Raw genomic sequence first — 1,153,433 nt, 5'->3', positions numbered from 1 at the left:
AGTTAGAGGAGATAATGAGGAAATATTATGAAGATTTGTATAAAGAGGAGCAAGTGAAGATAGAAGTCCTCAAGGTTGGGAAAATAGTAAGTGAAGAAGACAAACAAATTTTGAATGCAGAAATTACACAAGATGAAATTGCTAGAGTAATTAAAGGGTTAAAACAAGCCAAAGCACCGGGCCCAGATGGGTTTACAGGGGAATTTTATAAAACTTATGTGAATGTTTTGCTGCCGCATTTGGGGAAATTGTTTAATAATATATTGTCAAATCGTGATATCCCGCAGACATGGAAGCTTTCAGAAATTGTTACCATTCCGAAGATGGGTCGAGATTTAAGAGAGCCTGGGTCTTACCGTCCGATCAGTTTGGCAAATCAGGATTATAAAATATTTATGAAAATACTGGCAAATAGATTAGAAAATATTTTACCAAAAATAATTGAAGAGGATCAATATGGATTCGTGAAGGGAAGGAAAATAAGTGAACCAATTAGAAATGTAATGAATGTGATGCACCATGCTACCGCTACTAAAAGGAAATTGGGAATTTTGAAATTAGATGTTTATAAAGCGTTCGATAAAGTTAACCATAGTTATTTATATAAATTATGTAACAAATTAAATATGGGGGAAAAATTTTGTGAAACTATAAAAGAGATTTATAAAGGAAATGAAGCATATATAAGAGTGAATGGACAAAGAACGCAGAGTATTAAAATATTAAACGGCACCAAGCAGGGATGCCCTCTGTCTCCAAAATTATTCGTAATAGCAATAGAGATCTTAGCTAATAAGATAAGACAAGATAACACTTGGGCAGGATATAGAATAGGGAAATTAGAAATGAAAATAAATTTATTTGCAGATGATGCAATTATATTGACCCAGACCCCGATGGAGATGATTAAAGGTATAATAAATATTTTACAAGAGTTTAAGCAGGAATCGGGACTGTCGGTTAATATGGAAAAATCAGAGATTATGTGTTTAAATACAGATCCGAGAGAACAGATAGAAATTAGGAAAGAATCAGGGTTGAAATTAGGACTTAAAAAAATAAAATATTTGGGAATTTGGTTATTAAAAAACCCAGTGAAAATGGAAGAGATTAATTATAGAATAACATGGAGGAAAATGTTGAAACAGATGAGGAGCTGGAAAGATAAAAAGCTAAGGAGACTCTCTAAAATAAGAGCTTTAAAAATGATGATAGCTCCCAAGATGATGTACCTATTTCAGGTGCTGTCGGGGGGGTTATCGGTATGTAAGGTTAAAGAGTGGGACAAAAAATTAAATTATTGGATTGAAGAAGATAAGAGACCAAGAATAAGAAAAAAGTGGTTAATTGCGAATGAAAAAGAGGGGGGATGGGGTGTTCCATGTTTGGAGCTGTATAGGGAAGCTTTTCAAATGGAAAGGTTAATGGAGTTGCAATTAAGTGAAAATAAATGGGCGAAATTGGAAAAACAGATAAACGGGATGAATAATAGAGAATTAATTTTTAGGAAGTGGAATAGGAGAGATATAGGAAAATTAATAGGCCCAATGAAAGGGACTATGGAAATTTGGAAAAAATGGCAAGGGAAAATAGGATTATATAAATCTAAACTGTCATCGCTTTATGTAATAAATAGAGAAAACGAAATTAACTTAAACAGGGTTATAGGAGAGTTGAAGGGAAGAGGGATAACTAAGATAGAACAGTTATACGAGAAGGATGGCAGGCCAAGTAGAAATCGCATAGAATGGTGGTTAGGTAAGGGAAGGTGGCTACAAATAAATGCAATATGTAAATATCTAAATGAAAGGGAGAATAAAGAAGTATTATGGCGGGAGGAGACAGGGTTAGAGAAAATAATAAGAGAAAAAAGTGAGGGGATAAAGGCGCAAGCAACTAATATATACAAACTGCTAGTACAGTCAGATGGGGACACGATTGATGGATTGACTAAATGGTGGCAAAATGAGATATTAGTAGAGGTACAAGAAATGGAAAATATAGTAGAAGATATAAGGAAAATTAAAAATACAAGAATTAGGGAAATGAGAAGGAAAATATTACATAAGTGGTATTTTACTCCCGTTCAATTTGCACATTTTCAGCAGAATGTTAGGGGGAATTGTTGGCATGGTTGTCAAGATAAAGGAGTGTTTATGCATATGTTTTGGGAATGCCCGATAGTGCAGGAATTTTGGCAAAAAGTGAAAGAGGATATCAATGGAATGTTAAATATACAATGGACAATCACTAAGGAAATGGCAGTATTAGTAAAAAGCAATGCGATGGGAGAATTTAGAGAAATAAAAAAAGCAGCAATAGAAAGTGCTCAGGCAGTAATAGTTTTGGGTTGGAAGGATGCGACAAAATGGACAATGCAAAATTGGTATAGGTACATGGTGGATCATATTCAATTTGAAATTATGGAAAAAAGGATAAATTTGGATAATGAAACTGATTTGGGACAGCTGATTGGACGGTGGGACAAGGTAAGACGATATATGACGAGCAGAATCCGAGACCAAGCTACAAGAAATAAACTAGAATCACTCTATAATATGTAGACAGATATATTGCTCTTGGGTTAAGTGGATTAAAAAAGAAATACCCCCAATTTGGTGGTGGGGAATGTGTGTATGTCGGGGTGATGGGCACAATTCACATTTCACTATGCACTGTTTTATGTTGTGTGATTTTAAATTGTTAAAAATCAATAAATAAAATTAAAAAAAAAAAAATGATCATGCCATGTATAATTCAGTAACCACTATCATTATTCTTGCTATCTATTCCTATTTCCCATTTCTGGACAACTGGTTACTCTGATGATTAGAAGTATTATATGACATACTGGGTGGAGAATTGTAGTTGAAGAAAAAGATTACTGATGACAAATGTGAATTGTTTACCAAAGATGCAACTACCTTTGTTCTTTCAAATTAGAAATAAAGTACTTACACCTGGTTGATGGCGAAGCACTCTGCAACCGCACTCGGATTTCACTCTCTGTGCAAGACAAAGGGAAACAAAAGGCTCATTTTAAAATAGGAGATATATTGGTTAATTGTTATCCTAAAGCTGCAGTGTTTAGTTGAATTTTAAGAGATTCCACAAAACAATAGATGAACATGATCTAGTGTATGGTATTTACAGTGATCCCCCGGTTATTGCGTCCCCGACCATTGCGAACAGGCTAATTTGCGATTTTTGAACCCGGAAGTCAGAACACCATCTGCGCATGCGTGGCCTTTTTTTTCTATGGGCACGCATGCGTAGATGGCGCCGGGCAGATCAGCTGCTGGGCGGCTTCCCTAGGTCTTCCCCCTCTTGGCGGGCATCAGCGAGGAGTTTCCCCACCGCCCACGCAAACTCCTCGCTGCTGCTGCTTCGCTCGGACCGCTTCCCAGCTGAGTACTCAGCTGGGAAGCGGCCCGAGCGAACGGCTTGTCCGCAGCCTGCCTGCCCGCGCGCCCGCGGCTCGCACGCCCTTCTCCAGCCCACGCAGTTCGCTCGGGCCACTTCCCAGCTGAGTACTCAGCTGGGAAGCGGCCCGAGCGAACGGCTTGTCCGCAGCCTGCCCACGCCGTTCGCTCCCCCTCTTGCTGGCGGGAGAGCGAGAAACCCTCCCCAGCACCCGCTCGCCCGTCGTTCGCCGCTCGCCCGCCCTTCGCCCGGCCACCCGCCCTTCGCTCGATGCTCGCCCGGCCACCCGGGTTCGTTTGGCTTGAGGGCTCAGTTGGGAAGGCGCGCGTGTGTTTAAAACGTCGCCGCCGACATGGGGGGGCTTGCTAGCACCCCCCCAAACCCGGGTTGGGGGTTCGGGGGGGTGCTAGCGAGCCCCCCATGTCGGTGGCGACGTTTTAAAACACCCGTGCGCCTTCCCAACTGAGCCCTCAAGCCAAGCGCAGAAGTTCGCCTTTGGCGCTTGGCTTGAGGGCTCAGTTGGGAAGGCGCGCGGGTGTTTTAAAACGTCGCCGCCAACATGGGGGGCTCGCTAGCACCCCCCCAAACCCGGGTTGGGGGTTCGGGGGGGGTGCTAGCGAGCCCCCCCATGTCGGCGGCGACGTTTTAAAACACCCGCGCGGCTTTCCAATGAGTCCCGAAGACAAACACGGAAGTTTGACGTTTGTCTTCGGGACTCATTGGAAAGCCGCGCGGGTGTTTTAAAACGTCGCCGCCGACATGGGGGGCTCGCTAGCACCCCCCCAAACCCCCAACCCGGGTTAGGGGGGGTGCTAGCGAACCCCCCATGTCGGCGGCGACGTTTTAAAACAGCCCCGCTGCCCCCAATCTTCGGCTCCTCGCTAGCGCTGCGGAAGTAAAAACACCATCTGCACATGCGCAGATGGTGTTTTTACTTCCGCAGCGCTACTTCGCGAAAACCCGCTCGTTGCGGGGGGTCCTGGAACGGAACCCTCGCAATGATCGGGGGATCACTGTAATTCTGTCTGATTTCTTCTTTTTTTATTTCTTCTTGCTACTTCTTTATTACTTGGAACTGTTGGTTCCCATTCTGATAAGGATTCAAAAGTCAGTTTTATCTTTCAGTTCTTTTATTGGTGAACAGATCTGTTACTTCAGAGAAAGGAAGTACAGTGTTCCCTCGATTTTCGTGGGTTCAAACTTCACGAATAGCGTATACCACGGTTTTTCAAAAAATATTAATTGAAAAATACTTCGTGAGTTTTTTTTTCTATACCACAGTTTTTCCTGCCCGATGACATCATATGTCATCACCAAACTAATAATTTTTGCAAATAAATAACAAAAAAATAATAATTATTGTTAATAAATAATTATGTTTATAAATATCAGGATCACTAAGTGTCTTATTCAATGGTGAGTACCAGTAATAATGATGAGTAAATCGTTGTTAAGGGAATGGGAAATTGTAACTTAGGGGTTTAAAGTGTTAAGGGACGGCTTGTGATACTGTCCATGGCCAAAAATGGTGTATTTACTTCCGCATCTCTACTTTGCGGAAATTCACGGGCAGTCTCGGAACGCATCCCCTGCAAAAATCGAGAGAACACTGTAATAAAGAAAGCAAAGAGCACTCTGTTTTATGTACAATATATTGTGGGATACATTGATTAAATATTGGGAAATACAGTAGTTCAGTTGCTCAAGTTCCTGTATCACCAGTGATTTTTCTTTAAATCTGGACAATGGGACAGTTGGCTAGGGACCATAGGCACCATCTCTGTCCTGCTGTCCTTTTGTCCAGATTTACCTATACCTGCTTTGCTTTTATTTATGTTTATGCTAAATCTGTTATATTGTATACATTATTACAAATAAATAAAATAAATAAAGTCTTACAAAAACATTGCTAGAAAAAATGTGTTTGGAATTACTTTTAGTTTCAGACAGGTGCCAAGAGTCTGATGATACTATTAAAGTGTGGGACCACATGATTATGTGGCAATGTAAATTATTTAAAGGTCATTGAACTTAAAGCATCATAACTGAAATATTTAAGCAAAGTAATCAAAAGCAAAAAGCAATGCTGGGATAATAACACTATACAGTCAAACTACAGTCAAACATTCACAGTTAAAATTTCTATAGATAAGTAAATCCGGCCATTTCAGTATATTTCCATTTTATTTTTTAATTTTTCTTATAAGTATTATTAAATGTTTTGAAAAAGATAAAAATCAAAAACTAATATAGAATCAAGGAAATAAGTAAAAAAAGAAGGATAAAAGTGCAAAAATGATAAAAATAAAATAGAAACAAAAGCAAATACAAATATAATTATAAAAACATCTGTGGTTGCAAAAAAAGGCTTACTTTTTTCTGTTATTTAATTTTTTTCTAATAATCAAAACTACAAGCCATAAAAGTTATGGAATCTGTTTTTATATATGACAACTGTAGCACAATTATCACATGCCCAAAAGCAGAAAGGTTCAACATTATTCACAACATAGTGAAAATGTTAGAATTTTCAAGGTACTGTAGCTCAATTGCTTAATTCTTGATTAAAGAAAAGACAACATCTACGTTAAAGAGGCTTCTGGTTATAAACCTTTTATATGAAGCCTCTGGTTTCAATTGTACATTAGTTTTTAAAATATTCTGAACTACTGTATGTATATATATCCAAACTTTTTAGCTTTTTTACACAGTCACCATAGAATAGAATAGAATAGAATAGAATAGAATAGAATAGAATTTTTATTGGCCAAGTGTGATTGGACACACAAGGAATTTGTCTTGGTGCATATGCTATCAACGTACATAAAATAAAATATACATTTGTCAAGAATCATGTGGTACAACACTTAATGATTGTCATAGGGGTCAAATAAGCAATGAAGAAGCAATATTAATAAAAATCTTAGGATATACGCAACAAGTTACAGTCATACAGTCAACATGGGAGGAAATGGGTGATAGGAATGATGAGAAAAACTAGTAGAATAGAGGTCAAAATGTCCCTTCATGTTGTTTATATTTCCAGCCTAAATTCAAAATATATTTATAAAATCTAGACAATTTCTCTTTGACAAATGCCAACAGTTTCTTTGAATTTTTTTTGAACAGCAACTTGCTTTTCCAAATATCAATCCAAATTTCAAATGGAATACATATGTAAGGATAGTTGGGACAAGGCAAAGTGTTTGTGGCCCAGTGCATTATTTTATATATATAGCCGATCTTACCCCGGGTTTGACTTCGTCCCCTGGTAGCAGAAGAACCTATAAAAGGGGTGGGGGGGGGGAAATCACTTTTTGAAATTTGATTTGGAAAAAAAAGAAAATAGATCTCTAAAAACTAACAGCAACATTACGCAATTTATATTCAAATACATATGTAAAATAACCAATATAAACAAATGAATTTAAATTCTCTGTGAAGGTGTTCAGCATCTTGCCTAAAAAACAATACCAGAAAACATAACCCTATTTATTTTAACATATAGCTATTTCTAGGCATTATTTTATTGAGTTATAAAGTAATATAGGATTGTTGATAATTTTAAACTTTTTATTATTATTATTATTTATTGGATTTGTATGCCGCCCCTCTCCGCAGACTCGGGGCGGCTAACAACAGTGGTAAAACAACATGAACAATCCAATTAATAAAAACAACTAAAAAACCCTTATTATAAAAAACCAAACATACGCACAAACATACCATGCATAACTTGGAATAGCCTTGGGGGAAAGGATAACTTAACTCCCCCATGCCTGGAGACAAAGGTGGGTCTTAAGTAATTTGCGAAAGAAAAGGAGGGTGGGGGCCGTTCTAATCTCTGGGGGGAGTTGGTTCCAGAGGTGCGGGGCCACCACAGACAAGGCTCTTCCCCTGGGGCCCGCCAAACGACATTGTTTGGTCGACGGGACCCGGAGAAGGCCAACTCTGTGGGACCTTATCGGCCACTAGGATTCGTGCAGTAGAAGGCGGTTCCGGATGTATTCTGGCCCAAGGCCATGTAGGGCTTTAAAGGTCATTACCAACACTTTGAATTGTGACCGGAAACTGATCGGAAGCCAGTGCTTCATTTTCTTCATTTGTTATTAATAGTTTTTATATTTGCCTTTGTGACTGAACATAGATGGTACAGTGAATTGATGCTCGGGTTCCTACTTTAGACAAGAAAACAACTTGCCATGAATGTAGTGAATAAGCAAGAATTTCATGAATTATTTTTTCTAAATAAAAAACCATTAAAAGCTGAATATATTCATTCATTTGCTGCCCCCAATGAAATTTAGAAGTATAGCTCAATAGCATTTATTGAGCAATTGTTGCAAAGGGAATACAGTTCTATCGTTAGAACAAAAAAGAAAAAAGGTAGGAAAATCTGCATCACTTTCTTAATTCATTTCAGTATCTACACTGATACTAAGGTCATTCTCAAAAATGGAAAACATACCTAAATCTTTGCGTGGAAACTCTGGTGAGGAATTTGCACTGGAGCTTCCTGAAAAAGAAAACTTTAAATTAAAATAAATTTGAAAATATTATTATATAGCTTACTCCACATACTGAATTTCCATCATATTACAATAGGTAATAAATCACCAAAGCTTTACTTTGAAACTTAAACTATGCCTGAAGAATACATGCAGAAGATTTATTAATTAGCCCGCAACAGAAGTGAGTGTACTGCTTCAAGGAAACAGAGATGAATTAATATCATCATTGGAATATTATGCTGGAAATCCGTATCTTAATGAAAATGCCTGCAAAGTTCATGAATAGAACTGTTCTACTGAACAACAGATCAATCCAAAATATACTGAAAAGAGCAAGCCATACAGTGTCTGATTCCTAAGAAAAGTTGGGTTTATCAGTTAAAATTGTCCTAACCCCGGATTCTTTGAAATTCTTTACAATCATTTAACCCTGCTTCTTTTTATGATACCTTCATATGCTGGATGGTGGGTAGCATAGGTTTTTCTTTCAAAAGTGGAGCCAGGTGATTTGGTAAGAGTGGAAGAAGGAGAGGTGGCTTGCTTGTAGGAGGAAGAGGAGGTATTCATTCTAGCACTCCCACCTAGAGATGAAACAAAACCTCCTCAGATTCACATTTGGCGGACTGAATTGTCTGGGAAATGATGTCTTTTCAGTTAACTGCTTGTTTGACTTCTCTAAATAGCCACAACGAAATGAATTTGATCTCTCTAATTCTAGAAAGATTGTCCTACAATCAAAATACCCCTGGAGAATGACTAGCTTTTGAAACACAGGTGACTTAAAAGTTGTTCAGTAGACACTAACTATTAGCTCACTTCTGTGTTAAATATAGCAAACGAAATATACAGCAAAAATGCATTGATAAAAATATTTAACAACACTTATAATTTTATAACAACACAATAATTTTTGACAGAAATGTGATTTTTTTTCTTAAACCCCTATAAGTCCCAGTGAATTCCTTCCAGGAAAAATCAATTTACATGAGAGATGTCTGGTGCACAGCGTAATAAAGATTTGTGCTTCATTGGAATTTATATCTCAGGTAACAAATACTGGCTGTCATATGCTATCCATGTAGCAATATGTATTACATTTATATAGAAGATAATATATATTAACACGCATACTTTTAGTATGATATATAGCAGGGATGTCAAACTCGCGTTATCATGGCGGTGTCACGTGATGTGTCTTGACTCTTTCCTCCTTTGCTAAACCAAGCATGGGCGTGGCCAGCATGTGACGCATCCAGCCCGAGAACTGTGAGTTTGACAGCCCTGATATATAGTATATGAAATAAGACTTTTAACATATTCCTCAAAAGGACTTATTTTGCTTATTTTGAACAATGTCCTAATATCAGTTTTTCCTAAAGTCACTCTGATTACCAGTCTTTTTATTCCAAAATTGTTTATTTATTAATGTTATCAAAATAAAATAACAGTTAAAAAACACATTAAGCATACACAGTAACAAGGGCTTAAAAACAAACATATCAATGAAACACGATACAAAATACAATACAATCACACAATGTATTACCCTCAGCCTGGAACGTTCTATAACTTTATACTTTTAAATGCTATCAGAAGTCTCTATGGATTTTAAAATATTGTTTCTTAAAGTGTGATCCAAGATGGTGTCTCCAAGATCCTATTAAGAATTTGTAAAATCAAAATGATTTGCCCCACATATTAAAGATATTTGCAAAAATTTAAAACAATGTCACTTATCATTATTTATATGTTAAGAATATACATTATTGTGAAAACTATTGTATTTTATTTGTTAATATCTAATTGGTTTTTACACAATACCGTAAGTAAATATTTTATGAGTTTACCAATTTTAATTTATAATATGGCAGATATTGATAAATATAGCCTATACAAATAAAAGCTCCTTTGGAATCCTCCATAATTTCTATAAGACAAAAAGTTTAAGAAAGATTCATCTAAAACTATTAAGGGGTTTCAGAAGCATTTTAGCTCAATATTTTTGTTAGATTTGCTCACATTCTAAGCTTTGAAATGTGATTTTTAAAACAGCAATAACAAGGGAACTATGGCAATGTTGAAGCATAAAACAGAAACTGGAAAATAATCCATTAACACATTTTAACCATTTTTCCAGCTTCCCAATGTTTATATAATTATTGTGGTTTCTTACTGGTGGAAACTTCAATTTTGTTTCCAATTTCTAACAGCTTCAAAACAGACACTTTGAAATGTATTGGCTAACTAGGCAGATTTAATGAATACCAAAGAATACCTTAAATCGGTGATGGCGAACCTTTTTTTCCTCAGGTGCCGAAAAAGTGTGGGTATACGCTATCATGTATGCACGAGTGCCCACACCCATAATTTAAAGTCTGGGGGAGGGCAAAAACAGCTTTCCCCTCATGTTTCGCCCTCCCCAGGCTCCAAAGGCTTCCCTGGAGCCAGGGGGACGGTAAAAACACTCTCCCCCATTCCCCATGGAGGCTCTCTGGAAGCCAAAAACGTCCCCCCAGAACCTCTGCGTGAGCCAAAAATCAGCTGACCAGCACACACATGCACGTTGGAGCTGAGCTAGGGCAACAGCTCACGTGCCAGCAGATATGGCTCTGCGTGCCATCTGTGGCACCGTGTCATAGGTTTGCCATCACTGACTTAGACCTATCAAGATAAGAACAATGGGTAAATAATAGCTGCACAGCCAAAAGACTCTTGAAACGCCTGGAAACGCCTGGAAACACCGAGGCACTTGGGGCAGTGGCCAGTGGGAGTGGCTGCTGTCTTGAGGGGGGAGCCCAGCAGAAGCTTTAAGAACGTGCTGGAGGGAGCCTGCCTGTGTCAGCTGTAAAGCCAAAAGACGTTTGAAACGCCTGGAAACACCGAGGCACTTGGGGCGGTGGCCAGTGGGAGTGGCTGCTGTCTTGGGGGGGGAGCCCAGCAGAGGCTTTAAGGACGTGCTGGAGGGAGCCTGCCTGTGTCAGCTGCAAAGCCAAAAGACTCTTGAAACGCCTGGAAACGCCTGGAAACACCGAGGCACTTGGGGCAGTGGCCAGTGGGAGTGGCTGCTGTCTTGAGGGGGGAGCCCAGCAGAAGCTTTAAGAACGTGCTGGAGGGAGCCTGCCTGTGTCAGCTGTAAAGCCAAAAGACTTTTGAAACGCCTGGAAACACCGAGGCACTTGGGGCGGTGGCCAGTGGGAGTGGCTGCTGTCTTGGGGGGGGAGCCCAGCAGAAGCTTTGGGAACGTGCTGGAGGGAGCCTGCCTGTGTCAGCTGCAAAGCCAAAAGACTCTTGAAACGCCTGGAAACGCCTGGAAACACCGAGGCACTTGGGGCAGTGGCCAGTGGGAGTGGCTGCTGTCTTGAGGGGGGAGCCCAGCAGAAGCTTTAAGAACGTGCTGGAGGGAGCCTGCCTGTGTCAGCTGTAAAGCCAAAAGACTTTTGAAACGCCTGGAAACACCGAGGCACTTGGGGCGGTGGCCAGTGGGACTGGCTGCTGTCTTGGGGGGGGGGAGCCCAGCAGAAGCTTTGGGAACGTGCTGGAGGGAGCTTGCCTGTTTCAGCAGTAAAGCCAAAAGACTTTTGAAACGCCTGGAAACACCGAGGCATTTGGGGCGGTGGCCAGTGGGAGTGGCTGCTGTCTTGGGGGGGGAGCCCAGCAGAGGCTTTAAGGACGTGCTGGAGGGAGCCTGCCTGTGTCAGCTGCAAAGCCAAAAGACTCTTGAAACGCCTGGAAACGCCTGGAAACACCGAGGCACTTGGGGCAGTGGCCAGTGGGAGTGGCTGCTGTCTTGAGGGGGGGGGCGCCCAGCAGAAGCTTTAAGAATGTGGAGCTACGAAGGGGCGATGGAGATAGAGATGTTATCAAGTGGGACTGAGGACTACTGGAGATTGCCCAGGGCACCGGATGGAAACTGGAGCCCCCAGAGAGGAAGAATTTGGGACATTCTCAATCGAGGCAAAGAGACAGAATTTTTACAGTACTGGTCACCGATCTTGACCAGTCCTAGAAAAACCAAACTGTATTTAGACCCTGTGTCCCAATGGACAATTGATTATACCATCAAACAAAATTAATTTATATTAACTTACAATTTTATCTTATATTTTATATACTTATATTTTTAATGTTTTAGTGTTTTAAATTGTTATTAACTACTATTTTACACTGTTACTAATTTAATTGACTTTTAACATAATTGGGGTTCTAAAGTAATGGATGACTGGGATAAATATACTTGTGGGTATGAGTGGAATGACTGGTATGATTGGGTGGGTGGGGGTGGGTGGGGTTATGGTATGGATGAGTTGAGTGATAGTAGTGTGAATGATAGGTCTGGCCCACCTGACGCTCGGGAGACAGGAGAGGAAGGGGCACCGATCTCTGGGGTGGCAGGGGGTCGGAATATCCCTGTGTTGCTGGGGAGAGGCAGTTATGGCGGGGGCCACAGAGTTAGCCGTTCCAGGGGAACGAGGGATCGTTGCTTAATAACGGTCCCTTGTTCTGGCTCTGTGAGCCCAATCTTGGGTACTGGTGGTGAGTGTAACTCTGGCCCTGGGCTCAGGTTGCTGCTGCTTAATGCCAGGTCAGTGGTAAATAAAGCTCTCCTCATCCGGGATTTGATCCTGGATGAGGAGGCCGACCTGGCATGTATTACTGAAACCTGGCTGGGCCCAGAGGGAGGTGTTCCTCTCTCTGAAATTTGCCCAGCCGGGTTTCAGATATGGCATCAACCTCGACCCCAGGGAAGGGGGGGAGGAGTGGCTATTATAGCCAGGGAGAGCCTTTGCCTGCGTAGACTCATTGCTCCGGAAATTGTGGGTTGCGAGTCTCTCTTGATGAAGTTGGACTTAGGGGTTCAGGTGGGCTTATTTCTCACGTACCTGCCTCCCAGCTGCGTGTCAAAAGCCCTGCCTGTGCTACTCGAGGAGGTAGCCGGGTTGGCGGTGGAGTTCCCCGGACTCATTGTCCTGGGGGACTTCAACCTGCCGTCACTCGGCGAAACCTCTGGGTTGGCACAGGAGTTCATGGCCACCATGACAGCCATGGACCTGACTCAAGTAGTACAGGGTCCGACTCACGAGGGAGGGCATGCACCTGACATGGTATTCCTTTCCGAGCAACTGAGTAATGGTCTGAGACTAAGGGGCTTAGAAGCATTGCCTTTGTCATGGTCAGACCATTTTCTACTACGGCTCGACTTCCTGGCTCCAATCCTTCCCCGCAGGGAGGCGGAACCAATGAAGATGTTCCGCCCCAGACGCCTGATGGACCCAGAGGGCTTTCAGACGGCGCTTGGGGTTATTCCAGAGACACTCGTCCACAGTTCGGCGGAGTCTCTCGCGGAGGCCTGGAACAGGGCTGCGGCGGAGGCTCTTGACTGGATTGCGCCTTTGCGACCTCTCCGTGGCGTTAGACCCCGTAGAGCCCCATGGTTCAACGAGGAGCTCCGGGAGTTGAAACGCCAAAAGAGACGTCTAGAGAAGCGATGGAGGAAGAGTAGGTCTGAATCTGATCGAACACTTGTAAGAGCTTTTATTAAGACTTACAAAGTGGCGCTCAAGGCGGCAAGATGCGCGTACCATGCCGCCTTGATTGCATCAGCGGAATCCCGCCCGGCCACTCTGTTTAGGGTGACCCGCTCCCTTCTCAACCAGGGGGGAGTTGGGGAGCCCTTGCAGAGTAGTGCCGAGGATTTCAACACGTTTTTCGCTGATAAAGTCGCTCAGATCCGGGCCGACCTCAACTCCAATTGTAAAACAGAGTCGACTGACAACGAGTCAGTCGAGGTGACTGGGGCATGTACTTGTCCACCTGTCTGGGAAGAGTTTGATCTGGTGACACCTGATGAAGTGGACAAGGCCATTGGAGCTGTGAGTTCCGCCACCTGTTTACTGGATCCGTGTCCCTCCTGGTTGGTTTCGGCCAGCAGGGAGGTGACACGGAGCTGGGCCCAGGAGATTACCAACGCTTCCTTGGGGAGGGGAGTTTTTCCAACACTCTATAAAGAAGCGCTCGTGCGCCCCCTCCTCAAGAAGCCCTCCCTGGACCCAGCCGTACTTAATAACTATCGTCCAGTCTCCAACCTTCCCTTTATGGGGAAGGTTGTTGAGAAGGTGGTGGCACTCCAGCTCCAGTGGTCCTTGGAAGAAGCCGATTATCTAGGTCCCCAGCAGTCGGGCTTCAGGCCCGGTTACAGCACGGAAACCGCTTTGGTCGTGTTGATGGATGATCTCTGGCGGGCCCGGGACAGGGGTTTATCCTCTGTCCTGGTGCTTCTTGACCTCTCAGCGGCTTTCGATACCATCGACCATGGTATCCTTCTGCACCGGCTGGAGGGGTTGGGAGTGGGAGGCACTGTTCTTCAGTGGTTCTCCTCCTACCTCTCTGGCAGGTCGCAGTCGGTGTTAGTGGGGGGTCAGAGGTCGGCTCCGAGGTCTCTCCCTTGTGGGGTGCCTCAGGGGTCGGTCCTCTCCCCCCTGCTATTCAACATCTACATGAAACCGCTGGGTGAGATCATCCAAGGACATGGGGTGAGGTATCATCAATACGCCGATGATACCCAGTTTTACATCTCCACCCCATGCCCAGTCAACGAAGCGGTGGAAGTGATGTGCCGGTGCCTGGAGGCTGTTGGGGCCTGGATGGGTGTCAACAGACTCAAGCTCAAACCGGATAAGACGGAGTGGCTGTGGGTTATGCCTCCCAAGGACAATCCCATCTGTCCGTCCATCACCCTGGGGGGGGAATCATTGCCCCCCTCAGAGAGGGTCCGCAACTTGGGCGTCCTCCTCGATCCACAGCTCACATTAGAAAACCATCTCTCAGCTGTGGCGAGGGGGGCGTTTGCCCAGGTTCGCCTGGTGCACCAGTTGTGGCCCTATCTGGACTGGGACTCATTGCTCACAGTCACTCATGCCCTCATCACCTCGAGGTTCGACTACTGTAATGCTCTCTACATGGGGCTACCTCTGAAAAGTGTTCGGAAACTTCAGATCGTGCAGAATGCAGCTGCGAGAGCAGTCATGGGCTTACCTAGGTATGCCCATGTTTCACCATCACTCCGCAGTCTGCATTGGCTGCCGATCAATTTCCGGTCACAATTCAAAGTGTTGGTTATGACCTTTAAAGCCCTTCATGGCATCGGACCAGAATACCTCCGAGACCGCCTCCTGCCGCACGAATCCCAGCGACCGATTAGGTCCCACAGAGTGGGCCTTCTCCGGGTCCCGTCAACTAAACAGTGTCGGTTGGCGGGCCCCAGGGGAAGAGCCTTCTCTGTGGTGGCACCGGCTCTCTGGAACCAACTCCCCCCGGAGATTAGAACTGCCCCTACTCTTCCTGCCTTCCGTAAACTCCTTAAAACCCACTTTTGCCGTCAGGCATGGGGGAATTAAGACATCTCCCCCTGGGCATGTTTAAATTGTGTATGGTATGCTTGTGAGTGTGTCTGTTAGTATATGGGGTTTTCTTTTAAATCTTAAATGTTTTAAACTTGCTCGGATTATTTATGATTTGTTTTCTCTGCTGTAAACCGCCCCGAGTCCTCGGAGAGGGGCGGCATACAAATCTAAATAATAAATAAATAAATAAATAAATAAATAAATAAATAAATAAATAAATAAATAAATAAATAAATAAATAGGAAATTACAGCTGGTGTAAAGCAGTAACCCTGCCAAGAACTGAATGAATGAATTGCATTAGTTGCCAATAGATTCCCTGGCCAAATGGCATTACTTTTAAAGTCTTAAATCCATCAGGTAATGCCTTGCCAGAACTAAACCTGCTTATTCAGGTCTATTAACAGAGAGGGCCTGTTCAAAGTTGCCTCATTGCATAGGAGATTATATGTGGGTGAGATGGTTAGCAGGCCTTCTCTGTCATAGCCACTACCTGTGGATGCTTTCTCCATAAAAGTACATGTAGCCATCTACTTTGCTGCAAATCCAGAAGGAGGTTAAAATTGATTATTTATTTATTTTATTTATTTATGAATTGGATTTTTATGCCGCCTCTCTCCGAGGACTCAGGCTGGCTTACAACATGTAATAAAACAATGTACTGTATAACATTTCAGACCCAATTAATTAAATATAAAATCTAAAAACCAAAAGCCATAAAAAAGCCATTCATTGGCCAGGGAGCAAGAATCTAATGGCCCCAAACCTGGCGGTATAAATAGTACGAATCTCTGGGGGAGTTGATTTCAGAAGTCCGGGGCGCCCACAGAGAAGGCTCTTCCCTTAGTCCCTGCCAACTGACATTGTCTAGTTCAGTGTTTTTCAACCAGTGTGCCGTGGCACACTAGTGTGCCGCGAGACATGGTCAGGTGTGCCGCGAACCTCAGAGAGAGAAAGAAAACAAGAGAGGGAAAGAAAGAGAGAGAAAGAAAGAAAGAGCAAGAGAGAGAGAAAGCAAGCAAGAGAGAGAGAGAGAAAGAAAACAAGAGAGGGAAAGAAAGAGAGAGAGAGAAAGAGAGAAAGAAAGAGCAAGAGAGAGAGAAAGCAAGCAAGAGAGAGAGAGAGAAAGAAAACAAGAGAGGGAAAGAAAGAGAGAGAGAGAAAGAGAGAAAGAAAGAGCAAGAGAGAGAGAAATAAAACAAGAGAGAAAGAAAGAGAGAGAAAGAAAGCAAGAGAGAGAGAAAGAAAGCAAGAGAGAGAGAAAGAGAACAATAGAGAAAGAAAGCAAGAGAGAGAGCAAGAGAGAACGAAAGCAAGAGACAGAGAGAGAGAAAGAGGGAGGGAAGGTGGGAGAGAGAAAGACATAGAGGGAGGTAGGGAGGGAGAGAGAAAGAGCAAAAAAGAGGAAAGAAGGGAGAAAGAAAGGGATGGAGAGAGAGAGAAAAAAGAGGGAGGGAGAGAAAGAGGGAGGGAGAAATAGAGCGAAACGGAGGAAGAGAGAGAGAGAGAATTTTTTTGTCCAAACTTTTTTTAGCCGCCCCCCCCCCCCCACACACACACTCTCAATGTGCCCCATGGTTTTGTAAATGTAAAAAATGTGCCGCGGCTCAAAAAAGGTTGAAAATCACTGGTCTAGTTGATGGGACCTGGAGAAGGCCGACTCTGTGGGACCTGACCACAGATTAGTTCAATGAACATTCGGCATAGTTGACTCAGTATAGGTCGGTCTCCTACTAATGAACGGTAGCATTCCCTGTGAAAATAAATCCCACAATCCCAATTAAGAAATGCCATTCAATATCTATAAGTTGTATCTTTATATTTTTATGATAATCACTCTTTAGTAAACAATCAAAAGTGTGTCTCATTTTTCCACTTTTGGCATTTTCCAGCAGTCAGCATCTCTGCTAACTCTTCCATTCTTTGGTCCTCCCATTCCCATGTATGACTTTCACTTTCAAATTCTTAATTTGCTCTCAGATTAAAAACCACTTACTGGCTGTGGTATAACTGCTGCCATGACCATATGTCCTCCTTTCCATGCTGCTCCCTCCACTATAAGCTGTTGATTTATGTCCACTGCTACCAGCTCCTTCTATCAGACAAAGCAGTTTATCAGTCAGAAAAGGGAAGAGATTGAAACAGATGCACCAAAGACATGTAATAATTTGGGCTCTCAATATTTGACCATTATCAGTAATTCAAAATGAAATAAATTAAAAATGGCAAGAACAAAATATTCAACTAAATTTTTGGCAATGTCTATCTTGAATAAATCCTGGATCATTAATTCTACAATTTTGCAGTGTTTTCACACAAAACTACTATTAATGCTATTCCTGCACTACAAAGATTGGTATCATTGATAGATTCCCCCCCCCCCCAAAGATGAGTTATTTATCCATATATGTGTTCATAGTTTATCTAACCAACTGTATTGGTAAGAAGAACAGTTTAAAATAATATATTCTTTTATCCCTAGTTTTCTCCAAAAATAAGCCTAAGGCTTTTTACTTTTATCTCAACAACTTTATAAAGTAGCATAGGATGATAGTTTTGTGGCAACATAAACAATGAATTGAAACATTCTTATCTTTATATGTCACTTTAGTTATTGCAATGCAAATAGTACAGACAAAACACTGGATGTAAACTAGTTATTCTGGTCAATATTGCATCCATTCAGATCTTTCCAATTTGATAATATATGGAGAAGTTTCAAAATCTAAGGCAACTAGCACTCTTGCTTGTTGAAGAATGTGGATGAGCATTGCAATAGGAGAAATCTACCCTGTGCATGTCCTTTGCACAAAGTAATTTATGAAAACCTAAGATTTTCTTCCAAATATTCTTTGACCTTCATTAGTTTTAAAAACTGACACATAAACATACATAAAGCTGTGGTGACATAGTGGTTATAGTGCAGTACTGCAGGCTACTTCTACTGACTGCCAGCTGCCTGTAATCTGGCAGTTCAAATTTCACCATGCTCAAGGTTGACTCAGCCTTCATCCTTCTGAAGTCAGTAAAATAAGGAGCCAGATTGTTGGGGGCAATAGGCTGACTCTAAGCTGCTTAGAGAGGGCTGTAAAGCACTGTGAAGTGGTATATAAATCTAAGTGCTATTGCTGTATACACATATATAAGGGATTAAGACAACCCATAGCCCTGCTTCATTCTTTAGTTTTTTTTTTATTCTAAATAAGGTGCAGGGATGTAGGCATGGCCAATACCACAATTACTTACTTGGAGGGAGAGACGTCAATCTGGTGGTAACCGTTTCCGTAATAACTAAAAAGAAAGTAAAAAAGGAAAGAATAAAATAAAATAAAAATGTATGGGCATAAGGTACCAGGAATCTAGTATACCAATTCTGCTGAGAGAATTAGTATTTCACTGAACAGAGCCTCTTTTTCAAAATTGTCAGACTGAAATGAGGAGAATAAATGATTTGTGACTGATTCCACAAATAACATTTTGGTAATTTAGAGAAAGCTAAAAAGTCTTCTCTATAATAACAATTCTTTACAAAACATTAAAAAATGATAAATGTTTAAAGTTACCAAATTCTGATTTATTAAACAGCGGAAATTTCAATTCCTTACTCTAAGTGTTCCTTTGACTTGCTGGAGGGGGCAGGAAAGGGCAATAGATAATACTATACTTCTAAAATACAAGGCTATTGACATCCAACTTTTATATTTTCTAGTAATACCTACTGAATGCAGAAATGTTCTGAGAAAAATGCTGATGCTAAATATTAGCACTTTGTTTTGTAACAACTTTAGAACATTTTTTTAAAAAAAAGATAATGGGTCATAGAACATAAAAGGCATTTGAGGACACGGTGATGTCTATATGCTCCATACTATCTCTACTATAATACTTTCAAAAGCCTAGAGTCAGAGATATGTTTGGTCTAAAACTCTCAGAATTCTCAACCATAAAGCTTGGCATAAGTAATTACACCATAAGCATATTCATTAATATTATATATTAATATATGCATTTTGCTGGAGAAAAATTGATGTATGCTTTTACCCAAGATTGAAAGTGTGAGATAATGTAAGGGTCCTAATATTTTTTTAAATACTTACGTCTCTCTGTAACTTCAGTTCCATCCCGTTTGTTTTTCTTTGTTATGGAATCCATGTCATTGCTACTCACATGTGAAGAAAGAGAATAAAAAATTAACAGATATCAAACAGATGTCTAGTTGCAAGTACAGTACATGCACTTTTTGTGCTAAGTCAAGGAAATGCAATTCACTTATTTCCATAATTACTAACCACTTGATAGGGACTTTTTAAATCAGAACACATGACGGATCATGAAATAAAATGCAACTTTGTAGTGGTTTTTATGGGGAGGGAGTTAATATATTTCCTATTAAATATTCACTATGAATATTCATAGAAGTTGTGGTTCCTTTCTATTAAAACCCTTCACAAAATTTTTCTTAAGATAGCTTGTATTTTCCAACAAAACTGGTAATTATTATAGTGAAGTTCCAAGGCCAGTCTTTTTGGAGATGTTTAGCAAGATTGGCTGAATTCAAAAGAACCATAATCTGGTAAAAGGTACAAAATATTTTGCTACAGTCCAGTGCATTCCCAAGCTTGGCAATATTCAATTGTGTGGACTTCAACTCAGAAATCTCAGTAGTGGCCAGTGTACTGAGGAATTCTGGAAGTTGAAAGTCCATGCAATAAGAAGCTGTTAAGTTTGGCAAATGCTGCAACAGGGCCATATAGTGATAATTTATGAATATTTAGCCCACTTTTTTCTGTATTCACGGCAGAGTAAATTCATAGTAAGAACAACATTTTGAATTATTTTTTGTTTAATGCATGTAAATAGATTTCTAAACTAGATTTTGCATTGGTGTAAGGTGACAAAATCCATACATGTCTAACAATCTGTAAGATTGATCATGACTAATTTGCCTATTACGAAACAGACAAATATTTAACAAATTACTTTTTAAGCTCAGAAAAAGAGAAGTGGGTGAGACGCAGTTAATCATCACTTCAGGAGTTCTGGGGAGTTTTTATGTACTTACATTAAGATGAATTCTGTGTCTTTGTAGGATTTTACTTATGGTACTTTTTTATATCTCAAGAGGCTATTAAAACAAATCCTTCCAAATCATCTAAATCCTCAATCCATTCACAGATCATGCTAGCTAATGGCTTGGCTTTTGTTCCTCCAAATAAAAGATGCCTGAAGCACCTAAGCAAGCCCGCACCTTCTTCATCTTTGAGTCATATTCACACTCATACTATGAGTTCACCCCAGACAAGCACTGACAGTGAAGGAAGATGCTTGAAAGCATCTTGAAATGGTAAAACCCTGGAGGCAAAATCAGCTCAGTCACTGGGGACATTGTGAGCTCTCAACAACATCCCTACCACATTATTGTTGATTGTCTTTTTAAGCCTCTTCTTCATGAACCTTTCTTTGCTTCGATTGGCTTTCAGGACTCTATTGAACAGAGGTTAGAGCAGCTTGCCTCAACTTGATCTCTAACAATACTTATATAACAATATGTATAACTTCCAGCCATGTTCCAGAGAGCAGCAAGTTGAGGAGGAAGCAATAACATTTCTTGGTATACACACATAATACCTTTGATCTTAATCAAAAGGCCAAAACCCCTTTCTTGGTAGTCTTACAGTGCAAGTTCTACTGAACACATTGAACATTCAGACTCTAGGCTATTCATATATATAGTACTCATTTAAGAAGCCTCACAAGACAAATGTGGACAATAAGGATCATAAACCTATGATTTCCTAGGCTCTTCAGAAAAAGTGGGATTGAAATATGTTAGAATCAGACATTAACTATAAAATAAAGATAAACTAAGGATCATTATTCTCCAGTTTGTCTGAAAATGATGTTCTCTGCTCTAAAAAAGGTAAATAGTTATCTACTAATTATTGTTTTTTGGTCATGGGAAAACATTAGTCTCTTCTAAATAATATACAATGAACTATAAGGAATATAAACTGTGAATGTACTGGAAGAAAAAGTATGTAAGCAGAGATATGGCATGAAAGACAGAGTAGGAGAAATAAGGCAAAGGTATATAGGCAGATCAAAGCCCCTGCCTACTGTAGCTTGCATGCTGAAACCCTTCTATGCTTCCAAACATCATAGCTTGGCTGGTTATCGCTAGATTATAAACCTATTTCCGTCCTTTATATCAATGCTGACAATAATCCTTCCCTTCTCGGAGCTGCCTTTGGGTGTATATTCCAGGCACTAACAGATTCGCCATGATGGAAAACTTATACATATTAACTGGTATAAACATAGTTAGTCAGTGAGGAATTAACCGTTACTTAATTAAGTTAAAGACCTTTGATACTATTACTTCTAAATTGGGACTTGGTGCTACATTGATTTCTAAAAGAGATGTTACTATATGTGAAATATTGATGGCAGTTGGTTAAATCTAAATAATTGATGGATTCATCCCTGTGGCCTAGTCTTTGACTTATATTGTAGGCAATAATTCCTGCTTATACTGGTTATACCTTTAATATAAAGTTATTAAGTCTTTGGGCCTTGCTCAGTCCGTGCTGGGCAGATGAATTTGATTTAATTTCCTCCAATTAGGTAATTAATTGTGGCAATAGGTATAATATTCTGAGGGTTACTGAGTGGTGCTAATGTGTAAATTTAAGCATTTAAGTATCCTGTTTCTTTGATGCTAGACATATTTTTTATGATAATAGCATTAAGACTATTTCAAGTGATGGGTTCCAAAGCTCCAACTTTCTCTGCTTGGCATAGCTGATGCCCAGACAGAAGAGTCCAATGCCTCTAGAATGTGCCACATTTGGGAAGTATGATACAGTTTGCAAGAACAGTTTGGGTGATTAATGTTACAACAATAGTAGCGGTAGTAGTAGTAATAGCAATAGTAGTAGTAGGGATAATGTTAATAATATTAATATCAATATCAATAACAACAACAACAACAACAACTGTATTTTGACTGACAGTTAACCACCTCCTTGGCATAAAAGTATTTTTAATGTATCATATTTGCATAGCTGTTCATCTGACTCTGGACATGATACAGACTGGAAGAGATGGAGGAGGAATGAAAGAAGTTGCTACTTGAGTATTGGTTAGTGGTTTTTTTTTACTATAAGTTACTTAATCTGTGGGACAGATATTTAAGTTAATGCTTGCTTAGCAAATTCTCTCTCTTTCTCTTACTCTCTCTTCAAGTTCATGATCTTCTCCAAGCACTGCTCCTTCATCTGTCCTAGACAGCTTTATTATTTATTTAATCTATTTACATGGCCATCCATATCACCTAAGCCAGTGTTTCCCAACCTTGGCAACTTGAAGATATTTGGACTTCAACTCCCAGAATTTCCCAGCCAGCGAATGCTGGCTTGGGGAATTCTGGGAGTTGAAGTCTAGATATCTTCAAGTTGCCAAGGTTGGGAAACACTGACCTAAGCGACTCTTCAGCACTGCTGATATCATTGATCATTTTTTCTTCACAACTGCTTTTGATGCATTTAGTTAAAACGAATATAAGTTTAAGAAGATTTTGGGAGGTCTTGCTTCTTATGGGGAACAGAAGATATTAGAATCCTTAGAAAGTGGATTCTGAGTATAGCTATCCAGTTAGAATAAACCCTAGCTTTTAAGACATAAATTAGTACTTATCTTGAGAATATTTTTTGTAAAACAAACTCAAGTCCCTTAGGTAGGGCCTAGTATTTCAAACTCAACAGGTTTATATCCAATCCTTTAAATATGACTATCTACTTAAACATATCAGGATTAATAATATTAAATTAGCTCTTAGTCCTAAATGCTCTTCCACCCTCCAGTTCTTATACTTCAGAAGTCCTGCTGAAATGTTAAATTAGCACTGTAAATTTTCCCTTTTACCGAGCTGTATCTGTGGGTCTCAATCATCTGTTGCTTAGTCTCATGTACAGAACAATCACTCAGACTAATAAGGTAACTGGAAATAAACAACTCTCTGCTTCATCAATTCCATAATAGATAATGGTCTCTTATTATTTCCTATTGGGTCATAACCAGGGGTGGACTACTGCCCATCTGGGCTACTGCCTGGATTGGGGGGGAACACAGTGGGGTAGCGAAAATGGAGCTCCACCCCAGAGCACCCAATTTGCACTGAAAGATGTTGAAAGAAAATGGAGGGCGTCCTGCATAAGCCACACCTACAATGTGGTAGTAAAAATGTTGGTAGCCCTTCACTGTTCATAACTGATGCATTAATTTAAAATTCACAGAATATCCCTCTACTCAATTATATCTATTATATCAGCTTCTCTTCACCTGGCACCCTCAAGATGGGTTGGCAAACTAATTTCCTGAATTCCAAGTCAGAAGCACATGATCGCTCGTGGATTCTGGAGACTGGAGTCCCAAAACATCAGCTGGGAGCCAGTTTGGGAGAGGCTGGTTGTTGTACCACTTTAAATCATTTCATTTTATTGGTTTTTTGTTTTGTGGTGGGGGTTTTTTAGCCATCAGAAAAATTTTACCTTCTTTCAGCAAAAGCTTTTTGTATATCTCAGAACATATATAACCGATATTATTTTCATATTTTTGATGATAAAAGATCTAGCAGATGATGGTGCACGACACATCTGGAGGACAAGGATGCTACAAAGAATTCTTTGTTTATATTTTTTAAAGGTAAGCCTCAGTTTAATTATGCTAAGAGTTCAGTACTTCAAGATTGGCTTCCTACATACACTAAGAAAGAATACATTGTTCCTGGGTAGTGAAAATAACTAAGCTTGTTTACTCTCTTTGGAAAAGGTAACACATAATCTTTTTATTAGCAGGCGAGTATGCAAAGAAACAGAATACCTATCCATAATACACAGAACCAGGGCACTATAAGTACATATTGGAAATTGATAAATACGAAGAAGTGTTGTCATACTTCTTTCCTTCCTTAACATGCATCTCACAGTCTCTCCCCCCACTCTGCATTATAACTAGATACTTCTAACTATGGCTAAAACATAGTATATATATTTGCCCATCAAAAAGCAAATCAGCAAAAGGCAAATCAGCCCAACATATACTTATTTCTATGCATTAATAACTGTTAGACATTTAGGTTTTAAGTGTCAGTACCTGCTAATTGTTGAAATCATATTCCAAAGAATCAGAGTTTAATAGAAAGTGGATTCTTTCTGACTGATTCTTTGCTTGTATTGCATACCTGAATTCAGGTGGTAATTGCTACTGTTTGCTTCGTACCAGGTATTCCAATGTTCCACAAGACCACAAGTGTAACAGCACTGCTTCAGTGGTAAGTTCTTTTTAGTGATCCTCAAAGAATGCTGCAATGGTCTTGTATTTAATCTATTTTCCCCACCCTTCCAAAGGATAGGCTGTTTCCCAAAATGTTTCGCTTAAACAAGTTCTGACAATGGTGCATCATAGTTTCCTGCTTTACTCCACCCTATAAATTACCTAAAACAGCAGGCAAGAAAGAAGGCACACAAAAAAAACCTGCCTCCAGGAATCAAATTTAACCACAGGGAAAAAAAGCAGCAACTTAAACTCAGAAAGATCAGCCATTTCAAATGTAAGGAGAGTTCTGTTGGCTAGAACCAAAAGTCTCTTTACTTCAGCACCATTTTTATGGGGCTTACATTAGTTAGCATAGGAATGCAGGATCCGTTGAATCTTGAGACATTGGGAATAGGTAAGAAGAGATAGAGATAGTGACCTGTGAAGCATCAAAGAATTGTGTGGTAGAAAAGATAAAACAGAATGGCAGCAAACTGAAGGAGTGAATGGTGAAATGGATGAAAACATTTAAATTCATAGCCTTTATAAATGCTTGTTTGTGCCTGATAATTTCGTTGCTTTTTTTGGGAGCTAAAATCTCATACTTTAGACATATTACATGTCCATTGCCAAATATGTCTGAATCCACATTATCCCCATTTTCAGTATATGCCATTATCAGCAGAAGTGAAGAATTTACATTATGCTAGAAGTATCACACAGACAATAAGTTACTTGTGTTATGTATAGTAAGATACTAGTAAGGAAGAAACTGTATCAGATGATGCAGAGGAACAAATTCTCAAGATTATTAAAATTGTCTTCATATAGCTCAATAGCTATATATTACTTTTTAATGGAATCCTTATATAGAAAGCTAAGACTTACAAGATTGTTTAGGACTACCAACTCATCTAAGTTAGGGGCTGGACTGAAGTCCGGTTTTGGGCAATTACTTTTTAAAAATTGCACTCCGTGGCTACCAACCAGAAAGATAAGACGAGTAAATTTTGACATCAAGAATCTCTCTAAAGAACCAGAATTGATTAGGCCCCATTTTACGTGCAAAAATCCACATTTAATGCCTTGTCTTCTTCATTAAGCCAGGGGTTCCCAAACTTGGCAACTTTAAGATTTGTGGACTTCAACTCCCAGCCAGCAAAGTTGGGAGTTCAGGTCTACAAATCTTAAAGTTGCCAAGTTTGTCTGAATGTACCTAAAGCAGGGGTGGGTTCTGCCTTATCTTGCTCCCAGCTTACCCCTGTGCCGGGCATCAGCGTGCATGCTACTAATGTGTGCCTGCACAGTACCAAAAACTCCAAATAAATTATAAAAAAAGAGCCAAACCCAATATGGTGACATATGTCGGAAACTCAGTTTCTGCGCATTCAGAGAAGGAAAAAATCCTGGAAAAATTCCCTCCCCAACTCCCCCATTTTTAAAAAAAACCTAAAAAAAGGATAGTGGGCATCCATGGACCGGCACTGTCAGAACCGGTTCTGTGATGTCATCATGACATCACCAATGGGTTGCTACCTGTTCGAGAAAACTGTTCTGAACCGGGAGGAACTCACCTCTGAGCCAAAAGCTTTGATTTTAAGAAATGCAGGTATCTGAGTGTGGACTTTTGTCAGAAGCAGGACATATAGAGAAACAAATACAGTGATACCTTGTCTTACAAACTTAATTGGTTCCAGGACGAGGTTCTTAAAGTGAAAAGTTTGTAAGACGAAACAATGTTTCCCATAGGAATCAATGGAAAAGAGATTAATGGGTGCAAGCCCAAAATTCACCCCTTTTGCCAGCCAACGTGCCCGTTTTTGCACTGCTGGGATTCCCCTGAGGCTCCCCTCCATGGGAAACCCCACCTTCGGACTTCTGTGTTTTTGCGATGCTGCAGGGGAATCCCAGCATCGCAAAAACGAGCGCTTCACCGGCAACGGAAGTCTGGAGGTGGGGTTTCCCAGCGAAGGGAGCATCAGTGAAATTGCAGCATCACAAAAACACCAAAGTCCTCAAAACCTCACCTCCGGACCTCTGTGTTTTTGTGATGCTGCGATTTCACTGAGGCTCCCCTCGTTGGGAAACCCCACCTCCGGACTTCCGTTGCCAGCAAAGCACCCATTTTTGCGCTGCTGGGATTCCCCTGCAGCATCACAAAAACATGGAAGTCCGGAGGTGAGGTTTCCCATGGAGGGGAGCCTCAGGGGAATCCCAGCAGTGCAAAAACGGGTGCTTTGCTGGCAATGGAAGTCCAGAGGCGGGGCATCCCAGGGGCAGCGGTGGGTTTGTAAGGTGAAAATAGTTTGTAAGAAGAGGCAAAAAAATCTTAAACCCCGGGTTTGTATCTCGAAAAGTTTGTATGACGAGGCGTTTGTAAGACGAGGTATCACTGTATTAGAAATCTCTTACATTGCAGTTTTCATATCACTACTATTTTCTATTGCTATTATTTTCCTTCTCTTTAATAATAATGAGAAGTTATGGGAATAATGAGAAGTTATGGGAAGCAACTACGGAAAAATTACTCTCGTGCTGCAAGATGTGAGTCAAGAGTCACCAATCCTCAGGCCACAACTGGCAATTACACAGACTAGTGCTTCTTAATTTTAGCAATCTAAAGATCTGTGCACTTCAGTTCCCAGAATTCTCAGCCAGCACAATCAAGGTTTACTCAATCTCAAGGCCACCAGGTATCACACAAAAGGTTTGCTATTTTGGGAGGAAGGTCAGAAAGAAGAAACAAACATCTGAACCCTGATTACTACAAAAAAACCCTTAGAATCTCATAGCAGCAATTGCTAATCAACTCTTGTCGACTGGATTCTTGTTTGTGATAAAAATTCTCATTTGGTTGATGTTGTCTATTTATTCCAGAGGAAAAAATATTAACTCTCTAATGCAGGTTTCATTCTATCTAACAGACATGCTTACTTGCAGAATTATCTAAATATTGCAGAATGAAAGGGATTTATTTATTTAAACTGTCCCTCTGTGTACTTTGTGAAGTTTGGTGAGTAAGAAACCGGATAGGTGTTTCTTGACAACTGCTTAGTACAGTATGCTATTTTATGAATCACTCTGCCTACAGTATTTCATTTTAAACTTCAGCTGTACCCCCACCCCTCGCCCCGGAGAAGAGATGCCTTAATTGGAAAAATAAAATATTGTTCAGATGCTGATTCAGGATTTAAAGAAATGATAACGCCCATCTTTTGGAACCCATCTTTGGGATAGTTTATAGAAAGATATTCTATAAATTAGTGGTTCTCAACCTCTGTGGCTTGGTGGCCTGGCGGCGGGGAGGAGAAGGGAACCAGGCCACACAAGCAGTGGACTGGCGCTCATGTGCATGCGTGCAGCTCCACTCACACAAGCGACTTGTGTGAGTGGAACAGTATGTATGTGTGTTTGCTGGCCTGCTGCTCAGGCAAGTGGAACTGCATGCGTGCATTCCCACCAGACGCCTTTTGTGCAGTCCAATTCTCCCAGCCAGATGGAAACTTATGAACTAGTTATGTACTTATTTTAATAGATATAAATTGATTCATTTTGCTTTTTGATTTCCCCCCAGTTTGCGCATGTAGCATCACTATTTGCTATTGCTATGGCACAGGGCCTGATTACCTTCCCTTCCTCTCTTTCTTTCTTTCTCTCTCTAGCTCTCTCTCTCTTGCTCTCTCTCTTGCTTGCTTTCTCTTGTTCTCTTTCTCTCTCGCTCGCTCTTTCTCTCTTTTGCTTTCTTTCTCTCTCTCTTGCTTTCGTTCTCTCTCTGAGCTTCGCGGCACACCTGACCATGTCTCACGGCACACTAGTGTTTTTCACACTGGTTGAAAAACACTGATCTATGCAACTAGACTTTCAATCCTAGATTTAGAAAGCTTAGAACTATGTCGCCTTAAAGACGATCTAAGCATAGCCCATAAAATCATCTGCTACAATGTCCTTCTTGTCAATGACTACTCCAGCTTCAACCACAACAACACACGAGCACAAAACAGATACAAACTTAATGTAAACCGCTCCAAAGTCGATTGCAGGAAATACGAATTTAGTAACCGAGTAATTGATGCATGGAATTCACTACCAGACTCTGTAGTATCATCATCCAACCCCCCAAAACTTTACCCTTAGACTGCCCTTAGACTACCCTTAGACTATTGTCCTTAACAACATGAGAAAAGGTTCAGAATGATCAAAAGCAACATGAGAAATTATTATTTGACTGAAAGAGTAGTAGATCCTTGGAACAAACTTCCAGCAGACGTGGTAGATAAATCCACAGTAACTGAATTTAAACATGCCTGGGATAAACATATATCCATCCTAAGATAAAATATAGAAAATAGTATAAGGGCAGACTAGATGGATCATGAGGTCTTTTTTCTGCCGTCAGTCTTCTATGTTTCTATGTTCTATAACATCTACCTGAATGATTCAATTCTGCTGGATCAGTGCACTCCAGGTACCTTCAATTAAACAATGTCATTTCTTAGGACCCCAAATGTGACTTCTCTGTAGCATCACCTGCCCTCTGGAATTAGATTTCCCTCCTCTCTCTCCAAGATCTAGATGGCCCCAACTCTGCTGTTATTTAGAAGACCAGAGAACAGCTTTTTATTGATTAATCTGGCTTAATAATACTTATTATTACATATATTTCTTAATATTCTGATTCTTATCATTTTTCTCATTGATATTTATTTACTTATTTACTTATTTACTTATTTACTTATTTACTTATTTATTTATTTACTTACTTACTTACTTACTTACTTACTTACTTACTTATTTATTATATTTGTATGCCGCCCCTCTCCGTAGACCCGGGGCGGCTAACAACAGTAAAAAGACAATATGAACAAATCTAATATTAAAAGTAATGTAAAAAAACCCAATTTAAGAAACCAATCATACATACAGACATACCATGCATAAATTTTATAAGCCTAGGGGGAAGGAAATATCTCAATTCCCCCATGCCTGACGACAGAGGTGGGTTTTAAGGAGCTTACGAAAGGCAAGGAGGGTGGGGGCAACTCTGATATCTGGGGGGAGTTGGTTCCAGAGGGCTGGGGCCGCCACAGAGAAGGCTCTTTCCCTGGGTCCCGCCAAACGACATTGTTTAGTCGACGGGACACGGAGAAGGCCAACTCTGTGGGACCTAATTGGTCGCTGGGATTCGTGCGGCAGAAGACGGTCCCGGAGATATTCTGGTCCGATGCCATGAAGGGCTATATAGGTCATAACCAACACTTTGATATGTTATGGATTAAAATAAAAAATATTTATATTCATTCAGACTTGCCTACAAAAAAGAAACAAAGCAATTGTTCTCTGTCCTTCCAAGGCTATTGATTCTATTTTGCAACTGTCTTCAATAATATAGAATTATTTTGTGGGGACAAACCTATGTGTCAAATTTATATAGCGATATCCTATAAGACCATATTTAAAAGACAAATAAGCTTCTCCAGCGACTCACTTAAATTATGAAAACTATCCTTTCCATTTTTATTGGCTCCTGAACTACGGGGGAACAATTTTGCAAGGCAAATGCTGAGGGAAAAATTCAGGGGTGGGTTTTGGGTTTCTTTGCTCCCAGTTTGCTCAGTGATGCGCCGCGCAGGCTCGGACACGTTGAGTGCCATGCGTACATGCGCAGTAATTAAAACAGAGCTTCTCCACATGCGCAGAAGCAAAAAACAACTGTACATGCACAGAAGCAAAAGAGAGCTAGTTTGGAGGAATCACAGGCCTGAGTTGCTGCTGGTTCTAGCGATCTAGGCTACCAAGTTACTACCAGTTCTATATAACTGTTTGAACCAGCAGGAACCCACCTCTGGAAAGATTTCAGTTTTCCTGACCTCACACTGTACCCTGCATCAAAAATCAACTCCAGCCTACTTATTTTAATGTGAACAAAACAACAACAAAAATAGAATCAGCTGCACACTGCATGTTTAACATAACTTTTCATTTACTAAACTATCATATTCGCTGCACAAATCCCAGCGACCAGTTAGGTCCCACAGAGTGGGCCTTCTCCGGGTCCCGTCAACTAAACAATACCACTTGGTGGGACCCAGGGGAAGAGCCTTCTCTGTGGCGGCCCCGGCCCTCTGGAATCAACTCCCCCCAGAAATTAGAATTGCCCCCACCCTCCTTGCCTTTCGTAAGCTACTTAAAACCCACCTCTGCCGCCAGGTATGGGGGAATTGAGATACTCTCCCCCCCTAGGCCTTTTATGCATGGTATGTCTGTCTGTATGTATGTTTGGTTTTTATATTAATGGGTTTTTAATCGATTTTAGTATTGGATTATTATTGTAAGCTGTTTTATTATAGGCCGCCCCGAGTCTCCGGAGAGGGGCGGGATACAAATCCAATAAATAAATAAATAAATAAAATATATAAAACCAATATAGCCCCAAGATGCAGTGAAAGTGCCTTGTAAAGTTTAAACTAATGTTGACACAAGATATGTGAAAGGATTCCTCTTTGCCACTTTTGAAAGACACCAGTGATTCTCCCCTGCAAAATAGGTGGATCGTATCACCCAATACGTAGCTTCTGTTTTAACCTTTACACCCCTTCAATGCACTGATGACATTTTGGTAGCCTGCAGGCTGGATTCATCCCTGAAACAATTATGCTTTGACTTCCATCCAAGTACACTGACTAAGAGTACTGTGGACTGCAAGAAAAAGCATCAGTCACTCCTAAGCCAATTAAAGGCTCACTGCAACTTTGAGGTGATGATCAGCCAGAAGAACCTTTGCATTATTGCAGACATGTGATGCAAAAGAAATTATGCAAGGTTTACGGGAGAAAATCATAGCTGGGTAGAAATTCCATGCTTTTGGCAGAGCTTCCATTAAGTAAAAACAGGTAAAATGGCGAACACTTGCCCATACAGAAGTTGCACCACACTCAATGGCATTTACTAACTGTTGTGGTTAGCTCTGGCCCAGCTCCTGCCCCAAGGACTGTGGATGTGGGGGAGACATCCACATGCTGCAGGCCTGTTTTGCCCCCGGTGGAATCTGATGATGAAGGCTCCTCTGACCAAGAAGACATGAGTGACATGGAGGAGGAGAGTGTGGCAGACAGCTCAGAAGGAGATCAATTATCTAGCTCCTCCTTGGATTCAGAACAAGAGTTAATGATACAGCCACGCATGCGGAGAGCGATGCATAGGCAACAACAGAGAGATTATTATCAAAGAAAATGAGGCCACCTGTGGTTGGGTGGGGCTGTGGTAATTAGTGAGGCTGCTATAAATAGCAGCCTGTGGGTTTGGCCATTGTGGAGGATTATCTGATCATTGTGTTTCGTGACTGCTTTATTGACTTTGACTTTTTGTGTGCTGATTTTTCCCCACTTTGAAACTAAACCAGGGCAAAGTGTGTTTCACTTTGTGAAAGGACTTTGAATTGCCTCACAGCTGCAAGCTAAGTATCACAGGACTGATAAGGGACTTGTACAAATTACCAGTTTGTTTGGAGAGGAGTGCTCTTTGCTATACCAAAAGAGGGCTTAGGTTAAGTGAATTTTCATTATAAAGAACATTGTTTTGAATTTTCAAACGTGTGTGTGTGTCTGAAATTTGTACCTGTGAATTTTTGGGAGGATTCTAGCAGAGAGCCCGACAGAACACTAACCCATTCAAGTGACTTAAAATAAGCCATTTGGTTTTCTGCACATTTTAATCCCATTACTACATACTGTTTTTAGATTCATTTTGAAAGAGTGAACATGATTTAGATGCTGAGTTATGATACAATACTTCAGGAGACACATGTAGAACACTAGATAGGTTCTGTCTTTCTTCCTGAATCTTTTCCAATGAGAGAAGACATGATTGCAAAAGCAAAATGAGCTTACCTGAACTCTGCATAATATTTTTTTAATAAGGCAGGGTAAATAAAATGAAATAAGTAACTTCATCCGGAGAGGGGCGGCATACAAATCTAATAAATAATAATAATTATTATTATTATTATGTCAGTACAACACAGCAAACGAGATCACTATGCTGGATTTCGTATTTCATCACCAGTCGGGCACTTCCCAAGCATCTAGGACTGCGTGATGTAGCGGCGAATTATGTTTGCCGATCCCAGTAAAGCGGCCTTTTGCAATTGACAGATGGAGATTTTGTCAATTCCGATGGTTTTCAAATGTCCACTGAGATCCTTTGGTACTGCGCCCAGCATGCCAGGTACCACTGGGACCACTTTCACTGGCTTATGCCAGAGTCGTTGCAGCTCGATTTTTAGATCTTTGTATTTCACTAATTTCTCTAGCTGCTTCTCCTCAATTCTGCTGTCCCTTGGGATTGCAATGTCAATGATCCATACTTTCTTTTTCTCCACGATCACAATGTCTGGTGCGTTGTGCTTCAGAATTCGGTCAGTATGAAGTTGGAAGTCCCACAGTAGTTTTGCTTGCTCATTTTCGACCACTTTTTCGGGGTTATGATCCCACCAGTTCTTTGCCACTGGTAAATGGTAGTTCCGGCACATGTTCCAGTGGATCATCTGTGCCACAGCATCATGTCTATGCTTGTAGTCAGTCTGTGCGATCATTTTGCAGCAGCTGAGTATGTGATCGATTGTTTCATCTGTTTCTTTACAGAGTCTGCACTTTGGATCGTCTGTTGATTTTTCAATTCTGACTTTGACAGCATTTGTTCTAATGGCCTGTTCTTGTGCCGCCAGTATTAGTCCTTCTGTCTCCTTTTTCAGTGTTGTTATTATTATTATTATTATTATTATTATTATTATTATTATTATTATTTGGAAATGTTCTTCTCCACCCAGAGTCTTGAGATTATGGTTTTGATATTTGCTAACATAAGGAAAGCTGCTCTTGTGTGACCTCCCACTACCTGAATGTGTCTACTTTATACATGTGAAGGTCTTGTTGCTACATGATGCGGTATTGAAAAGTTAAATACCTTAGAGGGGAACTGCCATTGGAGGGTATATGACTGATACATGAAGAAGGGTGCGGCCTCTGCGAAGAGACGAACTGAACATGCCTGTTCAAGCTGCGATTTCTCACAATGACGGGGGGGGGGAGTAGGATGCAGACCACACATCTACCTAAAAATGCACTCCAACATTCATTAAGCCATGTCTATATCCAAATATACATAACATAGACTTAGAAGAGTCAACATAACTGGGGTTTGCTGATACACTTGGCCAGGGGTGTCAAACTCGATTTCATTGAGGGCCACTTAAGGGTTGTGTTTAATCTTGGGGGTCGGGGTGAGTGTGGCCAGCTTGACATCACTCGCGTTGGGGGTACCTGGGGCCAGAGTGATCTGCCAGAAAAAAAGGGCTCCCAAGCTCCATTTCTGGCTGGGATGCCTCCTGCAAACCTCAGCAAAAAAACAGAGTTAGGGAGGACTGGGATTTTACTGGCAGAGGCATCACAAGCTGGTCCTTTGCTATTTTCAGAGCTCCCCCCCCCCCCCCCGGATCTGGGCCATGGCCTCGAGTTTAACACCCCTGCACGAGGCTGACTTATAGCAGCTGAAAAAAGACAATTCAGTGATGGCTAGAACTGAATCCAAAGGCATATTTTGCACGTTCTGAAAGATTATCATAAAACAAATTTTGGGTAACTGACTTTACAACTACAGGCAGTCCTTGACTTACAACAGCTCACTTAGTGACCATTCAAAGTTACAATGTGTTCTGTCTGGGTCCCTCCAGCAAACACCAACCCAAAAAGAGAAGCCAGACACACTGGTAAAAATCAAAGGCAGTTTATAGAATTCAAAGCAAACACAGGTAACAGAAAATGTCCTTACACACAGGAACACGCTGAAACTTCAAAGATGTTTCACGGAGGCCATGAAGTAAAACAGGATTCTTGCTGTCACAAACAACGCTGGAGATAACAAACATACGCCTCCCCCAAGTCTTCCAGTCTTCTAGGCCACAAGCCAAGATCAGAGACGCCGAGAAGCAAAGCAGGGTCACAGAATTTTCAAGTTGATAACGCTCCACATGGCTAAAAGGACTTGCCTGCCTTTTAAACCCTGCTGAGGAGAACCACACCCAAACCCAGCTGTTGCCAATTCAGTGATGCCAATACCTTTCTAATTGGTCCCGTCTCTGAGCTGCACGTCTCTGTCTCATGTCAATTATAGCCTGTGCTTCCTCATCCAATGAAGCCAGGCTACTGACTGGGGAGAGCCCCCCCCCCCCGGGGCTCTCAGGCTGCTCCCTCTCATCCTCTTCCTGACGTTCCTCTCCCCCATCTGCCTGGTCCTCCCCCTCCTGTTCACTGTTCTCCTCCGGGCCTGGATCCAGCAGAGACGCAGGCGGTCCCTGAGGAGCCTCAAGCTGAATCACAACACAATGGCACTGAAATAAGTGACAGGACCATTTTGCACACTTATGACCATTGCAGCACCCCAATGGTCACATGATTTACATTCAGATACATGACAACTGATTCATATTTATGACAATTGCAGTATCCCATGGCCACATGATCACCTTTTGCGACTGTCTGACAAGCGAAGTCAATGGGGAATAATAATAATAATAATAATAATAATAATAATAATAATAATAATAATAATAATTTATTAGATTTGTATGCCGCCCCTCTCCGAAGACTCACTTCTTAAGACTCACAGTCTCACCCCCTCTCCGAAGACTCACTTCTTATCACTCACAAATTCACTTAACAGTCATTCGTTTTACTAATTTAACAAGTGCAGCGATTCACTTAACAAATGGGGCAAGAAAAGTTGCAAAATGGGGCAAAACTCACTTAACAAATTTCTCACTTAGCAACATACATTTTGGGCACAATTTTGGTCATAAGTTGACGACTACCTGTATATAATACAGTGATGGACTCCTACGGGTATGGTCAGGTACGCGGTACCAGTAGCAAATTTAATTCCACCCCCCCTTTTTTTCCCCTTTCTGTGCTCTGGATATGTTTTTCCTATTGTAGTAAATGAGATTGAATGTGCATAATTTTAGAAGAGCTGTGTGTGTGTGTGTGTGCGTACATACAATTTATATAGTAGATAATTAGGGGTGGGCAACTGCCCGGATGGGGGGGAACGCAGTGGGGTAGCGAAAATAGAGCTCCACCCCAGAGCACCCAATTTTGAAAGGTTTTGAAACAAAATGCATGAGCCACACCCACAGTGTGGTAGTAAAAATTTTGGTAGCCCATCACTGATATAATAGCACCCAATTGCTGCATGACTAAATCAAAGAGTTCAGGCCTGATTTTTAACCTGACAGCTTTATGCAAAATCTAAAAATCACATCTAAAAGCGTTTTACTTTGCAAACTATAGCCGCTGAGAACAAGAGTGTCTGGACTTCTTTGTTAATCTGTTGAGTCAGAAAAGTATTGAATTCCCAGCCTTCTTTAACATCATATGAAGCAAAACGTGCAGTGGATGATGAGCAAGACCGTTTGTGGCCCAGGCATGTATTTTGCTATGCAAAATCTAAATGGAATCTAGCATCATTAAAAAAAAGCTATTCCCTCCCAAGTTCACATACTCTAGTTGATGTGGTAGCAGAAAATGTCCAGATCTATCTGAACAACTTAATACAGTAATACCTCATGTTACGAACTTAATTGGTACAAGGAGGAGGTTCGTAAGACGAAAGGTTCGTAAGACGAAACATTGTTTCCCATAGGAAACAATGTAAAGTCAATTAATCCGTGCAACCCAAAAAACCCCCGCAAAAAAACGGCTTTCGGCGACTGCTGGGAAGCCGCGCGGCTGTTTTAAAAGGTGACAGCCGGCCTGGGGGGCTTCCCAGCACCCCCCAGAACCCGGGTTCGGGGTTCGGGGGGTGCTGGCAAGCCCCCCAGGCCGGCTGTGACCTTTTAAAACACCCGCGCCGCTTCGCAGCTGTCTCCCGAAGCCGAACGCGGAAGTTCGGCTTTAGCATTCGGCTTCGGGAGACAGCTGGGAAGCGGCGCGGGTGTTTTAAAAGGTCGCAGCCGGCCTGGGGGGCTTCCCAGCAACCTCCCGAACCGAACCCGGGGTTCAGAAAAATTTTGCCTCTTCTTACGAACTTTGTTCGAGTTACGAACCGGCGTTCGGGAGGCTTCTGGGAAGCCCCGCCGCCCGGCTGTCACCTTTTAAAACAGCCGCGTGGCTTCCCAGCAGTCTCCGAACGCCGGTTTGTAACTCCAAAAAAGTTCGTAAGAAGAGGCAAAATTTTTCTGAGCCCCGGGTTCGTATCACGAGTTGTTCGTAAGACGAGGGGTTCGTATCTTGAGGTACCACTGTATTTTAATTAATATTGATTCATATAAATGTTAGTTACTCCCACTATATGTATAGAAACATAGAAACATAGAAGACTGACGGCAGAAAAAGACCTCAAGGTCCATCTAGTCTGCCCTTATACTATTTCCTGTATTTTATCTTACAATGGATATATGTTTATCCCAGGCCTGTTTAAATTCAGTTACTGTGGATTTACCAACCACGTCTGCTGGAAGTTTGTTCCAAGGATCTACTACTCTTTCAGTGAAATAATATTTTCTCATGTTGCTTTTGATCTTTCCCCCAACTAACTTCAGATTGTGTCCCCTTGTTCTTGTGTTCACTTTCCTATTAAAAACACTTCCCTCCTGAACCTTATTTAATCCTTTAACATATTTAAATGTTTCGATCATGTCCCCCCTTTTCCTTCTGTCCTCCAGACTGTACAGATTAAGTTCATTAAGTCTTTCCTGATACGTTTTATGTTTAAGACCTTCCACCATTCTGTATAACTGTCTCAACTGAATGTTAAGCCTAAACTTCATGCTACAGAAAATATCATAGTAATGTGAGTTATTATTTGTAAAACCATTTTGAACACCAAGGAAAATTCTAAACACAAATTATAGTTTTGAATACCAAATTACTAATAGCTAATATGTTAATGTTTGGCTGCTAATACAGTCAGATATCTCTGAAGAAACTGCATGCATAAAGCTGGAAGAATCAGAGATTCAGATTTCCTCAATTCCTTTTCCATTATGTACCAGGGTTGACTGGTGATTATTTTATTCTAAGGGGCTTGCAATTTTCCTGCTGGCTCTTGCCTGCTACTGTTGCACACATGTTTTTCCTGGGGCATAGAACTTTTTCTACCAAGTGTAGACTTGCAACACTGGCAATCCTTTATCAAAAGGTACATTCCAGAGGCATAAAATACTACCAACAAATTCGCATGGGGAGGAATCCACAAATGCTATTTAACACAAGATGGGACATGAAATGAAAATGCCAACACACTCCTTTTATTGTGCCTGCCTTTCTCATGCCAACAGAATGTTTTCCTTCATACAATAAAGTCATAAACATACCTATTCAGGGACAATGGTATGGTTTATTCTCAGTCCCACAGCCTTCCTTGATTTGGCAGCCACCATAAGTGTAAGATTTCAACTTCCAGCATTCCATAGCAGCAGACTGATTGCTGACTATTTTGGGAGCTAAACATTACATATTAAGAAGATTTGTCTATTGAGGAGACGACAGGTATTTTCTGTTCCTGTAAAAGAAATAACAGAAGAGAAACAAAGTGGTATGTATTCAAAATGTTACGCTTACAATCCATATTATCCAAAGATAGTTACTATAGGCAGAGTTCCTTGCAATTCCATAATTTGACAGAATCCATAAAAACCTTTACTGAATATATTTTCATCATATGCCAATTAAAATGGTCTAATGGAATATTGTTATACATGTGCACTACATTTTCCAGCAACAGAAAATTTAGATAGTGCCAAGCTAGTGTTGGCAATTCAAATTCTTACTTACTTACTTACTTACTTACTTACTTACTTACTTACTTACTTACTTACTTACTTACTTACTTACTTACTTACTTATTGGATTTGTATGCCACCCCTCTCCGGAGACTCGGGGTGGCTAATAGCGACAATAAAACAGTGTACAATAGTAATTTGGTATTAGAAATGATTAAAAATCCATTAATATAAAAACTAAACATATATACATACATACCATGCATAGAATTGTAAAGGCCTAGGGGGAAAAGAGGATCTCAATTCCCCCATGCCTGGCGGCAGAGGTGGGTTTTAAGTTGTTTACGAAAGGCAAGGAGGGTGGGGGCAGTTCTAATCTCTGGGGGGAGTTGGTTCCAGAGGGCCGGGGCCGCCACAGAGAAGGCTCTTCCCCTGGGCCCTGTCAAACGACATTGTTTAGTTGACGGGACCCGGAGAAGGCCCACTCTGAGGGACCTAACTGGTCGCTGGGATTCGTGCAGCAGAAGGCAATCCCTGAAATTATCTGGTCCGGTGCCATGAAGGGCTTTATAGGTCATAACCAACACTTTGAATTGTGACCGGAAACTGATCGGCAACCAATGTAGACTGCGGAGTGTTGGTGTTATATGGGCATTTTGGGGAAAGCCCATGATTGCTCTCACAGCTGCATTCTGCACGATCTGAAGTTTCCGAACATTTTTCAAAGGTATCCCCATGTAGAGAGCATTACAGTAGTCGAGCCTCGAGGTGATGAGGGCATGAGTGACTGTGAGCAGTGACTCCCGGTCCAAATAGGGCCACAACTGGTGCACCAGGCGAACCTGGGCAAATGCCCCCCTCGCCACAGCTGAAAGATGGTTCTCTAATGTGAGCTGTGGATCGAGGAGGACGCCCAAGTTGCAGACCCTCTCTGAGGGGGGCAATGACTCCCCCCCCAGAGTGATGGACGGACAGATAGAATTGTCCTTGGGAGGCAAAACCCATAGCCACTCCGTCTTATCAGGGTTGAGTTTGAGTCTGTTGACACCCATCCAGACCCCAACAGCTTCCAGGCACTGGCACATCACTTCCACTGCTTCAAAATGTTACGCTTACAATCCATATTATCCAAAGATAGTTACTATAGGCAGAGTTCCTTGCAATTCCATAATTTGACAGAATCCATAAAAACCTTTACTGAACATATTCTGATCATATGCCAATTAAAATGGTCTAATGGGATATTGTTATACATGTGCACTACATTTTCCAGCAACAGAAAATTTAGATAGTGCCAAGCTAGTGTTGGCAATTCAAATTCTTATATCCCATTGTCAGTGTGAATATTAACAGAAAAATACAGTATACCCTCTTCGCCCCTGAAATCTGATAAATTGTCAGTGATCTTCTCAAAAAATCTAAGTAAGGGGTGCTAACTCTTACTTAAATTTTGGGAAGAAGATAACTGAAAATGAACATGATATGTAGGAATTTGAATTGCCTACACTCTACCATGGCATTACACTTACTTTCTGTGAGAAAAATAAAGGGAAGGATGGATTTAGATAATTAAAAATTATTTTCTAGAAGGAATATATATGCATTTATTTTTCTGCCTAAAGCTTTCTGCTGCTCAAATTTTATAGGCAATTAAAAGAAGCTGCTAACTGTGAAAATAAGAAAGACTAACCCAGGAAACTTCTTCAGAACTTTTTCAAAACAGAGCAGAAGAAGCATTTTGGATGAGAAGTGAAACGTCTTCAAATAAAAACTAGAAAGTCCAGTTGCCTCTTGAAAAAACACCTTTGGGACAGAGGTGGGTTCCTCCTGGTTCATCCAAACTGATAGTGACCCGCTGGCGACATCACGGAACCGGATCGCTCAATGCTGATCCATGGAGGTCGCCATCTTTTTTTGAATTTGTTTTGAATTTTTTTCGTGTTTTTTTCCTACGCCTGCACTGTGCATGCATTACCATCTTCGTTTTGCCGCTTCGTTTTGTCTACGGAGAGGGGTGGCATACAAATCTAATAAATATATATTTGCTACTGTGCATGCATGCACCTGTGGGGCGCAGGAGGAAGTAAAACGGCAGCAAGGTAAGTTAGAACCCATCACTGCTTTGAGACAACAATCATCTGAATGACTGAAAATCTCCATAGCAGAGGTGGGTTTCAACAAGTACTGACCTGTTCTAGAAAACTGGTAGTGGAAATTTTGAGTAGGTCGGAGAACCAGTAGCAGACATTTTGAGTTGTTTGGAGAACCTGGAAATAAGGCTTCTGACTGGCATCGCTCCCAGCTGATCGGGAGGAAATAGGGATTTTGCAGTAACCTTCCCCTGGAGTGGGGAGGGAATAGAGATTTTACAGTATCCTTCCCCTGCCACACCCACCAAGCCATGCCACGCCCATCAAGCCTCACCAAGTCATGCCCATAGAACTGGTAGCAAAATTTTTTGAAACCTACCACTGTTCCATAGACAAGAAAGACTAATATAATTATTTAATTATTTAATAAATATTTTCCTAGGCAACATCTCTTCCCCTCATTCCCAAAGTTCACCCCAAATTACAGGTACAGTGTTCCCTTGATTTTCGCGGGTTCGAACTTCGCGAAATGGCTATACCACGGTTTTTCAAAAATATTAATTAAAAAATACTTCGCGGTTTTTTCCTCTATACCACGGTTTTTCCTGCCCAATGACGTCATATGTCATTGCCAAATTTTCGTCCGCCTTTAAAAAACATTTTTTTAAATAAACTTTAATAAATAAATATGGTGAGTAATAATCTAAATGGTTGCTAAGGGAATGGAAAATGGTAATTTAGGGGTTTAAAGTGTTAAGGGAAGGCTTGGGATACTATTCATAGCCAAAAATAGTGTATTTACTTCCGCATCTCTACTTTGCGGAAATTTGACTTTCGCGGGCGGTCTTGGAACGCATCCCCCGCGAAAATCGAGGGAACACTGTACTGTATTTCAGCCAATAAGAATACAATCAGGTGTAAGTGTGGAAAATCTGAATAGAATTCTCGGCCGGCTGGTGCAGTAGGTAGAGTGCTGTACTGCAGGCCACTGAAGTGACTGTAGATCTGTAGGTCAGCAATTCAAATCTCATCACCGGCTCAAGGTTGACTCAGCCTTCCATCCTTTCGAGATGGATAAAATGAGGACCCAGATTTTGGGTGCAATATGCTGGCTCTGTTAAAAAGTGCTATTGCTAACATGTTGTCAGCCACCCTGAGTCTAAGGAGAAGGGTGACAAAAAAATCAAATAAATACACAAATAAATAAACAAACAAACAAACAAATAAATATTTCCCTTTTACGTCAGATGAATATTAATTAACAGATTTCTATAGAAGGAAAGAAACAGGAACTTTGGATTGCACTTTCTCACAGGACTATCATTTTAAATAATAAAACAATAGCACAACATCACATTAACATATTCAGCCACTGGTTTCAATGGCCACTAATTACTGTACTCTTATGCTAAGAAACTGCATATATTCTCTCACTTAAATCCTGGAATTGCATTCTGTTGCAGGACTCAGCCAAATTTTATTCGGGGACAGCTTAATTGCATGATGTTTGGTTTCAATTATTGCTTTGACTTAGAAATCTGGCAATCTTACAATGTTTTTTAAACTTGTACCTGTAGATACAAGATACTGTATTTTTCTAGAGAAGGGCAAGCTGTGCCAAGTTCTAGCACAGCTCACTGAAATTACCAGCAAACACGGTATTTTCTCTCCTTTTGACTTTGCAGGAGCTTGCTTAACATCACAAAGCAAATGACACTTACTCTTTCGAACATTACATATGGAGAAAGAGCATATTCCTAAAAGCCTCTAGTTGTGATCTTTTATACTGAAAGCAAAACCAGGCCAATAGTAGCTCAATTAAAGGGCTATGAGCCATGATTGCTTATATCAGGATATCTATATCTATATTATATGAAATTGAGCCGAGGTGGCCCAATGGGTAGAGTGCAGTACTGCAGACCACTAAAGCTGACTGCTAGATCTGCAGGTCAGTGGTTCAAATCTCATCACTGGCTCAGCCTTCCATCCTTCCGAGGTGGGTAAAATGAGGACCTGGATTGTGGGGGTAATATGCTGGCTCTGTTAAAAAATGCTATTGCTAACATATTGTAAGCCACCCTGAGTCTAAGGAGAAGGACGCCATTAAAAAAATTGAATGAATGAATGAATGAATGAATAAATAAATAAATAAATAAATATTCTATGATAAAGAAACAGTTTTGTAAGTATACACACATATGCATATATATAAGGATGTAGAAGGGACTAATTTTAGGTGGCAAATATTGCATTTATCCAAAAGAAAGACTATTTTTAATTTGAAACAGTCACTCATTTGGAAAAAATTATGCCAAACAAAAGGCTATAAAGTTCTATATACTTTTGAGATCCTTTGCTTTCTATATGAGGACTGCCAATATCCATTGAATTCGGTCCTGGAAATTTCTCTTCCAGTAAATATTTCTTTTTTATAGATCTATAGTGTATATATCGTTATATAGATACTTACATATATCTGCATACATGCACACTAAGGCTACAAAAGCACAAGGGGGTGGGAGGACCAGAACTTAAAATAATACCTGAATTAAAGATTATCTATTAAACTTAACTGCATGTATAATAAGGCATTCAATTTGTAATATACAGTATATGTTTGCATAAACTTTTCTCAGACAAAACTTTACTGGATATACAGAACTCAGAAAACATATATCGAAACATGCATATTTTGTAATAAATACCAATGCATTCCACAGTTCCTGCTCTCAAGTAAATATGCACTGGCTGGCACTATGATAAGGATCTGTTCAGCACTGTTTAAATCATATAAGTCAGAATAAAAAGGGGTTAGATTGGGGGGACTGAATTGTTCTTTTATTCAATTTTAGAACTGCTAATTCTGTTTAGTTAATATGTCATCTCATTTTTCACTCATTCCTCTGAGCAAGAATGAATATTTGCAATTGAGAAAAGTCTCAATTTTCCCCAATGGAAATTCCATTGTGATAACTCATTCTTTATATAGGAAGAACAATAAAAAGTGGGAAAGGCTGATATGTTGGTTCTGTCTCCCTTGAAGTCATAAATGTTTCTCTTGTAGCCTATGTACACATTCCATGTATTTGCTTCAATTTTTCTCTTACCTCTCCCTCCTTCTCCTTCCTCCCCTATAAGTAAATTTTCTTTTCAAGTCAATATGCTACACCCAATTTTGGTAAACATTGGCATCCCGTTTCAGAATGAAAATGGAAGACTAATGGCTATGTTGTGCATTCTATTTCTTGCAGAAGAACAAAATGTCTTCTGAAATTTTAAAAGCAAACTGATGCAATTTGGTGGAACACAAACCCACATTATCCTGGACGTATTCAGCATTTTCCTAAATGAATAATAGAGAGAGGGCAAGCAGTAATTGAAAGGCAAAACTTATTTTCAAAATATGGTTTTAAACAACGGATGGATAATTTGCAAATACAGTGATCCCTAGTTTTTCACGGGGAATGAGTTCCAAGACCACCCGTGAAAAACGAATTTCCGTGAAGTAGAGGAAAGATATATTTAACAAGTATTTGGATCCACCCTTTGCATTAAACAGTCATTCTATAATGTTTCTCAGCTGGAACTACATGTGATATCCTACCAGTTTCTTTAATAGAGTACAGTAGTGCTGTAGAAGAATTTTATGAATTTTTAATGGATTTAAAATTTTTAATGAATTTAAGCCCCCTTTGAAAACCCGTGAAGTAGTGAATCCGCGAAAGATGAACCGCGAAGTAGTGAGAGATTACTGTATATGCATTTGAAAAGAATTGCTTACAGAAATTTCAGTTTGCGAATGTATCATGTTGTTAGGCAACTAAAACATTGATAAACTCAGTAGACAACTGAAAATTTGATCATCTAAATGACTGTTCTTTTAAGTTTCCTGTTGCATGGTGCATGGTGTTGATGTAATAACATATAACGTATATTTTTCCTCACACCTGCAGATAACTAAATTTAGACAGAACAGTAGCATAGCAAGAGACATAATATTCACCTCTGAATTCTGTGATTTCTAAAAATATTTTCAGTTTTTCTATCTTCCACAATAATTTGTAGATAAATCAAATTGTAGCTTCATGTGCCTTGCCTTTAAGTTATTGTTAATTATCCATAGGCAGACAATGCAAACATATTTTTTTAAAAAAAAATGTGTCAGATGGCCTGCACAAAAGTCAACCATGTAAAGAATAGTTTTAATATCTAATATGATGTTGGATGTTGGTCTATAATTCACATCAGAACCAGTGTGGTGTAGAAGTTAATGTGTTGTGCTTGAAACAGGAAGACTCACATTCTAATTCATACTCGAAATAGGAATTCACTGGTTAGATTCTCTCCTCCCTCTCTGGTTGACAAGAGTTATTGTGAGGAAAATAGGAGGGTTAGGTTTATGCTCCTGAATGAAAGGCAAAAATATCAATCTGATAAATCAATGACATTTGCAGGATTCTGTCATTTGCCACCCACCTGCAAACACTCCTGGCAATTTGTCCTATTACAAATTCTGCGTTGTTTCTATGCAGAAAATGCAAAACCGCCAAAGCTCCACCCAATCCATACACAAGTCAATCCAGATGATGCTGTTATTACTCACTATCATCATGTTTTGTTCCTCCAATTAAAGCTAAACATTATGACTTATCTTGACATGCAAAGCATACTAAGTATTACTTTCTATGTCCTGGAGCATTAATTAGGAGGAATATGCATACAGTTACTAAGCAGCAGAGAAACGTCTTTAGCCCTTCCCATTCCAGCACAGTTTAATATATGTTATTGTTGAAATAACAATATATTTTTTAAAAAATTGTAGTGCAATTTTAATTATAAAGCTGTTGCAGCAGAGAATAGTGTGGACCCTATGTGCATTGCAAAAAATTAATGAATGCATTAATATGTATTTATGAACTAAAATAAATTTCTTTAGACACAGGCAGTTACTTCAACAAGTGGTAAGTTTGGTATTAAAAGGGCAGCTGACTCTGCAGAAAGCAGGTATCTTTCCAGTCCAAATCAAAACACCCATGTCCAAGTGTCTCGTTATGTTTTACTTGCATCATGGATATGAACTCCATTATTTCCCAATGTTTTTTCCCTTCTTTTCTAATCCATTTTCATGTATATTGATATGTTATTTCTACTCATTATGTACTAGACAAAAATAAATAAATAAAATAGTGGGTTGTCCTCAGTGCTTGGAGGCAGCATATGCATAGAAGCCTCCACCCAAAGCTGAGCAGATGTCAACTAAATCCTGGCAACAGCCACATTGCAAGACAAAGCATATTAGATTGTGTCCATTGCCAAAGTCTTATAAAAAAAAGGGAAAGATCCATTTGAAATGGAAATTCCTAATTTTTTAAACTTTAAGCTGCTTCATCTTAATGACAACCATTATGTAAAAATAATTAACAGAGAAGAACTGTGGTAGAGTTTGAAAAATGTGAAAATCAGTCTGCTTATGTTGATAAAATATATCTGAAAATACAGACTGAATAATTCGATTAACTACCAGTAGGTGCCTTCAAATTCCTGTTACAAACCACATAAGTTCCTTTCAGAATGATGCTCAGCCTGTCCCTTTAGATCTGTTATATTTATGACTACAGATCAGTTGCTCTAACATCTGTAGTTATGAAAACCTTTGAAAGACTAGTGATGTCCTACTTGAAAACCATCACGGATCCACTGTTGGACCCCCTGCAATTTGCATAACGAACAAATAGATCAACAGATGATGCTATTAATATGGCTCTGGACTACATTTTATAACATCTTGAATCTCCAAAACCTACACAAGGGTTGTTTTTGTAGACTTTAGTTCAGCATTCAATACCATCATATTGGGAATTCTTCTAACTAAATTAAATAAGCTAGAGGTACCTGAACCCACTTGTAAGTGAATCACACACTTCCTAATAGACAGGAAGCAGCAGGTGAAGCTAGGCAAAATCGTATCAGATACCTGTACAATTAGCACAGGGTCCCCGCAAGACTGTGTACTCTCAACACTTCTTTTTTCTGTACATATATCAATGACGGCATCTCAAATAATCAATCTATTAAACTACTGAAATTTGTAGATAATAAAACAGCGATTGTTCTCATTAGAGATGATGAAACCGCATACAGATAGGAGGTTGAACAACTAGCCAGAACAATCTGGAACTAAACACACTCAAAACCGTAGAAATGGTGGTAGACCTTAAGAGAAACCCTTCCATTCTACCAACTCTTACAGTACTAGAAAATACATTATCAAAAGTAGAGACCTTCAAATTTCTAGGTTCAATCATATCGCAAGATCTAAAATGGTGACCTAACATCAAAAACGTCATCAAAAAACAAACAACAAAGAATATTCTTTCTGCGCAATTCAGGAAGCTCAAATTGCCCAAGGAGTTGCTGATACAGTTCTACAGAGGAATCATTGAGTCTGTCATCTGCACCTCTATAACTGTCTTCAGAGGATAATCAGAACTGCAGAAAAAAACAATTACAGCCAACCTGTCTTCCATTGAGGACCTGTATACTGCATGAGTAGCTCCGAGTCTTCGGAGAGGGGCGGCATACAAATCTAATAAATAGAAATAGAAATGAATCAAAAAGAGGACAGTGAAAATATTTATTGACCACTTGCATCCTGGACATAAAGTGTTTCAACTTCTACCTTCACAGTGATGCTGTAGACACACCAAGACAACTAGACACAATAAGTTTCTTCCCCAAACGCCATCACTTTGCTAAACAAATAATCCCACCACTGTCAAACTATTCACTAAGACTGTATTACTATTACTCTTTTCATTGTTCTTATCACCCATCTTCTGCAACCTGACTGTTTGACTGTAACCTGTTGCTTCTACCGTTAACATTTATATTGTTTCCTGTTTGCTTATTGTACCGTATGACAATCATTAAGTATTAATGATTCTTGACAAATGTATTTTTCCTTTATGTACACTGAGTGCATATGCCCCAAAGACAAATTCCTCGTGTGTCCAATAAAGTATTCTATTCTATTCCTATTTATTACTACTATAATTCGATCCATCCTTACTTCTAGTTCTGTTTTCCTTCCATCTTTTTCCCCATTATAATTTAATTAATTGGAACTGGATCTTGTTTGTATTTTGAATACCTCTACATGATTTGTTCTGAGGCATGTGTTCAACAACATTCAAAAGCATTAATGCTCTTGGGTTATTTAAACAAGGGCTTGGGAGACAAAAACTCTAGTTCTTGATGTATCCAACTAGCCAATTTAAAACTCAACTTCAACAAGTAGATAGAAATAAGAATCACTTTTTAAACAAACAGCTGCCTGGCAGACTTTTATATAATTGTGGTTTGAAGAACAGAGAAAAATCATACATGAAAAACAGAAGCTGCACCCCTTCTTAATAGCTACCAAGAGAAATTACAATTAAAAGCGTCGCCTCGAAATTTTAATAATTGCTAAGTGGGAAGAAACATAACAGCACACCAAACTTCAGTTTAGGCCCTTGGGAATAAGCTCCTTTGAACACAAGGGGACTTCAGTCAGCAAGAACGAGCCTAGAATCCTAAAGAATTGCATTAAACCAGCGTTTTTCAAACTTGCCAGCTTTAAGGTGTATTGAACTTGGACTTTCAAAATGCTGGCTGGAAAATCCTGAAAGTCCACACAGCTTAAAAGTGGCCGAGTTTGAAAAAGGCGCCGTTCAATCCAACGCGGCGCAGGAGACGTCCGCCCCACCCCCCCCAACGCCCCAGCCAAGCGTTCCGTCTGAATTCCCCGCTTCCTCCTTGATTCATTCTTCCCGCCCCTTTTCCCCCGCCGCGCAGCTGAGACCGTGACGCAACAGGCAGCGCTGAGAGCTTACATCTTGCCCGGTGCGTTTAATAAGCTTCCGCTTGAGCGGATGATTCGAAACATGGCGCTCTGTGTGTGTGTGTGTGTGTGTGTCCAGATTTTGGGTTGTATTTTCTTTCTGAGGTAATTGATTGCGAGGCGAAGTTATTCCGCTGTTAAAGAAAGTGTGGCGGAGTCAGCGTCTCTTTCGGGTCCTCTGAAGATAAAATTGATTTTCCTCCCCGACGAAAGGTACTTGGAATGAAGGATAAGAGACCTTTAAAGCTAGTGGGGGAAAGCCTCACTCTTCTGTTCTGAGAAGGCAGGTCGCATCCCCTCCCACCTCCTCAGGGGCATACTAGTTTTCGGCTCCCATCGTGGAACTATTATAGGAGACATAAGAAGGCCAGATATTGTCGAACGCATGCTCAAGTAAAATAGGTGACTATTTCAGCTCATATTTCTGTTTGGCCAGGTGAGTCCTGCAGAATAGACAATTCTGCTTCCAAAAGCAGCTTAGTGAAAGCTTGTGAAAGAAGCGGTGTGCCACAAGGGTCTGTTCTGGGTCCTATTCTTTTTAATATGTTTGTGAGTGACATAGGGGAAGGTTTGGTAGGGAAAGTTTGCCTATTTGCCGATGACTCTAAAGTGTGCAATAGGGTTGATATTCCTGGAGGGGTCTGTAATATGGTAAATGATTTAGCTTTACTAGATAAATGGTCAAAGCAATGGAAACTGCAGTTTAATGTTTCCAAATGTAAAATAATGCACTTGGGGAAAAGGAATCCTCAATCTGAGTATTGTATTGACAGTTCTGTGTTAGCAAATACTTCAAAAGAAAAGGATTTAGGGGTAATGATTTCTGACAGTCTCAAAATGGGTGAACAGTGCAGTCAGGCGGTAGGGAAAGCAAGTAGGATGCTTGGCTGCATAGCTAGAGGTATAACAAGCAGGAAGAGGGAGATTATGATCCCGCTATATAGAATGCTGGTGAGACCACATTTGGAATACTGTGTTCAGTTCTGGAGACCTCACCTACAAAAAGATATTGACAAAATTGAACGGGTCCAAAGACGGGCTACAAGAATGGTGGAAGGTCTTAAGCATAAAACGTATCAGGAACGACTTAATGAACTCAATCTGTATAGTCTGGAGGACAGAAGGAAAAGGGGGGACATGATCGAAACATTTAAATATATTAAAGGGTTAAATAAGGTTCAGGAGGGAAGTGTTTTTAATAGGAAAGTGAACACAAGAACAAGGGGACACAATCTGAAGTTAGTTGGGGGAAAGATCAAAAGCAACATGAGAAAATATTATTTTACTGAAAGAGTATTTATTTATTTATTTTATTTATTTATTTTGTCCAATGCACAATACATATTGAAGAGGATAGACATGAGTTATTATATATAAAGAAAGGATATAAAAGTCCAATACACAATGAGGGTTTTAGTGGGTATATATCAATATACACATAGTAAAATACATGATGAAGGTTATAGAGGAGATACTCATAGTAAAATATATCTAAGAAATAATAGAAAAGAAGATATAGGAATAGAATATATCAATGAAAGAATAGAAGAAGAGATATAGGAATAGAGGAAAAGTATATAGGAGATATAGGAGAGCAATAGGACAGGGGACGGAAGGCACTCTAGTGCACTTGTACTCGCCCCTTACTGACCTCTTAGGAATCTGGATAGGTCAACCGTAGATAATCTAAGGGTAAAGTGTTGGGGGTTTGGGGATGACACTATGGAGTCCGGTAATGAGTTCCACGCTTCGACAACTCGGTTACTGAAGTCATATTTTTTACTGTCAAGTTTGGAGCGGTTAATATTAAGTTTAAATCTGTTGTGTGCTCTTGTGTTGTTGTGGTTGAAGCTGAAGTAGTCACCGACAGGCAGGACGTTGCAGCATATGATCTTGTGGGCAATACTTAGATCTTGTTTAAGGCGTCTTAGTTCTAAACTTTCTAGGCCCAGGATTGAAAGTCTAGTCTCATAGGGTATTCTATTTCGAGTGGAGGAGTGAAGGGCTCTTCTGGTGAAGTATCTTTGGACATTTTCAAGGGTGTTAATGTCTGAGATGCGATATGGGTTCCAAACAGATGAGCTGTATTCGAGGATGGGTCTGGCAAAAGTTTTGTAAGCTCTGGTAAGTAGTGTGAGATTGCCAGAGCAGAAGCTACGTAGGATTAGGTTTACAACTCTTGAAGCCTTCTTGGCTATAATGTTGCAGTGGGCTTTGGCACTTAAATCTTTTGTTATTAGTATACCAAGGTCTTTAACCGAGTGGGGATTATCTGTGATAATTTGATTATTCAGTTCGTATTTGGAGTTCAGGTTCTTCTTCCCAATGTGTAGGACAGAGCATTTGCTAGTTGAGATTTGGAGTTGCCATGTGTTAGACCACTCAGAAACAGCGTCAAGGTCTTTTTGGAGAGTAGTTGTGTTATCGGTGGTGTTGAAGAGTTTTACATCATCGGCAAAGAGGACACAGTTGCTTGTGATGTAATCGCAAAGGTCATTGATGTAGAGAATGAAGAGCGTTGGTCCCAGTACACTACCTTGGGGAACACCGCTTTTAACTGGGACGGGGGTGGATATGGTGCTTCCTATTTTGACCACTTGTTGTCTGTTTGATAGGAATGCTGTAATCCAGCTGTGGAGGGATCCTGAGATGCCATAGGATTTGAGTTTTAGGAGTAGTTTGTCATGGACCACTGAATCAAAGGCTTTGCAGAAGTCAATATAAATTGCATCTGTAGATTTCCCTTGATCTAGATGAGTTGTCCATATATTTTTGCAGTGGAGGAGCTGCAGGTTGCAGGATAGTTTTTTTCTGAAACCAAATTGTTTATTAGAGAGCAAATTATTAGTTTCTAAATGGAGAGTAATTGATTTGTTTATAATTGATTCCATGACTTTGCATGGGACGCAGCATAGTGAAATTGGTCTGTAGTTATCTACAAGAGAGGGGTCTCCTTTTTTGAAGATGGGGATGACCATTGCTTTCGACCATAGCTTAGGAAGTGTGCTGGTTCTGAAGGATTTTTCAAAAATTATGCTTAGTGGTTCAGCTATGGCAGAAGAGAGCTTTTTTAGAAAGTATGCACATAGACCATCTGGTCCAACTGATAGAGAAGGTTTAAGGTCACGTAATGCTTTTTCAACTTGGTCTTCAGTAAAGTCTACTTGGGTTAAATCATTGAGGGAGTTTGAGGTGCGATTGATGAAATTGGGGGATGAGCCATTGCTGTTAACAAAGACAGAGCCAAAGAAAGAGTTGAAGAGGTTGGCTTTGGATGAATCATCATGGTATTCTTTGTTGTTGGGTCCTTTGAGAGGTGGGATTGGTCTAGAGTCTTTGAGTTTATTGTTGACAAAGTTGTAGAAAGCTCTATTAGATTTGGTGCGTAGGAGGTTTTCCTCTTGTTTGCTGTAGTAGTTAAGGCATTCTGCTTTTATTTGATTGCAAATGCTTTTATATCGGCTTTTGAAGTTGGAAACTTGTCCTTTTTTGTTTTTCCTCCAGAGAGATTTTTTTCTTGTTTGTAATTTTCTTATTGAGATGGGGAGGTTATTTTTTTTGTTTATGGTACATGTTAGAGGTACATGAAGTCTGATGATAATTTTCATTTCGAGTAGGAATGTGTTGTAGAGGTCATCAGTAGTGTAGCATTCAGAGAATAGAGTTTTCCAGTTTAATGTTGAGAGGTGGGCTTCAATGAGTTCGTAGTTCGCTTTTTTGAAATTGAATTTTGGATTTTTTCCTTGGAACAAACTTCCAGCAGACATGGTAGATAAATCCACAGTAACTGAATTTAAACATGCCTGGGATAAACATATATCCATCCTAAGATAAAATACAGAAAATAGTATAAGGGCAGACTAGATGGACCATGAGGTCTTTTTCTGCCGTCAGACTTCTGTTTCTAAGCTTTCATTACTATGAGTATAATCTTTCACAAACAAATTGCCTGTGCGTGTGTGTGTGTTATATATAACATGTATGTATCTCTACAGATATGCATACACGTATTACGGAAATGGGACAGCATATAAATCCAAATAAATAAATAAATAAATAAATATCAGAGAGAGAGAGAGAATGTGGATGGGGTGGCTTATAAATCCAAATAAATAAAGAAATAAATATCACAAACAGTGAGAGAGGGAGTGTCCTCTGGGAATGGGAGGGCATATAAATCCAAATAAATAAATATCACACACAGAAAGAGAGAGAGGGAGATTTATGTAGGAGTGTTAAAGGCTTGTGGTTTTAGCTATTCTAGTAGCAGATGCTCAAGTTGTTACCTTATGATTTAGATTGTTTGAGATCAATTAACCAGGGTTCCTACTTCAGTACTGTAATTAATGACTCCAGAATTCAAGCAATATTGTATACAATGATTTTACACTGAAAAAATGGAAATTGCTATCTTAACCTTGAAGTATTCTATCTTTTAAGCAGGTTAATCAATTCTCAAAATGGGGACACCTATATTGAACAAATCTAGATCATTATCCTGCACTCCAGAGAATTGTGAGAATTCTGTTCAAAGCAGTAGCTTAGGGAAACAGGTAATAAATATATCAAGAAATGTATTTTAATATATGTTTGTATATTTGATTATTTTTTAAAAAAAGTTCTTAATTGCATTTTTGTTAGTTAATGAGTGCAACCCTACGAGAACGGTTGAAGAAGACAAGAAGATCTTTTCATTCAAATTTTATTGTTGCCAAACAACTTAAAATAGATGATGAAAACAATAGTAATCAGAAGGAGACAACTTTATCTATGGAAGAACCATGTTCTGTTTCACATGTTGAGGATAAGTGCTTGAAAAAAGTTCCTGATGAAACTATGTGTTCGAAGAGTTCTGCAGAAGACAGATCACTATCTGAACAAAGTGGATACAATAAAGCTACGCACAATTCTTCCGAAGTTTTGTTGGGCACAGACTGTAAACAGTTGGAGCTGTTGGAGGAAAAGATGACAGTAATGAAGCAGCTTCAGGAAAAAGAAGACATTCTTCGAAGACTTAAATTGGTCAAACTATATAGAACAAAGGTGAGTAAAATAAATATTAAAACTTCAGAAATAGTTTTAAATAAATTTAAATATATTAAAAACAAACCCCGCAGATAAGGTTATTTTTAATGCTTCATTATGCTATTGCATTCCCAAATACTAACAAATCTTAGCATGTCATCAAGCCAATTTCTGTACTACTTCATTCTTCAATAATATATAAATTTTAACTGTAATAGAAATTGGCCATTTTCTTAATAAGATACTATTTCTTGACAATATGTAAAAGTCTATTTTTAAGTTGAAGCTGAAAAGACTTATTATGTAGTACTAATTGTATATAAAATATACTTGTACTCAATGTTATTCACCCAATCTTGCTTTTGCACACATTAAAATTATGATCCTTCCTTATAGAAGTCATATCCATTGCTTTAACTGCGCTCTTATGTATTTTGTTCTGGAAAGTAAGAAACATTTTTTCAAATGTTGTTATAATTCTACACCTAAATAAGATAAGTTATATTGTATGCAACAACATTCCATTTTAATGTTTCCTAATTAATGTACATTCAAAGTGACAATACAGTTAAACTAAGTCTAATAAGTTTTTTAAAATAGTTTTTGTATATGATATTTTGTTCTTTTAAGTGCAAAGTACATTACAAACATGGAGTAGGGGGGAAATCCTGATATTTATACTTCTAAATTCCATAAATTTCTGTCTCCAACCCCTGAGCCATGGCCCACTACCAGGCCATGGCCTATTCTGAATTTGGCCGTGCGAGTGACTAACTAGTGCATGTGTGTGCCAATCCGCCACTCCCATAGTCGAGCTGCTTGTATGTGCACCAGCCCACCACTCTCACAAGGTCCACCCAGCCCCCCTCTCCCCACTCCAGCCAGGCCAACCACTGCTCTATTGGAACCTTTATCTAGATTATCCATTTCAGCTATATCAACACACTAGTAGCTGGATACTCATGCTTTGCTGTAAAACTATGTGATCGGGCTTGATAAATGGACAGTTAAAACTTGAAACTTAATGAGTAGCTATGATTGGGCTTGATATATTGATACTTAAAGCTTGAAAATTTATGTAGCATGTGTAACTTCTTAGCATTAGAGCATGTTAATATAAGGCAACTGGCAGTTGAAACAGTTCTTTTTAGGTGGGGAGGGAGAGTAGAATGTCTAAACTCCTTAGCATCAGAGTGTGTTAATGTAGTATAAAAATACTAATGATCTGATGGTCATTTCAAAAAATCCTTTCTTAGCGATCACCTAGAAGCCAAGATGCCAAGTTTCAAGTTTGTAGGCTTTACAGTTCTGGAGATTTTGTGATGAGTGAGTGGCATTTGGCTTTTATATATATATGACACTATAAATATTGCTTTTTTCTATTTCCCTACAGAATAATTCAGAAGAGTTACAGCTTCTGATATCAAAATGGAGAAAGAGTTCCCAAGCAATTTTGTATGAGCTGCAATCAGCCTTATCTACTGATAACAAGAAATTAAGTTTGACTCAATTGATTGATAGTTTTGGATTAGATGACAAACTCTTACATTATATCCGAACAGATGAAGAATTTACAGCTCCATAAAAATTAGTGTTTATTTCACTCTTTAAAATATATTAAAAGATTATTATTTTCAGGAATTTAATCTAAATTCTGAGCTGTATGACCAGATTATTATAAAACCCTACTACCTCTTTTTGTTTCTTTTTTTAGTCCACCCTCTATATTTAAATCCTGGACATTTGCTCCTCCTTATTTAATACATTAAACTCCAACACCCTGCTGTTATGTCCCTTCTATGTGTTGTTAATCCAGACTCTCTTGAAATTACAATCTCTCAGCCAATTTCATTTTCCAAGTTGCTTTAGACTACTTCTCCATACTCAAGGAATGAATTTTTAAAATTCCCTTGCACATCTTTTGCTTTTGTAAAAGTGGAATGTCTAAATATACCAATTTTAGTTTGACAACAGTAGTCTGTTACAATACGAACTGGTAAATTTATTTGAATGTATTGTGAATATAAATATGTTGAAGTGATCAAAATGAATTATGACACAATATTTATAAAAGTATCTTAATGTAATAAAGAGAAAGATAAATTCAGGAAGGTTGAAAGAAAAACTACCTTGCCTAAGAGTGTTTATTGCTAAAATTGTTGCACATCAAAGAAAGCTGGGAATGTTCTCATTCTCAATCTTTCCACTTCAGCTTGAAGGGCGGCCAACTCCTGGGCTTGGGCTTTTGCAAGATCTATCAGCTGCTGTCGTTGTATAATGTCCTCATAATGCTCCTTAGCAATGTTTTGGTTCAGTAGTTCCGAGTCTGTTTTTTAAACAAAAATGTTCAGAATAGAATCATTGAACTAATTACCAGTCTTTTCCAACTTTTTTCAAATTTACTATAGGACGATGGTAATGATATACATCATTATATGATTGATGAAACAGTTCATTTGCACCTCAAACAGCTTTTATAATTTTTTATGTATGTATTTATTAGATTCATTTGCTGCCCATCAGTATTACTAAAAGGCTTACTGAATGAAGTGATCCAGTTGCTAGTGGTAGAAGATCGGTGACTGTCTCCTCAAAACCATTGAAATAAACTTAAAATAATAATAGAAATTTTAGAATAGTATATATTGCAATGCTTAATATGGCAGTTGGTAATTGACCTAGGAAAATGTACAGACTTTGATAATATCCAAATTATTTAGGGGGAAGGGGGGAAATGATTTTTCATAATAAGTAAATTCACTAGCTGCATGATCCATCATGATTTTTGGGGATGATATCCTTGCATGTGACTTACCAGTAGCCTCATAAATGTGCCGCCTTTCTGATACAATAACAAGCATTTCTTGTAATTTCCTGCTTAACTTCTGGTTTGATACCTCTTTTAAGTTTATTTGTTTTTCTAATTCTTTAATTACGTTTTCTTTTTGTTCTATATTTTTCTTGTGAACCTGTTAATTACAATCAAAATTATTAAAAAGGATTCTTTTGAATATATTAAGTGAAAAGATGCTAAAACAAATTTTATTTCTTCTGTGAAGGAGGATAATCTTAGCTTTTAATATGATTTAGTTCAAAGTTTTAAAATGGAGCAAGTAATAAAAGTATTAAGACAAAGTGAGGGGTGCCAATGATTATAGACCTTATTTTGGTAGGTGGCTTCTTCCTCAGTAAGAAGCAGAAGTAATTGTATTACTAAAACAGAAGTACTGGACCATATAAAAGATTTGGATCCAAAGCAGGCAAAGGTGCTTTTAATCTGGTAGGAGTTCTTTCTGTTTCTACTGGTTTCTCTTTAAAGAAACTGGCTTTTTCTGAGCTTCTATAGTAGCTATATAAGCTCAAATCAAAAAAGAGGAATTGTTTTTGTTTTCCTGCATCTATCTAGGCAGACCCAGGAAAAGGTACATATTCTTTAAGATGTATATGATAGGTATGAGAAAATGCCTATGACATGTTTGAAACACTTTTGCCTGCTTTGTACCTGAACACTGCATTTTTGATGCTTTATAATTCTGGTATGAATGTTAACAAAAACAACAGAACATGCATAGAATTGGATCATAATTCTTGTTAGGGGATGAATATTTAGCTTTTAAAGTACTATTATAGTACAGTTTAGGCCAAATCCTTGAGGTCATGTATGACTAGCAGAAGATACTTAAGCGTCATCAATATATAAATATTTTTTTCAAATTATTTATATATTATCTACTTTAAATAGTTCAGGTTATAAGTTCAATAATGCAAGATGAGGAGACCACTGAGGTAAGATTGATAGTACACTCTTAAATGTTTGAAGAAAAATGATACTAAGGTAATAATAAGCAAATAAAATAAAGAACTAGTATAAACTATTCTTCAATGTTGTCTCTTGATATAAATAAATAAAGATAACTAATAGCTAGAAGGAGAAGATTAACTAATATATATATGATATATTCAGATAGAGGGAGAAAAATCACAGTTGATTTATATGATTATTCTGAAGTAAGTAGAGGCAGAATTGAACAGCATCTATTGAAATAAGTCCTACTGACTCGAAGTCCCAAAATAATCTCATCTATTGTGGTAGCTGGGGATGGACACTTGTGCGCAAACAAGTTTGCAAATAAAATTGTTCTAATAAGAGTTAAATCTTTTTTATGAAGCAAGCTTTGTATACCATGAGGAAAAAAAGGGTTGGGAGATCACTCAAAAAAGAAATGTTTCCGGTCACAAATTAGGACTGTAGTCTGAAAGTTACAAATGTGGTAAAAGCAAAAGTAGAAGTGATTGGAAGCATTTCATAGCATTAGTCAGAATTCAAAATTGTTTTCCTTTCACAAGTATTAATATGATAAACTAAGATAAATACGTTGAGTATGTAGCATATTCCATATTTCTTTATTACACTTTACCTTGTCTAGAAAATTAAATGTTCCTTCCATTACTGATACTTCATGATTCATCCGCTTATCGTAGTTTAAGACTGATAAGAACTATGAAATTAAAAACAAAAGATCAAACTAATATAGTTGATGCTTCCTGATAAAATCCTAGATTCGCAATATTAACATAGCAAAAGTAAACTTTCAAAGGAAGATTGTTCTGCTTTCTAGCAACAATTCTTAACAGTCACTCATGTCCTCATCACCTCGAGGTTCGACTACTGTAATTCTCTCTACATGGGGCTACCTTTGAAGAATGTTCGGAAACTTCAGATCGTGCAGAATGCAGCTGCGAGAGCAATCATGGGCTTCTCTAAATATGCCCATGTTACTCCAACACTCCGCAGTCTGCATTGGTTGCTGATCAGTTTCCGGTCACAATTCAAAGTGTTAGTTATGACCTATAAAGCCCTTCATGGCATCGGGCCAGAATATCTCCGGGATCGCCTTCTGCCGCACGAGTCCCAACGACCAGTTAGGTCCCACAGAGTTGGCCTTCTCTGGGTCCTGTCGACTAAACTGTCGTCTAGCAGGACCCAGGGGAAGAGCCTTCTCTGTGGTGGCTCCGACCCTCTGGAACCAGCTCCCCCCAGAGATTAGGATTGCCCCCACCCTCCTTGCCTTTCGGAAACTCCTTAAAACCCACCTCTGCCGTCAGGCATGGGGGAATTGAAATATCTCCCCCTTGCCCATGTAGTTTTTGTGTATGATTCGACTGTGTGCTTGTTTTTTATATATTGGGGCTCTTTTGGATTTTTTAACTTAAAACTGTAATTTAGATTGCGAAATATTAGATTTGTTACTATGTTTTGTTTACCATTGTTGTGAGCCGCCCCGAGTCTACTAATCTAATCTAATCTAATCCTTAAGTAAATTCACATTTATCTCCAAAGGCTTTTATTGAATTAGCAGACTATAGTATCCAGGCTCGGATATAATGCATTTAAGTTATTCTTAAGATGGTGAACCCTTCTGAAATGTTAAATATTTGTTTGATTTATTATCTACGTAAGTCATAAAATAGATAAAACCTAATTTACCAAATGAGTTTAAAAATATAGTTTTTTATTTTATTGAATAAAGTGACCCAAAGCTATATATTTGAACCTTTGCTTTCACTAAGTAGCATATTTTTCTTGGGAAGCATCAACTTCAAGAATTTCTGATAACTTGATTAGGCCTACACATCAACTAGGGGGAATTTACAATAGTTCATTCCTCCTTAAAGAACACTTCAATTCAGAAAGTTGGTGAGCTTCCTCATGTGAACTGCCATTTCATATCTTTTCACATTTCTATAGAATTAAGGTCAATACTTTAACTTGGCCATTTCAGAACATTTACTTTCTTCTGCTTTAACTATTATTTAATTGTACAACTTGCGTGTTTGGGGTTGTTGTTTTGTTGTTATGATCCACTTCCTCAGTTCAAAGACAAATACCCTGATATTTTCCTGTAGAATTTGTTGATATAATTCAGAATTCCATGAATGATGTCAAGCCATTCTGATTTAGAGGTAGCAAGCAATGATACTGCCATCACCATATTTCATAGATGAGATAAGGCCCTCCCACTGGAAGGCAGTGTTTGTCTTTTGTGAAACAAAAAACATTTCATCTAAGCCAAAAAGTTCTCTTTTGGTCTCATCTGCCTATTCAACATTCTTCCAATAGTCTTCTGGATTAACCACATATTTATGAGAAACTGTCTATTGTTTGGAAGAGTAGTGGTTTTCTCCTTGTAATTCTCCCACATCATTGTTCAGTGTTCTAATAGTGCTCTCATGAACATTGATATTTGCCAATAGGACAGAGGTCTTTCGTTCCTTAGATGTTTTCCTTGGCTATTTGAAATTTCCTCACATTTGATGAGATCTTGCCTGTCAACATGCCTCATACTTGATGAGATCTTGGTTACCAATTAGAACAAGGAAGGATAAGAATGGTGCTGAATTGCCTCCATATATACATACTGTAGTGTGCCTGTGCAAGATTGGTAAAGTCAGAATTCTTTGGGAATAGTTTTTAATCTTTTCCATCCTGGTGTGTATCAACAATTATTTTCAGAGGTCCTCAGAAATCTTCCTTGTTTAAGCCATGACACACCTCTACATAACCGTGTTGTGAAGAGCAGACTTAATCAAAATTTATTTTTTTATTTATTTGATTTTTTTATGCCACTCTTCTTAGACTCAGGGCGTCTTACAACATGTTAGCAATAGCATTTTTTAACAGAGCCAGCATGTTGCCCCCACAATCCGGGTCCTCATTTTACCCACCTCGGAAGGATGGAAGGCTGAGTCAACCTTGAGCTGGTGATGAGATTTGAACCGCTGACCTACGGAACTACAGTAAGCTTCAGTGGCCTGCAGTACTGCACTCTACTTACTGTGCCACTTCGGCCGAGAATTCTATTCAGATTTTCCACACTTGTATTCTTATTGACTGAAATACAGTACCTGTAATTTGGGATGAACTTTGGGAATGAGGGGAAGAGATGTTGCCTAGGAAAATCAGAAAAGGGGTACAGGAGCCCTTAGTGGTCAGTGAAGGAAATTTAGGAAGGACCGACACTATGGATCAAAAGTGGCAGTGGGACATTTGTACATCCAAATAGGTTTTAGGACTTGTGTGGACAAAATATAATGTTTGGGTCATATTTATGAAGAAATATTGAACATTTAAAAGGTTCACAAACTTTAAGCACCACTATAATGCAGAATAAAATACAGAAAGATCTCATGCAAGTATTGATGAGATAGGTAGAATAGCAATAGTAAATAGACTTGTACATCACTTCATAGTGTTTTACAGCACTCTTTATGATATGCATTTTCTAATACAGTTACATATTTTATATCATAAGTATTTGAAAATATGAACTTACAATCTGATGATCTTTTGTAACATTTAGTCTTTGTATATCTCGAGCCTTTTGATTCAAATCTTGAACTTGCATCTTCATTTTTTGATGTTCCCATTCCAGCTGAAATATCCCTTTACGGAAATCTTTACTTTCTACCATACTGGCAATCTTTTTTTCTCCTTGAGCCTTGAAAAAAATAAATATTTCTTTGTGCAACACAACATTTTAAAACTGCATTCTGATATCAGGTAGATTAAATTTCATAAAACTGAAGGGAAAATGGCAAAGTTAACTCTTTTAAAATGAACAGTGAATATGATGGATTTAAAAGTAAAGATAGCCACACACCATAATAAAGAAAAGTCATTGACATTATATGCTCACTGGTATTTTAGGTTAAGTGTTAGGAGAATTACGCTAGTTGGAGCTTGTAATATGTGATAAGAGAATTAAAATAAGGTTGGTTATGTTACTTTAAAACTAGAACTACGTTTTATTAAAAGTTGTAAATGCAAAGAAAACAATTCTTCATATAAGTCATCTGCAAAGGCTTTATCTTTTCAAAGCAAAATTGTTACCCAGATCATGCTGTTCAGCTCTTCAATAATAGTCCTGTTGATCAGAATTGCATCTGTGTAATCTGGTATTAAGTTGGGGCCATCTAGTTCCACTTGTCCTTGTTTAAAGAGGAACTGGACCATCAAATCTAATTGAAATTTCATTTTCTGCTCTCGAAGCCTAGAGTTAAATATAACTTATTGTAACATTTTACCATGATTTAAAACAAAACAAAACACATATTACATTATATTAGGTACTGATTTATCTAACTATACAGATAAATCCTCAGGTTATGTCCATTCAGCAACTGTTCAAAATTATGAGGATACTGAAAAAGTTGTCTTACAACCAGTCTTCACGTTTGCAACCAGCAAAGTATTCTATCATCAAATTACCAAAATTAAAGCATTTGGTGACTGATCTGCGTTTATGACCATTACACCATTCTATGATCATGTTCTGCTTTGCATTAACTCTCCACCACCATCTGCTTATCTCTCCCCATCTTTGCCCTTTTGCACAACACAGCCAAGAGAAAGAGGCTGCTATATTCTGCTGTCTACCTGCTGTGGCCCTCCTGCCATCCCAGATGACTTGCTTTCTTCTTTGCCTTACCTCCCCTCTGACTAGGTACTCATATACATGAGTACAATATTGTTATGAGATAATATACACAAGTACAAAGATCGAATAATATAATATAAAAGAAAAAAGCAAACTTACAAATTGATCTCAGTAAAAACATGCTCAATGTCTTTCCGCAGCTGTTCATCATCTTCAATTCTTTTTTGAAGGAAAGTTTGCATCTCTGCTAATGTCATTGCTTTTTGCTTCACCTTTGCAAAAGGGAAAATAATCTTTAGGAATTTAAGATGAATACTACTTTCAAATCATATTAAATTGTTTTTTACGTCATTCATTTACATATAGAGGCTGATGAAACATTTGATGCCCATGAAAATAACAAATCACTTTTTGCAAAATAAAAACCAGAAAGGATTTAAAAAGCAAACCACCTTCCTGTGCATGACTGAGATGCTGTGTGGTTCCCATTAGTTCAGTTCTGAGAGTATTATTTGTTTGTATATGACATAAAGATAAAATCTGATTTTAAATAAGGGACTTTATTTATTTATTTATTTATTTATTTATTTATTTATTTATTTATTTATTTATTTATTAAATTTGTATGCCGCCCCTCTCCGCAGACTTGGGGCGGCTCACAACAGCAACAGAAAACAATATATAATACAAATTCAATAATTAGAAAGCTAAAAAGAACCATTGTACCTACCTGAACGGTCTTCTTAGTGCACTGGAAGGAGAGTCCAATATGGGTTATTCTCAATCCTATTGGTCGAGACTGAGTTTAAAATTAACATAATATTAGGCACCGCCCCTTGCCTGCCCCCAGTGAGCTCAGTTTTAAAAACGAAAGGTAATATAATCCAACACAATTTTATTAAGCCAAATATATAAATATATATAACATTAACCAAAACCAACCGAACCCAGCTTCCCTGAAACAATCCAATACTGGGTGGGTTTGGACTCTCCTTCCAGTGCACTGAGAAGACCGTTCAGGTAGGTACAACGGTTCTTCTCCATTGCATCTGGAAGGAGAGTCCAATATGGGATATACCCAAGTTCCAATTTAAATGGGAGGGAGATTGTTAAGTCAGGGCAGCTGGAGAGGAACACACCCTCTGAAATACCCTCCTCCCAAAGGATGCCTCAGCTGAAGCATAGGCATCCAGTCTATAATGTCTAGTGAACGTAGAAGGTGTCGTCCAAGTTGTAGCCCAGCATATGTCCTCGATCGAGGCTTGAGTTCTCCAAGCTGCTGACGTGGCTGCACTGCGAGTAGAGTGCGCCATGACCCCTTGAGGGGGCTTCTGAGCTCTAGCCTTGTACACCTCCCCTATGCAGTCCCGGATCCATCGACTAATTGAACTGGGAGAAACGCCCAGACCCATTTTTGGCTCTGCAAAAGAGACAAACAACGACTCAGACTTCCTAAAGGACTCGGTTCTTCTAATGTAGATCTTAACCGCTCGTGTAATATCTAGTTTGTGCCACCGAAGTTCTGTAGGGTGGCTTCCGTGCGAGCAAAAGTCCGGCAAGATCAGCTCTTGTTTCCTGTGGAATAACGAGTTGACCTTAGGAAGAAAGGTCGGGTCCAAACGTAGGACCACCCGGTCCGGATAAAAGATGCAGAGGTCTGGTCTGGTGGATAACGCAGACAAATCCGATGTGATAGCCACGTCTGGCTGATGTGATAGCCACTAGAAAGACCGTCTTGATGGAAAGAAATTTGAGCTGGATGGATCTCAAAGGCTCAAAGGGTGGACCAGTCAGAGCCTTCAACACTAGGGATAAGTCCTACGTTGGGAATCTATGCAGTGGTGGAGGGTGCTTGTTCATAGCACTCCTGAGAAAGTCCCGTATCCAAGGGTGAATAGCCAAAGAGCGGTATTCTGGCAACCGAATAACGGTTGCCAATGCCTCCACGTGCCTCCTCAGGGTGTTTGGAGTTAGTCCTTTTTCGAGGCCCAATTGCAAAAATTCCAGTACAGTAATTATTTGAGCCCTTTCCGGTTCCATATCTTTTCCGTTACAGAACTTACAAAAGGCCGACCACGTTGCCTGATAAATCCTGGATGTGGATGGCCGGCGGGCAGCCTGCATTGTGGCAATGATACTGTCTGGTAAAGATTGCTCCCTCAGCTTGTTCCTTTCAAATGCCAAACGGCTAATTGAAACCATTGCGGGTCTGGGTGATAGACTGACCCTTGGCTGAGTGTGATTATCTTGTCCAGAATCCTCCAAGGTGGGGAGATCGACAGAGCTACTAAGTCCGAGAACCACGGGCGGCGTGGCCAATGTGGTGCAACAAGCAACACTTCCGCCTCCTCCAGTAGAATTTTGTCTATCACTCTTTGAATCAAATTCGTTGGAGGGAAGGCGTATAAGAGGCCGCGTGGCCAGCTCGACCTCAGGGCGTTGATTTTCTCTGCCGTGGGTGAATGGAACCGAGAATAGAACCTGGGGAGCTGTGCATTGGTGTGAGAGGTGAACAAGTCCACCAGCGGTGTCCCGAATCGAAGCGTGATCCTGTGGAACAACTGCGGATCCAGTCTCCACTCCATGGGGTCCAAGGTGGTTCAGCTCAGCCAATCGGCCTGGACATTGTTGACGCCTGCTATGTGCTCTGCAGATAGAGAAGCCAAGTTGTATTCGGCCCAATTGAAAACAACCGTGGCCTCCCTCATGAGGCGTGGTGATCTCGTGCCTCCCTGGTGGTTGAGGTAGGCCTTTGTTGCCACATTGTCCGTTAAGACTAACACGTGTTTCCCCTGAACCAAAGCCACAAAATGTTGGAGCGCTAAGAACACAGCCCGGAGCTCCAGAAGGTTGATGTTTACCGGGCTGAGGTCCTCCTTGGTCCAAAGTCCTTGTGCCACTTGGAGGTCTATGTGCGCGCCCCAACCCGACAAACTGGCGTCTGTAGTCATGACGACCTGATCGTGAGTCTGGAACGAACACCCCTGAAACAGGGCTGGCGAAGTCCACCAGGCCAAAGACGTCCTGACCCTCTGTGGAAGCCTGATTTGCTTGCATGACTGGCCCAGTTTTGCCCTCTGGGCCGGAAGCAGAAACCCTTGCAACGGGTGGATGTGATGCCTGGCCCACGGCACGATCCCTATACACGAGACCATGGTCCCCAGCAGCCTGGACAGTGAGGCTAGGGAGACTTTCTGTTGTCTCTGGACGGAGGTTATCAAGGCTATGATGTTGTCCTGCCTGTCCGGTGAAAGTGACACTATGCTTGTAGTTGTGTCTATTATCGAGCCCAGATGCAGGAGCCTTGTAGATGGTTCCAGTTGGCTCTTGGGAATATTGATTGTAAAGCTGTGTTCCTCCAGAACCTTCATCGTAAGGTGGAGGTCTTGGTGCGCCCCTGCCTGCGACTTGGACAAAATGATTATATCATCCAAGTATGCCATCAGGCGGACGGACTGCGTGCGCAGATGTGCTGTAAGCACATCCAGCAACTTCGTGAAGGTGCGAGGGGCCGATGACAGGCCGAATGGCATGGCCCTGTACTGATAATGTGTCCCCTCTACACAGAATCGGAGATACTTGCGATGTGGTGGAAAGATCGGCACGTGCAGATAAGCCTCCTTCAGGTCTAAGGAGGTAAGGAAGTCCCGAGGGCGCACTGCCGCTAGGATAGTATGCAGAGTGTGCATCCTGAATCTTCGGTAAAGAATGTATAGATTCAACTGTTTCAGATTCAGAATTAAGCGACACCCCCCCGATGCCTTGGGGACTATGAACACCATAGAATAAAATCCCGTGCCCTCTGCGTGTTTGGGCACAGGCTCTATGGCCTGGATCTCCAGGAGGTGGCTTATTTCTTGGTGTAGTTCCTTCCTTTTGATGGGGTTCCGTGGTCTTGGACAGTGCAGGAATCGGTTGGGTGGGGGCTGAATGAACTCCAACCGCAGTCCCTGTGTTACTGTAGATAGTGCCAATTTGTCTGAGGATGTGGCACGCCCGGAGGTACTGTAAAGGTGGAGCTTCCCTCCTACTGGCTGTGTCATGGTAAAGTCATTTGGGGCGTTTAAAACCCCTCTGTCTGGAACCACGAAATGGGCGTCTAGTTGGTTGATATCCCCTTGTCCTGTCTTGAAATGGCGCTCGGTCATTTCTGTAGGTATTTTGGTTGAAATTGCCCTGCGAGAAGGGCCTAAATGCTTGGCTTGACCGTGAAGTGTCCCAACGAAAGGACTGGCGCCGGTTGTAGGGATTATGGCGGTGATCTTGTCCCCTCTTGGACCTTGGAAGTACAGTGATCCCTCGATTTGCGCGTTCTCGATTAGCGCGAAATGCTGCAACGCGGTTTTTCAAAAAATATTAATTAAAAAATAAGTCCGCGTTTTTTTTCCTACACCACGGTTTTTCCCGCCCGATGACGTCATACTGATTGCTGATTGGCCAAGGGAAGGAAGGAGGGAGGGAGAGAAGGGAAGGAGGGAGGGTTGCCATTGCCATTGCCGCCAGCGCTGCCCCAAGAAAGCCGGTGAGAGGAAGGAAGGAGGGAAGGAGGGAGGGAGAGAAGGGAAGGAGGGAAGGAAGGAGGGAGGGAAGGAGGGAGGGTTGCCATTGCCATTGCCGCCAGCGCTGCCCCAAGAAAGCCGGTGAGAGGAAGGAAGGAGGGAAGGAGGGAGGGAGGGAAGGGAAGGAGGGAAGGAGGGAGGGTTGCCATTGCCATTGCCGCCAGCGCTGCCCTGTGGGTAGCGGCAAGGAGCCCGGAAAAATCACCATTGCCTCCGAACTTGCGTCGCTCCACCTTCTGCGCATGTGCGGCCATGGAACAAAGGGCGCGCATGCGCAGATGGTGTTTTTACTTCCGCATCCAGTATAACGCGGAAATCGGTTAGCGCGGGAGGTCTTGGAACGTAACCCCCGCGCTAACCGAGGGATCACTGTATCTTCCGTTTGTCCTTGTCCTCTATGAGGACTTTTTCCAATATGTCTCCAAAAAGTTGAGACCCCTGGAAGGGCGATGAGGCCAGGCGCCATTTTGATTTAGTGTCTGCTTGCCAGCTGCGCAGCCACAGAAGTCGACGCAATGCAAGGGTGGCGGACATCCCTCTCCCCGCGAACTTGGCAGCATGTAAGGTGGCGTCGGCTTAAAATTCCGTCGCTGCCAACAACTTACTAAGATCCTGGCGCATTCTCCCCTCCTCTGGCCCCAGGCGAGACAGCATATCCTCAATCCATACTATGGAGGCTCTATTAAAAAAGGATGCAGCTGCTGCTGCGCGGAACCCCCAACCGGCCATCATATGTGTCTTCCTCAGAAGTACCTCGGCCTTCTTGTCCTCTGGCTTCAAATTGTCCCCCATCTCAGCAGGAACCAGAGCGTTGGAAACCAGTGTTACCACCGGCTGGTCAATAGGAGGGAACTGAAGCAAGGCCTCTACTTCATTGTCAAAAGTGTAGAATTTCCTTTCTACCACTGATGGTCCCTGGGCCGCCGGCGGATACTGCCATGGTCTTTTAATGCTTTGTACAAAGATCTCTGATGCCGGGACATGGTCTGTTTCAGGCTTAGGCTCCTTCAACAGAGTAGAGAATCTGGATGGTATGGCTTGGGAAGGCTGAGCCGGATCCTTTAACTCCATTGTCTGCTTTGCCTTATATAATAGTGTCCTGAACGAGGATTGTTTAAACAGACCCGCCACCAGCGGCTGTTCTGGAGGTGTTTCATCCTCTGACATATCATAGTCCTTGTCACTATCCTCCATTAATACTGGCTCTTCAGTCACAGATCCCAAACCTGAAAGGGGCGGTGCAGACCAGAGATCCCGGCTTGTGACCTGTCTTGGCTGTTGAGGCCCTTGTTGTGCTCCAACTGCTATGCCCTGCGAGTAGGCATTAGTAATTAGCTCCTGAAGGGCTGGTGGCATATCTTGCCACGTATCTGGCTGAGCCCTGAGTCCCGCGGCTGTAGGTGTGAAGGTAGCCGCTGGAACCGTTTTAGGTTGGGGGGAGCAACCCCACACTGATCTCTCCTGGCCCGCTGAGCCTGGCCTACTTCTAGGATTATGTAGCAGGGGCAACACTTGGTGGTCTGGAGACCAATCTATCTCAGCTCTGGTGTCCCCATGAGCTCTTGGGGTCATTGGACCGGCAGCCTGCCCAAGCCCCAACGATGGTCCAGCCTTGGCTAAAGGAGCTGCATTAAGGGCTGCTTCTAACTTTTGTTCAAGGGCTTGGATCCGCCTCTCGGCCTCCTTGATGGCTGAGAAGGAAGAATGTGAAGATTTTGCCTTCATCTTCCCCTTATCTTTGGGCTTGGGCAGTGGGGTAGTAGGGAGACTTGGCTCTCCACTGCCCTTCGCTTCCATATTACTCACAAGTAATCAGCAACCACAGCGAAATAGGAACGGAGCAAACACGGAGCTCTGCTGACACTTCGTTTGCTGACAACCGATCCACAAAATGGCTCCCCGTGCCTACTGTGTAGTGCGCCTGCGCCTCCAAGCCTTCCGAGCCATTCCTCGCGCCTTTTTAAACGGCTACTTGAGGAAGAATACAGGAGGGGGGGTTCCCGCCAACCGCCAAAATGGCGGGCGCGGTGCATAGCCGTTTCCAATAAGGGGACTGAGGAGGAGCGCTGAGCCCTTACTGTCCCCTCCGCCAACCTTGCTCAAAGAAAGGGGGATCATGCTTCCGCATTCCCCAGTGTTTCGGGCGGCCGCCGAACATATGGGAGATCGTCGTCTCCGTTCAATCCACATCCTCCTCCCCTCCGCCTGTCAGATCGGCTCGGCGATTCTCCACTGACTACGCTGGCCGCAATGAAGCCTGCGGCTTGGCCGCCGAACATATGGTAGGCGGGGGTCTTTGAAGCCTGCCGCTTTCTTTTCCGAGCGGCGGCTGCGGCGGTTGCGTGCGGCTTAGGAGGAGCCCCAGCTTCGCTGTGAGGCAATTGCTGTTATTTTCGGGGGACTACGTGTCCCCAAGCCTCCCAGTGGGGGGGGCGGACCCCCCCACCTTCGGCTCCCAGCCGAGTTTGGCCACAGAAGCCAGTGACCCCAGACTGACACCCCTTCGTGGGACGGTACCCTCTATGAGGAAAGAGGTCTCCTGGGGGAATCTCGGTGGGGGATGCTGCCCACGGAGGGCAGAAACCCCTCCTGGTCTTCTGCAGCATCTGCAAAAACAGTAAAAAAGAAGAGAAAACAGGTTAAACAAGTTAAAACAAGATAAAACCATTAAAATAAACTATTTCTTTATTACAACTAAACTCATACGTCTCGTTACATGGACTGAGTTTTTAAAACTGAGCTCACTGGGGGCAGGCAAGGGGCGGTGCCTAATATTATGTTAATTTTAAACTCAGTCTCGACCAATAGGATTGAGAATAACCCATATTGGACTCTCCTTCCAGATGCAATGGAGAACCCATAATTTAAAAAAACATGCACACAACATACCATACATAAACAGCCTGGGGAAGATATTTCAGTTCCCCCATGCCTGACGGTAGAGGTGGGTTTTAAGGAGTTTGCGGAAGGCAAGGAGGGTGGGGGCAGTTCTAATCTCAGGGGGGAGCTGGTTCCAGAGGGTCGGGGCTGCCACAGAGAAGGCTCTTCCCCGGGACCCGCCAAACGACATTGTTTAGTTGACGGGACCCGGAGAAGGCCAACTCTGTGGGACCTAATCGGTTGCTGGGATTCGTGCGGCAGAAGGCGGTCCCGGAGATATTCTGGTCCGATGGCATTAAGGGATTTATAGGTCAAGGCCAACACTTTGAATTGTGACCGGAAATTGATCGGCAACCAATGCAGACTGCGGAGTGTTGGTGTAACATGGGCATACCTTGGGAAGCCCATGATTGCTCTTGCAGCTGCATTCTGCACGATCTGAAGTTTCCGAACACTTTTCAAAGGTAGCCTCATGTAGAGAACATTACAGTAGTCGAATCTCGAGGTGATGAGGGCATGAGTGACTGTGAGTAGTGAGTCCCGATCCAGATAGGGCCGCAACTGGTGCACCAGGCAAACCTGGGCAAACATCCCCCTCGCCACAGCTGAAAGATGGTTCTCTAATGTGAGCTGTGGATCGAGGAGGACGCCCAAGTTGCGCACCCTCTCTGAGGGGGTCAATAATTCCCCCCCCCCCCAGGGTTATGGATGGACAGATGGAATTGTCCTTGGGAAGCAAAACTCACAGCCACTCCGTCTTATCCGGGTTGAGTTTGAGTCTGCTGACACCCATTATACATACTTGCTGTTCACTTTCTACTTTCATTCGCCTCGCTGCGCAAAAGCGTTCCCAGTTACTGATGTCAAGCCCCTCAGGTCTGTTTTCAGGATTGTCCATTTCATCAATTGCTTTCATTAAATGAGCGAGAGCATCCTGATACATTTTGGCAGAGCCCGGCCGTTCCCCATACGGATTTGCAGTATCTGTTTGTACTTTCGTCTTCAAAGCCCTTCCATTATTGAACACAAAAGGCAAAGAAAAAAATTAATGTCTCCTATAACATGATACATATACAACAGAAAAACATGTATATCACTAGCTTCATTTTGTCTTAAAAAAAACATAACTAGCTTTTTTTTAAAAAAAAACCCCAACACCTCTTTATTTGTATTTAATTTCTGATGTCATTGATGATGGGCACTGATGATGTTAACTAGTTTGGGTAATGAAACATCTGCAAGAAAACAAGCAAACTTAGAGAGCACTAAGCACCACTCATGTCAACCGTGAGCTACAAATATTCTCCTTCATTATTTAATTTCTATATACAGTGATCCCCCGGTTATTGCGTTCCCGACCATTGCGAACAGGCTAATTTGCGATTTTTCAACCTGGAAGTCAAAACACCATCTGCGCATGCGTGCCCTTTTTTCTATGGGCACGCATGCGTAGATGGCGCCGGGCAGATCAGCTGCTGGGCGGCTTCCCTGGGTCTTCCCCCTCTTGCTTCCCCCTCTTGCTTGCCCCCGAGCCCCCCAGGCCGGCTGCGACGTTTTAAAACACGCGCGCCGCTTCGCAGCTGTCTCCTGAAGCCGAACGCTAACTTCCGTGTTCGGCTTCAGGAGACAGCTGCGAAGCAGCGCGCGTGTTTTAAAACGTCGCAGCCGGCCTGGGGGGCTCGGGGGCTTGCTGGAAAGCCCCCCCAGGCCGGCTCCGATCGTTTTAAAACAGGTGCGCCGCTTCTCCGCTGACTCCTAAAGCGGGGAAGTTCGCCAGGAGTCAGCGGAGAAGCCTCGCTGCTGCGGCGGAAGTAAAAACACCATCTGCACATGCGCAGATGGTGTTTTTACTTCCGCAGCGCTACTTCGCGAAAACCCGCTCGTTGCGGGGGGTCCTGGAACGGAACCCTCGCAATGATCGGGGGATCACTGTATAGACCAGTAGGAAGGTTTGCAGTCTTCCTTAATTTAAACAGAGATTATTCGTCTCTGTGCTACTGTCATTTAGACAGTATATTGTAGTTATTCTTTGTGGACCATATGTTATTTTGCTCTCTGATTATGTAGCATCTTGTATTTTCCTCTGCAGTTGTATAGTATTCCATTTATTTAAAAAAGTATTTTAAAAGAAAAAGGAATATGGCAGCTGAAAAGAGACTTTTATTATAACACTAGTAACTGTGGCTGCCACTTCATTTCATTTAACAGAGATTGTTTAATTGGTATTTTTAAACATTCTTGTCATGTAAATGCCCTTAGAACTGAAAAATGAACTAATTTAATGAGTTTCAATGATTTTTAGTGTTTTTTTTTTCAGATACTATCTATACCAGTGTTTTTTAACCAGTGTGCCACGGCACACTAGTGTGCCGTGAGACATGGTCAGGTGTGCCGCGAAGCTCAGAGAGAGAAAGAAAACAAGAGAAAGAAAAAGAAAGAGCAAGAGAGAGAGAAAGAAAACAAGAGAGAAAGCAAGCCAGAGAGAGAAAGAAAGCAAGAGAGAGAGAAAGAGAGAGAAAGAAAGCAAGAGAGAGAGAAAGAAAGAAAGCAAGAGAGAGAGAAAGAGAAGAAGAGAGAAAGAAAGCAAGAGAGAGAGAAAGAAAGCAAGAGAGAGAGAAAGAAAGCAAGAGAGAGAGAAAGAAAGCAAGAGAGAGAGAAAGAAAGCAAGGGAGAGAGAAAGAGAACAAGAGAGAAAGGAAGCAAGAGAGAGAGAAAGCAAGAGAGAAAGAAAGTAAGAGAGAGAAAGCAAGAGAGAAAGAAAGCAAGAGAGAGAAAGAGTGAGAGAGAGAAAGAGAACGAGAGAAAGAGAAAGAGAGAGAGAAAGAGAACAAGAGAACGAGAGAAAGAGAGAGAAAGAGAGGGAGGGAAGGAGAGAGAGAGAGACAGACATGGAGGGAGGGAGAGAGAAAGAGAGCAAAAAAGAGAGGAAGGAAGGAAGAGAAAGAAAGGAAGAGAGAGAGAAAAAGAGGAAGGAAGGGAGAGAAAGAGGGAGGGAGAAAGAAATAGAGCGAAGGAGAGGAAGAGAGAGAGAGAATTTTTTTGTCCAAACTTTTTTTATCCCCCCCCCCTGCTCAATGTGCCCCAGGGTTTCGTAAATGTAAAAAATGTGCCGCGGCTCAAAAAAGGTTGAAAATCACTGATCTATACAACTTCAATTTTTGTTTTGGAAAGCAATGTTGCTGTAATAGTTCTTATAAGATTATTACTGTAAGAGGGAATTCACAGACTTTCAGAAAATGATTGAACTAAGGAAATGTTTGTACCTTGGTCGACGTTTATAAAGTTTGAATAGTTGATCAATATAATGAATTTGAAGATCTGAAAATTCCTTTCTAAAACCACGTTCCATAACCTATTGGTCAGAGGGAAAACAAAAGTCATCTAAGTTTAAGAGTTTATTATGTCTATTTCCAGTTCTGCTACACATGATGATTGTATTTACATAAAAGAAGAAGCTTTAAATTAAGGAATGTTGAAATTTATCTCATTATAGTCATATTCATTTTGTATTTGCTGACTTTAAGGTAACATGAGAAGATCTTTCCAAAATAAGCAGCATACATAAAGAATTCAATAAGAAAGTATGGCCAAGCCAACCTAATCAAAGCTCTGATCCTTTGTAGCTGTATGGAGCCGGGGTGGTGCAGCAGGTAGAGTGCTGTAGTGCAGGCCACTGAAGCTGACTGTAGATCTGAATGTCAGCAGTTCAGATCTCACCACCGGCTCAAGGTTGACTCAGCCTTCCATCCTTCCGAGGTGGGTAAAATGAGGACCCAGATTGTGGGGGCAATATGCTGGCTCTGTTAAAAAGTGCTATTGCTAACATGTTGTAAGCTGCCCTGAGTCTAAGGAGAAGGGCGGCGTAAAAATTGAATAAATAAATAAATAAATGCAATACTGATGTTCAGACAGAAAAGTCAGGGATTCAGTTATATTGTTAGAAATGTTATCTTCATTTTTGAGCTCCTTTAATTCTGTCGTACTTGTTGGCTACAATATTTTTGTAAGCAGAACAATAATCAAGATGGGAGCTGTATAATTGAAGTTCTGTCTACTTGTATGTGCAGACAACATGGTAAGTACAAAAGAGCAGAGATTCAATTGCACAGTCCCAACCAACATCTTGATTTTTTTTTTTGCAGTGGTGTCCAACTGGTTTAAAGAAAGAAAGAAATGTTTGCTAGTTGGATCTTTTGGCTTACGAAATAGGCTATTTACCCATGCTATGACAAAATAATCTCCAAGGCTATTATGTCCGCTAATAATGAGCAATTGCTTCAATTTTTAAATAAAATACCCACATAAACAATCCCAAATGAAGATGGAAGTTGTTAATTTTCTAGCTTAATCCATTCCATTAATCAAATTCAATAAACTTCAATAATTCAGTAACATTAAATGCCACAGCTTCAGATAAAAAACTGTGTTAATCTAGAGCAGTGTTTCTCAGCCTTGGCAGCTTGAAGATGAGTGGCTAAAGAATTCTGAAAGTTGAAGTTCATAAATATTCAATTTGCCAATGGTTCTAGAGTTTAAAGTCTTACTTTGTCTTCAGCAATTAATATATCGTAGGCTTCTCTAAAAACATCTACTTCTGATTTTGCTGCCTTTACTGCTTCACTGGTTATTGCCTAGTAAAATAAACAAAGATGGATATGATTGCCTGTGATTGGAACATAAGTTGTTAAATCATGTTAGCACAATTGGATGGGTGATTATGTACAGGAACTCTCTCTCTCCCCCCCCCCCCCTCCTTGGACTAGCTTTACTGAGTTCAGGACTGGCCTCATTCAGAAATGTAAGACATTTTGTTAATCACATGAAAAACCACAAACAAGCAAAATATATTTTATCTTAGTGGTATGTGAACCAGGGGTGGGCTATTGCCCAGATGGGGGGGGGGGGGAAACGCAGTGGGGTAGTAAAAATGGAGCTCCACCCCAGAGCACCCAATTTTCACTGAAAGATGTTGAAAGAAAATGCAGGGCATCCTGCATAAGCCACACCCAGTGTGGTAAAAATTTTGGTAGCCCATCACTAAGAACCAGTATATGACAACTTTTATGAAATATAAGGGTCATTTATAAAGAATTATTGATAATATTTTCAAGAAGATGAGGGAATTTTACGAGAAAATTATTTGTTGAATGGGTCACTTTGATTCTAAAAGGGCAAGTATCATGAGAAATAAATATGTTGTCAAGATCTCCCTCCACCCCATGCCTCAGATGTTCTTGCCTTTTCCTTCCTTTTTTTATTAAGATGGTAATGGAGTGCAGCTTCTCTTGAAGTCAGCTCTTCATCCAAAAGCAGTGAGAAGACGATGTTAGTTATTTTGAGCTCTTCCTGGTAAAAGGTTGATTAGATTAGATTAGATTAGATTAGATTTATTGGATTTATATGCCGCCCCTCTCCGCAGACTCGGGGCGGCTCACAACAATGGCAAAACAGTACATAGTGAACAAATCCAATACCCACCAATCCAATTACAATTTTAGGCTAAAAAATTCATAAAAACAACCCCAATATATATAAAAAACAAGCACACAATCAATCAAACACCAGAACAAAGAGAACAGACAGTAAGTGCTGCTTATAAGCAAAGATGATAAATGCCGTATTATTCAAGCTCACCTGGTATATAACCATTTCACAGTGGACTTTTTTGTCAAAGAGCCTGTTCAGGATTTCATCAAATCCTTGAGTACTTTCCTGAATTGAACCCTGAAGTTTTTTCAGTTCAGTTTCTAGAATCTGTGGAAAGAAAAGGTGCAGTGTGTTTATGTGATAATATTAACGGCAGATAAGAATAATACATAAGAAATGTTTGGAGTCTCTTCAATCCTAATAATCCCTTTTTACATTTTTCCAAGACAATTATGTTTGTAAGAACAAGAGAGAAATATGGAATTTGAAAGACCAAAAAGAATTACAGATGAGAAATTTTATGAGCCAGAATGACTGAAAAATTAATCAGATTCTATCTCTCACCACTCTATAATCAGAAAAAGCTAAAAAGGTCCTGAGCAAGCAAAGAGGAGAATTGGAATAATCCTCCGGGATTGGGCAGCATAGAAGTCAAATAAATAAATATAACTTGTTGCCAATTTAACTATTTATTAGCAGCTCATTTTCACTTCTGAGTTTCAAGAGTTGATGAAACATATTTTGAGAAAGACGTTTTCCAGTGGCTTTAATTTCTTTGAGAATTTCCTTGTAAACTCTCCTGTTTTCTCTTCCAGTATCTGAAAAAGCTTTATATAAAAATAAAGCCAGGATATAGAGTCAATTTAATGTAGTGATTCAGACAACAGGTTAGAAAGTGGGAAACTTAAATTCTAGTCCTACCTTAACTATGAAAGTTAGCTGAGTGACCTTGCGCTAATTAGAGATATTCTTGAGTTATTTGTAAAAATAATAAAGGCAGGATAGAAATAAAAATAAACAAATATCCCCAATAATTGGAATCTGATTTTAAAATATGAGTTTCTGATTTAACAAAAGAAATTGGATTGGCATATAATACTAAACCAAACTGAAGGATATCAGATTACAATGATTTAGTTCAGATAATGCATTAATTCCAGCCAAACAATCTATGTTATGACCTACTATGATCAGAAATTAATACCAAGCTATTAATAGTGTAAAAGAAAATCCCCTTCATCAAAACTCAGGTTTGTAAATGTATTTTGTTAATTTCATGACATTAAGAAAAATTTAGAGAAAAACTACCCTTAGTTTCTTGGTCATTCAAGTTGAATGAAAATTTAATTTAAGAGAATTGGTCCACTAGTTTCTTGTGAATTGTACATTATAAAAGAATAACATTTGAAAAATAGTAAAAGTAAACAACTAAGGTGGCATGTTGCAGACATCTTATTCTGTCTATGGCAGAATAAGAAATTAATCTGAATACAGGAACTGGCATGATTTTTGCCATATGATTCATGCTTAGACAAATTACTCATTCCTAGTTACTTAAAATTTTGAATATGAAATGTGATTATTTTAAAATCTGACAATGGAATATTTGGAAAAGAGATTACATTGGTCATATTTAGTAATCAGGAAGGCTTTCCTAATAAAAAACGTTCCACTCTTTAATGAAAGAGAAGCTTAATAATCTTCCTTTGTATCTGTTTACCTTTCGATGTTTTTCTCTTTCTTCATTCAGTTCTTTAACCTTCTTTTCATATTCCTTATATATTTTTTTTTCTTCTTCATTCCAAAGGGCTTCTTCTTTTGATACAAATGGAGGTGGTGGGATTTCCTGAGTATATCAAAGAAAGCATTTCAGAAACAACAGTGGACATTGGATATTTGCAAAAACTAAAAGGTTAAAGTTCTAAATGCATTTTTCAAGCATTTATTTTCAAAGTTATTTTAAACAAGTTCAACTTGTTTAGAAGTTAAAAATCGGCTTTCCATAGGGTTCAACAGATACCAAAGAGGGATTGGGGAGCATGTTATTCTTATATTACATAGAAGATGGATGCATTGTTGAATATTTTTAATTTTTATTCCTTCATTTATTTATGTAAGAACATATATACTTATAGATGTGGGCACCTGTAGGTGACATGCTTGTAAATTTAACATCTGTTGCCTGGCTTAATAACTCTGTTGCCCAAATTTTCTAATTTTTAATTCAGTGTGTGCAAACTCACTAATCTTTTCTCATTCTTTGTCTTTTATCTGCATTTCTCTGTAAGTCTTCTTGTGTATTATCCTCCTCCTTGCCTGCCTATTATCCTACCTAAATCTTTCAATTGCATCTGTTTGATCAGAGATAATATTTTGGGCACACACTGATTATGAATGTACATTATATTAGTTGGTAATCACATGAAATCTTTATTATGTAATATAAACATAACTCACCATCTTCAAAATATCTTCCTTTTTTATTTCAAGGACTCCATTCATCATGTCCATAAGGCCACGTTCTCTTGCATTGTCACCCTGAAGAATGGCAGAATAAAAGATCAGAGATAGAGTAGAGAAAGGATCAAGCTAGAAAAACTCTGGAAAATAAGGCCCTGTCACATCAGGCTACCTGAGCAGCAAGTCGTCTTTTATATTCAATCCGAGCCATGATTTTGTTTTTTGCCTTCTGCACTGGGGTTAAGTACTTTTCTACTTTGATCTATGGGAACAAAACATGAGGTTTAGTTTCTTCTATGACAAGTAATTCACATTTTCCCCAACAAGCTCCCCAGCTACAATTTCCTTTACACTTTTACTTCATAACAAGCATGGATTCTTTTAAGCCTTGAGTATCCTGTAAGATTTAAATAATGGAATTCAACAATGTTTAAGATTGTAGAATAAATTAATTATTGTGTTATTCTGATTTAAATTACTACTTTTATGCATGATGTACCACTATTATATATTAATGTCATTGGAAAGAAAAGTTTGTCACTATCTTAATACTTTTAAAATTATTAATATTTTTTTATCTGACACACATAAATGCATTCCATTTGTAATGTTTTACTTCTCTATGTATGTAGACAACCAGTATCTCGTTAGATTAAAACCCAAAATAAAAAATACCTGACCTCTGATTCTTGAACCACCAGTGCTCGCTCTGGTTTCTCGTTATCTGTAAGAGTTGGAACCCAGATTTCTTCTTTAATATCAAGTTGGTTCAATATCTGTGATATTCTTATGTTCTTCTCTTTCACACGTGCAATTTCCTGCTCTTTCATTCGTGCAACAGAATCAAACTCCTTATTGAAAGCACTCTTCATACTATAGATGATATCCTGAAATGTGAAGAATATCATGGCGGTATTAGAAGCAAATAGCATATGGTAATATTGCTTGTCAAATAATTGAGTTTCTTAATTGATCTCAAATAGTTTAAAACTGCTTGCAATTCTGACCATTGGTCTCTAAAGATTCTACATTTGTTTCACTGTCAAAGCTTTCTCTCCTGAAAACATGACATGGACATCCAAACACGAATTCCAGAACACTTAAATATGATTTATATAAAACCCAATTTATAGCTAGCTGGAATTATTGCTCAGTTATTCTTGCTATAAGATAAAGAATACTTTACAAAAGCAATCTTGTCTATGTATAGTGGAAGAAATAAACAAATACGGCAAAGTTACCTGTAGCAATATAATTTGACTTATTTTCTCCTCTCTAGTGTGCAGTTCCATTTGGCTATATAAAAGAGATGTGTTCCCGCCATACATTGCACTCAGGCTCCCAACCAGAGCATCTATTTTTTTTTCTTCTTCTTCTTCTGTCTTCTCCCCTTCCTCTTTAATGTCTGAAGGTTGGGCATCAAATTCCACAATCTTCTTTCGAAGCTGTTGTATTTCAAGACATGGAAAGCCAAAACAATGCAATACTGTAAGTTTAGAATAGAATATAGAATAGAATAGAATAATTCTTTATTGGCCAAGAGTGATTGGATGAACAAGGAAGTAGAAATCAGTAAGTTTTGGGCCTATTCATTGGCTAGGTAGGATGCTGCATAAGTCCCGTATTCACCATTTAGTGCTCAGGAGTCAGGACTTCTAAAGTATTTTACGCCAAAAAAAGGGGATAGTTTACTTTGATGTAACATGTGGTTTGAACGTTGTCTTCTTTTCACTGTAGTGCTGTCTGGTGAGATTGTGGACATAACTTTACAGCATAATGAGGAAAATGAGTTAACTGAAGTGATTGCACTTCTTTCTCATTTTTTTCACCATTGAATTCCATTTTGTTGGACAGTGCCAAATGTTCAAGTCTGTCAAGATCCTTCTGTATATTAAATCTATCTTCTGGAGTGTTGGCTATTCCTGGTAGGTTAATGTCATCTGCAAATTTGATGATTTCCCCAATTATCCTTTCATCCAAATCATTGATGACTATGTTGAAGAGTACTGGGCCTAAAACAGAGCTCTGGGGTACCCCACTGCATATCTCCCTTCAAGTAGATGAAGTTTCATTGAGGATTACATGTTGAGTGTGGTTGGTCAGCCAGTTACAAATCCATCTGGTGGTGATGATGCCTAACCCACATTTTTCTATTTTATCAAATAGTAGGTTATGGTCTACTTTGTCAAATGCCTTACTGACGTCCACGTAAATTATATCAACAGCATTCCTCTGGTCCACTAGTTTTGTCACTTTGTCAAAGAATGCAATAAGATTAGTCTGGCATGATCTGCTTTTGAAAAATCCATGTTTGTCAAATATATTTATCTTATATATTTATCTTTTGGGGCTGTTTTCTGTTATGTGAATAATGCACATGGGTTAAAAGCTATGAAATGTTTTATAAACTAAGCTCTAGATGAATAACCCACCCGAACTGTTTCAGCACGGGAATAGGTAAGCGAAACACTGGAATATAAGAATGATCAGACAATATTCTACCTTCATATCTATTGATTCAATCTTCTTTAAATATAAAACTATTTCCAACATTTTCTTTTCTTCTGGACTCCGTCCTTTCATTGGATAATTCTGAACTTCACAAGAAGAATGAAAAGTCTTTGGAAAGAAAGGAAAAATGCAAGTATAACTCATGCTGTTTCCAAATACAATGTTTACTATAGTTCTAACTTACAAAAGCTTCATATTGTATTATTAGAGGTGTATTATTGTATTATTGTTGTACTTAGAGGTGTATTATTGTATGATTATTTTCTTTTTAAAGCCATCTTCTCCCATATGAATTATTCTCATGATGCTCTTCATTATTGGGTAATAGTTTTGGATGCATTATAAATAATTGGTTAACAACAGTATTTTGGAATAAAAATTCCATCAGTTATAAAGTATTTACAATGACTTACAATAACAATTCCAGCAGTTGTGGTGATTAACCAAATCTTGCATGGTCGTTAGTGCAATGTCATGTGAGCACCATCTGCTGGCTTTCCACTGACTTTGTCAATATCGCCAATGGTGATCAGATGGCTATGAGATGCTGCAACCGGCATAATCATAAGCCCATTGCTAAGCACACAAATTATGATCACATGATTATGTAGTCACTGCAAAGGCTGAGGAACAGCAGTAACTTTCCTTATTTAGCCCCATCATAACTTCAAACAACTGCTAAACCAAGGACTACCTATAGTATTTTCTTAGATTTAATTAATTTAATTAATTTAAGCATTGCCTGACATTTAGTTACAGCAAAGTAAAAGTGAGAAAGGAAAAAATAATTACCTTAATTGAACGTCCTTTAACAACCATGGAATCCCAACACTCTCTTTTGATCATCTCACGTAAATAGCAATTGGCTAGATTTTCCATCTCTATATCCTTCCTTACCTTTATCATAATACAGAAAACAAATGAGGATCCATTTGGTTTATATGTCACTCCGGTTAACCCTGTACTCATGTAAATCACGCAATATATACTATTAATCAAAAACTTACGTATCACAAAAATCAAAAAACCAGCCACAGATTTAAACATTTGCCGATTATGTTGATAGACAAAATATTAATTTGAAAACTCTGTAAATAAAGAAAAGTTTAAAAAGTTCTATTCGTTAATATAAGTGAAATTTAGATGTGTAAATTTTAAGTGTTATTTATATAACACTTGGAAAAATTGGAGAATTGTGACTTACAAGGATTTTTTTCCCTTTCTTAGAATCTACAGATGAAGAAGAAAATACAAAAATGAAGGCAGAAATAAATAAACCAATTCCTTGGGATAACCCTATTCCAACTTCTGGTTTGTTTATTTATTTTAATGGTGAAGTTATTTGATCTTTAGAAATATGTAAATCTAGCCTTAACGAATAATATATATTGTGTAACTCTGGTTGACTTTAAGCATTCTAGAATTTCTCTTTTGTGTTGTTCAGAACAAATAAAAGTAAATCGAATCCCAACAAGTTTACCATACCCTTTCCACTTCTGAAGCACTGAATTTTTGCTGTTTCTCTTGTTCTTCTACATCCAGATTGAATTCCTGTTGGTCCAGTTTCTCAATTTTAGGTGCAACTGAATTTTCATACATCATTTCTTGAATCTATTTTTGTAATGATATAGAAATTAATACTGAGGGAGTCATGTATTTGTAAAGGGATGGGAAATCTATTACTATCTTTATATACTATATGTTTGAAGTATAATTTACAAACATGTAAGATTTAATAATAATAATCACTAACCATGCTAAGTTTAATACGAGTGGAAATGCAACACCATTGGACACAGTCAAGAAGAAACAAGGAATATGACTAATACATCTCCAAATAGTTGAAAGACTGCATTTCCATATAATTACCCCTGCGGGTACTACCTCTTCAGCAACTACATATAGCACATTGTATCTTTAAATACAAGATTAATACAGGTCCATTTCGTATCAGGAATGTAATGAAAATTCTGAACATAAATATATACGATAATTATTTGACAGTATAAGTTTAAAGAAATCATTTGCACTGTGAATTAAAACTGGCATAGCCATTCAGGGACTAGCATGAAGATTGCTAGTTTAGATTCATTGAACCAATTTAAACAATAAACAGTTATTTCACACACAGCACTCCTGGAAGCAGATTTGGGATTTATCAATGCACACCTTTTTACGAAGCACTTTAATTCCCTGTTTTAGTTCTTTTCTCTTTTCAGCAAAACGTTCAGTTTCATCCTTGATTGCCTGAAATGTGACAAGAGACAGAAGAATGGGAATTGTGCAATTTTTGGCATACAAAATAAAACAAGGTAGATCTGCATTAAAACATGAAAACTACATTTTGTACAAGTCTGCAGAGATTCTCAATGATCCAAGCCATGGTTCTCCCAAAAGGTTCTTTTTTAGGAGGCAATTGGACTTTCTTATTTTTTCTTTAGGCCATTTTGCTTCTCATCCAAGAATCTATATTTTGTAAAGTTGAAAAAAAAAATCCAAGCACTATCCAACACTAGCTCTTTTTCCCATAGTAAGATTAAATAGTACAAAACCTGAGAAAAATAGCAGATCAAGTCACTTCTAATCCATTAATCTATAAAAGTTCGAGCTTTAAATAAACTTCCCTATTTCATGTAGAATTCTATGCTATTTCTAGTTAGCACTGCAAAAATTCTAAGGAACAACTGGACTACTTACTCAGACAAAGATCTAGTTTACACATCCAGTACCACATCCAAGAAACCATGCATTCTTAGAGAAGGAATTAGCAATGAACTAGGATCCATTGTCTATTTCCCTTTCCTAGTCCACTGTTGGAAAACTTTTTTGGCTTGGATTCCAAAAGGGTGCATGTGCACGCAATAGCATTTGCACACGTGCCCACACCCATAATGTAATGCCCTCCCCCCATTTCTGCACATTCGCACAAACCACCAAATTGCCTTTTCCTGAGCATATGCAGGGGCCTCATTGAAGCTCCAGACTTTCAGTAGACCATTGGGCTATTTTTCGCTCTCCCCAGGGTTCAGGAAATGCTCCTGAAGCTTGAGATGCCAAATAATGGCCCAATGGGCCAACTGGAAGTTTGGAAATGAAACAGAAGTTTGAGCTGCATGACTACTTACCTTCAGATCGTTGTAACCAGGTCTCACAGACCTCAGCCCATTTCTTCTGCAGCCGGCAAGAGTTTCCTGAAGGCCTCTCTAGACGATAACAGAGCTCTGGGTGGATCGGGAGACCTTCAGGAAACCCTTGTCGGCTTCAGAAAAAATGGGCCAAGATGTGTGAGGCCCGGTTGCAACTGTCCAAAGCCAAACAAGTTTCTGAGGATCTCTGACAGCAAAAAGGAGGCTAGGGGTGATGCATACAACTGAACTTCTGGTTGGCCCATTGGCCTGTTTTTCACCATCCCCAACATTTCAGATGGCTTTCCTGAAGCCTGGGGAGAGCAAAAGTGGCAGAAAATCAACTGGCCAGTGTGCACATGTGGGCTGGAGTTGACATGGGGCAATGTCTTGCATGCCCACAGATATGGCTCTGTGTACCACCTGTGGCACACATGCTATAGGTTCACCATCATTATTCCAGTCCTTCTAAATTGCCTATATCTCAGTACAGATAGATCTCAACTAATTCATTTAATGGCCATTCAAAGTTACAACAGCACTGAAAAATGTGACATCACCATTTTTCATACTTAAAACCATTGCAGCACCCCCATGATCATATGTTCAAAATTTAGATGCTTAGCAAATTTATGATGGTTGCAGTGTCCCAGGGTCATGTGATCACCTTTTGCAACCATCTGACAAGCAAAGTCAATGGGGAAGACAGATTCACTTAACAACTGTGTTACTAACAATGACTGCAGTGAGTCAATAACTGTTTCAAGAAAGTGTCTATGGAGATTTTCAGTCATCCAGGTCATGGTTGTCCCAAAGATACTTTTTCAAGAGGCAACTGGACTTTCTGGTTTTTCTTTGAAGACCTTTCGCTTCTCATCCAAGAAGCTTCTTCAGCTCTGAATTGATCCTTTCATTCCGCACCATCCAGTCAGAGCTGAAGAAGCTTCTTGGCTGAAAAGCGAAACATTTTCAAAGAAAAACCAGAAAGTCCAGTTGTCTCGTGAAGAAGCACCTTTGTAGGAAGAAAGGTCATACAATAGGGCAAAACTCGCCTAATCGGTGTCGTGTTTAGCAACAAAGTTTGGGTTGAACTGTTGTTATAAATCGAGGAATACCTATAAAGGAAGGGATTAGATTGGGGAAAATAGAATATTCCTACATTTTTCTTTTTCTTAATTCTGATTTTTTCAACATACCAAAAAACATAGAAACATAGAAGACTGACGGCAGAAAAAGAACTCATGATCCATCTAGTCTGCCCTTATACTATTTCCTGTATTTTTTATCTTAGGATGGATATCTGTTTATCCCAGGTATGTTTAAATTGTTACTGTGGATTTACCAACCACGTCTGCTGGAAGTTTGTTCCAAGGATCTACTCTTTCAGTAAAATAATATTTTCTCATGTTGCTTTTGATCTTTCCCCCCAACTAACTTCAGATTGTGTCCCCTTGTTCTTGTGTTCACTTTCCTATTAAAAACACTTCCCTCCTGAAAACACTTCCCTCCATAGCTAAATCAATCTTGGCATCCTATGGTAGATTTTATTTTTATTTACTTATTTATTTTGTCCAATACACAATACATATTGAAGAGAATAGACATGTAGTATTATATATAAAGAAAAGGATAGAAGAAAAGATATAAAAATAGAGGAGAAGATATATGAAAGGAAGAAAAGATATATGATATATGAGATAAGGAGAGACAATTGGACAGGGGACGAAAGGCACACTAGTGCACTTATGTACTCCCCTTAGAATGAATGTACTGTTTATGTAGAAATGACCATGTGTCCTACATTGCTTGGTTTTATTCATAGTCAATTTCATAAGGCAATAAGATACCAATTTTAATCAAATCACAGTAAATAAACAAAGAGGCAAACGACCATCTGTCCATTTTAGATCTTACTAGAATACTAGAATACTATACTACAAAAGTACCTTCTATACTATACTACAAAAGTACCTTCTCTGCTTTCTGATCTAACCATGAATTCTCTTCAGATTTTGCTTGTGTAAGTAAATAGTATTCATCTTCATCAGTCACTTCAATACTTGCTTTTCCGTGTAACTTGAATGAAAAAAAGCTCATTTACAATAGTTAAATAACAATGTATTGTGTTTTTAGTTGACTAGATATATAGTCTATGTTTCAACTATATTTAGTATCAGTGTCTTAATTTTTGCTACATATTTAATTTCAGGATGGGAAGTACAAATTAAATTAATGTAATTGAATTACTTTACTGATCAATTATAACAGAACTACTGTAAGTACGCCATTGAATCAAGGGGGTAAGGACAGGCATCGTGATTGTTATGATTCCCTGTGAATGATCACACATTACAGATCTACACAGCTAGTTATACTACTAATAAAATGAAAATGAAATGAAAAAGAAAAATAAGCTTCAACCACAAAGATTTTACAGCAAATAATTAATCTAATTCCAGTTCCCATCTTTATCTTCTCAATATTTATTCTATTGCTTATATTTGCTATATATTTAAATAGCATAAGACCTGTGAAGAACTAGTCTCAAAGGATATGCTGAATGTTGATTTTGATGTTATTGCCCATTCTGCCATAGTATGCAAAATTAAGTTTTCATTGGAAATATAGTTGTCAAGTTTAATTAGAAGTTGTGTCCCAAAGTCAACTGCATCCTTCATTTTGCGTTCCCCAATCTTCCTAGAAGAATTAAAGGGAAAAAAAAGTCAAAAAAGAAAATGTGAGTAAGAGGGTTAAGCAAGATGGTTAAATATGATTTATACAAATAATCTTGTGAATCTTTAAGAAGAACTTCAAGTCCATGTTTTTTTTTATCTTCACAAAGAAGCAGCTTGCTTGCTTTTAAAAGAAAGCATTGATTAGTGGGAGATTAAGGGGAGACAAGAATATATCAATTTTGGCAATTTTTCCAATGTTCAATAGGTTTACAGATTTTTATTGTAATACCTTAATGCTTGCAGATTTCAACAAGCACTGAATATACTTTTAGTATCATAAAAGTGATTTAAACTTCCTTTCTTCCTGTATCTACATACATTCCCAAGAAATTCTGGCAACGTAGAATATCATATTCTCAGGGCAGATGGCTTCCCTTGAATACAAATGTATCACTTTGCTGGTTTATTCATAAAACATTTCCACACAGTTTGGTCAATAATTGTAGAATTACACCCTACTTTGCAGAACAGATGCAAAAAAAGAGTAGAGATTGTCATTCCCCCCCCCCTAAATGTTTTAGTACTATACTCAGCACATTGTTGTTTCTTCTTTTTCATCCTTATAATAATATCGATATCTACAGGAGCAGACATATCACAGACAAATTTTGCTTGTTCCTTCTGAAAGCATCCCAAATCTGATGTATTTTGAATAAATACATAGATATTTCTACAGAAAATTGTGAGATAGTACTTTTTTTGAACCCTGAAATAAGCACTTGGCCTTACTGCCATGCACTCAAAAGCCCAATTGGGCTTATTATCAGGGATGTCTTTTTTGGGGGGAAACAGAGTATTTGGTTTTAATCAAATTAAAACATCTCTTAAATGGGTTGAGTGCAGCAATGGGATTTCTTACCAGTTCACACCATTTCTGAGCAGTTTGATGAACTAGCTGTTGGAAGAAATCATTAGGGAAGAGAACTGATTGCTACATTATTTGAATCCCACCACTAGTTGGGGACTAAATAATTTTATCAGCTGATCTAATGTAAATCAAAATATATAAAGACAAACAGCTCTTTTTTTGAAAAGTAGCAGTCTGCTGAAAATAAATCACCCTTTTATTCGTCAATGTGTACATACTTCCATTTTAGACAAACAAGAGCTCCATCTTGGGTTCCGGTGGCAAGTATATATTGGCTATCCAATGAGAATGCCAATGATTTAATTCCTCGTCCATTATACGAATGGCAGTATTCACAAGCCAGCATATCCTTAAAGAAAGATATTTAAAGAAAGACATCTAAGGAAAAAAAATTACTGTTTTATCTACTGCCTAAGGAAATTATTGTGAGGAAAAACTGGAAAGAGATAATGAAAACTTTTGCAGGTTGCCTATAGTTTAACTATATGAGAAGACTAAAAATGGTTTGGTAGCAATAGCTTTATTTTAGGTATTGGCAAACATTGCAATTGTAAAGTATATCTCAAATATGTTATTTGTTTATTTACTAATTCTTATCTATCCACCTACCTACCTACCTACCTACCTACCTACCTACCTACCTATCTATCTATCTATCTATCTATCTATCTATCTATCTATCTATCTATCTGTTCTGTCGGGCTCTCTGGTACACTCCTCCCAAAAATTCACAGGTACAAATTTCAGACACACACACGTTTGAAAATTCAAAACAATGTTCTTTATAATGAAAATTCACTTAAACTAAGCACTCTTTTGGTATAGCAAAGAGCACTGGTCTCCAAACAAACTGGTAATTTGTACAAGTCCTTATCAGTTCTGTGATACTTAGCTTGCAACTGTGAGGCAATTCACAGTCCTTCTTTCACAAAGTGAAACACACTTTGCTGTGGTTTAGTTTCCAAGCGGGGAAAAATCAGCACACAAAAGGTCAAAGTCAGTAAAGCAGTCATGAAACACAACAATCAGATATCCTCCACAATGGCCAAACCCACAGGCTGCTATTTATAGCAGCCTCACTAATTACCACAGCCCCACCCAACCACAGGTGGCCTCATTTTCTTTGATAATAATCTCTCAGTTGTTGTTGCCTATGCATCGCTCTCCGCATGCGTGGCTGTATCATTAACTCTTGTTCTGAATCCAAGGAGGAGCTAGATAATTTATCTCCTTCTGAGCTGTCTGCCCCACCCTCCTCCTCCCTGTCACTCATGTCTTCTTGGTCAGAGGAGCCTTCATCAGCAGATTCCACCAGGGGCAAAACAGGCCTGCAGCATGTGGATGTCTCCCCCACATCCACAGTCCTTGGGGCAGGAGCTGGGCCAGCGCTAACCACAACACTATCTATCTATCTATCTATCTATCTATCTATCTATCTATCTATCTATCTATCTATCTATCTATCTATCTATCCAGTCAAATTTCAAAAAAGAAAATCCCATTATCTACCTTTATCTCAGTGATAAAGATCACTACTGAGAGACACAGATAAGGTGATAGATGGAACTTTGAACTGTGTAAAACTCTTAATCTTTTGATCCTATCATGTAACAAGAAAAAAGTCTTCCTTCTTCCCTCTAAGAAACTTCCTACTAAGAAACTTTGAAATGATTCTAATTAAAATCCCAAATTAGAGATGTTAACAACTGATTAAAACAACCATACACTAAAGCATTGTATAAAATATACAAAATAAGCAATGAAAATAATAGTCAAAAAGTTTAAATTATGCAGTAGCATCAATACATTAAAAGGCATTTGAGAGTAAAAATATCTTTGCCTGGAACTGAAAAGGCAGTAAGAATGCCTAGTGGGAGGACATTCATATTTGGGGAGCTCTCAGGCAGACATGTGCTGTACCTCAGTAGAAGAGGGCAGCCAGTTCAGGTCCTCCAAAGAGAACCTTAGGATATGGTCAGAAACAAATGGGAAAGGCACTTGTTCAGATACTGTACTGTGTTCTCAAGCCATTAAAGTATAAATTAACACCCTCACTTTGAATTGGCACCAGAAAATTTGTATCATTTTGGATTGCCCTGTTACAGTCAGTCTGCTTGATATTATTTTGTATTAAAATTTCTGAAGCATATTCAGGGGCAATCTTTCATGGCAATAATTTAATTGTGAAGTCATCTGAGTAGTGATGGGCGAACCAAACCCGCACAATTCGGGTCCGTACTGAATTTTGCAGTGTTCGGTATGCCAAACACAAACCCAATTTTTTTTGAAAATTCGGGCAAAGTTCAGGGTCGCGTTCGGCATTTGGAGCTTTGACGTCACCAGCAGGTTGTTAAGGACGCCAAGGTGATCACTTCCTGAATTCCATGGAATCCAGGAAGTGATCACCTTGGCGTCCTTAGCAACCTGCCGGTGACGTTAAAGCTCTGCCCCCAGAATCTCTTCATGGAAGGGTTTCCCCAGCTCCTTCAAAAGGAGGTCTTCACGTAAAAATAAACATTGTTATTTTTACGAAAAAGGACGCTGCAGCGGCACTGCAAGCAAAGGGCAGTCCTTTCACGTAAAAATAAACATGTTTATTTTTACGTGAAAGGACCGCCCTTTCAGCAAACATTCCTTGTCTATAATAGATTTAATTTATTAGCTATTATACAGTCAATTAATATAATATAGAGAGGACTAACTGAGCAATTCCTCTAGCTTACTTTGATCTGGTGAAAAAAAGAGATATAACTGTGGAGAATCAGCATATGGACATTTTAAATTTCCAAAATTATATCACTAAATAACTTCATGTAGAATCACAGAATTGGAATTTGCAGAACCCACGTGAATGCCATAAAAATCCTGTAGAAATTCCTCACATTTACTTTTTTTGCAGATGCAAAGCTAGATAATCAGCAAAAACACTATTGCACCTGAGTCTAGCTTTGACAAACTTTCATGTAGGAGAGCATGTTTGATGGATTGAAAACTGCCAAGTGGAATCAACAGTATGCATTCTTCTGTTTCTCACTTGGCAAAACTAATTCAACAAATTTATCAAGGCACTTCAGTGCAAACTCCAAGTCTAAACTCCATTTCATCCAGAATATCTATTTAATCCAAGGATGTATGGATATGATCAGCCATCATATGCTGAAGCACCTTGCGCAGAACAGAATAAAAAATAATAAACTGAGTCCGTTTGGTTGTTCTAGATCAGTGGTTTCCAATGTCCCACAGGTTGGCAATTTGATTTTTAATAGGAGCAATGTGTTTAAACCAAGTTAATGGTCTTTTAGGCTTCCTTCGCATGAGTTCACTTTTTTGAATAGTAAGAATTATATAGGAGGAGAGCATCAGGATTTTAGAGATGCTTAGGTGCAGTATGGCCAACCACTGTCTTAGATATACAGTGATCCCTCGAGTTTCGCGATCTCGATATTCGCGAAACGCTATATCGTGATTTTTAAAAAAATATTAATTAAAAAAAAAACCACTTCCGCGTTTGGCTTCAGGACTCAGCTGGGAAGCGGCGCGGCTGTTTTAAAAGGTCGCAGCCGGCCTGGGGGGCTTCCCAGCACCCCGCCGAACCCCCAACCCGGGTTCGGGGGGGTGCTGGGAAGCCCCCCAGGCTGGCTGCGACCCTTTAAAACAGCCGCGCCGCTTCCCAGCTGAGTCCTGAAGCCAAACACCAAAGGTGAACTTCCGCATTTGGCTTCAGGACTCAGCTGGGAAGCGGCGCGGCTGTTTTAAAAGGTCGCAGCCGGCCTGGGGGGCTTCCCAGCACCCCCCCGAACCCCCAACCCGGGTTCGGGGGGGTGCTGGCAAGACCCCCAGGCCGGCTGCGACCTTTTAAAACACCCGCGCTGCTTCGCAGCTGTCTCCTGAAGCCGAACGCTAAAGCCAGCACCCCCCCGAACCCCCAACCTGGGTCTTCCCGGCCGCCCACGCAAAGGGGAAACCCCGGCTCCTCGCTGATGCCCGCCGCTCGCCCGCCCGCCAGCAAGAGGGGGAAGACCCAGGGAAGGTTCCTTCGGCCGCCCAGCAGCTGATCTGCTCGGTAGCGCAGCAGCAGCGAGGAGCCAAATCGGGGTTTCCCCTTTGCGTGGGCGGCAGGGAACGCAAACTCCACCATCTACGCATGCGCGGCCATAGAAAAAAAGGGCGCGCATGCACAGATGGTGTTTTTACTTCCGCAACTCTACATTGCGAAAAATCGATTATCGCGAGGGGTCTTGGAACGGAACCCTCGCGATAATAGAGGGATCACTGTAAACAGAAACATCCAGAAAAAAAATCACTCATTCCTTCTATTAACTTCCAATTTCTATAGTAGTTCATTTGCATGTTTCAGTCACAGCAGAACAGGTAAAATGAAACCATCAGTGTGTATTTACTTAATACTGTTTGTAAGTATGTACCTTAAACTCCAAAGAAATTCTTTTGATGACTGAAAGGAACACAGATTAAATGAAAAACTAAACTGACAATTACCAAATTTGAGGCATTAAAAATACATAATTGGCCACTCTCCGCAGCTGAAGCTAGCCATTTTTCATGAGGTGACAAACACAGGAATGCTTGTCCAAACTGTTTGCTTGGTATCTTCTTCTCTGACATGATTGGTTGGTCTTTTGATGTCACCTGTAAAGTAAAACAGCAGTGCCATGTACATGAACTGTTGTGGACAATGGAATATCGAGGGTAGCTCATGTCAAATTAAGAAAACTAATACAATATAACCAAACACACAGCAGGATATTTATAGGCCATCCTGAGTCCATCAGGAGTGGGGCGGCCTATAAACCCAATAAAAGAAAAGAAAAATTATTTTGCCTCCCATAAGATCCAGGTTATAACATGTAGAGCACTGTCAGCTGCTCTGTTGATAATGTCCTTTGATATAATTCATTTTCCCATTCCCATTCACTTTCAATAAGCCTAGAATAAAATAGAGTTGGGATCTTGAAGGTCTTCTAGTCCAGTCCCCTGCTCAAGCAGGAGAACCTGCACTGTTTCAATTAAGTAACTGTCTAGTCTCTTCTTTAAAACCTTCAGTGATGGAGTGCCCACGATTTCTGAAGGCAAGCTGTTCCACTGGTTAATTGTCCTCACTGTTAGGAAGTTTCTCCTCTTTCTTCTTTTATATCTCACTTAAAATTCTATCCACAGAAATATTCTTTAGTTCCTCATAGACCTAGCTGGCCTGATTCCAGTTCAATTCTTGTTCAACTTTACACCATTTAATACTTCTCTCAGTTTTTATTACCAACTGGTACTTATTCAGCCTTCTAATTCATATACAGCTCAGATCAAGATAAAGCAGTGGCACTAATCCTGATCTTATGAGCTGCCTTATAATTCAAAAAGAGCTTTTCTCTTTAAATGCCCTCTACAAGCATAGCAGTTTCTCACTGCGCTCTTCAGCCGCACAAAATGAACATTCCCAGAATTTCTCCATTTTTAAAAGGACAATTTTTGGTGTATAAGATGCACCTTTTTCCTCCCTAAAAGAGGCTGATAATTAGGGTGCATCTTATACTCTGAATGTACTTCCCCCCCAGCCCTAACTAGCTGCTAATGATCTTCCCAGCTCTTACCTTTCATGCTCTTTCATTGTTTCTCTCTGCGAAGAATGTTTTCCAAGCCCTAAGTCTTTGCAGGGTTTTTTTCATTACTCTAAATTGCTCTGAGTAAGTTTCTTTCCAGTCCTAACCAGGGGCTAACAATGTTCCCAGCTCTTACCAGCTTGCAAGCTCTTTCATTGTTACTCTCTGCAAAGAATGTATTCCAAATTCTGTCTTTGTAGGGTTTTTTTCATTGCTTTACTTGCTCCAGATGTTTCTTTCCAGCCCTAACCAGGTGCTAACAATGTTCCCAGTTCTTACCCGCTTGCAAGCTCTTTCATTGTTACTCTCTGCAAAGAAGAATGATTTCCAAGCCATAAGTCTTTACAGGGATTTATCCATTGCTCTATTTGTTCAAACTGTTTCTTTCCAGGTGCTAATGATGTTCCCAGCTCTTACTGGCTTGCAAGCTCTTTCATTGTTAGTCTCTCATAATTTTTTTAAAGCCCTTAAGCAGGGGATAAAATAATGTGCTAAAGCTGACCAGACTAATGATGCTAGTGAAATGAATACCTGGTAAGCAGATTCTTTTCCCTATTTCCCCCCCACAAAACTAAGGTCCGTCTTATATTCTGGGGCGTCTTATATTCCCCAAAATACGGTAATTAAGAAATTGGAGCAGAAAATAGATTTAAACTTTCTCCCATTTGTTCTACAATTCTGGTTTAGACTGTGAAATCCAGAAGTGCAATTTCTAAGAAACTTTTTAAAGGAATTGAATATATTTGCATACATTTACATTTTGTTTAATATGATCCATAATTAAAGTTTAATTGTGAAAGGCGGACATACGTTTTCAGTAAGATGATATCTACAGATGTAGGAAGCTTGGCTATTATAGGCAAATAGTGTTTCATCCTTCCGCTTGGCCAGAGAAATTAGTGGGAACTCTAATTCAAATATATGCTTCTGAATGACACTGTCTTTCAACAGCCCTCTTTCTGTGATACACATTTCATTGTCTGCAGATTTAAATAAGAAAAAAAGGATAAATATTTTTGGGTAATATTTTTACTCTTAGGGAATATTCAGTAAGAAAAAAAATAACCAGATTTAATTGGGTCTTCCAAAGTGTATAATTATCTCTGGATTATTTGTATTTAAGCTTTTGTAATTGGCCTTTTAAATGCAATAGTAAAAAAAAATTCTACAAGTATATATTGAGGGTTTCAAAGTCAAGGTTTCACAAGCCTCTTTCATTAGTTTGGGGGAGGGGCCACAACACTTAAACCATTTCATACATAGATACATATTGAAGATACATATTAAATGCACATTTATTAATTTAAGAAAATCTGGCAAACAAGGCAACTTGCAAATCAAAGCTGCAAAAGAGCGCTATTTCACCTTAATATAAAATTGATAGTGCTTTTATTAACAGAATATTAATATTTGATCAAATATTATTATTGGGCTGATACACATTTCAAATCACTAACAGTAGGGTGATAATTTAGAAAAACAACCAGTTTGATATATATTAAGGAATTAAGATAGAAACTGGGAGACCATAAGTTCTGATCACACGTTAGGCATGAGGCTAGGCCAGTCACACTCTCTTTCAGCCCTGGGAAATAGATAACGGCAAACCACTTCTGAAAATCTTTCCAAGAAAGTTGCAGGCGCTATTACCAGGAATCAATACTAACTCAAATGCTATATCAATCAGGCGCTCTAGGAAACTAGCCCCACTAAAAGTTGCCCAAATCCTGCTTCTCTTTTCTTCTTTGCTGAGCAAAGCAACAGTCTTTTTCTTGTTTACTTTCTGATTTCTTCTTTCTCCTTGCTAGGAAAATCCCTTGTTTGTTCTTTTTTGCTTCCTTGCCTACATGCATGCAGTTATTCTACTCCTTACCTGTAGAGAAACTCTTGCAATGGGGAGCCAGATTTTATTTATTTTTATTTTATTTATTTATTTTTATTTATTTTGTCCAATACACAATGAAGGTTATAGAGAATATACTCATAGTAAAATATATCAGATAAAGAATAGAAGATACAGGAATAAAATATATCAATGAAAGAGTAGAGAAAGGATATAGGAATAGAAGAAAAGCTACATGACATATAGGAGAGACAATAGGACAGGGGATGGAAAGCACGCTAGTACACTTATGCACGCCCCTTACCGACCTCTTAGGAATCTGGAGAGGTCAACTGTGGATAGTCTAAGGGTAAAACGTTGGGGGTTAGGGGATGACACTACGGAGTCCTATAATGAGTTCCACGCTTTGACAACTTGATTACTAAAGTCATATTTTTTTACACTCAAGTTTGGAGTGGTAGTGGTTAATATTAAGTTTGAATCTGTTGTGTGCTCTTGTGTTGTTGTGGTTGAAGCTAAAGTTCATTGACAGGCAGGACGTTGCAGCATATGATCTTGTGGGCAATACTTAGATCATGTTTAAGGCATCATAGTTCAAAGCTTTCTACACCCAGGATTGTAAGTCTAGTTTCGTAGGGTATTCTGTTTCGAGTGGAGGAATGAAGGGCTCTTCTGGTGAAATATCTTTGGACATTTTCGATGGTGTTAATGTCTGAGATGCGGTATGGGTTCCAAACAGATGAGCTGTATTTGAGGATGGGTCTGGTGAAAGTTTTGTAAGCTCTGGTAAGTAGTGTGAGATTGCCGGAGCAGAAGCTGCCTAGGATTAGGTTAACAACCCTTGAAGCCTTCTTGGCGATGTTGTTGCAGTGGGCTTTGGAACTTAGGTCTTTTGTTATTAGTATTCAAAGGTCTTTAACTGAGTGGGGATTATCTGTGATAATTTGTTTATTCAGTTTGTATTTGGAATTCTGATATATTTTTTTTGCCGATGTGTAGGACAGAGCATTTACTGGTTGAGATTTGGAGTTGCCATGTGTTAGACCAATCAGAGACAGAGTTTAGGTCCTTTTGGAGAGTAATTGTGTTATCGGTGGTGTTGAAGAGTTTTATAACATCAGCGAAGAGAACACAGTTGCTTGTGATGTGATCACAAAGGTCATTGATGTAAAGTATGAAGAGCATTGGTCCCAGTACACTACCTTGGGGAATACCACTTTTAACAGGGATAGGGGTGGATATGGTGCTTCCTATTTTGACCACATGTTGTCTGTTTGACAGGAATGCTGTAATCCAGCTGTGGAGGGATCCTGAGATGCCATGGGATTTGAGTTTTAGGAGTAGTGGAGGAGCTTCAGATTACAGGATAGTTTTTTTTCTGAATCCAAATTGTTTGTTAAAGAGCAGTTTATTAGTTTCTAGGTGGACAGTAATTGATTGGTTTATAATTGATTCCATGATTTTGCATGGGACGCAGCATAGTGCTATTGGTCTGTAGTTATCAACAAGACAAGGGTCTCCTTTTTTGAAGATGGGGATGACCATTGCTTTCGACCATAGCTTGGGAAGTGTGCTGGTTCTGAAGGATTTTTCTAAAATTATGCTTAGTGGTTCAGCTATAGCAGAAGAGAGCTTTTTTAGGAAGTATGCACATAGACCATCTGGTCCGACTGATAGAGAAGGTTTAAGGTCACGTAATGCTTTTTCAACATGGTCTTCAGTGAAGTCTATTTGGGTTAGGTTGTTGAGAGAGTTTGAGGTGCAATTGAGCTGTTACTGTTAACAAAGACAGAGCCAAAGAATGAGTTGAGGAGGTTAGCTTTGGATGAATCATCATGATATTCTTTTTTGTTGGGTCCTTTGAGAGATGGGATAGGTCTAGAGTCCTTGAGTTTGTTGTTGACAAAGTTGTAGAAGGCTGTATTTCACCCTCCTCCTTCGCTGCTTTTCCTTCCCTTCATCAGGCAGCCCCAGCACTGTGGCCTATTGGTCTGCCTTCAAAAAACAGTTTGAACCTCTGAAAATATTTTGCATATGATATCTTCTTTGTCTGTTTATATTTCATGCTTCCAAACTACCCATCTCTCTCAAAGAGGTGCTGGTGTACAATATAATATAATCAATCAATAAAACAATTTATAAAAAGTTAACATTAAGTTAGCATTTTAAAAAAATATAGAACAATGACATTATAAACATGTTAAAGACATAAGGATCTATTCACACTTTGAAGTCAGCATATATTATTTTCAAATGGTGACTGCACTTTGAAGTAACAGAACTCAGTCCTAGGTTGGTTCTTACCTGAAATAATATTTAGAGGAAGTGTAAATATCTCCACTCTTCCCCTTTTGAGCTCCATTGGAGAAAGAAGTGCAATCACTTCAGTTAACTCATTTTCCCCATTATGCTGTAAAGTTATGTCCACAATCTCACCAGACAACACTATAGTGAAAAGAAGAAAACATTCAAACCACATGTAACATCAAAGTAAACTTCCCCCCTTTTAAAGCCTACAATAATTTAGAAGTCCTTGGAAAAACAAATTGGATATATTTTTTAATAACCTGTCTTTATCATTGAGCACTAAATGGTGAATACGGGACTTATGCCATATTCTTATGACTCTGGCCAATGAATAGGACCAAAACTTACTGATTTCCAATAATAATACACATAATATGCCTTATAACACCTAAGCTGCCAATCTAGCCTATAGTTTTTGAATACTGTCAGTATGGCTTCACACTTGCTAATTCTTTTGACTTTTCAACATCCCACCATGATAGCCATATAATATGGGAAAAGTCATGGTGAAAAAAGTAAGGTTCTACATTTAGGCATGAAAAACAAAATGCACAGGTACAGTATATGTGGAACTTTGCTCAATAGTGGTGACTGTGAGAGAAATATTGGTATCCTAATGGACAATCCTTTAAAAATGAGCAGCAGTGTATTGTAGCTGACAAAAAAAGCCAATACAGTTCTAGGCTACATTAACAGAGGGATAGAATCAAGATTTCGCAAAGTGTTAATACCACACTTGGAATATTGCATTTAGTTTTGGCCACCACGATCCAAAAAGGATGTTGAGACTCTAGAAAAAGTGCAGAGAAGAGCAACAAAAATGATTAGGGCACTGAAGGCTAAAACATATGAAGAATGGAACTGGGCATGGCTAGTTTAATGAAAAGAAGGAGTGGGGTGACATGATAGTAGTGTTCCAATATCTCAGGGATTGCCACAAAGAAGGAGGGGTCAACCTTTTCTCCAAAGCATCTGGAGGTAGAACAAGAAGCAATGGGCGGAAGCTAGACAAGAAGAGAACTAACTTGGAACTAAGGAGAAATTTCCTGACAGTCAGAATAGTTAATCAGTGGAACGGATTGCCTCCAGAAGTTGTGAATGCTCCAACACTAGAAGTTTTTAGGATGTTGGATAACCATTTGTCTGAAGTAGTGTACCCTCCCACCAGCTTTTGAGATGTTGCCAGAATTGTAACTGTAATATGAAACTGTACTGCAGATATTTTGTAATCACTGCATCCACTATTACTAAGTATTATACTGAATTTTTAAAGAAAAACATGGGAATCTGAAATGCTCCAGAGAAAAATGCTGAGTTCAAGTCATTTTTGAGGTCTTCTTAGTCTTCCAATAGAGAAGATAAAGAATAAAAGTGCAGGTAAAAACAGGGGAACCACATTCTCCTTGGAATACCAGCCAAAAACTTTGGACCGGACAACTTAGAAGGCAGCCATGGCGAACTGCCAATAGCTGGGGTGGACTCTCGGAAGAAAAAATAAAGCATTTGGGTGAGATCTATCTAATTTTGTCTTGTATACAAAATGACTCTGAATTTAAGTGGTTATTCCTTTGAAGAAGATCGTTTAAGGGAAAGTTTGGCAAAGAAAAGCTGGAGGGGGGATTTAATGGCTCCTTCCTCGCCTTAAGAACAAGCGGCAAACAACCAGAATCCAAAAAAGAAAGAAATTGATTGAACAAGCTAATAGTATGAAGAATAAATTACAGAAGGGTTGAAAGCAAATTGGAATTAGTGGAATTATATTATTAGTTTCCATGTGTTTGTTGCTGTTACTTTAAAGTGAAAAGTGGAAACTTTTTAGACAAAAGTTAAGCTGCAGTGCCATCCAGTAGCAGGGAAAAAAAGAAAAGGAGAAAGGAAATTTTTGGATAACCTTGGCATTCTTAGTAATCTAAACAAAAATGTGGAAGAAGAAAAAAGAGAGAACTTGGCAGAAATAATGGCAGAGATATTGGTAAAGTCAATGGAGAATAAAGAGAAGATACTAAATGAGATTGATGAAATATATTGAGTTCATACAAGAAACGCAATGAGATATTTATTTTATTTTATTGATTTTTGTCAAGTACAGTACATATTTGTAATACTGTATAAGTACAGTAAATATAACATTGTTTATATATATAAGATCTGTACTGATAAGAGGGAACAATTGGACAGGTAGGCATGCTTGTGTACTTCTGCAGGCCCCTTACTAACCTCTTAGGAATCAAATGATGTCAACAGTGGACAGTCTAAGGGTAATGTTTTGGGGGTTTGGTGACGAAACCCCAGAGTCAGGTAGTGAGTTCCATAGAAACATAGAAGACTGACAGCAGAAAAAGACCTCATGGTCCATCTAGTCTGCACTTATACTATTTTCTGTATTTTATCTTAGGATGGATATATGTTTATCCCAGGCATGTTTAAATTCAATTACTGTGGATTTATCTACCACGTCTGCTGGAAGTTTGTTCCAAGGATCTACTACTCTTTCAGTAAAATAATATTTTCTCATGTTGCTTTTGATCTTTCCCCCAACTAACTTCAGATTGTGTCCCCTTGTTCTTGTGTTCACTTTCCTATTAAAAACACTTCCCTCCTGAACCTTATTTAACCCTTTAACATATTTAAATGTTTCGATCATGTCCCCCCTTTTCCTTCTGTCCTCCAGACTATACAGATTGAGTTCATTAAGTCTTTCCTGATACGTTTTATGCTTAAGACCTTCCACCATTCTTGTAGCCCGTCTTTGGACCCGTTCAATTTTGTCAATAGCTTTTTGTAGGTGAGTTCCAGGCATTAACCACTCTGTTGCTAAAGACGCATTTTCACAGGAAAATATGTATAACAATATTGTATTATTATCGAGAAAATGAAATTGTATATTTGTGATGTATGGATGTGAAATGAAATTTAAAAAATTGTAAAAAACAAATTATAGTTCTAATAAAAAAGTAATGAAAAAGTAACTGTGATCAATGGCTACATTTATGACCTTCAGTGAGTAATGTTAGTTTGCATTGTCCTGAGCCTGATCCATTTTTTTCCTTGTTCCCCTTTTTCCTAAGCTGTATATATGTTTACTCTCTAATCCTTTCCTCTCCAATGAATGTAAATACAAACACTAATCCTCTTCTTGCTATATTGATAAAAATGATTAAATTAACAATCTACTTTCTTGCTTACAGTCGATGTTTTTTGTTTCACCTATTCATGCTATTGCACCTATTAATATTTTAATATAGACATTTCTCCACTTTTTAAAAAGCAAACGTTCAGAATTTTAATAAAAACCTACAGACTCAACAGACTGTTATAAAAAATAAATATTATGAAAGTCACATAATATTCTCATTTATTTAAGAAAACTGATCAGTCTGAAATAAATATTGGGGTTTTGGCATCTAACATTTATTCTATGAAAAATTACTGTCCACAGCTGACATATATATACATAGAAGAAATAAGACATCCATAAATTTGTGTATATTACCTATATATCCCAGTACTTTAAACAATGCTGATGGGAGAGCATTTAAAATAAAAACATTTCCATCTGTAGAAGCTGCTATGAGAAATTGACCAGTTTGTTCATACCTTGGGGTGGAAAAGAACAAATAAGATGATGGCAATTGATCAGCAATCAGGATAATGACATCCTAATTATTTGAAAGGAATTACAGTATATATATATACTTGTATTGAACTTGGCCGAGAGCAGACATTTGGCGAAAAAATCAATTTAGCATTAGTAAGCAACTGCACCAGCCTAATCCAACACAATGTCTTTCATGTGTACTGCAATAGGCCATGCTAGAAATTGTGGTTCTAATAGGTTCTAATGGGAGGCTCTAATACAATGATATCAACTGGGACACAAACTTTGCAACAAGTAAGAGTTCCAGCCATCACAATACAGTAGTACCTCTACTTACGAACTTAATTCGTTCCGTAACCAGGTTCTTAAGTAGAAAAGATTGTAAGAAGAAACAATTTTTCCCATAGGAATAATGTAAAAGCAAATAATGTGTGCGATTGGGGAAACCACAGGGAGGGCGGAGGCCCTGTTTCTTCTCAGGAGATTCCTAGAGAGGCCCCACAGAGGCTTCTCCCAGCCTTTTCTGGCCCTGTTTCCTCCCAGGAGATTCCTCACGTAGGCTTCTCCCAGCCTTTTCTGGTTACAGTTTCAGAGGCTTGGGTTTGTAAGTGGAAAATAGTTCTTGAGAAGAGGCAAAAAAATCTTGAACACTCGGTTCTTATCTAGAAAAGTTCGTAAGTAGAGACGTTCTTAGGTAGAGGTACTACTGTACTTCTGTAGTCATGTGATTGTGAGTTGTGTGTTTGGCAACTAGCTCTCACTTTTGATGGCTGCAGTATTCCAGGGCCATGTGATTGCCACTTAAACCTTTCCTTCAGGATTACCACAAGCAAAGCCAATGAGGAAGCCTGCAGGCAAGATTGCAAATCATTACATTAAGTTAATTCTATTTTTCCCCCAAGGAACTTTGAAACAGGGTCTTAGTGATCTCTCACTCTGTAACATCCCTCCACCCATCTGTACTCCACAGCACATGCCTATTCATAGCATCCTGACTCACATGCGGTTCCTAACAGCCCAGCCGTCGCACCACCAGCCTGGGCTCCATATAGCCATCCAAGCACCCACACAGCTGACATTGGCCTTCTCACACTCTTTAGCATCTACTTGTGATAGCTGTTAACCTATGGTCCCTCTGATCCATCACCCTTATGCACCCCACATTCACCCACTTCTTGCTTAATGACCCTCATAATCCTGGGGCAGTTACAACAGCAACTGAGGATGTTAGAAATTAATTTTATTTATTTATTTTATTTATTTATTTTGTCAAACAATTATAGGGTGTTAATTTGTACAAATAAAACATTAGATAAGTAATGACAAAAAGTAACAAAAGAAGACAATAGGACAGGGACGGTAGGCACAGTGGTGCGCTTATGCACGCCCCTTATTCCATCAATAAGCAGTGCGGTCATGGGACATTGTACTTTATGATTGTTTCACTTATCAGTAGCAATCGAGTCTCTGTTGCAGTTGTAACCTACAATAATTTATAGCATCTAGAAAAGGGAATGAAGGAGAATAGAAAGAACAATAAGGACATCAGGAAAGGGGCAAATCGGAAAGGAGAGCACAAGTAGAATGAATAAGACCAAGTGAATCAGAACAAGAAAATTGATGGGGGCAATTAAAAAAGGAGAGGGAAGCCAACATGGTTTTCCCAATCCACCCATTTTTGTAAATGGAATTCTATGTATCAATATACATTCTTTTCTCTATCTCAGCAACCATCTGGATGAGAGACAGATTAAAAAGTGGATATCAGAGGGTATTTGTATTCTGTAATTAATTATTCTCTGGAACCCCACCTCAGCTTTGTAATCACATCTTTAGGTAAATTATGTATTTCTGAACTTTCTTTCTTTCTTTCTTTCTTGTAGGATCGATGAGTGATAACTGGCCATATCCATCCCTATGGCCGTTTTGTAAATAGATGTCATCTAATTGCAATAGTAACATTTAATCATGATACAATGCAACACACACCCAAGTTTTAAAGGTACCACATGCCTGAAAATGTTGAGAATCTTGCCCGTAAGTCTGGATCAGACCACCTTCTTTGCTATTCCTATTTTACATACCGCAAAAAATGCACAGTCATGTCCTTAGAAAGTAGAATTCGGTTAATTACTCTAGGAGTTTCAACATTAGTAAGATCCACAAAAAAGACATGGCCGCTTGGAGTTCCTACTGCAGCACAGTGAGAGGAGAGGCTACAAGCCATCGTAGTAACCTTAGAAATGAACAAATTATAATTAGGTTTTTCATGTGGATCCTTTGGGAAAAGATATTTTATTTTCTCTTTCATGGATTTTTATTAGACTACCCTCAGTTTAGAGCAGAAGCGGGCAAACAATTTTCTTGTGGGGCTGCATGAGAAACTTGTACTATTGTGGAAGACCGCTCCCCCATCTTGTACCCTGTTGCCACCACTACCGGGGGGCTGCACAGGGACAGCCAACAGGCCGGATATGGCCTGCGGACCGTAATATACCCAGGTCTATATAGAAAAAGTCTATTACCAATCCAACCCAATCCAACCCAATCTGTTTTGATGGTGCAAAAAAACCCCATTTCATACAAAACAATACATAGTTTAGTTTTTCAGCACAAATAATTCAAAACCAATTTGCTATTTATTAATGTGAACAATTAAACAATTAAATTAAAAATAATATTTGGAGTATTTTAATATGTATCTACTTTAGTTCTCCATTTGGTTATTTGTCTTGATGGCATTATTAATTTATGATAGTAAGTCAGATCCAATATATTAAAACTCAAATTCCATTTGTACGTACCACTGCATTTAAACATAGTGTGCTGATAAAAGCACCATTATCCAGCTGCCAAACTTGTATCTCTCCTGATTTTGCTACAGACTATAGTAAAGAAGCATAAAAAAATTAGAAAACTAGGAAAGTTTCTATTATTTATCTATACATTTTATTAATTTACTCTGAAAAGATTCCCTAGACCCTTTAATTATATTTATTATTATTTGTAAAATTGTAAAATATTGGCTGCCCATCTTATAATAGGGTAACTTTAGGCAGCTTACAATAAATAATAAAAACACAACATCCCCTCCCACCCCCACCCCTAGTTCATGTAGGTCAAATCAAAGAAATGCATCAAAATAATTAAAGAATGAACATGGAACAGATATACACTGTCTTAAATATAACATACAGTACAGAAATAAATTATTGTATACCATATCATTTAATATTAAGTCAGCAGGTGATTTAGTACACATGTTGGGCAATTACTGCATTTTATTTACATTGTACAAAATTATTTTACAATGAAGTGTGGAGATAGCCTTCACAGTATCCATCAATAAGTGTGCTTTTCATTATCTCCTCACAGTACTCCCATTAAGAAAAATCCACCTAGTTGACCTCAATTACTGCATCATACTGATATCTATTCTTCATCCATTTTCTCCTATGGTAAGTAGCGCCAAACTTTTCAGCCATTTATTAAAAGTTTAAACGGCAAAAGGAACCAAAGGGATTGCTTGGATGATATTTCTTATGCATACATTTTTTATTTTTTATAATCACTAATTAAATCTCAACTTTTGAATTCTCACTTTAAGACACACTTCAATATAAAACTTAAGCAATGTTAATGAAAGAAAACTTTTTTTTAACTTGATAAATATAAAATGTTTTAAAAAGGGGCAAAAATTAACTCTATAACTTAGTCATAACAAATCCTTCAGAAGGGTCAAATTATCCTTCCCCATCTTTGTAGTGTGTTTCCTCACATGCTGCACACATTTGAGCAAGTTTATGAACTTTTGTATGTTTGTTTGTTATCTTTCCTTTGGATAAGATTTTTTCTAAAGGATTTTTTTCTTTTATTTTGATCCTAGCTGATGATCTTATAAGCCTGAAGTTCCTTTGCTTTTCTATTTTAATATACAATATTATGGAAATCATTTTCCTTCTGCAACAGCTGAACTGAACAAAACTAGCTTGCATCTGTTCATAATCTATATGCTCTGAAAAAACAAGCCATTTATCAGTTTATTAGAACCATAACACGCCTTATTTATATGAGTAAATTAAATTGTTTCGGAAAATGAGAAAAAATTAAAAATTAAACAACCAATGCAGACATATGTTTTCAAGACTCATTTAAAAATTGCCACGGTGGGAGCATTCATAAAATAATATTGCAAAATGACACTAAATTTATTTAAAAAAATTTTTTTCTTCTTTGCCATTTAACACAAATGAAATTTTCTTACCACACAGTGTTTGTTGCCCGGAACAATAAAATCAGCTGCTAAGAACTGGCTCATACTTGCATCCAGTAATGTAATAACTTCTTCATTTGAATTTGGATTAAAGATATAAAGTGATCCCTATTAATTAGAAATGATCCATGATGGAAAGATCAGAGAAAACATTCATATATATATATATATATATATATATATATATATATATATATATATATATATATATATATATATATATTCTTAATTGTTTTAGGAAAATATACATATCTCATTTTGCCACGTGACTGAACTCAGGGTGAAAGTATACATCATATTATATTAACTTTCTTATGTACTGTATACCTGTCTGAAAACAGTTCCTACTTCTTTTTGGCAATATCGAATGGCTCACTATGTGAAAAATGGTTACTATTAGGAGAAGCAATTACTTTAATGCCATCTCTTTCATGACAAAACTGTCATCTCCACCCAAATTTTTACATTTTAAGGTATTTTTAATGTTTTGCATTAAAATCCAAAAGAATGAAAAATATTTATTATATTGCTTGAAATGAATACAAAATGATCAAAATATATCTTATGATACAATCCTATTCTGAGCTTGGTTTTTTGAACATCATGCAAATGTGAATCATCTCACACTGTTGTGAAAAGGAAAAGCTACACTCTAATATGTACCTTTATATATCAGTTGTATGTTAAAACTAATCTGGATATATCTATATTACATCCATTTTAGAATGGTCTAAAAATATTGAAAAGTAAAAATCCATCCAGTTTAATCCCGAGTGAATGTCAGAAGTAGAATGCCCAAGCATTAGTATTATTTCACATAGAATGACTATTTGGGAAATGTTTAATCTGAGACAAAAACCCTTTCACTACAAGGCTTTAGGGAAGAGCCTTCTCTGTGGTGACTTTGAGATTCGCACTGGCCTTTGGGAAGTTGCTGAAGACACATATTTGCTGGAAGGCTTGGGGCTCCTGCCCATGTTGTGACTGAGATATGGATGAATGTGAATGAATGGTTCTAAGATATGGGTTTTTAGTGTTGTTATTTTAGTATGTTTAATGGATTTTAGATTTTTTATTGATCCGTTTTACTTCGATTTCTACCATGATATGTTTTTCATTTATTCCTATGTTGTAGCTGCCCTGAGTCTTTGGAAAAGGACGGCTTGAAATAATAAATAAATAATAATAAATATATAAGCAACATAAGAAAATAAATGGTACAAGAATTATTTATTTATTTATTTATTAATTCATTCATTCATTCATTCATTCATTCATTCATTCATTCATTCATTGGATTTGTATGCCGCCCCTCTCCGGCATAATGTTAAGAGTGAAATAATTCGATTAAAACTATTATTCTTTTAGTCCTTAATTTGACTAGAATTTCATCCCATTAGCATAAGTGATCAGACGTCCCACTTTTGGCGGGACAGTCCTGATTTTTAATAATTTGTCCCGCGTCCCGTGGGTTTTTTAAAAAGTCCTGATTTTCCTTTCTCTGGACTGGCCAGAGCGAATGAAGCATTACCTTTCTCTGCGCTGGCAGGAAATAAACTTCTCCCAGCGCCCATAGAAAGGAAATGCTTTGTTCGCTCTGCATGGCTCAGAGCAAATGAAGCATTTCCTTCTTCTTGGCACTGGGGTAGGGAATAAACTTTTCCCAGCATCCAGAGAAAGGAAATGCTTCATTCGCTCTGGGCAGTCCTGAGCAAATAAAGCACTTCCTTTCTCTGGGCACTGGGAGGAAGAAGCTTCTCCCACCACCGAGAGAAAGGAAGCACATTTTGTTATGGGCTGGCTTGCCAATCTTGGGATGGAGTGTTGCCCCCGCTTCTTTCTTCCCGGATAGAAAAGGAGGGGAGGGATGAAAGCAGCGATGGCTCCGGGGATGGGCATGGCTCCCAGGGAGACTAGACCAAATTTTTAATCAAAGAACCCCACCACCACCACCCTAATCAATGGTGTCCTGCTTTACCAATGTTCAAATCTGGTCACCTTACACTAGCAACAAATCAGACTGATCTCAGGATATTTGCCTCTGATCTGAATAGATCAATCCCTCATTTCATAGCAATCATTTGTATTCACTGAAAGAATCACCACATTAAATTATATTAGGCTTGATTTTGTTACATGAAAAAAAATCTAATAAATACATATTTAACTGGGAATCTCATCTAATAAGATGTTTGCCTGGTACAAAGTACCTTTTCTGTTTCTACTAGCAGGTAACTGTAATCAGGAGAGAAGAAAAGAGTTGTTATTGGCTCTTCAATTTCAAAGCAATCTTCTGCTTGAAAGTTTGTGCCCTTGATTTTGTAAAGGCGAACAAAGCCATCCTGGGGGGAAAACACAAATATACACTGTAAACTGCACAAGTCATACCAACTTTTCCAACCCCTTCCGCTCCAAAAATACCTAGGCACAAAATTATGTTATTTGAAAATGATTTTGTATGAATATCAGAGAATATTTTAAACCAAACTATATTGACATTGGAAATCCCTGAGTGAATTTCTCATCTCTCTTTTAATTTCAAAAGTGTATGGATGAAAAGAAACTTGTGGAATTAGGTTATAATTTGCAAAAGGTTATGAGATTTAAAGTCTTCCTTCATTTTCTTGATTTAAATTATTCCTCCCAACACTCAAGATTATAAAATGCATATAGGTGAACAATAATTTAGAGATAATTTATACAGAAAACATCTCTTAAATGTACTTATTAATATTTGCTTTGCACAACAATTATAAATTCAGTACAAGTTATTTCTTCCTCATACCTATTTTGTAAAAAGAATTCATTAGCTATCCAACTATATAGAGCATATATTTAGATATCCATTTGAATATATGGATATCATATCATATTACAATTATAATTACATAATTAGCCTCTTTGCTTTAATAAGCTTCTATGCCACATTTTGTGGAAAGAGTCATATTACTTAATTTTCATTTGTTTCTCATTTTAACATCTAGAAACTGGATTGTTGTAAAAATAACCTATTCCCTACTTTTAGTGACTTACTATATCACAATTTATTACACCACAATTTATCCCACATTCATTAATGGGACTTTCATAGTTGTTAAAATGCTCTTTAGAATTAATATACTGTGCATAGTTCCCTCTAAGCTGAGCAGTGAGCAATCGCTCACTTAAAAATCATCATCAACTCAGAGTTTTCCAAACCTGCCCAGAAGCCGAGAGGGAAAGAGTGAGAGGGAAGGAGAGAGAGAGGAAGAGAGAAAGAGAGAGAAACAGATAGAAAAAAGAGAGGAAGGAAAAGAGAAAGAAAAAGAATGGGAGTAAGGAAGAGAGAAAGAAAATCAAAATCTAGTTTGAAACTAGCTCAACTATTTAAGTGGCATTTTGATATTGATAGAGTTGCCCTATTATGAGCTTACTGTTATAGACACACAGTACAGTATTTTATTTTGAAATTCTCTGAGGCAAAACAGGGTGGGTTTTTTGTTTGTTTGTTTGTTTGTTTGTTTGTTTGATTTATCTATCTATCTATCTATCTATCTATCTATCTATCTATCTATCTATCAATCTATCTATCTATCTATCTATCTATCTATCTATCTATCTATCTATCTATCTATCTATCTATCTATCTATCTATCTATCTATTGTTTCTGTGCCGCCCAGTCCTGAAGGGACTGCCGCTCAGACACTATACTTTTCTGCCCACCCCCCCAAAAAATTAGAGGGAACACTGATACTGTATATGATAAGCTTGTCTACATTTGGTTACTTTTTACACAAACTTCATTTTCTTTATATAGTTGCTCTGCTTTTATGTGACAACTGTCTAAAATTCGGTATTCTGATAATTTCTTTTTTCATTGCAAACTTTTAGGAATCCCAAAAAGCAATGAAGTCTAGTTGATGTGCAGAAAACATCTGTTGCAATGTGTGAATAATGCCTGCAACCTAGTGTAAAATTGTGATCAAGAACCCTAAATCTTCAATCATGGCCTCATCAGTAATTCTTCTTCTGACACTTCTCTCAATTACCTGGTTTGACCTGTCAGAAAAGTCTCAAATGTGGTTTGACTAAATTAGAATCTACCATATGGACAAGGAGAGTAAAAAAATTGATTGACAGCATAAGTTCAAAGACTTTTGAGAAGTGAGGTTTTTTTCCCCTCCTGGCTTTTCAAATTAACAGATACTTGGTGCAGCACCTAGTAAACTTGAAACTGAACAACAGATAATTTCAAGTCAGAGAAAAGCTGGTTTCTGCCTTTCCAACTTCTATCCTTCAGCAACTAAGGTATACATCTGGTTCCTTCAATAGGATCTCCTTCAAGCCAATCATTCTTTGTCCCAGCCTCTTATTGGTGATAATAACTATTTTGCAGACATGTTGTAATATAAATAATACCTATGAAGAAATTTGTTCTCTAAAAAATTTATAAAAAATTAATTACAATTACTACTATAGCAAAGGCTAGGTAAATATTGGAATGGAAATAGATGTTCTGAGCATCTTTGCATATTTATTGTTCCTAAAACTTGCAGGAGGGGGTGATAGATATGTGTGTATTGAAAATGCATATTTAATCAATTTGCATGTTGAGATAGTCCACAGAATTAATTAGTTACTAACTCAACATTTGTGTTCTTGAAAATATTTTTAAAGCAAAGTTGTCATTTTTTACTCTTCATTTGCAGCACTTTGTATGTTTGTTCCTGAACATTTCCTGTATCACATATGTACTAAAAGGCCATGAGAATGTATAATATATTCCTTTGTGGTATCTTCAGTACCTAATTAGCAATTAGAAGAAAAAAACCTTCCTAATTTTTAATGTTTACAACATTGTTATTTCCCTTTATTGATTCCTTTATTTCTAGGATTATGGGATGGTTTATGATAAGGATTTCATTCTGAAATATTGATAGTTTGGATTTAATATAATTTAATATTAACAGTGAAACATTATATAACTCAACAGAACAGTGCCTTACAGTTCCAGCTGCATACAGTCCATCCTTATGAAGTGCCATAGAAAGTAGGATCACATTTTGAGATTCCTTCCTTGGCTCACCTATAAAACATGAGCTATTTAAACATATAAATTGTATGTGTTATACATTTTATACAAAGACACACACACACACACACACACACACACACACACACCTAATTTTGTTGCCTAAAGTTGTATTATACAACTTTAATTTTACATTTTCTTCCAATTTAATCACTACTGCTTATCTTCCATGCATATTCATTTTCTCTTATACTTCATTTTATACTTCCACTCCATTCTTTTTAGTATTTTTAATCTTAGGCCATACTTTTTCCTTAACTTTTCTCTAAATGCCCTAAATTTCTAATCTTTTTTACCTTTTTAAATCCTCCTCTTACCACTCATCCTATTTGATTAACCATACCACTACCTATCCATCCATTGTCTATTAACATTACCAACTTTCCAATATACAAAACCCCACTAATTATCAAAATTCTCTTCTCTATTGAATCCCATTTATAAATTTTATACAAATCTTATATAAACCCCTTTTAAAGTAACAGTTATACAAGTGTTATAACCTTCCAATAACTTCATCTACTATCATATACTTTAATTCCCATCCTTCTTTCTAGATTCATCATCAAAATGTAATTTTCACTTTACTATCATTATAATAAGGGGTGGGCTACTGCCCGGACAGGTGTGAACGCAGTGGGGTAGCAAAAATGGAGCTCCACCCCAGAGCACCCAATTTGCACTGAAAGATGTTGAAATAAAATTTATTTATTTATTTATTAGATTTGTATGCCGCCCCTCTCCGTAGACTCAGTAGGGCGTCCTGCATGAGCCATACCCACAATGTGGTAGTAAAAATTTTGGTAGCCCTTCAATGATTATAATCCAATATATAAAATCCTTATACCATAATTAATTATACATAATTAATATTAATATAGTTATGTCTATATGTGTCTTACTTATCCCTCTTCCTTTCCAGTACAAACTCTAAATAAAAACCTTTTTAATATGATAATTTCACAAATTTTATGACATTCTAACATTTGCACCTATAAAAATTTTTGATATAATAATTACAGAGATTTTATAATGTTCCATTAATTACACCTACTATTGAGTACACTATTAATAACCTAAATACCAATAAATATATTATAATATATCTTATGTCCCTTTTTCATTAGTGTACTTTTCTTATTTCTCATTTTCATTTTCCACCATCGTTTCTAACTTTGCTCCAAATTTGTTTCTATTTTCTTGTCACCTCTAATTTCCAAAAGGTAAGTTTTTATATGTTCATGTATTTTAGCATCACAATCAATTCTTCATATATAGACACTTCCATGTTATCAAATTTACAGTTGTTAAATACAATTTATCTAATTCAAACTGCATGAACATCTTATGATTTTGATCCATTTAACTATGTTAAAAAAATGAATACCTTCAATTTTTCTTAAACTGTCTGACATTGAGCGAAACGTTGTCCGTCTTTGCGCTGGAAATTAAGTGAGCATGTATCAATTGCAGCTTACTCATTTTGCAAGTACATTAGAACCAATTATCATTAAATCAGCAAAAATTACACTATCATAATTTGTGTTAATAAAGTGAATTAATGCATATAGTATAAATCTACAGTAGGGCTCTATGGACCCTGCTCACAGATGAGGTTTGTCTACAATTCCAGAAAACTGGTCTGCTTACAACTTGGTATTGCATCTTTTTTATTATATATTTCCTGCAGAACTGTTGGTTTAACATCTTTAGGGTTTTGGAACTGGCTTTTAATTGTTGATTTGCTAGCCTATTTTAACTAAAGGTATTTAAATATTTTACTTACACTTTCTCTCCTCCCCACTCCCCATCCTCATGCAAAACAATCTCTGCAGGTTTTTTTGAAAGCTTCATTTCTAATGATAGAAATAGTAACTTTAAAAATTAACTTAATTCCTTAGGGGGTTCTTTTTGAATTTAAATCCCTGGTCCCCAATGTGGGGCCTACACCCCACAGTGGGGACAATCTGATTTTTAATAGGGACAATTCGAACCTTGCTTACACCAAGTTAATGGCCTTTTAGGCTTCCTCCATATGAGTAGGAGTTCATTTTTTGAATAGTAAGAATTATATGTCACAGAGTGGGGGCATCAGGATTTTAGAGATTCGTAGGTGGGGCACGGACAAAAAAAGATTGGAAACTACTGATTTAGATGCTTTTGATAAATTTAGTAATAATTCAGCATTATTCATCTAAAGAGTATATAGTACAGCAAATTCTTTGGAAATTTAATAATAACATTTATTGTGAAAAATGTATTTTAAGTTTTCATATTTCAAAGCTACTGGTAAACTCACAGTTTTTCTCATGAAGAAACCAAATGCATTTTTTGTGGCAGTAAAACAGTATTGCTACACTATTGAATTGGCAACATGAATCTACTGCGTTTCAGAGGATGCAATTTAACTATTGCTTCCAGTTAAACAGACAATGTCAATTTACCAGAAAAAGAATGGTAGGAAATTAATATTTCTAATGTTTTTGAATAGTCATCTTTCTTTTTTAAAACCCCCCAGCAAATTAGTTATTTTTATCATGTGTTTTTAGGTAGAACTCTCATTTTTTATAACTCTGGATATTTAGTGCATGGTGCAATTTCATTAGGATTAACTATTTCCTAAAAATAATTATTTGAGGAACAAAGAGCATCCTCCCCTTTTTTTTATCTAAATCCCAATGAATCAGGAAAAAAAAAAGTTTCTCACCAAGAGCATCTGGAGAAAGTTTTTGAGTGAGAAGAACAGCCCTATATGTGTCTGCACCTATTTTCAGGAAATATCCTTCTTCACAGCCCAAATACAGCTCAGAATCTGGAGTCCAGCAATGGACAGTAGGGTGAACACAAGGTTGAATATCATCTTTAGGCTACCATTATGAAGGAAGAAGAAGTTTCAATGATAAAAGAATTACGAATGCACAAATCGCAAACTATTTTTAATTTTACATTTTATTCAAATATGGCATATATCATATACATATTTTTATCAGGATTATTCATCCTTCATATAAATTACTACATGTACTTTGGACAGTATATTCTTACTTATCCTTAAATTACGCTTAATGGCCTGGAATTGCAGACCTGAAGGGAAGCCATTTTTTAATTCCAGAAAATTCTTATTGAGTGCTTTAATTAATATCTGGCATTTGAAAGAGAAAACAATTACTCTGTCACTATTTAGCTATGAAAACAGAAGTCCATATAAACAAAACACAGATATAAATTAGCCAGAGGGGAATTTAGCTATTACAGGCAGTCCTTGACTTACAACAGTTAATTTAGTGATTGTTCAAAGTTGCAACAACACTGAAGGAAGTAACGTATGACCATTTTCACACTTATGACCATTGTAACATCCCCATATGTGAGTATATATACATAATATTGTATTTATTTATTTTGCCATGTTTATGTACTGTATGTTGGAAGTGGTAAGTCTTTGAGAGCTGTGTGCAATGAAATTTCATTTTAATGTATGCCGATTAGTGTAGTTTCAAAATTACAATAACGTTATTCTAAGTCTAAGTCATGATCGTGTCATCGAAATTCAGATGCTTGGCAACTGGTTCATACTTATGACCGTTGCTGTGTTCCAAGGTCATGTGATTCCCTTTTCTGACTTTCTGACAAGCAAAATCAATGGTGAAGCCAGATTCACTTAACAACCATGTTACTAACTTATAAACTGCAGTGATTCACTTAACAACCATGGCAAGAAAAGTCATGTGCTTAACATGAGTTATTGATGGGTTCATACCAGGGGTGAATGCAGTGGGGTAGCGAAAATGGAGCTCTACTCCAGAGCACCCAATTTGCACTGAAAGATGTTGAAAGAAAATGCAGGGTATCCTGCATAAGCCACGCCCACAGTGTGGTAGTAAAAATTTTGATAGCCCTTCACTGGTTCATACATTATTGTATCCTAGGTGTCTGGGTTATCTAATAGCCTGAAATTAATGAGTTTCTCAAGTTGAGTAAGATTCCTGTCTACTTGATAGATAAACGTAATATAGTTTTATTTAAAATAATATATGTTTCTAATTGACTTCTTTTAGGATCCCCCCCCCCCCAATCTCCCAATAAAGAGCAGCGGTCTCAGCTTTCCTAACAATCCTCATCTAAATATTATCCAGGTTCAACAAGCTTTATAAAAGCTCAGCCAAGGTCTGTAGGTGATGACACCTTGCATGACCAAAATACTAAGTCAACAAAACTGGAATAGGTTATTAGAATGAATAACCTCAACATTCTGTCCTTGGATATATTTGTCACTTATTATTTATTTAGATGGTTTTTTATGAACCATCCATCTCACAAATGACACTCACAAATGAACAGCTAGGGTTAAAAAAGTACATTTCACAAGTAAAGCCCAAAAGCACTCATAAAAATACTTGTTTTCTCTTAATATACTGTGTTTTCAGAACATTGTGAGTTAGTTACTATGCTCCAGAAGAAGATGTTAAACATCACAGGACGCCATCACAAATTAGTTCTGTAATACAGTCAGTCTGTAATATTCAGTCAGTCTGTCTTTACTATACTGAACAGCATCAGTACAAGAAACACATTCATAAATGGTCTATAACACCTACAGTTGCCCAGTTTAATAAACCAGTAAATAAAAATTCATTATACAGTTTAAATCTATAAAGTGGCTTTATTTAGACAGTAATCTAAATCTAAGGCATAAATTTGATAATACTCAAGATTAGTATGATAATATCTAAAAGTACAGAAAATACACATATATAGCAGGAGCTTGAATTATAAAGATATACACAGGCATGCCCTCACAAAAATACCCTTTCATTTTAACATATTCTAATTTACGTTTTTAGAAAATAAAATTAAATAAAAATTACATTTATTTCTTTAAATATAATTTAGGGGGATACACCGATATCGGTGATGGTGAACCTATGGCATGCGTGTCATAGGTGGCACACAGAGCCATATCGGAAGGCCCGTGTGGCATGGACCTATGTCAGTTCCAATTGATTTTCAGCTTTGGGGAAGGCCATTTTCAACCTCCAGAGTGCATTTTTCACACTGTGGGGGCTTCAGGGAAGCTTCCTGAAGCCTCTGAAGTGTGAAAAATGGCCCAATGGGAAAACCAGAAGTTCAAAAAAACAGACTTCCAGTTTGTCCATTGGGCTGTTTTTCACACTCCGGAAGCTTCAAGGAAACTTCCTGAAACCTCTGGAGTACGAAAAACAGCCCAACAGGCAAACCAGAAGTCCATTTTTCTGTACTTCTGGTTTGATTGTTGTTCACCATCCCAGGCTTCAGTGAGGCCTATGTGCAAACATGGGGGGCAGTGGAGGGTGCTCACGCATAGGGGAAAGCGTGGGGATGGTTGTGTGCATGTGCCGGGGGAGGGAATGGGTGTGGCTTATGTGCATGCGGTAGCATGCACAAACACACCCTTTTGGCACACAAACCAAAAAAGGTTCACCATCACTTAGCTATATCATAGTGTGCTAATCTCTATGGTTCTTAACTAATGAGCAGTGATTTCTGATCATAAGAAGTAATATCCAGAATAAAACTAACCTTAAATGTTTCAGCCTCATCTCCTTCCAAGCCAGCAATAGCTGAATTGGGTAGCACAGGACCAAAATAAGGATCACTGACACCGGAATGGGAAAAGAAGCTATTTTCCTCATCTACTAAGGATCCATCTTCAATAGGAAGTTTGACAGGCCTGAAATCGTATGGAAAATAACTGGAATAATGATTTTTTAAATATGAATTAAAAACATGAACATTTGTTTTCAGTATAACATAATCACATTATTTATAAGCATTGGACCAGAGTATCTCCGGAACCGCCTGCTACCGCACGAATCCCAGCGGCCGATAAGGTCCCACAGAGTTGGGCTTCTCTGGGTCCCGTCGACTAAACAATGTCGTCTGGTGGGCCCCAGGGGAAGAGCCTTCTCTGTGGCGGCCCCGGCCCTCTGGAATCAACTCTCCCCCGGAGATTAGAACTGCTCCCACCCTCCTTGTCTTCCGTAAACTACTTAAGACCCACCTATACTGCCAGGCATGGGGGATTTGAGAGATCTTTCCCCCAGGCTTATTATAATTTATGTTTGGTGTGTATGTGCTGTTTGGTTTTTAATTATGATAGGGTTTTTAGTTTTTTAATATTAGATTTGTGCCATTATAATATTGTTTTTATCGTTGTTGTGAGCCACCCCGAGTCTTCGGAGAGGGGCGGCATACAAATCTAATAAATTATTATTATTATTATTATTATTATTATTATTATTATTATTATTAATATGTAAAGTATAACAAATATTTACATTCTGTAACCTATATCTATATTTCATACTCTACTATGACACATTGACTAGACCGGGGTGGCAAACTCAAAACCTGGGACCAGATCCGGCCTGCAGGATGCATAGATCTGGCCCATGGGGCCACCCTGAAAACAGAAAGGATCAGTCTGTGGTATTTCTGTCAACAAAAACAGAGCTCATGAGGACCATGTGCAGCCTCCCTGAGCTTCATTTTTGCTAGCAGAGCATCGTAGGAGGCCATTGCAGCCAAAAACAGAGCTTGGGAGCCCGTTTTTGCTGACAGAATGCTCAGGCCACCACAGGTGCCCCTGACATGAGTGACATTGAGCTGGTCACACCCTCCCTGGCCCTAACCACCCTGGTCCCTTGAGGTCAAACACCATCCTGATGCGGCTCTCAATGAAATCGAGTTTGATACCCATGTATTCTATTTTTTCTAGCATATCTTTGTTGTTACTAACATAAAAGTCATAATCATACTTACTTTGAAATCAGTATGTGCTCTTTGTTATTCCTTTCAATACTCCAAAGGGTTACAGAGGCGCCATTAAATAAACATAACTGATGCCAATTCATAGGATTAAAACTCATAGCAGTTATTTCTATCTCAGGTTCTGATTTACTACATAATAACTCTTTGTTGTGCCAATCCCTGATTAAAAATGAAAAAAAGTAATCTTTTATTTGTTGTACATGCAAAGTATTCTGTTAATATATATTTTATCTCCAAAAATCCAGAAGCTATTCCAATGATAATCTCAGCCAATTTATTCTGACCTATAGCAGGAAAACATGCCAGTTGTAAACAATCTTTTCTTATCTGCTATTTTCTACAATGTGTCCAAGTTAGTACAACATGATATACTAAAAAACTGAACTTTGATTTGGTGGAACCACAAATCTGGTTAGTTTATTATTGTTTAGATGTTTTCTTGCAATTAGGCAACTATGACAAAAGTCTAGGTCTAAGTTTGAAAACAATCACTTAGATAAAATACGCCAGGGAAAAAACATTTTAAGCTTTAAACATAATATTTCCACTTTTCCTTGCCCCTTCTTTCATTTGGGAATCAATAAACTAAGCAGGAATTTACTATAGACAAAAAAATTATCTTGAATCTGAATTTTGATGTTTTGCTCTCTAACAGACTTGGAACCAGAAACCGTCTTTATACTCTGGTTTGGAGGAATCCAGATTTCAACATAATCTAAACTTTTCTGCATTCTGTCCTGGTAAATTTCTAGTTAGTGTAATCATTTCACTTGCAAAAAAAAAGCCAAGCAGAATCATATGCACATAAGCACACTAATTCATGAATACAGAAGAAAGAAAGAGAATTCTGATACAAAATTTGTGTCAATGCAATTCTGACCCACTTGTCCCTATTAAAATATGCGATCAACACTTACCATATTGAAAGGCAAAACTCAGGCAGCGATGAATAACTGGCCAGGTAGGGACCTGTGTGACTGAATGCAAGCAAGGAATAGTCTAGGCTGGCTTGCCCTGAAAGTTAAATGTAGTACAGACTTTAAAGCTTATTAAAACAAGTTTATTTAATATTTTAATATCGTTTTTAAAATTTAAGAGAGATTTAAAAATTTATCAATACATAATAGATGCTATATAATGTGTTATTCCAGTCTTCTATTATTGTTACACTATTCCTGCTTGTCCCTCCCATCACATTAGGGCACAGTGTGATGATATATGAATCATCTCTGCATTAAACTCATTAAAACTGCTTTGGCGCCATGTAACATGGGTTTTTTAACCCCTAAAAAATTTAAACATTCACCTGATGATGTTCCAATCAGAATTTTAGGAGGGTCTTGAAAGGCAGCCCACAGGCGGAAGTTCCTATTTACTGCTGCTATTGGTGCGTTCTGTGCGCAGCTCTGGTAACCGTCATGTGCGCACACACGTCCGAGCAAGATTTTCCTTCTGCACATGTATGGAAAGCAAAATCTCACAAGGGGCCATGCGTGCGTGTGAGATTTCAGCAATTTTTTTGCTTCCACACATGCGCGGAAGCAAAAAAATCACCGAAATCTCTCTCGCACGCACGCATTGCCATGCGAGATTTTGCTTCCTGCGTATGTGCAGAAGCAAAATCTCTTTCAGACACATATGCGCGTCCCGCTGTTCATCCGGAGCTGCGCCCACAGCTCCATTTTTGCTACTGGAGTTATGGTCTATTCCAGAGGTCTCCAACCTTGGCAACTTTAAGCCTGGAGGACTTCAACTCCCAGAATTGAAGTCCTCGATGCTAAAGGTTGCCAAGGTTGAAGACCCGTGGTCTAGCAATGAGCCAGGGTGGTGCAGCAGGTAGAGTGCTGTACTGCAGGCCACTGAAGCTGACTGTAGATCCGCAGGTCAGCGGTTCAAATCTCATCACTGGCTCAAGGTTGACTCAGCCTTCCATCCTTCCCAGGTGGGTAAAATGAGGACCTGGATTGTGGGGGCAATAGGCTGGCTCTGTTAAAAAATGCTATTGCTAACATGTTGTAAGCCGCCCTGAGTCTAAGGAGAAGGGTGGCATAAAAATAGAATGAATGAATGAATGAATGAATGAATGAATGAATAAATAAATAATAACCTGCCACTTCAGCCCCATGTGCTATATAGACTTTTCCCAACCTTATTTCCAAATAATATACAAACATTGCTTAAATCTAATCCTCAATTTTCACTAGCCATTACTTTTTTTTAAAATCTCATTTGCCATTCTGCTCCATCTTTACAAAATTCATACATTATTTTGTTTTACATATTTTATTATTATAATAGACAGTGCCACCCAACCTCAGGAGGCCAACACTTGCACTTTATATCCAGTCACTTTATTATGTCTATGGTGTCCTTCAATTTTTGTAGGGAATTGCTGGAATGGTTTAAATACTGCTTTCTCCTGCATGGTATGAAATGTTTTTGCTATTGTCAATGAAAGGGATCATCTATTTTCTATATCAGTCTACCTAGTAGGGGGTTCTAAAACCCTTTGCTACCAGTTTGTGCACATGTAAAACGCTTGTGCAGAAGCATCCCAAGCGGGTGGGCGGAGCCTCCCATCACCAGTGCTACCTGTTCGCAGAACTGGGCCGAACCAGGAGCAACCCACTGCTGAGTCTGCCTGATATAATTGCCTGCTTGCTTTAGCTGGGCAGCTGCAAATGACTTTTACACCTCAGGCAATCCTATTGGTTATATGTATTATTGACATACATGCCTGCATTCTTCGCCCATCCCTCCCAAAAACATTGTTACCATGATGAGGCAGCAGAGCATGACATGCATGGAGATAATAAAGGACATAGAAATATGAATGTTAGCTTTTTGTTAAACTGAATGCTGCCACAACTATATTGAATAATGCTAACTATAAAATAGACTAGAATAGAATAGAATTCTTTATTGGTCAAGTTTGATAGGACACACAAGGAATTTGTCTTTGGTGCATATGCTCTCAGTGTATATAAAATAAAATATACATTTGTCGAGAATCCTTGTTGTCCTCATACCCACCTTTTAATTTTGCTATTTTCTTTAGTCCTGGATAATTGTAAACATAGATTCTTGGATTTAACTGCCGATCAGAAAAAGCAACAAGATTCTGGCTTGCATTCACTGCAAAGGCTCCAATATTTCCATACGGACATCGCAAGAATGATCTCTCTCGTGTTTCCATGTTAATAAAGATAATGTAATTGCCACAAGAATAAGAAACAGTCCTGTTGTTGATAAATCCAACTTTCCTATTGATGAATCCTTGTACCCACCTTGGGGGAAAAAAATATTTTAAGTGAAATATCTTTAGTTATAGATGACTAAGCTCACCTATTAAATAAAGTGCTTCCTAGTGGAGGTCATATGCCTTCAAGCCAGTTTTGGCTCATCGTGACTACATGGGTTAGCCTCTGTGGTTTTCCTGACAAAGTTTTTCAGGTTTGCAACTGCCTTTTTCTCAACTGGTTTTGTGCCTGAGAGAGGACAAAAAGTCATAGTCTTCTGGTTTCCAACCTGCTGCTTTAGCCAATAAACCAAACTGGCTCTTTTTGCCCAGGTAGGTGGTAGCTATCTATCAAGCAGTTACCCCACAATGTGAGAAAAAGTATGACAAGATATAAAAAATCAGGATATGAAAACTCCTTCTGGGTGAGGAAGTTTGAGCCCTTCATCTTTCCACATTTGTAAGTTGTGCCTAGGCCAGTAATGGCGAACCTATGGTATGGGTGGCACGTGGCACGCAGAGCCATATCTGCCGGCCCATGAGTCATTGTCCTGGCTCAGCTCCAGCATGCATGTGTGCACCAGCCAGCTGATTTTCGGCTTGCACAGAGGCTCTGGGAAGGCATTTTCGGCTTCCAGAGAGCCTCTGTAGCCAGGGGAGGGTGAGAAACAGGGCTACTGGGCCCACCAAAAGTTGGAAATGGACTGTTTCTGGCCTTCAGAGGACCTCAGGGGAGGGCAGGGGGAGGCAATTTTCACCCCCCCAGCATTGAATTATGGGTATGGGCACTTGCGCAGGCACAATAAGTGTGTGTGCGCGCACTCATTTTCAGCACCCAAGGGGGAAAAAGGTTCACCATCACTTGCCTAGGCACTACATTATCCTTACTCTCACCAGATCTACTTCATACCTTGCACCTTTAAAACCCTCACCTCTGCACTCATCAATTTCCTCCCACCACAACTCTTCCTTAATATACATTGTTTTCATTTAATCCCCATGCATTCTCTTCAGCTTCCCCATTTGCAGCAATATCGAACAGTTTAATTCTTTTTTTTCTTGACAATTCTTTTCTTTCAACCCCACTCTTCAATACGACCCTATGATTCCATTAGAAACATCTAACTACTCTTTCCCAACAAACCCCAGGACTGTCTCCAATGATGGAGTGGTGTGAAAAAGAAAGCACACCAACTGCGCTCTCATTTTAAAAACAACAACGACAATTTTATTTCCGTGGGAAATCCTTTAAAAAAACCCACACAGGACAGATTAAAAACCGGGTGATCCTTATTTTAACAAAATCCAAATTTATTTGTTTGCGAGGCCAAAAGCCTTCACTGAAGGAAATCGTGGTGCTCCTATATAGACACACACACACACACACACACACACACACACACACACACACACACACACACACACGATAAACTTTAGGGAAGAATCCACGGAGAGGGACGGCATACAAGTCCAATTAATAAGATAGAGAAGGGGTAGCCAAAGTTGGCTCTTCTATGACTTGTGGACTTCAACTCCCAGAATTCCTGACCCAATCATGCTAGCTCAGGAATTCTGGGAGTTGAAGTCCACATGTCATACAACAGCCAACTTTGCCTACCCGAGATAGGGAATAAAAGGAAAGGTTTTTAGGAAAGCACATCTGAGAAACAACAGAAAGTCTCCCCTCCCTCTCCTTTCCCTTCGTACTTAGGTTCCAGCTCGGCTTTGTGCAACGGGGATGTCGCGCGACGGACACCCACTTTCGGAACCTCCATGCTGCCCGCTGCCTTGCGATCTTCGCCCCAGCCGAGGCTTGCTGTTTACATTCGTATCCCAGCAACCGCAAGATGCTCTCCTGCGATTGGCTAATGCTAAAAAGCCCCTCCTCCTTTTGCCATCGCAGCCCACATGTTCCAAGTGAGTTAGGGAGGGAAATGAGAAAAGTCCTTTAAAAATCCATTTAAGGAATGTCTTCTACCTTAACTACAACTGTCCGTGTGCCTTGACATGCAATTTCTTTCCATTTCTTTTTTTTAAAAAAAAGTACGGCACGCTAAGTGTTAAAATAAGGAGAAGTTTCGCTGCAAGCTGCAGTAGCCTACGTGGGAGGAGGAAGAAGAATATAATTTTTTATTGGACACACAAGGAATTTGTCTTTGGTACATATGCCCTCAGTGTACATAAAAGAAAAGATACATTTGTCAAGAATCATGAGGTACAACACTTAATGATTGTCATAGAATCAACAATCGATATTAATAAAAATCTTAAGGATACAAGCTACAAGTTACAGTCATACAGTCATAAGTGGGAGGAAATGGGTGATAAAGGAATGAGTTACGTTTGTTTTAAAATTTATTTTTCGCACCAGTTACCTTTTCAGACTTTCAAAAAATGGAGTAGCTTTATAAGCTGGAGCAATAATTAAATAAAATAAATAAATGAAAACATTGAAAAAACGTCCTATTTCAACAAGCTCTTGTGAATAATGGCCACTTCAACAGAACAACTTGAATTTAAACCATGACTTATTGCATAAACTGAAAATAATTATGTTTATGCATGATAAGCTATAAATCATGATGTTTAAATTAATAGCTACTTTTGCACACTATGCTGTTCCAAAATTAGACAAACCACTTTATGACATTATTTGACCCTTTAAGCTACATTATTGTAGCAATAGCAATAGCACTTAGACATATATTTATTTATTTATTTGTTTGTTTGTTTTGTCAAGTACAGATTAGTGGTATACAAAGATATAATAATATTCATATACATGATACTAAGTAAAAAAAGAAACATTAGGACAGGCGAGGGAAGGCACACTGGTGCATTTAGGGAGAGGTCAACAGTGGATAGTCTAAGGGTAAAGTTTTGGGGGTTAGTTAGGTGATGATACTACAGAGTCTGATAGTGAGTTCCATGCATCAACTACTCAGTTACTAACTGAGTATTTCCTGCAGTCGAGTTTAGAGCGGTTAACTTTAAGTTGTATCTGTTGTGTGCTCGTGTGTTGTTGTGGTTGAAGCTAAAGTAGTCGTTGATAGGAAGGACCTTGTAGCAGATGATTTTATGGGCTATGCTTAGATCGTACCGTAAATATTTATTTTTTTTGTTTGTTTGTTTTGTCAAGTGAAGATAACTTAATATTAAGATACATGATACTAGTAAAAGTCAAAAATTTGAAAAAAAAGAGTATTAGAAATAATAATATTCAAATACATGCAACTAGTAAAAATAAAGAACATTAAAGACGGGACGGAAGGCACGCTGATGCACTTATGCACGCCCCTTATGCAGTGCGTATTTGATCTTTAAACCTGTTTACACACTGGATGGAATTTGTACTCTTCCTCCCTGTACTTAAACGCACAGAGTCGCAGACCCTTACAGTTAAATCCGCAGCTGCATCCGAGTTTGCCACACCGGAAGTAAGGAGGCTGATCAATTCGCTCTGCCCTCTGCTTCATGTCAATCAACCAGCCTGCAAGTCTCTCAAGCATCCACCGGAGGAGGGAGACGTTACCCACTAAACGAAGAGGGAGGAGGAGCCAAATTACGTCGAGGTGCCAGGGGAGAGAAAAGGCGGAGTCTTAAGGGAAAATTCCGATGTGCGCGGATAGTTCCGTTTTTTCTCTCTGGTGGCCCGAAGCAAGATGTCCGGGGAATTCGCTAGAAGCTTGGGGAAAGGTGAGAAAGGGCTCTGATCTCAAGGAGGAGCATCTTCATCTTCCAATCCAGCTGGCTTAAGACAACCATCCTATTTAGGGCTGCGAGAGTTATAGTTATGATCCGTTCGGGGAAGGCTGTTCTGTGACTAAAGCGGTTGGGTATTCCATATTCCTGGGCTGGCCATTTTTCAAGAACTGGGTGATGATACGCAATAGAGTTTCGTGGGGACATTTATTTCATTTTATTTATTTATTTTGTCCAATACACAATAATACACAATGAAGGTAATAGAGAACACCTTCGAGGAAATAGAATTAGGGAAAGAATAGAAGAGAGAATATAGGATAGAATAAATCAATGAGAGAATAGATGAAAGATATAGGGATAGAAGAGAAGATACTGTATATAGGATATAGGAGACAAAATAGGACAGGGGTCAGAAGGCCCTCTAGTGCACTTATTCATGTCCCTTACTGACCTCTTAGGAATCTGGAGAGGTCAACTGTACAGTCTAAGGCAAACCTGGGCAAGATGCGGCCCAAGGGCCAGATGCGGCCTGCCCGCTGTCTGTGACCGGCCCATGAAAGTCAGTCCAATTTTTCTAGATAAGAACCGGGTGTTCAAAATATAATATATAATTATATATATAATATATAATATAAAATACATAATATAATACAATAATTATAATTTATAATTATAATATAATTAACTCAGTTCTACCCAGTAATATACAGTATTGAGTAGAACTGACTTAATTATGTTAGTCCAGCCCTCTAAAGCCATCCCAATTTCTCATGCGGCCCTATGGCAAAATTAATTGCCCACCCCTGGTCTAAGGGTAAAATGCTGGGGGTTAGGGGATGATACTACAGTCTGGTAATGAGTTCCATGCTTCAACAACTCTATTACTAAAGTCGTATTTTTTACAGTCAAGTTTGGAGCAGTTAATATTGAGCTTGAATCTGTTATGTGCTCTTGTGGTTGAAGCTGAAGTAGTCGTTGACAGGCAGGACGTTGAAGCATATAATCTTCTGGGAAATACTTAGATCATGTTTAAGGAGTCTTAGTTCTAAGCTTTCTAGGACCAGGATTGTAAGTCTAGTTTCATACGGTATTCTGTTAACCATTGATCTTTTGTCTTGTATGGCCAAAACCAATGAATGGGTTTCATTATTATTACGATTGAAAATGCTACATATCTAAAAATTGCACAGCTAAAGGGGTTGAGGGTGTGTACATGCACTTCTAATATGACTTTTGGTGGAATGCATGCTCTGCCATGCAACCTTGTCCTAGTACAGTTACTCTTTGCATGTTTATTTATTTAGAAAATTTATATTGCATCTATTTGCACAGGGTGACTCAAGGCAGCTTACAGGAATATAAAAACACCACATATATAAAATTTATAGCAATAGCACTATAGCTATAGCACTTTGACTTATATACCACTTCACAGTGCTTTACAACCCTCTCTCTCTAAGTGGTTTACAGAGTCAGCATATTTATTGCCCCCAACAATCTGGGTCTTCATCCACCTAGGAAGGATGAAAGGCTGGGTCAACTTTGAACCTGTTGAGATTTGAACTGGTGAACAACAGGCAGCAGAAGCAGCTTGCAGTACTGCACTCTAACCACTGTGCCACCAAGGCTCTATTAAACTAACAGAAGAAAATAATCAAATAATATAAAAGCCCCACACACCCCACACCAGTGACAACATATCACATATTAATGGGCTACATCCCGTTCTTAATATTATCAGACATTCAGATTGCTTATAATTTGGGCAATAAGTATTACTCTAACAAAATGATGTTTTGTATTCTTGGCATTCATTCCTTTCTATTATGACTCAAATGTAGATATTTGTATTTATAAAACACATGAAACTTGGATAGTTTAAAACTTGGTTTATTAAATTACCTTCATTTGGTTTTTTGCAACATACTACTATACACTAAACACACTGTAAAAAAGCAGTACAACACACTACCCAAACTTAATATATTGTAAGAAGACAAGCTGTGTAGGATAAACTATTGGAATGAGTAACGGTAATGAGAAGGTATAGCAAGAAGAGTGACTATACTTGCTTTGAGAGTTTTATTTCCTACCTTTTCCCCTCTTCTTGCATATTATATACCTTAATGCCCTGTTTTCATTATTGACTTCTGGGTGGAGACTTTGTGGTATCTAAAGCAGAACAATTAGATTTTCTAACAGCTTTTTTCATATATTATCAACTTTGCTAATTAGGTTTAGTTTAGGTTTTGTATAACATGGCATCTTTGTTGTTGCTGTTATATTGTTGTTATCCTTGGGATGGTGTTCATCTTTTCAAGAGTGGGGGGGGGGTTGGAATTTCATTTTAATGTGTGCCATTGTTTATACAGCTATATAACAATCATAATCTAATTTTTTTGATAGCTTGTTGTGTGTCTTCAAGATGGAATCTAGTTTTTATTAGTTATGACTGGAGATTTGAACTTGTCTTTCAGGAAACGTAGCCCCAGGGCCAGTGCCTGAAGGAACGATCCGTCTGTACAGTATGCGTTACTGTCCTTTTGCGCAGAGAACACGACTCATCCTGAAAGCTAAAGGAATCAAGTATGAGAGATACCTGCCTTCTATATTCATTATGACTTAATGTAAAAATACCATTCTTTTTTGGTTGGACATTCACAGATATTGTCTTCAAAGACTTGTTGCTTTCCTTCGTTTAAATATCATAGTACATTTTCAATTTCAGATTTGTTTCTTGGTTCTGAAAAGTAGTGTAGAAATATAATAGGGAAATTGATGGCTAGCTAATGGGAAGTGAGTGGTTGTTTTCTTTTAAAATTTTGGTATTTCTATTGCTCCGATTATATAATATGTTTTCTTCATTGTTTGCAGGATTTGTCTTGTGATGATTGTAGGTCATCTCGCATGACTAGATTATTAGCCTTAGAATGTAATGCAGTATTTCAGGCATTGACATGCCTGAGTTACATTCCTTTTGGATTTCAAAGTAACTTGAAGGAATATGGCATTTAGTTATTTTTTAAGTGTCTCTCAGTCTTTTTAAGTAGTGAGCGAACGTGTGCATATAATCAATTTATTATAATATTAATCTGTTTTTGTATGAACAGCCATAGGCCATTTCTTTACATTTTTAAAAACCGTTTCCTCCATGCCATACCAGTTAAAATAAAACCAGAATTCTAGAGATGAATTTAACTTCTAGTGGGTTTATAAATAAGTCTGTTCATGCAGATTTCTTGCAACCATATGAAAGTGATTAGCATTTATTTGTTTGTCTGTTTGTTTGACTTATATGCCGCCCCTCTCCGTGGACTCGGGGCGGCTCACAACAGGCAAAAAGATACAATATAAAACATTTCTAAGCCAATTAATATCATAAAATAATTACTTTAAAAATTGTCTTAAAACTAGTAATTTTAAAAAATGAACAATCACATCCATTGTTCTTTCAAGGTCCTGTTTTTTTTCTATTTTTATTAGGATATGTTATTTTTTTTATCGTAATGCTAATGAAGATTACTCCTGTTGACATTCTGAGATCATCTAGTTATGTTACCAAAGGATGACACCTGCTTAACTATTAAATATACGGTGATTATACGTCAGGGAAAGGCTAGTATGAAGTAATCCAAGGGAGAGTTATTCTCTTAACCATGTATGCAATTCAGTAGATTGGACATAATCTGAATCTTGTTCCAAAATGTTGTTGAAAGAAAGAAAGGAACATGTAGTCAGGCTGTAAATGCAAGCCACAGACACTAAGTTCTTTGGTTGTCCTATTTGAATGTGGTGGACAGCCTTATGTAGACAGACACAAATAGATCCCTAAAATCAGAATCTAAGAGTCTTCTCTTCCAGTTTCCAAGAGTTAATGCCATGTTGTATTTTTTAAACAGCATAAAGCATGAATTATTAGTCGTATCTTTTATTTTTATTTAGTTATTTATATCCCACCTTTATTATTTTTACAAATAACTCAAGATGGTGAATGTATCCAGTATACCTTCATCAGTGGTGAAATCCAATTTTTTTTACTATCAGTTCTGTGAGCATGGCATGGTATGGCTTGGTGGGCGTAACATGGTGAGCATGGCAGAGGAAAGTCCCCATTCCCTCCCCGCTCCTGGGGGAAGGATATTGCAAAATCTCAATTCTCACCCTATTCTGGGGCCAGCCAGAGATTAGATTTAGATTAGATTAGATTTATTGGATTTATATGCCGCCCCTCTCCGAAAACTCGGGGCGGCTCACAGCAAGACAAAAACAATACATAATGACAATCCAATACCCACCAATCCAATGACAATTTTAAGCTAAAATTCATAAAAAACAACCCCAGAGTTTTAAAACAAATAAGCAAAACACGCATACAATCAATCTAATACCAAAACAACATGGGCAAGGGGAGATGTTTCAGTTCCCCCATGCCTGACGGCAGAGGTGGGTTTTAAGAAGTTTGCGAAAGGCAAGGAGGGTGGGGGCAATCCTAATCTCAGGGGGGAGCTGGTTCCAGAGGGTCGGAGCTGCCACAGAGAAGGCTCTTCCCCTGGGTCCCGCCAGACGACATTGATTAGTCGACGGGACCCGGAGAAGGCCAACTCTGTGGGACCGAACCGGTCGCTGGGATTCGTGCGGCAGAAGGCGGTCCCGAAGGTATTCTGGTCCGGTGCCATGAAGGGCTTTATAGGTCATAACCAACACTTTATTGGTCATAACCAGAGATGGTATTTGCCGGTTCTCCAAACTCAAAATTTCCACTACCGGTTCTCCAGAACCTGCTGGATTTCACCCCTAACCTTCATCCTCTTATTTTCCCCATTACAAAAACTTTGGACAACCTCATTTTTGCATAGCCTGTTTTAGTAGCATATTCCTGAAATGATTAACCTGATGGTTTCATCTCATTTTACTTAGCCATGAAATTGTTAATATCAATTTGAAAAACAAACCCGAGTGGTTTTTTGAGAAGAACCCATTTGGAATGGTACCTGTGCTAGAAACAAGCAAGGGCCAGCTGATCTATGAATCTCCAATCACTTGTGAATATTTGGATGAAGCTTACCCTGAAAAGAAGTTGTATCCTGCGGACCCCTATGAAAAAGCTTATCAGAAAATGCTGCTGGAATATTTCTCCAAGGTATTCCTAGAGCATAGCAAGAAATTCATTGTAGTGTGAAAGATTTTAAGTGTGGAAAATTCATTTTAATGTGTTGAGAAATGCTGTTCAATTAAGTGACCAATTAATTAATTCAATCAGAACTGAATAAGCTTCTTGGATGAAAAGTGAAATGTCTTTCTTAAGGAAAATATTATAGTCTTTTGAAATAAAACACTTTGAGACAACTAAATTGTTAGTTAGAATTAGTCCTAGAAATTCTGTCTGTCCCAGCAACCTGTGGTCACTTGATGATGATCTGATAGCTTTGGAACTGGCTCTTGTCTACAGCAGTTGTAGGACTCACACTCCCGTGATCACTATTTGCAATCTTCCTGGCTGGGAAGCAAAATCAATAGGGAAGCCAGCAAGAAAGGTCCCAAGTTGCTTGGGAAAGTCTCCTCCATCTGTGCATTCTCCCTGATGCTTTAGCTCATATCCAGCCTCTCCAGCCACTCACATACCATTGGGTACCTGCCCTCCAACAGGGGACAACAGATACCCTATCCTGCCACATTTGTACATCCTTTCACCATTCATCTCTCAAGCAACATTTCCCACCAAGCAACAACTACCCATAGCCCTGATGCTTTCCTGGCCTGCTCCCTCTCTCATCTGGCAGAACCCACTTACCTGCCAGTCAGCCTGCTTGCAAGCCACGTGGTACTAGCAGCTTCTTGCCAGATTTCCTGTTCAACTTGGTTGTTGGAAGACCGCAATGGTGAGGATATTGTTTGCCCTAACAGTCCACAATTCTTGTTTAACAGCAGGGATTGCTGATGCTAAGCAATATGACACTTTGCCACATTGCTTAGCAATGGAAATTCTGGTCCTAATTGCTGTTATAAATAAAAATGGGGCTCATACAAATAACAACAATAATAATAATAATAATAATAATTATTATTATTATTATTACAAGGACAATTGATTCATTGTTGGTTGATTGATTCATTGTTATTCAGTTTATTCTGGGATTGTCTCTATATTCCCATCATAATTTGTTTCTTGAATGAAAATCCTATGTTTTTATGTGTCTTGGTAATGTATCATTTCTAATTTATTTAGCTACCTCCAATAACCTACAAGTATACTCTGGCTATCAGGAATGGTGAAGATGCATCTGTACCAAAGAGTGAATTCCAGGAGAAGCTTCTCAAGTTCGAAGAGGTAAGTGGTCCATGATGTTATTTCTTTTAAGAGAGAGAAAAAAAGAAATATCATAATGAATTATAGGTGCTCTAACTTAACTTGCTGCCAGTTCGCCGCCCACTCCACCTTGTAATTAGATTAGATTAGATTTATTGGATTTATATGCCGCCCCTCTCCACAAACTCGGGGCGGCTCACAACAATAATAAAAACAGTACATAGTAACAAATCCAATGCCCACCAATCTAATTACAATTTTAAGTTTAAAAATTCATAAAACAATCCCAATATATATAAAAACAGGCACACAGTCAATCAATCAAACGGCAAAACAACATGGGCAAGGGGGAGATGTTTTAGTTCCCCCATGCCTGACGACAGAGGTGGGTTTTAAGGAGTTTACGAAAGGCAGGGAGGGTGGGGGCAATCCTAATCTCAGGGGGGAGCTGGTTCCAGAGGGTCGGAGCCCCCACAGAGAAGGCTCTTCCCCTGGGTCCCACCAGACGACATTGTTTAGTCAACGGGACCCAAAGAAGGCCGACTCTGTGGGACCTAACAGGTCGCTGGGATTCGTGTGGCAGTAGGCGGTCCCGAAGATATTCTGGTCCGGTGCCATGAAGGGCTTTATAGGTCATAACCAACACTTTGAATTGTGACCGGAAACTGATCGACAGCCAATGCAGACTGCGGAGTGTTGGAGTAATATGGGCATACTTAGAGAAGCCCATAATTGCTCTCGCAGACTGCCAATTTTTTAAAAAAAGCCAGAAACAAGATGGCGACTACATGCACAGCGCATGCTCAGAAGAAAAAAATAAGATTTTAATTTTTTTTTAAATTAAGAAAAGATCGTGGCGCCCACGGACCGACACTGACCAAACTGGTTCCGTGACATCATCATGATGTCACCAGTGGGTCACTACCGGTTTGGGCAAATTGGGAGGAACCCACTTCTGATATGGGCACTCGCGTGCCCTATCACACATGCCCGCATCCTTTTTGCACCTGAGCCAAAAAAGATTTGCCATTGATATACAGTGATCCCTCGATTTTCGCGATCTCGATCTTCGCGAAACGCTACACCACGATTTTTCAGAAAATATTAATTAAAAAATACTCCACGGTTTTTTTGCTATACCACGGTTTTTCCCACCCGATGACGTCATACGTCATCACCAAGAGTCACTTCTCTGTCTCTTTCTCTTTCTTTCCTGTCATTCTCTGCTTCAATCATTTTCTCATTTCTCTTTTTGTCTCCCCTTTTTTCTATCATTTCTCTCTCTCTTTCTTCCTCTCTCACACTCTCTTCCTCCCTCTCTCATCTCTTTCTTTCCTTCTCTCTCTTTCCTTCTCTCTCCCCCCCTCCACTTGCCCACGAGAAGAAAAAAAGCAACCTCTGCCGGGCAGCTCCCCTTGTGCCCCCGCTTTGTGCCTGCCTCTTTTGGGGATTTTTTTTTCTTTTCTTTTTTCGCCTTTGGTCTCCCATTAAGCCTGCCGCTTGGCCGCCGCCGAGGAGAAGCGCGGGGAGGGCGAGAGAGATCGTGGCATGCGAGGTCCCTGCAGAGCAGAGGGGGTGGCTGAGGCGGCAGAGGCGTAGCGGCGGCAGGCGAGCTTGGAGCCTTGCTTCGCCTCCTTCGCTGCAATACAAACGAAGGGGTCAGACGCAGCCTCGGCGAGCCGAAGGTTTCCGCGGCTCTGACCCAGAGCAGGAAGGGCTGGTGGGGGCGGCGAATCCACCTCCCCAGCCACCGGCTCCACCATCTGCGCATGCGCGGCCATTGAAAAAAAGGGCGCGCATGCGCAGATGGTGTTTTTACTTCCGCACCACTATATCGCGAAAAATCGATTATCGCGAGAGGTCTTGGAACGTAACCCTCGCGATACTCGAGGGATCACTGTACTAGTTTAATATAGTGTATAACTTCATTTGATTTAAATGAAGTTGTTTGAATCTGTCCGCTAGGGGGAGCAATTCTCCTACAATACTTGAGTATGTGTGGTTTTATCTGAGAGTTTCATGGCACAAGTCTTGACTACTGTGAGTGCCTTATGCTTCTTGCATCTTTATAGAAGTTCTTTACATAAGATTTATCTAACTTATAAAATGTTATTTTTTATTTTAAGAAAAATCAAACCAGCACAAGCTCATGGTTTTATTACTTCTTCCATAGAAAGAGAGGAGAGGGGCTGACAGATTCAGAAGTATGTAGCATGGAAAGAGAAATGAAAAGAATCCACAAAGAGGCCTTTTAGGAATGCTGATTAGGAATCAGGCTGCAGCCCCAAGCTTCAATAATATGGACTTCTAATTCTCTTCTTGAAATCCCAGAAAATTCATGCAGGGCTTCTGAAGAGAGATAAAGTTCATGTCACTCTTGGTGATTCACTGTTTCCCTTGTCATTCGTTTTAGGATTCCTAACAGTTTTTTTTCTTGGAACTTATTGGACAGATTCCTATTAACATTCTTTCTGGTATTGCTAACCTTAGCTAGGAAAGTTGGCAAACGGTATTCTATAGGAGAGGTGACCTGCATATATTTCACCAAGATGAAATTTGTGTAGAAGATCAGTTGTTTTGTTTTAAGTCCAAGATGAATGTGCAATTCTACTGAGCACAAAAGATTATATCCCTTCATTTCAATCCAATTTCTTCTTAAAAAACAGACCTGGTAGAAATTGCACGGTATTAAGAAAATATCACAGCTGTCAAACTCAATTGTGTCACGTGATATATCATGATGGGTTTTTTGCCTTTGCAGAGGCAGGGTAGGTGTGTTTTGCGGAGGCAGGGTAGGTGTGGTCTACCCATCATGCATCCAGCCTCCGGGCTGTGAGTTTAATAGTCCTGCCCTAGATGATAGTATACCTGGAGGGATGTGAATTTACACCAACCACCATCAGCAGGTAGTTTAGGGAAGGCATTGCTCTGACCTACTTAGCCAGCAAAAAACTCCCTTTTCATCACACTTCATCTAATTAGGGATTCAGCTATAACAGTAGTTGCAAGAGCAGGTCACCAATGATTGGCTGCTCCTGGTTCTGCGAACCGGTAGCAGTGGCGGCAGCATGCTCCACCCACCTGCCCACCCAGGACACTTCAGAAGCATCACATGGAGAAGCATCGCACGCAACACAAACATGCACATGAACCGGTAACAATGGGTTTTACAACCCACTACTCAGGACACCCAATAAAAGGACAGTGACCTGATGGTACCACCTGTATTATTTAAATTGTATGACATTTTCAAGTTTAGTTCTGCAGATCTTGCCTTTGATTGCATGATAACACAGAGAGTCTATTTATCTCTATTATCCTCCTTGGGAATTTGATAGTCCCTTTCTTGGGAGGTCTCATTTTAATGACTGGAATCTTTCTGAGTTTACCATAAAGTACTTTTCTAGTCATTAAAAGATGGAACTGATAATGTCACTTTCTCGAAAGGAGTCTACATAAAAGATTTCAAGCAATCTAAAGGTCATGTTACTGACGAATGTATCTGTCAGAATACTAGTGAGTTATTCACTAGTAAAGGACAAGGACAACCCTCTCTGAATGCTAGCTCCAACCTATGAGAAAGGGTGTATCAGGTAAGCCAACACCCCTTTCAAATCAGTCTGAGTGCAAGACTTGGAAAAAAATTATTGAAACTCATTTTTTGAAATTAGTAATTTATGGCATTTTAGAATCTTTGGGAATTTGTTAAACTTGAAGCAAAGCTGATCTGAACTCAAAACACTTCCAAGGTACTTGAATTGATCAGAAGTTGAGTTTTATGAAGATTTATGGCTGAAACTATTTATAGTGAAAAGGTCTTTGTACTCTTAATTTGTAACATTGTTTCAGGTGGTTGTTTCTGCTTTTGGAAAAGATGGATCCTAAATACTATAGGGAAACAATTTCTCCATTGATCCATTTTTACTGTCCATCTTCTGTTTTGCTCCCTTTCACTTTTGTGGTTACGTCTATTTTAAGCACTTCGACGATTCTTTTCCCTCATACTTTTTTTTAAAAATCTGATTTTACAGTATTTTTATTGTAATATTCCCATATGTTTTACTTTTAATAGCTTAATTACACATAAAAGATCTTGAATTTTGGGGAAGGAAAGATGTTGGCACCTCTGTGTCTACTATGCATGTTTTAAAATTTGGATTTAATGTTTCCTGTACCTACCAGTATTAACATAATGGGGCAGTATGGAAGTACTTTAAATAAATACATCAAATTATAGACAATCTAGAATAAGAATTACAGTGAAGCATCTTTATAATTTTTCTCATCTTTCTATATTTAGTTTCTGAAAATATGATGTCAGGCCTTACTTTTTATTTAGAAATGTCACATCTTCTTATATCTTAGATGCTTGCAAACCACAAAACTAAGTTCTTTGGTGGAAATTCAGTATCCATGATTGATTATCTAATCTGGCCATGGTTTGAACGGATTGAGGCCTTTCAGTTAATTGAGTAAGTATTTGGAATCTTTTACCGTTTTTGCTCTTAAATCTTGTGCATGATTATTTTGCAGATTACTGTTATGTTTTATTTGTAATTTATGTGGAAGTGATGCCACAAGGAGGCAAAAGAGAATAGGAGAATTAACTTTTTTCTGTTTTGTCTGTGTCCATTAATCTTCTAACTTTGCTGCCTAAGGCAAGTAGATGAAATACATTTTTATGAGAAATAACAATTTCAGAATTAGAAAAAGCAATACAAAAACAAAATAACAACAAAATGCCAGAGCCAGGTGGTATTCCAGCGGAATGTTGTTAGGAACTGTTGAATCCATGAAAAAATTATTATTGGTAACATTTAATGAGATTTTAAACAAGGGAAAAATACCTAAAACTTGGGCAGAGTCAACAATAACATTAATCCCCAAAGATAAATCAGAAAAACAAAAGATACAAAATTATAGACCAGTCTCGCTGTTGAACATTGATTAAAGATCTTTGCGAAAATAATGGATGAGAGATTTAAAAATATAATCAATAAACCTATTCATTCTGTAGCTTTCATGTTCCTCAACGCTCAAAAGGCCTTCAACAATTTTAACTTGGAATTTTTTAATAAATAAATTGGAAATGATAGATTTTGGCCAGAAATATATTAGAATGATTAAAACGTTACACTAAAAAAAATATGGCCAGAATAATTGTAAACGATGATATAAGAGATAAATTTAATATCCAAAAACAAGTCCAGCAGGTATGTCCATTGTCCCCCTTATTTTTTATATTTACCTTAGAAACATTTTTACATCAAATTAGGCAAAACCCAAATATTGAAGGATTGAAAGTCAAAGAACAAGAATATAAAGTTCAGGATTTTGCAGACAACTTGGGAGTAAAATTTGAATGATAGAAAAATTTGAACGATAGAACTTGGGAGTAATGAAGTAAAGAAAATAATGATAGAACTTGGGAGTAATGAAATCATTCATTTGATCTAAACTACAGCTACCTGGCTATATCTGTAGAATGCTCCTTTAGACAGGTCAAGCCCAATCCAAGTTGAATATCACATTTCTTTCTACATACACTTAGTAATGTAAAAAAATGTCTTGAGTCATCCAATTTAATATATTCTCCATACCAGTTAATGATGACAGGGCTTCGCACAAAGTTCTTTCCCAGTATTGAACCTGGATCCTTTCTATACTATTGACCCAGAAGTTCCACTGAAACTATCTAATGACAACATGATCACAGATAATTGCCTCAAAATTTCAGTTACTTCAAATCTTTTTCTTTTCCAGATGTTTGGACCATACTCCAGAGTTAAAATGCTGGATTGATTTGATGAAACAAGAGCCAGCTGTTCAAGCCATAATAACTGATCCTCAAATCTTTAAGGGCTTCTTTGAATTATATTACAATAATAATATTGAGGCCTGTGATTATGGGCTCTGAAAAGGGATATTGACAGCTATTGCTCCAGCTTGTCATCTGATATTGGAAATTGTTTAATTTTGTTGTGTATTGTGTTATGTTGCTAAATGAATATGTAATTGGACTGTTACCTACAATATACAGTGTGTTTCCTTTCAAAGGGAAAATGGCCAACATTGTTCAGGAAGAAAAGCTTTTTTTAACCCTTCCTACTAATCTAAATGAGGATGTTGACTTATTTGCCTTGTTTAGTTGCTTAGGGGAGGCATCAATTTGATTGTCTTGTGTGTGGAAATTGATTATTCCCTTTTATGAATAAAAACACTTCACATGCAGAGGATTGCTTTTATTTGCAGCAGACAGTAAAATATTTAGCAGGGTATACGATGGCATGAACTAAACTTAGAAATTAGTAGGGCGTGTGTTGGGTGAACTAAATGCTTGTGAGCAAATCCATAATTTTTCCTGGAAGGATGTTGTAAGAGAAGGAGAATTCCAAGAACATTGGAAGAAGATTTATATACAATCACTCACATTTATATCATCAGCAAGCCAAAAGATTGAACTGTGGAAGCTTTGCATGCAAAACCTGTGTTTTATTATGAAGCTATAGCCTTCCATTTTGTATTCACTTATTTAGGCATCTGGATAGGAAATTTGAACAAACTGGCATGCATAGAGAACTGTTGTTCCTAGAGCAAAGGGTCCCTTGATCTGGGAAGTTACTTTGGTTCTTCTGTATTGTTTTTCAATTTGGCAGAGAGATGAACCATGATTATTTTATAATTCTCCCAGTGTCCCCCAGAGGTTTTCAATTTTAGGTTTTTCATGAAGAACCAGCATATCCCAATATAATGTTGCTAAGACAAATTATAGGTATTCCTCAGTTAACAAGCATTTCTTTAGCAATAGTTTGAAGCTACAGCACACTGAAAAAAGTGACTTATGGCCAGAATTTGCCCTTACAATTGTCACAGCGTCACCACAATCACATGATCATGATTTGAGATCTTGGCAGTTATTGTGTATTTATGACAGGAAAAACATCCTCAGTTGCCATTTGTGATCTTTGCAGACACTTTCAGCAAGCAATGTTACTATATTAGTAAAATATATGTAGATAAAATCAGACTCTGGAACACAACTATGTAGAAAGCATTTGGTTTTGTTTGCTTGCACTTAAATTTAGATCAGTATGATAAATGCACACTTCTGGTTTTGATTTATTTGTATTTACCTCAGGACACAGCCTTCCATCTGAGGCTTGAACATACTTTTGTCAATCTCAACCATAAATTTATTGTCCCATATATAAGTCTTGACTTTAAATCAAAGTAAAATTGGAGTATTAGAGAGTGTCTTTTTAATTCAGGTATTAGGCCTTGTCTAATTACATTTGGTCAAGTATTCAATTCAATTAAAATTGAGAGTAATATTCTCTTTTAATCCATGCTCCCATTTGGTTCAGGAAATTTTGCGTGCTTGTTTCCTTACCTGGCGCTGGTTTATAGCAGCATAAGTATTCTCCAAGGTAATAATATTTGAAAAGCAGATTATCCAAAATAAGTACAGTTCAAACACGAATCCCCACATAAACGAAATATCCATCTACATGGTACAAGGTTGAACATATTTTCCTGGAAATTTATGCATGGTTAATGTACAATTACTGGCTCAAAATAACAAAACCATAAACAGATCAGACATAGAAACTTTCATTTGTTTGTTAGTTGTTTAGAATAGGGCAAAAATAGCAGCAGTTCAACATTTCCTGTACCCTGCTAAAAATAGTTGGTTTCTGGAATTTCTTCCTTACATAACAGGTCTTGTTCTGAAATATCTTAGATCTCTTTACACAAACTGTGCCTGAAATTTTTAATTACGGTATGTTCAAGCCGGGGACTGTGAGGGCCATGGCAAAATCTTTATCCTTCAGTCATGTAAATATTGCATAACTAGATAGGCTTCAATTCAATGTATGCCGCCCCGAGTCCACGGAGAGGGGCGGCATACAAATCCAATAAGTAAGTAAGTAAGTAAGTAAGTAAGTAAGTAAGTAAGTAAGTAAGTAAGTAAGTAAGTAAGTAAGTAAGTAAGTAAGTAAATAAATAAATAAATAAATAAATAAATAAATATCTCACTGAAATATCCACTTGTATTTCAGCTTGGTTTTGGGACATTTGCTGTAGTTGAATTTATTTATTTATTTATATATTCATTAGATTTGTATGCCGCCCCTCTCCGAAGATTGTATATTTGCTTCCACTTGAATATCATTTCTTGTGGCATTGGTTGCCACAGAACTCCCAAAAGTTAGTGCTGTCTGAATATTTAACAGTTAGGAAAGTTTTCTTTAAATACTTCACTATTTTTTCTCCAAGTGAATTTTGTGCAGCTGTGAATGAAGAGTTTAATTGGTTCATTAGTTCAAAGAGTATCTAATGTTTAAAGCATTTGACATTTACCTATATTTTCTTCTACATATACAGACTTTTGTGCAATGATTGGGGGAAAAAATTCCTTTTGACACATGCAGATTGTGGTTATATAAGCAATAATGTACAACAGTGTGGACTGCTATTGCAGTAACAGCTAAATTTGCAGTGATTTATGAGTTCTGGAACCTTACTAAAAGGAGGTTGTAGCAGAATTATTTCTCCATGTCTTCACAATTCCATGTAATTTCAATTTCTTAATTTTCTCACAGCTGCAAATGCTACTTGAAAAAGTCACAGATACTCCAAAATAGACTTGTCCCTTTGAATTATCTTCATTTTCAAATACCTAGACATTACTTATAGCTGCCCAAGTTTTTTGAAAGTAGAAACCTGAGAACTATATTTTTTTTCATTTGTGAAATTGTCTTGAATGGGTAATTTACGTCTAATGAATAAGAATGATTCATCATAATGAGGCCAGAAAAAAAATCAACTGGCTAGACATCTGCACTTGCTATATTATTTTCTTATTTTAAACTTATAAAGAATTACATGTAAATTGCAAGTTATGAATTCTAATTTGCTGAATGAAATGTATATCATGTAGTATGTAGATACTATCAATTCCTGTTTATTTAGGGATTCTGCATATTAAGCAGTACTTGATATGCAAATATACCTATACAGTGGTACCTCAAGATACGAATCCCTCGTCTTATGAACAACCCGAGATACGAACCCGGGGTTCAGAAAATTTTTGCCTCTTCTTACAAACTTTTTTCGTCTTACGAACGCCAAACCCGAACTTCTGGGTTCGGCGTTCAGGAGGCCGCTGGGAAGCCGCGCTGCCCGGCTGTCACCTTTTAAAACAGCCGGGGGGCTTCCCAGCAGCCTCCTGAAGCTGAACGCCAAACCCGAACTTCCGGGTTCGGCATTCGGGAGGCTGCTGGGAAGCCCCCCGGCTGTTTTAAAAGGTGACAGCTGGGCGGTGCGGCTTCGCAGCAGCCTCCCGAACCTGAACTTTTGCCGAACTTCTGGGTTCGGCGTTTGGGAGGCCACTGGGAAGCCCCGCAGCCCGGCTGTCACCTTTTAAAACAGCCGGGGGGCTTCCTAGCAGCCTCCCGAACGCCGAACCCAGAAGTTCAGGTTTGGCGTTCGGCTTCGGGAGGTTGCTGGGAAACCCCCCGGCTGTTTTAAAAGGTGACAGCTGGGTGGCAGCGTTTTTTTGCGGTTCCCCCCCCTGCACAGATTAATGGATTTTACATTGTTTCCTATGGGAAACAATGTTTCATCTTACGAACTTTTCGTCTTACGAACCTCCCTCTGGAACCAATTAGGTTCGTAAGACGAGGTATTACTGTATATCAGAACTTGTCAATTTAAAAAAAATCACTTTTATTTGGTTTAATGCTATAGAATGGAGCCAAAGTTGGTAGTCCTTTTCTTACACTCAAAATTATTTAATACTGAAATGTATTTCTTTGTATAAGACCTAGACACTACTTACAGCAAAAAAAAAAAAAGTGGATTCTGCATCTCTCAGGTGTACCCATCTCGATATAGGCAAATCTGAGTTGAAGGAATGACATTTTGCATAAATTAAAACTAGTTGTGTTTGCATTGCTGTTGAAGGAACTGTGAAGTAGCAAGAAATAAGTCGGGAATAGAGATACATTTGAATGGAGTCAAAAGGCATAAAGTCAAAATCAATTCACTGAATCCACATCAAATGGAAAACACTTTGGGACTACCTTGTGTGAATGTTTAGACTTGTTTTTATAAGCTTTTGTTTCAGCCTGCAATGTGGGAAGTTTGCCAGCGGGAAGGAAAGGTGTAGTCCTGGGAACACCGCAAAAAAAAAATAATCCTTTTTATTAGGTATACTTTTTATTATATGGCCTGTTGATGTTTAAAACATAGCAATTCAAGAAAGCAAAATTACCTTAAACAGACCATTGCTTAGTGCTGCTGTGGCACAGATAAGGAGGAGGCTAAGATTACAGGCAGCCATCGTCTTTTAGATCAAGGGTCTCCAACCTTGGCAACTTTAAGACTTCTGGACTTCAACTCCCAGAATTCCTTAGCCAACAAAGCCACAAGTCTTAAAGTTGCCCACATTGGAGACCTGCTGTAGATCATGCCCAGCTAGAAATACACTGCACAAGAACCTCTGCACAAGACTGCCTCCCTGCAAAAAAGATGTAGTATCTGTTGAGTGTAAGATAGCGCAAGATCCATGATTGTTAATTTTATTAAAGATGTAATTTTTAAATTAATAATTTTAGAATATATCCAGAAAAGGAAAGAATGGGAGTAAAAAACAAAAAGGAGACTATAAAGATTTTTGTGTAGTTATTTTTTTGTTGAAATGTTTACAAAACATTTTACTTAATAATAATAACAATAATAATAAAAGAGTTGGAAGGGACCTTTGACATCTTCTAGTCCAACCTCCTGCTTAGGCAGGAAACCCTACACCAGTGATGCCAAACCTATGGCACTGGTGCCATAGATGGCACACGGAGCCGTATCTGCTGGCACGTGAGCCATTGCCCTAGCTCAGCTACATTGTGCATCTGTGTGCCAGCCATCTGATTTCTGGCTCATATAGAGGCTCTGGGAGGGTGCTTTTGGCTTCCAGAAAGCCTGGGGAGATGGGGGAGGGCATTTTTACCCTCCCTGGGCTCTAGGAAAGCTTTTGGAGCCTGGGGAGGAAGAGCACGAGCCTACTGGGCCCACCATGCACACTCTTTCGGCACCCAAGGAAAAAAGGTTCGCCATCACTATTTCAGACAAATGATTGTCCAATATATTCTTAAAAATGTCCAGAGTTGGAGCATTCACAATTTCTGGAGGCAAGCTGTTCCACTAATGAACCGTTCTGACTGTCAGGAAATTTTTACTTAGTTCTAAGTTACTTCTCTCCTTGTTTAGTTTCCACCCATTGCTTCTTGTTCTACCCGTGGGTGTTTTGGAAAAGAAGTTGACTCCTTTTTCTTTGTGGCAACTCCTGAGATATTGGAACACTGCTATCATGTCTCCCCTGATCCTTCTTTTCATTAAACTAACAATGCCCAGTTCCTGCAACCATTCTTCATATGTTGTAGCTTTCACTCCCCTAGTCATCTTTGTCACTCTTCTCTGCACTTTTTCTAGACATCCTTTTTGCATCGTGGCGATCAAAACTGAATGCAGTATTCCAAATGTGGCCTTACCAAGGCCCTACATATTAAATCTGAATAGCACATGACTTCCAACAGGTAAGTGGCTAACAAGTAAAATCATTTTTAAAAATACAAGCAAACGTAGGAAATAAATACAGTGGTACCTCTATCTAAAAACGCATCTACTTACAAACTTTTCTAGCTAAGAACCGGGTGTTCAAGATTTTTTTGCCTCTTCTCCAGAACCATTTTCCACTTATAAACCCAAGCCTCCGAAACTAACCGGAAAAGGCAGGGAGAAGTCTCCATTGGGCCTCTAGGAATCTCCTGGGAGGAAACAGGGCCGGAAAAGGCGGAAAGAAGCCTCCATGGGGCCTCTTGGTTAATCTGTTAAATCTGTTGCATTGACATACTGAGGCATCACGATCTATACTGTTGCATTCTGGATCAGTTGAAGCTTCTGGGCATTGTTGATAATAGTTATTAGTCACTAGCGAGTTTATAATCCATACAATGTATGTATACAGGCAGTTGGGTATAGTGGTTACAGTGTTAGGCTACACTGTATTCTAGTCCTGCTTTAGGTGGATCCCTTGTCAGTTCTCAAAATGTTTCCATGAAAACTGTAGGGAACAGTTGCCATATATCAAGGCCCAACTTTTATGTGTGTACGTGACATGCTCTTAACTTTCAAGTTTCTATAATCTATAATGTGAATATTTAACTTGCTGCTGTTACAAATATTTGCAATTTATTCATAGATTTATAATTGTAGTCAATTTGGGAAAAGCTGAACAAAGATTTCCCCCCCTCTACAAAGCATGACAGAAATTAGAAGGAAGGTTGATTTTACTACTCAACTACTTTTTGTTTTTGTCTTATTGTATGTGTATAGACTATGCTTGTGGCTTAAAATGACATGAAAAAGAAATACAGTACTCATCTTTAAAGAGAGCTTTTGTATACACACTTCTTGAACCATTTCTGTTTTTTCTATGAATAGATCTTTGCTTTCTTATAGGGTAACTTTTATCATAGGCAAATTAAAATGAAAGGAAGCTTTTAAAATTGTCTTTCTTACTAAAATTTTAATAAAAGCTTTTCACAGATGTTCAGTGGTACCCTAAAGGAACTTGTGGAGTTTTTACGTTTTGTTTGTCCTGAGAGACTTGTTACAAGACTGACAAAAGTAGAAATAATGCTGACAGAGAAAGATGACAGGTATTTTCCACTTCTGCCATGTAATTACTTAAAATAACTGGAGTCACAGATGGCGGTTTAATAGACCTATTAACTGGAGCCTGAATTTTACAAGGAATCAGTTACATAGCATATTGCTGACATGAATAGAAGAAACATTTTTTAAGTGCAGAAATTGCCTGCGAAAATAATGCTATCACAAAATGAACATTCTGACACCATTGATGGCACAGAGGATTTTTCAGTCTTTTTAGCAAAGCTCAGTTTTCCAGAGTCATGGTTTTTAAAAATGGAGCCACAAAGTTCTCAACAGTTTTTCTTATTGGGATTTGCATTATACCTTCTTAAAAAATTTATGATTCTTGACAAATGTATCTTTTATGTACACTGAGAGCATATGCACCAAAGACAAATTCCTTGTGTGTCCAGTCACACTTCTATTCTATTCTATTCTATAATTTATGTTCTATGTTCCCCCTTCTTATACAACCCCGAGGGATGCTCCTGGGTGGGTTTGGCACCGCTGACGATCCCAGGAGCTCAGCAGGGAGAAAGTCCTGACGCTGAGCCTCCCTGTCTTTGCAGTCGGCAGGAGAACTGCAGTGGAACAAGTGAGATGAAGCAGGTGGCGGCTCCTAAGCAGGATCCAGGTTCAGGCGCGGCTCTCCCCCTCCCGCGGAGGACCTGGCAAAATCAGCAGCTGGGAGGCTTCACTGCTTTAAGGCAACGGCCCGACCCAGGGAGGGCTAGGGAGCCTTGTCTGAGGCCAAAGCGCGGGTCCTTGCCACGGCCAGGATTTTCTGCCTCGGGACTGCCGGTACAAGCAAAAAGAGGCGGGGAATCCCAGCGGGGGCGGCAAGCAAATGGGAAATCCCGGCGGTGACAGTCACAAAGCAGGGAAATCCCTGCGGCAGTAAGAGAGCGCATGCGCAGTAAGAGAGTCCATGCATCTGGGCTTCGGTTCATATAAGGTGAAAATGGTTCTTAAGACAAGGCAAACAAATCTTAAACCCCGGGTTCATATCACAAAAAGTTCGTATGAAGAGGTGTTTGTAAGATAAGGTATCACTGTATTTGGATGAACTACCAATCATGGAAGAAGTAATATTGATGCAATGTAGAAAGGTTACCCAAGAGTCTGCTTTTATGTTATTACATAGATTTGGGGATTATTCTTGCTGATGTAAAGTGGTAAATTCATTTCAGTGAAGATGAGCAAAGTTGGATCTACTGAAGAGTTTGTGTAAATATGTCAAGCCTATTTAAGTTGAGATCCTTTAGAACAGTGTTTCCCAACCTTGGCAACTTGAAGTTATCTGGACTTCAACTCCCAGAATTCCCCAGCCAGCATTCGCTGGCTGGGGAATTCTGGGAGTTGAAGTCCAAATATTTATTTTATTTATTTATTTATTTATTTATTTATTATTTGGATTTGTATGCCGCCCCTCTCCGAAGACTCGGGGCGGCTCACAACAAGTGAAAAACAATCCAATACAATCCAATTAATTAAAATATTATAAATTTAAGAAAATCCCCTATACTAACATACACACATACAGGCATACCATATATAACTTCAGCGTGCCCAGGGGGAGATGTTTAGTTTCCCCATGCCTGACGGCAAAGGTGGGTTTTGCCAAGGTTGGGAAACACTGCTTTAGAACCATGATGCCTGCTAGAGATGACACAGTGAGTGAGCTCTTTCGGTGGGCATGCGCACTGTCGCTATCTGTTTTGGGAGTTTCCAACTTACCAGCTGGTCTTCGGGCTTCTGGTGCATGTGAAAATCAGCTGGCTGCCACACATGCTGTAAACCTAAGAACCAGCTGGCTTGAGTGCATGCACGCACTGGCCACCTGGTTTTTAGATTTCCAGTGTAACTTTATGTGCACCGGAGTGCTGGCCACTTGCATGCGCATGCCGCCTGCTTGTCGTTTGGTTTCTGGTGCTCTGGCGTTGACATGCACACACACATATGTTCTGGTTTGGGCACTTGGTGCCGAAAAGGTTCACCATCACTGCCTTAGACATAAGCTGTTCCAAATTTAGTAGGATCTGTTTCTAACGGCCTAATTTGGAATTGTACTGTTAAATGCATAAAGTTATATTGAACTATGCTTTGCTATCTAAACTAATTTAAAATGACATTTTAAAAAATCCTAGTAGTAGAGTTTCATGCCAATGGGAGGGGAACAAGACTGGAGATCTATTACTTAGTTATACATCATACTTCCCTCATTAAATGTGTTAGACCTTGTAAATAAGGCACTCTTTTTTTTCAGTCTGGCTATGGTACTTTGCCACAGTAATAATAAAACACTTAACACAGATTCCGCTATATTCCTAAAACTGTAATATAATGAATTATAAAAAATTCTCTTGCTTAAAATAATTACAACAAAGAAATACACAGTGGTAAAAATGTTGAAGGTTGCATAAATATCAGCCAAGGTCTATTTATGGTACAGATATCTGTAAATTCTACAACATGTATCGGTCTTCTCCCATGGGGAGATTTGCATATATGGTAGCTGTCAAAGAAGGAGCTATTAGAGAAATTCTTTATTTAATGGAGTTGCCTGTCCATTTGGAATATGCATGGAATATTCATTAATTAAAGCGGATGTGTTTTTAAGCATCTCGTGGAACATGTCCATTGCTTTTCTGTAAGTGCTTCGTTGCAGTACAAAGGGCCGGAAAAGGTTTAATGGTTCTGCCTTTTGAAACTCCACCGGAACTCCCAATTCCTGTGGCAGATTTCTATTTCCAATGAAAAAGTGGTTAAGCCTTTTTTCTTGCAAGCTTTTCCCTAAAAAGTTGAATACATCTTGCAGCCTGGCTTCCAGAAAGTCAGAAGTCCATGCTGAACTAGGATGGATTTGTAGCAAATGCAGTACTACTGTTTTGAAATGGTAGTTTGTCAGGCTACTCTGTTCTGTCAGACTGCACTGCTTTCCATGAAGGAAAGACAAAATCTGGAGGCAACTGAGGTGGCAAGGATTAGCAGGCAAAGTCTTGGAAATAAACTGTATATATCTCTTTTCATACACAGTAAAGGTGAGAAACCAATGAGTATTGCTGGCGAATCTCTGTGCCGAGCTGTTGAGTGGAAAGTGAGAGATAAAATATACATCAGAATCTGCGTATTGCACCACAGGCCTGAGATTGAATGTGATGGTTTTGCCAGATTTGAACTTGATTTTCAGGGCACCTGGAGTATCCAGGTGATTGAAAATAAGACTGAACTCATACTTGTGTGCAATTTTATTCCATCCCTTGGTAAGTGCCATCTGGAACCATGTCATAACCTGGTCAGAATCAAGGTACCGAGTGTCTTTGAAGCAAAGGAGATCTTCCATATGATTATTCTGCCTAGTTTGGCTCACTTTGCTGTGAAGCAGACAAAGTAGATCTTCCCCCAATTTAGTTTTATCGCAGATACAACTTGACGAGTTCTCATCTGATCGGATGATCTTTATCATACCATAACTTCCTTTGTCTGGTAGAATAGACTCTCCTGAACACCAGGTCTCAAATTGGAAACAATATGGCTCTGGGGGATTAAAGGGGACAATGAAATCACAAGTGAAAGGCTTGTTCGCTCTCCAGTTTTCATACATGCTCCCAACTCCTATAGACTCTTCCACTTCCATGTCACTATCTCGGTTACACACGCTTCTCAAAGCTTCTAATAAGTCATCTGCAAAGCCTTCCACAAACTCTCGGTTCCTAGCAATATCACTTGTCACGTTCTGGAAGCATCTTTCATAAAAACTGTCCAGTGTGACTTTGTCTGGTAGAATGAAATCCTTAAAAGTTCTTCCTAGGGCATAAATTTCATAATCTTCTTTGGTGTAATCTTGCCAGTCCCCTTCCTGGTAATCCTGTCTCCATAATTCAATCAGAAGGAAGACTATCATAGACAAAGCGGTCCAGAAATTCCAAGAAAGTGAGTCATGGTCATACTGTTTTTCTGGTCCAGTCTCCTCTTTGGAAGCATCTACTGAAATTTCTTGTGCTGCTAATTCCTGTTCCAGTTTCAGCTGCTCCAGCCTCAGGTTCTCCTCACGTTCTTTCATCCTTGCAATGATTTCTTCTGTGTTTTCAAAAACTGTAACGTTTTCCTTGGGGAACAGAAGTGGATGGTTGATAATAGCTGTTATTACCACCAGGCACACCTGGAAGAATCCGGCCGGCATAATAAAATCTTACCTGTGCGGGAGACAGAGAGAAACAGTTAGTTACGCTAATAACGACACATAGATCTGAAGAAGTATATAATTAACATTGCTGAAATAACATAGAAACATAGAAACATAGAAGACTGACGGCAGAAAAAGACCTCATGGTCCATCTAGTCTGCCCTTATACTATTTCCTGTATTTTATCTTAGGATGGATGTATGTTTATCCCAGGCATGTTTAAATTCAGTTACTGTGGATTTACCAACCACGTCTGCTGGAAGTTTGTTCCAAGGATCTACTACTCTTTCAGTGAAATATTTCCTCACGTTGGTTTTGATCTTTCCCCCAACTAACTTCAGATTGTGTCCCCTTGTTCTTGTGTTCACTTTCCTATCAAAAACACTTCCCTCCTGAACCTTATTTAACCCTTTACCATACTTAAATATTTCGATCATGTCCCCCCTTTTCCTTCTGTCCTCCAGACTATACAGATTGAGTTCATTAAGTCTTTCCTGATACGTTTTATGCTTAAGACCTTCCACCGTTCTTGTAGCCCGTCTTTGGACCCGTTCAGTTTTGTCAATATCTTTTTGTAGGTGAGGTCTCCAGAACTGAACACAGTATTCCAAATGTGGTCTCACCAGCGCTCTATATAAGGGGATCACAATCTCCCTCTTCCTGCTTGTTATACCTCTAGCTATGCAGCCAAGCATCCTACTTTCTTTTCCTACTGCCCGACCACACTGCTCTACTACGAAATAACTGTCTACTACTTTTCTTACTTTTCTCTCTGGTTCTAAAAATGTCCATGATTTTAGATATAGGAAGCAATTATCTTTATTTCATGTATAAAAGTTAATATATTTCAGGAATTTATTTAAAGAAAATAGATACTATCAAGAGAAAGGGGGAAGACATAAAAATATCAATTTCAAGGAAAAGTTGGATGTTGGTTATAAACCCCACAAGAGGAGTAAAGGAAACAAATAGCAATGTTCATTTTATCAACGCTCCATTTAATATTGCTACAATGATGAATTGTATGAAGATTGTTCCCATTGGTGTCAAGAGACGACATTTTTAATACATAATGAGATACAGAAATATGGCTCTTATGGTTTCGCATGTTGATCTCTCATCTAGACACCATTAAAAGCTAATACTGTAATCTGTGTGCATTCTAAAATAAGTGAGGGGGAAAGAGAGCTTTCTTAAAAGATAGAAAATTGTATTACCTCTCCTAGTACAGTACAGCGTATTTACAAAGGTAACAGTATTAAACCCACTATTTATTTCCCCTTTGTATTTATAATTGTTTTGCTTTTAAACTTTCATTGAGTCAAGCATTCTTCACGATGAGGAAAGTGGTAGCTTACATAAGCATTCAATTATTCACACATACCTGTGTGAACTGATTCACACTTCTGATTTTTCATACACCACTATCTATAGAAACTGATCTTAGAACATTCATACAAGCAAGTTAAAATGGATGTTTGGTATTATGCAATAAACACTCTACACGTGTTTCTGAGTGTTCCTCGGGCATATGATTGCCATCTGCTACACATGGAAAGTCAGTAGGAAGTCAGCAGATTGCAAGTGTCTCCCATTAACTTTTTGCTTCCTTATCCTAGAAACATAGAAGACTGACGGCATAAAAAGACCTCATGGTCCATCTAGTCTGCCCTTATACTATTTCCTGTATTTTATCTTACAATGGATATATGTTTATCCCAGGCATGTTTAAATTCAGTTACTGTGGATTTACCAACCATGTCTGCTGGAAGTTTGTTCCAAGGATCTACTACTCTTTCGGTAAAATAATATTTTCTCACGTTGCTTTTGATCTTTCCCCCAACTAACCAGGTTGTGTCCCCTTGTTCTTGTGTTCACTTTCCTATTAAAAACACTTCCCTCCTGGACCTTATTTTACCCTTTGACATATTTAAATGTTTCGATCATGTCCCCTCTTTTCCTTCTGTCCTCCAGACTATACAGATTGAGTTCATTAAGTCTTTCCTGATACGTTTTATGCTTAAGACCTTCCACCATTCTTGTAGTCCGTCTTTGGACCCGTTCAGTTTTGTCAATATCTTTTTGTAGGTGAGGTCTCCAGAACTGAACACAGTATTCCAAATGTGGTCTCACCAGCGCTCTATATAAGGGGATCACAATCTCCCTCTTCCTGCTTCTTTAGTGTCCTTGCTTCTTTAGTGTCTAGCCTTGGCATCTGCACATGCTCTGTAGCATCTGCTTGCAATAGTTACTTTCCTGGGACAACCACTAACCTATCTACTCATTCATGCTCCGTAGCACCTGCCTGTAGGACCCACCAGCTCTTCTGTGACTCTAACCTATAGCTCTCGCCCATCAACCTGCTTGACTGACTTTCCTGCCTTTTCCCACATCGTAGTCAGATGGCAGTACTTCCTGGATTGCTATTGCTGTGCATTATGGCCATGTCACATGTCATGCTTTACAACCACATTGTAGTGATGGAAATTCCAGTTCTAATTGCTATCATAACCCAACCACTACCTGTACTCATTCTGAAAATTAAAGAAGCATTTTCCAGGGGCCATTTGGCCCTGATGTTAGTTTTAACTAAAAGGTGCTTATGTTGGGTTGTAGATTTTTACTTATTTTATTATGCGCAAGTTACTTTAAATGTTTTGATCTTGATTTTGTTACAACATTGTAGAGTCATAGCTGTTTGATTTTTCTTCAAAATTGGCTCCATAAACACATGAATAAGAAATCAAATTAGCTAAACCAGTGGTTAAATTATTATTAATTATTAAAGTTATATTCCACCCATCTTGCATTTTGAGGACACTGAGAAACAGATAAAAACAATTATAAATATAAAAACAGATTAAAACTACAAAAAATTAAAGCAAAGTTAAAAACCAGGGGTTTGGGGCAGGGCAATGGTGGTATATTCTTGTGTTACTGCAACAAACAACTCTAGCTAACAATGGAACAATGCATCCTTGTGCCAAAACTATTTTCCCAAAGCCAACATTGACAGAAGAGTTCTAACTTCATCTTAAAAGGGAAATTATCACTATTTTGAAGTTGTATGCAAATACGAACAATTAATAGTCATTTTTGTATGACAGAATACAGTGTAATTCAGTAATTATTAGGCGTGAATTGCATTAGGCCTTGAAAAACCAAGTTCAAGTCCACTATGATTATGATAATACAGTGGGTCACTACTGCTCAGCTCAACCTATTTCAAAGGCTAATGTTCTGGGATAAAATCAATATACATCCCCTCACCAACCATGTATCCTCCACAACTTCTAAACAGATATGAGGTAAATAAACAAAATAATTCATCTATACATTAAAAATTTTCCATCAAGTCAGTCTAAAGTCCTGAATGTCTTATTACAGCACAGCACAATTCCATACTTAATAAAAGTAGATTTCCATTACCAAATATGTTTCAGCTTTGTATTCCAATATTCCATGTTTATCATGGAAATAATGTTTGGGAGTTGGTGCAGGTTATCTATTATTGGCAAGCTCTACCCCAGTTTGTGCCAACCTGTAACACATGGATGTGTTGGAACAATAATTATCAGAATCCCCAAGCAAAATGACCCAGTTCTGAGAATTATAGTCCCAGATGCTCATTTGGAGAAGGCTGCTCTGTGTCATGTGATTTCTTTCAGAAAAGCAGTCAAATCAACATTGGATAAATTATGGAAGAATTCACAATTTCTGTATCTGTGATAGTCTTCGGAGAGGGGTGGCATACAAATCTAATAAATACAATACAATCCAATACAAAATTTAGACGAGTATATGTAAAGGCTAGATAAGCCTGCTCTTACAGATCCTGGGAAGAAAAAAAAAAACAGATTTAGTGTGTTATACGACTGGTATGCTGGATCTTCCTAGTGAAACCATACATTTCAGAAGACTCACAGACTATTACAAACCAAGCTATCAGAATTCTGCAGGCAGGGTCTTGCAAACTACATTTACAAAAAGGGACTTGGAACAAAAATGTTGACGATTGCAATTATATGTATTAGATTTATTTGTATGTAATAGGTGGAGCGTATGGGGTGTTTAGGGAGGGGGTAGCACCTCTGATATAGGGCATGTTATGTCCTTTTACGGCAGCTCATTTTACCGCAGCTTTTAGGGCAGCTCGTTCACCTTTGGTCCTCACCTGTCACTCAGCTCTCACTTGTGGCTTTTAGTAGCTGTAGCATGTGCAGCAGCCACACCCCAGGCAACAGCTTTGACAGGCTGGCCAAACCAGGCTGAGAGTAGCCATTGGATCTCTTACCTTTGGTAAGAGACTTGTCTATCCCGAGCATGAGAAGACAAATTACGGCAGACTGATGAAACCTACTAGATTAGGACAACGGTCATAAAGGTGGTCTCTGCAAGGGATGTGGTACACTAAAAGCACGTCAAGACACGAAATATGTCCTCGTGTGCCCAGCCCATCTCCAACTGTCTCGATTCTTGTCCTACTGTTGGATCAAGATGGAATCTGGGAAGAGAGAGTGAGACTGACTATGTGCAACTCTCCCTGACTTTAACCCAATTCATGCGCAAGTCTTGACATTCCCCCAATTCCAGTGAAAAGTCCTGTGGTGATGGGTGAATGATGAAGCAGCAGGTGTGGATACACTGGGAGCTGTAGCTGCAGATCTTCACTCAGGTGACTCAGGTCCAATGGTCGTCTTCCTGTTAATAAAGCAACAGCTGAATTCGGCATCTACCTGAGTGACTGAGCATCCCTCTCTAGGACCCACACTGCTCATCTCCATAGTAAGAGGAAGTTGGTGGCTTAGAAAACAAGGATAAGGAATATATGAAATATATGAGGATGTAGGTTATCAGTGTGTACATTTAAATAGGGAATATGATTATGTGTTCAAATTCAACTGCCTGGAATGTGTCTAAGTCTATCATCTGCCTAGCTAATAATGCACTGTAAGGTTTTCTTGCATTACAAAGATATTGGTCCCTTTATATACTTGCACACTTTCTAAAATAAAATGCTTCACTCTGCAGTGTAGGAAGCTTGGCTTGTGATTATATTTTTAAATACAAGCAGCAACTAGGGCAGTGCAACAATTATGATTTGAAATTCAGTCTAGGGAGATGTAGGCTCAGATCTACTCTCAGCCACTTAATTTCACTAAGAGAACTGGACTAGTTGATATTCTCATCCCAGCTATCTCATATAGTTATTATGGAGAAAAATCAGATAAAGTACTATTAAGTACATCAACTTGAAATCTTGGGCAAATTATGGAATACAATTCATAATATAAAAAAGAATTAGGCCACCATTACTATGAACACATAATAGTCCAATAAAAATTAAAACCTATTCCTGGTTTGGGATAATATTCATAAGACACTCAGGAAAAAATAGATACATAATTTAAAAGACAGATATCTTTTTCTTGCCATACAATGTTACTGGGGATTTTATAAATAAAACTGGAAATTACATAGACACCCTGCATCTTTATCTGTTCACAAGAAATCTCTAGGATTTCCTTTTCTGGGCTGTTATTAAAAATAGAACAGTATGTAGTATGCATACTTTGAGAAGCAAAAAATAACACTGCCTTCTCTGAGGCATCCTGATCTCAGACCTGAGCAAATGCATGTGGCTTGTGATCAGAAAGCACTGTGTCTAATTAATAAAAGATTATAAAACAATTTAAATAAAGATCAGAGGGCAGGTTTTCCATGGCCATTTATTGGTAAAATTACAGTATTTGGGGGTAACGCTGAAAATTAACCTACAATGAATATAGGTTAATATTTTCCAAGTGTCTATCAACTTACATTCACACAATACTGTCCTGAAGTAATTTTAACAAAACATACAGATAATTGTACGTAATTAAGATATGAAAAACAATGTGCATTTAAATAGGTCCAGCAGTGGCCCTTTACAAAAACCCCATGAGTATAATGCCCAAATGGATGATGAATTTTGATATGTCCAAGAAGGTGCTTAGAGTTCTCCTGGCAACTTTGGTGGACTGTTCTGGTTTTGGATGTAGTTTTAGAAAATGAAGACTACCAAAGAACAATACCCATACCAATCCCAAGAAGCCTTTTAATTAACCAGAGCTCAGAGAAGTGTGACTGAGCACTGGTAAAAGCTTATCTCAGAGCCTACAGTATATTATTTTATATTTTATATTTATTTATTTATTTATTAGATTTGTATGCCGCCACTCTCTGTAATTCTGATAAGTGCAGTGAAGCACCATTTCTTTCTACATACTCTTGCATGGTAGTTTTTCAATTACCGGTACCTAGGCTCCTTGAGGGAAAAATAAGTGGAATAATACCTTGAGGCTCACTGGGTGGTTTTGTAGATTTTGTGATAAGAATTATTTACATTTGCATTAGGACAGATGCAAGTTGTGCAAAATTCAATGTAGTGTATGAGGCCAGGTCTTGAAATGTTATCTGGATTTATTTATTTTTTCCAGTTAGTGAACTGACAAAGTTGTCAGAGTTTTCTGGAACAGGGTTTTCTTTTCTGGAACAATGGTTTCTTTTTTGGAACAACTTGAATATAAGGTGTTTCATGTTCCTTTGAAGTTTGAACATAAAAATGGTGTGGTGGACAGAAGAAATAACCCGGAGGAACAGGAAGAGCTGAAAACTAGGCAACAACAGATAAAATATGACAGACTCTGGGATAAAAATGTAATTGGAGAAAGCATCTCAGACAGGATTCCTGTAGTCTTCTGGTAGAAAGGGAGGGAGAAGCACATCAGACTTGCAAGATTCTATTTCTATAATAGTAGCAAAGTTAAAATGAGAGAAAATAGATACAGTGATAACTCATCTTACAAACGCCTCGTCATACAAACTTTTCGAGATACAAACCCGGGGTTTAAGATTTTTTTGCCTCTTCTTACAAACTATTTCCACCTTACAAACCCACCGCCGCCACTGGGATGCCCCGCCTCCGGACTTCCGTTGCCAGTGAAGCACCCATTTTTGCGCTGCTGGGATTCTCCTGAGGCTCCCCTTCATTGGAAACCCCACCTTTGGACTTCCGTTGCCAGCGAAGCACCCATTTTTGCGATGCTGGGATTCCCCTGCTGGGATTCCCTGCAGCATTGCAAAAACACAGAAGTCTGGAGGTGGGGTTTCCTGTGGAGGGGAGCCTCAGGGGAATCCCAGCAGCACAAAAATGGGCACTTTGGCTGGCAAAAGGGTTGAATTTGGGGCTTGCACGCATTAATCGCTTTTCCATTGATTCCTATGGGAAACATTGTTTCATCTTACAAACTTTTCACCTTAAGAACCTCGTCCCGGAACCAATTAAGTTTGTAAGACAAGGTATCACTGTATTATCTTTGTTTTTTAAAAATAGAAAGAAATTTATGACCTTAAGAAATGCATCAAAGGTGCTAAATTTCATAGAAACGAGAACAAGATTTTTCAAGCTTTTAAAAGAATCAGTTTTAAGCATACTCTGCCGCCGCATAATGAAATGAAATCTGTAATATTCTCTATGTTCAACAATTTCATATATGGAGAACAGAAGGCTGTATTAAAAAGGAGAGATAGTTAAATTAGGAGGAGTTAGTTGAAATGTTGGAAGAGAAGGTAACAGGCTAAATAACAAATAAGTGGAGAAATGGTAAAACGAGGAACTTCTCTCTGCTCTCAAGATCAAGGCTGGAACTGGGATAAATAGCTCACAAGGATCACTCAGATGTAAAGATATTAACAACTTGAAGAGTAAAGAATTCTTTCTTCATAGTATTTTATATTGGTATATAATAGAAGTCTATTTTCCCTTTTCAGTATGACTACAACACAGTTGCTATTTACAAGAATAGACTCCAAGTGGACTTTTGCAAATGCCCAAACAGGGAATGGAGTGACTTTGCCGTAACATTCCATCTTGAATATTGTATACGAAAATTGATTTCACAATCTTTTAACTCAGCCTGGAAGTCAAGGTTTAGCTAAAACCAGTGCACAAACCTAGCAGTATGAGAACAGCATTCGGAAACAAGCTACATCTCAATTTTGCTGCAGGCAGGGAAAGCCATATGCGAAGTAAACAGTAAGACAAGCCTGTACATTACCTCCTTAGGCAATACATCATTTTAAGAAGTGATGTGCCTTAATGCTCCATCAGCATTCATCTCTGAAATTAAAGGTGTGGTTAATTTCCTTATGTATAAGAAGTATGATGCATAATCCCCTTAATATCAGTGCTGACAAACACAATAAGCTTGTTTAATATTTGTTAGTCTGCCTGTGCTTGCCAACTGATGAGTAATGTTAGCTAGAGTAAAGCATAGTCAAATCATACTCCAATTGTTGGGTGTGTTAGAGAAGGTAGCAGTAAGCACATGCTTTATAGTTCTGTACTTGGTTTCTGCTCTGCAGTGATTTAGCTCTTCATTTTAAAAAATTCTGCTGCTAATTTTGAGATAGGAAAAGGCCTTGAGGATTTGTTTTGTGACCATAAGGGTCTGTTTTAATTTTCTTTTCTCTAAGCTCTTGTGTATTCCTAAAACATCTGTTGCAATCTCAAAAGAGAAGTAACATTTGCAAGAAGATCATAGACAGCAGGGCTGCAATTTGCCCATTAATGGTGCATAAAGAAGCAGTTTTTGCAACAATGGGGAGTTCCTTTTAGGGATGTTGCTCCAGCTAGGACTGTAAATAGATTGCATGATTTTGCATTACCTTTTAATGCTCTGGTGATGTTGCAGGATCCAATTTTCTATGCAGCTAAGTTCCCTGAAGATGGGCTCCAGCATGAGTCCAAAAGCTTAGAAGACAAACCTGTGGTCCTGGTGACCAGCCCAGATTAGATCCTGCAACATTATCCCAGGCCTTCGTTTTCTGGAAATACCGTATTTTCCGGCGTATAAGACGACTTTTTAACCCGTGAAAATCTTTTCCAAAGTGGGGGGTCGTCTTGTACGCCGGATATAGGACAGTGGCGCCTATTTGTGATGGCTGAGAGGGGCGAGAACACCGCCTCCCAGCTGGGCAAGTCTGAGCCGAGCGCAGGCCCGCCCACACGCTGCCTTTGGCAGCACAAGCGTGCCTGTCCGGCCGGGGAAGAATCGCCCCGGCCGGACCTCAGTTTCAGCTGGGGGGGGGCGAGAATACCGCCTCCCAGCTGGGCGAGCCTGATCCGAGCGCAGGCCCGCCCACACGCTGCCTTTGGCAGCACAAGCGTGCCTGTCCAGCCGGGGAAGAATCGCCCCGGCCGGACCTCAGTTTCAGCTGGGGGGGGGGGAGAATACCGCCTCCCAGCTGGGCGAGCCTGATCCGAGCGCAGGCCCGCCCACACGCTGCCTTTGGCAGCACAAGCATGCCTGTCCGGCCGGGGAAGAATCGCCCCGGCCGGACCTCAGTTTCAGCTGGGGGGGGCGAGAATACCGCCTCCCAGCTGGGCGAGCCTGAGCCGAGCGCAGGCCCGCCCACACGCTGCCTTTGGCAGCACAAGCGTGCCTGTCCGGCCGGGGAAGAATCGCCCCGGCCGGACCTCAGTTTCAGCTGGGGGGGGGGGCCGAGAATACCGCCTCCCAGCTGGGCGAGCCTGAGCCGAGCGCAGGCCCGCCCACACGCTGCCTTTGGCAGCACAAGCATGCCTGTCCGGCCGGGGAAGAATCGCCCCGGCCGGACCTCAGTTTCAGCTGGGGGGGGCGAGAACACCGCCTCCCAGCTGGGCGAGCCTGAACGGAGCGCAGGCTCGCTCACACGCTGCCTGTCCGGCCGGGGAAGAATCGCCCCGGCCGGACGTCAGTTTCAGCTGGGGGGGCGCGAACACCGCCTCCCAGCTGGGCGAGCCTGAACGGAGCGCAGGCTCGCTCACACGCTGCCTGTCCGGCCGGGGAAGAATCGCCCCGGCCGGACGTCAGTTTCAGCTGGGGGGGCGCGAACACCGCCTCCCAGCTGGGCGAGCCTGAACGGAGCGCAGGCTCGCTCACACGCTGCCTGTCCGGCCGGGGAAGAATCGCCCCGGCCGGACGTCAGTTTCAGCTGGGGGGGCGCGAACACCGCCTCCCAGCTGGGCGAGCCTGCGCAAAGCGCAGGCTCGCCCACACGCCGCCATCCGTGCCTCAGTTCCGTAGCTCCGCCTCACAGCTGATCACCCTGCTGCCGCTGCTGAGAGAAAAAAAGATGGAGAGAGGGGGGGAGAGAAAGAGATAGCAAGAGAGGGAGAGAGAGGGCGGGTTAGCAACGGAGGGACAGAGAGAAAGAGAGAGGGGTGATAGCAACAGAGGGAGAAAGAGAAGGAGAAAGAGAGAGGGAGAGGGGGCAGAAAGAGAAAGAAAGAGATAGCAAGATAGGGAGAGAGAGAAAGATAGAGGGGGGATAGCAACAGAGGGAGAGAGAGAAAGAGAGAGGGAGAGAGGGGGGAAAGAAAGAGAGAAAGAGATAGCAAGAGAGGGAGAGAGAGAAAGAGAGAGGGAGAGAAAGAGATGGCAAGAGAGGGAGAGAGAGAAAGATAGAGGGGGGATAGCAACAGAGGGAGAGAGAGAAAGAGAGAGGGAGAGAGGGGGGAAAGAAAGAGAGAAAGAGATAGCAAGAGAGGGAGAGAGAGAAAGAGAGAGGGAGAGAAAGAGATGGCAAGAGAGGGAGAGAGAGAGGGAGAGAGGGGAGACAGAAAGAGAGAGAAAGAGATAGTAAGAGAAGGAGAGAGAGGGGGAGAGAAAGAGAGAAAGAAAAAAAAAGAGAGAAAGAGAGATAGCAAGAGAGAAAGAGAGGGAGAGAGAGAGAGGGGGAGAGAGAAAGACTTTGATCATTTCCCCAGGTATTTTTGTACCTACTTGACCAACATTATTAGTGGTTGCAAAATTGAATGTATGAACTTGTTCATTTCAATAAAAAGAGCCAGGGAAATGATTGAATGTTAAACTGGATGCATTTATTTCTGCCTGTTTGTATTTGTTCTTATGTTTAACCATTGAAAATGTACTTTTCCTCCAAAAAGAATCATCTTTTCATATTTCTTAGGCAACATTTTAAAATAACTTTAAAAGCTGAGGTCATATTATTCACCCTGCTCTGTATCATAGCACACTGCACAGTACTGAAAATTGGCTGTGCCAATCAGTCACTAATTAAACCCGACAAGTTAAAATCTGTTTAAGTGACATTGCAAGAGGATAAAGACAGAAAGTGCGGAAAGAGGAAAAAATGGATGGGCTGTTTGGATTGCGATATCATGATATCACATACAGATTCTCATTCCATAATAGATTCTCACATAGGTGTCAGCATGCTGCATGTTAGACTGAAAGATACCTGCAGAATAGATGGTAGGAGAAAGGAAAATAGCCAGGTTCACCTTTTTGTGTTGACAAATTATGATGAGTTATAATAATAAACTTAATTGTGGTGAGGAGAAATATGAGAGGCAGACAAGACAGATAGACAGAGACATATGGAGAGATAGACAGAAGAGTGCTCCCACTTGGCTCTCTCTCTCTAAATAATTCATTCATAATTTTAACAATAAGATCTTCATCATTAGTAATTAAAATATTGTGTTATCATGTTCAGAAATGATTTTTTTCTTAATGCAAGTACATCATAGACCTAGACTCAGTCAGGTCTATGATGTACAGAAGAGGGGTAGTCTTATACGGCGAGTATATCTCAAATTCTATATTTTAACTGGAAAAGTTAGGGGGTCGTCTTATACGCCCAGTCGTCTTATACGCCGGAAAATACGGTATGTTTTTTCTAAAATAAAATCTGTGATGAATGTGTGTTAAACTAAAGAAATATTTACTGTAGAAACAAAATATTTGAAGATATATAGCAGTTTATTACAGAGATTTTAAACCAAGTATGATCTTTAAACACTGTTTAAAATTAGAGGGGAGACCTTAAATTTAGGGTGGAGGATTGTTTTAATGAGTTGACTGCTGGTATGCAAATGAGCAAAAAAATGTCTGATATTAAAAAACTCTCAACATATTAAAAGCATAGAAACTACAAAACATTTAAACTGGCAAGTCCCAGACTTAACTGTACCAAGTAAATGTTGGTTCTCACTGTCATAGGAGCAAAGGAAGACTTTCAAACAAGTGTTCACATGAATAGGATTACAGCAGAGATCTATATGTTCCCTAGAGTGTAAAAATAGTATAGTTAAGGATAATTTAATGTTTGTTTGATACAAAAAATACAATTAAGTTAAATTATCTCCACTCTTCTCTTTGGAATTATATCATTAAAAAGAAAATAGGACTGTATGAATTGAAATAGAGACTAGGGTTAATTTCATACAACTAAACCAAGCATTACTCTACATAGAGAAAAAAAAGTGTTAATATTAAGGATGAATGTTAATCACATCTATATTCAATTTAATCCAGTTATGTAATTTATTTAAGAGAGTTTTTAAAAAATTGCCATATTTTTCAGAGTATAAAGATACATATTTTTCCTTGCTAAAAGAGGCTGAAAATTTGGGTGCGTCTTATACTATGAATCTAGCTTTTTCGAAGCTTTATTTCCCCAGCCCTAACTAGGTGTTAACAATCTTCCTGGCTTCCTACTCCCTCCAAAGGCTTTTTCCTGCGCTATCTTTGCAGGCATGTTTTCATTCATGCTCCCTCTGAAAAAAGGATTTTTTAGCCCTAACCAGGGGATAAAATAATGTGCTGAAGCTGAACAGACTAAGAATGCAAACTAGATGACTAACTGGTAGATAGATTTCCCTCATATTTTCCTCCCACAAAAGTAAGGTGTGTCTTATACTCTGGTGCATCTTATACTCCAAAAAATATGGTACATATTTTGTATAACTTTCCTGACATACTTTTTTTTGTGTTCAGTTCTGGAGACCTCACCTACAAAAAGATATTGACAAAATTGAACGGGTCCAAAGACGGGCTACAAGAATGGTGGAAGGTCTTAAGCATAAACCGTATCAGGAAAGACTTCATGAACTCAATCTGTATAGTCTGGAGGACAGAAGGAAAAGGGGGGACATGATCGAAACATTTAAATATGTTAAAGGGTTAAATAAGGTTCAGGAGGGAAGTGTTTTTAATAGGAAAGTGAACACAAGAACAAGGAGGCACAATCTGAGGTTAGTTGGGGGAAAGATCAGAAGCAACGCGAGAAAATATTATTTTACTGAAAGAGTAATAGATGCTTGGAAAAAACTTCCAGCAGATGTGGTTGGTAAATCCACAGTAACTGAATTTAAACATGCCTGGGCTAAACATATATCCATTGTAAGATGAAATACAGGAAATAGTATAAGAGCAGACTAGATGGACCATGAGGTCTTTTTCTGCCGTCAGTCTTCTATGTTTCTATGTTTCTATGTCATATACAGTTTTCCTGAATAAATATAGTATATACTTAGAAGTCTAGGTTAAACTTCTTTATACTTTATAATCTGATTTTTCTCAATTGCTAAAAAAAAGTATTTGGCCATAGACCATAAAGAAAGTGATCTTGAGGAACCCAGGCAAGAAACATTACATAAATGAAGTAGTATTAAGAAGAGGAGACTCGGCAAGATCTTCCCTTATTCCTTGGCATATAACAAGAAGGGTGGATAAAAGTTTGCAAAATTCTAATACTGTTTCTTCTTGTGGCATCTGTTTCCTGAAATTGTCTACATCAAAGGGCTGAGGTTTGGTAAACAGGTTTCCCAGTTGTGCATGAAATTGTTCAGATGCTGGTTATGAAGTAACAGGAATCCATTTCTTTTAACACTGCAAAGTTTGGGTGGGTTTTTTTTTCTTAACTAAAAATGAATAAACCAGTCTTGGATGTTTTATGCATTACTGAACTGCTAATCACTGTTTACCCCTAGATGTACCAAGAAAAAACTTTGCTAGTTGTTAAGAACATCCTTCCAAGTCACAGCTATAAAGAAGATGAAAGTACATAAATGAAATGTTCTGCTCCATATTTCTACAGCACTACATAGCATTATATGCAAATCAGCCAACTATAGGGCATATGGATTTTAAAATCAAATTGAACCTCATTATGTATAGCTCACAAAGGAATCAGGAAGAACAAAATGTTATATAAGCTTCTTTAGTAGCATCTGCTTCCCCTTCTCTGCTGGTACTATAAAAATAATTTCCTGGACATTCAAGTGATCTATAAAAGAGTACAGTAAGAAATTTCAAATGTAATACATTCCAGTTTAGAAAATCACTAAGTAAGATTATTACATATAAAACATCATAAATGATGCAGTGGAGCTAATTGAAATTGTCCAGGGCCACATTTTATACAAATAGACTAAGCTGTATGCAATCTGCTCACTTGAACAACTTAAGACATACAGTAATATCTCGTCTTACGAACCTAATTGGTTCCGGAAGGAGGTTTGTAAGGCGAAAAGTTCGTAACACGAAACAATGTTTCCCATTGGAAACAATGTAAAAGCGATTAATGCGTGCAACGGGGGGGGGGGGAATCCCAAAATGGCATTCTGCTGGGCGCCACCGCCCGGCTGTCACCTTTTAAAACAGCTGGGGGGCTTCTCGGCATTCTCCTGAACCTGAACCTGAACTTTTTGGGTTCGGGAGGCCGCCGAGAAGCGCCGCCGCCGGCTGTCACCTTCTTAAACAGCTGGGGGGCTTCTTGGCATTCTCCAGAACCCGAACCTGAACTTTTTGGGTTCAGGAGGCTGCCGAGAAGCGCCGCCGCCCGCCTGTCACCTTCTTAAACAGCAGGGGGGCTTCTCTGCATTCTCCCAAACCAGAACCCAGAAGTTCGTGTTTGGCTTCCGAAGGCCGCCGAGAAATGCCTGGCTGTTTCAGAAGGTTACAGTTGGGTGCCGCCGCTCGGCACAGCGTCGTTTTTGCGATCGGCGGCAACGTTTTCGGCCTATCTGGAGGCTGGAAAGGAGGTGGGGAATCCCAATAGGGAATTCCATGGGCGGAGCTTTGACGTCACGAAGACGTCCTTCCTGGTAGACCGAAACGTGGCCTCGTATTTAACCCGTATTTAACGAGTATTTGGACTTTTAAAACCCACCCTTTGCATTAAACAGTCATTCTATAATGTTTCTCAGCTGGAATTACATGTGATATCCTACCAGTTTCTTTTATAGAGTACAGTAGTACTGTAGAAGAATTTTATGAATTTTAATGGATTTAAAATATTTAATGGATTTAATGGATTTAAGCCCCCTTTGAAACCCTGTGAAACAGCAAATCCGTGAAAGATGAACCGTGAAGTAGCGAGGGATTACTGTATAAAACATGCCTTAGTTTTGAGGGAGGAAAACAAGGGAAAAAGCCCTCTGCCTCCCAGCAATTTGCCAAACAGCAAACAGCATAGACGATATACACTGTTTGCTGTATATTTCTATGCATGTGTGCCTGACCCATAGAAATAGCAAAGAATTAGAGAAACGTACATTATGGCAGTATATTAATCAAATAAAGTTTTCTTAAATGTAATCACACTAACAAAAACAAAAAGAACAAAAAATTAGAAATTATATGACAAGGATCAAACCATTGGTTAGAATACCGCTAAAATTAAAATGAGGAGGCTGTCATGTGAGCCAGCCTCAGGAGGGGTGAGGTAGTCCCTCACAGTAGTCCCTCACCTATCGCTGGTGTTACGTTCCAGACCTGGCCGCGATAGGTGAAATCCGCGATGGGGAATTTATCGACTGATAGTACTTATTTAAGTATTTATATTGTAATTGTTTGGTAAGTTTTCATTGTTTTAAGTGTTTATAAACCCTTCCCACACAGTATTTATTTTAGATACAGTATTTAAATACAATTTTAGATTTTTTTTTTTTTTGAAAAACCTGCCGATCGAGTTCGGCGGGCTGTTTAAATCTGCCGATCGACTTCCTCAGAAACCCGCGATGAAGTGAAGCCGCAGTAGGTGAAGCGCGGTATAGCGAGGGACTACTATACTACATTCGCGTCTTTTAATTTTTTGTCTGTATTGTACTCAATATACTGTAAGTTGTTATTGTTTATTTGTTTAATTGTTTATATGTAAATAAAAATCATTTAAATATATATATATAATCTTCAAACTCAAAAAAATCACACTGAAATTAGCCATTAAAGGGAATTTTTCTTTTCAGACATATTTTTTCATTATCTTGAACTAAATTTCTATCCACTATTTAATTAAGATTTTAGTAGCAATAAACCGGGTGTTAAGTAAACAGAAATGGAAGATTCCCCCTCTACACACACACACTTTAAAAAAACTTGACTGTCGAAGAGTGGAAAAAGAAGCACTGAATCAGAAGTGTGGGCAGCAGTTCCATAAAGTCCCTCCTCCCATTAAATAAAATTGGATCTGGAAGGGCAGTCTCTACAAAGAGATGTTTGCAAACTGAAGAAGGCAAGTAAAGGAAAAGTTGCATCAGCTCATTTCCATCTCTGATTAGGCATTAAAGACAGCTTGAGGATTGTAAGAGATGAGGATAAAATGAGGCTTGTTTTCTAATTCCTGCTTTCTCTTCATCTTTTCCCTTGAGGAATAGATTTTTAAGAATGGAAAGAAGGAATTTAGGCCACTGACCATTCCCCCTTCTCAGTGTAGACCAAAAGAGAGAGGATGGTACTTAGCAAAAGTTAGCAAAAACTTTAGAAGAGTTTAGGGGTAGTGATTTCTGACAGTCTCAGAATGGGTGAACAGTGCAGTCAGGTAGTAGGGAAAGCAAGTAGAATGCTTGGCTGCATAGCTAGAGCTATAACAAGCAGGAAGAGGGAGACTGTGATCCCGCTGTATAGAGCGCTGGTGAGACCACATTTGGAATATGGTGTTCAGTTCTGGAGATCTCACCTACAAAAAGATATTGATAAAATTGAACGTGTCCAAAGATGGGCTACAAAAATGGTGGAAGGTCTTAAGCATAAAACTATCAGGAAACAGTTAATGAACCCAGTCTGTATAAACTGGAGGATAGAAGGGAAAGGGGGAAAATGATTGAAACATTTAAATATGTTGCAAGGTTAAATAAGGTTCAGGAGGGAGGTGTTTTAATAGGAAAGTGAACAAAAGAACAAGGGGGCACAATCTGAGGTTAGTTGGGGGGAAGATCAGAAGCAACGTAAGAAAATATTATTTTATTGAAAGAGTAGCAGACATGGTTGGTATATCCACAGTAACTGAATTTAAACATGCCTGGGATAAACATATATCCATCCTAAGATAAAATACAGGAAATAGTATAAGGGCAGACTAGAAGGGCCATGAGGTCTTTTTCTGCTGTCAATTTCTTAAGTTTCTATATACGTCCCAGTGTTGTAATAACAGTTGGATATCCCCAAATTTCGAAACAGGCATTTTAATAAATTTATTACCTTTATGTAGTATTATTTCTTCATCAAAATATGAGATTATACAAACGCATGGTAAATAATCTTTTTTTAAAAAAACCTGGTGACAAAGCATGTTGCTGTAACCAGTGTCTGTGACTTTCTCTCAAGGAATTTGCAGAGATATAAGAATAAAAGGATCTTTCCATTTCCACATTTCATTTCTTTCCATATTTCATTTCTAAGCTCTGAACTTTTAAAAAATGTGGTACTAGACTTCAGCTGTGGGTCTAAGAGGCATAGAATAGAGGAAAACACTATCCTTGACCTGTTATACAAAATTTTTAGTTTTCAAATTATAAACTTAGTGACACAGACTGAGAGATTACCCTCCTTTTCTCCATTTTTTGGTAGGCATTAATTATTTAAGAATAATTAATCTAAGAATTAATTAAGAATAAATAGGTATTACATGATGATTTCACATCAATGTGAAAAGAGGAAATAGTTTTTGCCATGCACCAAAATGTTTTTACCAATTATTAAACAAGGAACTTCCTGCTTTCAATAGTTCAGGGTCAGCAAGGTTAATCACATGGCCAGAATTGACTATTCCTTTCAGCACAGATGATTTAAGTTTTGGAAAGGTTCGTCCTTTGGTATGTGAAATATAAATGCCACAGAAACCTGTGGGATTTCCTTTTTCTTTTCCAGAAAAATTCAGAATGGCTCCTCCTTTATCAAAGCTATATCTCACAATTCTGACAAGAACCAAATTCACCCTAGGCTTGTTTTGTTTGGAGCAACATATACAATGTATGATATATTACTGTACTAATCTTATTGCCCTTATGATTTTCTAGTGATATGGAACTCTGGTAAATTTTAGGGCTGGAGTTAAACTGTTTCCCAGTCCTTCTTATTTTTCCCCCCTGGGCTTTTACATCTTTAAATATAATATATTCAGAGACTAACTAATATTGGTGTGAACCAAATATATGGTTGATTTAAGGTTCGCAACTTGGGCGTCCTCCTCGATCCACAGCTCACATTAGAGAAACATCTTTCAGCTGTGGCGAGGGGGACGTTTGCCCAGGTTCGCCTTGTGCACCAGTTGCGACCCTACTTGGACCGGGAGTCAATGCTCACGGTCACTCATGCCCTCATCACCTCGAGGCTTGACTACTGTAACGCTCTCTACATGGGGCTACCTTTGAAAAATGTTCGGAAACTTCAGATCGTGCAGAATGCAGCTGCGAGAGCAATCATGGGCTTTCCCAAATATGCCCATGTTACACCAACACTCTGCAGTCTGCATTGGTTGCCGATCAGTTTCCGGTCACAATTCAAAGTGTTGGTTATGACCTATAAAGCCCTTCATGGCACCGGACCCGATTACCTCAGGGACCGCCTTCTGCTGCACGAATCCCAGCGACCAGTTAGGTCCCACAGAGTGGATCTTCTCCGGGTCCCGTCAACTAAGCAATGTCGCCTGGCGGGACCCAGGGGAAGAGCCTTCTCTGTGGCGGCCCCGGCCCTCTGGAACCAACTCCCCCCAGAGATTAGAACTGCCCCCACCCTCCTTGCCTTTCGTAAACAACTTAAAACCCACCTCTGCCGCCAGGCATGGGGGAATTTCCCCCTAGGCCTTTACAATTCTATGCATGGTATGTATGTATGTATGTATGTTTAGTTTTTATATTAATAGATTTTTAATCAATACCAAATTACTATTGTACACTGTTTTATTGTCGCTGTTAGCCGCCCTGAGTCTCTGGAGAGGGGCGGCATACAAATCCAATCAATCAATCAATCAATCAATCAATCAATAAATAAATAAATAAATAAATAAACACATACACAAGAACTTGCCAATTGGATTGTTTTTCATTGACTTAGTTGATGTAATTACAGTCACACTATATACTTATTCAAGCAAAAACATTTGTCACTGATGAAGAGTTACTCCACTGAAATATTTGTTCAGTTACCAATTTATGAATGGGTAACTGAATATAGTATAATGCTTGTATCTTAATATTTCAGCACAAGAAAAGATTCTATAAGATTCATTTAATATGTTGAAATAAGCACTGGTTTGTATTTTTAGTCTTCCACAGCAAAACATCTGTCTTGTGGTAGCCTGAAAACTAGAACATTTATTATGATATAAAATTTGTGGACTACAGCCCATTTCTTTCTGTTTTCAGGCAACACATCGGTCTTCCTGGACTTGCCCTTTTGTAAACATGCTTCCAAGCTTTCTAGCAAGCCCCTGCAGCTTGGCTGCCTTAGTCGGAGCCCGATTCCAGGAGCAGCCCTGGGAACGGCATTGAAAGCCTTTTAAATGAAAGTGTTTTCAGGTGGCACGTCCCCCTATCTCAGTGATGGCGAACCTATGGCACAGGTGCCACAGATGGCATGCAAAGCCATATTGCTGGCACATGAGCTGTTGCCCTAGCTCAGTTCCAACGTTCATGTGTCTGCTGGCCAGCTGAAGCCTTTGGAGCCTGGGGAAGGTGAAACATGAGCCTTTCGTGGGCAGGGAAAGCTGTTTTCACCCTCCCCAGGCATTGAGTTATGGGTGTAGGCACTCGTGCATACGTGATAGCGCACGCGCATGCTCTTTCAACACCCAAGGGAAAAAAGGTTCACCATCACTGCCTTAAACTGTCTACCATGGACCTTACATGTTTCTTAAGAGGCCCCTGAGGGGATGTGCATAAGCACATCAGCATGCCTACCATCCCTGTCCTACTGTTTGTATGTACTCATGTGTTTATGGCTATGTTTTGCTTCGTTATAGAAACATAGAAACATAGAAGATCGACGGCAGAGAAAGACCTCATGGTCCATCTAGTCTGCCCTTATACTATTTCTTGTATTTTATCTTAGGATGGATATATGTTTATCCCAGGCATGTTTAAATTCAGTTACTGTGGATTTACCAACCACATCTGCTGGAAGTTTGTTCCAAAGATCTACTGCTCTTTCAGTAAAATTATATTTTCTCATGTTGCTTTTGATCTTTCCCCCAACTAACTTCAGATTGTGCCCCCTTGTTCTTGTGTTCACTTTCCTATTAAAAACACTTCCCTCCTGAACCTTATTTAACCCTTTAACATATAACATAACATATTATATTCATTTATTTGTACCATTTTTCATGTGTTCTGCTTCCTTGCACTTATTGACAAATAAATTAAATAAATAAAAATTAAGAAGACAGCAACAGATAGCAGCAAGTGTTGCCTCTCTGGAAAGAAGCTGAAGAAATACTGTACCACTTAGTTAGCTGCTGCAAGAATATTGCAGAGACTGACTACAAACAACAACATGACAAAAGTAGGAACAGTGCTGCACTGAAAGATCTACAGAAAATACTATTTACCTACAAGCAAGAACCGATGGAACCATAAATTAGAGAAAGTAATAGAAAATGAAGACGCTGAAGTGCTCTGGGACTTTAGAATTCAAATCAACAAACTACGGTCCATAACACCCCAGACCTAATAACTGTTGATAAGAAAGACAAAAAAAAATCTGGATAATGTACAATGGTACCTCTACTTAAGAACTTAATTCGTTCCATGACCAGGTTTTTAAGTAGAAACGTTCTTAAGAAGCAGCAATTTTTCCCGTAGGAATCAATGTAAAAGCAAATAATGCGTGCATACCTATTAAGTAAGAAATAAAAGCTCAGAATTTGGATGGGAGGAGGAGGAGGAAGAATAATGCACTTGGGGAAAAGGAATCCTCAATCTGAGTATTGTATTGGCAGTTCAGTGTTGGCAAATACTTCAAAAGAAAAGGATTTAGGGGTAGTGATTTCTGACAGTCTCAAAATGGGTGAACAGTGCAGTCAGGCGGTAGGGAAAGCAAGTAGGATGCTTGGCTGCATAGCTAGAGGTATAACAAGCAGGAAGAGGGAGATTATGATCCCCTTATATAGAGCGCTGGTGAGACCACATTTGGAGTACTGTGTTCAGTTCTGGAGACCTCACCTACAAAAAGATATTGACAAAATTGAACGGGTCCAAAGACGGGCTACAAGAATGGTGGAAGGTCTTAAGCATAAAACGTATCAGGAAAGACTTAATGAACTCAATCTGTATAGTCTGGAGGACAGAAGGAAAAGGGGACATGGTCAAAACATTTAAATATATTAAAGGGTTAAATAAGGTTCAGGAGGGAAGTGTTTTTAATAGGAAAGTGAACACAAGAACAAGGGGACACAATCTGAAGTTAGTTGGGGGAAAGATCAAAAGCAACATGAGAAAATATTATTTTACTGAAAGAGTAGTAGATCCTTGGAACAAACTTCCAGCAGACGTGGTAGATAAATCCACAGTAACTGAATTTAAACATGCCTGGGATAAACATATATCCATCCTAAGATAAAATACAGAAAATAGTATAAGGGCAGACTAGATGGACCATGAGGTCTTTTTCTGCCGTCAGACTTCTATGTTTCTATGTTTCTAAGGTGAAGGAAGAAGGTGAGGTGAGGCAAAAAAAAATCCAAAACTTTAAGGCTTTTTTTTTTTAAAAAAAGAGGGACTTAGGCGGCGAGGAAGAGTACACGCCTCCAATACACCCGGCGCGAGGCTGCCTCTCATACACTGCCTCCCATACACTGGCTGCTGCTGCTGCTACCTGCTGCCTCCTTCTTCCCATGCTGAAGGGCTTCCCTCTCCTCTCACTCGCTCGCTTTGTAGCTGGCGTCTTTCCTTCATGGTGGTGACAGCTGCCCAGAGCGAAGGGAGCACTTCTTTTCCCTGCCTGCTGGCAGAGGTTTATTCCCTCTCCAAGTGCCCAGAGAAAGGAAAATGCTTCATTTGCTCTGGACTGCCAAAGCCTCCTTAAATGCCACGGAAAGGCTCCTCTGGCAGTCCAGAAAAGCCCGAGATGGTCGGGATTAAAGGGGGAATGGCAGGAAACTGGCTGGGCCTTCATTCTGCTCTCAAATTTCCTGGGCTCGGGTTCTTAAGTAGAAAATGGTTCTTAAAAAGAGGCAAAAAAATCTTGAACACCTGGTTCTTATCTAGAAAGGTTCTTAAGTAGAGGCATTCTTAAGTAGAGGTACCACTGTATATGGGTATATGGGAATATCTGGAGACAGCAAAATTGAAGACTAAGAACTTGAAAAAATGAGAAAATACAAAGACCTGCAAAAAAAATTGAAATGACCATGGCAAAAGAAAACAAAGGTAGTACCAATAATAGGCATTCTTTGGTGCAATCCCACAATAGTTGGAGCACCATAACCATTTAATGAAACATCTACAAGAAAACAACCAAGCTCAGAGAGCACCAAGGACCTCTTATTGACAAATTTATTGCTGTTCCTTGTTCTCAGAGAATTCTTTTTCTAGCTTACCCATTTTTCTGAACACTGCTCCATTTTTGCCTATTTTTCTCACATCCTACATCTTTCTGAAAAACCAAAAAAGCAAGCAGTTTTGATTTTTAAACAGTTTCTAGCAGCACGAACCAAGCAAAAATTTACACAGCCATATTCCTGTCCAAAATTTATCCAGAATGTGCCAACTCCCTACCTAAGATTCTCAAATTGTAATATTTACTTTCTGAAAACTGTTAGCTATTAAAAATCTAAGGAGAAAAATAAGATGCCAAAAAGAAAATTTGTTGAAGTTAGGATTTAAAGCAGCTTTCCTCCAGATTAGCTGCTCCTTAAAAATATTTAATTAATCAACCCAACACACTGGAAACAAACTAAGGACAGTCTGAAAATACATGTATCATATAACCAAGGGCAAATTTATTGAAATGTATTTAACCTATCTTTATCAGAGCAAGCAAGTTTCGAATAATGAATAAATAATCAATTTTAAGTCATCCAACTTGTGGGCCTCTGGAGTATCTTGGACTTCAAATCTGAATAGCCAAACCAGCATTGTCAATGGCAAGACATTAGTTCATAGAGCTTAGCAAGGAGCAGGCAATCTTTTCCATTTGATGATAACAGGGTTTTTAAAAAATTAATTGGCTGTAGGGAACGATATCCACGACAGGCTAATATCACTGGGACGTTTGGGGAGGAGAGCTGGGTATATTAAATTTTTGAATAGGTGAACTTTGCCTTGCAGACTTTTGAGCCTGTTTCTACCCTTATAGCATTTTAATGAAGATCTTTCACTAAAAAAAAAATCACAGTAAAAATTATCTGCCTTTTGTGTGTGTGTGTGTGTTGAGTCTCAGACTAGATGCTCCAAATTGGATCTATGAGAACACAGGGCTTATTGGCTACTAATTCTAACTTTAGTTTATGTCACGGGTGTCAACTTGTAATATTACATTACATTCCCATCACGTGATGTTTTGTGACATTTTTCCCTTCGTGGAGCTGGGATGGGTGTGGCCCGTGTGTGACACATTTGGCCCATGGGCTACTAGATTGACATTCCTGGCTGTATCTAAGCTAAAATCTATTCTAGCACTTTTCCCACAGTACCACCCAAATACCACTGAAAAGCCTACAAGCAGATGTTTTGAAAGAGGAAGATCACATGTAACTTTTATTGCATTTTGGATCATAGTTTCCATAGCCTATGATCATTGGCCATTCTGAGTACATTATTCCAAGCTGCCTAATTCTATGTGGCATTCAAGAGAGCAGTGATGGCAAACCTATAGCACAGGTGCCACAGGGAGCCATATCTGCTGGCACGCGAGCCGTTGCCCTAGCTCAGCCCGAACATGCATGTGTGCCAGCCAGCTGATTTTGGTTCATACAAAGGCTGGGGGGGGCATTTTTGTCTTCCAGGCAGACTCTGGGGGGATGGGGGAGGGCGTTTTACCCTCCCCGGCTCCAGGGAAGCCTTTGCAGCCTGGGGAGGGTAAAACATTAGATTACTGGACCTACCAGAAGTTGGGAAAAAGGCCATTTCTGACGTCTGGAGGGCCTGTGGGGTGGCAGAAGCTGTTTTTGCCCTCCCCAGGCATTGAATTATCGGCGTGGGCACTCATGCATGCATGATAGTGCACACGCATGCTCTTTCGACACCCGAGGAAAAAAAAGTTCGGCATCACTGCAATAGAGGTTCCATGTAGCTTCCGTAATGAAACTAGACTTCATGAATTTGTTTAACCTCATTTAAAAGAACTGTATTTTGAATTATAGAGGAGTAATACATTTAGAATTACATTTATCTATCAATTTAGTCCTATATATGGCACATACTGCTAGGTAAGCATATCCATGAACGGTATATTTTGAGGGACAAGTATTTATTTATTTATTTATTTGATTTTTTTATGCCGCCCTTCTCCTTAGACTCAGGGCGGCTTACAACATGTTAGCAATAGCACTTTTTAACAGAGCCAGCATATTGCCCCCACAATCTGAGCCCTCATTTTACCCACCTCGGAAGGATGGAAGGCTGAGTCAACCTTGAGCCGGTGATGAGATTTGAACTGCTGACCTTCAGATCTACAGTCAGCTTCAGTGGCCTGCAGTACAGCACTCTACCTGCTGCGCCACCCCGGCTCTTATTTAATAAAACATAGTTACAGGCCAGGCACTTAAAACTAAGTTAGATTAGAACTCATAGAATTTTTAGCTAAACAGGGCTGTCAAACTGCTGGCCTACGGGCTGGCGCTGGCCACACCTATCACCGGTTTAACAGAGAGAAAAAGTCCCTATGTGACCCGGTGAGTTTGACGCCCCTGAGCTAATAAGAAGAAAATATGGTGTCAGATATGGAAACAGTGTATATAATAGTTACGTCAAGCTAGAATATAATAAAATTGAGTTTGTAATGGGGGGAATGCTACACAGTCAATGCTTAAGTCCTGATTTAAAGCACATTTTATTTATTTTTCTGTTTATTACTAAATTATACATTTTAACAATTCTATCTAAGCAAATGAAAGTGGATACAACACAATTCTCATTTTCTCTTGAGAAAAGATTTTTTTGGGGGTGGGGCTGTGCAAAATAAGAATAAATTAACTTATTTTTTTATTTTATTTTTATTATTTTGTTTTTTATTATTCTGCTTATTTTAAAATCTCTGGGAAAAGGCCCTTTGCTTTTAAGTTATAAACTTAATTGTCTCCTTTTTTCAGTTCCTTTCATACTCATCTCATCCTTATAGCTTCTGAGGACTTACTCTCAAGGCGCTGGTAGAAAGATAGCCTTGTGTTTTTATTAGGATTGATTTGTTTTCGCTCTTAATGCTTCTTGATAATTTGCATGTTGCTCTAAACTAGCCTGGAATTATTTGGCTCGGGAGAAGACTAAAATAAATTGTGGACAATTTAGCAGTTTAATAACAACAGCAAAAAGGCCCCCAAAGCACTTGTATGAACAGAAAGAGAAAGCTTGAAGAGACTCGTGAGAGGGGCACATAACTGGATAATCAGAATATGGTCTATTAAAAAAGTTTTCGCTATCCATCAGCAAGTTGAAAAAGGCAAGTGCCTAGAAGGAAGAAAACGCAGTTTGGGAGATCATTTATTTTTTTAAAAAACTACCTTATCTCCCCCCCGCCCTAAAATTTGAAGGGCCTTTCCTCTTCCGTTTCCTATCCTGCAACTCGTTCCACAATGCGTTTTGCCGGTCCTTTTTTGGGACTGTGGAAAAAACCCGGGGCAAATTTCAAACCTCCCCCCCCCCAATGCAGAACGATCCCCAACCGGCTCTAAGAAGGGCGTTCGCCCGTCTGTCCCCCTCCCCCCCGTCTTCGTTTAGCGACGTTCGAGGGCTGCGAGCGGAAGGGAGGGAAGTGGGGAAGCGCAAAAGTGACTCTTATCTTTTGCGTCGAAAACCAGGACGACCATCATTGGCTCCACTTTGTAGCTTGCATTTTCAGAGACAAAGCCAGACGTCCGACAGAAAAGGGGGAAAAAAACTATCTTAAATGAAAAGCTTGGGGGTTTTTGCAGCAGAGGAGTCAGTATTGGCTGTATACTTACTGCGTCCTGCAACAAACGTTTTACTTGATTAAACGACCGACCGAGAAGGCTTTGTCTGCTTTTTTCCTCCAACCAGGTTTCTTTCAGACTTTTCGTGCCGACTGCGGTCAAAACCTCCCTCTGAAGCACTTCCTCCTTCCCTTGAGCATCCTTTGAGCTGCTAGGGTAGCGTTACTACGATTCCCCCCCCCTCGAGTTTACTCATTTCCTGGAGATGGGCTTTTTAAAAAAAATCTCTCTTCGAAAAACTCTCTCCACCCAACAACGGCGGGCTCCAACTTTCTGCAAAGTCCCAGCCAGATCTTAAGGTGGAAGGCGCGTCTTCCAAACCCCAGCGACGATTGCTAGCTTTTTCGGGCTTTGCTTTTGTTGCCGAGTTCGAGCGCGGAGGAGAAAAGACTAGCGGGTTCTTAGCAGACACGCTTCCCGAGTTGGGACAGGACGCGGGGGAGGAAGAGAGCGGATGGTGGACGCCCTTAAATCTCGCCGGTTGTGCAACAGGCGAGGAAGCGGCAAAGCAGCAACTTTCCGGAGTTTGCTCCTCGTGGGTTCTCTTATTTTTGAAAACAGGCTGTGCAACATGCAAATTACTTTGTCAAGATTTCTCTCTCTTTTATACTTGGCCTCAACAGTTGCCTGTTGAGAAAGCCGAAGATGCTATGTTGGTTGCACACAGGTTCCAGTTCTTGGGGGAAGGGAAAGTCGAGAAAACAACAAAAAGTCCTGGGGATCAGCCCCGACCTTTTGTTCTCATTAACTAATCAAATTCTTTGGGGCCGGGATCTTCTTCAGGAGCACAGTGTAAGGATAATATTGAGGAGGAATGACCAATGCTCATTCATAGCTTGATTCTCCATGGCTTTATTTAGCTGCTTTAAAAGCTCTCCAAGTTGGCAGCCAACCAAGTTTTTGGTGTCCAGAAGAATTCAATCAATTTCTCCTGTTTCCTGCCTCCCCTGAAGACTCAGGGCATTGCGTGGCCATGGGACTATGTGCGAATGCTGGCTGGGGAATTCTGGGAGTTAAAGTCCAAATATCTTCAAGTTGCCAAGGTTGGGAAACACTGGTGTAGAGGATTAATGTGTTTTATCAAGTCTTGTAGAAAAGGAAATAGAATGAAGTATTTGTTTTAATCCTCTTGTTCTCTTGTCCAGAGAAATGTTTAATTTATTATTATTTTATTATTATTATTTATTGGATTTGTATGCCGCCCCTCTCCACAGACTCGGGGTGGCTAACAACAATGATAAAAAACAACATGTAACAATCCAATTTAATAAAACAACTAAAAACCCTTATTATAAAAACCAAACATAATTTACCTTGTATAGATGCAGATGGGAGAACATTATATCATGTCATAAAGAACCCTTTTAAAAATAATTGCAGATCGAGACTTCAAGGTAAGGACTGATGGGGGATTAGATGTTCCTGTGAGCAGCTCTGTGAATAGGGGCAGCACTCGGTGGAATGGTTCTGACTGACAAAGTCTATGAGAATCAGACATGACTGAACAGAAGAAAACACACACACACACAAGTTACATGTGCATAAGGCCATAGTTTGCATGCAGCTGGCTTAATTAACTGCAACGGCATGGGGAGCTAATAGGTTCCCTGGAGTGGTGACATATTTTGCGCCATGGGCGAAACCACCTGAGAGATTATTCTTAAAAAAGATAAAATTATAGTACAAACATATACAGTATCTTTGTGTTATAATTACGATCTAACTATCAGCTGGAAGACTTTTGACTTTGATGGCTTTGCTTTTTTTTTTTACTGGCCTCCTCTATATGACAGCTGTGTCACTCTCTACTGCCTGATGCTTCATGAAGAGCTAAGCCAGTTATTATCACATTGGCAGGAAATGTTGCAAAGGCAACTTTTCAGGGCTTCCTTTGGATTTATGGGATGATTTCTCATGGATGGGGGAAGTCCCACCACATCCAGACTGCAGATTTCTGCCTTTCTATAGTCCAGAAGCAGGGGTCCCCAAACTTTTTACACAGGGGGCCAGTTCACTGTCCCTCGGACTGTTGGAGGGCCGGACTATAAAAAAACCTGTGAACAGATTCCTATGCACACTGCACATACCTTATTTCTCTCTCTCTCACTCATTCTTTCTCTCTCTCTCTCTTGCTCTCTCTCTTGGTTTCTTTCTGTCTCTTGCTCTGTCTTTCTCACTCTCTTGCTATCTCTCTTCCTCCCTCCCTCTCTTTCTCTCTCCCTCTCTTTTCCCCCCTTCCTCCTTCCTTCCCTCCCTCCCTTCCCTCCCTCCCTCCTTCCTCTCCACTCCTTTCCCTCGCTCTTTTCCCCTTCTCTTTCCCTTTTCTTTCTTTCTCTCCTCTCTCTCTCTTTTCCCTCTTTCACCCTCCCTCTCCTCTCCCCGTGGAGGACAAGCCTCCACCCTCCAACTCCGGACTCCCATTCAATCCCCATTCAGAAAACGGGAGCTAGCAACTCAAAGAGGAGGAGGAGGCGAGTGTGTGCATTGTGCCCACCTCGGCTTTCGGCAAGCCTTACTTTACCTTGGGTGAGATAAGATTGAGGGGGATGTTCTCACTGCTTTTCCAGTGTGGCCTTGGAAAAGACCCACGGGCCAGATAAATGGCCTCAGCGGGCCGTATGTGGCCCCCGGGCCGTAGTTTGGCCCAGAGACACAGAGAATTTACTGCCTGCCATTTTCTCCTGTCCCAATCCTTTTCATTTATTCCAAGGATAGCAGTATCACCCTTCCCAGTCAATGTTGATTGCCTACTATTTTTCTTCACTAGAAAGAGAAAATGCAGTGAAGATGGAATAAGGAAGGGAACAACAGAGTAATAAATACATTTTTTTCATGTTTTCTTGTTGGCTACTGAAGAATACCAATCAGGAGAAGATGGAGAAGCTGAGGATAATTACTAGTTGCAGCATTAAAATTTTCCTTACAGTGTCTGGGCTTTGGAATAAGATGTGAACTATTCCAGTGTTTTCATTTTCTTACAGTAAAAGCTCTGCTTGATTTCAACAATATTTATTTATTCAGCTCCTAGGGCTATGAATCTATGACTCTGGATAACTAACAACAATAATAAATGCCCCCCCCCCAAATCAAAACAAACAATTGGCAGCTGAGAAGAAAACAACAACAGCGATAATAATAATAATAATAATAATAATAATAATTTATTAGATTTGTATGCCGCCCCTCTCCAACTATTAACCGACTATTAATATGAATACAATCCAAATATTTCAAAACAACTAATTTTTCAGACTCCAATTGACTCTTCAGCTCCAAGCTTAGGAATACTGTACAGCCAAATATATACAGCATATCACTCTATATATAGAATTTCATACATAGTAAATTTGCATAAACAATTATTTGTTCACTAAAACTCCAGCTTTCCACCCCCTTTCACAGACTCTTGTTCTAGAAAGAACCTTGGGTGCTTTTTGAAAGCCAGTATTTTTGCCACCTGAACTTCTATGATGCTGCTGAAAAATTGACTAGTGTTCCATCCAGTGGGTCAATGAAGATGTGCAAAAAGTTTTGGTCCTATCAGTGACCACCTCTCCTTAATTGCCTTTCTGTGTTTGTCCTTCATGGGTTTCAAGGAATACTGGTCTATATCCACTGGAGAGAATGGAGGAACAATGGCAAACTCAGATTGAAATTGTCCATCCTGCAGATTCAGAGGAACTGCTGTAATATTTTGTAAATCCTTTTAATAGTTTTCCCTTTGAATAAGCAGTCCAGTGGAACTAAATTGGCTATGTTGCTACTGAAGGCTCTCCCAAGACTGACTTTTTCCTTACAATGAGACAATATTTATTTATGTTACATTCTTTCCCTTCAAAAGCTTAAATGGATTCTATTTATTTGATTTCACGGTGGGGCACCTTTCCCTTCAGTGAAACAATTCTTTTAGAAATAAAGTGGTATCTTTGCCACGTTGTTTCTCTGTGTCATGTAATATATGCAAGTATATGCATCATTTTGATTTATTTATTTTGTCATGTTTATGTAATATATATTGGAAATGGTGACTCTTTGAGAGCTGTATACAACAAAATTTCATATTAATGTATGCCGATTAGTGTACAATAAAGTTATCCTAAGTTTCTAAATTTGCATAATCTGAAGATATTTGTAAAGATGCATATAGATATTTTTATTTATTTATTTATTTATTTTGTCCAATACACAATGAGGGTTTTAGTGTGTGTGTGTGTGTGTGTATGTGTGTGTGTGTGTGTGTGTATATATATATATATATATATATATATATATATATATATATATATATATATATATATACCCATAGTAAAATACATGATGAAGGTTATAGAGGAGATACTCATAGTAAAATATATCTAAGAAATAATAGAAAAGAAGATATAGTAATAGAACATATCAATGAAAGAATAGAAGAAGAGATATAGGAGAGCAATAGGACAGGGGATGGAAGGCACTCTAGTGCAATTGTACTCGCCCCTTACTGACCTCTTAGGAATCTGGATAGGTCAACCGTAGATAATCTAAGGGTAAAGTGTTGGGGGTTTGGGGATGACACTATGGAGTCTGGTAATGAGCTCCATGTTTTGACAACTCAGTTACTGAAGTCATATTTTTTACAGTCAATTTTGGAGTGGTTAATATTAAGTTTAAATCTGTTGTGTGTTCTTCTGTTGTTGTGGTTGAAGCTGAAGTAGTCGCCGACAGGCAGGACGTTGCAGCATATGATCTTGTGGACAATACTTAGATCATAAGATTCCTGATGATGCCTTCTACTTGTTGCCCTTTTTAATTACTTTTTTTCTGTTTCTGCTCCCACTGCACATACACAAATTATTAAAGAAATTACAATAGAAGAATACCTTCAGCAGGCAAAACTGGGAATTCTTCTCCTGAAAACACCCATGATCATGTTATAATACAGACCTCCCATCTTGCCATCACTTTGCAGCTTTGTCTACATAAAGATGCACAGATTAAACAACCACCAAAATAATAAGATGTAGACCAATTTATATAAAGAAAATTATATGCATCTGGGATGATTTTAGTAAGAAACAGCAAGGGGAAAAAAGGTAAAAGTTAAATATTGCTATCATTTAATGGTTGCATAGTGCCACCTAGTGCATGTCTTTATTATAATATAGCTAACAAGGGAATACTGTAATTTCCTCCTGCAAGTGATTTATATGTAGATGAAATTAGGATGAAGTTTTGTGGATTTCATTGTTTATATCTGGGAAATGGCCAATGAAGCCTCTAACCTGATGGTTATTGTAATAGTGCCACTTATTTATTTTAAATTAAATTTATATGCCGCCCAACTCCCGAAGGACTCTGGACGGCGTACAACATTTAAAAAACAATATAAGAACAATTTAAAAAACCAATTAATACAATCATACGATCTTATTGTGGCTGGATCTAAAGGTTTGTTCCAAGGTTTGGTGCTGAATCGATGTGAATCAGGCACTTTAATTTTGCACGGATATGCCGCTTGCGTGTCTCTCCGCATTTATAAGGGAGGAACTTGCAGGATCGGAACCCTCTCCGCCTGGAAACCGTGGAAATAAAGCAATAATTTCTTTCTTTCCTTTCCCTTTCTCTTCCTTCCTCTCTCTCTCTGTCTTTCATTCTGAGGCGCCTTTTGTGTTTGATTCGAGCGTTTTTATTAAACACCCCTCTTCCCCAATCCGAGGGGCGGCGCGCCGCACTAGAAAGGCAAACGGCGGGTTCGAGCATGGAGCAAGAAGCAAAGAAAAATGAGGAAAAATCCTAAAACGGGGTAGGTGCACGTGAGCAACAACGCGCCGCTCCATCCCTGCTGGAGAAAAAGCGGCCTACCGTCGCCTTTCCTTTTCCCCGCCTTCCTGCTTGCTTGCTTAGAAACCGAGCGTAAACCATTCCTGAGACGACCCGCTAGGGGGCGCTGGAAGAAAAGAAGAGAGGGAGGGGAGGTTGCTAAGAGACGAGAGCGCGGCCGCGTACACAGCTGCGGAGACCCAGCTGGGAGATTTCAGGCTTTCAGCCGGGCTCAGCCAGTGAGGGGACTCCGCTCTCTTTCTTCTTCCTCCTCGGGCGCCGCGGCTGCCTATCGCTCTCTGCCTGCAATCATGGCTGAGGTGAGCTCCCGTGCAGGCAATGCAAACGCCCTCCCGTTTATTTTCCTGTATCTTTCCTATCAGCGGAGTGAGACTCCCCTTTCGCCTTTGTACAATCGCTCTACGTCGCCTCCCCCGGATCTCGCCTTTCTAACAAGGGAGCGGGAGCGACCCGTGGAGAGAAATGAAGGGTAGCCTCTGATACCTGGGATACTTTGCCTTGTGCTGCTCAGCCTATGGAAGGATGGTCGTTTTCCTTTGTCAATAGCGTCATCTTTTACATCATAGTGTGGATTCATTTCCACGGTTTTTAGAAACTGGAAAAAACAAAGTAAAGGTGGTCCTTGCAACCGTTCGTTTAGTGACCGTTCGAAGTTACAACGGCGCTGAAAAAATGCTTTATTTATTCGTGGTTTTATTAATTTATAATTAATGCATAAGCGCACCATTGTCCCTACTTTCCCTGTCCTATTGTCTTTTGTTATCATTACTATCTATGTTATGTTTATATAAACTACTATCCTATACTTGACTGAAAAATGAAATTAATAAAATAAAATAAATAAATATGACATAGAAAAAGAATACCAAAACAAATATTCGAGAAATTAGGAAGGAAAAAGGGAAGCGGATAATGGGGGAAAGAGAGAGAGAGAGAGAAGGCATTGACTTCTGATTCCTTCGGTGAAGTAAAATAAGCATTAAGTTCTACCCTCAACTTTTTACTTTTTCATAATAAATAGAAACTAGCCATTTCTATAACAACAAATATATATTAATCGGTAAAACTCCAAATCAAAGTTTCATTTTTTCCCACCTCAAGCGCAAAATCCAGAAGAGGTTTCCAAGTAGAAAGGAAAGCATTTGTATTTTTTTTCTTTGATCAAAGCAGTCAGTTTAGCCATTTCTGCTAACACCATCAGTTTTTGTAGCCATTCATTCATTGTGAGGATCGAGGCGGCTTTCCATTTCTGTTCATAGTCTTGCTGCTTGTCAACATATATAACATCAGAATTCCAATCCCCCCCGGCCCCCCAGATCTGGTTCCATTAAACCCAAAAGAAGTCACTGGTTTTCTTTCTATATTCACTTTAAGAATTTTCTGTATTAAGATAATCCTAATCCAATATTTCTTTGCTATATCACACATCCATTATAGATGATAAAAAGTCCCTTCTTTTCAAGGTCACTTAAAAAAGTGACTTATGACCAGTTACAATCATTTTTCACAGTTAGGACCTTTACGGTATCCACATGATTGTGTGATTAAAATTCAAATGCTTATCACACCTATTAGTATTTATGACTGTTGCAAGTGTCCCAAGGTCACGTGACCCCCTTTTGCAACCTTCTGATAAGTGAATCTGGCTTCCCCATTGGTTTTGCTTAACAACCACATTACTAAATTACCAACTACAGTGATTCATTTAACAACTGAGACCAGAAAGGTTGTAAAATAGGGCAAAACTCACTTAACAACAAATTTTGGGCTCAATTGTGGTCATAAGTTGAGGACTATCTCAATTCCTCCCTCTCCCTTCAAGCTGCCAATAATCTTGGATTGGTTCAAGCTTGATCTATGGAAAAGATAGTAATGACTAATTGGAGTCAAATGGTTTAAGATGGATATCTACAGACACGGAATATGTAAATAAAGTTCCATTTATTTTAATTTGCAAAGTTATTGAATCTTACAGTCATCCCAGAATTCAGGACAAGTCAAAGTCTCCATAGTATACTTTATGTAAATCATGAAATGGATAATTTAGAATTAGGTTATTTTTCATATTACAGATAATATTTTATTTTCTGTTATTGTTTCGGAATAAGTATATTGTTATTATTTTTGATCTGTGCATTATTGGATCCCCACCCATCCAGTACTTCCTGTGATTTTCTCTTGACCAGTGTCATATACTAGAAACCCCATTGATAAATTTCTGCAATAAAAGTTGATTGATACCAAGAAGTGGGAATAAGTTTCCCTGAGAATTTCTTTTGTAGGGCTCCTTCCTACCACTGAATTAGAGTCCTTCAAACTCTACAAGATAACACAAGTGTTAAACTTACTGCCTTATTGATCCATATCGTGCCACTCTTATGTCTGTTCTGAGTGGTATCATCTGGCAAAGTATCTGGTTTTCCCCTCTAGTTTTGTTATTATTTTTTCCAATTTGTCACCAGAGTTCACCAATCTGAGAACTGCAACAAGTATTTTTTCCCACCTATCTGCTTTCTCTAAATTAGTTATTTTGTCTGCCCCTCCTCCTATATCTTATTTATTTATTTATTGGATTTGTATGCCGCCCGTCTCCGTGGACTCAAGGCAGCTCACAACAAACAAGGAATACACAATAAAACAATTTGATCTAATTAATAATAATTTAAAAAAACCTTAAAATCATCCTAAAAATTAAAAGATTCAGTTAACATTCATTCAATCAACAATTTATTCTAGGCACATTTGTTGGTCGGGGAGGGAGGGAAGATCTAATGACCCCAGGCCTGGCAGCAAAGATGAGTCTTCAAACTTTTTCAGAAAGCAAGGAGGATGGGGGCGGTGCGAATCTCTGGGGGGAGCTGGTTCCAGAGGGCCGGGCCCCCCACAGAGAAGGCTCTTCCCCTAGGCCTCGCCAGCTGACATTGTCTGGCTGACGGGACCCTGAGAAGGCCAACTCTGTGGGACCTCACCAGGCGCTGGGATTCATGTGGGAGAAGGTGGTCTCAGAGATAATTTAAGCGTCTTCCAAATTAAAATGATATGAAATAAACAAATTTGGAAAAGCTCCAAGGCAGAAATAATTACAGAGAAGTAGGAAACAGACCTTGCCACATTGTAGAACCAGGATGGTACTATATTAGAATGTGCCGAAATTGACTAGCTGGTGGGCAACATATCACTTCTTGGAAGAGTGATGGAAACTGACAAATAAAGCAAATTGGTAAATAAACCACAAGTGAGAGAGATTCAGTGCCGATATTCATTGGAGAGTGCATTGATGGATGGTGGAATTGCTACATTTTAAGATAAATATAATTTCAGAACTGTGTTAAGGTGGATTAATTCAAACACGCTTATTATTCTTCCACGAGTAAAATGGTTAAAATCTGAAGATCATCTCTCTTTTTAAATGTGAGATAAAATAGGATTAGAAACACAAGGTTGTTTTTAGCTGTAAAAGAAACTCAGGAAAATGAGTACTAATGGAGTGTGCATGTACTTGGGGGGGAAAAAGACAACTGACTGGTTATTGAATGGAGAATAGGAGTCGTGTACACAGTTCCCATTCACTTGCAAAGCATACCTTTGTTTATACTGCATCTTGATCAGTGATGGTGAACCTTTTTTTCCTTGGGTGCCTAAAGAGCGTGTGTGTGCGCTATCGTGTATACGTGAGTGCCCACACTCATAATTCAATGCCTGGGGAGGGCAAAAACAACTTCCCCTGCCCCCCAGAGGCCCACTGGAGGCCAGAAACAGCCTGTTTCCCAACTTCTGGTGGGCCCAGTAGGCTTGTGTTTCGCCTTCCTCAGGCTCCAAAGGCTTTCCTGGAACCAGGGGAGGATAAAAAAAATCCTCCACCATCCTGCCAGAGGCTTTCTGGAAGCCAAAGATGCCTTCCCAGAGCCTCTGTCAACCAGCCAGCATACAAATGCATGCTGGATCTGAGCTAGGGCAATGGCTTGCATGCCAGCAGATATGGCTCTGCGTGCCATCTGTGCCACCCGTGCCACAGGTTCGCCATCACTGATCTACATCATGTGTTCCCCTGACCAAAACTGTCACAGATCAACTAACCTCACTTCAACATAATGAATGACAAAGCATTCTAAATTTTAGAGACCTTGAGTTATGGTGAGATAAGATTAAAGAAAAAAAGCATAAGAACATAAGAGCCATGCTGAATCGGCCAAAGCCCATTAAGTCCAGCATTCTGTGTCACACAGTGGCCCACCAATTGTCCATGGGGATCTTGAGAAGAAAGAAAAGGCAAGACCCTCCCTTGACCCCCAACAAATGGTACTGAAGGGAATCCTGCCTGCCTCAACCAACATAGAGGCGGCACATGGACATCCGTTTTAATAACCACCAATACATTTGCCATCCATGAATCTGTCTAATCCTGCCTTGCAGCTATCAAGGCTGACAGCTGTCACGACCTCTTCTGGAAGTGAATTTCATAAACCAACGACCCTCTGGGTGAAGAAATATTTCCCTTGATTTGTCCTCACTTTCTTACCCATGAGCTTTAGGGAGTCCCCTCTTGCCCTAGTATTGTGTGATAGAGAAAATAATTTTTCTCTATCCACCTTTTCTATCCCATGCATGATTTTATACACTTTGATCAAGTCACCCTTTAAACGCCGTCTTTCAAGGCTGAAGAGACCAAGGCATTGCAACCTGGTATCATAAGGGAGGTGCTCCATTTCCTTTATCATTCTTGTTGCCCTTTTTTGCACCTTTTCCATTTTTATATTAATACAACTAATAAGACTTTAAGGCTATTTTGGTCATGGTCTGTGGAGGAGATGAAGTCAATCTTCTGAAGACAAAGAAAGAAAATAGGATATTATTAGGAAATGATTTTGTGAGATAAAGTACAAGCATTACTTACCCTTATAGACTTTATGCTCCATTCTTTTCTGAATACCTTTAAATCAGTTTTCCTTTTTTCCACTATTTTATAAGTTGTTATATTTCTAGTCCTTCAGATATTTTTAAGTTCCATCAGCCTGTACCAGAATGATTCACAATCCAAAATATTTAGACTACATCAGACTGTGTGCTCCTTCTATGGCCTTTGGTTATTTTTAAATTTCTCTTTTGCCCATAGTAATGCTTTTACTATGTACATTTGTGAGTGTTTCTTTAACCATGCTACATTCTTTCATATTAACCGTCTACATTGATTAGAATGGAAAACTAGTTTTGGACCATGGCATGTGCATGGGCGAGCAAAATAGTCAATATGATAGTTGTAGCAGTGCATGTGTATTGCACAAAAATGGACAGAGCTTTGCTTATACTGAAGACACCATATATTTTCTTTTTTGATGCCCTCTGTGGACGTCACTGGTTTAGAAATGCACCTATTTATGATTCCTTCTTCCCCTCCTCTTCCCTCCCTCCTTCCTTCCTTCCTTCCTTCCTTCCTTCCTTCCTTCCTTACTTCTTCCCTTTGTCCCTCCCTATTGTATACTAGATATTCCTCATTGAGTTAATTACTCACAGTTTCTCTCCTTTTTGTTCTTTATTATTATTGTTTCTTTTTCTTCCTAAAGCCCCGTTTCCCTCCTCTCTGGCTCAAAAGTCATTCCTGAATATTGTTTTTAATTCAGTGTATTTTTTCCTTCCTTTCTCTATTTTTTTCCTTCCACCTCCTATTTTCTCCTCACTTCTTTCATCTGAGTTTGTGCTCTTTCTCTATAGGGATTTCTTTAGATGAACCCATTTCCTTTTGCTTTTTACAGCAACTGTTCTATGTTATAAACTTTCATTCTGCCATTCATTTAGCTTCAGTCTGTGCTTTTTGATACTCTGGGATAACCTGGGGAGCCTAAAGCATGTTTTATGGTCTGAAAAACTGGGCTTGGCATGAATTCAGTCTGGAAAAATAAAAGAGAAACAATCGTACTCTTTTGCTTAGCCCACAGAAAACTTTACTCCAGCTTGATTTCCTTCATATATCTCTGTCACTAAATAGTATATCATAAACAAAATACCATTAAACTTCAAGCTTTAAGAATAAAAATAGTTTTGTTGTGGGTTATAAGTTCAGTACAGATATAAAGGTACAGCATGAACAATTTTGTTCATATCTAAAATGATAAGAATAAAATAAGAGGGAAGAATAAAGAATTCATTCAGGACATAGAGAATGATGCAATCATTAGGATCAATTTGGTCTTACTTTAGAACGAACAAATTTAGTAGACTATAAATGGCGGCGTCAGAGTTGGAATATTATTTACATCTAGTGCAATGTATCTCTTTGCATTTACTTCACATTAACTGTTGAAGAAATACTTAGTAAAATTAGGAGCTTCATGAAATGTATTATTTTATATACCCAGATGAATAAATATTAAATTAGATTAAAAAGATACAGTATATGCCTATTGGGCATATATGGGATGTTTTGCTTATAGAACTTACAATGGTAGAGTTCATTAATAGAAACATAGAAACATAGAAACATAGAAGTCTGACGGCAGAAAAAGACCTCATGGTCCATCTAGTCTGCCCTTATACTATTTTCTGTATTTTATCTTAGGATGGATATATGTTTATCCCAGGCATGTTTAAATTCAGTTACTGTGGATTTATCTACCACATCTGCTGGAAGTTTGTTCCAAGGATCTACTACTCTTTCAGTAAAATAATATTTTCTCATGTTGCTTTTGATCTTTCCCCCAACTAACTTCAGATTGTGTCCCCTTGTTCTTGTGTTCACTTTCCTATTAAAAACACTTCCCTCCTGGACCTTGTTTAACCCTTTAATATATTTAAATGTTTCGATCATGTCCCCCTTTTTCCTTCTGTCCTCCAGACTATACAGATTGAGTTCATTAAGTCTTTCCTGATACGTTTTATGCTTAAGACCTTCCACCATTCTTGTAGCCCGTCTTTGGACCCGTTCAATTTTGTCAATATCTTTTTGTAGGTGAGGTCTCCAGAACTGAACACAGTATTCCAAATGTGGTCTCACCAGCATTCTATATAGTGGGATCATAATCTCCCTCTTCCTGCTTGTTATACCTCTAGCTATGCAGCCAAGCAACCTACTTGCTTTCCCTACCACCTGACTGCACTGTTCACCCATTTTGAGACTGTCAGAAATCACTACCCCTAAATCCTTTTCTTTTGAAGTATTTGCCAACACTGAACTGCCAATACAATACTCAGATTGAGGATTCCTTTTCCCCAAGTGCATTATTTTACATTTGGAAACATTAAACTGCAGTTTCCATTGCTTAGACCATTTATCTAGTAAAGCTAAATCATTTACCAAATTACAGACGCCTCCAGGAATATCAACCCTATTGCACACTTTAGAGTCATCGGCAAATAGGCAAACCTTCCCTACCAAACCTTCCCCTATGTCACTCACAAATATATTAAAAAGAATAGGACCCAGAACAGATCCTTGTGGCACACCGCTTGTAACCTGACTCTGCTCGGAATACTCGCCATTAACAATAACTCTCTGATGTCTATGCTTCAGCCAGCTGCAAATCCATTGAACTATCCAGGGATTAAGTCCAATCTTCACTAATTTATCTATCAGCTCTTTATGTGGAACCGTATCAAAGGCTTTGCTGAAGTCCAGGTAGGCAATATCCACGGCACCACCTTCATCCAACACCTTTGTGACATAGTCAAAGAAATCAATGAGATTAGTTTGACATGATTTGCCTTCAGTAAAGCCATGCTGATTTGGGTCCAATAAGTTATTGTTTTTTAGGTGCTGATTTATCCTCTTTTTGAGTAGAGTCTCCATCATTTTAACTACAACTGATGTCAAGCTAACTGGCCTGTAGTTACCAGCTTCTTCTCTACTGCCCTTCTTGTGAATAGGCACAACACTGGCCATTCTCCAATCCTCAGGAACTTCTCCTGTTAACAAGGAACAAAGAGTCTACTTATAGAAAGGAAGTACAGTGGTAGCTCTACGTAAGAATGCCTCTACTTAAGAACTTTTCTAGATAAGAACCGAGTGTTCAAGATTTTTTTTGCTTCTTCTTTAGAACCATTTTCTACTTAAGAACCCAAGCCTGGAAAAATTTTCCAGGAAATTTGAGAGCAGCATGAAGGCCCGGCCAGTTTCCTGCCATTCCCCCTGGGTTTCTCTCTCTGACGTATGCTCCTCTTCATCGTCTCAGAGTCCCTCTTTTTTTTTAAGCCTTAAGGTTTTGGATTTTTTTTTTGGAAAATTTTTTATTGGTTTAAAATATATAGATACACATTTACAAAACGTAACAAAAAGAAAATAAACAAAAAATAAAACAAAACGACTAAACAAAACACATTCAGACAAAAATAATAATAAATTATAATCATAATATTAATTAATTACTTATTTAAGTACAATAAACAATATTAACTATAACAATAAACAAATAATATAATATATATTATTTAAATTCTCTTATGAGGAGGAAAGTCATAAACCATCTTCTCTGATATCAAATTATTTTTTGGATTTTTTTGATTCCCCTTGCCTCACCTTCTTCCTTCGGCAGTGACTGTCCTCCTCTTCTCCCTCCTCCTCCTCCCACCCAAATTCCGAGCTTTTATTTCTTTCCTAATGGGTTTGCACACATTATTTGCTTTTAAATTGATTCCTATGGGAAAAATTGCTTCTACTTAAGAATGTTTCTACTTAAGAACCTGGTCATGGAATGAATTAAGTTCTTAAGTAGAGGTACCACTGTACCAGACTATTTACGGGACCATTTCCTGCCATATACTTCCCAGAGATCAATCAGATCCCACAGGGTTGGCCTTCTCCTGGTCCCATCGATTAAGCAGTGCAGGTTGGTGGGTCCGTGTGGGAGGCCTTCTCTGTGGCTGCTCCAGCCCTTTGGAACCAACTACCCCCACCCTACTGGCCTTCTGAAAGTCCCTGAAGATCTGGCTCTGCTAGCAGGCCTGCGAGTTAACCTAGTCACGGCTGAATTGTCATTTGCTAGGTGTGTATATGTGTATGATTGTATAGTTTTTGTTTAGGATTTTTTATTGATCGCTTAATTGGAGTTTTATTGTTTTTTACTGTTTTATATTTATATTTGACTTTATTGTATTATTATTTTATTGCTGTAAGCCGCCCTGAGTCCCTTTGGGATTGGGCAGCATATAAGTCAAATAAATTAAATAAATTAAATAAAATTAAGAATAAGGGCTGACATTGTAGTGTAAAGAAAATAATCTTACACTTAACACCAAAAACCCCCTAAAGAACTGATAATTGACTTCAGGAAGAAGAGAGATGTACATTTACCATTGCACATAAATAGTGAGGAGATGGAGGGGGTTGGTAGTTTTAAATTTCTGGATATTTATATCTCAGAGGACCTCTCATGGACTATAAATGTTAACCATGCTTGTGAAGAAGGCACAGAAGAGGCTGTATTTCATGAGAATGCTCAGGAAGATAAAGCTATCTCAGCATCGATTGCTGTCCTACTATTGCAGCACCATTGAGTGTGTCCTGACATATGGCATTCTTACATGCTATGCGAGCACCTCTGTAGCAGACAAAAAAGCTCTACAGAGAATCATTAAAACTGTACAGAATATCATTGGGCTTCAGCTGCCAGCCCTCGACAATATCTTCGCACTCTCAGAGACTCTTCTCATCCTGCTTACAATCTTTTTGGACTGTTGCCTTCTGACAGAACACACAGAACAATTAAAACTCAGACCACACATTTTCTGAACAGTTTTTATCCCAGAGCTATAATTGCACTTAACAATGAACTAAAGGGTCACCATCAATGAGCTGTTGGACTGTATTACGTGGTCTGTTCGGTGGATGTTTGGGTGGTTAGGATGGGGAATTTATGGCAGGTGGGGCATGTTTTTAGGATTGTTATTATTTATTGGATTTATATGCTGCCCTTCTCTGAGGACTTCCTCTATGTGTGATAGGCCTGGTCTTTAAGCATTATGTGAATTTTGTTCTATGGGTATACTGTGTATATACATACAATGACAATAATAAAGCATCTATCTATCTATCTATCTATCTATCTATCTATCTATCTATCTATCTATCTATCTATCTATCTATCTATCTAAAATCCTTATATAATATTCCAAATATTTATTTAAAGGCAGAAGTTTAAAACAAAATTTTTAAAACATTATTTATTTATTTATTTTATTTATTTATTCATTTGTCCAATACACAAATACATAGGAAGAAAAATAGACATGTAGTAATATATATAAGGATAAAAGTGAACTTAGAGGAGAGGATATATGAAAGAAAGAGAATATATATGATAAGTGAGAGAAAGGAAAGACAATTGAACAGGGGACGAAAGGCACACCAGTGCACTTATGTACGCCCCTTATTAGATTAGAGCAGAATTTCCATAACCACAGAGAATACATAATCCCACATACGTCACATTCAGATCAAGATATTTTTGGTTAGGATATAATAGTTTTGCTTTCCTCTTATACAGGAAAAGTTTGATAGGCCTGTAATAGAAGAAAATGTCTTTGAAGCTTTGGAGAAGGAATTCCAGGAAGTCATCAGTGAACTTACAGGAGATCAAAGCCTGGAGAGATTTCGTGTGGAATACGAGAAGCTCCATGCAGTGCTAAAAAAGTCCTATGAGAATGAAAAGCGACTTATGGCAAAATGCAGGGAACTGAATGCAGAGATTGTGGTCAATTCGGCTAAAGTGGCCACTGCTCTAAAGCTCTCTCAGGATGACCAGACAACAATAACATCACTGAAAAGGGTAAAGTAAAACATGATCTTGATTAACAAATATAAAGCAATCTATTAAAGAATATTGCCCTCCACCTTTTAATTAATTTTTAATATTAATTTTAAGCCATACTTGCCGTTTTAAATTGTAAATTTTGTATACAGGCTTATTTTTAAATGTTTTACTTGTAAACCACCTCGAGTCGTTCTCTGGGGGAGATAGGAGGTTTAAAAAATTTGATAAATAAAATAAAAATACAAGTAAAATACATATTAATTTACAGAATCCACTATAATACTGAGTTAAAGATAATCAAGAATGGGATACTTCAAATAAGGATTTTGCATTACAAAACACTAATTGAAGATTTATGGAGTTCTGTTAGTTCCCTGTTTATTTCATTTGGGAAGCATCCTGAAGATGCTCTAAACACAGTAGGTTTCCCCCCTTCCCCAAACTCTTCATCCTCAGTATTTGCAGATTCCAAGCAAGTTTGGAATGGCATTGAATTGTCAGGAGTTCCTTTGATTTGTTTTGCATCTACCCAATTAAGACAGCAACTGATTCCTATAGCAACATTCATATATTCAACCATAGTCATTCACTACCTCTTATCGCTTGCTGAGTATGTTCAATGAACAAACCTTAGAAAAAAATAGTGTTTATTTCACCTTAAAATCATTAAAACAGATGTTGTGAGCTGTTATCAAGTCTCTTTATTTTTCCTTATAATGTTATTCTCAAGCTGCTTTCCCTCAAGGTAGATAGTGAAATAGAGCTGTGAGGCATAGCAGGCAATGTAGCATAAGGCCATAAATACAGGATGACCTTGTTTAAACAGACCAAAAATCAACTGAATAAAAAAACCCCAAAATAATTAAAATCCATTCCTGATTGTACTAAATTGACGAGGAAGCAACTCAGTGGTATATTTAGTGGGATATTGCTTCTGTGTTGTTGCTTGCATCCTTTGTTAGTCAACCCTGTATGTAATTGCTGAGATAGCTTAAATCAGTGATGGTGAACCTTTTTTCCCTCGGGTGCCAAAAGAGCATGTCTGTATGCTATCGCACACTCACGAGTGCCCACACCCATAATTCAATGCTTGGAGAGGATAAAAGTAGCTCGCCCCCTGGAGGTCCACTGGAGGCCACCAATGGCCTGTTTCCCAACTTCTGGTGGGTCCCGTAGGCTTGTGTTTTGCCATCCCCAGGCTCAAAAGTCTTCCCTGGAGCTGGGGAAGGGTAAAAATGCTCTCCCCCATCTCCCCCGGAGGCTCTCTGAAAGCTAAAATGCCCTCCAGAGCCTTTGCCAAAAATCAGTTGGCTGGCACCCACATGCACGTTGGAGCTGAGCTAGGGCAACGACCTATGCCATAGGTTCGCCATCACTGGCTTAAATCTTTCCTAGTATAGTACAGAGTTTTTATATGTTTGGCTATTTCATACCCTTAAAAACTCTGTTCCAATGGATTTTAGGTAAAACTCATAGTTTGATATAAATAAATTAAAATTTAAAAATGTATTAGTATGGAATGTTGAATAGTATTACTGCTGCTATAGCTATTATGGAAATCCAAATATGAAATTATTTAAAATGAAAGTTAAAGATGGTTATAATTTTCAAGCTAAATACCATATGATGTGTAACTGTTACTCTAACAACAATAGGAGATCGAAAAAGCTTGGAAAATGGTGGATGCCGCATATGAGAAAGAACAGAAAGCGAAAGAAACCATCATGTCTCTTAAGGAGGAAATTTTGAACTTAACTAAATTAGTAGAACAAGGATCTGGATTGTCATTGGGTCAAGAGCACAAGTAAGTTGGGCCTATGAGAGATGAGAAAAGATTGTCATCCATGAGGTCGTCTTTTTATGGAAGCTATATGTATTAATTTATGCATATTATGAAAATGTCCTTGTTTTAGATTTATGTATTAAAAACTTTGCATTTTACATGCTTAGAATCAGTTCTAGCCGAGTTATGCTGCTGTGCCTGTGCAGGTAGCGAAATTGAGCACGGAAATGCAGATGAGCCTGTGTTGTGAGGTTTTTTGCTTCCGCGCACCTCGCTGGAATACGGGCGCACCATGCATGATTTCTCTACCTGCATGGGCACACTAGCATAACTCCGCTCAAACTCATGGGACTTCCAGAGCCACGGAGGCGAGCCAAATTATGCGTTCCAGCTAGTAGCCCACCACTGCTTAGAATAGGTAAAGATTTGAAAGTTAAACCTGTTTGTAAACTATGCTATTTGAGACCATAAATAGGGGGTGACATAATTAAATAGACAATAATCAAATTTTTCCTCTATAAAGAGAAGTAGTGCCTTATTGAAACTATACCCTACCTGACAATAGAATCCAAATCCTAGCAGTTGCAATCACCTGCTATGTACATAAAATGAAACTGCTCACAGCAAGACAACAACTATCCTTGTTTCCTAACCATGTGGTATCGCTCCTGCCAAAACACAGTGCAGAAGAAACAACACAAATCTGTTTTGACTGTGGATAAATTCTTCACTGCCTTTTTTATGGTCAGTCCGATTCATTTGAGATTTTCTCCATTTTTGCTCAAATGAGCACTTCTTTTGCTTCATTAGCCTTACTTCCCCATGAAACCAAAGGACTCAACATTATACTGTGTAAAGAAACAAAGTAAACTGAACGAATGATTATCATGTTCCATAAACAGGCCAAGTTATCCATAGTAGTGCCGAAAGTGGATATAGGAAAGTTTCCAGATGTGTTGAAGAAATCATTTAAAATATTCCTTGTACAATATGGATGTTTTTAGTAACTGCATCACATATGTAATTTAATTAACAATTGGGGTGGGGAGTAATATGCCAACAAATTTTGCTACCTAATTATTTTCTAAGAAACTTCAACTCAGAATATAGATTTGTTTTCTTTCAGCTTGCGGGAGTTGTTAAAATTTAAAGAAGAAGTTACAAAAGAGAGAGACCAGCTTTTGGCAGAAGTTGTAAAGTTACGTGACAGTGTAACAAGTATGGCAGATCAACAGCAGGAGGCAGATAAGACAAAACTTGAAGCAGAATCTACTATTGCTCAGGTCTGTGTAATCGCTACACTCGTTGTTTTGACTAGATAGCTATTCGGTCTTTGCATTTTACTTTATTAGCTCATAATTGTTGTTTCATTTCCCTTAGTTTTTTTCCTGGCAGTTCTGTTGGAGGATGTCAAGTATAGGGCAATGCCCTGTTTCTGTGAATTATTTGTGTTCTGTAAGGCACTTCCTTTTTGTGTGTGTGGAAATATCGTTGTGTCTAATACACCGAATGCAGCCATTTTTGCTGTCCTGACATCACGCCCCCACCCGCCTGCAGAGAGCTCTTGGGTGCTAGGGAATGACAAAAATGCCACTGTTTTTGCAAAAATGGTGTGGGGAAGGGATCTGAACAGCCTGTAGACAGCTCTTGGGGACTGGGGAAAGGCACAAATGCCTCCATTTTTGTGAAAAACGGGCATTTTTTTGGTCTGTTTTTTAACAAAAATGGAGGGATTTTTGCCTCCCCCCAATCCCTAAGAGCTGCCTGCAGGCTATCCAGACCCCTTCCCCGCACCATTTTTGCAAAACAACCCGAGTGAAAAATGCCCCATTTTCTGCAAAACCTGAGGTGTTTTTGCCTTCTAATTATCCAATCTAACATGACTGGAGGAGGAACTCTGGGAGTTGGAGTCTACTAGTCTTAAAGCTGGCAAATTTGGAAGACCCCTGGTTTAGGGATTAAAGGGGTAAAGGTATTCAAACTTGGCAAGTTTATGACTTGTGTACACAACTCCCATTCCTGACTGGAGGAGGAGCTCACCCTGTTACCCTGTTCATTTCTAATCTACTTCATATGGTACTAAAATTCTAATTCCTGTAACTTTCAACTGGGTGCAACAAGAGCATCACAGTACAACTATTTTTGAATTAAGGTATATCAATGGGGTTAATTTATAGAATGTGTCTAACATCTGTGACCTGTAACTAGCATGGGACTCAAAATTGGCAAATTTTATAAACATTTTATGATATAAAATTATCAGGAAATAACGAGTCTGGTTAAGATATTTTAACAGGTTAATGTAGCATGGATTTTTTTTCTTAGAATTTTGGTGCTTGGTTCTGTTATAGCTCCATCAGGAAATCCAGATGCGTCAAAATGAGGCTTCACGGGAGACGAGAAAGAAAGAAAAAATGGAAAGAGAACTGAAACAATTTCAAAATGAATTAGAGTACAAAGTGACTGAAATAAAGACAATGCAGCAGGGTTTAAATAAAAGCAAGGAGGAACTCCTGAAATGTGAACAGCAGCTGAAGGAACAAAAGGTATTTTTAAAAATTCTAGTTGACACATATTTTAAGTTCTTAGACCAAGACCACCTTTAAAACATAATAGGAATGTCTAACTTCAGAAAATAATAATTGAAACATGGATAGAAACATTCCAGAAATTTCAGTATTTGTATGTGGGTTCACCCACATTGGCTTTAGGAAATGATAGTGGTGAAAAAAAATCAGTTGAAATGCTGCCCCCACTTGTAAGCAGGTAATCTTGTAAGATATCAATATATTTCTTTTTAAAAAATCAAATATAATTTCCTTGTGTTTTTCTGCCCCAGACTTAAAACCATCATCTGAAATTCATTGATACCCCCCCCCCCCCAGGCTGTTTCCCCCCTATGCTGCAAAAACCTTATGGGAATATTTTTAGTCAGCAGAAAAAGAACTTTGGTAATTGTAACCTAGCTTTTTTTGAAGGAACGATTTTGGGAAATCTGAGTCATTCAGGTGACAAAGAAAATTATTAATTCAGTAGAATTGTTTCAGTGAAACCAAACAGTTTATTTTCAATAAAGGGAAACTGTCTCATTATGCCTTATAAAATTAATGCAAAGATCTATTTAAAAATTCTGGGTGATATCGGTAAGTCGGTTTTGATACTATTGTTTTCAGGCATTGAATGACAATACAGTAATCCCTCCCCACTTTGCGGTTCACCTTTCGTGGACTCAGTGCATCGCGAGTTGCTGGTGGTGCGGAGTGGAGCTTCCGGGAGCCCCTTGCTAGGAGGATTCCCTGCATGCACACATTGTTCCTCACTTCCATCCTCTCTCTCTTTACCTCTTGTCTCTCGGCCTCCGTCTCTCTCTCTCTCTCTTGGGGAATCCTCGCGAGGGGCTCCTGGAGGCTCCACTCCGCACCCAGCAGCAAAGTGTCACATTCCAGGGGCTGCACGAGGCTATTTTCAGTAAAGTTGAATTAATGATGGGAGGAAAAACTAGGAATGTGAGTACCATAAAATTAAAAAAAAACTACTTTGCTGAGTCAATGCCCATTTAATTCTACCTTCCTGTTTTTCCCTATTGCTTAACAAATTGCCACAATAAAAATCCCACAATAAAATATGAGGGCAATAACTGTGTGAAGATGTTTTTTCCCCCACTTCAGGAACCAAGATTTGATTTAACAGGTGGTGTTAAGCCATTATAACATACCATGATTCTATTGCTAATATTTTTTCTAGGTCTTTTAAAAATATTTGTGGCCATTATCATATGTTAAAATTTCTGAATTCCTGCATCCTAATTGAATCGGATGCAACTGGACCTGGGATATATTTGCAACGATAAAGAAGGTCCTCTACTGTGACCAACAAACTTTTTTTCATTAATATAGGAGTAGCTAAAATTCATACTTCCTTTTGAATACTACTGATTAAAACAATTTGGCTATCCTGTTAATAATTACAGAAAATGTACACTTTGTCTCCCAGATGGCAAACTGTCATTATAATATTTATCTTTCAACTGATCCTAGAAAAAGAATTACACCCACAGTGTTACTTGTTAGAAGTTGCATTCCTACTACAGCTGTCAAGCAATTATCACATATCTTTTCTATTTATTTATTTATTTATTTATTTATTTATTTTATTTTATTTTATTTTATTTATTGGATTTATATGCCGCCCCTCTCCGAAAACTCGGGGCGGCTAACAGCAATCATAAACAGTGTACAATAATAATCCAATACTAAAAGCGAATTAAAAACCCCTTAATATAAAAAACCAAGCATACATACAAACATACCATGCATACTATTGTAAAGGCCTAGGGGGAAAAGGAATCTTAATTCCCCCATGCCTGGCGGCAGAGGTGGGTTTTAAGTAGCTTACGAAAGGCAAGGAGAGGGTGGGGGCAATTCTAATCTCTGGGGGGAGTTGGTTCCAGAGGGCCGGGGTCACCACAGAGAAGGCTCTTCCCCTGGGTCCTGCCAAGTGGCATTGTTTAGTTGATGGGACCCGGAGAATACCCACTCTGTGGGACCTAACTGGTCGCTGGGATTCATGCCGCAGAAGGCGGTCCCTGAGGTAATCTGGTCTGGTGCCATGAAGGGCTTTATAGGTCATAACCAACACTTTGAATTGTGACCGGAAACTGATCGGCAACCAATGCAGACTGTGGAGTGTTGGTGTAGCCCATGATTGCACGATCTGAAGTTTCCGAACAATTTTCAATGTTTTCAGATGTTAGATTATTGTTATGGTAATAAGTACCAAGTAATATCCAGAAGCAAACTGAGTTTACCACAAAATCTTATTACAAAGAAATTAACTTCTTTATGCCATAATCTTGCAGATTCTGAATGAAAGAGCCACGAAAGAACTGGAACAATCTACAGCAAGAAATACCAAGCTTCAGCTGGAGAATGAGCAGCACAGTTTAGCCATTGAACAACTAATGCAGGAGAATCAGCAGAAAACCGCTGAACTGAGAGTAAGTTCAGGGCAACATGCAGAATTAATGCCAATTCTGAAATTATAATCCATTAAGGATTATTAGTATTTGCAGTTCATATATTTCTATTTTATATTTGGCACTAAGATTATTGTTGAAATTCAAAGAATAGGTTTAGAAAAACGTGAGTGTAAAGAAAAGCATTTCTTCTTTTTCTCCTCTGTAAGCTGCTGTTTACACAACAGAAATATGAATCCACAAAATCAATGTGTCTACTTTGATCTTGAATGTAAGCATGTATAAGAATTGTTTGCAATAACACATGCATAGAGTTTTTTGAAAGTTGCTCTTTAAATTACTATGTCTTTTCTATTCCATGTTGGTCTCTAACCTTTTCTTGTTTTTATTTAGTACTATTCTTTTTTTTATCCAAAATGTTTTTTTTAATAAAGTTTTTATTTACAAAGATAAATACAATAAATACATTTAATTACAATTAACAATATAGACATGTCAAGATACAAGGAAAAGGAAAAAAAATAAGAGAATTGAGTAATTGGGAGATTAAGAACAATAATTACATGTCAAATTATGGTCTAGACAATATGCATTTAACAGTAAACAGAAACAAACAAACAGACAAGTCGACAAACATACAGACATACAGAAATAAAAAGAAAGAAAAAGAAAGAAAGAGAAGAGAAGAATAAAAGAGAGGAAAAGGTGGACGGGTGGACGGTAGATCTGTATTGGAATTGTGAATGTCTGAAAACATTGGACAATCTCTTTCCAAAATGAAACTCATTATACTACCATTCGTCAATACTGTACTATTTTATCTACTCTAACAAAAAATTACATATTGGTGCCTTTCCAACAAATAGTATTTGTTTATATGTATGTGTGAATTAACCTCTTTTGCTTGATTGGTTGGTGAGTGCAAGGTGGGATTGGATTAAATTGAAGAGAGATTCTAGAAGCCCCCAATTCTACTTTAATATAAATTATGAAGGATGATTCATGCTTAGTTTCCTGCTGGTAGATATGCTTGGTGGGGAGGAAAAGGAAATTAAGGAAACCATGAAAACTAACTCATAATAGATCTACAGTGGTACCTCATCTTACGAACGCCTCTTCTAACGAACTGTTCGAGATACAAACTCGGTGTTTAAGATTTTTTTGCCTCTTCTTCCGAACTATTTTCACCTTATGAACCCAAGCCGCTGCTGCTGGGATGAAGGGGTTCCTTTTCTTTTCCTTTTTTGAAGAAAGAAAAGGGAGGGGCGGCTTGGAGGGAGAAAGAGTTTGCATTTTAAAAAGTAGGAGAACAGTGTGCTTGCACAGGTACTGAAAGGGTGTCTTTTGAAGAAAGAAAAGGGAGGGGTGCCTCCCTTGCCTTTCTTCCTTCCCACTCACCCTTTAGTCTAGCCTTGCTTCTTCCACCCGCCCCCTTTAGCTGCTCCTCCCTGTCCTCTGTTTGCCTCCCTTCTAAAGTTTGGGATTTTCCTGAAGAATTTGCACGCATTATTTGCTTTTACATTGATTCCTATGGGAAACATTGTTTCGTCTTACGAACTTTTCACCTTACGAACCTCCTCCTGGAACCAATTAAGTTCGTATCATGAGGTACCACTGTATATGCATAGCATTACCCTTCATTTTCATTGCTGAGGCATAGTAAAGATTGGCTATGGAGGCAATACAAAGAATCATGACATAATTTTTGTGGACTCAGTGATGAAGAGAACATTAACGAGGAAACATACTCAATTTGTGGTCAACTATGGTAGCATCCTAAACTTTTTATAACAATTACTGTTATCAATTAGTGTTCATCACAATTGTACATTTGTTTTCTTTTCCCTATGCAAAGAACTTTGCCTTTGTGAATTTTGATTCTGTTATTTTCAGCCTTCATTCTAATCTATCAAGAATGTGTTGATTGGTATTTCATCATCTAGGATAGTCAATATTTAATCCAAGAAAATCTGTTCAAATTAAGGTACTGACAGCATGCCCATGCTTACCCAAAGCACCTACCCAAAGCACCTTGTGTCATCTGCCAATGTCCCTTCACTCAAAGATATTTTGAGGAGGTGTTGAAAATTGTACCATGAGCATATACACACCTATTCAGCTTTGGTTTTAAATGCAGGCATGTGTTTAGGGGTCAATAGGATGGGGAAATGTAGATATTTAATTTGGCACATTATAAACTCATGCACATAAAAAAACATAATTTCAATTTTTTAGTGGTTGGTAGCATGATCTTATGAATGCGTCCCTCAGAAATAGGCCTTAGGTTAAATAGGATCTGTTGCAAGGTTGATATTTAGAACCGCATCCTGATTTGTCCCAGGCCTTTCTTTTACTGTAATTATTTAACTTAGTAGTGAAGATGCTAAAGAAAGCTAAACAGAAAAAAATAATGTCTAGCAGTTATTTCCAGTTGTCCCTAGGTAAGTATTGCTAGATGTAGTGACAAAGGTTTCCTGTGTTATAAGGTCATGAGTTCAGGGTTTTGTTTCTTTGTTTAAATAAGAAAAAAAATCTGAAAAGAAAGTATGAGGGATGCAAGTTATGCCTTAGATAGTTTTGGAAGTTTATTATAATATTGTGATTTAATATTTTTTTCCCAATTTTCCAGCTGTAGAAAGTAGTAAAAGGATATGATAGAATTTGCATTAATTGTTATATCGCTGTTCTTATTCACTTGTCTTTCCTAGGCAAGAGAAGATGAAGTGTCTCAGATGCGTCAGGAGATTGGAAAGGTATCCAAAATGAGAGAAGTAATGCAGCGAAAATTACGTGTTGTAGAGGAGAACAAAATACAGGCAGAAGCTGAAAGAGACACCCTTAAAAATCAGATAGCTGGACTGGAAAAGGGTAAAAACAATCTTTTTTGTATGGTTCTGCTCCAGTTTCTCTTTCTACTTATTGAAATGTGAATATATGACGGCCTGATCTGGATTACTTGTATTCAGATAAAATCAATCATCCCCTCCTGCTTCTTAATATTTGCTTGTTTTAAATCACTTTTTATACACAGATGCTTTTTTGTTTTTGTTTTAGAAGACCTCCATTTCTACCTCCATTGACACCAATGCAACTAAAAATAAAAATACATTGTAATCATGGTTTATTTCTCTTGTCTACAGACAATGAAGGGAGCAAAACATTTTACTACCACACTGTGGGAGTGGCTTATTTTATGGGTGTGGCTTGATGGTCATGTGACTGGTTAGGAGTGGCTTGTCAACCATGTGATTGGTAGGAGTGGCTTGCTGGCCATGTGACCAGATGGAAGTGGCTTGATAATCATGTGACGACTTGGCTTAAAGTTCATGTGACTGGCTTAAAGGTGGCCAATTTGACTGTCACTCACATCAAGGATTTGGCCTCTCCTCGCCTCAAAGAGATACAATGGTACCTCTACTTACAAACAATTCATTCCATGATCAGGTTCTTAAGTAGAAAAGTTTGTAGGAAGAAGCAATTTTTCCCATAGGAATCAATGTAAAAGCAAATAATATTTGCAATTGGGGAAACCATAGGGAGGGTGGAGGTCCTGTTTCCTCCCAGGAGATTCCTAGAGAGGCCCTACAGAGGCTTCTCCCCACCTTTTCTGGCCCTGTTTCCTCCCAGGAGATTCCTAGAGAGGCCCCATGGAGGCTTCTCCCTGCTTTTTCTGGTTACAGTTTCAAAGGCTTGAGATTGTAAGTGGAAAATAGTTCCTGAGAAGAGGCAAAAAAATCTTGAACACCTGGTTTTTATCTAGAAATGTTCATAAGTGGAGGCATTTGTAGGTAGAGGTACCACTGTACAAGATATTTACTATTACTGAACATCCAAAATATAATATTTATACTATTACTGAATGTCCAAAATATACTATTTAATGTATATATGCCATATGTGTACATACATATTACACACAGGCACTAAAAATATACATTATCTACTATATGTGCACACACACACACACACACACACATACACATCTCTTCTAAAATTATACACATACTATTTACCACGATAGGAAAAACATACCCATAGTCCGCTTTCTGCCACACATTTAACCATAACCTCTGTACATTAGAACATTACATATGCCTTCAGATGTACTTCCCTAACTTGCACATCACTGTTAGAGCTAGGAAATGTTGTGGACTGAGCAAAATGTGGTGAATCTTGCTCTTGGTTAGCAACCAAATTTTAGGCTCAGTTGTGGTCATAAGTCTGTCTGTCTTTCTTTCTTTCTTTCTTTCTTTCTTTCTTTCTTTCTTTCTTTCTTCCTTTCTTTCTTCCTTCCTTCCTTCCCTCCTTCCCCCTTTTCTATCTTTCTTTTCTTTTTCCTTTCTTTCCTCCACTTTCCTCCACTTTCCTTTCTTTTCTTTCCTTTCCTTTCCCCTGTTCCATTCCTTTCCTTTCCTTCCATTTCCTTCCTTCCTCTCGACAGTGGGAGAAGCTCCACTCCCTCTCCCACCACTGAGAGAAAGGACTTTAAAAAAGACTGCACCAAAGTATTTTTCCCCACGCAAAGCCCTCGTGAAGCCCTCACTCGCCCGCAGCTGAGATGAAAAGGCTTTGGCTCTCCTTTTTTCCCCTGCTGCTGCTCCCTGCTTTTTTCCTCTTTCCTCCTTCCTGGCCTCAGGAGGTGGCCGCATGAGGCTGGAGGAGAGCCAGGCAGGAGAGAGGGACGTCTGAGGCTAGGAAGGAGGAAGGAGGAAAAAAGCGAAGAGTGCAGACAACAGCAGCAGCAGCAGGGAAAAAAAGACCGCTGAGCCCGGTAATCCCAGAAGTGACTGCTGCCAATCAGCTAGAGCTGCGCATGCAGCTTCATTTTCACCACCCTATGGTGCCTCCTGCCCACCCCTTTCTACAGACCCATTGAAGGTGTGTGTGTGAAGTCATCCCTAGAAAGACAGAAATGGGTTCTGAGAGGAAGGTGAACAGTCTTTGACTGAATTTGGCCAGCAAGAAGTGTCTTTGTGAGCTTAATAACTGTAGGAAGTTACACGCCCTTACCTAGAAGTTGTCTAGTTTTGGGAGTTCTAGACTCACTGCTTCTATGTGAGGGCAGATAACACCTGTGGCTAGGAAGCCTTTTGCCCCATTATATTTTGTTTATCAACAGCAACATTTCTTATATTGGAAAGCCCTACTCACTGTTACTCGGGCCCTGATCATTTCTGTTTGGGCTACTGTTATAAACTCTACATGGGGCTGTCCTTAAAAAAGAACACCTGGAAACCACAGCCAGCATAGAATATGATAGTCTGGACAGGGATGAGCATGGTTTGATAAACTCAGGTATTACTGCTGTATTGATTACTAATTGGCTTCTGAATGCAATTCATGACCATACATGGCTCTGAAGGTACACCCTCTTCTGTATACATCTCCCACCATATTAAGTAGGGTCAATTCCCCATTTTTACAGGTTAGGGCCCTGCTCTCCGATATTCTTGATGAGCATCCAAACTCTTTGGACTGAAGATTCCTCGTGGCAAAGAAATGATAATGTATTTTAAAAAAAAGGAAATTAAAAACTGGTGGTGAATGATGAGTTGAAAGAAATATCTCAGAAGAGGGCGAGATGCTCCAGTCTTGAACAAGGCATTCTACACTGTAACATTTTGTTATATTGTTAAAGAGTATGGGTTTGGAAACATTGAAACAAGTGCTTTAAAAAATGAAACAATTCTATTAGGTTTCATTTCTCCATACAATTTAAACGCATAAATCATTTTTTCTTGTACTTTAGAACTGGAAGCTGCAAAAAAGCAAGCAGAGATTGATAAGAAGGCTATAGATGAACTGGTGAGGGAAAGAGATATCCTGAACAAGGTACGTACATACAACTGATTCTTCAGTTCACTCAAGTCTTTATCTTCTGATCTTTATCTTCTTTATCTGATTTTAGGTGTTGTGCTGTCACACTATTAAGCACTCATATATACCTACACAGAATAAAACTTCATATGTTGCATAAATTGCTATAATTTTGAAAGCATTTATTATAGTATTTCATATAGATATGGAAATCATAATGTCTATTTAAGAGGGAACTGATGTTTATTTGCTGAAATATACTTGAGGAATTGACATAGGATTAAAAAAAAATCACCATTTGGTGATTTTACCTACATAACTGATGTAAGCTAGGTAACTGATTAAGTTATTGAGTTGGCTATTGAAACATCTGCAAGCAATCAACCACAATCAAAGAACACCAAGGATTCCGCAATAATTTTTTTTCTGTCTTATTTATCTCCTTCGACTTTTTAAAAATAGTTGTAAAGTTTTATTTCTACATATTTATCATGTTTACTGATTCTAAGTATATTCCAACTGTTTCAGAGATACGTGTATTTTGTAAGAATAGATCTCTGGTATGAGAACCAGTTTGTTATAGCAGTTAAAGCAGTTAAAGGTGTTGGTCTACAACACAGAAGGTGAACCTCTTTCAGTTTGCATGCCAAAAGGGTGTGTGTGGGTAGTGCTAGCATGCGTCCATACCCCTTTCTTCCCCCATACATGCATACCCTTGTGCTGTCTCCATGCATGCGCACAATCCGCCCATCCACGTGCATGTGCACAATCCTCATTAGAGCCTGGGAAGTGAAAAAAATAGCCAAATGGGCAAACTGGAATTTCGGAAAAACTGACTTCTGGTTTGCCCATTGTGCTGTTTTTTTGCACTTCAGAGGGTTCAGGGAAGCTTCCTGCAGTCCTGGAGTGCAAAAAATAGCCCAACAGACAAACCATAAGTACGTTTTCTGAACTTCTGGTTTGTCTGTTGGGTGGGTTTTTTGCATTCCGGGGCTTCAGGAAAGCTTCCCTGAAGCATCCAGAGGGTGAAACAGCCTTTCTCATGGCCGCAAATTAGGTAGCAGTGTTTCTCAAATAGTGGGGCGGGGGCCCCTGGGGGGAGCGTGCAGTGATGCCAGGGGGGCCTGTGACTCCAGGGAACATGGGGTTTTTTTGCTGCAGGGAGTAGGGGTTTTTGCATCAAACAACAGCACAGCACAAACTAGGAGATATGAAGTACATATAACAAACCCTTAAGAGACACCATAGAAAAATATTTAACTGGTATGAAAAGAATGAGGGAGAGAGATGGAGATAATGAGGCAAACATCTCCTGAAAGCTAAGATGAGGAAATATGACAAAGAGTAGGTAGCCTTTGGCTTCACTGTGACTATGGTGGGAGACAAGGAAAGATCTGTGTCTAAAAATGTTGACAGCGGACAGCATGAATCCAAACAAATAAAGGCGTCACTTAAACACATTACACCCCAATCACGCTGATAAGCTACTTTAGTTTTTTCAATGAAAACATGCTGAATATTGCAAACAATCGTCCCAGTGGAGAGTTGGGGGGGGGGGCGTGAAATATTTACTTCTTCCTAGGAGGGGGGCATAACAGAAAATAATTGAGAAACACTGCCCTACAGTACAACTCTGCGTTCCAGCTGTGGCACACGTGCCATAGGATCGCCATCATGGGTCTAGAAACTATATAGTGCTCAGTGTGATCCTGAGTATCTGGCATTATTAGACATCACTGCATGGATTTTTTTTTAATAGAATCTATTGAAGGCTGCTGGCGTCACTCAAAAACAGATGAACCTTGTTAAGCTCCATGAACAGTCCAAGAAAAACCTAGAAGAAGAAATTCAGAATTATAAGGAAGAAGCTCAGAAACAGAGGAAGATTATATTTCAGATGGAGAAAGAGAGAGATCGTTACATTAATGAAGCTAGTGATCTCACACAGAAGGTGGGAGAAAGGTGTTTTTTTTAAAATACACTTGATTTCGTGATTGTGAATGTGGATTTTATTTCATTCATTTCAATGAATGTTTTAGAACAAAAGGCTTTTAATAAAATTCCTTTGTGTTATTCATATAACTTCTTACTTCGATATCTGTGGATAATAATCTGAAAAAAAGAGGAGGGGAAACCACATCTAAATCAGCCTTTCCAACTTGATGTCCTTCAAGTATGGTGAAACTACGGGGCTGCCTTAAATGGGAGTAAATTAAAATTAAAAGAAGAAAATTATACTTTATATCTTGAGGTTAAAAACTATTGGAAGACTAAACTGAATATTTTAGTATTTCTAAGGAACAGATATTATGAGAAGGCCGCATGGGATTTTGTTAATTAGCAGATGTGCAGGAATGGAAAATTAAAATGAGAGGTTCCAGAATAACTAGGAAGTATCGTAAAGGCTTCAACACACAAGTATTTATCAGGGTGAGCTAACTTTCTGCATGAATGGATTATAATGCTACTGAAATGCCTATTAATAAAAACTTTGTTAGTCATCGTATTAATGCCAAGCATATTTTTGTAGTTCACTATCATGCTGTTCTCTCTCCCCTTTTATGCCACTAAAAGCATAATTCATCCACAGAAAGGTACTCGAGTGCCATTAAAAAAATTGTGATATTCTAAACATTTCTTGCTTTCTGGATAGTGCTCCTCTAGGCTATACTCTATGCTATACTCATACAAATAAGTTGTATGAGTAAGTTGGTCTCTCCTTGTGGAAAACATGGCCCTCCAACACTCACTTTATAGCTCCTAAACCCCCTTTTTAAATAGCTTTTGTCATTTCATTTCCAGCCACCATGAAATTAATTCACTAAAGGGCTAGCCATGCCCTTTCAAATACCAGCTGCAAGACACCCAGCCTGTTTTAAAACATCTGCAATCATTCACTCAGTGATTATGCTTCACCCACAACCCTCTTTTTCTCTACTAACCAAGTATGGGTTACTGTATATAATAAGATATTTCTGGCCAGTTTCTTAAGAGCTTGTGTGACAAGAAAAATTAAAAGCAAGCGAAAGGAAGTTAAAAATATTATTCCTAGAGAGGCCCCACAGAGGCTTCTCCCCGCCTTTTCCGACCCTGTTTCCTCCCAGGAGATTCCTAGAGAGGCCCCACAGAGGCTTCTCCCTGCCTTTTCCGGTTACAGTTTTGGAGGCTCGGGTTTGTAAGTGGAAAATGGTTCTTGAGAAGAGGCAAAAAAAATCTTGAACACCGGTTCTTATCTAGAAAAGTTGGTAACTAGAGGTGTTTGTAGATAGAGGTACCACTGTACTCCTCTGATAGGTAGAAAGAATGGTAGAGAGGAGGGGAATGAGAGCCAAATGGTGGGATGAAAGAAAAGTAGAAAGGTGGCATATGATTTCATTGGTTGGCCAGTTTTGAATTAAAAAAAGATCTATAAGTGTTTTCTGTCCAAAATATAGTGACACCAAGCTCACAATCATAACAATTATCCAGGCAATCACCCTCCAAACATATCTGTATTGTATGATCACAGATATGTGATTTAAAACAAATATATAAATTGGAGTTTTGACTGAAGAATTTTTGCTGGAAAGAACCAGTGTGCTATCATTTAATTTTATATTTATCAAGTCACATTTACATTAGGCATACAGTTATATATATTTAAATTAGCATACTTAGTATTTAATGATTCTTGAACAGATTCAGCATGAAAAAGAGATTAAATGTACATAGTATCAAAGACTTTCTGAATCAGAGAATGTACAATGAATACAAAAACAAATTGTTGTATTTGTTTCACTTTGTTTTCTTTTTTGGTACTTTTGCTATCAGCATACTATTTGCTGTCAAATATAATTTGAAACATAGGATTCCCTAGAAATTAGTAGAGAAACTAATGTAGATCAGGTATGGAGGTAAGAGAAACACTATAGTGGATTGTTCAGACTATATAACTGCAGAATTAATGTAATTTTGCTAATAAGAGATTATTTGAGAGAGATAATGACGACTTAAATATATACTTCCTTTTGAGATAGCCAAAAAGAAATCATCTTCTGCTGACTTCAGTTTCAAATAAACTAGTCCTTTAAATTCCATTTGGGGTGGGGGGATTATTTTAATACTGTGATTTGTGAATATTATATAATGTGCAAAATGATTCCCAAGGGTTATTATGAAAGAAATAGCTATAACTATGCTTATTTTTCCTTTCAGATACTGTGGGTTAATAATGTAATGATAGCTGTTTTTAACCAAAATGAGAGTCTGTCCACTGCATAAGATTAGTCCTCAAAATAAAGGATATTTAATATATAAGTATTATAATGTATGGAAAAGAAGACACAATTCCTTATTATCTAGATGGGACCACATGACAAACTCTGAATAACAAGTACTGTACTACCTCAAAAGTGCTTATTACAATATACTTTCAGTTACTAACATACATTTAAATAGTACAAATTTAATTCTGGAATAGAAACAAGTTTGAGTTTGGGCCATGACAAATTAATTTGAAAAGAAGTAACTCCTGTCAGATGCTATACTTATATAATTATATATTGGTTCAAAGTAATGGAGATATTAATGAATTTTTGCTCAAATATGCAGCCACTTTACTTCTTGCATAAACACACAGATAACCATACTTTAGTTGACTATGTGTTTTGGAAATTAAATTTGCCAACCAAATCAATTTGTTTGCTTGATAACATAGTGTCTTTATTGTGACAATTTAGGAAATATTGGTTAATAAGAGACTTCTTGATTTAAGTCTAACTTGTAGCTAAAGGTGGTATTTTTGAGGGAGAGCTATTTATTGCTATCTTCCTGTATTTTGAAATAGTTATATGAATATTATGGAATAAAATGTCCCACTGCAAATATAACTTGTAACAAAACCTTGTTATGAAGGGGAAATCACTTACTAAAACAAAGTGAGAAAATGTCTTAAAACCTATCCAATATCTCACATTCAGTGAAGATTTATTTATTTATTTATTAGATTTGTGTGCCGCCCCTCTCCGTAGACTCGGGGCGGTTCATAGCAACAATAAAACAATGTACAACAAATCTAATAATTTAAAAAACACTAAAAACACCATATACACAACCATACCATGTTGCTGTTGTATCCAAAGATAGCTGCTATTGTATCCAAAAAGGAAGAGTTGAATATTGTTAAGGAAATACATATTTTCATGAAGTCAAGAAGCAACTCTTGAGGCATTAGATTAAAATTCTGTAGTTCTGTGTTTATACAAAAATGGTGGCCAAGAGATTTTCCAGCTTTGTAATATAACAACCTCTAAAGCAATAAATTAGCATATGTGTCACTATTTATTTCTCCATAAAATAAAGATGCTTATTTTTCTTAAAAACAGCAGGAACAACATCAACAAGGACAACAACAATAAAACAGACTTAAATTTGAAAATACAGGAAGAACTGCTTATTTTAGTTTTACAATAAAATATACTATGTATATACATTCTTTTATTTATTTATTTTCTTTTATTTTCTTTCTTTACAAATTAATGGATTTTAAGTTGGAAAATGATAACATCCATAGTATTTGTTTCCGTGTTTAAATTGTAGATTCAGCAGCTTTGTTCTGTAAAAAAAATTTGTAAAAAGAATTCATCCTCAAGCCAAATCTTCCTTATTGGACACAAAAGTATTCAGATATTGAATTTGAAATGTTGATACTGGGTTCAATTTCCTGAAGGTTTACTGGTAATGGGCCACTCATTCACAGTCCAAGCAACCCGATATTGCTGTATTGATAACATGATGGGAAGCCCTTACAAATTATCTTTATCTGTCCACAGCATATTCTATATACAGGTAGTGTTAATTTTATGATTTCTGTAACAGGTCCTTCATCACATGGAAGATATCAAACTACGGGAAATGCAGATTTTTGACTACAAAAAGAAGATTGCAGAGTCTGAAACAAAATTAAAACAGCAGCAAAATCTCTATGAAGCTGTGAGATCAGATAGAAACCTGTATAGTAAAAACTTAATTGAAGCTCAGGTACTGAAAAGCACTTTTCTTGGTTTCTCTCTCCAAATTTTGAGATAATATTCTTGAATAAAATTCAGTGTTAATGTGATACTTTCTACATTTTTGTTTTTCTTAAATATTCTAGTATTTGAGTATCGACCCAAGGTTGCAATGCCTCTAGTTTTCATTAGAATTGTTCAACTGGTATTAATGACTAATGCACATTATCATGCTACCCAATTGTATGTCTTTACATAAAAAGATTTCCTGATTTATATCCTATTCTTAGATATTACATATCTGACTTATCTGAAATAAAGATTTCTTCACAAAGACACAGGTTTTTTGTCCAAAAATAACCAAAAATTTAAGAAAATTTGTTTCCCAAAACCTTGTATTTATTTCACTAAATGTTACCTCTCTTAATTGGGCTGGAAAATTTCTTATCATTCTATTCAAAAAAGTGAAATTACATTCATTTCTCCTTTTTCTATATTACTTGGTGAGTTATTTTCTTTCTCAATAAGGAACGAGGGCTTTCCTGATAAGATGAAACTGATTACCGGTCTTACCTATCATTATATATTTTTGCTGAATGCAATGCTCTGAAAATGATAGATTTCTGAACTGAATTAGACATCATAGAAAAATAAAGATGACATTTTAGGCAATTCAACTAGCTGAAAATCATCTTCATCATTATCATCAAGCAAAAAAAAAAAAGAGTACTTTTTCCTTGGCTCCTTCTAGCAGTCATGCTTCTCTTGGTTGATATTACAATAGAAGCCATGGAGGCAGTTATTTTTATACAGGTATTGCTAGGACTAAGAATATTATTTAGAAAGAAAACCAGCAATTGCCACGTAATCCCTATTTAAATTAGAAGCAAGTTTCAATTTTTATATTTCTCCTACCTATGTGATACAATGGGTTGTCAGCATCCATTGGGGACAGGACTAGTGATACTCACCTGTAGATTCTTGCCAACACTGTTTGCCTTTGACCTTGACAGCTTTACCCTTATGACATACTTCCCAATTGCTATTGTGGGAGCTCGCATCTGTCATATTTTCTTTAAATTAAAGCCATGGGTACTGTATGAATTTCACAGATATAGATTTTTATGGATGATAGTTAAAAGTCTACTTATTATAAAATACATACAGCATTTCAGAAGATTGGTTATCATTTGTCATTCTTACATAGTAGTTATTTTAAAAATGTTTTATTTTTACTTAACGTGTCTCCTAATCTCATTTTACGAGGCTGAATAGTTGACTTGTTGCTATTCATTTTAAAGAAAGGTTTCTTTGTAAGTGATAACAAGTATAAATGAAAGCGCTGGTATTAATTTGCTTCAGCCTTATCCTCTTTTTAAGCGTTTATTTTTTTCAAAGGTAATGGGAAAGGAAAAATTTCAAGACGCAGTTTATTTTTACTGAGTTTGGGGGGGGGGGAAACAATAGATAATACTTAAGTTTTTATCTGATACTACACAAACTAAGTACATCAGGCTCTTTTATAAAACCTGTTCTTTCTCTTTTCTCATTGACATCTTCGTAAATAGGCAGAGATGTGGCCATTATTAGAAAATTGTAACATTCAGGTCTACCTGTATTTATACAAAGGTTACCAGTAATGAGTATTGACTTTCTGCAATTAGGATGAAATCAATGAAATGAGAAAGAAGTTAAAGATCATGACACACCAGGTTGATCAGCTGAAAGAAGAGATTTCTGTCAAGGAGGCAGCCCTTGTGAAAGTGCATCTGGATCACCAGCGGATAGAAAAAGAAAAGGAAGCCTTAAAGGTAAGGTACTTTCAACAGAAAAAGTACACTTAAGCTCCGTAGAGATAAAGGACCATTTCAGATGATGTGGCTTCCTTGTGTGTATGTTTATTAGGGTTCCAAATAACACCTCCAACAATGGCCTGACAATGTTTCTTGGCTCACCTGCCTTACTTCCATTCTGTGCCTGCATATAGCATGGCATCGTGTGTCTTAGGATCTTCTCCTTTTGGAAGGATTAAATTGCATCCATATTATAAGAATTATGAGAGAGGGAAAATATGAATGAACGGAGATTAGGCAATGGAACGGAGCATAAAGATTTGTTATTTTTTTTCTTTCTGAACTTTTTTTTTAGTACACTGCCTTCTTAACACGGGCTTTTAAGGACTTCAATTTCTGATCTTTAATGCTAGATACAAATTTTGGGTGAAAAATCTGACTCTCTGTAATCTAAATTCATATGGCTAATTGAATCATTTCTGCCAGTGTAATCCTAATTCCTAAATTTACCAGCAAGTTAAGGAAATTCTCCATCAAGAAAAATGTCTAGTTACAAGATTGGTGAAACAATATATTGCAGTTGTATTCAAAGAAAAAATGAACATGGCATAAAGCTTTCATAGCAGGTGAGCCAGTTGATATCTGATTTTATTTCATAAACAGCAACTTGTTATATTTTATCAATTGATTTGCCTATAATCAATTATTAATTACTATCTTGTTGTCATTTAGGGTGAGTTTTGCTGGTAATTTATACACAATTTTTTATAAAACAATGATATTTACATACATTTTGTATCTAATGCTTTCAAGACAGCTTGAGGAAATCATTATTTAATTATTATCCAGTGAGATTAATCTGAGAATAAAATAGTTTGAGTAATGACAGACTGATCTCAGAGCATATTTAGTGAAAAAGAAGTCCAAAGAAATAAGAATGCTTATTGAAAACAAGGCAAAACCAAGAAATAAAAAAAGTTCAAATTGTAGATTTTGGAAAATTGATTATATGGATTCACTTGAGTTTGAGGTGATTTATGTTTAGTGTTGATAACTATTTACAGTATATTTGTCCTTTGAAAAGCTACATAGCACTATTAGTTATATCATATTAACAATTAATATATTAGAAATAAAATATACTTTAATTACTAATTCATGTGAATGAATCTTTGTGAAAGGTATTTCTGTTGCTCAGGAAGAAATTTGTGATTGAAAAGCAGTGGAAAACTACACATTTGAATTAGAGTGCGCGGCCGGTGATTAATCCCCGGCCCGGATTTGCCGCTGGGCCAGGGAGACATGGCTCCTGGTGTGGCCGCCATCTTGAAGGCCGGGATCTTGCGAGATTTCGTGAGATCCTGGCCATGCATGGTCATCGGCCACTGCCAATGACGTTGCCAGGGGCGAAGCCTGCCAGCCCTATAAAAGGAGCTGCGCAGGCTCGGGGCTTCCTTTTCGCCCCTGATAACGAGCAGGCAAATACCTGCCCTCCCTCCCTATCTTTCAGTGTGCTACTGGGGTCGCCCTTAGGGGGCTGAATAGGAATTTTTGGCGGTTTCAGTATTTTCTGTGACCGTTTTTTCGCCTATTCCACACTGCGGTACGGGATGGATGGTTAGGGGGTGCTTCGCTCCCAGTTCAGTACTAAATGGCTTACCTCTGGTCATTGGGTTGGCAGGTTAGGGGCGGAAATTGGGAGGTGTTTAGCAACTGCGTGTTCTCCGTTGGGCATCTTGGGAATGATTGGCAGATTCTCTCCAAGGGCTCATGGTGCCTTTAATTCGATCTGAGCAATTTGGGGAGAACCTGCCTTTGGTCTCGCCCATTCCAATCACCTTTAAGGGGTTGGACAGCGAGACCTCCCACATGCTTGGCATGGCTGGGATCCAGGTGAGGGCGAGGTTTTTGTGACGTCATTTCCGCCCCGGAAGTAATTTAGTTGACCTCTGTGGGTCCATATTAGGTTGAATTAAATTAATTAAATATTAATTAATTGTAATTAATAAAAATGACCCAGTTTTAAATCCAGCTCTGTGTCCGTGTCGTTACTCCGCCTCTGCTGCAAAGCGAGAGACTAAATTCATCCTGCCTTAGTCATGAAACTAACTGGGTGATTTTGGCCAGTCACTTTCGCTCAGATGAACCCACCTTACAGGGTTGTTCTTGGGGGGAAATGAAGAGAAGCAAGGTGTGTAGGGTATGTTCACCACCTTGAGTTATTTATAAAAATAACAAATAAATAAAAAAGGGAAAGAAAAATAGAAAATGATTTCTTTTAATGAAAGACACAGAATTTAGCATAGTCTGACTGCATGATTCTAACCAATGAATTCAGTTCAATTTTTTCCTTTAAAGATTAAGAGAAACAATTTTGGGCACATAACTTATTTTCTTTTAATGAAAGATAAAGAATTTAGCATAGTCTGACTGCATGATTCTAACCAATGAATTCAGTTCAATTTTTTCCTTTAAAGATTAAGAGAAACAATTTTGGGCACATAACTTATTTTCTTTTAATGAAAGATAAAGAATTTAGCATAGTCCGACTGCATGATTCTAACCAATGAATTCAGTCCAATTTTTTCCTTTTAAAGATTAAGAGAAACAATTTTGGGCACATAACTTTTATTTTCAATAAAAAGGAGAAAACTTCTTTTTTGCCATTTTGGGGTTTTACTCTCTTTTTGTTCATTTACTGTTATGAGGGTTTTCTGTCATTATCAGTGCCTTTACTGTAATAATACCATATCAATAAAACGTTGTAAAAAGGTAAAATAAGTGGATTCTCTATCTGCCTGAGAGTTGTTATATCAATGATGGAGAAATCATTCAGAGCTTCAGATTGCACAAAACCTGTTTTAAGTAGATGGCAAGGCTGCATTATCATTATGGAGTCATCTGCCAACAGTTTGACAGCTTGATTGCTCTTCTCTTTTATTACTTTATCAGTAATAAAAATGTCTGTGGTCTGCTGTCATTTAGTGACTGGCTTGAAGGTATATACTTCGATATGAATGGAATTTCTGCTGAATACCTAAAACATTGCATTGTTAAATTAGTATGTTTTTGTCTGCCTTGATTGCAGGGTTTTTGGAAGTTTAAGAATAGCTGTTTATTGCGGCAAAATTTTACTGATAAGAATTTAACATTTTAATTTTTTGCACAGTCATCTTAAAATTCTTGAAAGACACCAGGATATATATTTTTATCCTAAGCTTTGCGTGTTATGTATTTGGAAGCTTTATGGCTGTATCTTCCCTTTCATGGATGTAGGAAGAACGTCTCTGATAATAGATGAAATGCTTTCAAATGATTGAAATGTTTTCAAACGATAATATTACCTTGCAACATTCACTAAGAGAAGATTTGCTGAATATAAGAAACAAGCCCTTATTTCCTATTCCTATTATATTATACACGGCTGAAAAAAATAAAGGGAACACTTAAACAACACAATATAACTCCAAGTAATTCAAACTTCTGTGAAATCAAACTGTCCACTTAGGAAGCAACACTGATTGCCAATCAATTTCACATTTATTTATTTATTTATTAGATTTGTATGCTGCCCCTCTCCGTAGACTCGGGGCGGCACATGCTATTGTGCACATTCAATTTTGTACAGAACAAAGTACAGTGGTATCTCATCTTACGAACGCCTCATCTAATGAACTTTTCGCGATACGAACCCAGTGTTTAAGATTTTTTTTGTCTCTTCCGAATTATTTTCACCTTACGAACCCAAGCTGCTGCCGCTGGGATGCCCCGCCCCCAGACTTCCATTGCCAGCGAAGCGCCCATTTTTGTGCTGCTGGGATTTCCCTGAGGCTCCCCTCACTGGGATTCCCTTCATTTTTGTCGGCGCTGCTTTGAATCCCAGGGAGGGGAGCCTCAGGGAAATCACAGCATTGCAAAAACATGGAAGTCTGGAGGTGGGATTTCCCAGGGAAGGAAGCCTCAGGGAAATCACAGCATCGGAAGAACATGGAAGTCTGGAGGTGGGGTTTCCCAGGGAGGGGAGCCTCAGGAGAATCCCAGCAGTGCAAGAACGGGTGCTTTGGCTGGCAACATAAGTCCGGAGGTGGGGATTCCAGCAGCGTAAGGCAAAAGGGGTGAGTTTTGGGTTTGCACGCATTATTCGCTTTTACATTGATTCCTACGGGAAACATTGTTTCATCTTACAAACTTTTCACCTTACAAACCTCGTCACAGAACGAATTAAGTTGGTAAGACAAGGTACCACTGTATTCAATGAGAATATTTCATTCATTTAGATCTAGGATGTGTTATTTGAGTGTTCCCTTTATTTTTTGAGCAGTATATTTCTAAATGTAGCCAGTGCTCAACTTGTGACCAAAATTGGGACCAGGATTTGTATTACTAAGCAAAGGGGTTGTTAAGTGAATCATCCAATTTTATGATTTTTTTGCCGCTGTTAAATTACTGCGGTTGTTAAGTGAATCACATGGTCATTGAGCGAATCCATCTTCCCTCATTCACTTTGCTTGTTGGAAGCCAGCGGTGGTTGCAAAAGGCGGTACATGAACCTGGGACCCTGCAGCTGTCCTAAATGCATGCCTGAATTCTGACTATATGACGGGTGAAGGCTACAGCGCTTGTCTTTTATTTATTTATTCTATTAAAAAAGTTAAAATACAAATTCCACTTGTAATTATTGGAACTGATTATAAGTCACTTTTTCAGTGCTGTTGTAACTTTGAACTTTGCTAAACAAATGCTGCCCCGAGTTTTCAGAGAAGGGTGGCTTACAAATTAAATAATAATAACAACAACAACAACAACAACAACAACAATAATAAATAGATATAAGCTAAGGAGTATTCAATAAGAATTTCCATATTTGGCTTCTTAAAGAAAATAAAAAACACAATCACTGCTTTCTAAATAAAATATTCTTGCTCTTATTTATTGTTTAAAAATGGATGCTAACTGGGCAGTTATGAAACCACCATTAAAATAATAGCTTTCCGTTTACTTTTATTATTTTTCTCCATCTTTAGGTTAAATATGATAGTTTTAGAGGTTATCAGTACAGAGCCTTTTGATTTCCTAGCAATTTGAGAGTAATAAGGGGGATAGGACAACTTTGGTGTGCTAGTGCGGGACCTCTCTGGAGATATTAGATTGAGCACAAATTGAAGCTTACTTAAACACAGGCTCTACAACTCTAGAGACAATAAAAATATTGCTGTAACTTCATCTACACATAACAAAGTGGTGTCGCTTTTTCATGCTGTGTTTCTTTCATCAATATGTTTTAGAGGGGAGCTAAATAGTTGGTGGGCTGCTGTACACAATTTGCATTATCTTTCAAAAATAAACTCCATGAAATTTGCCTTGACACACACTTAAGTGCTAGGGCAGGTGACAGAAATGTAATCTGAGAAATTGATTATATTTTGCATTACCTTCTTTCCTTGTTCATATCAAATTGTAAATGGGAGTCTGGTCTAAGATAGAATATAAATTGACTTAATCTTCACATGATTATGGATGTGGCAGAATGACTAGAGAAATGAGGGGTATGTTTAATACCACATTTGTCCCCCTCTACATTGTTAAATATTTTAAAATGAGACTAGGCCCCTGATTAAAGCCTCTGGTTAAGGGAAGTCATCTATGCCTCCTTCTCCTTGTCTAAAAACAGTAGTTATAAGACCTCCTCCATCTATATACTGCATATAGTCCAACAATATAACAACAAACTGTTCATAATGGGAGCTCTACATGCAACTCGTTGAAGCAAATGTAGTTAAATTGTAGTGCTCAAGTATATTGTGATGCTTTTATGTTCTCTGATGCTTTCTTTTTAACAATTTATGCACTTGAAAAATGCTTCGGACTGCTGCCATAATTGTCAGATTTTTCTAAAAGTACTGACATCCTTCTGAATATATTATTTAGAGATAAAAAATGTTTTATTATCATAATTAGCTTTCTTTATGATTTGTTAATTTAAAATAAATGTTAAATGGTTATAATTTTACAGATAACACCAGACAGCAGATTTTCATTGGCAATAATTCTGGTTAGGTTTGAATTGTAAAGGTACTGGTGGATTATTTCTGCATACAATGAATCACTGAGTCTCTATGATTAACTTTTTCTTTGTATTTATTATTACATATTGACCTTAAATCACACATGTTTCTTTTCAGCATGACAGGCAGTGCAACATTTGTTCATTCTACATTTGTGTAATAAATCTCATTTGTTCTTGAGAATCTGCTAATTGAATCAAATAAAGCAGCAGAGAAGTCAAATAAGCGTATGAGATTGTGCCTTTAACAGTCTTACATTTCCAGATTTATGAACTGGAAATATGTTATAAACACAATTTATTTTCCTCTTTCTTTTGTTTCTGTCAGGCTGAACTGCTTAAAATGAGACAGCAGGCGCTGGAGACAAAGCATTTTATTGAAAAACAAGAGGAAGAAGAAAGAAAGCTCTTGAAAATTATTTCTGAAGCTGATGCAGAAAGATTAAGACAAAAGAAAGAATTAGATCAAGTAGGTTACAACAACATTATTATTTTGTTAACGTTCAATGTAACTTAGGTGGACAATATTACACTAAACTACTAAATAAAATCTATGGGAAGTAGAAATAACATGCTAAATAACATGAAAGTTACTTTAGCCCTCTGAACAAGCAACCATTGGCAACACATTCCCAATAGTGTATTGATGATATGTAATATTTTGGAGCCATATATTTTTGCCTAGAAAGTTTAGAACTAAGACGCCTTAAACAAGATCTAAGTATTGCCCACAAGATCATATGCTGCAACGTCCTGCCTGTCGGCGACTACTTCAGCTTCAACCACAACAACACAAGAGCACACAACAGATTTAAACTTAATATTAACCGCTCCAAACTTGACTGTAAAAAATATGACTTCAGTAACCGAGTTGTCGAAGCGTGGAACTCATTACCGGACTCCATAGTGTCATCCCCAAACCCCCAACACTTTACCCTTAGATTATCTACGGTTGACCCATCCAGATTCCTAAGAGGTCAGTAAGGGGCGAGTACAAGTGCACTAGAGTGCCTTCCGTCCCCTGTCCTATTACTCTCCTATATCTCCTATATCTCTTCTTCTATTCTTTCATTGATATATTCTATTCCTATATATATATGTATATGTGTGTGTGTGTATGTGTATGTGTATGTGTATATATATATATGTATATGTATATGTATATATATGTATGTATGTATGTATGTATGTATGTATATATATATATATATATATATATATGTCACATATATATATATATTCCTATATTCTATATATTCTATATATTCTATTCCTATATATTCTATTCCTATATATTCTTTTCTATTATTTCTTAGATATATTTTACTATGAGTATCTCCTCTATAACCTCCATCATGTATTTTACTATGTGTATATTGATATATACTCACTAAAACCCTCATGTGTATTGGACAAATAAATAAATAAATGTTTTATTATGAATAGTAAAATTATGTCTTGGTCGGTGTTATTTTCAGGTTATTAGCGAAAGGGACATTCTGGGGAGTCAATTAGTTCGTCGTAATGATGAATTGGCTCTTCTGTATGAGAAGATAAAAATTCAGCAATCAATTCTCAACAAGGGAGAAACGCAGTATCGACAAAGAATAGAAGACATCCGATTACTTAAGTTGGAGATAAAAAAACTTCGGCGGGAAAAGGCGATACTTGGCAAGAGTGTGGCTAATGTTGAAGAACTAAGGTAGAGAGTGTGTGTAACGTACCTGGCATAATACCAGGGATTATTTCTTTTCACATATCACAAAGATTTGTATTGTCATATCAGCTGCAGTATGTTAGAAAAGGATTTGCTTGGGGTGACTTCGTATAATATATATTTAAATTAAAACAAACCAGTCCGTAGTGTAACAGAGTATGGAAGATGAACTTGGTGGAGATATGAAGAATCTGTTGCTTAGGCAAAGGGCGTAAATATTTTTTAAGGCCAGAACATCCAGATAATATTTGGAAGCAGCTCACACAGACATCTGTATAATTCACTGAAGTATAAGAAATATGAGGAGGTAGAATAAATCAAAGTTGCAAGATTCTGTTATTGTAGCTGGTTCAATAGAAGTAGCTTTAATCTTTCACTAGAATTATTTTCATTGCCTGGTCTACTTAGCAGAGTTGTCAACTAGTCATGAAAAAGCAATAATGATTTAAGATAAAATTTCTGATAGCAAACTGCACTATTTCCCAATATTACCTTTTGTTTATATTTCTGGCAAATAAACTTGAAAAACATCAACAGGAAGATTTTATAATTCAGTGAATTACTTACACCTGGGGTCCTCAATTCCCAGACCAAAACAAAACAAGCCACTATAGAAAGTAGAAAGTGAGGTTAAAATACACTCAGGAAGAAAGTTTGAGATCTATTCTATGAGCATAGCTCAGGGGTCAGCAGCCCACAGCTCCAGAGCTGCATGTGGCTCTTTGGGTCCCCTGCCATGGCTCCCTGTCCCATCATTGGCTGGCTTCACCCTCCCCTACCTCACCTGGATGAAAAGGTAAGGACGATGGCATGAATGGAGAAGCAGCTAGGGCCAATTTTCTGGCACTGGTTGAAAAACATAGCCATCTCTGGTTGAGGCTTCCTCAGGCAAGGAATCAATCCTGGCCACTTCTCTGGCACTGGTTGAGAAACATAGCCAATCCCCGTTGAGGCTTCTCTTCTGGCAACCCTCCTCCCCCTCTTTTAACTCCCTGGCTTTCTGTGGTGTGGGCAACGTCAAGCGAGTGCCAAGCTCAGCAAAGGCCAGCGGTGGGCAGTTGCTTGCTTAAGCAGAGGCTTTGAATGTGGCTTCTCTCCTGCCCTATGGACCTGGCCATCGCCTTTCCATGTCCTGTCCCATCCCCCCCCTCCGCAGCTGTTCAGCTGAGAGGGATGGTCGTAAGCTCCAGTCCAAAGTGGCAGGAAGCGAAGGCTGCCTTCACTCCGATGACCCTTCTCCTTCTTCATCTCTTGTCATATTGGGTGTGGAGGGGCATGGCAAGGCAATGGCTAGATCCTTAGGGCATAAGAGAAACCATGTCCAAAGACCCTCCTTAAGCGAGCAGCCGCCCGCCCCCCTGTGACATGTGCCTTGAGGAGGGTGTCTCAACGCATGCCCCAGTGAGCCAGGGAGTTGCGAGAAGGTGAAGAGGGTCACCCAGAGCGAAGCTGGGGATGGCGATTGTTCCTCAGCACACACAGAGAGAAGAAGAGAGAGAGGGAGGATGAGACATGGGAGAAAGAAAGAGATGAGGGAGAGAGAGGGAATGGGAGAGAGATGGGGAGAGGGAAAGAGAGAGAAAAAGATGAGAGGGAGAAAAAGAGATGAAAAGAGAGAAAGAGAGGGAAAAGAAAGAGACAGATACCCTTTTCTCATAGAAAACAGACCCCCAAAACCTGGGTAGGCATAGCTGAGGGGGCTCACGTGACTCAGTGGGAGTGACATCAGTTAGCCATGCCCACCAAGATTTTGTGGGTGTTTTGTTTTCTCTGGGAAATGGGTCCAAATGGCTTTTTAAGGTTGCCAATCCCTGGCATAACTATTTTACTACAAAATTCTAAATAATATCTTCAGATTCCAACATATTTTCTTTTACCATTTTGTATTTCATTTATTTTTGAAATCAGAATGCCAGTATCCCATTGCTTAATTTAGATAACTTATGTGTATATAACAGAATTACAGAGTTGGGTTTCTGACATACATTTACTGATCCTGATATGTTGTGTCTAATATATTTTGTAGAAGTTTCAATTACTGAAATAAAATAATTTTACCAATTATTATGAGTTTTACTATACTATTTTCACATTCTCTATTTTTCCCTTGAGAGAAAATGTGGTGAATTTTATTTGTATAATAACATTTACTATCATATTTGGCAAGAAGTAAATTGGGAATCTGAAAAATAGTATAATAGAATACAACAGATAGAATAGAATTTTTTATTGGCCAAACTCATTTATAATAATTGGTAAAATTATTTTATTTCAGTAATTGGTCATGACCTTTAAAGCCCTACATGGCATTGGACCAGAGTACCTCCGGAACCGCCTGCTACCGCACGAATCCCAGCGGCCAATAAGGTCCCACAGAGTTGGCCTTCTCCGGGTCCCGTTGACTAAACAATGTCATTTGGCGGGCCCCAGGGGAAGAGCCTTCTCTGTGGCGGCCCCGGCCCTCTGGAACCAACTCCCCCAGGAGATTAGAACTGCCCCCACCCTCCCTGTCTTTTGTGAACTACTCAAGACTCACTTATACCGCCAGGCATGGGGGAGTTGAGACATCTTTTCCCCAGGTTTTTTTTAATACTTTGTTGTATGTTTGGTATGAATGTGCTGGTTGGTTTTTTAAATAATGATAGGGTTTATATGTTTTTTAATATTAGATTTGTTCCACTGCTATATTGTTTTTATTACTGTTGTGAGCCGCCCCGAGTCTTCTGAGAGGGGCGGCATACAAATCTAATAAATAAATAAATAAATTGAAACATCTACAAAATATATCAGATACAATGTATCAAGATCAGTAAAAATACTGTATGTCAGAAAGCATGATAATGATTGTACAAATATATTTTAGCTGAGGAGAGAACTGAACAAGTTTTAAAATATGAGCTCATTAACTGAGTTCACAATACTTACATTGAATCTGTTTTGAAGGCAGGAAGTTTATCATATGCAGAAGGAGTTATTGAAGGAACGCACACGCTGTAGAGCCTTGGAAGAAGAGCTGGAAAATCCAATGAATGTTCATAGATGGAGAAAATTAGAGGTATAATTAAATATAAAATTTCCTTGAATTGATATTTGGTTAAAGAATAGAAAAAGAGAATATAAGGCATTTAAAAAATGGACCTCCCGACAGTCTGTTCTGAGCCTGTTCAGGCTAAACATATTCCATATGAAGACTTCACAATCTCTTTTTGTGGAAACAATTTAGTTAGTAACCTAAGTTAGTAACCTAAGAAGTAAAACTAAGAAGTAAACCTAAGAAGTAAAAATTTCATGTGAGTTGTCATGAACAACTGTTATATGCCGCCCCGAGTTTTCGGAGAGGGGCGGCATATAAATCCAATAAAACTTGAAACTTGAACTACCTAAACAAATTTGTCTTCTCTTCCCAATCTTTCTTATGACAAGTTATAAATAACACAAAGTTTCATTATTTATTCTTTAACAAGTTTTATTCTATTGGTGTGGAAAGTATCTACACCAATACTATTATAAAGGAAGTCATAGAAATTGCAACTAACCAGAGAAAATCCCTCTTGTATAGGCCAGTGACCCAAACACTTATGAATTGATACAGAAGATACATGCACTTCAGAAACGACTTATCAGCAAGACTGAAGAAGTTGTTGAAAAAGAATTACTTCTCCAGGTACATTTGACATTGAATGCATCCAATATGCCCTTTGGTAGTGCTTGTGATTCTATTCCAGATTGCAGAAAGCAATTTACTTCAGTAAATGTACTTATGTTTTGTATATGTTTGTATTATATATTAACCTTTTCCACTCATTATAACTAATAGCCTCTCAGTATTTTTATTGAGGATTATATTAAACAAGGAAAAATAATACAATAAATTTTTCATCTCCAGCAAGTGTAATCAACATCAATAACTTATCACTGTCTCTTAAAAGTCAACCAAATGTTTCTTTATTTCTTTTTTAAAAATACTGTATCTTTATTGAATATTTACATATAAAAGAGAAACAAAAAAGAAAAGAGAAAAAAAGAAAAAACATATAAAACATACCAATATATAAAACAAACATATAAAACATACAAAAACATACAAATATACAATATATATATATTACTTATTGTATCAGAACTTAAGCATTGAACAATTAACATATGTGACAGCTGTCCAGCTGGTCCTTGTTCCTTACAGCCTATTTGTATTATTCCATATCATTTTCAGATTTTCACAGTTCTTGCATTTCACAGTTTACATAATTTACATTTCATTTTGTTATTCTTTCTGAGTCATATCGTATTTTATAGCTATAAATCAATATATCAGTATATGTGTTTGACAACAGTTTGTCTGCTTATTTTGTAAATAATGGTTAAAGGATTAATAAGATATTTTATTTATTTATTTGTCAAACAAGTATATTATTATAATACATATTAACATAACATGAGATAACATAAGTAGAACGTAGTAATAGAAAGGATAATAAGACAGTAGGACAGGGACATTAGGCACATAAGATATCTGTTCTCATTTATTTGGGTTTTTTTTGAAGGGTGTATAATCTTAAAGTTTCAAATATTTTTTTATTTAGCCAATTTTCTATACGTCAATCTCTAAATCAGCACAGCTTAACAATAATCAAAAATCCTTTTAATATTTTATATCTCCATTTTCATTTACAAAATTTCCCCTAATCCCTTTTTAAAATAGAAAAAGTTCATGCCTCTGTAAACTGCTTAGAGAATGCTGTAAAGAAGTGGTATAAAATTCTAAATGGTATTGCTAAGCACTATTCTCAAACAAACAAACAAACCAGTCAGTACAGTATCAAGACTTAAGTGGATTGTTGATTTTACCTTGTCATGATCTGTTTCTTGCTGCTTATCATCATCATTTTGTAGATTACTTGGGGAATTTATTTTGGTGTTTTAAATAGTTCTGTTGCTAGTTTATTCAGGCTCTCTGAGTAACAGATTTCTTGCTATATCTCTATGATGACTCAATTACAGTTCTGTAGTGCATCTTTTTACTTTAATAAATAAAATTACATTTGTTTCTTTCACTAGGAAGCCAGTGTTGATGGAATATAGTTTTGTCTCAAACATCCCTTCTCAAATTCGAAACCTACCTGAATAGATGTGTTAATAGACTATATTGTTTGTGAAACATTTCAGTGACTGCTTAACTAGATAGTAAGGGAGAGTGATCCAAGGTTTTTCTGTAATTACAATTAGTAAACGAACCTGAATGCATTTAAATGCATTATAGAACTATAAATGAACAGAGAGGCATTTGCAATATATGTTAAATAGTGCAAAACCATTGAAACCGCGGATCACTTCCAAGAAGAGGTTAGGAACAAGAAAACCGGAGATCTCTGCCCTCTACAGGCATTCTAAAAATCACATTCTGATTTTTAGAAATGTGTTAACAGAACAGCAAATGCAGATATGCCCTGAAAAACAGAACCAAGTGTAACATTTTAAGGTATATAGAGGACCTTATTAAGATTCAAAAAATATGATTAAGAATTCTCTCGGGATTTCAAATCTGAGTACATATAGAATGCTGAGAAATGCTCATTCCAGTTCAAATTTCCCATTTGTCTTTTCTTTATACTTGGTGAATCTTTCAATTTTTGGACTTTAATAAGACTGCCTTATACATATATTCTAGCAAGCCCATTGAGTTTAGTGGCACCCCAATGAATGATGGGGTGCTATTAAACTGCCCTTTTATATACATCTTTTCACTAGAAAGCCCCATTGAACTCATTGATATTTAATTCTGAGACATTCGTAATAATGTACTGTAGGAAACAACATGGACATTATTAATGCATCCACAAATGTTATTAAATGCAATTAATGAATCCTAAACAAGATTATTGTAAAAAAACCCTTTCTTTGAAACATAGAAACATAGAAGAATGATGGCAGAAAAAGACCTCATGGTCCATCTAGTCTGCCCTTGTATTATTTCCTGTATTTTATCTTAGGATGGATATATGTTTAGCCCAGGCATGTTTAAATTCAGTTACTGTGGATTTACCAACCACATCTGCTGGAAGTTTGTTCCAAGCATCTACTACTCTTTCAGTAAAATAATATTTTCTCACGTTGCTTCTGATCTTTCCCCCAACTAACCTCAGATAGAAACATAGAAGTCTGACGGCAGAAAAAGACCTCATGGTCCATCTAGTCTGCCCTTATACTATTTTCTGTATTTTATCTTAGGATGGATATATGTTTATCCCAGGCATGTTTAAATTCAGTTACTGTGGATTTATCAACCACATCTGCTGGAAGTTTGTTCCAAGGATCTACTACTCTTTCAGTAAAATAATATTTTCTCATGTTGCTTTTGATCTTTTCCCCAACTAACTTCAGATTGTGTCCCCTTGTTCTTGTGTTCACTTTCCTATTAAAAACACTTCCCTCCTGGACCTTATTTAGCCCTTTAATATATTTAAATGTTTCGATCATGTCCCACCTTTTCCTTCTGTCCTGCAGACTATACAGATTGAGTTCATTAAGTCTTTCCTGATACGTTTTATGCTTAAGACCTTCCACCATCCTTGTAGCCCGTCTTTGGACCCGTTCAATTTTGTCAATATCTTTTTGTAGGTGGGGTCTCCAGAACTGAACACAGTATTCCAAATGTGGTCTCACCAGCATTCTATATAGTGGGATCATAATCTCCCTCTTCCTGCTTGTTATACCTCTAGCTATGCAGCCAAGCATCCTACTTGCTTTCCCTACCGCCTGACTGCATTGTTCACCCATTTTGAGACTGTCAGAAATCACTATGATTTCTTCTGAAGTATTTGCTAACACAGAACTGCCAATACAATACTCAGATTGAGGATTCCTTTTCTCCAAGTACATTATTTTACATTTGGAAACATTAAACTGCAGTTTCCATTGCTTTGACCATTTATCTAGTAAACCTAAATCATTTACCATATTACAGACGCCTCCAGGAATATCAACCCTATTGCACACTTTAGAGTAATCGGAAAATAGGCAAACCTTCCCTACCAAACCTTCCCCTATGTCACTCACAAACATATTAAAAAGAATAGGACCCAGAACAGACCCTTGTGGCACACCGCTTGTAACCTGACTCTGCTCAGAATACTCGCCATTAACAATAACTCTCTGATGTCTACGCTTCAGCCAGCTGAAAATCCATTGAACTATCCAGGGATTAAGTCCAATCTTCACTAATTTATCTATCAGCTCTTTATGTGGAACCGTATCAAAGGCTTTGCTGAAGTCCAGGTAGGCAATATCCACGGCACCACCTTCATAGATTGTGCCCCCTTGTTCTTGTGTTCACTTTCCTATTAAAAATACTTCTCCCCCTGAACCTTATTTAACCCTTTAACATATTTAAATGTTTCAATCATGTCCCCCCTTTCCCTTGTGTCCTCCAGACTATACAGATTGAGTTCATTAAGTCTTTTCTGATACGTTTTATGCTTAAGACCTTCCACCATTTTTGTAGCCCATCTTTGGACCCATTCAATTTTATCAATATCTTTTTGTAGATGAGGTCTCCAGAACTGAACACAGTATTCCAAATGTGGTCTCACCAGCGCTCTGTACAGTGGGATCACAATCTCCCTCTTCCTGCTTGTTATACCTCTAGCTATGCAGCCAGGCATTCTACTTGCTTTCCCTACTGCCTGACTGCACTATTCACCCATTTTGAGACTGTCAGAAATCACTATGATTTCTTTGATTATGTTTTTGAGTCAGTTTTTGATTCCTGTCAATTGCCTCGACTAGTCCCTGCAGTTTTCTTGGCAAGGTTTTTCAGAAGTAATTTTCCATTTCCTCCTTCCTAGGGTTAAGAGAGAGTGACTGGCAGAAAAATCACCTAACTCGCTTCATGCCTAAAGTAGAACTAGAACTTACTGTCTGTCAGTTTCTGGTTTGATGGCTTAACCACTGTACCCAACTGGCTCTCAATAAAGATTTGCTACTGGTAGTTCCCTATTTATGAATGGTTATATACTAAGGAAGTATTTGTAAGACTATTTTGTTAGCAAGTTCAACAAGCAAGCAAGATTTTACTGTGAGACTGTCAGTGTGATGCACCTGTTTGCAACTCCAACCTAAAGGATTCCGGGGTCAGGAGGGGTTTCTTTTACGGCATGTGAGGTGCAAGGGAGGCTGATCCTTTCCTACCTTTTCCCAACTTCTGGGTGTGGATTAGGAGTGGGTTACAAATTTATTTACTGCCAGTTTGCTCAAGAATGCTCTGTGCACGCAGCCACGGTACTAAAACAAATCTCCTGCGCATGCACAGAAGCAAAAAACCAAGATGGTGGCTCCTATGGCACCCCTAAGAGAACCAGCTTGGGGTATGGCAGGCCTGGGTCGCTGTTGGTTCCAGCGACCCATGCCACCCTGTTACTACATTTCTATAGAACTGGTCTGAACCAGTAGGAATCCACCTCTGGTCTGGATACATTTGTTCATATTGGCAAAAATTTGCAATTTGAAAGTTTGTTAATAATGTCTATATTTGCTTTTCAAAACTAACATCTGCATTTTCTCTGTTGTGGGACAGGCAATTTCCCCAAATGTTCCTGATATTTGGAGGGAGTTTTTGATATAATTAAAAATAAACTAACTCTCTCTGATCTGCAGAGTAATTACAGTAAAACAACAGACTAATAAAATACCCAACAGAGTAATTAAAGCATCTTGATTCTGGTAATTCTTAACATTCAAACTGGGATTTGTGATTTGCAGGTTCTGAAAAATAGTCTTTTTTTTTTTACAGTTATGAAACTAAAAATGTAACTAAAATCTTACAGTCTAGAGACTCATGATGCCATTACGTTGCTTATGAGTTTTTCATGAATGACAATCTACTCAAACATCAAATTGAAGTAAAGGCTACTATTGCTTACATTAATGTTAAATACAATATTTGGAAATTTGACAATATTGTAGATGATATTGTTGAGTCCATTAGGATTTTATCCCATAAATAATAAATAAAATATTATTGTGACAGTAGTTGCTGTTAAAATAGTACATAGGAACACATTGTCCCATTAGCTCTTTCTGCCAAATTGAAATATCTTTGAATATTACTGGTTTGGTTTGGTAGTTATGTTGTTGGTTTGAGTTTCGAGCTTGGTGACAACACCACCAACACTAATTTACATCACAGAGATGGTACTTAGAACCAAGGACTATGATCCAGCAACTATAGCCAGCCAATCACACAACACGAAATCAGACCAGGACTCAATAAGATTTTAAAGGCCAGTGCTCCGCGAGACAAGCACAATCCAAAGCGCACTAAAGATTTCTCCTTGAATGCACACGAAACATTTGCAACCAAATTGCCAAGCTCAGAGCTCAGACAAACAACATTTCTACCATATTTTATGAATACTTTGATTAAAGCCTTTGTGCCCATAGACAGATAATATATTATTATTGATTCCAACTTGACTTTCTCTCTCAGGAATAGTACTGTAATTATAGAAACAAATATCACTTTTTGATAATTTCTGTTATTTCCTAAGATTTTCTGCAAAATTGATATTATGAAAATAAAAGCTTCCCTATAAACTTTAGTTGTAAATACTATTGATTTGCTATAGGAAAATCTGCAATTCCCTCAAATATATACATGTTAATAACTCTTTCATTGTGGCTGGGTCAGTTAAACCAAGGCTACTTCTACTTGGGTAGAAGTGAAATTATTTTATCAGCATGGCACCTTTATTTTTTTCCAGAATACTTTAAAACAGAGACTGTCAGACCCCAAACCAAGAATGACACATGGAGATTCTTCTAAGCCAAGTTCTTTATTGTTTCACACCTATAGGCAGAATCTTGCCAGACTGAACTACCTGCAACTATATTCTGTGAACTATTAAGGAGGGGCTATTTTCACCCCTTTTCTCTCACACTTAACATCTGGACTGAGTTGCTTCTTACTCCTTTGGAATGTACCCCTCACTGCTAGGAATTCACTTCTTTACAATAATCCATCACTGCTATAACTTCATTAGAATTTGTTCAAATATCTGTGGTAGCTTTCTGAGCACTATGAAATTCAGTGCATAAAAAATAAATATAGATCTTATCCAGTACACTTCAGCACTTGGAGTATACGTTTGGATATAATGCTAAGTAGATTTGATATTAGTCATAAGAAAAAATACAATAGTAGCTAATTGTCAGTCTATTTGTCCTACACCCACACAACTATATGAAGTTGAAAGGACAATATTTAAATTAATTATAAATAATAAAGTATAGCCTTAATCTTTATTCATTCCAGTCATCTATGAATTTCTGATTAGCATATTTCATACCTATGTGCTACAGCTCTGTTTACTTTGAGTAATTGCTAAGAGCAAGGATCTCCTGGAAGAACTCTTTCTCCCTCAGGAAAATGCTTTTAACACAGGACAAAAGGTTGAGAAAAGGAATTTGCAGCTTACTTCTTTAGTGATTACTACAAAGAACAGAAGGACAGAAGAGCTACCTTTGTTTTTTTTATTTTCAGCAACTAAGCAATTAATATAGCTTAGTTTAATAGATTCAGGGAGAGCTGAAAAATAAATTAGAACCCGTCTGTTTCCTTCTGAATAATCCTGTGATAACTTATTCATCTTCCTTAATAGCAAACATATGTATTTATAAAGCTTATACACAAAAGAGATTTAAAAATGTAACTGCTTTATACTTTTTATTTAATTGACTGGAGTGCATTAGAGTGCTATGGTGCATAATAAGGATTACTTAGTTTTAATTTATTTAGTTTGGTTTACGTGCACCTATCCTCTAGGGCACAAAATACCATTCACACCACTAACTCCTCTGATTTTTTCCCCCTCAACAAGAAAGTTGGATAGATTGAACTGAGAATGAGTAAGTATCCTAAAGCCAATAAATAAGCTTCCATGGTTGAAAATAGACTGTAACTGAGTCTTACTAGTAGTAATCTAACACTTTTATTAGTGAACCACACTGTCTCTTTTGTGTGAAAAAAAAAATCCTGTGTGCTGCTTGGAGAGTCCAAGCATGGGATTAAACTCTCTTGGTTACTAAGGGACTGGGTTAAAAATAGTCACACCTCCTCTGCTCAACTGGTCTAGATCTGGTTCAGTTCTTTTAACTCAGTTTAGTTAAAGGGACATTTAAAACTTTCTTCCCTTTTAAAATCAATTTCTTAGACAATTGATAAAATAACTAGGACTCTCCTTCATGATTACAGTGCTAGAAAATATCACAGATCCCTCCAGATCGCTCAAACAGCTAGATTTCCTTATTTTGCTGTTGGTGGGAAGGCTGTTCCTTTGGTCAGCTGGCTTGAAACATCACCTCTCATTCATGGAGAGCAGAAAAAGCAGCCAGAGTCCCTGCCATGGGTTATACTCATGAGTGAGCCGGGGTGGCGCAGCAGGTAGAGTGCTGTACTGCAGGCCACTGATGCTGACTGTAGATCTGAAGGTCAGCAGTTCAAATCTCATCACCGGCTCAAGGTTGACTCAGCCTTCCATCCTTCCGAGGTGGGTAAAATGAGGACCCGGATTGTGGGGGCAATAGCCTAGCTCTGTTAAAAAGTGCTATTGCTAACATGTTGTAAGCCGCCCTGAGTCTAAGAGAGAAGGGCGGCATAAAAATCGAATCAATAAATCAATAAATCAATACTGCCTGATCTGAATAGGCAGCCAGAGTCCCTGCTCTCAGGAGTAATACTCACTAATTACAACCAGCTGTTCAGTGCTGGGAGCGGAGAGTTTCCCTGCCACCTTTTTCGATTGCGGAGCTCCTTGTTGAGTTGGCTTGCTTGGCGGTCACCATTTTACATGCTGGATTTTTGCCCCAAAATCCAATGGCTCTGAGGGTTCGTAGCCTGCAAGCTACAGCTCCTTTCTTCCTTGGGCTTGCTGGTAGAGGCGAGGGGCAGTATCACGCCATTGTGGGCACCATTATATTCCTCTTAGAGCAGTTGTTCTTTGAGCAGCAGCACCTATGATCATCATCCCAGCTTGTAATTGACATTTGTTATCTGTCAGGGTGAGTCTGTGGGTCCCCAGGGCTCAGGGTTGACAGCCACCACCTTTACTTTTAAAAATGCTATCAGGCAATTCAGGAGTTCCTCCCCTCAAGGATGATACTACCATCTTGCTCACTATATCTGCAGCTTTTTCTAACTGAGATATAGGAGTCACTCTCTTCAGGGGTAATACTCCATTGGGGAGTCACAGTAGAGCATCTGGGCTTAGGTGCCAACAGCAGTGAGTGCCAGAATCAGCATCAGTCTTCAGATTTGGACTCAAACCTCCCACTTTGGTCCTTCATAATGATGGTCCTCATGGCTTCCAGACCATCTACATCTACAAGAGAGATGGTTTCTACCTCTGCTATAGCAGAAGGGGCTATAAGCAAAAGGCTTAAATCTAACAGTGCCCCCAAGCAATCTAAGGCCAAGAAATCTTCTACCAATAAGGCCTTTTCAGTTGCCTTTAAGGATGCTGAGTGCTGTCTCAGGGCCCTTGAAAAGGAATTTACCAAAACCAAGCATCAATTTGAGCTGGCCAAATCTGCCGGTATCTTTCCTCAGGGCAGTCCAGGATTGGTCACCAGACCACTTTACTTGTCCCTGGGACATGGGGGTTGCTGATCTCTTCATAATACCTCAGGAAGAGATTGACCAGCATGGAACCATAATTCCCCCACCTGATCACACCCAGAAGGCAATCCCTTCAGCTACCTTTATTTATTTATTTATTTATTTATTTATTTTATTTAGATTTGTATGCCGCCCCTACCACAGCAGGGCTCCATGCAGGAGAGAGGCAACCCAGGGAACTCCCTCAGGACATCATAGATATGATTTCATTGGTCATCCAGGATACAATGATAGGACTTCAACAGAGATACCCTCCCCTCCAGTCAATAAGGTTCCAACTCAGGAAACTTGGGCTGATCTCAGACTTGAGTATTCACCACATTCCTTGGCTTGCGGTGAGGTGTCAGTCGTGGTTGAAAGGTCTTTCAATGATATGGACTTGTCAGGAGAGGAAGGCTTGATTCCAATAAATTCAAGAGTCAGGCCAAACTTTATGTTTGGGAGGACCCAGATGTCCTCCACCTTGGAGCTATCATCGACAACAGGTTTTCCTGTCATCCGACCACTGTTCCAGCATTGAGTCCCTGGTGAACCAAGTTCGCCAATTGCAGAAGATTCCACTGGCTTGTCTTTCTCAGTTATTGGGAGAACTGGTTTTCTACATAGGCATGGTCCCATGGGTGAGGCTCCACACTCACACTCTGCAATGGTGTTTGTTAACACACCAGCAAACACAAACCAGCCACTCCACATCCAAAGTAACTCTTTTTATCAACTTGCCAACTGTTACTAAAGAAGAGGAGGGCATTGTAGCAGGAAAGACATATAAAGAGTATATATAATTTGCAAAAGATAGTGGCTGCTGAATGATGGTAAATATTACCTTACAAGAACAAAACACAGGAAATCTATTGTCCTATTCTATTCTATTCTATACATATAAACATATAAAAGCAGTTACAAGTTACATTTTGAGAGAGTTTTGGTTGTGCATGTAGTTGACCTGTAGTAGAGCCAGGATGGAGATGCGCATTCATCCCTGTGCTCCTTGATCTCATAGATACTTTTATGCTGTCAACCACATATTCTGTGTGAATTGATTGCTGAGCTGGGGCCTGGGGATGCTTTTTCTGGAGCTGGTTCCAGTCAATGTTAATGGGGAGGAGAGATCATTTTCATGACCCCTTCTTTGGGTAGAGCCTTCTCATTCTCTCCTTGAATTTAACATTTACATGAAACTACTGGGTGAGGTCCTCTGCCAGTTTGTAATTCAGTATCATAATCATGCTGTTCATACCCATTTATCTTTTGGATCCAGGCCAACCAAGGTTTTTGCCCCCTTGCCAGGAGATGCCATACGTTTAGATCAGAAAGAATTATCTCAGACTCAATCTTTCCAAAACCAAGTAGGTGTGGATGTTTGGGCCACTGAGATCTTTTTTGCTTTCTATAGATCTGAGGTATTCCATAGCTAACCTTGGATGGAATTGCAATTCCCTGTTCAAAAGTGATGCACAATTCTGAAGCCTCCTTGAATGCATAGCTCTTGCTCAATGAGCAAGGACAGCCATGGTCAGGGATGCCTTTGCACAACTGTATCAGTGCCTTTTCTGGATTTGGGTGCCATGTCGTGATAGTCTCATTGTTTCATTGTTGCAATGAGACTACTGAGGCTGCCCTTGAAGGCCACCAGAATCTTCAGATACTTCATACTTGGTATGCCTACGTAATACCTCTCTTTCATGAGCTGTACTGGTATGTGGGGTTGACCTGGGGTGAGGGGAAGAGATGCTGCCTAGGGAACAATCAGACAAGAGAAGAAAGAGCCCAAAGTTGCTGAATAATTTTTTATTTATTTATTTATTTATTTATTTATCTATCTATCTATCTATCTATCTATCTATCTATCTATTTATTTATTTATTTATTTATTTATTTATTTATTTATTTATTTATTTTGTCCAATACACAATGAGGGTTTTAGTGGGTATATATCTATATACACATAGTAAAATACATGATAGAGGAGACACTCATAGTAAAATATATCTAAGAAATAATAGAAAAGAAGATATAGTAATAGAACATATCAGTGAAAGAATAGAAGAAGAGATATAGGAATAGAAAAAAGGTATAGGAGATATAGGAGAGCAATAGGACAGGGGACGGAAGGCACTCTAATGCACTTGTACTCGCCCCTTACTGACCTCTTAGGAATCTGGATAGGTCAACCGTAGATAATCTAAGGGTAAAGTGTTGGGGGTTTGGGGATGACACTATGGAGTCCGGTAATGAGTTCCACGCTTCAACAACTCGGTTATTGAAGTCATATTTTTTACAGTCAAGTTTGGAGTGGTTAATATTAAGTTTAAATCTGTTGTATTAGGATAGTCAGCCTATCCTAATTGATCAGGCTGTTAAAAGTGATGGCAGGAAATTTGTATCTTCAGACTTTTAAGATTATTATTATTATTGTTGTTGTTGTTATTATTATTATTTATTGGATTTGGATGCCGCCCCTCTCCGCAGATTCCCTTAATGTAGCCTTATATTAATGTAAAACGAACTCTTTGAGCCATTTTTCCCCTATCTGGTTTATCTGGGAGGGCTAATACCTGGTTGCCCAGTTAGCTTCCAGATGTGATACAAGATGCTGATTATAGGTAATCCTATACATAGCATAGAGCCTATTAGTTAATAATAATAATAACAACAATAATAAGTTATTAGATTTGTATGCTGCCCCTCTCCGCAGACTCGGAGTTGAGAAACCACATATCTTTCCAGATGATGTGAAATGGCAGAGTTGGCACTATATTATACCAGTTCCCTGGAAGTGCATCTTCTCTGCAACAGTTCCTGTACTCTGGAATGAAGTTGCCCCTGAGATCTGGATAGTGCCCACTGTTGACCTGAAGAGGCTTGAAAATTTGGGTCTTCTATCAAGCCTTTAGTAAGTTTAAGCACAGGATGAGTAAGCTTCCTTTTATTCTCTTTTCCATTCAATTCCAGTTACTGAATGGCATCACAGTATATTCAAAATATCTGAAGTGGGGTGGGTGGATGGACTTGCAATGCCATTCCTTATTTCTAGTATTTATATTAATACAGAACCCAACTTGCCACATACTATGACATTATAGTTTTATGGCATTATCGGGCATCCCAATAAAAGTATGCTTCAAAACAAACAATTGTAATTCTACTGAGGTTGTACTAATAAAGAAATAAAATCTTAGTTCTGCAAACCTTATTGACAAATGTAATAGGAGACACCGCCGGAGAGATTAAGCATCAAATGACTCCCTGCTGTAAATCTGTTTCCAATTCGGACACTGCTGTAATTGCAGCCCCTGGGATCTGATCAATGGCAGAGTTGTTACATGGATGAGGTTTTAAGGTATTTATTCCCGCCTGAGGAAAAACACTTCATAGCATCCTTCCCTCAAATTACACCCTGCCCAGATCTCAACACAGAGATAAGGGCAAGGGTGTTTAAATAAATAGTTCTCTTTCTCTCGCATTCCACTTCAGTTTAACAGCAAATCTTGACACTGGAAAGTAGCAATGCTTTTTTCCCTCTTTTGCTCATTTCCTTCCCTTGTCAAAATAAACTTTGCCACTAGAGAGCAGTAGGACTCCATGCATCCACCTGAATAGTATTTATTCTTTGAGACAGATTTATGATAAGATAATGGGCACTGTGAACTCCATCCCTAAGGTTACAAAGAAAGATATGACTTTTGCTATGTAGAAATTGCCTTTTCCCTTTTCATCCTTACCTGGAAAGGGAAAAGGGAGGTTCTTTGGATAATGGTTGCTTTTAACAATGCCTATCAGTGGTTTCCATTTTAATGGAAGTAATGTTTTTAATGCTATAGGAACAAGTAAAACTTTACAGGAACAAGTAAAACTTTAGTCCATGAAGTTGCCTGAAACCCCAGGATGCAGCTTAGTTAAGACAGAGAACTTGGCTTTGGTTTTTACAGTGGATGTGTAAAGGAATAGTATAAACCAAAGAAGCACTTTCATTGCCTTATGCTAGCAGCCCCTTCTGAACCTCAGAGCATTTGTTTCCCTCCTGGAGTATGCTTCCCTCATCTCTTGTTGGCTTCTTGTAAAAATACCCTGGCATCCCATTATGTTTACATGGTGTTCTTCTTCTGGTTCCTTTCAACTGTGTGAGTTCTTCCTCTATCACTTTAATCCATTTTGAATAGTTTTTATTGCCTGTGCTATAAAATACACTCCAGCAATGCTGAGTATATGTAGATTCAAACCAGCCATCTATTCAGCTGGATTAGCTTTAGTATAGTAGATAGCTACATCTTTGCCAATTCATTCAAAGTCTCTTTCCCAAGGCTCTCACGGTACATCAATGCAACCATGATTCAGGTTAAATATGTGATAACCCAGAAATTAGAGTGCATTATGCTATTGAGCACTTTTGCTGACATGGCTCTTTATAGTCCCTAAACATAATTTCAACCATAAATCCTGGAAAATCATTAAGTAAGAGCTTTGTTATAGCAGGAACTGTATAGCTCATTTAGCAGCTGCCACTGTCATCAGACTGATAATAAATCCCACCTGGGTTCTATCATCCACAAAATCCTCTACCTGGGGCTGAATTTATAAGGTACTTGAATCAGTAATACTGCAAATGTGGCAGCCTTCCCCCTCTTTTCAGGAGATGGTACTGGTGATTTTGGCCAACAAGGAAGTCACATGGTTGCTGTATGAGGAATACCCTGCCTCAGATGGACAAAAAGTCCTGCAAAGCTGCTGGACTGGAACACTTTATCCAACAGCACTTGGGGTTTTTTTTAACAGCAGTGCATAGCAGACATGGCTAGAGATGAACATGTGCCAAAATCAGTAATTGAATATCTCAGGTGAAGCATTGGTGCCAACATCATGTCTTGCATCTGGAAGCTGTGGGGGCTCAAACGAGGAACAACTGGCAAACGGTTTGGGGGTCACCTGAATCTTGAGATTTACTTTACTTAGCTTTCAGTGGGATGGAGCTTTCCCAGCTGTAACCCAGTATGCAGTTTGAGAGTTCTGAATTCAAAAGTCCTGCTTGATAAAATAAATGTAGTAATTGTTGAAGGCCTTTTCACAACTTCAGATCATATACCAGTTGTGCCCATTCCAGGATCAGGATATCTTATTTTAGTAATATCCTGCAGGGACTACTGTAATGTGGATTAGCCTCAATATTCTATTTTTGACAAAATAACTTCTACAATTTTATGTACACGTTCTGAGTTTCTATGTCCTACTAAAGTTTTAACTGAATCCGCACAACCTGATAAGCCATCATGATAAACAATTTAAGAAATAGATTGTAGTTTACCAACCAGAATGGCTAACTTCACCCAACATGTTTATTATGTTCTGCAAAAGCCCTATAACATTTATTGGTGGAAATAGTTGGAAAATATAGAATTTTGCGTCGTGGAAGTTTCCTGCATAATTTTCTCTGACTTTGGGCAGGAAGGGAGGCAGGAAATCCCTGTAATTTCTGCACCAACACCACATTGTTAATGTAAGCTGTTTTTTACTGTGCACCTACAGAATTGCAAAAATCTATACAATATTTATTTGTAAGCCTGCATTAAAAATGCATAGCTGCGTAGTTGTATGTGTATTTACCAAGTTAATAAAAATAAATCTAAAATGGAATATGCTACCCCACTTTTTTCAAAGTGTGTAGCTTTACAGTGGCTTGTGCTGACATTATAAAAATAAATGCAGTAGAAATGACCACCCTTTGTTACACAAAAGCAACTTTATGCACTAGAGCGAGACACTTGATCAAATTACAGATATAGCAGATACGGTGGCTAATTCATTACTGTATACTCATCAAGCAATAATTGAGTTTGGAAAGCAAACTTACAGCGCTGTCTCAAAGCTCTGAGGCAACTCTGCTTATATTTCCAATCTCTTGAATTTCCTAGTATCAGGGTTTGTTTTGGGGTTTTTTTGCCACCAAGGATGCATGGCAAGGGTAGGTTCTAACTTATCCTGCTGCCAGTCCGAACCAGGAAGAATGCACCTCTTGTGCACTTCACTTGCTTGTTTGGAACATATGTTTATTTGTATACTATTATTAATCTATGTTAGTGAACAGTAACTAACGAAGTAATTTTGTAAGGATAGTTAGGAAACTGTCCCAGTAAATGGAATTACATAGCTTTGTCTTTCTTCAAAACACTAGCTGCTTGAAAAAGCACTACACATTTTGAAAAAGAAGTTTCTCTTTTAAAATTTGATCTTATCCCTAACTGGCTAAATGTTTGGCTTATTTAACTATATGTCCAAAGTAACACAGATGAAATCGTAAAACTTTGTGGATACCTGTTATTTTAAAGACAAGAGCCATGGTGTCACAGTGGTTAGAATCCAGTATTATAGGATACTTCTGTTGCCTGCTGGTTGCCTGCAGTTTTGTTTTTATCTGCTCAAGTTTGATTCAGCTTTGCATCCTTTCGAGATCAATAAAATAACCCAGATTTTTGGAGGCAAAATGGTGATTCTGTAAACTGCTTAGAGAAGGCTGTAAAGCATTGTGAAGCAGTATATAAGTGTTATTGCTATCATAATGAAACTGGATACAGAAAAGGTTTAGCTAAAAGAAAATGTAAAAAGTAGTCTTCATTAAGAAATAGATTGTGCAATCCTTCATATACGAAAAAGTCATATATTGATCCAATAGTACAGGGGTCCCCAATCCCCGAGCTGTGGCCTGCTACTAAGCCATTCAGAACAAGGCTGTGGAAGTGGCAGGTAAGCGCATGTGCATCTCCACTTGCAGGAGCAGTGGACATGTGTATGCGATCGGTTTTCATGAGGATTATGCATTCGTGCCCAATTTCCCACCATTTCTGCAGAACCATCCCTTCTTCCTCCCCCTTCCGGTCCACAAAACCAGAAAGGTTGGGAAACTCTGCAATAATATTTTCCTCTTTTAAAATATACGCAAAATCTTGTGGTTATTAATTGTTTAGGCATAAGAGAGCTTATGTAAAATTAAAGTTAATGCATCAATGCATCCCTGCACACTCTTCCTGACCTATTCCAGACCCCAGCACAACATTGCCAACTCATATAGTGCTTCTTGCACACCTCTACACATTTATGTGTGTCCTTCCTGACCTGTGCCACACTCCCATGCACCCTTCCTGATCTGTGCCGCATCCTGTGCCCACTCCCCAAGCTGCACACCTCTCATGAGCCATCTGAACCCCCTTCCAAGTCTTCCCCTCACTCTCATTCTCTCTCTCCCACTTACCTGCTTGCTGGCCTGGCATTTCAAACTTCCTGTAGCTTCCCCAGAGGCTTCAATTGTGGGAAGCTGACAGGAAGCTGGGCCATCTTTCACGGGACCATGGGAGTCAGTTAACAATGGGACTGCAGGAATTGTTGTCATTAATAGATGGCCTGCTTTACAATTGCATTACATAGCAATGGAAATCCTAGTCCCAATTATCGTAAGTCAAAGTCTACTTGTATTGTGTCTTTCATGTTCAGTATTAACCAGATACCGTCTCTGAATATTGACCATTGTGTAAATGTTGGAAATTCTCACTTAATAAAGTACCTATATGTTATGATAGATCCTAGCTGAAACTTTATTGAACGAAGTGATAAATGCTGTGTGATTCAACAGATGACTTTTCCTATTTTATTATTAATGGCTTTGCAGTTAGGAAATGTATGGAAAGAAATTATGTATAGATACTTTATTAATCAAAGATGATAGCTAATAAACACATTAGTTAACACATTAATTTTAAAAGTAATAATGAAAGGCAACAATAGCTCTAATTCCTGAACAGTTTTCCTTATGCACTGATATAAAAAAAATAGGAAGAAATATAAGTAGGTATTCAAGAAAAAGAATTTGACTGAATGAGCCACAGTAACATCTCACCCATTTCTTAGTTTCAATAGAAGAAAATATATGTAGCTCAGTTTGGATTGTGGATTCTCTTTAAGCAATGCAGGCGTTTAATTAATCAAGTAGGTAACATTATCTGGGCCAGCACTGATGATGTTACCTAGCTGAATAGTGAAATGTCTGCAAGCTAATAACCAAACACATGGAGCACCAAGGGCTCCACCATTTTCTAGTCATTCAAATTACTTATTCTCAAGATTTAAATAGAGCACAGCATAACCATAGTACAGAAAGGTGACTGTGAAAATTGACAGAACAGAATAAGAATGAGAAAGGAATGTTTATTTGTTAAGGCTACTATTTACAGAAAGACTCACAGAGAAGCGTTTTGACCTAGTCCTATACATAATCTGCATATTGTAAGATGGGTTTCTTCTAGTCCCTTAGCATAAAAACAGCTTGTATTTTGTTCTGCTTGCTGTGAATGTTCCTTTATAAAATGGAATTGGTGAATATGACAAGGATATTTTTCATATCATGTGCCAGTTAAGAGCCTTATTTAACTGTCCTGCTGAATTCATGAAAACTAAAACTGGATATTGGAGGAGGAATAAACCAATAAACCGCCCCGAGTCTGCGGAGAGGGGCGGCATACAAATTAAATAAATGAATGAATGAATGAATGAATGAATGAAAATTTTGAGCATGCTATTTCCATTTCCATCTTTGCCTATTTAGCACTAAGGTGTAAAGGAGGATTCCAAGTAAACATGAAAATGAACATGATTAGAAGCCCCAGAGTCTTTTTGGGACCTTCCTGAATTTTTAAAGATTTGAAGTGGAGCTGGCAAATGCAAAGATATTTGGAGTAGGATTTTGCATGAGCCTTTTCTCCTTTGGCATGTTTGGTGAAATGCTTGGATAGAGTTTAAGATACTATAATTTTTTAGCGTATTATTTTAATACTAGGCTTGGAAATATTGCATAAAGCATCTCCAGATTTCACATACAGTAGGAATGTAGACTGAAAGGTTCAAGATGACCTGACTGTATTCCTTATTTATTATACATGTAGGGAACTATAGCCAGTTCAGCTCAAAGAAAGTTTAACATTTAAAGTTTAAAAGAAAGGTTACTAATTGTGATAGACAAGTCTTGTTAATTTCAGGAAGACATAAATGGATAACATCATCTACAACTTCAGTCTTCCCCGTAAATATCCCAACAAAACGATTTAGAACTTTGACTCTATTATTAACACCAGTTGTTCTGCCTCAGCCAGTATAATGGGCAACATTAGAGCTGCATTGTGTTTTCCCAGCAAACCTAATTAACCACTTGGTTTAGAATTTTTCCTCAGAAAGTGGCAAGTCATTATAAGACAGCAGCAACAAGTTTAGAATTGTTTTCTGCACTATTGCATGGAATAGCTTTTATTTATTTGCTTGTTTTCTTTCCAAGCCATTCTTTCAACTAAAACAAGACAAGGGGAGCATTAAACTCTGTTTGGAAAGATGAGAAAACACATAAGGATTCTAGTCCTTCAGCATTTATTATCCTAACAAATAGGTAAAGGTTCGATAAATGCAAAGGAAAATACAGAATAGATCTGTATGTCAGAGTTTTAATAAATGATGACCCATTGGCTCAAATATTTTTATTTATTTGTAGATAGAATCTTACACGAACATGAAATTGATTTTGAAAGAATTAAATTCATTTCCGAAACCAAGCACTGCAACAAAAGAATAATTATGGAAGCCATTGAAATAGAGAAACACCCCCACAACATGAATAAATGTGACGATACCTCCCGCCCACCAGACATCTGAAAACTAGCCCTAATCAATAAACGGATTCCAGCTATGAAAAATGACACTAGACCCAGAACAACACAGGATGCCACCACCAATCACTTTCACCAGACCCAAACCCATATCCACCCCACAGACAAAATACAAACACCAACCAGAGCCAAATCATGGCAGCATCTCTGCTGCACTGCCCTCCAACACACACACAAAGCTGACCCACCTTAAACATATAACTACCCCACAAACTCAGAGCCATACCAAAGCCCGGAATGTTATACCACAGACATACATTACAAAACTAGTCTGCAGGCATCAACTGCAATAACTACTCAGGATGTCACCCCTAATCTGAAAACATCAACTAATCTGCATACATCAACTGCATTAACTACTCAAGGTGTTACCCCACCAATTAACCAGGATGTTACAACACAGCCAACCAACCCACTTGCAGCAGCTGAGCCAGCACTCCATACACCCCCACCAGTATTTATAGAGGGAAGGCAGCTCAGACCACCTTTTGTTCGCCTGAGCACAAAGTCAAAAGCATCAGCCTGAAGATGACAAGTGTGACCTCGTTGAAACATCGCCAGGATTCTATCAACCTTATGTGGAAAAAGACCTGAATATGCCAAGACATACATACCTATACCCATGAAAATCTACAGAAACAAATTATACCAAGACCGTCATATATATATATTGGAGATAGATAGATAGATAGATAGATAGATAGATAGATAGATAGATAGATAGGTATAGGTATAGGTATAGATATAGATAGATATATAGATACATCTCTCTCTCTCTCTCTCTGTGTGAGAGACATATTTTTGCTGATAATAAAAAGGAAGGGAGACTACTATAGATCTATTTTGGGCTTATTTGCCTTCATCAGGTAGCCACACCCTTACTGGGATTTGAACCTGGGGCTCTTCCTTGTAAGGCAGTGGCCTTAGCCTCTAGGTTACAGGTTCATTTCCTATATAAGCTTGTACCAGGGAAAGGTTATGTGTGATTTTTTGATGAATCAGTCTGGTATATGGAAGGAGCATCACAGCTTCCTTTTTTGCCTTCCGGCCCCACTAGAGGCCATATTCCAAGGCAGGTAAGCTTTTTATAGCCGACAACCATAATCTATAAGTGTAACATATTTTTGCTGATAATAAAATACACACACACACAGAGAGAGAGAGAGAGAGAGAGAGAGAGAGAGAGAGAGAGAGAGAGAGAGAGAGAGAGAGAGAGAGATGTAGATATAGACGTATGCATACTAGTAGCTGGATAACCATGCTTCTCTACAAAACTGAGCTCCTTAGCATGTAGTAGAATGTCTAAACTCTCAGCCTGCAGGGCGGCTGAGTCATGTGCTGGCTATGCCCATTGGAGTTGGAGCAGAGTTCTTTTCAGGTAGGAAGGAGTAGTAGAACATCTAACTCCTTAGCATCATAGCATGTTAATAATAATATAAGAAATAACTAATGATCTGATTGTGATTTTGAAAAATGCTTTCTTATCGAACACCTAGAAGCCAAGAGGAACATACATGCCAAGTTTCAAGTTTGTAGGCTTTATGGTTCTGGAGATTTATTTTATTTTATTTTATTTATTTTTTCGACTCTATGACGCCCAATCCTGTAGGACTCAGGGAAGCTTAAAACAATACAGAATAATACAATAATACAATATCATTTCATGATGTGTAAGTGGTATTTCTTTTATATATAGAGAGGCGTACGCATAAGTTATATTGATCTCTTTCTTATATGATTCTGTTTTGGAGTTCTGTTTTGTTACACAAATAATGGCAAAACAAACAAATTTGTCTGTGGCCTAATATAAGTAATCATGAAGAAAGTAAAATTATTGCTCTCTATTTCATTTAATAAGAAAGGGAAAATAACAGACTTTGTTGTAATAATATGATGCTGTGTGAAGGACTATAGTTTGTAAAACAAAAAACAAACAACCTCCCCACCAAACAAAGAGAAAAACTGCTAAACTGTCTTTTCTCCATCACTATAATGCATCCTCTATAAAAACATCTGAAGGTGTAATGATATCATAATAGTTTTGAAATCAGATGTTTTCCCCAATATTTCTGATTCTGGATGGATGCTGCCATATCTGTTGGAGTGGAATAGAAATAGATAAATCCTAAGCAATATAGATAATCTCTAGAAATGTTATCTTAAAATGCAGCTAGGTTTGACCCAGGCTGTTTTGATTTATGATCTTCTTACATTCAAAATGAGAATGGAGTGAAATTATAAGAATTGTCCCTTGCAAAATGTGAGGTGGGGAAGTCCTTCCCTACCTCACAACTAGGTACCTTGAAACAGAATTACTTGTGTAAGCTCACAGACTGAGAGAAAGAGTTAGTATTTTATGCAAGTGGAACTAAAAAGACAGATACAATATGTAGCATTAAAGAAGAGAAACTCAGCTTTGCTCTGGTTTAAAATAAGCCAATGAAAGCATGAAAAAACTGAATCAATTCTCACATTTAGCTAACATCATCAGGCCCAAATAGGTCCGAGACAATTTTGTACTTAGGTAAAGTTGTGTAAAGATTAAAGATAGATACACTCAATTTGCACCCCTGTGTGTGCATGTACACATACATACATATATACACAAACACACTCACACCTATCTCAAAAAAATAAAGGGAACACTTAAAAAACAGAATGTAACTTCAAGTAAATCAAATTTCTGTGAAATCAAACTGTCCACCAATTTCATATGTTGTTGTGCAAATGGAATAGTTGTGCAGATGAAATATTCAATGAGAATATTTCATTCATTCATCAGGTGTGGCTACCTGATGAAAGGAAATAAGCCCGAAATAGATCTATAGTAGTCTTCCTCCCTTTTCATTATCAGCAAAATATGTTACATACACACACACAAACACACGACAAAAAAATCACACACATACACACATATATACAGTGATCCCTCGCCACTTCGCAGTTCATCTTTCGCGGCTTCAGTGCATTGCGGGTTGCTGCTGGGGCTTAACCTGGTGCGGATCGGAGCCTCCGGGAGTCCCTCCTGAGGAGAATTCCCTGCATGTACACATTGTCCCTCACTTCCACCCTCCCTCTTTACCTCTCATCTCTCTGCCTCTGTTTCTCTCTCTCGGGGAATCCTCATGAGGGGCTCCCGGAGGCTCCGCTCCGCACCCAGCAGCAAAGTATCGCTTTGGCAGGGACAAGGCAGGTGTGCCGCTGAGTTAGCCTGGAGGGAAGCTTCTGGAGCTACCTCCACCAGAATTGGCTAATTCAGGGGCCTTGTCCATGCCAAAGTGACGCTTTGCAGATGGGTGCGGAGCGGAGCCTCTGGGAGCCCCTCGTGAGGATTCCCCAAGAGAGAGAAATGGAGGCAGAGAGACGAGAGGTAAAGGGGGGGGGAGTGAGGGACAATGTGTGGGGGGGGGAGAGAGAAAAAATCCTCCTTTGCAGATTTTCATTTATCGCAGGTGGTCCTGGAACGTAACACCCACGATAAACGAGGTATCACTATATGTATTTATTTATTTATTAGATTTGTATGCCACCCCTCTCTGTAGACTCGGGGTGGCTAACAACAGTAAAAAACAATATAAACAAATCTAATATTAAAAGTAGTTTAAAAACCCCAATTTAAGAAACCAATCATACATACAAACATACCATGCATAAATTTTGTAAGCCTAGCGGGAAGGGAATATCTCAATTCCCCCATGCCTGATGACAGGGGTGGGTTTTAAGGAGCTTACGAAAGGCAAGGAGGGTGGGGGCAACTCTGATATCTGGGGGGAGTTGGTTCCAGAGGGTCGGGGCTGCCACAGAGAAGGCTCTTCCCCTGGTTCCCGCCAGACGACATTGTTTAGTCGATGGGACCCGGAGAAAGCCAACTCTGTGGGACCTAACCGGTCGCTGGGATTTGTGCGGCAGAAGACGGTGCTGGAGATATTCTGGCCCGATGTATGTATGCATGTATCTGTTTTCGTAGATTTTCACAGGTACAGGTATGAAGGTCTTGGCATATTTGGCTTTCTTCCCGGATAAGTTTCAGAGATTCATGGTGATGTTTAACGAGGTCTCACTCATCATGTTCAGGCTGGTGCTTCAGTTTTGTGCTGTCACCCTAGCACATGTGTGTGTGTGTGTGTGTGTGTGTACATACACACATACATACATACTGTGTGTGTATGTGTAAATTTAATAGCATCAAAACCACGTATATTGTGTTATACCTAATATCCTTATCTACTAAACAAAGTGATTTTTACATCACTTCTCATTGTAAATGTAAGACTGCATTAGAAAAGCAGGGCTCTGGTTTTAAAACAGTCTTCCACAAGAGTGCTGGTGCATATTGCTTTCTGAGTTGAAATAGGTTCATCTATAGCAGTGCAGTAAATATTCTTGAATTACAGTTGCAAGTTGTCATTGCTTGATAATTGTTTTGCTGATACATGCCATTCTGCAGCTCAAAACATTTACTGCTGCTCAACCTACAAGGAAAATTTTGTGTTCATTTCAGAGACAAATTCTAGTTCAGATTTAAGTGAAGAAGAATGCTTCTCTAGCATGAAACTGATCAGCCACCACTAAAATGTACAAGAGTGCACAATGTTAGTTGATGAGAATTATATTCATATAAAATAAATCTAATAATGCCTTTTAATTTAACTTCTATTTAATACATCATAGCAGTAGGCAGATATATAAAGTGGTGGGCAGGAGCTGGTGTGCTCGGGTGCTGCATCCCGGTAGGAAATTCCAGGATGCATGCGCAGCTGTGTGCCCCTGACGTGCCCCCATGTGCCCCGCGTGAGTTTTGGCTTCAAAATCTCGTGTGAGGACACTCGCACAAGTGAGATTCTGGCAATGTTTGCTGATATTTTGCTTCTGTGCATGCACAGAAGCAAAAATATCAGCGAAAATTGCCAAAATCTCGCTCTTGTGCATGTCTTTGCATGAGATTTCACCTGCTGTGCATGCGCAGAAGCCAAATCTCGCACGGGGGCACCTATCGGGCGCATGTGCACTCACAACAGCTTCAGAGGGCTCACTGGTAGGAGGTAAGTAGAACAGCCCTTCGCTGGATATATAAATGTAGATATGGAAACATATGCAGTGATACCTCGTCTTACAAACGCCTCGTCATACAAACTTTTCGAGATATAAACCCGGGGTTTAAGATTTTTTTGCCTCTTCTTACAAACTATTTTCACCTTAAAACCCACCGCCGCCTCTGGGATGCCCCGCCTCCAGACTTCCATTGCCAGCGAAGCACCCGTTTTTGTGCTGCTGGGATTCCCCTGAGGCTCCCCTCTATGGGAAACCCCACCTCCGGACTTCCGTGTTTTTGTGATGCTGCAGGGGAATCCCAGCAGTGCAAAAAGAGGTGCTTTGCTAGCAAAGGAAGTCCGGAGGTGGGGTTTCCCATGGAGGGGAGCCCCAGGGGAATCCCAGCAGCTCAAAACTAGGCCCCTTCGGCTGGCAAAAGGGGTGAATTTTGGGCTTGCACGCATTAATCACCTTTCCATTGATTCCTATGGAAAACATTGTTTCGTCTTACAAACTTTTCACCTTAAGAACGTCGTCCCGGAACCAATTAAGTTTGTAAGACAAGGTATCACTGTATATGCATGAACATGTATGTGTACATATTCATGTATATATGAGTTTCATATCTTTGTGGGATATATGCAGGGGTGGGTTGCTGCCCGGATGGGGGAGGACGCACTAGAGGAGCGAAAATGGAGCTCCATCCAGAGCACCCAATTTGAAATTTGCTGAAAGAAAATGCAGGACGTCCTGCATAAGCCACGCCCACAGTGTGGTAGTAAAAATTTTGGCAGCCCTTCACTGGATATATGCTAGTGAACAAATGAATGAAGGAGTATAGAGAAGAAAGATAATAAAAGAGTACAACTCATGAAGAAAAAAAATCTCTTTAAGAACAGAGCCTTAATGGAAAACAGTAGAAATGGAATAGTTTGCTACAAAGATGTTCTTGTATCTTTTGTAGCCTGCAGCCTTTTTCTTAACATAACAACTGCTTAAATGAGGTTTAGAGGAGTTTTAAGAATTTCGGCTAGTGCCTGCCGATATAATTTATATAAATAATATTCAGAATTCTTTTTTAGAAAAATTCCCAGCAGACTGAATTTGTTTTTCCTCAGGGTGCTTGAAATATTCTGTGGATCTGCTTCTGAGTTAGATCACGAGAATATATTTCTGCATCTGTCATTCAATTCTTTCTAATATTTTTTATTCCTTCTTGGTCAGGATGTAAACTAGTTACAAACTTCTCAACTCATTTTGCAAATTCCTTTTGTACATTTCCTTTTTTAAATATCTGTTTATTTAGCATGAACTAAATTTATTTAGTTTATTTATTTATTTAGCATTCTTTTTATTGAGAACATTTTTTCAGTTTAGTTTGCCTAAACATTTTCAGGCCTCAATATATGAAAATTATATAATGTTTCTCCTTCCCTTGTGCTAAAACATTTAAGAATGCTATTCTAGGGTTTATAGTGTCTTTGAGAAAATAAGTTAATTAAAAAGTACAGATAATACTCTATTTATAAACACAATTGCAATTTCATTCTGCATGGCCATAACTGTGAATTTATTTTCCTGAATAGGCATTTTTTTGTTGCATAAAAAGCCAGAAACCATTAAAAAGGTCATAAACCGGCTATTTGACTATGGGATACTGCAACTGGTCATAAACAGAAACTGGTTGTTGAGCCCCTGAAATACAGTTACATGACAATAGGAAGTGGGTGAAAACATGGCACTTTATGATGACTGAAAGTATTTTAGAGATTGTAAAGTACCCTTTTTGAGGCTGTCAAAACTTCAAACAATTGCTAAATGACTGGTTGCAAATTGAGGATTACTTGTGTATAACTTAGTACAGTAGTACCTCTACTTAAGAACTTAATTCGTTCCATGACCAGGTTCTTAAGTAGAAATGCTCTTAAGTAGAAGCAATTTTTCCCATAGGAATCAATGTAAAAGCAAATAATGTGTGCAAGCCCATTAGGAAAGAAATAAAACTCGGAATTTGGATGGGAGGAGGAGGAAGAAGAAGAGGAGGAGGACAGTCACTGCCGAAGGAAGAAGGTGAGGTGAGGGGAATCAAAAAAATCCAAAACTTTAAGGCTTAAAAAAAAGAGGGACTCTGTGGGGGCAAGGAGGAGCATGCGCCTCCCATATACCCAGCGCGAGGCTGCCTCCCATACACTGCACCAGATAGAGAAACCCTGGGGTAATAGCAGAAAACTGGACGGACCTTCGTGCCACTCTCAAATTCCTGGGAAATTTTCCCAGGCTCCGGTTCTTCAGTAGAAAATGGTTCTTAAGTAGAGGCAAAAAATCTTGAACACCCGGTTCTTATCTAGAAAAGTTCTTAAGTAGAGGCGTTCTTAAATAGTGGTACCACTGTACTAAGAGTTCTAGCAAGCATATCAAATTCTTATTTACTACATAATCAGTTTAACAACTGCTTTTACCTAGACAGGGGTGCATTCCTGGAAGCATGCGCGTGCCTTGTGCATGTACACATGTGCAGTACACCCTTCCCCAAAGCTGAAAACAAAATGGTGACACATGTGCAGTGTCGGAAATGTGGCTTCTGCACATAGTCAGAAGAATCCCCTCCAACCAAAAAAATTTAAAAAAAAATTAAAAAAAAGATGGCACAGCCTACGGACCAGTACCATCTGATCTGGTTCAGTGATGTCATTGTGACATCACCAGTGGGTACCTCTGTACCTAGGGATATGTAAAATGTATCAATTTGATAATGAAGTTCTTCACAGAATTCTGGAACATCCTGATCCCACTCTGGAGTATGGCATTTTAGAGAATGTTGTTTTGACTGCTTCAGGAAGCTAATTCTATGAATTGGAACTAGTTTAAAGTATTCTGCTCATGTTGGAGGATTTACTTGAAGATATTGCCAAATTGCTCCCCAGAAGTTCAGCAGGATCTGAAGGGAAAAGATTGTAAAGTTCTCTTTCCCTCCTTTTTTAAATCATAATTTTTAATTGATTTTTGTAACAATAGAAACATACACACTACATATAACACAATGCTAAGTGATCTGTGCACACACCACCAGATAACATTCAAATCACACCACCAAAATGAGAGTATACTTTATATATAACCTTTTAAACTAAAATCAATACATTTATTTACATATTATAAAGTAATTCCAACTTCTTCTTCGTAACTTGGTCTCGAATTCTACTGACCATATAACCCCTAACCCTATCCTATCGTCCCATCAGTTCTCGCAATTTATTTTCATTAACCATAGTCATCTTTATATCCATAGTTTCAAACTGAATGTGGCCCACCATGTACTGGTACCAATTTTGTATTGTGCATTTTGTTGCATCCTTCCAGCCTAAAACTGCTTGGGTACTTTCTATAACTGCTTCTTTAATTTCTCTAAATTCTCCCATTTCATTCCTTTTTACTAATACAGTACTGCCATTTCCTTTGTAATTGTCCAGCTTATATTTAACATCCTATTAGTTCCTCTTGCATCTCGTTCCAGAATTTTAGCACTACTAGACATGAGTATGAAGTTCTCCTGAAGATTCTAGGCTCAGTTTGATGAGTTCTGTGCATAAAAATTCCTTGTCACATCTTTTTTGATAACTATCTAAACAAAACATCATCATTTCCATTCTTCTTCATAGTAAAAATGATTTCTCTGACACTTCTGTAAGTTTCAGATAAAGATGCTCAGTAATAAGATCAAATGGTATTATCCATTAGGGAATCTGAGATTAAAGCTCCAAGTAAATCTCAAATTTATGAAGTGAGTGTGAAATATTTTTAAAACTGCTGTTATTTTTTTCTAATCAAGCATAAGAATGATTAGTATGACAAATGTATTTATATTAATTAGTGTTTAATATACAGGTGTCTACCCAAGCCCTATTTCCAATCTGTCTCTAAGAAGGGATTTTATGTTTTTATTAGATCAAAATAGACTTTCAGAATCTGACATTGGTAGATATAATTAGATCTTTTCTTGCTTTGTTAATATTGTTCTTGAGACATTGTGTTGCTAAAAGAGCCAAATGAGGCTATTTTTATATCTGAATCTTGAATGGAAACTTCTGTTAAAACATTTTTAATGGTATTGAACTTTTATGCCACTTAATCTTCTTGTTGATTTACTTTAAGACTTAAATTATACTTGCCAATATTATTTCCTGACTCTTATTGTTTATACGTTTGCTGTTTGGGTGACACATTACATATTTGTCCTTCTAGCTGCTGGATTTATTTAGTTGATTTTGAATGTTTATTCTACCATCTGTCAGATTCAGTCTGTCCACTGTTCTTGTAAAACTGAAGCTTGTAAGACCGAAGAGATTGCAATTTCTTTGAATGAAAATTGAGGTACAACAAAATAGGCATCAGCATTCATGCCCTAATATTTCAACATATTGCACTAAATAAATACAGTGGTACCTCATCTTAAGAACGCCTCTTCTAACGAACTTTTCAAGATACGAACCCGGTGTTTAAGATTTTTTTGCCTCTTCTTCCGAACTATTTTCACCTTATGAACCCAAGCCGCTGCTGCTGGGATGAAGGGGTTTCTTTCCCCCCCCTTTTTTGAAGAAAGAAAAGGGAGGGGCGGCTTGGAGAGGGAAAAGACTGTATTTAAATAACTAGGAGAACAGCGTGCTTGCAGAGGCACTGAAAGGGTGTCTTTTGAAGAAAGAAAAGGGAGGGGCGCCCCCCCTTGCCTTTCTTCCTTTCCACTCACCCTTTAGCCTAGCCTTGCTTCTTCCACCCACCCCCTTTAGCTGCTCCTCCCTGCCCTCAGTTCGCCTCCCTTCTAAAGTTTGGGATTTTCCTGAAGGATTTGCACGCATTATTTGCTTTTACATTGATTCCTATGGGAAACATTGTTTCATCTTATGAACTTTTCACCTTACGAACCTCCTCCTGGAACCAATTAAGTTCGTATCATGAGGTACCATTGTATTAGTAATCCACTAAAAATATTAGTATCCATAAAGATGTCATATGTGTGTTCATAGTTGCTGACACCAATCATTAATGGTATATTTCTAAGACTTGGCAGGAGGAATTTCTATTTTGTCACAGAGCATTATTGATTGATTGATTGATTGATTGATTGTATTTATATGCCACTCATTCCAAAATGGACTCAGAGCTGCTAACAAGTGGGATAAATACGACAATACTAAAATATGATGAGAAAACACAATAAAATCAGTAATGTAATAAAATAATAAAACAATATCCTAAAAAGAACCATACATATGGTACTGTCAATCTAATTCCAGGTCTGCCAGAAAAGCCATTTAAGGATGTGGCATAACAATTGTAACACAAAGAAGATACAAGGAATAGGGTTTATTTTTGCCTCTTTTGTTCTCTTTAGTAAATCAAGATTATATTTTTCTGAAATGTTTTGTATTCTAAATAAACCAAATGGTTCTGCTTTGTAGAGTTCAATACACAGACCTATCCAAGTGGTTCTTTTATTCTTCCTTTTCTCCCTCGTATATTGTACAATCTATTCTCCCAGTTCCAATGAAAATTCATTAGGCACTGGCTTTAAAACCCTCAGTACTTCTTTCCTAGCTATCTTTTAATGTTCAGTAGACAACAGTATTAATAGTGAATTAATTAATTTTTTACAATGAAAGACTTGAACATTTTTCTTTTTAAGTATGTTTCCATGACTAAGTTGTAACTATACATACTAGAAATAAACCTGGTAGGGAGCTAGCTTTGTAGATAAAAGCATATGTGAATAATTACAGGTTACATAGTTTCTTTAGCTAATGAGCTAACTGCAAAGAACTTCAGATAGTTTCTGGTTGCTGAGTGGGAAAAGCATTAACATAATTTTTGTTTCGGTATTCACAGAAGGCAAGGCAGATATATTCTCTAGCAATAGCAATATCAGTAGCACTTAGACTTATATACCACTCCATTATGCTTTACAGTCCTCTCTGAGTTGTTTACAACATCAGCATATTACCCCCAACAATCTGGCTCCTCATTTTGCTAATCTTGGAAGGATAGAATACTGAGTCAACCTTGAGCTGGTCAGCATCAAACTCCCAGCTATTGACAGAGTTCGCTACAATATTGTACGCTAACCATTGCATCCCTATGGCTCCTATGAATGAAGAGATGGATGAATTAGCGTTACAACTTTTCTAACTTGTTGGAGTTTGGTTTGTAACAAGCCTGTCACTTCCAATAACGTAACACCCAAACGGCTACAAATAGCCATTTCGTCATTTTGATAATTATAAGTCAATAACTGATACTGAACTATAAATAAGCATAGGGCTGGCAGGGTACTTAATGCTGTCCTATGTATGTCATAAGTAAAGTAACCAGATATTCAGATTGGGAAAGAGGGACACCATTTGGCTAAAAAAGTTTAGCCAAAAAAAATTAGCAAAAAAAATATATATCTCTTTCTCTCTCCCCATCCTTCTTTCTCTCTCTTTCCCTTCCTTTGTCTCTTTCTTTCTCTCTCTCTCCCTCCCTCTTTCTTTCTCTCTTCCTCCCTTCCTCTCTCTCTTTTCTCTCTTTTCTCTCTCTTCCTTTCTCTTTGTCATTTTCTTTCTCCCTCCTCCTCTCCCCCTCTCTCTTTCTCTATACCTTCCTCTCCTTTTCTCTCTCTCTCTTCCTTCCTATCTCTCTCTGTCTCTCTCTCTCGCGCTTTCTCTCTCTCTCTTTTTCTCTCTCTCTTGCTCTCTCTCACTTTCTCTGTCTCTTTCACTCTCTTTCTCTATCCCCCTCTTTCTCTCTCTCTTTCTCTCTCTTTCTCCCTCTGTCTCTTGCTTTTTCTCCCTCCCTCTCTTTCTCTCTCTTGCCATGTCTCTCTTTCTCTCTCCCCCTCTCTTGCTATCTCTCTTCCTCACTCTCTCTCTTTCTCTCTCCCTCCCTTTCTTTCTCTCTCCCTTTCTCTCTATCTCTTGCTATCTCTCACTCCCTCCCCCTCTTGCTCTCTCTCCCCCTCTCTCTTGCTATGTCTCTCATTCTCTCTCTCTCTCTCCCCTCTTGTTCTCTCTCTTTCTCACTCTCTTTCTCTGTCCCTCTTTCTCTGTCTCCTGCTATTTCTTTCTTTCTTTCTTTCTTTCTTTCTCTCTCTCTCTCTCTCTTGCTCTCTCTTGCTATCTTTTTATTTCTCTCTTCCCCCCTCTCTCTTTCTCACTCACTCTTTTTCTCTCCCCCCACTTTCTTTCTCTCTCTCTTTCTGTCTCTTGCTATCTCTATCTTTTTCTCTCTCTCTTTCCTCCCTCTTTCTCTCTTTCTCTCTCTCTTTCTTCCCCCCTCTCACTCTTTCTCTTTCTCTCTCCCTCTTTCTCCCTCTCTCTCTCTTGCTTTCTCTCTCTTTCTCTCTCTTGCTATCTCTCTCCTCTCTCTCCCTCCCTTTCTTTCTTTCTCTCTCTCTTCCTCTCTCTTCCTTTCTTCTCTCTCTCTCTCCCCTGTTGATGGTGGGTGCCTGTGCTGCCTCTCTTACCTGCTTCCGAGGCAACGCCGACCCAGAGGCAGAAGCAGAGTGTGTTCAGTCGCTCCATTGGCAGCGCCAGGGTGAAGGTCTGTCAGGAAGGAAAAGCACCAGGACGGAGCCATCTCTATTTGCCGTTCCATCTGCCTTCCCCCAAGCATGGACTGTTGGAGGAGGGGGGGCGTGAACGCCTTGGCCGCACTTCCTTTTCCTTTTCTTCCCTTTTGCTGTTGCTGGCCATGCTGGGGGCTGCGGGAAAGGCACAGGTGGAGACAGGACACCGGACGGCGCAGCGGACACACTGGCCGCTGCTACCGCCACCGCTCTGGGTGCTGCACTTGCAATAGGTGTGCCTGCAGTGCAGAATCACCAGCTCATGGAGGAGATGCAGGCACGAGGGGCAGCCCAGCCAACAAGCCACTGACTGGACATTGAAGGACAGCCCACATAACAAGCCGCCAACTGGACATTGGTGGACCTCCGCATTGGTCAACTTTGAGCAGCGTGGAAGCTGAGCTTCCTTCTTCATGGCTTCCGAGTTTTTTCCTGGCACCACCAAGTAGAATCTGCTGGGGGAAAAACTTGGAAGCCATGAAGAAGGAAGCTCAGCTTCCACGCTGCTCAAAATTGACCAATGTGGATGTCCACCAATGTCCAGTCTGTGGCTTGTTTCAAAAAAATTGGGACTTTAAAAAAATGCCCTGGGATGGGGAAAAAATTGCTCAAAAGCGGGACTGTCCTGCGGAAAGGGGGACGTCTGGTCGCCTTAGTCATAGGACATGTATCTCTCTTTGACAGAGGTAGGGAGAAGAAGCTTTGTAAGCTGAGGACAAGTTTCTAGTCCAGTTGCCTTTTTAAAAAGCACCTTTGAGAGAGTCTACCATTTTTTTTAATAACCTAAGAAATTGAAATTACTTATAAATTTACTTTTGTAAATTCCTTCATTCCTAGGAATAAGAGGTGAAGCCTCATCCTCTGGTGATATCATTAATCCATTTCATTAATATAACAGTGATAAGCTTGACTTTCCCAAAAATTTAAGTAAAACAAGTTTTCTTACAAACTTCTTTACTTTTTTATTCTTATTTTTCTTTGCTGATGCTGTCACATTTGCACCTTTATTTTCTAAAATAGAATAGGTGTAATATTTTGGAATTATAATGAATGGTTTCTTCTAGGAAAAGGAGAAATTGTATGTGGAACTGAAACACATTTTAGCTCGTCAGCCTGGGCCCGAAGCAGCAGAACAATTACAGCTATATCGACACACACTGAGGGAGAAGACAAAACAACTTAAAGTAAGAAGCTCGAGTTTATTTCCCCCCAAAACTTATTGTAAATAAAGCATAGGTGATTTCGCCTAGCCTTCTAATTAATAATAAACCATAGATGTTTGTAATTTACAAAAACATTCAGAGGTTGCACTGAACATCTTAATTCATAGAATATGCTATTTTTCTACACTTGCTATTTTTCTACATTTTTGTTACAGCCTCATAAATACTGTGACGCTGTTTTGAGCTTAGTAAAGGTATTTGAGTTGAAATTTCAAACTCAAAACAAAATAATTTCAGTTCATTTTGTTAACCAGATTTTCTACCCAAGGCTCTTTTAGGCTGTTGCACAGCTAATGAACTTTGTTTTCAATATAAATAGGATTTACTTTTATTGCACAGCAGTATTTGTTGTGGCTTTTGAATTTTATGACAACTTCCTTGTCAGATGTTCCTGGATTCTTGAACCCTTGGTTAAGAGGTTTTAGCCTAGCCTTGCCTTGGGAGAAGCTTTATTTATTCATTCATTCATTCATTCATTCACTCATTCATTCATTTATTTATATGTTGCCCCTCTCCAAGGACTCGGGGTGGCTTACAACATATAAAAAGAAACAACACTAATACTAAAATGCCGGGGTGGCGCAGCAGGTAGAGTGCTATACTGCAGGCCAAGGAAGCTGACTGTAGATCTGAAGGTCAGCGGTTCAAATCTCATCACTGGCTCAAGGTTGACTCAGCCTTCCATCCTTCCGAGGTGGGTAAAATGAGGACCCGGATTGTGGGGACAATATGCTGGCTCTGTTCAAAAGTGCTATTGCTAACATGTTGTAAGTCGCTCTGAGTCTAAGGAGAAGGGCAGCATAAAAATTGAATAAATAAAATAAATAAAAATAACAGATTCTTATGACAATCAAGATGGTGACATACCTTTATGTTTTAATTATAGCATTTTAGGAAATGTCTACATGTAAAGAGTTGAAAGCTGAATACTTCTAGATTCATCTTTGGTTGGATCCAAATTTTTCTTGTAGTCCTAATTTCTTCAGTTTAACAAAAATCTGTAAACGTAAGGAAGATTTTGAATAATATTAATGAATCACATTAAGAACAGTTTTATAAATATTAATGAAGATTTACATTGGTTTGTTGGAGTTTTCATCTTACCTTTCATACAGGAGCAAAAGACAGCATTAACCCGATTAACAAAAAACTTGTATGAAAATTTCATAATTGTGTCAAGGGTATCTATTTTGTGAAATGTTGATCAAATTAAGATATGAAAAAGTAATTTAATAAACCATTGCTGTAAATGTAGATCCTTTTATGGCAATTGGAGACAATGCTAGAATTTTATATGCCCTTCAATTTTTTTCCCATTTTAATTTCCTAGCAAACTAGTCAATTTATTTTCTTCTGTTTATAACTAGTTTGCAGAAACCATCTAAGGGACAGGCAGTAATTAGAAGTAATTTCTACTTTCTATGATTCAATGTTGACAATGAATAGTAATGAGTTGATTAAGAAATTCTGTCATATCTTAAGACTTTTCTAAACTAGATGGCCAAAGTTAGGAGTGAGTGAGCATCTTTATGGGAATAATTTTATTGACTGGGGTACGCATAGAAAAAACTGTCATTCTTTCTCTTCCCTTTCTCATTTCTCCCAATCTATTGGTGTAACTGTAAGCAACACTCCCTGCATAAGGTTGTCTGCTAAGACAATCAAAGTTCTCCTTGTTCCAGGAATGGATTTATGTCACATTCTTTAAGAACTTGAAATAGCATAAAGGCAAATCACTGACTTGATGCACTATAAGAGGTTTTGTTTTGACTTTTTAAGGTTTTATCTTCTGAGCTGAATATGTATGAATCACAGAGTCAAGAATACAAATACGAGATTGAAAGACTTGCAAATGAACTTCTGAATATAAAGAAGAAATACCTCACTCAAAAACGCAAGGAGCAGGAAAACAGGTAAGAAGTATTAGTAATTGTAGTAAGAACAATCGCAAGAATGGAGCACGTAATGAGAAATGACTAGTTGAACTCTGATAGTGACAGCACTTTTCCAGTTATGTATGTGGAATAAATGATACATATTCCTAGGATTAGATAATTGAGATTAGCCACAACTGACATTTCATGTTTTTTTTAAAGTGAAATGCCCTCTTTTCTCTCTCTCAATTTCTAATCTATTTATTTGTTTTGCCATGGTCCAAAATATAATACCACTATATATAGTATCTATATTGATGAGAATGTACTTACTTTTGGTCTTCTGAATTTTTATACATCTACAGAATTCACTTGGGGCATAAGACTAAGAAACTTTTTAATCTTTTATATAGTTTTGCAGATAGTAGATTATTACAAAAAGTAAATTATTCTTCCAAAATGTTCTCTGCTGAGAATATTTCTGTTTTCTGCTTTACCAATTTAGTTCAAATTTAGAGTATAAGAGAAATATTATAATGTGGTAGAAACCATAGAACTTTGCTAATGCACTCTGCAACTTTTGTGATAAACAGAACAGATCAAAATGTGTGAATCGAACCTGATTTATTTAAATCATTATATAATTAAAGAAGGACAAAGAACATTAGCTGGTGGCTGATCAAAGATTTGCCTTTTCTTCCATTGCTGATTATGAATTTTATTGCATAATTTTATGAGTTTACAGTAGATTTTTCCCCCCAAATATTCTAATTGTACCAGTTTTCAGATAGAAATAGCAAGATAAAGTAATAGTGTTATCTCCATTGTATATCATTAATGTAACAAGTGCCACATACAATTTAATTGATCATCTTTAAAGATTTGGCTTGGACATGCATGTGTGTATATTACACACAAGTAGGCTCTAATTTTTCAATGTTATGCAAGTGTATTTAAAATCATGATAGACATTTTGGCTCTTGGAATATTACCAATTGCAGAAAACAATATAAGCATTTTAAAACTTAGCTGGCTGTATGTTGAATTCAGTTTTAGTCGCACAGCTTTTATATTAAGGCCATATAATTTTTCATTGGTTTAATGAATTTCATGGAACATTCTGTAGCATTTGTGCAGTCATGCATCTCTGTGCACAAAAATTGGTTCCTTACATTGCTCTACTTAGTACATATTAAATGGCTGAATGAACATTCAAATTGTTTTTTTCTCTTTAGACTGGTAAATTTAAGTAGTGTTTATTCATCCTATGGTACATATTCTGGGGAACATAACAATTTAGAGTTATATACATAGTGTTGGTTTTGTCCGAATACAAAATGTGTTACAAACACACATTCTATTTTTCCTTAGATAATCATTTGGGGAAAAAATACTTATTTTGAAAAGTGGTATTAAGGTTAGAATTTCTGAATTACAAAGTTTGCAATTAATTTACAATTATAACGTTTCTAATGAGAAACAATTTCAAGGGGTTAACAGTAGGAGAGTGATTCATTTCCAATTTTTAATACATTTCAATCAGCAGTTGCTTAATTAGATTCAAACAGATGTCTAATTGTGGGTGCTTAAAATATTGATGTATTTCATCAACATATTTTAAATGATCTTTTGATAGAATATTTGCCATTACGAATATACATCTTCTTTCTTTATTTCCTTTCTCTTTTGTTTTTCTTCATCTCCTAGGGAAAAGGAGAAAGCCTTGAGTAACATAGAACATGACTTCACTGGACAAAGAGCCAGAGTTCCACGCTTCACTGGAGGTGGTTTCCCGCTTAGCAATCCACCTCCCAAAATTGTGGCATAGCTATAGCATCAAGACATAATGTCACATGTTGTGGCATCCTCCTAGAGTATATTGCTTTTTCACATATTTCTTTCCTTCCAAAGATGTCTGTGTTCTTTTTATACAACTCTGTCACAGGCAAGTTCATGTGAATTTTAGTCTACCCACAAGAATTCTACATCTTACTGTATTGATATCAATGGAATATGCCTTTTTTTAAAAACCAAAAACCAAAAATAACAGCAGCATAATCTTATACTGCATTTTTAAAAATGCTTGATTTGGAAGTTAGTTTTTCTGAAGTCAATCGATTACGAAAAATACACTGAGGATTGGATGTAATGCATGCGGCTGTTTTAAAGCTTCATTGTCTCCAACTACCTCTTCTTGAATTTACATCCAAAAATCCCAGGAAAAAAATATTTACATTATTAATATCTTAAGAAAATACAAAAATTAAATTTTATAAACTTCGCACAACAGCATTAAGTTATAGCAATGTGCAATATGCAATAACAATTTTTTTTAGGAAGATAGGAACATGTGAGAAAGCTTGAAGAAACATTTAAAAATTGCTTAGGCATGAAACCATCTATGGCTTTCTATACCTAAATTTCTTTACTATTGTGATTTTATCATTCAGTAGCAAGTCATATGATGGAATCACTGTATGAGGTGCTGAAATGTGTATTAAAATAAATTGCTTTGAATGTGGTTTTGTGGTGAGATGTTTCTTCCTGCCTTAGGGATGAAAATTAAATCCAAAGAGAAATTATGATAAATATTTTGATTTTCTTTTTTTAAAAAGCCAATCTTTTTTGAAAGGTCATTGCTTTGGAAGATGCAGAGTTAAATGTTAAAACTATTGTGGAGAATATTAACATGCTTTATTCATAATTACAAGCAAATGTTAGGCATTAGTTATGCATTAGTTAGGACTAGTTCTAAAACAATAATTATTAACCACCAAAATTATATGTATTTTACTTCCTATATTAGGAAGCCTCTAGATAGCCTTGGGTATCTAAAGTTTTGATAAATATAATTGTAACAATCTATTCAGTATATTTACTACTCAGTAATGGATTCTACTTACCTTGCTACCAGTTTGGGAATGGAAGGGTGACCTCTGGGTGGGTGGGTGGAGCCTCCCACAGCTGCCGCTATCAATTCACCATACTGGGTCGAGCTGGTAGCAAACCCACCACTGTTACTATTGTAGGAGCAAAAACCAAACCATACAATTCTTGTATACTGTTTGAAATCATTTGGATTCAGCTATCACTTTTAAAGTGTCTAAATTGTAATGGAATGAATTTGCCCCATATTACATCCAAAAATTTGCTTGTAATTATTTCTGGAAGAAGGTAAGTTACCACCTTTGCTTGTCTGGATTGCTGGTGGTGGGGACAAGTTAATAAAGGAAATACGCTATTCATCAGCAATTTGTGGAATTTGATCAAGAATGAAAAACTGTAAAAATGCAATAAATTTTATAAACAGTGCTAAAATTACCATTCATTGTCTAATCAGTTGTACAACAACAATAACAATATACAGTAAATGAAATAGCACAGTTAGTGTATGTTAACATGTCCATCCTTTCTTTTTGCCTTGATGATTAAGGGGTAGTGAATTTTAGTTCTTTTACATTTCTTTATACTCTGTTGACAGACAGAACTACTGTAACAACCTTCACTTTTTAAAGTATCTTATAAACTCAGAACCACCATTTTTCTTCATATTTTACCATATTTGATTTACTTTAATAGTATTAGCAAATTTGTAAAATTTGCTCTAATTTGGAACAATATAATAAGGTTTATGATTGCATGATGACGAAATAATGTAAACTCTAATAATGACTAATAATTTAACTTGGCATAAGTTTGTGTAGGCAAGATAAACTCTCATGCTACGGTAATATATTCTTAAAGTTCACGGGATTCTTTATTACTTGCTCCAATAATAGAAACACTGTGGCATTTATCTCTCAACTTAGCTTATATAAATTTTATTATTTTAAGATTGACATTTAGGAAAGGGGGTGGCATATTTAGATAAAACTGGTACTTGGTTCTATATCTAGCTATGGAAAAGATACTAAAGCCTCCATATTTGATCTTACCCCATAAGGATTGCTTAGCATTTGATTTGAATATTACAGTTTTATTGTCATCTAATCCATTTGAAAGCAGTGTATAAATCTACTTTTTCTTATTGAATGGGTTATTTCCCTAATGTGGTCAATTAAAATGTATATGCAGATATAAATTAGAATAGAATAGAATTTTATTGGCCAAGTGTGATTGAACACACAAGAAATTTCTCTTTGTGCATATGCTCTCAGTGTACATAAAAGAAAAGATAAGTTTGTCAAGAATTATAAGGTACAACACTTAATGATAGTCCGGGTACAAATAAGCAATTAAATCATATTAGGAACCAGTCAATATAATTTGTAAGGATACAGCAACAAAGTTACAGTCATATAGTCATTTGTGGGAGGAGATAGATGATGGGAACAATGAGAAGATTAATAGTAGTGCAGACTTAGTAAATAGTTTGATAGTGTTGAGGGAATTATTTGTTTAGCAGAGTGGTGGCATTCGAGAAAAAACTTTTCTTGTTCTGGTGTGCAGTGTTTTATAGTGTCGTTTTGAGGGTAAGAGTTGAAGCAGTTTATGTGCAGGATGTGAGGTGTTTGTAAATATTTTCACAGCCCTCTTTTTGACTCCTGCAGTATACAGGTCCTCAGTGGAAGGCAGGTTGATAGAAATTCCTTTTTTCTGCAGTTCTAATTATGCTCTGTTGTCTGTGTCTGTCTTGTTGGGTTGCAAAATCAAACCAGATAATTATAGAGGTATAGATGACAGACTCAATAATTCCTCTGTAGAACTGTATCAGAAGCTCCTTGGGCAATTTGAACTTTCTGAGCTGGGGCAGAAAGAACATTCTTTGTTATGCTTTTATTGCGTTTTTTGATGTTGTCCATTTTTTGATGTTGTGGAATGATCAAACCTAGAAATGTGAAGGTCTCCACTGTTGATACTGTGTTGTCTAGTATTGTAAGAAGTGGAAGTATAGGCAGGTTTGTCCTAAAGTCTACCACCATTTCTATAATTTTTAGTCTATTCAGTTCCAGATTCTTCCAGTCATACTGCAAGTTTAGTTGTTCAACCTCCCGTCTGTATGTTAGTATGTCTCGGTGCAGCCTTGTGGAAACCATCAACATACACACAACAGAGTTATTGTAGTGATGTAGTTGTGTGATGCAGCCAGGAAAAGACACAGATTTAGTATTTAACGAAGTATTATTTACATGTATACAATGCAAAGTAGCAAAAGATAACAAACCGCACACAGCCGCACACAGCTAAGAATATCTCAAAGTAAACTCCCCCCACAGGAAAAGGTGCTGGTGCCTTCTTATAACCAAACCAGCCAAAGCTCTTAAAGATATATTACAACTTTACAGTTATAAACTACCATTGGTAGTTTAATACATGGCAACCCCAAAACAGGTGAGTACCATGTACTAACAATCTCCCCCCTTGGGGTTGACAATATAATTAAATTTACTACAGTTTTACATTTACTAATTCAGGTTGTACTTTGTACAATTCTCAACATGTAGTTTTGCTCTTTGTGCCTTGGTGAAATTGTCAGCTATGATTTCTGTACTTTCGCAGTACTCAAGCTTAATCATCCCATCCTTAACACACTCTCTTATGTTCATCATTGTCGAATGAGTCTGATCACTGTTGTATCATCTGCGAATTTCAGTAGTTTAACAGATGGATTGTTAGAAATGCATTCATTTGTATAGAGAGAAGAGAAGTGGAGAGAGCACACACCCTGTGCTAATTGTATAGGTATCTGATGTGATTCTGCTTAGTTTCACCTGCTGCTTCCTGTTTGTTAGGACACTTATGATCCATTTACAATTGTGTTCAAGTACTACTAGTTGGTTCAGCTTAGTTAGAAGAGTGCCTGGAATGATGGTATTGAAAGCTGAACTAAAGAGGACCCTTATGTAGGATCGTTGATGATTTAATATGTTGTAGGATGTAATGCAGAGCCACCATAACAGCATCATCTGTTGAGCTGTTTGTTCAGTATGCAAATTGCAGGGGATCTAACAATGGATCCTTGATGGTTTTCAAGTGGGAAGGCCCTAGCCTTTCAGAGGTTTTCATAACTACATGTTAGAGCAACTGGTCTGTAGTCATCCAGTTCCTTGATGGAGGGCTTCTTCGGCACTGGGATGATACTAGAGCATTTGAAGCAAGAAGGAACCCAGCACATCTCTAGTAATTTATTGAAGATTAAGGTGAAGATGGGGGTGAATTGGTCAAAACAGACTTTTAAACAAGAAGGATTTATCTTGTCTGGGCCTGGAGCTTTTCCTGGCTTTTGTCTGTGAAATAGGTCTTGCACTTCCTTTTCTGTTATCACTAGGGATTTTGAACCCAATGGTATGGGGTCAGCTGTCAGACACTTGGCTGTTGTTGGTGTGTCTAAGATGGGGTGTGTGGAGATAGGTGGCTGTAATTTCCTTTCAAACCTACAGTAAAACACGTTCAGGTCATCTGACAGTTACTGATTTCCTTCAGCCTGGGAAGGTGATTTGCCATAACCAGAGATATTTTAAAGAGTTCTCCACGTGTTTGCTAGTTCACTTGTTAAGAACGGATTCTTTACTTTTCAGAGTAGCTTTTTGCTGCTTTGAATTCCCTTGTTAATACATTTCTGGCCTGATTTTACAGCATTTAATCACCTTTTCTATAGGCTTCGTCTTTGGAACAACATAGCTGCTTAGGTTTAGCTGTGAACCAAGGTGTATTGTTGCTGTATATTTTGACGTTCCTGGTCGGTACACATAGGTCATCACAGAAGCTAAAATATGATATTACATTATCTGTGAGTTCATCCAGGTCTGCAGAGGTATCTTCAAAAATATTCCAATCAGTGTAGTCAAAGCAAGCCTTCAGCTTTAACTCTGCCTCTTCAGTCCAAGTCTTCACTGGTTTTGTGGATTTAAGTCTTTGCCTATAATCAGGTACAAGGTGAAGTCTTATTTGTGGGACACCATTTAATTTGATTAATAGATCTGTAAAATGAGATGCTAGACTTGAGCTTTTTTTCCTTTTAGAAATATGCCACCAACTCTTAACAGTGAGTCCCTTATAAGTCCATTTCATTTAAATTAATCTGGCTTTTAGAAATACTAATTTTAAAGAAGACAGAAATCACAAGGCTGCCACGGAATTACTGCCAAGAAGTCTGAAAATTGTGGAACAATAATCTGATTAGAAGATATTGGTATCTGAAGCTCAAACTCTAGCAACAGAGTTGAAAAAAAAAGTGTTGTTCCATAGAGTGACATGTTTTTATTTTAAAAATAAAGTAGGTTTAAAACAGCCAATACTGGATTAATTAATATGACCTACATTTCTGTATATGATCCTATTAGTAGTGAATCCATTTCAAAAATCTTAGTCCCTTCCCTCTTAGGTTTTACTACTCCAAATTACTTTTTAAATATATCTTTTTGTTTTGAAATTCTTAACCTTCTTTGTACCTTTTTAGTTATTTTAAAGTGTTGTATTTAACTAACACTGAATGTGTCAGTGTATTGCATTCATGTTCTAGTTTTTCAGAACAGCAGTGCATTATCTGAAAGGTAGGGCTTAGATTAGAGAGCCAAGCTTGTATTGAATAGCAAATGTATGGTTGGAATGAAAATGGTTGTTGGTTGTCCTTATAGTATACAGTGATACCTTGTCTTACACACCTCTCGTCATACAAACTTTTCGAGATACAAACCCAGGGTTTAAGATTTTTTTGCCTATTCTTCCAAACTATTTTCACCTTACAAACCCAGGCCACCACCACTGGGATGCCCCGCCTCTAGACTTCTATTGCCAGCGAAGCGCCCGTTTTTGCACTGCTGGGATTCTCCTGAGGCTCCCCTCCATGGGAAACACTACCTCCAGACTTCTGTGTTTTTGCGATGCTGCAGGGGAATCCCAGCAGCGCAAAAACAGGCGCTTCTCTGGCAACGGAAGTCCCGAGGTGGGGTTTCCCAGCGAGGGGAGCCTCAGTGAAATCGCAGCATCACAAAAACATGGAAGTCCAGAGGTGGGGTTTCGAGGACTTCCGTGTTTTTGCGATGCTGCAATTTCGCTGAGGCTCCTCTCACTGGGAAACCCCACCTCTGGACTTCCGTTGCCAGCGAAGTACCCGTTTTTGCACTGCTGGGATTCCCCTGCTGGGATTCCCCTGCAGCATCACAAAAACACGGAAGTCCAGAGGTGGGGTTTCCCATGGAGGGGAGCCTCAGGGGAATCCCAACAGCGCAAAAACGGGTGATTCGGTTGGCAAAAGGGGTGAGTTTTGGGCTTGCATGCATTAATTGCTTTTCCATTGATTCCTATGGGAAACATTGTTTTGTCTTACAAACTTTTCACCTTACAAACCTCGTCCTGGAACCAATTAAGTTCGTAAGACGAGGTATCACTGCACTTCCTGTTTGGTTAGTGGGATGTGAAGATGACGGCTTAATAAAGATTGAAACATATGTATGAAGGACCAAAAAGTGATCAAATGACTGGCTGAGCTGATGTAATCCTCGAACAGGGAGGTTGGTTTTAAAAAAAATAAAAAGCAATGTATCAATTCATGTATGAATGTGATACAAGCCTTCAGATGATTTGCAAGTACAGAAAGACATGCAAAGATAAAGTAAATGATGTTGGTGCATATTTGTTTTGTTTAGAGTACCTTTTCTCTCTTACCTTGATTTCTTAAGCTTACTAATCCTTTCTTTCTTTCTTTCTTTCTTTCTTTCTTTCTTTCTTTCTTTCTTTCTTTCTTTCTTAATTTTATTTGTCAAACATGTATAAAATAACAGATATAAATATAAACATGATTATGAATAAAGGATATGGAGACTTGCACATTATTGTTTACCTTGGAAATGGAATAACTTGGTGAGCGTATAAGTATGCTCATAAGCCTGAAAGAAATTAAGAGCTTCCTGATTCTACAAACAAAAGGAAAGAAAAAAGCTAACTCAGAAACCTTGCTTTCTCCATAGTAGGGGGCCTCCAACAATGGGAAAGACACTGCCCTTAACCAATCAGGACTGAGTCTGAAATAGTATAAATACACCTACATGCCTCAGTTCCCCCTCTTTTGACACAATCTTGAGCTAAGGACGTGTGCTTTTCTTCATTCAGAATAATTCAACCTGATCTTCTATCTCACCTCTTCCATCTGATTCTACCTGTGGGTCCCCTAATCGAGCCCCCCAAGGCAGCCCAGGTCAGCAGCCCAGCTGTCGCTCACCCCTTCAGCTAAAGGCCCTGTTTCCAACTATCAGATTGCCGTCACATTATTAATTGCAATTCCGGCTGTAAAGGGGAGGGGGACTGTCCCTTTTTTACTTTCAGCTAAGGGACCAGGGTTTCCATTTTGCCTGGGGCCTTCTCCTGATAGCCAACCCAGCCACCTGTCAAGCCTCCCAAAGGCTACTACCAAAGGGTCATTTACCTGTCTTCAGCAGTGGACTACAAGCCGGAACACTAAATTGTGCTCGCTGCCATAGCTCATAAGTTCTTGCAGGACCAGCGCAATTTTGCTGCTGCACCTGTGGTGGTAGCAAAATCATGCATGGAGCCGCAGGTAAAACCTCATTGAAACACGGGCACCTCTGGTTTCCATTAATCTATTCCAGCCAGTGCTATTTTGATCCCTGCTGCATGAGACTAGGGCCACTACCAACTTGCCGCCCCCTTCTGGGGATACACGACAGTCTTCGTTGGTTGATCCTCTCTTCAAGACAACTATGTCACAAACTGAGGTGGTCCCAGCCCCTAATTTGTTTGTGGATGCAATTTTAAAACAATGGCACTATCCTGCGGCCGGACCACTGCTTAATACTCTTGATAAGAGATTTTTTAATGTTGGTACCAACCTGATGAAGCACTTCCCAGTCCCACCCATTGGCAGCCCTGTTCTGGCATTGTACACAAATGCTCAGCTACCCGGCGACTCCGAAGACCTTCTCCAGCTGGAGGATAGACACACAGAAACAGCACTTCAGTGGGTCCGCCAATCGGCCGCATGGACAGTAAGGGCATTGACAATGATCTTGTTCTTTTCCTGGGTGACCCTGGAGTGGCTTCACACCCTAAAGGATCATCTTCCATATTCAGATTTATTTTATTTATTTGTTAGATTTGTATGCCGCACCTCTCCATAGACTCGTGGCGGCTCCGTAGACCAGGGCATCTGCTCAATTCCTGTCTGATGCCATACTGCAGTCCACGCCATGTGGTAGCTCGCAGGATGACCTGGCTCCTTGATTGAGGAAGTTTGTCATGTGGCAACCTGGTCTTCATCTTTGGCATTACAAACTGGATGTTTTCACTTCTGAGGAGGCGACTTTCAGATGAAGGATGTTACAATAGGAGATGCCAGGCTGTGGGTGTCCCACTTATGGTACCCTTCCAGGGAGTGGACTATTTTGGCATGTCCCATTTTTGGAGGCTAGCTCCACCTACTATGGAGAAGGGCATTGGCACTTACCCAATATGCCATTTCTCGTAGGGTGCAGCTGGCCTCCAAGTCCCTCCCTTTACTTGGGTCTGCCTGGCCACAGGTATTCTGGTTATCAAAGTTCTGGTTGTACATGCATTTTGTGTTAATAAACTGTTTTTTTGTGGTTTAAAGATTGCACGCTGAGTCTGACTTATGTTCCTCTTCAAAAGAAGGGGAACTGAGGCATGGAGGTGATATTTATACTCTTTCAGACTTGGTCCTGATTGGCTAAGGGCGGTGTCTTTCCCATTCTTGGGAGGCTAGCTCCACGCTATAAAAATATATCAGGTATATTCCAATGCCTCCCTTCTTAGTGCTTAAAAACATTAACTTTTCTTCAGTGACTCCAATCTCCAAACGTTTTAAGAGTCATTTTTCAGTTAGTGAAGTGCATTTTACTCTCAACTAGCATTCTGATTTTTAATTATCATTTATTTCCAGGCTGACTTTAGAGATTGAGGCCCACCCCTTTTATCTGGAAGGACAGATTTTTAAAGCAACAGCAAGAAAAATGAAGCAAGCAGTAACTAGTATTCAATAGAGCGGCTTTTCTGTTTTTAATTTTAATTGGAAATAAAAAAAAATTATGTGAGTGTCTGTTGACTGCCCAGAAAACCCCCTGCAATTTCCTTGGCAAGATTTTTCAGAAGTAGTTTGTCATTCATTGCTTGTTTCCTATGGTTGAGTGAGAATGACTGGTTCAAGGTTACCCAACTAGCTTTGTGCCTAAACTATGACTAGAACTCACTTCACCCAAAGAGAACATTAGAATTAACAAAAAAATAATTATAATATTATATAAAAAGCAAATAGCAATACTATCTAATACTAATAGCAATAATATTGCTAGAATCATATGAGAAATAACTGCACATTATATAGTTTTTTATTTTTTAAACGTCTGGATATATAAATAGTTTATCTTCAAACAATTTATAAAGATAATGGTAATGTAACTAAAAAAACCTATGATAATATGACTTTGCAATCATTTATTCAACAACAAATTAACAGATATGCAATTTCCTTCCTCTCTAATAATTTGCATCTAATCTTGAGTAGTTATTCTAATTTTAGGTACAGTATTTGAAATTCTATATATGGATGAACAAATAGTTTTTCTGCACATGAAATTTGCACTCATGTTTATTTAAATTACTCAATGGACTACAAATGTAATTGATTAAAAGGTACTATATTATTATATTATATTATATTATATTATATTATATTATTATATTATATCACTATATCATATTTATTATATCCCTTTTAGCTATCAGTATTGTTGAAATGAAAATCAAGCATCCATGTTGTAATATTTTGAAAATGTCAGAAATTTCAGTGAGGGGCGCTGTACTTTTTCACATGATTGTATATTACTAATTAATATTAAAACACTACAGTTTAGAAATAGATACCTAATTTATTTTACATATATAAAATTAAAGTGAAGAAAAAAGAACCATAATACTATATATCACAATGGGTTCTGCAGAGAATAGTTGGCTTCTGTAAATGGGCCAGACAGGAGCAATTGTCCTGTTATTTTTTCACCCTTCCCTGCCAAGTAAGATGTAAAATTTGCTGTCTTAGGAATCTACAGTAAAAACAAAAAATATCTTATTTTGCCCTCCAATAAGTTCTGAATTAAATTAATTCAACTTCTAGACTTTAATCTTTTTGAACCTCTGGTGTTCATTTTCCATGCATTTACAGTGGTATCTCTACCTAAGAATGCCACTACTCACGAATTTTTCTAGATAAGAACTGGGTGTTTAAGATTTTTTTGCCTTTTCTCAAGAACCATTTTCCACTGACAAACCCGACCCTCCGAAACTGTAACCGGAAAAGGCGGGGAGAAGCCTCTGTGGGGCCTCTCTAGGAATCTCCTGGGAGGAAACAGGGCTGAAAAAGGCAGGGAGAAGCCTCTGTGGGGCCTCTCTAGGAATCTCCTGGGAGGAAACAGGGCTTTTCCCCAATCGCACACATTATTTACTTTTACATTGATTCCTATGGGAATAATTGCTTTTTCTTACAAACCTTTCTACTTAACAACCTGGTCACGGAACAAATTAAGTTCGTAAGTAGAGGTACCACTGTATATTGTTATATTGTTGTTGAAATAATAATAGGTTTGAGAAATGGATACACATCAGAAATATACTGATCCTTACTAGATTAATTCCAGGGTTCCTAATGTGAAATTGTGCTATTATATGCTAAATAAAAGGAGAGATCAAGCTTAAGTAGGCAAGATAACGTTGAAGGAATTCCACTAACAAGTTATGTGTTCTTGTGTGGTTCAAAACCAAATGAAAAGTGATATCAGTGTCTGGATCTTTTCTGTCTCAATCTGCAATGTCTGAGTGGCGTTATTTTCTCCATTCTATTGAGTATCTATTTATAAAAGGCTTTTATATTGCACGCATACAGCAGATTGTGTACAACTATAAGCTGTTTCTAATCAACTGAAACGGGGAAGAGATTGCACTCAAAAACTAAGAATAAGAAAATTCTAAAACGGAACCAGTGATAATTAGGTAAACAAGAGTGAGTTACAAAGCAGCAGAATTTAAGCCTCAGCAATGAAACAATATGTCTTACATCCAGATTTGACTATGAATGGATAATGGAATCAGTAAAATGATATACCCACTCAAAGTAGATTAAAGACATGCAGCATGCTCCACACAAGCACTTACATAACCGTCAATCATATTTTTAACAAGCCATATTGGACTGTTGTAACATTTTAAATTTTGCAGCAAATTCCACATGGTGTTATGAGATTTAAATATAGAATCATAGTTTATTTATTTATTTATTTATTTATTTATTGTTAGAGTTGAAAGGGACCATGCAGGTCATCAAATCCAACCCCCTGCCTGAGCAGGAATCCTAAAGCACCCCAGCCAAGTGGCAGTCCAATCTCCTCTTGAAAGTGTCCAGAGTTGGGGAGTTCACAACCTCCGCAGGCAGGTTGTTCCACTGGTTGATTGCTCTGACCGTCAGGAAGTTCTTCTTTACTTCTAGGTTGAATCTCTCCTTGGTCAGCTTCCAGCCATTGTTCCTCGTCCTGCCCTCTGGTTCTAGAAGGGACCCTAGTCCAACCCTCTGCCCAAGGCAGAAACCTTTATTCTACCTGTTCTGTCTGGATCCCCCCAGACGCCAACACCAACCAAAAAGAGTATCCAGACACACTGGTAAAAAGCAAAGGCAGTTTATATACTGGAAAGCAAACACAGGTAACAAAAACTGTTCTTACAGACAGGAACATGATGAAGCTTCATAGAGGTTTCACGAAGGCCAGACAATAAAACAGGATTCTTGCTGGCAAAAACAACACTGGAGATAATAAAACCCATGCCTCCCCCAAGTCTTTCAGCCTTCTAGGCCACAAGCTAAGATCAGAGACGCCAAGAATCGAAGCAAAGTCACAGAACTCCCAGTTGATAACTCTCCACAAGAATGTAAGGGCGGGCCTGCCTTTTCAACCCTGCTGAGGAGAACCACACCCAAACCCAGCTGTTGCCAATTCAGGGATGGAAATACCTTTCTAATTGGTCCCTTCTTTGAGCTGCACGTCTCTGCCTCATGTCTATTATAGCCTGTGCGTCTTCATCCAATGAATCCAGGGTACTAGCTGGGGAGAGCCCCCCCCTGGGGGTCTCAGGCTGCACTCCCTCCTCCTCTTCCTGATGTTCCTCTCCCCCGTCTGCCTGGTCCTCCCCCTCCTGGTCAATGTCCTCCTCCTCTGGGCATGGATCCGGCAGAGCTCCAGCCGGTCCCTGAGGAGCCTCAGGCTGAATCACAACACTACCTCAGACAAATGTTGTCCAATGTTTTCTTGAAAACCTCAGTAACAGAGCATCCACAATTCCAGGAAGCAAGGTGTTCCATTGACAATCAGGAAGTTTCTCCTTGGTTAGATTTCCCTCTGACAAGCTTCCATCCATTGCTTCTTGTTCTTGCCCTATGGTGCATTGGAGAATAAATCAACCCATTTCTTTCCCATGACAGCCCTTTAAATATTAGAATGCAACCGACTTTCTCTTCCTGGGGATCTGGACACAGTATTTTAAGTGTGGCCTTAGTATAGAGCGGTACTATATTTAACTTGTTGCTTACATAAACACATTGCTGCTCTCTCTTCATTGATCTAGACAGACAAAATAATATAAGCGAGTTGGCGTGTCACTGACAAGTGATACAAAACACAAAGACTGTTTCCACAGAAGATGGATTATAACTCTTCTGTAATTTTCCTCATATCATTTTTAAAGTGATACGTTAGGAAGCTCAATTCAGAATGTGAATGATGTGAGAGCAATAATGTGCTGGGTGGTTTTTTTTTTTTTTTTTTAAAAGAGCAATTTATAGTTCAGGAAATTTTCAGGCTTGAAGAAGATAAACCTCAAAAAACCAATTACATAGGCTTTGGGGGAAAAAAGACACAATTTCCAGGTGTAGAATGTCAGTGAGCTGTAAAGTGCAAAGATTGCACACAGATGCCTATGCACAAAGCGATTGTGTTGTAAACATATCTTTGGAGTATTTACAAGGATTAATACTCTTGCAGATGGACCTGCATGCTTTGGAATTATATACCATTTTCTTGCTTATAAATTTGTTTGAAGATTATTTAGAGATGAAAATATTATGTTAAAAGTCCAGCCACAATCACAGTGAACTAAGTTTCATGGATTTTAATACAGTAATTGTGGCTGAACATTATTCTAATGGTTTTTTCAACTGGAAAAAATCCAGAGCATTTTGAAACTACACTCCTTTCCATAGTTTCGGAACCACCCTGGAGAAGGTCCTTTCTTGTATATCAGGTGGCCACATATCTGACAATAGGGGCATCTTCTAAAGGACTTAGGTAATTAGCAAGCTTGTAGTGGGAGAAGTGATCCTTCAAATAAGACCTCAGTTGAGCACTAACAAAGGGCACAAAAGAAATAATAATTTTTTAAAAGTATTCTCTATACAATTTTCAGAATTCTCTTAATACATTGTTCTGTCTGGGTCACTCCGGAAGCTATGACCAACCCAAAAAGATAAGCCAGACACACCGGTTGAATCCAAACACAGTTTTATAATGGTAAAGAGAAAAGAAGCCAACAGAAAATGTCCTTACAAGTCAGGAAAGCACTGGAACTCCAAATAGATACACTAAGGCAATTGTTCATGCATAAACACAGGATCCTCAATGCCAAACGAGGCTGTTGCTAACATACACCAACCTCCCACGGGTCTTCAAGACTGCTGGGCCAGGAGCCAGGAACAAAAACGGTGAGAGAAAATGCAGATAACAGCAACTCCACTGTGATAACACTCCACGCTGCCGAAAGAGTTTGCCTGCCTTATAAACCCTTCCCTGCTAATGAGGACCACACCCAACCCCCTGGTGTTCCTCATTCAACGCTGATAATATCTATTCAGTTGCTGCCTCCTTTGATCTATGCGTCTCTGTCGCATACTAATGATAGCTTGTGCTTCGTCATCCAATGACTCCAAGGACTCCAGAGAATCCAAGCTACTTGCTTGCGAGAGCCCTTCCCCAGGGCTCCAAAGCCTTTTTTCCTCGTCACTTTCCTGACTGTAATCTCCCCTGTCTGGCTGCCAAGAACTCTCCTCTTCGCTCTCAGCCTCCCCTGGGCATGGAGCCAGCAGAGACGCAGCTGGTCTTTGATCTTACTCAGGCTGAACCACAACATATATATATATGTATGTATGTATGTATGTATGTATGTATGTATGTGTGTATATATATATATATATATATATATATATTTGTTTTCGTAAATTTTCACGGGTATATGTATGTAGATTGTTCTGAGTTCGGGTTTTGCCCTGTGTAATGTTTTGCATGTCTATGCGACGTTTCGGTGAAATCACATTCACCATCTTCAGGCTGGAGTTTCAATCTTGAAACTCCAGCCTGAAGATGGTGAATGTGATTTCACCGAAACTACAAAATGTCTGGAACATTTTATGCAAGCAATCCTTGTTTCTGACTCTTTGGTGTATGACAACCAAAGTAATTCATATCAGCTGTATCAATCAAAGTTCTTAGCAAATCTAAAAAAAAATTATCATTGATGTACAAAAGGAAGCTGACTCTCATGAGAGTGTTTTGTTTGAATCTGCAACGAAGAGTCAATTTTAAATACAATTTAAATGACAATTATTGTGTACAAATCAGAGGTTGGTTTGTCCCAGTTTGGACCGGTTCAACTTTGATAAAAATATTCCAATAGAAAAAAAGGAACACAGACAAATCACAAACAATAAATTTTACTTTGAGATTCAGAGTTTATTTTCATGAACAATTGAGAAAAATCATCATATAAACTAACAACTTACATCAACAACTCATTGCAATGAGGTCCAGAGATGATAGCTAGCTCCTATGAGGAACTGCTACAATCGGTGATCATGATTTGGGATCTGTCCTCATCTTTATACTCTTTTTCTTATGGTTATCAGCATATGCATATTTTTCAATTACTTCATTTCCTTGTTCCTTCACACTGACTGTAAACTCAGCACCCAGACTGTTAATTCAGGTCAGCAGGGTCCAGCCCACAAGCCTTCTCTGGCACCGGTGCAGGAGAAGCCCAAGCCAAACCGAGCCAAGCAGACTGTAGCTGGGCTGCCCAACCCAAGGAACAGATGAATAGAATGGCGGGTAGGACCACAGGAGGCATAGCCAGAGCCACATGCCACTGGAGTCACGGGCAGCAGATCAGCTTGCTGAAAGCTTGGGATTTGAGGGGCAGAGGTTTTGCTTTCATGATTGTGCAAAATCTTGTACTGGTGAGAATTTTTCTTTACTCTGCAAGGGTTACTCTGAGAAGCAAAACTGCCCAGACCAGCGGCCCCAGAACCATGCCGGCTCACCAGCTTTATGTTCACTGTGGAGGAGAAATGAAACCCCTCCAACTTCTAGGCTGGGCAAAACATCGTCCTCTGAGATGATGATGCTTGGGGAGAAACCTACCAGTTGGGGGAAGATGGATCAGGGTGCCCTGAGGTGTTTTCCCCCCACCTGGGCAAAAGAAGAGGCAAAGAGGCACCAGCAGACCAAGAACTATGTTCCTGGCAATTGTAGGAAAGTTGGGGTGGGGGTGTCTCCAGTGGAAGCCTGGATTGCGTGTAGCCAAAGAGCAGAGTATTCCTGCATTGGCATATTCAAGCCCCACCGGAACTCTGCTTGAACAGAGTCTGAACTTTTGACATAACCACCTCCTCCCAACCTCTTGCCCTCTGCCAGTAGGGAAACCAGGTTCAATCTGCGTAGTTCACCACTTGATGCCAGCCCCCCCATTTAATTATCCTGTTTGGGCAGCCCAGCTATGATTGGCTCGTTTCCTGGTGGGTAAAGAATCTACGAGCAAAGCAAGCCCCTCTGAGGAAGGCAGTGGAGAGCAGCTGCCCTCCTTCACTCTCCAGCCATCATGTGGCCAGAGGATTAGGTGCCCCAAAATGCACATGCGTTGCTGGCTTGACCTCAGTCCCCACAAGGCAGTGTAAGCTGGAATGCCATAACAATCTGAACTCCCTTTAGAGGGGATTACAAACAAGGTGCAAAGTGACTCCCAAACAGAATGTGGCACACCCAGAGGTGCCTATTCGGTCCTTGGCTGTGGGAATAAGTGGCAGCTTTGGCTGGTGCCATGCCTGATTTGTTCTCTGGTCCCTCTTCTTCCCTTGCTCAGCTGCTACTGCTGAGGTGCTGCCAGAGCAACTGGGCTGTGTGTGTGGGGGGCATGGGCCATTCAGTGCTGAGGTAGGAGCAGCCATGGTGGTGGGGAAAACAGTGCTGCTTTGCCAGCCTCCCAGCTGGCAAGAAGGCGAGGAGCAACCATTCTCGCCTCTGACAGGCCTTCTCCACTATTGCATTAAAGAATGAATCCACACCTGCTGGCACTGAGGTAGAAGCTGCAGGAAATGTGAGGCTTCTTTGCCAGCTCCCATCTGGCAAAACATATGAGGGTCACCCAGAAGGTAATGCGCCAACATTTTCCCCCCTCAGGTTATAGTAATGGTACGAATGTGAAACTTTAGATATACATTATTTGAATTGTCAGGAGTGCATGTGTAAATTTTGTAGTGTAGCTGCAGCAGTGTTTCAAAATGACGTCTGTAAGTGATGTACATTACAAGCAGCGTGTCGTCATTTAATTCCCCCTGTGGAGAAAGAAACTGTTGGGAACATTCACAATGTTTGTATACAGTTTATGGAGAATCTGCACGGACCTGAATGGATGCCATTGGTGGAAGCCATTTTGAAGTTGACGAAGAGGTAATTCGCACAGTGAAGAAATGGCTTCATGACTAGAACAAGGAATGGTACTCACAAGGCATACACACCTTTGTGTCTCACTGGAGGAAGGCCACAGAACGGAATGGAAATTATGTGGAAAAATAGGGAGTGTAGAAGAAACATCATTATTTCTTGCGTGTAAGTTTCATTATGTTTAAAAAATAATTGTTGAAGAAAAAAAATGTGTGTTACTTTCTCGGTGACCCTCATAATTTTTTGCGGGTTCTGTGGGCGTGACTAGATGGGGGGCATGTGACTGAGAGCGTGAGCTTGAGTGATGTCAAGTTGACCACACCTACTTAGTCACATGACCATCAAATCACACCCACAAAATAATACATGCCCACAGAACTGGTAGCAAAAAAATTTGGAACCCACCCCTGGTACAAATACATAATATATCTAGAAGTCTGTTTTAGATTTTTAATGCACAGTATTGATGCCTTTCTTATGCACCCCATGCATTACGCGAAAAGAATTACACTAAGCAGAAGGATGAAGTCACAATATAAACAAGTGTCTGATTCCAATTACTGATGACAAATGGGATTGGCAAGCATTCTGTACTCTGAATTTTTTTTGAAAAAAAATACTTTTCAGATTATTGTTTTTCTCCAGCCTATCTTGTATTTGAGATAATTAAAATGGAGAGAGTGTGTATGAGAGAGGGAATGAGAACGAGTACTTCTTATGTCTAGATTTCTGTGACTTTCAAATTGGATAAGGAGTAATTCTACTGATGCCAAAACAGGTCTATGGTGCCAGGCTAATAGGTTGGGAGGGAAGATCAGTCAAAAATGTATTTGTAAAGATTGACCCGTCTGTGTACCGAAAAAGAATGAGTGAATGTTGGCAAATGAAAATAGCTGGATCACAGAACAGTGCAGCATATAAATTTTGCAGCTAATATGACCCTGTACAAACAGAGGCTATATGCAGTTGATTGTGGTCATTCTGTTTGAGTGAAATAGTACCGGCTTAAAGGTTTTGTAGTGCAGAAATGTCACTGAAAATGGAGGAAGGGGAAATAGTTCAAAAGGGTAGAAAATAAGAGTTTTTAGAATGTCAAACGTTTTATACACAGTTTGGGGCTGCTTATCTTGTTGAGGCAATTGTAGGTTTAATACCTTTCTACCTTTACATTCTTGTTTAATTAGGACCAATATTTTTGCTCACTCTGTGCACATTCAGCAAAAGCATGTAAGAACAGTAATATTTCATTCTCACCATAAATCAGAGGTGGGTTCCTCCTTCAGATTGGTTTGCCTAAACTGGTAGCAAACAGCTGGTGAGGTCATGATGTCATAACGGAACTGGTTCGGTCGGTGCTGGTCCATGGGCGTCACCATCTTTTTTGGGAAATTTTTTGAAAAAAAATGTTTGGAGAATTTTTGGGGGGGAGGGGATTTTTCCCCATGTTTTTTCCCCTTTCTGCATATGTGCAGAAGCTGAGTTTCTGTTTTTTGGGGGGACGGGGATTAGATTTTTTGGGATATTTTGGGATTGCACATGTGTGCATTGTGCAAAGCACAAATGACCATGCAGTGCGCCCATGTAGTGCAGGAAGAAGCAAACTGGCATCAAAGTAAGTTAGAACCCACCCCTGCAATAAATGTCTAGCCACTGATGTTATAAGGAATTGTCAGTTGTTAAGAGCAGCTCATCTGCTGCTATAACTTGTAGTTTTAATCTTAAAAGAAAGCCAACCCCCCCTGTTTTATTTTTAGAGAAAAGAAAGAGATAATTTAAGATATTAAATAGCTATATTGAGTCATTGAAGAAATTGAAATATTTTAATGTGAACCATCCGTTATTTATAGCACTACATATGGCTGGTTGGGAGCAGTTTCGTGAATGAGGACAATTCCATGGTGACAGGTGATGGCCAGAACGAAGTTCTGGCTAATGAAAATCTCTCTGGAGAACAAGAGATGGAGAATCTCTTTGAGCCGCCCCGAGTCTGCGGAGAGGGGCGGCATACAAATCTAAATAAATAAATAAATAAATAAATAAATAAATAAATAAATAAATAAATAAATAAATGAATGAATAAATAAATAAATAAATAAATAAATAAATAAATAAATAAATAAATAAATAAATAAATAAATAAATAAATAAATAAATAAATAAATAAATAAATAAATAAATAAATAAATAAATAAATAAATAAATAAATAAATAAATAAATAAATAAATAAATAAATCTCCCATTTATGTTCTGCAGAGGAGATAACAGGAACTGAATTTCTTGTGGTCAATCACCAGTTGAGTGGCTTTGTAATTGGGGATTGTTACATACTCTTAACAGCTTTGCAGCCTTTACAATATATGACCAGCAAAATTCTTAAATGCCTTTAGAGGTACAGTAATTAATTTACAAGCCAAGAGGGATATTCTAAATATCAGGGAAGATGAATGACTCTGATCTGCATTCTTGTTTGAATTAAGAACAGGAAAAATTCCTATCTTAAATGATTTTAATTTAAAAGCAAAAATTTTACTATTGTGACTCAAGAAAGTTTTAAACAGATAAAAGGACATAATTTTAGAAAATAAAAGAATTTTTTACAGATGAAAATGCCTTTGAAAATAACAAAATTAATTAATCAAACCGGTCCTATGAGAATGCAATGGTTGATTATTAAAGACTATAGATAATTGCTGAGCATTACAAATTCAGAAGAGAAGGGTAATATGATCTAAACTGTTCAATTGTAATTTGGGAGAGCTAATTGGGATTAAAGTTTAAAGACAGGGAAAAGCAAAAAAGAAAAAGAGAAATCTGCCTTTTACTTTTACAACAGTAACTGAATATTTTTCGATTTCTTATAATGGCAAACACAAGTAAAACTCAAATTAGGAGAAGGATGGGAAGGTTCAATTGCACAATTTTCAAATAAGGGCAGATTTTTTGCAGAAAATGTTTGAGGAATTTGGCAAAAGAATGACTGAAAATGGTTGCCAATAGTTTGGATGTTTCTTTTTTTTAAGAAACGAAGAATTTTCAGAAATAAAAAAGATCTGAAAGTAGAAGTCATGAAGATTGAAGAATCTCTAGAGCAACGATGGCAAGTCTCCCCCCCCCCAGATGCCAAACAAGTGTGTGTGTGAGCACTATTGCACATACGTGAGTGCCCACATCCAGAATTCAATGCTTGGGGAGGGTAAAAATAATTCCCCCTCCCCTTCCCAGAGATCCTCTGGAGGCCAGAAACAGTCTGGTTCCCAACTTCTGGTGGGCCTAGTAAGCTCGTGTTTTGCCCTTCCCAGACTCCAAAGGCTTCCTGGGAGCCGGGGGAAGGTACAAATGCTTTCCTCAATACCCCTGGAGGCTCCCTGGAAGCCAAAAATGAGCCCCCTCAGCCCTTTTGCAAGCCAAAAATCAGCTGGCCTGCACACAAATGCACATTGGAGTTGAGCTAGGGCAACAGTTCATGTGTCAGCAGATATGGCTCTGCGTGCCATTTGTGACACCTTGTGCCATAGGTTCACAATCACTGCCAGACTTCTATAACTTGGCATTACTACAATTGAGAGAAAAAGAATTTTGTTTAAGATTTAGAGTAATTCATGGAGAAGATGCTAGACAAAAAATTGTTAAGTCTATCAATTAATTGGACTGGGAGAAAGAAGACACTAAGACAGTGATTTATAAGTTGTTTAGAATTGATACAGGCTTTGAAAAATTGAGAAATATTCCAAGATATGTTCTGTACTTTGTCAAGAAGAAGACCAGAGATCAGGTTTTGCAGCAGCATTGTAATACTAGTTTACTAATAACTTCTGTGAAGAATATCGGAAGCTATTTATATATTTTTTCTAATTTCTTCACTTTACTTTTATCTTTGACTTTTTATTTCTTTTTCATTTCTTCTTCTTCTAATTTAGATTTTAATAATTATTTAAAAACTTTTATAAACAGTAATTTTACAAAAAATGATAGAAACCACACAAAATGTGAGTCTTTTGCTTATGCAACAGTTTCATTAAAAATGAATAGGCATATGCATGGATCCCATTCTCAAGCCTTATTGCTGGTTCAGCAAGTTAATATTGTTAATGGTATTAAATGCTATTAATAAATCAAGAAGCCTGCATTCAAGATCAAGACGGTTCAGTTTGGCTCGTTCCAGTCTTATCAGAGATTGTCAAACAGCATGACTAACTCATAGTGTTTCCCATACTCTGACCTAAATTCTGATGGATAACAGTCCAGTTACTCTGCTTTCCCAGATGTCCCTATACATAACATAGCAGTAGGTTCACTTAATGACTGCAGCATTTGATTAATGATGACTGCCAAAAAACCCACATAAAATTGGGTTGGTCATGTGACCGACCCAATTTACAACCATCACAACATATAATCATAATGGGCAAGTTCCGTTATGGTTGTATGTTGAGGACTACCAGTAATTGTGCGCCCATCATTTTTTGTAAAAACACACGGAATGCTGGTAAATGGATGGTAAGGATCCAAAATAATTGAATTTGGAGGTGATTTCTTGAGAAAAGGATGTACAGTATTAATAAGGATATTTATACTACTGTTCTTTATAAATAATAATAATAATAATAATAATAATAATAATAATAATAATTTATTAGATTTGTATGCCGCCCCTCTCCGAAGACTCGGGGCGGCTCACAACAACGATAAAAACAGTATTATACAGGCACAAATCTAATATTAAAAAACTAAAAACCCTATCATAATTAAAACCAAACAGCACATACATTCCAAAACATAAATTATAATAAGCCTGGGGGAAAGGTGTCTCAAATCCCCCATGCCTGGTGGTATAGGTGGGTCTTAAGTAGTTTACGGAAGACAAGGAGGGTGGGAGCAGTTCTAATCTCCGGGGGGAGTTGATTCCAGAGGGCTGGGGACGCCACAGAGAAGGCTCTTCCCCTGGGGCCCGCCAGACGACATTGTTTAGTCGACGGGACCCGGAGAAGGCCAACTCTGTGGGACCTTATCGGCCTCTGGGATTCGTGCGGTAGCAGGCGGTTCCGGAGGTATTCTGGTCCAATGCCATGTAGGGCTTTAAGGGTTATAACCAACACTTTGAATTGTAACCGGAAACTGATCGGCAGCCAATGCAGGCCACGGAGTGTTGTAGATACATGGGCGAATCTGGGAAACCCCACGATGGCTCTTGCAGCTGCGTTCTGCACGATCTGGAGTTTCCGAACACTTTTCAAAGGTAGCCCCATGTAGAGAGCGTTGCAGTAATCGAACCTCGAGGTGATAAGGGCATGAGTGACTGTGAGCAATGACTCCCTGTCCAAATACAAATATATGCCTTCTTAATTTGCCATTTTAAGGTAAACTATGTCATGCAAAGAGAAGAAAACAACAAGGCATATAAATCAATCAATCAATCAATTAATCAATCAATCAAACAAACAAACAAACAAATAAATAAATAGGAAGCCAAAGAAATTAAAGACATGGGATAAAGAGGAAAAAAGAACTATTATACCAACCTCTCTAGTTTGTTTGTAGTGATACTATTTACTATACCTCCCTATAACTTTTTATTTGCTACACAAGTCAATAATAATTTGTTCCTACTGCATTCAACTTCTATGATTCTCATGACATAACCAACTTTCTCTATTAGATAACAAAAGTATACTGTTACATGCAATTATTTTCAATGTTTTTGATTTATACTTCACAACAATGCATAATTTTATCTATTTTTGTCACAACAGTTGACAAATTGTTCCCACTGTTGATAAACATTTCATCAAAATAGAGAATTGCTTGGTCTTGTGTTTTGTTATATAGGCATTAAACCCGTTTATTTCATTTTCTTTGTCAAATACAACTTCCTTGATCTATTAACAATATTCCTAGTTGTATCATAGACTCAATGCTCCAATATACTAATCAATTCCAAAATCTTGGTATATAATTCATTAGCATCCATTCTTTTTATCAGATCATATTAACAAATGTATAATTATTGAATGAAAACAGAACTATAAGACAAGCTATATTTTTCTGTATTCATTTAAACTTTCAGCATAACAAAGATAGCCAACTTTTCTAAATATTTTCTAAAATATCTAACCAACATGTTATTTAAGATATTTGACTATTTTCGTCCTCTTTATTCTAAAATCTACACACATACACACATGACTCTAGATTTAGTAATGCTCTTTAAATGTCTATAGCACAATACTTTTGAACAGTGGTCCCCAACGTTTTTTCCACCAGGGACCAGTTTCAGCAAGACAATTTTGCTATGGCCCGGTGGGAGCGGAAAGGGGTGTGGTTGGGGGCGGGATTAAGCATGGGGGTGCTGGTCCTCCCCACCCCTCTTTACCGCCATCGCTCTATGGCTGGCAGAACCTGCCTCCCAAGCCCTCTTGCCCAGCGGGAGCTAAGCGCTGGAGAGAGGAGGTAAGGCTGGCCCTCCTGCCTCTCCCCAGCCAAAAACGCAAAAGCGCCCCGCGGCAGAAGCCAAAAGAGGCTTGAGCCTCTTGGTCCTTCCCGACCCTCTGTCCCGTCCATCGTCCTGTGGCTGGCAGAACCTGCCTCCTGAGGCCTCTTGCCCGGCGGGAGGCGAAGCGCTGGAGGGAGGGGGTGGCGGCATGAGGGCCGGCAGCTGCTGACTTCACGGACCAGTGCAACATGCCCCGCGGCCCGGTACTGGTCCGCGGTCCGGTGGTTGGGGACCCCTGCTTTAGAACAGTAGTTCTCAACTTCTCTTCACCATGGACCTCCTTTAACCTTTTGTGGCCACGGACCATGACCACAGACCCCCAGACATAAAGCAATATTTAAATTCATAGGATTTCTTCAAGCCTTCACAGAGCACATGTGATGACATCAAGGACACCCCCCCCAGAGATCTGAAGACCACAGGATGAGAACCAACCACCACTTCAGAAGATTACTTGGTTGCAAAACTAGCAGAAACATATAAGAAAACAATTCCTATTTTCTCTGGGTTTTTTATTGTTAACATCCATTGGTGCACCATTTCCCTATTCTTCTGTCCCTGTGAAGTAGACATTGAGGTTGTGATTTTCCCAGCTCAGATGGCTAGAAAAATAATGAAGTGTGTATGACTGAAATTTATTTTGGGGAGAGGGCATTTGGGAGTAGTTCTGGAAAGTGAATAAGGGTGACATTTTGTGAATCCTGATATACTTACATGTGTTGTTTGTTGGAATGTAATTAAATCAGAGAACTTTCAAAACATTGAGGTTATAATTTAATGATAAGTAGTGTATCAAAATTCATCATTGTTATAGCCGGAGAAATAAAATATAAGACTTAAAACAACATATGCTTGACCTGCAAAGATAATCTCACTAATTTCTCAGTGGAGAAATAAAAGACTTGCATGGACAAGGATTTCTCTGAACTCTTTTTAATATACGGTGAATTATTAATGCACACACTGTTCTATAAAAATGATATATGACTATCAGAGTTCAGACCTAGCATTAGATTTATATTTATGAATCAAGATAATACATTTTAAAGTTTGAATGTATATTTAATCAAACAGCACTTTACTGCATTATACTGTGAACGGTTTTGGAGCTGAAAAAATATTTTATTAATGTATACGCATCTATTGTTTCTGAAGTTTTGAACATCATGGGTTAATGTTTTAAAAACATTTTTATTACAAATTTGAAGAGCAAAGTAGAAGAAGAGAATTCTTTCATCTTTATGCATCTTAGAGCTATTTTTCAATGGGGAGAAACCTTTTGTAGTGTTTCCTAGGTTCCTGGACCTATTAAGCAAATATCTGTATACTTATCTGACTAGAATCTTAATGTAGTGCGGTATTTTCACCTTGAACTAAATATTGTTCCAAACAAACATATGTTTGGCATCTTTCTTACTTGTTCTGCTTTGAATACCTTGGATATTCAAAATGTGAAGCTAATTTCATACATTTTGTTTATGACTTAAATGTATAATGCAATAATTTCATATATAAGGATTTTCTTCAATGCACATCTCCGCACTTACACAGATATACACATGCTCTGTTCTCTCTGGTATGAGACTCCCGAAAATTCAAGGGTACAAATTTCAGACACACACATGTTTGAAAGTTCAAAACAATGTTCTTTATCACAAAATTCAAAATAAACTAAGCACTCTTTTTGTATTGCAAAGAGCACTCATCCCAAAACAACCTGGTAGTCTGTACAATTCCCTTAATTAGCCCTTAAGTACTTAGCTTGCAGCTGTGAAGAAACGTCACAGCCCTTCTTCTTCCACGAAGTGAAACACACACACACTTTGCTCTGCTTTGGTTTCAAAGTCGTGAAAAATCAACAAACATAGTCTGGAAACAGCAAGGCAGTCCTGAAGAACAATGATCAGATAATCTTCCACAATGGCCAAACCCACACGCTGCTATTTATATCAGCAGCACTAATTACTGGAGCCCCACCCAAACACAGGTGGCCTCTCTTATCTCCTGTAATATGTCCTCAATTGGTCTCTTCTACGCATAACTCTGCGCCTGCGTGGGTCCAAGACTTCCGCATCCGAATCGACTGAAGATAATGGAGATTGACTTCCTGGGCTGTGTGCCAAGCCCCCCTCTTCCAAGTCACTCTCACCTTCTCCTTCGTCCGAGGAAACTGAACTACCTGACTCTGTCAGCAATAAAACAGGCCTATGACATGTTGAAGTTTCCCCTGCATCCACCTCCACATTCCCTGGGGCAGGAGCTGGGCCAGAGCCAACCACAACAACACATGTGCACACAAATATACAGACATATACATAGACACACACACACATAAACACACACATAAACACAGATGCTGATTACATTCTCCCCACATCAGAGAATATTTAACACAATTATGATATAAATCAGTGATATATAAATGATTAACTAATCATATCACTTTGTTTTTTAATCGTTGGAATGGATGGCTACAGGAATAATTTTGAGATTTCTGTCTGAAGCCCAAATGATGCCTGACCTTGATGTTTGAACTATGACTTATATTAAAGATTAATATTTGTACACCAATTGGACAATTAAATGTTTATTTAGAAATTGCTGGTTTCTTCTTTGCATGTTATCAGGGAAGAACCAGTTGGGTCTGATAGTGGAATGAGGAATGAGGCTGAAAAGAGTGAAGTAAGAATAAAATCTTATTTGACAACAAAGCATCAATTATATCAGATACTATGTGTGCAGTTCTGATCATAGATGTGTATAATATCACGAGAAATATAACATTTCATAAAATGTCAAAGGACAAATCCCTTCCCTGAGGTGTTTATAATCCATTTTGCCTCATGAAAATATGAAATGGTTACCAAGGTAAATGAGAAATGAATGTGCAGTTGTTTCAGTCTTTTGACCATTATTTCAATTTGACATGAAAACTACAGGATTCTGCCAAGGATTTTTTTTTATAAAAAAGGTACTTTTTGAGAAATTAGAAAAATAATGTATTGTACTATTTGTTAGGGGAATGAGATTGAAGTTGAGACAATACTGAATGTGATGGAATAGAGCTGAAGATATATCAAGATATAAGAATGGAGGGATGAAAGCCAAAACTGTGGAAGGTTATAAACATAAAGAGACTATGACAGAATGAGGAGTGGAAGCACATGTAAATATGTAGAGACAGGTATAATAGTACAAGTGCCTTCCGTCCCCTGTCCTATTGCTCTCCTATATCTCCTATGCCTTTCTTCTATTCCTATATCTCTTCTTCTATTCTTTCATTGATATGTTCTATTACTATATCTTCTTTTCTATTATTTCTTAGATATATTTTACTATGAGTATCTCCTCTATAACCTTCATCATGTATTTTACTATGTGTATATAGATATATACCCACTAAAACCCTCATTGTGTATTGGACAAAATAAATAAATAAACCACCAACCAACCAAACAAACAAACAAACAAACAATTTGATAAGGAATTCCACTATGTTTTGTGAGGCTCACTTCTGATACAGTCATTTAATTCCTGCAGCTCGACATGTTTAACTGATCAGATGAGTAAAATACAGGCAGTGCTCAATTTACAACAGTTCCTTTACCAGCCATTTGAAGCTACGCTGTCATTGAAAAAAGTGACTTAGGAATATTTTTTCACATATTCTGACAGTTGCCACATCCCCATGGTCATGTGATTTACATTTGGATGCTTGAAAACTGGTTCATGTTTATGACAATTGCACTATCCTGGAATCATTGATCATCTTTTGCAACCTTCTGATAAGCAAAATCAATGGGGAAGCCAGATTCAGTTAACAACCGTGGCAAGAAAGTCATAAAATCATTTAACAAATTTCTCACTTAGCAACATAGGTTTTGGGATCAATTGCTGTCATAAGTCAATGACTACCTGTATTTCATAGACTACGTCTTTTTCAAAGATAAGTAAGATTCCGAACTTATCAAAAATTATCCGATTAATTTTCAAACCATGTGCATTTTATTGACATGTTACATAGATTAGAGTTGCATCTAAGTAATAACATTTACTTTTAACAGAAATAAAACTACTGAAAATGTTGCAAATCATACCGGTTAGTAGTTGTCAATTTTGTTTCTTGATAAAAAAGAACCCCCACTGTGTAACAAAGATACATGTAATATGTAATACCTATAATTTCCTATTATTCATTCGGCTTTTTATATATTCTGGAGCGTTTAAAAACAAAGACAGCTCTTTTTTTAAAATAAAGCACTGTTATTTTAAATGTCATACAATCATTACTATGACATTCATTTCTTACTTTATATGCTTAGAATTAAAAAAAAATCACAAATAATAAGATATTCAAGCTGCAGCGTTTTTATTTTCTAGTGAGTGTAGCAAATTGTATAAATACTTGGAATACAAAATTGCATTGGTGATGGTGATGAACTGTCAAGGAAAGGATGGATTGTACTTAATGAAAAGGAGGCTAAAATAGTAATGGCTTATATTGAATTCTGCAGAAAAATAGATATGTCAATTTATAAAAAAAATTAAGATTATTGATTTTAGCTTTTTAAGGTATGATAATGAAATCTACTGATCCTGACTTGTTTCAGTAAGCATCTTTCCTGCTCCATTTCTGATTACGGAATAATAGTTCTGCACAGAAATTGCTTATTCATCTTTTCTCCTACTGTATGTTAGACTGTTCATAATTACTTTTTGTCTGAATGGAATTTGCTATTCAGAGGAGAACTTTAATGGGAAAATGCTTCTTCAAGACAGTATAAAGATACAGTAGGGATGGGCTACACAATGCAGTGTCTTTAATTCTGGGGACTAATAATTGACATAGCAACTTCATTAAAAGGGGCAGAACTAAAATTCCAGAACTTGATGTATCGTCAGGCCATTGATTAGTTGTAAACAAATCAGATATCTGTGACAATAATACTGGCCCTCAATAACTACTATTTTATTTTATTTTCTACCTAATAGCAAAAGCTGAACAGCTTTTATACAATAATGGGACTTTCATCCTATTGATGCACATAAAACTAAAAAGACATTGTCAGCATTTTTGTTTTATTTCCCTATTTTTTCTCTTGAAGAATATGGACAGCCTTTTCTATTTTTGTCTACGTTTCTTTTAATCTGTTCATCACATTCATTTTGAAGGAGATGGATAGTTCAGAAATATGAAAAATATATAAAGTTTGCTAACCAAAAAGATGAAAGCACACAACTTGGTGATAGGAAGAAGAAAAATAATAGAATAAAATAGAATTCCGTATCAACCATACAACAACATGTAATTAGCCTCCATGTCTTTTAAGCTTCATACAGGAAAAAACTCACCCTATATTGTTTTCAGTATTTCTAGTATTTATTCATGTATTTAATGAAGATTAGAGGCCACTCAACACTAGATACCTCTGGGTGACTTATATTTTAAAAGTGAAGAACAATAAAATCAGAAGAAAAAGGTCATGAACATTTGGAACATTCATTGAACCCTAAGAAAAAAAAACGAACCTCAGCAGCAACCGTACCCCTGGGCCCGAGACAAAATCAAGGTTTCAAAGACTCACAAAACATCAGCAGGGTGGGAACTGTATGACTCTCTGGGCAAATGTTCCAGAGTGCTCCAGATGCTCCAATGTGGCTAGGCATTATTCTTATTCACAATGAAATGGAAAGGATATGTGCAAGGCCTGTGTACAATAATACAATAGCTATAAAACTCTATTGGTGAGTTGGATCAATGTGATATTGAACCAATGACTTTTACCAATGTAATTTTTTTAAAAATGTGAAAATGTATCCCTGATTCACTTCGTTCTTTATTGAATTACATCTGACCTCTGACCAAGTACTTACATCTGATTAATAAGGAAGCATTCCTATTCCTTAGGAACATTTGCTAGCTGTTCTAAGTGAGTAAAACAAGCTAGAAAAATGGTTATACACAAACCTGTACTGGTAATTAACAATTGAGGTGGAATGTTTTCTGCATCTATTTAGTTAGTTGAATGTGCAGAAGCAGGTGCAGAAAAGAGATTGTTGCTTTGTGGGAGGCCCATCTGTCATTGTTGAAGTTATCATTTCTAATATAACATGTCATTTGAGATGAATGAAAAGCATACATATATGGTAGGTTGAGCGGATGAGTTACTGGCATATAACATTCTGCTTTCGTTGATGGCCTAATGCCAATTTCTACAGCTGTCTGTGTCTTAAATTTCTTCCTGGTTAATATTCTAACCACTTTACCATCCTGGATGTATTAAAAAGCAGTTTAGAAAACAACAAAACATATCAAATTTGTCATTAATATTCATTAATTTTTGGAAAATGAAATATACCATATACATGTGAGTTCTAATCCCTCCTTAGGTCTGAAGTCCAGCTTGATGATCTTGGGATAATCACTTTCTCTTAGTTCTAGGAAGCAAGCAATGACAAACCACTTTTGAAATTCTTGCACAAAATCTTCAGGCACATATCACCAAGAGCCAGCACTTACTCAAAGTCACACAAACAAACAAATAAACACACACACACACACATACACCACAAATAATTGTGCACTGAGATATTCTAAGATTTTTAAACAGGATTCTTAACTAAAACCAATTCCTTAGGTTTACTGACTTATTTGTTTGTCTGTCTCTCTGTCTCTCTGTCTGTCTGTCTCTCTCTCTCTCTCTCTCTCTCTCTCTATCTATCTATCTATCTATCTATCTATCTATCTATCTATCTATCTATCTATCTATCTATCTATCTATTGGATTTGTATGCCGCCCCTCTCCGTGGACTCGGGGTGGCTAACAACAGTGATAAAAACAGCATGTAAAAATCCAATACTAAAACAGCTAAAAACCCTTGTTATAAAACCAATCATACATACAAACATACCATGCATAAATTGTAGAAGCCTAGGGGGAAAGAATATCTTAGTTCCCCCATGCCTGATGGCAGATGTGGGTTTTGAGGAGCTTACGAAAGGCAAGGAGGGTGGGGGCTATTCCAATCTCTGGGGGGAGTTGGTTCCAGAGGGCCGAGGCTGCCACAGAGAAGCTTTTTCCCTGGGCCCTGCCAAACGCCATTGTTTAGTTGACAGGACCCGGAGAAGGCCCACTCTGTGGGACCTAACTGGTCACTGGGATTCATGTGGCAGAAGGCAGTCCCTGAGATAATCTGGCTCAACTGGAAAAAAACACTATTGTTTGATATTAGAGAAATATATTATTGACCTTATTATTTTTAAGCAATTTGGCTTATTAAAATACAGTGTGATTTTATAAGCCAAATTGTTTAGAAGTAATGAGTCATCATCATTGACTGGTTTACTGTTGCAAGGTGAAGGACCTGGCTAGAAAAAAATGGCGGAGTCTCTGTTAGAACAGCACAATTCCAATGAGAAAGTAAAACAAGAAATCCAAAAGAAAACCAGCATGGCTACACAAAACCTCATCAACAAATTGAATGAAATAATAATAATAATAATAATAATAATAATAATAATAATAATAATAATTTATTAGATTTGTATGCTGCCCCTTTCCGAAGACTCGGGGCAGCTCACAACAACGATAAAAACAATATTATACTGGCACAAATCTAATATTTAAAAAAAACCCTAAAAACCCTATCATAATTAAAAACCAAACAGCACATACATACCAAACATAAATTACAATAAGCCTGGGGGAAAGGTGTCTCAAATCCCCCATGCCTGGTGGTATAGGTGGGTCTTAAGTAGTTTACGGAAGACAAGGAGGGTGGGAGCAGTTCTAATCTCCGGGGGAAGTTGATTCCAGAGGGCCGGGGCTGCCACAGAGAAGGCTCTTCCCCTGGGGCCCGCCAGACGACATTGTTTAGTCGACGGGACCCGGAGAAGGCCAACTCTGTGGGACCTTATCGGCCGCTGGGATTCGTGCGGTAGCAGGCGGTTCCGGAGGTACTCTGGTCCAATGGAAAAAAAAACCAAGACAAATACAAAAATGGAAAGAGGGACACATGACTAAGGCAGGCCACTAACAGCCAGCCAGAATATGCAAAGAAAAAATCAGGACAGCAAGACTTGCAACAAAAGTCAAAGATAATAAAAAAAGTTTCTTCCGACACATAAACAACAAGAAAAAAATCAAGGAAACAGTTGGTCTACCAAAAAGAGAAGATGGAGAAGAAGTAACAGACAACAGAGACAAAGCAGAGCTACTTAACACATTCTTTGCTTCGGTCTTCACACAAAAAGAAACTGCAGATCAACAGAGTCAAAACGAAATTCAACCTAAGCAAAAATACAGTAAGATATCACCCATCTAAACTTAATGAATACAAATTGCCAGGACTACACAACAGAGTCCTAAAGGAACTAGCAGGTGTCATTTCAGAATCACTGCACCACCTCTTCCAAAAATCCTGGAACACAGGAGAACTACCTGAAGACTTGAAATGAGCTGACGTGGTCCCCATCTACAAAAAGGGCAAAAAAACCAGACGCAGGTAATCACAGACCAATCAGCTTAACATAAATACTTGAAAAATACTGGAAAAATAATTAAGAAACATATCTGCCATCACTTAGAAACCAATAAAGTAATAATCAACAGCCAACATGGCTTTGTTAAGAACAAATCACGCCAAACCAATCTCATTTCATTCTTCAATACTTTAGAAGTGAACCAGGAGTGAAATAAGTTAGAACCCACCCCTGAGTTGGGTGTGTACTTGCCCACTGCTCACACGGAACCATCCCCTGTTCCCTCACCTCACTGGGTGCAAAGTTTGGGGGGTGCTGACTTATATTATTTTGTACATAGAAAAAAGTGCATGCTGGTTTTGTAAATAATATTTTCACCTCTGTATAGTATTAGATTATATTACTTTACGGGTAGATACAATGTCCAGAATAAAATCCTCCATTTATTGAACTACTGGGTTTGTGTATGAGTGTGTGTGTATGAAACGTCTTGCTATTGGATAATAGGAATAAAAGGTTATAGGAATAAAGGGTTATATAAGTGTTAAAGCCCACTGCAACAATATCGCCAAAAAGGCTTCTAGAGTTGTTAACCTGATCCTACGTAGCTTCTGCTCCGGCAATCTCACACTACTCACAAGAGCCTACAGAACTTTTGCCAGATTCATCCTTGAATACAGCTCATCTTTCTGGAACCTATACCACATCTCGGACATCAACACCCTTGAAAATGTCCAAAGATATTTCATCAGAAGAGCCCTTTACTCCTCCACTCGAAACAGAATATCCTACGAAAATAGACTAACAATCCTAGGTCTAGAAAGCCTAGAACTATGGCGCCTGAAACACAATTTAAGTATTGCCCACAAGATCATATGCTGCAACGTCCTACTGGTTAATGACTACTTCAGCTTCAACCGCAACAACACAAGAGCACGCAACAGATTCAAACTTAATATTAACCGCTCCAAACTTGACTGTAAAAAATATGACTTTAACAATTGAGTTGTCGAAGCATGGAACTCATTACCGGACTCAATAGTGTCAACCCCTAACCCCCAACATTTCTCCCTTAGACTATCCACGATTGACCTCTCCAGGTTCCTAAGAGGTCAGTAAGGGGTGTACATAAGAGCACTAGTGTGCCTTTCGTCCCCTGTCCAATTGTCTTTCCTTTATCTCATATATCATATATATTTTCTTCCTTTCATATATCTTCTCCTCTATTTTTACATATTATCTTTATATATATTACTTCATGTCTATTCTCTTCCGTATGTATTGTGTATTGGACAAATGAATAAATAAATTAAATAAATAAATAGTCAAGTACAGTGATCCCAGGTTTGGCAAGAAAAGTATAAATAGGCAAAATTTTTAATGTTTTTTTCCTTTCTTTTTTCTCTTTGGGAAGTAACATCAAGGAATGAAGATGCAGACTACACAAGGCAGCATGATTCATACCCTTTGTATTTTCAAACTACTTGCCTAGAAAGAAGGCCTTATAAGTAAACAGAAGCATCTGTTTTATATGCAAAAGAATATCATATCTAAAAAGCAATTTCTCCACAGAGATAAAGCACCTACCAAGCACATTAAAAATGCAAATGAAGAGAGAACTGGCCAAAATGAAGGTTGGAAAGGAAGGAAGAAAAAGTTAAATCAAGAGAAGCAAAGCTCAAAGGATATGAAAAGATGCTTTATTTGAAAGAGAAACCTCAAAGAAGCTTTACTTGAGGAGACAATAAATATGGTGACAATCTGAATTCAAAATCAACATGGCTAGAGGAGCAATTGCTCCAATGTTGAAAAAAAACAAAGAGGCATGCTGAAAAGGGAATAGCATGGCATAGTGCAACTGAAAAGTAAATAAGCTGTCAGGGGTTTGGAAAAGCTGTTATAAAGTAAATACTGAAGTGTCTGAAGAGAATTACTTTGCATGTTAAAGATGTACTGTATTGTCCAGTTTTAGAGTCCAATTTGTTAGTCATGTGAATGTATTAATAGAGATTTCTCATTGACAAATAATAATAGAGTTTGAAGTTGAAAGGAAGCATGTTAGAAACTTGACCTTACAGAGAATTCCCCCGAGAGTTATGTGATATGAGAAACCTGATTATGCAAAAGGAGGAATTGTCACTGAATCTTGGCATAGCAGAAATCAGGCAGAATCAAAAGGAAGAACTGTCTAGTCATTTCAAAATTGTAAATTGCAAACATATCAGACATTCAGTCTTGTGTGATTTCATGGTAAAATGTCCTTGAGAGTCATATACAACAAGAATTGAAAGCACAAATATACAGCACAGTAGCAATATTTAATTTATGAGAAGATCCCACACTTGTACCTGTTCCCTGCCCACTGAATCAAATACAGGAAAGAGACATTTTGCACTTTTCTTGGTGAAAATATATTTGATTTCCAAAGAAATGTGAAATCATGGCATAACCAAATGGACTCTGGGCAGATGATTCTTGTTAGTAGATTGCAGGAAATGTAATTTTATGATCAGCTTATAAACTGCATACCTGAGAGTCATAGATACCATATAAGCTCACAATCATACGTAACGTAGTCTTTTAAGGACAGCAAGCTTGACCGAGCTTCATTTCATAATTGCTTTTTGAATTATCTTTTTATTGTTTTAAAAATATTAAGATCCTTTGGATTGCAAATTTCTACTGTATTCATTGTTGTGGTTAGCTCTGGCCCAGCTCCTGCCCCAAGGACTGTGGATGTAGGGGAGACATCCACATGCCACAGGCCTGTTTTGCCTCGGGTGGAATCTGCTGATGAAGACTCCTCTGACCAAGAAGACATGAGCGACAGGGTGGAGGAGAGTGTGGCAGACAGCTCAGAAGGAGATCAATTCTCTAGCTCCTCCTTGGATTCAGAACAAGAATTAATGATACAGCCACCCATGCGGAGAGCGATGCATAGGCAACAACAACTGAGAGATTATTATCAAAGAAAATGAGGCCACCTGTGGTTGGGTGGGGCTGTGGTAATTAGTGAGGCTGCTATAAATAGCAGCCTGTGGGTTTGGCCATTGTGGAGAATTATCTGATCGTTGTGTTTCGTGACTGCTTTACTGACTTTGACCTTTTGTGTGCTGATTTTCCCCCGCTTTGAAACTAAACCAGGGCAAAGTGTGTTTCACTTTGTGAAAGAAGAAGGACTGTGAATTGCCTCACAGCTGCAAGCTAAGTATCACAGAACTGATAAGGGACTTGTACAAATTACCAGTTTGTTTGGAGATGAGTGATCTTTGCTATACCAAAAGAGGTCTTAGGTTAAGTGAATTTTCATTATAAAGACCATTGTTTTGAATTTTCAAACGTGTGTGTGTGTGTGAAATTTGTACCTGTGAATTTTTGGGAGGAGTCTACCAGAGAGCCCGACAGAACAATTCCTTGGGTGAGTTTTCTTCTTAGAAAACTTAGAATTAAGTTTTAAATACAATTTTAAGGATTTGGAAGAATATTACTTTTGTCAATGAAACTTTTGGAAAGTTAAAAATGATTTAAGTGTCCAGAAAAGCTTGGAAAAAAGTTTGAAATTAATTATAAAATCCTAACCATGGGAAAGTGTGACTGCTTGCATTATTTAAGGAAAAATGTGATAATTAGGTTGTTAAAGGTTGAACACTAGATCAGAAGCAGATGAAATAATGGATGCATTGATTTGGTGTAAAAATGATTCAGAAGATATTCTTAAAGATTTTGACTATTATTGAAAGACTGGATGATGATATGGAAGAGAAACACATTTTAATGGAACAATATGTAACTGATTTAAACGTGGAATTAAAAAATGAGAAATAAACAAACAGTGATTATTGAGAGAACATAAATGTTAATCATATTATAGTGATTTAAAAATATAGCAACATTTAAAAAAAATTAGCAAGAAAAAAATGCATAAAACAAATCTAAACTATTACATGAATTTAATTCCATTGTTTCTTTTAGACTCTAGATCAATGATGGTGAACCTATGGCATGGCTGCCACAGGTGGTACACAGAGACATATCTGCTGGCACGCGAGTCATTACCCTAGCTCAGCTTCAACATGCATGTTTGTACCGGCCAGCTGATTTTTGGCTCACACAGAGGTTCTGAGACGTTGTCTTTAGCTTCCAGAGCGCCTCAGGAGCGGATGAGGGAAGTCATTTTTACCCTCCCTCAGCTCCAGGGAACCTTTGGAGCCTGGGTGGGCGAAATATGAGCCTACTGGCCCACCAGGCCGTTTCTGGCCTCCAGAGGGCCTCTGGGGAGCAGGGGAAGCTGTTTTCGCCCTCCCCAGGCATTGAATTATATGTCCTGGGCATTCGTGCATGCACGATAGTAGGCACGCACACTCTTTTGGCACCCAAGGAAAAAAAGGTTCACCATCACTGCTCTAGATCATATATCAACTTACTGAGTCATCTTATTTTCAGAACACAGCGACTTTTCAAAAATAGATAACAGGCTTACCTCCTTAAAATCAGGTGAATCAGGTGTCACATCCACCAAGCCATGCCAACCAAACAAGCCACACCCTTAGAACAGGTAGAGAAAAAAAATAGCTTTCACCACTGCAACCAGGGACACACATTCATACTCATATTTGTGAACCGGTAGGGAAGGAAAACTGAAAACCATCCCTGCACTGCACCACCACTGATATTTACCCATTGTTACTTTCAAAAACATATTAATAGGAACACTTCTTTTTCTTTGCTGTTTTAGATGATTTCATCTTAAACTCATCCATGCCTTCTGTCTAATAATTTCCCTCCTTTAGTTTCAGTATCACATTTGCTAATTAATAATTACCCAGTATTTAATTTTATATTCAATTATATTATATTATATATATATATATTTTAAAAACCTTTATGTTGAGAAAATTGCAATATAGCAAAAATAATAATGTCATCATCATAGCTATTTCCTATATAAGAAATAGAAACAATATTGCGCCACTAAAGTGCTGTGCGCAGTTGAAATTAGGGCAATATAAGTTTGAGGCCAATTTGCCTGCAAAAAGTATATTGGGATGTTTAGCTGTTCCCATACATGTAATTTCACTATTCCTTTTCCACAATCAATTTTTGTGTCTTGTTGTATTTGAACTAGTGGCCATTAGTGTACTTTAATGCTTCAATAGTTTGTAGTAGATTGTAGAAGCTTTAATACAAAGAATTAATAATTGTTATGTGTGAGTGCTTGTGTATCTTGTTTTAAATTTCAGAAATGGCTTTCAAAGCCATGGCTACAGTAAGAAAGCCCTTTAAAAAGAGAGGCCCAAGCCGCGCGCCTTGTCTTTTGTTGCAAACTTCAAGTAGACACTTGTTACTTGTTACCTTGTTGCTCAGCTTGATTCCTAATAAAGACGAATCATGCAACCATGTGTCCTTCAATTATTCCGATTCAACATATACTACATATCGGACATTAATACAATTGAGAATGTCCAGAGATATTTTATGAGAAGAGTACTAGATTCTTCTGTTTGCAATGTAATATCTTATGCCACCAGACTTGAAATTTTGCACCAAGAAAATTTAGAACTACAACGCCTTCAATCTGGTCTAAGTGTAACGCAATGTCCTACCTGTCAATGACTACTTCAGCTTCAACTGCAATAATACACAAGCTCACATAAATACAAACTTAATGTAAACCACTTGATTGCAAAATCTTCACTTGATTGCAAAATCTTCAATTTCAGCAACAGAGTGGTCAATGCCTGGAACACTTTACCTGACTCTGTACTCTCTTCTACAAACCCCCAAAACTTTAGCTTAGACTGTCTACTGTTGACCCACCCCATTTCTAAGAGATCTGTAAGGGCGTGCATAAGGGCACCAGCATGCCTACCATCCCGGTCCTAATGTACCCACGTATTCGTAAAATATCATGTACTCATAACTATGCTTATACTTCTTATATGTTCACAAACATGTTTATACCTTGTTTATACTTTGTCCGTAATTATATATAAACTTGACTAAACAAACAAACAAACAAACAAATAAATAAATAAATAAATAAATAAAAATACAATAAGTAAAATAATTGCTGGTCAGATATTGTAGAGGTATTTGACTAGACTGGGGGTGTCAAACCTGTAGCCCGCGGGGCAGATGCATCACATGCCGGCCACACCCACCCACCCATTTTAGCAAAGCCACTATACATCACATTTTATTTATTTATTTATTTATTTACTTACTTACTTACTTACTTACTTACTTACTTACTTATTTATTTATTTAGTCCAATGCACAATAATACACAATGAAGGTTATAGAGGTTATACTCGAGTAAAATATGTTAGAGAAAGAATAGAAGTGAAAATTTAGGAATAGAATGTATCAATTATAGAATAGAAAGATATTATGAGAGTAGTATAAGAAGAATAGAATAGAAGAATAGTACATATGATATATGAGATATAGGAGAGACAATAGGACAGGGGATGGGAGGCACGCTAGTACACTTATGCACATCCCTTACTGACCTCTTAGGAATCTGGAGAGATCAACTGTGGATAGTCTAAGGGTAAAATATTGGGGGTTAGGGGAAGATACTATGGAGTCCGGTAATGAGTTCCATGCTTCGACAACTCGATTACTAAAGTCGTATTTTTTACAGTCCAATTTGGAGCGGTTAATATTAAGCTTGTATCTGTTGTGTGCTCTTGTGTTGTGGTGGTTGAAGCTGAAGTAGTCGTTGACAGACAGGATGTTGCAGCATATGATCTTTTGGGCAATACTTAGATCATGTTTTAGGCATCATAGTTCTAAGCTTTCTAGACCCAGAATAGTGAGTGTAGTTTTGTAGGGTATTCTGTTTCAGGTGGAGGAGTGAAGGTCTCTTCTGGTGAAGTATCTTTGTACATTTTTGAGGGTGTTAATGTCCGAGATGCGGTATGGGTTCCAGACACATGAGCTGTATTTGAGGATAGGTCTGGTGAAAGTTTTGTGAGCTCTGGTAAGTAGTGTGAGATTGCCAGATGATGTTGTCTGTTAGAACCAGTACATGCCAGCCCTTCAGGGCTCACTCGAAGTGATCCAGGGCCTAGACAATGGCCCGCAGTTCCATGATACAAGATGATGATGCATGATACATGATGATGATGATGCATGATACATGATGACAACATGAGTTTGACATCCCTTGACTAGATGATCCAACTCTTCCTGTTTTCATTGGGGTGTAGAATTTTTGCTAGTCTCTAACAATTGCACACAAACATTTGTAAATAGTTCCAGAAGCTTTTTATTGGGGTCTAGATGTCATAGGGTGTTCACATTCAGCAGATAATTGTTTGAAAGTACTCCTAAAAAGTACAATTTTTGCCATGTGCAAAAGCAAGCTCTTTGATCAAGTTAGTTTCAGCTATCATCTGCATTGTCTTCCTGTATCGTTATTTGTTTTTTAAAAATATTTTATTGAAGAAATGTGCACAATAATAAGTTGTGTAAATTTAAGAAAAGGAAAAAATAAAATAGTATAAAGAAGCAGTTTTCAATCATCTTTATAGCAGTTACAAATGGGTTTATCACCTGTATTCCCTCTTTAAGGTTACATCATAATTCCCCTCTTTCCATATTTTACCCTTTCTAGCTGTTAAACCCATTAATCACCACTTCATCTTCCATTTTCAGCAAAAAGGTTTTCTAGTCACTAATAAATATACCTTCTGTTTTCTCCCTAATCAAACAAATCAATTTTGCTATGTCTATAAATTTTGTTGTCTCACCAAACATTCCCCTTCATGCATGTAATTTTATCACTGAAGTTACCATAAGCAAAAACAATCTTCTATGAGGATTTTTCTATATGATTATCCATTAATTCCAAAAATTGGTTTCAATTGTATAGTGATATATAAAATTCTTTGTATCCCTGTATGCATTTAGATTCAGAATTTTTTAGCTTTCATACAAATCCATGTATGATAAAATGACCCTTAATGTTTTCCACATTTCTGACATACCCATACATATACCTTATTGGAGCAAGCAGTAGCTGTGAAATAGTAACTATCTGTTGTTCTTGAATAGACACACTTGTCACACACTATTTCTTTAAAAACGTGCAGTTTCTATTCTCCTTCTTGTTTATGTGCCTTAGCTGCAACTTGTAATAGCAGCTTTCTCTCTGCAGCACTTAAATAGGTTCTAGCTGTTTTAAATATGATCTAAGATTGTTTCAGTTTATTAATTAATTAATTAATTAATTAATTAATTAATTAATTAATTAATTTAATTTGTATGCCACCCCTTTCCATAGACTCGGAGCGGCTCACAACAGTAATAGAAAAAACAATGTAGAATACAAATCTAATAATTAAAACTAAAAACCCATAATTTAAAAAAACATGCACACAACATACCATACATAAACAATATAGGCCTGACGACAGAGGTGGGTTTTAAGGAGTTTACGAAAGGCAAGGAGGGTGGGGGCAGTTCTAATCTCAGGGGGCAGCTGGTTGCAGAGGGTCGGGGCCACCACAGAGAAGGCTCTTCCCCTGGGACCCGCCAAACGACATTGTTTAGTCGACGGGACTTGGAGAAGGCCAACTCTGTGGGACCTAATCGGTCGCTGGGATTCGTGCAGCAGAAGGCGGTCCCGGAGATATTCTGCCATGAAGGGCTTTATAGGTCATAACTAACACTTTGTTATGACTTCTAATACTAGATTCCTATAGGCGATAAACTGCAAATGGTTATGATTTTCAAATTATTATATATTATTAAGACATTCTTTAAAAAATATTATCTTCACCCATATCCTGATGGTTGGATAAAAGCCAAACTCACTTTCAATTTTTACAGAACAATGATAATATTAAACACGTGCAACATAAAAAAATAAATAATAATTTAGTGCAAAATCATGGCTAAATATTTTTATTTCTGCAGTTTGATGAATCTAGCAATCTGTTTCAAATTTTCAGGGTGTCTGATGCAACTGCAGTGATGGACTCAACTCTGTCCTTTCCAATCTCAGTTCAGCCACCTCTTCTGGAGTTCTGCCTTTGCAGTGGACTCATTTTTCAACTTCAGAAGGGTCGGTGAGAGATGTATCTGCCTTTATATACATAATCAGGAACATTTCCGATTCACATGCAGCAATATTGTGAATGCTAGCCAAGCAAGCACATATATTTTATTTGTTTATTTATTTATTGCATTTATATGCCGCTCACTCAGAAACAGACTCTGAGCAGCTAACAACAGTTATAAATACAATACAAGTAAAAAACAGTAGAAACATAACTAAAATCACATATATAATGAAAAAAAACCATACATACTAACAATCAATCTTAATTCCAGGCCTGCCACAAAAGCCAGGATTTAACAGCTTTCCAGAAGACTGTTAAGGAGGCGATAATGCAAATCTCTGGGGGCAGTTGATTTCATAGGCTCGGAGCTGCCACAGAGAAGGGTCTTCCCAGAGGTCCCGCCAGCTGCTGTGGTTAGCTCTGGCCCAGCTCCTGCCACAAGGACTGTGGATGTGGGGAGACATCCACATGCCGCAGGCCCATTTTGCTCCCGGTGGAATCTGCTGATGAAGGCTCCTCTGACCAAGAAGACAGGAGTGACAGGGAGGAGGAGAGTGTGGCAGACAGCTCAGAAGGAGATCAATTATTTAGCTCCTCCTTGGATTTGGAACAAGAGTTAATGATACAGCCACGCATGTGGAGAGCGATGCATAGGCAGCAACAACTGTGAGATTATTATCAAAGAAAATGAGGCCACCGGTGGTTGGGTGGGGCTGTGGTAATTAATGAGGCTGCTATAAAGATCAGCCTGTGGGTTTGGCCATTGTGGAGGTTTATCTGATCGTTGTGTTTCATGCCTGCCTTGCTGACTTCGACCTTTGTGTACTGATTTTTCCCGCTTTGAAACTAAACCAGAGCAAAGTGTGTTTCACTTTGTGAAAGAAGAAGGACTGTGAATTGCCTCACAGCTGCAAGCTAAGTATCTCAGAACTGATAAGGGACTTGTACAAATTACCAGTTTGTTTGGAGACAAGTGCTTTTCGCTATACAAAAAGAGTGTTTAGTTTATTTGCATTTTCGGTATATAGAACATTGTTCTGAATTTTCAAACGTGTGTGTGTCTGAAATTTGTATCTGTGAATTTTCGGGAGGATTCTGCTAGAGAGCTCGACAGAACACCAGCTGACATTGTTTGGCGGACGGGACTTGGAGAAGGCTGACTCTTTGGGCCCTTACTGCTTTTTCAGGTTCCCTCATGCTCATACGCATGGCCAGCTGCTCTCTTCCGGGCTCTGGTGTGCACACATGTTCCAGTTCCAGCACTCAGTGCTGAAAAGGTTAACCATCAGTGTGCTAGATGTTCAGAATACCATTAATTAGGTTCTCTATGTGAGGACATGGGTGGTTTTTAAGTTTGATAAATAAATACAATTAATACATTTGAGAAAGGTGACTGTACTTGTTCTTTTAGTACCTTTGTGAAGAGATGTGTGTACATCTCTCCACAAAAGTACTAGTAATACTCATCACTAAGTGTTTGTTTAAAAAAAATTAATAAAAAGAAAGAAAAAAGAAAGCTAGTTATACATTCTTACCTAGAAACAGATGTTGTTGAACTCAATGAAATAGCTATATAACATGCGGTTATATAAATGCACTGCTATAATGATGCATATTGAAAACTCTCTTTATCTGAATTATTATTCACAACTTCATATTATATTTTAATTCTTTTAGAACAGGCTTCTCTAACCTGATTTTATCCAGTTGTGTTAATATTACAACTCCCAAAGATCCCTTGCAGCATGACATTACTCCATAAAAATGCACAAATCCTTTCATTGTTTGCATTATGTTTCAATGACCTCCATCAAATTCCTGCTACTGGAGTGTTGTGTTTGAGAGAGAGTTCATAAAATTATCTCTATTCTGTTCTGCTCAGTCCTGTCCTTGAGTTTATGATTCTGCACAAATTAATTACACTATCTGTCACGCTGAATATTGCCAGCCTCAGAGACATTTAGTAATTAAAGAGTTAATATGTGTGCCTTTATTAATCTCCTCCTATTTTTGATGTAATATCCTGCCTTGTCATATCCGCCTTCTTCCTGCATTGTTCTTCTCTGCCTTAAGACTCCATGATGTAAGGTTTTATTCTTTTGTCTACTCAGACAATGTTTATTTTTACTTTTATAATAAAAGAAATCTTGTTTTGAATAAATGCTTAGAGCTCTTAAATTCATCGCCTCCACGGTTTAAAGTTCAAACGGACTTTTACAATCTGACACTATCATACAATTCATCTTCTGCAGGGTATGGCCACAGTATGCATTGTGGTTATTGTGCTGTCCAGTAAATGTAGTTGACTATCAAATACTTATGTTTAAATGTCTTTCAAGTGTCTGCTTCCCATTCTGTGTGAACACATTTAAGGCTAGATTATTAAAATTTTCCCCAAGAGAGTAAACTTAAAACAGTAGAGTATGTCAGAGATTGCAGAGAGTTGTCTATACATTTCATGGCTGTTGTTGCTATGCAGAGCAACGCTCAGGAAGGGAGAAAAGAAGTTTTCCTTTTATTCTAGTCATTTGCAGGTTTCAGCAGGCACTGAAAGAAAGAAGGCTTGTTTGCAAGAGCCGCCAAAGGCAATGTGCAGCATTCTGACAAGCAGTAATTCTGAATGATTATTTCTTTTTTTTTAATGTGGACAATTGCGGTGCAATCACAAAAGGAACCTAGTGGCATTTTGCTACTCAGCGAGTAATTTTGGCTTTGGCATTCTGCACATTCTAATTTTGTTAACATTACCAATCGTTTAACTCAGTGATGGCAAACCTTTTTTCCCTTGGGTGCCGAAAGCATGTGTGTGTACACTATCACACATGCGAGTTCCCACACCCATAATTCAATGCCGGGAGAAGGCAAAAATGCCCCCACACACCTCCAGAGGCCTTTTGGAGATCAGAAATGGCCCATTTCCCAATACCTGGTGGATCCGGTGGGGCCATTTTTCACCTTCCCAAGGCGCTAGAGACTTCCCTGGAGACTGGGGAGGGCAAAAAATGCCCTTTCCCATCTCCTCAGTGGCCCTCTGGAAGCCAGAAATTCTCTCCCAGAGCCAAAAATCAGCTGGCCACTGCACACATGCATGCTGGAGCTGAGCTAGCGCAATGGCTTGCATGCCAGTGGATATGGCTCTGCATGCCATCTGTGCCACACATGCCAGAGGTTCACCATCACTGGTTTAACTTGTGCAAGAAAAGTTTAAGTTTCTCATATTTATACAATCACAGGCATAAATATGTAGGGTCTGATCATAGGTGGAAAAAAAATTCATTTCATTTCATTTCATTTATTCGATCTGTATGTCGCCCCTCTCTGGAGACTCAGAGCGGCTCACAATACAAAACATGATACAAATCCAACAATAAAAAAGCAATTTAAAACCCTACGTATAAAAAACAATCATACATCTCAGACAAACCTTGCGTAAAACAGGAAACGGCCCGGGGGAGTCAATTTCCCCATGCCTGACGGCAGAGGTGGGTTTTGACGAGTTTGCGAAAGGCAAGAAGGGTGGGGGCAATCCTAATCTCTGGGAGGAGTTGATTCCAGAGGGTCGGGGCCGCCACAGAGAAGACTCTTCACCTGGGTCCCGCCAGATGACATTGTTTCGTTGACAGGACCCGGAGAAGGCCAACTCTGTGGGACCTAACCGGTTGCTGGGATTCATGCGGTAGAAGGCGGTCTTGGAGGTATTGGTCCTTTAGCTGTCCTTTTGCCTGGAATACTCTGCCTTCTGTGAAGGGATGATAAACCTTTAAAAAGATATGCTTTGCTACTCATGATTCATGGAGGATGTCATATCCTTAGAAGGAATTAATGAAAATTTTATGAGAAGTAAATTCTGAAAAGGGATGCCTGGTTTTCCTTATTCATTAACTCTGTTCCTTAGGTCCATTCTACTTGTTCTGTGAACTTTCTAAGATAGAAGGGCAAGAATGATTTAGCATTTTGATTTCAGGATGGAGCAATTGGTCTTATACAGCCTCTTAGAAGATCATACATAACAATAGCTTATGCAATTATTCAGGATGCTCAGGGGAGTGATATTAGTTCTTAACAAGAGCTAAATAGATTTATAAATGTGACACCTTTAAGTATGAAGCAAAAGAATAGTATTTGATAGTTGTGCTTCCCCTGAGAACGGGGAATAGGGCGGCATAGAAATCTAATTAATAAATTTGGTTGCAATTTACCTTTTTTCAGCTTCTAAAGGTCAGAAGGTAAGAAATGAGTCATCACTAGAGGGAGTGGATCTAAAATGCTGTACTTGAATTTTCTCAAAATTAGATACCGTAAAATCACAACTAAACTCAATTGATTTTGAGGAAGATTTGGATTCTGTTGATACAAAGCTGTTCCATGAAGTTTTACTGAATGTTTTTGTTGAAAACATTTCCAAATTTAAGCAGCATTTATTAGGATCTTCGCAATAGCTGGCAGAAATGAAGACACGGGAAGCCTGAAAACTTGCCCAACTCTCTTTTGTGAATGTTTATTTCATCTAACTTCTATTTTCTCAGTAGAGGAAAAAGAACCCAGAAAATTGTTATATCCCTGCCAGTTTAAAACTAATTATGTCACTTCAGCGACATTCTTCCCTTGACAACTTGCTATTCTAATAGCAGTTATTCCTGATCACGCTGGGTTGGGGAGGGGTCTAAAATCCCCCTTGCATGCTATTTGAATTTTCCTTGCAAAACAATGTTGAGAAAAAGAAGGGACATTGTCAAAAGGGACAGAAACTTGGCTGCATCTCTATTCCAGAGAAAATCATTATTTTACTTAATTCTTTCAGTGTCTCCTCCAAGAGCAGTTGAATTTGGACAGAAGGATACATTATTTGATGGAGGGGGAGAGGAAGGGTGTAGCTGAAGCCCATTAGCAAATGTGAATGGCTTAATAGCACTGTGTTGATTCATAGTGGAGAAAGATCTGGATCTTGAAAGTCTCTCCTCATCCGTTAGCAGCTTGTTAGTAGTGCCCAGATAATTAGGAAGCTATAAATACTGGAGGCAGACATAATATTTCCAGGCAACATCATCAATTAAGGAACAGAGAAATGTCAGGTTAAAAATAACCTTGAATACCATTAAGACTTTTTCATTACAGTACCTAATTTCCATATCCTTTCTTAAGGAGTGAAATATATTGAATTTTTTAGAAGTGGGGAGTAGAGAGAAGGACATCCTTGAGCAGCGTTTGATTCCATGTGGCTTTATTGGTAATGCTGCCAACATGATTTGCCATTGCCCTCTTCTGGAATGTGTTTTCATCTTCTAGTCTGATTTAGCAACCCAGAAGTTCTCATGTGGTCCCATTCAAGTTTTACTCAGAGCCAACCCTGCTTAACATCTGAGATCAGAAAAAGCTGCCCAGATGTTGCCATCTGCTGAGGCTTATATTAGAATACTTTATTTAGAAACATGTTGAACATCTACTATGGTTGATGATGCAGATGGGTTGGAAAGAGATATCGAATCTTATTTTCTCATTTCACATTTGCAGTTTGGATTTTTTTTTTAATAGCACTTCTGATGGAAGCACACCCTAGGTATGTTAACAGGATGAAAATACATTATGTGCAAGTAAAATAAAGAAAGAATCCAAGCTATTTATATAGACCTGGAAAGAATTAGATGGCTTTCTATAGGTATAGTTGCAGCCGCACAAAGCTCTATTTTTGTCAGATTTTGTGACTAGGAGTTGACAATAAATCACAGATGTCTTGATTCTTACTTAACTACATCTAATTCCTAAGTTAGAAATGTTACTGATACAGTTTTGCTAGAAAAGAATCTTTATTGTAACCAGAAAAATACATATCGGTTGATTGTCTGCAAGGTAATGGTAAATGCTTCTTATACCCACAGTAGTTTAAGACCATAATTTCTGCCCATGAATTTATGGAATTTTTCATGGCATGTAGTGATCTTAACACTGAATGTTGATTGAATGTTTTCCTGTCCTGAAAATAACTATTTATCAGCTTATTTCTCACACAATCCCCCTATCTCCTTTATTCTACCTTATCTGGAAGTGTAAATTATTCCCCTCCATTCTAGTTGGGCTCATATGCAATAGAATAATTGTTCTCAAGTTAATAAGACTTGATGAAGATGTTCAATATCTAAAATCTCATATGCAAAGGAGAATGGGAAACGAGGACAAGAATGCATGAACAGGTGTCTTTCCTTCTCATCTGTAGTCTCTCCAACTTTTTGAATCTCAACATTTTTTTGCCAAGCTGATCTGTCTTAAGGTAGTCATAGTCCCTCTTTGTCTGTTCAATACATAATGTTCAATGTATTAGTTCATCTCCATTTTCATCTGATAGCATTTTTCTTTCCAGCCTGTGCCCTTAGCTAGCAAAATAAACGATCACAAAAGTATCACCTTTATCAAAGCTGATAAATAAGTCAATCATTTGCTTATCTGATACCTAACAGACTTGTCACAAAATTACGATAATGTTCTTTATCTGGGTTGTCTTAAACTCTACACTTTACAGATATTAGACTCATTACAAATCCTATAGGGCCTGATCAATGGGAAATCTTCTGGTCCCAGAGAGGTATAATCAGGGGTGAGATTCACAGGTTCTGACAGGTTCTGTAGAACCAGTAGTGGAAATTCTGAGTAGTTCAGGGAACCAACAAATACTACCTCTAGCAGGCCCCAGAATGGGGTGGAAATGGAAATTTTGCAATATCCTTCCCCCAAGAAAGGGTGGGAATGGAGATTTTGCACTATCCTTTCCCTGCCATGCCCACAGAACCAGTAGTAAAAAGAATTGGTTATCACCATTGGGTATAACGTTTAATCTGTTGAGAGCTCTAAGGTTCATCACTTGGGCTAGCTGGTCCCTTTGACTAGCCATTTGGTTTTAATTCTGGAGCAAAACATTGGCTATTTGGTTGATGGAGCCATGTCTCTATTTACATTACCATAGGACACTTAGTAGGCAATTTAAATGATCAGAACTTATAGAAATCTCAGAAATATTGTTTGGCCAGATAGAAATTATTATCTAGGACCAGAAAGAAGCCATGCCATTGAGTTCTCACTGCTAATTTGTCTTATAACCATAGTGGTTCAAACATATCATTATTTCTTCCACAATAACCAGCTTGACCAAGTGAGAGGATAATCGCCATCAACCATTTCTCAAGGGCAGGAAAATAAGATAAAACCATTCATTTCTTTTTCTCCCCACCCACAACTGACTGGGAAGATATCCTTCACTTCCTGCTTCGTCCACTCCATGTGCTGTAGTAAAACTACCATGTGCTGTAGTAGGAGTACCTTCCCTTCCGTCTTCGGCTCTTCATCTCAAGAGTGAATTGTTTAACAAGTCAACTCATTAAACAATGGACTTGTCCTTAAGAAACAATAACATATGAAAGTGATATAAGTTCTGCCAGTTTCTCCTTCTGTTTTAGATGAAACAGTAGCTTATTTTAAACTGGCCCAAGATGGATAAAAAATGGGCAACAGGGGCCTCAAAAAACACAGATTGGGCAGGCTATTAAGCCATCATCCTAGCCAAAGCAGTAAAAAAGGTTCAAATCTGGAGATGGATTTCTTAAACTGGCTTTATTTCCAGATGGTTTATGTCGGGAGTTGAGCAACTAAAGGCTGCAAACAGAAAAGGCATTTGTGTGGTGATTGGTTGGCCTTGAAAATGAACAGTTGCTCATTTAGCTTGATGTTGCTTGAAACTGCCAAGCTGGCTTGAGAAGCCTTTGCTCTCAGCTCAATTTTCATTCCATCTTTTGTAGAAATCCAATTATTGTCACTGCCATATCTGTGAGTGCAGTCATAATCTTCTTCCTAATTGCTCCTGAGCATAATCTTCATGAACACAATTTTTACTGTATTTTAAATTAAATAATGTCTTAAGCAATGTATACCTTTGAATGCAATGGCCTATGCCACTGGATTGTCTATACTGGATGGATGGTTTTTGGGTGACCAAGCTGCATATAATAAATTTACAGTAAATATATCAAAATTCAGAAGGTGCAACGCTCATTATTGTACCCAAGGTAAACATGTCACATGACAAAGGAATGGATGCCATCCTTAAAGATAACTTTCCAGCTAATGACTTAAAACAACAACAATCAATTTTTCAGAGCTCTGAAGCCATAAACACATTTCAAACTATGATGTACCAAACCATATTTGTTGGTGCCTTTCTATGGGTGCCACCATCTTTTAATTCCCCCCCTTCTGTGTATGCGCAGAAGTTGAGTTCCAGCATTGTGCATGCGGCTGCCATCTTTTTTTTTGCTTTTAATTTTTTTCTGATTTTTTTGTTACTGTGCATGCATTTGCGCATGAAGCACCCATGCACCCATGCAGCACACCCACGCTGTGTGGGAGGAAGTAAACTGGCAGTGAAGTGAGGTGGAACCCATCCGTGTGTACCATGGTATACAACCCTAATTCTAAAATCCTAAAGCCTCATCAAAGGTTATCACTTTCTTGTACTTTTAAAGATTATGGGAGTAGGAAAAATTAATGGGAATATGCAAAAAGTCAGAAATTAGGAAATAAAATGTTTTGGAAAACTCAAATATTGGGCCCCCATACTGGACCCAGTCATATGGAACAATTTCTAGAATTAAATTTGCATTTTAATAAAAACTTGTGATTAAATAAAGTTGAAGTGTTCTCTAGGACTTGGATTTCATCTACTGCTTTTTTAAAGTGTAAGTTCTCTATAAGCATCCAGCATGGATCTCTCAGGAAAGTTGACTATTTATCCTCAAAGTTAGAGATGTAGTACATTTGAAGGTATAGTATCTTTCTTGGGTATGTTCTGAGGTTGCTTTATATTGATTAAATTTGCTTGAATGTACTTATTGTGATGAACCAGATCAATGTAGGTATCATTGTAGATCAAGGTATCAATATAGAATTTAAACATTTGGATGTTGTATCTATGAAGAACTTTATATCTAGTTTGTGCTTGCATTGTTGCTAAAATGATGTACCTGGAAAGACATTTAGCAGATGTCAAAAGCTGGCTTGATGAACTATGTCATATTTCAGCCCTTGAGCTGATTCTTTGCTGTTAAGAAAAGACTGAACAATATAATTCCATATGGTCAAATTTTAAATTTGTTTGAACTGTTTTTATAGTTTCCATATCGTAATAATTATAATTTATTTAATGTATTTGTTTTATTTGTTTTGTAAACCCTTGTCTTTATTTGTATTGTTTCACAGTTGTTAGAAGTAAAAAAATATGCATCCCTCCTATAAACAAAGTAAAGGAAAAAAACCCTTTTAGAACATAGGAAGTTGTTGAATACTGAATCAGAATAGTGAGATAATTTAGCTTATTGCCAACAATGTCTGTCAGAGGATTTAAGGGTCTCAGGCAAGTATACAACAAAGTGCATTCACTTAACTCTACATACCTTTAAATGGGTGTGCCATGCAGTTATGCTACCAAGCACAGAAGTTGAAACATTGAAATATTACTAGTCTACTATTAGTTTTGGGAAAGATATTAAATTTCCCCAAAGCTCTTAGTCATAGAGCATAGAGCTTTATGTCATAGAGTTAATATTTCATATTTTCATTGCATACAAAAATACATTTCACTTATGGGATTAAGAGAAAAATAAAAGTAATTCAGTTTTGTTCATGAAATGATCTTGATCAAGAGCAGGGCTGTCAAACTCCCAGTCCATGAACATTATTATTATTATTATAATTATTATTATAATTATTATTATTATTATTATTATTATTATTATTATTATTATTATTATTTATTAGATTTGTATGCCGCCCCTCTCCGCAGACTCGGGTGACAGCAGTGACAAAAACAATATACATTGACAAATCTAATAATTCAAAATCTAAAATAACACTTGTACATTTAAAAATCTAAAAGCAAAGAACCCCAATATAAAAAACATACATACAGTCATATCATGCACTAAAACTACATAGGGGGAGATGTCTCAGTTCCCCCACGCTTGACGACAGAGGTGGGTTTTAAGGAGTTTACAAAAGGCAAGGAGGGTAGGGGCAGTTCTAATCTCTGGAGAGAGCTGATTCCAGAGGGTCGGGGCCGCCACAGAGAAGGCTCTTCCCCTGGGTCCCACCAGACAACATTGTTTAGTCGACGGGACCCGGAAAAGACCAACTCTGTGGGACCTGACCGGCTGCTGGAATTCGTGCGGCAGAAGGCGGTCTCGCAGATATCCTGGTCCGGTGCCATGAAGGGCTTTATAGGTAATAACCAACACTTACATACTGGCCACATCCACGCCCGGAAGGAGGAAATAGTCCTGCTATGTCTTGATACGCCTCCGAGAAAATGTGAATTTGACACCCATGGTTTAGAGTGCAAGTGTTTGATAGCAGTGCTTCTACATATTTAGCAATTATTTAAGAAATATATAAAAACAAAAGAAAAACAAAAACATAGCATGAGAAAGTTTTTCCACTACTAGTCCTGATTCTATCTCCAGACTCTGAAATCAAATAGGATCCTGTGCAGAGTCAAGGAAAGAGACCACCTGGTGTTTGCATCAGATTTAATGAATTTGATTTAATGAATTATTTTGGAACTATAGGGCTTTGATCCACTGTTAAGGAAGATGAACATTCTTTCAATTGTAAATATTCAATATAGAGGAAATGTGCACTTGATAGATTTTCAGTACCATCCAGGCAAGGAAAGAAAAATAAAAAAATCTCATTAATACAAACAAATTGATTTCTACCAATTAGGAAAATATAAGCAAGTTTGAGGCTTACAAAATTTTATGGTTTTTTTCTGTGCATAACTTCCAAAAAGAACAATAATATTAATTCTTTAATCCCTCTTCAAGTAACATTATTTTGCTGGACATTTCAGGAAAACTCTTCCCTTAATGGTATTTTCAAATTTGAGGCAGTGGTATGGAACAGCTTGTCTGGGATTTGAAGCTTTAATCGCTACATAGTTTTAGAAACATAGAAGACTGACGGCAGAAAAAGACCTCATGGTTAATCTAGTCTGCCCTTATACTATTTCCTGTATTTTATCTTACAATGGTTATATGTTTATCCCAGGCATGTTTAAATTCAGTTACTGTGGATTTACCAACCACGTCTGCTGGAAGTTTGTTCCAAGGATCTACTACTCTTTCAGTAAAATAATATTTTCTCACGTTGCTTTTGATCTTTCCCCCAACTAACTTCAGACTGTGTCCCCTTGTTCTTGTGTTCACTTTCCTATTAAAAACACTTCCTTCCTGAACCTTATTTAACCCTTTAATATATTTAAATGTTTTGATCATGTCCCCCCTTTTCCTTCTGTCCTCCAGACTATACAGATTGAGTTCATTAAGTCTTTCCTGATATGTTTTATGCTTAAGACCTTCCACCATTCTTGTAGCCCATCTTTGGACCTGTTCAATTTTGTCAGGACTGTTTTTAAGAAATAATATAATGAGCCACTCCACCCTTTTTTAATCTTTCAACCCTGTCCTACTTTATAATTTTTAGTATGATTGTTGAATGAATGGTAATGATAGTTTTTTTAAAAAATGAGAATTTTAAGGATTGTTTTAATGTATTATTCATTGGAGTGTTTATTACTGTTTTCTGTTTTTTTGTATATGTTGTGAGCTGCCCCGAGTCCTCGGAGAGGGGCGGCATACAAATCCAATTCAATCTAAATCTATAGTTCTAGAAGCTTCTCACCAAACAACAAGGAGGATTAGATGAAGTTTGTTGCTTTTTGATGAAGTAGCTGAAGACTTTGATTGACATCTTGCTTGCTTGTTTCTTATCTCTGACAACTTTTCTCCAGACTGCAGAATTTTTTCATGTCATGCAAAAGTCATACAATTAACTTCCCAGACCTTGGCGATAAAGTGGGACAGGAAAAATGGACATTCTGAAAAACTGCCATGAAATATGCTTGAAGATAACACTCAACACTGTCACTTACTTTTATGTTACTTTTTACATTATAAAATTAGTAGATATGCCTCATGTGCATCTCAAATGTATTTGTTGGTTGTTTATTTGCTTTGCATATCTGCATACCATGGAAAACCTCATGCAGATGTCACAATCATTCAGCCAAGGCAGTTACAAAAGAACAATCCTTGAGTAAATGTTTCCAATCAGGACTGAAGCAACAGATAAATGTAATTTACAGCTGTAGACTGAACTGGGTTTGCAACTTCCATCATCCTTGTTTGATTTGAAATGGAAATGATAAAGGACGAAGGATCTGATATTGCTTCTTTTATTTTCAAGTAGTCCTGCTGTCTCAGTATCTAGGTCAAAAATTGCCAAAAATTTGTAGGAGAGCAATTTCCATATATGTTTTCCCCCCCTGAATATTGGTATTATCTGGTCCTAGAAGTCAACAAAAGGATACGTTTAAACTTATGAAAGGCTTCAAAGAAGTGGCAGTACAGCTTTTATAGAGATAAATCCTGAGTGTGATGTTACACATTTTTTTATTTATTGAACATATACACTACTAGTAGTATTTAATTTATATTGGCAGGAGCTGGGGTGAGGCTTCTTTGTTCTCATTTTAGTTCACCTGCTTGAGAATTTTCTCCACCTGTTCTACGTTGTATACTAACATGTGGCCTCTTCCTTGTTAAATTGCAATAAATCAATAATGGGACTTTTTGGGGGTGGTGTGTGTGGGAGATTTTGATTATATCAAAGTGAGAGGACTGGCATAATTTATATAGTTTACAGTTGAAGACATGTAAATTTCATTCAGCTGAGCTTCCATTGGAGATTCAGAGCAGTATCAGATTTTAGACAACAGCAACAACCCAGGAAGTGACTGTGATCTCTAGAAATGTTCTTTCTTCTCCAGGATTCCTGACCATTCTAGAGCCAACTGAGAGTATTTGTATCTGATATTGGGTACAGTGTTCCCTTGACTTTCACAGGGGATGCGTTCCAAGACCACCCGCGAAAGTCAAAATTCCGCGAAGTAGAGATGCAGAAGTAATTACACTATTTTTGGCTATGAACAGTATCACAGGAGAACCCCTAACACTTTAAACCCCTAAATTACAATTTCCCATTCCCTTAACAACCTTTAGATTATTACTCACCATTATTACTGATACTCACTATTGAAGAAGATACTTAATGATCCTGATATTTATTAACATAATTATTTATTAACAATAATTTGGCGACGACGTATGACATCACCGGTGGGAAAAACTGTGGTGTAGAATGTTCTGTCAGGCTCTCTGGTACACTCCTCCCAAAAATTCACAGGTACAAATTTCAGACACACACACATTTGAAAATTCAAAACAATGTTCTTTATAATGAAAATTCACTTAAACTAAGCCCTCTTTTGGTATAGCAAAGAGCACTGGTCTCCAAACAAACTGGTAATTTGTACAAGTCCCTTATCAGTTCTGTGATACTTAGCTTGCAGCTGTGAGGCAATTCACAGTCCTTCTTCTTTCACAAAGTGAAACACACTTTGCTCTGGCTTAGTTTCAAAGCGGGGGAAAATCAGCACACAAAAGGTCAAAGTCAGTAAAGCAGTCATGAAACACAACAATCAGATAATCTTCCACAATGGCCAAACCCACAGGCTGCTATTTATAGCAGCCTCACTAATTACCACAGCCCCACCCAACCACAGGTGGCCTCATTTTCTTTGATAATAATGTCTCAGTTGTTGTTGCCTATGCATCGCTCTCCGCATGCGTGGCTGTATCATTAACTCTTGTTCTGAATCCAAGGAGGAGCTAGATAATTGATCTCCTTCTGAGCTGTCTGCCACACTCTCCTCCTCCCTGTCACTCATGTCTTCTTGGTCAGAGGAGCCTTCATCATCAGATTCCACCGGGGCCAAAACAGGTCTGCAGCATGTGGATGTCTCCCCCACATCCACAGTCCTTGGGGCAGGAGCTGGGCCAGAGCTAACCACAACAGTAGAAAAAAAAAGCGAAGTATTTTTAAATTAATATTTTTTGAAAAACCATGGTATAGACTTTTCGTAAATGTCAGACCCGCGAAAGTCAAGGAAACACTGTATTTGGACCACCTGAATATTTTGTTGGGGTGCCATCCTTTTGCCGAGAAGTGTTTTTTCCTTCTCTGATTTATCTTGTGATGCGATCTTTCAGAATTCTAGCATGGGTGGATTTCAGTATCCACATAGAAACAGCTTAACCTCATCACAACTATATGTCTACCCTGATTGTCCTGACACAACCTTCTGGATCTGACGTTTTTTGGTGCATGTGTGTGCATGTGTGTATTGTTGAATTGGGCAGAACAATAATGTCCTGAAATTGGAAGATTTTATTATTATTGAGGTTTAAACTTGAATTACTTATTTTGTCTCCTAGTATGTTGATCTGCCCCCAGAACTTAATGGACTCTGCTGAAGTAATTTCCAGGTAATAAGATGGATACTTCTGTCAAAGCGCTTGTGGCTCCTTTGTTGCAATACGATGCTTTCGATAGTCCTCTCCCACTGTATAAAGCTCATTGATACCATTGATATACTTCCCATTGAAGGTCAGTGAAGTAAATTAGGAGATAGTTAGAATGCAGATTAAGGAAAATTCATCTCAAGTTTGATCAGATACCGGTAAAGGCTCATTATAAATCCTATTCTAAGGCAGTGATAGAAATAAAGAACACTTTTTCTCCTTCACCATTGTATCCTCTCATGTTCTGTCTTATTTCAGTTGCTTATCTCTACTTGCAGAGAAGAACCACAGTGAAGGAAATAAAACAAAAGCAGGGTTGATATCCAGAGAATGCCAGTAGTCTGGTTTGTCATGTTAGAAACTCTGTATTACAAACTAGGAGGGGAATAATGTAAAAATCTTGCGGGCAGACATTCCGCCAATGGCCCCACATCAAAAGATAATTATAATAGCTTGTCACTAGTCAGCTTGAACTCCTGACCTCTCCTAGTATGTCGAATTGTAGCCCTTAGCAATTTTACTCAGAATTTCTGCCTTCAGCCCAGCTCGAACAAAACAAAAAGGAAATGCTTTAGATCTTCTCATTTAAAGCCTAGAAATACAGAACTATAATTTTTGTGCCAGTTTTGAAAGACAAGGGGTAACATGAAGTCTTGAATGCGGATTTTCTATACAAAGCCAAGGTAGTCAAGTCAAATTTATAGAACCTAGGATGTATTTCTCTTGATTGAGGGTTCGTCTGCCTAGCCATTGTTGCATTGTTGGTTTGGACTGAAAATATTTTCTGGGTGGCAGGAATGGATGACATTGCCCTGAACTCCCGACTCACCCACTGCAAAAACAAACCCTAGGGGTGTTTTCTTGCGGTCATTTGGAAGAACCCTTTCTCTGCTTTCGCTGCCTCTAGCAATACTGACTGTTCTGCCTGTAGCACATGACATTTTTCTGGGCTAATCTCTGCACATTGATTGACCACTTCAAAGAGACAGCAGTGCCCTTTTGACAGATTTAATGGATACCATACTATTTCATGTCTTCAAAAGCTGATCCTAAATGTAGTTCTGTAATAAATGCTACAATGGTATAGCACTTGTATTGTGTATATAATGCTGCTAGTTTGAAACCTAATAGTTTCTAAAATTGCTACTCTTTCTTTACACCACTTATTAGGCTTTTTTTTTCTTTTCTTTTCCATTCTTTTCCTTTTTTGGTAATTAAATTCACAGAACTGCAGAAATGATGCGCAGTTAATTTATTAATTTGTTTGTTTTTAAATTAAAATGGAAGTAGTTCTTACTGCACTGAAAAGGAGCTTTAAAATGCTAGAACCTAACAGGACCGCAAAACATATTTAATCTTTTTAAACCTGGCTATTATGACTGTGGGACTGCATTTATTTATATAAGTATTGTGTTGTGCTGTATTGTACTGTACTGTATTGTATTATTTATTTATTTATTTATTCAATTTCTTTTAATGCCGTCCTTATCCTTAGACTCAGGGTGGCTTACAACAACATGTTAGCAATAGCACTTTTTAACAGAGCCAGGATATTGCCCCCAAAATCCGGGTCCTCATTTTATCCACCTCGGAAGGATGGAAGGCTGAGTCAACTTTGAGCCAGTGATAAGATTTGAATTGCTGACCTGCAGATATAGAGGTCAGCTTTAGTGGCCTGCAGTATTGCACTCTACCCAGTGCGCCACCTCGGCTTATTGTATTGCATTGCATTGCATTGCATTGCATTGCATTGCATTGCATTCTATTCTATTCTATTCTATTCTATTCTATTCTATTCTATTGTACTGTACGGCACTGCACGGCACGGCACTGCACTGCATTGTATTGTATTGTATGCCACCTAACTCCTGAAGGACTCTGGGTGGCCTACAACAGGATATAAAATATATTTAAAAACATCATAAATGTTTTTAATTTGTTTTTCTAAATGTGCAGAGATAAAGTTAATTTTATTTTATGTTTCTCTTTCTGTGTCTATATGTATGTATGTATGCGAGCACACACACATATACACAAGACACAAATTATATATGTCCTGTAGAAACTGCCTGTGGGAAGGAAAGCAGTGACAATTGATTTTTCTGAGGAAAAAGTTGGTAAAGAACACAGCTGTGGAACTATTCCAGGGGAGGACACAGTAGACTGCAGTTCAAAGCAAATAGTTTGCCAGCTGTGGTTGAACTGGACAGGGGCAAAGGATAGAAACAACTTAAGGGTGGCAAATGGGCTTTTAGACTCTGACGTTTGGGGTATTCAATCTGCAAAAATGTCCAGGGCATTATTTGTGAGAAACCTTTGGATAGCTTTTCAATTCTTAAGGTCTGAAGATGAGGATAAGAATAATGTTTTAAGGTAGTTCAGTTGAGATAACTCAGTATATGGCCTATAGTAGTGAAGATGGAGATAACAGAATTCAGAGTTGGAAGGCACTTTGGAGGGCTTCTGGTCCAACCTCCTGCATAACCTGGAGACTCTATACCTTAGATTATCTACGGTTGACCTATCCAGATTCCTAAGAGGTCAGTAAGGGGCGAGTACAAGTGCACTAGAGTGCCTTCCATCCCCTGTCCTATTGCTCTCCTGTATCTCCTATACCTTTCTTCTATCCCTATATCTCTTCTTCTATTCTTTCATTATGTTCTATTACTATATCTTCTTTTCTATTCTTTGTTAGATATATTTTACTATGAGTATCTCCTCTATAACCTTCATCATGTATTTTACTATGTGTATATAAATATATATACACCCACTAAAACCCTCATTGTGTATTGGACAAAATAAATAAATAAAAATAATATATACTGTAATGGCGGACCTATGGCACGTGTGTCACAGGTGGCACACAGAGCCATATCTGAAGTCATGTGAGGCATTGCCCTACATCAGTTTCAGTGTGCATGTGTGCACTGGCTGGCTGATTTTTTGGCCTTGGGGAAAGGCCATTTTTTCCTCCCCAGGCTTCAGGAGGCTTCTCTGAAGTCTTTGGAGTGCAAAAAGTGCCCCAATGGGCAAACTGGAAGTTTGGGAAAATGAACTTCTGATTTGCCTGTTGGACCATTTTTCACATTCCAGAAGCTTCAGGGAAGCCTTAGGGTAAAATAAATGACCAAATGGGGGAGAGGGGATGTACTGGAATGCACACATGCACAGTGTTGTGCGTGTGAGGGGGATTTGGCACACAAGAAGACAAAAGTTCACTATCATAGTTCTATACTTTTCCAGACAAGTGGCTGTTCAGGCTCTTTTTTCCATGGCCGCGCATGCGCAGATGGTGGAGTTTGCGTGGGCAGTGGGGAAACCCGGATCTTCGTCTGCTCGCTGCTGCTGCAGCCGCCCAGCAGCTGATCTGCTCGGCGGAAGCAGCGAGGAGCCGAATCGGGCTTTCCTCTTTGCGTGGGCGGCGGGGAAACCCGGATCTTCGTCTGCTCGCTGCTGCTGCAGCCGCCCAGCAGCTGATCTGCTCGGCGGCAGCAGCGAGGAGCCGAATCGGGCTTTCCCCTTTGCGTGGGCGGCGGGGAAACCCGGATCTTCGTCTGCTCGCTGCTGCTGCAGCCGCCCAGCAGCTGATCTGCTCGGCGGAAGCAGCGAGGAGCCGAATCGGGCTTTCCTCTTTGCGTGGGCAGCGGGGAAACCCGGATCTTCGTCTGCTCGCTGCTGCTGCAGCCGCCCAGCAGCTGATCTGCTCGGCGGCAGCAGCGAGGAGCCGAATCGGGCTTTCCCCTTTGCGTGGGCGGCGGGGAAACCCGGATCTTCATCTGCTCGCTGCTGCTGCAGCCGCCCAGCAGCTGATCTGCTCGGCGGCAGCAGCGAGGAGCCGAATCGGGCTTTCCCCTTTGCGTGGGCGGCGGGGAAACCCGGATCTTCGTCTGCTCGCTGCTGCTGCAGCAGCAGCGAGCAGATGAAGATCAGGGTTTCCCCGCCGCCCACGCAAAGGGGAAACCCCGGCTCCTCACTGATGCCCCCGCTCCCCCGCCTGCCCGCCCGCCGCCCGCCAGCAAGAGGGGGAGAGATAGAGAAAGAGATAGAAGGAAAGAAAGAGATGAGAGAGGGAGGAAGAGAGTGTGAGAGAGGAAGAAGCAAGATAGAGAAAGAGAGAGAGAAAGAAAGATGAGAAAGGAAGGAAGAGAGTGACGTCATCGGGTGGGAAAAATTGCGATATAGCGTTTCGCGAAGATCGAGATCGCGAAACTCGAGGGATCACTGTATTAGGAAATTTCTTCTTAGTTCTTAGTTCAGCAGAAGCTGGCATACATTACAGCAATATAAAAATACAATTGACAGTCACTTCTTCAGTTATCTACTACAGGCATGATTTTCAGTCTCAGTAAAGGAATCAACAGTAAATCCACTGTTAACTTAATTCAGAAAATATAAACATTTCTAGTCTTCTGCCTAGCACTCCCTTCCCAAGTAAGGTGCATGAGCAAGTGACTAATTAGCTCTTTAGATAAAAAGAATGTTCCAATTCCATTTCAAACACAGTTTAGGTCTGGTTTAAGCACTGAAATTGTTCTGGTGCTATGGGAGGTCTTATTCTATGTATTGATACTATTGACCATGGTATAAAACGTATCAGGAAAGACTTAATGAACTCAATCTGTATAGTCTGGAAGACAGAAGGAAAAGGGGGGACATGATCGAAACATTTAAATATGTTAAAGGGTTAAATAAGGTTCAGGAGAGAAGTGTTTTTAATAGGAAAGTGAACACAAGAACAAGGGGACACAATCTGAAGTTAGTTGGGGGAAAGATCAAAGGCAACATGAGAAAATATTATTTTACTGAAAGAGTAGTAGATCCTTGGAACAAACTTCCAGCAGACGTGGTTGGTAAATCCACAGTAACCGAATTTAAACATGCCTGGGATAAACATATATCCATTGTAAGATAAAATACAGGAAATAGTAAAAGGGCAGACTAGATGGACCATGGGGTCTTTTTCTGCCGTCAGTCTTCTATGTTTCTATGTTTCTATGGTCTAGTTCTGAGAAAGTAACAAAACTAGCCGTGCCTACAGCAGTTTTTGTGGTGGGTCCACCTGTATCCTGTTATTTGCAGAAGGTGGCAGTGAGAAAACTGAGTCCCATGACATTTATAAAGCAGTTTCACAAAACTTTATCTTCATGAAGATTTTCTTCTCATTTGGTCTAGCCGTTTTTAAAGTTACCCCGTGTAAACAGGACTATGTAAATAAAAATAATAATTTTCTCTATTTGCAATAGTGAGGTTATTTTTGAAGGCTCCTTGGTGACCAGCTTTAATTTGTATCTCCATAATTGCCTATTTCCAATCCTTTATTGCTAAGTTATAATTTAGAAACACACATAATTTATACAAGTAAATAAATTTACCAACAGTTTGGATCTCTGCTGAGGTAGTGAAATGTATTGAACAATTTCCGCATCACAAAATGTAATCTATTCTCTCTTTTTTAATATTGAAAAATGTAATTTTTATTTATGAAAAGAAAATATCCACTTTCCCCAACAATATTTTATGCTTCATTAAATTGTCTCATTTAATTTCCTTGCCAGAGACTGTATGATGTTTCTGGTTGTCTCATGCTAACATGGATGTCTTTTGTTTGTATTATCTGCTGTTTAAAATTATATTTCATTGGCATATTCTTTTCTCATTTTCCCCTCCCTCCCCCCCTTCCCAGAGAAACAAATAAGAGGGTGGGTGGAATTCTCCACTATTTTAGTTTTAAATTCATGTAAGTCTGTTTTTAAAAAACTTCATAAGCTTTCCTTTGTGAAAATTGCATTGGTGGCAATAATAACTGCCTAAAGCTTTCCCCCCCCACTTTCCTTATTTCTCTACAGACAAGGATGCTCGCCAAGAAAATAAATAAATGAGGCATCCCATGTAGCAAAAACCATTATGCAGAGAAAAGCAATAATCGTTTAGATATGCACATAAAAGTGAATAGGTTGTAGCACAGTGTAATTGCTTAATTTATATTGTGTAAAAAGATTATCTCATTGCATTGACAAACAAAGCTTTAGTTGTAGGTCAGCCATTTCCTGATCAGCGGTGAGCAGCATGCTTCTAAAATAGATGGAGGATTATTAGAAAAGTCAAGTATGTCCAACTATTGACCTGTATAGTTTGATATCCCTGCCTTGCAGGGCTGGTTTTGAATTCCACAGAAATAAAAGATTGCACAAAAAAGTGTTTTCATTTATTATTATATACACCACTCATCAAGACTTCCAAGGTCCTTCCAGCTTTGTTATTTTATGTAAATGATACATGGCATGTGTGCACCACAATTAAAAATGGGATCTTTGCTGGAGTGAATACAGTTTGTGGATGGGCATTCTGCTGATTCTCATGGGGCAAGATCTGATTGCTTGTTCATTACAGAAGAATAATGTAAAAGATTTAGAGCTTTGTGCCCCCACCCTCCTTGCCTTCCGCAAACTCCTTAAAACCCACCTCTGCCGTCAGGCATGGGGGAACTGAAATATCTTCCCCAGGCGTATACTGTTTATGCATCGTATGTTGTGTGCATGTTTTGTTTTAATTATGGGTTTTTAGCTTTCTAATTATTGAATTTGTATTATATATTGTTTTCTGTTGCTGTTGTGAGCCGCCCCGAGTCTGCGGAGAGGGGCGGCATACAAATTTAATAAATAAAATGAATAAATAATAAATACATTTTTAAAAGATTATTGAGACTTAAATCTTCATGGACCCTTATGGTATGACAACTGTTCCTTAGAAAGAGAGAAAAAAAGAAAGTATAAATACATAAAGAATACTCCTCCTTCTCCTCCTCCTCCTCCTCATTATTATTATTATTATTATTATTATTATTATTATTATTATTATTATTGGATTTGTATGCTGCCCCTCTCTGAAGAATTGGGGGGGCTCACAGCATAAAACAGTAAATACAAAGACAAATCTAAATTAAAAACTACATAAACTAAAAACCTGATATAATAAAAATTAAAAAAACAAATTCAAATCACAGCCATAGATCACATTTATTGGTCAGGGCCCCAAGATCTAATTACCACAAGCCTGGCAACATAAGTAAGTCTTAAGACTCTTGCGAAAGGCAAGGACGGTGGGGGCAATGTGAATCTCTGGGGGGAGCTGATTCCAGAGGGCCGGGGCCCCTACAGAGAAGACTCTTCCCCTTGGTCCTGCCAAACGACATGGTCTGGAGAAGGCTGACTTTGTGGGACCTAACCCGTTGCTGGGATTCATATGGCAGAAGGTGGTCCTGCAAGTAATCTGGCCCGATGCCATGTAGGACTTTGTAGGTCATTGCCAACACTTTGAATTGTATTCGGAAACCAATCGGCAACATTGCAATACATTGCTTCATATATTGCATAAAAACAATTTCTATTATCTGTCATCATTGGACATACTGGCTGGAATTGCTGGAAATTGTGACAGTAACTCATAAATGTCCCCATTTCTCAGAGGCACACTTAAAAGTAATCAGAGAGAGGAGCACTACTAACATCTTTACCTGATGTTTTTGCCTTCACTTCCAGAAAAGATGCCATTCTAATTCAGCTAAATTATTCAAAACAGCCTCATTTCTGTCATTTTTTTTGAGAATTTCTAGAAGTCCCATCAACTAGGTTAGCTAGGATTGTCATTGAATTCAAGCAATCTATGTCATTTAATCATAAGAACTGGAATAGATTAAGTTTACATATTAATAAACAATAGTCTTTGTTGCCATTTAGACAACTGGAGTGTCATACTGCACATTTAACTATCATTCTATTAAACCAGAACATAGAGTTCATATTCATAGAACACACATTTGTTTTTGGTTTTAAGAAAATGATTTTAAAGAAAAAGTTATATTGTTAAGATATTCACGAACTGGAAGAGCCATGTTAACAAGGTTAGCAAATGAATAGGCAAAGCAACTAAATCAGCAAATGGGGGTTAAACACTTCTGAATTGGTGCAGAGAATCGAAATTGAGTCTTAAGCTTAAGGCTTGGTATGATCCAGGTCCACACTCTGCACTCTCTGTGGTTTTCTGCTCTGCTGAAATGAAACTCACTCTCCTGGTTGTGTTTATCTTTAACTGATTGAAGAAGAATTCTACTTGTGGTATTGTTAATATATATTATTACTATGTTTATAATGAAGTTTAGGAATCCAGCTGAATCAGTCATCTGTGCATACTTCTGGTTTTGATTTTGCAACAAACTTTAACAGATATGATTGCTTTCCACTGCCATAACTGATGTCTTCTTGTAATTGAAATTTCTACTGTATTATCCCCTTTTATGGATCACTGACTTGTTTTGGTGAAGAGGTTTGTGCAACACAAAGAAGCTATGAGCTATCCCCATGCAAGGTCACCCAAGACAGACTGGTCATAGCAGAGAACTCTGACAAAATATCATCACTGGAGAAGGAAATAGCAACCCACTCCAGTATCTTTGCCATGAAAACCCCATGGATAGTATCAAAAGTCAAAATGATATGACGCTGGAAGATGAACCCGTCAGGTCAGAAGGTGTCCAATATGCTACTTGGGGAGATCAGGGAGTTAGTACTAGCAGCACAAGAAAGAATGAAGTTACTGGGCCAAAGCTGAAAGGATGCTCAGTTATGGATGTATCTGGTAGTGAAAGGACGGTCCGATGCTGTAACGATCTTTTCTCCATAGGACCCTGGAACATAAGATCCATGAATCAAGGTAAGCTGGATATGGTCAAACAAGAGATGATAGTGCTGAACATTGACATCTTAGGAATCAGTGAACTAAAATGGACAGGAATGGATGAATTTAATTCAGATGATCATCAGTTATACTACTGTCAGCAAGAATCCCTCAGAAGAAATGGAGTAGCGTTCATAGTCTAGGGCTAGACCTGTAGAGCTCCATGGTTCAACGAGGAGCTCCAGAAGCTGAAACCCCAGAAGAGACGTCTAGAGAAGCGATGGAGGAAGAGTAAGTCCGAATCTGATCAAACACTTGTAAGAGCTCATATTAAGGGCACAGGCTGATAGAATTTTGTCAAGAGAATATATAGTCATAGCAAACATTCTTTTCCAACAATCCAAGAGAAGACTCTACACATGAACATCACCAGATGGGCAACACAGAAATCAGATTGGCTATGTGCTCTGCAGCCAAAGATGGAGAAGCTCTATACCAGTGATGGCTAACCTTTTTTCTCCTCAGGTGCCAAAAAAGCTTGCATGTGTGTGACAGCGTGTGTATGGGTCCTAATCCAATGCTGCCCCACAGGGTCCCTCAAGCATGTGTGGGTGACCCCCATGCTTCCTCCGCTCTCGGGTGCATGTACCGGAGACCTCCTGGCAGCCTGTTTTGGTGGTAGCAGGCTTCCCTGAAGCCTCCTGGGACCAAAAACGGGCAGGGGGAATGCTGCATCCCCACACCCCATTTTTAGTCCCAGGAGGCTTCAGGGAAGCCTGCTAGCACCAAAACAGGGAGGGCATCTCTGATCTTCCCAATTTCTTTCCCCAGCATGCACTAGTTTCCTCCTGAATTCCTCCCCTCCTGCACCTTTTTCAATCTATCCCATTTTCTTTCCCTAATATGCACTAGTTTCCTCCAAAATTCCTTCCTCCTGTACCTTCTTCGAACTATCTCAATTCCTTTCCCCAGTGCAGTGCATGGACCCAAAGACCAGCTGGCTGGCAGGAGGCATGCAATGTGCAGTGGAGCTGGGCTGTCTGGTGTGCCTGCAGAAAGAGCTTCCCATTGCAAAATTTAGGCTTAAATTGAAGGAAGTAGAGAAAAGCACTAGGCCATTCAGGTATGAACTAAATCATATCCCTAATGAATATACAGTAGAGGTGACAAATAGATTTAAGAAATGAGATCTAATAGACAGAGTGCCTGAAGAACTATGGATGGCGGTTCGCGACATTGCACAAGAGATAACAACTAAAATCATCCCAAAGAAAAAGAAATGCAAGAAGGCAAATGGCTGTCTGAGGAAGCTTTGCAAATAGCTGAGGAAAGAAGGGAAGCGAAAGACAAGGAAGAAAGAGAAAGATACAGCCAATCGAATGCAGACTTCCAGAGAATATCTAGAAGAGATAAGAATGCCCTCTTAAATGAACAGTGAAAAGAAATAGAAGAAAACAATAGAATATGGAGGACCAGAGATCTCTTCAAGAAAATTGGAGATATAAAAGGAACATTGAATTCAAATATGGCCATGACAAAGGACCAAAGTGGCAGGGACCTAACAGAAGCAGAAGAAATTAAAAAGAGGACAAAATTGCACAGAAGAACTGTACAAGAATGACCTTACCATCCCTGATAACCACTATGGCGTGGTCACTGACCTCGAGCCAGAGATCCTGGAATATGAAATCATATGTGCCTTAAGAAATCTGAGCTAGTGGAGGTGACAGTATTTTATACATTTACATCTGAGTTATTGAAAAACTTAAAAGATAATGCAGTAAAAGTGCTACACTCAATTTGCCAGCAAATTTGGAAAAGTCACCATTGACCACAGGATCAGAAAAGGTCAGTTTACATTCCAATTCCAAAGAAGGGCAATGCCAAAGAATGTTCAAATATGTACTCATTTCACATGCTAGTAGTTATGCTCAAAATCCTACAAGCAATGCTGCAGCAGTATATGGATCGAGATCTACCAGAAGTATAGGTAGGATTATGAAGAAGATGGACAATAAGAAAGGCTGAACACCAAAGAATTGAGGCCTTTGAACTATGGGGCTGGCCAAGACTCCTGTAAGTCCCTTGGACTGCAAGCTGATCAAATTTGTCAGTCCTAGAGGAGAGCAACTGACTATTCTTTAGAAGGCCATATCCTGAAGATGAAATTGAAATACTTTGGCCACTTAATGAGAAGGAAGGACTCATTGGAGAAGAGTCCAATGCTGGGAACAATTGAGGGCAAAAGGAGAAGGGGATGACAGAGAATGAGGTGGGTGAATAGAGTCATTGAATCAATCGACGTGAGCTTAAATGGTCTTCGGGGGATGATAGAGGACAGGAAGGAAAGTTGTCCATGGTGTCATGATGGGTCAGACACAACTTTGCAATCAACAACATATATTATCTTTCATGTTTATTTTGAACAGTCATTATCGCACTGCTCAATCCAGCTCATAGAAGCTGTTGTGATTCCGTCTGAGGCTCCTCAGGGAACGGCTGAACCTCTGCCGGCTCCCTGCTCAGAGGGGGAGGATGAGGAACAGGAGGAGGAGGAGGAGGCCCAGGCAGAAGGGGAGGAGGAATATCAGGCCGAGGGAGAGGGAGAACAGCCAGAATCCCCCGGGGTGGAGCTCTCCCCAGCAAGCAGCCTGGAGTCCTTAGATGAAAATGCTCAAGCCATCATCGATCACAGGCAGAGAAGAGCAGCACAACGAAGGGGACAATTAGCCAGGTACTTCCAGTCCTAAATAGGTAACAGCTGGGTTTGGGTGTGGTTCTCCCCAGAAAGGCTGAAAAGGCAGACCCACCCTTCCTGTATTGTGGAGTATTATCTTTGGGAGTCCTGGGACCTGGCTGTGATCTTTGGTGTCTCTGATTCTGGCTTGTGGCCTTGAAGGCTGAAACCTTGGGGAAAAAGGCGTGGGGGCTTATTCTCTACAGTGGTGTGTGTGCCAGCAAGAAGTCTGCTGTATTGTCTGGCCGTCAAGACTTTGCTGTGAAGCCTCATAGCCTGCCTGTTGGGAAGAAAAGGTTTTTCTCTGTGTTTATTTTTCAAACTATAAAGTGCTTTTGCTTTTACCAGCGTGTCTGGCTGCTTTTTCCAGTTGGTGTTGAAGTCTGGGGGCACCCAGACAGAACAGAAGCCAAATTGCTATCTGGTTTAATAACATAGATAACTTCAGAGGGATTTAGAGTGTTTATTTGTCAATGAAGCAGATGTCAAAGAAATGTTAATGCTTATATAGGATGGGTTGGAGGAAATGTCTTTTCTGATATTTTCTAACAATCCTGGGCCTTGAAAGCCTAGAACTACGGCGCCTAAAACACGATTTGAGTATTACCCACAAGATCATATGCTGCAACGTCCTACCAGTCAATGACTACTTCAGCTTCAACCGCAATAACACAAGAGCACGCAACAGATTCAAACTTAATACGAACCGCGCCAAACTTGACTGTAAAAAATATGTTTTCAACAATCGAGTTATCGAAGCGTGGAACTCATTACCGGACTCAATTGTGTCAACCCCTAACCCCCAATACTTCTCCCTTAGACTCTCCACGAGTGACCTCTCCAGGTTCCTAAGAGGCCAGTAAGGGGCATAAATAAGTGCACTGGTGTGCCTTTCGTCCCCTGTCCAATTGTCTTTCCTTTCTTTCACCTATCTTATATATTCTCTTCCTTTCTTATATCCTCTCCTCTAAGTTCACTTTCACCCTCTATATATTATCACATGTCTATTTTTCTTCCTATGTATTTGTGTATTGGACAAATGAATAAAATAAAAAATAAAATAAAATATTACCTGATATTTGTTCACATTGTATGAAGTTCTATATGTTTCATTTTGGACTGTAAGAAACTACTAACCAGGCTTTACATATATCTACCCATTGGGTCTCTTCTTTACTTGGATGATATGCTTTGTAAAGATATGTAAAGATATTAGTGGAGAAATCTAGGAAATTATTGATGCACTATTGGTAGCATTTTATATCATCAATTAACTTCATTCATGCTGAGAGATTGAAAATAATTTTCACTGTGTAGTAATGTTACATTACATTAAGAAGATTTGTTTTAATTTCAAATGTTTCTTGCATGGGAAGAAAACAACATACCGTAGTTATCCAGTTTTACTATCCTTACATTGTAAATGATATGTGAAGTAGTACAGAATGTGATTGTTTGGGCATAGTTCACTGTTACCCACATTCTTCAGATTTTAATTGTGCAGGGATTAAGATTTCCCCAAAGTCCAGTATAATCCCTTGATTTACAATGCAGTGTGGAATTAACGTATAAAGTTCTTGACATATATCCTGCTATGATGATTCCCATCTTTAAGATTGCAGGGCTGAGTATAGTTAATGATAGCTTTGTAATGTCTCCCTTTTTTCAGAATGAATAGGGATAGTCTGCTAAACTCGTACCAGAAAATTCCATAAACTCCTTTTCTTCTGACTGTCAGGAAGTGTATAAAATAAGAAGTCAAATAGCTAGCAATCTCCTAATCTTCATTCCATAATACCCAATTATTATCTTTCTGGGGTAAATGCTTAATGATCTTATTCTACTTAATGGTTGAGCTGGCAATAACAATAAGAACAGTTTAAAAACATATCAGGCAAAGTGTTCAATTCTATAATTCTCCATGCTTTCAATCATAAGTTGCAGTTCAGCTGCATAAATTATATGCATGGTTTACTTCTTTCATAGCATTCAGCAAAGTTATGCATTTATTAGCTGAGCAGTATAAAACAATCTACCGTACTTGTTATGTAGGTATTTGTCATTACAGAAAAGATGCACTTCCCTTTCAAAGATGGTACTTGGTATTTGGCTTGTTCCATCGTGAAGCAAGAGAATAGACATTGCTGACAAACGTAATTCGCTTTACTCCTGGGCATCTATCCTAAATCTACTCCAGGCCATTGAAAGGCCCAATGGATAAGATTACCTAGAGCAGTGATGCTGAACCTACGGCACAGGTGCCAAAGATGGTACATGGAGCCATATCTACTGGCACACAAGCCATTGCCCTAGCTCTGCTCCAATGTGCATGTGTATGCCGGCCAGTTGATTTTCGACTCACATGGAGGCTATGAGAGCACATTTTTGGCTTATAGATGGCCTCCAGGGGGATGGGGGGAAGTATTTTTGCCCTCTCCCTGTTCCAGGGAAGCTTCTAGAACCTGGGGAGGGTGAACAATGGGCCTACCAGGCTCAACAAAAGTTGGGAAATGGGACATTTATGGACTCCAGAGGGTCTCCAGGGGGAAGGGGAGGCCATTTTCACCTTCCCCAGGCATTGTATTATGGATGTGGGCACTTGCACAATAGCCCATGGGTACGCACTTTCGGCACCCATGGGAAAAAAGGTTCACCATCACTGACCTAGAGTAACACAAGAGTGCAAGGAGAGGAGAGTCAGAAATTAGGTTTTTTCAAATATGTCCTCAACCATTTAATTGGGCTCTCTATTGAACTGAATCAAAAGTTTCTAAATTATTACACAATTCATTTACTGAATTGAATGCACATGTTTACTTTGGAATATCAGGCAGGCAGATATTAAATCTATAAGTGAGCTGCAAAATGCCAGATGGCCATTAGATGACAGCAAAGGGTTAGCAATGTCTATATCTCTTTGCTATCCTGTAGTGATTGTCTGGGTACAGATATGTACCCAAATGGATAGTCCTGTCTTTCTTTCTTTCTTTCTTTCTTTCTTTCTTTCTTTCTTTCTTTCTTTCTTTCTTTCTTTCTTACTTACTTACTTACTTACTTATTTATTTATTGGATTTGTATGCCGCCCCTCTCCAGGGTCTCGTTTGCTACATTGCTAAGCATTATTGTTTTATATAGTTTGATAGGGTTGGACTCATGCTGACCCTTCAAAAGCAGAAATATTCTGTTGCTGTTTTTCTTTCTTTAATAATTACATTTTTGCCTCCAAAACAGAAATGCTCCGACTATGTTATAATACTATTTTTGTTTAAAAATGCCCAAGGATCTGATATATTGTATTTCAGACAAGTGCACAACTATTTTTTTTTTAGAATTCAAAATTTCCATTCTGTTCTTATTAGTGATCGATTTCCAGGGATGCAAACTGTTTAGATACCTTAATATACTTTGCATTAATACAATTTAGTATAAATGATTATTTGTGACTTCCTGTTTAAAAAGTTTTTTCTATGTCTATCAATTCCAAAATTGCAGTCCTATGGAGCCTTTTCAGTCTTCTCACTATGGTCTTGATTGCTTGAAATAAGGCAATAAATAAATGGCTTTATTGTGTAAATTTCACTGATGAATTGAGAATCTCAGTTAACAATGTTTAAATTTAAATGGGAAGGAATCACACAACAGTTTATTAGGCTGCATTTGTGATGGGGGATTCAAGTTTAGTCTAGGATTCAGTAATATTTAATGGAGCATAAACAATTACCATACTTATCCTAAATATTTTATTATAAACAGTGACTGTCAATCTAAATTGACTATGGATGTTGGGCTTTTGCTTATTGTAGTGATAGTATGTAGCACCTGCCAGCTAAATGCTGGCATAGGGGGGGAAAATGAACATTTACAACTGGTCCTAACATGCTGCAGGACACGTTGCCACAGCCAACTCGCCAAATGAAAACTTGCTATAGGACAAAAATTACCCTAAAATCAAGGAAGTGGTGGAATAAAATCATTAAAGAAAGGGTGCAATAGGTGGGACAGAATGAAATGTGAGTGGGATTTTTTTTGTATTTATTTTAAATAATTAAATAGAATTATTAAATTGTCCCACAGCAAGTTGGCTGTGACAAGTTCTCCTGCAGCGAGCTGGCCACCGTGAGTTGTGTATGGTGAGTTGGCTGTGAGTTAGCTGCAGCGAGTTGACAGTAGCAAATTGTCCCATTGATTTCCAATCTGACTGCTTTCCAGAGGTCTAGCTTTCAACTATCTTTCAAACATTTGGAATTGTTTTCATGCAAGCCTGGAAACAGTGAGAAGCCCATCTGAAAGCTCTTCAGGTCTTTTGGTTGGTGGGTTGGTTGTTAATTTGTTTTGAAACAAGGTAAACAATTGAATTCTTAAATATATTTAACCTAAAGATGCTTGCTTAAATGCTACTGATGAGAGAAATTTGGAGGGTTGAGATTAAAAAAAATATATGAGAAACCAGGATCAATCTTCTTATTGAACTAAAGGGAAGGGATTATGCCCTCTTCTTTAAATCATGGTAACTTAACTTGATTGCACAGTTCTTACACCACAAGTTGTCTGTTCTAACAGAAGATAATATTTATTTATTAAAGCAAATTGGCATTTGATCGAGATACTGTGGACTATATGCTTTTCTTGATGCTATGCATTTTTCCTTTAATAGATAAAAGGTATTGGTGAAAGTTAATTCTACTCTGCTCTACTCCTTCTACTCTAACAGAGACTAATTTAGCCACAGATTACTAGAGCCTAAGACTCAATTGGGCCATCAATTCTAACCAACCTGATAGAACTATATTGAAGATTATTCTTCTAATTGATTCTTCCGAATATTTAGGGGGGGGGGATATCTGGGAACACGAGTATTGAAGTGGGTATGTATATTTTTAGATAAATCCTGCACTAATTAAACTTTGCAAGATCATATTTCTATTATGTTATAAACCTCCTTATGCTTCTTACTTTGCAACACATTATGTTGGTTGTTAAGAAATCACATAGTGATTTTATGCAGATTTAATTCTTACTTTTTATTATGGCACTGTGTTTTATTCTATGATGGTCTATAGCTGTACACAATAAAACCTGTCTACATTTTTATGGGAAAAAGATGATTACATTAAGACTTCAGCTTTCCTCTTTGGCTTGTTACTGTGCACCATATGTGGTTGAATAGTAGTTTTTCTTTTTACTTTGTTTTAAAATCTTCTGTACAGCTGAAAAGTTGTTTTCCCTTCTGACAACAGAAACAAATTAGTGCAAGATAATTGCTTTTATGTTTTTTTTTCCTGTTTGGGGAAATGCGGTCCCATGCTAACATATTTCCCCTTTAAATACCTCTAATTTTCTTAATTTTTTTTTCATGTAAAATGATTTTTGTAACTCTGCTGCACTGCATTCCTTGGGACAAACTATGTATGAATTTATTTGTGTAATTAGCAACTGCATGATTCCCCACCTCCCCCCAGAAAGGAAAAACGTATGATTGTCTTTCTGTCATCCCCAGTTGGATAGAAACCATAGTGATCAAAAAGCGTGGACGTTTAATATTTTAGCTATCCTTGAATCCCATGATTACTAAATTAGAAAATATTACATTTAGCCATTGATCAAACTGAATACACAACCTGGCAAAGATCCTGCTGATTAATTTTTGATAAATTTTGATATATATTTTTTGGCTTGAATTTACCTACCTTTCCCAGCCTTCAGAACGATAGAACTCTGTTCTCAACATGAGCAACTTTAAGATGTAGGCTTCAACTCCCAGAATCCCCTAAGCAGCTTCCTGGGGTTGAAGTCCTCTCATCTTAAAGTTGCTAAAGTTGCTGTAATTTCATCATTTGTAGGTCTAATATCTTTTCTATAATAAAGCAATCTGTATGAAGGGTATGGGCATTATAAAAAGTCATTTTATGATTTATGATACTATAAGTAGTAGTAGTAGTAGTAGTAGTAGTAGTAGTAATAGTAGTAGTAGTAACAACAACAACAACAACAACAACAATAATAATAATAATAATAATAATAATAATAATAATAATTTATTAGATTTGTATGCCGCCCCTCTCCAAAGACTCGGGGCGGCTCACAACAATAATAAAAACAATATTATAGCGAAACAAATCTAATATTAAAAAAGAAGTATATATAACCCTATCATATTTAAAAACCAAACAACACATACATACCAAACATAAAATATAAAGAACCTGGGGGAAAGGTGTCTCAACTCCCCCATGCCTGGTGGTATAGATGGGTCTTGAGTAGTTTACGAAAGACAAGGAGGGTGGGGGCAGTTCTAATCTCCGGGGGGAGTTGATTCCAGAGGGCCGGGGCCACCATAGAGAAGGCCCCAGCCTTCCCCTGGGGCCCGCTAAACGACATTGTTTAGTCGACGGGACCGGGAGAAGGCCAACTCTGTGGGACCTTATCGGTCATTGGGATTTGTGCGGTAGCCGGCGGTTCCAGAGGTACTCTGGTCCAATACCATGTGGGGCTTTAACGGTCATAACCAGCACTTTGAATTGTGACCAAAAACTGATCAGCAGCCAATGTAGGCCACGGAGTAGTAGCATAAGTAGTAGCAAAGGAGGGAACAGAATCTTGTTAGTAGACTGCAGTATAGAAATACTTGGACAAGCCAAAGCAAAATCATCCCATAGTGTTATCAGATGTTAAAATTTTGTTGTAAAGTCACTGTATCATTTACTTTGCTTTATCATTCTTGTTTAACATTTTTGAAGGTACCATAACTTACCTTCAACTGGCTCTAACCAGTGCTATTTTGCATTATTTTGGCTGGGAGACAAAATAATTGTGCCAAAAAGCTGTCCGTGCTGATAAAATATACGTTGTTATCTCTATGTCAAACACTTTTGATTCCTTATGTAAATAAGTATTGCCTCTTAACATCTGGTGACAAATGAAAAATATATTGCAATTGTCATTACAGCTTCAGAATATATTTAGATGTATTTCCTCCCCCCCCAATGTTTGACCCAAAACTGTGTATTGATCCATTGGTTGCAACAGGAATTGACATGTGACCTTTCACCCATAACTGAGTATTGGACTGAGAAAAAAATGGCTGGCTAAATGCACTCAGTCGGCTTTCATGCCTAACACAGAACTCCTAGTTTCCTGGTTTCTAGACTGGTGTTTTATCCTCTAGACCAAAATGTTTCTCCTTTTTTATTACATTCCTTTCATGCACTCACACACAACTATTTAACCTTCCAAGGAGTGGATGAGTACTATTCTTATTCCCAATAAATAAGCAAGAATAGTTTGATGAGCTGTGCATTATTTTAGATTACTGATATCTCTATACTATTATAGCTAGTTGTCTTGCTGTCAATGGATTTTCTTGTGGCTCAATGGCCATAGCCTAAACCCCAAATCTGAAGCCAATGGTCTCTGTTGTAGAAGAATAAGGGGCTTCAAGACTGTTGTCTAGGAGATGCTATTCCCCAGCTGTCTCCCCACCTGGATGTAATTGCCATTTATCACCTATCTATCAATTGACTTGCTTCTGCTTTCCCAGCCACCCCACAATTTCTCACAGATAGGTGCAATCATGCCCTTGAAAAAGGTTGTACATCATTGTACCAGACTATTAGCCTGTTATCTGTCTCTTTCTTCTTCCTGTCCTGCTCTCTTTTTCTTTACCTATAAAATGAAAAGGATTTATTGTAAGTTTGTCACTAGTGCATTTTACAATTGCATCTTGGACTGAGCATTTGGCTATGTCATTTCTCCACTCATTTTAACAAGGGAAAAAGGGGACACAGCACGACATAAATGCCATCAATTGACCAAACACTCCTACAAATATTCCTCCTGCATCAGAATCATTCAGCTGCAAACATAAAAATCAAATCCATTATAACCTCGTTTAAAAGAGCTGTTCTGAAACAGTTAAAAAAAGATATAAAAACCAAAACACTTTTAAAAAGTGGAAATCAATAGCCATATCTCTGGAACTTTGAAAAACATACAGCATTTCTTGTGTAACAAAACTCTGTTCCTATTTTAAAGGCCAAGAAATTCACATGTGTGTTTATAGATTTCTAATTGGCTGCAAGATTATTATTCCAAGTGTGACAAAACGTGAGATTCCAGCTCTTGTGCTGTCTCATAAAACAGATGAGAATAAGAGAATACTACTCAAAATGCATCAGAATTTCCATCCATATTCCAGTACTACAGTTGTAATTCAGTTGTGATATATGGGTTTGACTACTAGAAAAATAGTAGATAATAGAAAAAAAGTAATGTACCGGTAGTCTTCCCAAGGCATGCCCATGTTACACCAACACTCCACAGTCTGCATTGGTTGCCGATCAGTTTCCGGTCACAATTCAAAGTGTTGGTTATGATCTATAAAGCCCTTCATGGCACCGGACCAGAATATCTCTGGGACCGCCTTCTGCCGCATGAATCCCAGTGACTGGTTAGGTCCCACAGAGTTGGCCTTCTCCGGGTCCCGTCGACTAAACAATATCATTTGGCGGGACCCAGGAGAAGAGCCTTCTCTGTGGCGGCCCCGACCCTCTGGAACCAGCTCCCCCCAGATATCAGAGTTGCCCCCACCCTCCTTGCCTTTCGCAAGCTCCTTAAAACCCACCTCTGTCGTCAGGTATGGGGGAATTGAATTTTTTTTTCTCCCTTCCCCCTAGGCTTATAGAATTTATACATGGCATGTTTGTTGGTATGATTGGTCTCTTAAATTGGGGTTTTTAAGATTACTTTTTAATATTAGATTTGTTACATTGTTTTTTATTGTTGTTAGCCGCCCCGAGTCTTCGGAGAGGGGCGGCATACAAATCTAAATAAACTAAACTAAATAAACTAAACTAAGTCTTAGAATAGGTGTGTCCTGCCTGTGGCCTGGGCATTGCGTGAGATCTTGGACAAGCATTAATGTGGCTGCACAAGATCATAAACATTTAACATTAGGTCACTTTATATTCTAAAACTACATTATATATATTTTATGTGGTCCAAGGCAATTCCTCATCATTCAATACAGACCAGGCAAGCAAACATTTGGATACCCATGTTTTAGAGTAAGGGGCCAATTTAAATTTATCAGTTTTAGAAAATAAGTCATTTCTTTATATTTCTTTTTCTGCCTATCTGCACGTTTAGCTTTATTCTCCTTTTCTTCACAGTTTTCATTCTCTTATCTTAATTATTGGATCTAATAAAGTTATCAACCCCCCCCCCCACCTTACAATTTTGGAAAATGCATGAGAACTCAATTAGAGGACAGCTGAAATAGAAAATAAGAACCATGTTTATTCCTACACGGCTGAGTAAAAAGATCTGTAAATAACTTTGTAGTTCTAAATGCAAATAAGCAGGTTTGGTACTATGGATAACAAGCGAGTTTGGCAGTTCAGCTTAATTACAGAAGGTGCCTCCGGCATCCGTATTATTATACAGTAAATGTTCTACCAGAACATAACTAAGCTGGAAATATAAACAATACATGCATTTGGCAAAGATGCAGTAACCATTATTTTTTGTGAATCTCTGTTATAAATTGGGAAGGGAATAATTTAAAAATCTCCTTGCCAAACCTCTTCTTCCAAATAAAAGATGATTATGATTGGCTGCTACCAGCCAGACTGAACTTTTTGACATCTGCCTGCCTGGCTACAGAGTTCCTAGTCTTTCCACCCCGAGTTTCTCCCTCCAGTCTACCTCTAGAATATAGAATGAAAAAATACTTTGCTATTTTCTACCTAAAGTCAACAAGAGCAGAATTTAACAAATCTTGTGCCAATCTTAAAACCAAGGAGTTGCTTTGCAATTGTGAAGTTTTGGGGTAAGGTTTTAATGAGAATGCCTTTTTAAAACAAATGATACTAAATTTCTACCTACAAATAGGATTTTATTAAAGAGAAATACGGTATAAGAAAAAAAGGTAATTTCACATTGAAATTTCCAGGCAGTATGAATTACATAAGTTATAGCATTTTAACATGTTCATTGCAAAGAGATGGTTGGAGGCAGTAACTGGCAGCCAAAATTTTTACTGCTACACTGTTGGTGTGGTTTATTTTGTGGGTGTGTCTTAATGGTCATGTGACTGGGTAGAAGTGGCTTGCCGGCCATGTGATCAGGTGGGACTGGCTTGAATGATCATTATTGTTCAATGAACTGTTAAGTTCTCGACTTACAACCTTACCAGTGTCACTCACTGAGGTGACAATTTGCTTTGTGTTTCCTGCACTCTCCTCCTTCCTGGATCACCCCCTGCCTCAGGCTGGGTAGCTAGGTGAATGGGTGTTGCCAAAAGCATAAATGCTGCCAGCATCGCTTCCACCCATGCCTTCTGCTTGCACCTCAGGCAGGAGGTGGACATGTGAGGCTGGAGGGGAGCCGGACAGGAGAGAGGGAAGCTCATCCGAGGCCAGGAAGGAGGAAAGAGGAAAAAAGCAAGGAGTGCATATGGTGCTTCCTATTTTAACCACTTGTTATCTGTTTGACAGGAATGCTGTAATCCAGATGTGGAGGGATCCTGAGATGCCATAGGATTTGAGTTTAAGGAGTAGTTTGTCATGCACTACTAAATCAAAGGCTTTGGAGAAATCAATATAAATTGCATTTATAGATTTTCCTTGATCAAGATGAGTAGTCCATATGTTTTTGCAGTGGAGGAGCTGTAGGTTGCAGGATAGGTTTTTCTGAATCCAAATTGTTTGTATTAGAGCAGATTATTATTTTCAAGGTGGAGAGAAATTGATTGATTTATAATTGATTCCATGACTTTGCATGGGATGCAGCATAGTGATATTAGTCTGTAGTTATTGACAAGAGAGGGGTCACCTTTTTTGAAGATGGGGATGACCATTGCTTTTGACCATAGTTTAGGAAGTGTGCTTCTTCTGAAGGATTTCAGGAAGATGGCAGTCCACAGAATTAGCCCGCAGTACTGTACACCAACCACTGCACCACGATGGCTCTTGATGATAATTGATGTTCCTTATTAACCTTGGTGGAACTACCAAGTGTAGTTTGGTTTTCAAACACTATGATTTTGAAAAAAAAATGACAATAGTTTGAAGAACCCAAATTTGTGGAAATAAAAGATGAATCCCATCCATATAGGCTTATTAGTATGGATTAATTTACCAAATATATTATATGATACTCGTGCCATACCAGAGGCAGGGGTTTAATCATAATTTCCTTAATTAAACTTCCTATAATCCTTTCTCTCTGCCTCTGACTTTAAGTCTAAATGATAGCAGATTGAAGATAGCAGTTTAGTGGTTTAAAAACATGATTTTGACAGATTATGCAAGATGACTAAAGAATATGTTTCAATTTTTTAGGAAAACACATGGTATGCCAAGCAAAAGGAATAATTAAACAGTTGACAATAAACTGCTGAGGCACCTTTAATTTTTTTCAGACATTAGTGTAATCTTATGGGACGGTTGCTTATTTTAATTTGTATCATACCTTGCTTACTACAGGGCTAAACAGGACCTGGTATTCACAGATAAGAAAGTTGTTTCCATGCATCTGGAGGCATGAATGTACATTTGTTCATAATTCTTTGAAATTTAGAGCAGTGTACCTTTCCTGGGGATTATGTGATACTAGGAAAAAGATATATATGGTTGCACTGTTGTGTGAACTGAAGTTCTTTTTTGACTTTGAATCTGAATTGTCCTGTTTTGATTCTTATGTCTTGAATATTAATCCAGGAATGTACTGTGAAAATTGTACACTCACTGGATACATATTCATAGAAAAAAAAGTATTAGTCTCACAAGATTTCTTCATAGCTTGCCAGTTTTATTGGGCATCAGAATACCTGGCCGGTGCTTCACTCCCCGGCCCGTTTTGCTGCAGGGCCAGGGAGACACGGCCCTCGGCGTCGTTGCCATCTTGGAAGGCTGAGATCTCACGAGATTTCGCGAGATCTTGGCCAGCTTTGGCAGGCTTCGGCCTAGCCAATGATGTCGTCCAGGGGGCGGAGCCTGTCAGCCCTATAAAAGGGCTGGACAGGCTTCAGGGCCTCCTTTTCGCCCTGTACGATGGAGCGAACACCCACCCGCCCTCCCTATCTTTCAGTGTGCCACTGTGCGTCGCTCTTAGGGGGGGCAAATAGGAATTTTTGGCAGTCTCGGGATTTCCTGCGACCGTTTTTTTCGCCTATTCCACACTGCGGTGACGGATATGCGGTTAGGGGGTGCTTCGCCCCCCACTTAGGTTAATTGGCTTACCTTTGGTCATTTGGGTAGGCAGGTTAGGGGCGGAAAATTGGGTGGTGTTTAGCAACTGCGTGTTCTCCGTTGGGCATCTTTGGGGATGATTGACAGGTTCTCTCCAAAGGCTCATGGTGAAAACGACCTGAGCAATTGGGGGTAACCTGTCTTTGGGTCCTGCCCATTTCCTTCCCCTGGTAGGGGTTAGACGGTGGGACCTCCCACATGCAAGTGCATGGCAAGTGCATGGCAGGATCAGCATGGAGCTATGCCCATAAGTTGCCCCGGAAGTTTTTCTGGCATCATTTTCCACCCCGGAAGGAATTGTTTCACCCTGCGGGTCCTTGTTTAGGGTTATAGTTAATTTATACTAATTTATTGAATAAATTATGCAAATTTAATTAATAAAATGACCCATTTTAAATCCAGCTCTTTGTGTCCGTGTCATTACTCCACCTCTGCTGCAAAAGGCATTATGAATTATTTTATCATAGACTTTCCTAATTGGAGTCCTTCAAATAAAGTCATGCTGGCTGGTAATTTTAAGGACTACAACTTCAATATATCCACAGAGGGAAGACGGTTGCCACAAATGATCATCTTTCTATTCATCAAGGTATTACATCTGTCTTCAATTGCATAGTTATATTAATCCAAGTCAAAAGAAGACAAACAAAATAACTGGAGATTGATACAAGTATTGAGCATAGCATCACACAAAATTTCAAAATAATTCACAGAAAATCCTAAATAGGTTTGTTCTGAAGGAAATCTCATAGAATTCAATGAGATTTGCTCCCATGATCAGCCTTTTCTGGAGACAGCATTGAGTATACTTGAATATAAGAATACCTCTCAGCATTGAGAAATATCAACTTCTTAAAAGGAATAAATATTTTATGAAAAAACTTTGAAGGATGATATAAATCAATGGGAGCTGCACAAAAATTTGAGGGAAAAAAGCCTATTTCAGTGATTTGTACTGGGATCAAAGCTGGATATATCCCTATGATTTTTCATGTGTGTGTGAGAGGGAGAGAGAGGGAGAGAGAGAGAGAGAGAGAGAGAGAGAGAGAGAGAGAAGGGGGAAGTTGCAATTGTTTTATTTGAAGTAGACTCAATTATTGCTAATGAAAAGGATTGGTATGATTTAAAATATATTGTAAATCTCCTCATCTCATTCTAATCACATTTAAAGGTTTATAAGATTATGCTGTATTGCAAACAAATCAGTTGAAATTCAAAAGATCCCGGAGTTCAATAGATTTCTAACAATTGGTGAGATACAGTCTTTGATTCAATTATATATCTACCCTTTTCCTTTAATTTCTGTCTTGTGGTGGCTTTGAACTTGACTTTTAAATTCTCTCATTTCCCTTGGCCTACATTCTGTAATGAAAATTTTAAAGATTTCTTTATAAAAGGGAAATTGCTCCAAATGACTTAGCTATTCCCAAGAGAAGCACTAACAACTTGCAAGCTTAGAGCCACAATGAGCCTTTTAATACACAAGAGAGAAGAAAAATTAAATATTGTAGTGCTTGCAGAAAAACCTTAATCCATTAATTCTTCAGGGCCAAGAATTTCTATATGGAACAGACCACTTTCCATAGTTTGGGCCAACCTATGTGGTTGTCATATCAGTATGTGCTACCTAGTAGCACCATGGGGAAAAATTTCACATACAATTATAGAATATAAGGACTGCAGAGTATCTAGTTCCAGTGCAGAAATTCACTATCACAGCATTCAGAACAGATGGCTATGCAAGCTTCTTTTTAAATGCTTTAACTACTTTGTTGAAAGAAAGTCCACTGTTTCCCGAGGTGTCTTGTTCCATTGTTAAACAGTTCTTGCTCTAAGAAATTATTCCTGATAGCCAATCGAAATCTGTTTCACAGTAATTCTTTTTCCTAGTTATGCTGGAAAGTGAGCAGATTCACAGCTAGTCTCTTCACCTTCTCTTCGGGGTGGCAATTAGCCTGACCCCACAATATGTGCAGTATTTGTCATCTTTACAGGAAAAAAAAGACACATTTTTTACAGATCTCCACGTTCATCAGATAAGAAGAAGTATGGAGTGGGAAAAAAAAACTTAAGAGCCTCCTTCTTAGTAAAACACCCACACAAAATACCTGACCACCTATCCTGGCTGCTAGTGTCCCAGAGAAAATAAAATATTTTTTGGGGGGGGTCTTAGCTATCTCTGACTTGATTTGCAATGCTCATTGCAGGCTTAAAATACTCAATAGGAAGCAGGGTTCCTATTACATGTATTGGGCAATCAGCCAACAGTTTCTGCTCTTTCTTGGCTCTTCCTCTCTCCACTTTCTATTCCCTTTCCTTAAATGAGATCCTCAAGCAAAGTCCTGGTTGTTCTTCTTGTCTATTTGCTCAGTGAGGTCATTCTATGGAAACTGCAGCAGAACATGAGTGTTATGGTTGCCAGCAGAGTGTCATCCTTGAAAGAAAACAGTCTCTCAAGTAAAAAGAACATTTTAAGATACAATAGTGCTCTCCATAACAATGAAATACGGTAGTACCTCCGGAACCGCCTGCTACCGCACGAATCCCAGCGGCTGATAAGGTCCCACAGAGTTGGCCTTCTCCGGGTCCCGTCGACTAAACAATGTCGGCTGGCGGGCCCCAGGGGAAGAGCCTTCTCTGTGGCAGCCCCGGCCCTCTGGAATCAACTCCCCCCGGAGATTAGAACTGCTTCCACCCTCCTTGTCTTCCGTAAACTACTTAAGACCCACCTATACCGCCAGGCATGGGGGATTTGAGACACCTTTCCCCCAGGCTTATTATAATTTATGTTTGGTATGTATGTGCCGTTTGGTTTTTAATTATGATAGGGTTTTTAGTTTTTTTTAAATATTAGATTTGTGCCAGTATAATATTGTTTTTATCATTGTTGTGAGCCGCCCCGAGTCTTCGGAGAGGGGCGGCATACAAATCTAATAAATTATTATTATTATTATTATTATTATTATTATTATTATTATTATTATCTTTTTTCCCTTCATTATATAAAAAACCCTCTGAAGTTAAGTGATTCAGAGGATTCAAATGCGTGGAATTTTTGTATATCATATAAATTTGAATGTGTAGTGGCTACCAGTATTGGGTTCCTACTGAACAGGTGTGTGGGGGTGAGATGGCATTCTGATAGCAAAAGCACGCAGCTCTGTGTGACTGGTGGGTGGGCATGTGCGTAAGAGTGAGATTTGACTTCTGTGCATGCGCAGAAAGCAAAATCTCACGAGAGGACACATGGGCACATGAGATTTCAGTAACTTTTGGTGATTTTTTGGGCAAAAAAAAATCACCGAGATCTCGCGCACCTGGCGTCTTTTTGCAAGATTTACTTCCTGCATATGCACAGAAGCCAAATCTGACCCAACACCTGCATGCGCCTGCTGGTCACTCGGAACTGCACATGCATCAGCACCACCAGTGGAGGTAAGTTGCAACCCCCCCTGGTGTCTACACTGCTGGTTTAGAAACCAGGAGATAGTAAATATTAGCCTTGCCTTGGTCATAAAAACTGCTAGATGACTGAGCCAATCCCTCCCTCTCAACCCAACCCCATAATGCAGATGTTATTAGGGGAAAATAGGAGATTTAGGACGATTAGTTATTTTTAATGCATAAATTAGATGTCAAAATGGAGGGGAAAGTTAGAGTAATACTACTCAAAAGCAGAGAAGAGCAGGAGGAAATTGGGATCTAGCCCACCGTCCCCACTTTCATTATAAAGACAGGACCTTTGGATTTTACATTATTATGCAGCCATGTTTTTCAGGCTTCACAACCTTGCTAAGGTTGAGAAACAGTCTAGTATTTGATGTTAAGGTATACAAACAATTCAAAAGCAGCTCTATTATTTATAAGCTCGTGTGCTTTGAAAGCTGTCTCTTGGCTTATATTGAGCCTTGCAACTGTTGTAGCTATTTAACAAATCAAAATGAGGTGATTTTTTTCCTTCTTAGTGTTTCCAAGCACCTTTTCTGAAATGGAAACCCTTCACTCCTACTGCATTTCACACACACACACACACACACACACACACACACACACACACATCAAAATGGATACAATCAGGGGATTTGTTTTTCAGAATTATTTCCAGAAGAACCCATAATCAAAGGGTAAATATTTTATTTTCAATAAATAAGTTTTATAAAATGATAATTTGTTTAATGTACTGTCCTTTAGCTCATGGGATAGTACAGTAAATTACTTTTAATAGTTTGGAATAGTGAAGACTATAGTGATCATAATAAAGTATAGAAGAAGGCACTGTGAGTTTGGCAATAATCTGTCAGAAGAAAATTCAAATGTTAGTGAAATATGGAGAATAAAATTGTCATGCCATTATAAAGTTGTTTTAGAGAAACCACCAAGATGGTTTGACACTTTAACCTTGATTCACACACATAACGCGACATGCACAAAGAAGCAAATACTATTTTGTCTTAGTGTTTGAGCTCAGGAACTGTATAACAACTTTTCCAGAAAGACCAAAAAGTCCAAATATTTGACAGCTGGCTGGATTTTTGGCATTTGTGATAAGAGAACACTAAGTTGGGCTGAACTGAGATTTGGCTACTATTAAACCATCTGGAGCCAAACCCTTTTGTTTGTTAAATGAAAAGTTGTAAAACAGGGGTTTTTACTGGCACTAGTAATTCTGAATTCAAAAAAGGGAAAGACAATAAAAAATAATACAATTGTTCTAAAAAGAAATGGCATGGCTTCAAGATTATATTGACACCATTGACACCTAAGGTGGAACTAGATGATGTGTGCCCCCCCCCGCCCTCCTCCAGATATTGCTACCTTGCAACTTGCACCATCCTTGAAGATGGACTAAAGAACTGAACTTGCTGGTCTTGCATTTTATTTATTTATTTATTTATTTTGTCCAATACACAATACATATCGAAGAGGATAGACATGAAGTATTATATATAAAGAAAAGATATAAAAGTAGAGGAGAAGATATATGAAAGGAAGAAAAGATATATGATATATGACATAAGGAGAAACAATTGGACAGGGGACGAAAGGCAGGCTAGTGCACTTATCTACGCCCCTTACTGACCTCTTAGGAACCTGGAGAGGTCAATCGTGGATACTCTAAGGGAGAAATGTGGGGCTTAGGGATTGACACTACTGAGTCCGGTAATGAGTTCCATGCTTTGACAACTCGGTTGCTGAAGTCATATTTTTTACACTCAAGTTTGAATTTGTTGCGTGCTCTTGTGTTGTTGCGGTTGAAACTGAAGTAGTCATTGACAGGCAGGACGTTGCAGCATATGATTTTGTGGGCAATACTTAGATCGTGTTTTAGTTCTAAGCTTTCTAGACCTAGGATTGATAGTCTGCTTTCGTAGGGCATTCTGTTTCGAGCGGAGGAGTGAAGGGCTCTTCTGGTGAAGTATCTTTGGACATTTTCTAGGGTGTTGTACTTTGGCAATAATAGTAAAGCAACATAATGTCTTACATTTGCCACTTCTGCTATTATTGAACCGACAATGAGTATGTTGAATAGAGAACAGACCATTCTGGGAACCTAATGAGATATAGGAAGTCCCCAAAAGAACTCTGCCTGCAATCAGGCTTTGGACTCAGTATGCATTACATCAGGAGTAATTCTTGGTATGCTTCTTTGTTGGGTTGTATTTTGGGGGAGATGTATTTTTGGATTGTATTTTTGGGGTATACAAAAGAGCACATTTTGGGTGTGTACAAGTAAGCATTTTTTTTGGGTGGGGGAGAAACAATATTATAAGAGAATACTAGGAAGAAAAGGGCCTTTTCCGGGTCCCGTCAACTAAACAATGTTGGTTGGCGGGCCCCAGGGGAAGTGCCTTCTCTGTGGCGGCCCCGACTCTCTAGAACCAACTCCCCCCAGAGATTAGAACTGCCCCTACTCTCCTTGCCTTTCGTAAGCTCCTTAAAACCCACCTTTGTCGACAGGCAAGAGGGAACTGAGACATCTCCCCCGGGCATATACAATTTATGCATGGCATGTTTGTGTGTATGTTTGCTTAGTAAATGGGTTTTTAAAAAATATTTTAAACTATAATTTAGATTTGTCATGAATTGTTGTATTCTGTTGTGAGCCGCCCCGAGTTTGCGGAGAGGGGCGGCATACAAATCTAAATAATAAATAAAATAATAAATAAATGTTTTCATCCATGAAAATGAAAGCTAGGAATAAGAGTAAAACAGGTTAAAAAAAAGGGGGGGGATTGTGGGACCTTTTTTTAATCTGGGGTGTTAAGGTGACATGGCCCTAATAACAAAAAATGTTGGGTTTGGACAGTTAAATCTTTAGAATAAAGAAAGAAACAAGATTTAGGGGCATGCCTTCTGTAGGTAGATCATGTACCGTCAGTACCCATTTTACTATATTATACATTCCTTCTATGAAAATGCATTTCTGCCTGCATCTCCTCCTGTTTATTACCCTCATGCAAGTGTATTTCTTCCATCAGAAGTGCAGATCTCACAACAAATAGACTCATACCATCCTGAGACGGAAATGGTAGTATTAAATAAAAACAGCTGGGAGGTGCAGAAGAGGCTCTTGTTTATGAGAGTGCTAAATTGTTGTTGCTGGTAGCTGGAGATAGAAAAGAAAAACAAAATAAAACAGAAAAAGGAAAAGTTACAAAGTACCTCAAGGCATAGAAGAAATTTTGAAAAGAAAGATTTGGAGATTCTCAGTCTATTTTTTATTTATTTATTAGATTTGTATGCCTCCCCTCTCCGTAGACTCTGTAGACAGTCATCTAGCTCATGGTTGTCCCAAAGGTGTTTTTTAATAAGACAATTGCTTTTCTTTGTTTTCCTTGAAGATGTTTCACTTCTCATCCAAGAAGCTTCCTCTGTTCTGACAAAGGTGGAGAGTGGAAGGATTTATATTCCTTGCAGTCATCTAGCCATTAGCACTCTTTCTGAGAGTTATTAAGGTGATTTGAAAGTTTATCAGTGCCCTCAGGGACATCTGAATAATGCAAATGGGTGCACAACCTTCTTGGAATTGCTGTAAGGATTGTATTGTAAACAGGAGACAGAAGGGGTCATGTCCCTCTCCCTCTGTTTAGAGAGGGCTGTTCAGTTTTAATATAGTGATGGTGAAGGAAAGCCACAAGCCTAGGATATAGGGGTGGGCTCCACTTACCTTCGCTACCAGTTTGCATCGCAACGTTCCGATGTTTTTTCAAAGCACAGATTTATTTATTTATTTATTATTTAGATTTGTATGCCGCCCCTCTCCGCAGACTCGGGGCGGCTCACAGCAGGATACAACAACTCATGACAAATCTAAATATAATTTAAAATATTTTAAATATTTTAAAAAACCCATATTTCTAAACAAACATACACACAAATGCATAAATTGAACATGCCCAGGGGAGGTGATTCAGTTCCCCCATGCCTGACGACAAAGGTGGGTTTTAAGGAGTATACGAAAGGCAGGGAGAGTAGGAGCAGTTCTAATCTCTGGGGGGCTGCCACAGAGAAGGCTCTCCCCCTGGGGCCCGCCAACCGACATTGTTTAGTTGACGGGACCCGGAGAAGGCCCACTCTGTGGGACCTAATCGGATTGAACAGAAGCCATCCAAACACAAAAAAATCAGCCAAAAATTCAGAAGAAAAGATGGAGGTGAGCACAGACCAGCATAGAGAGAACCGGATCTGTGATGCCAAAATTACATTACCAATGGGTTGCTAACAGTTCAGGTGATCTGGTTCGAACTGGGCATGCCCCCGAATCCCAGCGACCAGTTAGGTCCCACAGAGTGGGTCTTCTCCGGGTCCCGTCAACTAAACAATGTTGCTTGGCGGAACCCAGGGGAAGAGCCTTCTCTGTGGTGGCCCTGGCCCTCTGGAACCAACTCCCCCCAGAGATTAGAACTGCCCCCACCCTCCTTGCCTTTCGTAAGCTGCTTAAAACCCACCTCTGCCGCCAGGCATGGGGGATACTCTTTCCCCTAGGCCTCTACAATTTTATGCATGGTATGTCTGTATGTATGTCTGGTTTTTATAATAATGGGTTTTTAACTGTTTTTAGTATTGGATTATTATTATATGCTGTTTTATTACTGTTGTTAGCTGCCCTGACTCTGCGGAGAGGGGACGCATATAAATCCAATAAATAAATAAATAAACCTATCAGGGGTGGGTTGAACCGGGGGTTCAATCCATCCCTGCTAGGATAGGAAGAAAGGGGTGGTGGTAAAAATAGATTCTACCATTCATGCAGGGAAGAATGAAACAGGAGAATGATGTCCCATTAGCAAGAACAACTATACTCCTATTGACAGAAATTTCTCTCAAGCAAAGAGAAGCAAAACAGTGACTCTGAGGAAAAAGACAGGGGCAGTGTTTTATCCTCTCAATTAACGAAGCTGACAACAAGGAACAGGCAACTCTCTTTATTAAGGACAAGCAAGAAGAACAACAACTAACCACGGCAACTCTGAATACAACAACAACAACAACAACTGCCCACGCCTGGCAGCTATATATATCTCCTGCTGCCAGGCTCAGCCAACCAATAATACTCTGGGGTTTTCCCGCTGAGGGAAAAGGAACGCCCAGCGATACCCAGCTGTTGCCGGGACATTGTTTATTGTTTATTGATTGATTCTGTCCAATACACAATGAGGATTTTAGTGGGTATACACATAGTAAAATACATAATGAAGACTATAGAGGATATACTCATAGTAAAATATATCTAAGAAAGAAGAGAAGAGAAAATATAGGAATAAAACATATCAATGAAAGAATAGAAGAAGAGATATAGATTCGCCCATGTTTCTACAACACTCAGTGGCCTGAATTGGCTGCCAATAAGTTTCCGGTCATAATTCAGAGTGTTGGTTATGACCTTTGAAGCCCTACATGGCATTGGACCAGAATACCTCTGGAACTGCCTGCTACCACACGAATCCCAGCGACCGATAAGGTCCTACAGAGTTGGCCTTCTCCGGGTCCCGTCGACTAAACAATGTCATTTAGCGGGCCCCAGGGGAAGAGCCTTCTCTGTGCTGGCCCCAGCCCTCTGGAATTAACTCCCCCCGGAGATTAGAACTGCCCCCACCCTCCTTGTCTTTCGTAAACTACTCAAGACCCACCTATACCACCAGGCATGGGGAAGTTGAGACACTTTTTCCCCAGGCTCTTTATATTTTATGTTTGGTATGTATGTGTTGTTTAGTTTTTAAATATGATAGGGTTTTATATGCTTCTTTTTTAATATTAGATTTGTTTCACTATAATATTGTTTTTTATTATTGTTGTGAGCCGCCCTGAGTCTTCGGAGAGGGGTGGTATACAAATCTAATAAATTAATATTATTATTATTATTATTATTATTATTATTATTATTATTATTATTATATAGGAATAGAATAAAGGTATAGGAGATAGGAGAGGAATAGGACAGGGGACGGAAGGCACTTTCTCTAGAGAGAAAGAGAAGATAATAAAGTAATAAAAGCCTAAGATTTAAGCTGTGAAACAGTCAAATAGTAAAGAAAAGATTAAAAGTCTAAGATAATAAAAGAGTGAGAACAGGAAAGGTTAAATGAAGAACTCAGTTATTGAGCTGAGAAAAATGTTGACAAGTTCAGAGAGAGCATCAAGGTTAATCTGAAGTCTAATTAGAGGAAATTAAGTTAAATTAAGATAGAATAAGAACACCTTCTAGAAATTCTGAGGATAAAAGTTTAAAAGAAACACAAATAATGCCTCACAGTCTTTTAGTATGTAGGCATCCAGGACATATTTTATATACAGTGGTACCTCTACCTAACAATACCTCTACTTACGAACTTCTCTAGATAAGAACCGGGTGTTCAAGATTTTTTTGCCTCCTCAAGAACCATTTTCCACTTACAAACCCAAGCCTCCGAAACTGTAATTGGAAAAGGCAGGGAGAAGCCTCCGTGGGGTCTCTCTAGGAATCTTCTGGGAGGTAACAGGGCTGGAAAAGGTGGGGAGAAACCTGCGTTGAACTTCTCTAGGAGTCTCCTGGGAGGAAATAGGGCCTTCACCCTCCCTGTGGTTTCCCCAGTCGCACACATTATTTGCTTTTACATTGATTCCTAAGGGAAAAAATTGCTTCTTCTTACAAACCTTTCTACTTAAGAACCTGATCACGGAATGAATTAAGTTCCTAAGTACCACTGTAATTGTATAATAAGACTGTTTTTTAGTTTAGTTTTGTTTTTAAAAAAAATAAGGCTTTTTTTCTGCAAAGTTACCATTACTTCTTATGAAAGAACCTACATTTCTAAACAAAGCTCACTAGTATGCTACTAGTTTGTAAAATGCCTTAGGCATCTTTGGCATTTAATGCATTTTATTACAATTATTTGTCTTAGCAGTGTGGTTCTAAAAACAAGACATCTTGTCTCCATTTTCTTAGACCTGGAGGGAGATGAATAGCAAATTAAAGTTCATGTAAAAGTGCCCGAGGCCATGCTAAATTTGTAATGAATTTATATAATTACTATAACATTCTGACTGCTATCACACTGTAGGGCACAGTAATTTTTTAAAAAGAAAAACCTATAAGCCATAGAGTCTGAATACTAGTTTCTTACAATATGACCAATACATAAAGTCAAAATGCATATTGAAGAAGTATGATAACTAAGTGATGTGTTGTAATATGCATACATACATTTCTTTAAAAAGTATGGGGGGGGACATCTTGTCTAAAATCTTGAAAACTGCATATAAATTACTTTAAGATAGTTTTTCATAAAGGCACATGCAATTTAGGTTTTAAAGTGCTTTCCTATTGTAAGAGAGAAGTTGAAGGCAGCAGTTATATAGGCAGAGATGTCAGCTATGTCAATAATCAGTTGCTCAGCTTCAGTGCAAAGCAGAGACTTTTGAAACATGGAAAGGTGGGAGGATAAGGAAAGCAACAAGTTTAAACTACTGAAGATATAGAAGGAGTTGCACTCTTAGATGATGTGATGTCTTCCTTGGATGACTCTCCAGATTCTTCCTCGAAGTCAGTTCAAGGAAGGATGAGTTCATTCCTGGCACATCAGGTACCGGGTTAATTAATGATGGTCAGTCCAAGGATAGTTACAGGAGACTTCAGATGGGGACAGCTTGCAGGGACGAATAATCAGTTAAGAAGAGGAGGACCTGCCTTCTGTAGTGGGTCCAAGAGCATGCAGGGCAGAGAAAAGACAAGAGCAATAGACCTGCCAGTTTATTTGGGAGGAGGCCTCACTCGTATTGATGGGCTGCACCGGAAAACTATTTATCACAGCAGGCAGAGAGAGGCATTGCTGGGAACAACATGTTGGGTTTCTATTTATTTATTTATTTATTATTTTATTTATTTATTTGTCAAACAAGTATAGTATTATAGTACATGTTAACATAACATAACGTAAGGTAACATAACATAACATAAGTAGAATGTAGAAACAGAAAGGATAATAAGACAGTAGGACAGGGACAATAGGCACATAAGTGCACTTATGCACACCCCTTACAGACCTCTTAGAAAAGGGAAGAGGTCAATTGTAGATAATGTAAGATTGAAGATTTTGGGGTTGGGTGTTTCTTCTTCATGCTTCTTGCTTGACTTTGTACCTTGGAGAATCTGAACTTCTCTTGCTGAGTGTGGTGCATTTCAGTTTTACCTGATTTTTGGTGGACTAATTTGTTGGAGAGACTTTCCATTGTTTTATGGACTATTAGCCACTGGCTTGTGGGCTAATTTTGGACTGCTTGTGGCTGGATTTGCCTGGGAAAATTCTGACGCTGGGTGAAGGGAACTGCTGGGAAACATTAATAAACTCTCTAAACCCCACTTCTCTGTGTGAGAAGGGAGTGGGGCAGCCCAGAGGACAGAAGACAATCAGGTTTTCACTGTACGTCCATTCCAGTTTTCAGCAGTGTTCTTACTACGCTACTTACCATATAATGTGTCTCAGTGATTTCAATCTCATTGAACTGAATGAGGTCAAGATATTGAGATGTATTATTGATTCTTGGCCTGATGAGATTGACAGATGTAGGGGTGATTTCCTTCTGTCGTTAGGCATGGGGGAATTGAAATTTCCCTTCCCCCTAGGCTTATAGAATTTATACATGGTATGCTTGTATGTATGAATGGTTCTTTAAATTGGGGTTTTTAAGATTATTTTTAATATTAGGTTTGTTTACATTGGTTTTTATATTGTTGTTAGCCGCCCCGAGTCTTCGGAGAGGGGCGGCATACAAATCTAATAAATAAACAAACAAACATATAAACAAACAAACAAACAAACAAACAAACAAACAAACAAACAAACAAACAAACAAACAAACTTCCTGGACTGAACACTATTTTAATGGCCAGCATGACAGGACTCAGATGTGAAGTATATAGGGAATGGGCAAACCAGTAAAATGAGTTGGGTTATATCTTGCATGTAGGGGTATTGTAGGAAAGGGGGAGGTTATCATCTTAAAACTGAGCATGGGTTGGTAAATTGTCTTTTTTTAAAAGTGGTATTATGCCTTTTTGTAGTACAACACTTTTAACACTTTTGAATGGAGAGGCTTCTTGATATACAGCATTGTAAAGCTGGTTTCTAATAATTACTAGGAAGATCTCCCCATTGTGTTTGGGGCTGAAAGAGCTCTCACGCAAATGTACTTCTACCTTCCAAAGTAACATTGAACTATCCCTGCATTTGGAAACATATTCTCCAAAAAACCTTAGTTTACTCACTTGCAGCAAGAATCAAAATATTAATTCTATTAAAGAATCCCCTTTATTTACTGCTTTCCAATTATGATTTATTCCTATTTTCATATTTTATCATGCAATTATTTGCAATAGTCAAAATCACTAATGAATCCCTTTGCATTTTGTTTGATTTGTTGTTCTGAACTATAAAGTATCCTGTTACTCTCACATAACCACCTGCTCGCTACAGGCAGCCAAATTCTCCAGCTGTTTTGCAGTCCCTTGAAATGCAGTTATTTTCTTCCGGTGAGCTGCATCGGGAAGAAAGCATTTGCCTATTCACATCTGCTTTGTGACTGAAGATAAAGGTTGCCAATTAATCCCCTGCCTTCCAACCTGCAGTTTGCAAATTGCTATACTAGAAGTACCCCAGAGGACTACTATTACCACAACCAATAATTTATATCATACTTAAAAACTATGTATGGAATGGAAATGAAGGAGTATGTATTAATACAAGTATTTAGATTTACAAAGGCAAATATGTGAGTTTGCTATCCAGGTGTGGCAAGACCCAAAATATGAAAAGAGGTTTAGTATGTAGCCATTAGAGAATGTACTTCCCCCACAATACAATAGTGCATGGGTGTCAAACTCAATCATGTCATCATGCAACATATCATGTCATTTGCCTTTGTGGAGCTGGGATGGGAGTGGCCTGCACGTAAGTGACACATTGGCCTGCAGGCTGCCAGCTTGACACTCCTGTGATAGTGGATAAGTAGCATATTTCAGTGCCCTAAAAGCTCAAATTACGATCCTGTGATGCTACCTGGCTATAACTAGGAACAAGTGCAGAGCTGTGTAGGGAATAGACACATGGGAGAAAAAGGAGAAAATTGAAAACAACCTGGATTATTTCAAACCTGGCTCACTGTAGCAATAACATAACTGCAACCCCAAATTCTTTTTCTGTTAGTCAATTCCAAATGTTTAGTTATCTAGCTTTAATTTTACTCTTAACTGTGAATATGCAAACAATTGAAAAATATATCCATCTGCAGACAATTTTTCTCTTATATTCTCTATGTTCTTATTATAATAATTCTCAATAGGTTAACCACATCTCTTTGTCTGCTATCTCTTCCCTATAAAATGCTTTTATGCTGAGATTAGTCTGGGTTTATATGTATTATAAATTGATATTACTACTAGTATTACAGGGTACCTATTTTATCTATATTATATATAAAGTTATATTTATTAGGTAAAATATTAATATTAGTTTTAGGTATGTTCGTTGTCAAGTTATTTATAAAACAATATAAGTGGCAAATACTGTAAACAAAAATAATTATTCTCAGTATGGCACTTCTTACATAATAGTTTAGGAAATATACATCAACCTTACTGCCCCACAGAAAAGCATGCCACAAAACCTCACATCATGATCCAGTTGTAAAATGCTTTAATTCCTCTGCAGCATCCATTCATTCCTCCTAAATAAATAGCCACTACACACTACAATTTTAAATCAGGTTATCTCAGTCCTCCATATTCCTTTGCATCTTGCAGGACTTTATATTTAACCTTTTCTTTTGTCATACAAATCTACATATATTTTTCTACCATTGCATAAAAATAGGTATTGTTTGAGATAAATACATAATTCTAGGCAATACATTGACAATTATATACAATGACAATTGTAATTTCTCCCATTTTAAGATAACCGTCATAATTTCATTCCATATTTTAACATAATTTGTATTTTCTGATATCTCTCTTCTTTGAGCTTCATATTATATTATGTAAAATGTCTCTTCATAAAAGCTTTACTTGTATTCCAAACAATACTTATGTCTGTAACTTTATCAGAGTTGTCAAAAATTCTTATTTCTGTAATCTTCAATTGCTGTTGCTTCCTGTAAAATGTTTCATTTTAACTTCCATCTAAAGGAATTGATTTTCTTTTAAACGCTGAATCACTAGGTTTATATGCTGAATCACTGGTTTGAAAAAGTCTTTGGCAGTATCTTCACTTTATGAACACTTTAATTCTTGGATATCCAAAGTAGATCAATTCTTGAGAAAGATCAATGCCTTTCAGAAAAAGAAATGTATTCTTTTTGCACCACAATTTTTATATCTCCATGCATATACAAGCTCTAAAGCAGGGGTGCCAAACTCAATTTTCTTCAGGGATGCATCAGAGTTGTGTTTGAACTTGGATGGGTGTGACATGGCCAGGGTGGGTGTGGTCAGTGATGGGCAGAAGCTGGTGCAGTCAAGTGCTCCGTCCCAGTCGGAAACTCCTCGGAGAGGGGCGGTATACAAATCCGATAGATAGATAGATAGATAGATAGGTAGGTAGGTAGGTAGGTAAATAGATAGATAGATAGATGATAGATAGATAGATAGATAAACAAACTCCAGAATGCATGTGCAGCTGTGCGCCCCTGATGTGCACACGCATGCCCTGGTGCAAGATTTGGCTTCTGTGCATATGCAGCAAGCGGAATCTTGCATGAGGATGCTCGCACGAGCAAGATTTCAGCAATTTTTGCTGTTTTTTTGCTTCTGCGCATGTGCGGAAGCAAAAATATTGGCAGAAATCACTGAAATCCTGCACATGCATGTGTTCTCATGTGAAATTTCACTTTCTGCGCATGTGCAGAAGCCAAATCTCATGCCGACGGGCACATGTGTGCCTGCCAGATGTGCGTGCACCCACAATGGCGTCAGAGAGAGCCAAAGACGAGCGGCCCTTCACTGGGTGTGGCTGGGGTGCCTATGGTGGCTGAGCATTCTGCCAGTGAAAATAGAGTGGTCCTCCCAAGCTCAATTTTTGCTGGCAGAGGCATTGCGGGTCTGCCCTTTGCTGTTTCCAGACATTAAGCACCTCGCTGGCCAGATCCAGCTTGATTTTTACATCCCTGCTCTAAATTGTTTATCGTATGAAAACAAAAAACTTTTGGTGGACAAATTAATTGATTTTAGTCTTACATTAAATTTATTCATTGTATTTATATTCTGCCCCTCTCCGAGGACTGTCCTTTCCATATGGTAAGTCCATTAATTTATCCATAAGATGTTTGTTAAATGTTAACTTGATCTTTATTTAGAGTTCAATTTCCCATTATTAAAGCTTTGTTCCCATGCAAAGTAGCTTCAATCTCCAATTACTTGCCATAATTATCAGTCAACATCAATTTTGGTCATAATTTGTGTACAAAATTACAGTGGTACCTCTACTTAAGAACTTAATTCGTTCCATGACCAAGTTCTTAAGTAGAAAAGTTTGTAAGTAGAAACAATTTTTCCCTTAGGAATCAATGTAAAAGCAAATAATGCATACAAACCCATTAGGAAAGAAATAGAAGCTCGGAATTTGGGTGAGAGGAGGAGGAGGAAAAAGAGGAGGAGGAGAACTGCTGCTGAAGGAAGAAGGTGAGGGGAGAGGAATAAAAAAAAATCCTAAACTTTAAGGCTTAAAAAAAAAGAGGGACTCTGAGGTGACAAGGAGGAGCACGGCCTCACATACACTCAGTGCGAGGCTGCCTTCCATACATTGTGCCAGAGAAACCCAGGTGGGTGAGAGGGGGAAACCTCCTGCTTCTTTAACCAAAAGGCGGATGCTGCTGCTGCTACCTGCTTCCTCTTCCTTCCCATGCTGAAGGGCTCCCCTCTCCTCTTGCTCACTTGCTTTGTAGCCGGTGCCTTTCCTTCATTGTGGTGACTCCTCAGTTTGCCTGAAGCTGAGTTGATCCGGCAACCTTGCGCCGAGTGTAAGGGAGGCAGCGTAAGGGAGTCACCACAGCGAAGTGGTTATTCCCTTTCCAAGTGCCCAGAGAAAGGAAAACGCTCCATTCACTCTAGGCTGCCCAGAGCAGAGGCAGTGTTTCTTTTCTCTGGGCGCTGGCAGAGGTTTACTCCCTCTTGAAGTGCCCAGAGAAAGGAAAATGCTTCGTTCACTCTGGACTGCCAAAGCCTCCTTAAGCACCACTGAAAGGCTCCTCTGGCAGCCCAGAAAAGCCTGAGATGGCTGAGATTAAAGGGGGAATGGCAGCAAACCGGCTGGGCCTTCATGCTGCTCTAAAATTTCCTGGGAAATTGTTTCCAGGCTCAGGTTCTTAAGTAGAAAATGGTTCTTAAGAAGAGGCAAAAAAAATCTTGAACACCAGTTTCTTATCTAGAAAAGTTCTTAAGTTATCTAGAAAAGTTCTTAAGTAGAGGCATTCTTAGGTAGAGATACCACTGTTTTTGAGTCACACTGAAATAAATTCTTCATCCAAAATTTTGCAGATCAAATATTTTGTATCTTTTTTTCTAATATACTGTACATTTCATGTAAACAAACTACTTCTTGTTTCAATATTTTTTAAAATAGTGAAATATTTCTCTTCCTTTTTAAGGAGCATTTGCTACATTTATATTCCATGTTAGGCATTTAAAATACATATTTATTCATCCACAGGCTGTTTTTCTTGTCCCAAATTGACTATATATAAAAGAGATTTAAAAAGTGAGGATTTGGTTAGTTTGTCCTTTAAAAGGCTGCACTTTGTGTGTGCAATCAAGCTATTTTGCCTTTGAATCCTAGGGTTCAGCTCATGAGAAAACCAAAATATTTCCATCTCATGGGTTCCTCATGAGGAGTATCAGTCCAGATTGTAAATAGATCTCTCAGTCTCTCTTTTATCCAGATTTTGCTGGCCAGAAATCACCGCTGGCTGTTGTTCAATATTGTGTTGTACACTGTTGTGATGTATCCATCCCTTTAGAGGCATCTACTCTGTTATAGTGGGGTCCAGAGGTGGGTTCCAACTGGTGCAATCTGGTGTGCCACTCTGGTAGTGGCCCACCAATTGCACAATTTGGGCACAATGACCTTTTTGGCCCTCTGAGCATGGCCAGAAGTAAACTCATCCCTCTGTACATGCACGGAAGCAAAATCACACTAGGGGACATGTGCTTGCATCAAACATCATGATGCACATGTAGTACACTGGTAGGAAGGTAAGAGAAATGCACCTCTGGTGGGGTCCTAATCCCTGGGCCATGAACAAAATCATCTGATGATTGAGAATATCAATATTTGAGTGAGTGCTTCATCACTAAAATTGCCAATCAAACTTCCATCTGAAAATTATCACAAAGATTAAGGTTTTTTTGTTTATTTTGTCCAATACACAATACATATAGAAGAGAATAGACATGAGGTAATATATATAAAGAAAAATATAAAATAGAGGAGAAGATATATGATATATGAGATAAAGGAAAGACAATTGGACAGGGGACAAAAGGCATACTAGTGCACTTATGTACGTCCCTTACTGACCTCTTAGGAACCTGGAGAGGTCAATTGTGGATAGTCTAAGGGAGAAATGTTGGGAGTTAGGGGTTGACACTATTGAGTCTGGTAATGAGTTCCATGCAAGTTAGCTTTATTTAAGACAGAGCAAGAGTTGCCTTGTGGCAAGATGGATGGCAAAGCAATTTAATAAATAAACAACTGTCCCAGGAATTGTTGTTGTTTTTAAAAGGGAGGAGAAGAGATAGTAAGATCAAGGGAAATTTCCCCCCCAACATAAGTAATGAATGAAAATGTTTAATGAAATTTCGTAAACTCCTGGGCTGGTCAACAAAGGAATAACACAGGGAAGGAACAAGGAATACACAAAGAAGGGGAGGAAGAGCAATCTGACGGAAAGTCACATGTATATACAAAGAAAATATTTAGGGTCTCAGTACACAGAACCTTATGAGAAGGGGGCAATACTCTCTCTGAGCTCTGCACATGCCTGCCTATGTACAAGACCCAATATCCCATTCATTATCAGAGGCCACACACTAATTGTGATTTTGCAAAGGGCTAAGCAAAAGAAGAGACAGAGAGAAATAAGGAGAGAAGAAGATTCTCACTTGAGAGCTAGGCAAAGGCCACAGACCTCTGCAGGCCTATCATTCCTGCAAAAAATAACTACAGTATGTATTTGCAAATGGCCCAGGATAGATGCAGATGGTCTTCTTAAATAATACTTGATGAGAACTCATGATTTTAAATTACCAGATTTTTTAAAAGGAGAAAAATGAGGAAATCTCAAACTGACTTCCTTTTACTGATCACATCTTGTTTTTCCGCCCTGCTGTTTGAAAGACAATTTTCCCTCTCATATTACCACTTGTCTCTGAAGAGATACTTGAGAAATGTGAGAAACTTTGGAGTTTTGCCCATTTCATTTTTCACTCATTTCTCTTCTTCTATGTTCATGGCTGAATGAGACTGATCTCCAGTGCCACTTTGTAATACACTAAGCATTGAATTTTATAGAATACCCCAACTATAGGAAATGGTAGGTATTGCTTTTGAGAATCAGAAGTCAAGATTAATGTCAATTGGAAGTCTGAGCTGAGAATGAGATGTCAAATAGTGGTCAGAGAGGGAGGATGTGTCTGTTTTGTTATTCCTTTAGTTAAACATCTATGGAAAGTTATAAAAGTAATATAGGTTGAAAATGTGAACAATATGAGGAGACATTTTATCATGCTTGGTGGACATATTAAAAAAGGCTGAAAGAAATTTAGATTCAAATACAGAATTGATACAAAAGATTCAATTAAAACCAGAACTTTTCTTTTTTAAGAATTGATAGATAAAGTTACTTCTTTAATTAAAGAAAAGACATTATGTACATTTGGTAACAAAGCCCCTTAAGTCTTACGTAAACATGGGGAAAAATGGAACTTCTGATTTATGGTTTTGACAATTATAAGGGCTAGATTATAGAAAGAAGAGTAATATAACATGATTTTAGAAAATGGTGTATACACCCCCCCCCCATATATATATGTTGTGAAGAATATTGGAAGCCACTTGTTTGTTTGTTTTCTATTTTGCTTCAACTTTTTTCTTTTTTCTAGCACTTTTCTGCTTTTTAATTTCTTTCTTTTTTCTTGTTTTGTATTAGTTTGCATTTTTAAATATTTTTGTTTAATGATTTTAATTATATAATTATATATAAGACACAAATATAGGACACAATTTATCTTTCAGAAATTATTTAAAGGATTGAAGAAGAGAGGCTCAGTGTGAAATCTGAAATAAAGAACTGACCTTTAGAGCCATAATAATACCAGCATAAGCAAGGCGTCATATTCTTATGTTAGTCTGATGCCCTTTAGATGTTTCCCCAAGCGTGAGAGAACTGCTCACTATCGGAATTTATGACTGACTGTTTATGTAGGCAAGCTACATGGTCAGGGTTGATCATAGTTTTCTTTTCTGCAACTCAGTTTCCAAAGCCTAGGACTGCAGTGAGTTTCCAAATGTTGCTGTATAGATGGAGTATTTGCAATAGTCTACATAGTAAATATGTCTGTATTGGGATGAAGATAAAGCAATGAAACAAGGCTAGATTTTCTTATCAATGGTTTGAATTGAATTGTAAAAGAGTATCATATCCATTTAAAGTGGGGGTGTTGTCCATGAAAATCTAAGAAACTGAGCAGCCAAGCAAAGCTATTTGTATAAAGAGTACATTGGGTCAGTGGCCCCAATGCCCTTTTGGGCATCAGGGACTGGTTCCATGGAGAATAGTTTTTCTGCAACTAGAGAGTGTGGGTTTGCATGCTGCCTGCATCCCATGGATGGAACTTTGCTTGTTTGCATGACCCGATTGCTGGCATGCCATGGACAGGGGATCGTGTACCCCTGCCTTAGGTATTGTGTATATAAAGGTGTGTGTGTGTGTGTATAATTCTGTAGATGTGTTTCCCTAGATTTTCATGGGTATATGTATATAGATTGTTCTGAGTCAGGTTTCCCCCCGTGTAATATTTTGAGTGTCTTTGCAACTTTTCGGCAAAATGTTATTGGCTTTGTGCTGCTTTGAATATGGTATTGAATATCTATCTATCTATCTATCTATCTATCTATCTATCTATCTATCTATCTATCTATCTATCTATCTATCTATCTATCCATCCTTGCTTATAAGTGAAAAGGAAGTGATTTCAATCAAAAACAATTGTGTATGTGTGTGTGTATGTGTGTGTGTATATATACACATATAATATACATACACATGCATACATATATTTAAAGAAATACCATGCACCAAAGACAGATCAGTAGCATTCAGAAACAATATTGAATCGGATTCTATAATGAGTTCTTAAGGGGTCTATATGGAAAGATATGCCTCCACCTGGTGTTTACAGTGCTTAAAAAAAATACAAAGATGTGCTTCAAAGGCTTTGAAGCAAGCCAAAAGGAATACAATACCCTCTGTTCCTTTCTGAATGTTATCACAAGGGTAGTGAAGTATCACAATCCATTTGAGTAAATCCTCACGTAAGGAAGAGTGAGATGAAAGGCTAGATAAAACTCTTGTCTGAGATCCCAGATCTAGTTATGGACTTGCAGGGAGAACCAGATCTTTGGAATTCAACAGAACCACAAGTAAGCTACATCTCTTTTAGATTTTCTAAAGTCAGAATTTCTTCTCAGTATACAGTATTTCTTAAAGGTTAATAAGAACCTGATTTTAGACATAAACCTTTGCTGCCTCTGCATCTAAATTGTGGGTTGAAGTCAGCCACCTGCCAAGAGTCCTGTGATATGATGGAATATAAATTTGATTAATACATATAAATGAAGTTGGTCATAACTTTTCTTATGAAACAGGGTAGTAGGATCTTGCTTGTTTGGACCTTTGTACTACAGTCTGATTTTTATTACTTTCTGCTCTTAAGGCTAGGGATTTATAATACTGCTTTAGTATTTTAACTTCAGATCGTATCTTGATTCTGCTGCCTTATCTGTGATAGGAGTTTCTCAGGTTTACAAAATTCACTTGTTCGATTGTTCGATTCACTTATTTATCAGGAAAAAAAGACATATTTGATGATGAAAAATGTTTTTTGTGAATATTCCTGAAAACGGGAATCCAACTTGAAAATTCATTAGAGAAGAAAGCTTAATAACTGTAATAATAAAGAACATGAAAATTTATTTATAGAAAATACACTGCTCAAAAAATAAAGGGAACACTTAAACAACACAATATAACTTGAAGTAAATCAAACTTAGGAACAGTACTGATTGACAATCAATTGCAGATGCTGTTGTGCACATTCAACTTTGTACAGAACAAAGTATTCAATGAGAATATTTTGTCATTCAGATCTCGGGTGTGTTATTTGAGTGTTCCCTTTATTTTTTTGAGCAGTATATATTTTATTGATAGGCCACAATTAGTACCTAGCGAGCTATATCCAAATACAAGAAGACATGAGCAATGAGGCTGGGAATAAATGCAGAAGAAAATGAACTGAGATTAGCAATTTCTTAGATAAAGTACAGTTAGAGTGATAGACAAAGAGGAAGTTAATTCTTAACTTTATATCTGAACCCTAGAGCTTGTGGTTTGTGGTTGTGGTTAATAGATCAAGCGATGCTGAAGAATCAGTCTTATTGTATCCCACAAATACAAAAATAGATCTTTTTACAGATGATTATATTCTATTTGATTGCCAGAAAAGAGACTTCAAGACTATTCAGAGCAAGAGCATATAGAAAAAATACAACCCTAGGATCTTCAACATTACTTAGTTTACAACTGGGCAGTTAGGCACACAATTATTTGGTCACCATGCAGCAAAATATATTATATCCCTATGTAAATTATTATCTTCTCTGTGTTGATTTAAGTCCTAAGAAATCACAGGCAGGTGGTTTTCCCTTTTCTAGGTGATCCATAAATGGCCACACGTCTGACAATGGTGGACTGCTACTGAATTTTGCACACTCTTAAATTAAATTGTGCAGATTTTCTTTTATCCTATTGATAATTAGTGCTAACTCAGAGAAATAGACAGGAATGGAAAATGCAAGAAAAACCATAACCAACCATAGCTCAGGTATCAGACTTGCTGCTTGCTTCATCATTGTTGAAATAAATATTTCAAATATATACTGTATTTATTTTCCTGCAGGAAATAAGATTCATTAGATACAAATTTCCAGAAAATATAGTACTTTTTGAATTCTTGAGGAAGAAATGATTGTCCCCATTCTTCCCTTCTTCCTGTTGTCTGTTTTCTTCTCACTCCTATTTAAATTTATGTTATCTAGTTATGGGGGGGAAATGGAATGGTACCAAGATCAATATTCAACATAAATGTCCAGTCACGGGCAACTTCCATTCACATGAAAATAATTTCTTCAAATTTCCATTGCTTTTACCAATCAACAGGTAGCACTGGCTCTATGAAATCAACTCCTCCCTGAGATCCGCTGAGATCCTCCCTGAGATCTCTATTTTCCTGGCCTTCTGAAAGGCGGTAAAAACAGGGCTTTTCCAGCAAGCATGCATGCATGCATGCACAAACAAGCAAACAAACAAACAAACAAACATCAAGCAAGCAAGCAAGCAAGCAAACAAACAAACAAACAAACAAACAAACAAATAAATAAAGTATAGGCGGAAATCTACCTTTCCTCAATATGCTTACATAACTTGCATATTAATATCAGGCAACTGTGTTGCTTTCTTGTTTAGGCTTTGCAAGTTACTCCTGGTTACCTTTCTCTAATTTTCTTACAGTATGTGGTTATTTCAGGAAATGTCAGAAAGAATGTAATAGGAAAATGATGGACCAGTTCAATATGTGATTGAGGGGGAAATTGGAAAGAGCAAGGTCTATGTTGTAAGATATGAAAGCAATAAAAATAAATCCATTTAACTACATTTTGTGAGCTTATCACATTGCCTTTTCTGATAGCTTTATGAATGTAAGTGAGCAAAACAGATGGTGGCTTTTGTAGGAGACTATAACTTCTCAAGATATTGATAAATTGTTGCACTTCTGTCTCAGGTTTGTTTTAGAGAAGGAAAACTAGTTTCCTGAAAATCTTGTTACAAGGGACAGATCTGCCTATTCTGCTTGGACCATCATTAGTTCTGGGCATCTCTCCCTCCTCCCCATTGTATATCATGCCTGTTCTTTCCAGGTACAGATGCAATTCAAACCTGCTGTTTTCTGATCGAAGCTATCAGCCATTATCAGATGGTTCCCCAGTGCTTCATTCTATTCTAATAGCCCCAGCTCTATTTTTCTAGCCTGCTTTCATACTTTCCAGCTAGTAGTTGTTACCAACTACAACAATTTCACCTTGGATGACTATGTTCTTCATTGTGGGTGAAGCTAGCATTCAGGGTGGGTTGACCTCATTTATTCAGAATGAGGACAAAATCTGTCAAATTTGATAGGATCCGCCTTGCCAGTATTTACAGCTTCGACTCAGTCCTCAGTCTGGACAGACATGGCTAAATTAACTCCTTTCCTGTTTTGCTATCTCCAATGTTTTCAGAACATATGTTTGTTACTTTGAAGTTTGAGTCAGTTCTTCAATGTCCTCAGCTACATCAGAGGACCATGGAGAGTTTTCTTTTGAATATATCTGTAAGCTGCAAAGTAAATACATTACTATACCACATTATTTAGCAATATCATTTAGACTTATATACCACTTCGTGTGCTTTACAGCCCTCTCTAAGTAGTTTAGAGAGTTAGCATATTGGCCCCAACAATTTGGGTCCTCATTTTACCGACCTTGGAAGGATGGAAGGCTGAGTCAACCATGAGCCTACTGAGATTCGATCTGCCAAATTGCTGGCAGGCGGTGATCAGCAGAAGTAGCTTGCAGTAATGCACTCTAACCACTGCACCACTGAGGATCTTTCTCCAAAGCTACATAAAATTCTTCCTTTCTATAGCGTTTTCTTAGATTTACAGAAGAGTGTAGAAGTGTAAAACACTACAAAAGAGTGTAGAGCAACCAAGATGATTAAGGGATTGGAAACCAAGACTTACGAAGAGAGACTGAGGGAACTGGGCATGGATAGCCTGGAGAAAAGGAGGGCCAGAGCAGAGATGATAGCAGTCTACAAGTATACTGGGAATGTCACAGAGAGGAGGGGATCACTTTATTCTTCAGGGCACCAGAGGGCCGGATGAGGAACAACAGCTGGAAGCTGACCAAGGACAGATTCAACATGGAGATAAGGAGGAACTTCCTGACGGTCAGAGCGATCAACCAATGGAACAACCTACCAGCGGACGTTGTGAACTCCAACACTCTGGACATTTTAAAGAGAAGATTGAACTGCCACTTGACTGGTGTGCTATAGGGTTCCTGCTTGGGCAGGGGGTTGAACTCGATGGCCTTCATGGTCCCTTTCAACTCTAACAATAAATAAAAATGAATAAACAACCCATTCCTTATTACTTTGATTATTGTAGCATCAGAGCAATTATTGATAATGTAAAGAAGATGGGGCGGATTAGGTTTAAGAAACAGGCAGGAGCAGAACCGGAAGCAAACAATTAAGACTGTACTGCTGAATTGCTCTAAGCATCATTTAAAGTTATTGTAGAAGATAGAATATTTCCTTCACTGCTGCATGGCTGCAGCTTGGTGCCTTTAATGGTAGAAATATTTGCCAGATATCATCATTTAATTCTCCCTACAGTGCTGTAGAGATTTTTGAAAGTTTTCATTTTAGTCTCATATTTGCTTTTTAAAAGTGGAATATATTATTTAAAAGTGGAATATATTATTTTTATTGCTTCAAAATATGATAATATCCCCTCAGCTGAAGACAATTCCAGTTTCAGAGAATTATTTTCTATGGAATTGTGTTTATTATTATTAACAAAAATGACTCTTAAATATTGTTTTTAAAAACTTGGCATCAATTCTGTATATAGCATTATATGGATAATATCATTGCATGGATTAAAAAGGATTTATTAGAGGTTATAATTTATCCTAATATCTGAATATATGCAGGATATTGGATTTTGTATTTTACAATTTGGCTGCATAATATTTAAATCTTATAGTACTATAAGAAGAGGAAAATAGCATTTTAGAATATCGGTATCTCTTTTTAGATAGTGACACTCACTGTTATTGAGAAGAGTGATAGCTTTTTAATAGGGATTTGAATAAAATACCTGACAATCTTTGATATCTATTCACTGAAATAATAGCTATTATTCAGTCATTTATTCTTTTACTTCCGTCTGTATAATTTCAACCCGCAAGGATTTAAAAACAACTAAAGTTCTTGACAATCATTTCTTTCATTAGAGGTACTTTATCTAGTTGAAAATGACCATTGATTCAGCCAAAGAAACTTTTCAGAATATTCATTCCAATCTTTTTCTGCAGAGCCGTAACTCAATAAACACAGCTCCCTTAGGAGTAATAATGCTTACTTTATTATCTTTACTCTATTATCATCTGAACTTCAATGGTAAATTTTGCCATAAACACTTTCTCCAAGTTTATTAGAAAGATTAGAAATATGTAATTATGTATTTGTAAAAAATATTACATTGACAAAAAACTGTGAACCCCATGTAAATTTTGGATTAACAGTGATTTATAGATTACTTTTATCACTATAACAATAGCAACAACATTGAGTTTAAAAAAATCTGGAACATAAATAAAGAATATCAATTAAATGAGAAAAATAAAAAAAAGCAAAGTAGACACATTACAAACCTATACAGCTCTCTCAGGGAATCATGGAATGCCAACCAAGTAAGTACTTTTGCAATAAAAACAATATATGATCTAGACCAGTGTTTTTCAACCAGTGTTCCGTGGCACACTAGTGTGCCACGAGACATGGTCAGGTGTGCCGCGAAGCTCAGAGAGAAAGAAAGCAAGAGAGAAAGCAAGCAAGAGAGAGAGAAAGCAAGAGAGAGAGAGAGAGAAAGGAAGCAAGAGAGGAAGAAAGCAAGAGAGAGAGAGAACAAGAGAAAGAAAGCAAGAGAGAGAGAGAGAGAGAGAGGGAGGGAAGGAGAGAGAGAGAAAGACAGAGGGACGTAGGGAGGGAGAGAGAAAGAGAGCAAAAAAGAGAGGAAGGAAGGAAGAGAAAGAAAGAGGGATGGAGAGAGAGAGAAAGAAAAAGGAAGGAATGGAGAGAAAGAGGGAGAGAGAAAGAAATAGAGCGAAGGGGAGGAAGAGAGAGAGAGAATTTTTTTGTCCAAACTTTTTTTAGCCCCCCCCCCCGCTCCATGTGCCCCAGGGTTTTGTAAATGTAAAAAATGTGCCGGGGCTCAAGAAAGGTTGAAAATCACTGATCTAGACCCTGTAAACTTACTAATATATATATTAGTAAAATAAAATTAAGCAATGTAAAATTAAGCCCTTTATTCTCTAAAGAGTTTCATTTGTATTCACTCTGTTATTATCCAATCAATTTCAGTCAAATACTCCAGGGCAACTTTTTTTTCAGACTTCAGGGTATGTTTGAAACATGTAGTATATGGCACATATATTGATTCTGTTTCTAATAACTATTCCTCTATCTTGAATATATTATGTTTTCTTATACTCCTTTTCAATTCCTTAAGTACTTTCACTTTCTATATTTTGTTTTTAAGTGGAGCTAAGGTAATGAAGCACTTTTTAATGATTAGTGCAGCCCTAATCCTTACTAGCTTTGCTACCTACATTTTCATTATAGTGTATTACATTCACATGTTAATTTATTTACTATCATGACTTCCTGGATCAGTGATGGGCTGCCAAAATTTTTACTGCCAGTCTATGGGTGTGTCTTATTTTGTGGGTGTGGCTTGCTGGTCATGTGACAGGGTAGGAATGGCTTGCTGGCCATGTGATCAGGTGGGAGTGGCTTGTCAATCATGTGATCAGGGGGTGGCTTAAAGGCCATGTGACTAGGTGGGAGTGGCTTACTGACCAAGGTAAGTTTTCAAATAGGTGCTTGGATTCTTTTTCAATTGACTAAGTCACATTATTTGAATAGCCACAAAAAGGACAAGTGATAGACAGCATTATTTGTTGAGGAACACAGTAACATTTTAAGGTTTTGTACTGAACCTACAAGGTTCAGTATGATAACATATTAGGGAAGTAGCTCATATTTCTTTAATTGCTGTAAAAGTTTAGTTATAGATAATGATTAAAATGATTAAAGCATTTATGGGTAAAACATACTATGTAATTATTTCCTATTTTAAAAGTAATTAAGGATCATACTAAGGTACTAAAAAAGGAAGGACAATTAAAAAAACCTATTAAGTATTCAATAAATAGTGCATAAAGTTACTACCCCCACTGCGTGTCCCCCCCTCGGTGGGGACAGAAGCCCATTACGGAATTGGATAATCTGTCCTTCCCTGTACTGTCCTTTCTGGAAACAGAAATGTATGAAACAAATGGACAGGTAAACAGCAATAATTTTACAAGTAATAAAACAAAATTTGGCCACAACTTTTGGAGTTCACCCCTATGACCTGTGAACTTCAACTTCCAGAATTCCTGAGTCAACCATGCTCAAGCATTTCTTGGAGTTTTTTTTTCCCCTTGCCCCATCAGCTTTTATATCAGGCTCTCACTTATTTTTGCCTTGCTTGAAAGCAATTTGAATGTTATAGAACATATAACCCTGAGATATTGGGACCTGCATCTTAACATTTTTTGTAAGACGATTGAAAGTGTCTTATTCTGATAAATTGTCATCTATATGGAAGTTGGATCTGGTCGCAGTAACATTTCTAGTATTGATTTGTGGTATTATTTATTTTTTAACAGTTATTTTATTAGAAAATTCCTAATTTTGATTTTTGGAAATATTTTAGTTTAGAAACTTGTATCAATAAAATAAGTGAAAAGTAATCATATAAATGTTCACAAATACTCATATCAGAGCAGCATTTCAGTTCCTATGTATAATAGAAAGCTTCAACAGATTTGTGTTATGTCAAGTTTTGGTATTGCTTCCTTGTTAATTGTCATGTGGCTAGTTTTGGAAAGCCCTGTCATTTGAAATTACAATCACAAGATTGTAAGAGTCAGGAATGATCTGTGCTATTAGTTATGGAAGTGACAGTTGCAAATGCTAGTCTGATCAAGTATGTACAAAAGATGACTTTTAACTGGCTGACTCCATCACTCCACTGCTAACCTGTCTACCCTAACAAGCTTCTGGAATCGAGAACTTCTCTGACATGAGGCTGTGTAGGAGCCTTCCGTAAAAATTTAAAGACCTATTTACGCGGCCAGGCTTGGGGCCATTAGATCCTAGCCCTCTGGCCATTGAGTGTTTTAGTATGTTTTGTTGAGTGAATGTTGATGAATGTTTTTAAACTATAATGGAGCTTTTAAAGTCTTTTTAGTCATATTAATTGGATTTTTAGATGTATTTGCTATAATCTTTTGATATGTTGTGAGCCGCCCCGAGTCCTCCAAATCCAATAAATAATGTATAAATAATAAGAGATTACTTCATCCTAATTCTTTACTTGCAGCAAATCTATAAATATGCAAAAAAAGAAAAAAAGGGCTGTATGTGCATAACTCTGACCTAACCTCTAGAAACAAATACAGTGATACCTCGTCTTACAAACGCCTCGTCATACAAACTTTTCGAGATACAAACCCGGGGTTTAGGATTTTTTTGCTTCTTCTTACAAACTATTTTCACCTTACAAACCCACTGCCACCACTGGGAATGGGCGCTTCGCTGGCAACGGAAGTCCGGAGGTGGGATTTCCCAGCGAGGGGAGCCTCAGTGAAATCGCAGCATCACAAAAACACAGAGGTCCAGAGGTGGGGTTTTGAGGACTTCGGTGTTTTTGCGATGCTGGGATTCCCCTGCTGGGATTCCCCTGCAGCATCGCAAAAACACAGAAGTCCGGAGGTGGGTTTTCCATGGAGGGGAGCCTCAGGGGAATCCTAGCAGCGCAAAAATGGGCGCTTTGGCTTACAAAAGTGGCGAATTTGGGGCTTGCACACATTAATCGCTTTTCCATTGATTCCTATGGGAAACATTGTTTCGTCTTACAAACTTTTCACCTTAAGAACCTCATCCTGGAACAAATTAAGTTTGTAAGACAAGGTATCACTGTATTGGGGAGAAGTTGTAAGACACTACATGAAAATAATGTTCTTCGGGTAATGTGCACGAATGCTCGAAGCTTGAGCAACAAGCTCTGTGAATTAATGGCCATAATATATAGAGATAATTTGGACCTGGTTGCCATAACTGAGACATGGTTTAAGGATTCTAATGAATGGGAAATATCCATACCAGGATATACACTGTATAGGAAGGATAGAATAGAGAGAAGGGAAGGTGGAGTAGCCATTTATATTAAAGAAAGTCTAAAAACAACACTAATTCACAATACATGTCAAGATCTAGAGACTCTCTGGATTTGCATGCAAAATAAAGAAGGTTCTGTCATTAGAATTGGGGTGATCTATAGGCCTCCAGGGCAATCCGAGGAATATGACAACAAGATGGTGGATGAAATTACCCAAATGGCAGTAAAGGGAGATATTGTGGTTATGGGTGATTTCAACATGCCTGATGTTGACTGGAATATCCCCAGTGCCCTTACATGCAAAAGTAAGAATATAGTAGAGGCCTTTACAGGAGCAGCTCTGGCACAGCTGGTTAAGACACCAACTAGAGGGGAGAATATTCTAGATTTAGTTTTTACGAATGGGAATTGGGTTTCAGATGTCAAGGTGGGAGAAAATTTAGGATGCAGTGACCATCTATGTTTGTGGTTTGATGTAAAAACTAATTGTGAGCAATCCTATAATGCAACCAAAGTATTGGATTTCAGAAAAACAAATTTTAATGCAATGGGGGAATATTTAGAAAATGAATTAAAGGGGAGGGATAAAATGGCAGGAGCGAGCACCCAGTGGACTGTATTAAAAAAGGCCATCTTAAAAGCCACTGGACTGTATGTAAGACAAATAACTAAAGGTAAAAGGAAGAAGAAACCGCTATGGTTTAGCAATGATGTAAGGGCTATAGTCAATGAAAAAAAGGCTGCCTATAGGAGGTATAAAGAGTCTGGAAGTATAGCTGATAGGGAGGTGTATAAAATGAGACAGAAGGAGGCGAAACAGATAATGTATGCTGCTAAAGCCTCAAAAGAGGAAGAAATTGCCAAATCTGTAAAGAAGGGGGATAAAACCTTCTTCAGATATATTAGTGATAAGAAGAAGAAAAACTGCGGCATCATGAAACTTAGTACCGGGAATAATACATGCATTAATGGGAATAAGGAGATCGCTGACCATTTCAATAGCTACTTCTGTTCAGTTTTCTCAAAAGACACCATACAAAATAATACTATAGAGGGATATAGCATTGCTTCCAGCTGTACGGATTCAGCTCCAGTGATCTTAGAAGCCGATGTCTTAGAAGAACTTGAACGATTAAAGATAAATAAGGCAATGGGTCCAGATGGCATCCACCCCAGAGTTCTTAAAGAACTCAGATCTGTCATTACTACCCCCCTGACTGATTTGTTTAACCAATCCTTGTTAACAGGAGAAGTTCCTGAGGATTGGAGAATGGCCAGTGTTGTGCCTATTCACAAGAAGGGCAGTAGAGAAGAAGCTGGTAACTACAGGCCAGTTAGCTTGACATCAGTTGTAGTTAAAATGATGGAGACTCTACTCAAAAAGAGGATAAATCAGCACCTAAAAAACAATAACTTATTGGACCCAAATCAGCATGGCTTTACTGAAGGCAAATCATGTCAGACTAATCTCATTGATTTCTTTGACTATGTCACAAAGGTGTTGGATGAAGGTGGCGCCGTGGATATTGCCTACCTGGACTTCAGCAAAGCCTTTGATATGGTTCCACATAAAGAGCTGATAGATAAATTAGTGAAGATTGGACTTAATCCCTGGATAGTTCAATGGATTTGCAGCTGGCTGAAGCATAGACATCAGAGAGTTATTGTTAATGGCGAGTATTCTGAGCAGAGTCAGGTTACAAGCGGTGTGCCACAAGGGTCTGTTCTGGGTCCTATTCTTTTTAATATGTTTGTGAGTGACATAGGGGAAGGTTTGGTAGGGAAAGTTTGCCTATTTGCCGATGACTCTAAAGTGTGCAATAGGGTTGATATTCCTGGAGGGGTCTGTAATATGGTAAATGATTTAGCTTTACTAGATAAATGGTCAAAGCAATGGAAACTGCAGTTTAATGTTTCCAAATGTAAAATAATGCACTTGGGGAAAAGGAATCCTGAATCTGAGTATTGTATTGGCAGTTCTGTGTTAGCAAATACTTCAAAAGAAAAGGATTTAGGGGTAATGATTTCTGACAGTCTCAAAATGGGTGAACAGTGCAGTCAGGCGGTAGGGAAAGCAAGTAGGATGCTTGGCTGCATAGCTAGAGGTATAACAAGCAGGAAGAGGGAGATTATGATCCCGCTATATAGAATGCTGGTGAGACCACATTTGGAATACTGTGTTCAGTTCTGGAGACCTCACCTACAAAAAGATATTGACAAAATTGAACGGGTCCAAAGATGGGCTACAAGAATGGTGGAAGGTCTTAAGCATAAAACGTATCAGGAAAGACTTAATGAACTCAATCTGTATAGTCCGGAGGACAGAAGGAAAAGGGGGGACATGATCGAAACATTTAAATATATTAAAGGGTTAAATAAGGTCCAGGAGGGAAGTGTTTTTAATAGGAAAGTGAACACAAGAACAAGGGGTCACAATCTGAAGTTAGTTGGGGGAAAGATCAAAAGCAACATGAGAAAATATTATTTTACTGAAAGAGTAGTAGATCCTTGGAACAAACTTCCAGCAGACGTGGTAGATAAATCCACAGTAACTGAATTTAAACATGCCTGGGATAAACATATATCCATCCTAAGATAAAATACAGAAAATAGTATAAGGGCATAAGATGGCATAAGTATAAGATGGACCATGAGGTCTTTTTCTGCCGTCAGACTTCTATGTTTCTATGTTTCTATGTTACTTGGGGGGTGTATGTATCTGTGTGTTTGTGTTCCATCATAACTCTGGAATGCCCGGGCCATTAAGGAGAGCTAATGTTGCATCCTAAAGTGCATGGGAAGGGGAAGGGAGAGGGCAGGGATGATAGGCATGGGTGTAGGGGGAACAAAGGCCCCTCACAATGGCTCCCTGTTGGACAAATGCTTTGACATCTGTAAATTCCCAGGCAATGATGGGTTATTAGCTAGTAGGCTATAAGTAAGATGTAGCTACAATAGAGTCCAGTGTATAGAATGTGGTTAAACAAATGACCATGACTGAACAATTCAAGCAGAACAGTGTTAAAAAACTTATTGAACATCTGAGTAGACCAGGATTTATGCATTTATCCTTCTTTGTCTATTTGTTTCTTTGTTAACCCTGTGTTTGATGCTGAGGATATACAATAAAATTGTTTCTCTTTCTCGTGTCATATTTCCGGCTTTTTATGCTTGAAGAAAAGTCATTTTAAAGTGGCACAATGGCAATTAAAATAGCTAGGTGAATTCAGGCAACTATATAGTAAAATGAGTAGAGTAGATCTTCCTAGAAATCAGGACCAAAAAATATTTTAGATCTAGTCTTGCCGTCTCTGGAAACTAGTGAGCTATCCAATTGCCTGTATTTCAATTGAATTTCATGGGAATTGCTCATGTAAATATGTGTAAGATTGTCTAGAATAGAATAGAATTTTTATTGGCCAAGGAATTTGTCTTGGTGCATATGCTCTCAGTGTACATAAAAGAAAATATAAATTTGTCAAGAATCATAAGGTACAAGACTTAATGATAGTCCGGGTCCAAATAAGCAATCAAATCATATTAGGGACCAGTCAATATAAATTGTAAGGACACAAGCAACAAAGTTATAGTCATTTGTGGGAGAAGATAGGTGATGGGAATGATGAGAGGATTAATAGTAGTGCAGACTTAGTAAATAGTTTGACAATGTTGAGAGAATCATTTGTTTAGCAGAGTGATAGCATTCAGGAAAAATGGCATTGGTTCTAGTTATTTTGGTGTGCAGTGTTCTATAGTGTTGTTTTGAGGGTAGGAGTTGAAACAGTCTATGATTCACTGTATCCCTATATAGTACCCTTGGAAAATCTTCAGCCCATAAAGATAAAATTCTCTTGTATTTAAACTTAAACCATTTAAACACAATCCTGCTAATTTATTTGTAGTTCCGTGTGTGCAACCATCCATGTGGTCGTACATTCACTATAATAAATACTTAATCTGTATAACAGATTTTTAAAACCAGATTGTCACTTTTCTTCATGTGCTAAGTAGGCATATATAAGTTTAGAAACTATAGCTAACCTGATAGGATCTCTTTATCACGACCATTGTTTCTTAAATTAGATTCCTCAACTGCTTCCCTCAAGCGAGTTTTCTGTCTAGATTTATTGAGGCTAGTGCAATAATCTGGCTTCATAATTTTGTTGCAGATAGCCCGCTGGCAAGTTTATTCAGTAATAAGGGATGACAGGCGGTGTATTTCTTGGTGCTTATCGTGTGTCTTGGGTGGTGTTGATAAGACACAAGGTCGAAGCCTTGTGGTTTTAATAGCCAAGAAGTACACTCTGGAGATAGAGCATCTTATTGGTCTAATGAAGTAGAACTGAAACATGAAGAAAAATGTTATTGTAAACTGCATATTACATTTTTCCCTGTAAAAAAGAAATATTTAAAATAGAAGCAGGATCTTTTTGTTATTTTTTAAAAATACACCTTTCAAAATAAGCAGGAAAATTATATGAGTAAATTATGGTACTGTTGAAATGATGCTGAACAGGTGAAATAAAGATTGAATTCTTGTGTGATTTAAAAACTGCATTAAAATAACATTTAGGAAAGGGAACCTTGAGAGTTGGAGAAAGACAGAATCTATTTTACTGCATCAACCCCATTGCATATGGCAATCGGTGATGGGTGAACTATCCTCATTTTGAATTGCAAATGACTCCTCTACAATTTTCATAGGGAATTATCAAATATTTTATTTTATTTTTTCAAATACATATTGGTAGTAGACAAAAAAATAACACTGTTTAAATACACGATATTGGTACTAATAAGAGAGAAACCTATGACAGGGACGATAGGCATGCTGGTGCACTTATTCATACCTCTTACTGACCTCTTAGGAATTGGGTGAGGTCAACAGTGGATAGTCTAAGGGTAACGTTTTGGGGTTTGATGATGAAACAACAGAGTCCGGTAGTGAGTTCTATGCATTAACAACTCAATAGTTGAAGTCATATTTTCTACAGTCAGGTTTGGAGTGGTTTACTTTGAGTTTGTATCTGTTATGTGCTCATTTATTGTTGTGGTTGAAGCTGAAATAGTCATTGACAGGAAGGACATTGTAGCACATGATTTTATGGGCTATGCTTAGATCGTATTTAAGGCTTCCTTATTTTGCCTTGGTCTCTTCAGCCTTGAAAGACAGAATCTAAGAGGTGACTTGATCAAAGTGTATAAAATCATGCATGGGGTAGAAAAGATGGATAGAGAAAAATTATTTTCTTTTCTGTATCATCCAATACTAGGATGAGGGGCCAGTCCCTAAACCTCATAGCTAAGAAAGTTAGGAGAAATAAAGGGAAATATTTCTTCACCCAGAGGGTCATTGGTTTATGAAATTCACTTCCAGAAGAGGTTGTGACAGCTGTCAGCATGGATAGCTTCAAGGATGCCAATTGTATAGGTGGTTAATCTTTGTATTTCTTTTGCAGGAGAGGCGGAGTAACGACACGGACACAAGAGCTGGATTTAAAACTGGGTCATTTTTATTAAAATAAATTTGCATAATTTATTTAAATAAATCAGCATAATTAGCATAATTAACTATGACCCTAACAAGGACCCGTAGGGTCAAACAATTGCTTCCGGGGCAGAAAATGACGTATAATAAACTTCCGGGGCAATTTATGGGCGTAGCTCCATGCTAATCCAGGTGAGGGACCCCTCCCTCACCTGAGACCATGCCATGCACTTGCATGTGGGAGGTCCCGCCGGCTAACCCCTAGAAGGGGAATTAAATGGGCGGGACCCAAAGACAGGTTCCCCCCAACTGCTCAGGTCGTCAAAACCACAAGCCTTTGGAGAGAACCTGTCAATCATCCCCAAAGATGCCCAACGGAGAACAAGCAGTTGCTAAACCACCACCCAGTTTTCCGCCCCTAACCTGCCTACCCAAATGACCGAAGGTAAGCCAATTAACCTAACAGGTGCAAGCACCCCCTAACCACTTTATCCGTCTCCACAGTGTGGAATAGGCAAAAAACCGGTCATGGCTAAGGGGCCAGACCGCCAAAAATTCCTATTCGGCCCCCTAGGGCAACCCAGAATAGCACACTGAAAGATAGGGAGGGAGGGTGGGTGTCTGCTTTGAATGCCAAGTCCGGGCGAAAAGGAAGAGCCTCGGGCCTGCACACCCTTTTATAGGGCTGGCAGGCCCCGCCCAGACACGTCATTGATCAGGCCACTCTGGCCTGATCACCGGCCGAGATCTCGTGAAATCTCACGAGATCTCGGCCAAAAACCAAGACGCCATGTGACCTGTGTCTCCCCCGAGCCTCCAGCAAAAGGCGCCGGTAGGCAAGGACCACCGACGCTATTTTCTCTGCGTGTCTCCATTTTCTTTTTGTTATTTTAGATGTAAATAATTAATAAAGATATTTTTCAGAAAAAAAGAAATGGATGTCCATGTGCCGCCTCTATGTTGGTTGAGGCAGGCAGGATTTCCTTGAGTACCATTTGTTGGGGGTCAAGGGAAAGGGAAGGTTTTGCCTTCTCTTTCTGCTCAATATACCCGTGTACAATTGGTGGGCCACTATGTGACACAGAATGGTGGGCTTTGCTCCAATTCAGCATGACTTGTCTTATGATCTTATGTTCTTATTTCATTTCATTTTTGTCAGCACTTCACTATATTTTCCCTATATTTTAACATTAACATGTTTTTAAAATAAAATTCACATCCATATGATTGTACTAGTGTATTTTCACATTTAAAGAATAATATCTCTCATTTTAAAGCCTGTTTACAATATTATTGATCTGAAGCGTAAAAGGAAATAAGGGCAAGGGATCTTTCCCCAAATCACAGTGGAGTATATCTAACTGGATGAAATAACAAAATTTGATTGTTATAGTCAGATTTCATCCAAATCACAAGTGTAATTACCCTACTCTGAACAAAACATTTTGGTTAAAATAATAGATATAATGCACAATTATGACTAATCTAAACATTATTTCCTAAATGATGTTTCTGAGCATTCAAGGATTTGACTAGACTTTCCATTCAACTTTATTTCTGAGCAGCAGCAGTAACAAAGGTAACATTTATTACTGAGCATAACCTATATTCTTTTAAAAGATGCATCATTTTAGAATAATTATGAACCAGTATTAGCACTGATGTACCTTTAAGATGGTTTTTAACTACAGAGAAACATTTTGTCTATAAGGATCACTGTTTTTTCTATTAATGTTATATCAGGTACTGAAAAGTTGTATCTGAAAGTGGTCTAAGAAACTGCTTTTGGTTGGTGATACAAACACAGATGGTACTAAGAAAACTCTTAATTTTCTATCTCTCTCTATAGAGAAACAAATTAATGTATCTATATATAGCTCTGGAGACTGATAGCTGTAATTTAGCCCCAGCTGCTCAGCACTTCTATTAAAAATGACAAATTGTCTTCCAGAATTACCTGTTCTCTAATCAATCAATCAATTGCTACTCAGAAAAAGGAATAGATAACCTGAGTGGAGATGATCCTAGAACAAAACTTCTATTGTTGGGGCATGGGAAATTCATTTGGTAAGGGAAACATCTGCAGAATCTTTGCATAGGCATCTATGAGTAAATGTTTTCCTCATGTGAATAGTATTAGTTATGTAAATAATATCTAAGGCAAAGTTAAAATGTGATTTTACATGTTTTTAATCACCTCTGTATTTGTACTAATTTTATCCTGTGGTATTTGCCATACATGGAATTTTTTCGGGTGATGGTGAGTCAGATAAATATAAGTCCATCCCATAATGTATACCACCTCATTGATCTTTATTTTAGTAATCATGTAAAAAGATGGGAATCCAGTAGCTGAAAAATCCTCTGTGGGACATCCAGATTGGTTTATCCTAAGGGATGACTGTTACCAATGGTGGAATTAATTTTTTTTATTATTACCAGTTGTATGGGTAATGGCTTGGTGGGCGTAGCTTGGTGGGCATGGCTTGGTGGGCATAGCATGGGAAGGACACTGTAAAATCTCCATTCCCACCTTGCTACATGGGAAAGGTACTGTAAAGTCTCCATTCCCTCCCGACTCTGAAAGTCACTGCAAAATCCCCATTTCCTCTTGATCAGCTGGGACTCGGGAGGCAGAGAATAGATGGAGGTGGGGCCAGTCAGAAGTGGTATTTACTGGTTTTCTGAAGTACTCAAAATTTCTGCTACTGATTCTCCAGAACTGGTCAGAATCTGCTGAATCCTACCTCTGACTGTTATCCAAACAGTTCAGAACACATGGCGACAAGCAGTGAAGGGCTACCAAAAATTTTACTACCACACTGTGGGCGTGGCTTATGCAGGATGCCCTGCATTTTCTTTCAACATCTTTCAATGCAAATTGAAAGATGTTGATGTACTCTGGGGTGGAGCTCCATTTTAACTACCCCATTGCACCTCCCCCCCATCCGGGCAGCAGCCCACCCATGGTAACAAGTAAAGAAGAGAGTAATCTTCAGGTATCTATTCCTTAAATTCAGTAAATGCAAAAATAGTCTTTTCTTACCATCTAACACAGACCTTGGCAAGATGTGGCCCGAGGGCCGAATGCGGCCCGCCCGCTGTCTATGACCGGCCTGTGGAGGTCGGTCCAACTTTTCTAGATAAGAACCGGGTGTTCAAGATATAATATATAATATATAATTATATATATAATATGTAATATAATATATAATTATAATTTAAATATAATTAACTCAGTTCTACCCAATAATATACAGTATTGGATAGAACTGGGTTAATTATATTAGTCCGAGCCTCTAAAACCATCCCAATTTCTCATGCGGCCCTATGGCAAAATTAATTGCCCACCCCTGATCTAACAGATTACATGAAGGAAAAAAAAACCATGACAGGCTTCTCGCATAGTAATTGGAGTGCCGCATCAATAATGTACAATATAAAAATTGATTGCATAGATGTAATATTTACTATTCTTAGTTACAGAGTTATTATAAAAGAATGGAATGCAAAAAAAAAACGTTAATAACAAAGGTAAATGCTTTCTTAAAGCAAGAGCTAAACTGGTTCTAAACACAATAACTATGAGCATTGTGCTTTTTTATTTAGAGTCTTTTAACTGTAGTACTTATTTGTATACAACAGAATGTAGGACTGTATGCTTGGGTGATGGGCTGATGAATGTTAAGCATCCCTATGCATATTAGAGAAGTCATTGGTTAGTTTGACAGTCATGGTCATTATCTACAAATGAATCATTACCTGCGAATGAATCATATTCATATGACTACAGTGCAAGAGAATAATATAATTGTGCAGACTTCAAACATGACCAGGAGGAATTTTTCCAACTTCATACAAATGTAAGAATTGCATAGCTCTGCTTTCTATTAAATAAATATTTATATTGTTGTTGTAAGCCACCCTGAGTCTTTCAGGATTGGGCGGCATAGAAGTTGAATCAATCAATCAATCAATCAATCAATCAATCAATCAATCGATCAATCAATTTGACTGGGGACATTTGATTCAAGGTAGATATCCTGGAGTTGCATGTTTCTGGGGTTTATATGATAATCCAATATTGTCTTAGTATGTGAATAAGTAGAGTTTGGTCCTGAATTGATAAAGGCTCAACAACCTCTCAACAAGGTTTTTTTCTGAATGGTAGGCAGGATCCAGATTTGTGCAGATAATTATCTAGGTTTATCTAGGTTTACCAGCAGTACAATTTTGAAATGATTGCACCTATAATTTAGCCTCCATATTAGGCAGGGGTCTGAGTTAATTATCTATTTCTACAAGAATGTGGAATGCCTTCTGTAGATATGATATGATCAAACCTACATGTCTGATTAAGGCAACCTACTTTTTTTATTAGTTTAAGGAAATAATTTTTTGTTCAAAGCTTCCATTTACCTTAGGTAATTAAAAGTCTCCTGTTTGTCTAAGATAAAAATTAACTAGATACTCTTCTGTTCATTTAGAAATTGTATCTTGTCATGATTTTGTCTGTATGCTATGTGTTACATATTGACCATTTACATTGTAATTAGGTTAAGTAAAAAAGTTAATATCTTATATTTGTATACACAAGAAACTTATTATAAATAATAAACTTGCAAGCCCTGAGGCAGAACTTCTGAACACAAGGCTGCTCACTCAGAGAGATATTTCCAACTTGAACAAAGTATTCTTCAAGAAATCATGTCATTGTGTCTGTGATTTCTACATAGGGGTGATGGGTCAATTGACATTTTTTTCCAGATTTATAGTTTTTAGTTGTAGAGCAGATGGTACATAAGATCTCAGAATATTGATTTTGCCCTCAAGTTTTATACTATTGCAATATTGGTTTAGAGTAGTTGTGCTGAAAAAGTGAAATTATGAAGCAATTGTTTGAAGTAGCAGCAGATATATAGAGTCATCTTTAGCTGCTTCAAAAAAAAAGTCTCTCATATCCCAGTATTAATTTTTTGAACATTTAAAAAAATGTTTTCATTTAGACTAGGGATGGATAAATAACTGGATTACTCATTTTCAGAGGAAACATAGAATAGGTTTTGCATGCAAAGCTTTGTAGCTATCTATTTTAAATCAGTTTGCAAGGCATACTAATACTACTACTAAATTAAGCCCTAGATTTCTTCTATCAGAAATGAAGTACAGTGATCCCTCGATTTTCGCGATCTCGATCTTCGCGAAATGCTATATCGCGATTTTTCCCACCCGATGACGTCACTCTCTTCCTTCCTTTCTCATCTTTCTTTCTCTCTCTCTTTCTCTATTTTGCTTCTTCCTCTCTCACACTCTCTTCCTCCCTCTCTCATCTCTTTCTTTCCTTCTCTCTCTTTCTCTATCTCTCCCCCTCTTGCTGGCGGGCGGCGGGCGGGCGGGCGAGCGGGGGCATCAGCGAGGAGCCGGGGTTTCCCCTTTGCGTGGGCGGCGGGGAAACCCCGATCTTCGTCTGCTCGCTGCTGCCGCCGAGAAGATCAGCTGCTGGGCGGCCGCAGATCAGCTGCTGGGCGGAGCAGACGAAGATCCGGGTTTCCCCGCCGCCCACGCAAACTCCACCATCTGCGCATGTGCGGCCATGGAAAAAGGGCGCGCATGCGCAGATGGTGTTTTTACTTCCGCAACCCTACATCGCGAAAAATCGATTATCGCGAGGGGTCTTGGAACGGAACCCTCGCGATAATCGAGGGATCACTGTATACTTCTGTTTTAGAATGCTTGTAGGTTATTAACTGTTTTTAGAAGAGTACTTCTCAAGTATTTAAGGGTCTGAAATGTGAGATTTTGAAATTTCTAAGAATAAGAGCCAGGGTGGCACAGTGGTTAGAGTGCAGCACTGCAGGCTACTTCAGCTAACTGCTAGCTGTAGTTCAGCAGTTCAAATCTCACCACAGGTTGACTTAGCCTTCCATCCTTTCAAGGTAGGTAAAATGAGGACCCAGATTGTTGGGGACAATATGCTGATTCTGTAAACCACTTAGAGAGAGTTGTAAAAGCAATATGAAGGAATATATAAGTCTAAATGCTATTGCTATGTGCAGATTTGTAAAATCTGGTCTATTATATACTAAACATACTATTAAGTAGCATTCTGGTTTATAGAAACTACAGATGTGAAGTTTTTCTTTATTGTAAGCAGTTTCTTACCCTTCTTATTTATTGCTTACTCACCTTAGTCTTTAGCAACTTTCATGTATTTGAAGATAAACGCTTGCAGAACTTCCAAGTCTATGTTCAAGGGGAATCCATAGAAAGACTTATTATTTTATTTATCTAATTTATATAATACCCCTATCTCACAAATAAGTGACTCTGAGTGGTGTACTGTACAATAAAACTACTGTAAACAACATTAACAAATATTAAAAATGTTATAAAAACAGCCAAAACAATAATATTATATATCTCTATTTTATAGGACCATATTCAGAGTTGTTATGAGAAATAAAACCCTTTTCAGAAGAATTAAACATTTTGAGATTTTTGCAATAAATGTACTTTATTGACATGAAAGAAAATATAGAGATTACTGCCTCCCAGCAAAGAGGGGGGAAAAGGAAAAAGGAAATCTGGCAAACCCTGGCATTCAAAGAAAGAATGATTATGTGGAGAAAAAAGAGGAAATTTGAAGTGTTCAAGATGATGTGAATAAGCAATTTATGACCCAGAGATGCAATGGTAGCAACTAGAAAACCTGGGCAAATGTTCCTCGGTGTGTTAGTAAATTAGCACCCTCATCTTCCACATATCTGTAGAAGGTTCTTGCAGCACCCCATCTAAATATCAATCAGACAATAATAATAACATTCCATAATCAAATATCTTTTATTACAATTAAGAGATGATTTTCTTGCACTGTCTCCCAAAAGTGCCATACCTGTTCTGTTATTTGTTCTGCCCAAGGGTCATAGGTTTATAGGAATATGATACTTACCACTCCTTGCTCCTGCCCCTGTAAGATTATTATAATCAATTTGCTCTCCCAATTATTGATTAATTATTATAAAAAGTATAAACATGTAATAATACAATACATACTCTGATAGCTGAAAAGGCAATGGATCTCCAAATTCCAATAATAGGAGTCAAAGAACAGAGTGAAAAAGCCCTAAAATAAAATATGAAGAAGACCAAACTAACAACAATGGGTACAACAAGAAGCCCTGGGCTGCTAAAGTGGAATGGTGACGTGAGCACCCCTGCATGTCTGCGCACGATTTTGCTACCTGTCCAGGTGCAGTAGTGTAATTGCGCTGGACTCCGTTAGCACCCAGAGCCACAGGGGCGATCGAGCACACATCACCATTCCACCTTAGCAGCCCACCTCTGTTTAGAACTGACAAGGAAAATGCTGAAGAGGTAGATAGCTTCTGCTTTATAAGATTAACCATCAACTGTAAAGCAACAATCAGTCAAAAAATGCACTAAAGATTAGCACTTGACATAGTAGGCATGAAGCTCTTGGAAAAAGTATTTAAAATTACAAATATCAAAATAAAACAGGGAAAAGTATTTCCTGTGACATTCTATGAAAATAAAAATTGAAAAGAAAGGGTGCTGATGCTTTTGAAATTTGGTGTTTGAGAAGACTCCAGAGTGCAGAGAATACAAAGCGGAGTCAAGAAAGCAAAGAATAGCGCCGGCAGACTTACCCGCCGGCAGCCTTTTGCAGATGGGTCGGGGAGACACCGGACTCCCCATGGCGGCGGCCATTTTGTTTTCGGCCGAAATCTCGTGAGACGAGATTTCGGCCGAGAGTCAGGCCTATGTGGCCTGACATGCTGCGAGGGCCGGGCGGGGCTTGCTGGCCCTATTTAAGGGCTTGCAGGCCCTGGGCCAAGCCTTCTCGCCCGGACTCGCAGCAAGAGCAGACACCCACCCGCCCTCCCTATTTTGCAGTGTGCTACTATGGGTCGCCCCTAGGGGGGCCGAATGGGAATTTTTTGCGGCTTCGCCCCTTAGGCCAGGCCGTTTTTTCGCCCATTCCACACTGGGGAGATGGATGTGCGGTTAGGGGGTGCTTGCACCTTTTAGGCTGATTGGCTTACCTTTGGTCATTTGGGTAGGCAGGTTAGGGGCGGAAATCTGGGTGGTGGTTTAGCAACTGCACGTTCTCCATTGGGCATCTTTGGGGATGATTGACAGGTTCTCTCCAAGCTCATGGTGGGGGGCTACCTGAGCAGTTGGGGGGAACCTGTCTTTGGGTCCCGCACATTGAAGTCCCCGGGTAGGGGTGAGCCGGCGGGACCCCCCTCATGAAAATGCATGGCAGGGTCTCAGGTGAGGGAGAGGTCCCTCACCTGGACTAGCATCGAGCTACGCCCATAGTTGCCCAAGAATGTTTATTGCAACGTCATTTCCGCCCCGGAAGTATTTGTTTGACCCTGCAGGTCCACTGTTTGGGTCATAGTTAAGCATGTTGATTTATGCTAATTTAATTAAATAAATTATGCTAATTTATTATTAATAAAAATGACCCAGTTTAAATCCAGCTCTTGTGTCCGTGTCGTTACTCCGTCTCTTCTGCAAATGAATCTTCAAACAAATCAACCCCATGTTCTTACCCAGGGCATGAGCACCCATATTCAAGTGATCAAAATGGGTATAATAATGGAAGCTCTACATCTGTAATGTAGGGAAAAGTGGAAGGAAAGACAAGAAAAAAGAATGCACTGTGGAATGTCCTGCAGCAAGGCAATAGGTGCACTACAGGAAAATCTAAAGGTTAGTGATGAATAATCATGAAGAATATGTGATTGCTAAGAATCAACACCGAGTTGATGCACATAATGAATAAAACATGTCAAATATTGGTTAAATTCACACATCCGTATCCACACAGGGAGCTATTTGTAACTTTAAAGATATCACTCTTGGCCTTGCACAGGATACCATTCGAAATATAAAGATGATTAGATTGGTCCCGAAGAGTAAAGATATAATATATCACATAATGATAAGTTATTACTTGTGTCAAATATTGTGCCACCAGATATCCATCCCGGGAAACTGGCTTATCACTACAATCGCCACAAGCATTTAAGGTACAACTGATTCCCTCCCCCCCCCCAATATGGAACTTATTCAGCACCTAAAGAAGCTTCCTCGTTTTTCTAGCCTTAGTCCGCAGATGGAGCATGAAAACTGCTATCAGCCAGCTTTAGTTGTGAGTGTTTGCATATTAAATGAAGTTCTTTTGCACATTTGTCACTTTGTAGAATAAAGAAATTTGAAATCTAATGCAAATGGAAAATTATGGTTTTTAAAAAGGTGATCTACTGTATCTGGTCCATCTTTCTCCTATAGAAACATAGAAACATAGAAGATTGACGGCAGAAAAAGACCTCATGGTCCATCTAGTCTGCCCTTATACTATTTTTTGTATTTTATCTTAGGATGGATCTATGTTTATCCCAGGCATGTTTAAATTCAGTTACTGTGGATTTACCAACCACGTCTGCTGGAAGTTTGTTCCAAGGATCTACTACTCTTTCAGTAAAATAATATTTTCTCATGTTGCTTTTGATCTTTCCCCCAACTAACTTCAGATTGTATCCCCTTGTTCTTATGTTCACTTTCCTATTAAAAAAAACTTCCCTCCTGAACCTTATTTAACCCTTTGACATATTTAAATGTTTCGATCATGTTCCCCCTTTTCCTTCTGTCTTCCAGACTATACAGATTGAGTTCATTAAGTCTTTCCTGATACGTTTTATGCTTAAGACCTTCCACCATTCTTGTAGCCCGTCTTCGGACACGTTCAATTTTGTCAATAGCTTTTTGTAGGTGAGGACTCCAGAACTGAACACAGTATTCCAAATGTGATTTCACCAGCACTCTATATAGCGGGATCACAATCTCCCTCTTCCATCTATTGCTGCTTTATCGGCTGGATTATACTTCTCTTATTTCCTATCAGATTGCCCTGGAACTGGTTTCTCTCCCTATAGCCTGATTTTTTTTTTCTTGGAGTAAATCTACAATTGCCTCATCCCTTGCTCAAATACTTTGACTAGATGCAGTGATGGGCTACCAAAATTTTTACTACCACACTGTGGGCGTGGCTTATGCATTTTGTTTCAACATCTTTCCTGTAGGAGCCCATCACTGACTAGACGCCTTGTTCGAAGATGCAAGTGTTAAAATTTTGTATCTGTCTCTTATTCCTTTAAGAGGTCTAAATCTCTGTGAGATTACACACTCTCCCAATGTTGTGGTTAGCTCTGGTCCATCTCCTGCCCCAAGGAATGTGCAGATGGATGTGGGGGAAACATCCACATGCCGAAGGTCTGTTTTGCTCCTGATGGAATCTGCCAACGAAGCCTCCTCTGACCAAGGAAGCGTGAGTGACAGGGAAGAGGGGAGTTTGGCAGACAGCTCAGGAGGAGATCAATCATCTGTATCATTCTTGGATTCTGAACAAGAATAAATGACACATCCACGCATGCGTAGAGTGATGCATAGGAGACAACAACTGAAGGATTATTACAAGAGAAAATGAGGCCACCTGTTGTTAGGTGGGGCTGCTGTAATTAGTGCTACAGATAAAAGTGCAACCTGGTGTTTTAGCCTCATGGCAGTTTATCTGATTCATTGTTTCATCAAGATTGTGTTTTTTGTGCTGTTCAAGATTGTGTGTGGACTCTCTGGACTTTAGAATTGGACTCAATTCCCCAGTTATTGGGTGAGCAATTGGATGGCATTTAACCTGTGCCTTGTGTGTACCAGAAAATCCCTTTGACATTTAAAAAGGGACCTGTTTCTGTTTTTCTGTTTATAAAAACTTTTGGGTTTTCCTTTTATCGTGTGGAGTGTGTCTTCCTGGACTAATTACCCTGTAATTATGGGTGGTTGAAACACGCTGGCAGAACACCCAATATAGTTATATTTTGAGCTAAGCTAAAAGCAAAAAAATATGTTACAAAAATGTATTCATAAGGATGGAAAGCAAATCCCATACTTTTTTGCAAGGGGACAGAAGACTAAGCTCCTGCCAAGTGATCAAATTGGATACCATATTTTTCTGGCTTATGTGGGCACGTGGGTTTAGCCTCTGCCTGGCAGCAGAGCATCTGTGTTCCCATTATAAAGAGGGGGAACTATTGGCTGCCTGCCACATCCTAAAGGTTGTAAAATCAAATCATTGTTATGACAAAGAAAAGAAGTGAAAGAAATGAGCACAGGTGTTCAAAGGATGACAACCTGCTTCAGCTCCTGTTTTTGCCAAGGACAGCAGGTGCAGATTTTTGAAAATTTAAGACTAAGGGAATGAAGGGCAAAGAAATATTGTAAAAACCTATTTAATCCATTCAAATGATGCATGGATGCTCATGTCTCTCTCTTTCTTCCTTCATTAGAGACTTTTTGGCTTGGCTTAACCATCTCCGTTATTCCTTCATGCCTGTCTCAGTGTATCTCTTTCAAACAGCTCGTGTAAGTAAATTTTCTTTGATTAAATCATGTTGCTGTTAAACACGGACAAGCTTTCCATGTAATTCTCTGAAGGCAATGGTTTACACTCTCTGCTAATCCTAATCTAAAAGCTGGGCTACTTTTTAAATAGTCATTTACAACTTTAATGTTTCAAAACGAAATGTGTACAAATGACCAACTTAAGAATAGTAAGAAGCTGAAAGGACAAAATAATTTTTAAAAAATCATTTATATAACACTCTTGGAAATTAACTCATGTTTGGGGGCTTCACAGGTGATATTGAACATAGACTTATTGAACATATACAGTCTGCCAAAGTTCTATCTCATGAACATGAAGAGTCTGTAACCAGGTAGAAAATATTTATTGGAACATTTGTTTCAGGTCTTTCATAGCCTGGGCAGTTGCTTGACTAAATTGCCTTATACAATCCTGACTTGTAAACTGTCACTTTAAATGCTTACCTTTTCCCTCGGGAGCCTCATTCATCATCCTACCTCATCCAGTATTTATTTTTCTGATCCCAGGAATTTGTGTTGCTGTTCCCAGGATTTTGGTGTGTCAACCATCTCACTAGCAGATAATGGCTTCTTAAGTTTTCTTTCACTCTAGCTCTTGTGTAGCTGTCTTTTACATTTTGTCACACATGATTCCAGTGCTGCCCTTTACAGAGTTTATTGTGTGTTGCATATTATATGCAATTTTGAGGTTGAACTATATTTCTAATAATGGAGGTATGGAAATGGGCCTTTTGGTATTTGAATGAAGCATGTAAAATTAAATTATAATGAGGTGAAAGATTCTTTTTGTGTGTGGCTGTTCTAATGCCAGTCTTCTAACTAGATTCTCTCTATATAATCTAAATCTAAATCTAAATCTAAATCTAAATCTAAATCTAAATCTAAATCTAAATCTAAATCTAAATCTAAATCTAAATCTAAATCTAAATCTAAATCTAAATCTAAATCTAAATCTAAATCTAAATCTAAATCTAAATCTAAATCTAAATCTAAATCTAAATCTAAATCTAAATCTAGTAATAATAATAAAAACAACAGAGTTGGAAGGGACCTTGAAGGATTCTAGTCCAACCCCCTGCTTACTCAGGAAAGCCTACACTACTTCAGACAGATGTTTATCCAACATCTGCTTTAAAATTTCCATTGTTGGGGCATTCCCAACTTCTGGAGGATTAACTGTTCTGACTGTCAGGAAATTTCTCCTTATTTCTAAGTTATTTCTTTCCTTGATTAGTTTCCACCCATTGCTTCTTGTTCTACCCTGAGGTGCTTTGGAGACTAGGTTGAGTCCTTCTTCTTTGTGGCAACCCCTGAGATATTGGAACACTGCTATCATGTCTCCCCTGGTCCTTCTTTTCATTAAACTAGCCATGCCCAGTTCCTGCAACCATTCTTCATATGCTTTAGCCTCCAGTTTCCTAAACATCTTTGTTGCTCTTCTCTGCACTTTTTCTAGAGTCTCAATATCCTTTTTGCATTGTGGTGACCAAAACTGAATGCAGTATTCCAAGTGTGGCCTTACCAAGGCCTTATAAAGTGGTAATAACACTTTATATGATCTTGATTCTATCCCTCTGTTAATGCAGCCTAGAACTATGTTGGCTTTTTTGGCAGCTGCTGCACACTACTGGCTCATATTTAAATGGTTGTCCACTAGGACTCTAAGATACCTCTCACAGTTACTGCTGTTGAGCAATGTACCACATATACTGTACCTGTGTGTTTTGTGTAATGTAGAACCTTACCTTTTCATATAAATATACATATACATGTACATATACATATAAATAATATACATATACTTATGCTTATAGAGGGTCTTCCAATTGCAGAGAAGAACTATCTATACAGAAGATGCATATATATACAGTGATCCCTCGAGTTTCGCGATCTCGAGTTTCGCTAAACGCTATATCGCGAGTTTTCAACCCGGAAGTAAACAACACCATCTGCGCATGCGTGCCTTTTTTTTCTATGGCCACGCATGCGTAGATGGTGGAGTTTCCCGCCGGGCTGATAAGCTGCTGGGCGGCTTCCCTGGGTCTTCCCCCTCTTGCCCCGTAAGACCCCAGCGGCGGCGCGAGCAACGGCGTGGGTGGGCGGGCGGCACGCGCGGTGACACCCCAGCTCCGCTTCCCAGCTGGGAAGTGGCCCCAGCAACGGCGTGGGCGGGCGGGCGGTGCGCGCGCACTTGGGGAAACTCCAGCTCCGCTTCCCAGCTGGGAAGCCGCCCCAGCAACGCGCGCGCGCTTGGGGACATCCCAGCTCCGCTTCCCAGCTGGGAAGCCGCCCCAGCAACGGCGTGGGCGGGCGGGCGGCACGCACGCGGGGAAACCCCAGGCGCGAGCAACGGGGTGGGCGGGCGAAGGGCGGGCGGCGGTGGAAGTAAAAACACCATCTGCGCATGCGCAGATGGTGTTTTTACTTCCGCACCGCTACTTCGCGAAAATTCGATCATCGCAAGGGGTCCTGGAACGGAACCCTCGCGATGATCGAGGGACCACTGTATATATATACAGTCTATCATGTCTCCCCTGGAGCATGATCAGCAGATCAGGTGTTGGGCGGCTGAAGGAACCTTCCCTTGGTCTTCCTGCCTCCCAGGCAAAGGGGAAACCCCAAGATCGCTTGCTGCTTGCCGCTTGCCGTATTGCAGCTTGGAGCCTTGCTTCGCCTCCTTCGCTGCAATATGGCAAGCGGCAAGCGATCTTGGGGTTTCCCCTTTGCCTGGGCGGCGCTGGGGCCATGCGGAGCCGCTCATCTAGGGGGGCGTGGACTAGCAAGGTGCCCTCCGCTCTCTCTCTTTCTCTTCCTGTTACCGGTGTGGTATAAGAGAGAGAAAGAGAGAGAAAGGAGGGCGACTTGCCAGTCCACGCCCCCCTGGATGAGCGGCCCCGCATGGCCCCAGCGCCAGACTCCGCCGTTGCCTCCGCCCTTGTTCGGCTCTGCAGCTGAGAGGCCACGTCCACCCCCTCCTCGGTGTCCCCGGCACCCAGCGTCCCCACGCCGCCTCCACCTCCCGGTAATGCGCCCGACCTCTGCCTCTCTCTTTCTCTCTCATATACCACGCCAGCGAAAGAGAGAGAGAAATGATAGAAAAAAGTGGAGAAAAAAAGAGAAATAAGAAAATGATTGAAGCAGAGAATGACAGGAAAGAAAGAGAAAGAGACAGAGAAGTGACTCTTGGTGATGACGTATGACGTCATCGGGTGGGAAAAACCGTGGTATAGCAAAAAAACCGTGGAGTATTTTTTAATTAATATTTTTTGAAAAACCGTGTTGTAGCGTTTCGCACTAATCGAGGCCGTGCTAATCGAGGGATCACTGTATGTATATATATATATATATATATATATATATATATATATATATATATATATACATATACATATATATATGTAGATTGTTCTGAGTTCGGGTTTTGCCCCGTGTAATATTTTGAGTGTCTATTGCATAGAAACTCAAAATATTACACGGGGCAAAACCCGAACTCAGAACAATCTACATACATATACCCGTGAAAATCTACGAAAACACACACACACACACACACACATATATATGTATCAAATGTTTATATATATATATATATATATATATATATATATATATATATATATATATATATATGCATCTTCTGTATAGATAGCTCTTCTCTGCAATTGGAAGACCCTTTTTTCTTGCACGTTGAAATTAATGAAAGGACCAATGAAGGTGATACAAAGAACAGCTTATTTGATCTCATTTCTACTACATTGTTATTCTATAATGCTGTGCCAATGAGTTTTTAAAATATCTTGTGATTTAAAAAAAGAAACAGGCTTTCATTTTCTACATTTCAATTAAACCTCAATTTAAAAAAAAAAGATTTCCCAGGGCGCTTTTTCAAATGAGGAAATATGGGCAAAGTGGGAAGCTGACTAAGTGAGATGTTATAGAAAATGGTAAGATCAGAACCCACAATTACCCACAACAACAAAAAATAAGCTTAAGAATGTTATCTGTCTCTATCTCTACCATCCTTAATCCATCTGAAGGCATTTAAGTGCACCATAGGAATGAGACAGAAGAAAGAGTCTTTTTTTTGACAATAGAAGAAAACATTTTGGAAATTGGAAGACAATTTTAGTACTGTATTTCTGAAATGCATAGTATATTTCAGTATATTTTTCTAAACATGCCTGTAAAATAAAACTTGACCTAGTTTCATTGCTACTTTATAGATTTTTCAAGGGCCTGAGATAATGGAGGAAAATATAATAAATGAGTTTTTTTCCTGTAATAAGTTATCTGAATAAAGTCATTTTACTATGTTTGGAATCTGTGACAATGCTTTTGTATACAGTATGTATGTGTCCAGGGAAGACAAGGGCCAGGGATTGGCCAGTGTAATGGAAAAGAATAAATGCATTCTGACAAGGGAAATAAAGATTAAACTGAAAAGAATTGTAGCTTCAGTTTTAGTTCATTACATATAAACAATTATATGTTCATTACATATAAATAATTATTGTAAAATTGTTGTTATCACACATATTGGCAAAAGCTTGATTTCTCAAATTTTTGTCAACAGATGTTGAAAATGAAAATAAGATATAAGTTGCAAGGTGTAAAAGAAGTTTTAATGAAATGTCTTTATTTTTTAGATGCAGAGATGCTATAGAAATACCTTCTGGATTCAGTTACTGCCTCTACATCTGATCTTAAATTTTTAGTAGACTTGATAATGCTGCTTGTAGAAGATTACTGGAGTAAAACTATGTTTACTGTTACAAGAATCTATTACAATGGTATGGGAATTGTGAAATATTTGGTAGTCTCCCAGGTTGGTGGTTTTGTTGCAGACATTAGATTGTTAAACTAGGATCCCACAGTTTAACCCTGAGCTATAAATATTTTCTTCTATTGGTATGGGAATTTGGAACAAGGTGAGTTGAGTTGTGAGAAAAGTGACTGGTCCAAAGTCATCCAGATGTCTTTCATGATTAAGGTAGTTCTGTAACTCATGGTTTCTGGCTTTCTATCCTGGTGCCTTAACCACTAGACCAAACTGGCTCTCTTCTTGTAATTCTCGTAAACTTCTTGGAATTTTGCAAACCAGCTGTGACATATCCCAATCTACATAAAAGTATTTAACACTACAAAGCATAAAGTAAATGTACTGATTGTTGCTGAGTACTGAATAATTTCAAGACTGATAGGCTGATTGGAACATATTGGATATTATTAAGAACACAATGTTCTCCAAAGTAAACAAAATTCTTTGGTTTGGAGAAGATTTATATTGATCTTCTTTGCTCCAGAGAACAGCAATCAGTAGTATATAGTCATTTTCTTCCTTTCTCTTTATCTAGGATTGCTCCAGCCTTCATCTTGCTGCTTATTCAATAAAATTGTATTTGCAGAAGGACTCATCCGGTGTAAAAAGAAATTTCATGAAAGCTGCCTTAGAAAGGGCAAGACTGAATTCATCCCAGAAGGAAAATGTCAGAGTAATTTGTATCATTCACTAGTCACTTTTATTCCTTTGCTTTTGGTAGATCAGTGCCCTCAAATCAGTGTTTTCCTTTCATGTAAAGCAGAGTGACAGAAGTTATCGACAAATTGGAAGGAGCTCAGAGGATAGCTGAAGAGATAATGAAGGCAATGGCACTGGGAAGCAAAAAGTTCAGGATGAAAGAGATAAGCAGCATTGCAGTGACCAAGGATTTGCCAGGGTGAGGGGTGGGGGAAACTAAGCATATCTGAATGGGTTACACAATAGTACCGTTAGCAGTACTGATATGCTTCATTGAACTATTTCTAAACAATAGGCAAATGCCTTTAAGAAAGAAGAGACCTCTTCCATTCCATGAATGCTATATGTAAAACTTTGAACTTTTTATGGGGCTTTCTCACCTCATAAAAAACTTTGTGCCTACCGTTCCTGTCCTAATGTCTTTTTATCTTTTCTATTTCTACTTTATACTTATATTATGTTAAACATACTACAATGCAATACTATATTTTTATGACAAACAAACAAACAAACAAACAAACAAATATTACTCAAATTTCTGATTTTTTTTTGTTTCTAGGGGATCATTCCCCTCCTTTAGCTTTAGTGGTTTTCCACAGGGACAAACTCAGTATGCATCCTGCAAAATGAACTTCATGGAATTTTTATCTGGGAACAATTTATATTTAATGTTGGCATTTGGGTAAAGCAATCTATATGTTGATTCCACAAACCTGCAGTCTGCCTAGTTTTTCTCAGGGACTTGAAAATGCTAGTCATTGTATTTCCAAGTTATGTATAATCCTGCAATCAATGCGTTATCACTTTGAAACGGAGATAAGAAGTTTTTTTAATAGTCAATTTTTAAATATTTCTGCTAAGATTTTTTTAAATAAATTCATTGGTTCTTAACTTCAGGTAGGAAGTCTGCCAGTCTGCTGACCATCTAATACTTGCGTACAAGGCATGGGGATTACAGTACTGTTTGGAGCTGAGAGCATGCATCTTGGTGGCTATTAAAAAAAGAGATGGTATTGAAAATCAATTCTCTCCTTGAAGAACTGTTTTATAAGGTATAATAAGATGAGCAATCTAATTCTAGCAATGAAAAAAACCAAAGAGGCCAAGCTATAATTTTCTTTTCCCAGAAAGTGCTGCTGTGAGGGTGACTTTGTACAGAAGTATGTAAGAGAGAAAGCCACATAGTCTTTCTGAGATTAGTCTTTGGGTTTTAGTTTTTCTAAACATCCCACCCTCCATTGTCTTGCCATGTTAAGGAGTTACTGGGCAGGTCCATATTCATTAGATTACTAGATTACTGTCTAGGTATCTATGTAATTACTTGTCTACTATATAAATCTACTAGTTTGCTATCAGCAGTGACCTGAAGCCTTGGGACTCGGGAGTCTCAAACTAGTAGTATAACTGGCAAAAAGTGATGAAAAAGTGATTTTTAAACTAATCATCAGAGCAAGAAACTTCCAGATCTCAAGCCATAGAGAGAAGTCTGGATTTTGGCTTGATCTTGGAAAATTTTGAGAGATCTCCTGCTTCCTATTAGTCATCTTGTTGGACTATCTACTGTCAACTACTTGCACTTTCAAATTGAATATTTATATTTTTGTCTGGCATGGTTAAATTCAAAGGAGCAGCTGCAGGACCAGGTTGCTATATGGCAGCACCTTCTTCCAACATTTTGTCTTATAGCATCACTTGCAGTTCACACTTTGACAATATTGCTGATCCTGACGATTGTATATTTATGTGAGCATTCTAGGAATGGCGATGTGACACTGGCACAATGATAATGTCAATAGTCCTGTTCTTACTGGAACAGAGGTTACATGAACTATGCTTTTGTGGCTCATTAGATAGTTTCAGAAATTTTAGTGTTGCTTTGGGGTTGTTAGCTGCATTTCATCATATGCCACTTTGTGGCAGATTCCTGCAGGTTGTTGAGTCAGTGAGCCATGAATGAGTTTGTCCTTCATTGAGCTTCAGGGGCTTCCTGATCTCATTTTTATTTGAAAGAAATGAGTTATTGGCATTTAAACGGAGCTTGCACAGCACCACAATGGATTGCCTTTTATATTATTTTACCATTATTACAGCCAATTTCAGTAAAAGTAGCTGTAGACAATATGTGGGGTAGATTCCATGTCAGGCTTACCTAGTGGGGCTGACACGAATATAACAGCATCATGCAAAACTGATTTTCCTGTACCTTATCCTCCTTTAAATAATTCAGACAAGTAAATGTCTCAATCTCAGTCTATTTGAGCAGCTTCCAAAGGTTATCTAAACATTCTGATTTAAAAATAATTTCAGCCATTGCGTTCTCTCGGCAATGTTATCTGGAGGTGTCTGTCAAAGTTATCTTCTGGCAATACATCTCTCTCTTTCTCTCTCTCTCTCTCTTTCTCTCTCTCTCTCTCTTCTCTCTCTTGTATAGGAAATCCTTGTTTAATGACTGCCACATTTAATAACTGTTATCAGTTATTAATGCTAATTAAAAAGCAACTTGATGACCATTTCTTCCATTTACAACCTTTGCAGAGCAAAGGAAAGTTGAAGTAAGATTATAAGCACAGTTGTGGTTTCACTTAGAGGCCTCTTCACACTTAACAAACAAGTTGGTCCTAATTGTGATTACTAAATGAGGTCTACCTGCACCATAAGTTATTGGATTGGATCCTATCAAAAAAATCCTGACCCTTAGTAGTACTCAGTATCAGGTCTAGATACTAAACAATGGATAACCCTACATCACATACAAATACCCTAGTTCATTGAAAGGAACCTGCTCTGTTACCTTTATAAATTCAAGGGTTTCCTTTGACTCAATATTATGTGACAGAATCTGGAGGAAATTGGCTGCTATATTGATTGCTCACTGTATCCTCAAATTAATAAAAATACTGCATGTCAGTGCTACTGTGCAAGTTAAGAAAAATAGCAATAAGATTCAACCCATTCAAAAAGCTGTTAAGCAAATGTGTATTCTTTTCCCATTACTTAATTTGTAATTTGTTAATTAATTAATTAATTAATTAATTAATTACGGTAATTGGATTTGTATGCTGCCCCACTCCGCAGACTTGGGGCGGCTAACAACAACAATAAAACAGTATATAACAAAATCCAATACTAAAAACAGTTAAAAGCCCATTATATAAAAACCAATCATACATACAGACATACCATGCATAAAATTGTAAAGGCCTAGGGGGAAAGAGTATCTCAATTCCCCCATGCCTGGCAACAGAGGTGGGTTTTAAGCAACTTTCGAAAGGCAAGGAGGGTGGGGGCAATTCTAATCTCTGGGGGGAGTTGGTTCCAGAGGCCCGGGACCGCCACAGAGAAGGCTCTTCCTCTGGGTCTCACCAAGTGACATTGTTTGGTTGATGGAACCCGGAGAAGGCCCACTCTGTGGGACCTGACTGGTCGCTGGGATTCGTGCAGCAGAAGGCGGCCCCTGAGCTAATCTGGTAATCTTGTATATTAATGCAGTTGAAGACTTTACTAAGCCAGAATTCCAACCTACATTTTTTATCCACCTCCAATTTCTATTCTCTATGCTGATGGCCTGGCCGTTCTCTGGTATCTGTAACTCTTGGATGGACATGCATAAATGCTTTAAAGTTATGTTATTTTATTGAATACTTTGAAATTAATTATTTGAAAAACACAGGTAGCTGATTATTTAGTATTCTTAAGAGAGTGCTGTAAATCTACAATTAATTGGAAAATCAATGGAAGAATAATTGAGCAGGTCGAAACTAATATGAAGGTATCTGTTTTCAGTCTTCTACTTGCCAGGCTAAAAATATGAGAGATCTTAATCTAAGAGGTTAAGAAGGATGTCTTTCATGAATGAAGGCAGATATACATATCCCAGGATAATGTTGCAGGATCTAATCTTGGTCAGTCAGCAGAACTAGAGGTTTAATCTTACGAGTTTTCAGACTCATTCTAGAACCCATCTTCAGGCAACTACTCGCTACCAACATGTGCAAAGTATTTATGTGGTGCCTGGTTGCATGTGGCTTTTAGTTCTTGATTGGGGTGTTGATAGTCAGCTCTCTACATGGGGCTACCTTTAAAAAGTGTTCGGAAACTTCAGATCGTGCAGAATGCAGCTGCGAGAGCAGTCATGGGCTTCCCCAGGTATGCCCATGTTACACCAACACTCCACAGTCTGCATTGGTTGCCGATCAATTTCTGGTCACAATTCAAAGTGTTGGTTATGACCTTTAAAGCCCTTCATGGCATCGGACCAGAATATCTCCGAGACCGCCTCCTGCTGCACGAATCCCAGCGACCGATTAGGTCCCACAGAGTGGGCTTTCTCTGGGTCCCGTCAACTAAACAATGTCATTTGGCGGGCCCCAGGGGAAGAGCCTTCTCTGTGGCGGCCCCGACTCTCTGGAACAGCTCCCCTCAGAGATTAGAACTGCCCCTACCCTCCTTGCCTTTCGTAAACTCCTTAAAACCCACCTTTGTCGTCAGGCATGGGGGAACTGAGATATCTCCCCCGGGCCTATACAATTTATGTATGGTATGCTTGTATGTATGTCTGTTTAATAATGGGGTTTTTAAATATTTTAAATTGTAAATTATTAGATTTGTCATGAACTGTTTTTATTGTGTTGTGAGCCGCCCCGAGTCTATGGAAAGGGGCGGCATACAAATCTAATAAATAAATAAATAAATAAATAAATAAATAAATAAATAAATAAATAAATAAATAAATAAATAAATAAAGTTGTTGGCTGTTGTTTCCTTGTGCTGCCAAGCTCTCAGCTCCTAAATACCCATTAAGCGGGTGGTAAATCAGCACTTCTGTTGATTTATAAGAAGCCCATTTCCCAGGCTTTATTCATTTCCCTGGCTATCACATGTACAAAGATACCAGATACCCATCAACATTATTTTTTATAATTAATTCAAAAGTTTTACTTTAAATTTATCTGGACCCTTAATCGAATTATAACTTTCTAAGATCAAAGTTTTAATTAGCTTGTTGTTTATTTCTGTCTGTTCTACAGCTATCAGAGCAGAACCAACAACATTGTTATTACATCAATATTAGTTGCAATTCTGATTATATTTTGTTTTGCTGTATATCCACTGAAACTGGAAATAAAACAAATTAGAAGTGATACATGATTATTCTAATATGCCAGGACTAGATCTTCTTTTATTCTAAAACATAAATAAAATGTTCTTCCTTTCATTTTTACATCATAGGAAACTGTTTCACAACAGAAAGGTGGATTATAGATGCTGAAAGAGACATTGCAAACATTTTCATGTAAAATTCTCCATAGGAAACAATTCCTTTTGTTATCCTTATTCTTGCCTTGTTAAATCCCTACAAAGCCTGTATATCTCTGTCCAAACTGGCTGAGAAATATTGTGTCTTTTGTGTTCAATAAGATAATAACTCATAATTCAAGATCCTTAACCTCTTCGGTTCATGTCTTGTTTGTTCAAAAAGAAAGAGAAGGTCTTGCATGCCAATAGGCGGATGAAGAGACACTTATGTAATTACTACTGACTAAATAAAGAACAGGCTATTTCCTGAATAGTTGAAGCTCTTGTATAATTAGTTGACATAATACAAATGAATTATTTCCAACAGTAAAGGAATGTTTGAAATAGAGAAGATAGGTCACAAGAAAATGTCCCTTTGCTAGTTTTTAAAGTGCATTTTTCTTTTCATTCTGAAGAATATTGTTATTAAACCTGTGACCCTTATTTTTAGGCCTGAGGTAACTGAAGGATAATATTCTGGATCTGGATGAAAAAAGCAGTTCTTTTCATACCAATAATTTGGTTAGGTTGTAGCTATCAAAATATACTGTTCTATTGTGATTGTGTTCATATGGTATACGTTCAAATGAACAGTTAGCAAGCATTCTTTGATATTCACTTGGAAGAGTTGATTCCTCGGGGATGAAACTTTGCTATTTCTCTAAACAGGAAGACCTCTTTGCGCAAGTTTCTCATCCAGATGGAAACTTTCCTTGGAAGTCACCATCATAATATTCAAAGGCAACGTTTGTCATCAATGAACTATAAAAACTATCAGGGATTTCATGTAGGTTCTCTTTATTCTTCCAGTCAATTGAAATGTTGGAAAGATATTAAGTAAAGAGGCTTGGGACTCTGACCATCTGTCTATCAACAGGATGACTCTATGAAAATTGAACATAGTAGAAACAAATTTAGGATAGTAGTGAAAGCCAACAAAACAATGAATTAAAAATAGATTGTATCAGGCTGTTGGCTATGGAGGAAAACCTTCCAGAAAAATAATTCTCCCAATGCATTTCTATGGGATATGCAGTTTGCACACGCTCACAATTTCCCTACGTTATTTGTTCCAATCCATTGAAATACTGGAAATAAATTATGTACAGCATTTTGGGATCATTTCTGTCTGTCAGGAGGATACAGTAACTCTCCAGAATCTTAACTGAATAGTACTAAATTTGTTGCAGTGAGAGAGATTAGCAAAAGAAAGAGCTTCAAAATGAGCTATAGTCTCATGCCATGGAGCAAAATAGTTCAGGGGAAATCCCCTCTGCAACCTCATGTGGGAAAAACTTCTCTGCCCTATTTATTTGATCCAAAGTGAAACCATTATTAAAGGACAGAAACAATTCCAGATGTTGTGCTCCACATGCTTTCTCTATCTTGCTGTTATTGGTTTGGGAATCGTGCCATAGTGGTGTATATTATTTCATAAATGCAAATAAGTATTGTTTTATAAACACAATACATGCCATTTCAGTTTTTATAAAATTGCCACTAACCAATTATACTCTAGTTAGCAGACTACTCCAAGTAAAAATGTTGTGCTGTTACTAAGCAGTCACCAACATATACTGTTTTTGCATATCTCTCCATTGTGCTAAAGTGTGGGAATGGTTTCCTCTGAAAATATTGCAATGATAGTATGAAGGTTATCTATATGAATTTATATTAAAATCTCACATATTGGATGTTTCTGTGATAAATATTTTTAAAAGGTTATGAGGAAGCTATTTTACAGCAGTGAATAACATGGGTGGGTTCCAATTTTTTTTTACTACTACTCTGTGATCTGGCTTATTTTATGGGTGTGGCTTGATGGTCATATGACAGTGGGTGTGGCTTCGTGGTCATGTGACTGGGTGGGAGTAGTTTGGCAGTCATATGACTGGGTCGGAGTGGCTTTTCAGTCATGTTACTGGGTGGGGGTTGCTGGGTGATCATGTGACTGGGCAGTCATGTGATTGGGTGGGCATGGCCAACTTGACGTCACTCACATCAAGGGTTAGAATTAGGGTGCCTTGCCTCACCTCACCTCAAAGGCCTCAATGAGATACAATTTCCCTATTTATTATTACTGAATATCCAAAATATACTACTTAATCCTATGTATATGTTATATGTATACAGATACATTACTTACTATATATACTGAATGTGTACACACGCACACACACAGCTCTTCTAAATCTACACATTCAACCTCACTTACTGCATTTGGAAAAACACACCCAGAGTCTACTTTCTGCCACGCATTTAATCATAGCTTCGGTACATTAGAACATTACATATGCCTTCAATGTTCTTCCCTAGGTTGCACATCACTTTAGAGCCAGGAAATATCATGGATTGAGTAAACTGTGGTGAAATTCACTTAACCATGCTCTTGCTTGCACCTTTGTGCCTACAGTTCCTGTCCTAATGTCTTTTTACCTTTTCTACCTCTACTTTATACTTATATTATGTTAAACATACTACAATACAATACTATATTTTTATGACAAATAAATAAATAAAAATAAACCAAAATTTTGGGCTCAATTGTGACCTCTTCCTTCCTTCCTTCCTTCCTTCCTTCCTTCCTTCCTTCCTTCCTTCCTTCCTTCCTCCCTCCCTCCCTCCTTCCCTTCCCTTCCCTTCCTTTCTCTTTCCTTCTTTCCATTCTTTTCCTCCCTTCCTTTCTTTTCCTTTCCTTTCCTTTTGTTATATACCTATCACCTATCACCTGCCACCTGCCACCTATCACCTATCACCTATCACCTATCATCTATCTATCATGCCACATGCGGGGGAGTTTTCCAGCATGGCAGTTTTAAGATGGCAGAGAGTTTGCTTGGGAGAGCCAACAGTGGGGACAGAGATTGCTTGGGAGAAGCCAAGGAAGCCCTCCGCCATCCCAGAACCACACCACAATGTGGTGGTGGTTAACCTGTTGAGGCTTCAAGCCTCAGTGTGCTAAGCTGGAAGGGAGGCAGATGGGCAGGAAGGGCCTGCCTCTTCCTCCAATGGCCTAGCACACCAAATTGTGGGAAGCAGTCTGAGAGATGGGGCAGGCACCCCACATACTCTCCGATGTGTGAGGAGAGTGAGGGAAGCAAGCTGGAGATCCTAATGGCAGTTTACTCACGATGATCCTCCACGTGTTCCCCTCCCTCCCTCCTTCCCTCTACCCCCCTCCCTGCCCAGCCTTAACCCCAAGCTTCAGTCCATCCACTGCTGGCATCACCCCTCCACCAGGTCTCCTTCTCAGAGCCCTCCCCATGGGTTTCTCCCAGCTGGCCTGGGAGGGAAATATGTGGGAGATCTTAGCTGCAGTTTACTCATGTCAATCTGCCTCCCTTTCCTCTCCCTCCCTGCACATATCAGTCCACCCACTGCTGGTATCATCCTTCCACCTCTCCCTCCAGTGAAGGGCTACTAAAATTTTTACTACCACACTGGGCGTGGCTTGTGCAGGACACCCTGCATTTTGTTTCAACATCTCTCAGTGCAAATTCGGTGCTCTGAGATGGAGCTCCATTTTCACTACCCCACTGTGTTCCCCCCCACATCCATGCCTACCTGCTGGCCCGTGCCCTTTTACCTTACTTTTGGCAGCAATGGTGAGCAGAAGTATGCAGTTAGATTCTGCAAGTAGGGACTGGCCAGGATGAGCGAACATCAGGTGGGCGGGGCATGTATAGTGGAGAAAAATCCCCAATTATTTTTAAAAAGAAAAAAAGCTGAAAACAAAAAAAAATGAAGACACATGTGCAGTGCCAGAAACTTGGCTGTGCATGCCCAAAAGAAAAAACCCCACCGTATTTAAAAAAATACATGGCCCTGAGCAATCCGGTTTGGTGACATCATTGTGACATCACCAGCAAGTTGCTATCAGTTTGGATGAACCAGTCTGAACTGGGACAAACCCTCGCCTAGTGAATAATGAACATAACAAGGAATAAAAAGTTGGTAAATTAGGTTTCTGTTTTGCCGGGCTCTCTGGTAGGAGCTTCCCCAAAATTCAAGGGTACAAATTTCAGACACACACACATTTGAAAATTCAAAACAATGTTCTTTAGCCCAAAATAAACTAAGCACTCTTTTTGCATTGCAAAGAGCACTTGTCCCCAAACAACCGGGTTGTCTGTACAATTAACCTTAAGCAGTCATTAAGTACTTAGCCAGCAGCTGTGAAGAAACTTCACACCTCTTCTTCTTCCAACGAAGTGAGACACACACACACACACACACACACACACACACACACACATTGCTCTGCTTGGTTTTCAAAGGCGTGAAAAATCAACAAAGTCCAGAAACCAGCAACACAGGATTCCTAACGAACTGCAATCAGATACTCTTCCACAACGGCCAAACCCACATGCTGCTATTTATAGCAGCAGCCCTAATTACTGGAGTCCCACCCAAACACAGGTAGCCGCTCCTATCTCCTGTAATATGTCCTTACTTGATCTCTTCTACGCATAATTCTGCACTTGCGTGGGTCCAAAATGTCTTCATCCAAATCAATGGAAGATAAGGGAGATTGACTGCCTGGGCTGTGTGCCAAGCCCCCCTTTGCCGAGTCACTCCCACCTTCTTCTTCGTCCGAGGAAACTAAACTCTGAACTGACTCTGTCGGCAATAACACAGGCCTGTGACATGTTGAAGTTTCCTCTGCATCCACCTCCACATTCCCTGGGGCAGGAGCTGGGCCAGAGCCAACCACAATAGGTTTCCAATCCAAGTTTCTTAAGTTTTCCTATCTGAAACTGCTTGGAATAATTACCTCTCTGGTTCTCTCGCTCTTGCAACTTCTGTTTTTATGAAGCATTGCTATACCTGTATCTTTCAGAAATAACCTTCTCCTTGAGCAATTCTTAGATATTTGCTCCTTTTACTGGAGAGATTATTCACATAATTTCTTTGTCCCCAAATTTAATTTAGTGAAGTAATGTAGTGAAGTTATTTGTACCCAGTAATGTTTTGCCTTTGCTAGCATAATCTCTACAGAAGCCAGGATTTAAATGCTGGACACCTTAAATACTGGGCACCTCTTAAACACAGAATAACTAAGAAAATGACATTTTTCTTAGAGGGAATTCACTGGCTTTTAAATGGGGGATTGTAGCAGCAGAGCTCTTGTAAGATTCAAGCGTTATGAAAAGATCAATTAAGTAATCTTTCAGGATGCCAAATAAAGAATAAGGAAATGACGCATTGCTTTTAAATCTACCCTTCCAGCAATAAAGTGCCCTCCAATAAAAATAATTGAATTTTAATTGAGAAGGAAAAACCTTATTCTTCTTAAATTATCAGCAGCCCTGAGTTTCACAAAGCTTTCTGATTCTCCTTAGCAGCTACACAAGAGGATCAGTTCAGAGGTGAATCAGGCTGTGAGCAGTATCTGTTCTTGGCAGGCAAATTTAAAACTTTGAGAAAGAGATTGAAATAAAATATAATCTCGTTTCCTCACCTCACCTTTATATGTAAAATAACATATTATTATTTTACGTACAACAGCTAGCTTTTATCTTTAAGATATCTCCTCTTCTTTTTGGGTTTCTATTTATTTATTTAGTTTATTTTTAAATGAGGAAGAATGCAGAAAAACAGTGAGCTAAATTGTCTATCAAAATTTTGTCTTCATGGATACCATATAAAAGGACCGGGTTGGAGGCAATCAATGATATAGGAGGAGAGTTAAAAATGTAAAATTTATTATCAAATCTCCCATAGTTTTTCAGCATGCATCCAATCAAGCTATATAGGATAACTCCTTTATTCAGTTATTATCAACTGCACAGTTAATATTCTGGGTAGGAACAATAATAAAAAGGTTTTCCAGCAAGACTTAAAATATATAACAATGAAAGTGCCATTCTGAGTTTTGATGAAATAGCCAAGAACAACATAAACACTTTAACACACAAATATCAGTTTAGACTCACATTAAACAACCTACTGTTTTCAGCATGAAGGATTGTAATGAAAAGACAAATCCATATGTTTCATCCCTGAATTCTATTCCCAACAGCTATGGGAAAATCACAGACACTTATTAAACATTCTTGGAATATTAGAATATTTTTTGTTGTGCTGATCTTATTTTAAGATAAAAAGAAGCTAATCTCCCATTCTTTAAAAACATTATCACTGGTTTACTAGAAGAGACATTCAACTCATTATCAAAAGTCACACAAATTATTAATATCAGTTTCTTGACCTCCTGTAAATAAAATAAAGCATTGCCTTTAACCAATTCTTCCAAAACTCCAACCATGGTGGAGCTTTAAAAATAGCAGGAGCATCAGAGGTAATAATCCAAATAAGTGCTTGAGTGGAGTAAACTGTTATTCAATAATATTAGCTGGGTAAAAGGATTCACATTATAGTATCTGCAACACTCCCTTTGTGATATATATCTTAGAGTATTCATATGTCTTATGGCATTAAGTGCAGAAATTGATCCTAGTCTGAATTGCTGCAGCTCTGCAGACTTTTATCTTCCTATTGGCAGGAACTTCTTCACCCTGCTTCCTTCATTTTGGGATGAAGCCAGCCACTAGGTCTTATCTTTCTTCTGAAGCATCCAAGCACAAGTTCTCACAAATTGCAACACCCTCCCCCAAGTATAAATACCGTGGCGGGACCCTAACCCCTCAATTTAAACAAATTCGTGATCTCAGTATCTGAATTTTCCTTATTAACAATACAAGAATATAATACAAGAATATAATACAAGAATATAATCCCTGTAAATACTACAGTTGCAAATAGTAGTTCCTTACAGTGAAAAGGACACACTTTCATCGGAAACTGTAATTCTGAAATCAAACATGGCTCTCTTTATTCCCCTATAACAATGATGGTGAACCTTTTCCCCCTCAGGTGCCGAGTGCCTACACCCATAATTCAGTGCCTGGGAAGGGCAAAAACAGCTTTCCCTGCCGCCTGGAGGTTAGAAATGGCTTGTTTCCCAACTTCTAGTGGTCCAGTAGGCTCATGTTTCACCCTTCCCAGGCTACAAAGGCTACAAAGGCTTCCCTGGAGCTGGAGGAGGGTAAAAACACTCTCCTCCATCCCCCCCGGAGGCTCTCTGGAAGCTAAAAGTGCCCTCCCAGAGCCTCTGTGCAAGCCAAAAATCAGCTGGCCAGCACACACATGCACGTTGGAGCTGAACTATGGCAATGGCTCTTGTCCCAGCAGATAGGTCTCCGCGTGCTACCTGTGGCACCTATGCCATAGGTTTGGCATCACTGCCCTATAATATTTCCATTGGAAATATTGGAAAATATCTGGAAAAGAAATGTCTGGACTAGCTGTAAAAAAGAAGAGTCAAAAACAAGTTCCATGCTGTTCAAAAAGCCTTACTCCCAAGGAAATGGGTATAGGGTTATAGTTTATGTATTGTTGCAGGCAGATTTTTGGTTTTGATTTTTAGTCTTCTCCACAATTTGTTTCTTGCCCACCTGTCTTAAGGATTGTGTATTTTCTGCTTTCATAGGGACATATAAAGATTAAGAAAAAGGATGGCAAAACATTTTGTTGCAGGTGCTTGATTATTTTTCAGAAGGAACAGAGAGGCTAGACAAGTCTTTCTTTGGTGTGGATTCATGCCAGGAGTTGACACATATTGAATTTCTCCATATACAGTTCTGGTATTGATTTAGTCAATTAATAAGGCGTGGGGCTGGGGCTGGAAGTGCCTTTCCTGTAAGCACACAATGTATTTTTTGTTGACATTTGAAGCATACACAATGAACCAGAAACCAGGTGAGTTTTTTATGCCCCCTCCCAATTTTGTTCTCATTATTTTAAGAAACATACCGAAGCTTTCCTTGCTCAGCTTTCCCTGCAGAAATGTTAAGATGGCAATTGCCCTTCAGGCAATTCATGGGCAACTTGGGAACAGTAATAGTTGCCACAAGGGCATCACATATCTTGCTGGAATTAATTTAAACATTTTTCCCCAAACAGCCCATCAGCTGAAGACTTGGCTAGAAATTTGATGTGTCTAACAAGACACATCCATATAATAGCAAGGCATGTTGACTTTAGTGACCTATGAATATGAGTAGCAAGACGCCAAAATTCTAGGAATAGAAAATTTAAAATCAGATTGAGCCTCCAAGGGATGCTTACAATATAATAGTCCATAATAGTCCATCCAAAATATATTCTCTGAGACTACAGGCCCCTAGAATATGTACTGCTAAGAGTATTTTTGAATTGCATCCTCCATCACTTTGTTTCATATGATTATTGCGTGGTAATGATGGTGATCTGTGTAAGAATAGTAATTGTTATAATTAGCACTGAACATGCACAAAAAGTTATTGCTCTTTCTGATGAACACATCCTGTCAGCTAAAGTGCTCTGTAGAAGGTTTAACTGTCAACATTTCCCAGAAAAGATATACACATGAGCATATTTAATAGCAAGGATGAATAAAGTAGAAAAAGAGAATGACTAAAATAAAAAAATACAGAGTAAAAAACAACATATCTTACATATTTTTATACAATCCAAATAAAAAGAAGCCCTGAATCCAATAGATACATGAAAGTAGTTTGGAAGGAAGGAACATTGAAGTTAGCAATTAAGCTGATTCAGAATATGATCTCTGTGTGAGTCCTCAGTCCAAAAGTCTGTGTGCATAGATCACAAGTTCTGAGTACCATCAGTTGCAAAATTTAATATGTTATGCAAAAAGAACAAAGAACTGCAAACGAACCAAGGAATCTAGCAGAGTTGGCAGGTCTTGGGAATCAGATACATTGTCTCATAACTCTGTCAACTTGACCTGTAACAGGGTCAGCAGGGTATTTGGTAGATATTGATTCATAAGGGTGAGCTAAAGCCAAGGCAAGCGAAAGAACACAGCTCTACTAATCACAAAATAGATCATAAATCTACTTGGAGGCCACAGGTTTTAAAAAATCCTCTAAAAGTTGTAATTCTGTTTCAAAGACCTTCCCTACTCTCTTAGAATGGACCTTCATATCATATACCAATCTGCCTCAATTGGATGCCATTCAGGTGTTCTGGGATTATAATAGGAATTCCTAGCTAACATGGGAACATACATACAAGCATATACAGTGATCCCCCGGGTATTGCGATCCCGATCATTGCGAAACGGCTATATGGCGATTTTTGAACCCGGAAGTAAAAACACCATCTGCGCATGCGTGCCCTTTTTTTCTATGGGCACGCATGCGTAGATGGCGCCGGGCAGATCAGCTGCTGGGCGGCTTCCCTGGGTCTTCCCCCTCTTGCTGGCGGGAGGGCGAAGCCCCCCCAGCACCTGCTCGCCCGCCGTTCGCCCAGCCACCCGCAGTTCGCCCGCCCTTATCCCGGCCACCTGCCGTTCGCCGCTCGCTCGCCCTTCGCCCGGCCACCCGCCGTTCGCCCGCCGTTCGCCTGCCGTTCGCCCGCCGTTCACCCGGCTCACCCGCCCTTCGCCCGGCTCACCCGCCCTTCGCCCGGGTTGGGGGCTCGGGGGTTGCTGGAAAGCCCCCCCAGGCCGGCTCCGATCTTTTAAAACAGGCGCGCCGCTTCTCCGCTGACTCCTGGCGAACTTCCCCGCTTTAGGAGTCAGCGGAGAAGCCGCGCGCCTGTTTTAAAAGATCGGAGCCGGCCTGGGGGGGCTTTCCAGCAACCCCCGAGCCCGGGTTGGGGGCTCGGGGGTTGCTGCAAAGCCCCCCCAGGCCGGCTCCGATCTTTTAAAACAGGCGCGCGGCTTCTCCGCTGACTCCTGGCGAACTTCCCCACTTTAGGAGTCAGCCGGAGAAGCCGCGCGCCTGTTTTAAAAGATCGGAGCCGGCCTGGGGGGGCTTTACAGCAACCCCCGAGCCCGAGTTGGGGGATCGGGGGTTCCTGGAAAGCCCCCCGAGGCCAGCTCCGATCTTTTAAAACAGGCGCGCCGCTTCTCCGCTGACTCCTGGCGAACTTCCCCGCTTTAGGAGTCAGCGGAGAAGCGGTGCGCCTGTTTTAAAAGATCGGAGCCGGCCTGGGGGGGCTTTCCAGCAACCCCCGAGCCCCCAACCCGGGCTCGGGGGTTGCTGGAAAGCCCCCCCAGGCCGGCTCCAATCTTTTAAAACAGGTGCGCGGCTTCTCCGCTGACTCCTAAAGCGGGGAAGTTCGCCAGGAGTCAGCGGAGAAGTGGCGCGCCTGTTTTAAAACAATCGGAGCCGGCCTGGGGGATCGGAGCCAGCCTGGGGGGGATTTCCCTTTCAGTTGGGAAGCCGCGCGGCTTCCCAACTGAGTCCCGAAGTCAAAGGCGAACTTCAGGACTCAGTTGGGAAGCCGCGCGGCTGTTTTAAAACGTCGCCGCCGGCATGTCCTGAAGCCAAACAAACCCGGGTGGCCGGGCGAGCAGCGAGCGAACGGCGGGTGGCCGGGCGAAGGGTGGGCGAGCGGCGGGCGCGGCAGCAGCGAGGAGTTTGCGTGGGCGGCGGGGAAACCCCAATCTTCGGCTCCTCGCTGCTGCGGCGGAAGTAAAAACACCATCTGCGCATGCGCAGATGGTGTTTTTACTTCCGCAGCGCTACTTCGCGCAAAACCGATCATTGCGAGGGCTCCTGGAACGGAACCCTCGCAATGATCGGGGGATCACTGTATAGTAAAATCCTACTGTTGTGGTTAGCTCTGGCCCAGCTCCTGCCCCAAGGACTGTGGATGTGGGGGAGACATCCACATGCTGCACGCCTGTTTTGCCCCCGGTGGAATCTGATGATGAAGGCTCCTCTGACCAAGAAGACATGAGTGACAGGGAGGAGGAGAGTGTGGCAGACAGCTCAGAAGGAGATCAATTATCTAGCTCCTCCTTGGATTCAGAACAAGAGTTAATGATATAGCCACGCATGCGGAGAGTGATGCATAGGCAACAACAACTGAGAGATTATTATCAAAGAAAATGAGGCCACCTGTGGTTGGGTGGTGCTGTGGTAATTAGTGAGGCTGCTATGAAGAGCAGCCTGTGGGTTTGGCCATCGTGGAAGATTATCTGATCATTGTGTTTCGTGACTGCTTTACTGACTTTGACCTTTTGTGTGCTGATTTTTCCCCGCTTTGAAACTAAACCAGGGCAAAGCGTGTTTCACTTTGTGAAAAAAGAAGGACCGTGAATTGCCTCACAGCTGCAAGCTAAGTGTCACAGAACTGATAAGGGACTTGTACAAATTACCAGTTTGTTTGGAGACAAGTGCTATTTGCTATTCCAAAAGAGGGCTTGGTTTAAGTGAATTTTCATTATAAAGAACATTGTTTTGAATTTTCAAACGTGTGTGTGTCTGAAATTGTATCTGTGCCTTTTTGGGAGGATTCTACCAGAGAGCTCGACAGAACACATACTGAAGATGTTCAGCTTTGGTTCCCCAAATTTCTTACTGAAAAGGAGAGACTCAAAGGAGAGAGAAGAATGGCACACACAAATTATGCTAATAATGCTGTTGGTTGACCTGGATAGGAATGATTCTGTGTAGGCAAGTAGCAAGTGAAGACTATTCAAATCTTTGTCCTCTTGTCATAGATTTTCTCCTGAAACACATAATTCAAAGTTTCTATCTTTTGGCATTCCAGAGACATTATCTGATAAAAAGGGTGAAAGACACAATATAGACAAACAGGTGAACATTAGAGCCTTCTCAGGAGTCAAGAAATTCAAGACGGTGGATATTTTTGACACCCTTACCTTTTCATATTTGAATGGCAAACCACATGTTATATGCCTCATACTACTCTGTCTTTGTTATAGGTGGCAGTTTGTATATATTTCCATCACATTTTCAACAATTATCATCCTATCAGAATGGGTTAAATATCTACTATTCATGAAAAATTGCTCCAATTTCTTTTTCTGACACTAAAGAAAGGCAGTTTTCATGAGAATTATGTAGTGGTAGTTCTCAAATTATGAGCCCGTTATGATGATTATAAAGTAGATTATCACATGGCCAGACTTGATTTTATGCATCAGTTGTTAAGCAAACCATTGTTCACTAAGGAATATTTCTGCAGAAAATTGGAAGTAAATGCTTGTTTCAGTAATGTGACTGTGGAATATTGTAAATGGCCATAAGTGATGAATGGCAAAAATGTGGTCTATAGTTATACAGGGAGGGATTCCAGCTGTCACAATTTTGGAACCAAGTTGTGCGTACCTTGTAGGTCCATCATAACCTCAAATGGTCGCTAAGTGAACAGTTGTAAGTCAAAGACCATCTGTAATTATAATTGGCTATTTTATCTTGGTTAGATATAGCTGCCTATTGTAGAGACCAATTACTTGAATCCAGCATATCCTGTCATCTGTTTGTCTGTTTGCTAAATTGATGGCTTATAATCAATAATAAATATTATAATATAATATAATATAATATAATATAATATAATATAATATAATATAATATAATATAATATAATATAATATAATATAATATAATATAATATAATATAATATAATATAATATAATATAATATAATATAATATAATATAATATAATATAATATAATATAATATAATATAATATAATATAATATAATATAATATAATATAATATAATATAATATAATATAATATAATATAATATAATATAATATAATATAATATAATATAATATAATATAATATAATATAATATAATATAATATAATATAATATAATATAATATAATATAATATAATATAATATAATATAATATAATATAATACCGTATAATATAATATAATAATTAATATAGTATAGTATAGTATAGTATAGTATAATATAATATAATATAATATAATATAATATAATATAATATAATATAATATAATATAATATAATATAATATAATATAATATAATATAATATAATATAATATAATATAATATAATATAATATAATATAATATAATATAATATAATATAATATAATATATATTCAATAATCAACCCTCTATAACTGTCTGGTTTGGTTCTGCAACCCAACAAGATCGACACAGACTTCAGAGGATAATCAGAACTGCAGAAAAAACAATTGCTGCCAACCTGCCTTCCATTGAGGACCTGTATACTGCACAAATCAAAAAGAGAGTGGTGAAAATATTTACTGACCCCTCACATCCTGGACACAAATTGTTTCAACACCTATCCTAAAAACGTCACTACAGAGTACTGCACACCAGGACAACTAGACACAAGAACAATTTTTTCCATCACTCTGCTAAACAAATAATTCCCTCAACACTGTCAAAATTTTTACTATGTCTGCACTTTTATTTCTACTAGTTTTTTCTCATCATTCCTCTCATCTTTTTCCTACTATTTAGGACTGTATGACTGTAACTTGTTTCTTGTATCCTATGATTTTTATTAATATTGATTGTTTCCTCATTGCTTATTTGACCCCTTATTTCTTCATTGCTTATTTGTACCACATAATTCTTGACAAATGTATCTTTTCTTTTATGTACACCGAGAGCATATGCACCAAGACAGATTCCTTGTGTGTCCAATCACACTTGGCCAATAAATAATTCTATTCTATTCTATTACTGGCAAACAACAAATACCAGAAGAGGATTTTTAAATGGAATGGTTTTTCCTATATAGAATATTTCAAGAAATGGTGTTGCAAGAGTGTTCTATGTATGCCATTCTTTATCATTTAAAAATCTTACCTTAAACTGCTGTTGGATGGTAATCTTCTTTGGTTAGGATAAGTTACTGTAGTTCTGCAATAACTATGTCAAGGAACTCTAACACACTCTCATAGAGGGCCAGATGTTTCTCCACTTCAGGGTTGAATTAAATAGGATTCTATTTCCTTTCTCATTATGCTTAGTGATTTCCTATCACTAGCCTTTTTGTTAACCACCAGTTTCCCTTTGTAAGTAGACAATCAATAACAACAAGGCTTTGGCAATGAATAATCTTGCGGAATAGATGCAAAGTCTTAGATTAAATCTGTAGGGTATGCATACAAGATGCCAACTGGATATTGTAACATGTAGATTAATTGGTCTTCTTTATAAAACCAAATATACAGATTCTGAAGGAGGTGATTAATATGGGACTTATATCCTCATCGCCTGAATTATTCTTGTGCAGTCTTTGAAAACAACCACAAAAGATATAATTAAGGCAAAATGCAATGGCCCATATGTTTTGGTTTCTAGCAACTCTCAAGGCAGCCTTCCCCCAATCAGAATTGGTCTGCACTGTATTATTCTTCATTGTCACCTCTTCCATTAAATCAGTTATTTTATCTTGTGTCCCCCACCCTTGAAGAAGTAAATATTTCACACACACACACACAAAATCTCTGCCGGGATGATTGTTTGCAATATTTGGCACATTTTTGCTGAAAAAACTCAAGCGACTTATCAGCGTGTTTAGGGTGTAATGTGTTTAAGTGATACCTTAATTTATTTAGCTTCATGCTATACGCTGCCAACATTTTTAGACACAGTAAACATACTGATCTTTCCTCGTCACCCACCCTAGTCACAGTGAAGACAAATGCTACATACGCTTCATCATATTTCCTCATCTTAGCTTTCGGGAGACTTACGTTTGTGTCATTATCTCTGTCACTCTCCGCTTTTCTTTTCATCCCTGTTAAATATTTTTCCATGGTGTCTCTTAAGGGGTTGTTATCTGCACTTCACATCTCCTGCTCTGTGCTCTGTGCTATTGTTCAGTGCAAGAAATCCCTACTCCCTGGGGGGGGAAAAAAGCACAGCCCCCAGGTCTTGCACTCCCCCTCATGGCATTGCTCCCCCCAGGGAACGAGCCCCACTATTTGATAAGCACTGCATTAAATGAAGGGAGCTGAAGTCAGGACGTTCTGAAGTTATGGACCTGCTCTTTGGAATAGTGTTCCCTTAGCAATCAGGCTTCCCCTTGGTTGATACCATCCTGAAAGATTGCCCATTAACATCAGTGTCTTTGCACATTATCACTCATCCAGATCATAGTTATCCAAAGGCGCTTTTTCAAGAGGCAACTGGACTTCCTGTTTTTTCTTTGAAGATGTCTTGCTTCTCATCCAAGAAGCTTCTTCAGCTCTGAGCTCTGAGCTGAAGAAGATTCTTAGATGAGAAGCAAAATGTCTTCAAAGAAAAACCAGAAAGTCCAGTTGCATATTGAAAAGGCATCTTTAGGATTAGGACTCTGTATTATCTTAATTTTTAATTGCCTTTTTCCATGGGAGTTTTAATGATATCATTTCTAATAGTTCTATAAAGCTGAGGGAATCTCTGGCAGATTCAGCAGTAAGCAAACATAATAAAAATTTATTTATGCTATCTTTATAATTGTTTATAAATAACAAATAATCCAGGGTAGTTTGTTGCATCATGTTGGTGCTATAAGTTAAAAGATCTATATCTTTTTTGCTATTTCTCATTTCCTCATGGAACAACCTTTCTCCTTTGGCGTTTTCTAGTTGTGTTTGCATAGTTATTCCTAGGATTCTTAACCAGCATGGCCAAGATTGGAAAGGTTGAGATGGAAATAAGGGGTGAAAACCTGTTCTTATTGGCCAGAAACATAAACTACTTCTACTTGTAGGCTATACTTGAGAGTAGCAAAAGGAGAGTGATCTTTGTTATACAAGCCATGATAATAATTATATTCAATCTTGCAACATTACTAGTGTAAAAGCAACCTCAGGTAGTTAAAGGTCAAACAATCTGACAGCAAGGGAGGATTTCTCAAGTACAACTAATAAAAATTGTCTAAAGTAACACACTTCAGGAATTCTGAGGTATCTAGGGAATATATCCTGCAGACATCTGACCTGGTCTCTAAGCCCCTAATTGGGGCAAAAATTTCAGCTTGTAGTTATGTCAAAGAAGAATAATACATGAGCACAAGCAGGAGTTTGCTGCCCAGGTGACTTCTTGGTGACAGATGCCACTGGATTTTCAACTTCAATTGTATGTACAGAATTTGAGGCACACTTAAAAAAAATGTGCTTTCAAAATAAGGCAGCTGTCAAGCCAGATGATCTTAGCAATTTGTGTGGGTTCTTCTTGACACTAGTTGAAGCACAACAGTTTCAAACTTTTTATTTACAGGAATCATACACTTCATATAAAATTACACAATCCCTTTCTGTATGCTTCTTTTTAAAAGCATAGTTTAACATGATAAACAACTGATGATCCAAGCTGATTGGCTGATTACAATTAATGGCTATATGGTGCTTTTTTCCCTTCTTAAAAAGCAAAGGATATATAGGTTTGAAACAAAGTAAATTAAAACTGAGAACAAAATGACCTTTTTTTCCTTTTGAGGGGTCATTCACATCTTGTTAGGAGTGAGTATTTTGGAAGGAAGGTTGAGGTGAGGTAGGAATAATTTTATTTATTTAGAAAATTTATATAGCTGCCTATCTCACACAGTGTAATTCTGAGTGACATACAAGCACAGCAACAATGAAAACAATGTAACCACACTTAAAACACAGAAGCATGAATAAAAACAAAAACATAAAAAGCCAAGATCACGGAATAACAATCACCTAACATCATATAACCATCTTGCATTCTTGTAGACTCCCTAAGGGTCTTGAAGATTGCTGGAAAAACATGTTTTAAGAGCTTTTGAAGCAATGATTGATTAAGATGATCAATCAAAGGAAAGCTTTTCACTTCTTTTTCTTACCCTTTTACACAATGCATGAGCATCACTTCAAAGAACACAGAATTATCTTCAGTTCATCGAGTATGATGCTTCTTCAAGCAGCTTTCTCAGAAACTTAGAAAAGAAAGAAGGAAGCATGTTCAGTTCCCAGTATGGTTAAGCAGCACTGTGACAAAAAGGTGAGGTATTTTGCAAAAGACTTCAGCCATATCCTTGACAATATGCTTTCCTTAGCCCTGCAGTAGCCCCCTTTTCTGCTCCCTGGGACAGTAGTCACACCTGAATAGCTATTGATAGTGCTGTCTTTGTAGAGTGGAACAGCTGCTTAGAAAAGCCACAGCAGCAGTAACATTGTTCAAAGAGAGAAGATGAGAAGAATGCAGGCAAAAGAATCAGAGCCAGGATAAGATGCATGTTCCATTTTGTTTTTACTTTGGTCAAATAGAAGTTTTCCTGAGAAAACAAAAGGAACATTCATTCATTCATTCATTCATTCATTCATTCATTCATTCATTCATTCGTTTATTCATTCATTCATTCATTCATTCATTCATTCACCAGGAATTTATTCAGCAGCTAATGCAGAAATGGTCATGGAAGCATAGAGTTTGAACTTAGCAAGTCAAAGTTTGAAATTAGCAAGTCAATGTTCAATACCCGAGTGCTGTTGTGTGACAAGTTACCATCACTTCTCCAGTTCCTTTATGAGATGAAAGAAGCTTGCATGGGCATCTCCCTGGTCAATGGTGATATTACCAGCTAATCCTTTCAACCAGAAGTGCCTAAAATGGTGCCTCCAACATAAGCGGCATGGAATGGGACCATCAAACAATTACAGAGTGTCTTGGGAAGGTGTGGATTCTAACTTACCTCACTGCTATTTCACTTCCTCCTGCACTGCACAATGGCAAAAAAAATATATCATTTTTTTAAAAAAAGCTGTAAACAAAATGGCAACGCATGCAGGGTGCCAGAAACTCAGCTTCTACATATGAACAGAAGAAAAAACCCAGAACCCCCCCCCCCCCCAAAAAAAAGATGGCAGTGCCCATGAACGAGCACTGACCGAAACAGTTCTGTAATGTTATCATGACATTGCCAGAGGTTGTTACCAGTTCGGGTGAACCAGCCCAAATCGGGAGGAACCTACTTTTGGTCTTGGGGCTGGAACATGTGGGACAAAAGCCAAGATTTGTGGTTTGTGGTTTCAAGGTATTTTTAAGATTGGTCCACACATGTCATAGTCATGAGGTAAATATTCTACATTAGGCAATACATTATCTAGGAATGGCATTAATGATGATGTCAATGCTCTAATTGTAACTACATGGCATTGGGCCAGAATACATCCGGAACCGCCTTCTACCGCACAAATCCCAGCGGCCGATAAGGTCCCATAGAGTTGGCCTTCTCCGGGTCCCGGCGACCAAACAATGTTGTTTGGCAGGCCCCAGAGGAAGAGCCTTCTCTGTGGTGGCCCCAGCCCTCTGGAATCAACTCCCCCCCGAGATTAGAACGGCCCCCACCCTCCTTGTCTTTTGTAAATGACTCAAGACCCACCTTTGTCACCAGGCATGGGGGAGTTAGGATATTCCTTCCCCTAGGCCATTACAAGTTATGTATGCTATGTTTGTGTGTATGTTTGGTTTTTATAATTAGTGTTTTTAGTTGTTTTATTAAATTGGATTGTTACATGTTGTTTTTTATCATTGTTGTTAGCCGCCCCGAGTCTGCGGAGAGGGGCGGCATACAAATCCAATAAATAATAATAATAATAACCCTAAATTTATAACATCGTTATCAATGATGAGTCACACTGCTTGGAATTTTTCTTTTAAAAATATCATTTTTAATCTAGTACTTTTTCTCTATACTTCTTCTTAAAATAATTGCCATATTATTCCATAGGCAATAGTCTACGACAGGGCAGGTATTCAAGAACTCTTCAAGATGTTACATTTGTGAGACCTTGTACAATATTCAGCAAAATTGTCAAAATAACTTTGAGGATTGCCTATCACAGATCAGCTCATTCATCCAAATCTGGATCACCCTTCTAGTTTGTAAATTATTATTTGAAGAGGCCTATATTAGGAGTGGATTCTAACTTACCTAACTGCTCATTTGCTTCCTCCCGCGCTGCGTGGGTGTGCATGAGCACATGCGCAGTGCTGAAAACCCTGTGCATGGACAGAAGCAAAAAACAAGATGGCGCCACCTATGGCGCTGCTGAAAGAGCCAATTTGGGGGCAGGTCCAGCCAGCCATTGTGCCAGTTTGGTGAGCAGGAGAAAATTCCAGCTACCAGTTCTATAGAACTGTTTCAAACTGGCAAAACCCACTTCTGGCCTATAAAATCTGCTGAATGCTAAATTGAGTAGGGAAAAAAAAGTTCTGCGACTAAGATTATTTTTATTTATTGTTTGCTTCATATAGTATATCTATAAAGTGGTAGTTATATTCACAGGGGCCTCATACTCTTGGAGTAGAAGGTGATGTCCTTTAAAACTGTTGTGATTATCTGGTAATTTGCTCTTCTCCCTAATTCAGCTATATCAGTCTTAAATACATTACAGGTTGTCCTCATGTTAAGAGCACAATTGAACCCCAAATTTCCCTTACTGAAAAAAAAATTGTTAAGTCCATCATTAATCACTGCACTTATTTATTTAATTTATTTAATTGGATTTATATGCCGCCCTTCCCCGAGGACTCTTGTTAAGTTAGTAACATGGTTGTTAAGTGTATATGAGTTCCCAAAAAGCTTTGCTTGTCAGAAGGTAGTAAAAATTGAGCACATGATTCCAGAATATGTCATAGCCATCATAAATATGAGCTAGTTTCTGAATTTTGATCAATGGCCATGGGGACTCTGCAACAATCATAAGTATGAAAAATGGTCATAAGTCACTTTTTTCAGTGCTGTTATAACATATAATATAGTAATCAATGGTTATGAAACAAATGCTTGTAAGTCAAGTATTATCTGTATGCATTTTTCCTTCTAATTATAATTATAGTTAATTTATAATTATAATTTATAGTTAATATATAATTATAGTTAATTTGATTTTAGTTTTAGTTTAGTTTTCCAGATCCTGAATTTGGTTATGATTTGAGTAATAAGCATCGCCATTTAACACAGCCTTTCTCCAGATAGGGGCAGTGTTCAGATTGCTTTTGTAACATTTTGGAGAAATTGAGACAGAATTCTCAGAAGCAGTACTTCTGTGAAATAAGGCCTTTCATTCTCCAGACCAAGTTGCTCACCTCTCCATATTTACTGTGCAGCATCATACATCAAAAACAATTTGGCATCTACAGCTGAGTTAAAGGATCATAACTCAAACGCTGAATGCTAGGAAGACCTTAATTTAGAGACTAATCAGTATTTGAAAGGATTACTGGTTTACAGAGTGTCAGAGAATGATTAAACCCTAATCTTCTGAAGTGGTTCTGTAAAGGGAGCCAACCGTATTATGAGGGCATTTTTTCTTCTGCTGAAGAGCTCCTCTCATTAGGATGATTTTCCACCATAATATTCATTTGGAATTGGTCTTTCTATAACTAAAGACTCTGAATTTAGGGATCATCATACCAAATAGGACTTAATTCTTTCAGTTCCCCCCTTTGTACATCTGGAAATTATTGCTATATTTTCATCAACTTTATTTCTCAAGCCCAGGTCCCTGGTTTTTTTCCCCATAAGATCTACTTTCCATACCACAGATCATAGAAACATAGAAACGTAGAAGACTGACGGCAGAAAAAGACCTCATGGTCCATCTAGTCTGCCCTTATACTATTTCCTGTATTTTATCTTAGGATGGATCTATGTTTCTCCCAGGCATGTTTAAATTCAGTTACTGTGGATTTACCAACCACGTCTTCTGGAAGTTTGTTCCAAGGATCTACTACTCTTTCAGTAAAATAATATTTTGTCATGTTGCCTTTGATCATTCCCCCAACTAACTTCAGATTGTGTCCCCTTGTTCTTGTGTTCACTTTCCTATTAAAATCACTTCCCTCCTGGACCTTATTTAACCCTTTAATATATTTAAATGTTTCGATCATGTCCCTCCTTTTCCTTCTGTCCTCCAGACTATAGAGATTGAGTTCATTAAGTATTTCCTGATACGTTTTATGCTTAAGACCTTCCACCATTCTTGTAGCCCATCTTTGGACCCGTTCAATTTTGTCAATATCTTTTTGTAGGTGAGGTCTCCAGAACTGAACATAGTACTCCAAATGTGACACCATAATTAACATCATAATTAATTTTTTTTCTTCTTTCAGACTCCAAAGTCTCATGATTCTAGAAAAAGTTACAAGTTTAAGAAATTGGCAAATGGTTTGTGTGAATGTCTCAGTATACTTTGAGCCAGCCTCTGTTAAAGAGCTTTAGTAAGTTGTGTGTTTAGTATATTTTTTATTTATCTGAACATTGGGTATGCTAAATGGCAAGTGTTAAACAAAGATTTAAATTTCATTTCCTCACGAGACAATAAGAATCAAAGAAGCTTCTTTAATGAGAAGCAAACCATTTTCAAAGAAAAAACCTAAGACACTAAATTGTTCCGGGTAGTGAAAAGTGAAATTGTTTGTCGGGAGCTCCAGAAGGATCTCTCGAAATTCAATGAGTGGGCAACAAAGTGGCAAATGCATTTTAACCTAAACAAGTGCAAAGTTATGCTTATCAGGGCAAAGAACCCCAATTATACCTACCAACTGATGGGGTCCAAGCTTTCTGAGACAACCCAAGAAAGGGATCTTGGGGTTTTGGTGGACAGCTCAATGAAGATGTCAACCTAGTGCGCAGCAGCAGTAAAAAAAAAAAAGCAAATTCCATGCTTGGCATGATTAAGAAGGGAATCAAAAATAAGTCAGTAAGTGTTGTATCGCCTTTGTACAAATCAATGGTGAGATCACACTTGGAATAATGTGAACAGTTCTGGTCACCACACCTCCAGAAGGATATAATGGAACTGGAAAAGCTGCAAAAAAAGGGCAACAAGTATGATCTAGGAAATGGTTTCTTATGAAACCAGGTTGCAACGCCCTGGTCTCTTCAGCCTTGAAAGATGGCGCATAAAGGGTGATTTGATCAAAGTATAGAAAATCATGCATGGGACAGAAAAGGTGGATAGAGAAAAATTATCTAAAAATTCCCACAAAAGGGTGAGAAAAATTCTTTTCTCTATCACACAATACCAGGACGAGGGGGCACTCCTTAAAGCTCATAGGTAAGAAAGTGAGGAAAAAATAAAGGGAAGTATTTCTTCACCTAGAGCAGTGATTTTCAACCTTTTTTGAGCCACAGCACATTTTTTACATTTACAAAATTCTGGGGCACACCACCAACCAAAATGACACAAAATGACACTCTAACGCAGTACATATTATACATATAGTTAATAATATTGTTTCTAAATGTATTTATACTCACTTAGTGTGAAACCTGGGCCTGTTTCAATGAACACGAAAGGGATATCCTGGCAGGAATGGTAGTTTGGGGACCCATGTTTAATTTCCCCACGGCACACCTGACCATGTCTCACGGCACACTAGTGTGCCGTGGCACACTGGTTGAAAAACACTGACCTAGAGGGTCGTTGGTTTATGGAATTCACTTCCAGAAGAGGTCGTGACAGCTGTCAGCCTTGATAACTTCAAGGCAGGATTAGACAGATTCATGGTTGCAACGGTTATTGGTGGTTATTGAAACGGATGTCCATATGCCACCTCTATGTTGGTTGAGGCATGCAGGATTACCTTGAGTACCATTTGTTGGGGGTCAAGGGAAATGGAGGGTTTTGCCTTTTCTTTCTGCTCAAGATCTCCATGTACAATTGATGGGCCACTGTGTGACACAGAATGCTGGACTTGATGGGCTTTGGCCTCATTCAGCATGGCTCTTTTATGTTCTTATGTTCAAAGAAAGTCCAGTTGCCTTTTGGAAAAAGCATCATTGGAACAACAATGACCCAGATGATTGAGAATCTTCAGAAACATTTACATTTCAATATTCAAAAGAAGGGTGAATTTGATATCTGGAAAAAGGAACCTCTGACATATCAGCAAAATGTTTTAAAGCTGAGATGGAAAACCTCTAGTGAGATTATTTTGGACAAAAGCTATTGTGTCAAAATTAAGATGTTGGGGGTGCAATGTGCTATGTGAACTAAAATCTTCAGGAAAATTTCTGATAGGCAGATTCTTTTAATGAATATATCATAACACTCTGTGAAAAGTAGGGAGAAACTGCAATATAAATTAGAGGTGCATTGATATTTCAGTGTGTTTCACATAACACTTGCTTTTCTTCCAGTTTTCTCTTGTTGGCTGATTAGTTTTAACAGGAAGGCCACAAAAATAATGAAGGTTACAGAGAGAAAATAAAGATTCCTACATCTTAGGGTGGATGGTCTACTTAGAAAACAGAAGTCAAATATTGTAATTTTAATTCAACTGATGCATTTTAAAGAGGGAGACATATGATGTCTCCATTCATTCCAGCACATGTAAAAAAAAAACAGTAGTAAAATTATTGGCTCTGTTAATCATACAAGAAATGGAGCATTTAAAAAAAGTATCTTCTAGATTTATTACAGAGCTGAATTAAAATTAGCAAGATCTAGATCACAATCTTTGCAGAGCCACAAAGCCTACTAATCCATCAATGGACCTTAATTCATCAACACCACAACACCATTGTGAAGACAAAAGGGTGGGAAACTTGTTCATGACCTTAAAAGTCTCAGATGAAAAGCAGGATATAAACATATCTGATAAAGAGATTGTAACATTATTTCTAAAGAAGAGAAAGTTGGTGCTGTTTTAAACTCTAAGAACTCTGTGATCTTTAGGCTGGTATTTTGAAAGCTCAATTTTTCTATACATAAAGTTCACAGGACTCAAACAATATTGAATTGGTAATCCTCAGTTACAGAGTTCCTTACTTAATATTCTTCAGATCTTTCAGAACTATAACTCCCAGAAACTCCTAGCAAATGGTGAAGAATATTGAAATACTGTTCGACTAAGATTCTTTGCCAGGTTGTATCTAACCCTGGCTCAGACTTACCCTAGGAAAGTGTTTTTATTCCATGTTGCGTGATGTTGTCTTCCATAAATAAATTATCCTAATCCATACTGGGTCTTTCCTTCCCCTAGTTAGCAATAGGGTAGCAAGATGAATATTGGATTGTTGTTTGCCAGCTCAAACCTCTGTGGATCTGTATTTCAGCTCAGTAGTAAACTGATATCTTAGGATATCAGTAATATTTATTTATTTATTTATTTATTTAATTTATTTATTATTTAGATTTGTATGCCGCCCCTCTCCGCAGACTCGGGGCGGCTCACAGCAAGATACAGCAAATCATGACAAATCCAAATAAATTTAAAAGATTTAAAAAGATTTAAAAAGAACCCCATTTACTAACAAACACACACACAAACATACCATGCACAAATTGTACATGCCCGGGGGAGGTGTTTCAGTTCCCCCATGCCTGACGGCAAAGGTGGGTTTTAAGGAGTTTACGGAAGGCAGGGAGAGTAGGGGCAGTTCTGTATCTTTTTCTAAAGAGGAAGCCTGTGTGTACCTCCCACAGCTATATGTGACTGTCACATTTATTCTAGATATGGTATTAAATAACTTGAAAATTAGAGGTTGATTTATAAACAATAGAGGGCCTGATAAGCCTCTTAGTAAGTCAAAGTGTTTATATATATTCTTTCAAGTTTGGCAATTTTAACAGGAGATGGCAGCAACTTTAATAATGATTGCCATGTGTCAAGGAAATTATTGGCCATGTTATAAAGAGAGCCATGTCTCCATTCATCTGTAGTTAGTAGGCATTAATGAAAGTTCAGAAACATTTGAAAGGCATCAGATTGGAAAATGCTCAGTTGGATACTTAGAAATCATCTGAAGGAAAGCACTCATATTATTTTTATCATTATTTATTAGATTTGTATGCCGCCCTTCTCCAAAGACTTCCTGTAACCAGTTAAAGTTAAATCTTGATTTTATTTTGTTTGTTTATTTATTTCTCGCATTTGCATGGCTGCCCACTTCACAGAAAGCAACCCTTCCTTGGTGTATACATCAACTTATATATCTAACAAAATAAATAAAATAAATAAACAAGTGAGTGCATGTGAAAAGAGATAGCAGAAACTTTAAGTTAAAAAACAAACCCAAAGATCTGGACCATAAAGTAAACACTATAAAACTTTGGGGTGCCAGTTGCACTGTCTAGTGAAAATACAATAGGAGATGTTAGACCCTGGATTTAATAGAACTTTGGGAATCCTCATGTTTAAAGGCAAAATATATTTTCTTGACAATGCAGAAATCAATTTCTACTGTGTTTTCAAAGCTTTCTCATTCTGTTGAAAGGATTCTAAATCTCACTCTCAATGCAGCCAAAATGACACCAGTGCCCTTATGGGCTATTATAATATGTTAGACTATATAACCCATGCTTCCATTTAGCAATAGCACGTAAACTTATATACCACTTTACAGTGCTTTACAGCTCTCTCTAAGCAGTTTACAGATATTGCCCCCGACAATTTGGGTCCTGATTTTACCCACCTCGGAAGGAGGGAGGGCTGAGTCAACCTTGAGCCTGGTGAGATGTGAACTGCCAAATTGCAGCTAGCTGGAAGTCAGCAGAAGTAGCCTGCAATACTGTACTCTAACCAGTGTGCCACCATGGCTCATCACTTATATTTTCATAAAAAATCAAAAATTGCAAAACATCATCAACCTTACTTGACCACCTTGCAGTGGCAGTTAAACCCATGTATTTTGTGCCCACATTTTCTTTCTTTCTTTCTTTCTTTCTTTCTTTCTTTCTTTCTCTTTCTTTCTTTCTTTCTTTCCTTCTTTCCTTCCTTCCTTCCATCTATCTAGTAGTAGTGAAATCTAAAATTTTCCCTACTGATTCTGTGGGTGTGGCTTGGTGGTCATGGTCCTGAGATCAGATGAGCTCAAAACCAACTTTCACCCATCACACACAAACAACACAAATTCACACACAATGGAAAAGCACACAAAATAGCCCCTGTAACAACAAGCAGGAACCTCACAGAGCTACAAAGAGCTCAAAAACCAACTTTCACACTTCACACATAAACAACATAAAAGCTACGCAACTGATTCACATGCAATTTAGAAGCAACTGACTTCACACAAAATGGCCCCTGCAACAAGCAGGAACCTCACACAGCTACAAAGAGCTAAATAAGATCAACTTTCACACTTCACACACGAACAACACAAAAGTGATACAAATGACTCCTACACAACTGATTCACACACAATGCAGAAGCAGCTGGGTTTCACACAAAATGTTCACTAAAACAGGCAGGAACCTCACAAGTCACAGTTCGGGCAAATAGGTAGTAAAAATGCTTTTAAAAAGTTTTTTTTTTAAAGTTCCAATCCCCTTCTCAGCTGATTGTCAAACAGCTGATTATTGGAACCATTTATTTATTTTATTTATTTATTAGATTTGTATGCTGCCCCTTTTCGTAGACTCCGGGCGACTAACAACAATAATAAAAAACAGCATATAACAAATCTAATATTTAAAATAACTAAAAACCCTTATTAAAAACCAAGCCTACACACAAAGATACCATGCATAAATTGTATAAGCCTAGGGGGAAGGAATATCTCAATTCCCCCATGCCTGATGACAGAGTTGGGTTTTAAGGAGCTTATGAAAGGCAAGGAGGGTGGGTGCAATTTTGATCTCTGGTGGGAGCTGGTTCCAGAGGGCTGGGGCCGCCACAGAGAACGCCCAAGTTGCGGACCCTCTCTGAGAGGGTCAATGATTCCCCCCCCAGGGTGATGAACGGACAGATGGAATTGTCCCTAGGAGGCAAAACCCACAGCCACTCTGTCTTATCAGGGTTGAGTTTGAGTCTGTCAACACCCATCCAGACCCTACCAGCCTCCAGGCACTGGCACATCACTTACACTGCTTCACTGATTGGACATGGGGTGGAGATGTATAACTGGGTATCATCAGTGTACTGAGGATACCTCACCCCATGTCCTTGGATGATCTCACCCAGTAGTTTCATGTATATATTGAATAGCAGGGGGGAGAGGACTGACCCGGAAACAACCTCTGACCCCCACTAACACTGACTGTGACTGACCAGAGAGGTAGGAGGAGAACCACTGGAGAACAGAGCCTCCAACCCTCAACACCTCCAGCCGGCGCAGAAGAATACCATGGTCGATGGTATTGAAAGCTGCTGAGAGGTCAAGAAGCACCAGGACAAAGGACAAGCCCCTGTTCTGCATCCGCCAGAGATCCTTCATCAGAGCGACTAAAGCAGTTTCCGTGCTGTAGATGGGCTTGAATCCTGACTGCTGAAGGCCTAGATAATCGGCTTCTTTCAAGGACCGCTGGAGCTGGAGCAACACCACCTTCTCGACAACCTTCCCCATAAAGGGAAGGTTGGAGACTGGATGATAGTTTTTAAGCACGGCTGGTCCAGGGAAGGCTTCTTTAGGAGGGGGCGCATGAGTGCCTCCTTGTAGGGCGCCAGGAAGGACTCCCCTCAAAGAAGCGTTGACAATCTCTTGGACCCAGCTCTGTGTCACTTCTCTGGTGGCCGAGACCAACCAAGAGGGACACGGATCCAGTAAACAGGTGGCGGGGCTCACAGCTCCAATGGCCTTGTCCATTTCATCATGAGCAACATTGGCCAGGAGAGGCAGGAAGAAAGGCCAATAATGCTCATGAGTGAACTCAGGCTTTTAAGTGTGAGCCTCCCTACTCATATCTTTGCCAGAGGGCATCGATTAGCAGCCACTTTCTTCTGAAGTCTGTGCTCTTCCCTCTGCTGCTTGGCCACCTCAATGCGCGGAGGCAATGGCGGTGGTTTCGTTCACTGTGAGCTCTGGGGGTTAAGCAGCCTAGTGAGCAAGTGAGGATCTGCTGGCTACCTCTAATCTGCACATTTACTCATGTGTATGATGCTCACAAGGAAACTGCAGATTAGAGGCATATGGTGCGGGTGCTACACCTGAAGGGCAGGCAGCCTTTGGCAGAGGTGGTGCTGACTCTGCTCCATAGCACTGGGGACTCTGCTGGCTTTTGGGGCTGCTGCTCACCATATCCTGGCCAAAGCCACATGAGAAAACTCCCAGAGAGTTCTGGGGTGCCCTGCCACTGCTTGCTCCTGGCACTACCACCGCCCTCTCCTGCCACTACCCTCTTCTTCTGCCATTGCCCTGCCCTTGTCCCTGCTGCAATACTTACCTGTGTGAAGGGGGAGGCAATAGATGCATGTGGCAAAAGTGGGGCAGGGTGAGTATTCGAGTGACTGGAACCTGTTCGGGTGTGTGACCAGACTGCCATTACTGCCAGTTTGGCGAACAAGACCCTATTTTTACCACCCCTGGCTTAGAGATTTAGGAAAACATAGTTGTGATCTCCTTTCGCATCTATGAAATGTTAGCATCACAAGAACAAGAACGTATACATTTCAATTGAAAAGTTTGTTCCTACTTTTAATGAACCCACTTGTTATAAGCAAAGTACCTGATATGAAACACTACCTGCTGAGTGAGAAGTAGCATCTTACACAGTGTAAAACTCTAGGCAAACATTCAGTGGGCCATTCAACAAGAAGCTGCGTGAAAAAGTAGAAGCAGTTGTACAAGTGGTGTGCAAGATCAGAAAAGGTTTATGAATAGGGCTTGCAACAGCTGATACTTCCTAATCAGCAGGTATCACATCAAAAAATGACAGAATGTCTGAGAAATCACTGGGCATCTGCTGAACTTTTGAAATTGAATGTCTTTATTTTTCTCAAACTTGAAGTGTTGATGGTAGGCAGTGAACACCCTTAACCAATCAATACTCTTTCCATTGATAATAGGAGACTTCAAAATTAATAATTCAGTCTCTGCCCCTTGAGCTATTACAGAGGTTAAAGAAACAAAACAACAAAAAACAACCCCTTTTTCTTTCTCAATGCAGGACACTCACTCCCAAAATTAGAAGCTTTCCTCCCTCAATGTTTTGTGTGCTTGTCCAGTCATTTTGCAAAAAAAGCCCCAGCTTCTGGGGTAGTTAAGGCCAATGCCTTGCTTGAGTTTAGATGCTGTGCAAGAAAACTGGTACACAGTGTGATTGTTTCCGCCCCTCCCAACAAGAATTACAAATTGACTAGAAACAATTGAAAGGACTGAGATTAGTTCTGGTAGAAAGATGACTGTCAAATCTGCTCGAGAGTTTTAAGTTCAGGCTACATGCGTGGAAAAATTCCCACAAAAGAGATGATAACCTACCCCCCATAACATGCTTATAAATGACAGAATAGAAGTTCTGCAATTTGTCCTGCACTACATCTCACCAAAAGTAAATTGTTTTGGATGTCCAGGGAGGAATATGGCAACAGAGGAATATGGCTCCAATGTGGGTGGGATGTCAAAGTTCTATGTGAACGTATCCTGTGTTTGGAACATTTCATTTCAGTTTTATAATGGATATAGACACCTACATGATTGATTACATAGATATTAATTTGAAAATAAGTAGTTTCAGCATTTCTCCTAGATGGTGAGTGCCTTTCTAAAGATTAGCTATCAACATCTCAGATAGCCATTAAGGGGCTTTTATTTATTTATTTGAATTTAAAAGCCACCCAGTTCCAGTGGAATAGATTATTTGACTGTGGTGCTTAACTTTGAGGATGGAAAGTGGCCACTCCTATTTAAAAATACCCTTTATATCAGAGGGGAAAAATGTTTTAAGACATGTTTGGTGTTATTTCATTAATTTTATTAAAATAAAAAGTACAAAAGCAAATAGAAGTAGAACAATTGTGTTAAAAGAAAGGAAAAATATTATCAATAGTGATAGGTTTCTTGGGTGCAATCCCCAAACCACTGGAACATTCCTTGAACACCATTGGCATTGACAAAATGACCACCAGTCAGTTGAAAAAGGCAGATTTGCTTGATACATCTTTCATCCTGTGACAAAATATTTAACTCCTTCAAACATCCATATCTGTCTAGCCTAGATCCTAGGAAAGCAATACCAAAAGCATTTAGATATATATATATATATATACACAAAGATTGGAACTTCAGCCTGATGATGGTGAATGTGATTTCGCCGAAACGTGTCCCCAACAATCTGGGTACTCATTTTACCCACCTCAGAAAGATGGAAGGCTGAGTCAACCTTGAGCCAGTGGTGAGATTTGAACTGCTGAACTACAGCTAGCAGTTAGTTGTAGCACCCTGGATCTGGCCTCATAGGGAAGGTAAAAATGCCAAATTAAATCTAAACATTTGGTTCACTGTATAATTAACCATATTTAAAACTGCTTTATCTGGGAATTAACTAAAGTCACTTTGGAGTCATCCTAGCTTCCTACTCTACATCTTTTGTATCTCCAACCATATTCTCTGCTGTTATAACATTATTATTATTATTATTATTATTATTATTATTATTATTATTATTATTATTATTATTTTAGTATTAGTATTAGTATTAGTAGTAGTAGTAGTAGTAGTAGTAGTAGTAGTATTTTATTAGATTTTTATGCCGCCCCTCTCCAAGGACTCGGGGCGGCTAATGATATTGCTTTCTTCTTAAATCACATGTTGTTGTTTTTCCAACATATGGAGGCGCAAGGTGGAAGGATCCTGATAAAAACTTAAAAGATGGCAGTGTTCTTAAAAACACAGCTGTCAAGGCAGAACTTGAATAAGACACTTGCATCTTGAGTAAGGTACAGAATTAGCATTCACATTTTCAAAATTAATACAGCTCCTGGCAAACAGGACATGAATCTCCAGAAGATGTTTGAGGAAAACATCTTTTCTCCCTTATTATACAGTCCTACCAACATTTGGTCTGAGATAACACATCTGCTCAGCTAATGTTATTTTCCTTCCTAGCAAATTAAGAGTACATGCCTATATTTCACAAAACAGCCTAAGCCTGTTGAATCCCATCATTGGCAGATTGGCTGACTGTGAAATGATACATTTGCCTTGAGGTCCCTCTGCTACTGCATTTAGCTGGGTTCTTACCATTTGAAATGACTTAAGCCTTATACTGTACCCTTTTGGGTGATCAAAATTAAATCAGTATTCTGTATATGTTATTCTACTTATGAGCATACAAATCCAATAAATAAATAAATAAATAATAAATAAAGTCATGTGTTTCTATCTCAAATTCATCTACAATTCTGGGCTTGTGTAAGGTAGAAGTACAATCAGGTAGACAGAACTGATAAATAAAATTGAAAATAAGCACATTAAAAAAAAATGTCCCCCATTGTATAAAATTAAAATTTAGCATTCATTAGTTAAATGTAAATGATCATGTTATGAATTCAAGTGTAATTTTGAAAATAAAATCTTACACACTCTGAAGCTGGATGTCATCTGTTGAAATAAATATGTGGTATTGTCATAATTAGAGTCCAGATTTATTCTCCCTATACTAAAGTTGTAATAGAAACATAGAAACATAGAAGATTGACGGCAGAAAAAGACCTCATGATCCTTCTAGTCTGCCCTTATACTATTTTCTGTATTTTATCTTAGGATGGATATATGTTTATCCCAGGAATGTTTAAATTCAGTTACTGTGGATTTATCAACCACATCTGCTGGAAGTTTGTTCCAAGGATCTACTACTCTTTCAGTAAAGTAATATTTTCTCATGTTGCTTTTGATCTTTCCCCCAACTAACTTCAGATTGTGTCCCCTTGTTCTTGTGTTCACTTTCCTATTAAAAACACTTCCCTCCTGGACCTTATTTAACCCTTTAACATATTTAAATGTTTCGATCATGTCCCCCCTTTTCCTTCTGTCCTCCAGACTATACAGATTGAGTTCATTAAGTCTTTCCTGATGCATTTTATTCTTAAGACCTTCCACCTTCTTGTAGCCCATTTTTGGACCCGTTCAATTTTGTCAATATCTTTTTGTAGGTGAGGTCTCCAGAACTGAACACATTATTCCAAATGTGGTCTCACCAGCACTCTATATAGCAGGATCATAATCTCCCTCTTCCTGCTTGTTATACCTCTAGCTATGCAGCCAAGCATCCTACTTGCTTTCCCTACTGCCTGGAAGCAAGTAGGATGCTTGGCTGCATAGCTAGAGGTATAACAAGCAGGAAGAAGGAGGTTATGATCCCGCTATATAGAGTGCTGGTGAGATCACATTTAAGGTGTATCTTATACTCCGGTTTGTCCTACATTCTGAAATACACAGTACTTTGACCACCTATTTATTTTTATTTTCTTTATTTATTCATTTATTTGTCAAACAAGTATAGTATTATAGTACATATTAACATAACATAAGTAGAATGGAGTAATAGAGAGAATCGTAAGACAGTAGGACAGGGACATTAGGTACAAAAGTGCACTTACTAGGACTCATTGGGAAAGATTGAAAGCTAAAGGAGAGGAGATGATTGAGGATGAGACACTGAGATAGTGTCACCGGTTCAAGAAACATGAATTTGGAAAAGCTCTGGAGGCAGGGAAGCATGGTGTGCCGTGGTCTATGGCAGGGGTCTCAACCTTGGAAACGTTAAGACTTATGGACTTCAACTCCCACAATTCCTCAGCCAGCTGGTAGTTGAAGTGCACAAATCTTAAGGTTGCCAAAATTGGAGACCCCTGATCTATGGGGTTATAAAGAGTCAGACAAATTAGTGACTAAATAACAATTCTAACAAAACTTCACAAAAACTTTATATTATATTAGCAGCATTGCAATGATTCAGCTTGTTGTAAAGTATTTTGCACTTTAACTGACATACTAATTATCTGTAATTGGGTTTTTTTAGAGTCACAACATTTGCCAAACTCTTTTTTTAGTTTTTAAAAATAATATATAGCTTTTAATACATATACGCCTGCACACACACGCACACACACACGCACACACACGCACACACACTCTTAAACATCTGCATGAAAAAATGAGACATATTTTCTTTTTCAGAATCAGTTTTTCTCTAGGTTAATCTTCTTGAAATATATCAAATTCCTCCTTCCTGACAACAAGTTTGGGGCTTTAAAACAACCGTGCTGCTCTTACCTCAAGAGCTAAGGCTGAAATAATTCCATGAAGTGAAACTGCTAATACCATGATGTACTAAAGCTTCTCTGTATGAGATATCCCTTTTCTTAACACCTTAGTCATGCCTACCTAATGCTTCTTAATTATTGCATTTTAAAAATGATAATTAGTATGCCTTTTCCTCTCTCATTATTCTGTATGAAATGTCTGCCTTTGCCATTATTTTTCATTAGTGCATTTTATAATTGACATGTAAGTGAAAATGGAGTGAGGTCATGTTATTTGTCCCAGCTTTTGCCAACCTATGTTTTCCCGAAAATAAGACGTACCCTGAAAGTAAGGCATGTCAGATGTTTTGCAGAATTTGCTAATATAAGGCACCCCCCAAAAATAAGGCGTAGTCAAGTTTACATACGTTACGGTGGAAAAACATACGGTACCATTCAAAGCTGTTCATAGCGGTACCATAATAATGTGGCGTCCCCTGTTGGCCCCTTGGCAGAGCCAGGGGAATAAAAAGTTCCTGCCCTTAATTTGCCCTGTCACAATGCTGAAAGAGTACTAGTATCAAGGCACATTTCTGAGGCAGATTAGAATTTAGCCATCAGTGCAATGCAAATTATACCATTCATTTTTCTCTTGGCTCAAAGCCTGAAAGGATTTCTATTAACCTGTCCTTGAGGGAGTATACTGTGTGATGGAACAGGAAATTTTGGAAAAAAAATTGTTCTCATGGACATTTAAATCTCTGCACTTTTCATAATTGCTTGGAAGGTTTTTTTTTAAAACAAACAGTAACTCCATATGCACATTACAAATATGTTTTTGTTCTTCAGAGGTCTTCTTTTGAAACCTATTATTCAACATGACAATTTAGATCTTTGCAAGGAAATTTGATAGGAGGCTGGAAGTGAACAACATTTTCCTCAGAAACATTCATGAGGTATCTATTTTCTAGCTGTTCAGGGCTGATGAAAATCATAGCCTTTCTTCACATATCTAACCCAATACAGAATGCCCTACAGTTTCTAGCATCCTTCATCATTGGTTTTGTTTGGAGCAATACCCCAGGGGCCAAAGTAGCAAGTATGAAAAAGATTTTTTTTAATTGAGGGGGTTGTATAGACTGGTTAATTTTCCCTATCAACATTGCATGCTCTGAAGGCAAATAAGGATTGTTCCTAGCTTTTTGTTTTCTAAGAAAAATGTGCATATTAATTGAATCCTCTAATTAATCTCAATCTGGTTCTATCTTTGTAATAATTAAATGGCCTTCCAGGGCAAATGTTGCATATTTTTATGGTCACAACAAGCATTTTTGTGGCTGTGATTGAATATCTACAGGAAGTTTTGAAATGAACCTTCTCATTTGGTCTTACAATTCTGAAATGAAGAATATTGTATCTTACAACTGTTATTTCCTAGTTATGGTGAATCTCCCAGAAAATGGGTAAACAAAATAAAATTATTCCAATATCTGTTTTATCTTCATCATTCTTTCTCATTTTCCATTATTTGGATTTTTACAAAAAATATTTATGGAGAATTGCATTGTCATTGGAACATTCTAAAAATAACCCACCCACCCCCAATGTTAACATTTTATGTTTTCATTTTGAAATCCAGATAGTGCATATCCCCGGAGCTGTTGGGTCTGGTCCTATGAAATTATTATTTAGAAAGACACTGATTATCAGGAAGATATGGAAGCTATTCAGAGAACAATAAGAACCATTCTCCTGTCTAAAGATGGGACACTCAATATCAAAAACATTTTGTGTAAAAACAATACTAGATTCATCTATTTTTAAAAGAAATGTTTAAAGAAACAGTTGTTGGATTTTTTTTACATTTATAACACTATTGAGAAGCACAATCCATCTGTCATCATGTCTTATAGTTATGCATTTTTGTGTCATTAACTCAGATCTGTTTTTCATCATATTCTTTAAACCACAGCTTTGGATCTTGCCTATAGCTGTTGTCCATGTTCTTCTTTAGTTGTTGGCACCATTTCTTAATGAAAAATAAATTAAGGTAAAGCTCAATACTATAATGTAGCACTAACCATAATTTATTAAACAGGAATAATTGGCCTTTTGAGAACATTGAGCCTAAATACTCGTGCTAGAAAGTAAAGCCTATTGAACTCAAAAGCATTTATTTTCAGGTACATTTGTTTGTACACTAGATTTCAAGTAAATTACTCTCTGGCAGAATTTAGAATAGAAATAATTACAAGTCTGGACAGAGAACTAAGCTAATGTGGAAGACTTGTTCTTCAGAAGGACTTGAGTCAACTTAGAAGCTGTAGCAAAAGATATTGTAATTTATCAATCAATAATCAGTTAGACAACATGAAGTAGAGAAAATAGGCAGTTCTTGTAATTGAGCAGGTAAAAAGTAGGTCAAAAAGGACTGAGGTAAAGATTGAGATTTATTCCCTGAGGATCCTCCACTATTGATCACAAACCTGTAATCATCAGGATCAACAACTGTCTGTGAAAGCTAAACCACAACCTTTAAAAAAACTTTTTCATTCAATAGTCTTTCTTGTAATCTACCAACCTCTTCATCTAAATTAATTTCTGCTACCAGTGTCCAGACTTCCATCTGTATTCCCAACATATCTATGCAGTGAAAATATTTTGATAACTTGATACAAGCAATATATTTATTTTTGGACTATAAAAATACCATGGAATTATATGAGTTCATGTTATCTGAATAGCGAGATTCCAAATTTCAAATCTACATTCTCTCCAAAATGAGAGTAGTGAGTAGTGAAATTGCCAACTGTTCATATGATGCCAATCACTGAAGAAATAATAAAAATAGAAGGCAAATATATCTCATTTTCAAATTAAAAACATAAAAAATAGAACAGCAGTTCAATATAGATAAATGCCTCGAGCCAAAAAGTCCTCCTTTACCATATACCAGGGGTCCTCAAACTTGGCAACTTTAAGACTTGTGGACTTCAACTCCCAGAATTCTCCAGCCAGCAAGGCTGGCTGGAGAATTCTGGGAGTTGAAGTCCACAAGTCTTAAAGTTGCCAAGTTTGAGGACCCCTGCCATATACTGTGAAGATATCTGAGTTAGTGATAACTGAGTGGGAATACAAAAATTCAGGATTAGGTTAAAGAGTTCAATAAAAATACTGATAAATAATTCAGAACTTTCAGAGCAAATATGTTAGGAATAATTAATAAAAAGATTTGAAATAGTGCATCCAATATTGTAGAAACCTCTTACACATTGCTAATTTGATCACATACAATTTTGGAGATATCAACATCTCTAAATAATAATGTAGTGCTGCAAAAGTACAAAAGGCGGGCTTCCAAAAGATTGGGAACTAAAAGCAATTTCCTAGAAGAAAGTTTTTAATACCTTAAGACTTATGCAAATACTCAGCTCTCTGGAACAGGCTGCATTGTTGGGAAAGGTGGAAGGAAGGATGGTAATGAGTGCATTGTTAAGGATGCATTGTTTTGGAGAAAATGTATGTGTTTTCTAGAACTCAAAAACAACTTAATAGCTCGCAATCCATAAGAAAATTTACATTTAAAAAAAAAAGGAGATAAATTTAAAAACATCTTCCTCTTCTTGGATAACATTAGACTCTTGATTCTCCAATGAAACATAATAGAAACACAGTAAAAATAAATAACAATGCCTAATTAAACAGCAGATGTCACTATCATAGAACCACTCCCCTCCCTTGGAAACCCTACCTTCAGACTTCTGTTGCCAGCAAAGCTTCCGTTTTTGCGCTGCTGGGAGTCCCCTGCTGGGATTTCCCTGCAGTATCACAAAAACACGGACATCCGGAGGTGAGGTTTCCCATGGAGGGGAGCCTCAGGGGAATCCCAGCAGTGCAAAAACGGGTGCTTCGCTGGCAACGGAAGTCCGGAGGTGGGGCATTCCAGTGGCAGTGGTGGGTTTGTAAGGTGAAAATAGTTTGTAAGAAGAGGCAAAAAAATCTTAAACACCGGGTTTGTATCTCAAAAAGTTTGTATGACGAGGCGTTTGTAAGACGAGGTATCACTGTATTGGATAATCTGTATGACTAGCTTTGCTTGATGATGACTTTAAGAAAATGAGATTTATTTGAAATTTTCAAATTAGGATTACCACAGAATATAAATGCGTCATCTGAATAGAGATTAAAATGGTATTTTATCATAGCATCTCCTATATTAAATCAGATGGGTTGAATTTCATAATTAGCATAGCAAAAGGCTAACTGAGAAAGAGGAGAGCTACAATTTAATATGTCTAGGCCATCACATTCAGAACGTTTGCATTACTACACTTCATCTTCTAATTTGTTGCCCATAGAATAAATTTGTCAGAAACAATAAAAAACCCATCCTATATTAAAAGATGTTTCACATCTGATGTGGAGGTGATAGTTGAGGGTGGATGACTGAAGTGTCTTCTCTTTGCATAAGGAGGAGGAGGAGGAGGCATGAAGTCCAATAATAAATACATATTTCAAACACACAGATGTATAAGTGTTGTTCTTCTATGACTTGGAACTAGAAATAGACCCATCAATCACTCTTCCTTATTTTATGTAACTTCATATAACATATCATATTCAAATTTATTTTAGGTGATAAGAGATGCCCCAATGGGACTCAGAAGTACCGTCAAGGGAGAGATTTTTGGAGATAGGAAAAGACATACTGTAAATTTTTTGAATTACTATAATAGAGGTCTGACTGTACAAGAATGTGATTACAGATGAATACTAGTTGAAGCAAAACCCATTTATTATGAAGAAATAACAGAATAGCAGAACAGAATAACAAAGTCAGAAGGAGTCTTGGAACGCTTTTAGTCCAACCCCCTGCTCAGTCGGGAAATCCAAACCATTTCAGAAAAATGGTCGTCCAATCTTCTCTGCACTCTACAAATAGTTTAGAGAAAAAGCATTGGCTATGTTTTTGTCTGAAAATTATGCAAATAACAATTTCAAATATATTTTTGCAAAAAACCCAACAACATGAGAGTGAAAACATACATATCCAGGCTGGAAATGAACAGATAGATAGACTTATAAGCATAGTTCCCTCTAAGCTGAGCAGTGAGCTACGGCCCATTTAAAAATCATCATCAACTCAGAGTTTTCCAAACCTGCCCAGAAGCCGAGAGGGAAAGAGTGAGAGGGAAGGAGAGAGAGAGGAAGAGAGGAAGAGTGAGAAACAGATAGAAAAAAGAGAGGAAGGAAAAGAAAAAGAAAAAGAATGGGAGTAAGGAAGAGAGAAAGAAAATCAAAATCTAGTTTGAAACTAGCTCAACTATTTAAGTGGCATTTTGATATTGATAGAGTTGCCCTATTATGAGCTCACTGTTATAGACACACAGTACAGTATTTTATTTTGAAATTCTCTGAGGCAAAACAGGGTGGGTTTTTTATTTGTTTGTTTCTTTGTTTATTTATTTATTTATTTATTTATTATTTCTGTGCCACCCAGTCCCGAAGGGACTGCCGCTCAGACACTATACTTTTCCGCCCACCCAAAAAAAAAATTAGAGGGAACACTGCTTATAAGATATAGGCATGATTTGATTTTTTAAAGCTGGATACAATAAACAGGTTTTTTTCCTAACAGTTAAATTAAATGTTGCCTTCTATTCCTTGAACTATCAGAAGAGTATGACAGTATAATTGATTAATAATGAGGCTTCCAGTAGGCACTGTTATTGAAAGCCAAATTAAGGGAATAGATGGATCCACCAACATCCACCAATCTCCCTAATATAATTAGCAAGGCAAGTATAATTAGACACTTGGTATTGTTAGATACAGGATTTAGCCACCTGTGAGTTGGTTTGACTAACAAGTTCCTGCACTGGAAGAGTGCATTGGAAGAAATGGAAGAAAATGCTCCTGATATTTCAGCTAAGTGCAAATTCTCCTCTATACTCAGCAATCAAATAATTTCTGAACTTGAGTTATTACTCAAAAAGAACTAAAATTAATATCAAGGAATAGTCTGGTTGACAGATATTGTTAGATAGGGTGAATGCAGCAGACAAAAGTGGCTTTAAAACAACAGCTCTTTATTTTGCAACTATTTACAACCCAACAAAGGCTCTGTCTGACAGACAGCCCTTTTATAAGGGGCTACCAGACAATCTAGCTTATCAGCAGTCAGTATTTTCCCTCCAGAGTGGAGGATCTGACTGAAGCCTATGTGCTTCGGTCTGAGAATGTAACAGGTATGCAAAAGAATAAAATTTAAGATAATTATAACAAAGTCTGATCTTGACTAGTGCTGCAAGAGAAAGTAAACTGTGGAGCAAGTCAAGTTATTATAGCCAACAACCAGAAATGAACTATTTCAAAATAGTACAGGAAGTGACTATGAGCCTTGGTGGTGCAGTGGTTTGAGTGCAGTACTGCAAGCTGCTTCTGTTGACTGCTGGTTGTAGTTCACCAGTTCAAATCTCACCAGGCTCAAGGTTGACTCAACCTTCCATCCTTCTGAGGTGCGTAAATTGAAGACCCAGATTGTTGGGGGCGATATGCTGACTCTGTAAACCACTTAGAGGGAGCTGTAAAGCACTGTAAATCGGTATATAAGTTTAAGTGCTATTGCTAGTGCTAGCTAAATGCCCCCTCCCCAATAAATAAAGATGATACAAAGTTCAGCCATGAAAAATCCCTTGTAGCAGAAGCAGCAGAAAAAAATTACTTGTCTGATAGTGACAGAACTATCAACAAACATAACTATGGTAGGACTTTTGGGCCTTTCTTCAGCTCCATCTTGTGCATTTGTTCTATCTGTCCCTGGGCTACAAAGTCATGCTTGACAGTCTTTCCTGCTTTGATTACAGGTAGTCCTTGACTTACGATCACAATTGAGCCCAAATTTCTGTTGCTGTATAACCCCAGGGCACTGGGGCACTGCAACCGTTATAAGTATGAGTCAGTTGCCAAGCATCTGAATTTTGATCACATGATTATGGAGATACTGAGATGGTTGTAAATGTAGAAAATGATCATAAGTCACTTTTTTCAGTGCCGTTATAACTTCACAGTCAATAAATGAACTGCCAAAGTTAAGGACTACCTGTATTTCCCATTTGGATTATTGTAACGTGCTCTATGTAGGCTTGTTCCTGAAGATTGCTTGAAAGTTTCAGTCACTGCAGAATGCAATAGAATTCAGTGTGGTTTGATTTAGCCACAGAATGTTTCTTTGTAAACATATTGACTTAGAAGTTCCATTGACAATCTGGATGCAGTTGAAGGTGTTCATTGCCTATAATGCCTTTATGGCTTAAGATAGGGTGATTGAGAACTACTTGTCTCCAATTATTTATGTTTATTCAGGAGTAGAAAGCAAAGCCATCTATTTGGACCTGGAAGTGTGACTTCTATGTCATGCCCCCTGCGCTTCGTATGCTACTGAAGCCTCTGCTAGCCTTTCATAAGCTACTAAAAATTCTGGTTCTTTCCACAAGCAGTAGCTTGGGTACTGGGTGACCTTATTTTGATAAGGTAGCTATTTGCACTACGTGCAAAATGTTGTTATGATTATGATGCATATTTTATTGATTGTTAATCAACCTGAGTCATGCCTAGATTGGCTGGCCATATATGTCTGTTTAATAAATAAACAAAATTGCACAAGGCTGATGCAGTTACTCTTGTAACTGAAAATGTTTCTTTTTAAATATTTTTATTAATTTTCCACTTTTAAAAATGAGAACGCAATAGTAAGTATAGAAGAAAATCAAAGAAAATTAAATTAATAGTAGTATATACGGATATTAGCATTAGCATTATATTAGCATTAAAGTAACTATATTTATATTATATTAATTATACACCAGACTATAATTTGTCTCAAGTATATAAATTAGTACATGCTTTTTTCCACTAACAAATTAATTTCATATATACTTCAATGATTTATCATGCAGGCTATATTGCCCCTCAACCCCAAATTGTAAAGTCTAGATTTTATTTATTATAAAGCATTTAAAAAGGTAAAAATAATAAACAAATTAACATCATTAAAACAACTATAAAGCAAAACTTAACTGCCTATACCTTTGTTTATCTTAACACATCTTTTATCATTGTATAAAATGATAAGTCTGCGGAGAGGGGCGGCATACAAATCTAATAAATAATAATAATAATAATAATAATAATAATAATAATAATAATAATAATAATAATAATATAATAATATATTTTCCCAAGTAATCCTTTATTATTATGTGTTACTGCTTTTCTTCAATATGAACATCTGTCATCTATCCATTGACTTTTGTTACTATGCGACTTAGTATTACTTAGCTGAAAATGTTTTGCAATCTTTGGTACTGAAAGTTAAGGAGCACAGGGAAAAAACAGGGACTATGATTAACTATAAACATCAAAGTAATGATAACATACACAGCAACCAACCTTAGCACTGACAATGAAGAGTGGGATAGTTTTGCCTTTTAGAATCAAGGCTCAACCCTAGAAGCCAGCAGTCAAGAAATATGCCATAGATGAGGGAATAGATGGGAAACTCATCAATTTGAAGATGAAACCAAGTGGGCAGAGACAGCCAACATTCCAGAAGATAAGCTAAAGATACAGAAAGATCTTGACAGACTTGAATATTGGGTGCTATCTAACAAAATAACATTCAATGGTGAAAAAAAGTAAAGTTCTGCACCGGTATAGTATAGGTGGTACCTCGTTCTTTAGTAGTATTGTGAGAGGGATTGTGGTGTCCTAGTGGATAATCACTTAAATTTGAGCTAGGAGTATGTTGCAGTGCCAAAAAAGCCAATATGGTCCGAGCTTGCATTAACAGAATCAAGATTACGTGAAGTATTAATATCACATCAAAGTATGCCTTGGTAAGAGCATACTTGGAATACTGCATCCAATTTTGATTGCCACTGTGTAAAAAAAGATATTGAAATTCTAGAAAGAGTAAAGAGCAACAAAGATGATTAGATGATTGAAGGCTAAAACGAGTGTGTTGCTGGAATTGGATATGCCTTGTTTAATGAAAGGAAAGACATCTAAGGGGTTGCCATAAAGAAGAGGGAGTCAGCCTATTTTCGAAAGCACCTGAGGTCAAGACAAGAAGCAATGGATGGAAATTAAGCAAGGAGAAAAGCAACCTAGAATTAAGGAGAAATTTCCTGACAATTAGAACAGTTAATCAGTGGAATTACTTACCTCCAGAAGTTGCGGATGCTCCACCTCTGGAAGTTTTCAAGAAAAAGATCAACCAGAATAGAGCTGAGCAGGGGGTTGAGCTAAAAGACCTCCAAGGTCCTGTCCAATTCTGTTATTCTGCCACAGACTATCACTGTGGTGGATATCAATGAAAGCCTTGGAAAAATTATTCAGATGTCATAATGTGATTAAGCCAGCAAAGATTAGAATTGTACAAACACTGGTTTTCCCTGTGACACTTTATGGATGTAAAAGTTAAACTTCAAAGGAGGAGAATACTGATGTTTGAATTCTGGTATTGGAGAACACTCTTAAGATGTTCATAGTCATGAAAACAAACGGATCAATTTTAGAACACATCAATCCAGTGTTCTTGCTTAAGGAACAAATGGCCATCTTGAGGCTACTATATTATGGGCACATTATTTAAAAAGTAATCTTTGAGAGGTCCATGATACTGAAAAAGTAGAAGGAAAGACAGGAAGAGGTCAACCCGTGGCAAAGTGGATAGATTTGATTGTAAAAGCAACTATCCATCATTAAGAGAGTAAAAAGACCAGGTCGAGGACAGATATCTTAGAGAAAATCTGCCTGTACTGTTGCTAAACTGAATTTCTGTAGTCATTCACACAGGCATAATATTCCTTGTACTTGCAGCTCAGTACAAGGCATATGCAACAATAGTGGATTTCAATTACCTTAGCTACCATTCGCTATTGGGAGTGTGCAGCGCGGGGTACTTTTGCTCATGTGGAGAGACATTCGGGTGGATGGGAGGAGCGTCCTGCTGCCACCACTACCTGTTTGCCCAACCACCACTGATATGTGATAAATTTCTTCTTTCTTTTTTGCCCCTACAAATAAAAGGAAATAATACTCAGTATGAAAAATAGCTCCTCACTTTTTCCGCTCCAGTTTACATGCAGCATAAGCATGCGGAGAGTCAGGCTTGTTGAGCCCACAGTTTTGCAAACAGTGTGTGAAAGATGATAATTTATGTGTGAAGAAATTGTGTGTATATATAAATGGTAGATCAATTAATTTTACAAACTGGCTGCCTTGTTTTACAGACGATTAATTCCAATTAGTAGTCATTAATTCGGTTAGTATTAAGGGTTATTGTTGTGCCCTAGCCCTTCTATAATTTGGAGTGCAAACACATTAAAATGTATCACACACAGAGATATATCAGGGAAAATATATTCTGGATTGAATTTCAGTAGGAATTAGCAAAACAAGAAAATTGGAAAGTGTATATGCTTTTGTTTGCCTATTTATAATCTTTCCACTACCCCCATCTAATCTCCCTTTTATTTTATTTTTTATTTATTTATTTATTTTATTTTGTCATACAAATATAGTATTGTATTGTAGTATGTTTAACATAATATAAGTATAAAGTAGAGATAGAAAAAATTAAAAAGACATTAGGACAGGAACGGCAGGCACAAAGGTACATTTATGCACGCCCCTTACAGACCTCTTAGAAATAGTGGATTCTAACTTGATAATGTCCCACACCTCAACCCTTGTTAAAACAACAAAAAAACAAACTACACCAACTACTTTATCTCCACAAGTCTCACCGCATTCTTCTCCTTCGCATCAAGTGTTAACTATGTCTACCAAAGACAAAGACAAAGACAAAACAATGCAGTCCAATCTTGCAACTATACATGAGACTTTGAATACTTTGAAGGACTTCATGGTCAAATCACAAGAAGACGCTACTCAACAAAGAGAGGCCATAAAGGAGGAGGCAACACAACAAAGAGAAGCCATAAAGGAGGAGGCAACACAACAAAGAGAAGCCATAAAAGCTGACTTGGCAGAATTTAAAGTGGAGATGGCCCAAATGAAAGCTGATATGGGGGAGATGAAAGACCAGATAAAGCAGATCCAACAAACACTTCAAGAAAGTGACGACCGAGTTAAAAAAGTTGAAGAACAATCTGATAAAAATGAGAAAAGAATGGAGTATCTTGAAGGGAGAGCCGATGAGAGATATAGAAGATATGATGAATCTATTATCCAGCTGGAGATGCAACGAGCTTCGTATGGACTTCGATTTCAGAATATAAAAGAGGAAAAAGATGAAGACTTAAAAGTGACTATGGCAGAAATTATTGGAGGTATACTTCAAGAGGACCCCATAGCTTTACAGAGAGAAATCGATGAAGTTTACAGAATCTCGAATAGCTATATCCGTCGGCACAATCTTCCAAGAGAGATACATATTAAATTTACAAGAAAGGCGTTGCGAGATGAGATACTTCACTATTCAAGAAACTCCCCGCCCCAACGTCAGGGAGTAGAAATAAAGATACTAAAGCAAGTTCCAAGAAGTGTCAGAGAAAACAGAAGAGATTATCACTTTCTAACTAAAATTTTGATCAAAGAAAACATTACTTACCGTTGGCTTATTCCACAAGGACTTTCTCTGACATGGCGTTCTACAAGGTACAAACTGGAAAATGTAGAACAAGCCATGTACTTTCTTGAACAGAGCGGTTTGGGCCACTCCGACTACGCAAGTAAGCAACAAGTGGTCCAACTACAACTAGTTCAACAGCAACCAGGGGAAAAATTACCAACCCAGCAAGAAGAAAACTTGGGGGCAACTGCCCAAGTAATAGAGCAGGACCAAGGTGCTAGAAGAGTTCAACCTCAGCGAGAAACCAAAAAACCCATTAAATGACAACGAATAAAGACTTAAAAATCTTTTCCGTAAACGTTAATGGACTTAACGAACCAAGAAAAAGGAAGCAAATTTTTTCTAAAATTAGAAACCAAAATGTTCAGATTGCAATACTACAAGAAGTTCATATTAAAAAAGATAATCAAAAATTATTGTTGAATCCCAAAATTGGAAAAATGTATGCTGCATTAGCAGACCAAAAAAAAAGAGGTGTAGTGATGTATGTCAAGAATTCTATAAATTCCAAACAAATATACAAGGATAAAGAGGGTAGGATATTGATTGTACAAGTAGATATTGAACCTAGACCTCTAGTGGTTGTTTCTATTTATGCTCCCAATGAAGACCAATTGACATTTTACAAAAATTTACACCAAACAATAATAGATTTAGCTATTGATAATTTATTGATAATAGGTGATTTCAATGCTATCGCGAATAGACAATTAGACCACTCAGGAGGGGGAGACAATAAAAAAAGGGGAAAAGGTAAAAAAGCAAGAAGAAATTTGTTACCTAGTACTTTTCAAAAAATGAAAGCGGAATTATTACTAAGCGACATTTGGAGGGAAAGACACCCTCACAAAAGGCAATTTACCTTTTACTCCAATCCTCACAAAATTTGGACGAGAATTGACATGTTATGGGCACCAAAAATGGTGGCAGAACAAATAAGAGAGGTCGACATAGACGTTAATACATGGGCTGATCATAACCCAATAGTGGTCTATATGACGATGAACAACAAACGGAACAATTGGCGGATGAATAGGTATATATTAAATGATAAGAAATATAAGGATTGGATTGAAAAGGAATTAAAAATATTTTTTGAAATTAATAAAACATCAGACACTACTCCACAGAACTTATGGGATACAGTTAAAGCGTATATAAGAGGTTTAACAATATCCTATACAGCAAAACACAATAAGGAAAAGAAATTAGAGTACCTACAATTAACAAATGAACTAAAACAATTAGAATCCTTATCGCAGCAACATATTAAGAACAGAGATCTAAAGACAGAAATAAATGTAATTAAACATAAAATTAGAGTTATAGAACAAAACCAACTAACTGAAAAGATCAAAAGAGCAAAGCAACATTATTTTGAACATGCAAATAAACCTGGCAGATGGCTAGCGTATAAACTTAGAAAACAGAGTCAATCAAAATTAATCCAAAAATTAGAAGATAAAGATGGTAAAATAAAATATGACACAGAAGGTAAGGCAGACATTGTGTATAATTTTTATAAAGAATTATATGCTAAAGATCATGTTATTGAAGATGAAGTTTTTAACTATTTAGAGGCTTCAAATTTACCACAAATAACAGAAGATCAACAGGCCACCATGGACGGACCAATAACAATGGAGGAACTCTTAATAACAATTAAAAAACAGAAAAGCAACAAGGCTACAGGCCCAGATGCCATACCTGCAGAATGGTACAAGATAGACAACGAAACAATAAGAAACCATATGTTAGAAACTTTTAATTTATGTAGACTTGAGGGAAAAATCCCCAAATCTTGGTCAGAATCACTGACAACCTTAATACATAAACAGGGTACAGAACCAGAAAAAATTAAAAATTATAGGCCTATATCACTATTAAATGTAGATTATAAGATCTTTATTGCCATTTATGCAGAGAGACTCAAAAGAGTTATAAATGGAATAATACACCAAGACCAAAATGGGTTTCTTCCAGGGAGACAAATTAAAAATAATATTAGAACTGTAATAAATATACTAGAGTACTATGAACAACACCCAGACAAGACGGCATCTTTAATGTTCTTGGACGCTCAAAAAGCCTTCGACAACGTTAATTGGATATTTATAAAAATGCAATTAAATAAAATGAGATTTGGCCCAAAATTTGTTAACCTAATAGATACCATATATTCAAAACAAACAACGAATATAATATTGAATAACAGTCAATTACCAATACTTGACATAAATAAGGGAGTTCGCCAAGGATGTCCTATATCACCATTGTTATTTATTATGACCCTTGAAACCTTATTAATTAAAATAAGAGCGGACCCCAAAATAAAAGGTTTAACCGTAGGAGATGAAACCTACAAACTCCAGGCCTTTGCAGACGATCTAATGTTTATAATTGAAGAGCCGACTACAACAGTTCCTACCTTACTACAAACCATTGAACAATATGGAAACGTAGCAGGTTTAAAGATAAACAAAAGCAAAACACATTACTTGACCAAAAATATGAATAAAACACTAGAAACTAAATTAGAAAGTATTTCTGGAATAAAGACTGTAAAAAAGGTAAAATATTTAGGAATAAATTTAACAGCGAAAACAATAACATTAAAAAATGATAATTATATGAAATTACTAGCAGAAATTAAAAATGACTTAGCAATGTGGAATAATTTGAAAATATCTTTCTTAGGAAGAATTGCAACAATCAAGATGAACATTTTACCCAAGGTCTTATTTCTTTTTCAGACAATACCAATAAACCCAGGGGGTATCTTTTTAAAAACTTTAACAAACTTAGTTAAAAAATTTATATGGCAAGGTAAAAAAGCAAGGATAAAAATGAATTGTTTAGAAGATATTAAAGAAAGAGGTGGATTTGGCCTTCCAAATTGGAAACTATATTATCAGGCCGCTGCATTAACATGGCTTAGAGATTGGATAATTTTAGATAACAAAAGAACACTTGATCTAGAAGGACATGATTTAATGCTTGGATGGCACGCATTTTTATGGTATGATAAGGACAAAAACCATTCATATTTTAAAAGGCATACGTTAAGGAAATACTTATTAGAAGTATGGAAAGACATAAAGAAAAATCATTTTTTAAGTATCCCAGACTGGCTAGCTCCTTTAGAAGCAATAACACATCCAAAGTCTATAAAGGATAAGAAAATAACTTATAGATATAAAGAACTATTAAATGATCAGATGAAGCTTAAATCTAGAATTGAATTACAAGAAGAAGGGATAATAATAGATTGGTGGCACTACGCCCAGATCCGATCTAGATATCAGAAGGATAAAACTCTTTACATTTTTAATAAAAGTAAGAATCCTTTAACTACTTTAATTACCACTAATTTAACAAAAATGATAGGGAAAATATATAAACTACTTATCGCTCATAAAAATATAGAGTTGACTTTAAAAGATACTATGATAAGATGGGGTAGAAATATTGGCAAGGAAATAGATATAGACACATGGGAGAAAGTATGGATTAACAATTGGAAAATGACTAAATCAGTTTCCCTAAAAGAAAATCAAATCAAAATGTTTTATAGATGGCATCTCCCACCAAATAGGATAGCAAAAATGTTTCCCAAAACATCCCCAATATGCTGGAAATGTAAGAAGGATATAGGAACTTATTATCATCAATGGTGGACATGTGGTAAAGCAAAAATATATTGGAAAATGATTGAAAAAATATTAAAAGAAATAATAAAGCAAGATATAGATAATACCCCGGAATTTTATTTACTAGGTGTTACAAATCAGACATACAAGAAAGAAATTTTTTATTTAATTATACACATATTAACTGCGACTAGAATAATATATGCGCAAAATTGGAAAGGGGAGGAAATCCCCAAGGAAGAAGAGGTCATAGCTAAAATATTAGATTGCGCTGAAATGGATATGATGACAAGAAGATTAAACGATCAAGAGGATACTAAATTTTATGAAACATGGAACAATGTCTATAAATGGATAGATAAGAAAAAATAAGATATATCTTTAGTTGTTTTTTTTGTATTAGTTTTTACCTAGGTGATAATAATATTAATATTAGTTTAAAAGGACTTTTTGATGATTATGATATAGTAGTGTATGTATGTATAAGTATAAGCAACATACCAAGATCTTTGATGCATAATAGTTGAATTTAGCTTTATTGTTTGGATTGAAGGTTTGACACTATTTTACTATAGTAATTAAGATTATATTAAAGGTATTTTTTGGTAATTATGTTATACTAACCCTACTTAACACTCACATCAAGATCTGTAAAACTTTAACTCAAATTTATTAACTTTTTTTTACTATAATAGTTAACATATATCTAATTATGTATTCTTTTTCTATATTTGAATGTATACTTTCATAAGAAGCGGGGGAAATATACCCCCACTTTATGTTTATTGTTTGTATGTATTTGTCTGTTTTTATGAAAAAAATAATAAAAAAATTGAAAAAAAATAAAAATAAAGAAAAGGGAGGAGGTCTATTGTAGATAATGTAAGGTTGAAGATTTTGGGATTGGGGAAGAAACAACAGAGTCCGGGAGTGAATTCCAGGCGTTGACCACTCTATTGCTGAAATCGTATTTTCTGCAGTCTAATTTGGAGCGATTTACATTTAGTTTGTATCTATTGCATGCTCTTGTGTTGTTGTTGTTAAAGGTGAAGTAGTCGCCAACAGGGAGTACATTGTGATGTATTATTTTATGAACAACAGTTAATATCTGCGAGACCAAATTCTGCCGCACGAATCCCAGTGACCGGTTAGGTCCCACAGAGTTGGTTTTCTCCAGGTCCCGTCGACTAAACAATGTCGTCTGGTGGGGCCCAAGGGAAGAGCCTTCTCTGTCATGGCCCTGACCCTCTGGAATCAACTCCTCCTAGAGATCAGGACTGCCCCCACCCTCCCTGCCTTTCGTAAACTCCTTAAAACCCACCTCTGTCGTCAAGCGTGGAGGAACTGAGACACCTCCCCCTGCCTATGTAGTTTTTGTGCATGATATGATTATATGTATGTTTTTTATATCGGGGTTCCTTGCTTTTAGATTTTTAAATGTACAATTGTTATTTTAGATTCTAATTATTAGATTTGTCATTATATATTGTTTTTATCACTGTTGTGAGCCACCCCGAGTCTGCGGAGAGGGGCGGCATACAAATCTAATTAATAAATAAATAAATAAATAAATAAATAAATGAATGAATGAATGAATGAATGAATGAATGAATGAATGAATAAATAAATAAATAAATAAAAAAATAAAAAAATAAATCAGTTCGGAGGTGGCGTAGCTGTAAATTTTCTAAACATAGTAATTGAAGTCTGGAGGAGTAAGGTAATTTGTTTCATGGGGAGTGGAGGACTCTTCTTGTGAAGTATTTATGGACTTCTTCAATTGTATTAATATCTGTTATTCAGTGTGGATTCCATACAGAATTGGTCTGACAAATGTTTTGTATGCTCTGGTTAGTAGATCGATGTTTCTAGAGAAGAAGCTGCGTGGAATTAAGTTTGTGACTCTTAGTGCGTTTTTGGCAATGCTATTGCAGAAGGCTCTGGCACTTAGGTCATTGGAAATGAGTACTCCAAGGTCTTTGACTGAATGAGGGTCTTCTGCGAGTTCAGTTTGTCCGAGTGTGTATTTAGTATTCGGATTCCTTTTACCAATGTGTAGGACAGAGCATTTGTTGGATGAGATTTGCAGTTGCCAGTTGGTAGACCATTCAGCTATATGGTCAATGTCCTTTTGAAGGGTAGAAGTATTATCGGAGGTATTAAATAGCTTAACATCATCAGCAAAGAGAACACAGTTGCTTGTAATATTGTCACAGAGATCGTTTATGTAGAGTATAAAGAGAGTAGGTCCTTTTAAGGAGGTTATCTTCTTAAAATCAGGGTTATCTTCCTTTGGAGTAAATATATTTCTCAGGCTTTAAGTCCTGGTCTGGCTGGCTAACATTATAGCTCAAATTGTAAAGTTTTTTGCTTTTTGATTTCAAGAACTACAAATCTTTGTAGCAAAGAACACAGTTGTTGACAAAGTTGACAAATCTATGCTACCTTCTGAATATTCTCTTCTGTGAAATAAAGTGACACAGTATCTAAGCTTTTTTGAGGGTTAAAAAGCCTATGATAAACTATTTTTATATCTTTGTCTATGTGTATCTAATTAATTTTTGTCTTAAATTAGCATTTAAAACCAATTCAGATTTCATGTTTGAATGAGTTGGTAATAGTAATTTTAAAAATTGGCAATATATATCAGATTTAATGGGGTATGTTTTAATATATTGCTCTTGCTTCTTATATATACACCACTAGATACAGTGTTTGGGTTTTTTCATTTAATAAATTTCATTCAAATATAATTTGCATCCTTCCTCCTTCCTAGTTCCTTCAGCAATGTTTGTTGTTAAAATTCTAAGCTGAGCATTATCTGGACAGATACACAGTATTCCTCTCTTGAAAATAGAGTTAAATTATGATGCAAACATGAAAGAAAAAAATTGTCTGAAACCTAGTTCAGACCAGTTCACCCAAACTGGGAGACACCTGCTGTTGATATTTAAAATGATGTCACAGAACCAGTTTGGTTGGTGCCGGTCTATGGGCACCCCCATCTTTTTTTGAATATTTTTGATTTTTAATTGTTTTTAATTTTTTTGATTCCCCCCCCCCCTCTGAGAATGCGCTGAAACTATGTTTCCAGCACTGTGCATGTGGTCGTCATCTTGTTTTCGGCTTAAATTTTTAATTTTTTTAATTTTTTAATTTTTAAAAAATGTCTCTGAGGAACTTAATTTCTGCCACTGTGCATGCAGTCACCATAATTTTTGGCTTTTCTGGGGGAGATATTTTTATTTATTTTGGCCCTGTGTATGTCCATGTGCACATGAAAAGTGCACATGCACCCATGAGGTGCACCAATATGGTGTTGGAGGAAGCAAATCAGCAGCAAGATAAGTTAGAAGCCACCTCTGTCTGAAACATATACATATTTTCCTATAATTTTAGCCTCTATTGCATAGCGATTCTATGTACTGTTTTCTATATTTTCCATATCTAAAAATAGATGTAAAGATCAATATTTGAAGGTGTCAAATGGAGCTACATTTTTGTCAGCTTGCCCAAATTCAATATTCTTTCCCAGTTTCAAAAGACTTAATTAGAAACATAGAAACATAGAAGACTGACGGCAGAAAAAGACCTCATGGTCCATCTAGTCTGCCCTTATACTATTTCCTGTATTTTATCTTACAATGGATATATGTTTATCCCAGGCATGTTTAAATTCGGTTACTGTGGATTTACCAACCACGTCTGCTGGAAGTTTGTTCCAAGGATCTACTACTCTTTCAGTAAAATAATATTTTCTCATGTTGCCTTTGATCTTTCCCCCAACTAACTTCAGATTGTGTCCCCTTGTTCTTGTGTTCACTTTCCTATTAACCCTGGCTGATTAAAAACAGGCTAAAAATCCTCAGATTTTGTTTAATTTGTATGGCAGACAACCAGCACACTTTAGGGGAGGCAGACTAGATTGGGAAACTAGAAATAAGTCTTAGAGGAAGGCAGTGGCAACCTACTCATGAAAATTTTAGAGATAAAAAAAGATGGGCATATGCACAAAGCAAACAGAAACTGAGGTTGTCCCAAGGTAGGCTTTAATTGTTGGTTATGAACAAAAATATAGAATATTGAAGAGACTAATGAAACCATAGGCCTCCATTCGCTTAGACTGCAGTGCTCAATATTTTTGGATGAAGTTCACAGTTGTATTTTTAGATTGTAAAAAGTGTAGAAAGAGCCAAGATGGAAAAAATAAATAAATAAACAAATCACATTGATCTTGCTAGTAATATGTTTAGGTGTATGTGTTCCAATTGCTAAAGAGACAAAATGGAAGTGGAACGTTGCAACAGAATACCATACGCAACCAGTCTTGAAATCCTAGGCTTAGAAAGTTTGGAGCTTCGTTGCCTTAAACATGACCTAAGCATAGACCATAAAACAATCTTCTACAATGTCCTTCCTGTCAATGACTACTTCAGCTTCAACCACAACAATACACGAGCATATAACAGATACAAAGTCAAAGTAAACCGCTCCAAACTCAACTGTAGAAAATATGACTTCAGCAACTGAGTTGTTATTGCATGGAACTGACTACCAGACTCTGTTGTTTCATCACTAACCACTCCCCCCCCCAAAAAAACCTTTACCCCTAGACTATCCACTGTTGACCTCACCAGATTCCTAGGAAGTCAGTACGGGGCATGCATAAGCACACCAGCATGCCTACCATCCCTGTCCTAAGTTTCTCTCTTATTAGTACCAATATCATGTATATAAACAGTGTTATTTCTTTGTATACAACGTTGTATACGTACTTGACAAATAAAATAAATAAAATTTTGGAACAGTTAAGTACTGTACTTTTTCCCAAATGTGCCTTTTCAAGAAGTAACTGAACTCTCTTGGTTTTCTTTGAAGATGTTTTGCTTCTCATCCAAGAAGTTTCTTCAGTTCAGATTAGATGGCAGGAAATGGTAGAATTTATATTCCTTGCAGGCAGTTGCTCATGTACATTCATTTAAAGCAATGATGACTAACCTTCTCCAGACTGAGTACCCAAAGTGCATGTGTGTGTGCCTGAGCCCCCAAAAGGCAATTTGTGCATGGCCAAATGTATGCACCCCACCCTCCGCATGTGCTTTGCACCCTATGCACCCCATGCAAGCACTACCCACGTGCCCCATACCCAAACATTCATGCGACTGCTGAATCACCGTAGATTTAGAAATAAACAAAGATCATTGCAGGGTGAAAAATAAGACAAAGGCCTTACTTTATTAGTGAAGAGGTCATGAAGCCAAAAGAACCAAATAATAAACTTATACTAATTTATTAATCCTAACTTATTTCACACAGCACCCCTTTTATAATACTCTGTTTTCTATGACCTAATGCAGCTAATACACATGCACAGTTTTAAATGATGTTGTAATTCATAAGCCTGCCAACATCATAGGTAAGGCTGCAGGTATAGCGATAGAAGTTTACAGGAAACCTGTGAGAAGCTAGGTAAAAGAATGTGTTTAATGGTGCCAGCCAGCACTCCCCATCTTTTTTCATGATCTCATATAATACTGTCTGTTCCTGAGAACATGAATTTTCCCTGAACCTTCCAGACCTACCCAGAAGTCCACAATTGCAAAGCCTGAGTGAAATAGATGCTAACTTATACCAACAGCATAATGTGAATTAATAAGTATTCAATGTGCAGTTTCCGGAATATCTGAGTGTGCCCATCCATATGACCTTTGACTTGCACAAGGAATACTACATGTGGTGTCCTGCAAACCCCCCCCCCCCAAATGCATGGCAGAGACTAAAAAATCAGCTGGCTGCAGAGCTGGGGCAATGGCTCGTGTGTCAATAGGAGGGCACTGCATGCCATCTGTGGCATGTGTGTCATAGGTTCACCATCATGGATTCAGAGAGTTGCAAAGGTCACTTGAAGGTTTGTCTCAGTCTGCAGGGTTACCTGAGTAGTGTAAATCGGTGAGAAGTCTTCTTGGAATTGCTGAAAGAACTGTGTTGTGGAACTGTCCTTTCTGCAAGATATTTACTATCCTATATTTGTTCACTGTTGAATACAGGCACAGGCTGTTAGTGTTGAGTCTGTGTTGTCTGCAGCTCAAATTGAAGTGAAAATAGTTCCTGCAGTCTACAATTTTTCTGGAAATCTATTCATATACCTGCACCCTTCAAAGGGTATTTATCCCAAAATTCATAACTAAATGTCTATGGAGATTCTCAGTCATCCAGGTCATGCTTGTCCCCAAAGTGCTTTTTCAAGAGGCAACTGAACTTTCTTGTTATTCTTTGAAGATATGTAACTTCTCATCTAAGAAGCTTCTTCAGGTCATATAAATCCTTCCATTCCCTGCTATCTAGTCAGAGCTGAAGAAGCTTCAGTGTCATCCTCTGAATGCCCTGCTACTACTTTATGTTAACTTCCTTCTTTTCTATTTTTCATGTCAAAAATCACACTATGTACTTTGCTCTGGTGTTTGTAGCTTCCTTCCTTATTTTTCCTAATTATAATATGCAATGTTGTGTGGTCAGCTCAAAATAACTATCATATAATTATCAATAAGTAGTTGCTACTTAGACTTATATACTGCTTGACAGTGCTTTAGCAATAGCATTTAGAGTATTTACAACCCTCTCTAAGCGGTTAAAGAGTCATTGCCCCTCTACAGTCTGGCTCCTCATTTTACTGGCCTCAGAAGGATGGAAGGCTCAGTCAACCTTGAGCAGATGAGACTTGAACTGCTGAACTATGTCTGTTCTGAAATCTCTTTTGAACTTAATACCAGGTAATACATATTACAGTGGTCCCTCGACTTGCGCGTTCTCGATTAGCGCGAAACGCTGCAACGCGGTTTTTCAAAAAATATTATTTAAAAAATAAAATATTAAAATATTATTTAAAAAAAAAATTTGTTTTTTAAAAAAAAATTTTTTTAAAAAAAATTTTTTTTTATTCTGTTCCCTGAATGGAGACCGCCGGCCGCTCAATCGGGCCGGCAGGGAACAGAATGGAGCCTTCCACGGCGGGGCTGGTAAGGGGGGGAGCCGAGAGGGGAGCCGAGCCCAGCCCCGTGGCATTCGCTTTCCTCCCTGCCCCGGAAGCTCTCCGAGGTTGCGAAGGAGCCCACAATCAGTCTCGGCTGCGGGTGGGAGGAAGGCGAATCCCCCGTGGGCTCCGTTACATTTTCCGCTGCCAGTCAGGCCATGCTGGCGGCAGCGGAACAATCGCTGGGTGGAAGGCGTGCTCGGCTCCAGCCGCTCCAGCCGCTTTCGGCCGAGCCTCCCCGGCCAAGCAGCCAGGGAAGTCGAGCCAGGCGTGGCGGCGGCCTGCGCCGATGTTCCCCGCTGCGACGGAAGGCAGTCGCTTGGCTAGGGAGGCTCGGCCGAAAGCGGCTGGAGCGGCAGAGCCGAGCACGCCTTCCACCCAGGGAGTCCTGCCCTTTCATTCCCGCCGACCACAGGGGCGAGGGGTGGGGATGAAGGGGCAGGACTTCCCGGGCGGAAGGCGTGCTCGGCTCTGCCGCTCCAGCCGCTTTCGGCCGAGCCTCCCTAGCCAAGCGACTGCCTTCCGTCGCAGCGGGGAACATCGGCGCAGGCCGCCGCCACGCCTGGCTCGACTTCCCTGGCTGCTCGGCCGAAAGGGGCTGGAGCGGCAGAGCCGAGCATGCCTTCCGCCCGGGAAGTCCTGCCCCTTCATCCCCACCCCTCGCCCCTGTGGCCGGCTCATCCAGGGGGGCGTGTGTGGACTGGCAAGCGGCAAGCGGGAAGACCAAGGGAAGGTTCCTTCAGCCGCCCAACACCTGATCCGCTCCGCAGCGCGGCAGCAGCGAGGAGCCGAAGATGGGGTTTCCCCTTTGCCTTTACCCCATCTTCGGCTCCTCGCTGCTTCCGCGCTGCGGAGCAGATCAGCTGTTGGGCGGCTGAAGGAACCTCCCCTTGGTCTTCCCCGCCGCCCACACGCAAACTCCACCATCTGCGCATGTGCGGCCATGAAAAAAAATGGCGCACATGCGCAGAAGGTTTTTTACTTCCGCATCCAGTATAACGCGGAAATCGGTTAGCGCGGGAGGTCTTGGAACGTAACCCCCGCGCTAATCGAGAGATCACTGTATATGCTATTTTAAAAAAATATATAAGCAGTATCTTTTTATGTCTAATAATTAAAATCTGTTAAACATCCATCCTATTTGCTTTGGATTTCAGCAAACATGAACTGCTGGTGGAGGGTTTTTTGAAAAAAAATTCCGTTCAGATCAATAGTTGATTTCCTCTTATGGAAAAGAAAGACCTTTGAGGAAGGAATTTCCTGATAGGCAAAAATATTTAAATTTCTCCTTTTAACATTTATGCAATGCAGTAACTATACCTCCTTTCATTGCTACACAATTAATATAATAGCTGTTAAATTTAATTGTCTTCATGGCGGAACTTCCTAGAATTCTTATATAAAAATAGGATTACAATTTCTTGAAAATCCTCCTGTAAGAAAAAAATACTGTTATTGTCAAGGATGATATTTAGTCTAACATAGGCTGAAGAACATGTGTTGAGTCATAAACATCAGAGAAGCACAGTGTTTAGTAGGCGATTATTAATCACCAAGTATTTCTCTATTCAACTTGTGAATTATGACTGAATTTTATGGCAGTGAAACAGCATTAGTCATCCGGGGTGGGGTGGGGGGACATTTGGAACATGTTGTGAGATTTCTGGCAGGCCAATGTCTCTAACTCAAAGCCATTGTTTTGAGTTAGAGACTTTGGCCTGCCAATTTCTTGGAATGGGGAGACAGAACTCAAGCAGAAGTGTATATATCTTGCTTATAAAAATTTATACATTTTAGCAGAAACATGTTCATATACACTTCTGTTTCAAACTCAGTCTTGCATTGTTCAAAACCAAAACATATTTTTTTATACTTTAAAACTTTCTAATAATTGTACACAGGAGAACCAGACAAGTTATATTTTTTTTACCACCAGATCTTCCCTTGGTTTTATTTTACATTGTTTTTGACAAAATTATAATATGATACAATGTTATATATGGTATTTGTGCTTATTTATAATTTCTGTTCTATAAAAAGTTTTTTGTACTGAGAACCACAAAAGTATTTTTGGGAAACAACATTGATGTCAGCCCTGGAAGCCATCTTTTTCTTTGGTTCTTCAGGGCTACCACTCTTAATGCTGTGGGAGATTAGGAGGGGGGAATTGCAGGGAGTTGCGGGGCTATCTAGCCATAAAAGCATCTCTTTCTCTGAGAATCCAGGACATTCAGCCTTCACTTGGAGTGGTATGCCTGGGAGGCATCTCCAGTTGGGATGGTACATTGATTGGACTATGTGATGGATATGTAGGTACAGGGGAAGAGACTTCGGGTGGGGAAAACCTGAAAGTTTTCAGATTTTCTCAGATCTGCCAACATGACATCTCTAATAAAATGGAATATCCAAATCCTAAGTCATGTTCTTCTAACTCCAAAAGCCTTCTATTTACCAAAGGCTTCACAGTGCTTCAAAGTTTTGATTGGCATTTTCAGTAGTCAGAAAAGGAATCAGAAATGATGTGAAGTAAAGCGATAAAGCTGTTTTACTTTGTATTTAGAAATGGTGGAGAGCATTGCTTTGTGAGGCCATTTTAATGAGGTGCTTCAATTTAACCTCCTCTGAATTGAAGCAATAATAAGAAACTTTTAACAGAACGTATCAAATTCTTCTTTTGTTATTTGGTTTATCTTTTACTATTTTCACAAATCATTAGGTATTCAGTTTCCCACTCTCTTTTGTAAATAGTTGAAGGAGCTGTCTTTGTTTATTCTGCAATTTATTTTTCCTGGCATCTCTAAAAATCTAACATCTTTGAATATTTTTAAGTTTTAGATTTTCTGATGTCAGACCAATTTTGTTTCTGTTATGATATTGGAAAAGTTCATGACTTAGATTGGATTTTGTTATAGTCAAGAGGTGAGATATGGAATTTTGAGTTTTAGCTAGGTAAATTAATGTTAAATCTTCAACTTCTATATATCATCTGGAACATAGGAGACTGACACATATTGGGCATCAAGATAGATTATAACAGAACTTTATACCATAACTAAAGTCCATATTCTTCCCATTCTATAAGGCAACATTGACTGAATTAGCATATACACATGAAAGGCTGAATTTTTTGCATTAATTTATAATACATTCCATCAATATCTTAATAATTTTCTTGTGGTTTTTCTAATTCTATTATGATCCAGTCTCATTTGTCACCTCCAGTGTTGCAGAAATTTGCCACTGAAACTCCAGATCAAGTATGCATCATCTGGTTATTTATATCTAGTTTTTCCATTCCATGCAAGAAGGCTTGTGGCAAGGATAAAACAGAAGTGAAATTAAATATAAAAATCCTTGTAATAAAGATACAATTACAAATACAATTAAAATGTCATTAACTCGTGCAAATAAAGTAATGAGCATAGAATCAAGTTTAAATGCACTAGAAACTATAAGTTATATCAGTTCCGCCCTTTCCATCCCAGTATGAGCCCAAGTTTAATGTAAATGAAATTGAGAGCTTTGTCTCACTACCACTATAACCAGAACCATGGACAGCTTTACATTCACTCTGTGTGATGTGTTTGGTTTCAAGCTGCTGATGCAGTTAGACTTCTAAGCCCTTTTTAAACCTGGCATCAGTTTGTTATGAACACCTTTTTAGCATGACTGTCCTGTTTCTTTCTATTCCATTGACAAGTTATATTTTTTTTACCACTAGATCTTCTCTTGATTTTATTTTACTTTGTTTGTGACAAAATTCTAATAAGACACAATGTTATACATTTGTGCTTACTTATAATTTCTGTTCTATAAAAAGTTTTTTGTACTGAGAACCACAAAAGTATTTTGGGGGAACAACTTGGATGTCAGCCCTGGAAGCCATCTTTTTCTTGGGATCTTCAGGGCTGTCACGCTTAGTTCTGTGGGGAATTGGGAGGGGGGAATTGCGGGGATATCTAGCCATAAATGATGCAGTTAGACTTATAAGCCCTTTTAAAACCTGGCATCACTTTGTACGAGCATCTCTTTAGCATGACCGTTCCCACCCACCTGTTTCTTTCTATAGAAGAGAATTGCACATGCCACAGGCTCCAAATAAAGATCAGACTCTTCTAAGTCATCATCTCACTCATGGCAACAACATGACTCAGTCTTTACTCTGTGCTTGGATGTGTCATCTTCAAATAGTGACATCTTTTTGGAATAAAGCAGCAGTAAATGAAGCTCAGGAAATGGGGTAATAGGACAGCTGGGGGAAAATGAGAGAAATAGAAAATGGGGTGGCCAAGTGGAGGGGGAGAAGCAAAGGGATACTTTAAAAAAGATGTTCAAGGTGAGTTTCAATGTACTGTATTATCAAGATTGCATAAGTATTTCATGGTATTCAGGGTCCCAAGCAGCTCTTTTCTACAATTTCCACTGAACCTTAAACTTTTAAAAAGTTGCTACTTTTAGAATTTCCAAATTTTCCAAATTGAATTTGCCATAATTTCAGAGAGTTCATGAAAACAACTTTACCATATGCTACTATTACACAACCATATACTTGAAACTCATTTTCTATTTTCAAAAAATAAATCTTTCTAAAACATAATTTAAATTGCTCTAGAAAAGAGCTCTGCTTTTTTCTACAGTGCCAGGTCTTACAAAGAACTGGCACTTTGCAGCAATCATTTTTGGCAGGTTGTTTCAAAAGCAACACATGTCCTTTATGATATTGCTGGACAAACCTCCAATCATTGTTTCAGAAGTGCTTCCTTACCTAAGCAGAAGAGCAAAAAAACAAGTGACATCTGACTTCCCTTCCCTGATCTGCCCTGCTAGCAGGTAAATGGCTGTTGCTAGGTGGGAGAGGGACCAAGAGATGGAGAGAGTTACTGGAAAAGTGTTATGAAATGTTGAAAGTAAAGATTACATTATGGCAACAGCTGTGCAGCAGCAGCTGGTAGCACTGAAGCAGCAACAACTTCCCCAAATTTCATTTCCTTGGGAGTCATGGGTTCTGGATTTTTGACACATTCTGTAGGCTAGCCCATTTAAGGTGCTTTAGTTCAAAAATTGTTGTTTTATGATGCAGCATTTGCCCAGTTAAAGGTCATGAGAATGAGAGTTTTACTAGCATATGGGCAGAGATGGAAGGTTAAATAACATGTTTTATTTCTAGAACAACTAACAAGAGGAACAATAGTTCAGGAAGATGATTAAATGTATATCAGAATATGCTGATACATACCCATCAATCATAGATTTACTAATACAGGTTAGGGAATAATCCAGTTAAATTAATGCTAGCTATACTGGATTAGAAATGGATGATTGCAAAATGAAAAATGAAATGCTGGTAGTCTTTGATATGACAAGTCACTTAAGACTGAAATTATGATTGATTACTCCCCCTCAAGATATTTATGATTCAGTCCTGAAGTTCTGATGGCTTCTCCCACCATGATCACATTTTGGGTGCTCAGCAATTGGCTTGCATTTATGGCTGTCCACGGCATCCTGTGGTCACATTACTACAATTTACAATGTTTTTGCTAAAAACCAGCATTCACTTCCAGTTTTTGGAAAAAAATGCCTCAAAGTGAGCAATGAGTTAACTTAACAACATCCCCCCCCAAAAAACAGCTGTAAAATCAGGTTGATTATGTGATTATCAGTTTTAGGACTCTCATAACATACGTCTATAACTGGTAGGCTCCATTATGGTTATAAATTCAGCACTAACTGTGTTTAAAATATCATACCCAAAGATTCTAAACTTAAAATGTGAGATGCATCTTATTTGTTCCTTTAGTGACTATCTGACGAGGGCTGACCCTCTCCCAGTATATGGCTGTGAATAGTGTTGTACTACAGATATTCCTTTATAAGAGCTTTTCTTGTTTTCTAATTTGGGGTAATTTATTTCACCTCATTCAAACTGAGCCTTAGGTTTTTCAAATCCTCACTTTCATTTGCTCTTCTTTTCTTAGGCACTGCTTGTTGGACCTTCTACGGTAAAGCCTCTTTCTCTATTGTACTCTTGTAAGAAAATAAATTCTGCATACAAACTCAAACCATCTTAATCTGTACTTTTATATTTTATCTTCAATTGCAAGTTGTTCACTGCACACCGGACTCTAGAAGATATCCATCTAGAGATGATCATGCAAGGAGACTCACAATATAACTTTAATAGGCATGAATTAGGAACAAACAATCAATTTATTCAGCTCTGCTTTTAACAGGGTCCATATTTTAGATTTCTATAGCAAGACATGCAGGACTATTTCCCCAAAGATCCATATCTTTGTTTTCATTGAAATGCTTCATCTCTTCCACAGACATCACTTTAATGATCCATAGAAAGCAGTGGTCCGGCAAAAGCTGCTGTATACTTCTGGTTTTATGCTGTTGTTCTATTCTTTTGCTCATGACTCAAGGCATTGGAACTGGATAAGCTGCTCTATTTGGACTCTATTGAGATCAGCACAGATTGTTATTTCTGTTTGTTGGCATTGATTTTCAGGCCATATGAATTGGCACTATTTGTGATGACTTACAAGGTATCTGCCTCTCTGCACCGCTGTCTGCAAATATGGCATTGTAATCCAGGAACAGGAGGTCAATTATAAAGCAAGTTTCATTGCACAATATCCCTTGCCTGCCATCAAAACATTGTTCTTTCTAGCATACACTGAATAGCAGGGGTCAGATCATGCAGCCTTGCCTAGCACCAGTTCAAATTAGGTGTTTCTCTGGAAGTTCATTTTGGATGTGCACACAGCTGCTGAAATTGCTATAAGGTTCTTGCCATTGTCCTACAATTTTTGTTTACTTTTCAGTGCTTTCCATAGTATACAGTATATTGTCAGTATATACTGTCAAAGGCTGCTTGAACATCAAGAAAAATAATAGCTATCCATCTGCCACATTGAATTTTTTCTGCCATGAGTTGTATGGTGATGAAAATCTCATCATAATGTCCTTGGTTCAGGCAGAAATCAGCTTGCTGTACTCTACTGTGTTACCATTTTTCTGGAAACATAGTTGGATAATTCTCATGAAAGCTTCTCCAATGATTGACAGAATATCTTGGTACCTTTTGTATTCTATTTTTTTGTTTAGAAGAATCTTAATGGCTATAGAGTGATCTGCAGTAACATTCTTTTTCATATAATGAATCTTGCTGCTCAATGATTATAGAACTGTTATCCTGTGGTTGGGTTTGGCTATCCCAAAATCTGGTTGGCCTGGTCTACCAAATGTCCAATAGAAAACAGCATTACCTAATGGGTAGGACAGTCTCCTCATTTACTCATTAGCTAGTGTAGAGCTGCACAATCAATGGATGAATCATGTCTATCTGAAAATTCTGTCATCCAAACATTGAGAACAGTACAATGATAAAAGGAATTCTCTGATGGACCAAGGCTTACATTCTTTAATATATCAAGAATAAACATTGGAATAAACAAAGTGAAACAGCATAAACAGAAACTCAGTAACTGTCAGAGGGTGTATGTAAATTACTTAGGTGAATCATGCTAATATTGTGAGTGGTATGTGTAAATGTATTATAATTGTTACTCTTTCCAAAAACAGAAGCAAATTAAAGTGATTACTTGAAAGTGAATTAAACAGGCCCAGCTGAGATTGCATTAATTAATTAATTATCCAGGAATGAAAGAGCCAGAGTTTGTAAATACCTCAATTTTCTTCTTCCATAATCCACCATCAAAAAGAAAGTACGGTAGTTGTTTTGCACGTCCAATACTTTGTCACTATTCCAATTACAACAATCAACACACAGCAAGCTTCAACTAATGAATGCACCTAAAAAAGCATGATGACTGAAGATAAAGGTTTCCCAGTTAATAGTTTTTGTTCAACTTTTTCAGGACTGCTGGTCTTCTGGTCTTCATACTCTGCTTCTGACTTCCCTATCCACTGCAGCAGCGTGAGTAATCTTTGGCCTTCCAGTTTTCCTTATCATTTAACATTTTAGATGGGACTACTGGCAGTTATAGTTCACAACATCTGGTAAATCCCTTACTGCTTATGCTTGAACTAGACTTTCACAATAGTTTCTGATATGGTAGATTGACAATACAGTGGTACCTCTACCTAAGAACGCCTCTTCCTAAGAACTTTTCTAGATAAGAACCAGGTGTTCATGATTTTTTTTGCCTCTTCTTAAGAACCATTTTCTACTTAAGAACCCGAGCCCGGAAAAATTTCCCCCTTTAATCCCGGCCATCTCTGCTTTTTGAGGCTGCCAGAGGAGCCTTTTGGTTAAGGAGGTTTTGCCAGGGAATTAACCTCTGCCAGCTCAGAGAAAATAAATACTCCCTTCGCTCTGGGCAGCCAAGGAGTCACCACAGTGAAGGAAAGGCGCCAGCTGCAAAGCAAGTGAGCGAAAGGAGAGGGGAGGGAGCCCTTCAGCATGGGAAGGAAGAGGCAGCAGGTAGCAGCAGCAGCAGCCAGTGTATGGGAGGCAGTGTATGAGAGGCAGCCTCGTGCCCGGTATATTGGAGGTGCATGCTCCTCCTCGCCGTCTCAGAGTCCCTCTTTTTTTAAAGCCTTGTTTTGGATTTTTTTGATTCCCCTCCCTTTCTTCCTTTGGCAGTGACTCTCCTCCTCCTCTTCTTCCTCCTCCTCTTCCCACCCAAATTCCGAGCTTTTAGTTCTTTCCCAATGGAAAGAATTTGTTTTTTTGTTTTTACATTGATTCCTATGGGAAAAATTGCTTCTTCTTAAGAATGTTTCTACTTAAGAACCTGATCGCAGAATGAATTAAGTTCTTAAGTAGAGGTACCACTGTACATTAACCACAATTTACTATCATTAACCATCTGAGTGATGGACAATTGCAAGCAAGAGAAGTTTTTCAGCATTTTCTTTTTCAAGTTTAAATAGAATCAATCCCACACTTGGTATCCCTCAAAATGATGTCCCAGTTTTAATTAGCTTCTATTGAAACCTTTCTTCCCCCCCCCAAAAAAAATCTTCCTTTTATCTTAAATGTACACATCCTACCCCTTCCCTTATCTGAAGGGTTTCAAATTCTAATACAGGGATGTTAAACCCACATTGTCATGGCAGTGTCAGGTAACATATCGCGACTTTCTCCCCTTTCACTAAACCAGGTGTGGTCATGGTCAGCGTATAATACATCCAGCTCATTGGCCGCAAATTTGACACCCCTGTTCTAATAAATATCTCACATAAAAAGATAAGATGCTTTCAAGCAAGGTGCCTAACTCGATTATTGGAGTAACCCATTTTCTGGATCCATTCAATATAGCAAACCATGACTCAGCCACAAAGGTTGGGCTTGGTTTATTTACACAGCACATTATGCAACAAGAAAGTTTGTGTGTGTGTGTGTCTTCAGAGTCTTCATTATTGACTCTGGATAATTGGCTAGGGAAATCCTGGAGGTTTCTTGGCAGGATTTCAGAAGTCACCACAACAAACTGGTTGTCAGAATGCTTAACTAAAATTTATAATCAGGTTTATCACATTGTGTTGGGTAGGACTTAATTTAATCTGGTTAACGATGGTGTGTGAATACAACTTCATGGAGGTTCTATAGTATCAGGATGTTATCTCCTAACCATTAGCATTTATTGATAGAATAAGTATTCTAAGAAACATTCAGCCAGGAGACTTAACAATCAATATATTGCTAAGCAGAAGACTCATCAGAGCCAAATGACTGCAGAAGTACCTGCTTACATGGCTGTTTTCTGCAGGCAAGGTTTGAGAAGATGACAAACAGAACCTGTTTATACTTTTTCCTCCCCCCAGCAAATTAAAAAATTAACTAGCTGTAATTTTCTAAGTGCCCAAGTAGCTTAACTGAAGAGAATCAGATTCAAACACCTGGAAGGAAAAAGCAGATGTTGCCAAGATGGGTAATTTGGTTTCATCAAACTGCACACAGTTATCATCTGCCAGTGTGTCTGTCTGTTTGTGTGTATCATTCGCCAAGGGTGACTTGCCTGTGGAGGATTTCACATCTGGCTCTATTTGTCATACTATACAGCTGAACAAATGCTAGACAGATGGAGAACTGTCTGGATAAACCATCTTGGGGTGGGAACTCACTTTGCCAATGGCAATTTAAAGGCTTCTTAAAGGTGAAATCCTTGGGATTTTATACAGAAAATAAAATTTATAATTTGGCTTTTCTTTCATTCAAGTTCTCTTGATGTTTGATTTCTTTAAGAGATTTGTTTTCATTTGAAGATACATTATACAGGCAACATGCCTAATTCTGGGTGGGTGTGGGTGGGCAATAGAATTAGTTGTGTCAATGCTTTAGTTTACATAGCAAGCTATCTAATTATCATATCTGAGGTCTAAAAATCTGGAGGATTTCTAGCTGGCAGCAAAGAGAAATGTACATTTTGTTAATCCAGAAATGTTATATTTAGCCTAAACAGTTTGGGTTTAAATTAAGTTCCAAATATGTGCAAGTTGTATATTGGGAAGTTAGCTGAATTTCTTTAACTCTGAAACTGAGAAAATTGCAGGGAGACTGGGGAAATAGAGCTTCTTTAGAAACTTCTATCTGTTTCTCTTCTGTAGTTTTCACAATATGTGGCCACACTGCAAGGAGGGAGAAAAAGAAGGCAAATAAGCCGGTGTTGGGTAGCTGAGTTTATCCACAATGAATCCAACCCCAATCACACCCCTGTAGATTTTCTCCATTCTCCATCTCAGGGAGAGAAAAAAGAAAGAAAATGACTTTTCTAGTCTTCTTTGCTGCAGATAGTGAATTAAGGGGGGGGGGGATGCCCCAAAATAGATTTAGCCTTTTTATATTTATAAAGATATCTAAATGTGAAGCTGCTGAATGAAGGATAGAATAGTTTGTTGATGTCATGCACAGAAGTAAAAAAGTTTTAGTAGCAGACTAAGGTTCCAATGTGTGGATAAAAGATGAAGAAGCAAAACAGAGGTGGATTCCACTAACCTTCCCTACCAGTTCACATCGTGACGGAAGTGCACATTTTGCACAAAACACTCAGAAATGACCCTCTGCACATGCGCAGAAGCCTTTGCATATGCAGAGATGTTTTTTTTCAAGCTGCGATGGTTGGAGGACCAATTCAGGAACATGGACCACTGGTCATCACTGCTGGTTTGGTGAGCGGCAGTAAATTTCACTTACCGAAAGTCCGAAAGAGCACCAACCCACCATTGAAGCAAAAGATGAAGAGATAAATTTGTGGGAGAGATACTAGGTATTTTATTTATTGGATTTGTACGCCGCTCCTCTCCGTAGACTCGGGGCGGCTAAGAACAATGATAAAAACAGCATGTAACAATCCAATTAATAAAACAACTAAAAACCCTTATTATAAACCAGACATACACACAAACATACCATGCATAACTTGTAATGGCCTAGGGGGAAGGAATATCTTAACTCCCCCATGCCTGGCGGCATAAGTGAGTCTTGAGTAGTTTACGAAAGACAGGGAGGGTGGGGGCAGTTCTAATCTCTGGGGGGAGTTGGTTCCAGAGGGCCAGGGCCGCCACAGAGAAGGCTCTTCCCCTGGGGCCCACCAAACGACATTGTTTAGTTGACGGAACCCGGAGAAGGCCAACTCTGTGGGACCCTATCGGTCCCTGAAATTCGTGCGGTATTAGTGATAATTGACTTGAATCCTTAGGCCTTGATCCTTTGCAAGTTTGGACCCTAAACCACTGGACAATGTTTTGCATTCCTAAAGGTTTCTCAAAGGTTTTAGACTCTGAACTATATTCTTTATGAAACTTTATATTCTTTATTAACAGAATTCTTACAAATAAATTTCAAGGAAATGCGAATGTGCTATCGTACCCGGTGTAATGAACTTTATAGGAAAAAGACTTTGCCACTCTTGCCTAGTTAGATCTTATTCCTTTTTGATCTTCCTTTTATACATCTTCAATCTGAAGGCAGTAAGCAACCAAAGAATAATTATGGCCACAGATATACCTATAGTTCATTCTAATTACTCCTTGTTTGCAGCAGGGTAATTGAGATAAAGGATCTGAATCTTCCCATCACATGAGAAATTAATTCTTGGTTGTTTCACTGTCATTTGTGTTTCCGAAAAGAATATGTAAGCTTTTTAAGATATACCAGACTAAGAAACCAGAGTTATGAATATTAAAACTATTTTTATTATACAGATGAGAGTGCTAGTAAGGCTTACCTTGTGGTAGTAAGGGCAGCAAAACACCAATATTTCGCCACCTTTATTCTATCCTGGGGGTTTTCATGTGAGTGAATTGTGGACAGTGAAGGGCTACCAAAATTTTTACTACCACACTGTGGGCGTGGCTTATGCAGGACACCCTGCATTTTCTTTCAACATCTTTCAGTGCAAATTGGGTGCTCTGGGGTGGAGCTCCATTTTCGCTACCCCACTGCATCTTCCCCCACATCCGGACAGTAGCCCAGCCCTGGTTGTGGATATGGTTAATTCTTCTGTGACACAGTTGTTCCTTTACCTCTTAAAGAAACCTTAGATTGCTCCCTCCTCAAGAAGCTATTGCTGGATCCCACCCAACAGGACAATTTTCATCCAATTTCTCATTTTTCTTTCTTGGCAAGGTGGCTGTGCTACAATTGCAGATGGCCTTGTAGGAAGTGGAGAGGGGCGGCATACAAATCCAATAAATTATTATTATTATTATTATTATTATTATTATTATTAATAATAATAATTTATTATAATTAAAATTATAATTGTTATTATAATTATAATTATTATAATAATAATAATAATAATAATAATTATTATTATTATTATTATAATTGTTATAATAATAATAATAATAATAATAATTAATATTATTATTATTATTATTATTATTATTATTATTATTGTTATTACTACTTGTTAGATTTGTATGCCACCCCTCTCTGAGAACTCAGAGCGGCTCACAACAATAATACAACATGTACAAATCTAATGTTAAAAAACAATTTAAAACCCATTAATATAAAAAAGAAAACAATCACACAACCTAACAAACCATACATAAAACCATAGTAGCTGGGGGTATATTAATTTCTCCATGGCAACATAGGTGGCTCTTCAGGAGCTTTTGAAAGGCAAGGAGGGTGGGTGCAGTCCTAATCTGGGAAAGCCCATGATTGCTCTCGCGGCCGCATGATCTGAAGTTTCCGAACACTCTTCAAAGGTAGCCCCATGTAGAGAGCATTGCAGTAGTTGAACCTCGAGGGTATGAGGGCATGAGTGACCATGAGCAGTGAATCCCTGTCCAAGTAGGGCTGCAACTGGTGCACCAGGCGAACCTGGGCAAACGCCCTCCTCACCACAGCTGAAAGGTGGTGCTCTAATGTTAGCTGTGGACGCCCAAGTTGCGGACCCTCTCTGAGGAGGTCAATAATCCACCCATCCAGACCCCAACAGCCTCCAGGCACCGGCACATCACTTCCACTGCTTCCCTGGCTGGACATGAGGTGCAGATGTAAAGCTGGGTATCATCAGTGTACTGATGTATATAGAGATCTAGAATGTCATTCCTTTTTCAGAAGCAAATTAGCTCATCACCTTGGACCCTTAACAGCCTACAACAAGCCTCTAAATATGTATTTGTTGATAAATAGCTAAGCTAAGGAAGTTAAAAGAGCACATTTTATTTTAGGGCACTTAAACAGCTTCTATATTCTCCTCCAATCATTCCACTAATGCAGCACTATACAAATGATACTCTTCATTGGACTGGGTTTTTTTAAAAATGACTTTACTCTCAACTATCCAATATTGCCAATTACAATGGGACATAATTATATTTGCCAGCTTCTGTTTTGATTTCATGTTGTAAATTCCTTACTATGTTCAAATGATAAACAGATTCCACCAGTGTCCCATTGTCTTTACTGTTTGTTAAGTATATTATTCAGCAAGATGTTTCACATGCTCAAGATCAAAGGTGCCACACCCCTTTGCTTCTTCTATCCATTTCTATAAAAACCTTGTTCTCTTGCTGCACTTATTGCTGGTTTATGATTGTGCTTTAGGCTCTGTCTGGAATTGGGTTTAATGAAAGCACTGTATATATACACAGTGTGATTTCTTCCATTACAGAACAATCCTGACATTGGAAATTCTCTTGAAAATATAGATATGTGGAGTTTTAGAAAAAAGATTATCTAAGTTATTTTTCATATGAATGAATGTACGTATATATGGAGCAGCATATAGAGTTGGACAAAGAAGCTTGTGTTATAAGAATTAGTCTCAGTTCATGTGATGGAAACATAAAACTGATTGCTTAATGCTTTTTGCTGGGTATTATTAAGACAGATCCAGGGGTGGGCTACTGCCTAGATTTTTTTTAGCAGGGGGGAGAAATGCAGTGGGGTAGCAAAAATGGAGCTCTACCCTAGAACACCCAATTTGCACTTAAAAATGTTGAAACAAAATGCACAAGCCACGCACACAGTGTGGTAGTAAAATTTTTGGTAGCCCATCATTGGACAGATCCCCAATAATGCTTGATTATTGTAATAGTCTCAAAATATATCTTGTCTGATTCATAAAATTATTTGTAAGTCAGTAAAAGGTCCCATAAATACTTATTTAAATTGTGTCATTAATAGTTTTTGCTTACTTCTCATAAATGGCAATATTTTGGAACAGTTGTAATAATACAACCCGGATATACTTCTAGTAATTATCTGAACTAGTTGTCTAATCCAGACTTTTAAAAAATGCTTTCAGCCATACTTAGCTTAGTGTTATGTACAAACTGGAACCTTTGCCTTAAAAAAAAATCTAGTAAATAGAATCATGAGCTCCATTTAATAAAAATAATTTCATGTGAGACCATTATTATTGTGGTTGGTTGCCCAGCCAACCAGATGTTTAGACTGAGTTTGGCATTTTTATATACCTATTCTTAAGGATCTTTCAGAGGACCTGTGATTGATGGTGCTAAATATATTGTCATACTATGTAGCTTTTCCAAGCAAGGCTGCTTTTTGCAATTGACTGATAGTTATTTTGTCAATGTGTGATGGTGTTCAAATGGTGGTCCAGATATTTTGAAATTACACCAAATTACTATTGGTACTATATTTAAAACCTGAAGGAATATACAAATTGTGTCAAAATCAAGAGAATAAATTAAAATACAATTATGTTTTTAACATGTATATGTAAATGTAGATGAGGGGAAATAAAGAGAACATCTAATTTCATATAATTCATTCCCATAGGAAGAAGTCAGCAAAGGCTAACAAAAAGGTTAACAGACATCTAAAAGAAGTCATGATGGATATTTGATTGACAATTGCTACTCTAAGAAAAGCCTGTTCTGCCGGCTTGTTTCAACCGCCTGTAATTACAGGGTAATTAGTCCAAGAAGACACACACCACACGATAAAAGGAAAACCCAAAAGTTTTTATAAACAGAAAAACAGAAACAGCTCCCTTTTTAAATGTCAAAGGGATTTTCTGGTACACACAAGGCACAGGTTAAATGCAATCCAATTGCTCACCCAATAACTGGGAAATTGAGTCAAATTCTAAAGTCCAGAGACTCCACACACAATCTTGAACAGCACAAAAACCATGACCAAGCTGCACTTTTATCTGTAGCACTAATTACAGCAGCCCCACCGAACCACAGGTGGACTCATTTTCTCTTGTAATAATCCTTCAGTTGTTGTCTCCTATGCATCACTCTACGCATGCGTGGATGTGTCATTAATTCTTGTTCAGAATCTAGGGATGATACAGATGATTGATCTCCTCTTGGGCTGTCTGCCAAACTCCCCTCTTCCCTGTCACTCACGCTTCCTTGGTCAGAGGAGGCTTTGTCGGCAGATTCCATTGGAAGCAAAACAGGCCACATCCACCTGCACATTCCTTGAGGCAGGAGCTGGGCCAGAGCTAACCCCAACAAAGCCATTTGCAAATAACCATAAAGTGGCAGCTATTAACAAACTCTAAGATAAAGGATAATAGAAAAAGTATGTAGATGATAGCATAAAAGCTCTCTCTCTTTTCATTTCCTGGATTTTTGTGATGTTCCTATCAAATAAAAAAAGTTAAGTAACCTTTCACTAGATTCTAATTCTCTACTTCTGCTTGGAACTTGTGCTTTCCATTACACACTGGAAGGGAATTGTTCAAACTTTAAAATGTCATGTAATTGTGGCCATGAATTCGGGAAAAATTCGGACAACTTTGGTCTGTTGGTAAGATTGATAGAAAAAAGTTACATAAGTCATTGCTTTTTTAATAAATAAGTATTGGGTTTTCTCTAGTTTAGGCACCTCTCCATATCTACAATATGTGTAATACATGAATAACATTGAATCTTATAGTTATCAGACTTATTCTTGCTTGAATTTATCTCCAGATAAGGAATGCTAAATTTCAAAGAGGTCATTGGTTTGTTATGAAATGCCAAATCTATTTTCATTGTGTAAATACATTTTAAAACTATACTGCTATAATTTGTAACTTCAGTTATGCTGTGTCTATCAGACATTTGAAATGAACAATTTGCCATTCCAGTCTGCCAGCAAATTAGTGCAGCTCAAGCTGGTAATTGGACTATAGCGTGACACTGTAACTGTGAAAGATCGTGAACAGTGTTTCTTGTTTTTGTAGACGATTAATACTTTTGTTTGATATATCTTCTAAAATGGATACAATAATTTTTGATGAAGCATGTATGCTTATGTGTGTTAGATTTGTTCTTATGCATTCTCTCCCGTGAAGTTAAATTTACAATTTATGTTAAATTTTATGTTCTAATGTTTCATGTTTGAAAGAAATGATGGAAAAAGGGCTTTAGTTTAAACATACAAAACCCATTCTTCAATGGCATTGCATCATTCAGAAAATAATTGGGAAACAGTTATTAATAACAATATCAAAAGTGTTGATTGAATGCGGCTAAGATGCTATTTTAAAAAGATGACTCTAAATGCATTAGGAATAAATGATATTCACTTTCTGCATATGAATTAATGATTATTAATTCATCATGTGGGATGGGTATTCCTGACACTATATAAGAAGCTCTGGAGTACTTTGTCTTCAAGAAGCCTTCCCTGTACCATGCTATGCTGGACAACTTCCTCCAAGCTCTCACCCTCCCTTCTTAGAAAACTTGGTTGAGAAGGTGTTGACACTGTTGGGTCAGAGAATTTGGGATGAAATGGATTGTCTCTTGGCCTCTGAGAGTGGTATTCGTAGCTTTTGATACCATCAATATGGATCTTTTTGATCCTGTGGGAGTTAAAAGCGGGCACATTTTTGTGCTGGTTCACTTCCTTCTTTTGAGGTCAGTCCCTTTCATTTTGATAGGGGACAAGAGCCTGCAGCAGGGATGAAATTCAGCAGGTTTTGACAGATTCTATAAAACTAGTGGTGGCAATTATGTGCAGTTTGGAGAACTGATAAATTGCACCACTAACTGGCCCCTCCCTGCACTGCCCCTCCCACTCACTCCTTCTGTCTGCCTTCTCATACATGCAGAGCAAACATGAGAAGGAGGCAAGAAGCAGAAAGCTTGAACACTAGAAGATTTGGGCAGTTACGCTGGCATGGCTTGGTGGGGTGGTGTCACCCCACCTTCCCATGAGTGCCATCAAATTGACCATGCCCACTCAGTCATATGACCCCACCACCACCACCAAGCAACATCCACCAAGCCATGCTCACAGAACTGGTAGGGAAAAAATTGAATGTCATCTCCTGCCTGCAGCGTCTGCTTTGTGGGAGTTCCAAAGAGCCAGTGGTTATTCTGCTCCTTTTAAATATCTATATGAAGCTGCTGGATGTCAGTTTACTTCCAGGTCCAATTCAAAACGATGTTTATTACTTTAAGCCCATCATGGAACAAGTTATCTGAGGAAGTGTCTTCTTCCAAATGCATTGACAAATCCTACCAAATCAGGCAGAAGGAGCCTATATTGACCCTGTTTGAAAAATAATTTCAATTGGTGGGATCTAGGAAAAGAGCCTTCTCTGCTGTTACTCCCTCCCCAGGTGAAGCTGGCCCCCACTCTTCTGACTTTCTGAAAGAAAGACCTAGATCTGTCAACTAGACTAGGGATCCAAGAGGAACCCTGGTGATGGCTGATGGCTTGGGGGGAACTCTCCCTTTTCTTTACACTTAGTTTGTTTTTGCCTGGATTTTATAGTTTTTATCTTAAAACATCCTTAATGACTTAGAAAGGGAGGTGGTGGTATATAAATTTGATAAATAAATGAATATCACATGACACCGAAAGTGGTAAAAGAGAATGTTAAGAACAAACAAACAAACAAACAAACAAACAAACAAACAAACAAACAGTCTATAGATATTATTTTCTATTACATCCATCTATTTAGCCAAATGAAAGTGGAACATAAATTTTTCAATATGTAGGAAGAAAAAACATTTATATTTAATTAAATCAAATGTTTCTCTTTTAGCACCTTGAAAGTTAAATACATGTAGTTTGCCATGGAATGAACACATTGATTTTTTCTAGTGATGTTATTGGGAGAGGAATAACTTTTTACAAATCTAAATATTAAATTATCACTGTGGGTACACAGATTGGCAGACATTATGAAATATTCCCCAATAGCTTTTCATTTATGACCTGTATAATTCAAAAACAGGAACTAGCTATTCGCAGACTGCTTAATCCCCTTCTTTTGCTTTGGATGGTTCCCTGCCCCCTCAGTTTATGCTTGGAACATGCATTGCAGTGTGCGATTCAACAGAACATCAGATGTCTTTATATTTCAAGACTTCTGAATAAAGCCTTTATTTTGGGCAATTGTCCAAAATAGTTTACCATCATGCGACTCTGCTGAATTCACATGACGGTGGCCACAAATGCACATAAAGATGAAAAAGTGTCACAATAAAACATCCCCCATTAAAAAAGCTATATATCTTCATTCATTTCCTAAAAATCATGTTTTTCTATGTATTGAAACATTTTTAATAAAACCATTTCCTTAGCCAATCATAGTCAGAGAATAACTTGCTGAGCCACTTGACCCATGAGGCTTAGATCTGCTTTATTATTTAGTTTTATACCATTTATTTAAAGATAATTTTTGAGAGCTTTAGGCAGCATCAACTCAGTTTATTGCCACAGCAACCAGCTTGTAAGTTAATTTGAACCACAAGATAGACTAGCTGACCAAATGTCAACCATTTAATTCTGGAGAGGAGTGAACATTTAGATTCAGCTAAGATTAGCACCATAATCATTATGGAATAATAATAATAATAATAATAATAATAATAATAATAATAATAATAATATGGACTGATCAACATCAGAAAGCACATTTTCCAGGGGGACTCTCTGTCCCCATTGCTATTCATCATCATCATAATCCCGCTGTCACTCATCCTACAGAAAACAAACCTAGGCTACCAAACTGCTAGGAATTCACCAAAAATTTCACACCTGCTGTATATGGATGACCTGAAATTGTACAGAAAATCAGAAACTGAGATACAGTCATTAACCAACACTGTACAAATTATCAGCAATGACATCAGCATGGAGTTTGGCCTGGATAAGTGTGCCACAATGGCACTGAAAAAGAGGGAAGTCACTGAAAGTGAGGGCATTGAAATGCTGAATGGTCAAACCATCAAGTGCCACCAGCCAGAAGCCTACAGATACTTGGGCATCTTGCAACCGGATAATATCAAGCATGATCATGTGAAAACTGTGATCAGCAAAGAGTACATCCAGAGGACCAGAAAATTTTTGAAGAGCAAACTGAATGGTGGCAACACTATCAAGGGTATAAACACTTGGGCCATACCTGTCATTAGATACACAGTTGGCATAGTGAACTGGACTCAAACAGAGCTGGAAAACCTGGACAGGAAAACCCGAAAATTAATGATGATCCATCATGCACTACACCCCGCAGTGACATTGACAGGCTATAATTACCAAGGAAAATAGGCGGCAGAGGACTTTTGCAAGTGAGGCAGACAGTAGAAGAAGAAAAGCATGCATTATCTGATTATGTGAAGGAGAGCAAAGAGCCAGCATTGATAGAAGTCAACAATAGGAAGCTTCTCAAGGCAAATCAAATTAAGGACCAGTACAGAAAAACTGTAACTCAATGTTGTATGGACAGCTGCGGAACAAAGCATTGCATGGCCAGTTCTTGGAGAAGATTGAAGGCAAAGTGGATAAAGAAAAGACCTGGTCATGGCTTACAAGTGGAACACTAAAAAAGGAGACAGAAGGACTAATACTGGCTGCACAAGAACAGGCTATTGGAAGGAATGCTATCAATTTTTAGATCTTCATATTTTACTAATTTCTCTAGCTGCTTCTCCTCAATTCTGCTGTCTCCTGGGATTGCAATGTCGATGATCTATATTTTCTTTTTCTCCACAATCAGGATGTCTGGCATGTTATGCTTCAGAATTCAGTCAGTCTGAATTCGGAAGTCCCACAGTAGTTTTGCTTGCTCATTTTCTATCACTTTTTCGGGCTTATGATCCCACCAGTTCTTTGTCACTGATAGATGGTAGTTCTGGCACATGTTCCAGTGGATCATCTGTGCCACAGCATCGTGTCTATGATTGTAGTCAGTCTGTGCTATCTTTTTGCAGCAGCTGAGTATGTAATCAATTGTTTTGTCTGTTTCTTTACAGAGTCTGCACTTTGAATCATCTGTTGATTTTTCAATTCTGGCTTTGACAGCATTTGTTCTAATGGCCTGTTCTTGTGCCGCCAGTATTAGTCCTTCTGTCTCCTTTTTGAGTGTTCCACTTGTAAGCCGTGACCAGGTCTTTTCTTTATTAATTTAATTATTAATTTAATTATTATTATTTTTATTATTATTATTATTATTATTATTATTATTATTATTATTTAGTAGTTTTGCTTGCTCAGTGGTCGAAAATGAGCAAGCAAAACTACTTTGGGACTTCCAACTTCATACTGACCGAATTCTGAAGCATAACACACCAGACATCCTGATTGTGGAGAAAAAGAAAGTATGGGTCATTGACATCACAATCCCAGGGGACAGCAGAATTGAGGAGAAGCACCTAGAGAAATTAGTGAAATACGAAGATCTAAAAATCGAGCTGCAACGACTCTGGCATAAGCCAGTGAAAGTGATCCCAGTGGTACTTGGCACGCTGGACGCAGTGCCAAAGGATCTCAGTGAACATTTGAAAACCATTGGAATTGACAAAATCTCCATCTGTCAATTGCAAAAGGCCGCTTTACTGGGATCGGCAAACATAATTCACCGCTACATCACTCAGTCCTAGGTGCTTGGGAAGTGCTTGACTGGTGATGAAATATAAAATCTAGCATAGTGATCTCATTTGCTGTGTTGTATTGACATAATTTATTAGATTTGTATGATATTATGACATCTTAGGTTCCTTAGGAGGACATGATGGGTATGCAGGCCAATCCCAGCAAAAGAACTGGGAACTGTTATTCCACAATTTTGTATAAATAATAAAAATAATAAGTAAGGACTCAACAAGTAGATAAATGATGCCAAATCCAGTGTAAACATCTGGCTGATTGTGTGATCAACCATAATAACTCATTGTTATAGGAGAAAGAGAGAAACCAGACCAGAAGTCGTCTTCATCACATTGCTATAAACAATTTCATTTCAAATATAATTTGTTTTGATCAATTAGAATCTAGAACTCATTTAAATAACTCAATCTTAAACATATTTTAATAGACTTAACCGGCTTAATTCCTATAATTTTTTTGTTATTTTCACATTTAGAAGCTTAAAATACTAATCTATTATAAACAGTTTAAGATTTATTTGAAGAAGGCCTGGCTTGCATGATACTGACTTGGCCATTCACCAATTTGATTAAAGTAGGATATTATTTCCCTGTGGACAAAAGGAATTGTTTACTTGGAAAATATCATGAGCAGTGGAATATTGAGAATCGATCAATCATAACATGCAGACACAAAACAAAGTTTCTGGGATAATTACAGGCTATAACAATCAGAAAGACAAATTTTATCCACTCCTTAGAAAGCTAGGAGCAAGTCTGTATTAAGTGAGAAACAAAGGAGAAATAAACACATTTGAGTATTTGCTGCATACATCACTTTAACTGTACAATATTATATCTTGGTTCATTTACAGTCTTAGCATCTTTATAAAATTAACACACTTTCTTTTCTAACTGCCCAACTGCAGTTATGGGATCATGTTTTGCCTAACATCCACTTTGAAGTCTATTAGTGAATGTGTTTGCAAGTCACTAAGTTTGGCAGCATATGTAGAGAAGCAGCATTCTAGAATGGGAGAATTGTTACCTCCAAAATATCAATATTAAGGATGGCTGGCTCATGAAATGCAACATATAAAAACTTTGCCCCTAAATGTGCCTCGACTTAGGGTCCCTAGTGTGTTTGAGACCATATTTCCTGGCTAACACCCATAAATTAAATTATCTTTGGGCTACTTTTTGTATTTTTCTTTTTTAGTGTGTTTAACTGGTTAAGTGTTTTTGTGATTGTGTATCTGATCTCTGACAGGATGCTTGGGAATGAAAGCATCTTCAGAACTGAAGAAGCTTCCTGGATGATGTTCTGTCGGGCTCTCTGGTAGAATCCTCCCAAAAATTCACAGGTACAAATTTCAGACACATACATGTTTGAAAATTCAAAACAATGTTCTTTATAATGAAAATTCACTTAAACTAAGCCCTCTTTTGGTATAGCAAAGAGCACTCATCTCCAAACAAACTGGTAATTTATACAAGTCCCTTATCAGTTCTGTGATACATAGCTTGCAGCTGTGAGGCAATTCACAGTCCTTCTTTCACAAAGTGAAACACACTTTGCTCTGGTTTAGTTTCAAAGCAGGGAAGAAGCAGCACACACAACAAGTCAGTCAGCAAAGCAGTCACGAAACACAACGATCAGATAATCCTCCACAATGGCCAAACCCACAGGCTGCTATTTATAGCAGCCTCACTAATTACCACAGCCCCACCGAACCACAGGTGGCCTCATTTTCTTTGATAATAATCTCTCAGTTGTTGTTGCCTATGCATTGCTCTCAGCATGCGTGGCTGTATCATTAACTCTTGTTCTGAATCCAAGGAGGAGCTAGATAATTGATCTCCTTCTGAGCTGTCTGCCACACTCTCCTCCTCCCTGTCACTCACGTCTTCTTGGTCAGATGAGCCTTCATCAGCAGATTCCACCGGGGCAAAACAGGTCTGCAGCATGTGGATGTCTCCCCCACATCCACAGTCCTTGGGGCAGGAGCTGGGCCAGAGATAACCACAACAGATGAGAAGTGAAACAGCTTTCAAGAAAAAAACCAGAAAGTCCAGTTGCCTCTTGAAACAGCACCTTTGGGACAAGCATGACCTGGATGGCTGAGAATCTCCATAGACATTTATGATTGTGTGCTTCCCTGAGTTGTGGATTTGAGATGGTTAGTTATAGAAATTGAATAAATAAAATTAAAAAATAAGCAATATCTTCAGTATTTTGTACTAAAGTATTCTGGTGAACATCCCCAGTTAAGAAAACAGTCCTAAATACTAGATGCAAGAGAATAAAGCAAAGGCAGTCAGGGTAATAGATTAGGCGGTGAAAAAGGAATTATCGCTCCTTGACAATTTTCTCCAAGCTGTTGCCTTCCCTCAAACATGTTGGACTATAATTCCCATTTGTAGACCAACATATGTTGCCATTTAGCAAATTGGATGCATTAAGCTGTATTAGTGAGGCATATACCAAATACATACTTTTATACTATAGTTAACACACAAGATATTTTAGAAACCCGCTGAAAAATTAAAGATGAATAGCTCATTAAGCTACAACAGTGTTTCTCAACCTTGGCAACTTGAAGATATCTGGACTTCAACTCCCAGAAGTTCCCAGGCAGCGAATGCTGGCTGGGGACTTCTGGGAGTTAAAGTCCAGATATCTTCAAGTTACCAAGGTTGGGAAACACTGAGCTACAAGACTGGAGTGGAGACAGAAGCTCAATTAGCTTTTTAACTTTGTAAATCAGGAAAGAATCTGGTTAACATAACAGAATGTATTGGAAGTAATGTCTCACAAAGCAACATTAACATTTCTGGCAGTAACTAAAGATCCTTCACTTTCTTGGATTTAATTCCTGTATTTAAATTTTACTAGTGCCAACTTCATCCAGAAGTTTCAACCAGTCAAAGCAAAACAAAGGAGTAGGATTTAGCAATCTGAAAATTGGTGCAGTACCGCTTTACAAATGTCTAAGAAATAAATAAGTAATAAATGTCCATATAGTATGGATTCGCATACTATGCTAAACCTAATGATGATGATGATGATGATGATGATAAGATAAGATAAGATAAAGATATTTTTATCTTATCATGATGATGATGATGATGATGATGATGATGATGATGATGATTATTATTATTATTATTATTATTATTATTATTATTATTATTAATTAGATTTGTATGCTGCCCCTCTCCGTAGACTCTTATTATAAAATAAGATTGCTTATTATATAATTGTTACATCTTCCTTTATAAGATAAAAATAAAATCAGTCACCATCAGTCAATCAATTTCAAAGAGGGGTGTGTGTGTGTGTGTAGAAGCATATACAGTATGGTGATTGATTATATTTTTATCTTATAATGATATAACTATTATATCTTATTTATATATAAACCACTTTTTTGCAATCCCTTAATTCGGGGTAGAGTCGGGGGAGACTGGATGGAGCTGAACATTTATGGGCAGGATGTCCTTCCTGACACCTACAGTATGTAAAATTTGCAGCAGACATTTTTTGTTTGTGATCTAGGAGAGAAACATCTGCTGTATCTAGGATTGAACTCTTAACCTTCTGAGTGGGAAGCAAGCATTTTTACTGTTAGATCACCACAACTTAGATTTTTAGAAAGCCATTTAGATATTTAGATATTTAGATATTTAGATATTTAGATATTTAGATATTTAGATATTTAGATATTTAGATATTTAGATATTTAGATATTTAGATATTTAGATATTTAGATATTTAGATATTTAGATATTTAGATATTTAGATATTTAGATATTTAGATATTTAGATATTTAGATATTTAGATATTTAGATATTTAGATATTTAGATATTTAGATATTTAGATAGATATTTAGATAGATAGATAGATAGATAGATAGACAGACAGACAGACAGACAGACAGACTGACAGACAGACAGACAGACAGACAGACAGACAGACAGATAGATTATATATGCACAGACAATTTCAGCATATACACATACTTATGCAGTGTGTGTGTGTGGGTGTGTGGGTGTGTGTGTAGGTCTTGGCATATTCAGATCTTTTCCCATGTAAGGTTGATAGACTCCTGGTGATGTTTCGGTGAGGTCCCACTAGTTATCTTCAGGCTGGTGTCTTCGGCTTTGTGCTCAGGCGAACAAGTTCACCAAAACACAAAGCTGAAGACACCAGCTTAAAGATGACAAGTGGGACTCGCTGAAACGTCGCCAGGTGTCTATCAACCTTACACAGGAAAAGACCCAAATATGCCAATACTTACATACCAATACCTGTGAAAAATCTATGATTATTTATTTATTTAATTTAATTTAATTTAATTGGATTTGTATGCCAGCCCTCTCCGAGGACTCGGGGCGGCTCACAGCATATACAAAGAGACAGTAGTAAAATCAATCCAATTAATATACATAAAAACAATCCTTAAAAATATAACTGTAGATATAGAATCTCTCTATATCTATATCTATCCATATCCATATCCATATCCATATCCATATCCATATCCATATTCATATCCATACCTACCTACCTACCTATCTTACTCTCTTTGTCTCTATGAGAGAGAAAGAGATTAGATAGAGATAGAGATAAATACAGATATATAGATATCCTATGCAGTCATACCTCGTCTTACGAACCTAATTGGTTCCAGGGGGAGGTTCGTAAGACGAAAGGTTCGTAAGACGAAACATTGTTTCCCATAGGAAACAATGTAAAGTCAATTAATCCGTGCAACCAAAAAAAAACCCTGCAAAAAAACCGCTGCCGCCCGGCTGTCACCTTTTAAAACAGCCTGGGGGCTTCTCAGCGACCTCTGGAACGCCGAACACCAAACCCAAACTTCTGGATTCGGCATTCGGGAGGCCACCGAGAAGCCCCCAGGCTGTTTTAAAAGGTGACAGCCGGGTGGCGGGGCTTCCCAGCAGCCTCCGAACGCCGAACTTCCGGGTTTGGGGTTCAGGAGGTTGCTGGGAAGCCCCCCAGCCCGGCTGTCACCTTTTAAAATAGCCGTGCGGCTTCCCAACAGCCTCCGAATGCCGAACGCGGAAGTTTGGGTTTGGCGTTCGGCGTTCGGAGACAGCTGGGAAGCCGCGCGGCTATTTTAAAAGGTGACAGCCAGGCTGGGGGGCTTCCCAGCAACCTCCTGAACCCCGAACCTGGAAGTTCGGCAAAAGTTCGGGGTTTGGAAGGTTGCTGGGAAGCCCCCCAGCCCGGCTGTGACCTTTTAAAACAGCCGTGCGGCTTCCCAGCTGTCTCCCGAAGCCGAACGCCAAACCCGAACTTCCGCGTTCAGCGTTCGGAGACAGCTGGGAAGCCGCACGGCTGTTTTAAAAGGTCACAGCCAGGCTGGGGGGCTTCCCAGCACCCCCCCGAACCCCGAACCCGGAAGTTCGGCAAAAGTTCAGGGTTCAGGAGGTTGCTGGGAAGCCCCCCAGCCCGGCTGCGACCCTTTAAAACAGCTGCGCGGCTTCCCAGCTGTCTCCCGAAGCCGAACGCCAAACTCAAAATACCGCGTTCGGCGTTCGGAGACAGCTGGGAAGCCGTGCGGCTGTTTTAAAAGGTCACAGCCGGGCTGGGGGGCTTCCCAGCACCCCACCGAACCCGGAAGTTCGGCAAACGTTCGGGGTTCGGGAGGTTGCTGGGAAGCCCCCCAGCCCGGCTGTGACCTTTTAAAACAGCCGCGCGGCTTCCCAGCTGTCTCCCAAAGCCGAACGCCAAACCCGAACTTCCGCGTTCGGCGTTCGGAGACAGCTGGGAAGCCGCGCGGCTGTTTTAAAAGGTCACAGCCAGGCTGGGGGGCTTCCCAGCAACCTCCCGAACCGAACCCAGGGTTCAGAAAATTTTTGCCTCTTCTTATGAACTTTTTTCGTGTTACGAACCAGCATTCGGGAGGCTGCTGGGAAGCCCCGCCGCCCGGCTGTCACCTTTTAAAACAGCCGGGGGGCTTCCCAGCAGCCTCCCGAACGCCGGTTCATAACTCGAAAAAAGTTCGTAAGAAGAGGCAAAACTTTTCTGAACCCCGGGTTCGTATCACGAGTTGTTCGTAAGACGAGGGGTTTGTATCTTGAGGTACCACTGTATAGATATAGATTCACACACTATATATACGGTAGATACACTCTACTCCAACTCTATAACCAAAAATTAATTTTATTTTAAAGTCAATTTCAGTCTGGATCTTGTTTAATGAATCTTGGTTTAATACAGAATTATGTTATTGAAACACATTCACATACATTTGCTATAAACCTTCATTGACAATTTGCTTTGTCTTGATTTTGTTCAGAAAAGTTTCAAGCTAAAGAAATATAATAAGAGCATCCAGACGAGTGCTGTAGTAACACTCCGCAAATTGCCTAGAGAGCCATAATGATAGTAATGCTATGTACTAGTTTGCAATTTTCAATTGTAATAGAGTTTTTCATAATTAATAGCTGATGTTAAACCCCAGGGAACCACTGCACAGAGCTTTATTTAGGGATCACATCTGTTCATTTGGCACTGAGTATCCCTTGGGCCCATATATGCAGGTGTAGTATCAGTCAAAAGAGCAGATGGGGGCAATCACAAAGCCATTTCAAGTTCCAACCTCTGTAAACTGAAGGGATACTGTCAAAGCCAATTATATTCAGATATATGCAATATGACCCCAAAGGCCCTTTTAAAATCAGAAAAGAGGAGCCCTTTTTTACTTTTAGAAAGTGATTTGGGCTGCACAAGTGATACAAAGGCTGATGGTGCTTTGAAATTCTCTTGCTCCAAAGACAATAACTTCCCATAGTATAAAATACCTAATAATCATTTTGGGGTGTCATACAATTTAATGTGGAGTTTTGTAAATTTTCTCTGCTTAACACATTTACCAATATCAGTCGCCATGTGCTCCATGTGAGGGGAAGCCTAGGAATGGATCATTTCCTTTTCATGTAGAAGATGACAGGTGATATCAGGAAGATGAAGAGGAAGATGATTACTTGAAATCTTAGTAGTTCAAGTTACTGTTGGACAGACAATAAGAACAATATAAACCAAATAGTCTAATCAGATGTACATCAGCTCACAATATCTCCAGATTCTTCCCACATTAGCATCGCTACCATTTGAAACCAGGTTTTCTTACCTGCTCTTCCTCACGATCAGGAGGTTGTGAGTTTGATCCTAGGTAGAGACAGATATAGGGTCTCCTGCTTAGACAGGGGGTTGGACTAGATGACCTGCAAGGCACCGTGAGCAGGCACGCACCCCCAAATACCCCCCCGTGCGCCCTTTTCCACAGGCACATGCTCCCCATCCCCCTGCCAGCCCGCGGGGGGGCGGGGCGGGGAGGCGCGGCCGCCTCTGCCTCCCCACCATGCCTCCGGCCCCCTCGCGCCTCTGGCTTCTCGGCCCTGCCCCTGCTTGCCCGATCTGCCCCCTCTCCTCCTCCGCTGCCTCCTGCCTTGGCGTGTGACTTCTCCCACGGCGGCAGCAGCGGCTGCGAGACGAAAGCACTGCCAGCCTGGGGGCTGCAAGAGAGTGCTTTCTCCGTGGGCTTTGGAAATGCCCACTCCGCCCCTCTCGCAGCCCCTTCGCTGGGAACGCTTTCATCCCAGACTTCCAGAAAGGGGGCTGCAGTAGAGGCAGGGCAGGCGTTCCTGAAGGGCAGGGTGATAAGCTGTGAGGTGGAGCTCCGGAACTGAGGCACCGATGGCGAGGGGGCTGGGAGAAAGCGCTCTCGTAGCCCCCTCGCCATCGGTGCCTCAGTTCCGGAACTCTGCCTCACAGCTGATCACCCTGCCGCCCCACGACTACTGCCCAATGCCGCTGCTAAGAGAGAGAGAGAAAGGGCGGGGGAAAGAGAGATAGCAAGAGAGAGAAGAGAAAGAAAGCAAGAGATATAGAAAGAAAGAAAGAGTGAGAGAGAAAGAGAGAGATGAAAGGGGGAGAGAGAGCTAGCAAGAGAGAGAAGAGAAAGAAAGCAAGAGAGATAGAAAGAAAGAAAAAGTGAGAGAGAAAGAAAGCAATAGAGAGAGAGAAAGAGAGAGAGAAAGAGAGCAAGAGGGGGGGAGAGAAAGAGAGAGAAATGACTCTTGATTCTTGGTAAAAAGCACCCAAAAAATAACAGAGAAACCCCCCCCCCCAGCCGTTTGTGTGTGTGTGTGTGAACTCTTGAACCATTTCCAATAGCTCACCTCTAATTTGAAATGGTTCAAGAGTTCACACACACACACACACACACATACACACACACACACACACAAGGGGGGAGGAGACAGGGATGGAAAAAGAGAAGATAATAATAGTAATAGATTTTGGTTTTGTTTTATTATTAATTTCTTTTAATAAAAAAAGTCATTTTTTCTTATTTATTTATTTATTTATTTATTTTTCTATGCCACCCAGTCCCAAAGGGACTATCGCTCAGACACTATACTTTTCTGCCCACACCGAAAAAAAATTGGAGGGAACATTGCTGCAAGGTCCCTTTCAACTCTGTTAATCTGTTAAATCTATTGTATATATTTTAGAACTGAAATCTTAATTCCATGATGAGATGGTTTCTTAATTTTTGCTTAAATATCTTTCAGAAAGAAGCAGCCATTTCTCCCTGTAGAATTTGGGTGTTTCTTTGCTTCTTCACAGCTCCATTTGATGGCAGGTATTTTATCAGGGTTGTGATCCAAGCTCAAAATTGATGGAAACTAGTTTGAGCTAAACATCTTCTGGGTTCAGTCGCTGATCCCAGCTGTTCAGTCTATTGGTGTGAAGCCTTTTTATTGCCAGACTAAACACACTCAGCAATTTAACTACAGGTAGTCTTTGATTTACAACTGTTCATTGAGTGATGCTCAAAGTTGAAACAACAGTGAAAAAAGTGATTTACGGCCATTTTTCACACTTACAATTGATGCATCAGGCGGGGGGTTGCTGCTCTTGCTGCTACCTGTGTACTGCATGAGCAACTCTGCATCTCTGGTGGGCACATATATGTCCAAGGGAGATTTTGCTTCTGCACATGCACAGGAAGCAAAATTTCGCAAGGGGACATGCGTGCGAGATTTTGGTGATTTTTTTTTGCTTCTGTGCATGCACAGAAGCAAAAAAATAGCTGAAATCTCATGCGTGCGTCCCCCCGCAAGATTTTTCTTCTTGGGCATGCGTAGAAGCAAAATCTCACTTGGACGTGCGTGCACATCCTCAGGACCTGTGGAGCTGCGTGCACAGCTCAATTTTTGCTACCAGTACGATGGTGTCGACCGTACCAGTAGGAACCCGCTACTGCCCATGGTCACATGAACAAAATTCAGACGCTTGACAACTGACTCATATTTATTTTTTTAAATTGGCAATTAAAAAAAAAAATCTCCACCTTTCACATACAAATTCAACAAATGTATACCTTTCAATATTACACAAATTATGCCAATTTCATAATTATACATTTTTATCCATTGTTAATATTTCTATTTTTTAATCAACAACAGCCTGCCCTTAACTAATTTTTTTCTTGCATCCCCTTCCTCTTTTTCTCTTTCCTCCTCCTACCTACTTTCCCTTCACTCCTCCCAAACCTTTTGCACTCCCTCTCTCTCACTCTGTCTCTTTCTCTCCACCTCTCATTTCCTATCTACTTCCTCTTCAATCCTCTAAAACCTTTCCAGGGTGTCCTCTCTTGTTAGCAGACTGTTGCTGTGAATTTAATTTCTAAATAATAATAATAATAATAATAATAATAATAATAATAATAATAACAACAACAACAACAACAACAACAACAACAACAACCATTATGTTTTAGTTTTAACTTATAGTTCCAAAAAATTCAGTTTTTAATTTCAGGTATGTATTCCAAATTCAACTACCTCCAATTAATTAAAAGCTAATTTTGTCATCTGAATTTCCCAACCAATTAATCCCCTCTTTTGAGTCCAACTTTAATAATTATTCTCTTTACTTTCCCAAATATCTATAATTTTTTATTTCTTCTCGTCTCAAGGCCTAATTCTTCCTTCCCTTTCTTAATCTCTTTTCTTCAATATTTGTTTCTTATATTATGACTGTATGCCCCTTCAGTACTTTTGTATAATTTGAATGTGCTAAATTGTGTAGAAATCAGTATATATTTCAACTTTTCTTGTTATTCCTCACAATACTCCTATTTTGGTCTTAACCCATTAATTAGCTCAGCCATTCAAACATTTCATTCAAGTGAGTCTTTTCCAACCCCATATATATTGCATAATTTTATCTGTCATGATTCAACAAAGCATCATCTATCTCTTAATATATTCATATAAATCACATCATTTATAGTAAATTTCAAAGTTCATTCCAGTATTATTTCTTTTTTTGTTTTTATATAATGACCCTTCCATTTTACCTTTAATATACCCAGATTATCTAGAAAACTTCCAATTATATTGTCATTTAAACACAAAGAATACATCAGGCAGAAGAATCGATACATCAAAAAAGAGAAAAAAGAATGTGGCTAAACAAATAATTAATTTGTGCTCATCAATCAAAATTCATTGTAGATGTATATATCAAACCTCAAAAATTTCTATACATAAAATTGCTAAACCTAATTTCGGAATGTTTTGAAGCTAAAAGAAAAAGAGAGGCATATAATAAAAAAATGGCGACCACCTCAGCAAACAGTCAATCCTTCCATTGCGTGACCACCACGGCTAGGATGGCTGGGATGCCATCAGTCAAGGGCTCTAGTTTGGGTCCCTGTTGGGTATACTGACCCAAAACAGGTCCCGGTGGTGTCCCTCCTCTTCCCTGCCCCTCCAAGGCAGTTCTGGGGTTGGTTCCATAAGAACCAAACCCCCCAAGCGGTGGGAATTCATTGTTCCCGCAGAGCGTGGAGAACTCCGTACTGCCATGGCACCTCACCATACCCCAAATACTTGGCAACTGACTCATATTTATGATGCTTGCAGTATCCTGGGATCATGTGATCACTTTTTGTAACCTTCTGACAAGCAAAGTCAATAGCCAGATTTGCTTAATGACTGTGTTACTAACTTAAGGACCGCAGTGACTTGCTTAAAATTGTAGCAAGAAAGGTTGTAAAATGAGACACAACTCACTTAATACTTGTCTTGCTTAGTAACATAAATGTTGGGCTCAGTTGTGATTGCAAATCTAGGGATACCCAATTTCTTGGAAGATTGTATTTCACTTGTGGCTATTTTTCAAATTCAAACTGGGTCTGTGAATGATGCGCATAAGTCTGTGAACCAGCTACCAACACTGTGTTACAAGTAAATAGTCAGTGGATTTTGTAACCTCCTTCATCCAGATAAGGAAGACATTACAAAGGGCTAATCTGAATTAGTTTGGCCAAATGAGGGATTCAGATAGCTGGATATTCTTTCATAGGAATATATGTACCTTGTATCTAGGAAATAGGGCAGAGTGAGGTCTTGAATGTGCACTTTGCTTTGATCAATACTTTGATGAAACACCTCTTTGATGCCGCTTCACAAAAACAATGCCCTACTTTAGGTGCCAAGCTAGAGCTTTTGTACCATGTTGAATTGGCCCCTTTATTACGTATTTTCAACTCAGAGCACATAAAAATGCATTTAAATCGGATAAGAAATATGATTAAAACAAATGTAAAATACAATGCTAATTTAATATAAAACTAGAATTAATATTATAATATATGAGTTTTAAACATTTGCAGCTGCATTTGGTAGGCATGAGAAAGAATAAGAGAAGTTTCTTGGTTTAAAGTTTGATCACTTCCTTTGACCTTGACTTTGTTAGCCATATGGTCCTCTCAACCTGATATCCAATGACACCAATTTACCATTGCTATAGGATAATATGAGACTGCTGATTAAACATCATGCTATCCTGGTGATAATTACTTGTCTGATTGCTATCAAAAACACGGAATCTGAAAAACAGTGCTTGTGGCATAAATATAACTAGGAAAGTAACATCCTTCCCTACTGCGTCATGCTGTAGATATTTGTTGATTTTGCATTGCGTATTTTATTGGATGGATATACCTCTGTTTTATAGCTTCAGCACTGTGGCATATGTTCACAGCTCATAGGTGTGTGAACTATATGTTGCAACTCTTTCCTTGACTTGGTCTAAAAGATAGACAAGCAGTTCCTTAATAAGTAAGATGAGCTGCCTGTAGCAAGAGCAGAGGAGTTTAAGCACCATATTGGCTGTCTTCCAATACTGTAGTAAGATACTTTCTGTAATAAGACTTTCTCCTATTCTAAATAATCTGCGGAAGAGTTGAGGGAATCCTACACAAATGGTAAATTGCAGATGGGTCATCAGGATAATCCCTTATTAGCAACAAGCTTAGTGGGGTTGCTGGTAGAACAGAAACACCTCTGAACTGTGGGGCATTGAGCCAAAGATAATTAACTACACTGCCCAGATTCAGTGTGCTGCGTAACAATTTACTTGCTCTAAACTAAAGAAATGGAGGTCAACCCTGTCCCAAATTGTTTTCTCTCAACATGCTATTAAATCTCTGCATTAGTTCCTGGGGATAATTAAGCAATTGCAGTCTATCCAGGAATGATCTCAAAAATTCCATTAGCAAGCTAAGGTAGTGTCTGCCCCTTGCAGTAAATCAATGTAAGCGGTATTAGGCTAAAATACTACCATAACTGTGAGAAGTGGTCAGACATTGTTGAAAACTTTAATTTCTCTGCATATCCTAGATTTTCTCACATTTTTGTTCTCATCACTGGGGTTTGTGATGATGAATATGGCAAGGAGTCTGTGCCAGTTTAATAATAAGCAAGTGGCATTTGTCATGAATTGGAATAAGCAGAGTTGGTTATTTTATATACATTTTCTCTAATTATATATTCTGAATGTTGAAACTAATTAGAAATCCTGCTCACTAACTGAAGATAGGGAAATATATCGGAATACAAGTCATTATCACTGTTATTATTTCTTTTAGTTTTGTACTTCTTTACAAGCCAGATTAACTCAGAGTGGTACACAGAAAAAAAAACCAATAGAAAAATCAACATTGAAACAATCTGCCAAAAACAGCAAAAGAAAAAAACTGTCAAAAGAAATAACCAGAAAAACAAACCACAAGCAAAAGGGGAGGAGGGTAAAATGTTATGGTTTTAAAATATATAAACAGATATAGAAAACAAACAAATATGCACTTAGTTTTTCCCAAGATGTCCTAGGACAGTGATGGCAAACCTTTTTCCCCCTCTGGTGCCGAAAGAGTGTACATGCGCTCTATCGCACATGCATGAATGCCCACACCCATAATTCAATGCCTGGGAAGGGCGAAAACAGCTTTCCCTGCCCCCAGGAGGCCCTCTGGGGGCTGGAAGTGGCCTGTTTCTCAACTTCTGGTGGGCCCAGTAGGACTGTTTTTCATCCTCCCCAGGCTCCAAATGCTTCTCTGTAGCCAGGGGAGAGTAAAAATGCCCTCCCCCATCCCTCTGGAGGCTCTCTAGAAGCCAAAAATGCCCTCCCAGAGCCTCTGACTGAGCCAAAAATCAGCTGACCGGCATACAAATTACACATTGGAGTTGAGCTAGGGCAATGGCTTGCATGCCAGCAGATATGGCTTTGAGTGCCACCTGTGGCACCCATGTCATAGCTTCTACATCACTGTCCTAGGAACACCTTAACAGGATCAGGGAGGAGAAGATTCAGTAGATTTATAATGAAGTGAATAGGCTTTAGAATGGTAGTGGGGCTTCTAGTTTTGGAATTGGGCATGGGAGAAAGTTGAGAGATCCCCCTTTTAAATTTTGATAAACCTCTTTTAGGATTTATCTTGGGTGTCCCTGCTTAAACATAATCATTTTTATGCTTACTTTCTACTTCAGAGCTTCTCATCTTCAAAGTGCTAAATGAGAAGGGCATGGAGAATGAAGGTTAGAGCCAGGAGTGTCAAAGTCAATTTCATTGAGGGAAGCATCAGGGAGGTATTTGACCTCAGGGGGCAGGGTGTAGCGGCCAGGTTGGGTGTGTCACTTCTGTTGGGGCTGCCTGTAGTGGGTTGCCACCAGCCATCCTGGAAACAGCAAAGGACTGCCACATGGTGCCTCTGCCAGTGAAAATAGGCTCCTAAGCTCCATTTTTGGCTGCCACAGCCTCCCGAAACCGTCTGCCAGTGAAAACAGAACATGACAGGGCTGTATGTGGCCCTTCCAAGTTTCGTTTTAATTGTCAAAGGGTTGCAGGAGACTGTGGCAGCCAAAAATGGAGCCTAGGAGCCTGTTTTCACTGGCAGAAGCACCACAGGCTGGTCCTTTGCTGTTTCCAAAATGCGTATCTAAATATCCCTGTGGACAAAATTTGGCCCCTGGGCCTTGAATTTGACACCCTTGAGGTAGTGTAACACTTTCCTTCCAGCCATTGGAAGGAAATTGGTGCGGTCGTTCTTTTTAATTAAATTAGCCCCTCTGCAGAACAACATTCCTCCCTTTCTCTGAGTTGAGCAGTTTTGTCCACCCTCCCCACCTCTCCACAGTAGTTGCCATGCCTGTCTTTCCTAGGAGGCCTTTTGTAACTGTGAAAAGAAGGAACAAATTTAAAAGGTTGTGTTTATCATACAAGACAAAACAACACAGTGGCAGAAGGTTGAAATGCCTCCTGGCAAACTTTGTCATCAAAGCTTGAGGGAGATCAGTTACATATGATGCTTTCTAGCTCACTAAGAAATGTTCTCTTCAGAAGGAAATGGTTCCTTTGAATTTAGCTTTGCCAGAGAATATGGAACAAGACTGCTCCAAACTTTCCAAATACAGTGGTACCTCATCTTACGAACGCCTCTTCTAATGAACTTTTCAAGATACGAACCCGGTGTTTAACATTTTTTTGCCTCTTCTTCCGAACTATTTTCACCTTACGAACCCAAGCAGCTGCTGCTGGGATGAAGGGGTTTCTTTTCCCCCCCTTTTTTGAAGAAAGAAAAGGGAGGGGCTGCTTGGGGGAGGAAAAATTTTGTGGAGAACCACGTGCTTGCAAAGGAACTGAAAGGGTGTCTTTTGAAGAAAGAAAAGGGAGGGGCGCCCCCCTTGCCTTTCTTCCTTCCCACTCACCCTTTAGCCTAGCCTTGCTTCTTCCACCCGCCCCCTTTAGCTGCTCCTCCCTGCCCTCTGTTCACCTCCCTTCTAAAGTTTGGGATTTTCCTGAAGGATTTGCACGCATTATTTGCTTTTACATTGATTCCTATGGGAAACATTGTTTCATCTTATGAACTTTTCACCTTATGAACCTGCTCCTGGAACCAATTAAGTTCGTATGATGAGGTACCACTGTATATCTTGCATGCTTTAACGAAGATTTTTTTAAAAAATGTGGAAACAATATAGGATGATTAATGTAGAATATGGGTCAGTATTAAAATAGGTTGTACTATGATACTTCATCATATTTTCACCTGTTTAGATCCAAGTGTCTATTCAGAAAGTAGGTTGTAAGATAGACAATAAAGAATGAACCTGTGGGAGTTTCTTTTCTGCAACATTCCTTTAAGATTATTTTTTCTTATTGCATTGAAGTCAAACTATTAAGGAAATGTGACGGTCCAATTTACGGTTATACATCCACCCACCATCCATAATCTATGCAACTATTATATCTCTGATACCAAATAATAAGTATTGTTTCAGGCACTGAAGATTTTGACCCTACTTTGAGAAAAAAAGCTTTTTTAAAAATTCAATCTCCATCTTGTATTGCAAGAATTCTTTTAAACAGTTTTTTAAAACTAACTGTCCATTAGCAGTTCTTTTGGTCAAAAATCCCAGTTTAGGAAATACCTTCTGGAACCCATTCACCCCACATTTTTAAAGGTTTCCCAAAGTTCAGGAGAGTTAAAAGTCTGATGGATATTGGGGAAAGAGTGTGAGAAAGAATAGTAATATAATTTATTTATTTATTTAATTAATTTTATTTATTCATTTGTCCAATACACAATACATATGGAACAGAATAGACATGAAGTAATATATATAAAGATAATATGTAAAAATAGAGGAGAAGATATATGAAAGGAAGAAAATATATATGATATATGAGATAAAGGAAAGACAATTGGACAGGGGACAAAAGGCACACTAGTGCACTTATGTACGCCCCTTACTAACCTCTTAGGAACCTGGAGAGGTCAATCATGGATAGTCTAAGGGAGAAATGTTGGGGGTTAGGGATTGACACTATTGAGTCTGGTAATGAGTTCCACGCTTCAACAACTCGATTGTTAAAGTCATATTTTTTACAGTCAAGTTTGAAGTGGTTAATATTAAGTTTGAATCTGTTGCGTGCTCTTGTGTTGTTGCGGTTGAAGCTGAAGTAGTCATTGACCGGTAGGACGTTGCAGCATATGATCTTGTGGGCAATACTTAAATCATGTTTAAGCTTTCTAGACCCAGGATTGTTAGTCTATTTTCGTAGGGTATTCTGTTTCAAGTGGAGGAGTGAAGGGCTCTTCTGGTGAAATATCTTTGGTCGTTTTCAAGGGTGTTGATGTCCGTGATGTGGTATGGGTTCCAGACAGATGAGCTGTATACAAGGATGGGTCTGGCAAAAGTTTTGTAAGCTCTTGTGACATATATACTGCTTCATAGTGCTTTTACAGCTCTCTCTAAGTGGTTTACAAATCAGCATATTGTCCCCAACAATCTGGGTCTTCATTTTACCCACCTCGGAAGGATGGAAGACTGAGACAACCTTGAGTTGGTGGTGAGATTTGAACTGCTGAACTACAGCTCGCAGTTAGATGAAGTAGCCTGCAGTTCTGCACTCTAATCACTGCACCACCCCAGCTGTTACACCTGTATAAGAAAGACATGCCCCTGCATTCAATAAAGTGTAATTCGGTGGCAATGTGTAATTGCCAGGTCCTAGAAGGGCTTATAAATTGAAGTAGCGTTTTGAAATCTACTTGGAAATCCACTGATAAATAATACAGTTTACCAAAACAATTTTTTCAAATAGATGCACTGAAGGAATTGGATTCTTGACCAGCTGTAGTTTACAAGTGGTCGGCAACAGCAGTTCTGTGTAGAAATATAGCAATCAAATATTGACAATTAAAAATATAAGTGATTGTGGGAAGGTTCTGCCAATCCAGGAAAGAGCTAATGGCAAACTTATAAAATGAATTTGTACAAAACCATACAATAAACTAAATCCAATTAATTAAAACTAAGTAAATTAGTCTAAAATCCCCAATTATATAAAAAAATCAATCATACCCATTCAGACTACAACATTCGTCAGCCAGGGGGCTAAGATCTAATTGCCCCAAGCCTGATGGCATAAATGAGTCTTAAGACTCTTGCAGAAGGCAAGGAGGGTGGGGGCAGTGCAAATCTCTGGGGGGAGCTCTTCCCCTATGCCCTGCCCAGTGACATTGTCTAGTTGATGGGATCTGGAGAAGGCTGACTCTGTGGGACCTAACCGGTTGCTGGGATTCATATGGCAGAAGGTGGTCCTGCAAGTAATCTGGCCCAATGCCTTGTTGGTTTTTATGGATCATTACCAACACTTTGAATTGTGTTTGGAAACCAATCATCAGTCAATGCAGTCCTGCAATATCAGTATTGCTATTGCTATGATTTATCGATTTCTATGCTGCCCTTCTCCTGAGACTCAGGGCATCTAACATTAAATTTATGCAAACACATTAGAAATCTACAAAAAACATCTACATTAAAATACTATCTTAAACCCCCAATGTGCAAAATTAAACAATCACATCCATACATGCATTCAGTCATTGGTCGGGCAAGATATTAAAATTTCAGTGGCCAAATACCAAAGTATAAACAATTACTTGATGAACAAATGAATTTAAAAACAAGAGATAAACTTCAAGAGGAAGGATTTAAAATAGATTGGTGGCAATATATACAGATACAGTCGAAGTTTCAAAAAGATAGCAAAGTATATATATTTAACAAGAGTAAAAACTTCTTGAGTAGTTTATTAATTACAAATTCAAAGAAATTAATTGGGAAAGCATATAAATATATGATAGAACATAAAAATATAGACTTAACTCTCAAAGACAACATGATTACCTGGTGTAAAAATTTTGGCAAAGAGTTTGATCTAGAGACTTGGGAGAAAGTTTGGATAACAAATTGGAAGATGACAAATTCTGTTTCTTTAAAAGAAAACCAAATTAAGATGTTTTACCGATGGCATCTCCCACTGAATAGAATTGCTAAGATGTATCCAAATACCTCCCCAAATTGTTGGAAATGTAAAAATGAAATAGGTTCTTATTATCATCAATGGTGGACATGTAATAAAGTCCGGATATATTGGAGAATGATAGAAAAAATGATAAAAGAGATCACATTATATGAAATAGAAAAATCCCCTGAATTTTATCTCCTAGGCATAGCTAAACAGAAATATAAAAAAGATATTTCTTTTCTGGTTGTACATATCTTAACAGCCGCTAGGATAGTTTATGCACAAAATTGGAAAGGGGAAGACATCCCCAAAAAAGAGGATGTAGTTAAAAAAATTCTGGATTGTGCAGAGATGGATATGATGACAAGAAGGCTGAATGATCAAGAAGAATCTGATTTTTATATTATTTGGGACAAAGTTTATACATGGATAGATAAGAATAAAGTTGAAAATAAGGTAATGAAAACGGTATGAATATAATTAAATGTTATTGATATTTTTTGTTGTTAGTGTTGTTGGCTTCTCTTTTTTATCAATTTAACTTTATGTTTATTAGAATATGTAAACAAAGTTCTTCTTTTCAATTAGAATATTAGTTTGATTTAAAGATTTAAGATTTAATCCTTTTTTTCTGTATTAAAAATTGACTTCAAGAAAAGAGGGGTAATTGTAACCCCTAATATGTGTTTAAATGTTTGTAAGTTTGTATGTCTTTTTTACTGAAAATTAATAAAGTTTATTAAAAAAAATAAATTCAGTGGCCCCAAGACTACCAGCAGAGGTGGGTCTTTAAAACTTCACGAAAGGCAAGGGGAGTGGGGGCTGTGCGGATTGTTAATTGTTAATTGATTGTTAATGCTCTCTATCAATTTCCTGCAAGCAATGGAGAGGTCACCTGCCCCTGTTCTCACTATTTTTTTTGAAGTCTATTTGCTACTACAATTGTTTTTTTATTTATGATATACTGTATCTGGATATCAATATTCTTGATTTTTTTTTTTACTATTCTGACGGATTGCCCCAATTAATATAAACTGGGTATTTCAGTAATCAAGAGACTCCAACACTATCTTCTCAGAGAAATGTCTTATTCAGCTTATATTTTGCAGTTTTACCAAGCCATGACCAGATCAATCTTCATTAAACTGTTTAGTATATTGGTTGAAAACTTTTGAGCTGAAGATCAGGGATGGGTTCTTCCTGGTTCAGACAGGTTTGTCCAAACTGGTAACAACTGTGACTGTCTTTTAAAAATAACTTTTTAATGGGTTTTTAGTTTTAGATAATGTTTGACTTCTTTTTATTGCATTTTATCTATTTATATTGTATTTTTATTATTGTTTTAAGCCACCCTGAGTCCTTCGGGATTGGGCAGCATAGAAGTCAAATAAATAAATAAATATTGATACCACTTTATAAGGCCTTGGTAAGGCTACACTTGGAATACTGCATTCAGTTGTTATTATTATTATTATTATTATTATTATTATTATTATTATGTCAATATAACACAGCAAACGAGATCACTATGTATTTCATCACCAGTCGGGCGCTTCCCAAGCACCTAAGACTTCATGATGTAGCAGCAAATTATGTTTGCCGATCCTAGTAAAGTGGCCTTTTGCAATTGACAGATGGAGATTTTATCAATTCTGATGGTTTTCAAATGTCTGCTGAGATCCTTTGACATTGCACCCAGCGTGCCAAGTACCACTGGGACCACTTTCACTGGCTTATGCCAGAGTCGTTGCAGCTCCATTTTTAGATCTTCGTATTTCACTAATTTCTCTAGCTGCTTCTCCTCAATTCTGCTGTCCCCTGGGATTGAGATTATTATTATTATTATTAAAATAGCACAAGCCTAACTATTTTCAGAATTCTGAAGTTTTATCTGGTCATTCTCAAGAGAATGCAGAGATTCTTGTAACACAGATGACCAAAAATAAAACTTCTGTTTGAAACTATTCACAAGTGGATTTGGTAGCTTGTGACTGACATTTCTATATGTTACACTCACTGCACAAGGAATGAAAGACCTAAAGGGCATGCTGGGATTTAAAGATTCAAGTGGAGGGGTATAGGAATATTTTTTGATGGAGTGATCATTGCAGGATCAACAGAGTGGCCTAAAGCTAAATAGCAGGATTATCATAGGTATTTAGCATGGAATAGAGGTTCAGAGGATTTCAAATACAATATATGACAGGAAAATCTAAGGAGATTGGTTAGTGAAGTGGGGGAGGGAATACTGGGATGAGGAGAAAGGAGACCATTTGGGAAGGATTGTATAGAAATACCATTTAGAAATAAAATGGCACTGGATTCACTATTGGAGGACAAGCAAAGCAGAAAATTTATACCAGTTATTTTCCTGCCATTCTGACTCAATCCATGGAAATAAATGCTGAGTTATTGGGAGTCTTGCCTTTAGGCTGCTGCAGTTTCTCTAAGACCTTTTCATGAAGGAGAGAATAGACTTGGCTTGTATATCTGTGACAGAAGCAAGAGTGAAATTGTGAGGTTGCTGATATTTGCTATCCTAGGCTTTTGATGCTACGGAAACCATGACTCTAGAGACATGGGGTGATGGTGGCAATCATCTTCCCAGAGATGTTAATATTGACTATACCTTGAGGTGGCTGGATATGAAATTCTGTATGGGAAGTTGGGCTCCAGGGACAATCTGAAGAAACAACTAGTTACTGCAATACCTACTGTTGGGCAGTGTCCTTATCTGAGCTGTTTGAACACATTGCTGAGCTGATGACAGATTGCCATTGTTTATTGGTGTGGGGGAATTATAACCTTCATGCCTTGGGAATGGATTCAGGCTTGCTCAGGAATTTATGGTTGCTATGACAACCATGGGTTTGCTCTGGGTCATCCTAGTCATGATTTATGTTAGGAGCATAAATTTGGTCTAGCCTTTGCCTTCGAGTTGGAAGCTGAATTGTGTTCAGATAATACGACTATGTAAAATATGACCAACCCATGTTCAAAGAATTATGTGTCTTGTGATTGCATTCATTACATTTATTTTACACCTGCCACAAACATATTACATATATTGCATGGCAATTTAAAATACAGGTTTTCATACATGGCCATTTGTGTCGAATGATGATGAGGTTGATGAGGCCAGAAGAAGGCCGAAATAGATCTATCCTAGCCTCCCCTAATTTTCAAATTCAGCAAAAACATGTGAGATATATACATACATACATGCACAAACATATGTACATACATACGCACACACACACACACAAGTTTATTTATATTATCAGATATTGCAACTTGTGGGAGGGGACAATAATAAAACACTACTTAATAAAAGATAGTTGTTATCTAAAAGATAATTTATTACATTTGTGTACCTGATAACCAACCTTGAAACAGAAAAGTTCAGTAAAATTACAGCATATCCAGACACCTCTGGGTGCCTTAAAAATAACTTGCATACAGTCAATCTATCTTAACAATGTAGGAAGAAATTTCATATATTGCTATGAGTAATATAGACGTAACCATGGGAATAATAATATTCCTACAAGTATCAGAGGAAAATAGTTTCAGTGACTCAAAACATGACTTGCCTGTTCTGGAGATTGAAGTTAATTCAAGAAGGTCACCTGAATGCTTTTTCTATTATGTTTGATCTCAGGCATCTGTTCCCCATATGTAAATCTTTATTTGTCCTTACGGTTATTGAATATTGACTTTATATATCTTTAGATACCTTTTAAGGGAGGCAAAAGTGCACTTGAGTCTGTTTCTTTCTTAATATCTCCAATATCAAAAGATAAGGCTGTTGATGGCTGTCTTAATGGCGATAAAGAACCTCTTAAATAGAAGGGAAGTAGTAAGTGAAGGAAATAATCAATGCTCCTTGATTGTATCTGGCTGACCATGTGGGACATAGAATAATCCAGCAAAGCTTTTCTTTTTCTGAAAAGGGTGGAGGATTCCTGGATCCTGCTTCTGCACAATGTCCTGCTTTCTGCAGTAATGTAGGAAAAAAGGTACCATTCCTGATTAATCTGGGTATACTTACTGCAATCCCAGTTTTCATTTATTTATTTATTCAATTTCTATAGACACCCATCTCAATCAGTGCCTCTGGGTGTCTTACAGTTCTAAACAATAACAATAACAGAATAAAAATAACAGTAAAAAGTAAATATATATAGCATCTGAGAGAATTAACCAGTAAACAACCAAGCCAAGAAATGGTGATTTCTATACTTTCAGTTTTCCAGGCTCAGGTACAAAGCCAAGTTTCTAAAGCCTTTCAAAAGACCTGCAGGGCTGAGGCCATTTTAATCTGCAAGGGGAGAATATTCCACATAGCAGGGGCTAAATGTCTATAGAGATTCTCAGAACTCCAGATCATAGTTGTCCCAAAAGTGCTTTTTCAAGAGGAAATTGGACTTTTGGGTATTCCTTTGAAGATGATTCACTTCCCATCCAAGAAGCTTCTTCAGCTAGACTGGATGATGGGGGATGAAAAGAGTTATACTCCTTGCAGACAGAACGCAAATTACCAGCTGTCTTCAGAGTATAAATCCTTCCATTCCTCCCCACCATTCAGTCAGAGCTGAAGAAGCTTCTTGGATGAGAAGTAAAACATTTTCAAACAAAAATCAGAAAGTCCAGTTGCATCTTGAAAAAGCACCTTTAGAATAGTAGGACCAACTGCAGAAAAGATCTGCTTGCCTGCCTTCTGGTCTTCACCAGAGGATTCTCTAGCTAATGGGATCAACACACCCAATCTGCTAGATCGAATTGGATAGATAGAGACTCCTGGAAAAGGACTGTCTCTAACGTAACCCAGTCCCAAGTCATGTAAGGCTTTAAAGTGATGACATAGCAATAGCACTTAGACTTATATACTGCTTCACACTGCTTTACAGCCCCCTCTAAGCAGTTTACAAAGTCATCAAATTGCCCCCAACAATCTGGCTCCTCATTTTACTGACCTCAGAAGGATGGAAGGTTGAGTCAAGCTTGAGTCTGGTGAGATTTGAACTGGCAGCAGAAGTAGCCTGCAGTACTGCATTCTAACTACTGCACCACCATGGCTCTAATAGCTTGAATTGCACCTAGAAACATGTCAGATACAGCTCATGCAGTAGTGAAGTGATATGTGCTGTATATCCAGTGGTGGGCTACTAGCTGGAATTCTAAATTGTGCTCACCGATGCGGCTCGTAAATGCTTGCGGGGGCAGCGCGATTTTGCTTCTGCACCTGTGGAGGTAGCAAAATCGCGCACAGAACTGCAGGTGCTCCCATGTTTTGGCAAGGTTTTTTTTTTTTGCTTCTGTGCATGCCAAAACACGGGCGCACCTGTGGCTCCGTGCATGATTTTGGTACCTCCACAGGTGCAGAAGCAAAATCGCACTGGCCCCACAAGCACTTATGAGCCATGGCAGCAAGTACAATTTAGCATTCCGGCTAGTAGACCAACACTGTGTATATCTAATATATCATTTATTATCTGTGCAGTTGCATTCTGAATCAGTTGCATTTTTGAATGCTTTTGAGGAACAGCACCATGTAGTGTGCATTGCAGTAATCTGAAGTAAGGGTACATCAGCATGAGTGACAGTGAGAAGGGCTTCTAGTCCAGAAATGGGAGTGAGTAACTAACCATTACCCAAAAGGTATGCAAAGGCTCCCCTAGCCAAGGCTGCCACATGCTCTTGTTCTTTAAACAGGAGCTGTGAGTTTAGAAGAATCCTCAGATTGCTCACTGGGTCTCTCTAGGGCAGTGCCATCTCATCCAGAACTAAAGATGGAAGAACCTTGTCTCCAGAGTTGTATGATAATATATGCAATGAAATGCATAATGGAATTATCCAAATATGGGCTTATCATAATATTCACAGGATATTTTTCATGGTAGGATGAAAGAATTCCTGCTAGAAATAAAAAAAAAATACTCACTTTCATAAATTAGGCTTATCTTTTGAGAAGTGATCTGTTTTGAATTCTTGTTTATTGTATGATAATGCTTCAAAAGCTAACCAAGTAATTTGATAATTAGCCATTCAAATAAACACAATTACATTTTTTATCAGGCTATATTTATATGCAGTTAATAAGTGAGTCTCCTTTGGACTTGAATAAATAACATTGCTAGATAATTTTGAGATAGGAAAAAATGGAATTGCACTTGAATATCCTGTACATTAGTTTTCATTTAAAAACATTCTCAGCAAAATGGCAAGTTCCAAAAATATTGGGACTATAACTGACTTTGAGAAGCAAGAGACAGTTAAATAATATTTGAAGAGTACATTTGAAGGGAATTTTAAGAGCAGGCACATCTTTACAAGGGTGAACTATCACTTTATTAAATTGATCCTCATGATCTCATAAAACCCCATTCACTTTATTCTAATGCTACTACTATTTTTGTTGTCTTTTCCCTTTACTTTATACCCATGTACTGTTTGAATTCACTTTTGAGTATACTGGTACTCTGCACCTATGAACCAACTGGACAATAATGGCTGCAGATCTGGAGACAGTTAACAAAAGAGGTCTAGACATTATCTAAAAGACTCATTTTGCATGTTTTATGTAACAGATATTATTCTAAGAGCTTTCATCATTCACCACCACCATCTGTATTTGTCAGTTCAGTCGTCTGTCCTTTCTTATCTGACTTGCTTGTTCTACAAAATGGGGTATCTCTTGGAAAGGCTGCGGGTATGATGAAAAAGTGAAAATAGTGACTGCAAGGACAATTAACCCTACTCTATTTTATGAGTGTTGCATTTAAGTTCCATGAAAGGAAGAAAGTCTATTGTGTGGTTGTGGCCACCATGTGACTTTGTTAATCTACCCTCCCCAGAAATGGCCTCCTTAGAAATTATCTACAGACTATTAATTGTACATATAACTAAACAATTAGTTTTCCTGTCACTATATTATTTCCTAAATAAAGCTTTTCTTTTCACCCAAACATCTTCCTTAAAAATATTTTCTTTAAAAAATTACACTCTTAACTTTAGTGTTTCTCTCATCTTACATCCCTACATCCTTTCTCTCATCTTACATCTCCCCATTGTGGGGAGAACAAAAATAAATGAACTTTTACGTTCATTCCCCCAAATTACTGATTTTTAAAAAATCATTTTTATCCAATATAGGCAAAATATTTTGAATCAATTTAAATGTCCCAATTGTGATGGGGTAATGGGTTTGTGTGTCATTATCTAACTAAAAGACATGTTTACCCAGTTTTAGATAATTTGACTAGGTTTGGAAAAAACTGTCTTAGAGGATGAGAATCTTTAAAAACTGGAATGTTCCTGGACCTGATATACTGTATGAACTACTGTATGCCCATAGGGCTATATACTAGTCATGTCAACTGCCTCTTGATTGAATCATTATAACATGTTCTCTAGGACTGCCACCAAAACCACTTAGAAGACTCAAGCAAGGCAAAATGTATTCTTAGAATTTTGATTGGGAGAAAGTAATATAATCATTTTGTACAAGTTGTTTTGATTATGAATAAATAAATGAATAAGATATTTGGAACTTAGTCGTTAGTTCTTTTTATCTTCAGTTTTCTCTCTAAGGTGGGTCATTTATTTTAATTTGGACCAATAATCTGCTTCTAACAATACCAATTCATCCTAGAAGGTTTAGAAGCACAATAATAAATAAAGCACCTGTTTCTTTAGCAACTGGTTTCAATAAGTCTTTTTCCTTTGATATGAGAATTCCATGTTATTTATTAATGGTAGAAGAACTTTCATCATATGAGCAAAGTTGGAGCAGGGATAGGAAGGTTCATGTGGATATACACTTTTCAAACTGTGGCAATACATGTGAAAAATTGCAGGAAGTTGGAATAATCATTAGGCACAGACAGAATGTTTATATTTTATGGAGACTAATCTTGTGAAAACCAAGGAATGCTATATGCCTCCCAAAACAGGATCTGTCAAGGTGTGGAAAGGAGGTTAAAGATAAGATTATAAAAATTCTCAGCCTACATAAACCAGTTTCTTCTTTGCCAAGAAATCGTATGAGTGATTATTTTTATAGCACATCTTCCCCAAGCATGTATTGACACACTGATTATAAGACAACCAAGGTTAGATTTTAGTATACTCATATTTATTAATATGTTGTTCAGTTTGTATACAGTTTGTAAATCATGTTTTTCTTTATTCATTGGAAAAATTTCCTATAATCTTTACATATTCCCGTCTTCTAGTAAAATCCCTGGAATATAAGCAATGTTCCCTGGAAAAGTGAATGCAGATGGGAATCTGGCTCTTTCTGATCTCAGTCCCTTATTTAGGCTTATTTGATGTTAAATAAAGACTGTAGAATATTTCATCCAACCAGGGTGCTTGCCTCTTTATTGTCACCACAAAGTATAGTGGAAATGACTTGTCATCACTTTCTCTTGCAGATGGCAAAGATTTCCCTCCACTCCAGATTTACTTCCAAGAAGTTGTGTTAAATAATTTGTTCGCACTTGCTAGTTTACATCTGTTCAGTGTTTAGGAATGTTTTGTAGTTAAAATCCCTGATGGGTCTGGCTGAAAATGTAAATCAATCCACGAAATGGTGGGGTGGGTAGTAAGAGACAAATGCAGAATCAATCCTGCTACAGGAAGGGATAATGAATTGGCAAAGCATTAACTTTGTAGCTTGCTGGAAAGCAAAATAAGCAGCGTGACAGTAAGAAATCCTCATAATGAGAATCTTATTAGCCTGTCAATAGCATCCAAATAACGCTGGCTTCCCAGAAACTACACGAGGCTCCAGTAAAAAATTGTTTGTTGACTTTGTATCTTTTCCTACAAGCCTGTCCAGGCTCAATTCTTCAGGTTTCCTCCTTTGAAACGAAGTTACTAATTTTTGAGATCCTGGCACATCTTTATGATCCTGAATGTTCAGATGTTTACATAGTACTTAGCTTCATTTAGTTTACATAAGTATCACATAGCTAAAGCAATAATGATCTGGTCTTATGATTGGTCCCACCCATAACGTCTCTGACCAACAACTTGGGAAATCTGCTTGCAATATTTTCGAATTTGGGGCTGAGATAATTTCTATGAAATTACTGATACTTCCACTGTTGCTTAGCACTCATTTTTAGAAGTAGTACTTAGTAATATATACCTCTATCTATATTCCTATACTGTATCTCTATACGGAAGCTCCTTTGATTTCCTTGCCATTCCAGGTTGGGATGCCTACCATCTCAAGTCCTAGCTTTCTGATGCTTCCTGAGTGGTCCAAAGGCAACCGTTGGGGATGGGGTGGGGGTTTAAGGGATTAGGACTAGCAGGCAGTGGAACTCTCTCCAAGGAAGGCTACTACACCCTCATACAAATGGGAGGCTAAAGCCCCTAGTTCTCAAGATGGTCTGCTTCCAAGTAAACGCGATGGCACTGCCTACCTGCCTGCCCACCCGCCCAGCTTGAGAAGAGTCGGTCCACGAGAATAAACCAGTTCTTTCTATGGCTGCCCTTACAAGTTCCCAAATCTAGAAGGGAGATCCTGCGCCTGCTACTATTGATCCGTCGGGGTGACTTCCGATCCAACTGGAATAGATTAGTGCCACTCGCGCTGTTGCCCTCTCCCGCTCCTCTCCGCTGTTAGCGCTCACCCTTGCACACGCACAAATCCCCGCCCGTTGCTTCAATGGCTACTGCTGAGATTTGTCAGCGGTGCGGAGGAAGCGCAGGCGACCCTTTTTCTAACGGTTGGAAAATCCCCGAGAGGAACAGGAGGGGGGGGGGGAGACCTTTCGCTCGGCGGCGGCATTGGCCGCTCGCTTCCTCTTCTCCCCGCCAGGAAAGCGAGGAGAAAATCCCCGGCGTGGTCCTCCTTTCGGCTTCTCTCGTCTGCTGTTGTTGTTTTCCTGCCCACGCGCGCCAGTGTAGTTTCCTTACACTCGCCCTGTTAAGCACCGAGGCAGCCGTTCGGGCGCGCACACACCGCCGGATTCCGCTGGAAGTACAGCGTGGTTGGTGAATTGCTGGTGTATTTCATCCGTGGCGTTTGGCTCGGGAGTAGCAGCTCCTCCCCTTGGTGGTGCTATCCTCTTTCTTGATCAAATCCTCGAACGTGAACAGTTTCGCTGAAAAGCACGTTTTTTTACAAAAAAGAAAAAAGAAAAGAAAAGAAAGAAAAAAGGAAAGAGAAAAATCCAGCAACAGTGAAAGAAGAGAATCCAACTACAGGACTTTTGGGTTTTGTTATTTTTTCTAAAGGGGAAAAAAACCCCAACCCCAGCCCTCCCCCAAAGGAAATCCTTGTATCTCTATCTCAGAGGTTGGGGGGGGGGAAAGAAAAAGGTAGAAGAAGAAAGCTTTGGCTGCAAAATAATAATAACCTGCTGGTCGCTGCATCCCCTTCCCTCCCTCCCGCTTAGAAAGGACCCCCACCCCTCCCACCATACATATCCAACTCTCTGCAAGGCATGGAGAGAGGGGCTGGCTGGTCCTCTGGCTGCTGCGTCGCTTGGATCGCCTCGGCATGGCTTTTATTCGGCGCTGGGTTGTTCGTCGGGGCTGAGGTAACTTGCAGGTCTTGTTTCCGGGCGTCCTTATCGCCCACATCTTGCCGGGTGAAGCTGCTGCAGCTGCCGTCGCCGCTGGAGGTTCCTCGGGGAGCGAAACTCGGGCCAAGCGGCGGCAAAGATGGGGAAACCCTGCAGGAGGATCCCCGCGGAGGATGGGGCGAAGCAGGAGAGGCCGCGGAGGAGGAAGCGACGGGAGCGCCCCGAAAGGATCACGACCCGCCGAGGGCTCAAGGCACCGCGCCCGCGACTCCCGGGGAAGCCACCGGCGGACCCCCAAAGGGAACCGAGAGGACGCGCCGGAGCCCCGACCTCGGTGGCTCTCGTCAACTCGGGAATGGGCCGAAGGGCAGGGGAAGCGCCTCGCCTTCCGTGCAACAGATGCCCGGAGGAGCGTCTGTCGGGGGATCTCCGGGCGGCAGCCCCAGAGCGCGGAGGAGCAGCGAGGATTGGCAACCTTTCGGGCCGGACCGTCGCGGGGCAGAAGGAGGGAGTTGGGACGCCTCCTCTCCGGACGGCCAGAGAGCCCGAACTCCCGGCAGGGGCTCCAAAGAGGAAGGGCGGCTGGGCAAACTGCGCGGGGGCGGAGGCGAAGAGTTGAAACTATCCAGCACGACCTTTGCCCTGAACGGAGACTCGGCCCACAACCAGGCGATGGTGCACTGGTCCGGTTACAACAGCAGTGTAAGTCGATGAACCGGGCAGAGGGGTGGAGGGTGTGTGTGTGTGTGTGTGTGTAGGGTAAGGGGTGGGTGGGTTCCTCTCTCAGCTGCAAACCCGGCAGACCTTCACAGGGGGCTTCCCGGTCTTCTCCCCGGTGCAAAACTTTCTGGCTGTGTCAGACGCTGGGCTAGTTGGCGAGAGAAACGCGCGCCAAGGTGTCAGTCTTTTTTTTTTGATAAAGGGGCCACGGAGCAGTAGCTTTATCAGCACCACGGAGAGGGAAGCCGGGGCTATTTTTTTAAATATCCGCGGTTATAAAGGCTGACTGTGGGCCGCTGGAGGAAAGTTAGATCAAGCGGCGTGTTTCAAGCGGTGGTTTTCCCCACCCCGCTTCTCCTTTGCTTTTTTTTTTTGGTTTTAAACTACTATTGCGTTCGGAAGAGAATGGTGCCTGTTGCTTGACTTACAATGCAGTCACACCGTTGATTTTCTCTCCTCCCGTTTGTAATAGGGGGTGGGGGAATGGAGGGGGAGAAGATGCTTCAAGTGGCACTGCGCTGAAAAATGAGTAATGAGGAGTGGGAGCGAGAGAGAAGGACGGTGGCCTTCGCTGTTGTTCAGAACCTGGCATTTGATTTATTAAAAAGTGATGCACCCCCACCCCCTTCCTCCTTTCCATATAAGGAAGGAAGCAAACACTATAGAAGGTTGCTTTCAAACTACTTGGTGGAAATCAACTTTCCCTTATCTGCAGAAGGAACACATTTCTACATTTATAAATGCATAAACGTATATAAACGCCACAGATGAGTCTAGTCATTCATATGTACAATAACACATACACATATATTGTATATTGAGTAGAATATCTCTAAAAATTTCCTTTAGATTATTCATTGAGAATCTTTCTCTGTTTTTCCTCCCCTAAGCTCAGTTTTATCAAAAGGTGGCGCCCTTGAAATCTGATTTGAGTAGCTGTGCGGGTGGATGGAGCAATATAACATGCCATGAATTTGCTGGTGGATGGAGCAATGAAAGGGACATTGTTAAGTTAGAAACACAACTAGCTAGAGTCTGGGTTTATAATCCTTGTAGGACAACCATAGGAAGAATGTTCAATTTTCTCTTAAAATTTATGTAGAAATGTCAGTTCTCCTATAAAATCTTGGCAGGAGATAGGATTTTATTTGGAGGCTTGGACACAACCTGTTGTAGACAATGTGCTCCTTATTTCCTTTTTGTTTTTGCATGTACTGTAGTCAGCTGTAGAACATATATGAGTTTGAAAATTCAATATTCACCTACAGATTCAAATTCTGTATTCCCAGCTCACTAATTGGTCATTTATTTTTCATGCTTTAAGGATGTGATGGTTTATGTCCACCAAAATAGCTGATCAGTGATATTGATATTCTGTGTGAATTTTGAATTCCTAATATAAGACTTCAGAATACTTTCAATGCTTTTGAAAAGGAGACACCCCCCCCGTGCACATTTTAAAACACTTATTATATAGTATAATTCTCAGTATAAAATTAAGTGATTTTCAGTGGTTGTAGTTGCATTGTATAATATAAAAAAATGCAATGAAGCAATATAGAAATAGTACATTGCAGTAGCATTCTGATGTCTTTGATAATTCAAGTGGAAATATCTGCTAGCAAAGAAGTCACATTTCATAGATGAAATAGATTATTTTGGTGTTTGCATGAAGGGAAAACAAGTAAGCCATTAATAAATAAATTATATCCATCTATGATTTCAATAAGGAGAGGCTGAGAATTTGGGATTTCCCCCCTCCTTACTCCTAGGAGAAAGCATAACATTATATTTACGATTAATTGACTATATTTTTTGAAAAGCTAGGCTGCATTTCCCTGTAGTTCAGTTTGACTGAAAAAAGGCAAAGTTACCAGGAGGAAAAAGGGGAAAAAACTAACAAAAGCCATACTCACTGATGAAGCCTGGCTCCTTTTTCTTGTCGGCTGCAGCCTTTCCTCTCCCCTGTTTGGTAAGTAGGAGGAGGTCAGCCAATTGGTTTAAAATGGTGATTTAGCTCAAATTAGATCTCAAAACCATCGTATACTTTACCACAAGACTTTATTGTCTTCCACAGTTGGGAACACATATCCTGAACTCTTTGAGGACAATGGAATACAAAGATGTGTGTCTTCATATTTCATACTTCTGGTTATGTCATGCTGTCTGGAGCAGCCCAACGTTCACTACTGAATATACTGATGTGACACACACTACGTGTATTAGCATGTACCCACACCTTCTTTCTGTTTCTAAAAGTTTGACTCATTAGTGCTTGGCTTTTGGAAGTCTCCTCTCTGGAATAAATATACTGCCCCCCCCCCCAATTGTTGATAAAAACATCTGAGCTGAATTTAGAAAATAGGGTCAAGAAATTCATGGTGAAATTTTAAAAAGTAGAAAAAAGACAATGAAAAATAGTTTTCCTTGTTAGACAATATACACTGCTCAAAAATTTAAAGGGAACACTCAAATAGCACATTCTAGATATGAATGAATGAAATATTCTCATTGAATACTTTGTCCTGTACAAAGTTGAATGTGCTGACAAAAAAATGAAATTGATTGTCAGTCAGTGTTGCTTCCTAAGTGGACAGTTTGATTTCACAGAAGTTTGATTTACTTGGAGTTATATTCTGTTGTTGTTCCCTTTATTTTTTTGAGCAGTATATTTTGAAAGCAAATTAAAAGACATTTACATATTAATCTGGGAATGTGGATAAATGATACTGTTTATGAATTTATAGATGATTTATATGCATCAGTAAGATTAATTCACAGGCATCCCACTTCCTTTGTATAGACATTCAGCTATGAAATTTTGGCAATATGAATATGCAATCCACAACAATGTCTTGTGTGGAATGTATCCATACATCCAATCTAAATGATATGCACTTCTGGATAGAACAATGTACCGATTGACTCTTCCAGTATTGTGTCGGATTTTAATTCCCATGATTCTCAGCCTGTCTTTGATCAAATTGGAATTATAGAAGTTGGTCCATCATATCTGGAAAGCTATAAAAAAGTAGAGGGAGTCAGTTTGTAGGTGTATATATTTGTCTGTGTATGTACATGCTACCATCTTCATGAATATCACTAATATATTGCTATTTTTTTCTATTTAAGTGGAACATAAAGGGATTTTCATTTACTATTTGTGTATTCCTCTCCTTATTTCAAGTTTGCCTTTTGCTTTCTTCTCCTTTTGGACTAGCCTATCTTGTTCATCAACTTTCAATTTTGTCCTTAACAGTTGTTCTCATTGTAAAGCCTTTTAATTTCATTTCAGTGGCATTCTTCTATTTTTTTAAAAATTAAATCTGTGCTAATGCTACAACAAGTACCTGGGCTCTTCTAGCTATCTATTGTACCTATTATGTGTCTCATATCCACATTGGATTCCTGACCTGTATAATTGGCGTGGAAAAAATAACATTCAGTTTTCATCATTTAGTATCATATGCTCATGGTTCAAAGTATTACTGGTGTGTGTGTGTGTACGTGTGCACACAGACAAAACACACACACACACACACAGAGAGAGAGAGAGTCTTTCAAGGATGGAAGGTTTTGGTTTTTTAAAAATCCAGATAGAGATGCTGATTTTCTAACCAGTCCTATCTAATAATCTATAGCTGGATTTTGTGTGGTTCCTTGCGACCACGTGCTTTAAATCTCCAATTTGCAGTTGTTTGGTCTTCCGTTTCCACTGCATATGTAACTATCCTGTTCCTGGGTCCTTCCTTTCGTCCAGAAGAGGTGCTACCATTTGCTTCCTTACTAGCTTATGATACTTACAAATTTCTGTTTTGACATTATTAAAAAACAATGATGTGGAATGCAAGTCAACACAAAATCAGCATTGTGTGATTTGCTTGAAGCAGAGCAAAAGAATATTATGGAAAGTGATTCTTAATTTTAAATTATGAAAGAGAAAAATAAGATCCTGTCTTATGAACCCAAAACAATGAGTTGAATAAATATTGGGATAATTAATTACAATGGGTTGTGTAACCTGTGCCCTTAGCTTTTCTATGGTTTTGAAATCAGATATCTATCTATACTTTGCTGACTGAAGGAAAAGAGAGAGAAGGCTTTGGGTATGTTCATCCATTTTTGGTTTATTTATTAATTTATAAAAATTTATATGCCCCTCATCTCATGATTCAGTCCCTACACTTTGCTTATTTAGATTATTGTGTTGTGCAACACCATGAATTCTCCTGACTCTCCCATTCTCCCTTTGACTATATTAGAGGTCTGAGCAAAGAGGAAAACAAAGTTTTGTTAGAAGCTGCATGGCATCAGAAGGCAGGATAAGAAGCAATGAATGGATACTAATCAAAGAGAGGAATAACTTAAAATTAAGGAGAAATTTCCTGACAGTGAGAACAATTAATCAGTGTAATAGCTTGCCTTCAGAAGTTGTTGATACTCCATCACTGGAGGCTTTTAAGAAGAGACTGGACAGAGATGCTGGCTTGCAGTTAAGCCCACAACCACAAGGCTCTGAGAAGCTGGTGGCAGCTGCTGCGGCTATTCATCTGGTTCCGAGGGGGGAGGTCTGAGAGTGCATGTGCAACCCCAGGATATAAGTTTGCCTTCTGGAGCCCTGCTATTGATGCTGCTGCCCCCTTTTAACTCCAGAGAAGCAGTAGCTGTGTCTCCACCTCGGAAGGCAAATGTCCATTGCGTCCACAATGGACAGCAAACTCCAGCTGCTCCCTGGACCGGATGCCATTTACCAAGATTTTCCCATGAACCACCAACATTTTCTCACAGACCACCAGGCTTATTTTTAAAAGACTGCTTTATTACTGTTCTAGACAACTTAACAAAATGAAAAAACATTTTTTAAAGTCAATGCTTGATCTGAAGAGGCCCAGTGCTATTGTATCAAAGAATAATGTATACTTCAAGAAAGCCACATCAATTTTAACAGCATCTGTACAAGTATAATCTGAAATGTAACAGTGTCCTGTTTTTGTATTAAGATAAGGTAGCTGAGTTAAACCTTGACATAGTTAAGTTTGGAGTAGATCTATTTAAATAATTGGGAGGAGTTTGTGTGACTACATTTAAGAAAACTTTCTGGCGTTAATATACTGCCATAATGTGCATTTCTCCAACTCTTTGCTATTTCTATGGGTCAGGCACACATGCACAGAAATACACAGCCAACAGCATATATCATATGTGCTGTTTGCTGGGAGGCAACCTAAAGTGCGTCTTATACTCCAGTGCATATTATACTTTGAAAAATTTATAAAATATCATGTACAAAATCATTAAACATCATAGGAAGTGTGAAAAAGGAAATACAATTTAAACACCTCATCCACACACAAGTATGGTATAAAATACAAAGATTCATACCCTCACCTACCAAGAAGCAATAATTAAAAAATACTAATTTCTGCTCCACAATAGCCTGGGTTAACAGTGGATACGTCTACTGGTCCTGCAAAAGAGGCAGCAGTAACCTGATCCCGAGTGGTTTAAGATTTTGTACATTAATCAAATACTAATATTGAGTCCACGGAGATGGGCGTTATACAAATCCAATAAGTAAGTAAGTAAGTAAGTAAGTAAGTAAGTAAGTAAGTAAGTAAGTAAGTAAGTAAGTAAGTAAGTAAATAAATACATAAATACATAAATAAATATATAAATACATAAATACTTATTTCTTAAAATAATATATAATAAAAATATGCTACCTAATGTAAAAATAAGTACTAATTTTGGGTGTCACAGACCCAGCATAATTTATGTATGACACCATGACTCCCCAGTCTTTGTAGTAATAACATCTGACATAACATGTGTAGAACATACTACTGTAATTCAATCATTTGTTTATCAATACATTTATTACCATGGCAATTTTCTTTTTCTGTCCAAGGTGAGGAGATAAAATTGTTTTCTATGATATACACGAATAAATGAAATAATTTTGCATTAGGCTTTTAATACTATGTTCTATCTGTTTATGCTACATGTATTTATTTCTATAAATTGAAGCTTTGTTTCAAAAATCAAATGTGCGTGGAATAGAGGAATTGAAACCATCCAATAGAATTGGGATTGGGACCTTTATGCAGTCTCAAATTTTACACATTGCAAAGCTGTAAATTGTACAATGATATATATTTCCAGACTTCGTAGGCAGGTCCATTAGAAGAAAATATATTTTCAAAAGGATCCTGAATAACTGTACTTTGAAACAGGTCTTTTACAGATATGACTGCCAGGGTATGCATGAACAGATAAGGGAGACTGAAGTTCTAGCAGGCATAGATATTTTCTTTGTCATCTTTTCACAGGAAGAGTTGCTAACTGATCTACATTGCATTGTGGAATGTTGTCAGAATAAAAATACATCCTGTTCTTCTTCCTCTAAGATTTAAATGACAAGTCATTGGAAGCAATCATGTAATTATGTATGTCATTCTTTACATGTTCCACAAAGGAAGATGTGGTTGTTATATAATAAGAGTATGTCAAAGAGGGGACCAACTTATTCTTCAAAGCACCTGAAGGCAGGTCAAGAAGCAATGGATGGAAACTAATCAAAGACACAAACAACCTAGAACTAAGAAGAAATTTCCTGACAGATGGGAAAAATAATCAATGGAAGGACTTGCTCCCAGAAATTGTGGATGCTCCAACAGTAGAAGTTTTAAAGAAGGTATTGGACAACCACTTGTCTGATGGAGGTTGGACCAGAAAACTGCAACAATCCCTTCCAACTCTGTTTTTTCTGTTGTTCTGTTATTCTGTCAAGAGTACAGGATGAGGACTAGAGGAACTGGATTCTAATCCTCTGAAAGCTGTCAAGTAAGGAAATCCTGATATAGAGTATATTGAGGATGTATCATTTTATGGAATGTTCTACCAAATGAAATCTATGCAACCTTAATGTAGGGAGCCTTTTACTTGGTATTTTCCATATTATATAATTTTCCAGGGATTAATTTAAATTGAACTCTGACAGTGTGTTAGTAATGACTATTGTTTGCAACATTTCATCTCAATGAAGATTCTTAGTCATACAGGTAGTTGTCTGAAAGTTGAGTCATAGCAATTAGACTTTTTTGGGGGAAATGTTTTGCTGGTTATCCAAGTAGTTTGTTCATTCTGAATAAGTTGGTTAGGGGATCTCATACATGTACTCCAGTGAGGATTTGCACATATACACACACATTATTTTTAATTGTAAAATGTTTGCTTAGTAAGATACTGTTCAGACGAGTTTAGAGTAAATCACATAACTGAGTTCTTTTGTGGATAAAAATAAGCAATAATTGAAATAAACTACTGTATATTGTAATTTACCATGAACTTTTAAGGTCTTACAACATAATGCCTTTTTAAAAAAAGTCTACAAGTACTTACTTATAGGAAAGATTCACTGAAAATCTCCAGAATAAGACAAATTAGGGCTGCTTTCTTTGCTGGGTTCCAAAAAATGCAGCAACTACTATTTTTGTGTGTTCTATAAAAGGTTGAGTCCTCATGGCTTTACCTCTGTGTGGTTAAGATTGTTTTTTTATTCTTTGTGTTAATTGCATACTGTAAGTATTATATATATATACAATTATCCAGGAAAATAAGTAATTAATTATATACATGCATCTGGAGGGCTTGCGAGAAACCCAAACAGTAATTAATTGTTCATTGTTCATGTTTGTTTGATACTTTAAGCTCAGAGAACAGAAGCATATCTTGATTAAACAGAGGAAAATAGAAGGCTTTTACTGAATAAAATGACGAAGAAGCATTCTCCTTTTTTGTTTTTCTCCCTGTAATAATTATTAGAAATGTGGATGGCCATGTTTGCTAAATTGCTAAAGTATAAATTGTCAATCAGATGCTGTTATTTACTGCTCACTTCAGCAAATTGCAGGTTAGGTGTCTTATGGGGCTATAATGTATGACAGGTGTTTTTTAATTAAGGCCCTTAACAATGCAGGATGTGGCAGGGGAAAATAATTATTTTTAATACATAGATCTGCTGAGAGAAGCTCTTTTTAGCCAGGATGGAGTGGGGAGACCTTTACATTTGCACCACTTGTGTTTGTGGGGGAGGGAGGGAAGGGGAATTGTTCTGCAGGAAAACAGTTTTATGCATATTTACATGAAAGTAAACCCTACTTCCATGGAGCTTACAATTAGGAAAGTAAGTAAAGAATTGTGGGCAAAGGGCCTTTGTTGAGGATTTTCTTCTATAAGGTTAATTAGAAAAATATTCATCAGGATTAATAGTTTGGCAGATAGAATTAGATACAGGGATTATGCAAGTACTGTTACATAGAACACTGGATCCTGTGTGCTATCATTGCATGAATTCTGCTCACATTGCATGCTTATCTTTTTTAATTAACAATGATTTGTTTACTAAGCTAAAGTGGCCATATTTGCACTACACAACACGTGAATATAGTCATGCCACACTCATTGGATTTATCCAAAATAATATACTATAATGGAGTTTGCTGATTTTGATTTAACAAAGCATATGATTATGACTGTTCTATGATTATTTCCATTCCTGGTTAACAGGTTGGGAGTTCGGATAGCTTCAATACACCTGGAAGGAAGAATATAGGAGAAGACTTGTCTATAGGATTAATCTTGTCCTAGGTTCCTTTTGTGTGTGTACATTAAACAACCTAGTATTTTAGGCAGGAAGTGTATGTTCCCATTGCTAGTCCTGCTGTTAAACGTAGGATGGGGGTCCAATTAACTCTAAAGCAAGTTAAGACTTCTGCCTTGTATTGCATAAACTTCTGTTGGGAAAGATCAACCTCTAACAATCCGAGTCTTCTTATAAAAGTAGACATCATTGAACTGACATTCTCCATCAAATTTGTGGTCTTTTCTCACAGAGGCCTTGTGGTCTTTTCTCACATTACTGCAGGTGCATAAAGAAGTCCACCAATGTTCCAGTAGATGGTATTCAGAGGCATCGATAATTTATGTGAATTGATTAAGTCTTTTTTGATGCTGACGTCATAAGATGTGCTTTCTTAACAGTAGCAGTAGCATTGCTATTAAAACAAAACAGCAACAAACAAACAAATGGAAGGAATGATGAATTCATTTGGGATTCAGCTGCAATGGGGAAAGTTGAAGACTACTGGCTATACAAAGAAAGAAAGGACATTCACATGTGCTTTTCTTGTTTCTCTCATACACATTCATGAGTGCCAAAATCTACTCTCAGGAATTTCATCAAAATTCTTCTCTCCTTTGAAAGAATCTCCAATACTAAATTTTATTTTATCAAACCAAATACTGTAAGAGTTGATAGAAAAAAAAAATAAGGGGGGTTTCATTATTTAGTTCTGTATAATTCTTCCATATCTGGAAGATTGGAAACTAGGTCATAGGCAGTTTGTAGAAAGAGCTAGTAAAAAATAGGAGATTCTCATTGCAATCCAATTTACCGTATTTTTGGAGTATAAGACCACCTTTTCCACCAATAGAGGCTGAAAATTTGGGTGCGTCTTATAGTCTAAATGTAGCTTTTTTGAAGGTCCCCCCCCCCAGCCCTAATGAGGTACTAACAATGTTCCAGGATTTCTTCATTGCTACTCCAAAGAAGTATTTTTCCAGCCCTAAGTCTTTGCAGGCTTGTTTTCATTACTATTTCCTCCGAAGAACATTTTTTTTCAGCCCTAACCAGGGGATAAAATAATGTGCTGAAGCTGACCATACTAAGGACACTAACCAGATGAATACCTAGTAGGTAGATTTTTTTCCTCCTATTTTCCTCCCCCAAAACGGTGTCTTATACTTCAGTGTATCTTATACTCCTAAAAATATGGTATTTGTATATTCCTCTAACATGCCCAACTCTCACTTCTCTATATAAATGTGAAACATGCTGTTAAACACAACCATCTTTGCTTGTTGAGAAATTTTGTTTCTCACACCAGACCGCATAGTATTCACTGTGTAGTTTAATCTCTCTTTTCCCATGTTCCTGTCCTTAGTAAACATCTATGTGTGCACATATATTTATCTACTTGCTTTAGTTTTTTGGCATTTATGTTTAGCATTCTATTTTTACTCAATTTTCTGTGTATTATGTGTATTACCTTAGTCCTTCATATTAAATTATCTCTTTGTTACATCATACTTCTCTAGCATTTCATGTTTTAGCCAAGGAGCTGGAATCATCTGCATAAAAAGTGCATTAATGTTAAAGGTTGCAACCAAACATCATCAAAAAGAATTATGTGTAAATGTATCTATTTATATTTGATAATCAAGGCATAACAAGTTCTTCCTTTACTCCCTATTCAGTATTTAACTATTCACTAAGTATTGGATTTATCTACCTATCACATAGCTTTACTTTCATCATATAGTATTTATAACCATTTGTCTGAAGTGGTGTAGGGTTTCCTGCCTAGGCAGGGGTTTGGACTAGAAGACCTCCAAAGTCTCTTGGTATTTTAAATTCTGAATATGTTCGGCAGCCACATACTAAACCTTCCACAGTTACTTTAGCATGTGCTTTCTCTGAATCAACATGTTTTCTTTTTCACATTCATATATTTCTTTTTCTTTTTTTAATAAACTTTATTAATTTTTCATAAAAAAAGACAAAACACACATTTAACATAAAATTGGGGTTGCAATTTCCCCACTTATTCTAGAAGTCAAATTTCCATACAGAAAAAATAATACATTATCAATACTTTAAATCAACTTATTACTTTAAATGAAAAGAAGAAATTTTGTTTAACCTTATATAAAAGAACCTTCATATATAAACTAAATAGAACACAAAATTTAAGTCATAACGATACTTCTACAATTCTCACATAAGTTTTACTTTTACTTCTTATTATTATTTATCCATATACTGTATACACTTTATTCCAAATCACATAAAATTCTGATTCCTCTTGGTCTTTTAACCGTCTTGTCATCATATCCATTTCAGCGTAATCTAATATTTTCTTAATAACCTCTTCTTCTTCGGGAATATTTTCCCCTTTCCAATTTTGCGCATATACTATCCTGGCCGCTGTCAAAGTATGAATAACTAAATGCAAAATATCTTTCGTATATTTCTGTTTAGTTATACCCAATAAGTAAAATTCCGGGGGGTTTTCTATCCACATTCATATATTTCTTAGCGACTTGCTTAAAGATTAAATTTTGATCTGTGTTGTATAATATGCTGAAGCTGACCATACTAAGGACACTAACCAGATGAATCTCCCCTTGCCTATGTAGTTTTATGTATGGTATGTTTGTATGTGTTCTGTCTGGGTCCCTGAGGAGCCTCAGGCTGAATCACAACAGTATGTATACTTTTTATATAATGGGGTTTTTAGGTTTTTTAATGTAAAATTGTTATTTTAGACTTTGATATTAGATTTGTCATTGTATATTGTTTTTTATTACTGTTGTGAGCCGCCCCAAGTCTGCGGAGAGGGGCAGCATACAAATCTAATTAATAATAATAATAATAATAATAATAATAATAATAATAATAATAATAATGCATATCCCAGATTATGATCATTTTCTCCTTTGTCTGTTATATATAATTTTTTATTGAAGAGTTTTTAAAAGTTAAAAGATAAACACAAAAAATATAGAAGAAACATAAGAAAGAAAAAGTGGGAAAAAAGTGGGGGAAAATAGAAAAGAAAAGCAAAAGCAAAAAAATACATAAAGGAGCAAGTTCTGTTTTTCTTTATACCAGTCATGGGTGTATACTTAATATATTCCCTCTTCAAAACTACCTAATATGGTTCCTTTCTTCTCATATAGATTTCTTTGCTTCTTATCTCAAATAGAATTCTGCCTAGCACTTAAAAAAAAAACCTCTCTGTTGTAGTTTTTGCATTCACTTGTGTTTTCAAATCAGGAAACAAAGCCAGTACATTCTTTCAATCATCAGGGGCAAATGGGCATAAGTAAGCCACAGCAATATAAATCTGGAGACTCCAGGGTGATATCAAGCCCATCAAGTTTTGATTGTTGTTGCCGGGGGTTTGAGGGTTTATTATGCTTTGTATTTGGAGTTTTATTGCTGAGAATCACTAGAAATGAGTTAGGCAGCCACATAAATTTTCTTAATAAACAAACAAACAAATAAATCTACATTGCAGCCTTACAATTTTTCAATGATTTCATCAAATTTGTGATCGGCTTTTTGTCATTTTTTTGACAGTAGCATTTATATAATTCATTTTTGTTCCATTCTTTGATTTATCCATTCTCATTTTCATCCAGATCTTTAAAATAGCCCTTGTAGTAGTCAATCACTTCATCTTGCCTTCAAAATAATTTTATCACTTTTATTCACTCTGCTGGAGGCTGGCTTAGACTTTCATCCACTTCCCAAACAACTTTTGCTTCCATCAAAATCACTCTGCATTTTACTACCTCTTTTAATGTTAACTGTTGCTTAATCTCGTTGCCTACATTTTTTGTAACACTTTTTTCTCATCATGGGTATTATACAATGGTATAATAGATGCTGAATTTGTATAATGGAATCTATTATACAATGGTATAATATAGGAAAGGATGGGCTGCTAGCCAGAATGCTAAATTGGGCTCGCCGCTGCGGCTTGTGAATACTTGCGGGACCAGCGCGATTTTACTTCTGCACCTGTAGAGATAGCAAAATCGCGCACAGAGCTGTAGGTGCACCTGTGTTTCAGCTTCCGCTTCAGTTTTTGCTTCCGTGCATTCCGAAACATGGGCGAATTCAGGGATGTCAAAATCGATCCCATTGTAGGCCATATCAGATTTATATTTTGCCCTTGGTCATCACGCCCAAATGAGTGGGTGCAGCCAGGATGGGCCAGGGCAGCATGAGCTGGTCCCTCACCACCTCTGGGACAGCCCCGTGGGACAACTCTGGCCCTATTGTGGGCCATATCTCACCTGTGGGCCATGCGTTTGTCTAGCCTGGTATAATACAGTAAACATTTCATTTGTTATTAACTGAACTTTTTAATTTGCTTGGGATAAACACATGTCCATCATATGACAAAAATAAAAAATAATAAAAAATAGAAATAATAATTAAAAATTATAAATAAATACATTAAAAAGCAAAAAAGCAAAAAACAAAGTCAGAAGTAGGCTCTATGGACCACTGGGTGCTTTTCAGCCATCATTTTTCTATTTAGCTATGCTTCTATGTGACATGATTGCTTTGCTCAATGACAACAATCCTAGCAGTCTCAACTGCAGTCATTAAGAAATCTCCTGTCTTTAAGTGAATTGAGCAAAAGAGATGCCTGCCATAGAAGATCAGGCACCCTTTCACTCTGAAAAAAAGCAAAAGGGTTGCCTGCTAGAGGGTTTCAGGTTCATGGGGAGCTGAAATTGTCTAACAGACAACACTTTCAGGCAATCTCCAGAGATGAGAAGGGGCGGTAGATTCTCTGCCAGCTTCCCCATTGACTTTCTGGGTAATCAGCAAGTGACATTTCCAAATTATGATCACAGGATTGGAGGGTACTTGGCAACTGGCCATAAATACAAATAGATTGTGATTGTGATCACACGACCATAGGAAGTGTTAGCAATGACGCAACATTTTTCAATCTACAGAAATTATGGATTTTTATTAAAATGGTCATAAATCAAGGAATATCTGTAATATATATATGATAAAAGCCGGGGTGGCGCAGCAGGTAGAGTGCTGTACTGCAGGCCACTGAAGCTGACTATAGATCTGTAGGTCAGCGTTTCAAATCTCATCACCGGCTCAAGGTTGACGCTGCCTTCCATCCTTCCGAGGTAGGTAAAATGAGGACCCAGATTGTGGGGCAATAGGCTGGCTCTGTTAAAAAGTGCTAAGTCTAAGGAGAAGGGCGACATAAAAATCGAATAAAATAAACAAACAAATAAATAAATAAATAAACACATTTCCTCCTCATCCCCATCTCATTTCCTCATCCCCATCACATTTCATCATTCCACAAATAAACATTTTTGTGCTTTCCATTAGTGTTCTTTCACTCCCTCCTTTGGTACTCTGTAACATAGTTCTTCTCACTGTATTTCAGCCCAATTCCACATTTTTCTCTAAAACTTATGTTTATTTTCTTTTCATTTTGGTGGGAGATTAATTTGTCTTCTAACAAATTTGTCATGCAGGACTCTGATTAATTTATCATCTTCCTGCAGACATTTTGTTTTTATTCTAATTTATTTCACTTCTTTCTTTTTTAAATGTTTGTTTTCCTGAGAGATCCACTTTGGAGACTACCAAGAAATAGCCTACCATATTTAGCATCTCTAATCAGCTTGTATAATTCACTAATTATCACAATATTTCATCAAAAATAATAAAAGCAATAATGCTTTTAGATTTGTATCAATTTCATTCCCAAGTGGATGTATGAATATACAGTGATACCTTGTCTTACAAACTTAATTGGTTCCGGGACGAGGTTCTTAAGGTGAAAAGTTTGTAAGACGAAACAATGTTTCCCATAGGAATCAATGGAAAAGCGATTAATGTGTGCAAGCCCAAAATCCACCCCTTTTGCCAGCTGAAGCGCCTATTTTTGTGCTGCTGGGATTGCCCTGAGGCTCCCCTCCATGGAAAACCCCACCTCCAGACTTCTGTGTTTTTGCAATGCTGTAGGGGAATCCCAGCAGGGGAATCCCAGCATCGCAAAAATGAGCACTTTGCTGGCAATGGAAGTTTGGAGGTGGGGTTTCCCAGCGAAGGGAGCATCAGAGAAATCGCAGCATCGCAAAAACACTGAAGTCCTTGAAACCCCACCTCCGGACCTCTGTGTTTTTGCAATGCTGCGATTTCACTGAGGCTCCCCTCACTGGGAAACTCCACCCCCAGACTTCTGGGATTCCCCTGCAGCATCATAAAAACACGGAAGTCCAGAGGTGGGGTTTCCCATGGAGGGGAGCCTCAGGAGAATCCCAGCAGCGTAAAAAGAGATGCTTCGCTGGCAACGGAAGTCCAAAGGTGGGGTATCCCAGTGGCGACGGTGGGTTTGTAAGGTGAAAATAGTTTGTAAGAAGAGGCAAAAAAAATTTTAAACCCTGGGTTTGTATCTTGAAAAGTTTGTATGACGAGGTGTTTGTAAGATGAGGTATTACTGTACTTCTGCTCAAAGCAAACAAATACTTTTCTAAGTACACCCAAACACCACTGTCCTTTATTCTTAGATTCATGAATGGCCAATTTATCTCTTCATTTCACTTATCTGCATGGCTTGTAGACTGTTCCAATCAGTTAGTTTGAGTGATAGACAGAGCAAAAGTGGGTAAGTATTCAACTGAAGCAATAGAATTACTCTCTTTTTCTTCTTTCCATCTCCTTTGCATGCAATGGTTGCCAAAAAGATATCAACAAACTGTGTATACTTAACTTACATGGCAGCCTGTACAAGTTCTTGTGTTGTCAAGTTCTTGTGAAATTACTCTAGTTTGCTTTTTTAAAAATAATAATAATAATTATATTTTATTGGAATCATCTAAGATTTATAACAGAATGTTACATGGGCTTCCTGGGAACAGGAAAAAACCATGGTAAACAGGGGATACAATATTTAAAATGTTTAAGCAACTGGTGTCTCCAATTTTAATCTGAAAGTTGGCATTTTTTAATTGGAAAACTGTGCATGCTTACTTAGGAAGTTTCTTTAGCTTGTTCTTCAAATGTGTATAGTAAATACTATAGTTTAACTTGATAACAACATAATTTTCTGACATAATAAATACATTGATGTTTATACCGTATGCGTATTCTACTTATGCATGAACTTGGATAGTCTACTACTCAGGAAAAGCCATAACTTTTATATAGGAACTTTTAGCTTGGAACAGGGGTGGGTTCCACTTACCTTCACCACCAGTTTGCATTGCGACATTTCACGTGTGTATGTGCCCTGCTCACTTGCAAGTGCACATCGCCTCATGCAATCCTGTTTCCCTGCATGCTCAGTAGTTATAATCAGCCCGAATCACAGCTGAGGAGCTAATCAGATGTGCTTTGGGTGAAGGAATAAAGATAGGTATAAACCCCGGGGGCAGGCAGAAGGGCCATTTTTCAAGCTGTAGCAGAGGGAAAAACTTCCAAACAATAAAACATTTGGAAAAAAAATCCAAAAAAGAGATGGCGGTGCCCACCAACCTAACTGCATCTTTGGTGCCATCGTGATGTCATCTTCTGGTTGCTACTGGTTTAGGCAATCTAGTCTGAACTGGGAGGAACCCACCTCTGGCTTGAAATGTTACACTCACATTTCTTTAAAAGAAATAATGGAGGACATTTATAATACTCAGTTCTGCCAAATGCTATGCCTCTTTATGGGCAGCTTCTGAATATGCATAAAGAGAAAAAACAAATACCAGTATATAATTCTAATGCCTAATTCTAAAATAAATAGTACAGTGTAGTTGTTATATTTCAATAGAAAGCACTTGTTTCCACTCAAAATTGTTTTAGCCTCAACACAAATAAGTTGACTATTCAATTCACAACTTTGTAGGAAGCACCCATCCTAAAAGAAATATCCTTTGTTTTAAAATAAATTAACTCTTCATTAGCTCTGCTGATGACCTCCTGCTATGGTCTCCTTGGTATTCATAGCTTTTGGCAAAAGGACTGGAAAATAAGAAATCTTTACTAGTTCCCAGAAGGGATTCAGGAATCAAAGAGGCTAACACTAGAGGGAGTATGGACATTTAATGAAATATAAAAATGTCTGTGGGAAATGAAATTCAGAGCCTTAAAGTACATTATGAAATATAGATATTGCTGAAATATTAATATTGGAAATTCTCTTGCAGGCAGTTCACTGAATCGTCTTATTTGAAGGTTTTCTTCCTGGGGAGACAAGTGGTTATATAATAGTCTGAGCTTAAAATCAAGAACTTGGACCTGTTCCAAGAATCATAAATAATTTAAAAAAGGAGATTTCTTTAGTCTAATATTACCTCTATTCCCCCCAATCTCAGTTGCTTACTGGTTTATTGCCAGAAAATTTTGTACAATAGTAGGATGGTACTTGGTTGAAATATAATAAAAACTCTTTAGGCTTGTTTTAAAATGATTTTTTTTGCTGTTAATAAACTCTTCAACAACTATACTATTTTTATATAGTAGTAGTTTTATATAGATGTTATAAAAAGTTTTAAAGTTTTAAAGAGAAGATAAGAGCCAACACGGAATAAAGAAAGAAAAAACAAATAAAGGACAAAAAGGCAAAAATGCAAAAAGAAAAGAGAAAGAAGTTTCCAATTCATTTTTAGCAGCTACAAATATAATTACAAAGTTACAAAAAAGCTCTATGAATTTTTTTCTAAGCAGCAAATCACAAGTCAGAATGCTTTCCCCCCTGTTTCATGCAAAAATGTCTTCCATAAATTGAGTCTTCCATAAATCTTGATGTTAGTCAAGGGAGTCAATGTAGTCATGTAGTCATTTTGGCCTTTTTACATGTCCATCAGTCATGATAAAATATCCCTTTATGTTGTTTATATTTTCAGCATAAATTTGAAGTGTCTTTATACATTTTGTACAACTTTTCTTGTGACAAATACCATCAATATATCATTTAATAAAACTTTTATTTATGAGTGGGACATAATGTACATTTTAATCCTTTCCATCACATATTTTCTCATTGATCCATTTGTATATTATAACCAAAGTTTTTAGCTCATTTTATCATATACTTTTTCTTCCTCTATCTCAAATTTCAATTTCACATGATACAACATCTTGTTCATCATTTGTTCAGAATTGTCTTTCAAATGCAGTACTACATAGTTTAAAAGCATAACATATTTTATCCACTTTAAACTTTTCTAATAACTACACAGAGAAACCATTGACAAGTATATCCTTCCTTTATCAATTGTCCCTTGATTTTATCTGCTACTGGATATTATTGGGGTGCAGAGTCTTATTATCTTTCATTGTACTGGAGATAAATACCCTCCACAGTAGCTATAAATGCACTAATCTCCAGTATAATGAAAATTAATAAGACATCTTTGCAGTCCAACAGTATTATTTGCTAATAGATGCTACTGGACTGCAAAGAAATCTTATTAATTTTAATTGTATTGGAGATAAATGCACTCACAACTACTCTTGAAAGGGATGATTGTTGAGATAATTCAGACTGGATATGCTACATTTGTTCCTTTCACCACAGATGTCTCATTTATTAGAAACCAAAATCACAGAAGATTATATTGATTTACTTTAAAGTTTCTGCTAAAGTACAATGCAAATGCTTCATTTTGGTTTAGCACATTGTGTGAACTATTGTGGTGTATTCCGCATAATTTAGTTAAACAAGTCTTAGTGATGAAGTATGAATAATGGTTCTTCCAATCACTCAGTAATAGAAAGTTACACCTTTCTAGAAATAGGAATTACACATAAGCACCCATAAAGTACCTTGTATTTTCTCCACACTATAGTATATGAAATAATTTTTAAGAGCGAAAATATGTGTGAAATTATATTGGGTAAAAAATCACTGTCAAATAAATCTTTTTTTAAACATTATTTGATGTTCATACAGTTACCTTCTTTTTAAGCAATGGAATGTGGATGCTGATCCACACAATGGTATTTTGCGATTGTGATGAACAAATATAATCTCTTAAATAAAATTTAAGGACAGCTTCATTGATTGTCCAGTTATTTTCCCCAATAAATTTTATTTATTTTTAAATTTTTATATATCTCATGTTCTCTTTCTGAGTTTCATACATCCATACAATAGTCTTAACAATATTTTTCTTAATAATTACAATTCATTTATCATTTCATTTTAATACATATTCTAATATCATCTTTCATTTCTAAAATCTTCTAGCTCTACTCTCACATTTTTTCATCCTAATATCTATATTTTATTTCCCCCCTCTTATTATATCTCTATTTTAATTCTCTTTTCTTTCTCCTTTTTTCTGTTCTTTTCCTTCCATTCCAACAATCAAATGTGTCGTATTTTTCCACTTTATACATTTGTAGTACAGTATTAAGATAGTTTACTTTACTTCTTTTCTAAACAATAATAAAAAAATAATTGTTACTTCTTTTTCCTATTTTCCATATGACTTTTACTCTTTAATACAAGTCGATTTTATCCTCTTAACAGTTAATTCCATCCCTTTATCACATTTCTAACAATCATTCAAAACTAGTTTTATCTCTTAAACAAAACATTTTTCAAGGCTACCAACTTTCATTCTTCTAATTAACATTTACATTCTTCATATATTTTCTTGTGTTATTTTGTATCTTCATTTCTATAAACTATTCACACACAGATATTTAATACAAGTTATTTTTCACACATTGTAACTCTTCTATATTCATAACTTATATTCAAGAATGTTTTTTTTATTTCTTATCACCACAATAAAAATTATTCAAATTATTTAATTCTAATATATAATTTAGCATATGTACATTCTTATTCTTTTTTATCCCTTATCTTTTACCCTGTTCCATATTTTTAATCCTCCTTTTCCTCCCCTTTTTGGTTATCTCCCACATATTTCTTTCTCTCTCATTTTTACTCTTAAATCCATTTTTTGTTATATTCTCTATCTTTCCCTCCTCTTTGATATTTTATTGTTTTTCACCTTTTCTAGCTTTTTCTTCTTTTCCTTTTCTTTTTCTCCCATATCTTTTCCATACCATCTGAAATCTTTCTCTTCTGCTCTAATCCCCTTTTCACTCTCAGTGTTTCCATACAGACAATTTTCAATTTGAATATCAATCTTTTCCTTTAAGACCAAGTATTTTTCCAGAACCATATCTTCTTTTAAAACTTTCAAACCAATCTTTTTTTCTAATTCCTGAACATTTTCTTCTAGTTTTTAATGTGTTTGTCCCGCCGCTAATATTTGACTTCCAAATTTCTTCCCCCTCATATTTTTGAGATTATATTTAAAAAGGAACAATTCTTTTCAGCCCAGATCACAAATCACTCACTTTTCCCTCCTGTTCACTTAGTCTTTCAACTTTGTGGCAGCCATATTTGCTGCCTCTGCTCCACACTGTTGGCTAGGGGCTTTCCAGCTCATGAAGGCTCCCCTCTACCCTCCTGGTAGTCCTCCTTCACTTTGCCCCCTCTATGGGGGTGGGAGCTTAGGTCCAAATCTGGATCCTCAGGTGGGAAGTATTTGGAGCTGGCTGCAGAGCTCATGGTCCTTGCTTCCAATGTTACCAAAAGCAAAACCCTTTGAATTTCTGGTTTTGTGTAAACTGAAATCAAGTTTCAGACTGTTTGAACTTCTGTTTTACTTGACCAGATTGGCCTGTCTGCATCCAAAATCCTCAACCCAAACAATGGGCTTCATCCCATTCTCCAAAGACAAATTGAAAAACTGAAATGTGTTGTCTGAATGCAGTAGCATTTCAGCATCTTTCTTTTTGATCAAACAATTTGCCCTGTGAACTTACTATAGATGCATATTCTTAGAATACACAGAAATCTGAGTGAACGTTAATTCAGTGTTTGATTTGGGCATGCAATCAATAGTCCCATAACTAGATTAGGCTATAGGATAATTACTATTCAATGACTGCCAAGGACTCAGTATATAGGTATAAACCTATTTGCTAAATCTGCATGTTTTTTTGATAAGTGACTCAAGCTTTCCTCTTCCTTGACTTGAAGTTGTTGAAAGAACCTAGCAGCCTTTTACATGGAAAAGGATACTGGCCATTTATGCATGAAAGTTCATAGTGTCCATGGATGGGATGGGCTGCTAGCTGGAATGCTAAATTGGGCTCGCCGATGCGGCTCATGAGTGCTTGCGGGGCCAATGCGATTTTGCTTTTGCACTTGTGGAGATAGCAAAATCGCGCACAGAGCTGCAGGTGCACCTGTGTTTCGGTGAGGTTTTTTGCTTTCGCGCATGCCGAAACACAGGCGCAGCTGCAGCTCTGTGCATGATTTTGCTACCTCCACAGGTGCAGAAGCAAAATCTCGCTGGCCCTGCAAGTATTCAGGAGCCGCGGCAGCAAGCCCAATTTAGGATTCTGGCTAGAGCCCACCCCTGAATGGGGTTTGCCTTGCAGTGAAAAAATGAAGAGCATCTAACTCATTTGTGCTTGAAAACTGAATTGGTCCACTAGCATCAATCTGCTCTCACTCCAGTGGTCTTTTACTATGTTGGGAAGAAGGTGGAATCCTACCTTCTACCCTGCCATAAACATTTCACTGTGACAAGGATATATGTGTGTAAGATAATTATTTTAAATTTACATTTATTCTTGTGATGATAATGCACAGGTCTAAGGCTGCTTGTGGCCCTTCACCCAATTTTGTATGCCCAATTTCAAGTAATTTTATAAGCTCTGCAAAGCAAAGGTATGGACTTCTTTCAAAATTTTTCTTTTGTGGCTAGTGGTGAAGGAGGGGGGGGGAGAAAGGATGTAGCCACAACAGAGCAAATAGAACACTAGAAAGTGAAATAGATCAAGAGGCAATTGTCTTAGTCACCCTCCATTGACTGATGATCCCTAACAGAATATATTTGCTGAAAAATGTCTCTTAATTGGAAAAAAATATCCTTGCTTCTGAGATAAAAATAAAAGAGAACAGAGGCAGACTGTTGCCTTAACCTGTCTCACTGGACTTGTTTCTGGACTTATCTCTGGGAATATGAATATTAAAAATTTGCTTTGTTATTTGTGTGAGAAATGAGGGTAAAATGCTCATTGTTCTGATAAGAATCATGGGACGTCTCATAAAAACATATCAGCAGATGTTTGTTTCAAGTAGTTGTACAATGGGAATATAGGGCAGTTCAAGCAGTTAAAATAAAATCAAACTCTTCAGAGGATAGCGTTCCACAATAAACTTCTCCAGATGTGTTATGTTGAGTATGTTGCTTTAAAAATTATAGTTCTTTTTTAAATCAGAGGATAACTTTAGTTGGCTTGTCATGTAATTTATCCAGGTGTTGCTAGAGTCCCTTCGCTCTGTAATCTAGATTTATAGCCAGGCATTCTAATTAGTTTAAGAGTTCCCTTTTCACTAGTGCTTCTCCTGTATGTTTGGAAACTAGCTAACAAGTATTTGCAGCTGACATTGATTTACACATTTCTTTAAACTGGGCCATCATTCTTCCTTTATGATTTTTTTTTTTGGGGGGGGGAGAAACCAAAAGTTAAAACATTACATTGCTTGGAGTTGGGAAGGGAGAATAAAGACCAAATCAACATGGAAAAGCAATGTCCGTTCAATTCAGTAAATTCTTTTTGCCTGAATCATAGTTTTATTCCACAAGCTAAATGTTGCCATTTTATGATTTTATAAAATCTAGTTGTAAACATAAAAGTCTGAACAAATGCTTTAAAAATACTCTGGCAAAATATGGTAAAGATATGGCTTAAAAATGTTTGAAGAGAACAGTTGTGGTGAAAGAGTATGCTCCTTTTCTCCAATCTACCTATTGATAGCTAGACTCAAGGAGCTTTTTGAATCAAATAGGTCTACCCCAAGATAATATTCAAATGTTTATTCTATTTGCTGAAAAAAAATATTGTTTATCCAACACTATTGCCTTAGGAGAGGAAAGTATCTGCCTACTTGTTTAACAGTGATATGTTTTTCTCTGGTTCTACAAAGGTCTCACTCTGTTATGTTTGATGATCCTGATTTCTGTAGGCTACTGAAACTGTGGGGGAAGGATTCAGAATTAGATATTTTAGGGTGAATTTAATTACAGTGGTACCTCTACCTAAGAATGCATCTACTTCCGGACTTTTCTAGATAAGAACCGGGTGTTCAAGATTTTTTTGCCTCTTCTCAAGAACCATTTTCCACTTACAAATCCGAGCCTCCAAAACTGTAACCGAAACGGCAAGGAGAAGTCTCCGTGGGGCCTCTCTAGGAATCTCCTGGGAAGAAACAGGGGTGTAAAAGATGGGGAGAAGCCTCCATGGGGCCTCTCTAGGAATTTCCTGGGAAGAAACAGGGGTGTAAAAGATGGGGAGAAGCCTCCATGGGGCCTTTCTAGGAATCTCCTGGGAGGAAACAAGGCCTCCACCCACCCTGTGGTTTCCCCAATCGCACACATTATTTGCTTTTACATTGATTGGTATGGGAAAAATAACTTCTTCATACAAACTTTCCTAGTTAAGAATCTGGTCAGGGAATGAACTATGTTTGTAAGTAGAGGTACCACTGTACATGCAAACCTAGATACTCCAGTTGAGAAGATCACATATAGTAGATTATCTGAAACTTCAGAATAAATAATTTGGTTACAAAATTGTGCAGCATTGGTATAGGAACATGGGACTTCTTTTGTCTGTAGGTCTTGAATAGTATGTGCCTTAGTCTTCAGTGTAATGGATGCTTGAAATGTGCCTGACAATTCAAGCAATCACTGTAAGTTATGAATTACTGCAGCAATCTTTTTTCATAACTTGTGATTATTTTTAAAATTTTGGTCAGGTTTCCCTTAATCAGGTCACAGAGAAAAGCTTTTATAAATTGGGAACTATGGAGACTAAAATAGATCAGCAGACAGTCCATAATGTTCCTATACTGTATTGTTACATCAATGTATAGTTCATCCCTAGACATAATGTTCAATTAGCAAAATTACTCTCAGTTTCTTTTTAATTGCACTTTCCTTCTTTATCAAATTAGTGGTGCATTATGGTATTTCATGCATCTGATGAAGTAAAGTATCAAGCAGAACAGCTAAAAATGTGCACAAGTTGAACAATCTACTTTGTTTCTTGGATGGAATCAATATTGTGTGGTTATGGTCTGGGCGAATCAGATCAGATCAAACCCAACCCAACCCAACCCAACCCAACCCTGAAATCTATTCCAGATTTGCCGGAGTCCGTTTTTGGACAGAAATTGCAGGATAACAATCCCAATGCCTTTCTTCTCTGTCATTTCTATGAACCCCACCAGCCCATGTCCAACACTGTTTTCCCATCATCATTTGCTTCCTCTCCCTGCCAGTTTCCTACTTAAATTCAAGGAAATCCTTACAAAATCAGCCCATATTCCTTTGTCCCTTCTCCTCATTATCTTAGCAATTTCCTTGCCTTAGCATTTACAGTAAAGGGTGAAAAAACATTTCCAGAGATTCAGATATCAGACAATCAGTCAATCAATCAATCAATCAATCAATCAATCAATCAATCAAACAGGAGGCAGAATTCAGCAAAGTTCCTAATAGTAAAACTTGAAGCCAGGGCTGCCATCAGGAATTTTGGGGCCCCATACATTTTAAAATTACTGCCCCTCAAATCCCGTGCCATGCCCACCATGGCCACACACCCTGGGCAAGCCCTCCCCCGGCCCTCTGAAGTCAAACACAGCCCTGATGTGGCCCTCAATGAAATTGAGTTTGACACCCCTGGCCTAGAGGCTAAATCCTATGAACAAGGGCTAAGAGAACGAGTATGTTTAGCTCAACAATAGAAAACTGAGGGGGAATATAATAGTAGTTTCCCAATATTTAAAGGGCTGCCACAGAGCATATGGCATCTATTTATTCTCCATGCCACCTGAAGGTAGTACAAGAAGCAATGGGCGGAACCTCACCAAGAGGAAATTCAATCTGGAAATAAGGACTGGGCGGCATATATATATAAGCTTATAAGCTTCGTGCTGCTGTAAATATAGAATGTTTGCAACTGCCATTTGTTCCTTATATATAGCAAATATATATATATATATTTGCTACATTCAAACCAAATCTCCACCCCCAATACTATATATAAGGAACAAATGGCAGTTGCAAACATTCTATATTTACAGCAGCACGAAGCTTATAACTTCAGCCTGATGATGGTGAATGTGATTTCACCGAAACGTTGCATAGACACTCAAAATATTACACGGGGCAAAACCCGAACTCAGAACAATATATATATATATATATATATATATATATATATATATATATATATATATATAAACACAGTATATATATGTATACACAGTATATATATATATATATATACACACAGTATATATAAAAATACCTTCTTTTTTATTAAAAGAAATTAATAATTAAAAACAACCAAAATCCATTACTATTAAAACTAAAACAACCAGCAAAACTATTAATAAAAACAGGTGAGGGCTGGGTTTTTTTCTGATATTATTTAAGTGCTTTTACCATATGCTTTAAATCAAGAGTCACTTCTCTCTCTGTTTCTCTCTCTTTCCTGTCATTCTCTGCCTCAATCATTTTCCCATTTCTCTTTTTTTCTCCCCTTTTTTCTATCATTTCTCTCTCTCTCTTCCTTCCACTCTTCTCTCTCTCTCTCTCTTTCTTCCTCTCTCTCACTCTCTTCCTTCCTCTCTCATCTCTCTCTTTTTTTTTCTTTCTTTCTTTCTCTCTCTTTCTCTATCTTGCTTTCTTCCTCTCACTCTCTTCCTTCCTCTCTCATTTCTTTCTTTCTCTTTCTCTATCTTGCTTTCTTCCTCTCTCACTCTCTTCCTCTCTCATCTCTCTTTCTTTCTTTTTCTTTCTTTATCTTGCTTTCTTCCTCTCTCTCACTCTCTTCCTTCCTCTCTCATTTCTCTCTTCCTTTCTTTCTCTCTCTTTCTCTCTCTATCCCCCTCTTGCTCTCTCTTTCTTTTTCTCACTTTCCCTCTCTTGTTTTCTTTCTCTCTTTTGCTTTCTCTCTCTCAATCTTTCTCTCTTGTTTTCTTTCTTTCACTATTTCTCTCTCTCATTCTCTCTCTCTTGCTATCTCTTTTCCTCCCCCCTCTTTCTCTCTCTCTCTCTCTTTCTCACTCTCTCTCTATCTTGCTCTGTCGCTCTCACTCTCTCTCGTTCTCTGGAGGCTGGCGAAAGTGATTTTCAATGTCAGGCGCACGGGTTGGCGTGCGCTCTCCCCATCCCCCTGCCAGCCCGCCCGGAACGGGGGGCGTTTTGGGGTGCGCTGGTGCAGGTATGCGTAGCCTACAGCAGGGAATGGTGCTGGGCACAATTACTGCTGCGGGCGCCAGGGGGCCGGCACACAGTGGTGGGCCAAAACCGCCCCCCCATTTTTCAATTTGGCTGGGCCCCTGACGCCAGTACCAGTAATACTGGCCTATCGGCAGCCCTGCTTGAAGCAGCCGATCAACTGCAGGAAATTTTTCCCTTTGGATCAGATGAGTTTGTAAAGGGGAAGATATCCAGTCATATTTGGTCTTTTTTTAAATTAACTTCCATCATGGGAAAAGAGAAGCTTGTTTGGTTGGCTTTAATTAGCTATAGGCCACTCACCCCTATCCTGGATTAGCATTGGTGAATCAAAAGAAAGAGCCATGTTGGAAAATGTGGAACTAGACAGTGACAATGATGATAATAACTCAGTACAGTTATTTTGAATATTCTTGTTTCTATTTTAGTCTTTCTTTATTCTTCCTGTCTGTGGGATTCTTGCTGGTTCTTGAGCCAGAGGTGGGCAGGAACCTACCTCTGGCCTAATCCCACCAAGCATTATTACATTCTTATATTTTAAAGACCACAAATTTGAAAAAATGAAAGAGACTTCGTTTTTCCCTTCTCCCATTTCTTTTTCAGGCTAAACCAGTTGCTTAACTCTTAATATACATAATAAGCAACTATATCTTATTATACTGCTATATCATTCTGCCAGGAAAGTAGCTTAACAACCCTTGTAATTCAGATGCTATAAAAAGAAAGATAGAATGAAAGCAAGGGGATTTTCTCTTTTTTATATATATAATTCTTAAGAATTTTAGTTAAAGAGAAGTCAGAGAGAAAGAAAGAAAAAGTGCAAGAAAAGAGAAAAAGAAAAATATTAAAGTTATGAAATATAATGACTTCCTTCTTGGCAATAGATAATTAACATTCTGTAATTCTTCCTCCCTTTTAGATATTATACAATTCCCTTCAGCCTCTCATTTAATCTACATCTTTTTAAATTTTAAAACCCGTAAGTCATCATGCTGTGTAACTCATTTCTTCTTTTAGGAAAAAGTCCATGAAACAGGAGGATTGTCTGTTTTCTTCCTACAGAATAAAGCACAATGAGAAAATATGTTCCTGAGTGATGGTGGGAGCCTATAGATTGATTCCCTTCCCCACAAATTTTGGGATGTTTTAACAGTAGAGATTATAGGGCAACATCTAGAGACCCCGTCTGAGGGACCTAGAGTCATCAGCTTTGGTAACCTCTTTTTGTTGCTGTCCACAACAAAAGCTTATGTCACAATATGCTGGACTAAAATGCAGGTGGCTGTTTTATGATTCAGTGTCTGGTCTGACTCTGGGCAAATTGGTTTTCTCAGTAAACCATGTTGCAGTTAATCATAGGATTAGTATATTCATGAACACAGCTTCATTTTTGTTTCTGTAGCGCATGGGTCTGTGGGCAATCTTGTTTTAATGCCCCTGCAGTTATGCTACTAAATAGCAACTGCCAAGAAACAGTCTGCATTTTGGGTGGAAAATAATCAACAGGCTTTTAACATAGAGTTATGCTTAACACATTTAAATACTGCATTTCTTTCTGAGCACTGGGAAACTGTCAACCTTAGAAGTCACAGCCTAGCCTTTTTTGGGGGTTGTGGGGATGGGTGGGATGGGGATAGGGAGAAAAGAAGCTTGCAACACTCTTGGCTGCCTGAAATAAACAACAAGCATAATGTACTTGTTCTGTTGGGCTCTCTGGTAGAATCCTCCCAAAAAGGCAAAGATACAATTTCAGACACACACACGTTTGAAAATTCAAAACAATGTTCTTTATAATGAAAATTCACTTAAACCAAGCTCTCTTTTGGTATAGCAAAGAGCACTGGTCTCCAAACAAACTGGTAATTTGTACAAGTCCCTTATCAGTTCTGTGATACTTGGCTTGCAGCTGTGAGGCAATTCACAGTCCTTCTTCTTTCACAAAGTGAAACACACTTTGATCTGGTTTAGTTTCAAAGCAGGGAAAAATCAGCACACAAAAGGTCAAAGTCAGTAAAGTAGTCACGAAACACAACAATCAGATAATCCTCCACAATGGCCAAACCCACAGGCTGCTATTTATAGCAGCCTCACTAATTACCACAGCCCCACCCAACCACAGGTGGCCTCATTTTCTTTGATAATAATCTCTCAGTTGTTGTTGCCTATGCATTGCTCTCAGCATGCGTGGCTGTATCATTAACTCTTGTTCTGAATCCAAGGTGGAGCTAGATAATTGATCTCCCTCTGAGCTGTCTGCCACACTCTCCTCCTCCCTGTCACTCATGTCTTCTTGGTCAGAGGAGCCTTCATCAGCAAATTCCACCGGGGGGGGGACAGGCCTGCAGCATGTGGATGTCTCCCCCACATCCACAGTCCTTGGGGCAGGAGTGGGGCCAGAGCTAACCACAACAGTACTTATATGTAGTATGAATGAAAATAAAATTTCTGCCTCATGATAGAGGGCTTTGATTTAGTAGATCATCATGCAGGCTTCAGTACATTTTAAAATTCTTTTCCCAACTTTCTTATATAATTTCCCTCTATTATATTTTGATGTAAATCTGGTGGAAGCAAGCTAATCAAAAGACATGGTTCATTTTACAAAGGGAGACATTTGGCTTAAAACCTAGCAGCTATTAGGAGGCTAGAATTTGCTCTAGATTTGTTATTCAAATTGTACTCTGTTTCAATATGAAAGCCTTCACAGACTCGTTTTCCCCGAACATCTTATTGCTCTAATTCTCCCGATGATCAGAAAATGGTATCTTTTACAACAGATATGTGTCCAGGCTCAGATTTTGCTCCTGATGAATTTTTTCCCCTTCCTCTGATAGCATCCTGCCACAGTTCTTTTAGCACCCTTAGCGCCTACTATAAAGGACTCACGAGGAGGTGGGAAAAAAATTAGTTCTGTGTCATCAATAGTATTACCTACTGGAATGTAGAATGAATTTGAGACATGCTTGAAATTCTGGGGAGGGGATCTGAGAAACAGCAATTGTTGGGACTTTCACTTTCCACTTTCCCTATTTAGGTCAATAGAGTTGAACAGGTCATTCCCAGCTGCCAGAACTCATAAATTCTTATCAGAAGTACTAGCACTTTCAAGTATTGCTGAAGTCATTTATCCTGTCACAGACTGAAGGTAGGAGAGAAATGGCTTGGCAAAGCAGCTGCGCTATAGTTAAAGGAATAATGTCAAACTGATGGAAGCTTAGAAGTCTGAATTTGGGATACATAATTTTTTTTATTGACATTCCTTCCTTTGTATTCAGATTCAGTTTTGCTGTCTGAACAAAGTCTAGATCAGGAATAGCAATGTGTTTGACCAAATCAATTTCTAGTACAGAATAGAAAGCATATCCTAAATAAATTTCACATCATTTGGGTTGTGGAGGATCCATTTGCTGTTATAGAGTGAGCATAAAAATATGTAGGATAAATTGGCATAAATCTGACTTATAAAGTTACAAATTAAACTCCAACACACTGACAATCAAATAATTATTAATAATATAAAAGTATCATTTCTTTTTACAAAATTTAGAGTTTGACTCTGATTAGACATTAAATAGGAAACAGAAGAAGGAGTAAGGAGTTTTAAAAAATTCTATAAATATTATTAGAAATTATTACATAGCTCAACAGTATGGGTGACATCCTTTGAACAATTTATTGAGGATGCAAAATCTACTTGGACATAGCCTAGGCAATGGTTGTCATTGTCAACATTAGAATGCTGTTAGAATGCAGTATTGTAGGCTAACTCTGTTCACATTATGTAGTTTAATCCTGAGGGAGCTCAAAGTTGTTTCAGTGTCAGGCCTGTTCCAACTTGGCCATTTAGAAAAGAAGAGGATTTAACTGCATTCATAGTGTAAAATATAACTTTACTAAAGACAAATTGTTGTAAGCTAGGTCAAACCAGATCTGAGATTTGCAATTTCTACCAGTTACTTTTCCTTACTCCTTCTTCTGTTTCCTATTTAATGTCTAATGAGAGTCAAACAAATTGTTTAGGTTAACAGTTCTGATTCTTGGTAAGCTCAGTGATGCTCTGCGTCCCATTCCCACACTTGTGATCTTGGGGTCAGCTGGCCAATATCTCTGTCAGGCATTCAATATAGTTTTGGTTTTTATCTTTCCCCCTCCAGTCTGACATCAGCAAAGCATAGAATAGAATTGTATTGGCCAAGCATGATTGGAAACATATGGTGCATATGCTCTCAGCGTACATAAAAGAAAAGGATACATTTGTCAAGAATCATGTGGTACATGATTCATAGGGGTCAAATAATCAAAGAAGAAACAATCAATATGAATAAAAATCTTAGGATACAAGCAACAGGTTACAGTCATACAGTCCTAAGTGGGAGGGAAAGGATGATAGGAATGATGAGAAAAACTAGTAGAATAGAAGTGCAGATTTAGTAAAAAGTCTGACCAAGGGAATTATTTGTTTAGTAGATTGATGGTGTTCAGAAAAAAACTGTTCTTGTGTCTAGTTGTCTTGGTGTGCAGTGCTCTGTAGCAACGTTTTGAGGGTAGGAGTTGAAACAGTTTATGTCCAGGATGCGAGGGGTCAGTAAATATTTTCCCCACCCTCTTTTTGACTCGTGCAGTATACAGGTGAGTATACAGTATATAGATGAGGCAGAGCAGGATGGCAGCGCTAACACTCACCCTTCTATCTTTGTGAGGTTGGTAAAATGAGGACCCAAGTTGTTGGGGGCAATATGCTGACTTTGTAAACAAATCAGAAGGTGGTGTAAAGCACTATGGAGGGGCATATGTAAAGCCAAGTTCTGCTTCCACTGTAATTATTCATTGCACCTTGCATATACCTTGTGTATTAAACTAGCATGGAAAATAGAGAATCTTCCTTTTTCTTTCTGTTGCTTTGGTATTACATTTTGAAAGCTGCCACTACCAAAGGAGGAATGCAGGAGTTAGGTGATGTGATACTGTTAAAGCAAATTAGGCCCATTCACTCACTATTCATAGGCCTATTTACAGTGAGGATAAGCCAGATCAGCATTGGTTTGTATTTTTTAAAACAAAAACTTACTAAATGAATGCCATAATTCTTCTTTAAGCAGGTTTAAAAATAGCACTACTGTTTATTTTTAATCCCATTGTTTTTGCTATATTGATGAGCTCTTTTGTTATTGCATGAAGACCAAATAAAGATTTTGGCTAAGCCTCCTGGATATATTAGTATGTCAACAGAAGTAGAAAAAACATATTGTTTTTCTACTCACATAAATGTTTTTATTATTTAGACTTTGCCTAAAATGAAAAAAAGTTTGTTTTTAATTTGAAGATAATCTATTTTATAAAAGTGAACTCATGAGCAACAAATTGTAAATTTGGAAATATCAACTACCAAACTTAATGTTATAGATATTCCTCTTTCTGTATCTCTCTCCATTACCATATTTTTCGGTGCATAAGACGCACCGGTATATAAGATGCACCTACATTTTAGAGGAGGATAACAAGGAAAAAAGTATTCTGAACCAAATATTGTAGTATTATATTGTTTAATAAAATACCAGTGTAGCAGAACACTTTTTCCAACCATGTATACTTTTTAAAACCATGTACACTTTTTACAAACTTCATACTTGACAGTTTCAAGGCTTGTGGACTTCAACTCCCAGAATTCCTCCACCAGTCATGCAAGCTCAGGAATGAGAATTGAAGTCCACAAGCCTTAAACTTGCCAGGTTTGAAGACCTTTGCACCCCTAACTCAGGGGTCTTCAAACTTGACAGCTTTAAGACTAGTGGACTTCAAATTGATTTGATTAACCGGGATGGAGGAATACAGAATAGGTATCTTCATGCAAAGACAGCACCAACTCAGAGTTGGATTCTTAAAAAAACAGAAGATAATTATAAGTATTAAAATTCACTTTGTATCTTGGGGTTAGTAGCCGTGGCAGCGACTCCTCACAGGCTTTGAGCAGGAACGGCGGTGGCAGCAGCTCTTTCTTCACAGCTTTCTCATGTTTTGGCGGCTGTGTGAAAAGCTGCCACCACCGGATATGGAAAGACTGCTGCTGCCACTGCTGACCACTGCCAACTAACCCCCCCCCCCCCATGCAACATTCGGTGCATAAGATGCACCCAGTTTTTGGCGTATTTTTTAAGGTAAAAAGGTGGGTCTTTTACACCGAAAAATACGGTAATTCAATTTGAATTTCTTTAATTTTATGGGAGTCTTCTTGATGCTATATTCCTTTTACATGTGCCCAGTTCAAGCATGTTCTGTCTTCCCTGATAGGTGTAGTGGTGATAGACAATTTTGTCTTCAGCTTCATATAGAAAGCAAAGAATATGAACTTGACAGAGATATGTAGGAGCAATTGTCCAGGAACCAGGAGCTAAATAATTCTAATGTCCAGAACAATGAAATAACATTCACAAGTAGTTCTCTAAACCATTGAATAAGAAGGAGGAGGAGAGGAAAGAGGAAGAGGAGAAAATCCATCACCTTTGCAAGATTTTGTTGCATTAGCCACATCTCAATAAAAGCAGTTTTCACCTTCCTTTGGATTTATTTCTTGATGAGGCCATCTAGCGGGCTTGACACCCTATAACCTTCTTTTCTAGAATGACAATCAGTTGGCATTTGTAGTAAATATATATTTTGGCTGTCTACGGAGAGAAGAATAAACATGGCATATCCCTTGAAAATCAGGAAAATAGTTCCACATTCTTCCATATTCCTCTGATAAATAACAAACAATAACAAAAGTGACTGTTCCTTAGTGCTCAGCAGGGAAGACTAAGTATTTATTTGTTTGTTTGTTTGTTTGTTTTGTCAAGTGAAAATATGATATATTAAGACACATGATACTAGTAAAGTCAAAAATTTGAAAAGGAGTATTAGAAATAATAATATTCAAATACATGCAACTAGTAAAAATGAAGAAAATTAAGGACAGGGTCTTTTAGATTCTTGATTTTCTCACTGACAGGACCCAGTATGTGCAAGATGGGACTAATATTTCAAACTCCATGTTCTTGAGCACCAATTCTCCTCAGTGCTCTGTAGTATGTCCTCTATAGTTCACCTTGCTAACTCACAATTGTTGTGCAAGGTTTGCTACCAACCATATTTTGAAGTACGTAGCTGCTACAATGGTGGTGGGTCTTATTCAGGATGATAATGAAGGCAATTACTGGGAGAAAGTAGAAGATTTGATGAACTGGTGTAATTGAAACGGTTGGTTTTAAATGTAGGTAAAACAAAAGAGATGATTGTCAATTTCAGAAAAGACAGGCAAAGATACACACCTCTGTGTATTAACAATTCAATTGTGAAGATGGTTAGTAGTATCAAGTCTTTGGGTGTGCAGCTGGCAAGCAGGTAATCAAAAGTGAGACACTGGTGAAATGGCCACAGCAGCACCTCCATTTTCTGCATTGTGTAAGAAGCGCACATCTTCCCCTATCCCTACCACTTTTTTTTAAAAAAAATATATTTTATTGATTTTTCAAAGTAACAAATATAACAAACAAAACATACAACATTTAGTGGAGCTACAGTTGCTCCACTCAGAGTAGAAGTCATCATAATAATAATGAAAAAAGAAAATTTGTCTATAACATACCTATAAATATATAAGATAAAAATGTCAATTTTAATATAATGAATCTAAAACTGTATCAAAATTTGTAAAAATATATGTAAAAAAGAGAAAAGTTTTAAGGGAAGAAAAAAGAAAAAAAGAATTTTTGTTTATACTATTAATTACCATCTTATGCGGTTCTAATACTAAATTCAAATATGCAAAATAATATAACAACACACTTATCTCTTTTTCCTTGTTTCCCACCAAGTATATACTTTCTGCCAAATATCATAAAATTCTGATTCTTCTTGGTTGTTTAACCATCCCATCATCATATCTAACTCGGCACAGTCTAGAATCTTCTTAAGGATATCTGTTTCTTTTGGAATCTCAGTGTCTTTCCATTTTTGTGCATAGGCTATCCTAGCTGCTACTAATATATGAACTATTAAATAATATATATCTTTTTTATATTTGTTATTTGATATGCATATTAGGCATATCCTTACCACTTTCTATAGAGGGATGATTGAAAGTGTCCTATCGGGTAGTGAAGGGCTGAACAATTTTTTACTACCACATTGTGTGTGTGGATTATTTTCTGGGTGTGGCTTGCTGACCATGTTACAGGTGGGAGTGGCTTTATGATCATGTCACTGAGAGTGGCTTAAAGGTCATGTGACTGATTTAGAGGTGGCCAACTTGATGTCACTCACATCAAGGGTTTGGGTTAGGGGTAGGGTGCCTGGCCTGTCCTTCCCTCAAAGAGACAATTTCCCTATCTATTTACTATTACTGAACATCCAAAATATACTATTTAATTCTATGTATATATGTCATATGCGTACATACATATTACACACAGGCACACAAAAATATACATTATCTACTATATAAACTGTATGTGTTTATATAGTAGATATAGTGCATGCACATGCATGCACAGCTTTTCTAAAATTATACACATTTAACCTCATTTACTATGATAGGAAAAACATACCCAGAGCCCAGAAGGGGGAAAAAGAAAAAAAATCAAAATTTTTCTACTGGTTTTGCGCACTTAACTATACCCATAGAAGTCCATCACTGCTATCAGATTATATTACTGTGTGGTTTCAAAGTATAACTGTTTTGGATAGGAAGGCTGTGCAGACAGTGGTGAGGATGGGAAAAAATATTATTGGAAGTTCACGTCCTTCTTTCCAGGACATAGCATATAAGCAATACTTGACCAGCATCTGCAAGCTTACCTGAGACACTACACATCCTCTCCATGATTGGTTTTCTTTGTAGCCTCCTGAGAGAAGACTTTGCAGTATCCAAAGCAGAACAACTAGATTCTGTAAGAGTTTTGTATCACATAGTATCAACCTTGTTAACTCTTGTTCTGTCGGGCTCTCTGGTTGACTCCTCCCAACAATTCACAGGTACAAATTTCAGACACACACACGTTTGAAAATTCAAAACAATGTTCTTTATAATGAAAATTCACTTAAACCAAGCCCTCTTTTGGTATAGTAAAGAGCACTTGTCTCCAAACAAACTGGTAATTTGTACAAGTCCCTTATCAGTTCTGTGATACTTAGCTTGCAGCTGTGAGGCAATTCACAGTCCTTCTTCTTTCACAAAGTGAAACACACTTTGCCCTGGTTTAGTTTCAAAGCGGGGAAACATCAGCACACAAAAAGTCAAAGTCAGTAAAGCAGTCACGAAATACAACTATCAGATAATCCTCCACAATGGCCAAACCCACAGGCTGCTATTTATAGCAGCCTCACTAATTACCACAGCCCCACCCAACCACAGGTGGCCTCATTTTCTTTGATAATAATCTCTCAGTTGTTGCCTATGCATCGCTCTCAGCATGCCTGGCTGTATCATTAACTCTTGTTCTGAATCCAAGGAGGAGCTAGATAATTGATCTCCTTCTGAGCTGTCTGCCACACTCTCCTCCTCCCTGTCACTCATGTCTTCTTGGTCAGAGGAGCCTTCCTCGGCAGATTCCACTGGGGGCAAAACAGGCCTGCAGCATGTGGATGTCTCCCCCACATCCACAGTCCTTGGGGCAGGAGCTGGGACAGAGCTAACCACAACAACTTTCAAGATGGTTTTTTTCCTATGTATTCTAAATTAATATATATGCACATATATGTGTACGGATATATACATATATATTCTTTTGAGAGCAGGCATCATAATTTTAGTATGCCAGTGTGTTTATAGAAAAAAGTGACAATAAAGGTTATCTTATCTAATTGATTGCGTTGGCTCACTGTCTCAGTGAAGGCTGAATCAGTTCTAAACTATAATTTTATAGCAATTTATCCATCTTACATTTTTACTTGACCAATACAATTAAAGCTGCACTTGTATGCTTAGTTATATATGAATTACATTGATTTAATTGGGATTTATATATGAAAAGACATGTTTTACTGAAGCATTTAATTTTTAAGCTTTGTATTGGGGAGAAAGGAGCTCTTTATTAAATTTTTAGCAATGAAACTTTTATTACATTTCAGCAAGAAAGTCTTTCCATTACTTTTGGAAGGAGTAAGATTTTCTTCCTTTGATGCTGAAAACAGTGTGATCTAACATTTTAATTAATCAATAGTAAATTATATGCACTAGTTAATATTATATGTTGTATTTATCACTGCCAAAAAATGACAGTATCTTAAATTCACTTTATTTGGCTCTCTGTCTCAGTGAAGGCTGAATCAGTTCTAAACTATAATCTTATAGCAATTTATCCATCTTACATTTTTACAACCAATCCAAACTGAAGTCTTCATAAGGGAATTTTACACACACACACACACACACATATATATTTCATAGTTTTTATAATCTGTTATTATCCCCAAAGACTCATTTTTGTTTGTGTCTTTAAGCCAATGTTGACTCCTTTCAACTTTCAGGACAGGTTTTATTGGTAAGATTTGAGAAGTGGCTAACCCATTGCCTTCTGAGAGAAAGTGATGGGCCCAAGGTATTAGGTACAAATACAGTACTGGCTTTGTACCATAACTAGAAGTCAGGGTCTTCCAGTTTCTAGTTTGATGCCTTAACTACTGCTTCAAACTGGCTTTTCCAAGGAATTTTATGACAAAATTCAAAAATATTCTATTTACAAAAATAAAATTAAAGCCAAAGTAGAAACAAGGAAGAGAAAACGTGTATTATTAACATAGATAGATATATTTTGCATTTTAAAAACAGATATTTGACTCAATGACTCGATCATTTTTGGAAGATAATTTTGTTGCTTTAATTCAGAGCAGAGAGCCTTAAATATTAGTTGAATGTTACTTATAAACATTGATAGATTCATATCCTAACTTTTTTATTTTGCTTCAAATAAAAAGGAAGCCACGAAGTGCATTATTTATTAATTAAGCAACTAGCTTCCCTCACAGCGAGGAACGATCATGCCTTCTATTGATAAACTCAGCAGTTTAGTCATGCTACCCTTTTGTTTCACAGATTCTTCTGCCTCTTATTGCATTTTTTGTCTAAAGCAAACTTATAGTTTTGCTTTCAGCTACCTAAATATTACTGTCTGATATAACTCTGTATAGAAATTGACAGAATTTGTTCTTCTCACATGGAGTAGTTAAAGGCTTGCTAGGCAACTAGACTTCGGATGTGTTCCTTCTCTGCATGTAAAATGCCTTGTGTGAAATCAGAACATTACAGGCAGTCTTCTATTTATGAAAAGCATTGAGCCCAACATTTATGTTGTTAAGCGAGACATTTGATAAATGAATTTTGCCCCATTTTATGACCTTTCTTGTCACAGTTGTTAAGTGAATCACTGCAGGTGATAAATTAGTAACCAAATTGTGAAAGGAATCTGAGATCCCCATTGACTTTTGCTTATCAGAAAGTCACAAAAGGTGATCACATGATCTTGGGACACAGCAACTATCAAGCATCTGAATTTTGATTATGTGACATCACATAGGGAGTCATAACTGTGAAAAAGGCCATAAGTCACATTTTCTAGCGCCATTGTAACTTTGAACAGTCACTAAACAAGCTGTTGAAAGTCAAGGACTACCTGTACAGTGGTACCTCAAGATACGAACCCCTCGTCTTACGAACAACTCGTGATACGAACCCGGGGTTCAGAAAAAAATTGCCTCTTCTTACGAACGTTTTTCGAGGTACGAACGCCAAACCCGAACTTCCGGGTTCGGTATTCGGAGGCTCCTGGGAAGCCGCCCGGCTGTTTTAAAAGGTGACCGCCGGGCTGGGGGGCTTCCCAGCACCCCCCCACCCCCGAACCCAGAAGTTCGGCAAAAGTTCGGGGTTCGGGGGGTGCTGGGAAGCCCCCCAGCCTGGCGGTCACCTTTTAAAATAGCCGCGCGGCTTTCTAGGAGCCTCCCGAAGCCGAACCCCAAACCCGAACTTCCACGTTCGGCGTTTGGAGGCTCCTGGGAAGCCGCGCAGCTATTTTAAAAGGTGACAGCCGGGCTGGGGGGCTTCCCAGCACCCCCCGAACCCCGAACCCGGAAGTTCGGCAAAAGTTTGGGGTTTGGGAGGTTGCTGGGAAGCCCCCCAGCCCGGCTGTCACCTTTTTAAATAGCCGCGCGTCCGAACGCTGAAGTTCGGGTTTGGCGTTCGGCTGCGGGAGGCTCCTGGAAAGCCGCCCGGCTGTTTGAAAAGGTGACAGCCGGGCTGGGGGGCTTCCCAGCAACCTCCCTGCTGCAGCTTATCCTCCTATTCCTCCTCCTGCGGCCGCCTTCCCCAAATACCTTCCCGTCTGCAGAGGAGGCAGGGAGAACTTTGTGCCACTTCGGAGCCTGTTTATCTCCTTGAAGGTTTTCCTGACAAAGCGCTGCGCTGGGCTCCGAAGTGGCGCAAAGTTCTCCCTGCCTCCTCTGCGGTTGGGTGGCTCCTTGGGGAAGGTGGCCGCAGAGGAGGCAGGGAGAATTTTGCGCCAGTTTGGAGCCCAGCGCAGCGCTTCGTCGGGAAAATTTTCAAGGAGATAGTGACAGCAGGAAAGAAACGGGCTCTGAAGCGGCGCAAAGTTATCCTGCCTCTCCAGCTCCTCCCCCTGTGGCCGCCTTCCCAAAGGAGCCTTCTTGCTGCCCAGGGGGCGGGGTTACCTTTGTGCTGGCGGGGCGGGGGCTGCTGCAGCTTATCCTCCTATTCCTCCTCCTGCGGCCGCCTTCCCCAAAGATCTTCCTGTCTGCAGAGGAGGCAGGGAGAACTTTGTGCCACTTCGAAGCTCGTTTATCTCCTTGAAGGTTTTCCCGACAAAGCACTGCGCTGGGCTCCGAAGTGGTGCAAAGTTCTCCCTGCCTCCTCTGCGGTTGGGAGGCTCCTTGGGGAAGGTGGCCGCAGAGGAGGCAGGGAGAACTTTGCGCCAGTTTGGAGCCCAGCGCAGCGCTTTGTCTGGAAAACCTTCAAGGAGAGTAGTGGCAGCAGGAAATAAACGGGCTCCACCTCCTTGCCCGGCCTTTTTGCCTGGGAGGGAAAGTGAAATGCCGCTCGTAGCAGCTGCTAGAGCCGCTGGCATTTCACCTTCCCTCCCAGGCAAAAAGAAGCCGCGCTGCTGCTCCAGTCGCCCGGTCCTCTCCTGACTCCCGCGCCGATGTTCCCCACTGCGTCGGGGGCCGCCAGCCCCAAATTGGACGCACCCTCGCCCCTACCGCTGCCGCCGCGCCCACTGCCCGCCCCATCCTCGCTGGAGGTCTAGCCGGAGCCGGAGCCAGGTCCGCTCGGTCGCGCCTCCTCGCCCGCCGGCCAGCCGCCCAGGATGCTGACCTGCTACCTCGCGGCGTGCCCCCCGCCGGCCCAATCCTGCGCCTCCTGCTTTCCCCCCCAGCCAAAAATACAAAGGCGGTCTGCCGCTCCCGCGGAGCAATGGGAAGCTGAAGTCGCCGGCGGCTTCAGCCTCCCTTTGCTCCACGCTGCTCCGCCCTGCCTGTCATCCTGGCTCAAGTGGGTGTTTTTGGCTGGGGGGGGAGCAGGAGGACCTTCCTGACTCCCTCCCCCCAGCACTTCACCCAGGACAACAGGCAGGGCGAAGCAGCGTGGGGCAAAGGGAGGCTCAAGCCTCCTTCGGTGATGGCGGCTGGCTTCCGGGTTTCTGAGTTTTGGGCTTGCACGCATTAATTGCTTTTCCATTGATTCCTATGGGAAACAATGTTTCGTCTTACGAACTTTTCACCTTACGAACCTCCTCCCGTCACCAATTAAGTTTGTATCTTGAGGTACCACTGTATATTTGAAGTTCTATTTTTTAAAATAAAAAGGTGTATCACAATAAGTTATTCCTTTCAAGCATTTGTTGATGTCTTTTGCATAATATGAGAGAGAGAGAGAGGGAGGGAGGGAGGGAGATAGAGGGAGAGAGAGAGAAGGAGGGAGGAAGTGGGGGGGAGGGAGAGGAATAACAGAATAGAATAACAGTTGGAAGGGACCTTGAATGTGTTCTTGTCCAACCAAAACCCTACACTACTTCAAATAAATGGTTATCCAACATCAACTCCCAGTATTGGAGTATTCACAATTTCTAGAGGCAAGCTGTTCTACTGTTCTAACCTTCAGGAAATTTATCTGTAATTCTAAATTGCTTCTCTTCTTGATTAGTTTCCACCTATTGCTTGCTGTTCTACCCTCAGGTGCTTTGTAGAATAGCTTGATTCTCTCTTCTTTGTGGCAGCCCCTAAGATATTGGAATACTGCTATCATGTCTGCCCTAGTCCTTTTCATTAAACTAGACATACCCAGTTCCTGCAACCAGTCTTCATATGTTTCAGCCTCCAATCCCCTAATCATTTTTATTGCTCTTCTCTTTCTAGAGTCTTAATATTCTTTATGCCTTGTGGCAACCAAAACTGACTGTAGTATTCCAAGTGTGGCTTTACCAAGGAATTATAAAGTGGTATTAACTCTTTATGTGATCTTGATTCCATCCCTCTGTTTAGGCAGCCTAGAACTCTGTTGGCTTTTTTGACTTCAGAGGATGGTAGAGGACAGGAAGGCCTGGAGGAACATTGTCCATGGGGTCATGATGTGTCAGACATGACTTTGCAACTAACAACAACTGCATCTAATGCTTTTTGCTGTGGTGACTGGTAGTAGTTCCACAGAATTTCCCCAAACGTAGGCCCTCACCCATTTTTTCACTTTGAAGAAGAAGTAAAGAAATCAATTCTTGTATTACCTGTAGTTTGTTTCAGTTGAGCACAATGTGGCCTTGAAAACTCTAAGGTGGCAGCAAAACTAGTAATGAATTAACATGTTTGCTGATGGAGTAAATCAGCTCCAGATTAGCAATACAGTGATCCCCCGCTCGTTGCGAGGGTTCCGTTCCAGGACCCCCCGCAACGAGCGGGTTTTCGCGAAGTAGCGCTGCGGAAGTAAAAACACCATCTGCGCATGTGCAGATGGTGTTTTTACTCCCACAGCGCTAGCGAGGAACCGAAGATTGGGGGCGGCGCGGCTGTTTGCCGCCGGCATGGGGGGCTTCCTAGCAGCCCCCCAAACCCGGGTTGGGGGTCCGGGGGGTGCTGGCAAGCCCCCCATGCCGGCGGCGACATTTTAAAATAGCCGCGCCGCCCCCAATCTTCGGCTCCTCCGCGCTGGCTCTCGGCGCTTTCGAGCTGAGTCCGGGAGCGAATTCTCTTCCGGACTCAGCTCAAAAGCGCCGAGAGCCAGCGCTAGCGAACGGCTCCTCCGCGCTGGCTCTCGGCGCTTTCGAGCTGAGTCCGGGAGCGAATTCTCTTCCGGACTCAGCTCAAAAGCGCCGAGAGCCAGCGCTAGCGAACGGCTCCTCCGCGCTGGCTATCGGCGCTTTCGAGCTGAGTCCGGGAGCGAATTCTCTTCCGGACTCAGCTCAAAAGCGCCGAGAGCCAGCGCTAGCGAACGGCTCCTCCGCGCTGGCTATCGGTGCTTTCGAGCTGAGTCCGGGAGCGAATTCTCTTCCGGACTCAGCTCAAAAGCGCCGAGAGCCAGCGCTAGCGAACGGCTCCTCCGCGCTGGCTATCGGCGCTTTCGAGCTGAGTCCGGGAGCGAATTCTCTTCCGGACTCAGCTCAAAAGCGCCGAGAGCCAGCGTTAGCGAACGGCTCCTCCGCGCTGGCTATCGGCGCTTTCGAGCTGAGTCCGGGAGCGAATTCTCTTCCGGACTCAGCTCAAAAGCGCCGAGAGCCAGCGCTAGCGAACGGCTCCTCCGCGCTGGCTATCGGCGCTTTCGAGCTGAGTCCGGGAGCGAATTCTCTTCCGGACTCAGCTCAAAAGCGCCGCGAGCCAGCGCTAGCGAACGGCTCCTCCGCGCTGGCTATCGGCGCTTTCGAGCTGAGTCCGGGAGCGAATTCTCTTCCGGACTCAGCTCAAAAGCGCCGCGAGCCAGCGCTAGCGAACGGCTCCTCCGCGCTGGCTATCGGCGCTTTCGAGCTGAGTCCGGGAGCGAATTCTCTTCCGGACTCAGCTCAAAAGCGCCGAGAGCCAGCGCTAGCGAACGGCTCCTCCGCGCTGGCTATCGGCGCTTTCGAGCTGAGTCCGGGAGCGAATTCTCTTCCGGACTCAGCTCAAAAGCGCCGAGAGCCAGCGCTAGCGAACGGCTCCTCCGCGCTGGCTATCGGCGCTTTCGAGCTGAGTCCGGGAGCGAATTCTCTTCCGGACTCAGCTCAAAAGCGCCGAGAGCCAGCGCTAGCGAACGGCTCCTCCGCGCTGGCTATCGGCGCTTTCGAGCTGAGTCCGGGAGCGAATTCTCTTCCGGACTCAGCTCAAAAGCGCCGAGAGCCAGCGCTAGCGAACGGCTCCTCCGCGCTGGCTATCGGCGCTTTCGAGCTGAGTCCGGGAGCGAATTCTCTTCCGGACTCAGCTCAAAAGCGCCGAGAGCCAGCGCTAGCGAACGGCTCCTCCGCGCTGGCTATCGGCGCTTTCGAGCTGAGTCCGGGAGCGAATTCTCTTCCGGACTCAGCTCAAAAGCGCCGCGAGCCAGCGCTAGCGAACGGCTCCTCCGCGCTGGCTATCGGCGCTTTCGAGCTGAGTCCGGGAGCGAATTCTCTTCCGGACTCAGCTCAAAAGCGCCGAGAGCCAGCGCTAGCGAACGGCTCCTTCGCGCTGGCTATCGGCGCTTTCGAGCTGAGTCCGGGAGCGAATTCTCTTCCGGACTCAGCTCAAAAGCGCCGAGAGCCAGCGCTAGCGAACGGCTCCTTCGCGCTGGCTATCGGCGCTTTTCAGCTGAGTCCGGGAGCGAATTCTCTTCCGGACTCAGCTGAAAAGCGGCGAGAATGAACCGCGTGGGCGGGCGAAGGGCGGGCGGCAGCGAGGAGTTTGCGTGGGCGGTGGGGAAACTCCTCGCTGACGCCAGCAAGAGGGGGAAGACCCAGGGAAGCCGGTTGCCATCTACGCATGCGTGCCCATAGAAAAAACGGGCACGCATGCGTAGATGGTATTTTGACTTCCGGGTTGAAAAATAGCGAAGTACCCTGTTCGCAATGGTTGGGGACGCAATAAACGGGGGATCACTGTATAGTAATTATGTTTCAAAATTGTTAGTAAGCTTTATAATTTTGAACATAATTTAAGTTTTCAAATATTGTCAAACTAAAAATTCAGAGAATAGTTTTATGTAGCAGTAAAACCATTTCTTCAAAAGCTGTTTGATGGGTTTGCCCAGGAAGCATGACAGTTCCCAATTCACTTCTTTCTTACTATGCTTAATTGAAATTTTTCAGAAATAATGAATTCATTTCTCTTCTTGGTTGGGGTCAAGATCTTGGCTATCTTTATTTATATTGTAGAATCCTAGGTAAAAATCTGCTCGTGTGACTTAATGTATTAAGAGTTCCACTATACCTTCCAGGTGAAAATTTCAGTATTAAAATTCAACTCTGAAGAGAGAACTGCTCTAGATATTGAGCCCTTACAAACCTATTTAAGAACAATTTCTATTGCTGATTTATTGTCATTCATAGAACTTTGATTTTTGTATACCATACTATATCATATGAAAGCCATGCATACATTATATTGTATTTATATATACACTGCTCAAAAAAATAAAGGGAACATTTCAACACTACAATATAACTCCAAGTAAATCAAATTTCTGTGAAATCAAACTGTTCACTTAGGAAGCAACACTGATTGGAATAAAGTAGATAGACTGTTAATGATTATTTGGGCTTAAGTTCTTACTTAAGATTCCATTGATGACCTTGGATCAATTATGATCTCAAAATATGTTTGAGAGGATCTCTTGGGAAGAAGGTAAACCATACTGAATACTTCAATATCAAATATCAAAACAGATTTCAGAATGAAAAGTTCAGTAGTCCTAAAATGGGATTTAATGATTTTTTAAAAATAGAAGTACAGATTATTTCACAGACAATAAATATTTATTTTATGTTATAGCCCATTATTTGTTTTATCTTTGACCTGTTATAAAATAGCCTTCAAAATAGAAACAAATATAGAATATTTAAATGGAAAATAATAATGAAAAGTGCTGATATAGAATTGGCTATTTTAAAATTGCATACTTTAAAATTACACAAATTTGTACCAATGTTTAAATAGTCCTTTTGTTTTCTGTATTCCCTTCCCCCATTTATTTGTAATAAAGATTATATTTTTTTAAAAAAAGAATTGGCTTGCAAATGCATGTTGTCCATATTTTCATTAAAAGAAGTCAGAAAATCTAACTGAATAAATCATAATTATTCCAAACCAAACCATAGTTTTATATAGTGAGTGTATATATGTATATATACATACACCTGGATTTCAAAATAACATCACCCACAAGTAAATAACCACATGTTTAAAAGTTCCAAATAGCTAAATGAATTTTTGGACAATCCTTAGAATACTTGGGGGTAAAAGTCTCTGTGCTAATCTGAATCCATTTCTACTGTAATCTTTGACACATAATTTCTAGGAGAAACAATGGGCAGGGGATCCAGGGGGAGACCTGGCTGATTATTTAAAATGAATTAGCTAAGGTGAAATATTTAGTCTTTAAACAACAAATTTAATATGGCGAATTGCATTTTATTTATTAATGGCGCTCTCAAGGAGATTTGTAGAAGGTTTTGCTGAAGTGTGTGGTTGTGATATTGCAAAATATGGTAATTACTCTAATATTTTGATGAATTATTAATAAATACTGGGCCTATGAGATATCTAGGCAAAATAGATTTTGAAACTGCTCCATTTTGCAAAAGGATATCGCTGTTGGTAACATTTTCCCTGCTCCATCTGTCTTTCTCTTTTTAAAATAAAAATAAAAGAATCCAGATGTTATTATAATATGTATAAAGTCTTTAGGCTGAGCTATTTATTCCAAGCCCCTGCTGTGGGGTTAGATTAGAAATCAAGATAAATGAAACAAAAGGATTCACTAATGAAGTTAACCTTACTAATAATTGTTTTCAGCTTATTTTTACAATGTCCTCTGTTTGTATGACAATATCTCAATTAGGGCAAACCTGAAACTACACACTACAGAGTCAAGAATATTAAACACAGATTAGTAGTCTTTAGAAAAATAGTCAATGGCAAAAATTCCCAATGGCAAAGGAAAATTTTAATAACTACAATCTTTATTTCAGACATAGAGTAGCAGGTTTAATTTAAAACATACATTGTCTTTGGCCACAAGCTGTCATTTGTTTATACATTATGTTAAGCCATAATGTAGTTTGGTTTGGTTACCATGTTCACTGAAGTCAACACTCTGAAGTTTTCTGAAAGCTAACTTGTGGCTTACATATATTGAGCCAATTCTGCTTTTTATGAGTCATGCACACTCTACCTAGCTCCCACACCTGCAATACATGAATGTTTGCTTACTTATGTGACTTGGATTTTAATGGGCCAGGGATTGGTACAAGTCGTGGCCCGGAGTTAGGGATCCCTGATGTAAAGTGTAGATGCATTGGTGACTAACATGTTAGTAGACTTATTAACAAGGAATCCTGGGGGTTGAAGACTACCAACCCTCCAATGCTTTGTTGGCTTAGGACTGTATGACTGTAACTTGTTGCTTGTATCCTAAGATTTGTATTCATATTGATTGTTTCTTCATTGCTTATTTGATCCCTATGATAATCATTAAGTATTGTACCACTTGATTCTTGACAAATGTATCTTTTTCTTTTATGTACACTGAGAGCATATGCACTAAGACAAATTCCTTGTGTGTCCAATCACACTTGGCCATTAAATAATTCTATTCTATTCTATTCTATTCTATTCTACTTTCTTAGAATATTTAATAAAATAGAAGAGAGCAGTTTTTCCTTTGCTTCCTTTTTCCTTTGATTCAACAACCTGTCAATGCTTTGTTGGCTTTGATTCATCTTGTTGACCTATTGTGGCTAGATTCACTTGCCTCCTGCTTATCTCTCATTTTGCTTATTTCATATATTTTGTATGATCAGCTGATTTATTCTGGGATTCTAAAAAAGGTAAGGGAGTGTTTTTTGCGATAAATCAAATGTGATTGGGACATAACAGAATGCAGGAAGTTTTTGTAATGAGAAAAGAAGAAACAGAAGAAGAACTCAATGGAGCTTGAGTTGCCGAATCTGAGAAAAAAATAGTCCTTTTAAGCATATACAGTATAGGACGCTTTACTAGTTTACATATGGCATGATTAGTAGGGCTGTATTTAGCTCCAGAAGTAGGAAAAATAACCAGATAGAGAGATCAGTGTTGGCAATGAATGTTTTAAACAGTGAACTCTGTAATTTTCTGTGTATTTTTAATTCAAAGAAAAAAATATTGTTCTTTAAAAGCTTTTGTATTTAACTTAAAAAATACCTTGAATTTTAAAACCATTATTCATCTTTTTAAAGTGTCCTATTTAAGATTCACTTTTCTCAAGGGTTTTGTCCAAATTTTGAATAAAAAATGACTGGTACTAAAGAATTCTATTTTAATGCTATTCAGCTTCAGTGGATTTAACCTATTAATACATTAATCATTTCCTGCAATTAAAATCCTTAGCAAATCTCTACTATCACATTGTGGGTGAAAATAAATAATAGGGCTAGAGTTATAGAGAATGTTGGGAGAAAACTTGGAAAAAGACCAGTTCAAGTTTATAAGCAAAAATACTATCTTATGAATGGTCTCTCTCTCTCTCAAAGACTTATTTGACCAATATATTTGGTCCTTACTTTCAGTAAACAAAATTTGTAAAATCCAAGAAAGAAGATTTTTTAAAAAACCCAACCAACCCGTTCCAGTAAAATAATTCTTCCCAAAGGTTTAATCATAAACTTTGACACTAGATGAGTTAACCTGGTCTATAGTTTCCATATTAGCCACAAAATGCTTCAATCAGGAGAGCAGCTAATTAATTCACTATCAAATTATATACCTCTTGGTTTCCAAAATACTTTCTTATGTTGCTGGGCAACTGAAATAGAATACATACAAGTATACATTTGATAAACCTGCTATTTATCTTTTTGGCCCCATGTTTTTCCAGCTTTGTTTAGAATTGACAGTGAAAGCTATTTCTGAGGACTATTCTTTTATACGAGAGAGAGAGAGAGAGAGAGAGAGAGAGAGAGAGAGAGAGAGAGAGAGAGAGAGAGAGAATTGGGAATGATGGATTTAAAAGTTGGCCAGTTCACCGAACTGGTGATGCACCTACTACTTGCCATGCACCTAAATTGGTTCCCTGATTGTCGCTGCTTGAAAGCATGTCACAACAAATGCCCTGTGCAAATGCAAAGGCATGCGTAGAGGGTCAGTACCCAGAGGTAATGCACTCAATCACATAATCATAGCGCACACTTCCGATGCAATGTGCACACTTCTGAAATGGTAAGGAAGGTAAGAGAAGCCCACCACTGATGTTAATGTGAGAGTTTCCAAACTGCTTATCTTCAAGAAACGTTATTCATGAAGGAGCTCTTATATATCAACTTACTCCAAGATAAAAGAGTATCATACACAAAGCAATGAGTTTTTCAGTGCAAAATTCTGGTCATCATTTTTGACAGTATAAACTGCTTGTAATATACCATGATATATGGCTTTATGCAGCTGCTAATTTTATTTCTTACAGTTGCTTGCTACATTGTTTAAGATAATGTAACAAGTTTTTGATTTGCATGATTTTTCAGAACAAGACATGATCAATTCCTGCTGATCAAGGATTGCATTTTTTTTTAGTTGATTTTGACTTCTTGGCTGGCTTGTAATGGGAAAAATTGTGGGAAGAGAATTGCCTGATGTAATTTTTGCCAAATGAAGTGGGTCATGTGCAGTTAGAGAACATTTGTTTTTTCCTATTATTCAGAGGTACCTCCTGTGATTTCTGTTGCAGAAAAAAATGTAAACAGGCATTACTTCTTGAAAAGCAAGAAAACTATTGTTGCATGGAGAGCTTTCAATAAAACTTTTATTGCCAGGCTGATTCCTATGGATTTTCCATCTATAGATGAGAAATTCCTTCTGTGCTTTTTAATATGTGTGGGGCTTTGAGTCAGACAGTCCTGTAAATTACAATGCTACAGATTTTAAAATAATGTGATAGCCACAGAGTTATCTCAGATTTTCAGCTGGTATGTGTTTGAATCCAATAATGAAATCATGAGAATAAGAAGCTATCAATGAATTAGTCTTATCCTTACAGGGACCTGGATTTACTTAGTTCTAGTAATCTTCAGCAACTGCTGGAATGAAGTTTGGAAGAAGAAAAACCAAGTCAAAGGGGGGGGAAAAGTCAGAGAAAAATAGACAATTTATTCAGCATTTGCTCTGAGAAAATTCCAGTGATCCAATCTTACATTTAACCTCAAGGTCTCAGTCTTGAGAATTGTTTTGCTGTTTAGAAAGTACAGAAGGGGAAACAGTTTTATATACATGCTGGGTGAGGTTTAAAAGACATGTCAGCTGTTTTAGAAACTATTTTGTTGTTGTACCCAGCTGTCTCTGTTTTGCTCTACCTAGCCTAATTTTTCCAGTATGTAATGATAAAGATTTGAAAGATGAATAGTGGAAAAAGACTTATTTAGGGGCAGTGTACTATTTTGAAAGTGAAGCGTAAAATTGCCCTTTTTAAAAACGTACTGTATACCAATGCAGCTGCAAGTTCTACATATTCATACAAAGTATGTGTGTATCTGGACTATTAAACTCTTTTGAAAGACTTCTTTTGGATCTTGGCAGCAAGCTATCATACTAGCCCATTAAAAAAAAATCTAAAGGAAAGGTCTTGTGCAATTGGGCAAAATGCCTAATGCTGAGGAAGCACTATGGATTTCTTATAGTTTTCAGAATTTTTACATTAAGACATATTCCAATGTGCCCTAAATATGAAGTTAATTTGCTCTCCTAGCATATTATTAGTTTATTTTCCTAATGGAAACTCATTAATTTGGATCTTAAAAATTCCACTGAGGTTTCAAAACTGCTTATATGTTTCTCCAATAAATGGTAGGAGTTTTTTTCTAATAAGTTTTCAAGATACTTTATTTCCTACAAAATAACCAAGAAAAATAAATTTAACTGAATATAAAGAAATAGGTTTAACTGTTAAAATAGAGAATACAGTAATTCCAAATATATGCTAAGTAGAAGTTTATAGCTTAAATTAATAACAAATATATCTCTATTTTAGATTTTTAAGACTGGTGTAATTTTTCTTTGTAATTCTGTGACATGCCATAATTACCATTAAAAAAATTAATTTAGAATAGATATGCAAAGAGGTAGTGAGGATATGTATTTTTTCTCTTACATTCTTGTTGGCTGATTAATAAAAAGTTTGAGCAAATAGATCTTCAGTCCTAATTGCATAATGGATTAGGAAGGATAAGGGGTGGGTTTCAAAAATTTTACTACCACTCTGTGAGAGTGGCTTAATTTTGTGGGCATAGCTTAATTTTGTGGAAGTGGCTTGATCATCATGTAACCAGGTAGGAGTGGCTTGGCAATCATGGGACTGGGTGGTTGTGGATTTGTGGTCATGTCACTCGGTGGGGGGACTGCTTGGTGACCATGTGACTGGGTGGTTGTGTGATTGGGTGTGAGTGGCCAACCTGACACTACTCATGTCAAGGATTAGGATTAGGATTAGAGTGTCTGGCGTCTCCTTGTCTCAAAGGCCTCAACAAGATACAATTTCCCTATCTATTTACTACTACTGAACATCCAAAATATACTATTGAATCCTATATATGCCATATATGTACATACATATTACATACAGGCATACAAACATGTTCTGTCTGGGTCACTCCAGAAGCCAATACCAACCCAAAAAGAGAAGCCAGACACACTGGTAAAAGGCAAAGGCAGTTTTATAAAATTCAAGAAAAACACAGGTAACAGAAAATGTCCTTACAAACAGGAAAATGCTGTATCTTCAGATATATCCACAAAGGCAAAAGTCCATGCAGCAATACAGAATTCTTGCTGCCAAGCCAATGCTGTAGATAGCAGACCTATACCTCCCACGGGTCTTCCAAAGCTGCTGGGCCACAAGCCAGGAACAGAGACGCCGAGAAACAAGACAGGATAATGCCACTCCAAACTGATAACACTCCACATGGCTTCAAGGGCTTGCCTGCCTTTTAAACCCTGCTGATGAGGACCACACCCAAACCCAGCTGTTTCTAATTCAATGGTGATAATATTTCTTTAACTGCTCCTTTCGTTGCTCTGAACATCTCTGTCTCATGTCAATGACAGCTTGTGCGTCATCACCTAATGACTCCAAGCTACTGGCTGGGGAGAGCCCCCCCCCCCCGGGGGCTCTCATGCTGTTCTCCTTCATCCCATTCCTGACTCTCCTCTCCCTCGTCTGACTGTTCAGCCCCCTCCTCTGCGCTGTCATCCTCCTCCGGGCATGGAGCCAGCAGAGACGCAGCCGGTCCCTGAGCAGCCTCAGGCTGAACCACAACACAAACATATACATTATCTATTAAATATATTGTATGTCAGGGGAGGGTTCCAACTTCTTTTACTACCACTCTGCAGGTTTGGCTTATTTTGTGGACATGGCTTGATGGTCATGTGATGGTGGCATGGCTTCATGTTCTGTGGTTGGATGGGAATGGTTTGGCCGTCATGCAACTGGGGGTGGTTTGGTGATCATGTGACTGGGTGGGTGTGATCAATTTGATGTCACTCACATCAAGGGTTAGGGTTAGAATGCCTGGCCTCTCCTTGTCTCAAAGACTCAACGAGATACAATTTCCCTGTCTATTTCCTACTACTGAACATCTAAAATATACTATTTAATCCTATGTATATATGCCATATGTGTACATACATATTACACACAAGCATACAAAAAGATACATTATCTACTATATATATTGTATGTGTATGCACACACACACACACAGCTCTTCTAACCTCCACATCCAACCTTACTTACTGCATTTGAAAAACCACACTCTTTCTGCCACACATTTAACCATAACGTCTGTACATTATAACATTACACATGTCTTCATATATTCTTCTATAGCTTGCACATCACTGTTAAAGCCAGAAATGTCATGGATTGACTAAAATGTGGTGAAACCTACTTAACAATGCTCTAGCTTAACAACCAAAAGTTTGGGCTCAATGTGGTCATAGGTCAAGGACTATCTCTGCCTTCCTCTCCATGGCAGCCTTGTCCTAGTAAACTCCTATTTTCTGGCACTTTGTCTCTCTGTGAGAGGCACCAAAATAATCCAGACAATGTAAGGTTTCCTGCTGCAGCATGAGGTTTGACTGGATGATCTCTGATTTGTATGCTCCCCCGAGTCCTCGGAGAGGGGCGGTATACAAATCAAACAAACAAACAAACAAACAAACAAATAAATAAATAAATAAATATCTTCCAGCCCTACATTTCTGTGCTGTTTCAAGGTATCTTCTGAAGCCATGTCTAGTGGCAGGGGTTCTCCCTTACTTCTTTCTTTCTTTCTTTCTTTCTTTCTTTCTTTCTTTCTTTCTTTCTTTCTTTCTTTCTTTCTTTCTTATTCTTACTCTTTCTTTTCTCTCTGTCCTTTCTTTCTTTCTTTCTTTCTTCTCTCTCTGTCCTTTCTCTGTCCTTTCTTTCTTTCCTTCTTTCCTTCCTTCTTTCTCTCTTTTTCTTTTCTGTCTTCTCTCTCTCCTTTCTTCCTCTTTTCCTTTTTCATTTCTCTCTCTGTGTGTCCTTCCTTCCTTTTTTCTTTTTTTCTTCTCTCTTTCTCTCCCCCTCCCTTTCTCCCTTTCTCCCTTCCTGTGAAAAACACCAGAAGGTCTTGGGTAGCAGGAAAAAAAGATGGTCTCTGCATCTTGTTTTGGGCATAGCAATCCTTCCTACAGCCTCTGGGAGCCAAAAGCGGCGGTGTGCGTGTGTGTGTGAGAGAGAGAGAAAAGAAGTGTGGTTTCTTGTCTCTCTCTCCCCCCCCCCCCACTTCCAACCCCCCCTCCTTTTCTCTCTCTCTTACACACACACACACACACACACACACACACACCTATCTGGTCTGGGCACAAAGTATCTGTTGTTACAGAAGTTTTCATTACTCTCTATAATACATCTAATATTAATCAATACCCTATCTCTCAACTACATAAAGCCTATGCATATTTACTTGGTAGTAAGGCTACTCTCTTTATTTCTAATAGATACACATGATTGCAGGCAGGCAGCTAGCTCCATTGTTTAATAGGCTCTAAGTAAAATTTCTACATTAATAAAATTTATACTTAAACAACAGAATATAGGAGCAAAACATAGCAATAGTCTGAGCTATGCTTTTCTTCTTTAAATGGAAGTACTACCCATTTTAACCAGACATTGAGACTCATTAGTTTGGAATACTAGCATGCCTTGCACTGAACTTTGACAGTACAGTGGTACCTCGTGATATGAACCCCTCATGATACGAACCCAGGGTTCGGAAATTTTTTGTCTCTTGTTACGAACTTTTTTCAGCTTATGAACCCACTGCAGATCGCAAAAAACCGCCGCCCGGCTGTCACCTTTTAAAACAGCTGGGGGGTTTCTCGGCATTCTCCCGAACCCGAACTTTTTGGGTTCAGGTTCGGGAGGCCTCCGAGAAGCGCCGCCGCTCGGCTGTCACCTTCTGAAACAGCCAGGTGCTTCTCGGCGACCTCCAGAACCCGAACTTCCGGGTTCGGCATTCGGGAGAATGCCGAGAAGCCCCCTGCTTTCGTTTCCCAACAATTGCTTCAGAACAAGAGCTCAGTTTTTAGGGAAAGAGACTGGAGTTGGGAGGGTGGGTTGGAAATAAAAGCATCACAAGAGAGATGGCGAAAGGTATGCTCTGGATTCTGGACACCAAGCCTTCCCTCAGCTAGGAACCCTTCCTCGTTCTCATTCTTCCCAATACCTTCCCTTCCTAGTCCCAGATCCTTCTTCCCCTCCCCCACTTGCTTCCTTTCACTTTCATGGTGGGAAGGAAAACCAAATAAAAAGTAAAGGAGGCAAGGATGGAAAATGGTACCTGGCGGCAAAACAGGAGAAGAGTTGTTGTGGTTCAGCCTGAGTCAGAGCAAAGACCAGCTGCGTCTCTGCTGGCTCCATGCCCGGGGGAGGCTGAGAGCGAAGAGGAGAGTTCTTGGCAGCCAGACAGGGGAGATTACAGTCAGGAATGTGACGAGGAAGAAAGGCCTGGGAGCCCTGGGGAAGGGCTCTCGCAAGCAAGTAGCTTGGATTCTTTGGAGTCTTTGGAGTCATTGGATGACGACGCACAAGCTATCATTAGTATGTGACAGAGACGCATAGATCAAAGGAGGCAGCAAATGAAGAGATATTATCAGCGTTGAATGAGGAACACCAGGGGGTTGGGTGTGGTCCTCATTAGCAGGGAAGGGTTTATAAGGCAGGCAAACTCTTTCGGCAGCATGGAGTGTTATCACAGTGGAGTTGGAGTTATCTGCCTTTTCTCTCAGCGTTTTGTTCCTGGCTCGTGGCTCAGCAGTCTTGAAGACCTGTGGGAGGTTTGTGCCTGTTAGCAACGGCCTTGTTTGTCATCAAGGATCCTGTGTTTTTGTATGAACAATTGCCTTCGTGTATCTATTTGGAGTTCCAGTGTTTTCCTGACTTGTAAGGACATTTTCTGTTGGCTTCTTTTCTCTTTACCATTATAAAACTCTGTTTGGATTCAACCGGTGTCTGGCTTATCTTTTTGGGTTGGTCATAGCTTCCAGAGTGACCCAGAAAGAACAAGAGTATTTTTCAGACACTTTCTGTGAGCAAAAAGTTGAGGGCACACAATCAAGGGTAGGTTCTAACTTACCTCATTGCTGGTTCACTTTTTCAAGATGTCAACCACATGCACAGTGCTGGAAACTCGGCTTTTGCACATGCTCAGAAGAAAAATATTTTTAAAAATAAAATTAGAAAAACTTTAAAACAATTTTTTTTAAAAAAAGATGGCAGCGCCCATGGACTGGCACCATCCAATCTGGTTCGATGATATCATCATGACATCACCAACAGGTCATTACTGGTTCGGGCAAACTGGTCCGAATTTGGAGGAACCCACCCCTGGGAAGGATCCTTTTTACATGGTTCTATAATGCACATTATTGGCCTCCTTGAACTTCTCTCTATTCTTCTCCTTGGATTATTTAATGAGCAAGCCACTGAGGAGTAATTATCTGTTTTCTTTCAGCATGTTGCTCAAAGGCAGGTGACTGTATGAAAAAGAAGCATGCGTGAACTACAAATTGCTGTTGTGTGAACATCTTGAATGTGGAAAGCCTTTTAGTTACATTTCTATGTCTTTGCTCTGCATAATTATTTTTATAGCACCCCTTTTTAACACTCCCCTTGAGACAAAAAAAAATCAAGATATCATTAGTTCTCATTCTTTGTGGTCATTACTGGAGTAACTGGTCATCGAGTTGTGGAGAAATTCTATGAAAAAAAGTCTTCTGAGTTTGCGTGGGTAGTGTGATAGAGTCAACAGCATTTGCACAGTTTTATGTAAATATCAGTGAGTAAAACGGAGATTTTCTGTAAGACAAAGCATTTGGGTATACGGCAATGAAATAGAAAGTATCCCAGGAAGAAAAAGCTCATGTAATCTATATATGATAATTTAACTTTGATTCTAATATCCAGTAGCACCATATCAGAAGAAGAAAGGATTACAAAATAAACTGTATTAGAATTATACATTCTTTCTGAGGTAGGCAGATCTCTGAAAGGGAAGAAAACACGTTAAAGAAGGAACTGTAAAGAAGGAACTGTCTATATAAAGATATTTGATGCACCATATTTTGGAGTATAAGACGCACCCTTTTCCTCCCTAAAAGAAACTAAAAATTAAGATTCATCTTATACTCTGAATGTAGCTTTTTTTGAAGCTTTTTCTCCAGCCTTAACTAGGTGCTAACAATCTTCCCAGCTCTTACCTTGCAAGTTCTTTCAATGTTACTCTTTGCGAAGAATGTTTTCTAAGTTCGAAGTCTTTGCAGAGGTTTTTTTCAGTGCTCTAACTTGCTCTAATGTTTCTTTTCAGCCCTAACCAAGTACTAATGATGTTCCCAGCTCTTACTGGCTTGCAACCTTTGAAGTTTTTCCAAGCCCTAAGTCTTTGCAGGTTTTTTTTTCCATTGCTCTACTTGCTCTGAATGTTTTTTTCGAGCCCTAACCAGGTGCTAATGATTTTCCCAGCTCTTACTGGCTTTCATTATTACTCTCTCTGAATAAGGTTTTTTTAAAGCCCTAACCAGGGGATAAAATAATGTGCTGATGCTGACCAGACTAAGGATGCTAGCCAGATGAATATTTCCCCTATTTCCCTCTCCCTATTTCCCTCTGTGCATCTTATACTCTGAAAAATACAGTATGTTTTTTTAATTCATTATCTGCCCATAACTATGTGAAAAAACTGATGTGAACAATTACATAAAACTGAATTTGTTCATTTTTAATGATTTTTTAAAAAAACCTCTAACAATATATCATCAAATTTGTGCAGAAAAATGAAAGGACCGTATTCTGTATAACATATGAATGATATACTGACCACTCAAGTCCTCAAGTCCTTAGGATGGTACTAGTGAGTTTAGGACAACTTTTTAGGGATGGAAGACTTTGTCAGGGTAATACTGGGCAAGAAGGATTAAATAAAAGGGTATAAAAAGTAGAGGGGGTGGCAGGTTAAATTAATTTGATATGAACACGTTGATATACAAGAGAAATCTACTTCCTCTATATTTTCACTGGGTTCCATACCTTAAATAAAGACATGCAAAAAAGTAAAGAGGAGCAATGGTGGCAGTATAGAATCTGCTGGTTGCTGATCTGTAAAAAGAAACTGGAGATCATAAAGAGACCCATCTGACTCACTGGTAGACTGCTTTTAACTTCTAGTCTGCTGTAGTGGCTATTACAAAATATTCTAGATAAGACAAGCATAAAGATAATTATACTTATGTATTTTATGTCTGTTTGAGGCATACCATCTTTATCTCTCAAAAGACTCATTTCAGTAGCGTTGGGGTAGCAGATATTTTTACATCTTTTGGATTATGTGCATCCAAAATAGGGCGGAATGCTTTTTATTTCTGATGCTGCGATACTTGAATACTAATCTGCCTGCAAGACCTCTAATTTACATGTTATGCAGAAGAAAATCACAGCATATTCTGTGTGCTTGTTACTTTCAAAGTTTTTTAAAAGGTTTTGGTATTGTTTCTGCAGTTTAGTTTCTGATTATTTGAGGAGAAAGACATTAGGTTCTTTCCCTTGTCTATCATTACATTCAGGCTGGTAACACTGGACAACATTTTTTAAAAAATATTTTGCTTTTTAAAAAAATTATGATAGATTCCTTCAATCTGAAGACATACATAATTTCAAAATAAACATACGGTATAATGTAGGAAGCTTGAGATTTACTAAATTATCTTTTAATAACTATAATGTATTTAATCTACTGCACCTAAATTTTTGGGAAAGAAGTCCAAGTATGAATGCAGAAAATGAATCTCCAATTACATGTTGAACTTCATGGTTTTATATGCTGTAAGAAAATTGCCAACCAACTGAATATAGTTGTAGAATTCTACAGTTGTCAAGAAAATTATCTGGCCCCACTAACAGATCTTTGAACTGCTAGTCATTGATGACATATCTGATTTGTGGACCATAGAAATTTCTTCCTTAATCTTGTCACCAGTTATCCTTGGAAATGTCTACGTATCTCATTTCCTTGTCATCATTTTCATGACATTTTTCATCAGTCTGAGCTTTATGTCGTTCATGTGCCATGGTTGTACCATTAATATATGTAGGAATAGTACTTGGTATATCTGAGCTGAATTCAAGCAACAGAGCCACCGCTTTTAGATCTCCATATACATTCCAGTTGTATTTGTGTACAGGAAGTGCTTCAAGATTTGTCCCATATTTTGTATGTTTCTTTCATGCATGCAGCATATTTAGCAGTACCTATCCAACAGGTACTGAAGGGTATACATGGTCATTGTGTAAAAAGAAAAGATTTTTATGAAATAGTATATGATAGGTTAAAATACAGGGTATTTTCATTATTAGCAACCAAAAATCTATAAGATATACGAAAAAGTTCAGGAGCAAACTCTTTGTTGGCCAGTGATCAGCTACTATAATAAGTTCACCATTGTCCTGACTGACTTTTGGTTTTGTCTTTTTTTTAATCTTTGATCAGACTGTACTGTAAGCTCAACCTGGAATACCAGCAAAAAAAATCACAATGAAAAACAAGTAAACCCTTAGAAACATCTAAAATTAAATATTGATAGAACACATACAAATGGGGCTAGCAACAATACATATGCATAAGACTTTCCACAAATAAATTATATAAATAAACATTCAGATGAATCCTGAATATATCCTTGTAGGGCAGAGGTCTTCAAACTTGGCAACTTTATTATTATTATTATTATTATTATTATTATTATTATTATTATTATTATTATTATTATTTATTGGACTTGTATGCCGCCCCTCTCCGCAGACTCGGGGCGGCTAACAACAGTAGTAAAACAACATGAACAATACAATTAATAAAAACAACTAAAAAACCCTTATTATTAAAAAAAACCCCAAACATACACACAAACATACCATGCATAACTTGTAGTAGCCTAGGGGGAAAGGATAACCTAACTCCCCCATGCCTGGCAACAAAGGTGGGTCTTAAGTAATTTGCGAAAGACAAGGAGGGTGGGGGCCGTTCTAATCTCTGGGGGGAGTTGGTTCCAGAGGGCCGGGGCCACCACAGAGAAGGCTCTTCCCCTGGGGCCCGCCAAATGACATTGTTTGGTCGACGGGACCCAGAGAAGGCCAACTCTGTGGGACCTTATCGGCCGCTGGGATTCGTGCGGTAGAAGGCGGTTCCGGATGTATTCTGGCCCAATGCCATGTAGGGCTTTAAAGGTCATTACCAACACTTTGAATTGTGACCAGAAACCGATCGGCAGCCAGTGCAGGCCGCGGAGTGTTGCAGAAATGTGGGCGAATCTAGGAAGCCCCACGATGGCTTTCGCGGCCGCATTCTGCACGATCTGAAGTTTCCGAACACTTTTCAAAGGTAGCCCCATGTAGAGAGCGTTGCAGTAATCGAACCTCGAGGTGATGAGGGCATGAGTGACTGTGAGCAGTGACTCCCTGTCCAAATAGGGCCTGCATCAAGTCCCAGAATTCTCCAGCCAGCTATGCTGGTAGTTGAAGTCCACAAATCTTAAAGTTGCCAAGTTTGAAGACCTCTGTTGTAGGGAGTTCCATAAGATGGAAATAGTACAGGATCTATAGGGCGCATGCTAAACAATAAAATATACTCTTAATAAATTGTAGCATAGGCATCTAGTGACTTGTGACTAATATTGATAATTTCTACTTCTAAATAGAAATAAAAGAGTACATTTGTGCTGAGACTATTATACAATGACATTTAATAAATCAAAATGTCAGGACAGCGAGGGTTTTTTCTTACCCAAAGCAGAATGTCCTGGCTAAAAAATATCTTCAAAATGTCAGCTTCAAATTATTCATATATTTGATTCTGTGTATATTATTTTCATATTAAAGTTTTTCTGATAAAATGTAAATGTTACTGTGTGTGAAGATGCTGATTATTTTTTTAGACTGATTAGGGCATTGTTGCTGCTACCCTTCAAAAGGACCTTCATCATTTAGCTGACAACTAACAACTGGCAACTTCAAATCTCAACCAACAAATGCTTTGTCTTACACATTGGTAAAAAGAATCAGAATACTAAATACATACTTGGAAGTATAGCTGACCCTCACTCTGTCAAAGACCTTGGAGTAATCATATCCAATGACCTAAGTGCCAGAGCTCACTGTAATAACATTGCCAAAAAAGCACCAAGAGTTACAAACCTAATCTTACATAGCTTCTTCTCCAGAAACACTGAACTACTAACTAGAGCTTACAAAACATTTGTCAGACCAATACTCAAATACAGCTCACCTGTATGAAACCCACATTGCATAACTGACATTGACACAATTGAGAGAGTCCAGAAATACTTCACAAGAAGAGTCTTTCATTCCTCCTCTAGAAACAAACTACTTTACTCCTCCAGAGTTTAAATACTACGGTTAGACAATTTACAACTACATCGCCTCTGAACTGATTTAACTGTTGTTCATAAGATCATACACCATTTATTTTATCTATCTATCTATCTATCTATCTATCTATCTATCTATCTATCTATCTATCTATCTATCTATCTATCTATCTATCTACCTACCTACCTACCTACCTACCTACCTACCTACTTACTTATTTATTTATTTATTTATTTGTCAAAACAACTATAGGGTGATAATTTGTACATATAAAACATTAGATAAGTAATGATAAAAAGTAGACAATAGGACAGGGACGGTAGGCACAATGGTGCGCTTATGCACGCCCCTTACAGACCTCTTGGAAAGGAGGGGAGATCAATTGTAGATAGTCTAAGGTTAAAGGTTTTGGGGTTAGGAGTAGAAACCACAGAATCAGGTAGTGCATTCCAGGCGTTGATTACTCTGTTGCTGAAGTCATCGTTTTTGCCGTCAAGTTTGGAGCGGTTGACATTTAGTTTAAATCGATTTCGTGCTCGTGTGTTGTTGCGATTAATGGTGAAGTAGTCGTTAACAGGTAGGACATTTTGGTATATGATTTTATGAACTATAATTAAGTCGGAATGGAGTCGACGGAGTTGTAAGTTGTCTAAACCAACTAACCTACTGTTAGTAGTCACTAACAGTAGTCCTGTTAGTGACTACTTCACCTTCAACAACAACAACACAAGAGCATGTAATAGATACAAACTAAATGTAAATCGCTCCAAACTTGACTGCAGAATATATGACTTCAGCAACAGAGTGATCAATGCCTGGAACTCACTACCTGACTTTTTTTTCTTCATCTAACCTCAAGATCTTCAACCTTAAATTATCTACTGCTGACCTCTCCCCTTTACTAAGAGGTCTGTAAGGAGTGTGCATAAGCGCATTATTGTGCTTACAGTCCCTGTCCTTCTGTCCTATTATCCTTTTTATCACTTCTTTATACTTTGTTACATTAATACAAACTATAATTCTACACTTGTTTGACAAATATAATAAATAAATAAATAGTTAAACGTGAGCCTCAGCCCGAAATGGAAGGGGTTTTACCCTAATTTTAGATGCCTTGTGTGGAAGCAGTTTTAACAAGACATTACAATTGGGATGGAAATGTTCATTCTTTATTTTCAGTATCAAGTAACTTTACCCCTAACTGACTTTTAAGTATATTTCAGAAACATTAATCATTTTCTTTAAACTAATTGTCAGGCAGGAAATGAATTCCCAGTGGGTGGGATATCTTTATATCTCCTCTAGATCAATTTTTAAAAAAATATTGCAGCATTTTATTCTTTTATTGATTTATTGATGAATAAATTGAAAGGTAATCACTTTGCTGGAGCAAGATCTGGGTGGGAACTGCAAAATTAATGCAAAAGCTCTGATTTCCCCTTAGATTTCACATGGCTTTTTCACATGTTTAGAATTTATCCTTATGTAAAATTTCCAGTCATTCATCTGTGTTATGAATAACTGCATGAAATAATACTTTTAAAAAATTCTGCACCTACTGCATTTTTTCAATTTGACCCTTTGTAAATTAATTGTATTTGCTTTTAGATATAGGAGAAGAGGCTAACTAATTGATAAAAGTGTGATTTGAAGGGGAAATTAATTGGCTTGAATTCTATGAAAGTTAAATATATCTTAGTGTGTTTATATGTGTATATTTTTATTTAAATAAAAATGTCAGTATATGTAGATTTATTCTCAAACCTAAGCCTGTCTCTGACTTTAACTATTAAATATGTTGTGATAAAAATTTTCATATAAGATTTCTGTTAATATTTTTTTAAATTCTGATTTTTGCTAAGGATTTCCCCCATGGTATTCTTTTATCAGTACCAGAATATCTCCGGGACTGCCTTCTGCCACACAAATCCCAGCGACCAGTTAGGTCTCACAGAGTTGGCCTTCTCCAAGTCCCGTCAACTTCATCTGGCGGGACCCAGGGCAAGAGCCTTTGGAACTAACTCCCCCCGGATATCAGAGTTGCCCCCACCCTCCTTGCCTTTCGTAAGCTCCTTAAAACCCACCTCTGTCGTCAGGCATGGGGGAATTGAGACTTTCCCTTCCCCCTAGGCTTATAAAAATGTATGCATGGTATGTCTGTATGTATGATTGGTTTCTTAAATTGGGGTTTTTAAACTAACTTAAATATTAGATTTGTTTACATTGTATTATTATTGTTGTTAGCCGCCCCGAGTCTACGGAGAGGGGTGGCATACAAATCTGATAAATAAATAAATAAATAAATAAATAAATAAATTCTATAGCACAATAAATATTTGAGGAAGTTTATTAAAGAAAAAAAATATAGCTTCGAACTGCTGAAAGCTGAGTGTGAGCTCAACCTGCACAAAGGGTTGAATTCCTGTTCCTTCCCTAGCTCATAGCAGTTCAAAATCATGCAAGTGTGAGTAGATTAATAGGTACCACTTCGGTGGAAAGGTAACAGTGTATAGCCATGCTGGCCACATGACTTCAGAAAATTGCTGGTTTCCTCAGCCAAGAAATGGAGATGAGCATTACACTCTAGCGTCTGACACAACTGAAGCCTTTAAATGCACGCACACACACACACACACACACACACACACACATTAAAAATAGATCTTCATTCTATTGAGAGAAGTTTCCAACTGGAAATACATAGATTTTTCCAAGATTACTTTTAATCTTTTTCTATTGACAGTATCATGTTCTTACATTTCATGATGCATTTGTAACTATTATGACTGGCCATGATAAGTATGTTTGCATTTATTTAAAAGCATCAAAAGTGACTGGGATTTTTAATGGTATGTGGGTTGTTTTCATCAATGCATTAATGCATCTGTAGGTTGCTATTGAAAATTTAAGTGAGAATGACTAGTAATGTTTCTGGATTTCCATTTTAACCTTAATATATGACAGAGGGAGATAATTTTCACACTCAGAAAAAGAAATAGCATTTCTCATTTTACTCATCTGCTATATATTCCAAAGTGAAAGTCATTTGTTTTTTATATATAAAGTTTATGAACAATTAATAGAATCCTTTATTTGGTGGCCAGGTTCTAAAGCATTCTAAATGGTAAAATTAGTAAAAAGATCTGGGTTTTATCGGGCACAGTTTGTCCATTTTTTCATCTCTTCTAGTGTCAAAGAATCATTGATTATTGTAGTTAAGGCCCTCACTTCTAACTTTGGAATTTCATGTCCTGGATAGGAATATTTTTTTATTTATTTATTTATTTTTTTAAAAAAATTATTATTAAAATATAAACATGTACATCGCATAATACAACATATGATACATTACAAAACAAAAAACACACATTACGGAATAAAGAGAAAACAAAACAAATAAACAAAGATAAAAGTGTCGGCGAATAAACAGGGGAGCTGTATTGAAAACGAAAATTAGGTCCAATTATATTTGCTTAATACCATGTTTCGAATAGATTATCAAAAATGTTGAATGCCAGAATTGAAATAAACATATTGTAGAGAAATTAACAAATAATAATAAAGTTTCATCTTTAAATATATATAAAGTCTCATGTTATTCTATAAGATAATTAATTACTTTATACCAGATTTGTAACAGTTCAAGGATGTATTTTACTTTTCACTCTTAAAGCCTAATATTCTCGCTTTTGCTTCCTAGCCAATTATCGAAAGGGTCCCAACATTTGTTAAAAGTATCCAGCAATTCATTTCTAACTAATAAAGTCAATTTCGACATTTCTGCGCAGTATATTATTTTTTTAATTATTACATCATTTGGGGGTAGCTCATCGTTTTTCCACCACTGCGCATAGGATAGTCTTGCTGCCGTTGTTACGTGGATGATTAAGTGAACTTGGGGTTTCAATAGATTTTGTCTGATTATACCCAATAAAAAACATTCAGGAGTTTTGTCTAATGACAAATTTAGAATTTCATCAATCCAAATTCCAATCTTATTCCAGAATAATTTAGCCTTAGTACATTGCCACCATAGGTGGAAGTAAGTGCCCAATTCTTGTTGACATTTCCAGCAATTTGGTGAGAGTTTATTGTTCAATTTGGTTAACTTAATTGGAGTAATATGCCATCGGTAAAACATTTTGACCAAGTTTTCTTTATAGGAAGTGGCAATAGTCAATTTATAGTTCCTAGTCCAGAGTAAATGCCATTCCTCCTCTTTAATTTCATTTTTAAGGTCCAAATTCCATTTCTTGACATTAATTTTTGTGTTAAAGTTGTCCAATTCATTGTAATTTAAGTAACAGTAAAAAATTTTGATTAGCTTATCCTGAGGGCCTATACAGAGCTTATCTAGCGGGGCATTTTTCCTTATCCCGAATTTTTTTTTATCTTTGTTAATTTTAGATTGAATCTGGAGGTATTCCCACCATTCCACTTTTTGCCCCAGATTTTCAAGTTCTAGCCTTGTTTTGATTGCCCCATTTGGGTTTAGAATATCTTTATATCTTATTATGTTGTTTCTTTTGTGTAAATTAGGGTGTACATAGGCTTCTAAGGGGGCGTACCACATGGGAATAATAGGAATATTTTTTATTGATGCAAATATGCACGCCAAGCTTCCAGATAATATAAAATAGAAAAAACAAAGCTAAAACATCTGCTTTTCTAAGTAAATTCTAAATTTTGAAATACTATGGGTAAAATCAGTATCTGGATTTTCAGTCATGATGTGATTATTGAGTGAGCCCAGAAAATGGATTGGAAGAACATATCCTCATGTTGTGGAACATCTTATCTCCATCTGTGCAAATATGCCTTCATTTTCTGACATCCAGAGGGTTTTTTTAAAATAGCAATAGCACCTAAACTTATATACTGCTTCACAATGCTTTAGCGATCTCTCTAAGTGGTTTAAAGAGTCGGCATATTGTCCCCAAACAATCTGGAATTTTACAGACCTCGGAAGGATGGAAGGATGAGTCAATTTTGAGCCAGTGAAAATTGAACTGCTGAACTGCAGTCAGCTGGCAGTCAGCTGAAGTAGCCTGCAATACTGCATTCTAACCACTGTGTCACCACAGCTTATGGTTTTAATGGATGAAAAGCAAGGAAGTAGCTCTGCGATGCCAGGTTTTATCCAATTTGATAAATGGCTGGAATCTTCAGAAGTCTCTGACATGGAACCAATGTTTAAAGCCATAACTCTATAGAATTGCTCCATGAAGGCAGACAAGCAGTGATATTACTATTTATAACAGTATTACCAATTTAAAATTAAAATATTGAATCCTTAAAAGTTGCACCTATTTATCTAGGAATTTATTTGTGTTGACTAACCTCATGCCTTATATTTGTGTGTACTATCAGTAAAGGTATTTCTCTTCTGTTTCCTTTTATGGTGAGATTTCCAAGAAATTTTCTTACTACACTGCTATTTTTCCTGTCTCTGAAGAGTGCTTTAAAATATCTGTGAGGCTTGAGAGAGAGTCACTAAATAACTTATTCATTTCTGATAGTTGCCCTGCTTTGGTAGAAATAGCTCCTTGGAATTACATATTTAAAAAGTGATTTAAAAAAAAGTTTAATGTGATACATATTTATTCAAAAACCTATTTTACTCATGCGGAACATCTAGCTACATAAATAGTTAATATAATTTATTTTCATTTGAAGCTTATCCAACCTTTCCCACAAGCATTCAAAGTGGCTGATGAAAATTGATCCAAGCTGATTTTAAAAAATATATGGGCATATTAACATTAACTTATTGTGAGCTTCACTATGCCACCACAGCATCCTTTCCTGAGCTAGGAAATTTGCAGAAAAGTGTATTTTGACTGGACTTCTCCAGCCAGCATGGTCATTGATGCACCTTTTGGAAATTGAAAGATATAGATCTGCTGGGTGTCCGGGCCAGAGTATCTTAATGTAGCCTGTGAATCAGTAACTTTTGATCTTACTCTGTTAGTTTAAACTGTTGGTTTAAATTGCATATTAGTTTCCTGTACTAAACTATTTCTTTTTTATAAGTGCTTTATTTGCTGTTAAAAATATAAATACCCTTGCTATGAGACTGCAGTATTTTCTGTCATTGATAGGCAGTACAGATAAAAAACATATTGACTAGCCCAGTATACATTGGCAGGTGGGCTAAGAGTTCTTAAATGTGTACCTTGCTTATAAAATCCTATGGATTTTTTTGACCTCTCTTTGGTTATAATGACTGGGGATAGTGGACAAATAGTTTCAACAGAACCAAGGGATTTGAAAAAGTTAACGTGTATCATTGAAGCACATTTTCACTAAGTAGGCACTTCTCGTGACATCACACTACAGTATCAACTATAGAATGTATTTCTTGAAGCAGACATTCAGTAGTGTTGGGTGAAAGTTCGGGTTCGTGCCGAACTTTGCAGTGTTCGGCATGCCAAACCCGAACCTGAACCTTTAAAAAAATTCAGGTAAAGTTCGGTTTGGCAGAACACTGCGAAACGATGATGCCCGGGAGGAAAGTGGGGAATCCCATCATGGGATTTCCAACCTCCTTTTGGTTGCAGCGCTGCAAGCAAAAGGAGGTGGGAAATCCCACGAAGGAATTCCGGGGGCGGAGCTTTGACATCACAGAGACTATTTCCTGGCCAGCCAAAACAGGGAGGAAGGAATCTCCGTGATGTCAAAGCCCCGTCCCCGAAATCCCTTCATGGGATTTCCCACCTCCTTTTGCTTGCAGCACCGCTGCGGCATCCTTTTCTGTAAAAATAAAAGGAAGCAAAAGGAGGTGGGGAATTCCCCACCTCCTTGTTTATTTTTACAGAAAAGGACGCTGCAGCGGCTTGCTGCAAGCAAAAGTTAGTGTTCGGGCTCGGGTTCGGCGAACTCACCCGAACTTCACAGCAAAGTTTGGGTGAGTTCTCCGAACCCGAACTTTGTTGGGTTTGCCCAACAGTATTTATAAGACACTCTCAAGAACGTACATTAACTTGCAGAAAATTATGTTTGTATTACTTCCAGTCTTATATTAGCAAATCCATCAACCTTCTCACACTAATCCTGCAGATTGTTGAACAAGTATGTCTTTTCACACCAAGAACATTTCTGTTAGGTCATAAAGGATTGTTCATCTATGCTTGTGGAATTTTGAACACTGAATATACCTGGTCACTCTGTTTATTTAGAACTCCCTCCCAATATCCATGCTGTTCCCATCCTACTGGCCTTCCGTAAGGCCACGAAGACCTGCTTTGCCAGCAGGCCTGGGAGCCATGAATTAACAAATATCATGACCAAATCGTATGAATGGTATGCATGCATGTTGTCTTGATTGTTTAATTATGGGTTTTTAATCAGGTTTTATAGTTTTAGATTGTATATTTGACTTCTTTTTATTGTTTTTGTATTTATATTGTTATTGTAAGCCTCCCTGAATCCTTCGGGATTAAGTGGCATAGAAGTCAAATTAAATAAAATAAATAAAATAAATAATAACTCAGAATCTATTTTTAGGTTTATCACTTTTTGTCTTTTGGAAGCCACCATATTAAATGGATGCTTACAGAAAACATGGCTGATCAAACTATGGGTTGGAGCAAATTTCATGTCTTTAGAAACCACATGCCAAATCATCTTTGCTGAATAATTTGATCCTCGAAATAGCCAAACTCATAAGGGTCATAGCCTGATATTTTTGCTGTCCATGCATTTGTGTTGCATGTACTGTATGTGTAAGAGTCAAGGTATTCTTCAAACATGATGTATTAACATAATCATCATGTGTAAGAGAACAATCCATATCTTAGTCTTTTTAATGGGTAATGATCCCCTAATTTAGTATATTATAGTAAAATAATGTATTTTCCACAATATTCCAAATTTTCCTTGTTTTATATTTATCTCTTCTCTGTAAAATAACTATGCTATAACTGAAAAGGTTAGAATTACATATCCTTGGCAGGCAAACTGAAATTGTAACAAAGAAAATGTAAGATTTATATATAGTTTATGAATAAGTAGGACTTTTTTTCAAAAACAAAAATTCTCTGCTCTTGACCATGTTATTAGCGTATCCTTATTTAGAAAAACTGTGGCATTGTCTTTAGATGCTGCTGCTTAATGCAAAGTAATTCTTCTACTTTTTTAATAGGTAGCTCTCACTTTCCATGTTTACCTTTCCCCTAAAAAAATAAAAATAAAAATATACCATAATATTTTTCTGTAAAAGAATATCACACTAGATGTTTAAAAGTCTGTGAATGCAACATTGAAATATGTTTTTAGACATTAACTTTCCATGCTGAAGAAACAGATGAAATAGGAGGTCTTTCATTGTTAGCTTTCTTTGTCACTGGGCACTCTTGGTTTTTATTTGTGTATTCTTCTTTATAATTCCTTCCTTCCTTCTGTTCCTAACCTTTGGATATAACTTTATAATGTATTTCCATATATTTGCTAAAACACCAATGTCAACTTGCAAGGTTTGCAAGTTTTACAAGGTTTACAGCCTTCAAAGAGCATGTGTGGGTGGCGTATACATGGGGATATTGGAACACTGCTATTATGTCTCCCATGGACCTTCTTTTCATGCCCAGTTCTTGCAACCATTCTTCATATGTTTTAGTCTCTAGTCCCCTAATCATCTTTGCTGTTCTTCTCTGCACTTTTTCTAGAGTCTCAACATCCTTTTTGGATCGTGGCGACCAAAACTGAACACAGTATTCCAATTGTGGCCTTACCAAGGCCTTATAAAGTGGTATTATTTTTCAGTTTCCCTAATACTGGATCTGATAACAGTGTCTAGAGCAGCTTCAGTATGAATATGGAAAAATATCTTAGAACCCACTTCAGAACTCCATGTAGGAAGAATATTTTCTGTTAATAATTCCATTTTGCTTTAAAACACAGGCTTGCTTCAGTTTTCTGACGTATTTTGGCATGCAAAAGAAGCAACAGTCCAAGATTGAAATGAACAAAAATGCTCAAAGCTGTAATTGTTGTAAAGATAGTTTCCAGTTCATCTTATTTGAACAGAGTGTGTTACTTTCAAGAGTTAGGGAGAAAGGCAGAGACCACTTACTTGCAGAGGTTTGCTTCCTTGCCTTTGGGAGTTATGGTCTACAAAACTTTCTTTTCTACATAATTTTATAGTCCATTGCAATGAGTCCAATTGTCATCACCAGTGAAACACAATGCAAAACATGTGATGTTCTGAATTGGTTAGGGAATGAAGGAAGTCAGGGGATCAATTTTAATATGCACCTTTCCTATATAAAGTACACCTGCAGTTGTAGAAGTGACTGAAGCAGATTTTTTTTGTCTTTAAACAGTAAGTATTTGAGGATCAAGTCTTATTCAGGAATCCACAGAACACATTCTTGAAACTACATGCACTTTTAATTTGAATTCGTCATCATTTCAACTACATAATTTGCTTCTCTTTTTTTGTCCCATGTCACCCAGACATTCCCATAGAGAAATTCAAGTCTTTTCCTGGTTTGGATCCTCTGTCTAAATACGTGAAGTCACTTCTTCTTTTTTTTGCTACAGTATGCAACATTTTACTCTTGCTTCCATTGAAGGCATTTGCTACTTTAATGCCCATTTAATCACTTTGGAGAGATCCTTCTGGAGCTCTTTACAATCCTTTTTTTTTTGTTTTAACTATGCTATTTGGTATTGTCAGCAAACATAGCCACCTGTTTTCTTTATGCCAACAGGGGTAATTTGCTCAGGAATCTTTGGTAAGGGATGTGTCAGAAACCTTTGAAAATAAACAATGCCAATTAATTATATCTGCCATATTTTTGCTGATATATTCAAAAACTTTAAACAGTCGTGGAGGTGGCATTTATTTTGCAGAAGCCATGTTGATCCTTTATGTGTGTGTGTGTGTGTGTGTGTGTGTGCGTGCGTGTGTGTGCATATTTATATACTGTACGCAAATCCGCCCTTCCCAAAATGTCTTTAATATTTCTAATCTGTTTATTTAAAACCGACGTTTACTCTAATGGTTTAGATTCATCCCTCCACCATCTAAATAAACCCAAACAAACTGATATTAAATTAGTTAGTACCGGTAGTCATTAAGTTATAACAGTTCATTTAGTGACCATTCAAAGTTACAACAGCACTGAAAAAAGGGACTTATGATCATTTTTCACATCCCTATGGTCACATGATCAAAATTCAGATGCTTGGCAACTGATTCATATTTATGAGAATTGCAGTGACCTATGGTCATTTGATAAGCTTTTGCAACCTTCTGGCAAACAAAATCAATGGAAATCCAGATTCACTTAACAACCACATTACTGACTTAACAAACACAATGATTCACTTAACAACTATGGCAAGAAAATTGGCCAAACTCACTTAACAAATGTTGGGTTCAATTGTGATCACAACTCAAGGACTACCTTGTGTATAGCATTCCATTGAGAGGCTTACAGGTCTATTTTTGACTATAAAATATTAAAAATGCAGCTCCTTAAGGACATTTCTGTTAATACTATTAATATTATTGGAAAGTGACATGCTAGTTCTTCGCTGATGTGAAATTATAATACAGTACTTATTTTGCACATTATATATTGCTATATTGAGTGGTTATTTTGTATGTGTACATGCATATGTATAACATTATTTTTATTTTAATCTTATCAATTATAATTAAGAAAAATAAAGAACCAAAGAGTTGAACAGATTTGAATGAAGAATCCTCCAAAGCTCATATTTAATCTTGGCCTACATTGTGCTTGGCGCCGGTGTTCCTTTGCAAACTTAAGAGTATGCTGGTTATAGTTTCAACTCTTACGGTATTACATAGAGTTACATTTGCTAAAATAAAGGATTTTCTTAAATCAGTACACAAAACACTGGGCTGCTTCTAGACCTCTCCAGTGCCTCCAAATTCCATTGTAATTATTTGGTGTCAATGATGGTGTCAACATCAATGATGCAATTTTTCTTTTTTGTCCACAGACATTTCTTTTCTTTGTCTGTCTAAAAAAGAGAGCTTCTATTTGAATGTTTTGAGTAAGGTAGGGCCTTCTTCTTTTGGGGTTTTCAATTCTGACTTAGAGGATTAATTTCTGGAAAACCACCATGGAACAACTGCACTGTTCTGAGAATTTTAATTTTCCTCATAGTTATTAGCAACTACATAAGAACTGCATTAATCAATGTTTATTGATGTAGTGTCCGTAACTATGTAGTGTCCCTAATTTTGATGCCCAGCTCTAGTCTCTAGTCCATTCATGACAATGCTATGGTATTCTGGAACTTGAAATTAACATATATGAAAAGCATCTATTTTCAGAAAGTTGATTTTGCACAATTTTATTTTCTAATGTATCAATGCTTAAAACTGCAGACAAATAAAAAAGAATATTGTAATATTTCGGACCCAGATTGGAATACATTGCCCTTTTAATTCATAACTAAAAATCTTTCCCTCTAAGAAAAAAAAATTGTACAAGTCTACCATTTCTAAATGGTACCCATTGGCCTACCTTCTTCCAGCTAACATCTGTTATATGTCCCATCTAGAGCATAACTGCAGGTATGATTTAGTTCAACGGGCATCTTAATTTCCCTTGTGATAGGCAAATTAATTTTGTCACAACTCTTTAATGTTTATTTTAATGGAAAGATGAAATGTTGCTGAATCTGTTCTTCGTGAAAAACAGGGTCCAAGCCAAATGATTAATATGGCAGAAAGATCAGTCCCAAGCAAGCAAATTCTCATTGGCTTGACTTCTGGATGACCTTCCACTCTACAACCTGTTACATGCATGGATTTTTATATGACCGCATAAATAGGCTAGCCAAGGGAAGCAGCAGCTGATGAGACTTTATAACATCAGTGTTCCATTTAGCTCATTATCATGAGTCCTAAAATGAAAGTGAAGTGTCATGCTTGTTAGAACAAAAATAAGCTTCAGTGTGGCTAATGAGCTCCTAAGTAGGAGGGTTTCTAACACATGAAGCTCCATAAACTCCAAGTCTAAGAGCAAGCAGTTCCCACATATTCACAGAGTTGGAGGGAGGGAGGGAGAGAGAGACAGAAAGAGAGAGAGAGAAAGAAAGACAGAGAGAGAGAGAGAGAAGGAAAGACAGAGAGAGTGGGAGAGAGACAGGGAATTCCATGCAGATGAGTGGGCAGCTGGCAAAAGAGTTACATGACCTTTCTGGTCTTTCTAACAAGTAATTCAGGCTGATCAAAAAGGGTATACAAATAGTGTTCAATGTACGACTACAATTGAGAACAAAATTTCCATTGCTAAGTGAGACAGTTGTTAAGTGAGTTTTGCCCCATTTTTATGACTCTGCTTGCCACAGTTGTTAAATGAATCACTGCAATTAAGTTAGTAATGCAGTTTTAAAGTGAATTTGGCTTCCACGTTGACTTTGCTTGTCAGAAGGTCACAAAAAATGATCACATGATACTGGGACAATGCAACTGTCATAAATGTGAGTCAGTTGCCAAGCATCTGAACTTTGTTCATATGATGATGGGATTGCTGCAAAGGTGGTAAGTGTGAAAAAAGTCATAAGTCACTTTTTACTGCTGTTGTAATTTTCAATACTTACTAAATGAAGTGTTATGAGTCAAGGACTATCTGTATAATCCTCTCCTCCTTCACCTCCTCGTCTATCACCACCACTGTATCATTATAATTTTTGCTGGCAAATGGAAAAAAACCAGAGCTCTTTGATGTAAAAATGGAGTAAAAGCTTAAATTAAAGCAGTATTTCCCCAAAACTATATTAAAAGTGCCTTTGAGTGAAATTGAAAAGAGCATTTTCGTCTTATATCCTCTCAAATTGACTATGCACTTTTAGACACACAGATAATATTTAATAAGGTTAATAATTGCAGATGCTAAAGTAAATTGGAATAATCCAGCCATTGCCTTAGATGGATAACCAGGCCATCGTCTTAACCACAGTCTGATTGATTTATTTGGCCTAGCACAATATGTTAAAGCAGGAATGGTATTTTGCCAACTTGGATTTAGGTTTAGCAATTATATGAGAACATTGCCACAATGTTTCTACATGAGTTACAGATAATGCCTTCTGACTTGAAAAGTCAAAATTAGGGATACAGCAGGTGGTCTATCCACACTATATGTAGACTGTATGAATTAATATTACATTTTTATCTTAGCCTTCCAGCTGTGGGAACAGGTTCTAAGGAAAAGATTAAAATGAAACTTCAAAGACCCGCTGAATCTGTGCACAGATATAATAGTGAAATCAGCATGTATGTTCAGCCTACAGACTTGGTACTCCCAACTACAATGTTCAACAAGAGATTCTGTGAAACATGTCAACCCATTTAGAAGACACAAACAGGTTATTATTAAATAAATAAATGCTATTAATTTTTTAACAATAGATGTGAAAGAAGCATCTCAGACTATTTCTACCTACAATATTTTTCGGGGTATAAAATGTACCGGAGTATAAGACGCACCTTAATTTTTGTGGAGGAAAATAGGAAAAATAATCTGCTAGCATCCTTAGTCTGGTCAGTTTCAGCACATTATTTTATCCCTGGTTAGGACTTTAAAAAAACCCTTATTTGGAAAGAATAACAATGAAAGACCTTGCAAGCCAGTAAGAGCTGGGAACATTGTTAGCACCTGGTTAGGGTTGGAAAGAAACTTACCTGGAGCAAGTTAGAGTAATGAAAAAACCTCAGCAAAGACTTAGAGCTTGGAAAACATTATTTGCAGACAGTAACAATGAGAGAACCTGCAAGATAAGAGCTGGGAAGATTGTTAGCACCTAGTTATGGCTGGGGGGAAAAGCTGCATTCGTAGTATAAGATGCACCTGAATTTTCAACCTCTTTTAGGGAGTGGTGTGTCTTATACTCGGAAAAATACAGTAATTTCAAGTTACTTGTCCTGAATTGCAATCATTTTTCTCAAATTTCTGTTATGTAGCTTTTTGAGTATTATCTGTGTGGCTTTCTATAGAAAGGTTTTTCATAATTAGATAGATACCAACCTAATGATTTGATAGATACTAATCTTTTGCTTTGAGTAAACATCTTCAGAAAGCATCTAAGATATCTGAGATAAGTGAAAGTACAAGTGTTTACAAGCCATCCTGTCTAAAGAACTTGCTTTTGATGCGTGTTTCACATCTCTAGTTTGTATCTCTATCAGATTACTAGCTATCATCCTAATCTGAAGTTTTTTCTCAATATTATAATGCATTTTTAATATTATCCAAATGAAGACTTGAAAAAGAAAGGGAAGGACTTTTTCTACTAAACCGTTTTTATCCCTATCATTGAAAATGCTGATTAAAGTAGATTTGCTCAGTATATTGACTTCCTGTTTGCTGAACTGCCATTATTGACAGGAGCCTCGTTAACCTAATCGGTCACTGGAATTAGCAATTTGTTACAACATAATGAGAAACTTGATTTTATGTGAACCATATAGATTGCCTGAGGTTCCATAGAGCCAACTTCTGGTTCCCATCTCCAATCAAGCAATTGAGTTTTACAGAGCAACTGTGCTTAATAACTTTCAGTTTTCATGATTTTATTCCAGAAAGCAAAGCTGGATATGATTTGCAAAGACACAGATGAGATTAGGTCTCAATTCTATAGCCAAGAATGTACTAAAAGTAAATAAAACACTAATAAAATGTCTTAATTTGAAGCATTGGAGAAGTACTGCTTGGACTGGGTTGGCCTTATGTCAGAAAAATGAATCTCAAGACATGGTTTATCCCTCATTGAGTATATATATTGATGAAGAGAGAATCTGAACATGCACAGAGTTCCTTATTCTTATTGCACAGTAATTATAGGTGGACCTACATAACTGGAATTAGAATGAGGGATTTCATGCCAATATGCCTGGTTTTCAGTAATAAGAAAACCTTGCTATGTAAGAAATAATAATTTATGGCATTCCACATTTTTATCCTATAACTAACTCAGCATTGCTCATTATTGCTGAAGCTATTGGAAAAAAGAAACACTGGAAGACAAGGAGTGTTGCATATTATTTCTATTAGGTTGAAAAAATAGGATACAAATAGGATACATTAACTTTGGAAAGGTATGCTTTAAGGAATACTGGTTTGTGAGTTCCATAAATTGCCCCTAGGCTCTAGGATGCATTTATTTCCTATTATAACCAGCTTATCCTTTCAAAAGGAACTGAAATGCATCATTAAAAATATTTAAAGGGATGGCCATGAGGAAAAATTCCAAATTCTATATTGAGGAAATATATAATATATACAGTTTGGTCGATGCTAGTCCATGGATGCGGCCATCTTTTCTTTTGAATTTCTTTGGATTTTTTTTTTTTTGAAAAAAATATTATTTTTCTGGGAGTTTTTTTCTGGGTTTTTTTCTTCTGCACATGCACAGAAACTGAGTTTCTGGCACTGTGCATACGTTGCCATCTTAATTTTTGTGTTGAGAGACTTTTTAAAAAAATTCAACACCCATGCAGTGCAGGAGGAAGCTAATTGGCAGTGAGGTAAGTTAGAACCCATCCCTGTGTGAAATGCATATATATGCCTTCTTAGGTTGAAATTTGGACTAACTGCATATCTATTTGCATTCTTGTAAAAATGTAGGTAAAATCAATAGAATAATCCTTTTTAAAAACTTTATGGGAGAAAAAAATATTTTAGGGCAGACAATATCTATCTATCTATCTATCTATCTATCTATCTATCTATCTATCTATCTATCCATCCATCCATCCATCCATCCATCCATCCACCCACCCACCCACCCACCCACCCACCTACCTACATACCTATCAACCTACCTACCTACCTACCTATCTATTTACCTACTTATTTACTTACTTATTTATTGGACTTACCTTCTCCGATGACTCAGGGCGGCTCACAACATATAAAAAATACAAAACAATTCAAAAGCCCAATTTTAAAATGATCTAAAAACCCCAAGTTAAAAACCATGCAACCAGAACTACAAAATCAATCCTCTGCTCTCCAGTTGTCCCAGGTGCCCAGTTATCCAAGCTGTTTTCATTTCCAATCACAATGACCCATTGGCAATGATTAGTGGAAATTGTAATTCAAACCGACTAGGCCATTGATGACGAACCTTTTTTGATTGGCATGCCAAAAGGGTGTCAAGTGAACAAAAAAAGCATCTGAGTAAATAAATGAACTTCCACGTCTTATTTCTTTAGTGTAGAGTCATATTTATTCACAAAGCTAATTTGGATTCAGCATGCTTCATTCCAACTTAAGGTCCCTTAAGATTACATCCAGGTCAAAAGCTCATCTCCCATCCCCACAACCACAAGGGCAAATCATGTGGACAAATCCAATGCAGGGATTTCTAATCCCTTCCTGTGTTCAGTTACTTTGGATTCTGCTTGAAGGAATGTGTGCTACGTGGCATATCTCTCACTCCCCTGTGTGTGTGGGTTTATTTTCTTTCTACCATACTGTGTCAATCCAGCCTTTGAATTCACATATTAACCTGGGGCCTGACAAAGGGTTTGTGTGCTTGTGCTAGGACATGCGCAAGTGCTCACACCCATTCCCTCCCCCCCCATGTATGTGCAACCTGCACTGCCTATGTGCATGTGCACAATTCCCACCCCTGCGCATGCACGCAGGCCTCACTAAATCCTGGGATGGGGAAAAAATGGGAAACTGAAAGTTCATAAAAATGGACTTCCACTCTACTCGTTGTGCTATTTTATACACTCTGGGACTCCAGGGAAGCTTCTCTGAAGACTTTGGAGGGCAAAACGGCCTTCGTCAAGACTGAAAATCAGATTGCTAACACATGCATGCACTCTGGAGCTGACATAGGGAAACCCTGTGTGCCTTCTAATATGGCTCCATATGCCACCTGTAGCACTATGCTATAGGTTCGCCATCACAGGCTTATGGGGAAGAGGGGCTACAGCAGGGTGCCTCATCAAAGGATGTCACAGTCTGTGTGTACAATTACATCTGCATTAAGGATGTTTTGGGAGCAACCCTTCATAATTGTCATCTATCTTTCTGAGTATTATATCTATATTCCTTGGTTTGTCCTGGGATCTTTGTTAAGAGAAGAGTGGTGATTCCTAATTGTAGATCTCATAAAAAGCATCAATTAGTCCTAGGGGGACCCCCATTTTCAGTGGCCAACCCTGTCCATGCCTTGATGGGCTTATTGATGGAAAAGGATTGGCTTTGTTTAATTGCAGATATGGAAGGAGCAAACACATGAATCAAAGGTATGGCTGCCAAATTTTGATATCTTGCCTCCCTGATTAGTCCCAAATTTGAAACTATTTGGCAGTTTCTGAAAGCCAGAAAAATTGGGTTCATCTTTACAAGTTAACAGAATTGGAAGAGACCTTGTAGGCCATCATATCAACCCCCACCCAAGCAGGAGAGCCTACACCAGTGATGGTGAACCTCTTTTTGGTGTGCACCCCCCGTGCTGCCCTCTGTGCATGCATACAACTCTCCTGCCCCTGTATATACAGGTGTCACTGGGACGGTGAAAAAAAATGGCCCAATGGGCAAACCGGAAGTTCAGAAAAACACATTTCCAGTTTGCCCATTTTGTTGTTTTTCACACACCAGGAAGGTGAAACGGTCCTCCCTAAGGCTGAAAATCAGCTTGCAAACATGTGCATGAGTGCTAGAGCTGACATAGGGCAATACCTCACGTGCCCTCCATTATGGTTCCGTATGCCACCTGTGGCACGAATGCCATAGGTTTGCCATCACTGGACTAGGCAGTCCATTTCAAATTGTTCAAATTCATTTTCATGCAGTTTTGTTTAATTACATAGAGTGAAGGACATATAAAAGACAGAAATAGTTTGATTTTTCATTCCATACCAGCACATATTCTTGCCGTAGGCAGTACTTCCTTCACTATTTTGTCTCTGATCTGGAATTTGAATGTTCTTTATGGCTGATTATCCAATTGGCAAGCCAGGTATACAGTTGTTGAACTTTCCTGTTGGATTTTATAAAAATCCCCTATGGTTGCTTGTAGTGTTCCATTCTCCCCCTACACCTCCCAAAATCATTTACACGGTAGCTAACTGAGGACACGAATTGTTAGTCCTTCAATATTCCAAGATCTTCATTTCCATTGCAAATTACATTCTTGGAAAAGAGAAATCAAATGTTATTAATTTGAAAAAGATGCATGCTAAATCATTTTAAATGGACGTTGTAATTCATAGTAAATTACATTTTATGCAATTTAATGTCAGTTCATATATGACAGGATGAATTTAGGCTAAATAGGTGTCAGTGTATTTGAATTTATTTTTCCATAATCCTGTTTACTAAATCTTTTGTATCTAACATTGGCACCATCTAGATGTAAGTTTTCAATTCACAGAATTTACATTGGATCAGCTAATAAGATAAACTCCAATGGTACATTTCATCTAAACAAACTTTTTCCCCCTCCATAAATTAAGAAAGATAAGAAATTCCAATACTTTTCTCTCATAAATAGATCAAAATTATTTTTAAAGTAGTGTGTACACGAAGAGAATGGCATTTGAGAAGATAATCATGTAAACAACTGTCTTTTGGCATCTGGAAAAACATTTTAAGAAATTATTGCAAAAAAATAAAAATAAAACACCTTAACACTTCAATTACATGGGCTCTTCAATCACCTGGAATAGCAATCACATAGGCCTTATTCCTTTTATTAAATGTGTGCAGTGTCTTGTTTTATAGTGTATTGCATGTTTCATATAACATTGACTGCCTAGTTAGTGAAGGGATATCTACATGGGGCTACCTTTGAAAAGTGTTCGGAAACTCCAGATTGTGCAGAATGCAGCTGCGAGAGCAGTCATGGGCTTACCTAGGTATTCCCATGTTTCACCAACACTCCGCAGTCTGCATTGGCTGCCGATCAATTTCCGGTCACAATTCAAAGTGTTGGTTATGACCTTTAAAGCCCTTCATGGCACTGGACCAGAATATCTCCGAGACCGCCTGCTGCCGCACGAATCCCAGCGACCGATTAGGTCCCACAGAGTGGGCCTTCTCCGGGTCCCGTCAACTAAATAATGTCGGTTGGCGGGCCCCAGGGGAAGAGCCTTCTCTGTGGCGGCCCCTACCCTCTGGAACCAACTCCCCCCAGAGATTAGAACTGCCCCTACTCTCCTTGCCTTTCGTAAACTCCTTAAGACCCACCTTTGTCGTCAGGCATGGGGGAACTGAGTCATCTCCCCCGGGCATATACAATTTATGAATGGTATGTCTGTATGTATGTTTGTTTAGAAAATGGGGTTTTTTAAATATTTTTAAACTGTAATTTAGATTTGTTGTAAATTGTTTCACTTTGTTGTGAGCCGCCCCGAGTCTGCGGAGAGGGGCGGCATACAAATCTAAATAATAAATAAATAAATATCCTTACAGCTGTTATAGGAAAATTAACTGATCTTGTTTCATGTTCCTGTTAGTTTGATTGTGCATTGTGAGGAAAGGGATTATATCAGCCTGTAGAAAGCAATTCATCAACAGCTGATGAAAAGCAATGGGACTCAGTGGGATGCAACTCTGTCACACATGTCATAGCGACAGTTTCTATCAGTCCCATTTGAAGAAGGATACATGATAAAACACACTTCAGGGGGTCAGTTTCCAACAAGGACCAAAGACTGCCAATCCAATGATACATTGTTGAGTTTATTCATTGAAACTGGTTAAATTTCTATCCAAACAACCATTCCAGCTACGAAGGATAATCAAAAATCTTGTTACCACTACTTTTTGAAAGGGAAGAAGAAACATGAGGCCACTAAACATCCTTTCAGAATTTCAGTGCTGAGTTGTATTTTAAAGCTATCGAATTCTGGAGGTGTGTGTGAAGGATTATCAGCATCATAGCATGTGGGAGAAGAGGCACAAATACTGTATGTATTTGAGACATCCCTTCAAGTGTTTATATTTTTTGTTTTATTTTGTTGTTAGAGTTACATTTTCATCACAGATTTTGTAGAGACTCATGAATCAAATATTTTTTACTTTTTATGTTTGTTGTTTACTGAAAGTTACTGGATGGGATTTAGTCCAGAAACATTTTAAACCAATGATGAAGAACTGACCTTCTTTCTATCTCACCAATTCTCCCTTTGAAATGCATAAATTTTGCTATCCAACAATCTTCTTGTGCATTTTCTTGGGCATCTTTATTTCAAGCCTCAAACCTACAGAAATGGACAAAAACTTACTTTTAAAATGATTTTTGTTTTTCTCTCATCCCACATAAACCCAACCTCTTTGAAGTATCAGAGAAGAAACTGAAAGGAAAGTTGTTGTTTACTGAAAGTTACTGGATGTGATTTAGTCCAGAAACATTTTAAGCCAATGATGAAGAACTGACTTTCTTTCTATCTCACCAATTCTCCCTTTGAAATGCATAAATTTTGCTATCCAACAATCTTCTTGGGCATTTTCTTGTGCATCTTTATTTCAAGCCTCAAACCTACAGAAATGGACAAAAAATGATTTTTGTTTTTCTCTCATCCCACAAAAAGGTATCAGAGAAGAAACTGAAAGGAAGGTACAAAAGCACTGAGTGATATATTTGCTCTTGTCATCCAGTTGTGGGATTGAAATGCCTTCAAAGCAAAGGTGCCCATCTCATTTATCAATTTATGTGGCTACAGCACTACTCAGCTAATAATAATTAGATCTGCTTCCTTTCACCCCTCTGAAACCTTTCTAAATACCTACATAAATATGTACAATGGAATCCTATTGCTTGACCTCTGGAAGGGAAAGGAGGAAGAGTAAGGAGGAGGAGAGAGTGGAAGGAATAGACTTGTAGAGGAATGGCATCTACATAAGACAAAGAAGAAAATGGACAATGAAGAAGGAATGTGCTGGTGTAAATTGAATTCTCATTGCTTTATCTCACCTACATTATGTTCTAGATCAGTGTTTCCCAACCTTTTTTGAGCCGCGGCACATTATTCACATTTACAAAATACTGGGGAACATTGAGTGGGGGGGGGGGGGGGTGGCGGCTAAAAAAAGTTTGGGAAAAAAATCTCTTTCTTCCTCCCTTTCACTCTATTTCTCTCTCCCTCCCTCTTTCTCTCTCTTTCTTCCTTCCTCTTTCCCCCCTCTCTCAATCCCTCTTTCTTTCTCTCTTCCTTCCGTCCTCTCTTTTTTTGCTCTCTTTCTCTCTCCCTCCTTCCCTCCCTCTATGTCTTTCCCTCTCCCTCCTTCCCACATCTCTTTCTCTCTATCTTGCTTTCTTTCTCTTTTTCTCTCTCTATCTCTCTTTGTCTCTCTTGCTATCTCTCTCTTTCTTTCTCTCTCTCTCTCTTTCTCTGTCTCTTTTTCTCTCTCTATCTTTCTGTCTCATACACCATGCTGGCAACAGCGGCATCAGGCATTAGCCAGGGGTGGCGGCAGAGCAGTGGACTGCAAGCGGGAGCCCTGACGGCAGCGGCTGGATGTGTTGCTGGACGCTGTACATGCTGGCACTGTGCTGGGCATGGGCATGGGACTGGCACCTCCATCCCGGCCCAGACAGCAGGCCAGTGCCAGCCCCGCAGCGCCAGCATGTACGATGTCCAGCAACACGTCTAGCCACTGCCATCAGGACTCCCGCTCACAGCCACTGTTGCCCATCGGCTACTGTCCAGTGCCACTGCTGCTGGTGCCCTCCCACTGCCAGTGCCCTCCTGCCGGGCTCCAAAGTTTATTTGTCGCCGCCCCCACCAGGGAAGCTCCAGTTGGGTGGGGTGCTGCCGGTGCCTCCGCCTTGGAGCTCCACTTGCAGCTGCTGCCACGGCTACTGCCCGGTGCCGCTGCTGCTGGTGCCCTCCCACTGCTGGTGCCCTCCTGCCGGGCCCCAAAGGTTATTTGCCCCTGCCCCCACCAGGGAAGCTCCAGCTGGGAGGGACACATCTGGTACCTCCGCCCTGGAGCTCTTGCTCGCAGCTGCCGCCCCCGGCTACTGTCCAGTGCCACTGCTACCTGCACCCTCCTGCTGGGCCCCAAAGCTCACCTGCCACGAAGAAGGAAGGCACAAAAAAGGAGGCGCAAAGAATGAAGCTAAGCTTCCAGTCTCGGAAGCTGAGCTTTGCGGCACACCTGACCATGCCTCGTGGCACACTACTGGTTGAAAAACACCAGGTGAACCAGACGAACATGTGCCCAACTTTGATTTAAATACATAAATATGATTTATGCATTCAGATATGATGTATTATTTATGGAGATATTGAAAGCTATTAGCTAGCAATTGTTATTTCCCCCATTTCCTGCATACTGACAGTCTGATGTGATTTGCTATTGTTTATAGTTAGCTCTTGGCAGATTATGACTCATGGCTGCTCCTACAGAGAAGAGCCCCAGAAACCTTTTAAAATGCCTATTCAGAGGGAACACAGCAATCTTTCAACTGTTGTCTGAGTCATCAAGAGACAAATTCAAAACAGTTGCTCCTCAGGAAACCTAAACAGTAAGAAGAAGCAGACATCTTTTAAATTTATCTATACAGCTAGAAGAATGATAGTGGGAACTGATGGAGGGTTTGGGGCAAAAGACAGATTACTTTTTCTAGCAAGTACTTAGCCAAATACAGTATATTATTATTTGTGAAAATTGGTCCATAAACATTTTGAAATCTGGATACACAGAGTACCCTATTGGAGTCTTTCAGATAGTCTATGAAAGGTATGACATTTATGAAGTGTCCTTTTATTAGACCAGTATCTTGTTTTGTGATGTTGGGAATATACAAGTATTTCAGGCTACTATATACTCATATACATATATTGCAGAAAAGACGGAGTAACGACTCGGACACCAGAGCTGGATTTAAACTTGGGTCATTTTTATTATAATAAATTTGCATAATTTATTAATTAAATTAGCATGAATTAGCATAAATTTGCATAAATCAACATATTCAACTATGACCCGGAAACAGTGGACCTGCAGGGTCAAACAAACACTTCCGGGGCGGAAATGACGTAAAAGGTCAACATTCCTGGGCAACTATGGGCGTAGTCGATGCTGGTCCAGGTGAGGGACCTCTCCCTCACCTGAGACCCTGCCATACACTCGCATGAGGGGGGTCCCGCCGGCTCACCCCTACCCTGGGACTTCAATAGCGGGACCCAAAGACAGGTTCCCCCCAAGTGCGCAGGTAGCACCCACCATGGGCTTGGAGAGAACCTGTCAATCATCCCCAAAGATGCCCAAGGGAGAACGCGCAGTTGCTGAAACCACCCAGATTTCCGCCCCTAACCTGCCTACCCAATGACCAGAGGTAAGCCAATTAACCTAATTAAATGCAAACACCCCCTAACCGCACATCCATCTCCCCAGTGTGGAATGGGCGAAAAAACAGCCTGGCCTAATGGGCGAGGCTGCAAAAAATTCCCATTCGGCCCCCGAAGGCGACCCACTAGGCACACTGCAAAATAGGGAAGGGCGGGTGGGTGTCTGCTCTGATCACCAGGTCCGGGCGAAAAGGCTGTCTTCCCGGCCTGCTGTCCCTTAAATAGGGCCAGCAGGCCCCGCCCGGACCCGACGTCATGCCCGACCACGTGGGCAGGGCATTCTCGGCCGAAATCTCGCCTCGCGAGATTTCGGCCGAAAACAAGATGGCGGCCGCCATCGGAAGGGTCCGAGTCTGCCCGGCCCTTCCGCAACAGCGCCGTGGGGCCAGTAAGTCAGCCGGCGATATTGCAGAAGAGACGGAGTAACGACTCGGACACCAGAGCTGGATTTAAACTTGGGTCATTTTTATTATAATAAATTTGCATAATTTATTAATTAAATTAGCATGAATTAGCATAAATTTGCATAAATCAACATATTCAACTATGACCCGGAAACAGTGGACCTGCAGGGTCAAACAAACACTTCCGGGGCGGAAATGACGTAAAAGGTCAACATTCCTGGGCAACTATGGGCGTAGTCGATGCTGGTCCAGGTGAGGGACCTCTCCCTCACCTGAGACCCTGCCATACACTCGCATGAGGGGGGTCCCGCCGGCTCACCCCTACCCTGGGACTTCAATAGCGGGACCCAAAGACAGGTTCCCCCCAAGTGCGCAGGTAGCACCCACCATGGGCTTGGAGAGAACCTGTCAATCATCCCCAAAGATGCCCAAGGGAGAACGCGCAGTTGTTGAAACCACCCAGATTTCCGCCCCTAACCTGCCACGGAGCGGGGGTCAGATCTCTATCTTGGCCCCCCGACTCCCCCCTCTATCTGCGCCAGCTCACGCAGAGACCGCTGCAGGTCCTGTAAGAAAATGGCGTTCCCCTGTTCTGACAGGTGAACGCCATCGGCCCGGTAAAGCCACGGCCGATCTACAGTGATGAGGGGATGGGCCACTACAACCCCACCTAATTCTTTGACAGTTTTTCCCACGGCCTTATTCACCCTGCGTCTAACCCGGTGGATGGCCCTAAGGGAAATGGCGTCCCTCCAAACGATCCTTGGAAGGATCTCTGACCACACCACTTGCGTGGTGGGCCATAACGTGCGAAGCCGCCGCAGGTCTTCGCGCGCCTGGACGATCAACGGTAGACCGCCAAGCAGGCATAGCTCATTGCCACCGAGGTGCAAGACCAGCCATCTGGGTGCGGCTATGGGCTGCCGACCACCCAGTCCCATCTGGGCGCGACCCTGGGTAGCCGCCCGCCCAGCAACGCCGGGTACCGCCCTGAGATGCTGAGTACCCAGCAACATCGGTAGGAGCCCCTCCCACCGCATACCCCTCCGGCCCATCCAAACAACATTGACCCACCGTCCCAACGACAGCTGGGTCCCGATGGCGCTTCTGGCTGCGGAGCGGCCGGCCCAGAAGACCATGCTGTGGCCACACAGCAGCGCCGTCGGTTTCTGCCTGGACTGGGAACCTGGAAGAGGACACACACAGAGAGGTTACCTAGCCTAAACCCTGCCCAGAATCCTCAGCGGGCCTAACATAACCCAAATATGCCGCTGACCGCCAGCGGCCGATCTCCTGAATCCGTTGGGCCGGGAAACCAGAAAGTGCCGCGCTAGTGGCGGCGCCGATACAGAACGAATGCGTTCCATAGCCGGCGGGATCCATGCCTACCTGAGACATTGCCTTAGACACTATCGCCCAGAATTGATACCGGGTCAGGGGGGTGCCATCCTGGTGTAGAAAAAGGTACCCACGCCCTGACCCACGCAAAACACAAAATTGCTGCAAAGCAGCCACCGGGCAAACAGACTTATCGGTGGCTGCACTAAGTTCAAGTCTAACCCCTCTGTGTAACTGATCTGTCTTGGAGTGTCTCACCAAAAGAGAGACACCCCCCTGTCTAAAGGTCAGATCAGCGAGCTGGAAAGCGCGGAGCGACAAGTCAGACTGCGAGGAGGCCATTGCCTCGCTGACCCTGAGGGCCCCAAAAAACATAACACAAGTCGCTGCCCTGAACAGCCGAGCCTCGTAAAGAGAGGCACACAGACTGCCAAACGTCTGATTAATCAGAGACAGCTGCTGAACCGTCAGGGCCCGACGAGTGTCAGAGGGGAACCCCTGTCGCTCCCTTACCCAGCCTTCCAGCATCCTCCGGATGCGAAAATCACCCGAAAAATCACCAAACCCCCCCGCCTTGGACAGAAAGGCGAGGCCGGCTAACCTAGACCTGATAGTCCTAACTGAAAGGCCACGCCCCTTCAGCAGGACACAAAATTCAGCTAGGTGCTCAACCGGGGCACGCCAGCAATGGGGGTAACCCTTACCCAGCCTGAAATCCCCAAACTCCTTACCTGCACGCTGATAAGCACGCAGGGTGCTAGGAGCTACCGATAATGCGATCGCCCTGGAGGCCTCGTCTCTCCAGCTCTCGAGAGCCCGCCCAGGCTCCACAGGTGGGCTGGAAACACCTCTGGCGACTCTCGGGCCCACGGGGCCAGGGTCCGAAACCTGGACAACTGACCACGGGACAAGGCGTCAGCCACCCCGTTATCTAAACCAGGGACGTGCCTAGCCAAAAACAAGGCGTTCAAAGACAAGGACCTGTGCACAAAATGGCGGACAAGCCGCATCACCCTGTCACTCTTAGAGGACAGGGCGTTCACAACATGGACAACCGCTAGATTGTCACACCAAAAATGCACAGTCTTATCCCTGAACTGCTCTCCCCAGAGCTCTAAGGCCACTATTAAGGGGAAAAGCTCCAAAAAGGTCAAGTCCTTAACCAATGAACAGGCACTCCATTCCGGAGGCCATGCCGACCAGCACCACTGGTCACCTAAAACTACCCCAAAACCGCAAGTCCCTGCGGCGTCGGAACACAGCTGCAGCTCCGCTTCCAAAAGAAGCTCCTGCCGCCAGAAAGACAACCCGTTAAAACGTTCCAAAAACTCCCGCCACACGCAGAGGTCAGCCCTGACCCCTGCACATAAGCGGGTACGATGGTGGGGCAAACTTAGCCCCTTCATCGCATCATACAACCGGCGAGAAAAAGCCCTGCCTGGCACCACTACCCGACAGGCAAAATTAAGGATCCCGGCCAATTCCTGAAGCTGCCGAAGAGTAACCTTCCTGCAGCCCAAGACCGCCTCAAGCTTGCTCCTAATTTTAATCAACTTATCCAGGGGCAATCTGGAAGATTGCTCCTCTGAGTCCAATTCAATACCGAGGAAGGTAATCCTGGTGGCAGGGCCTTCGGTCTTCTCGGGGGCTAAAGGCACCCCCAATTGAGCACAAAGGGCTTCGAAGTCCCGCATCAAAGCAAAACATTGCTCCGAGTGCGCCGGCCCGGCCATCAAGAAATCATCAAGGTAATGAACGACTGAACCCAGGCCACTACGCCTCCTGAGCACCCACTCCAGGAAGGTACTGAAGCTCTCAAAAAGGGAGCAGGAAACAGAGCAGCCCATAGGCAAAGCCCTGTCCACATAAAACCCACCTTCAAAATGGAAGCCCAGAAGCTCGAAGTCGCCTGGGTGAATGGGGAGGAGCCGGAATGCCGACTTAACCCTGCTGTTCTGTTCGGGTCGTATGCGACCCGAAGCCAAGTTTGAGTCCCTGTAAAAAATTTTCCCTGCATATCTGAAACTTGAAATTTCATGCTGGTTCATCATTTCAGGGGTTCTCTCTATGAGAATTTTTTTGGGGGGGTGGGGGGCTTAGTTTTTGCTGGGCAAAAAAAGTTACAAATCTTATGTTCCTGGGTCACCCTGACCCGGACCGAAAACTCTTCATTTGCAGTGCTTATGTTTGGTCTTTTTGAAAGCTTTTTTCACTTGGAAAGTAGTCTGAACATTTCTGCACACAATAATATGAAAATTGAAATGAAAAAAGTAAATCTTATTGGTTTATTTTGCGGATATAATGCACGCCCCCCCCCGTTTTTGTGAAAAAAATTTCAATTTATGGATAGTTTTGCTTGCAAAATGCATTCTATTTTACTGAAGTTGGTGTGGGATTGGTAGCTTGAACATTTCTGAATATAAGAAAAATATAAAGGAACTGAACAAAATGATTCTTACTGGTTTTTTAACATCAGAAATAAGGCCTCCCCTCCCCCCTCAGCTGCTTGCAACCATTTTCACTTTTTATTTTTTTATGCTCCAAATCCGAAATATTCTTTAAAATCTTAGGCATTCATTTACTCAATTTAACAATGCTGACCATCAAAAAAATATTTGTGGGGGTGGGGGAAAATTTTTTTTTCTGGGCAAAAAAAAAGTCACACTTAGTCTGTTCGGGTCATATAGACCCGGACCAAAATGATTTTTTTTAGGCACTTGAATTTGGTCTTTTTGAAAACCTTTTCAACTGGAAAACTAGTTTGAACATTTACGAACATAATGATATGAAAATTGAACTGGAAAAATTGAGACTTATATTTTTATTTTGATCAAAAAGCCCCTCCCCCCATCCTTTTTAAATTTTGTGTCAATTTCTATTTTTTAAGGCTACAAATCCCTAAGGAATTTTCCCCAAAAAGGTTTGATATACTAAATTGAACATTTCTGAATATAAGAAAAATATAAATGAACTGAACAAAATGGTTCTTATTGGTTTATTTTTGCCACAAAAGGGCCACCCCCCCTCGGCCTTGCTGTGTGCCATTATTGTCACTGTTTATACATATTTGTCTAGAAATATTTGGAATATCCTTTTGAAAATCAACCACATTGTAGCCAGAGAACTAATTTTATGAAACAAATCCATTTTACTAAAAAAAAGTATGTAAGTTTGAAATTAACAGCATAATTTTTATATAAATTGAAATAATTGAGGCATACTTTATGTGCAAAATAAACCAATATGCATCAATTTTTCCAGTTCAATTTTCATATCATTATGTTCAGAAATGTTCAAGCTACCAATCCCACACCAACTTTAGTAAAATAGAATGTATTTTGCTAGCAAAACTATCCATAAAGTGAAGACTATTTAAAAAAAACGGGGGGGGGGCGTGCATTTCATCAACAAAATAAACCAATATGCATCAATTTTTCCAGTTCAATTTTCATATCATTATGTTCAGAAATGTTCAAGCTACCAATCCCATACCAACTTTAGTAAAATAGAATGCATTTTGCAAGCAAAACTATCCATAAATTGAAAAAAATTTCACAAAAACAGGGGGGGCGTGCATTATATCCGCAAAATAAACCAATAAGATTTACTTTTTTCATTTCAATTTTCATATCATTGTGTGCAGAAATGTTCAGACTACTTTCCAAGTGAAAAAAGCTTTCAAAAAGACCAAACATAAGCACTGCAAATGAAGAGTTTTCGGTCCGGGTCAGGGTGACCCGGGAACATAAGATTTGTTACTTTTCTTAAACAGAACAGCAGGGTTGTCGCATTTACCCATAAGGGCTCCCACCCCACACTCCCTAACCATGGCCACGGCCGCATCAAAAGATGCGTACCGGACTGAACAAAGTTCGTCAGGAATGAAGTCATTCACTGACTCCCCTTTTGGAAAAGACAAATGGTGAATCAACCTAAATTCACCACTCGCCTTTTTGGGGACCACTCCCAGGGGGGACACTCTAAGATTCGAAAAGGGCGGCTCCGGGAAAGGCCCAAGGACCCTCCCCTCAGCCACCTCCTTACGAATCTTAGCCCGCACAATGTCCTCATGTCCGACAACCGACCTGAGGTTGTCGGACATGAAAGCCTTCCTAACGCCCACATAAGGGATCCTAAATCCCTCGGAGAAGCCCCTCAAGAGCAACTCGGCTCTCGGGCGAGGGTGGTAGTCGAACAACCAACCCTCGAGCACAGATACATTAATTGGGCTGGGCCCCTTTTCCCCCAGCTGGTGGGGGAGGTTTTCCTGGACCCCCCGCCCTTCTTCTCCGCCCCTTTCTTGGGGCGGGGACAGACTGAAGCTGCATGGGACCCCCCACAATTCCCGCAAGCATGCTTGTACTTACAAAAGGGACGAAAACACGCCCCTTTTGCAGCAAACTCATGACAAGCGGGCGAGGCCCCCTTGCCAGCCACACCAGGAGTCGCCTTGGCCGGTGAAGCCGCGCCAGGCTCCTCCTCCATGAAGTGCCCACTATCCGTACGCTCACACCCTTCCTTTCCAGACATATGCGTGGCCCGGAACCACAGGTCCGGGACCACCATATCCCATGGCAAGTTAGGCTCGACCGCCATCCTCATACGGAAACCCTTATCATAATGGCGCCATATGGTGCCCTTATATTCGAAGTGGGCCCTAGCAATCAAGTCTATATACTTAAACATGGCAGAGGCCATAGCCGGCTGCCGTTGTATCACCACAGACCCATAAGTAAGAAAAGCATACAGCCAGGAGCTGAAGCATTTCGTTACCTTGGTCTTTTTCGCTTTCTCCCCCGGGACAATCTCTTTCTCCTGCTTAGGAACCTCTCGGTTCAAAAGCGAAAAAAGATCCACGTATTCACCCCGCCAAATAGCCTCCTTGACTGACGGGTGAAGGTGGCATCCTAGAGGGGTGGACGGCAGCCCGCAAGGTATGGCCCCCGCTTTAATACAAGCGAACGGGTCCCATACCGAGTTGGCCGCTACGCCAAAAACTCCCGCACCGTGGGGGTAGGGCAACACGGGGAGCGGGGGCATGACAGCAGGGGCCGGGGGGACCCACCCCCCTGCACCTGGCACCGCAGGTATCCCCGCAGGCCCCGTCCCGGGCAGCGGAGCAGTGCCGGCCGCCGGCGGCACCGGAGGAGGAACCGGCTGTGCCCATACCTGCCCGCATGTGCTCGCGGAGGACCCCAAAAAACTGGACCCACTCCCGACCCCCGCCGGGGGAAAACCCGGGGCGGGGGGCGGAAGAAAGGACAGTGGTGTAGTGTGTGGTGCAGCCTCACCTGCCCCGTACGGGGTCGATGACATCCACGGGGGGCCCAATGTTGCAGGGCCCGGAAAAGCCGCCATTGGCCCTGCCGGGGCCTGTCGTCCAAACGGAGTCATCTGCCCAGCCTGGGCCGCCGCCGGATCTCTCCCCAACGCCGCGGGAACTTGATCGATGGCCGCTCCGGGGACCGCACCGCTCCTCCACTGCTCGAGCTCGTCGAGCCTCTCCAACACCCTGGCCCAAGACACGGCAGGAGAAAGATCAGGTTGAGGGGCAGGAGGCAACGAGACCACCCCCCTTGCTCAGGGACCACCCCCGCAGTCCCTTCCCTACTGGCCCGAGCCCGGGCAGAAGGCCTAAGGGCCCTCCTGGGGCGCGCAGCCGGCGGAGCCATAGGGGCAGTGGCAGGCCTCTTTTTAGGAGCCATACCAACTTTACCCACGTGTGCAGGGAGCAACCCCCAAAATGAACTAGGACCGAACCCACTGCCTGAGTGGGGCAAAGGACACACCCGCTGGGCCCTACCTAGGGCCTGGTGCTGTAAAGGGGAAAAAAACCCCGCTAGACCCCCGTGCCCCTTTAAGTTGTTATTAAACTCGGGCGTTGGCAGCAAGCCTCACTGCAGGTAGGCCCTAGAGGCCCGCAATCAGGCCTCCCAAACCTCCCAAGACCAGGGGCCCCAGCCCAAACGCCCCCCACCGCGCCCTCCTCCCAGCCGGGAGGAGGTTACCAGTCCCCCTCGGGCCCGAGGGGGATTGCAGCAAGCAGCTCCAAAACGCAGAGATCCTCCGCAGTTAACAGCACTTTTCGCCCCCTCGGTAGGCCACAAAATGGCGGCCGCGACACGAGGGGAACCAAAATGGCGACCGAGCAGCACCAAGCAAGTGTCTGCTCTGATCACCAGGTCCGGGCGAAAAGGCTATCTTCCCGGCCTGCTGTCCCTTAAATAGGGCCAGCAGGCCCCGCCCGGACCCGACGTCATGCCCGACCACGTGGGCAGGGCATTCTCGGCCGAAATCTCGCCTCGCGAGATTTCGGCCGAAAACAAGATGGCGGCCGCCATCGGAAGGGTCCGAGTCTGCCCGGCCCTTCCGCAACAGCGCCGTGGGGCCGGTAAGTCAGCCGGCGATAATAGAATAGAATAGAATTTTTATTGGCCAAGTGTGATTGGACACAAGGAATTTGTCTTGGTGCATATGCTCTCAGCGTACATAAAATAAAATATACATTTGTCAAGAATCATGTGGTACAACACTTAATGACTGTCATAGGGGTCAAATAAGCAATGAAGAAGCAATATTAATAAAAATCTTAGGATATAAGCAACAAGTTACAGTCATACAGTCAACATGGGAGGAAAAGGGTGATAGGAATGATGAGAAAAACTAGTAGAATAGAAGTGCAGATTTAGTAGAAAGTCTGACAGTGTTGAGGGAATTATTTGTTTAGTAGAGTGATGGCGTTCGGAAAAAACCTTTTCTTGTGTCTAGTTGTCTTGGTGTGCAGTGCTCTATAGCGACGTTTTGAGGGTAGGAGTTGAAACAATTTGTGTCCTGGATGTGAGGGGTCAGTAAATATTTTCCCCACCCTCTTTTTGACTCGTGCAGTATACAGGTCCTCAATAGAAGGCAGGTTGGCAGCAATTGTTTTTTCTGCAGTTCTGATTATCCTCTGAAGTCTGTGTCTGTCCTGTTGTGTTGCAGCACCAAACCAGACAGTTATAGAGGTGCATATGACAGACTCAATTATTCCTCTGTAGAACTGTATCAGCAGCTCCTTGGGCAGTTTGAGCTTCCTGAGCTGGCGCAGAAAGAACATTCTTTGTTGTGCTTTTTTGATGATGTTTTTGATGTTAGGTGACCATTTTAGGTCCTGAGATATGATAGAACCTAGAAATTTGAAGGTCTCTACTGTTGATACTGTGTCTAGTATTGTGAGAGGTGGAAGGGTGGAAGGATTTCTCTTAAAGTCTACCACCATTTCTACGGTTTTGAGTGTGTTCAGTTCTACATTGTTCTGGTCACACCACAAGGATAGTTGTTCAACTTCCCATCTGTATGAGGATTCATCATTGTCTCAAATGAGTCCGATCACTGTTGTATCATCTGCAAACTTCAGTAGTTTAACAGATGGATCGTTTGAGATGCAGTCATTAGTGTATAGAGAGAAGAGAAATGGTGAGAGTACACAGCCTTGGGGGCTGTGCCATGTTAAGTCCCATGTTAAATTCTATGCTTGGAGCTCATCATTTGTATTCTCAATTTCACTGAAGTATAACTGAGATACTTTTTCCTCCTGTCCCGCCACCTTTATCTCCATTTAAAGAAAAGTTTCAATAAATATACAGACTTCTAAATTCATTTTCTTTTCAGTTATGAAAGCAATGAGGTGGACTAATTTCTTTCAGCCAAGATTGTTGTATCATATAGAGATTCTGGTTATGTACACCACTCTAAGTTACTTTGAAGAAAGTGTTTGTGTGAAATACATAAACTATAATACAAAGAAGCATCAGGAAATGAAGAAATAAATTTACAAAAACCATCTACTTTTTCCACTATATACGAGTTCCATCATGAGCCATTCAAGACGATATACGAGCTCTTGAATTCCAATATGTCAGAAATAACATTTTGGTATTCTGGAAAATCACAGAAACCTCTCTAACCAAGCTTCACCTCATATATTGCATTTCTCACATCAATTGGACAGCTAATTGGAGCAGTTACAAAAAGTACTGTCCCAGAGGTGACCTGCAATAAAATGCTGCAATATAGATCGATTCTTTTCAAGGTTCCAGAGAACTGTCACTGTTCCCCTTGCAACAGTTATTATGTGGCCACTGAGCATGCTGTTCTGATTAAGCTTTTTGGGGGAAGGAGTGCGTACTTTATTTTATATTTTGTTTCTTTCCCTCTAAAAAGAGTTTTTGGTGTCCTCATCTTCAATATTGATGTCAGTTCTTTTGGGCACTGACTTGTTCCTTGTAGAAAGGCAATCCATAAATCTGAAGAACTGCAAATAATCACAAGCGAAGCTCTTCAATAAATGTTGCAATATTACTTCAGTTCTTAATGTTCTTTTATTCAGAATTACGGACAGATGGGATGAGGGAAATAGGAACAGTTTGAGATAAAAGACCAACTGAAAAAAAATTAAAGGTGAAGAAAAAGACATTACACTCTTCACACTAATCTCAAACCTCTTTTATAGCACCAGGCCCACCTGCGAAATAACAATAAGGTTAGCCATGGTGGAGCACTACGAACTGACATTTGATTTTGACTAACAGAGTTAATCTCATCTTATCCTCCAAAAATACTAATCTATTAAAACTACAAGTGATAAAGCTGGCAGGTGTAAATGTTTTGTCTCTGTGGAGATTTATTTTACAAGAATGCTCTTGTTTCTTAATAACTGTTTGTGTTAGTTACTTATATATATTCAGCTTGTACCAGATTGTTGTTGGAAAATATTTGGAACTAGCCCAGTTGTCCTGCAGATGCCTCTTGATGATGGCTGTCAAACTCCTCGTCTCTGGGCTGGATGTGTCACACACAGCTTATGCCCATGCCTGGTTTAGCGAAGGGGGGTAAAGTCCCAATATGTCACATGATGCTCCATGATGATGTGAGTTTGACACAGTGGTGAAATTCATTTTTTTTAAACTACTGTTGTACATACTCTTGATCAGTTGGAGGATGATGAAGATATTGAGGACTCAGATTCAGATAGTGTTTATGAAGTAGTGGGGGGCCCGGGGTTACAGGTAGTAGAACAGGTGGGAGGATAGCCACAGGATGGGGCTCTGAGTTCAGGATCTAGTGAGGGAGAATTAGAGGCACGCTGGGTTAATCCTAAATTCAGAAGAATTCAGAAACATAGAGAGCAAAGGTCTGGAAGAAGATATTAAGGAGATGAATGGGTTAAATAATTGAGTGAGGTAATTGGCACATCATGGGACTAGTGAAGAATAAGGGTGGAGTTTCAACGTTGCCGAAGAAAAAGATGTTGATTTTTATGCCGCTCTCCAAGTAAGCCAAGTATTCTGTGTGATTAACTGTCCGTCTGCTGTTTTTTAGTGATCATGCTTTTACAAAATAAATCTTGTCTAGCAGAGCAGGAGAAGGAATGTAAGGAATGCAATTAAGAAAGATAACGGAGCCAGGAGAGATACGCCAGTATGAAAAGTGGGTATAGCCGGAAGAGAAGAGAATAAAATGGAGTTTCTTTGTTTATGAAATAATGTGTTTGATAAAAGTTATTTGTACTTGCTGAATTTCTACCAGAAACCAGAACAACTACCAGATATGTGGGCGTGGCTTGGTAGGTGTAGTGTGGTGTGGCTTGGTGGGCTTGGCTTGGTGTGCATGGCAGGGGATGGATACTGCAAAATTCCCATTGGAGTGGGAAGGATATTGCAAAATCACCATTCCCATCCCTGCGGCCAGCCAGAAGTGGTATTTGCTGTTTCTCCAAACTACTCAAAATTTCCACAACGGTTCTTCAGAACCTGTCAGAACAAGCTGGACTTCACTCCTGGTTTGACGCCCCTGGTCTTGGTCCTGATTTTTGGATTCACTGGGTCATGCATTTTTATACCAAAGATACTAGATATTTATTTTCTAATGCTGTTTCCCTTATTTCTTTCTTTTCTTGACTGATCCTTGTATTGTCTCTTGGCCTTATACAGCATTACTCTTGTGTTTCCTAACATTACTGTCCCTCCTCTTTGTAGCTGCTAAGGATTTATAGTTGTATGGATTTAAATGTGAGGCTTATTCTTTCCATCTTTCCAAATGATATTTGGTTACAATGGTTTGTAGTCTTGCAATGGAACAGTTTTTAAATACTCTGTCCCCCCCCCAAAATAAGACATTCCCTGATAATTGTTCTGTCTGGGTACCCCCAGACGCCAACAGCAACCAAAAAGAGTATCCAGACACACTGGTAAAAAGCAAAGGCAGTTTATATACTGGAAAGCAAACACAGGTAACAAAAACTGTTCTTACAGACAGGAACATGATGAAGCTTCACAGAGGTTTCACGAAGGCCAGGCAATAAAACAGAATTCTTGCTGGCAAAAACAACACTGGAGATAATAAAAGCCACGCCTTCCCCAAATCTTTCAGCCTTCTAGGCCACAAGCCAAGATCAGAGACGCCAAGAATCGAAGCAAGGTCACAGGACTCCCAGTTGATAACTCTCCACAAGACTGTAAGGGCGGGCCTGCCTTTTCAACCCTGCTGAGGAGAACCACACTCAAACCCAACTGTTGCCAATTCAGGGATGGAAATACCTTTCTAATTGGCCCCTTCTTTGAGCTGCATGTCTCTGCCTCATGTCTATTATAGCCTGTGCGTCTTCATCCAATGAATCCAGGCTACTAGCTGGGGAGAGCCCCCCCCCCGGGGGTCTCAGGCTGCTCTCCCTCCTCCTCTTCCTGACGTTCCTCTCCCCCGCCTGCCTGGTCCTCCCCCTCCTGGTCACTGTCCTCCTCCTCTGGGCATGGATCCAGCAGAGCTCCAGCCGGTCCCTGAGGAGCCTCAGGCTGAATCACAACAATAATAAGCCCAATCGGACTTTTAAGTGCATGGCAATAAGGCCAAGCACTTATTTCAGCATTCAAAAAATATTAGACAGGGTCTTATTTTTCAGGAAACACAGTTTTTATATAACATTCAATGTTGGCTTGGAAATTGTCAATTCCCATTTGATCTGCCTTAAGTCTTATAGCAGTTTAGGTACTCCTTGTAAATCCATGCATTTCCCCCTTTTCTTAGGAAATCCGAAACCAGAGATGGGAATATAGGGGATCCTTTTTATCTTTACCCTGTGCACAAATGTTTTGAACATAATTTCAGGAATTGGCTATCATTCTCTGGCAACGTGGTTATTAACATGCCAGAAAAACTAATTGGTGCAAATACTTTCTTTGGGGATTAAGATGGATCACTCTATCTTTATTCAAAATTGTTTGTGCAATCAGTTTCAAAATCATTATCTGGTTCTTTTCTCTCTTTCTTTCCCTGCTCCATGTAGTTCAACATTTTATTCTTCCTCATGAGGCCATTTTATTATTGCGAGCACGTTCAGTGTATGGACATTAATCAATGGTAAATTAGAACGGAATTGATATATGCATATGACATGCACATTAATTTTAAATATGTTTATTGTAATTATCATCATTACAATGAATGCCAGAGGAATCAGCAAGCGATTAACCTCGGTTACGATTGGTTACAGTTTGTTTGGGGTATGTGTGTAAAGTTCAGATTTAAAATTAGCACATAGAAATGTCTCTGTTATTTAGAACAATTTCTGGAGTGAATATGCTAAGCATATTAAGAAGTATGTGTAGTTAATTTTAAACAATTTTACATATTAGCAAAGTACTGATAGCAGTGCCTCTGTGGGGTTGTTAGTCTAAAAGTTCATTTCCACCCCAAATATACATTTTTTTCTCTCCTCACTGTACCATATACCAGAGATTTATTTTGAAAGTTTTGAGGATTGATACTGAAGTTAATAGCACAGTAAACAAGAATATGTGGAGGAAGTCAAACGTTGGCTTATTTTATCTTTACAGTATTTCAGCTTATCAATTCTATTTGCTTTGCAAAACTATAGTTTGACAATTTGAAATACTGAAGGATTGGTTCCCATCCATATGACCAAGGAAAGTGCTTGCCATTTCAGAATGGCCAACTGATATTATAAATGTGGCATTTCTATACAAAACAGACTTTCAGGATAAATATCTTCTTATAAAACAATTGAGTTGTCTTTAAGAAGAACTGGCGATTTCTGCATCCTAAGCTATTTTAGGCCCCACTTATTCCAAACAGCAGGAATCACCTGCTATAGTAAGCTGTAAACTAGAAATACTTTTTTGCTTATAGCCTGTGGTAGACAATCCACTTTATTGAGGAACATTATAGGCTCACAGAAGATAATGGCTCTTCTAATTATGGAAAGTATTTTCACATAATGCTTAAACATCTAGGCATTGATTACTAATAGCTGGTTAAATGCACAAGGGCTTTAAGCATAAATGACCATGTTAAGCTGTGAAAAAGCAGTGAGTATTTGAATTAAAATTTACATGGTTTCTCACCTCCTTGAATTTAGAAAACATGTTTCATCTCATCTGTGTAAACTCTCCAACATCCAGAATACGTTTCTCCTCATTATATCTCATAAGTTGAATGCAGTTATGACAGAAATTCAACAACCAACTTTCTATAAATAGAATCTTCATTCACTAATATGTACTCCTGGAGAAGAGAACTATGCAAACATAAAACAGTGAAAAAAGTTAAATATTGACAAAAAAATTGAAAAAAAGAATTAGGCGCTCTCTAACAAAATGAAATGCAATGGTGAAAAAAGTAAGGTTCTACATTTAGGCAAGAAAAACAAAATGCACAGGTACAGTATATGTGGTACCATGCTCAAAAGTAGTAACTGTGAGAGGGATCTTGGAGTCCTAGTGGACAACCATTTAATATGAGCCAGCAGTGTGCAGCAGCTGCCAAAAAAGCCAACACAGTTCTAGGCTGCATAAATAGAGGGATAGAATCACGATCAATTTATAATGCCTTGTTAAGTCCACACTTGGAATACTGCACTCAGTTTTGGATATCACAATGTAAAAAAGAGGTGGAGACTTTAGAAAGAGTGACTCTAGAAGAACAACAAAGATGATTAAGGGACTGGAGGCTAAAACAAATGAAGATCGGTTCCAAGAACTGGGTATGTATAGTTTAGTGAATAGTAGGACTAAGGGAGACATGATAGCAATGTTCCAATATCTCAAGGGAAGCCACAAAGAAGGGGGAGTCAAGCTATGCTCCAAAGCACCTGAAGTAGGACAAGAAGCAATGGGTGGAAACTAATCAAGGGGAGAAACAGCTTAGAACTAAGGAGAAATTTCCTGACAGTTAGATGGAACAAATTGCCTCCAATAGTTGTGAATTCTCCAACACTGGAAGTTTTTAAGAAGATGGTGGATAACCATTTGTCTGAAGTGGTGTAGGATTTCTTACCTAAGCTGGATGTTGGACTAAAAAACCACCAAGGTCCCTTCCAACTATGTTATTCTGTTCTATTCTAAAATTCATGGATTAAAAGGAGGAGGGATCTAGGGAATTTAAAATATGACTGCATTTCAATGATATTGCAAAATAATAATCTAGTTGGTTGTACAGTGATACCTTGTCTTACAAACGCCTCGTCATACAAACTTTTCGAGATACAAACCCGGGGTTTAAGATTTTTTTGCCTCTTCTTACAAACTATTTTCACCTAACAAACCCACCGCAGCCACTGGGATGCCCCACTTCCGGACTTCCGTTGCCAGCGAAGCATCCATTTTTGTGCTGCTGGGATTCCCCTGAGGCTCCCCTCCATGGGAAACCCCACCTTTGGACTTCCGTTGCCAGCGAAGCACTCATTTTTGTGATGCTGGGATTCCCCTGCTGCATCGCAAAACACAGAATTCCAGAGGTGGGGTTTCCCATGGAGGGGAGCCTCAGGGGAATCCCAGCAGTGCAAAAACAGGCGCTTCGGCTGGCAAAAGGGTTGAATTTTGGGCTTGCACGCATTAATCGCTTTTACATTGATTCCTATGGAAAACATTGTTTCGTCTTACAAACTTTTCACCTTAAGAACCTCATCCCGGAACCAATTAAGTTTGTAAGACAAGGTATCACTGTATTTTAAAAAGCTTTGGATTCTAAAGTGTACTGTATTGTAATGGTAGGAATTAATTAAATGTATTCAATTTTGCAGTGCATATCCAACAGCTAGCTATTATAATTAGTAAATGTTGGAGGAATTAACTGTAGAAAAAAAATAGAAGAAGGGGAACATTTGTACTAGGGAACGGAGTAGAAAATTGCAAAGAAAATTTAGCCAAGAAATAGCAACAGGAAACCATAAGAACATAAGTCTCTTGACCTATCACAAATATCTAATGACCTGGCTCTATCCAGGGCTGGGCTACTGTCCAGACAGGGGGGAACACAGTGGGGTAGTGAAAATGGAGCTCCACCCCAAAACACCCAATTTGCACTTAAAGATGTTGAAAGAAAATGCATAAGCCACGTCCACAGTGTGGTAATAAAAATTTTGGTAGCCCTTCACTGGCTCTATTGCTTGGTTTGGGGCTCACAGTGGAACATGCAGTGGTACCCTGAAAACCTTTCTCTGCCTTTTAATTAACTTTTAATGTCTAATTTTAAATGTCCTTGCATCTATTTTAAATTTCACTTTCAGTTTTTATGTTCTAAACATTTTATTTGTATATCATCTACAGTACTTCTGTGAGGGAAATGAGTGGTTTATAAATGTGATAAAACCAACAAATAAACATAGGTAGATGCCTCATTCTTTGTCCAATCATTGTCTATTTAAATATTGAAAGCAAAGATAATCCCCATTCAGTTAAAGGACCTCGAAGTACTAATTACAAAAGACCTAAGTGCCAAAGCCCACTGCAAAAACATCGCCAAGAAGGCTTCAAGAGTTGTTAATCTAATCCTACGTAGCTTCTGCTCTGGAAATCTCACACTACTTATCAGAACATACAAAACTTTTGCCAGACCCATTCTAGAATACAGCTCATCTGTTTGGAACCCATACCACATCTCAGACATTAACACCCTTGAAAACGTCCAGAGATACTTCACCAGAAGAGCCCTGCATTCCTCCTCCCGTAACAGAATACCATACAAAACTAGACGTACAATCCTGGGTCTAGAAAACTTAGAACTAAAATGCCTTAAACATGATCTAAGTATTGCCCACAAGATTATGTGCTGCAATGTCCTGCCTGTCAATGACTACTTCAGCTTCAACCACAACAACACAAGAGCACATAACAGATTCAAGCTCAATATTAACCGCTCCAAACTTGACTGTAAAAAATAGAACTTTAGTAATAGAGTTGTTGAAGCGTGGAACTCATTACCGGATTCCTTAGTATCATCCCCTAGCCCCCAACATTTTACTCTTAGACTGTCCACGGTTGACCTCTCCAGATTCCTAAGAGGTCAGTAAGGGGCGTGCATAAGTGCACTAGAGTGCCTTCCAACCCCTGTCCTATTGTCTCTCCTATATCCCATATATCTTCTCTTCTATCCCTATATCTTTCTTCTAGTCTCTCATTGATTATTTTATCCTATACTCTCTCTTCTATTCTTTCTCTAATTCTATTTCCTCGAAGGTGTCCTCTATTACCTTCATTGTGTATTATTGTGTATTGGACTAAATAAATAAATAAGTAAATAAGTAAGTAAGTAAGTAAGTAAGTAAGTAAGTTTCGAGGCTGATATACCTCAACAGTTCAAGCAACATTGTCTCCACCCTACCCCTTCATATGTTTTTGAAATGTAATCTTTGCAGTACAGGATTTCTTAGTGATAGCCTATGTCAGCAATACCAGTATGAGAATCTGAGGATACGTTATAGTTCAAGAAAACACTTTAGCCCCAGAATTTTGATTAGAAAACTGAACACGGAGTTGACAAATTCTTGTTCTAGTCCTTGTGGCACTTCCTGTCAAAGACTATTAGCCAAAACAAGAAGTATACACAGATTCAAGCTGTGAGGGGAAAGTAGCTGAATTCCACTGAAAACCAATCTATATTTATTCGGAAATGCATATTTATATGCCACATTGCTATTTAGAATATTGTCCCTTTTGAATCCTGCAAAAGGGACAGTATTCTAAAGTTATATTTTGTGTGGACTTTTGGTTGCATTACCATGGCCCCCTTCTCAATTTTGTTTTGACCCTATCTTGCGCACTTCTCGGTGAATCTCTGAGGAGATTGACAAGATATTTAAAGGTGGCCAATTTGATGTCACTCATGTCAAGGATTAGACTTAGGGTGCCTGGCCTCTCCTAACCTCAAAGAGATACAATTTCCCTATCTATTTACTATTATTGAACATACAAAATATACTATTTAATTCTATGTACACATACCACATGTGTACATACATATTACACACAGGCACCCAAAATATACATTAACTATTATATAATCTGTATGTGTATGTACATACACACACACACACATACACACACAAACAAACAGCTTTTCTAAAATTATCCAACCTATCCAAATCATACCCAGAGCTCAGAAGGGAAAAAAGAAAAAAAAATTTTTCCTATTGGTTCTGTGTACCTGACCGTACCCATAGGAGCCCATTACTAAAGTGACCAGATTTTAAGATTGGGGAAGAGGGACACCATTGAGTGGGGGGAGGGAGGGCTAAAAAAGTGTATCTTTCTTCCTCCCTCTTTCTCTCTCTCTTTCTCTCTCTCTTCCCCCCTCCCTCTGTCTTTCTCTCTCCCTCCTTCCCTTCTCTTCCCCTCTCTTTCTCTACCTTTCTTTCTTTCTGTTTTTCTCTTCCTTCCTCTTTTCTCCTTCTCCCTCCCTTCCTTTCTCTGTATTTCTTTCTTTCTTTCTTTCTCTCTCTCTCTCTCTCCCTCTTCCTACTTCCCCCTCTCTCTTTCTTTCTCTCCCTTCCTTCCTCTTCTTCCCTCCCTCCTCCCCCCCATGAACCCAGCCGCTTCCCCAGGGCTCAGTGGGCGCTCGGGCCCATGACCAGCTTCATCCGCTGCCCTTTCACACACACACCAGGCTCAAGGCCAAGATAGAAGGCCAGCTGCATGGGGAGGATGGAAGGATGACCCCCCAGTTCCGATGCCCCGCTATTCACACATGCAGCCAGCCTTCCTCTTTGGAGAGGGGGGCTGGGAAGGAAGAGCCTGGCCAGCCTTTAAGCTGCTCCTGGGTCGCAGCAAATCCTCCCGCCTGCCATTCCCTCTTCTGCGGGGGTGCAGCGCCTGGACACGACTGGGCCCATCTGGGGGTGGGACAGAGGAAATGGGTGAGCACATCTGGCTGGAAATAAGTGCAGAAACCTCCAGCCAAGCTGGGTTGGGGCAGGGAGGACGAGATAGCAGTGGAGAGCTTGGAATCCCCTCCCTCCAGCCTCTTCCCAAGGGGGCTGGTTGGGAGGAAAAAAATGTGGGACATTTTTCAAAGGGCACAGGACGTGGGACAAATAATGAAAAAGCGTGACTGTCCCACTGAAAGTGGGATGTCTGGTCACATTACCCATCACTGCCATACAGAAAGATATGTACAAATTGCATGAAATCTGGAAAAAAATACTGATGATAACAAACGACAGTTTGCAATGAGAAGAAAAATACCTGAATTCTATTAAATAATGCTCTTATGATAATTTTCAACTATCTCAATGACTGCTATAGAGAAAGTGGATAATGATTGCATGGTCTTCACCCCCCCCCCCAAAAAACAGAATAAAAAGTAGGAAGTACTAAGAATCCTAATCAACATTTATTTATGAGAATAGGCTTTTCCAGCAGAAAGGCATAATCCAAGCCACTACCTTCAAAGCATTGTTGATAGATCAGTGGCAACGCCTGCTTAAATGCATCCAGTTATACAGAGTTCATGCCTTCCCTAAACAGTTGCTTCCACTTTCTTATCTCATGTACTATTAAAAACTTGCTACCATTACCATTAAAAACAAAAGCATAGTACAACATCATGAAGGAAAAAAACCCAATGTTACTTTCTGAAACTAAACTTGTTATTAATAGGTATGAGTCAATGGAGTTGCTGCATTATGTTTTTCAACTTCCAGTTGAGAAATATATCAGCAACTATATGTGTATGAGTATGTGTATGTGTGTGTGTGTGTGTATGTGTATGTGTATGTACAGGTACATGTACTGCTCAAAAAATAAAGGGAACACTCAAATAACACATCCTAGATCTGAATGAATGAAATACTCTCATTGAATACTTTGTTCTGTACTAAGTTTTTATGTGCACAATAGCATGTGAAATTGATCCTAATTTATTTATATTTCTGCACTGCTTTTTTATTCTGAGTTGGTTGTTGCAGTTAGACCTATGCATAGTACTTCAATTCTGAAATGTATCAATTTTTAAATTGACCAGATTCAAATTCAATGTCTAGTGATTCAAATTCAATGTCAGTGCCTTTAAGTCTGGATCCAACATTTCAACTTGAAATACTTCTAGAATGGATAAGCCTGCATCAGAATACTTCCAGTGAGTTTAGAGCAACTTTTCTAAATTTTAAAATGGTATTTTTAAGCTAAAACATTTTGACTTCAAAACTTTTATCACTACAAATTGCCAACTGATTATGACAAACAATTTCATCAGATTAGGAAGAGGGCCAGAGCAGCTGATGTAGTTTCAGCTTCAGAGGGATATCAGGTAAAAATAAAACCTTCTCAGCATGTTAATTTTGTGTGCAGTGCCCTGCATAGGGAGGATAATAAGTGGACAGACTGGCAGAAGCAGGATTGTTCTATAATCTGACAATCTTCACCTTTTTTGTGTATGTGATACAATATCACATGTGTGTCTAAAAGTGGATGCAACAGCACAATACCACTTTTGTGGTTGGGAAAATAGTGAACAAAGACTTTTCAGTTGATCAGATTTTTGCTGAGTAAGATTCAGTCAGTGCTAAACAAACAAATAAAACAACTGCCTCTGTACTTGATTGGTAATTTTCTGTCATGGCTTTCTGATTAAATTTCACTCCCTGTGTTTTGGAATTGCAAAATGAGAAAAAGGTCATGGCTCACACAGGAAGCTTTACTCGCTTGGCTCATGCTCAAGCAACTGTCTAAATTATCTATTTCCCCCCTTCTTTTTATTTCATTATCAGTTTTGATTCTTTTATCCATTAGCAACATATTTAGTTTTACTAGTTCCATGAGAAGGAAGACCGGGAGGGTTTGGATTTGAAGCAGAGAGTCAATGAAAATGAGCAAGGTTAGGTTCCTCCTTCTTCATCTTTGCTGCTTTTTTCAGTTTGGGACTCATTGAAAAAAACGTGCTGGATTATTAAATATCTATGTTTTTTATTTGCTGGCACTTTTCATTAATATGCTCTCTGCATAGACTGAGAACAAATCTATGCTCTTGACATGGCAAAAACATAAATATGGATAAAAGAAATTGGATGTTTGGCTGCCACAGCAATTCACAGCTGTTTTTAAGAAATAGAGACAATCCTACATTATTTATATAGGATATGGCACCTGATGTTTTGCTTGTATAAAATAGAAGATGAAATTAAGTAATCTGCCAGCCACGGTGCCTTGAAATCCTACACTATTCAGGACAGGGACTTAATTTAATCCCTTTCTTTTATAGTTCTGCATATTGTGCCAATTTCAAATGCCCCTTTAATTAAGAGATGCTGTACAGTGGCCAGACGTTCTTGTAATGAAGTTGAGCAAGCAGACAGAACACTTTATTAATTCATGCCAACTCACTGAACATTGGAGCTCTTGGCATTAGGAGAGATTGGTGGAATATTTCCCATCTCTTTAAGAATGTTGTTTTAAACTATTTTCTAGATGAAAATGTATTTTCCAACAGAACTGAGAACCAAACACAAAAGTCCACATAATTCTTAAAACACTTTTTATCTTCTTATGAGTGAGGATGCATTTATCCTAGGAGTGCAAGAAGTGTGGCCTTTGGTTGTGTGTGTGTGACAAATGAGGGAAGTGTGCCTTGCCCATTACACCATACTACATCAGAGCTAGCTTTAAGTTAGGCTGAATAGGCACTAGTCTAGGGTGGCAAAGCTTAAGGGTCATCAATACTGCCCCTCCTTTTGAAAACAAATTACCTAGAAAATATGTTTACATTTACCGTATATACTCGAGTATAAGCCAAGTTTTTCAGCACAAAAAATGGGCTGAAAAATCCAACCTCAACTTATATTTGAGTCACTGACGGCGCTTGGGTGCCGTGATGGCCTGAGCGCTGGCAGGGACACTTCAGTTATACGTGATTCCTCATGGAGTGCATACAGATGAAGAGATACCACTGCGGAGCAGAGAACGAGTGCTCCCTGCTCCACAGTGGACTCTGGACAGCCACAGACATCACACTCTCTGTGCCGGCAAGAAGACAGAGCAGCAGGGAGAGGGAGCAGTGGGTGATTGAGGTAAGTACTTGCATTTTTTTGCCTATACCTGCCTTGGGGGGGACAATTATTTATTTATTTATTTATTTATTTATTTGTTTGTTTGTTTGTTTGTTTGTTTGTTTGTTTGTTTGTTTGTTTGTTTGTTTATTTATTTATTTATTTATTTATTTATTTATTTATTTATTTATTTATTTATTTATTTATTTATTTATTTATTTATTTATTTATTTATTTATTTATTTATTTATTTATTTATTTATTTATTTATTTAGATTTGTATGCCGCCCCTCTCCGCAGACTCGGGGCGGCTCACAACAAAGTGAAAAACAATTTACAACAAATCTAAATTTCTACTAAAAACATTTAAAAAACCCCATTTTCTAAACACACATACATACACAGATACCATTCATAAATTGTATATGCCCGGGGGAGATGTCTCAGTTCCCCCATGCCTGACGACACAGGTGGGTCTTAAGGAGCTTACGAAAGGCAAGGAGAGTAGGGGCAGTTCTAATCTCCGGGGGGAGTTGGTTCCAGAGGGTCGGGGCCGCCACAGAGAAGGCTCTTCCCCTGGGGCCCGCCAACCGACATTGTTTAGTTGACGGGACCCAGAGAAGGCCCACTCTGTGGGACATAATCGGTCGCTGGTATTCGTGCGGCAGCAGGCGGTCTCGGAGATATTCTGGTCCAGTGCCATGAAGGGCTTTAAAGGTCATAACCAACACTTTGAATTGTGACCGGAAGTTGATCGGCAACCAATGCAGACTGCGGAGTGTTGGTGAAACATGGGCATACCTAGGTAGGCCCATGACTGCTCTCACAGCTGCATTCTGCATGATCTGAAGTTTCCGAACACTTTTCAAAGGTAGCCCCATGTAGAGAGCATTACAGTAGTCGAACCTCGAGGTGATGAGGTGACTGTGAGCAGTGAGTCCCGGTCCAGATAGGGTCGCAAGTTGTTTCTTGGTTGGCTCCCTCTCCCTGGCTGTCACGGTCCTCCACTCTTCCCTTCTCCGACTCACCCGACTCACTCCCGACTCATTCCCAGCGGCGCGGCTCAGTTGTAGATAGTAGACACCATTCCTCCGTGTCTCCGCCAACCCGACTCCAGGCGTGTTCGTGGCCAAACAGCTCGCCACCGCCACGAACACCGCCAAATCTAGGATTTTAGGAAACGGGGACACTTCGCCTCCCCAGAACTTCAAAGCAGGTTTGCTGACTCAACGGGGGTTCCTATATTTTTCTTTGATGTTTAGCCGTAGTCCGGTGGAGCTATATTCCACCCTCCTCCCACCGGAACCGGAAGACATCTGCCTATAAATGCCTATAATTACCTGCCTATAAATGCCTATATCTACATATTGGGGCAATTACCTGCCTATACAGTGATCCCTCGATTTTCGCGGGTTCAAACTTCGCAAAACGGCTATACCATGGTTTTTCAAAAAATATTAATTAAAAAATACTCCACAGTTTTTTTTTCTATACCACGGTTTTTCCCACCCGATGACGTCATACATCATCACCAAGAGTCACTTCTCTCTCTCTTTCTCTTTCCTTCCTGTCATTCTCTGCTTCAATGATTTTCTCATTTCTCTTTTTTTCTCCCTTTTTCTATCATTTTTCTCTCTCTCTCTACCTTCCACTCTCCCCCCTCTTGCTCTCTGTCTCTTTCTCCCTCTCTCTCTCCCTCTCTGTGAGAATGCCTGCCCCACCTCTCCTGCAGCCCCCTCGCTGATAGCTGGGACGAAAGCGCTCTCAGCTGAGGGACTGTGAGAGGGGCGAGGCAGGCATTCTCAAAGCACTCAGAGCAACTACCGGCCGAATAAGGAGGATGAGAAGCCGTAGCCACCAGCGCTGCTGCAGGAGGACCCGTGTCCCAAGAAAGCCGGTGAGAGGGATGGATCGGGCGGGCGGGCGGTAGCGGCGAGGGAGCCGGAGGTGCTGGGGGGCGGGGGCAGCCGACATTCAAAACAATCTTTGCCGGCCTCCGCACTTTCGTCGCTCCCCGCCCCCAACTTTAAGCCCGGCTCCTTGCGCTGCCTTGAAAAAGGGTGCGTGGGAGTAGTTTTTGGCTGTCCATAGCCAAAAATGGTGTTTTTACTTCCGCACCGCTATTTCGCGTAAATTCAACCTTCGCGGGCAGTCTTGGAACGCAACCCCCGCGAAAATTGAGGGAACACTGTAATTACCTATACCTTCATATTGGGGGACAATTACCTGCCTAAACCAGCCTATAGGGTTATTAAACAGCCTATAGTAACAGTTTCATTTATATATTAAAATATTTTACTTAATGAAATTTATTACCAACAATCCTGTTCAAGAAAAATGATGTAATTTGAGAAAAACAGAATCTATTACATTATTAACAGGCATGTTTGTTTGTTTGTTTGTTTGTTTACTTACTTACTTATTTATTTATTTATTTATCACTACATTGAGATAATGTTATGAAACTGAGTCAGTACAAGTAATTTTGGTTTAGTGACCACAATGGGTACCATCAATTTTATTGTTAAGAAAAGCTGTCAGTAAGTGAAACCACAACTTTATTTACGATATTACTTTAGCTCCTGAAATGGGATGGTTACGGGCTGATATCCCAGGGAAGGGGAGGGGTATAGCAGATATTTATCAGAAGCATCTATTGGTTTTCAATAGTGCTACTTCCCAAGTTGCCAGTTTTGAGGCCCTGTGGATCAAATTGCTGCTACTGTACTAGCCTTCCTGCTGCATAGCAACCTTGCTGCCTGAGCTGTTGGAGGCCCTGGGGATGTCTGTGAAGTCTGTGAAGTCTTCCCCCCAATAGTTTTGGGGAATTTCAAACTGTCTTTCCTTTGAATGGTTTCAGAAGCATCTGAGGACTTTATGACCACCAGAGTGTCCAAAGAATGGAAAAGAGTAGAACAGAATAAAACAAAACAGAATAGAATGACTTTATTTCACTTTAAATGTACACAAATCAGCATACATTAAAATGAGGGTTTTTTGCATTCAGCTCTCAAAGGCTAACTACCCAATATACCCAACATAAACATGACCAAAATTGTGCATATGCCCACATATACTCATATATGACCCAGAGAAACAACACAGTCTAGTTTGGATGTATTTATTTATTTATTTATTTATTTATTAGATTTGTATGCCACCCCTCTCTGAAGACTCGGGGGTGGCTCACAACAGCAAAGCAGTACAAATCCAATAGTTAAAAACAATTTAAAACCCTTAATATAAAAAAACAATCATACATCTCAGACAAACCATACATAAAATGGAAACGGCCCAGGGGAATCAATTTCCCCATGCCTGATGGCAGAGGTGGGTTTTAAGGAGTTTGCGAAAGGCAAGGGGGGGCAATCCTAATCTCCGGGGGGAGTTGATTCCAGAGGATTGGGTCCACCACAGAGAAGGCTGTTCCCCTGGGTCCCACCAGATGACATTGTTTCGTCGACGGGACCCAGAGAAGGACCTAACTGGTCGCTGGGATTCGTGTGGCAGAAGGCGGTCCAGCGATAGTCTGGTCCGATGCCATGAAGGGCTTTATAGGTCATAACCAACACTTTGAATTGTGACCGGAAATTGATCAACAGCCAATGCAGACTGCGTAGTGTTAGTGTAACATGGGCATACCTGGGAAAGCCCATGATTGCTCTCGCAGCTGCATTCTGCATGATCTGAAGTTTCTGAACACTCTTCAAAGGTAGCCCCATATAGAGAGCATTACAGTAGTCGAGCCTCGATGTATATATATACATGGTGAGAAAAACAAAACTTTTGAGTTTACCAGACAGATGGCATGAGGTACAGTTACAGAATCTGGTAATCCTGCTAGAAATACTTTGAAACAGACCATGAAATGGGTGTGCGGGATGTCTAACAATGCTTCAAGAGCTTCATAGCCTGACTTGAACAAATGGTCAAAAGTGGACATAGTACCCTGGCAATGAGATAAAATGGGGAAGTTATCTTTGTCCCCTCTGTCAGATCATGCTCAGGTGATGTTGAATTTTTTCTTTTTATTTGTAGCTGCTCAGAGTCACTTATATAGTGAGTGGATGAACTATAAATTTGATCAACTAATTGGTCAAACAATCAATTCATCCATTTAGAGGGATGAGAAAGTCATAAATATAATGATTGGTCATAGTTACTGGTACTTTTTTTAAAACTTGTAACTGCAAGTGGTGACTAAACAAGAAAGTTACTAAATGAGAACTACTTGTATGTATTTTTAGAATGCTTGATGTGTTTGAAGTAATCCAAGATAAATGTTTCGTAGACATAATAGAATGAATAATATAATGAAATATTGAAACAAAAAAATATCTCTATGTCTCACAAAATATCAACTGCAAAAATGAACACTCAGTTACTAATTACTCAGTTTCTCTTTACCTTGAAAATAATTGTCATGTCTTTATGTTGTTTAAAAATTAAATATATGAATGTGTAACTCAGCATTCCTATCATGAGTGACCCATATCACTCGTGGGTTGAGAACAATCTGGACCAGAACAATCTCTGGGCTAACTAAAACAATAAAATGTTCTTGCACAAAAAAGCCCATGGTCATTCTGAGCCAGAGTAATGAATGAAACTCCTACACAGAGTTGGTCGAAAAGCCTCATTTCTTTTCAGTGAAGCTGATTATTTTGTAGGGAGCCGGCAATAAGTAAACCAGCTGCCAAAGCTAAATGTGCACAATCTAATTGTTAGGACATGTATAAGTTTTATCAATAACTTATTTATTGTTTTTAATTTTGCTTTGCTTTTTATAATACATCTGTGGAAATAAAAGTATTTTTAATCAGGTTTTCCAAAGCTTGTTTTTTTGCACTTGAATTTCTTGAGCGTTGTTTTTGATATTAAACAGCTTTTATTGCCCACTTTGGGGATACAAGAAGATACCCACACCTAAATATGTGGTACCGAATTGAGAGGAAGGTGTATGATAATGTGATGCACTTTTCAAAAGTTTTCTCATGGGAAATTAGAAAAGTTCTAGATACTATTAGAAACTTAAACTGGGAACAAAGCTTGCATAGAGTCTGGTTACTTGAGGATTGCTTGTCTCCAAATGTTTCTTCACCATCCAGTGAAGTCAGATAAGGTGGAAATTGGACTGCCATTTGGCTAGGATGCTATAGGGTTCCTGCTTAGGCAGGGGTTTGGACTTGATGACCCGCATGGTCCCTTCCAACTCTAACAATAAATAAATAGATAGATAGATAGATAGATAGATAGATAGATAGATAGATAGATAGATAGATAGATAGATGATAGATAGATAGATAGATAGATAGATAGATAGATAGATAGATAGATAGATAGATAGATAGATAAATAAAGTGGACAGGCTCTGAGTCCTGTTGATTAACCAGTTGTATCTTGCTGGACCCTTGTTCTCAAAGGCCTTTGGATAGGATGGGGGTCAATCCTCTTTGTTTTGGGATTTTGTTTTGTTTTTTTGTACCTGTTATGGAAGTGGTAAAATTTTGTTGCTGTAATTCAAGGATTTGCTATTGTAATTTAGTGCCATCAGCTTGCTGAGTCCTGAGCCAGCAAAAGGTGCAGAGCTTTAAACACTGCAAGTATTTAAAATTCCAGCACTAAGTGAGGCGAAGGTACATTGTGAGCAGAGTTCTTTTGATAATAAATTCTCTTTATGTATTTATACCCTGTGAAGATAATATAAAATAACCTTGCAATAGAAATAGTTATGGATTTGAAGCTGGATTGTATATAATTCCTGTTCCCTCCTACAGAGACTCCTTGAATATGCTTAAATAAGCATATCTTAACCCTATTTGTTTAGTCTATAAAACAACGTATTTACAATTTACTTGTAAATTTAAATAACATGTAACTGAGTTAATCATTTTAAAGCAAAATCACACCCATATGACATAGATATAACAAAAACAAAACAAAATACCCAAGAATCAATCACACTATCTTACTTCTTACTTCCTACAAATCTTGTTGAGACTGAGAACTCTCCTGAGAGAATGTTCTCTCAATGTTGATATGCAGTTTGCTACAGGAGTGGGTTCCTCTTGGTTTTGATCAGTTTGCCCGAACTGGTAGTGACTTGCTGATGACATCACAATGATGTTATCAAACTGGATTGGTTGGTGCCAATCCATGGGCACCACGATCTTTTTATTTATTTATTTATTTATTTATAAATTATTTTTTCCTTAGCATGTGCAGAAGTGGAGTTCCAGTACTGTGAATGTGTTTGTCATCTTTTTTTCGGCTTCAGTTTGTTGTTTTTGATTTTTTCCCACAATTCTTTTATTACTGCTGCACAAGGCATGCCCCCGTGGGTGGGAGTGAACCAGCAGGAGGTAAGTTGGAACCCACACCTGGTTTGATATAACCATTCCAAAACACGGAAATTGCTCTTTATCTATTTTTTGCTTGTATGCTTACAATCACTGTCTTGGGCTACAGCTGATAGACAGGTGCCCCTATATTCTCATTAGAATTCTCTCGCTCAGCAAAGAATTCATGCTTTTTCAACAACTGCAAATTGTCCAAATCCTTAAGTAGTGCCCTAACCATAATACACTCACCTCAATGTCTGATGTTCTTGTTATGAAATTTGGTGTTTGATTTATTTCAGATATAATGGCATCCATGTAACCTTAGTTTTTTTTAAAAAGAAATTGACTCATAACTTTTCTTATAAGCCTAGATAATTATTCTGGCATATTTTGACAAACCTAAGATGAATATCAATAATAAAATATTTATTATTTTATAATAAATAAAAATCATTTATTATGATTTATCACCCATCTCATGTCTTTCTGATGATCGAATCAAGATTTTAGCCAAAGTGGAAGAAGGTTGCAGATCTCTTCATGGCATTCTAAAGTTCTTTGTGACTTCCTGCATTACAGTGTATTGTATTTGTGGAATAATTCTGATAGGAAGAACCTCTTTGGAAGATTCACTATTGTTGGATATTTGTTCTATGTCTCAAGGCCCACACTAAATGTGCCCCGGGGCATTAGAAATGGACTCATACACTTTTTCAGAGGGGTAGATTCAGGGGTGGGCTGCTGCTTGGATGTGGGGAGGGGACGCAGATGGGGGGGTTAGTGTAAATGGAGCTCCATCCCAGAGCACCCAATTTGCACTGAAAAATGTTGAAAGAAAATGCAAGGCATTCTGCATAAGTCACACCCAGAGTGTGGTAGTAAACATTTTGGTAGCCCTTCACTGGTATACAGTGATCTCTCGATTAGCGCGGGGGTTACGTTCCAAGACCTCCCGCGCTAACCGATTTCCGCGTTATACTGGATGCGGAAGTAAAAACCACCATCTGCGCATGTGCGCCATTTTTTCATGGCCGCACATGCGCAGATGGTGGAGTTTGCGTGTGGGCGGCGGGGAAGACCAAGGGAAGGTTCCTTCAGCCGCCCAACAGCTGATCTGCTCCGCAGCGCGGAAGCAGCGAGGATCCGAAGATGGGGTTTCCCCGTTGCCGCGCTGCGGAGCGGATCAGGTGTTGGGCGGCTGAAGGAACCTTCCCTTGGTCTTCCCGCTGCCCAGGCAAAGGGGAAACCCCTGGGCGGCGCTGGGGCCATGCGGAGCCGCTCATCTAGGGGGGCGTGGACCGGCAAGGTGCCCTCCGCTCTCTCTCTTTCTCTCCCTGTTACCGGTGTGGTATAAGAGAGAGAAAGAAAGAGAAAGGAGGGCGACTTGCCAGTCCACGCCCCCCTGGATGAGCAGACCCGCATGGCCCCAGCGCCGGACTCCGTTGCCGAACGCCGAAACCGGAAGGGGCGAGGTGGGGGGGGGAGAACGGGAGGCTCAGCATTCCGTCAGTCGCAGCGCTGGCTGTCAACTTTTCTTTTTAGCACTGGGGAGGCAAGTCAGCTCCTGCCCAGTTTTAAAAAGAAAAGTTGACAGCCAGCGCTGCGGCTGACGGAATGCTGAGCTTCCCGTTCTCTCTCCGCCCCCTCGCCCCTTCGCCCCCCTGTGTTCCTAGGAGAAGTGCTGGTGAGGAGCAGAAGGTCTGTCTTGCCTCAATCCCCAGCACTTCTCCTAGGAACACAGGGAGGTGAAGGGGCGAGGGGGGGGAGAGAAAATGGGAGGCTCAGGAAGGGAGCTCGGGAAGGAGCCCACGGTCAGTCAGCTGCGGGCGGGAGGAAGGCGATTGTTCCGCTGCCTCCAGCATGGCCTGGCTGGCAGCGGAAGATGTAACGGAGCCCACGGGGGATTCGCCTTCCTCCCACCCGCAGCCGAGACTGATCGTGGGCTCCTTCGCAACCTCGGAGAGCTTCCAGGGCATGAAAGCTCACGAAAACCAGGAAGCTCTCAGAGGTTGCGAAGGAGCCCACGATCAGTCGCCTGCGGGCGGGAGGAAAGCGAATGCCACGGGGCTGGGCTCGGCTCCCCCCTCGGCTCCCCCCCTTACCAGCCCCGCCGCGGAAGGCTCCATTCTGTTCCCTGCCGGCCCGATTGAGCGGCCGGCGCCCCCTCCTTGGTGTCCCCGGCACCCAGCGTCCCCACGCCGCCTCCACCTCCCGGTAATGCGCCCGACCTCTGCCTCTCTCTTTCTCTCTCATATACCACACCGGCAACAGGGAGAGAAAGAGAGAGAGAACTAGCGTGGACTTATTTTTTAATATTTTATTTTAATATTTTATTTTAATATTTTATTTTTTTAATTAATATTTTTTGAAAAACCGCGTTGCAGCGTTTCGCGCTAATCGAGACCGTGCTAATCGAGGGATCACTGTATTTCAATAACTTTGTTACAGATATCAAGTAGGGCATGACACTTTATTCTAGAACCTATGTGGTGAGAAGTTCATTATAGTTGTAGTTTAATTAGTTAGTTAGTTTATTAGATTTGTATGCCACCCCTCTCCAAAGACTCGGGGCGGCTCACAACATGTGATACAATAAATTACAAATCCAACAGTAGAAAATTAAATCAATTTAAAAAACATTAATAACATAATAAAATCCCTAACTATACAATCATACACATTCAACCTACTCCATCATACAGTAAGGCCGAAAGCATAATAAAAAACGGGGGAAGGTGGTAATTATCCCTATGCCTGGCAACAAAGGTGGGTCTTCAGCATTTTACGGAAGGCGAGGAGGGTGGGGGCTGTTCGAATCTCTGGAGGGAGTTGATTCCACAGAGAAGGCTCTTCCCCTGGGTCCCACCAGCCAACATTGTTGGTTGACGGGACCCGGAGAAGGCCAACTCTGGGAGACCTAATCGGCCGCTGGGATTCGTGTGGCAGATCAGGGTCACCAACATTTTTATGAGATTTATATTTTATAAGGTTTATAATTAGCCCTGATGTTGAAAACTCATGCAACCAACTCCAGTTATCCTTTTAATTATATTGATAGAACCAAAAGGACAAGATTATTTTTTTCAAACTGGCACATCATATATTCAGTACATTGGTTTATGAGATAAATGAAACATGGAGCAAACATTGATGTTATTTAATCATTAAGACTCTTTTTATGCATCAGTAGGATCCACATGAAGTTCTGATATCATTCAGTGACCGAGAGAGGAAAAATGTCAAAAAATATGAAAGGAAGTGAATATTTGTGGTAGCAGTATAAATGCAATTAATTTGCTGTATGGTAGTGAGTTTGTTGAATAGAATGAATTTTTTTTTAAAGTTATAATCAGTAGAAAAGATGGTGACAAAATAACAGAGTACTACATGACAACTTGGTGAAAATGTTGAAATGCTTAGTTTCATTAAAAGAAACCCAAACCACACAACATTTGGGTACATTCTTAATCTCTTTTTTGTGATAGACAAAAAAAGTAAAAAAATAACTGGCATATATCCCATGGTCTCCCTCCCTTCTGTATTTATACATTTATTTGTGTCCCACTTTTATTATTTTTACAAACATCCCAGGACATGAACACATGTTCCTAAGCCTTTTTCCTCACAACAACAATGAATTTTTGGACTGAGTGGTAGATGGTGGATTGGGCTGAGAGAGTGTGACTGGCCCAAAGTCACCCAGCTGGCTTTAATTGAGAAGTTGGGACTTGAACTCATGGTCAATAGTTTGGTGCCTCCCCTCCCTCCCTCCTTCCCTCCCTCCCTCCTTCCCTCCCTCCCTCCCCTCCCTCCCCCCTTCCCTCCTGGTTTGCTATTTCAGTAGCATACATGTTTTCAAACAAATATATTTATCATGATAACATAAGTATTGATTTCAGCTAACTGATGGTTATCTGTAAAGTACTTCAACAGATGAGATACTATTTTTAATTTCAAACCGGAAGATTTGTACAAAATGCCATCACATAAGAAATGGAATAGGTCCAGCAGCTGTGCCTTGGCATCAGCTACTCTGTGAATGCAAACTGAATTCAAATTGTGCTCATTATCTAGAAAAAAAATACAAGTCTATTAACAGCAGCCCTGGTTCATGATGCAATCTTTTGCTCCAAGGAAGCTGCTTGGACTAAAATACACTATTTTGTATACTTAGCCTAGTCTTTCAAGATAACCTGCATAAAAGATATTTTATCTTGCCAATATCTTAACTAAAGTACCCTAGAGGGATGAATAGAGAATTTAAAGGGCTTATTACTGGACTGTTTAATGGAGAAACTATTTTTGCAATGCTTTTTAACGTTCTAAAAATAATAAAAATATTCATTAGGAATAATTGACCAAACATAGGTGCATTTATTAACATATCCAAGGGAGAGATCCTTGCAGTAAAGCTTTCAACAATTAAAATTGCAGATTTTTAGGGTTGCAGAGTTATGGGCACATGATTTTCAAAGTAAAATGCTTTATTAGTAAGGAGCAGTCTTCAGTTGATCTTGTATGATCTTAGGAGCACAATCAGGTTCACTTAAATGGGATTTCTTTGAAGAATTCCATGTGTGTGTTTGTATGGGTACATGTGCACAGGCACACATTCAGGCAACCATCTCCTGGAAGAAGGCAATGCAAACAATCTCTGCATTGCTGTCAAGAAATGTGTACGAATCCATGAAATCTTTGGAAGTCAACCTCATCTGGAAAGAGACTTTATATTTTAATGATTTATTATATTCAAAGTTTATGCTGAATTCTATAATGCAAAATAGCATGTCTGAATAAACATCTATCCATAGTTTATTTAGAAATGTAAGTCTCCCCTTTGTCTCCCTGCCCCCCTCTTTCTCTCTCTCTCTCTCTTTCTCACTTTCTCATTTTACTTAAGGGTACAATGAGAAGAATTCATGCACAAATTTGGGGGGCTTGATTCACCTTAAAAGACAATAAGAAGCAATTTCAGGCTTGATTTATCAGAATAGTCAAACAATTTCACTTTCTGGCTTGACTAATTGTTCTGCATTCTTTTCAAAGCAGCCTGATAGTTAGGTACAGCCTGATACAAATTACCAAATGAACATTTTATCTACTCTTCAGCTTTCAATCTCAGAACACCTCTAAATAAGCTTAGCAAGTTATGATATGAGATTAATGGATAGGCATACTTGGCATATGTTTATCCCTCTGTAGCTGTAGAATAAGAACTATCTAGATTTAAGTAAAGGGTTAGAGTTTGCCAGTGAAATAGATTAAGAATTGGCCTGAATCCAGTTGATTATCATGTCAGATAAAGTTTTCTTCTTTCTATCTTCTAGCACATCCTGCATGAATTTTTATAGTGATATGTTAGATTGCTCAATGCCCTTCCAGGTTTCACTCCTGAACACTCAATTTTACCCCACTTAGCAATTACCTGGTGAAAATGTTCAAAGGGTCAGTATCAGACAAAATCAAACAATACAACAGTTGGGTGTAATATTAACTTTAACAGTACAAAAAAATCTGAGCAATACATTTTAGCCTTACTAGCCACTTTTTCTTTAGATTAAAATCATAAGGTCATGTTCAACAGTTACTAGCAATGTTGTCAGCCTATTTTAGCCTTTGTCTTCAGCTTATTTTAGTCTCAAATAGCTAATTTTTATTAATCAGATTTGAATGCTGCCCCTCTCCATAATTTATCTTTATGCTTATGTAATTTTAACTAATCTTCCTGGAATTGTCTCTAATCTTAACATGTCAACACAGATATTTAACAGTTGTCCACTTTTGCCAATTGTATCTGCTGCCCTTTTATAAGAGCACTACCATATGTCTGAACTATCTTTCATTTCCATTGATTTCCTTATCAGCAAAGCTACCAAGGAATAGTACTAGGGTTAGCACAAATAAATATACAAATATAAATATACAAATATAAATATACAAATATACTAGGATACTAAGATACAAGATTTAATACAGAGTTTCTTTACATATCTTTGGGGATTTATTATAAGAGCCAGTGAAATTCAATGGGGAAAAGTAGGTTCATCAGAGATACAGTGGCCTTGATGTACCAATTCACCTGCTGCCTAGATCTAAACTAGACAGGAGTTATAATGTATGCCATTTGTTTATTCCCACAAGCACATATAAAAGGTAGTTCTTGCTCAATGAAAATGTAGAATCTCATATTTGCAGTGCAAAGCTCCAGTATAAGAAGAGGTGAGCTGGTTATAGGCTTGAATTGTAGATGAGCAGGTTGAGCCTGAGGTCAAATGCATCATCAGTTTGAAGTCCCTAACCCCCCTCCCCATTAGAGATCTATGTCCCACCCCCATGAAGTTCATTAACTTTTTATCATTGGTGCCAATTTGTCTTGACTGTTGGTAGTTCAGATTCTTGTGTATAGGTAGCATGAAATATATAAGCTTGTAGTTTTTTTGAACTCTGACTTCTGATGATTCCTGATTTCTTCAACCTGACAGAATTCCAGCATCTATACTTTTTCTGTCAACTACTGTCTTTCCCCCAAAATTAAATCCTGTCTTATATTTTTTTTCAACCCTGAAATAAGCACTTGGCTTTATTGCCTGCACTCAAAAGCTTAGTTGGGCTTATCAGAGGATAATTTTTTTATTTTATTGATTTATTGATTTTGTCCAATTTATTTATTTATTTGTTTGTTTGTTTGTTTTGTCCAATACACAATGAGGGTTTTAGTGGGTATACGTATAGTAAAATACATGATGAAGGTTATAGAGGATATACTCATAGTAAAATATATCTAAGAAAGAATAGAAAAGAAGATATAGGAATAGAACATATCAATGAAATAATAGAAGAAAAGATATAGGAATAGAAGAAAGGTATAAGAGATATAGGAGAGCAATAGGACAGGGGACGGAAGGTACTCTAGTGCACTTGTACTCACCCCTTACTGACCTCTTAGGAATCTGGATAGCTCAACCATGGATAATCCAAGGGTAAAGTGTTGGGGGTTTGGGGATGACACTATGGAGTCTGGTAATGAGTTCCATGCTTCAACAACTCGGTTACTGAAGTCATATTTTTTACAGTCAAGTTTGGAGCAGTTAATATTAAGTTTAAATCTGTTGTGTGCTCTTGTGTTGTTGTTGAAGCTGAAGTAATCGCCGACAGGCAGGATGTTGCAGCATATGATCTTGTGGGCAATACTTAGATCTTTGTTTAAGGCATCTTAGTTCTAGGCTTTCTAGGCCCAGGATCGAAAGTCTAGTCTGGGTAGGGTATTCTGTTTCGAGTGGAGGAGTGAAGGGCTCTTCTGGTGAAGTATCTTTGGACATTTTCAAGGGTGTTAATGTCTGAGATACGATATGGGTTCCAAACGGATGAGCTGTATTCAAGGATGGGTCTGGTGAAAGTTTTGTAAGCTCTGGTAACTAGTGTGAGATTGCCAGAGCAGAAGCTACGTAGGATTAGGTTTACAACTCTTGAAGCCTTCTTGGCTATATTGTTGCAGTGGGCTTTGGCACTTAAATCTTTTGTTATTAGTATACAGAGGTCTTTAACCGAGTGGAGGAAAACAGAGTAATGGCTTAGAGACTCTGACAAATTGTTTTTGTCATTCACCCTAAATTTACCTCCACATAAGTAATACAATATCACCACAACTGAGCCCAAAATTTATGTTGTTAAGTGAGGTTTTTTTAGTGAGTTTTGGTTCATTTTACCATATTTCTTGCCCTGGTTGTTAAGTGAATCACTGTAGTTGGTAAGTTAGTATCACAATGGTTAAGTGAATTTGACTTCTCCATATGTTTTACTTATCGAAAGGTTGAAAAAGATGATCACATGATCTTGGACATAGCTTTGGTTATAAATATGAACCTCAATTTTGATCACATGATCATGGGGTCGCATGATCATAAGTGTCAAAAACAGTCATAAGTCACTTTTTTCAGGGATACTGTAATTTGAATGGTCACTAAATGAACTGTTGTAAGTCAATGACTACCTGTATTCATTTATATATAAAAGCCCATTTGCTAATTATAGTGCTGATTCTAAGTATAAAAGAATTGTTTTGCTTCTTTGGACCGTAATGTTGTAAAATCTCCATTCTACCAGATAATTTTATTGGTAGTTCTTCTAACTCATGGATAGGCAAAGTTAACTCTTCTATGACTTGTGGACTTCAACTCCCAGCATTCCTGAGCCAATCATGCTAGCTCAGGAATTTTGGGAGTTGAAGTCCACATGTCAAAAAAGATCCAACTTTGCCTACCCCTGTTATAACTGTGAGCAAGCATCCAATCCACTCCTAATTAATGAGAAGAAAGGTTTTGGTCTTTCCAAAGTTCATTAATATCTCCACAGTAATTATATGCTGGTAGCTGACTCTGACTGCTATTGTATTGACATGCTGATCTTAATAAGCTTCAGAACCTGGACACATCTTGTGTTTTCATCTGGCAATAATTTTGATCAGTCATCAGAAACACATCCTCTTGAAGGAAGTTTTCTAAACCTCCTTTGTTTCATTAAAAAATCAGCTGTACACCGCCATAAGTTGCCTTGCCTCAGTCTGGTTTGTCTGGTTTGCCAACTCTAGAACATGCAATATATAATTGTCCATGTGAGAAGCAATATGTATGTAGATCTAAACCGCACAATTGTAAAGATTGGCCTTGAGCTTTGTTGCACCTTTGCTATGTAAATGGTTGATCTGTGCAGTTAAAAATCAAACAAGCATTATGTTATTAAATGTACTGATAATGTACTGGTAGCTCATCTCGCTGCCTGCTAAGGAACCCCACTGTATCTCTTACCTTTTCTGTCTCTTTTCTACCAATTTGGATTTTGTTGCTGCTGTTGTTTTTAATGTTTCATTTTCTGATGCAGCAGAGAATGTCAGTCATAAAACATAAGGCTTACGCTTTCTGTCACTGCGCATCACTGTCAATTGCTGCCTTGTGTATTTATGAACTAGAATGTTAGTATTTTTTGCTCTTGTACAGACTACAGACACAAAGACTTAGGTTTATTTCCCCCCACTAGGAGTTGTTATAATATATAAATATAAAATATTTGTAAATATTCTATTTTTTTTAAAATGTTGACTCTATATGCCTGTTTCCTATTTTCTTATTGCCTATCTTAATGTAGGGTTCTCTTACCAATTTACATTTATCTATGTTTCCTAAAACTATTTCTATTCTTATTTCATCTATAAATTGCTACCTCAATAGTTCTATGTCCTGGTTTTATATTGTCCTTTCATTGCAATTTCTTTCCTATTTCCACTGTTTCCTAGGTTAATGGGTTTTTCTCATTTCCCCATGTCTTCAGCTCTTGTAGCCAAATACAATTCAATTATATTTGGAAAGCTTTTCATAACGTCTCTAAGGATTTGCAGTATAGGAGCAATTCATCCCTCTAGCACGTACAGCTTCTCTTTCTTCCTAAATTGGTTCATAGAACTCCACCTGGGCTGTTCCATGATGCTGGTTTGTTTTGGATGCTTCTCTGCAGATGCTGGTCAAACTCTTCCTCCTGCCTTTTGGCTCTGCTTAAGCATGTCTTGTCTGCTTGGCAAGCTTTTCCAAGGCTTTCGGCTTCTTTTTATTATCTTGGGACTGCCACTGGGTTTTCTTGCTTGTATCTATGATTCAGAAGCTTTTCCCATATTCTGGGCACAGTGCAGCATCTTTGTCAATACACACATACACACTTTATTTTCACTATGGTAGAAGACATTCTCCAATTAAGAAGAAATTGGAATTATTTACCGTATTTTTCAGAGATTAAGAAGCACCTCCGCCCCCTAAAAGAGGTTGAAAATTTGAGTGTGTCTTATACACAGAATGTAGACCTGCCAAGACACCCCCTGCCTCGTAGCAATTTGCCTTCTTGCAGCGAACAGTGCAGAGCCTGATTAGCATATGTAACTGATTCCCCCAACCATTAGCTGAATCAGGCTGCAGGCAGGCAGCAATAGGCTATGGCAACCTTTGCAGCCTGAAACTATTAGCGGCTTGGGCTAAAACTGAAAGTGAAAGTAAAACGACAAGGAGGCATTGCTAGGAGATGGAGGCAGAAGCAATTTTTTTATTTTCTTGTGCTATTCAGGCTGTACTAAAATTGGCTGTTTATTGTTTGCTACATGGAGCTAATTCAATAATCATAAATGTTCAAATTAGAATGTTTAGAATATTCAAATTATAAAAATAGACTCATTTTTTAAAAGACTACTTTATTATTGCTCTAGACAATTTAACAAAATGAAGAAGATTTTTAAAATAAATGCTTCATCTGAAGAGGCCCAGTGCTGTTATATCTTGTTTTAAATAGCAGTGAATAACTATACTTCTAGAAAGTCACATCAATTTTAACAGCATCTGTACAAGCATAGTCTGAAGTGTAACAGTGTCCTGTTGTAGTATTAAGATAAGGTAGCTGAGTTAGACCCTGACTTAGTCATGTTTGGAGTAGATCTATTTAAATAATTGGGAGGAGGTGGAGTGACTACATTAAAAAAAAAACTTTCTCGCATTAATATAATGCCATAATGTACATTTTTCCAATTCTTTGCTATTTCTTTGGGTCAGCCACACATGCACAGGAATACATAGCAAACAGTGTATATCATCTGTACTGTTTGCTGTTTGCTTGGAAGCAGAGGCAGAATTTTTCTCCCTTTTATTATTATTATTATTATTTATTAGATTTGTATTCCGCCCCTCTCTTGTTTTCCTCCCCCCAAATTAAGGTGCATCTCACACTCCAAATATATGGTATTTATGTCGACAGCAGCAAAACTATTGTATGCACAAAAATGGAACTATTTTACAAGTCCTACTATGGACAAATGCTGCATGAAATATTCATTTAGCTTAAATGGCAAAACTGACCTCTTTGATTAAAGAAAAAATATAAGTACTTTTGTTTCCACATGGAGACCGCTTCTGAACTTTGTACTTAATGTGGAGAAGAATGAAATGTTGACTTTGGGATTTACCAATTAGATTGATAGATCTTTATAGAAACGACTTATTTATACTATCAGTAAAAAGTAAAAAGTTGTGATTTGATGTTTTAATGCCTTATTTTACTATAGCAGAGAGTTGGAAGTCAACACTTCTTTTACTTTCTTACTTATCTTTCATCACTTCTCCTTCCCTTTTCTCTCCCCACTGCTTTCCTATTTACTATGTATTTTGTATTTTATATTACCCTATAACTCAATAAAATGTTAAATTACATAAAAAGGAAGAATCTGGAATTGTTTTAAATCTTGTCCCAGGCAGTGTGGGAAATCTATGCAGAAGCAAGAATGCCTGTTTACTCTGAACAGAAGCCTAAATTGCAGCATTAAGCTATTAAAATCCCTGGATTATTGGACTTCATTTTTGAATATTAGTGAACTATAATGGGAGAAGCAGACTATGGCAATAGTATTTCCTCCTTGAAGAAACGAACAAGCAGGCTTTTAGTCCTCTAATTCTGAAGATGTAGTCTTATTCAAAAATCCATTTTCAAATATATATATATATTTTTCAAAGACCAGCTTTTTTACTTCTGGAAAGGAAATATAGCCATGATTTTCTGGCTTTTCATCTTCTTCCAGACTCTGATGACAATATTATTATGCTTGCACTTTAATAGTTTCCAAGGTATTCACAAGTGAATGATGGTGCTGCATGAAATATTCATTGTTCATCTCCTTTCCCACAAAAGGTTGAAAGCATCCAAATTTAGAGTTTAGGCAACTTGATGCATATGGAAATAACACCTGCAGCTGGGCCTGAGGGTCTGTCTTTGACCTTTACTTCAGTGGGAATAAACACGTTATTTCTTCAGTTCTTCAATCCTCTAAACATGGTTTCTAGTTATCATCTTGTATTTATGGTTTGCATTTTATTCTATTTGGCAGCTTATGCCTGTAGATCTAAACCTTACCTTAGAACATAGTGTTTCCTCCACTTCTAATGTAGAAACTCAGAGTGAAACTGAATACAAAGCATTTCTCCCTTACAAAACATTGTGGAAAGTATGTTTGCTTTTTACTCGTCAAACAAGAAAATATGGATTCCCCCCCCCCCTTAGTTTGAGGTGTTTAAAATTCTTTTACACCAGTTTTTCCCACAGCCTGTTTTGTGTGCGTCCTATTTTATTTTTGCAAAGAAGGAAACCTTATTGAATAAAATACTTGAACATTCTATATTTGCTGTATCATTTATCTGTTTTAGGAGATTAATTCTTTTAATTGTTTCACAGTCTCTCAGGTAAGCATGATATATTAGAGAAATGGCAATGTGTCTACACTGCAGATGAAAACAGAATGTATTTGCAGCTTATATATATAACAGGAGTTGCAATTAGATTCCTGTTGAAGAAATTGTGAAAGATTTGTTCATTGCTCAGACATATTATTTATTGCCTTAAAAGGGAAGAATCCATTAAAGTGTCTCCTCACAACATTAAGAACAATACCAAGATGAAATGCCAAGAAGAATGAATCATGTATACCATTGGTGAGTTGCTGCCAGTTCAGACCAGTTCCCATACTGGCAACTGCAAAACTGGCAGCAATGGCCAGCTGGCCATACCCCTGAGCTGGTCCTCCCATCGCTGTTTCTGTAAAGCAGCCTGCACAGAATCCTCTATGTAGGCACAGAGACTTCTGCACATGTGCAGAGGATCATTTGCATGACATGCCCATGAGTGAAGCGAGCATACGCGTGCAAAACGTGCACTTCTGATGCAATGTTAATTGACAGGGAAGGTAAGTAGAACCCACTCCTGATGTTTATATTCGATAGAAGCTACTCTTGTCTTTTTCAATCTTTTTCTCCCCAAAGTTTAAATATTTTCTGGCCTGTCTCTGAAATTTTGAGCTGTTAGTTTGTTATTTTTACAAAATCTTCATGGAATGCTTGATTTAATTCAGCTCTTGAGATTTCTGTATTTTTAATAAACTTCTCTTCAAATTATGTTGGAAAGTGGAACTTTCAAATAAGGGAAGGTGTCTGCCCAGCGAAGGGCTCCAAAATTTTTACTACTACACTGTGGGTGTGGCTTATGCCCTGCATTATCTTTCAACATATTTCAGTGCAAATTGGGTGCACTAGGGTGGAATCCATTTTTGTTTTTGTTTTTTAAAAAAATAGTTTTTATTATACTACAACGATTAAAAAGAAGAGCAGGTATATATTGTTTTACATCGTTATTTCGGAACATAATCGTAATTATATAATTCTTGTGTTTAATTTCTAAGAATTTTATACATATATTTCATATCTTTTCAAAGCGTAGTCATCATTGTACATCGTAAAAATTAAATTCTAAACTTTCTATACAAATACTCTATACATTACTGCCCTTCATTACCCCCCCCACCCCCTCTTTGAACTGTTTATAACAATTCCAAATTTCTTGTCAGTATTGGCGTGCGGCATATGGCAGCCGCAGTTCTTAAAACTTCTCTTCAAATTATGTTGGAAAATGGAACTTTCAAATAAGGGAAGGTGTCTGCCCAGTGAAGAGCTCCAACATTTTTACTACTACACTGTGGGTGTGGCTTATGCCCTGCATTTTCTTTCAACATATTTCAGTGCAAATTGGGTGCTCTGGGGTGGAATCCATTTTTGCTACCCCACTGCGTCCCCCCCCCAATCCGGGCAGCAGAAGTCCTCCCCTGTGTCTGCCTATCTATCTAACATTCCATTCCCATATCCTTTGAAGAAAGAGATGTGAATCAGTGATGGGATTCAAATAATTTAACAAGTGGTTCTCTGCCCTAATTACTATTTTGTAGCTGTGTGTGTGTTTGTATTCTCCTATCCTGCACAAAACACATTGCAAATCCAGAAGCTTGGAGAAGTTTGCTCCAAACTTGACTGTAAAAAATATGACTTCAGCAACCGAGTTGTCGAAGCGTGGAACTCATTACTGGACTCAGTAGTGTCAACCCCTAACCCCCAACATTTCCCCCTTAGGCTATCCATGATTGACCTCTCCAGCTTCCTTAGAGGTCAGTAAGGGACATGTATAAGTGCACCAGTGCACCAGTTGTGGAAAAAGGAAGAGGAGGAAGGAGTAGTGTGTATGTTTGCCACTTGAGCTACTACTGTAATAAAATGAATAAGGACAGGATTAAAAAAAAAGTCAAATACAGTGCCCTTTCCCCCATAGAAATCAATGTACTGTACAAGCAAATAATGCGTATGATTGGGGAAACCACAGGGAGGGTGGAGGCCCCGTTTCCTCCCAGGAGATTCCTAGAGAGGCCCCATGGAGGCTCCTCTCCACCTTTTCCAGTCCTGTTTCCTGCCAGGAGATTCCTAGAGAGGCCTCACGGAGGCTTCTCCCTACCTTTTCTGGCACTGTTTTCTCCCAGTAGACAGCTTTAAAAAGACAAAACAGTTGATTTTAGCATCTCAATGATGATAATACTTTGAACCCTGAATGACCAAAAGAACCTTATTCAGGCTTAGAACCTTTCAAGGTCCATTAAATTATCCTTATGTTTTAGTGGCAAATGCTGGAAAAGGGGCTAAAATGGGATATGAATTTGTGGAATGCTTAAGTGTTGGAGTTGCAGTAAACATTCAAAAATTCTAACGATGATAAAAAAAACAATATAATACATTTATCAGGCAACATTAAATATTATTTGCTTTTGCAGTTTTATTACTTTATTCATGTAATAAAGAGAAAATGGATGAGACAGACAGAAGAGATCAGTAATGTGATGAGACTGTTGTTTTGGATTTCTTAAATTCAGTTTTTTTATATACATTTTCCCCAAATGATATTTTTTAAGGGATAATGAATGCCTTTTATACACAAGTACTTATTCTCAGTAGCGTATTTTCTTTTCAAATACCTTTCTTTGTAGTTTTTGATTGGGAAAGATTAATGGTAAGAGACTTCGTTTGGAGCTAACATTCATGTTCCTGCAGAGTCTGGTAGGCGTTCAGCAGCTAAATTTGCTCCCAGTGGAGTCTATGTTATTATTATGTTACATTCCTACCTGTGAAAATATCATAGAACGTTATATTATATGATAGAATAATATCATAGATAAAAAGGCCTGTGTAACCTTTGAAGTCAATTCCATACTTGGAACCCAGTCAAAGGATCACAGAAAGACTGCTGTCTATTCTCTGCTTGACAACATCTAATGCATGATTGCCACAAAGAATATTATCTTTCCGGAGTTGCAAGAGTTTGCAAATATTCCATCAATAGACACTGTCTAAGCAGAGTTACCACTCTCATTAATCTCTGCCATTGTGATTGATTCTGTGCATGTCCCTCTTCTATCGTACTATCTGTCTCATCCTGACCCTCTTGTTCTTATTCCAAGATTGTTATATAGATGGCACTTTGCAGAATCTTAGAAGTCATTTGGGAAGAGAAGTTGGTGGACTTTATATTTGCCAATGACCCTGGAAGAATGATGAAACAGCAAATGGATCAACATCTCAAAACTTCTCCCGATATAAAGGGAAGGAACAAAGATCACCCGTAAATGCTACACACAGATACTCCCTGTGAGGAGACTGTAAAATAGTGGTTGCAGTGGGTTTGGGAGTTGGCAGAGTTTGTTTTGCCAAACTGTAGTTTGGAGCACCGAAACAGATACAGTAGTACCTCATGATATGAACCCCTCATCATACGAACTTTTCGAGATACGAACCTGGGGTTCGGAATTTTTTTGCCTCTTCTTACGAACTTTTTTCACCTTATGAACCCGCCGCCACGAACGCCGAACCCGGAAGTTCGCCAAAAGTTCGGGTTCGGGTTCGGGAGAATGCTGAGAAGCGCCACCGCCCATCTGTCACCTTCTGGAACAGCTGGGGGGCTTCTTGGCATTCTCCTGAACGCCGAACCCAGAAGTTCAGCGGAGCGCCGTTTTTGCGGGGGGCTTTTTGGGGGGGGGGGTTTGCACGCATTAATCAGTTTTCCATTGTTTCCTATGGAAAACATTGTTTCGTCTTACGAACTTTTCACCTTAAGAACCTCCTCCCAGAACCAATTAAGTTCGTAAGACAATGTATCACTGTATTGGGTTCAACCACTTCCTGTGTTATTTTAGAAATTATTTGATAACTATTTTTTGGAAATTAAGAAATTTCAGAATGACAAGTTGCATCATACTGGGTGATACTCTTTCCATCTTTAGTGAAAGAGGTTTCACATAAGTTTAAGAACTTTCAAAAAATTATTCGTTCTAAAACAAGCAGCAGAATAATAATCATTAGAATGGTAATTTTGGAAAGTTTTAAACGGACTAAAGGGTAAGATAGAGTTGACATACGATTTTGAAACTAATTATAACAATCCTTCCTGTGGGGTATTTAAAATCCTATTAAAACATATGAAGATTTTAAATCTAAGTATAAGAAATTTTCCTGTGGGAAAATATTGTGGATTAGAAAAGATATGATAAGGGGAAACTTTAAAGACTGGACACTAGAGGCAACCAGACAGACCTAAAGATTATAATTAAAGGAAAAAAGATCTATTAATATAGAATGGAGAAAAGTATTTTAATTTTGAAACAATTCAAGGATATTTGGGAACAATGCATTCAGAAATTTTCCTTTAAGTTTGTCTGTTACCATAAAATTGGGTGTAAAACAGGAGATAGAAAAGGATACAACTGAGTACGGGGCTGTTTTAGATATGGATTTAGAAATGCAAAATACAAGAACGATATGAAAAAATATGTTGCATGGGATTTAAAAATACCAACTGATTTTTAATAACTAGAAGGACACACAAATAAGAAATCAAATCAGTATCTTAGATAACTACCTTGCATTTACAAAAGGAGGAGTTCCTAAGAAAAGACAAAGAGAAAATCAACTTCTGGGACTTTATTTAAAGGAAATAAACATCAATTTTTAAAAAAAAAAAAGCAAAAAGAAGTAATATAAAGATGGTTTATTTGATCAGGATTCAAATGTATGGATGTAACCATGTATGTATGAATGAGTATTGTTTTCTAGACAGGAGCTGAATTATGCAGCTTTAAATATTTGTTTGTAGATAAAATATGGGAAAAGACAGTATTTGGTAAAATATATTGTTATTTTTGGTATGTGTTAAATTGCAAAGGAATTTCTGAAAAAAACCCTAAATGATAAGAAACTAAGTTGTGGGATATTATTTGAAAAGGCTGAAGATAAAGATTTTTAATATATTGCTATTTCAGGTAGCTTTTAATAAGTTTTTTTTATTAAGTTTGTTTGATGAAGTTTTAAAGATTTGTTTAAAGATAAGAGATAAGATATGGGAAAATACTTTGAATTTGTAATGAAAATAAGTTACAGTGTTAAAAGTAAAGGCAATGGGAAACTGATTTATTTGATTAAGGTTAACATATATGTCTTCCTAGTTTTTGTAACTCTCAGGGCGCTTACTCTGACTAACATTTAAGGAAGATATTCTATAATTTATAGATAAGAGATGAGATGGGAAAGAAGAGATCTTTTGTTGAAATGTTAGATAATTTATTGAAACATAGATTAAGGGGGAGTTATTTCTTTAAACACTGTTTTCTCTTTTTCTGATTTTTCTCCCCCTTTCATTTTTTTCATAGTTTGCATTAGTTTTTTTACCTTTGTATTTTTCAACTTTAATTTTAAAAAAATTCTAGATAATTGTTAAACATCTGTTTCAGTCATTGAAAGAATCCAGAATTTCTGTACAACATTCCTTACATTACATATTTATCTTGAACTCTGCTATCTAATTTCTGCATGCTAGCCCAGCTCTGTATAAATCTGTTGATTGGTTTCTTATATGACTGTTGGATACTGATTTTTTTATTGCTATAGAGCTAGATCACAAAGACGATCATCATTAGTTCTCCAACATAATTATTAATGTTAATCTATACAGTTGCACAATCTGCGTGCTGTAAATCATCTTAAAAAGTGAATTATAGATTGTTAGTAAATTTAACCACAAACAAGAAACACAGATATCAGCTTTTTTTGTTATGTTACTGTATTTTTCAGAGTATGAGATGCACCCTTTTCCTCCATAAAAGAGGCTAATAATTTGGGTGCGTCTTATACTCTGAATATAGTTTTTTTTCCCCAGCCCTAATGAGGTGCTAACAATATTCCCAGCTCTTACAATGTTTTCCAAGCCCTAAGTCTTTCCAGGTTTTTTTCCATTGGTCTAATTTGATAGAATAAGTTTCTTTCCAGGCCTAATGAGGTGCTAACAATGTTCCCAGCTCTTGCCCGCTTGCAAGCTCTTTCATTGTTACTCTCTGCAGAGAATGTTTTTCAAACCCTGTCTTTGTAGGTTTTTTTCCATTATTCTACTTGCTCCGAATGTTTCTTTCCAAGTGCTAATGATGTTCCCAACTCTTACTGGCTGGCAAGCTCTTTCATTGTTACTCTCTCCAAAAAAGTTTTTTAAAAGCCCTAACCAGGGGATAAAATAATGTGCTGAAACTGACCAGACTAAGGACGCTAGCCAGATGAATACCTGGTAAGCAGATCTTTTCCCCATTTTTCTTCCCAAAAACTAAGGTGCATCTTATACTCCAGTGCATCCTATAGTCTGGGAAATACTATACTTTAAGGATTAGTATTATTTATGCAATTTCTCTACAATTCAATCCAAACAGACTCTATCTAATCTAGTTTATAGATAAATTAGTAGCACATCCAAGCACAACAGCACATCATAAAAAATAATGATATTTTATTTTATCTCCAAGATTGGAATAAGTATAGCAGAAGCATCTCTGTCTTCATCTTGTTATAGCCTTAACATGTAACAGCGTTTTATTCCAAATTTAAATATCTTTCTTGTACATAATTAAAATCAATAGAACAATGCAAACAAAGAAAATTACAGAACACTGACAGAGGAAACACCTTAATGGGCTTTAGCATTCAAGAGGTTGGGCCATTAACAGCAATTAACAGCAGAACTAGACAGAATGATTCACAGTACTTATTGAGCTGTAGGCACCTATAAACCTTGAGAAGTATAAATAGGAAGAATTTCAAACAACATGTGCTTGCAGTGAGGTGAATTTTAGTTTAATTTCCAAGAGACTTCATTTCTTTAATACAGGAGTAAGGGAGAGAAGTAAACTTTCAGATACATCAGAATAATAGTGGGAAAGTATGAAGGGAAATTCAGGAGCAGAGGAGCAGGAAGAAAGAAGGGGTTATTTTTTTTTTCAATTTCTAAACCAAAATGGCCATGAATAAATTAAAGGAAAATGCAGAGAACTGCTCCCCCAAACTATAGTAAAAAGAATGTAATGTGTAACAAAATTTAAAATAATAGAAGTGTTGAGGACAGATACTGAAGAGGTAGGAGACTGGCAGTGAGACTTCAGCTCTTTATTGGTTATAGTGAGCAAACATCAGCCTTTGCCTGCTTTTGGCAGGGGTTTAACTAGGAAGCCCTTTTGGGAAGGAGCCAACCAGAATTTCCCTGCTCCCCTTCCTTGTTGGACTGGAATGAAAACTCCTAGGACTTCTAGAATGCAAGTCTGTTATCTCTATTGGAAAAGCACTTCTAGAATGCAAATCTCCTATCTCTATTGGAATCAAAATAGATAATAGTCTTGGAATCAATAGATTATGATGTATTTATGATCTATCGAAAGGTGATGCATCGCACACCAGCACTATAGGCAATGTCTAAATTGTATCAGGAAACACTTTCTGAGAAAAGGTTCTTTACAGGTTGAAATACCCTGTCTTGCGCCAGACCCCAAAACCATGTAGTTTTTTTAAAAGAGCAGTTCATAGAGGGGCTCCGTGACAGTAGCTTTATTTTTCAGGAAAATAGAAGTAGACGTTTAGCAGTCCTAAAAACACTTGCAACTTGGATTTGTTGGTATTCTAGAGTCAGAGGTGAAACCATCTGTCTGACAGCTAACACTTGGCTAACACTGGAGCATGCAACAATACAGTGATTCTAAGCATATCAGCAAATGTACAGTAGAATGGTTGAAAAAGAAAAGAATCAAGATGTTGCAATTAGTGATGGGCGAACACAACGGTGTTCGGGTTCGGCAAGTTCGGCCGGATTTTACGCAAAATTCAGCCAAAAACGAACTCGAACCCGAATGGGGAATCCCTCCCATGAAGAAATTCCGGGGGCGGAGCTTTGATGTCACCGGAAGGTTGCTAAGGACGCCAAGGTGATCACTTCCTGGATTCCATGGAATCCAGGAAGTGATCAGCTTGGCATCCTTAGCAACCTGCTGGTGACGTCAAAGCTCCGAATGCCAAACACGACCCCAAACTTTGCCCGAACTTTGGAAAAATTTCGGGTTTGTGTTTGGCATATCGAACACCGCAAAATTCGGTACGGACTCAAATTGTGCGGGTTCAGTTCGCCCATCACTTGTTGCAATATATCTATCTCTCTCTCTCTCTCTCTCTCATCAAGGAGAAAGTTAAGTGGGAAACCTTCTGAGTTGAAAGCCATCCTTTGCTTGGATGTCTGGATTATAGATTTGTGCCCATTCTGTGCCCATATGTAAGAAGGTTGTGACATAGAGTGGCAATAATTCTATATGATCCTTTATTTTCAGTTCCAAATGTATTAAACATTGCAGAATAGGATCAGCTGAAAGTGCTTACCCATTAATCGTTTCCACAAGGGTAGGTTTCTATAACTGTGCGGAAAATTTAATTGTAGTCTCATTTTATGAAATTGGATGTTGTTCCTGAGTCATGTCGATCAGAAGGTTTGAATCCCTAGTGCTGCATAACGGACTGAGCTCCTGTTACTTGTCCCAGCTTCTGCCAACCTAGCAGTTTGAAAGCACATAAAAATGCAAGTAGAAAAAATTGGTGGTAAGATAACAGTGCTCCATGTACCTTCGGCATTTAGTCATGCCAGCCTCATGACCATGGAGATGTCTTCGGACATCCCTGTCTCATTTGGTTTAGAAACAGAGCTGAGCACCGCCCCGAGAGCTGGAAACAACTAGCACATATGTGTGGGGGAACCTTTACCTTTATCTGACCTGAGGCTGATGAAGCAGAGAGGTGTATTTATAAGCTTGAGGATATTCAAATAATATAATAAAAATACTTTCATGTTATCATCTGTATAGGTTTGCCTTCCTTGCCTGAGCACTTTCCAGCCAAACTCTTGGAAAGAAGCTTGACAGGTTTCATGAAGAATAGTTTTGTAATTTATTGAGACTCTTGATGCTGAACAATTGAGTGCATCACTTTGCAACCGCCTCAGAATTCTGTACTTTAGCGGTGCAAGTTGGGGTAAAGTACCTTGGACTCTGTAGTAGAAACATAAATTAAGGTCTGTCTTTTTTTGTTTCTCTACTGCGGTCATGGATGTCTTCATTGCTTCATTTACACAGGTTGTCATCAGCTGGAGACCAAATAGGTCACTAGGAGAGTGGATAGGAATGAAGAAAGACTATAAAATCTTTCTTACTTATAATTTCCTGTATGCCTCAACTTTTCTAATTGCCCATAAATTAACAAATCTCTCAACTGGCCAGAGTGAGCAAGATCATTCCACCCCACATAGCATATAATTGGAACTCTGATATATGCTCATGGCCTCTGCCATTTTCCTGTTCCAGTTTGTGAATCCCTTAATTTGCTCTTACTCCAGTGTTTGTAATCAAACAGTTCTAAATCTTTGAATGAAGATCTGGTAATTATCTAATAATGGAACATAACCTTTAATAAGGGGCACAGCCCATTTGGGAGCCTACTTCTGGATACCAACCCTCTGGGCATGCACAGAAACCTTTGCTCACGCGCAGAAGGTTTGTTGCCAATTGCTTTCAAGAAGTGGTGACAAGGAACCTGTTTGGTGGTTTGGGAAGCCAGCCATCATTACTGGTTTGGTGAATGGGGCCAAATTTCCACCCCGGCTCACATAAACCAGTCTGAAATGGTTGCAACCCGCCACTGGTAAAAAAACAGAATCTTGAAAATCTGCCTGAGTTTTCCACTGCTATTTTATACAAAACAAACTCAAAAATTGTTCTGTCGGGCTCTCTGGTAGATTCCTCCCAAAAATTCACAGGTACAAATTTCAGACACACACACGTTTGAAAATTCAAAACAATGTTCTTTATAATGAAAATTCACTTAAACCAAGCCCTCTTTTGGTATAGCAAAGAGCACTTGTCTCCAAACAAACTGGTAATTTGTACAAGTCCCTCATCAGTTCTGTGATACTTAGCTTGCAGCTGTGAGGCAATTCACAGACCTTCTTCTTTCACAAAGTAAAACACACTTTGCCCTGGTTTAGTTTCAAAGCGGAGAAAAATCAGCACACAAAAGGTCAAAGTCAGTAAAGCAGTCACGAAACACAACGATCAGATAATCCTCCACAATGGCCAAACCCACAGGCTGCTATTTATAGCAGCCTCACTAATTACCACAGCCCCACCCAACCACAGGTGGCCTCATTTTCTTTGATAATAATCTCTCAGTTGTTGTTGCCTATGCATCGCTCTCCACATGCGTGGCTGTATCATTAACTCTTGTTCTGAATGCAGATCTCAGATCTCAGATCTCCTTCTGAGCTGTCTGCCACTCTATCCTCCTCCCTGTCACTCATGTCTTCTTGGTCAGAGGAGCCTTCATCAGCAGATTCCACTGGGGGCAAAACAGGCCTGCAGCATGTGGATGTCTCCCCCACATCCACAGTCCTTGGGGCAGAAGCTGGGGCAGAGCTAACCACAACAAAAATGGGTAGTTTGAGTTTCTTTCTTATACTTTCTCTTTTCTAATACTAAGTTATGCCACTCTTCCCTTGATGACAGTTATTTTATCTTCATAGTTATTTCCACATTTCTCCAAAAGGCTCTCAACTTTTCCTTTCAAAGAATGGTCAGAAAATCACAACTGACCAGTTGTGATTACCCAGGACTATCACATTGATCTGCACTATGCTTTGACAGTCTGTGGTAGTTAATTATTGCTTTAAACTTTCCTCCTACTGATTTTATCAATTTTAATCCAGAACAGGCACTTTTCTTTTTCTAAACCACATAAGCAAGGTTCAGTTCAGCTGAAGATCCTTTAACCTCTGAATATTTTTAGACTGCCATCCCTGACCAATGTCAGTAGTGACAGCTGCAACGAGACCTGGAATTGAACAACATCTGAGGATGACAGATTTCCTATCAATGCTTTAAAGCGTAATACAGCACAAATAAACTGTGCCTACTGACTTTTAGAAAGGCTAGAAATGGGAAATTGCTATGAGATACAAACATAAGATAATGTAGTTGATCTATTTTTTTTTTCTATAAACTTGCATGTTTTCCTAACCAATATTAATGAGGTTTAAGGATGTTGTATGATTCCAAATTGGCAGTCACTACTCAACCATGAAGAAATGCTAGCATACCTTTTGGGTCATTGGTAAATCTAGATGAGATTGAAAATGGTGAATGATGTTGCACAGGTATGTTTGTAACCAGACAACACACTGCAGGTGGACTGATAGAATGTTCATGTTTGTAATTAAAAAATATAAACAGGATAATAATGAAGATATATGATCAATCAATTTATTCCCATGGTCAATTGATTGAACTGGAAATGTGATGAAATAATATGTAAAAATCTGGAAAGAACTTCTATCCCTACTGTTGTGGTTAGCTCTGGCCCTGCTCCTGCCCCAAGGACTGTGGATGTGGGGGAGACATCCACATGCTGCTGGCCTGTTTTGCCCCCGGTGGAATCTGCTGATGAAGGCTCCTCTGACCAAGAAGACATGAGTGACAGGGAGGAGGAGAGTGTGGCAGACAGTTCAGAAGGAGATCAATTATCTAGCTCCTCCTTGGATCATGTGTGCAAATCTGAAAAGAACTTCTATCCCTACTGTTGTGGTTAGCTCTGGCCCTGCTCCTGCCCCAAGGACTGTGGATGTGGGGGAGACATCCACATGCTGCTGGCCTGTTTTGCCCCCGGTGGAATCTGTTGAAGGCTCCTCTGACCAAGAAGACATGAGTGACAGGGAGGAGGAGAGTGTGGCAGACATTTCAGAAGGAGATCAATTATCTAGCTCCTCCTTGGATCATGTGTGCAAAATCTGAAAAGAACTTCTATCCCTACTGTTGTGGTTAGCTCTGGCCCTGCTCCTGCCCCAAGGACTGTGGATGTGGGGGAGACATCCACATGCTGCAGGCCTGTTTTGCCCCCGGTGGAATCTGCTGATGAAGGCTCCCCTGACCAAGAAGACATGAGTGACAGGGAGGAGGAGAGTGTGGCAGACAGCTCAGAAGGAGATCAATTATCTAGCTCCTCCTTGGATTCAGAACAAGAGTTAATGATACAGCCACGCATGCGGAGAGCGATGCATAGGCAACAACAACTGAGAGATTATTATCAAAGAAAATGAGGCCACCTGTGGTTGGGTTGGGGCTGTGGTAATTAGTGAGGCTGCTATAAAGAGCAGCCTGTGGGTTTACCCATTGTGGAGGATTATCTGATCGTTGCGTTTTGTGACTGCTTTACTGACTTTGATCTTTTGTGTGCTGATTTTTCCCGCTTTGAAACTAAACCAGAGCAAAGTGTGTTTCACTTTGTGAAAAAAGGTCTGTGAATTGCCTCACAGCTGCAAGCTAAGTATCACAGAACTGATAAGGGACTTGTACAAATTACCAGTTTGTTTGGAGAGGAGTGCTCTTTGCTATACCAAAAGAGGGCTTAGGTTAAGGGAATTTTCATTATAAAGAACATTGTTTTGAATTTTCAAACGTGTGTGTGTCTGAAATTTGTACCTGTGAATTTTTGGGAGGAGTCTCCCAGAGAGCCTGACAGCACACCTACCAAGCAGCCCACGAATATACATCAGTTCCCTGTCAATGCATACTAATCTTAACATCAATGAAGAAAGAATGATACTTTGTGGATTATGAGCCCAAGTACTCAAAGGCCCTGAAAAGATTGGCAGAGAATACAGTTGAATGTAATGGGAATGGGAGGGGGGAGGGAAGTACCGTAATAGGAAAGAAGATGGCAAAGGCAAGGGATCGTTGATAGAGGCAAGATGGACAAAGACAATCAAATGATGAAGCAAAAGGGCAGAATGAAGACAACTGAAGCAATGAAAGGGCAACTTTCCCCAGCAACAGGAATCTATCATGTCTCTGACAGCACAGTTGCTATTGGATTTGTTCTTGGCCATTGGCTAGGGTTGAAAGCTGCTGCAGACATGCCAATATTATGCAGTGTTTCATATAAATAAAGACAAAGCAATATATTAAATGCTCGGCTAGCCACGTATCCAGCACAAACAGCAACAGTGATTGATGAAGACAAAGATCAAACTGTTTCACAAGCTTTTGAAATAAGCCAGAACTTCCCTCCCCTCTTTTTTTCCCATCAAAGAATAAAACAATGAATTGTAAAGTGAAAAGTGCTATACTGTATGTTGTCATGCTGCATCATCTCTAAGCCAGTTAATTTTACAATGTTGGAAATTAAGTACGTCCTTAATTCAATGAACTTCATGAGTGGTCCTCATTACACCTATACCGTGGGATAAATTAGATTTATTGCATTCTGTACTGTTATCTCAGTGGATTAGAAATGAAACTAGTGAGAATTCCATTTATTTCTAAAAGCCAAAATAATAAACCCATTGCAGATAAAGCAACTGAATCATGTTCTCTCTCTCTCTCTCCCTCTCCCCCCACTCTCTGTTTGATAATTTGAATATAGCAAACTACTGTATTGGAATCAACTGGAAGGAAAGCTATTAGTAAACCTTGACAGCGTATTAAAAAGCATTACATTACTGACAAAGGTCTGTATTGTCAAAGCTTTCCCAGTAATAAAGTTTGGCTGTGAGAGTTGCACCATAAGGACGGTTGAGCACTGATTCTTTTGAATTGTGATGTTAGGAACGACTCTTAAAGGTCTCTTAGACTGCAGGAGATCAAATCAGTCAATCCTAAAGGAAACTGACCTTGATTGATTTTTGGAAGGACAGATAATGAAGCTGAAGCCCAAATATATTTACCACCAAATGAGAAGAGAGGATTCATTTGAAAATACATGATATTGGGAAAGATTGGAGATAAAAGGCAAAAAGGACGGCAGAGGATGAGATGTTTAGATAGTGTCATCAGTGCAGTGATCATGGGTTTGGGCAAACTCTGGAAGACAATGGAGGCCTTGTGTGCTATGGATCATGGGGTCATGGAGAATATGACTTAGTGGCTGTACAGCAACAATAGAAGGGACTGGTTCAGCTTTATTTTAGATATGCATTAACATAATCAACAACCTTGGTGTTTATCGGGGTGGCGCAGCAGGTAGAGTGCTGTACTGCCGGCCACTGAAGCTGACTGTAGATCTGTAGGTCAGCAGTTCAAATCTCATCTCCGGCTCAAGGTTGACTCAGCCTTCCCCCCTTCTGAAGTGCTTTTGCTAACATGTTGTAAGCCGCCCTGAGTCTAAGGAAAAGGGCAGCATAAAATCCAATAAATAAAATAAATAAATAAAGATTTTCTTTAACATCAACAGCTGTAGTGAAGGGACATGATTGAACCTATCCCAATTTTTGATGGCCAGTCACTATGCTACATCTCTTCCTTTGACGGGAAGTCCATAGTTTATCAATCCAAATTATAGAACTTGTCATATATGGCAGAGATACTGTAGAATTAGAAATAAGTATGAAAATAACAATAAGTGGAAAGGTATTGATCAGTGAGATTGAAGGAAGAGGAAGGTTTCCCACTAAACCTCCTTTGTGAACATATTGAGATTTCATTATTCATATTCACATATTCCTCAAATGGACCACCAGCTAATTTAGTTTTGGCCAACCTTCAAATATTTCCAATTTTAATTTTAAAATTTTTTGGTGCACATTCCACACAAAAAAAATCATATTTCTTTGAAAAGACCTTTCCTTACTTGTCTGATTAATAGCAGTTTATGGGCTGTTTGTACTTTATTTACATAACAGTAGGTAAGTAATGATATAAATTGCGAGTGATTTATAGTATTTATAGTTCTGTTAAAAATTGCTGTTTATGAAATAAATTGAATGAATATCATGTTTTCTTCTTTTTTATCTCAAATTTTCTTTGAAATATAAATAAGTAAATGATAACATTATATGACAAAGGCATATATATATTCAGAATATATGAAAAACGAGGAAAAATGCATTCACCAAACTATGGTGCAAATTGCTGTTATTTTTTTTAAATTCCAATCATAGTCAATCAACCATTCCCTAAGGACCAGTGTACTTTGTATTTCCATACTGCTGTTGCCTTTTTAACTAGTCCAACTATTAGTCCACTAACATTACTCCATTAACAGTGTTTTCAGAAAATCTCTTGAATATATACATCACAAAATCCTCTGAAACAAACTTTATGTCAAGGTAATGGTACAATTGATATGGTTGTATTATTTTAAAGACAACAGTAACAATCTCAGAATAATCTGAATCCCTTTTATGGTTAGGGATTTTTTTTCTTCTAGATCAATTTGGTTTCAAGTCATCTTATTTAATGTGTTCCAAATACATGATGTCATGTTTTGTTTTTAATATCATGGATTGCTGATTCTCTGTTAAACTTAAGAATTCCAGATTCTATTCCGTGATGTGGGATTTGTGCTATATGGATGAAGACAAATCCAACTTTTATGTATTTTGTAAAATCATTTCATAGAAATAAATATAATTTCTAATTTTGTCAGGATATATACATTTGAATAAAAATCACTTCTAAATTTTGAGAAAAATGCTAGAAAATACAGTTCTATGTTTATCATTTTAATATTTCAATACTATGTGTATCTATTGAGAAATTATTGCACTGTGTTTATGGAGGTGGCATTTCTTCAAACTATCTATGTTCAGAATTCTAATCTTATATTATATTATAATTATAATATAATTATATTATATTTAGGTATATACTCCATTGATCTCAAAAAGGCTCACTATTGAATAAATATATATAAAAAATCTTCTGTTACCTTAGCTTCATTTTTGTCTTATTATATTTTTTGTAGCAACATAATGGGATCATGATTTTTTTAAGCCTCTAGACTGTTAATGGAATTCACATTACATATCACTAGAAATAAATCTATTGCATTGTTTTTTATGGAAACTAATAAAGCTGCATTGGTACATATTCCTAATATTCCACAGAAGTGTGACACGGGGTTTATTCCATCTTGAGTTTATAAAAGGAGACAAAGGGGGGGTGGCGGGGGTGAGGAAGAATAACAAAAAATGCTAAGGTTCTAGAGACTCTTAGATTTAATATCCTAAAGGGAATTGAAAGAAAATTAAAGTTTCTGTGAACTCCTTGCAGCTACTTTTCCAGATCTACTGATCCTCAGCAGAAACTGTGCAGATTGAATTGAACTGCCAACACTGCCAGCATTTTCTCCCTATTAATTTGTCCAAGGGGATTGTTTATGGATCTCAATTAAAACTGGTGCTGAAGACCGAGGTACATGAAACTATCTTGAATTCTGAAATGTACTGCAGTGTGGAAGAGATTGCAATGCATGGGCACCAAAATATAAACCCACAGTGGCAAAATGTGATGAGTGACACTGAGTTTAAAATCTTGATGTAGCACATACATAGAATTATTTAAAGAGAGATTGTTCTAGATGAGAAATGAGACTATTTGATGCGTGAATCAAAAATACAAAACGACATTTTGCTCTCATTCCATATACAAGCAACTTGCAACAAACACCAGTTGATAGGGTGGAGCAGGATAACCTATACAAGTGATGGCGAACTTTTTTTACCTTGAGTGCCAAAAGAGCATACACACATGCTATTGTGCATACACAAGTGCCCACACCCATAATTCAGTACATGGGGAGGCAAAAACAGCTTCCCCCACTCTCCAGGAGGCACTCTGGATTCTAGAAATGACCTACTTCCCAACTTCTGGTGTTGTGGTTAGCTCTGGCCCAGCTCCTGCCCCAAGGACTGTGGATGTGGGGGAGACATCCACATGCTGCAGGCCTGTTTTGCCCCCCGGTGGAATCTGCTGATGAATCCTCCTCTGACCAAGAAGACATGAGGTACAGGGAGGAGGAGAGTGTGGCAGACAGCTCAGAGGGAGATCAATTATCTAGCTCCTCCTTATATTCAGAACAAGAGTTAATGATACAGCCACGCATGCGGAGAGCGATGCATAGGCAACAACAACTGAGAGACTATTATCAAAGAAAATGAGGCCACCTGTGGTTGGGTGGGGCTGTGGTAATTAGTGAGGCTGCTATAAATAGCAGCCAGTGGGTTTGGCCATTGTGGAGGATTATCTGATCATTGTGTTTCATGACTGCTTTACTGGCTTTGACCTTTTGTGTGCTGATTTTTCCCTGCTTTGAAACTAAACCAGATCAAAGTGTGTTTCACTTTGTGAAAGAAGAAGGACTGTGAATTGCCTCACAGCTGCAAGCTAAGTATCACAGAAGTGATAAGGGACTTGTACAAATTACCAGTTTGTTTGGAGACAAGTGCTCTTTTTCTATACCAAAAGAGGGCTTTGTGTGAATTTTCATTATAAAGAACATTGTTTTGAATTTTCAAACGTGTGTGTGTCTGAAATTTGTACCTGTGAATTTTTGGGAGGAGTCTACCAGAGAGCCCTACAGAACATCTGGTGGGCCCAGTAGGCTTGTGTTCAGTGATGGACAGGAACGGTCAGGAACGCAGTTCCGGTAGCAAAATTTGGAGCTCCACCTCAGAGTGCATAAGCACACCACTGTGCCTACCGTCCCTGTCCTATTATCTTCTTTTGTTACTTTTTATCATTACTTATCTAATGTTTTATTTGTACTAATTATCACCCTATAATTGTTTGACAATTATAAAAATAAAAATAAAATAAGAGCACCCAATTTCCACTGAAAGATGTTAAAACCAAATGCATAAGCCACACCCATAGTGTGGTAGTAAACATTTTGGTAGCTCATCATTGCTTGTGTTTTGCCCTTCCCAGGCTCCAAAGGCTTCCCTGGAGCCAGGAGAGGATAAAAACACCCTCCCCTATACCTCAGAGGCTCTCTGGAAGCCAGAAATGCCCTCCCAGAGCCTCTGTGTGAGTCAAAAATCAGGTGGCTGGCACACACATTCACATTGGAGTTGAGCTACGACAACGGCTCACATGTCAGCGGATATGGCTCCGCGTGCCACCTGTGGCACCCATGCCATAGGTTCGCCATCACTGACCTATACCCTGTCCTCCAACAGAGAACAACAGGTAAGAAATCTGTTGAAATGAATATGCTGTTGTCCATTTACAACTGGGCCTTAAGGAAAAAGTTCTAATCTGGTTAAAAAAAAGTCAAACTATATTCTTTTTGAACTATTCTTCAGATATTTGTGACCATGATTGCTTACTGACTTCAATGAAAGCAAAACATTTTAAGCAGAGATGGTTTCCTCCCGATTTGGACAGGTTAGCCCAAACTGGTAGCAACTTGCTGGTGACATCATTTTATTTTATTTATTTATTCATTTATCCAATACACAAATACATAGGAATAAAAATAGACATGTGGTAAAATATATATAAGGGTAAAAGTGAACTTAGAGGAGAGGATATATGAAAGGAAGAGAATATATATGATAGGTGAAAGAAAGGAAAGACAATTGGACAGGGGATGAAAGGCACACCAGTGCACTTATGTACGTACCTTACTGGCCTCTTAGGAACCTGGAGAGGTCAATCGTGGAGAGTCTAAGGGAGAAATGTTGGGGGTTAGGGGTTGACACAATTGAGTCCGGTAATGAGTTCCATGCTTCGATAACTCGATTATTGAAATAATATTTTTTACAGTCAAGTTTGAATCTCTTGCGTGCTCTTGTGTTGTTGCGGTTGAAGCTGAAGTAGTCATTGACCGGTAGGACATTGCAGCATATGATCTTGTGGGCAATACTCAAATCGTGTTTTTTGCGCCGTAGTTCTAGGCTTTCTAGGCCCAGGATTGTTAGTCTATTTTCGTAGGATATTCTGTTTCGCGTGGAGGAGTGAAGGGTTCTTCTGGTGAAATATCTTTGGACATTTTCAAGGGTTTTGATGTCTGAGATGTGGTATGGGTTCCAGACAGATGAGCAGTAGTCTAGGATGGGTCTGGAAAAAGTTTTGTAGGCTCTTGTGAGTAGTGTGAGATTGCCTGAGCAGAAGCTGCGTAGGATCAGGTTAACAACTCTAGAAGCTTTTTTGGCGATATTGTTGCAGTGGGCTTTAGCACTTAGGTCATGATGATGTCAGGGAAATGGTTCAATCAATACCGGCCCATGGACACTGTCATCTCTTTTCTTGAATATATATATTTTAAAAAATTGTTGTTGTTGTTTTTCCTTCTGAGCATGTTGAAACTAAATTTCTGACACCGAGTATGTATCCTCATCCTGTTTTCAGCTTTTGGAGGGAATTTTTTTCTGGTACTGTACATGTTCATGTGCACAAAGTGTGCATATGCAAAGCATGCACGCATCCATATGGTGTGAACCAGCAGTGAGGGAAGTTAGAACCCAGATTATAATGAGAGCAACAACTTCAAGTTGCATTCTCAAGCAATATTTTCTTGACTTTTTAAATCTCATCCCTGTTGTGTTTTCTGTATCTCTTGGTTGCTGCTTAGTGGCCATACAAATATTGCAGCCCAGATATTAGATGTACAATCAGAAAGTGTGCTGTATATACACCTACTTTTCCTAAACAGTTTCTGAACTGGGGCTTCTAGATTAAGAAGCTTCTGTTCCGTCTTGCTGGGACCTATCACATGTTGTGTGCTCTATTTCTGATTTCTGTTTTTTTATTGGCATTTGTATTGCAAATTGTCTGCTTATGCTCCAAAATGAACAACATAGGTGCTAAATTTCGATTTTTGATTCAGTAGTTGCCAATTTTATAATAGATTTTCTTATTTTATAACTTAGGTAAGGGATACTTGCTGAGTCACACTTGATTTATATGTGAATGAGGTTCCTACAGATAATGTTGTGATTGTAGGCAGACTAGAAAATTAAAAGTATCCCAGAGGCCTAAATGGCAAACCGTGACCATGTGATAAATGTAAATTAGGGTCTTTGATCATACATCACAGCCCCCGTCTCCCTTTTTCAAGTTTCCCAGTGGACACTCAACTGACAAATTGACAACTTGAAGGAGACACTAGCTTTACAAGTATGTTATAATAGAGCCTTTCCTAGCAGAGGTCAATGCTTAGCTGAGATAAGCAGAGCTGGATCAACTTCCTGGACATTCCAGGACTATAAAATGGATTGAAAAACGGAAGGAAATATTCCCGAAGAAAGCACTGTGGCAAGATGTTACAGATTGATGCCAAGAAAACTTTTGATCACAAGGAACTGAGCTTCACTTGAAAGGCAAATGGCCATCGGGACTGCTCGCTTGTCACTGAGCTCCTACAAATGCCAAGGACTATAGGAACTATCATTTATCCAATAAACTGCTTCTCACCACTGCATATTCCTCTAACCTGCCTTCCCTGGTCTTCCTTGCCTCTGTATCATGGCAGAGTGAAGTGGCAAAGGGAAGGTCAAGACAAAGTCAGAGCATTCAAGTAAGGAGGAGGGATTGAAGCAGAGTACTGCCTCCTCCCCCATGGCACCCCAGTCAGCCAGGTAGCAGCCACCTCATGACCGCCAGTCACTCCCCCCAGCCGATCCATGTCCATTGCCAACCAGACAGAGGGTCCTGCTCAGCAGCGACCCAGCTATGGGAGCACAGGCTCCTTCAGACAGGATCAGGACTCTAGGCCTAAAGAGGCCCCTTCAAAGGGGGGTTTGGTGCAGCAAGCAATATCCCCAAGCAGGAAGGACTAACCACAGAAGCAGGGAAGTGCCACAAGCATGCTTCAGGCTGTTCCTGTGATGCGCTGTCCCTGGACAATGTAAACGTATGCTTGCCAGAAGTAAACATATGGGATTCCTCGGATTCAGCCCCAGGTTCTCAGGCCAGGCATGAGTTGCGTCCCCCCAATTCAGGACCCCCTTGAGAGTAGGGTCATTCAAGACAGGATCAACAATGCGATCTACCTGGGCATTGAGGCTGGCATCAAGGCCATCAACAACTCACCCCCCCTCTCTAGTCCCCCCAGCATTGGTCTTTGCTCAGCAGCACCCTGAGGGTCGTGTTCAGGAGCCATATTCACCTCAGGGTTCATTGGGGTCCCTAGAGGCCCTGGAGGAGGGGCAATTGAATGAAGAGGAATCTTTAGATGTCAGATGATGAGGACCTGGGACCAGAGTCTCTTGTCTTTACCTGTCTGTTCCATCCAGACTCTCCTGTTCCCTCCTTCACAAAGCAAAGGCCACAGCCAATTTTCCCTCTTCCTTGTCCACTCTTTCAACGAGTGCCTCCTAGGTGGACACCATGTTTGAGGAAACCACCTCCCAGATTTCCCACTCATTTCCAACTCATATTAAGAAAGCTCAGTTTTCCTTGTGTCCATTTTATATCTGGCAAGTAAACTTTCCTTTCATAGAGCTCAGGGCTATGCACTCTTTTTTAGTCCATAGCCCCTGTACTCCAATTGGCTTTTGAATAATGGCTGCAACTCATGGGCAGACCCAAAGCAAATCAAAACTTGATTCCATGTATTTGGAAGTTCAATTAAAATTCACTTGTTTCAATTAATATGTCACATTATTTCAATGAGTAATGACTCTTCTGTATGTCGCTTTATTCTTCTGTAAAGTGAATAGCTGTAAAGTTGAATAGCCGCCCATTACGAACTTTGGGACCAAGTTAGTAACAAATTACTATAATCGCCTATATTTTGGTTGTAGCTATTAGAGCTTATGTAAGGGGGCCTTGCACCTGAACATTTAGCATAGCATCATTGCCAAAACCACCTATTTATATTTCTTACAATTTTCAGATGAATCCACGTGGAAAGTCTAATTACTCTTTCTAAAGGTGATTGGTGAACAAGTTACACTGAAATGACTTAAAATAGAAACATCTCATAAAAAATTATCTCCCCGAAGGTCTTTCTAGTTTTGTATAAGCAGTGGAGGGCTGAGTCATTTTCTAAGCCATGTCAGAATCTCCAGGAGATTGCCTCAATCTTTTTATAACTGAGGAATACAGAAATTCTTGGCATATGGGGGTTGAGTCACAGCTGAATTTTATTTATACAGTAGTTTCTTATTTTTTGACAAAGCTTTGTCAGAAAAGTATTTGTTTATTGGACAACTGAACAGACAATGAAGATTCAAAAAGGATTGTCCTTACATTTTTTCTCTTCAGCCTTATAATTCTTCCTGGCACTCTGCCATTCATGGCTGACAAACATTTAAGCTTGGAAAGCTATGTTGATTTTCTATTCATGCAGAAATTCGTCAGTACCTTCCAACATTATTTTTTAATTTTTCTATCGTATGTATGTATGTATGTATGTATGTATGTACGTACGTACGTACGTACGTACGTACGTAAGTACAGTGGTACCTCTACCCAAGAACGCCTCTACTTACGAACTTTTCTAGATAAGAACAGTGTGTTCAAGATTTTTTTGTCTCTTCTCAAGAACTATTTTCCACTTACAAACCCGATCCTCCGAAACTGTAAATGGAAAAGGCAGGGAAAAGCCTCTGTGGGACCTCTCTAGGAATCTCCTGGGAGGAAGCAGGTCCTCCACCCTCCCTGTGGTTTCCCCAATCACAGGCATTATTTGCTTTTACGTTAATTCCTATGGGAAAAATTGCTTCTTCTTACAAACTTTTCTACTTAAGAACCTGGTCATGGAGCGAATTAGTTCGTAAGTAGAGGTACCACTGTATGTATGTATGTATGTATGTATGTATGTATGTATGTATGTATGTATGTGTGGGGTGGGTGGGATGGTATGTATGGGAATAATGGGGGTAGTATGAATGTTTAAAGGAAATAAGAATTATATTTTGCATGGCTAATATTAGGATGAAAAGGATGTCATGTTGCTATACTAAAATCTTTTGATTTTTAAACCCAATATATTATTTAAGATGATAAGCCACCTTGAGTTGTCAGTAGGCAGTAATATAAATTCAATAAATAAATAAAATAATAAATAAATAAAAATAGGGAAAACTAGGCAACCCATGCCTTACGTGTCACCTGGAAATTTCAGTTTCATAGCAGTAATGACTCAGATTTTTAATATATTATTAAAATTAGCCAATTTGAGGTACTTTGTATATTAAAAAGTTGCAGTATAATGCAACAATGGGAGTGACTTCTGACTTCCTGTTGGATTCCTTTTGATTTAACTTGTAGAAAGTTGGCAAGGACTATAAGAAATCCTTTCTTTCTTTCTTTCTTTCTTTCTTTCTTTCTTTCTCTCTTTCCTTCTTACTTCCTCCCTTCCTTCCTCCCTCCCTTCTTTCCTTTTTGGTTGTTGTTATAACTGGGCCAGAATGCAGTGCACAAATAGTATTGTGTGCCTATAGATTTGGCCAGTTTATACTTTTATTGCATGAGCTACACTGGCTTCCAGTTTTCTTTCAGGATTAATTCAAATTGTTGATTTTTAACTTTAAAAACATATATGGCATGGGACCTGATTATTTGTGGGACTATCTGCCGCTATGAATATCTGTCTTGTCCTACTTGATCAGATAGGGTGGCAATATTCTAATTCCCATTCTGAAATGTTGTCATCTATTGGAGCCTTAGAAGCAAGGCTGCTGTGTGACATTGATGATTCAACAGTCCCCATCCCAACTCCACTTCATGATCTTTGGCATCCTAATGTGGATAAGTGCCGTACAAGACGTTTTTTTAATTCTTTCACTATTTTTATTATTTTTATGAGTTTTATATTCATTGGTCTTATTATTATTGTGAGCCATCCAGAGTTGTTTAAGACAGGTGGTCATATGCCATATTCTTTGGTCTATAAGATGTGATCCCCCCAGAAAAAAGTGAGTAGAAATGTCTGTGTGTCTTCTAGAGTGAATGTTGCTGAAGCCCAGCCCACACACTAGATGCCACCCTTTAGTGATTTTTGGCATCCGCAAACTCCATTATTGGCCTCCACGTGCCCCATTTTTGTCCTCTGTGCACCTTGTTTTTGGCCCATTCCAGGTAGCGGGGATTGCTGCCGCGACCACTGCCTATTGCCACTGATCACCACTGCTGATAGGTAGTGGCGGGGATTCACAGTGGAGATCAGTGGCAATAGGCAATAGGTGGCATCGATCGTTGGTGTCGATTGGTGGTAATAGGTGGTGGCACTGATAGTTGGTGATGATAGGTGGACTGGACTGAAAATGGGATGCCTGGAGGGCGAAAATGGCGTGTGCAGTGGCTGAAAACGGTATGTAGAAGCAGCGATAGGCAGCAATGAGCAGTGGCAATCCCCAAAGCCTGAAACAGCTAATTAGCAATATTCTGGGAAGCCGATCCAACTGTCAATCATCTGCTGGTGCTAAATCAGGCTGCGATAATGTGATTAAGCTGACCAGGCTATTTGTTGTTTGCTGCAAGGATTCTAGCCATTATCAAAGGATAATGGGAGGCAGAGGCAGATTTTTTTGTTCTATTTTCATTCCCCAAAGCTAGGTGGTCCGGAGCATCTTATAGATTGAAAAATGCAGTAAATCTTTTAATCAAATAAAAATATATATTGCTGAAAGACCAAAAGTAGCCCTTGAAAGAGATTGCATATTCTTGATTTTCAGTGTGTTGGTCTTCATTATAAAGCAGTTGGAATAATAAAGCATTTTTCAAGATTAATACAGGATACTGTGTCATACTTATTGAAATTTATCTAATTTAAAAGTGCAGAGAAGGTCTCCAAGTAATGGAAGGCTGGTATTTAATCAACCATCGTATTAAAATAAATATTACACTATAGCAGTCCAAATGGTACTGTAGAGCTATTTTATGATGAAGAATGACCAACTCGTGCACATATATAACTTGCCTTCTTGGAAGAAAGATCTTCAAAGTACTTTTCAAAATAAAAAAACTCATAGGCTGCATGTAGATAGATTTTCAAGAGCTTTAAAAAAAATTCAGATAAAACTTATCTACAGTTAAATTGAATTGTGATGTTTATTAAATTGGTCATTTTCTTCACAGATTAAGACTATATTGTTTATATGTCAAGAAAAGTTTTAATTGAAGCTATATAATAGTGATGGCGAACCTTTTTTTCCTCAGCTGCCGAAAGCATGTGTGTGTGTGGTATTGCGCATGAATGAGTGCCCACACCCATAATTCAATGCCTGAGGACTGCGGAAATGGCCTACTCTGCCCACCACCCCCAGAGGCTGTCTGGAGACCTGAAACAGTCATTTCCCAAACTCTGGTGGGCCCAATAGGCCCATTTTTCACCCTTCCCAGGCTCCAGAGGCAAAAATGCATCCCCCCATCCCCCCGGAGATGCTCCGGAAGCCGAAAATGCCCTCCTAGAGCCTCCAGATGAGCCGAAAATCAGCTAGCCAACATGCACATACACATCGGAGCTGAGCTAGGGTAACGGTTCACATGCCACAGATATGGCTCCGCATGCCACCTGTGGCACACGTTCCATAGGTTCGCCATCAGTGTTATATAATATAAAGTGCTTTTTATCCTTTATAAACACTGCCTATGGAATAATCGCCTTGTGTTTGTCAAGAGGCATTTAAATGGTTTTTTTGATTACACGTGGTGAAATACTCTACAGAACGAGCCATACCACCCCATATGTTTTCAGTGACAGTGGTGCTATCCAGAAGTGTAATTATCATATTTAATTTTTTATGAAGTAATTGTTATCACTTCACTATTTAACCTGACCTTTTGAAAGCCATTTATACTAGGAGGTTGAAGTATGTTCATCTGTTTGTCCATGGCAGATTAGGGAAGTCATTCAATTCTAGATGTTGCTAATGTGGGAATAGATACTTCAGAGCTTTGTGCACCTGTAGCTCTTCACTGTGCTGTGACCTGAAGACTCAAGAGGAAGATTAAGATTGGATTTGAATAGTCTGGGTCGCTTCAAAGAAGCCAGGTTGCATTTGGGACAATAATAATTGTTCAGAGCAGATGGTTGAACAGCTTGCCTTCCTGCCAGAAGTGCTTATGTTCTTAAGATTACAAATCCCTCCTCCCATATTCTTGGGAATGTTGTATCCTTTGTGTCCTGTTACATAGAAGAACACATGTTAACATTTCTATTCATTTGTTGAACTATTGATCTGATTCCTCTAAGTTATCCCGTAGGCTAAATCATAGAGTATGCATGGGAAAAATAACCCTTGTTGAGATATAATTAATTAAAGTGATCTGTATTTCAATTATTTCCTTTCTTTAGATGTATAATTTTTATTAAAACATTTTTTTAAGAAACAGTACAAACTAATGCAAAGTAAGAAAAGAAACAAAAAATTAAGAAATCAAGTGCAAGACATGAAAAAGTAGAAGAAAAGTAGGAAAGAGAAAAAAAGCAAAGTAAATTCCAATCTTCTTTATAGCAGTTATACATGGAATTATACATTTGTATTTTATTCTATGGTTACAATGTAATCATTAACTATAGTTCATTTTTTCTGTTTTGTGAAAAAAAAAATCCATTATTGGTTTCCACATAGGAATAAACTTAGATATTTTCTCTGATTAAATAAGTTAATTTAGACATCTCAGTAAGTTCCAGAGTTACATGGTTTTTTTCTGTTGAATCGCCCTGGTATGCCCAGATATGGGAGGGAGCATTACAATAGCCATCACAATCTCTGGAATGTTTAAAATGTATTTAAAAGTACTAAAAATTACTTAGCTTTCATCAGTCCTTTACTGACTTCATCAGAGAAGTCACTTTATTTCTTCATTTATAACTGTACATGGAACTCACATTTTTAGCACAATTCTTTTTATACACACACACACAGTATAAAAAGAATTGTGCTAAAAATGCGATTTTCAAATTCAGCAAAAAACATGTGACACACACACACACACACGCACACACACACACACACACACACACATATATATTTTCGTAGATTTTCACGGGTACAGGTATGACGGTCTTGGTATATTCGGGTTTCTTCCCATGTAGGATTTGGAAATTTCTGGCGACGTTTCGACGAGGTTCCACTCGTCATCTTCAGGCTGGTGTTTCTGTCCTTGTTCTCAGGTGTTCAAATCCTACACGGGAAGAAACCCGAATATACCAAGACCGTCATATATATATTATTTTGGCCTCATCAGCTAGCCATACCCTCACTGGGACTTGAACCTGCAACCTTTGCCTTGTAAAGCAGAGAATTAACCTCTAGGCTACAGTATCCAATCCCTTCAGCTCTGCACCAGGGAAGGGTTACATATTTTTGTGTTGAATCACCCTGGTGTATTGAAGGAACATCACAGCTCCTTTTTTTGCCTCTCAAACCAACCTAGGGCCATTTCCAAGGCAGTTAATTTTTTTGATAGCCAACAATTCTATCTGTATGTGTCACATGTTTTTTTTTTTGCTGAATTTGGAAATTAAGGAAGACTAGGATAGATCTATTTCGGCCTTATTTTGGCCTCATCAGCTAGCCATACCCTCATTGGGACTTGAACCTGCACCCTTTTGCCTTGTAAGGCAGATAATTAATCTCTAGGCTACAGTATCCAAACCCTTCAGCTCTGCACCAGGGAAGGGTTACATATTTTTGTGTTGAATCATATATGTGTGTGTGTGTGTATCACAACAATAGTCTGCATATCTATCTATCCATCCATCCATCTATCTATCATCTATCCATCCATCTATCTATCCACCTATCCATCTATCTACCCACCTATGCATCATGGTATAACATTTCAAAAATATGTTCAAATTTGACTACTAATGGTTCTTCAATAGAAATAATGTCATAATTGAAACTATCACTTTATGCGTTTTTATCACCTTATTCCCACATGACATTTCTGAATGAATATGTCAATGATTTTAAATGGTATTTTGAGAAAAATATTTTACTGACAGTCTCTACTTTGAAATCTTTATATTTTTAAATTTGTCTAACTGCAAGAAGATAAAAAAAATGCTTTTAAAATATTTCTTCAACTTTGTGTCTCCCAGTTGTATGGTGAGTAGGATTCCAAGATGGAAGAGAGAGAGGAGGGGAGGAAGGAATACAGAAAGGGAGAGAGGAACATTAATTTACTTTGTTGTAAAGACTTCATACTGTATATGTCCACAACATCTAGATTGAAACAGGGCAAACAAGGATGTAAACTTCACTGTAGACTTCTCAATTAGCAGGGTTTTTTGAGATTCTGGCCCTGAGCTGGCTTTATCTACTTGGCAACTCTTATATCCCTAAGTCCAGTAGACACATTTACAATGTTCCCAAAGATAAGGGAAGAATTAGTCACCAGGAATCAGAACTCAGAATAAGAAAATCAATTTGCATGTCTGGATTGCTAATCAGTTTTACATAGCTATTTCACCAGGCAGAAAAGTACATAACTCAAAGTCATTCAGTAATAGTAAAGTATGAAGTTTCACCAACAATTAGAACACTTCACCTTAACTACATAGTTTTTGAATGTATTCACATAATCAATGAGCACTGTATTAAAGGTAATATGACCTTTGGAATTTAAATTAAGCTAACAATAGGAATTCATCTGCTGTTTGTAATTTTTTGTTAGTTTTTATATTATTACTGAGCAACCAAGAAATCATCAAGAAATAGTGATATAAAGTTTCTTACTGTGAAAATGAGAAGAGAAGTGACATAATTTTTTATACTGCTGAAAGCTATCTTTCCCTATCACAGCTATTTCAGTGACAAATCTTATTGTAGGGCATATTACCAGCCATAATAGCTTTTCTTGCTCTATTGACCTGTCTAGTCTTCTATATTCAATCAGCACTATTGTTCTCTGAACATTTACATTGACTCTTCTTCTCCCTATCCTTTCTGTACTGTAGGCATCTTAGAATCGCATATGCTGTCTACTTAATGATTTTTATAATAAATGTAATGGCAAAGTAATACAGTGTAGGATGGGTACGTGGTTTTGAGATTTCGTCGTCTCTCTTCCCAAGTACTTTGTAGACCACAGAAATAAATTGTTTTGGGGGTGTAGGAAGCTAGAACCTTCCCCACTCCTAGAGAATATTTTAGGAAATATTAAAAAGGCAGAATATTATATAGAATATCCTGTCTGAGAAACATGCTTTTAGGCAGGAAAATCCCCCACTCTTAGTAGACCCCTACCTTTGTCAATGTACTATGAAGGAATGGCCCAGCTTATCCATTTCCCTACCTTTGTTAATAGCCTGGACCAGTGTATTCTACATAACAAAGATCCACTTCAGCTTCAAAGTGATGGGATTATCTGGGAAGATTTCATCAGCCAAGCCTGGGACTCAGGACAGCCTACAGCAATGATGGTGAACCTTTTTTCCCTCAGGTGCCAAAAGGACTTGCACATACACTATTGTGCTTGCGCAAGCCCCCCACCCATTATTCAATGCCCCCCGGAGGCCCTCTGAAGGCCAGAAACAGCCCACTTCCCAACTTCTGGTGGGTCTGGTAGGTCCATTTTTCACCCTCCCCAGGCTCCAGAGGCAAAAATGCCCTCCCCCGTTCCCCTGGGGGTCCTCCAGAAGCCAAAAATGCCCTTCCAAAGCCTCTGTATGAGCCAAAAATCATCTGGCTGGGGCTCACTTGCTTGCTGGAATTGACTTAGGGCAATGATTCACATGCCCTCCGGAGAGAAGCGGCATACAAATCTCTGGAACTGTCTTCTGCCGCACGAATCCCAGCGGCCGATGAGGTCCCACAGAGTTGGCCTTCTCCAGGTCCCACCGACTAAACAATGTCATCTGGTGGGCCCCAGGGGAAGAGACTTTTCTGTGATGGCCCTGGCCCTCTGGAATTAACTCCCCCCAGAGATAAGAACTGCTCCCACCCTCCTTGTCTTTCACAAACTACTTAAGACCCACCCATATCGACAGGCATGGGGGAATTGAGACATCTCCCCCAGGCTTTTATAGTTTTATGTATGGTATAGAATAGAATAGAATTTTTATTGGCCAAGTGTGATTGGACACACAAGGAATTTGTCTTGGTGCATACGCTCTCAGCGTACATAAAATAAAATATACATTTATCAAGAATCATGTGGTACAACACTTAATGATTGTCATAGGGGTCAAATAAGCAATGAAGAAGCAATATTAATAAAAATCTTAGGATATAAGCAACAAGTTACAGTCATACAGACAACATGGGAGGAAATGGGTGATAGGAATGATGAGAAAAACTAGTAGAATAGAAGTGCAGATTTAGTAGAAAGTCTGACAGTGTTGAGGGAATTATTTGTTTAGTAGAGTGATGGCGTTCGGAAAAAACCTTTTCTTGTGTCTAGTTGTCTTGGTGTGCAGTGCTCTGTAGCGACGTTTTGAGGGTAGGAGTTGAAACAATTTGTGTCCAGGATGTGAGGGGTCAGTAAATATTTTCCCCACATGGTTTTTAAATGATGGGTTTTAAGATGCTTTTTTAATATTAGATTTGTTTACATTGTCACACTGTCTTATTATTGTTGTGAGCCGCCCTGAGTCTTCAGAGAGTGGCGGCATACAAATCTAGTAAATTATTATTATTAAATGATTACTAATTAATAAATAAATATGGCTCCACGTGCCACCTGTGGCCCCCGTGCCATAGGTTCGCCATCACTGGCCTACAGTGTTTCTTCAGCATGCACCTGAGAATCTGTCAGCCAATGGGATACATTTCTGTACAGGAACAGGAAACTCTGAAGGTGGGGCCCAACAGTTGGTATAAAAGAGGCACTCTCAGCATTTCAGGCCCTTCTCTCCTTCAACATTCTTGAGGCATGTGACCCCCCTTTCCCTGGTACCTCAGATAATGTGGTCCTGCTGTCCTCCATTAAACCATCTTTCTAAACAATCCCAGTATCTTTTTCCCCACTTGGATTCAGTGGGGAATTCAGAAGGCTATTTCTTACAACAGAAGCTTTAAAGTTTTTATGCCCTTTGGTTTGTCATTGTAACAAAATGATGGTGGTTTAAGAAGATCTCAATGTTTCATTTGTTCCTTTTAATTTAAGACTTTGCTTCTTAGATTTTATATGCTGTGATGGATTTCAGATTAAGGGTTTTTTTTCTGTTGGGCACAGAAACAAAAACTCTGTATGTATTCTCTAAGAAAACAGTTGGGAATTAGATTACTTCAATATAATTATGACATATTTTCTACATTCTTGGCACACAGTCTGTAAATCAGAAGCAGGAAGGCCGCTCTGGGCAGAAATATTTCAAAAAGTAATCTGGAATCATAAATAAGGAATTAATTGGTTGTTATTGGAAATAGGATTTGACCATCTTTTTTTTGCTGGTGGAAATGAATTCTCAAACAAAGTTGCCATTTGTGTTTTACTGCTTTTGGAAAAGTATAGATATGAACTGTGTCATTTATTTTCAAAGTTATCTTTTCTTCTACATGCTGATAATTACTATTTGTACTTTTGAAAAGTATGAAGCACACGTGCTCCATTCTTCATATCTTAAATCTATGCCTATCTCTGTTGGATGAGATACTTCTTGGATAATTGCCATATCACCAAAACCTCAGTCCCTGTTGAATCACTAGTGATAGAGCTGATCTTTTGATAGTTGGTTAGAACTACACTGGTCAAAAAAATAAAGGGAACACTCAAATAACACAATCCTAGATCTGAATGAATGAAATATTCTCATTGAATACTTTGTTCTGTAAAAAGGTGAATGTGCTGACAACAAAATAAAATTGATTGTCAATCGGAGTTGCTTCCTAAGTGGACAGTTTGATTTCACAGAAGTTTGATTTACTTTGAGCTGTATTGTGTTGTTTAAGTGTTCCCTTTATTTTTTTGACCAGTGTATTTCAAGTCAGTTGCTCAGGTCTTGTGTTCAAACCTGCTGCCAGTGAATTAATTGTCCATCAGCTAGTGCTCAGTCTGTCTGACAAATAAAACCACACAAGGTCAGAGGAGATATCTATAAACCAAAGGAAAAGACCAACACAAATAATGATGGGAAAGTTGTTAATTCAGTAAAGGCTTGGGTTTATTCTCATAATTCCTCCTCGTTCCTGATATTTTGATTTACTAATAGGGTAAATCACACTCTTCCTCCCACTTTCTCTCTCTTCCTTCCTTCCTCTTTCTTTCTCTCTCTGTCCCTCTTTCTTTCTCTCTCCCTTCCTTCCTCTCCTTTTGCTCTCTTTCTCTCTCCCTTTCTTTCTTTCTGTTTCTCTCCTCCTTCCTCTTTTTCTCTCTCTTTCTCTCTTTCTCTCTTCCTCCCTCCCTTTCTCTCTTTTTCTTTCTCTCTCTCTCTCTTTCTCTCTCTTTCTTTTTTCTCTCACTCTCTCTCCCTCCTTCTCTCCCTCTCTTTCTTTCCCTTTTTTCCTCTTCTCCCCCCTCCTTCCCCCATGAACCCAGCCCCTTCCCCGGGGCTCAGTAGGCGCTCCGGCCTACTGGAGAGAGAGAGAGCGGGGCTTCCACTCCTTCTTCAGGCTCAGAGGGTGACAGGCAGAGGGTGACAGGCAGGATATCTGCAGCGCAGAAGCCACCCAGCTTCCCTTCCCCGATGTTGCCTGGATGGAGGCAAAGGCATTTGCCTTGGCCAGGTTGGGGAACACACTGTTTCCTGGTTCCAGCCTTGGCCCACTCGGAGCCTCTGCCTGCTCATTGTTTGCCTTGGCTGGGTCAGGGAATATGCCATCGCCCAGCTCTAGTCTTCCACCTCTGCCCACATGCTACCTGCTTGCCCACCAACTCGCTTACCTTTATCTATGCCTTGGTGGGCATCCCCAGCGAGGTTCAGCCAGGGAGCCTCCAGCCACCAGTAGCTGGCTTTGTAGTTGATGTACGCAAACAAAGAACCAATATAAGTGTCCACCAGTTTGAATGGGATTTAATTAACATGGGGTCGTGGTGGTTATAGTCACTCCATGGTTTTTACTATAGTTAAATTGGTTAATGAGAATTTTGATTTCTTTGCAAGCAACTAGGGGGAATTGTGGAAGTGAGGCTAATATCTGTCATATAAGTGTTAGCAGGTGAATCACAATAAAGGCTGTAGAGGTGAAGGATGGGATATTGTAAAAGAGTTGTGAAATGTTATATGAACATTTTGACAAAACAGGGAGATAATTTTGGAACTTGTGGCTTTGATTAGCTGTGGCCATTTCTTCCTCTACTTTTGAATTCAGGTACATGTTTTCCTTCCACTTAAACAAATCTTCCAAAACAAGACTTTCAACTAACAGCTATGAATCTCTGTGGAATATCTGGGGCTCCAACGAATCTGCTTCCCCTATTCTCTGTGGAATAAGAGATGATTCAAAGGCTTGAAGAGACGTGAGAGAAATAGGCAGACAAAACTTTCACAGAATAGGACTTTCTTATGGTTGCAGGACCATTCGAAATTCTGTGGTGCCTTCTATATCATGGAATATTTCATAACACCTCTCAAAATGTATTTCTGCAGTATTTCCGTAGCTTCAGCCAACTGAATTCACAATTGCCCTTTTAATATATTTAGACTGAAACAGTGATATGTTATTATTCCAGTTATCAAGCAGAAAACCATATAAATTGTGAATGGAAATGTATTTATTCACAATAACAAATATTAAATATTTAGAGTTTTTTAAAAATAAAAATCATCTACCCAGGAAAAAAGTACCAACGGGTGTCTCTGATGAAAAAGTGGACTACATGTGCATTGCCTGAGGCAGTGGATGTACTCTGCAAATTTCATGGAGGGCATCCCAAATGTGCATGAATCTGAAGCGAAACATTTTGAATAACAGCCAGTATGCCTACGGCTCAACAAAAGGTTGCCTATTATTAGATCCATAATCTGTAGCGGAAGAACCAGTTGTTATTTTCAGATATATTTTTTTTGTGGCACTGCTAGTGAAAATTGGACAGGATTCAATTTAAGCAAACGGACTGGAATTTGTGCTATACATTAGGAACATATATGCAGAGCTTTTCGTAATACATATTTATTTATTTATTTATTTATTTTGTCCAATACACAATGAGGGTTTTAGTGGGTATATATCTATATACACATAGTAAAATACGTGATGAAGGTTATAGAGGAGATACTCATAGTAAAATATATCTAAGAAATAATAGAAAAGAAGGTGTAGTAATAGAACATATCAATGAAAGAACAGAAGAAGAGATATAGGAATAGAAGAAAGGAATAGGAGATATAGGAGAGCAATAGGACAGGGGACGGAAGGCACTCTAGTGCACTTGTACTTGCCCCTTACTGACCTCTTAGGAATTTGGATAGGTCAACCGTAGGTAATCTAAGGGTAAAGTGTTGGGGGTTTGGGGATGACACTATGGAGTCCGGTAATAAGTTCCACGCTTCGACAACTCGGTTACTGAAGTCATATTTTTTACAGTCAAGTTTAGAGCGGTTAATATTAAGTTTAAATCTGTTGTGTGCTCTTGTGTTGTTGTGGTTGAAGTTGAAGTAGTTGCCGACAGGCAGGATGTTGCAGCATATGATCTTGTGGGCAATACTTAGATCTTGTTTAAGGCGTCTTAGTTCTAAACTTTCTAGGCATATCATATGACTGATATGTTCCCCATTTTTGGATGTAGAATTAAATGAGGAAAGCCACATTAGATATTTAATATTTCTTTTTAAATGTCTCTTTTCTCTGTATTTTTTTGCCTCAATTGGAAAGGAATGTGGCTGTTACTGACCTAGACAGGAGAATCCCTAGGAATTCTCTCCCCATTGACAAATGGAGACAAATTAAGTGCTGAGTCACATTGTTAGCATTATGAATTATTTAAGATGACATGCACACCATTAACATGTCATTCACCATAGCAGAGTTTGAAAGCTATATTAACCTTCTGCAACATGCTGTGTGCTCATGAAAATGGAGTAGGAGAATGGGGAATAGCTTTGATTTAGCTTAGGAGAAAAAGGATAGGGAAAATAAGCAACAAACGCTCTGTGAATGAATAAAGCATAGAAAGGATAGGGGGAGCCCAAGAGACAAAAGCCGGCAACAACTTTGTCTAAATGACATAAAAATCTCTGCAAGGCTTTGAGTTATTTGGAACTTTTCATCAGACAATGTGAAATAAAGATCAGACTGAATATTACAGCAAAAACATTTAGAATTAGTCTGGGTATGCACAGCCAGTTTGATATAATGTAAAGGCATCAGGCTAGAACTCAGGAGAATTCTAGTCAGTGGAGGGCTGCAAAAATTTTTACAACCACACTGTGGGTGTGGCTTATTGTGTGGTCATGTGACCAGTTAGGAGTGGCTTGTTGGCCATGGGACCAGATGGGACTGGCTTGACAATCATGTGATGGGGGTGGCTTAAAGGTCATGTGACTGGGTGGGAGTGGCTTACCAATCAAGATAGGTTTTCAAATAGGTACTTGAACTCTTTTTCAGTTGATTAAGTTACATTATTTGAATAGCCACAAGAAGACAAGTGATAGCATTATTTGTTGAGGAGCACAGTAACATTTTAAGGTTTTGTACACAAGGTTCAGTATGATAACAGATTAGGCAAGTAGCTCAATTTTCTTTAATTGCTATAAAAGTTTAGTTCTAGATAATGATTAAAATTATTAAAGCATTTATGGGTAAAAACATACTATTTAATTATTTCCTATTTTAAAAGTAACTAAGGATCATACTAAGGTACTAGAGAAGGAAGGACAATAAAAAAACATATTAAGTATTCAATAAATAGTGCATAAACCTACTACCCCCATTGCATCCCACCCCCTCTGTGGGGATCACTCCTTCTAGTCCAGCTTTAGGCATGAAGCCTCCTAGGTGATCTTGAGCAAGTCATCTCTGCAAGGAACCGGGGTGGCGCAGCAGGTAGAGTGCAGTACTGCAGGCCACTGAAGCTGACTGTAGATCTGAAGGTCAGCAGTTCAAATCTCATCACCGGCTCAAGGTTGACTCAGCCTTCCATCCTTCCGAGGTGGGTAAAATGAGGACCCGGATTGTGGGGGCAATAGCCTAGCTCTGTTAAAAAGGGCTATTGCTAACATGTTGTAAGCCGCCCTGAGTCTAAGGAGAAGGGCGGCATAAAAATCGAATAAATAAATAAATAATAAAATAAATCTCTTTAAACCCTAGGAAAGAGACAATGGCAAACTAATGACAATAAACCTTGTCAAGAAAATCACATGGTCTAGTCTGGGCAGTTGCCAAGAGTTATCTGGCAGTCAACGCACTTAAAGACATACACAAAATATAAACATAAGAACACGTGCAACTTAAATTCTCCAAATGGAAGCTGCATTGGTTCCTACTATATTTCCCCCAAAATAATACTGGGTATTATATTAATTTTAAACTTTTGTTTAACACATTAGACCTCGTTTTCTGGTTAGGTCTTATTTTATTGGAAATATGGTGCATCTGTCTGATTGATGATCTTAACTATGGCTTATTTTTGGGATAGGGCTTATGTTACGAGCATCCTGAAAAAAACTTGCTAGGGCTTATTTTCTAATCAGGTCTTATTTTCAGGGAAATGAAATAATAAGTGTTTTGCTTCAGGAAACAAAAAAAGCAAACATTGCAACCCCTGCTCTTCCAGAAAACACAAAAGCTAGTGGGGGGGAGGGGTGTTCCTTGAATAAATAAATGAATGCCCTTTTAAACTGAGCAATTTAAGTGGCATATAGCTAAAGGTAGAATATGATTGAGGAGTGGAAGAGGATGAAATCCCTCTAGCTGTAAAGTTTCTTTGGAAAGTGATTTGTAAAATCTTGGAAGTTTTGTGGCAGCACCTATATAATGTAATACCTTTTGCACAGTAACTGTGCATTTATTCAACGGGGCATATTTACTGGGAAGTATGTTAAGGATCACAGACTGAATTTGATTTCACTTTTTAAATGGTCTTGAAATGGTTTGAATTTTATGTTGTCCTGAGATGAACAGAAGGAGATGGAAAATAAGCAGAAGGAGAGGACAGTAAATCAAGGGTTTTTTGCTCCTGCTGTGACAGCCAGCTTTAACCCTCTTCTTTTTCTCCATATGCAAACTGACTGAAATTTTAATGCACTGTTTATGACTGCAATAAATATAGAGATGCTGTCATGCAACATTCCAGCACTCTCACTAATTTAAACCTCTGTTCTTTACCCTCATAAGATAGCTGTTTCAAAGTGAAAGGTGATGTGAAAGTGTTAGACAAATCAGATAAATTTGAAAAAAGCCTTTATAAAGAAAACAATGTTATTATACTCCTTACTTATAGATGGTAGAGAAAGGGCATTGTGATAAAAATAGCAGATAACCTCCAAAATGAATTTATATAGAAAAGTCAAAGGAAGGAGCAGGCATACTAATTTACTTTTCAAGTGGTTCTTGTCAAGTCTCTCCACTTCAGTTTATTCAAAAGGACTATTGAATATATTGGGGTCAGTTAGAGGCAGAAAATCCCAGGTCTACTCAGCAATGAATGCCTTTTAATTATGAAGTCACCCTTTCATAATTGAATTACAAGACCACAGTGGTTCTTTAATGATTTTCCAGTTCACTCTCTTTTGTTTTGATCTTGTTGATTTTGCTTGCTTTATAATTTAGACTGGGGCATTGATGGGAATTCCTCATTAATAAGGTGCATTCGTTAGTTTGATTGGTTTATCTGTAACTGTTTTATATCTCTCTGATTGTGTTTTTGATTTATGTGTCAGGTTGTAAGAAGGGCTTGAACTGTATTATTTACAGTAGATGTATGAATGAATGAATGAATGATTCTGCTTTAAAGCAAGAAACTTTCCATCTTTTGAGATAGGTCATCAAATAATAACTTGTAAATGTGGGATAAGGAGTCTTCGGAGAGGGGCAGCATACAAATCTAATAAATTATTATTATTATTATTATTATTATTATTATTATTATTATTATTATTATTATTACTACTGGACAACAGGCTGCTTTGCATAGCAGAAAGCAAGCTGGTAACAATAGTACTCCATTTAGAAGTATAGTGGTACCTCTACTTAAGAACGCCTCTACTTAAGAACTTTTATAGATAAGAATCAGGTGTTCAAGAATTTTTTACCTCTACTTAAGAACCATTTTCTACTTAAAAACCCAATCCCGGAAAAATTCCCAGGAAATTTGAGAGAGGCACGAAGGCCTGGCCAGTTTCCTGCTATTCCCCCTGGGTTTCTCTCTGTGGCACAGTATATGGGAGGCAGCCTCACACTGGGTGTATGAGAGGCGCATGCTCCTCGTTGCCTCAGAGTCCCTCTTTTTTTAAGCCCTAAAGTTTTGGATTTTTTGGATTCCCCTCACCTCACCTTCTTCCTTCGTCAGTGACTGTCCTCCTCTTCTTCCTCCTCCTCCTCCCACCCAAATTCAGAGCTTTTATTTCTTTCCTAATGGGTTTGCATGCATTATTTGCTTTTACATTGATTCTTATGAGAAAAATTGCTTCTACTTAAGAACGTTTTACTTAAGAAGCTGGTCACGAAACGAATTAATTTTTTAAGTAGAGATACCACTGTACAACTTTTGTAAAAAAAAAAAAAGTGCATTTAAAGTTAGTGCTTGCATGAAAGATAATAAAGATAAACATTAGTTAGTAAATAACATGGTGATAGGAAAGCCCGAGGTTGTATTTCTATCTACAATTAAAAGCTCCATTAAGTAAATCAATAAGAAGCTGAACTGGGCATGTTCTTGACAAAAGACAAAGAGAATTAAACTGAGAAAGGAAAGAGAGATATAAAAGCCCAGAAAATATTAATCTAATCAACAGGATTCATAGAAACTGCAGGTACATAGAAACTGCAAAATAAGATAAGAAAAGAAAAGAATGAGAGATAAAATTACAGGGTCCCTCTACCAACATATCTACATTTATTGCCTCTAGTGGCCAATGGTTTTTAAATTCAGGGAGGCGGCTCTTATGAAAATGAATTTACACTGGAGAGTCATCTTTCACTGATGACTTCGGAGTTGCATTTCCTGTTACCAGGTTGTTGCTTAGGAGATATAGACTTCAATGGGCAACCATTTCTTTAGTGCCTATTTGAACTGAACGATAGGAAAAAAATGACTTACAACTGGCCCTCCCACTTATAACTGTCACACAATCAAATAATTACAATTTGGATACTTGCCAATCGGCATGTATTTATAACAATTGCAGCATCCTGGGGTCATGTAATCACCATTTGCAACCTTCCAATCATTTGCAAACCCAACAAAGTAAATGAGGGGAGCCAAATTTGCTTGACTACTTAATTCACTTAACAATGACAGTGCTTTGCTTAACCATGGCAAAAATGGAGCATGACTTATTTAACAACTGCCTTACTTCAAAATGGAAATTCTGGTTACAATTGGGATCATAAGTTAAGGACAACTTGTACAAAAAAACTTAAATTTATACACACTTCCCTATTTTGGATTTATCTTTCCAGTACTTCATCACTCTCCTGTTCATTCTTCGGAGAGGGGCGGCATACAAATCTAATAAATTGAATTGAATTTCCTACTATTCCTGTTGGAAGAAGAGGGAAGATGGGAAAGTGTTTGACTCAGGCCAGAGCAAGCAGAAGAGGCAGCTCAATTAAGAAGGAGACAATGCCATTCCCAGCAACCATTTCATCAATTTCTCCCAGAAAACCTACAGTCATATCATTATGCTGCAGCTAACATTGACATATCAGTTTCAATAGTTGACTTCAGATTGTGGCATTTTATAGAATCCATTTTTATAGATATTTTATGGGATAGAAAATTGAAGTTGGCTTCAGGCATTACACCATTAGAACTTGAAGTGTGGCTTCTGCTGTTGTGTCACTGCGTGCATTTCTTTTCATTATTGGCTGCTCTGAATTGACAAAACTGGAGGATCTTCAGATATTTAGGGGGATACTTTCCTTCCTACTGAATGACCTTTGATATATCAGTTTTGCAGCATAAACAAAGAAAAAAACCTGTAAGAATATAATAAGGACAAGAGAAGCTAAAATTTGAGTTCCAAAGCTATATTTCTTTCGACATGCCCCCATTTCATCCATTTTGAGACGTTTGAGGGAAAAGAAATTAGTTATATGGCATGGTTGTTCCAAGAACCACAGAACATATTGCGATCAAGATAACCTGAATAGTTTGGCTTAATTAAACCACTTTTCTTCTAACATTTTCAAAAACTTTTTCTGTAACCAGCACGATAATTTCAGCTTCTTAGTAAAGGTTTATATTGTTGCTCACAAATGGCATATCAGTATTCTCAATGCTGCCATTGCAAAATAAGTGGCATTTAAAGACCAGTTGTTCTGACTGCAATATTAATTTTAATATTCAATTAATGTTTCATTTCCTTATAAATAATTTAAATGGTTCCATTGGGAAGATCAAACTCTCTTGGCACACATGTATATTTCTTTCTTCCTGGCAATAGATTATTAGAACAAAGGGCCTATGTTTGAGAGGTCACCTTGATGGTATCTCACTTCTGCCAGTCAGTAAATCCAACTCTATGGAAGGAGTGACAGTTAAGCCTATAGCTTTCCCATTGACTCTGACAGGTTATTTTGACTTCTGGAAACATTATTGAGCTAGTAGACATTCTGAGTATCAAAAGAGAAAGTAAAAAGCTGGAGAGATGAATTCAAAATGGGAAAAAAAAATCTACAGCAGCCTCTTGAAAGCCAGGAAATTAAAAAAGAAACATAAGCTCTAAGATTCCATCAATCCAACAAAATCCCTTTTTATTCAGGGCAGATTTCAAACTACTGACCCAAGACATCAGGTGTCAAACTCTGAGAATTGCTGAAATATTCCTGTGTTGGAAAGATAGCTTTTCTATGTTTAGAAATTAAAGAAATGTTGGGGTTGGGGGGTTTTTGGGGAGGGGGAGGAGTTGAGGGGCATTCTAAGCAGATGTTGGGTTGTATTTGATGCCTGCCATTCCAATGCACAAGTTCTACTTAGGAAAAGAGAAGGGAGGAAAGAAAAAAAAAGAATATGTTGAATAAAAATTGACATATTTAATTGCTAGGAGTTTAAGTTTATTTCCTCTGTCTGTGCCAGACCTGTTTACAGTGTCAGTTTTCCAGTGATTAAAAAGAGCAGAATTCAGCATGGGATTACAAAGTCAAAGGTCCAGTTAGAATTAAATGTGATTTTAAAAGCTTCTGAATAATAAAATATTGATACTTTACATAATACATAATTTTACATAGCATAATTAAGAACTAGAGAGTATTATTCAGTAAGCCTCTTAATATACACATTCTCCCTCTCTCTCTCTCCCTCCCTCCCTCCTTTCCCCTCCCTATTCATTCATTCATTCATTCATTTTGTCAAGAATGAATTGGTAGTATACAAAGCTTAGTGATGGGCGAACCAAACCCGCACAATTTGGGTCCGTACTGAATTTTGCGGTGTTCGGTATGCCGAACATGAACCCGAAATTTCTTGAAACTTTGGGCAAAGTTCGGGGTTGCGTTCGGCATTCAGAGCTTTGACATCACCGGCAGGTTGCTAAGGATGCCAAGGTGATCACTTCCTGTATTCCATGGAATCCAGGAAGTGATCACCTTGGCATCCTTAACAACCTGCCGGTGACGTCAAGACTCTGCCCCCGGAATCTCTTCATGGGAGGGATTCCCCAGCTCCTTTAAAGGGAGGCCTTCACGTAAAAATAAACATTGTTATTTTTACGAAAAAGGACACCGCAGCGGCGCTGCAAGCAAAGGGCGGTACTTTCACGTAAAAAATAAACAATATTCTGTATTATGGTGACATTGGTCTCCTTAGTAACTCTTCTTAAATTTCTCTATGATCAGACATCTCATAGTGCCATGACCAGTCCTTGAAGTACGTCTGAAGAGGGAGATTGTGTTAGGAGAAAAGAGCCACATTCCCAAGTCCAATTCATAATGCACTAACATTGGATTCCCTCTTTGCAGTTCTTTTGGAATATCTCCATACATGATTTTTATGCTGAAGAATCCCATAGCCCTAAGAAAGCACAGGATACAAGAGTATATTTTAAAATTTAAGTTTAAGTAAGTTGAAAATATCTGTTGGCCTTCTATTTAAAGCAGTGCAATTCTTCCATTCTCTAAAGTTTTTATTTATTTATTTATTTTGGAATTTATTCTTTTACTGCTTTTAAAATAATGGCAAAAAGAAGAAGAAGAAGCAGGATGAAAATGTTTACATTAGCAAACAAACAAAACCACAGTGGAGAAAATAAAGAAAAGAAAAGAAAGGAAAAAAAAGTATTTTAGACCCGCTCACCTTCTGTGCATGTGCAGAAGCCAAGTTTCCGGCACTGTGCATGCAGCACCATTTTGTTTTCGGCAGGTTCTTTAAAAAAATGTCAATATTTTTTCTGGACTGTGCATGTGTGCTCGGGCAAAGCACACACGGGCCCACAAGGCACAGCCATGCAGCACAAAAGGAAGTGAACCGGCAACGAGGTAAGTTGGAACCCACCCCTAGTTACAATTCTATATATAGTTTAATGCAATAATCATATATATTTCTAATAAATTTATATAACTTTAACCTACTGTGCTTTGAATAAATCAATCTTAAATTTTATTATATTTCTGTCTACAGGCTATCTGCCATAGGCAATCCACTGATAGGTGGCAATACAAACAGTAAAAGGAACCTTATATTATATTTCCAGTGCAGCATTATCAGTCTTTTGGTTATAGTAGAGGCTCAGAGAAGCCATTTATATTGTCTGAATGTCATATTGTAAGTACTAGGTATGTAGATCAAAGGAATATTATCCTTTGAATTTTTTAGCTTTTTCCATACAATCATAGTTCTATAATCCACTACTTTCTCCCCAAACCCATAGTGAACATTGTAAAAAGGTGTAAAAACTAAAATAAGGCTTTCTAAAAAGCACCAAATAGTCAACCTTATCAATTATTGGACATAATAATAAGTTCTGGAATGAGCTCCCACTCCAGTGGCGTTTTTGTGTGCCCAGGGTGGCAGCATGCCACAACTCTAGGGCACAGAAATTACAATTGACAGATCCATGCCCATAGGGCACGGCAACTAGAGTGAAACCCCTTCAGAGCCAAAGCCTCCAGGCCTCTAAATTGGCCATGCCTCTAGGGCACAGTACACTCCAGCTCTTGCGCATAATTATGAAGGGGTACTCAACCAGATAGCCCTCAATATCAATTCCAACCGTAGAATCAGCTGGCTTCCCTCCCACAAATGAAACAGAGAAACCCAGTAACTCAAAAAAAGATAATTCAGCTCAGGTTGATCAGGCTCACAAGCCTTCTTCCAGAAAGCTCAATGCCAAGACCACTAGTTCAATGAAGGCAGCTGAGAAGCAACACTACCAGGCACTTAATAAAATCTGCAAAAAGGCAGCAGCCAAACACAAGCACACAGCCTCCCCACCAGATCAGAGGCCTCAGATAGTGCTGGCCTAAAATCTATTGTTCCCAACTGTGATTCACAGTTATGGGGCCCTGGGGCAGATTTTTTTACCCTTAGCAGAGAAGACAGCACCCAGCTCTAAAGCGTAACATACAAACCTAGAGGACCCCTGCAGAGGTAGGACACCGACTTCCAGGCTGTGCAAGAGGTGCACTACATGCTGCCTAATGACATCAAGGCTTTAGTAGCAGAGTGGGGATACAAAAACCAGGCAGCAGGAAAACTGGGCCTCTTCTGTCCCCTACTGCCACAAGGGTCATCAGATGACCCAATTACAGCCAACATACTCCTCAACTGGATGAGTGGAAACAGAACACCTAGAGAGGGAAGAGGCAGAAAATGAAGACGAAGATGAAGAAGAGGAGGAAGAAGAAGAGGAGGAAGAAGAAGAAGAGCCAATGGCAAAAGCTCAAGAGGAAGGGACAACAGCATGGGATCTGTTGGAGGATGAAGAGGTTCAACCATGACGATTGGCCTGCAATGGACTTTTTCTTCTCCATTTGTTTTGCCCATTGCTCCACAAGGCCCAGATGGTAACAGGATTGGCACCTCCACCTCTGGAGCCCAAGTACAACTAGTCCCAGTATAAGATGGATCCCTTCTTTTGAGAACATCTAATGATCCAGGAGGTAATACCTTCTCCCAAAATGTTTGTAGACCTTATCCTCATCAATGGGCCATTACGGGATTGAGTCCTAATCCTTCCATGGTGGAAAATAGCCTCTACAATGTAGCTCCAGATTTGTCCAAGATTCTTCAAGTGCTAGCGGTCAATGCCCCAGTAGTGTCTCTTCACACTGTAGCTGGGGTCCCTGGTGATCCCATGGATTCTCTCTAACCATAGGACCACTGGATGGAGCTCTCTCTCCAATGAGTCCTCCACATGGGCCATAAGCATGGCCACGACAGCATCCTTCTTTGCCAGATCTTCATTGATCTGGCTATGCCAGTGGCAGGAGAAAGTGGTAACTGAAGAAGACCGTTCTTGCCAAGACATCATTAAATTGATAGTGGTAGTCCAGATCACAGTGGACACATCTTTAATAGTGGCAAGATTTGCAGCTAGATCTATGGAAACAAATGTCACAGTCCAAAGACTTCTTTGGCTTAAAAATTGACAAGCAGATACACACCATAAGTGAAAGTTGGCCTCGGTGAATTATGAAGGAGAACACCTCTTTGACAAATGTTGGTGACTGAGACAAGAGACCAAAGAAAGATCCTTCCTGCGGTCATTAGACATCCTGAAGCTAAACCGGCTCCATACTCCAGACAACAAGCATATTTTGGAAGGGTCCCTGTGGATCAGCAGGGGCAGGGATTTTATTCAATTTTATTTATAGTTCCAAAGGCCTCCACAGGATGGAGAGCAATTATGGATCTGAAAAGATTGAAGATTACATTATTTATAAGTAGTTTAAATGCATTCATTAACATTATTATAATTATTATTATAATTATTATTATTTATTAGATTTGCATGCTGCCCTTCTCCGAAGACCCCTGGAGAGGTCGATCAATACTGGAGGGGGTTAGGGAGGGGGATCTCCTCTCTTCCATTGATTTAACCAAAACATACTTACATGTCCCTGTATTCCTGGAGCATATGCAGTTTCTTAGGTTTCAATTGGCGGGAACTCATTATCAATATTGGGCTATGCCCTTTGGCTTGTCATCAGTCCCTAGATTTTTTTTTTTTTTACTAAATTACTGATAGCAATAGCAGCATCCCTCAGGGCCATCCTAATAAGCATCCAGTGCTCCTTAGATGACATATTAATTCAATCACTTTCTCTCACTACAGCGCAGAGAGACCCAAACATCACAGTCGAAGCACTAGAGTGCCATGACTTCTCCATTAATTGGGAAAAGATCCAGTTATGTTTTTCTACTAGGATACTTCACTTGGGTGATCATTGATTCCTTGTAAGGTAGAATCTATCTTTTGCCAGGTTAGCCAAAATTAGTCTCTCTATCTCTCACCAGATCTTGTTCTTAGCCATTACTAGGTTTTCTTGTTATCTGCTTGGATTGTTAGTTTTTAATGTACTACCCATATAATACTTTGCCTTGCCATGACTCTTCAATTTTCTAGAATTTGATCTGTCTTGTAGGGCAGTTTGACTTCTTCAGTACTTGGTAAGCCTTTATGATATTCTAGCTTCAGCACATCTTTTTCAGTGTACTTAACATATTCTTCTAATGACTTTTTTCTTCCTTAAACTGTTCTTGCAATACTCCACACTCAATTTTTTCTTGGTAAGTAGAGTCTGTCATGCTACATGGATGAAAGCCATGATTCATTGTCATGTCATTTTTTTGATCTTCATATCCTATAGCTGTGCCCAAATCTTCACTGTTTTTTTCTTTGCCAAGTGTTGACTGGTTCACTGCAGTCTCTCCATTAGATGGATGGATAGATTGGATAGTTTTGGAGATTCTGCCTATAGTGTGCAATTTGAGTTTTGCATCTTCTTCTTCCCCCAATTTGAGCATTTATTCTGTGCGGGTTCTCAGACTTTTTTCTTGCCTTTTGATTTTGCCTCTGTGTTATTCAATTGTAACTGTAGTTGTGCTATATCAATTGATATGTCTCTTGCAGTGAGCTGGTGCTTACGTATCTAATGTTAAAATCCTTTCCAGCAGTCAACACACAGGTAAGTAGGGATTGCAACTGGGCAAACAGTGAAACAAGCAGAAAATAATACTTTAATCAAGGAATTATCAAGGAGAAAACCATACCCCAACCAACACTTGCAGGGCAAGTTACAGTATATAAGCAGGGAGCAACCTCATACATTCTACAGATGTTATAATTGGTTATTAAAATGTCTGCAAACAAACAACCAAGCTCATAGAGTACCAAGGATTCCACAGGAATTCTGACAGTAATTCAAGTACATCAAATATTCAAGATACAAATCTTCTCATAAATCACAGCCAATGGGCTTTTTCTAAGTCTGCTTGGAGTAACCACTGCCGGTAGGGATCTTAGAAAATGTAATTAGTTGACTCATGCATTAAAAAGAAGACCGCTGGGAAATATATTTTTCAACTCTCTCAAAGCCAAAGAATCTTCTAAATGTGCCCTAAAGGGAATTATAGTATTTTGAAGCCTTAAAAATAATCCAGGTACCCTCTGATTTATCATAGCTATTCTGTTGTCAAAGTAACATTTGAAAAATATTTTGCTTTCTTAAAAAATATCATAGAACCATCCCCTAAAAGCAAATAAACAAAAATAAAGCTATTTATAGTGCAATATATGATACCATCTTATCTGCTGATAGGACTATTCTGTATATCTAGAGTCTACTTGGTAAGCCAATATGTAACTAGTAATCCATTAAATACAGAAAAACAGAACAGAATAACAGAGTTGGAAGGGACCTTATAGGTCTTCTTGTCAGATTCCCTACTTAGGCAGGGAACCCTGCATCACTTCAGAAAAATGGTTATACAATATCTTCTTAAAAACTTCCAGAGTTGGAGCAGAACAACTTCTGAAGGAAAGTTGCTCCACTGATTAATTGTTGCTTCTCTCTTTGATTAGTTTTCAGCCATTGCTTCTTGTCTTCAGGTGCTTTGGAGAATAGTTTAATTCTCTTGTCTTCATGGCAGCCAGAGATATTGGAACAATGCTATCATGTCAAACCTAGTCCTACTTTTCATTAGACTAGACAACTCAGCCAACCATTCTTTATATGTTTGAGCTTGTTGTTCTTCTCTACACTCTTTCTAGAGTTTCCACTTTTTTTTTTACATTGTAGTGACCAAAACTGGATTCAATATTCCAAATGTGAACTTATCAAGGCATTGTAAATTAGTATTAACACTTCATGTGATCTTGATTACCGTCTGTTAATGCAGCCTAAAGTTGTGTTGGCTTTTTTGGCAGCTGCTGCATACTGCCAGGTCATATTTAAATGGTTGTCCACTAAGATTCTAAATACCTCTCATGGTTTCTACTATCGAGTGACATATCACATATACTGTACCTGTGCATTTGGTTTGTCTTGCCTAAATGTAGAACCTTACTTTTTACACTATTGAATTCATTTTGTTAGATAGTGCCAGGGGTAAATCCAACAGGTTCTGACAGGTTCTGGAGAACCGGTAGCAGAAATTTTGAGTAGTTCAGAGAACCAGCAAACAACACCTCTGGCTAGACCCAGAGAAGGGTAGGAATAGAGATTTTGCAATATTCTTTCTCAAGAGTGGGGTGGGAATGAAGATTTTTCAGTATCCGACCCCTGCCATGCCCACCAAGCCACGTCCACCAAGTCATACCATGCCCATCAAGCCATGCCTACAGAGCTGGTAGTAAAATAATTAGGATTTTGCCACTGGATAGCGCCCAATGTTTAAGTCTGTCAAGATACTTCTATATCTTAAGCCTATCTTCCGAATTGTTGACTATTCCTGCTAGCCTGGTGTCATCTGCAAATTTGATGAGTTCCCCATCTACCCCCTTGTCCAAATCATTGATGAAAATGTTGAGGAGTACTGGACCTAAAACAGAGCCTTGGGGTACCCCACTACATACTACTCCATGTAGATGCAGTTGTATTGTGGACTATACATTGAGTGCAGTTGGTCAGCCAGTTACAAATCCATCTGGTGGTGATGCTGTCTAAGCCACATTTTTCTATTTCATCTAGTAGTAGGTTATGATCTACTTTATCACATGCCTTACTGAAGACCAAGTAAATTATATCAACAGCATTCATCTGGTCCATTAATTTTGTCATTTTCTCAATGAATGCAATAATATTAGTCTGGTATGATCTGTTTTTGGCAAACCCATGTTGGCTTTTGGTTATTACTTTGTTTGCTTATAGGTGTTCACAGATTATTTTTATTATTATTTTTATATTATTATTATTATTATTATTATTATTATTATTATTATTATAATAATAATAAATTAGATTTGTATGCCGCCCCTCTCTGGAGACTCGGAGTGATTCACAACAATAAAACGGTACAAATCCAATCGTAAAAGCAGTTTAAAACCCTTAATATAAAAAGCAATCATACAACTCATACAAACCATACATAAAACAAAAACAGTCCAAAGGGCTCAATTTCCCCATGCCTGATGACAGAGATGGGTTTTAAGGAGTTTGCAGAAGGCAAGGAGGGTGGGGGCAATCCTAATCTCTGGGGGGAGTTGGTTCCAGAGGTTTGGGGCCACCACAGAGAAGGCTCTTCACCTGGGTCCCACCAGATGACATTGTATTTCCAGAATCTTCCCTGATATTAAGATCAGGGTGATAGATCTATAGTTTCCTGGATCTATTTTTCTCCCTTTTTTGAAGATGGGAACTAAATCATCTCTTTCTAGTCCTCTGGCAGTTTCCTGGTGCTCCAGGATATTTGAAAGATATTGTTCAGTGGTTCTGAGAGCTTGTCTGCCAGTTCTTTTAAAACCTTGGGGTATAATCCATCTGGTCCTGGTGATTTGAACTCATCTAAGGCTGACAGGGGCTCACTTACAATTTTCTATCTTATTTTAACTTGTGTTCCTAATCTGGTTTTTTTGTGGTGCTGTTTTTGATAGATTGGACAACCTATCAAACATAAACATACAACATAAACTGACATGAATATATACAGTTAAATTAATTTATATTCAGATGTTTTTGTTCAATTTTGTACTTGTTAGCAACCTGGTAATCATACAATATAAAAGCTTTTGTAAATGAAAAGTGAAAGATGAAAATCTTGCTAAAGTATCTAGGGTACTTGATACGTCTAGTAAATCCATTTTTAAAGAATGCCATTGTGAACCTTTTAGGATGAACTTTCTCACCTTTTGGGGAGCTGTAATGTTTTCCATACATACATAAATATATCACATTATTCATTTGAAGGATAACCAACATTATACAATCCCCTATGAAAAATAGTACAAAATAGCAGAGGGAACTAAAGGGCATGGAAATATAATGGAACCTTAACTATCTTTACAGCAGTTTAAATCAATGCTGTATAAAATGCATTTCTATATTGCAAAGTTGTGATAGAATTGGATAGCTTATACATTTCATAAATAAATATATATTTCTACCATTCTATTTGTCCACAAATCACTTTATCTTTTGCCTTTTGTTCTTTAAACATCACTTCTCTCTTTGAGGATTTTGTCAGTTCTATCCAAGTACAATTTTCTCACTATTCCCATTTGTCTCAAACCATTCACTCCTCCATATATTTGTTTTCTGATTCAATCATTTATGTACTTCTTTTGCATCAGCCACTTTCTTGTATTTTGATCCATATTCATCCAACTATCATTCATTCTTGATGCTACCTCATTTTATTTTTCACATTTCTTAAGTAATCCATGGCCACTACTTTCAGCTTAGCTTTTATATTTCTCCAAATGTATTCAACTCTTGAGTCAATTTGTTGTAGTGATTAAGGCAGCAGGCTAGAAACTAGGAGACTTTGATTTCTAGTTCCATCTTAGACACAAAGCCAGCTGGGTGACCATGGTCCAGTCACTCTTTCTCAGCTCTAGGGAAGTAGCAGACGAAACCACTTCTGAAATCTCACTAAGAAAACTCCTGGGACTAGTACAAGCAATGGCCTGCAGTCGGGGTTCCAACCTACCTTGCTGCCAGTTCATTCCCTCCCATGCCGCGTGGGTATACCTTGTGGGCGCATGCATGCTTCATGCATGCGTCCGTGTGCAGTAACAAAAAGTCTGAAAAAAAACTAAATCTGAAAAAAATATGGCAACCACATGCACAATATTGGAATTCAGCTTCTGCAAATGCTCAGAAGGAAAAAAAAGATGGCTGCACCCACAGACCAGCACTGACCAATCCGGTTTGGTGACGTCACTACCAGTTCGAGTGAACAGTCTGAACTGGGAGGAAGGCACACATGTCCATTATTAACTCCTACTTCCATTTACCAAAGTGAACAGAAACATTGTGAGCCATTTATCCTCTATCAGTAGGCGATTCTTCCTTGTAAGAGACTATTCACTTATCCTTCCCTCCCATCATTTATCTTAAAATTTACCCATCAGTTTATCATCTGAAGGGGGGCATACATTTATCCATTTGTTATTGTTTTTCATTACCAATGTATAACTTGTACCCATTCAATTCATTTTTTGTTTGTCAAATACAACTAATTCATTGCTTTTTAGGTTCTTTCTCTTCACTGTACCTTATAATCTGATATTTCCTGCAAATCATATTAGATCTCTGCAAGTATGGTAGTATCTGCATACAAAAACATCTAACAGAAAACTCACCTCTAACATTATCCTAATGATGGTTTCATAAGCATTTGTCCATTAATATTTAAAAACCAATAGAACATTCCATATATTTTTACTCCTGTGCAATACAGAACTATTCACCAAGCATTCCATTTATTCTCAAGTTCATTTTACTTTGATTATATATTACATTTTCACATCTAAATTTCTGAACCAAAACCCCAACATTTCTCCTTTAGACTATCCATGATTGACCTCTCCAGGTTCTTAAGAGGTCAGTAAGGGACGTACATAAGTGCACTAGTGTGCCTTTCGTCCCCTGTCCAATTGTCTTTCCTTTATCTCATATATCATATATATTTTCTTCCTTTCATATATCTTCTCCTCTATTTTTATATATTATCTTTATATATATTACTTCATGTCTATGCTCTTCCATATGTATTGTGTATTGGACAAATGAATAAATAAAATAAATAAATAAATAAATATAAGAAGTTGGCCAGCTTTTTAAGATTTGTTTTTTTGCTATAATGTCTATTTCATTTAACATCATTAAGTTACTGGTGGGTTATGTTGTAACATTACCTCTTCCTGTTACTCTAACCTGCTTTGACTTTGACCAGGTTCCATCCTTTTATAAAACACTTATTTCTGCCTTTAATTTAAAAAGTACCCAAAGGGTTAAGAAATACAGTAAATCCAATTGGTAAAATTCTCTATTGCTTATAATGAAGCTAAGTGTTTATGATAAGGTATTCTTGATTTGCACTTAATGCAGCAGCTGAGGATTTCCCTTCAGGGAAATGGATTCAGCTGACTCTGCTAAGGTTTTCAGCCTTTCCCATGTTGTGCAAAAATTACACAAGATTGGGAGAGGTTGACAAAATTACATTCCCTGCATTGATAAGAGTGAGAGTATTTCTTTGCTCAGTATATATACTGCTCAAAAAAAAAAATAAAGGGAACACTCAAATAGCACATCCTAGATCTGAATGAATGAAATATTCTCATTGAATGTTCCGTACTAAGTTGAATATGCACAGCAGCATGTGAAATTGATTGTCAATCAGTGTTGCTTCCTAAGTGGACAGTTTGATTTCAAAGAAGTTTGATTTACTTGGAGTTATATTGTGTTGCTTAAGTGTTCCCTTTATTTTTTTAAGCAGTGTGTATATATATATATACGAAAAATGAAAACATATATATGTATATGTGTGTGTGTGTGTGTGTATGTATGTATGTATGTGTATATATATATATATGACGGTCTTGGTATATTCGGGTTTCTTCCCGTGTAGGATTTGGAAATTTCTGGCGACGTTTCGATGAGGTCCCACTCATCATCTTCAGGCTGGTGTTTCTGTCCTTGTTCTAAGGCGAATAAGGACAGAAACACCAGCCTGAAGATGATGAGTGGGACCTCATCGAAACGTCGCCAGAAATTACCAAATCCTACACGGGAAGAAACCCGAATATACCAAGACCGTCATACCTGTACCCGTGAAAATCTACAAAAACACATATATATGTATGTATGTATGTATGTATGTATGTATGTTCTCAAACCTGGCAATTTTAAGAGATGTGGACTCCCTGAATTCCCTAACCAGCCTATTTCCTAGCATGCTTCCTGAGGAATTCTGCTAATTGAAGTCCATAGTTTTTATGTTGGAAAAGTACTGATAGAGATGATACTTCCTAATGATTTAAATAATTTTAAATATTCAAAAGCAACTATAAGAGCCATGATGGTGCAGTGGTTAGAATACAGTATTGCAGGCTAATTCTGCTGACTGCAGACTGCCAGCAGTTCAGCAGTTCAAGTCTCAACAGCGCAAGGTTGACTCAGCCTTCCAATCTTCTGAGATTGGTAAAATGAGGACCTAGATCAGGAGTGTCAAACTGGCAGCTTGTGAGCAGGAGGTGTCACATGCCCATCCCAGCTCCATGAAAATGTTGTGAAACTTCATGTGAGAGCAATGTGATGTGGTGAGTTTGAAACCCATGACCTAGATTTTTGGGAACAATATACTGACTCTGCTTAGAGAGTGATGTAAAGCCCTATGAAGTGGTATATAGAACTATGGAATTTATTTGTTTGTTTGTTTACTTACTTACTTACTTACTTACTTACTTACTTACTTACTTACTTATTAGATTTGTATGCCGCCCCTCTCTGAGGACTCGGGGCGGCTAACAACAATAAAAAGACAATGTAAACAAATCTAATATTAAAAATAGTCTTAAAAACCCCAATTTAAAGAACCACTCATACATACGAGCATACCATGTATAAATTCTATAAGCCTAGGGGGAAGGGAAATTTCAATTCCTCCATGCCTGACGACAGAGGTGGGTTTTAAGGAGCTTGCGAAAGGCAAGGAGAGTGGGGGCAACTCTGATATCTGGGGGGAGCTGGTTCCAGAGGGTTGGGGCCACCACAGAGAAGGCTCTTCTCCTGGGACCTGCCAAACGACATTGCTTAGTCGACGGGACCCGGAGAAGGCCAACTCTGTGGGACCTAACCGGTCGCTGGGATTTATGCAGCAGAAGGCGGTCCCGGAGATATTCTGTTCCGCTGCCATGAAGGGCTTTATAGGTCATGACCAACACTTTGAATTGTGACTGGAAATTGATCGGCAACCAATGCAGACCACGGAGTGTTGGTGTAACATGGGCATACCTTGGGAAGCCCATGATTGCTCTCGCAGCTGCATTCTGCACGATCTGAAGTTTCCGAACACTTTTCAAAGGTAGCCCCATGTAGAGAGTATTACAGTAGTCGAGCCTCGAGGTGATGAGGGCATGAGTGACTGTGAGCAGTGAGTCCCAGTCCGGATAGGGCCGCAACTGGTACACCAGGCGAACCTGGGCAAACGCCCCCCTCGCCACAGTTGAAAGATATTTCTCTAATGTGTACTTACTTACTTACTTACTTACTTACTTACTTACTTACTTACTTATTTGATTTCTATGCTACCTCTCTTCAAGGACTCAAGGCAGCTCACAACATATAATATACAGTATACAAAATCTTGAATCCAATTAATTAATTAAGAATGTAAAAAAAACCAAAAGCATAAAAAAACATTCACTACATTCCATTCACTCAACATTTTCTCAACACTTTCATTGGCCAGGGGGCAAGGATCTAATGGCCCCAGGCCATAAATGAGTCTTCAGACTCTTATGGAAGGTGAGGAGAGTGGGGCAGTATGAATCTCTGGGGGGAGCTGATTCCAGAGGGCCAGGGTCCCCACAGAGAAGGCTCTCCCCCCAGGCCTCGCCAATGATATATAAGTGCCATTGCTTAGTGCTACAAGGCTACTGGCCAAAAGACAAAAGAAAAAACATTTAGATCAGCCAATATAAATATTTATTGTACTTTTTTTTTTGAAGAACCTAATAAAAGTAATCTTTGTAAATTCCATTCTTTTTCTAATATTGATTAAAGTTTATTAGAAAAGGGATAATGTTGATTACACTTTTCCCAAGCCTCTCTACAAATTCAAAAACATGCAGTTTACCCGGTACCATTGCATTCATCAAAATATCCCACTTTCCTCCCCTTCTCATTATCTTTCCCTTGTTTTCTGCCTTTGAGAATGGAACAGTGATTAGTGTATTACGCCATGGTCTCAAATAAATAGTCCTATAGATCTGCTTCTCTCAACCTCACATACTCTTATTTATTGGGACCACAGTACTCAGTATTTTCAGTCATTCCAAGTGATTCTGAAAGGCACTAGATTAAGGAAAGCTATCATATCCTAGGCAAAGGATCCTAATCAGCTGCAGCCTGTTAGGAATGCCAAAGGCAAAATTCAGGTGTATCTCCCAACTGACAATAGCATCACAAAAAAGGGGTATAATGCCTTCCATTATACCCCTTTCATGCTGCTCTTTCACATGCTGCTTGAACAAAATTGCAGGCTTTTGACTTCTTCCTTCCAGTTAGAGCCTTCCCCTGCAATGTCAGCTTGGCCAAGGTGCCAATAAAGTTGCAATTTTGACATAGGAGATGGAAGGGAATGTGGGTTTTGGAGCTTTAAAGCCACCAGGAAAGGACAGGAGCCATGGTGTGCTCAGAAGAGGTGAATGCTCCAAAAGAGAGGAACAGAAGTATAGAAGCCCAGGAAGACAAAGCACAACATATTTATTAAATTTATAGGCTGCCCATCTCACTGTTATGGAGACTCTGGATATGGTGTCTGCATAAAAGGCACCATATGAAATGTAGAAGAACCCTATATGCTGGCCATTAACAGAAAAAGAAAAAAACCTCAGAGAGGACTTGAAAGAGAAAAGGCTTACGCAAGGAGCATTGGTGCATACCACTAATAGAATAATATAGAACATAGCATATAGGTAATTGCAATAAGTAAGTAAGTAAGTAATAATATAGTGTAGTATATTCAATAATAGCATAGAGCAGGGCTGTTATACTAGCAGCCTTTGGGCTGGATGTGTCCATTCCAGCTCCATGAATGGACAAACTATCGTAAAATGTCACATGTTGACAATGTGATACTGCAAGCATAGTTCCCTCTAAGCTGAGCAGTGAGCAATCGCTCACTTAAAAATCATCATCAACTCAGAGTTTTTCAAACCTGCCCAGAAGCCGAGAGGTAAAGAGTGAGAGGGAAGGAGAGAGAGAGGAAGAGAGGAAGAGAGAGAAACAGATAGAAAAAAGAGAGGAAGGAAAAGAAAAAGAATGGGAGTAAGGAAGAGAGAAAGAAAATCAAAATCTAGTTTGAAACTAGCTCAACTATTTAAGTGGCATTTTGATATTGATAGAGTTGCCCTATTATGAGCTCACTGTTATAGACACACAGTACAGTATTTTATTTTGAAATTCTCTGAGGCAAAACAGGGTGGGGTTTTTTTGTTTTGTTTATTTAATATTTCTGTGCTGCCCAGTCCCGAAGGGACTGCCGCTCAGACACTATACTTTTCCGCCCACCCCCAAAAACTATTAGAGGGAACACTGACTGCAAGTTTGACACCCTTGATATAGAGTATGCTATAAAGATTGTTATGGTAATTTAATAGTATTAGATAGCATAGAATATAATAAGTACTCATACATCTCTTTTATATGTGTGTTTGTACAAAATAAAATATCTGCTCAATCCTTATAAGGAGATATTAAGAAACCACCTCTCCAGTGTTCTGTGTTTTTGTGGGTCTATTAGTTTCAGACAACCAAATGGGTACAATTTTTATTTTAAAAATTCTGTTTGTGATTTCTTCAGTCATTTGTTTCATAAAATAACATATGGAGATTATTTTCTGCACAAATATTGGACTTTAAAATAATACACTGTTTATAATTTTATTGGAGAAGCACTAATATCTATTTCATAACTTTGTTCAAAATAACTTTAGCCACCTTCAAGAATTGGTCATGCATGGTTGATATGATTTTTTGAAAATCCTTCTTAACAATAAGAATCTTTAATGAAGCATGACTGAAATAAATGTTTGGTATTTTACTTTAGTTTATTGTGAAGGTAATTTTATAGTGCTTTATTCTTAAGGCCATAATTACCTTTACATTTTAAACTTAAAATACAAAATGAAGAACAACTGTAGAAATGTTTTTTTTAAAAAATAGTTTAAGTACAAAACATTTATATATCAAATCATATTGGCTCTGTAAGTTATCAAAACTGAAATGAACATAACACAAAATGATAGATCAGATTAATATCCTACATCCATAACCCCCAAATTGCATGCAGTGGTGCCCCAGGGTGCCTCAGCAAACTCACAAAGTATTTTTTTTTTTTAGGGAAACACAGTGATATTCAATATTGGTTGGAAACCCTGCAGATTACTGGCTTGAGGGAGTCTAGGAGTGCTGTGGGGAAAAATATTGAGACACTAAACACATTGTGTTAAATAAATAAATAAATAAATAAATAAATAAATAAATAAATAAATAAATAAATAAATAAATAAATAAATAAATAAATAAATAAATAAATAAATAAATAAATAAATAAATAAATAAATAAATAAATAAATAAATAAATAAATAAACAAACAAACAAACAAACAAACAAACAAACAAACAAACAAACAAACAAACAAACAAACAAACAAACAAACAAACAAACAAACAAACAAACAAACAAACAAACAAATAAAATTGTGAAGGGAAGAAATTTGGAAACCTTTGTTCTCTACCAATAACATCATTTGCAATCATGACAGGAGGCTAATTAGCAAGCATTTTAACTTAATAAGAAATACATTGATGATGACTGGAGCTATTCTACACCTGTTGGCAGCCAAATGATAGAGGCCTTACAAGAGATGTTTGGGGCTGTGAGTTCCAGAGCCAGAGTAGAGGTTGGCAGAATTCCAAGGTGGTAGCCTGAACTTTGGAGGAGCCACATCACCCTATTTTGATCCGCCAGCTTCCCTTCAAGAAGCCAATCCACAACTGTGAATCCCCAACCAATGACAGAACCTGGTCCACCTGTGGCACCAAGGCCACCTATGAGTGAGAGAAAATAGTCTCCTTGCTTAGTGTTTATCAGATAACAGGGTGATGACTCAGCTTCAAGTATTTGACAGTGCATGATTTCCTGTTGCAATTAAAGCACATTAACTGTAGGATATCATTGGAAAAATGAGGAATTTTAGAATAGAAGCAGGGCAATTATTTCAACTCAGAACAAGGCTGACATTTTACTACTTCAGGACCACATGGAGAGAATCAGATTCTTTTTCTGCCAGTTTGTCTGGTTTTGCTAGACATTTGGTCCCAGTCTTGGATTCATTTTGGTGCATTTGCTGTTTCTGTTGCCATCTTTGCAACTGAATGTATATCAGCATGCTAATACATCACATAATCCATGAATGATGTCCATCTGCTGCCATTCTTTGACATTTTCAGTGTTCTATAATTTAATTATCTAGCCATTTCTTTTCTCTCCCTCCAGTATTTTGCTTCTGATATGGCATGGTTGCTAATTTTGAAATCTTTTTCTGTAGCTTTTGCCAAAGACTGCTGTTCTTTATTTCAAGTGGTTGATTTTCCACCAAAAGGAAACTAGTTCTGGCAACAGAAATGTAGGGGTTTTATTGGGGGGAGGGAGACTAGTTTTTAATACCTAATGTATCATTAAAAAGCCACATAAATAAATCCATAAATTTATACCAGTAATCAAATCAATGTAGAAAGGTATTCTCAAACATTATTTTCTTATGAATATTTAGAACACAGAACATGGGATAATAGGTTTGGAAGGGACCTTGGAAGTCTCCTGCTCAAGAAAGAGACCCAATATAATTTCAGAAAAAGGGCTCTTTAATATCTCAAAAGCTTCCAGTGATGGAAGCACCCACAATTTCTAGTTTATTGCTCCCATTGTCAGAAAATTTCTTCTTAATTCTAGGGCAGTGATGGCACACCATTTTTTCCTTGGGTGCTAAAATAGTATGTGTGCACATTGTTGTGCATGCACAAGTGCTCACACTCACAATTCAATGCTTGGAGAGGGTGGAAACAGCTCCCCCCCCTCCCATGGAGTCCCTCTGGAGGCCAGAAATGGCCTTTTTCCCAACTTCTGGTGGGCACAGTAGGCTTGTGTTTCACCCTTCATGTTGTGTCCAGAGGACAGTTAGGCCTTGTACCTGCCCCATATTCCTTGGGCGGGAAAATACTGCAAGGTGATTGGTTGGCTCAGCCTGGCAGCCCTGGATATATATAGCTGCCAGGCACGGCCATGTTGTTGTTGTCTTGTTTCCATTCTGTGAACCGTTACCTTTTGTTCTAATAAAAGAACTGTTACTTACTCAGAGAGTCTGCAGTTTGATTCTTGTAAGGATCTAACATCTACTTCCCAGGCTCCAAAGGCTTCCATGGAGCCAGGGGAGGGTAAAAACACCCTTCCCGTCCCACTCAGAGGCTCTCTGGAAGCCAAAAACACCCTCCCAGACCCCCTGTGCGAGCCACAAATCAGCTGGTTGGCACACACATGAACCTTGGCACTGAGCTAGGGCAATGGCTCACATGCCAGCAGATATGGCTCCATGTGCCAGTGGCACCCTGCCATAGGTTCACCATCACTCTCTTTAGGTTGACTCTTTCTTTTCTGTAACAATACCTCATGAATCGGAAGACTGCTATTATATAACCCTTAGGTTTTTTTTCTTTATTACACTAGACATACCTAGTTCCCTCAATCTAGGGGTGAAATTCAGCAGGTTCTAACAGATTCTAGAGAACCAGTAATGTAAATTTTGAGTAATTTGGAGAAACAATAGTGGAAATTTTGAGTAGTTTGAAGAACTGACAAATACCACTTCTGGCTGGCTCCAGAATGGAATGGGAATGGAAATTTTGCAGTATCTTTCCCCTATCATACCCTCCAAGCCACACCACAGAACTGCTATATAAAAAAAATTGTACTTCACCACTCCCTCAATCATTCATCATATGGTTTAACTTCCAAACACTTTATAATTCATGTTGCTTTTCTCTGCATTCCTTCTAATGGTCTCGACATCTTTTTGTATTACAATGACCAGAATTGGACACATTATTGCAAGTGTGGTGTCACCAGTGCAGTATAAAATGATACTATTCATGTATGATAAATGATTCTTGACAAATGTATCTTTTTCTTTTATGTACACTGAGAGCATATGCACCAAAGACAAATTGGCCAATAAATTATTCTATTCTATTCTACTCTATTATAACTTCTTCAATCTATTTCTATCCCTCTATTGATACAACCTAGGACTGCATTCAATTTTTTTGGCAGTTGCAGCACACTGTTGGCTCATTCTTAACCCTGCTGTTCCCCTCCCATTTACTAAACACTTGTTACCCTCTGGGGGTAATTTTTTTCATTTTAATTTTCATATCATTGTGTTCAGAAATGTTCAAATTAGTATACTAGTGAAAAAAGTATTCAAAAACACCATTCCAGTAGCTAGAAACAACCTTTTTTTGCCCAGCAAAAAGAAGGAGAAGCTGCAGCCACCGCCGCAGTTGCCACCACCACTGCGGGAGGAGCCACACTTTCTCCTCTTCTGCCTGCCGTCTTGGGGCATGGCTCCTCCCGCAGTGGTGGCAGCTGCGACTTCTCCTCATCATCATCCGCGCACCCAGTGAGGGGGCTGCGAGAGTGCTTTCTCGGAGTGCTTCGGGAACAACCCCCCTCACAGCCCCTTCACTGGGAGCACTTTCGTCCTGGGCTGTCAGCGAAGAGGCTGCAGTAGAGGCTGGGCAGGCGTTCCTGAAGCGCTCCGAGAAAGCGCTCTCACAGCAACTTCGCTGACAGACAGAGAAAGAGAGAGAGCAACAGACAGAGCGAGATAGAAAGAGAGAGGGAGAGAGAAAGTGAGAAAAAGAGAGGGAGAGAAAGAGGGGGAGAGAGAAAGAGAGAGAGAACAAGAGAGATAGCAAGAGAGAGAGAGAAAGAAAACAAGAGAGAGAAAGAAAACAAGAGAGAGAAAGAGTGAGAGAAAGAAAGAAATAGAGAAAGAGTGAGAGAGAGAGAAAGTGAGAGAGAGAGAAGAGAGGAAGGGAGAGAGAGAAATAAAGAAAGAGAGGGGGGGAGAGAGAGGAAGAAAGCGAGAGAGAGAAGAGAGGAAGGAAGCGAGAGAGAGAAATGATAGAAAAAAGGGGAGAAAAGAGAAATGTTTAGTTTTAATAGTAATAGATTTTGGTTTTGTTTTATTATTAATTTCTTTTTTTAAAAAAAAGGGATTTTCCCATTTATTTATTTATTTATTTATTTATTTATTTATTTATTTATTTATTTATTTATTTATTTATACTTCTATGCCGCCCAGTCCTAAAGGGACTGCCGCTCAGACACTATACTTTTCCGCCCACACCAAAAAAAATTAGAGGGAACATTGGTCTTGGGATAGGCTTGGTACACATTTAGTTAACTTCAGCAAGCTTCCTCCTATGTTCTTAGATATAGATACAGATCGAAAAAGAATATTGAAGGTACCTGATTGCTGCCAACTGCTATCTCTATTAATTAAAATCTAAATATTTGCATGATATGTTATATTTTCCACTCCATGACAGGCTTTCCAGCCCAACAATATCCAACCATGTTGCATTATAAATCCCATAATACCAAATGACATATCTTATTATGAGAAATTTTAATATAGTACACATGGGCTACCCTAAATAAGGGGAAAAAACCATATCTACTACATTTTCCTCTTGACTTTGTATGAGATTTCATATTCTCAGTAGTAAGAACATTGTACCTTGATTTGGGTATTCTAAATTATAAACTAAATTATGCCATGATCTGTTAACTTTCCTTTTTGAAATGGATATGTTGATTAAGATGTTGTTCATTTTTTAATTAGATTGAATTGGTTATTGTTATAGTCATAAAAGGCTGTGCTTGACAATTGATAAGTTCTTTGCCAGTCCTATAATTCCTGAGTGTTAATACAGACTATAGTTGATTAACACAGCAATTCATTTATTCTAAATTGTTCAATAGCTCACAGCCAATAAAATTATAGGTTTATTATATGCATTTGGATCACTTATTTAATTAAGAGCACTCGGCTGCAGCATATGTGCCATGTTATCTGATAATTTGATTTGAACATTTGGTTTTCACAGTCATGCTCATAAGTGGTCATGTAACCATTTTTTTGGATGTGTTTAATGATTTATGGCTATATCTCTGTTGTTCTTAAACTGAACTTTACCTATTCTAAGAATAACAAAGAGTTGTTCAAACATTAATATGAATCAGGAAAATTTCCACTTCCATTCATTCGCCAGCATTTTGTTCACTGGGTGTCTCAAATATTGAAAACAGATTATGCACATTTCTACAGAAATAAAAAAAATTAGCTCGGCCAGTTTAATTTGTTATAAACTCAGCAGTCTTAGTTTTTACTGAATGAAAACAGTAACATATTTTGTGTAAAGAATATATTATAAATTATTGTTTCATTGGCAGATTACTAAATTGTCTCCCTACGTTGAAGATTTCAGTAGCCTTTGAGTGAAATTTCTTGGAAAAGAGAAAAACCTGCAAACAAAGTTTTAAATTATATTTTTTTGCTTTATTCTCGACTTTTTAGTCTGACATTTTATTAGCAGATGAGGTCAGCTAACAATAACTGTTGAAATATAAAGTTTAATAAAATGGGAAATATTGGGCTGCAGATATAATTTTAATCCTTTTTCCTATGAAAAAGAAAACATAACTTTTTAAAAAAACCAACTTGGCTTTATTATTACTTTAACAATGTTAAATTATTTAATACCACCAACAATTCTGCTGCCTTTCAAAAACACCTTGACCATGTATCAGAATGGTCAAACAACTGACAACTTCAAATCTCAACCAAAAAATGCTCTGTCTTACACATAAGCAAAACAAATCAGAACACAAAATACAAACTTGGAGGACACGATCTTAGAGATGACCCTCACTCTGTTGGGGACCTCGGAGTACTCATATCTAATGACCTAAGTTCCAGAGCTCACTGTAACACCATTGCCAAAAAGAGTTATTAATCTAATCCTGCATGTCAATATTAATCTACTAACCAGAGCATACAAAACATTTGCTAAACCAATTTTTCAAATACAGCTCATCTCTCTGGAGCCCGCATTAGAAATTAGATATCAATACAATCAAGTGAGTCCAAAAATGTTTCACAAGAAGAGTTCGCCAGTCTTCTGCTTGCAACGGAATATCTTATTCCACGAGACTTGAAAATTTGGGCTTAGATAGCCTAGAACATTGTTGCCTTTGGTCTGGCCTAAATGTAATTCACAAAATCATTTACCACAATGTCGTACCAGTCCTACCTGATTTCCTCAGCTTCAACTGCAACAATACACGAGCACACAATTGATTCTTCAGCAACAGAGTAATCAATGCCCGGAATATACTACCTGACTCTGTGGCTTCTTCCCCAAACCCAAAAAACTTTAACCTTAGACTATCTACAGTTGACCTCACCTCATTCCTAAGAGGTCTGTAGGGCTGTACATAAGCTTGCCACTATGACTACTGTCCCTGTCCTACTGTCCTATTGCCTAGTTTACCTGTACAGTATCTACTTTGCTAATGTTTATGTTTATACCAATACCTTCTATCTTGTACATGCTTGACTAAATAAGTAATTAAGTAATTAAGTAATTAATTAATTAATTAATTAAGTAAGTAAGTAAGTAAGTAAATAAATAAGTAAATAAATAAATAAATAAATAAATAAATAAATAAATAAATAAATAAATAAATAAATAAATTCATATGAGGTCATTTTAAAGGATTGTAGAATTTAGTACTGATTTTCTCCAAAGAGCTACTTTTGTTTTATTCCATTTAAGAATTTGTCACCTGGATATGTTGGTCTTATTGCTGCTTCTAAAATTCTATGTTTCATGGAATCAACTGAGGTTTCATGACAGGCACCAAAATAAATCTGGACTCTAGACATTTCACTCTGTAGTCAGCTGGCAATAGAAGCTCACAGATGTGACATAACTAGATCAGTTGCTTTATCACAGGCAAAAATGAAGCCACATAAATGCAGAATATCTGTGTGCTTCAGACCATGACAATGTAAGCCTCTCTCTATAGAAATATTCTTAGAATTGCTCACAACTCAAATAAGCTAAAGCATCAGAAACTTTGCAGTCAAATCAACTACACAAGACCAGAAATTGACATTATTTGCTGATGATATTGTACGTATTAGTAGTCTTAGAACCTAATTATTTCTTGAATCCTACCCAAGTATTTTTGTTTATTGACATTCTGATATTTTCTTCTGCTGTGCTGTGTATGTATCACTATGCACACTGCAAAGGGGACATTAGATAATGGTCAGATCAATATTAATGGCCAATATAAGACCTAGTGTAGAACAATAGCTAAACTGTACTAGGAATAGGGAGATTTAAGTTCAAGTACACCATCATCCACAGAACTTTGCTGGGTGACTTTGAGTCTCTTCCCAACACTCACCTTAACTTTCCCACAACATAGGTGTTGAAAAAAAGAAAAGGTGGAATGAGTGCTCTATGTGCCACCATAAACTTTTGGAGGAACATATCTTTCACAAATACAAGAATAACTTTCCAATCGTGGATGGTGTCTGAATCAATGATCAATTATATGTACATAAACACATGCACATATATACTTATATATATTCACACATACATACACACATATACATACTGTATACACATACAGACAGACATATATATAATAGTGTTTATAGGGAAAATGTTATTCTTGCTATATCAAATATGGAAAGTATTATTTCTTAATATTTATGCAAAATTAGTTGTTGTTCTGCCGGCTTATTTCAACCGCCTGTAATTAGAGGGTAGTTAGTCCAGGAAGACACACACCACACAATAAAAGGAAAACCCAAAAGTTTTTATAAACAGAAAAACAGAAACAGCTCCCTTTTTAAATGTCAAAGGGATTTTCTGGTACACACAAGGCACAGGTTAAATGCAATCCAATTGCTCACCCAATAACTGGGAAATTGAGTCCAATTCTAAAGTCCAGAGAGTCCACACACAATCTTGAACAGCACAAAAACCACGATCTTGACGAAACAATGAATCAGATAAACTGCCACGAGGCTAAAACACTAAGCTGCACTTTTATCTGTAGCACTAATTGCAGCAGCCCCACCAAACCACATGTGGCCTCATTTTCTCTTGTAATAATCCTTCAGTTGTTGTCTCCTATGCATCACTCTACACATGCGTGGATATGTCATTAATTTTTGTTCAGAATCCAGGGATGATACAGATGATTGATCTCCTCCTGGGCTGTTTGCCAAACTCCCCTCTTCCCTGTCACTCACGCTTCCTTGGTCAGAGGAGGCTTTGTCGGCAGATTTCATCAGGAGCAAAACAGGCCTGCGGCATGTGGATGTTTCCCCCATATCCACCTGCACATTCCTTGGGGCAGGAGCTGGGCCAGAGCTAACCACAACAGTTGTTGAACATTGCTTACTTCTCCATAATGTAAATTAATACAGATGTTTCCATTTCTAAAAATTTAATCTGTATTTTTTAAATTGGGAATCCAAACTAAACAAAAAGGAAAGAATTTTCCTCTTTTCTTTTTACATATCCTGCAATTGCCTGTGATTTGCTATGGTAGAAGTGCATCTGATGTGAAACATTAACATTTTAATTGGATTATTGATTGCTTTATTTTTCTATTTTCCTGCCACTTGGATTGGCAACTGTTGCTTAGTCCACATGAAATGTTTTCCCTGCATATGCTCCCAGATATGTTGCAATGCTATTTGTGATCCCCTTTTATACATTCTCAATTGTTCCTTGAAAACAATTGCAGTATGAGAACAGGGATAAAAGAAAAGCATTGGTTCGAGTCAGAGTCATTTCACCTATCAGTGAGTGTCTTCCTGAGACGTCTATAAGGTTTTATTGACTAAGACAGGAAGATATAAGACAGTAAAAAGTTTGTTGCTTCCTTCAGCATTTACTTCTATTTGTTCTTCTGTAACTCTGCAAAGTTGCTATTCATTTCTAGCTGGACACCCAAACAGCTGTTCTAAGCATTTGTTTTGTGCCAGGTTTTCACAGGGACACATTTTAAGGTCCCCATGGTGGCTGCTGTTATAGCCATGTCTTAATGTATCACTCTGAGGAACTCTTAGAGCAGCACATGCAAAAAGATAGGCTTGAACACATAAAGGTTTGTCCTTCAGGTACAATGAAATGGTTTTATGAGTCAGCATCAGGTCAGTAACATGGTAGGTTGGATTTATTCATAATTCAGTATCCCTCCCATGTGTGTATATGTGTGTCTTTGAGTAAACATTGATTCCTGATAACTGCCTGGATTAGCCCTGCAGTTATGTTTAGCAAGTATTGAGAAGTAGTTTGCCATTGCCTTCTTTTTCCTAGAGCTGAGAATGACTGATGCAGGATCATCCAACAAGCTTTATGCCTAAAGTGGAATTAGAACTCCCATTTTCCCAGATTATAGCTGGTACCTTAACCATTACACCAAACTGGATATCTCAATTGAGAGCTGATTTACTGTATCTTATGGGAGGGCCAAGTGGCATTGCTATTTAATGTTCTGTCAGGCTCTCTGGTAGAATCCTCCCAAAAATTCACAGGTACAAATTTCAGACACACACACGTTTGAAAATTCAAAACAATGTTCTTTATAATGAAAATTCACTTAAACCAAGCCCTCTTTTGGTATAGCACAGAGCACTCGTCTCCAAACAAACTGGTAATTTGTAGAAGTCCCTTATCAGTTCTGTGATACTTAGCTTGCAGCTGTGAGGCAATTCACAGTCCTTCTTCTTTCACCAAGTGAAACACACTTTGCCCTGGTTTAGGTTCAAAGCAGGGAAAAATCAGCACACAAAAGGTCAAAGTCAGTAAAGCAGTCACGAAACACAACGATCAGATAATCCTCCACAATGGCCAAACCCACAGGCTGCTATTTATAGCAGCCTCACTAATTGCCACAGCCCCACCCAACCACAGGTGGCCTCATTTTCTTTGATAATAATATCTCAGTTGTTGTTGCCTATGCATCACTCTCCGCATGCGTGGCTGTATCATTAACTCTTATTCTGAATCCAAGGAGGAGCTAGATAATTGATCTCCTTCTGAACTGTCTGCCACACTCTCCTCCTCCCTGTCACTCATGTCTTCTTGGTCAGAGGAGCCTTCATCATCAGATTCCACCGGGGGCAAAACAGGCCTGCAGCATGTGGATGTCTCCCCCACATCCACAGTCCTTGGGGCAGGAGCTGGGCCAGAGCTAACCACAACATTTAAGAATGGCTATGATCCATATCTTTGACTCTCATGCATAAATCTACATTGCAGTTTCTTCATTTACTGAACTTAAAATATTTTGGGAGCTATCTTTAAGAAATAAGTTAAACTGGAAAACCCTGGTCTTTTTCTGTATGGCATGATGTAACCTATTAGTTCAGAAACTCATCACCATTGGAGTGCAAGCTTGTGTTAATCTTTTGTATTTCCCATGATTTTGTAGAGTTATACTTCATATTTAGTTGACCTAATAACTTTTCTCCAACTTCTCAACTGGTTCAACTGGAAGACTTAAATATTCCACTATTTGAAGGGCTCCTATAAAGAAAACTATTTTCCAAAAAGCTAGAACTGAGAAATTTCCTAATGGCAAGCACTATCAACTAATGGAATAGTGTGCCTTTAGAAGTTGTGGGTGCTCCATCATTGGATGTTTTTAAGAAGAAACTGGATAACCACTTATCTAAAATGGTATTGGGTCTCATGATTGAGCAAGGGGTTGGATTAGAAGACCTCCAAGGTTCCTTCCAATTCTATTATTTTATGTTCTACGGTTAACTGGGTCATTTCTGAGATTCTATGCTACAGCTTTGTTATCATCTCTCTCTCTCATTTTCTCTAAATTTCCTCATGCATTATGCCACTCTTGCTAAAAATTCCCAAATCAACTTAAAAATTTAATCCAATGGCAGATGTTTAATTTAGAAAACTGCCTGTAACTCATCTGATAACAGATTTGACAAATGAATTGCATGGGCATTTAAGAAATAAATAATGCAAGGAAAGAACTTGCAGTAGAACTTGCTGTACTTTTTTGTGTGAAATGCCTAGAATCAGTGACAGGGCAGCAAATAATGAATTTACATTCTTTCAGCATAATAAATCTGCTTGTGTGGAAGCAACCAACCATTAGTATTTTTTATGACCCAATATTCTTTTAACACCTCATAGTGTTCCATAAAAAGCTCACAGTTTTTAATAATTTCACTGTGAGGATGAGTAATTCTTTTGTCATGGTTTAGCATGCTCATCCATTTAATGGAGAAGAAGGAGAAGAAATATGATAGGTATTAAGAAAGAACCAATAGCAATAGAAGTGCACAATCTCAGGTTCCAGTTTTTATACCCTAAACACCTTTGAAGGGGATTCCCAGGGGTCCTATTGCTGATGAATTAGGATTTTACATGGGACAAGAAATAAAATTACTAAATATACAAGAGTAATATTAACTATGTTTAATTTAATTTAGATATAGCTGAAATGAGCTAGTTATTGCATTGGCCCCAGCCACTTCTTTTCTTGCTTTCTTCCTTTTGCAAAATTCAAAATTCACTCAGAGCCAACTGAATATTTCAGTCCCAAAACATGTTATCCCTTGTCATAGAGAGAACACCTCAAAGTTATTCAAATGTGCCTCTGTATCAAAATGTTTTTACCCTAGCAACATCTTGCAATGCTGGAAGACTCTTTACAATTCAAATTCATCTGCTGCCTATTATAGTCCTTGTAAGACTCTATATCTTACATTAGCCCGTAAGACTTTAAGCCTATTTTCATAGATTCACAGTGAGCCATCATGCTTTTTTCTTTTATCTTCCTTGCTTTTGGGTTTAAGTAAACATCTGTGGAACGGGAATACACAAATCTGCCTCTTTCACCTTGTTCAGCATGGAAATGTTCAGCATAATGTTGCATTATTGTTAGTTTGAGTCTACTTTCTCTCATTCTTCTATTTAAAAAAATAACAAAGCACTTACAAAAGCAGGAAAAAAATTGTCCTTGACAGTATTAATAGATAAAAAAAATAGTTTTAAGTGGAGAAAGCCATATTTAACTTACTAGCTTAGCTTAAAAAGTAATAAAATGAAAATGATTGGAACAAAAACAGCATAAATATCTGTAATTTTCTCTTAACAGCTTGTAGATATTCCCATCTCTTCCTATTAGAAAAAAATGTGTGGCATTTTTTTCTTTGCAAAGGGAAATACTTCAATGTTACCTCCTGTAAGGTTACATTCAAAGTAGCTACTGACAATCTTACAGCCACCTCCTTTTTGGCCCATGGTAGATTAAAAAGACAGGTACTTTTGTAAAGTGACTTAGCTGAATCTGGCAGAGGTTTCTAATTCCTATACAGCTGCCAAGAGTCTGGGTATTTCTCTTTGTATGCCTTTCTTATCATCTGAGGAACTGACAAAATGTGCTTATTAGAGGAACAAGAGAGCTGTATTCAATGGAATTGTGAAGACAAAATTGGGAGTTATTGCATAAAAGTATTTTCTATGAATTACAAAAAACAGTTATTAGTACCTAAGGCAGAAATCATCTCATTCTACAATGTCAAGAAAATCATTTATCTTAAACTGGGTGTGAACTTATCATTTTGACTTTTGGAAATAAATGGCTCTGTCGATATGCAGTTTTGTGCAGTCAAATAAATATTGTTGCTGTTAGTTGCGAAGTTGAGTCTGACCCATTGTGACCCCATGGACAAAGTTTACCATCCTCTACCATCCTCTGGAGTCCCTTTAAGCTCATACCTACTACTTGAATTACTCGATATAATATTAGGTATGAGAAAATGGCTATTATTTTTATGACTGGTTTATCAGCATATTAATTCTGATATGCTAGGATTAACACAATGCTTACATGTCATACTATACCCAAAGAAAACCTGGCTTAAAATGAGAGCTTGTTTCATACAATATACTAAAACAATTGCTGTATACCAGTGCATTTTTCAAGAGTAAAAGAGGCATAGTTTATATATGGTGTGGAGACATCATCATCAAGAAACCCATAAACATACTTTTGTAGGTATTAGATTTTGCTGGTGGTGGACTTTTCTATCTTTTTTCTGACCAGCATTTGGCTAAAGACCATAGTAGCCAATAGCCAGACCTCTTTCAGTTGATGTTGTTGTTATTATATATATAATCTCGCTATGGTGAAGACCCATATTTGCAATGAATACCCACTGCTGCTGCGCAGAATCTGGCCACCTGTGCTGTAATTATAGCCTGTTCATCCTTAAGCAGCCACTGGAGATAGGTGGTGTCTGAGCAGCCAGGATATCTTGCAATTAATGGCAGAATATGTTTCCCCCCCACCTAATCTCTGTATAAAAGGAGCATATGTCTCACAGTCTCCACGTTTCCTGAGTCACAAAAGTAAAGTCTTTCAGTGAATGGTACTTGCCATACAAAACGGCCGATTGAAGCGCATGGCACCGTGTAAGAGCAAATGCTTTTCAGTGGTTTGCTGATTCCAGGTATCTAAGATAGCTTGCAGGAGCCACAACACATCTAGTGGCATCTGCAGCCAGCAACAGCGGAGCTTTCCTTAAGTCCGTCTGCCTCTCGATGTTCTCCACCCTTTGTCGCAAGGTTTGTCTTGCTAGATCATAGTCTATCTCGAGTATTGAAGCTGGGGAGAAGCCTGCTTTGTCAAGATTGGGCTCGATGGCCTTGATCCATGGGGAAGAAAATTTGTTGTGAAGGATTAACGGAGCAAGACCTTGCAGAAAAAATTTAAGCTTTAATCAAATATTTAGAGATGCTATAGAGATTCTTGCTTTGACTTTTATCAATCCTGTCTCCAGGTGCAGAAGTGCATTTGAAATGCAACGTAGCATCTGGAGAATTAATCTAATAAATTTAGATTGAACTATTTCTAGTGATATAAAGCACAAAGCTGAAGTTGGCAGTCCAAGCAAGGACCCATAAAGGAGCTGAGCTAACAACTTGGCCACAAAAACCTTAATAGCCACTGGGACATAGTATCCTCCCTTTGTGCAGAAAAAATTGAGAATGGTACTTGCTGATCTTTGGCTCATGGCAGCTGCATATTCTCCATCATGCTTTCCTTGAGCCATTATCCTTCTATATCTTAAGTCTATCTTCTGGAATGTTGGTTATTCCCGCTGGCTTGGTGTTATTTGCAAATTTGATGGATCCCCCATCTATTCCCTTATAAAATCATTGATGAAGAAGTTGAAGAATACTGGGCCTAAACAGCCTCGAATTACCCCACTGCACACTTAGCTCCATGTAGATGCAGTTCCATTGGGGACTACACATTGACTGTGGTTGGTCAGCCAGTTATGAATCTATCTGGTGGTGATGCCATCTAACCCACATTTTAAAATCTTATTTATAATATTTGATTCTTGATTCAACTTGAAGTTTTATTTATATCATAAATCACTATTCTTTTAATCAAAATTCAAGGCAGAAGTTCTTATCATAATTACAATGGGATTTTGTACTTCAATTTCTTTCCTCTCATAATAAAACTGTGCCTCCATTTACATCAGAAATGCTATTTTTTAAAAAGAATTACAATTTTCCCCTAATGCTCACATCTTGAAAAGCTTCATCTTTTTAAAATTGCAAATGGCACTATTAAGGAAATCATGAAACAAGATATAAGCACCCTTGTGGTCCTTCAGGTGATACCGAAGTATTCATGGCAGATAAAATTTATAAAAGAGAAAATGACATTGGATATATTGTCAGTCTGTTATCAAGAGCATTTTTATTTCTGCTTTTATGAATCAAAGAGAATTAATGAATCTTAAAGACTAGCAGCCTTTTGCAGCATATTTTAAAAATCTAGCCCATTTTATTTGTTTGCATTGGTAGGGCAGTATTTTGATCTGTTGATTTATTCTATGGGTTTATTTTGAAAATAATCCCCTACCTCCCCATAATAATTTACATTTATAGGTTTTCCTAGACTCTGAGCTTTTATATTTAACTTGGCCCGAGAGTTTATAATGTCTTTTTATAATTTGATATAAGAGGCTAGCCTAGCAGTATAAAGTCACCAAAAAACTATTAGTGTAAGATATCATTTTTGATGTTTGGCAAATCTCCTGGGGAAAGTTGGAATGCTTCTTTCTGTTTTTTTTTCTGCTGTTGTTGTTTTCTTTCCCCTTTTTTCCTTTCTCTTCCTGTTCCTAGTGTGGATTATTTCTAGATCAGGTGAGAAACTTAGTGTTCAAAAACACCACAATCAAGACTTGAAATTCTACTTCCCATGATCAATGGGAAGGTAGACTGGAGCGTCTATCTTGACCTGGGAGGAGTGGTGTCAAGCTTGAAGTGTTCTTATGCTGTTGCAACCATTATCTCTTCTCAACTTGCAAGAGAACCAAGAGGGAGGAAAGGGTGAGATGGAATGCAGGCTCCAGATTTCAAGAAGTGGAGCCATGAAAGCCAAGGACACATGGACAGGTGTTTGCCAAGACCACAGACTTTTTCTCATAACAATAGAGCAGGAGTGCCAAAGCACTGAGATCTGGCCCATGGAGCCACCCTGGAAATAGCAACAGACCAGCCCACAATGCCTCTGTCAGGAAGAGGTGATCCTCCTGCGCTCCATTTTCACTGGTAGAGGGTCGGAGTTCATCACAGTTTAAAATGGAGCTCAAGAGCCCATTTTGCTGGCAGAGTGCTTGGACTGCCACAGGTGCCCCCAACATGAGTGATGTTGAGCTGGCCACACCCACCCCGTCCCTTGAGGTCAAACATAACCCTGATGTGGCCTTCAATGAAATTGACATCTCTGCAATAGAATGACACTCAATTGGACAAATTGACCTACACTGATAAGAGGGAGGGGGAATTCCATATTGCAACTATGGGTTTGTGTGTGAATTTGATAAAGCTGGTTTTGCTTTCATCAGTGCCAAAATGATGTATTTGATTATTTTTTGCATCTTGAATGTGCTTGCTTTGGTTGGGTTTGTCAGTCGGAACGTCAACAAGTAGCTTTTGTGAATATCTTTGATTAAAGTTGGATGGCTACGGCAACTCATCTCATGTGTTACATTCACAAGGAAAGATGGCTTGGACCACTCAACATTTCATTTCATGCAACACTTGAATAGTTTTACCACAAAGTAATGCAGTGGAATGAGAATATTTTAAGTGGTGATAGACATGTCTATTAAGCATTTTTGCTAGGATGACTCCTTTTTAATGGATTACAGAATCTTTGTTTCTCTAATACATTCTTCCATGTATGTATGTTCATCAGTTTCAAGAAAGATTTATTGTGTCATTTAAGAAACAATTCAGAGTGTTTGTTGTAATTTTTACCTTGTTCTTTAAAGAAAAGTTGAGGAGATTTATTTATTTATTTATTATTTAGATTTTTATGCCGCCCCTCTCCGCAGACTCGGGGCGGCTCACAGCAAAATACAGCGAATCACGACAAATCCAAATAAACTTAAAATATTTTAAAAGGTTTAAAAAGAACCCCATTTACTAACAAACACACACACAAACATACCATGCATAAATTGTAAATGCCTGGGGGAGGTGTTTCAGTTCCCCCATGCCTGACGGCAAAGGTGGGTTTTAAGGAGTTTACGGAAGGCAGGGAGAGTAGGGGCAGTTCTAATCTCTGGGGGGAGTTGGTTCCAGAGAGTTGGGACCGCCACAGAGAAGGCTTTTCCCCTGGGGCCCACCAACCGACATTGTTTAGATATCATGTTGTAGAACAGGAGTGTCCATCTCAAGACCCTTGGGCTGGATACATCCCATGGGGTTCTTAAATCTGCAGGGCTGGCCTATAAAAATCAAAGGATCAGCCCATGGTGCTTTTGCCAGACAAACAGGCCTATGCGGCCCCTGTGTATCCTGTTTTTGGCCTCCAGGGCCTCTTACAGCACTCTGCTGGCCAAAAACAGGCTGCATAGGAAGCATCTGCATGGCCCATTTTTGGCTAGCAGAGTGCTTCTAGAGGCTGAATATGGGCCTACAGGGACTCCTACCAAGAGGATATCAGCTCCAAAATAATATCTTCCCAATTAATAGTATACATATCAGAATAAATTAATGAATGTTACAAGATTTTTGTAACTTTATGAATCTTCTAAGTGATATCTCTTGAGATTTGGGGTAACATTTTACAAGAAGGTGAGAATATCAGGCATTAGACACAGAAACCTGGGTGGAACTACAGCCTCATAAAGATGCCAACCTGCCTTAGAGTTTGAAAGCTTGTTGTGACATACAGTAAGCTTCATCAGTGCTTTTGTATATTGAACCTTTTGAGACAGGGAAAAAGGCCATCATCTAAAAACATTTATATCAGAAGAGAATTCATTACAGCCAGGTAGCTTCTACCTGCTGCCTTCCCACAAGTTGTTGAGAAAGGAAAACAGCATGTTTTCTATTACTGCAATGCTCTCTACATGGGGCTGCCTTTGAAGAGTGTTCAGAGACTACAAATTGTGCAAAATGCAACTGCACGAGCTATAGTGGGTCTACCAAAATCTGCCCACATTTCAACATCACTTTATGAGTTGCACTGGCTGCCAATTTGTCTCCAATGCAATTCAAAGTGCTGGTTATGACTTATAAAGCCCTACATGGCTTAGGACCAGACTACCATTGGGACCATCTTCTGCTTCATGCATCGGTTGGTTAGGTCCTACAGAGTTGGCCTTCTCCAGGTCCCGTCCACCAGACAATGTCATCTGGCGGGACCTAGGGGAAGAGCCTTTTATGTGGCAACCCCAACCCTCTGGAACGAACTTCATCTGGAGATACATACTGCCCCCTCCCTCCTGGTCTTTCGTAAAGTTCTGAAGACCCACCTCTGCCGGCGGGTATGGGGGGCGTGAGTGATGAGATTGTCTCCAGCTGATATTATGAATGATTGAATTGGATGAATGTGTATGACTGTATATGGGTTTTTTACTACTTTTAGTAATTCTTTTAAAGTAATTTAGATTTTTTTTAATATATTGTTTCATTTATAATAGTGCACGCCACCCTGAGTCGGTTCGAGAAGGTGGCATAGAAATCAAATCAGATCAGATCAAATCAAATCAAATCAAATCAAATCAAATCAAATCAAATCAAATCAAATCAAATCAAATCAAAAATGTTTATTTTACTTTCCCACCTTTAAAAATGGGAATAGCTGCCTGAAGAAAAAGAACAACTGCACAACAGCTTCCGGTATTCTTGAACTGGCTTCATTAGCTTTTTGGTTGATTACTTAACAAACAACTTTTACAGCACTGACAAAAGTATATGCTGCTATCCTCACTTTAGAGTTAAGAACAGCCATTATTATTTCTTGGTAGACACATTTGGGGATTTATGTCTTAAATAAGGTGACCAGATGTCCCCCCTTCAGTGGGACAGTCCCGCTTTTGAATGATTTTTCCCATGTCCTGCAGCGTTTCAAAAATGTCCCAATTTTTAAAACACCAGTGGCAAGCTTGGCAAAGGAGCGAAATGCGTGCACAGCCCTTCCAGTGAGGCGCTGAGCTTCAGCTCTTTGGCTTCAGAGGTGGCCTCTCTCACAGTTGCAGCACCCCGCCCAGCTGGAGCTTCCCATGTGAGCAGCTGCCTAACCTCCATCCCGACCCCTAACTTCTGTTCCCAATATGGGGCCCAGCGCCCAAGCCCAGCACAGCACAGTGCCAGAAACACATCCAGCCACTGCCATCGGTGCCTCCGCCCTGGAGCTTCTGCTCACAGCCAGCCACCCCACAGCTACTACCCAGTGCCATTGCTGTCAGTGTCCTCTCACTCTGTCTTTGACCCCTGCTTGGTGGTGCCGCCTTCACTACCCGCCCTGTGCCTGCCAGAGCTGCCCAGCCCCTCTGCCCCTGCAGGCCCACCTTGGGCCTGAGCCCTTCCTGCCCCCCAAGAGCTGCAACAGGGGAGGCGGCAGCATGGTGTACAAGATAGCAAGAGTGAGAGAGAGCAAGAGATAGCAAGAGAGAGAGAGCAGGAGATGGAGAAAGAGAGAGACAGAAAGAGAAAGAGAGGGGAGGAGAGAGAAAGAGAGAAAGGGAGGAAGGAAGAGAGAGAGAGAGAGAAAAGGAGCAGAGGGAAGAGAGAGAGAAAGAGAATGAGAGGGAGGGAAGGAGGGAGAGCGAAATAAAGAGACAAGGAGGGAGAAAGAGAGAGAGAAAGACAGAGAAAAAAGAGAGAGGAAGGGATGAAGAGAGTAAGAAAGATGGAGGGAGGGAGAGAGAGAGAAAGAATTTTTGGTGGGAAATTTTTTTTCTAAACTTTTTTTAGCTCCCCTTCCCCCCCTCAATGGTGTCCCTCTTTCCCAATATTAAAATCTGGTCACTTTAGTCTTAAATAGCTTACATTTTTCTGTGGAAGAGTCTCAATACAAAAGCGTGATAATATTTTTTAAAACAGTCTTAAGTCATGTCAGTTCATATTTGATAGCGCACAAGGAATATTAGTCAACCCTCATAGCAACAGAAGGGACACATTGGGGTAAAATCCCAAGGCATTATGAATAAACAGAGCAAGAAAGGAAACAGCTTGTAAGTAACCAAAAACACAGACATTAGATTCTGAAAAAGACCTATAATGTTATTTAAACACTCCCTCTGCCAAGCTCCAAGTGTTCCCCATAGTATTTTTGCCAGCATTGCTAGAAAGGTCAGTTGCAAATAAAAAGCATTCCCACTTGGAAAGAGTTCTCACTTGCCTAAAAAAAGGTAGACTGAACTTTATTTCTATAAGCATCTGTGTGTATATACATGCATACACACACACACACACATACAGACAGCTATTATCTCTACCATTTGGCAGGAATATGATTTAAGAATCCTCTATTATGCATTATAGTATGCAACAGGGAGGGGAAAAAAAATCAAGATAATTTATTTTTATTGATTCACTAACTTACACTGCGCCATATCTTCCAGTCGTTCCCTTTGCTAAAATATCATCCCCAAAGCTTTGGAATTTTTTTTAAATTTCTTTGCCGTTTTTAAAATTAAAACTATAATAAATAACAAATGCCGCCACAAGAGATGAATTCATTTGCAACAGTAATAACTTTTGATTCAAAAATATATAGAATCAGGAAACATAGCAGGAGAGGAGGCAGGAAAGGAAAGCTGGGACAGAGAACCTGTTTCCTTCTCTGTCCTAATTTTCATTAAGTGTCATTAGTGACAAATTAATATAGTTAAAATAAGATGATAACGTCAGAAGAAATTTGGTATGGATTCTTTTTCCTAAAGAAAGAAATTATGTGGTTTGTCAATATGAAAAATCTTATTACTTCAAAATAGGATCTACAGTATTTTGGCAAAATACAAATTAAAAGCTGTGTATATTGATGAAATACATATTATCAAGGCACATATAATTGAATGCTGAAAAAATAAGACTAATTCAGACAGCCTATGCTGGAACCATAAATAGAATATTGGAAATGCTAAAGCTTGGAATGAATTGAAGTTGGCAGAGAACAAAGGCTTCCTCGGTATCTTCTGTATTTCTGCATTGCAGCAAAAGAGCAGAGGGTCCCACGAGGGTCCGTTTCTTCAAACCTGTTCCCTCCTCTTGTCTCCTCTCCCTCTTTCTTCTCTTCTTCCTCCTTCCTCCTCCTCCTCTCTTTTTCTCCTCTTTCCTTCTCCTTCTCCCTCTCCTCCTTCCTCTTCCTTCTTTTTTGTGGTGGAGGGGGAGGCAGAGAGTCTGCGAAGGGGGGGGCTCAATCAGGGAGGGGTCTAGAAGCACCCTTTCCAATGACACCCTCCCACTCCTTTGATACTCAGGTAGGTGTTGCATGTGAGAGAGGTAGACTGTACTGGCTAAGGGAGGTTCTGCTGCTGGAGTAGAAGCTGTGTGCAGAGAGGATGATGGGCTCTGTGGTCCCTCCCCCTCCTTTGATACCCAGGCAGGAGTTGTGTGTTTGTGAGAGAGAGAGGGAGAGAAAAGGTTTTTCTCATAGAAGACAGCTTTTAGACAGGAATCACATTGAGCCTCTTGCTGCGACGAGTGCGAAGCATGATCTAGATGTCGCCCGGCAACTCCTAGCTTGGCCATCGGTGGGGAGGGAGGGTGTTCTTGTGCGAAGGGGAGGAGGAAGAAGGGAAGGGAGGAAGAAGAAAGAGGAGGAAGGAGGAGAAACAGGGGAGAGGACAGAAAGGCAGGACAGAAAGAAGGGGGAAGAGGGAGGAAATGAAGAGGAGGAAAAGAGAAGACTCAGGGGAAGGGGGAGGGGAAGAAGGGAAGAGAAGAAGAGGAAGGAGAGGGGAAGGAAAGAGAGGAGGAATAGGAGGAGGAAGGAGGAGGAAAAGGGGATAAAGGCAGGATATAAAAAAAGGGAAAGGAGGAGGAGAAGGAAGGGGGAGAGGGAGAAGAAGAAGAAGAAGGAAAGGGGAGAAGGTGGAAGAGAAAAAGGAAAGGGGAGGAGCTGAAACTTCAATGGGCTCTTCCCCACTGCGGATCCTGCCACGAACTTGTGGATGGTGGTTTACTATGACTCTTCATGATAAGTCAAATGCAGCAATAAACTCCATCCTTCCACCCACTGCCTTCGCTTCCCAAAAGTTCCAATTGTTTTTGGATTGTCTATCTTTGATCATAAACCCCTTTCGAGTCTGCAATGCCAAAGGGTTTTTTTACCTCCACCCAGCCACTGTTCCCCTTTCACAGGGGACATTATCTCAAAGCCCAGAAGGCTTTTTAGTCTTTTTGAAAGAAACACCTGGGATCTTCCGGGACAGAAGAATTCAAATAAAGCTCCCAGGCATTCTGTTAAATCTCCCCTCACCTCCTTTGAATGAGGGTGGGTGTGGATGGGAAGAAATCCGGGAGAGCCCAGCAGAGAGGAGATGGCGGGGGGTGTCATCTCCGCACCCAGGAAAGAAGACAGACACCCTCGGAAAAAATGGCCGAGGCGAAACTCTCACCAGAAGACCTGGGATGCATGGAGGAGGTAGCTGGAGGCCAGGGGCCCTGCCCTGTCAACCCATCTGGCAGCAGCTTGAACCCCCACCCCATCCTGCCAACCTGTCCTGATAGAGGGGGCTCCCGGGCAGCCTCTGTGCGGTTTTTGGAGTGGGCAGGACAGGCGCCATTGGCCGAGGGTGTTGGGGGAGGAGACGGACAAGACACCTGGGTGTGAAGGCAGCAGCTCCGGGCTCTCCTGCCTGTCCAGGAGCCGAAAGTTCCACCCTTCCCCATACCCGGCTTTGGCCCCCGTGGGCTTCTGGCAGGAGGGGGCGGTGGGCAATGGAGGGCTGGGGCTCCCACGGACACATTTTGGCAGCGATATGAGGGTAGTCCTCTCTTGCCCACCACTTCCTCCGCTCGCTGTTGTTGTTTTTTAAGCTTTAAAGTTTTGGATTTTCCTAATGGATTTACACGCATTATTTGCTTTTACATTGATTCCTATGGGTAAAATTGTTTCTTCTTATGAACTTTTCTACTTACGAACCTGGTCACGGAATGAATTAAGTTCGTAATAATGACAAAATTGAATGGGTCCAAAGATGGGCTACAAAAATGGTGGAAGGTCTTAAGCATAAAACTTATCAGGAAAGGCTTAATGAACTCAATCTGTATAGTCTGGAGGACAGAAGGGAAAGGGCGGACATGATCGAAACATTTAAATATGTTAAAGGGTTAAATAAGGTTTAGGAGAGAAGTGAAAGTGAACACAAGAACAAGGGGGCACAATCTGAGGTTAGTTGGGGGAAAGATTAGAAGTAACGTGAGAAAATATTATTTTACTGAAAGAGTAGTAGATGTTTGGAACAAACTTCCAGCAACGTGGTTGGTAAATCCACAGTAACTGAATTTAAACATGCCTGGGATAAACATATATCCATCCTAAGATAAAATACAAGAAATAGTATAAGGGCAGACTAGGTGGACCATAAGGTCTTTTTCTGCCATCAAGTTTAGAGAGAGGCGCAAGAGCGTGGACACACACATACACACACACAGGCAGACAGACAGACAGACAGACAGACACAAACAGAGTTGGAAGGGACTCTCCTGTAACATTTCCCATGGGTATAAATTATCAGGAGAGAAAATTAATGTTAGACTGCAAATGATATCAATCTGATAGGCAGTAAGAAAATGATCTAAATAAACTCCACCAGGGAAGAACTCTGCCTGAAACTCTGACTTGCCTAAGGATAAATATCACTGCCAGATGTTGCAATTAGGTAGTGGAATCAGTATACAGTAGTCTATAAACTGTCAGAGGTCTGCCTATGAGCTTTCATAAATTGAGTCAGGCATACAGGGTGCATTTCAAAAGTAAGGGTGCGTTCCAAAAGTACAATTATTTTTTAAAGTATTTTATTGAACAGATTTGCACAAAAACTTAAAATTCTTCAAAAATACTGTCCTTGGACCTCTACACATTTTTTCCAGCGACTATGCTATGACCGTCACGCACCCTGGAAGGTGTCATTGGGGACCTCTCGCAAGGTCTTCGTAACGGCTGATTGGATCTCTTCTATGGTTGAAAATCGTGCCTTGCCACAATGTGTTATGAGTCCGCGAGTTCCTGGCCAAACAACAGGTGCCAACGCTGCCCCACCCCTATAGTCCTGACATCGCCCAGCAGACTTCCTTTTGTTCCCTCGAATTAAGGCAACCCTGAAAGGAACCCGTTTTTTGTCCATAGAAGATATCCAATCAGCTGTGACGAAGACCTTGCGAGAGGTCCCCGAAGATGCCTTCCAGGATGCGTACCGGTCATGGCAGAGTCGCTGGACAAAATGTGTAGAGGCCCAAGGACAGTACTTTGAAGAATTTTAAGTATTTGTGCAAATCTGTTCAATAAATTACTTTAAAAAATAATTGCACTTTTGGAATGCACCCTGTATAAATCAGGAAAGCAACTGGCAGAAGCAGAACCAGATATCAAAGACAAGGCAGCATGGCAATAGAAGCACAAAAGCTTAACAAACGGAACTATTTCTTGTAAAGTAATCTGTACCTTAGTGTTTCTGCATTACTCCGCTATTCCATTTGAGCATTTTGATTTATTGCCAAAAAGCTCCTTTTCCTTGATTTCTCTCTAATTTGGATACTGAGGTTTCACCTCCATGGATACTTGCCCTTTTTCATTTCAGATTTTATCTCTTGAGTCACTTGTTTTAAGTGACTCAGTTGGAGTCGGAAGTTGGAAGTGTTGTCATTATCTTCAACTGTGAGATAGTGAAATTCCTTGATTGCCATGTTCTGATACTCGAACAGAAGAAATTAGGCTTATTCAGCAGAGGTCTAATACATGTGCTGATTAACTTCCTGGAAAAATGCCTTAATCTATAGAAAAATAGGCCAAAGTTAGTTGTGCTATAATTGTATCAATATCCAATTTTATATTTTATTTTGTAATTAGCATCCAAAGAGAAGCCAGAGCAGCCAAAGGTCTATGTTATGAGGAACAGAAAAGGGTCTAACTCTTTCATCCTTATTACATGCTGAATAAAAATGTTTTCTCCAAATTGTTGCATTTCAAGAGAAAAATCCCCATTAAAATCAACTGAGACTTGTTTTGAAATGCAAATTGCAACACTGAAAATTTTGGCTTTGGGCTTTTCCATATTGTGATCAGCTAAACATGAAACTGACTTAAAACATTTTGGTTCTGCACTTCAACCCCTTCTTCTCCAATGGCCCAATGGTGTCTCTGCATCTGGTTGGTGGATTCCCCTGTTTCTTTATTCCTCCTGGACTGGTCAAATAAACAAAATAAGCCCACTTCTACCATTTTTCTTCTATCAGAGGGTAATTCTGCCATAGTGCATAGTAACTAACTGGAAACAAAGGATTTGCTTACAGTGGAATTAAGCCCAGCAGGTGAATTGGACGTCAGACAATCCCCAGTTTAAGATGTCTGACTTAAAGGCAACCCCTATTTATAAATGAGCTACCTATTAGTAAAAATGGCTGATGACTTTGTTATTCTTCGCACTTCGCACTGATGAAGCACCGAAGCCACACGTTGCTTTCAGGAACTGCTAAAACTGGGCACTTTTAATATAAAGCAGTTTTTAGCAGTTCCTGAAAGCTTTATACAGTTTTAATGCTTTGTTGACTTGAGGAAAGACAATTCCATGCCTCATTTTCAGTAATAGGCAGTCTGTTGTAAGTACAGGTTCTGACTTAACAAAAAATTGGGTTAAAGACAGAGTTAGGGAACAAAACTTATTCTTAACCCAAGGACGACTTTAATGTATTATTCAATAATATGAGCATTCATTCATTCATTTCATATCCAGTTTAGACTCCGGATTCTTAAATTAAGCAATTTGTGTCTGTTAAAGGACTGATGATACAGTGCTATTAAATGGATTGCAATAACAGCTATTGATAAATGGTGAAGGGCTAATCAGCAAAAACAGGTGTTGGTTTCCGCTTGCGGAATGAGTCATCTACTACTTGCTCAATATTTTTTGTACAGAATCTATTATCGTCAATTATAAAGCCATTCATTCAACTATAAATTACATGACATACCTGTGACTTATTCTGTGCTGACTTCATTTTTTTCAACAACTGTCAAACTTAAGACAAAATAGAGCATTGGTACATTAGAATCTGTTATGAATTTTGCTTGATATATATATATTTAAACATATGTGCAGGATAACTGTCATAATTTCAGGAAGAAGCCCCCCTAAAACAAAAAGAAGAAACTAGGCAATTGATTTGTAAAATATAGAGGAGGTTCCCAAGGAATCGTTTGACTTTATTCTGCCTGGCAAGAGCTAATTCTTAGTCTTACAAATGGATCAGGCTTTGAATGAATGCAGTAAAATTCTCATTTGTTGTTTATCTTACAGTTTGGTGAAAAAAAGTTGTTTTTTTAGTTCTTTTGAAAATGAATATATTTTTAATAAAAATGTTAATTTAATATTATATTATATTTAATTCAATATGGTTAAGAAAAGAAATCTTTCATATCCAGGATCCAGTAGTCTCCCTTTTTCCTTGCATATCAGGAAAATCCCAAGGGAAGATATTACATCCTATGGGGAAACATTGACAACCTGGAAAGTTTCAGAATGTTAGAAAAATGATCAATGAAAACCGTATTCAAAGTAACAGTAGCAGAAAAAAGAGAAATTCAAAATAAATTCTTTGGCACTTTGAAAATAAAGCAAGGAAAGGCAGAAGGCTTCCTTACTCTGAGAAATTGCAAGGCATATTTGGTAGACCATTATACCAAAGCTGAGTACTCCAAGTGCAGATGAAAGGACTCATTAAGTTGGGAAAAAAGACTGCTTCATTGGCTATCCACTTAAAAGTAATGACTTCAAGGCTGAATTTTGTGAGATTTCTTTTTTTAGAAAAATATGTAACAAACATAGAGATCTGCAAGGGAATAAAAGCAAAAGATAAAACATTTATAATGGCATCTTAATGGATATTCAATGTTTGCATACATTTGGGTGATGTTGCTGTGAAGGGGTAGAAGTTTGTTTGGTCATTTGGATATCATTCATTCATTCATTCATTCATTCATTCATTCATTCATTCATTCATTCATAAATATAACAGAAAATAATGATCGGAGAAGACAATAGGACACTAGGACAGAGACAGTAGGCACATCTTAGAAAAGGGGAGAGGTCAACTGTAGACAATCTAAGGTTGAAGATTTTGGGGTTTGGGGAAGAAACAACAGAATCAGGTAGTGAATTCTAGGCATTGATCACTCTATTGCTGAAGTTTTATTTACTGCAGTCTAGTTTGGAGTGGTTTAAATTTTGTTTGAATCTATTATGTGCTTGTGTGTTGTTGCTGTTGAAGGTGAAGTAGTCATTAACAAGAAGAACATCATGGGTTAGTGACAAATGCATTAATATTTATACCCCAAATGGGAGAAAAATAGCAGGATGGTTTAGGTTAGATTAGATTACTAAAGTTGGAAGGAATCTTGTAGATCATCTAGTCCAATCCCTTGCTCAAGCAGGAGTCCCTACACCAGTGAGGGTGAACCTTTTTTCCTCGGGTGTTGAAAGAGCGTGTGCGCCTGCTATTGCTCATGCATGAGCGCCCACACCCATAATTCAATGCCTGGGGAGGGCGAAAACAGCTTTCCCTGCCCCCTGGAGGCCCGCTGGAGGCTGGAAACCGCCTGCTTCCCAACTTCCGGTGGGCCCAATAGGCTCATGTCTCACTCTCTCCAGGCTTCAAAGGCTTCCCTGGAGCCAGGAGAGGGTAAAATCGCCCTCCAGCGAGACTCTCTGGAAGCCAAAAATGCTCTCCCAGAGCCTCTGTGCAAGCCAAAAATAATCTAGCGGGCACACACATGCACATTGGAGATGAACTAAGGCAATGGCTTGCATGCCAACAAATATGGCTCCATGTGCCATCTGTGGCACCCATGCCGTAGGTTCATCATCACTGCCCTATGCCATTTTGTACAAATGGCAGTCCAATCTCCTCTTGAAAGTACTAGAGCTCTCACAACCTCCACAGGCAAGCTGTTCCACTGCTTGATCGTTCTTACTGTCAGAAAGTTTCTCCTTATTTCCAGGTTGAATCTCTACTTGCTCAATTCCCATCCATTGTTCATTGCCTGGGTTCTGGTGTCTTGGAAAACAGTCTAAATTCCTCTCGTCCTTAGACCACATGTCTTCAATCTTTCTGGCTTTGTGGACTGGCGACTGTGTGGGTAGGGGAAAGAGAGGATGGTTTCACATGACCAGTGGGCAAGAGCACTCATGCAGCTCTATTTGCACAACACTCACATAAATACTACAAGTGGAACCGTGCATGATCGCTCATCACTTGCATGGCTCAGTTTGGAATGGGCTGTGGCCCAGGGATGGGGGATCTCTGATTTAGACTTTCAAAGAAGAGGAACATGCAGTGAAGTTCCAGAATAATTTTCTTTTCTTTTTTTTAAATTTTTTTATTATTTTTCATAAAATAGACATACAGACATACAAACATTAAACATAGAGTGGGGATGTATTTCCCCGCTTCTTTTGAAAGTATACATTCAAATAAAAAAAGAATACATAATCAAACATTTGTTAAACGTTAAAAAAGTCTAGTAAAAAATTTTCAAATCTTAAATGCAATGTTAGTACGGTATAAGTAAAAATTCTTAATATATTGTTTATGTGTAATATATTCATCTAATCAAACATTTAAACAAATCTCAGTTACTAAACATACATAAAACAAAATTCTTAATATGTTGCTTATGAATAAACTATTATATCATAATCATCAACAAATACATTTGAACTAATATTAATATTGTTATTACCGAAATAAAAACAAATCTATCTGTTATTTTTTCTTATCTAACCATTTATATATATTATTCCATGTTTCATAAAATTTAGTATCTTCTTGATCGTTTAATCGTCTTGTCATCATATCCATTTCGGCGCAATCTAATATTTTAGCTATAACTTCTTCTTTCTTGGGGATTTCCTCCCCCTTCCAGTTTTGCGCATATATTATTCTAGCCGCAGTTAATATGTGTATGATTAAATAAAGAGTTTCTTTCTTATAAGTCTGATTGGTAATTCCTAATAAATAAAATTCCGGGGTGTTATCTATATCATGCTTTAATATTTCTTTTAATATCTTCTCAATCATCTTCCAATAAATTTTAGCTTTACCACATGTCCACCATTGATGGTAATAAGTTCCTATATCTTTCTTGCATTTCCAACATAGTGGGGATGTTTTAGGAAACATTTTTGCTATCCTGTTTGGTGGAAGATGCCATCTATAAAACATTTTAATTTGGTTTTCTTTTAATGAAACTGACTTGGTCATTTTCCAATTATTAATCCAAACTTTTTCCCAAGTATCTATATCTATTTCCTTACCTATATTTCTGCACCATCTTATCATAGTATCTTTTAAAGTCAACTCTATATTTTTATGAGCGATAAGAAATTTATATATTTTCCCTATCATTTTTACTGGATTGGTGGTAATTAGATTACTTAGCAAATTCTTACTTTTGTTAAAGATGTAAAGAGTTTTATCCTTCTGATATCTGGATCGAATCTGGGCATAATGCCACCAGTCTATTATTATCCCTTCTTCTTGTAGTTTATTCCTAGGTTTTAGCTTCATCTGGTCATTTAATAGTTCTTTATATCTATAAAATATTTTCGTGTCTTTTATAGACTTTGGATGTGTTATTGCTTCTAGGGGGGCTATCCATTCTGGAACATTTAAAAAGTGATTTTTCTTTATGTCTTTCCAAACCTCTAATAGATACTTCCTTAATGTGTGTCTTTTAAAATATGAGTGATTTTTTTCCTTGTCATACCATATAAATGCATGCCAGCCCAACATGAGATCATGTCCTTCTAAATTTAATATTCTTTTATTCTCTAAAGTTATCCAATCTTTAATCCATGTTAAGGCGGCAGCTTGGTAATATAATTTCCAGTTTGGGAGACCAAATCCTCCTCTTTCTTTAATGTCTTCCAAACAGTTTATTTTTATCCTTGCTTTTTTCCCTTGCCATATAAATTTTTTAACTAGATTTGTCAAAGTTCTAAAAAAAGTTCCCCCTGGGTTTATTGGAATTACCTGAAAGAGAAATAAAACCTTAGGCAAAATATTCATCTTAATTGTAGCAATTCTTCCTAAAAATGATATTTTCAGGTTATTCCACGTTTCTAAGTCTTTTTTAATTTCTGATAATAATTTTATATAATTATCATTTTTTAGTGTTATTGTTTTCGCTGTTAAGTTTATTCCTAAATATTTTACTTTCTTTACGGTTTTTATTCCAGAAATATTTTCTAATTTAGTTCCTTGTATTTTATTCATATTTTTAGTTAAGAAAAAAGTTTTGCTTTTATTTATCTTTAAACCTGCTACCTTTCCGTATTGTTCAATAGTTTGCAATAAAGAAGGAACTGTTGTTATCGGTTCTTCAATTATAAATGTTAAATCATCTGCAAAAGCTTGAAGTTTGTAAGTTTCGTCTCCTATAGTTAAACCTTTTATTTCAGAATCCGCTCTTATTTTAATTAATAAAGTTTCAAGAGTCATAATGAATAACAACGGTGATATAGGACATCCTTGACGAACTCCCTTATTTATATCAAGTGTTGGTAATTGATTATTATTTAATATTATCTTAGTCGTTTGTTTTGAATATATAGTATCTATTAAATTAACAAATTTTGGGCCAAATCTCATTCTGTTTAATTGCATTTTTATAAATATCCAGTTAACGTTGTCAAAGGCCTTTTGAGCATCTAAAAACATTAAGGATGCTGTCTTATCTGAATGTTGCTCATAGTATTCTAATGTATTTATTACGGTTCTAAGATTGTTTTTAATTTGTCTCCCTGGTAAAAATCCATTTTGATCTTGGTGTATTATTCCATTTATAATTCTTTTAAGTCTATCTGCGTAAATGGCAATAAATATTTTATAATCTACATTTAATAAAGATATGGGTCTATAATTTTTGATTTTTACTGGGTCAGTGCCAGATTTGTGTATTAAAGTTGTCAACGATTCTGACCAAGATTTCGGAATTTTACCCTCAAGTCTACATAAATTAAAAGTTTCTAACATATGATTTCTTATTATTTCGTTCTCTATCTTGTACCATTCTGCCGGTATAGCATCTGGACCAGTGGCCTTATTGTTTTTCTGTTTTTTAATTATAGTTAGGAGTTCTTCCATTGTTATTGGTCCATCCAAGATAGTCTGTTGGTCTTCTGTTATTTGTGGTAATTTTGAAGCCTGTAAATAGTTGAAAACTTCATCTTCACTAACATTATCTTTGGCATAGAGATCTTTATAGAAATTATAGACAATATCCACCTTTCCTTCTGTATCATATTTTATTGTACCGTCCTTATCTTCTAATTTTTTTATCAATTTGGATTGACTCTGCTTTCTAAGTTTATATGCTAACCATCTGCCTGGTTTATTTGCATGTTCAAAATAATGTTGTTTTGCTCTTTTAATTTTTTCAGTTATTTGATTTTGTTCTATAATTCTAATTTTATGTTTAATTACATTTATTTCTGTTTTAAAATCTCTGTTCTTGGTGTGTTGCTGCGATGCAAATTCCAGTTGTTTTAATTCATTTATTAATTGTACATACTTTAATTTATTTTCCTTGTTGTATTTTGCTATATAGGATATTGTTAACCCTCTTATATAAGCTTTGAGTGTATCCCATAGATTCTGTGGAGTGGTGTCTGGAGTTTTATTAATTTCAAGAAATATTTTTAATTCCTTTTCGATCCAATCTTTATATTTCTTATCATTTAATATATTTCTATTCATCCGCCAAATATTCTGTTTATTACTCATTCTTATATAAACCACTATTGGATTATGGTCGGCCCATGTATTGACATCTATCTCTACGTCCCTTATTTGTTCTGCGACCATTTTTGATGACCATGCCATGTCTATTCTTGTCCAGATTTTGTGGGGGTTAGAATAAAACGTAAATTGTCTTTTAAGGGGGTGTCTTTCCCTCCATATATCATTTAACAGTAATTCTGCTTTCATTTTTTGGAAAGTACTAGGTAGTAAATTTCTTCTTATTTTTTTGCTTTTTTTCCTTTTATTATTACTCCCCCCCCCCCCTGAATGGTCTAGTTGCCTGTTCACAATAGCATTAAAATCACCTATTATTAATACATTCTCAATAGCTAAATCTATTATTATTTGATGTAAATTTTTATAAAATGTCATTTGATCTTCATTGGGAGCGTAAATAGAAACAACCACTATAGGTCTAGGTTCAATATCAACTTGTACAATCAGTATTCTACCATCATTATCCTTGTATATTTGTTTGGAATTTATAGAATTCTCTACATACATCACCACACCTCTTTTTTTTTTATCTGCTAATGCAGCATACATTTTTCCAATTTTAGGATTCAATAGTAATTTTTGGTTATCTTTTTTAATATGTACTTCTTGTAATATTGCAATTTGAGCATTTTGACTTCTGATTTTGGAAAAAAATTGTTTCCTTTTCCTTGGTTCATTAAGTCATTAACATTTACCGAAAAGATCTTTAGATCTTTACTTGTTGTCATTTAGTAGGTTTTTTGGTTTCTCACTGGGGTTGAACTCTTCTAGCACCTTGGTCCTGCTCTATTGCCTGGGCAGTGGCCCCCAAAAGTTCTTCTTGTTGGATTGCTAATTTCTCCCCTGGTTGCTGTTGTGCTGATTGTTGTTGGGCCTCTTGTTGCTTATCTGAAAAGTCCATGTGGCTGATGCCACTATTTTCAAAGAAATATCTAGCTTGTTCTACGTTTTCCAGTTTGTATCTTGTAGAGCGCCATGTCAGAGAAAGACCTTGTGGAATTAACCAACGATAGGTTATATTTTCTTTGATCAAAATTCTGATAAGAAAGTGGTAATCTCTTCTGCTCTCTCTGACACTTCTTGGAACTTGTTTTAATATTTTTATTTCAACTCCTTGATGTTGGAGTTTGGAGTTTCTTGCCCAATGGAGTATGTCGTCTCGCAAAGTTTTCCTGGTAAATTTGATATGAATCTCTCTTGGGAGGTTGTGGCGACGGATGTAGCTATTCGAAGTCCTGTAAACTTCATCAATTTCTTTCACTAGCGCAGCAGGATCCTCCTGGAGTATTCCTCCAATAGTTTCCGCCATAGTCATTTTTAAATCTTCATCTTTTTCCTCTTTCATATTTTGAAATCGTAGTCCATACGAAGCACGTTGCATCTCCAGCTGTATGATTGATTCATCATGTCTTCTATGTCTTGCATCAGCTCTCCCTTCAAGATAATCTATTCTTTTTGCATTTTTGTCAGATTTCTCTTCAACCTTTTTCACTCGATCATCACTTTCTTGTAGTGTTTGTTGGATCTCCCTTATCTGGTCTTTCACCTCGCCCATGTCAACTTTCAATTGGGCCATCTCCTTTTTAAATTCTGTCAAGTCTGCTTTTATAGCTTCTCTTTGTTGTGTTGCATCCTCTTTTATAGCCTCTCTTTGTTGGGTAGCATTTTCTTGAGATTTGAACATAAAGTCCTGCATATTGTTTAAAGTTTCTTGTAGTGTTGCAAAGTTGGACTGCATTGTTTTGTCTTTTTCTTTATCCTTGGAAGACATAGCTGACGCCTGATGTGTCGGGGAAGGACGCGGCGACACTTGTGGAGAAGAGATTGTTGCGGTAGTTTGTTTTTTAACCGTTTTAACAACCGTTGAAGAACTCGACATTATCAATTTTGAATCCACTATTTAAAATTCAAATTAATTTAAATCAATCTAAATTTATATGTAGTAAAAGGGAGAAAATTTCTATAAATTCCAAATCTGTTTTATTAACAGTTGCCCTTAAATTATAACTATTCAGTTGTCAAGAAAATTCAAAATTCAAAATCCAATATATATTATTGTTATTATTATTGTTATTATTTTAAAAATTTAAAAATTTAAAAATATAATACCAAAGAAAACAAATGTGAGGCTTTTAGGAATAAGAAACAAATAAAAGTTAGAAATACAGAGTAAATAACAGCGAAGAAAAAATAATAACTATTTTAAAAAGGGAGATTCTAAAGGGATGAAGAAAAAAGAGGAAGAGAAAAGAGACTTAATAAGAAAGTAAAAAGAGGGAGAAAAAAGGAGAGAGAAAGAAAAAAAGGGGGAATATTTCAATTCAAATATTTAGGATAGAGCAGGAAACCAAGGTTTGCTAACAGTGCATAGTCTTCAATTCAAACTTCTTTTACAGATAGGAGTGAAAAGAAGGAAAATCAGAAGGGGATCAAAAAAGGATTAATTAATCAAAATAAAAACACAATATATATAGTTATAGTCTTCTTATAAATCAAGAAATTATACTAAATAAATGAAGAATGTGAATCCAAATGTCAGAAGATACAATTATACTTAATCCCAGTTGCAGGTCTGAAAAAGAAAGTCAAATTAATAATTTTCTTGTGTTTAAAATGGAGTCTATGTTCTTTTCCAAATTCAAGACAAAGGCAGAAGAAGGTAGATCTCAAAATGGAGTCAGGTTAAAAGTTAGAAGTTCATATGACCAGGCAGATGTGAAAAGGTTCTCAAAAAAAATAATCCCAAAAAAAAAAGGCAATCAGCAAGTAATCCAAAGTAATCCAGAGGCAATCAGCAAATAATCCAGCTAGGTTAATCCAAGGGTGAATATTCCAAAGGAAAGGTATCAGTTCCTTCTATTTCCCTTTTATTTTCAAGTTGTTATATTATGTTATTATGTTGCAAAGACAGCAGGATGAGAAAAAAAAAATAAGGCAACAAAGTTATATTCCTCCGCTGTTGAAATGTCAGCCCGGAACACAATGTTTTTGACAGACTATAAAAAAGAAATTTTGCTCATCATTGCTGATTTCTTTTAGGCATTAAAATTTTCTAAGTAGTCATTTCCAGTTTAAGTTCTTTTATTAGAGCATAAGGTAGAAAAAATGTTTTATAAATTCCAAAGTTTAAATGCAAAATGGAGACAATAAGAATGAGAAGAGTTAGTCTCGGCTGTTATTTGCGGATGAGTCTCAAAGAGAAAAAAAACTTTCGCTTTCGCCTTGTTAAAGAAAGCTTTCCCTTGAGGCTTCAGAACGATCAAATCTTCTAATATTAGTCTTGAAACGAAGAGGAAATTTTTTACCTTAAGTCCTTTATCGAATGTATTCTTTTTCAGTTGATTAAAAGTAAAACTTTCACTCCAAGAATTTTTCTCAGCTTCCCGCTGGGTGAGGGGAGAAAGCGCTGGCCGGTCCTCTTAGACAAAGAGGATCGGTTCTCCCGTCTTCGAAGCTGCGGGGCGAACCGCTGCCTCCGGAGTCTCAGCGATGGCTCCTCGGGCAGAGGGGAGCCCCCTGTTCTGGGATCGGGCCATCCGAGCCCGATCCGATCGCAAATGCGACCTTCGGAGGGGGTAGAAGGGATCGCCTGGCAGAGCCCTGCCAAAGATGTCCCGCCGCGATCTCCGCCAAACCGGAAGTTCTCAAGTTCCAGAATAATTTTCATTGTTCTTTCTATAAGATGACAATAAATCCATATGTAATTCCTTGAGAGGAACTCAACTAAACACTGTAGTGCTTCCATCAACTAAACAAAGGCATAGGATTGCATTGTTAATGAAATGTGTCCAGTTGTCCAGATATGAAAGGCAGCATGTTTCCAGCAATATCTTTAACTATATTTTGCATCTGCATTATAATAAGGTATTACTATCTATGAAGATTTATTAAGTTACAGTATTGAGAACCTTAGCTTTCCCCCTATTCAATTCTTAATCCTATAATACTCCAAATTGTATGGATAAATATTAAGCTCTCCTTTGGGTGATTTCAAATTGTCTCAGAAAGCTAATGGAAAACGCTTTTCATCTGTTCTCTTTCTCTTCTTCTCTTAGGTGATTCTCATTCTTACAAAGCTGCATGACTTCAATTTGGGAAGTGTTACTGAAAGTTCACTTTGGAGGTAAGCAGATTATCTGGTATATTTTCTTGGGTAATAGACGATGAAAGAACACAAAGAAAAAGTTGTAAGGAATCGAACACATATTGCTGCTTTGCAGGAGAGATTTTGTTGTTTAAAAACCTGTTGTGACAGATATCATATACAGTGATACCTCATCTTCTGGGATGAGGTTCGTAAGGTGAAAAGTTCATAAGATGAAACAATGTTTCCCATAGGAATCAATGGAAAAGCGAATAATGCGTGCAAGCCCAAAACTCACCCCTTTTGCCTCATTACTGCCGGCATTCGGATCCAAAGGAGGCAAAAGCACCCAAGTGTTGGAGTGGCTGTTTCCAAAGGTTGGAGAAGGCCTTGCTAGTGGTGGTGGAGGAAGGCGAACAACAGGGAGCTGTTGGCCGGTCGGGAGGCTGGGAGTGAGGCGGGAGATGAGAGGAGGAGGAAAAAGAGGAGGAGGTGGGAGGGAGGTTGAGAAAAGGCATGGCCGGCATGGCCATAAGGGAGGAGAAAGGTGGGTAGGACCCGAAGCTGGAGCCGTGCCTCCTCTCCCTCATCCTCTTCCTCCACCACCTCCCAGTTGAAGAGCCTTCCCAAGCTGAGAAAGGGTGCCAGGTGCAGCTCCTCCATGGAGTCAAGTGTGCCATCTCCAAATCCCCTATGGAGGGTCTATTAAGAGGAGGAGGAGAGAGCCAGGGAGGAAGGGAGAGGGGGAGGAAGAGAGGGAAGGAGGGAGAGAAGGGAGGGAGAGGGCGGAAGGAGAGAGAGAGAGAGAGAAGGAGAGAGAGAGAAAGAAGGAGAGAGAGAGAGAGAGAGAGAGAGATGAGCTTGATGGAGCTCAGCTGAACAAAACCTCCCAGAAGGGAATCCCAGTGGGGGCAGCAAACAAATGGGAAATGGGATTCCCTGCCTCCTTTTGCTTGCACTGGCAGTCCCAAGGCGGGGAATTCCGGCCGTGGTAAGGACCCACGCTTTGGCCTCAGACAAGGCTCCCTGGCTCTCCCTAGGTCACCCCGTCACCTTAAAGCAGCTAAGCCCTCCACTGCCGCTTTTGCCTGGTCCTCCACGGGGGGAGGGGGGAAGAGCCGCGGTGGAACAAGCAAGAGGAAGTGAGCAGGCGGTGACTCCTAAGTGGGCTCCAGGTTCAGGTGTGGCTCCCCCCGTGGAGGGCTGGACAAAAGGGGCAGTGGGGGTCTTCGCTGCTTTAGGGCAATGGGGCGACGGAGCGACCCAGGGAGAGCCATGGAGCCTTGTCTGAAGCAAAGTGTGGGTCCTTGCCACGGCCAGGATTTCCTGCCTCGGGATTGCTGGTGCAATCAAAAGGAGGTGGGGAATCCCAGCGGGGGAGTGGCAAGCAAATAGGAAATCCCAGCAGTGGAAGAAATTTTGGGTATAGTATAAACTTGGACAAGTGGGAAACAATTTGGACCAAAAACTACAAATTAACGAGATCAACAGCTTTCAGAGAAAACATATATAAAAGTATTATCGGTGGCATCTCCCCCCGGCGAGGCTAGCACAAATGTACAAAGGAATAGATCCAAAATGTTGGAGATGCAAAGGAAAGGGGACCTATTACCACATCTGGTGGACTTGCCCAATAATTAAAAGTTTTTGGACTAAAATGCAAAACTGGATAAAAGAAATATTACAAATTAAAATAAACAAAAAGCCCGAAGCATTCCTCCTTAGGATCATAGACCAAAAAATAGATAGAAATAAATACTATCTATTAATACACATATTGACTGCAATTAGGATAGCAATAGCCCAACAATGGAAACAACCCAAACCTCCAGATGATGATTTGATAATAAAAAAAATTCTAGACTGTGCAGAATCAGACGCATTAACACTCAAATTAAAAAACAAAGAAGAATCCGAACATTATAAAACTTGGAAATACCTCTATGATTGGTTTAAGAGAAGAAACAAAACTCAAATTGAAATACAAGAATAACAATACTTTATATCCTTTTTATTATATACGGAAAATTATAAAAGATTTATATACAATATACTTTTTCAAGAACGATTTGTATGAATTTAAATAAATTAAACATGAATGAAAGAAGGCGGAAAAGAAAAAGAAAATGATTTAAAAAAATAGAGATAACCTAAAAGAGAAAACGGTAGATACTGTGGTTATGACACACTTCACCAGAAAATAATTTAAAATTACAAAAATGATTTACAACTTACCCCCTAAAGGGAATTTAAGTACAAATACTATATATTATGCTATACGTTAATTGATTTTGTTATTATTGTTTAATGTACTCAAATAAGTAACTATATTATAAGAATTATTTATATTTGTTCTTTTTTTGTTTGGTTGTCTTGTTCGTCGATATGTGTTGATTTGGCATTGTTTCAATTTATGATGTATACCATTCATTTTGTTTGTGTAAATGTGTATATATGTAATAAAAAACTTTTTCTACAAAAAAAAAAGGAAATCCCAGCAGTGACAGCCACAAGGCAGGGGAATCCCTGTGGCAGTAAGAGAGTGCACGTGCAGTAAGAGAGCCCACGCACTCAGGCTCGGGTTTTTTAAGGTGAAAATGGTTCTTAAGACAAGGCAAACAAATCATAAACTCCGGGTTTGTATCACAAAAAGTTTGTATGAAAAGACATTCGTAAGACAGGGTATCACTGTCTTTGACTACAAGTTCAAATATCGTTTTAACTTGTAGTCAAACATATTTTTGGAACAAGATGTGTTTATTCTGTTTTTCTGTAATTGAAATCTGTAAATCATCTCCATATGAGGGTAATGCTAAAGTATGACAATAATCCGATATACAATAAATGCTCAATGAATGTTAATATATTGACAAATTAATTAGATGAGCCCCAAAAGCTTCTGCAGATCAGCTATCACTGAAAACTGTATAGCAAATACTGTACTATAGCATAGTAGTCTATCCTATTTCTAATGCTATCCCTCCTCTAAATTAAGTTGGCTGATCCTATTATTATATATATGTGAGGGGGTTTTTTAAGCTGAAAGTGGATGTGACAGGATTAGAAATGCTAATTAATCCCGAAGATAGGTATTTTCTTGTGAAAGCATAAGAAGTTAAGAGCAGCAGGATTCTGTTGCATTACACCAAAGATTGATTTCATTCAGTATTTTGCTGTCATGGTAACATCCATTTACCTAGGAACTTTCCAAGCAAGCAGATAAGCAGGGATTAACACCAGGCAAACAATCAAGTAGAAAACTATACCCTAATTGAGAAACTGCTAGAGAGAAAACCCCACTACCACCAAAAACAGGTTAAGGTATATAAACAGGGAACAAGCTTCCTGCTCTCTTGCACTGATATTGGCTAATGGTAATGAAATATCTGCAAGAAAACAACCAAGCTCAGACAATACCAAGGACTTTACATTTTTGTAATGTGCTCAAATCCTCTTGAAATAGAAAAAAAACCTGTTGGAGTAATGTGTTACAGAAGCTAGCCCACCCAGATAGCCAAAGCAGCTAGTCTGCCTGCCTCAGACCAGGATATCAGGAACTGTAATGTTGAAGATAATTGAAGGCAAGTACTGCAGAATTTCTTAGGAAAATATTTACTTCTTTAGTAGCAAACTTACAGTGTAGCTATCTCTCTCTAGAAGTTACTATACACAATACTCACAATTCTCTATTATTCTCAGCCACAAGTCTTCAGCCACAATATTCTTCAGCCACCACCAGTGTTCCCTCTAATTTTTTGGGGGGTGGGCAGAAAAGTATAGTGTCTGAGCGGCAGTCCCTTCGGGACTGGGCGGCACAGAAATAATAAATAAATAAATAAATAAATAAATAAATAAACAAACAAACAAACAAACAAACAAACAAACAAACAAACAAACAAACAAAAAACCCACCCTGTTTTGCCTCAGAGAATTTCAAAATAAAATACTGTACTGTGTGTCTATAACAGTGAGCTCATAATAGGGCAACTCTATCAATATCAAAATGCTAGTTGAGCTAGTTTCAAACTAGATTTTGATTTTCTTTCTCTCTTCCTTACTCCCATTCTTTTTCTTTCTCTTTTCCTTCCTCTCTTTTTTCTATCTGTTTCTCTCTCTTCCTCTCTCTCTCCTTCCCTCTCACTCTTTCCCTCTCGGCTTCTGGGCAGGTTTGGAAAACTCTGAGTTGATGATGATTTTTAAGTGAGCGATTGCTCACTGCTCAGCTTAGAGGGAACTATGGCCACCACAAGCCAAAATAATTCACAATATCTTCTAGCCACAAGTCACAATATCTCTAAGCCATACTACTTCAAAAGCCACACCTATGCAAAGGTGCATTATGGTATATACCGTATTTTTCGCTCTATAAGACGCACCTGCTGATAAGACGCACCTAGATTTTAGAGGAGGAAAATAGAAAAAAAATATTTTGAGCCAAAAAGGGGAGAGGAAGAGAGGAAGGAGTGAAAGAAGGGAGTGAGGGAGGAAAGAAGGGAGGAAGGAAAAGGAAAGCAAGAAATGGAGGGAGGAAAGGAAGGAAGGAAAGAAAGAAAGAAAGAAAGAAAGAAAGAAAGAAAGAAAGAAAGAAAGAAAGAAAGAGGGAAGGAACAGGAACAGAGGAAGGAAGCAAGGAAACTTATGAAAGGGGAGAGTAAGAGAGGAAGGACTGAAGGGAGGGAGGGAGGGAAGAAGGTAGGAAGGAGAAAGAAAAGAAGAAATAGAGGAAGGGAAGGTAAAAGAGAGAAAGAAAAAGAGCAAGAAAGAAAGCAAGAAAGAAAGAGAGAAAGAAAATGAAAGAGAAATAAAAATAGAGAGGGGGAATGAAAGAAATGGAAGGAGGGAAGGAAGGAGAGAAAGCAAGAGAAAGAAAGAAAGCAAGAGAAAGAAAAAAGAATGAAAGAGCAAGAGAGCAAGAGAGAAAAAGAAAGAAAGAAAGAAAGAAAGAAAGAAAGAAAGAAAGGCAACTTCAAAGAAAGGCTCACTGAGCATCTCTCACTCTCTCTCTTTCTATCCCTCTTTCTTTCTTTCTCTTCCTTTCTCTCTCTCCTCTTCCTTTATCTCCTCTCCCTCCCTCTCTTTCTCTCCCCCCTCTCTCCCCCTTTCCCTCTCTCTTTCTCTCTCTCCCTCTCTTGCTATCTCTCCCCCTCTCCCTCTCTCTTTCTCTCCCCCCTTTCCCTCTCTCTTTCTCTCTCTCCCTCTCTTGCTAGCTCTCCCCCCTCTCCCACTCTCTTTCTCCCTCTCCCTCTCTCTCCCCCTCTCTCTTTCTCTCTCTCCCCCCCTTTCTCTCCCTCTCTCTTTCTCACTATCTTGCTGTCTGTTGCTCTCACTCACTCTCGTTCTCCGTTCTTCTTAGCGGTGACGCGCGCACGCCCTGCCCGCCTCACCTTTGCCGAGAGCTCTCAGCAAGGGGTTGTAGGAGAGGCGGGGCCGGCGGCAAAGGCGATATTCAATGTCGGGGGAGAACGGGTGGTTGCACGCGTTCCCTATCTCCCTGCTAGCCCACTCGGAATATTCAAAATAAGAAAAACCTTCGCCGGCAAAGGCTTTTCTTATTTTGAATATTCCGAGTGGGCTAGCATGGAGATAGGGAACGCGCCAGCCGCCCGTGCGCCCCCGACATTGAATATCGCCTTCGCCGGCCTCCGCTGACAAAAGCCTTTGCCGGCATTTCCTCTCGGCACAGCGGCGGGCGGAGAGAAGGAAGGGGGGGCAGCGGCGTCACTCCTGGCCTTGGCGGGCCGCCCGACCCTCCCCACCTCCTGCAAACGCGGCGGGCGGCGGGGGGAGAGCGAGGAGCCGGTTCCGGCGGGCGCGGGGCTTGGCTGGCTGGCTGGCGTGGGGAGCGCCGCTGGTGGTGAGGAGGGAGACCCTCCTCCGGGAGGGAGGGGGCCAGGCAGCAGCTAGCCAGCCAGCCGGCGGGATGGCGCTTCGGAGTTCGCAGCCTCCCCCCCCCCACCCTGCCTGCATCTTCGCTCCATAAGACGAGGCTGATTTTTCTTCCTACTTTGGGAGGAAAAAAACTGCGTCTTATGGAGCGAAAAATACGGTACTTTTGTCAGACAATCAGATTACATTACACTCCGCAGATTCACTGTGACTAAGCAGTTTTACATTGTTAAAGTTATTACAATTATTACAATTCTTCTCTCTGCAATTTGGAATATTACATCAGTTTCTGACAAAAGCATGGATTGGATTTTGAAATTTAGAATTTGTCAGACAAGGGTATAAGATACAAAGTAGTTCAGGAGGATAAATAAACAAATGTAGAAACCACACCTTTAATTTGCATAGGTCAGCACAGGTTAGATGACAATATTAGTTTTCTAAAATAGTTTGTTTACATGAAAAGCGAATATGTGATCTATATTCTGTCTATTGACCTTTTGTCCTCTAGCCTTTCTCCCTCATCTGATTTTTTTTTAAAGGGTCGGCATTTGTTTCTCCGCTCATATTCTTCTATCCCCTTAACTCCATTGATTCAGAATTTTTAGCTCTCTAAATATATTCAGGATTTCATCATGTCTTTATAGTGATATTCCTGATCCTTTTTCAGCGAGGGCAGGAAAGCCTATTTGAATGAAAGTAGCAGGAAGAAGTAAGCAACCCTTTCCATGACTTCCTGATTGCAAATATCTCCATTTAGATCTATGAATTTGATACAAGAATATAGAGTAGGAAAAGAAAGTGAGAGTGGCCAGCAGAGTGTGACACTACAAGGAATATCAAAGGAAGTGTACAATAAATATGTGTTTGGCCTTGGAAGCACAGTGCTTAGAATGCAATATTGCAGGTAACATTGCTTATAGATTGGAGTTTGATCCTGGTGGACTCAGGGTTGACACAGTCTTCCATCCATCCATCCATCCATCCATCCATCCATCCATCCATCCATCCATCCATGCAATGTCAATAAAATGAGAATCCAGATTGTTGGGGGAGGGGAGGGCATATGCTGACATTATAAACTAACCAGAAGGCCCTATAAAGTACTATTGGGTAGAATATGTCTAAGTGCATTGCTATTAGTGAGAAGTCACTTTAATTATATTTATTTTAAACAAAATGGAAATGAAAGAAATAAAGTCTTATTTTTGCAATACCCATTCAGATCTAACGGCAGATACCAGTTAGCAAAAGTTGAGCTACCCTTTCTTTCCACAAAATAGGTCAGCTGGACCAACAATAGAAGTGATTATAAGTATTATGGCTATGTGTCAATCCAAAATATATATTAAAAGTTATGACTGATAAAGGAGTGGAAAGAGCTATTGTAATTGTCTCAAATCAAAAGGAAATCAAGTTTAAGAGGATCTTTAAATAAATCCCATAAGTACATCACTCCTTAGTTTCTATTGATTGATTTCAGCTATGCTTTCTTTCAGCTGTGGTTTATGAAGTATTTACAAATATATTCCCTTTGTAAATATATTCCAGTCTTCGTCAATCTAGTGTCTTCCCAATAGTTTGGATTCTTCAAGTTTTGAAACACTGTTCTCCCTGAAGAAGATATTATAATATGTGATATTATTTTCATTATAAACTGAGTGTAGCCAGAAACAAAGGGCATACTTACATTAGGAAAGTTTAGATATGATAAAAACCAGATGGTTAGGAGCAATGCTTTAGGAAATGTGACTAAAGTTTTGTTTCAAAGGAGTCAATGTCTATAGCAAAGCACAGTAGTAATTCAGGTTCACTTCTTTGAAATATACCAGATTAGGGCAGGTTAACCAGACTTTCGGCTTCAATCAGGTTTAAATTTTAGGAAGATTTATGGAGTTGAATGTCACTGTGGGTTCCTGCTCTTTATTAAAATGCTTGTGGAATCCCAAGTAAGTATGGTTTCACAAATCATACTCCCAGGTGATCCATTTATTTTGTCCTTTAATTACTGTAACAATACCTTTGCAGAAGAGGCGGAGTAACGACACGACACAAGAGCTGGATTTAAAACTGGGTCATTTTTATTAATTAAATTTGCATAATTTAATTAAATAAATTAGCATAAATTAGCATAATTAACTATAACCCTAACAAGGACCCGCAGGGTCAAACAATTGCTTCCGGGGCGGAAAATGACGTCAGAAAAACTTCCGGGGCAATTTATGGGCGTAGCTCCATGCTGATCCAGGTGAGGGACCACGCCCTCACCTGAGACCCTGCCATGCACTTGCATGTGGGAGGTCCCGCCTGCTAACCCTACAAGGGGAATTAAATGGGCGGGACCCAAAGACAGGTACCCCCCAATAGCTCAGGTCGCTCACACCACAAGCCTTTGGAGAGAACCTGTCAATCATCCCCAAAGATGCCCAACGAAGAACACGCAGTTGCTAAACCACCACCCAGTTTTCCGCCCCTAACCTGCCTACCCAAATGACCAAAGGTAAGCCAATTAGCCTAAACAGGGGCGAAGCACCCCCTAACCGCCTATCTGTTGCCGCAGTGTGGAATAGGCGAAAAACGGTCGTAGCAAATGGCATGACCACCAAAAATTCCTATTCGGCCCCCTAGGGCGACCCTCAGTAGCACACTGGAAGATAGGGAGGGAGGGTGGGTGTTCGCTGCTGAGTCCAGGGCGAAAAGAAGGTTTTCGAGCCTGCCCAGACCTTTTATAGGGCTGGCAGGCTCTGCCCTGGACTCATCATCAGGCAGGCCGAAGCCTCCTGATGATGGCCGACATCTCGCAAAATCTCGTGAGATCTCGGCATTTCCAAGATGGCGGCTTCGCTGAAGATCGTGTCCCCTGGCCCTGCTGCAAAATGTGCCAGGGATGAAGACACCGGCAGGTATTCTATCGGCCAGCAAATTTCTAAAATACTGATTTTTTTTTCAGATTTATTAATTATTATTATTATTGCTGAGAAAGCTCTAGGACTAATTGCTGAGACTTTCCAGAAAATATTCGTTTACTAATTTTAATGACACTCATGATTTATTAATGTGCTCCTCTTGAATCTGCTTCTCTTTATTCCTTGGTGGAATTCCTGCTGAATCTGAGTGAATTAATAAAAACAAAACTGCATATAACAATAGTGCTTTGGCTTGGCTGTTAATTAAAATCTTTTTGCCACTATTCAGATATTTTCATTTTCCTCTTTTTTTTCTTTCTAACTGATTTCGTTATGGGAGTCTTTAAAATATAGGCAAGCCCAAATTGCCAGAACAGGTTCTTTTTTTGGGAACTCAAACTGATTATTGTGTTTTGTGAATCTTCCTATTCACCTACCTGCCTAAACATAGTGCTGAGAGTGTAGCTATTTGTACATAACCAATTTGCATGAATTGTTACTGTCATTGGGTTTGTAATGTTGTCTTTGCTTATCCAGTTATACATGTCTACAGGAGGTAGAAATAATGAAGAATTTTCTTTCTCTCCACTTCATAATAGAAAGCACAACATTTTTTCTTACTCCTGTTCTATTCTGTAACATAAATTTTGAACCTGGGAATCTATTTAGATTATTATTACTTTCAATAGTACTAAAATATTTCAGCCTCAGGTTGCTTGTCTTGTTACTTTAACTGGAATTTGACTGTTCTTTCCTTTTGGTGTGTGTGTGTGCATATGTATTTGTATCATTGGGAACCATTTGGAAAAATCTGGACATTTGAGCTTTATGTTCTTAATACCCACTAGTGGAATAATATGGTATGAAATATGGCATTGACAAATTATCTTGATATTGTTCTTTAAGTAGCTACTTCTACGTGACATTACTAGTACTTACATTTTCTGTTTTTTTCATATTGAATTTCTTTGGGTTGTCAATATATTTTACTAACCATATTATGCATATTTTCTTAAAGACTTGGGACCATCGAAGATAGACAGAAATGTTCTAATTCTATCAGAGTTCCATAAGGGGCACCTAATATATGACTTGATAGTGTTCCAATTATATGTTGAATCTGTCATTGCATTTTCAATGTGGAAGAAAGAGGGGTTACATGGGTACTGGGTGACATAATACAGCAGTTTTATTATATTACTTTCTACAACAAGATTTATAGCAAGATAGTAAAATAACCATGAATAATCATCTGTTTGGATCTCTTAGATCTTTCACAATTTGTATGATCATGATATTTCCTCAAAATTTCAAGATCTTTATAATGTCTGAAGTTCATTTGTTCTGTAGACAAATGTTTACAGAATTTGGACATTGTTCAAGGCCCAGAAATTTAATCAAAAACAGAAATGTTTGAAACATTATGGTTAAGTTAATCAACCTGTTAGTCACCCAGTAATGACTTTAAATTCTTTGTAGTGATGGCTTTTCTTACATAATCATAATTGGATTAACAATCAGAAATAGACTTCTGTAATTGCACACTTTGGTTATTTAGAAGAGAAACAGTGTTAAAAGTAATGTCAAAATCTGTGAAGCAAGGCCAAGCTAAATGTACAACTATTGTATTCTTCATTGCCAGACAGTTTGTGGTTGGTCACATCTCTTATTGCAGTGCTCTGATAGTTGGTCTTCACCATGGTGCCTGGTTATGAAGAACTTTTCAAAGTTCTGTTTTAAAAGTAATTATTATATATTCTGTATGCAGTGCTATCCTTCCCAGGGCCATTTTTCATTGGATGCTATAACTCCTTTTCTCCTTCTTGGGGGAAGGCAAATGAAATACTTTTAAATCTTATCATTCCTCCAGTTCTCATATTTTTTTATTTTTTAGAATTTTTAAAATACTTTTTGTTGCTTAGAACTAATACTTTGGACTTTTTTCTTTAAGTCAGAAAAAAAGAAAATCAATTAAAGCCTTCTTCGTGTTCAGTTGAACACGGAGTTCATGGACATGACCAGGTAGTTTTCTTGGCAACAATATGGAACAGGGGTTGCCACAGACATCTACTAAGCCTTCTTAACTTTCTATTGTAGCCTACACCTGTGGGATTTTAGCTTTTATCAATCAAGCTCAGTTTTCCATCTACAAATAATAATACCATTAACAATTGTTTACATGGTTGGTTGCACAGTCAGCCAGATATTATTTTGTGCAATAAAAATAGGAAATCACAATTGCTGGTTCTTTAGCTGGTGTTGGCATTTATATACATCAATTTCTTCCCAAGAACCTAGCATGTCATAACTCATTTGTGCAGTATATACATGGGTCAAAGCAATGTACTCCTTTGTAATTTTCAGAAATAAATTTTGTCAATGTATATATTTTCTAAGTGACATTCAAGATTTTTTGGTTTGGTATCCAGTGTTCCCATAACCATGAGGGCCAATATGTCTGGTTTAATGCAATAATCTTTCAAAACTGATTTTCAAATCTTGACATTTTGTGAACTTCTTCAGTGTTTTTAAATCTTCTAGTCTTCTCTTTCCTAATATTGCCAAAACAGTTATTCACACCTTTTTTTCAATCACAGTTAAATCTGGACTGTATGAGCCAAGACTTTATCAGTCTGTTTTTGGAAATCCCACTATATTTTAACCTGCTGATTTTCAACTACTTTTTTTCAACTTTATTTTCTCACCAATTTTTCATTACCGATACACAATAATTGTGACATTTACAGTATTCCAGTAAATCATTCTGGTGACTAGGTTGTATTTTGCTTGTAGAGTTGACCATGCGACGGTTTCCAGGGTGTCTGGGTCAACGAGTGTAGAGGCTAGGCTGTAGACTTCTGTGCCGCAATAAGCGAGGAATATAGCTTTCTTCCTCTCGTCATCGGCGTCATGTAGATTGCTCGCTTTCAAGAAAAATGTAAATTTGGACATATACGAGGTCCAAGCTTCCGTCTCGGAGTTGAATACGGGCGGCGGTGGAGCCATGGCCGAGTTCATGGCTGCGTTAGCGGGAGTTCGACCTCTTCGTCGCCACTGAAAAGTCTGGACTCCGGTAGTCTTAAATCAAACTTGTTTATTCATGGCAAGAGAGAATACAAACACTGGAACGGTAGAATTGCCGGAATGTGGGCAACGGCTAACCCGTTGCCCTTTTATACTCTTTTTAACGCGGGCTTTTACCAACTGACACACATTTAACTTTCGCGGCTATTTTCTGAATAGCCGCGTCTTAACCAATCGCAGATTTTCTGCGAATATTTTTAAACAAACACAACAATCAGTTTGTGACATCTTCTTGCACAAGTGGAATATGGGATTTCTGCACAATCAGTATAATCAAATTTTCAAATTGCATTAATTCTTGTGCTGAATTTTATGTATGCTTTTCGTCATTGAGTTTGCTTGACTTGCCCCACCAGTCTTAGAGTGTGTATCTAACTATACACACATAATAACACATTTAAACTTGTATGCTGCCTCACAGCAAAATGTCTTGATTAGCACCTTATCTTTTTTGTCTTTGTTTCAATATCTTTATGGACGTCCTAAAGCCAGAGATGTGCATACCTCATAATATAACAAAAAGGGAAGAATATAATAACCAGGTACCTAACATAGTGTGATTTAAGGAGGAAAAATAATGGAGATTCTTCATTCCTCCAACACAGATGACCTTAATCATCTATAACTTTAGGAATAACCTAGAAAGATGCAATACAAATGAGAATGCATTTCATAGGATGACAGGAATATCATCTGAAGCCCACAATTGGTTTTGTTCAAAAAGATGTATATAAATAGATATTTTGAATGTATAAATACATCTTTTTGTATACATTTCATACATATATTACTGTGGCAGAGCAATAGATGGTGGCTATGGGTAATATTTTCTTAAGATGGGAAATAAATCTAGAATTATTGATGAGTATTCCATTGATAACCTGGTGGAGTATATACAGAAACTGATTTATTTACAACCTTGTTTTTCAAACTTGGCAACTTTAAGATATATGGATATTAACTTCCCTAGAATTCCCAGCCAGCATACAGATCCTGATAGAGACACCTCATGGACTCTTTTTTTACTGTAGATGGTAAAAATGAAGGTAGGAACATAGGTTTGTTTTTTCCTTAAGAAGGCAGCATTTTACTATACAATATTTTAACATAAATGTATGTGTTTTTGTTATGCCTGTCATATCTGGGTTCTAACAACCATTTTCCTGTCATTTAGCAATCATCAATAATTTTATAATCTTTATTAGGCATGCCTAGTTTGAAATATGTGAAAGATTAAAATCAAGAAGAGTGCTACCAAAATGACATCTTTTGTTCAGGAAAAATAGCAGAAAAATGGAATTATTTAATTGAAAATTAATGTAAACAAAAAATATGCTATTGTGTGTAATTAACATTTGAATATTATTCCTGTCGATTTGCAGAATCAATCCATTTACCTGCTCACTTTAAAGGATTGTGCAAGTTTTGAAATCAGTCAAAGAATATTTTCAAACACCAAATAAATGCAGAACCATATTGCTCAACCACATTGAGAGGAAAACAGACAGACAATCTTGTATATGCTAGCCTAAAAACCAGGAGATTGTGAGTTCTAGTCCCACTTTAGGAATGAAAAACTGGATGACTTTGACCAGTTATTTTCTCCCAGCCCTGTTCACTTTATAAAGCTGCTGTCTTGAATTTGTATGTAAAAAAGAGTGGCATAAGAATATATCAAAATAATCCTTTCCTCAGACTTGTTATAACTTTAATCAAGTCTGGAATTGGCCTCTCAGATCCCACCACTAGTTCTGAATCTCATTCCAGTTTGAGGGCACTAGGCAAATGAAGGATATTTTACATAGCGTGGGACAGACAGAGCACAATGGGCAGCAAGTTATATTAAATTCTAATTAAGTAGTTATAATAATGCAAGTAACTCTGCAGTTATTCTTCAGAAACACAGTTCACTCAGAAAACTGTTTAATATTCTTGGTAGCATGGTGGGTAATGCTGGGTTATAGTCACTAATTATTGGTTAAAGCAGTTGGAAATCCTAACCAGTGGATAGGCTTTCTAAACATTAATAAAATTTTCTTTTTCTTTCTCAGAAAAGAAAATATATGTTTAAAATATAGATTAGTATCTTGTTTTATGAGTTAAGAATCAAAAGTATAAAATCCTGAAATGTTGAATTTATTGTACGTATACGTATGTATGTAAGAGTGTATATAATATACACATACACAGTCTTCATACCCAACATTATAGATTATGCAATAAACTAATGATGAAATTTGGCATTTTTGACGGTTTGTTGTAGCTAGACCAAACTAATTATTCCTTGGAGTCCTTGATAAATGCACAATATAAAATTGAAGTTTTTGATTTAGGATATGGAATAGGACATGAATAATTACTTTAAAGTTTGTCAAAATATGCTCTTTTCCAATGTGTAGGCTGGGTTATTATTATATGTTGCTAACTATATCCCTGATAACCCATTCATGCAGTTATTTAAAGTGCTTCTATGCCCTTTCTTTCTTTTCAAAGCTCATCATCGCTCCATGACACATTGTTCAGAAAAGGATAATGATTACAAACTAGGACAGGTTGACAGACCATACATTTTCCAATGAATTGTTGCAATAGGATCTGTGGTCATGAAATAAATCTCAACATCATGGTGTGACTTGAAACAATACACTTTTAGTTTTGAAACTTACTTTTAGAAAAATACTACTACTACTATTACTACTACTACTACTGCTACTATTACTCATCATCATCATCATCATCAGGACCTATTTTAAAATGCCAGAAAATTGTTTCAATTGGCACCTGAAAATAAAGATTTATTTTTGCAGTTCTTAAATATTTTAAACAGCAGTTTCCCCACCTCCTTAGAGTGAAAAGCAGTTGCAGTTTATGGTATTATTGACTTAACTTTAGTCAAGTTCCTTGGTTGGTAGTACCTAGATTCTAACAAGTGTATAAGGGTGTATTTTTTTTTAATTTCTGGGTGAGTAACTTTTTTGGATCTTCCAATTGCCCAAAGCCGTGACTCATTTGCAGCTAATATGACTAGTGGGCATACTTACTAACTTACTAAGTGGTAAAAATTGTAGCTGGACTCTGGGAGGGGAAAATACAGTGGTCCCTCGACTTGCGCGTTCTCGATTAGTGCGAAACGCTGCAACGCGGTTTTTCAAAAAATATTATTTAAAAAAATAAAATATTAAAAAATAATTTTTTTTTTATTCTGTTCCCTGAATGGAGACCGCCGGCCGCTCAATCGGGCCGGCAGGGAACAGAATGGAGCCTTCCGCGGCGGGGCTGGTAAGGGGGGGAGCCGAGGGGGGAGCCGAGCCCAGCCCCATGGCATTCGCTTTCCTCCCGCCGGCAGCCGACTGATCGTGGGCTCCTTCGCAACCTCGGAGAGCTTCCTGGTTTTCGTGAGCTTTCATGCCCAGGAAGCTCTCCGAGGTTGCGAAGGAGCCCAGGATCACTCGGCTGCGGGTGGCAGGAAAGCGAATGTCACGGGGCTGGGCTCGGCTCCCCCAGCCCCGCCGCGGAACGCTCCATTCTGTTCCCTGCCGGCCCGATTGAGCGGCCGGCGGTCTCCATTCAGGGAACAGAATGGAGCCTTCCGCGGCGGGGCTGGGGGAGCCGAGCCCAGCCCCGTGACATTCGCTTTCCTGCCACCCGCAGCCGAGTGATCCTGGGCTCCTTCGCAACCTCGGAGAGCTTCCTGGGCATGAAAGCTCACGAAAACCAGGAAGCTCTCTGAGGTTGCAAAGGAGCCCACGATCACTCGGCTGCGGGTGGCAGGAAAGCGAATGCCATGGGGCTGGGCTCGGCTCCCCCAGCCCCGCCGCGGAAGGCTCCATTCTGTTCCCTGAATGGAGACCGCCGGCCGCTCAATCGGGCCGGCAGGGAACAGAATGGAGCGTTCCGCGGCGGGGCTGGGGGAGCCGAGCCCAGCCCCGTGACATTCGCTTTCCTGCCACCCGCAGCCGAGTGATCCTGGGCTCCTTCGCAACCTCAGAGAGCTTCCTGGTTTTCGTGAGCTTTCATGCCCAGGAAGCTCTCCGAGGTTGCGAAGGTTACATCTTCCGCTGCCAGCCAGGCCATGCTGGCGGCAGCGGAACAATCGCTGGCTGTCAACTTTTCTTTTTAAAACTGGGCAGGAGCTGACTTGCCTCCCCAGTGCTAAAAAGAAAAGTTGACAGCCAGCGCTGCGAAACCGCCGAAACCGGAAGGGGCGAGGTGGGGGAGAACGGGAGGCTCAGCATTCCGTCAGCCGCAGCGCTGGCTGTCAACTTTTCTTTTTAAAACTGGGCAGGAGCTGACTTGCCTCCCCAGTGCTAAAAAGAAAAGTTGACAGCCAGCGCTGCGACTGACGGAATGCTGAGCCTCCCGTTCTCCCCCACCTCGCCCCTTCCGGTTTCGGCATTCGGCAACGGAGTCCGGCGCTGGGGCCATGCGGGGCCGCTCATCCAGGGGGGCGTGGACTGGCAAGCGGCAAGCGGCAAGTGATCTGGCGGGAAGACCAAGGGAAGGTTCCTTCAGCCGCCCAACACCTGATCCACTCCGCAGCGCGGCAGCAGCGAGGAGCCGAAGATGGGGTTTCCCCTTTGCCTTTACCCCATCTTCGGCTCCTCGCTGCTTCCGCGCTGCGGAGCAGATCAGCTGTTGGGCGGCTGAAGGAATCTTCCCTTGGTCTTCCCCGCCGCCCACACGCAAACTCCACCATCTGCGCATGTGCGGCCATGAAAAAAAATGGCGCACATGCGCAGATGGTGGTTTTACTTCCGCATCCAGTATAACGCGGAAATCGGTTAGCGCGGGAGGTCTTGGAACGTAACCCCCGCGCTAACCGAGAGATCACTGTATTGGAGAAGATTGTTCTATTGAAGTTTTGGCAACCTTTTAGGCACCAAGTGCCAAAGCATATGCACTGCATATGCACTGCACACTGGAAACCAGAAAAACAGTTTATATTCTGTTTTTTTGTGTGCATATGCAATCGTTTGCCATCACTGTTCTATTGTATTAAGTACTAGGTATTCAGAAGCCAGCCCTATCCTCTAAACCAGTGTTTCCCAACCTTGGCCACTTGAAGATATTTGGACTTCAACTCCCAGAATTCCCCAGCCAGCGAATGCTCTAAATAAGTGGCCTCCCAGTATAATCATCTGGAGATAATGTTTCTACGACATCCTTAATAATTAAAAGTGGTTAGTATAGTTTTGCTGCTCAGAAAGTGAGAATTTATGCATTTCTTTGGTTAGTCTCCAAATCTATGAGTGAGGATAGAAAAATCAGAATGCAACAAAATAGTCACTGCCACACTATCATAAACAATACCACACCATATATTATCACATTGCATATGTCTATATATCTCAATTATCTGAGCTTATCAGTAACTGTCACTTCTCCCAGTAAGCTAGACTGGAAACAGATAAGCAGGCACTCAGGAATATCAGAACTTCTCATAAATAGATTTATTGTGCTAAAAAAGCTAAAGAAGCTACTACAAAAGAGTCCGAGCTACTGCTATATATCAAAATACAAAACCTATTAAATTAAATTAAATTAAATTGTGGCACCTCTTTATTTCTCTACGCCCATATGATAAGCTAGAAGCTTAACTTTTTTTCGATAAGGGAAAAAGTATCCACCTGTTTTCCCGTGAATTGCTAACAGACCGATCTGCCATGGGCTGTTTGCTTGTTACTGTCTGAAATCTCTCACTCATTCTCTCCATCTGCCCTTACATTTTGTAGCTAGGCAAAACAGTTTTTTCCTGGTAGGTAACTCTGTATCCATAATACAAATTCCATTATTTTCCTAGTAGTATTTTTATTCTCTTTCAGGATAAATACATTTGACACAAATCTAACTGGGAATACTTTTTGTAGCAAATATAATTTCCACTGCTTTCAATATAGTGCTATTTTATTTTTTGATAAGGTTAAATATGGTTTACAACATCATTGCTTAACACAATACCATCCTGATGTGTTAGAGGTACTGGGCATGAGATACTGGCCACGAATCAGTTGCTAATACAGTGGTACCTCGGTTAACAACCACAATACATTCAGGAGGGCTGGTTGTTAACCGAAATGGCCGTTATCCGAAACAATTTTCCCCACAGGAAATAATGGAAATGGATTTAATTGATCCCCAGCCTTTATTTCTTATGGGGAAAATTGAGGATTTTCCCCCCCCCATCCATTGTTCCTCACTCCCCCCTTTCCTTACCTCTTTACCTCTTGCCTCTCTGGAACTTTTTATCTGATCCTGTTGTTAGATTCTCTAACCTCCATACCTTTTACCATAAACTCTCTACCATGGACTTTACATGTTTCTTTTTTTCAAAGTATTTTTTTAATTTTTTCCTCCACATCATAACATACAAAAAACAACATAACTTCAGTTTTATTACAATAAAATAGTTTTGGATTAGTAAATTTTATATAATCAAATTATACATTCTTAAATCCCATCTATTTAATTTAAGTTATCATCACACACCCCTTATTCCATTCTTTCTAATTTCATCATCCAGATAAATCTCCATTAATTACTAATTAAGTCCATCATTAATATTCCTTGAACTCTTGGTAATATCAATATCTTTCACATTTTATAATCTTAATATCAAAGCCATAGTGCCTTTTTCCCTCTTAGTACAAATGTCAAAACAGACTAAAAACCCTTATATTTAATTTTATCAGTATAAACATTATATACTTAAACTTTATCAGTTTAAAAAAACCAAATATTTAAATTCATTACTTATTATTATGCCATTATTATATTTCATCAAAACTAAGCAATAAAAACAATACCTTAATTTTCAAATCTGTAAATAATAATAATAATTAATAATAATAATTTATTAGACTTGTATGCCAACCCTCTCCGAAGACTCAGAGCGGCTCACAACAAACCCCCTTTAGCAAACTAAACCAAATTGAATAAACCTTAGAAATCTAAATTAAACCTACTTAAGTCACCTTAATATATTTCATTTGCTAATTTACTTCATTTACTTATAAATTTTATCAAAATCCATAAATCTACTACTACTAAATAAATCAAAAAATAACTACTAAAATTAAGAAACTATTATAAAGTATTATAAAGTATTCTAAATGCAATCAAACGTTTTCAAAAAAACCCTTTTCCTTGTCTATATTTAATATCTTTCTCCCAAACAGCGGGGAACCGGTGTTTCTCCATGGGAGTGAAAGAAATGCCGCTGCCACTGAGATGTTGACCACGCCCCTTTCTGACCTTACATGTTTCTTAAGAGGTTCCTAAGAGGGTGTGCATAAGCGCACCAGCATGCTACCGTCCCTGTCCTACTGTACCCATTTGTATGTAACTCATTTTATGTGTTTTTGGCTATATTTTGCTTCTTTATATCCATTTATTTGTGTCATTTTTTCATGTTTCCTGTTTTCTTACACTTGTTGACAAATAAACAAGCAAACAAATAAACATTAAGGTTCTGAAAATAATAATAATATAATTATGTGTCACTGAAAGCAATCTATCATGAAGCAAATAATTGCACGAAAGAACATTGTGGTGATCAGTAGTTTGCTTGAAAATCAAATTGAACAAACTTGATGGTCACATATTTATCCCAAAATTGTTATGTGCATTTTTACTTATATAATTAGCTAATTTAGACAGTAGCAAATTATTAAAGAGGATAGTTTTTTACTTTTGTTCCCCCATGGGAACTCCCTCCCCCCTACTTTTTCTGGTCCTAAGCAAGTGGCTTTGGTAATGCTTTAGCAGTGGGGTGTGAAAGTCATGTTGTCACTTCTTCATCACTTGACATATCACAACAATTCCTCCCTTCACCCTTGGGGGTGGGCGTGACAAAGCAGGCCCATTGCCTGCAAGTTTGACATCCCTGCTTTAGCAGCTTCTTTCAGTTGCTGATATATTTCAAGGCTGGTATATTTTAGTTTATTTTCTAATTGAAGAATTAGTTGACACTATGTGAATGTCTACAGAGAGGGGTGGCATACAAATCTGATAGATAGATAGATAGATAGATAGATAGATAGATAGATAGATAGATAGATAGATAGATAGATAAAATGGTTGTGAATGTCCAAATGATACAAACATAGTTTTTAAAAAAGTTAAAAACATGAAATGCTAGAATTACCTGTACATGTTTGTATTGAAGAGTAGATATTTTCTTTGTTCAGACTTAACTGTATAACTTTTCTCTAAGGCATCAATGCCTTAGTAAACCCACATTTGATAGATTTAGATTTACATTTCTATTGCTCTCATGCTTCTTTTTTTCTGCAGAAACTTTTTTTAATCTTCAGACCAGCCAATCAGAAACCATTATAAGTGCTACAGCACACTGGGACAAGGGTTTTTATCATAAAGGTGAATAATTGGAATACATTTTGGCAGATATTAATTAGCACCATTACACAATCAGTTCACATTCTAATGCATTAGGCATACTTAATCAGTCAATTATCATTGATAGTAGAAAATGCTTTCCCTAAAGCAAATTACAAGGCACCTTTGAAAGGATACATTTGACTATTTACAATTAGCTGGGCAGTGTTTTAAAGTACCTGTGATAATAAATGGATATAAACAAGAAACAGCTGTTAAAATCCTTTAGCAGGCATGCTCTTTTGAAATATGTACTTCTCTCGGATGGATAACTAATTCATTTAACTATAATCTTTTGACTAGATGTTAAAATCTGGCACTAGCTTATGGAAGCAAGTTATTTATTATTATTTTTATTATTATTTATTAGATTTGTATGCCGCCCCTCTCCGCAGACTCGGGGCAGCCTGCAACAGTGATAAAACAATATATAATAACAAATCTAATATTAAAAGTCTAAAATAACAATTTAACATTAAAAGCATTAAAAACCCATTATTTGTCTAGTATTCCACAAGCAACCATACATGGTAAAATAACAAGAACTAAACCAATGAAGAAGAAACTACTGATTTGTAATTAATGTAAGAAGATAGAGATAGTTCCTAGTGGCATATTCTAAAACAAGATATGAAAAAATTATTTTAATTTTCTCATGAAGAGGGCAAAAAGTATAGAAGTTGGGAACAGATGAGAGCGTTGAATAGAGGTTCCATCTCTGTGAACTGAGTGGTAGCTTCATTGTGTGCCTTCTAAAGGCAAGGCATGCCAATTCAGATATTCATCTGTTACATGTAGATTACCTCAATCATATGTCTAGTATTCCACAAGCAACCATACATGGTAAAATAACAAGAACTAAACCGATGAAGAAGAAACTACTGCTCAGGGAACAATAGAAAAAGGGGGAAATACAGAAAAATACATTTAACTATGAAATGAATAAATATATATCAAATTACTTACCTATCTATTTTATGTATATATCATAATTGAATGGTATATAATTGAATTATATATCATTCAATTGTATGAATGATATATAATTGAATTATAAAATTGAATTTTAAAACTAACATTTCAAACATGATGAGAAAAATATCCAGAATTTTCTTTCAGAACTTGTTATTAAAAGACAATATTAATTTGCTTTGAAGGTAAATCTAAATAATAATAATAATAATAATAATAATAATAATAATAATAATAACAACAACAACAACAACAACAATAAAGGAAGCTTTTTTGAAGAATAGAGATTAATTCCACTCTGAGTGTTCTATTCATACCATTCTGGCTGGGTTATTTTGATAAAATAGTACAAAACATCACAGAAATAGATTTTAGAATTCACCAGAATACAATGGTATTATTGCATTGGGTGAAATCAAGGTAATGAGCCTGAAAGTAAATGCTTAGTTTTTGGGGTATCTCAGATATCTCATCAACAAACAGTACCAGTAGTCTTTCCTTAATAGTAATAGGACTGGGAACTCTATCACTAACCAACATGAGGTGTGATGTTACATGACTGGGCTAACTTATGACAGCAGTTTCAACAATTCCAGTTGCTCTTCTCAGTTGAATCCCATACAGTCGCAGCACCCTGCAATCACATGATTGCCATTTGCAACCTCCTTCCATTTTTCCTATTGACTTTGATTGTTGGAAGCATCAGTGAAGGTTGCAATTGGCAATTAGGCATCTGCCATACCCTGCAGGATAATTGGGAGCTGGTTGCAAGCACCCAAATTGTGATCACATCAACTTTATATACTTAGTGTACCGAGAGTGCTTTATTTCTTCTGACTCTAGTTGAATTTGTACACATGACATTGCTTCCTCTGATTCTTACAAAATCTCTTCCTGTGGATTCGATACTACTTTTTCTTGTTGTTTTGCTTGACACTGACAGTATGCTTATATTTTTTTAAAAAAAATAATCTATTTTTTCTTTTCTTTCTCATATGGGCAAAAGGATGTAAATTGTAAGACTTTTATTGCAACTTTTCATTAACTAAAAGAGTTTTTAATTGAAATAAATATCAGGTTATCCCCATGCCGTGCACAGAAAATGTATACTTTTGATTGTAAACATAATAATGAACTACATGTAGTGCTGTTGTTTTGCAAGACGGCAAATAAGGGCAAACATGACAAACCTGTCACAGCTTATTTCAGCCTTGTGCAATGTTTGATTCACAAAAATGATCCATCATCAGCTAGGATGATGCTGGAAGCAGTTTTAGAGAAAAAGAAAGAAAGGGGGAATTGGGAGATGCCAATAGTGAATAGTCAATCAAAAACAAATTAATGTTTAAGTCATTAAAATGCCTTAATATGAAGATCCTGAAATCTTCTTGGTTCTCTTGATCACTTCTGGATTATTTAACTGCTTTCAAAAGCTTTTAAAAAAAAGACTTTGAGGTTTTTGAAAAAAAATTAAGTGGGTTAATCTTACTGATGATTCGATTCAACTGTTTTGTTTTGTTTTATTTTACTTTAATTTTTGACAAACCCCCCACCCCCAAAAAACATACTGACCCACAGGAAATTGTATCATTTCTGACTGATAATTTGTTTCCAATTTTCCCTGCCAAATCTTGTACTAAGGGAAATACTATATTATCAATTAGCTATGTACCGTTTATCTCCTATACATTGCTTAGATTTTACATATTGCTTATTTTTATGTCTTCTGGAATCGCAGAAGAAAATTTATTTATTAATTAGACTTCTATGCTGCCCTTCTCACCAACTCAGGGTGGCGTACAGCATAATAAATACAAAACAATACAATGTGTAGAAATATAATTTTTTAAAAAATACTACAAAAGTAACAAAATTTCTAAAAAAAACCCTCACCGATCTATCCTGACACATTCGTCCACATTCATCCAATCTAGTCACTCACAGTATTGGCTGGAGACAATGTCATAACTCACGGCCCCCATGCCCACAAGCAGAGATAGGTCTTCAAAGCTTTACGAAAGACCAGGAGCGAGGGGGTGGTATGTATCTCCAGAGGGAGTTCACTTCAAAGGGCCCGGGGCACCACAGAGAAGGTTCTTTCCCTAGGTCCCACCAGATGACATTGTATGGCCAATGGGGCATGGAGAAGGCCGAGTCTGTGGGATCTAACTGGCCGCTGGGATACATGAGGCAGAAGATGGTCCCATAGGTAATCTGGTCCTAAGCCATGGAGGGCTTTGTTATAACCAACACTTTGAATTGTGCCTGAAGACCAATCGATAATCAGTGCAGCTCACAGAGTGATGTTGAAATGTGGGCAAATCTTGGAACCCCCACAATACCTCACATATCTTCCTTTTGCGTAATTTGCAGTCTCTGAACACTCTTCAAAGGCAGTCCCATGTAGAGAGCATTACAGTAGTCGAACCTTGAGGTGATAAGGGCAAAATAAAGTGAACTGTGAAGTTATTCTCAAAAGGTAAATATAATTTACCTTTTACCTAAATCTCACAAATTCTATTAGATAAGAATTCCAGTGGAGAAAATAATATACATCCAGTTGGTCACATTGTTAGGAATTTCTAGGGGCAATTCACTGAAAAGCATTTTATAAAACATAAATGAGAAACTTTTTATGGTTTTTTTTTTAACGGTCTATCAAGTCAACTAAAATAGTGAAGGAAACAAATCTACTGGGTGACTTTGCTGTGCTTTATTTCAAATGCAAAGAAAGGCTTGTTTGGATTTTTCCAAGCAGTAGAGTGAATTAGACTTCATCTGTCAGGATCATTTACCATTTTCAATTAAAATGTTCCCGTATTCAAAATTGCATAATTCTGAAGCATAAACAATGATAAGCAATGAGATTGTTGACTTATATCTTTCTTACATTATTATCTTTTCCATCATATTCACCCCGTCTCAATAAACAAATATGTTAATAAGTGGACAGACAGCTTCTCATGTTAACTTGTATAGCTTCTATCCAAAGAGTTGTATACTGGCGCAATTAGTTTCTATACTATGTTTGCTGCAGATTAAGCAGCTCTTTCAGTGAAATTCAGTAAAACCACTGAAGGCTACTGTTGGCCTTGAAATAAAAATACATAGGTAAAAATTCAAGGCTCTTGAAAAGGTTTCTGTATTTTATCTCTACCTCATAACTTCACAGAGCAACTGATGAAATGACAAAACAGCATAGCCTCATGAATTAAGAGTTGTTGTTGTTAGTTGTGAAATCATGTTCAACCCATCAAGACCCTATGGACAATGTTCCTTCAGGTCTTCCTGTTCTCTAACATCCTTTGTAATCCAAATAATAATAATAATAATAATAATAATAATAATAATAATAATAATAATAATAATAATAATAATAATAATAATAATAATAATGGTCATGGCTTACAAGTGGAACACTCAAAAAGGAGACAGAAGGACTAATACTGGCGGCACAAGAACAGGCCATTAGAACAAATGCTGTCAAAGCCAGAATTGAAAATCAACAGACGATCCAAAGTGCTGACTCTGTAAAGAAACAGATGAAACAATCGATTCCATACTCAGCTGATGCAAAAAGATCACACAGACTGACTATAAGCATAGACATGATTCTGTGGCACAGATGATCCACTGGAACTTGTGCCAGAACTACCATTTACCAGTGGCAAAGAACTGGTGGGATCATAAGCCCGAAAAAGTGGTCGAAAATAAGCAAGCAAAACTACTGTGGGACTTCCGACTTCAGACTGACCGAATTCTGAAGCATAACACACCAGACATTGTGATTGTGGAGAAAAAGAAAGTATGGATCATCGACATCGCAATCCCAGGAGACAGCAGAATTGAGGAGAAGCAGTTAGAGAAATTAGTGAAATACGAAGATCTAAAAATCGAGCTGCAACGACTCTGGCATAAGCCAGTAAAAGTGGTCCCAGTGGTACTTGGCACGCTGGGCGCAGTACCAAAGGATCTCAGTGGACATTTGAAAACCATCGGAATTGACAAAATCTCCATCTGTCAATTGCAAAAGGCCGCTTTACTGGGATCGGCAAACATAATTCGCCGCCACATCACGCAGTCCTAGGTGCTTGGGAAGCGCCCAACTGGTGATGAAATACGAAATCCAGCATAGTGATCTCGTTTTCTGTGTTGTACTGACATAATAATAATATATTAGAATTGTATGCCGCCCCTCTCTGAAGACTTGGGGCAGCATACAAATCTAAGCTTACATCTACTGCTTTAGTGACTCCATCCAGCCACCTCAGTCTCTATCGTCCCTTTCTTCTTTTGCCCTCAATCTTTCCCAGCATTAGGCTCTTCTCCAGTGAGTCCGTACTTCTCATTAAGTCGCCAAAGTATTTGAGTTTCATCTTCAAATCTGGCCTTCTTAAGGGCAGTCAGGATTGATCACTTCTAGGACTGACCGGTTTGATTGCCTTGCAGTCTAAGAGACTTGCAGGAGTCTTCTCCAGCACCATAGTTCAAAGGCCTAAATTCTTTGGCCTTTCTTATGGTCCAACTTTCACAGGTATATATTGCAACTGGGAAACCATAGTGAGGATCTGCATGTCTAACTGTAATGACTTCTTTAGGTTTTATGTACAAATGTTCTTCTCATATGAATATCCCATATCTCAAAGAAACTGAATGGAGTCTGAAGGGAAAGCAGGTGTCTAAAATACAAAAACACATGTTTCAAGCTATTAATTTAATATAGCTATGACCCTAAATGGCCATGTTTAAATAATTAATTTATAGACTTTCTGCTTAAAGGACAAATTTATGAAATAGTATTGGCCTCCTAATTTGCATCATCTTTGGCATAATGCTGTTAGAATTTGGAGCATTAAAAGCTGAAGGATGACCTGCAATTTATGATGGATGAGCAACATAAGAAATGAATATCTTACCTGAGTTTCTAGACCATGCCAACACATCCATCATCAGGGCAATTCCTTTCTGTTTCACCTGAGAGCTCTTTCCTTGCTTAGAAGTAGTGAAATATTCATCTCAAATGAATGAACAAAAGGATGGCAATGGTTGGGCATATCTCTGAAGGATGAACAAAGAATTCTTGAGTAAGCTTTTAATAAAATCGATACATTGTAGAAAATTTTGTAGTTTCCATATATATGTAATTTCCATATACAGTATATGTACTTTGTAGTTTCCATATATATGGAAACTACAAAGTCAAAGTCACAAAAATCACACTACAAAGTCACTATATATGTCACATGCTTTTGCTGAATTTGAAAATTAAGGGAGACTAGGATAGATCTATTTCGGCCTTATTTTGGCCTCATCAGCTAGCCATACCCTCACTGAGACTTGAACCTACAACCTTTGCCTTGTAAGACAGAGAATTAACCTCTAGGATACAGTATCCAATCCCTTCAGCTCTCTACCAGGGAATGGTTACATATTTTTGTGTCGAATCACCCTGGTATATTATAGGAACATCACAGTATCTATATGTATACATATATACATATGTAAATATGTTTTCATAGATTTTCACCGGTACAGGCATGAAGTCTTGGCATATTCGGGTTTCTTCCCGTGTAGGTTTCAGAGATTCCTGGTGACGTTTCGACACGGTCTCACTCATCATCTTCAGGCTGGTGCCTTTGGCCTTGTGCTAGGGTGAACATTCACCCTTACACGGGAAGAAACCCGAATATGCCAAGACCTTCATATATATATTTTCCTAGTGATTTCTGCTTTTTATAGTATTAACTTAAAATAGCTACCATGCAATCAAATAAAAATAGTCTTAGGTGGTCTTATGGTTTACCATTCTTTAAGCTAAATGGTCTCAAGTACTTGTAATACCTAAAATATTTTAGAATGTTCAAGTAGCTTTTCCTTCACTGGTACTTCTTCAGATGTAAGGTTGTTATTGATAAATAATGTATGTCTTATATTTGCAAATGAACAATCAAACATTTATTTCCATTCTCATTTTCATAAGATACTACAGCTGATACATTTTTACAAGTCAGGTCACCTTGAACAAATTCTGGATGGAAATATTTACTGCATTAACTCTTTTTTGGGATGATTAATAATCCAATTTAGCAATAGCAATAGCAATATACTGCTTCAAAGTGCTTTTATAGTCCTCTTTAAGCAGTTTACAGAATCAGCATATTGAATTTACAGAATCAGCATATTTTACCCACCTTGGAAGGATGGAAGGCTGAGTCAACTTTGAGCTGGTGGTGAGATTTGAACTGCTAGCAGTTAACTGAAGTAGCCTGCAGTGCTGCACTCATTTATTTATTTATTTATTGGATTTGTATGCCACCCTGAAGTCTTCGGAGATTCTGAAGTCTCCAAAAACTCTAACCATTGCGCCACCCCAGCCCTTATTTCATTTAGCTGAATATTTTAACAACATTAAAAAACAAAAATATTGTAATTTTAAAAATAAGAATTACATAATCCATGTTAGGAAATAACTTCTGGAAAGGTTTCTGAACTATGCTTAATATCTAGGAGTGTTTTATGCCATTTTTCACTTGAAGGTTGAATCATATTTCAGAGCATATCAGCTAGGACTAGTTGGTAACTTCTTAAAGCAGTGGCAGTTATTCATGGGTCTGCACAGCTTCCTATTTTCACACTATGGTGTGATATTAGGAACAGGTACCTAATAACTTAAAAATTTTCTTAATAGGCACTGCAAAAGTCAGAAGTATTTCCCCCCAAAGAATTCAAAATGCTTTATGATTCTAGAAAGTATTAATGAAAGATTTGAGTTTGGAGCATGATCTGTGCCTAGCATTTGTGTTGTCCCTCATAAAAATTTACATGCTGAGAGTCCATACCAGAATTCTTAACCAGTACCATTGACCTCATTTGTGGTTACCTTTGAGTAGACTGGTAAGAATTGTAACATCATCTTCTTAATCAATACCTGAGGAAGTATGTTACACTATTTTGCATGTTGTAACCCAGGGATGTCAAACTCGATTTCATTGATCGCTACATCAAGGTTGTGTTTGACCTCAGGGTTCTGGGGTGGGTGTGGCCAGGGTGGGTATGGCCAGATCAACATCATTTGTATTGGGGTGCCTTTGGTGCAACCTTCCGCTAGTGAAAATGGAACCCAGGAGGCCTGCACAGAGTCCTTGTGAGTTATGTTTCTGGCTCCAATGTCCTTCTACAACCCTCTTCCAGTGAAAACAGAGCCTTGGAGGGGCTTGCACATTGCCCTCTCAAACTCTGTTTTTGCTGGCAGAGGCACCATAGGCTAGTCCTGTGCTATTTCCAGGAAGGCCCCCTGAGGTCCAACATGGGCCTTGAGTTTGACACCTCTGATGTAACCTATTGATATTTCTGCTACTGTTAAAATTGATGTGAATAGTTTTGAAGACTGTCAACCTGACTATGATTTTATTTCTCAGGTTTTTTTTTAAAAAAATAAGCATGCTGGAAGATGCTTAATTAAGAAAGTAATTATGTGGACTTAATGGTAAAAAAATAAATGGCAAGAAACAAAAACTTTGGAATAGCTTTGTCTAATTTCATTTGCAAAAGCTATGCTTCATAGTTCTACTGCATTCTGAGCACCATCACAACCTTGAGATACAACTTATACAATAACTGGTTGTGTTGGTGAATATATAACAACGCAGTTTAGAGGAATAGATGCTAACACGTACAGCAGCTGCCCTGAACCAATGCTAAACAATTGTTCAGTGCAGGAATCCAAATTAAGCATCTGTCCAGCTTTTACTTGAGAATTTCTAATTAAAAAAAAAGTTTCTTTTTGGAAATTGGCAGTATTGTTAAAGGGCTCCTGCTGTTAGGAGATTTATAGAAAATGAGATATCTTCCTTCAGGCTTCTCATGGCTAAGCATACATGTTCCTTTAATCTTGTCTCATAGGACTTAATTGTCCAATTCTCTGATCACCTTTGTTTTCTTTTATGCCCCTGCTTCATTTGTCTTAAACTTGGTGCAATGTTGAAGGGGATACAATCAGCACATACAGTATGTACAGCTGTGTCATGAATGCTGCTTCTTGCTAGTTTAGAAAGGTGAACCTTTAAACATGAATGAATTGCCAGATAAATGAAAGCTGGTTGCTATATTTAATTACATAATTTTTTGTAATATGTCCAGAATAGGGACTCATATTGCTGTGGTGATTATTCTTAGCATAACCATCTGAGCAAGATTATGTTCTGATAATTGGCTTTGAATCTATTTTATTTTAGCAATCTTTAAATCTAATCATTTTCATCAAGATTTGTATGTTAAAGGAGTAATACAGACAGGCTAGAAATAAAGAGATTGAGCTCACTTTCTTTGCCGACTTCAGTGGAGCTGTTAGAAGGGAGGAGATGTGTGGATGTGGGAGGGAAGGGGGATGAAAATCAAACATTGTTGTGTTGTTCATTACTTGTGTAACTTTTGACCAGTTCTAGGAAATAAGGTATTATTGACAGCTGAGAGCATCTCTTAATAGGAAATGAATAAGCAGAAAAATATATTAAGATGAATCTGAATCATTTGGCATGACTTATGCCTCATAGCTGCTGACTTGTATGGGCAAACATAACTATAGTGATACCTTTACTTACGAACTTAATTTGTTCCGTAACCAGGTTCTTAAGTAGAAAAGTTTGTAAGAAGAAGCAATTTTTCCCATAGGAATCAATGTAAAAGCAAATAATGTGTGCAATTGGGGAAACCACGTGGAGGGTGGAGGCCCTGGGGGAAACAGGGCCAGAAAAGGCAGGGAGAAGCCTCCATGGGGCCTCTGTAGGAATCTCCTGGAAGGAAACTAAAATGTAGTCTGGAGTTGCAGGAGGGAGGGGCTCTTTGCCCCCAACAATCTGGGTCTCATTTTACTGACCTCAGAAGGAGGGAAGGCTGAGTCAACCTTCAGCCACTCAGAATTAAACCCTTGGCTATGAGTAGAGTCAGCTTGCCATACTGCATTCTAGCCACTACACCACCATGGCTCCATAATGAAGAAATTAGTTTACTCTGAAATGTATGTCATTCTTGGTTCCTTGCACCTAACATTAATCCTGCAATTCTGAACTACATTCCATCACCATATGAGGAGTAAATACATAGTATTTACATAGTAAATACATAGTAGAAAAAGTTATACTTACATATATTATGAAACAATTAAAGCAAACCTCTTTAACAACTTCTTCACTCTGTCTTTGTGAATAGTAACGGCTCATGCCCAGCATTTCCTAGTCGCACCCCAACTCAATGATCTAACACAAATTGACTTTACTGAAGAAAACATTAAGAAATAACTGCACAGCCTAAAACCTTCTCTATCTATCGGACCTGACGGACTATGTGCATACTTCTTAAAAAAACTCTCCTCAACTCTGGCTGAACCCCTAAGCATAATTTTCAAAATATCTTCTACAACTAGCTCCCTACCTAAACTCTAGTCTCTAGCCATGGTCATCCATATTTTCAAAAAGGGTGATCCTAGCAATGTTTAAAATTATAGACCAATCTCTTTGACCTGTGTCACTTGCAAAGTCATGGAATCCATCATTAACCAATCCATTACACTCCACCTTGAAACAAATAACCTACTTTCCAACAAACAATTCGGTTTCAGGGGGGGGGGGAATCCTGCAACCTTTACACTGCAAAAACATATGGATTACCTTACATTATCTACAATAGACCTGTCCCCTTTTCTAAAAGGTCTGTAAGGGCCATGCATAAATTCACCTTTGTGCCTACCGTTCCTGTCTTAATGTCTTTTTATCTTTTCTATCTCTACTTTATACTTATATTATGTTAAACATTGTTGTGGTTGGCTCTGGGCCAGCTTCTGCTCCAAGGACTGTGGGGGTGGATATGGATGAATCCTCCCAATGTCAGAGGCTAGTTTTGCTGCGGACTGCTTCCGACAGCGAAGCATCTGTAGAAGATAGTGAAAGTGAAATGGGATCCTCAGAAGAGGTAATTACAGGCAGCCCATTAGAGAGTTGTCCCGTGAGTGATTCATCATCATTATCATCAGTGGATTCGAAAGGGGAGACATTCACTAATGTGCGCAGATGCAGGGCAATGTCAAGAAAAGAGCAACTGCATAAATACTACAGGAAATAAGGGCGATCACTTGTGGCTGGGGGTAATTAGGCTAATGCTCTTAAATTGCCAGCGTTCTTGCATCTGGGTGTGGAAGTTTATCCGTTCAATGAAGGAGAGAAGTGTATGAATCAGGTTTCTACTAGAACTATTCGAACTGTTTCCAGGACGGTTGGACTACTTCATAGTTAAGTTTGTGACTTGAGAACTCTTGAAGGAGGGTGGCTGTGACATCTTTACAGCTGCCTTTTATCTGCTTTGTGTTGGTTTATTGTTCTTCACAGCATTTAAGGCTGTTGCTTTGAAGGTGAGCACTTTGACTGACTAAAAGTGTGTTTGGCTCGTATTTTCTTTTCTATAAAACAGTGTTATTAACTTTACAATTGTGTGTGTCTGAATTCCTACCTTTCAACTTAATTGGGGGCTTGTGTCAAGAAGCCCGTCAGAACAAACATACTACAACACTGTACTATATAGAAACATAGAAACATAGAAGACTGATGGCAACAAAAGCCCTCATGGTCCATCTAGTCTGCCCTTATACTATTTCCTGTATTTTATCTTACAATGGATATATGTTTATCCCAGGCATGTTTAAATTCAGTTACTGTGGATTTACCAACCACGTCTGCTGGAAGTTTGTTCCAAGTATCTACTATGACAAACAAACAAATAAATAAAATAAAAATAAAACATTTGTAAATGACTAAAAAATATGCCTTTTCCCTTTTTTTCCATTCACAAACAGAATAATGCATGAAAATATGGCATGATAACAGTTCTAATTTTAATGAGTAGCACATTCAAATCTGCAATTACATTTTAAGAGGACCATTGCTGAAACAGTGGGGAGCTCTCACAATCATTATGTAGACAATACAGAACTACAGGTGCAACAAATAAATGACTTCCCTGAAAGCAGTTTCAGTATTTTAATTTACAGTCCTATGCACTTAAAAACAATGTATCTGTTTTTATGTATTATTCTCTGGCAAATAGTATCTGTATGGGTTGAATAATTTCCTAAACAACTACCAAACTTGCATTGATGTTCTTCTAAAGATGGAAGGAATATATCAGGACATGAAAACCTGGGACATTACAATACATAGTTTCTCTACTAAAAAGCAGGAATATGTTAATGTAATCTTAATTTAAAGGTGGGAATGTTTCATATTTCATACATGTTTGCTTTGATTTTGTATTTGGTAAGAATTTGAAACCATGTTTGTGACCTAGATTTTGTTCAGAAATGTCTCTTGGCATATTATCTAAGAACTGGCACTGTCAGCCAACTTGAGAGCATTTCATTGTTGTGGAAATTGGCAAGATTTTATTCAATCTGGAAATGGGTTGGCTACTTTTCATGATCTTTGACATATATCAATGCTTTTATGCCCTTTAACTTTATTTGGATTGCTATTAAATGAAACTATAGCATACAATATGCTAACACCATATTTTGTTCTTTGGTTTCACTGCTGAGTCAGACAGAAATTTAAATATCCTTTCAACTGGCTGCTACTGAAACTGGATTTTAATGCATCCCCTTCTCTGACCATTAAGAGTTATGTGTGGTTGTGATTGTATAGGATTGATTGTTTTTTAAGATAGCAGGTTTTTAGTCCTAGTTTTAACTATTAGATTTGTATTATATTGTTTTATTGCTGTTGTGAGAGGGGCAGCATACAAGTCTAATAAATTATTATTATTATTATTATTATTATTATTATTATTATTATTATTATTATTAACTTCAGTGTTGTGAAGCTACTTTGGATCATACTGCTTTTATAGGGAAACATCTATTTACTGTCTGCTATTATGAATTCTGCAACCTTCATGAATGGTTAGCTTCAACCGCAACAACACACAACTACACAACAGATACAAACTCAAAGTAAACCGCTCCAAACTCAACTGCAGGAAATACGACTTTAGTAATTGAGTAGTTAATGCATGGAACTCACTACCTGACTCTGTAGTATCATCACCTAACCCCCAAACCTTATACTATCCACTGTTGACCTCACCCAATTCCTAAGAAGTCAGTAAGGGGAGTGCATAAGTGCACCAGCATGCCTACTGTCCCCTGTCCTAATGTTTCTTTCTTACTAATATCATGTATATAAACATTATTGTATCTTTGTATACTATCAATATGTGCTTGACTAAATGAATGAATGAATAAAATATAACATCTAGCATCCTTTTCAATAGATAGAATTCCAACATGGCTTAAGCTGTTCCACAAAATTGGGGAAAAACACCTTCCCTTTTAAATAAGATAAAACTTGATTTTGATGACTGAACACTACACAATGCTGTCAATAGTAGTTGGGACAGCAACACGCAAACACAAGTCATTTTCTTTTCTTTTTCTTTTTTGCAATTATTGTGACATTCCTTAATTTCCTTAGTAGAACTGATTGTACAAGCAGAATCTCATTGTACAGTATCGAATAAGTAGGTTTTGGTTTCCTAATATTCTTTTGGCAGATACTCTATTTTCCCACTTCTTAATTAAAAGCAACTGGTGACCATAAAGAAAAGCAGGATTTCTCAACCAATAGTTGAACCCTAACTACCACTTCTACATGCCATTTCTGATATTAAGTAAGTTATTCCAAAATATTGTAAAAGTGCTTGACATTTGATTTTCACTAGAAATTCATAGCCAGTTTGGAGTTATCTCCGGGACCGCCTTCTGCCGCATGAATCCCAGCGACCGGTTAGGTCCCACAGAGTTGGCCTTCTCCGTATCCCATCGACTAAACAATGTCATTTGGCGGGACCCAGGAGAAGAGCCTTCTCTGTGGCAGCCCCGACCCTCTGGAACCAGCTCCCCCCAGATATCAGAGTTGCCCCCACCCTCCTTGCCTTTCGCAAGCTCCTTAAAACCCACCTCTGTTGTCAGGCATGGGGGAATTGAAAAATTTTTCTCCCTTCCCCCTAGGCTTATAGAATTTATACATGGTATGCTTGTTTGTATGATTGGTCTCTTAAATTGGGGTTTTTTAGATTACTTTTTAATATTAGATTTGTTACATTGTTTTTTATTGTTGTTAGCCGCCCCGAGTCTTTGGAGAGGGGCGGCTAACAAATCTAAATAAACTAAACTAAACTAAACAATGCAGAACACCTTTCCTTGGTTCACTAAAAAAAAAGGCAACAGTATTTCTTTGGATGGGATTCAATCATGTGGATTAGACAGTCAGATATTCTATTCTTAATTTATTCTTTTTCTGACTCAAAGCTTAGTCAATTAGTAGTGGAATAAAATATAGACCTGAATTTTTAAAATATAAATATATTGATTTGTTGGCCTGTAAAACAATACAAATTCTATGTTGAGTGAATCTCATGATAACTTGGTATTTCAGAGCTTTTGCAATGTATTCTCTGTCATTCTTATAAAAGAAATGTGAAATAAAAAGATTTTGCAACATTAGCAACCTGTTGGGCTACCAAACATGAAATATACATTTCTAAACATACTGAGAAATCGACTGCAATATATTTGAGATCAAACAATTAGATATGAAATTCTTCAATGTTGAATTTCCAGTGTTACAATAGATACCTTCAATTAAACGAAACCATTGAAGGTTTTTGAATTCATTAATTGTATTGGGAGGAGGTGGTGTATTTGTCTATTCTTCCTCAGTCATGATGTACTTCAAAAATAAACAAGATTTCCAAGTCCAAAATGTTTTTCCACATGTAGAACTAGAACTGTTTATCAGTGTAGAACTACAGTAGTCCCTCACCTATCGCTGGTGTTACATTCCAGACCCGGCCGCGATAGGTGAAATCCGCGATGTGGAATTTATCAACTGATAGTACTTATTTAAGTATTTATATTGTAATTGTTTGGTAAGTTTTCATTGTTTAAAGTGTTTATAAACCCTTCCCACACAGTATTTATTTTAGATACAGTATTTAAATACAGTATTTACAATTTTAGATATATATTTTTTGAAAAACCTGACGATCGAGTTCGGCGGGCTGTTTAAATCTGCCGATCGACTTCCTCAGAAACCCGTGAACCAGCGAAGATCCGCGAATGATTTTTCTCATTAATATTTTGTGAAAACCCGCGATGAAGTGAAGCCGCAGTAGGTGAAGCGCGGTATAGCGAGGGACTACTTTATAACTGTTTATCAGTTTATCAGGATTCTGAAGAGGATTTCCATGTGAACTTCACTCATGTAGCAAAGTTCATGCTGGATACTAAGGGTTAACATTCTGACACTTGTAGGGCCACAGAGAGATAGTCTTTACTTACCAAAGAATTTTTTTTTAAATTGTCCAACTCTTACAGGAGCACCAAACCTTGATGGATTCTTATAAAACGTTGATGCTTTTATAGGATATCTCTGTCAGCTTCTATGATCTTGGAAGATGCTGATTTTTTATTTTATTTCATTTGTTTAAGATTATCATACAAAATTACAAAATGATGCCTAAGGACTAAAAAAAGTCTGAACATTTTCTGATTTATAAGGTTAAATATATTACCAGAATGCTGGTGTTGACAGTGATTTCAAAAAGAAATGACAGATGTTTCAAAATCCTCTTATGATACAAATCAATGTGTATTGCCCTGTGATGAATAATGGTTAGCAACACAATGTAGCAATTTCATCAAGGATAATTAACTCCTGAAACCAAGAATTGCTATAATGAAAGCTCCATTATTACATCAGATGTTCTATTTCAGATTTGGTTTTCCCCTCTCAATTTTTTCAGTTACAAAACTTCAATAATACAGCATATTCAGATACACAGACACACATGCTCTCTCACACACACACACGCATGCACACACACATAAACGCATATGTACACACACACACACCAACATACACACCTCTTTCTTTGAAGTACATCAACAGAGCTCTGTGATGCTTTATTATTATATTAGTCTCATTACAATCATTTTACTTTATTTAAAAGAAAAATGTATTTCTAAAAAAGATGTTATTGTACCTATGAATGAACAGTAATTACTGAATCTATGCAATTATTGCTCAGTATAATGTTAATAAAGGTTCTAAAGAGAGTATATTACATTTGTGACATTACACACACACACACACACACACATCTGAGTTTAATGCTCCGCTAGATGAATTTTTACAAATGTTAAAAAAGAAAAAAAGGATATTTTATTTCTGATTTCCCCTTTCTTAGTCCTATGAATTACAGTATCTGTGAAATTATAGTGTGCATGTTTTTATCATTTGATAATATGTAACATTGGTTTTTTTGCTTGAAAACAGTTAAACATCTTTTTATCTGTACACTTACACTGTTGTTTCTGCCATTGCTGCATATTCTCCAAATTTCAGGTCATACGGTTGGTGCTATATATTTTTGCAATACTTTGGGGAATTTTTACATGCCCCCCCCCCGGTGGCAGATCATTCCTTCTGTTTCTTGGAAAGAACATTTAGTACTGTATTGTTTGTCTACTTTGGCAATTATTGATAAGCTGTGTATTCTCTGCAGAACATTTTTTCCCAGTTCACTGTCAAATTTTGACTAGGAGCGAATTTTATAGATCAGTTCCATAGTTTTTCCCATTGCTTTATTGAGGCTTTACTTTTAAATTTTGGTACTCAATTTATCATACATATTTTTATTTGTTCTCTACATCTTATCTGTACAAATGTGTGTTTGTGTGTCAGTGAGCTCTCTTAATTGGTAGTCTTGATTCCATATAAGTATTTCAAATTCTGTCATTTTGTTTAATGTTCTTATCTCATTTTGAGGTCAGTTATTACTCTTCCAGAAATGTGTAAATATATCAGCCATGGTATGTTCCAACTTTTGCTGAGTAATTCTTGCTGTGTCTTTGAACTATTCATCATGTCGATGGAGCAATGTAATTATAGCTTCATGTAATGTTCGTTTATATAGCAATTATTCAAAAGTTATGATAACATTGAATAAGGAGAACTTAGAATGGTTTATCTATCTATCTATCTATCTATCTATCTATCTATCTATCTATCTATCTATCTATCTATCTATCTATCTATCTATTTATTAGATTTGTATGCCGCCCCTCTCCATAGACTCGGGGAGGGTTACATAGCGACACAGTGGCCTAATGGTTAAGATGCTGATCTTGTCGATCAGAAGGTTGGCAGTTCAGTGGTTTGAATCCTTGGCATTGTGTAATGGAGTGAGCTCTCATTACTTGTCCCATCTTCTGCCAACCTAGCAGTTCAAAAGTATGAAAAAATGCAAGTAGAAAAATAGGGACTACTTTGGTAACAGCACTTTGTGCACCTTCAGCATTTAGTCATACCAGCCACATGACGATGTCGGACAGCATTGGCTGTTCAGCTTAGAAATGGAGATGAGCACTACCCCTAGAGCTGGAAATGACTAGTACATGTGCAGGTAGAACCTTTATTGTTACAATAGGTTACTTATAATGGGTTCCTTGTAGTTGTCACTTCACAGCTTCCCAATATTCATGTATCTCAATTTGGATGTTTGACAATTGTCTTGCAATTGTGACAATTCAGCAACTCATGGTCATGCAATTGCATTTTTCAACCTTCAGTGTACTGGTTTCCAACAAGCAAAGCCAATGGGGAGATTGGCAGGAATTCCAAATGATAGCAACATGACTGTGGGAAGCTGCCACTCCATGGGATTCATTTAATGATGACATCTGCCATAATTGCCATTGTAAGTCATCATGCTCACATGACACCATCTCTTTCACAAATATCTGACATTGCAAAGGACAACTGCAGCTTTGTAATACAAACCTGACACCAATCTTTATTGTGATATGGTTTAAATAAAACTGTCCATATTCAACTGAAAGAAGAGCTCCAAGCAAATCTACAACTCTCAAGAGGACAAGTTTGCCTTTTTTTTCTTCATGGATATTGACAACATCCATAATTTCTTGAAAAAAAGAGTCATGATAGACATTCCAGAGAACAAAAAGATTTTATTCACACACAAATTATAATTATCTAAACTTCACTGTCTTTTGCCTCTCTGGACTTTCTTTCCCACTGGGAATTCGGACTTCATTCCCCAATAGTTAACCATGATCAACAGTTTGCTCTGCAATGCAATTTGAAATTTGAAAGAGCAAGGTCTCTATATTTTGAATCTTGTAATATCTTAAGTTTTATTTATTTTTTGTTCCACATAAACAGAAACAATAAACAACTTCTATTGTTTCTTGCCATTTGTGTAAAGTTTTCTCCCAGAACTGGAATTGGTGCTATTTGAAACAGAATTTATTTTGAGGAATACATTTATTTTAATAATTTAAATTGTATTACTTCTTAGTATTATATCATTCCCGTAATATCAGGTCAGGGGAGCCCAAATGATATAATCAACTCACTCATTGCTTCCTGTAAGAAGGGCTGCTAAATTAGCTGCTTGCAGCAACCGTGAAGGGAGATGGCATTTCCTAATTTATTCTCCATCCCTGTGATAGCACTTAAAGAAATGCAAGACAGTTGTAATTTGAGGCTACTTGGAAAGCATATTATCTTGCAGAGATCCTAGACTCCATGGGTTCTTGTTAGATGGCAACCTACATATTAGCTTTGGAGACAATTATTGATGCTGTCATTAAGACCTAAGTCCCATTTTCATTTATCCTTTTTCCTTTCCTGCAGCAAACAGACTACTAAATGTAATCACGAAAACATTATAAAAAGAACACATCAGCATTGATTTTGATAAAGGCAGTCAGTCATTGCTTGATTATTGCAAATGTATTGTCTGATGCTCTGTATCTGTAAATATAGTCATTTATGTAAGCAATGATATTGTTTGCCTTACTTAATCTTCTGTTCTCTTTGAACTGCAGTTAAACTGTAGCTGTCAAAATTACAAATGTGTTGGTTATCATTAAGTGGTAACCTGCTTAAAGCAGACCACATCTCCATGCACTGAGATAAGATTAGACACCTTGAAATGCAACTAATAAATCAACTTATATATTGTATAGAACATCCTTTAGATTCAAGATAGCTCAGGAGGGGATTGCATTACTGATGCATCTTACTAAAGGTTGTTTGTTATAACAAGCTACATAGTTTTCTCTACCTGCATATAGATTTGAGTACCGGTATGTACATTATTTCTGTTATGTCCTCAGGATTGTAATATTACTGGAGTCATTCCACTACTCTATAGTTTTAAATTCAGGTAGTCCTTGATATGTGACTGGAATGGAACCTGTTATGTCATGATGGTTATAAATTGGAACAATAATAATTAAACAAACCTATTGTACAGCCTGGCATCATTTTGATGAAAACTGAAAGTAACTTCTATTTTTTGAAAAAATAATTGTAAAATGCAGCCAGGTGACTGTAGGATGCTGAAAACTGCCATAAATGTAGCTGTGTGGCCAATTCATGAAATATGTTCATATGGTCAGGAGGGGCCACTGTTACAGCTTCAGAACCTGGTCACAACTCCCTTGTTCTATAAAGGGCGTAAGTTATGGCCCATAACCTCAAATAGTTGCTAAGCAACCATTTGTAAGTCAAGGACTACTTATAATGCACATAAGTACTAGAGGTTGTACTTATGTACTTCTTATGTTATAGCATATAGTGTTGAAGTATGTCAATCTGGGCTTTAGTTGCATGCCATATTTTTCTGTCATATGTATGTTTTCCTGAGATGAATAAAACTTCAACCAAAGATCTAGTGTGTTAAATGTATGAAATTCAGCTCTGCTAACTGTTTTGAGGCACTCCTACTACCGGTATGTCACAAGACTCAAAACAATTGATAGACACTAGGTTCAGTTCTTTCAATCAACTCAAAAAAAATCACAAAAAAATTAACAATCACACAAGCCAATATATGTGGTTCCTGCATGCCTGACTGTGAGAAAAGTTTCTTGTGTCATAAAAGAATAAGATTAACTCTGTATATTGCATGATTGATTGACAGTTCATTCTAATGAACACCATCACTCTGCTAAACAAATAATTCTCTCAACACTGTCAAATTATTTACTAAATCTGCACTACTATTAATCTTCTCATCATTCCGATCACCCATCTCCTCCAACTAATGACTTTATAACTGTAACTTTGTTGCTTGTACCCAGACTATCATTAAATGTTGTACCTTATGATTCTTGATGAACTTAACTTTTATTTCATCTACACCGAGAGCTTATACATCAAGACAAATTCCTTGTGTGTCCAATCACAGTTGGCCGATAAAATTCTATTCTATTCTATTCTATTCTATTCCATTCCATTCCATTCCACCAGTGAGTTAGTTAATGCTTTTAAGTGAACAAATAAAACAAATGTTTGCAAACTATATGAAGCTCTTATGTATTAAAATATTCCCAGTCGTTGGTTAGTTTGCATATACCATATGTTGCATGTATTTAGTTTGATATGGCTTTGTTTTCTTTAGCCATGACTTGGAGGTTGTTTCCCGTGAAATATTTTGAACTAGATTTCACTTTTTCATGTTACTACTTGAACTGCCTGTTGATAAAATGTGGCTATCTGCCCAGTAAAATTGAAACAGATGATCCATTTCATTTAAATTATACTTGGCTAATATCAGGCAGTAAATAACTTCTGGCAAGGATTAAACTTTTTCTTATTAAAAATGTATTAATGATATTTTTATCCACAGAGCTGGTAGCTTGCACATGGCTCTATGAAATGATAAAGGGAAAAAGAGACCTTCTACGATGATAAATAAAAGGAAGAGAAGTCTGCTCCCATACATGCTTCTCCAGTGATTTCAAAGAATTTAAATAAGTTTCTTCTTTAAATGGATGTACTACCCATTTTAACCAGACATTAATTTAATTTAATTAATTTGACTTAGATGCCACCCAATCCCAATAGGCCTTAGGGCGGTTTACAACAGTAAATAATACATAGAATAGACAAGTCAAATAATTAGTAATAAGAACAGTAAAACCCATAATGAACTATGCAATCAAACCCACATACTTAATGACTTTATGACATTAAAGTCATAAACCCACATACTTAATGACTTAATGATATTAAGACTCATTAGTTTGGAATACTAGTATGTCTTGCACTGAACCTTGACAGCACTTGTTTTCCTGACAAAGTATCTCTGTATCCTTTAAATCTTGCTTTTATTTCACACCAATTTTTTAAGACCAAGAGCTCAGTTTTTACAGAAAGGGAGTGGACTGGGGGAGAGAGGTTTGCTTTGGAAATAAAAGCACTGCAAGAAAAAGGGGGAAAGGAAGGGAAGAAGGGGACTAACCTTAAAAAGGTTTACTTGGCAGTAAGGCTACTCTCTTAAAGTGGGGTTGACTCTCAATAGTGTTGTGATTCCGTCTGAGGCCCCTCAGGGAACGGCTGATCCTCTGCCGGCTTCCTGCTCAGAGGGGGAGGATGAGGAACAGGAGGTTCAGGCAGACGGGGAGGAGGAATCTCAGGCTGAGGGAGAGGGAGGACAGCCAGAGTCCCCCTCGGGGGAGCTCTCCCCAGCAAGCAGCCTGGATTCCTTAGATGAAAATGCACAAGCATTTATAGATCTCCGGCAGAGAAGAGCAACACAATGAAGGGGACAATTAGCCAGGTACTTTCAGCACTAAAGAGGCAACAGCTGGGTTTGGGTGTGGTGCTCTCTGGAAAGGCTGAAAAGGCAGACCCACCCTTCCTGGCTTGTGGAGTATTATCTTTGGGAGTCCTGGGACCTGGCTGTGATCTTTGGCGTCTTGGAATTCTGGTTTGTGACTTTGAATACTGAAACCTTGGGGGGAAAAGGTGTGGGTCTTATTCTCTACAGTGGTGGGTGTGCCAGCAAGAAGTCTGCTGTATTGTCTGGCCATCAGGACTCTGCTGTGAAGTCTCATAGCCTGCCTGTTGGGAAGAACAGGTTTTTCTCTGTGTTTATTTTTCAAACTATAAAGTGCTTTTGCTTTTACCAGCGTGTCTGGCTGCTTTTTCCAGTTGGTGTTGAAGTCTGGGGGCACCCAGACAGAACAAATAGATACACATGATTGCAAGCAGACAGCTAGCTTCATTGTTTAGTAGACTCTAAATAAAATTTCTACATTAACAAAATTTATACCTAAACAGGAAGGAGGCAAGAACAGAAAATGGTGCATGGCTGCAAAACAGGAGGAGGACATTTTCCAGCTGCTTTCTGAGACCAAAATTTGAGGGAACCCAAGCATGGGGGGTTCTAATTTATCTCACAGCCAGTTTGCTTCCTCCCACATCGTATGGGTACACTTTGTGACAATAAACAAACAAACAAACAAACAAAACAGCCAAAAACAACCAAATGCACAGTGACTGAAACTCAGCTTCTGCAAACGCTAAGAAGAAGAAATTTTTTAAAAATTTTTTTTTAAAAAAATAGTGGCGCCAATGATCTTGTTTGGTGATGTCATCGTGACATCACCAGTGGGTTGCTACCATGTGTGTGTGTGTGTGTGTGTGTGTGTGTGTGTGCCAATGGTGTTCAAGTGGTGCTTCAGTAGTTTTAGGATTTCAGCCAAACTGCCTTTTATTATTGGTGATACCTTTGCTTTCTTTTACTTACAAACCTATGCATTTTATTATCTTCTCCAGTTCTTTTTCTTCTATTCAGCTATCTTCAGGCATTGCTACATTAGAATAAAAGAAAAAGAAATTGTTTATATTATATTATATTATATTATATTTTATATTATATTTTATATTATATTTTATGTTATGTTATGTTATGTTATATTAATAAGAATATATATTGTATTTTATTATATTTAGCAATAGACATAGCATTTACTGTACACTTATATACTGCTTCACATTGTTTTACAGCCCTCTCTAAGTGGTTTACAGAAAGTAAGCATATTGCCCCTAATAATGTGGGTCCTCATTTTACGGACCTTGGAAGGATGGAAGGCTGAGTCTACCTTGAGCCTACTGAGATTTGATCTGCCAAACTGTTGGCAGCGGGTGATCAGCAGAAGTAGCTTGCAGTATTGCACTCTAACCACTGCACCATCGAGGCTCTATCATATTTATCATATTATAGATTGTGGTGGGGCATTGTCTATAATGTTGTTCTTTACATATGAGTTGTGGCCCATACGGCTGATAGCAGATCCCATTTGAGAGAAGACTGACTTAGTGCTGTGCCAGCGCTGACACCCAAGTTGGATAGTGAGGAGGCTGGTGAGTACTTAGTGCCAGAGGTGGAGGTTCAGCTAGGGCCTTTGGAACCTTCAGCACCTCGTAAGAGTGATGAGGAAAAAGTGGCTTCTCCTCTTCTTAATGCTCAAGCATACAGACTGCCAAAAGGCAGGAGTAGTTATTCCAGAGGAGGTCTCCTTGGGAGTAAGACTTGGAGCTAAGCAGCCACTTCCCTAGTCTACTTAAAGAGAGCAAAGGCAACTGAACCTCTGCAGGAAACAATATTTGAACCTTGTGTCTGGAAAATCTCTGCTCTGCTTATCTGCTTTGGTTTGTTTATTGAAGACAACTTCTAGGCATTTTGCCAAACTTTGTGAGCTATTGAGACTAATTACTATTCTATGATTTAAGACTTTCTGAACTTATGCCAACTGTTAATGACAATTAATTTACAGTTGGGCTTTTGCAAAAAAAAGACTGCCTTTAGGTCCTTGTGTGTGTGACCTCTACTAAGGCAATTATTAGTAGTCAGTTATTGATTAAAATAAGTTTGAACAAACTGTGTGTTTGCTATGTTCTTAGCTGGGGCACAACAATATGTTGCATCTTAATACAATGATTCTATTTATTTTTACTCCATTGAAAAATTTAAATCCTAACTTTTACACATTTTTTCCAAATCGCTTTTAGTGAATATCATATTGGTTGACTAAATACTAATAATAGTGCCAAGTGGTTATAGAAGCTTTTTACTTTGAGTAAATGGGTATCCAGAAAAATGATACATTTAAGTGATAGTAAAATCAAACTGCTCTCAAGAAATTCCTTTTATTGGGAAGGGTATAATAGTAGCACAATTTTACAATTCTTTTCTCATCCATATTAACTTTACCATAACAATTCCCAGTTTATCCTTCATTCAGTCTAGTAGTGTAGACTTAGTAAAATAGCTTTTATACATAGAATATATATAAACAATATAAAATAAAATAAACTTGGATTTAAAAAAAATCTAAGGATTAAAAATTAGATTAGAAACTGCATGTAAAAGACACTGTCCATATACAGTCATGCCTTGTCTTACGAACCTAATTGGTTCCAGGGGGAGGTTCGTAAGACGAAAGGTTCGTAAGATGAAACATTGTTTCCCATAGGAAACAATGTAAAGTCAATTAATCCGTGCAACCCAAACCCCCCCCCCCCCGCAAAAAAACGGCGTCTGGCTACTGCTGGGAAGCCGTGCGGCTGTTTTAAAAGGTGACAGCCGGCCTGGGGGGCTTCCAAACAACCTCCCGAACCCCAAACCTGGAAGTTCGGCAAAAGTTCGGGGTTTGGGAGGTTGCTGGGAAGCCCCACAGGCCGGCTGTCACCTTTTAAAACAGCCGCGCGGCTTTCCAGCAGCTTCCCGAAGCTGAACGCCAAACCCGAACTTCCGCATTCGGCGTTCGGCGTTCGGCAACTGCTGGGAAGCCGTGCGGCTGTTTTAAAAGGTGACAGCCAGCCTGGGGGGCTTCCCAGCAACCTCCCGAACCCTGAACTCGGAAGTTTGGCAAAAGTTCGGGGTTCGGGAGGTTGCTGGGAAGCCCCCCAGGCCAGCTGTCACCTTTTAAAACAGCCGCACAGCTTCCCAGCAGCTTCCTGAAGCCAAATGCCAAACCCAAACTTCCACGTTCGGCGTTTGGCGACTGCTGGGAAGCCGCGCGGCTGTTTTAAAAGGTGACAACCGGGTTGGGGGGCTTCCCAGCACCCCCCCGAACCCCAAACCCGGAAGTTCGGCAAAAGTTCAGGGTTCGGGGGGGTGCTGGGAAGCCCCCCAGCCCGGCTGTGACCTTTTAAAACAGCCGCGCGGCTTCCCAGCTATCTCCCGAAGCCGAACGCCAAACCTGAACTTCCGCGTTCGGCGTTCGGAGACAGCTGGGAACCCGCACGGCTGTTTTAAAAGGTCACAGCCGGGCTGGGGGGCTTCCCAGCACCCCCCCGAACCCCGAACCCGGAAGTTCGGCAAAAGTTCAGGGTTCAGGGGGGTGCTGGGAAGCCCCCCAGCCCGGCTGTGACCTTTTAAAACAGCCGCGCAGCTTCCCAGCTGTCTCCCGAAGCCGAACGCCAAACCCGAACTTCGGCGTTCGGAGACAGCTGGGAAGCCGCGCGGCTGTTTTAAAAGGTCACAGCTGGGCTGGGGGGCTTCCCAACAACCTCCCGAACCGAACCCGGGGTTCAGAAAAATTTTGCCCCTTCTTACCTTTTAAAACAGCCGCGCGGCTTCCCAGCAGTCTCCGAACGCCAGTTCGTAACTCGAAAAAAGTTCGTAAGAAGAGGCAAATTTTTTCTGAACCCCGGGTTCGTATCACGAGTTGTTCGTAAGACGAGGGGTTCGTATCTTGAGGTACCACTGTATTATATCTTAGCACTGTCTCCTATATTGTTCTAGAAACATCATTTTTTAAAGACTCTGTATTAAAAATTTGCAAATAAAGAAATCATCAACCCCTTGAACCGCACAAAGGGAAATGAAGTACAAGATGAGAGATATCAAGACCTGACAAGACAGGCAGTCCTCATCTTACAACAGTTTGTTTAGTGACCATTCAAAGTTACAATGGCACTGAAAAAAAGTGATTTAAGACCATTTTTCACATGACAGTTGCAGCATCTTTAAGGTCATATGCTTGATGATTAATTTATATGGCAGTTGCAGTGTCCCGGGATCATGTGATAATCTTTTGTGACCTTGTAACGAGCAAAGTCAATGGAGAAGCCAAATTTACTTAACAACCATGTCACTAATTTAACAACTGCTCAACTACTGCAATGCTCTCTACATGGGGCTACCTTTGAAAACTTCAGATCATGCAGAATGCAGCTGTGAGAGCAATCATGGGCTTTCTCAAATATGCCCATGTTACATCAACACTCCACAGTCTGCATTGGTTGCCGATCAGTTTCCGGTCACAATTCAAAGTGTTGGTTATGACCTATAAAGCCCTTCATGGCACCGGACCAGATTATCTCAGGGACCGCCTTCTGCTGCACGAATCCCAGCGACCAGTTAGGTCCCACGGAGTGGGTCTTCTCCGGGTCCCGTCAACTAAACAATGTCGCTTGGCGGGACCCAGGGGAAGAGCCTTCTCTGTGGCGGTCCCGGCCCTCTGGAGCCAATTCGCCCCAGAGATTAGAATTGCCCCCACCCTCCTTGCCTTTCGTAAGCTACTTAAAACCCACCTCTGCCGCCAGGCATGGGGGAATTGAGATACTGTTTCCACCTAGGCCTTTACAATTTTATGCATGGTAGGTCTGTATGTATGTTTGGTTTTTATAATAATGGGTTTTTAACTGTTTTTAGTATTAGATTATTATTATATGCAGTTTTATTACTGTTGTTAGCCTCCCCGAGTCTGCGGAGAGAGGCGGCATACAAATCCAATCAATCAATCAATCAATCAATAAATAAATAACTACTTAACAAAAAAGGTATTAAAATGGGGGCAAAATTCACTTTAAAATGTCTTGCTCATCAGAAATTTTTACTCCATTGTGGTCATAAATCAAGGAGCACCTGCATATCATTTACATTTGGTATATACAAAGGAAGAGTTGCTGTGAGTTGAAAAGTCATAGAAAAACAGATTAGATATGAAGAAATAATGTGTATATGTTGAGTGAAATTTATAAAACAATGAAAGCCCTGTTGGAAAAATGTGTAAGGATTCAAGAAAGAATCTAAAGTGATTCTGGTAAGGCCTTATAAATCAGCCACTCAAGAAGACAGTATTTGAAAGTGCAAAGCTTTCTTGAAAAAGATTAAAACTTGATGAACCCATAACATGAATGGAGGATTTCAAATGTCAATCTGCTAGAACTCTAATTCTGATAAAAATAGATTGCCTAAGTTTCCTCGATGTTATTTTCATCTTTTAGAAGTATAGATAAGAGCAGGTGGATCTGATTACCTGGCGTGAACTGGTGAAAGTGAAATGGTAGGAATTTTGAAGGGAAATGGCTGTGCGTTCTTGAATTTCTAAGAAGAAGAGAGGGAATATCACTTACTTCCTAGCCTTCCGGAAAGAGCTCAGATATAGGGTTTCATGAATAAAACCCTTTTGGGGGAAAAAAGTTCTAAAGATAAATTCCAAAAGCTGAAATAATGAGAGCATTATTACAAAACATTCCTGCCAGGAAGTCAGTGTAGCTGCACAGGAGCTCTACCTACCATTGAGAGTTAAAAATGACAAGTATTAGAAATGAGTAGCTAATGATGAATGTAATAGAATAGTACACCTAGAAAATAATACATTTTTGAGAGTTGCCAAGAGTTGCATGCTATCTCTTTAAATTACTTTTTGCTGCAGATTACAGAGCAACAATGCCTTCCTATCTTTTCCTTCCTTCCTTCCTTCCTTCCTTCCTTCCTTCCTTCCTTCCTTCCTTCCTTCCTTCCTCCCTTCCCTCATTCCCTCCCTCCCAATTCCAGCAGACTCTTGGTGGGTTTGGACTTGCTTTAAAGCAGATAAAGAAGTGGAAAAATGTCTGCTACCGAGACATTTTTTAAAAAATGGTGATTGCCATTGTTGTTGAAATGTTAGTGGATTTAAAACTATGGAGTATGCTCTGGCTATTCCAAAATATACAAGAAAAAATCAAGATAGTACATGGATTCAAGACCTTCATAAAATATAGTAGAAAATCAGAAAAGATGAAGATTTCTATATAGTGATATGCTACAGTAAAATAATTATAATATCTTGACTCTACATTTAATAATCTCTGATATATATTTATGATTCTGTGGCAGACATCACATGACTGGCCAATGGTATTTAACCTTGCTGTCCTCATGAAGCCAAAAAGCAGATGGAAGACTGATAGGTTTTTCTAACCTAGACTTGGCAATAAAACTTTGAATTTCAGAAAATAAATGGCTTAGTTTAGCTCTTTGGTTTGACTCATAGACACAGCTTAACTATCGTAAATTACAATCTTGATTGTTGTCACTCAAAGTTACTTTTGTTAAGATGAGTGGCTATATAAATAGCTACTTATTATTTATATTTAATTGTTTATTTTACAAACAAACAAACTTTTACTGCAGACAAAAAAAAATGAAGCCATGCACAAAAGTCAATTGATGTTGCCAGAGTTAAGGAGGTTTTTTTACCCTCAGAAGTTTAAACTTCTCTTCCTATCTTTTTGAATGAACCGATAAGCATGTCTCATAACTCTGAAGCCAAGTAATCTTTGAATCTATAATAACTGATCTCAGCCTTCCCAATTTATGCATGTATATTTTTACTGTAAAATGTAACTCCTCTTTGCTAAACAATCATCAGAAAAAGCAATGAGATAGACAATAAAAATAAGCCAAATTCAAATACAAAAATAAGAAGAAAAATTCATCAAAACTTTGTTTCCTCATTTGAAATGATCCGTACATTCATTCAAGTCAGAAACATTAGTCAGCTTTCTACACATTGTCATTTACTGATTTACCGATTTCAAAGGAAAGAAAAAAGGGTAAAAATGATATCATTGTACTTATTTTATTCATTCGTTCGTTCGATCATTCATTCATTCATTCATTTTTTACCTTGCCCTTATTATTATTTTAAAATAACTCATTGGCAGTAAACATACCTAGTATTTCTTCTTCCCCCTATTTTTCCCACAACAACCCTGTGAGGTGGTTTGGGGTGAGAGAGAGTGACTGGCCCAAAGTCACAAATCAGTTTTCATCAGTCTAAGGTTAGACTAGAACTCATAATCTCCTGGGTTTTAGCCTGGGTGCTTACCCACTAAACCAAATGTCTCTCAGTTTTTTTATATTGTCGTAGAAAGAGTATCTTAAAAAGGTTCAGAACCTATGATTTTCCTAGGGACATTGTCTCCCAAGGAATATTTTGGAATTAAATCAGTATGAAGAATAATTTTCCATTATTCAATTTACTGTCAACATACAGGCAAGGCCACCCCTGCCTCCCCACGGTGCCTCCAGCCAAACACGCCCCTGGCTTCTCAGCCCTGCCCCCCGCCCGCCCGATCCGCCCCCTCTCCTCCTCTGCCGCCTCCTGCCTTGGCACGTGACTTCTCCCGCAGCACTGGCGGCTGCGAGACAAAAGCGCTGCCAGCCAGGGGGCTGCGAGAGAGGGCTTTCTCCGCAGGCTTCGGGAATGCCCGCCCCGCCACTCTCGCAGCTCCTTCACTGGGAGTGCTTTCATCCCAGACTTCCAGCAAGGGGGCTGCAGTAGAGGCAGGGCAGGCGTTCCCGAAGCACTGGGAGAAAGCGCTCTCTCAGCCCCCTCGCCGTCAGTGCCTCAGTTCCGGAGCTCCGCCTCACAGCTGATCACCCTGCCGCCACCCAAGGGCTACTGCCAAATGCCGCTGCTAAGAGAGAGAGAGAAAGGGGGGGAGAGAGAGCTAGCAAGAGAGAGAAGAGAAAGAAAGCAATAGAGAGAGAGAAAGAAAGAGTGAGAGAGAAAGAAAGCAATAGAGAGAGAGAAAGAGAGAGAGAGACAGAGAAATGCCTCTTGATTTAAAGCATATGGTAAAAAGCACCCAAATAATAATAGCTCACCTCTAATTGGAAATGGTTCAAGAGTTCACACACACACACACACAAGGGGGGAGGAGACGGGGATGGAAAAAGAGAAGATAATAATAGTAATAGATTTTGGTTTGGTTTTATTATTAATTTCTTTTAATAAAAAAAGAAGGAAATTTTTTTCTTATTTATTTATTTATTTATTTTTCTATGCCGCCTAGTCCCAAAGGGACTGTCGCTCAGACACTATACTTTTCCGCCCACACCGAAAAAAAATTAGAGGGAACATTGATTGTGACTATTACAGCATCCCCATGATCAGATGATCACAATTTATGTGCTTGGCCACTAACTCATATTTATGATTATTGCAATGTCCTAGGGTCAAATGATCAACTTTTGTTATCTTCTTACAAGCAAAGTCAATGAGAAAGCCAGATGCACTTAACAAATGTGGTACTAACTACGATGATTCACTTAACAACTGTGGTCAGAAAGATTGTAAAATGGGGCAAAATTCATTTAAGACATTTCTCACTTAGCAACAGAAATGTTGGGCTCAGTTGTGGCCATAATTTGAGGACTAGCTATATGTTACATCTATCCAACAAATCTGTCAAATGAATTTCTAAAGTCTCTTATTTTAATTTTATGAATCTGATTGCTTCCATGCTTAAACTCTTACTTGTAAGTCAGCTTGAAGAATAATATTAGTGCTCATGCCATTGCAAAACCTTTATATATTTATCCACTTAAAACTGGATGACCCTATGAATCTATAGCTATTGGATTTTTCACTACTATTTGTTTAATTAGTCCCACATTACCAGTATTCAACTTTATACATTAGGAAACTCTAATTCCAAGCTGTTTTTTAAAAGGATATTACTTCTCAGCAATAAACCTGCTCCTGGTACCAAGATAGATAAGTACAGTATAGAATTTGGATTCTTGCCAATGCTGTTAATCTGCGGTTTTTCAGCTTGACTTGGCCCTTTTAAAAATTAAAAGCCAGTTGTCACAATTGGCTTAAGATATAATATTATGGGGAGTAGCAGTAGTGTCCTATTGATCTCACAATTGCTCTTGTAATACAATTTCAAATAGTACATCACTTTGCTGTTACATAGCTCACTTTGTTTTCTTATGCAGTGAAAATTCCGAATTACTGTTCTCTGTTTGCTGTACTACAGGAAGAAACTGAAGGGAATATGGAGTAACCAGACACTATAAGAAAGAATTGAAAATAACAGAACTGTGGTATAATAATAGACCCCACTTTCCTTAGGCATTACTTCATGTTCAGTTAATAATTTTGTGCGATCATACAAGGGATATTCCAGTTGCATTGAAGATTTAAGTCAATAGGTACATCAATTTTTTTTCGGTGTGGGCAGAAAAGTATATTGTCTGAGCGACAGTCCCTTTGGGACTGGGCGGCATAGAAAAATAAATAAATAAATAAATAAATAAATAAGAAAAAAATTCCCTTCTTTTTTTATTAAAATAAATTAATAATAAAACAATAATAAAACAAAACCAAAATCTATTACTATTATTATCTTCTCTTTTTCCATCCCTGTCTCCTCCCCCCTTGTGTGTGTGTGTGTGTGTGTGTGTGTGTGAACTCTTGAACCATTTCCAATTAGAGGTGAGCTATTGGAAATGGTTCAAGAGTTCACACACACACACACACACACACACACACACACACAACTGGAGTTTTTTCTCTCTGTTATTATTTGGGTGCTTTTTACCATATGCTTTAAATCAAGAGTCATTTCTCTCTCTTTCTCTCTCCCCCTCTTGCTCTTTCTCTTTCTCTCTCTTTCTCTCTCTCTCTCTTTCTCTCTCTCTATTGCTTTCTTTCTCTCTCACTCTTTCTTTCTTTCTATCTCTCTTGCTTTCTTTCTTTTTCTTGCTAGCTCTCTCTCCCCCCTTTCATCTCTCTTTCTCTCTTGTTTTCTTTCTCTCTCTCTATTGCTTTCTTTCTCTTCTCTCTCTCGCTATCTCTCTCTTCCCCCTCTTTCTCTCTCTCTCTTAGCAGCGGTATTGGGCAGTAGCCCTGGGGTGGGGGCAGGGTGATCAGCTCTGAGGCGGCGAGGGGGCTGCGAGAGCGCTTTCTTCTGAGCGCTTCAGGAATGCTTGCCTTGCCTCTATTGCAGCCCCCGTGCTGGAAGTCTGGGACGAAAGCGCTCCCAGCGAAGGGGCTACGAGAGGGGCGGGGCGGGCATTCCCGAAGCCCGCGGAGAAAGCCCTCTCTCGCAGCCCCCTGGCTGGCTGGCAGCGCTTTCATCCCGCAGCTGCCACTGCCACGAGAGAAGTCGCACCCCAAGGCAGGAAGCGGCGGCAGAGGAGAGGGGACGGATCGGGCAGTGGGGGGCAGGGCTGAGAAGCCAGGGGCGCATTTGGCCGGAGGCACCGTGGGGAGGCAGGGGCGGCCGCGGCTCCCTTTCCTCTTACTGCCGCACCTCCCCGCCCCCCCCCCCGCAGGCTGGCAGGGGGATGGGGAGTGCACGCCCATGGAAAAGGGTGCGCACGGGGGTATTTGGGGGTGCACGCCTGCTCACGGATGCAGCTTACGGGGAATGGTGGTCCCCATCCTCCTCACCTTCCATAAGGTTTTAAAGACACGGTGGCCAGTAAGTTTAACATCTAGCCCTGGCTGATGAATGAATTTATATGTACGATTGGGTGAATGTGAGTGACTGGTTTTAAGAAATTGAGGTTTTAGAATGTTTTTAGATTTAGATTTCTAGATGTTGTACTTTTTTTAAAAAAATGTGAGTCACCCTGAGTCTGAGGAGAAGGAGAAGGGTGGCATAGAAATCTAAATAAATAAATAAATAAATATTGATGAGGAGAGCTTTTATGAAGTATCCACATAGTCCATCAGGTCAAATGGATAGGGATGGTTTTAGGTTGTATAAAGCCTTTTCAACATTATCTTCTATAAAATAGATTGGTGTTAGGTTGTTGTAGTTACTTGTAATATGACTAGGAAATATTGGGCATAAGCCATTATTGTATATAAAGACTGAGCCGAAGAATGTGTTAAAGAGGTTGGCTTTAAGAGCGACATCATTATATTCTTTACCATTTGGTCCTTTTAGAGATGAGAAGGATCTTGAGTCTTTGAGTTGGTTGTTTACAAAGTTATAGAAGGAGCATGTGGATTTCATAAGCAGAATATTTTCTTCTTGACTAATGTGCTAATTGGTGCATACAGTGTTTATTTTGTGGCATGGATTTTTGTAATGGCTTTTAAAGAATGTAGCCAGTTTTGTTTTTCTGCCAAAGAGGAATTTTTTTTAATGGATTGGAGCTTCCTTGTTTTTATGGGTAATTTGTTTTTCTTGGTTTGGTGATTATTAATGTTACATATAGTCTACTGTAGTAGTCTTCAGCAGTATGACACCAGAGAATAATGTCTGCCAATCAAGTGATGAGAGGTTGGCATCTATGACATAATTGGCTTTTTTAATAGTTGAAATTAGTTGTCCTATTATTATGGTGATTTTTGTAAGGACGTATATTGAGACAAAGGTCAATCATACTGTAGTCACTGTTTATCTGTTGTCCATAAATTGAGTGTGAACTGTTGCAGAAGATGAAATCAAGACAATTGCTGAATCTAGTATTAGTTGTTACTAGTTGTTCGAGTCCTAGATTGCTAATAGTATTGTAAAGAATTGAGTATATGGGTTCAGTTGTTCATTCATTTAGGGTCCAGTTAATATTAGGTAGGTTGAGGTCACCAAGAAAAATGAGATGGTGTGGATAGGAAGTTGCCCACATTAATAGTGAAGTTAACTTGTTTGCATGTGTGATGCCATAATCAGGGGCTTTATAGCATAGTAGGAAGCGAAGTGTGGTATTCAGCGTAAGTTCACAGATGATGGTTTCTGGACGATTGAGTCATGTCTAACTTGGATATTTTTTAGGTTTAGTGATATTTTATAGAACATGGCAACTCCCCCTCCTCTACGGATTTCATGATCAGATCAGTAAACATGATAGTCTCTTACTATGATAATGCAGTCAAAAAAGAGATGCATTTAGCCATGATTCACAGACAAATATAATGTCAAAATTAGCAGTTTTTAATAAGAGAACCAGTTTAGGTATTTTGTTTACAAAGCTTCTTGGATTCATTAGTTTGCATTTAATATCTATTTAATTAGTTTGCTATTTAATATCTACATGAAACCACTGGATGAGATCATCCAAGGGCATGGGGTGAAGTATCATCAGTACGCCGATGATACCCAAATGTACATCTCTACCCCATGTCCAGTCAACAATGTGCCGGTGTCTGGAGGATGTTGGAGTCTGGATGGGTGTCAACAGACTCAAATTCAACCCTGATAAGACGGAGTGGCTGTGGGTTTTGCCTCCCAAGGGCAATTCTATCTGTTCATCCATCACCCTGGGCATCCTCCTCCATCCACAGCTCACATTAGAGAAACATCTTTCAGCTGTGGCAAGGGGGGGTGTTTGCATATCTTCCAGTAGGAACTGAGGAGTTCATGCTGTTATTGTACTTGTGGTGATCAAAATATATCACTGCTCATGTGTTACTTTCCAGTGCTCTAGTGCAGTTTTCCCAACCTTGGCAACCTGAAGAGATCTGGAATTCAACTCCCAGAATTCTCCAGCCAGCGAATTGAAGTCCAGATCTCTTCAAGTTGCCAAGGTTGGGAAACACTGCTCTAGTGGTTCCTTTTGAGACAGAAATTATTTTGCATATTGATTGTGCTCTAGAAGGTCAGTGGTTATTGTAGATATTCATGTTCTTTTCAATTATAAACTACGGTTTGAAACTTAGTGCAAGATAATGAAAATGGATATTTTCTGCTTCTATAATTAAAATAAAAAACTACAAGGTTGGAAAGAAATCTAATTTTTGCCAGTCATTCAATAGTACAAAGGACTTACCTCTCTTTCTATACTAAAACAAGCATTTTTCTATAAGAACTCTTATTGCAGTACAATTTAGAAAATTATATCTCAAACACCAATGTATAGGTATAATTTTCTATTTTTACTACATTTAAATAGAAATAAATAATGGATTGTAATTGTGTAGAATGACATGAATGTAGATTTGTATGAGAAGATATATACTTCTGAGGTTTTTCTATTTTCCTTGATGCTTTTATAAAAATTAAAAACATAGCACATGGATGTTTATATTAATTACAGAATAAATGAACCATAGGAAGTCAACTAACACAGTCATAAATTACCAGGTAATATGGTAATCAGACATTTTTCATCCTTGAACTACTTGTGTCTGCAATATGAATGTTGTGGAATTGAAATACCAGGGAACTAAGGTTTTTGCAGTGACTTTTGCATTATTGAATGAGAAAATGTTGTGGAAGATTCTGTCTCCATATTCTGTGGATAATGATAAAAGTTGCCAGTTTTCTTTTAGAAGATAAAGTAAACCTATTTTTTGCTTGAAATTGCAAAACAAGACTAATAATAAGAAAAAAGAGAAAGAATAGAGAAGAAAGTTCTTTTCAGGAATTTTCAGCTGCTCAGACAATCAACTTTGTTCTTCAAATAACCTGTCATATCCTCAGGGGGGAGAAATGACAGTCATCATTTATCGACACAATTGAGACCATCAACTTGGTCATTGAGACAGCTCTGAGTGAAGCTTAATTGAGTGGACTATATTACTTCAATTTCTATGTGCTTTACAGACCCGTGAGGATCATAAATGCAAGTAGTTGTTGCAAAGTTACTTTCTGATCAGTGTTATAACTGTGAAAAAATAATTAAATAAGAACTGCATATACTGAACTTCTTCTCAGGTAGAAAAAGCCCATGGCATGGTGTCTTTGAGTTTCAAATTTGTATGTGGCCCTTTATATATGTATAATCATTTCCATGGATATGGAATATCATAGATATTTACCACTTTTAAAAAATCAGGGACCATAAAATAAGTGAAATTTGGCAGAATTTGATACAAAGTAGCAATAATTGGTTCCCAGAGATGTTTGGGAACATTTTCCATCTGATATAACCCCCAGAATCTTAAACCTAGTTAATAATTTTAATGTATTTATCACAATCCTATAAACATTTATGGAATGGATACACAACAGCCTGAATATGCTCTGATCGGATTTTGATTGTCCTTGATTTCTCTGATAGGGAAAAGTTAACTTTTTGTATAGAAAGTTCTTTCTTTGGACAACCTCAGTTTAGAGAAAGCAAACCAACCTTTTTTCTAGTTATCTGATAGGGGTATTATATTGTTACAGATTGCATACTGAAGTGAAGTGGGAATTAGTAAAAATCAACCTTTCTTTCTGTAAAGGAGCCCAGTAAGCACTAATGTGCTCATATATTATCTACCGTATTTTCCGGCGTATAAGACGACTGGGTGTATAAGACGACCCCCTAACTTTTCCAGTTAAAATATAGAATTTGAGATATACTCGCCGTATAAGACTACCCCTCTTCTGACTGTCAAAAACTGAGTTTAGGTCTATGATGTACTTGCATTGAGAAAAAAATCATTTCTGAACATGATAACACAATATTTTAATTACTGATGATGAAGATCTTATTGTTAAAATTATGAATGAATTATTTAGAGAGAGAGAGCCAAGTGGGAGCACTCTTCTGTCTATCTCTCCATATGTCTCTGTCTATCTGTCTTGTCTGCCTCTCATATTTCTCCTCACCACAATTAAGTTTATTATTATAACATCATAATTTGTCAACACAAAAAGGTGAACCTGGCTATTTTCCTTTCTCCTACCATCTATTCTGTAGGTATCTTTCAGTCTAACATGCAGCATGCTGACACCTATGTGAGAATCTATTATGGAATGAGAATCTGTATGTGATATCATGATATGGCAATCCAAACAGCCCATCCATTTTTTCCTCTTTCCGCACTTTCTGTCTTTATCCTCTTGCAATGTCACTTAAACAGATTTTAACTTGTCGGGTTTAATTAGTGACCCTGCCAATTTTCAGTACTGTGCAGTGTGCTATGATACAGAGCAGGGTGAATAATATGACCTCAGCTTTTAAAGTTATTTTAAAATGTTGCCTAAGAAATATGAAAATATGATTCTTTTTGGAGGAAAAGTACATTTTCAATGGTTAAACATAAGAACAAATACAAACAGGCAGAAATAAATGCATCCAGTTTAACATTCAATCATTTCCCTGGCTCTTTTTATTGAAATGAACAAGTTCATACATTCAATTTTGCAACCACTAATAATGTTGGTCAAGTAGGTACAAAAATACCTGGGGAAATGATCAAAGTCTTTCTCTCTCCCCCTCTCTCTCCCTCTCTTTCTCTCTTGCTATCTCTCTTTCTCTCTTTTTTTTTTGCTTTCTCTCTTTCTCTCCCCCTCTCTCTCCTTCTCTTACTATCTCTTTCTCTCTCTTTCTGTCTCCCCTCTCTCCCTCTCTCTCTCCCTCTCTTGCCATCTCTTTCTCTCCCTCTCTCTTTCTCTCTCTCCCTCTCTTGCTATCTCTTTCTCTCTTTCTTTCCCCCCTCTCTCCCTCTCTCTTTCTCTCTCTCCCTCTGTTGCTATCCCCCCTCTCTCTTTCTCTCTCTCCCTCTCTTGCTATCTCTTTCTCTCTTTCCCCCCTCTCTCCCTCTCTCTTTCTCTCTCTCCCTCTGTTGCTATCCCCCCTCTCTTTCTCTCTGTCCCTCTCTTGCTAACCCCCTGTCTCCCTCTCTTGCTATCTCTTTCTCTCCCCCCTCTCTCTTTCTCTCTCCCTCTCTTGCTATCTCTTTCTCTCCCCCTCTCTCCATCTCTCTTTCTCTCTCTCCCTCTCTTGCTATCTCTTTCCTTCTCTTTCTGCCCCCCTCTCCCTCTCTCTTTCTCTCTCTCTCCTTCTCTTTCTCCCTCTGTTGCTATCCTCCCTCTCTCTTTCTCTCTGTCCCTCTGTTGTTAACCCCCCCTCTCTCTCCCTCTCTTGCTATCTCTTTCTCTCCCCCCTCTCTCCCTCTTTTTTTCTCTCAGCAGCGGCAGCTGTGAGGCGGAGCTACGGAACCGAGGCACGGACGGCGGCGTGTGGGCGAGCCTGCGCTTTGCGCAGGCTCGCCCAGCTGGGAGGCGGTGTTCTCGCCCCCCCAGCTGAAACTGACGTCCGGCCGGGGCGATTCTTCCCCGGCCGGACAGGCAGCGTGTGGGCGAGCCTGCGCTCCGCTCAGGCTCGCCCAGCTGGGAGGCGGTGTTCTCGCCCCCCCCCCCAGCTGAAACTGAGGTCCGGCCGGGGCGATTCTTCCCCGGCCGGACAGGCACGCTTGTGCTGCCAAAGGCAGCGTGTGGGCGGGCCTGCGCTCGGCTCAGGCTCGCCCAGCTGGGAGGCGGTGTTCTCGCCCCCCCCAGCTGAAACTGACGTCCGGCCGGGGCGATTCTTCCCCGGCCGGACAGGCACGCTTGTGCTGCCAAAGGCAGCGTGTGGGCGGGCCTGCACTCCGCTCAGGCTCGCCCAGCTGGGAGGCGGTGTTCTCGCCCCCCCCCCCAGCTGAAACTGAGGTCCGGCCGGGGCGATTCTTCCCCGGCCGGACAGGCACGCTTGTGGTGCCAAAGGCAGCGTGTGGGCGGGCCTGCGCTCGGCTCAGGCTCGCCCAGCTGGGAGGCGGTGTTCTCGCCTCTCCCAGCCATCGCAAATAGGCGCCACTGTCCTATATCCGGCGTACAAGACGACCCCCCACTTTGGAAAAGATTTTCAGGGGTTAAAAAGTCGTCTTATACGCCGGAAAATACGGTAATTTAACCTATTGCTTCAGAAGCAAAATTCAACTATATACCACACATAATGAATAAATTATTTATCAACTTGTCATTTGTTTAACTGCATGGAATAAGAGACTGATTCAAGGAATATCCAGAATAAAACTGATTTTGACTTTTTGCTGAAACTATAATAAAGGAATTGATGTTTAATTAATTTAATGATTAGAAAGAGTAAAATATAAGAATGAGTAGCTTTCAATCTTCTTTATAGGAGTTACAAATAAATTTAACATTTGTGTTTCCTTAAAGAATTTGGAAGCTACTTCTTTTTACATTTTGTTTTTCTCTTCTCCCCTCCCCCACTGTATTCTATTCATCCCTTTTCTTTATGCTTTATTTATTTTCTGAAATCACTAAATGTATTCTTTTTATTTCAGGTCCACAGATTATGGTACAACATATGAAAAGCTAAATGACAAGGTGGGACTAAAGACTGTGCTGAGTTACCTTTATGTCAGTCCTACTAATAAGAGAAAGGTAAGGAAGCTATTTCTCAACAAGTAACAAAGTGAATTTTTTTTAAAAAAAAGCTTTATTCACATATTTGAGAGTTCTAAATTTAAATCAAGAGCATAAAGTAAATTGAATATATATATATTTTTTTAAAGTATAACTTTCTGTAGTTAGCATGCCATTCTCTACAGTTAAATATATCACTTAATCTCTAAATTTCAGTTCTTATATCTGGGAATGAGACCCCAAACCTCCATAAAAGTGTCTTCATGTAAACATGTAAACACAGAAAGAATTAGTATAAGATTGAATACAAATCTAGAAAGTTGATTGAATCTTCATCCAAGGGACCAATAGTTTCCATATTAGTTTTCTTTTTGTAATGTGTTTGAAGAATCTTTTGTTATTTATCTTCATAGTTCCAGAATATGATCCCCAGATTTTCTTTCTGTCTCCCTCATTGTTACTTTTACAATATTTTATACTGCTTCTTCTTGTTTTAACTATGGCAAGTCTTCCACTTTCTAAGCTATCCTTTCTCAACCCTAAAAACTTTATTTCTCATGCAAATTCCCAGCAGTTTATTTATTCTAAATGCTCTATAGCAGTGTTTCCCAACCTTTTTTGAGCCGCGGCACATTATTCACATTTACAAAATCCTGGGGAACATTGAGCTGGGGGGGGGGCACTAGAAAAAAGTTTGGACAAAAAAAATCTCTCTCTTCCTCCCTTTCGCTCTATTTCTCTCTCTCCCTCTTTCTCTCTCTCCCTTCCTTCCTCTTTCTTTTCCCCTCTCTCTCCATCTCTTTGTTTCTCCCTTCCTTCCTCTCTTTTCTGCCCTCCTTCTCTCTCCCTCCTTCCCTCCCTCTATGTCTTTCCCTCACCCTCCTTCCCCCTCTTTCTCCCTCTCTCTCCATCTCCTTTGTTTCTCCCTTCCTTCCTCTCTTTTTTGCCCTCCTTCTCTCTCCCTCCATGTCTTTCCCTCACCCTCTTTCCCCCTCTCTCTCCCTCTCTTTGTTTCTCCCTTCCTTCCTCTCTTTTTTGCCCTCCTTCTCTCTCCCTCCTTCCCTCCCTCTATGTCTTTCCCTCACCCTCCTTCCCCCTCTTTCTCCCTCTCTCTCCATCTCTCTTTGTTTCTCCCTTCCTTCCTCTCTTTTTTGCCCTCCTTCTCTCTCCCTCCTTCCCTCCCTCTATGTCTTTCCCTCACTCTCCTTCCCACCTCTTTTTTTTTTTGCAAAACCCGGGAGTCTTTCTTCTGCAAATGGGGAGCAGACTGAGGATCAGGCAGCAGCTACAAAACGTAAAAGCTATCGAAAACGGTTCAGTCTTTTTTTAAAGCGCTGGAGAAAAGATGCAGCTTTCTCAAAGGACGGCTCCGTCGAACCGCGGCAGAACAAAAGGCTCTTCCCGCGCCGAGGCTTAAAACGGGAAGAAATTGGGGTGGAAAGACCTCCAAAAGTGTTAACTCCCGAATTATTTGCACCCAGGGCAAATGTGGGAAGGAGGTGCTCGCTCCAAAGGGGCCCAAATACCAGCTCACGAAAAGGGCCGCAGAGTTTTGCTTCCTCTCCACATCTCTATTTGAAGCTGCGGGTGGGGAGAAATGGGGTCTCGCATCCCGACCCCATCGCTGAGCTGCTTTTCGGAGGCAGTGGGACCTGCCTCCCCCACCGGCTCTTTTCCTTGGGTGAGATGGAAAGGGGGCGGCCGCCCGCGCACTCGAGCTCTTCGGCGCTTCACTCATCTCACCCATTTCAAAGTATAACCAACCACCATGCGAACAGGGCTTGAAGGGAGTAGGTTCTCAGGCCAGTGGGCTCCAGCAGCTGCAGCGCCCTGCCCGACTGGAGCTTCCCTGGCAGCGGCAGCAGGTGAGCTTTGGGGCATGGTGGGAGGGTGGCGGCAGCGGCCGCGGGCAGTAGCCGTGGGGCAGCTGCAGGGTGGTCAGCTGTGAGGCGGAGCTCCGTAACGAGGCACTGACGGCGGTGGCTAGACGTGTTGCTAGACGCCGTACATGCTGGGGTTGCACTGGGCATGGACGTGGGGCTGGAGCCTCCATCCTGGCTCAGCCAGCAGGCAAGTGCCAGCCACGCAATTCCAGCATTTCCAGCCACCGCCGTCGGTGCCTGTTTCGGAGCTCCGCCTCACAGCTGACCGCCCTCCCACCAGGCCCCAAAGCTCACCTGCTGCCGCCACCACCAGGGAAGCTCCAGCCAGGCGGGGCGCTGCAGCTGCCGGAAAACTTGGAAGGCGCAAAGAAGGAAGATCAACTTCTGGTCTCACAACTTTTTGCTCTTCACAAAATGTTGCGAGACCAGAAGCTGAGCTTATTTCTTCGCGGCACACCTGACCATGTCTCGCGGCACACCAGTGTGCCGCGGCACACCGGTTGGGAAACACTGCTCTATAGCATTCCTAAAATTAGCTGCATTTTGCCAATATGCTGCTTAGTTTTAGGCTATGAAGTTTAGCAATTAATTCTGCACTTCTAATTCAAAATAACCTTATGAGCATATAATTAGATGTTAATGTAGTTATATATGTTTTAATAATGCTTGTCTTTTAATAGTAACTTTATTAAGAATTATAATTAGAACAGTAAAAACTAATGCAAATTGAAAAACCCCTAAAAAATAGAAACAGCAGATGTAGGGGGAGAAAGGAAAACTAGAATGAGAAATAGAAAACAAAGAAAAAATAAGAATTCAGTAAACAAAATTGAAATAAATATATAAAGAATATTTACTCATTTATCACATAAGTGTCAACAATTTTAGTAATTTTTCACCTTTTCTTAAAATACAATAAATAAAGTTGTCTTCTCGTCCAGAAACATAGAAACATAGAAGACTGACGGCAGAAAAAGACCAAGATCAAGAAGATCTAAGCTATTTGCTGGATCTTCATTCCACCTCAGTTAGTTGTTCGTTCTGCTTTCCATGGAACCATTTACATCTGCCATTTCTTCCTTGAACTCAATAATACTTACTTTAACTAAAGGTGTTTTCAGTGATATGACCATGATGTAATCTTTCTCTGAACTATGACAAGCTATACTCCTGCTAGTAGCATATAGCAGCTATATGTATATTAGTATAGTACTATGTAGTTGTCATTTCATTGCACCTTCTTGCTAGTGGGATATATAAACACTATGTTAAGAGTTGTGGTGGCACAGTGGGTAGAATGGAGTATTGCATTTGATTCTTTTGATCCTGACTGGCTCAAGGCTGATTCAGTCTTTCATCCTTCTGAGGTCAGTAAACTGAGGACTGAGATTGTTGGGGGCAGGGGGTGGGCTACTGCCTGAATGAGGGGAAACTGAGTAGGGTAGCGAAAACTGAGTGCCCAATTTACAGTAGTACCCCTAGATACGAGCATAATTGGTTCCATAAGGGAGCTTGTATCTCGAGGCAACTCGTATTCTGGAACAAATAACTTTTTCCCCCTCGGAGATAACCAAAAGCAAGGATTCTAACCAAGAGCAAGGATTCTTGCACCACCTAGTGGACGCTCGGCTCGTATCCCAAATTTCAGCTTGGGAATAGAACAGAAATGTCTCTCCCCTCCTAGCTCGTATCTGGAAATACTCGCATGTAGAGCAACTCGTATCTAGAGGTACTACTGTACCCTGAAAGATGTTGAAAAAAAAGGCAGGGTGTCCTGCATAAGCCACATCCACAGTGTGGTAGTAAAAATTTTGGTAGCCCCTCACTGGTTGGGGGCAATATGCTGACTCTACATACCACTCAAAGAATGCTGTAAACTAAAGCACTGTGACACGGTATATAAGTCTAAGTGCTATTGCTATGTTGCAAAATAGTGCCGGTGGTACTTACCCACCGGCGCCTTTTGCGGGAGGCTCGGGGAGACAACGGCCACATGGCGTAGCCGCCATCTTGGTTTCGGCCGAGATCTCGCGAGATTTCACGAGATCTCGGCCGATGATCAGGCCAGGGTGGCCTGATCGATGACGTGTCCGGGCGGAGCCTGCCTGCCCTATAAAAGGGCGCGCAGGCCCGAGGCTCTCCCTTTTCGCCCGGACTCTTCAATTGAAGCAGACACCCACCCGCCCTGCCTATCTTACAGTGTGCTAATATGGGTCGCCCTATGGGGCCGAATAGGAATTTTTGGCTGGCCCCTTAGCCATGACCGTTTTTTCGCCTATTCCTCACTGTGGAGACGGATAAAGCGGTTAGGGGGTGCTTGCACCCGTTTAGGTTAATTGGCTTATCTTTGGTCATTTGGGTAGGCAGGTTAGGGGCGGAAAACTGGGTGGTGGTTTAGCAACTGCGTGTTCTCCGTTGGGCATCTTTGCGTATGATTGACAGGTTCTCTCCAAAGGCTTGTGGTTTTGACGACCTGAGCAGTTGGGGGGAACCTTTCTTTGGGTCCCGCCCATTTAATTCCCCTTGTAGGGGTTAGCCGGCGGGACCTCCCACATGCAAGTGCATGGCATGGTCTCAGGTGAGGGAGGGGTCCCTCACCTGGATTAGCATGGAGCTACGCCCATAAGTTGCCCCAGAAGTTTATTCTACGTCATTTTCCGCCCCGGAAGCAATTGTTTGACCCTGCGGGTCCTTGTTAGGGTCATAGTTAATTATGTTGATTATGCTAATTTAATTAAATAAATTATGCAAATTTATTTTAATAAAAATGACCTAGTTTTAAATCCAGCTCTTGTGTCCGTGTCGTTACTCCACCTCTCCTGCAATATTCTTTCAGTGTGAAGTCCTAATTTGAATAGAAAAGGGTCAACATGCTTGGGTAAAACTCAGTATGTATTGTATCTAGAGGCATATAGGCTTGAATTGGCACAAATTGACTAGTATTGTCCTTAGAATAGAATGCAGCACATTGGCGTAGGCTCAACTCATATTGGCAACCTAGCTGTCTCAAAAACTGTTGTGCCAAAGCCCAGAATCTAGATTTTTGAAATTTAGTTATCTTGTCTTGCCTCTGGGATATCTGATTTGTACATTTTATCCTATTTTGATTAAAAACAAAAGTTTCATGTGGCAGTATTGTAAGTATTTATGATTGTTCATGTTAAAAAATTAGAGGGTATTGCTGTAGTTTGCTCAAGGATGGTAATGGTAGGGTTGGTTTCTTTGCTGAGGATCTGACTGCAAAGTAGGTTGGACTATCCTTGGTAGCTTCATTAGTTATATGAATGCCTAGGATGAGAATTAAAGAAAAGATCCATATTTATTGCTAGGAAAAAAAGTGTAATAAGGGCAGCTTGGAAAAGAGCAAATCATGCTTCTTTTGGAAATATGTCTTTAAGCAGGGAATGTTTTTTTTTACTTTTTTATGTTGCTTTAATATATACAAAAAGAGGGGAAAGGGAAAAAAATTAAAAAGATACCCATTCCCAAATTATAAATAATTTTAAGCATATCAATTACCCCTGAGCATGTGAAATAATTGTTCAGGAAACATCTTTCTGTTGTACAAATGGCCAGCTAATCCATAAATAAAAAGTGAATCCATAACTACATGTTGAAATTGTAATTGTTAGATTACATTGTCTTTCCAGCATTAAGAATAATTTCCTTTGTGATCTTGATAAATCCATAAGTTTCTACATAGGGAGAAGTTCAACTTTTCCCTATAATTTAAAATTACATTTAGTTTAAATTATATTGAAATTTGTAAAATGATACTCACAAAAATATAACTATTAAGCTAAACCAGGGCAATATAATAAAATAGATATATATGTGTAAACATACCACTACATCTGTTATACTTTCTACATAAGGAAATAAATAGCTATTTTTAATTAAAAAAAAACATTTTCTGTATGTTTAAACTCTAAAAAAATATTTTTGAACTAATTTTATCTCAGCGTTTTGCAAATACAAATATGCAGCTTAATGTTAATCTTCAACTATCTGTAAAAAATACTTTTTAATTAAAATCACCCAAAATGTATTCCAATATTAATAGTATTTCAGGAACTTCAGAATTGGTTAATGGATCCAGATAAAGTTATGAGATAAAGACAGGATTTCATTAATATATTGTCATTTTATAATTCTAGGCAATCCAGATTTTTCTTGCAATAGCTTAAATAGTTTAAACATGATTTGTGAGAAACAAATACAGATTAATACTAGTATCTGACCATATACTCAAACAATAATAATACCTAAAAAATAATAACCTGGTATTAATATATTATGTGAATAATGGTCAAAATATATTTCAATCATAAATGTGCCTTGCATCCATTAATGTAGGAAATAACAATAAATAGCTGCCCCGAGTCTGCGGAGAAGGGCGGCATACAAATATAAATAATAAATAATAAATAAATAAATAAATAAACAATAAAGCTATGGCTAAAAATAGACTAACCCTCTGCCAAGAATCACACAGTAGCTATTGAATTGTGTTCTAGGGTTTTTTCTTCTTCTTCTTTACTTAATTACTTGCATTTCATAAATAAATTGAAGACAAAATATACGTCCAAAATTAAAGATCAGGAAAATTAAAGGCTCATCATCTTAGGATAGTCTTTCAGACAAAATTTATGGATTTCTCCTTTTCCCTCATCTCATCAATTTTCATTTGACTAGAAAGGTGGTAACATTATCACAACTATTATTCTCTTCATTTCATTTCATTTTAATTTTTTGCTGTTAACTGGGCAAAGAAAGAACAACATTTTGCAGGAGAGGCGGAGTAATGACATGGACACAAGAGCTGGATTTAACTGGGTCATTTTTATTAAATTAAATTAGCATAATTTATTCAAATAAATTAGCATAAATCAGCATAAAATTTGCATAACAACTATGACCCAAACAATGGACCTGCAGGATCAAACAATTGTTTCCGGGGCGGAAAAGTTACGTCACATAAACTTCCTGGGCAACTTATGGGCGTAGCTCGATGCTAGTCCAGGTGAGGGACCCCTCCCTCACCTGAGACCCTGCCATGCCTTGCATGAGGGGGGTCACGCCGGCTAACCCCTAACAGGGGACTTAAAGGTGCGTGACCCAAAGACAGGTTCCCCCCAACTGCTCAGGTCGCTTCCACCACAAGCTTGGAGAGAACCTGTCAATCATCCCCAAAGATGCCCAAGGGAGAACACCAGTTGCTAGACCACCACCCAGTTTTCCGCCCCTAACCTGCCTACCCAAATGACCAAAGGTAAGCCAATCAGCCTAATAAATGCAAGCACCCCCTAACCGCACATCCATCATCCCAGTGTGGAATGGGTGAAAAAACGGCCCTGCGAACAGGCAGAGCCACAAAAAATTCCCATTCGGCCCCCCTAGGGGTGACCCACCTTAGCACACTGTAAAATAGGGAGGGCGGGCGGGTGTCTGCTCGGGGCGATGGTCCGGGCGAAAAGGCAGAGCCTCGGGCATGCTCGCCCTTAAATAGGGCGAGCAGGCCCCGCCCGGACCAATCAGCAGCCGGGCCTATGCAGGCCCAACTCTCGCGTTGCGAGACTTCGCCCGAGAACAAAGATGGCGGCCGCCATGGGGTCCGGTGTCTTCCCGGCCCCTCCCGCAAACGCCGCCGGTGGGTAAGTCCGCCGGCGCTATTCCAGGAGTAAGAAAGTAGGTAGTAGAGGCGGAATAGCTGCCTGAGATAGAAGGAGGGAAGTGGAAAGAGGAAAGATGGATACAGATGAAATAATATAAAACTAACATGGAATGTGATCTAGTTGATTGTATTTGAATTTATGTATGTTAAGACATACTGAAGGTATATGAAGTGGTATGTTAAATGTGGCAAATAATAATAATTTTTGTGGGGGGAAAACATTTTCCACCTGTGGAAGCAATTAGGCCAATGTTTCTTTGCACTGAAAAATACAGCTGAATGCATATTTTCTAAAAATGTTATAGTGCAAAAGAAATAGAGCATAATTGACTATGATCCAAGCAACTATCCAACTACTTTTATTTATCATCAGTACTACATTATTATTTCCCAGTGCAAAGCAGCCTTGGCAGTTCTACCTCCTCTATCCTCCTCCTAAAACGGAATTCCTAAAGAATATCACTCATTTTACAGGGGTCAAATATGTTCATAAAGTAATTTTCTCATTTATATTCATTACTAACTTGGTTTTTTGTGCAAGAGCAATAATTTATTAAACTTGTATGCTTAAAAGGAAATTATTGAGGCCACTGGTTAGAATTTTAAGTACTTTAACATTCTCTAATCGCCGTAAATACAATGAGCAAGCCCTTCTTACACTCAGTCATGCCCTACTCACCTCCAAATTGGACTATTGTAATGCGTTCTACGTAGATCTCTCCTTGAATATTACCCAGAAGTTTCAGCTGGCACAGAATTCAGTGATGTGGGTAGTTAAGCTCATTCCTGGAACAACACTTCTCATCTACACGCTGCATTGGTTGCCAGTTTGCTTCTGTGTCCAATTCAAGGTATTGTTTTTTAGCCTTTAAAGTCCTTCATCCCATTAGAATGGGCTATCTAAGGAACTCTTATATCATTCTGTCCCTATAGTGGGGGCAGAGAAAATCAGCTAGGGACCTGCATTGGGGATATCTCAAGAAATGTGCCTTCTCTGCAAAGGCACTCACTTACTTTCTTTCTTTCTTTCTTTCTTTCTTTCTTTCTTTCTTTCTTTACTTACTTACTTACTTACTTACTTACTTACTTACTTACTTACTTACTTACTTACTTACTTACTTATTGGATTTGTATGCCGCCCCTCTCCGGAGACTCGGGGCAGCTAACAGCGACAATAAAACAGTGTACAGTAGTAATTTGGTATTAGAAATGATTAAAAATCCATTAATATAAAAAACCAAACATACATACATACATACCATGCATACAATTGTAAAGGCCTAGGGGGAAAGAGGATCTCAATTCCCCCATGCCTGGTGGCAGAGGTGGGTTTTAAGTTGTTTACGAAAGGCAAGGAGGGTGGGGGCAGTTCTAATCTCTGGGGGGAGTTGGTTCCAGAGGGCCGGGGCCGCCACAGAGAAGGCTCTTCCCCTGGGTCCTGCCAGGCAACATTGCTTAGTTGATGGGACCCGGAGAAGATCTACTCTGTGGGACCTAACTGGTCGCTGGGATTCGTGCAGCAGAAGGCGGTCCCTGAGGTAATCTGGTCCGGTGCCATGAAGGGCTTTATAGGTTATAACCAGCACCTTGAATTGTGACCGGAAACTGATCGGCAGCCAATGCAGACTGCGGAGTGTTGGTGTAACATGGGCATATTTGGGAAAGCCCATGATTGCTCTCACAGCTGCATTCTGCACGATCTGAAGTTTCCGAACATTTTTCAAAGGTAGCCCCATGTAGAGACCGTTCCAGTAGTCAAGCCTCGAGGTGATGAGGGCATGAGTGACCTTGAGCATTATGGAACATTATTAATTTCCCACCTGCCACATAAAACTAGCTTCATTCTTTTCTATATTTTGGAACTCTCTAAAAATCTGGTTATGTTATCAGGCCTGATATTTCCAGATATATGCTTAAAATGGCTCAGTTGCTGATATGTCCAGTCTTAGTTTTTCTTTGCCTGAGATTTGTAGATTTGTTTTTATAATAATTATTTTTTAGTATGGATTTCTATATTTTTATGCCTATTGTTTTATATTTGTTGCTTTATTAGATTGTTGCATATTGCCCATAGTTGCTTTTTGTGAGATGGGCTAATGTGCTATATTGTTAGACTGGTAATCAAAAGCTGACTTTTTTTTTTAACAGACCTTATGGGCAAAGAGTTGTGAACATTTGAGAGTTTATGGAAATGTAGTTTCTGGTGCTAAATTGTCTTTTGCAGTATGTTGTGTTTTATATTTATGATGATAATGTATGCAAACTCAGATATTGAGTGAATTCAATAGTATACAAACTCATGAAATAAATGCATCAGTTCAAATGATAAAAACAAGTATTTGGAACAAGGTAGGCATCTGAACAATGCAATCATGCTACTTCCTCAGAATGCGGTCGCGAGAGCAATCATGGGCTTCCCTAGGTATGCCCATGTCTCAACAACACTCTGCGGCCTGCACTGGCTGCCGATCAGTTTCCGGTCACAATTCAAAATGTTGGTTATGGCCTAAAAAGCCCTACATGGCATCGGGCCAGAATACCTCTGGGACCGCTTTCTGCTGCACGAATCCCAGCGGCCGATTAGGTCCCACAGAGTTGGCCTTCTCCAGATCCCATCAACTAAACAATGTTGGTTGGTGGGGCCCAGGGAAAGAACCTTCTCTGTAGGTTTTGCTAGTACTAGACTGTATGTTTGATACATGCATAAAACCTTCTGATAGAGAGGCATTTCATACAACATTGTTTGTTCATGGATCTTTTGACTGGTCTGATTAGATTAATTTCTTAATGCACTACATTAGTTTGTTATCACATCTTAATAATCCTGGTTTCTGTCTCTGAGGAAAGGCTGCTGGTCACGATTCTCAATGGAGAAGAAAAGAAGTAGTAGTTAGGAAAAACAAAAGTATTACATATGTTCTTTCCTAATTGATTTATTAGACAGAAGTATCTGCAGAGCTACAGTGGGAATTGCCTATTAGGCTCTCTGAGTTTCCTAATGCCTCTGTTCAGCTGTTAAATAAGAAATATGAAAGCATTGGAATGCCAGTTTGATAAATGCCATGTACCTGGGTCAAAAGCAATGCCTCTATAGCTCAATTATAACAAAAATATAAGAGGTTCAACTTCTTTCTTTCCTTCTAAATCAACTAAACTTATTTGTTCTTATTATTCTTTAAAAATATTCCATTTATTTTATTTATTTTGTCAAGCATATATAAGATTACAATAAAAGTATACATGTATACATGAGATGGTTTTTAATACATAGAAACATTAGGACAGGGACGGTAGGCCCCTTACAAACTTCTTAGGAATTGAGTTAGGTCAACAGTAGACAATCTATGGTTAAAGTTTTGGGTATTTCAGGGAGAAACCACAGCGTTTATGTATTCTGTTGCTGAAATTGTATTTTCTTCAACCGAGTTTGGAGTGGTTTATCTTAAGTTTGTATCTATTGTGTGCTCGTGTATTGTTGCGGTTGAAGGTAAAGTAGTCGTCGATGGGTAGGACATTTTAGCAGATAATTTTATATACTACACTTAGGTCAGACCTAAGGCGGTGTAGTTCTAAATTGTCTAACCCCAAAATTTCAAGTCTAGTGGCATAAGGTGTTCTGTTGTAAACAGAGGAGTAGAGGACTTTTCTAGTGAAATATTTCTGGACATTTTCAATTGTATTTAATGTCCAATATGTAGTGTGTGTTCCAGACATATAAGCTGTATTCAAGAATTGATCTAGAAAATGTTTTGTATGCTGTACTTAAAAGTACAATATTACCAAAGAAGATGCTACGCAATATTATTTTAACAACTCTTAATGCTTTTTTGACAATGTTATTACAGTGGGCTCTGGCATTTAGATCATTAGAGATGAGTACTCCAAAGTCTTTAACAGAATAAGTGTCATCTACAAGGTTGTGTCAATCCAGCTTGTATTTTGTGTTCTGATTGTTTTTGCCAATATGTAAGACAGAGCATTTGTTGATTGAGATGTGACGTTGCCACTTGTTTGATCATTCTGACACATAGTCATGGTCATTTTGAAGGGCATTGTCAGTAGTGTTGAATAGTTTTACATCATCAGCGAAGAGAACACAGCTACTTTTAATGTGATTGCAAAGATCTTTTATGTAAAGTCTAAAAAGTGTTGGCCCTAAAACACTAGTGTTTGAAATTTTGACCATTTGTTGCTTGTTTGACAATCTATTTATGCAGGAGGCCAGAAATGCCATAAGATTGCAGTTTTAGAAGTAGTTTGTCGTGTACAACTGAATAAAAGGCTTTTCAGAAGTCTAAGTAAATTATATCTATTGCTTTGCTTTGATCGAGTTATGTAGTTCATATGCTTTTGCAACATAGGAATTTATCTATTTATTTATTTGGATTTATATGCTGCCCTGCTCAGAGGACACAGGGCAGCTTATAACATATAAAAAGTTGCAGACTACAAGATAGGTTTTTCATGAAACCAATTTTTTTTTAGAGAGAGTAGGTAGTTTGTTTCTAAGTGGAGAGTAATAGATTGGTTTATGATTGATTCCATAACTTTGCAGGTGATGAAATATAAAGAGGTTAGTCTATAATTTTCGACTAAGCTGGAGTGTCTTTTTTTGTAGATAGGGATGACCGTGGTTACAAGACTGTGACCACAAGTTGGGCAGGTAGTTGGTCTTGAAAGATATTTCAAAGATTATGCTTAGGGATTCTGCTAAGGCAGAGGAAAGCATTTTTAAGAATTAGGCATATAGTCCCTCAGATCCAATAAATAGAGATGGCTTTAGGCTGTGTATTGCTTTTTCAATGTTATCCTCTTAAATCTATTTGTGTTAGATTGTTGTAATTATGTGTGGTACGACCAGGGAATATTGGGCACGAGACATTTCTATACAAAGACTGAACTGAAAAATGTGTTTAAAAGGTTGTCATTAATGGTTTCATCATTACAGTCATTACTGTTAGGTCCTTTTAGGGATGGGATGAATTTTGAGTCTTTAAATTGGTTGTTTACAAAATTATAGAAGTCGCAAGTGTAATTCAAGCCTCTTTTTCTAAGAAGCTGGTTTGATTCACTGCTAAAATGGTATGTGACATCTATAAAAGAGTTCAAAACTAAATCAGGTGAATGACTGGTTTTGCTAATTCAATTTCTTAATTATGAAAGAGAGTGGGAAATACTGGACTAGATATTCCATAAAAGCAGAAAAACTGAACAATGGTTTTGGATGTTTCTTCATTCATGTTTGTAGACCACAGATTCTTCCATTTATCTCTTTATTGAATCATAGCAACTTATACCAAAGTCCCATCTAGAAAAGGGAGGTTAATCAGTAATTTATTGTTGCCCACTAACAATTATCTGAATTAATTTAATATGGGTGCTAAGTTAATATGTTTTGAATATTATCATATTGCGTGAATTAAATTCCTACAAACTATCTTGGCAGACAAATCCAAAACACATTATGTTTCATTGTGATGAATTTCCCCCAAAATAGTAGCTGAAGTTACTGATTCAGTCTTATCCCATCTAAGCGAGGAGCCACTAAATCTAAAATGACTAATCATTTGGCATGGAAACATTTATCACCAGGAGTCTTTTTGGCAGTCTAGTAATGTAAAAAATATTGGAAATAAATACGTAAATTAATCCACAACAAGAGAGTGATGAGAAATTTGAAACAGGCCATTGTTTCAACAGACACTTTACAGCCTATTTAACTGTGGACCTCCTTGGTACATTATTATCATAACTATGTGGCAAAATGGTGAATCTAAGAAAATCTTACTTAGAATTGAAAGTTTTATATTTCAAATCTGACTTTTCCCTGTATATTTGTTATGGCTGTTTCATAAAGGCAGAAAGCGTATGCTTGATTATTGCCAGGCTAGCAGAGTTCTAAATAACCTGATGCATTTTAATGTGTTCTGACTGCTACATGATCAGCAGTTTCTTGCAGAATTATAATTTTCATTTATAACAGGAAGCTGGAGAGTCTGTAAATCTGAGATTTTATGCTATAGGACTCTAATCAGGAAAGTATATTCTGAGACATGTTTTTCATTTTACAAGCATACTGCTAACTGTTGATTTACTTGAGAAACCAAGCAAAGCAGCATCTGGTATAATTTTACTCTGTGTGAATTATTGTAGTTTGGTCTAAACTACAGGGTGGATTGAGACTTAGGGATCTGCAACAAATTTTGGAAGGAAAGGCATCCATAATAAACTGGCTTTCTCTAGACTACGAGTAACCATTCTGGTAATAGCTATCCTGACTGTTGTATGTTTCTTTATTGGGAAATAAATATAACTCTTCAGTTCCTCCAAGCAAATAAGAGGAGATTGTGGCTCTTACTTTCATTGTTGTGGGAAACAAAGCATGAGTTTGCACAATTTTTCCCATTATGCCCAAATATCATTTTTGTTTATTAAGATAAGGAATTGGAAGATGTTTGACCAGTAGTTAAAATGATAGGTCTGTTAATATTTGTGAAAATTCACATCAAATGCAGACAAAATGTGTGTTTGGTGATAACTTTGAGAGTAATACCTTTGATGAGGACAACAGGAGTCTTATCTTGTTCCGAAAAGGAAAATACGATTTAAAATGGGTATACAAGAAATATAAGGGGACAGAAGATCGGAAAGCTAATGAATGAATGGACCATATTAGTAACACAAAATGATATTGTATAATAAAGAAACTGACTGAAACTTGAATATAAATACATATTAATGCCCCCCTCCCTTCTGACTAGTAGGACTTGAGTGTGTTGTGATTGTGTAGCATTGATTGTTTTTAATGATAGTGGGCTTTTTAACTAGTTTTTTCTTAACATTAGATTTGTATTGTATTATATTGTTATTACTGTTGTGAGCCGCCCCGAGTCCTCGGAGAGGGGCGGCATACAAATCTAATAAATTATTATTAATTATTATTATATTATTTATTTATTCATTTAATACAATTAATCCAAGTGGCCTTTGGAGCTTAAGTTAAACTGGCAGGAACAATAAAAAATATATAAAGAATTATATTCTCTAACAAGGCAAATTCTCTCTAACAAACATAACTTTTTGTTGGGATTCAATCATCACCCTGTCTCAGGCACTGGGAGAATGGCCAAGTTTTCAATGACTTTCTGAATACCCTCAAGGCACAAGCTGTATGAATCTTTTGGGAAGTATTACTCTAAAGGGTGTGCTACCATAGTTTTTAAACCCTGATAAATTACATTAATTAAAGTGACATCAAAGCCCAATCGCACTAGACAGGTTAAAAACAATTGGAGATATATTTACCATCAAATAGCTAGGTATTATATTTGTTTCTCCTCCCGTGTTTGGAGTTAACAAAGAATATATGAGGCTACACACTGACATCTTGGAATAGACCTGGGAATGTTAGTGTTCTACAGTTTATATGGAACCACAGTATGCACAAATAAAATAAATATCACCTATGAGAATTTCACTTTTATTAAATTATTTTTTGTGTCTTCTTGAATCTGGAATGAATGAATGAATGAATGAATGAATGAATGAATGAATGAATGAATGAATGAATAAATAAATAAATAAATAAATATCAAACTTGGTGCCACAGAGTAAGAAGCTTATCTGTCTGGAACCCACACCATTTGAAAAATGTTCGGAAACTTCAGATCGTGCAGAATGCAGCTGCGAGAGCAATCATGGGCTCTCCCAAATATGCCCATGTTACACCAACACTCCGCAGTCTGCATTGGTTGCCAATCAGTTTCCGGCCACAATTCAAAGTGTTGGTTATGACCTATAAAGCCCTTCATGGCACCGGACCAGATTATCTCAGGGACCGTCTTCTGTTGCACGAATGCCAGCGACCAGTTAGGTCACACAGAGTGGATCTTCTCAGGGTCCCGTCAACTAAACAATGTCGCTTGGCGGGACCCAGGGGAAGAGCCTTCTCTGTGGCAGCCCCAGCCCTCTGGAACCAACTCCCTCCAGAGATTAGAATTGCCCCCACCCTCCTTGCCTTTCGTAAGTTACTTAAAACCCACCTCTGCCGTCAGGCATGGGGGAATTGAGATCCTCTTTCCCCCTAGGCCTTTACAATTCTATGCATGGTATGTATGTATGTATGTCTGGTTTTTATATTAATGGGCTTTTAAACATTTTTAGTATTAGATTACTATTGTACACTGTTTTATTGTTGCTGTTAGCCGTTCTGAGACTCCGGAGAAGGGCAGCATACAAATCCAATAGATAGATAGATAGATAGATAGATAGATAGATAGATAGATAGATAGATAGATAGATAGATAGATAAATATTTCGGACATAAACACTTTAGAAAATGTCCAGAGATACTTTACTAGAAGAGCCCTTCACTACTTCACTTGAAACAGAATACCCTACGCAACTAGATTTACAATCCTACGTTTAAAAAGGTTAGAACTATGTCGCCTTAAAAACGACCTAAGCATAGCCCATAAAATCATCTGCTACAACATCCTTATTGTCAATGACTACTTCAGCTTCAACTGCAACAACACACAAGCACACAACAGATACAAACTTAAAGTAAACTGAACCAAACTCTACTGCAGGAAATACGAGTTTAGTAACCAAGTAGTTAATGCATGGAACTCACTACGAGACTCTGTAGTATCATCACCTAGCCCCCAAAACTTTACCCTTAGGCTATCCACTGTTGACCTCACCCAATTCCTGACAGGTCAATAATGGGTGTGCATAAGTGCACCATTCCTGCCAACCCCTGTCCTTATGTTTCTCTCTTACTAGTATCATGTATATAAATATTGCTATATCTTTGCATACTACCTGTTCTTCCAGGTGTCTCAACCGCCCATAATTACAGGGTAATTAGTCCAGGAGGACACACACCACATGATAAAAGGAAAACCCAAAAGTTTTTATAAACAGAAAAACAGAAACAGATCCCTTTTTAAATGTCAAAGGGATTAAATGTAGTCCAATTGCTCACCCAATAACTGGGAAATTGAGTCCAATTCTAAAATCCAGAGAGTCCACACACAATCCTGAACAGCAAAACCCATGATCTTGACAAAATAATGAATCAGATAAACTGCCATGAGGCTAAAACACCAGGCTGCACTTTTATCTGCAGCACTAATTACAGCAGCTCCACCCAACCAAAGGTGGCCTCATTTTCTCTTGTAATAATCCTTCAGTTGTTGTCTCCTATGCATCACTCTACGCATGTGTGGGTGTGTCATTAATTCTTGTTCAGAATCCAGCGATGATACAGATGACTGATCTCCTCCTGGGCTGTCTGCCAAACTCCCCTCTTCCCTTTCACTCATGCTTCCTTGGTCAGAGGAGACTTCATCGGCAGATTCTACTGGAAGAAAAACAGGCCTGCGGCATGTGAATGTCTCCCCCACATCCACCTCCACATTCCTTGGGGCAGGAGCTGGGCCAGAGCTAACCACAACACTACCAATACGTACTTAACAAAATAAACTGGGCCAGAGCTAACCACAACACTACCAATACGTACTTAACAAAATAAACAAATAAAATATAAAATATAAAATAAAATAAAATAAGAAATCTAGTGTAGCCTAGAAATCTTGAACCAGTGAAAGACTTCACTAAAATCTTTCCATCCTTATTACATTGACACTATTTTGACTGGCATGTTCTATACACTGATATACATTTCTCCAAGCTGGAAGAAAATGTGTTTATAATAATAGAGGGAACAGACAATCACCCTAGTGCAGTCTGTATTAGAGCCAAAGGGGAGGTATAATAGAACTGTTTTTCTCCTGTCTTTTATTTCTAATCATTTTCCTAAGGCTCAACAAAATACATTTACTGTGGAACTGCTAACTATTCAACTTAGACTAATGGAAGGCTATATTACCTGAGCTTCCAGTTGAATTGAAGCCTCTTCAATCTTATGCAATGCCCATTAGTCTCACAGGGCCATTTCTCTTGTTACAGGCAAAGGGTACCTAACCAGGATATCTTACTTCTGCTGAAAACTTCACCATCTTCACAAACAGTAACAAATAACTAAAATGTATTAATTTGCGTCACATTTTTTACATTTACGAAACCCTGGGGCACATTGAGCGGGGGGAGGAGGGGGCTAAAAAAAGTTTGGACAAAAAAATTATCTCTCTCTCTCTTCCTCCCCTTCACTCTATTTTTTTCTCCCTCCCTCTTTCTCTCCCTTCCTTCCTCTCTTTTTTGCTCTCTTTCTCTCTCCCTCCCTACCTCCCTCTATGTCTTTCTCTCTCTCTCCTTCCCTCCCTCTCTTTCTCTCTCTTGCTTTCTTTCTCTCTTTCTCTCTATCTCTTTATCTCTCTTTCTTTTGTTTTCTCTCTCTCTTACTTTCTCTCTCTCTTGCTTTCTTTCTCTCTTTCCTTCTCTCTCTCTTGCTTTTTTTCTCTCTGAGCTTCACGGCACACCTGACCATGTCTCGTGGCACACTAGTGTGCCACGGCACACTGGTTGAAAAACACTGGATTAACAAATGCAACATAGAGAACCAAAGTAATGAGCATTTTCTCAATTAAGAAGGTAAAGGTTTTTATTCAAGAAAGATAAAATGTTCATTCGTGAATTTTAGAATCTTTTGTTAGATTGCAGTTATTAGACCTATGGAAGAAAACAAGTTTTCATCCTTACTAAACCCTGACTGATTTGACAAGAACATTGTCATAATCATGAAACTTCCTTTAGCTACCTGGTTGTTTATATTATGTTGACATGGTAGTATGACATTATTTCACATATAATCTCTCACTGGCTGGCATGAAAAACATAATTTGCATTTTAGCAACTTGTAATAGTTGCTAATTAATTTTGTGCTGCTCCTTTACTCAAGGTCACTGAAACTATTTTCCACTGGACTGCTTCGTAGTTATAATAACAATAAAATTCAATAATTGGGAACATTCAAGGGACAATTCTCTTGGTTTAAAAAAATCATTGCCATATTGAGCATACAAATTTGGGATGTAGCCCTATGAATCAGTGTACACTTATTGAAAGTATATGAGTGTATTAACATTTTAATGTATCTATTCTTTTCTTGCACCAGTACATGAAGCATTTAAGCAGAGAAAATAGGCAACAGTATGATTAAGGTCCAGTCCAAAGCAAAAAACAAAACAGAAAAACAAAAAAAACCTAGTATCTATTGCAAGATTCAGAGAATTAAATAGTAAGTTTTATCAACATTTTGCTCTAGGCCTAACTTATTAATCACACAAGGTGGCTTAATATTGTTCCAGATTTGAATAAGTGCAGATAAATACTTTTATTCCAGGAGCTTTTGATCTCCATGCAAGCATAACTTTACTATTTGCACTGGATTATAGTGTATTGAAAGTAGCACTCTGCTCAAGAGAAACAGTTATCTTCAAATAGATACTACTTTTTATCTATTGATACTTCACTCTCTCTATTCAACATTGAGGTAGTTGTACTCTCATCAATTTTATCCTGGATTAGGGCTACTATATTTAATCTGAAAAAAATATGGGCAATAACTCCATGATAGCATTCTATGTATCTATCTGCTACCAATTCGTGTTTGTCTGAATGTTTTTAGCTGAAATACAATGACCCTATCCTAGTGCTGAAAAAAACTGAAGGATTAAAGCATGGAAGATGATTTTGTGATGGGGGTGGCGGGGCCAGCTTTCAAAGTGGATGGGTGTGAGAAAAGATTCTTCATGCTGGAGTTTCTGTTTTTCCCTGTCTTCCACAACTGTTCATCAGACCAGAAGGGGACTCAAGCTCCTTAGAGGGAGGCTGAAGGAGAGAGGCATCCAGAGGAGCGATCAAAGGCAATGGCTGAGATCTGTGAACCCAGGAAAGCCTAAATCATCTATATCTTAGCATATAATTTTTAAAAGTCCATAATTATTCTTTGGTTTTTCTTTTTTTCTACTTATGGCTAAAAATTGTGAAGAGGATCAGAAAAATGTGTATAGAAATAGTAAGGACAAATGTATATTATTCAATTATTGACATTATTCAATAATTAATAATCAATTAGGGACCGCCTTCTGCCGCACGAATCCCAGTGGCCAGTTAGGTCCCACAGAGTGGGTCTTCTCCGGGTCCCGTCAACTAAACAATGCCACTTGGCGGGACCCAGGAAAAGAGCCTTCTCTGTGGTGGCCCCGGCCCTCTGGAACCAACTCCCCCCACAGATTAGAATTGCCCCCACCCTCCTTGCCTTTCGTAAGCTACTTAAAACCCACCTCTGCCACCAGGCATGGGGGAATTAAGACTTTTTTCTCCCCCTAGGCCGTTACAACTGTATACATGGTATGTATGTTTGGTTTTTATATATTAAGGGGTTTTAATTTGCTTTTAGTATTGGATTATATTGTATATTGTTCATGATTGTTGTTAGCCGCCCCGAGTTTTCGGAGAGGGGCGGCATATAAATCCAATAAAACTTGAAACTTGAATTAATGAGACAACTTTTAAAGTTTTGGTATATTATTTTTAGTAAAGTTGTGCATTCTTTGAAGATTCAATTTTTTTTGCAAGGAAATTAAATATGTGAGTGGTTGGAATTGAATAATCTCTCTACAACTGGATAGTACTGGAAAAAAATGTTAAAATCAAGACAAATTACCAAAAGTATCTCTAAAATCTTTCCATCCTTATTACATTGACATTATTTTCACTGGCATGGGCTACACACTCAGCTATATTTATCCAAGCTCTGTATGTATGTGTGTGTTCACATTTAGGTTCCCACTGGAATAAATTTTCTACCACAATAAACTTTCATTATTGTAGGAATTTTCATATGTTCATCTCCATCAATATAAAATTCATTTCATTAATACTTAATATTAGTAGGGAGAGGAATGCATGTGCTTATTGCAGCAATTGAGGTGATTTTATCATCTTCCCTGAAATTGAATCAACATGCAAAATGTTACTGCATGGATTGACTTGTGATAGAAACATAGAAACATAGAAACATAGAAGACCGACGGCAGAAAAAGACCTCATGGTCCATCCAGTCTGCCCCCCCACCATTTCCTGTATTTTATCCTGCAATGGATATATGTTTATCCCAGGCATGTTTAAATTCAGTTACTGTGGATTTCCCAACCACGTCTGCTGGAAGTTTGTTCCAAGGATCTACTACTCTTTCAGTAAAATAATATTTTCTCAAGTTGCCTTTGATCTTTCCCCCAACTAACTTCAGATTGTGTCCCCTTGTTCTTGTGTTCACTTTCCTGTTAAAAACACTTCCCTCCTGAACCCTATTTAACCCTTTAACATATTTAAATGTTTCGATCATGTCCCCCCTTTTCCTTCTGTCTTCCAGACTATACAGATTGAGTTCATTCAGTCTTTCCTGATACGTTTTATACTTAAGACCTTCCACCATTCTTGTAGCCCGTCTTTGGACCCGTTCAATTTTGTCAATATCTTTTTGTAGGTGAGGTCTCCAGAACTGAACACAGTATTCCAAATGTGGTCTCACCAGTGCTCTATATAAGGGGATCACAATCTCCTTCTTCCTGCTTGTTATACCTCTAGCTATGCAGCCAAGCATCCTACTTGCCTTTCCTACCGCCCGACCACACTGCTCACTCATTTTGAGACTGTCAGAAAACACTACCCCTAAATCCTTCTCTTCTGAAGTTTTTGCTAACACAGAACTGCCAATGCAATATTCAGATTTAGGATTCCTTTTCCCCAAGTGCATTATTTTACATTTGGAAACATTAAACTGCAGTTTCCATTGCTTTGACCATTTATCTAGTAACGCTAAATCATTTACCATATTACAGACCCCTCCAGGAATATCAACCCTATTGCACACTTTAGAGTCATCGGCAAATAGGCAAACCTTCCCTACCAAACCTTCCCCTATGTCACTCACAAACATATTAAAAAGAATAGGACCCAGAACAGACCCCTGTGGCACATCGCTTGTAACATGTCTCTGCTCAGAATACTCACCATTAACAATAACTCTCTGATGTCTATGCTTCAGCCAGCTTGAAATCCACTGAACTATCCAGGGATTAAGTCCAATCTTCATTAATTTATCTATCAGCTCTTTATGTGGAACCGTATCAAAGGCTTTGCTGAAGTCCAGATAGGCAATATCCACGGCACCACCTTGATCCAACACCTTTGTGACATAGTCAAAGAACTCAATGAGATTAGTCTGACACGATTTGCCTTCAGTAAAGCCATGCTGATTTGGGTCCAATAAGTTATTGTTTTTTAGATGCTGATTTATCCTCTTTTTGAGTAGAGTCTCCATCATTTTAACTACAACTGATGTCAAGCTAACTGGCCTGTAGTTACCAACTTCTTCTCTACTGCCCTTCTTGTGGATAGGCACAACACTGGCCATTCTCCAATCCTCAGGAACATCTCCTGTTAACAGGGATTTGTTAAACAAATCAGTCAGGGGGGTAGCAATGACAGATCTGAGTTCTTTAAGAACTCTGGGGTGGATGCCATCTGGACCCATTGCCTTATTTATCTTTAATCTTTCAAGTTCTTCTAAGACATCGGCTTCTAAGATCACTGGAGCTGAATCCGTACAGCTGGAAGCAATGCTATATCCCTCTATAGTATTATTATTATTTTGTAAGGTGTCTTTTGAGAAAACTGAACAGAAGTAGCTATTGAAATGGTCAGCGATCTCCTTATTTCCATCAATGCATGTATTATTCCCGGTACTAAGCTTTGTGATGCTGCAGTTTTTCTTCTTCCTATCACTAATATATCTGAAGAAGGTTTTATCCCCCTTCTTTACAGATTTGGCAATTTCTTCCTCTTTTGAGGCTTTAGCAGCATATATTATCTGTTTCGCCTCCTTCTGTCTCATTTTATACACCTCTCTATCAGCTATACTTCCAGACTCCTTATACCTCCTATAGGCAGCCTTTTTTTCATTGACTATAGCCCTTACATCATTGCTAAACCATAGCGGTTTCTTCTTCCTTTTACCTTTAGTTACTTGCTTTACATAAAGTCTTGTGGCTTTTAAGATGGCCTTTTTTAATACAGTCCACTGGGTGCTTGCTCCTGCCATTTTATCCCTCCCCTTTAATTCATTATTTAAATATTCCCCCATTGCATTAAAATTTGTTTTTCTGAAATCCAATACTTTGGTTGCAGTATAGGATTGCTCACCATCAGTTTTTACATCAAACCACAAACATAGATGGTCACTGCAACCTAAATTTTCTCCCACCTTGACCTCTGAAACCCGATTCCCATTGGTAAAACCTAAATCTAGAATATTCTCCCCTCTAGTTGGTATCTTAACTAGCTGTGCCATAGCTGCTCCTGTAAAGGCCTCCTGTAAAAGTGATGTTTGGAGGATAAGCCCTACTCTTAAATTCAAGACTATATTTGTCTGAATGGGTCTCATAACACAATTCTTTTTCTGTCAGCCAGGTTTCTTATCATGTTTCTCCATATGGTTTGAAATCACATGTAATATAACCTGAGCTCCAGGTTTCTTTAGATGTATGTTGAAAAGTGAGTAATGGTATACATCAGGATATTGCAATTAATACTGTTTGACAGAAAAGAACAGGAAATTGATTTCTAATGAGCACTGCACAATATAAAAATGGATTGAAGAAGCAGGGATTCATGTCACATGAGAGATATGCTATATCAATATAGCTCTGGCTTTATTTATATATTACAAAAACTTCCTTACAGTAGGTTAATTTATTTCTCTACCTAATCCATACATGCCTCCAAGGCCATAGACTATAATTATAGAATTCCCAGTCAGTTTTTGGCTATATAATTTGGAGAGTTGTGTCATCATGCCTGATGTAATCTGATTGCCAGTTGTCTCTTCCGGATTTTCATCCAAAGTAATTAATTTTACGGTACCTTCCTTCTGCGTTCAAATTTGTAACTAGACTTCTTAATGTGAGCTAATGTATAAGAATGTCCATTTTTAATTATGATGAACATCAAAGGTCAATTTGTTTTATATATCCAATGTAGTTGTGACATATTTTTAACTATTTTTGGCTTATTTCTTTTAGTGAGAACAAGGCTTAAATAAACTTTCGGCCTGAAAATTACATGAGATACTCAATCTAATTTAACCAGAGTCTAAATTTCAAAAACACTCTAAAAATCAGTTTGGGCTACTGTTATGAATTATCTTTTACATTCATTGATAGCCACTGTATGGGAAAAAGAGAAGGTTGCTAGGAAGGCAACAGCAACAGATAAAAATGTGGGAGATGAAGAAAGCACTTTTGATCCCACTGATAGTTTTCAAGTGTATTAAAATTTGTTGCAGCAAAATTAATTTCCAGAAGCACACGCAGATGACTGATGCAGTTGGATTCATTAACTTCTTTATATACAAGAATATAGATGAAGTAAATATTTAAATACTGTTGTGATTCCGTCTGAGGCCCCTCAGGGAACGGCTGATCCTCTGACGGCTTCCTGCTCAGAGGGGGAGGATGAGGAACAGGAGGTTCAGGCAGACAGGGAGGAGGAATCTCAGGCTGAGGGAGAGGGAGGACAGCCAGAGTCACCCTCGGGGGAGCTCTCCCCAGCAAGCAGCCTGGATTCCTTAGATGAAAATGCACAAGCAATCATAGATCTCCAGCAGAGAAGAGCAACACAACGAAGGGGACAATTAGCCAGGTACTTTCAGCACTAAAGAGGCAACAGCTGGGTTTGGGTGTGGTGCTCTCTGGAAAGGCTGAAAAGGCAGACCCACCCTTCCTGGCTTGTGGAGTATTATCTTTGGGAGTCCTGGGACCTGGCTGTGATCTTTGGCGTCTTGGAATTCTGGTTTGTGACTTTGAATACTGAAACCTTGGGGGGAAAAGGTGTGGGTCTTATTCTCTACAGTGGTGGGTGTGCCAGCAAGAAGTCTGCTGTATTGTCTGGCCATCAGGACTCTGCTGTGAAGTCTCATAGCCTGCCTGTTGGGAAGAACAGGTTTTTCTCTGTGTTTATTTTTCAAACTATAAAGTGCTTTTGCTTTTACCAGCGTGTCTGGCTGCTTTTTCCAGTTGGTGTTGAAGTCTGGGGGCACCCAGACAGAACAAATACCAATATAGATTCTTCTTCAAGCAGTTACAGGTAGTAGAAAACTGTTAGTTTCATTTCAACAGAGCAGACAAGCACAGAGAGTACAGAGTGGGCAGAGTGCAGAGTGGGGACCTTGAACCATGACCAGCCTTAAGCTTAAATTTCCAGTTCTGATTCTTTGCACAGACTCAGAAGTGTTCAGCCCACATTGGCTGACTTAGTTGCTAAGCCTATTCATTGGCTGACCTGGTTGCCATTGGCTCTCCCAATTCATGAATATCTCAACAAATTTCTGCTGTAGTACTATTGTCAAATGACCTAAAGAGATTGTTCCTGAAAGAATAGATGCCATAACAGAAGGGGTGGGGGGAAAATCTGACTTAGAGTTGTATGCAGTGTTATTCTGATACTTTTGAGATGAACCTTCAAAAATTGCTAGAGTAATCTAATATGAGGCTTTCCAGATGTGTTAGATCCCATTTATAATTATTCTCAACTACGGGGAGTACAATCAAGAATCTCCACTTCTACTGGAGAAGATCCTACTTTTCTGAATTTATGAGTCTATGGAAAACAGTATAGATTCCCCAAATTGTTAATTCAAGTGCAGATGAATTACTTGAATTACATTAGTATGAAAGAATGTAGAGGATTGTAGACCTGGCCTTGAGAAGGAAACAATGAGCTATTAAGGGAGTAGAGAATAAAGGAGGGATTTAAACTAAAATAAAGCAGACAGGGTGACCAATCTACAGGATTTCCAGGACCTAACTCCAAGCAAGGATCCTTAGTAAGCAAGGCAAATTATGAATTAAAGAGGGGTGGGAAAGAAGACAAACTCAAATGCCAATCAGGAGGCACAGAAAACACACTCAGAATTAGGCACAAAGAACTCAAATGCCTTTACACAAACACGCAAAGCCTGGGAAAAAATAGGTGAAATAGAAATATTAATGCATGAAGGTGAACATGACATAGTTGAAATAACAGAAACCTGGTGGGATGAAACACACAACTGTAACATACAGATAAAAGGATATAAACTCTTCAAGAAAACCAGATCACATGAAAAAGGAAGTGGAGTTGCACTACATATAAAGAACCATTACGTTGCTACAGAGCTATATGTAACTAAAGAAGAAAACCCCTTAGAATACATAAAGGTCAACTGCAAAGAAGTGACAGACAACAGAGACAAAGCATAGCTACTTAACACATTCTTTGCATCAGTCTTCACACAAAAAGAAACTGCAGATCTACCAGAGTCAAAATGAAATTCAACATAATAAAAAATACAGTAAGAGACCTGTCTGAACTTAATGAATACAAATCACCAGAACCAGATGAACTACATCGCAGAGTCCTAAAGGAACTAGCAGACATCATTTCAGAACCACTGCACAACATCCTGGAACACAGGAGAACTAACTGAAGACTGAAAATGAGCTGACATGGTCCCCATCTACCAAAAAGGCAAAAATCCAGATCCAGGTAACTATAGACCAATCAGTTTAACACCTATACCTGGGAAAATGCTGGAAAAAATAATTAAGAAACAGATCTGCAACCACTTAGAAACAAACAAAGTAATAACCAACAGCCAATATGGGTTTGTTAAGAACAAATTATGCCAAACAAATCTCATTTCATTCTTCAACACTGTGACCAAATTAATAGATCAGAAAAACACAGTGGACATAATATACTGCATACCTGCAGGCTTGCAACAAAGAGCAGCTTTGGAAGTATTCGACCACCTCAGACCCTGGCCTTGCCATCAGTGCTTCCAAGAAATAGGGGAAGTGTGCCTCCTCAACGGCTCTACCCTCCTGCCTCCCCAATCACTGTCCCTTATCAGCAGAAGATGTATCTAGAGACCAAGAACTATCTGATGATGAGGGCTTACTGCCTGACCAGCCTGACCTGGGGGCCTCTTTCACCTGTTAGTGTTCAGGTCATTACTTTTTAAGGCTGGAAATGCAGCCTTAACCTAGTGTCATCTGGAAGAATTTGGAGATGGCACCCAGTCAGGTGACACAGGAACAGGTCTTGGGTCTTCAGGACCCAGCTGATCCCCTTTTGGCAGAGCCTGTAGTAGAAAAGGAGGTATCCCATCCCCCATTTTCCTGGATGTTGTGTAGAAGCTCTCTAGGGACAGGGTAGATAAACAGTATTATTACATGGGCCCAGATCTTTCTAAAAATTATTGATCCGTTTAGTGGATGTCCTTGTAGCTGCTTTGTCTATGACATCATGGCTGACTCATGGCTAAATCTTCAAAGGATGCCCTCTATCTGGAGGAGAAAAGAATGGAGCAGACCCTTATTCAGGGCCCACCAGGTGGCCACTTGGGTGATAAAGCCCTACATGGCAGCCTCTTTTTTTAACCCTGCTGTTCTCTTCGCATTTACTATACACTTGTTCTGTTCCGGTGTCCTTTTGGCCCTGGACTTAAAAATGTTGATTTTAGCTACTGTAAGTGCTTTTTTTGAATACCTATTGCATTGGTATACTAATTTGAACATTCCTGATCACAAACAAATAAAAAATGAACTGAAAAATTTAATTTTTATTTATTTTGATCAGAAAATCACCCCCCCCCCCGTTGTGTGTAATTATTTTCACTTTATATATAGATTAGGCTGCAAGTTCCAAATTTTTTGAATACCTTTGGCATTGATATGGTAATATGAACATCCCTGATCATAAACAAATGAAAAATGAAATTGAAAAAAAAATGTTTATTTATTTATTTTGCTCATAAAAGCCCCTCCTTCCGGCTGTGTACAATTATTTTCACTTTATATATAGATTAGGCTGTATGTTTCAAATTACACCCTTGTTTTTAGAATAGATTTCTTGCATATGACTAATTGTTTGGTTATTATGTTACTCTTCATATTCCACTTGCATAGCAATCACAGGCTGCATCTGTATGTGTGTGATGGGGCCCTGAAACAGACCCTGTTTGAATCTGTACTCAATGCTCATTCAAGCAATCAATATATCACAGCAGTGATATATTGATTTATTGATTGCATGGATGATGTGATATGTAATATGTGGTCATCTCTGATATGATATGTGATCATATGTGATGTCATATGTGATGATATGATATGATATGTGCAATGGCACATATTAGCTTGCATCATGCCACAGTAATCCAAAATGACTTTACAATATGCACCCTGTTGAAAAATGAGATGAAGTACACAGAAAAGTAAGTACATGATACCCAGACAACTAATTTTATGAAAGAAATCCATTGTAATGTCCTTTCTATATAGTGAAAACAGTTGAATATGACACTTATATTAGAATAAGGAAATTGTAAAATATAAGTTTTATGTAGGCAATAGAACATACAAATCTTGGTTCCCCCCCCCCCCAAAATGAAGATAGGTTTCATTGCCTGACCTACAATGGGAACAAAGAGCATCAAATAGCCAGATTTATCTTTCTCCTTCTCTCTTTTTCCCTCCCTTCCTCCCTCCTTCCCTCTTTTCCATCCCAGAAATAGGCAATAGTTCATTCTATATATTTTTTCATACATTTTCTTTTACTTCTGTTTCAGCAAGAGAAATATATTAATTTGTGAAGTATGAAAAATAGAATAGTTTTGCATTAATGAGGAAGGGAATAGTGCTTTGCAGTCAGTAGACTAATCAATCAATAAAAATGAGTCAGCAAATTCTGATTTTTTTATGGAGGAAAAATAATAGAATGGGTAGAGAGTTATTCCAGAGTGGGAGAAAGTGCTTCTGTTATTTGATATTGCCCTGAAGGCTACAATTAATATAAAAAGAAGCAAATCTATCTTTTTTGTTGGTTCAAGCCCTAAATATGTGTAAATATAGGAATATTTGAAGAATGTGTTTTGTCCTCTCCTTTACTAGACAGAAAATATTATTATATTCTTTGGAATTTATTCAGGATGGAAAGAAATTATTTATGGTGAATTACATCCATCTTTGTTCTGTTTGAATTTTATTCCCCTGGGCAAGAAATAGTTGGATTTTTTATTTTTCAAAAGCCTTAAATCTCTTAAATGGATATGCCATTTTGCGTTTTTGCTTATTGCAAATGATAGAATCCACTTAGGAAGCCAATTGTATGCTTTGTATCTGAGCAACTGCTATGCCTTCTGCACTTCATTTCATAGAATCACTGCAACAGGAAGTTCTGGGTTTTCACTGGATTATTTGATTTCTTTAAGATATTTAGAAGCAGGGGAAAAATGAAGTTCTTGGGATTAAATCTGTAAATGTGAATTCCAGTATATCTACATATAAGACATTCCAGTGAGATAAGAAATGAGATATATGAGCTATAAGCTATAAAGAGACAAAATAAGATTTTTTTAAAATATTCATAATGAAATAAAATGGCTATTTGATAGCATATTTTCAGATATGCATTGGTTAGTCCAATTCGAGCATTTGCCTGAATGCAGGTAGAAGTCAAATGGATAGAAAAAATGAAGTATGACCATATCTTTTCTCATCATATGTTGGACATCTCCTCTGTCAGTATATGATAGGAAGAGCTATGTGTATAATGTTTCTGCATGTAGAACTGAACATCATCATCATCATCATCATCATCATTATTCTAAATTTATAGGCCACCCTTCTCCTCACTGACTCAGGGCAACTTACAACAATAAAAACAGAATACAAAATTTAAAATTACCCCAATACTTAATAACAACACTAAAAAATATTATCCCAATAACAAGAGATAACCAACACTCATACTAATGGTCGAGGCAAAGGACTATTGCTTAACACCTCCAGGCCCACCAACATAGGTGTGTTTTAAGCTATTTTTGAAAAACTAGGAGAATGGGGGCAGTACGAATCTCTGGGGGAAATTGGTTCCAGAGGACTGTGGCTGCAACAGAGGAGCTCTCCCTTGGCCATTGTTTGGCCAATGGGACCTGGAGGAGGCTGACTCTGTGTGACCTAATCGGTAGCTGGGACATGTGAGGGAGAAGACGGTCCCATAAATAATCTGGTTGTAAGCTATGTGGGATTTTATGGGTGATAACCAACACCTTTAATTGCATTCAGAGACCAATTGGTAGCCAATGCAGCTTGCGGAATGTTAGACTGAAATGGGTGTACCTAGGCATATGGCTCATGCAGCTGCATGCTGGACAAGTTACAGTCTCCGAATGTTCTTCAAGTAGAGCACATTGCAGTAATCAAGCATTAAAATGATGAGGGCATGAGTGACTGTGAGGAGAATCTCCCTATCCTCAGCGTGACCAAAGCAGTTACAGTTCTGTAACTGGGCCTGAAACCATACTGGTAAGGGTCCATATAATTGGCTTCATCCAAGGACCACAGGAGCTTGAATGCCACCACCTTCTCAAAAACCTTCACTAAAAAGGGAAGGTTGGAGACCGGACAATAGTTAAAACAGACAGATTCAGGGAAGGCTTTTTGAGGAGATAGTACACAACCACTTCATTTAACAGAGGCAAAAAGTGCCCCTCCCTCAAAGAAGTGTTGATCACCGCCTGGATCCAGCCTCGTGTCATTTCTCTGCTGGCCAAGACCAGCCAGGAGGGACATGCGTCCAATAAACAGGTGAAGGAGATCACAACTCTTATGGCCTTGTCTACTTCATCAGGCATCACCAGTTCAAATAAGTCTCATATAACTGGACTAAGACTAGCCCCAGTCACCTCAGTCAATCCTACCCAGTCAGAGTCCAGGTTGGTCCGGATCTCAGTGATTTTATCCATGAGAAACTGATTAAACTCCTCAGCTCTACCCTGCAAGGGCTCTACTACTTCCCCTATGTTAAGGAGGGAGTGGGTTACCCTAAACAGGGGGGCTGGGTAAGATTCCACGGATGCAATCAGGGCAGAAAGATGAGAACTTCTTGCTGCCTTGATCACCACTAGTTAAGTCTTAATGTAAGACCTTAACAGTATTTGGTCAGAACTAGATTTACTGGACCTCCAACACTGCTCCAGACATCTCTTCTGGTGTTTCATCCGAGTTAACCAGTTAACCGAGGAGCTTTCCAGGTTGCAAGGCACAATCTGGTCCAGATCCTCCGTTGAGGCCGTATTCCAGGCAGTTACCAGAGACTCTGCTGGATTATGTATAAGTGAGTTCAGAAATTCCCCAAGCACCCTCTGAAATCCCTTCAGGTGCATTAGACATATGGAGTGGAACCACCTGGAGTCATAAAATCAAGACATAGCAGGGAACGATCTGACCATGACAAAGGCAAGATACAGTATCTAAGCTCCTTAATCTCAGATCATAACTCCATTGCCCTGAGAGGATTACCATATCAAGTGTGTGTCCCGCTCGTGGGTCGGACCCTGAATTACTTGGGTCAGGTCCATGGTTGCCACATAGGCCATGAACTCCTGTGCCACCTCTGAGGATTCACCGAGCGATGGTAAATTGAAGTTCCCTAATACATATGATAAATGGTGAGTGGACTCTTCCCTTGCTAAATCCTGCTGGATATATCATTGAAGTTCTGACATTCGATATAATGTAAGAGCCAGATTGCTTTAGTAATTAAGGCTCCAGGTGAGAAAGTAAGAAATACATATATATCTTTAACTGTAGTGTTATGCAGAAACCATGCCTAAACTATTGATTTCACTGTGAGATACCTACAATAAAATGGATAGCTCTCTTCTGAGTATTTAAGACCAAAGCTGCTTAGGTACTGTATGCTCTGTATTCTATGGAAGACAATTCAGCAGCAATAAACAAACAGAATTTCCACTCATTTAGAAATGATCACACAGTTAGTATTAAAGCCAAGAACAGAATTCAGATGGACTTTTCACTTGTTCTAGCCCTTGATGTCCAACGTAGCACAGCACATATAATTTAAAAGAAAAGAAGGAAAAGCAGTTAAATATGTCTATGTAAAAGAACTGTGAGGAGACTTGTAATCCTCTTCCTTTGCTACCTTCACTGGCTCTCTTCCTCAGTGTATGACACTTATACTTTTCACTTTTAATTAGAAGGCACAGCCAGGATAAGAAGCATTTGCTTGTTAAATTTCAGATGCCAGTGGGGGATGGAAGGCATCCAGGAACTGCATATTTGACCCTGAAAAGAAGAAGAACATGGCCTGTTGTAAAATCTTAAAAAATAACAGCAGCACATAGCTCTATCTGCTACCAATTAAAGGGATTTTAAAATTCTTAAAAGAAGAATATTATGATAATGGAAAATAGTGCTAAGAGAAAACCTCCTTTACTGACTTAAGACTAAAATCATCCTGCATGAAATGTTGTTTTAGTGTTGCAAATAAGCTCTTTTCCCCCTCCTTCTGAGGAGGCTTTGAAATAAATATTCTCCTTCAAAATGTTAGAAGATGAGATCAATTTAGTATTCAAAGTAAATCTGCTTCAATTAAAGGACCCTAAAACCCAGAGAAAAGGGCTTCAGTTTGGATATCTGTTTTCTTTGCTCAAAGCAATTCTGGACAAACTTTTTCAAACGTTTTACTTTTTTGCTGCTGTTCTTGCTTTTTTCCCCCCATTTGCGCTACTTATTAACAATTCTTGCACATGTCTATGATGAAATATTTTGTTCAGTCAATATTTTAGTCATAATCTTAAGAAACTTTCTCAAGAACTCCACCATGGGAGAGAATTAGAAAGGGTTTTATGATAAAAAATAAATAAATACTTTATTGTCATTGTATGTGTACACACCAGCGATAGCAAACCTATGATACGGGTTCCACAGGTGGCACGCGGAGCCATATCTGCTGGCACACGAGCCATTGCCCTAGCTCAACTCCAGTGTGCATGTGCGTGCCGGCCAGCTGATTTTTGGCTCACACAGAGGCTCTGAGAGGATGTTATTGCCTTCCAAAGAGACTCCGGGGGGATGGGGGAGAGCGTGTTTACCCTCCTCCAACTCCAGGGAAGCCTTTGGAGCCTGCAGAGGGCAAAACACGAGCCTACTGGGCCCACTAGAAGTTGGGAAACAGGCTGTTTCTGGCCTCCAGAGGGCCTCCAGGGGTGGAGGAAGCTGTTTTTGTCCTCCCAAGGCATTGAATTATGGGTGTGGGCACTTGCACATACGTGACAGCCTGCGGGCATCCTCTTTTGGCACCTGAGGAAAAAAAGGTTTGCCATCACTGGTACACACAGTATACGCATACAATGAAAGTCACATGATGCTAGAGACCAGTCCCAACACACATAAGAAAAAAAATATGCCTCACCTACCACAAATTCCCCACCCTGAACCACCCAAACATCTACACAACAGACCAAGTAATACTGTCCAACAGCTCACCGGTGGAGACCCTTTAGTTCATCGTTAAGTGTGAGCATGAAGAAGTCAAGTTCTCATTGACCCAAAATTTTGCATTGCATTGGCTCAAAATTTGGCAACCTAGATGTATGGCTAAAAAAACAACAGAACCTTTTCAAAGTTTTATCAACATACAGCATATTTAGTTATTATCAATTATCTTCAATCAATATACTGGCGTGGTCTTTTAACAGACAGTATATGTGAGGCTTCAGGGTCTAGAGATTGTAGTTTAGGGTACAGATTTCCTGATGTTCCACTGACATCTTCAGAGATAAGATCACAGGCAACTGAGCAGAGACTGACTGGACTGCTTTCTTTATAACCAGGAGTCATGACTTCTCATTTGCTTTATGTTGATCTGATTGATGCAGATTGCAGATTTCTGAGTCTCTGATTGGTCCCTTGCTCTTTGGTTCTTGGTTTGCATTGTTGGTTAGACTGACTAGGCTGAATCCTGATTAGTAAGTGAGAATGAACCAATGTTTGGGAACAGTCTTCCCTAAATCCAAATGAGCTCAATGCAATTAATGAATAAGAATTAATAGGACAGAAACAATGTTTGCTAGTATAGGAAAAGGCTTCTTTTCAGATCAGAAAAACCTGGGTTCAGAAAATATTTAATTTAAATAGTATATTTACTCTTTGTTTTCAAAATATTTTTTCAGCTAGCTAAGGAAGGGAAATCTTTTTTTCAATTGCTAGAACTAAAGCCAGCAACTGCCCAGCCCCTGTTCTGTTTTAGCACTGATTATACAGGGGAGGATTAGACATTATTAAAGTACAAAAGGATAACAAGTATGTGGAGAGGGGCGGCATACAAATCTAAATAATAATAATAATAATAATAATAATAATAATAATAATAATAATAATAATAATGGGGGAGTTAAGTTATTCTTTCCGCCTAGGCCATTACAAGTTATGCATGGTATGCTTGTGTGTATGTTTGGTTTTTTATAATAAGGGTTTTTAGTTGTTTTATCAAATTGGATTGTTATATGTTGTTTTACCATTGTTGTTAGCCACCCCAAGTCTGCGGAGAGGGGCGGCATACAAAGCCAATTAATAATAATAATAATAATAATAATAATAATAATAATAATAATAATGATGGAATTTTTATTTTAGATTTACAGTATGTATACACACACAAGCACACACACACCTATTATCAGCAAAAATATGTTACATACAGATATATATTTATCTGTATGGTAGCCCACCCCTGTCTAATATGTATATGTATATACAGTATACAGTATATGTATACATCTGTGTATATATGAACACACACATACACTATACAGATACATATACAAACCACCATATTTTTCGGAGTATAAGACACACCTGGGTGTGTCTTATACACTGAATGTAGCCCCAGCCAGCCACCCCCAGTCTTTAGTCTCTGCCTGCCAGCAGTTTACCTCCTCCACAACAAACAGCAGCAGAGCCTTCTTAGTACAAGCCACTGATTATCTATCTCCCAACACTCAGCTGACTGGTTGAAGTTGTTGGCAAGCCCACATGCTAAAATGAAAGTGAAACTAAAGCTGCACAGAGGCAAATGGCTGGAGGGATCAGTCTGTGCTGAAACTGGCTGTTTGTTTTTTGCTACAAGGAAGTAAGCCACTAACTATAAATGCCTATAGAATGTTCAAATTATTAGACTAATTTTTTAAAGACTGTTTTATTATTAACTTAACAAAATGAAAAAGGGTTTTAAAATAAATGCTTGATCGGAAGAGGCCCAGTACTATTGTATCTTCTTTTAAAAACAGAGAATACTTCCAGAAAGCCACATAAATTTTAAAGAGTATTATCTGAAATGTAACAGTGTCCTGTTTTAGTATTAAGATAAGCAGCTGAGTTAAACCCTCATTTAGTCATGTTTGGAGTAGATCTATTTAAATAATTGGGAGGGGTTAGTGGGATTATATTTAAGAAAACTTTCTGGGATTAATAATATACTGCCATAATGTACATTTCTCCAATTCTTTGTTATTTCTATGGGTCAGGCACACATGCACAGAAATACACAGCAAACAGTGTATATTATTTGTGTTGTTTGCTGTCTGCTGTTTGGTTTGATTGCTGGGAGCCAGAGGCATTTTTTTCACATTTTCCTCCCCCAAAACTATGCATCTTATATTCTGGTGCGTCTTACACTCCAAAAATATGGTATTAAAAACTTTGGCAAAATTGCAATCTGGAGTTGTTTCTGTTTTAGGTTTAAGCTAGTATAAATACAACACATATGTGCTGTCTCCAATTCTTGGGGATTGGACTATTGAAAAACTACAAAAGGCAACAGTTGTGCTTTGCAACAGATTAAATGGATTCCAGGTTTTCCTGATGAAAGTTCTATAGCTACAGTGACTTGAAATGATTGCATAATAAAAATATTAAATCACTTTATTAAATACTACGGAGAGGGGCAGCATACAAATCCAATAAATTATTATTATTATTATTATTATTATTATTATTATTATTATTATTATTAGGTTGTCAAATTGGTGTTCATCTGTTGATTATGTTTTATCATCTAAAGATTTATTTAAATGTGTTACAAAAAATGTACACTTGCAAAAGTAAATACAGTAGAACCCCGACTTACGAGACTAATTGGTTCCGGAAGGAGGCTCGTAAGTCAGAACGCTCGTATGACGAAACATTGTTTCCCATAGGAAACAATGTAAAGTCAATTAATCCGTGCAACAACAAAAAAACCTGCTGCCACCGAACACGGAAGTTAGCGTTCAGAGACAGCTGCGAAGCGGCGCACGTGTCTTAAAACGTGGCAGCCGGCCTGGGGGGCTCGGGGGCTTCCCCCCGAGCCCCCCAGGCCAGCTGTGACATTTTAAAACACGCGCGCCGCTTTGCAGCTGTCTTCTGAAGCCGGAACGCTAACTTCCGCGTTCGGCTTCAGAAGACAGCTGCAAAGCGGCGCGCGTGTTTTAAAACGTGGCAGCCGGCCTGGGGGGCTCGGGGGCTTCCCCCCGAGCCCCCCAGGCCAGCTGTGACGTTTTAAAACACGCGCCCCGCTTTGCAGCTGTCTTCTGAAGCCGGAACACTAACTTCCACGTTCGGCTTCAGAAGACAGCTGCAAAGCGGCGCGTGTGTTTTAAAACGTGGCAGCCGGCCTGGGGGGCTCGGGGGCTTCAGGAGACAGCTGCAAAGCGGCGCGCGTGTCTTAAAATGTGGCAGCCGGCCTGGGGGGCTCGGGGGCTTCCCCCCGAGCCCCCCAGGCCGGCTGTGACGTTTTAAAACGCGCGCCGCTTTGCAGCTGTCTCCTGAAGCCGGAACGCTAACTTCCGCGTTCGGCTTCAGAAGACAGCTGCAAAGTGGCGCGCGTGTTTTAAAACATGGCAGCCGGCCTGGGGGGCTCGGGGGCTTCCCCCGAGCCCCCCAGGCCCGCTGTGACATTTTAAAACACACGCGCCGCTTTGCAGCTGTCTTCTGAAGCCGGAACGCTAACTTCCACGTTCGGCTTCAGAAGACAGCTGCAAAGCGGCGCACGTGTTTTAAAATGTGGCAGCCGGCCTGGGGGGCTCGGGGGCTTCCCCCCGAGCCCCCCAGGCCGGCTGTGACGTTTTAAAACACGCGCGCCGCTTTGCAGCTGTCTTCTGAAGCCGGAACGCTAACTTCCGCGTTCGGCTTCAGAAGACAGCTGCAAAGCGGCGCGCGTGTTTTAAAAGGTTGCAGCCGGCCTTGGGGGCTTGCCAGCCCCCCCCAGCCCCCCAGGCCGGCTGCAACCTTTTAAAACACGCGGGATACGAGCGCCAAGGAGCTGTCTCCTGAAGCCGAACGCGGAAGTTAGCTTTCGGCTTCATGAGACAGCTCCTTGGCGCTCGTATCCCGAATGTGAGCTTGGGAGGCGAACAAAAATGTCGCTCCCCTCCCAGCTCTTATCTCGAGTAGCTCGTAAGTAGAGCTGCTCGTATGTCGAGGTTCCACTGTACATGCATAGAGAATAGGTAGATTTTTGGCTATATCTGGAGAAGATAGTATAGAATAGAATGGGCATACCAGTGTTGCCTAACAAGATTGTTTAAATATGATCTATTGAGAGCTTTTGTTTTGATCAGTGCATTTATTTTCCTACTCCGGTTAAGAACCACTGTCCTAGAACAAGGACAGAAGCACCAGCCTGAAGATGACGAGTGGGACCTCATTGAAATGTCACCAGAAATCTCTGAATCCTACATGGGAAGAAATGTAGGATATGCCCAGTCCTTCATATATATATTGCTTTGAGCAGCCTTAGAAGAATTTGCATTGCTCTGTATGTGAATAATCTTTAGGCCCATTTGTGCATTTCTCATTAGTGTCAGATTTCATATTGTAAACTTTTGCTTCCCAAATTCTGATATTAATTCTTGAAACATTGCATTTGCCCTTTCATCTACTCATAGAGTGAGAACAAAGGAGAACATAAACTGCTGTTTCTCCGCTGCATCTGGAAGGAGAGTCCAACATAGGTAATTTACCAATCTTATTGGTAGAGACTGAGTTAATTTAAATATTTAAATATGAGGTAGTCACCGCCCCTTAGCAGCCCCCAATACCTCAGTTTTAAAAACTCAGTCTAAGAGTAGAGACTGTTGAGTTTTTCCTGGTGTAAAGCATATAGTTTAGTAATGTTTAAAATAATTAAAATAAATACATTAACCTTTGTGTTTTTCTCTCCTTTCTCTCTTGCAGATGCTGGAAAGGAAAGTGATCTTCTGGGGGTCTCTGTCCTCAGTGGGCATAACCCCCCACCGTGATTCTCCTCCGGCTTCCCTTCCCTCAGTGGGTACCATTCCTATGGAGGAGAAACTCAGCCTGGGGTCACTGGCCTCAGTGGCCATACCCGGCTGTCAGCCGAAGGTGTGGGGGTCAGTCCCCCACACTGGGAGGCTTGGAATCGGCGGTCTAAGAAGAAGCTGGGCGCAGGGCCAGCGCCTGTCAGCTATGAGGCGGCAACGCGGTAGGGATAAAGCCGCCGCCGCCGTAATCACCGACGCCGTGACCGCGGTCACTTTCGGTGGTATACAAGCCGGTGGGCGAGCTTGGCGCAGGGCCAGCGCCTATCAGCTGGGAGGCGGCGAAAGCTATAGCCGCTGCCGCAGCCGCCGCAGCCACCACCGCCGAGTCCAAGGACTGATTGAGACAGGCCGGGGTGAGCTTGGCTCAGGGCCAGCGCCCGTCAGCTGTGAGGCAGCAATAACAAAAAAAGCCGCCGCCGCCGCGATAGCTGCCGCCGCGACTGCCGATGTTTCCGGGTTGACAGCCGCTGCGTTCAGTGAGGCAGAGGGCGTCATAGGCAGGCCGGCAGGCGGGCCCCTTCAGATCGGAGTGTATTTCCAGGAAGGGAAGGCGGCAAAACTGCGGAGACCGCCATTTTGGGGTGGCCTGATTACCACGCCCGCCATGTTTAGGCGGGAGAACTGTTGCTCTCCGCCCAATCAGTGGGCGCGACCAACACCACATTGAGCATGCGTGGGCTCTGAGGTGCTTAAACGCCATTTTTGCTGTGATCGAGCTACCGGTAACACTGATTATTAACGTATCTCATCTGGCCTTGTTTGACATATCAACTGTCAAGCGTGAGTAGTTATGGAAGATAAGAGTGTAGACAAAGTATCTTCCCCCAGCATAATGCCTCAGGATAAAGGCAAGGGGAAGCCCAAAGACAAAGCTAAGTCCCAGACCTCCTCTTCAATCAAGGAGGCAGAGAGGCGTATAAAAGCTTTAGAGCAGAGGTTGGAGGCAGCACTTCTGGCACCAAGATCCACCTCCCCCTCATTACAGGCCAGGGAACAACCTGCTTGCCAGTCTGGGTTGAGACCTACAGAAATCTTATCTGTGAAGGATTGGTCCCCAGAGAGACAGAATCCATTTATGTCTCAGGCTGTCCCTCTATCTGGACTTCAGCAGGCGAGGCCAGGATCTGCTAGTCATTCTCTGAGAAGTGCTCCATCTGCCACCTTTACACCCACGGCTGCTGGGCTTAGGGTGCAGCCGGATACCTGGCAACAGATGTCTCCGGCCTTACAAGGGCTCATCACTGACGTTTACTCTCAAGGAATGGCTGTGGGGGTGCAGCAAAGTGTCCAGCACTCCCGCCCAATACAGTCCAAGAACCTGTGGACTGCACCGCCCCCCTCGGGTATGGGGTCTTGGATGGATGAGCCATCACCATTAGAGGACACCGAAAAAGATTATGATTTCTCTGATGATGAGACAACTCCAGATCCACCTGTGACAGCTGGGCTCTTTAAGGCCCCTCTTTTCAAGATTCTGTTACATAAGGCCAAGCAGGCAGCAGATTTACCGGGTCCCACCAAGGCAACTGACGCCTCTGAGGACCCTAAGCCGTCTACTGTATTATTCAAGGAGCCCCAACCCGAGACTGATCATGTGCCATCCTCGGAGATTTTTAGACAAAGCATCAAACGCACCTGGCAGCAGCCTGCAGCAGCTCAAGGTCCGTCAGTCATGGAGCGTAGGTTTTATACCTTGGATGAGGACATGGAGAAGATGCTGGAATTTCCCCCTATCGACCAGCCGGTGATGACCTTGATTTCAAAGGCCTTGGTGCCATCAGAAACTGGCGATAGTTTGAAACCGGAGGATAGGAAAGCGGAAATTTTATTGCGGAAGTCTCACCAAATGGCGAGTTGGGCGTTTCGAGCTTCTTCCTTTTTCAATCGAGCTTCGATAATGTGGCTGCAGGAGGTGCAGGCCCGCCTGGGTCCAGAGGATGGCCGTTTACGTCAGGACCTGATTAAATTATTGGTGGCGGCCGAATTTTCGGCGGATGCCACTCTCCATGCTGCGAAATTTTCTGCTAGAGGGATGGCAATGTCGCTGGCCTCCAGACGCCTCCTATGGTTGAGGAGCTGGCCAGCAGACCTAAAGTCCAAATGGAACCTGGCCTCTTCTCCATATCAAGGGGAAAAGCTCTTTGGGGAGGCGTTGGATCCTGTCCTCATTGAGGATAAGGACAAAAGGAAGACCCTGCCGAGAGCATACAGATGCCAGGATCGTAGGACCACCCCCTACGCTCGCCGCCAGCCATTTCGGTGGGATCCCTCATCATCTGTTGGGCAGACTAGGACATACACGCCAAATCAGTATGGCCAGCCCGCCTTTTGGGGGAACCACGCAGCCTTTCAAGACAGGCCCAGAGGGTACCAGCAGGCTCGGCGTCCTTTCAGAGGGAATCAGAGGGGCTTCAGGCGCACAAAATGACTTGGCTCCATTGCAGCCCATAGGAGGCAGACTTCAATGCTTCAGTGCCTCCTGGAGGATTACCTCCTCCGACAAATGGGCAATAGCCACAATATCACGAGGACTGCGCCTGGAGTTCTTGCAGCCCCCGCCAAACCGATTTGTCACTTGTCCGCTAACGCGAGACCCAACCAAAAAACGTCATCTACAACTGGAGATAACTCATCTTCTCAAAATTCAAGCGATAGAGACGGTGCCCGAGCATGCCAAGGGCACGGGATTCTACTCCATTGTGTTCCTAGTACCAAAGTCATCGGGGGGGGGGGGTGTTTCAGGATGATTCTAAACCTGAAATTCCTGAACACCTTCATTCGGTATCGCAGGTTTCGCATGCACTCCCTGCAATCGATCCTGGCCTCTGTGCAACACAACGATTTCCTCACCTCTATCGATCTCAAAGAGGCTTACCTGCATGTTCTGGTTTGGCCAGCTCATCATCGGTTCCTCAGGTTTTGTCTCAACGGTGTCCACTACCAATACCGTGCTATGCCGTTCGGCCTGTCCTCGGCACCCCGCACCTTTACGAAGCTGATGGACATCCTGACAGCACATCTCAGGGCCCAGTCCATACGGGTCATGGCATACTTGGACGACATCCTCGTTCTGTCCAAGTCCATGGCCCAAGCGCAGCACGATCTGGCGCTCACGAGGCAGACTCTGGAATGGCATGGCTACACGGTCAACGAGGAGAAGAGTCATCTTCATCCTACTACGACGATCCAACATCTGGGTTCCATCATAGACACCACAAAAGACACTGTTTCCCTAACATCAGAGAGGATACTCAATATCCGGAAATTGGTGACCAGCCTTCGGCGACAACGACAGATACCGTTGGCAATGTTGTCCAAGGTGTTAGGGACTATGGTTTCATCCATAGGGATTGTTCCATGGGCTCGTCATCACATGAGAGGCCTTCAATGGTTCCTCCTTCCGGCCCAAAGGGGCAAGATGAGTCACTCACATCGAAAGGTGACGTTGCCGGCTTCAGTCAAACAGTCGCTGGCATGGTGGTTGTCCCCGGCGTTGCTCCAGGGTTCTCCTCTTCACAGCCACGAGCGCGTGATTATCACAACAGACGCGAGTTTGTCTGGCTGGGGCGCCCATATGGGTCCTCATATAGCTCAGGGCCTATGGTCGCAGGAGGATTTAACCCAGGTCAACATCAACGTTCTTGAACTCAGAGCAGTTTTCCTAGCTCTTCAAGCCTTCGCTCCCTGGGTTCAGAACAGACACGTCCTGATTTTAACGGACAATGTGGCCACGAAAGCGCACCTGAACCACCAAGGGAGTACGAGGTCGCACTGTCTCATGGTTCAGACCACGGATCTTTTCAACTGGGCCGAGTCTCATCTGGCCTCTTTGATGGCGGAGCATATTGCGGGGACCAGCAATGTGCAAGCGGACTGGCTGAGCAGGGCCACTCTGGATCCTTCGGAGTGGCAACTGGACCCATCGCTCTTCAAGCAGATAGTGCTGCGATTTGGTCTTCCGTTGGTGGACCTCTTCGCAACTCCAGCGAACACTCAATTGGAGAGGTTTTACTCCCGGTTCCCAACGTCGGGGGCGGAAGGGATCAATGCCCTTTGGTCAACGTGGCCCCAGGGTTTACTATATGCCTTTCCCCCGACGTGTCTAATTCAAAGGACTCTAGACAAAACAATTCGGGAGGGGGCAGAGGTGATAATGGTAGCTCCCCATTGGCCAAGACATCCTTGGTTTGCAGACCTGGTAGCCCTGTCGGTGTCTTCCCCGTGGAGGATTCCGGATCCCGAGATAGTGTTAATTCAGGGGTCAGTTTGCCATCCGAACCCTCAGTGGTTCAAACTGACCGCCTGGCACTTGAAAGGGCGGGTCTGAAACATCAACTTTTGCCCGACGAGGTTATATCCACCATGCAGGCAGCTCGTCGCCCATCAACGGTGAGGCTCTACCAGGCCACTTGGGCGGCCTTTTGTAAGTTTTGTTCAAGCCACCACCTTAGTCCGGGAGAGGCTTCAATAGTTTCAGTCTTGCAATTCCTACAGTCCGGGGTAGAAAAAGGGTTAGCCCCAAATACCTTGAAAAGACATTTAGCGGCTCTGGCAACCATCATCTGATTACCTCACGCTCGTTCCCTTGCACAACATCCTTGGGTTAGGGATTTTATTAAGGGCGCAATTAACACCCACGCGCCTCCAGTACACAGATTCCCGACATGGGACCTTTCTCTAGTACTCAGGGCGCTTACAGCTCCTCCCTTTGAGCCGATGAGGACCATTCCAATACGATTGCTCTCCTTAAAGACAGCCTTTTTAATGGCAATTACCTCGGCACGCCGAGTGTCGGAACTGTCGGCCCTTTCTACGCGTGCGGATTTGTGTATATTCCACCCAGATCGGGTTGTATTAAGATTAGACCCATCCTTTATTCCCAAGGTTAACTCTGGGTTCCATAGGACACAAGAATTAGTGTTGCCAGACTTTTGCACACATGGACAGCACCCTCTCGAGTTGAGGTGGCACAAGGTAGATGTTCGGAGGGCCTTGAAACTCTACATCAGACGGACTGGACATTTCAGGAAATCTGAAAGGCTGTTTGTGTCCTTTGGCCAGCGATCAATGGGTCTTCCAGTATCATCCAGATCCATCAGTCGCTGGCTAAGGGATTGTATTGAGGAAGCTTGCAAAGCTCGGTCTCAATTACCACCGACCGGGGTAACAGCACATTCCACTAGGAGCGCAGCCACTTCGGTTGCGTGGAGGACTCAGGCATCCATTAAGGACATTTGCAGGGCGGCCACGTGGGCGTCTCCTACAACCTTCATACGCCATTACAAATTGGACTCCGTAGCTTCGGCGGAGGCTTCCTTTGGGAGACGGGTTTTGCAGCAAGTGTGTTCAACTCCTGCGACCGTGGCTCAGCCTTTGCCCTCCCATGGGCCGTAATCTTTGGTATATCCCATGTTGGACTCTCCTTCCAGATGCAGTGGAGAAGAACCGTTGTACATACCTGAACGGTCTTCTCGATGCACTGGAAGGAGAGTCCAAACCCACCCGGCATGGTTGTTTCGCCTGGTCGCCGGAGTCTTGGGATTGCATGTTGAATAGTTATGAGGTTATATGGTTATTGTTCAATAAACAGGTTATCCTTAAACTGGCTTCGTTTTTAAAACTGAGGTATTGGGGGCTGCTAAGGGGAGGTGACTACCTCATATTTAAATATTTAAATTAACTCAGTCTCTACCAATAAGATTGGTAAATTACCCATGTTGGACTCTCCTTCCAGTGCACCGAGAAGACCGTTCAGGTATGTACAACGGTTCTTTTGAGATTTTGTAGCACTTCGCAGCCTTTGAAATTACTATGAAAGCTGTGGGAGAGTTATGTTTCCCACACATTTTTCATTGTACAGATGAGTTCCTGCCTCGCAAAAGAGTTTTTTGTTTTGCATACATGTGTGAGAAAAGGGAAGCAGAGGTGGTGGACAAGTTGCCCAGAAAGAGAACAGATTAGACAAAAACTATGCCAACCTCTTAGCTTACAACTTTAGCTCATGTACTTCAACATAAAGCTGAAAAGCAGTGAGATAGTCCAGTATTATGCAAATTACTCTATTTTAGTTTTTTAACCAAGAAACTTAATTTTCTGAACTATATAAGCATTGAAATCCTGAATGTGTGTTTTATTTTTCAATGAATTGGTTATTCTGTGTACAATCAGGGTGAGCATTTCAAATCCAGAGCATAAACCCATGATTGGTAAAAACCTTGTGATTGAAAGCTCTCCTGAATAGTTTAATTTTATTATACCATGAAATAACTTGGAGGATTTTTGAGGAGAGGGAGAGAGAGAGAGAGAGAGAGAGAGATCAACCCACATTCACATGTTTATGTGATGTTTTTAAGTACAGTGGTACCTCTACCTAAGAACGCCTCTACTTCAATGTTCCCTCTAATTTTTTTTCGGTGTGGGCAGAAAAGTATAGCGTCTGAGCGGCAGTCCATTCGAGACTGGGCAGCATAGAATAAATAATCAAATAATCAAATAATCAAATAATCAAATTCACAGATGTCACCAAAGACAACTTATTGGGTAATTATTTGGGGCTCGGTGCTGGGGCAGAATAAGGTCCCTTCCCACTATGTTATTCTGTTATTTTATACTTCAATTAATATCATTATCCTCTTACAAATCCAGATAGGCTGTCATGCCTACTCCTTCATATACATTCTTCTTAAAAGAAACAAAAAACTTTTATACAACTTTTTCCTAATTAATAGGAAAAGATTTTTTCCCTCCTGCCGGGCACTGGGCAGTAGCCATGGGGCAGTTGGCTGCAAGCAGGAGTTCCAGGACAGATGCACCAATGGCAGTGGCATGGACACAGGGCTGGCACTGGCCCGCTGGCTGGGCCAGGATGGAGGTGCCAGCCCCACACCCATACCCAGTGCAGCGCCAGCATGTATGGCATCCAGCAACACATCCAGCCACCGCCATCAGTGCCTCGCAGCTGACCGCCCCACCGCCACCCTGTGGCTACTGCCCAGTGCAGCTGCTGCCAGTGCCCTCCTGCTCGACCTCCGCTTGGTGGCACCACCTTCGCTTCCCACCCTGCTGCCCCACGCTCGCCAGAGCTGCCTGGCCCCGCTGTCCCTGCAGGCCCACCTCAGGCTTGAGCCCTTCCTGAGAGCTGTAAAACTCACCTGCTGCCGCCGCCAGGGAAGCTCCAGCCGGGCACTGCAGCTGTGGCAGAGGCTGCCTCCGATGAAGCCGAAGGAAGTTCAGCTTCCGGACTCGCAACTTTTTTCTCTTTGCGCCCTCAGCAAAAAGTTGCGAGACCAGAAACTGAGCTTCATTCTTCATGCCTTCCAAGTTTTTCCGGCCACCGGCCTAGAATTTGCCAGGGAAAAAGAGGTTTGAGACCTCTGCACTAGAATTGGAAATTCTTGCGTGGAGATCTCAAATCTCCTGCGCTATAGCGCATAGCACAGGTTAGAGGGAACAGTGCTCTACTTACAAACTTTTCTAGATAATAACTGGGTGTTCAAGGTTTTTTTGCCTCTTCTCAGGAACCATTTTCCACTTACAAACCCGAGCCTCCGAAACTGTAACTGGAAAAGGCAGGGAGAAGCCTCCATGGGGCCTCTCTAGGAATCTCCTAGGAGAAAACGGCTGGAAAAGGCAGAGAGAAGCCTCCATGGGGCCTGTCTAGGAATCTCCTGGGAGGAAACAGGGCCTCCACCCTCCCTGTGATTCCCCCAATCAAACACATTATTTACTTTTACATTGATTCCTATGGGAATAATTGCTTCTTCTTCCAAACTTTTCTACTTAAGAACCTGGTGACAGAACAAGTTAGGTTTGTAAGTAGAAGTACCACTGTACTGTAAGTGGGAAAACCTCTTTTTCCTTTGAAGGGGAGGGGAATATAAAAGAGCTAAATATTACAGGTTTCTTTAAAAAAACAGTTGGAAAGTTCAACAAGAGAATATAAGCATCCTTTTAATTTTTGAAAAATATATACTATAAATCTATGACTATAAATAAATACATTACAATTTTACCTTATGTACTTTCTGGCTAATCTGGGCAATATATTTGCTTGCATTTTTAAAAACGAACACAGTGTAAAACAATTTTGCAGGAGATTTAGTTTAAATTTTAAAAAAATCTTTAAAAGTAAAAAGCAAAAATATTTTAGTTAAAAATGGAAAATAAGAAGCAAATGCAGTGACCTTGCTGTTTCAGTTGGTTGTTATTTCATTACCGTACTCCAAGGCACCTTTAGAGTTTCAAGATTCACATGGATTTTATTAGACTGGCTTCAAATGACTGCCAAGGTATAAGCCTGTATGGTTGAAGTATTTTATAAGACATGCTCCATAAACCCATATATAATAGGACAGTGCATTTCATCCTGAACAGTTACATCACTGCATTCCATAAAGGTGTTAATATAAATTTGTATCTATTAATGAAATTTGTTGTGTTAATTTCTAAATTGTAATAAGTGATTTTACCAGAAATAGAAAGAATAGGTTCCATCATGTTGACTCTGGGTGATAGACAATCTCAGATATACCCTGATAAAGATTGAGAAATTAGTAGCCTACTTAAAAATATGCATTAACCTTTGGAGAATTTACCCAGGGACATGCAAAATTTAAATCTCGCTTTTGAAGAATAAATGCCATGAATCGTAATACTCCACTAGATCATTTTTGAAATTGGTCAATTTAGACATTAAAGCTTCCTACTATGCAAAAATGGATTCAATCTTTGATTATACTGAATTGAAATTACCTTGAGGTAAGATAGGTGGCCTATATTATGTTGTGGTTAGCTCTGGCCCAGCTCCTGCCCCAAGGAATGTGCAGGTGGATGTGGGGGAAACATCCACATGCCGCAGGCCTGTTTTGCTCCCGATGGAATCTGCCGACGAAGCCTCCTCTGACCAAGGAAGCGTGAGTGACAGGGAAGAGGAGAGTTTGGCAGATAGCCCAGGAGGAGATCAATCATCTGTATCATCCCTGGATTATGAACAAGAATTAATGAAACATCAACGCATGCGTAGAGTGATGCATAGGAGACAACAACTGAAGGATTATTACAAGAGAAAATGAGGCCACCTGTCGCTGGGTGGGGCTGTTGTAATTAGTGCTACAGATAAAAGTGCAGCCTGGTGTTTTAGCCTCATGGCAGTTTATCTGATTCATTGTTTCATCAAGATCGTGGTTTTTGTGCTGTTGAAGATTGTGTGTGGACTCTCTGGACTTTAGAATTGGACTCAATTTCCCAGTTATTGAGTGAGCAATTGGATTGCATTTAACCTGTGTCTTGTGTGTATCAGAGAATCCCTTTGACATTTAAAAAGGGAGCTGTTTTTGTTTTTCTGTTTATAAAAACTTTTGGGTTTTCCTTTTATCGTGTGGTGTATGTCTTCCTGGACTAATTACCCTGTAATTACGGGCGGTTGAAACACGCTGGCAGAACATATTATAAGTAAATAAAAATAAATATGGAACTTCATTTGGGATGCAAAAGGATTAGGATGTAATCTGTTTTGGCCCATCCAGAATTCTTTTGGGATTGTGGAAGGATATTGATAGCATCTCTATTTTTTACGAATTGTCCAAACTGTCTAAACTAATCTCAAAAAAGCAAAAGTATTAACTTAATTAACAATAGTGCTATTACAAAATATGTAATTTTCTGAAATTATTCCAGTAGGAAGCAAACTAGCAATGAAAAAGCCTGTAGAAAAATAGGAATGGATGATACCTGTGAGCAGTCATATGTGTACTTTTGGTGAAAAGGTAATATGTATTTAAAATAAATCAAAACAGGCATATTGGGGATATACTTCACCTCAGGTAAAGCAGTTAGTAATAGCATTTAGACTTGATCATGATGATGTTCATCCATCATATTCGATGAGGACCTTGACATCTAATGGTTTGTGGGTTGTATGCAACGTGTGCATAGGTGGCTGGTAAGGCCTATACGGGCATGAAATCTTGTGCCATATGTTGGGCAGACATGTATGGGCACTATTGTCACAGCATTTGCAGCTCTGGCTTTATGGAGTGCTTGCTTCTCTTCTGCTATGAATGTTCTTCTGGCCTCAGATGTCTGGCAGCCTTAGTGGATCAGCATGCACCATGTCAGTCAATCTTGTGCCGGGGTTTCCCAAGAGGTGGTGTTGATATCAAGGGACTTGAAGGAGGCTTTTAATAGGTCTTTGTATCACTTCCTTTGTTTCCTATGCAATCACTTTCCTTTAGACAGGTCACAATAGAGGACCTGTTTAGGGATGTGATGGTCTGACATCCTAGCAACATGTCTGGGCTTTCATCAGCAAGGTGGGAATTGATAGCAGGCCTGCTCTGTAGAGGACTTTAGTGTCAGGTACCTTATCCTGCCACCGGATAGAGGCCTTTCTTCCAAGTCATGTGGAAGTGGTTCAATTGCCTAGCATATCTCCTGTATGGAGTCCAAGTCTCACTGGCATACAACAGGTAGTTAGCACTACTGCTCGGTATATTTTGAGCTTTATAGCAAGGCTTATTCCACATTGGTTCCACACGTTGGTCATTAATCTGCCAAATGCAGAGCTTACCTTGCCGATTCTGCAGTTGACCTCAATGTCAACTGAGACTTGTATACCACTTTACAGCCCTCTCTAAGCGGTTTACAGAGTCATCATATTGCCCCCAGCAATTTAGGTCCTCATTGTACCCACCTCAGAACTATGGAAGACTGAGCCAACTTGAGTCTGGTGAGATTTGAACCGCCAAACTGCAGCCAGCTGGCATTCAGCAGAAGTAGCCTGCAGTACTGCACTATAACCATTGCACTACCATGGCTCATTATATTTTAATTGGTCTTGAAGATTAAATTATGCAGAATCAGCCTGTTTAGTACTGAATCTGAGCGTTATTCTAAGAATCCACAATGTAAATCAGCCATTTTATAGCAATATCTTTGCTATCGCAGCAGACTGTATGCAAGGCTTTAATCCTAATTGCATTATGAAATCTAAGCATTATCTTGAAAGAATACCTCTGTATATTGACTTTGGAAGTCAGGGCAAAAAAACAGATTTGACCAATTTCATTATATGAAATCCTAAACTAAATTGTTGGGAGGAAAAGGAAAAAAACATTTTGTTTTTATTTGGGATATGGTAGGCAATGAATATACAGTGCCCTACTAGCCTATGCCTAGATCCCTTCAGTTTACTGGTATGATTACTATCACATGATTATATAAGCATATGATTTCATTACACCCAGGGGTGCGTGCCTCTTACCTTCCTACTGGTGAGCTGCATGCGTATCCTGATGTTTTGCGGATATGCACATGTCCCCTCACACAATTTTGCTTGTGTACATGGGTAAAAGGGACAATTTTTCTTCTGTGCATGCTCAGAGGAAAAAACATACCAAAAATTAGAAAAGAAAGATGTTGCCATGCCTGGACTGGCAAAGACAGGACTGGAACCGTCACATGCAAATTGCACAATCAGTGGGCCACTACTGGAACGGCAAACTTGGGTGCACTGATAGGAATACATCTCTGATTAAACCTAACAGGGGTTTGTTTTGTCTATTTCATCTGGATAAAATCTTTCAATCTCAAGTGAAAATGGGTGAAACTGCTCATTAAAAAAAAAGTTCAGAAAGAAATACCAAATTTTACATTATCACAGAGGAAAAAAAAATATTTCAAATGCCTGCTGTGTCCCCAGTGTGGTCTTTTCATATGGAAGTAGATTTCCTACAAGTAGAAACCAATTAAAAGCTTCAAATTATAGCTGAAAATAACTTTCTTTCCATTGGAGGTTAATTGTCTTTATATTTGCTGATTCTTTTACTACCACCCGGCAACTCAAAGAAAAATTCAGCAGTTTGTTCTCCCCCCTCCCCCCCCCCCCCGCGTGTTGTGAACTGGGTTATAATCAAGCAAATGGTTTATCATGAATGAATGACTACCCCTAAAGGCTATTGAATGTTTTTACTCACCCAACTGAATATTCTTAATTTTAGTCATATTGAAAAACAGATTCAGAAACATCACTAGAGTGACAGAATACCCCCTTATGACTTTGTACTGTCATTGTGTTTTTTTATAAGGATAATTGTAGAAACATAATATTGCCTAAGATTAGCACTGTTTCCAAATACCCTAATAAATATCAAGTTTAGTAGCTTATTTACAACCAACATCTCCCAAACACAGTTCAAAGTCTCAGGTTTTGCTGCCTTATCTGAAAGTATAGGAGATATCTTATGGTCAAGTTCATTATGACTGAATAATGTTCAGAATTCTAGCAGAAAGAGACAAAAATAAAACCATTTCAGTCATTTCAATTGAAGCCCGCGTAGTTGTTTTACTCATTCCTTTTTCAGGTGATCTTTTCACCCTACTGGAACTACGTTCATATGCCCAGTCTTGATTGTGCCTTAATTAACCTTTTATGGTTGAATTCTTGCAGCCAAGAATGAAGCATTATAAGAAATTTGATTCAACAGCATTTTGCAAGAATGTTCCCTGACACCGATAAACAGCTCTACACCATGAAAAAATATATTAGAAACTGTTCTAGAACATAGCAAAATGAATAATATTTTTCTCTTTATAAAGAATTGCCATTTAACCTATTATTATGGGAAATGATTATATATTTAAAGCTATACATTATATTTGACAGTGCTCTGGTGTTCCTTCTAGAAATTATAAATGATGGTGCTAAACCAATGCTTAGTGCACATTCTTGCTAGTGTTTGTTTATTAGCTGTTAATGAAAAGAGATTAATCTAAATCAGTATTGGGTGGATCCTTTACTGAAAACATATAGTGTACTGAGGCAGTTTTAGCTTATGAAAAATGTAAACCATTTTCTTATACAGAAAAACTTTTGTTTTTCAATTTTGCGGTAGAAAGTTCATATTAAAAGGAGAAAGGAATCTGATAACCTCTTTCCCATCAGTGTTTTTCAAGATTGTGAATCAATCAATCTTTAATTCACAATCAAAATCAGGTTTCTTCTTTGTTGGATCAGCTAGGATTGAATCTAGGGCCTAATGAAGACATGATTTTTAATGTATTAGATTTTGTATTAGATATAGAAAAATGTATTAGATATAGAAAAAAGCATAATGTATGCTTTTTTCTATATTTATTTTGTGAGCTGCCTAATAATAATAATAATGATGATGATGATGATGATTATGATGATGATGATGATAGTTTAAGAAGATTTTAGCTACATTGAAACAAGAATAAATACCAGTAATTAGGAAGCAATCAGGAACTGAACAGAGTCAGTGTTTATATGTTCTGTGTTGTGTCCAGAGGACAGTTAGGCCTTGTACCCGCCCCATATTCCTTGGGCGGGAAAATACTGCAAGGTGATTGGTTGGCTCAGTCTGGCAGCCCGGGATATATATAGCTGCCAGGCACAGCCATGCTTTGTCTTGTTTTGTTCTGTAACCGTTACCTTCTGTTCAATAAAGAACCGTTACTTACTCCAAGACTGCACTCCTTCATTCTAGCAAGGATCTAACATTCTGAATTAGTGAACTTGATGAAAGTATTGAACATTACAGATGTTACAGTCCTGGTTTTTGTTTCAGGGAAATTGTGATGTGATCTTATGTTGTTGGGTGTTATAAGCATGGCCAGATCACTTTTTGGCTTGCTTCCCTCCTCACCCAACTCAGGAAGATACAAATAAGCAACTGGCAGTCCTGACTGGATTCCAGAGGGATATTTTTCACTGAGAATCTGGTGAGCAGCCTGGAATAGGCAAGTGACTAAGATTTTAGGAGACTGAGGAAATTTAGAAGACTGAGAATTTCTACAGACTAAGATTTTAGGATTGCTCTTATGGTTCTTTGCACCAATTCTGGGGATACGTCTTGGTTTTCTAAGAACCTCTGGGAGATGAAATTCAAAAATATTTGCCTAATATTTGGAAGAAGAGAAACAGCAGGTTTACATTTTGGTAAAAGATGACAAAACATCTCTTTGTAATGCTATGGGACAATAACCGTGGGAATGGGGTACCTATGAAAGGTCAAATAAAAGTATAGACAACAGTAGAATAATGGGCAGAGCAAGAGGCTCAGAAGAGACCCTCCCTAATTTATTTGGCTTTAACGGTGATGGTGAGAAAATTGTATTTTCAGATTTGCAACATTGATATCGGCCTTACCTCATATGGTCAGACAGGGAATATGACAAATAAGCTAATTCTCCATGGGGGGGAGGAATCAGCAGTCAGGATGGGTTGTCCTCACCCTTCAGAGGTGAGGACTGAGTCAGATATTTAAAGTATGGATCCACCCACTGACCCGAGTTCCTGGTTCAGTCCTCAGCAGAGTAGGACGTGGCAAGCACAGCCCATCCAACTGCTGATCTTGAATATCATTCCTCCTTTGCCCTTTTTCTTCCTATCCTTCCTGTGAGTATTTTTCTTAGTATTAGTATTTTTCTTATAATTTTTCACCCCTGTTATTTTATCTTCCTTCTAGCCTTCCTATTGCCAGGTCCTTGCCCTGGCATGCACATTGGAGCTGAACTTGGGTAACGGCTCACATGCCAGCAGATATGGCTCCGCGTGCCACCTGTGGCACGTGTGCCATAGGTTCGCCATCACTGGAGTAGGGCATTGGGAGAACGGCCCCTCCCAATGGCTCCCTGTCAGAGGTAGACAGCACTCCCTGGTGAATTTGGGGCAAATTGCCAGGATTGTAGAAAGGATGAGATAGAGGAGTGCTTGGGAGGGGGAGAGAAGAGTGCAGGGAAAATGGGCATGGAAATAGGGGGAAAAAAGGCCCCTTTCAATAGATAGATTGGCAGGCAGGCAGGCAGGTAGAAGAAAGTCCCCTCCCAATACTTCCCTGTCAGAAACATTTTGGCATCTATAAATACACGGGCAATGCCAGGTAATCAGCTAGTGTGTGTAATACATACATATAAAATAGGGTGTGCTTCACAGGAGCAGATAGAGGTAAATCTTAGAGTGGCAGGAAATGCATCAAAAAACAATAGAGATCAATGCTAGAGAGGAATAAAGTTGGAGAGAAATAAAGGCGGACGTAACACCTTTAACCTAACAGCCTTTTCATATTAACAATAAACAGCATTGTAAAAGCTGTAATACCTACAGCATCCTCTTCCTCCTCTTGTATCTTAATTTCTTTAACATATCTATGGAGTCCACTACCTCAAATATTTATATTCAATAGTTCATACATTACATCTTTTTTCTTTCCTGATTACTCTAATGGACTGAGACTGTATGTATGAGACTGGTCATTTCCTGGTGGGAGAAGTGGCTGATATCTATGCATTCTTTTTATAATTGCATTTTTTGATAGTTATACCCTTTCATATGTAAAGTTCTACATTTGAGTATTCATTTAATTTGAACAATATTATAGAATGATGGCAAATAATTATGATGCTCTATATTCTCTTTTCTGTACAGAGTTATGCATGTGAGCAAAACATTTACAGTTCAAAAGGATTTGTTTTTAAACAAAATTAGAAATAATTCAAAAAATTAGAATAATTCATCTGATTATGTTGGTCAGATCTGTACATTTGAATCATGTATGGCTATCACTTAGCTTGGGGCTTCCTGTATCATAAATGAAGAATGATTGTGTTGGTCTTAGTTTTCTCATTCAGTAGTCTAGCTTTGCTGAGGGAGTGTGGTTACAAATTTGAAAAATAAATTAATGATGCCATCTGGCTTTCTTTTAATAACACTCATCTTTTCAAAAGAAGTTAATACATGATTCTGCCTGGCAATCTTTTGTACTTTATAGCAAGTGTCTATGCCTTCCTCAACAGCATCAAAACGTCATTATCTTTTAAAGAGATGTTGTGAGATTTCAGCTTTCTCACATGAGAATTTCTGACATTTTGAGACTCTTAAACTAATTTCCATGAGATTTTATGATATTTGAAGAGTAGGGCGTCTCATCAGGCACCTGTAGTTGAGGCACTGCCAATCCCTGCTTACCATTTAATGTGTGAATGTAGATTTGTGCCAGAATTCTGGGTATGAAAACCTAACATAGAGGTGTTTTATATATGCATGATAGTATTTTCAATTGTTATTAGATTAATAGACTCTCTTCAACTTTTCCCGTTTTTTAAAAATAGATTATGCTCTTAAGTGATCCTGAGATTGAAAGTAGCATACTCATCAGTAATGATGAAGGAGCCACCTATCAAAAGTATAGACTCAGCTTCTACATTCAGAGTCTGCTCTTCCATCCTAAGCAAGAAGACTGGATTCTAGCATACAGCATTGACCAAAAGGTATGTGCCCTTTTCCTTCCTTCTTGGATACATATCCAATCTCCATTTCAAATGCAATATCAAACAGCAGTTTAACATTACACATGCTGCTAGGAACAATTATTCTGTTATTCCTATACCCCTCCTCAGGGCTTGGACTTTCAGACTTTTTCATTAGGTATTATTATTCTGGCACGATAAATCAATATACCTGACATATTTTTCTTTCCTGTGGACAAGTAGTCTGCTGATGCTGTGAGGCCCATTTACTTTTGCTTTATTCATCTCTGTACAAAAGAAGCAAAGCTAACTGTGCTGTAGTTGTTTGTTTTGATGTCAAAATCCAGGAAGATAGTTTGTGGTACCCAACCAAATCAGGTTTCATAAGACAATAACAAATTTTCTTTGGTATATTTTCAATACAACATCGAACAGAAAGAGAAAAAAATAGGCTCATAATTTCACATGGAACAACTGTAGCAGCAATTGTTTAGCTTATGGTAAGGATGAACAAATACTTTTAATGCAAGGGGCAAGGCACACATAGCCTTTTGTATTATCATTTTTGCAACCCAATAGAGTTTGTTCTAAAAGGCTGGACAGTTATAAGCCCAGTTTTAAATACAGTGATCCCTCAATTTTCGCGGGTTCAAACTTCGCGAAACGCTATACCACGGTTTTTCAAAAAATATTAATTAAAAAATACTCCGCGTTTTTTTTCTATACCACGGTTTTTCCCACCCGATGACGTCATACGTCATCACCAAGAGTCACTTCTCTCTCTCTTTCTCTTTCTTTCCTATCATTCTCTGCTTCAATCATTTCCTCATTTCTCTTTTTTCTCGCTTTTTCTATCATTTTTTTTTCTCTCTCTCTACCTTCCACTCTCCCCCCTCTTGCTCTCTCTCTCTTTCTCCCTCTTTGCGAGAATGCCTGCCCCCACCTCTCCTGCAGCCCCCTTGCTGATAGCTGGGACGAAAGTGCTCTCAGCTAAGGGACTGTGAGAGGGACGAGGCAGGCATTCTCAAAGCGCTCAGAGCGGCTACCGGCCGAATGAGGAGGATGAGAAGCCGTAGCCGCCAGCGCTGCTGCAGGAGGACCCGTGTCCGAAGAAAGCCGGTGAGAGGGGTGGATCGGGTGGGCGGGCGGTAGCGGCGAGGGGGCCAGAGGCACTGGGGGGTGGGGACAGCCGACATTCAAAGCAATCTTTGCCGGCCTCCGCACTTTCGTCACTCCCTGCCCTAATTTCAAGCCCGGCTCCTTGCGCTGCCTTGAAAAAGGGTGCGTGGGGGTAGATTTTGTCTGTCCATAGCCAAAAATGGTGTTTTTACTTCCGCACCGCTACTTTGCGGAAAATCGACTTTCGCAGGAGGTCTTGGAACGTAACCCCCGCGAAAATTGAGGGAACACTGTATTCCCAGGGAGGCAACCTGATCATTTGCTGCAACCACAACAGGTAATTTCTGTTTTTGAACTATGCAGATCCCACCTCTGCACAATTGCCCAAGTTGGATTTATGCTGTTAAATGTATACTACTCTTAATCATTGCAGTTTGGAGAAGAAGAAATCCACAGTATTGTTTGTTGCTCTATTTTTGGGAAATCACTTGCTATGATGTCACTATAATACATGTTACAATGTATCCTTCTCCCCCAAAGTACTCTTTGACACAAAGACATTAATGATTTTATTGGAGAAAGCACTATACTTACTATACTTAAATACTCAGGTGTGTTTAAGAGAAATACTGATAGTCATAAAAGGTTGTTAGAAGTAAAAAGTATAATGCCATTTATCTGATAATTTTCCATAAGGTGTTCTAATGCCTTCTATAGTTTTTTAAATCTATTAACAATATAGTTAAGCAGTAAAGATTCATATTGAATGACTGAGCTAATAGAAGCCATTAAGAATATGAAACACATTATGGGTGACTTTCTACATGGAAACACAAAGAGGAAGTTCACAGACATTGGAGGCTATTCCCACTCCCACTACTTTTTAGACCACCTGTCATCATTCTGTGGTTTTCTGTTTAGGTAAGGAGATACCTCTGAAACTAGTAACTCATATAATTACAAGATTAAGCACAAGGAGGACAAAAGATAATTTTTCCCCTTATATGTTAGTTATGAATGTTTGATTCCTGTGACAGGATAGGACTGTGAACCATTTAAACCCTGGATACTAATGGTCTATAGATTTACAAGAGAAAGGGATTAAAATGGTTTCACATGAATGTTTTTTCTAGATATATTCATTTGAAATAACCAGTCATCTTAATAATGTCATATCTCTCTTTCATCTTTTTTCTGTCTGGAGAAGAGATATAAGGAAATTGTAAACTCAGAAAATAGAGAATATGACATATAAGTGATAAATTCTAAAGTTATTATTTAAGTGTCTCTATGTCTGCAAAATTTATATTGAATTTTTGTTCGGAAATTATTTCCCCTAATTTTTCGTGAATAAACCCCATTAATATTCATTTAGTAAAAGATACTGATTTTTCTGCTGCACTGTAGCACAATCATACAAATGTTTCATATATTACCTACATGATTGAATAAATTTATAAATATTCCATTATATAATACATAGGTACCTCAGAATACATAGCTAATTATCTAATCATGTATTGATATTTTCAGATATATAACCATTAAATTGCTTTATCCTGCTAGGGCAAATGTCAAAACTTTAGTGCACTACAACTTTAAAGTGTACCATTTGATGTTGCTGAATGGTTTGATGTTGTTTTTAAGTTAGAAAAGAGAAAAATCAATTGTGGTTCTGCTTATAAAAAGCATCTATAAGAATTGGATTTGATATGTGATCCACCTGTCAAGGTGTTCCCTTTGGGATATGTTGACTCTGGGTTGAAATGCCTTGCTAAACTCTTTTATATGGTTGAAATACTTCACTCAAAATTCTGCTGAAGAAGCAAAATATTTAGAGATAGCCCCCCCCCTTCACTTGATGATGATAGATGAAGAAATTCAAGAGGTTTCACATGTGTTCTTATTGATTTAGAGTTTGACATTGCCCCAACTTAATAAGATAGAAGCCAAAATTCTTTGCTTTTTGTTTGCTTGTGTTATTTATTAAATTTTGAAGAGGCTGGATTCCAAAATGGCTCTAAATGTTTAATCTTTGGAGGTAAAAGGAACACCAGCAGTAGCATTTAGTGATAGGTACAGTGGTACCTCTACTTACGAATTTAATTTGTTCCGTGACCAGGTTCTTAAGTAGAAAAGTTTGTAAGAAGAAGCAATTTTTCCCATAGGAATCATTGTAAAAGCAAATAATGCATGCGATTGGGGAAACCATAGGGAGGGTGGAGACCCTGTTTCCTCCTAGTTTTGGAGGCTTGGGTTTGTAAGTGGAAAATGGTTCTTGAGAATAGGCAAAACAATCTTGAACACCCGGTTCTTATCTAGAAAAGTTCGTAAGTAGAGGCGTTTGTAGGTATCACTGTATTGTCAAGAGTATATAATCCCAGCATATTGGAAGAGGTTAGTTTGGATATGGTACTTTATAAGATAGTCCAAATAGGAAGTATATCCATCATACTTTTATTGCAGAGTAACACTGAAAAATCTAATGAAAGTATATTTCTCACTCCTCGCATCTACAGCCCTAGAAATTATGGAACATTCCTTTAAGATGTTTGTCACAACCACATTCCTTTTGCAGGCTATACTGCCTTTGACTTATCTTGTCAATTTCCCCAGGTTGTTTCTTTTGGTCTGGGGTGAGGGAGGGAGAGAGACTCTGTCAGGTTTTCATGATTGTGTTATTATGCCCCTTAAAAATTCCAATAGTTCCTGTGATGTCTGTTTCCTAACCTACCCTGTCAAGGGCTGACATCAGAATCTCTGCACCTGCTTCTCTTTATGCCTCACATTAAAGGAAGAGTTACCATTACCAAAGGCTGTATACAAACATGCCATAGACAGTGTTCCCTCTAATTTTTTGGGGGGGGTGGGCGGAAAAGTATAGTGTCTGAGCGGCAGTCCCTTCGGGACTGGGCGGCACAGAAATAATAAACAAACAAACAAACAAACAAACAAACAAACAAAAACCCCACCCTGTTTTGCCTCAGAGAATTTCAAAATAAAATACTGTACTGTGTGTCTATAACAGTGAGCTCATAATAGGGCAACTCTATCAATATCAAAATGCCACTTAAATAGTTGAGCTAGTTTCAAACTAGATTTTGATTTTCTTTCTCTCTTCCTTACTCCCATTCTTTTTCTTTCTTTTTTCCTTCCTCTCTTTTTTCTATCTGTTTCTCTCTCTTCCTCTCTTCCTCTCTCTCTCCTTCCCTCTCACTCTTTCCCTCTCGGCTTCTGGGCAGGTTTGAAAAACTCTGAGTTGATGATGATTTTTAAGTGAGCGATTGCTCACTGCTCAGCTTAGAGGGAACTATGGCCATAGATATACTGTACACAGGCACCTGAGGGCCAAAATTGGAAATTGCTGTAGCTTTCCACTAAGGTTTTCTTACACCTGCCCACTGAAAAACATTATGTTAACATTATGTTAATTATTCAATATATTAACCCAATGACCTTTTTTTTTGCAGTTGTCTATTATGAAGGATTGTTGAATATCCCATTATTGCTTATGAATGTTCTGACATTCCAAAGCTGTTCCTCCCCCACTCCTTTTCCAGTGATAGGAAACTATAGGGCAGAATTTATTTTGCACAATAGATCCAGGAGGTGGCATTTGGGGTATCTGTTTCCCTATAAAAGTTATGCTGAGTTTAAGAGATTGATAGAAACTTCAGCAGATATCTGTAACCCACCCTTGATATACAAGATACACATCCCACATATCCCCCAACACTCACCCCCATCACTATAACTAGATAGCACATGGAATGCTAAATTGTGCTCGCCGCCACGGCTCATAAGTGCTTGTGGGGCCATTACAATTTTGCTTCTGCACTTGTGGAGGTAGCAAAATTGCGCATGGAGCTACAGGTGTGCCTGTGTTTTGGCGAACTTTTTTTGCTTCTGTGCATGGCGAAACATGGGTGCACCATGCGTGATTTTGCTATCTCCACAGGTACAGAAGCAAAATTGCACTGGCCCAATTACGAGCCGCGGCGGTGAGCACAATTTCGCATTCCGGCTAGTAGCCCACCGCTGCCTGGAAGTGAGAAAGAAATTCAATTGCCTCCCATTGATTCTCTTTAACACATGTGTTATGTGTGTTTGTGTGCATGTGTCTGCCTGTAAATGAACAAAATATCTTACATCTTTTAAGATTAGATCTGACATCTTTTAACAATAAGGTAGGTTTCCTGTAGTTCTTGTCTGCTTTGTGACCTGATCTAGCTAGACACATTATACTTTCTTCTTCTACTTTCTTCTTCTGTAAAGTATAAAAAAAATGAAAGATAAAAGAGGAGGGCTAACAATAAGATTTTGGGATACTTTTGTCTTACTTAAAGGGTCAGGTTGGAGATATTATAGATCTACACATGTGGTCACTAGGAGTCAATTTAAACTGGATTATACACAATTAAGTCTGAAGAAGTGGGAGGAAATAGAATTGTATTTTGGCAAACCTCTTTCCGGTATTATATTTAATGCAAGGATAGTATCTTGTCTATTGAATTTTTTTTAATGTAAAAAGATAAACCTGTCAGACCTTTTAACTATTGATAAAAATAATATCTACATTATCCATATTGTCAGTTTTGAGCAGTGAAGGGCTACCAAATTTTTTACTACCACACTGTGGGCGTGGCTTATGCAGGACGCCCTGAATCTTCTTTCAACATCTTTCAGTGCAAATTGGGTGTTCTGGGGTGGAGCTCCATTTTCACTACCCCACTGCATTCCCCCCCATCCTGCCAGTAGCCCACCCCTGGTTTTGAGTATTAAGGTAATTTCCAAAGAGACCGTAATAACAAGTGATACATCTGCAAGGATACTATGACCCTAATTCTCTGTATAAAATTTCCCAACTCAGGGTGTTATTAATATATTGGACTTACCTCGCATAATGATAAGCCCCATTTGGAAGATATTAGGTATTTGGTTGCAAAAAGCAATAGATAATTATGTCCTTTTTCAAATAATAACATTAATACTATAATTCAAATATGTCTAAATAAAACAACAGAAAAAATGAAATCTTGTACCTTCTTTTTTTGAACATGAATCAAGAACAAAACAATTAAATTATCACATCATTTTATTTTTTTAGAAAATACGTAATTGACGTGAGTATTTCCATGCTCATCATGGTGATGAGATCAAAGAGCAATTGAATCCATTTTAAAAAACCTGTGTTGCCATGGGTATTACTTACAGGCAAAAGATGACCTCAGACCATTGGTTGTCCTTGGTGAAAAGATCAAATGAAGATTGATATGCTCTTTCAACTCTTCTTTGAAGTATCTTCCGCTTTCCAGAAAGGACAAGAATAAATTTGATATTATTTGTTATAAAAAAAGAGGAGAGTCAATGTGCTGATTAATTGACTAATTGGAGAATGCACCATCTTATATAAAACAGAAGGGACAGTATGCAGCCTCTTGCTAAAGCAAATCAATTTGCTGTTTGTTTGAAAGCATTGCTGTCTCATAGATATAATCTGTTTTAAATCTCAATTCCCACTGTGCACAATTCATCTATTTCTTAAAGGGAACTATTGAATGATCAGCTGAGTCCATGCATACCAATACGTTTAGTAATAAAAAAAAAGTCTCTAGAAGAAATGTCCTATACATAGTGGCTATCCAAAGCTATGATGTGGATGTATATTTGCATTCTCTTCTATGTCCAGAATGGTAAAATAGGAAACCCACATATGAGGTTAGCTCAAACTTATCTATCTATGGATATTCATAACAGAATCTGGGTCATTATAGCTTTTAAATATACTTTCAAGTAGGCATTTAGAAAAAAACCCAATTTCCTTTAAAACATTTATTAACATTTTTAGACCTCCCATTAACCAAAGCTCTCTGGATTATTTACGATGAAATAATTTTGTTATTACATCATTGAAATGAGTTGTTTTACTATGGAAAGCTCCTTTTCCCAAACACTTTCTTGGCCTTTCCAGGTTCCATTCTTTCCAGATTTGACATATGTCTTATCTTTGATAAAAGACATCAGTGGGGAAAATATGGCTAGATGTGAAATATTTTTTAAGGAAATAGAGCTTAAAAATAAGTAAAAATTATTACAGTAGAGCATTGTTATTGACAAACTTTGTTCAGATTTTATTCTGCAAAATCTGTAATGTTTGATTTGAAAAATGGAAATGAATATGTTGTGTATGTTACATGACTCCGTATGACAGTTTAAGAACCAATGAAGAGCATAAGAATACCATAATCAATAACATACTATACCAAAGACCCTAAAATTAATTTAGCAAGAAAAACATCTGCCATCGTATTGCTAATTTAAAAAGATTTAAAATGAAAGAATGTGGTAATCAAAAGTATGATATTCTACTAAGTATGTTCAGCAATGTTCCATTATGGCACATGGCATTCAATTTCCATCCTAACAAAATCTTTCTAGTAATCAGAGCACCCCAATTTGAAAGTATAATTCTGGGTATGGTTGATCATGCTTTCTTAGATTGCATAATACCTACTTATGCCTAAAAGATGACAACAAAATAGATGATATGTGTGACAAAATATAAGGTACATTACAGGTGTAACAAGTGGCACGCAGACCCCTCTCTGTGGACACACCAGCCATTGCCCCAGCCCAACTCCACTGCCCATGTGCATTCACCTCCCACCAGCCAGCTGGTCTTTGGGTCTCTGCTATTCATGTGCAGGAGTGGGGCCTTCATGAATTTCCACAGTTTCCATGCCAGCCCACCCTACCTTTCTTACCCCAGTACAGCCTAGCTTTCTCTTTCATTCCTGCCTTCTCTGATCTCTGCAGGTTCCACCCTCCACAGGTGTCACTCTGTAACAAAAATGGAGGAGAAAACCTAGGCATGTGGGGAGAAACTGCAGATACTGCTTAGATTTCTGCAGAAATGCAGCAGAAATCCTGGGTGTAAAGGGAGAATCTGCAGAGGTTGAAGAAGGAAGGAATGCAGGACAAGGCCTGGGCGTGTGTGTGTGAGAAACTGGAGATTGTGACATACACACCCCTGCACCATATTTTGGGCCTGAAAGGCCTCCTGCATCAACCTAGAAGCCAATGAGAGCCAGGGCACATGTTCAGAGAGAACATGTGCAGGTATTGTGTACACTTGCGCAAGTTCAGGGAGCATGCGCAGGGGTGTCCTCATTGCATTTTGGGGGTTGAGGCATAAACGTGTACATTCTCCCCCCTCCCTCCCCATGTATGCACACTTTGGGCACTTGGCACCAAAAATGTTAACCATCACTTTTATAGGGCAACAAATAGTCCGACATATATAAGCATTAGCTTGCCTGTTTCTATGGCCACTGACACACAGGCCCTGACATAGTGATATGATCAGGGATGGGCTGCTGCCCAGACCGGGGAGGGGACATAGTGGGGTAGCAAAAATGGAGCTCCATTGGAATTCAGGAAGTGATCACCTTGGCATCCTTAGCAACTTGCCGGTATACCTGACGTCAAAGCTCAACCACTGGAATCTCTTCATGGGAGGGTTTCCCCAGCTCCTTCAAAGGGAGGTCTTTTCATGTAAAAAAAAAAATATATTTTTATGAAAAAGGACGCCGCAGCGGCGCTGCAAGCAAAGGGAAGTCTTTTCACGTAAAAATAAAAAATATTATTTTTACGTGAAAGGACCTCCCTTTGCTTGCAGAGCCACTGCAGCGTCCTTTTTCGTAGAAATAAAAATAAATAAAAATAAAAAATCTGTTAAAATAGAAAACAATGGGATTCCGGGGGCGGAGCTTTGGTGCCACGGATCGTTTGGGTTCGGGTTTGGCCGAACTTGCCGAACCTGAACACCATTGGGTTCGCCCATCACTAATGATGGGTTAAGAAGTGAATACTTCACAATGTCTCACAGTTATGTCTGGTTTGATTATCGGAAAGGATTTGGGGGTCTTGGAATCCTAGCTAGAGGAAACAGCTTTCTGGATAAGATAAATCAGCAGATAGATAATTAGCAGCAAAAATAGCAACAAATATAAGACAAAAATTGGCAAAACCCAGAATATGATATATGTTCTTAACAATGCAGATTCCACATAAAATAGTTTCATTTTTTCTGGATCCATCTGAAGTTGCTTTGAAGAATATGATAAATGAAATCCATGATATGCAGTTAAAAGATACATTTTCTTCCAGTTTAGTATAAACTTTATATGAGAGTAAGAACTATTCATTCCTTGTGTAAAACATGGGATCTGCAGGGTAAATTAAAAAAAAAATCATTGAAATAGAAATACTGTATGCCCAGTAGGTCCTGAAAAACACAAATTCTTCAAAGATTTATATAAAGTTAAACAGCATTACAATACATTCAAACTTTCCATAATGGATATTAAAGCAGTTAAATATTCATATCTCTCTTCTGTGCAAATCAGGCTATAGGCTCCTCTGAGATCTAATTTGCAGCCACTTCAAGAGTTCAGAAATAAAGGGATAAGAATATTGATCCCAAATGATTGTGAAGTTCAGAAGTTAGTCATTGTGGATTACACAAAAGGAACCATCCTTCTTAACAAAGAAGTTAAGCACATTTGTAGATGAAGAGCAGACTTACAAAGCTCTTGGACAGACACAGCCAGTTTACTTTTGATATTGGCTACTAGTGGCAGGCTGGAAATCTAAATTTCAGGAATAAAGCTGATGGCAGGAGCAAAGTGCTTTCCCCTTTCCTACAATTACCAGCACAGTTCACATATTTGTTAGGTAAGCAATAAGGGAGATATTCTGTGGAATGGGTTCATTGTAGAATTTGAGACAATATAGAAGTCACAATCTCTGACTAATTTAAGGGTTAATTTTTTTAAAATAATTGATTTTAATATATAGAATATAAAACACACACACAACATACAACAAGTGCTTAGTGATTGGTGCCTACCACCAGGACAAACATTCATACCCCTCCACCGAAATGGGGGGACTTCTTATATATACCATTTTAACTCAAGAGCAATATATCTATCTACATATTATTTATTTATTGATTGATTGATTGATTGATTGATTGATTGATTGATTGATTGGATTTGTATGCTGCCCCTCTCCGGAAACTCGGGGTGGCTAACAGCAACAATAAAAGAGTGTACAATAGTAATCTAATACTAAAAACGATTAAAAACCCATTAATATAAAAACCAAACATACATACATACATACATACATACCATGCATAGAATTGTAAGGGCCTAGGGGAAAAGAGGATCTCAATTCCCCCATGCCTGACGGCAGAGGTGGGTTTTAAGTAGCTTACGAAAGGCAAGGAGGGTGGGGGAAATTCTAATCTCTGGGGGGAGTTGGTTCCAGAGGGCCGGGGCCGCCACAGAGAAGGCTCTTCCCCTGGGTCCCGCCAAGCGACATTGTTTAGTTGACGGGACCCGGAGAAGATATTATTTATTATAAAGTGATTCCAATTTATTCCTTATAGCTTGGTCTCGGATTCTAGTAACCATATATCATCTTACCTTGTCCCATCGTCCCATCAGTTATCGCAAATCAGTTTCATTAACATAGTTCATCCTTTTGTCCATAATCTCAAATTGAATATGACCCACCATGTACCGGTACCAATTTTGCATTGTCCATTTTGTCGCATCCTTCCAACCCAAGACTATTACCGCCAATTTAAGGGTTAAATCATGCTGACCTCACTAATTTATTATTAAATTGTGATCAAGAAATCAGCCCATTCTCATTGCTATTGGGGAAAATAAGACTAAACAAAGATATAGGGACTTTTGAAGATTGTTTCAGGTTAGCAAGAGATGTCCACTGCATTTAAGAGTTAGTTCTGAATGAACATAATAATAGTTTTACAGTAGTAAAACCAATAATTTTGAATGGTTGATAAACACTATATGGGAATAGTATACTAAGCTGCAGTGGAAGATTCATTGAAATTGCTGTGGGATCAAAGACTATTGTTGCTTGCTATTGTATTTCTAAAACTGTCTGTGTCTATAGCGTTACAGGAATGAGACTTTGAAGACTGGATACTAGAAGAAACCAGAAACTAAAGGACAAAAATTGAATTCGACATCCGAATACAAAATGAAGGGCATTTTTGAATAATGGAAACAGAAATTAACTTGAAGACTGTCTCTATAAATAGACTATATCAAAGATATGATAAAAGACACATAGTTTTACTTAATAAGATTGAGACTGATCTGAAGGTGGATTTAAAAATGACAGGCTAGAAAAATCAGATGGAAAAAGATACCACCCTGGATATACAAAAGAAACTGGTTGCTGATATCTCAATAATTAAAAGAAAATGAACGGGAATCACCAGCCTCTGAGATATGGTCGGCTGGTGACCATGAACTGTTTGCAACCAGGCCAGAGAAACTGTGAATGAGTGTGCATGTGCGAATATGCATCCCAGTGGTTTGGACCAGTTTGTGCATGAGCTGGTGGTGGAAATTTTGGTCCTGTTTGACATAAAGTTTTCTGAAATGTAATTACACTAACTCCTCCAATTAATTAAACAGATCTACTCCAAACATGACTAAGTCTGGGTCTAACTCAGCTGCCTTATTTTAATGTTACAACAGGACACTGATACATTTCAGCCAATACTTGTAGAGATGCTGTTTAAATTAATGTGGCTTTCTGGAAGTATACGTTATTCTCTGCTATTTAAAAGAAGATACAATAGCATTGGGCCTCTTCAGATCAAGCATTTATTTTTAAAAAGTTTCTTCATTTTATTAAGTTGTCTATAACAATAATAAAGCAGTCCTTAAAAAATAAATCTAAGAATTTGAACATCCTATAGGCATTTACAGTTATTGAGTTATCTCCTTGTAGCAAACAGCCAGTTTCAGTTTCAGCACAAAGAAAATAAAAATCTGTCGCTACCTCCCAGAAATTTGCCTCCCTGCAGCAAACAGCCTGTTTCAGTTTCACTTTCAATTTTAATCAGCCTGATTAACACAAAGAGCTAATAGTTTCAGGCTGCAGGGATTGCCATAGCCTATTCCTGCACTAAAACAGCTGATAGTTGGGAGGCTGACAATCACTTGCTTGTGCTAATCAGGCTGTACACTCTTTTCGGCAAGGAGGCAAATTGGTGGGAGGTTATATCTGTTTGGTCAAATGGTGGGGGTGTGGAGATGGGGCTACATCCCTATCATTCTGTGTATAAGGTGCACCCACATTTTCACCCTCTTTTGGGGGAGGGAGTGTTTCTTATACTCTGAAAAATATGGTAAATAGATAAAGTTTATGTGTTACATTTGAAGAGCAGTTGATAAATTATAAGAAAACTTATGATAAAAAGTGAAATCTTATATTTATAAATTTAATATAAATCTTTTTCTTTACTATCTTTCTATTTTTTCAATTTGTTCTATTTTTATTTCTATTGAATATATGATCTATTTTTAATGTTGTTTTAGTTTTTATTTGCTTTTATCTACTGTGAAATATTATAGTAAACCATGTAAAGAAAATCCTATATTTCTAAAGCAGGCATTGCTTTGAAGGTACTTTGCCTTCTGATATCCTATATTTTTAAAGTGGGGCTATCAGGTATTGCTTTGAAGGTACTTCTCCCTGCTCTCTCCCCCTCATTGTTATTTCTCTTCCCCTTAGGCACATACATTGCCTCCTCTAACATCTGTTTTGCCCATTATCTTGTGAAGGGTCTTCTTTATTCTTCACCACCAGCACCTGTTATTCCGTTGCACTTTTAGTGTGCTTTCTTGCATTTGGTTGGGGTTTATCATTGGGCCAATCTTTATCCTAAGGGGGAGAATTTGCCTCTGATCTCATTTCATCCCTAATGATCTATCCCCCTTGAGTCCTTTCTGGTGTCTTAATGCCTGGTATACATATCAATGTATCTATTAAGCAAGTTGTTGTTCGAGAACCAGGCTTCTTTCAAGAGGCGGCCTCCTTTTGTTTCATCATGAGCCACGATCTTGGATTATTAATCAATATTATTTTCACATCTTCAGACATTATTATCTATGGTATCTTCTTGTATATCTTGGTTCTCTTGGTTCTCTTATTCTTCAACTTTGTGTTGTATCTTGTTGTGGTAAAACATTATTATATCTTTGTATACTACCAATATGTACTGGACAAAAATAAACAAACATAATATATATATATATTTCTGATAATGAAAAGAAGATATAGACAAAGAGAACTATTTTTTGGAAAAAATCTTTTCTCAAATAATATTTGCATTGGGATAATTACAAATTGAATTAAAATGAAACAGACTATTAGAGCAAACACTTTGTTTGGAGAAAAGATGTGGCTGTAGGCTTCCAAGAATCATTGACTATTTGATCCTGATTTCATTTTTTACTATGAATATATTATTGTATGAATGATAATAGTGACCACCAGATCTGCCATATGACAGGGATTATCATAGAGTGTATAATAATAGATGAGATGGGGAAGAATTCATGTTACTAAAAGAACTAACTCCAAGTTCAAGAATATTTAACAGTAACTGGAGAAGCAAGTTTTTGAATATGGTAATCATGCAAGGAATCAGAATCACTTAGCTTCATTTACAAATTATGAATATGTAAAAGCACCTTTAAATGAAAGGATAGCTCAAACAGAAATAGTGTTTGCTCAATTCATTAAGGGGAAGACAATTTATCATCACCGTTTCCCCGCCCTTCCTTAAAGAGCAGCGTTATGCAAAATACCATAAAATCAAGACCAAATACTCATTTTTCAGTGTGATGAATATTTTTATAATTCTAATTAGCTCTAGTCATTTAGTCTTGCAATTTTCTCCAATCTAGCCAATTTGAAATGAAAATAGATGCCTTGATTACTAAACTCATTACCAAAGGAGCACCCTTCTCCGCAACTGCTTTGCTGCTGGAGCAAACATGAACTGAATCAGGTAATAGGGACTTGAGCTATGAGCTGCTAAAAGTGGAATAACTCTTAAATGTTCACTCCATAAAATGTTTGTGTTGCTGCTGCATATTGTGTTGCAATGCAATATATCAGTCATTAAATTTAACAAAAACATATTTTAAAATGTTTTAATTAAGTGGAGTTGCTATAGTAGGTAATACTGTAGTTAGAAAGTCAGATAGAAACATAGAAACATAGAAGTCTGACGGCAGAAAAAGACCTCATGGTCCATCTAGTCTGCCCTTATACTATTTTCTGTATTTTACCTTAGGATGGATATATGTTTATCACAGGCATGTTTAAATTCAGTTACTGTGGATTTGTTTACCACGTCTGCTGGAAGTTTGTTCCAAGGATCTACTACTCTTTCAGTAAAATAATATTTTCTCATGTTGCTTTTGATCTTTCCCCCAACTAACTTCAGATAGTGTCCCCTTGTTCTTGTGTTCACTTTCCTATTAAAAACACTTCCCTCCTGGACCTTATTTAACCCTTTAACATATTTAAATGTTTCGATCATGTCCCCCCCTTTTCCTTCTGTTCTCCAGACTATACAGATTGAGTTCATTAAGTCTTTCCTGATATGTTTTATGCTTAAGACCTTCCACCATTCTTGTAGCCCGTCTTTGGACCCGTTCAATTTTGTCAATATCTTTTTGTAGGTGAGGTCTCCAGAACTGAACACAGTATTCCAAATGTGGTCTCACCAGCACTCTATATAGCGGGATCATAATCTCCCTCTTCCTGCTTGTTATACCTCTAGCTATGCAGCCAAGCATCCTACTTGCTCTCCCTACCGCCTGACTGCACTGTTCACCCATTTTGAGACTGTCAGAAATCACTACCCCTAAATCCTTTTCTTCTGAAGTTTTTGCTAACACAGAACTGCCAATACAATACTCAGATTGAGGATTCCTTTTGCCCAAGTGCATTATTTTACATTTGGAAACATTAAACTGCAGTTTCCATTGCTTTGACCATTTATCTAGTAAAGCTAAATCACTTACCATATTACAGACGCCTCCAGGAATATCAACCCTATTGCACACTTTAGAGTCATCGGCAAATAGGCAAACCTTCCCTACTAAACCTTCCCCTATGTCACTCACAAACATATTAAAAATGTCACAATTGTTTACATTTGAAGCAGAGAAAATATTAAGGATGGCAGAAAGAAATATGATTCTGCATGTATCACGATGACTTTATTAATGTTGGTAGTTTTTATGGAAGATGTAAAATTTAATTATGCAACAGCTACCCACTTATTTTGAGAATAGATTGTGTATTCTGTGCCAGCCACAAACTGAATTCTGAATGCATGTTTTCCATTACGAACAAAAGAAACAAACTATGAAAGCTTACTAAGATTAAAGCTTTCTTTTGCTTAATAGAAAATCCTAACAGTCTCCACTTCCCTATTGAAAGAGACAGTTGTCAAATCTACCCAGCACAGAACCCCCATTATGCAAAATAACATCTCTATCTCCATCAGAATAGTACTTATATTTATTCCAGCATCTGATTATTTCGGAATCTTTGGAATCAATTCAGTTAAAAGACTCTAAGAAATATTTAAATATCTTTTAATCTGCTCTGAGGAAACAACACAATGAGAAATGTCATTAGAGGCAGCTTAGAAGAAAAAATTCTGTTCTCTAATAATTGATTATTATAAACATCTGCTATTTGCTACAGCTTAAAGATTCAGAAGGAAAGTAATTTATGGCTCATTTTAGGACTATATTGCAGAAGAGCCTGAAGAAGGGGTCAAACATGTCTTCAGTCATAAGTCCCTTTAAGTCCCTTAAAGAAATCTAAGTCCAGTACACCATGCATTTATTCTATTCTTCTGTCCCGCTAATTTCTTTTGGCCGTTGAGAATTCAGATTCTTGTAGAGAACTTGAGCTTGCAATAAATCTTTATAGTTTATATCCATTTAAACTGTCTGGATTTCCTGATTTTCTTGGCACAACACATATAAAGTATCACTAATAACCATCTACTATGTTTTATTTAAAACACATTGAAACCTTTTCAAGCAGTTTGCTTAGTAATCAGGATACAAATTATAAATAAACATGGTTTCTGCAATAAAATAATTTGGTTGTCAAGTTTTTGTGAGGAAGAACAAAAGCAAACAGATGATATGGAGTCTTAGTCTGTCCCTTCTTCAGTTTATAATGTTTGCAAACAAAATGTATAGCAGATTGAAGAAGCAAATGGTCATAAAACACTTTTCTCTCAGCCACACATATTTTAGTTATCTCAAAAATGAGAAGTAGAAATCTTTCCCAATACTGGAAATCCAACTGAATATTTAAATCAAAGGGATCCCATAACAAATGATTGTAGAAATAAATAAGAAAAGTATCAATTTAATTGATTAATCAATGTGTTTACTAATATAAATTAAATGTTGTAGCCTGGTATTTTTTCAATTTACAGCACTATGAAAATATTGGAGAATAATAATGATGTTTTTCTATTTTCTTGTAACTAGAAACCTGAGGTGAGATATTACTTTCTTCTGTTCAAATAAAACAAAAAAAGAAAGAAAGACATCTAGGATATTGTCTTGTAGAAAACAAGATTTACATATAGTATTTTGCTGCTGAGATTGATAAGGAAAGAATTCTGAAATAAAGTCTAAGGCTTATTCAACATACCAAATAGCTTTTTCTCATAAGAGTTGAATTCATGAGAGTTGACTTTATTTATTGGATTTGTATGCCGCCCCTCTCCGCAGACTCGGGGCGGCTAACAACAATGATAAAAAACAACATGTAACAATCTAATATAATAAAACAACTAAAAACCCTTATTATAAAACCCAAACATATACACAAACATACCATACATAACTTGTAATGGCCTAGGGGAAGGAATATCCTAACTCCCCCATGCCTGGTGACAAAGGTGGGTCTTGAGTAATTTGCGAAAGACAAGGAGGGTGGGGGGCGTTCTAATCTCTGGGGGGAGTTGATTTCAGACGGCTGGGGCCACCACAGAAAAGTCTCTTCCCCTGGGGCCCGCCAAACGACATAGTTTAGTCGACGGGACCCGGAGAAGGCCAACTCTGTGGGACCTTATTGGCCACTGGGATTCGTGCAGTAGAAGGCAATTCCGGATGTATTCTGGCCCAATGCCATGTAGGGCTTTAAAGGTCATTACCAACACTTTGAATTGTGACCGGAAACCGATCGGCAGCCAGTGCAGGCTGCAGAGTGTTGCAGAAACGTGGGTGAATCTAGGAAACCCCACGATGGCTCTCGCGGCCACATTCTGCACAATCTGAAGTTTACAATGTTTGTAAATTAACCCATGCTCAGTACATCTATTACCCATTTCCATCCACTCTATCCTCTCCCTTGCTACAGTGAAATATGAAATCTAAAGCCTTAAAAAAAAAAGAGTATTGCTGCATATTTAGTGCTAAAAGAACTGATGATTTTTTTTCATGGGTAGGATTGGGGATTGGTAAAGCAACGTCCATAGTAACATGATCCAGTTTAATTCCAAACTTAGTCTAAAACAGAGATTAGAAGCAATTTATAATTTTTTCTAAGCCAAACTAGTCCAAAATCTAGCCACAGTTTATTTAGAGAGAAAGAGAAAAACATAGGATTTAGGAAACAAAGGCCAATATATCAAGATGGCTTTTCAGGCAGTTGATGTCAAAACACAAGGAAGCTATGGTACTGGTACATGCCTATAAAGAGTAAACATTACTTTCATGAATAAACTGAGAGTTCTTACTGGAGTTCATAATGACTCCATCTAGATAAATTGTTGTTTTTGAAAATTGATCTGATTTCAAGACTATCTAGGGAGATTGAACTATTCTTACAATCTTTACCTAACTAATACTTGATTCAGTACTGCCATGTTCTTATGGACTTGAAGACTACTTGAACCTAGATCAATCTTGATAAAATGGTTTTAGGTTATGGAACATTATTACTGGCTATGTTCTGTACAAGGTTTGACTCCTCTGGCAGAGAGAACCTGATAGAAGAGAACTGGGCATCCTTGAAACTTTCTGAGCTTGGTTGTTTTGGTTGCAGATGTTTTATTACCAAACAAGATTATTTACCTGGCTTAGTAATGAAATGGCTGGGAAAAAAACCCTTAAAAAAACAGGTTCAGAGAACACCAAGGACCTCAGAGAAGACTTGCTTTCCCCCTTTCAAGCAAAACAAAAATTAAAACTGATAGTTATTGAATTTTATTATAACTTAAAAGTCTGTATAGGAAGGGAGATTCATTTTGATTCCAACCTTAGGATTTTTTCAGATTCATAACCATCTCATATTCATGGCTGTCTCATAATCCTGTTTCCACTTTTATGAAATGTTTGGTTCTCCATAGTGGGTGGAGCTAGCCTCCAAGGATGGGAAGACATTATCCTTTAGCCAATCAGGATTGAGTCTGAAGAATAAATCTCCCTTCTACTTCAGCACCTCCTCTTTTGACTCAGTCCTAGCCATAAAGGATGCATGTTCTCCCATCCTTGAAGAATTTCCAGTCACCAACTTCTTTTTCTAATAATCTGTGAGTGCCTCAAATCCTATATATTACTCCCCAAGTGATCTATCATTGAGTAGTTGAGTGAAGTATCATCCCGACAGCTGTTCGTACCTCAAGATTCGTACCTCTAGGTAAGGGTCTGCTTTTAAGAAAACTAAGTGCCACATTCCAGCTATCAGAGGTTGCCAGGCTAGGCCTCTACTCATCCCCATTGCTATAGGAGTAACTATAGGGTGACTAGGCCAGCTGTCAAGTATGTGGCTTACCATCAAGGGAGAGAGGATTGCTGTGGTCAACACTGCAGAAGCCTCACACTTTTTTTTTTTCAAATATTTTTATTTTTATTATTATTTTTTTTATTAATTTTCTTTAAAATGACATACAAACTTACAAACATTTAACATACAATGTAGGGATGTATCATCCCTGCTCTTCTCAAAAGTATAATTGCAGATACAGAAAAAGGAATACACAATTGAATATCTAATTCAATACTACTAATACAAAAAATAACTAGTAAGAAAATTTAGTGTCATATAAAAATTTCTAATTAATTTCAAGTCAAGAAAAATCTTTAGGAAAAACAAATTCCTAGTCTATCTATATAAACTAGATCTAATATACATCTTAATAAGGAAAAATCATCTAAGATATCTATACTTATTGCTACTCTTCTATCTTTATTTTTTTATTCTTATCTATCCATTCATAAACATTGTTCCATGTTGCGTAAAATTTGGTTTCTTCCTGTTCGTTCAAGCGTCTTGTCATCATGTCCATTTCCGCGCAGTCTAATATTTTTGCAATCACTCCCTCTTCTTTGGGGATATCTTCCCCTTTCCAATTTTGCGCGTATATAATCCTTGCCGCTGTAAAAATATGTATAATCAAGTACAAAATTTCTTTTTTATAATTTTGGTTAGTAATTCCTAGCAAACAAAACTCCGGGGTGAAATCTATTTTCTGCTTTGTAATTTCTTTTGTCATTTTTTCTATCATTTTCCAGTACATTTTAGCTTTATTACATGTCCACCATTGATGGTAGTAGGATCCTATTTCTTTCTTGCATTTCCAGCACAAAGGTGATGTCTTTGGGAACATTTTTGCTAATCTACTTGGTGGGAGATGCCATCTATAAAACATTTTAATTTGATTCTCTTTCAAAGAAACTGATTTTGTCATCCTCCAGTTACACATCCAAACTTTCTCCCATGTATCTAAATCAATTTCTTTACCTATGTTTCTACACCAATGTATCATACTATCTTTTAATGTTAATTCAATATTCTTGTGGGTAATCAAATATTTATATATTTTTCCAATTACTCTGTTATGATTTTTAGTGATTAACTCACTTAACAGGTTTTTACTTTTATTAAATATGTAGAGTATACTATCTTTCTGATATCTGGATCTAATCTGTGCATAATGCCACCAATCAATTTGTATCCCTTCATCTTGTAATTTAATTCTAGATTTCAATTTCATTTGATTGTCTAACAAGTCTTTATATCTTATATTTCTTGTATCATTAATGGAATTTGGGTGTATTATTGCATCCAAGGGGGTAACCCAATCTGGAATTGTTAAAAAGTGGTTTTTCTTTATATCTTTCCAGACATCGAGTAGGTATTTTCTCAGCGTGTGTCTTTTAAAGTAAGAATGATTTTTATCTTTATCATACCACACAAATGCATGCCAGCCAAGCATGAGGTCATGTCCTTCTAATATTGATGTTCTCATGTCCTCTAAAGTTATCCAATTTTTAATCCATGTTAAAGCGGCTGCCTGATAATATAATTTCCAATTTGGGAGCGTAAAACCCCCCCTCTCCTTTATGTCTTCTAACATATTTATCTTAATTCTTGCCTTTTTCCCTTGCCATAAAAATTTTTTAACCACATTTGTTAAGTTTTTGAAAAAATTGGCCCCTGGATTAATTGGGATCACTTGAAATAAAAATAATACCTTAGGTAAGATATTCATCTTGATCATGGCAATTCTTCCCAAAAATGATATTTTTAAATTGTTCCATATTTCTAGATCCTTTTTAATTTCATTAATTAATTTTATATAATTATCATTTTTTAATGTTATTGTTTTGGCTGTTAGCCATATTCCCAAATATTTTACTTTTTTAACTATTTGCATTCCAGTAATACATTCTAAATTACTTTCTTGTATTTTACTCATGTTTTTAGTTATAATTTTTGTTTTATTTTTATTTATTTTCAAACCTGCCACCTTACCATATTGTTCTATTGTTTGGATTAATCTTGGTGCTGTGACTAACGGATCTTCCATTATAAAAGTCAAGTCATCTGCGAAGGCCTGGACTTTGTATATCTCTTTTCTAACTGTTAAACCTTTTATCTTTGGGTCTGATCTTATTTTTATTAAGAGTGCTTCTAAAGTCATAATGAAAAGAAGAGGTGATATGGGACATCCTTGCCGCACTACTTTATTTATTTTAAACGCTTCTAATTGTTCATTGTTTAATATAATTTTTGTCGTTTGTTCTGAGTAAATAGCATCTATTAAATTAACAAATTTGGGGCCGAATCTCATTTTATTTAATTGCATCTTTATAAATGTCCCAATTCACGTTATCAAAAGCTTTTTGAGCGTCTAGGAACATTAAGGATAATGTTTTATCTGAATGTTGCTCATAGTACTCTAATACATTAATAATTGTTCTAAGATTATTTTTAATTTGTCTACCTGGAAGGAAACCATTTTGGTCTGAGTGAATTTTGCTATTTATCACATTTTTCAGTCTATCTGCATATACAGTGAACCCTCGAGTTTCGCGTCCTCAAGCATCGCGAAAGGGCTATTTCGCGAGTTTTAAACCCGGAAGTAAACTCCACCATCTGCGCATGTGTGCGTAGATGGTGGAGTTCCCCAGCTGGGAAGCTGGCCGGCTTCCCTGGGTCTTTCCCCTCTTGCCCCGTAAGACCCCAGCGGCGGCGCGAGCAACGGCGTGGGCAGGCGGGCGGCACGCGGGGTGTCTGCTGCCCAGCTGGGGAGCGGATCTGGGGTTTCCCCAAGCGCGCGCGCGTTGCTGGGGCCGCTTCCCAGCTGGGGAGCGGATCTGGGGTTTCCCCAAGCGCGCGCGCGTTGCTGGGGCCGCTTCCCAGCTGGGGAGCGGAGCCGGGGTTTCTCCAAGCGCGCGCGCGTTGCTGGGGCCGCTCCCCAGCTGGGGAGCGGAGCCGGGGTTTATCCAAGCGCGCGCGCGTTGCTGGGGCCGCTCCCCAGATGGGAAGCGGCCCCAGCAACGCGCGCGCGCTTGGGGAAACCCCAGATCCGCTCCCCAGCTGGGGAGCAGCCCCAGCAACGCGCGCGCGCTTGGGGAAACCCCGGCTCCGCTCCCCAGCTGGGAAGCGGCCCCAGCAACGCGCGCGCGCTTGGGGAAACCCCAGATCCGCTCCCCAGCTGGGAAGCGGCCCCAGCAACTCGCGCGCGCTTGGGGAAACCCCAGATCCGCTCCCCAGCTGGGGAGCGGCCCCAGCAACGCGCACGCGCTCCCCAGCAACGCGCTGCGGGCGGCGGTGGAAGTAAAAACACCATCTGCACATGCGCAGATGGTGTTTTTACTTCCGCACCGCTACTTCGCGAAAAATCGATCATCGCTTGGGGTCCTGGAACGGAACCCTCGCGATGATCGAGGGTTCACTGTATTGCTATAAAAATTTTATAGTCTACATTCAATAAAGATATTGGTCTATAGGTTTTAATTTTTTCTTTTGGTGTATCTGGTTTGTGAATTAAAGTTATCAAGGATTCCGACTATGATTTAGGAATTTTACCATCTACTCTACATTCATTAAAAATTTGGAGCATATTATTTCTTAATACTTCATTTTCTATTTTATACCACTCTGCTGGAATAGCGTCCGGCCCCGTGGCTTTGTTGTTTTTCTGCTTTTTAATAACTATAAGGAGTTCTTCCATTGTTATTGGACTCTCCATCTTTTCTTGTTGCTCTTCTGTTATTTGTGGTAACTCTGCACTCTCTAGGTATTTAAATACGACTTCTTCTTCAATATTATCATCTTTGTACAATTCTTTTAAAAAGTTTTGAACTATATTTGCTTTTCCCTCTGGGTCATATTTTATTATTCCATCTTTATCTTCTAATTGTCTAATTAATTTAGATTGTCTCTGTTTTCTCAGTTTATATGCTAACCATCTACCTGATTTATTGGCATGCTCAAAATATTGTTGCTTAGCTTTCTTTATTTTTTCCAGTATCTGATTTTGTTCTTGTAATCTAATTTTGTGTTTAATTAAATTTATTTTTTCCCCCAAGTCTTTGTTTTTCACATTTTGTTGTGATAGAAACTCTAGTTGTTTTAATTCATTTATTAATTGTTCATATTTTCTTTTTCTTTCTTTATTATATTTTGCAGTATAGGATATTGTTAATCCTCTTATGTATGCTTTAGTTGCATCCCACAAGTTCTGAGGGGTGGTGTCTGTATTTTTATTGATTTCAAAAAATATTTTTAATTCCTTTTCAATCCATTCTTTATATTCTTTCTCTTTCAAAATATTTCTATTCATTTGCCAATTACGATGTTTTTAAATATTTCTCATATAGACTATAACTGGATTATGGTCTGCCCAAGTATTAACATCTATTTCTACTTCTTGTATATACTCTGCTGTTGTTTTGGGGGCCCACACCATATCTATTCTAGTCCAAATTTTGTGGGGGTTTGAGTAAAAAGTATATTGCCTACTGTGGGGATGCCTTTCCCTCCATATATCATTCAATAGCAATCGCAGAAGCCTCACACTTGAGCGGCCAACGTTCCTCTCCCTCTAGCTGGAGCTTATGCTCCGAGTGTTGGATCGGCTCTTTTAAATGACATAATTTAGTGCAGTGAGCACTACCAGGTATCTTGGATAAGGCCTAGAAACCACTACCAGAGACCTTGGATAAGGCGTTTTAAGTGAATTGGCTGCAGCGTTAGGCGTGAAAAACTGTCGGCCATCCTGTCTTTCTCCGATGAGGTCTTCAGTTGATCCCCTGGCAATGGCTGGCATCGCTCACATGTGACCTGCTGTGATCACAAACCTCCAGAACATGCTGTAGCCCCAGCACTGGCTCCCTATTGCCTTGACTGATATGATAGATAAAAGGGCACTGAATTTGTTTATATTAAGTTCCTCCCCAGTTGACACATGTCCTCATCGCATGGGTAGAGGGAGGCTATGGGCATTAGCCCAGCTGTTTTTCATGCCTCCAACTGAGGAATTGCCATTAAGAGCTTCTCCCATTCTGGCTGTCAGAGGTTTGGTAATATGGCCATTCATCTTAAATTGGCACTCGTAAACTTAATCAGACCCGTTGAACACCTGATGCTTCTAACCACTCACAGGGAGAGATGATTTTGGTTAGTGAGTGACATCAAGCCACAGAAGTCGAGTGCTTACGTGGCTGCCCTTCCTCTCCCTCCGGCTGATGCTGGTACCTTGGAAGCAGGCTCAATAGTCTAATCTCCTGCATGGACGAGGATGATAGAGCCATTTCCGTTTACATGACTCACTGACAGTAGCCTTATCTGCTGATTGGTCTGACTGTCTCATTATGCCTGATGTGAAAGGCTGTGACAGGATCCTGAGGCAATTACTAACTGCTCTGGTGGCCATCTTGTAGGTGTCACATCGGCAAGGCCAACTCCCTAATGTCAGCGGCCAACTTGATAGCCTCACATAGTGGTTCGTTCTTTAGCTAATCAAGTCAACCATTTAGTTGTATGGTAAGCAGTCATGAGCTTCTCCCCTCAGGATGGCTAAGGTGGAGAGAATTCAGGGAATGAAGTTTGAATAGAATTTGTTAACAGAGCAAAATTAGTAACAAGTAATAAATTATGCTATAAAAAGCATTTCCATTTCCATTTCTAAGTAAAAGTACAAGTTATGCAAATGAAAAGTTTGCAATCAATTCATTTATTTCATATGAAACTGCAATTATTGCCTTTTGAAATTACTTTCTTCTCCAACCTGCACCGGTAGCTCACTGTTATTTATATAGATAGATACTGTAGATAGACAGACAGACAGGTAGAATTTCTAGGCCGCCCTTCTCCAGAGAACTCAGGGTGGCTTACACGATAAAATCAATGCAGAATACAAAATATAAGAAACCCAATGTAAAACCTAATCTAAAAACCCACACAATTAAAAACTATTTAACTAAAATCCAATCATAACATTCAAGGAAATATTTGGTAGTGTTCAGTTTTCTTGATCACTTCTTCTATCCAACTACAGATTATAATTCTTCAAAAATTGTCATTTCTGTATGCTTTTGTATTGGGCATAAAAAAGGAATGCATTATTTTTGTTTTAAAAAAGCCTTCCTTTTCTAGAACATCAATTTCTTCAATCCCATAGCTATGCAGACAGATATTGGAGCATCTTCAGCAGACATTGGCTCTTCAGCAGACATTGAAAGAGAAGAAATTTGTCAAATCTCTGTAAGATTGTATACTATAATGGATAGTAGAAGAATTATCTTAACACAGATAAAGGTTAAGCCAACATCTGTATTATTCATGCAAAACCTATTTACATAATTAAGCATGAAAATAACTATCTTAACTTGACTTGAGCAGGAACTTGATTTTTAATGGATGCAAGAATAGCACAATAGCAAAGAAGGTTGCAGATAAGGATTTTTAGTGTCCAAATAAAGATGTGAGTGCATGAGAATGAAGATGTGCTAATATTTGGAGGTATATTTGCAAAAGGAATTTCATTGGGAAAAGTTTATTAAATAGAAGTCTAATATTAAGAGGAATATAAATAAATGTCAAATAGATATTAATATGTTTCTTTGTTAAACTTAATTTTTCTACACTACACTAATTAACAGGAGAAAATGAATAAATACATGTAAGCATAATAATAATATACAACTTCAAATACATAACTATGATAATAAAGGGAGGAAAAGGGGGGATAAATTCTGAAAAAAACAGGTTGCAGGTAAAAAAAAGTATTAAACTTGTCATTGCTTGAAAGTCTTCCTTGCCCCTCTGTAAAAAATAAAATATTTGAAATGTTGATTTAAAACACATACAGGTACTTTTCACTTAACAATCAGCATAGGAACGAGTAACTCCATTGCTAAGTGACACAGTAGTTAGGAGAGACATAACATTGCTGGAATGGCATGACAACCTTGTGTAGTCATTAAATGAAACAAGCAACTATGACTTTATTGTGTGTTTCTGCATTAACTCTGCTTGTTTGAAGCTGGCTGTGAAACGTGCAAATAATGATAGAAACATAGAAACATAGAAGATTGACGGCAGAAAAAGATCTCATTGTCCATCAATCTGCCCTTATACTATTTCCTGTATTTATCTTAGGATGGGTATATGTTTATCCCAGGCATGTTTAAATTCAGTTACTGTGGATTTACCAACCATGTCTGCTTGAAGTTTGTTACAAGCATCTACTACTCTTTCAGTAAAATAATATTTTTTCACGTTGCTTCTGATCTTCCCCCAACTAACTTCAGATTGTGGGCCCTTATTCTTGTGTTCACTTTCCTATTAAAAACACTTCCCTCCTGAACCTTATTTAACCTTTTAATATATTTAAATGTTTCAATCATGTACCCCATTTCCCTTCTGTCCTCCAGACTATACAGATTGAGTTCATTAAATCTTTCCTGATAAGTTTTATGCTTAAGACCTTCCACCATTTTTGTAGCCTCTTTGATTATGCTGCAATTGTAAATACTCAATGATGAAAATCACCTGAATCTTGATCGTATAACCATCGGGATCTTGCAATAATCATAAGTATGACAATCAACCATAAAGTTACTTTTATGCCATGGTGACACAATGATTATAACAAGCTAGCTTACTCAGCTCAGAATCAAGTGTTTGATCCTGACTAGGTCAAGATTGACTCAGCCTCCCATTCTTCCAAGATCAGTAAAATGAAGACCCAGATTATTGGGGAGTAATTCTATAAATAGCTTAGAGAGTGCTGTAAAGTACTATGAAGTAATACATAAGTCTAAATGTTATTGTTATTGCTACTTCTTCAGATTACGAATACTGGGTTTATATTAGCAATAAATAAATGTTATAATAAGACAAAGTCATGCCACGTTATTTAATGTTCTAACTCCTAAATTACATCTCTAATACCAAGAGGGTTATAACCAATCCTTTTAAAATACTTTTAAAACTTTCTCTGAGTTGTTGATTATACATGAAAGAATTTCTTGTTGTATTAATCTCATTTTAAGACTATAGGAACTTAATTTCACATTGTTTGAAATGAGCCTCTCTTTTCTGCTTACTACAAAATGGGATTATATGTATAAGAGACAGAGTTAATTCCTCAAAAGGAAATTCAGGAACAGGAACCTTTAAGTAGTTTTCATGTAGCTTTACAAAAGATATTTCATAAAAATGTATTGTCCTGGGTTGCTTTGAATAGAATAAATAATCTGAACATATATTCGAACTCCTAAGGCAGTGATTGGATGGGTTGAAAGTGAAGTGGCTAAATATACATCAATGGATCTGTCACAAATTGTAAATTGTTCCTAGAAATTTAAACTGTAATGTAATACAAGTCAAAAAGGAAGGCAATTCAGAACAAATATAAAACCATGATTGTAAAAAATGGATTTGCACTAAATGGAAACTTTCCTACCCAGCGGTAGGGTTTAATGGATTCTAAAACCCTTTACTCCCGGTCCATGCTTGCACACATCCCGGGCAGATGGGCACAGCCTCCTGCTGCCAGTGCTACTGGTTTTAAGAAATGGTCCAAGCTGGGAGCAACCTACCACTGTTCCTACCTCAAAACAGGTATGAACAAATGTACACAACTCCAATGCTGATCTAGGTTAGCAAAATTGTGGGTAAAATAGCAGTCTCAAAAAGAGCGTACCATTCTGAGTGTCAGGTGTCTACTAAAGCAGTGTTTCCCAACCTTGGCAACTTGAAGATATTTGGAATTCTGGGAGTTAAAGTCCAGATATCTTCAAGTGGCCAAGGTTGGGAAACACTGTACTAAAGCAATATGTCTAACAGGGACAGATTGCCATTACTACCATTACTGCAGAAGCAAAAATGTGCTGAAATCTCATGAGAGGACATGTGCACTGTGAGATTTTTGGTGATTTTTTTTCTCTCCCATGCATGAGCAGAAGCAAAAATTTGCCAAAATCTCACAATGGATGTGTGCATCCCATCATGATATTTTGCTTCTACACATGTGCACGAAGCAAAAATACTCTGTGGATATGTGTGCACGCACACAAGAGAAACAAAGCTAAGGTCCCGCTAGCAATCCACTACTGATGTCTAAGTTATTAATGTGAACTGATACCATCCTGAATCCGAACTACTAAATTATATACTCATACTTCCAAAATCAAAGTTTCGGACTGGATAGTCTGAATCTCTCTTTCATCAGCTTCATTATAGTGATGACTAAATTCAATTCAATTCAATTCAATTTATTAGATTTGTATGCCGCCCATCTCCGAAGACTCGGGGTGGCTCACAACAATAATAAAAACAATATTCCAGTGAAAACAAATCTAATATTAAAAAGCACATAAAACCCTATCATATTTTAAAAAGCAAACAACATATACATACCCAAACATAAATACAAAAAAAAGCCTGGGGGGAAGGTGTCTCAGCTCCCCCATACCTGGCGGTATAGATGGGTCTTGAGTAATTTATGAAAGACAAGGAGTTTGGGGGCAGTTCTAATCTCCGGGGGGAGTTGATTCCAGAGGGCCGGAGCTGCCACAGAGAAGCCTCTTCCCCTGGGGCCCGCCAAACGACATTGTTTAGTCGACGGGACCCGGAGAAGGCCAACTCTGTGGGAACTTATCAGTTGCTGGGATTCGTGCGGTAGCAGGCGGTTCTGGAAGTGGTTCCAGAGGTACTCTGGTCCAATGCCATGCAGGGCTTTAAAGGTCATAACCAACACTTTGAATTGTGACTGGAAACTGATCAGCAGCCAATGCAGGCCACAGAGTGTTGCAGAAAGGTGGGCGAATCTAGGAAGCCCCACGATGGCTCTCGCGGCCGCGTTCTGCATGACCTCAAGTTTCCGAACACTTTTCAGAGTTAGCCCCATAAATAATCGGGAGAGGTCTAATTTCCCTTCTGGAAATTTCCATTCCATTTCCATTCTGGACTAAACAAAATAGTTCACCCTCTAACATATATAGCAGTGATGGTGAACCTTTTTTTCTTCGGGTGCCAAAAGAGTGTGGGTGCATGCTAGCGCAGATGCACGAGTGCCCATACCCATAAGTCAATTCAAGCCTTTGGAGCCTGGGGAGGGCAAAAACAGCTTCCCTCAGCCCCTGGAGGCCTTCTGGTGGCTGGAAATGTCCTGTTTCCCAACTTCTTATGGGTCCAGTAGGCTCATATTTTGCCCTCCCCAGGCTCCAAAGGCTTCCCTGGAGCCAGGGAAGGGTAAAAAAATGCCCACCCCATTCTCCGGGAGGCTCTCTAAAAGTAAAAAATGCCCTCCCAGAGCCTCTATGCAAGCCAAAAATCAGCTTTCTGGCATACACATGCATGCTGGAGCTGAGCTAGGGCAATGGCTTAAGAGCCAGCAGATATGGCTCCACCTGCCACTTGTGGCACCTGTGCCATAGGATGGCCATCACTGATATATAGCATATAGATTTTTAATGGCTAACTTTGTAATGTTCTGAATTATATCTTCTGAAACCCTTTGCTTCCCATTATTTTGAATATTTTGTTCGTATATGTTTATGGCATGCATTTATCATAGAACAAGGTGCCCAGTATGGCTTATAAAAATCATTTATAGGAACACTGAGTTCCAGAACAATCTCATATGGAATCTCATATGGAACAATTTCATATGATAAAAATTAACCTTTTATTGACTATGAAATTTGCTTTTTATCTTGAGAATGTATCCAGTTAGATTACATAGGCATAAAAATCTTACATTTTGTATTTATAGCTTAATGCACAAAGCTTTTGTCTAAAAGTTAATTCATATAGTTGTTACGGAATGGAGTTGTAATGTAAGAAATAGTCCAGTCAGCTAACCAGCAGTATGGAAGTCAAGCAATTTCTCCATGTTGGCTGTTCCATCATTTGTACATAACCTTTGTACATAGAGTGATTTCCTTTGTAGGGTATTTTTCCATTATGCCCAACAAATCAATACAGTGGCTGCCTCAAATGTCCAACAATAGTTCTCCTTAGGTGAGATGGGGGAAATGGTATATCTGTGTTTGTGTTAATGGGTTTTACTGCCTGATTTTAGGGTTGTAGAATGACTTGAGCCCAGAGCCAGATATTAGTGCTGGATGTAATTAGATGAATGTTCAGAAAATGGCAATCTTTGTTTACAAATTACTGGAAATGACCAGTGATGATCTTGTTACCTGATCCATCTACCTAATCTAGTCACAGTTTATTGGTTGTCTATTTATTCAAAGTCTAAGATGGATACAAATCTATGCAGATTCTGTCTTTAACACCACCAATAACCTTGAGAATGGCTGTCAAAGAAGAATATTGAAATCATGTCAGTTTTTGAGCAGATGTCAGTCTAAATTCATAATTTTAATCTAAATTTATCCATACATCATTTGTCCTAGACTACCACAGTTAAATGGTTGCTTATTCTTCAATAATCTAAGTAGCAATTTAATTGAATAATTAGTGTTATGTCTCTGTAAGCTGTTTTGAAAACAAACGCTGATTGGCTAGGACACCGCAAGTCAAATGGACTTGCCGCCAATTTCAACGAACTGTCAAAAGTTTCCCACTTTCCCGAAAAGTATAAATAGCCGCGGTTTTAAGCCACTGTCTCTGTTGGAGACTGAGAGTTGAGCTGATTGCTTCTACTTGTCTGTGCTAATAAAGAGCTGATTATTAGCCCATGGTCTCCAGTCTCCTGATTTAACAGTGGCAACGAGGGTGCCCGACCCACGCGCCCCCGATGGCTTCCTCCATGGCACAAGCGCCGGTTTTCTTCAATCCCGATCAAGACACTTGGACGACCTATATGTCCAAATTCAGAATTTTTCTTTAAGCAAGCAACCTCCAAGATGCTTCCGATGACAGAAAGCATGCTATCTTCCTGAACTACTGCGGCCACGCAATCTATAGTCTCTCCACTATGCTGGTTGAGCCCGACACCATGGAGACCGTCATCTGAACGGCACTTCAGGAGAAGCCCGTGTCAGCCGGAATCAATTCGCCCAGATGCGGCAGGCTGACGGGGAATCCATCAACGACTTCGCAACCCGACTCTGTGCCCTCCTGTCAAAATGCAAATTTAAAGACCCAGAAGACCGCCTCGCTGATCAACTCGTCTTCGGTATAAGCAACTTAACACTGCAAAATAAATACCTCGTAGACGAAGACGCTACCCTCCAAGACATCCTGAAATCTTCGGAGAGGGGCGGCATACAAATCTAATAAATTGAATTGAATTGAATTGAAAGCTGCCAAAGCCTCATGGAGAAATGAAAAACAAATAAAGCAACAAATTATGAGGCCATCCGTATTTTCAATGCAGATAATTATGATGCCATACCTACAGCTTTTATACATTCTTGACATTGGAGCTTGAGAAAACATTGCCTCATAACAAATTACATAGCATGTTGTTATTTTGGTTTAAAGTTTGGTTTAAAGTTTTTATTGCATAGTAAACTTGCTGAAAGATATACAGTGTAGAGTGCTGACTCTGTACCCATCACTTATGCAGAAGCAACAATTTCTCAAAATCTATTGAGTTTCCAACAATAAAGGTCACCTCTGCTGGAGTAAAAAAAAAACTCATTCAGATTGTTAAGTTAAGTGTCAATTTGACCTTTTGAGTCTGTCAGATACATTGAGGTAGAAGGAATCTCCTGGGTCATGTTGTCATCTATCTTGCATTACAAGGATCCAGATATAAAAATTTGTCTCCATCAGAGAGATCATTTAGTTTCCTAATGCTTACTTATTAAAGTGATTTTATAATGTCCCATGGCACACCGTTGCCTCACATGATTTTTCTTAATTTTTGTTTTGCCTGTTTTATTGCATTGCCAGTTTAGTCTGGATGTTTATATAAGCAAGGTTTTTTTTTTACCACCTTACATATGCATAGGAAAAAGCAATTTTCAAAATTCTGGTTTTATTTTCTAAACTCTTCTCAAACCCTAACATGTCCAAAAGCTTTTAAATAAAAACAAATATTTCATTAAGTAATTATTAAAATTATATGCCACCCACCTCCATGATAGGCTGACTTTGGGAACATTAAAAGATAAATAGAAAAGTAATTGAAGTTTTAAAACTATGTACGTCAAAACTTTAAAACTATGCAATCCTCTCCCCCCCACCCCAAAAGCAAAACAAAACAGAACCAAGGAGACAGTCAGCATATAAATAAGATCTTCTTAGCCTGTTAATCATCTTCAGTGCAGGCAAAAACCATAGAAAAGCCAAAAGGCTGAGCAACACCATCTAGAACTAAAGATGACAAACAACTGGATCTTGAGGTCCCCTGTATCCATAGGCACTTCATCATTCTACGTTCATCTGCAACCTGTTGTCCCCATACACAACAAAGAAGAGGATCTTTCCATGCTGAAGCATGGCGGAATGGAAACAATTTGATTCCCAGTTCACATGATAAACCACTATGTGGACTGGAAATGATAGCATGATAAACCATCTAACTGGTTAGAAAGATATATTTTTTCCAGTAGACCTTGTTTTGGAATGTTTGTTATTCTTTGGTAATTACAATTTTTTAAGGACACACACACACACACCATTTATTTATTAATTTAATAAACTAAACAAGACAAAGTTCCAAACTTATCAGGTTGAAAAGGCTACCCAAATCAAGCAATATGACTCTAGGAGGCTTATTACTTGACTGCCCTAGAATACATCTCATACAATTTATTTTCAAGGTATGCCCGGTTTACAGAATAGTAAATTCATTTCATCTCATTTTCTCATGAGCTTGGAACATTTAAAAATAGATATTTTCTCTCCCCCCACCCCACTTTTTATTTTTATAGACATTTCTTTCTCTTTTTTCAGTTGAAAACCTTGTTAAAAATAACGTGGAAAAATGCATTCTTGTTGACATATTACTTTGGGAAGTGCAAGCTGTTTTTGTTAAATGTAAATAAAAGCAATTTTCCATTCATCTTGTAAACTAAGTTTAGCACTTACTACAAGTAGTAAGTATATGTCATGGAAACTCAACTGTTTAAATCAGACTTTTCTGGATGTAGAAAAAATCAACTAGCGAATAAAGAAAAAGATAGTGTTCCACTCTCCAATGTGCTGATTTCTAGTTGCTGGTATGGCAACCTTCAGACATGAAACCATCCATCTGAAATGCCTTGATTGTTTCTATCATCCAAGCTCTGTACCAAACTCTGTATTAAATTGCTGGCTTCTGTTTGGTTATAGACTATAAATGCTAGAAGGAAACTCTGGAAATCAAAGGTGAAAAGCTGTCTGATCCCTTGATGTTGTAACAATCTTTTTATGTGATTGCATTATTGTATTGTGTTATTTTTGGATGCATTGCAATGGACAATATAAGGAGATTTGAAATCACCAAGGGATAATCCTTGGAACACACTCGTTTATCAGCTATTCTAGTGTTGTTCACTGGCAAAGGTTTTTAGTACAATAGCAGTTGCTATTTCACTTGTCAGACCTTATTAGTGCTGAATGGATCTGGCATTTACACTTTTCATTTAGTTCACTTAGCTACAACTGTGTTGCCTTGATTTCTTGAAAGGGTTTGAAAACTAGTGACGGAAAAAAGTTGCCAACTCAAATCCATATTTGTGAAACAAGCTGGACATTAATATTATTGCACAAGCTTAATCTCTTGCTGTTCCTGATGGTAAGCAGGGATATTTATTTGATGGTGTGGATAACAATATCCATTAAATTGGGGGGGGGAGGTTTGCTAAGGAGGAGTTTAAAGAAAAACTGACAATGCAGTACAGCAAATTGGGGCATAGATTAAATGATGTGGATAGATTAAACTTCTGTGTGCATTCCTGGCTAAAGTGAGCACAGACAGGATTTGTATGCCTTAATGTATGCTATAATGGGGTCAAGGCCGGTAGCATTTATGATCATTATATAATTAATTATAATAAATAATTATATGAGATCATGCCCTCATCACCTCGAGGCTCGACTACTGTAACGCTCTCTACATGGGGCGACCTTTGAAAAGTGTTCGGAAACTTCAGATCGTGCAGAATGCAGCTGCGAGAGCAATCATGGGCTTTCCCAAATATGCCCATGTTACACCAACACTCCGCAGTCTGCATTGGTTGCCGATCAGTTTCCGGTCACAATTCAAAGTGTTGGTTATGACCTATAAAGCCCTTCATGGCGACCGGACCGGATTATCTCAGGGACCGCCTTCTGCTGCACGAACCCCAGCGACCAGTTAGGTCCCACAGAGTGGATCTTCTCTGGGTCCCGTCAACTAAACAATGTTGCTTGGTGGGACCCAGGGGAAGAGCCTTCTCTGTGGCGGCCCCAGCCCTCTGGAACCAACTCCCCCCAGAGATTAGAATTGCTCCCACCCTCCTTGCCTTTCATAAGCTACTTAAAACCCACCTCTGCCGCCAGGCATGGGGGAATTGAGATACTCTTTCCCCCTAGGCCTTTACAATTTTATGCATGGTATGTCTGTATGTATGTTTGGTTTTTATTATAATGGGTTTTAAATTGTTTTTAGTATTAGATTATTATTATATGCTGTCTTATTATTGCTGTTAGCCGCCCCGAGTCTCCGGAGAGGGGCGGCATACAAATCCAATAAATAAATAAATTAAATAAATTAATTAAAAGGGATGATGAACTAGGAAATACAACCTGACAGGTAAATGCCACGAGGAAGTGTAGGAAACTGACTGATATGTGGAAACAGAAGAAACTGGAAAGCTTGGAGTGATCCTAGGAAATCTACCTTTCAATTAGACTCAGTAAGGAAGGAAGCTGAAAGAAGCAGATCTGCAAAGAGACATGGAATTTTTTGCCTGCAAGATTGAAGCAGCTACCTTGCTTCATTTTGACCATTTTTTCCCCCCTGCACATTTTTTCTACACAGGCCCTGCTCGTGGGTATAAGCCACTTGCCTCAAAGTAAGCCAGTTCCTACCTGTTGTGGTTCAGCCTGAGGCAGATCAAAGACCAGCTGCATCTCTGCTGGCTCCATGCCCGGAGGAGGATGACAGCGAAGAGGAGGGGACTGGGCAGTCGGATGGGGGAGGGTACAGTCAGGAATGTGATGAGGAAGAACAGAATGGGAGCCCCGGGGAGGGGCTCTCCCCAGCCAGTAGCATGGAGTCTTTGGAGTCATTAGGTGACGAAGCACAAGCTGTCATTGACATGCGACAGAGACGTTTAGATCAAAGGAAGGATCAATTGAAGAAATATTATCAGCATTGAATAAGGAACACCAGGGCTTGGGTGTGGTCCTCATTAGCAGGGAAGGGTTTATAAGGCAGGCAAGCTCTTGAAGCCATGTGGAGTGTTATCAGTTTGTAGTTGCTGTAACCTGCATTGTTTTCTCGGTGTTTCTGTTCCTGGCTCGTGGCCCAGCAGTCTTGAAGAACCGTGAGAGGTGTATGTCTGTTATCTACAGCCTCGTCTTGGCAGCAAGAATCCTATATTGATCAATGGACAATTGCCTTCGTGTATATATTTGGAGTTAAAGTGTTTTCCTGCTTTGTAAGGACATTTTCTGTTAGCTTCGTTTCTCTTGAACATTATAAAGCTGTATTTGAATTTTACCGGTGTGTCTGGCTTATCTTTTTGGGTTGGCCATAGCTTCCGGAGTGACCCAGACAGAACACTACCCAGGCAGCTTTTCACATGGTATAACAATGAAACATGTTGCCTGTGACTTTCAGGACTGGGATGGGTCACACAACCATCAGCACTTGAATGTTACTGAGCCAGATTTTGCTTGTTTTGCGTAGGCCAGAATCCAACCACAATATTGATGCAATATCATTTATTTTGCATTGACCTGCAATTTTGTAGAATTACTACATCAGCTAAAGGCTTTGCTTTTCTCTGGCAGGCATGTTAACAATATCCTAACAGTTGCTGTGCGTGTTTCCATTCTCTGATACAATAATCTGAGATTCTCAGTTTTAATTCTAGCTGCCCTATTTTACTTGCTTGAAATATGGATTAATAATATATGTTTTTCCCTTAGAAAAGCAAAGGTAATGCTATCCTTTGTAATAGCAATTAAATCCATTTTTAATTTAAAAAAATACAAGAGAGAAAACAAAAATGCCATTGTTCCAGAGTTATAAATTATATTTCCTTTAATTTCTTATTGATGCTAATATTTTGCAATATTGAAACCCTGCGTGATCATTGGAAATAAGGTATACAAGAATAGTATCTTAGTGTCCTAGAAAGAATATTGGTCTTTGCAGCATTAGATAGATGGAATGTACTTTAGCAAAATACATCAAAGAATTGAAGGAACTGATTAAATTCACCAGTGCCCCCTGTGGCAGAAACAGTCATATAGTGTTTAGGGTTGAAAAGATCATTCAAGAACACATGGAATCTTGCAGAAACAATGTTAATTACAGACTCAATTATTTTAATCTTTTCTGGTATGCTGTTAAGTAGAAAGGGCTATGAATTAAACATACATTGATAGAGATTCTTGCAATCTCCCTGTCAATGATCAGTGATTGTTTTGCATAGCATGAAATCCAGCTTTTTGTAACAAAATATTAATAAATATTGGCATTTTAATGGTTTAAGTCTTTAAATATATACAGATCATTTGCCATGAGGGCAAGTCAGATTTTTTAAAGGAATTGACAATCAGGGCAAGAGGGTAACAATTCCTCCCTGTTTTATATGAATAGCATCTGCTGTTTTATTATATGGATGAATGGATCAGTCTATTTCTGGTTTGTGTTACTGTCAAGCATATTATAATATAAGGCTGTTATTTTTCTTACATGTGCACTAGTCAGAATATAGGTAAGTATTAACTAAAAAAAGAAATCACATATTTCTCCTGGAAATGCAAAATCAAACCAGCTTTTTCACAGTGTTAAATAAAATGAAATCTTGAAGTAAGCAAGAAATCTGAAAAAAAGTCTAAGCAAAGTATAGGAAATATAAGATGCACCTGTATCAGACTTAACATAAAATTGAAGCACTTTCTTTTTGCACAAAAGTAATTTAGTGATACTTGTGATTTGTTTTATTTCATTTTTAAACCTGGGCAGTTAAGAGCATTTCAGAGGTGGCTAGCCTACAGCAATCTCTCATCTTTACTGTTCATGATATACTTAGATAGTAGACATAACAAATGGATGGAGCCTTATACTTTCGTTGAAGTGCTTCTCATGGCATGGAAAAAAGAAGCAAGTCAGGGAAGTTAAGAATTGTTTGTTCTTTCCCTCCCTCCCTTCTTTCTTTCTTTCTTTCTTTCTTTCTTTTTTTCTTTCTTTCTTTCTTTCTTTCTTTCTTTCTTTGATTTTTTTAATGCCGGCCTTCTCCTTAGATTCAGGGCAGATTACAACATGTTAGCAATATCACTTTTTAACAGAGCCAGCATATTGCCCCCACAATCCGGGTCCTCATTTTACCCACCTGGAAAGGATGGAATGCTGAATCAACCTTGCGCTGGTGATGAGATTTGAACCGCTGACCTGCAGACCTAGCAGTCAGCTTTAGAGGCCTACAGTACCGCACTCTACCCACTGTGCCACCTCGGCTCTGTTTATCAACTGGTCCTACCACATTAGCTTTGTTTATTTGCAATTATGTGAACTATTTCCTCCCAACTTCCTGTCTATTGTTTTAGTCACTCTTTATTTTTGTTCAGTTTTGTATTTTTTTTCTTTTTATCTATGAACTGTTGAGAGTTACTGAGAGTTGGGTGGCAGGTAAAATTAAATAAACAAATAGTTTGTCTTAGTTAAAAGCCTTGCTCCCAACTAATCCCTGCTTTTGTTATCTGAAATCCTCCTTGGTGCATAAGATAAAAGTTCTACATTTTGATTGATTGGAACCCTATTTTCATTACTGAGGCCAGGATTAGCTGGAAACACAAGAGTAACAGCTAGTCAATCAGGGAACCACTGAGGATGGTATAAGAAAATAAGGGGAAGCAAAGCCCTGAAACAGAAAATCAAAATTGACAAGTGCGGTAAAAAAAAAATTGAAGATAAAATGCTGGAGTTAGGCTGAAAAAGATTGCATAAAAGATAAAAAGGACTTATGAATACTTAGCAACAATGCATTAGTAAAAGACAGCATAGAGACACTCTCAATATGCATGTTTTAGCAGTGGGTTTTATGATTTTAGGCTTCTTTGTATGGAAAAAGAAAAAAAATCTTTGCCATGTACTTCCACAGCAGCACTATTTTCATTCATTAGACACTGAAAACTTCACTGCAGCTGGTCTCAAAATGTTCACTTTGCTACATGAACAGATTAACAATCAGGGAGTACAAAACACAGCAGCCAAACAATACTGTTATACTGCATTCCTATCCATGCAAAAACAAAGATTTCATGCATGGCATTTAGCACTCTCAAAAGCAAATAACAAAACAAATTCTTGAGTATTTAGGAAAAGATATTGGATTGCCAAAATAGCCTCCTGTTTAGTTTAGAAGAAATTGTGAAACTACTTCTGCAAGAAGATGAAGATGTAATAATACTGGCCAAAGGGATTCACTTATTCTGCAAACCCACAGCATTTCTGTTTGGAGGCTAGTAGCAAAACAATTAATCTTCTAGAAGAGCCAGAAATAAATTGGTTCAGTCATTGATGGAGAGAACACTGAGAGTTCAAGGGGTCTACATTCAGTCTGGGAGTGGCACAAATACCATGTAAAAAATGTTCTGAATTGGAAACCTAGTTTCGATTTTGGCTGGAAACAGAAAGGGGAAGATTCACATAATAGCAGTTGCAATGATTTTCTCATAAAAATAAGTATAGAATAGTTTTAAATAAATAAATAAAATATGAATATAATAGTGTACCTAGATATCTTCAACACTCTGTGGCTTGCATTGGCTGTCGATCAGTTTCCGGTCACAATTCAAAGTGTTGGTCATGACCTTTAAAGCCCTACATGGCATTGGACCAGATTACCTCCGGAACCACCTGCTACTGCACGAATCCCAGCAACTGATAAGATCCCACAGAGTTGGCCTTCTCCGGGTCCCGTCGATTAAACAATGTCGTTTGGTGGGCCCCAGGGGAAGAGCTTTCTCTATGGCGGCCCTGGCTCTCTGGAACCAACTGCCCCCGGAGATTAGAACTGCCCCTACCCTCCCTGTCTTTCGTAAACTACTCAAGACTCACTTATGCCGCAAGGCATGGGGGAGTTAAGATATTCCTTCCCCCTGGGCCATTACAAGTTATGCATGGTATGTTTGTGTATATGTCCGGTTTATAATAAGGATTTTTAGTTGTTTTATTAATTGGATTGTTACATGTTGTTTTTTATCATTGTTGTTAGCCGCCCCGAGTCTACGGAGAGGGGCGGCATACAAATCCAATCAATAAATAAAATAAATATCTGTAAAGAAAAAAAATACCTGGAAAGTATCTACTCAGAACATTTTCTAACTCTTTGCTGGTTGAGTACATAATCAGACCTCATAGAGCATTGTTATCAGCTTGAAACATTCATAAACAGCTGGGCCAGAGACATTTGAAGTAACAACTCATTTATCATCTCTATAAATTAACTTAGCTCCAAATTTAGAATGGATTATGGAAAGACAAATTCACATCACTTCAATGTTGGTTACTCTTGTCTAAAATATGAGAGTTGCTTCATAATTAGCGTGATATAAAATGGTGGAGTGAAATGGGAGAATAAATAGCATAGAATAAATAATGTCAGTAAAGGAACTAAGTCATTCATTTTTGTTAATGTAAAAGCAAGTGTAAGTTGCCTTGATCAGACAGAACAAGAAGCAAGTATTACTGAGCCAGGAATGGAAGATTCTTCAGATACCTAAATAGAATCTACTGTTACAATATTTTAAATTTGATTTTAAAAAAAATAAATTATGGAATTCTAGATTTCAATATTTTTTGGAGTATAAGACACATCTTTTTACTCCCCAAAAGTGGGTAAAAACTTGGGTGCATCTTATACACTGAATGTTGAAGTCGCCCATAACAATGCAGAGCCTGTTAAGCCAAGTAACTGATTAGCAGCTTCCCGACCCTCAACTGATTGAGGCTGCAGGCAAGGCATATACTAAAAAGGAAGTTTATTAATTTATTTGTAAAATTTATATGCCACCCAATTCCACTTGTACTCTGGGTGGCTTACCATCAGAAAAAACGTTCCCTGTAGGCTGCACACGCCTGTGCCAGCGCACCCCAAAATGCCCCCCCGCGCACCCTTTTCCAAGGGCGCGCACGGAGCTGCGGCCTCCCCCCGTGCCTCTAGCCCCCTCATGCTCCTGGCTACTCGCTGCTGCCCCACCCGCCCGCCTGATCTGCCTCTCTTCTCCACTTCCCGCCTTGGGGCGTGGCTCCTCCCACAGCGGGAACGCCGACCCGGCCGCTCTCGCAGTCCCTTCGCCGAGAGCGCTTTCGTCCTGGGCTCTGAGCGAGGGGGCTGCAGGAGAGGCGGGTCAGGCGTTCTCACAGCGGGGGCCGGCGAAGGTGATTTTCAATGTTGGGTACACGGAGCGGCGCGCACTCTCCCCATCTCCCTGGCAGCCCGTCCGGAACATTCAAAGTAAGAAAAACCTTGGTAAATATGGTAAAAGCACTTAAATAATAACAGATTGCTGTATATGGAAAGTGTTTTCTCGGGTATCCCAGATCCAAGTCACATAAAGTTTTAAAGTAATAATCAGGAATTCATTTGATGAATATTAATCCATTGCATGCATTATACGTCCTAGTTGATACAGACAACAATATGAGGAATTATAAAGTAGTTTGTAAAGTATAAATATTAAGTTACACAAAACAGAATGAGAGGTCTAAAATAAAACTGGGCTTTATTTATTTCCTATACACACTGATTAAATGTAGGAAAACCTACTAATAGTTTCCTTAATATTATTTCCTACCTTACTACTCTCAGTCTTTATAGCCACAAGTAAAAGAATAGGCCAATCATCTTGCTATCAGTTTTATGTAACAACAAACATATAAAGCTACATTATTCATTATTTTTGTTTCTCCTTTTGCCTATGAATGATTGTCAGACGATAGATGGATCTTCACACCTAATAGTTGAAATTCATCTTTCTAAACGTGTACTATGAACTGTAGGCTTCCGTCAGAAATCAGGTACCTGGACAAATTGAGATTCTAAAAAGCTTGTAAATGAATAGATATATTACCTCAGAGACAGAGAATGACCATGATAGGAAACGAAGTGGATTATCTGCTTAAAATAGATTGACTATGACTAAAGTGATATCCAACCTTTGACAAGACATTATAAAATCCAAGGGCTCTTAGGTCCCTAGAAAGAATGTCATTCGAGGTCTGCACTGAAGATTGATTTACATAAAATTTGAACAGCTGGATAGTTTTTAATGTTCCAAAATCCTGGCTAGCTTTATATTAGGAATGTAGCAATTTCTCTCTCAAGAAAAAGGGGATGTGTAATGAGTTATTGTAGTGTAGGTCCTCTTTGTTCCCGCAAGGAGGGAGAGAAAAGAAAATCTCATTACGGAGCCTGTACTTAAGAGTATGGCTCTTGTTGGAGACAATCAAAAGTTTTGACAGGGTAGCCAAGTGACAGAATAAGGGAGTCAGTGTTTTCCAGGGATCAGAATGGAAGGTGGAAAAGAGAAAAATGAAAGAACTAGAATAGAATAGAATGGAATGGAGTGGAGTGGAGTGGAATAGAATAGAATAGAATAGAATAGAATAGAATAGAATGAATTCTTTATTAGCCAAGTGTGATTGGGCACACAGGGAATTTGTCTTGGTGCATATGCTCTCAGTGTACATAAAAGAAAATATAGATTTGTTATGAATCATGTCATACAACACTTAATGATTGTCACAGGGGTCAAGTAAGCAGTGAAGAAACAATCAATATTAATAAAAATCTTAGGATACAAGCAACAAGTTACAGTTATACAGTCCTAAGCGGGAGGAAATGATGATAGGAATGATGAGAAAAAAGTAGTAGAAATAGAAGTTCAGACTTAGTAAAAAGTTTGACAGTGTTGAAAGAATTGCTGATGCATAGTGGAAATGGCGATGCGTGCATATCTGCACGTCCTCGCTGCATCCCCACACAAGAATTTGGTTCCGTGGCTGCATGGAAGCAAACAAATTGGCAAAAATCAGCAAAAATCAGCAAAATATTGCACATGCACTCCTCGCACAAGATTTTGACAATTTTCACTGATTTCTTTGCTTCTGTGCATGTGCAGAAGGAAATTCTCACATGGGGGTACATGCGTCCACCCCCGCCCATGTGCATGCCTGCACCAGCCTCTGGGACCTGTCCGGTAGGAAAAGGTAAGTGCGGCCCTTCACTGGCTACTTGTTAATCATCTAGCTTAAATGGTCCACTTACTAAAGGGCACTTACTGTAGGTCAGAACTGCTAAGTTCTGATACTGAAACAACATATGGGTTGCTTGACAGACTGCTAGCAGAATTGCTACAGGGACTGCAGCCATAGTTTAATCCTTGTTGACATGTTTGGTTGTTAATCATACATCTTCAAGACTTAATGCATAATTCATCTCCAATACATTTGTCAAAATATACCAAGACATAATTTGGCTCTAATAGTTATTATAGACAAGAATAGAGCCTCACACACAACAGCCAATTGGTTTTGTCTTTTGATGCTCCTGAGTTTCATCTCTAAGCTTGCTTCTCCCTCCATTCTGAAACTTATGGAATGATTGATGGACATAGCTGATATAAATTTACAGAATGAATCTCTGTACCTCACTGCAGGGATGAAATTCAAAATGTTTCTCTACCATTCTCTACCATTTCTGTGGCATGGCACAGGAAGAATATTGCAAAATCTCTATTCCCACCCCACTTTGGAGCCAGCCAGAGGTAGTATATCTGGTTCTCTGAACTACTCAAAATTTCCTTCCACCAGAACCTGTCAGAACCTGCTGAATTTCATCCCTGCTTCACTGTCATCTATCTCTAATCAATAATAATAATAATAATAATAATAATAATAATAATAATAATAATAATAATAATAATAATTTATTAGATTTGTATGCTGCCCCTCTCCGAAGAGAGGTAGGTGGTAGGTTTCACTTACTTTTGCTACTGGTTAGAAGCTGAATAAACAAGACCCTGCAGATGGCCCTCACTCTGTCAAAGATCTTGGAATACTCATATCAAATAATAATAATAATAACAATAAATTATTAGATTTGTATGACGCCCCTTTCCGAGGACTCGGGGCTGCTCACAACAACAATGACAATAACAATGACAATATAGTATAAATCTAATAGTTAAAAAGTAAAATTAAAATCCCACTTTCATTAAAAAACAATCAATACTACACAACCATACCATACTCAAATCTTACTAGTTAGAAGGGGGAGCATTAGTCTCCCCATGCCTGGTGACATAAATAGGTCTTCAGAGTCTTGCAGAAGGTGAGGAGGGTGGGGGCAGTTCGAATCTCCGGGGGGAGTTGATTCCAGAGGGCTGGGGCTGCCACAGAGAAGGTTCTTCTCCTGGGTCCTGCCAGACGACATTGTTTAGTCGACGGGATCCGAAGAAGGCCGACTCTTTTGGGACCTAATCGGCCGCTGGGATTCATGCAGCAGAAGGCGATCCCATAGGTATTCTGGTCCAATGACCTAAGTGCCAAAGCCCACTGCAACAACATCACCAAAAAGTCTTCAAGAGTTGTTAATCTAATCTTACGTAACTTCTTCTATAATATCACACTACTAACCAGAGAATACAAAATATTTGTCATACCAATCCTTGAATACAGCTCATCTGTCTGGAATCCACACCGCATATTGGACATAAATACATTAGAAAGTTCCCAGAGATACTTTACTAGAAGAGCCTCCACTCCTCTACTCGCAACAGAATACCTTACACAACCAGACTGTGAGCACACAACAGATACAAACTCAAAGCGAACCGCCCCAAACTTGATTGTAGAAAATATAACTTTAACAACAGAGTGGTTAATGCCTGGAAATCACCACTCTGTGGTTTCATCACCAAACCTCCAAACATTTACCCTTAGACTGTCCACTGTTTATCTCATCCCATTCCTAAGAGCAGGGATGCATAAGCACACCGGTGTGCCTACTGTCCCTGTCCTACTGTCCCTTCTTATCAGTACCCATCTTATGTATATAAACAGTGTTATGTCTACATATATTACAAATACCGACTTGACAAAATAAACAAAATAAATACATAAAATAAAGTAAAATGGTTCAGGAATGGGAATGCATAGCTCAATACATCTGCGCAGAACATTTGTGATGACATCCGGTTTGCCCCAATTCCATGGCTGTTGCTACCAATTTGCTCAAATTGGGGTGAACCAGTAGAAACCCACCACTGGTCCTTACATGTATAATTATTGGCAACTTGTTCGCTTAATCATTTAGCTAGAAAATTAATTTGATGCAAAGACATAATAATAACCACCAAATTCAGAGTCTAAATAGATTACCTTCCCATTGAGACTAATACTGTAATATTGTTCGCATCATCAAAATAAGATATCTACACAAAGCAGAAAGTTATAATTTTACCTGCACACTATTTAACAACCTCCTTATGACTAGATTCTAATTCACATTAACATGCTAAATTCAACTAGCCACCAATCAGATCATCATAGTTCCCTCTAAGCTGAGCAGTGAGCAATCGCTCACTTAAAAATCATCATCAACTCAGAGTTTTCCAAACCTGCCCAGAAGCCGAGAGGGAAAGAGTGAGAGGGAAGGAGAGAGAGAGGAAGAGAGAGAAACAGATAGAAAAAAAAGAGGAAGGAAAAGAGAAAGAAAAAGAATGGGAGTAATGAAGAGAGAAAGAAAATCAAAATCTAGTTTGAAACTAGTTCAACTATTTAAGTGGCATTTTGATATTGATAGAGTTGCCCTATTATGAGCTCACTGTTATAGACACACAGTACAGTATTTTATTTTGAAATTCTCTGAGGCAAAACAGGGTGGGTTTTTTATTTGTTTGTTTGTTTATTTATTTAATTTATTTATTATTTCTGTGCCGCCCAGTCCCGAAGGGACTGACGCTCAGACACTATACTTTTCCGCCCACCCCCCAAAAAAATTAGAGGGAACACTGCAGATCATATGTCCTTATTGCTTCATTTTATATCCAAATTTATTCCATCAAGGGACATTATTTTGGAGATCACCTTTATATACTATTTGGTTATATCCAGGGGTGGGCTACTGCCCGGATGGCAGGGAACGCAATGGGGTAGCAAAAATGGAGCTCCACCCCAGAATCCCCAATTTGCACTGAAAGATATTGAAAGAAAATGCAGGGCATCCTGCATAAGCCATGCCCACAGTGTGGTAGTAAAATATTTTGTAGCCCTTTGCTGGTTATATCTATTTATATGGCAATGCTAGCTAGACATTATTATGCCTTTTTGGTTTAGGCAGAAAACAGTTGATGTCATTGATGAAACTCCAACTAATCTGTTTGAACAGCATGTTCTAAGCTGCCATTTCTTTATACAGAATTTTGTAAGAATCATCCAAACAATTTTGCCCATTGTATATTTTTGCCCCATCTCCTTAGATAATCAATTGTATGGGCTTAGACCCTGCTGCATGACTTATTGGGTTTGTGTTTGTATAACATGGTTGAGCAGGGATGAGTAATACTTTCATAATTGTTTTGTGCAGCTTTGGGTTCAGTTGCCATTCTCTTGCCCAGGGCTGTCTGGACCAGCTGGTTTACATAATATTCAGAATCTTTAATTGCAGAGTCAGTTGTATTGTGTGTGTGTGAATATAGTTTTTAATGCCTTTTGGGAAAAAGACCTGGAATTGGAAGCACACAGGTTTGACATGCAATATTATTGTCCTCATACCAAATATTACAGGGGTAATAATTTCTTGAATCATGTAATATAGATCCCCTACTACAACTTCTAGGCCTTAAAAGGATTTGGAAAACACTAGAGGATTAATTTGGCTTTCCTGGGATAAGAAATCTCTGCAGCCAAGCCTGCTGAAGAATTGACTCAACTCTATGTAAGTTTAGTACTAATCTGCTATAGCAGAAATGACAATGGCAGTGACAAGTTGCTGCTGTAGCAATACTGGCATGGACCTCTCATTTTTTAAGTTCAGTATGTTCAACTTTGGAGATAATGACTTATTCTGAGCAATGCCTTATTGAAAGAAGCTAGAAAATGTCATGTCAGAATTTCAAGTAGTCATCATAACCTGCTTTCATTTTTTCGTTCTGCCTGCCAGTTGGTGGTAATTATGCTTTTAAAAACTGCTATTTATTTTAAATATATATTGAAATTACACAGATCTGAATATTGTCAAAAAAGGCAAACCATTAAATAAAATAATTAAAGCTATTGTACATAGATGTCATCAGTGAACAATATAACATTTTCATAATAGATACAAATTACTATAATAACAAAATGATTAACTACAGAAAGTGACTTTTTTGAAGTAGATCATATTTTTCTTTTGTTTTGACCCTTACTGTTAAAAAAAGATTATAAAAATGACTGAATTGAATACCATTTTTAAAACTTGCATGGTTTTTTTCCTGACAAGATTAATCATATAGAACAAATTCCATATTCTTATCATCCACTTGATTAAAAAATTAGTATCATGCTGCTTTTGATTATAGGTGATATGATATCCTAGTCCCAGCTGAATCTTCTTGTAACACAATTGCAGTTTTATAAGAAACATTATTAGCAAAGGTCTGTTAGTACTGCAACAGTTAAGACTAACTTGGATTTACCTGATTAGGATAGCAGAAATGCAGAGAATAAAAATAAGCATCTATCATAAACACAATGAAATCTATAGATAAAAAGTCAAAACAATATTAAACTCCCTTTTTATGACCCTGTAATCCCTTAATTTGCAGTTGAGTTTGGCTAATTGGATGGAATTAAGCATTTACTAATCGGATGCCCTTCCTAACACTAGACAAAGTTCATAGCCTTGCGCCCTAATAAAGAAATATCTGCTACCATCTAGGACGGACCTTTCAATCTTCCTCATGGGAAGTAAGCCTCTTCATCACTAGGCTCATTTCAACACTCATTTTAAGACAAAATTAAGCATTATCAGATCATGCACAAATTCTGACAAGTTATTTCTGCTTGCTCAGAATGTTAATGATGACATTTCTTGAAATAGGATAAGAATATAATTTCTATTCATATAGGAAAGTAGAAATGAGGAAAATTATACTGAATCATTTTTTAAGTGTAATTTTTTACCAAATCTAGGATACTTTTTTTTCTTGTGTCTGTTTCAGACATCAGACTTACAGTTCTTGAAATAACTACATTCTGGAGCTTTTGCAGAAACTGAAAAGGAGTCTCAAGTGCTACATTTGGCTTTTTGAGATCAGGAAAATCTTAACTTTGGAGAGTGAACATCAAAATAATCTTGTAAACTCATAATTACTCAACTAGGTCCCATAATTTGCATTCTTAGTCTTTAAAAAATAATTTGTTTAAAAATAATAAAAACAAAGTATTTTGAAATACTTGTTATGATAATCTCTAGTCACTGCCATTTCCTTGATATTAATATTATATATATTTACTATATTTTCTGTTTATAAAAATAGTGTATTTATGAATAGTTAATAACTGTAAGTTCAAAACCTGTATGTTCTTTAAAGTCCCCCTTTCCAAACCACAGTTACAATAAATGGAGTCTAAATACTTAAAATATGACCTCTACTTTCATCCATTATCTCAATTAAATTGCCAAATGCTCTCATTATTCTATTTACCAAGTATTTACCAATTATTAGTATCACTGAAACATCTCCCCCTTGCCCATGTTGTTTTGGTGTTAGATTGATTGTGTGCTTGTTTTTTAATATTCTGGGTTTGTTTTTTATGAATTTTTTAGCTTAAAATTGTAATTGGATTGGTGGGTATTGGATTTGTTATAATGTATTGTTTTTACCATTGTTGTGAGCCGCCCCAAGTTTGCGGAGAGGGGCGGCATATAAATCCAATAAATCTAATCTAATCTAATTAATTGGCACTATATTCTGGATATATTTACAGCATATTCCATGCTATTTTTATTATAAAACCTTGCAGTTCAATGAAAAAACTGAACTACATATTTTCTTAATACAATTGCAAAGAATATAATATTTCTGTAATGGGAATTATTTTCAGCATTTCACAGTGGGGTGACATAACAGATTTCCTTGAATTTAGAATCTATTTTTTAGTAGTTTCTTATTTCTTCCTAGGACTGAATATAGGAAGATGACAGTATATAGAGCTGAAAAATGAAAATGAGAAAATACTGCTGTAGCAGCATATGTTATTCCATGTGGTAGTGTGTCTGTGCATATGTTAAAAATCTGCATATTTGATCCTGGAAATGATATATTATTTGTAATGTCATCTTGAAAGACACCAGAAAAACTTCATATCAAAATGATATGCACAAATCACAACAAACCAGCTTGCTTTTCTTCACCCTACATAGTGACTGATTGCAAATGACTTTATTTCTCTTGGCTTCATTTGACATCTCCTCCGGGTCCCACAAGCAAGAGCATGTCATTTTTATGCTCTAGGAACCCTTTCATTTACAGGTTTATTTTAAAGAATGCGTAATTGACCTTTCTGTTTTCTGTTTGCATGCATGATTAATAGTGTTCAGGCTGTGTTGAACCAAAGGGAGACTAAAGGGAGCTTCTTCCTCTCCCTCTTAAGAATACCAGAGTATGACAGCTGCTTTTATTGATCATGTAATTTCCATAGACATTCATAGGTGAATATGAAATATACAGAATTACATTATGCATACTTTACTGTAATATAACTATTTTTATTCTGTCTTATTAACCTAACTTTAATCTATAAAATAATTGAAGAAAAATGTGGAATAAGCCTTACCTATACACAGCTACATAGCTAGATCCCATTCTGAAATGTTATTTTTTCAAGAACACTTATTTAGGAAGTTATCTGCTGAATGTGATGTCTATACACTGGGACAAGGAAACTATGTAGATGGCTTTTAGTTTTTCCTCAAACACTGCTTTGCTTGGCTAGATCACAACTACCATATTTTCCAGTGTATAAGACGCACCTTTTTACCTCAAAACAGTGCGTCGACAATGGTGCGTCTTATACACCGAACGTTGCCAAGGCCGTCCAGCAGCCCTCAGCGGGAGGCTGGCGACTTGGCCCTGGGGATGCCCCCAAAGATGGGAGATTGGGGTGGGGGCTCATGGAGCCAAGCCCCCTCCCATTGGACGATCAGGGCCACACTATGGGCCTCCTCCACCAGTCGGATGCACTGAAGCGATGCCCTTCCCGCTTCTTTACAACTGCATGTGGGGAATCCTCCTTGTGAGGAGCTCCTAGAGGCTCTGCTCCACACCAGGTTAAGTCCCAGAAGCAAAATGTTGCATTCCAGGTGCCTGCCCGGGGTCTCCGGGTGGCAGGGACAAGGCGGGTGCGCCACTGAGTTAGCTGGAGCTGGTGGCGGCAACTGCTGAGGTGGCTCCAGTGGCTTCCTTTAGAGGAGCAGCAGTGCTGGAAATGTCACGTTCATGCCCCAGGCCCCCACCATCGCCACTGACTCCGCCAGGACTGGAAAAAAATTACTATATCATACATCATATAATAACAGCAGCGAGAATCAAATTTGCACAAAATTGGAAGAAAGACAAGAACCCCTCAAATGCAATGATTATTAAAAAGTTGTCAGAAGGCACAGAGATGAGTAAACTAACAATGAAAATGAGAGAGAGAGAGAGAGAGATGAAGCAAGGGACATGGGACAGGGAAATATGGAACAGATGGTACAGTATGATTGGCTTGAAAAGAAAAGTAAAATCAATGTGTAAACCAGGATAAAAAGGTCATAATAGGAAGGAAATGTGATAGATGTAACTTTAAATCTAAATGGTTGTGAAATTATGTATATGACAGTGTATCATTATTAGTTAATGGTGTATAAAATGAATAGATAAAGATTAAAAAAGTATAAAACAATAGCCAAAATTAGGAAAAATGTTCAATTTAGAAGGAAAATTCCAATGCTGTAAAGTTGTATCAGTGGAATTATATTTTATGTGTGTGTATTTTACATGTTTGTGTTTGTCTTAACTTGGAAAATTTCAATAAAAACTTTTTTTTTAAAAGAAGGATGGAAGGTTGGAGGGGGTTGCTTTTAGCTGGGACTATAAAGATTCTGGCATTCTCTGATATGTTGTGATGTTTAATTGCTGTCACACCGTTTAATTTTTCAGCACCAAAGTTGTCATGAAGGCTCTAAACTTATTTTTTTGTTTTTCTGCCATTTCTAGTTGTGTGTTCCTTCTTTCACACATTATAAATAGCATCTATTCTGTTACAATAATATTGGCATATTCCCAGATATAGTAAAATTGGTATCTTATTTTACTTTACTTTTAAAGCTTATACATCACATTTCCAACTAACAGCAACTAGTAATAAGAACAGAGTTAAAAACATATCTGAAAAGTCATTAAAACACAATTGTACCATACCTTCATCAACAAAAGAAATTTATGTCAAACATATCACTGTTTAAATAAAAAATGTGTTAACATTTTTTTAAAAATAAGCTAAAACACCATTCAAAATAAATGCAGGCTAAATTCAAACATATTGACTAAGTTCTTTCACTATGCCTGAAAGCAACAAAACAATTTCCTTTCCAATTAGAAAGTAAAGGTTTAATTCCTAATTATAATTAGCAATAATTATTTCCTAAGAAGGATATTATAACCAAGATTGTAAAGTAGGTCCAGGGCATTGCATGAGCTAATAAAAGTGGTTAATATCATCTTCTGATATATAAAACATAAAATTCCAGAAGTATCTATACAGGGAATTAAAAGAAAGTATCTTTGATGATATAATATTTGTATTACTGTGTCTAATTGTAGAACCTGCCCTACAATGCAAGTACTTCTGGTAAGATTTATTTATTTATTGGATTTATATGCCACCCTTCTCCGAAGACTTGGAGATGTAAGATGTAAGATAGTCATTCTAACTTTCCAGTTTAGTGTCCAGATTTTATATTGTTCCCTGGTAATATTCTTTTTCTGATTACATTTATAACTAATTTTACTTTAATACTTTCTCTGATGGCTGACTCTGCGTTCTTTGTTTGGCCTGAAAAAAACCAAGTACTTGTAGTTTAATATCAGTTATGTTTTACACCAAATGAAAGGAACAGGACATAGAATTCAGAACATCAGCAGGATTTTATTTAATGAAATTGAGAGTTCATTATCAGCAGTGAACATAGTAATAAATTTTTAAAACAATTTGTCTCACTATCAGTTATAATAATGAAAGCTCTAAATACAATGTTTGAATACCTTTATTATTAAATTTCAAAAATATATAAATACTGTTTGACCTCTTCAGTGGATTTTTTTTCAATAAAAGAAGTTCACTGGAAAATTTATTTCGACATTATCCATGTGCAAATTTCAGCCTGCTATTAAATGGCAAGAAAATGACAGATTTATTCTTGCCAGTTTGGTCTACTGATTAAGGCAACAAGGTAAAACCCAAAAGGCTATGAATTCTCATCCTGCCTGAGCATGAAAGTTGACTGAGTGAGTTTGGGCCAGTCACTCTCTCTTAGCCCATGATGTCAGCCTTGGGCGACAAGCCAGCCAGTCAATTCTTTTGGAACCCATACTTAGTCGAGGTGAAAAAAGCAGTACTCCCGTACTTGTGGAAAACACTATGAAGAAAAAACAATCTATCCATTATACATTCTCTTTCTCCCTCCCCCCACGACTGCACAATCTGAATAGTTTTTAAAATATATATGTATATAGATATATTCTTTTTTACAATGGAGTTGATTTTACAGTAATTTCATCGCAGACACAACCATAAGATTTCATTCTGGTTCTTTATTTGCTTAATTTTTAAAAAAAAATTCTGGTCTACCATTCAATTCTACAACACTACTTAATCTTTTGAAAATCAGCCAAGGTCATTTAGGTGCAGCCATTTAGCAGGAGCTAAAGTATAGTAAAATATGTTGTTGCCTTTGTTACAACAGGCTAACACTAAGTTGAATATAGTTACAATTTCAATTAATTTGCTTCATTTTTAAAAAAAATAGTTTTTATTGAAATATATGTTTTAAAAAGACATTACAGAAAGAAAGTAAAAAGACATAAATGTAACATACAATTAATTTGGTTCTTAATATCTTTCAGCTGTACAGTTCTATGGATTTTGGAAGGAGATGGCAAATCATGCATGAACGGATCACACCAAACCGATTTTATTGGTGAGTTCCTTGCCTTGTATTAAAACTGCATATTCATATATGACATATTAGAATTATATAGTATTGCATACAATAATTTTTTTAATGTATTATCATGTTAATTTGTTTTCTCCAGGACAGGACGGGAGTGGTATCCTTATTTAGTTTAGTATTAATCTTCCATCTCATCTTGATTCCAAAGGTATATAGTATTTACTATTCTAGCTTCAGGATGTTTTTGGAGGAATATGGTATTGAGTAAATTATACTTTTTTTAATCAGGATGATGCATGAGTTGAAAAGCATTTTGTTACTCTAAAATGACCTCTTCCTCGTAGCTTATGGTATTTGTCCTTTTATTAGATCTTATTTGGGAAAGGAAACTTCTACATTTTCAAATTCTCTGTCATTACTATTCTAATATTGTTAGTGAAATTCTATCTTGGGATGAAAGGAGAAAATTGATGTTCTGCTATCTAAAATTTAAAGGTATAGAATTATGATGCATCTTTGTGTTTTCTTCTTTACCCCATAATTGCCTTTATTCTTTTTCATGTTTTCCTAACTACATAGTTGTCTAAAGGGAGTTTTGTTATAGATGTAAGATATTGTTATCTCAAAAGAAATGCAAAGAAAATATAAAGAAACAACTGCAAGGCTCCACATATATTAGAAATAGGTATGATTGAACTGGTAATTTTTTTTATTGTTGACTTTTACCTGATTGCTTTTGCTAAGGAGTGTGAACAAGTGCAATATAGGGAATTAAACAAAATGAGTTGTTTTCAGGAAGAGAATGTTTGTATTCAGTCAGGTTTTCAGATGAAGGAATAATCAAATAAGAATGTTCAAAAAGCAGTTTTTATTTTTTGAAAAGGCAACTGGACTGATACATTTTATTTTATTTTCAAAAAATAAAAATCACTTTTGATACAACTATGACCTGGATGACTGAAAATCTTGTAACTTGGATTCCTTTGACCACTGGAACATCCTCCTCTGAGTAGATGCTGCAGTCCAGTCCTCTGCTCAAGCAGGAGAACTTATACCAGTGTTCCCTCTAATTTTTTTGGGGGGTGGGCGGAAAAGTATAGTGTCTGAGAGGCAGTCCCTTTGGGACTGGGCGGCACAGAAATAATAAACAAACAAACAAACAAACGAATGAATAAACAAACAAACGAATGAATGAATAAACAAACAAACGAATGAATAAACAAACAAACAAATAACTAAAAAACCCACCCTGTTTTGCCTCAGAGAATTTCAAAATAAAATACTGTACTGTATGTCTATAACAGTGAGCTCATAATAGGGCAACTCTATCAATATCAAAATGCCACTGAAATAGTTGAGCTAGTTTCAAACTAGATTTTGATTTTCTTTCTCTCTTCCTTACTCCCATTCTTTTTCTTTATCTTTTCCTTCCTCTCTTTTTTCTGTTTCTCTCTCTTCCTCTCTTCCTCTCTCTCTCCTTCCCTCTCACTCTTTCCCTCTCGGCTTCTGGGCAGATTTGGAAAACTCTGAGTTGATGATGATTTTTAAGTGAGCGATTGCTCACTGCTCAGCTTAGAGGGAACTATGACTTATACCATCTCAGACAAGTGACTGTCTCAGACAAGTCTCTTCTTAAAAAGTGATGGAGCATCCAAAATTTCTGAAGGCAAGCTGTTTCACTGGTTAATAGTCCTCACTGTTAGGGAGTTTCTCCTCAATTCTAGGTTATTTCTGCTTTTATTAGTTTCTAACTATTATTTCTTGTCCTTCCCTCTGGTGCTTTGAAGAATAATTTGACCCCCCTCTTCTTTGTGGCAACCCCTTAAATACTGAATACTGCCATCATATCACCCCTAATTCTTCTTTTGACTAGCCAGACCCAAAACCTGCAGCCGTTCTTCATTTAGTTTCCAGGCCTTTGATCATCTTAGGAATGATAGGAAATGGAGCCAGAAAGTAGGCAACAACATATGGCTACTTTCTTTCTTGAAATACAAAATATCTTCCTTACAGGATCAGGTCTCAGTTATGTGCCCCTGCAGGTCGAATTCTCCAAGATTGTATTAGCTTCCTTGAATTGGGACTCAAAGGAACTGGAAAGAATTCAAATGAAAAGGATGTTGTCCTTTTGAAATCTCAAGTAAAGGTCTTTAGAGAAATGGGTTCATGATGGGGTGCGATGGAATCTGGACTGCTTGTTTGTCTTGCCCTGGTGTTAAGAGACACATCAATAAAATCAAGAAGAGTAGGATATTGAAAACAGATTCAATACTAAATAAACATCAACAAAGATCTAGGTTGATAGTCTCTTACTTTCAAAATGAGGTCTAACCAAAGATGACAAAGTAGTAACAATCATAGCCCCTTTATTCTGAAATTGCTATTTTAAAGTCAGGTTTGTTTGTTTATTTATTTACTAAATTTATATGTATTTCATATGATAAAAATCCTCACAGTACAGTTTTACAGAGCCTGGGTGCTGGAAGAGGAGGAGGTTTATTTCTGCCAATTTTGTGGGATGGTTGTCCAGATTTGAAGGGCAAAGAGGTCTACCTGAGTTCCCCATATTTTACTTTGCCAATTTGTAATGTGCTGTTTATCTGGAAGGTTAATACTACAAACATTTATCGTTCTTTTCCCCCCCCTTGTCTAGCAGTTACAAGGGAGTTGGTAAATGACGTAGCCTTTTTATTTCAACATAAATGTAGAGAAATGACTAGCAATGCTTCACTATATATTAGAAATAGAAGTAGCTGAACTGGTGTTTCACCTTGCTGCCTAATAATCTTTTCCTAAGCTAGCTGGGGTAAACTTGTGTAATGCAATAGGATTTCCATAATTTTTTTGTCCTGTCTGCTTTCCAGGTAGGGATGGCTTCAGAAGCCGTGTCTTAAGGGAAGGTTACTCCTTTGTCAGTTTTATACTGAAGACCAGTATAAACGTTTACAATGTTAGGACTCATTAAAATGGTTTGATGGATTTGGATGATTTCCTGAATGTGTTTGGGGAATTATTCACATAGTGGCACATCTATGCAGTTGTTAGCAATTTAAATTTAATTGCTATTTTTAATTTGCATTTTAAAATATCTATTTTACTGTGTCATAAATGTTATTAGGTGGTTTAATATTGTCAGGCTTTGAGTTTGGCTGATTTTAATAAGCTATTACTAACAAAGAATGTATTGACAAACCATGGATAGTTAAAAATAAGAGGGTGCTTTTGATCTTGTGGTTGGAAGAAGCAAATGAAGTGTGCATTAAAAATTAAAACTTGTGCATTACCTTCAAGTTTAACCAATATATAAAATGCTTTGAAATGTCATGAATTTTCTTGCATTTCCAGATTTAGTGGAAATAACTCATGGGTTTGAATGACAATGTTAAATACAAGTTCTTAATCCAGTTAGAGACTCTGATTCTTTTTTTTTTTTTTATTGTTTAGCAAATAGTGCTACAAAACATCTGGGAGTTTTCCTCTCCCTGTCTTTAAAGAGTTCTCATATTTAGCAGATTGAGTAGAATGCACACTGTATACTAAACATGGTTTCTTATCATGGCAAAACAGACAAGACTTTTCTCTACTTATTTTGAATGTGAGCCATTTTGTATAGTTCAGTAACATTCCATTAAAGATAAGGAGATTCTTCTTTTATGCCTTTTCCCATTGGAAATTAACCAACTCTTTTAAGATGACTATACATCAGCGGCTATATGAGGCAGAATCTATTCTCAGCAAGAAGAGAGAATTGAAACCCCTGCTCTTTTGTTTCCTGATATTCCCCAGAGTCTCATCTTTGGAAGAAGCTTAGTTTAATTTTGCTGTTATTAAGCAGAGGAGATTTGAGGTTACAGAAGAATTTCAGATACATATACCATGATATACCATCGTTCTTTGAATAAAGTAGGTTATTTGAGTTGCAATCGAATACTTTTCTATGCAACATAACATATTTTGCGATTAATAAGAACAGTTGTGTTTTCTTGCTGTCCTTACAATAACTGGACAAGTTTGTTGCAGTTGCATCATTTGGACTTTATAGGAAATTAATGAATTTCTGGATAAAAGCTCTTCATGTGAAAGTATATAAGTCTTAGTCATAGATTGTATTGTGTACAGAGTCCCGTACCCTAAATTTGCATGCTGGTTGTGGATTGGTTAAAGCGCGACCGGCAGATTCAAAGGACTGTCAGAGCTGCGCCTTCAAGGCAGCCGCTTTAAAAGTAGCTTGCTTTGGAGCGTGGCTCCATTCTTGTACCACTACAGTTTGCTCTTTGCTAAATAAGGAAACAGTAACTACAGCATCTCAGCTCTTTTTGCCGATTTAACAGATTGGGTGTGCAGAATGATTAATTGTCTTTGCAAGTGACATCTTGCTCTGAGAACTTAAGATTGTGAACAAGTGTCCTATCATGCCATTTTCATTCTTTTAAACTGGCATACTTCCAGGCAAAGTTCTTTTAAATAATTATTTTACATCTCAAATAAGTCCCCTTAATTTTATTTTTTTTTAAATCCTGTTGAGAAACAAACAAAAAATGCACAAGGATAATATGGAATCCCTGCAGGAAAGCGAACTACAGAAAATGGTAGATGCCATTTTTGTAAATAAGCTCTCACCACTCTATTTAAGAAGCTCTACTAAGGAAATATATGCATAGAATTAGAGTTCAACATGATTTTGAAAGGGCATGAAAATTGTAAACTTTGTAGTCATCCAGATTGTTTACTGTAAATTGTTTATGAAATTTCTAGGTCATTCAATTCTACTCTCCCTTGGAAGAATACCAAAAGTACTATCATATCCTATGAATTAAAGGTTAGGCATCACATCTCAGATACATGGTTTAAATCTATTTACATGATAAAGAAATTATTTAAAAAGCATGCTTTCTAATTCCTTAAACTGAAAGATTGAACTAATGAAGACTACAAGGACTATTGGAATAGACCAGCATCTAGACCAACATCACATGTAATTAAAGAAAGATATTGCACAATGTTTAGGAAAAAAACAATTAAAAATGGGTAGCCAAAAAGGTAAGGAAGATTTAAGATTAAAAGAGGAAACAGATTTTTTTTTTTAAATGGGTAGAAAAAGCTGAACAAAGAACTTCTAACCAAGTAATAAGAATTAAAAATGAATGTGATAAAATGATTTGAAGTTAAACTTGAGAGTGGGGATGATGGAAAATTATTTTAATGATCTTCATGGGATTGATAGCGACATCAAATAATGGAATCAAAACAAATGGAATTAAAGTTAATATCTAAAAAAAGGTGATTAAAAGTAAGTCATAAATGCTGTGACAACTGAAAATTGATGAGGCTGCAGCTGTAACTGGGGAACTGCTAAAATATGGATGTTGCTTGTTTATAGAATGGCTGTACAACGCATTTAATGTGTGTATAAAGACAGAATTTGACAACTCATTGAATGCACTTGTGGTAGGAAAAACTGCAAAACCACAAGGGCATTGGTTTGTTAAATTTGCTTGAGCAGATGTTTGTAAAATTTTGATTAAAAATGTATCAGTGGTGATAATGAACAAAAATTTAGAAAGTTCAAAAAGTTTATTAAGCTTGTTGGTTTCTATAATATGGAATTGAAGGTGGATTGCAGAATGCACTATAAGTACTTTATTATAGAAATGAAATGAAAAGCTTAATGTATCAATTATAACTGAGCTTGGAGTAACACAATATTGTTTAATGTCTATATGGATAAAAATATAAGAGATGTTTATGATTTCATTAGAAACATGTATGTTGGAACAGAAATATGTATGCATTCTAGGCAATGCTGTGATTTTGTTGAGTACCCAAATGAATTGCTGAAAATGTTACATACGCTGTATTATATAATAAGGAATATGGATTGGATTATTAATGTATAAAAGATTGAGGTAATTGTGTTTGGTAATAAAACTGAGTATATTATTGCAAATTACTTTAAATGTGAAGAACCAGAAAAAATAGATTAAATTGTGCACTTTGGGTTCATGAAAATTCTAGTAGAAAGATATATGGTATGTTGAGAAAAATGAATCCTTGGGCATTTGGGATGGAACTGAATTTTGCATATGTCAGGAGGAACATAAAAGTAATTTGAGTTCAGTGGAGTTAAGATATTAAGAAATATTTGTAGTAAAATGAAAAGAAATGGAATCCAAAATTAATGGGTACCAAATGAATGTGAATTGAGGAGTCCTTGGTGCTCTCTCAGCTTGGTTGCTTGTTGCAGACACTTCATTACCCAAACTAGGACTAGCATTGATGATGTTACATAGTTTGGGTAATGAAACATCTGCAAGAAAGCAATGAAGCTCAGAAAGCACCAAGGATTCTTCAATTCAACCCTGATCTACAAATATTCCGCTTTATTTGACACATACGGTTGTCAAATGCTTCAGAAAGCACAAACATTAGAAAAATTTGCCTGCAGGAACACTTCCACCAAGAAACAACTTTCCTTCCTGCATGGATGCCTATCACAGCATTCCCTACCTACCATGGTCAGACATAAACCTCCAGTCAACTGCACAGCTGGATGGAAAATAGCCGAAGAAAGTGAGCAAAAATGATAAAGCTCAGATGCACACCAGATTAAACAAATATCTGCATACCATAGCAAATTTCAAGGAACAGCTGGCACAGACCATCCAAAGCACATGGAAAGATTGGCCATTACCAGTAGGAGTACTTCCCAGATATATGACAAATATAAAGGAAAAAAGACTAGCACTGATGATGTTACCTAGTTTGGGTAATGAAATACCTTCATGGAAACCTCCCCAAACCCACAAAACTATAACGTTAGACTATTTACAGTCACATTCACCCAATTCTTAAGAAATCTATAAGGGGCGTGCATAAGCTCACCATTGTGCCTACTGTCCTGGTCCTACTGTCCTATTGCCTAATTTACCTGTATCTACTTTGCTAACGTTTATGTTTATACCAATACCTACTATCTTGTACATGTTTGACAAGAAATTAAATTAAATTAAATTAAATTAAATTAAATTAAATTAAATTAAATTAAATTAAATTAAATTAAATTAAATTAAATTAAATTAAATTAAATTAAATTAAATTAAATTAAATTAAATTAAATTAAATTAAATTAAATTAAATTAAATTAAATTAAATTAAATTAAATTAAATTAAATTAAATTAAATTAAATTAAATTAAATTAAATTAAATTAAATTAAATTAAATTAAATTAAATTAAATTAAATTAAATTAAATTAAATTAAATTAAATTAAATTAAATTAAATTAAATTAAATTAAATTAAATTAAATTAAATTAAATTAAATTAAATTAAATTAAATTAAATTAAATTAAATTAAATTAAATTAATTTTCAGAGAGCACTCAAGACCTGCTATTTCAACTCTGAGCTACAAATATTCTCCTTTCCTGGAATGTGAATTGAATAAAAAAAATAACTAAGTACGAAGCATGTTATTTTTTTTTTCATCATATAAAGATAATGAATGAAGAACAAATCATAACATGAATACATACAGGGCTTTAAAGTTCAACATGCAGCTTGAATTGGATCCAAAAGCAAACTAACAACCAACATTGCTCATGGAGCAGAGAGATATACATCTAGGAACACATATAACTGCCTGTGCCGCTGCAACAAGTACTATCCAAAACTTTTTGATATGGCTTTTTAAAAGTATATTTTAGATATATTTATTGTGTATGCAAATTATTAGTATTATTTATTATTATTTATTAGATTTGCATGCCGCCCCTCTCTGGAGATTCGGAGCAGCTTACAACAACAACACACAGTACAAATCTAATGGTTAAAAAACAGTTTAAAACCCCTATTATAATATACAGTCATGCATCCCAAATAAATCATACATAAAATGAAATGGCCCAAGGGAATCAATTTCCCCATGCCTGATGGCAGAGGTGGGTTTTTAGGAGTTTGCAAAAGGCAAGGAGGGTGGGGGCAGTTCTAATCTCTGGGGGGATTTGGTTCCAGAGGGCCAGGGCCGCCACAGAGAAGGCTCTTACCCTGGGCCCCGCCAGATGACATTGTTTTGTTGACGGGACCTGGAGAAGGCCAACTCTGTGGGAACTAACCGGTCGCTGGGATTTGTGCGGCACAAGGCGGTCCCGGAGATATTCTGGTCCGATGCCATGAAGGGCTTTATAAGTCATAACCAACAATTTGAATTGTGACTGGAAACTGATCGGTGGCAACCAATGCAGACTACGGAGTGTTGGTGTGACATGGGCGTATCTGGGAAAGCCCATAATTGCTCTCGCAGCTGCATTCTGCACAATCTGTAGTTTCCAAACACTCTTCAAAGGTAGCCCCATGTAGAGAGCGTTACAGTAGTCGAACCTTGAGGTAATGAGGGCATGAGTGACTGTGAGCAGTGACTCCCGATCCAGATAGGGCCGCAACTGGTACACCAGGCGAACTTGGGCAAACGCCCCCCTTGCCACAGCTGAAAGATGATTCTCTAATGTTAGCTGTGGATCGAGGAGGATGCCCAAGTTGCAAACCCTCTCTGAGGGGGTCAGTAATTTCCCCCCCCACCAGGGTAATGGATGGACAGATGGAATTGTTCTTGGGAGGCAAAACCCACAGCCACTCCGTCTTATCAGGGTTGAGTTTGAGTCTGTTGACACCCATCCAGACCCTAACAGCCTCCAGGCACCGTCACGTCACTTCCACTGCTTCGTTGACTGGACATAGGGTGGAGATGTACAACTAGGTATAATCAGCATACTGATGATACCTCACCCCATGCCCTTGGATGATTTCACCCAGTGGTTTCATGTAGATATTAAATAGCAGGGGGGAGAGGACCGACCCTCCAGAGATCAGAACTGCCCCACCCTCCTTGTCTTTTGTAAATTGCTTAAGACCCACCTGTATCGCCAGGCATGGGGAAATTGAGACATCTCCCCCAGGCTTATATAGTTTTATGTATGGTATGATTGTGCTGTATGGTTTTTAAATGATGTTTTTTTAGATGCTTTTAAATATTGGATTTGTTACATTGTAACATTGTTATTATTGTTGTTGTGAGCCACCCTGAGTCATTGGAGAGAGGCAGCATAAAAATCTAAATAATAATAATAATAATAATAATAATAATAATAATAATAATAACTCTACTCTTTACTCTACTACTACTACTACTACTACTACTACTAATAATAATAATAATAATAATAATTATTATTATTATTAGAGTAAAGTGACCAGATTTTAAGACTGGGAAAGAGGGACACCATTGAGCGGGACAGGGGAGTTGATCCCTATACATATATATATATATATATATATATATATATATATATATATATGTGTGTGTGTGTGTGTGTGTGTGTGTGTGTGTGTGTGTGTGTTTAGCTGGAATTTTTAAAAAAAAATTAAGGGAGACTATGATGGTCCCATTTCGGCCTTGTTCTGGCCTCATCAGCTAGCCACACCCTTCCTCTACTCTATATATCTCCCTTCCTCTCTTTTTTCTCTCTCTCTTCCTTCCTTTCTCTCTCTTTCTCTCTCCCTCTTTCTTTTTCTCCCTCTCTTTCTCTTTCTCTGACTCTCACTCTCTCTTTCTTTCTTTCTTTCTTTCTCTCTGTCTCTTGCCCTCTTTCTCTCTCTTTCTCTCTCTCTTGCTCTCTCTCTGTTCCTTTCTCTCTCTCTTACTGTCTCTCTTTCTCTCTTACTGTCTCTCTTTCTCTCTTACTTTCTTCTCTCTCTCCATCGGTGGTGAGCTCCTGCGCTGCCTCTCTCACCTGCTTCTGAGGCAACGCCAATCCAGAGATAGAAGCAGAGTGTGCTCAGTCACTCAATTGGTAGTACCAGGGTGAATGCCGTGCCAGGACGGAGCCACCTGTCTTCGCCGGGCCAGCTGCTGCTGGGAAGGATCGGATAGGTTTTTCCGCCTGGTGCAAATTCCGCTCCGCCAGCCTGCCTCCAAGCACAGCAGATGGGCTGTCAGAGGAGGAGGGGGGTGAATGCCTCAGCCGCTCTTCCCTTTCTTTCCCCCACCTTTGCTGTCATGGCCAGTGAGCCCTCCTGCATGGGTGGCTCAGCTCCACGGCAGTGGCCACGGGAAGGTGTGAAGCTGGGGGTGAGGAGAGTGTAAGAGTGGAAGAGAAAGAGGGGAAAAGCAAGCAAATATAAAGAAAGAAAAGAAATGGTGGGGGAGAAAAGCAGAAGGGGCGCTGGATGTATTACTCGATGGCTGCGGGAGGCTGAGGGAGCAAAGAGCAAAAGGTTGCGAGACTGGAAGCTGAGCTTCCTTCTTCATGGCTTCCCGGTGGCTTGTTTAAAAAAATCGAGACTTTTTTAAAATGCCCCAGGATGCGGGACAAATTGTGAAAAGCGTGACTGTCCCGCGGAAAGCGGGATGCCTGGTCACCTTAAGCTAGAGATAAGAATGTGGATCATGCTAAAGATTAGTTTTATCCTTAGTATTTGTATCACATACTGTCCTGATGTGTCATCTGGATTGGTTTTAAACTTGTTTTTTCTTTTTCTTTTATCCTCGTGTGCTGAACTAATTTATTAAATGAAATTCTAATGCCAGGCCTTTTTTCATTCCTAAGTGTATTTCCCTGCCTAAAAGTCCAGCCTGATCACCTAACCATAGCATATCAGGTTTGTCATATTCACAATAAAAATGTTCATGCATATGAAAAGAATAAAACAGGAGCAGAAAATTGAGCATTCTCCATTGACTCTGGAAGGAGAGTCCATCATGGGTTGTTAACCAATCCTATTGGTAGAGACTGAGTTAATTTAAATAATTAATTAACTGGCACCGCCCCCTTAGCAGCCCCCATGAGCCAGTTTTAAAAACTCAGTCTAAGTGTAGAGACGTTTGAGTTTTTGTCTTATGAGTTACCTTATGTTATTTTGACATAGGGTTAATTAAAATTGATTAAAATTGTTTTGTTATTATTTAAAATTGAATACCTTACCGTTTTAATGTTTTCTCTCTTGTGTTTCCACAGGTAACTTTCCAGTAAGGGGTCTCTGCCCTCCGTGGGCACTCCCCCACCGTTTTTCTCCTCGGGGGCCCCTTCCCTCCGTGGGTACCACCCCAAGCGAGGAGCAACACAGCCTGGGGGCCCTGGCCTCCGAGACCAGACCCGGCTGCGAGGCGAAGGTGGGGGGGTCCGCCCCCCCCCACTGGGAGGCTTCGGGGAATCTCCACTTCCCCAGCAATATCAAGAGGCTTCCAGAGCTCCCCCGGCCGCTTTGCTTGAAGGGAGAGGGCTGGCGCGGAGCCAGCGCCTCTCAGCTGTTCGGCGGCTCGTAAAAAAGCCGCCGCCGAAGCCGCCGCCGCGTCGCTCGTGCTAGAATCGCACGAGAGCAGCGAAAATAAACAAAATTCCTGAGCGTGCCGGCGGCTGTTTAGAGTGGAGATATATTGCCTGGGGGGGTTGCCCCCCCCCCCAAAGGAGCAGCGCGGTGGCATAGAGGGCTAATTTCCCTCAGAAGTCTTTCCAGCGCCTGCCATTTTGTCCCTAGGCGGGAAAGTTGCTCTCCGCCCAGAGAATGGGCGCGATCAACCGATCGGGGCAGGAATTGCGCATGCGCTAGCCCCAGGGGTGCCTGGTCGCCATTTTGTGCGTGGTGTTGGTGTGAGCTAGTTGCCAATTGATAATCTCCGGTGTTACTGTAAGTACAATGGAAGATCAAATGAATCCAGGGAAAGTGCCTTCTCCTAGCACTGCCCCCAAGGCCAAGGCCAAGGCTAAAGATAAAGCCAAGTCCCAGCATTCCTCTTCCTCACTTAAAGATGCAGAAAAGAGGATTCAGGCCTTGGAAAAAAGGCTGGAAGCGGCCCTTCACACCCCTTTGGCTGTTTCCCCTCTGTCTGCGCAATATTTGCCCCTGGCCAGGGACACACCAGTTCCCCATACTGCCATAAGGCCAGCAGAGGTGATGTGAGACCGCGATTGGTCTCCAGACAGGCAAGCTGCAACTATGCCTCAGGTGTTCCCTTCCCCTGGGCCTATCCAACCTAGACCAGGGTCAGCAAGTCAGTCTCTAAGGAGCGGCCAGGGACCCTCAGCCACCTTCACGCCAACAGCAGCGGGGCTTCGTGGTCCACCTGAGCCTTGGTCTTCTACAGGGATTAGGCCTCAACCAGATACTTGGCCTCAGATGTCCCCTTCGGTTCAGGATTTAATTAACAATGCCTACACTCAGGGGATGGCGGCGGGGGTGCAACAAGTTACACAGCAGCCTCGCCAGGTGCAATCAAAAAGCCTGTGGTGCGCACCGCCCCCCTCAGGCTTGGGGTCTTGGGCTGAGGAGGCCAGCCCGTCAGAGGAAATTGAAAAAGACTATGAGCTCTCTGATGATGAGACACCACCAGAACAGCCGGTGGCTGCTGGGCTCTTTAAAGCCTCAACTTTCAGGGTATTGCTTCAAAAAGCAAAACAGACTGTCGACTTGCCAGGCCCTGAAAAAGCAGCAGACTCCACAGATGGGACAAAACCAGCTACAGTCCTCTTTAAAGAACCCCAGCCTGAGTCAGAGCACATCCCATCCTCTGATATCATCCTGCAAAGTGTCAAAAGACCCTGGCAACATCCAGCTGCCTCTCAGGGCCCCTCTGCAGTAGAGAGAAGATTCTACACATGTGATGAGGAGGTAGAAAAATTGTTGGAATTCCCTCCTATAGACCAGCCTGTCATGCAGCTGATTTCTAAGTCTTTAGTGCCCTCTGAGACAGGCGATAGCCTAAAGCCTGAGGACAGAAAGGCAGAGGTGTTGATCCGAAAAACCCACCAGATGGCGAGCTGGGGATTTCGAGCAGCGGCGGCTGCTTCCTTTTTCACCCGAGCATCTATCGTCTGGCTGCAGGAAATGCAGGCCAGACTTGGACCGGATGAGGGTCGCTTGCGACAGGATCTTGGGAAGCTGTTGGCAGCAGCGGAGTTTTCAGCAGACGCCACTCTGCATGCTGCCAAGTTTTCGGCCAGGAGTATGGCAGCAACACTATCATCAAGGCGCCTACTCTGGCTGCGCAGCTGGCCAGCGGACCTCAAGTCCAAATGGAACCTGGCCTCGGCTCCTTTTCAAGGGGAAAAGCTTTTTGGGGAGGCGTTAGATCCAGTCCTTGTGGAAGACAAGGATAAAAGAAAGTCTCTCCCCAGAGCCTACCGACGCCAAGAGCGTCGCTATACTCCCTACCAGCGCAGACCGCCCTTTCGGTGGGACTCTTCTGCTCCAGCGGGTCAGAATGCAAGACCCTATTCTCAGGTCCCATATAACTCCAACACGTTCCGGGGAGATAGAGCGCCCTTCCAGGATCGCCAAAGAGGGTACCAACAGTCGAGACGTCCCTTTCGTGGCAGCCAGAGGGGCTTCAAGCGCTCTAAGTGACTCTCTTCAACAACCCCTGGGAGGAAAACTTCGGTTTTTCGAAGCCGCCTGGCGGACTACATCCTCCGACAGGTGGGCGTTAGCAACTGTCTCCCAGGGCTTGCGCTTGGAGTTCCTGCAGCCCCCACCTTACCGTTATGTACAGTGCCCAGTTCAGCGGGACCCCCTGAAGAGGTCTCAGCTTCTGCAAGAGGTTGCCCATCTGTTGGAGATCCGGGCAATAGAGGAGGTGCCCAGGCACGAGATAGGTACCGGCTTTTATTCAAAGGTCTTCCTTGTGCCAAAGTCATCGGGAGGGGTTCGCATGAGCCTCAATTTAAAGCACCTCAATACTTACATCAAATATCGGCGATTCCGGATGCATTCCCTTCAGACCATCTTGGCCGCAATTCGAATGCAGGACCTATTAACCTCCATAGACTTAAAAGAGGCCTACCTGCATGTGCCCATCCTGCAGTCTCATCGGAGATTTCTCCGGTTCGCCCTGGGAGGCTCTCACTATCAGTACAGGGCAATGCCGTTCGGCCTGTCTTCGGCCCCTCGCACCTTTACAAAGTTGCTCGACGTTCTGACGGCGGAGATCCGATCCCAGGGTATTCGTGTTCTGGCATACCTGGACGATCTCATTATCCTGTCCAGATCCCCCCAGAGGGCGCAGGCAGATTTGGCAGTTACCAGACACACGTTGGAATCCCATGGGTTCACGATCAACGAGGACAAAAGTCATCTTCTTCCGACAGCCAGGCTGTTGCACCTGGGCTCCATGATAGACACCTCCACAGGGACTGTGACTTTGTCTCCAGAAAGGATGGCAAACATCCGACAATTGATTTTGCATCTTCGGCAACAACAACGGGTGTCTCTCGCATTCCTTTCCAAACTCCTGGGCACCCTTGTTTCAACTATCGGCATTGTACCTTGGGCCCGTCATCATCTCAGGGCCCTTCAATGGTTTCTTCTACCTTGGCAAAAGGCCAAACTGAGTCACTCTCAGAAATCAGTTCAACTTCCTTCCTCGGTCAAGGCATCGTTGGGCTGGTGGACTTCCCCTGCCTTGAACAGCGGAACCCTCTTCTGCAACCGGGACCGCTTAATCCTCACAACGGATGCCAGTCTGTCCGGTTGGGGGGCCCACATGGGGCTACACATGGCCCAGGGCCTCTGGTCTCCGGAAGATCTGAGCCCAATCAACATCAATTATTTGGAGCTCAGAGCTGTCTTTCTGGCTCTTCAGGCCTTCCTCCCTTGGGTTCTGGGCAAACATGTATTGGTCTTAACCGACAATGTTGCTACCAGGGCCCACCTGAATCATCAAGGGGGAACGAAGTCTCTTCGGTTAATGGTCGAGTCAGCGGCTCTCTTCGACTGGGCGGAACCCCGTTTAGCCTCTCTGTCGGCCGAACATATAGCCGGGACCAGCAACGTTCAGGCAGACTGGCTGAGCAGATCTACCCTGGACCCCGGAGAGTGGAGACTGGATCCCGGAGTATTTCACCTGATAAGTCAACGTTTCGGGACTCCTCTGGTGGACCTCTTTGCATCTCAAGCCAACACGCAGCTAGTGCGGTTTTATTCATGGTTCCCTTCACCGAGGGCGGAAAAAGTCAACGCTCTCTTGTCTCCATGGCCCAGCGGCCTACTGTATGCATTTCCCCCAACGTGTCTATTACAACGGGTGCTGGACAAAATAATTCAGGAGGCGGCAGAGGTCATCTTAGTGGCGCCATATTGGCCCCGTCGGCCGTGGTTCGCGGACCTGGTAGCTCTCTCAGTGTCCCCTCCTTGGAGGATTCCGGATCGCCTGGTCTCCCTCACTCAGGGCTCCATTTGTCATCCGGAGCCTCAATGGTTCCAGTTAGCCGCCTGGCATGTGAGCGGGAGCGACTAGTGCAGCAACGTCTACCGGACACTGTCATTGCGACTATGCAGGCGGCTCGTCGGCCATCGACCGTGCGGATATACCAGGCAACGTGGGCAGCCTTCTGCAGATTTTGTTCGGCCCGTCATTGTGATCCAAAGCAGGCCTCGCTCATTGCAATTCTTGAATTTCTCCAATCAGGCATTGAGCGGGGTTTAGCCCCCAACACCTTAAAAAGGCAGGTGGCGGCCCTGTCAACTATAGTCCGAGTATCAGAATTCCGATCCTTGGCTCAACATCCATGGGTGAGAGATTTCATCAAAGGAGCTATTAACCAACACGCTCCTCCGGTAAGGAGATTCCCGACCTGGGATATCACCCTAGTGTTACGGGCCCTCACGGGACCCCCCTTTGAGCCAATGAGGTCAATTCCCTATAGACTGTTATCAATCAAGACATTGTTTTTGGTGGCGATTACATCTGCCCATAGGGTCTCGGAGTTGTCAGCACTTTCAGTCAGACCAGACTTATGTGTGTTCCATCCGGACAGAGTGGTGCTCCGGTTGGACCCTTCGTTTATCCCGAAGGTGAATTCCGATTTTCACAGACGGCAAGAACTGGTTCTACCGGACTTCTGCACACATGGTCAACATCCCTCTGAACTTCGTTGGCACAAGATCGATGTCCGAAGGGCCTTGAAGCTCTATATCAGGAGGACAGCGCCTTTTCGAAAGACGGAAAGACTCTTTGTTTCCTTTGCTCAGACCTCAATGGGTCTAGCAGTGTCTTCGCAATCCCTTAGTCGCTGGATTAAAGATTGCATTGCGGAGGCTTATGCATCGAGGTCTCAATCTCCCCCCGCCAGGGTCCTCGCCCATTCCACCAGAAGTGCGGCTGCTTCGGCGGCTTGGTCAACGCAGGCGTCCTTGGAAGATATCTGTCGTGCCGCTACTTGGGCCTCCTCTTCTACTTTTATACGCCATTATAAACTAGACTCATGGGCTTCGGCGGAGGCTTCATTTGGCAGGCGTGTCTTACAGCGAGTGTGTGTCACTCCAACGACCTCGGCCCAGCCTTTTCCCTCCCAGGGGACTTGAACTTTGGTATATCCCATGATGGACTCTCCTTCCAGAGTCAATGGAGAAGAACCGTTGTACATACCTGAACGGTCTTCTCAGTGCTCTGGAAGGAGAGTCCATACCCACCCGGCATGGTGTTTGGCCAGGTCGCCGGAGTGCTGGGACTGTTAAAGTTTATTTTTGGTTATGAAGTTAATAAAATTTTCTGATTTTTACATTGTCTTCGTTTTTAAAACTGGCTCATGGGGGCTGCTAAGGGGGCGGTGCCAGTTAATTAATTATTTAAATTAACTCAGTCTCTACCAATAGGATTGGTTAACAACCCATGATGGACTCTCCTTCCAGAGCACTGAGAAGACCGTTCAGGTATGTACAACGGTTCTTTGCAGGCCACTGAGATTTCCAATGCAGTTTATTAAAATTGATGGATCACACTAGTACATTTACTCTAAAATTATTGCTAGCAACCAATGCCACATTATATTTAAGATAAAGGCAAAAGTAATTTGTGTATTAATGTATAATATTAATAGACCAGTTAGAAAAAAGTAAAATTTTTCTTGAGTTGAACGCAACTCTTGATTATTACATAGACAAATATGTAATGTCTTGTTGGCAAGATTAATGAAGCGATTTGCTATTGCCTTTAAAGAAAAAGCCTTAATCTATCTTACAACTATGGAATTTAGTTTCTAATCAGGGCCAAACCTTGGCTTGATTGAGATCAACTAAGATTGATAAGCACTGCTACCTGCTGTAACTGATTGAAACTACAGTAACATTTAAATTGGTGACATTCTATTTAGCAGTCGGTCTCTTTCAATGGCTAGCAAGACATGGTCTCCTTTCTTTTTTGGCTTTCATCAAAAGTAGAGTTTCCCACAGCATATTTTGTTTGCTTCAAGTTGTCTTCTTATCCATTACCAGGTAGAGTTTGTCCTAGATCAGTGATGGCGAACCTTTTTTGGTTCGCATTCCAAAAGGGGTGTGTGTGAGTGTGCTAGCATGGGTGCATATGCCCACATCCAGTAATGGCCAGCCAAAAATTTTACTGCCACACTGTGGGTGTGGCTTATTTTGTGGGTGTGGCTTGATGGTCATGTGACTGGGTAGGAGTGGCTTGTTGGCCATGTGACCAGGTGGGAGTGGCTTGAATGATCATCATTGTTCAAGTGAACTGTTAAGTCCTCGACTTACAACCTCATCAGTGTAACTTTCTGGGGTGACAATTTGCTTCGCATTTCCCGCGCTCTCTTTCCTGGGTCACCCCCTTCCTCAGGCTGGGTAGCTAGGTGAATGGCTGCCGATCAGCTGTTGAGAAAAGATGGAGGACGAAATGGGCCCCCTGCAACTCCTGCCAGTGCTGGTCTCCCTGCTGCTTTCCGAGGAAGAGGAGGAGGATGGGAGTGGGGGGATAGTCAGCTGGAGCTGGGCACACATCTTCATTTCTGCCGGTGGAACTGCGTTCCACCCCATCCTTCCTGCTGCCCACCCCTGCCCACATCAATTCCCTCCCTTCCACAAGGTAGACCTTCCCCCAGCATACCCCCCCATGCATGCGCACAGACCTTTCTGAAGCTTGGTTGGTGAAAAAAATGCCCAAATGGGCAAACCAGAAGTTTGGAAAAACACACTTCTGGGTTGCCGTTGTGCTGTTTTTTGCACTCCAAAAGATTCAGGGAAGCTTCCTAAAGCTCTGGAGTGCAAAAAACAGCACAACGGCAAACTGGAAGTGTGTTTTTCCAAACTTCTGGGTTTTCCATTGAGGGATTTCTTTCTTTCTGGGACTTCAGGGAAGCTTCCCTGATGCATCTGGAAGATGAAACTGCCTTTAACAAGGCTGAAAAAAGGAGCTGAAACATGGTAAAGTCTTGCATGCCTTCCAATATGCCACATGTGGCATGGATGCCATTGGTTCACCATCACAGCCCTCGGCTCCCTTGGAAACAACAAACTTTCAAGAAGCAACACTATATGTCATCCCCATAGGTCCACTAGTCATTAGACATTCACCTCCAGTCACCTCTAGCAAGATGAATGGCATACAGATTTAGCAAATAAACAATAATAATAAAGTATCAACAATGGTGCATTGGAAGATTTGCAAAAAATACTATTTGCAAATAGTGTCCCAGACTTAACAATTTTCGATAAGAAAGACAAAAAAGCTTGTATGGTGAGGTGGCAGTACCTGGAGACAATTGAACAGAACAAAAAGACATAGAGAAGATAACCAAATACAAAGAGTTGTATCAAATGACTGTGGCAAAAGAAAGCAAAGTACTAATAGCAATAAATGCATTGACTGGAGCACCACCATTGACAATGAAAAATATCTCCATATGTCAATTGCAAAAAGCTGCTTTACTCGGAGCAGCTTACATTTGGCAATGATACCTAAACACCATCAAACATAAACACATGCCTATCCTAGATCCTTGGGAAGGATTGGATAGGTAAATAAAAAATAACAAAACCAGTCTGAACATTTGGCTGACTTTATTTATTTATTTGTTTGTTTGTTTGTTTGGATTTCTATGCCGCTCTTCTCCGTAGTCTCAGGGCAGCTTACAAACAGGAATAAAATAAAATAAAATACAATTATAACAATGAGAAACCTAAACATAAAATCTAATATTAAAACCCCAGGATTATTAAAAACAGACAGTAACATTCATCTTAACCACATTCATACACTCATATCATCAAGCGGAACAGGCTGTCAGTGCTCAACGGCCTCAGGCCTGCTGGCAAAGGTGAGTTTTTAAAACCTTACAAAAGGCCTGGGGGTGTGAATCTTTGGAGGGAGTTGATTCCAAAGGGCTGGAGCTGCCACAGAAAAGGCTCTTCCCTAAGGCCCCACCAACCGGCATTGTTTATCTGATTGGACCTGGAGAAGGCCAACTCTGTGGGACCTGACGGGACACTGGGATACATGAGCCAAGAGACGGTCCCATAATTAACTTGGTCCTAAGCCATGTAGGGCTTTATAGATCATAACCAACACTTTAAATTGCATTTGGAGTCCAATTGGTAACCAATGCATCTCGTGAAGTGATGGTGAGATATGCATTTGCCTTGGAAGGCCCATAATGGCTTGCACAGCTTCATTTTGCACTGACTGCAGTCTCCAAATGTTCTTTAAAGGCAGCCCCATATAATAACTATGATCAATGTCATCTTAACATCATGAACAAGCTCAAACTTGTCATTGAAAAGTTCTTCCTGATGCATATGGGATCAATTGCATGTGTATTTTTTTAAAAAATCAGAATTAGGTATTTATAGATGCCATACAGTATAGCCTAATTTTTTCTATTTATTATATATAATGTACATCAAGAAGAATGTTTGAAATGATGATTCACATGATATTTTTGGGATAATTTTATAATAACTTTTATAATATTGAATTAAGCTTTCCCAAATTAGTACCTTTCTGATATGTTGAAGTTTGAGGAAAACTGTTTCTTTAGTTTTAGAAATCATCAGTTCATCTGTAACAATTAGAAACAGTTCATCTATAACAATTCTTGTAAAATGATGCTTCATTCTATTCCTCTCCTTTTCATGCCTGTTATATGTTTTCCTTGGGAGCATTAAGCAAATAGAACATTTTTCTTTTCTTTCAGTTGCTCTGCTGAGAAGTGAAGAAATTAGCTGAGTACAAGATAGCTGGCAACTTTCTGACTTATCTTGCAGATTAACCGTCCTATTTCCTTTTTTTGCAAACGCCTAGAAATCTAGTCACTGAAGTTAGCACTGCAGATGCTAATTCAATCCGCTGGGACTGGCCTAGAATATTTCATTAAGTCATGTTCCCAAAGTTTTCCAGCTACATTCTAACCTGAAATGTGTTAAACTGTTGAATTACTATATCTATTATTACAGACACTCAGTCACCGTCCTGCAATTGGACATATTGTATTCCCATGTTCAATTAAAATGATGAATCCTGTGCTTCATTGTGTGCCTTTTAAATTAACTTTGTGGGGCTTTCCACACAGAAAGTATTAAAACATCAAAATTTTTAAAGAAGAGCATTTGGAAGAGAAAAAAAAATCACTAAAAAGATAAGCAGGGCAGAAACAAAATTCCAACCAATTGGTCCAAAAAAGGGACCAAAAGATGATTTGAGAAGAGCAGAGCAGAACAAAACAGAACTGAATTTTATTGGCCAAGTGTGATTGGACACAAAAGGTATTTGTCTTGGTGCTTATGCTCTTAGTATACATATAAGGAAAGATAGATTAATTGAGAATCATAAGGTAGAACACTTAATGATAGTCCGGTATAAATAAGCAATCAAGTCATATTAGGAAACATTCAATATAAATCACAAGGATACAAGCAACAAAGTTACAGTCATACAGTCATTTGTGGGAGAAGATGGGTAAGATGCAGAACAAAAGATGACCTTGGACTCTAAGAAAGGAATTTGTTGTGGCTAGTAACTTTCCCTCTCATGCAACTACCCCTCCCAGTTCCTCTAATAATATTCTACTGTGACAGGCCAAATTCTCTAACTCCACATGATGGCTTTGGTCTAACAGCTAGTTGTTCAACCTCCCTTTGTATGCAGATTCATTATTGTCTCAAATGAGATAGATCACTGTTGTGTCATCTGCAAACTTCACTAATTTAACAGATGAATCCTTAGATATGCAGTTATTGGTGTATAGAGAGAAAAGAAATAGAGAGAGCACACAGCTTTGGGGGTTCCCTGTGATAATTGTATAGGAATCTGATGTAATTTTGCCTAGCTTAACCTGCTGCTTCCTGTTTGTTAGGAAGCTTATAAACCACTTACAAATGTGTTCAGGTACTGTTACAGTTTAGTTTAATTAGAAGAATGTGTGGAATGATGGTATTCAATGCTGAACTAAAGTCTACAAAGAGGACGTCTTTGGAGATTCAAGATGTTGTAGGGTGTAGTGCAGAGCATTATTAACAGCATCATCTCTTTATCTATTTGCTTGGTATACAAATTGCAGGATATCTAACAGTGGATCCGTGATGGTTTTCAAGTGATACAGCACTATTCTGTCCAAGGTTTTCATAACTACAGGTGTTAAATCAACTGGTCTTCGACACTGGGATGATAGTAGAATGTTTGTAGTAGAATGTTTGAAGCAAGAAGGAACATAGCACATCTCTAGCGATTTATTGAAGATTTGGATGAAGATGGGAGCCAATTGGTCAGTACAGACTTTTAAGCAAGAAGGAGTTATCGTGTCTGGGTCTGGAGCTTTTCCTGGCTTTAGAGTGTGAAATAGGTCATGCACTTCTTTTTCTGTGATAACTAGGGGTTGTGAACTCAATGGTATGGGTTCAGTTGTAAGAGGCTTGCCTGTTGTTGGTGGGTCTGAAATGAGTAAAACTGCTAGGTGGAAATACTAAACTTTGTTTCTACACCTAGCTAATTTTAAGTAATTTTAAGTGTGCTTTTTCAGAGGCATTAAAGTAGTGCAAAAGGAATAATGTTGTGGCCCATCCACATCCCGCACAGCTGGATGAGTCTGCGGAGAGGGGCGGCATACAAATCTAAATAATAAATAAAATTGGTCCCGAGGATCGAGAGGCGGTTGTGATGTGGTACAATTGACCTGTGCACTTGGCACCTGAGTCTGATAGCAAGGAAGTCAGAGAAGAGAAGGCCAACCAAGGTGCACAAGTGACTTAGGAGAAGGAGAAGAGGAGGAACCTCTTCTTGATGCTAGGGCACGCAGGGCTGTTAGAAGGCAAGAGTGGTTATTTAAGACAAGGCCTATTCATGAATAAAGCTGCAGGCTAATTGGCCATACCCTTAGATTATTTAAGGCTTAGCCACACCATGCTTCAGTGCAGAAGACAACATTGTTTTATTCCAGATTTTGTTCAACTCTCTCTGACATTCTTGTTCAACTTGTGATTTCAAAATGGCATTCCTGCTTCTGCTAGTGACGTCTGAGCTTTCAGACAACCTTTTGTAAGTCTCAGTGAAGGATATCTGTTTGACTAAAGTAGTGGACTGTTTGTTTTGTTTTGTGCTTGGACTCTGGCCAGTTGTTAAGACATTAATTAGCAGCTGGCTCATTATTTATGATTTCCTGAACGGAGTCTTCGGAGAGGGGCAGCATAGAAATCCAATAAATAAATAAACAAAAAGACCAAATTGCTAAGAAAATAGTAGTAGTAAATAATTAGTGTTTACATCAGTTTGTGTGTGCATATTTCTTGGTGGGCTCGCCACTGGGACAGAACAGATAATTTAAACAGTGTATCATAGGAAAAATACATAGATCTATATATTATGGGGTACTTGACTCATATCTCTTTTTGGCTTTTAAGTGGCTATGTAAACCGAAAGAGCTTATGTGGAGATTCTGAAGATTAGATTATATGTACCCTTAATATGTTTCATTTTTTTAAATTCAACATTAAATATATAGGCCTGATCCATTTCATCCTTTGATTTCTTCTGTGGGTATCCAATTCAAATACAGGTCTTTTTATCTAAGTAACTACCATACATGAATGCCAGATAAAAGGAGGCCAAGTCCATATGCTTCCGAGTTTGAACATTTCTGATACATATGAATGTGAGATACACAGATAGTCCTTGACTTATGACCACAACTAAACCCAAAATTTCCCAAATGTTAAGTGAGACATTGTTAATTTAATTTGATCCCATTTTACAACCTTTCTGCCACAGTTGTTAGGTGAATCACTGCAGTTGATAAGGAACCTGGTAGTTAAGTAAATCTGGCTTGTCATTGAGTTTACAGAAGATCACAAAAGATAATCACATGACCTTGGGACCCTGCAACAGTCATAAGTATACACTAGTTGCCAAGTATTGGAATTTTGATCACATGTTCATGGGGATGTTGCAAACTGTGAAAATGATCATGTCATTTTTTCAGTTCATTGTAACTTTGAACGGTCACTAAAATGAACTGTTGCAAGTTGAGGACTATGTGTATTGGACTGTTTTCATAATTAATAATTAATGTATTATTTTTTTATCATTTAAAACTTTAAAAGCTCCAGTATATACATTGACTTACTTGAATGAGCAAACCAGCAATGCATCCATTATGAGGGTTATATTTTTTGTTTCTTGTAGTCTTACTTATGGATAAGCTGTGCCAAGTCTTCTCCTGATTATATTTCATTAGCAGAAGGAAATCAGACCCTACATTCTTCTATACTTTAAGTAAAATAAATTCTTCATCCATACAAGAAATCCCACTTCTGTCATTTTCAGGGCAGGGCAATGACAAACTTCTCTTATACTCCAGGGCATATTTCTAGACGAGTTACTTTAAAATTCAAGTGCTCAGTTTAGGACTGCGAACATTGCTATAAATCCAATCACTTTTATTTTCCATGCTGCAGGGCTAATTTCCATTCTGCTAGATTTATGTCCATTTTTTAAAATGAAAAATCCATGCTTTGTTGGCTGAAGCAGCTGGGTCTGTGCTTAAGGAAAATATCAAGGGTCAGGGTTTTTTTCCACCCTGGATCATGAGATATTCTTCATAAATTCTGGTTCCCAAATTTGGGGGCAATTTTGGATGTTCCTTCCTAATATCAGAATTAATGTATTTGTCATAGATTCATAAAATGAAAGGCTATCATATAGCAATAATAACCTGGGTTATCAGAATGCAGATGTTAGTACAATATAACACTCAAATACCTCTGTGTCACCCTAAGCTACTGCTCTTAATTTTCATTATCTTGTCAGTGTTGATAGGAGTATCATCTTCCTATATCGCCAGGGATTTCTCAGAGTCAAAAAATTGAATGTGTGAAGATGTGCTGATTTGAGTGTTTCATTTCAAACTATGCAGTCAAGCAAAGCTTTTTATGTCTGAAGAAAATGTCTGCACATTCTGTGCTTCATTGCTACTTTTATAGCATATGATGCTATAAGTGCATGGTCACATTTTGCATATTTATATATCTGCCTGTTAAATTGATGTATTCTTGACCTGCCTCCCCCCCCAAAATATATATATATATATATTTGAAAAACTGAAAGTATTTCAGCAAGCTGCAGCAGATCATGGCATGTGGGAGTGCTTTTATTCTTATTTTTCAATGGTCTTTCTTGCCTGGAGCTTCCGATATGAAAACCTATGAAATTGCGACATCAATCTGATATGACATTTATTTTACAAACTCTAATTTGCACTAATGAAGCTTTACTTGTGTATTTAAAAAATCAAAATTAAAAATGAAGGTTGTTTACACTTGAAAATATTTGTTCTTTTAACTATTCGTCCATTCAGAAAATGAATGCTATCATGATTTCTTGGATCATCTGGTCTCATGATTTTTGGATTATAATCCCCAGGCTTCCCCAAAGCATCATGTTTAATAAGAAAGGGCAATGATTGGCCATCTAGATGCTTATGAACTCTGTATCTCATGTGTTTAGCCTTCAGGTGTGAAGAAATGTAGAATTTGTAATGCAGCAACATATGAAAAACTGCTTATTGCTTTACTTCAGGGTTTGAACTTTCTTTGACTTTTTTACACCATATAGATTTGCTAATACTCAAATACTCAGTTTCAGAATTACTTTGAATTTTATTTCCAGAAGAAGGTCAATAGCAATTCTGCATCCTGCATTACCATTTCTTATGTGCCTCTTTCATTCCTGGCTTTTATCTATATCATCTCTGGAGATTTTTGAAGACAAAAATCTACTTTGAGCCTTTTTAAAAAAAACATGTCACACTTTTCCTTCCATTTCTTTTTTCAGTTCTAACATCCTAACTATTTTCAGTAGATAATAATGGCATCCTTTTAGAAGTTTTCTTATCCTGCCCCAAAGTCTGTTGTGACTACAACTGTAGCTCTGCAGTGCAAAAATCAGCTAAGGAAGGGTCTTTTTGGTCATCTGATAAATTTGCTTTGATTACCACACATAGGACAGTGAATTGATAGAGTATGCTGTACCACTTCTACATAGCACAAGGAAAAAAAAAGGTTTGAAATACATGTTTCTGTTTTAAAAACCAACTTGTACTGACTGGTTTATATATTCCATTCCCATCACCATTTAATTCCTTCCATTTTTCAAAATCATTTGGAAATAGTGAGAACTTGTATAAAGCATCTCTTTGTAAACCATTACATCATCTGCATCTTCTAAGCCCCATTGTAACTCCAGGAGCTGCTCCTGACTGATGCTGCATCTGATCTGAAGGGAAATGGATATGCACATATCCAGTATTGGTCACTAGGATCAATTCCCAGTGCAACTATAGAAAAATATAGCACTTTTAATGGTTGGAAGTATTGGCAAAAAAATTCACCTCTTTCACATAGAAGCACATCTTTCAGTAGATCTGTACTGTCTTTTAACATTGATAATCTTTTGTCTAGGACATCAAATACTGTATATTACTGCAGAAATTTCTATAACCTCATTCTGTAGCATATGAAGTTACGATTTTAATTATTCTGCAAGAGTTCCTCTTTGCTGAAGCCTTGCTAGGTAATAGAAGAATATAGAAGTAATAGGAGAAAACAAAGTAGGCTATGTAGCAATCTACTACTCTCCACCTATAAACTAATAACCTACTTTCAAACAAGCAATTTGGTTTCAGGAAAAAAATTATCCTGCAATCTACAACTACTACACTGCAAAAACATATGGACCTCAAAACCTGACCAGGGCAAAACAATAGATGCAATTTATATAGACTTCTATAAAGCCTTCTACTCAGTGGTTCATTGTAAACTAGTTTTGAAATTGAAATCCTATGGCATCTCTGGACTCCTACATGACTGGATAACTGCATTCATTCATTCATTCATTCATTCATTCATTCATTCATTCATTCATTCATTCATTCATTTATTTATTGGATTTGTATGCTGCCCCTCTCCGTAGATTCCTGTCAAACAGACAACAAGTGGTCAAAATAGGGAGCACCCTATCTAATCCCATTCCTGTTAACAGCAGTGTACCCCAAGGCAGCATACTAGGACCAACATTCTTTATACTCTATAATTATGACCTTTGTGATCATATTACAAGCAAGTGCGTTCTCTTCATAGATGATGTAAACTCTTCAACACTATAATAAGTGAGGCCTCGGGTAAGTCAGAACACTTTAATCAGAACTCATGCCAGGCTGGCAGGTACAGGCTTAAGAGTAAGAAAAACATTACAGAGGCTTTTATACACATAGCTGCCTGAGGCAGCAACCAATTAACTGCAGAGAAACTTCCCGCTTACAGTGTATCCAGGGAGGTGCGCCAATCAGCACCCTGGATAGCCCGGCTCACTAAGCTCCTAGCGGCCGGCTGTTAATAAACAGACAGACATAACACTCCTCTCCCCTTGGCTCGCGCATACATAATCCTTTAAGTAAGATGGTCTGCGGCTGACTCTCTCTGAGCGGCGTGGCTCTGCAACGCGGGGCGAACTTAGATTTAACCCCTCCGCTTCCTGGCTTAACTCAGCACTTTGGGGTAGCTCCGCCTCTCGCCCAGCTCCAGCGGTTGCTTCCCTGGTTCTGTAAGCCTCGATAGAAGGCTCCTGGAACCCATCTTCGAATTGGTCCTCGAGTATCCGTTCTTTTCCATCAGCACTCTTATCCAGGCGCACCTGATCCAGGTGCCGTCTCCAGACCCTGCCATCCTTAAGCATCACCTCAAAAGAACGGGGCCCCAATTCTCTGCTAATAATTCCTTTTTCCCATGTCTTGTCTCCGGAATAAGACCGCGCATACACCCCATCACCCACCTGTATGTTCCTGCCTGACTGATCCGGCCATTGCACCCCCAAGGTGTAACCAGGGTGCAACCTATCCAGAATAATCCTCAATTTCCGGCCCATCAATAGCTCGGCCGGAGTCCTACCCGTGGACACACATGGAGTCGAATGCTGGGCCAGCAACACATCTGCCAATTTCTCTTTCCACGAGCCCTGTGGCATCTTCTTCAAAGCCTCCTTAACCATCCTAACTACCCGTTCTGCTTGACCATTACTGGCCGGATGCCACGGCGAGGACAGGGCATGCCTAATACCCACTGATGCCAGGAAGGACTCAAACAGGACTGAAGTAAACTGTGGCCCATTGTCCGAGACTACCAGATCCGAAAGGCCATGCGTGGCGAAAAGGCCCCTTAAAACATCTATCACTGTCTGAGCCTGAGTGGATCCTAACTGGGCCACTTTTACCCACTTGGAATAGGCATCAATTGTTATTAAGAATGTCTGGCCCATAAATGGACCTGCCAGATCTATGTGCACTCTAGTCCAGGGTCCTGACGGCGGCTCCCATGCCAAGGGCTCTGCCTGCGGTGGAAACGGTCTGCTCTCCTGACAACTCATACAATCGGCCACTCTCTGTTCTATTTCCCTGTCTATACCTGGCCACCAGACATAGTCCCGGGCCAATCCCTTCATCCTCACAATGCCTGGGTGGCCCCTATGTAACATAGCTAGTACTTGATTCTGTAATCTGCCCGGCACGACGACTCTCTCACCTCTTAGTATGGTGCCCTCCTCCACTGAGAACTCCGATCTGCAATGCCAAAAGGGAACAAGAAGCTCGGCAGGGATCGAATTTGGCCATCCCCGCAGCACCCACTGTCTAACCTGTGACAAAACACGGTCTCTTCCTGTTTCTCTGGCCACATCCCTTGCAGACAAAATTGAAGACCCTTCAGATAAGGCCAAAACTGAGCAAGACAGGGCAGGATCGGACAACAATTCGGCCAGGGGGCATCGGCTGAGGGCATCAGCATGGGCTATGTGGCGACCCGGTTTGTAAATTAAGGTATAATTATAATTGGCCAGGAACACGATCCATCGAGACATACGTGGTGATAGAACGGTGGGACTCTGGCGGTTACCTGCTAATAACCCTAAGAGGGGCTGATGGTCAGTAACTAACTCGAAACTCCGCCCATATAGGTATTCATGGAATCGACGGACTCCAGCGATGAGCGCCAACGCCTCCTTGTCTATATGCCCGTAGTTCCTTTCGGCCTGGGCAAGGGTCCGAGAAAAGAATGCTATGGGCGCCTCCGAGCCATTGGGCAGACGATGACTTAGGACAGCCCCGACGCCGTACTGCGAGGCGTCGCAAGTCAAGACCAAGGGTAACCCCGGGGAGTATTGAGCCAGGACATCATTTGACAGGAGAATTTTCTTAACCGCCCCAAACGCGGCTTCCTCCCTCAGACACCAATGCCAATTTGAACGGGAGTCCAGCAGCCTGTAAAGGGGTTCGGCCACGGATGCCTTTTGCGGAATAAAAACCGCATAGAAATTTAAAAGCCCCAAGAATGCCTGGAGTTCAGCTTTTGAACGGGGCCTGGGGGCATCCTGGATGGCCCGAGTTTTCTCCAAGGTCGGGTGTATTCCCTTTCCATCTACTCAAAATCCTAAAAACTCAACCTCTGAAACCCCAAATACACACTTCTTGGGTTTAAGCTTCAACCCCGCCCCTTGGAATTTAGCTAATACCCTTCGAACTCTGGAGAACAGTTCGTCCATGGAACTCCCCGACACCAGGACGTCGTCAAAATATGGTACAGTTCCCTCTAGCCCGTACAATAACCGTTCCATTAACCCCTGAAATATTCCCGGGGCAATGGAGACCCCAAACTGAAGGTGATTACATCTGAAAACCCCCCTATGGGTAACGATAGCCTGAGCTTCTGCTGTTTGGGGGTCCACGGGAAGCTGCTGATAAGCTTGGGAAAGGTCAAGCCTTGCAAAGACCTTGCCATTTCCCAGAGTGTGGAGCAGCTGCTGCACCACCGGCAAAGGATAAGAGTGGTGGGCTAAAGCCCGGTTGACAGAACATTTATAGTCCCCGCATAGTCTTATACCCCCATCCCCCTTGAAGGCAATGACCAATGGGGTCTCCCACGCTGCTTGGTCCACAGGCTCCAGTACACCTTGAGATATAAGACGGTCCAGTTCCGTGTCCACCTTTGGCCTGAGAGGAATGGGGACCCTGCGGGCTTTCAGCCGCACCGCCAGTACCTGGGGGTCAAGGCTGAATGAAATAGGGCTACCCGTGTAACAGCCCAACCCTTCGTTGAATACTGAGGGAAACTCCTTAGCAAGTTTGTCAAAGGCTGAAGCCCCATGTACCAAATTAACCCCCGTGACAGATAACCCCAACGAATTAAACCAATTTAACCCCAAAAGATTTGAGAAGGGTCCATCCACCACTATTAACGGTAGCTTGCCCACAAAAGATTTGAATTTAACCATAAAACGACCCTCCCCCAAAATCGGAATTGAAGAGCCTTGGTAGTCTCTGAGAACTGAGCTGCAGGGCTGAAGGTGAGTCTTGCTTAACCTAGGGAAACAACGCTTCAAAGTAGACCATGAAGCCAAAGAATGCGCTGAACCAGTGTCAACTTGCATCGAGCACCAAGTGTTTCCCAGGCGAACATCAACAGAAATTTTCTCTGTGCCGCTCGACGTCTTCCTGACATACGAGGTAGCTTGACGCGGAAAACTGTAGACGGTGTTGCATTCATCCCGGCGGTTTGATGAAAATTGCTTTTGCCAGCGAGAGTTGTAATTCTGGGACTCCCTCTGCTCCCTTCTCTGGGTTGGTGGGGATCTGCGGGAACGGCAGACCCTCGCAATATGCCCTCGGGCCCCACATCGCCTGCACGCAGCATCCCTGAACGGGCAGCTCGATCTAAAATGGCTTCCCCCACAACCCCAACACGGAGACAGCGGAGGACGGGGACGGGCAGCAGCAAGCGGATTTCGGCTGCGGTTAGCTGCCAGCCGGCAGACCTCTTCCTCCTCCCTGGCATTGGAATCCTCCTTGTCTGCCACAGGCGGGGGCTTATCTGGAAGCGGCAGCCCTTTACTTGTGACATTTACCGAGCTGTCCATGGCCGCTAGAGATAAGGTTGACAACTCGAACGCACGGGCTTCTGCCAGAGCAGTTTGAAAAGTTAAGTCTCGGGTGGCCAGGAGACGCCGCTTAAGGCGTCCATCCCTCACCCCAAAAACCAATCTGTCAAGTAAATAGTCATTTAGATCTGTGAATTCACAGTATAAAGCAGCCCTGCGAAGAGTGGCGACAAAATCATTGATTGACTCCTCTTCTGCCTGGTTCCTCTGGTAAAACTTGTATCTCCGGGCACAGCGGGACGGGGCAGGGGCATAATGATCCTGCAACGTAGACAGGAATTGCTGCCACGGAATGTCATGTATTGAGACTGGGGCGAACAGAGCCCTCGCCGTCTCAAACATCTCTGGGCCACAAAACCCCAGGAAATATGACCTCTTCCTATCCCCTGATATTTCAGTATATCCATTAGAAATTAGAAAACAATCGAAGCGGGCCACGTAGGAGTCCCACGTCTCCCCTTGAGGGTCGAAGGGGGGAAAGGTCAGCTGCACGGACATCCTCACTTACTGTATTTACTTAGTAAGACTTCGCATGGATTGCTTGCCTCTCGTCGCCAGTATAATAAGTGAGGCCTCAGGTAAGTCAGAACACTTTAATCAGAACTCATGCCAGGCTGGCAGGTACAGGCTTAAGAGTAAGAAAAACATTACAGAGGCTTTTATACACATAGCTCCCTGAGGCAGCAACCAATTAACCGCAGAGAAACTTCCCGCTTACAGTGTATCCAGGGAGGCGCGCCAATCAGCACCCTGGATAGCCCAGCTCGCTAAGCTCCTAGCGGCCGGCTGTTAATAAACAGACAGACATAACAAACACCACCGACAACACTGCTACCCTCCAAAAAGAACTTGACTCTGTGTCAGAATTATCAAACATCTCAACCAACAAATGTTCTGTCCTGCACATTGGCAAAAAGAATCAGAACACCAAATACAAGCTGAATAAACAAGGTCTTGCAGATGACCCTCACTCAAAGATCTTGCAATATTCATATCAAATGAACTAAGTGCCAAAGCCCATTGCAACAACATCTCCAAAATGGCTTCAAAAGTTGTTAATCTTATCTTACATAGCTTCTTTCCCAGTAATATCACACTACTAACTAGAGCATACAAAACATTCACCAGACCAATCCTTGACTAGAGCTCATCTGTCTGGAACCCACACTGCATATAGGACATAAATATGTTAGAAAATGTCCAGAGATACTTTACTAGAAGAGCACTCCTCTACTCACAACAGAACACCTTACATAACCAGACTTGAAATCCTGGGCTTAGAAAATTTAGAACTCTGTCACCTTCAGCACGACCTAAGCATAGCTCATAAAATTATCTGCTACAACGTCCTACCTGTCAATGACTATTTGATTGGATTGGATTGGATTGGATTGGATTTGTATGCCGCCCCACTCCGTAGACTCGGGGCGGCTAACAACAGTAGTAAACAGCATATGACAATCCAATATAAACAGTTAAAAACCCCTATTGTAAAACCAAACATACATACAGACATACCATGCATAAAATTGTAAAGGACTAGGGGGAAAGAGTATCTCAATTCCCCCATGCTTGGCGGCAGAGGTGGGTTTTAAGAAGCTTACGAAAGGCAAGGAGGGTGGGAGCAATTCTAATCTCTGGGGGGAATTGGTTCCAGAGGGTCGGGGCCACCACAGAGAAGACTCTTCCCCTGGGTCCCAGCTTCAACCACAATAATACATGAGCACACAACAGATACAAACTTAAAGTGAACCACCCCAAAATTGATTGTAGAAAATACAACTTTAGCAACAGAGTGGTTAATGCCTGGAATTCACTACCTGACCCTGTGGTTTCATCACCAAACACCAACCTTTATCCTTAGACTGTCCACTGTTAACCTCACCCAATTTCTAAGAGGGGCGTGCATAAGTGCACCAACATGCTTACTATCCCTGTCCTAATATTCCCTCTTATCAGTACCCATTTTATGTATATAAACAATGTTATATCTATGTATATTACAAATACAAACTTGACCAATTTTTAAAAAAATGTGGAACACAGTTTGCATGCAACTCTTAATTACAGGCTTAATTATAGAAAAGAAGAGAGAAGAGAAGAGAAGAAAAAAAAGAAAAGAAAAGTATTGATCTGCAACTACTCTGTTCTACTCAGCAAGTGGTGGACTATCTCTCTTATCTTATGAAGAAAGTGCAGATGGTGGTAGCTTGAATCTCCTGCGGTTCTCTTTCTGAAAATTAAACATTGCTAGCATTACTCTGTTGAAGGCAAAGCACAGCAAACATCTGTTTGCAAAACAGGGTTTAAAAGGCTGGAGGAAAAAGTCTTTTCCTCTAGCCCAAAGCCCCAGAGAAGACTTCCAAATGTCCTTTTTTATTTTCCTGGCAACTTAAATTAGTTGCTGAGCTATCCTACTCACAGCATTGTGGCCCACTGCGGAATGGATTTGAACATTTTTATGTGCCTCTTCCTAACAGGGGCCTTGTCTGCAGTCTCCAAAGAATGACTGATAGTCCATGTATGTGCAGAAATTATTGCTTCAACTTTCTTTTCCTTTTAAAAATTAAACAAGAATCAAAATTATTTTCCTGAAAAAAAGGAGAATTCTACTTTAGTGTAGCATTACAATAGTATTCTATTTCATGGAAGTTCTAACCCGTAAAACAGAATATTAATTCCTATGATTTTTCAATACCCGGCAACTTCCCCTGCTTTATTTCATTTTTCTCTAAAGCTATTTCCTGTCCTTTACATAACAAATCAGAATTTACACAGATTGTATTATTTTCATTGATTTAGTGGCATTGTTTTAAGGCATTTTTAGTCTGCTTAGGGAAATTTGATTATTGGATGGTTTAAAAACAATTATCTTATTCTCATCATAAATATAATCAACTTAATTTCTATTTTCATTTATAGAGATTATATAAAACCATACTATATACTGTATACTATATCTTATTAAAATATCTTTTCAAAAATAAATTAAAATTATCCACGCATGGCCAAAATATTATTAATATTATATGAATATAATGTAGGAATGTATTGATAATGGAGAAATGTGTAATATTTAAATATATTTAATAACTTGGTTTTTTTAAAAAAAATATATACATAAGATAAAAAGCAATTGTGTTTTTCAAGTTTTATTGCTTAAAAAAGTATGCCTTAAAAGATGTGTGTGTGTAAACATGTGTATGAAAAAACAAAATCTAATATTTTAGGGGAAATTGCTCAGAAATATGTTGAGTGAATGAAATATAAATGAAAGCTGATGTACAAAAAAGATGAAAGAAACTTCCAGTTGAAATATGGGAAACGGAGTGAAATATTGGTAATATTTGTATGCACAGCAAATTGGACAACAGTATTAATGCATTGTAAAAATCATTGCAATGTATTAGCATTTTAGCTGCTGCCTTTTAGATTAACTACAGTATATATCAGTGATGGCAAACCTTTTTTTCCTCTGGTGCCGAAAGAGTGTGCCCACACCCAAAATTCAATGCCTGAGGAGGGCAAAAACAGCTTTCCCCAGACCCCGGAGGCCTTCTGGAGGCTAGAAATGGCTTGTTTCCTAATTTCTGGTGGGCCCAGTAGGGTTGTATTTTGCCCTCCCCAGACTCCAAAAGCTTCCCTGGAGCCGGGGGAGGGTAAAAACCCTCCCCCATCTCTCCCAGAGGCCAAAACATCCTCCCAGAACTTCTGTGTGAGCCAAAAATCAGCTGGCCAGCACATACATGCCTGCTGGAGCTGTGCTAGGGCAACAGCTCACGTGCCAGCAGATATAGCTCCATGTACCACCTGTGGCACCCGTGCCATAGGTTCACCATCACTGGGATATATGGTAACAAAAACTCAGACTTTCTAAATAACACTTGATTTCATCAATACATCCTCTTTTTAGTAATCTTAGTTCAATTTAATTGTCTTGATGACTTCCTCATTCACTAATATGACTCATCCATGGTAATTGAATTACTTAGCTCACTAGCATGTCAACTGGTTCTTTGCTTCAAGTATCCTGCCATAATCAGGACTAGACAATTCAAACTTCTCTACTGATTCCATTGAATTGCTGTGCTCTCCTTGTGTGGTAGCAAGTCTAATAGTTAATATATCAAAAGGTATCCAAAATATTTCCATTTAACAATTTAGCTTAACATCCTTATGAATCATTTGGACCAGAACCAATTAGACTTCATACACATTAAAGTTAATAATTTGGTCAAACATTTCAGCTTTCCGAATATGACACTTAATCTCTGAAAGAATGAGTTTGATGGTCATAGATAAATTCCTGGAACACAAAATAAATATTAAACATAGAAACATAGAAACAGAAGATTGACGGCAGAAAAAGATCTCCCGGTCCATCTAGTCTGCCCTTATACTATTTCTTGTATTTTATCTTAGGATGGATATATGTTTATCCTAGGCATGTTTAAATTCAGTTACTGTGGATTTACTGACCACATCTGCTGGAAGTTTGTTCCAAGCATCTACTACTCTTTCTGTAAAATAATATTTTCTCACATTACTTCTAATCTTTCCCCCAACTAACCTCAGATTGTGCTCCCTTGTTCTTGTGTTTACTTTCTTATTGAAAACACTTCTCTCCTGAACCTTATTTAACACTTTAACATATTTAAATGTTTTGATCATGTCCCCCCTTTCCCTTCTGCCCTCCAGACTATACAGATTGAGTTCATTAAGTCTTTCCTGATAAGTTTTATGCTTAAGATCTTCCACCATTTTTTGTAGCCCGTCTTTGGACCCGTTTAATTTTATCAATATCTTTTTGTATATGAAGTCTCCAGAACTGAACACAGTATTCCAAATGTGGTCTCACCAGCACTCTATACAGCGGGATCACAATCTCCCTCTTCCTGCTTGTTATACCTCTAGCTATGCAGCCAAGCATTCTACTTGCTTTCCCTAGCGCCTGACTGCACTGTTCACCCATTTTGAGACTGTCAGAAATTACTACCCCTAAATCCTTCTCTTCTGAAGTTTTTGCTAACACAGAACTGCCAATACAATACTCAGATTGAGGATTCATTTTCCCCAAGTGCATTATTTTACATTTGGAAACATTAAACTGCAGTTTCCATTGCTTTGACCACTTATCTAGTAAAGCTAAATCATTTGCCATATTACAGATGCCTCCAGGAATATCAACACTATTGCACATTTTAGAGTCATCGGCAAATAGGCAAACCTTCCCTACCAAACCTTCCCTATGTCACTCACAAACATATTAAAAATAATAGGACCCAGAACAGACCCTTGTGGCACACCACTTGTAACCAGGCTCTGCTCAGAATACTCGCCATTAACAACAACCCTCTGATGCCTACGCTTCAGCCAGCTGCAAATCCACTGAACTATCCAAGGATTAAGTCCAATCTTCACTAATTTATCTATCAGCTCTTTATGTGGAACCGTATCAAAGGCTTTCCTGAAGTTCAGATAGGCAATATCCACGGCACCACCTTCATCCAACACCTTTGTGACATAGTCAAAGAAATCAATGAGATTAGTCTGACATGATTTGCCCTCAGTAAAGTCATGCTGGTTTGGGTCCAATAAGTTATTGTTTTTTAGGTGATGATTTATCCTCTTTTTGAGTAGTGTCTCTATCATTTTAACTATAACTGATGTCAATCTAACTGGCTTCTTCTCTACTGCCCTTCTTGTGGATAGGCACAACACTGGCCATTCTCCAATCATCAGGAACATCTCCTGTTAAAAGGGATTGGTTAAACAAATCAGTCGGGGGCAGCAATCACATATCTGAGTTCTTTAAGAACTCTGAGGTGGATGCCATCAGGACCCAAAGCAGATGTTTGTGTTGTAATATTTATATTGTATTATATTTATTTATTTAGGGAAGAAAAACCAAATGCTTAGGTATAGTATATGGCACCTCACTCAATAGTAGTAACTTTGAGAGGGACATTTGAATCCCGGTGGACAATCACTTAAATATGAGCCAGCAGTGTGCTGCAGCTGCCAAATAGCCAACGCATATCTAGGATAAAATCAAGTTCATATGAAGTGTTAATACCACTATATAATGCCTTGGTAAGGCCTCACTTGGAATACTGCATTCAGTTTTGGTCACCACGATGTAAAAAGCATGTTGAAACTCTAGAAAGAGTGCAGGGAAGAACAATAAAGATGATTAGGGGACTGGAGGCTAAAACATATAAAGAACTGTTGATGGAATTGGATATGTCTAGTGTAATGAAAAGAAGGACTCGGGGTGACATTATAGCAGTGTTCCAGTATTTTAGGGGTTACCACAAAGAGGAGGGAGTCAGGCTATTCTCCAACGTACTTGAGGGTAGGACAAGAAGCAATGGATAGAAGCTAATCAAGAAGAAAAGCAACCTAGAACTAAGAAGAAATTTTCTGACAGAACTATTAATCAGCGGAATAACTTTCCTCCAGCACTGGAATGCTCCAACATTGGAGGTTTTTAAGAAGAAATTGGACAACCATTGATTGTCCACTGAAATGATATAGGGTTTCCTGCCTGAGCAGAGGATTGGACAAGAAGACCTCCAAGGTCCTTTCCAACTCTATTATTCTATTTGATTTTATGTCCAATTAAGTTATTTTATGACATATTTAATCATAAACATCAAGATTCCTTTATGATAACTTTAAAGCTACATAAATGCCAAAACAATAGCAATAGTGCTTAGACTTATAAGTGCTTCATAGTGCTTTTCAGCCTCTTTAAACAGTTTACAGAATCAGCATATTGCCATCAACAATCTGGATACTCACTTTATTGACCTCAGGAAGGATGGAAGGCTGAGTCAACCCTGAACTGGTCAGGATCAAATCCTGGCAGTCAGTACAATATTTTTTTATTTTATTTTATTTTATTTTATTTTATTTTATTTTATTTATTTTATTTTATTTTATTTTATTTTATTATTTTATTTTATTTTATTTTATTTTATTTTACTTTACTTTACTTTACTTTACTTTACTTTACTTTACTTTTTACTTTACTTTACTTTACTTTTTACTTTACTTTACTTACTTTACTTTACTTTACTTACTTTTTACTTTACTTTACTTTACTTTACTTTACTTTACTTTACTTTACTTTACTTTACTTTACTTTACTTCATTCATTCATTCATTCATTCATTCATTCATTCATTCATTCATTCATTCATTCATTCATTCATTGGATTTGTATGCCACCCCTCTCCGGAGACTCGGGGCGGCTAACAGCAACAATAAAACAGTGTACAATAGTAATTCAATACTAAGAACTATTAAAAACCCATTAATATAAAAACCAAACATACATACATACCTACATACCATGCATAGAATTGTAAAGGCCTAGGGGGAAAGAGGATCTCAATTCCCCCATGCCTGATGGCAGAGGTGGGTTTTAAGTAGCTTACGAAAGGCAAGGAGGGTGGGGGCGATTCTAATCTTTGGGGGGAGTTGGTTCCAGAGGGCCGGGGCCACCACAGAGAAGGCTCTTCCCTGCAATACTGCATTCTAACCACTGTGTATCATGGCTCTTCTATAGAAACATAGGCAATATGAACAGTGACTTATCCACAGTATTTACCAAAATCTTTGAGAGATTGTTTTCTCCAGACTGCTCAATACTTCCTTAGATGTACATGCCCTTATGGGTAATAGATAGAAATCAGACATAAAAGAGTGAAATAAAAACTTAAATCTGAGCTGTCAATCAAATATGTCTGTCATATCAGTCAGTCTGGAAAGTGGCCAGAGATCATTAAAGTCTAGGAAAATCTAATTCTGAACAGCCAATCAGGAATAATTAATTTCCTGTCTTTAAAAGTGGATGGGGAATGTTCAAGTAAATGAAGCACCAATTGCAATGCAATTTAAAGCTGGAGAATTAGAAAATAGATATCAATTCTAAGGAACAATGGAGTTAGATGCAGAGTAGTAATATATTTCACGGACTGCTCCTGAGTAGATGGAAATGTGTATATCTTTATGTTAATTTGGTTCCCTATCCTATTTTTTTGTTCTTTGTAAAAGAGCAGTTGGGTAGAGAAGCCTTTTTGAATTAATTATCATTTCTCTTTTGTTTCCCTTCTCTCTTTATCTTTTATTGTGGTAAAATTCTGGGATATTTTTAGAGTGAAATTGCCAACATTTCAGAATTCAATACTGTAGGAAGATTTTAGCCATTGTTATTTTTTTAATTATAGTTCCGTATGTTTTTCCTACATGTAACGAGCAAGCATAGCTCAATTCCTGATTAAATTAAGTTTCTTCATTCTCTTGCTTTTTATAACACAATTGAAATGCTAGTATAATAATACAACAGAGTTGTCTCTGGAGGCCTACATCATGCTTTTACTATTTGGTTTTATAACTTTATTCCTATAGGAAAACTAAATATGATGACTCTAAAAGAAATTTTAAACCTTGAATATGCAAAATACAAGAGACTAGGAATTTTTAAAGTTTTTTCTAGCTGTGGAGCATTTTTTTTAAAGAAGGGCCTTTAAACTGTTCTGTCTGGGTCACTCCAGAAGCTATGACCAACCCAAAAAGATAAGCCAGACACACCGGTTGAATCCAAACACAGTTTTATAACAGTAAAGAGAAAAGAAGCTAACAGAAAATGTCCTTACAAGTCAGGAAAGCACTGGAACTCCAAATAGTTACACGAAGGCAATTGTCCATACATAAACACAGGATCCTCAATGCCAAACAAGGCTGTTGCTAACATACACCAACCTCCCACGGGTCTTCAAGACTGCTGGGCCGCAAGCCAGGAACAAAAACGCTGAGAGAAAAGGCAGATAACGGCAACTCCACTTTGATAACACTCCACGCTGCCGAAAGAGTTTGCCTGCCTTATAAACCCTTCCCTGCTAATGAGGATCACACCCAACCCCCTGGTGTTCCTCATTCAACGCTGATAATATTTATTCAGTTGATTCCTCCTTTGATCTATGGGTCTCTGTCGCATACTAATGATAGCTTGTGCTTCATCATCCAATGACTCCAGAGACTCCAGAGAATCCAAGCTACTTGCTTGAGAGAGCCCCTCCCCAGGGCTCCCAGGCCTTTCTTTCTCGTCACTTTCCTGACTGTAATCTCTCTTGTCGGACTGCCAAGAACTCTCCTCTCCGCTCTCAGCCTCCCCCGGGCATGGAGCCAGCAGAGATGCAGCTGGTCTTTTATCTGACTCAGGCTGAACCACAACAGAAACTCTGGGTTTGTTTGTCTTTTCAGAGCTTTTCAAAAGCTCTCTGAGAACATTGAAAATACCCCCAAGACTTTACCCTTAGATTATCTACAGTTGACCTATCCAGATTCCTAAGAGGTCAGTAAGGGGCGAGTACAAGTGCACTAGAGTGCCTTCCGTCCCCTGTCCTATTGGTCTCCTATATCTCCTATACCTTTCTTCTATTCCTATATCTCTTCTTCTATTCTTTCATTGATATATTCTATTACTATATCTTCTTTTCTATTATTTCTTAGATATATTTTACTATGAGTATCTCCTCTATAACCTTCATCATGTATTTTACTATGTGTATATAGATATATACCCACTAAAACCCTCATTGTGTATTGGACAAAACAAACAAACAAACAAACAAACATTGAAAATATCATTGGATATTTAAAGTTTCCAAAAAGGTCACTTGATAAAGCAAGTTATCATAAGAAAAGCCTCCATATCTTTGGTCTGGTTTACATGGCTGTTTTAACACTATTATGGTTTGTCTGTGCATGGGAATGCATATTCAATAACTCCTTTACCTGGTAGCAATAGCAAAGTGATATTGCTTGACATGCTCACCTTCCATTGAGAGAATCTTTGAAGTGAACCTTCCAGACCAGGTGGCTGCTTGAATGCTACAAAATAGGTTGTTGGGTTTTGCTTTGTTTTTTGTTTTGCTTTTGCTAGCAAAGCACCCCTTCTATTGGCTTTGCACTATCCAGTTAAAGAATACATCTTAGAAATTTTTTAAAAGCTTCCTTTGTACTATTCTGTTTGTCCCTGTTCTTTCATTAATTTTTTAAACAATTCTGCTCATTTTTAAATTTATTTTATTTATTTATTAGATTTGTATGCCGCCCCTCTCCGTAGACTCGGGGCGGCTAACAACAATAGTAAAACAACATATAACAAATCTAATATTTAAAATAATTTAAAAGACCCTAATTTAAAAACCAAACATACACACAAACATACCATGCATAAATTGTATAGGCCTAGGGGGAAGGGAATATCTCAGTTTCCCCATGCCTGACGACAGAGGTGGGTTTTAAGGAGCTTAGGAAAGGCGAGAAGGGTGGAGGCAATTCTGATTTCTGTGGGGAGTTGGTTCCAGAGGGTCGGGGCCACCACAGAGAAGGCTCTTTCCCTGGGTCCCGCCAAATGGCATTGTTTAGTCGACGGGACCCGGAAAATGCCAACTCTGTGGGACCTAACTGGTCACTGGGATTCGTGAGGCAGAAGGCAGTCTGTATTTGACCTCAAATCCTGTTTTAATGATCAGAAATAGTCTAAATATGTAGGCTGGATTTAATGTTTCAGTTTGGGAAAGATAGCTTTCAGATAATAAAAATATGACACAGCTATTCAGACCATTTTATTCATAAAAGGTTTTCTTATTCATTAATTCTGATATATTTATTATAAAGTGTTTTACATATGAACATGCATTATATTTTAGTATCAGATTGCTTTTCTATGAAATATTAATGTGTATGAAATTGCAAAGAAATTGATAAAGCAAACAGGGCAGCTCTTATGTTCCTTTTACCAATAATATATTCTCATTTTTTTCTGATAACCTTGAAACACATTTAGTTGCTTTAGTCCAAGTCTCTTTCCATTCTGAAAGAGAAAAGTCCTGTTACAAAACCTCACAATATATTAATAAGCTCACATTTTAAAAAGAGATTATTTATGTTATACTGAAATGCAGCTGAGGTTATGCTTTGATGGGAGAATGGTTGGGGCAGAGAGAGAAAGTATTAATCTTTTGTTTCTTTTTGGGGGGAAATCTGCATCTTTTCCCAGTAGGAATAAATGAAGGTTAATCAGGCTGATTTTTGATAGAAAAATGAATTAGAAAAGCTTCAGAATTGTTCTTTAATATTTCAATTTCATTAAAACAAAACATTTTTAAAACAAGCAGTAAATTCTTTGCTACAGATATAGAACAGAATAGAGCTCACATTTAAAAGATTAATTCCTTCCTAATTGTGAAGTAAAGCCATGATCCCTAAAGCATTACATTCTGCATGAGTTCAATTTCCGATTGACTTAGTGAAGCTATTTCAAATTATTTATTTTTAAAATTGTTGCATAAATTTAAGCAGTGAAAGGAATGAATCCATCCATAAATAAAGTATTCTCTTCCTGTTTCCCACTGTGCAGTTTCTTTGAGTCAGTGATAAGATATTTGTAGAAAATTCTAATAAATGCGGCCAGGCAAAGCATTCTTTCTTACATCCAGGCAAGGATGTACCTTCTAATACTATCAACCTTTGAGAACACTTAAGTCAGTCATAGAAAGAAATTGCAAGATAGTAAAGAGGGCAAGAGCTGTCATGATTTTTTAAAAAGGAATTAAAAGATGTGAGAGGCTATTTCTTCCTAATGGGATTTTGAGTCTGTTAGAGTTATTAATTGGCTAATAATCTTGAACCAGTTGCACATGTAGCTGGAGGCTTCCTATTCTGAAGGTTGCATTAGCAGTAGTCAAGGGACATATCAACAAAATTATGACCTTTATCATTCCTCCTGGCTTCATCATCATCTGCCAGCTTGATTTGATTTGAGCAGTGGTAAAAAATGAAAATGGTTCAGGAAAAAGAGAACCGACCATTGCCTGGAGTCTCTTTTAATAGAAGAATAGAACAAAAATATAGTGCTTCATTGTTCCATACAAATGTATATGTGAGTGATATCATTGAACTATGATTGGTTCACATTATGCATAGGCTAAAATGTGGCTGACTAATTTGTTATTGGGCTACCATGTGGAGTCATAAAAGTAAGCTACTTAAAACCCACCTCTGCCGTCAGGCATGGGGGAATTGAGATCCTCTCTCCCCCTAGGCCTCTACAATTCTATGCATGGTATGTATGTATGTATGTATGTTTGGTTTTTATATTAATGGATTTTTAATCGTTTTTAGTATTAGATTACTATTGTACATTGTTTTATTGTTGCTATTAGCCGCCCCGAGTCTCCGGAGAGGGGCAGTATACAAATCCAATAAATAAAATAAAATAAAATAAATAAATTCTAATGTACTTGGTAAATTAAAAACTAGAAAAGAATGCAACAATATTATTATTTTGTTTAAGTCACTCACATCTGGAGAAAAATATTTCTCTAGTCAAAATATATGATTCACACCCCCCCCTAAGTTTTATTAATAAAATTGTATTGTTTAGATAATCCAGGTAAAAGCAGGAATTATTTATGTTGGAGAAGACAATTGTCTCCCAAAATGTGATTTAATACATCCAATTACTTATGTTACAGAATGTCGAAAGACCTAACAAGATAAGTACTTTTTTATTCATATAGAATAAAGGCAAAATAGATTTTCTGATCATATATGGTTGAGCTACTATTCATGAAATAGTTGCAATACAGGTAGATGGGATTGAATATATTTAATCCTCGGAAAAGTGTAATATAGTTCTCAACTGGAAACATTTCTATGTGACAGATTTTGTGATTATTTATTTATTTATTTGTTTGTTTGTTTGTTTGTTTGTCAAACAAGTATAGTATTATAGTACATATTAACATAACATAACATAGCAGAAGTAGAACGTAGTAATAGAAAGGATAATAAGACAGTAGGACAGGGACATTAGGCACATAAGTGCACTTATGCACGCCCCTTACAGACCTCTTAGAAAAGGGGAGAGGTCAATTGTAGATAATGATTTTGGGGTTGGGGGAAACAACAACAGAGTCAGGTAATGAGTTCCAGGCGGTGACCACTCTATTGCTGAAATCGTATTTTCTGCAGCCAAGTTTGGAGCGATTTACATTCAGTTTGTATCTACAGTGGAACCCCGACATAAGAGCTGCTCTACTTAAGAGCAACTTGAGATAAGAGCTGGGAGGGGAGAGATATTTTTGTTCTACTTACAAGCCCAAATTCGAGATACAAGCGCCAAGGAGCTGTCTCCTGAAGCCAAACGCTAACTTCCGCGTTCGGCTTCAGGAGACAGCTGCGAAGCGGCGCGCGTGTTTTAAAAGGTTGCAGCCGGCCTGGGGGGCTCGGGGGGGTGCTTGCAGCTTTCTTTCTTGCTCTTTTTCTTTCTCTCTTTTACCTTCCCTTCCTCTATTTCTTCTTTTCTTTCTCCTTCCCACCTTCTTCCCTCCCTCCCTCCCTTCACTCATTCCTCTCTTACTCTCCCCTTTCATAAGTTTCCTTGCTTCCTTCCTCTGTTCCTGTCCCTTCCCCCTTTCTTTCTTTCTTTCTTTCTTTCTTTCTTGCTCTTTTTCTTTCTCTCTTTTACCTTCCCTTCCTCTATTTCTTATTTTCTTTCTCCTTCCCACCTTCTTCCCTCCCTCCCTCCCTTCACTCATTCCTCTCTTACTCTCCCCTTTCATAAGTTTCCTTGCTTCCTTCCTCTGTTCCTGTCCCTTCCCTCTTTCCTTCCTTCCTTCCCACCCTCCGTCCATTCATTCACCCATTCCTCTCTTGATCGCTTAAAGCCGGTCCCTGGTGCAAAAAGGGTTGGGGACCTCTGTCCTACAGGATTGGGTGGCAGAGAAGTTGAACATATGTAAATTTAAAAGTTTAAGAAAGTTTACAAGTTAAGTGAAAGAAACTTCATTATTCATTTATATGTACATGTACATTTCTTCATTAAAAACATGTCTTTCTGCATAATTTAGACTAACTTTGTGAGTTTTTTGAGGGCTGGAACCAATTAAAATTATTTACATTAATTCCTATGGGGAAAAGTCGTTCGAGATAAGAGCTGCTCGACTTAAGAGCCCAGGTCCGGAACGAATTAAACTCGTATCTCGAGGTACCACTGTATTACCTGCTCTTGTGTTGTTGTTGTTAAAGGTGAAGTAGTCACTGACAGGGAGTACATTATGATGTATGATTTTATGAACAACAGTTAAATCAGTTCGGAGACGACGTAGTTGTAAATTTTCTAGATTTAGTATTTGAAGTCTGGAGGAGTAGGGTAATTTGTTACGTGAAGAGGAGTGAAAGACTCTTCTTGTGAAGTATTTCTGGACTCCTTCGATTGTATTAGTATCTGATATGCAATGTGAACTATATTCTAGGTCTCATGAATGTTTTGTATGCTCTGATTAATAAATCAGTGTTTCTAGAGAAAAAGCCACGTAAAATTAGGTTTACAATTCTTAAAGCCTTTTTGGCAATGCTGTTACAGTGGGCTCTAGCACCTAGGTCATTGGAAATGAGTACTCCAAGGTCTTTGACTGAGTGTGGGTCCGCTGTTAGTTCAGTTTTACCAAGTATGTATTTAGTATTCAGATTCTTTTTACCAATGTGTAGGATGGAGCTCTACTCTACTCTACTCTATTCCAGATTGCTGCTTTACTATTGCATTAAGGCAGGGGTGAAATCCAGCAGGTTCTGGAGAACCGGAGGTGGGAATTTCGAGTAGTTCAGAGAACTGGCAAATACCATTGCTCTGGCCCCAGAGTGGGGTGTGAATGGAGATTTTTGCAATATCCTTCCCCCAGGAGTGGGAGAGAATGGAAATTTTGCAGTATCCTTCCCCTGCCATGCCCACCAAGCCATGCCCACCAAGCCACATCTCCTCCAAACCATGCCCATAGAATTGGTAGGAAAAAAATGGATTTCACCACTGCATTAAGATACTAAGCATGTCCGGAACATTTCCCCAAAGGCCCTATGTATTGCGGCATACAAATCTAATTAAAATAATAATAATAATAATAATAATAATAATAATAATAATAATATGAATTATGTATGCATATAATGGACATATGATGCTCCTCTCTGTGTGTAATTAATGTTAAAGTAGACTAATTGGAAGTTCTCTTGGCATTCACCATTCTTTGTTATGAATAAAGTTGTCAATAAGGTCAAAACAAATGAAGAATATAAGTAGATCACAGGCCAGTAGATCAGAGGCCAATACAAGTAGATCATAGTTCTCAAACTTGGCAAATTTAAGACTTGTGTACTTCAACTCCCAGAATTCTCCAGACAGCATTTTGGGAGTTGAAGTCCACAAGTCTTAAATTTGCCAAGTTAGAAGACCTCTGTCATAGGCAATAGGAAATGCATAAACAATTGACAGGTTGAAATGCGTTCTGCTTGTTTCTTAATTACTGTTGATAGCCAAAGTGCCAGTTTGATGTAGCAGTTAAGGTATCATGTTAAAACTGGGAAACTGGGAATTTTAGTTCCACCTGAGACCCCAAATCAGTTGGATGACCATGGGCAAGTCATTCTCTCTAGGCCATAGGAAGAAGGTAGTGGCACATATTTCTGGAAAATATTGTCAAAACACTACAAGGATATATGCAGACAGTTGCAAGAAGTCAGTACTGATTCAAAGACAAAAATAAACAAAATTGTACCCATTCTCTCAATTGCATATAAGACCTAAAGAAAATTAAAACAATTTTGAGGACAATGGTATACAAAGTTTTGGTAAGCTAACGTTATCTATTCAAGGTTGACTCAGCCTTCCATACTTCCAAAGTCAGTAAAATGAGGATCCAAATTGTTGGAGGCATTATGCTGACTGTGTAAACCACTTAGGGCTGTAGAGCACTGTAAGGTAGTATATACTGTAAGTCTAAGTACTATTGCTATTGCCTAAGCCTAAGAGAATTCAAGCATGTTTATGAAAAGAAGCTGATTAAAAGGGATCTGGAGGCTAAAACATATGAAGAACAGTTGCAGGTACTAGGTATGTCTAGTTTAATTAAAAGAAGGACCAGGAGAGACATGATAGCAGTGTTCCAATATCTCAGGGGTTTCCACAAAGAAGAGAGAGTCAACCTATTCTCCAAAGTACTTGAGGATAGAAGAAGCAATGGGTGGAAACTAAACAAGGAGATAAGTAACTTGGAACTAAGGAGAAATTTCCTGACAGTTAGAACAATTAATCAGTGGAACAGCTTGCCTCCAGAAGTTGTGAATGTTCCAACACTGAAAGTTTTTAAGAAGATGTTGGATAACTATTTGTTTGAAGTAGTGTAGGATTTCCTGCCTAAGCAGGGGGTTGGACTAGAAGTTCTCCAAGGTCCCTTCCAACTTTGTTAGTATTATAATTATTATAAAACCTTTCTGCTACGTTTGAATTTTTGCTATTTGTCTTTGTAAAAGGAATACTAGATCAGAGAGACAAAGAAGATACTGCTTGAGCCTTGGCCCAAAATATGCAGCAAATTAACATGTGGGTGAATTTCTAAAACAAATCTAGCAACCTTATAACTTTAGTGAGCTGTAATTTTCAGACATTTATTCAAAGCGTAAGCCAGAAGCCATACTTCAGCAGCATAGAAAAATAGAGTCTAATGAATGCATAAAGTTCCACATGTATTATGTGAAGTACAGATTATAATGGTTTCTCTTCTGTGCCTTATAAACTTCAACTGAAGCCTTGAGGCAACTGAGGGCATATTTATCTCCACATAGGAGACAATCAGCTTAATCTGCAACTCTGCGGGAAAACCATATGTGTTCATGATGTCCTGGCTGGGTCCTTTTATTCATTTTAGTGGTGCCTGTAGCTTCTGATTTAAAGCTGGGGACATTTGTACAGAGCTTGTCCCTAAGTAATGAATAAATGAAACTAAGGTTGACTATATGTGTATTGCAATTATTCTTGCTGGGTTTAAAGCAAGTGGAAGGAATTCAAAAGAACATGACAACCAACAAATACAATGAATCGCCCAGAATAAAATTAATCTGGCCATATTAAAACCTTATAATATGAACCACTGTTGCATCTGACAAATTAATTCTAACATTTATCTAAACCAATGTGCTGTCACAAAAAGGCTCCAAGATGCCCAATCGACATAAAATAAATATTTTAAACTGAATTACTCATAGTTTTAAACATATAGAAATGAGATCTCAACATGTTCCTCTGTTAATGTACATATACTAGCTGTTGCAATTACTTATTTAATGCCTCTCTTTAATCTTGAAGCACTAACTATGTTCTACCAATCCTTTATAATAACTGCTCAGTACACTCCTAGCAATGCTTTACAAGTAATTGTTATTTTATAAAGAATATGCCAAATCCTCTAGAAGCCAGGGGTAAGGGGGAATATTCTATAAGACTTAGGTTTGCTGGCTTTTATTTAGATATTGACAAGTTTTTTAACTACAGATACTACAACTCTGCATTTTTTTAGATAAGGTACTTTTTTTGTAACTTCTCAGATAGCAAAACTTCATTAAAAGTTGGTGTAAGGCTTCTATTTAGTTTATTCAAAGAAAAAAGATTGCACTTGCTCATTTCAAATTTGAATTTGTCCATGACATGCATTTAGCATAATCATCAGGATTAAACTGGGGTTTGTAGTCTTCCTGTTCATTAACATGAATAAGATATGCTTCAGGATATATATAATCATGGGGATGGCAAGGGGAGTTGTCGTCCTGCTGCTTCTTCTTTATTTATTCGACTTCTATGCCACCTAATCCCAAAAGATCTTGATATATAGGTTGTTCCAGCTACTGGTGGCTTGGAAAGAAACCTCCATGAGAAGGGGCGGTATCTGATGGCCACAGCAGTGGCGATTATTCCCTCTCTCTTGGGAATGCCCCCGAGTACCCATTGCCCGAGGGTTCTGGTCCTTTTGGACCAGACTAGATCTCTCCTGCAGGGAGAGTGATGCATGGGATGCTGCCGGCATGCCCTACCGGGTGAACTGGCTTGTTTCACACTGGCTGTGGTGAAGCCAGACAGGCAGCCATGCCTGAGCCGACACAGCTGCGGAAACAACGTGACATGGGATGGTAGCTGAATGATTACATCTGGAAAGAGAGTTGGAGGAATTACTTATAGAGGGGAAGAAGGGATTTCCTGTCTATGGTGGTAAGTGGACAGCCTGAATGGGATTTTAGACTTTTGTTTTTGCGCTTGGTTGCTGGACGGAGCTAAAATGGCCTGAGATTAAAGAAGGCAGCTATTTGTGTGATGTGGCATTTCAGCAGAAGCTTCGAAAAGTAGCGAATTGCCCATCATTTGATTCTTTCTAGCTATCTAATTGGTCTTCTTTGAGATTTCATTCATTTCATTTATTGGATTTATATGCCGCCCCTCTCCGAAAACTCGGGGCGGCTAACAACAGTCATAAACAATATACAGTAAAAATCCAATACTAAAAACTAACTTAAAACCCCCTAATGTATAAAACCAACATACGTACAAACATACCATACATACAGTTGTATCAGCCTAGGGGGAGAAGAGGTCTTAATTCCCCCATGCCTGGCGGCAGAGGTGGGTTTTGAGTAGCTTACGAAAGGCAAGGAGGGTAGGGGCAATTCTAATCTCCGGGGGGAGTTGGTTCCAGAGGGCCGGGGCCGCCACAGAGAAGGCTCTTCTCCTGGGTCCCGCCAAGTGGCATTGTTTCGTTGACGGGACCCGGAGAAGACCCACTCTGTGGGACCTAACTGGCCGCTGGGATTCGTGCGGCAGAAGGCGGTTCCTGAGATAATCTGGTCCGGTGCCATGAAGGGCTTTATAGGTCATAACCAACACTTTGAATTCTGACCGGAAACTGATCGGCAACCAATGCAGACTGCGGAGTGTTGGTGTAACATGGGCATATTTGGGAAAGCCCATGATTGCTCTCGCAGCTGCATTCTGCACGATCTGAAGTTTCCGAACACTTTTCAAAGGTAGCCCCATGTAGAGAGCGTTACAGTAGTCGAGCCTCGAGGTGATAAGGGCATGAGTGACTGTGAGCAGTGACTCCCGGTCCAAATAGGGTCGCAACTGATGCACCAGGCGAACCTGGGCAAACGCCCCCCTCGCCACAGCTGAAAGATGTTTCTCCAATGTGAGCTGTGGATCGAGGAGGACGCCCAAGTTGCGAACCCTCTCTGAGGGGGTCAATGTTTCTCCCCCCAGGGTGATGGACGGACAGATGGAATTGTCCTTGGGAGGCAAGACCCACAGCCACTCCGTCTTGTCTGGATTGAGTTTGAGTTTGTTGACACCCATCCAGGCCCCAACAGCCTCCAGGCACCGGCACATCACTTCCGCTGCTTTTGGATTTGCCTTTTGGAATTTGGAACCTTAAATATCTGCTGTGGAAGCTTTATTTTTTTATTTTTCTTTTCTTATATAATCAAAGAGGAATGTAATACTGGAAGAACAAGCCACCAAAAACCCGGAAAGAGCTATAAAAGAGCTATCCAGAAAAGACTTGGAAAATTGATTATCTAGCAACATCATGTGGCCGGAGGAAATATAGCAGATTGTTATATGTTTAAAGACTTTGACATTTTGGCTATGAGAAGATGGATTAGTTAATGCATGGAAGGAAGAAAATATTCAAGATGTAATTGACTGAACTGAACTGATTTGAACTGATTTGATCTGATTGGACTGTTTGATTTGACTGAAATTACATTTGGACTGTCTGATTTGACTGAAATCACATTGAACAATATAATTTAAAATTAAATACTTTTAAGAAAATCCAGAAGATATTAAAAGCTACCAGCACTTTCTTTTTCTCTTTTCTCGGAAAGTTATAAATTATAAAAAGAATTGAGTATGCATAATGAATTAGATTTATTAATATTTTAATCTTATGGGAGTTTACTAATGAAAATACATATATTCTATACATATATACAAATATATAAGCAAGTCATATAAAGTGTAAAATTGAGAACTGTACAAGAGGATAAAATTTAATGGCTTATGAATGAGAAAATTGAAAATAGCTCTGATTATTGTGTGTAATATAGATGAGATATTTGATAATGATTATGATTATTTTTGGATGATTTTCTTTTTCTCTTTTCTTTTTTGTTTTTTTCTCTCTTTTTTCCTTTTGATTGATTGAATTATAAATTGCCTATCTGATTTATGGTGATAAATAAAATAGGAGGAAGGGGGAAAAGAAAAGGGAAGAGAGGTATTATATCAGGAGTAGGATTAGTATGGGATAATAATTAGGACTAATTATGTTAGGCATCATAAGGAAAGACAGATGAAACAAGGAAGAGTTAAAATGAATATAGATTAGCGAAATATATAGATTAGGGAAGATTATGGCACTGCACTCAGCAGTGAAAATAATTCGAATAGGGAAGATTATTGCACTGATATGACAGTGGCACAAGAATTGGGATGATAATTATACTGGGATTGGCAGGGAAGACTATTGCACTAAGAACAGTAGTGGAAAATATCTAGATTAGGGAAGAATACTAATACATTGGTCTTTTTTTAATGGAAGATACTTTTCACACAAAATAATGGAATAATAATTATTTATATTTATTTTGACCTGTTAATGTAGAAAGGATATACTGATATAATGAAAGAAGTGAAAGAAATGAATTGAGTAGGAAATACATTTTAAAATCTCTAACAACAACCCTTCATCCTATGTATAGATTAAGATACGATGTGAATAGTGCTTCTTTTTTCTTCTTTTTTTTCTTCCTGGGTTTTTAAAGAGAAGTAAATTCAGATATTTCTATTGTTAAGACAGTTATGATAAAATGAGGGTTTTTTCAAATGAAAGTAGGAATTTGTTTACTAAGAATGCTAGAAAGGGACTGAAGCATGATGGCACAGTTAATAATAATAATAATAATAATAATAATAATAATAATAATAATAATAATAATAATAATAATAATAATAATATTTGTATGCCGCCCCTCTCCGCAGACTCGGGGCAGATCACCACAATAATAAAACAATGTACAGAGAACAAATCTAATATTTAAAAATATCTAAAAACCCATTATTTAAAAGAACATACAACACAAGCATACCATACATAAAACTATATAGGCCTGAGAGAGATGTCTCAATTCCCCCCATGCCTGACGGCAGAGGTGGGTTTTAAGGAATTTGCGAAAGACAAGGAAGGTGGAGGCAGTTCTGATCTCTGGAGGGTCAGTCCTCTCCCCGCTGCTATTTAATATCTACATGAAACCACTGGGTGAGATCATCCAAGGACATGGGGTGAGGTATCATCAGTATGCTGATGATACCTAGTTGTACATCCAGACCCTAACAGCCTCCAGGCACCAGCACATCACTTCCACTGCTTCGCTGACTGGACATGGGGTGGAGATGTACAGCTGGGTATCATTAGTGCAAATAGCTAAGAGAAATTTAAATAGCTATAGCACTTTAAATACAAATGAAAGCGAAGAACAATATCTAAAATCCAGATGATAGTATTTGGAAAGGGGGTAGCACAGGATGAATGATATATACCAGAATAAATTGGATAAATAATTACAAAAATTTGATTAATTTGACTAAGAATTTGGCATTTAATATTGTATTGTATTATATTTTAATTTGAGGTATGTAAATTGGAATCTCTTTAAGGTGTGAAAAATAATAATACAATTATACCCACCCACCCCAAAAAAGGAAAGAAGCCTCCAGACACTGCTTGGAAGGACTTCTAGAGACAAGGAGAGTTGAATTGTTCCAGCCACTTGAGGCTTGGAAAGGAGCTTCCAGACACTGCGTGTCAGCATTGCTCCAGCTGCTGGCAGTTCAGAAAGGAGCCTCGATACACCATGTAGAAAGAATGGCAAGAGACAAGGGGGGTGATGCTGTTCCATCCACCAACAAAATCAAGGCGTTGTTAGAAGCCTTCAGGTGCTGCCAGCAAGAAGACAGCACAGCTCAAAAGAGAAGATATAAGCTGATTGAGGTGGTCATTCTGTAACAGCAGGCAAATCCCCCAAACCAAGAGAAAATTCCCAAGTGGTAAATTCCTAGAGCCAGCAGAAAACTTATCAATTTACCAACTTACCAATGTTGATCAATTATTTCATTGGTTAGGCACTAAGCATAAGCTTTGAAAAATATTTTAGGACCAGCTCCTTACCCAACCTATGGTCACTAGTCATAGTCATCCCTCTCTTCAAAAAGGAAGATCCCAGCCTAGTTGAAAATTACATATCAATCTCTCCATGCTGCATCACCTTAAAAGTCATGGAATTAATCATTAACCAATCCATTACCCTCAACTAATAAACAACCAACCCACTTTCAAATAAACAATTTGGTTTCAGGAAAAAAAATCCATAATCTACAACTTGTACACTGCAAAAACATATAGACTACAAAATTTGATGAGGACAAACAAATAGACACAATTTACATAAACTTTTGTAAATCCTTAGGCTCACTACTTATAAACTGAAATCCTATGGCATCTCTGGACACCTACATAATTGGCTAACTGCATTCCTGTCAAACAGAAACAAGTAGTCAAAATAGGAAACACCATATCAAACCCTGTACCTGTTCAGATCACAGAGAAGGAGAGGAAGGTAGTCCTTTTTTACTTTTTGCATTTTGCATTTTTGGAATTCAAGGAGAAGGAGGAGATTTAACTGGCTGTAACAGACAAAGGGAAGGATAAAAACAGGAAAAAGCCATTTTAATTTGCACTTCAGATCACAGAGAAGGAGAGGAAGGTAGTCCTTTTTTACTTTTTGCATTTTGCATTTTTGGAATTCAAGGAGAAGGAGGAGATTTAACTGGCTGTAACAGACAAAGGGAAGGATAAAAACAGGAAAAAGCCATTTTAATTTGCACTTCAGATCACAGAGAAGGAGAGGAAGGTAGTCCTTTTTTACTTTTTGCATTTTGCATTTTTGGAATTCAAGGAGAAGGAGGAGATTTAACTGGCTGTAACAGACAAAGGGAAGGATAAAAACAGGAAAAAGCCATTTTAATTTGCACTTCAGATCACAGAGAAGGAGAGGAAGGTAGTCCTTTTTTACTTTTTGCATTTTGCATTTTTGGAATTCAAGGAGAAGGAGGAGATTTAACTGGCTGTAACAGACAAAGGGAAGGATAAAAACAGGAAAAAGCCATTTTAATTTGCACTTCAGATCACAGAGAAGGAGAGGAAGGTAGTCCTTTTTTACTTTTTGCATTTTGCATTTTTGGAATTCAAGGAGAAGGAGGAGATTTAACTGGCTGTAACAGACAAAGGGAAGGATAAAAACAGGAAAAAGCCATTTTAATTTGCACTTCAGATCACAGAGAAGGAGAGGAAGGTAGTCCTTTTTTACTTTTTGCATTTTGCATTTTTGGAATTCAAGGAGAAGGAGGAGATTTAACTGGCTGTAACAGACAAAGGGAAGGATAAAAACAGGAAAAAGCCATTTTAATTTGCACTTCAGATCACAGAGAAGGAGAGGAAGGTAGTGGCCCGCGCGCCTAACGGCGCGCGAATCATATAACTATAAACCAAAATCAGCAAAGTTTGGTAGCAATAGGGGTTGTGGATTTTATTGCTAAGTACTTGTATTTCAATACATTGTTAAGATGACTGGCTTGGTGCAGTGTAACACTTGTTTGGCTGTTGTCTTCCGTAGTACCTTGTGGAACTTGGGGTACTGCCCTCTTTGCATTAGGACATCTAGGTTAGATGGCGAGATCTCTAGATTGCAGTCCTTAGTTTGTAGCTTGCAGTCAGAAGTGGAAAGATTGTCCCAGCCACGTGCTGTAATGCAGCCATGTGTCCAGCCTCCACTTCCACAGCGCCCCCCGAGGAGGAGGGCTGTGTGGACAACTGTCGGTTCAGGAAGATTGCGTGCAGTTGAGCAAAAACATAGTAATTTTGGTCTCTCTTTATCGAATTCCTATACTGTTCTTGCGGATTTAAATAGTAAGGATGTTGGAGATATTAGCAAGGCCCCTCAGGCAGAGAATGAGGGGATATTCAAAGGGGAAGTTGTTGTAAATGTCACCAAACCATCAAGTGCAGTTAGTAGAAATATAAAGAGGACACATTTTCTTGTGGGTGATTCGACTGTTAGAGGTGTTGATTTGGGACAGAGTAAGGACGTGGTGAAGGTGCTGAGGTGTCTCCCAGGGGCCACTGCCAGCAGGGACAGGAGGAGGATTACAAACATTGTCAAGGCTGTGAGTAAAGGTAATAACATTGATGTGGTGGTGCATCTTGGCACAAATGATTTGTCCCAGAGAAATGTCAATGTAGTAAAAAGAGATTTTCAATGTCTAAGTGTGGAGCTGGGTAAAATAGCAGATTCAGTGACTTTCTCAGAGGTGTTACCGGTTTGTGGCCAAGAGGATAAAACAACGTGTATCATAGAGTTTAATGTGTGGTTAAAGCAGTGGTGTAAAGCTGAAGGTTTTGGCTATGTAAGTCATGATGTCAGTAGGTGGTCTAATAGGGAGTTGTTTAAGAGGGATGGTTTGCATCCATCATACAGAGGTACCCAGGTACTCGGTGAGGAATTCAGAACTTTTTTGGACAGGCATTTAAACTAGGTAAAGGGGACAGAGATGTAACTGATGTGGGTGATTTCTGTCCCCGACCAATGAGGATAAAGCAGTTTTTGGAAGCTTATGAAAAGGGAGCTGCAAATAAAATAGATGTAGTTGTTGATGATAAGGGGCAAACTAATAATGAAAATAATGTTCTTCGTGTAATGTGCACGAATGCTCGAAGCTTGAGCAACAAGCTCTGTGAATTAATGGCCATAATATCTAGAGATAATTTGGACCTGGTTGCCATAACTGAGACATGGTTTAAGGATTCTAATGAATGGGAAATATCCATACCAGGATATGCACTGTATAGGAAGGATAGAATAGAGAGAAGGGGAGGTGGAGTAGCCATTTATGTTAAAGAAACTCTAAAAACAACACTAATTCAAAATACATGTCAAGATCTAGAGACCCTCTGGATTTGCATGCAAAATAAAGACGGTTCTATCATTAGAATTGGGGTGATCTATAGGCCTCCAGGGCAATCTGAGGAATATGACAACAAGATGGTGGATGAAATTACCCAAATGGCAGTAAAGGGAGATATTGTGGTTATGGGTGATTTCAACATGCCTGATGTTGACTGGAATATCCCCAGTGCCCTTACATGCAAAAGTAAGAATATAGTAGAGGCCTTTACAGGAGCAGCTCTGGCACAGCTGGTTAAGACACCAACTAGAGGGGAGAATATTCTAGATTTAGTTTTTACAAATGGGAATTGGGTTTCAGATGTCAAGGTGGGAGAAAATTTAGGTTGCAGTGACCATCTATGTTTGTGGTTTGATGTAAAAACTCATTGTGAGCAATCCTATAATGCAACCAAAGTATTGGATTTCAGAAAAACAAATTTTAATGCAATGGGGGAATATTTAGATAATGAATTAAAGGGGAGGGATAAAATGGCAGGAGCGAGCACCCAGTGGACTGTATTTAAAAAGGCCATCTTAAAAGCCACTGGACTGTATGTAAGACAAATAACTAAAGGTAAAAGGAAGAAGAAACCGCTATGGTTTAGCAATGATGTAAGGACTATAGTCAATGAAAAAAAGGCTGCCTATAGGAGGTATAAAGAGTCTGGAAGTATAGCTGATAGGGAGGTGTATAAAATGAGACAGAAGGAGGCGAAACAGATAATATATGCTGCTAAAGCCTCAAAAGAGGAAGAAATTGCCAAATCTCTAAAGAAGGGAGATAAAACCTTCTTCAGATATATTAGTGATAAGAAGAAGAAAAACTGCGGCATCACGAAGCTTAGTACCGGGAAAAATACATGCATTAATGGGAATAAGGAGATCGCTGACCATTTCAATAGCTACTTCTGTTCAGTTTTCTCAAAAGACACCTTACAAAATAATACTATAGAGGGATATAGCATTGCTTCCAACTGTACGGATTCAGCTCCAGTGATCTTAGAAGCCGATGTCTTAGAAGAACTTGAACGATTAAAGATAAATAAGGCAATGGGTCCAGATGGCATCCACCCCAGAGTTCTTAAAGAACTCAGATCTGTCATTGCTACCCCCCTGACTGATTTGTTTAACCAATCCTTGTTAACAGGAGATGTTCCTGAGGATTGGAGAATAGCAAGTGTTGTGCCTATCCACAAGAAGGGCAGTAGAGAAGAAGCTGGTAACTACAGGCCAGTTAGCTTGACATCAGTTGTCGTTAAAATGATGGAGACTCTACTGAAAAAGAGGATAAATCAGCACCTAAAAAACAATAACTTATTGGACCCAAATCAGCATGGCTTTACTGAAGGCAAATCATGTCAGACTAATCTCATTGATTTCTTTGACTATGTCACAAAGGTGTTGGATGAAGGTGGTGCCGTGGATATTGCCTACCTGGACTTCAGCAAAGCCTTTGATACGGTTCCACATAAAGAGCTGATAGATAAATTAGTGAAGATTGGACTTAATCCCTGGATAGTTCAATGGATTTGCAGCTGGCTGAAGCATAGACACCAGAGGGTTGTTGTGAATGGCGAGTATTCTGAGCAGAGTCAGGTTACAAGCGGTGTGCCACAAGGGTCTGTTCTGGGTCCTATTCTTTTTAATATGTTTGTGAGTGACATAGGGGAAGGTCTGGTAGGGAAGGTTTGCCTATTTGCCGATGACTCTAAAGTGTGCAATAGGGTTGATATTCCTGGAGGCGTCGGCAATATGGTAAATGATTTAGCTTTACTAGATAAATGGTCAAAGCAATGGAAACTGCAGTTTAATGTTTCCAAATGTAAAATAATGCACTTGGGGAAAAGGAATCCTCAATCTGACTATTGTATTGGCAGTTCTGTGTTAGCAAATACTTCAAAAGAAAAGGATTTAGGCGTAGTGATTTCTGACAGTCTCAAAATGGGTGAACAGTGCAGTCAGGCAGTAGGGAAAGCAAGTAGGATGCTTGGCTGCATAGCTAGAGGTATAACAAGCAGGAAGAGGGAGATTATGATCCCGCTATATAGAATGCTGGTGAGACCACATTTGGAATACTGTGTTCAGTTCTGGAGACCTCACCTACAAAAAGATATTGACAAAATTGAACGGGTCCAAAGACGGGCTACAAGAATGGTGGAAGGTCTTAAGTATAAAACGTATCAGGAAAGACTTAATGAACTCAATCTGTATAGTCTGGAGGACAGAAGGAAAAGGGGGGACATGATCGAAACATTTAAATATATTAAAGGGTTAAATAAGGTCCAGGAGGGAAGTGTTTTTAATAGGAAAGTGAACACAAGAACAAGGGGACACAATCTGAGGTTAGTTGGGGGAAAGATCAAAAGCAACATGAGAAAATATTATTTTACTGAAAGAGTAGTAGATCCTTGGAACAAACTTCCAGCAGACGTGGTAGATAAATCCACAGTAACTGAATTTAAACATGCCTGGGATAAACATATATCCATCCTAAGATAAAATACAGAAAATAGTATAAGGGCAGACTAGATGGACCATGGGGTCTTTTTCTGCCGTCAGACTTCTATGTTTCTATGTTTCTATGTTAACAGCGGTGTCCCCCAAGGCAGTTTTCTAGGACCAACATTATAATCTACATAAATGACCTTTGCAAACATATTACAAGTTGTGCCCTCCCAAAGGTGCCCCCAAAGGCGAGATATTGAGATGGGGGGCGATGGATCTGAGCCCCCTCCTGCCAGATGATCAGGCTGGCTGAGACAGCTTAACTCCGAGAGAGGTGGCACCTGACTGGTCCCTGCCACAGTTGCTCACCCGAGCCGAGCTTGCCACCCAATAATATGCTACCGGTGCAGATGACAGTTCTGCCCCTTCAGTGCCTCTGATTCGGTGGCAGCGGCGGCCTGGAACGTGGAGGTGACATTCCCGGTGCTGCTGCTACTCGAAGGGAAGCTGCCAGAAATGCCTCAGTACTTTCCGCTGCTGCTGCCACCTCCTGTCCCGCCTTGGCAGCATTCTATGTATAAGATGCACCCAATTGTCAAAGCATTTTTAAAGGTAATAAGGTGTGTCTTAAACACCAAAAAATACAGTATTTGAAATTGGAAAACAAATTCTGTAACATAAAATTAAGGCAAATTTTTCCTAATAAACCCCAAAGCATTAAATTTCTGAAAATATTCTTTCTAACATATACTTGGCAGCTTAGTAAAATTAGTCTTAATTTTCTCATTTGAGCAAGAACAAGATTCTAAAAAAAACAGAGTTGTGTACTTTCCCTTTCTCTTTTTCAAAACTATTTTAAACATATCCTATAATTTCTTATCTTGCCTATCTCAAATAGTATGAAAGATTACCATTAATTCTTAATAAACATGTTGAGGGATTCACATTGCATTGAGAATCTCATTTTACATTTCTCAAATTGCATTGAGAAAAACATTTTACATTTACAATTAATCAAAGAAAACATTTGATAAATTTTACTATTGATTCAGTCAATTAGTAATATAATAGTATTACTATTATTAAGTATCTTTCACAAGTTTTGTGTGCAAACGTTTGTCAAATATGTAAAGCAGATGCTGATTAATATTGTCATCATCCTTGCTAAAAAATATCATAATTGTCCTTGATTGCCCTTTCATGTAGAGAGATTCATTTATCTCTTCCTTTCTTCTATAACAAGTGATGTTTTATATTTTCAGCTGGAGTTTCACAGTAACAAAAATTACACATTGTTTGGCCTTTGCACTGTCAACCAACAGCCTAGTTGGAGCCACTAAATGCTAAATGATCATTTGCATTCAGAAATTTATGGAAAGTTACTACTCTGCTGCTCTATACTGCAATTGCTCCACTTTCAGAAAAAAGCAATCTGGACAATGATTTCTGAAATAAATTCATAGTAGTCCACAGTGACTGCATCATTCAGCAACCATTCAAAGTTATAATGGTGCTTGCAAATAGCTTTATGACACAGGCCCACAATGAATGTAATGCCACCAGCATCCACAAGGCCACTAGGAAAACAGCCTGATGTATCCCCTTTGTGTCCTTGCTTACTCTCTTGTAATCCCTTCCTTTGAAATATCTTTAGCTTGCAAGGTGGAAAGGGGAAAAAAGTAAATTAGACAGGGAAGAGAATGCCTAAAGAAATTGTTCCCCCTCCCCACCTTGCAGAACAAAGTTTGCTTAAATAAATTAGAATAGGGAAAAAAATAAGAATATAAGATGCTGGTCTAAATTGTGATTGCTAAATGAGAAATACCTATATCTCATTTCTTCTCTCTTCCTTGCTTCTTCCAACATTGTCTACGAAGCTTCCTGTTCACTCTGGAGAAAGAGGAAATTGGACACTTTCCTTGTTTATGCTTGTTTAACTTTATTAAGCAAATCACTCTATATTAAACAGTCACTCTGTTTCAACCCAATTAATCTGTTGTCTTCCGGTTAATATAAAACTGGCTTAGATTTGTCCCTCCCAAATAATATTTAGATAAGAGGGTAAATATGTAAATATGATTTGGACCGGGACTTACTGCTCACAGTAACTCATGCCCTCATCACCTCGAGGTTCGACTACTGTAACGCTCTCTACATGGGGCTACCTTTGAAAAGTGTTTGGAAACTTCAGATCGTGCAGAATGCAGCTGCGAGAGCAGTCATGGGCTTCCCCAGGTATGCCCATGTTACACCAACACTATGCAGTCTGCATTGGTTGCCGATCATTTTCCGGTCACAATTCAAAGTGTTGGTTATGACCTATAAAGCCCTTCATGGCATCGGACCAGAATATCTCCGAGATCGCCTTCTGCTGCACGACTCCCAGCAACCGATTAGGACCCACAGAGTGGGCCTTCTCCGGGTCCCATCAACTAAACAATGTCGGTTGGCGGGCCCCAGGGGAAAAGCCTTCTCTGTGGCGGCCCCGACTCTCTGGAACCAGCTCCTCCCAGAGATTAGAACTGCCCCTACCCTCCTTGCCTTTCGTAAACTCCTCAAAACCCACCTTTGACATCAGGCATGGGGAAACTGAGATATCTCCCCCGGGCCTATACAATATATGTATGGTATGTTTGTATGTATGTCTGCTTAATAATGGGTTTTTAAAAAATATTTTAAATTGTAACTTATTAGATTTGTCATGAACTGTTTTATTGTGTTGTGAGCCGCCCCGAGTCTACGGAGAAGGGCGGCATACAAATCTAATTAATAATAATAATAATAATAATAATAATAATAATAATAATACTTCAGTGATCACAAAATATTTTCAACTCAACCATTCCTGCATGTGGAACTGGGGGAAAAAAAAACTTAAGTCAAATCTATTGCAAGAAACAATACCAGAACAATTAGAAAAGAATTAAAAGTAAATAAAAATATAAATTTCAAAGGAAAAAGAGCATTCAGCAAAAAAAGTAAATTAAATAGCTCCACAAGTTAAACAAGCTTTCCTAGCAAAATTCTCAGCTGTTGAGGGAGAATTTCAAACAGAAAGTACCACAAACTATCTGTATTTTGTTTCTTTACCTTTGGAACTCTTTGGTTGTTGAGGCATCTTATAAGGATGAGGGCACTATGAGGTTTGTGATAAAAGTGTCTGGAAACATGACGGGAAGGAGTGACCTGTCTGGAAAATAATCTGTTATTTACAGTTCTGTTTACACCATACTAAGTGGGAAAAATTTGCCAACAAAAAGCGGTTTCTATTCTAAGCTTTTGATTAATTTGGTAGAAGTTACTTCATAAATCACATAGGCAATTATAGATTTTTGTTTTGTTTTGTTTTTGCCAACAATTTCTGAAGCTAAATATTCATTTACATGTCACCTTTAATGCTTACAATAGCAATATTTCTTTTGTTCAAGGGTCGTGCTGTGTCTTTTTGGGGAGCCAAAAGGGATCTTCCCTTTGTATATCTGCTTTGCTAAATATCTACAAAATTGAAATAGCAAGACACAAATCCATTTTAATTGCAGTCTTTTAAGTTTATATATATTTCTGATATCTCTATTCATTGAGAATGGGTTATATTTTCAGTTTTGGGGATTTCTTTTATTTGCAATGCTTTTTTCATATTTTTAATATATGAATATGTGTTGTAGCTTATCTTTCATTTTTCCAACCATAATAATCACTGATTAAGTGATAGTTCTGTATGTTTTTAAATTGTGCATCTTTGCTAATGTATGATAGGCACCAGGCTGAGTTTTAATGGGAAATAATTTTATTAATACCTATTGTTAAGGAGTCCTGATTGACTGACTGCTAGGTACTGAATGCATTCTTCTTGACAGTTCCTGATGCTCTGAATTTTCTCCTAAAATTACTGTGTGGGCAACGTTATATCTGTGCGTTCTTAAAGATAGTCCCATATTATTTTAAATCACAGTATTCAATCACTGTGAACCACTGAAACAAATATTAAATAAATTTACTCTATACCTACTCTATAACTCTACTCCTGTAACTTTAACTCACATTACCATGGGCAAATTAGACAGGAAATATGACTAAAAGAGCTAATGTTAATTTAAATTCTTAAATTCTATTTTAAGGCTATATTAAGAGACCTTTGCAAGCCTGAAGGTACAAACTTCATGCTGCCACTTTTAACCCTCTAAATTACTTCCTTTACCTCTTTATCCATTTATTTATTTGAGACTGCCCCCAACCTTATCTGATTTTTTGCTAGGCACTCTTTGCTTTATTCCCCAAGTCAACCCTATTTTTCGTTGCAAATTACATTTCAAAATAAGCCTCCTTTCCAAGTTTTTTTTAAGGCAATGCAGATAATGCTTTTTCTAATGTTGGATCCTTTATATTATGAGATACAGTGGTACCTCTACCTACAAATGCCTCTACTTACGAACTTTTCTTGATAAGAACTGGGTGCTCACGATTTTTTTGCCTCTTCTCAATAACCATTTTCCACTTACAAATCCGAGCCTCTGAAACTGTAACCGGAAAAGGCAGGGAGAAGCCTCCATGGGGCCTCTCTAGGAATCTCCTGGGAGGAAACAGGGCTGGAAAAGGTGGGGAAAAGCCTATGTGGGGCTTCTCTAGGAATCTCCTGGGAGGAAACAGGCTGGAAAAGGTGGGGAGAAGCCTCCATGGGGCCTCTTTAGGAAACTCCTGGAAGGAAACAGGGCCTCCACCCTTGTTGTGGTTTCCTCAATCGCATGCATTATTTGCTTTTACATTGATTCCTATGGGAAAAATTGCTTCTTCCTACAAATTTTTCTACTTAAGAACCTGGACACGGAACAAATTAAGTTCATAAGTAGAGATACCACTGTATTTCTATTCCTAAATTTATATTTGGGATATATTCTTCTACTCTGGATCACTGAAAAGTGATAACTAAATGGAAATTGTTATGGTTGTTTATATATTGCATTCAGAAAATTGTACAATCAAATGATTATAGAGTAAGTAAAAACAGCCAGTATGTAAACTTCCTAATGGTGAAATAGATTATTCAGAATTGTATAAAACCAGGATGTATTTTTCTAACGCCTGGCTATTTATATGACAATGCCAAGTGTACAAAGACAAGCATATATTACCCTCAAGGGGGACATCAAAGTATTCAATTTAACAGAAAATATGTCTTTTCATTCATGACTCAAATCAATCTGTATATCAATTAAAACATAGTATCTGAGCAGAAATTCCACAACTACTCTCCTGTCTTGTCAAGGAAATTAGAAAGTATCAATTCTTTGTCTTTTTTGATGCTACAGTCGCTAATAGTAAGGCTGGCTCTGGATTTGTTAAAATTAGACCATGACTTGTTGATGCCAATCACTTAATACAATGGTTCAACCTTTACATGCTGACCCCCTGGGAAAAACGTTACAGCTGGAAAGATATCAAAAATAGATTAATATCATTACTCATTTATGGGACTGCCTCCTCCCTCATCCCTTGCTGCGGCCAATAAGGGCCCACAGAGGCCTTCTCTCTGGGTCCCGTCAGCCTTCTCCAGGTCCCATCTGCCAAACAATGTCAGTTGGTGGGATCTCTGTCGTGGGTACAACCCTATGGAATCAACTTCCCACAGAGTTTCACGCTATCTCCTCCCTACCAGTCTTCTGGAAAGCCATTAACACCTGGTTTTTCTGGCAGGCCTGGAATTAGGATTGACTATAAGTATGCATGTTTTTTTATTATTATATTGGAGTTTTTATGGCACTGTAGATTTTATTTAATTATTTATTGCTCTTTTTATTAGTATTATATTTATGACTGTTCTTATCCATTCAGAGTCTGCTTTGGAGTGATCCTTCTTTTTCACCCACTCTGCCTCTGACACTGGGTACCCCTTCCATTCTACTAGTTATTGCAACTTTATTGGAGATACCATTTCAGTATTGAAGAATCAAAACTAACTCTGGTTTTTCCCAATTCATGTATAGTTAAACAATAGTTTCTCCCCACTCCTACTTGGTCACATTGGCCAATTATGAATTGTCCTTTTTTTTTTTTTTTAGAACTGTTCACTTTTCTGGCAGACACTTGAATTAATGGCCTTGTGAGTTCTTAGTTTTCACAGTCCATCTCTGGCATGTCTGCATTCTTTCTTCCTTTTCTTTCCCCCAGTTTTTTGACAAGTTGAATAGCGATTAGACCTAAATGTTTCAGAAGCAGTTCAACCTTGACAGTTTTTCATATGCATTAGCTATTAGACTTTTGGTAAAATGTTTAGTAAAATATTCATTTCAATGATTGCAATTCTTCCTGGCCATATATCTCTTATTCTAGTTTTCTAATTAAGTGATAGTTGTTTATAAATTAATCCCTATATTTTTGGTCATATAGAATTCCATATTTTTACGTAATGTTAACTCTAGTCTTCAATAAAGTTATAACATTCCCTGTTCAGTATCGTGCTTTATTACAATTTTTAGAAAAACTGTTCTTCTGTTTTTTCCTTTATAAGTACTATGTACTGTATTTCATTAACACAATTTGAGCTATAACATACTTTTTTCAAAGAGGTTGCAACTATCAAATCATCAAAAGTATTTTCTGCATGCAATAAAAATAGAAACAAATATCTTGGCCACTTTAAACATTTATCTTGCCAGTAACAATCTTTTTTTGAATAAATGTAGTCCGATCAGGATGTATCATTTAGTTAACTTCTTAATCCTTTTTTCAAATATCTCTGCAAAACAACTTACAACGTATGTAACAAAAAAGTTCAAACTTTTCCCTTCTTTATAAATCAAAGAGATAAAGTCATTTCAAGATGTAGGAAATTCTTTATGTTCCTGAATTTAATTCATTACTATGATAACAGTTTGACCAAGATGTGAAGAGTTGATGGTAAAAGGAAACCAGGCCATCAAACAACATAGAACAACTCAAAGAAGTAGTACAAGATCAGAAGAGCAGATGGAGAGACCTAGCTCAAAGAATTGCCAAGAGTCAGACATAACTAAATGGATAATATGTTATCAATCATCATTATATAACAAAAATATTATCAGGATTCTATTTCAGTTTTTAATCATCTCTTTTGACTTGTCTTCAGCAATAAGAGGGCTACAAGCTTCCCTTTGTTGCTCTCTAAAATTGGTAAAAGTATATATTCCGAAAAGTGTTTGGAAACTCCAGATCATGCAGAACGCGGCCGTGAGAGCCATCGTGGGGCTTCCCAGATTCGCCCATGTATCTACAACACTCTATGGCCTGCATTGGCTGCCGATCAGTTTCCGGTCACAATTAAAAGTGTTGGTCATGACCTTTAAAGCCCTACATCGCATTGGACCAGAGTACCTCCGGAACCACCAGCTACCGTACGAATCCCAGCGGCCGATAAGGTCCCACAGAGTTGGCCTTCTCCGGGTCCCGTCGACTAAACAATGTCGTCTGGCGGGCCCCAGGGGAAGAGCCTTTTTGTGGCGGCCCTGGCCCTCTGGAACCTCCCCCCCCCCAAGATTAGAACTGCTCCCACTCTCCTTGTCTTCTGTAAACTACTTAAGACCCACCTATACCACCAGGCATGGGGGATTTGAGACATCTTTCCCCCAGGCTTATTATAATTTATGTTTGGTATGTATGTGCTGTTTGGTTTTTAATTATGATAGGGTTTTTAGTTTTTTAATATTAGATTTGTGCCATTATAATATCATTTTTATCGTTGTTGTGAGCCGCCCCGAGTTTTCAGAGAGGGGTGGCATACAAATCTAATAAATAATTATTATTATTATTATTATTATTATTATTATTCCCATAATGTTCATTTTTTTCTGGATCTGTTATATGCTTACTATATAATCTACAGTAGTAATTCATGAATTGCTACATCATCTCTTTCATTGTGGAAATATGTTTTGTTCCACTCCAAATAAAATAATAATACTTTTATCTTGCATTCAGTCGATAGGCCAGATTTCTGACATTGCTTAAAAAAAAAAAATTAATAAAAGCCAGTTTTCTGTAAATCTCTTTTGCTTCCAATAAATCTGTTGATTGCATATTGCTATTTTCTTCTAAAACCAAGACTGGGTTAAGTTTTGGCTTAATTCTAAGTGTTTGGGCTCATCCAGGAATATAACTTTCTGTTTTTGCATGGCTTTTTATCTGATACCAGAGAGATAAACAAATCTATCATAAATGTTTTACTATCTTTTCATTCTGGTAACAAGGGAACATCAGGGATTAAATTGATTTGAAAGAAGCTCTAGAGTATTTGGAAACACATATGTCCTCCTTAATAATAATAGTTCATTGTCTCTACATATTGAATCTTGGAATCCTTTAATTAATCTTGACATTATCAGTGTATTGGATTATAAACTGCCACCTCCATATCTATGAATTTGGTTAACGATGTATTACAAATTCAAAACATCTGTCTTCTTGAATCAATTTTATGAATTATTAAAGAATACTCATACTCTGTGTGGGCTATATATGCATGCCTCTAAACAAGGCAAGAATGATGTACAAGGTGAAATATTTTGAGGAAATATTCTGTAGTTATCATTTTATTCATACAGGGATGGGATGGAAAAACACATATGGCAAGAAAGCTTCATTTTTCTTCCAAACTTACTTGTGATACCAGTATGCCCAGTTTTGCACATGCTCTGTTACACATCTACTGTATATGCTTAGATCTGCTCAATTGATATATCGGAAATTATGATTAAGACATAGCTTTTTCATTGGAATTGGTCTCCCCCTGCTGAGGTGATATGGTTTAACCATTGCTCATATGAAACAATACAAATAGCAGTTAGAAAGAAGGATTATGAGCAAGGAACCACAGGGTCAAAACTTTACCAGCTATTGTAACTCATTAGATTGTGCTAAGCAAGTCACTCTCTTTCAGTCCAACCTACTTCTTAGACTTGTGATTGTACGATAAATACAATGTATGTCATGTATGTCCCCCTTTGGGGGAAAAAGGATAATATTTAATTAATGAATAAAATAACTAAAATGGATGTCAAGATATAAAGAATGTAAATCTAACCTTTGAAAAAGCATGGACAAACTGTTAAGGAAGGGATTGGACAATGGATGGTATGATCCAAAGACTGAAGCAAGTATGAGAAAGAAACTCATGTAGTATAAGATGGACAGAAATAAATTTGGACAGATTTTTAAGATTCTGTTATTATTATATACTACAATAATAAAATAGCAGTTTTTAGAATCCTTGTTGTATCTTTTTCTTGGTCTCTCCCCAAATATCGATTCAATCAATACCAAGGCAGGTAATTTTACACTGAACAGTATTCGCATAGTATGAAATGTGAAGACCAAGTTATTAGCATGATTTGTGTCATCCTGAAGCATAATTGAAGCAGACAAAAAAGTCTTTCTGGGCATTATTTACAATATGTATTCCAGCTCTACATGTTATACGCAACAACTAGTTGTTCTCCCTGCTTTACTAACAAACATTTTCAGAGATTTGAATGCAAATTAAATAAAATGAAAAAAAATGTGCTAATTCTATGTACTTTTAAAACTAGACTACTATTATTTCCATGTTTGTTGCTTTCTTCTGCATGCATTGAATCAATCTGAATTTTAGGTTGAACTGTTTAAAATGAGAAGCCTGTGTTTTTTCTCCCCTTTTCATTTCTCAAGCCAACTTCACCTTTGCCTGTGATTATGCATTCTGCTTCACAGATTGATTTGCTTTTTTTCCGCTTCTTTTTCTTTTCTCTCAGGTCTGTCACGGATTTGGACAAGGAGCCTGACCTTGTACATATGGAGGCTCGGACACCAGATGGACGTGAGTGTCTAAGCACCATGTCTATAAAACCAGAGAGGAAAAGATGCAATTTCATTTGACTTGGTTCTGTTTTTTGATTTACATTTTAATTGCTAGGGAAAATGTGAGTCTCGAAGCTCTCTTTGCTGCATTTTTCCCAATTCTAAAACTTTCATTTCTGTGGAAAGAAATAGAAGTAGAAGGGAACAAAAACTTATTAGAGGCAGTAAATAAAGGGGAAATAAACAAACAATAAACAAAGACAAGGAATAATATGCCAGAATAACTACATATCTCTTAGTCTCTCTTTGTCTCTCCCTCCTCTATATCCAAAAATGGGACTCTTGGTTTCTACTTCAAGCTGATTTAAAGAGGAGCAAGGCAGAGTCCCTGATTCACAAACAAACTATGGATGGAGCCATATGGGTGAATTTGCTGTAAGAAACCAATAAGAGCACTTCCATTTGTTTGCTAAATTGGGAATTTGATAGCTATTTGGTTTCTGCTCTATGTGTCATTGAAATGCCCCAATTAGAATTTGGATTTTAGGGATCAAGTGCTAAAAGAAACTGGGATTTTAAAACTATTTCCAAGAGCTAGTTTCCCATTTTTAATTAGTAGTTTTATAAGACTTCTAACTTGGAATTTCACCTTGCAGTGAGAAGAGTGGTAAACGATTTTTTAAAAAATAATATACATAATATGAAAAAAGCATATCTTTATGCAAAGAATATTTATATAAAATATATTTCATTTCATTTATTTTTAGAGAAAACAATTGTACTGAATACTGTATGTTTTCATACAGATAATGCTCTTATGGACATTTGTTACCAAAGAATAGTATAGAATTACAAATAGGTTTGCACCTTAATTTTTGTTTTCTAAGCCTCTTATGTATTGCGAGAAAGTCAGATAGAATACAAAGCAGAATACAGATTGTCACAATTGCTAATCTATATGTATATATGCAAACTTGAAATAATAGCCTCAATTTAAATGGAAATACAATACATATCAACATTGTCTTCAAACCTCTTGAATGGCAAAATTCATTTGGAGGTAAGTACTGCCAGCAATTGGAATCCCTAATTAAGTAATGCTAGTTATTGTAAACATCATGTGCAATTAACCTAGGATATGATGTTTGTTTACTCCACAAATTTATTTTAAAAACTTATTATATTTTCATATTTTATGTTATCAAAAACTGTGATGGATTCATATGGCAAATTTAATAACCACCCCCGCATGTATCTGGTCAACTTTGTCCCACCTGGGTTTCAGAAAAGTGTTGAATACATTTTTTCCACTTGGCTGGGAATGAAGGGGTTGGTGGCATATTATATTTGTATGTTTCAATTTTTAAATCATTTTTAAAATAACTATAACTTTTTAAAATATGCAATTTGCAGTTTGATAGTATTGGGGATTTTTGTTTTTTTGTTTTGGTTTAACATTGTTAGTCATCCTAGGCTTTTTTTTTTAGTAGCACACAAGCAAAGATAAAAAATGTTAACAGATCTACTTTATGCCAACACTATTTCCTATACATTTCCATAATTTCCATATAGTTTGTAACACATTGATATACAAATTTTATTCAATAAACTTCTTAGAACTCTCTTTTGAGATTTCCTCGTTGTTTATAGTGATTGTTTTGCAAGAAGCTTCCTCTTGGAAAATTCATTCTTCATTCTTATTTATTTTCTAATTACATCATTCACTCTGCCTCTATCATCAGATTATTCTGAAATATTTATTTTGTACTCGTTACTCACTTTTATATTCAGCCTATATTCACAATAGCCCATTTTACTTTAATATTTGTCACAAAGGATGACAAATGTACATGTCCTAAGATAATATTACAAGATCCATCTGTGTTGGTTATCGGAAATAGAGATTTAGTATTCAGAGCTTTCTGGTGAAAGAGAAGTTCTCTGTGAATGAGTTCTGGTGACCGACCCAGATTCGGATCCTTTAATATTTGTCCTTATAACCCAGCTCACCTCCATATAACTTAATGGGAAAAAAACATTACTAATTGTTCTGTCTGGGTCACTCCGAAAGCTATGACCAACCCAAAAAGATAAGCCAGACACACCGGTAAAATTCAAATACAGTTTTATAATGTTCAAGAGAAACAAAGCTAACAGAAAATGTCCTTACAAAGCAGGAAAACACTGGAACTCCAAATATATACACGAAGGCAATTGTCCATGCATCAATATAGGATTCTTGCTGCCAAGACAAGGCTGTAGGTAACAGACATACACCTCCCACGGGTCTTCAAGACTGCTGGGCCACGAGCCAGGAACAAAAACGCCAAGAAAACAATGCAGGTTACAGCAACTCCAAACTGATAACACTCCACATGGCTTCAAGAGCTTGCCTGCCTTATAAACCCTTCCCTGCTAATGAGGACCACACCCAAGCCCTGCTGTTCCTTATTCAATGCTGATAATATTTCCTCAATTGATCCTTCCTTTGATCTAAACGTCTCTGTCGCATGTCAATGACAGCTTGTGCCTCATCACCTAATGACTCCAAAGACTCCAAGCTACTGGCTGGAGTGAGCCCCTCCCCGGGGCTCCCATGCTGTTCTTCCTCGTCACATTCCTGACTGGACTCTCCCCCATCCAACTGCTCAGCCCCCTCCTCTTCGCTGTCAGCCTCCTCTGGGCATGGAGCCAGCAGAGACGCAGCTGGCCTTTGATCTGCCTCAGGCTGAACCACAACACTAATCAGAGAAATGTAGTGGTTAAGGCAACATGCTAGAAATCATGAGATCTGGAGTTTTAGTCCTACCTTGACAGATGAAAGGTAGATATATCAGCTATCAATCCTAGGATTGAACAAGACCACGTCTGTCCAGACTGAGGATTGAGTGGTAACTGGGGGTGGAAGTTCCCCCAGTATTTAAATTAACAGACTCAGTCTGTATCTAACTGTAACGAGGTCAACCCATCCTGGCTGGTAGTTCTGCCCACTATAGAGAAAAGAGGTTTCCATTACATGCATGATCTGTAAATAAATCAACCAAACTATTCAGCAGTGCACATTTCCAAAGCTGCTTCCAAACTTCAAAGCATTATCAAATGAAAATGCTTTAATTTAAATCTTGGGTGCTCTCACGGGACTGTTAAAAGTTCTTTTTCTCCCGGTTTCTCAAATAAAATAGAATTAAAGTTCTTGTCTCACAGCAGAATATGTATTTCCTTATAGTAATAAATATATTATTTATTATATCTTAAATAATAAATAGATCATTGTGCCTTCTTGCTTTTCTCTCTAATGTTAAGAGACACAAGAGTTGAAACAGATAATTACATAATCTAAAAACCTAAAAGGCATTTGAATGGCATTCAAATGTTAGGGACAAGGTTATTTTATCTCGCTCAGTAATTTTTATTTTCCATTAGAGGTACTAGTATTTTTCCTAGTATTTTTATTGAGTCATAATTTCATTAATGCAATGTGTATATTTCCAAGAGCAGAGTAAGATTATTGTACCATGCATTTGCTCTGGAGACAGATTAGAAAACATTTCAGTATTGCCTCCTTCGAGAGTCAATATCCTATTTCTGGTCCTGTCTTGTTTATAAGCCTATCAATTCTGCCAAGGATTCGCTAAGTTTTTCCAGTTTTTTTTTCTTTCACCTTCTTTCCCCTTTTTCTTCTGCCAGTTTGGCAGATTTTTCTGAAATGGCAAAAAGTTGCAGATAGTAATAACTGGCAATGACTATTGTTCAATTGCATAGATGCTGGAGGTGGAAGCACCCAGGAATCTAAGGAAGGCTTGAGTGCTTACATCTCAGATTACTTCCTGCAGAATCAGTCAGATAGAAGAAATTCAACAAAAATTCAGTAAAAGGAAAAGAGGAAGATCCTCCCTCACTGTTAATCTCTGCAATATTAGTCAGGCTTTTCTAAATCTCTTCCTATCCCTATCCCAGAAGAGGATGCTTACTACATAGTTCAAAGGCCACAGTCAATTAAGATAGAGAAGACACCCTCAAATATCCAATAGGACAATGGACAATGCATATCATTCAAATGAGTCTATAGCTTTAGGCATAAGGACTTCCCTGAATACTTCAATCATTACAAAACTTCTTTCTCCCAAATACAAGAATTAGTATATTGTTTTAGCATGAAAAACTAAGGAATATATGTATAAAGTTGTCAGGTCTGCTATCTTAACAATGGATGATAATCAGGACACTATTAAACCAGATGCATGTTGGCCAATATGGCTGTGAGAAAACATTTTTGCCTGTTGCCTAAAAAGTAAAATATCTCCAAATCAATCCTCCAAACATTCAGAAGGGAAGCTGTCCAGAGAAACTGTATTTTTTTCCTAATTAAAATTACAGGTATAGATGAAATCATCTATATCTACCTAACCAAAAAAAAAAAAGAAGAAGGCAGGGGCAACAGGGCATCAGGCTACACCTTTCCTTATTTTCTTCCTTATCACATAACACAGATTTTTGGATAACAAATAACTCAGTGGTTAAAGCAGCCCGCCGGTTAATCATACCCCAATCTAGAGCGAAAATTTGGCCTTCCTAGCAAAAGAGGAGGTGATCATCTGGGGCTTTCTGCATAGGGGAGACTAACACAGTTTATCCTTGAATTATTATGGTATTGGGTGTATAAGTCTCCATAATATTCTCACAAACAGACATCATAGAATTTACTAGTTGGGATCCCTGGAGTTACTTCACTTCCTCACCCAAGTAATACAAAATGACAAAACATCACTAGTCTGTAATACCATGAATTTTTCTGAACATAATCTTTCTATGTGACATTATCAAATTCAATTTTCTTCATAATTCCCAAAAGTGTAAAAGGAATGCTATAAAAGAATAAAATTAAACCACACCAAATATCATAATACACTAACTATACAGAGAACAATCACAAAGTGCTTCTATAAGAAAGATATACTGTCCTTACAGGACCCTATCTATATATACATTGCAATCTATTCCAAGCATTTGATTACGAAAACATTCATTACTTATTTAAGACCTTTCTATTTCACCAATTGTCAGCTCTCAGAAAATGTATGAAGAACATCGGGGTATCCCATTACATATCCTAGAGAAAAAATATGAATCCCTCACTACGTTACTGGTTAATTTGATCTGTTTCAATCAAACAGGACTCTAGATCCCAAATGTAGGCCTTGGCTTTCTTAATCAAAGCTTAATCATTTAAGCCACATTGTTACCTCCAAAACAAGTCTGATTTTCCTGCCAAAAAAAGAAAAGAAAAGAAAGGTGGCTCTTCAACAGCTAATCTTATCTGTTCTTCTGTCAGCTTTACTAGGTATACCAGATAGTGACGGGACCCGTCTTCTCCGGGTCCTGTCAACTAAACAATGTCGCTTGGTGGGACTCAGGGGAAGAGCCTTCTTTGTGGCGGCCCCGGCCCTCTGGAACCAAATCCCCCCATAGATTAGAATTGCCCCCACCATCCTTGCCTTTCGTAAGCTTCTTAAAACCCACCTCTGCCGCCAGGCATGGGGGAACTGAGATACTCTTTCCCCCTAGGCCTTTACAATTTTATGCATGGTATGTCTGTATGTATGTTTTGTTTTATAATAAGGGTTTTTAACTGTTTTAATATTGGATTGTTATATGCTGTTCTTATTACTGCTGTTAGCCGCCCCGAGTCTACAGAGAGGGGCAACATACAAATCCAATAAATAAATAAATAAATAATCTATTATTTCCTGCTGTTACCTCTCACTGCTCTGTCTTGTTCTGCTTTCTGCTCCCTTTGCTTTGCTGTGCCTGGCCCAACATTTTAACACTTCTTAGACCTAACAAATTCCATTCTTAATTAGCCAAAAAGGAAGTTAAATGTGATTGTACATTCAGCCACACAGTGACAATGGTGCCTACATATGTCTGCCCAACATGTGGCAGAACATTTCGTGCCTGTTTAGGCCTTACCAGCCACCTGCAGACACATCATTTACAGCCCACAACCCATTAGATGTCAAGGTCCTCCTCGAATATGATGGACAAATATAATCACATTCAGCCTTTTTATTAACAACACCCTGACTTTAGGAGTAGAGGGAGAAGAGATTAGCTCTTTGCTTTCTGGACAAACAGCATGGAAAGTGCGCTTCCTGAATGATGATGCTTTAAGTTGCTTTAAGATAGCTAAACTGTAGTCAGAGCTATATTTCACACTGGGAAAGTGAACTCCATTGCCTCTTAAAAATTGATTGACAATCAATTATAATACAAGCCAATCATATAAAACTATAAAGCAATAACACAATAAACATAAAAAGCAAAAATAAGACCATTAATAATAATGAATATAACAGATAAAATCACAATAATACGTTTAACTATTCAATAGAATGACAAGTCTTAATGGGAGGGAATGTTATTCATCTTGTGATGGAAAGACCCATTAAGCAAGTTCCCTAGGGGTTGGACAAGATACATAACAAAATGAAAACATACAACCATTATCAATCCATCATATGCCTTAAGGTTACATTCACATTACAGATGAAGAACAGAACACTCCTGGTTGTCATCTAAAGTTATCAGCTCAAAACACTCAACATATTATTAATCAGCTAAAACTCTATTGCCTATTGGGCAATAACAATACATTTCCTCAGGCACTTGGAGGCAAAGCTCTGTTTGTATCCAGGGAACCACCCAACTAACTAGGTTCTCACAAGCAACCACAAGCAGCATACACATTTATACCAACATTAGAATCAGAGCCAGCAAAATCAAAAAATGTCTCTTTTGAGCCCATATCTACATCAACAACTAAATCACAGGCCTTAACCCTGCTGCCCTGTTCAAAACCACTATACACTTGTACTGTTTTCGAGTCTGTATGACTCGAACCAAAAATTCTTTATTTTAAGTGCTTATATTTGGTCAAATTGAAAACTTCTTTCCCTTGGAAACTAGGTTGAACATTTCAGCACACAATGAAATGAAAATTGAAATAAAAAAATAATGCTTATTGGTTTATTTTGCTCATAAAAGTCCCCCCTCCTTTTTTGTGAATTATTTTTCAATTTATAGATAGTTTTGCCTGCAAGCAACGTACAATTTTACTAAATTTGCTGTGGAATTACTAGTTTGAACATTTCTGAACATAATGATATGAAAATTGAACTGAAAAAAAATGATGCTTATTTGTTTATTTTGCTCATAAAAGGGCCGTGCCCCCCCATTTTTTCAAGCATACCACTTTATAAATTTTTCTAGGCCCCTAATTCAAAATATTTTCAATAACTTTAGCATTGAATTACCAGTTTGAACATTTCTAAACACAATGAAATGAAAATTGAACTAAAACATTGATGCTTATTTGTTTATTTTGCACATAAAAGTCCCCCCCGCTGTGTTCAATTATTTCAATTTATATAAAAATTATGCTGCTAATTTCAAAATTATATACTTGTTTTTAGTAAAATGGATTTATTTCATAAAATTAGTTGTCTGGATATCATGTGCTTGCTTTTCAAAAGGATATTCCCAATATTTCTAGCCAAATCTATATAAAAAGTGAAAATAATGGCACATAGCAAGGCTAAGGGGTGTGGCCCTTTTGTGAGCAAAATAAACAAATAAGCATCATTTTTTCAGTTAATTTCTATTTTTCTTATGATTAGGAATGTTCAATTTAGTATATCAAAACTTTTTTGGGGAAATTCCTTAGAGCCTAAAAAAATATAAACTGACACAAAATGCTCAAAAAATGTCAATTTTCATATCATTATGTTCAGAAATGTTCAAGCTAGTTTCCTAGTAAATCAATGCCTAAGATATTAAAAATATTTCAGATTTGGAGCCTAAAAAAAATTTAAACTGAAAATGGTTGCAAGCAGCCGGGGGTGGGTGTGCTTATTTCTGATTTAAAAAACCCAATAAGCATCATTTCTTTCAGTTCATTTATAATTTTCTTATGATCAGGAATGTTCAAACTAGTAATCCCACACCAAATTTAGTAAAATTGTACGCATTTTGCAGGCTAAACTATCTATAAATTGAAAAGAAATTCACAAAAAAAAGGGGGTGGGGCTTTTATGAGCAAAATAAACCAATAAGCATCATTTTTTAATTTCAATTTTCATTTAATTGTGTGCAGAAATGTTCATCCTAGTTTCTATGGGAAAGAAGTTTTCAAATTGACCAAATATAAGCACTTAAAATAAAGAATTTTCCGTTTTGAGTCACACAGACTCGAAAACAGTACAAGTGTGACTTTTTTGCCCAGCAAAAACTAAGCCCCCCACCCCACCCACCCCAAAATTCTCTGAACCCCTAAAATGATGAAAAGTCATGAAATTTCAAGTTTCAGAAATGCAGGGGAAATTTTTTACAGGGTCTCAAACTTCGATTTCAAGTCTCACAGACTCGAAACATAAAACCAGAAAAGGTTAACAAGTATACACAAGATTATAGATACCTTCATCAATCTATATCTAATGAAATAAATTATAATCATCTCCCAGCAATGTTTCTTTGAATTCTGCACAAGATAAATAGGGACAAAATGTCCAAAATAAGTGACTGACAGAAGCTTGATATCAGGACTCAGAACAAGGATAAAGTAATGTCAGATAATTTCAAACTTTGTAAAAACTCTCAAAGTACTGGTAATTGTTTTGGAAAAAATAGGTTTTACAAGGACTATTAAGACAGAAATTGTTGAACCATGACCAAAAATAGTCAGATAATCTCAGAGGGGCTTTCTAACATATTATAATTGTTAACTGAAGAGGTACTTTTAATTTGTGTCACATGTAACCTTTGTCTCCAAAATCAATCTTTCTTACTCTTTCTTTCACCCACCTCACCTCCTTCCAGTTTAAGTCCTATTAGTCAAACTACTGTCTGCATCTTATGATACGAGTTGCACTGCACAAACACCCATGAACACATATGTCTTTTGATAAAATTTGCCAAATGGAAAAAGTGCTACCAGATGCCTTCTGATTTTTTTCATTGTACACAAACCTGGCTCTTACTTTACAATACCTTATATTTATATTCTACCTATTTAGTAGCTCAAATGTTTGGAAATCTAAGTTCATTTTATTAATATAACAACATGCCTTTCAAATTGGTTGGATGGCACAGAAAGATGTTCACTTTCTGATAATGTCAAATCTTGAATGGAGTCTTCTCCATCTAAATTCAATGTCTTGCTATCTAGGTAGAATGTGATTACTGTGTAAGCCTCACAGAAAAATAGGCCAGGTAAAAAATCCAAATTCTAAAGAGTAATCAGATGAAGTTTAAATCTTGGGCAAGGGCAAAAGGAATTTCTTCATCCCATTAAGTTATTTGGACCTCATGAGTTATATTGCATATGCAAGCTGGAAGTGTTCCACGAAAATCTGAAATTTGTGCATAATAAAAAATTCCCTTGAAATGGAAATACAGAACTTGTTCAACAGAAAATTGACCCAGCCATCGCACACTGACATTATTTGCTTCCATTTTAGAACTGAAATACTCTGCACAATATAAAGTAATTTATATTATGAATTAATATAAATATATAAAATAATATAAATATTATATATATCCAGATATAAATATTATAAATAATATACATATTATTTATAAATGAGATAAATATTAAAATATTATAAATACTATAAAATATAAAGCAGGCAATACTGCTTACTTAATGGAATCTGTTTTTCTGTTAAATCTTTATGTGGTATTTAATTTTGCTTTCCTCAATAACACTCATACTTCTCACTTATAAAATAGCTTGATCCTCTATTTCAATAATTGTTAAATATACCAGCTGTCTCTGACATATGTTCCTTTGTAGGATTTTCTTTTTTAATCATAGAGATCAAAATGCCATTCCCATTGCTTTAATGGCTTCTTTATGTTGGGAGAAAAGAAATGTGGTTCATTACGGTTAAGAGCTGATCTCTTTTCTGCTTCTTTGCTTGGTAAAATGGTTCTTATTTGCTTCATGGATTCTGAGCTCCAGAAAGTGCCCCCTTTCATTTCTTTATTGAATCTGATTATTTATTGGACATGGCAATTTTTATTCCTTCATTCGTTGTTTCCTGCAGAACTGGGTGTTGCATTTGCACTAGGAAATGGATGTTAGATTGATTTTGTGACTGTAGCTGGATGCTTGCATGTCTGGAGGATGTTTACACACTGTTTCATTATACTATATTTACAAAATAAATGCAGGTGTATATCCCTGAATGAATGAATTGATAAGTATATAAGCTTAAATGAGGAAAAAAGATGGGAAAGAAGCCCAAGGGAGTAGAATTTGTCCTATGTCCCTGTGATAGTTATTGGTGAAAATTGGATTATTGGTGAAAATATGTCAGAATGATACATTTCCTATGCAGTATGGAATATTTCCATATATTATTGATAATAAATCAAAATTCAGTCTAGTCTCTATCGTTCAGTGCTTAAACCTTTGAGTCACATTTTATGAATCTATGCTAAACAAAATCTCATTGTAGAAAAAAAGTTTTTATATAGTAACTGATAAACTATGGATAACATGTAGTGGACAGTTCCATAAACTCTACAAGAAATTACCTTTTTAATGCCTATCTAATTGTTGGAGTCATATATGAATGTGTGTATGCGTGTGCGTGTGTGTGTGCGTGTGCGTGTGCATATGTATGTATGTATATGTATGTGTGTGTGTGTATATATATAATATATATATATATATATATATATATATATATATATACAGTGATCCCTCGAGTATCGCGAGGGTTCCGTTCCAAGACCCCTCACGATAATCGATTTTTCGTGATGTAGGGTTGCGGAAGTAAAAACACCATCTGCGCATGCGCGCCCTTTTTTTCATGGCCGCACATGCGCGGATGGTGGAGTTTGCATGGGCGGCGGGCGGCACCCAGGGAAGGTTCCTTCGGCCGCCCAGCAGCTGATCTGCTCTGCAGCGCGGCAGCAGCGAGGAGCCGAAGATGGGGTTTCCGCGTTGCCCAGGCAAAGGGGAAACCCCATCTTCGGCTCCTCGGTGCTGCCACGCTGCGGAGCAGATCAGCTGCTGGGCGGCCGAAGGAACCTTCCCTGGGTCTTCCCACCGCCCAGGCAAAGGGGAAACCCCAAGATCGCTTGCCGCTTGCCCGTCACCCGCCCACCCAGCCGCTCGCTTGCCGCTTGCCTGTTCACCCGCCCACCCAGCTGCTCGCTTGCCACTTGCCCATTCACCCGCCCACCCAGCCGCTCGCTTGCCGCTTGCCCGTTCACCCGCCTGCTCGCTTGCCGCTTGCCCGTCACCCGCCCACCCAGCCGCTCGCTTGCCGCTTGCCTGTTCACCCGCCTGCCCGGCTGCTCGCTTGCCGCTCGAAAGCAAGAGGGGGAGAGATAGAGAAGAGAGAGAAGGAAAGAAAGAGATGAGAGAGGGAGGAAGAGAGTGTGAGAGAGGAAGAAGCAAGATAGAGAAAGAGAGAGAGAAAGAAAGATGAGAAAGGAAAGGAGTGATGTCATCGGGTGGAAAAATCGCGATATAGCGTTTCGCAAAGATTGAGATCGCGAAAATCGAGGGATCACTGTATATATATATATATATATATATATATATATATATATACATACATACATACACACACACACACACACACACATACACACAGAGCTGAAGGGATCAGGTCTGGTAGCTCAGCGAGCTCTCTGGTAGAATCCTCCCAAAGATGCACAGATACAATTTCAAACACACACGTTTTGAAAATTCAAAACAATGTTCTTTATAATGAAAATTCACTTAAACCAAGCCCTCTTTTGGGATAGCAAAGAGCACTTGTCTCCAAACAAACTGGTAATTTGTACAAGTCCCTTATCAGTTCTGTGATGCTTAGCTTGCAGCTATGAGGCAATTCACAGTCCTTCTTCTTTCACAAAGTGAAACACACTTTGCTCTGGTTTAGTTTCAAAGCGGGGGAAAATCAGCATGCAAAGATCAAAGTCAGCAAAGCAGGCATGAAACACAACGATCAGATAATCCTCCACAATGGCCAAACCCTCAGGCTGCTATTTATAGCAGCCTCACTAATTACCACAGCCCCACCCAACCACAGGTGGCCTCATTTTCCTTGTTGTTTTCAGTTGTTGTTGCCTATGCATCGCTCTCCGCATGCGTGGCTGTATCATTAACTCTTGTTCTGAATCCAAGGAGGAGCTAGATAATTGATCTCCTTCTGAGCTGTCTGCCACACTCTCCTCCTCCCTGTCACTCATGTCTTCTTGGTCAGAGGAGCCTTCATCAGCAGGTTCCCACCAGGGGCAAAAAAGGCCTGCAGCATGTGGATATCTCTCCCACATCCACAGTCCTTGGGCAGGAGCTGGGCCAGAGCTAACCACAACATATGTATGTATGTATGTATGTATGTATGTATGTATGTATTGTATGTATGCATGTATGTATGCATGCATGCATGCATGCATGTATGTATCACATGTTTTTTGATACATACAGAATATAGTTGTCCGCTATGAATAAATTAACTGCCTTGAAATGGCCCTGGGTTGGGCCTAGAGGCAAAAAGGAGCTGTGACGTTCCTTCAATATACCAGGGTGATCCGACATAAAAACCACACACACACACACACACACACACACACACACACATATATATATATACTGATATATAAATAGTAAATTTATCTCAGACTCTATTATATTTAGTGAATAATTACAGTATTTTTCAGAGTATAAGATGCACTGGAATATAAGACGCACCTTAATTTGGGGGAGGAAAATTGAGAAAAGAATCTGCTTACCAGGTATTCATCTGGCTAGCGTCCTTAGTGTGGTCAACTTCAGCACATTATTTTATCCCCTGGTTAAGGGCTTAAAAAAATTATTCTGAGAGAGTAACAATGAAATAGCTTGCAAGCCAATAAGAGCTGGGAACAATATTAGCACGTGGAAAGAAACAGTCTGTGCAAGTAGAGCAATGGAAATAACCCTGGAAAGACTTAGTGCTTGGAAAACATTATTCTTTGCAGAGAGTAACAATGAAAGAGCTTGGATACATTAATAGCACCTGGTCAGGGCTGGAAAGAAACATCTGGAGCAAGTAAAGCAATGAAAAAAGCCCCCTACAAAGACAAGGTTTGGAATACATTCTTGACAAAGAGTAACAATGAAAGAGCTTGCAAGCCCGTAAGAGCTGAGAACATCGTTAACAACTCGTTAGGGCTGGAAAGAAACTTACTCAGAGCAAGTTAGAATACTGAAAAAAAAACCCTGCAAAGACGTAGGGCTTGGAAAACATTCTTTGCAGGAAGAAACAATGAAAGAGCCTGCAAGGTAAGAGCTGGGAAGATCGTTACCAGCTAGTTAGGGCTGAAATAAAAAGTTACATTCAGAATATAAGACGCACCCTAATTATCAGCCTCTTTTAGGGAGGAAAAAGGTCTGTCTTATACACTGAAAAATACAGTAATTATTGCTTATTATTGTAATAGGATCCAGTTTGTGTCAATCTAGGTATTGTAATGTCTAATTCTTGTAAGATGAAGAAGAAATACAATTCAATTGCTTTATATTTGTAATGACACTTTGCTATTTATTTATTTATTTGTTTGTTTGTTTGTTTGTTTGTTTATTGGATTTACATTTTATATTTATATAGTCTGATCATCAAAATATACAAAATAATGATTTTTAAATGTACTGTTTTTAATCATATAATTAAGTTGTGTATATTTGCTGCTCAGTCTTTTATGATTATGTAGCTAGATTTCTCAGAAAATCATAATCTGAATAGTTGAACTCAACAAATTGCTGACTAATTTCATTTAAAAACATGTTTATCATTAGCATTTTAGAATAATGAAGAGTTAGTCAGAATGATGGTGTTAAATCTTTTTATAGTATCTTTTGATGGGCACTACAATGCATAGGTAGAGTTAGAGATAATTTTTTCATAGAATATGGAAAGCCTCTGAACTTAAACAATAAACAGTGCAAGACTAATAGATACAATTTTTGCTTTTGTGGATAAGAAGCATGGATATTAAGCATAAATGAATGAAAAACAATTAACGGCATTGTAACATTGCATTGTATTTTAACTGAAGACAAAACAAAATGCTGAATAATTTGGAATAGTAATTGAAATGAAATACATCTAAAATTGTGATGTGAATAGAATTTTACTCCTATTGGATTTTGGAGAAGATCAGACAGAATGAAGTCCTATTAACTTATCTTAAGTAACAGGCTTTACCAGATGAATACAGTGGGCATAATAAAGTAGTTTGGCTTGCTTAAAGTGGCATCAGAAAAAGGATTACTTTCTGGAGTTTCTTGGAGTGATTAGGAGCATTTTATAGTTCTTGTAAGGTAAAAATATTTAAATAAATGCTTATGCTTAAGTGTGCCAAAATCTCTCACTGTTCAGTGAAGAGGAAAAAAGAATATCTCACCACCTCATTTACCTGTTAAAGCAAATTAATCCTACTTCTATTCCCAGGCCTTATCCAGCAAAATTTCAGTAAGACTTTTTTAATTAAAAAAAGACCTGGGAATTTACTTTTCACCTTCATCTAAAAGTGGTTTTTTTAATATATATATATATATATATTTCATAATCTTCATACCATTCCTTCTATAACCATGATTACACCAACCAATCAGATCACGGAAGCATAGTCACCCAATCTATTTGCTACATTCAAAGCAAATCTCCACCCCCACACTACATGCTAAGAAGAAATGTCAGTTGCTAATATTCATTTGCAAAAACACAGAGATTGGAACTCCAGCCTGATGATGGTAAATGTGATTTTACCGAAACGTCGCATAGACATGCAAAACATTACACAGGGCAAAACCCGAACTCAGAACAATCTACATATATATATATATATATATATATATATATATATATATATATATATATATGGATGCATTGCTTAGGCAATACTTAAGTGGGAGCTTAAAAGGAGAAGAAAGAAAGCAGTGATTTCAGAAATAGGCAATAGAATGGCAAGATCAACATGAAAATACAGTGGTACCTCGTGATACGAACCCCTCGTGATATGAACACTTCGAGATACGAACCCAGGGTTCAGAAAATGTTTGCCTCTTCTTACAAACTTTTTTCGCCTTATGAATGCACCGCAGATCGCAAAATGGTGCTCCGCTGGGCGCCGCCGCCCAGCTGTCACCTTTTAAAACAACCAGGGGGCTTCTTGGCATTCTCCCAAATCTGAACCCGAACTTTTCGGGTTCGGGAGGCCACGTTTCGGCCGACCAAGAAGGACGTGTTCGTGTCATCAAAGCTCCGCCCATGGAATTCCCGATTGGGATTCCCCACCTCCTTTCCAGCCTCCAGATCGGCTGAAAACGCTGCCGCCGATCGCAAAAACGTCGCTCCACCGAGCACCGCCATCTGGCCGTAACCTTCTGAAACAGGCGGGCGCTTCTTGGCGGCCTCCGGAACCTGAATCCGAACCCGAACTTCCGGGTTCAGATTCGGGAGACTGTCGAGAAGCCCCCCTGCTGTTTAAGAAGGTGACAGGGGGGCGGCGGCGCTTCTCGGCGGTGTCCCGAACCCGAACCTGAAAAGTTTGGGTTTGGGTTCAGGAGAATGCTGAGAAGCCCCCCGGCTGTTTTAAAAGGTGACAGCCGGGCGGCAGCACCAAGCGGAGCACCATTTTGTGATTTTTTCCCCCTTGCATGCATTAATCGCTTTTACATTGTTTCCAATGGGAAACATTGTTTCGTGTTACGAACATTGTTTCGTGTTACGAACATTGTTTCGTGTTATGAACCTCCTTCCGGAACCAATTAGGTTCGTAAGACGAGGTATTACTGTGTAAGGAATGTGAAGTTAGTCATGGCAAATGATGAATATTTGCTTTACTTAATCCATTACAAACTATCGGTAATGTTTTTTCATACAAAGTTATCTTTCCCATACAGATGCCCATTATATAACTTGTAGGATTCAAGAATGTTCAGAGACCACCAGGAATGGACCTTTTTTGCACTCCATTGATACAAGTTCACTTGTTGTCCAGGATGAATATATCTTTATTCAGGTACGTCTACACATTTTGGCATATTTTTATGAGATAATTGCCTCCCAGTTATCAAAATGGTACTAACTAGAAAATAATATAATAGTATGGGGAAATCCTCTGTTAAAGAATCAAGACTATTGATCATATTTTCAAAACAAAACAAATCTTCATTGACAAAAAGTAATAAGAACACAGTTGTTTTTCCTGTTTTTTAATAAAGAAGAATCTAATATATCCCAAAATGCTTGTCTTAATATCAAAAACTAAATTATCTATACCTCAATATATGTAATATTTTTATTTCTCTGTTTTTATTTGTATTAATAATTCATAGCAAAATGAATGTGGTATGCTACTGTCCCTTTTCCCTTGTTAAAAATATTTTCTGTTACATCCATGTTTTCTTTAGTTGTCGGTAATGTAATGATCAGTCTCTTAAATTATGCCAGGTTAGGTTAAAAACATACACTGAAAAGACTACTAGAATTTTGTTTTATTGTTTTAGGATATATTAACAAAATCTGAAAAGCCTGACAGCATTTTCCCTGCTGCTTCTTAGACTAAAAATAATTCAGAGAAAGTTATCTTGAGCATATTTCTGAACTCTTATTCTGATTCAGGGTTCAGATGACTGTATTTAATTGCTCCTTCATTCCTTTTTAAAGGTTTATGACAATAATCCCCTGATAACTGTCCAAAGAATATAAATAAATATTTATTATAATTGTAATGTTCATTTATTATTAAATATAAAATACCAAGCTAATATAATGTTAAATATAAAGGATGTCCATCTTTACATTTAGAGAAATAGACATTTAGTGACTATTCAATTGACAGACTGTCTTTAGATATGGGGAGAACAGGTGCTTATAGGTTACATGTTCCCTAATTATAGACCTTAGTATAATTATGACATAAAATTTATGTGAACAAACAATTAAAATCATGAATTTAATTCTTCTCTCTATCATACAATACTAGGATGAGGGGGCACCCCCTAAAGTTCATAGGTAAGAAAGCGAGGACAAATAAAGGGAAATATTTCTTCACCCAGATAGTCGTTGGTTTATGGAATTCACTTCCAGAAGAGGTTGTGACAGCTGTCAGCCTTGATAGATTCAAGGCAGGATTAGACAGATTCATGGATGCCAATTGTATTGGTTGTTATTGAAACGGATGTCCATGTGCTGCCTCTATATTGATTGAGGTAGGCAGGATTCCCTTGAGTACCATTTGTTGAGGGTCAAAGGAAAGAGAGGGTTTTGCCTTCTCTTTCTGCTCAAGATCCCCATGTACAATTGTGGGCCACTGTGTGACACAGAATGCTGGACTCAATGGGCTTTGGCTCTTCTTATGTTCTTAAGAAATGAAATAAAATATATACAGATATTTTTAATGATGCTATAAGTAGGAATATTCAAAGTCTCCCCTCCCCCCTCAATTGTGCACTAATCTAGCAATAGCAATAGCACTTAGACTTCTATGCTACTCTGTAGTGCTTTATAGCACTCTCTAAGCAGTTTACAGAATCAGCATATTTCCCCCAAAAATCTGGGACCTTTATTACCGACCATGGAAGAATGGAAGGCTAATTCAATCTTGAGCCAGTCTGGATCTAACTCCTGGCTGTGGACAGAGTTAGCCTGCAATATTGTACTATAAACACTGTGTCGCCACAGTTTCTAATATACTGATTCCAGGTATGGTCTAATCTACCATGCATACATTCATACATATTGAACATAACATAATTTTCAGTGTTCCTGTTGTAGTTTGGCTCCGGAACACTTTGAATTGATTCCTGTTCAAAAGATTTATTTTCAGGAAACAATTGAACTATTTTTGAAATGGCCCTCTTACAGAAGAAAGTGAACCTTATTTCATGGGCAGACTGGAATTCATTTGCTGGGACATCACTTATGGAAATTCACTGACTGACATTAGCTTCTCTCCTGAATATCTCCAACTTCACAGCTTTATAATGGTAGGAAATATGAATTGAAATTCCCTATGTAAGTTGCTATGAATTTCTGGAGAAAAGGATAACCAACGGCTGTAACATAAATGTTGTGACGTACACTGGTACAAATAAAGATTGGTTCAAAGGTTGCTGCATGCATATAAAAGAGTCACTGTGGCAAGTAAATAACAATAGCAAATAAATTTAATAATAAATATTTTTAAAGGCAAAATATAAATGTCATTTATTTTACACAATATCTATATTTAATGCATCAATGTCCTTAAATTATAAACCTTTGTAATTCTATCACAAACATTATCCATTATATATGTTCTCCACCCATTTCTAACTCAAAACATTGGTGATCATTGAGTTGCTGAACTACAGATCTCAGAGCTTTGCAATTTTCACCATTCTAGCCCTTGATCAATTTGTCTATGAGGAATATGGGTGTGCATTTTCAATAATGATATGAATTTGCCTAGAACTTCTTTCTGGAAAAAGCAAGCTATAATAGATGAGGATACAACAGAAGCAGTTCAACAAAGAATTATAGAACTTTTCTTCACTCTTAGAAATCCTGATTGTCTAAAGCAGCCTCCTCCATTATGTCGATCCCCTTCATATGTTGAATTTCAACTACTGTAATTCCAATCATCATTTCTAGAGGATAGGAAAACCTTCTTAAAGACAGGTTTTATTTTTCATTGTGAAGTTAAGCAACGAATATCTGATACTTTGCACTGGATTGACATGATAATAATTCATTTCCACTGGCTGGAATTCATCAAAAACAAAATGCTTGGGGCTCAAAATCATTGCTGCTATTTTTAAAAAAGCAATGCACTAAAGTTTTGTATTATTATTTTTCAGTTAGTGTTACAGAATATTTTTGTATTTGTTGTTTGGAACATTAAAGTTCAGATTAAGATTTTAAAATTTACAAAACTCAGACAATTCATTCAGCTTTTTATGCCAAGAAAGACCTGTATGTTATTCCCTTGCTTGTATGGCTCATGAGAAAAGTATGGAAGGTTATATTTAACCAGAACTTTAGTTTTATTTGAATCAGAATAAAACTTGAAGATAATCTTAGCATGTCAGTGTATGCTCTGTAGAAGAGTCCACATACCTGCAAAAAGTAAATTCCATGATAATCAAAGGCATCTACAAGAACAGAGGAAGATAATCCATACCCCTGCAGTAATTGTTGAACTTAATTCCTGTCAAATATAGCCAGCATAACAAAAAGTCAGACTTTATGGGATGGGTCATCCAAAAATATCTGGAGGGCCATAGATTTCCCCTCTGTATTAGACTACAAGAATCCAAGTAACACATTATGAGAACAGATTACATTAAAGCAGCAATGCTTGTATTACACAAATTGTCAGTTTTATATAGTCATACTGCCTGCAGTTACGTGCAACTTTCAAGAAATATTCATGTCTTGATGCAGGTTTTGGAGGCCTGCAAAAATTTATCTGAGTTTTTCACTGGCCACTTGATCTCTCTTTTTTCTGGTAATACTATCAGGGTTTCTTTATATCTCCCAGCAATCTTTCTACCAAAAGAATAGTATGGACATGATATATGTGATTATTATTTCCTAAATCCAATGACACATTTTGCACATATCTTAAAACAAGAAATATTGCCTAAGCATGATATAGACTATAATATTTTTAAAATGTTGAGTCTTATAAAAAAGCTATCACTCATAGTTCCCTCCCCCTCAATTCTGCTATAGTTTTTATTCAGAACAAAGGTACAGGAGTTGATGTTTCAAGAAATATTATTTAGTAGTAATGTATTTATTATAGTCATTAGCTAGCATTTTATATATTTATAACTTTTACAAAGCTCAAATTTAGATATAGATATATCTAAATAAGACATACATAGAATATTTAATAATATTAATAGAAATAAAATGCTTCAAACTGCAAGGCATTATACGTACAAATTAGTATTAAAACTAAATTATAAAACTACTTTGCGAATAAAATACTAAAATATTAACATTAATTTACTAAATGAATAGATATGTGTATGTACATATTTACATGTTGTGGTTCTGACCAATGAAATGTAACAGAAAGATATAGCATAGAAATCATAAAAATAGTTTACATATCATATTGCATAGCATAGCATAGCATAACATGTTACATAACATATTAACAAGAATTTAAATTCAGCAGAAAGTTTGCCTTTGTAAAGTTGTGGCAGCTTAAGGACATACACAACTCTTCTGGAGAAACTCACCATAGAAGAGTTTAAACTCATTCAAGCAAAGTTATGAAGGTAGGATATATAGTACATTTCTGGAGAAAGGATAACAAGGAAGTATGTGGGCTAGAATCATATATTCTTTCAACTCATGGGGAAAGGTTTGCACTTAAGAGAACTACTGTTATAACTTCGCTTCAATATTCAGAGGGCAAGACATTAAAGCAAACTTAGAAACAAATTTTGGCAGTTAATATTGAATAGTTACCGGTAATTAGTTGGTCGGAAGGGTTTCCTGTGTACATCCTGGCAATATAGACCTCCTAATTTGTCCTGAGAAGGGGTATTAAACACCTGCTATCAGATTGCAGCTCTAGAGCTGTACATTAGACATCTCACTGACATGACACTTCTGGATATTATTACTTCCAGAAAGAAGTAACAATAACTAGAAGGATCCTGGTGGTTAAAGATTTTATCAAACCTTGAATTAGACAGCATATGCGGACACTAGATTCCAGTGGGATCATGCCAACTTCTAAATAAAGTGTTGTATTCCAGATACAGCAAGATATTTGGATTAGCACTTTTATGAATCTGAACTGAGCAAACAATTAATATATGCTCTTTGAAATAGTGGAGGCAATTAGAAAAATAGAATGAGTAATGTTAAATTTTGGGTAGTCACAGAATTTTGTAGTACCAGATGTATTCTTGTCTGCTTTCCTTTAGTATGAAAGACACCTAGTATGCCCCTGGCATTCTTGCTGATACTGTCAGAAATATAGTTTCAGTTATTCATGAAAATTCCAGAATTTAGCAGTGTCAAGTTCTGCTTTGGTAAATATGAGGACAAACCTCGCATAAATATTCAGGACAAAAAAGGGCCAGAATGCAGCCTTTTTTCACTACTTTATGAAAGGAATTAGTAGTAGAGACATAGCAAGTACCTGTCTTTTTGTGCAAATTTCTAATTAAGCAAAATAGTCTTTGAGTGATGAATGAATCAATCAACTATTATCTTTAATTAATAGAAAGATGGTGTATTGGGGTTCTTGCCATTTCCATTTGACCTTATTTGCCATTTTCAGTTATGGGGGAAGTCAATGTCTGTTTAACATCAAGGGTTTTGTTGTGTCTTGATCAGTTCAGCTATTGATCCTAAAGACAGGTCTTAATAAGGTTCCCTGAACAGTCCAACGCAGCTGGTGGTCTTCCAGATTCAGATTTAAGGCCTATCAGCAATTAAAGATTGAGCAATTAAAAGGTAAAAAAAAATAAGTTAGTTTTGAATACCTTATTGAGTTTGAAATCACTGCCTCTCAGAGAAAGAAAGAGAAAGAAATAAAAAAGAAAGAAAGAAAGAAAGAAAGAAAGAAAGAAAGAAAGAAAGAAAGAGACAGAGACAGACTGCCTTTTGTACCCTTTCTGCTTCTGATTTTCCTTTCATATTCCAGGTGCCTAAAGCATGGAAAATGATCCCAAGATATTTAAAGGTCTTGGACTATTCTATGTAATTTCCATTAATCTGTCACCTACTGTACATCTCTTTGAAAAGACATGATCTTTATTTTTCTATAATTTATAGTTAGGCTTTCCTCAACATAATAAAAGTAAAAATTTGAAGCCCTCTTATAAATCTACCAAACCTATCAAAAAGACTGCCATATTATCAGTATACAGAAACTTGACTATGTCAGCATATAAGGATAAAGCTGTTTATTGGTTTAGGATTGTCCCCACAAAGTTAACATAAATATTGAAAAAGAAGAAAGCTAATATGCAGTCAACCTTGACCCCTTTTTGGTAGGAATCTGATCAAACAAATCTTTGAGATGATTATTACATCTAAGGGACCTAAAATAGATTTAGAAGAAATTGACCTGATTTATTTCTCCAAAATAGAAAGACCACCTAATTCATCTCAGTGAAACCACTTAGGTAGCTTCAAATATCTTCAGTCAAACTGGGGATGATGTGGAAACATGGGAAAGAAAAGAAAGAGAGACATAGAGAGAAAGAGAAGAAAGAGAAGAAAGAAAGAAAGATCTGCTTTTGTCTTTGATATTGGCTATCTTCTTGGAATTGCCCTCAGTGTTTGATAAAGTTGTTCAATCTGCAAGATTTCCAGCATGTTATGGTCAAGCAGATCCAATCTAAGTGATTTCAGAATCGGATCGTAATGTTACGCCTGCCAAAGATTAAGGCATCAGTGAGATGAGCCTCTGGATTATCGAATTGGCATTTAGAGAGAACAGTTCTGAGGCGAGTCGTGAACTGATTGATCGTTTCCCCCTCTGCTTGTGACATTTGGGAGAATTGATGGCGAAAAACTCTAGCTGGCTTCGTAGGTTTGAAGTGAGCGGCTAGTTTGGACGAGAGAGCGTCCCAGGAAACTGAGTTCGCTGGTTCAGGGTCAGTGAGGGTTTCTGCCAGCTCAAAAATCTGTGTGCCACAGTAATTGAGGAAAACGGCACGCTTGCGGCCGCTGTTGGCGTTTTTCATGAATAATCATGGAAGCCATCGAGATAGGAAAACATCCCCAAAATATGAACAAGCGGGATGATACCTCCCGCTTACCAGACATCTGGAAACCAGCCCTCAAACGTATCCCAGCCATAGAAACCAGACTCAGAACACACATTGTAAAACAATCAAGCAGCCTGCAAGTTCCAACTACTCAGGATATCACGCCTAAGCTACAACCATTAACTAATCAGCATACCTCAGCTACATCAACGACCCCAATTGTTACCCCACTGACTCACCAGGAAGTTTCTACACAGCAGGCAATTGCTGAGCCATCAAACCACACCCAGCCACCAGTATTTATAGAAGGAAGGCAGCTCAGGTCTCGCAGTGTTCGCCTGAGAACAAGGACAGAAACACGTCGCCAGAAATTTCCAAATCCTACACGGGAAGAAACCCGAATATACCAAGACCGTCATACCTGTACCCGTGAAAATCTACAAAAACAAATATATATATATATATATATATATATATATATATATATATATATGTCACATGTTTAAGCTGAATTTGAAAATTAAGGGAGACTAGGATAGATCTATTTCGGCCTTATTTTGGCCTCATCAGCTAGCCATACCCACTGGGACTGACGTTTCGGTGAAATCACATTCACCATCATCAGGCTGAAGTTGTAAGCTTCGTGCTGCTGTAGTTATAGTTTGTTTGCAACTGCCATTTGTTCCTTATAAATAGTGGTGGGGGTGGAGATTTGGTTTAAATGTAGCAATTAGATTGGTTGGCTATGTTTCAATGATTTGATTGGTTGGTGGATTCATAATGTATTGTATGTGTGTGTATGTATGTATGTATATATATATATTATATATATATATATATATATATATATATATATATATATATATATATATATGTATATATGTCACATGTTTAAGCTGAATTTGAAAATTAAGGGAGACTAGGATAGATCTATTTCGGCCTTATTTTGGCCTCATCAGCTAGGCATACCCACTGGGACTTGAACCTGCAACCTTTGCCTTGTAAGGCAGAGAATTATCCTCTAGGCTACAGTATCCAATCCCTTCAGCATATATTACCTCATATGTTCAGCATATATTACCTCATATGTTCAAAATTCATTCCACTTTATACAAATAATCAAAAAACAAAACCTACAACCCGATGACCTACTTGTGAGTTTTGATGTCGTGTCCCTTTTCACACAAATACCTATTAAAGAAGCCTTGACAGCTATCCAGGACAAACACAAACCCCCCCAAATATATCCTAGACCTTACCAACCACTGCCTGACCAATACATACTTCATCTATAATGAACAAAGATATAAACAGATAGAGGGAGCCCCCATGGGATCACCTCTCTCACCGGTCATCGCCAACCTCTATATGGAATATTTCGAAAATAATGCATTAGAGCAATCCAAATACAAACCTAAACTTTGGCTGAGATATGTTGATGATACCTTTGTAATTTGGCCACATGGTAAGGAAAAACTAGACAATTTCCTCACACATCTTAACAGCCTACACCCCAAAATACAGTTTACTATGGAAACAGAAATCAATGATCAACTTCCCTTTCTAGATGTACTGGTCTATAAAAAACCCAATGGCAGCCTAGGACACACTATCTACCAAAAGAAAACCCATACCAACCGTTATCTAAATGCACACTCACACCACCACCCCGCACAAATCACCTCAGTGGCCAAAACTCTCATCACCAGAACCAAACGCTTAGCTGACCATGACCACTTAAAAACTGAATTGAACAAACTCAAAGATGTATTAATTTCTAATGGATTCGAAGAGAAAACAATCACAAATCTAATCAAAAAAGAGACACCCCCCAAAAAACAAGATCAAGAACAGGACAATGGTACCACCATCCTCCCTTACATCAAGGGCACCACAGACAAAATTAGTAAAATCCTGCACAAACATAACATCAAAACTTCATTTTGCACCAACCAAAAAATATCTAATATCCTAAGGAGCCCCAAAGATAAAATCCAATTGGAATACCAAGGAATCTATGAAATCCCTTGCAAAACATGTGCAGCCACATACATTGGACAAACCAACCGAAGAGTAAGTGCACGCCTTGCAGAACATGTGAATACAGTTAAAAAAGAAGATAAGACTTCCTCCCTTGTCCAGCACATTAAAAAAACAGGGCACGAAATTGACTTTGAAAAAACTAAATTACTTCACAAAACAGAGAATTTATATAGAAGAATTGCTCTAGAAGCCATAGAAATTGAAAGGAGCCCCCTTTGCATGAATAAAAGAGATGACACGTCCCGCCTACCAGAAATTTGGAAACCAGCCTTAAACAAACAAAACACTTCATAAAAATCACCATATCAACCCTTCTAATAATTATGATTTTGGACTTTTGAAATTTGGAAACCAGCCTTAAACAAAAAACACCTCATAAAAATCACCATGTCAATCCTTCTAATAATTATGATTACACCAACCAATCAGATCACTGAAACATAATCACCCAATCTAATTGCTACATTCAAACCAAATCTCCACCCCCACACTATACACTAGGAAGAAATGACAGTTGCAAACATTCCATTTTACAACAGCACGAAGCTTGGAAACTTCAGCCTGATGATGGTGGATGTGATTTCACCGAAACGTCGCATAAACATGCAAAATATTACACAGGGCAAAACCCGAACTCAGAACAATCTACATATATATATATATATACATATATAATGTACATAGGGGTGCTATTATGCCTTAATTTCATTAGAAACAATAGCCACCTAACAATGTATGATTCTGACTACTTCTTTCATAATATACTGTACTTTTGGGAATTAAATGACATTTTTAAGTTCACGAAAATATAAAGACGCTCTTGGGGCAGTAGAAAATTTCTTGGCTGAGTGATACAGTAAAACCTGACATTAGTCTACATCCTCATTCTCTCTCACACAGACATTAATACACCCAGTTCCTCCATCACTGTATTATTTTTTTCTATTCAATTTGGAAGTTTTTTAAAGTGATACCTTGTACAAAAGTTTGCTTGTAATCCTTAGCAGACTGATAGTTGACCATAGTCAGATTCAACACTTTTCTTGTAGATAAATAAAGTGACTGAGCATTTCAAATACAGTGGTACCTCTACCTTGTAGCTGGTGCCTTACCTTCGCTGTGGTGATTCCTCGGCTGCCCAAAGCAAAGGGAGCGTTTCTTTTCTCTGGGTGCTGGCAGAGGTTTATTCCCTCTCCAAGAAAGGGAAACGCTTCGTTCGCTCTGGACTGCCAAAGCCTCCTTAAGCACCACCAGAAGGCTCCTCTGGCAGCCCAGATGGCTGGGATTAAAGGGATAATAGCAGGAAACTGGCTGGGCCTCAGTGCCGCTCTCAAATTTCCTGGGAAATTTTTCCAGGCTCGGGTTCTTAAGTAGAAAATGGTTCTTAAGTAGAGGCAAAAAAATCTTGAACACCCGGTTCTTATCTAGAAAAGTTCTTAAGTAGAGACATTCTTAAGTAGAGTTACCACTGTATTTGAAGTTCCATAGTTCTTAGCTGTCAACTGATCAATTGTATTTATACAGTAAATAAAGTAAGTCCTGGAACCCACAAGCTGATTTTCAACTGAAATATTTCACAATTAATCAAATCACATCCATTCAGATGAATCATGTGATTCACCACAATACCAATTGATAATGAAATTGACATTCAGTAGATAATACTTAGGTAACTTAAATATGAATGCTTCTGGTTTATAATGTTTAATTATACTGTTGAATAAAACTCTTTCTCCTTAATGAAATACTTCTATCTCAGGATATAAAATGAAATCCCACAAATATGCAATTAATGAATTTTTAACTGTTCCACAAAATGTTATTTCCACCCCACCCACTCGGAACCAAGTCTTGTAAAAGTAAATCTTTTTTAAAGTTACAAATATTTTCTTTGAAGAATTGGGGACAGAGCAGTCTGGAGTAGATCAGAGAATGTTCATTAAGGACATGAAATTTGGGAAATTTTGACTGCTTCAATATTGTTGGGCTGCTGCTGCAGCAGCCACATGTTGATCAATTTGAACATTCTGTGACAGTTTCCCAGTCACTCTTGAAGTCCCTTGCTTTCTCTTCCACTCAGCAGGAACCACTTACTGTAGCTACCTGCTGGAAAGGAAAGGGAAGAAAAAGGGATATTAGCTACTCATTAAGCCTACTGGAATTACCAATATCTAGATATCTACCCTTTATAATGAGTCATGATTTCTAAAGACAGCCTTGAAAAGATCAAATCAATAAAGTCTGACCTAACTGCTTCCCCATTTTAGCTTTAAGAAATAAATATAGGCTCCTTTAACCTTGTGAGTATGTTGAGTTGGCGTTATAGACCAGACCCATAATGTTCATCTGTATTAACTATAATTTATTTAGATATAAAATAGAAATTAAGTGGAACATAAATTTATTTAAGACTGTTGAATATCTTCACCCTGACATACAATTTTGTATTGTCTCAATACAAGTGCTTATATGTGCCCTCATATATATATATAAACTCAGAGATATTATGTTCTAATATAAATTGAACCACTCATTTATTTTTAAGTTCTTCCTCCTTAGTGCCAATTGACTTTTATCTTTGCGATCAATGCTGACAAGGAATCTCTGGCTGCACTGTAGAGGTCAGCTCCCTGAGATTTTTATTGAACCAATCATTAACAGCTTATAATGAAAGAAATAGAATGGATACAGTTCTGGAATGAACATGATGTCAGCTATTTTATTGGCAAATAATGACTGACAATGTTGATCTGCATATTATGGAAAGAGGGGAATGCATTACTCCTTTTCTCTAATTTCCAACAGGACTTGAGGTTATGCAAACAGAAGCTTTTTTTCTTTTAAGCAAAGATACTTTAAAGATATATGAACAATATTCAAACTGGTATTTTCTTATTTGCTTTTCTGCAAATTCCCCAGTCTCGATCACTGTTTGTTCTACACTAAGCCAAGTATTATTGGATTTGGTACCTGAAGCAAATCATCTGCTGGCAAAAATGTTTTAACTTTAAGTCCTTCTGCTTCTGGGAGCTTTTATTTCTGCTATTCTTTTTATACTCTCTCTTTCTTTTACTTTATTCCTCTTCTTCTCCTATTTTGTTCGATAGAAAGAAAATATATGCATAAAGTGATATAAGACTACTTAAGAAGCCTACATTGTTCTCTTCCTGATGTTCTTCATAAAAATGATTAAATGTAAAAAGCTTTCTGCTGAAAAAAACCCCAGATGTAATATTTTTTGTAGGTGCTGAAGTGAAAGTTTCATTTTTTATTTCTTTCTATGGCTGTGTAAAATTATTTAGGACAGCTGGAACCACTGGGAAGAAAAGATAAGAATGTTGCTTAATTAGTCAATAGGCACACAAGAAGCTTGCTTATTAAATAACATTACTGGTACTCCTTGAATTACAACCACAATTGAAACCAAAATTTCCATTGCTAGAAAGGTCATAAACTGAAACACCATTGCCTACATTGTTAATATTAACAAAGAATCACAGGTTGTTTAAATTTATTTATTTATTTATTCATTCATTCATTCATTCATTCATTCATTCATTCATTCATTCATTCATTCATTCATTTGTATGCCGCCCCTCTTCGTAGACTTGGGGCGGCTCACAAAAGTGATAGAAAAAACAATGTACAATACAAATCTAATAATTGAAACTAAAAACCCATAATTTAAGAAAACATACAACTGGCTCAACTGGGAGTCCCACAACATACCATACATAAACAGTATAGGCCTGGGGAAGTTATCTCTGTTCCCCCATGCCTGATGACAGAGGTGAATTTTAAGGAGCTTACGAAAGGCCAGGAAGGTGGGGGCAGTTCTAATCTCAGGGGGGAGCTGGTTCCAGAGGGTCGGGGCTGCCACAGAGAATGCTCTTCCCCTGGGCCCTGCTAAACAACATTGTTTAGTTGACGGGACCCAGAGAAGGCCAACTCTGTGGGACCTAATCGGTTGCTGGGATTCGTGCAGCAGAAGGCGGTCCCGGAAATATTCTGGTCCAATGCCATGAAGAGCTTTATAGGTCATAACCAACACTTAGAATTGTGACCGGAAATTGATCGGCAACCAATGCAGACTGTGGAGTGTTGGAGTAGCATGGGCATACCTTGCATGATCTGAAGTTTCCGAACACTTTTCAAAGGTAGCCCCATGTAGAGAGCATTACAGTAGTTGAATCTTGAAGTGATGAGGGCATGAGTGAGCAGTGAGTCCCGATCCAAATAGGGCTGCAATTGGTGCACCAGGCTAACCTGGGCAAACGTCCCCCTTGCCACAGCTGAAAGATGGTTCTCTAATATGAGCTTCATCCTCAGGAAAGTAAGTTGCTTCTAACTCCCTCCACCTTGGGCAGGGTGGCCAAAAGAGCAGAGATAGGAGGAAATAGGTGGCTGGGGTAAAGTTGGAGTTCTCTTATGTTATTGAGAAACCATACAGCTCTGGCCTTGCTTGCTGTGTCCTGACAGTTGCTGTCTAGCCCAGTTCCAGGTTCATTTATCCTCACTACACTGCCCTTGGACACGTCTGCCACCCTATGCTTCACCAGTTGATCTTCACCATCTTTTTGCTTCTACTGCCAGTGAGGTATGCCCTTTGCTGCTTTCGCTTTTTGCAAAGGGACTTTTGGAGTGCTGCATATTTTATTTTATTTCTTTTCTCTTTTTTTGAAGTGCGAAACCAATCTCAGACTGGCCCTGTAGTGAGATCAGGTCGGCCTCATTCACAGTGGGAGCAAGAAGATGGTAGCAGGGTGCCAAAGGGAAATAAATGGAAGCAGGAGATAGTTGGGTGGGAGAGTTGAATCACCCCTTAGGTGGCCATAAGTGCAGGCAGATTGCCAAACATCTAAATTTTGTTCATATCACCATAGGGGCTCTGCAATGGCCATCATTTCAAGTCCATGCCATAAGTCCCTTCATTCAGAACCATTGTACCTTCAAATTGTTACTGAATAATAATTCTGACTACCTGGAACTTGTCAATCAAAGCAAGTATGTTTGAAGACCATTGCATTTTACTGATTCCATAATCCCACCTCAAAATACCTAAATTCTAGTTTCATCAATAGCACCTCCTTTAAAGAAGAAGTATACAACTTGAGGTCGCAAAGGCAAAATCTGCATCCTGAAGGCTGGAGTTTGACTTCTAAATATGGTTTTGAATTGTAATTAACTTGTTAATTTAATATATATGAAATTTCATTTAAAAGGATAAGAAATAGAATAGAATTTAGATTCGGTCTATTCTAAACAGGATGTGGCTAAAGTCTTGAAGATTCTTTTTACCCTCAAAACAGTTGTGCATTTATTTAGAGTTTTGCTGTAAATGGTTTCTAGCAGAAGTGTTCTGTACATTTTTCCCTTTTTGCCAACTGCTTGGAGTTATTCCATTAAGAATCAGCATGAATTGGAGACTTCTGGTGGTAACATCATGCTGTTTAAGTATAAAATTGTAAATAGAAATAAGAATGTTTAAGTTAAGAATAATAGCCTTAGATATGGAAAATGTAGAATGAAGAAGATACTTCCGATAGCGACAAGCTGTATTATTGAAATTTCGTTTGTCTTTTTAATGTGAAAAACCTCAATAAAAAGCATTTTTTTTAAAAAAAGAATTAGCATCCAGCATGAATTATATACTCTAAATACACTTGAAAATGAAATTAAATATTCAAACCATTTCACTTGTTTTGGCTCACATCATAATTGTCATGTAAATCATTCAAACCTATTGAAATATTCTTCAGTTTTGGATACATCTCTGATGGTTAATGTGACTCTCCTTGAGATATTCTTCTCAGTTTATTCTGTCTAAATTGTACTGTTCCTTTAAATATTCTTAAAATAACTATAAAGGAGGCTATGATGTTTGTGTTTGATTTTCTATTGATTAGGAAGGTTCGTTTTTATGATTAATAAAGTAGAGCATAAAGATGGCATGATATGGAGATGGACAAGAGAAATGGGAGCGTGTATGTGGGAGGGAACAAGAGGGATGACAAACACAATTTGAAAAAAGAAGTGGTGTCAATTGGCCAAATTCCCAATTAAACCCATTAAATGGAATGTCAACAGTCACACATACCCATCCTTACAGATTAATGAGCCCATCAGTAAGTAGAGGGAGAGGAAGGGAGAAAACAACCCAGCTAAATTTGGGTTAAGCATGATGAATGAGCAGAGGGGAAATAATTAAATGGCATTAATCAAATATGAAATAAAGGGTAGGGGGCTGGGAGCTGCAATAATATTCAGAATTCAGCGTAGGCAAGTTTGCTTATAGGAAAACTTCATTAAAATAAATTAAAAGTGATTCTGCCCAACTCCATTACTAATCAGAGAGTTTAATGAATTTTTTTATAATTTCCTGTGATATATATTACCATGGAGGTCAATCATGCAAAGGCTACTTTATTTCCTTGCTAGGACAAGTACCAAATTGGCCCTATCAGCTAAAGCTTTATTTTAATTACTGGATCAAACTCCTCGCTAAGTCCATAGCTGATTTGGTCAGGTCTCTTCCCCTCCCCCCTAAATTTTAAGAATGATCTTCATGCTTTATAATCATTTAGATCTTTTGCCATATACAAAGGTGAGATGCAATATGTTCCTATAGAATTGGTTGAAAATAGGAAAATTGGAATAATTACATCTCTGTAATTTGAGCACATGTTACTTCTTATAAAGGAGACATGAGAAATCTGTAGTCTTTATCAAAGACTATCAGCTATGGATTATCAATGTTTAGATAAACAGGCCCTGCTGACTCACATTTTGCTTTCAGACTGTTCCACCTTCATTTGCTTCTTTCCTACTTTAAGATCATTGTAGCAGAATAACTAGGCATAGAAAGAAAGAGGATTAAACAACCAGACAGACTATATGAGTGGGGATTAAGGCAGTGCTGGCATTCAATTTTTTTTCACTGCTAGTTCTGTGGGCATGACTTGGTAGGCATGGCTTGGTGGGTATGGCATGGCAGGGGAAGGATACTGTAAAATCTCCATTCCCACCCCAGTCCAGGGAAAGGATAAAGCAAAACCTCTATTCCTTCCACACTCCAGGGGAAGTTTACTGCAAAATGTCCATTTATTTCTAACTAGCTGAGACTCAGGAGGCAGAGAATAGATTGGGGTGGGTCCAGTGAGACATGATATTTACTGGTTCTCTGAACTACTCAAATTTTCTGCTATCAGTTCTCCAGAACTGGTCAACATCTGCTGAAACCCACCTCTGAATTAAGGAATTGGCTAGAGAAACTGAGGTCGAAACTATTACTTTATTGTGAAAGAGATTGGACTAGCCATTATTTCTGAATGTTTTAATGGATTTTTATGGTGAGGATTAAATAAGGAAACACTTCCATTTGGGCTCCTTTCAATTGTTAGATGAAAGATAGGATACAAATATATTATTTTATTTATTTATTTATTTATTTATTCATTCATTCATTCATTCATTTATTTATTTGAGTTGGAAGGATCCTGGTAGGTCATCTAGTCCAACCCCTGCTTGTGCAGGAACCCTATACCACCACAGACAAATGGCAGTCCAATCACCTCTTCAAAGTCTCTAGTGTTGGAACGTTCACAACCTCCATGGGCAAGCCAATCCACTGGTTGATAGCTCTCACCGTCAGGAGGTGAGAATTAAACATATACACATGCCCATTGCTTTATTCATTTCCACAGCATGAAACACTAAAAGGAAGAAATAGTAAGCAAAATAAAAGCAGAAGTGGAAAAAAGAAAAAATAACAAAATCTAGTTTATATCAATATTATTCACTATGCTTTTTCACAGCTGTCTATATTTCCAAACCATTTCCACCATATCCTTACAGTGTTTTACACATTGTCTTTAAAATACCCACTTCTCTCATTCTTGATATCTCATCAATTCTATCTAATGATGCTCAGTCCTTCACCCATTGCCTTCTTCCTTCAGATTTTTTCCCCTGGTACTTGACCCTCATTCACTGTCTTTGCATGACCAAACAAATATAAGTTTTTCTATTCTCTATATATGCCATTAATCATTTGTTGATCTCTTTTAAGTAACCTAACCAAGTTTCATTTCATTTAATTTATATATTTATCCTGCTGTACTCAATTACAATTTCCTTAAAACAAAGTGAGCAGAAGCATTCTTTAATATTGTTGCTTTTTGATCAAATAACATTTTTTCAACAGATCACATACTATCCACTAACTTTGTTTTTGTCTGTCTGTCGAAAAAGTTCTGCATTCACTGTGTTATCTTTAATAAATATTCCATAAGATACCTAACTTCATTTCACTAGCTTTTTGCCATGTATGTTTAGCATGCATTTGTTCACATCATCTTCCTAGTCTTTCCATTTTTTATCTTGAGTTTGACAAAAAAAAGTCAATCCACCAATACAAAAAAACCCAATATAAATTTATATTTATTTACTGTCTCAGTCAAGACATTTCTAATGTTACAACAATTTATGTATTTTTTATTCTGCAATTTATTTCATTTCTCAGCCAACAATATGGCATTTTCTGAGTACAAAAGTACACATGTATTCACATCTCCAATCAATAAATTCCTCTAATGTCACTAAATAATTCATTATACCAATTTCAAAATATATGTTAAGCCACCAGAGACAATATACGTACTTGTCTTAATCCCTGCATGGTTTTGAACAACTCACTAAGCTTATTCCAAAATAACTGTTTATTTTTATGTATTCAGCAACTAATCTTCAATTATAATCTCACACAAAACATTCCTCTATGAGAATTTGCCTTGGACGGGAAAAGAACACTCGGACACCAAGCTGGGTAAAATGGGTCACTTTATTAAATATTAACAGAAAGACCTGCAGGGGTCACTAAATGGGGCGGAGTTTCCTGAACACAACATACTTGGGCAACTTAAATGGGCGTTACTCCAAGCCTGGTCAGGGTGAGGCGTGTCCCGCCTACTCCCGACCCGAAAGCCACGCCCAGCATGTGGGAGGGCTCACCTTGCATGACCCGGAACCGGAAATGACGTAGGTGAGCCCCAAGGGCACTCCCTTTGCACCTCTCCGTCCGTGGAGGAAGCGTGAGTTGTGCAATGGGGGTGCCAATCATCTTACAAAAGATGCCCAAAGGAGAACACACAGTTGCTACTGATACCCTTTCCGCCCCGTTTCTGCCATATAGTGACCAAGAATATAAACATCCAATTGCTGAATCAGAACCTATTTACATACAGATGCACCCCGTAACCACAAATCCTTACCCTCGTCCAGGATGGAGTAGGCGAAAAACAATCTGTAGCAAATGCCCTAAGACTGCAAAAATTCCTACTCGGCCCCAAACCAGGCGACCTATAAAAACATCCTGGATTGAGCGGAGGGTGGGTGGGTGTCCGTTTTGCGGCGAGCTCGTCGGCAAGGGAAGCCAGGGGAGGGCAAGCAAGCCCTGATAAAGGGCACATGCCCCGCCCCTCGGCTTTCCCAGAATGCCCGAGCGGCCGCTGATTGCTCAGGGGCGTTCCCACGCTATCGCGGGGAACGCCCCCCAGCTGATGGGGGAGCCGAGTTGGTTCCCGCCATCGGCAATTTTCGTCCAGGCGATATTTCGCCTGGCCTTTCATTTGCCTTGGACGGGAAAAGAACACTCGGACACCAAGCTGGGTAAAATGGGTCACTTTATTAAATATTAACAGAAAGACCTGCAGGGGTCACTAAATGGGGCGGAGTTTCCTGAACACAACATACTTGGGCAACTTAAATGGGCGTTACTCCAAGCCTGGTCAGGGTGAGGCGTGTCCCGCCTACTCCCGACCCGAAAGCCACGCCCAGCATGTGGGAGGGCTCACCTTGCATGACCCGGAACCGGAAATGACGTAGGTGAGCCCCAAGGGCACTCCCTTTGCACCTCTCCGTCCGTGGAGGAAGCGTGAGTTGTGCAATGGGGGTGCCAATCATCTTACAAAAGATGCCCAAAGGAGAACACACAGTTGCTACTGATACCCTTTCCGCCCCGTTTCTGCCACAGCAGGGGGTCAGATCTCTATCTTGGCCCCCTGCTCCCCCCCTAAGCCTGCCCCAGCTCACGCAGGCACCACTGCAGGTCTGTGTAAAAATTGCCACTCCTGACATCTTCCTAAATTGACCCAGTGAAAGCTAGGGGGGGGGTTTTTAAAAACACATGCCCGTGTGTCAGATCACTTTCCCTCCCCCTGCCATGTTAACCCATAACCTGGTCCCGTCAACAGCTGTTGGTGTGACGGCAACTCTGCATCCCCTCCATGTGGGGGTATTAGAACCATACACCAGAACCACACACCACGGCCGTAGGCCCCGTACGACCGGTGGTTCACCATGACATGACATCACTGTGCCAAGTCCTTCACCGACACCAGGTCGTTGCCACCCGTGTGCAAGACCAACAATCTGTTCCATATGCTCTGCAAGCCCCGGGGGACTGCCACGACTTGACGCCACTGGGCCAAGTCCTTCACCACCACCAGGTCGTTGCCACCCGTGTGCAACACCAGCAATCTGTTCCATATGCTCTGCAAGCCCCGGGGGGCTGCCATGACTTGACGCCACTGGGCCAAGTCCTTCACCACCACCAGGTCGTTGCCACCCATGTGCAACACCAGCAATCTGTTCCATATGCTCTGCAAGCCCCGGGGGACTGCCACGACTTGACGCCACTGGGCCAAGTCCTTCACCGACACCAGGTCGTTGCCACCCGTGTGCAAGACCAACAATCTGTTCCATATGCTCTGCAAGCCCCGGGGGACTGCCACGACTTGACGCCACTGGGCCAAGTCCTTCACCACCACCAGGTCGTTGCCACCCGTGTGCAACACCAACAATCTGGGTCCGGCCCATCACTGCTCCCGACTTTTCACAACGGAAAAGACCCGTCTCAAACGAAGACCTCCGAGCTCAAGCCTTTCCGCTGAAGCCCCAGCGACTCAGCAACCTCCACATTCCTGAAGATAATGTTGCAGCTCAATGTTCAGCCACCAAGCCATGCTGTGGCTGCCGTTCACTACTGTGGGCAACGGAAGGGCAGCTCCTTCGCACTTCGCACGTAACAAAGTGGAGCAGGGCCAGGACCTAGAGAAACGATAAGGATACAAAGACAGTGTTAGCCACCCAATCCCAAGAGTGCTTGTACTCAGGTGCTCTGAATCTACTTTATGAAAGCCACTGACTTCCATCTGCCACCGGATTCATTACTTTGCTGAGAACTTGTTGAAACCTGCATTCAGTATTGTTGAGGGAATACCACCCGATATCTTGCCGATCCTCCTGTAACGGCCCCTAACTGTTATTTTAAAAGGCACCCTTCCCTGGCTTCATCGCTTTACTTGCACTAAGTCCATCATACCCCGGCATATATCCTTGTTTGATATACCAGGCCAGTGATCAATCCACCATCTGTGTTATTGGTCAGCCACCATGTGTAACCAACGCGGCTGCCGCAGCCGCTATTTAACATCAGTTTGCTGGCCCAGGGAACCTTGCATGATCCACTACTATGCGATCATGACAGCACCTTGCAGACCTACCATGTCCCAAAGGCCATTTTTATGGCTGTTGTGTGAAACAGACTCACCTCGTTGGGTGAGGATCTGGGTCTCATCCAATGCCCGCTGCCCCTGAAACTGGGCAATGTATAGCGGCTTACTAATTTCTCCCCAATCTGAGTCCTTTTCCTTGGACCATCTCTTGATCATTCCCCCTATCCTCAAATAGTTTGACACCAAGGTCTTTTGTTAGGGGAGCTAAGCCCCACCTGTTGCCCCTACATGATGGCATGTAACCATGTGGTCCAACCTGCACTCCTTTGCTTGAGCGATGGCGCCGTTCACCAATTCTGGGTACCCTGCGCCCCAGCCTATGCCATGTGGCTGCCAACCGCCTGCCCATGCACACATACTCCCTGTTAACAGACTGGGCCTCCTGTTGCTGGCTCGCTTCACTCCACTGATGGGCCAGCTGTACACCATAGTCGCAGTCCCATGTTCCTGTATTCCTCTCAGTAAATCATAATACTCTTCCTCCAGCATTAAAATGCCAGGGGGATTAGCCAATATGTTCCGTGGCCTTGCTTGCTAACCCAGGGAGTAAAATAATTGCAAGAAATTTATGAAGATAAGCAAAGGCCCATGCCAATGCTTTCTTTACCGTTAGCGCATGGATTAGCTTTACCAACCTGACTTAATCAATATAACCATAATATTAATGGTACCATCCTGGCACCACGACTTCAATATTGTTTATGATAATAACATTTTCTGAATTATTCATTAAAACAATTAATATAATGCTTAATAATTATATTAAGCTTAAAATCAACTCAAACGTGAGTTTGATTCAGATGACCTCAATGCTTAGCGTTCTTGCAAGCCCCCCATTCCGGTAAGTGACTATACCATTTCTTATGAAAAAACTAAAGGGGCTGAGATAAGCCGACTAATTTATTTATTCGATTTTTATGCCGCCCTTCTCCTTAGACTCATGGCGGCTTACAACATGTTAGCAATAGCACTTTTAAACAGAGCCAGGCTATTGCCCCCTCAATCCAGTTCCTCATTGTCTTACTCATGAGGGTTAGCCAGAATTTGGGAGATTTCCAACCTTCAGCATGGTAATGACATGGGGATCTGCAGGCTGTAGTTATGGTATTAATAGTATCTTTCAGTTTTGCTTGTCCAGAAAGGGGGGGGGGGGCTTGCTACCAACTACACCCGTACTGTTGTAGCCTCCAGTACAATAACTTCACATTTGGAAATGTGGCAAAATTCAGAATATTAGTAGCACCATTCAGGGAGACATAATGACTTCCATGCGCAACTGCTCCAGGATCTGGCACATCATGATAATAATAATAATAATAATAATAATAATAATAATAATAATAATAATAATAATAATAATAATAATAACAATAATAAATACCCAGGAGCAAGCACATAAGAAAACCCCCCTGTTACCAAGTACTCCTTTAGTGCAGTACATCACTAGTTAAGTATGGCCATAAAATTAACAAAGATAATTCCTCAGGGCATATTTGACCAGGAGGATTGCCATTAAGCCAACTTGAAAGTGAAGAGGAAAACATACCAAAGTAAACCTCTGGCCTGATAACATGTATATACAGTATTCTCAACAAAAGCTTTAATAAACAAATTTTTCTATGTAAGGTGTAGAACATGTTTCACCTGCCATAACAGTTTATATTAACACTGTCACCCTTCTTAAAGCGTGAGAGCAATTAATTATTTATTTATTTTAAATTGAGGGTAAGGGAGCAGCATGAGGCTATGTTTACTTACCGCCCAATAACCTAATTGCTATTTTCAATGTGATAAAGAAACATATGCCAGACCTGTCTGCCAAACAGCTTCTTAGGTCCCCATTCCACAATGCTTCAAAGAAAGGACAAGATATATTTCTACACAGTGCTCTCGGTAGGAGATCCTTACATAGGAAGAAACAAATTCTTTATATTCAGCAGCGCTGTTCCAAATGAAGTGCAGAAATTTATAATGCTTGATAAAAGTGTAATAAAGGTTAACAGCCTTCCAAGTAGCAGAAAACCCTCATCATTTGCTGTAGTGTTTCTTCTAAACCCGCTTATGAGCAGAAGCCAAGGTTTTAACTGCAAAGTTGCTGTCAAAAGCCAGCTAAGTCCCCTGAAGCTATGATGAACAAAAGGGGCCAAGGTCTATAGTAATGCTACAGTCTTTTGATCACTACAAGCCATTCTCACTGACAAAGCAGTCTTTCCATAGATCCAGTTGCTCAAACACCACCTAACCTGGTTTCATGGCTACTATCCCTGCTTGTTATTGTCCCTCTTGTGAGAAAATGCCATAGGAGGGCGCCATTATCCACTGGGTATGAAAGAACTGTTATCAAATGGTAGTGAGACCGGGCTGCTGAAAAGCATTTCAAATATGAAATTTTTAATCCCCATACCATTTCTATGTCCACCACATTATGGTTCAATTATATGTCTCGTTATAACCAATGCTCATAACCTAGTGGCTTGTTTGGCCTACCCCAATATTTAACTGGCGTACAGGAGCCTTATTTCTCCAAATTTGTGTACGCTAAAAATTGCCTTAAGGGGATGCTCGGATTGCCCTGTGGAATTGGTGGGGCGGGCAGAGGGGGGGGGGAGTTTTCCCCCACCACCCCCCGCTGTAATATCACAACCCATGTGTTGTGACCCTCAGTAAATCAGTTTAATTTCAAATTAATTCATTTTAAGCTCACTCAATTCAAATATACTAACTTAATAAATTAAACCATTCTTATAATTCATTAAGCACAATCCATTCCCATATACTGACTTAATAACCTAAATCATATTTTTTTTTAAATCACTTTATGTTCAACCAATTCCCATATAATCGCTTCAATAAATTAGCTCGTTTTAATTCATTCTTCTTATGATCAATTCATTCCAGTATACTAGCCTAAATTAAATTAGATCATTTTGATTCATTTATTTTAAGTTCAATCAATTCAAGTCTATTGACTTAAATCCATAAAATCATTTTTATAATTCAATTCGAGCTCAATCAATTTTACTATACCGACATAATAAATAAATCATTTTATCAATCAGTTTATGCTAAACCCCTTCAAATATACAGTTTAAATAAATTAAATCAGTTAATTTCTCAATCCACTCAAGTATACTGACTTAAAAAATTAGATCATTTTGATTCATTCATTTTAAGCTCAATCGATTCAAGTCTACTGACTTAAATCTATTAAATCATTTTAATAATAATTTTATGGCATACTTGTTATGACTGACCATCTAAAATAGCACCAAGCAAATGATAGTTTATTCCATACCTCATCAAATAATCTCCCTAATGAAGTAAATAGTCTGAAGACAAATCATGACTTGCCCAGAGTTGCCCAAGTGAGATGGGCAATATATAGAATATAATGTAATATAAACAAACAAACAAAGAATGTTTATTTTAGATGATTTCTTTGTGTGTGTGTGTGTGTGTGAAGTAATGCCATGAAGTAAGTGGTAGAGCCTTAACCCTACGCGTGTTGCAAAGACCACAAGGGCCTCTTCCATCCTTATCCAGGGAAGTGCTAATCTCTCCTTTCATACAACATCACGGCCATTACCAGTTTGCTGAACCGGAATGAATGGAAGCAACCCACCACTTTTGCAGATCGGTGTCTAATTGAGATGCCTCAAGTGAAGGGGGGGAGGGAAGGGCGCCGGCATGCTGAAGTCAGGCCTTGCCCTGTCCCCCCCCCTACAAAAGCAAACCTCGGCGCAACCTGCCATGCTGGGAACGGTGTGCGTGCAAGCCACGTGGCACACACCCCGGCGCCACCCTGTGTGCGGCCCGCCCGAGACCCCTGCACTCGCAACACAAACCACGTGGGGGAAGGTGCTGCTGCCGCTCCCTCCCCAGCACTCGCCCTGGTGAAAGCTCTGTGACCATCACCAACTGGGCCGTCCGAACCACGATCACAGCAGGCAAGCAGGCGAAGCCTCCGCGCGCCCCGCCGCCACCCACACAAGGTGGGGGGGCGGAGCCACCGGCCCCCGTAAGCCATCCGACCACCATTCCCCTTTCCCCAAGCAAAGTAAACCTGAGCTGCCCCTGGCGATCCTTAGCGATCCCAGGGGTTCCGAAAAGGCATCGTCCTCAGCTTCTTCCTAGCGGGAGAAAAGGCTCGCTGGTCCGTTTTGCGGTGAGCTCGTCGGCAAGGGAAGCCAGGGGAGGGCAAGCAAGCCCTGATAAAGGGCACATGCCCCGCCCCTCGGCTTTCCCAGAATGCCCGAGCGGCCGCTGATTGCTCAGGGGCGTTCCCACGCTATCGCGGGGAACGCCCCCCAGCTGATGGGGGAGCCGAGTTGGTTCCCGCCATCGGCAATTTTCGTCCAGGCGATATTTCGCCTGGCCTTTCATATTTATTATAAATTTCAACTAAATCAATAAAAAAGCAACATTTTCAGTCTCACATTCATACATTTTTTCAGTGACCTTGTAAAGAACAAAAAAATGGTTCATCTTTTCCTACCTCAAGTACGCCTCCACACACTTTCTTATTTTATTCAGAAATCTGGTGGATTGCTAACACCTTTCTACAAGTTTTAGTTAGATTTTTTACATTTCTTTTACTATGTTTCGTTCTGCATGGGAAACAATAATGGTATATTTCTGACCATCGGGCAAAAATGTAATCTAGGTATACATTGAACAAATTTCATAGTCACTCCATAAGTAAGCTACATCCATATTTTAACATTTTTTCCAGTTAATCTTTTTATATATGCAGAGTTGCCATTTTTTCCCAATTCATTTGCCACATTTGTGATTTCCTTTTCAACAAGCTTTACTTGAACAATACATTTTGTAGCATATATTATAAATCTGTTTTTGACATACTATTTGTGTGTGTGTGTGTGTGTGTTTGCACCTTTGCACCTTTGAGTCAGTGTTGCCTTCTGGCAACTCCAGTCCCTACAGTTTCCTTAACAAGTTGTTTAGTAATGATTTGCTATTAACTTCTTCCTAGAATTAAGAGAGAGTGACTGGTTAAAGGTTACGTAGTGGATTTTGTCCTAAGGCAGAAGTACATTTCACACTCTCCCAATTTATAGCCTAATGCTTAATCATAACTCCAAACTGGCTCTCACTATTACACAAATCTCTAAAATTGTCTTTCCAACAAATGAATACTTTTTGTTTCTATGTACATTCTTGTATAGATACCAATTTCACTTTATAGTGGCAATAAAGTAAATGGCATACAAAATAAAAACAAAGTAGATAAAACTATTAAAATTATGATTTAAATTAAACAAAACCAACACCCCAAAAAAGTTGCAAAATGCCAACAAAGTAAAATATCATGGGATCTCCAAGCGCATTGACCAAACAATGTTTGAGGGCTTTCAGGAAGGCCAGCAATAAAGAAATATTTTTATGCATGGATATCTACTGTGTAGTTATATTGCAAACAGGATAGTATCTGTGAGTTAGCTATTTCCTCGCATATAATGAAGTGGTCATGAAACATTATTTAGTCATGGATTCAAACTTATATACATTCTTTGCCATTCTGTTGTGTAGGGATAATCTACCAGAGACTAGTGTACAAGTGAGATCTTTTATCCAAAGAGAACTTAATAACTCTACCTTCCAAATATGGACCACAAAAGTGGTGACCAAATAAAGTTTAGGAAATGCAATTGTTTTTATTGAAGGAAAACATTATAAAAACATTTCAATGGGAAAAGAGAATGAAAGAAAAATACCAGTCAGTGGAGGATTCAATAAGAAAATAATGTTTCAAATATAAGCAGTACTGAGGGAATAGCAATGAAAACATGAAAAAAGTTCATGAAGTCTTAGTGGGGTGCATTAACAGTTAATGCGACATGGCAATAAGGGCAAAGTAACAATCATTGGGCAAATGCCACTCAGTAGGGAAATAGCATTTAAGCAGCGTTGAGGGAATAGCAATGAGCAGTCCTTGGAGGCTAACAAAGGAACAGCATGTGCAATGCAATTTTTAGGGTAAAGAAAGGTTCCAATACATGTTTTTTTGACACTGAAAGGGGGGAACTGAAACAGAAGCAGTAGAAAGGAGAGAAAAAGAGGGATTTTAACCAACAAATGAGAATAATAACAATAAATAAAAAAGAGAAATGACAAAAAGGAAAAGTAGGTTGAAAAACAACTTATATATACATATAAATAATAGATAAGGGGTTGAGGGAGAGAATAGATGTCAAGCAGTGTTCCCTCTAATTTTTTGGGGGGGTGGGCGGAAAAGTATAGTGTCTGAGCGGCAGTCCCTTTGAGACTGGGCAGCACAGAAATAATAAACAAACAAACAAACAAATAAAAAAACCACCCTGTTTTGCCTCAGAGAATTTCAAAATAAAATACTGTACTGTGTGTCTATAACAGTGAGCTCATAATAGGGCAACTCTATCAATATCAAAATGCCACTTAAATAGTTCAGCTAGTTTCAAACTAGATTTTGGTTTTCTTTCTCTCTTCCTTACTCCCATTCTTTTTCTTTCTCTTTTCCTTCCTCTCTTTTTTCTATCTGCTTCTCTCTCTTCCTCTCTCTCTCCTTCCCTCTCACTCTTTCCCTCTCGGCTTCTGGGCAGGTTTGGAAAACTCTGAGTTGATGATGATTTTTAAGTGAGCGATTGCTCACTGCTCAGCTTAGAGGGAACTATGATGTCAAGCATACATTTACATCTTATTATTCTTACTAATGAAAATTGGGAATAGGACTATTCTCAGAGTGAGAAAGAGGAACTCTGTGAGGGGAAAGTAGTGCTTCCTTTTCTGAATACACTAGCTTCAGTTCGGGGGCTAAAAAGGGCTATTTTTCTAACAGCATGGGAGAGGCTAATTTCAATTTTTGGAAGACCCACCAGCTTCCATTTTATTGAAAGTGTAAGAAGAATTCCAACAGACCTTAGCTTGTTAGGTGGTCATGATGACTTCTCCATTAAAGAGATTTGATCTTCAAAATGTCAGACAATTTGCTGGAATAAGCAGAAGTTTTTTAGGAAAGAGAAATGATCAGAGCAAGACATCTAGTTCTTACAGATTATTTTTCAGTGACTTTAGCTAGAGAAAAAAACCCTTCAGCATAGAGATGTTCTTCTTTTTTTTTAAGCTGATTGGCAGAAAAATCATAGTATTTATATGGAATTTTCTCAATTGGGATTACTTTGAAGGTGGTAGAGGACTGAAGGATCATCCTTTGCAATTATTCCCAAAAAAGAACAATTGACTTCTCAGCTTGGGTTATCTTAATTGTCTTCTGACTGGAGCTTGGAACCCCAGTGAGAATCAACCTTTCCTCTTATGTTCAGTGTTAATATTGGTTTATAATCTAAACAATCTACAATAGAATAGAATAGAATAACAGAGTTGGAAGAGACCTTGGATGTTTTCTAGTCCAACCCCTGCTTAGGCAGGAAACACTACACCACTTTAGACAAATGGTTATCCAACATTTTCTTAAAAACTTCCATTGTTGAATTTTTTACAACTTCTGGAAGCAAGCTGTTCCATGGATTAATCGTTCTACCTGTCAGGAAATTTCTTCTTATTTGATTAATTTCTACCCATTGCTTCTTGTTCTACCCTCAAGTGCTTTGGAGAATAGTTTGACTCCCTCTTCTTTGTGGCAATCCCTGAGATATTGGAACCCTGCTACCATGTCATTCTTTTCATTAAACTAGACATACCCAGTCCGTGCAACTATTCTTCATATATTTTAACTTCCAGTCCCCTCATCATCTTTGTTGCTCTTCTCTGGACTCTTTCTAAAATATCAACATCCTTTTTGCATCATGGCAATCAAAATTGAATGCAATGTAGTATTCCAAGTGTGGCCTTACCAAGGCATTATAAAGTGGTATCTTCTAACACAATGTCTACATGTTTGTTCTCTCTCTCCACAGTAGGAGTTTTATTCCTATGGGGAACATTGAACAAAAGGTCACATTTGCAAATTGAGTGGAGATGTAAGGGGATAAAGCCTCCTGCAGGCTTTACCCTGTAGTAATCCAGGTCTCCTCTAAGATGTGCTATTTTGCAAGGCCTTTCCCTTTGTATAAGATTAGAATGGTGTCGAATGGGGGTGGGGGGTTAGGGAGTAAAGGTCTCTCAGGAGAACTGAAGAGAAGGGTGTAATAAATTGAGTCAGAGTCACAGCATGTTGTAACCAAAGCTTTATTTATTTTAGGCTTGGCTGCAGTGTTCCCTCTAATTTTTTGGGGGGGTGGGCGGAAAAGTATAGTGTCTGAGCGGCAGTCCCTTTGGGACTGGGCGGCACAAAAATAATAAATAAATAAATAAACAAACAAACAAACAAACAAACAAACAAATAAAAAACCCACCCTGTTTTGCCTCAGAGAATTTCAAAATAAAATACTGTACTGTGTGTCTATAACAGTGAGCTCATAATAGGGCAACTCTATCAGCTTTAAAAACTCATCTTTGCCAGCAGGCCTGGGTCCATTGAGCGCTAACATCTAGCTCCAGCCGACAATATGAATGTAAATTTTTTGATGGGAGGAATGTGGATGACTCTTTTTAAGGACTGGAGTTTTAGACTACATTTTAAGCTTAGATTTCTTATATGTTCTATTTTTTTGTATTTACCTTTGTTGTGAGCCACCTCAAATCTACAGAAAAAGGCAGCATAGAAATCAAATAATAAATAAATAATAAAATGTAGGACTTGATACTTCTCTCTCTCTTGCCTTTGGGTAAAAAATGCCCTGATTTATAATGTAGCACTAACCACAGAAAATAGGGTTGTGATTTATCTTGGCAATGCAGAATTGGTGCTCAAGTCTTCAGACAGATTTTGTTCTTGTATCTACTGCTAGTTCAAGACAAAACAATTCACGACAATATAATTTATTCCTAAATGTCTTATTTAAAGTGTGGCTTATTACAGCTTTAATGATAAAATGTTTGTAGTTCAAAAAACTTGGCTCTGAAAGGAGAATCTTTTTTCACTCCTTCTGTGAAAGGTAGCATTACAGAGAGTCTCAGTGGCACTTTTGAATGACAGTTTATCTATAGATATGTGCCACTTGGTTAGAGATAATATGATGACTGAGGGTGTTATTGATGCTACAGAAATACAACAGCCTGAATTTTTGAGAAAGAAAAAAAGAACCTTTATCTGCAGAGATTTTTTTGTGTGCGTTATTGGAAATCTTAACAGACAGACAAGATTTGATATAATAGAGAACTTTGCTTTATTGTATTTTCATAAACCATGAATACTTCTTAAATTAAGTACTACAGAATGAAAAAAAGGTACTTGGAAAGCTTATGTTGAATGTTGCCATGGTCCATTCAAAAAACTAATCTAATAAAATGGTGTCATATAAAACATACAAAATACAAAATGCTATATCTCTACTTATAATTCAGATCATTGGACCCATCCATCAAGAATAAAATTTGTGGTTGTTTGTTTCAAACCAAGTTAGGGAAGGATGAGTTCAAGGAACCAGAAACAACTGCCCTGGTTCATTTCTCTGGCTTTTCCCAACCCTATTCCCCTGAGTTATGCTGGGACCAAACTTTTTCAGAATTCTTGGGAAACATGGTCTCATCAAGTACTAGGTTGTGATTTCGGCTGATCTGGAGGACACTACCTTGGAGAACTCTGATTTCCCATTATGATTTCCCTTTTCCTTCTCAGAGAAGATGTGTTTTTTCTACCTTGCTCTCAGGGTCTTTAAATTTCCTTAGGAATGTTTTGGATGGAATGTTAAATTTGGTCTTATTTTATCAATCAATCAATCAACAAATAAATAAATAAATAATAAATAAGATGTTGATCTTGGGTTACTTGTTTATTCATCTTTCTTCATCTTTTCTGGCTTCCCGATTTGAAAAAAACTTCATGGGATGAATTAATGATAATTTAAAGTATGAGAAGCCAGGAAGACTGCAGAGCACCAGAGACATGATTTCACTGTGAATATAGGGTAATTAATACAGAAATACAAAAATGCTGTAATTCATTTGTAAGTTTTTTCAATTTAATGAAAATAATCAAACAGAAGGAAAGCATTCACAATTTGTCACATAATTAGATTTCACTGTATTTTATTTCAAACATAAGAGTTTTATATTTAAAATAATCTCCCTGCTAAATATTATGAAGCCAATAGCTAAAAAGATCTTCAGTAAAAGTAAACAATTTATGAAAGAAAATCTGATTTTGATATTGCTTTTCTAGATTATGGATTCTTCTCCATTCCCTTAAAACCATGCCTTTTCATGGCTGTTCAGGAAAAATCCAATCATTGCATTCTATTAGGTGTTATTGCTTTTTAAACTGTCTTTGAGCTAAATAATTGAAAAAAAGTCACTAAAAAATTCCTGTAAGCGAACTCTGAAAATAGTTGTCAGTTTTCATGTAAGTCCTCAAAGTTTTGAAAATTTTGGAAACCTTTTTGGTAGGAAAACTCCTATACAGTAATCCCTCGCTACTTTGCAGTTCATCTTTTGTGGATTTGCTACTTCATGGGTTTTCAAAGGGGGCTCAAATCCATTAAATCCATTGAAAATTTTTAAATCCATTAAAAATTCATAAAATTCTTCTACAGTACTACTGTACTCTATTAAAGAAACTGGTAGGATATCACATGCAGTTCCAGCTGAGAAACATTATAGAATGACTGTTTAATGCAAAGGGTGGATTTTAAAAGTCCAAATACTCGTTAAATACATAAAAAATATCTTTCTTCTACTTTGCGGAAATTTGTTTTTCATGGATGGTCTTGGAATGCATGCCCCACGAAAAATGAGAGATCATTGTACTTCTATTTGCTAATGAGATTGGCATAATTTCTCATTTACCTGCTTGTTTATTTTATAAAATGAAGAAATTATAATAGAAAATTGCATGAGAATAGCAAGGGAGATAAAAGCTGCTCTTCCAGGACTAAGTCTGGATAAACTGCATGCAATTGAAACCAATTTGCAGAATTTCCATCAATTGCTGACTTGCAGAAAAATTGCTAGCTTGGCCCAGCAAAATTACCAGTGAAAATGTGACTCTAAGGTTTTTCTGAAAGGGTGTGTGGGTCACTTTGTATTTCTTTCTCTTTTTTTCCTTTTTTCCCTTTTTTTTTAATACAGGCCAAGCTTTACAGATGACGATTGGAAAAGAGTTTGCACTGTTTGCACTATTTTGCTTATTTCAAGAAGTATTGAAGCTTTAAAAGTCAGGGTGGGGAACAATGATCTTTTTATGATTTGCTGACTGCACCTCCTGGAATTCCTGAGCCAACCATGCCATCATTCCCCACTTTTATTTAAAGGAAGAAAATGCTTCAGTTATCTAGTTTCATTCATGGTATGGCCTAGAGATGAGGAATACGGGAAGAATAGAAAAGAGGAAAATATTTATAGTCAATTGGCACAAAATAACTACAGCCCTAAAACAATACATAAAAATAAACTCAAATAAAATAAGAATAATAAAACTACCATGTAGACTCTGCTGGTTAAAAAATATTCTTACACATATAAGAAGTAATTATAAAAGAATGAAATATAATAAAGCAAAACAGAATAGAAGACATTCTAAGCCTTCCAATAGTAATTGCTGCAAATAAGCTTAGAGACACCATTTGTTTTCTGGATTCTGGTTAGAACTTTGGTTAAATTGGAAATAACGCTTACTGAATGCAGGATTTCATAAACAAAAACTCCATCTTTATTTCTCCTCTCCTCCATATTCAAAATGCATCACAGGCAGACACATTCCTTCCTCTCTTATCTTTAACAATTAGAGCACACCAAAGCATTCCTCCAGGTCTCCTCCCTTATCTTAAGATTTATGTTTAACAGCTGTTAAATAGCAGAGAATAAACTAACTTACTTCGTAGCCATACCGGCACACGTCCATGATGGATTTACAACATTGAAAACTCCGCCCTTCTTCCCTGCTGGCACCCAGACGTGATGAATAAATCACTTCAGTAATTAACCTGTTCCCCCCCTTAATATCTCTTCCCTAACACTTGTTCCCTGTGCCTTTGCACCCTCCTGAAATGGGGATTTAACCATCTATTATCTGTCTCTTCTTCACTGGAGTCTGGACTCATAGCAACGTCCTGTGGCTGGCCTCCCACCTGTTCTAACACCTGTAACCCAGGACCTGCCACTAATTCATAAACACTATCTGTATCAGAGTCAGCAACCTCTTCGCTGTCCTCCAACTGACTAGGAGTATATACAACAATTTGTAATAGCAGAGTTCAATCTGAAAGCAGAAAATAAACCACCTCTTATTCACTGAGTTCAGTTTCTACTAGTAGTTGGTATACATATACCAGTATGTAGGTTCCATAAGAAAGGACCTGGAAGAAATATGTGTACAAGGTTTCAGGTTCATTCTTGCCACAGGGACAAATGATGAATTCAAAAAATGCCATATTTGTTCAAATTATGTCCACAATACCTGCCTACAAATAAACAAACAGATTGCCACTTTTGTAACAAAACCCAATATTTCCTAATTACACCCCAAACAATTGCAATGATCTAACACAAATTGATTTTACAGAAGATAATGTTGGAAAACCATTACAAAACCTAAAACCATCCCTATCCATTGGACCTGATGGTCTATGTACATATTTCTTTAAAAAGCTTTCCACAATCATAGTGGAACTTCTAAGCAATCATAGTGGAACTTCTAAGCATACTTTTTGAAAAATCCTTCAGGACTAGCCTCTTACCCAACTTATGGTCGCTAGCCACAGTCATCCCTATCTTCAAAAAAGGACATCCAAAGAACATTGAAAATCACAGACCAATCTCTTTAGGTTGCATCACCTGCAAAGTCATGGAATCAGTCATAAATCAATCCATCACCCCTCACCTAGAAACTAGCAACCTACTCCCTAACTAACAATTTGGATTCATAAAAAAATTATCCAGAACGTGCAACTCCTACACTACCAAAAAACCCATATGGACTTCACAACTCAATCAAGGTAAATCAATAGATGCAATTTACATAGACTTTTGTAAAGCCTTTGATTCAGTAGTAACATAGAAACATAGAAACATAGAAGACTGACGGCAGAAAAAGACCTCATGATCCATCTAGTCTGCCCTTATACTATTTTTTGTATTTTATCTTGACATGACAAGATACATAACAAACTACTTCAAAAAATCTTATGGCATCTCTGGTCCCCTTCATGATTGGATAACTGTATACTTGTCCAAGTTAAAATAGTTAAAACATAGAGTGCCCTATCAAATCCTGCACCTGTCAACAGTGGTGTCACTCAAGGCAGCATTCTAGGACCAACACTATTCATTCTTTACATAAATGACATTCATGATCATATTATAAGTAACTGTGTTCTCTTTGCTGATGATGTTAAACTATTCAACACCACAGACAATACTTCTATTCTTCGAAAAGACCTATACCATGTATCACAATAGTCTGATAAATGGCAACTTCAAATCTCAACCAATAAATGCTCTGTTTTATACATTTGCAAAAAGAATCAGAAAACAAAATACAAACTTGGAGGACACAACTTTGTAGATGACCCTCACTCTGCTAAGGACCTTGGAATACTCATATCTAATAACCTAAGTGCCGGAGTAATTGTAACAACATTGCCAAAAAGGCACTAAGGATTGCTAACCTAATCTTGTGTAGCTTCTTCTCTGGGAATATTAAGCTGCTAACCAGAGCATACAAAACATTTGCCAGACCAATCCTTGAATACAGATCACCTGTCTAGAACCTGCACTGCATATTGGACATTAATATAATTGAGAGAGTCCAGAAATATTTTACAAGAAGAGTCCTCCACTTCTCTGCTCGTAACAGAATACCTTATTCCACCAGAGTTGAAATTTTGGGCTTAGAAAACCAAGCTATGTCACCTTCGATCTGATCTAAATGTAGTTCATAAAATCATCTACCACAATGTCCTACCCATCAATGGATACTTCAGCTTCAACTGCCCAACACATTTGCACAAAATAGGTTCAAACTCAATGTAAACCACTTGAATCTTAACTGCAGAAAATACCACTTCAGCAACAGAGTGGTGAATGCATGGAATGCACTACCTGACTCTGTGGTTTCTTCCCCAACCCCCAAAAACGTTAACCTTAGACTGTCTATAGTTGTCCTCACCCCATTTCTAAAAGGTCTATAAGGAGAGTGCATAAGACACCACTGTGCCTACCACCCCTGTCCTACTGTCCTATTGTCTAAATTTACCTACACCTACTTTGCTTTTGTTTATGTTGATGCTGTAGCTATTACCTTGTACACATTTTGAAAAACAAACAAATAACCAAATAAAGTAAAATAAAATAAAATCAATGGGGTTTTATAAAACCTTCAATCCAATACTATGGAGGGTAGAAATTAATGTAACTTAAAAATAAGGCTCTACAATGTGCTGAGCAAACCGGATTATACAGATTCTTAACCAGACTTAAAGGTTTCCCAAAAGTAATCCATCCTTGTTGATTGTCTATAACATTCAAGTCACTCTGACATGCAATATTGAACAATCTTCAGCAAATATCTCATCTGCCACTTTCTCTAGGTTTAGAGATAGCAAAGAGTAGGTAGAACGGCTGCAATAATGCAAGTCATCTATTGTTTTTGTTTTTGTTTTTACTTTCCATCCTGATCCCAAGTTATCAAGGAGAATTGGTGACATGAAGTCATTAGGGAGAAAAGTAGGGCCATTGCTAATGGAAAACAGAAGTTTGAGCCACTAAGACAGACGACAGAGGTAACATTTTTATGCCAAAGGTGCTTTTCCAAAAGGCAAATAGACTTTTCCTCTTTTTTTCTTTCTTGAAAACATTTTGTTTCTCATCCAATAAGTTTCTTCAGTTCTTGGATGAGAAGTGAAGTGTTTTCAAGGAGAAAAAGAACAAGAAAGTTCAGTTGTCTTTTGGAAAAGCACCTTTTGGGAGACAACCATGACCTGGATGATTGAGAATCTCCATACAAAGGTAACATTCTTGTTTCCATGAAAATTAGAAAGTTTAGACACTGGAGGAGTGCTTGAAAAATGTTAGATTTGATAGCATCCAAGAACTTTAGATTACTAAAGGGACACATCTCTATACACTATACATTACATAGATTTAGCTTTAAACAGCTTGATGGTCACAGGAATGCATCAACTTACCTTAAAATGAAAAAAAGCCCAGGATTGCCTTTGGCATGGAAAACTCTAAGCTGTTCCTATAAACTTTCAGAGTCTTAAAAAAAAACCCAACACCATCCGGATATTCAACGCCTGGAGTTTGTTCCATTTTTAAAGTTTTTATATGCCATGGATGCTTATGATGTTTACATGACTTCCCTAGGCTGTAAAAGTCTCTTGCCACATACCTCCTAGAGACCAATGAGAACACACAGAGTCGCCCTCCTCCAGGTCCGCTAAACAATGTAGGCTGCCGGGGCCGTGGGGGAAGGTCTTCCCTGTTGTTGCCCCGACTTTATGGAACCAACTCCCCCCCAAGGTCTGTATGTCCCCCCACCCTGCTGGCTTTCCATAAGGCCGTGAAGACTTGCCTATGTCAGCATGCCAGGGGCCTTAAAACAACCACTAGCTTGTCCACGTGTTTGAATTAGTTTGAATGATGAGCATGTATGCAATTAAATTGTCTTAGTTTTAATGATGATTTTAGAGATAAGGGGTTTTTTTCCTTTACTTCTTTTTATTATTATTGTTAATTGTAATTTTTATACTGTTGTAAGCCGTTCTGAGTCCTTTGGGAATTGGATGGCACAGAAGTCTGTCTAAATGAATGAATGAATGAATGAATGAATGAATGAATGAATGAATGAATGAATAAATAAATAAATAAATAACACAAATTGTAAGCTCTTCCTCTTTACACAATTGTGGTAAAATTTGTAAACCTCTCCTTTGTCTTTTTAAGCAACAAAACAGTATTGCCAAATAATTGTTGATTAAATTCTTTCTTTTTTTGTAAGAATAGCAACCATTTAATATGTATAAATATTGTACAGTAGAGCAGCTAAAACACAGACCTGTTTTTCTTCTCAACTGACTGGAGTATCAGCAGTAAGATAACCATATTTATTGAACTTAACTTGAGTGGCTGTGTTTTCATGTGGCATCTTGATTAGTGAAAGTAGCCATCAGTCAATAGGTGTAACAGCAAGCTTCTATCAAAGTCAATCTCTTGGAATGGAACTGGAGGCTGATTTTAGTCAATAAAGCAAAGTATAAAAGATGTTGCTGTCTCCTGGTATATTTTTCTATTAGGACTTACAAAATAACCACTCTTCCATTGTAGAATTGTTTTCTCTTGGGTTAGGAAGAATAGAATATGAATACAGTAAGTACTGATGTAACAAGTGACAAGGAAAAATAAAATGGAAGGGAAAAGAGAAATCTTGTTATGTGGCTTTCTTTTCTTTTTCTTTTGGTTGTAATCTAATACAAAGAAATTGTACTGGGCTCCCCAATTTAAAAAGCCACTGCTTATTGCCAGGTCTGCTACTGATAAAACAATTGTTATCCATGATGTATGAAGATGTTGACCTGGTATGTGTCTGAAAACCTTGTCAAGGGAAAGGGAAGGAGAAAATCAGGACTACCTCTACACATTGGGTTCCATGACACAACAGGCCAGAGCTAAAAGGTGGGTTAGGGGCATAAATATATAACAATACCATTTCACTGACCAAGCTTCCATCAGACAGTTTACCAGCTCAATTTTGAATATTTGCTAATGCAAATGAGTGGCAGGAATGGTATAGAGATACCATGACATAATCACCACCTTTTTGATTGGATATTTCTCTTACTGGAATGATTTCTGACGGATAATGAACTATTTTACTTGCTTTGTCCTAGAGATTTCCATATCTGAGATCAAATAATTCAGAATTTAATTTCTGCTATGATGACTGTAGATCTGTTCCAAGTGATATCTTCACAAACAGAATTTGGTATGCTGTTTATTTGGAGCCAGCAATCTGAAAATGAAAGAGCTCTCGGTAACTCTGTTTTCACTCACAGATAATTGTTAGGTTTGCAAAGGATGAGTAAAAGCTAGTTAAAAGGATAAAATTGAGAGATGATTTTCCCACCTTAACTTTGGCAAGTCTATTGAAACACTAGCTGATTCATGGAACATAATAATGGGTTGGCTTGATGTTATCATAAATGTTTATTTCTGTCTACCAGAGGGAATAAAAATCTATATTCATGTTGGCAAATTTATGACACGCATGCCACAGGTGGCACGCAGAGCCCTCTGTGCCTCCCACTAACCAGCTGGCATTTGCAGAGTAGGACACATGTAGGGATGTGCACATGTGTGGGAAAGGTGGGGTACATGCACAAGGGGCACTCAAAATCACATTGCATTTTGGAGGTTTATGGACATGCACGCGTCCACACTATGCCCCATTTTTGGCCTGGAAGGTCTCCTGCACCAATCTGGAACTCAAATTTTGGCATGGGAGTGCTGTGCAAGCCCTCTCCCAGACCCTATTTTGAACGTTGAAAGCCTCCTGCACCAACCTGGAAGCTAAAAATGTGTGAGAGGGGATTGGGATGCATACATGGGGCATACATGCATATATGCAGGGAATGTGGATACATGCATGGGGAGGCACATATTTGGGGATGCTCACATTGCATTTTGGAGTTTCAAATGTGCACAGGTGCATTTGTGCATGCACAGGTATGCTTTGAGCACTTAGTGCCAAAAAGGTTAACCATCACTGATCTATATAATTAGCATAAAACAAGTATGTTCTTGAGGTCTCTAAAAATCAACCAATTTTATATTGCTGTCAATTATTACATAGCACTTTCTCCATCTCTTCTAACTATAGTTTACTTTGAAATTAATTATTGGGAGTTAAATGTTTTTAAAAAAAACATTTAACAATTGCAAAATGCTTTCAGGTTCGCTTATGGAATAACAGGTTATATATTAAATGAATATTAATTGTATCCCTTTGTATCCATATGCAGGTAACTTCTGGTGGAAGAGCAAATTACTATGTATCTTACAAAAGGGAACCCTTTACTCAGATAAAATTACCCAAGTATTCACTACCAAAGGTAAATGCATCTCAACAACTACAAAAATAAGTATGATGTATTTGCATGTCATAGTATTATACACAAATCAATTGTTACATTTATATAATTTCTATGATTAATAAATTATGGCTAAACTGCTGATATGTGATTCACCATCCAAAAGCCTGAGAATCTTTGCTTTCTTTTCTCTATTCAATACAATGGGGATGTCGACCATAGCTTATTGGCTACATATTTGATAAGCTGCTTTAATGTTATGCTAATAACATCTTATTTTCATTTCTTTTTGGCAATTAGCATGCAACTGGTTAATTGTGTTTGAAAGCATCTGGAAATCAATGGATTCAGTGCATTTGTGATTTCCTACTGAAATAGTTCTATGAGTAGTAATAATATACCCACAAGAAATGGCATTTTACTGGAGACATTTGGCTTTGGATAGCTCTTCTCTTTACTAAATAAATCTATAACTAAGAATTATATTGATAGCGGCTCCAAATTTAGGCATTTCATGTATTAAAAATTGATCATCTTTGTTAGTGGCTGTATCAAAAAACTAGACTCGGTGTCTTTGTTATCTTGACAGCTGTGCTTTGTCTCTTGTAGGCTAAAGGAAACCTTTAGGCTCTGAAGCTACAAATCTTTGAAGAGCAATAAAAAACGTGCAAGTGTATAAATAAAAAATGAAGTAGGATGAAACTTCTTTAAAGATTCTGGAATCTGCCTTCTTCTTCCCCACTGACCACCCTGCAGCCAATTTAAAATTAAGAAACATACAAATAAGAATACCTGAATATCACAATTTATTGGCTTGGTCTAATGGAAAATTGTTTAACATCACTCATAACTCATGATCTTTCCCCTACAGTGGCATAAGGCAGGATAATTGCTTTGAGTCCCAAAGGGCAAAGAAATATAAAGATTGGAAGTAATAAGTCTTTTATCTTCTTTAACAGGACATGCATATTATCAGCACAGATGAGAATCAGGTGTTTGCTGCAGTTCAGGAATGGAACCAAAATGACACATACAACCTCTACATTTCTGATGTCCGTGGAGTCTACTTCACACTAGCCATGGAGAATGTTAAGAGCAACCGAGGACTAGAAGGAAATGTTATCATTGATCTTTATGAGGTATGCACCCAAAGTCATAAGGTGGCGACTTTTCCTCTTATATCCATAATGGCATAGTTGAACTCTGAAAGAACCGTTGTACCTACCTGAACGGTCTTCTCGATGCCCTGGAAGGAGAGTCCAGCATGGGTTTAGCTCAAGTCTTATTGGTAGGACTGAGTTTCAAATTAACATAAATAAATAATAATTAGGTACCGCCCCCTTGCTGCCCCAAGTACCCAGTTTTAAAAAACGAAAAGATGTAAAGGTAATGAACTTTATTAACAACCATAATAACATAAGAAAACAGTATCATCAAACCAAACTCCCATGGTTCTTCGGGAGGGTATGGACTCTCCTTCCAGGGCATCGAGAAGACCGTTCAGGTAGGTACAACGGTTCTTCTCCCATGCCTCCTGGAAGGAGAGTCCAGCATGGGATATACCCAAGGTCCAAGGTTCAGGGAGGGAGATTGTGAACCATGGGTGGTACCTCCCCGCACACCTTCTGGAGTACCCGTCTGCCAAAAGCAGCTTCAGCTGAAGCGAAGGTGTCCAATTTGTAATGGCGAATAAAAGTTGTGGGTGAACTCCAGGCCGCGGCTCTGCAGATATCTTCAAGGGGGGCTTGTGACGCCCAAGCTGCCGAAGAAGCCGCACTCCTTGTCGAATGAGCCTGTATACCACTCGGTGGAGTCCTGGCGCTCGCCTTGTATGCCTCAACTATACATAGTCTCACCCACTGGCTGATAGTATTAGACGATACCTTGAGGCCCAGTTTGCTAGCACTAAACGAAACAAACAAAGCCTCAGTCTTGCGTGAACTGCCGGTACGCCTGATGTAAAGCTTCAGTGCTCTGCGTACGTCTATCTTGTGCCATTTAAGCTCTAAAGGGTGAGTACCGTGAGCACAGAAATCCGGTAACACCAGCTCTAGAGCCCTGTGAAAGTGAGTGTTAATCTTTGGAAGAAAGGTGGGGTCCAGACGTAAACAAACTCTGTCTGGATAAAATTGACACAAGTCTGATCTGACCGACAGGGCGGACAGTTCGGAAACCCGCCTTGCCGAGGTGACTGCCACCAAAAAGGCCGTCTTAAAGGAAAGGTAACGCAATGGAACAGTTCTCAACGGTTCAAACGGTGGCCCCGTGAGGGCCTGAAGGACCAAGGTCAAGTCCCATGTGGGAAAACGACGAACAGGAGGGGGATGCGTGTTGGTAGCCCCTCTGAGAAAATCCTTAATCCAAGGGTGACTAGTTAAAGGTCCCCCATCGTCCCGCTTTATAATGGTGGCAAGCGCTGCGACCTGGCGTTTTAGCGTGTTCGGCGCCAAACCGTTCTCCAAACCCTTCTGCAAGAATTCCAGGACAGGGATGACTGAGGAATCCTGTGGTCGAAGGTTCCTGTCATTGCAGAAGGAATGAAAGGCTGCCCATGTTGCCTGATAAATTCGGACTGTGGAAGGGCGTCGAGCCGCTTGAATAGTCGCGATAACATTCTCGGGAAGGAGACAGCTCCTCAACCTGTCTCCTTCAAATGCCATGCGGTTAAGTGAAACCATTGAGGTTCCGGGTGGTACACGAACCCCTGGCTGAGGCATATCCGGTCGTCCGGTATCCTCCACGGTGGAGAAATGGACAGTTCTCTGAGGTCCGCAAACCACGGTCTCCGAGGCCAATGAGGCGCTAGCAAAATCACCTCCGCCTCCTCCGACAGGATCTTCCTTACCACTGATGGAATGAGTGGAATCGGGGGGAAGGCGTACAGTAGGACCTTTGGCCACTGAAGATGTAGTGCATTGACTCCTTCGGCTCCCGGGGTCGGAAACCGGGAGTAGAACCTCCGGAGTTGGGTATTCTGGGGGGTAGCGAAGAGATCCACCACCGGTTCCCCGAACCGACGCGAGACTTCCTGGAACAGGTCCGGATCGAGCCGCCACTCCGCCGGGTCCAGTTCCTGGCGACTGAGCCAATCCGCCTGCTTGTTGTCCTCCCCCGCGATGTGCTCTGCATGGAGGGAGGAAAGATGAGTCTCCGCCCAGTTGAAGAGGAGGACCGTCTCTTCCATCAACCTGAGAGAGCGCGTTCCGCCTTGGTGATTTAAATGCGCCCTGGTCGCAACGTTGTCCGTGCGTACAAGGACGTGGTGACCTTCCAGTAAGGTGGCGAAGGCCAGCAAGGCCAAGCGGACAGCTCTCAACTCCAAGAAATTGATGTTTATTGGACATAGCTCCTGGGGGCTCCAGAAGCCCTGAGCCACCTGAGACTGGGTGTGAGCCCCCCACCCCAACAGGCTGGCGTCTGTGGTGAGGATCGTGTGATGGCATGGTCCGAAGGAAGTGCCCTGCCGCAGTGCTGCAGATCTCCACCAGCGGAGAGAGAGTTGCAACTCGCGTCCCACGACGGTTAGACGGTGTGTATGGCTCAGTCTGCGACGCTGAAACGGAAGCAAGGTCCACTGGAGCAGTCGATAATGGTAACGGGCCCAAGGGACAATGTCCACACAGGATACCAGGGTCCCGAGTACCTTTGACAGGAAGGACAACGGCACCGTTCGGCTCTGCTGAAGGCCGCCTATGAGAGAACAGATGCGGTGCTGTCTCTCCGGAGATAGATACACTCTTTGAGAGACCGTATCTATCACCGCACCCAGATGAATGAGTCTGGTGACAGGAGCCAAATGGCTTTTTGGCATGTTGATGGTAAAACCATGACGCTGTAGACAAGACATCGTGGTTCGTAAGTCCTTGTGCGCCCTCTGGCGGGTTGGAGACAGAAGTAAGATGTCGTCCAGATATGCGAGAATCCGTATAGGTCGGGACCGCAGATCGGCCAGTAGTGCATCCAGTACCTTCGTAAAGGTACGTGGGGCCGATGATAGGCCAAAGGGCATGGCCCTGTACTGGTAATGGACGTTGTGTAGACAGAATCGAAGAAATTGTCGATGGTACGGGTGTATGGGGATGTGCAGGTAGGCCTCCTTTAGATCCACTGAAGTAAGCAGGTCCCCTGCCCGAACAGAGGCCAGGATGGAGCGGAGGGAGGCCATCTTGAACCGTCGGTACAGAATATACTGGTTGAGACGTTTGAGGTTCAAGATGAGCCTGCAACCCCCGGAGGCCTTGGGTACAAGGAACACCCTTGAATAGAATCCCGTACCCTTGGAATTGTCCTGAACGGGTTCGATCGCCTGGATTTGTAAAAGGTGGAGAATTTCCTGATCTAACAGAGACCTCCTTTCGAAGTCTCTGGGGACCGGACAGGCAGTAAAATGGTTTGGAGGATCGTGTAGAAACTCGATCTTTAGCCCCTGCGAGATAGTGGCTAAGACCCAAGGGTCTGAGGTGGTAGCTCGCCATCTGTCGCTGAACTTTTGTAGCCTGCCCCCCAAAGGAATGTCGTCCAGGCAGTCACTTGGCACATCTGGCGTTCCGTTGTTGGTATCCCCGGTATGGGCGTCTCGTCTGGGAGAAGCCTCTGCCTCGTTCCTGGGAATACTGTCGGTCATTCCTATAGGATGTGGAAAAGGCCCCCTGCGAGTAAGGTCTGGTCTGCTGCGAGGGGGCGGACCACGAGTCCCACCGAAAGGACTGCCTACGGGAGTACGGGCCAGCCCTGCGGTCCTGGCGGCGGAAAGATCTTGGGAGGACCTTTCTTTTATCCTTATCCTCCACCAGGACAGGATCTAGGGCCTCCCCGAACAATTTTGTACCCTCAAAGGGAGCTGAAGACAGAGTCCACTTGGACTTGGCATCCACCTGCCAGTTCCTGAGCCAAAGCAGGCGCCTTGACGCAATGGTGGAAGCCATAGCCCTGGAGGCAAATTTCGCGGCATGCAGGGTGGCATCTGTGGAAAATTCCGCAGTCGCGAGGAGCTTATTCAGGTCCTGCCGCAGTCGAGTCTCCTCAGGAGCCAGTCTCGCCTGAACCTCCTGAATCCACATAATGGACGCCCGACTGAAGAAGGAGGCCGTGGAAGCTGCTCGAAGAGCCCAAGCGGCCATCTGGTGGGTCTTTTTGAGAAGAGTTTCCGCTCTCCTTTCATCCGGTTTCAAATTGTCCGCCGTCTCTGAAGGCACAACCGTGCGGGAAACCAAAGTGGCCACCGGCTTGTCCACGGGGGGGAACTGGAGCAGCGTCTCCATGCTGTCATCAAAGGTATAAAACCGGCGTTCCAGGTTAGAAGGCCCTTGCGCCGCCGCCGGATGTTGCCACGGGCGCTTGACATTTTCAAGGAAAATCTCCAATGCAGGAACCTTGTCCGATTCCTTAGCGGGTTCCTTGCATAGAGCAGCCGAGGTGCGTGGCCCGTCTGAAGACTCCACTAATGACGTTGCTCCTGGTACATCTAAGGCTTGCTTTGCCTTGCGCAATAAAACCCTATACAAGGAGGGTTTAAAAAGTCCCGCCACTGCTGGCTGCTCTGGAACAGTGAATTCATCATCTGACAGGCCGTCACCGTGGTCACTGTCCTCCTCAAAATCAGTGTGGTCAATGGATACAGAACCCAACCCAGTCGGGGGCGGTGGTGCTGACCAAATGTCTCTGGGCTGGATAGGCTGAGAGGGAAATACATTGGCTCGTTGTGATGCCGCAGCTATGCCCTGCGTAAATGCATTGGCCACAATGTCCTGTATGGCAGGGGCAAATGCCTGCCAAGCATCTGCATTGTCTCTAAGCCCCCCTGCCGTGGGGGTGAAGGTAGATGAAGGCAAATAACATGGTGCCTGTAACTCCACTTGAGACAGAACCTGCCTATGAGAAGAGGTAGGCCTCTCAGACCTCGCTGCAGGTGATGGCAATGGAGGGGGGATCTGCCTGTCAGGGGACCAGTCTCTCTCCGTTGCGGTGCCCTGGAGACCCATGGAAGCAGCAGGTGGAAGGGCAGATGGAGGAAGAGGCTGGAAAGGGCCTATAGTGAGTCCACCTACGATGGGGGGGGACAAGGCCGCCTCCAAACGTTGCTCTAGGGCCTTGATCTTCCTCTCAGCCTCACGAAGGGAGGAACCTGATTGGGAGGACTTATTCTTAGGCTTGGTGGCCTTATCCTTCCCTTTGATAGGAGTGACAGTCTGGGCCTGTTCCTCTGCAATGACCAGTTGGTCTGCCATATTCATGAAATTAATATGGGGCAGCGTACTCACGATCGAATCCACAAAACGTGCACAGCCACAGTTATATTGAGAAACAGAAGGCTCTCACTTGCAAGCAATGGCATGAATACAGAGCTGACAGTGAAAAAGGAAGCGTTTCAATAGGCTGACAGCCTACCACGTGACCTCGTCGGCTGTCTCCGGGCAGGTTTCAGGAGACTGACACTTGGCCCGCTGCCATTTCGCGCCTAATTAAAACGGCAAGGCTATGCCGTTCGCGCTCTTGGCCCGTTGCCAACAAAAAAACATGGCGGCCAGAGGAAAAACGCCTCACAGGGCGAGTATGTACTTCAGCGAGGTCGGGAAGCCTCGCCGCCGCCGCCAACGACAATTTGCCCGTCGCAGGGAGGTTGCCAAAGCCTCCTCTTGCCGCTCGCCCCTGCGAGCTATCGAACAGCTGTTAGGCGGCTTTAAAAGGCCGCCGCGGCTTTCCTTAGGCGCTCTCTGTCCCACGCCGCCGCTCTGAGGCTGCCGACGCCTCCCTTTGCCGCTCGCCCCTGCGAGCGGTCAATCAGCTGTTAGGCGGCTTTGAAGGGCCGCCGCGGCTTCCTTTAGGCGTTCATAGCCATCCGCAGCCCCCGAAAATGGGGAGGGACGGACCCCCCCATCTGGGGTGATTTGGGCTTATTGGACCATCAGGCCCTATAATGATTCCATTATAGCCCCGTTGCTCCTCGGTGGGCAGTACCCGCTGAGAGAAGAGGCCCCAAAAGGAGAAAGGTGGGGGTGGTGCCCGCGGAGGGCAGAGACCCCATCAGATCAGGAACCTATTGAAAAGAAAAGGGAACAAAATTAAAAGGTTCACATAATATTTATTATACATTAATTCACTTTATATACTCAACCTAAAAGGGAGAGAAAAAACTCATGTCCTTAACCTCGACTGAGTTTTTTAAAACTGGGTACTTGGGGCAGCAAGGGGGCGGTACCTAATTATTATTTATTTATGTTAATTTGAAACTCAGTCCTACCAATAAGACTTGAGCTAAACCCATGCTGGACTCTCCTTCCAGGAGGCATGGGAGAATGAAATATTTCAGAAAAATGAAATACAGTATTACAAGTCTCGAAACTTCTTTGTTTTTGAGTCATCAAATTCTGAATTTTCCCTATGCTTATGGATAGCAGTTCAGTAGTTTCTGTCTTTCAGAAATGTCACACCTGTCCTTTCCCTCCCAACTCCTCTGTGTAAAAGAGTTAAGCCTCTTGCAACAGATTCTGTCTTGCTGACAATTAAAAGTAAATAATGCAAAAGTTAAAACAATGTCTGCATTGTTACTTGGTTATATAGCTTAGAGGCATGGGAAAAGAGGATTCAGTCCTTCATCTCCCCACTTCCTAGTCTAATGAGAAAAAGGAAACCTTTTACTCATACTATATAAATCCCTTTCAACCTTTTCAAACTTATGCTGTATATTGTGCAGATGCACATACACACACGCACACAGAGATAACATATTGTAACATAGGATAAGAGGGGATGGGATGGGAAGGGAAGGGAAAGGAAACTGAATCATGTCACCTAAGTATGGAACTGAAGTTTAGTTTCAGGTATTTTTATAATTTTGAAGGATGGTATATAATATTTTAAATAAACAATCTTTATACATATATGTACACACTCTCTCTCACAGATGTTAAAGAATAGAGGGGAGATTGAGATGTAATCAAGATTACAAGAGCTAGATATTTTTGTGATAAATATTCCTTCTTTTTTATTAGGAGCACAGTTCAGAATCAGAGTTATAGCAGAAACGACCAACGTCTATACAATAAAGAAGAATAAAATGGGATTGTAAAATTCCTATGATGCGGGGGCGGGGGAAGCAAAGGTTTTAGAAATTCTGCTGCCAAGAAGGAATTTCTCTGGAGATGAGATTAAAGTTCTCTTATGCGCTCTTAAAAAGCAATTTGTTTTTTGATAGGATATTTTGCACTCACTTCCCTGGTGAATTTCCAAAATAGGTCTCTATCTATAGTTGGGCAATGATGGAAGCCTTTGTGAGAAACATTTGCTGTACTTAAAATTACATTCATTTTCTTTTTTTAAAAAAGCCCTTTTTCTGAGATGTTTTTTCATTTTTCTGCCAGTGTGAAAGGTAATTCTGTGAGTTGATTTGTGGAATAAATTATATTTTTTTCTCTTAGAATGATCTAAATTGGAGCAAGTTGGTGGAAAGGCAGGATCTAAAAGCAGACACATCTTTGATGTTCTTTTATTGAATGTCTGAAAAATTAAATGCAATCCCTGGTCCAGTCTTCCCTAACTAGATATCGTGAAATTATAGGTATTAGTGGCCCCAGAACCTCTAACAATATATTAATGGTTTCTATGTAGAATGGGAATTCTGAAAACTGAACACCCAGTATATTTGCAGTGCATCAGACTGATAAAGGATGGATAAGTTAACTTTGAAACATTTCAAAAATTCCAAGAAACTAACAGTGTGTAGAATTTGAGATTTACCACAGTGCTGAGAAGCTATTGCAAATGTGGAAGTAGTATTCAAACAAACAATTTCATGTTTTATTATTATAACTGTAACCCTAATCCTAACCCTATAGAATTGAGACAGAATATTTTGACTTGTTTTGAACACAGGGGGAAGAATGGCCTAGCTTCCCCTTCCCCTCAAAATTCATATGCCAGTTAACTCTCTCAGCAAGGTACAAAAGGGAAAATATATTTATTTATTTACGCTATAAAAATCACATAACTAGCAAACATTGGGCTATTTATTTATTTGATTTATGTAGAATTCCCCTGGCCCCCAAATGACTCATTATCATTTATACTATAAAATATAATTAAAACATACCAAAACATACCACCAATTTTGATGAATCTTCAACTCTGATTCTTGAAGAATAAGCCAACAGGGCCAGGGCCAGGGTCTTTCATATCTAAGAAGGAATGCTATTCCATAACAGAAACATAGCAACAGAGAAGGCATGACCAGAAGAGGACATTGCTTAAGAGACATGAGCCAGAGTATTCTGTCCCTCTTAGATCTTATTGGATGACTGCTCCAAACTCTCATGACCCTGGGCTTAATGAAGAAGCAAAATGGACCAATACCAGCAGATGACATGGGTCCCCAAATCAACACAGACTGTGGAAACTTCACTCTAGACTTCAAGCATCTTGCTGTGGGTCCTTGGTTTCTAAATGAGATGCAAAAGTTTCCACAGTCTGTGTTGATCTGGGGAGCCATGCTTTATTAAGTCCAGGCTTGATGCAGCTGTCTATCAGGAGATTTTGGAGCACTTCATGCTTCCTTTCGCAGCCGAACTTTATGGGGATGCTGACTTCAATTTTCCAGCAGAACTAGATACACTGCCAAAAGCACCAAAAACTGGTTCAATGACTGTCGGATTACTGTACCTGATTGGTTAGCCAACTCACCTAAATACCATAGAGAATCTATGGGGCATTGCCAAGAAAAATATGAGAGACATGAGACTGAACAATGCAGAAGAGCTGAAGGCTGGTATTGAAGCATCCTGGTCTTCCATAATACCTCCGCAGTGCCACAGCTGATAGCCTCCATGCCATGTTACATTGAGACAGTAATTGCAGAAGGGTCCCAAACCAAGCTCTGAGTACATATTCATGCTTATACTTTTCAGAGGTCCAATATTGTTCTATATACAATCCCTGTTTTACTGATCACATGTAATATTCTAATTTTCCGAGATTGTGGATTTGTGAATTTCATGAACTGTTTCCCATAATCATCACAATTATGACAAATCACGGCTTGAACTATCTTGTCTTGCATGTAATGAGTCTCTTTCATATGTTATGTTTCACCTTTTAAGCTGCATTTTTTAAATAAATTAACTTTTGTCCGATATTCTAATTTTTCAAGTTTCACCTGTATTTATGAAAGTCACAAAATTGCAAAATAAGCAAAAATATCCTAATATTTAAGAAATATTATATTTCTTGATATTTTTTGAAATTAGAATATTTCATTATATTCTAATTTTTCGAATTTCATCTGTATTTCAGGACTGAGCATGTTAGCTCTTAACTACAGGGATAATGACTTTATATAAAGTTTCTATGTTTCCTTTAATTTAAATGATTTTAAAAATTTCATTATTGACAGAAACAGCAATATTTCAGTACAGTCCTCACAATTTCCTTTTTTTCATGCATAAAATATCATCTGTGCCTCAAATCTATGTTGCAATTTGTTAAAAATTGTTCCATTTCTGGAATTCTCATTCTTCAGTTCATATTTATATTTACTTGAAGAATCCTAAATAATGCATTATCCAGGCGTATCACTCTTCTTCTGAACAGAAAGATGACATGGGAGCATAGGAAAATATGTGTAATCATTCTGATATTCTATTGCCAAATTAAACAGTGACTTGCCTGGTGCTACACAATTAGCTATTCAGTTGACTGTGGACATCACTAAATAAATGGCTATCTTTCCTGGCTGCTAGATCAGAGACTTGCAGCTTTGCATCTACACACCGATGCACCTATGCACCTTTAGAGACATATAGGCAGACAGACAGACAGACTGACAGGCGCGCACACACAGACACACACACACACACACACACCTTAATCTCTTTCCCTTCTTAGTTTTATCTCTCTCAGTAATTTTGAATGCTATTTTCTGGGAGTAACACAAATATTTGCAATCCTAGCAACTCTGCTTATATGACTGCAGTACGATAGGTGATTTTCTGCAGATTCATTTGCCATGTATGTTGAGAGCCAGGAAAATCTACAGAATAGTCTGGCTGCCAACAGTGTGACTCAATATGACTGCAGGGTCCCACGTCAAAGTTTAAGTCAAGTTGTGACTGGCTATAAATTGAGGGCATAGTCCAGTATTTGATTTTAAAAAATATAAACAATGCTTCACTTCAATGCTTAGATAACCTAGATATTGATATTTGAACATAGATCTTTTAAATATTTAAATTTTATTGCGTTTTACTAATCTATATGAAATTGTAATATATAGTTCTATGATATGTATGATATGCCACACACTAAATAAATAAATAAATCAGCAGATTTGTTGCAAAGGAGAAAGTATCTTCTGCCCTTTTAAATCTAAGGTTGCTTGTTTTTCATTGTTGTTAATGATGGTAAGCCCTGTAATTATCTGATGCATGTAAAATAGATGATATATTTTTCTCCTTAAAATCAGTGACGCATTCCCTCTTGATCATTATGATCAACTGTTAGTCAATTGGACAAGAATATCTGGAGTGCTTTTTACTCAAACATTTTCATGAAGCCTGTGGTTCCTACTGGTTAATTCTGGATTTGATATTTTGAGGTAATGCAGTAGAGATGTATTTCTGGATTAATTGGCTTCAGACTATGGATTAGGTAAAACTTTTAATTTTATTTTGCAAGTTTTATGAATGAAATAATTTTCCATTAAAATACATTACCAAGGAAAAGAAATGAATTATTCACATTAGAATAGAATAGAATAGAATAGAATTTTTATTGGCCAAGTGTGATTGGACACACAAGGAATTTGTCTTGGTGCATATGCTCTCAACGTACATAAAATAAAATATACATTTGTCAAGAATCATGTGATACAACACTTAATGATTGTCATAGGGGTCAAATAAGCAATGAAAAAGCAATATTAATAAAAATCTTAGGATATACGCAACAAGTTACAGTCATACAGTCAACATGGGAGGAAATGGGTGATAGGAATGATGAGAAAAACTAGTAGAATAGAAGTGCAGATTTAGTAGAAAGTCTGACAGTTTTGAGGGAATTATTTGTTTAGTAGAGTGATGGCGTTCGGGAAAAAACTGTTCTTGTGTCTAGTTGTCTTGGTGTGCAGTACTCTGTAGCGACGTTTTGAGGGTAGGAGTTGAAACAATTTGTGTCCAGGATGCGAGGGGTCAGTAAATATTTTACCCGCCCTCTTTTTGACTCGTGCAGTATACAGGTCCTCAATGGAAGGCAGATTGGCAGCAATTGTTTTTTCTGCAATTCTGATTTATTTTTAAAAATTACATATGATTTCTATATGACTAGAAAGTGTTCCTGCTAGAGTACAGATATTTGGCATTGTCTGCTAAATTATATTAACATTTAGATGCCCACAATGGATGGAAAGCTACTATTTAAATAATAGATGTATTATATATGTTTCTCTCTTATTTTGCTTTTTTAGCTCCCAAGTTTTGAATTTTTCTAATGCTACTGATTATGCACCATGGAGCATCCAAGCGGCATTTTCATAATAAGTTTTTAGTTGTTTGTGTTTAATCCATTTGCTTTAAGCAATTATTTAGACTTTGATACATGCCTATGGACTATTTAGCTGTGTCTTGTCTTTAACTAATCGTGCCATATGGTTTTTCATTTCTTATAATTTTTTCCTAGGTAGCAGGGATCAAAGGCATATTGCTGGCTAACAAGAAAGTAGAAGACCAAATAAAAACATTCATCACCTATAACAAAGGAAGAGACTGGCGTTTGCTACAGGTTCCAGATTCTGACCTGAGAGGGGACCCCATTCACTGTCTGCTGGTCAGTGATGGAAAATTTCCAAGCTCTAATTTTTGTGTCAATTTCCCAAGCCCAAATAGAAAACCTACAGATGTCTATGGCAGTGTTTCCCAACCTTGGCAACTTGAAGATATTTGGATTTCCACTCCCAGAATTCCCTAGCCAGAGAATGCTGGCTGGGGAATTCTGGGAGTTGAAGTCCAGATATCTTCAAGTTGCCAAGGTTGGGAAACACTGGTCTATGGAATACTTCCATGAAATTCAACCCTTTACAATTAATGGTTCTCTGTTTCCCCCAAAATAATTATTCAGGGAAACATTTAATAGCAGGTTGTGAATTTATCTTAAATTTCATTGCTTTCTACAGAAGATGGGCCTGGAAAGATTATTATTTAATTATGCTGTAAAACTATAGAAGGTGACTATAAGGCAGAGTGATTTAGTAGTTTTACTTCTCAAACCAGAAACAAATTATACCATATGGTCTGAATTGCTATCTGCCATTGCAACTGCAAAGAAACCTCTTGATTAATACTCAGTGTCTAGCAAGTTTATAGAGAAGATTTTCATAGTTATTCCCACAATATATACAGAAACCAGAATGCCTTTCATGTTACCTTAATGTGTAACCCATATAAGCAGCAATAATCATTTATTTTTGGAAATGAATTGTTAATGTTGTTGGTGGGAATGATATTATTTTTCAATGAAGAAAATTTGAACTTTGACATCAAGACAGTAGATTAGTCTATATCCTCAAGGTCGATTTATCAACAACTATGTATATAATTTCTCAATTCTTTCAGCCTTTCTGTTCCTTACATTTACATTTGCAAGTCCCTGAAAACCCTTACACTTCAGGCAGCATTTCAAGCAAAGAAACAGTCCCTGGACTTCTGGTTGCTACAGGTAAATAAAATAGCTGTATTTAGTTGTTCCCATTCTTTTCAAATATATGCTTACTTCCCAGTAGTGGATTCTAAATCCTGCTGCTAAATCCTGTTGCTAAATCCTCTTGCATGTGCATAAGTGTCCCAGGCAGGAAGGTGCAAACTTCCTGCCACTGGTGCTACTGGTATACAGAACTGGGATGAACCGGGAGCAACTCACCAGTGCTTCTACCCAAGCACAACTGACAGAATAATGTTAGGTGTATTTGAATATTTCTGGGGAAGAACAGCTATAGCCAGAGCTTTGTTTATTTATCATTTAATTATTATTTTATTTAATTATTGAGTACAGTGTTCCCTTGATTTTCGCGGGTTCGAACTTCGCGAAAAGTCTATACCACGGTTTTTCAAAAATATTAATTAAAAAATACTTCATGGTTTTCCCCCCAAACCATGGTTTTTCCTGCCCGATGACATCATATGTCATTGCCAAACTTTCATCCACTTTAATAAATATGCTTTTAAATAAACTTTAATAAATAAACATGGTGAGTAATAATCTAAATGGTTGCTAAGGGAATAGGAAATTGTAATTTAGGAGTTTAAAGTGTTAAGGGAAGGCTTGTGATACTGTTCATAGCCAAAAATAGTGTATTTACTTCCGCATCACTACTTTGCGGAAATTCGACTTTCGTGGGCGGTCTCGGAACGCATCCCCCACGAAAATTGAGGGAACACTGTACCTTCAGGTCAAATTTGTTGCTTGGTTTGTTTTGCTTTTGTTGACAATCTGGACAAGTCCTTAGAGTTTTCTGCCAAGATTTTGAAAGTGATTTTCCAGGATCTCCTTTTTAGGGTTGACAGAGTCATTCATTTGGCTTTGTGCCTACAGTAGGACTACAAATCACCCTCTCCAATCTTTATATGGCTGCATTTACAGATTATTTAATCTACTCAAACCCACATACATTCACTCATTCACTTACTGTTGGTATTTCCTCCAAAATTCCTGATCTGAATACCAAGACTATCTTTCCCCTATCCATAACTGGAGTTCTACTGAAGTTCTTCTACAAATAACTTATTTATTATAAATGCACTATGTAGCAATAAAAGTAAAAGTTTGAAGTTTGGTCAATTTTGTCACACGAGTATGAAATGTCCAGCCTATAGAGATATTCTTGGTACCTATTATTATTTATTATATTATTTTTTATCTCAAGTTGTGATGATTTATTCTGGGCATTTTAATCTGAAAAATCCTTAAACTGCTGTATTTTTAACTGCTACCTGATTGCTATGATTTTAGTATATATTTCAGAGTTTTGTTCATTTTTTGCTGTTCATGTTCCTGGAATCTAATCAAGCAACACATGTTTTAAACTAAATGTATACCACATTTTTCAGAGTATGATGCATCTTGTTTGTGAGAGGAAAACAAAGGAAAACATTCTGCCTCTGCTTCACAGAAATTTGTCTCACAGCAAACAGCACAGATGATGTACACTGTTTGCTGTGTATTTCTGTTCATGTGTGCCTGACCCATACAAATAGCAAAGAATTAGAGAAATGTACATTATGGACGTATATTAATGCCAGAAAGTTTTCATCAATGTAGTCATACCAACTACTCCCAATTATTTAAATAGATCTACTCCAAACATCACTAGATCAAAGTTTAACTCAGCTGCCTTATCTTACTACTAAAACAGGACACTTACATTTCAGACTATACTTGTACAAATTCTGTTAAAATTGGTGTGGCATTCATGTATTTGTTTTCATGTAACAATTTCATGCTTTTTGCATGAAAAACTGACAAGCTCTAAGATCAGATCAAACAAGTAGGTTCCATCTTTATTTGTATATAAACTGCACTTTTTGGCTTTTCTCTTGTGAACTGGAGTAGGATCTCCACCTGAGGAGATTGCAGTAGTAATCAGCAAGCATGAATGGACTACATTTCCCTTGGTATCTTTTCTCCATGCTTGCAATATCCTGGTGGAATCTCTCTCCATGCTCATCATTCACTGCCCCACATTTCAAAGATAAATAGTCTAATTTTGAGTGTAAGAAGTGAATTTTCAGTCAACTGTTTACACCAAGTGCTTTATGGGACCTAAGCAAATTTTCCACGTGTTTTTCATAGTAATCTGCCTTGGTGTTCTCATAGTGAAGATAAATTTATAAATTTATAAATTTCCATGTGGTACCATTTTCATTGTTCTACTATACAGTGTTCCGAGACCGCCTGCAAAAGTCGAATTTCCGCGAAGTAGAGATGCGGAAGTAAATACACTATTTTTGGCTATGAACAGTATCCCAAGCCTTCCCTTAACACTTTAAACCCCTAAATTACAATTTCCCATTCCCTTAGCAACCATTTAGATTATTACTCACCATGTTTATTTATTAAAGTTTATTTTAAAAAATGTTTTTTAAAAGCAGACAAAAGTTTGGCAATGACATATGACGTCATTGGGCGGGAAAAACTGTGGTATAGGGGAAAAAACCGCAAAGTATTTTTTAATTAATATTTTTGAAAAACCGTGGTATAGACAATCCACGAAGTTCGAACCCGCGAAAATCGAGGGACACTGTACTTCGTTGAGAAGTTACAAGGCATTTTTATATACCACATATGTTGGATTATGATATTATCATGATTTCTTTTGAGCCTAGCAATTTATAGAAAACAGAAAGAAAATTTATCCCTCAGGTTATTATTCAGTAGCATAGTTTCTTGGAAGAACCATCATGTTACTGTGTATTCCACTGAATCTAAGGAGACTATGTCCTATAATGTTCCCCTATTCCTAAGCAATGTACCATTTAAGCTTTGTACTGGAGCTGTTATGGTTTGGAAAAGGAGTGATTGGCAACTACTGTGTATACTTTGGGACATTCCCTTACAATAAAGCTGTATGGTGATGGAATTAGAAAGAGCTATACAATACACATGATAGTTACTTAAGAGTATCTGATAAAATGCTTTCTCCCTTATCAAAAATAACTTGGAAACATTTTGTTGCCATGTATTTGATGTTCTGTGCTTTTCAATAAAGCCTATCTTTAACTGATCACATGATTTTAATAACAGCTGTAATAATGTTAAATGCTAGCAGTGTCCAGGCCTTGATAATTAATCTGATAGCCATCACAGCACTTCTATATCTGCACTTGCCTTCTCACAGTAGGCTCTCTCATCAGGGTAGCCACCATCAACCAGCTTGATGCAGGGGTACACAGCATGTTTAGTTCAGCAAGAGATGTCCAAGGTTATCAAAAAATGTTGAATTGTTCTCACTATAGATAACTTGTATTTATGTCTTGGCATGTGTTCTGTAATTTCTCAGAAATGTCAGACAGCTGGCATATTGCTGTTTATAGGAGCCTCAGCTATTATCCTATTACATTCATGCCCGCAATAAATCTGCATATGGCTGTTACACGCTCAGGCTTAAAGTGTAAACAAGTTTCTTTGACTAGATTGTCCAGCGACAAGGTAGTATAATGCACATAGCTCAATCTAAGAAATAACAATGGATTGATAAGATGGTAGATTTCTCAGACCAACTAGTATTACCAGATAGGCTTTCTAATATGATATTTTCTGGATGAATATGCATTATATAACTGTACTATATTATGTTCCATAATTATATAACTTGGATTAATTAATGGCAGGTGGGCTAAGGCAGTCATAGAATGAATTCCACTTTATAAATTTGTCCATAAAAGAGACCTGAAGTAAGATGGAGCCACAACATCATCAGTAAGTATGATGTCCAACTGGCAAAAGTAAACTCAAGACCTCATTGGTTGGAAGTGTGCAGAAGTAGCCTGTAAGAAATCCCCCCTGTAATTTGATCTACAATTGTAGCTGGATCAAACCTTGAAAAAGAACTTTTCCTTACACTCATCCATATGTTATGTTCTTCTTTCTAATCAAGAAAACTGCCCTTTGTTTGTCTATATTTCCTCGTGTACATCTGTAGAAACAAGACTGCTGGTTTTCAGGAGAAAATTTTGGTTGTCTGAATTATATGTGCAATGTGGTATTTCTTACAGGGCTGCAAAAGGGATTGTACACCTGAAAACACCATCAAAATTATCAGGAGACTCAACTGAAAAGACAGTTCAGACAGTTTTAGACAGTTATTGAAATAAAATACATGATATGCACCATAAATAAGCTTCTATTTGCATAATTTATAAAGTATAAGAGTGCTTTCTTTATTCAAGAATTCTAGAGGGAAAAGGTTAGTGATATTTTTTATTAAGAAATCACTAAGAAATCATTTTTCTTTTTTCCTCTCTTTGTGTGTTGAAGTGGGTGAAGTGATAACACCAACCCAAATATAAAAATCATCTCAAAAATATGGGTTGTATGGTATCCATAGAATCACCGTACCATGGAAAATGAAAGGGAAACAGCTAAATGGCTTTTTGTTGTTACATTCTGCATCAATGGCAGAGTTTCATGTTGGACATAAAGGACTAGGCAATGAGCAAGTGCAGCACAGCAATTTGAATTCTGTTCTGTCTGGGTTTTCCCAGACCTCCACACCCACTGAAAAAACAGCCAGACACTCTGGTAAAATCCAAAAGTATTTTATAGCAGGAAAAAATAAGCACAAAGGAAAACCTGTCTTCACAGCAGACAGGTTACAATACGTTACAACAGGGTCCTGATGTCCAGTCAATTCCACAAGCTTCTTGCTGGCACCCCCCCCCCCCAAGGTTTCAATAGTCCAAGGCACAAACCAGGATTGTAGCCACCAAAGTTCACAGACAGGTCTCACGAATCTCCAAGATAAAACTCCACAAGCCAGGAAGGGTGGGGCCGCCTTTTATCCTTTCCCAAGAGCACCACACCCAAACCCAGCTGTGACCTCTAATGCTGGAAATACCTAGCCAATTGAGTTCGTCTCTGATTAGCTCTCCTTTGTCGCATATCTATGATGTCATGAGCATCTTCCCCCAGGGAATCCAGGCTGCTTGCTGGGGAGAGCTCCCCCTGGTGGAACTCTGGCTGTCCTTCTTCTTCAGCCTGGGATTCCGCTTCCTCGTCAGTCTGCACCTCCTAGTCCTCAGCCTCTCCCTCTGAGCTGGCAGCCGACAGCAAGTCAGCCATTCCCGGAGGGGTCCCAGGCTGAACCACAACACCATCCCCCCGCGGAAGGCCCCTCCCCACCTGCCAGCGGAGAGGACGCGGTTTCTGAGGGAACTGAGCGTGAAAAGCCCGAAGAAGATCGGGAGCGTCCAACAACGCCGCTTCCACCCAGGAGCAATCATCCGGATCCCCCTCTACCCATTGCACCTTGTACTGGAAACACCCATCCACCCAACGGGAATCCACAACGTCATGTACCATAGCTTCAGGGAGGTGATCACGAACACACGGGGCAGGAAACACGGGAACATTGGGACGGAGCGGACAATCGGGAGGGACAGGGACTAGCAGCGAACGGTGAAACACAGGGTGAACCCGCAAGTTGTCCGGCAGGGTGAGCCGGTAAGCCACCGGATTAATCACCCGCTCAACGGGAAAAGGACCCAGGAACCGGGGATCTAGTTTGTGCCGGGGTAATTCAGAGGCTACATATTTCGTGGACAACCACACCTGATCCCCCACCACCAAGGGGGGCACATCCCGTCTGGAGCGATCAGCCACCCTCTTGTAGTCCTCCTTGGCTTTATTCAGGTATCTCTTCACCATCTCGTGAACCGCCTGCAGCTCTGAGAGAAAGTCCTCAGCAGCATGCACCGGGGAATCTAGGAGGGTCAAGGGAAAGAAGCGAGGGTGAAATCCATAATTTGCGAAAAAGGGCGTGAGCCGGGTCGATGAGTGACGGGAATTGTTGAAAGCGAACTCCGCTACAGGGATAAACCGGGACCAATCCGTCTGGCGATCCGCCACTACACACCGCAGGTATTGTTCCAGTATCCCGATCACTTTTTCTGTACCGCCATCGGTCTGGGGGTGCTGCGTCGAGGCGAGGCACACGGACACATTCAGGGCCGACATCAATTCCCGCCAAAACCGGGCTGTGAATTGTGTGCCTCTATAAGAGACCACTCGATCCGGCAGCCCATGTAACCGAAACACGTGACTAATAAACATTTGAGCCGTGAGTTGGGCAGTGGGCACCCTAGTGCAAGGGACAAAATGCACCATCTTGGTGAGCATGTCCATCACCACCATGACTACCGTGAAGCGAGCAGAGGAAGGCAAATGAGTGACAAAGTCAATGGACACGGCACCCCAGGGTCTCTCAGGCGTGGGCAAAGGTTGCAGTAATCCCGGTGGGGCTCCAGTCACCCCTTTGGCCGTACGACACTGGACACAGGTGGCCACATAGGAACGCACATCATCTTGGAGGCGTGGCCACCAGAATGTCCGAGAGACTAGCTCCAATGTTTTAAACAGACCAAAATGCCCCGCCACTGGACAGTCATGACACTGGGTCATAATCAACCCTCTCACTGGGCCGGCGGGAACATACAGCTGCCCCCGGTACCGAAGCAGACCGTCTTGAAACGTCCATGGGGAATTGGGTGTTAACTCCCGCACTCTCTGCGCTACAAACCCATCCTCCCGCTGCGCCTCCCGTAAACGGCGACGCAAGTCCACTGGGTCCTGAGTGGCAGCCAAAGCTGCCGGGGGTACAACTGTCTGCAGAGGAGCCGGCTCCTTCGGGTGCGTGTATTCCGGCTTGCGCGACAAGGCGTCTGCTCGAGGGTTCTGGGCACTGGGAGTGTACCTGATGCGGAAATTGAACCGCGCGAAAAAGAAAGACCAGCGGATCTGTCTCTGGTTTAATTTCCGGGCCGTCTGCAAATACTCAAGGTTCCAGTGATCCGTCCATACCTCGATTTGATGACGGGCCCCCTCCAGGTAGTGCCGCCAATGCTCAAAGGCGGCCTTCACCGCTAAAAGTTCCTTCTCCCAAATAGTATAGTTCCTTTCCGAGGGAGACAGCTTCCGGGAGAAGTAGGCACACGGAAACAACATGTCACCGGGCCGATGGGCTTGGAGAAGCACTGCGCCAACCGCTACATCTGAAGCGTCGGTTTCTAACACAAACGGCTGAGCGGGATCAGGATGGCGCAGAAGCGGTTCCGCCATGAACGCCGCTTTCAGGGCATCAAAAGCCCGCTGTTCCGCCTCCCCCCAACCAAATGGGACTTGTTTTTGTAACAACCGAGTCAAGGGCGTGGTTAACGTGGCATACCCCGGAACAAAAGCCCGATAGTAGTTTGCAAACCCCAAAAGACGTTGTACGTCTTTCACCCATCGTGGAGGTTGCCAAGACTGAAGTGCGGCCACTTTGCTCGGGTCCATGGAAATGCCACCTGGAGATAAAATGTGCCCCAGGAATTTGACGGTAGTCTGGAAGAATTGGCACTTCTCCAGCTTGGCATACAACTGCTGCTCCCGCAACCGGAGCAGGACCCGGCGCAAATGGGTCAAATGCAAGGCATGGTTCGGGGAATACACTAAAATGTCATCAAGGTAAATCACCACAAAATGGTCCAACATGTCCCGGAACACGTCGTTCATCAGATGTTGAAACACGGCCGGGGCGTTGGTGAGGCCAAATGGCATCACTGTATATTCAAAGTGGCCGTAACGCGTGCCAAACGCTGTCTTCCACTCATCCCCGGCCCGCATCCGGACCAAATTATACGCACTGCGCAAATCGATTTTGGTGAATACCGTTGCCGTCCGCAACCGGTCCATGAGTTCAGGGATCAAGGGCAAGGGGTACCTATTCCGCACTGTGATGGCGTTAAGGCGGCGATAGTCACAGCAGAGGCGAAGATCGCCTGTTTTCTTTTTCACGAACAAAACAGGGGCAGACAAAGGGGACTTGGATGGCCGAATAAATCCCTTGGCCAGATTCTTTTCCACAAACTCCTTGAGAGCCACAAGCTCCGGCTCGGACATGGAGTACAAACGACCAGCCGGGAGCTTGGCGTCAGGGAGCAGGTCAATGGCACAGTCATACGTCCGATGTGGTGGTAGCCGATCCGCCTCCTTTTCGTTGAACACATCGGCGAATTCCTCGAGGCAACGGGGTAATTGAATCGCGGGAACTACTGGGCCGTGGGCTGCGCACACATGTCGGTGATGGTCCACGCACTGCAAACTGGAGAAGGTGACCAAGTTCTGAGACCACACCACCTGTGGGTCATGTGCACGCAGCCATGACAACCCCAACACGAGGGGAAAATGAAGCCCCTTGGTAACATAAAACTGTAGGGCCTCCTCATGAGTTCCGATGCACATCCGCACCGGCAGGGTCTGGAAACGGATGGGACCAGCCAACAAAACCCGCCCATCGATAGTCTCCACAGTTAATGGCGGGGTAACAGGACAAAGGGGCAAGGAATGACGTTGGGCAAAGGCTTCGTCTAAGAAGTTCGTCGTCGCCCCCGAATCCACGAGGGCCAACGCGGGGTAAGTCCGAGTCCATTGCGCGATATGCAAGGTCACCGCAAGCGTCAGGTGTCGAAACGGTCCGAATTCGGGAGTCGTGGAGTCAGACGAAAGTGGGATCCCCGCCCGACCTAGTGTTGCCACCAAGCCGGGCCCCCCTCGTTTCCCGATCGTTCCGGCGACGGAGGACATCCAGACGAAGGCCCCGCCATCGGAGAGTTCAGGGCAGGAACGGGGACACCAGGGGTTGTCTCCTGTAACTGCACAGGGGACGCCATGGGAAGCACGGGAGGGCTGTAGGGTACAGGAACGACGGCAGCCACGGTGCTCCGCCTCTTGTGGGGACAAACGACAGCAAAATGTCCCGGGGCCCCACAATAGAAGCACAACCCAGCTGCCCGCCGACGCCCTCGTTCCTCCGGGGTCTGTCGGGGTCGGGCGTAACTTACGTCCATCGGCTCCCCGGCAGCAACACGATCCATCAAGCGTGGAGGCAGCGCTGGTGAAAAACGTCGGGGCGCAGGGACCGGAGCCGGGGTGCTTACGGTTGACAACCCCCGCCGCGAAACAGGTGTCGGCGGGACGCCTGACGCACGGGGGTTGGACCGTCCCGCTCGACGGACTTCCCTGGCCAACAGCCTGGCCTCTATTGCCAAGCAATGCCGCTCCAAACCGTCCAACGTGCCGGGCATCACCTCATGCACTAATGCGTCCAACATCGTGTCGGATAGTCCATCCTGAAAGGCCTCAATCAGGGCAGCCTCATTCCACTGGACTTGCCCGGCCAGAGACCTAAAGTCAGCCATATAGTCCACCAGGGGGCGTGAACCCTGGCGTAATTGCTTCAGCGCCCGCGTGGCCGTTTGTTCCTGCACCGGGTCCGCAAATTGGTGACGCAGCAAGTCACAGAAAGCATTGTAGTCCTGGAGTAGCGGATCATCCCGGGCCAGGTAAGGTGCCACCCACGACGCTGCAGGGCCAGCCAATAAACTGCACAGAAACGCCACCTTGTGGTCATCCCCTGGGAAGTGCATCATCTGCGCATTGATAAAAAGCTGCACCTGGCTCTGGAACGCAGAAAACAGCCGCCGGTCCCCCCAGAACTTTTCCGGCATCGCCACAAAACATTTCCTTCTGGGCAAAGGTGCTGGAGGTGGTACCACAGGTGCCGCCTGGGGTGGGGCCGCCTGGGACAAAACCTCCACTTGACGTTGTAATAACAAGACTGTCTGGGTCAAGTGAGCAATGTCCCCTCGCAACTCTGCAAAGACAGCCTGCATGTCAGCTGCAGAAACATCCATGGTGACAGGCAAAAACAGGAAGCCGAAAAACAAAAGATGTCCAACCAGGAACCAGCAGCAAAGAGCAAGGAACAAAACAACCAAACCACCCCTCCAAAATGAGCACCAGGTGTCTGGTGGTTGGTGGAGTTTTATTCTGTTCTGTCTGGGTTTTCCCAGACCTCCACACCCACTGAAAAAACAGCCAGACACTCTGGTAAAATCCAAAAGTATTTTATAGCAGGAAAAAATAAGCACAAAGGAAAACCTGTCTTCACAGCAGACAGGTTACAATACGTTACAACAGGGTCCTGATGTCCAGTCAATTCCACAAGCTTCTTGCTGGCACACCCCCCCAAGGTTTCAATAGTCCAAGGCACAAACCAGGATTGTAGCCACCAAAGTTCACAGACAGGTCTCACGAATCTCCAAGATAAAACTCCACAAGCCAGGAAGGGTGGGGCCGCCTTTTATCCTTTCCCAAGAGCACCACACCCAAACCCAGCTGTGACCTCTAATGCTGGAAATACCTAGCCAATTGAGTTCGTCTCTGATTAGCTCTCCTTTGTCGCATATCTATGATGTCATGAGCATCTTCCCCCAGGGAATCCAGGCTGCTTGCTGGGGAGAGCTCCCCCTGGTGGAACTCTGGCTGTCCTTCTTCTTCAGCCTGGGATTCCGCTTCCTCGTCAGTCTGCACCTCCTGGTCCTCAGCCTCTCCCTCTGAGCTGGCAGCCGACAGCAAGTCAGCCATTCCCGGAGGGGTCCCAGGCTGAACCACAACAAATTCCAGATTTTCTTGACTTTCTAGTACATCCAGAAGCCTCCAATAGTCCCTATAATAAACTCTGCTGAAATTTTACACGTAACAATTCTTGAAGTTTATTCAATAAAATAAACTATTTTAGTTTTTACTTTTTACTTTTTCTTTTTCTTTTTACAATGACTGTGTATCAGAATGGTCAAACAATTGGAAATATCAAATCTCAATCAACAAATGCTCTGTCTTACACATTGGCAAAAAGAATCAGAACATAAAATAAAAGCTTGGAGGACATGAATTTGTTGATGACCCTCACTCTGTCAAAGACCTTGGAGTACTCATATCTAATGATCTAAGTGCCAGAGCCCACTGTAACAACATTGCGAAAAGGGCACTGAGAGTTGTTAACCTTCTCTGGCAACATCACACTGATAACCAAAGCATACAAAACATTTGCTAGACCAATTCTCGAATACAGTTCACATGTTTGGAACCCAGTCTGTGTATCAGACATTAATACAATTGAGAGAGTCTAGAAATATTTTACAAGAAGAGTCCTCCGTTCTTCAGCAACAAAATACCTTATTCCACCAGACTTCAAATTTTGGGCTTAGACAATTTAGAACTATGCTAGCTTCAGCATAGTTCATAAAATTATCTACAATAATGTCCTACCTGTCAATGACTACTTAAGCTTCAAACACAACAATACACAAGCATACAATAGATATAAACTTAATGTAAACCGCTTCAAACTCGATTGCTGAAAATACGACTTCAGCAAGAGTGATCAATGCCTGAAATGCACTACTTGACTCTGTAGTTTCATCCCCAACCCCCCAAAAATTTTAATCTTAGATGATCAACTGTCAGCCTCACCCAATTCCTAAGAGGTTAGTGAGGGGCGTACATGCACACATTATTGTGCCTACCGTTCCTGTTTTACTATCCTCATTTATCTGTACTTACTTTGTATATGTTTATGTTTATACATATAATTGCTGTCTTGTACATGTTTGACAAACAAACAAAACAAAATAAAATAAATAAAATTAAAAAATTAAAAAATGATGCAATTTAATAGTTTCTATCAAGAAACTAAATTTCATATGACTTTTTGTATCAGTCATTACCCTTAAATTTTATAATTTATTTTTTTGCAATATTATGTATCTTTGCAAGTTGGTAGGCTGTACTTTTTACTGACAAGTAGGAATGCATCAAGCTACATCTGGGCTTTCATCGTTCATTTTCCAACATTAAATGTCAGACGTTCAATTAACATTTTCATTAGTGTGTATTTATTTTGCCTGTGCAGAAGTGATAAAAGTTAGGAGCTGACTTTATTTTCCTTTCATTGTTAATATAAAACAAAACAGAAGAAGCTAGTTTTCATTTAGCCATATTTTCTTATGGTGAAATAATAATTTCCAAAGTTGATTTTCCCATCAGATATGTAATTTAGGAAACTTTATTTAAACTGAGTAGTGTGAGATTGCCAGAGCAGAAGCTACATAGGATTAGGTTTACAACTCTTGAAACCTTCTTGGCTATGCTGTTGCAGTGGGCTTTGGTACTTAAATCTTTTGTTATTAGTATACTGAGGTCTTTAACCGAGTGGGGATTATCTGTGATAATTTGATTATTCAGTTCGTATTTGGAGTTCAGATTCTTCTTCCCAATGTTTAGGACAGAGCATTTGCTAGTTGAGATTTGGAGTTGCCATGTGTTAGACCACTCAGAAACAGAGTTCAGGTCTTTTTGGAGAGTAGTTGTGTTATCGGTGGTGTTGAAGAGTTTTACATCATCGGCGAAGAGGACACTGTTGCTTGTGATGTAATTGCAAAGGTCATTGATGTAGAGAATGAAGAGCATTGGTCCCAGTACACTACCTTGGGGAACATAGCTTTTAACTGGGATGGGGGTGGATATGGTGCTTCCTATTTTGACCACTTGTTGTCTGTTTGACAGGAATGCTGTAATTCAGCTATGGAGGGATCCTGAGATGCCATAGGAGTTGAGTTTTAGGAGTAGTTTGTCGTGGACCACTGAATCAAAGGCTTTGCAGAAGTCGATATAAATTGCATCTATTGATTTCCCTTGATCTAGATGAGTTGTCCATATATTTTTGCAGTGGAGGACCTGCAGGTTCCAGGATAGTTTTTTTCTGAAACCAAATTGTTTGTTAGAGAGCAAATTATTAGTTTCTAGATGGAGAGTAATTTATTTATAAATTGATTCCATGACTTTGCATGGGATGCAGCATAGTGAAATTGGTCTGCAGTTATCTTGTAACTACAAGATAACTTCTGTAAATTGTCTCTGATTCAATCAGATTGAAGTTCTGCAGGTGTTAGGGCCACTTAGATTTGAGTATGCTCCATATTTCATCCTTGATGGAAGAGGAATATGTAAATAAAAGACACAATTGATCTGTTTAAAGGAGAAATTAAGTCAAAATTTCGAAGGTATGCCTTATTCCAAAAAATAATGAAGCCCTTTGAAGACTAGCATAACCCTATTGCAAACAAACTCTTGAAGTATACACATAGATTTATGAGACAAGTACAGTGGTACCTCTACTTAAGAACGCCTCTACTTAAGAACTTTTCTAGATAAGAACTGGGTGTTCAAGATTTTTTTGCCTCTTCTTAAGAACCATTTTCTACTTAAGAACCCGAGCCTGGAAAAATTTCCCAGGAAATTTGAGAGAGGTATGAAGGCCCGGTCAGTTTGTTGCCATTTCTCCTTTAATCCTGCCATCTTTGGCTTTTCTGGGCTGCCAGAGGAGCCTTTCAGTGGTGCTTAAGGAGGTTTTGGCAGTCCAGAGCAAACAAAGCATTTTCCTTTCTCTGGGCGCTTGGAGAGGAAATAAACCTCTGCCAGGGCCCAGAGAAAAGAATCGCTACCTTTGCTCTGGGCAGCGACTGTCCTCCTCCTCTTCTTCCTCCTCCTCCTCCCACCCAAATTCTGAGCTTTTATTTCTTTCCTAATGGGTTTGCATACATTATTTGCTTTTACATTGATTCCTATGGGAAAAATGCTTCTACTTACAAACTTTTCTACTTAAGAACCTGGTCAAGGAACAAATTAAGTTCTTAAGTAGAGGTACCACTGTATTTCAGTTAGCTAGCTTTACATTTATATTCATTCTTTTTTATTTATCCCATCCTGGTTTTGCAAATTATCCAAATTAACACAAATTTTAAATACAATTTTAAAATTTTTTGCTAGTGAAAAATAGACTAGAGCAGAACAGAACAGAGCAGAATAGAATTCTTTATTCGCCAAGTGTGATTGGACGTGCAAGGAATTTATTTTCGGTGCATATACTCTCAGTGTACATAAAAGAAAAGATACATTTGTCAAGAATCATGAGACACAACACTTAGTGATTGTCATAGGATACAAATAAGCAATCAGAAAACAATAAATATTAACATAAATTGTAAGGACAAATTATAAGTGGGAGGGGATGGGTAATAGGACCGATGAGAAGATTAATAATAACAGTAATGCAGCCTTAGTGAATAGTTTGACAGTGGGGAGGGAATTATTTGTTTAGTAGAGTGGTGTTTGGGAAAAAATGTTCTTGTGTCTAATTGTCTTGGTGTGTAGTGCTCTATAGCGTTATTTTGAGTTGAAACAGTTTTTATCCAAGATGTGAGGGATCAACAAATATTTTCACCGTCCTCTTTTTGACTTGTGCAATATACAGGCCCTCAATGGAAGGCAGGTTGGCAGTAATATGTCATTGTTCTCAAGCCAGATAGGAGCTTATTTTTATATATCTTCTTGCATTTCAGGCAATGTGGGTACAGAATTGTCATACACTGAGATTGGCATGTTTGTTTCTTCAGATGCTGGAAATTCCTGGAGACAGGTAATTCTTTCATCAGGCTCAATAAACATGTTTTTCTGTAATATATTTATTTCACATTTCTTGGAAGGAATGCACAGTTCATGCTATGCCTTTCTTATTTGCAGATCTTTGAAGAAGAATACAATGTATGGTTCCTTGACTGGGGTGGAGCACTTGTGGCCATGAAACACACATCAATGCCTATTCGACATCTGTGGTGAGTTTCTTTTCACTTCTACTATGCTCTTTGCAGAATAAAGAATCCTCCTGCTGGCTTATCCAAAAGCAATCACTTGAATATTGTTTGCTGCTGATAGTAATAATTAAAAAATATAATTCAGTATGTTTTTCAGAGGCATCTATGTTTCTTTTGGATGGATTCTTCTTTTCTTTTGCTGAACCTCCAGAGGTTACAAAGAGCTTAAAATAGCAAATAAACTAGAAAAGTGTAAGGGGCTGTGGGAGTAACCTTGTGGAATAGGAGGAAGAGCTACAGGGTTCAGTTAAATGAAATATCAGTCCAAAGCAGAAATGTAATTTGACAAAACATTGTAGACTTGATCCTCCTAAATTATCTTGACCCCTTTATAGATAAAGACAGTTACAGGGTAGGCACATTTAGACTGATAAGATTCTGACAACCATACTGATAAGATTCATACAACCATATTAAAAGGTGATATTAATATTAGTGCATTTATTTTCCTAGGATGATATATCTCAAAGGTCTGATAAAGACATCTGCAAAAAATTATAAATTTCCAGAAAGTAAAATGGCAAGCAAATACAAAGCAGAAATGTAATTTGACAAAACATTGTAGACTTGATCCTCCCAAATTATCTTGACCCCCTTATAGATAAAGACAGGTACAGGATAGGCACATTTAGACTGACAAGATTTTGTCACTACTACAAGCCTATTAAAAGGTGGTATTGATATTAGTATATTTATTTTTTTAGCCTGATATATCTCAAAGGTCTGTTAAAGACACCTGTAAAAATTTATAAACTACCAGAAAGCAAAATGGCAAGCAATCCCATTTTCAAATGCTCAAATGTTATCATAGCAGTACACATATAATCATTAGATTATACTGGGATGTCTTAATAGATTTAGAAAAGCAGCAGAATTATAACAAAATACCCTGCTTTGCAGTAAGGGGGCGTGATGGCTCAGGAGTTAAAGATTTCTGAACTTGTTAGCTGGAAAGCTGAAAGCTCAAGTTTGAGACCAGAGTGCTGCAAGACAGGGTGAGCTCCTTTTATTGCCTCAGCTCCTATTTGCCTAGCAGTTCAAAAGCATGCAAATGCAAGTAGAAAAATAGGTATTACTTTGGTAGAAGGTAGCAGCATTCTGTGTGCCTTGGTATATAGTCATGCTGGCTGCATGATCACATATAATGTCTTTGGACAATGCTGGCTCCCTTGGCTAAGAGTACCATACCCTATACTCAAAAATGATTGGACAGGGAAACCTTTCAATCCATTTTATTTCATAACAACTCTTTTTATGACAAATGGAATAATAGATATAAAACATATACTGTATGTGTGTGTATCCACAACAGGTTTGTCATATTTTTGCTCAGGAAATCTGTCTTTTAATACAAACCTTCGCAGATGTTTTATTTAAATGCCAGCATCTGATTACAAGAAAGGGAGACTAGCAGAAGGACAAATGATGATTACTTGCTTAAGGTTATCTTATTCTTTCATTCTATTATATATCACAGTTTTTATGAACAGCTTTTCTGAACCAAGGGAATGTGGAAAACAGTGAGAAGCATAGAAATCCACCTACATATTAAATCAAAATATAAAAAACGCATTCTCATCCAACTTTCAAAATAATCCTGCTTGTGCATTTGACTATTTACTCGAATTATAGCCTGTCCTTTGAAAGATTCATACAATTTTAACAATAGAACATAATTATCAGCAAAACTGATAAAAATCAAAGTTTCCTTCTTACTTGCAAGACTTTGGGAAAAATGGAGTATTTTTCATCATCATGCAGCCAGACATTGCTGGAGATGGGAATGTGGGAAGCTCATTAAGTTTGTCTTGTTATCATAGTCTCCTACATTAGGCATTTTGGATTTTCAAATGGATTGTTTGTATAACTTTCCATGGCCTAATAGAATTGAATTGGATTATTGCTATGTAGTGGTTGATGAATGGGATTGTGGCTGACACCTTTTATTTAACTTACTGAACAGGTTAGTTTACTTTATTGTCATTGCACCTTGTACAACAAAATTAAATTAAAATAGCTACAGTTAGCTACAGATGAAATTTAGTCTGCATCATGAGGTAAAAAAAAAAGATCTATCAAACAAGCTCAACACACCAGTGTTCTGGAGAGCATAACATAAAATAATTTAATTTATAGGAAGGCAGATTGAATGTTAGAAAAAAACACTTTCTTTATAGATCAATGCAATATTGAGAATAATCACCTATATAATGGTGAGCCTTGTTTGGTGGACAATTCAAGATAAACATCTGTCAAGATTGCTTTAATTTGAATAATTATACTAGGCAGTAATTTGTTATACCCAGAGTTTCAAAAGTTGATTTTGCTGGTTGATTTTTTATTTTATTTTGCAGTAGTCAGTCACTTCTGTTTATTTGGATATTAAAGGACCAAGTTAAGAGAAAAAACTGCTATACAGAACTTTTAAATCACAATTTAAAAATATTTTTTCTTAAAATGCACATTTACTATGCCTATTTTCCTCAAGTTGGTTATTCTGAAATGCATTTTAAACAAAGAGTTGCATCAGGATATTTTTGAAGTGTAAAAGATTAAGTTTCAGTGTGTAGATTAGTTCATGAAGTGCGGATCAGATTTCATAAAGAACAGTGTCAACAGCATCTTTTATTCAGTGGAAATATTTTTCCAACTTCTTAAAAGAACTGTGTATTAGATCAAAGCTGCATTTTCTTTTAATTTGCTGGTTACTACTGTAGAAACTTTCACAATGAAATGGTAACAGTGTATAAACAGCATCACAATATAGTTAAATCTATGAGATTCCTCTTTGTCATTCATTTCTTCCACAATAATTTTTCATAGTCACTCTAAAAAGAAGTATAGTTGAATTTTATAAATACCATCAGAACTGAATGAGGAAACTTACTCCAGAAGGAAAGACAATAATTCACTGTGCAGGTTATTTTATGTGATCTTCCATTTTCCTCTAATTAGAGCAATCATTTTACTCAAACACAGCTGTCACTTACTTACTTTAATAATTGGGCTGTATTATCACTTCAAAGCATGTTGAATCAGACTATTAATAATATGGAAGATTGTGAAGATTGATGACTATTTATAAATCCAACTATATTCTCTTTCTCTCTCTCTCATCATCCAAAGACATTTAATTACCTTAGAAATGGCTGCAGTGAAACATTTTCATGTGTTTAATCTCTTTCAATCTCAGGGTCAGTTTCAATGAAGGAAGGACCTGGAATAAATATGGATTCACATCAGCACCGCTCTTCGTGGATGGGTCCCTGGTGGAGCCAGGCATAGAAACTCAGATAATGACGTAAGTTGAAGACTTAAACAAGATGCCTTGTGAGACAGTAGAGATGAGCCATTTAGGCCATCCATCAAACAGAATGTCAGGTTTGTTCCAGGGGATCTCTGGGTTGCTCTTTAAAGTCTGAAATATTATGCTAGTATATCAATTAATCTTCTTGTTCTTGCAGCTTTGATGGTATGCTTCTGTTGTAAATTTCCATTGTAGCTTTAATTTAAATACATGTGGTACTAAAACAAGATACTAATACTTACTGAGCTAGCAACAGTTAGAATCAGAATTCTGTTTTATGTATACCAATTAAAAAACCTGATCATCAGGATATTCACATCTTCACATCTTCATGTAAAATGAGAGTAGACCATTTCTTTAGATTTCCTTGTACTCTTGTTATCCAGGCACAGGTTAGCAAGGTGTAACATTTTTTCCTAAGACTGACATATGTCCATTTAGATAATTAAGATAAACCCCTGTAAGACGAGGGGTGGCATACAAATCCAATAAATAGATAGATAGATAGATAGATAGATAGATAGATAGATAGATAGATAGATAGATAAAGTCTAGATCTGTGCTGATGAACCTATTAGACTTATATACTGTTTCACAGTGCTTTACAGTCCTCTCTAAGTGGCTTACAGAAAGTAAGCATATTGCCCCCAACAATCTGGTCTTCATTTTACTGACTTTGGAAGGATGAAACCCTGAGCCTACTGAGCAGTGGTGAGCTCCTAACGGTACAGCTAATTGTGTGCAATTTTGCTTCTTGCACCTGTGCAGAACCCAAAATCTCGCACATGGATACACTTTTCGGTGAGTTTTTTTTGCTTTCGCACATGCAGGGACACAAAAAACTAGCCAAAATGTGCACACACATGCGTCCCTCTGCAAGATTTTGCTACCTGCACAGGTGCAGGAATCAAATTTGTACTCAATCCCGCACTCCCGCACCAGAGCCACGGAACTGCACGCAATTAGCCATATTGGTAGGAGCCCACCACTGCTACTGAGATTTGATCTGCCAAACTGCTGGCAGTTGGTGATCAGCAGAAGTACTGTAGCTTGCAGTACTGCGCTCTAAGCACTGAACCACCGAGCTATGACACACATGCCATAGATGGCACAGGGAGCCCTATCTGAGGGCACATGAAGAATTGCCCTATGTCAGCTTCAGCATGCACCTGTTCACTGGCCAGCTGGTTTTTGGCCTTCCAGAGGGCAGGGCGAGTCCATTTTTGCCCTCACAGGCTTCAGGAAAGCCTCTCAATTCTAGAGATGGCAATAAAAAGACCTTGTGGGCCTCCTGGAAGTCCAGAAACTATAGTGAAGCCTATATGCATGTGCGGAGAGAGGGCACTGCATTATAGCTGTTAGCATGCATGTGCATGTGTCATGTATCCACACACCCTTTTGGCACACGAACGAAAAAAGGTTCACCATCACTGATCTAGACAATACGTAGAATAGGGCTTCAGAATTTGGCAAATTAAGATTTTTGCAGCCCCAACCTGGTAATCCCTTAGATAACTTTTTGCCAAATTAATCCATATTATCATGCCCATGTAAGATATTAATTGGTATACATTAAAGTATGATACTAAAGTATAATTATCATTCTTTGCCACTAAAGTATTATTATTAGTATCAAAGTTTGAAGTATGATATTTATAATCTTATTAGTAATAAGATTACCATTTAAATGTACAAATTAAATTATACATGGAACGAAAAGTATTTCCAGATGTTTCTTTTTAATCAGAAATAATACAGTATTTGTTTTTGTCAAGACTCATATGATATGAGTATTACTTTTCAATGCCACAGTTCATTGGTAAATGTCTTAACAATTCTGTCTGTCAAGGAATATGTCAGTAAAACTCAATCTTCTTTTGTAACTACTCACCTTGAAAATTAAGTGGACTATAAATCTAACTATTGTGTATTTGGGTATCCGAAATAAGTGAAGGCCTGAAAACAAGGATACAGTACAGGCTCCGAGTGTGACTTGAACCTTGTACTTTTTTCATTTCATGTGTCATTGCCACTTATCCCCTTTAAATAGGAGATCACTTCACACCTTTTCTTTAAGCAGAAAAAAAGTCAATCCATATCAAATGTTCCTTCTAAAGAGAAAACAATTGTGATCATTTGTTTGATTTATATATCTAGCTGCCTATAAAATGCTTTGCTTCTTTATCACAACTTCTTCCTTTTTAAAAGTTTTGAGAAATAACAGCTGGCTGAATACCAGATGGTTTCTGGTATTTGAAGTAGGAATCAGGATAATTTCTTTTTATATAGGGGAGTTACTCAGATGGTTTATATTTTTGTTTTGGAGTTCAATAAAGAGTTTGCCAGAGGTTGAGACTGTCTTTTTAAAGTGACAGAGTTTACATTTTGAACTTTAAGCCTACTGGCCTTAGCTAGTACTAGTGGTACAAAGCCTTCTCGGTTAAGAGTGAGTTCTATTCCTAATTCTGTCTTTAACTTGAATTTCTACGTTGTTTGGAACTCATCAATACAAATGGTCTACTTATTACTGAAAATGGTGGACTGTGCTTTCCTTCCTAGAGCCAACAAACTGCTGAAGGCAATACTTTCAAGATGTTTATTTAAGAAAAAACAAGGCTGATTTCAGTGGTTCCTGAAAGCATTGCATGGCTTCAACGGTTCAATGGCTCCAGAAAGAACACTAGCCCCATTTTTAACCATAGGCATTTAATTTGCATCTAAGGTTTGTTCTTACATCTGACATACTTAACCCATGGACTGCCTATATTACTACCTATTACAGCTTTGCAGGTGAATTATTTCATACAGATTTACAGTATGTTGCTCTCATTTACATTGACTCTAAAAAGAGTTCATATTAAATAACAGTATGACTCATTTTCTCTATAAGAACTCTTTACTAGTACATCAGGGACAAGGTTTGATGCATTTATTTATTTATTTATTTATTATTTGGATTTGTATGCCGCCCCTCTCCGAAGACTCGGGGCGGCATACAAATATATAACCCAGTTTCTCTTCAAGGGGGAAAATGTCTCATTCTGCAAACATGGACCAAACAGTTTATTTTTATATGACAAGCCAATGAATATTTCTTTGGCTCTTTCATGTTTAAGAAAGTGTTTTTGCTTATATTTCTTAGTGTAGTTTCAATTTTGACTATTGGATAATATCAGATAGATAAAAGGATAGATTTACCAAAATACTCAATTATTAGTTTTTTTTAAAAAAAAGATTTCTGGATTTTTTAGTCTCTGTGTCTCTATATATTTAAATATAAAGTGTTCTTTGCAAGCAAAGATTTTACCTAGGGCATAAAGGGATTTAAATGGAGATGTTTTATTTGCATTTTATACAGTATATGCATACCTAATCCTGCATTTACAGTATGCAATCAAAACGATTAATCTTTGAAAAGACAAGTCTCTGAATTTTATTATATAGTTGTCCAAACCTCCAAAAAAGAGCACAGCAAAATGCATCTATTTGGAAAATGTGTGCCTAAGAATTCAAATTTTCATGAAAATATAAATATATACAGTGGTACCTCTACTTACAAACTTAATTTGTTCCATGACCAGGTTCTTAAGTAGAAAGGTTTTTAGGAAGAAGCAATTTTTCCCATAGGAATCAATGTCAAAGGAAATAATGTGTACGATTGGGAAAAACACAGGGAGGGTGGAGGCCCTGTTTCTGTCACGCTGAATATTGCCAGCCTCAGAGACATTTAGTAATAAAAGAGTTAACTTGTGTGCCTTTATTAATCTCCTCCTATTTTTGATGTAACATCCTGCCTTGTCATTTCCGCCTTTATGCTCCTTTGTTCTCTCTCTGCCTTAAGACTCCATTATGTAAGGTACTCTGTTATTTTGTCTACTCAGACAATGTTTATTTTTACTCTTATAATAAAAGAAATCTTGTTTTGAACAAATTATTGGAGCTCTTAATCCATTGGCTCCACGGTTAAGGTTCTAACAGACTTTTCAAATCGTGACAGTTTCCTCCCAGGAGATTCCTACAGAAGCCCCATGGAGGATTCTCCCCACCTTTTCCAGCCCTGTTTCCTCCCAGGGGATTCCTAGAGAGGCCCCACGGAGGCTTCTCCCCACCTTTTCCAACCCTGTTTCCTCCCAGGAGATTCCTAGAGAGGCCCCACGGAGGCTTCTCCCTGCCTTTTCTGGTTACAATTTTGGAGGCTCGGGTTTGTAAGTGGAAAATGGTTCTTGAGAAGAGGCAAAAAAATCTTGAACACCTGGTTCTTATCTAGAAAAGTTCGTAAGTAGAGGCGTTTGTAGGTAGAGGTACCACTGTAGTTGAAATATAGTTGTAAAGTTATGACTATATTTGATTTCAGCTGGAGATAACTGATAACTGAGATAATACATTATTTTGACATAATGGAGACACGGGATATTGCACTAATTTATTTTGTGTGCCTGTAATTTGCCAATATTTACACTTCCTTTATTGTAAAGAGAGTAGATTATCTCTTGGCGTATACAGTACAGTATATCTGATGAGGTAATGATTGCAAACCTTGATATCTTCCATGTGTTCATTTTAAAATACTTATGAAGAATGTCGTCAGCATTGTCCATACCAAGCAACAACAACAAAATCTTTAGAAATTATTTGTGAATGGTTGTAATTAGGTGAAGGGCACATTATATAAATATTCTTTGTGATCAACATCTGAGAAAAACAGCTGTACATATTCCGGCTCCGCAGAATTAGAATGTATGATTTTATTGATATCCCAGTTGGGTACAGAAAGAATCATAAGTATCTGTGGAAGGGTCAAAGAGGGCAAAGGTTTGTCTGGATGAATCAGGATAACTTGGCTATTTCAAAGGTCAAGATATGTATTAAAAAACAAAACAGATTAAGTAATAATTAGCAATTAGTTCCATTTTAAGACTTTTGATTTTTAAGAGCTACTTTATGAGTCCATTATTGTTTGTAATATCTACAATATAACTATATACTGGTTGCATAGTCCTGCCTTGTAGACTACATCCAAAATTAATGGTTTTTTAAAAAATTAATAAATGACATGCAAAGTGACATTCGGTAAAACAGCAATGCAAAATATTAAAAACACATCAAATGTTTATAACCTTTTAAACTTATGCACATTTTCATGTATAAATAATCAGCTAATCATATATTTAATAGCTCATGAAATTTCACAGTCATCCTTTTCAAACCTAATTATGATCAGTTTCCTAATCCTGAAGTTGGATAAGGAAATATCTATCTCTGGTCTAAAAGCTCTGGTCTCAGATTTTCTAAGAATACTTTTACAAGCAGTTTCTGTTCCCAAAACATTTGCATAATGGTATTTTGAATATACTCTCACAGAACTAAGCTAGATGACTGCTCAGTTTTCTTTTTTTTTTTTAAGGTAAATAAGACTAGACACTTCCAATTAATGCCTGGTATAAACATCAGAAGCTATCCCTACAATCCTATGTGCATCAATTATATACTAAGCTCCTCTGATTTTACTGATATTATGCCCAGGTAAAGAAATCAGACCAACTGAGTATTCTGTATGGAGATGGTCTCAGAGAAGAATTTCAGACGCCATTAGTTAAATATCAGAAGTGATATTTACTGATAGACAGTGAAAAAGAAACTCAAGAGACTTCCTGCTTGATTCTATTTGGTTATACAGTAGAGGTAAAGAGAAAGTCTCTATCAGGGTTTCAAGATTATGCTATTATGCCTTGCATTAATAAAATAGAGCTCATTTGGAAGTCTGTTTCCTGACTTGGTTTATCTCTAATGGTTAACCTCTAAATGGTATAATTTTACTGACATATTAGATCATTCTACCCTTGGGAATGAGCTTTAGGAAACTTTAGGAAAATATACGCAGCAGAGTTGGCAAATGTGGTTTTTTTTTTAAGATAACAGTGTTGAAGTTAATTTTGTTGAAAATAATTATATAAACAAATATGTGCTCAAACCGGAGCATCTGTTGGTGTTTAGCAAAAAAAAAAAAAAGTTAAGAAAAGAAATTAATGCTTGGTTAAAACAAAGACAAAACAACAAACACCTATAATTAAATATTAATGAACTATTTTTCCCTCCTTCTATTTCTTCAAAGCTATTTTTTACATATGAAGAATGTAAAAAAAATATTTTAGAAGCAAATGTCATATAAAATCAATGGGGACACTTTAACAGATTTTTTTTTTTAAAAAAAGCTTTGATTTCTAATTTTTCAAATGCATATGTTAATATCCCATTCATGTTTTTCCACATTCTCTTCACAACCATCTGACTAATTTGTAAATCCATTCTGAACAGAAATCTCCCTCCCCTAGTAATTATATGTTCAGCAGCTTACTTCACTAATTGCACTTGGCATCATGCAGTAGCTCAGAGATTGCTCCTTGGCATACCATTTGCTGTGTTTCCACACTTGTGCCAACCTTTTAAGGAAAGTGCCTGTTACATTGTTAAGCAGCTGAATGACTACTTTCTTAAAAATCTAAGATTCTCACTGTAACCACTAAAATAAATTAGCATTCAGTGGTTTATGGTTATTGTCCATTTCTTTCTTGCTTCTTTTTGAGAGGTTACGAATAGATGCCAATCCTTTTCTCATGCATTTCTAAACTTTTCACTGAGACAGCTGGGAAAAAAATCCTTAATTAGAAATAAAGCTATTCTAGGCATTTGGGTTAGAGATGCTGAACTGGAGATGCATTCACAAAAGCAGAGTCGATGACTACAGCAAAGACCAAGGGACTGGTGAATGGACTGACTTCTTGGAGCCTCTCCAAATATGAGAGATTGGATAACTGGTCTTTGCAAGAAGATTACAAAATAGTGGTTTTTCTGTAACTTTGAGAGATAAAGGGTTTAGCCATCTTGCTCACAACCATGGTAATGTTTTTAAGGGGCACTAAATTTGCAAGTCTAGTTTTTCAAATCATATTCAGAAATTGACTATTAACCATTTTAAAGCTGTTTGAGACTTTTGGAACAGCAAAACTGAAAATTCACTGGGTGAGTTTATCTTCCAGACTGAACAAAGGAAAAAATCAAAATTAAGATAAGGATTATTTAAAAAAAACAATTGAATTAACTATTACTATTTACACTTGTCAAAACTAGTATCAATTAAACAAATAAAATAATAAAAAGAAAACGAAATAGAAGATTCCAGCAAGAAAAAAAGAAAGTAAGAACTTCTGGTGGGGATGTGGGGTGCTGCAGCTGGAAAGGGACAAGCTCTGTTCTTTATGGCTGCCGAATTTTTGCTTATTCGAGACCCTTCAAGGCACACGAGAAGAAGGATAATGTGGAAGAAGAGGGGCATCCTGGGCCACAACAGGGCAAAGGCATTTGCCTACTGGGGCAGAGGGCACCCTCTCTATCCAGAGCGGAGAACTTCTGCCAGCGTGGATAACATGGTGGATCTGAAGCTGCAAAGATTCACAGAATTAGGAAGCTTTTAATCAAAGAGAAGCTAGTTGGGTCTGTTTTGAAATATGCTCATGAGACTGAGAAAAGTGGATACTTAGAGACCAGATTGCAGCGGTAAAAAAAACCCTTCAAAATTGTGGCATGGCTGCGAGTAACAGAAGAAGATGAAATCAGAAGAAGAACAAAGAAGAAGAATCGGAAGAAGAAGAAAGTGAAAGTGATGGAGGAACCAGGGAGGGGAAATCAGTAGAGGAGATCAGATCCTCGGACCGTAGAAGATTAAAATAAAAAAGAGAGCAAGTCGCTGCGAAGGTCCTAAGATTAGCCACGATCCAGGAGTGATTATATACTTTTAAAAAACTTTTTTAAAAGGGATGATTGAGTTAATTGGAGATATTATGGGAGTCCAGGAGCTTACAAATATCAGACAGCAGAATTGTTGAGCCTACTGAAACTATTAGAAGAGCCTGATAAAGAGCCTGACAAACGTTATAGAGAAATCCAAGGAGATCAGCTCTAGTTACTAAAAAAAAAAAATATTCCAGAATATATAAACTCTTTAATTATAAATAGGACAGAAACTTTAGATAAAGATTTATTGGCATTTCTTATTTAAACTGTTCCTTCTGCATGATATTGTGAAGAATCCTTTTGGAGAAGCCCATCTTTCAATACGAATGATAGATTGTTGCACTATTTGCCTTTATAAAGATTGCTACAAAGGTATCTCTGTAGGTTTTGTGCTACTGGATTTCCTCTTTGCTTTTGGAATTTGAATTTAGGACAATTTAGGACTTTTTTGAATTAATTTTCTGTATATTAATCCTTCCATTTTTTCTAATTTTTTATTTTCTATTTCTAACTTTCTAGTTCCATTGTAATCTTTAATTTACTATTATTATTTATACTAATCCTGATAGAATATTATAGATTATACATTGTTTTGATATTTAAACACCTAGATATTTAAAATATTGGAATATTATATAGTTACTACTACTTTCAATTTCAGTCTTAACTTTAATTTTTAACTTATATTACAGCTAATTAAGAATTCACTATTAAACAATTGGAAAGAAATCAAACAGAAATATTATCTAAAAGTCCCAAATTGGTTATCAACAATGGAGGCATTAATATGTCCAAATACAATTGACATAGCAAAGACAATCAAATACAAAGAAATTCTAGATCCATGTGGTAAACTAAAAAGTAGAGAAGAATTGGCAAAACAAAATATTAACATAGATTGGTGGATATACCTACAAATTCAAGCAAGACACAAAAAAGACTCCAAAGGAGCTGGTATAGAAACCCAAACGCAAAGGTTAGACAAATTGCTTACAGGTCCAGAGAGAAAAATGATATGAAAAATATATAAATATATGATTGAATATGATAAACAGAAGAAGGTTGTAAAAGGATCAATGATCACCTGGGCAAAAATTATTGGCCATAACATATCCCTGGCAGACTGGGAGAAAATTTGGAATAGAAACATTAACCAAATCAACTGCATACAAAGAAAATCATTATAACATGTTTTATAGGTGGCACCTGGCCCCAAATAGATTGGCTAAAATATATCCAAAGTGTAATCAGATCTGCTGGAAGTGTAAAAAAGGAGCGAGGCATCTTCTTTCGTGCATGGTGGACATGTCCCGAAGATAAAAAATATTTGAAAAACCTCCATAGATGGTTACAAGAAATAACAGGAACCATGGCTGAATTTACCTCAGAACTATTCTTACCAGGTATTATTAGGAAAATATATCCAAAAAATATTAAATATTTATTGCTACATATTGTGGCAGTGGCTAGAATCACCTATGAACTAAAATGGAAGGACTCAAAAGTACTTAGAGATAAAGAGACAATAAATTTTTTTTGACTGAGCAGAAATGGACTGGTTAACGATGGAATTTATTTATTTATTTATTTATTTATTTATTTATTCATTCATTCATTCGTTCATTCATTCATTTGGATTTTCATGCCGCCCTTCTCCTTAGACTCAGGGCGGCTTACAACATGTTAACAATAGCACTTTTTAACAGAGCCAGCATATTGCCCCCACAATCCGGGTCCTCAATTGAATTGAAAGACAAAAAAGATTCAGACTATTATTCTACCTGGACAAATGGATGCAAAAAAGGAAAGAAAACTAAGAATGTATATAAATAAGAATGTTAAAATATGGACGTTGACCAACTTGAAAATATTTAATTTATATGTATTTAATTTATATATGTTTATATGTTGTGTTTGTCTTTTTTAATATATATATATTTAATAAAAAACATTTTAACACAAAAAGAAAGATAAATAGACAGAAAAAATAAGAATACAGAAAAAACCAAAAAGAAAATAAATATATAAATACACATTTTCTTCCTTTTTTATAAGTATAAATAATTTAGTAAGTTGTTACTCACCCTTAAAATGCAACAAGTAATCTTTCTTTAACATATTCCATCTCTTATCTATAAATTTCAATCTTGGTATCACTAAAGTACTTTGAAATGCATTCTAACTACAGTATAGAGCCATACACACTGAGCAGTTTAAAGGTACTTTTAACAAGTACTACTGTATGTTCTCATAGATAGGCCCATCTGCAGATAACTTAAATCCAACTTTTATGTGCATTTTGACACCTAAGATTCTTGGCTTATTTGCAAGTACAGTAGTTTTCCTGTTCTTTCTTATTTTATTCCTCCTTTAGTAACTAGGATCAGTGAATGAAGTGGATTGAAGTAGTATTCCATTCCAGTTCTTTTCAGTGTTACTTTTAAATATGAATTTTGTTTAGCTATCTATCTTTCATTTTTCTTCTGCTCTGAAAGTTTTCCACTTCCTATTTTTACATAGTCTAGTCCAGTGTTTTTCAACCAGTGTGCCGTGGCACACTAGTGTGCCGCGAGACATGGTCAGGTGTGCCGTGAAGCTCAGAGAAAGAAAACAAGAGAGAGAGAAAGAAAGAGAGAGAAAGAGAAAGCAAGCAAGAGAGAAAGAAAACAAGAAAGCAAGCAAGAGAAAGGAAGCAAGAGAGAGAAAGGAAGCAAGAGAGAGAAAGAAAGCAAGAGAGAGAGAAAGAGAACGAGAAAGAAAGCAAGAGAGAGGGCAAGAGAGAGAAAGAAAGAAAGCAAGAGAGAGAAAAAGAAGGTGGGAGAGGGAAAGACATAGAGGGAGGTAGGGAGGGAGAGAGAAAGAGAGCAAAAAAGAGGAAAGAAGGAAGAGAGAAAGAGGGATGGAGAGAGAGAAAAAGAGGAAGGGAGAGAAAGAGGAAGAAATAGAGCGAAAGGGAGGAAGAGAATTTTTTTGTCCAATCTTTTTTTAGCTGCCCCCCCCCCAATGTGCCCCATGGTTTTGTAAATGTAAAAAATGTGCCGCGGCTCTAAAAAGGTTGAAAATCACTGGTCTAGCCTCAATTAATGGAAATTATTAATTTATATTGCATCTAGACTTACTTCCAAGTTGGCATGAAAAGTACATTTTAGCATAATGTGTGGAATGAATTCAGCTTATTTGATCAGTTTATGTTCAGTATGTCGTAAGATACCTGTAAAATTAGGTTAATTGAATAAACTATACTTGACTATAAATATGCATGTGGTTCAAGTACAACCTTAGACTAAATAGATTTCATATGATTCAGCATTTTCTATTTTTCTGAAATAATTCCTATGCTTATTATTCTTTAGACAAACATCTAAAAATACTAAACATACAAAGAAAAAATGCACATCTTTTACATTACCAGATGTGTTAGATTTCAGTTTCTAATAACAAAGAATTTTAAGTTGCATTCTAGACTAGAGATTGTCAACCTTAGCAAGTATAAGATGTATATACTCCCAGAGTGCTGGCTGAGAAATTCTGGCAGTTGAAATCCACAAATTTTAATGTTGCCAAAAGTGAGAAACCTGGACTATACTATCTGGACTAATCTAGGATATTTTTATTTAGGCAATTAAATATTCTAATATATTCCGTTCCGTAGTTCCTAAATCCCACTGTTAAAATAAAATAAAACAGGAGATTTATTTTTAGGGATGTTGAGTATTATATTGAAGGCAGTGTTTGTTTTACAAAATCTCTGTATGTTGCCATGGTTTTTGTATAATTGAACATTTCCTCATGGGTTTATGTAGTAATTTCCTTTTAGGAGTTCTTTCTGCTACCTTTGAAGCTGATATGGTCCAAGAGGATTTCAGCTAGAGATGTTTAATGATACAAGGCTTAACAAGCCTTTTAGGGAAACTGTTATAGTGATGTAACTCATACATGTAACCTCTAATTGCTATTTGATGTGCTGAGATACTCAGCAGTTGTATGTTTTGGCCTTCTGTGGTATATGGGAAAGTGAATTGGGAATTTTTAAGAATGAGAAGTAGAATGGAGGGAAGGGGGAGAAAATCACTAGCATTCCCTTTCTTAAAAATAAACCCCATTTTTTTTTCACAGAAGCTTGCTTTTGGCCAGTTTAAATCTAATTTTTAGACTTTATCCTGGATTGAATGTATTACTGTTGGATGAATGCTTAATTTTGAGTTTTATATATTTGTGAATATTTGTATTTTTACCTTATTTATGTTGTTGGACTATACAGGAAACCACTATGGACTATACCTCTAAATGAATGAACCAACTGAAAATTTCTAAATAATCTTTCCAAGTCTTTGATTGCTTAGTGAAATAATTATGAAGTGCTGAGGTAGCAGATTTTCCTTTAAGCCAGTATTTCTTAAATAGTGGAACGGGGGGCCCTGGGGGGGGGGTGCGGAGTGATGTCAGAGGGGTGTGTGTGGCCCCGGGGAATATGATATTTTTGCCACAGGGAGTAGGGGCATTTTGCACCGAACAAAAGTACAGAGCACAGAGTAGGAGATATGGCATGCAAATAACAAACCCTTAAGAGACATTATGGAAAAATATTTAACAGGGATGAAAAGAAAGGAGGAGAGAGATGGAGATAATGAGACAAATGTAAGTCTCTGAAAGCTAAGATGAAGAAATACGACAAAGCGTATGTAGCGCTTGGCTTCACTGTAACTATGGTGGGAAATGAGGAAAGACTGGTTTGTTTACTGTGTCTAAAAATGTTGGCAGCAAACATCATGAAGCCAAATAAATTAAGGCATCACTTAAATACATTACATCCCAATCTCGCTGAGATTGAGTTTTTTCAGCGAAAACGTGCTGAATATTGCAAACAATCATCCCAGAGGAGAGTTGGGGGTCTGTGAAATGTTTACTTCCTCCTGGGGGGCTGGGACATAACAGAAAATAATTGAGAAACACTGCTTTAACCTGTCCTTTTTCATCTTTGGTGCCTCTTTTATTTTTATCATTTCTTCCATTGGCATTATCTTGCCAGTGATTAGTTAATTTAACTTGGGGTCCTCTTCCAATTCTTTATCTATATCTGCATCAATTAGATCCTGGTTCTTGAACTGACTTTCTTGCATTCAATTTCTGTGGAACTGATGACTTCCTTGAACACTAATTTTATTTATACCCCAATAGAAAACTATCAGGAGGTTGTACAGGCCATTATGTTGACTTCAATGTTACAGTTACAATTCATATTTTATTATTATTATATATTTCATATTTTATTCTTATTCTAACTTTCTATCCTTTCCATTGGGCTTGTTGGCCCAAACTGTATTTGTCTGTTTCTCTATTCATTACCTATATCATAGTAGTAATGCTAATGTCCAGTCAGCGAAGCAGTGGAAGTGATGTGCCAGTGCCTGGAGGCTGTTGGGGTCTGGATGGGTGTCAACAGACTTAAACTCAAGCCGGATAGGACGGAGTGGCTGTGGGTTCTGCCTCCCAGGGACAATTCCATCTGTCCGTCCATAACCCTGGGGGGGGGAATTATTGACTCCCTCAGAGAGGGTCCGCAACTAGGGTGTCCTCCTCGATCCACAGCTCACATTTCAGCTGTGGCGAGGGGGGGGGGGCGTTTGCCCAGGTTCGCCTGGTGCACCAGTTGCAGCCCTATCTGGACTGGGACTCACTGCTCACAGTTACTCATGCCCTCATCACCTCGAGGTTCGACTACTGTAATGCTCTCTACATGGGGCTACGTTTGAAAAGTGTTTGGAAACTTCAGATCATGCAGAATGCAGCTGCGAGAGCAATCATGGGCTTCCCAAGGTATGCCCATGTTACACCAACACTCCGCAGTCTGCATTGGTTGCCGATCAATTTCTGGTCACAATTCAAAGTGTTGGTTATGACCTATAAAGCCCTTCATGGCATCGGACCAGAATATCTCCGAGACCGCATTCTGCCGCATGAATCCCAGCGACCGATTAGGTCCCACAGAGTTGGCCTTCTCTGGGTCCCATCGACTAAACAATGTCATTTGGCGGGAACCAGGAGAAGAGCCTTCTCTGTGGCGGCCCTGACCTTCTGGAACCAGCTCCCCCCAGAGATTAGAACTGCCCTTTCCTTGCCTTTCGTAAAGTTCTTAAGACCCATCTCTGCCGTCAGGCATGGGGAACTGAGACATCTCCCCCGGGCCTATACAGTTTATACATGGTATGTTTGTGTGTATGTTTGTTTTTAATAATGGGTTTTTTAGTGGTTTTTAAATCATTAGATTTGTTCTGACATTGTCTTTGTTATTGTTGTGAGCCGCCCCGAGTCTACGGAGAGGGGCGGCATACAAATCTAATAATAATAATAATAATAATAATAATAATAATAATAATAATAATAATAATATAACATGCAGATCAGAAGTGAGTTCCTACCACTTCTAACTGGTTCTTTAGAACTATTAGTAAACTGGTGATGACGTCACAGAGCCGGTTCTGTCAGTGTCAGTCAATGGGTGCTGCTATCTTGTTTTTGGCTTCTGTGCAGAAGTTTGGTTTTCAGTACTGCGCAGGTGTGCACACCCACACAGTACAACCGCACAGTGTGCAATGCGCACGTACTCACAAGGCGTGGGAGAAAGTGAACCGGAGGTAAGGCAAGTTAAAGCCCACCCCTGATACAGACCTTTCATATTGAGCTTAATTTGGAAATGCAGCCAGAAAAGAAAAATCTTACGTAGCAAGCTGATCCCAGGTATTTCAAGCACAGGTCTTTCAAAAATGATATGGATCTGTCCTATTACTTGTACATCAATTAGCAGGTTAGTTATCATGTTTTATGCCAAGTGATTTTTTTAATAGTACTTTCTTTCAAAAGCTTTTAACAAAGGTTAATTATCAGATATGTCTGATCAGTGCAGAAATTCTCATCCCACTCATTGTCAAGCATAGAAAGTGTTCAAGCACACCAACTTCTTTCCTGGAAGAAAATAGGAAAGAAAAGTAGAATTCAGTATCATAATTTAAATGTTACAATAGATTGAAAAGGTGACATTGAGGAAACCACTGTTTGCATAAGGATCAAACAATAGTTCTCTCTCATTTTCTGAGAGATTTAAATAACTGCAAAACAATATCAATAGGATATTGAACAACCCCCACAAAGTGATCCACCCAGCAAACACTGTAATTTTATTTAGTTTATTTTGTTTAACCCTGCTGTTCTGTTCGAGTCTGTGCAACATGAAATAGAAGTTTGAGACCCTGTAAAAAATTGTCCCTGCATTTCTGAAACTTGAAATTTCATGATTTTTCATCATTTCAGGGGTTCTCTCTATGAGAAATTTTTTTGGGGGGTGGGGGCTTAGCTTTTGCTGGGCAAAAAAAGTCACACTTATACTGTTTACGAGTCTGTGTGACTCACACTGAAAATTCTTTATTTTAATTGCTTATATTTGGTCAATTTGAAAACTTCTTTCCCTTGTAAACTAGGTTGAACATGTCTGCACACAATGAAATGAAAATTGAAATAAAAAAATAATGCTTATTGGTTTAATTTGTTCATAAAAGCCCGCCCGCCACCTTTTTTTGTGAATTTGTTTTCAATTTAGCCTGCAAAATGTGTACAATTTTATTAAATTTGGTGTGGGATTACTAGTTTGAACATTCCTGATCATAAGAAAAATATAAATGAACTGAAAAAAATGATGCTTATTAGGATTTTTAAATCAGAAATAAGCCCCCCCCCCCCTCCGGCTGCTTGCAACCATTTTCACTTTAAGGCTCCAAAACCGAAATATTTTTAATATCTTAGGCATTGATTTACTCAATTTAACATTGCTGATCATCATAAAAAAAAATTGGGGGATGGGGGCTAACTTTTTTTCTGGGCAAAAAAACCTCACGTTGAGTCTGTTTCTGGTCGTATACGACCCGGACCAAAAATATTTTTTAGGTACTTAAATTTGGTCTTTTTCAAAACCTTTTTCACTGGGAAACTAGTTTGAACATTTCTGAACATAATGATATGAAAATTGAACTGAAAAGATTGATGCTTATATTTTTATTTTGATCAAAAATCCCCCCCCCCCATTTTTTGAATATTTTGTGTCAGTTTATATTTTTTTAGACTACAAATCTCTAAGGAATTTTCCCCCAAAAGTTTTGATATACTAAATTGAACATTCCTTATCATAAGAAAAATAGAAATGAACTGAAAAAAATGATGCTTATTTGTTTATTTTGGTCACAAAAGGGCCACCCCCTCAGCCTTGCTGTGTACCATTAATTTCACTTTTTATATAGATTTGGCTAGAAATATTGGGAATATCCTTTTGAGAAGGAAGCACATGATAGCCAGAAAACTAATTGTATGAAAGAAATCCATTTTACTAAAAACAAGTATGTAATTTTGAAATTAACAGCATAATTTTTATATAAATTGAAATAATTAAATACAGCGGTGGGGGGACATTTAAGTGCAAAATAAACAAATAAGTATAAATGTTTTCAGTTCAATTTTCATTTCAATATGTTCAGAATTGTTCAAACTGGTAATTCAATGCCAAAGTTATTGAAAATATTTGGAATTAGGGTTCTAGAAAAATGTATAAAGTGACATGCTTGAAAAACGGGGGGGGATGGCCCTTTTATGAGCATAATAAACAAATAAGCATCATTTTTTTCAGTTCAATTTTCATATCATTATGTTCAGAAATGTTCAAACTAGTAATTCCACACCAAATTTAGAAAAATTGTACATTGTTTGCAGGCAAAACTATCTATAAATTGGGGGGGGGGAGGAAATCACAAAAAGGGGGGGGGGCTTTTATGACCAAAATAAACCAATAAACATTATTTTTATTTCAATTTTCATTTCATTGTGTGCAGAAATGTTCAACCTAGTTTCCAAGGGAAAGAAGTTTTCAGATTGACCAAATATAAACACTTAAAATAAAGAATTTTCAGTTTGAGTCACAGAGACTCGTAAACAGTACATGTGTATAGTGGTTTTGAACAGAGCAGCAGGGTTAATTTTAATTCAATAAGCTTATGTAGCTGTATATATCCACCAAAGGAACTCTGGATGGCAAATAGAATAAGTATAACTACAAAATATTATTGATAATACTAAAAGCTTCTGAAAAGTCCTCTCCTTTCAGGATGAGAAAACATGGAGTAAATTTATTTATTTTGTCCAATACATAATGTGGGTATCATAAAATATAATCATAGTAAAATTATATCAATGGAAGAATAGAAGAAAAGACATAGAAATAATGTGGAAGAGATAATAGAGTTCATAGAGTTCATAAACATATACAGTGGTACCTCGAGATACGAGTTTAATTCGTTCCGGACCTGGGCTCTTAAGTCGAGCAGCTCTTATCTCGAACGACTTTTCCCCATAGGAATTAATGTAAATAATTTTAATTGGTTCCAGCCCTCAAAAAACTCACAAAGTTAGTCTAAATTATGCAGAAAGACATGTTTTTAATGAAGAAATGTACATGTACATATAAATGAATAATGAAGTTTCTTTCACTTAACTTGTAAACTTTCTTAAACTTTTAAATTTACATATGTTCAACTTCTCTGCCACCCAATCCTGTAGGACAGAGGTCCCCAACCCTTTTTGCACCAGGGACCGGCTTTAAGCGATCAAGAGAGGAATGGGTGAATGAATGGACGGAGGGTGGGAAGGAAGGAAGGAAAGAGGGAAGGGACAGGAACAGAGGAAGGAAGCAAGGAAACTTATGAAAGGGGAGAGTAAGAGAGGAATGAGTGAAGGGAGGGAGGGAGGGAAGAAGGTGGGAAGGAGAAAAAAAAGAAGAAATAGAGGAAGGGAAGGTAAAAGAGAGAAAGAAAAAGAGCAAGAAAGAAAGCAAGAAAGAAAGAAAGGGGGAAGGGACAGGAACAGAGGAAGGAAGCAAGGAAACTTATGAAAGGGGAGAGTAAGAGAGGAATGAGTGAAAGGAGGGAGGGAGGGAAGAAGGTGGGAAGGAGAAAGAAAAGAAGAAATAGAGGAAGGGAAGGTAAAAGAGAGAAAGAAAAAGAGCAAGAAAGAAACCTGCAAGCACCCCCCCAAGCCCCCCAGGCCGGCTGCAACCTTTTAAAACATGCGCGCCGCTTCGCAGCTGTCTCCTGAAGCCGAACGCGGAAGTTAGCATTTGGCTTCAGGAGACAGCTCCTTGGCGCTTGTATCTCGAATTTGGGCTTGTAAGTAGAACAAAAATATCTCTCCCCTCCCAGCTCTTATCTCGAGTTGCTCTTAAGTAGAGCAGCTCTTATGTCGGGGTTCCACTGTACATGGAACTAGTAGAAATATGAGAGAGACATTAGGACAGGGGACGGAAGGCACGCTGGTGCGCTTATGCACACCCCTTACTGACCTCTTAGGAAGTAGGGTAAAATTTTGGGGGTTAGGGGATGACACTATAGAGTCAGGTAATGAGTTCCATGCTTCAACAACTCAATTACTAAAGTCGTATTTTTTACAGTCAAGTTTGGAGCAGTTAATATTACATTTGAATCTGTTGTATGCTCTTGTGTTGTTGTGGTTGAAGCTGAAGTAGTTATTGACAGGGAGGACATTGTAGCATATGATCTTGTGGGCAATGCTTAGGTCATATTTAAGGCATCTTAGTTCCAAGCTTTCTACACCTAGGATTGTAAGTCTAGTTTCATAGGGTATTCTGTTTCGAGTGGAGGAGTGAAGGGCTCTTCTGGTGAAGTATCTTTGGACATTTTCAAGGTTGTTAATGTCTGAGATACGGTATGGGTTCCAAGCAGATGAGCTGTATTCGAGGATGGGTCTGGCGAAAGTTTCGTAAGCTGTGATAAGTAGTGTGAGATTGCTGGAGCAGAAGTTATGTAGGATTAGGTTAACAACTCTTGAAGCCTTTTTGGCAATGTTGTTGCAGTGTGCTTTGACACTGAAGAGTGTTGATCCCACTATACTTGGGGAAAGAGTGTTGGTCCCAGTATGCTTGGGGAACACTGGTTTTAAGAAGGACGGGGGAAGGATATGGCACTTCCTATTTTAACAACTTGCTGTAATCCAGATGAGTTACAAGAGGTTTACTAATGTGTAGTGCTAAAAGTTACTATAAAGCCAGGCAGAGAGCTGACTGAGAGATGTACATGTCTTTTGGAAAAATAGGAGGAATCTTGACTGTGGGTTATACATAACCATAACTAAATTACTTTAATTACAATTACTTTAGTAACTTTGCTTGTTTGGAAAAAAAGACACTGTTTAAATAAAATTTATGCTGGATACCCATAGTTTGATCTGGTTCTCATTATCTTGTATTTACTTCTATCTTTTGGTATTCTTCCATTTTTTGTATTTTTAATGGTCATTATTTTTCAAATTTCATTGTCAGTGGGTGAAAAAAAATAGAGTGAAGTTGTCATATTTATCTGTATTTCTACATTAGAATTTTTTTTTCTTTTTGAGGCCAGTCAATTGGAATAGAATTAAAACAAGAGCAAATTAAAATGGTCCTAGGATAAAACTAAAAAGTAGTTCAGTTGCATATTTTGTTGGAAAGGATTATTCCTGTGCATCATCCATATAAGAAAAATGGCTTCTCTAAAAGGAAGCATTTTTAGATTTCAAAAGACTGCTGCACTTAGAACAGAAAATCTAAACTGTTGTATGCATGTTACAATGAATGCTGTTAAATAGCAAAATATTGCAATTTTATATAAGATGGAATCTATCATGTGAGGCAAGCAGCCTAGCCTTAACCTAACGATGAGTTAAGACTTTGATTTATTCAAAGTTGAATGAAAGGTGACTGGGAGTTATAATTTGGAATGAATGTTGTTTTTTTTACTGCTAGATTTATATCTTGAGCCTTCATAGATTGGAGTGAAGCTAACAGGGAGGAAATGGTAAATGCCTTTTTGTTTGAACATTTTTTTCATTAAAATTTCTGGATTGTGATTTCCTGAGCAAATTTCTTGTACAAATCATAAATAATTTGGTAAACTACCACATTAACAAATTCTTCTCACTAGAAAAGCGATAATGGAAGAATTAGCGCTTTTCTCTAATTCATATGAATTATGGCATAAAATAAAACAATATGCTAAATTTTTTCTTCACCAGGCTAATCTGATGAGATTTTATGTAATATTTATAAATTGTGTATTTTAAACGTTAATGAAAATTTAATTACTGCAGAATAGCTGCTGACCTATTCGAAATGACTTTCTCATAAATCTGCAAACAAGGTGTTCCTCCCCCCCCCTCCAATTGCTTCTCTGAAAAGAGACACTGACCAGGGTGTGAATCATCCCTAAGTATCTTCCTTATTCTGCTGAAACAGTGAGGTCTGGCAATGTTATCCAGTGGTATTAGGGAGCAACCAATGGTTTCTAGTGCTGAGTTGATCATTCTCTGTAGTGCCCTCCTGTCCATAGCATAACAGTATGTGAAGGCACTTTCTTTCATGGACTGTTTCTGTCTGCAAAGAATTCATGTTTTTCCAGGTTTATTTTTTATTTTTAAATGCTCACTAATTAGTAGAAGGACCGTCGGCCTCTTACCGGGCCGGTGAGGTTTGCGGCATGGGCGGGGAAGGAGGCCGCCATCTTGGGGGTGGAGCCTGAGCCCTCGCGTCATCGACGAGGGCTGCAGCAGTGTCATTGTGGTGCGCCTGGCACCGATTGGTCGAGGAGCGGCCGGGAAGGCCCCTATATAAGTGGTGCCGCTCCTCTTTGTTCTTTGTCTCCGAACGGAGACACCCGCCCACCCTCCCTCTGTTACAGGGTGCATATGATGGGTCGCCCCTTGGGGAGCCGAGTAGGAATTTTTGGCAGTCACAGTAGATTGGCCTAACTGTGGCTGTTTTTTCGCCTATTCCATTCTGTGCGTGGGAGTGTGGTTAGGGGGTGTACTCACCAGCTAGTTTTCCCCCAAGGTCACTGTGGAGGCGAAAGGGGGCGGAAATGGGCATAAGCAGCAACTGTGTGATCTCCTTTAGGGGCACCTCTAGTGAGGTGAGGGACGACCTCCTTCTCGTATTACAGGACTCGACCTGTTTGGGTTTGAGAAGGGGGGTCGCACCTGGGGCTCACTGGCTGGGGCTTCCCAGAGTCCAGGGGAGAGCCATCCCACACGCCATGGGGGCGTGACACGGCGTAGGGGGCAGGTGTAAGGATACCACTCCCCTATGCCCAGGCAAGGAGCTTTCGCCCGAGAGTTGCTCAGAAAAGGTTTGTGACAGTTGACTCCGCCCCCATTTCGATTTATGCACCCCTGCAGGTCACGTGACTTATTTGGTTAATTAATTAAGTGATAATGAATTAATAAAGTGACCCCATTATACCCAAACTTTCTGTGTCCGAGTGTTACTCCGCCTTCGCCGCAATCCATCCTTGACTTGTTTTTGTAAAAGGGTGAGCTTTCTGCTCAGACGGCTAAGGATTTTTCATAATTTATATTGAATGTTAATTGAATTTAACAGTAATATAACAGTTCCAAAAGTACATATTCTGGAAAGTATTGCTGTCCAAATCTTGCTGGGCTTCCATATTAATTTTCTTCTACAATTTCAATTCAGTCCTGCTCAATTGAGAAATGAATTAATGACTTTTTACTTTTCAGATTATTGACATGAACACATGCCTGCTCTTTTCTACCAATGACAAACAACTCTTAAAAGTTGGCAATAGGATGCTAGCCTTATTACATAATTGATTTCCAGTATATAAGAATAGCATTTCTAAAAGTCAGGTTTTTAATGTACTCAAGTTGGCTTTGATCAAATCAACACAGGTATGATTTAATACATACAGATATATTAGAAGCAAAAATAAATACTGACCTTAGAATTTCAAGACAATTATACCATGATTGATAACAAACTATTCCTCCAATGTGTAGATTTCTAGTTTCAGAATTCTTAGGAATAGTTGATCACATTGGTTTAAAAGTCTGAGAGTTGGTCAATAGTGTCTAGTTTGCGAAGGGTTGTTATTATTGTTACTATTTTCAACCTGATTCTCAGCAAGAGACAGACAGTTCAAATTTGTGTAACAGTGCATTTGTTAGAAAAAGCAGTAGTTATTTTAAAAAGCTTTGCGACAATCAAGGGACAAGGACAAGACAACACAGGCCAAATTAGGATTAATACAGTCATTGTAAGAACTACTGAAACCCTTCTTTATTGTCAACAAAATCTTGAAAGACTGCCAGAATTTCCTTTAGTCCATTCTCGTACTATACAGAATCAAAGTAGGGTTATTTTCTGTCTCTTTTTCATGCATTCACCTTTCACAAAACTGAGATGTTATTTACTGTTTTTTTATCTGCTAATGGTTCCCGCATTCCTTTCTCAATATTACTCTCGCTTCTTGTACAGCAATCTCTCCTAGCAATCAGTTATTTCTGTCTTCTCTACATCATCTGTTCCAAACAAAAATTAATATCTTCAAGGAGGCTTTCCAAAGTACAGTGGTCCATGGCAGGTCCAAAGCACCTGCTATGCATGCCAAACAAGGCTAATACACAAATGCAGGATCTTACCACCCCATTGTGAAAAAAATGTACAATTTAATTATTCATATGAAACCACAAATCCAGGATTTTTCAAAAATATCCATAAAAGCTTTACAGCAGCTTTTTGAATCATTTTATTACTAAGAAGCGTGATTTAGAATAGAAAAAAGAAAAGAGAAGAACAGAGTTGGAAAGGACCTTGGAGATCTAGATCTTCTAGTCCAGCCCTCTGGCCAGGCAGAAAACCTTATACCAGTGATGGCGAAACTTTTTTGGCTCAGGTGCTAAAAGGGTGCACACGCAATAGCGCACACATCAATCCCCACACCCATAATGCAATGCCATCCTCGCGTGCATGAGCACAACCCCCATACTGCACCCTCTCATGCATGCACACAGTCCTCACTGAAGCCTCTGGACTTCCAGTAGGCTCATTAGGCTGTTTTTCACCATTCCCAGGGTTCAGAAAAGCCTCCTGAAGCCTTGGACAAGCAAAAAATGCCCCAATGGGTCAACTGGAAGTTCACTTCCAGTTGGGCTGTTTTCATCATCCCCAGGTTTGGAGGCTTTCTTGAACCCTGGGAACAGTGAGAATATATCAGTGGAGCTGATATAGGGCAATGCCTAGTGTGTGCCTGTGACACACATGCCATAGGTTTGCCATCCCTGCCCTATACCATTTCAGACAAATGGTTGTCCAATATCTTATTTTAAAAGGAGCTTTAACATGCAGGTCAGAGAGTTCCTGAAATCTGGGCCTCTATTATTATTCTTATGCAGTTAATCCAAAAAGACATGATCAAACATTTATTCCCCTCCACAAATATCATACATTCTCAATGCATCTTTTCAAGCTCTTAAGAGTTTTGTCTTTGATGCATTATAACTTGACAAGACTTAGAAAAGATTAATGTTTCTCTGGTTCTAGCAGTCAATCCAACAAATAAAATTTTGGACAGAAACATCAAAAAGTACATTACTTCCCTAATACGGTATCCCTTCAACCATTAGTATAAATTAAATATCATTAATTCCTGCGCTCAGTTATATTCTGAATTTTACATTCTGTAGGCCAAAGATATATTTATGAACGCATCATACATTTTATTCCACCATTGAAAGCATTTATATCTATGGAACACCTTCTTTCTAAAAAGGCAGAGTGTGTACAAGCTAGTATGATTTAAATGAGAAGAATATATACAATGTTACCTGCCTCCAAGATTTGATTCCTAACAGTCCAATCCAGCAATTTCTTTCTCAAAAAAGCAAGGTCTTCTAGGACCACTTCCTACATAATACTGCATGGTGTGATAGCAGACTCTGCAAATCAATTTCAAACTTTCCTTTGGATAATATCCAGTAATATTCTGGATAATATCCAGTAATATTCTGGATATCCATGGGATATCTATTTCCAGCAGCTTCAGCTGAAACAAAGTATTATTTATTAAAAGTCAAAGCCTTTATTGTCATTGTATATCATGTATACAAAGAAATTGGTTTAGCCTTTACTGGTGCAGTTCATGCAAGACAATGTGAATAATATATACTCCTTATACAAGTAGTTAGGAAAAAAACTAGTCATACATTTCCATATGTGCAACATATTCTGTGCAACATGTATATTACTCAGGTGTAAGATCTTATATTAGGATATACACCAGTGATGGCGAACCTTTTTCTCTTTGGGTGCCGAAATAGCGTGCGTACATACTATCATGCATGCACAAGTGCCCACATCCATAATTTAATGCCTGGAGAGGGCCAAACAGTTTACCCTACCCCCCACGCTGAGGTCCTCTGGAGGCTGGAAACAGTCTGATACCCAACTTCTGGTGTGCCCAGTAGGCTTGTGTTTCGCCCTCCTCAGCCTCCAAATGCTTCCCTGGAGCGGGAGGGGGGGGGTTAAAAACGCCCTCCCCATCCCCCAGTGGCTCTCTGGAAGCCAAAAACTCCCTGCCAAAGCCAAAGATCAGCTGGCTGGCACACACATGCTGAGCTAGGGCAACGGCTCGCGTGCCAGCAGGTATAGCTCTGTGTGCTACCTGTGGTACCCATGCCATAGGTTTGCCATCATTGGTATATGTTGTACATATTACACACTACACTGGCACCAGTGAAATTTGGGGTGCTATACTGTGTTTAGGAGTCTGATAGCCCATGGGTAGAAGCTGTTTTTAAACCTATTTGTCTAGCTGGCTCTATTTTGGTGTCTTCTGCCTGATGGTAAAAGTAAAAAGAGATACTGGCCAGGGTGTGAATCATCTCTAAGTATGTTCCTTATTCTCCTGGAACATGAGACGTGGTGATGCCATCCAGTGGTATTAGGGAGCAACCAATGGTTTCTTGTGCTGAGTTGATCATTCTCTGTAGTGCCTTCTTTTCCGCAGCTGTTAAATCATAATATCATATAGTATATGAGGGCACTTTCTATCATGGACTGATAGAAAGAAGTCATCGGCCATTGTTCCACCTGATTTTTCTGCAGGACTCTAATGAAATGAAGTCTCTGTTGAGCCTTACTAACCACCAGAGACATGTTGTTTTTCCAGGTGAAGTCTTGACTAATGAGCACTCCCAAAAAATTAAAAGAGGAAAGCCTCTCCACACAGTCTCCCCCCCCCCTCCACCCAATATACAGTGGGGCAGCTTCCTCTCTTTGCTTCCAGAAATCTAGCACCATCTCCTTTGTCTTGCTAGTGTTTAGATGTAGGTCGTTTTTTGAACACCATGTGGATAGCTTATGCGCTTCTTTCCTGTATGCTGATTCATCCCCTCTAGTTGTAAGACCCAGCACCATTGTGTCATCTGCAATCTTTATTATGATGTTGGATGGATCAGAGGATATGCAATTGTGTATATATAGTGAATACAGGTAGGGACTGAGCACACAGCCCTGAGGGGGAGCCTGTGCAGAGCTTCAGGGTGGAAAATGTAAAGCATCCAGCCCCTAATGTTTGTGGACAATCCATCCAGTCACAAGTGCGGGAATGGAAATTCAGGTCAGTCAGCTTTTCAATGAGAATGCCTGGTAAGATGGTATTAGACATCAGTGCAGTGGGTTTATAGTCATTCAGGCTGTTTATGACTACTTTCTTCAGAACGGGAGTGATTGTGGCTGCTTTCAAGCATGATGGGATCTAGCTGATTGCAGGGAAATGTTAATTAACTGTCAAAATTTTGACAGTTTTCCTGAGTGGCACTATCCTTTTCCTAAGGAGGATATACTTTGGGAACAATAGCAGAGAGGTGGTCATATCAAGAAGAGGCAGGGGGATTGCTCTATATACCTGTTTAAAGTTTGAATACACATGGTGTAAAGTGTTCTTACTTCTGCATAAGCCTAGGGAGAACAGACTTGGTTTGGTTAAAATCAATTAAAAATTAGTATCTGAAGCATCCACTTACATCAAATCAAAGAAATACTAAGCTGAGTATTACTTCAAGATGATTTGGTATGGATTGTTCCACAGCTTGGAAGAAATTAAGAGTTTTATGTTTAGCATAAAGAAAGTTTAATTTAAAATAGCTCCCTTGATGATTGTATGAATTGAAGAAAAATAGAAAACAGAGGGAAACTCCTAGTCATTATTAATAAATATTTCTCTGTATAAAGACTCTAAAACAGTGGTTGCCCGTGCCACACTGGGGGACAATTTGACTTTTAATGGGGGCAATTGGAACCTTGTTTAAATCAAGCTATTGGTCTTTTAGGCTTGTTCCATATGAGTAGGAGTCGTCACAACAAGTTACTTTTGAATAAAAAATATTTTAGAGATGCTTAGGTGGGGCATGGCCAAAAAAGGATTGAGAACCACTGCTCTGAAACCTTTCGGAATTTACATTCCAGAACTTTCACTACCTCCCTCAGTCCCAGTTTGTTACATACCTAGAAAAACATTTCTAATCAATTATTATGAAGCAGGAGAGCTGATTGTAAATATATAAAACAATATCAGGTCAAAGTTATTGACCCTTCCACAGAGGGAACCAATGTCAGAGGGAGATATTGTTAAACTCATTTCACAAATAAAATCTGTCCCAGACCTTAATTTCCCTGATTTGTCTACCCACAGCTGTCTCTTTCTTAATCCCACAGCTGTGACCTTACCTGTGACTGGCTTCCAGGAAAGGCAAGCCAAGGCTGAGCCATTGCCACTGGGCTCACAGCTAGCCTGCATCTCGCCCCTCCCTTTTCACAAGATGCCTGTAGCTGCTGCTTCTTATTGTGACAATTACTGACTTCCAACTCCACCCCGCTTCTTGAACATACCACCATCATCGCTGCCCTGTTCTATGCACTGGCTGCACACACACACACACACACACACACACACCCTTGCCTGCTGCCACTGCACCAGAGTAACTTCCTTGGGCAAGTCCAAGTGGAGCAGTGGAGCAGCATAGCAGGCGATGCATAAAACAGGATGGTGGCACTGCAGTTTAGAAGTGGAGCAGAGCCAAGGTCAGTAATTTCCATTGCAAGAAGGCTACAGCTGCCATGTCTTTTTTTTTGGATGCAGCTGGATTACAGCTGCACGAAAAAAAAGATGTGCTATAGGGAAGGGGGGGAAGCAAAATATGGGCTGATAGGGAGTGGATGGTAGGTTGATGGCTCTGCCCTGGCTTGCCCTCCCTGGCAGTCAGCCATGGGAGAAAATTAAGGTCATGGTCACCACAGGGTGAAGAAAGAGGCAGTTGTGGAAGAGGAAGCAGGAAGATTAAGGGCCAGGACCTCTGAAGGAGGAAAAATGGGGAAACATATCAAGAATAGAATAGAATAGAATAGAACGTGGAGGTCTTCTACTCCAACCGCCTGCTCAGGCAGGAAACTCTACACCATTTCAGACAAATGGTTATCAAACATCTTCTTAAAAACTTCCAGTGTTGAAGCATTCACAGCTTTTGGAGGCCAGCTGTTCTACGGCTTAATTGTTCTAACTGTCAGGAAATTTCTCTTTAGTTCTAAGTTGCTTCTCTCCTTGATTATTTTCCACCAATTGCTTCTTGTTCTACCCTCAGGTGGCTGTGAATCAATTGAAATGATAACTTAAAACATATTTTTGAATTTATAATTGCAAAAGATTTGAATATTTATTAAAATAAAATGCGAATAAAAGCCAGCATAACGGAAGTTATTGGGAAGTAAGTGTATTATGTATATAGCCAGTAAGTAATTTTATTTTTATTTATTATATTTGTAAAGCTTGCCTACTCCAAAACTATGTTGTGTGAAAAATAATGGGGGGAAATGTCAGAAAACAATAGTTCAAAACTGAACAATCCAGAATTGACTTCATACATATACAATAATCCAAAGAACCCTGCACTCATCCAAGCCCAAGGCCTAGGAGTAAAGTCAGATCTTCAAGGTTCACATGAAAGAAGAGCAAAATAGAAATTGTTCAAATCACCAAGGAAAGCTATTTCAGATGATCAGTTCTAACATAGAGAAGGCACACTTCTGGGAATCCATCCGATGATACTTGTTAATTGTTAGGACTAAGCATGCCAACTGTGACGTTTTAGGTCAAGCATGTAAAGGGTTAGGGTGGCAGAACTATGATTGAACAACAAATTATTATACTATATAGGATTTTATGTGTAAGGTTGAGAGTAAAGCACCAGAATAGAATCAACAGATTATATTGCTTCTTTAGGCATCATAGCCAGTTGGGTGAATTTGGGCCAATTGTCTCTCCACCAATCTACTTCAGAAGCTTGTTGTTCTATAGAAACTAGGAGGGGTAAGGAATATTAGGTATATTTTCTGTGAGATATTTATAAAAATAATAAAGTTGGGATAAATGTAGAAAACTGTAAGCTTACATTTTGTACTTTAGAGTGTTTTATCACTTTTTTATTGCTTTAAAAAGTAGCAGTGCTCACATTCACCATAAATTTTCTATTTCAGGAATCTGAAAGCAACTTAATATTTCGCATATTTTTCATACCTGCCTTATGCATTGTTCAGTGACTTTCATTGAAGATACACCCTCTCAATTGTTGAAGGGCATGTTGTTCCAACAAAGATTATTTAATTAAGATTATGAAGTCATTTTGCCAAGAAACTTAATGAGATTTGGCTATGTGATGACAACACTCTCTGTAAACAAAATGTTCTACATACTAGACAGAGTAAGAGAAATGGGAACACATCCATTTTCCCCTTTCACGCATAGCCAGGGCAGTTATTCTTTTGAAAAGCACTGCAGAGACATTTTAATGCAGCTCCAGTTATCTGCATTTATGTGATTATTAGATGGAGAGGAAAGTGAATAGAGATACTCTTGAGATGTACATTCCTATTAATATCCAGTACTTATTTTCATTCATAATGTTCTTTGAATTATTCTCACATAACCCAAATTCCAAAGTGAAAGAATTTCTCCCAAGGTTTTTCTAACTATATCATCTAACTAATAATAATAAACATTTCACAAGTGCCCTTTGCTTCTAATCTTATAATATCAAACTGCTGAAAAAACATTTGCAATTTATCTAGCAAAATTTATCTGTCTATTAATTTTAAGTGATTATTTAATATCCTAAATAAGAGTTCCTTGTTATCTATCAGGTAATCAAGCTGATAGATCTAGCCATCACAATTAGGGATATAAAGCAAAATTTAGTTCAATAGGTTTCTGTTTCCAAATATAACAAAGCATATAGTTGGATTACCTGGAATTGATGCATTTATCATTTACAATAATCTTTTATATATATATAGTATATATGTCACGTACGTATTGGTATATATATCCGACAGAAAAAACATATACATATATGTGTATACACACACACACACACACAATATATATATATTGTATATATATTTATATTGTTTTAAGTTATATATATTTAAACAAATCTAGTCTTTCTTCTACAATCTAGACTACATTCTCTTGGCACCATGTATAGGCCATATTGAATGAAATTTCCAGAAGTCATAGATCAACACTTCTATAGAAAAGATGAGCCTACAGGATTGGGTCAAATAATGACTATAGAGTAATAAATAAAGTAGAAAAATCTAATTCAGTTATTCTTCTAAATTTGGAGATAAAAAAATTAGACCTATTTCTTCCTTCCTTCCTTCCTTCCTCCCTCCCTCTTTCTTCTTTCTTTCTTTCTTTCTTTCTTTCTATAATTTGAAGTTACAAAACTATTTTTAAATACATGTTTTGTGTATGGAAAGTTGTTAGCTGGGGTTAATATATATATTTATTCTTATTCTTCTCTCTCTCTCTCTTTTTACTTTTCTTTAATATTTCACCAATATTCAGAATCTTTGGCCATCTCAATCTCCGTTCTGAATGGCAACTAGTAAAAGTGGATTATAAATCTATCTTTAGCAGAAGATGTACCAAAGATGATTTCCAGTCATGGCATTTACACAACCAGGTAGGAATACATGAACCACTGTGTGTTTCTGTCTCACAGATGAATTATTATTCCTAGCTGTAGGTATTGTTATACATTAATGAATGTAAATTAAAGGAGAATCTATGAGAATATGAGAAACAATGCAAACCTGAATATGATACTATAAAAGTAACTATGGTCATTCACACAATGTCAGACAAATAATCGCTTTAGTTATCTGAGTGGACTGATATGGTCAGAAAAACAAAGGTATGAGTGACAAAATTTCAGAAGTAGCCACATAAATGAAATGGAACTACAGGAAAAAAGCAAAATAATGGGGGAGAGGCGTACTTTATGCATTCGGCTTATAACCAAACTATAGCCAAATGTAGAACTGATCTTGAGGAAGGAAAGAATGAGATATTAAGGGGAGACTTGCAAGAAATATTACTTAAAAGAATGGAACTGGGATAAAGAAATGCAATATAATCCTGCTGTTTCTCATTGTGAGCTACATTTAAGGACTGACAATAGGGAAAATTTCATCAAAAAATAAAGAGAGTGCTTTCCTATTATCCTTGTTCATTTGTTTGTTTATTTTATTTTGTCAAGTATATATTGGTAGTATACATAGATATAACATTGTTTATATACATGAGATGGGTACTAATAAGAGGGAAACATTAGGGCAGGGATGGTAGGCACACTGGTGCACTTGTGCACACCCCTTTCTGACCTCTTAGGAATCAGGTGAGGTCAACAGTGGATAGTCTAAGTGTAAGGTTTTGGGGGTTTGGTGACGAAATTAGTTTCACCAGGTATTGAGTTCCAGTCATTAAATACTCAGTTGCTGAAGTTGTATTTTCTATAGTCAGGTTTGGAGTGGTTTACTTTGAGTTTGCATCTGTTGTGTGCTCATGTATTGTTGTGGTTGAAGCTGACAGGAAGGTCTCTATAGCAGATGATGATTTTATGAGCTATGCTTAGGTTGTGTGGAAGGCGACATAGTTCTAAGCTGTCTAAGCCTAGGATTTCAAGTCTGGTTGTGTAAGATATTTGTTGCGAATAGAGGAGTGGAGGGCTCGTCTACTAAAGTATCTCTGGACACTTTCTAATGTATTTATGTCCAAAGTACAGTGTGGGTTCTAGACATTTGAGCTGCATTCAAGGATTGGTCTGGCGAATGTTTTGTATGCTCTAGTTAGTAGTGTGATATTATTAGAGAAGAAGCTATGTAAGATTAGGTTAACAACTCTCGAAGCCTTTTTGGCAATGCTGTTGCAGTGGACTTTGGCATTTAGATCATTTGATATGAGTATTCCAAGGTCTTTTACAGAGTGAGGGTCATCTGCAAGGTCTTGTCTATTCAGCTTGTATTTTGTATTCTGATTCTTTTTGCCAATGTATAGGACTGAGCAATGGTTGGTTGAGATTTGAAGTTGCCAGATGTTTGACCATTCTGACACTGTCAAGGTCTTTTTGGAGGACAGCAGTGTTATCAGTGATGTTGAAGAGTTTTACATCATCGGCAAAGAGAAAACAGTTTCTGTAATAAGATTGCAAAGGTCATTTATATAGAGTATGTTGGTCCTAGTACACTGCCTTGCGGTACACCACTGTTAACAGGAACAAGATTAGATACGGCGCTTCCTATTTTGACCACTTATATTTCATTATACTTTCAATTCCCACATAATTGTACTTGGTTCTTTATTTCTGTAATAATAATAGTGTAAGGACTTTCATAGTAAGAAACTCTAGTATGGAAAGTTAAGCATCTGTGCACCTTGTATAATTAACTTGTACACAAGAGTACATATTATTCCAACTCAGTATTCTTCTGCATTGAAGGGCGAACCTTGTGTCATGGGAGAAAGGAAGATCTATAAGAAACGTAAAACAGGGGCATGGTGCACATTATCTAGAGATTACTCAAGAACAGTGGTTTCAGAACCATGCATCTGTGCTGAGTGGGACTTTGAATGGTAAGATTTATCAATTAAACATATTTATATGCCACCACAACCCAAAGAGTCTCAGCAGCTTAAATAGAATGAATATAAGCTAAAATAAAAATAAAATATCCAGTAGGAATAACACAATTATGAACTTATTTAAAATGTGTAGCAATAAATGTATATAAGTTAAATAAAACTAAATATTGTAATATTCATATTAGAAGGAAACTTTCTGAAACAATTCAATCTTTAAAAGCATCTAAAGAACCAAGAAATACAGTCTGATCTCACCAACAGGGCTATTTTGCAATGTTTACTCTGCCAGAGAGAAGCACCCCATTTAACCTCAGACCCTCATCAAAGAATTAGGACTTACAGCAATTTCTCCATGAGAAATCAAATTTGTTTGGCCAACTATTAATGGAGTAGATAATCCTGGAGGTACCCAGGCACCAAGACATAAACAATTTATAGGTCAAGACCAGCACCTTAAAAATTAGATCCAGAAACCAATTTACATCCAATGCAGGGTCTGCAAAATTGTGCTTTCAGTGCTGGAAGCCCCAAAGGATAGGAACTACTGCATTTTGGATCAATTGTACTTTCCAAATATTCTTTAAGGGCAGCACCAAATAAAACAATTACAGTAGTCTGACTAGACAGGAATTAAGACTTTAATCAGCTTCTATATTATAAACTTTTCTTGGAATCCTTTTATTCTAAGAAATAAGTAAGTGCAGCTTGATATCAAACTATACTTGCATTGCTCAGCCTGACTCTTAGCACAAAAATACTATGCAGCAATATTGTAGATAACCCTGTTCCAATTGAGTTTGAACTGTGATTTATTCTCCTTCCAATTGGACTTTGCAAATAAGTCAGTGAATTGTTTTCTTTGGTGTATTGTATCAGAAGGTTGTCCATTAGTATTTATTTCTGTTTTCATAGGAATGCTTTCACAGACTTTTCCCCAGTCTGGATACATTCTACCATTAATTGGCAAAATAAGTTACATTTTATACTTGAAAAGAAATCTTAATTACTCCCTTCTTCCTCTCAAAAGTCTGCAAAGTAGTATCTTCTCAAGATCCACTTCTCTCTTGAGGAGTGTGATGGAGGAGAAATAACTTCTAAATGATGATACAATTATATAACATCCGAAAATAAACCAGATTTTATTTTCAAGCTTCACCAAAAAAAAATAGAATCATGAAATCTTTCTACACTTCTTGCTTCAAGTTTTCATTTTCCCTTTAGTACTTTATTTAACCTTGTCAGGGAAGCTTTTTCCAATAAGTTGAAGCAGCAGCTGGACTCAGTAATTTTTAACATACAAACCCCAGGGCTTTCAAGTGCGAAGGTGGGCAGTATGTGAGTTTTTAATATACATTTACCAAAAGTTAATGAACAAGTCTGCAGCCTTTAGGGCCTTCAGTTATGCTGTCGTTAATATTATTTAATATTAATGCAGCTCTTCTGTTCTTTGAGACAACATGTGACCCACTCATGAACAATTTTAATTACTAAGTTACTACAAGGCATACTTAAAATATGCAAGGGTGACCTACTGAGAATGATTACATTTGAACATCAAAAAAAAACCCAAAGCATTAAAAGCAGTCCAGAAATTTAACAATTATTTAAGTACAATGTCTATCATCATGTGAGATAATCCATGATCCTTTGTTATTTTCTTGCCATCAGTGAAAGAGCTGTTATGAAAAACTGATCTGATTTACCCAATACTTTGTGTAATTAGATAATGCATCAATATTGTTGTACTTCATGAAGTGGTTGTGGATTACCCTTTTATACAATAGATCCAATCACTATTTCAGTGAATATTTTTTAGATAGTAATGTATTCATTTATTTAGGTCTCAGAGTTCACTGTCATAAAATTACAACATAATAATCACCATTATGCCATCCATTACTGATGAGTAAATGACAAAATGGCACAAACAGAAAAAAATTACAATTTCAATCAAAAAAGACCAGAAAGTGGGTTTAAAAACACCACTTCTTTGGGTGATTAAAAACATATAGTTCGTATAAATTTCAGACAGACCTTATACATGGATACAGCAGATTCTCTGAAAAGTGGCAACTAAGTTCATAGATCCAATTACACCCCCCATCTCTCTCTCTCTCTCTCTCTCTCTCACACACACACACACACACACACACACACACACACCACAGGAGGGGGAGAGAGGGGGGAGACAGCAAATTTACTTTCATGCTTTGATGAAAAAAATTGTATTTCTGCTATCATTTCTTATTAAATTTGATGTAAAAATTGCTTTTAAAATTCCTTTGAAAGAGTAAGTCATTATTTGGGGTGCTGTATGATGCAGTTATAGCCATATAGAGCATCTATTACTGCATTTATAATGTCTTTTCTTTGAGAACCTTTTCTCTGAGACTCAATGTTGTTACTTGAAGTTCTCTCAATTGTCTCTCTCCACAAAAACAACCTAATGAGTCCAGTTTGGTGGGGAGAGAGAGATATCCAGAGTTATCCTATGAATTCTGTGAATGAGTAGGCTCATCCAATCTCGGATAAAAATAGAAAAAAAAATCCTATTCCCTACCCTGCTGTAAAGCATTGATGGCTTCTTCCTGGTAATAGTAAATATACCAAGATGTTATCAGGCTTGTGTGAGGCAGCTTGGATTCAGTGTGACAAAGAGCTTTGCACTCATAGCCATTTTATAACTCCTCCACTACTTACAAATGCTGGATTAAGGTTCTAGGTACCTGTGCAGATGTCCCAAGATCTGCAGGTGTAGAAACAAGCTGCAAAAGAGCTAGGCAAAGAGCATCCAGTTGTTGGTTTGCTGCTATATATGAGGCCTCACATTGCTTTGGAAATGCCTGTGCATTGATTGTTCACTGTCCTTGGTGAATTGTGTTGAAGATCTCCTTAGTTTTCAAAATGTCATGAAAAAGTGGAAAATATGTGTAGTTAACCCACTACTCCATCTTGAAGAAAATATTGCAAATAGTGTGTGTGTTTTTATGAAGGGCATGTCATTCTGTCCTATTTTGGCTGCTATTGAATCGCAGTAGATTCAGAAATAGACAAAGAGCATTGCAGGGTGAAAAAAGCCAAAGGCCCTACTTCATTAGTGAAGAGGCCATGAAGCCAAAAGAACCAAAAGAAGCAAAAGAATCAACCTATCCTAATTTATCCTAAAACATATACGTATGCTAGCTTATTAATCCTAACTTATTTCACGCAGCACCTTTTTAGAATTCTGTTTTCTATGACCTAATGCAGCTAAAACACATGCAGTTCTAAATGATGCTGTAATTCATGAGCCTGCCAACATCATAGATAACACTGCTGGTATATGATAGATGTTTACAGAAACTTGTGAGAAGCTAGGTAAAAGAATGTGTTTAATGGTGCCAGCCAGAACTCCCCATCTTTTCTCATGATCTCATATAATACTGTCCATTCCTGAGAACATGAACTTTCCCTGAACTTTCCAGGCCTACCCAGAAGTCTGTAATTGCAAAGCCTGAGCAAAACTCATACTAACAGCATAATGTGAACCAATAAATAAATATTCCACATGCGGTTTATGGCATATCTGGGCATGCCCATCCATATGACCTTTGACATTCACAAGGAATACTACAGGCTGCAGTTCTTGAAGCATCAGATTTTAGTTTAAATGTTATGAATGATTCTAGTTAGAAACACTAGACAGCAGCTAATTGGTTTCCTCTTAAAATATATTCCTGTTCTAACTATCTCCCTTAGCAGAATTTTTGATGGGATGGAATAAAATCTATAGACAAATGTAAATGAGGAAATAGGATGGAAGCATATTCCCTATTCCTTCTTTTCTTCACCTGTGCACTTTTTCTATACTTCTGGCTTAGACATATTATGTTTCCTCTTGAATTAAATATGGACCCAGGAACCTTGATACTACTCTCTGTTGAACTAACAAACTCATAGCCAATGTCAAGTATTTTCTTAATCCCACTTCACAAAGTTCTTGTGACAACAACAATCTTTATGTATTTCTCTTTTCTCTGTACAGTAGTAGGAAAATGAGATAAATGTATGTGTATTTTAAAAATTGTTTTATTAGTGACTATGGTTATGAAAGACACAGTAATAATCAGTGCATCCCAGCATTCTGGTTCAACCCATCCTCTAGGATGAAAGAATGCAGTCTTGGCCAGAGCTACTTGAACAGCACTGGGTAAGTAGAAAGTTCTTTTTGTATCTGCCTCTTTTCTGGTATTTAGTCTATCTTTTGCTGAAATCCGGTAAATAGGAAAAAAAAGGATGAGAATTAAATAGGTGCATTCAGATTCTAGTTGTGGGCTGCATTTTGACTTTAAGCATCATATTGGAGAATGCAGTCAAAAGAAAGACAAGGGAGCGATAAAGAACAAGAGCAAGATGCTAAATTTGTTTTACTTTAGATTACATTTCAATTTAATTTTAGTTACATTATTAACATGATTTATGCCATGTAATTAATATTCCTCCATTCTGTCACATTAAAATTACAATTCAAGGCGCCTTTTATAGAGCTACTAGAACCTGCATCTTAATTTCCTGGGGACTACATGCAACCTCAGGGGATGGAAATTGCACGATTTTGACAGAAATAATCCTAGAGAAATAAAGCTAAATTAAATACTCTCCAGATGGAAGCTAATGGCACAACATAAGATAATACAAGCAAAAATAAGAATGATCTGTTTGGAAACCATTTTTTACATCTGTTTATTTTAACAAATTAACATAAATATGTGAGGTACAATTCTTTTATTTAGAATTGTTTCAAAACCATTCCTTTCTTTATAAAAAGAACATATGCCAACTTCCTCTGTGTTCTGTTCAGAGAGCATAGAGGAGCAGATTCATACTGTGGCTCTACTGTTATGCTATTTCAGCTTTGTGCTAAATTTTCAATGGGCCATAAATCTTAAACACTTACTGCTTTACTGAATGCTTTACTGCAAATGAGCAGACTGGCGTTATTGCCCAATACTGATAGACCACTTATTAAATTTGCTGGCTGCTGATGGTTTTCACCATTCCACAGAGTATGTAAAACATTAACACCCATTATTCATATAGTGAGTAGATACGAACTTGTAACAGGAACCAGTTTCACATAGTTAGAACAGGGCTATCAATGGAACATAAAAGGAATTCCCAATGTTATGAATCCCCCCCATCTCCCTAATTTGTCTACTTTATAGAAATCCAGAACCATCCACACAGAGCTTCTGTGTTCAGATTTTTAGGGAGTCATAAGCAGAAAGTTGGTACAGAAGAAAAATCAGGAACCAGACTATAGGCATATATCTGCATCAATCTCAAATAGCCAATACATGCCTTTATGATTCCTCTCATCACTTGACTTTGCTTCTAGCATTATGACTGGTGAAGTATAACATTGGATGCTGTGGCTGAAAGGGAAAATACTTTTAATACCGGTTAACCTAAGAATAAGTTACATCTGTTTTACTATGATTAGGGTCAAGATGAGGGCAACCTCATGGAGATGCAAAATAAAATAGATGCATATTTGTCCCAGATTTAGTTCAAATGGAGTTTTTAAAAAGGATAAAGGAATCCCTGTGTACATTATTCTGCTAGTTGTTGCCGACTTTAGGAGTTGGTGCTCACATTCATTTCAAAGCCATTGAGCCAGGTTTGTCTAAAGAAATTTCCAGTCGTGGCCAACATGATGCCACAGAGTGCTGATTTAGTTCAAATGGAGACACCTTAGTATAAGGGAAGCAGTATAACATTTGTTAGAACTTATTTATTTATTTTTTATTTTTTATTTATTCAATTGTTATGCCGCCCTTCTCCTTAGACTCAGGGCGGCTTACAACATGTTAGCAATAGTGCTTCTTAACAGAGCCAGCCTATTGCCCCCACAATTTGGGTCCTCATTTTACCCACCTCGGAAGGATGAAAGGCTGAGTCAACCTTGAGCCGGTGATGAGATTTGAACCGCTGACTTACAGATCTACAGTCAGCTTCAGTGGCCTGCAGTACAGCACTCTACCTGCTGCGCCACCCTTAGTGAAATAAAAGCTTATTTTTCTCCTATTTTTTCTTTTTTCTTTTTCTTAAGTTTAGTAATGTAAAAGTAACACTTCACTAAAGATGTAGTGAAATGACATCATAACAAGGGAATAAGGGACATGAAATTAGATAAACATGCAATGAACTGCAGCTTAATGAATTTTGCTACTTGAATGGCACCTGAATTTATTTTTCAGATGTTTGACATGGATGTTTGCAAACAATATAGGTTTCTTTTCCATTTCTTCAACTATGAAACTTAAGATTTGTGTAATTTTAAAATATGAAATTATAAAATTCCACAGATATCGGAGGATTGTTTCTAATAATTGCACTGATGGTTTGCAAGAAAAATATGCAGCCAAGCCTGAACAATGTCCAGGCAAAGCTCCCCATGGGCTACATATTCTCACATCAACTGGCAAATTGGTTACAGAACAAGGCTACAACACTACCTTCATAATTCTTATGGAAGAGGTAAGCTAATGTCCAATATTAATAATGGTATATCCAGTAGAATAGTTGTTCTAATGCAAGGACTCTTCCATTTTTGAAAACATTTTTAATAGTCAAAAAGATCAAACTAAACTATAAGAATACGACTTTTAATGGATGTCCCTTTTCGATGTTATATCAAGGGGTAGATGTTTATTGGTAACACAATTGAGGTGGGTGGGTAGCTATGCTGTGTACAGAAAAGAAAGCAGCAAAATAAAAGTTGAAGTGGTTATACAAATCAAATGAAGTATCTTAATACCTTTTGCAATAGAACTGCTGATTTGAAAGTTCAAAACATAACTTCTAATTTAAATTAAGAGAATGTCTGCAGCAGCAAATTCTATCAATGCAGAGTATCCATCTATGGTACAAAACTTTTTATGAATACTTCTATGTAGGAATTCAGAAAAGAGCAGATGCAATATACAAATTAGAAAGCCAATAGATGTTTATTAAAGATCCTGAACAGACTTTCACACATAATGAACAAAAAACAAAAAAGCAATAATACTGCAGATGAGGCAAACAAACAAACAAACAAACAAAGAACAAGGATGGATAGAAAGCTGAGACATGGCATTGAGGAAACTGCAAGGTAAAGGAGACAGGAATATGGCTTCAGTTGCTTTCAGTGCTCTTTGCCAGGTTAGGCATACCATGAATGGCTTTAAAATTGGTTAGCCATTTCCCCCATAAATTAGAGCTGTGATGGCAAACCTATGGCAAGCATCCCAGAGATGGCATGCAGAGCTCTCTCTCGGACATGCATGCCATTGCCAGCCCCTTTTCTGGTTTTCAGTGTACACATGCACACTGGCCAACTGGTCTTCACTTGAGCTGGAGTGCCAGAAACATGAAGGACAAGGGGCTGGCACAAGCATGCGCACCAGCAAGTTGGTCTTTGGGTTCTCCACAGAGAGTATCCCAGATAGTATCCCAGAATGGGTTAACTCCATCTGCTAGCTGTTTGGACTCAGTCTGCAAGTTGTGATGACATGCCTCCTCTGCTTGCATCCCCAGCTTTTAGACTCAGTCTCAATTAGGACAGTCATGTTTTTGAGTTATTCCTACATTCCTGGATCCTTTTCCACCGAACTAAGAGAATTAACAGTTTATTCCAGCTGGCTCCCACTCTCAACTGATAGAGCCTCTGGCAGGATTCCAGCACAAAAGTATTTTAGCCTGAGCCTGCTGAGGGCCGCATGGCTACGAATCAGGCTGCCTGATGGCAGGACTGACAGGGCAGTGCTCGCAAGCCTAGCTCCGCACCGCTGACCCGACACTTGGGATAAAATCAAACTGGCTTGTGCACCTTTTCGTGTGGCATTGAGCTTGACAGAGCAAAGACAGCTTCCAACTGTCAGGTGAGTCCGGAGTTGGACTCACTCCATGCCACAATTCCCCAGCATCGAACCAATAGCCCTGACATTATTGGGAGGCATTCAAGCCCCTGCCCAGCTCCAGTGTCTGCTTCCCTGTGTGCTGCACTGATTATTGCACTTTGCTGCTTGTTCATTTGCTTGTTTTATTTTAAAAAGGGTTTTATTTGTGTTTATTTTCTTGTAAAAGTGAACTCAGCTATTAGAAGATTGAGGTTGATTTCTACTTCACTGATCTTGTCAACTGTCTGCTTTAATTTTAGAAACAAATTACTCAGTAAAGAGAGTCTCTGTATGGTTTGTAAGGCAAAGAAAATAGCAATTGGGATTAGGAATGTGGCTTGTGGGAAGTCTGGATTGACACATCTCTTACTCCTACCTCATGGGCATTCATTGCTATTTGCTCCAGCAGCAAACCTGCTATTATTTGCCAGAGTGCCATTCTATCAAGTCATATAAGGAGACATGTTCTGGGTTCCTTCTCTCATATGTTATCATCTAGCCGGACCTAGGAAGTGTGCCTTTTTTTGTAGCAACCTCAGCCTCTGGAGCATCTTTGTTCCTTGGACTCTGTAAGCCACTACCCCTTTAGTCTTTCAGAAAGCCATGAGGAGCTGATTTTTCTTTTCAAAAGGGGATAGAATCTGGGACTGTATTGTTGGTTGTATGCATAGTCCTCAAATTATGACAGCAATTGGAATCAAAATTATCATTACTAAGCAGCACAGTAATAAAATGTGATATCACATCACTCATCCATTTATTGATGTCATTCTAATATTCCCTGTTGCTGTTGTTAAGTATGGGTGTTAGGTATGCACCTCAAGTAATTGATATTCAACTTCCAGCCAGCTTCCTCATTTACTGTGGGAAGCCAGCAGAGAACATCATGGAAGTCATGGTCATGTGACTGCAGAAGCCTAGTGCTAAGCACTTCAATTGTGATCATGTGATCATAGCAAAACTTCTACAACTGTAACTCTGAGGACCAGTGATAATTCTCAGTGTCTTCATAATTTTGAATAGTCATTGAATTATTGAGTGTAAGCTGAGATCTACTGATATTGAAGAATATTTGTTGAGGCACCAGGTTTTACTATTATTGTTATTACATTCATGTGCATGTTGATTGATCTCAGGTTTATGCAGGAAGCATCCTATCATAAATAATTCTGAAAGCTCCAGACAAATTGATATGCCACCTTGCCTTATTAAGCCCCAGAAACAAGCATGAGTCAAAAGTTGTGGCACATTAGCTAATGCAATTATGTCTTTGTTGAGTGTGGGTGGAAGTTATGGGTAAATATTGAATAGTAGCATGGAGGTGCGGAGAAGCAAATCAACTATTCAGACACACTTAATAAGCCTCAATACCTTTCAGCATTGGGTCTGTAAATAAAACACCTACGAAATTATACTAGGTTTATAGGTTTGTAGCTCTTGAAGCCTAGCTCTGAAAATTATATATTGACTAATCTCATAAATGTCTAAATGGAAAATTACTGTACAGTAGTTTTTATAATATGTAGCGATTTCTCTTTAATATCTAGAAATAATAGTTTTTATATTCATATGGGTAAATCATTATTTTTATGTTTTATGAGTTGCTTATTAAAGCTGTGCAAGTACATGGGGAAAATGCTTGTGAATTATTAAAGGCTTGACTCTAATATTAAATGTCTACATCATTGGGTTTACACTTATAGGAAGGGCTGCTATCCTTTTGATTTTCCTTTGTGCCTTGTAGGTAATGTAGCTTTGTCATGTACTAGCTATCTGGTTTCAACTATATTCAGTTTCGAGACTTTTTGGCATATATTATCACATTCCCAGTTGATATTTTATATGACCTACACCATCTAAAATAGGGGTCTGTCGAATATATCAAGAGAATTGTGATAGTTATCCATTTGAAATGTCTCCACTTCATTTCCATTGCAATTTATATTCATAAACCTGGGACAGCTGACATAGCATGTGTGGTGAATGATACATGTTTTACTATTTTATATACTGGAAACATAGTTAAAGAAAAGGGATTAGGAAATCACTGCAATGCGGAAAAAGCTAGTAAAAAGATGAAATAAGTTCAGCCACTATTTAGATAAGAGGCCACAATTCTTTTCTGTTTAAACACAAAAATGCCACAGGAAAATATTGTGGTGACTAGAACGTTCTCAGTTTCAAATCAATAATAATCCACAATGATCTGTCTGGATATTACTAAAAAAAATATTCTATTGTCAAAATTATAATTCTTGATTTACTGATCCTTGATTGAAGAAAGGCATTTTATTTAATTTCTAGGAGGTTTGTTTAAAGCTTCTGATTTAAAAAGATAATAAAAAGTAGTGGGAAACTCCTGTAGGGCCCTTTGATCTGACTCAGTTTTCTTTGGTCCAAGTTGAAGACTGTATTTCATAGAAAGAAACACTATAATTCACGTTGAGCTGAAAAAATGGTGGTTAGTTTCTGTTATGGCTATGAGGAAATCACCTTTGCCTGTTATTATACAGCAATGATAAAATACCTTAGACTTATGCTTTTCTAGAACTGTGATAATTCTTCAAGCTGTGACAGTAAATATTATCACTACCCATATGCAGTGGTGGGATTAAAAAATTCTTATTTTATTTATTTGTTTTGTCAAGTATGTATTGGTGGTACAAATATAAAATAATATTTATATACATGATATTAGTAAAAAAGAAACATAAGGACAGCGGACAGAAGGCACTCTGGTGCACTTATGCACACCCCTTACTGACCTCTTAGAAATTGGGAGAAGTCAACAGTGGATAGTCTAAGGGTAAAGTTTTTGGGGTTAGGTGATGATACTACAGAGTCTGGTAGTGCATCAACTACTCGGTTACTAAAGTTGTATTTCCTGCAGTCGAGTTTAGAGCGTTTTACTTTAAGTTTGTATCTGTTGTGTGCTCGAGTGTTGTTGTGGTTGAAGCTGAAGTAGTCATTGACAGGAAGGACATTGTAGCAAATGATTGTATGGGCTATGCTTACTGCTGGTTCTGTGGGTGTGGCTTGGTGGGCATGGATTGGTGGGCAAGGCAGGGGAAGGTTACTGCAAAATTCCCATTTCTTCCCAATCAGCTGGGACTTAGGAGGCAGAGAAGAGATGGGAGTGAGGACAGTCAAAGGTGGGATTTACCAGTTCTAAGAACTACTCAAAATTTCCGCTATTGGTTCTCCAGAACTGTTCAGAACCTGCTGAACCCCACCTCTGTCATATGGGCTTAGGGTTTCTGAATTTGTATTTCAGCAACCTTTGGAAGACCCCATATTCAGTGTTCCTAGATTAGATAAGAGAGATGCCTGGCATTTCTTCTTTTGGCTGGAAGTTAGCTTCTACTGTGAAAACATATAATTTAAGCTACAGCATTCCAACCTTGAACTCCAGTTTTCTCAACTGTCCAGCGCATAATACTTCTGTCTTCTTGATAGTTTCATTTCTTGTTCTAATGATGTAGACAATTTTGGGAAAATTTTAAAAGCACAATTTGCTTTATAAAAGGCCACCACTACCTAATAAACAGAAGGGTAAAAGTCATGAAGTAAATAAGGCTAAGTTATACAAGGCATAAATGCCTTTAAGAGCAGCACATTTGGTGCTATTATGCTTGCTGCATTTACCAAATGACAACAAATTTATTATGTAGAGATAAAATGATCACTTATGCTTCTCTCAAAAAACAAAAAAGACATATACTACATACTGTATATATATTACATATATATATATATATATGTGTGTGTGTGTGTGTGTGTGTGTGTGTGTGTGTGTGTGTGTGTATATGTATATATAATATATTTGTTTTTGTAGATTTTGTATATATTTGTATGTATGTATATGTATATATTCCCTGGTATATAGTCTTCCTTAATTTTAAAATTCAGCAAAAACATGTGACATATATACATATCTCTCTCTCTCTCTGTATGTGTGTGTGTATATATATATTTACACACATATAGTATAATGTATTCAAAGAAAAACCAGAAAATCTGCTTGCTTCTTGAAAAAGCACCTTTGGGACAACCATGACCTGGATGACATAGTGTTATTAGTATTACTACTATTAGTAGTAGTAGTAGTAATATTACTACTATTCTAACATTACTAATTAGTGCCTAAGAAATACTATTTTAAAATATTCATAATTTGCCTATAACAGTACACTGTACTACCTCAGAAATGTATTCATGCATATCTAGCCATTAGTATAACAATAACATTTAGACTTAAATACAGCTTCATAGTATTTTACAGCCCTCTTTAAGCAGTTTACAGAGTCAGTGTATTGCCCATAATAACCTAGGTGCTCATTTTACAACAGTATTTCTTCTTGCAGGGTGACCTCCAGAGGACAAATATCCAATTGGATTTTGGGGATGGTACTGCTGTATCCTATGCTAATTTCAGTCCTATAGAAGATGGTATCCGGCATGTTTATAAGAGCACTGGAATCTTCCATGTAACAGCTTATGCAGAAAATAATTTGGGTTCTGATTTGGCAGCACTTTTCCTGCATGTGGTTTGTAAGTAGATGGACTCTGAAAAGTTTCTTCTTTCGACTGAATGCAGAGCTTATAGCTCTGGAAGACTTGCTTCTTAAATCCAATGTCTGTAATCTGATTACTTTACCATTTTATCTCATTTGCCTCTATATTTTTAAACATTGTAAAAGTTCAAGTATTTCTTATTAATAGGATGGTACATGGGCCTACCATACAAATGTTAATAGATTCAAATCCGAATAAGATAATTGCAGGGACATGATAAATTTTCATACTGTTTTTCCAATTAGTTTCACATTTTGCTTGAATTCAAAGAACATATATAGTGTAAAGGAGAAAGTTGCAAATATATTAACATATTTAATAAAAAATTGAAAATACAGTGATACCTCATCTTACAAATGCCTCGTCATACAAACTTTTTGAGATATAAACCCGGGGTTTAAGATTTTTTTGCCTCTTCTTACAAACTATTTTCACCTTAAAAAACCCACCACCGCCACTGCAATGGCCCCCCTCCGGACTTCTGTTGCCAGCGAAGCACCCATTTTTGCGCTGCTGGGATTCCCCTGAGGCTCCCCTCCATGGGAAACCCCACCTCCGGACTTTCATGTTTTTGTGATACTGCAAGGGAATCCTAACAGGGGAATCCCAGCAGCACAAAAACGGGCACTTCACTGGCAACGGAAGTCTGGAGTTGGGGTTTCCCAGCAAGGGGAGCCTCAGTGAAATCGCAGCATCGCAAAAACACAGAGGTCCAGAGGTGGGGTTTCGAGGACTTCAGTGTTTTTGCAATGCTGCAATTTTACTGATGCTCCCTTCGCTGGGAAACCCCAACTCCGGACTTCCGTTGCCAGCGAAGCGCTCATTTTTGCGATGCTGGGATCCCCTGCTGGGATTCCCCTGCAGCATCGCAAAAACACAGAAGTCCGGAGGTAGGGCTTTCCATGGAGGGGAGCCTCAGGGGAATCCCAGCAGTGCAAAAATGGGTGCTTCGGCTGACAAAAGGGGTGAATTTTGGGCTTGCATGCATTAATCGCTTTTCCATTGATTCCTATGGGAAACGTTTCATCTTACAAACTTTTCACCTTAAGAACCTCGTCCTGGAACCAATTAAGTTTGTAAGACAAGGTATCACTGTATTAGATTTATTTTATTAATTTAAAGTACTATTTTTCTAAGGATAGACGAATAGTAGAATATCTTAAGAATAGTTTAATAGTATTTTTGTCATAATTATCTAATTGGATCTCAGTTTTAGGCAACTTTGTCATATTCAAGGAAAACATGTTTCATAGTGTGCTCTCAAAATTGCTATTCTTTTGTACTTTTAGAAAAAAACACAAGTAATTACCATTTTTACATGAGATAGAAAACATTCATATTTCAATGGAAGAATTGTTTTTTTAGTACAAAAACAATGACCAACATTTTGTCATATTTGTATGAAAATTCAGCTATTGGATTGTGTCATCTTGAAACTTTATGTATTGCATGTACTTTTTAGGTGCACATGGCGACATTTTGTACTTTTTATAATAGACTTGTATTCTTTTTGTACATTGATTAGAATTCTTTTAGTTTGATAAATACAGAAGTGAGTGTTAATTTGGCATAATTGTGGAATTTGGTGCCCTGAATATGTCATAATGTTCTTTTTAGATTTGTAAACATACAGAGTTAATGTGAAGTGCAGTACTTCAGTAAATCATTCTGGTCTGTTAACCTTGGAAACGATGGAGGCTGTTATTCAATATTATACACTGCCTGTATAATAAGTCTTCTTGAACTCAGTGAGTCTTTCAGGCATACAATAGTTTGCCTTTCTTAGGGACTAGTGAGTATTGTAATATGATTGCAATATTTGAAGCTAGTGAACCATACATTAAAAATACTACAATAATATTCAATAGCCTGGTGCTCTATGCATGAAAGGATAGAATATAGAATAAGATGGGATAGGATATGTGATAGGATAGGATAGGATAAGATAGGAATAGCATAGCATAGTGTGATAGGATAGGATAAGATAGAATAGCATAGTGTAGCGTAGCATAGCATAGCATAGCATTAGGGCAAATATACTTTATATATAATCAAGAACCTTGGAGGAGATGGGTTAAACAGATAGCTTTATTTGTAAAGAGAACTAGTAGATTTGAAATAGATGGTTTTCCAAAAGTTTTTGTTTAATCAGCAATTTATTTTCTCTGCTTATAGATGCAGTGTTTATCAACAAATTGAACTTTAATCGATCTATTTAATTTCATAATCCCTGTAAAATTATGAATTTTAATGATCCATGATTCATATTCTTATAGGAATTCTCAGCAAAACAATTTTTAATCCTTCCAGTCAGTTTCTAATCAGGTTCATGACCTTTATCATGCATGCTTAGAAACAGGAAGAATTGTACTTCTGAAAGAAGAAATATAAGAGAAGTTAAGAGCAAGCCAGCAAACAATAAAATGTGTGTCCCCCGCTTTCTGTTGCCTGTTTCCATCCAGACCTAATATCATTTGTTTAATCTCTGAGCTCTTCACCAAGACATCAATTAATCTTGAAGTCTTGTCATGAAGAAACAATCTATTATATACCTATTATTGGGTAACTTGTTTTGCAAGATTTTATAGGGAGACTTATAAACTGTGATGCTCTTGGTCTGATTTTTCTTTTTCTTTTTATTGTGATTTTCTTTTTTAGAATATGAAACCTATTGCTACCGTATGTGATTCTGTGATTATTTTCTTATGAAACAAGACACATTTATTTTTTTAATAAACAGAACAGTTATCTTCAGAGAAACAGCAGCCCTGACAACCCCTAAATTGTGCATGACTTTCCTTTCTTCAACTTTTTAGTATTCTCTGATGTCTGTGGTGAATATCGCTACTTATTTGTGTGCGTATTTATTTATTACACTGGCAAGAGATAATTGCTTTTCCACTAATTATTTCTTACTTTTATACTATAGTTTTCTTTTCCATATCCATATGTGCCTCCTTTGTGCCTTCTCCCTTCTACTCCCTTCTTTTTGAAAGAATAATTCAAAAAAATCCTTCCTAAATGCAAAACCTTCCTTATTTTGAATTGACCTGGACAATAGCTGTGATGACTAATTGCAAGGTCTCACCTGCTCACAATTAGAGCATTTACTCTAACTGGAGCACCCAAACAACTGCAAGAAGCTATCAGTTATTCCAAACATGCCTGATGTACAACAGGGACAAATAAAAATTCAGCATGTGAATGTTAATGGAAAAAGTAAAGGAGGAAAACCAGATGGATAGACAGATTATATTACAGTTAAAACTTCACTCTTCCAACTGTTTTTAATCCCTTTTCTGTCACTTTTTGTCCCCTTATTGGTGACAATGTAAATGACTAATTTCTTCATATGAAAGCTTAAATAGCCATCTGCTCCATTGCACTGGGGGGCATTGGAGCAAATTGCTTACCAATAAGTGATGCATTTTTCTCTGCCAGTATATTTGTATTTTAAGAATATTTGTGATGGAATTTAGTCCAGATTCCCAGGAGAGAAGAGGCTTCATTCTGTCACAATATCTACATTATTTAAGTTTACAATATATGAATTATATGAAAAAATAGATCCAGAAAATTACAAACCTATCAGCCTGACCTCAATTCCAGGAAAAATCCTGGAACACCTAGAAGCAAACAAAATAACCAAAAGCCAACATGGATGTGTCAAAAACAGATCATGCCAGACTAATCTTATTGCATTCTTTGACAAAGTGACAAAATTAGTGGACCAGAGGAATACTGTTGATATAATTTACTTGGACTTCAGTAAGGCATTTGATAAAGTAAACCATAACCTACTTCTAAATAAAGTAGAAAAATGTGGGTTATACAGCATCACTACCAGATGGCTTTGTAACTGGCAGATCAACTATACTCAATATGTAGTACTCAATGGAACTGCATCCACATGGAAGGAAGTATACAGTCGAGTACCTACCCCAAGTTTCTGTTTTAGGCCAAGCACTCTTCAACATCTTCATCAATGACTTGGATGAGGGGATAGATGGGTAGCTCATCAAATTTGCACCAAACTGGCAAGAATAGTCAACATTCCAGAAGATAGGCTCAAGCTACAGAAGGATCTTGGCAGATTTGAACATTGAGTGTTATCTAACAAAATGAAATTCAATGGTGAAAAAAGTAAGGTTCTACATTTAGGCAAGAAAACCAAAATGCACAGGTATATGTAGTACTTTGCTCAACAGTAGTAACTGTGAGCTAGATCTTGGAGATGATCATTTAAATATGAGCCAGCAGTGTGCAGCAGCTTCCCAAAAAAACCAATACAGTTCTAGGCTGCATAAACAGAGGGATAGAATCAAGATCATGTGGTATTAATACCACTTTATGATGACTTGGTAAGGCCACATAAACTTGCCTCCAGAAGTTGTGAATGCTCCAGCACTGGAAGTTTTTAAGAAAATGTTGAATAACCATCCATGTGGTGTAGCAAAGAGCAAACCAGCAGTGAGAAAAACAAGAACCCACCCCTGATATAATAATAATTTAATAATAATTTATTAGATTTTTATGCCGCCCATCTCTGAAGATTATAAACAATATAGCTATAAATATATACAAATATTTGTGTGTGTGTAACATTTATGTTAATAAGTAAAACTAGTATAGATCTATACGTATATACATATACATACACACACACAAATCAATATAAATACATGTATATACTGATATATATGTAACATTACCTACTCAGATATTCATCAACCTATATGTGTATTGATTTTTATCTTTTGAATGACCATATCATTTACCATGTTAAATAAAGTTCACTATTACTTTCATCATATTTCTCTTACTTATTACCATTGTTTTGAAGTATAGTTCTGTTTTCTGAGTTATTACCTTAATAATTCTGTCCATTTAGTTTTGGCATCTGCAAATGACCTAGTTGTGTAGTTACTTAACCGAGAAGCCATACTGCCCAACTCTCCATTAGCTATTGTGTTAAGAAAAATGTCATTGGATAGTTTCATTTCAGTTTTGTTGAAATGATGAATATGGCATTTAAAATGTTCCAGGAATTTATGGAAGGAAATTAACAGATCAAATCTGGTAAAATCTATTCCAGAAAAATCCATGCTGACTTTACCACTTCTTTTATCTTTTAAGCCCTGTTTATGAAGTGTTCTACAATATATCAGGATGATCCATCTGTGCTTTTTTGGATCTTATTTCTTTCTCCTATCTTTTTGAAGACATAATGCTGTAGTTATCTGGGACTTCACCGGTTTTTCCAGGTTTAATTTGTATTTCGGCTATTGCCAAAAAACCTGGGAGGAGGGGGATCTGCATTTGAGGTGGTTGTTATTGCTAGTTGTTAAACTTCAGATTAATTAGCTGTTTACATTGATCATGGTTTGGGACAATCACAATGTAATAGCATTCACTGCAGTAGCTTTCCTCGTTTGCCTTCCTTCAGATGTGACATCTTTGTTATTTTTAAATAGTTAGCACTATATATTGTTTTATAGTTATTTAAAGCAGATAAAAGTGCTAAGAAGAAAAAGGGCCTGTTACCTGTTTCTTTTCTTAATTTTATTCTTCTTTTAAACCCCTTAAGATATAAATAAAAACAAGTCTGTGATATGTATTATTATCCTTCTACAGGTCCAGTAGAACGTGTCCACCTGAGTGTCCCTTTTGTGGCCATCAGAAATAAAGAAGTCAATCTCACAGCTGTTGTTTGGCCAAATCAGTCAGGCACCCTCACTTACTTCTGGTGGTTTGGCAACAATAGCAAGGTTTGCTCCATTTTTGGAAATATATTTATTTTCTCCGACAGGATTAACTATTGATTCATCTTGATACTGAAAAGAGAATGCACCTGGTACCGCAATAAAGCAGTATAATTTTCTATTACTGTCAAAACAGTTTCTTCGTTTTCCAAACTTTATTTCATTTCTTTCCCCCCTTTTATCCTATCGCATGCGGCTGTTTGCAGGAGTCTTTGCAATGTGCAGTTGTCTGTTATTGGAACATTATGTTTAGAAGCTATTATTACTACTAGAATTCAAAATTATACCCCATTGTATATAGTGGATAATTCTGGGTTTCTGCTCAGCATTTAAAAATGGCTGGTGATCAACTAAACAGTGTTTCTAACAAGAGGGCTAGCTTGTGCATAGAATTTTAGAATCTGACTCATATTTTAAAGTAATTGAGAATCAAATCACTTTTGGTCTCTGTAAATTCAAGCTAAACAACTCTCAACAACTCTGCACTTGTCTGCCCATGCTGCGTGTTCCTGCCTTCGGACACATGTCAGAGGTCTACATGAATGCTCAATGACAGTTGCTAGTTATCAGCTAGTGTATTTCTGAAGCTAAATTTGGAAAAAAATAATGGTTGGGATGATTGCTGAATATGATCCTCTTTGTAGATGATAAATTGTATAGTTCAGGAAGATTGTAAAATAAAGCCAAGATTTTTTTGGCTTGTTTTAAGCACATGAATATATAGTTGTTTCAAGCTGTTTGCTGAAGTTCTTTGGAACCCTAACAGGGGTTCCAAAATGTATATGAGACACAAGTTCCTATAAACCATTATTTGCCACCCACTGATCTTCCCATCCAATGAAATATATATTTTTAATTTAGACCCTTGCCTGTAAATACAATTGAGTCAGAGAATACTTCCTGAAATCTACTAAAATATGAAAGAGTCTATACTACATACTCAGGGAAATCATGGAAAAGAAGGCAAGTATTTCCTTAGTAGACTAAAACTGGAAAAATTAAAGAATCATGGCAGTAATACCTAGTGATAAATACTGTTGGAATTTCTTCACTTATTTTTCTGGATCAATATTATCTGCAGTAACTGGAAACAATTCCTGGGAAATTAGAGAAATATTTCCCAGATATACCTGAATATGTTAGATATTAGATCTATGAATAGCAAAATGTATGTTGTGTAATTAAGTAAAGCCTCTTTTTAAATTATACTATAAAATTTGGAAGAATGCTAATTGCCTGGTTTTCCTCTAGGAAACCAATTGTTTAAAAAGTTATAGCTATTGCAATATTTAAAAGAGCCATTCTGCCAGAATCATGTTCTAAAATATCATTTAAAAATCCAAGCATCTGAAGCCTGAAAAACATTTCCAGTAATATTTGTAGTTCTTTGGTTTGGTTTGTTGGAGCTTCAGAAAGAAATGTAGAAACAAATGGATTTGTTATTTTCTGCTTATACCTGTTTTCAGTTTATAAATTAATAGTGGCCAGTCATTTACACATTTACATTACTCATGCATAATTGTTCAATTCAAATGCTAGGTTGGACTTCCAGAAGAAGCAAGATAGGACCAAAATTTGACCAATCTCATTTTATTATTTTTATTAGATTATCCAGGGACATTTTCAGTCAGAGTGTTTTTGCCTCATCCAGCTTATCTGTTATTTTGGAAAGCATGCTATATGTCTGGTACCTTGTTGTCTTTGATATAAAACCATCATCATCTTCAGGTTGCGGAAACAAATCTTGTTGAATAAACATTCTCCTTTTTTGATCTTAGGAAGGGTTTCACGTGTTTCATCCTTCATACATGTCCATTTCCACAAATTTTTGGCATGTAACTTGACATTTTCATTATACATAGGTATTCTGGTTGTCCCAAATATGCTTTCTTTCCCAAAGACATTTAATGACTGTTATTTTCTCAAACATTGTCATCTATTTACACATTAAGTAATTTTAATTACATCAGCACCCATTTTTGTCAAATGGCAACAATTTGGTACCCATTTAACCTTCAAGTGGCAATGCTGGCGTAGAGTATGCTGTTACTTGCTTGTTTATACTGTTTTCAGAGTCTTTTCAGTTTTAGTGGTCCCTAAAATTTGGTACCCTTAAGCCAGTGCCATCTGGGCCTTAGCCTAAAGCCAGACCTGTATCTATTGTTTTCTTCATTGGGCATAAGAGAGTTTTCAGATTATTTTAAACATAAATTTGTATGGAAAATTTGTGTATAGGTTTATCAGTTAAAGGGAAACAGAAGGTCAAGCCTAATCGGTTAGAGGATTTTTAGTTTCAAATGGATATTTATTTAGCATTATTGTTTCAGTACCTGGGAAACAAACTTTGTATCTGCAATTTAAACTTTATCTATGCATCACCAATAAACATCAAATTGTGAATCCAAAATATCACCAACGTAGGAGACAATGTAAATCTGGGAGAATATTTGGTTTTGCAAAATGATGATAATTATAGGATGATAGAAGTAAAAACTAAATAGGGCTGCCAGATAGCCAGCCTGTTTCATAATTTCCCACTGATAAAAATCCATTTATTCACAACATGGATTTAAAACTGCTGTTCTCCCTGGGCTTTTGTGCTTTGTTGACTCTTCAGGGGTCCACTAGTTGTTATCACTCTCTGACTTCTATTTATGCACTCTCTACAAGCTTTTACTTTAGAGACTATTGTATCAAGTGCCAGGAGCTCATGAGATTCCGAGAAGGATCTCAACGTTCTTTATATGAACTCCAATAATCTTCAGAAAAATACTATTAGTAAAAAGAAGGAATCCACTTTATGTAAATAGCCTTGCTCAAAACAAAAAGCAAAATAGTTTCTGCACAATATATGAATACATTGGAAATTCTGATTGCAGGGTTGGAGATCTTTGTCTGCGGACAGATTGCAAACCAGCAATGCAATTAACCAAGTACAAACAACTTGGTGAATTTTAAACTTGGTAATTTCTTTGTATTATAAAAAACCCATGCTCTTAAAAACATATAAATCATTGGAAATAGTGCTAATCTACCGAGTTTGTTTTGCCATTCAGATTGGCAAAATATTATATTTTTGCTTTACATATAAATATTAAGGTTGCAGACAAGTAATCTCTCATTTCACCAGCGACTTTTCTGTTTTCAAAGAATATGGGATGCATTTCATCAAATTCTGCTTTGAGGTGCAGTGGTTCGGGAGTTATAACACTGGGCTTGTTGGCTGAAGGGTCAGCAAACCAAGTTCAAGAACCCAAGTGCCACATGATAGGGTGTCCTCCTGTCCTTTTCCCAGGTCCTACCAACTTAGAAGTTCTAAAGTATGGATATGCAAGTAGATAAATAAGTACCACTGGTGGGTAGGTAACAGTGCTCTGTGACATCAAACTAGCCACATGACCACAGAAATGTCTTTGTACATACTTATTCAAGGGCCTTGAAATGGACATGAGCACCCCCCCCCCTCTCCTATAGTTGGCAACAACTAACAGAGTAAAATCTGAAGAGATTTTTTAAAAATCTGCATTTGAGAAAGGGCTCGATTTTCATATCAGAAATAGTTGTGCTGTGTACTTGATTTTTATTTTTCTCTCTTTTTCTCTTCCACTTAATCGGTTTGATTTTTTGCTTCCTGCTGTTTTCTCAGCAAGATTTTTCAGAACTGATTTATCCTTGCCTCCTTCCTAGGGCTAAGAGACACTGACTGGCTCAAGGTGACCCAGTTGGTTTTGTGCCCAAGCCAGGACTAGAACTCATGATCTCCTGATTTCAAGTCTTTGTTTTAACAACCACACTAATCTGGCACTCCATTACAATTTACCATGTATCTAAAAGCCTGCATTCTTCCCTTCTTGCTATCTGGCTTACCAATGGTAAACTAAGAATAATCCATCACACAGCACAAAGGATCCACCTAACGCTAGCCAATTCTTCCTTATCAAACCACTTTCTAACTAATGACAGTGAATTGTTTAAGCTTCTTTGGATCAGTGTACTTCAGTCAGTTTCTGATTCAAATAAAGCCACAAAGTGATTGGTACAAATGAGATTTTAGTCTCTGTCTAGCTTCATTGTACCATCCTATATTAAAAGTATATCTGTAATTATACAGTACAATTGCAGACAATGATTTTATTTACTCATTCATTCATTTAAATAGGATTATTGTAGTGAAGTTCTAGTCCACTCTTTTAGCAATATACCAAAAGGCTAATTTGCTTGGAATAGCATCACCTCAGTTTAATAAATGAATCTGGATATCTAATAGGCTTTGAACAAATGAACCTTAAACTCCTTGATTTAATTTAGAGCTGGTTTCCAGACTTCAGTGCTGGAATTAAATTGAAGGAACTACTGGAATGTTAAATTTCTATGATGAAGGTGAAATCAGCCATGATAATAGACCAACTACCAAGAAGATAGATTTTTCAAAAGAAAACTGGGTTTCTTGGTAGCATCGCAAATAATATTCTAGCACACAAATACAGAGCCAGGCAAGTTCTATCTTAGGAATTCTGAGGATATAAGCAAAGAAGCATGAGAGACGTATACCTGCAGGAAATAATTTCTAAATAATCACAGGAAAGGACATCTTATAGGCAAGAGAAAAAAAGTTGAGATATCAAGCCCCATTCCTATGTTACATGTGGTACACCTAAAAAGATAAGAGTTCAGGAGTCCTTCTTCAAAGAGCAGTAGGAAACTTACAATACATCAAGATTAGATGGGAAGGACATGTAAAGAGATTGCAATCACTGACCATTGCAGCTGTACAAATACTCCTATGGAAATCTTATAGTTCACAATATCCTTCATGCTGTGTTACGAAGAATAATTGGTAATCACCCTGAAATTGTACAATCATTACTGCTGGTGAACAATTGCTGTATTTTTTTTCCCAAGGGGAAGCTCTCATATTGCCTTGACAATGGGTTTACTTCGAATGAAAAGAAAAAGATAGAACTTCTCTTTAGTTGGTTCATTTTAAAAGATTGTAGAAAGATTAGCTTATTACAGATGCCAATTTCTGTAGAAATGGATTCAGCTATCAATCACCACTTATATGTTCTATTATAAAAGCAATGCGATACAGAAGATTGCCTTAGCTTGGTTTAGCTATCTTAGATCTGTCTTAGATGCTGGTCTCATTTGTACTGCTTCCCCATCAAAAATACAAATTTAATGATGTATCAACATTTGTACTCGTGATTTTTGTTTCACAATTCTGAAATTTTTGAGCAATAGGTAATGAAATGACGATGAATAAATCAATGAACTGTTGCTAACTGCATGTCACTTTTACAGCCATTCATCACCTTGGATAGCAGCATCTCTTATATCTTTACCAATGAAGGACTGAATACTATCACAGTGCAGGTCTCAGCTGGCAACATCCTTATCCAGGACACCAGAAACATTGCTGTGCATGGTGAGTTAACAAAAGACAATTGAAGAGGTTTGCATACCTGTTTTCCTCAAATCTCAGTTCTGAAATGTAAGACCTGCAAAGTGGTCTAAACTATACTTTCAAGTTAGAATTAAAACATATTTGGTAATAATTGTTTAAGGAAATAGATATGAGAAAGAAGGAAAGATGTAGCACTTAGACTCACTACATGTTTCAGAAATACTTCTAAACAAATTATTTTAATGATTGAATAGTATAGTATCACAATAAGATAATAGTCATTACCATACATTTATTCCATTTTATTGGGGAGGCGGGTGTAAATCACTTTGAAAATTAGCTTTTGTCTTCTACCAATCCATCTTTTAAGTTATACAATATTACGAACAGGGGTGGGTTGCTGTAGGGAAACGCAGTGGGGTAGTGGAAATGGAGCACCCAATTTGCACTGAAAGATGTTGAAAGAAAATGCAGGGCGTCCTGCATAAGCCACACCCACAGTGTGGTAGAAAAAATTTGGTAACTTCACTGATTAGGAATATTACAAGTAGTGTGTAAGACATATGATTGCCTTTATCATACCATCTTTTATTTCTGGTTTCGTTGGAAATAAAATCTTAAACTTCGAAATTGAAAGATAATGTGACTTATTTCTTCTAGATGTACCTCAGTTATTGAAGTACATTATTTAAATCAGAGATATTTGCAGAATGGATCAAGGGAAAGTAGATGACCCTATTCCCCCCCCCCCCCCCAAAATAGGACATCCCATGATAATATGCCCAATTGGGATTTTGTGGTGCATTGCTTTCTGGGCGACCCTCATATCATATGTGTCGCATCATATAGAGGTGGTATTCAGCAGGTTCTGATTAGTTTTGGAGAGCCAGTAGCAGAAATTTTAGATAGTCCAGAGAACTGGTAAATACCAGCTCTGACTGGTCCACTCCCATCTATTCTCTGCCTGTCGAGTCCCAGCTGATTGGGATTTCGCAGTATCCTATGCCGGGAGTGGTGTAGGAATGGAGTATTTTTCCCCTGCCCACCAAGTCATGCCACACCCACTAAGCCACTCCCACAGAACTGGTAGTAAAAAAAAATTAAATCCACTGCAATCACAATGGAAGTGCAATCACAATGCATCATCAAAAAAACCATTGATGCTTTTGATGGCTTTGGAAATCAAAATTATGAAAATTCACCAGATTTAGAATGGGGCAACCCCAAATTACTTGATAATGTTCAGGGCATAAATCAAGTTAGGAATATATAAATAGTTAATAGTATGGAAAGCTGCATTTATAAGTATTTTTCATTCCAATAGAAACTCTTAATAAACTGTTCATGCTCTGCTCTTTTATAAAAGATTCACTTTTAAAGGCTGGACTATATAAGGTGAGTCGGAATTGTGTTTAGTAGGAGTGCATATCATATATTCATATATATGAACACACACACACACATTTGTACAAAAGTACACTCACATATAAGGCAGTGATGGCCTGTTACTGGAACGGTAAGGTGCCACGTTCCAGTAGTGATTTTCAGGATGCATGCGCAACTGCATGCCCCAATGCATGTACACATGCCCCCGCATAAGATTTTGCTTCTGCACATTCGCAGCAAGTGAAATCGCACATGAAGATGCTCACACAAGTGAGATTTCATTGATTTTCGACAATTTTTTGCTTCTACACATGCACGGAAGCAAAAATATTGGCAGAAATTGCTGAAATCTCACTCATGCGAGTGTCTTCACATAAGATTTTATCTGCTGTGCATGTGCAGAAGCAAAATCTCATGCCGCCAGGTGCGCACGAACCCGCAACAGCCACAGAGGGTGCACCGGTAGCAGACATTCACTGATATAAAGTGTATACAGTATCTCTATCTCTATTTCTATCTAGCAAAAACTGACACGTTAATCACAAAATCTCTAGAACCGTACCTTCTAGGTACTCACTAAGAAAGGGATTTTCAAAATGAGCATTGGAACATGAGCATTTCTTATATTATTATTCATAAGCTCTGATGCTAAGGAGTTCTATTCTCTCTTCTCCTCCTGAAAAAATATCTGATCCAAATGCAAAACACAAGCAGAGGAGTTTCAGTTTCACAGCAGCAAGCAGTTTTACTACAGAACATGCACAGACTCCTTCCTGTCTACTCCTTGCTCACACAGCAAATACTATTTTAGTTTCTAAACACTCCTCAACTCTCTCACATACTAACAGAACACTAGCCAGATGAATACCAACGGATACTGGTAGGCAGAGACAGAAACCCCCCCCCCTTATTTTCCTCTTCATTTCAGATGAATCTGTTCCTTTTTCTGTAACACCAGTTAAAGGGAAAAGAGACAAAAAGTGCAGGAAAAGATTTATAGAAGTGATTAGGAAAATACAAGTAAGGGAAGCTGTCTGTTTCTCCCATAGCCAGTTCGATGTGGCTTGCTCCAGAGTCAGTTCTGTCCAGATGACAGCCTAGTCATCTTCCAGCCAGAAAGTAAAACCAGGAATTTTGTTTACAGGGAGATCCTGACCAATTTATCTGAGGGACAAATGGAAAGTGTATGCCAGTGATGGCAAACCTATGGCACGGATGCCACAGGTGGCATGCAGAGCTATTTCTGCTGGCACACAAACCATTGCCTTACCTCAGCTCCAACGTGTACCAGCCAGCTGATTTTTGGCTTACACAGAGGCTCCTGGAGAGCATTTTTGGCTTCTAGAGACCCTCTGGGGCAATGGGAAGGGCGTTTTTACCCTGCCCCAGCTCCAGGGAAGCCTTTGGAGCCTGGGGAGGGCAAAACACAACCCTACTGGCCCCATCAGAAGTTGGGAAACAGGCCATTTTCAGCCACCAGGGGGGTGGAGGAAGCTTTTTTTGTCCTCCCTTGGCATTAAATTATGGATGTGGGCACTTGCGCATGCACAATGTCATGTATGCATGCTCTTTTGGCACCCAAGGAATAAAAGGTTCACCATCACTGGTCTATGCTATGCAAATAATGTCTTCATCTGTAACAGAGATCTAGTTTATTATCCTTATCTAAATAATACAGATTTTTTTAAAAATACTCATTAATTTTCAAGCTTTATCAATTTATCAAGCTCTATCACATAGTTTCATACGAAGTATGGGTATTTAGCTAGTTTATGCATATGCATATACATACCGATAATGCATACTCACTCTGCATTGTAAGATCCTTTTTCATGGTTGATAGATTTTTAAAGCTTTCTTTGAAAATAAATATATATATAAAATTTACATGAGTGAAGGACAATGTTGTAGTACTTACCTTAATCACAAGGTTGCTGATGAATAGAGATGACTGCTCTGTATTTCACTGTCCATTTTTTCAGCTGTCTGTAATCTTCACATTTTATTAAATTCCAAAATAAGACATTCTGCAGACAGTCTATGGACTTTTTAAAGAAATATAAGTGATGGAAGACTTATTATAAAAATTGTAGTAGACTAACACAGCATCTTCTGACACTTCTCAACAATAACAAAAGCTCAGAGATGCAACCCAAATAAATTATAAAGAGTCCTACATAGGAGGTCGAGAAACTGAGTACAGTGGTACCTCTACTTAAGAACGTAATTTGTTCTGTAACCAGGTTCTTAAGTAGAAAAGTTTGTAAGTAGAAGCAATTTTCCCCATAGGAATCAATGTAAAAGCAAATAATGCATGCAAAACCATTAGGAAAGAAATAAAAGCCTGGAATTTGGGTGGGAGAAGGAGGAGGACAGTCGCTGCCCAGAGCTAAGGGACGTTTCTTTTCTCTGGGTGCTGGCAGAAGTATATTCCCTCTCCAAGTGCCCAGAGAAAGGAAAATGCTTTGTTCGCTCAGGACAAAGCACCACCAAAAGGCTCTTCTGGCAGCCCAGAAAAACCCGAGATGGCCAGGGAATGGCAGGAAACTGGCTGGGCCTTCGTGCCACTCTCAAATTTCCTGGGAAATTTTTCCAGGCTCAGGTTCTTAAGTAGAAAATGGTTCTTAATAAGAGGGGAAAAAATCTTGAACAACCGGTTCTTATCTAGAAAAGTTCTTAAGTAGAGGCGTTCTTAAGTAGAGGTACCATTGTTACTTCTTTGCTGACGATGAACACTTTTAGGAAATTGTGAATCAGTGGGAAAGCTTTGAGAACCAGTTTGGCACAATGGTTAGGAAACTGTGTATCAGTGGGAAAGCTTTGAAAACCAGTTTGGCACCAGGCTAGAAAACAGAAGACCACGAGTTCAACTTTAGGCATGAAGCCAACTTGGTGACCTCGGGACAGTCATGTATGCACATGTACACGCAGACATACAAAGGCAGTTTTTACATTAAGTTCCTGGTATCAAGTAAACAATTGGACTTAAAGTGAAATATGCCACTATACAGAGAATATTCTGATAACTAAATGTAAAATTTGGGGAAAGGGTTCTTTTTACATTCTAATTCTGAATAAATGTGTCAATTGCCTTTTAGTAAATTGGATATTATTGACATGAATATAGCTAAAAATAATATGCATTGTATTATGTATTGGCAAATATTTCTGTCCATGTATATCATCCTGGATAAAAAGGAGACGACCTAATATGATAAAACATTTTGATGTTCACAATTTCCTTTCTTCAGTGAAACACAATTCATTTCTATATGCATTCTTACCTTTTACTTTCACCCCATCAACATTTAGAATTAATAAATATGCGGCATATCTGAGCAATATATTTGAAGCACATCTTTGAGAAAAACAAAATTTCATTTCTTTGTCATGAACATTAAAATAATTTATTTAAACATAATTAAACTGATTTATTTAATAGCTTTGTTTGGTTGTCCTGTTAAAACATACAATTTGGTCATAACTCTTTGGGCCTGTATCCAAAGTTTGGAGGTCCCAATCTTCAATTTTGCTTCTCTGAACTGAGTCATTCTTATCAGGTCAGGCCACAGAATCTCTGCTTCTGAAGTCCCTGTTAGATTAACATGAAAACATAAAAACATCTTCAAAAATGAAAAAAGACAGTGAAGTATTAGGGAATAATAGGAGTTGATGAGTAAAAGCAGAACTATCAACAAAGATGAAGAATAAAGCAAACAAATACGGCAAGAAGCTTATTAAAAGCCAAAGAAACATTTTGTCAAAGAAATGGTCTATTTATGAGACATAAAACTTGTCTACCACTTAAATTAGCCTTGCACTACTGCAAAGATTTAATTTGGGAGTGATTTTTTCATGTCTCGTGAATTGCTGTATCCTGATTTGTCTGTCACTACCTTAATCTGTTTTATTCTGCATTATATAGTCATGGCAGCACATAAGGCTAACAAACAGGTATCTCTTTGCTTTTGGAAAATAGATTACTAGTACTAAGAATGTGCTCAGTGGAGCACAAAGCATGTCAAATACAATAGAAGAAGACACTAGTTTATGGAACTGCTGCTCATTTTACTCTTTGTCCTGTTTAATTGCTGAACAATATTGATGAAACCAAAACAGTTTAGAATGCTAGGCATGAAACAAATGTCACACAAAGGATTTATACCATTTATACCATTAACTGATTAACTTCTTGCTTTCTATCTCAACCTTTCTTTTAGTTTCTTAGCAAAATTATTTTTTTTAAAAAAACCTTCCAATTTATGTCTTTCATTTAAGTTTTAGATTTGTTTTCCTTTCTCTCTCTTCAATTGACTCCCTCTCAGAATCCTCCTGGGATACGGGGTGCAGTCCTGTGTTCTAGGTATCCCAAAGCTTTTGTTTCCAGACCAGTGACTCACAAACAGCCTGAAACCATCTTAAATTGCATTCACTTGTGCTGCTATTAAAATGCAAAAAACCCACAAGGATAATCATGGATCATTTTCCAATGGATTGTTTATTTTATTTATTTTATTTATTTATTTATTTATTTTGTCCAATACACAATACATATAGAAGAGAATAGATACGTAGTAATATATATAAAGAAAATATATAAAAATAGAGAAGATATATGAAAGGAAGAAAATATATATAATATATGAGATAAAGGAAAGACAAATGGACAAGGGGACGAAAGGCACACTAGTGCACTTATGTACACCCCTTACTGACCTCTTAAGAACCTGGAGAGGTCAATCGTGGATAGTCTAAGGGAGAAATGTTGGGGGTTAGGGGTTGACACTATTGAGTCCGGTAATGACAACTCGATGGTTAAAGTCATATTTTTTACAGTCAAGTTTGGAGCGGTTAATATTAAGTTTGAATCTGTTGCATACTCTTGTGTTGTTGCGGTTGAAGCTGAAGTAGTCATTGACAGGTAGGACGTTGCAGCATATGATCTTGTGGGCAATACTTATATCGTGTTTTAGGCGTCATAGTTCTAAGCTTTCTAGACCCAGGATTGTTAGTCTATTTTCGTGGGGTATTCTTTTTCGAGTGGAGGAGTGAAGGGCTCTTCTGGTGAAATATCTTTGGACGTTTTCAAGGGTGTTGATGTCCGAGATGTGGCATGGATTCCAGACAGATGAGCTGTATTCAAGGATGGGTCTGGCAAAAGTTCTGTAGGCTCTTTTGAGTAGTGTGAGATTGCCGGAGCAGAAGCTACGTAGGATCAGGTTAACAACTCTAGAAGCTTTTTGGCGATATTGTTGCAGTGGGCTTTAGCACTTAGGTCATTTGATATTAGTATCAATATCACTGAGTGTGGGTTGGCTGTGAGAATTTGTTTATTCAGTTTATATATGAGGTTTGGATTCTTTTTGCCGATGTGGAGGGTAGAGCATTTGTTGGTTGATATTTGAAGTTGCCAGGTGTTAGACCAACCTGAGACAAAGCCGAGGTCTTTTTGGAGAGTAAATGTGTTGTCCGTGGTGTTAAAAAGTTTTACATTGTCAGCAAAAAGAACAGTTGCTTGTGATATGATCGCAGAAGTCATTGATGTAGAGAATGAAAAGTGTAGGACCTAGTACGCTGTCCTGGTGAACACCACTTTTGACAGGGACGGGGGTGGAAATGGCGCTTCCAATTTTGACAACTTGTTGCCTGTTTGACAGGAATGCAGTAATCCAGCTGTGGAGGAATCCTGAGATGCCATAGGATTTGAGTTAGTTTGTCGTGGACCACTGAATTGAAGGCTTTGCAAAAGTCAATATAAATTGCATCAATGGATTTTCCTTGATCTAGGTGGGTAGTCCAAATGTTTTTGCAGTGAAGTGGTTTCTAAGTAAAGGGTGATTGATTGATTTATAATTGATTCGATAATTTTACATGAGATGCAGCATAATGATATTGGTCTGTAGTTGTCAACGAGAGAAGGGTCTCCTTTTTTGAAGATGGGGATGACTATTGCTTTTGACCATAGCTTGGGGAGTGTGCTGGTCTTGAAGGATTTTTGGAAGATAATGCTTAGAGGTTCAGCTATAGCAGAAGAAAGCTTTTTTAGGAAGTATGCACAAAGACCGTCTGGTCTGACTGATAGGGAAGGTTTGAGGTCACGGATTGCTTTTTCAACACGGTCTACAGTGAAGTCGATTTGGGTTAGGTGGTTGAGAGAGTTTAAGGTTGAGATTTGCAAAGATGGGGGATGAGCCATTACTGTTAACAAAGACAGAGCCAAAGAAAGAGTTGAAGAGGTTAGCCTTGGATCGTGGTATTCTTTGTTGTTGGCTCCTACGAGAGGTGGAATAGGTCTAGAGTCATTGAGTTTGTTGTTGACAAAGTTGTAGAAGGCTCGGTTAGATTTGGTGCGTAGGAGGTTTTCCTCTTGTTTGCTGTAATAGTTGAGACATTCTGCTTTTATTTGCTGGCATATGCTTTTGTAGCAGCTTTTGAAGGTGGTTACTTTGCCTTTTTTGCTTTTATGCCAGAGATATTTTTTTTTTGTTTGTAGTTTCTTTATCGAGACAGGTAAGTTATTTTTTCTTTTACCTCTGGATGAAGTAAGTGGCACATGTAGTCCGATAAGTCTTTTAATTTGGAGTAAGAACGTGTTGTAGAGATCATCAATGGTGTTGCAGTTAGAGAACAAGGATTGCCAGTTGAGAATTGAGAGATTGGCATCAATGAGTTCATAGTTGGCTTTCCTAAAATTGTACTTAGGTGTCAAGTTATTCAGGTGAGTGTTAGGATGGTGTAGATTGAGGTTGAAGTTAATCATACTGTGATCGCTGTTAGAGAAGGTTCTTTTATATGCAGTTCATAGATAGCGCTTTTGCTATTACAGAATATGAGGTCAAGACAACTATTGAGTCTGGTATTGTTTGATACTAATTGTTCAAGTCCTAAGCTGGTGACGTCATTGTAAAGGGCAGTATGTATAGGTTCTGTAGAGCATTCGTTTAGGGTCCAGTGGATGTGTGGTAGGTTGAGGTCACCAAGGAATATAATGGGATAGGGGCAGGAGGTTGCCCACATGAGTAGGGAAGTTAATTTTGTTGCATGAGTAATGTCGCAATCTGGAGCTATGTAGCAAAGTAGGAAGCAGAGTGTGGTGTCGAGGGAAAGATCACATATTATGGTTTCAGGAAGGATAAGATCATATACAACTTGGATGTTTTTTTAGATTCAGTGAATTTTTATAGAATATAGCTACACCACCTCCTCTGCCGGGTTCACGGTCAGACCGGAAAACAAGGTAGTTACTTGGTGTGATGATGGAGTCAGGATAGGATGTATTCAGCCATGTTTCACAAACAGAGATTATGTCAAATATGTTGGTGTCAAGTAGGAGGAGGAATTCAGACAACTTGTTGATAATACTTCTTGCATTGATTAATTTACATTTGAGATTGAATTTGTGTTCAGGAATGAAATTGGATTGAGTTGAGTTGAAGTTGGATTGAATTGAATTGAGGTAGTAAGGGTCATGCTTTCCTATTTTTTGTTGGAAGTGCTGGGGATGTCCATTTGTTGGTGAGGGATGGTAGGTAGAGATGGTAGGTAGGATGGAGAGTGCAAACAATATCAACTGAGCATTATAGGAAAGTATGCAAGGGAATGTCAGATAAACGACTTACTATTGAGTCACTTCGAGAAGGTCCCTGAGTCACCTCCAGAAGGTCCCTGAGTCACCTCGAGAAGGGCAATATAGAAATCCAATAAATAAATGGATGGATGGATGGATGGATGGATGGATGGATGGATGGATAGATAGATAGATAGATAGATAGATAGATAGATAGATAGATAGATAGATAGATAGATAGATAGATAGATACTGTCCTGGTTTTCCTGACTACTTATGAGTTTTGAAAATGAGATGGTAGCATGCTGACAATTTAGACAAGTAGTACTCTCACAAGAGCGGTATCTGCATTTTTGCCTGTACTTGTGACAGTTGGATTGGATGATCAGAAATAAATTCTAGTTCACACATACAAGAGGACATAAGTTGTAGGAACAACAGAGGGGGAAAGAATAATAATGGCTTCACTCCATAACCTGAAAACTGAAATGCGGTGAGAGCCTACCCATAGAAAAATGAATTTGTAAAATTGCATCAAGGAAATGAAAAAGGAATAGAGCTGGAAACAAGGGAACCCAACTCCAAAGCAAACAATACTGTGAAATTAGTCAAATCCAGAGATAAAGTCCAAGTGAAGTTCAAAGAACACTAATGTCAAAATGCCTGTACAGTGATACCTCTACTTACAAACTTAATTCATTCCGTGACCAGGTTTTTCCTATAGGAATCAATGCAAAAGCAAATAATGCATGTGATTGGGTGGAGGTCTTGTTTCCTCCCAAGAGATTCCTAGAGAGGCCCCCAGAGGCTTCTCCTTGCCTTTTCCGGTTACAATTTTGGAGGCTTGGGTTTGTAAGTGGAGAATGATTCTTGAGAAGAGGCCAAAAAATCTTGAACACCCAGTTCTTATCTAGAAAAGTTTGTAAGTAGAGGTGTTCTTAGGTACCACTGTATTGTGGATATTATTTGTCGCTCCTTTTTTAATGGAAAGTGATTAAATTCTTTTGTTTAAAAGGTGGTGAGTTTATATATAAATGATTTTCAGTCTGAATAGAATTTTCTCTATATATGGAGAACATTTAGAGATACATAATCTGCTGGAAATTTAAAGGGAGATCAGATACATTTTTATTAAATACATGATAACTTAATGTGGATGCTTGACATACTGGAAATAAGTTTTAGCATCTGAGGAAAATGGCAATTTTCTGTAGAGCAAGAATGTTTTTGAGAATTACATACACAGTACATAAACAACACTCATTTATACCTATATGTTTATATTCATACACACAAATAAACATACAAGATATTTGATATGTTTTACATTTCTGAGAATATATTGTTCTATAGGGTTTTTGTAAAACTTTGTTATTTGACTTTATAATGAATCTTCGGAGAGGGGCGGCATACAAATCTAATAAATTATTATTATTATTATTATTATTATTATTATTATTATTATTATTATTAATACATTTTAACCATTCCTGTAAACAACCATAATTATTTGTACCAGAATTTTAGTGTGACTATCTTTCTTTGCAGAATATTTTCAGTCTCAATTATTATCATTTTCACCCAATTTGGATTATCACAATCCTGATATTCCAGAGTGGAGAGAAGACATTGGACGAGTTATCAAAGCAGCTTTGGTGCATGTGAGTATCTAGGGAAATCTACCGAATAATAAGCATAATTTTCTTAAAGTTTGAACAGTCTGTACAAGCACAATTCAGGAAAGGAGATTATAATTTTCTATTATACACCACAACCTTGATAAAGCTAGTCTTATCATTCTGATACACACATGCAATTACCTAGATAAATATTGCATAGCACTTTTCAGCACCCAACAAACCCAGACTTGTTTTCTTTTAAATAATGTTTGTTTTGTTCTGCTTTTTAATTGTTTTTTTTAATATTAGAATGTTTTGCAGTCCTTGAAGTGTTATCTGTGCAACCTTTGATGATAAGAAGATAGAATCATTTTGTAGATAAAATATTAGGAAGGATTAATTATAATATACCATTTTCCCAGTGGATCTATGATTGCTGAGTCTGTGCTTATATGTTTGTCATTCAAGATGGATATATTATCTGTCTTTATGATCAATGCAGTTTAATTGACTCACATAATGATGCTATCTTTATGTTCATTCCTATTCATTGCCATAATTATGTTCTATGTCTTCTACCTTAGCAAATATTATAAAAATACTATAGTACAAAATGTCGGGTTTTAATTCTTCAGAGATACGTTGTCTGATTTTTTAAAAGTATGAACCCTTTCATTATTTTTGCCATTATTATGCAGGCTTTTTTAAATAAACAAATAAATATTACATTGCACCTAATCTTCCACATGATTTTTAAAAATGTACTCTGTTTCTTCTACTTAAAAGATATACAATGAAATCCTGATTCATAAGTTCAGTGTTATAAATAAGATAAAGAAAAGCATTATCTGGCTTTTCCCAACAGAAAATAGAGCTCTGAAAACTACTTTTTTTTTCTTGCTACATTACAAAAGAATATGAAAGAGCATTTCTTTTTGTAAACTTCTTTCTGTTGTTTTAGAAACATCTGCCTCCAGTGTACTGATCAAAGCTTTCCACAATCATAAGCTTAGCTATGAGTACTCCATAAGGCAGTAAACATTTTTTTCCCTCATCTCACCTTTGAAGGATAAACAGCTGATAATATATGGAGATAAATCCCAGTAAAAGATAGATCTGTGTGGAAATTATTAATACCTAAAAATTATCCTAAATCAAGACCACTCATATTTTCCCTTCTCTGATTTTGGGGGTCCCTCCAGTTTCTGTCTTCACATCAATATCAAGATTTAGTCTTTCTGCAGCCAGGTCACAAATTGCAGATTTTTCTCCTTAGCTACAGAACCTGTGGACAACTGGGGGATTTAAAAGTGCCATCCCCCTGCCTCTGCCACCACCTGTTTTACCATTTCCTCAAACTGGGCCTGAGACTGGAACATAAATCTCTGAGCTGGCCCATGTTGTGCCTCTTCCATCCCTGCTGAAATAGGCTCCTCTCTGGCCTCCATACCTGTTTCACTTCTGTTGGGGTGGTCCCATTCTTTGCACAATGAATTAGGAACACGGGCTGAAGCTGTAATGTAGTGGTGGATGATCCACTTAGGCCATGGTGTCTCAATCAAAGGCCTAATCAGGCTCCCTTCGCTTCCTAGGCCTACTGTGTGAGGGAGGCCTAGGCCTGAGTTAGGGTAATGGATGATCCTGGGAACACAATCTGAAGCTGTTCCCTGCAAGGTCAGGCAATTGCAGTGAGGTGGGGGCAAGCCATCTGCTTAGGCCATGTCATGGTCAATCAAAGGCCTCTGTACTGGCCTAATCAGGCTCCCTTCATAGGCCTACTTTGTGAGGGAGATCTATTTTTTTTAAAAATGATTTTAATTGGTTTTATAGGTTTACATAAAACAAACATATAACAGTGCACAGTGCATGTGCCCGTCACCTAACAACACACACACCCCGTCACCCCCACCACCCCTACAAGAGGATTCAAATTTTTTTACTTATTTATCTATCTATTAATCCTTGGCTCTATCTTGAACAAATATTACTAAAAGAGTGATTGTAATTTATTTTTCATATTTACATCACAGATTCTACTTAACATATAGTCTTTTACCTTGTTCCATCGCACCATCAGCTTCTCCAATTTATTCTCATCAAAATTATTTAATCTTATTTCCATAATTTCAAAATGTATGTGATCCACCATATACCAGTACCAATTTTGTACTGTCCATTTTGTAGAATCTTTCCATCCTAATATCATCACCGCTTGAGCACTTTCCAATGCTGCGGTTTTAATTTCCTTAAATTCTCCTAGTTCCCTATATTTAATTAAAATTGCTATTTCTTTTGTAATAATCCAGTTAATGTTTAACATTTTATTAATTTCACTCTGGACTACATTCCAGAATTTCTGAATTTCTGCACACTCCCAGATCATATGCATAAAAATTCCTTTTTTCTGGCACCTGTGCCAACATTTGCCCTTCTCTTTCCCCTGGAAGTGTGCAATTTGTACAGGTGTATAATACCATTTATGTAAGATTTTTCTTCTCATCTCTCTAACTCTCGTATTTTTAATCTTGTATATATTTTCTATTGTTTCTTTCATTTCTCTTTCATCTATTTGTAAATCATCCTGCCAACATCTTGTTAAACTTTTTGTTACTTCTTCTTCCATCTGCAATAGCATTCTAGGCCTCTTCGAAAAACACTGAACAAGATTCAGTGTGCAGAACATGACCTCTGAGCTAAGCTCAGTGTACAGAACATGACTATTATCCTGAATGGTCACTAGGGGTATCTTACCCCCACAGTATTTTTCACCAGATTGTAAGTCATATGTGTACCAAATTTGGTTGAAATTACTCAAGGTATACCAGAGTTATGCTGGAACATGCATGCATGCATACATACATACACACATACATACATACAGTGATAGATAGATAGATAGATAGATAGATAGATAGATAGATAGATAGATAGATAGATAGATAGATAGATAGATAGATAGATAGATAGAGCTGAAGCTATGCATTTTGATCTTTTTTAAAAAAAAGCTGAAGGATTTTGCATGGATTATAACTAGGATTTTATTTAATGATTTTCAGATCATTCTATCTTTAGAATAAAAATTATTGTATGTGTGAAAGAGAAGGGAGGAGAGATGGAGCAAGAGTGACAGAGAGAAAGGCACACAGACAGACAACAAGGCACCAAGGGTTGAAATGTATCAACGGAATTTATAGCACTTTCAATCCAGTATAGATTAATCTTGATTAGGAAGAATATATATAATGTGGGTGGGGCGGATGGGGGAGGTACAACCTTCTTATTATCTCCTACCATTTTTTCTAAACTTGGAGAGTGCTTTAGGGCAGTGGTCCCCAACCTTTTTTCCACCAGGGACCAGTTTCAGCAAGACAATTTTTCTATGGCCCGGTGGGGGCGGAAAGGGGGTTTAGCTTATCGTTCCATTGTCTCTCCCCCCCCCTTTTTTTAATTTTGCGGGGGAGTTGAGGTGACAGAGGGAGGAAGGGTAGGAGGGGGTGGTTTCCTGTCTCTTTCCCCTCCTGTTCACTCGGGACCGCCATTTGCCTTTAAGCAGTTCCAGAGGACATCCCCCCCCCGTTCCGGCTGGGATTGCAGCAAGGAATCCCAGAGCAGGGGGAGGTGCCTCCATGGACACAGTCACCTTCCTTTGCGATCGCTGCCTGCTTGGAGCGCCCACCACTGCCAGGTCTGGTAATTTTCTTGCAGCAAGGAATCCTTCCAAAAGAAAATTACCAGAGCTGGTGGTGGGGGTTTCATGGTCACACACACACCCCTGGCTTCGCTCCCACCCAGGACCCCGGGAATAGGGTGGGGGAGCCTAGCAAAAAAAGAGCTGCACAATGCCAAAGCCTTTTCGTTTGAGCTGCAGGCAGAGCGAGGGCTTCGCAAGGGCTTCGCAAGGAGGAAATAGACCACTTTCGATGAGAGAAGAAAGACGGGAAAGGAAGAAAGCAAGCAAGCAAAGGTTTTCTCAGCCCGAGGCAAATGGCGGTCCCAAGTGAACGTGAGGGGAAAGAGACAGGAAACAGCTTGGCACTCGCCGGCTCCACAGTAGCTGCTGACTCTGCAGACCGGTGCAACATGCCTTGCGGCCCGGTACTGGTCCGCGGACCGGCGGTTGGGGACCCCTGCTTTAGGGAATTGCAATTTCAGGGAATTGCAGTTTGCAAACTACCATGAGCAGAGCAAGATACTAATATTGTTTGAATTCCTAATTTTAGCTTCAAAAATAATAATTTGTATAGTTTTATCAAATCCAAAGCTGGAAAAAAGGGATACATTATTGAGGTACACTACTGAGACTCCTGTGGGCCCCTTATGTGTTCAGTAATGTCATTTGGACTATTTTATAGTACCTGTCATTTATAGTTTAAATTATTGATTCAATTTATTCTAAGTAAATTAAAAGCATAGTATTCAATACACATTTACGTGTAGATCTAGTCAAGTAGTATTTTATTAACATTAATGTATTCTATTGTTTTGGACATGTATTTTATATATAGAACTTTTACATTAGATGTTTTCTTTTATAAGTTGTTGAATGAAATGAAAATCTATTGGTACAATAAAAATCTACAGACATATATTGTTATGCATTTCTTTGTTGTATCTTTGTGGCCCTCTTTTAGTAAAATAAATATATACACTGAGAATGATCAGGGAAAACCAACAACACCAAAACCAGATTTCTGTACATTAAAAAAAATGTTTTCAAACTTTTATCTCCTCAGGCAATCAGGACAGAAAGTTGTTCAGAGGTTTCCACAACCGCATGCTTTTCATAAGGCAATGTGGAAGGATTCATCCTTCAAGTAGATGATGGGTGGCAATACAATATGAATTACTTATTGAACAACTTGTGACTTAGAACGTGCACTTCACTGTGAATTTGCCTACATGCATTTCCAATCAGAGTAGAAACATGTCTCCTTTTTATCTAATATTATCACCTTTTCAACACCATTTGCCCACTGCTTCTCCAAAATGGGAGCTGATTTGGGAACTCTTAACATTGCTAAGTTAAGGAACATTAAGTTGTTATTCTATCCTCCTAACTTAATGTGCAGAGGTCTTCCAAAAACATTGTATAGTAAAATCACAACATTATTCACATCACTTATACATTATACATTATAGAGCAAGAATTTTAAAATTATTTCAAATATGAAAACAAGTCTGCTTTTAGGCAATGTTTACCCACTATAAATACACTAGGTGCATATTTGGCAACCTCAAATTTTTCTGCCATTGTTTAGAGTTTGTTGAAAGTTAAATGACTTACAAACTAAAAATACAGCAATAGCATGTACTAAAGAATCCTGTTTTTTTGTTTTTCTCCCTCTCACTTTGCTTAGGTGACTGGTATACCTAAGGAACAAATTCTTGTAGCAGTATTCCCTGGATTGCCTACCTCTGCTGAGCTCTTCATCTTACCACATCAAAATATATCAGAGAGAAGGAAAGATAGTGAAGATGATTTAGAACAGGTGGGATTTTCCTTCTTTCAGGTGGTTATGTATTCCTCCAACTGTTAAACTGGCTCTGAACTGAAGAGGTACTATAATCTACGGCAGTCTTTCTCATCCATGGCCATTTGAAGATATGGAGTATCACTGGTTGGGAAATTATGGGAGTTGAAATCCGTACAACGTCAAGTGGCCAAAATTGAGAAACACTGATTTATAATGTTAAGTTTAAACTTTCTGTATAAATATTGGTTTTTATTTTAAATTGTTGATTGACAGCCACCCAAAAATGGAAATCATCGAGTTGATTTTCTGAGTATATGATTATTATTTTTTTACTTTTATTTTTGAAATATTTATTTTTGGAAAGTTGACTTATTTTGATAAACATATCATGAGATGTGATATGTAAGTTTGTAATAAATTAAAACACAGTACTTTAAAACCTGTATCTAAGACTCTAATTCAACTTAAAAATATAGTAAAAGACAAAAACATAGCACAAGCAATAAAAATGGTTATGACAACAAAAAAATAAAATACATAAATCCACAGTAACCGAATTTAAACATGCCTGGGATAAACATATATCCATTGTGGATGTACCAGATTACTTTTTGCGGTTACTGTGGATGTACCAGATTACTTTTTGGCTTCTTCGGATTGTGGAGCGGATTGATGTGACGAGGTGCCCGTTATAAACAGGAGCCGCAAGAAATTTTCACAACAAAATAGCATTCAACTGCCTGGGATAAACATATATCCATTGTAAGATAAAATACAGGAAATAGTAAAAGGGCAGACTAGATGGACCATGGGGTCTTTTTCTGCCGTCAGTCTTCTATGTTTCTATGTTTCTATAATGAGATAGCTTACTTTTGTTCTGCAAATTTTTTTTTGGTCCCTTTGGTTTTGACTCTTAGATCCTACAGTTTTCTTAGTAAGATTTCAGAAGTGATTTGTCATTGCCCGCTTCCTCAGATTGAGAGAAGGTGACTTGCACAAGGTCGCTCAGTTGGCTTTGTACCTAAGGCTAGACTAAAAATCTTGAATTCCCATTTTTTAGCCTGATGCCTTAACACTGCACCAAATTGGTTCTCTCTGCAAAGATATCATACTACTAAGTAAATAAAAAGTTACTAAAGATATTTATTAAAGCAATTGGAAGGAGAAAAACATAATGTACAAGAGGAAAGAAACCCAATGTCATACTTGCACAAATGAAAGTACTAGGAGACAGGAACTAGAAATATGTTTTTAGGAGCCAAATAAAACATATAGGAAGAAATATATCGTGCGTTCAATCATCATGAAAGATGATGAATAGAGCCATGGTGACGCAGTGGTTAGAATGTAGTACTAAAGGAGTAACTCACTGCTCACTACAGGAGTTCAGGTTTAGGATAGGATAGGATAGAATAGGATAGAATGGGACCTTGGAGGTCTTCTAGTCTAAGCCCCGCTTGCTGGAAACCCTACACCACTTTAGACAAATGGTTATCCAACATCTTCTTAAAAACTTCCAGTGTTAAAGCATTCACAACTGTTCCACTGATTAATTGTTCTAACTATCAGTAAATTTCTCCTTTGTTGTAAGTTGCTTATTTTCTTGCTTATTTTCCATCCATTGCTTCTTGTTCTACCCTCAGGTTATTTAGAGAATAGTTTGACCCCCCTCTTCTTTATGCCAACCCCTGAGATATTGGAATGCTGCTATCATGTCTTCCCTCGATCCCTCTTTTCATTAAACTAGACCTACCAGTTCTTGCAATTGTTCTTCACATGTTTTAGCCTCCATTCCCCTAATCATCTTTGTTGTTCTCTTCACTCTTTCTAAAGTCTCTACATCTTTGTTACATTGTGGCGATCAAAACTGAATGCAGTATTCCAAGTGTGACCTTAACAAGGCATTATAAAGTGGTATTATCACTTCACATGATCTTGATTCTGTTTATCTGTTAATGCAGCCTAGAACTGTGTTGGGGATTTTTGCAGCTGTTGCATAATGCTGGCTCATATTTAAGTGACAGTCCACTAGGACTCCAAGATCACTCTCACAGTTACTACCATTGAGCAAGGTACCACATATACTGTACCTGTGCATTTTGTTTTTCTTGCCTAAATGTAGAACCTTTTTGAATTTTTGGTTTTGAGTGGCTCAAGGTTTTAAGTAGTTCAAGGTTATTTTGAGCAGCTCAAGATTAATTCAGCCTTTCATTCTTTCTGTGTGGGTAAAATGAGAACCCCGGTTGTTGGGGACAATATGCTGACCCTGTAACCTGGTTAGAGAGGGCTGTAAAGCACTGTGAAGCACTTTGTAATACTGTGAAGCAGTATATTCACAGACTAGCGTATATTCCGTGAATATATTCCCAGTATATTTAAAGAATACTAACTCTTGAAGGTTACAACCTTCAATCAGGGTAGCATGCTTTCTTGATGGCTGACACACACAAAATACCAATATACTTTAAACAGCACTACATACAGAAAGTCTTAATAGACACATGGCAATATATAAAAAGAAACCACTATCTTTCTATTCCGAAATGGATATCTCCAACAGAAGCGATAATTTATCCAAACGCTTTATCCCCAGATAAAATTATAACATATGATCAATTGTTAGATGATAATAACAATTTAATTTCTAACCAAAAGCTTCTGGACAAAAGTAACCAACTTGATTAGCTACACTACCTACAAATCAAGTCAAAATATAATGAACATATAAATAGATTCGGCTTCCAGAAAAACCAACGTGCTCGACAAGATTTTAGGGCCTGAAAAGAAAAAATATCTAAAATATACAATTTCAACATGATACAGCAGAAGAAATAGTCAAAGGATCAATGGTAGCATGGGCCCAAAATTTCAGTTACTCAATTTAAACGAATGGAAAAAATTTGGACCGTGAACTATAAATTAACAATGGCGATCCCATACAAGGAAAACCAATATAAAATGTTTTATAGATGGCACTTACCACCTGCCAGACTCGCCAAGATGTACCCAAATATGTCAACCCTATGTTGGAAATGTGGAAAGAAACCTGGAACCTACTATCATATTTGATGTACTTGCGAGACAACAAAAAATTATTGGCACAAAATGAAAACTCTTTTAGACCAGATTACCTCTCAGACTATCCAAATTAAACCTGAGTTATTTCTGCTAGGAATTATTAGACAAAATATTAAAAAAGAAGATCGCTATATTATACTTCATATTATTACAGCTGCAAGAATCCTATATGCACAATGTTGGAAGCAAGAAAAGATTACAACTACTTTAAACCTTTTAATCAAAATTATGGAATGTGCCAAAATATCAAAACTAACAGTGGAAATGCAAAATAGGGAGGAGACAGATTTCTACAAGGCCTGGGACAAATGGTATTATTAGCTAAAACAAATAAAATATTTAAAAATTATCCATAAAGAAGACTATCCAAGAACAACACCATGTAGAAATAACAATTCATGAGATGAATTATATTATACCTGGTATGACTTACAGAAGACACCGATCGACACAACCCTTAAATTTTTAATAAATTGTATATATTATACTTAATATACTGAATTAATTGGATAAAAATATATACATCAGACGTATACTTACCAAAATCAACCATTAACTTACTACGAAAAGACAAAACCGAAGGGAAACCTACACCAACCACACACCGAATTAGAGATTGTATATCACCGAAGTCCCAGCTAAATTGCTGGTTCCCACCCTCCCCACCCTTTTTTCTTTTTCTCACTATACTTTTCTTTATCCTCTTCTATCTACTTCTTCCCTTTATCTCTTCTTACCTATGATATTTACTATTGGGATAATAAGTATTATACATATTGTTCTTTTTGTTGTTTCTTCTTTTTAATGTATTTTAATGTATTCTATTTAATGTATTCAATAAAGATTATTTTTTTAAAAAATAAAGAATACTGTGAAGCACTATATGTCTAAGCACTATTGCTGTTTTTATCATTATGTTTATAATTTATGTTACTATTATTACTACTCTGAATAATTTTGTTAACAGCTCTATCTAAGTATGAGTTATGCTCTGCTTGCTTCCAGCTCATGATTGAAAATCCTCATAAGCACCAGCAAATTAAAGCGAATTGTCTGTTGTATCCCATGCTGCCTTTGATATGGCTTGTATTACTCTAAGGACAAGGATCTTTGCATCATATTTTTGCTCCATCCTACTTTGCATCAGATAAAAAATTCTTCAACAGTAATTTTGATTCCAAACTATTGATCATCTTTTTCTGGGGTTAACTATTAACACAAAGCACGTTAAAACTGCATGTGGTTTAAATAATAACCTCATGGTCCATTTCTGCACTGAATTTTGGTTACAATCTCTTGCTCATTTGGAAGGAAATTTTCTTGAACTCAGATATGCATACTTTTCAGTAGAAGAGTGAAAAGTTACAATATTAATCAACAAGAACTTGATTGGATAGGCTGGAGCTAAATCAAAAGGCAAAAGAAATCCTAAAGCAATAGGTAACCAATTCAAGATTGCTTTTTGAGCTGCAACAAAACATTCAATTTCTTTTTGTACCATATCAATGGACTGTGTGGGATAGAAGACAAATGGTAATAGCTGTAGAAAACAGTATATATATATATACAGTATATATGTGTGTGTGTATATATATATATATATATATTTATTTACATTTATTTACATATATATATATTTATTTACATTTACAACAACACAAAGATTGGAACTTCAGCCTGATGATGGTGAATGTGATTTCGCCGAAACGTCGCATAGACATGCAAAATATTACACAGGGCAAAACCCGAACTCAGAACAATCTACATATATATATATATATATATATATATATATATATATATATATATATATATATATATATTTGTTTTCGTAATATATATATATATATATATATATGTATATGTATATGTATATGTATATGTATATGTATATGTATATGTATATATATATGTAGATTGTTCTGAGTTCGGGTTTTGCCCTGTGTAATATTTTGCATGTTTATGCGACGTTTCGGTGAAATCACATTCACCATCATCAGGCTGAAGTTTGTGATTTCACCGAAACGTTGCATAAACATGCAAAATATTACACAGGGCAAAACCCAAACTCAGAACAATCTACATACATATACCCGTGAAAATTTACGAAAACAAATATATATATATATATATATATATATATATATATATATATATATATATATATATATATTTATTCGTAGATTTTCACGGGTATATGTATGTAGATTGTTCTGAGTTCAGGTTTTGCCCCGTGTAATATTTTGAGTGTCTATGCGACGTTTCGGTGAAATCACATTCACCATCATCAGGCTGAAGTTTCAAGCTTCGTGCTGTTGCAAACATTCCATATTTACAACAGCACGAAGCTTGAAACTTCAGCCTGATGATTGTGAATGTGATTTCACCGAAACGTCGCATAGACACTCAAAATATTACACGGGGCAAATATATATACAGTGTGTATATATATATATATGTCACATGTATTTTTGCTGAATATGAAAATTAAGGGAGACTAGGATAGATCTATTTCGGCCTTATTTTGGCCTCATCAGCTAGCCATACCCACTGGGACTTGAACCTGCAATTATATATTATATATATATAATAACGATGTAATAAATTCTCCTAAGTCAGAAATTGGCCACACTTTTGATTAAATTTGAATGAGAATTCTTCTGGCAAGTAATTTTTTCAGGGAACTGAGGCTAGGTAAGGCAGTGACATAAAGTGGTTGTGGCTACTTTCATGATAAAACGGGGATGCTAAAGTTTTCCTTTTTGCCCACACTAAAAGTTTGTGTGGCCTGAAAACTATGCTTATCTCATTTCAAGAAAATTTACTTCCAGATGAGCAAGAGAATGTAATCAAAGATTCTCCTTTTTGCTTAACCCTAAAATTTCATGTTTATTTGGTTGGTTTTTCCATTTACCAAAATAATAGAAAATGTTGCAATTGATTTTCAGCAATCATGATCAGTGAGTAACAATGAAAGGGGTTGCCCAAGTATGGATTAAACAAAAGCTGTCTTGTTGTTTGCTCAATATTTTTTTCCTAAAGCCCAATCATTTTTGCCTATACAGTGATCCCTCGATTTTCGCAATCTCGATCTTCGCGAAACGCTATATCGCGATTTTTCCCACCCGATGATGTCACTCTCTTCCTTTCTCATCTTTCTTTCTCTCTCTCTTTCTCTATCTTGCTTCTTCCTCTCTCACACTCTCTTCCTCCCTCTCTCATCTCTTTCTTTCCTTCTCTCTCTTTCTCTATCTCTCCCCCTCTTGCTCTCGAGCGGCGGGCGGCGAGCGGGCGGGCGAGCGGCGGCGGGCAGCAGGGAGGAGCCAAAGATCGGGGTTTCCCCTTTGCGTGGGCGGCGGGGAAGACCCAGGGAAGGTTTCTTCGGCCGCCCAGCAGCTGATCTGCTTGGCAGCGCCGCAGCAGCAAGGAGCTGAAGATCGGGGTTTCCCTGCCGCCAACGCAAAGGGGAAACCCCGATCTTCGGCTCCTCGCTGCTGCGGCGCTGCCGAGCAGATCAGCTGCTGGGCGGCCGAAGAAACCTTCCCTGGGTCTTCCCCGCCACCCACGCAAACTCCACCATCTGCGCATGCGCGGCCATGGAAAAAGGGCACGCATGCGCAGATGGTGTTTTTACTTCCGCACCACTATATCGCGAAAAATCGAGTATCGCGAGGGGTCTTGGAACGTAACCCTCGCGATACTCGAGGGATCACTGTATAACTCTCTATTGATTAGCCAATTTGAAGAGAGATGCAATTATTTAACTTCCTCCCACCCTCAACTCCTTTTGTCCCTTTCCATTTTAATCAAGCTTTGAATTCTTTGAAATATAGAACACTGTTATTAGTACTATATACAAGACAATTGGGTTTGCAATATATAAACAAGCTAACAATGCATTTTTATATGTATTAAAGTACTATAGCTTTAAGAGGTGTTGTTGTAAATTGCTACAAGAGGGAGCCAGAAAGAATGAGTCTCTCTCTCTCTGCTCTCTCTGTTTCTTCTGCTGATTCACTGTGACTGATGTAGCAAGCTATGTGATAGTTTGATGTATTTGTGAGCTGTAATGTATGTCTGATATGTAAGACAAAGACAGACTTGTAATATTATTATTGTATTGAAAGATTTTGACTGATTTGAATGTGTATGACCAGATTGTTAAACTTGACTGTGCTATTTCTAAAGTAAACACTAATTGGCTTTTAATGTATCTGTATTGTATGATTGAATAATTATTTATATTTCCTGGATATCTGCTGGAATCCCACTTTTTCCTCTCTGCATGTCCTTGATAACTCAAGGGTCGTTCTGCACACTCCTTAACAACTGTCACATTACACAACTTTCTCTGTCCTTTCTAATAGACAAATATAGTTGCACGAAATTGATTTTCACTATTCCAGCAAATTTCTGACATGCCAACTGTATCAATAGTCTCTTCTGGTATCAGGCAATTACTGGAATTAATATAATCAAAATTTAATGGAATATACTGTATTAGGGATAATTATGTAGAATACAATATTTCAGCAGGTGCAGTTTCTCCAGTCTTTCTACATTGTTTAAGCTTATACTTGTCAAAGTCCTTCTTCCAGAAAACAACTAAATATATAGGGCACTTTAATTTTTTTAAGATTTTCTTGCCTTACACTCTAGTGCTTTTCCAGATTAATTGGCTCCTATTTCATTTGTTCTAACCCACTTCAATGTGCCAGATTTGATCTTTAAATCTGTCCTAACACAAGACCAAGAGAACTGAATGACTGCCTTTATGTTCTATCCCAGACTTTGAGTTTTTCCTTTCAGGAAGTTTGAAGTCCGGCGGAAAAGGACTTTTCCATTGATATTATTGTACTTTATCTGCCATATTGTCTTTATGATTCCAAGTGAAAACATCTTCAGTTTTTAATCAGTTCTGTATTTTAGTTCATCATTCTAGTAACCTGAGATATTATTTTTGAAATGTCCAAGGATAATTGGAACCTCATAACAGGACCTTACAACAAATTTCATTATTCTTGCTGATAGCCTGCTAAATAGGCATGGGTGTCTAGCAATCCATAGCATATATATTAAATTGTTCATATAAGTATTGAGCTGAAAAATTTCAAGTGAAAACATATGATAAACTGAAATGGATGTGATTTGGGAAGAGGGAGCTTTTATTTCATAAGGTTTTCATTCTACTATCAAAGTCATTGCAGAAGAAACCCAGTTTCCTTTTGGCAGCTGCCATTTCTCTGACACACAAAGAAATAATGCTGTGTTATAATTTAGCAAAATTTAAATGTAGCTTTAGGGACATTTTCACATTATGTCTTCATATTATACCTTAACCCCTGCTTTACAGTGGTTAAAATACACTTGATCCCCCAAGAAAGCTATTAAATTTCTGTCATTTAGTTAGGTGAACTCACCAGATCTAATGCGTAATTCAAAAGTAATAAGCTTACCAAAATCCCTATTGACAAATTTATACCTTTCTGTAGATTTTTTTAGCTCTCTCTAAAATGATCGGGCCTTGATCTTATTTTTTTTTAAAGCAAAATCAAGCTCAAGAAGCTCTATTCTTTTGTTTGTGTGTGTGCATGCACACATGTGCACATGCACAGACACGTGTAAGTAAGTGTGCACGGGTGGAGAAAAAGAGAAAGAGAGTTGGAACTAAATCTGTTGCAGTTCTAGTATTTTCAAATTCAATCTTAAAAATATTTTTCTGTGACTGATAAATAATGCAACAGCAATAACTTAATAATTTAAAATGCAATGTAATTGCTATGAAAGGCATTTTACTTCACTCTCAATTCCAACAGTATTACTTCCAGAAGTTCACACACACACACATACCTTTTTCTTCATATTTTGGAATTAGTCTGATCCACAAAAGGATTCTTTTGATGTGTGATTGATATAATAATTCAGATTTTAGAAAGAACTAACATGTAGTGAAATACTTTGCTGTTTATACACATATGGCAGTGAGAATTATTATTAATTGCTGTTGTTTATCAACATTTAACTTTGTTTCTACCCTTCCTCAGGCTATTGAAATTCTCTTCAGTGCTCTAAATCAGAACCTGGTTCAATTTGAGTTGAAGCCCGGTGTGGAAATAATTGTTTACGTCACTCAGTTAACATTAGGTAAGTTGGCACAGGAGAAAAGATCTAGGGAGCACAATGTAATATTTTACGATCAGCTTATATTTTTCTGGAAGAAAAATAAACATTAAAGAAAACTATAATATTGATCCTGGGCATTGTTCTTGGATAAATTGGTACTGCACTTTTAGCAAACATTCAGAAAAGCTTGTTAGATATTCTGGGAGCTGTCCAAATACCTCTTAATTGCACTAGGTGAGTGAAAGCTGATCTAAATAGGATCCATTTAAATATGTTGAAAGAAAATGAAAAGAGAGGTGCTTGAGAAACCTCTACTCATAAATCTAGATTTAATTGGATAAAACAATTGAGATACCAAATTTAAAGCGAGGAAGCGTTACAGTATTTTTGAAAAGGCTTAATCTGGTACTGATTGATGTTCAGTAGGAATGAAATAATCTATTCAGATTTATAAAAACAATTTGGCATATAACAAGTTCTTTGTCCTTCAATTAAAACCTAGTCATACTTTTAGTTTTATACCCTAATACAAGAGAAATAGAATAAACCCTGTAATTTTATTTGGTTTTCATCCTGTAAGATGCAATCATGGCAACTAAAAGTTTTTTAAAAGCAAATCTAAAGTTTTCATCAAGTAGATCTTAACTCCTGGTGATTTAATATGAAAATTAAGGTCAGGAGGGAATAGGAACCGAATATTTCTTGGCTAAACTGGCTTTTCAAAACTAAAAGTATAGTTGATAACCGAAAGCAATTCTCTTTTATCAAATTGATGAAAAGTGAGAAAAGAATGATTTGTTTTCTGCATTGTATTAAAAACTACAGCCAACATTATAATAAAAGTCATGTTTGAAAAGGATTGACTTGAGTCTTTTGCAAACTGTTCCGATTAGCAGCTATCTCCAGCATAGTTGTAATATATCAAATGCAGAACACCAAACAGGGAACAGATACAAAAAGAACATATGGTATAAATGAAATGGTTTAGTTACTAGGCAACCTGCTGTTTCTGTTTCATTATGGAGCTACTTGGAACCTTGAGGGTTCCAAGGGAGTAGTACTGATCCATCACCATATCTCTGACAACAGCACAGAAACAGAGAGGGAGACACACAGATATTTTGTTAATGATAACAACCTAGCAACAGCAAAGGCGTGAGACTGATACGTCCTTCCATCTGTACATTTGATGATTTCATCTTACGTATAATATGATCTTTTTCTACCCCTCAGCACCTCTTGTTGATTCTGGTGCTGGACACAGCAGCTCTGCAATGCTGATGTTGCTGTCAGTGGTCTTTGTTGGCTTGGCTGTTTTTTTAATCTACAAGTTTAAAAGGTATGTTGGTAATCTTTTCTGCTATTCACTGAAAATCTGCTAAACGAAACAAGACAAAACAAAACAATGCAGTTGGCTTTCTTATAAATTGATTTAAGAATTCAGGAAAATGGGGAAAAGAGGATACTTTACTCAAGGATGAGAAGCAAAGATGAGTTCAAGGTATTTATTACAAGTATGGGCATCTGTCTTGTATACATAGATAATGAACATATGACTTAACTAACCCTATAAACCTAATGTAATGTACACATTATGAACTAATTGTTCAAGTCATTATCGATGGAGCCAATAGAGTTATGCTGAGCAAAATTGCTGCTTTTCAAAATAAGGACAATAATGAGTGCCAACACTAACTTCTTGGGGATAAACATTTTTGCAGTTTTACTTGCACTCTGCAGATACAGTAAGAAAACACTTTTTATTACTAACCAATAAAGCTGGTTGTGCCTCTGATTAGTAGCTGCTGCTCATTTATTCCTTGGTAACTATTTTATTATTAGTACCCCTATTTTTCACATTTACATCATGGAAATTAGCAATAATAAGTTTGAACATATACACTTCTAAATAACCTTCATTCAGTGGTTTCTGCCATCATAGATTTAACTAGTATATATATTACTAAATATCTATAGTCCAAGAATTAACATCTAAAGTATAAGTAGTGCAGCCATTTATACAGAGCATAATTATAAATTTGGAAAGATATGGTAAGAGTTGAACTTATTTTTAACCCCTCTGGGTCACACTCAGTTATATCCATTAGCTAATGGATTGGATTTCCTATTGACATCAAACACTTCTCTTTTCCTAGCCTGCCTGCAAATGAGGAAGATATATTTATAATGCACAAGTAGAAGTCAGTTCATATAATATTACATACATTTTTAGACTGTTTTTATCTACATTTTCCTAGTTTTATAGCATTGTTTATTTTAAAAAAGGTTATAAAGTGGTTTATATATATTTTATCCTGGGATTATATACATTTTGATAGTTGGCTAAAAATCAGTGTTTTTACTGCTTTGTTATCATTACCTATATCTCAATATCCTGCCCACTAAAATGAAAGGTGGCCAATGCAGCTGATTGCTTTTTCCATTGAAATATCTGTCAATAAGGATCTGAATTCTCTCTCTTCTCAAAAACAGTACAATTTTTGCTTTCTGAAAGCATGATGGATTGACTGATAGATTGGATTGACTCCAGTATTTCAATTTCAGGAAACAAAATATTTGTCATTTGTCAAAAAAACTAATAGAGTTTCCCCAAGTTGTTTTAGTGATATTTGAGATGGTATATTTTGGGAAACTTATATAATTATAACTGACTACCATAAATGACTACTGTTTCAGAACATCAAGAAATCTTAGGGCTTTAAGTAAAGATACAGCATTTGTATATGTTCATTCATATTTTATATCTAACCATTGTTTATGAATATTTGGGGGAAAGTATATAATTTGTAATATTTTATTCATTGAAGCAAATCAATTATAGGTACATTCTGAGTTTCTTAGGAAAATATGAGTTTCATACCTATTTAATCCTATTTTCAAATGTTTTACAGGATGAAATAATGATATACTTAACACTTCTGTAGGTCAGTGAGCCAAAATGCCAGAGGACATACATTGTTAATCATTGTTATGAAAAATGAATTTGCAGAAAGTTATCAAATTTGGCTGAAACTTTACAAGGATCTGCCACATTTGAAATAATGAAGTTGTTCATCACAAACCTAACCACGTTTTTTAAAAAAATCATAATGATTCATGCTATCAATAATGGTCTTTACAATGAAGACAATGGGGCTGAGCACTTCACATGTTTTTTTTATATTGTTTCTATTTAATTATATGATGCAATGATAACTTGCTTATTCATTCATAGTACATGCCTAATGGGTAAAATATTTCATAACTATTTATCATTATTAGAATAGACTACATTTAGAGTCCTTAGGGAGTTGGGCAGCATACAAATTTAAACAAACAAATTATTTATTTAATTAATAGCAATTTATTGCTAACTTACAAAGAAACTCTAACTCTAAGCCTAGTCAATGAAAAGTGGCTGGATGCCTTTCCATATGCCTTCGTACAGTTCTCAACAGATATTATTTCTTTTCATCCTAAACTTATCTCACTATCTAGAATTAAACTTTCAACCTTCCGAGTGGGAGGCAAAACCACACCAACCCTTGGACAAGAACATTAAAGGTGGATGTACTATATTTCAGGGTTTTTCTTTTAATTATTATTCCATTTGACTATATCAAGATTCTACAACAAACCTCTTAGCAACCATCTACCCAACTTCCAACAGAAATATTACAGAGGGGAGGATTATAGGATACATACTTACTTTGAAATAAAGGCGTGGTAGGGATAGGGGAATCAGCATGTAAGTGAGACAATTTAAACCTGTACATTTATTTTTGTTTTTTGCTGCTGAAAAGTAAATATATTCTGTTAGTAATGCACAGCTCCAAATGAGAATTTAACAAAAAAGCTTTATCTGTGCCAAACATGAGTTTAAATTAGAGATACTAGGTACAAATCCAGATATATTTCATTAATTTTATGGCTGATAAAATGGGTTTCTCCATCAGCAGAGTATTCACCTAACCTTTCTCAATCCTGCACGTAGCAAATATTGTCAGAACATAAATCACAGCGAATACATGATAGGACGCTGAGTGAGATATGGCAGGTTGGTAATTTTGAAGATACAAAATATACATTTTATTCAAGTACTATTTAACCATTTGCGGGCAACCAACAATCCATAAAGAGTAATACAAATCTCACAACCGAGCTAGTTAGTCTAGTTAGTTAAAATTCAGAGGCAGAACATTCTGAGCAGGAACTCTAGTTATGAAAATCTGAACTCTAGTTATGAAATCTGAAAATTATGAATCCTTAAAAAACCAGTGTAGTAAGGTGTGAAGTGGTAGGCATTCATGAATTCATGGCCTCTCTTTCACACGTACACATGCATTCAATTGCATGTCTTTTTAAATTCAGTCAAATAATTCAAGGGGGCTTATATTAGCGACATTAATTTGCCAATGGGTCCTTAAGTTGCATCTCTCAGGCTTTCTTGGAATTGGACACAAAAGCAATAACTTACTCTCTTGTAGAAGTACCTACTTTTTTGTAGTAGGGGAACTATCTCAATATCTCCAGTACTGCCTCCCACAAAAATCATTATGCCTGATAGAAGAGTTAAACTAGGGAGTTCACTATCATCTCAAGGGGGCTTATTTGTAGCAGGGAAGAGTCATATGTTTTTGTTTTTCTACCATCACCCCGGTATACCCAAATATTAGGATTGAAGAATCTGCAGCCAAGTCTGTTGTGATTATTTGGATTTTATCTAATCAAGAAAGCAATGTGCATTTTTGTGATGAGATAGAATTCCAGCTAGAATATTGGTTTTTATTTAGCAGAGATAGGGGAAACGTGTCTGCATCAATTTTTAATGTTATAAATTGCTACAATTGGCACTCTGCTGACATGTATGCAGGAGGTTTATTAAAGGCCTGCATAAAGCAAAAGATGCTATTGGATATGGGCACATGGAAGAAAACTGGGAGGAATAAAATGTATCTTACTGTGAACAAAATGATGATATAAGAAAAACATTACTTGTGTTATATGTTCTTTCAAAATTAATGTTTGTGTGTATACCCTTAGGGAGCTTCTGCACACACAAAACAGACTGGAGATATTTCAGCATGGCAGGTGTAAAAAACATTGGTTCAGCTTCTTTGTCGTATGTACAGAGCAGGGAAAAAAATCATTTTCTACATTCACTGTAAAGTTATATATACAGATAATCCTTCTGTGATGACTGCCTCATTTTCTAACCAGTCAATATTATAATAACAATGAAAATATAACTTGGTGCCTAACTGACACACTAGATCCACAGATCTATTAAAAAGGAAAGCTGACATAAGATGGAAAGCACAATGGTAGTCTTTGTTGTTTAGGATTGAATTTCAGTAGAGATTTAATATAATGACAATAGTTACCATTTTAAAAATTATGAGCAAGCTGCTACTTGTCTCCAAAGTTAATAATGAGTCCATTTAGTGACCATTATAATTTACAAAAACACAGTGACTTCTTACCATTTTTCACAGTTACTGTATAACCATTATAGCAACCCCATGGTCATGTGATCAAAATTCAGTCAACTTGGCAACTGATTCATATTTTTGATGGTTATAATCTACTGGAGTCATATGATAACATTCTGCAACCTTCTGATAAACAAAGTCAATGGGGATGCCAGAGTCTCTTAACAACCCTGTTATTAATTTAACGTGTAGTTCCACTTAAAACTTTGGCAAAAAAAGAGTCATAAATGGGGCAAAGCTCACTTAATAAATGTCTCACGTAGCAGCAGAAATGTTGGGCTCAATTATGGACATAAGCCTAGAAATATCTGTACAACATTTCAAAATTGAAAATAAACACTGTATTAATATATTTGGACCTGAGGAGAATTTAAAAGAAAATCCACATTTGGGAAGAAAAAAGTATATAACATTTTTGATAAAAATATAGTAGATCAATACTATAGTATAAAACACTTTGTGAATATTGGATCATATCCTAATTTCTCTTTTGATCTGGTTGAAGGTGACCATGCTGCCACTAAAAGAATCATAGGATTGTTTTTTAAAAAATATATATTTTACTATAGTTTTCAAAACATACTTAAAACAGAAGGGCACACTTGGAGAAAAATGTGCAATATTTTATGTCAAGAAATCTGAACTGCCTTAACTGATCCAAGTTTGTTTTATAATTCTAGCAATGTTCAATCTGAGGACACTGTCTTTTTAGTTTTCTTTTGGTCTTCTATGAATAGAGAAGGAAAGATTTAATGAGTTCAGGAAATTCAGTCTTTCATTAGTATGATATCTAGATCTGTACAGGAGTGCTTTTTGTCTTGATGAAAGTACTGTTGAAGCATAGCTTCAAGGAACTTGACAAAGTGAAGCACCTTCCTATTTTTTAGCAGCAAAGTGAGCAAAGTAAAATGACTGTTTAAGACAGATCAGCCCTGCCTTTGTGCTTCTAATTGAAGATTCAAGATAGAATACATTGGTTCTTCAGCATACTGCTATGAGTCTCCCCTGCATATCTCTTTATGCCTGTCCAAGTTTAATCAAAAGTGAGAATAAATTTCTGACGTGAGGCTTTAGATTCATTAAGCTCTGGACTATTTCTATATGAATTTCCCACATATTGTTTTGGAAATGTTTTCACTTAGGTGACTCATGTCACATGGTAATAAATTTTGGATTAGGTTGAGAATATGGAATTTCATTTGATCCTCCCTCCATCTTATCTATTGTAATATTGCAGAGAAGAGAAAATATAAAACCCGTTTAAGTATAAAAGGCAGAACAGTCAATGCAGATACTAGGGCCAGAAATAGAAAAGAAACCAAGTGAGCTTTCTAAGAAATAATGACATTTTTATATGAGTTATTAATGACCTAATTAAGATATATAAAACCAGGCAAGCATGCACCAAAGCTAAATGAGCTTGGCTCATAATCTGCAAGACTGCCAGGACAATCATACACGTCTTGAAAGATAAATCATAGGGAAAGATCAAAGGTACCTGATAACTTTGCCCTAGAGAAAATAAGATTAAACAGAAGTGTTGACTATTTTTCCTCCCAGCCACTTAGCAGTCATTTAAAAGGATGTCAAAAGGAGATGAATAAAGGAAAAGTCACACAACATTTATTTTGTCGAAAGTTCATGATAGCAGTAATTGCCTGGAAAAGCAATCAAGGTATACATTACCATTCAGATTTGTTAAATACTTCCTGTTATTTTTCTCTTCTTGATAATTTCAGTACAAGTAAGCTCCTTATTTAAAAATATCATTTTGTTGTCCAGGATTCCTTCTCTTTGATGTTTTACTATAACTATTATTTAATCATATTCTCTGAATCTGAATTTATTAGTTGACATCAAGACTTCATTATATCACATATACTATACAGAAGTAGAAAATTATGCTATTTCTTGTTTATTATAGAGCTTGTAAGTTAAAATGACTACCAATGACATCAATTTAAAGGCAAAAGTGAGAATGTATCTCATCCAATATATAGGGATTTAAACTCTATGGTATGTATGATAGACCTTTGGATTTGAAGAAGACATTCAGTTGTACATAGAGGTGGTTCTGCATTCCAGCAAAGTCTAGCACAGTAAAGCACAATGGGAAGTCTATTGTTGTAATTGTGGGTTTTATTGTATGATGTCATTCATTGTTTTTTGTCAGTTTTTGGTGGTCCCTATCTTCAAAGCTAATGGAAGCTTCATAGCACAAGACTGACCAGTGCTATGTCTACATTCTGGCTATCTGAGTTCTGTCAGTTTGTGACTATAACTGCCAGTGGTCACCTCCCCCTGTTACTTTACTACTTGCTGTTTGCCACAAGACTCAACAAATTTGGTTTGACCTGAGAGGATTTGCAGATGAACTGTTGATGAAGTTGAATCGCACAACAGAGATCTCTGTGCAATGGAGTTCTATGTGGAACAGCTGCCATTCTCTTAGTAATCCAATAGTACAGAGAATCATTACAATTGGAGGCCTCTTTTCTGCAGTGAATGACAAGAAAGTTGAAATATCTTGCCATGCTCTTAATGATCTACTACCATGTCTGTTGGAACTGCTTTCTTGACTGTTGCAATATTGATTAATTTTTTTCTACTGAATGTGCCAGAACCGACCTTTATTATGAGATGTAAAAATACCTTATCTCAGTGTTTCCCAACCTTGGCAACTTGAAGATATTTGGACTTCAACTCCGAGAATTCCCCAGCCAGAGAATGCTGGCTGGGGAATTCTGGGAGTTGAAGTCCAGATATTTTAAAGTTGCCAAGGTTGGGAAACACTGCCTGATTTCACCAAGAGTCTCTAAAAATTTCCAGAGGATTTTGGTTAGCTTCACATTAGACAAGTCAATACTCCATGAAGCCATCTCATCCCACAATTGCTTCATTAAATAGAGGTTTACTGAGATTGAGCATGCAAATGCTACAAAAATGTCATCCAGTAGAAATATTTTTCTAGTCAGGGTCCAAATAAAAAATGTGAAGGCTTGTTTTCTAATATTGTACTATAAATTAAACCTTCCTTCCTTTTTATTCTTATGGCTTGTATTAAATGCCTACGAGTATCAGGTTTCATGAACTCCTACATTCAAACTGAAATTAGTTCTAACACTTTCAGATACATTTTTAAAAAATGAACTAGACTCCTTTTTTCTTCTTATTTTTGATACAACTTAGCTAAATAATAAATCATTATCATTAAGAAGACCAGTATTTTTGTTATTTGAAATAGTTACCTAACTGAGGAACTGTTTCTTTTATATGCAGGAAAATTCCATGGATCAACATCTATGCTCAGGTGCAACATGACAAAGAACAGGAGATGATTGGTTCTGTCAGCCAAAATGAAAATGCACCCAAAATTACACTTGGTGAATTCACAGACCCTGAAGAACTCATGGACAAAGAGTTGGATGCACGGGTTATAGGTAAACAGCATGGATATCTATTCAATAACAGTGATAGTCATCATCCCTTAAACAGATATGCCCAAATTAAGGACTTGAATTGTCAGTATGAAAGGAGGAGGAAAAGTGATCATAATGTTTATGTAATTAATTCATATATATTAATAATATGATTTAAATAAATCAGTTTTAGTTTTTGATGTCACACGACAACCTCAATATTTTATTTGACCGTGGTTGAGAATTCAAAGTGTTGGCCAAAATAAAATTTTACCACCCTTAAACATATAGATTTTTTTTGCTTCTCATTTTCCTCCATTGATGAATGTAAATATTTCTTAGATAAAATACATTAATAGAAAAGATAAAAAATAGCTTATCAAGTTTAACCAACAGACAGGACTCTAATAACTTAGGCACATTCACACTAATACATTAAGATAAATAATATTTTTAAAAGAAAAATCAGTAGTTTATAAGAATAGAATTCTAGTAACTACTGTTTCAAGAGTAAGCTTAATGTACAAAAAAGTGTTCAAATTCTTCTGCAGCTCTCTTCCAACTCCCATCATGGATCTGATTGATTGGTCCCTTTTTGTGTGTGGGAAAGTCATTTGCTCCTTATATTTGCAGTAGATATCCTGATTTTGTGAGAATTAATTCATATATGCATTATCTTCTGGATAACATTGTAACTTTTTTTTCCTGAAAAATTTTCAACTCCTGAAAAATAATAAAGCACTATAAGGCCACCATGAAACACATACTGTATATTATATTTTAATAAATATGGGGAAAAGAAGATTGAATGAGAAATTGGGACAGACAGCCCAGGGATGGTTCATAGCACAAAAAGGAAGTGACCACTTGCACTTCAGTGTCTGAATGTCTGCTTAACTGTTTTTCATTTGACTTCCATCTTCTTCTGTCATACTATCCATCACTCTTTTCTATAGTTTGATGGTTTCTGATGTCTAGTGTTCTCAGCCAAAATATAGATGGATAAGCAATTTTATTGTTTGTGCATCAATTTCTACATGCCATTCACCAGTCAGAAAAAAATTAAAATGTCTACATACCATTCACCTGTCAGAAAAAAATTAAAATAATTTCAGAATGAAAATTAAGATGCAATGAACAAATTTACTTTTTCTTGCTTTCTCCTCCTGCTTAGGAAGCATCTCAACGATCTCCAACAGTGAAAGCACAAAGGAAATACCGAACTGCACTAGTGTTTAATACTAGGAGTCCATTTTGACAACAACATTTCTCAGTTTCTATTTTGTAATTAATATGATTAGATGAAGGGAAATTCTTCTCGTTATAATTATTAATATTAATGGTGTGAACTATTTCTTTCATTTTTCTTTTTCAGGGAACATTTATAAAGTTAGCATTTGGCAAACCATATTACAATACGATACACAGCTAAATGAAATCGTGGTATAAGATCCTAAATTTCAATTGAAAGGATTATGCTTTTTTTTTTTTGCCAATGGCAATCCCAAAAGGCTATTTTATGGCTCTTACCAGACTTGTCTCTGTACAGTGCTTTCCGATTCTGATTCAGATAACTGGTGTTATCCGATAAATCTTGAAAACTGTTTCTGTGATATTCTGAATAATATTTTTAGATCCCAATGAAGGTGGGTAAGATGCACAAAATGGCCCAACCAATATTGACCAAATTTCTGAAGAGGCTCTCACTGGTGCATGTTCATACTGATGGTATAATGTAGATACTTACCATGTAAATATATTTTTATTTCTTGAGAAATAATTTAATGTTTAGCAAAAGATAAATTTAAAATAAATAAGCCACACAGAGACATACACACAACACACATATTTGCATTAACATCAGAAGCAAAACTGTTAAATGGAAGCCTACAGTGAGCAACTGTGTCACATGTGGGATCTAAATGTATATCAGTTGTCTGTCCTGTTTAAATCTGTTGCCTTATTTTAATGATACCTTGCCAAGGAATCCCCTAAAGAAGGAAATGTATACTGGTTTAGGCATGTTTCAGAACAGTTTAGTTAAGTCAGTTTCCTCTTCTTTAGAGGAAGGTGGTGAAAAGAAGTATACTAATTATACCCTTTAATAGGCTTAACTGCAAAACTCTGAATAATATCCCCATTTGAATTAGTTAGCTGCAGGGGGAAATATCCTTCATCACAAGGAAGCTAAAGAATAAGTCCAAGACTGACTTTTGCTCTGTAGCGATGACCACTATCTGGGACTTTGTTATTTTTATTTTAACATTTTAATCTCAACTCTTTCACAGTTTCTCCTCTATACTCCTTTCAGCACATACAATTTTACTTTGTATTTTGCTTCCAGCTCATCTGATATGATAATAAAGTTAAATAGGTTATGTAAGATTGATTTTGGATTTCACTGTTTTAAACTGCTGTTTAATAGAAATAGAAATATTGGGTGCTACAATCTGCTATTGCCATAATTGACTCAAAATTCTGGAATTTTATTTTATATATTTATCACATTTATATAACTCAGACAGATGGCAATAAAAACAATAGTTTTTACAATAGTAAAATCAAAACGTTAAAACAAGTACAATTAAAAACCTCAACAAAATAGGAAGACAGTAGAGAAGATTGATGTTAAAGTCAATGCAGCCATCATTGATCACCATTTCTATGAAAGTCCCTGAACCTACTGACACAACCATGTTTTAAGAACCTTCCAGAAAAAGTTCTCAAAGGTCCCCAGATCTGGGAAATCTCTTCTACAGCATTAATATTTTCACTGAGAATATCGTAGGCTAATATACAATCATAGACTTTTGTTTTATAAAGTATTATTTGACAATTTTATTTGTTGGGAAGCATATTTGAATGCTCTTAATTAGCAATAGTATGCTTGATTGGTTAAGTATTCTGAAATCAGATCTGTGCAGTAAAAAGCACCATATTTAATAATCGCCTAATGATGAGTGCATATCTTTTGGCTATTATTTGTCTGATGACTGGTAATGTTCAGAAACAGGATCAGCAAAAGTACCAAGAAATTTCATGCTCACTAGGTAGATGTCAGCAATGGAAAAAGTAGTCTGAAACTAATTATCTATCAACAGATTTTATTATTTTAACATCCAGAAAAAAGAATCTGTAAAAAAAAAATTATAACTTCAGCGGCATCAGTTTAAGAGCTGGTGCAATCCTTTTAAATCATATGAAACATTCTAAAATGTCTCTCTCTACAAAGCAACTATTAGAATTGGAGAATTCACAAATCCACAGTTTAATATGAAAAACATGATCAACGTAATATATGCAAACTATTCTACTGAGACTGTCATTTCAGATACAGACCTTCTGTATTCAGAAGAATATGTATTAATGCATTAATATACATTTTTAATTAATAATGTATTTTGCTAGGGTGCTGATCCCTAAAAAAGAGTATTATTGACAGAGGTAGGATAATTAGATGTAAGACTACTTAAGAGATGAGTAGTCTTTATTTCCAAGCACCTAAATAGAAGTATATTGTTGCCAATTATTGTATTAAATTCAATCTGTACATCGTGCCTCTCAAGATATCCACTCTCTTAAAGTAAATAAATAAAAGAGCAGAAATAATTTAATTAATTTTTTTCTGCCATCTCCCACAGGCCATTCATGTCTCATGAAAATGTTAAGTGGCACAATTTTGGCATCTAGATACCATTTTGCATCCCTCCATAGAATTCCATTGGTCTAGTATTATCCTATGTTCTTAAATTTTAAGATATTAGAAGTGAGTGGGGCTTTACACACTGCATTTTTAAGACCCAGAAAGAAAGATGCCAAATAACCCACAGTATAAACAAAAAAAGAGATTTAATCATAAGTATTTCACCAATACTAACAAAAGAACACAATTTACTTTTTTCTCAAACATTTTGAGACTGGCACTGCTGGCACAGGCTACCCTTGCTGAATTAATTGTTTCCCATTTCTTCCCTTTTAATTTTTTAAAAACAAATCCATAGAATAAACATTTTTTTATAGATTGGAATTCTCATTAGCTGGACGAACAACTTTCAACTTTCAAGATTTGAAATGTAAACTGAAGCCAGTGATCTGAAAAGAGCTGTGGGGGGGGGGGGGGGGGGGGTTATAGAATTTATTGGAAAGATGAATAGAGTCAAACATGCTTTATGCAGAGATTAATGATTTTCACTTTTTTTTGCATATAGCATGGACATACAAAGAAACTTTTTCTTAATCACCTAGTAACTAGTTTTCTGAGCATAAATTAAAAGAAACTCAGACATTAATCTAACATTATCTTTCAGGTTAACTTATCTTGGAAGGTTGTGAAACAGGACAGGACTATGTATAGCTAGCTTGAATTCCTTAGATGAAGAATTGGAATAAAGCTTCTACCATAGAGATAGGCAATGTATTTTCAGCCAATGCATACATTTTAAAACCATATATAAGATTGTAGAATAAAGTAACTTTACTAGTGATGTGTCATAGGGAGCAGGAATTTTATTTTTCTGGGCATAGAGGTTATTTTTAAACAATTATTTGTTTTTTGCAGTGTATTATAAGCTTTATAAAGAATTGAAAGGATGCAAGTAGCTGTGGGAGCATTATTTAATGTAGTCATACAAATTACATAAAATCTTTAGAAAGACAAGCTTAACACAATTTATTATTCTTTGTCTATGAACAAGAAGCCAGACAGAACAATAAACGAGGACTAAAGATTGCTCAAAAGTTTCAAATAAAAATACCCTAAATTTTCTAACAAAATACTGACAAAAGTCTGGATTCTTTACAAATTATTTAAACAAGAGTATGAGTATGGTCACCACAAGCAATTAGGAAGAATTTCTTCCATGTCCCCAAAAGATGGTTCACAGGCTGTGGTGAATTTCTTTATGAGAACATAACAAGAGATAAGATTTGTAATAGGAGGTGGGGGGTATTTAAACACACACTAAGCCTTTTAGAGCTTTAATATTATTGCCCTAGATTATACTTTGTAAGCAACTAGTGCCATTTTTGGTACAGGAAAAATACTCCTTGGTACTTGCATCAATCAGTAGCATGATTGCTGTAAATGAGCCCTGATTGCTTAAAGCACATGATTGTAGGCCCACAGTCTTGAATTTGCTCCTGATGAGACTCGGGATTGTCTCAGTCTTCCATCCTTCCGAAATCAGTAAAATCAGGACCCAGATTCTTGGGGACAATATGCAAGTAATCCAAAGAGTGCTGTAAGGGGTGGAATAAATACTACTGGCTGTTGTACCAATTGTATCTTCTGTGCACTATTCAAAAGTAGCTCCATTGTCATTGCGACAGTGGCATCCATAGAAACTAGGACGTTTCATTAGAATGGCAAGCTGTATCAGATTGTTGCACTACAGACACAAAAGTTATTTGGCTTGTGCTGCAATTCTGAACTGTTGCGTTAATCAAATACTACTAACCCATCCTGCTGGATATGAATAGTAAATACAGGATGTTACAATTACCCAGGAAAGCTTGCTCTTAGAGTACTAAATATGTATGGACAACATTTTCCATCTGCAAATCCAGTGATAGCTATGATTAATGCCCCCCCTGGCTCCCCGTACGGTCGCTTACCTACTAGGGAAAAATCCTAGTAGGGGCTGTTCTGATGTTCAAAACCCTGCTGGGTCAGTCAATTTCCTCTGCTGCCAGAGGGAATTACTCCCTCTCAGAATGAATCCTCGGCTACTAGCAGCTCTTTGTTTATTTTTGTTTATTTTTAAAATTATTTTTTATTTTTGTTTTTTAGCCAATCAATCAGTTGTGTTCTCTGCGCAGAACCAATTAAGATGATTAAATATGCATAATGATTTTTAAAAACTTAGAAATTATTTAGTAAATGAGCTGAAGGAAAGCATGTGTCCTGTTAGGTCATGGACTGAATCTAAAGAGGGGGAGGACAGGAAATTATACGACTTTTAAAACCTTAGATTCAGTCCTCATTGGTCAAAGGGCAGTTTTAACCCATACTTGGAGGCTAGCTCCATCCATCTTGGAGAAGAGCACCATGTCTGAAAAACTGGGTTTTTTTAGGATGTGTCTTTGGGGGTTTCAGTTTTCTCCAAAACAATACAAATTCTTCATAGCACACCATCAACATTTGTAGCTCCCTGTCCATCTGGTCATGAAGATGCCACATATCATAGAAGAACAATATCGACTTGTTTTGGGTGGAGGCAATGGATGCAAAAACCTAATCATACATGGCAACCATTTTATTGTTGCAGTTCAGATACAGTTTAGATGACAACCATTTCATTGTTGCAGTTCAGATGAGCCTCACTTCATATATATTATTATATGGACTTATAGAGAGTATATTCTCTATATATTCTTATCTGTCCAAGAATTAATTAAATAGCAGCTGATATTTTGTACATCTCACATTCCAATAAATAGGATAGGTATGGCTGTCCATGAGGGAAGAGATATTATTATTATTATTATTATTATTATTATTATTAACAACAACAATTTTATTTTATTTGTTTTATTTATTTTATTTTGGTTTCATAAGGTAAGGGATTTATATGAGTGAAATATGGCAGCATGCATTCACCATTGCTGCACTGTATCTGGCCAGCCATTCCTGCTCCTGTCCTTCTGCTATACTACACAGTAGCCTGGTGGTCAATGTTCAGAAAGATACATTCTTTGCTCTTCTATAGCCAGGTCTCTGTAATTTAGCACAACAGTCCTTTTATTGTGGATTAAATTCTGGATAAGAAAGGTTTTGCTAGTACCTGATCTGACATAAAAAAGGAGGGGTTTAATGTTCAAGAAGCCACCATAACTGTTCCCTTAAGAGTGAAGGTACAGCCTCTCAGGTTCTTGCTTTTTTCCTCAGGCCTTTGTGCATTATCCTCCATTTTCCATTGTAACTATCCAACCATCAGTATCAAATACTCCCTTAAACAGCCTACTTATATATTAAAAAGTGAGATGCCCTCAAAAGGAGTTTCATAGAGAACAGTTCTCTTGTAAATCACCCAACTGTGGCAACCTTAAACTCCAGGAAGCTGATGCTTCAATGCACATCCCTCTCGTTTACAATTTCCGTGGGATTATTGAGAGTAGGCTGTTGGAAGTGCTCACATAGTTGAATGCTATGTGTGGCTCCCATATGTATATTGAACGCTTACAAAACAAGTGCCCAATTTTAACAAGCCTACCCAGCCATAAACATAGTAACTATTTCTTCATAGACACCTACAGTGATTTCAGCTCAGACAAACTCATGATCATTTGTTTCTATTTCTAAGATTTAAATGAGTCAGACAACTGCAATACTTTAAAAATAAACAAGACAAATGCATGAAAGATATAAATATACATATACATAAAAATAAATATATACTGTATTGGTTTTATTGTTGCATTTGAATATTTCTACTGTAAAAAAAAGCAGTGATTTTGAAATTGTTGAGAATAAATGTATTTTTGTACATCACAGCTGTTGATTTACATTATTATAGTAGCTTTCATATGAAGCACGAATTCATGGTATAGTATTTTTCTTCCTTGGGCAGTTGTTCAAATGCTACATAACATTTGGAAGACAGCTTTAAACAAAAGTAGCAATTTTTACTACAATAAGTCTTCAATATCACCAACTTCTTCTGGATGTCATGCTGTCAAAGCCATATGTGTTGCTCATTTTGGAGAAAAGCATTTGGGATATCCCTCAAAACATTGCACCAACTTAATATTTTATTCCATTGTGATACTGTCACAACATTTATTGCATATGGTGATACATGAATTTATTCAAAATTATTCCTGTGTTATAGCCTATTGATACCATTGAAATTAATACTAAAAGATGTGGAAGTTTTCTAATTTTCCATAACTTTTTTTCATTAATAATATAATAAAAATCAAATTTTGCAGTTTTACAAAATTAAAGGCATAAGATGAATGTTTATTTTAATATTGAGAAGAAGATAGTATCTAAATGTTTAGGGGGTATTAGTCAATTCGTGGTGCTTTACTCTAGCAATAACCCCATCCACAATAGCCCGGCAGAGACCTAGAAGAGGAGAGACAAAGAAGAATCACAATTCTCATATTAAAAAGGAAATTAGTCATTTGGGTTAATAGCTGGACTTTGGTTAGAAGAGTGAAATTGTGCCCCTCAGGTGAATGAAATTGGATCCTTAAGATGTGCATATATTTTCAGATTGAATGAACTCTTCCTATGTAAGTAGAATGCAACCTAGATGGTTAATATCTTTAAGGGAATATAAAAAGCAAATATAAACATACTGATGTAACAGAAGAAAAATTCCTGAAATCTAATCCAAAGGAGAGCTTAGACAATGCTTTGTTAAGTAGATACGAAAAGGTAAGCAGTATTTGCTCTCCATGACCAAATAAAGACTGGTTGGTTGAGTGCAGTGATGGGCTACCAAAGATTTTACTACCACACCATGGGCGTGGCTTATGCATTTTGTTTCAATATCTTTCAGTGCAAATTGGGTGTTCTGGGGTGGAGCTCCAAATTTTGCTACCGGTACTGTGTTCGTGACCGTACCCATAGGAGCCCATCATTGGTTGAATGATGACTGACTGGTTGGTTGGTTGGTAGATATAGGGTATTCATGATCCAGAACACACTTTTTCGAGCTGATGTTATAGGAACAAGAAGTAGAACAAACTTCCAGCAGACGTGGTAGATAAATCCACAGTAACTGAATTTAAACATGCCTGGGATAAACATATATCCATCCTAAGATAAAAAAAACAGAAAATAGTATAAGGGCAGACTAGATGGACCAGGAGGTCTTTTTCTGCCGTCAGACTTCTATGTTTCTATGTTTCTAGAGAGAAAAAGGGGGAAAGGCTGAAATCTGAATAAAAATCACAGAGAACCCAAACATTTGCACACTGTATTAATTTTATTAGTCCTTCAATTTTGTTTCTCTATGGACCAAAATGATTTTTAAAAATTAATGCAAATATTCCTTATGTTCAGTAACATATTTTTAAAATAATCATTTTTAATAGTCTATTGCTTATAGTTTCCTTTATTCTCAAGAGACTGAGCCTTAGGATGTGCAGCACAGAAAGTGAAATTCAGATTCAGAACAATATTTTAACCTTATATGCACTATTGGAGGCAATTTCCTTTTCTCCCCATTCTTTTTTGCTTTGTTTTTTTCTCCATACAATAATATGCATTAAAAAATGCTATTGGACTATTGCAATATATATTGAGTTTTTTTATCTTCTCATGAATGTTAGTACATTATAACTTGAGTGATGAGTGAAAATTCAATATGTAAAGAAAGAGATACTCGGTACAACAGTTTATAATGTTGCTTTTCTCTGATGTTGAGAGGTTACTGTAAGAGAAATAACAATAAAGTCACACAACCAGTATGTATGCAGTGGCTCCGGAAATGCTCACCCTAGGAATAAGTAGCTTTGTGTAGCAGCGCCAAAGTTGAACCTTTAAGAATTGATACAGAAATGGCCATAACTTGTGCTATGTCGATGGTCTTATATTTCATTTGCACATCCTACTCATTGTTTAAGAAACACACTTTCAGAATTTCCTTGGCTGTGCAACAACTCTATCTGTAGTACTATAAGGGAATAATAAAGGGAATAACATTTTAATGCAAGGGTATCTTATTGCTCTCTTTTGAAAGGATGCAATTTTAATACATTTTACTAAGTGCAACCAACTACCATCTAAAAATTGAGAATGGGTTTGATTGCACACTAAACTATGATCATTATTTCCAGACAGTAGTGAACTAAATTTTCCTAAGTGTTGATGGAAAGGGAGAGAAAAGATCTCCTCCCTACCCCAGACAAAACATCTATGAAACCCAAAGACTGAGTGCAGAAAATATACGCTACTAACATAAGTCATGATGAAAAAAGAAGCCTTTTAGTTAGCATCACACAAAAATATAATTGCTAATTAGAGAATTGCTCCTAGTAGCTGCCACAGGTACAATTTCTTTTTCTCTGGTACAAATTCAGGAACAAAGCTAACATTTGGTAGAAAACTATGACAATTGTCTCTGCATTATTTCTATGAATATTATCACCTATTGGGATGTGATTCCATAATTTATACAAGTTGATGTTCATCTAAGAATGTATATTGTTGAAAGGAGAGAAACAAGGGTATTGGTTATGAGTATTGGTTTCATCTAAAGTGATAATCCAATACTGTGTTATTTAGTTAAATTGGCCAAAATAGGGACTTATAGTATGGGAATCTAAGTGATCAGGTTTCTTAAGAAACACTTAGAATAATCAGAGAATGCTCAAGGCTCCAGATATCAGGATGTAAAAGAGTTATAAAGGAGTTGAGGTAAGGATAACTCTCCTTCTTAATACTTTCCTGAAAGTTGTAAGAACCTGTCTTTTCCAGAAGACCTATCAGAATTGAGTCCTGTGCCATTCATATTATATAAAATTTAGTTTTATTTCATTGATATGTTTCATTATCATTGGCTATAACTTCACTTTTACTAGGAATACTCTAGGAATTTCCAGTGTGTATGGAGGCATAATGTTAGAGAGGGCTGATATTGGGAGGGGGGAGCTAATCTCCATTTTGGGGTCCAGATGTTTTCTCTGAAAACAGTGAAAAACAAGAACACTTTAATGGACTTCCCAATTAGCAATGAATTTTAAATGAAAAGTGTCAGACCATACAATTTAATGGGCAGATGTTTAGAATAAATTAAGGGCCCATTGACTTTTAGCTTATGGAATTCTGCATACATAACCTTCCAGAGCTTCTTTTTGTTTCATTTTAAATAACAGAGCTATTATCCAGTGCATATTAATAGCCTAAAAAATGTTCATTTTTAAATAGAGAAGCATTCCTTCTATGTACTGTCTTAAAGTTTATAACAATTTATAAATCTCATAATTTAGAATAGACTTAGAATACTGCCAAGGCAATATTGTTGATTTTTATCTGACTTAAGAAAAATGCATAGCCAGCGCCTTAAAGAGCCGGCCGAAATTGCCCCTGGAGCCGGGGAGATGCTGCCGGTGCTCATTTCCAGCTTCCGGGGAAGTTCGGCTTCTGGCAGTGCGCCAGGCTGGTGTGCTGCCACTTGGGCCTGGTAGGAGGTCCTCAGCCACCCTATTTAAGTGCGGCTCGGAGTGGACCCCCTCCTTTTTCCCTCGGCTATCCTGAAAGCAAACACCCGCCCGCCCTCCTCTATCATACAGTGTGCCTAGATGGGGTTGCCTCGGGGCCGAATAGGAATTTTTGGCAGTCTCTCCTTGGTGCGGCCATTTTTTCGCCTATTCCACACTGTTGTTAAGGATGGACTGGTTCGGGGGTGCGGTGCAATGTAGAGATACATTGGATTAATTTGGCTTCCCTCTGGTCACCGATTTGGCAGCTTGGGGCGGAAATGGACAGTAGGAACAACTGCACGTTCTCCTTTTGGGCATCTTTTCAAGATGATGGGCCGCCTCTCCCCATGAACTAGAGGTGCATGCAACTTTGGGGATTGGAGAGGGGATGCCCATGGGAGTCACCTTATCCAATTTCCCTCGGGGTTTGAATGGTGAGCTCCTCCCACATGCTTATGGGTGTGGCTTGGATACAGGTGAGGGTGGCTACCTTCACCTGGATCAGCAAAGAGTTATGCCCAAGAGTTGCCATGAATGTTTTGACAGGTAAATTCCGCCCCATTAGTTGTTCGCCTCTGCAGGTCCTTTGTTTACACTGTTATAACGTTTGAATTATATTATTTAAATTGACATTATTCAAATTGACATTATTTAAATTTATGCTAATTAATAAAGTGACCCATTATTAAAATCCAGCTACTGTCTCAGAGTCATTACTATGCTTTCTGGGCAATGCTAATTCAACAGTATGGAAAGAAATGAGAGGAATTTAATAACATCTTTAAGAAAACTTGGTGCAATTATCATATTGTTATTCGTTGAGCTACACTCCCTCCCCTTCTCTGGTATTTTAGTGAGGTTAATATCTGGCTAATTCATAAAAAGTATTTCTATATCTTTTATAGAAATTGCCTTAGTACATTACCCTGTTAGTATTGTACAATTTCATCTGCACTATAACCTCCATAGGTATGGATAACAGCCTATAATTCTGTCGTTTAAACAGATCTTTACACCCAACTTCTAAAATAGATATCATTTTAAAATAATTTCAGTTCCAACAATTCATTTCTAATTAGTTTATTCTGTTATAAGAGACAAACCAGAATTATTAAAACATAGCATGTCCTGAGTTAAAGGCCCCACAGGCTGACTTTTCTATCTCTTTAACTCCACATCCCTTGGTTGCTATTAAGGAATGTTTTTCTTTGGTTATATACGTAAACAGCCAGATATTTAGAATGGATTTGGCATTTTGGCACACCTATTGAGGACCTGGGAAAAGCAGGTGTTGTTTAGTCTATTAAAGATATACTATTAAACATAGTCTGTGGAGAGAGGTGGCATACAAATAAAATAAAATAAAATAAATAAAATAAAATAAAATAAAATAAAATAAAATAAAATAAAATAAAATAAAATAAAATAAAATAAAAATATAAATAAATAAATAAATAAATAAATAAATATTGCCACAGCATGCAAGTTGTTCCAAGGAGAGCTGCCTTTTACAATTGATAGATTATTTTATCAAATCCAATACTTTTCATGTGTTGCTGCAGATGTTTTGGGATGGCAGCCAAGATACTTAATGCTCTTGTTTCCTTTTGTAATAATCATTCCACTTCTATTTGCATGTCTTTGTATTTTGTGATTTTCTCCAGCTTGTTCTTTTCTATTTTGCTGACTCTAGGTATTGCCATAGCCACTATCTAAACTCTTTTACCTTTCTTTTCAACAATTGTTAAATCCAAAGTGTCCCATGGCAGATTCTTGCCTGTTTGAATTCTAAAATCCCAGAGCACTTTAGTTTTCTATTATTTTGTCTATTTTGTGATCCCACCAGTTCTTGCTTGCAGGCAAATGGTTTTTCTTTCAGTTGGCATTTGCTGTGTGTTGCTGTCTTCTCAATTCCAGCATTATATTCATTGGTTCCTAAGGCATAATGTTATGCAGCCATAATTAGCCCCTCTGTCTCTTTTTTTCAACTTTCCTGTTCTTAGCCATTGTCAGGTCTCCTTGCTATCTTCTTTGCCAGCAAGCTTATTAATGTATTGGGCATGTCTCTATTCTTATTTGGTCTTTCTTATAAACCAGGTTGATCTCTTTGATATAGGTTCAGTGCATCCTCTTCATTGTCCTTCAAATATTCTTCCAATGTATTTTCTTCTTCGTCAGCTTCCTAAAAATGCCCTGGATAGGAAGACTAGAAAAATAACAATGAATCATACCCTTCATCTATGAGCATTGTTAACAGACGGTATTTACTAAGAAGCATACACATTCAACCTCATTTACTGAGATAGGAAAAACATACCCAGAGCCCAGAAGGGGAAAAAGAAAAAAAAAATCAAAATTTTGCTACCGGTACTGCGTACCTGACCGTATCCGTAGGAACCCACCACTGCACCCATGACACCCGTGCCATAGGTTCACCATCATGGGCCTAGATGTTAAACAACTTCTGCTGCTGATTTGACGGTGAGATTTTCTTCACTCCTCTTATGTATTTTTTTTCTCTTTTGATGATTTTTCATCCACTATTTTCAATTATAACTGCAACTGTGCTGTATATCAGCTGGTTTGTCTCTTGTTTTGATATAGCAGTGGAAGTGATGTGTTGGTGCCTGGAGGCTGTTGGTGTCTGGATGGGTGCCAACAAGCTCAAACTCAACCCGGACAAGACGGAGTGGCTGTGGATTTTGCTTCCCAAGGACAATTCCAACTGTCTGTCCATTTCCCTGGGTGGGGGAAATTACTGCCACCCTCGGAGAGGGTCCGCAACTTGGGCATCCTCCTCGATCCACAGCTAACATTAGAACACCACCTTTCAGCTTTGGCGAGGAGGACATTTGCCGCCTGGTGCACCAATTACGGTCCTATTTGGACAGGGAGTCATTGCTCACAGTCACTCATGCCCTCATCACCTCAATATTCGACTACTGCAATGCTCTCTACATGGGGCTACCTCTGAAAAGTGTTCAGAAACTTCAGATTGTGCAAAATGCAGCCGCGAGAGCTATCATGGGCTTCCCAGATTTGCCCACATCTTGGCAACACTCCACGACCTGTACTGGTTGCTGATCAGTTTCTGGTCACAATTCAAAGTATTGGTAATGACCTATAAAGCCCTACATGGCATCGGGCCAGAATACCTCCGGGACTGTCTTCTGCCGCATGAATCCCAGCGACCAATAAGGTCCCACAGAGTTGGCATTCTCCGTGTCCCGTCGACTAAACAATGTCGTCTGGCAGGACCCAGGGGAAGAGCCTTCTCTGTGGCGGCCCTGGCCCTCTGGAATCAACTTCCCCCAGAGATTAGAACCGCCCCCACCCTCCTTGCCTTTCATAAGCTATTTAAAACCCACCTATGTCACCAGGCATGGGGTAACTGAATTACCCCTAGGCTATGGTAGATTTGTGTATGGTATGACTGAGTTGTATGGTTTTGATAATGGGTTTTTATGCGCTTTTTAAACATATTGGATTTATGATATTGTATTCTGTTGTGAACCGCTCTGAGTCCTCGGAGAGGGGCGGCATACAAATCTAATAAATAATAATAATAATAATAATAATAATAATAATAATAATAATAATAATAATAGTAATAATAGTAATAATAGGATTTGTCCTTGATATTACAGTATTGATATCTTTTAATAGCTTTGTTGGGTTCTTTTCTGCAACTAGCTTCAGTAACTGTAACTGTAACTAGCAGGAGGTTCTGGAGGTACTCTGGTCCAATGCCATGTAGGGCTTTAAAGGTCATAACTAACACTTTGAATTGTGACCGGAAACTGATCAGCAGCCAGTGCAGACCACGGAGTGTTGTAGAAACATGGGCAAATCTGGGAAGCCCCATGATGGCTCTCGTGGCCGCATTCTGCACAATCTGAAGTTTCCGAACACTTTTTAAAGGTAGCCCCAGTAATCAAAACTCAAGGTGATGAGGGCATGAGCAACTGTGAACAATGACTCCCTATCCAAATAGGGTTGCAACTGGTACACCAGGCAAACCTGGGCAAATGCCCTCCTCGCCACAGGCGAAAGATGGTGTTCCAATGTTAGCTGTGGATCGAGGAGGACACCCAAGTTGTGAACCCTCTCTGAGGGGGTCAATAATTCCTCCCCCAGGGTAATGGATGGACAGATGGAATTGTCCCTGGGACCCCCAGCCATTCCATATTGTCTGGGTTGTTGACACCCATCCAGACCCCAACAGCCTCCAGGCACCGGCACATCACTTCCACTGTTTCGCTGACTGGACATGGGGTGGAGATGTACAACTGGGTATCATCAGTGTACTGATGATACATCACCCCATGCCCTTGGATGATCTCACCCAGCGGTTTCATGTAGATATAGAATAGCAAGGGGAAGAGGACTGACCCCTGAGGCACCCCACAAGGGAGAGATCTAGAGGTTGACCTCTGGCCCTCCACTAACACCAACTGTGACTGACCGGAGAGGTAGGAGGAGAACCACTGGAAAACAGTGCCTCCCACTCCCAACCCCTCCAGCCGGCGCAGAAGGATAGCATGGTTGATGGTATCAAAAGCTGCTGAGAGGTCAAGAAGCACCAGGACAGAGGACAAGCCCCGGGCCTGCCAGCGATCATCCATCAATGCGATCAAAGCAGTTTCCGTGCTGTAGCCAGGCCTGAATCCAGACTGCTGAGAGCCTAGATAATCAGCTTCTTCCAAGGACCACTGGAGTTGCAGTGCCACCACCTTCTCAACAACCTTCCCCATAAAGGGAAGGTTGGAGACTGGACAATAGGTATTAAGCACGGCTGGGTCCAGGGAAGGCTTCTTGAGGAGGGGGCGCACAAGTGCCTCCTTATAAGGAGCTGGAAAGGACCCCCTCCCCAAGGAGGCATTGACAATCTCCTGGACCCAGCTCCGTGTCACCTCTCGGCTGGCCGAAACCAACCAAGAGGGACATGGATCCAGTAAACAGGTGGCGGAACTCACAGCTCCAATGGCCTTGTCCACTTCATCAGGTGTCACCAAGTCAAACTCCTCCCAGATAGATGGACAAAGACGTTTAGCCCCAGTTACCTCGACTGACTCATTGTCAGCCAATACTGCTATACAATTGGAGTCGAGGTCCGCCCGGATCTGAGCGACTTTATCAGCGAAAAACGAGTTAAATTCCTCGGCACTGCCCTGCAAGGGCTCCCCAACTCCCCCGATTTAGATTTAGAAGGAAGCTGGTCACCCTAAACAGAGCGGCCGGGCAGGATTCTGCTGATGCAATCAAGGTGGCATGGTGTGCGCATCTTGCCGCCTTGAGCACCACTTTGTAGTTCTTAATAAAAGCTCTTACAAGTGTTCGATCGGATTCTGACTTACTCTTTCTCCATCGCTTCTCTAAACGTCTCTTCTGGCGTTTCAACTCCCGGAGCTCCTCGTTGAACCATGGAGCTCTATGGGGTCTAGTGCCACAGAGAGGTTGCAATGGCGCAATTCAGTCAAGAGCCTCCGCTGCAGCCTTGTTCCAGGCCTCAGCAAGAGACTCCACCAAGCTATGGATGAGTAAATCTGGTAAAACCCCAAGCGCCCTCTGAAAGTCATCTGGGTCCATCAGGCATCTGGGGCGGAACCTCCTAATCGGTTCCGACTCCCTGCGGGGGAGGAATGTAGCCAGGAAATCAAGCCGCAGTAGGAAATGGTCTGACCATGACAAAGGCAATGTTTCTAAGCCCCTTAGTCTCAGACCATTACTCAATTGCTCTGAGAGGAATACCATGTCGGGTGTGTGTCCCCCCTCGTGAGTCGGACCCTGAACTACTTGAGTCAGGTCCATGGTTGTCATGGTGGCCATGAACTCCTGTGCTAGTCCAGAGGAACCGCCGAGTGATGGCAGATTGAAGTCCCCCAGGACAATAAGTCCGGGAAACTCCACCGCCAACCCGGCCACCTCCTCAAGCAGCACAGGCAGGGCTGTTTCATACATACCTTCCATCCGATCCCAAATATCCATCACTAAAATTACCTCCAATAAATTAGTTTAAAAATATATAAAAATTAAAAATTAATTAATTAATTAAAAAAGGTTAACTAGTCAATTATAAAATTAAACTGAGACAATGATATAAATTAGGATCAGTTAATATAAAATCATTTCTTAAATAAGTAGTTTTCCAATAAAGGGATTTTGTTCTTTCTAAGGAGAAAGCAGAAAAAGACTGCCTGGTTTGGGAATGAGAATTGTTCAATAGCATTGTTGAACTTCCTCTTCTACTGATTCTCCTCCTTGACTCAACTGCTTGAGCTACATCTTGTAAAGATTTTTATTTTCGTCCTTAGCAAACCTTGAAGTCCTTCCAACTCTATTCTGTGAATCCTTTATTTCATGTTATAAATCTTCGTGCTAGGCACTGTTCTATTATTTTATTCTGTATATTCTTCTTTTCAGAACATATGCATTCTTTTCAGATATTCTCATCTCATTGAGCTTGATCTGTAATAAGACATTATTGTTGCTTTTTTTTCAGTCTTTGTATATATGTAATAAGTAAGCATCTTTTCTTCCAATAATCCTGCTAGTCAAGGTTCCTCAACCAAAGGTCCTGGATATCCCAATTTTTCCAGATGTCCGCATCTAGCACTGTTTTTGTTTACCCAAGGAACAACCAAACTAGCATAACTTTCTGTAGTTTATGCCATTTGCTTTGAAATAAGAATTCTAGAGGTAAAATGTAGAGAGTGAGAGATGAGAGACTGAAATCATAAAGAAAAAGGTGTTTGTATTTGTGTGTATGTTTGTGTGTGTGTGAGAGAGAGAGGGGGGGAGGGAGGGAGAGTTGCTAATGAAAGAAAGTTAGGGACTCAACTTTAGGAAGGAATGAGTGAAAAAATAGAAGGCTATAAAACTATTTGAACCAAGGGTACATTAAATGATACATTAGATGGTGGCACAGAGACAGACATCAGGAAGCGTTTTAGATGTCAATAGTCGATATAGCTAGGAAAAGAAGAAGAAAGGGAAGAAAGATAGCCCAAGGAGATAAGAAATCTATCTTATATTTGCCTGAGATGGAGGAGAGTAACCTGGGTACATGGAGGAAGAAAAATTTTGCTTCACAATACTGAGCAACATGAAAACTTGTCACATCCATGGAGGAGAGAAAGAACCAAATAAACTGACAAGCAAGAATACAGTGACAGATGACATTCGGAAGACATGGGAAGAGTCTCAGTTATCCAGGAACAGCTGATTGGTTTTATTGCTCTTAAGGCTCCTTAACGTACAGCAAGCAGCTCAAGACAGCAGTGTGAGAATGAGAGATACTAAACCAGTGGCTTTCTAGAAGAGAAAATGGATCGCTGAGTTCAGTATTGATTCACTGAAATTATTCTGTTTGTGTATCTGTATAGCTAATGTTTCTATTGAGAATAGTAAAGTTATTTTGTTCACAATTGCATGTCATGCAGGTATTCCTAGATGCATCTCTGACATATCCAGTTGTTTGATTCAGTACAAGGTAGCTTTAAATGTTTTGAAACACAGTAATTTTATCTTCAGTTTTGCTATGTATTGTGACAGGTACACTATTTGTTCTTTACATAAAAGCTGAGATTCTCTATAAGCAATTCTAGACTGTTTATATATTTAACCATTGTAAATGAACTGCATTAGTTTATTAAGAACCCATCCCATTCTTGTGTGGCCTCTGCTACCCGTCCACCATCATGGAAGAACAGCACACATTTTTTGAGAAGAGTTGTTTCGAGGAGTTCATGAACACTGATTTGTCCCCAAACACTGTGGCATGTCACCTTTGACACCTTTGACTATCACTAATCCATAGTTATTATTTATTTGGTATGTTGGAATTGTGTATGAAAGAAAGCTATATCAATATAACCAATGGCACAATCAAAATATAGCCAAAGGTTTATGCTAGTAAATATGCACAATTGCAAATTTATTTATTTATTTGTTTGTTGGTTGGTTGGTTGGTTGGTTGGTTGGTTGGTTGGTTGGTTGATTTACTTATTTACTTATTTACTTATTTACTTACTTACTTATTTACTTTCTTATTTATTATGACTTATTTGCCATGGGGAGACATGATAGCAATGTCCCAATACTTGAGGAGATGCCACAGAGAGGAGGGGGTCAGGCTGTTTTCCAAAGCACCAGAAAGCCAAATAAGGAATAATGGATGGAAACTGGCCAAGGAGAGATTCATCCTGGAAGTGAGGAAAAACTTTCTAATGGTGAGAGCGATCAACCAGTGGAACAGCTTGCCAGCAGACGACCTGAGAGCCCCAGCCCTTGCAATCTTCAAGGGGAGATTGGACTGCCATCCATATCAAATGGTATAGGAATTCCTGCTTGAGCAAGGAGTTGGACTAGATGACCTGCAAGGTCCTTTCCAACTTTAATAAAATAAATAAATATATATTATCAGCTTCTGGTTCAGTCGTATTTTTGTTGTCCAGATTTAGTTTTGCTGATATTGTTCCAGTTGATCAACTGATTTCCTTAGTAGAAAGAGAGCAATATAATTTTATTAATTCAAAATTTGTACTTGTATTTTTCACTGATGGACAGTTGCTCTTATTAAATACAATAAAAGTTGCATAATAAAATGAAATTATTTAATTGCTCCTTGAATCAATTTAATTGCTCCTTGAATCAATTATTTAGCCTAACAATTTAATTGACTATACACCATTTAATGAATCAATATAGATTTAGAAATAAATCTATTTCACCTGTTTTAACAACAACAATTTTTAAACTTTAGAAATATGATTGCTTCACTTTCATGTCAATAAGTCTTCTATAGGAAAATATTCCATGTCGCACACACATATGTATATATACAGCTAATTAAATTAATCTAACTTTAGTAATTATTAAGATGCAAACTGCATAATATAGAGAATTCTACATAATATAGAGAGCTCTGTAATTTTTCTCTGTATGGTTGGTTCATTTTCCTTTTTTATCAGTTTGGCAAATTAGTTAGGATGATAAAAAAGGCATTATTTATCCCTCACTGCTCATTTTCAGCATAGCTTTTAGCAAGCTAACTTTTCATTTGTAAATAATTAGGACTCTATGTTTTTCCGTCTCCCATCTCTATTTTAAAAAGGGGGGGGTCAAGTCTGAGCTAAACATCTTCTAAAAGAGTAGCATTTGATTCCCCCGCCCCCCATTAAACCCTTCTTTTGTTCTAGTGTAAAACAATCCCCTCAAGAATAGAATAGAATTTTATTGGCCAAGTGTGATTGGACACACAAGGAATTTGTCTTGCTGCATATGCTCTCAGTGTACATAAAAGAAAAAGATACATTTGTCAAGAATCATGTGGTACAACACTTAATGATTGTCATAGGGGTCAACTAAGCAATGAAGAAGCAATCAATATTAATAAAAATCTTAGGATACAAGCAACAAGTTACAGTCATACAGTCCTAGGTGGGAGGAAAAGGATGATAGGAATGATGAGAAAAACTAGCAGAATAGAAGTGCAGATTTAGTAAAAAGTCTGACAGTGTTGAGGGAATTATTTATTTAGTAGAGTGATGGCGTTTGGGAAAAAACTGTTCTTGTGTCTAGTTGTCTTGATGTGCAGTGCTCTGTAGCGACGTTTTGAAGGTAGGAGTTGAAACAGTTTATGTCCAGGATGCGAAGAGTCAGTAAATATTTTCCCCGCCCACTTTTTGACTTGTGCAGTACACAGGTCCTCAATGAAAGGCAGGTTGGCAGCAATTGTTTTTGATGCTCAAATTCCCAGGCCATGGTGCAGAATGGATAGCATCCTGCCTCAGATGACATTGGGAAGTGATGGAGGCTATCGGGACAAAGATCTGCTTTATATTGAGCTAAATGGCTGCATTCAGATGAAACAGATAATTACATTATTTTGACAACATTGGGGGAAAACTCAGTACCATGAACTAAAGATTTTAAATAGAAGTGCTATTCCAATCTTTGCCTCAAGAAACAAAGTACTGTAGTTCAGGTCAGGCCATCTTAAAAACAATTTCAAATTAAATACTTCAAGTACACTGGTGACATAAAGGGTATTAGTCACAAAGAAACTGCTTCTTAGTGTGACTGAACCTTCCATAGCAAACAGGTGAGGAATAATTAAAATATCATTTCCCTTCATAACTAGTTTCTAGCTTCCAAATGGTCAAATTCATTTGCTTGGCAAATATAAGGAGTGAAATTCAAACGTGCTCTATGGCTCATTATGTTGCACTCCTTGATACAACAGAATTTGTAATGCTCAGTGATTCCTAATTAGAAATGTTTGTAGGTTTTAAGAAGCAGGAAAGAATAAAATATAGAAAAATGTTGTCCTTTACAGTGTTTAATGATCCTGCAACACTTACAAGTCTTTCTTCTTTTCTAGCAATAAAAAACCAACAATAATAAATAACTAACGGTTTGCTGTATTTGCAGACTATCCAAAATGAGCAGCCTGAAGCAATTGAATACTTCCTAATGACAGGCCAGACTTGGTATTTTTTTTAATTAGTAAAATGCACACCTTTTATTAAACTTATCAAAAGGGGTGTGTGTGTGAAAGACAGTTTCTAAAGAATGTTAGCATCTACACAGTTCTCAAAGTGATTCTAAAGGTAGAAAGCAGTTTATAAAAGACAACAATCATACAAAAGAAATAGTAAAAGAAACATCATTCTGTATGAATCAATATCCCACCAGCCCCTCCCAAGAGTTACAGAGACCAATGGATATGTTATATTAAGCATATGGCTAGAAGGCTTCAAGAGTTGTTAACCTGATCCTACGTAGCTTCTGCTCTGGCAATCTCACACTACTTACCAGAGCTTACAAAACCTTCTCCAGACCCATCCTCAAATACAGCTCATCTGTTTGGAACCCATACCGCATCTCAGACATTAACACCCTCGAAAATGTCCAAAGATACTTCACCAGAAGAGCCCTTCACTCCTCCACTCGAAACACAATACCCTATGAAACTAGATTTACAATCCTATAGCCCTTTGAACACTCATAGAACAGTCCTAGAAATTGCAGGCTGGCACCATGTCTCAGCTTTTTTCAACCAAGTGTCTTGAAGCATTGGATTTCAGCTCTTATAAAAGCCAGAAGACCAATCCGATTATGGGAATATAAATCATACATATCTAGAGCATGTCAGTTTGAGGAAGACTGAGACATATTATTTAGAGGTTTCATATGTTCAACCAAACATGTCATTATAGGGTTCAGGCCAATGTAGATCAAGAAGGGAATTGTTTGTTCTATTACTTTATGTTGTTTTCCCATGTTTTGTTTTCTGCAAGTGATCAAGCAATGAGAGGTAGAGGGAAAAATAACAATAATCACTGCACTATTTGCTCTCTCCCTCTGGAAACTTGATAAAAAGTGTGCCAAGAGATAAAAGCAAATTGATGGGAAGTAGAAAAAGCAGTTACAAGGAAGGACCCTGATGAGAAGTGGCACGAAATACATTCATCCAAAGATGTCTCCAAAACCGGAAATATTATTCATGATTCTGATATGAATCTGATTGAAATTTAGGAAAAAAATATTACTACATAAATAAGCTGAGGATTGGATTTTTCTATAGCATCACTATCACCCCAATAGATAAGACATGCTTTACTGCATCAAAACCTCTGTTTCAGTTTATCAGAGACATACCAGAAGATATGCTGCATAAGAGGTTTGCTGAATGAGCAGGGTATTGGACTAGACAATTTTGGGATCCCTTCCAAATGGTTTAATGATGAGCCTTTAAGCTATAAAACAATGAATGCATTGCATGTAAGACTTCTTTCTGTCAAAAATATGAATCCCTCAACACAGAGACACATTCACACGATTTTTTTCTTTAAAGTATAAAAGGTCTTCAGAACAGGACAAGGATTAAAATGAAAAAAGACCTAGAATTACTTTGAGCGAGAGGAGAGAAATGTTTGTATATTATTCGCTGCATTCTGTGTTACTCATCAAAAGTTTCATTCCTCAGTCTTTTTCTTATCTTAAAGCCACTGATGGGAATACATATCACCCAGGCTGAAAAGATTGAATTACATTTCCCTCACTGTTGCTAAAATTCATGGGAGCTCAAAGCCAGGATTAGTCCCTAGGTGTAGCTAGCCAGTGAATTTTATGATTTCTTTTCCCCCAGAGAACAACACTAACAGGGTTTGTCTCTTCATTGTGCTATGGAGATTATTGAAAATGTGCTGCTATAACACTTGATAAAAGACCTTTGCTTAAAAGGAGAGTAGCTTTGTCACTGGAAGAGCATTACCCATAGGATTTCACAGAGTGATTTGAACACAAGGCGTTTGGAAGCTTTTCCATTTTTAACGGTTTTTTTGCCTCAAAGCAAACTCCGTGCAAAAAGCTATAATTCATCCATCTGCAATAGATGAAGTAAGTCAGTTTTAGAACCAAGAAGTACAGCTGGATTTAAATCAGGTTGTACAATGTGAAGGGAGGGGGAGAACAGAGAAAAAAACTTGTATTTGTTTGCTATTTATGCCAAAAAAAACCTTGTATAAATAGGATGCAGGAATCACACAAAATTAAACTGGAAGAAACGGCTCCAGGAAAAAAGCTAAACTTAATTTCATTTGATATATTAAATTAAATGCTGTTATTATGAAAGAATCCCTTAGTTAAATAAGTTTCCATTCTTTTATATTAAAAGATGTCAACTGTTGAAGAAGTCTAAACATTAACGTTCATAAACAAATTGCAAAATTCGGCAAAATAAAACAAATGCAAGTATTTAGAAACATATTTTTGTGTTTCCAGTAAGAGTATATACTACCGTGTTTCCCCGATAGTAAGACCCCCCCGATTGTAAGACATATGGGGGGTTTCAGGGGGGTCGGCTAATAATAAGCCATACCCCGAAAGTAAGACATATGTCTTACTTTCGGGGAAACACGGTACTAAAAGCGAGGGAGGCGTCCGCTACTCCCGCCGCCGCCTTTGCTCTCCCCGCCGCGCCTGGGGCTGCCTGCCTGCCTGCTGCCATAGCCGGGCTGGGCGCGGGGCATCCTCGGCATTCGGCAGCAGCGGGAGGAGCCGCAGCCTCCAGAGCCGGCCAGCCGGGCGCCCCAGGACACGGGCAGCCGCGCCTGCTGCGCAATGCTGCCTAACGCCGCCCACCCGGAGGAGAAGAGGCCTCGCCCGGGCCGAAGCCGCCTTTGCTCTCCCCGCCGCGCCTGGGGCTGCCTGCCTGCCTGCTGCCGTAGCCAGGCTGGGCGCGGGGCATCCTCGGCGTTGGGCAGCAGCGGGAGGAGCCGTAGCCTCCGGAGCCGGCCAGCCGGGCGCCCCCAGGACGTGCATCGCGGACCGGCCCCGCCGCAGTGCAGGAGGGATGGAGGCCGGACCTGACAGGCAGCCGCGCCTGCCGCGCAACGCCGCCTAACGCCGCCCTCCCGGAGGAGAAGAGGCCTCACCCGGGCCGAAGCCTGAAGACGAGCTGGCCCCGGTGCCCGGGACAATATAAGACATACCCCCAAAGTAAGACACAGTGGGGCTTTTGGGGGGTAAAAAGATAGTAAGACACTGCCTTCCTATCGGGGAAACACGGTACATATGTTGCTTCAGGTCGAACTATAGGATGCTTGGTGGTCTGTGACCTTTTCTTCCAGACCCTTCATTACTGAACTACATAACATAATCAGTATTTGGGAGAGTGGGTTTTGCTCCCTGTTTATATTCATACATGTATATAGTTTCTCTGTCTGCTTTGGTAGGATTTCTCCTTGGTAGTTTGTTGATTAGGGTATTGTTTTCTACTCAATTGTTCAACTAGTTTTAATCCCTGCTTTTCCAGGTGCTGGTGTTTGGAGAGGATGTGTTCTGATCTTTTTGTTTCTTTCTTACTCTTTTATTGTCTCTTTTGAATATTACATAAATGGATTTTTGAGTATAGTAAAAGAGCTTTCTTTGAACTTAGAGAATTGAATAAATCCTAATCAGTACTTTGACTTGAAATATCATATCAAAATGACTCAATTTTCCAAATTGGTTTAAATGGTAAAATTATTTCAAAGCTAATTTACATATCCCCTTTTAATATAAATTGCAATGCCTAGAATTCACTACCGGGCTCTGTTGTTTTTCCCCCCAATCCCAACATCTTCAACCTTACATTATCTACAATAGACCTCTCCCCTTTTCTAAGAGGTCTATAAGGGGCATGCATAAGTGCACCTTCGTGCCTACCATTCCTGTCCTGATGTCTTTTTATCTTTTCTATCTCTACTTTATACTTATATTATGTTAAACATACTACAATACAATACTATATTTGTATGACAAATAAATAAATAAATGCAATAATAAAATAAAAATAAATAATATGTTAAAACAAGTTTTTAAAAATTGTATGCTTTCGGATATCATTGATACTTTTCTGGCAAAGATACTTCCAAATCATCATAATTTTTGCTTCCCAATTTAAAATAACTTATCTTTACTTTTGACAATTTTTATGAATTTTTAAACAATAACATGAATGGGCTAATTACTGTTTCAGTTAATCAATACAGAGAGTAAAAAATGTTATGGTTTAGTGGTCTGTTTTCTGAGCCACCCTGGGCCCATACCTCCAAGCTTTCATTACTTTGGACTACAAAGAATGCAATGTCAATTTGATTATAAATATTAAACCAAAGCTGTAGTGATTGTGAGCACTGTTCCCCAAAATACCGCCCCGCACGCCTTTTCCATGGGCGCGCAGTCCCCATCCCCCTGCCAGCCCGCGGGGGTGGGTGGGTGGGGAGGCGCCGGCAGTAGAAAGTGCTGCCCCCACCCGATCCGCTCCCTCTCCTCATCTTCCAACGAAAGAAACTCGCGGAAGCTGCTTGCTTTCCGTGAAAGCAGCGCGCCTTTTAAACATGCTGCTTTCCTGCACCTCTTTCCTGGGGGGGGAGTGGCCTCCTCCCCCGCACCCACCCAGGAAAGAGTTGCAATAAAGCAGCGTGTTTAAAAGGCGAGCTGCTTTCACGGAATATATTTTTAAAAGGTAATTGTTTACTCAGTAATTTTTCATCATTCATTCTAGTCTGATCTATTGCATAGTTCTTCTTCATGGTTCCTCATAACCTTATAATTCTTCATATACAGTGGTACCTCTACTTACGAACTTAATTTGTTCCATGACCAGGTTCTTAAGTAGAAATGTTTATAAGAAGAAGCAATTTTTCCCATAGGAAAAAATAAAAAATAAAAGTAAATAATGCATGCAATTGGGGAAACCACAGGGAGGGTGGAGGCCCTGTTTCCTCCCAGGAGATTCCTAGAGATTCCCCATGGAGTCTTTTCCCCACCTTTTCTGGCCCTGTTTCCTCCCAGGAGATTCCTAGAGGGCTCCACAGAGGCTTCTCCCTGCCTTTTCCGATTACAGTTTTGGAGGCTCGGGTTTGTAAGTGTAAAATGGTTCTTGAGAAGAGGCAAAAAAATCTTGAACACCCAGTTCTTATCTAGAAAAGTTCGTAAGTAGAGGTACCACTGTATTTGCCTCTCCCAAGAGTGCACTTTCCCTCCGAAATAGAATAGGCTTTCTAATTGATCCAATAAACACAGATCAGATTGATGATTCAACTCAGATGTGGTACAATCCACAAATGTTTTTTTTTGTTTTATTTCAATTCAGTTAAACTGGCTACTATGAAGCAATTTAGCTCATATATTGTTTTTCTCTGCAGCTTCATTAATAACTTTCTATAAGAACTTTGTGTCACAAGTCTAAAAGCACATGGATCACATATCACTCTAGTTTTCATTTGATTGTAAGACGGATGTTTGGTGATCATGACAGACTTCTTCATCAATCGCCAGCAACCTGCAAGTGATCGCCAGCAACCTGCAAGTAATAGGGGCAGTTGAAATGTTATCAAAGCAAGCTGTGACACATCAAGGACAATTGGCATTTAATAAAGACAAGAAAAAAGTGTAGATTGAGAAGGAAACAAATAGGCTACTTTTCAATAAAGCAATACAATCTAGGTATGGAAGGAGGGAAGCATGGGGTGATTTTCTAATGTGCAAGAACTATGTTTTGTGAATAGGATAGGAAAACTCAAATCAAGATCTAAAATATCATGGAATTAAAATAGATTGATGGCTATAAAAAGGATTCAGAATAATATGGATTTCAAAATGAGCAACAAGAATTGGAGAAAATACTAACAGTGACTGAAAAAAATGATTACCAACTACCTTCTAAAATTCAAAATGGAGAAGGAAACTGTGAAAGGAACAATGATAATTTGGGCTAAAAAATTTGGGTAAAATATTGAATTAGAACAATGGATGGAAATATGGAAAAAAAATTGATGATGTCAGCCGCATACAAAGAGAATATCTACAAAGTGTTTTATCGGTGGCATTTACCCCCAGTGAGATTGGCCAAAATGTTCCCCAGTAGACCGCCAAATTGCTGGAAATGTAACCACCAACAAGGGACCTTCTACCCCTGTGATGGAAATGTCCCAAAGCCAGGGAATACTGGGGGGGTGGGAAGGATGGAGGAAATTACAGAACAAAAAATTGATATGAAACCAGAATTATTCCTTTTGGTTAAAATAAAAAAATATATAAGCAAAGAAATCCAACATACCATGTTGCACATAATTACTGCACCCAGAATTAAAATTGGAAGCAAGAAAACATCCCCTCAAACACAATGATTATTTAAAAAAAGGTTCTAAAATGTGCAGAAATTGATAAATGATTGAATTAAGGAATAGAGGGAAACAGTATTAGAAAATGTGGAATAGGTGGTATAACTGGCTTGAAAGAAGTGTAAAATCAATGCATAAAAGGCAGCTGTGAAGATGTCACAGCCACCCCCTTTCAAGAGTCCTCACGCTGAGACTTCTCCTGACACAGATGCTTCACTGACGGAAGCTGTTGGCAGTAAAACTGGCCTCTGATAATGTGAGGATTCTCCCCCATCAACCCCCACAGTGCTTGGAGCAGGAGCTGGCCCAGAGCCAACCACAACACACATATACTGAATATATACATGTATAAAGATAAAGCAAATAAACATCTGCAGTAGAAAAAATACACTATGTTTCAGGAATTTGAAAACCCTTTCAGGATTTGTTATATATGAGAATATATCAGGCTTCATGAATATGTATTATTGAGTCTCTCTCTCCCTCCCTCACTTCATTCTTTCTCTCCTCTTCCCCTTTCCCTGTCCACCTCCCTCCATCAGTTCATTCACATCCAACTTTCAGAGACTTTATTCATTAATTCTTTCTGATGTTTTACAACTCCATTTAATGCCCTGAGTTTAATTCAATCTTGCTTGATGCTATCTCTTGTGTTCTTTGCAGACTTTACTTTCTAGCACCTCCAACTATTCCTTTCATAATTGATTTTTCTAAAGAATTTGATTGCATGACATGACCAAAATAAGATAGCACTAGCTTGGTAGTCTTAGCTTTTAGAGATGTTTCTTCCTTGATGCAGTCTGAAATCTCCAATATTCATTATTTTTGCTGTCAAAGGTATGTGCAGTAGCACTCTCATACTCAAATTTCAACAAAGACTGGTTTTGTTTTATATGCTTTTTATTGTGTAACTTTCACAAATACTGATGGTAATGGAAAAAACAGTTGCATTTATGATTTTGCACTTGGTATTAAGATATAAGTTCTTTCTTTTCAAGATCTCTCTGCTAGTCATCATGATGTACCTGAATAATGTTAATTTTAATAATTTTATGTTAGAAACATAGAAACATAGAAGATTGATGGCAGAAAAAGTTCTCATGGTCCATCTAGTGGAAGCACCTTATACTATTTCTTGTATTTTATCTTAGGATGGATATATGTTTATCCCAGGCATGTTTAAATTCCATTGCTGTGGATTTACCAACCACGTCTGCTGGAAGTTTGTTCCAAGTATCTACTACTCTTTCAGTAAAATAATATTTTCTCATGTTACTTCTAATCTTTCCCCCAACTAACCTCAGATTATGCCCCCTTGTTCTTTTGTTCACTTTCCTATTAAAAACACTTCTCTCCTGAACCTTATTTAACCCTTTAACATATTTAAATGTATCAATCATGTCCCCCCTTTCCCTTCTGTCCTCCAGACTATACAGATTGAGTTCATTAAGTCTTTCTTGATAAGTTTTATGCTTAAGATCTTCCACCATTTTTGTAGCCCGTCTTTGGACACGTTCAATTTTATCAATATATTTTTGTAGATGAGGTCTCCAGAATTGAACACAGTATTCCAAATGTGGTCTCACCAGCGCTCTATTCAGTGGGATCAAAATCTCCCTCTTCCTGCTTGTTATACCTCTAGCTATGCAGCCAAGCATTCTACTTGCTTTCCCTACCGCCTGACTGCACTGTTCATCCATTTTGAGACTGTCAGAAATCACTACCCCTAAATCCTTCTCTTCTGAGGATTCCTTCTGAGGATTCCTTTTGCCCAAGTGCATTATTTTACATTTGGAAACATTAAACTGCAGTTTCCATTGCTTTGACCCCTTATCTAGTAAAGCTAAATCATTTGCCATATTACAGATGCCTCCAGGAATATCAACCCTATTGCACACTTTAGAGTCATTGGCAAATAGACAAACTTTCCCTACCAAACCTTCCCCTAAGTTCAATGTCTCTTATTGATCAATTTCAGAAAATAAAATTCTAGAATGATTAATTTCTTTGTTTCCAATTTTTATCTCAATATTACAATATTCAATTTTTGCATTACTTCAGTCTTTTTGCTATTTAGATGCAATCCAATTTTTTCATTGTCTTGAATTTGGGGGTAAGTAGCCTCTTTATTTCTGCCAGTAAAGTGGCATTGTCTGCACATCTAAGATTTTTAATGTTTCCATTGCCAATTTTTATTTTAACTTTTTATTCATATAACTTGAGGCTCCTTAAAACCACCACTGTTTATAAATTACTCAGAGTGCTGATAAATATGCAACTCGGCCACAAAATATCTCCCATCTTGAATCAGTCTGTGTTTCCATAAGTTATTCTGATAATAACTGATGGTTATACTTGTTACCACCATGGGGACCACAATTTCCACTGTAAAAGAAAATGGTTTTTGAGTTTTGCCAAGGTTGTAAAACAAATCATTGTACTTGTTAAGTGACTCATGGGGTCATTACGCAAATTCAACTTTCCCCATTGACTTTGCTTTTTGGAAGCTGTCTGGGGATATCAAAACAAAACACACAGTGGGAATTACCAAGAAGAGAAGCCAAAACCAAGACCGACAAAGATCTCAGAAAAATAACATAAAAGATTTTCAGGGGTGGTGGGTTGGGAAGAAACAGAAAACCGCATCTCTAAAAACCCTGGAAATAGAATGTATAGAATAAAAAAGCAAGGGGTTTTTCTAAAAGATATCTGAACTCAGAAGGAGATTATAATCACAAATTGTATTAAATTATTGTACTAAAAGATGCCAATGGACAAATAATGACTAATTCAAATAGCGATTAAATGACTATACTCAAGATGTTAACATCAAAGCCCTTAGAGTATATTTCCTATTTATAAGAAATAAAATCAGCACAGTAATTTCCAAAACCAAAAATTGTAGGATTTGATGGAACAATTACACAAATATGATAAAAAGCAGAATCAGTAAAGGTCCTAATCAAACTACTGTATATAAATTCAGGAGAATAACACAATACCCAACAGTAGATAGGAACAGGGAAGTGTAGTTACAGAATTACAAAGAAGACTTAACAAGTTGGGAAACTATTGTTCAATATCCTTAATTTCACCTGCCAGAAAAATAATGCTATACTTCATCAATTACAAGTTAGCACCTCCATGTAAAGGAAGATGTTTAAACTGGCTTTTCAATAGACTGAGAAACAATTATGATCCACGCTGGAAAATTGGGAAAGGTAAAAGAACTCACTACATGTTTCATTGATTATACAAAG

The 1,153,433-nt window shown here is 38.6% G+C and overlaps 7 protein-coding genes and 1 non-coding gene across 25 annotated transcripts in view; 4 read left to right on the top strand and 4 right to left on the bottom strand.

The window, feature by feature from the left end:
* COL17A1 (collagen type XVII alpha 1 chain) overlaps positions 1–180,111 on the bottom strand; it is a 250,351-nt gene extending 70,240 nt beyond the window's left edge. For 2 of the 6 annotated variants that reach the window (XM_070752782.1, XM_070752783.1), the window contains exons 1-8: positions 24,487–24,685; positions 19,431–19,492; positions 18,580–18,624; positions 17,330–17,428; positions 8,384–8,515; positions 7,892–7,939; positions 6,672–6,707; positions 2,959–3,006 (exon numbers count right to left, since the gene is read on the bottom strand). In XM_070752782.1, the coding sequence (XP_070608883.1) occupies positions 2,959–3,006; positions 6,672–6,707; positions 7,892–7,939; positions 8,384–8,515; positions 17,330–17,428; positions 18,580–18,624; positions 19,431–19,492; positions 24,487–24,506 (490 nt within the window). In that variant the 5' untranslated portion in view covers positions 24,507–24,685. Of the gene's footprint in view, positions 1–2,958; positions 3,007–6,671; positions 6,708–7,891; positions 7,940–8,383; positions 8,516–17,329; positions 17,429–18,579; positions 18,625–19,430; positions 19,495–24,486; positions 24,819–180,107 lie in introns of those variants that run through there. The other 4 variants (XM_070752786.1, XM_070752784.1, XM_070752788.1 and 1 more) reach the window with 4 other exon arrangements.
* On the top strand, positions 48,322–55,544 carry SFR1 (SWI5 dependent homologous recombination repair protein 1). Of its 9 annotated transcripts, none has more exons than XM_070752764.1 (4): positions 48,322–48,396; positions 52,838–52,947; positions 53,036–53,437; positions 54,813–55,544. In XM_070752764.1, exons 2-4 carry the CDS (start codon positions 52,855–52,857, stop codon positions 55,002–55,004), a joined length of 687 nt encoding a protein of 228 aa, XP_070608865.1. In that variant the 5' UTR covers positions 48,322–48,396; positions 52,838–52,854; the 3' UTR covers positions 55,005–55,544. The 9 variants fall into 9 exon arrangements, with proteins under 9 accessions (XP_070608865.1, XP_070608866.1, XP_070608859.1 ...); XM_070752765.1 differs by having other exon boundaries at positions 48,345–48,396; positions 52,835–52,947; XM_070752758.1 differs by having other exon boundaries at positions 48,359–48,607; positions 52,835–52,947.
* On the bottom strand, positions 53,081–121,010 carry CFAP43 (cilia and flagella associated protein 43). Of its 5 annotated transcripts, XR_011559195.1 has the most exons (41): positions 120,883–121,010; positions 118,971–119,224; positions 116,855–116,951; positions 115,929–116,096; positions 114,687–114,837; positions 111,835–111,994; positions 110,515–110,568; positions 109,042–109,121; positions 106,266–106,397; positions 104,047–104,163; positions 102,587–102,667; positions 101,867–102,018; positions 99,678–99,781; positions 96,182–96,322; positions 92,845–93,014; positions 90,920–91,069; positions 86,641–86,771; positions 85,348–85,516; positions 84,791–84,895; positions 81,864–81,941; positions 81,180–81,305; positions 80,487–80,591; positions 79,686–79,802; positions 78,425–78,628; positions 77,864–78,070; positions 77,356–77,445; positions 77,181–77,261; positions 76,444–76,569; positions 74,931–75,050; positions 74,535–74,642; positions 73,841–73,927; positions 72,560–72,648; positions 70,099–70,306; positions 62,017–62,129; positions 61,311–61,470; positions 60,754–60,918; positions 57,838–57,918; positions 56,235–56,388; positions 55,549–55,745; positions 53,770–53,858; positions 53,081–53,344 (listed from the first exon to the last, which is right to left on the bottom strand). XR_011559195.1 is itself a non-coding variant. In XM_070752754.1 (40 exons), exons 1-39 carry the CDS (start codon positions 120,948–120,950, stop codon positions 55,570–55,572), a joined length of 5,079 nt encoding a protein of 1,692 aa, XP_070608855.1. In that variant the 5' UTR covers positions 120,951–121,010; the 3' UTR covers positions 53,081–53,344; positions 55,549–55,569. The 5 variants fall into 5 exon arrangements, 4 of the variants coding, with proteins under 4 accessions (XP_070608855.1, XP_070608856.1, XP_070608858.1 ...); XM_070752754.1 differs by lacking the exon at positions 53,770–53,858; XM_070752755.1 differs by lacking the exon at positions 53,770–53,858 and having other exon boundaries at positions 55,554–55,745.
* On the top strand, positions 122,748–135,418 carry GSTO1 (glutathione S-transferase omega 1). Its single transcript, XM_070752753.1, has 6 exons — positions 122,748–122,871; positions 125,358–125,466; positions 127,798–128,020; positions 129,107–129,208; positions 133,553–133,659; positions 134,951–135,418. The coding sequence occupies exons 1-6, from the start codon at positions 122,838–122,840 to the stop codon at positions 135,102–135,104; spliced, it is 729 nt and encodes a 242-aa protein (XP_070608854.1). The 5' UTR covers positions 122,748–122,837; the 3' UTR covers positions 135,105–135,418.
* On the bottom strand, positions 144,216–173,287 carry ITPRIP (inositol 1,4,5-trisphosphate receptor interacting protein). Its single transcript, XM_070752806.1, has 2 exons — positions 172,296–173,287; positions 144,216–146,097 (listed from the first exon to the last, which is right to left on the bottom strand). The coding sequence occupies exon 2, from the start codon at positions 146,082–146,084 to the stop codon at positions 144,435–144,437; it is 1,650 nt and encodes a 549-aa protein (XP_070608907.1). The 5' UTR covers positions 146,085–146,097; positions 172,296–173,287; the 3' UTR covers positions 144,216–144,434.
* Positions 178,272–257,610, top strand: CFAP58 (cilia and flagella associated protein 58). Its single transcript, XM_070752803.1, has 18 exons — positions 178,272–178,423; positions 188,597–188,878; positions 190,519–190,667; positions 191,773–191,929; positions 192,998–193,192; positions 195,505–195,642; positions 198,330–198,489; positions 201,371–201,453; positions 203,198–203,389; positions 207,295–207,456; positions 209,090–209,236; positions 215,611–215,751; positions 216,761–216,984; positions 219,943–220,054; positions 220,559–220,663; positions 253,057–253,176; positions 254,995–255,128; positions 256,797–257,610. The coding sequence occupies exons 1-18, from the start codon at positions 178,415–178,417 to the stop codon at positions 256,915–256,917; spliced, it is 2,631 nt and encodes an 876-aa protein (XP_070608904.1). The 5' UTR covers positions 178,272–178,414; the 3' UTR covers positions 256,918–257,610.
* Positions 257,611–498,615: 241,005 nt separating this feature from the next.
* On the top strand, positions 498,616–1,123,582 carry LOC139167804 (VPS10 domain-containing receptor SorCS3-like). Its single transcript, XM_070752751.1, has 27 exons — positions 498,616–499,398; positions 713,890–713,957; positions 773,106–773,205; positions 827,072–827,230; positions 879,293–879,366; positions 946,735–946,799; positions 962,748–962,866; positions 1,001,206–1,001,295; positions 1,002,234–1,002,413; positions 1,013,938–1,014,084; positions 1,014,870–1,014,972; positions 1,029,249–1,029,325; positions 1,029,430–1,029,521; positions 1,032,754–1,032,861; positions 1,062,444–1,062,561; positions 1,064,377–1,064,510; positions 1,068,595–1,068,708; positions 1,070,867–1,071,038; positions 1,076,806–1,076,992; positions 1,082,651–1,082,784; positions 1,088,083–1,088,206; positions 1,098,687–1,098,799; positions 1,104,115–1,104,246; positions 1,113,354–1,113,453; positions 1,114,666–1,114,771; positions 1,122,204–1,122,364; positions 1,123,518–1,123,582. Exons 1-27 carry the CDS (start codon positions 498,616–498,618, stop codon positions 1,123,580–1,123,582), a joined length of 3,825 nt encoding a protein of 1,274 aa, XP_070608852.1.
* LOC139168660 (U6atac minor spliceosomal RNA) lies at positions 986,643–986,765 on the bottom strand. Its single transcript, XR_011559331.1, has one exon. It is a non-coding gene; the product is annotated as a U6atac minor spliceosomal RNA (small nuclear RNA).
* Positions 1,123,583–1,153,433: the final 29,851 nt, after the last annotated feature.

This window comes from Erythrolamprus reginae, chromosome 5, assembly GCF_031021105.1.
Source record: "Erythrolamprus reginae isolate rEryReg1 chromosome 5, rEryReg1.hap1, whole genome shotgun sequence".
In the NCBI taxonomy this organism is placed as follows: domain Eukaryota; kingdom Metazoa; phylum Chordata; class Lepidosauria; order Squamata; family Dipsadidae; genus Erythrolamprus; species Erythrolamprus reginae.
Note: the sequence above shows the minus strand (reverse complement) of the source record. Positions and strands in the feature narration are given on the sequence as shown.

What these genes read in the sequence shown, in the direction of transcription:
- LOC139167804 (XM_070752751.1), top strand. Translation starts at nt 498,616, where the DNA reads ATGGAGAGAGGGGCTGGCTGGTCCTCTGGCTGCTGCGTCGCTTGGATC. An exon ending in ACTGAAAGTTCACTTTGGAG is followed by an intron (nt 713,958 to 773,105) that starts GTAAGCAGATTA and finishes TTTTTATTTCAG; the next exon opens with GTCCACAGATTATGGTACAA. An exon ending in GTTGGATGCACGGGTTATAG is followed by an intron (nt 1,122,365 to 1,123,517) that starts GTAAACAGCATG and finishes CCTCCTGCTTAG; the next exon opens with GAAGCATCTCAACGATCTCC.
- ITPRIP (XM_070752806.1), bottom strand. Translation starts at nt 146,084, where the DNA reads ATGCCGGCCGGATTCTTCCAGGTGTGCCTGGTGGTAATAACAGCTATT.
- CFAP43 (XM_070752754.1), bottom strand. Translation starts at nt 120,950, where the DNA reads ATGGAGGTTCCGAAAGTGGGTGTCCGTCGCGCGACATCCCCGTTGCAC. An exon ending in GAGCACATACTGATTTCAAA is followed by an intron (nt 114,838 to 115,928) that starts GTAAGTATGATT and finishes ATACGATTTCAG; the next exon opens with GCCTGTCAAACTTCCTATTG. An exon ending in AGGAAGATATTTTGAAGATG is followed by an intron (nt 76,570 to 77,180) that starts GTGAGTTATGTT and finishes TGATATACTCAG; the next exon opens with GAAATCCCACCACCTCCATT.
- SFR1 (XM_070752764.1), top strand. Translation starts at nt 52,855, where the DNA reads ATGGGGACACCTATATTGAACAAATCTAGATCATTATCCTGCACTCCA. An exon ending in GCAGTAGCTTAGGGAAACAG is followed by an intron (nt 52,948 to 53,035) that starts GTAATAAATATA and finishes CATTTTTGTTAG; the next exon opens with TTAATGAGTGCAACCCTACG. An exon ending in TCAAACTATATAGAACAAAG is followed by an intron (nt 53,438 to 54,812) that starts GTGAGTAAAATA and finishes ATTTCCCTACAG; the next exon opens with AATAATTCAGAAGAGTTACA.
- GSTO1 (XM_070752753.1), top strand. Translation starts at nt 122,838, where the DNA reads ATGTCCGGGGAATTCGCTAGAAGCTTGGGGAAAG. An exon ending in AGCTTCTCAAGTTCGAAGAG is followed by an intron (nt 129,209 to 133,552) that starts GTAAGTGGTCCA and finishes CTTATATCTTAG; the next exon opens with ATGCTTGCAAACCACAAAAC. An exon ending in GAGGCCTTTCAGTTAATTGA is followed by an intron (nt 133,660 to 134,950) that starts GTAAGTATTTGG and finishes TTTCTTTTCCAG; the next exon opens with ATGTTTGGACCATACTCCAG.
- CFAP58 (XM_070752803.1), top strand. An exon ending in CAATAACATCACTGAAAAGG is followed by an intron (nt 188,879 to 190,518) that starts GTAAAGTAAAAC and finishes TAACAACAATAG; the next exon opens with GAGATCGAAAAAGCTTGGAA. An exon ending in AAAACTTAATTGAAGCTCAG is followed by an intron (nt 207,457 to 209,089) that starts GTACTGAAAAGC and finishes TTCTGCAATTAG; the next exon opens with GATGAAATCAATGAAATGAG.